The 1,094,034-nt window shown below is 41.7% G+C and overlaps 5 protein-coding genes and 1 non-coding gene across 14 annotated transcripts; 2 read left to right on the top strand and 4 right to left on the bottom strand.

Annotated features, from left to right (window-relative positions):
* Positions 1 to 88,952: 88,952 nt before the first annotated feature.
* LOC126179036 (uncharacterized) lies at positions 88,953 to 103,946 on the top strand. Its single transcript, XM_049924579.1, has 3 exons — positions 88,953 to 89,178; positions 89,264 to 92,416; positions 103,748 to 103,946. Exon 2 carries the CDS (start codon positions 89,288 to 89,290, stop codon positions 90,791 to 90,793), a length of 1,506 nt encoding a protein of 501 aa, XP_049780536.1. The 5' UTR covers positions 88,953 to 89,178; positions 89,264 to 89,287; the 3' UTR covers positions 90,794 to 92,416; positions 103,748 to 103,946.
* Positions 103,947 to 144,953: 41,007 nt separating this feature from the next.
* LOC126178950 (AF4/FMR2 family member lilli-like) lies at positions 144,954 to 628,671 on the bottom strand. 8 transcript variants are annotated; one of them, XM_049924574.1, is made up of 12 exons: positions 628,403 to 628,671; positions 521,138 to 521,167; positions 229,264 to 229,383; positions 170,300 to 170,402; positions 169,142 to 169,269; positions 167,677 to 167,916; positions 158,783 to 159,095; positions 156,014 to 156,361; positions 151,780 to 152,030; positions 151,287 to 151,332; positions 151,051 to 151,181; positions 144,954 to 148,097 (listed from the first exon to the last, which is right to left on the bottom strand). In XM_049924574.1, the coding sequence occupies exons 1-12, from the start codon at positions 628,508 to 628,510 to the stop codon at positions 147,639 to 147,641; spliced, it is 2,277 nt and encodes a 758-aa protein (XP_049780531.1). In that variant the 5' UTR covers positions 628,511 to 628,671; the 3' UTR covers positions 144,954 to 147,638. The 8 variants fall into 8 exon arrangements, with proteins under 8 accessions (XP_049780531.1, XP_049780532.1, XP_049780533.1 ...); XM_049924575.1 differs by having other exon boundaries at positions 151,287 to 151,329; XM_049924576.1 differs by adding an exon at positions 360,964 to 361,046 and having other exon boundaries at positions 151,051 to 151,332; positions 628,403 to 628,495.
* Trnat-ugu (transfer RNA threonine (anticodon UGU)) lies at positions 179,311 to 179,384 on the bottom strand. The gene has a single exon. It is a non-coding gene; the product is annotated as a tRNA-Thr (tRNA).
* Positions 628,672 to 658,835: 30,164 nt separating the features above from the next.
* LOC126178934 (eukaryotic translation initiation factor 3 subunit I) lies at positions 658,836 to 686,153 on the bottom strand. Its single transcript, XM_049924569.1, has 6 exons — positions 685,997 to 686,153; positions 685,626 to 685,872; positions 665,268 to 665,420; positions 664,899 to 665,026; positions 659,620 to 659,820; positions 658,836 to 659,131 (listed from the first exon to the last, which is right to left on the bottom strand). Exons 1-6 carry the CDS (start codon positions 685,997 to 685,999, stop codon positions 658,883 to 658,885), a joined length of 981 nt encoding a protein of 326 aa, XP_049780526.1. The 5' UTR covers positions 686,000 to 686,153; the 3' UTR covers positions 658,836 to 658,882.
* A 108,843-nt stretch (positions 686,154 to 794,996) lies between these two features.
* LOC126178859 (protein BANP-like) lies at positions 794,997 to 996,624 on the bottom strand. Its single transcript, XM_049924564.1, has 8 exons — positions 996,487 to 996,624; positions 933,042 to 933,409; positions 925,103 to 925,282; positions 919,843 to 919,990; positions 908,212 to 908,352; positions 894,442 to 894,558; positions 830,874 to 830,987; positions 794,997 to 795,934 (listed from the first exon to the last, which is right to left on the bottom strand). Exons 2-8 carry the CDS (start codon positions 933,389 to 933,391, stop codon positions 795,677 to 795,679), a joined length of 1,308 nt encoding a protein of 435 aa, XP_049780521.1. The 5' UTR covers positions 933,392 to 933,409; positions 996,487 to 996,624; the 3' UTR covers positions 794,997 to 795,676.
* A 33-nt stretch (positions 996,625 to 996,657) lies between these two features.
* Positions 996,658 to 1,093,573, top strand: LOC126178908 (cleavage and polyadenylation specificity factor subunit 5). Of its 2 annotated transcripts, none has more exons than XM_049924567.1 (6): positions 996,658 to 996,789; positions 997,873 to 998,073; positions 1,030,790 to 1,030,853; positions 1,054,143 to 1,054,308; positions 1,078,838 to 1,078,952; positions 1,093,024 to 1,093,573. In XM_049924567.1, the coding sequence occupies exons 1-6, from the start codon at positions 996,674 to 996,676 to the stop codon at positions 1,093,043 to 1,093,045; spliced, it is 684 nt and encodes a 227-aa protein (XP_049780524.1). In that variant the 5' UTR covers positions 996,658 to 996,673; the 3' UTR covers positions 1,093,046 to 1,093,573. The 2 variants fall into 2 exon arrangements, with proteins under 2 accessions (XP_049780524.1, XP_049780525.1); XM_049924568.1 differs by lacking the exon at positions 996,658 to 996,789 and adding an exon at positions 996,821 to 997,035.
* Positions 1,093,574 to 1,094,034: the final 461 nt, after the last annotated feature.

The raw sequence follows: 1,094,034 nt of genomic DNA, 5'->3' as shown, positions 1-1,094,034 counted from the left end.
TCTTTTAAAATACAGGTTAACTGGTAGCTGGAAACTGAATGACCATTAATACAGTATACCTTGTGAACAAGTCCTATGAATTGATGTGGGAGAAAAATGTGCAGGAAGTATTTTTTAATTGCTTTGATAAGTGTCAAACACATCCCTCACATGAAAGGTGGTTAAATTTTAACATGCTGGTACAGTGAACTACAGAAAGTAATTGTTTCAAATACTCCACTGGATATTTTGTGTTTAAAACAGTTTTTAGTGCATTTGTTGCTTTACAAGTAATCATGCACTACAGGCAATGTTGCTAATGCACACTAGTCTGATGTCTGTGGTCTGTGGTTTGAATCCTTTTGATGGCATCAAGTTCCTGGTCCTAAGTCTTTGCACTGATGTTCTGGATTAATTCCAGAACTTTGCAGTTCATTTTGGAATGAATGCATGTAATATGACCCTTGAAAGGGGTGTTGACAATGGCAACTGTTATGGCACTATTTGAAAGCAAGCACTGCTTTATATATTCATAATCAACAACAGCAATGTAAGCAAAATGCTGTTACTTACATGCAGCACTGCCACCACCAGTCTTGGGCACTGTATAATTACACATTATACAATCACCCTTCACTGGTTAAAAAATGTTCATGTTAGACGAAGCAACTATTGTTCAAGCATTAGTGTGAATCTTAAGAAGTAAGTTTTCATTGATGACAATACAAATCACAATGCTGCTCAATGTCAGCAAAGACTACAAACTTGTAATTTGAGGTAGGTGTTAATTTTGCATCAGCTTAGTGAAGGAAATAAATGTTCAACAGTTCTCGATATAAATAAAATATTCTTAAACATACATTTAGACAAAATAACTTCACTGATGAACTGTATAAAAGAAATTTTAAATTAATGAATTAATATTAACTAATTGTTTTAGTGATACTAAAAATTACCAAGATGACTTTCACATTAATTGAAGGAGTGTAGTGAAAAATATGCAATTTCCTCCATTCTACATCCTGAGTGCATACAATGCCATCTGTTGGATGAAAAAGTATGTCCAGATTTTCACATTGTAGTGTGTCAGTTCTGGTGTAAAACACCCATGGAAAAGGGACAGTTTATTGCAAACCTAATAGCTGATTGCTAGTAAACCAGACACAATTAGAGCAGTTAGAAACTGCAGTTTTCATCAGATTAAGGAGTTAAATAATGGTTTTAGATTAAAAAGCTAAATTGACCCAAAGATTAAGAATCTGAATCTATGAGGCAACATGTAGACTGTAAAATGGCCATTGCCAGCTGCAGCAGAGCTTTATGCCTGTTGTTGTGGCCTGGCAGTGAAACATGTCACTTTGTGTGCGGCAGTCAAGTTGATGTATACATCTGGATCACATTCAGAACTTTGGTTGTTGTGGATAACATACAGATAACTGATTGGGACTCTGATTATGGAGGCCAACACAAGCAAAGGAGTGAGTCAGAAGATAAAACACTGGGTTTTTTAAATGAATTTCTTACGTATAGTTGGGCTTCAATGGAATCAGAATATTATGCAAAGCCAGGATAATATTACCTGGCAGGAAGGCACATTGATGACCGGATTAAATAACATTACAAACTGTACTAAGCAAAGTCAGTACAGCATCAAAATATACAAACATTTCAAGAAAAAAATAAGTCTCTAGCAATAAGGAACATAATAAAAGATGAGACAGGAAACTAGAAACAACAAATGATCAATTTCTTTAAAAATAGGTAACATGCTAATGAAAGATATTACCAAAATGGCAGAAACTTTTAATACCTGCCTTTTTTTATAATAGCAAATGATGTTCAAACTACATCTTAGTAGATAGCTTACAGTTTCTAAGAATAGCTTCTCCAAGTGTATTGCATGAAGTGTAACTGAGGTGGAAAGTGGGTATCAGCCTCACATTAAGTTTGCTGTGAAAAAGTAGGGTGGTCACTCACCAGTCCTCGTCATTAATTCTAGATGTGGTTTTGGTCTTAGGCTGATATGTGCCTCCCTACATCCTGGAAGTGGTGTACTAGCACACTCAGCTACCTGGCTGAGTTACCTATGTAATGCACATTATGACGTTGATAATTTCCCAGACATGTTTATCACTCATAATAACAAGAGACAAGGGGCTCCTTTTATGTCTATCTTTTGAATATATTGTAATGTAGTCAGTCAATTTATATTGTTAAGTTTTGAAGAAGTACTTAAAATGTATTGTCAAGTTTCAATGTGTGTTATAAATTTTTGACTAAAACTCAACCAAAAAATGTAAGTCTCGTTACTAGTAAAGATTCCAAATGAAAAAGACAAGAACAAAAAATGATTTAATGAAAAAAGTTAATAGCTACATTGTTTTAAACAACCTTTGATCCGTATGTAAGTGCTGAATGCCTAGCCCGTCTGCACAAAATTCTGCTGCCTTCGTGGAGCTGTTGTTGGTGCCCGTAGCCACGTCTGATATATCCTAAAAACGACGACAAATTTCACTGTTACTTTCTGGTTGAAGTTGAATAATTACATTCTCAATAGCTTCGTCCATCAGTGTCTGTCTGTCCCAGTATTCGCCCTCAATAGATTTCAGTTTTATCACACTCCTTCCTCGAGCCGCCTATCGTAATGTCCTTTATTGCAGCCATAGTCACTTGTTGGAACGCTGTTGACGTTGTTCGATGAAATTAAATTCCACATAAGTTCGATTGGATTCAGAACAGAGTTGTAGGGTGAAAGATGTAACACTGTTAAGTCCTTTTTCGGATTCTTTTAGTACTCTATCAACTGTACAGTCTGGCTCAGGTTTCTAAGTCCCACAGCTTCCAAGAGCTCGTTGCGTGTTGTAAGGATGAGCCTGATAGAAGGGAATTTTATTTTTATTTGCTTTCAAGTCGGCTGCCTGTAATTTTCTCGCCCTACGGTCTGGCAACAGCAAGTCAACAAGCATCTTGATCGCGCACTTCCCCCGTGTGCTGACGAGGTAACGCCGCCCAGGGGACGACGCTGACCAGGCCACGCTCTGGAAATTTCCATGCCGGTCCCGCTGGTTCCTCGGCTTCTGACCAATCAGGGCGGAGGAAGGTGCGTGACCGTGTTGGATGTACCCGGCCGCCCGCCACCGGGCCACTCTCTCTCTGCTGCGCGCCCTGACAGGCGTCTAAAGCTAGCGAAATGAGAGATGCTCAACTACCTGACCTACTGATAGATGGCTCTAGCGTCAAGCTACCGCTAGCTTTAGACGCCTGTGTCTGTATGCGCCACAGAAATAGGTGCCCATTTAAGACAACAGAAACAGTACGTATCAGTATACCTTAATTTAGCTGCTAACGACTCTTCACTGGCAGTATCCGTCAAGACCACAGTTAACCTATCTTCTCTGGTGATGTAGTTATTTTTCATATCTGTGAATGTTGGTTCGTCGCGAATGATATTGCCGATCCTTTGCTTGAATCTATTCAGCACAGTTAACCTATCTTCTCTGGTGATGTAGTTATTTTTCATATCTGTGAATGTTGGTTCGTCGCGAATGATATTGCCGATCCTTTGCTTGAATCTATTCAGAGTGATTTTGTTACATTTTTAGTTCCCTTGCCCGTCAAAGTATTTCTTCTCCAATAGTTATCACATACCATTTGTGTGTGTGTGTGACGGTCTTGATCCATATTGTAATACTTCAGTTATAATTACAATACCAAATATCCTTACTGACATTGTAGCGGAACGACTACAGTTTTTGGCTAGTAATGTCAAAGTCCTGTGTTCAATACCCAGTTAGTACTCATTGAAGTTTTTTTTCTGGTAGAAAGATCTGGAAGGAGGTTCCTTCTGCCTTGGGAAACCAACAGAAAAGCTACTTGAATATAAAAGGAGCGAAACTGACGCGCAAATCGCTAACGTAACGGTTTACGTCGAAAGGCTTGCTTCAGGATTGGTGACACATTTGTTAACAGCAGAAGCATCAGCCTTTATTTTTTCGGGTTGGTGAATGAGATGCTCTATGCATTACAACTACAGATCTTATTCTTTCCAAGATTCCAGACCAGTTCTACAGAATTTAGGTCGAAACTGTGTGGCGGAACTAGGAAGGGAACCTTTCCTTGCAAGATTTTTTCACTATAGTTAGGGTCAAGTCTGTTCTGCGCATCTACGTCACGCATTCTCCGACAACCAATATGCGTTCAGTACTGTTCTCAGATCTCTGCTGTGAAAGTGGTTGCCATCGTGAGCATTAAACGCGACCATAGCGAGTTATTTGCTAAACTTTAATTCCATTTCTTGCAAGTTGTCACGGTCGATGGTAGAGATAAGCAACAAATTCGCACAGGCAAGAGAGAATCATAATTTGCAGCAAACACGCTTTTTTCTAGCGCAGAGCACGTGTATGCGCTTACGGCAATAGTCGCTTGAAACCGGCAAACAGTGCAATCCCCGTCCATATCTCGATCTGCGCGAACAGTTATCATTCATAGATCAGACTATAGAATAAGCAGGAGTTGGAATTTCCTTGCCGCTCCGTATTACAGGCGTCGCAAAGGATCATGGTAACGTGACCGTAGAGTCATCTATCGTTTGATCCTGTAGTTGAGCGTGACCCGAGACACCTGGACTCATGGAGGCTTGACGCTAGAGCCATCTATCGGTAGGTCAGGTAGTTGAGCATCCCTCATTTCGCTAGCTTTAGACGCCTGTCGCGCCCTGTAGCTGTGAACACCACCTGCCTCTGCCTGTGCTGCGGCAAAGCACCATGGACTTTGATTTCAGTAGCCGCCACGCCGTTGGGACTCGTCCGAATGGTAGACACATAATTTCATGAACTTTGCGAACTATGTTTCGCCCCCCACTACGCTCTGGCTCACCTTCACCTCCCTAGGCCTGACTATGTGCATTTACTGCCGATAAATGGCCTTTTACCTGAAACTGTCCTAATGGTTTATTCCCACCCACCGCCTTCCACTCCTAAGTTAGCTCATCCTGTACAGTGTTAAATCCGTACCGAACGGAATTTTATGCCTAGTCATCCATGATCGTATATCTGCTTTACGAGAAGATGTGTTAGGCACTTTATTTTCGTGAACACAATGGTAGGGTGCGTTGTCTAATACCACAATACTTTCACCTGAAACATTTGCCATTAGGCGGTCTTGCATCCATTTTATACAATTTTCACAGTTCACTTCGTTGTGATGATCTTCCGATGTTGATCTCGAATCAAAGATGACTCTGCACCCTCAGTGAACCCCATTTCTCCTCCTGCATGAACCACTATTGCTCTTTGCCCAGATGTTTCATTTTTCCGCACATTTGGTACGTCACTATGCTGCCAACATTTGCTGACAGTATAGTGCCGGCCGAAGTGGCCGCGCGGTTCTGGCGCTGCAGTCTGGAACCGCGAGACAGCTACGGTCGCAGGTTCGAATCCTGCCTCGGGCATGGATGTGTGTGATGTCCTTAGGTTAGTTAGGTTTAACTAGTTCTAAGTTTTAGGGGACTAATGACCTCAGCAGTTGAGTCCCATAGTGCTCAGAGCCATTTGAACAGTATAGTGTTTATGTACCCATGTTTCATCAGTATTGATGACGGGTTTCTCGTTTTCTTTCTAAGAAAGCGCGCACGCCATGCAATGTGCCCTCCCTCTCAACCAGAAATGTTCGTCTGTTTCTACATTTTTTAAAACGAAACCTCATATCTTTCAAAATTGTTTCACCCAACTAAAGCTTTCGAAGAGTGGCTATTTCTCTTTTAACGTCGTAATATTCCAAGAACATTACTTTCAGTAAACGCTTATCCAAGTCGTCGAGACACTTCGTTTCTTCCTTCGTCTCTTCGTCCTTGGTGGCACAATTTTATGACCACTCCGTCTGGCTTTCTTAACATCATTTTGGCCGCGCGGTTCTGGCGCTGCAGTCTGGAACCGCGAGACCGCTACGGTCGCAGGTTCGAATCCTGCCTCGGGCATGGATGTTTGTGATGTCCTTAGGTTAGTTAGGTTTACTTAGTTCTAAGTTCTAGGGGACTAATGACCTCAGCAGTTGAGTCCCATAGTGCTCAGAGCCATTTGAACCATTTTTGTCTTAACATCATTTACTTACACAATGCCCTTAACACTCTTTCCTACGGCGACTGGTGCTCTCTTCAGAGCTGTTGCTAACGATACTAGCAAAACTTTTACGTTTTTCTTCTCGACGGAACTCAACTATCTTATTAATCAATACTTTTCCGCCAGAGCGTATTCTTCGATAACGTATATTTGCGCGATCACTGTCCATCTCGGCAGATGCTAAGAATGCACAGCAGTCGTAACGCACTATGACAATAATGTGATTGTGCAATGCCGAGCCACATGCGTCATTCGTTTGCTGTCGAGTACTGTCGGACACCTTCGGCCCCATCGGTTCCGTGTTCTGGCGTCGGCAATTTGGAAATGAACAGATAATACCACTTTAAAAATTTTGTTGTCAATTTATTGCAACAACAAGCAACGAATTCTGTTTTCTAAATTTTTAGGGTGAGCATAAAGCACCCTCCTCCCCTTTGGTAAATGCCATGGTACTGCTAGGATTTTACAGGCTGCTGTTATGCCAGTTAGCAAAATAGGAAAGCATTAGTGAGTGTATTACTGTCATTTTTGTTAGTATTTTCAAAATTTTCTGGGTGGCCATGTGCATTAGAGTTTATAAATACTTTGTACAGGAAAACATACTATGTGGCAAACAGGATTTGAAAAAGGGCTGTCATTTGAGCAGGCTATACTTATCTTGATATGTGATTTACTGCAATTAATTGCGAAAATTTTTCACTTGACTGGCCCATTTACTGTGGACTATGATATCCACACACTAATAATATTGAATAGTAGGTGCAGCAGGTTCATGGTTCTTATCTTATCTGAATGCCAGAAAACAGTATCATTTCCATATCAATTGTATAACAAGAGACAAATTTCAATGATCAGACATTGTGATTTCTTAGATTATGTTTCTGGCCGTCCTTGGCTTCTGATATACATAAATGATCTTCCACTTGCAGTATCTCAGGATGCACTTTTTGCAGATACGAGTATAGGAACAAAAATTAGTCGGCTTAACAGTCCCGTGATTGAAGAAATATCTCTGGAAACATTTGAAAATATCAACAAATGGTTCAGTGCAGTCGAATTACCATTTTTTTTTTTTTTACAAGGTCCAGTATAAACGGTTCAATACGTACCATAGAACTTTGCAAGCTATAATAAATTTCTCAAACCATGAAATACAAGAAGTAGAAGGTATTTAATTTTTAGGAACATTGGTAGATCACAGGCTTAATTGGACGACTGTCTACAACTAGTTCAGCTATGCCATCTTGGAAAATCGGGTTTTCTGCAAGTCATAGTTGTTGCGACTGCTGTGCGCGTACTATTTGCTGTTGTTAGTTAATAATTTTGTCGTCTGACAAGTTTTACTGGGCGTTCAATCTTCTGACTGCCGTCATTTAAGCTTTCCTGTGGACAATGCTGTTCTATTACCCTATCCGGCCACGTCAGGTGCTCCGTCTGATATCCGCGTCCACTAGTGGCGGCTATCGGGTTACTTTCTGGCTGCTGGTGTTCAAATTGCCATTTGTTCTCGAAATGACCGTCCTTGATTTGCTTTCTGAACTACCACCGTTCGTGCGCCCTGTGTTGATCGCGCTGGGTTACTTGCTCCGACACCATTTCCAAATCTATATCGCTCGGAGTTTCGATGTTGCCTCCATTGCTTCTTTAGATCCTAAGCTGATATCCCATACCATGGTTGATAAGATTCTGTGTGACCTATATTATGGTGGATTCTTTAATAACACTCTCCCAGTATCTGGGTGCCTGTGTAAGTATCTTGAAGTCGTAATTCATCGAATGATGTAGTTCCACACAACATTCCATTATAGTTGATTTGGAAGCCTGTTTGAGTATGGTGTGCTGTTGGTGTTCCTTACATGTGATGTCAACGATAGTAGTGGTCTGGCTGATATGACATACCGCATTGACACGGTTTGTGGTAAATGCTCGGCTTCTTTAGGCAGATCATCCTTTAACGTTCTCTAACAGATCCTTAATCTTGGTTGGTGGACAGAAAACGCTCCTGATGTTTTATTTGAGAAGTCTGCTGATTATGGCCGCACATGGCAAAAAAGCAACCTTTTTCGATTCATGTTGTGCCTTCTAAATATCTCTGGAAGAACATCCGTTTCTGTGGAACACAGACTGCAGGTGTTCTCTGTCGTCAAGCTGTCTGGATCCAGAAGAGTTTGTGCCCAGTGAACCAGAGTTTCGAGTCCACCATCCTTTTGTACTGGATGGTGGCAGATACTGATGGGTGAGAGTTGGTTTTCAGTAAATACTATGACCAAAAGTGCCATCTGCTTTTCTATGGAGAACATCTAAAAATGGGAGTTGTCCATTCTTCTCCATTTCTACTGTGAATTTTATGTTAAGAGTGGCAGGAGCTCAGGTGTTACAGCAAAATAAGGAGCTTTTCCCTGCTGTGCGGCCAAATAACAGAAGTGTCACCCACATATCTCAAGAAACATTTTGGTTGATGTGGAGCCGAAGGAAGTGCCTTTTAGTTCACCTCAGTTTACATTATGCATGGTTACTGTTATAGACAATTTAAAAAAGTAGAAACAACTTTATTCTGCAATTTATATTCACTGATAGCTATAGAGTCATGATATGAGTAAGGAACCGAAGTGTTAGGTCATCAGTCCATTGTGGGCCTGTCAAATCGGAAAAATTCTTCTAAAAAGAATGAGATGGACAGACAGAATGACCATTAGTATGCTCATTTGGGATGGAAAAAATAGAAGGGAAGGATAAAACCAGCTAAAAAGGAAAGGTAAAACACTGGTAGGTGGGGGAAGTGTGCCAACTGCAAGCAAAGGCACTCTTGCGGCATGTAAAGTAGTGGGAAACAAAACTTCTGTATCTGAATAGAAGACCCCGATTATTATAAAATTCTGGTGAGATAATTAGGCCAATAAAATTATAGGAACAAATAAGGTAGCACGCATAGATCAAAAGATGAAGGATAACCAAATTAAAAAATGGGGATCAGGCAAGTCACCATCCTGGGGAGGTAGATGAAGTGTTACAGGCAGTTTAGGAAAACATTTCACACTCATTGTGTAATACAAGGAAAGATGATCGTTACAGAGTAATACTAAGTAGGGATTAAGTCGGAACATTTACTGGGCACAGGTGATTGGTTTCGTATGTGCAGACACTATACGGTTTCACTTGCTGTGGGTGGACCTTACACGTTTTGGCGTTGAGGCTTGGCGGTATCTTGACCATCAAGAAGCAACCACTCTCTCCAAGAATGAAAACAAAAGACAAGATGATTTTGAACAAACAAAATATATTGGTCAGATAAAAATTTTACTCACCAAGTGGCGGCAGAACACACACATAAAGGAGGTTATAATTAGGCAAGCCTTCGGAACCATTGGCTTCTTCTTCGGGCAGAAGGATTGACCGGAAAGGAAGAGGGGCGAAGGAAAAGGACTGGAGAGGTCTAGGAAAGGGGGTAGATTTCGGAAAACTTCGCAGGTCAGGGAGGACTTAACAGACGGGATGAGAAGAAAACACGGAATGTTGGGGACTGCACAGAACGAGATTTAAAAACCTGAGATCTTAAAAGTGGCAGACAGGATAACATCCACGATAGAGATTACTGCTAAAACGTCGTATACGAGTCAATATGAATGGAAAGCTAAGTGCGTTGTATGTAGCAGAGGACGGACGTGAAAAATATGTAGATATGAAAATGAAAGATGTTAAAAACTAAAACGGAGTAAAGAAAGGAGTAGTTTTGTGCAGAAAAACTGAGACTGAAGAAACTAACGTGAATTAAGACCAGGTGGGTGGCGAGAACCAAAGACATTGTAGCAGTAATTCCCACCTGCAGAATTGTGAGAAACTGGTGTCTGGGAGAAGAATCCAGATGGAGTGTGTGGTGGAACAGGCATTGAGGTCACGTTTGTCATGTTCTAGAGCATGTTCTGCCCATGATATTGTGTGTTGCCAGTATACAATCTGTACCCATCCCCACTTATCCTAACTGATAATTTAGTGGTAATCCTGGCGATGTAAAAGGCCGAATAGTGTTAACGTAATAGCTGGTATATCTCGTGTCATTTTACAGCTGGCTCTACCTCTGATAGTATAGGTGGTGGTAGGAGGGTCCATGGGCAAGTCTTGAGATGCCGATGGTCACAGGGGTAGTGGCCATAGGATAGGGAGATAGGTGCACGAGCAGCATAGGGTCTGACAAGAATATTTGCGGAGATTGGGAGGGCAACGAAGTGCTATTGTAGGAATGGTGGGCAAAATCTCAGACAGAATGGAGCTCATTTCAGGACATGATTTTAAGTTGTGGCGTTGTTGAAGTAGCTGATTAATACATTCCAGACCACGATAATACTGAGAGACCAGTGGTGTGCTCCGAAGATGTGTTTTGGAGGGATCAGCAGTACCAGAATTGGATGTGATGGTCTGGGAAATCTGCATTTGAACTAGGCTGGTGGTGTAATTATATCCAGTGAAGGCTGAGGTGAGAATGGTGGTGTATTGCTGTAAAGAGCGTGCATCCAAAAGAATAAGTTTGCTTCAACTGCCAAGGCTGTATGGGAGGGAATGTTTGACGTGGGTAGCATGGCAACTGTTAAACATAAATAGTGTAGTGTGTTAGTAGGTCTGATGTGGACACAAGTGTGTAGCTGGTGTGGCCTATCTGCTGCTGAAAGTTTCTTCAGCCCGTGGTTTAGTTACATTGATTACATCTTTACCAAATGGACACATGGTGAGGATGACCTTTAAAAATTCCTGGAATCTCTGAATACCTTTTCCCAATTAAATTCCATGTGGTCCTATTCCGAATCGTGTGCTACTTTTCTTGATGTTGAGCTCAACCTCACTGAAGGCCAGCTACACACTTCCGCCCACATCAAACCTACTAACATACAACACTACTTATGTTTTAACAGTTGCCATCCTTTCCATGTCAAACATTCCTTCCCATATAGCCTTCGGAGTTTTAGCAAACTTATTTTTTCGGATGCAACCCATAGTACAAAGACCTCCCTCCTATATATCAAAGATACTAACCATTTTTCTAGATTGTCTGAAACCTGTACCCCTCCAATGCCCACCACAGATCTTGCATTTCACCATTGATCCCAGCTCCCTCTATGCCAACATCCCCCATGTAGATGGACTGTCTGCTGCTGAACATTTCGTCAGCCAATGCCCACGTGATACCAAGCCTATGACATCCTTTCTGCTCACATTAATCAACTTTATACTTGCGAACAACTACGTCACCTTAGAGGGACAGATATATAAACGGATCAGGGGTACTGCCATGGGAACCAGGATAGCTCCTTCCTATGCCAACCTTTTCGTGGGTGACTTGGAGGGGGATATCCTGGGAGCCCTTCGCCTTCAGCCCCTGGTTTGGTTTACGTACATTGATGACATCTTTACCATATGGACACATGGTGAGGCTGACCTGTTATAATTCCTGGAACCTTCTCCCAATTAAACTTCATGTGGTCCTGTTCCAAATCCTGAGCCACTTTCCTTGATGTTAATCACGTCCTTGCCAAAGGCCAGCTACCACTTCCGTCCACATTAAACCTTCTAACAAACAACAGTACTTAAATTTTGACGGTTGCCTTCATATCCATGCCAAATATTCCGTCCCATACAGCCTTGGCATTTGAGGCAAACGTAGTTGTTCAGATGCAGACTCTTAACACCAGTACACCACTATTCTCACCTCAGCCTTCATTGGACGTAATTACCCCACTAGCCTAGTTCAAAAGCAGATGTCACAGGCCATCACATGCAGTCCTGGTACAGCTGATCCCTCCAAAAAACAACTTTGGAGCACACCACTGGCCTCTCAGTATCATCACGGTCTGGAATGTATTAATCAGCTACTTCGATAAGGCCACGACTTCCTAAAATCATACCCTGAAATGAGGTTCATTTTATCTGAGATTTTGCCCACCATACCTAGAATAGGTTTTCGTTGCCCTCCCAATCTGCGCAAATAGTCTTGTCAGACCCTAAGATGCTCCTGCACCCAACTACCTACCCTATGGCTCCTACCTCTGTGACTGTCGCCATTGCAAGACTTGCCAAGCATCCTCCTAGCACACCGCCTATACCAGCTCTGTAACTGGCAAAACATATGCTATCAAAGGGACCTGTAAAACAACACAACATATGCCAGCTGTTATGCAAACACTATTCGGCCTTTTACGTCACCATGAATACCACCATTTATCAGTTAGGATGAATGGGCATAGGCAGGGGGTGTAGACTGGCAATACACAATATCCTGTTGCAGAGCATGCTCTACAACATGACAATCGTGACCTGGATGCGTGTTTCACCACACACACATCGCCAGGATTCTTCCCCCAGACAGTACTCAGAATTCCACAGGTGGGAAGTTGTGCTGCAACATGTCTTTGGTTCTCACCACGTACCTGGCCTTAATTTACGTTAATTCCTTCTATCCCAGCATTTCTGCGCGAAACTACTCCTTTCTTTACTCCAGTTTAATTTTCAACATCATTCATATTCTTACCTATGTATCTTTCACCCTTCCCCTCCCACCTCTGTTATGTACAAAGCGCTTAGCTTTTCAATCATATTAACTCGTACACAATGTTTTAGCAGTAATCTCCGTCTTGGATGTTACCCTGTCTTCCACCTTGAGGCTCTCAAGTTTCTGTGCGACACAGTGTAGTCCACCTATTATTAAGACAGTGACACAGTGTTTCAGTGTTATCACTTATAAGAAAACTGCAGAAATTTCGTCCACTGCAGTCCCCAACAATCAGGCTTTCCTTCTCATCCCGTCCAGTAAGTCTCCCCTGACCTACGGTTCCAGGTGACTTTTTTAAAAATCTGTTCCTACACCTCTCCAGTTCCTTTCCTTCACTATTCTTCCTTTCCCTTAAGTTCAACCTTTCTGCCCGACAAAGGAGCCAATGACTCCGAAAACTTTCTTAATTATAACCTTCTTTTGTGTGTGTGTTCTGCCGCCATTTGGTGACTAGATTTTTTGTCTGTCCAATTACATTATGTTGTCAAAAACTGATTGTGTTCGTTGTTAAATAAAATATATTGTAATCTTAAACACCATGTTGAGCCTTCAAGGTGTGTGTCATAGGAAAAATTGTGTTCTACTCTAATTCATGAGTCAGTATAATGACCTCTACACCCATTTGAGGAAATATATGTCTGTGAAAGGAAAGTATGGGATGTGCTTTTTCGTCGTACCAGTAGAAGTTATCTTCTTTTGTTCCAATAATAGCTACAGAACGTGAGGAAGTCAAGCCTTTCCTCGGCCACACTCAGGATTTCAGAAGTACTGAGTAGCAAAACCTCTACTTCAAGACAATCAACTACAGCGACCGGACTAAAAAAAAAAAAAAAAAAAAAGGAAAGTACATCAGGTATTATACCCGGTGACAAATACCATGAAGTGTTCCGGCTCAGCTTCAGTTACAAGAAGAAAGACAACAGCTATGTAAAATCCTAAACCAACAAGAAAAACATTTCATTTGGCGACAATGAGAGGGCGTGGAGGATTGAAGTAAAAGGAAGAAAAAAAGCAGCAAAATCTTGAAATTAAATGAGTGATAAATTATGGTGTTGCTAAGGGCAACAGGGATTAAACAAAAGGAGAAGCTACAAGTGAATGTACGTAGTTATGTTTTCTAAACTCAAGTAACGATCCGTTGGGAAGAAAGCAAAAGTAAATATTGGAGCACTTCATGAAATCTGAAGACACTGTCACAATTGTGGTACAAATATTACGACAACTTCAATTAAGTGTACGTGTCAAGTAAATAACATTGCCACGTGCATAAAAGACTGTTTTAACTACGATGGAGTAATTTCTCGGCAGGTTCGGAGAAGAGGATTTTGAATCCTGACATCGGCTGGGACACAGCAATAGCTGAGCAACGCTGCAGGGTGTTTCTGTGCGACATAGTGTAGTCCACCTATCATTAAGACAATGACACAGTGTTTCAGTGTTATCACTTTTAAGAAAACTGTGCAGAAACCCTTTATTAGCATAATAGAGGATACATAACAGAGAATATGCGCGTTGTATTCCCCTCATTATTACGAAAATAGCCGCAGAGACTCCAGAATGGATTAAATGTCAGTTGCAATAAATGTCTGACGAAGTGAACTCTAATGTTAAGGAACTATTTGAGAAAGTATAGTCTAAAAGTCTGTCAAAGTAGAAAATGCTAAAGAAGAACTAAAATTAGAGATAAAAGAACAGATCAGATAGGAAATAAAAACTAAATTAACTAACACTGCAAATACTTGGACCAAGTTGCCTCAGGAGTAGGAGGATGAGATAAATAACCAGTGCGATTTAGTTCGTGAGGAATTAAAAGAGGAGTTCAGAGAATCAGTTGGTAAAATTAACAAAGTAGATCGATTCGCTGTTGGAGTGTTTAACCAGGTTAAAGAGCAAATCTCAGAGGCGAATGAGCATGTAACTGTTTTAGAAAATGCAAAGAATTTAGGAAATAGTTAATACACGTGAAATGATATCTAATTTGGAGAAACGATTACATCAATTTGTAAATTCTACTGGACAAGAGAAAGCAGAATCGGTTAATACTAACATTCTTTCTAAGGAAGGTACTGAAGAACACAAAAAAGAATTAATGGTACAGTGGGAGGCTGTTGTTAGTACTAAGCAGGAAGTCTGCAATAAGGCAGGCATAAATAACAGTGCAGTATCAAATGGTTAGTTAGAGGAGTTACAATTGGGTTGGTTGGTTGTGTGGGGAAGGAGACCAGACAGCGTGGTCATCGGTCTCATCGGATTAGGGAAGGATGGGGAAGGAAGTCGGCCATGCCCTTTCAGAGGAACCATCCCGGCATTTGCCTGGAGTGATTTAGGGAAATCACGGAAAACCTAAATCAGGATGGCCAGACGCGGGATTGAACCGTCGTCCTCCCGAATGCGAGTCCAGTGTCTACCCACTGCGCCACCTCGCTCGGTCTTACAATTGGGAAGTAATGCGAATTTATCAACGCAGTTTCCGAAATACAGAGCTGATGGAGAAGTTAATGACATCTATTGTCTGAGAGTATTTTCTAGATTTTTCCAAAAAGCTGAGAGGATAGTAGAAAGATTGATTTTGTCTCGAGTTATGTGATAGGTGATGTGGCAAAATGAGGTACTGCTCATTCTGAGGATTTGTCGTTGCACGATTTTCATCATAGCGCGAATTTAAAAAAGAAAACGATCATTTTTTTTTTCAGTATGACAGTAGACCTTTTAAAGTTAAGAATATACCGTATCCAAAAGCAGTATATCTAATAAATCCCGGTACATGGCAAGATAAAGAATTATACAATGTAGGTACAATTAGAAGATTTAAGGCCCTGGGAGAGTTCAAATCCTTTGAAAATTCGGTGAATTGATGACCACTGGCCATCCGAGTTAAACTGTTTCCAAATTTCTATCTTTGTTTTCTCAGTTACAGTTTCTATCTTCTTTGACTATCCTGTTATATTTTATTAATATTATACCGTCTACTACCGCTTCGCCCAGAAACAGCACTATATAAAAAAAAAGCTGGGCCCCAAGAACTGTACATCTAGTTTCTAGTGTTTATTCAAAAATAATTGCATCAATAATTTTTACGAAGACAGCCATGTGGTTAGTTCATAAACTCAACTATAAATTAACATTTCAAAGAAAATTTTGTAGATGTACAATACAACGTACACTCTTTGACATAAAACTCGACCGGCGGCCGGCCGCTTCAGAGGCTAAATCCGCGCCGATCGCGACATGGGACAAAAAAACTGGCCAACTCGCTAATTCTCTAAGTCCGGGTATCTGCACAATCTGGCAACACTGTAGACTGCGGCACTTCCTGGAGGAAAACTTGTCTCAAGATAGAGAGACTCTAGGCTGATTACGCATGTGGTCTAGCCGTAGCATGCGTTGTTTCTGTTCATAATGTCAGTGGATCGAGAGCAGCTGGCATAAAATATTTTTATAGCCTCTTCTGTCTGAATGCTGAAGACGTGAATGTAATGGTAGCGCAGATTCAATCTATTTCGCTTTGTGACACACCGATATCAAAATTTTATCTAGTAACGATTTTGCGGCAGATTTCCTGCAGACTGTCCTCCTCTGGACGCCGTATGCGGCAAAGCTCCGGGATTCATTTGCTGGCTACTGGCAGCGGCCGTGGCGACAGCAGCGGCGCTGCACTCCCCCGTTCTTTATCGAAAGCGCCTGCTAACGCTCATCGCTTTTTATGATTTAAAACGCTTTATTATTAAATGTTGCTCCAAAGAAAATTTCTACAATTTCCATTCACGCTCAAAAGCAACGAAGACAGACGCCCTGATTAGTAGGCGGGTAATCGGCAAGAGCTGAGTATGGCCCGAAATTAATTTTATAGACTGGGACGAAATTAAACCACCTCACTACATTCGATGAATTTATAAATGCTTCATACCTCGTTTCTTTTCCTTTCAAACTTAATTATTTGTGCAACTTTTGGTCAATGTTTGGATGTTTTCGTCAAGACAGAGTGAGCGTCTGTGGTGTAAAGTGTATTACAGTTCTTGTTTCATTCCTTATGGTAAGTCTATGCGATAAACTGTGTGAATACCTTGCAATGCATGCTCTGTAGCAGTGCAGGCACACTGCACATTTGGAGTTCCATGTATGGGTTCATGAAGTATTTATTGTTGATCGGAAGTGATAGTTAAGGTCATCAGATTTAAACCAGAAAAATTTGTCGTTTTGAAGGTTTCAGAGAACGGAAAGGAATTGCTAACGCCGGTGTTAGAAAACGTCTACAGTTAAATGCTATTGCAAAAATTTAGAAGATGGGAACTATATTAATGAACATGTGCACTTCATAAACAACCTTCTGACATGTTAGACCTATATGACGAACAAAGCTCAAATTTATATCGTTGACAGTCGGTTTGAATCTTTTCAGGACCTATTTTACAGTGAAGCACCTTGGAATTTGCAAAGCAGAAATCCATGATATTAACTTAATTTACTAAGTCGAAATCGGACGAAGATTGATGTTTAAAGGCATTCTTCAGATTTCGCATAAGAAATTTTTACTAGCAGTTTGCAACTCCATTAATTAAAATGGAAAATAAAAGGTTATAGTCAGCGGCTTCTACCGTGATTCGAACGTATAGTACAAGCGCTGCAACGCACAAGGGAACCTCTGAGCTAACGACACACTGGCGGCCGGAGGCGGACTATAGTCACTGCGATGTTGCCTGAGCATCAAAACACAACCTTAAACACACAAACAGAGGAGGTGGAGATTACTGTTTTAACGTCCCGTCGACAACGATGTCATTAGAGACGGAGCACAAGCTTGGATTAGGGAAGGATGGGGAAGGAAATCGGCCGTGCCCTTCCTAAGGAACCAACCCGGCATTTGCCTGAAGCAATTTAGGGAAATCATTGAAAACCTAAATCAGGATGGCCGGGCGCGGGATTGCACCGTCGTCCTCCCGAATGCACACACAAACAGGTGTTACTTATGTGAAGAACGCCGTTCTTGGAGTCCAGAAATTAAATATACTTTCTAATTGTGTCATCTTGCAGTGGATTATATCGTACGAGTCTTCGATGTGGAAAACGAATGTCAAGTGAATTTAGCGAGGTAACGCCGACCTACACCCGGAAGTAAATGCACTATCAGAGTGTTGACAAATACTTGCTACGACGCTGCCATTTGTCGGCTCTCTGACGAGGCAGCTCTTCAGCGAAATGCTTGCCGTGATTCTCCGATACGGTTCTTCAGAGTGGAGACGCGCGCGCACGTTTGGTTTTTATGCGGCGTTCTCCCCTGATGGTTTCTGACGTCGCCTTGTGGGCTATGTATACATATGAGACATTCAATTATCATTAATCCAGAATGATACAAGTTTCAGCTTCCGGCGTGGAAGAAGGCTGTTGACGCCGACATTATATCATTTCAACGTAGGGAAAGCAAAACGGATCATTTAATGTTTCTTATTCAACATAAAGCATGTGAGATAAATTTCCGTAACGTTCATAATCATCTAAAAATACAAACGAAGTACAAATACACCGGAAGCTTATTCGAATTGAATATAATGTAAGATACCAAACGCTTTGCACCTCGATGTCGAATTTGTCCACTTGCAATCGTTTGCAGCATGCACATAGAATGTCATGATTACCACGAGAATGAAGAAATATGTTGGTAAGGATGGAAGCAAGAAGAGACGCAGTCAACAAATATTCTATTCCTCATGGCATTCATTTCATTTGACACGTAAGAAGAGGTAAAGCGGGAATTTACTTTCGTTAACACGAAAGATATGCCGCACATATTGATAACGAGGAAGTCTGCGTCTTTATACATTTCCTCCTTGAAATCTGTATGCTCTATTATATACGAAGTAGCCCGATCATTGTTTCAGTAATGTTACCCTATTGTTTGACCCCGTAACGATGAACAGATTCCAAATGCATGTCTCTGCGTGAAAGTAGCTGTTCGAACCCTTCCTGGGTTGTTTTTTGTGTTTTATTGCTTGGAATTCCTGAAGCAGACCACTGTGCCTTCCCCCCTCGTGGGATAGGTCTCAAAACTAAACCGCTTTGTATCCAATGGCATAATTTATTCATACAGCATCAGCATAAGACTCTTGCGAGTGAGAGAATGACAATAACAATCGTAACAAGAACAAGCAAATAATGAATGATGTTTATTCCAACGCAGAACGAGAATGGCTTTAAATATAAAAATGTATATCTATATCCATATCTATTGATCTTTGAGTTGGCACAATGCAAATATATTCTTAGCATTTAGTTACTGAATTTAGATCTGGATGTTTGCAGAGAAAAGGAAAAGTCGGTACTTCTCGCTAGTGTAATATAATGTGAACCAGCAACTACCCTTTCCTTAGAACACGACTCAAGCAGGTCCTCAAGTAGGCACTGCTGCATTCTGTTCCCTGACATTACTCTGATGACGGTTAATGCAGATAGTTCCGATTATGAAATACAACACGTATTGCAGGTTAGTTCCTAGGATAGTAACATTAAATTTGCGTTGTAGACGGCACATGAACGTGACGACTATCCATATTACTCATCAATATAAAAAGACAATATTTTGGGAATTTAGCAGGATTACTCAAAATGAATTCTGAAATTGGGTGACTGACCGCACAGGTGCTAAACGTCGTCAAGAGTATACGATGTCCTAATCGCATTAGGAATATGAAGATCGTCTTCGACAACTCGCAACTTTCACATTGCTATCTCCACCCTACTCCAGACAGCTCTCGGTGGAGTTGCACTACGTTGCCGATGTTATGGAAGGCCTTCAAACCGACAGCAGACCACATATTGGAAAATACAAGCGAATTCTCTTGCAGCGTAAGCTTATTGTAATTAATCTAAAAATTATTGGAGAGGAACATTGTCCTATTCAAAAAAAGTAAAATGTTACACACTGTTGACGTCAAACGGACATTATCTATGTCCTGTCTTGTGTCCTACTCATCTATAATATCAAGTGTACTATGAAAATGATTATATATAATGGATTATAAGGTAATGCATTGATACCAGATGGTGGGGGCCGGCCGATTTGGCCGTGCGGTTCTAGGCGCTTCAGTCTGGAACCGCGTGAGCGCTACGGTCGCAGGTTCCAATCCTGCCTCGGGCATGGATGTGTGTGATGTCCTTAGGTTAGTTAGGTTTAAGTAGTTGTAAGTTCTAGGGGACTGATGACCTTAGAAGTTAAGTCCCATAGTGCTCAGAGCCATTTGAACTATTTAACACAAAGAGACATTAAAAATTTAAGTTATTCACGATGAAGCTAGTTGAGAATATGTATGAACATTAAATGACACGACGAACCGTCTTGTTCTGCATATGAATTCAAACCCAGCTCATGCAGACTAAGCAAAGATTTCGTGACTGACGGAAACTAACAGTCATTCCTGATTAGGCATACAGAGAGTGATATACCTAGATTTTAGACAGTATCAGTTAGCAAATATCAATTTAAAAATGGCATAACGCAAACATTTTTAACAGACGCGAATTGCTACCCAGCATCTATTGTTCCTGTTAACGAACTACGAGAGATGTTAAATATTGCTTCTTCACAAGTAACTTACTTGAAATGCCGTGAGGTAAAGCTGTGTGTTGGACACGGATTCGAACCCGGAACCTAATCGGATTGCTATCGAAGCACAGTCAAATGTGACATATCGGAATTTGGCGGCAGTAACTAGATGTTTTAACTGAAATGACGAGACGAAACATTAATTTTTTCCTTCCCAGGACTCCAACCCGGCACCTATCGCTGTTATATTCTAGAGAAAACTAACGTTAAATATGGGTTTGTTGCACCAGCAGTGACATGTGAGCATGTTTGAACTGAAATAATATGACGAAGAGTTCAGCGCTCACTGGGAATAGAGCCCCACACATTTCGTTGTTGACTACACACAAAGAGACGTCAGCTACCGAAGTTTTCTCCACCAGCTGCTCAGAATAGCATCTCGCAAATAGTTCTGTGTCTCACTGGGAGTTAAAAACGTCGGATATCGTTAGTGTTGACAGCGAATGAAAATACATTAAAAATCAAAATTATTATCCACCAGCAGATAGGTGTTCTCATGCTAGAGCTTGATAATACGTAATTAAATCTTTAGTGCCGTGCCAGGATTCGATCCCATTCACGCATAATATGTGAAGGTGTTGAGGAATTTGCAGTTTTGAACAAACAACAAATTGTAGCCGAGCTGTATTGCCACGAAGGGATCAAATTCCGCGTTAAAGGCGGTCTGAGTTGCATTCCCAGTTCAGAACCAATTTTATCGACATACAGAAGCTCAAATAAAAGATGGAATAAGTGTCCTGTGACCATACATAGCGTTTGTGTCATCACTTGAAATAAATAACTAGTATAAGAAAGGTTACTGGTGATAGAGTTTCTACATGTCGCCACTCCAGACTTTATTGTGGTTCAACCTACCGTCTACTTGGTAAAGAAGGAATATCATCTTTAATGTGAATTTTCAGACCACGCAGCCACTATATCTCCTTCACTTGGTGTAGCCAGGAGAGAATGGAATCTGTCTCTCCCTATCTAAAATCATTGACAGAAGTGGGAATCGAACCCAGACCATAGGTATAACAACCTACCATCCGTCCAACAGACCACGAAATCCTCTTCTCTGCAAGTCATTTTTCTATCGTAACGCAGTTGCGCCACACTGGATGAGAATTCTGACACACAGGCTCCCTGTAGTAATTTGCAGCATGTTCAGTAAATTCATTTACTTGGTTGACCGAATCACCATGAACTAGCTGCCTCGGCTACCCAGTGCATACATTCGACTATTTTGTAATCACAGAAATAAAATCACGTTACTGCCACCTACACACAACTGCCAACATTGTAGGATGCAGAAGTTTAAATAGGAAGTGTTCCTTTCCACTTGAGCTATTCTATTGCGCTATCTGTTACTAGAAAACGTCGTTCAGTCCAAAAGAAAAGCTGTAACTGTTTGTCTCTCAGAAGTCAGGACCTGGCCATATGCATAATCTCACAGTGCTGTGGAATCCAAAAGTTCTGGAGGAATAGTTGCCGAGCTCTGGAGCTGTTGTAGCTACGTGTCAGCTTGTAGCATAGATAAGATGTCGCGAGTTCGAATACATTCAGTGCTACATTTTTTAAAACGCAATTCTGCTCTCTGCTGAAGTTATCAATCTAATGGAACTTTGAACATAATTCCCTTCACTTCTCAACCCAAAGTAGTCGCATGTGGAAAAAGGACTAACTACTGTGACATTATGTTCTGTTCAGGTTTAATAGACAGCAGGCAGCAGATGCATCTCGAAGATGTGCAGGGAGAGCGCATCGTGCCATAATATGTCAGAAAAGTATTTTCTACATTAGCTGTCGTGTGGTAGTGATATTTTATTCTTCTTCAAACTTTGATTAACAGCTTTAACTCAGAACAAATTTTCTACATGCATGTAATCGATAAACTGCATGTGCATTGTCAGACTGTCATAGGTAACATCAGAGAATTCGCATATATCGTTTATGATTAATTTCTCTCTCATGTTTACTATTGTTTTAACAACACTAAAGGAAACCTTACGAAAATTGTGCACTGTATTATAAGAAATGAAATAAAACTAACCATGATAACCTTACGACGAAAGTATCTGTACACAAGCATGCCTCTATCGACACGAATTAGTAAAATACTACTCACTTAGATTTTCATTGGGTCTGTGTTTAATTGGTATGCCGTGTCATATTCAAGAGGTATGCAAATGTGGCATTTCATAAATATAGTTACGTATTCCTAGAAACCCAAAATTTTTGCGACTGTGAAATACTTTTATACATTGTAGAAGCGAATATTAAAGTTGCACTAATATTGCGAAAATTTTGTACTTGGACAGCTTAGAATGAAAATACTTCTGTTTATTGCAAAGGGAAACAATAGATTTTCTAAAACTGTCTGTCATACACTACTTGAAACAGGTCATGTCGGCCAAATCATGTGGAAGAACTAACAGCAACGTATATCGGAAGGCAGTAAGATCTCTTGCCTTTTGGTTTGTCAGTACTCGATAGCCATTTCTAGGCGAAAGTAAATGAAGAAAGGCAGTGCGTTTTTGTTACCAAGTAACGTCTTCGTCAATTACTTTAGTTTTAATGTAATCTACGAGTAATTGCTGGTGTTTGATATTAACATGAAAAGGATTCCGTAGACAGGGAAAGAACCTGTTCTTGGGAAACTACTTCTATAGTGACCAAAAGGCACTAAATGATGTTCAAGCACTTGTGTTACAGCAGCAGTATGAATAAAATAATTTTAATAATAACAGTAATAATCGAATTATCCGGCAACTTCACACTTCACAGTGGATTTTCTCGAACTAAGAAATTTGCTGAATTTGTGAAAAATCAAAATGGCTTCACATCCAGCCTATGATGCCTAGAAGAGTCTTTACGTCCTGCTGACATGAGAATAGCATAATCTCTGCGTCAGAAGCTTGCTTCTACTTGACCATTTAATAGACTCGCATTTTTTCCACCGTGACTAATTTTGTAAGCTAAGCACATCATCCGTTACAGCACACTCCTGGAGCTGGGTAATGTGGCCACAATGGTCTGGTGGAACGAGCTATCACAGGTGCAATGCGTGGGTTCAGGCATTTACTTTTAAGAGGCACAAACAGATTTATTTTACCTCTGGTAACCTCAAGAGAAAGACGTTATAATCCAGAATCCGCATTAAACATCACGTTCCTTCATTACCAACTGGGCAGAGCCGGTTTACGTTGGGAAATGACACAGCGGAAGTCATGGTAAAAAGAAATACAGTTGCCAGTAAGCTTACTTACATTAGAAAATTTTATTTTATTTGATGAACCGATAGCCATTTAAAGGGACAGGGCTCTTATTTTACTTGTACTTGATTGAACTAGAGACGTTTAAAAATTTGGTGCTGGACTGTGATTCGAATTCGTATCTCCTCTTTCGAGGATCTGAATCTCTCGGAACAGTATAGTTCAGTCATTTCGTTCCTTTTCCCAAGACTGCAATCTTCTCTAGGTCTCCTCCAAAGGTAAGTATGTGGGTCTGAAACCTGATCCAGTACAAAAATATTCATGATTTCATTTCTAGCTATATCAAGTGCACACCCACCTGCTAGTGAAAATTAACGCGCAATTTAAATGTCTGTTCATGTGTTGCCAACAATCGCAACAGGTGTCGTTATTTCTGGTCAAACACGCACACATCTTACTGTTCATGAGTAAGCAACTGATACTTAAGCTATATTCGTGGATGCACGGTAGGTGTGCAGTTCGATTGTCGCTTAGGCACAAAAGTTTGTATCCTTATTTTAGATTCAGACACCTAGCGGCTCGTAAGAAAAACCGATACGTAACATTTGATTTTTCTTAGTTAACAATCGGATTACGTGTTGGGTTCGCATCTCCGTCACAGAACTTCACATCATGCACTTCATCTTTAAATGCATGCACACTTTGTTACTTCAGAATGGAGGTATATCAGACATCTTTCGTGGTTAAATAACAGGGATGAAAGGGTCTTGATAGGAGTCACGGTTTATTACAAAAATTGTCGTCTTTTATTTTCAAGTTTAGATTTGGTTACTGGTATTGGCAAAACTTTCGGTAATTCATGACTCTTCATGGCCAATCATCAATATGATGTGATTAGATTAGATTAGGTTACATTAGATTAACTCTTGTTCCATAGATCATGAATACGACATTTCGTAATGATGTGGAACGTGTCATTTTAATGAAAGATTTCTTTAAATACCATGATTCAATTTCTTTACAACAATTTTTTACACTCTCTCTCATTGTTTTTTATTTCTCACTCTCTCTCTCTCTCTCTCTCTCTCTCTCTGTCTCACACACACACACACACACACACACACACACATCTTTTTTATTTTTATTTGTATGTTGTGCTCGACTATTGGCGAGGCACGAAAACGCCTGTGAATGACTTGCTTAGTTTTGAGTGCACTTACGAAAGAAATATAAAAACAACAATGAGAGTTACTGATTTATGATGCTCAGTTTGCAGTCGGTTCTGAGTATTATTAGTAACTACGCTCCAGTCCCTAAACCTAGTTACAGAAAGCGAATCAGACGCATTACGTATTCCAGGCCGTAGCAGCCGCGACTTGGAGACACCACCTATGGTCACTTCCCAGACCGCTGTAGGATCACATCGGTTCGTCTTCTTCCTGCTGGTACTGTAACTGAGATTTGGCAACAAGGCAACGTATGTTTGGCAACTCTGTGATCGACGAGTTACTTCCTGGTGTGCACGGAATTAAGCCTCAAAGTTCACTTGATTTTACCTGTCATTTCCATTGAATAATCTGAGTTATTATAGCTTGAAGGGTTACAAAAGATTGAAAATTTACAGTTTTCAGCCCAGGATAGTCGTTGCAGGTGGAAATCGCAACTAATCTCGACCTTTAAATAGCGGTTTACGAGTTCTAGTTACTATTGCCGTCGTAATAGGAAGCTGAGACCCATACCTCCTCGCCAGCTCTATGGTAACGTGCTGACCTGTGAAACAGCGTCTGTTACGGTTCGCAGTTCCAGTCTCACTGACTGAAACGTTTTTATCCCTTCTGTGAAAGAGCTACAAGCAGTCAGATCAAACATCAATAAGGAAATCGCAAGAAAATGCTTTCAGCTCATAGTGAAATGTTGAAAAACAATGCTGCACAACAGGTAACGCCTGTTTCCGCTGCTGACAAGCGAATTTTGGGTTTCTAGGAATACGTAACTATATTTATGAAATGCCACATTTGCATACCTCTTGAATATGACACGGCATACCAATTAAACACAGACCCAATGAAAATCTAAGTGAGTAGTATTTTACTAATTCGTGTCGATAGAGGCATGCTTGTGTACAGATACTTTCGTCGTAAGGTTATCATGGTTAGTTTTATTTCATTTCTTATAATACAGTGCACAATTTTCGTAAGGTTTCCTTTAGTGTTGTTAAAACAATAGTAAACATGAGAGAGAAATTAATCATAAACGATATATGCGAATTCTCTGATGTTACCTATGACAGTCTGACAATGCACATGCAGTTTATCGATTACATGCATGTAGAAAATTTGTTCTGAGTTAAAGCTGTTAATCAAAGTTTGAAGAAGAATAAAATATCACTACCACACGACAGCTAATGTAGAAAATACTTTTCTGACATATTATGGCACGATGCGCTCTCCCTGCACATCTTCGAGATGCATCTGCTGCCTGCTGTCTATTAAACCTGAACAGAACATAATGTCACAGTAGTTAGTCCTTTTTCCACATGCGACTACTTTGGGTTGAGAAGTGAAGGGAATTATGTTCAAAGTTCCATTAGATTGATAACTTCAGCAGAGAGCAGAATTGCGTTTTAAAAAATGTAGCACTGAATGTATTCGAACTCGCGACATCTTATCTATGCTACAAGCTGACACGTAGCTACAACAGCTCCAGAGCTCGGCAACTATTCCTCCAGAACTTTTGGATTCCACAGCACTGTGAGATTATGCATATGGCCAGGTCCTGACTTCTGAGAGACAAACAGTTACAGCTTTTCTTTTGGACTGAACGACGTTTTCTAGTAACAGATAGCGCAATAGAATAGCTCAAGTGGAAAGGAACACTTCCTATTTAAACTTCTGCATCCTACAATGTTGGCAGTTGTGTGTAGGTGGCAGTAACGTGATTTTATTTCTGTGATTACAAAATAGTCGAATGTATGCACTGGGTAGCCGAGGCAGCTAGTTCATGGTGATTCGGTCAACCAAGTAAATGAATTTACTGAACATGCTGCAAATTACTACAGGGAGCCTGTGTGTCAGAATTCTCATCCAGTGTGGCGCAACTGCGTTACGATAGAAAAATGACTTGCAGAGAAGAGGATTTCGTGGTCTGTTGGACGGATGGTAGGTTGTTATACCTATGGTCTGGGTTCGATTCCCACTTCTGTCAATGATTTTAGATAGGGAGAGACAGATTCCATTCTCTCCTGGCTACACCAAGTGAAGGAGATATAGTGGCTGCGTGGTCTGAAAATTCACATTAAAGATGATATTCCTTCTTTACCAAGTAGACGGTAGGTTGAACCACAATAAAGTCTGGAGTGGCGACATGTAGAAACTCTATCACCAGTAACCTTTCTTATACTAGTTATTTATTTCAAGTGATGACACAAACGCTATGTATGGTCACAGGACACTTATTCCATCTTTTATTTGAGCTTCTGTATGTCGATAAAATTGGTTCTGAACTGGGAATGCAACTCAGACCGCCTTTAACGCGGAATTTGATCCCTTCGTGGCAATACAGCTCGGCTACAATTTGTTGTTTGTTCAAAACTGCAAATTCCTCAACACCTTCACATATTATGCGTGAATGGGATCGAATCCTGGCACGGCACTAAAGATTTAATTACGTATTATCAAGCTCTAGCATGAGAACACCTATCTGCTGGTGGATAATAATTTTGATTTTTAATGTATTTTCATTCGCTGTCAACACTAACGATATCCGACGTTTTTAACTCCCAGTGAGACACAGAACTATTTGCGAGATGCTATTCTGAGCAGCTGGTGGAGAAAACTTCGGTAGCTGACGTCTCTTTGTGTGTAGTCAACAACGAAATGTGTGGGGCTCTATTCCCAGTGAGCGCTGAACTCTTCGTCATATTATTTCAGTTCAAACATGCTCACATGTCACTGCTGGTGCAACAAACCCATATTTAACGTTAGTTTTCTCTAGAATATAACAGCGATAGGTGCCGGGTTGGAGTCCTGGGAAGGAAAAAATTAATGTTTCGTCTCGTCATTTCAGTTAAAACATCTAGTTACTGCCGCCAAATTCCGATATGTCACATTTGACTGTGCTTCGATAGCAATCCGATTAGGTTCCGGGTTCGAATCCGTGTCCAACACACAGCTTTACCTCACGGCATTTCAAGTAAGTTACTTGTGAAGAAGCAATATTTAACATCTCTCGTAGTTCGTTAACAGGAACAATAGATGCTGGGTAGCAATTCGCGTCTGTTAAAAATGTTTGCGTTATGCCATTTTTAAATTGATATTTGCTAACTGATACTGTCTAAAATCTAGGTATATCACTCTCTGTATGCCTAATCAGGAATGACTGTTAGTTTCCGTCAGTCACGAAATCTTTGCTTAGTCTGCATGAGCTGGGTTTGAATTCATATGCAGAACAAGACGGTTCGTCGTGTCATTTAATGTTCATACATATTCTCAACTAGCTTCATCGTGAATAACTTAAATTTTTAATGTCTCTTTGTGTTAAATAGTTCAAATGGCTCTGAGCACTATGGGACTTAACTTCTAAGGTCATCAGTCCCCTAGAACTTACAACTACTTAAACCTAACTAACCTAAGGACATCACACACATCCATGCCCGAGGCAGGATTGGAACCTGCGACCGTAGCGCTCACGCGGTTCCAGACTGAAGCGCCTAGAACCGCACGGCCAAATCGGCCGGCCCCCACCATCTGGTATCAATGCATTACCTTATAATCCATTATATATAATCATTTTCATAGTACACTTGATATTATAGATGAGTAGGACACAAGACAGGACATAGATAATGTCCGTTTGACGTCAACAGTGTGTAACATTTTACTTTTTTTGAATAGGACAATGTTCCTCTCCAATAATTTTTAGATTAATTACAATAAGCTTACGCTGCAAGAGAATTCGCTTGTATTTTTCAATATGTGGTCTGCTGTCGGTTTGAAGGCCTTCCATAACATCGGCAACGTAGTGCAACTCCACCGAGAGCTGTCTGGAGTAGGGTGGAGATAGCAATGTGAAAGTTGCGAGCTGTCGAAGACGATCTTCATATTCCTAATGCGATTAGGACATCGTATACTCTTGACGACGTTTAGGACCTGTGCGGTCAGTCACCCAATTTCAGAATTCATTTTGAGTAATCCTGCTAAATTCCCAAAATATTGTCTTTTTATATTGATGAGTAATATGGATAGTCGTCACGTTCATGTGCCGTCTACAACGCAAATTTAATGTTACTATCCTAGGAACTAACCTGCAATACGTGTTGTATTTCATAATCGGAACTATCTGCATTAACCGTCATCAGAGTAATGTCAGGGAACAGAATGCAGCAGTGCCTACTTGAGGACCTGCTGAGTCGTGTTCTAAGGAAAGGGTAGTTGCTGGTTCACATTATATTACACTAGCGAGAAGTACCGACTTTTCCTTTTCTCTGCAAACATCCAGATCTAAATTCAGTAACTAAATGCTAAGAATATATTTGCATTGTGCCAACTCAAAGATCAATAGATATGGATATAGATATACATTTTTATATTTAAAGCCATTCTCGTTCTGCGTTGGAATAAACATCATTCATTATTTGCTTGTTCTTGTTACGATTGTTATTGTCATTCTCTCACTCGCAAGAGTCTTATGCTGATGCTGTATGAATAAATTATGCCATTGGATACAAAGCGGTTTAGTTTTGAGACCTATCCCACGAGGGGGGAAGGCACAGTGGTCTGCTTCAGGAATTCCAAGCAATAAAACACAAAAAACAACCCAGGAAGGGTTCGAACAGCTACTTTCACGCAGAGACATGCATTTGGAATCTGTTCATCGTTACGGGGTCAAACAATAGGGTAACATTACTGAAACAATGATCGGGCTACTTCGTATATAATAGAGCATACAGATTTCAAGGAGGAAATGTATAAAGACGCAGACTTCCTCGTTATCAATATGTGCGGCATATCTTTCGTGTTAACGAAAGTAAATTCCCGCTTTACCTCTTCTTACGTGTCAAATGAAATGAATGCCATGAGGAATAGAATATTTGTTGACTGCGTCTCTTCTTGCTTCCATCCTTACCAACATATTTCTTCATTCTCGTGGTAATCATGACATTCTATGTGCATGCTGCAAACGATTGCAAGTGGACAAATTCGACATCGAGGTGCAAAGCGTTTGGTATCTTACATTATATTCAATTCGAATAAGCTTCCGGTGTATTTGTACTTCGTTTGTATTTTTAGATGATTATGAACGTTACGGAAATTTATCTCACATGCTTTATGTTGAATAAGAAACATTAAATGATCCGTTTTGCTTTCCCTACGTTGAAATGATATAATGTCGGCGTCAACAGCCTTCTTCCACGCCGGAAGCTGAAACTTGTATCATTCTGGATTAATGATAATTGAATGTCTCATATGTATACATAGCCCACAAGGCGACGTCAGAAACCATCAGGGGAGAACGCCGCATAAAAACCAAACGTGCGCGCGCGTCTCCACTCTGAAGAACCGTATCGGAGAATCACGGCAAGCATTTCGCTGAAGAGCTGCCTCGTCAGAGAGCCGACAAATGGCAGCGTCGTAGCAAGTATTTGTCAACACTCTGATAGTGCATTTACTTCCGGGTGTAGGTCGGCGTTACCTCGCTAAATTCACTTGACATTCGTTTTCCACATCGAAGACTCGTACGATATAATCCACTGCAAGATGACACAATTAGAAAGTATATTTAATTTCTGGACTCCAAGAACGGCGTTCTTCACATAAGTAACACCTGTTTGTGTGTGCATTCGGGAGGACGACGGTGCAATCCCGCGCCCGGCCATCCTGATTTAGGTTTTCAATGATTTCCCTAAATTGCTTCAGGCAAATGCCGGGTTGGTTCCTTAGGAAGGGCACGGCCGATTTCCTTCCCCATCCTTCCCTAATCCAAGCTTGTGCTCCGTCTCTAATGACATCGTTGTCGACGGGACGTTAAAACAGTAATCTCCACCTCCTCTGTTTGTGTGTTTAAGGTTGTGTTTTGATGCTCAGGCAACATCGCAGTGACTATAGTCCGCCTCCGGCCGCCAGTGTGTCGTTAGCTCAGAGGTTCCCTTGTGCGTTGCAGCGCTTGTACTATACGTTCGAATCACGGTAGAAGCCGCTGACTATAACCTTTTATTTTCCATTTTAATTAATGGAGTTGCAAACTGCTAGTAAAAATTTCTTATGCGAAATCTGAAGAATGCCTTTAAACATCAATCTTCGTCCGATTTCGACTTAGTAAATTAAGTTAATATCATGGATTTCTGCTTTGCAAATTCCAAGGTGCTTCACTGTAAAATAGGTCCTGAAAAGATTCAAACCGACTGTCAACGATATAAATTTGAGCTTTGTTCGTCATATAGGTCTAACATGTCAGAAGGTTGTTTATGAAGTGCACATGTTCATTAATATAGTTCCCATCTTCTAAATTTTTGCAATAGCATTTAACTGTAGACGTTTTCTAACACCGGCGTTAGCAATTCCTTTCCGTTCTCTGAAACCTTCAAAACGACAAATTTTTCTGGTTTAAATCTGATGACCTTAACTATCACTTCCGATCAACAATAAATACTTCATGAACCCATACATGGAACTCCAAATGTGCAGTGTGCCTGCACTGCTACAGAGCATGCATTGCAAGGTATTCACACAGTTTATCGCATAGACTTACCATAAGGAATGAAACAAGAACTGTAATACACTTTACACCACAGACGCTCACTCTGTCTTGACGAAAACATCCAAACATTGACCAAAAGTTGCACAAATAATTAAGTTTGAAAGGAAAAGAAACGAGGTATGAAGCATTTATAAATTCATCGAATGTAGTGAGGTGGTTTAATTTCGTCCCAGTCTATAAAATTAATTTCGGGCCATACTCAGCTCTTGCCGATTACCCGCCTACTAATCAGGGCGTCTGTCTTCGTTGCTTTTGAGCGTGAATGGAAATTGTAGAAATTTTCTTTGGAGCAACATTTAATAATAAAGCGTTTTAAATCATAAAAAGCGATGAGCGTTAGCAGGCGCTTTCGATAAAGAACGGGGGAGTGCAGCGCCGCTGCTGTCGCCACGGCCGCTGCCAGTAGCCAGCAAATGAATCCCGGAGCTTTGCCGCATACGGCGTCCAGAGGAGGACAGTCTGCAGGAAATCTGCCGCAAAATCGTTACTAGATAAAATTTTGATATCGGTGTGTCACAAAGCGAAATAGATTGAATCTGCGCTACCATTACATTCACGTCTTCAGCATTCAGACAGAAGAGGCTATAAAAATATTTTATGCCAGCTGCTCTCGATCCACTGACATTATGAACAGAAACAACGCATGCTACGGCTAGACCACATGCGTAATCAGCCTAGAGTCTCTCTATCTTGAGACAAGTTTTCCTCCAGAAAGTGCCGCAGTCTACAGTGTTGCCAGATTGTGCAGATAACCGGACTTAGAGAATTAGCGAGTTGGCCAGTTTTTTTGTCCCATGTCGCGATCGGCGCGGACTTAGCCTCTGAAGCGGCCGGCCGCCGGTCGAGTTTTATGTCAAAGAGTGTACATGTAGTACACAAAAAGCCAAGAATAAGAACAATTTTTGCTCTTTTATCGTATGATGGTAACAGAAAGTGGAAGAGGTTACAGCACTATGACACTTGCAGAGAAATGCTTTCACTCAGAAGGTCTTTGCATAAGCTATGAATATAGCAAGCTAAATATTCTGGAATTAAGAATAAGGAGTTACTGGTTTAGTATTTTTTTAAACACAAAAGCAAAAAGTTGGGCTTGTATTTGAATTTTTTTGCGGAGTTTAATCATGGGCAGTGATATCACCTCTATCGTGTATTGGCTGACGAATTATACAGACCCTTGACGATGATTTATGTCAATGTATTTGTATATTCCATTGCACTTCTTAGCGGTTTGTTAAGATCAAATTTTGGGGTGTCTGTGATAGTTTGGCCGTGGCAAGCCTGCTCCGTAGGGAATGCCGAACAACTTATCCTTTCGGCGCCACGCTGAAGTGCTGTTTGTCCACAAGTTGACAACTGGCGCAGTGGCTGTTAGTAACGGGCATACCCCCGCAGTACGAGTGCAGAGGGTGAGAAGCGGTGAGGGGAAGGCGGCGTCGGTTGCTTGCAGTAGAGTGCTGCAACGCTCCGTGTTTGACCGGTCACGGTTCGCCTGTTGACGGGGGGACCGAGCAGCTCGTGTCCGGCCCCACACGACTCGGCTCGGCCACGTACACGGCCCACGTCTGATGTCCGGATTCCGGACATGTGGATAACCGAGCATGACCGGTCACCGCTGACGTCTCACCTCGCCTTGCCCCGGCTCGCTGCACTGTACTTTACTGCACAAATCCAACGCCTCTCTCTCTTTCTCTCTCTCTCTCTCTTTTAATACAAAAGTAACATTTCCAAGAACGGGTACGTGACACAGCTAAATTCATAAAGCACCTGGAAAATAAAATGATATTTCAATACAATCGCGGATAGAAGACGAGTCTCATTTCCAAACAGAAGATTTATTTTTCCTTTCATTTATAGGAAACATTAAATAAGTGCTTTCCCTGTAATCTAGAAGACAACCATCTTCATAAAGAAAGCATACAAAGAACATTAAACATTTACAGACGTAAGTAACTTGTCATACTTTTCAAATGTTTGCAACATAAACAAAATTATAGTTATTGTTGATCAGCAGTAAATCACTAACGCGTTCCAGATTTAATTGGCTGCTGCAATTTGTTAGTAACATGCCGGCTTTACTAAAGCATCTTTCACTAGGTGCGCTTGTTGCTGGGATACATAAAATACGTCTTGCCTCTCCCACGCCCGGGTTCCCGGGTTCGATTCCCGGCGGGATCAGGGATTTTCTCTGCCCCGTGATGGCTGGGTGTTGTGTGCTGCCCTTAGGTTAGTTAGGTTTAAGTAGTTCTAAGTTCTAGGGGACTGATGACCGTTGCAGTTAAGTCCCATAGTGCTCAGAGCCATTTGAACCATTTTTTTTTCGTCTTGCCTCTGGAGCCAAATCTGGCAGATCTGTTTCATGTCTGCTCCACCACTTTAAGATGTCATCATCATCTCCGGAGTGCATTAAAATGTACAGATCTACTTCATCTGCTGCGGATGATTTGTTGTTCCTCCATTCCTTGAAACGATCTCTCTTTCTGGGTGGTGATGACACAGTACTTGAAGGATCTATGATAATAAACAAAAGAGACAAGTAATACAGAACTGATATGGAAATCGTCGAAACGTTCCCGTAAGAGACCGAAGACCTCGCTTTTTGGTCTCTCTCCTAACCAACCCGACCCCCGTTCCCATAAAAACGAGATGTTTTACGTTAATGAAATATTATACGAGTCACAACATTCCCGTTTCTCTATAATACACTTTCCACTAACTATGCAAAAACGATTATGTTAATGATTGCATGTTGTACCTGCGTACGTAGCACACTTTGTCGCACATTGCTAAGAATTTCTTGCTTTTCACTTATTTCAAGCATATTAAGATCACGGAAGGACGGCCAAAGACACGACCTTTGTGAGGTTTCCTGCAACTGTGTTTCTTTAAATGAGTGGTTCCCGACTGAAAAACAATAAAGTGGAGCAGTTTATGCACGATACGTACCCAGCACACCCACTGTTTTCATCTACAACCAACAGAAATGTACTCCATACTTGGCTTTTTAGACCTTCCCGTTTCTTTAATGTGTAAACATTGGTTTCAATCTTAAGGCCCGTCCACACACAACGATCTGTCTGCGCAAATGTCTGCGCACATCACATCTGCGCAGACAGATCGTTGCGTGTGGACAGAAGATTTGTACCAACCTGAGGTGTGTGCAAACCTGGAAGTTGGAGTTGGAGGTTTGAGCGAAACCTCTCAAATCTGTGGGTTCAAACCACATCTGCGCAGACAAGTTGGAGCGTGTGGACAGGAGATCGCCGCAAATCTGGCGCGAAACAGCTGTTTCTCAGTCTAGTGTTTGTATTTGTGCGCACAGGGCATTAAAATGGCTGATACTCGTCAGTGTTCCCGAGAGTTTGTAAGTGAATTCACTGAAATATGTAGAAACCACCCATGTTTGTGGAAGATTAAAAGTAAAGAATATAGTGACCGGCGACCGAGACAAAAAGACAGCAGCACACAATGCTCTAATTGAAAAAATTGCATGCAGTTGACGCCTCGGCAAACAGAGGAGCAGTAATAAAAAAAAATCCTTGCGAACTGTTTACCGAAAAGAGTTATCCAAAGTTCAGAAATCTAGAAGATCTGGTGTAGGAGTAGATCAAGTATACCAGCCAATTTTATGGTATTTTGATCTGCTTAGCTTTCTTAGTGATCAAGAAACGCCAAGACCAAGCAGGAGTACAATTGAAGATGAAATTGGAGTGTCAATGTTACCGCCAGCCGTTCATGAGGGGAAATTGCCCTTCTCATACAAGTATTTTTTCTCATAATATGAAGGGTTACAAGTATTAAGATATAATTATAAGTTTCGACATCCATCCGCAAATAATTTCGCCAGTCGTTAGGTTCGCCCTGCAACTCTCGCAGTAAATTTACGTGAGAAAACTGCTTTCGCTTTAGCAGCCACTGTCTACACCATTTTGCCAGCTTTCTCTGTTTCCTGCGGTTGGTCTGAATGTTTTTTGCAACACAAGTTGCGAACACAGACCACAACAGAACTTCCTCCATTTCTATATTTCAAAATAACTGAATTAAATTTTTGACGTTTACGGCAGGCCCCCACAACCGCTCGAGTGATCGACTGTGAAGCGCGGACAAATTGAATAGCTGGGCGGCGGCCATTAGAGTGGTAAACTGACGCGCAGAGTTCGAATGTTTATACATCGCTTTTGGTTATAAAATGCCTTCCTTTGAGTTAGGTCACGAACATAATGCCTCATTTAAATGCTTTACTACAATATATTTTTTAATTTATGAACAAACAGCAACTAGTCACTGTTTATGAATTTACCTTACGTACTACATGGAATCTGCGTAGCTAAAAGTTATGTACTGGACCCCTAGCATTTTTCGTAGTTCATTTACGATAGATGTACGCAAAATGCATCAAAATACTCGAAGATTTGCCCAGTATATTAATAGATATTTTCTGACTCTACCTTGCTTTAGATTTCATGACGAGATGTGCGTTTTATATGGCATAGTGCTTTGGCAAATCACGACCAAATTACCAAGTTTCAACCTAATCTAGACCATGAAAACACTACCGATCAGCCAACTTTCTTCAAAATGATCAGAACATATAAAATGGTATTCTGTCGGTCGGAAATCTTGCCTCCTGACAGCGTGTAACCATTTTTGTAACAGCTGCGGTTTTGAGAAAGGACACCTGCAAATAGATGCACAGATAATATGCTAATACCGTGTTAAACAAAAACATTTACTAAGCAAGTGCACTGACATACAAAACAACTTAAAATATTCACATATCTGTGAAATGTAATATTTTCTCGAATTTATTTGTACAATTAATCGCTGCACAACACTTCACCATTGTACTCCTTTTGATTGGAACATACAGACAGTAGAATTACGAGTAACAAATACTGTATGTACGCCCCAACAAATATACAACGTTGAATCTGGGTCTTCATAAACAACAATACAACACAACACGTCAGACTACAACCACTATAATGGCGTCCAGCCGAAGGTTCAAATTATCCCGCGACTGCAGCGCCATCAGTGAGTCTAGTTATTTTTTACAAGGTCTTTGGTTTACGGGGAGCGTAGTCCCTTGCCACTGATATTTCTTTTCTACACCGGCAGATGGCGGGCGTGTAGTAGATTGGGGTTTGTGTCGTGTGAACACACCACATTTGCAGCGATCTTTTGCATGTACAGACATCTGCGCCGATGTCTGCGCAGACAGATCGTTGCGTGTGGACCGGGCTTTACGTCTTACTACACTGGCTTCCTCGCGCTGCTTGATTACAGAGAGAGAGACACCACAAATGAGAAGCCCGTACTGGCTGCAGTGTCTCACGGATAATAACACGTGTAATGTGTTTGAAGTTATGTGCTACGTATTCGGTCACGGCTTCTATGCTCGGTCACCAGAACTAGTGCGGGTAGCCTATCTAGTTAGGGTGTGCTCGCCCCACCTCGTATTTTGTGCTCGCTTACTCGGTCATGCAGGACTCTAGCTTGCAGCAGTGCTGGCACAACTACCCACGTTTTGTGCTTAACACGAAATTGGAGGCGGCTCTCGCGGAAATATTGTCCTCTTAAGTGACACCTCCATCGGATCGGATATCACCTATAGTCTGTCGGTAAACTGAAGAGCGAGCGAGCGAGTCCCCACTCTGCCTACCCAGCTACTTCACAAGGCGTTTCTACAGGTTCTTTCACAACGTAGTACCGGCCCTGCCGCTGCGCGCGCTTTAAATCTGTGGCGGCGCCGTGTGCAGATACGTGCTAGCAGCGTTTATTTTTAGAAAAATGCGTTTAGACCACAAAGAATACAAAATACGATAACTTCTTTCGAAACACATTATAGCTGAAACTTTCCCGTCTCCTCTATACCTCTTTTGTTACGCAACCTTCCCTTCTACAATAACCTATGAAACATTCCCTTAGGATTTCTATCTCTTGCTTAATAATAACAAATGAAATCTTCCCTTTGAATTTAACTCTCTTTCTCAACAATAATAAGTGCAATCTTCGCATACATGTTTAAATGCTGCTTATTAAAAGTGATTTGCTGATCATTTCGACGAAACATACAGTCGTTACCTGCAATAACCCAAAACTGTTCCTTACCTTTTTTGCTGTAACTGGATCGCCATCTGTCTGCTACATCGAACTGCGACATGAATATATCGGGTGATCAAAAAGTCAGTATAAATTTGAAAACTTAATAAACCATGGAATAATGTAGATAGAAAGGTAAAAATTGACGCACATGCTTGGAATGACATGGACTGTTATTAGAACCAAAAAAAGACAAAGTTCACAAAATGTCCGACGGATAGCGCTGGACAGCAAAACTGTTACGTGACGGATGAGAGGTACGCCGATATGTTACAGAATCGCATCATCCCCAGCCTGGCTGATAAACACCTGCTGGAATGTGCGATGTTTATGTGTACGATGTTTATGCAGGATGGCGCTCCACCCCCATATTGCTAGACGCGTGAAAGATCTCTTGCGCGCGTCATTTGGTGATGATCGTGTGCTCAGCCGCCACTTTCGTCATGCTTGGCCTCCTGGTCCCCAGACCTCGGTCTGTGCGATTATTGTCTTTGGGGTTACCTGAAGTCGTAAGTGTATCGTGATCAACCAACATCTCTAGGGATGCTGAAAGACAACATCCGACGCCAATGCCTCACCATAACTCCGGACATGCTTTACAGTGCTGTTCAAAACATTATTCCTTGACTACAGCTATTGTTGAGGAATGGTGGTGGACATATTGAGCATTTCCTGTAAGGAACATCATCTTTGCTTTGTCTTACTTTGTTCTAATAAAACCCCACGTTATTCCAAGCATGTGTGTCAATTTGCACCTCTCTATCTACATTATTTCGTGAGTTATTCAGTTTTCAAATTTGTACTGACTTTTTGATCACCTGGTACTCCCTCTGGCTTACTACACTCTATTAGCTGCTGGTGGGCTGTCATCATAAGTGGCTGTATTTATTACCAAAGCTGACGTTATTCTTTAATTAATTTGACTGAAGTTACGTAATTCGTAGTTAAACTTTTTATTGACAACAATAAAATTTTGCAAAGTTTTACATTGATGGTTTTTGGGATGGATTATAATCAGTAATGCAACACTGCTGGAAAAAATTTATTATATTCTGAAAACTTTTCTTCAAATATTTACTGCTGGTAATGAAATGATTTTACAAACGTTCAAATGGGACTTACTTTTTACAATAATCTTACAACTAGCATTGCGCAAACATACCTTCAGTAGTTTTGAGTTTCTCAAAAAGAAATAATTCAGTAATATTAGTTCCTCTTATGATAATAGTTAGCTGATGTCTCTGCACATCCGTTTATAATCTTTTGTAAATCATAGCTGGTGGCTGGCAGGCACACTGCACCTCTCAACCTCTCGCCTCAGACCTGCTACCAACTCGCTTCACATCTCCCTTAACCGTCATAAGAATTTGTTTTCCCAAGTCTAACAAAGAGAATATTCAAAAGAGTGTACCTCAAAATATTGAAATAATATGAGTCAGTAAGTTGGAAGCGTACATCAGGTAGTAAAAGTTACTTATATCTCTAATAGTAATGAATGGCAAAAAATTAGAACATAGTTCATGTTTGATTATAAATTTGTTTCATTTGTAAAATTGGCATCTATTAGTACCATATTCCAAGAAGAAGAAAAAAAGGAATTGGATAGCATGGTCAAAGCACTGGAAAGTGTCTGTGAATGCACTCAAAGTCCGTTTCTTTCCCTCACATAGCACAACACCAGGATTCGCCATGTGATTCCGTCATCTCTTTGATCCATAGTTTTTAGTGTAACCAAACACTAAGTTAACCGTTGAATTGCCTGAGTTGCCACAGCTACATCAGGTACGAGTTCCAACTCCAATTGTCCATTAGTAGTGATGGTGCGCATCTTGGTATGCAAGCACCTATTGACGTACATCATGACTGTGGTGTGCATCTTGGTATGCAGACACCTCATAGAAAACATAGTAGGTTGAAGTAACGTGGTTCACTATTCACTTTGATTGTGGTCCATAACTATGGGAATGCACAGGAATTAAGGTATGGGTATAAGCATTTTGTCAAAAGGTTCACAGATATGGTTGATACCATTATTACCAAATTTTACATCATCTCTTTCCTCTGTGCTCATAAAAATTTTCTTTACCGTATTCTTATTTTACGTTTAAAAGGACAAAATATGTGACCTTGTGTGACTAGAAAAAGTTTATAGTTTTAAACAATTACATACAAAACACTTTTTTCATCCGTAGTGAATTCAGCCTACAGTACATATGACATTACGTGACAGTCAGTAACATAAGCAAATATTCCTGTAAGTGGAATTTAGTATTACATTTAGACATCAACATTTTAAATAAAATAGACAAGTACCTTTATACAAACTATGTCACTTTCTGTGACTTTAGCAGATACATTTCCTTTAAATAAATCATAATCTGGTGCTCATATAAATAATTACATAAAGACACTATTATATTACTTCCCAGGTTGTGAATTATACAAATACATTTGGACAAGCTGTGTCACTTTCTGTGACTTTAGTAGTAAAATTTCCTTTAGCTAAATCATAGTTTGGTGTTTGTATAAACAATTACAACAAGAGTCTCTTATCTAACTTCACAGTTCTTGAAATATGCAAGTACATTTTGACAAATTATATCACTTTCTGTGACTTCAGTAGATAAATTTCCTTTTGTGTGTTCTGTTCGGTAATGTGGTCGTCAGTTACGAGTCATATTGTTAGTCGACTATAAATTATCTTTGAGTTGTGTAGCACACAGGTTCATTGTTATTTAAGAGAAAACATTTGTGTTTTATGCAGAGTGCGAATCGGTATGTTGACATTTGGTGTGATCTGTTTTTCCTATGTATGTATCTGATGTAAAAGATATCATGTTCAATGCAGAAAATTTTTTTCGAATAGCAAAGTACATATAGTAAGCAATTCAATGCGGTTTCTCCATCCATAGTGCTGCGCTGCGCTGTGTCACCTGTTATCAAAATAAACCATTGCTAAATTATATCCCTTACACACTAACATCTTTATTCTCCTCTCTCCTTTGTACCTCGTGTTATCTCTCTCCATAGCCTATAATAAAATATTCATTGTTAATAATTGTCAGTGCACAGCATGACTTCAATATCTCTCTGCATTACCTATAATAAAATATTCATGGTTAATAATCGTCAGTGCACGGCATGACTTCAACAACTCTCTGCATCTGGAAAATCGCGTCGGCTCTCAGCATGACCTGTAAAGCATTTATCCATATTTCTCCATATTCACCTACGTTTATTTTGGTGAACTATGACAACAATGCTGCATGCACGGGTTAAAGAATACATCTAATTGCTACTACTGTATGAAAATCATTTGTATGTGTTATACATTTACATTGAAAGTAGTTCTGTTAATTGCTTCACTTACCTTACATAATGTGAAATAAATGTCCTGCAAGAACGCTTCTAAGACTGCTATTAATGTTCAGTGTAATTATCTATAGTCGAGTCGAGGAGACTTGTTGTGCACATAAATAACTCATTAGTAGCTCACTGTGTTCAGGTTTGCTGGAATGTGCCAAAAAGCTCATTGTTATACTCTGTCTATATGTATCCCTGTAAGAAGGATTTTCTGTTTTCAGAATTTCTTTATGTTTGACATATGATGGTTTCCTCTCGATTTTTTTGTTCTGAGTGTCTCAATGTGTACTACATTAGCGTGCAGAATATTTCGAATTCTGTACGGTCCTGCATATAGAAGTTCAAATTTTTTATCAGTTCTTCCCTTTATGTGACAGATAATGGGTATGGACTAGTACCTTACTGCCAATCTCGTACTTGCGTAATCTACTTACCTGCTTCTGCTGTCTCTTCTGATGATCTGCTGCTCGCTTAATGTTCGCTAGTGCCATGTCTATTATCTCACAATGATGAAGTCCACGCTTCTTTGGAAAAGTATTCATTTCAGTAATAAGTTTATTCGGTGGGTCTTTATTCGTCAGTATTACAGCTGGTGAGAGCATCGTTGACTTATTAGGTATTGCATTTATTACTTCCCAAAACTGTGAAATGTATTCGTCCCATGTTGTATGCTTTCCATGGAAATAAATTCTACATATTTTCCCGATCTCTTTCATTATTCTTTCTGACTGGTTAGAAGAACTGTGATATATATATATTATGTTCTTACTCTCTAACATTTGTTTCCATATGTGTGACCTAAACTGTGGTCCATTATCTGAAATAACCTTCTGTACATGTCCTACTACTGATAGAAAATATCTTACAAATGCTCTTGATACTGATCTAGCTGTTACTTTCCTGTTACAAATTGGGATGTCAGTTGTATGGCTACTAGAATATAACTATAACCTTTACTTGTTCTGGGGATTTGACCAAAAAGATCTACTGCTGCCGTGTGTTAACTTAACCGGTATGATGGGATACAGTGGTGGAATATGTGATACTGTTGATGATTTAGTTTTCTGACATATCTTGCAGGATACTATAACTTTACCAATGTGTTTTTCCATATTGTTGAAGTGACAATTTTGTCGAAGAATTAGAAAGCATTTCCTAGCTCCATAATGTGCATAGCTTAGGTGTGTATACCATATAAATTTGTTTCTCATCCCTTCTGGAATGCATAAAATCCAATTGTTGCCATCTGGGTATCAGCAAATAAACAGAATATTTTGATGTATAGTGTAATTATGTCTGATTTTTGCTTTTTTCTTGTCTCACCAAAGCGTTACAATATCTTTTAGTGTTTCATCTTTCTGCTATTCTCTCTCTATGTCCTGTAATGCTGATGATATAAAGTTTTTGAAAGCTACTTGTTTGATATACTGTCATTTGAGGTTACTTTGCTCCACTTTTTACAAATTTTTTAAGAAAATAGTTTAAGACACAGGTTCCTTAATGTTTTTGTTTCTCAAAATGATTTGACTAGTTACAACAGTCTTTCGCAAAGTAATCTGTATTTATATCTCTTAAAATAACCTTTTATTTCTATTTTTTATTGTTTTTTAAAAAAGTGGTGCAAAGTGTCCTTGTCCTGGGGATGCCTTGCACCAGATGCCTAAATTTCATTAAAAATGAGGATTACAGAAGTCTGGAGTTATGTTTGACCATAGGAATGAAAGGGAGCAAAGCAATTACTAAAGAAATAAGGACTACAGAGTACTGGAGCAATGATTGACCATCAGAATTAAGAAAAAATAACAATCTCGTTAGCAGAAACAAATTTTATTACCAAAATAGTTTAACAAATTAAAGATTTAGCACAAAATGTAGCCTATATTGTGAGTTAATAGGTCCAATATCCTTCAAGCTGTGGTATGGAGAATAAGCCACGTTTGCTTATCTGTTTTGGAGGCTGAATGGTGCAAATTATTTCATCAAAGTCATACTTCATTTCATCTTTCGGCATTGGCAACTTCCATGATTTCTTAGACTTTTGCGTTGAACATATTGTAGCTCCATCATCTCTTACATCAGTAATTAATCCAGGAAAATATTCCCCCTCATATTTGAAGATCTCATACTGGCCCACAGTGTGCACAACTTCACCAAATTCTGGACTTTTGTTCTTCGGCCTGGTTAGTAACGATTTCATCCACTTCAAACTCTACAGGTAATGGTGACCTGACTTGAGATCTCAGATAATCCTCATCTTCAGAAGCATCTCTGAGAGAGTTGGCATCAGAATCTTCTCCTGAACTACTATCTTGATTTTTGGGTCTTCTTCTGTTATTTCTTCAAAACCTTTTTCTGCATTACTGTCACACTTTTACCAGGTGTGACTGACAGCTTCTTTCTTCCTCTGTTGCTGGCAACACCAGTAGTCCATTCAGTTCTCTTATTCTGAAGGGCTTCAATGAAAGAGCCTTGTACTGCATCTTTGTCACAAGTTCGTGACGGAAGATGGCAAAGAATTTCATCAACATTGAATGGATGAATGCTGCACTTTTGAAAACCTGCCATTAGATTATTTGCTGAGTTCTTGCCAACTATATCCATAAATCTCTTTAACAGAAAAGAGAAATGTTGTTTCTGCAAGACGGTGTCTTTGAAATCTTGCTTGCTACTTTTCCACCCTGTAAGGACCTGTCTCCAGGCCACTTTCGTGGGCCCGAAGAAAGAAGTGTCCAAAGGCTGTGTAATGTGAGTACTGTTTGCTGGTAGACAGATGAACGAAATGTTATTCTCACCACAGAACTCTAGGACATAAGTTGTCAAATGTGAGGACAAATTGTCACAGATTACTACTTTCTTTCCTTCGAGATTTTTCAGTCTTGGTAGCATCAACTTGGTGAACCACTCGCTAAATGTATTACTGTCAAACCATCCACTAGGGCTATTGAGTAAAGGCAGCCAGTGGGCCCATTTCCTATCCATGTAGACCATAGATGTGCTGATTTGTCAACAACAAATGGAGGCAAAACTTCTCCCTCAGCATTGCCAGCAAACATTTGCAGATATGCTGCTCTTGGAGAAATTACAGATGTTTTCTGAATGTTTTGAACCTCTTTTTGTGAGTACTTTCTTTTTCCCTGCATCGTCGGTTAGGTTGGTTTCATCAAAATTCCATATATTACCAGCTGGCACATCCTTCAGTTCAACTTGCAAATGTTCAACATATTCTCTGAGAACACGCTCATCAACTGCAGCTCTGCTCCTTTTAATGTTAGTTGCAAAACGTACAGAAAGTTCATGGTGGCGTTTGGTGAAGCCCAAGAGCCATTCATAGCCTGGACAATTGTCTTTGAATCTAGGAACCTTACGTCCCTGTCTGGCAAGGTATGACCTCACAATCATTTGGAGTCCCATTGGAGTAACAGGGAACCCATATTTACTCAACTGCAAAACACATTTTACAAACTCTGCGTCTTCTTCATTAGTAAAAATCTGTGAGAACCCTGGATGTGAACTATTTCTTTCCTTTGACTTCAGTTTATTAATTATTGTTCTTCTCGGGATATTAAAAAGTTTTTCAGGTTTCCTTTGTGATATCTCCTTCCTCCTAATGGCTTGTAGGCATTTCTCCAGAGTTTCTGGGCTGTAATCACAGTAACGCCTATTTCCAACCATTCTCTTATACTTCCGTAGAATTTTCATCAGTCTGAAAGAGATTACAAACATTGTTCACTGCCAGCAGCATACTACGGAGGTAAAATAAGTCAGAAATGTTCGTAGATATGGAAGAAATGCACCCTGGGGATACTTTGCACCACTTTTGTTGTGGCGCAATGTTTCCCCAAGTAAGAAATTTCGTAACCTACAACAGTAAATTGACAATGACACAAACAATAGTCCATCAAACGAAAAACTACGATACTTTTCAGCATCTATACGTTCTGAGTAATTAAAATAATGGTAACTGACCTTCGCAGTGGCCAGTTCACCCTGTGAAAAACACCGATTTTTCCAGCTTAATTTTATACACACTTATGAACGTCTTTACTAAGATGCTTGTGAAAAATTCAAAATGGTCGACAACTGAACATGCAAACAAGGGTGCCAACCTGTAAGTGCTACCTTTCATAGAAAACATTGTTCACAGTTATGCAGCAAGTAGTGTAGCATCTATGAACCAAAGAAACTTTTTTTTTTCAAATGGAGAAAAGTTTGACCCTATGGAGCAAAGTAACCTCAAATGACGGTACATAATACTATGATTGTTGTGGCAGTAGGTATTTTCTTTCTCTAGTCGTTTATGGTGTATACATCTCGATAGTGCGTCAGCAACAATATTCTGTGTGCCTGGAATGTGTACAATAGTAAAGTCGAACTCTTGTAGATATAATTTCCAACAGCTTAATCTATCATGCGTAAGTTTTGCTGATAATAAAAACTGGATTGCTTGGTGATCGGTATATACTGTGGTGTGTCTTCCGTATAGATAATGATGGAATCTCTTAAGTGCCCATACTACGCATAGTGTCTCTAATTCTGTTGCAGAATAGTTGCGCTCTGCTGGAGTATCCTGCTTGCAAACGCAATGTGTTTGACGATTGTCTTACCTTCCTCCTCTACTTCATGGAAAATATATACTCCTAGTGCTGTAGTTGAACTATCTGTTGCAATGGAAATGTTTTGTGTTGGGTCAGTATGTGATAACAAAGGTGCCCTTAGTAATGCATCTTTCAAATTCTCGAATTCAGCTTCAACGTCTTCATTCCATGACCAAATTGTGTTTTTACTTGTGAGATGGTATAGCCAGAGTGTGTCTAATGCTTTATAATGAATGAATTTTCTAAAGTAATTAATAAGGCCTAAAGAGCTCCGAAGGTCCTTCTTATTGGTTGGCATGTCGATATCTTTCAATGCTTCCAATTTGTCAGAGTCTGGTGCAATACCTATTTGTGAAATGATATGACCCAGAAATTTTATTGAGGCTTTTCCAAATTCAGATTTACGGAAGTTTACAGTTACACTGTTCTGCTCGAATGCATTCAGTAATTGTTGAAGAGTATGGTTGTGCTGTTCCCAGTTTTCTGCTGCGATTAGCATGTCATCTACATATGTAGTAATTTTGTTTTTAAGATCCTGTGGGAGAATTGTATTCATGCCTCGTATAAAGGCTGCAGACGAAATCGTTAGTCCAAACGGATGTTTACAAAATTGGTGACATTCACCAAAGCAAAGGAATAACATATAATTTCGGCAATTTGCAACTGGATTTGCCAAAATCCTGATTTTGAGATCGAGGGTGGTATATATAGAGGTGCCATGAAACATTTGTAGTAACTTTTCTAACATCTGTGGTCTGTTAGTTTCTTTAATGATTATTTTAGTAACCAGACGTGAATCTAAACCTAAACGGAGTGATCCATTCTTCTTTTTAACGATGTGTAATGGATTTATATATTTGCTTGCTGCTGATTCAATTATACCCTGATCATTCATTGCTCGTAACTCTTTCTTTACTGCTTCTGTGAGTATATGCGGGACTGGACAGTCTTTTACTTTGAAAGTCTCGTGTGGTTTCATCTTAAATACGTATATAAAACCTGTCATCGTTCCTGGAACATTGTTAAAAACTGTTTTATGTTGCACAAGAATATTTTCTAATTCTGCGCATTCTGTGTCGTCTTTTGCTATACTGTCTCCAACCTTGCGTGTAATTATCTCTAATACATTATAATCATGTTCCTCTGCCATGTCATTATTATGTGTATTTGTGTATAGTGTGAGATAACGATCATTATCTTTAGAATCACCAATAATCTACATCCTGTGCATATTTTGTTCTTCTGAAGATACTGTGTTTTGAAATCTCACTGCCACTTCACTGTCTTCCTTCTGTAATGTTAGGTATGACGATTTAAAGTCAATCTATGCGTTGTACTGTACGAGAAAATTCATTCCTAATATTATATCAGTTGTTAAATGTGGAACTATCTACAATTGCCATGGAAAGTTTGCCCTGCAAAAACAAACATTAATTGTGTCTGTCTTTTGACTTCAATGCTTTTTCCTGGAAATGCTCCCTTAACTTTAGTTTTGTTTAATGGGAATACTGGGTAATCATTATTGTTTTTGCATCTGTTAAATGTGTCTTCATTAATTACCACACGTTGGTGAGCATGAATCAATTATTGCTAAAATATTTTGTGACTTTAAATTTATCTGGATTATTGGGGGGCATATAGTTTTCTGTATGATCGGTTTTTTGTGTAACAATGTGTCTTGCGTGTCGTCGAATGTAATGGCATTCTCTATCGTTATCTTTTCTCTGTCCTTATCCACAGTGTCGTCATTTAGAGATTCATCACAGGCTATCTCTAGTCATAAATGTTCTGACATTTCATTTTTTGTTGGGGAATGTTGTGTGTTTTCCATGAGCTGTACTGTTCTACCGTTTTGATTATTAGCGGTAGGTGGCGGATAAAATCCTGTGTCTGGTACATTCATACAATGACTTAGTTGCTGTGCACTGTTTGAATTTCTGTGAAAATTATCATTGTAGAATGTCCTTTGCGGTCGGTGTTCGTTTTCTATCCTCCTATTATAGCTATGGTTATACGGCGAAGCATGTGTGTTTCTCTGAAAAGGCTGTCTTTGTTCGTTTTGTGTATTTTGCGGCTGACCTGTGTAATGGCTGGCACCTGTCGCATTACCTAGGCAATGAGTCATGTGAAAGTTTGACCAGTTTGGAATTTCCTGTCATATATGTGTCGTGTTATTTGGATGGCTTTGTTGCTGTCTTGAATTGTAATGTACATTGTTATTATACTGCTGTTCATTAAATCCCTGTGTGTATTGCCAGATCGTGTTTGCTCAAAATTAGCATTGTTTGTCTGGTTTACGTTATGTCGTGAAAAGTTATTATTAACAGACGCATAATCTGCCTGGTGTACCTCTAACAATTGCAGGATGTCTTTAAATGCATACACGTTGTCCTTTTGCTGGCCTGTTAATAATGACACTTTTAATGCTCTGGGGAGTTTTGAAATACACAGCTGTATTAATGTGGATTGACTGTATGGCTCATTGAGCTATTGGTTTTGTTCAACCATATACTCAAAAAATTATGTGATTGTTGGGAAAGTAAAATTCTCTAAATTTGGGAGACTAATTAGCCGATCTTTAATGCTACTCTATGTGGTATCTGACCAATATGCTGCTAGAAATGCTTTCTGGAATGCTTCTACTGAAAAACACTGTCTAGCAATTGGTCGCATTCTTCTCACTGGTTCCCCTTCAAGAAAACTAATAATAAATTCTAGCTTATGTTGAACGGACCATGACGGTGGGAGTGCCGCATTGAATTGTTGGATCCAGTCCAGCAGATGTACGACTATTTGCGTCCTGTCGTTTTTAAATGTTTTAAACTTTCTCACTGAAAGGAAATGCTTGTGGTCGAAAACGTCATGTCTTTGTGTGTAATTATTTTCGTAATGTTGTGCATATGAATTTATGTGTCTTTCTGCCTGATTAAGATCTCTTACTCTCTGTAGTCTACTGAAATTATATGTATTGTGCATCTGAGACATGTCGTAATGGTGTGTGTTCTGTTGAAATTGATTGTTTGCAGTTGTTTCTTGTGTGTCAGCTATCCTTTGCTGTAAAGAATTGATTTTCTGATGTAACAAATTATTACGTGATTCTAGGTCTGTGATTGTTTGTTGCACATTTGTAAGCTTATCTTTTTTCTATTAGGAATCTGTTGAACTGAGACTGGTGTAGTGTCATCTGATTTACTGTCACTGTTAGTATCTAACAGGTCTATTCTTGTAGTGAGTTCGTTGATCTTTTTTGTCAGTTTGTTTCGTAATTTACGATTACTTTTGGCTATTTTCTTAAAATCTGCTTTCAAATTTTCTGGGTCTTGATTGATTTCCATGTGTTCTATTTTGTCAGTTACTGACTGGACTTCTTCTGTTAATTTATCCCTTATATTCTGGATTTCAGTGTCTGTAGAAATTTTCGCGTCAATTATGTGCGATTGGATTTCTGTGAGCTTCTCCTGTATTTGAATATTTGTCTCCTGAACCGTTTCGATTTTTTCCGCAATCGAGTGTATGTGATTGTCTACATAAGTTTTTCCCTGAGCAAATCCTTTCTTTTTGTCGTCCTGTCGCTGTTTAGTAATTGTTTGTAATAGTTCTTGTAACATCCACGTGATAAATTTTTGGCTACAGCACGACGAGAGGAAATTATGCCTCTAGCAGTTATAAACATTATGTATTCGACATATGAAAAAACAGTGAAAACGTATAAATATTAATTATTTATATAATAGTCTATGATGTAATTGTACATATCGTTGTGTATCATACAAAGACAATGATTATTGTAAATTCCTTTTATGATCTGTTTTTGCCTTCCTTTGTTTTTACCTTTTGTTGGTTGGCTTTTGTAGACTGCAGACGCATATCAAAGTGAGGTCTGTTAAGAAATTGTAATTATTTGTTAATTATTACTTGAAAATAGAGTTCATTATTATTATAAATATGATGAATAATTATTTGTATCTTTAATCCCTCTCTCAGTAAGCATTATCTGTGTTAATTATTTCTTTCTGCTGCAACGAGCACAGCCATTGATGATAGCAATTTGTATCGCGTTTTTGTCTGTGTTTTCCTTAGAAACAAATCAAATGTTTGCTTGATGAGGACTAAATACTGCACAATATGAAAGTATAGTTTATAGCGTTTAATAATCATTTTAAATATACACTTATTTGGTCTAACAATAGAAAGTCTCTATCAATTGTCTGTCGCCATTTTAACAAATGTCTCAGCTGCAAATTCAAATTACGCAACTCTGCAGACATAAATGCTGAACGTAATATAAATGTGTAAAAGTAAATGTGCACCAGTGGTCCCAAATTCATTTTAATGAAAATAATTCGAATCAGATTGTTTCTTTACAAACAGTGCTCATAGCACGATCGTTATAACAAACTTTTCTAGCTGATGTATGGAGCCAAAACTAATTACGCACGAGTTGCGAAGAATATTGTTTCAGGTAACATATGTCAGTGTTGTGTGCGGCTGATATTTTGTTGTTTTAATGATCATTTTGCTGAAGATAACTGTTTCCATCATAATCCATAGTTGTATAGAATCTGTTGTATGAACTGTGATTTAGTGACACTTACACAACTTACAGACAACACTTTAACACAATATTAACTGGGAGTTCTTTAGCAACTTGATCAAATCTTTAGCCGGGAGAAAAATTATTTAGCAATTACTCAATGTAATAAAATAAGATTATCATTTCCATTTACAAATTAGTTAAATACCAAACCACTGAATAACACAGCGAACGCCACATTCTTTTCGTTCTTTATCCTGCGATCGCACCAGTTTGTGGTGACGTATCAAACAGTTTTCTGTGTGATTGTTAAAACGTTCATTAAAGTGAGCGTTTTGTTTAGAAAAGGTCTCTGTGTTGTTTCTCGTATGCTAACCGCAAATGCTTCTTGTTTTTCTGTTATTTCTTGAATATTGGCGTGTAATTCTTGGTTTGATTGTGAAGATTTTTCAGCGACTGCTTGAATTTCTACCTTGATTTCGTTTTTTAGGTCTGCTGATTCTTGTGCCCTTCTGTTAAAGTTTTAATTCATGTCTTGTGTCATTTGTAGCAAAAATTCCACTATTGGATCCGTTTCGGATTGACTTCTTGTATTTGTATTCGTTGTTAAAGGTTGTACATCTGTGTTCATTTGAACATCCTCAGATGACAGTAATCGTGTCACTTCTTCCATTGTTTCGGAATTTTCGTCAATAAAACTGTTGTATCTGCTACGCAGATTGTGTCACTGTGTACCATTTGAATATGTTTCGGCACAGAATGGAGTCACACTGTTTGACTGCATTATAGTGGTTTCGTTAATGAAACTATTATGTCTGCTACGCGTAATTTGTGGCTGTGTAGCGTCTGTTGTATTAAAAAGCAAATTATTTTGCACTAATGTCTCATTATCAGTTGGCATTTCTGAAGTTGATCATTTGTCAAAAGATTCCATATTATTACTACTCTCGAATGTCTGTTCACCTAACGTTTCTCTATCGGGTTTTTCACACGTATTATTTCTGTCTATTCCTGAAAAGAATTTCTCATCAGTATTTTCTACACCTTTATCACTTCGAGAACGAGTAACTATTCTGTGAGACATTGCCTATAATTTGCACACGCAACAAAATATATCACAGTTCAAAGCAGATTCAACACTGAACAAACACTTTTCAATGCAGAATCAATAGAGCAAACAGAATTGCCGATGGGCTGTGAATTAAAGGTATACACTTTAGTATAAGCGTTGCACCACATAACGGTAGCTTATTCATACAATTGTCAGAGTCAGTATATTAATTTTCACAGTATATTCACTAAAGAGTCTTACTGATAGGATGTCGACAAGTGAAACCTTCCCATATCCTCTATATTTCTTTTGTTACGCAACCTTCCCTTCTACAATAACCTATGAAACCTTCCCTTAGGATTTCTATCTCTTGCTTAAAAATAGCAAATGAAATCTTCCCTTTGAATTTAACTCTCTTTCTCAATAATAATAAGTGCAATCTTCACATAAATATTTAAATGCTGCTTATTAAAAGTGATTTGCTGATCATTTCGATGAAACATACAATGTGTCGTCGTCATGGCCCTCAGTCGTTACCTGCAATAACCCAAAACTGTTCCTTACCTTTTTTGCTGTTACTGGATCGCCATCTGATTGCTACATCGAACTGCAACATGAATAAACTAACTCTGGTTTACTATACTCTATTAGCTGCTGGTGGGCTGTTATAAAATTAATTTATTTAATAATAATTCATTTAATTATAATAATAAATTTATTACCAGAGCTGACGTTATTCTTTAATTAATTTGACTGAAGTTTCGTAATTCGTAGTTAAACCTTTTATTGACAACAATAAAATTGTGCAAAGTTTTACATTGATGGTTTTTTGGATGGATTATAATCAGTAATACAACATTGCTGGAAAAAATTAATTATATTCTGAAAACGTTTCTTCAAATATGTACTGCTGGTAATTAAATGATTTTACAAACATTCAAATGGGACTTACGTTTTATAATAATCTTACAACTAGCACTGCGCAAACATACCTTCAGTAGTCTTGAGTTTCTCAAAATAAATAAATCAATAATATTAGTTCCTCTTATGATAATAGTTAGCTGATGTCTCTGTACATCCGTTTATAATCTCTTGTAAATCATAGCTGGTGGCTGGCAGGAACACCGCTCCTCTCAACCTCTTGCTTCAGGCCTGCTACCAACTCACTTCACATCTCGCTTACTACTGACTTCCTACGAATGCTAAAGTGCGGTCTCTCCCGCCAACAATGCTTTCTGGTGCAGTACCATTACAAAATGTATCAATGCGCGGCCTTTCCCGCTCTTTTCTTAAAATGTATCCATACGCAGTCTCTCCCGCCCTTTTTAAAATTATATCAATGTGCGGTCGCTCCCGCAAACAATACTTTGGTGCAGTCATTCCCTGCTACCACAATTATTTCCAAAATGACAAATATTAATTATTCCTACTTAATCCTATTAATAAAATATAAACATCTTTCATAAATTGTGGTTTGACAATAGACAATAGAAATATACATGTCTTACATAGCGTAAATAATATTAACATAAGAATGGATGTCACAATTCTACTACAAACACAGAACCGAATGCCTGTTCATGTGAATGTATGTTCGTCTACTGCTATTCGCAAAACGAACCCCACATAGTGCAGTCAATCTGTAGAATTTAAGGCTTGTTCGTACTTTGCATTTCTACTAGAAAGCAGACGTTTTCTTTGAAGGACTGCATTGAAACTTAACAATTCTTGCAACATGAAGAGTGTTTAAAAATTTACGAGAAATTTATAATTTCGTGTGTTGTGTTAGTCTGATTTGCACTACTCTTTTTGTCACTGTCTTCGAAAACATGTCTGAAAGGTATCTTTACAGTGTTATGCATATTGAGTGTTTATTCTAATGTCAGTTGTCAAAAAGGTAACGTGTTTTGGCAGCAGTAACGATTGCTTGTTTTGTATAAAAATAGATTAGAGAATTATATTACATTTTGTTACAGGGATGGAATAAAGTGTTTCAAATTTTAGCGAGGTTAAATATTGCTTTTGGTGATTCTGTTATGAGTAAAACAAGGGTATACAAGCAGTATAAGCATTTTAAAGCAGGCCTTAAAGGACAGCGATTTTACAAGCATGGATGAGATTAAAAATGCACAGTAAGAGACCTATAAACTATCCTGAAGATACAGTTCTCAAAGTGTTTCGGGAATTGGAAGAAGCACTGGCAAAAGTGTATAGTATGTAATGGGAAATATTTTAGAAAGGATAATATTGCTGTAGACTACCAAAGCTCTTACCAAAAAATAAAAATTAATATGTGAACGTTCCTCGTATGTCAAGATTTTTACATAGATGTCCAGAATTGGTGTATGTGTTTCAAAGGAAATTTCAGCAGTTTTTGGAATAGGTATTGCGCACATGTTTTAAGCAATATGTCTTATAATCGGGTGGATAGTAACCAAAATAGAGGTTTAGTGACAATACGTTCAGATGCTGCTGTTCCATAAGCAGCAAAGGTTTTATGTGATTGAATCACATTCTACTAGCGAAAAATTAATTAATTTTACCATGAAGTTCTTAAATTATGTCTGATTTTGTACAATTAGTGATAAAGCTATTTATTGCTTTGGACCACATTTGTTTGTATTTATCTTGGAGAACTGTTTAACACTTTTACTACCATGTAGTATATTTCTACCTAACGAAACTTCATAGTATACGAGCAGAGTCAGTCTTGAAAGTACACACAACGTTTTTCTTAAAGAAATTATTCATTGCCTGTTTAGATACGTCGTATTTTAGAGGTCATCATCAAAAATGTCACTGTCATTATCGTCGTCGTCGTCACTTTCTAAATTAATAACTATGGCGTCTAGTATCTTCAATAATCCCATCCTTGACCCAGTACTCTCTTTCAAGTGCCTCCACATAGAGGCAGTATGCACTCCAGTTAGCTTGTGTTACCGTTTCAAAACCTGTAACAACTCGGGCAAGTGTCTGTATATGCTTTTCTGGTTACTGCAAAATTTAGCTTGGAATAAAAAATGGAAGCTCACAAAATTTCTACATACATTCTTTTATCAACTGCAGCAGTTCGTCATGCAAATATCTCCAAGAATATTTCTTCCTCTGACGAAATTTTTGAGTTTTCCCACGCCATTTCAGTTGGATTTAAGTCACAGGTGGAACTCGCAGCACAATTTGTCCATGAGCTTCAATTATTTTATTAATTTCAAATACTTTGTCTTACGGCTTATGTTGTTTAATTAAATCAAATAATTTTGTTTTCTTGTTGACAAATCAGCTTCTATCTTATTTTTTAATAACCGTTCAGTCATTTCCCTTTTATTCAAGGACTTAGCTGGAGCTTTGTTATGCTCCTTGTTGTGATATGGAACATTGTCCATAATAATAACACAGTTCGGTGGTAGATTCGAAATTATTTTAGCTGGTATTCAATTTGAAAAATTTTCGTACTTCATTTCCCCTTTTGCACATCCTGCTTTATAAATCAACTGTGCATTGGGTAGAAACCCATCCTTTGACCCAATATTGACCACTATAATCATATTACTATCGCTAACATTGTCCATAAGTCCATAATACCATCAACGCCAGGGCCCTGCGAACATTTTCTGTAATTAATGTTGTTCTCTACACAAGTTTCATCAATATAAAAGAATTTTTTGTCTTACTCTCTTAATTTCCTCAGTTGGATCAGGTACTTACACCGCCAGTCAATTATATTCGTTCTCTCTACCAGAATCTTTCGTTTACTTATAGATCTTTTCCAGGTAAACCCCATTTCACGCAGTATCTTGTGTAAAACATCTTTCTGCCTAGGAAAACTGATTTTTTGTCTCGCGGCAGTAAGTAATTTGCGTAATGTCGGCATTAGCTAGTTTTTGGTTTATGGAAAAGTCCTCCATCGTTTGTCGAATGACCGATTTTGTAAAATTGTCTATAACGATGGGATTCCTCCCAAGATTTTTAGTTTCCCTTCGTGGCGATTCCAGTAGACCATGCGGTTTATTTTCGTGTTCCTTCCTTATGCGCCCTATTGTGGCGAGGCCGACATTTGCATAAACTGCAGCCCTTTGATTGGGGCTGGTAATATTAGCCATAGTTCTTTTTGTGTCGCTTCCATAACACACGCTGTAATAACAGTAGAAACATTCGAACTATCATTACTACTTGTTGTGTTGTCCTAATTATCATCATTTCATCCCCATCGACGCGCAAGTCGCCGAAGTGGCGTCAAATCGAAAGACTTGCACCCGGCGGACGGTCTACCCGACGGGAGGCCCTAGTCACACGACATTTGATTTTTACTCCGCTAATACACGTCTTCTTAGTATTCTGCACATTTTCCTGCACTTCAGGGCGATTATCGATCACTTCCGGATGCCGAACTGTATCATTAAGTATAAAAAGTTAACCGACACTGGCAACTAGGATCCTACGAACAGAAGTGACATATTGTATATCACTGCACGCTGATCTACACCGTTAGGGAGGTAAAGAACAACTGATTTTGGGTGTCCCTGCAGGCCAGTGGCAGGGTTCTTCCGGAAAAGACCTGGCTCTTGGGTTTACAGACAGATTACAATTCGCCCGCAGTTCGTGGTCTAGTGGCTGCCAGCACGGTAGCTCAACGTGTTCGGTCAGAGGGTTATCTGCCCTCTGTAATAAAAAAAACTGACTCAACGGCTCAACACTGAACTTGAACTGGTGTCACGGGACATCCGCACCGAACAAATGCAGCGAACAATATCGAACAAAATCAGAACAAAACGCCACACGGTAGCTCAGCGTGTTCGGTCAGAGGGTTCAGCTACCCTCTGTAATAAAAAATCTGAGTGAGCAGATCAACATACAACCTGAATGGGTGTCATCGGACGTCCGCCACGAACAAATTCAACGAACAATATAGAACAAAATGAGATCAACACAGGGTCCTAGGTTCGATTACCGGCTGGGTTGGGGATTTTTCTCTGCCTGGGAGGGTGTTTGTGTTGCCCTCATCATTTCTTCATCATTATTCGTGACAGTGACTAGACTGGACTGTATTGAACTGTATAAAAATTGGGACTTTGTACGGGCGCTGATGACCAAGCAGTTGAACGCCCTATTAAAAAAAAGCAATAGTTTGTTGGCATTGTCATGCTCGAGCATGATTATTTTTTATCAGAAATAACGAAAAATTAAAGTAGATGAATGTACAACTTACGACATTATGAATCGAAAGTCCAAACCCGATTTTTGAAAACTGTTTGCATACTGCATTTATTAAATTCAGTGCAGCAGTAATGCTTACAAAGTGTAATTAACTGTGCCTGAAAGAATTGCCAAAATAATGTTCACTAAAGATCACTGTAATTTGTGTTTGATTGAAGATCATCATCATATTCATCATCATCATCATCATCATCATCATCATCATTGTCATTGTTATCATAGCTTGAGGTTGTGGTATTGATAATAACTTAATCGATTTCTGTTATTCAATCTCCTGTCCAATACTCTTGCCCCAGCTGCTGCACTTACCTGCAGTAACCTTGACAGTCCTCTGCAGAAACTGAAAGGAAAGCAGTATTAACAAGTTTCTGCAATCTTTCCTTCAATGTGTCAACAGTGACATTGTGCTCCTTAAACTGTGTTGTGTTTTGGCCCATGCCAATTCTATAGGATGTAGGTCGCAGTTATAGGTCGGTAAATAGACTATTATATGGGTTCTGCTGTCAGCGATTTTATCCACAACGTACACTTGTGAGACTGGTTTGCTTTCCTTTTTAGACAGCAGTTCAGTCTTCCTCATTGAGTTGTGTAGCTTATTTGTCTGTCTCGCAATTACTCCAACATGGTAATCCCGAAATAATGTTTATTAGGCACTCTGTCGAACTTCCTGCTGTGGTATGGTACATTATTCATACAGTCACAGAATTGGGTAGAATATAAGAACCACCACATCTGCAAAACTACCTCCCCCCTACCGTCGACATACAGTAGTTTCGCGAACTTCAAGAAATTTGCAAGGTAGTGAAAACAGGTTCTTGTATGAAACCTCCTGACAATCTAAAACTGTGTGTCAGACCGCGTTTCCAGGTTCGAGACCCAGTCTGGTACACAGTTTTGTCAGGAAGTTTCTAACCATCGCACTCCGCTGCAGGATGAAAATTCATTCTATTTTACAGCATCTTGATGTACGTATTTGCCGAATTTCTCATTTTGTGGAAGTTATTCTCAGACTTGCAGAAGTTGTGTGTGTTCATTACCGGTGCGAAAATGTCAGTGTTGAAAATGAGAATGGCACAAAGTCAGATGGGCCTAAACAAACGCAGCATTGAATCCCTTGGCACCACCAGTCGAAGAAGTGCGAAATGAGTTTACTAATCAATTTGTTTCATTAGAAGGGAAAGCATAAAAGCAGTAAACACGTCTTTAAATTTTAGCTGATTTTTTAAAATTACTGTAAATATAAACATTTATGACAAAATTAGTCAACACTGCTTGCAAAAATCGAAGAGTGATTAAAGGACAGTCTCTTGGTGAGATACCGTGCCACATTTTTGTTTCCTGTTATCGAATATTGATAATACAATAGACAAGAGATGTTCGAAATTTGCATATGATATCCACAAAGTTTTTAATCTAAGTGAATTGCTCTGATTTTAGTTAATAGTGTTTCTTGGTGAAATCAATATTTAATCCTCTAACATTTTTTTCTAGTTTTTAATTTTTATGTTTTGTCACGATTTTCAGTCATTAATAATTATGCAACATCAGTGAAGACTGCTTAGGTTTTTTTTTAGAATAGCTGCTCCTCTGCAACAAGTACTTGCAGAAAGTTCCTGAAATAAACTTGCCCCAGTGATGTAAACAGGAAAACTTGAGTAAGATTTAGTTCTAATGTTAACACTTCAGCAAGTGCTTACAAATGTTACTTGCTACTAAACACAGACCATTCATAAAATTTCACATCTAGGGGCATCTCGGCGTTGGCAGCGCTAGGAGACAAATAAATATCTTTCAAGTGGTGCCGATTTTCTCCACTTCTGGCAGCACTAGCGCAATCGTCAAGTTATCGCGGCCAAACAGTACATTAGCGGATGGGGTCCCTTAGGTAGCGGTGGTAAGGGATTCCATCTATTGAGTACTGTCTCCCTTTCTTTTTCGATCCTAACGTACCTGTCTTAGTCCCTTTTCTTACTTCTCCATTAGGAATACCAAATCTGTCTTCCATCTTGTCCAAATGCAAATTTCCTGTCGCAGGATCTCTTCTTTCTACGTGTAGGTAGTAGAATTTACAACCTACAACAGTAGGATTGCACTGGAGCGTTTTTCATGTATGACGAAGACAATAGATTAAAAGGACTTCTTTTTAGGGTTAAGTCAGTGGCACATGTTAGTCACACCACACATTGTAGGGGAGAGGAGTACAGGTAGGATATGGCAGGCAAGACAACTGATGGCATGCTAACATGCATTGCCGAATAAGAAACACGATCTTAAGAGTTAACAGGAGAACAAGAAGGTTGATAAGTAGTATTCAACAAGGAGTAGGTCCATGAGGAATAAATTTAATAATAGGAGTCGAAGTGCTAATGTTATTCTAGTGTATTCACAAGAGATACATGGACAAAATCTTTTGTATTGTCTAAATCTAGTAATTAGAAGAAAGTAAAGGATAAGCTACAGTAAGTAAAAGCAAGAGATATGTGTGAGAAGAATATGTAATGACATTATATGTGTTATAAACAAGAGTAAGCGAAAAAACGAAGTTAGAAGAGAGGAGGTAAGGTATTTAGATAGAGAGCAGTCAGATAATGTTAGCAGAAAGTAATTATGGGAGAAACTTAATGTTTAGAGTGAGAAAAGATAGTAAAAGAGGGCTAGGAGCTGTGCATATTGATGAAGTTAAGATGGGTCATATCCAAACAGTAGCTGAAGTGTAAGAGAGGAAAAGGGTAGACAGATCCATAGAAGGAATGGCTTATACCATGGTCAGATGAACCTGTGGGAAGAATGACCTGTACCATTTAAATTAGATACGAGAGAGGTATGGTTAGATGGATCCACAGAAGGGATGGTCTACATGTTGGTCAGGTGAATCCAGTGAGTACCATCTCCTTTTTTTGGGGGGAAATAAGGGTACACCCACATCTATACTTGTATACAGGTTTGACACAGTGACTGTCCCTAGAAGGAGTGTAAGTGCAGTGCAGACAGAAGTATGAGGCTGAATAATGACTGATGGTCATGATATGAAAGTGTTTTCCAAACTACTTCTATAATCAGATAGACTTACCTGAAAGTAGAGACGAAAATGGTTGGAGCAGGAATGTTCCACACTTGTTGACTAAAGCCTCTACTGAAATTTGACTCTAGAGAGCGAATTGTAGGCATATAACCAACAAGCAGCTCCTCAGGTAATAATAATGTGTGAAAGAGTAAAAGCCAATTAACTATGTTCATGTACAAGAAATAAACAAGAATTCTTGAGTACACTGACTTGAAGGCAATGCATTGTTAACTAAATAAATAGATCTAAAAACCATAAGTAAGTTCAACAAGATTATATAAGCTGGAACGCGATACACATATATATTAAAGTGAATTCCTGCTATATTGGAAGACTGGTCATTACAGGATAATTTCTTGCATCACAGAGGATGTGAAGTAAATCAGATGGACATACACATGTAGACTAACACTGTTGCCGGCCGGAGTGGCCGTGCGGTTCTAGGCACTACATTCTGGAACCGAGCGACCGCTACGGTCGCAGCTTCGAATCCTGCCTTGGGCATGGATGTGTATGATGTCCGTAGGTTAGTTAGGTTTAATTAGTTCTAAGTTCTAGGCGACTGATGACCTCAGAAGTTAAGTCACATAGTGCTCAGAGCCATTTGAACCATTTGAACTAACACTGTTTAGCACAATTTACCTGAAATGAAACAACAAAATTGAAAAGACTTGTTATTAAAAATGAAGTTTTATCCCTTTTTAAAGAATGAAAACATATCGAGTGTTTGTAAGTAATTTGGTTGCTTATAGTTGTTTGTTAATGAGAAAGCAAACTTTCCTTTAAGTGGTGGAATATGAAGTGTTACATTCCGTTTATGCAAATGACATTTCTCACTCCTTGTGTAGTACACAGTAGAATAGTCGTGACAGAATAATATTAAGTAGGAAGTAATTCGTTGAACATATACAGTGCGCAGGTGTTTGTTTTTGTATCTTCAGACATTAGACAGGAGGTGTTATGACAAGTAAACAGCTTCATCTGCTATGGGCGGCGCCTTTTACGTTTAGGCGTTGCGGCTTGACCGTCAAGGAACAACCACACTCTCCAAGAATGAAAACAAAAGAGAAGATGGTTTTGTGACAAATGAAATATTATGTAATCAGGAATGTCATTTGAGCCTCCGAGGCGAATGTCATATGAAAAGTTGTGTTCTACTCTAATTCGCGAGTCACTCTAATGGTATGTACACCCACTCAAGGAACTACTCGTATATGTCTGTAAAAGGAAAGTAGTGGACGTGCTTTTTCGTGATACGAGTAGAAGTTATCTTCTCTTGCTCCAATGACGGCTCCAGAACGTGAAGAAGTCATACCTTTCCTCGGCTACACCTGGGATTTCAGAGGTAGTGATTAGCAGGACCTCTATTTCAAAAGAATCAACTACAGCGACCAGATTGACAAAAAAAAAAAAACGTAAATGCGTCAGCTGCTGCGTCGGGTGACAGATCTCATGAAGTGTTCTGACTCAGCTTGAACTACAAGGAGCGAGCCAGCTGCTACACAAAACCCTAAACCGACAAGAGAAATACTTCACAGAGAGCTACTGTGGTTGAGACTGCAGTGAGAGGTGACCAGACACCCCAGTCCAGGGACAAGCAAGATATTATGTTACCTTGAAGTAAGAGTATACAAGCCACACTGCTGATAAAGTGTAAAAGCAGTCTCAATTCTTGGGCATCGTTAGCTCAAATTGCGAATTTATTGTGTTAAACATGGGGCACTCTGTGAATTGCGCTCTACAAATGGTGGAGCGACTTGTTGAAAAATGTGTTCATTGGGAAGTCTAGTGTGGCCGATGCAAAGCCAGCAGAGAATTTTAAGTTGCGGGGGGGGGGGGGGGGACATTCTGTATGAATGGTATGTAGCTTATTATGGGTAAGCACAATGTATTATTCTTTTTTCCAAGATATTAGTTGTTCTTGGAGTAGAGTGTTCCATAGGTCGTGGGCCAGGGCAACATTTTTGATAGTCTCCTTGGCGAAATAATATCCAAGTTCGTTTCATGGTATTCCTATGTTGCTAGGGCTCCAAAGAAATACGATTGACCATCTGCTGTTTTAGTGATAAATGCTCAGTTCTTCGGCCATATTGATTTTGCTTTGGGCTGCAGGTTGGACACCCCTCATGTAGGTTCTAGGATTGAGTTATGCATTGTAAACTGCTGAGTCATTGCAAAATAAGGAAGTCCCAGATGAGCACATGTGTATATATGTATCAGCTCACACATTGGCTACTAGTTCTGCAGTAAAGAAACTATGTAGGAACTGTTCTTCACTGACACTTATGTATGTGAAGGGTTAGCCAGTTAATTATTGACACTTGATCCAGCTATGTAAATGGTTTCCTAACTCAAGAATTCGACCACCACTGGAGAATAATACAGTTGTGATAGAATATGTGATAAGTCTTTTGGCTTACAGGATGAAGTCAATGCTGGACTCAATCATGTTGCAATTGATATGGGCTCCATGGGGAAGGATCTTGGTAAGCAAGGCATTATAATAATAATAGGTGGTGCTGGGAATAATTTAGGGTACAACCACAACCACAGAGTTGAGAGAGACATCTCTAAAATACCCCAAAATAATTATTTAGGCTTTCCCAGTGATATTTTGAAGTGTTGAATAATTGGGTTTTCTGCCGGTTGTTCATGTCATTCCCACACTCGCTGTCTTCTCTGAGTGCTTCTGAAGAAGGAGCACCTGAAGAAGATAGCGAGTCACATCATCAAAATACGATGCGAACAACTGGAAGAAGACCCAATTATTCAACAATCCTAAAGTTTCTTGCTCACTTAGAAACAGTACTTATAAAATTATACAAGAGCAACAGCAAAATTATTTTATATGGAGATTTTAACGCTGACTTTCTATCAACCAACAGTAACCACAGACAATTTGAAACACCCAATAATCACATCCCCAACAAGGGTATACGACTGCAGCAAAGCCAAGATCATGAATGTTTTTCTGAATGTCACAGAATATTATAATGTAAAAATTTGGCTATAGAAAATTGCCTATCTGGCCATGGAGGCCAAATAACAATCCTAAATCTCACTAAGATAAAAACAATTAATGTACACACTCAGGTTAGGCATGTTATGTTCATAAATGATGAATCAGTAGTGGGACAAAGTTTATGTCACCCACTCTGCATTGTTGCCAAATTTATTCAAGATGGCGGATCCCAGATGGTGGCAGTAGACTAATCCAACCCCCTCCCTTCCTCCCTCCCCTCCCCAAGAAAATGGCAGGAAGTTCAAATTTTGGTGGAAAAAGGTCACTTGGGCTACCTCCACTAACCTAAGAAAATGGCAGGAAAGTAGGTCACTTGGGCTACATCCACCAACCTAAGTCATCAGACGGCGACCTCTTCCTTGGAATTGGTGGGAAAAGGACTCAGCATGTTCTGGGCAGCTCGGTGGGATGGACATAAGTCTTTATTTTGCATGCAGTCTTTATTTAAACAATTTGAGGCAGTAGCTCCATCTAGTGTGTTCATTATGAGGTCCGGAGTACAACTGACCTAGTACAGAGTATTGCCACCAGAGGGCGCTGTCGTCCCATGGCGGTCTGGGGGAAAAATGGCAGGAAAAGGAATAAGGCTGTTCTGGGGTGCTGGATAGGAAAAACTGTGCTTTGTCTATTTTGGAACAATTTATTTAAGGGTGGATTTCACGTAGTTTATTTATTGCACTGATACAAAACACCCAACCCTGGCGTACCTGGAGTGACACTATATAGCCTACAGACATGCAAACTACTCCTAATTCACCGAAATAATGCAGTTTACTGATGTGCAGACATGAAAAAACTCGTAAATTGTTAAAATAACGTATATAAAACGCCCTGCAGACATGCTCACTAATTCTCAACTGACCAAATAATGCTGTACACTGATGTACAGAAACGCAAACAGCTCGAAAATTACCGAAATAATGCAGTATATTGATGTACAGACACACAAACAACTCGTAATTTGTCTAAATAATGCATGTAAAAGGCTCTGCAAACACGCTCACAGCACTTCAAACAGCCGAAAATAATGCAGTGCACAAATGCTCAGTGCACGTAAAAATCACTTTAGAACTATCGTCAAGTGCGACGTATCAGCAAACTCTTCCCTACAAAGGTCCCAACAGATGCACGCACCGACGCCGCCGACTCCGAACGCGAGCCACCACCGAGGAGACGAACACAGAGACGCAAGCCATTGCTCTCAGGCCACTGCCGCCTTCCGCCAGCAGTTGAAAGTCGTGTCTATTTTCGGGTATACAGTTAGAAATCTTTGAGTGCTAAAGTGATGTCACATGTATATATAAATAAGAGCCAAGTCACCCTCTGGATGCGCACGTGTTTTCCGTTGCTGGCACGATGCCTTTCTACCTATGGTCCAGCGAAGACGTAATTGCCGAGTGACTCATCACTGTAGGTGCAGATAAAAGATTGTCAGTGTTATACGGACGTCTCAGGTCTATGTAAATAATAGCCAAGTGTCTCTCTCTGAATGTGCTACAGAAATCTGTTGCAATGCTTCCCAGAATAGCACAGGGTGCATTGTTCCTAGTGATCCTAATGGGACATGTGAGATGTGTCTAGCCGTGCACGTGTTTACCAGCCCAGCGTGACTGATGCATGACCATGAAATGTTTACGTAGCAACTCATCATCGCAGGCACAGCTAAAAGGTGCTCAATGACATACTGTTGTCTCATGTCTATGTAAACAGCAGCCAAGTTCCCCCTCTGGACACGCTATAGAAATCTTCTGCAGTGCTTTCGAAAACTGTGAACGAAAATAGTCCAGAATAGCACGGAATGCATCCTTCCTGATGCTCCTAACGGCAGAGCCCGTCCATCACGTCAGCCTCTCACAGAAAAAGTAAAGTTTCTTAGAAACAGCTAACGGTCGCTTTTGTAGGAGCCGAATGCATTCCTCCCGATGGTCCTAACCTGGCACCCGACCATCACGTGTTACCCTTCCTGGGAATCGTTAAGTCCCGCTTTCAACAAACATCTCTGAAACGCAAACGTCCTCACCGCTATGTAGTCTCCTGTATCGCAGCACAAAGGATGTCTTTGAATGAATGGAGCATTATGATTGGCTCTCACTGAATTGCTGGTGCGGAAGCACTGTCCGCCTTTTTCTTTCTTCAGACGAGACATTCAGCAGCAAAACTATTTTGTACGGATAGCCATATTGCACTGACAGTTAAACCCTGCAAAAGTGGTCTACAGATCGTCAGATACGGAAAGACTCTTGCTCAATTACACTGCCCTGCTACTGAGGACGGAAGCTTGAATATTTCAGCCTGAAATCTATCTCCAGCTACCATATCGATGTAGTAAACATACAGTTCTATCCTGCACCATACAGAATCGCCACTTTTGCATCATGCATATAGCTGTCGAAAGCCAGACACTCGTGCATATACCGTGAAGACAGACAGCATAAGCACATGCACTGAATATACTCCTCGCAGCTCTAGATATTTCCCCCGAGGACGGTTGGTCATCCACACAGCCGAAGGTCACAAGTCATCCACTCCTAAGGCGTGACCAGAACGGCCTCAGCGGACCGAAGTGACTCTCCGAAATGTTGTACAAAGTCGGCGTCGGTTCTCCTCGCCACAAAGGCGTTACTGTATCTGGCCCCGACCTGCTTGTTTGCTTGCTTTCTACACCCATCTCCAGACTCTATGATTACAAGAACATATGTAATTTCATATGGTTTGCCAGAATATCATACCATTTACGCGATACTTCACGATATTGAGTACATAGCAATATCACTTGCATAGCAGTATCGCTTGCGCAGTATAATTCCGAAGATGTAGACTGGAAATTATTTCTCTAGAAATCTGAAACTTCAGCGAAATCGAGAGTGCTGTAAACCACTGAGTAACTAGAAACTTATCCTGTCTACAAAGACCTTTGCGTCAAAACTCGAAAAAAATAGAGGAAACTGATATTTCCACTCGCAAATACAAATGTCGGTGATGTAACAGATTCCAAATCATCCCTGTAATTTACAAAGTCAACTAAGGCGTTTCTCATTCGGAACTGAGTAGAAGTCAGAGAAAGCTATATCTACCACCTTCTGTAACTCGTGTACAAACAGGCTAAACTGAGTTAGTGCAACAGGACTGTGTTTTGACCATTCGATGGAAACGGGAACATGTGGTAGCTCTGCCAACTGTGCATGATGCGTAAGGTCAGCGCCAAACAAAGGCTGCTCCTGCAGCATGACAGACAGTACGGGAACTGGGAGAAGGACAAGGATTTTGCTGCTGCATTCTGGTGGTTCTTCAAACTACATACAGGTACTGCAGTAAGAAGCAGATTCGAGTCCCTCAGGGCCCATTAACGTCTATCACCCCAACATTCTACCATCGTTATTCTGTACCATTCAACATAGACAAATTACAAGCTATGAAAGCTCCACTAACTTAATCCGATAGAGAACTCGATAAGATTTTTAACACATCTCTCTCCTCCCATACGTCGAAAACCAATACTGTATGCATGCCAGCACTGAGCACCTGTGGCGATCCTATTAAATATACAGGCATTGATCCACTGTAAGGACCTGTTTAAAGTTTTATCACTTGTACTGTAGGAGGATGACCGTATTCCACACCATAAGTCACAAGAGACGCTCCATGCAGCCCTGTGTCATTGTTAGAAACATTGCTGTTCTCCTGCTGTAACACACTTTGTACAATGCCGTACATTTTGTATTCCACCACGACTTTGCGGTCTGTGTCAGGTTATAAACTGACATCAACACATTCTGATCCACTGCCTCTCACAGAAAACTAGATGTCGCATGGTGTAAATCATGTTGTTGCTGCTGCTACCATAGCACACACACTGGATGATTTTAAATAAGAGACAGTTTACAACATAAGGAAACTGGAAGAGTTTTTCGGTGTTGTGGAGTGTTTCCAAACTGCTGTCCGAAGGTGACTGAAAACCTCTACATTTAAACTCATCTGTCACAGTATGGGATAGCTGATGACTCTGTGTTCCATTTCGATTGATTCCGCATATTGCGGTCATGAACATGATCACTGTTTTGGTGCTAGCTGCCCCCAGAAGGTGTTGCTCCTCCACCATGACTCTTCCTCCATCTCACACAAGCGATGTCAGTCAGTCATCATGTGGCAATCAACAGTGTACCATTGGACAGATGGGATGGAGAAGACACTGTCGATGTATTGTAATAATAAGCATCACAGTTGATAGTGTGAACAATTTTAGCAGTTTTACAGTAATTTCAACACTGACCAATGGTGTGACAGCATGCTTCCCAATTTCAGAATCACCGCTAAACCTACCCTCCTCTACTTTTCGAGTACTATTGCGAATGTAGATAGATAACAGTGCAGTACGTCCGTTCATTGTTAATTCCCGGACATATACATCATCAAAGTATATCAGACAGCGCTCTACATATTTCTAGCACCTCGAGCATAGTTCATAATTCACGATCTGTCTATGCGGATGGGTGTTACAGAGCTTTCTCACAGTCTTAGGATAAAATTAGAGACTGAAAGACCCCATCGCATTGTCTTTGACCAACCCACTCTGCAGCACTTTTACCGATTTAATCTGCAGCTGACCTGAATTTACCGCTACATTCCACATCACGTGAATGAATGGAGCTTGCTGAGTCCTCCCCATCCATAAACACAAGATTTCTCTAGATGCACCCATGTTGAGGACGTTAGCACCCCTTATCGGTCTGCAGTATTAAATTTCAAAGTATTGTGATGTAAAAGCAGACAGTTAAGAAGAACAAGAAACGGTTGGTTTTTATGCATGATGGAGCTCCAGACAGATGAAGTTCGACGCATTTTAAGTAAATCAACTGTGCTTTCTATTCTGAAGTATTGTACTAATGTCTAGGTTCAGTACCAGGAGGATATTGGTAAGAGAGAACATAAACACACACACTCCTAAGGCTATAGAGTTCTGCGCTTAAAACAGGCTATAATGTTAGACTGCTTCAGATTCCAACCTATCAGTCATGTGGAATGCAGCGCTGTTAATATCCCAATGTAAGGAATATATTTCCAGTTCGTGACATACATTCTTCTTGCAGGTTTCTCTACGATAAACTATGGTAACAAACTGTAAAACGTAAAAACTACTTCAAAAAAGCGGCTCTGTGTGATACATGCACAATATAGCTTTCCAGAGATGTATAGAGTCCACTGTTCACATCTGAACATGGTTCAGAAAATATACTATGCCCACATCAATCCTATATAAAATGAAAGTTAGTCATGGAGAATACTTATTACAAGCAAACAGATAAACTCATAGCAGCGGCGTCCGACATGTGAAATTACATGTCATGCCGCCACTAACTCTGTAAACAGCACATCTGTAAAACAGATGTATACACGGGGATTGCAGTGTCCCACAAACACCTATCGCTAAATTAGAATCATTTTAGTTATGAAACTGAAGTCTCGATTTTATACCCAAGATGCGACAGGGGAATGGAGTACATCAGATAAATCTTCGTTCGTTTAGAGGAATGTGTCGAAACAGGATGGTCAAGTTTCATCACACGAGATGGAAGCCCTCTGGTGACCGAGAGGTTTGCTGTTATCGATCACAAGTGGACAGTGCTGTAAGCCACATACAGAACATGTGGTTGTATATGAGGAGCAGGAGAGAGAGAGAGGGGGGCAGGAGCAGGAGAGAGAGAGGGGGCAGGAGCAGGAGTGAGGACGGTGGGCAGGAGCAGGAGAGAGAGGGGGGCAGGAGCAGGAGCACGACTGATGCATCCCATAGAACAGCGGAAAAAATGGTCAAATGACCTGCAACAACATCTCCCTCTCTAGACTTCATCATCAGTCTGCCATCAAATCGTACGTCATTACAGCTCCATCTCAATCGATCACCCTGTCCACTCTCTGTTATCCTTTAACGCAAATGCAGGCAGATGGTTCTTTATTTTCCTGAAAAGCGTCAAACACGGTAGTCAACTTGCGTGTATCACTGTTACCTCAATAGACATACAGTAAAATGCTGCCTTTATGGAAAAGAAAAAGTGACTGTTTCCCTGATTCCCTTCGCTTCCATGTCGACGTTTTCTCAGATACATCTTGCTGTCATATACTTGTTACCATGTACAAGAATTGTTCTGCGCCAACTAGAAGACACACAATTACTTCCTCAATTTCCCCATATTTCAGTATATTTTCCCTCGAGTTATATGTATTTTCTGTCAATTCTATGGATTTTTTTTTATGCCACTCCTACCCATGCGATCATGACATAACCTCTCGTTCAATGTTCTAAAATTGCTTGTATATGTAGTACAGCTGCCAACACCTACCGCAAATGCACTATTTTTCTGATCAGGAGGCATAGTATAAGCACTGTTCTCGATTGCATCCAGTCGTCTCCAACCACATGTTACACATTTGCAGTGCGTTTAGTCTGTAGGAACACAAAAGACTCAGCCACCCTCAGAAGCCATTAAACTAATTGAATTCTACCCAACATATACAAATGATAATACTGGACTTCAGTCCACAACATCCAATCAAATTATAAAAAATCATCAGATCCATAAAAAACACAAGCTCTGGATTCAGCCAGAGCACTAAAACATATTGTGCTATTTACATAACCACTCACTAAAAACTGGGATATTCCTATCAGAGTAAAACATACTTTAGTAATACAAATACACAAAGGCGATGAGAGACATGTAACATATGACTATTGGCCTATCTCTTTGCTGCCAGTTCTTTCAGAAGTATTTGGGAGGTTCTCGTACATCAGGTTATATGAACACTTAACACAAAATGGCTCACTGACAACCTCCCAGTTTAGATTTCACAGATGGTATAATATTCAGTCTCACAAAAGAATTTCTAGATGAATTGAACCATAGAAGGTTCCCTGTATGGATTTTCTGTGATTTTGCTAAAGTTTTCAACTCGGTAAAACAGAACCTAATAGCACAAAAACTCCCACACTGTGGCATCAAAAACCAACCATTAGCTAGGCTAGAATGCTGCTTACACAACATGAAACAAAGAGTTGCTCCAACAGGTGCAGGTGAAACAATAAAATCAGAGTGGGGAATTATTAAGTAAGATGTTCCCCAAGGCTTGATTCTTGGACCACTGATCTCATTAATGAATATTAACGATCTACCATCATCAGTAAATAATAATGCAGATACAGAAATGTTTGCTGATAGTACTAGTATCTAGATCAATAGCATGAAACCCTCAAGGCCAGTTACAACTGAAACAATAACGCAACAAATATACAAATGGTTCACAGTAAATAGTCTGTCATTTAACCTATGAAAAAAAAAAAACAAATTAATGCAGTCTCATACAGAAAATAACATGTTTCAAGCCCTTGATGTAGATATTAATGATCAGAAAATAAATGAAATTTTACATATAAGATTTCTAGGAATATAAATGGATAATAAATTAAGATGGCATCAATATATTGATTACCTACTCAAGAAACTAAGCTCAGCATGCGTTGCAATAACAACTGTATCGCCCATTGTTGACAGTGAAATAATAATGTTCTCGTGTCTCCACTCCCTGATACCATACATGGTATAATAATCTGGGGAAATACCATAAAAGTAGAAAAAGTTTTTAAAATACAAAAGCGAGCTGCAAGGTTTATCTGTGGTACTACAAATTCAACATCCTATTGGCCCCTATTCATGACACTTGGAAGGTTAATACTCACAAGTCAGTGCATATACTTATTAATGTTATTTTTTATCAACAATAAAAACTTTTATGAACTAACTGTGATATTCACAATCATGATGCAAGGCAGGAGCAAAGATTTTGCAGAGACCCGGTATTTCTCAATGTAGAACAGAAACGACTTGTCCAGGCTGGAATTAGAATTTTCAACAAGATACAACTGAATATAAAAAAAGGACACCGACAACTCTCGGCTACTCAAGAGGAAACTCAACGCTTCCTTATAAAGTGTACTCTACATAATTTAAATGACTCTCTGAAGCTAGAGGATTTCTGTAAGGTGTATTATATTATGAATAATGTAATTTGATCGCCAATGTGAGTATTATTGTGTATCCTGTATGTATATTGTCTGCAGTACTGTTGTTTGCTTTTATACCTTGAATGTAATATTGTATATCTTGTATTTAAATTATTTACAGTACTGTATGATTTTATTCTATTTTTGCAAATCTAATAATGTATTCAGTGACATGTCCTACATTACAGTATAATCTTTGTACAGACATAATATTAAAGAACCAAATAAAAATCAAATCAAATCATCAAAAGCTTCTAATTGAACGACTCCCACTCCAAGCTCCTCAGTAGCATCACCACTCAGCACTTTCATACATTGATTCAATTTACGCAATTTATTTACAAAACTCTTCAGAATGTCATGTGTTTTGTGGTGCCTCAATCTTGATACAAATTGTTTTCTCATTTGTGTTGCAAATTTATGTCATTTATATTGCCAGTAGATAAGCTGACAGTGGCTAGTGCTTTATATTTAAAATTTTTTTAATCCTTACAGTTGGGTTTATAATTTGTCTCATTTCTGCCTAATGTCGCATTTGGAATTCTCTTGGAGAATGACCATTATGTTTGCAGTTGTTACACATACAAGTCTCTTCGATATTAGGTACTTGGTATATGGTTTATTTCTCTCATGTTTCTTACATTTGGGACACTGAACTGTAGGTTTTTCTTGTTGACTTGCTTTGACAAAGTATTAATTTGGTTTGAAACGAAAACATTTTTGCACATTGTTCACTGTTCTGCCTCATTTAGTCTTCCAGATGCAAACGTTCAAACGATGAGTCAAAATTTTTGTTGGCAGCTGCCACATTATCCCATGCAGTATGGAAGTGGTGAGGTTTGATGGTAACATTACAAGGATTCACAACATAATCCAACTGTCTTTCACACCTGCTGCATAGGCCAATATTCTTGAATCTACATACAATTTTCAACAGCCAACGTATTAGTATTGCTTAAAAGTGAAGAAATTCCTTTGCAAACCTTCAATTGTTAAATATGATTTCTTTCCATAAAAGGTTTTAATGTTTTTAAGCATCTGACAAGCCAACTTGCAATTTACTATATTCCTGGCTTTGTTCCTGCTAATATTCAAATCTATAAAAATTTTCCCCTCAGGATCTTTGTTGATCCAAGTTCCTCTTCTTCGTTTAATTTCCAGTATGGTTACTATTGAATACAGTTACTTTGCCTTCAGTTTTAGGTCTACTTTAAATCATCAAGAGATATAACTGACATTTCTGTAGTGGTGCTCTGACAGAAGTTCATGTCTTTCAATGTGAGTTCACTGATAACAGACAAAAATGTACTATTAGTGAACTTAAAGCATGTAACTGATCTTTCTGACTGCACTTTGACTGACAACCATGAAGGTATGCCTCCTTATTATTGACAAAATGATTCTGTGACGTTCATCTGCTGATGTTAACTTGCTAATTGGGACTATTCGCTGATTAGCAATGGTCAATGACCAGTTTGTCCACATTCTTACAAAAGGTGACAAGTAGTTACATATCCATCTTTCTATTTCCGTGTATGTAGGCCCATAAGCTCTTAAAATATTCCATTTCATGATGTTTAATATAACATGTTCATGTATAACATACTTGACAAGAATGACTGGCAGATCAAAGAGTAATTATTACAACATTATTTAAAAAATGAAACATACATGTAAACACCAAAAAGAAAAAGAGAGAACATCAACTCTCAACAAGATATCATCATATCTTCAGCATATAACCAACAGTTGAGGAGCGATAACTAATTGAAATTTAAAATAAGGAGTCATAAGAATTTTGCAGCCTATCCAGAATGTAAATATCCACCCACACAGTACAATCTGTCTGCACAGATATCTATACCAATGTCTGTGCATGCAATAGATCGTTAAAAATGTGATCTTGTACTATCTGGATATTGAACTCCAGCTGCCAGCCATAGATGCTCATATTACGTTTCTTGACAAACTACAACGTGGCTGCTACAAATGTCACTAGAACTCGAAAAGAAAAAATTTTTCGATTCCACTGTCACATCAGCCTATCGCATCGCATGTTGACAGTAAAGTTCAAAACAAGAAATAAGTACGTAATTCTTTGTCATGTCCAGACTGATGGGGATTTGTTTGTCAAACTACAACATGAGTCACGATGCAAAGAACGTGAAACCGCTGGTATGCTGCAGTTCTGTACTCAAAGAGCAGACTTGGTTGGTTGGTTGTTTGGGGAAGGAGAGCAGACAGCGAGGTCATCGGTCTCATAGGATTAAGGAAGGACGAGGAAGGAAGTCGGCCGTGCCCTTTCACAGGAACCATCCCGGCATTTGCCTGGAGCGATTTTTAGGGAAATCACGGAAAACCTATATCAGGATGGCCGGACGCGGGATTGAACCGTCGTCCTCCCGAATGCGAGTCCAGTGTGCTAGCCACTGCGCCACCTCGCTCGGTGAGCAGACTTCTACTTGTGTTCACACAGCCGTAGAGCAGAAATATCTCTGCTCTACGCACACGACCGCAGACATGCATTACTAGACTGGCAAAGACGTAGCTTTTACTGAAGCCTCCCATTTATTATTCGAAGAATATTGTAAGTTCGTGAAAGCAGGTTAAAAGCACACCATTAAGCTACATCTGTCGATACTAGACTATTAAACTCCCTAAAAAGTACATAAATAATGTAAATACTACCTGTACTTCGGATAAGACGAAGTGGAATGGAATTATTTAGGCTTACAAACAGTGCAAAAACAAAATGCGTAAGATGTTTCTGATAATGTTTGCGTTGAGACATGTTCCTTTCTTTGTATCTCCCGTCTGCTGTACGAAAAATAACAACTAAACACGACGCATTTATAGACCATTACGTCAAAACACTTCTTACGAGTGCTTTGTCACTAAATAAACGGCTGTTCACACGTCCTTTGCGCTGGTCGCCAAATTGCTATTCTAAACTGTGCGAGAACGGAAACGACGGGAAACATTAGATTCACCTCGGTAACACTTATCCATGACATCGCAAAGACCGCTGGTACATCCATCTAGGTTCGTGGCCATATTGAGTACTGAGAAGTGGGAGAAATATTATTTGTAGGGCTATGTTTGAATACGACTTAAACTGTTCGAACAGTTTACATCACGGTTCGGAAAATCTCTTGTTTCTGTTCAATCTTCTGATCGGTTTGCGATCTAGTGACTTTTGTTAGTACTATCACATCGACCTGTCTCGTGTTTTTAATGCGCTATGGATTTTAACAATAAAAACAACTTAGAAACACGCACTGAATTATCTTCTAGGGCGCAGATCAGACATAACAAAGGAAAGTATCAAAAAATAATGGACGGCAGTCATGACTCCGTATAATTCTCTAGCTTTCGATCGTCCTCTATCTGCTGATGCCTGATGGTATTCTCTCCAAGACAGGTCATTCCATTGTAATTTATTCTCACGATAAAACTTACAGTCACTTCATTGCAATACAGTTTGTTTGTTCAGAATTTAATTCTTGATTAGTTCTCTTGATTGTGTCTTCTGAATGTTGCGGCCTTGCTTTAAAACTGATTAAAATCTTGTGAAGTTTTTATCTGTCATTCAAATATCTGAACAGTGATTGAATTGCTCATTTGCAACCTACTTGTAAAGTCGTTACCTTGTCTCGTACTCAAATAACATACTGGGTCAGTCAAGCAATATTTTTTGCAGGCCAACATTTTCGTCTTTGTCAGTTACCTTTACTTAAAAATCGAAATAAAAGTTTCTTATACTGCCCCATAAATATTGTAAGAGTATACAAATCACAGGCACCGGCCGGAGTGGCCGAGCAGTTCTAGGCGCTACAGTCTGGAACCGCCGGCCCGCTACGGTCGCAGGTTCGAATCCTGCCTTGGACTGGATGTGTGTGATGTCCTTAGGTCAGTTAGGTTTAAGCAGTTCTAAGTTCTAGGGGACTGATGACCGCCGCTGTTAAGACCCATAGTGCTCAGAGCCATTCGATTCAGACACAACAGCAGTTTGTGCAGCAGTAGGATTTAATGCTGCCTCCTTCACTAATTCACGAAACTGAGAAATACAGGGTCATTATAATTAAAGTTAAACTTTCAAAATGTTGTAGAAATAACACTTCTGGTCAGAATGACTCAAATTGCAACACAATATTATCGGAGAAGGGGGAACGTGTGACAGAAGAAAAAAAGAAGTACGAAAATTGATCAGTAGATGACGCTGTCTGCATCAGAATACGTAAATGAAAACACGCCGGGTACACGGATTTTCCTTCTGTCGCGTGTGCAATGTTCGCCATGACTGCCTCAATGCAGGATCGCGCTCAGCTTATAAACCTGTTTTACGAGAATGATGACTGTGCACACGTCGCTCTGCAGAAGTTCCGGACACTGAAGGGTTTCAAAAAATCTTTGGTCTTATGACTCCCGTGAGTCTGGAGAAAATGATTCGGAAATTCGAAAAGCCGGGTTCTTTTGGTGTGCAAGCTGGTAGAGGGAGGAAACGAATTGATTCGACATCAGTGGAAGCAGTGGCCACAGTAAAGTGTGGTCACGTGACGTGTGGTCATGTGCAAACTTGTAGTGCACGCAGAATTGCCTGAACATTGGACATACCCGTGAACACAGTGCATAAAATCCTATGAAACACCCTTCTTCGCTATCCATTCAAAATTACCCTTGTGCATGAGTTGCTTCCTGTTGACCTGCCAGTAACAAAGACCTTCGCATTAGAATTTCTTGCTCGCATGGAAGTGGACAATGATTGCCCATGGATGATTTTGCTGACAGACAAAGCCCACTTCCATCTGACAGGATATGTCAATACACAGAATTGTCGAATATGGGCAGCAGAAAATCCAGACGCAAATCAACCAGTACCACTTCATCTGAAAAGGTCATTGTGTGGTGGAGATTTACAGCATCGTTTATTCTGGTCCTGTTACCTGTAGTGTCACTGGTAAGCGCTATGAGTGCCTTTTGTGCAACCACGTCATTCCAGCTCTCCAACAGCGTATACATGTGGATGGGATCATTTTTATGCAAGATGGCGCACCTCCGCACATTGAAAATCCAGTTAAACAGCTAGTGAAGCGCCATTTCGGAAATGCTAAAATTATCTGCCGCCATTTCCCTACAGTCTGGCCGTCCCGATCATCTAATTTTAATCTGTGTGACTTCTGGCCGGCTGTGGGGCTGTCTGAAAGATGTGTTCAGAGTTCTGATTACAGACTTAGCTGCACTGAAGGCACGCATTGCGCAACACATTCTGAATGTGACCCCGGAAACACTTTGATGAGTTGTGGAAAATGCTGTTTCCTGAATTCAACTTGTTGCAGAAAACGATGGATAGCATATTGAACATGTTTTGCACCAGTCACACGGAAATTAATAACCCGATTTTATTTTGATTGATGCTTTTTATGTGGTTTTTGGCCTCAGGACAATTAAAACCGATGTGAGTGATGCTTTTTATCCTGTTTTTGGCCTCAGGAGAATTAAAACCCGATTTTTCCCATCGAATGTGAGATGATCTTCCGTGGTGAATGGGCTTACATAACTAACAGTATCACATCTGTACACCCATGCACACTAAGTAGTCAGTTTGTTTAATGTCGAAAGTACACCTTAGGCATTGTTGTATGATCCATTTGTCATTTTTAGTTGACCAGTATTAAATTATGATGCTTACAGCACCATCTATTGCTACATTTTGTAACTATTTATTTTTCTTCTGCCATACGTTTTCCCCCTTCTCCGGTAATATTCCATTGCAATTTGATGCCATTCTGACCAGTGGTGTTATTTCTACACCGGTTTGAAATTTTAACTTTAATTATAATCACCCTGTATATACAGATCCATAACTTATTTTTGTGATTAATTTCTAGTTTCTTGGGCATCCCTCGCCTTCACGCTGTGCGAGTCAAATGTCAAGTGATTGTCTGAACAAGCTTGATACTACATGCTACATTTTAATTTTTTCTTTCTTTTTTTCTACAACATTCTGAGGTCTTATTAATTTATGGAAAGCATGTTCCATAGTATTTGACATTATGTGCACACAAGAGTGCTATCTCCTAGCAGTCAGTTGCCATTGCCGAAAAAATACAAATTAAGCATGAAACACACAAATTCCATTAAATACTCGAAATATGTTGATCATCTGGCAGAACAAAGTAAGTACCACTCAAAATAAAAAGCATATAAAAGACTCATACTTTTCAAAAACAACTAAAACGTAATTTAGTCTCAGCTGTCTATAAAGTATAAGAGAATATTTACAAGCTAGTTATTTTATGGGACTTCCAGACAAGAACATTTTATATGTGGGTAGACGAAATGTATTCTGGTAATGGTACAGGAATGTACCTGTAGCTGCTTTCTCTCATTGTTTCATTTACTTTCAAAAGTAACTGAAGGATGAAGTTCATTTTTCGTGTAGTGAATATTAATTATTCGCACACAGCCAACACACTTTTACCATTGGAGAAGATTATTGTTATGGTAAGCACTTTTCACAATACATAATTGTAGTATGTAAATGACTAGTATGATGTCAGTGGGTTCTCACTTTCAAAGACAGAAAATGCAAGAATAGTTTCAAAAACTGCAGTTGCAACGATATTCTTTATTTACAATCTTTTTACGGTTTCAGAAGAGTGTTATGGTAACACTATATTTGTTACACTGGTGAGCAAAGCACGTTTAATTTTGTGTTTGTAACTAGACAAAATTACGTTACACATAGGGTCCTCAAATGAATAACAAGATCAATTAAAACTAAGTCAATGAACAGGTCAAACCGGATAAGATGAAGGAAGTTGTGACTTATCCACTGGTACACAGCCAATAAATCAGTTTCAATTTTTTAATACTAATGAGGCACACTCACTGATCAGGTATTTGCAGACCATTTCTAAAAATAAAGTAGCCTTGCTATCCACACATTACTTTCATACCTGGACATAATTAGGCTATAGTCCCATCTCCCAAATGAAATAGTGAGACTGTACTCACTGCTGTGATGCCTCTCCATAAACACAAGATGGACAGCCGTTCCACAGGACGCTCACCGCACTCAGGCTCAATATGACCCCGAAAGTTGATAGACGTCCCCAGCGATCTAAACTGTTCGGGAACCACGAGATTTAAATGCATGTAAGCTCTCAATAGCACACGAGGTACTTAAGACCGTTAGTGGGTACTTTTTCAGTTACATAATGGTTTTCCATAGGCCATACATGGAGCCAAGCTTTCGTGAACTGTGGTCAACAAGCCGGCTAGTGCTACATCACAAGTTCGTTGCAGGGCCCGTGTATCTCGTTGGCCCATTTCAAGTCATAGTGACATCATGGAGAAGTGTTACCAAGGTGAATGTTGCATCTCTCTGGAAAATGACAAAGAGTTTTGCATTATCCGTACCATGTTGTCCCAGTTCTAACCAAGTGACCAATGAAAAATCAGAACTGCAAGGCCAATTGGAAAGTGCATTGTTTCACCCACATGTATGTAAAAACAACTAATTTTTGGGTTAGATAGAGCAGCAATCAGTCGTGGAATTAAGTTGCTTTAATATGACATTTATAGTCACAACGCAGATCAGATTTCGACATGTGTCAGGTCATTATCAATGCTAAAACAAATACAAGAGTATATATTACAATGTGATTTACAAAAGTTATAAGTTCATTACATCGTTGTCTTTTAATGTTAACATTACATACCAGTGCGGAATTGTAGCAGTTGTTCGTGCTCAAGCGAATGCTTACACAGTTCAACCATTACTGTCGTAAAATTATATGTTGGTTTCACAGTACACATCGGTTTTGCGTGTGGCGCCCTCTATGAGCTGCACCTGAAGTTACAGTTTTGACGACATTTTTGTAATATTTATATTGTACAGTAACTAAGTAGCAACATGAAATTATTATGAGTAAAACTATGTAAAAATTACTATTCTTACTTTTTCTCATGTCTGTAATGTGCTAGATGTTTAAAATTACTATAGCACGTAACAGTAACAGTTACGCCTCGTGGGCTAAAATTAATTATAAAACTGATATGGCTACATAAAGTACATTATAGGAAGTATTGCATATTTTGTCGTGTTGGGACCTGTCTTAACTTAATTAGTTGTTACTTGACAAAAGATATAACCTGAACTTTATTTACAAAATGCACTTAGTTGGCGCTAGTAGCACTTGTAAGCATAATTTCAGTATGTGGCACTTAGTGGCCGAGAAATAAGCACAATATGATAAAGCGTGATCTTTTGAAAACTTAGTTTGAAAAATGACAGTTTTAAATATTAATTGTTGCTAATAGTTACCCTCATGAGTTTGTGTGTTATTCTAATGCAACAAATTAAGTCAATATAGTGTTATGAAAGTGGTACTCGTTTAGATATTATGCAAGTGGCTGCTACATAATGACGTGAGGTTGCGACACATCTCTGAGACACCCTGGGTCGAATTTTCCACTGCTTTCAAGTAGGCAGTTTTCAAACAATTCCCAGAAATGGGCATTCTTCATTATGACCTGATCATTGATCAGGTTACACGTAGCATTTCTTTGGTGGCAAAAGATCTCCATCTCCTCAAGAAGATTGACGAGTCCACCCTTCTCGCCTCTATGTAGCAACCTTACATTTGACGTTAACATTGGCAATCTATGTTTAGTTGACAATAAATGTGCAGCCAGACTTGATTTCTCTGCTGCGTCTTTTCTTTCTAGAGCAACATGTTCCTTGAACCTAGTTTCCAGTCTCCTCCCTGTCTGACCTACGTAACATGCTCCACAATCAGGACAATCAATTTTATAAACCCCAGATGAATCAAGTATATTTTTTACATCTACAGTATGTTGTAAGATACACCCTAAGTTATTTGTTGTTCCAAAGGCTACTTTCACTTTGTGTTTTCTGAAAATCGATGCAATTCTCATGCTCATTTTCCCATAGTAAGGCAAGGTGAGAAATTTTGTACTTTCTTTTGGTATCAAGGTATTTATCTCATTACCAGATTTTTCTCTCTACATTCCTATATATCATATCGACAAATGTGTTAGGATAATTATTCACTCTACCGATATATCTTACAGTTTCCATTTCATTGTCATGTTCTTCTTTTGACAACTGAATGGCAAATACACGATTAATGGCGAAATTAAAAAAACGCCTTTTATGTTGAATGGGATGGTTTGATGTGTAGTCTACAATACCATCTGTGCATGTTTTTTGCGACAGATATCAAATGTGTGCCTACCATTCTTTCTCTGGATTGATAAATCTAGAAAATTTATGGAACCATTTATCTCAATTTCACCGGTAACTTTATTGATCCAAGTGGGGCACAGTCAACACTGGAGTGCCTCAAGGCTTGGTACTGGAACCCTTACTCTTTCCTATATTTATAAACGATCTCCCACACTGCACCATGTCAGTGAGCAGGTTTGCCCTATTTGCTGTTGACACTTCTCTTCTAGTTGACAAAGCAACAGGGACAACCGGGAAACATCTGTGAACAACGCATTTGATGACGTTCTGAAATGGTTTAATTGTAATGGACTCTCTCTGAAAAAAAACTCATTATGTACAGTTTCACATGGCACATAAAGAACCAGGGGATATAAATATAGAATATAATAGAATAAACCAAGTCAACTCAGCTATGTTCTTGGGTGTGTACATAGAGTGGAAACGAAATTGGTCTAACCATATCCTAGATCTAGAAAAAAGGCTACATTCTGCAACATTTGCCTTACATTTAATTGCATCAAACACACATAAGGAAGCCACAAGAGCTGCTTATTTCAGATATTTCCATGCACTTATGTCTTACAGAATCATCTTTTGGGGCAAACAGCCCTTGACAAAAAAAGTTTTTATTGTTCAGAAGAGAGCTGTATGTATCATGAGTGGTGTGCAACCAAGGCACTCATGCAGTAATCTGTTTCGGAATCTACAGGTATTTATAATGATATCTAAGTACATATAATCCCTTGTATGTTTCATTAATAAAAACCACTCTCTCTTCAAAACCAATAGTGAATATCATGATCACAACACAAGGTCGAAAGAAGACTTTCATAGTAACCAGTCAAACTATACACTTGTAAGAAAGGCATAAATTATATAGGCATCAAAATTTACAGTACTCTTCCGAGTCTCATCAAAAGTCTTGCTCCAGAAACACCAAAGTTCAAGAGCAAACTGAAGGAATACCTAATATAAAAGTCATTGTATTCAATTAGTGAATTTTTTAATGCATAGGAGCAAGTTTCTGTTATACAACTGAGTTAGCCATGGAGTGTAAGAATAATGTGAACTATTTGTTGCTGTAATGTTATATTGTTGCTCAAATACTTTGGTATTGTTAATCTGAATGTCTGCACTTAAGTGTTAATTCTGATGTTTGTGACATGTTTTTAATTCTTCTAGTGTCCCACGTTGTTACTATGACTCTTATCATGAATTAACCTTATTGTGTGCTGTTGTATTTTTAACATTTTAAAAATACTGACTCCACATCCTTACAACTCCATTCCTATCAGGATCAACAGAACTCGCAATAAAATAAAATAAATAAAATAAAATAGGTTGGTGCATAACCATATGCATGAAAATCGCAACATAGTTTGAAAAACCGTAAAATATTTATAAGAAGTAAGAACACAGATATTGTTGCTGGTCTCAGTCAGAATCTGTCAAAAGCATATTTGCTGCTGTCCACTTTCTGGTAAATTTCGCTTAGGAATTCATAGATAGCACTGTTGGTTCAGTGGTTCTTCCTAAACCTGTGTTGTGCTGTGGATAGGATTAAATATTTTTCCATAAAGGCTGTAAGGCTTTTGTGGCAGACTTTCTCTAGAAATTTTGAGCCCCCAGACAGTAGGGCAATTGGCTTGTAATTGACAACTTCTTCTGCATTTCCTTTTTTTGTAGATTGGCTACAATTTTGAAATTTTTAGACAATAAGGGAAAGTTCCTGATGCCAGTGAACTATTGCATAAATATGTTAGTAGTTTCACTATGAGTTCACTACATCTTTTTATTATTTTGTCAGGTATACCATCTACTCCTGGGGACTGTTTCGTTTTTAAGGTTTTTATGATGGTCAGAATTGCTTCATCATTCGTTGGGTACAGATAGAATAAGATAGCAGAGCTGCTGATGTTAAGTGTGATACTGTTGTAGTTTGGTTACTTGGAGTAATCTTACTGATTAGTTGCCCACTTATGTTTGTAAAATACCTGTTGAAGGTATTCACTACTTTCCTCTGCTCTGTTATTTTCTCTCCATCTTTACATAGCATGATATTGGCATTTCCAGTAGTATTATTATCTGTCTGTTGTTTCACAACTTTCCACATGGCTTTGATCTTGATTCTAGCAGACTGAATGTATAGATCATTTATTTTCATTTTTACTTCCTTGAGATCTTATTTAAGTATTGTCTTGTATTTGATGTAATAACCATGAAATTCATCACCTAATGGCTGTGTCTTTATAAGATCATATAGTTTTCACTTTTTCTTGCTTCAGATGTTTATTCCAGTTGTTACCCAAGATTTGCTTTTATTATTAGACCTCAGCCTATGTTTCTGTACTGGGAATGCAGTTTCATAGTAACTGCAAAATATTTCCATAAATCTTTTGAACTTTTCATGTTAACCCCCATTCATGTTTCTTTAGCCAGCAGTTCTTCAAAGTTGTCTATATTCTATTTACCTAGGATTTGACTAATTCTGTTTCATTGTGGTTTTAGATATCTATTATGGTCACTAAACCCTGTTTTTATGGTTACAGCCTGGAAGTCATTTTTTTCTGCATATATGGATATTGAGTCAATAGTGGTTAGATGTAGTTTTGGGAATTCTAGTGGGAGACTTTATAGTAGCCTGTAAATTATATGTTGAAAGAAAGGTCATGAGATTTTGTTTTTTGTTTGAGTTTTTCTGGAAATTTATGTTGAAGTCACCACATAATATTAGTTTTTTCTTGTTAGCTTTAAGTTTGCTGAGTGCACTATCGAGTTTCTGTAGGAACATATGTAAGTTCCCATCTGGGCTTCTGTACAGTCAAATTATTATTATTTTTAATGATATTATTTCTGTAGCTTAAATTTCAAAGTGTTTCTCTTTTTCCAGTATCTCTAAGAATTTTAAGCAGTGATGTTCGGTGTTACATCTAACAAAATGCATGTCCTGCAGAATCATGAGGATAATGTTAATCTTGGTATGTTTGTGACTGCTAACACGTCACTACTCAACCGATATTGACTTAAGCATGTAACAGAAGCTGCCTGACAAGAGTATTTCGAATTCATTAATTTTATTCAGAAAAGATTGAACATTCTCCGAAAGATCACGAATTTCGTTCTTCTTTCAAGTTCAGGTGTATGTAATTGATCACTGACCTTCTTTTTCACCTGTTCCTTTTCACCACTGGTGTCTGATTGATCTTCTTTTTCTGGTGAGGCCATGAAAAATCCTCATTCCTTGTTGGTGGACATCTTTTTGAGTTAATTTGCTTTTTGATTGTGGATGTCTTTTCCTGTGGCTGTGGATGTATGTTCCAACATTTTTGTTTCGTTGCCTATAGGTATCTCTTTTCTGTGTTTTTTCGTAGTTTCATCACAAACAATTCCTAAATTTGATGTTTCCAGTTTGCTCAGACAGTTTTCGTAGAAACTGGTTCTATAACAGTTGGTTTTCTTGTAATGAAGTCAACATTCTGTGTTAATTTTGCTAGAATTTCACCAATGAGCGACTTCCCAGCATTGTTATAGTGTTGTCCATGTTTTGTAAATAGTTCTCTTGATATGGGAAGCTCGAAGAATGTCACATTATGATAGGACTTGAATATTTTTTGGAACTCTTTGTCTCCGAATTTATGACTGAGTTATCCTGCAGGTCGTATATGTGAGGCATGGTAGTAACTGTGAAGTTGGGCACTTTGACGTCATGTAATGTAGTTTTTAGGCACTGTGTAGCATGTTTACTCTTATTATGGTAAACATTATTGCTTCCACTCATAATTATGATGGTATCATTCTTAGATAACTCGTTTAATATACCGTATTACAGTTTTTTGTTATCTCAATGAAAGATGCAATCGATTTTGTTACTACTCTTGCCAGAAGTGACACACTACAATCATTTATTCTTTTAGCAGCTCTTTTGGTGTGGCTGTCACCAAGCACCACAACTCGTTTTTTTTAACCTCACTTGTTTATCACTTTCCTACATTATCATCTTGGCCATGTGCACTGAGATAGCTGTTTTTGCATACTTTGTAGATGAGGTTAGGTTTTTTCTTTTTTTTTTTTTGAAAGTTTATTCTTTGGCTGGCAGTTTCTTCTTCGACTAATAGTCTGTAATTTTTTCCTGTCACAACTGTTGACGATATATTTTCTGTGTTAAATTCTGTTCGTTTACCAGTAATTGTTTTTGTGGGCCCATCGGAAGTTTTATGTTTTTCTTCAATCGTGTTTACATTTTCTTGTCCGACGCACACACTCCATTTTTACTATGTGTATTTGCTCTTAATAATTTTAGTTCGTCTTTTGGTCGCAAGGTATCGCTTCCGAGACGAATTGTTCAGTACAACGAGTTAAAATTTCATAGAGTGGCTATAGGTCCGCCATGTTTGAAGCAAATTGAAGTTCTGTCCGCCATGTTTTCTTTAGTCAAGGCATTCGTCTGCTGTGTCCCGCCCTCTTGTAACTGCGTTTGACTTACTTGAAATAGCCCCTACTAGCTTTATTTTTTCTAACACAAGCAATAGACAGCAGTGATTTCAGTGTACACTGACAGCAAAAAGGGATGTTTTTGTCGAAATATGGCTAAACTTTTCGATGTAGATAACACTACAAGACAACTCAAATAAGTCTGTCCATCCACTATGTTACTTGTTGTCTATAAATTAATGCAATTAGAGCAGGTACCACCAGAATATTATGGTGAAACTCCTAAACACGCTGTGGTTAACTATTAGAAACAGTAACAGGCGCAGAAATGCGGTATTTTTGTCGCTATTTCAAAGCCTCAAAAACCAGTACACTGTGAACGAGAATATTATTTGAAATATGTGTTACAAGTAGTTAACACAAGCATAGTAATTCAATAATAATAATAATCTACAAGAAAAGTAAAAGAATTTATTTACATTTAATTTTTACAATGTTTTAACTGATGTTCGTATTTTTTCGGTCTTTTCACTGACCTTTAAATAAAATAAGCTTCGTTATAGTTGTCTCACAACTTTACCTCTCTGCTCAGATGATTTTGATTTGCATAAGTGATTTATTCGACATATAAAAAAATGTTTGAGCAGCAGTTTTATTAGTTTAACATAATGGGTTTCTTCACCAAATTCAGTTTCTGTAAAAAGATGTTCATTGTTTATAAATAAGGAGCCTCTCACCAATTGCAACACTTCTGTCTGGAACCTCAACAAAACGTTTTTCTGGCATTTCAGGATTATGTCCTCATTATTTCTGAAAACCTTCTCAGCAACATTACAAAGTTTAACAACATCATTAGCTGGATTGATTAAACTGGTTTTCACATCCTTCACTGCAATCAATCCAGTTCTTTTAGCCTCAATACAAGCAAAAATACCTTCTAAGCAGTCAGTACAGTTAATTTTGTTTGTCACCTGTCTCACTATACACAGCCTCTTATTTTTTCCCCATCCCAAACAAGGTCCTTCTTAATAGCCATCTCATCAAACATCAATGTTGCAAAAATTTGGGTTGTGCTATTCTCAACTTCAGAGGCAATTTTAGTGAAACCCTCCTCAGTAAAACCTGGATGGCCACCCACTGACATTGCCCAACGGCGAAGCGTTCTTGGCTGGGTAATTTCATAAATTTTCGTAAGTAGCTGTATGCCTTAGCAGAATAAAAGTGTAGGGTCAGGGCAAATTTCCTTATTTTCCGAGAATAATGGCATACTTTAGCAATGCACTGAAGTTCCAATAGCTCCTTCAACAAACCAACTACATGTTCACTGTTTAATATATCAGAAACTGAACTACATAGCCTTCTTCTCAAACCAGCAACTAAAGTCTGTAACTGCACTATTATTCTTTTGTGTCGTACACTAAGTTGCTTCATTTGCTTTATCCGCTTCTTTAGTCGCACATTCTCTACTTGTACTCTGTTATATTGTGTTTTCAACTTCTTAGGGCTTGGTAGACAGTAATTGTAGTCAGCAGAAACAGATGTGGGTCCGACAGGCACTGAAAGAATGCAGTTACATCATAAGTTTAAAACAGAGTTACACCATAAGATTATAATAGAAAGTATGTAATTCAAAGTAATAAGAACACCAAGTAAAATTAAATTATTGACTTACTTTGTGCTAATGATGTCACTGTAACAGCACTATCTTGCAAATTGTCGAAAGATCGCTTTCTGGGTTGTGGTCGTAATACTTTATCTTGCTTTTGTAAATGTGATGGAAAGTTAAAGATAGTAGGTACTGCTTTTGACAAAAGGCGCCTCTGGACATTTGTGTGGTACATATATTTCTCTTCAAAATGAGCTGAACAGAGGTAACTGGCTGTAGTAGGAAACCTGTTTTCTCACTTCATATTTATAACCCATCTTTTTGTAATTTCCTTATCTTTCAAAGGAAATCTGTAATCAACGATAAATAAATTACTTTCCTGCATTTGTCTTAAGCATAATTACAGTTCCAATGCAAATGACTCTTTAATAAACATTAAAAAACCTGTGTCGTACTTCGGTACTAATATACTTACTTATAATATGAAATATTTGTTGTTTTATCGCTGCGATTTGTGCAGTTGAACGCTGAACACACTGCAGGCATGTTGACTTTATATTTTGTAACAAAAACGTCAACTAGAAAAGTTAAATATTGCAGTAATATCACAACAGCTGACACACTTCCAACACAAACAACAGTAACGCTTTCCTAATGTTTTGACTAAGGAGTAAGGAGAACATGGCGGCCGAGTTAGCTTTGGTTGCCGCTAGGGGCGCTGTAACTACAACTAGTATCTCAGCTATAGATGGGTCGAACTCGTTCATTCCCGTGAACTACTTCATTCATTTCACTCTTTGCCGTGAAGCGTTCAAATGAAGTAGTTCATTCATGAAGTACGGAAGCCTGGCGAAGTTGTCGAGTTCGCCGCTCAGCTGCGGCTACGCTCGCTTCGCCTCGCTCGTACAATAAAGCTTCGTAATACTTCATAATTTTACCAACAGATGGCCGAACTATGCAGTAACGTGCACGCAACGTTTTGCGCTCTTGTAGCGTTTGAGTTAAATAGAGCATGGTCGAAGGGGACAAAGGAAAGATAAACAGAGAAGCCTGTCACATATAAAGAAAGTATTACATTTAATTTTGCTCGACATTTTCTCAGGAAGCGCTCAAGAAAGTCTTTATCTGCCAAATGAAACATTATTTGTTGTGTTCATGGACTGAAAACAAGGACTACCAACGAAATGCAGTCCAGTTTTACGTTCCTATTAAAATTTAATCCAAAATAGAATGAGTATGTTTACCACTGTCATAAAGTCTATATACCTACGTTAAGTAATTATTCAGAAGTTTTCCTTTAGATTTTATTTTTGTTGAGAATAATAACCCTCCAGATTCAAAACGTAAACTGTCACCTGTAGTCATTGGACACGATTTCAGGTAAAATCCCTCTTTCAGTGTTATTAACAAACAGCCACCCTCTTCGTTTGTATCTTTAATATTCATTTGTCTGCAAGCGCTGCCAACGGTAGGCTACCCGTAGACGCGCCGATGTAATGGGAGAGTGAGAGGGGAAGAGAGTGAGTGAACTAGAAAAAAGTGTGGAGTGTGCTATCTGTGAAGAGTTTGAAGTACCAGTTCATTGAAAATGAGTGGTTAGTTCACACTTCACTGGAATGAAGCGTTCATTTGAACGACCCATTCACGAGCTCCCCATCACTAATCTCAGCCACTCTATGAAATTTTAACTCGTTGGTTCAGTGTTACACGCGTGAAGAAAGCTGACACTCGGCGATATGGGTGATGGGAGCGACCGTAAGGCATTTCCCGTTTACAGTAGCTCCCGTCAGAAACACCCACTTTTTTGTTCTTAGAATGGGAGACTATCCAACAAGCATCTTGAGTGACATCAAGTTTAAGCTATTATTTAAACTTTCAAGACAACGTTGTTCTCATTAACTATGAACCACTGGTTCTTAGGTAGCTGTATGCTTTAGGATTTAATTTAACACTGTCTTATTCACTATAAATCAACACTTAATTAGGAACCACTTTATGACATGCCTAACACGGCAGCCATCTTTGATCTATCTAAATTTACTTTACGGTTTGACGAACGATTTCGACGACTGGCGTGATTATTTGAGGATGGCTTTAGAAACGTATAATATTCTTTTCACACTCGAACTCGTAATGTAAGACCAGTTGCTCCAAATGAGTGGTTGACGTCAAGATTCCTGGCAACAGGAGCTACAGGGGTCTAGAATTTGCTACTGAATTTCGAAACAAGCATTGAGTAAAATCGTACCCAACACATATCAATCTCTGATGAACTTGATGTCGGCAGGACGTTAAACCCGATCATCCTTTCTTCCTTCCCAACACACTCGAGCTATCTACACTGTCCTGAAGGACAATTTCACGAAGGTAAGTAAACTACTGAACCTCACTTGTGAGTGTCAGGTTACATATTATATTTCAGTTTAAGACACGTTTGACACACAGCATATCCTTAAAAGTTACTTAAGTGGCCAGTGAGCTATAGTTCAGTTTTCAATCCTCTGCCTGAAATCTGACAGCAGCTTTTGTACCAGAATATAAAATATCATTCTGAACTCTAAACAGGCATTCATAGCATGTCTGTAAATTTTTACTAGTAGTATTGCGGTAGTGAATTCACTCTTATTATGAGCCATGTATTATATTAAGAAGTAAAAGACATGTAATAATAACTTTGTCCCTGGAGGCACTTTTCTAAGATCTTCTATTAGCTTAACACCTTATTCTGACTGTAGTCTTGTTTAGAACAAATAGGGCCTACATTTTTTGCTATGTGTTACAACTCACATTAGTTTATGGCATGGGTCAGCACTGAGTGAAAGTGTCCAATCCCCAGGCAACAGATCGCATATATTTAGTTCCTTTGCTTAGCTCTTTGAGGTAAACAGTACTCAACAAACTTTTTAAAATAATTTACCGTTCCCTTGTTTGCGAAGGTCAATCGCTCATCTCGTTGTTACAGAATTACAAGCAGCTACCTCCTTATCTCTATCACTGTGTTCTCTGCTTTTAATTTCCCACTACATGGATGACTCCTACAAATTTCGATAAATCTGGCAATGAACTATCTAGAACGCTGACGTTTATCTCCCATTTTAAAATTCACTCTGCACACACAGACGAGAAATACCTGACTGAACAAACAGCTGACTTAGACACGTTTTACCGTCAGATTTGCGGCGATCTCCTGTCCACACGCTGCAACTTGTATGCCCATATGTGATTTGAACCCATAGATTTGAGTAATTTCGCTTAAGTCTCCAACTCCATCCTCTAGGTTTGAGCACATCATGTACCCGCACAAATCGCCTATTCACACGCAACGATCTGTCTGTACAGATGTGATGTGCGCGGACTTTTGCGCAGACAGATCGTTGCATGTGGATGGGCTTTAATAGACAGATAACAGGCAGCAATGAAATAGCCTTCTAACATAAAAATATCATACAGTGTCCAAATTAAACTTAGCCTCGTTCAGTATATATGTAGGTCAGCCTCAATATTGGTCACTATCCATAAAATGTCTCAGTATTCTCTTAACTGACGTTACGGAATTGGGCTATGATTGAATGTAGCGCGTTGAACTTGATTGGCGCATTCATCTTGGTGCACGCCCTCTGTTACGAACCGACTTTGAACGACGTTTAAATTGCGTGGGCGTTGACGTAAAAGGCGGTTTGAGTGAACCGGTTTGAAACCTGTGGAGAGCGGGTACGTAGCGGCTTGTGCTACTTTCATTGGTTGGCATTTACTATGTATGTGTACACGTCAAATAACAAATAATATTTCTGTTTAGGACATAAAGAGGAAACTTGGTGACATGACTGAGACGCACCATTCGGAGCAACTCCGCGGAGATGATGTGTTTGCCAACAGCAGCAACGAAACAGTTGTAGAAAATGTTGATTATTCGTTAGTATTGAAAGAAGCTGGAGAGTTCCTGAATACCCTATGTACTGTTGATGCATGCAGAAATTCGTTTCCTGTTGCTAGCCCAGTGAAAGATGAAACCGGCAAAGTGGAGTTAGAAACACACAACAGTTCAGTGAATAGATCGTTGTTTCCAGATTACGATGGCCAGGTGGATGTTAGCTTTACTGTTAATCAACTTATTGTACATTCATCAAATCTACCTCGTCGTTTGTTTTGTCCATTCTGTACACAGCATTACGGCTTTGAATTCCTGTTGAAAGAACATATAAAAAAAATTCATACGTTGGAAATTGAAACTTTTGTTATTAATAGCAAGAACTTACAGTTCCATCCATGTCCGATCTGCCAGGCAAAGTTCTACCTTCCCGATTTACTGATGAAACACGTTATGTATAGACATCAGGAATGTGTTTTAAACATACTTAGGGAAGCTAGTCCTAATCAGTATGTTAACTGCAGATTTTGCCCGTTTAGAGTGTGGAAAAAGCAGGAGAAAGAACTGCTTATTCACGTCGAAAACAAGCACCTTAAAAGCTTTGAAACAGTGTTTATAGAAAAATATTCAGACACTTTAGATCCTGAAAATGATTGTGACGAAAGTACTGCTAAAGAAATTTTTTACTATCCTAAGGCAAGACCTCCACCGACTACACTGCTAGTGGATTCCCCATTTGAACACCAACAGGCAAAGAATGGTGCTCAAAAATCAATTTTGAAGAACAGGCCAACTTGTGAAGAAGGCGATCATACGAAGAAAGGAACAGATGCTCAATATTTTACTGCAAGAAGTGAAGCAGTGAAACGTAGACTGCATTATGAAATAGATTCAGATGATAAGAGAGAAAACAATGATATCTGTGATATAAAATCAATATCAGTTGGTCATCCACAAAAAAGATCAAGGTGGAAAGCTTTATTTAGGAAGATGAGGAGACCTCGCAGTATTCCAAAACGGCGTTTTGTTACAAGCACACCGTATGTCAACAGTGCAAGAAACCAGAGGAATTTTTTTGTAGATGGAGAAAGTGAGGCACGTTGTGTGTATTCCAGTGCCACTAGTCCTGCGAAAAGAGTTAAATTTAGTCTTATGGAAACAGATAAAAATTTGAATGAGGAACATGGAATTTTATTAAACACTTCCAAGAAACTTCAGCCTAGTAATGAAATAGAACCCATTCTAAAGCAGTTCAAGTGTGCACTTTGTTTGCAAGCATTTATCAGTAACAATGAGTTATTAAATCATACGAGACATAAACACAGTGGACCCTTTAATTTATTGCGGCCGCGCTATAGATGTGGAGAATGTGAGGCAAAATTTTACAAAAACAGCTACTTATTGCGGCATTGCAAATTTCATCATACTCCCTTATGTCTGAGAAACAGAAAACATTAATGAACTTCTGTCACAAAAATAGATAGATCCTATGCATGTTACTAAACATACAACTGCCTCTTTGAGAAAGGCTTTCTATTCATTTTCTATCATATTTGTTAGCAATACTTATAAATAATATTGTAATTGGACTGTGAAAATATTATGTGCTATTAGAGGCTTTTATGTACCATATAAGCTGATTCTCCTGTAGTGTATTTCTCACTCTCTACTCACTCCCTTTGACACTTCGGAATAGTCTGTTTCTGGTAACATATTCTCACCAACACATATACATTCTCTGCTGTCCACCTTTCCATCATCCTTTCTTATTCTTTACCCACTTTTTTTTAAATTTTGAGTTGTGTCGTATTTTCATCTAGTGATATTACCATATTCAAACATCTGAGTATATTTTGCATACCATTGAAAATCTTCACCCGGTCAGCACTTCCCTTTTGTAGGTTTGCTATGGATCTTTTATTACCACTGTGGAATTGCTGTCCACCAATGAAAACAGTGGGAGGGCCACCTAAAGAGCAGATTGAGAGTGAACTGTATTATTTTTCCCTGTAATGTTGGCTGACTGGCTGCACATAATTATCATAACTATATAGTTGTAATCTGCTGAAAATATTCATGTTAGCCCACGTGTTATTGAGGAAAGAACAAATTTACTGTCAGCAGCATGTCGATACAGTAATTTTTAAATTTGTGTGTTCTTGTTTTCTAATCAGTAATCACGTTTTGGTTACATCTGATTTTAACGTGTTGTCTGAAACTATTCTAGATCTGAATGAGTGAATTACATACAGATGTTCATCATTGTTGCAGATTTTTAGTTTGGTGCGTGATTAAATTAGCATCACCTTTTGGATCCATGTGGAAGGACAATAAGACATTCAGTAGAGATTTATGGTGTGCTAAGGCAAAGTTTGTGAAAACTTAAATTTATTTCTAGTTTTGGAATTCCTATTACAGATTAGATTCTTTCTTTTAACTTTGGCACTGGAGAATCCAAAAAGGAATATAAATACCTGTGTTGTGACAGGTGCGTGATCCCTCATTAAATAGGGAACGTTGTGAGCAACAAGCAAGAATGTAGATGAAGTTGTATGATCAATTTTTTTGTTTCCATTGTTAATTTTTTACCTCTGTGTGGAATATGCCTATTTGTTCATGAGTTATTTGTTTGTTATTCTGGATATGCATATTCCATTAACAGTTATTTGTTTGCTATTTTGAAACAATGAGCATTTGTTATTGCAACTAAATGCACTGCAGTTAAATATTTTTATCAAAGACAAAAGTTTATTTCTGTTGTTATCCATAAATAATTGTTAATAGTTAAATAAATTGCATGCATGTTTTGCAGGCATCGTAGTTTGTGCTGTAGTTGAAATTGTAAATGTCAAAATCATTCTCATGAATGTGGGAGTAGCTGAAGAATATTTTCAGGTGTAAATGTTTATTTCTGAGATTTTAAGTTAGAATGTATTACAATTTTTGTAATGTTATATATATATATTTTTTACATGTCTGTGAGTTGCAGTGAATGGAGAAAGTATAAATTATCTCTAAAATATTTGTATATCGACATGACTGCTGGAGAGGATATTTTAACCATGGATGCTATTGAGACAGGTACAGTGGCAAAGCTCAAACTTTATGCATATACAAAACATTAGATAGGCTTATACTAAAGGACTACAGTTCTCCTCAGTATGCTGGTGCTTTGTTAAAATATGTTGCTTGTCGTCAAAAGTTAACTTCCCCTCATTTTATTTCTTTTGCACAGTGTTACTATAAAGGTACTACCTTAAAGATAACTACTGGTTTGAGTACTTAAATGTTTTCAAAATATTGCCAAGTCTATTCATCTTTTCACTCAAATCAGTCTTTGATGAAGTAACACTCATTCTGTTGCATGCGAAAGTTCACTTTTCTTGAAACATGCACTTTACCTCATTGTCCTCTGAGCAAATTATTGTATCAAAACAGGAAATATATTGGCTAGCATTTCTCCTTCAAATGAGCCCTTTATTATTGGTATTCATTGTTGCTTCATTTAGTTTTTCTGATCTCCCTTTTCCGCATATTAGAACTTATTTTCTCCTATTTGTAAGACGTGCCAATTTCGATTTTCATTATCTTTGCCTGCAAACATAGTTTTATATTTGTCCCATTGAGAAATAGTGAGAAACATTGATTCCATATGTCACTACTGGCTTCTAATATTATCATGATCCTCATAGCTATCCTACACACACTCACATCTGTCCATTAATTCAATTGTGTGCTCCTTCTCCTTAGTTAACATTTGTCTGTTAGCTCTGTGCACACTATAAGTTACTCACTTATGCTTTATGGGTCAATAAAAATAAGCAGCCAGAACAGCTATACAAAAGAGGGAAACCTGAAATGCATAATAAGAGAAATTAGTGGGTTACAGTGAAATCTGAGCAAAAAATGAAGCGGACCCTAGTGAGAACTCCTGCCAGGTGCTGAATGCTTTATATTAAGACTTTTGCTAGAAAACAGTTCGTCTTTGCAAAAAAAAATGTACTTTTTGTGAATGTGGAAGATAAGGTGTCTGTTCTAGTATTACTGCTGTGTTATAACACTACCTTTTTTGCACAACACATCTGCTACTGAACTTCACATTCGTGAGAGATTTGGTCTCTACTGAATATCTCACAAATGTGCCTTTTGCCTTTGAAGGGGAGAACTGAAGCAGTGTCCCAACTTCCCCCCCCCCCCACCCCCCCACACACACACACACAAACCTGTACCTCATATGTGTGACTGTGTGGTGGACTGTGGGACTGTGGTAGGTTATTTTATTATGACAGTGAAACAAAATTTTCTTCATTGAAATGACAGATAATGAAGTTTCACTAAATGAACTAACATAGTAACATTATTGTGGAAAAGGTATGCCATAATGTGAAATTCTGTAAGTTACGTAATAGGAGAATTAGCTTTGCAATTTGTATTGACAGCAGTTTGTCATAACTGTGTCAAAGGAAGTCATCATTTTTGTACCTCTGATTCAAAAATTTTGAACTTATTGTTGTGTTTGTTCACCCTGTACACAACTTCATTTCTATGTATTATAATTCAAATTAAAGTGCATGCTCTTCCATTCTTTCTTCAACATTTAAATGTTATATATGACCATTGCCTGCAGGCCATAAACCCTATTTTCATCGCTGCCCAGCTGGCCTCATTCCATTATTTCATATTTGACCTCACCTGTTCATTTGAAAACATTAATGTACTTTTCTTCTCCCACTCTTCTGCAATTGTCCCTGTGCTCTTCTCTTTTTTGAGTGATCTGCACAAGGGCAATTGCCGAAGAGGGGAGGATTGACAGATCACCTGTTACAGAACATGCTGTGCAGCCAGGAGACCACCATATTAATTTTGATAGGACCCAAGTACTGGCAGCCACCAGTAGGTACCCTGAAAGGCTGTACAGAGGGGCCTTAGAAATTGTAAATCCTCCCAGGAATTTCAATAGAAAGGAGGAGGGTGTGAAACCGAATGACATCTGGATGCCAGAGTGATAGCTAAAGCAGACGATGGCAGCCGACAATGGCCAATTGTGCTCGGGTTTTCAAAATATGTGTCATCATGCCACTGCACGGAAGCACGGGTAAGCAGAGTTTTGGTGCAATCAGTAGCGAGCCAGGGTGTGAATTGGACATTCAAAGAAGCTACAAGCCCCTTGAGAATGTACTTCACAGATGGGGACAAAACGTTTGGTTTTATTGTGAGATTCATTTGACCATGGCATAATAGTCCAGAACATTTTATCAGTGTGACATTTCTGGCTGTGAAAGTTTACATTTTACAACTTCCCCATTATACACAAGGACAGCAAGTTCACTGATACTACATGCACTGTGCTTGTGGCTGACTATAGTCATTCCTCACCAGGTGATGCTGCTGTTGCTTGGATGGATTTATGTGGATAGTAGGTCGATGATCATAATGTTCTGACTCATCAGTATATGCCTGCATTGACAATAATGTTTCAGCAGCATTTTTAAATCAAAGAAATTTTTGTATGCACTAGAGTTACGTGGAATGGGTTCATGGCTTGTGCTGAGTCAACAGTCTGTAAATCTTGTGGAACCCTATGTTCCCTTCTTCTACTATGTGTCATCTAGTAACGAACATTTGGCAACAGAGTTCTGAGGACACAATAACACTGAAACGTGTTTTGTTTAAAAAATTGTACTTAGAACATTTCGCATTTCCACACTTTAATTGTGTGTATGGAGTGCCACATGAGAACTGTGTCTGTAGCCTGCTGTTTAACAAGTTTGCTTTGTGAGTATTGAAATGTGTTCATTTCTGTGATATTACTTTAGAAAAGAAACATCAGATTTTGTTTACCTTCCTATTTTCCTTAATAGTAAATTTTTGATGTTGTGATTTTCTGTGATACTTGTTCTTGGGATTTTTAAGCAATTTATGATCAGCCTTGGGGGACTATGTCAGTTGATAGCATTTACTAGTTCCTATGTGGTGCTTACAATCTTTAGTTGTGGTACCTCATTCTGTCTGGTCTCAGCCCCGTTTTTCTTCATTTTCTGTACAAAGTTTCAATATGTTGCAGTTCATTCTTTAGATTATTGTCAGGAAGGTTAATTTTGTTTTTAATTTCTGTCACTACACTTATCATCATCTTGTGCTGAATAACACAAATAATGTTGAGAGGGTGGTAAATTCTAGTGAATGGGGAATTATCACAAAGGGAGTCCCACAGGGTTCAATTTTGGGTCCTCCGCTGTTCCTTATTCATGTGAATGACCTCTCATTTAACGTTCAGCAAGCAGAACTAGTACTTTTTGCAGATGACACAAATGTTATAATAAATCCCATTCCAGAAAAAGCAGCTGAAGATATTGTTAAGCATGTCTTCCAAAGAATTATTAAGTGGTTCTCAGAAAATGGACTCTCCCTTAATTTAAAAAAAAAAGCTCACTGTATCTAGTTCCGTATACCGAATAGAGTCATACCGACAGGGCTCAGTTAACAGTGTAGATTTCTCCAAATTTTTGTGTGTTCACATTGATGACAACTTGAACTGGAAGAAGCATATTACTGAGCTTCTCAAACAATTAAGTTCAGCTTCTTTCACTCTTCGTATAATTCTTAGTCTAGGTAATAAACAGTTCAGCCTAACATACTTTGCATATTTCCACTCATTAATGTCATATAGAATAGTTTTCTGGGGTAACTCACCACTTAGACATAAAGTATTGATTGCACAAAAGAGAGCAGTGAGGATAATTAGTGATGTTCATCCAAGGACATCACGTAGACACCTATTCAAGGAGTTAGGTATTTTAACTGCACCATCAGAGTACATATATTCGCCATTGAAATTCGTTATAAATAATCTATCTCAATTCGTGAAAAACAGTGACGTTCATACATGCAACACTAGAGGGAAAAATGACCTTTCCTCTCCATTATTGAAGCTGTCAGTTGCTCAAAAAGGAGTACATTATTCAGCAACAAAAATCTTTGATCATATCGATAAAATAATCGTGAAAATGATCTACAGAACATAACTAAACTAAACTAAACCAAACCAACCAACCATATGACATCCACTGCTCTGTAAAGCCTCTTCTAATCTTTTCCATGCATCACATTCTGGCGGTTTTCTGATATCATTGACACACCTTCCATTAGTTTGTTGTATTGGTCCTTTTATCTGTGAGAATCCACCAAAGAATTTTCTTGTCATGTCTACCATCCATTCGCTTGGCTATATGTCTTGATCACATCTGTTTCATTTTCATTATGGTCAAATAACATGTTCCATTCCAATTTTGTCCCTGATCTATTTGTTTTCCTGTGTCTTGCAGTAAATCCCAACATGTATGGCTTCATTACTCTCTGAGTAACCGTCAGGTTTTGAACAGTTTTAGCCTTAAAATTATATGCCTCATTAACACAAGTAAAATTTGATGATAAACACTGGTTGTAAGTAAGCTTTCCCTTTCAGACTTGTCAAAAGTTTGTTTTTGAAGGTATAATTTAATTAATCACAAGCACTCCAACCATTTTTAGTCTATTGTTTATTTCTTTTGCCATGTGTGTACTTTTTCATCCATGCTCTGCTAAACACAGTGAAGTAGGTGACCAATTGTACCAATTATTAGGGCTTCTCCCCATTCCATTCACATATGGAGCACTGGAAGAATGACTGTTCAAATGCCTCTATGCATGCTGTAAACGTAATCTTCTCCTCACAACCCTATGTTAGTGATATGTTGGGATTGTAGTATATTCCTGGAGTCATTTAAAGCTGGTTCTCGAAACTTTGTAAATAGGCTTTCTTGGGATAGTTTGAATCTATCTTCAAGCATCTGCCAGTTCAGTTTCTTCAGCACCTCTGTGACACTCACCCAGGTGTCAAGTAAACCAGTGATCATTCATACTGCTCTTCTGTGTATACATTCAGTATCCCCTGTTAGTCTTATTTGGTACAGGTCCCACACAATATTCTAGGATGAGTCACATGAGTACTTTGTAAGCAAGTTCCTTTGTAGACTGATTGTATTTCCCAAATATTCTACCAGTAAACTGAAGTCTGCCACCTGCTTTACCTATAACTGAGCGTTTGTGATCATTTGACTTAATATTTCTATGATGTGTTACATCCAGGTATTTGTGCGAGTTGACCAATTCGAGCTGTGACTCAATTCTGTAATCATAGTTTGCTACATTTTTTTCATTTTTGTATTGCATAGCTTTACTTTTCTGAACATTTAAAGCAAGTTGCCAATCTTTGCACCATTTTGAAATCTTATCAAAATCTGACTACATATTTGTGCAGCTATTTTCAGACAGTACTTCATTATAGATGACACTGTCTGACGTAACTGTTATTATTGTCTGTAAGGTCATCGGTATACAAAATGAACAGCAAGGATCACTATGCACTTTACTGGTGCATACCTGAAGTTGTCCTATAGCTGACTCTCCATCCAAGATATCACGCCGCATCCTTCCTACCAAAAAATCCTGTCAAAAATTCTGCTTGATACCGTATATGATTGTAATTTTTATAGTAAGTGTAGATGGGTTACTGACTTCCTTGACAAATTTTATAAAGTGAAATGAGCACAGGTAGCAGGCCTGTGCTCCTTTTAAGTGCTATAAGGACCAATTCAAGAAGAACTTAGAGTCCAAACATTGACCCAAGTAACTGGTGTGCCACAGCAGAAGATCATTATCATTGGCGCACAACTACTTAAATTGTTCTCTTACATTTTGAGTAGGACTGTGGGAGGCAGGAAATGTTTCATGCCAGGATTGGTTTGATAAGCCTTCACAAGTATTTCAGCTTCTCCATTCCTGAACTGCCATGCAATAATGGAAATGTAGGAGAAAAATGAAATCTCTGATACAAGTATCAGCTGCTGCTGCCGACAACGGTACTGAGTCAAATGCTTTTCGGAAATTGAAGAATGCTGCATTTACCTGACTGCTTTGATTATGGCGTTCAGGATGTCATTTGAAAAAAAAATAAAATAAAAATAAAAAATAATGCTAGTTGAGTTTCACATGATCAATATCTTTGAGATCCATGCTGGTTGGCATCTAGGACGTTCAGTATGAGACAATTTATTACTTTTGAGCTGAGAATATGTTCTGGGATTCTGTAACAAATGGATGTCAGCAGCGTTGAGTGGTAGTTTGGTGCATCACACTTGCTACTCTTCTTGTAGTTGGGTACAAGTTGCATTCTAACTACTGTACACAGTTTTTTGTTCGAAGGACCTATGGTAAAGTATATTTAAAAGTGGGGCTAACCCATCCACAAATTTGATACAGAATTAGATAAGTATTCCATGAATGTCTGGAGATTTGTTCAGTTTTGGCGATTTCAGCTGTTTCTCAACACTAATGATACTCATATCTTTGTCACTCATCTTTGCAGGTGTGCAAGAATTAAACTGGGGCATACCCCTGAATTTCCATTTCAAAGTGAACATTTGGAAACAGAGTTCAGCATTTCTGTTTTTGCTTTGGTGTGCACGATTTCATTCCTTGTTTGGTTTGCGAATGTCCGAACACTAACTTTAGTACCTTTGTGTATGACCAAGATTTCTTTTGGTTTTGTTAGAGATCCTTTGATAGTATTTTGTTGCAGCAGTTGTTGGAGACTTTACGCATTGCCTTCTTGACAGTGAATTGTGTTTCATTCAGCATCTCTCTCTCTCTCTCTCTCTCTCTAGGCCTATGTTTTGTTTTACACCTAATTTGCAGTAGTCTCCGTTTCTTTAGAAGTTTGTGTACAGTGACTGCATATCCCCCTCCCATCATGAACAGCTGTCTTCATTTTCTCAAACTACAAATGCTCAACATCCCTGACTTTGTAATTAACTTGTACTGTTTTATTCTTGTTGAGTTGGTTGTGCTTTATTATATTCTTATTATAATTAATTTTATGCGTACTTTCAAACTTACTCTATCTATCTTTCATTAGCTTTTTTAAAAGTTTATCTGTACTAGAGGCATCAGCAGAATGATGGTGGTTGTTCATATATGTTATTAAAATATACTCTTTCTTTGTTTTCCCAGTTTAGGGATGTCACAACTTCATCTAGAACTGCTGAGAATAAGTTTGATGTTATGAAATGTCCCTGCTTGCCTCCTCTTTCAATTCTAAATTTCTCTCAGAGCTTTTGAAGTCTGATGAAAGTTGTACAATTTGGTTGTTCATATTTATTGGTCAGCTCTGTAACTTTGTCCACAACTTTCAAATGGCCCAGTGTGCTGTAAAAGTATAATGCCTGTTTGTTTCTTTGCTTGGCTGCAATTCAGTATTTTTCTTGTGTGGTTGGTGACAGTTTCATTGAACATATAGTACCGGGTGATCAAAAAGTCAGTATAAATTTGAAAACTGAATAAATCACGGAATAATGTATATAGAGGGGTACAAATTGACACACGTGCTTGGAATGACATGGGGTTTTATTAGAACCAAAAAAAATACAAAAGTTCAAAAAAATGTCTGACAGATGGTGCCTCATCTGATCAGAATAGCAATAATTAGCATAACAAAGTAAGACAAAGCAAAGATGATGTTCTTTAAAGGAAATGCTCAATATCCCTCAACAATACCTGTAGTCGAGGAATAATGTTGTGAACAGCACTGTAAAGCATGTCCGGAGTTATGGTGAGGCATTTGTGTCGGATGTTGTCTTTCAGCATCCCTAGAGATGTTGGTGATCACGATACACTTGCGACTTCAGGTAACCCCAAAGCCAATAATCGCACGGTCTTAGGTCTGGGGACCTGGGAGGCCAAGCATGACGAAAGTGGCGGCTGAGCACACGATCATCACCAAACGCCACACGCAAGAGATCTTTCACGCGTCTAGCAATATGGGGTGGAGCGCCATCCTGCTTAAACATCATACGTTCCAGCAGGTGTTTATCAGCCAGGCTGGGGATGATGCGATTCTGTAACATATCGGTGCACCTCTCACCCGTCACAGTAGCAGTTACAAAACCAGAATCACGCATTTCCCAAAGAAAAAAGGCCCGATAACTCCCCCCCCCCCAATAAAACCCCCATCTCATTCCAAGCACGGGTGTCAATTTTTACCTCTCTATCTACATTATTCCGTGGTTTATACTGACTTTTTAATCACCCGGTACATTGTGGATGTGAAGTTAATTGGACTGCAGCTGTTTCATTCCTTTCTGTTATTGTGAAGTAGAATAATTCCAACACTGTTTCACTCATAGGGAATTGTCATCTTCTGCAGACATTCTGCAAACAATTTTACAAATTAATTTTTGTTACTTTGCCTCTGGCTTTTACCATTTCTGTTGAGATGCCATCGCTTCATGGCAACTTTTCTTTCTTTACACACCAAATGACTTGATGCAACTCATCTAGCATTAAGTCTGGGGTATTAATGTTTACTTTGCCAGCTATCTGTGTTTCTGATTCATCTTCTGAGAAACACTTGCACAGTTTTCTTAGTTACTGTGCCATCTGCCATCTTAACTGTTAAAATGTGGTTTCTATCCAGTGTATACTTGTTTTGCTTTCTTCCTGTTAGTGTCTTCAATTGGTTCTCTTTAGAGATCTGAGAAAGTACTCATCCGAATAGTCAGTATAGTCCTATTTAAATTTTCTGTGAATCTTGTGGTTGCTCTTAAGATCACACATTGTTAAACTCCTACGTCAACACCTGTGAATCATTATATCATTATTCTTCTGGGGATCATCTGCCTAAAATGATTTAGGAAATTCTAAAATAGGATAAACAAACAGACTGTCAAAAATGTAGCTTTCTGCCAGTAAGGCCTTCATCAAAATCAGATGACAAACACACACATACACACTTGTGCAAATGCAACTCGCACATCACACATATGTGACTGCAGTCTCAGGCAACTGAGGCCACACTGTGAGCAGCAGCACCAGTGCAGGATGGGAGTGGCGACTGGGTGGGAGTAAGGAGGAGGCTGGGGCTGGGAGGGGGAGGTATAGTAGCGTAGGGGTGGCACAGGGATGAGGTGGAAAGAGGGTCGGGCAGCTGTGTGCAGTTGGGAGGTTAGACGGAGGGTAGCGGAAAGGTGGGGGGGGGGGGGGGAAGGAGAGAAGTAAGAAGACTGGGTGCGGTGGAGGAATGAGGGCTGTGTAGTGCTGGAATGGGAACAGAGAAGAGATTGGACAGGAGAGGACAATGACTAATGAAGATTGAGGCCAGAAGAGTTCCGGGAACATAGGATATATTGCAGGGAAAGTTCCCACCTGTGCAGTTCAGAAAAGCTGGTACTGGTGGGAAGGATCCGTATGGCACAGGCTGTGAAACAGTCATGTAACTGAAGGATGTCATGTTTGGCAGCATGCTCAGCAACAGGGTGGTCCATTTGTACATTTGTAGTCATTGTCCTCTCCCAGCCAGGCCTTTCTCTGTTCCCATCCCAGCACTACACAGCCCTGACTCCTCCATCACACCCAGTCCTTCCTTTTCAGCTATCCCCCCCCCCCCCTCGCCACCTCTCTGCTGCCCTCCATCTAACCTCCCGATTGCACATAGCTGCCCTACCCTCTTTGCACGTCATCCTTGCGCACCTCCCAACAGCAAGTCACTGTCTGCCATCCACACCCCTACTATCCCTCCCCCTCCGTGCCACAGTTTCCTCCTTACCCCCACCCTGTCGCCACTCTCATCATGCACTGGTGCTGCTGCTTGCAGTGTGGCGTCAGTTGCCTGAGACTTCAGTCGTGTGTGTGAGTTGCGTTTGTGTGAGTGTGTATGTGTGTGTATTTGTAGTCTAATTTTGATGAAGGCCTTACTGGCCAAAAGCATATTTGTGACAGTCTTTTTGTTGTGCCTATCGCAACTCAGCATCTCCGCTATGTGGTGAGTAGCAACTTTCCTTTTCACAATATTGTTACATTCCGTCCTGGATTTTCCATAGTTTAAAATAGGATAAATGGACAGAGCAAACTCTGTCCTCCTGATTATGAGGTCATTGTCTTAACAACTGTTCTTCCTCATTTGGTTTTTCCCTGTTGTACAATGATATTTGATTTACACACAACTTGTTCGAGATGACTTGTAATATATAGTTTTGCATGTCATCACTGTACACACTAAGGACACCTGCTGGCGGCTCTGGATCAAGGACATGCTACTTATTCCCCTGTCTCTTCTGAAAAATGATTCCAGGCCTGTCAGTTTTTCAAAACTGAGTCAGCATCCTTTGATAATGTGTGAGATGTTGAGCTCAGGAGAACAAGAAGACATTACTATGACGCACTATTGATCTTGACATATGATCTTCTTGCAGTAGCATTACATTGTGATCATGTATTGTAATGTCGTAGGCTGCTGTATTCATCTCCTTTAATTATTAACAACCACTCTGAGTCCTATGAGTAATCTTTAATTGTGTAGTTTGCATTACTTATGTTGCAATTAACATGTGAGGATATTTGTAAAAAATTATTTCATTCTCTGTAAGGATCAGATGTCAGGTGGTGCACCCAGAAAGCTTGTAGTTGAATCTTATATGGGTGGCAACATAATTTATTTTGGACCTGTAGAAACAGATTTTTATACTTCCAGAGAATCATTTTCAACAAAATGATAATTATCTCAACATAATGATTCTCTGTAACCAGTTTCTCTTCGCCTAGCAATAATAGCTTAGTTCTGTATTGAAAAAAATGAATTGATTCTAAGGTAGAAGCAATGAAAATATATTCATTAATTTCTATTATATTTTCTTGTCACTGACATTTTGCTGTTTGGTACACCTTTTATATTAATACATGAGTTGTAATTGGTTTACTTGTGGCTAATTATTAGACTACTATTGTCGTAAATAAATTTAATAGAATCCCTAAACATTTTTTAGATGATAAGTTTCTCTTATAAATGATTTTTTATGATGACTTATTTTAACTGTTAAGTGATATTTCAGTATATTTGCTTTCAAATTTGGTTTGGAAAATTATGAAATTGTGATACCGTTTTTATCCTGTTGTTTCTGTCTGTCCATTTTTATAATGGTCTTCAATTATATATAAAATAGATACATGGCAACACTATAAAATTTGTAGTGAGTACATATTGTATGCAGCCTTCTAATACAGTATTTCTGTGCAATAACTTCCAGAAATAAAATACAGCTGTCATTGTTTCTGGTTTCCTGATTCAATAATGTTAACAGTACATTGTTTATTCAGTATGTCAAACTGTCACAGCCTACCCCTTTTTTTATATAATACAGTGTATAATCATGATAATTTGTAGTGTTGTTTAAGGGATGTCAAATATGACATTGGTTTGTATGTTGCAGTACATGTTACTTTAACAATAACTTAAGTTTCTCCTTTTTTGTAATTTAATTTCTTGCTGCATATCAACATTTCATTTTGTACGTGTATAAAATAATTTTTCTTTTTTTCCAGGCATTTACCAATGAAACAGATAAATGTGAAGAGAATTATAGAAGAAAGGAATTCTTCTAGTCATTCTAAAAAATAATTTCAGTAGCTTTAACATTTGTTATACTTCATATAAAAGATATACTAGTGAAAGGTCATAAATGACACCACAGATTCATGTATAGTTACCAAACAAGATTAAAATCATTTTAACACACTTACATATTGGTTGTATTTCTTAACTGTGTGTAGTATGATCAAAAACTGTGTTTCCATTTCATTTAGGTAACTACCAGTGAGACATTGAGTCTTATGTTTTTTGCATCTTTCTGGTCCATTGTAAGTAAAACTATTATCATCTCGGATGTTATGCCGGAGACTGTTTATGACTGTCATTTGATTTCAGTTATATGAGTTCAGAAGCATAATTCAGAAATACAAAACATGTTAATAACGAATATAATTGTGAGCTACACAGAATTTTTTTGCAATTTTACTTGTTAAACAAAAACAAGAATGAACACAAAAGATGTTGATTTTAGACTCATTGTGTTTTTCAAAGCAAGTTGTTTCATAGGAGCAATGGACATTGTGATGTATAGTACTTGGATGCTATACAGGGTGATTCAAAAAGAATACCACAACTTTAGGAATTTAAAACTCTGCAACGACAAAAGGCAGAGCTAAGCACTATCTGTCAGCGAATTAAGGGAGCTATAAAGTTTCATTTAGTTGTACATTTGTTCACCATTTCAGCCAATAAAGTTTTTGGTCCCTTTTTCTTCGAAGGTGCTACTGTAACTGGACTACAGTATCTGGAGATGTTAGAGAATTGGCTGTTCCCTCAGCTCGAACAAGAAGCACAACAATTCATATTTCAGCAGGATGGAGCGCCACCACATTGGCACTTATCTGTCCGTAACTACCTGAACGTCAACTACCCGAGGCGATGGATCGGCCGCCAGGCAGCCCGTGACAGAGCACTTCATCACTGGCCTCCAAGAAGCCCTGATCTTACCCCCTGCGATTTTTTCTTATGGGGGTATGTTAAGGATATGGTGTTTCAGCCACCTCTCCCAGCCACCATTGATGATTTGAAACGATTAATAACAGCAGCTATCCAAACTGTTACGCCTGATATGCTACAGAGAGTGTGGAACGAGTTGGAGTATCGGGTTGATATTGCTCGTGTGTCTGGAGGGGGCCATATTGAACATATCTGAACTTGTTTTTGAGTGAAAAAAAAAACCTTTTTAAATACTCTTTGTAATGATGTATAACAGAAGGTTATATTATGTTTCTTTCATTAAATACACATTTTTAAAGTTGTGGTATTCTTTTTGAATCACCCTGTATTTAAGACTTATAACCCTAGGTTTGGTGTGGGGTGGTGGAGGGGTGAAGTGGACTACGGTAGTCATCGTGGGGTTGTGGACCACTGGCTGCAGCGGGGACGAAGCCTCTCTGTCGTTTCTAGGTCCCCGGCTAACATACAATACAATACAATATTTTGGAAGTAGAAAACAAACTGCTACCAGTTTTTAGTTAGCTGTGAATCCGTAAAAGAATAGATACTAAAACAGCCATTGAAATATCTGTCCCGAAACTAATACCGTTTATTGTTCAAAGCAGTTTCTTTTTGCATATGTGCTGTAGCAGATGCATAAGTGCAAATAGTGTCCTTGCAATCTTGAGCTGCAATTGGAATTCTTTTTGATTCCATAACTGTTTTGTGAACTGATTCCATTTTCAAACGCTAAACAATTTTTACGCTGCTTGTGAGAACTAGTGTAATACATTAAAATCTTGTTGCTGTTTGACTGTATCATCACTGGAATCAAACGGTTTAATATGTGGTGTTTTCATCCAAAGCAGATTAAGGGAGAATGACCACATAAATATAGTTATGGCAAATGTGAATGTCAGACTGAGACCCACTGGAATAATATTAAGGAAGTATTATTCAATGTGAAAGAGATCACTCACAATCTTCTTACCCAACCAGTTCTTGAGTATTGCTTATTGTTCTAGAACTGTTACCAATTGGGACTAGAGGAACAGATAAAAGAGAGGGAGGAAAATCATTGGAACAAGTACAGCAAACAGGAATTAGCAAGATGTGAAATAGAGATCAAGAGTGTTCCAGGACTAAGTACTGTGTAGGAGGAACTGTTCCCAACTGTGCAGTTCCAAGAAGGAACAATTTAGGTTGGCCTCATTGTGCTGAGCTGCATGCTCTGCAGCTCTATAGTCAAACTTACACTACACCAGAGCATGGCATGATGATGCCCGCTTAAGATGACTGTGCAATATTTGAAACATATGGTGTGGCTGCTTTCATAAGCAGCTCTATTTCTGTTGTATAAGTCAATTTAATAAATCAGTTTGCACCTGATTTATTGTTACCACATTTAAAAATGTTAGAGTGTGAGATTTATAATCATATTTCTCTCCTGTTCTGTAAATACTAAGAAACTGAATTTTTGCAATGTACTAAAAGTAAATCAGATATATCTGACAACAATGCCACTTTTATTACTTTAAAATAAACAAGAGAAACTACAGACAAGAATGTAAACAAATAATATAAGCCACAGAAACCTTTAATTTTCACCAGAGTCCTCTTCAATATCTCGGGTTCAGACAGCATGTCATTCAGACCCTCATGCAGTAGTATTCACAATATTCCTGCATAATTATCTGTTTTTCACATATTTTGAGAAGATCCTTGAGTTTTGTTGTTGCTGTCTGAATTTGATTTGTGTCTGCCTTAGGAACAGACGTATTTGCAAAGATCTTTCCTTTCTTTATAAGGTTTCGTTCCTGAAGGGCATTACAAATTCTGTATGGTAAAACACTGAAAAAGGTTCATTTCTTTCAGAGTGGGGTATCAGAAATTGTGCACTAGGATTCTGGGAATATCTTTTGGGTTGTTTTTAAAGTTTAGAAAATTGCCATACAGCATGCTGTGGACAATGAAAGGATGAGAATTCTTCCTGCAACTTCAGATGATTTGTGCCCCTCCTTCAGGTTGGTTCTGTGGCACATACTTTTCTTCTCTATCTTGGAATGAATAGAGTCACACTCTATTTATATGAGACATGTTTCAAAAGATTTGTGATCAGCTGACTTTACCTTGGATGGTTCTTACACGAAGTGATACACACAGACACAAAGTAAAGTTGTTCTCCTGACCCACGCAACTATCTTTCACTCATACCATTCAGAGTTGTTACTTGCTTTGAAAGAGTAGCAAATTATGTTCACGCTTATTCTTGGCTACAGTACATTTTTTACCAGCAGTAACACTCTGTACAACAAACTGAGCTTGTACACGAACAGGTGAAGAGTAATCTGTTACATTGCTACATGTGAGTGATGTAAGTAATGACAAACTGTGTGTTTGTAATCACATGTTAGAAAATTTGTAAGGATGTCTAATAAATATATGTAGCAGATTCATGTCTGCCCAACACACTGAGGGCTTTTAACAGAGTGCCAAAATCATGAATGTGGTACATTTGCTGTTGTGGCATTAAAAAACATGCTCATTTTAACTTTTGTGATAATGGACTTTGCATTTTTGTCTTACGTTAGCAAGGCAACTCATTTGAAGTTTTGCCATAGTGAAGTACATGAAAAATTAAATTTGCTAAAGCGTGTAAATCAGAATTGCCATTCTTCCACATTTTTAATTTTGGCATAAGAAGGATGATATAGACTATGAGGAAAGTATTATGTCATTGTTCCCTCTCTAAACCTTCTTCCATCACGTGGTGGTTTTATTCTTTTCCCTGCCTATTACTTCAGTTGTATTTACAGTCTCACTTTGCACGTATCACTATCATGCTTGCAGCCTTTCTGTCTGCCTCTGGAGCCTTTACACCACATTTTTCAAAATGGTCAACTGTAACTGTGCCTGCATCCTCCTATAGCTTCTGACTCCGTATGGGCAATCTGCCATGTGTCCTGCTTTTATCTATGGGAAGTATTCCTTCTCTTCTATTTCTGTCATCCTCTGATGTTTGTCCTTGTCCCTACTTCTTGCCTTTTTGGTAATTATGGCTATCCACAGCACCAGGCTGAAGCTATAAATTTACAGAATCCAAATGAACGTGTGCACGCACGTGTGTGTGTGTGTGTGTGTGTGTGTGTGTGTGTGTGTGTGTGTGTGTGTACACGCGCACGCATCCATTTTAACACAGAATGCAATTGGAAGGATGGCGGTTCAGATCCCCATCGGGCCATCTGGCTGTAGGTTTTATGTCTCCCTAAACCTATTAAGGCAAATACTGGGATGGCTTCTTTGAAAAGAACATGAACAATTTCCTTTCTCATCATTCTCCAATCCAAGGTCTTGCTCATTTGTGGGATGTTAAATTCTAAATCTTCTTTCCTTCTATGTAGGTTGCAAGTAGGAAAACTGACTGCTAGCTGTAAAGACAGTGATATTGTTACCCTGTGTTTAGTAATTTCTTTATACATTCAGTTCTTGTGTTTCTAATGCTGTTGTATCTACTTTAGTTACAGTATTTGTTACAAGAATCATTTCAATATCTTGGTTCACAGGATTACATTTGGACCTACCGTTCACTTTTTTTTTTTTGCACAGCAGTAGAGCATTTGCTGCATAACAATGTGATTATCTTTATTTTTCGTTTCTGGCTTACCGTTTCCTTGCTTAGCACAGAGAAAGCACTCAGATCTATACTACACACAATTATTGTGCATACCTTAATATGCAGCTCTCACTGTAGCTTAGAACAAAGAAAATTAAGATAATTCATTGCGTTCTGTAGGGTGAGTGTTATTGCTTTTTCATTTATGCTGTGTAGACACTGTCTACTATTACTTGCTTAAGATTTTCATATTTGCAATGGTAGTTGTTAAGTGGTAATAATTATCCAAATACTTTGCTAAGGAAGCCTGTTAACAATGAGAATTATCTCTTATAGTCCTCAAAGGAATTTCTCATTTATAAATTAAATATGGCAGTGGAAGGTCAGGTTCTGGGTGGAATGTGATGAAATTTATATCATCACGGACACTGCTTCCAGACAACAGACATGAGATGACTGTAGTAGTGGTGTTGTAAGAAAGAAGTATAGTGGATCATTCTAACAAACTTGACCAGAGTTTAGGCAAAAACCGTGATTGGAGGATGTAGCAATGAATAAGCATATATATTATTATTTAAAAACAAAATGAGTGCCTCATGTGCTTATTGATCTAGAACAGATTTGCTGAGTAATCACAGATACAGTCTCACTCGAAACAACATTCAAATGTTGAAATATTGAAAATTTTTCAATAGTTTTCAAAACAAATGATTAAAGTAGGTAAATGTATGTATTTTGAATAACTTCTTTTTGGAGGTTTGTGATTGAATGACTTACATATGCCTTCCATAATAAATTTTTGCATTGGGACTTGGCATCCCTTTTTGCATGTTTTTCTAATATAATTACATCTAAAATTCCTAGCTCTTCTCATTACTTATTTTCTCTTGAAGCTTTAAATGTTTTGTGATGATGTACATCATAAAGCATGAAGAGGAGAAGAATCGCAAGGTCACCTAATGAGTCATCAGCACCCGCAACGACTCTATTCCAAATGTACGCTACATATTTTGTTCTTACATTGTGTGGAAAACTCTATCATGTTTGCTGAGAATCAACTTACAGGCCTTCAAAAGCTGACATAGTGTGGTGCACTGAGCCTTATTTTAACCATAACCAACCAAGGAATAAGTACTAAATTCCAGTTTTATTCTAACTGCAACGTTAATTACTCTCATTATGAGAGTTCATTTTCATTCATACGCACATGAAGCTACTTTTCTTCAAATACATTAATTTATTTCCCTAATCTTCAGTTTAGAAATACTCTTATAATATTTATCTAGTAAGACAGCGAACTATAAAAGGTTCACAGACAAATGTTTACATGATAATAGTTAAGAAATGAAGAGATCATTAAATGAAATGTAACTTTTAACAAAATTTTACCTGTAAGACACATCCCCCTTCCACTTACACTGACACAGGTTGACAGTTCACGCAAATAACTGGGGTAAATGAAAGTTGAGGAGCATAGGAAGAGAAAATCAAGCAGTGATACTATAAATAATCATATCAGTATATATTATAAAAGGAAGTGTACAATGTGTGTGCTGCTAAAACTCAGAAACAAGTCCCAGTACGATCCAGGGGGTTATATAGTGTGGTAACCCTCTATCTCCCATCCATGAAGAAGGTTCCCTGTTTTTATCTGAAGGGCATGCTTTCAAAGATATAAGGGCTGAAAAGTTTCATCCTCTAGAAATTTCTAGAACATTTGAGAGTATTCGAGAACATATGAGACCATTCCAGAAAGTTCCACAATGATCCACGATGTTCTGGAATGTTTGGGAATAATCTGGAACATCCAGGAAGATTCCAGAATGTTTGGGAATATCCCAGACCATTGTGGAGCATTCCAGAACACACTCAAATGTGGAATGTTCAGAAACATTGTGGACCATTCGAAGGCTTTTTGCTGGAATTTGCCTCTGGTGGGACTACCCATTGGCAGGGACATATGAAGCAAGACCTGTCAGTTTCTCATCAGTGACGATGGGAGGAACTGAAAAAGTAGTATAGTGAGTGGATAAAAACAAACAGCGAAGTCTGAGTAGTCAAATTGTTGTAGTGACTGAATGTAAATTATAAAGTGTGTAAAGTGTACTTAGTATATTTGTTAATAAAAAGTAAATTTCATTTATATTTTAGACAATGCCCAAACTTAAAAGAGGAGGATTTCAGACGATGTCTAAATGTGAAAGAGGAGAAGATCTTGCCAGTTTTGAAGCAAAATGGCAAAACAAAACAAACAGCAAAAAAACAAAACAGATGATAAATGTTGAAGAAAATATGAAATTCCCTATACTATTTCTAAACTCTTTGCAAGTACCAGGAATGCCATTACTGTTATAACTTCAAGTTCAACAAATATATTTCAAGGAAGAAGCAATACATGAAAGTCACAGATCAAGTAAACAGAGTAAGACGTGTGTACACTTTAACAGTCAAATCATAACTGAGTCTGAGTCTAGCGGCCGCTGGCTGGCTGGCCGCTTAGGTGGCGCTGCTGCTGCATGGCTGGCAGACAGCGCCGCATGTAGAAGACGTGCGTAACTGCACAGCGGCACTTTGAAAGATCGGCGAGTCACAACACTTTTTCCCCCCTTTGAAGTTTTTGCACAGGTCTTGATGGAGGGGGCCTGTAGATTGCTAACATTCATAGGTGTTGTTTGACTGGCCATAAAGTCTTGACGAGGAGGCTTCCCATACGGACGGAAGTGTCCCTGACGATAACGGGTTGAGATGACAGGAGATGTGGGGGTTGAATTTGCTGGGGCCCCGTGCACCAATCTGCCCATTGCAGCAAGTCCGGTTGTTATAACAGGAGACGTGGGCGATGTGTCCGCGTCTGTAGGAGAAGGAAGCGAGTAGAGTTGCTCTGACAGATGATGGTGATCTGGTTCCTGCATGGGCACCTCTTCTGGTGGCGTCAGTCCTTGTGCTGGCACCGATATGATGGTGAGAGCACTGTGTTGTGAGTAATGAGAGATTCCAGTATCCCGAGCGTCAGGTAGAGCTGAAGGTGGTGTAGCAACATCTGGAACAGGCGTTGCCGGCACGAGGCCGAAGCTGGTCCGAATGACGCACTGCAACACCCGTGTCCGTCTGGATTTCATACAGGCGTTGGCCATGGTGTCGTAAGATGCGGCCAGGACTCCATTTTGGCCGCCTGCCATATCCCCATACCCATACAAGGTCGTCGGCGGTGAACTGGCCAAGCGAAGGCAGTGGCGGCCGTGAGGTGGAAGGCTACAGAAGATGAAGTAGCGTGCGGGGCTGTCGGCCACATAAGAGCTCAGCCGGGCTGTGGTCGCCCATGGGGGGTGAAACAGTAAGAAGCCACAAATTGGAGAAGTGCATCATCAGCAGCAGAAGAAGTCAGGAGTTACCTCATCTGAGCCTTAAATGTGTGGACCAGTCTTTCAGCCTCACCGTTTGACTGTGGATGGAACAGAGGGGCTGTGACATGCATGACACCGTGATGGGCACAAAAATCCGCAAAATCGGAAGAAGCAAAAATTGCGGACCATTATCAGTAACAAGAGTAGAGGGAAGGCCTTCCAAAGAGAAAATGCGAGCTAGAGCATTGGTGGTTGCCACGGACAATGAAAGGAAAGTTAGAGTAGGCGTCAATAACGAGAAGCCAATAAGTACCTAAAAAAGGTCCTGCGAAGTCAGCATGAATACGCTCCCAGGGTTTCTCAGGCGAAGGCCACAGTGACAAAGATGACTTCGGGGCGGCGTCCTGTGATGCACAAGGGCCGCAGGCAGTGACCATGTGTGCGATTTCAGAGTCGATGCCGGGCCAGTACACATGACGGTGCGCCAGAGATTTCGTGCGAGAGACACCCCAGTGCCCTTGATGAAGGAGGCGCAAGACCGAAGCACGCAAAGACACAGGTACCACAACATGCGGCGAAGCATTTTCGGTGGAAAGGAGGATAACACCATACCTAGCCGTGAGGTGGTAACACAAAACATAGTAGTTCCACAACGGATCATAAGTCTTAGTGGACGGACGATCTGGCCAACCCTTCTGAATACAGTGTAAAACCCGGGAGAGGGTAGGGTCAGAACCCATAGCAGCTGCCAGCCGGTCCCCGGTGATGGGGAACCCGTCCACAACCCGCTGCTCGGCAACATCCAGGTGGAAACACAAAAGTTCGTCCCTATCGAATGCCAGATCAGGACCCATGGGAAGGCGAGACAGTGCATCAGCATTCACATGTTGAGCCGTCGGCCGGAAATGAATCTCATAATTGAAACGAGACAAGTAAAGAGCCCAACGCTGGAGGCGGTGTGCAGCCTTGTTGGAAAGTGTCGTTGATGGATGAAACAAGGAAACAAGTGGTTTGTGATCCGTAACAAGATGATATTTGGATCCATAGAGAAAAACGCCAAACTTATGAAGAGCATAAATAATGGCCAAAGCTTCTTTTTCAATTTGAGAATACTTTTGTTGGGCATCCGTGAGTGTTTTGAAGGCATAACCAATGGGTTTTTCAGAACCGTCAGAAAAACGGTGCGCAAGGACTGCACTGACCCCGTATTGAGAGACGTCCATGGCAAGAACAAGATGTTGGCCAGATCGATAAGTAGCCAGGCACGGGGCCTGTTTCAGCATAGTCTTCAATTTCTGGAAAGACGCATTGCATGATGCGGACCAGTGAAAAGGCACGTTTTTATGCAACAGGCGATGCAACGGCTGAGCCACCAAAGCAGCAGACGGTAAAAACTTGTGATAGTATGCTATTTTCCCCAAGAAGGCCTGCAGTTCCTTAACAGATGTAGGGTGAGGAAGGACATTGATCACAGCAACAGTTTGCTGAAGCAGACGAATACCATCCCGAGACAGTTGAAACCCCAAGTATGTGATAGATGCCTGAAAAAATTTTGGTTTCTGAAGATTGCGCTTAAGACTGGCAGTCTGTAACACATGAAAAAGTGTGCAGAGATTTTGAAGATGTTTATCAGTGGTGGAGCCAGTGACAACAATGTCGTTGTGGTAATTTATACACCCAGGGACAGTGAGCAATAATTGTTCCAAGAATCGCTGAAAGAGAGCAGGGGCGCTGGCAACCCCGAATGGCAATTGTTGGTATTGATAGAGGCCGAAAGGCGTGTTAAGGACCAGAAACTGCCGGGAAGCAGTGTCAAGAGGAAGTTGATGATAAACTTCTGACAGGTCAAGTTTAGAAAAATACTGGCCTCCAGCAAGTTTACTGAACAATTCTTCAGGTCGAGGCATAGGGTAAGTGTCGATAAGGCATTGAGCATTTACAGTGGCTTTGAAATCGCCACAGAGACGAATATCGCCATTTGGCTTAGCAACGACAACGACAGGAGAGGACCACTCACTGGAAGTGACAAGAAGCAAGACCACCGGAGCAGTGAGACAATCCAGCTCCCGTTTGACCTGATCACAAAGGGCCACAGGAATGGGCCAAGCCCGAAAAACTTAGCCGAGCAATGGGTTTGAGCGTGATATGAGCTTCAAAGTCGTTTGCACTGCCTAACCCAGGAGAAAAAAGGGATGATAATGTCGTTGACAAGGAATCCAATTGAGCATAAGGAATAGCATCATAGACGATATTGACAGAGTCATCTATGGAGAACCCAAAAACGCGAAAGGCACTGAAACCAAAAAGATTCTCCGGGTTACTATGGTCGACCACAAATATGGGAACAGTGCGAACGACAGATTTGTAATATACCTCAGCACCAAATTGTCCCAAGAGAGAAATCCTCTGTTTATTGTAAGTCCATACTTGCCTAATGACAGGTGACAGGATTGGAGAACCCAACTGAAGATACATCTGAGAATTGATGATAGTGGCAGCAGAACCAGTATCCACCTGCATGCGAACATCTCGACCAAGTATTTGGACAGTGAGGAATAACTTCCCTGAAAGGGAAGAAGTACAATTGACAGACAACACAGAATCAGAATCAGCGTCATGTTCATGAACATCATGTATGCGGTCGGATTTGCAAACGGATGACACATGACCCTTTTTTTTTTTGCATTTGTGACACACGGCCCAACGTTGTGGACAATCTTCTCGTGAATGTTTTGTAAAACACCGCGGACATGAAGGAAGTTGCCGTGGGTTTTGCTGCAGTTTCTTAGAGGTTTGTTTACGGTTAGGCCGAGGCTGTGCTTGGGAGCGTACTGCGGCCATGTCTGCCGGCGGGGACACGCCACACGCTTCGTCAACATCGCACAGAGGTTGTATTTCCCCGACGTCGCCCCATGCCTCTGTTTGCGCTCCAGCGGCGCGAGAAATTTCAAAAGACTGAGCGATGGATAGGACTTCATCTAGAGTCGGATTTGCCAACTGAAGGGCATGTTGCCTAGCTTCTTTGTCAGGTGCCGATCGGATAATAGCATCCCGTACCGTAGAACTGGCGTAGGATTCTTTGTGGACTCCAGTAACAAATTGACACTTTCTACTGAGGCCATGAAGTTCAGCAGCCCAAGCGCGATAGGATTGATTCGGTTGTTTTTGACAATGATAAAAGGCAACACGAGAGGCTACCACATGCGTTTGCTTTTGAAAATAGACGGACAGAAGTGAGCAGGTTTCAGCAAAGGACAGAGATGCAGGATCTTTCAAAGGAGCCAATTGTGACAACAGCCGATACATTTGAGGTGAAATCCATGAAAGGGATAGACTTACTTGTTTGTTCGTCCGTGACATGAAATGCCAAGAAGTGCTGTCGAAGACCTTTTTTTGTAATCATACAAGTCTTCTGCCGTCTCCTCGTAAGGAGGAAAAGGAGGTAGAGACAACGATGAGAGATGCCCCGCATTTGATGCCGTGACGAAATCACGAATCGCATTTATGAAAAGCGTTTGCTGTTCTATGAGACCTTGCAATAGTTGCTCTAAAGTAGCCAGGGAAACATGTGGGTCAATGATGGGAAAGAAAAATCCCATCCTCATCGCCAATTGTTATAACTTCAAGTTGAACAAATATATTTCAAGGAAGACGCAATACATGAAAGTCACAGATTAAGTAAACAGAGTAAAATGTGTGTATACTTTAAAAGTCAAATCATAACTGAGTCCGAGTCTAGTGGCTGCTGGCTGGCTGGCCGCTTAGGCGGCGCTGCTGCTGCATGGCTGGCAGACAGTGCCGCTTGTAGAGGATGCGCGTAACTGTGCGGCAGCGCTTTGAAAGATCGGCGAGTCACAACAATTACACTGCCTTCAGTTTAAAACTGGATCTTCGATCATACTACTAAGAAATCTCAACTCATCAAAACTGTCTAGTGGAACAAGGATGATCATCAAACAGCTGTCAAATAACATCATTGAAGCCAAACTTATGACTGGAAAGTACAAAGAACACACATTATATATCCCCAGAATACCACTGATTTCTGAACTGCCATTATATATATATTTTGTCAATAGTTAGAATATGTTTTCAATAAAAAATTTTACCTCAAAGGAGTATTCCATTGCCCACGCAACCTACACAATATCCTGCTCCATCTGTAAGGCACTCCTCTCCCAACCCCTTGTCACAGGGGTCATATCTTGTGAAAGGCCCAAGAACAAGACCTGCCTGATTCACTTGCCCAGTACATCCCATTCCAGTTTTGTCAGGGCTTATCCTACACCATCAGAGTCAGGCTAACCTGTGAAAGCAGCCGCGCCATACATCAGCTCTGCAGCTATTTTTTAATGACATTTTATGTGGGTAATATCACCAACCAGCTGTTCACCAGAATGAATGTCCACTGCCAAACTGTGGCTAAGAACTGCCTTACAGCCCATGCCATCTGGATCGTTCCATCCAGCACCAGGTTTTCTAAACTACATATGTGGACTTTATCCTTGCAAGACATCCTTCCCTCCTGCAATCCTCCTGACCTCAGTCTCTGCCTAATGCACTGGCCCCACACTCTTTATCTGACAGTTTCCCCTTCCTGTGTCCTGTCACCCCCTGCCAGTCCATGTCTCCACATATTCATTGTGCACTGCTACTCAGTGGCTCCTGTGCCTACGTGTCATGTGCCTAGCCGTGCACCTGCCATCCCTCCCTCCCACATTCCTGTCCTACGCACATGCTGCCTTCCTCCAAGCTGCTAACTACCTGTCCGCGAAACCACTCTCTGCTTCCAGCCTCTTTTTCCTTCCATCCATCCCACCCAACACATAACCACCCCAGACCACCTGCTGAATTACAGTCCAAGTATTGTGTGTGCAACTGGCATGGTGCACAGGGCTGTATGTGTGTGGGGGGAGGGAATATGCACATTATGATGTAAAAAATTGTATTCAAGAACAGTTACAATGAAGTATTCATATATATGACAGTTTTGTTGTTAGGCACCACCTTTCAGAAGTGTACACATGTAACCATTGCCAAAGTTTGTTGCTTGCAACTTGTGCATTCATTCATTCTGTTGTGCATTGTCCTCCATAAAGGGTGTTATGAAAGAAACTTCAGATGTGAGAAATCAGGCAAGCTACACATTAACACCAAGAAGTAGCCCTAAGGAACTGTCCTGGTGGCTGTATACTGCAGGTCATTAAAACTGCAAGCAGCATGCAACAAATGTCATATGGGCAGAAGTATACAGCATACTTGGATATGCCAAAGATTAGCATTTCAGTGCTACTGCACACAGTAGGTCAGAGTAACACTGTGTACATTCTGTAAATAAGCAGATATTACGCAAAAGGTTTCTCATTCATAAACTGAATTTTACTGTGATTTATATTCCACATGTTGCTGCTTGCATTGGTGGGGATCTTATGACTGTCACACGAGTACAGAATCAATGTGTGAAAGAGGAAGGACCACACTCAAAACAATGCCAGGCAGGATCTCAATGGTCACCCGCAACTAGTGCCTGAGAGAACAAAAATATTGTTTGCTCAGTTGTCTGGGATTGTTCCACCACATCATGTCCCTTGAGTCAGAAAATAGGTTTGTATACAGCAAGATAAGTATCTCTGCAGATAGTGTACTGATGTTGGGGCAGTACGGACAGTCAGCACGGTGATCAGTGTTGCGGCTTCGCGTGCTGCATAAGTAATGAGCCTGCCAGTGGTAGAGAACTGAACAATAATGTTGGACCCATGATGGCCGCCGTAATGTATTTTCAAACAAGTCTCCATTCTGCATACACCACCATGAAGTGAGTATGTACGTATAGGCTCTTGGTTGAACGAACATTGCCAGATTACATTTGTCACCATCACAGATGCCCAGAACCTCACAGGATAGTATGGGGTGCCACTGAATACAGAATATGGTTGCCTCTGATCTGTTGTAGTGTAACGACGTATGTTTTTTTATAAATGATTTTCTTTTGACATATGACCATGTGTAGACTTCGTCACCTACGTCAGTTACAACACACTTCAAAATTATTTATATTCTTTTTAAATTGTCTCAGAATGGTTCTTGAACGAAACTGTAAAACCTCATTTGAGTCGTATGCGCAGAATTACGTCACTCAGTCCAATTGGTTTGCGCAAACCTTTTTCCAATTTAGATGTCGTTTTGTTTCTTCTCAGAAATTATATTAATGCAAGTTATCTGATTTAACAAATATTAGAACCACATTAAATAAACTTTCCAGATTCAAACTCATGATGAACGTTGTCACAATTAATAATCTTCTCAAATAAATTAATAATTCATTCACATATTTCTTCATAAATAAATTCTCGGAACACGTATTTGAACTTTAGCAGTATCCACTAGTTTATTATCTTCTTACATATAGACGTGAACCTGAGCCTTGTCAAGATAGGACTAACATTTACAACATGATTAACTTTCTATGACTTCATTGTTGTACAAACATTACAAATTCTTATTTTTTTTCCATTTTTTAGAAGCACGATGCAACAACTCGGTTTCAGGATCTTCTGTTGCTCTTTGGCTGTCGACCCGCGGCGTATAGTGGCCAGCAATTTTCTCTCTGGTCCCGGCAGTGAAGATGCTGTCTCCATTCGTTGCGCCGCCCTCTCCGTACATGAAACATAAAAAATAAATACAAAAACTTTAGACAATTCACAACCATTACAAATATTACAAAAATACATAAACAAAAACTAAATTAAACTTATATTCAACTGCAAACTGGGCTGACACTGGTGGATGGGTGACGCTTCAATTTTGCATCCCACTACACTGTATTGCTAGTAATTTGGGCAGTGGGCATTATAATTCTTACGTGTTAAGACCAGTAGCTTTGCCATATCATCGAGATTTCCGTAATGTTATTTTTCAGCAAAATAATTCAATACCGTATGTTGCCTCTGCTGTCCTGACCCACCTCAGTCACAGGGTGTCCATCTATTGCCTTGGCCAGCATGCTGCATGTTCTCCAGACCTCTCACCCACTAAAAATAATTGATCATTGGTTGCTGAGAGACCAGCAAGCCATTACATGCCAGGAACCATAAGTGATGAAACCTGGCATGTAGCTGAAGTAGTGTGAAATAATATATCTGTATCTGCCAGCCAAGCTCAATTCAAATGTTGCCCAGGCAGTGTAGTGCCATTGTTACTACAAGAACTGTTCTCTGAAAACTGCCTGGAGCAGACAGTTTAGAATCCCACTCATGATGGAAATATATTGGATCCAGTGGCAACAAATAGATGTGACCTCTTTGAGGATGTCTGCATCAAAATTGGTATCAGTGACCATGGCGTCATTGTGGTAAGAATAATTACCAAAATACAAAGGAAGCCTGCCCAGCTAGCCGTGCGGTCTAACGCGCTTCTCCCTGAGCGGGAAGGCGTGCCGGCCCCCGGCACGAATCTGCTTGGCAGATTAGTGTCCAGGTCCGGTGTGCCGGTCAGCCTGTGGATGGTTTTTAAGGTGGTTTTCCATCTGCCTCAGTGAGTGTGGGCTGGTTCCCCTTATTCTGCCTCAGTTATACTATATTGGTGATTGCTGCACAAACACTGTCTCCACATACACGTACACCATAATTACTCTACCACGCGAACATATGGGGTTGTCTGGTGTGAGACATTCCTGCAGGGGGGGGGGGGGGGGGGGGGGCGAACTGCACAATATCCCTGGGTTCAGTGTGGGGTGGCAGTGGGGTTGGTGGACTGCTGTGGCTTGTTCAAATGGTTCAAATGGCTCTGAGCACTATGGGACTCAACATCTTAGGTCATAAGTCCCCTAGAACTTAGAACTACTTAAACCTAACTAACCTAAGGTCATCACACACACCCATGCCCGAGGCAGGATTCGAACCTGCGACCGTAGCAGTCCCGCGGTTCCGGACTGCAGCGCCAGAACCGCTAGACCACCGCGGCCGGCCTCTGTGGCTTGTTGTGGTGTTATAAACCACTGAGGGCTACAGTGGGACAAAGCCTCTCTGTTGTTTCTAGGTCCCCGGTTTAATATACAATACACACAAAATACATGGGACAACTAAAACTAGCAGAAAGGTACATATGCTCAGTAAACTATATAAAACATCAACAGTGTCATATCTCAGTGAGGAGCTTGAAACTTTCAGCACAGATAAGGAGGCATTAGAGCAACTATGGCTCAAGCTTAAAAGAATAATTGACTATGCACTGGATAGATAGAACAATTCCTAATGGGAAGAATCCTCCATCATCTCTGTAAAGAAACTTCTAAACAGAGATCACTTCATAATAAGTGTAAAACAAAGCTTAAGACTACAGATAGATGCAAAGGCTGTTAGTGGCACCAAAGTTAAGTGTCCAGTCCCTAACGAATGAGACAGGAACTGAAAATGAGGGTAGCAAAGCAAAAGCTGAAATTCTTAACTGTTTTAAAATGTTCCTTTGCAAAGGAAAACTGAGGAGAATTGCCTCAATTTAATCCTCATACCACAGGAAAGATGAGTGAAATCAGTGTTAGTGTCAGTGGTGTTGAAAAACAGCTGAAATCTTTAAAATTGAACAAAGCTCCTGGGCACAATGGAATCCCTATCAGAATCTACACTGAATTTATAGCAGAGTTAGCCTGTTTCTAACTATAATCTATCATAGTTCCCTTGAACAGAAAACAGTGCCCAGTAGTTGGAAGAAAGCACAGATCACACCCTTCTACAACAAAGGTAGGGGAAGTGATCCACAAAACTACTGTCCAATATCCTTGACACTGATTTGTTGTTGAATCTTAGAAGATATTCTGAGCTCAAACATAGTGAAATATCTTGAATAGAATGACCTCCTCTGTGCCAACCAGCATGGATTCCAGAAGCATCGATCATATGAAACTCAACTCGTACTTTTCTCACATGACATACTGAAAGCTTTGGATCAAGGCAGACAGGTAGATCCAGTATTTCTCGATTTCTGAAAAGCATTTGCTTAGTACCACACCTACAATTATTGTCAAATGTTTGATCATATAGGGTATCAAGTGAAATTTGTGGCTGCATTGTGGACTTTTTGGCAGGGAGGACACAGCATGTTATCTTGGATTGAGAATCATCATCAGATATAGTAGTAAGTTTGGGTGTGCCCCAGAGAAGTGTGTTGGGGCCTTTGCTGTTCATGTTGTATATTAATGACCTTGCTGGCAATATTAATAGTAACAGACTGTTTGCAGATGATGCAGTTATCTGTAATTAAGTACTGTCTGAAAGAGGCTGCATAAATATTCAGTCAGATCTTGATAAGATTTCAAAGTGGTGCAAAGATTGGCAACTTGCTTTAAAAGTTCAGAAATGTAAAACTGTGCGCTTCACAAAACGAAAAAATGGAATAGACTGTTGGAATCAGCCAACTCATACAAATACCTGGTTGTAACACTTTGTAGAGATAGGAAATGGAATGATTACATAGGTTCAGTTGAGGGTAAAGCAGGTGGCAGACTTCAGTTTATTGGTAGACTACAGGGGAAGCGCAAGCAATCTACAAAGAAGATTGCTGACAAATCACTTGTGTGACCCATTCTAGAATATTGCTCAAGTGTGTGGCACATGTACCGAATAGGACTAACAGGGGATATGGAACATATACAGAGAAGGGCAGCATGAATGGTCACAGATTTTGTTACAGAGATGCTGAAATAATTGAACTGACAGACTCTTGCAAACAGACGTAAACTATCCCGAGAAAGTCTACTGACAAAGTTTCAAGAATTGCATTTAAATGATGATTCTACAAATAAACTACAGCCCCCTATGTACTGATCACACAAGTATCAAGAGGACAAGATTAGAATAACTAACGCATGCACAGAGGCATTCAAACAATCATTCCTCCCACACTCCATACATGAATGGAATTGGATGAAACCCTAATAACTGGTACAATGGCTTGTACCCAGTGCCATGCACTTCACGGTGGTTTTCAGAGTATGGATGTAGATGTAGATGAAAAGCTATCAGGTGTGAGTACAAAATATGACACCCTGTATACTGCCAAATCACCTACAAATTTAATCATTTGTTCTTCATCCTATTAATAAAATTTTGTTATTTGCTGTCCTTCCTGTTGTCACAGCTTTAATGGCCCACAATGTATTTGTAATAATTAGTTAATGATTACAGCTGTTATCTGAAATTTTAAAAAAAGGATATTTTATTCAGATGAAAATATTATATTATTAGCAAAAAATATGCCAAATTTACATTAAGCATTATTGCTCTGGTTCTGGTAACAGGAATTTCCAGTTTCCAAAACAAAATAATGTGATTAGTTATAATAGCAGTAGCTAATAAAAATTGCTCTTAACTTGATTTTTAATTTGGTAGATTTGCCAGCTTTTAGTCATGTCTACAGGCAGTTATTATGGACCTCTATATCCTAATTGCATCTGTCCGTACGGCAGCATTAGCAGGGCCCTCCACCAATTCTTGTGCCCCATTGGTGATGATATTCCAACACACCCTGCAGGAGAGCCTCTGGATGTAGTGTTCATGATAGGAGGAAGCACCAATGACAATGAAAGGATTACATAGACCGATGGGTATGGCAGCTGCTTGTAGTGAGTAGAAATTCTGGGTTTGAATCCCAGTAGAAAACAAAGTTTCATTTGTAATGACTAGGGCCTGGATTTGAAAGTTTTAACCTAACAGAACCCAAAAATGGCTAAATCAAACAGTGGGAAGGACAGGATTGAATAACAAAATATTATCTTATTTAAATTGTAGGTGGAGGGGGAGAAAGGAACTAATGACATCAGCTGCATTTGGACTTCATGCAAAATCAGTGGTGAATTAAAATGTGAGTTGGACTGGGACTAAGACCTGGGATCTCCTACTAACTAGGCAGATACAATACCACTGCACCATCCAGACACAGTGTTTATTGTAAATATGAAGACTATCTCAGTGTGCTCCCCACCTAACCCACACTACCACCTAGTGCTACCTATCTGCAGTCTCCTTCCAGTCCTCCATGCTCACTAATTTTAGACTCCTTCTGGAGGTTGAATGTAAATGTGAATCTGCACTGAAAGTTGTGAATTCATTGTCCATCAAGACAAATCAGTTATATGAACCTGTGGCATCAGCTCTTTTGGACTCGATACATTCATATAAACAATATTATGAAAAGTATAGATTGCTGCTCATCATGTAGAGGAGACAGTAACTCGCACACATGTGCAGTCGAGAGACTGCTATACGTTTTAGCTTTTGGTGAAAAGTCCTTCTTCTGAAATATAAAACACACATACATTCACACAAGCATTGTTCATACACTAGGATTCAGTCATACTTAAAGGACTAAAAGAGACTAAATAGGACTTCCATAGAAATACTTAAGTCTAAAGAGGACTTTTGCAGAAAAACAGGGTAACTAAATAAGTTTTCTGAATTAGTGGTGAGGAAAATCAATAATGTGAAATCACGCATTTTAAGAAAAGACATAATAAATACATTTATACACTGCACTGAAATCAAAAATATGTATGATGCAAGGGCACTTATCTTTATAACTCATTGTGTCAACAAGTTGTTGCATTGGTGACACTTAAGTCCATATTTTTGTAGTTCAGAAAGTGTAAGAAATATAGTCCACTGTGAAATCAACAGTTTACAATGAGAATAAATCCACACACCAGTGCATTCAAACAAACCCAGTCAGCCTTTACTTAAATGCCATCTGAAAATAAAGCTGCTATTCACCATATAGCAGAGATGCTGAGTCACAGATAGGCACAACAAAAAGACTGTCACAAATAAAGCTTTTGGCCAGTAAGGTCTTCATCAAAAATAGACGACACACACACACACACACACACACACACACACACACACACACACACACACACACACACACACACACACAGAGAGAGAGCAGTCTCAGGCAACTGAAACAACACTGTCAGTGGTTTCAGTTGCTTGAGAGTGCAGTCATGTGTGTGAGTTGCATTTGTGTGTGTGTGTGTGTGTGTGTGTGTGTGTGTGTGTCGTTTTTTGACGAAGGTCATACTGGCCAAAAGCTTTATTTGCGATAGTCTTTTCATTGTGCCTATTGCGACTCAGCATCTCCGCTATATGGTGAGCAGCAACTTTCCTTTTTATAATATTGTTACATTCTATCTTGGATTTTCCATTGTTTGATTTCTGACAGTAAAGACGGTGTATTAGAGGAATGTATTGGTGAGATTTGAATCTATTTATTGTTGAGGCACAAAGTAATGTTGTGTGGCTTGTGCCTCTCACTGAGTAATGCACTTTGAATGTAATTTTCTCATGCCTAAACAGAAATTGTCAAAAATTGGTCATTTCCTCCAGTTTCACAACTGACAGCCAAGTAATTTTTGCAAAACCTGTCAGATATAAGTAAGTGAACACAGGTTTTTTATTCATTTCAATGGACTACTAAAGGAATTAGAAAAAGTGCTCAAACTTGTAAATACCTAAACTCCATTAAAAAGGACAATAGTGATCCAGTTTTTTGCACTACTATGAAAACTACAAAAGGATCTTTAGGAAGGTACTCAACACTGCAAAAAACTCAGCCAACTATAGGTTCATAAATTTAGCCAATAATAAAAATAAAGCTACATGGGCTGTAGTGAAACAAGAAACAGGAACTGTGAAGCAAACACACAAATCAGGAACAAGGAAAACTTAGAAAGTAACCCCAAAGAATTAGCAAATTATGTGGATACCTACTTTAGCAGCATTGCAATGAACTTACAGAAGAATTTTCCAAAAGGTGCTAATCAACCAATACAGAAGCATATAGCAAACTCAATGGTATCGCTTCCAACTACTGAGGAGGAGGTATGCAATGTTGTAAGGCAATTAAAGAACAAAAACTCAGTAGGTTTAGATGAAATCCCAATGTGTGTGCTGAAAAAAATGCATGAACAGTATCAAAGTTCCACTAACAGAAATCATAAATGAATCCTTCAAAACTTGTTGCTTCTCTGACTATCTGAAGCATGCCAAAATTTTACCAGTTCACAATAAAAGTGATGTAGAAAATGTTGAGAACTACAGACCAATAGCCCTATTGTCATGCTTTTTCAAAGTGATAGAAACAATCATGGAAAACAGGCTTTTGAGCTATCTAAGTAAATTCAAACCAGAATGGTTTCAGTCCTGGTAGAGGTACAGAATCTGCAATATCACAATTTACAAAAACAGTTTTAGAAGCACTAGATGAGAACAGCTATGTAACTGACCTTTTCCTAGACCTGTCTAAGGCATTTGATACAGTTGACCACCAGAAGCTGTCGCATAAATTAGAGGCACTAGGAGTAAGGGGAATGGTTCTCAAATAGTTTCGTTCATATCTAGAAAACAGACTACAGTCAGTAGAGATCACACATGTCTCCAGTGGATCAAAGTACATTGAGAAACATATATCTGATCCCCAATATATCAATATTGGGGTCCCTCAAGGAAGTGTACTCGGCCCTGTATTATTTCTGGTGTATATAAATTATTTCCCACAACATATCAGCCTTAGAGAGAAGATATTGTTTGTGGATGACAGCACCATAGTAGTCACCAGTAAGACACCAGCACAAATATTGGAAAATTGTACTGAAGTGCTGAGGGATGTTCACAAATGGTCTCAGGAAAACAAAGTAACTCTCAACGTAAAGAAAACAAATACAATATGCTTGAGAATGAACAGAAAACAGAGTCCCTTAATTTTAAAACTAGATAATACCTCCATAGATGATGTACCTACAACAAAATTCTTAGGGTTGCACATTGACAGCCGAATGAAGTGGAATGAACATGCTATGAAACTCTCGAAAAAGATATCCACAACATATTACGCACTTACAGTACTTGTATCTGCATGCAGTAGTGAATGTTTGAGAACTGTATACTTTAGCTATGTTCATTCAGTAATCAGTTATGTTCATTCAGTAATCAGTATTCCAAACCATAGTGTTCATCAAGAAAAATATAGAAAATTATAGCGCAAATAGCAGTTTTCATAACTATAGTACAAGTCACTGTCTTCAACTAGACAGGAAGAATAAACATAAGGCACACATTGAATACCTGGCAAACAAACTGTGCAGCTTTGCATTTGCAATGCAAATATTGTCAACTGCAACTGACATGGACACACGAAAAGTAACATATACAAGTTACTTCGAATAGATTATTAGGTATGGTATTGTTTTTTGGGGTAACTCAACAAACATAGTGCGGATACCAAAAATACAGAAAAAAATCATTCGAAATATGTGCACTGCAAATCACAAAGAATCATGTTGATCATTATTTAGAAAACTTAAAATATTAACTCTGCCATCCTTATACATATATGAAATTATTATATTTTTGTACACCAGACACAAATTATTTGAGGGAAACCATTTTGTCCATTCACATGATATCAGAAACAAAGAAAATTTTATGCTCCCCACCCACCACCTCAGACTGTATGCCCAGGGACCTCAGTACATGGGAATGAAAATTGGTAATAAATTAAAAGGGAACAAGTTGATGCAGATGAATTTAGGTTTACTTAAAAGAAAACTATATGAGGTACTGTCACTGAAGTGTTATTACTCAGTGGATGAATTCATGCAGGACAAACTGGAAATTTGAGCTGGGTACCATGTGTTATCCTTAAAGTACTGTTATTTGTTATAGTGCTATTATTTATTAATGTAAAAATCATTGTAATTGTTTTATAAATTTTTGACATGTCTCCTGTACGCAAACCAAATGGATTGCAGATGTACGTCATGACATGAATAAAACACAATTCACAATAAGACTCCAAATAGTCTTCTTGTATGAAGGTGCAAAACTGTATAATAAACTGCCACAGAAAATAAAAGAAGCAGATAACATGTACCGCTTTAGGAAAAATCTTAAATTGTTTTTGCAGGAACATTGCTTTTACACTATAAGTGAATTCCTTAGTACAAAATGATTGTAACTAGCTTTTGTTTCACAATATTTTGATATGTAGCAAGAATGATTGATTGTAAATAACTTATATATCACAATGTTTAACTACATGTAACAACAAACTGTATAAATATACGAATGTACATAACTGACAACATCCATACATTTTAAAATGTCCATGGATGGCTAAATAAATAAATAAATAAATCTACCAGTCTTCTAGCTAGTTCTCTTCCCTCAGATTTTCAAATTAAAATTTGAGATTAGTTTACTGACATGCATGTGCTATCCAAGTGAAGTTGAAATTTTACATGATCACATTCATATTTTTTATTTATTGCTATCTTCTATCTTGTTTGTTTTAATTTTAGGTAAGACATGATGAAAAGTCACTTTTCCTTCGACACAAGTATTCTGCAGCTTACATTACAAACATCACTAGGAAGAAAAACAAATAACTGATTTAACCATTAATTTGCTGTATGACAAGCAGAGCAGTGAGCAGCTCTAACCTAGACTTGTCTGAGGCTTTAGTATCGACTAATATGCCAAGGAATGCATCAAAGGACTCTTCTTTTAAGGACCTTCTGAAGAGTATGAATAGCCACAGTATACCAGATGAGTCGATACTGTGCAAAATTATTTGAAATAGCTAATGCTGATATTAAAACAGACATTGGTGACCACTACATCTGGCTTTTACTCAACAAGATCACTGACAGTTATGGCAGACTTATAGCTAATGTCATCATGTGGAATTAGATTCCAAAGTGCCAGGAAAACCTTGCCTACTCCTGTTTAAAGAACTGGAGAAGATGATGATGATGTATGGTTTGAAGGGCACTCAACTGTGTGGTTATCAGTGCCCATACAAAGTCCTAATCTTTACACATTCCAATCTCACCACATTCATGAATGATGATGAAATGATGAGGACAATACGAACACCCAGTCCCAAGGCAGAGAAAATCCCCAAACCGGCCGGGAATTGAACCTGGGACCCCATGATCCAGAGGCAGCAATGCTAGCCACTAGACCACGAGCTGCGAACAGTGGAGAAGGTGAATCACAATACTGTAGCCCACACTGTCAGGGTGCCATGCATATCTTATGGCCAGGAGAAAAGGCTGAGAAATTTTTGCTGTTAATGACAGACTGTGCTGCCTATATGTTAAAATCAGAAGCAGCATTGGAAGAATTCTATCCCAGGATGATCCATTGCGCTGGCCTTGCCCATGGCCTACATCAACTTGCCAAGGAAGCCATAAATAATTTTCCTGGGATTAACAATATCATTTCTTGTCAAGAAAGTGTTTCCGAAAGCATCTACCCAGATTTACTCCTTTAACATGTTGACAACCAGTGACAACAGAAGACCCACAAACCAGACACTGTGTGGCTGCTGGCAGCCAGAGCAGAGCCACATATGTAACACCATGTGACTGATGTGGTCTGGCAGTGAAGCACCCATCACTAAGCATTTGACAGTCAACGGGTTAGAGAAATAGCTCCAAAAATTCCCCTCCCACTTGAACCCATGCTCACACATTGGTGTGCCTGGCTCTTGATAGATTTATAGTATGCCAAACACTTAACTATAGTGAATCAGCTTTTATGAGATGCATTCAAGTTCTAAGGCCTCCGATTTTTTTTTCTAATTAACTACTCACCCGAAATTGATGAAACTGGCGTTACTTCTCGACATAATCGCCCTGCAGACGTACACATTTTTCACAACGCTGGTGCCATGATTCCATGGCAGTGGCGAAGGCTTCTTTAGGAGTCTGTTTTGACCACTGGAAAATCGCTGAGGCAATAGCAGCACGGCTGGTGAATGTGCAGCCACAGAGAGTGTCTTTCATTGTTGGAAAAAGCCAAAAGTCACTAGGAGCCAGGTCAGGTGAGTAGGGAGCATGAGGAATCACTTCAAAGTTGTTATCACGAAGAAACTGTTGCGTAATGTTAGCTCGATGTGTGGGTGCGTTGTCCTGGTGAAACAGCACACACGCAGCCCTTCCTGGACGTTTTTGTTGCAGTGCAGGAAGGAATTTGTTCTTCAAAACATTTTCGTAGGATGCACCTGTTACTGTAGTGCCCTTTGGAATGCAATGGGTAAGGATTACGTCCTTGCTGTCCCAGAACATGGACACCATCATTTTTTCAGCACTGGCGGTTACCTGAAAATTTTTTGGTGGCGGTGAATCTGTGTGCTTCCATTGAGCTGACTGGCGCTTTGTTTCTGGATTGAAAAATGGCATCCATGTCTCATCCATTGTCACAACCGACAAAAAGAAAGTCCCACACATGCTGTCGTTGTGCATCAACATTGCTTGGCAACATGCCACACGGGCAGCCATGTGGTTGTCCGTCAGCATTCGTGGCACCCACCTGGATGACACTTTTCGCATTTTCAGGTTGTCATGCAGGATTGTGTGCACAGAACCCACAGGAATGCCAACTCTGGAGGTGATCGGTTCAACAGTCATTCAGCGATCCCCCAAAACAATTCTCTCCACTATCTCGATCATGTCGTCAGACCGGCTTGTGCGAGCCCGAGGCTGTTTTGGTTTGTTGTCACACAATGTTCTGCCTTCATTAAACTGTTGCACCCATGAACGCACTTTCGACACATCCATAACTCCATCACCACGTCCTTCAACTGTCGATGAATTTCAATTGGTTTCACACCACGCAAATTCAGAAAACGAATGATTGCACGCTGTTCAAGTAAGGAAAACGTCGCCATTTTAAATATTTAAAACAGTTCTCATTCTCGCTGCTGGTGGTAAAATTCCATCTGCTGTATGTTGCTGCCATCTCTGGGACGTATTGACAATGAACGCGGCCTCATTTTAAAACAATGGGCATGTTTCTATCTCTTTCCAGTCTGGAGAAAAAAAATCAGAGGCCTTAGAACTTGAATGCACCTCGTATTGAAAAGGCTGTGATACTCCTTAAGAATAACTAGAATATCACATCCTTAGCATTTCAGGATCTCACTTTCAACACCTACATGTTGCAATTAAACATCTAGAATCCACATCTCTGCCACTGAAAGATGCTGTAGATATGATGTCTGAGGTGCAGATGTATCTGGAGGAAATGTCTGGTTCAATGCATACAGTACCTGTTACTAAATTAAGGTATCTTCTTCTGTGGATTCCTGGATAAATAGAAAGTGTCCACCATTATTCAGGGGGAGAAGTTCAAAAGTGAATTGCATTGGGGCCATAAGTAATTGCATTGATGATATATACACCATTAACCTCTTTTGATGTAGAGATATCTTTCTCAGCCTACAAAATGTACTATGAGACAATAGAAAAAGTTTCACTTTACAAAACTTAGTAATGAGGTTACTTGTGGTTTGCAATACCAAAATGTAATATAACATATCTTGTTAGTTGTAATATTAGCACTGATTGTCATCATATGTAGGCAAACATCTCAAGTGTGTGTTTTTATGTGAGTGACACATGAAAATAATTTTCAGTTTTCAGTAAGAGACATCCATTACAATAATATAAAAAGAGAAAACAATTGGAGCACAGGTAAATATCTCAATTGTTTATGAATTTCTTTGAATGCCAATATAAGGAGTAGTTAATTGTTTATTTTCTGCAAAAAACTTGAATAACTGTGTCAAAATTATAATAAAATTATATATATATTAATATTGTATTCTTCATTAAAAGTATAGCACTCCTCATTATCCATGTAATTAATTTTAATAACTGTTTCAGGAAAGCTATAACTATATTTGAAAAAGGTGAATCAATTTCATACAAGGAGCAATGTTTTTTAGAAAACAAAGAATAAACAGTGGTCTCTGTTTTCTTTCATGAAAAAAACAACATGCACTGTGCACTCAATCTGGTGATGGTGATTCCCGCACAGCCCCCCCTCTCCTCCCCCCCTCCTGCAGTAGAGCTCCAAGGACATAGGGGTACATGTATGCTATGTGTCTGCCAGCTTTAGAATGTCTGAAAAGCATCTGCAGCTCCTCCACCAAGGATGCCGGATTTGTTGATGGTAGTGGGCTCTCTGCTCACTTTGTCTCTTATTCCTGCCATTCCAGCAGTAGAGGGGCTGTCTCTGTCTGTCATTGCTGTCCTGCCTCTCCTTCAGGCAACAGCATGTGGGCAGGTTTCGCTCAGTCTGTGGAGATGGTTTGCTGCTTTCTGTGAAACTCTGTCTTCATCGTGTGGTTGTCTCTTGCTAATACCTTGTACGGCCCAGCGTAAGGTGGCTGCAGGTGCAATCGTATTGCATCTGTCCACAAACACACATGAGAACAGTGCCCCAGGTCTCTATGTGCAAACTGGGTGTCCTCTCCATGCCGAGAACCCAGTGCCAGATGTAGTTTGAAATGTATACTTGCACTTGCTGCAGAATGTAGGGCATGTCTCTCACTGATGGTTCCGATGGTGCAGCAAAAATTTCTGCTGTCAGGTGCAGGGCTTTCCCATAAACCAACTCTGCTGTGGAATCTCTTAAATCTGGTTTCCAAGTGGTCCATAATCCCAACAACATCACTGGTAAGGCTGAATTCCAACTCTCGGCATGGCACATCAATGCAGCCTTCAGGGTCCTGTGCCAACACTTGACCATGCCATTAATTTCAGGGTGGTAGGCTGTTGCTGTTAGTCCCATTGTTATCTTTCTTTTGACCAGGTGAGCTTTTCCTATACTGCACCAAGACTTTTTGTTGTAACATGTCAATTTGGCTTATAGTTTCATGCAGCTGTCTGGCCAAATCCCCATACTGGCTCCTCGGTACAGCTGTGGTCTCTTGTAGCTCACAACCTTCTGCAACCATGTCATACATCCATATGTGTATTGTCCCTTGTTGCGTAAACTCTGTCTACTATCATTATCAAAGTCTGGACATTGTCTTTTGTGCAGGTAAGTACTGCCGCTCTGACTGCACCAGACATCTGTGTCAGCCAAATGTGCTGCAGTGTCCTGTCTGGTAGTCTTCTTCTCTGATGATGCCTTGTAGGTGTCTCCAATACTTGGAGGGGATCCTGTCACACATCTGTTCATTCTTTAACACTTGCATGTGTTGTTCAAGTGGTTTAGACATTCTGTTGATCACTAACTTCTTTAAAAATGTTTATTGCCATTCAGTTATGGGCTCAAGTATTATGCACATGGCTGTAGTAGCAGCTTTGGCATCTAATGCTTTTTTGGCAACCACAAACCTCATGTGTTCATCAGTTATTTCATTTGGCCAGTTCAAGCATCATGAACCAAAGTTCCAGTTTTTCTGGCAGGAACTGCAGCATTTGTATTTTCATCTGTGGCTTGCTTGTCATTGCACATTGCCACTAACTCTGTGAACTCATCGCTGGTCTATTTTGCTCTTCTATTGTTGATTGCAGCTCCCTGACTTGTCTTTGTAGCTTGTCTCCAACGCCTACTAACTGCTCTTACATATACATTTGCATTGTCCTCAGACCCTACAATATCGATCAACTCTGTATTTTCAGGTGCATATTTCCACTTGTTTGTGGGGTCACCACTTTATAGTGCTCTTCAGTATCTGTGTAATTAATTTCAACAAATACTGTTCCAGGGAAGCTATAACTTTATTTGCAGAAGACTGAATCAATTCCATACAAGTAGCAAAGTTTTAAAAAAATGAAGGAACACAAATACAACAAAGAAAACAGTCTCTATCCTCTTTCCTGGAATAAACAATAACATGCACTCTGTTCTTGATCTGGTGACAATGATTCCCACAAAAGACTGAAAAAGACAAAAATAGTTTGTTTAAACCTAAAAGGGCTATCCTAAGAAAACAAAGGGCTATAATACATTTTATAAAAACCTAAAAATTTGAGCCCTAGTAATATCATACATATATATTACGTTTCTTTTTTCACAATGTAATGAAAAGGATAGTTGCTTCACTCCATGTAGGGGAGATGGCGGAGATGCTTGTGTGCCTATCTGCAACTCAACATCACCACTATATGGTAAGTAGCAATCCTTTACTAATGTTGTTATGATTCTTTTTCTATATTCCAAGAGAAAGGCTAACAAATATCATGGGACTGAATTTCATGATACTGAGAAATGTGAAGAGAGCTTTTGTGTGTTTTAGAGCATCTACAGAAGCCAGGAGGAATGGCTGTCTCTCTCTCTGTCTCTCTCTCTCTCTCTCTCTCTCTCTCATCGCCTCCCTCCTCCACCCCCTTCAACAGGTATTCTGCATCAAGACTAGTAGACACGCGGAAGAAAAGTGGGAAGGAACTGTATTACTGATCATGCATTTTTATTATGTTAGTGCTTGCAGAATAGATACAGATGATAACTGTAAAAGTTGTGCTCTTGCAGTCTCTTTGTGTGAAAGGAATGGAAGTTTTTCTGTGCATTTGCAGAAGAGTGAGCTTTTCGATATTGCAAGTGCAGCACTGTAAGACCTAGTGCTTATTCATCAGTTTTTCTACAGTAGTTTGCAACAAATTTTCTTGGTCATCTTCTCTCTATTTCAGTGACTATCACTGAAATACTTTACTGATTTAAGATGTTTTAACCACAAGGTTGTACCATGGTGGAAGCAAGACTGGTTCCTGTTAAATGAGCAGGCATGGAGATGTAGCAAGAAACACTGTTTTACTTGCAGTTTCATAGAAAATATATATAATGTGTTATTTATTTTTGCAGTGATGGATTTCATTTGTTGTGTATAATATTTTTCTTCAATGTAGTTCATTAATGGAAAAATTTTCAAGGATATGTTGAAATGAATCCAACTTGAACAACTTATAATTTACTACACTACCACAATCTTCAATGAAGTGCCTGATATAGGTGTATTTTTTCATACTCACATTATTTTGCTCATAAATGATGTTTCTCTCCACTATGATGAATTTTATTTACATGCATTCTACAGGTTTTATATGTATTTTGCGTTAATTCCAGTTTTTGTAACATATTATGTTTAATTAACAGTGATCATAAATAGAAGATACACACTGTTTCAATAGCTTTTTAATTAAACTTCCAGGAACAATAAGACACATATGGGAAAAATTATATAAGCAGAAATGTAAAGAATGTGTGTCGTCTCTGGTGCAGAGCTCCCTGTATTTGGGAACCTTCTTCTTTGGACTAGCCAGTCTGGTGTGAACTTTCTGCTTGTGATATGTGTAACAGCCATAATTCCATATGTACAAGTGTTCAATAAATGTGTATTTCATATCAAAGTAAGTTATCTCTCAACCAATCTCCTACGATAACCACAGTGGTGACCCCGACACCATCGATGTCTCATCCAGCATAATTTGTACTTGTTTTTGTCATTCACTCACACTGCATGTCAGACTGCATTGTTTATGCCACAATACATCTACCTGTGACTTTCAGTGCAAGTGTAATGGACCCCATTAACTCTGCTGATTGCAACATGAGTGGACAAGTGAACCTCCTTCAAACTTGGTTAAAAGTGAACAGTTATTGATGCCCGGCCATGCCGGCAGCCACCTAACCTTATCCAGTTCAACATGGCCACTGCCTAGTGTGGCAGCACAACAACAGCGACAACATGGACAGTACCCGCGGCTTAACCACAGTTAAAGACAATGCGGTCCATCCTTCATGTATATCGTTATCTTTGGAATGGCTTGGCACACCAGTTAATTTCCAGGACTGTGAATCAAACATTATAATGCACAGGGTAGCGCATTTTCATTTATATAGTGTCGCAGAGGCCCCCCCCCCCCTCCCCCCCACAAGCCGTTTGGTGACGGCGGTCACAACTCGACTGCGCCGGTTTCCTCAACTGTCACACCATGGTTGCACCATGACCGCCTTCTGCTCACTTTTGTAATGGTGCCAGCAATTCCATCTGCTCCAGTTCCTGGGGCCACTGCCCGATGGCCCTCAGTGACACTCTCTCCAGCAAGAACACCACTGGAAAATGGAAGTTGGAGTGGACCCAACTAATGCTCGACACATTTGGTAAACTTAAAACTGCCATAGCCAAAGCCATCACATTTGCCCACCCTGACCTGAGGCCCATGTCTCAATCATGATTGGTGCCAGTGATTCAGCCGTTTTACAGCAGCACACCACCAACTCAACCCAGCCCCTCCGTTTCTTTTCCAAGGAGCCAGTGCAAGTGTTCGGCTTTTAACCATGAGCTGCTCGCAGTGTACGAAGTGGTTAAACATTTCCGTAGTGACCTCAATGGGCGACCCTTCACAATCTATACCAATCACAAGCCACTCGTGGACAGTATTTGCAGTCCAGCTAAAGACCTTCCACCCAGGCATTTCTGCCATATGAACTACATCTATCAGCACTCTTCCGATGCATTCTATATCTGCGGTGCAGAGAATGTTGTGGCAACCTACCTTTCCCACATCTGCGTGCTAACCTCACTGTTGAATCTTGAGGAGCTTGTCTGACTAAAAGTCACTGACAATGATATACAGCAACTAAGATCAGACAATGTTTCTTCGTTCTCTCTCCAGCTCCATTTACTACCTGGTTCGGGAATCCCTGTCCTTTGTGACACCTCTATGGACACATTTCACCCCCTGGTCCCCGTCACTCTTCGCCATTGGGTCTCTACCACCTTGCATGGCTTAGCTCACCCTGGGACACGAGCAATGACGTGGTTGGTTATGGAGCACTTTGTCTGGTCTGGTGTCAAGCACGACTGTCATGCTTGATGCTGTGCATGCATTCCGTGCCAGCACAACAAGGTTGGCAGGCATGCCTAATCTCCTCTGGGCAAGTTTGACATCCTTAAGGTGTGTTTCTGGCCAGGCCCCCACAGCCGCACGAGTGGTCGACTGTGAAGAGCGGGCAAATTGAATAGCTGGGCGGAGGCCATTAGAGTGGTAAACTGACGCGCGGAGTTCGAATGTTTATACATCGCTTTTGGTTATAAAATGCCTTCCCTTGAGTTAGGTCGCAAACATAATGCCTCATTTAAATACGTTACTACAATATACTTTTTAATTTATGAATAAACAGCAACTAGTCACTGTTTATGAATTTATCTTACGTACTACATGGAATCTGCCGTAGCTAAAAGTTATGTACTGGGCCCCTAGCATTTTTCGTAGTTCATTTACGATAGATGTATGCAAAATGCATCAAAATACTCGAAGATTTGTTCACTATATTAATAGATATTTTCTGACTCTACCTTGCTTTAGATTTTATGATGAGAAGTGCGTTATATATGGCATAGTGCTTTGGTAACTCACGACCAAATTATGAAGTTTCAACCTAACCTAGACCATGAAAACACTACCGATAAGCCAACTTTCTTCAAAATGATCAGAACATGTAAAATGGTATTCTGTCGGTCGGAAATCTTGCTTCCTGACAGCATGTAACCATTTTTGTAACAGCTCTGGTTTTGAGAAAGGAAACCTGCAAATAGATGCACAGACATGATGCTAATACCGTGTTACAAAAACATTTATTAAGCAAGCGCACTGACATACAAAACAACTTAAAATATTCACATACCTGTGAAATGTAATATTCATTCCTTTCTCGAATTTATTTGTACAATTAATCGCTGCACAACTCTTCACCATTGTACTTCTTTTGATTGGAATGTACAGACAGTAGAATTACGAGTAACAAATACTGTATGTACACCCCAACAAATATACAATGTTGAATCAGGGTCTTCATAAACAACAATACTACACAACACATCAGACTACAACCACTATAATGGCGTCCAGCCGAAGGTTCAAATTATCCCGTGACTGCAGCGCCATCAGTGAGTCTAGTTATTTTTTACAAGGTCTTTGGTTTCTGGCACATCCATATCGACGCCGTTGGTCATCTTTCTCCGTCCGAGGGCTACAGATATATCTTGTCGGTCATCAACCATGTGACCCGCTGGGTCGAAGCAGTTCCAATTACTGACATCATGGCTGAGACAGTTGCCTGTTCCTTCATCTTGACGTGGGTTGCTCACTTTGGCTGTCTCCTGTCTCTCAGCACCGACCCAGGACGCCAATTTGAGTCCGCACTCTTCGCTTGACTCTGTGAACTCTGCGGTGTTGCTATGTTTCATACCACAGCTTGTCACATGCAGGTGAACTGGCCTCATCAAGCAGTGGCACCGCACACTCAAGGCCACCCTCTAATGTGCCATTGGAGGCCTATGATCGGAGGCCCTCTTGTGGGTCCTGCTGGGTATTCACTCGGCTCGTAAGGAAGATCTTAATGCCTCACTCACCAAGATTCTGTATGGTGAGCCACTCTTCCTCCCCACTGAATTTGTCAAAGATTCACCTCCTGCCGCATCCAAGGATCTCCCCGCTCTGGTCGAACGTGTCCACACACGGGTCACGCACCTCTGCACCCCCGTGCCCCGCTCCTCACTACCCCGCTGGTGTTCATCTATGAGGACCTAGCTACATGTGACTTTGTTATGCTGTGGGACGACGCTGTTTGGGCAGCCCTTCAGGTGCTCTATTCAGGTCCTCACTGTGTGCTATGCTGCGGTACCAACACTTTTCTCATCCACCTCCACAACAGCCCCAGACAGTCTCAGTTAATAGACTTAAACCGGCATAGTCCCTCAACAATGATCTTCCTCCTGATGCAGCCAACCTGCCTGTGGCTGACTCATCTCCGCCCGCTATCACCTCTCGCATGCAGCTGCTGGAACCACCAGGCTGCACCACCTCTGACACCCCCAACAACATCTATCATCTTAATCATCAACAGCGATTGCAGTGGGTCCTCTAGAAAACACTTGCACTTACATAATACAATCATAGAAATGGAAAATTGGTCAGCTTTGAAAGAAACCCTTTTCATGTCACGGAATTTCAAAATTACCTCATCCACTAGATGTGAAACCTGTTTTCTTTGTATCCTCCTCCAGTGGTCCCAGAGATTAGTAGCAACTATTATTCTTGCCTCATTCAGATCCATACATTTCGTAGGGCCTTACGTTACCAATAGGAATACCAATGTGCTCTGCGAATAATGTCCAAACTCAATTACTATTTGTATGTGTTATCACCGTGGTCCCATGTCTTTCATCACTGAATCTGGTAACCACATGCTGTTTAGTATGTATTTCAATGCATTATTATTATTATTATTATTATTATTATTATTATTCTATCGATGGGACACAGAGTAATTCAAAACAGAACATTTCACAATTAGCAATGTTGGTATGAATCATGCAGACAGATATCTGTCAGAGGGGTAATTCGTATTACATGGAACAGCCGCATCTTTAGCATCTTGAAACTGACATTGTTTTTGTAGTTATTCTGTCCTGTGAGAGGTATTTGTTTCAACTGCCTATTTCTTATTTGTCTAACCATGTATTTGTTATGTTCAGAGTTACAAAATGTTGTAAATTTAGGATACATGTGACCTAAGAAATGGCGTATACTACAGTATGAAGTGTCAGAATGGAATTAGCAAATAATAATAATAATAATAATAATGCATTCCAACCCAGGTTCGAACCCACGACCTCCTGCATGCTAATCCAAAACTCTATCCACTGCATCAACTGTACAGCACAAACAGTATTTACTGATATAGGTAGTTACCATACATGTGGTTACAGTGTTGCCAGATTGCCACTCTTTAAAATCCATTTTCTGCCAGATGCACGTGCCGGCCAAAATTTTGCGACAAACATTTTTTTATTGCTGACATGTGAGGAGATGCACTGCGAAGCCCGAGTGCGTGAATTTTACTTCACTCTGTTTGACAAATTATAGTAAATGTGAACCGCTAAAAATAAGGTTGCAGAAGATTCTGTTTAAGAAATTCTACTCTTTAGTAGAACAGTTCATACAGAATGAACTAATAATTTGTCTGTTTAAGAAATTCTACTCTTTAGTAGAACAGCTCATACAGAATGAACTAATAATTTGAGTGAGGTGAACCTTAATATTAGATTTTTTTCTATAAAAAAAAACTGTACCTGTACTTTACTGTATCTTCACTGCCACTACCGCAGCATGCATCACAAAGTTTGAGTACTGGTAGTGTGCCATACAGCTACTTCAGGGCCCCACCAGAGGTTGCTGATCATGGTCCAGTGTCTCAGCTTCCTGCAGCCAATAGCCATCCTATCACGTATTTGGTTGTTAACAATCCTCATATGGAATATGGGTTAGACACTTTAGTTGCCTTTGGATTTTCTGCTGTTGCAACATTCTTTTGGTCTTTCTGTCCTACATCATGATATGCAAATACTGACGCATTGTCTCTGCTGCTCCTGGGGCCCAATCTGATTTTTGCTCAGAGTGAACCATTTTGTTTTCCACTTATCATAGAAGCATGACAGTCTACTGATGGTTTCCCTATTGCTAGCATGAGGATTACATCCCCAACAGCTAAAGACTCAGGCCTTAAATGCACTGATCACAAGGTGGAATGTTTGGTAGTGGCCTGACGTAAGTGTTCAAATCAACAGGTGGCACCATGTACTGTTTTCCCCCTTGACCAGTTGACCAGTGCTCATGCTCCTTGGGAGAGACCATCCCTAGCCAATTTTTGGTTGTTGGTTGTTGACACCTTTTCCAAATTTGCTACATTGTTTATTGTCCATGTACCACAGCATATGTGACTAATATGGCAGTATCTTCTGGCCTACCTTGTACAGTGTTTTTGAATGAAGTGTTACTACATCTTGTAACGGAACATATTAAAGGCTTTACTGTACCGAAGTATGCGATACCTTCCAAATTCAACCAGTTTAACGAGTATTTATGATTATAGAAAAGTTATTGTATATGTTAACAATGATTGCATAACATGTCTGCATAAACAGTCAACCCATTAAATTATACTGAGTAACTGACCCACACAAAAGTTTATATCACTTGATCACTGATACAGCAAATGTCATCATGTAAAAACACTAAGTTCATCTTAAATAATTAATATGAAGTACGAAAGATAGTGGCCAACTTAGGTATTTTGGATCTCCTTAAATAAAAATCACCCAGTGAAACCTATTTGTTCACTAGGAGCGTTTTCACTCAGTATTCACGTAAGCAATCCTATTTTAGACGAAAACCAATGTAATTCTTAATAATTCATGTTATTTACTTATTTATGCAAATTAGAGAAGTCAATTGACAAACTTCTAAAAAATGGCCTTTTTGTAACAAAGAATTATTCTGTCAAGTCAACAAATCTGTCTGTCATTTTAATAACATGTTAAATTATGTCACCCGATGCAAATTAATAACTTTTCTGCACAAATTATGATAACAGATGTACATGTGACTTGTAAACTATATCTCTTTTTAGTAGTTCTTTGACAATGTTATAAATACAAGCAGCAAGAACGGTCGGGAGGCAGTCGGAATGTCACTTTGGTAAAGTGTGTTTGTGTGTTATTGTTTGAGGTGGATAAACAATGCAAAGAACATGTAACGGAAGTACTACTTTGTGTTGAGTCATGGTCTTTGGTGGACAGTGGAATTAAGATGGCCACCAGAATAATAAATATTTGAAGTTTACATATTTGTTGGTTTCGCTCTTTCTTTATCATCAAAAGCACATAAAAAACACTGGACCTCATGTTTTTAACCCTAGACAACCAGATGTAGAGCCAGCATCAGCATCGAGAGACAGCAGCGATCCAGCAAGTAGCAGCGATTACTACAACACAATGCATTTTAATGGCGCCAACCTAACATCAAGTGCTAACAAGCTCCGTAAATGGGAGTGAAATAGTGCGATTATAGCAATTAGCAATATCTACGACCAGGCGACCATTACAATCTTCACTGCCACAACTGCAGTGTGTGTCACCGTTTGAGTAGCACACCATTTGGCTGCTCCAGATCCCCATGACAGTTCCAGTTGAGGTCTGTTGGCTCAGCTGCCTGCAGCTCTGGCTGGCGGTCTGCACCGTCACCTAGCAGTCTGTACCTGTCCTGTACATGTCACTAAACATTTTTGTATTACTTATGTTTATGCTGTCACACCATGACATAATAAATAATTGTATGTTTTTCACTACTGTATCTTTTATGTGTTTGGACTTGGAACAAGGATATTATTAAAATTGTTAAGCCTTATGTGGCCACTTGTTGACAAACTGCCTATTGGCTTCTGTCTCGGGTTCTTCGGCCAACGTTCATCTAATGATTTTTCTGACATTTCACCAGCATGAGTGGCTGGCATTGTCAAAGCTTCACCCTCCATTGCCAGTGGTGAACTGGAGTCGAGCTTGCGGCTGCAGACTATATGTACCTGGCGCGCCAACGTCCGAGGGCTTCTCCGCGGTCATTTCCGGTGCGGTTCTCCTCTTGCTACCTGCAACGGTCATTCGCTGCAGTACGGGAAGCCAGGATCCATTTACCTTAAGGCTTTCCTCTTTCTTGTTGAAACTGTTCATGTGTTTTTGTATTTCTACAGCTTCTCTGAACAAGCGCGTGTGATAGTGCTTCTCTACAGCCAGAACTTCCATGTCAGCAAATTTTATTACGTGGTCAGTCTCATTCAGTGCGTGCTCTCCCATGGCCGATTTCTCCACCTGCCCCAACCTGCAATGTCGCTTATGCTCTTTGATCCTGGTGTTAATTGATTGTCCAGTCATTCCGACATAAACTTTTCCACATGTGCATGGTATATGGTATATTCCTGACATTGCAAGTGGGTCTCTTTTCTCGTTTGCCGATCTAAGACTCTCTTTGATCTTCCTTGTCGGTTTGAAAATCGTCTTTACGCCATGTTTGCGCAATGTATGGCCGATTCTGTCCGTCACTCTGGGAATGTATGGCAGAAAGGCCGTACCCGACATTTCTTTTTCTGGTTCCTTACTTCACTGAGTGCGTGCTATAATAGAATAAAATAGTGGGAAACATTCCACGTGGGAAAAATGTATATAAAAAACAAAGATGCTGTAACTTACCAGACGAGGAAGCACTGGTAGATAGACACAAAAAAAACACACACACAAATTTCAAGCTTTCGCAACCCAAGGTTGCTTCATCAGGAAAGAGGGAAGGAGAGGGAAAGACGAAAGGATGTGGGTTTTGAGGGAGAGGGTAAGGAGTCATTCCAATCTTGGGAGCGGAAAGACTTACCACACACACACACATATCCATCCACACATATGGTGTCTGTATATGTGCGGATGGACATGTGTGTGTGTGTTTGTGCGAGTGTATACCTGTCCTTTTTTTCCCCCTGAGGTAAGTCTTTCCGCTCCCAAGATTGGAATGACTCCTTACCCTCTCCCTTAAAACCCACATCCTTTCGTCTTTCCCTCTCCTTCCCTCTTTCCTGATGAAGCAACCTTGGGTTGCAAAAGCTTGAAATTTGTGTGTGTGTTTTTTATTGTGTTTATCTACCGGCACTTTCTCGTCTGGTAAACTATAATAGAATAATATATATATGAAGCATATACAGCGTGACAGATTTTCAAATGATGCTATAAACATTTGTCAAATGTGTAAGCTCTGTAATGATATTTTCGTTCTGATTTTGTTTATAAAACAGTTGCTGAGTCTTCATCAGGTTCCTGTAAAACCCTTTCCTGTAAGGGCTTTTTTTTGTTTGAACCGCTAGCAGAAGGCAATCTTGTTTTTATCTCTGTATCATGTAGACCAACAGTATTTGCTTGAGAGTTAGAATCTTTTTACTTAATATTATCATTATTCCTTGGGCTAACTTTGATTCTTAAATGTTTCTGCAACCTCTTTCAATAATGAGCATCAAGTTAAGTTAGACTATACTAGTGTGGTGATCTTATTGATCAGCCACTATTGCTGCAGCTGTAAATGTGCATTGCATGGTCAGTAAAAGAACCTGCATTTATTCTTAATTCATGTTATGTAGTCCAATACTTTTTAAATAATCACTGAAATGCAAAGCAAATACTGACTTTGAAATATTGATATTTCTTATCAAAGCCATACAGCACCCTGTTAGCACAGGCCAACAATTTCTGATTACGCTGATTTCTGTATCAGCTCCTGTGCCATTAAAATAGTTCCACTTTCTCTACTTGATGTTAATCCTATTCAGTAAAATGTAATATTCAGTTTGAGAGAAAGAGGAATTATATTGTGTGTTGACTGCATTTTAGCTTTTTATCAGGCTGGGCGTCATGAAATTTTATGCATAGTGTTACATTTAGTGGATGACCATTAATGTCTGTTCCTTGTCAAGTAGGTCATTTTTACTTGTTTGAAATAACAAAATATGACTCTTTAATTAAGATTCAAAGAGTTTGCTGTAAACTAATTGTAAGCATCTTTTGTTATTTTCTGAACTGTGTCAGGTATATAAGACTGAGAAGCTTTTATTAGTGTGCTTGTGTCATGAAAAGTCCGTTAAAGTCACCCATGTAGTTTCAGAACAGAAGTTGACCTAATATGGCACTATTTAAAATCTCATATTTTACTCTTCTGTTCCTGTTTGTTAATATGACCCTCTTGCTTTCTGTATACATTTAATGTCTATAAACTGAACCTCATTTGCATATCATTTTTCTGTTTAATAATCTTCCATGCCCTTCTTGAATTATTTTTTAATGTATGTGTTGTTTATTTGGTTGTTTGCTGTCCATATAACATTCAGTTTTCAGACATAGTCATAGATTTTGGTTAACATATACAAAGGTTTAATTAACGTATGTAAGTGCACACATTGATATAAATAGTGATGATTAGAAGTTATCATATATATCATTGTGCATATGGTGCACTTTTTATGAGTCAGTGAAGAAATTCACAATATTATTTATAAAGCAGTTTCAGCTCTCAGTTATGCGACACAATACTTTGGTTTCATGTATTAACCATCCACTCTCCTCACGTTTGTTTCACATTACTCTTACTAAATCAGCACTGCAGTAACAATTTCTTAAAGACTGAATTATGGGTGCCATATAATGGTAGAGATTTTCCCACTGTTCTTCCTGTATAATTCTCTAAATATTTCTAGTGTGTTCATTATTATCCAGTTTCTTCAACAATACTTTCTTTTCCCTCCAAAAACAAAACCAAACAGAATTTGTTAGTGTTTTATCTGATAACAATGTGTTTTTTAATATGTTGGCAATCAGTTCATTAACAATAGTTGGATCTATCTTGAGTTCTCAATGGCTGTTGCAATGTGTTGTAGAAATGACTAGTGAAAACAGTAGATTTGAGAAAATAAATCTTGGAAGAAGGCTGTTATCGAAAACATTATGATCCAAGCTGTACTGCTTAGTTCAATCAAATTAAGATTGACAAATCAGTCTTATCCATGTCAGACATCCCACCTTGTCAAATCTACAATACCTATATTTATGCTTTTTCAGGTATGCTTTGTACAGGGCTTCTCATATCAATTAAAAAGTTAAAGCATTTTGAGACTATTGTGAATTGTGTTCTTAATAATGTTCACAATATCATTCTAGCATTAACTACAGTTTCATTTCAGATTGTTGCTTTCACTTGTAATTATTACGTGATCACCTAAACCAAAATTTCTTTGTAAAGATGGGAGACATTACAGTACCTTACACTAGGCTTCAAGCTATCAGTATTTACTATAAGGATACCTTACTGTTTTCAGTTTATTCATTTCTTTACCAAGATTATTACATTGCAGTAGAACCAGTGTTTTCTTCTTAATCTCCTGATTACTAACCTTGACTTTTACAGTTCCATCTGTAATGATGAACTGTCTATGAGCTTGAAGAGTTGGACATCATCAGATGACTTCATTTGCAAAAATCCTTATCCTAATTTAGCTGGTGTGACCATAATCATCAGGTCTATTCATAATTATATTGATGGATACTCCTTATGTGAACTGCTCTAGTTCTTCAAATTAGCTTCAAGGTTTAAGGTTAGCTGTTCCTATTCCGTAACCATGTAATAAAGTGAATAACTCCACAGTCATATTTCAAACACATTCCATCATAACATCCTGCATGGAAAAGCAGCTACAAACTTCATATTGGAAACCATTTCATACTGCTTTGTGACAATTTCAACACTCAACCAACCTGACAACACTTAATTCACCTAACAGTTCAGCTGATATTAGTCATTCAATGAACTAATTGTGTGTATGATTTCCAAAAGCTTCTTACCATTTCTAACATATTTAGTTGAGGATATTTATAGCAGAATGCTCAGTCAATTTATGAATGTTTCGCCATTCAGCTGCATAATTTGGCTAACGAAAGATATTCAACAACAAATGTTATATGCAGCTGTTGGAATACTAAGGAAATAAAATCTTAATTTAGTGAATGTGAATTAGGATCATATGAGATGCTTTCTCAGTATCATTGACACTAGAAAAATTTTACAGTTGTATGTGATGAAATTTTATTATTTTCAGAAAAAGTTTACACGTAATAATTTCATACTCAGATTATTGGTTTCCTTTATCATTTGTTCTTAATATTAAACATTATATACAAGATTATTTACAGCATTTAAATAACTCCCACAATTAAATACTGTACTATAAATGTAGGATTAAAGATTACTTATTTGCTAGAATATTTTGATGAGAATGCAGTTATTCCCATACATTATATGACTTCCTGAATCACTTGTTCACTTTTCTTTGGATCAGCAAATGATGATGTAAAATATACATCAACATTAAAAAAGAAAGTGTACAAGTTTCTTTTACACACACACACACACACACACACACACACACACACACACACACACACACACACTTTCAGGCATTTGAAAAACAATGCAAAAGTGTTCATTGTTAATTTGACTAAGTAATATTGTACTGAGGAATAACATTTAATAAATGAATGTGATCACAGATATGACCATTAGCACTGAAGAATGCTGCCTATTCAATCAGTCTAAATCTTTGGTAGAGACACACCTCAAACTTTGCTCAAACTTTGGATTTTTTTATCACATCTTACAGAAAAGGAACATTCATTCATCCATTCAGACTATATAGTTTAGTATTCTCCTTCTGTTGAGTGCTACAAGCAATTTCCATGTAGTTGCACAATAATTTTAATTACTATAATGAAGTCTTGCTCTAATTACATCAAAAACAACATAATTTTCTACTACTGGTCCACCACTTGTCTTTATTACACTGACAACTTTTTATTGTTTATGTACAATTTGAAAGATTACTACTTTTTTCGATGCTTGAGTATCACTTGCCTAATGGCTCTGTATGTCTGTCACAGCTTTTGTTTGTATGGAAAACAATAAGCATCCTAATGCTTAAAAAATAGTCTAAATTAACTTTGTAATGAGTCAACAAGTCAACATAATAATGAATTTTGAATCATTCTTCATAAATATCACTTGCTGCAAAGAAAAAAGTATGCACATTGGGAAAACGCACAAGCAAATTGCCTTCCCCATTAAAGAACACACTGGCAGGAATCTTGCTAATGGTAAATCTTAAGTACTGTTTGCTATAGCATTTTCACTGAATTAAAAGTACAACGTGGAACATGATATTTTAACAGTCTAACATTTATAGGAAATGTTTATAGAAGACTCATCAATAAAGGTATAGCTCTAGGTGGAAATGTAAAGAGAGTACAAGAGTGAGTCCTATTTTCTTCTGAATTATGGCCAGATTAACTATAGGCATTTTGCTGTACTGAGGAAGTTTCAGTTTGCGAGTATCAACTGGAGCAGAATTAAGTAGCAGGAAGTGGAGTTTTGGAAATTTTTCATATGAAAAACATGAAATTGTTTGCTATGCAGATTAATGAAAATCTGTTTTAGGTGTAGCTGAATGCTCATGATGACATTTTCTGTTTACTGTGAAAAAAAAAATTTGGATTTTATTCACAATCTGAAGTTTCTTTTCTATCTGTCTGCATGAGATACAGTATTCTTAATATCTCACTGAGATAGTGGAGCACATTGTCAACCATAAACATGCACAGCATCTTTCTGTGGCTTTATTATTTTCCTTTCATTTAGGGCATTTATTTGCACTCACTTATCGAACAACATGTTCTGTTATTTAGCTGTCTTATAGGAAAATGATGATATAAAAGCTTTTGCACATAAATTTGTGAAGTATGTTGTCAACTTCAGAAAACTGTAGCTTTAATTTATTCCTATAATTGAGCAACTCTGTATTATTCTGCCTGAGGACACACAGAAGACAAGGAAATAAGCCAATACATTTTAGACATCCTGAAAATGTCTACTGATCAGATTAGTTTCAAGCTAGTTGCCAGATGTAAAAGTGCAGATCACAGTGTCCAATGTGCTTAAAATATGTTTTGATGATGCCGTAGAGAACTAGTTTGAGAAAGAACTCAACTTTGTTTCCTCAGCTTTTTACAGCTGATGCAAATAAGTTGATCTTTGCTTAAGTACAGTACAGATCATCTTTGAAGGCACCAAACAGTCTTTGTATTTCCAAATGAACTGGGTTAACACCAGATTTGAAGTTAGTCTACCTATGTTCCAAGTACAGTGCTTTAGAAATATTATTTCAGTTAACAGTACATCATAAAATCTGACAAGAATGTACCTCTTCCTTTGTTCTTTGTTTAATAAATTCACATAAAAATGAATTAGCTCGACACAAATAAAAATGAATATAGAGAGCTCCATGACTGGAGAGCCTCATGTCTATTTTTACATCCCATTACCTGTACACAAATCCTGCTTTGTGTACTGTTTCATATATGACTAGTATTGTTACAAAAAGAGATAAGCTGGTATGTGAGAAACATTTGTTTCAAACACATGGTTCATGTAGATATTACCCCTTTTCTACATGAATATACAAACAATGGAGGGATATAATAAATAGTAATGTATTTTAAGCAGAACTATGAGATAGCACATTGTTCTTTTGACTGTGTATAATAGATTACACACTCAGACAGTTAACTTGTTTTGAATCTCATTCAAAAAGTTTCTCAAGTCCACTGAAATGTTTCTTTTCATTTAAAATAAGGGTAAATCCCAGTTTTTTTTCAAAACAGCCTTTAGACCTCAGTCTGGCTGTTAACTTTTTGTCATAGGTGTGTGATTTCTGCCATGTTCTCCTGTGGAGCTCGCTGATTGTCAGTCTGGCTGGCTTTGTTTTGTTGTTGTTGGTAGACACTGTTCTGTAGCTGTTGTTGTTGTTGTTGTTGCTGCTGCTGCTGCTGCTGATGTTGATATGCTGCTCCTTGTTCCACTGCTGCAGTAGGTGTTGTACTAGGTGACGAACTAGGGAAAAAGCATGCACCGCTTCCATCATTCACTGGTGATGTCACATCTAGACAATCACAGCTCAAGCTCGAGTCGGACAATGTGGGGTCTCCTGCATATTTGGGAAGCAAGAGAAGACTCTCCGTAGACTTAGTGGGCTGCACATATCTATGATGGTGGCTGTGATGGTTGTGGTGTTGGCTGTCGTGGCCGTAAGAAGTCTGTGTCATCCCTTGTGCTCGCCGGTCTCCACTGCGGCCCTGCTGTGATGAGCCACCTGCCTGAAACAGGGCAATGACTTGTAATAAGCTAATAACAGCTCCCTATGTTCTTCATTCTATCTGAACTATACGTAATGCAGACAAGCAGGAAGCTTGCCAAATACAGAAAATTGAAGTACTTTAGAATCTGCTGTAATAAATAATATTGCAAATTAAGTTTTTGTTTTTAAGATAGGAATGTACATCAAGCACAGACTGAGTCTGCATGACAGATTAACAGTTAACTGCTGTGCATGTTGTTATGTTTGGGTGTGCTCTGCATTGAGGTCATCAGTATGACAAATTCGCAGTCTTGCACACTATGCAGTGTAAAAATAATCAAAGTTTTATGTCAATATTTAAATAATCATATAGATTTTGACCTAGATACAGATTGTACCTTTCTTTTATAATACATTTGTACCCTCTGCCAACCTACATTGCCCATTGTGATAGAATTCTGCCAAAAAAATCAGAGATCAGCAATTAGCTTTCAAGAGCTCTTTTATATTACGAGGGTGGTTGGAAAAGTTCTCAGAACGAAATAGGGGGAAAAAAAATTACTTACACCATTGAAACCTTTTTTATTTTTCCATGCAGTCTTCTTGTAGATTAATTCACTTGATCCAATGATGTTCCAGTGCCTTGATCTCATCTCAAAAATGATTGTCCTCCAAGCCTGCAAAATAGTTGTCAACTCCGGCTATCAATTCTTGTTTTGAAGTGAATCTTCATCCAACAAGAAAAATTTTCAGTTTTGGGAAGAGATGGAAGTCTGACAGAGTCATATCAGGTGCATAAGGTGGGTGTGGCAAAACTTCATTCCTTAGTTTGTGTAATATTGTCATGGGGGAGGCACATGTTTTTGATCCAGCGTCAAGAGTCGCAGAACCCATCTTGGAGATAATTTTTTCACTTCTAATTCTTCTGTTAAAATGTGATATACCCTTTCAGATGACATCTGAAAGCATGAGCAATTTTATGCACTTTCAATTGGCGATCCTCCACGACCATTTTGTACACTTTTGCAATGATTTCTGGAGTAGTGAAACATCTTGGCTGCATGGATCATCATCTAAGCTCTCCTGACCAAATTTAAATTCATTTATCCACTTGGCAATAGTTGAATACGTAGGAGCAGAGTCCCCAGTGTATTGTGGAAATTGGCATGAATGTCCTTTGCTTTCATACCTTCCTTCATGAAATACTTAATCCCTGCTCGAATCTTGATTTTTTTCCATCTTCACAAATCACTATGTGGTAACAGCAACAGAGCCACATCATCACCACAGCTCTCTTCCAAGAGCACTGACGTGGCACGTGTTTACCGGCAACAGTCCAATGAATATCACGTGAACAACTTGTTGCACTAGCACTGACCTCTCATGGTGATTCTGAGAACTTTTCAAACCACTCTCTTGCTTTAAATATTCTTCATAAGAATGAGTAATCATCAAGTGTAGGCAGGTTGCTCGATTGCAAATGTTATACGAGGGGCATTTGAAAGGTCCAAGCAAAAATAAAAACTACTTATGTGTTTGGGGTAAACCTTTTTTATTTTTCAACATAGTCTCCTTTTAGACTTTCAAACTTTGTCCAACACTGTTCTAATTGGTTGATCCCTTCTGAATAATAGGAATTGTCCAAGTCTGCGAAATAGCTATTAGTTGCTGCAATCATGTCCTCATGTGAATAAAATCTTTGTCCCGCCAGCCATTTCTTCAAATTGGGGAACAAACAGTAGTCCGAGGGATCCAAGTCTGGAGAATAGGGGGGACTGGAAAAGAGTTGGAATCCAATTTCCATTAATTTTGTGACCACAACTGCTGAGGTGTGTGCTGGTGCATTGTCATGATGGAAAAGGACTTTTTTGCGGTCCAATCGGAGGCGTTTTTCTTGCAGCTCGGTTTTCAGAAGGTCCAATAACGATGAATAATATTCACCTGTAATAGTTTTACCCTTTTCCAGATAGTTGATGAGGATTATCCCTTTCGAATCCCAAAAGACATTCGCCATAACCTTTCCGGCTGAAGGAATGGTCTTCGCCTTTTTTGGTGCAGATTCTCCCTTGGTAACCCATTGTTTAGATTGTTGTTTGGTCTCAGGAGTATAGTAACGTATCCATGTTTCACCCTCAGTGATGAAATGATGCTTAAAGTCCTGCAGATTCTTCCTGAACAGCTGCAAACCATTTTTGCAACACTTCACACGATTCCGTCTTTGTTCAAGTATGAGCAATTGCGGAACCCATCTTGCAAATAGGTTTCTCATTTCCAACTGTTTATGCAAAATATTATCTACCTGTTCATTTGAGATGTCCACAGCACTAGCAATCTTACGCACATTAACTCTTCTGTCATCCATCACCATATAATTGAATTTTATCAATGATTTCTGGAGTCGTAACCTTCACAGGGTGTCCAGAATGTTCAGCATCACTTGTGCCCATATGGTCACTATGAAATTTTTGAAACCACTTATAAACTGTTGTAATCAAAGGTGCAGAGTCACTGTAATGTTTGTCAAGCTTCTCTTTAGTCTCCTGAGGCGTTTTGCCTTTCATAAAGTAATATGTAATCACCACACAAAATTCTTTTTCGTCCATTTTTTGACAATCACTCAACTTGCTTGATTCACACAAATGCCAAACACAAAGAAATAGACCAATATGGCTGAAACTTGGTGCGCGTTCTTTCCAAAGATGCTAGTAAATAAACATGGTGCCATTTCTCAGACTCTGCATGGACTTTTCAAATGCCCCTTGTATAATAGTTCACATTGTTCTAAAGTATTTGCATTTTACATGCAAATCAGGACTGAATAATATCTAAGAAAACAATATAATTATATTGAATGTTTGAAGTACTTTATATTCTGGCAACTGCCTAGATAAACAATGTCAGATCAATATGATTAAATATTTACAAATAAGTACACAACATTTAACGATACTGTTTAAGTACATGCTTCATACCTTGGTGCTCTGGGTTCTGCTGTGGCCTTTCCCACTACTCTTCACAGATGTAGTGTCTAGGTAACCATAACCAAACCCATATCCACCAAAGGCTTTTGTTGTTAGGTTGTCCCAAGATTTGGCAGGTTTTGCTGGATTATAAGACGAAAAGTTAGAGTCTTGTTGCTGTGAACTTGATGGATGATGATGATGATGGTGATGGTGATGGTGATAAGAGTTAGATGTTCCTTGCTTACCAGATGCTGTTTTGGTTGAGTGATTTCGGCTTGATGTTCCCTGCTGCTGGAAAAGAAAAAAATGAGATGGAAATAAATTATTATATATTTTCTAAAACTGTCAGATTGGCACAGTTTATAGTGATATTAAATATTGTATTAATATGATAAGGACAGTTCTGACAGAATTCAGAACAGGGTTAGATGGGTTATTAAAGATGATTATTATAAAAAAGACATGCAAACATGCAAAAACACACACACAATTAACATGTAATTACAAATACAAATACCATATTAAATGATTTTCAGAGTTAAAGAAACATCACTATTAACTGGAAGGAAGGAGTATGTACTATAAGCAATTTTAGCAACAATTCAGATATGAGAAAATGTATCATGAGATTTTAAATTTACTTGTGATCTGAACATGACAGGTTGTAAAAAATGCATGTTCATAATCCATTTGTTTTGTGTGCCATATAAAAATAACTGTTGACATCTGTTAACAAACCTCTTGTGTTGGGGGATCCCAGTAAAGCGTATCTGTACTTAGAGATGTGGTATATGACGCTGCACTGCTCTCACCACCAGTAGCACCAGGTACTGTACAACTGATTTCACTTGATGTACATGAGTGTAGGCTGCACTGGCTGACCAGACCAGCTCCAAAGTTGAAATACCGATGTGAACGTTGTGGTTGGGTAACTGTAGTTGTCACAGGGGCTGGCTGTGAGCCAGAACGTCCAGTTTTTTCTTTCCATCCTGGTGACAGAAATTAAATTAACTTCTGATTTTTTCCCTACATTTGGAAATACTTCTCACAGATGTTTGAAAGCTAATTTGAAATTGATTTCAGATTATCTTTTAAACAATGAAATTAAAAGTAAACTTAATAACAATGCTGTAACTAGGAAATCAACCTTGAAAGTATTTCACAATTATATACTTCATAAGCAATTGATAAAAATTGAACACACAGAGAGAGCATCCTATTTAAGAAGCCTAATACAAAGTACACTATATTTCCAATTAAGTCAACACAATAGGAAAACTGTGCTGATATGAGGTACTGTATATGATGTAACAAACAGAGATACTGAAAGACAAAGAAATGTCTTGCTTTAAGAGCAATGCAATTACTTCTGGAGCAAAGGGAAACAATGAATGGATTTGAAATTTATGAAAAGTGATACTGGTGATGGTCAGAATAGAAGTTAATTTGTGGAGTTCAGTAGTTTACAAAATGATTTTCAGGAAAGGTAATGGAATGTTACAAAGAGAACTGGTGAAGGCAACATAAAAATAGTAACAGTATGGAATTAGAGCTGTGTCACAGACATCTACTGCCTCCACATTTATCACAGGTGTAAAACACACATACACTATAGTGTCTGAGTAACCAGTGAATGAATAAAACCTTGATTCATAAGCAACAGAGCAAATAACCACTTTGAGTATCCCTCTTCTACCAGGGTGTGAGATATCTTGTACACTGATGTTACTGAATACTTCTAGCTCCCATTATTTTTCTGTTTTACCCTTGACTAGACCATCCCCATTTTTATATGAATGTAATATTTGCTAACATTTAACAAATAGACAATAATTACAACCACTTCTGAATTTCATTGTAGCCAGCTGCACTATACAATAGAATATTTATTCGTGATAAGCTGCATCACTGAAAGACAGGAATGAGGCTGATCTTGCATGATGGTAGCTGCATTTTTTATGACTCTGGTCAGCAACAAATTGTTCATAAACTCCATAGTTCAGAAGTATCACTTATGTGATTTCTGGTTGCCAGCTGTGTATGCCTTTATTGAACAACAAAGATTTATTCTTTATATAGACTTCTCATCATAAATAACATGCTGAGAGCATATTTTTTCAATTTTGAGACATGTTGATTCACATGTATTTGTCACATGAAAAGATAAGAAAAGACTTGCATATATACACAAAGAAAGAAAAATAACAAATTCAAAATGAGAGTTTCAGAAAGGGAACTGACACATCACAAAAACTGCATATGAAGTTATTACAAATGTCATAAATATATACACATGGGACAGTTCAATGAGAAACATAGAGATACACTCTACCTTGTGGTCAATTCCAAAATCAAACAATTTAAGGTATTTATTTTCACTGTCATTTACAAGTGTTTATTTGCTGAATTATCATCCACTGAAGCTCAGTTCTGGAGATGCAGTTCTGGAATGGCATTCAGCCAAATGACAGTCAGTCTAAATCCAGACACTCAAAACATTTTTATTTTCAGTATTTCAGGAGGTAGCATAAAGTTTTTAGCCATGAGACTATGTGCAGAAATTCATGTTTGAACGTGAAACTTGTATATGGTTAGGGCTCTTCCACAGAACTCAACTTCACACTATTAGTTGATCTGCCCAAACCCCTCCCCCCTCCCAAACCAACTCCTTACTTCATCTGCTGTCTGTTGTCCTGAATCAGAGATGCAAGGAGATACTTAGGATGTACGAGGGCAGTTCAATAAGTAATGCAACACATTTTTTTTCTGAAACAGGGGTTGTTTTATTCAGCATTGAAATACACCAGGTTATTCCCCAATCTTTTAGCTACACAACACTATTTTTCAACGTAATCTCCATTCAATGCTACGGTCTTACGCCACCTTGAAATGAGGGCCTGTATGCCTGCACGGTACCATTCCACTGGTCGATGTCGGAGCCAACGTCGTACTGCATCAATAACTTCTTCATCATCCGCGTAGTGCCTCCCACGGATTGCGTCCTTCATTGGGCCAAACATATGGAAATCCGACGGTGTGAGATCGGGGCTGTAGGGTGCATGAGGAAGCACTGAAGTTTTGTGAGCTCCTCTCGGGTGCGAAGACTTGTGTGAGGTCTTGCGTTGTCATGAAGAAGGAGAAGTTCGTTCAGATTTTTGTGCCTACGAACACGCTGAAGTCGTTTCTTCAATTTCTGAAGAGTAGCACAATACACTTCAGAGTTGATCGTTTGACCATGGGGAAGGACATCGAACAGAATAACCCCTTCAGCATCCCAGAAGACTGTAACCATGACTTTACCGGCTGAGGGTGTGGCTTTAAACTTTTTCTTGGTAGGGGAGTGGGTGTGGCGCCACTCCATTGATTGCCGTTTTGTTTCAGGTTCGAAGTGATGAACCCATGTTTCATCGCCTGTAACAATCTTGGACAAGAAATTGTCACCCTCAGCCACATGACGAGAAAGCAATTCCGCACAGATGGTTCTCCTCTGCTCTTTATGGTGTTCGGTTAGACAACGAGGGACCCAGTGGGAACAAACCTTTGAATATCCCAACTGGTGAACAATTGTGACAGCACTACCAACAGAGATGTCAAGTTGACCACTGAGTTGTTTGCTGGTGATCCGTCGATCATCTCGAACGAGTGTGTTCGCACGCTCCGCCATTGCAGGAGTCACAGCTGTGCACGGCACGCGGGAGATCAGACAGTCTTGCTTGACCTTGCGGCGATGATGACACACGCTTTGCCCAACGACTCACTGTGCTTTTGTCCACTGCCAGATCACCGTAGACATTCTGCAAGCGCCTATGAATATCTGAGATGCCCTGGTTTTCCGCCAAAAGAAACTCGATCACTGCTCGTTGTTTGCAATGCACATCCATTACAGACGCCATTTTAACAGCTCCGTACAGCGCTGCCACCTGTTGGAAGTCAATGAAACTATACGAGATGAAGCAGGAATGTTTGAAAATATTCCACAAGAAATTTCCGGTTTTTTCAACTAAAATTGGCCGAGAAAAAAAATGTGTTGCATTACTTATTGAACTGCCCTCGTATTTGTCACTGTCATGCAATAAAGGCATGCATGAAATGTGTCACACAGAGTTCAGAGGCCACTGAAAAATGTCATCAAAAGTATCTCATGCAATGTAACAGGGAACAAGACCCACATTGTGCCTCTATAATCATAGAAGCTCTGAGAAGTTTCATTACACATACTTTACCAGCAATCACTGATTTCAGGTTGCCCTCCATGGGGTGGGTGCACACAATGACTGTGGTTATATTGGGTTAGATAGAGCAGCAATCAGTCATAGAATCAAGTTGCATTAATATGGCATTTAAAGTCACAACGCAGATCAGATTTCAACCTGTGCCAGGTCATTATCAATGCAGTGCGGAACTGCTACAATTCTGCACTGCATTGATAATGACCTGACACAGGTCGAAATCTGATCTGCATTGCGACTATAAATGTCATATTAAAGCAACTTAATTCTATGACTGACTGCTGCTCTATCTAACCCAATCACTGAGTTATTACACTCTGATAAAGCTTGTAATTCTATGTTATATAGAGCATATTATGGAAGCTTACAAGTAATTCTTTGCATTACAGTTTTATAGGTTTTTGACTGACTACATTGATAGAAAAGTCTTGTACATACTGTGAAACAAAAGATACATCAACAATATCATTGCCAATTTCATATCAGTTGTAAACATATTAGGACTCAGTGGCAGTATAAAGATATTATGTGGACATGAAACTAATCCATCTAAAATCAACATCTGTGGAATGCAAAATTTGCTGTGGATGGTACTTCTAAGTAACATACCAGTATATGGTTGTTTCCCCAATCTATTGTCATATTATGTAACAAGGAGAAAATGATTACTTATGTTTATTATGTGTATAATCTAGTAATTGTAGTTCTTACATTATGATATCATCTAACATATAACAATGTACCTTTAGACTCAGGAACAGACTTTGAACTGCTCTTACTGCTATGCCCATTGTTTCTATGCTCTTTGTGATGCCTAGATCTTCTTCTTGATGATGGCACACAGTGAGGATCACAGCAAGGGCTGGCAAGATCATAAGCTTCAAGACTTGAGCTATCCTGGTTGCTTGCTTGCATGCATGGATTACACAGATGATGGGATGAATGATGAGTCTGTTGTTGAGCCTGTTGCTGCTGCTGTTGATGTTGTTGTTGTTGTTGCTGCTGCTGCTGTTGCTGTTGTTGTTGTTGTTGCTGCTGCTGCTGCTGTTCCTGACCTTTGCTTGATGACTTCGATGCTTTGGTGCTGCCACCTGAACATTTAATACATATTTACATTAAAATAAAACATGAATGAATTACTGAAAGATTACTGGTGTGGAGAAAATAATTTCAATGTAAACAATGAAATTTTTGTAAAAACTTCCTAGTATGCACGAAGTAATTTCATAATCTTCTTCTAGAAAAACTATCTGGTCTCAATATCACAAGTACAGCTAAGCTCCATAGGAATGTAATATATGATATAAAATTTGAGCTATGATTCAGTTGCACCAAAACTATGGAAAAAATCTTGCATCGACAAAAATGAGAGCATAACTGTTTTAATAAATTGTAACAGAGACAATGAACCAGAGAAATTATTGAAATATCAGAGTTTTCTCAATGTTTTCTTGCTGTATTTATTATTTTAACAACACCTGTGACAGAAGAACAATGCCTGTACACCCAGCTTTTGTTGCAAACACTTATAATGTCTTAATGATCCATATGATTTCAATTAGCAATCCATAGGATCCCAGTTGTGCAGTTGTAGAAACTCAATTTCTGTCAATCATTCCAGCCATGAGTGAGCCAAGTGGGAGATGAGCAGAAGATATAAACAAAGACATCAATGAAAGAAATGGAGTTGCTGCAGTTGCACACCTGATTTTTTTTCCAATCTCCAAATTGATTTTCTGTATTTCCACGTGATTTTTTGTGCTAGATCTGAAGATGATCAGTTTGCCCAAAATCAGTCATGTGAAAATAAACAAAAGTGATCTGGAGACTGATTTTGGACAGTTCTCTGTACCCAGTCCTTTGAAAAATGCCCCACCAAATTCCTGCCCCATTGTTACCTAATCTGAGCCTGTGCTCCATCTCTTCCTCGTTTGCTTATAATATATTACAGGGTAGATTAAATCTCATAGGATATGTGCTATTGAAATTCCATTTCCAGCTAACCTATCCTTTTAGCCAAGTGATGTGTGGTGCAGAGACACATGCAACAGACAACAGTATGTGCTTCATATCAGTCAGCTATAGGTGAGTGGTTGCCTTTCCTTTATCTTACATATTATTTCATCCAGGTATTTTCATTATTGTTAACCTCAGTGGCATAGTGAGGGTGGGAGGGAGCAAGAGGGGCTGTTATGTCCTGGGCCCACTTGCAGAGGGGCACCAAATGGCCAATTGGGCATCAGGACAAACAAGATTTTCTGGAAAATATACTACTTTTAGAGTAAATTCTATATATTATATTACTATATGTGTTTCTGGGTGGGGGGAAGGGGTGCCAATGAAGTGTAGTGTCATATCCTGGACGCCAACGTCGAGGGGGGCACGTTAATAAAGTGTCGTACCCCAGGTGTCAGTTATATTCACTACACCACTAGTTAACCTATCCTTTTGATATTCATTTGGATTTATTTTAAGTATTTCTCTGCCACCAATTCCAGTATTTAGTCACCTATTAATATGTAATACTTTACTTTCCAGAAGTGATTTCTCACTGGGGCTTAGTTTACTGTTGGCACTATGACATCTACATCTCTCAGGGGCTAGTATGAGCAGGTTGGGAGCCTTATGAGCTACTTGCATCTGAAATACATAGACCTAATTTAAAAGAAAGCCTTCAGCACATTCCACACAAGATTAATATACAATTGGTTTAAAAATAATGCAGTACATGATCAATGCTACAGAAACTGAACAAAATTCTACAAATACAAACAGATTTATCCAACTTCTGTCAGTCATAGAAGGGAAGAAAGTCCCTTTGTGTTTTTCTACCAATTCATCAGAAAGGAAGCTGGAATGATTTGACATTCAAAGCAGTGCTGAGCTCTTCCCCTAAAGGTTTTCAGTTCATTATAATCTTCATCATCATCTTCCTTTCAAGGACTGGGCTGTTTCCTGTTACAAACTCACAAACAAAATCACTCCCTTTGAGGTCTTCCAATATCTCTTTTCCCATTCAGCATATAGTTCAGGATCTTTGGAGAATTCTGTTACCTAGCATTCTCAGAAGTTGTTGTCTCCAATCTTCATGATGTTTTTAATATTTTTTCAGTCATGTTGAAAATATGTACTTCTGTTCTAATATCTTCATTTGTAATTGAGTTTTTTCTTGTGAACCTCTTCGTCCAGAATAACACAGGAACCACCGTCACTAAATAAGACTTGTCCTATAACTGAGTCATCCAAAACAATTTTGGATCTGACTGGATATTTTCCTTTGAGAGCCATTACTTTCATTTCATTAGTAGAAATTTTAAAGGGTATTTACTGCATATTTCATTTGGCTAGCATACTGATCTTTGGAGGGGTTTTTGCAAGGAGGCATCCCCTGGGAGGGATCATCAAATCTGAGTGAATATTTGGTTTTCATTGAACCTAGATTTCACATGTTAAACATGAATAAGAAACAACTCAGCAAATATTTTGAACAGTGATGATGAATGTCATCTTACCTGGTCCAGCTGCAGCCACACCATTTGTCTGATGGTAACCTTTTGATGAACCATGCCTGACTGGCAATTGGTCTGATGTCTTATGATGATGATGTGACTGATGATGATGGTGGTGATGGTGATGATGATGACTGTGGTTGTGGTGGTGTCCAGAAATGGAACGTTGATGTGGACTAGGCACAGGACCAGGCCAGCTCACAAGGTATTCCCCACTACTACTTGTTGATGGCTGCTGTAGCATGTATGCTCGGTAACGGGGATCCAAGTACTGATATGCCATCATGAGTTGTTGTGTCTGTGGCTGCTGCTGCACCTGATTTGGTTGGAGAAGTACATACTTAGTAATATTCACAGTGAATTTTGTTTAGAAGCGAAATAACCTCCAATTGTGTATTTTATTAGTCAAGTATCACTCTTATTTGTGTTACATAGAAATACTTTATTAACTCTATGAATGACTTTCACTTGTAGTCAGGTAGAAACATCCAATGTGATATTAATTGAAGTAACAAAATCAATTTAAATGCGTGTAAGGTCAACAATAGAATGAGTCTTTAGAATGGCATCAAGCTGTAACTTTTCAAATTTTACAATATAAGAATAACACTATAAGTAACAATGAAACTAGGAAGTAATGAGAACTACTTATACTTTATGTGTATTCCACATAGTCACAAAAAGTAAAGGTCTGTAATTAGTAGCACTACAATAAATCTGTATGAAGCATTTAACATGGACTTTGGAAGATACTTGTACATATCATGGTTTTCATTGTGGTGGTGGTGGTGGTCTTCAGTCCAAAGACTGGTTCACTGCTGCTCTCCATGCTAGTCCATCTTGTATAAGCCTCTTCAACCCTGAACAACAACTGCAATCTACACACAACTGAACCAGCCTACTGTATTCAGACCTTGGTCTGTCTCTAAATTCTTCCCCCTCTCCCCCCTCTCCACCACCACTTCCCACCATTAATGAACAAACTATTCTTTGATGCCCAATCACTTATTTTAGTGGAGTTGTGCCATAAATTCTTTTTTCCCCAAATTCAGTTCAGCACCTCATCATTAGTTATTTGATATACCCCTCTAGTCTTTGGCATTTTTCTATAGCACCACATTTCAAAAGCTTGTATTCTCTTCTTGTCTGAACCATGTACCGTCCACACTTCACTTCTGTACAAGGCTACATGTTGTACAAACACCTTCATAAAAGACTTCCTAACACTTAAATTTATATTAAATGTTAACAAATTCAGAAATGTTTTTCCTTGCCATTGCCAGTCTGTATTTTATATCTTTCGTACTTTGGCCACCATTAGTTACTGTGCTGCTCAAATATCAAAACTCATGTACTACTTTTGGCATCTCATTTCTTAATCTGATTCCCTCAGCATCACCCAACTTAATTCATTTCATTAACCTCGTTTTACTTTTGTTGATATTCACCTTTTAACCCCATTTCAAGACTCTATGCATTCCATTCCAGTCTTCTTCCAACTTCTTTGCTGTGTCTAACAGAACTACAGTGTCATTGGCAAACCTCAAAATTATTTTTTCTTCCCCATGAATTTCAATTCCCTTTCCCACTTTCTCCTTAGTTTCCTTTACTGCTTGCTCAGTGTACAGAATGAGATAACATTGGGGATAAGCCACAATCTTGACTCACTCCCTTCTCAACTTCTGATGTCTTATGTATCCAAAGTGAACGAGTGACAATAATTATATGTAAGACACTTGCTGCAAAAAAAGGAGACCCCACTTCCCCCCCCCCCTCCCTCCCTCAATCCTTCTCCCTATACACCATCATGTTCTCATCTCCCCCCCCCCCCCCCCACACACACACATACTGTTTATCACCTGTGACTTTATTTGTCTCATTCAAAGCTTCATTTGACACTAAAATTTTGCATAAAACCTAAATTTTCTTCTTACAGAACAGAGTAGAAGCTGCCAATAGGCACAAACAGACAAAGGATTTCTTGTGGGAGATGGTAGAGTTTAGAGAAAACTTCAGTAATTGCTAGAATGTGCAAGATAGGATGTTGCAGTCAGCAAGAGGCAGATGGGCAGATTTTAAGTAATAAATAAATAAAATTGTGAGATGTGGTTCTAGTGGAAATCAAATATTTATTCAGAACTTTAACACAATGATAAAAACATATGAAACAGAATGAGGGGGACACAATAAAATAAACTTACACATAAGAAGATAGTACTTTTCTTCTGTTGAACCTGAGGTAGATGTAGAAGTAAATAAAAAATTGGTTCATATTTTCATATGAATATACACTCCTGGAAATGGAAAAAAGAACACATTGACACCGGTGTGTCAGACCCACCATACTTGCTCCGGACACTGCGAGAGGGCTGTACAAGCAATGATCACACGCACGGCACAGCGGACACACCAGGAACCGCGGTGTTGGCCGTCGAATGGCGCTAGCTGCGCAGCATTTGTGCACCGCCGCCGTCAGTGTCAGCCAGTTTGCCGTGGCATATGGAGCTCCATCGCAGTCTTTAACACTGGTAGCATGCCGCGACAGCGTGGACGTGAACCGTATGTGCGGTTGACGGACTTTGAGCGAGGGCGTATAGTGGGCATGCGGGAGGCCGGGTGGACGTACCGCCGAATTGCTCAACACGTGGGGCATGAGGTCTCCACAGTACATCGATGTTGTCGCCAGTGGTCGGTGGAAGGTGCACGTGCCCGTCGACCTGGGACCGGACCGCAGCGACGCACGGATGCACGCCAAGACCGTAGGATCCTACGCAGTGCCGTAGGGAACCGCACCGCCACTTCCCAGCAAATTAGGGACACTGTTGCTCCTGGGGTATCGGCGAGGACCATTCGCAACCGTCTCCATGAAGCTGGGCTACGGTCCCGCACACCGTTAGGCCGTCTTCCGCTCACGCCCCAACATCGTGCAGCCCGCCTCCAGTGGTGTCGCGACAGGCGTGAATGGAGGGACGAATGGAGACGTGTCGTCTTCAGCGATGAGAGTCGCTTCTGCCTTGGTGCCAATGATGGTCGTATGCGTGTTTGACGCCGTGCAGTTGAGCACCACAATCAGGACTGCATACGACCGAGGCACACAGGGCCAACACCCGGCATCATGGTGTGGGGAGCGATCTCCTACACTGGCCGTACACCACTGGTGATCGTCGAGGGGACACTGAATAGTGCACGGTACATCCAAACCGTCATCGAACCCATCGTTCTACCATTCCTAGACCGGCAAGGGAACTTGCTGTTCCAACAGGACAATGCACGTCCGCATGTATCCCGTGCCACCCAACGTGCTCTAGAAGGTGTAAGTCAACTACCCTGGCCAGCAAGATCTCCGGATCTGTCCCCCATTGAGCATGTTTGGGACTGGATGAAGCGTCGTCTCACGCGGTCTGCACGTCCAGCATGAACGCTGGTCCAACTGAGGCGCCAGGTGGAAATGGCATGGCAAGCCGTTCCACAGGACTACATCCAGCATCTCTACGATCGTCTCCATGGGAGAATAGCAGCCTGCATTGCTGCGAAAGGTGGATATACACTGTACTAGTGCCGACATTGTGCATGCTCTGTTGCCTGTGCCTATGTGCCTGTGGTTCTGTCAGTGTGATCATGTGATGTATCTGACTCCAGGAATGTGTCAATAAAGTTTCCCCTTCCTGGGACAATGAATTCATGGTGTTCTTATTTCAATTTCCAGGAGTGTATTTATTTAGTGAGGTAAGTAAAGACCTTAATTGGCTTTGAAATTTAGAGTTTATCATCAAATACTTTGCATATTTTATTTCACTTCTCTTTACAGAATAAACTACTTCATATTTCTCTTCTAAAAGCATAAAAGAAAGAAAATACTCCAGACTCTATCCTCTTACAACCAATAATACAATAATAAAATAAAAATACATTTTTGGGTTATCTCTGCTCAATTCCTTTTATGCATAAGTACATCTGTGTCTTCATCTATGCTCTGCAAGCATCCTTTCCTGTTCACTTTACGAACGGCATTTGGGAATAATGATTGCTGGTAAAGCTCCATATGACAACTAATGTCTCTAGTTTTGTAATAAAACCATTTTGTGAGACATATGTGGGAGGAAGTTGTATATATGTTGTCTGACTCTTCTTGGAACATAAGGTCTCAGAATTTCAACCTCTCCATGACACACAACACTCTCTTGTGGCATCTCTCCATGACAAAACACATTGTTCTGTCACTTCTTTTAATCCTACTTGTTAAGGGTCCCAGATGATGAACAGTACTGAATAATCAGTCAAATGATGTTTTGTAAGCTACTCTTTTTTCATTAATTACATTTCTTTAAGATCTTCCAAATAATTCTCAATACACCATCTGCTTTTCCTGCTGTTTATTGTACATGGTCAATCCACTTTAGGTTGCTCCAGATAGTTGCTCCTAGGTATTTTGTGGCAGTTACTGTATCCATTGATTTTTCGCCTATAACGTGATCAAACAGTAGTGGAACCTCTTTGCCCATTTAGGTGTAATACTTTACATTTATTTACATTTAGGGTCGACTACCAGACCCTGTGCATCGTTAATCATCTGTAGGTCTGCATGTATTTCACTACATTCTTTTGGTATTGCAGTCTTTCTGTAATACAACATCAGTGTCTGCAAACACCTTATGGAGCTTTCAAAATTATCCACAAGGTCATTAACATAAAGTCTGGTCTTATTCTTTGTTAGATCATATTTTGTCGACTAAATGACAGTGTGGAATAGTTTCGAATGTCTTGTGGAAATCAAGGAACATGGCATCAACTGAGCACCTTCATCTATGGCACTCTTGATCTTGTGGACGATCAGTGTGAGCTGAATTTTGCAAAGTCTCGGTATATAAAATCCATGTTAATTTTGCTCTTGATCTCATGGACAAACAGTGTGAGCTGACTTTACACGGTCTCTGTTTATGGGATCCATGTTGATTTTTGTAGAGGAGATTATCATTTTCTGATAATGTCATAATGTGTGAGCACAAAACATGTTTCAAAATTCTACAACAAATTGGTGTCAGAAAATATAGACTGTATTGCAGAATTATATCCACCATGTAACATGAATGAGATACATTCAGTATGCAAACATATTCTACATCTACATCTACATTTATACTCTGCAAGCCACCCAATGGTGTGTGGCGGAGGGCACTTTACGTGCCACTGTCATTACCTCCCTTTCTTGTTCCACTTGCGTATGGTTCGCGGGAAGAACAACTGCCAGAAAGCCTCCATGCATGCTCTAGTCTCTCTAATTTTACATTCATGATCTCCTTGGGAGGTATAAGTAGGGGGAAGCAATATATTCGATACCTCATCCAGAAATGCACCCTCTCGAAACCTGGACAGCAAGCTACACCGCAATGCAGAGCACCTCTCTTGAGTCTGCCACTTGAGTTTGCTAAACATCTCCGTAACGCTATCACGCTTACCAAATAACCCTGTGATGAAACGCGCCGCTCTTCTTTGGATCTTCTCTATCTCCTCTGTCAACCCGACCTGGTACGGATCCCACACTGTTGAGCAATACTCAAGTGTAGGCCAAACAAGTGTTTTGTAAGCCACCTCCTTTGTTGATGAACTACATTTTCTAAGGACTCTCCCAATGAATCTCAACCTGGAATCCGCCTTACCAACAATTAATTTTATATGATCATTCCACTTCAAATCATTCTGTACGCATACTCCCAGATATTTTACAGAAGTAACTGCTACCAGTGTTTGTTCCACTATCATATAAGCATACAATAAAGCATCCTTCTTTCTATGTATTCGCAATACATTACATTTGTCTATGTTAAGGGTCAGTCGCCACTCCCTGCACCAAGTGCCTATCCACTGCAGATCTTCCTGCATTTCGCTGCAATTTTCTAATGCTGCTACTTTTCTCTGTATACTACAGCATCATCCGCGAAAAGCCGCATGGAACTTCCGACACTATCTACTAGGTCATTTATATATATTGTGACAAGCAATCATCCCATAACACTCCCCTGTGGTACGCCAGAGGTTACTTTAACTTCTGTAGATGTCTCTGCATTGAGAACAACATGCTGTGTTCTGTTTGCTAAAAACTCTTCAATCCAGCCACACAGCTGGTCTGATATTCCGTGGGCTCTTACTTTGTTTATCAGGCGACAGTGCGGAACTGTATCGAACGCCTTCTGGTAGTCAAGGAAAATGGCATCTACCTGGGAGCCTGTATCTAATATTTTCTGGGTCTCATGAGCGAGTAAAGCAAGTTGCGTCTCACACGATTGCTGTTTCTGGAATCCATGTTGATTCCTACAGAGTAGATTCTGGGTTTCCAGAAATGACACAATACGCGAGCAAAAAGCATGTTATAAAATTCTACAACAGATCAATGTCAGAGATATAGGCCCATAGTTTTGTGCACCTGCTTGATGACCCTTCTTGAAAACTGGGACTACCTGTGCTCTTTTCCAATCATTTGGAACCTTCTGTTCCTGTAGAGACTTGCGGTACATGGCTGTTACAAGGGGGGCAAGTTCTTTCATGTACCCTGTGTAGAATTGAATTGGTATCCTGTCAGGTCCAGTGGACTTTCCTCTGTTGAGTGATTTCAGTTGCTTTTCTATTCCTTGGACACTTATTTTGATGTCAGCCATTTTTTTGTTTATGTGAGGATTTACAGAAGGAACTGCAGTGCGGTCTTCCTCTGTGAAACAGCTTTGGAAAAAGGTGTTTAGTATTTCGGCTTTACGCGTGTCATCCTCTGTTTCAATGCCATCATCATCATCCCAGAGTGTCTGGATATGCTGTTTTGATCCATTTACTGATTTAATGTAAGACCAGAACTTCCTAGGATTTTCTGTCAAGTTGGTACATAGAATTTTACATGAATGCTTCATGCATAGCCCTCCTTACGCTAACTTTGACATCATTTAACTTCTGTTTGTCTGATAGGTTCTGGCTGCGTTTAAACTTGCAGTGAAGCTCTCTTTGCTTTCGCAGTAGTTTCCTAACTTTGTTGTTGAACCACGGTGGGCTTTTTCCCATCCCTCACAGTTTTACTCAGCACGTACCTGTCAAAAACGCATTTTACAATTGCCTTGAACTTTTTCCATAAACGCTCAACATTGTCAGTGTCGGAACAGAAATTTTCATTTTGATCTGTTAGGTAGTCTGAAATCTGCCTCCTATTACTCTTTCTAAGCACATAAACCTTCCTCCCTTTTTTTATATTCCTATTTACTTCCATATTCAGGGATGCTGCAATGGCCTTATGATCACTGATTCCCTGTTCTGCGCTTACAGAGTTGAAAAGTTAGAGTCTGTTTGTTATCAGTAGGTTCAAGATGTTATCTCCAAGAGCCGGTTCTCTGTTTAATTGCTCAAGGTAATTTTCGGATAGTGTACTCAGTATAATGTCACTCAATGCTCTGTCCCTACCACCCATCCTAAACATCTAAGTGTCCCAGTCTATATCTGGTAAATTGAAATCTCCACATAAGACTATAACATGCTGAGGAAATTTATGTGAAATGTATTACAGATTTTCTCTCAGTTGTTCTGCCACTAATGCTGCTGAGTCGGGAGGTCGGTAAAAGGAGCCAATTATTATTAACCTAGCTCTGTTGTTGAGTATAACCTCCACCCATAATAATTCACAGGAAGTATCCACTTCTATTTCACTACAGGATAAACTACTACTACCAGCGACAAACACGGCACCACTGAATGCATGCAATCTATCCTTTCTAAACACCGTCTGTGCCTTTGTAAAAATTTCGGCAGAATTTACCTCTGGCTTCAGACAGCTTTCCATACCTATGACGATTTCAGCTTTGGTGCTTTCTATCAGCGCTTGAACTTCCGGTACTTTACCAATGCAGCTTCGACAGTTTACAATTACAATACCAATTGCTGCTTGGTCCCCGTATGTCCTGACTTTGCCCTGCACCCTTTGAGGCTGTTGCCCTTTCTGTACTTGCCTGAGACCATCTAACCTAAAAAACCACCCAGTCCATGCCACACAGCCCCTGCTACCCATGTAGCCGACTGCTGGGTGTAGTGGACTCCTGACCTATCCAGTGGAACCTGAAACCCCACCACCCTATGGCACAAGTCGAGGAATCTGCAGCCCACATAGTCGCAGAACCATCTCAGCCTCTGATTCAGACCCTCCACTCGGCTCTGTACCAAAGGTCCGCAGTCAGTCCTGTCGACGATGCTGCGGATGGTGAGCTCTGATTTCATCCCGCTAGCGAGACTGGCGGTCTTCACCAAATATTGTGACTTTGTGTGTAAATGGCAGAGCACAAATACATTTGTATGTAGTGTAATTCCTGGTTATTCCTATGGTGTTTCTTTTTCTTTTTTTAGCTCATGGAATGCTCTGTGTCTACAAAGTAACGAAAAAGTTGTATTGTGGTTTAGATTTGCTGTTTACCTGTATGTTCCTCTATAGCTGTCTGAGTGACCCAATAAACAGGTTGCTAAGTTCGAAGAAGTGAAGGGTATGTCACTTACAGTCAAATGTAACTTCATGTTATTCAAACTAACGTTCACATTAATAACTGCTTTACTTGCAGATCTATTGCATACCATTTTAGTATATAGAAGCAGAAGTGAAGCGACTTCTCCTTGATACACACTGCATTTTGAAATAGTCGCATTGGTCAGGAAATAACTATGCTACCTATACAACCGATACTGCATTTCAGTCAAATCATATACTTATTAACTGAACCCATTAAAGACAAAAATAAGAGAACAAACATTGAATAAACAGAAAAAATATGGAAGTAATTGTAAAGAAAAGGGAGTGAGGAAGAAGCTGAGGAGAGACAAGAGTGAGGGAATTAGTGGAGTAGGCAGAAACAAGATGGAAAAACACAGATGTAACTCACCCTTGCCACATCTTCAGTTGACACTGTTGGTCGACAGTATCCAAATTCTGAACCTTCAGTCTGTGTCGGTGTGGTAGCATCACCAGATCCAGATGCACTAGCTTTCTTTCTTGCGGGGAGGCTGTGTGTCTTCCATTTGCCCTGTAAGAGTTCTCGCTCTCGCAAGCACAGTCTCTCAAGTTCTGCCATTTTTCCCTGTAGGACACGCTGCAGCTGGATGTATCGCATATGAAGTTCCACCTGTTAACACATTATGGCCTGATCACAACAGTACATTCTCCTTAAGATTACCATTATATGAACAAAAGTAAACCATCAATGCAAATACAAAGTAGTTATACATCATAAAAGAGTTTCCATAATCATTTAAAGCAATCAGGAAATAGCTAATATTCTGAACAATTATAGTACATTTATCTGAAAATTACACTGTTGGTTTTTCAAATATGCAGAATAATTATTTAAAGCATCTTCATAAAATATGAAATGAATAGTATTTAAAAATCTATGTGAATATCATTAAACATTTCAGATGATATTAATGTCGGATCATAATTTATGCTACATTTTCTATTGGCTATTTTCTGCCTTTTATTGGTAAACCAAGAAATGTGAGTTCAAAAACAGTAAAAAAAGGATGTCAAACAGATCAAAAACAATACTCAAGTAGGGGAAGCAAATCAAGCCTGGAAGTAAGAACATTAATACTGAATTAGTTGAAAGATTCCCTTAAAAATCTCTTCATAAGATAGTGAATGAAACTATTTATATAGAGAAGAGAGGGAAGGCTCTTAGCGCTAAAGGGAGAAGAGTCCAAGTGAAAAATCACCCTCAAAATTAAATAAAAAAAATAGCTTAAACAAAGGTGACATATGATGCAAAAATATGTACAGTATATAATTAGAAAAGTTAAATTAGATGAGAAAATTTTCTTAATACAAGTTCAAAGACAGTTGCTTGATTCCAAACAAAAATTAGAATATGACAAAATACGTATTTGTCACACCCTCCTGATTTTCATTCATCTGTCTTCTTTTGCCTTTTTTTGCATTTATATCTCTGCATTCACTTTTCTCTTTATTAGGTTTTATACTTTTACACACTTACATCACCGTTCATAGTGATTAGTTTTCATTTTAAGTGTTCCTGTTTCATGAGGGTCAATTAAATTTAGCATGCAAGTAACAAGGAAGGCAGTTTACTTAACAAACTGAAATATGGGAGTAAACTGAGCATTACTTGTATAAAGACAAATAATTTTTGTCTGCCAGAACAAGATGATGAACTGGATATTTCGTCTCACTCTGATAAGCAGGTATTTCATGTAATTTTACTTGACTTTTTAAGTTTCATTGTGGCATATTCTTTCTTCTATGTAGTAGACTGATTGTCAAGTAATCAAATGATTAATAAGTAAGTCTGTAATAGACAATTAATGTCTTATCATATTTTATGTATTACTTACTTTTCGGACGCAGTCTTCAAATAGCACCACCATCCGCATCCTTGAATCACAGTTTTTAATGAAATTAACAAGTGTCTTATGGTCTGCTTTTTCCATATCATGTCCATTGATTGAGAGAATGACATCTCCTACAAAAATTACATTGGTAATTACATTTACAACACTGATCATTTATTTATTATTATTGTTTAATGTGTTCTTTAAGTGTTATTCTGTTAATGAGATTTGTTAGCTCAACTGTAATTGTATTAAAGGACCATCAAATGCATGTTGAACATTACACATGCAGCCTTATGTTATGTAACAAAACTGAAATCAGTAGTGATTTAAGTGTTACTATTGGTAAGCCTGCTCGAAAGGATGAGAAGCTAGAGTAAACATGTCTGAAATAGTGGGTAGAAATTGTCTAACCATAACGGAACCAATGGCAAAAGGGGATGAAAATACCAAACTAAATTACAGCTGCCTGTTGAAAAATCTAAGAAAGGCCTCAAACTGCACTAAAAAGGGATTCATCTGAGAGAAAAAATTTATGAAATTAAAGAGGCTTACTCTACAAAACCTGATATCCAGTCTTGCTGACTGAGTTGCCCACTCAATGTAAGAACTGCAGTTATTGCTTGAATGGTTACACAACATGGCCAAAATAAAGCTGCCTCAAAAAGTCAGACGTAAAATAATTTACACTACTTAATAAACAGGAGAACTGCTCTTTACAGAAGATGGCGGGAATTGTCTTTTTTTTCATTTCTGGTAATGTCTTTGCTGTTTTGATTCCACTGTAAAGAAATGCTGGAAACACATTTTGAGCCAGTTTTATTTTACCCACCTTCTCATTGGAGGGAAATAACGAAAGGTGACTATCAAACTTATTAATGAAATAGCTGTTTACAGTCCAGTTGGGCAGTAGCTTAATAAAGAAGGGAAACAACTTTAAAAAAATGTTTTCTTACATTTTTATGAGATTAAGCTGATGGATATGATCTCAGAGAAAAAAAAACTGTTGTAACAGTGTCAAACTTTGACAGAGATACTGTACATTATAAATGAGTTAAATATATAAATACAAACACATGGGCTGAGGGCCACTTCATTTATGAATGATTGAAACAATACATATGTGAATTATAAATAGTTGCATTCAATTCACTGACTCACCTTCTCGCATACCAGCTCGAAAGGCAGCGCCATCAAAATCAACATAATCAACATATGTTATCATTTCAATTTCTTGTTCCTTCTTGTAGTGTATTCCATAGCTCTGCAGACAATCACAAAAAAGGAGTACATCAGTTACAACATATTATTATCTCAGATATTAGTGGGAAACTAATTTTACAGTGACAGTTCTTTTCTGAATGAATGACAAACTATAATAAATTTATTAGGGGGCAGTAATACTAAATGATCAAATGCCAACAACATTACATGTCGCCACAAACATAAGCTTGCTGTCAGATGATGCTACTTCTCACTCTTTCATATCACTTATTTTATTCCACTTCCCTATCAGTTTTATTTTGATGGGCTGATAATCCAAAAGTTCAATGACTAAATTCATTTACAATTAAGAAATTTATTGCTATGAAGATCACAAATAATTTTTATGATAATAAGTTCTGGTTGTTCTTCTTTCTCTGCAAATGCATTAGAGTCCTAAGGCATATATAGTATAAGCACATTCAATGACATGATATGTCAAAACTAGTGTATAATTGAATATGGTTACAATACATGAATTCCATAATTTTCAAAGAAAGATATGAAGATGATGTGTTGAATTAATCACAAGTGGTTATTGCCAATATTTGTTTGCATAAAAAAATTCTTAACTGAAACTGGAGTGACAAAAATTCTCCCTATGAGATGATGTCATATAATGTAAAATTCATTTATCCGTTTCTACTTTCCAGTTTGTAAATGTGAGCTGGCAAAAACTAAATGACACTGTATGCAGAAATCAAACAAACAAGTTTTCATAGTAACTGTTACATGGGTTGGAGTGCACAACAGATTCAGCAGGTGGGAGTTTATAAGAGGAACTGGACTGATCTCACCTTTGCCTATTGACTAATTAAAAAAAATTGCAAGAAAGTTCAATGAATATAGCTGCAAATTTTTTATTCATGTTGGCCATGTTTTATTGATTTCACTGCAGATTATATCAGTACTAATCTCAGATAATATTTTGGGGCAGGGGGAAAAGTCATGTATTCCTCTGATAGCCATTTGCTTAACTGCAAAATTTCAGCTTTATCACTAAACAATTTGTGACAGGAGTTGATTGATGAGGTACACTTCACTATTAAGTATATATTTATGCTAAAATACTGTATTTCCATAGTTGTAATTTGTTCTATTACTATTTTCAATTATATGTCATGTCATTTAAGAAAACTATGAAGCAACATTGAACTGGGGGAAAATTGCTTGTTTTTTACACCAAATGTTACTGAGTGTAACAGTGATCTGTAAACAACTATAAAATATAAATTTCATCACTTTTTTCAACTTTGACAGAAAATAATTATGCCGCCCTGAAAAGAGCAACTGATTTTCCGTTTGTTTTCTTTGTCTCCATGTACCTACTGACGCATATTTAATATTTATCTAGGCACAGGTAACTTATCAAAGGAGAATAATTTTCTATGTAATGTGAGGATTGAGAATGGTTGCCTGCAGCACTTGCAGGGAATTGTAAATATAGATATAAGTTATAGGAGAGTGTTGAATAAAATGAGCTTTTAACTTACATTTCTTATGCTTTTCAATTTTCTGTGCCATTCAGTACAGCAAGCTATTAGAATGAAATACAGAACTCTAAGTTAGAACTTAGAAAATAATGCTAAATCTGTGTGGCAATTACTCTAATTTATGGATTTTAAAATTTGCCCAAACCTTCTGGTGTAACATTTTATCAGAGGACAACCAGTTTGTTCAGTACAGGGCCAATGAGATAAGTGGGCCATGCAATGAACTTGTGACATAACACTAGTTGGCTTGTCCAACACACTTTGTGAAGACTTGGCTCTGTGCAGTGCACACTAGGAATCAATATTTAATTGAAAAGGTACCCACAAAAGGTCTTAATTTTGTCTTGTGCTATCAAGAACTTGTATGCTTTTGATCACGAAGTCAAGAATTATGAAAACTCATCTGAAATAGTTACTCACTCCTTGCCTGAGATGGCTGCCGGTACTCATAACCTCCAGTGTCACGTTCTGTGACATACACAACATGGCCTGTCTTTCTCATGGGCCTTGGTTCAGTATGATGTTAAAAGTGGTATGAAAAAGAATTTCTTGAAGATTTTGTAAGTAGTGTGTTGCTGTTACAGTGCAACAAGACAAGGTTTAGAGAAAATTACTGAAAAATATTTTTGACTCTTGCTTACAACAACACAGTTGAATGAATGTTGCTGAGACATTGCAGATGTATGACAGAACAATGGAATAAGCCACAGTGAAATCGTTTATGCTGGGCTAGCAACAATGAAGTGTTGGAAGTCCAGTAACCACAGACTGGATCCATATGTACCTGATTAACAACTGTCAATCTATTTTACTGGCCACCAGCAGATTTAGGTGGGTATAAATAGTTGATGGCATACCATTTGTACTTCAGTACACACCACACAAAAGTTAAAACATAAAAACATATGGAACAAAATTTACATGGTTCACTCAGTTCCCATCTAGAATCCTGATTTTCCTACATCATTGTATTAACGTCAGGAAAATCCTTTGGACAGGCCATGGCTGATATCTTTCCTCACTTTCCCCCTGTTTGCTCATCACTGTAGAAATGAGCACAAAAGGCTAAACTAAATGAGCAGACAGTGGTTTGTAATCCAGGAGAGGTGCAAACTGTGCACTGTCTTTCAAGGAATAACCATTAGTTCTGTTGTAACATTTAACTCAAACAAATAAACTCACTCCACTTTGATTAAGCTGTAGATTTTCTTATTTTTATGTTGTGGTCTATTTGCATATTTACTGGGCTGGGAACTTAATTGTGAAGGTCAGGCATTTCAGTGTCACTTTACAATACATGTGCAAGATTTGGCTATGTATATGGACCATCATGATGTTTAACATAATATATTTTGAGATTTTAAATACCATGAACAAATTCTGATTTTACTGCCCTTACAACACCTTCCAAATAGAAGAGTCTGGTCTCATAGGATGCAAAGAGCGAAAAGCAGAGTTACAAATATCAATGAGAACTTTATTGAAAAAGGTCATTAATTTACAAGAAGTAGTCAAAGTCTTTAGAATGATATTTTCACTCAGCACCAGAGTGTGCATTGATATGAGGCTTCCTGACAAATTCAAACTGTTTGCCAGACTGAGATTCGAACTTGGGACCTTTGCATTTCGCGGGCAAGTGCTCTACTAACTGAGTTACTCAAGCACAACTCATGATCCATCCTCTCAATCTTACTTCTGCTAGTACTTTATCCCCTATCTTCCAAACTTCACAGAAGCTCTCCTGTGAAACTTGCAAAACTAGCACCCCTAGAAGTTATGTAGGATAACTTCTGTGAAGTTTGGAAGATGGGAGATGAGATACTGGTGGAAGTAAAGTTATGGGGATGGATTGTGAGTCATGTTGTGTAGCTCAGCTGGTAGAGCACTTGCCCACGAAATGCAAAGATCCCAAATCTCAGTCCAGCACACAGTTTTAATCTGCCTGATGTCAGTCTTTCTTTACATATTCATCCTTCAATGTGACACATTTTTCCCAAGAATGAATAATTTGGTGGTGACCTTTGTTGCAGATGTGCATTTTGGCTGTTCAAGAAATGTTCCATCTCAGAAACCACATCATAGTCATTTGGGAAATTCCTGCCATTTACAGTTTTTTCATCTGAGGGAAGAGAAAGATGCCACTGGGTGGCATACCAGCAGAGATGATCCAAAATTTGATGGCCCAAAGAAGCAACATGTATGAACTGGTTCTGTGTAGAATGTGCTGGGGCATTGTTGTGGAGCAAAAACAACCCCTTGAGCAACTTTCCACAACTCTTCTTGTTGACACCTTCCTGCGAGCTTGTTATCAGATTTTTGTGCTTATCTATTAGCACTACACCATGGCATTCCCAAAAATGTATCACCTTTGCTGATGATGGCTGGGTCCCTTACCTTTTGGGGAGTGGTGAGCCCACGTATTTCCACTGCTTGCTTTTCTCCTTTGTCTACGAGTTCATTAAGATACACCTATCACTCTTCCATGGTGGTTAGGCAGGTAAAGAAGTCATCTATAGTGGCCTGACACAGTTACAATATTTTCTCTGTTGCCTCATTTTGGCGAGCTTTCAGAATGGGTGCGAGCAGTAGAGATCAGAAACAGAGTGAGTAGAAGTCTTATGTTGCAGGCAGCATACTTTGCAAATCAAGGCGTGCTGTTAAATCAGTGTTAATGGGCTTCCTTCACTTCTGCTGTGCTTCTGTGATCATGACGAGTCTGAGAGCCATCGCACTGCGGTCGCTTCGTACTCGTTCTCTCTTAGTGAAGCTGGGAAGCAAGCATTAGGGTGTAAGAATAGTGATGACTTATTGTTAGTATGGAAGATCAGTACATGATCTTGCTGCTGTAATGTAGCAATGGCAAAGCGAAATGACTGATTGTCAGGATCACATGGCCTTCAACAAAACTGTGTTTTGCGAGACTGTGGTGGGTGTAAGACAAAACTTAACTGATGCAAAGTAGGCTACACTATTGCAAATGTGTTCCATTAGACAAAGAGTGATAAGTTTGATACTACAGGCCACACTTCAAACAAAAAACATGCAAATTTAGCCGAATGCAAACAAAATGGTTGTATTCTTGTTTATTCCACCTCCACCACGACACAATATATCTGTTGCGTCAAACGAAACCTGGACAAGCGCAACGGCACTTTTACATTCCTGCGTCGGCCGGAGTGGCTGAGCGGTTGTAGGCGCTTCAGTCTGGAACTGCGCGACTGCTACGGTCGCAGGTTCAAATCCTGCCTAGGGCATGGATGTGTGTTATGTCCTTAGGTTAGTCAGGTTTAAGTAGTTCTAAGTTCTAGGGGACTGATGACCTCAGATGTTAAGTCCCGTAGTGCTCAGAGCCATTTGAACCATTTTGAACATCCCTGCAACAATAAAGTGCACTGTTTCTATATTCATCTAGTCGTGGCAACTTACGTTTATGAGATAACAGCGAGTTGTGTAGATTATCATTCATTTCAGTAATTTATTTTAACAATTAATCGTCACTTACAGACTGCACCTCATCTTCACGTCATGTTTATTGGACTGGGTAATGCCTCGAATGTGTGTATGTGCCACTCTAATTGTGAGACGTTCTCTGACTAGATGTTAAATATTAAAATAAATTTACAGCAGTCTTCGAAACAGTTTTATCTACATAAATGTATGTATAAACAGAACAATATTCACTGCTAACCGACTAGGCGTTATGTTGGCATGTAACTTGCTTCGGTCAATTAGGCAAGTTGGACATTTTGTGAAATTTCAGCTTTCTTCTCTGTACACAATGTATGATCTACAGGATAAATAAAATTATACTTGACAATAGCTGCAAAGCCGAAATCATGACTGTATAGAATAAATGAATATTCATTTATAATGGCGGAAATCTCTTTTAAAACGGTTTTGTATGCAGCGAGAATGACGCGAGCCCTTGGGTATACTTGCGAATTCGTGTTCTCGCTCTCCTTTCTAAGCGAGTCGGGACCAATCGTGCTCAACAGACTCAGGTGACGAGTGGACTGCAGCAGAGGCAGGTCCAGTCTACGGGCACACGGAGACGGTGAGTTCGGAAATTATGTCACAGGATTCGCTGACGATTTTAAAGCGAGTAAGGGAAGCTCATTTCTGATCTCTAGTGAGCGGCCAGACAGCGAGTGAACTTTTTCACGTTCGAAATTTTATGTAAAGTGTTGAAAATTGATCCACGACTGATTTTCAGTTTCCATCTGTAGTCTCATTTGTGATTCGTCAGTCTTTGAGCACCAGGACCTCCAGTTCTCTTGTGATCCCAGTTCTTTGAACCTGCCATATCATTCTTCACCATTCAGACATGTCTGACAACACTGGAAGCATCTGCGACAACTAAGCACCGTGTGGTACACTGAGGTGACAGGAATCATGGGATAGCGATGTGCGCATATACAGATGGAGGTAGTATCGCGTACAGAGGGTATTAAAGGGCAGTGCATTGGCGGAGCTGTAATTTGTACTCAGGCGATTCATGTGACAAGGTGCCCGACGTGATTGTGGCCGCACGACGGGAATTAACAGACGCTGAACGCGGAATGGTAGTTGGAGATTGGCGCAAGGGACATTCCATTTCAAAATGACTAGGGAATTCAATATTCCGAGATCAATAGCGTTAGCGTGTGCCAAGCATACCACATTTCAGACTGTGCGTTTCATTCATCATCTCTTCGTCACGAGTCCCGTGCTTTGTTTTACATTTATTGTGCAGTAATAGCTGTTTCTTCCCAACTTGACGATGTCATGTCACACACAAAGGCTACACACAGAGTGCCCATAGTTAAAGCACCAGTTTCAAAACGCTATAGCGTGAGGACCACTGTTCAGAATGACGTCAAATTTAAACAGCATATTACTGCTGGAGTGGGAAACGTCGTGGAACAAAAAAATTTAACGAAAATTTGACCAACAGCATGAGAAAACGCACACTACAGATGCGTGGCACACGGCTGGCCCTCAAGTTTGCTTCAGAGACGCCCGAAATGACTCTCTATGCTAGGTGTTAATAAAGCTCTTTTTCAAGAATGGTCACCGTGCGCAGGTAGCCCAGCAGAAGTTCCGAACACTCAAGAGTATGAAAAAAGGCACTGATGCAATGTCTGCTATGGGTCTGGAGAAAAGATTACAAAATTCGAAAAGACAGAGGGAGGAAAGCAGTCGATCCGACGTCTGTTGAAAATGTGGCCACAGCATTGCAGGAGGGGCCGAGCGGTGGTGTGCAAACATGCAGTACACGGGTAGTTGCCCGAACGTTAAACACGCCTGCGAGCACAGTGCGTAAATTCCTACGAAACATCCTGCATTGCTACCATTCAAGACCACTCATGTTCAAGGAGCTGTTTCCTGCTGACCTGCCAGCAAGACAACGTTCACTCTGGAATATCTGCTCACACGGAAGTGGACAAATGAATGGCCATGGAACGTCCTGTGGGCAGATGAAGTCCATTTCCATCTCTAAGAACATGCCAATATGCAGAATTGCTGAAAATCCGCACGCACATCAACCGGCACTCTTCCATCCTGGAAAAGTGATTCTGTGTGGTGCGGGTTAACGGCTCGTTTATCGTAGGGCTATGTATTTTCGAAGAGATGTGTCCTGCGGTTTTCCGGACCAAAGTCATTCGGACCCTTCAGCGGCGTGGATGTGTGGGTAGGACCATTTTTATGCGGGATGGAGCTCCTCGCCATATTGCACAGCCAGTGAAGCGGCTGCCGCAGAGGAACTTCGGAAGTTCTAGGGTTATCAGCCGTCATTTCCCTACAGCCTAGCCATCCAGATCACCTGAGCTCAGTCCGTGAGACTTCTGGGTAAGGGGTTGTTATGAGAAAGATATTGTGTTCAGTGCTCCAATTACGAACGTACCTGAATTGAAGGCATGTATTGTGACCTCTGAGACACTATCGATTTAAACTTGTGGCAGAAGGCGGACCGCATAATGATCATGTCTTGCGCCAGTCTCACGACAATTAAAAACCGATTTCATTGTTGCTTTTTATGCGGTTTTTGGCCCCAGGACAATTGAAAACCGAGTTTTCCAATCCGATGGGTACGACATTGCTGTGGTGGGTGGGCTTACGTAACTAACAGTGCCACAACTGTTGACTGCCAAAGTTGTGCAGTCATGCACAGTGAACAGTACGGGTGTTGTAATGTGCAACTCAAACCATAGCCGTCGTTTTGTGATTCATCTGTCATTTGTAGCCGACCCTGTTTACGCTAAGACTCTTACACTGCCAGCTATTGCTAAGAATTTCGTGGAAATTTTTTTTTTGTTCCATGACGTCTCCACCTGTGTTAATAATATGCCGTTCAAATTTGACGTGATTCTGAGCAGTTCTGAAACTGGAACTTTAATTATGGACACCTTTGCGTATGGCATGTTATAGTCAAGTTGGGAAGAAATAGCTTCTGCATCATAATAAATGTAAAATAAAGCATGGGGCTGAAGACGAAGAGATGCTGATGAAACGCATTTGGCTGTCACGAGCACAGTGCGTGAACCCTCAACTGACTACCGTACATTAATGTAAAATTGAGCGCTTCACAAAATGCAGAACAGTTTTATTCTGTGGCTACAACATCAAATGCGTCACAATTGGAATCAGTCAACTCACAGAAATACCTGGGTGCACAAATTTGTAGGAATATGAAATAGAATGATCGCATAGGTAAAACAGGTGGTTGACTTTGGTTCATGGGCAGGATACCGGGAAAATGCAATCTGCTACGTAAGAGACGCTTACAAACACTCGTGCGACCCATTCAAGAATACTGCTCAAGTGTATGGGACCTGTAGAATGTAGGACTAACAAGGGATGTTGAACATATACAAAGAAGGGCAGCACGAAAGCCACAGATTTGTCTGAGTTGCTGGAGAGCCTCACGGAAATGTTGAAAAAGCTGAATTGGCAAACCTTTGAAGACAGACGCCAATTATCCTCGTAAAGCTTGCTTACAACGTCTCAAGAATCAGTATTAAACGAAGAATCTCGAGACATTCCTCAGTCGCCCACGTATCGCTTCCGTTTGGAGACAAGAGTGTCTTAATTACAGCATGCACCAAGGCACTTCTGCAGACATTCCTCCCGCATTTTACACGCATTTGGTACGGGAAGAAACTGTAACATGTGGTACAGTCTCCAATGTGCCTCTGCCACGAACTTCACGGTGGTTTGCAATGTATGCAGGAGCAGACGGAGATCAGATATGATTTTCATGTTCAGACAAACAAATAATTACAATATAAGAATATTTATGAAGACAGTAACTGTTCTCGAAAGAACAGATACCATTGATGACCGTGCAGCTCCTCTAGAATAAATGATAATTAATTGAAACCCTCAGCTGCCGACAGGTGTTGTTGATATACTTCGATGGGGACAGCTGAAAATGTGTACCCCGACCGGGACTCGAACCCGGGATCTCCTGCTTACATGGCAGACGCTCTATCCATCTGAGCCACCGAGGACACAGATGAATAGCGCGACTGCAGGGACTTATCCCTTGCACGCTTCCCGTGACACCCACATTCCCAACTGTCCACAATCTACGTACGTAATGTACCCAATAGATATTTGCCCATTCACTCATTACTCGAGCAAACTAAGGTGACGATTCCCGTAAGAGTTCGGGCAATCTGTGCGCATTCGCACAGACGAATGTCAATGGCTGGGTAGCCTTTAACTATATATATGAAGATAGTAACTGTTCTCGAAAGAACAGATACCATTGATGACCGTGCAGCTTCTCTAGAATAAATGATAATTAATTGAAAGCCTCACCTACCGACAGGTGTTGTTGATATACTTTGGTGGGAACAGCTGTAAATGTGTGCCCTGACCGAGACTCGAACCCGGGATCTCCAGCTTACATGGCAGACGCTCTATCCATCTGAGCCACCGAGGACAAAGATGAATAGCGCGCCTGTAGTCCCGGTCGGGGCACACATTTTCAGCTGTCCCCATCGAGGTATATCAACAACACCTGTCGGCAGCTGAGGGTTTCAATTAATTATCATTTAATATAAGAATAATTGGGTATTTCATTAAAGAGACACATCTGCACAAATTGAGCAAGTCAATAATGCCTTTGTCGGCCTGTGGCCCTTATACAAGCAGTTATTCGGCTTGACATTGATTGATAGAGTTGTTGGAAGTCTTCCTGAGGGATGTCGTCGCAAATTCTGTCCAATTGACGCGTTAGACGTCAAAATCCCGAGCTGGCTGGAGGGCCCCGCCAGTAATGCTCCAAACATTCTCTATTGGGGGAGAGATCGGGCGATTTTGCTGGTCAAGGTAGAGTTTGGCAAGAAGGGAAACAAGCAGTAGAAACTCTCACCCTGTGTGTGCGGGCATTATCTTACTGAAATGTAAGTCCAGGTTGACTTATCACGGAGGGTAACAAAGCGGGTCGTAGAATATCGTCGACGTACCGCTGTGCTGGCAAGTCAGGTTGGTATCCCACCACTGACACATCTTCTTTAGTCATCGGGGCTCAGTGCCCCAGTCAACGACATTCCAGCCCGAAGACGTGTCTGGACACTCCCCGAACAGCTGTGAGATACCAACCCGACTGTCGCCGGCCATGGCCCGACAGCCAGGAGCGATATAGTCTGGAGGGTCGTTCCTTTTCATAGCAGGACCCCTTTAGTTGAAGTCCGCGGCACCCTTACAGCACAGCGGTACATCGACGATATTCTACGCCCAATTTCGTCGCCCTTCATGGCAAGCCAACCTGGGCTTACATTTCAGCAAGATAACGTCCGCCCGCGCACGGCGAGAGTTTCTACTGCTTGTCTTCGTGCTTACCAGACCCTACCTTGGCGAGTAAGACCGCCAGTCTTTCTCCAATTGAGAACATTTGCAGCATTAACTGCAGTACCCTCCAATCATCCAGAGATTTTGACGACCTAACGCCAAAACTGGACAGAATTTGACACGATGTGCCTCAGGAGGACACCCGACAACTCTGTCAATCAATGACAAACCGAATAACTGCTTGCATAAGAGGCAGAGGTGGACCAGCGGAGCCGGCCGGAGTGGCCGTGCAGTTCTAGGCGCTTCAGTCTGGAACCGCGTGACCGCTACAGTCGCAGGTTCGAATCCTGCCTCGGGCATGGATGTGTGTGATGTCCTTAGGTTAGTTAGGTTTAAGTAGTTCTAAGTTCTAGGGGACTGATGACCACAGATGTTAAGTCCCAGAGCCATTTGAACCATTTTTTTGGACCAGCGGTTATTGACTTGCTCAATTTGTGAAGCTCTCTCTCTTGAATAAATCATTCAATTTTCCTGAAATTGCAATCATATGTTTGTCTGTACATGTACATCAGACCTCCCGGCTTACGGCCCATTCGGATAGCCATTCTGTGGAGCGTCCTATTTTTTCAAATGTTCAAATGTGTGTGAAATCTTATGGGAATTAACTGCTAAGGTCATCAGTCCCTAAGCTTACACACTACTTAACCTAAATTATTCGAAGGACAAACACACACACCCATGCCCGAGGCAGGACTCGAACCTCCGCCAGGACCAGCCGCACAGCCCATGACTGCAGCGCCCTAGACCGCGCGGCTAATCGAGCGCGGCACTATTTTTTCCTTAGAGATATCTGTATGGTGCGAAAAGTTGTGATAAACGGGCTGTGATGTCATGCGCGTTACACTTAAAAGGAATCTGCTACATTTCGGTTACAGGATAAAACACACGAATCTAAAAATGAAAATTCAACTAAATACAGTTACGAATAACTTAAACTGGAACGATCAGAGATAATGTTGTGGGAAAAGAAAACGAAAGAATGCGATTAACTGGAGAACATTTAGAAAATGCAGCAGGTCTGCTAAAGAGACTGCTTACACTACGCTTGCTCGCCCTCTTCTGGAATATTGCTGTGCGTTGTGGGATTCCCATCAGGTAGGATTGGCGGAGGTTCAAAAGACTCTGAGCACTATGGGACTTAACATCTGTGGTCATCAGTCCCCCAGAACTTAGAACTACTTAAACCTAACTAACCTAAGGATATCACACACGTCCATGCCCGAGACAGGATTCGAACCTGCGACCGTAGGAGCCGCGCGGTTGCGGACTGAAGCGCCTAGAACTGCTCGGCCACCGCGACCGGCCGTCCAAACAAGAGCAGCTCCTTTTCAAAATGGTTCAAATGGCTCTGAGCACTATGGGACTTAACTACTGAGGTCATCAGTCCCCTAGAACTTAGAACTACTTAAACCTAACTAACCTAAGGACATCACACACATCCATGCCCGAGGCAGGATTCGAACCTGCGACCGTAGCGGTCACGCGGTTCCAAACTGACGCGGTTAGAACCGCACGGCCACACCGGCCGGCCAGCTCCTTTTATACTATCGCGAAATACGGCAGAGAGTTCTCCGGATATGATACGCGAATTGGGGTGACAATCATTAAAACCGAAGGCATTTTTCGTTGCGCCCGGAATATTCTCATGAAATTTGAACCTCCTGCTTTCTCCTCAGAGTGTGAAAATATTTTTTTCTATGAACCCTTTGCCAGGCACTTAATTGTGAATTTCATAGTAATAATGTAAATGTAGAGTGTATATTAAAGCCCAGTCTGAACTGAAATCGGGACCGAGTGGGCTACTATTCGGTTTTTGGGGGACTTAGATTCACGTTCAGTTTCAGAACTGTCTGGTTCGGATGGCTGAATTCTTCTTGTTTTTGGAGCGGTAAAAAAGTTTTACAGTGTCTGGTTGCTAACTCAGCGCCCAACTCTCCTCTTTTCTCGTCCGGGCTCAGAAAGAGCAGTAGAGGAAGATCTCGTAGTACGGACTTTCGTGAAGGATCTTCGATGCATGGCGAAGAACTGGCAGCCAATCGAGGTCTCTAGAGGAACTAAGCGAGTTTGGGGAACTGGCGAGAGGGCGTCCGAGCGCAGACAGCTGGCAGCGGGCGGTACGGCGGCGCGTTGCAGCCGCGATAGCGGCGGGCGGGCGGAAACAGCTGACGGCGACATGCGGACAGCGGCCTTGGCGCGCGGCTCGTGTTCCGAGTCCAGGCTAAGCACGAGCGTCCAGCTGCCGTGCACGATCGGATGTGGACAGACAACCTGATTAAAGAGATCCGTCAGATACCACGTTTTAAATCGCAGATCGACACCTTTTGCTGTGGGTCGGTTTCTTCATGCCTCAATAGTCGGCATATAAAACCGTAACGTAAATAAGAAACATCGGGATCTTTTGTACCTGTACTTGTACAACACAGACATACATTACTAGTCTGGCAAAGACGCAGCTGTTGCTGAAGTGTGACGGTCGGTGAGGTAACATGGCGGCGTCACGAAGTTTGTGAATGGTACTACTACGATTTTCTGAAACGAAATGACGTTGTAAACTTTACGAGGTGGTCTAAACAAGTTCTGCAATTGAGCAAATATATACGTACTAGTTGAGTTTAACACATACATGTAGAAACGTGTTACGAGAAGTATATCATGTTACATACACACTCGTTCAAAGCAGACTGACTGTAGTTTTCGTAACACCATTCAAATGAATAAAGACACTTGTCATCAACCACAAATAGCACGTTCTACTTGTAGGAGCATTTTCACAGCGACTATACTATTCGAAGAAAAGCTGAAGTTGATCAAAACTGGTTAAAGGCACATCAATGAGCTACGTCTGTTAATACTATATTGATTAACCACCTTAAAATATACGCGAAGTATTTCAACACTACCGGTTTTTCAAATAAGACCAACTGCAATGTAAGTATTTAGGCCTACATGCAATACAAAATAAAAAACGCGTAAGATGTTTCTAGTTATGCTTGCATTGAGACATGTTTCTTTCCTTGAATCTTCCGTCTGCTGTGCGAAAAATTACAGCCACACATGACGGGTGTATTTACCATTAACTGTGAAGATAAAGTAGCCATATCAGTACATCCCCATTTATTGCGACTGTTTTATCGGTAAAAAGAAGATATGTCATCCGGTCGTGAAAGCCTTCATACTATAAACAAATAGCTGTTTACACGTCCTTCGCGCTCGCCGCCTTATTACGATTTTAATGTCCTGGCTTCATTGATATCAGGATACCGTACATTTTACACGGTATTGCCAGTCTAGTAATCTATGTCTGTGTTGTACAACACTGTAATATTCAGCTTATATTCTTACAATTAACGAACAAAATAATGATTTTTAAAGAACCGCAACTCTAACGATGTTTTTAACAGGCAAATATTAATAGATGCGAAGCAATTTACGTAAGAATATTACTCGAGCTACTCTGATAATTACCACAGTATTTTTAAGAGACCGAAAAGCCAGCGAAACTCTTACAGAATTCAATGTGTTACGCAATTTAAGGAAATAGTTAATTTCCAGATTTCCATATTTACAAGAAGTAATTGCCCTTTGGACAGTCTATAGTTCACCAGAAAGCTGAGAAGACGTCGCATCCGCAATATATATCATACTTTGTCAGACTCGTTGTATTGGGCCATTATCGAAACATGTAATATTAAAATTGCGTCATAAATCGAAATTCTAAATTTTCACAAAAGTTGATACTAGAATTCCATTTGCATTTGTATAATATTGAAGTAATATACGAAACTGAGATAGTCACTTTCAGAGAAAAGTAAATATTAAAATGTAACTTTTTATTAAAAAGTTTCAGTACAACTACAGGGGTACATGTTCATTGTAGGCCTACCGTTAAACGAAGTATGTACAAATTTATTCTTGTAATTAATTATCATTACGTAAATTTAGCATTATTAAATGAAAATCATCAACATCTGTTAAGGTTTCATGACAGCAATTTCTTTCATTTATTACCTGCGTAAGGATGCTACAACATAAACAGTGTATTGATACTGGACACTAAGTCCGCCATGTTTAGCGCAGACAAGCCAGAGAGCACAATAAGTTGTTTGCACTTGCGGGAGAGCAGATGTAATTTTCGTCATGCGTGTTTATGTCATTGTATTCCACAATAGTGTAAATAAATGGTATATGACCTTGTGTTCATGCGAACCTGCTAATTAAATACACAACACATTTCATTTAGATTGACGGCCAGCGTTTCCATTTATGACAAGACAGAGTCATCTTATTTCGAACTTGGAGCAGGAAACTACGCGATTTCAACGCCGACCAGAACATCGAGAACTAGGATAAATTACCATGAAATTGCTTGGATTGTCTCGCAAAATATGGAATTCATTGTGCATGTCTCACGTAATGCATGACAGTACATGTTAATTCCTGTCGAGATTTCAGAGTAAAGTTTCATAGAATAAGCCAATCCCTACCGCTACATCAAGTTACTAAAAAGATTCTTTCCTTAGAAAGGCTACACACATGTGCTCCTTCGGCTCATAATGACCCGACTTATGAGCATAATATTCTAACATTATTAAAAGTTATAATTTTAAATTTAGGTTCAATTTGCTCATCTACAGAGACATTAGTGGGAGGGTTTGCACCCACTTTCCCCAAAGAATTCTTATAGGTGCTAATTTGAAATTTACTCTTCGTATTCTTTGATCAGACTTTATCATTAAAGCGCAACACACGTCAGATGTAACAGAATAATTTCGGCGCTGTTATAATGCGGAAGATGGTCCTACTTGTCTATGGATCCATTGACTCTTTGTTGATTAGCAGTACGATTTATACAAATCATTCAGTAATAATAAACCAACACAGGCTTCAAGTGCAATTTGGTCTAATTTTTCCCAAGTGTCACCATTTCGACACATATTTTTCATTCCCATCACAGTACGCTGAATATTATAGTGCATTAGTATTTGGGAAGATGATTTTATTTCACCACTCACGGCCTGCAGTCAGTTTAATAAAGCTTGCTCTGGACGGTCTTCCAATTTGTGGAAAATGTGCTAAGTTCCACATGATATGTTTCTCCTTTGATCGAACCACCTGTACTGCTTGCGCATTGAGGAGTGAGGTATCAATATCTGAAGAGTCTTTTGATTCAGTGCAGGATGAATGCTATCGTCACTGATGTGACTTTCATCTTCAGAAATATTCTCCTCACTTATCAGATGAGTTTACTTACGCTCCCAGCTGCTCACCAGAAAGAAATCGTTTTATCATGATAACCACACAGAAATTACTGCATTAGATATATGAACCATGTCTACAACATACAGCCGATGAAACATTACTGGGAGCGATTACGCTTTGTTAATTTGAACGTGATAAGCGACCTGTATTGTTGTGTAACTTGACACATTTCATCAATAAGCAAGGAAAGACCTCCCGTGCTATAAAACCTATTATGCATGTATCTCAGACATGTAGAAATAAAATTTTGATACCGACATTTGTACCTTTTGTGAATTTCAAATGCTCAACTCCCTAATTGCAGATCCAAATGACATATATGCAAACTAATTAAGATACAACAAAGGGAAGAAAACTGTTTTTTTTTTTTTTAGCTTTAGCTTTGCAGAATGTATAGAAAAAACAAAGTCACTAACTGTCGACCGTTAGCGTTTAAATGTAAAAAAAAAACTTGTAGAAGAGCAAAGTACTTTCCGGGTCACATTGAGCCCAAGATAACAGCATGGTTACTCTTCAGTTGACTGCGTTCAGGTCACGATCTTGGATGATCAGCACCGGCACGCTGAGCGGCCTGTGTTGTCCCTCTCGCTGTATATCCTCTCTGACAGTGATATTCCGAAGATGGAAGACATCATGTTGGCACGTTTTACAGACGATAAGATGTACTTCACCAGCGCTGACACCACGACGCAGATATAAACAAACTGAAAGAAACAACTCGATCGCATAGCGAAATGGTACCGTTGCAGCAAGATAGAGGCAAGCCCGTGGAATGTATGGCCACATAATTTGGTAAGAAAAATACCCGACCTACGAATAAGTCGCTGCCTACGACACAGAGGCATCCCCTGGATACCATCGGTTAAGTACCTAAGAGCAACTCGGGACAAAGGGATGTTCCCCCACCACCACATTCAGCATCTGAGACGTAAGACGATAAGAGTGACTAAAGACCTGTTCCCCTTTGTCTTAAGTATGGAGCTATATGTGGGCACTAAACTCAGCAACAGTTCTGGCACAACTACTCTACGGCAGCACCTTGTGGGGAATGGCGAGTGAAGCACATGTCTCAAGTGGATTTTCAGAGCCTTTATGCACACAAGGTTACTGGACTTACATCGTGAAGCCAACCCAGAGACAACAGCAGACGTGATCAAAAACAACAATCTTTATTTAGTGAGTGGCAGCATCTAAAACTTAAAAGACGGCACGACAGAAGTCGATCGGCCACCAATATAAGGTCTCTAGGGCGCTAGTAATTGATATGGACAGGATGTAATCTAAATCGGTAGGGGTAAGCTTAAAGACCCTTAGGTCCTTATCAAGCCTCCCCAATGAGATAAAAAGTGTCCCAACCTAAAGCTCTTACGAGAATCCTAGAAGTACGGATCACCACTGGTGATGATACTTCAGCAGCACACAGACCAAAAAAAGACAAAGAATGAACTCCACCTTATGTAGCGCAGACTTCAGTCTCCTTACGAGAACCTGCTGTCATGAGCAGCAGAATGGAGGCTGGTCTACAGTGCAACGTAGAGGACTAGACAGAGGTATCCTGAGTGCAGTTGTGCAACGGGGAAGAGCGATCAGATGAATTGGTTGGCATTGGACAGCTAGCGGGATGGTCTGCTTCCGCCATCAATACTCCTATGAGAGCCTGTCATTGTCGGCTCCCACTGTGCTGTGAAATGTACTGTGCCTGACTTATCGAGTAAGGAACTTTTCTGAACGCGAAAATTTCGCGTATTCTAAATGGTTCAAATAGCTCTGAGCACTATGGGACTTAACTGCTGTGGTCATCAATCCCCTAGAACTTAGAACTACTTAAACCTAACTAACCTAAGGACATCACATACATCCATGCCCGAGGCAGGATTCGAACCTGCGACCGTAGCGGTCGCGCGGTTCCAGACTGTAGCGCCTAGAACCGCTCGGCCACCCCGGCCAGCTCGCGTATTCCAAGAACAGACATAACTCAGGACCTAACTATAATTAAGAACAGTGTTAAGACGCTTAGAGACATATTAATATCTATACTGGATGCGAATGTCATGTTATTTTTTTGGGGGGGCGGTAGAAACTTTGAATTTCAGTATTTTATGGACAAACTAGAAAAAAATAAAAAGTTTTCCGAACCTCGTAGACACTAAATGCAATACGAAACGCAACTTCGGAAAGATATGTTTCCGAGAGAGGTAATTCCTTTTCAATAGACCAATTTTTATTTAAAAACAAGGATGCTGTTTTTTTTTTTTTAAAGCCAACCTAGCTTTAAGTGTAATCGCAAAATAATATATTCATTAATATTAAATTTAGGCCTGTGTGCCATTTAAGAACCTATAACTGGCCAACATGTAGCCATCGACTGATGTTATAAACAGCTTTATTACTGAGCGACTAATCCGCAACCCAGTATCATTTGGAAGGTTGGTCATCTGACGGCTTCCAGGGGCGACGGAAATTTGATTTTCAATACTTCGTGTAATTATTCACGGGATTTAAAAATTTTAAATGCTGACTTAATCTATTCTCTAAGAGGTGTAATATGATGTTAAAAGTTTAACATAGTAAGACAAGTATTACAGTTAGAGACTATGTGTTTGTATTGAGGCAGCGTAATTGACGACGCGCAAACATCCGGACTATATTAATTTAGTATTTGAGAATGAGAGCTCTTGCGACTTCCAACAAACTTCATACGTAAGTTCAAGTCTTTACGAAATTATTTCTCGCTGATAATCCTCGCAAAACAGTACATCGCTTGCTACACTTTCGCTGTTCGTGCAGAAAACTTCAGCATCAAGCGTGCCGTTTTAATTTATTAGCCTACTTCTTTACAACCAGATCTAGTCGCAACAGTTTGCAGACAGTGTCTACAGCCGGCCTCGGTGGCCGAGCGGTTCTAGGCGCTTCAGTCCGGAACCGCGCGGCTGCTGCAATCGCAGGTTCGAATCCTGCCTCGGGCATGGATGTGTGTGATGTCCTTAGGTTAGTTAGGTTTAAGTAGTTCTAAGTTCTAGGGGACTGATGACTTCAGATGTTAAGTCCCATAGTGCTCAGAGCCATTTGAACCATTTTGAACAGTGTCCACATATACCAGTGAATGTACCTGCAAAATTATATCAATGTGCGAGACTTAGTTAAGGAGATATGACGTCATGAACATTTAGATGCACTGAAAACTAGTTTTTGTTGAAAATGTAGCATAAATTTCCGAGAGTATATTCATCTAGTGTTTCGTAATGAGAGCACTTAGCAACTTCCAACAAACTTTAAGCTTAATTTTAGACTTTTCTAAACTTTTTTCTCTTATGTGTTTGACGCTAAATATTTAACGCATTTTTCATTTGTTAAGTAATCAGCGTTTGCAGCTAGAGTATAGATCTGAGCTCGATTCTTTAAAGAACCGAGTCTTGACTGGTGTATACATATCCTGCAGCGTGACTCATTCCTGATTTGAGTGCGGTGACCTTCGTCTATAGGCTCTAATACCACTGTTCCCATTCACTGATATAACTGCCGCGGCGAGGAGCTGCCGCCAAGGAATTCGGCTCCGCATTGTGCGCGAACAACGTAGCAGAAGCGCGGGCAGCAAGCCGGGATGAAAAGGAAGCCAGTGTGGGGGAGCGCGGGAGATGAGGTGGTGTGCGGCGCTGTGAGAAGGGCTCGGGGCGCAGGGGGTTCCCCGCACAGGACAGCAGGGCGTTTCAATGACGCAGCGCGATCCCATAGTTAAGACCTGCGACATCCCTGTTACACAAAGGCTGCGTAACTAGCTGTTCTCGATAGAAAGAAAAAGCGCAGATGTTTTGTTCACATCTCTTTATAAGGGCGACGCTATCGAACGGTAACTGCCGTCCTAAGCTTTCTACACCTTCGTCTATACTTACAAGCCACCTTACGGTGCGTGGCGGAGAGTACTTCGTGTATTACCGTCACTTCCCTCCTTTCCTGTTGCAATCGCGAATGTTACTTGGGACGAATGATTGTTGGTCTTCTCCGTATGATCTCAGATCTCTTTGATTATATTTTCCTAGTCTTTTCGTAACATATATTACGAGTGGCAGGAGGCAATATGCTGGTTGATTCCATGATGCAGAATGCCTTTTATCGTAGCGGCTGTCACTGGAGTTGGATGCACATCTCCGTGACGCTTTCGCGTTTACTAAACGAACCCATGATGAAGCGAGCAATTTTTCCGCGGGTCTTCTCTACTTTCTCTATCATTCCTGCAAGGATGGAATTCTGTACAGACGAGAAGTACTCCAGCGTCGGTCGCACGAGTGTCTCGCAAACCAGCTCCGTCATCCGTAGACTGCACTTCCTGAGGATTTTTCTACAGAATCTCACTCTGGCACCTGCGTTTCCTACTATTAGTTTTACGTGGTCGTTCCATTTTAAATCGCTCCTGATGCATAGTCCGAGACGTTTCGTGGATAAGACTGTTCCCGGTGAGTTTTCTTAAATTCTGTAACCCAAATACAACGCCTCACTCCACCTGTTAATACGCAATACGTTACATTTGCTTACATTCATCCGTCACAGGACGTGTTGTACTTATAATTTATTTTATTTTATCGGGGCTCAGTGAGCATATCACATAGCCAGCACCATGTTAGTAACTCATCTGATGATCAAAACAAATTTATGTAACTACATACGGGAAGCATTGTGTGCTTACATGACTATGAGCCTCCCGACACAATATATGGGCTATTCGGAAAGCATGTTACGATGGGTCGCGAAATGGAAACCACTGTGAAAATGCAATAGTTAGCTACACTTTACACACACTTCTCTACTCCGACTTGTACATTCATAGCAGCCTTGTATCAACTTCCCAATACCCTCGTCAGAATGCTGCCGCCTATGCTTTCCGCCAGTTCTCTACGTTCATCTACAGCTCGTTGTCTGTGGCAAAATGTTGTCTTCATAGACAGCGGTTCATGTGAGCAGAGATGAAACTCAGGACGAGCCAACTACAGGCTGTGTTGTGGGTGATCAAATACTTCCCATCGAAAACTCTGCGGGAGCATTCATTGCCCCTGCAGTTATGTTATGTGGGTTGCACGGCATCAGGCGAAATCTCTCACCAGGCTCTTGTACTTGGCGGGAGACACAATTTCCTAGGCATCTTTACGTGCCTACTTTGCGCTCGGAATTGAAAAGAGCGACGTGACGCGATCGACGGCCATGCTAGCGACACTACCCGACACATCTGTGAAAAACGTCATCGGATTTTCACAGTGATTTTCACTTCAAGACCGGTCGGAACTTACTTTCCGAATAGCCCTCCTATGTCTTAGCACAGGTCTGAGTCGAAAGTCGTCTGGAGTATGCGAACAATTTAACCTCTGTTCTGAGTGTACTAGCAATGTAGCTGTTTGCAGATTTTAAATCTACAACTGAGAATTGGGAAAGCACATAAGCTGAAGCACAAAGCAAAATCACTGAGAAGCCACCAGCCGACTAACTATTTATCGCCGCTAAATGTCAGGGAAGCGTATGGTCTACTTCGTGATGTCTGTGGTTCAAAAAATGGCTCTGAGCACTATGGGACTCAACTGCTGTGGTCATAAGTCCCCTAGAACTTAGAACTACTTAAACCTAACTAACCTAAGGACAGCACACAACACCCAGCCATCACGAGGCAGAGAAAATCCCTGACCCCGCCGGGAATCGAACCCGGGAACCCGGGCGTGGGAAGCGAGAACGCTACCGCACGACCACGAGATGCGGGCGTGATGTCTGTGGCTCTTGAAAACAGTTGAGGTATTAGGAAGGTGTGGAACTGCAACTCACTAAGTTGCCTTCCTAGTGTGGTATGCGTCTGCAAGTGGACATTGGTTGTGGTCATTACATACGCCATGCATCTCTCTCGAAGGGGTAGTCTGCAGAGTAACAAAAACGTTCCTTTAGTCAGCACAATAGCTGCGACTTCCAAATACAAGTTATACGAAAACTGCACACGTGTAGAAGTTTTTTACGTGTTTCTTCTTCAAGTACGTAAAAATAGTGTAGTACATGGGGACAGCCTATTTTTCGGGTTCAAAATCTGCTCAGTAAAGCCACACAGCACTACCATAGATCCTACAGTTCTTTGATTTGTCACTTGCTACCTGTTTGGTTTAAGGTCTGTGCCCGCATTGAAACGGCTCAGCTTCCCGCATCAGAAATATTTTGCGGAATGAAATGAAATGGTCGTATGGCTTTCATGGCCGGGAGTCCCCACGTGGGGAAGTTCGGCCGCCGAATTGCAAGTCTTTTCAGTCGATGCCACAGTGGGCGACTCGCTCGTCGGTGATGATGAGGACAACAGAACTCCCAGTTCCCGAGCGGAGAAAATCTCCGAGCCGGCTGGAGATCGAACCTGGGCTCGCTGCATGGCAGTCAGATGCGCTGACCACTCAACTAAGGAGGCGGACCATTTTGCGCAACTGAAAAAGGAAGACATGGCCGCCGGGAAGCTGTAAAATGACTTTGCTTTGTTCAACGACTATTTTCCAAAGAGGTATCATCAACTAGTCAAACGTGATTAAATGATACTGGTTAAGTATGGCGAACTAATGTCACCATTTGCCACGAACCATTAAACATATACAAACGCTTGTAATGTTTAATGATTCATGGCACATGATAACATTGGCTCTCCATATTTAGCTAGTGTGACTTAGCTACGTTCGATCAGGTAATTATAACGCCAGCGAAACTGCCCGATGGAAAAAGTTTTCCGGCGTTTATTTCGTCTTTTTTCAAATATCTGCGCCAGCTTTCTGTGGTGTCACCGCCAGACACCACACTTGCTAGGTGGTAGCTTTAAATCGGCCGCGGTCCATTAGTACATGTCGGACCCGCGTGTCGCCACTGTCAGTAATTGCAGACCGAGCGCCACCACACGGCAGGTCTAGAGAGACGTACTAGGACTCGTCCCAGTTGTACGACGACTTTGCTAGCGACTACACTGACGAAGCCTTTCTCTCATTTGCCGAGAGATAGTTAGAATAGCCTTCAGCTAAGTCCATGGCTACGACCTAGCAAGGCGCCATTAACCATTTCTAGAGAGAGTCTCACTTGTATCATCAAGAACGCTGTATACAAATGATGGATTAAAGTTAAGTATTCCAGCAGCTACGTACTTTTCTTTATAGCATTCATTCCGTATCCTGTTTCAGACCTCACGCCAGCCGCTTGAGTTAAACGCGTGCATTTCGGTCTTCTCTAGCTATATAGCACTTTCCACCGTGGAAACGGTTGCATGTAATAGCTCTTGATGGAAGGATCACAATCCGCACCCCTGCCTCATTAAGTTAACCGCTCGCTAAAGGCACGCCCGGCATCATCACAGTTTCTCACTGAGCATGAATACTTTGCTTTCTACAGAAGAAAGTCAGTATTTGGACGCTGACAGTCTCGTTATGTTGCTTATTATGCACTTCTACTTGCAGGATCAAAATAAGGGCACTGTTACTACCATTACTCAAATTCGATCAATTGATAGTAAACGCTAAGAGTGCAGAATATCAAACGAGTTATCAATAACATGCTTGTTGATTGTAAAGAATTGGGTACCGTGACGAGGCAGCCTTTGGACCTATACTCGTCAAGGGGCGTCCTTTCACTTCCGTCGGTCGGAGCTTTCGCTGTGTATGAAGCAGCAGGTGCATAGCTAAGGACCCCTTTGCGTAGGTCTACGTTTCGCCTTACTATACTCATGCTCATAAATTAAGGATATTTGCAGAATGTGGTGCAAGACAACGTGGCACTACACAAAACTGCGCTAATAGCATATGCATATAGGGAACACACACGACACAAATCTGTAAGTCCACGGTATTGGTGATAAGTTGGGAAAACCGTCCCGAAACACATGTGCTACAAAACGCCACTGTTTCCTGCGCATGTACCCCGACATCAACATGGGATATGATCACTATGCACACGTACACAGGCCGCACAAAGGGTTGGCCTGCTCTGGATCAGGTGGTCGAGCAGCTGCTGAGATATAGCCTCCCATTCTTGCACCAGTGCCTGTCGGAGCTCCTGAAGTGTCCTAGGAGTTTGAAGACGTGCAGCGATACGTCGACCGAGAGCAGCCCAGACGTGCTCGATGGGGTTTAGGTCTGGAGAACAGGCAGGCCACACCATTCGCCTGATATCCTCCACGATGGCAGCTCGGTGGAGCCGTGCGTTATCCTCCATCAGGAGGAAGGTGGGACCCACAGCACCCCTGAAAAGGCGGACATACTGGTGCAAAATGACGTCCCGATGCACTTGACCTGTTACAGTTCCTCTGTCAACGAAATGCAGGGGTGTAAGTGCACCAATCATAATCCCACCCCACATCATCAAACCACGACCTCCATACATGTCCCTTTCAAGGACATTAAGGGGTTGGTATCTGGTTCCCGGTTCACGCCAGGTGAAAACCCGGCGAGAATCACTGTTCACACTATACCTGGACTCGTCCGTGAACATAACCTGGGATCACTGTTCCAATGACCATGTACTGTGTTCTTGACACCAGGTTTTACTGGCTCTCCTGTGGCCAGGGGTCAGTGGAATGCACCTTGCAGGTCTCCGGGCGAATAAACCGTGTCTGTTCAGTCGTCTGTAGACCGTGTGTCTGGAGACAACTGTTCCAGTGGCTGCGGTAAGGTCCCGAGCAAGGCTATCTGGAGTACTCCGTGGCCGTCTGCGGACACTGATGGTGAGATATCGGCCTTCTTGTGGAGTTGCACACTGCGGACGTCCCGTACTGTAGCGCCTGGACACGTTTCCTGTCTGCTGGAGTCGTTGCCATATTCTTGAGATCACACTTTGTGGCACACGGAGGGCCCGTGCTATGACCTGCTGTGTTTGACCAGCCTCCAGTCGCCCTAGTATTCTACTGCTCATAACGTCATCAATATGTGTTCTTTTAGCCGTTTTCAACACACAGTCACCATTAGCACGTTTGAAAACGTCTGCACACTTACTCGCTGCACCGTTCTCTGACATGCAGCAACACACCTCTGCGTAGGTGGACTGCTGCCAGCGCCACCGTGCGACGACCGCAGGTCAAATCCACTGCATGGTCATACCCCGAGGTGATTTAAACCCGCAAAACGCCCACCAGAGCGTTGTTTCACCATGTCTCAGCATTACCTTAATTTATGAGCATGAGTGTAGAAGAAAGATTGGAGTTTAATGTTTTGTGGGCAAAGAGGCGGTTGCAAGCGGAGCTCAGGTGGGGAATGTGTAATGGTCCCGTTACATAAGTCTTGTTATTTCACTGTTAAGTACAACAGTGTGCAGAACTTTAGCACGAAAGTGACTGTCGAATGATGTGTGACTGCCAAGTAATATAGCTCGATGAAACTTGGACCGTACATAGAAAGAACTGCTACAGTATATTACTGTGGTATACACCACTTCTAATAAACACCGAACAACGCGCTCCAGTAGGCGGCCGCCAAATACATCGCTGGCCGCACTTCTCTGGGCGGCCCGCTGCTTCCATCGCTGGCCGTCTTCACACGCACGCTCCCTTACGTGGCCGAGAAATACATCGCTGGCCGCACTTCTCCGGGGGAGGATGCTAAGTTCACCGGACTTGGATACGATGTGACGTCATTATGACGTATACATGCTACATCGAAAACGATAGAAACCGTATATCGACTATTCGACTTTTGTGAACTTTCGAGAGGTTGTGACAGGGTAGCGCTGTGCTCTGCGCCATTCGTTTAGATGTGTTTTGCGTTCCTAGCGTTTAAATCGTGTATTGTACTGTGTTTGTGTCCTGTGCGTTGTTTTTCGTTTGCTCGTCTCTAATTATGTGTTCAGCATTCGAGGGACTAATGAGAGAAAAGCTGAAAGAGATCAGCATCGATGACGACGGGCAATTGCGTGGTTATTGTGAATCTCAAGCAGAAATTGATGTACTTCTGACCCAGCTGAAGTGCGTCGGTTATTCGTACTCGGTGAGAAGAAGCACTCAGCAGCCAAAATCTTTAGATGCGTTAAGACACTAACCTTTGGTTAAGATTATATTGAGAAATCCACTTCCCCTCGTATTTCATCTCCGGTCGACGATTTTTCTTCAACAATTTCTCATATTTTTCAAGTTCGAAATTCAGTCATTCTACACACCAGTCATTACTGGACACTAAGGTACCTGTCTCTGCGGTCCGAGTGTAAAATTACTTGGAATTATGGTTGATAAAAGACTATCTTGGGATGGACATATAAATTACTTAGCTAACAAACTTGCACGAGTTCTCTTTCAGCTATATAAATTAAGAAAAAAAAGTCACCAAGAGTATGCTGCTACAATCTAATATGTACTGACAAAACCAATTGTATGAAACCATACTAAAATATTGATAATAAATAAATATTATTTTCGGCGTAAGCATTCAATACAACAATGCGTTCAATACAACAATCACACAATCTAATCTGGTCTGGACATAAGAAGACCTCACTTTTTTACGAAACGTGTTGTCCGTGGTGTTTTCAAGGCCACGGCCAGTAATATTTATATTAATATCCATCTCTTTTACTTTTATTTTGGCGAAATACATATACGCTGCCACACTGAGCTGTTATCAGAATCACATGTGTCATAACAAACCACTAGCAGACGACAGTTTAGAATCTCGAAAGTCGACAGGTGTGTTAATCGACTAAAGTGTATATACGTCATAATGACGTCACATCATATCCAGGATGGGTGAACTTATTAGCATCCTCCTTCTCCGGGCGGCTCGCGGCTACCATCGCCGGCCGTCTTCGCGCGCGCGCGTTTGTCAGCACACAGCAATTGGCTACGCCAGGAAACATTGCGATTGGTTTTCCCTGGAAAACAGCGACCCCAGCCGACGGCTCCATTAACTAGCAAGCCTTATATAAACCCGGCCGCCGCCGCAAACGACAGTTCTCATCGGGAAGTGCAGTACGCCGTGTTCCAGCTGCTTGTGGATGACTCGCCGCACCACTCGAGGTTACCTGCTGCTCGGCGGAAAATCTTGCGACTTCACTTGGAGAGACTGAACTTCACTGGACTTGGGAATAATTACGGAACGTGCACCCCACCATGCACATTCGGACATTGGTATAACCAAACTTTAACTCTGCATTACTTCTGAGTGTGAGCCTGGGTAGGCGCTTGGCTAACATAATTGTTAAAAAGTGATTTGTGATTTAATAAACCAGACTGAAGAGGTTATTGTGTTATTCCTGGTTATAACAATTACAGAAGGTAAATGAAGAAAATGCGCGGCGAGACGAACAGAAATGATAACTTTTATTCAAATAATTGCAATGAAGTCAGCGCGATTCATGATGGCGGGACGTGGTCCTTAGGAGGGTGTGTGATCATCACGGACTGGCAATGCGTGCTCTGCAACGTGTTGCCAGTCTGGCCACAATTTAGTGAGGAGCTTTTGTGGCCGGGCTTCCATTCCTCCACCAGAGCGGTTGACAACTGCTGGTGCGTGTAGATGTGCTGCAATTGTCTTCCGACGCATGACACACCTGCTCTATTGGAGCAGGCCAATCCATTCGCCAAATATCCTCTCCTCCTCGCGTTCCAAGAGCTTCTCCCCTGCGCTGTTGGATGCAGAGTACAGTGTTACAACAATGTTGACCGGTGGGCGTACCGTGTTCAACGATTTCGAGGTCAATAACGCCCACGAACATTGCGGATTCGCAGAACGTAGCACATGGACCACCGAAACGATCTTTTTCGAAAATGTTCCTCGGTGCATTATGTGTTCCCACCTCTAGCCATAAAAGTGTATGTGATGCATCCAAGAATATTGCCGGACATGATCTTTTTGGTGACCGAGGTGGTCCAGGTCTAGGTGTAGGGAGGCGTATTGTTGCACGGCCAGCCGGCCGCTGTGGCCGAACGGTTCTACGCGCTTCAGTCCGGAACCACGCGGCTGTTACAGTCGCAGGTTCGAATCCTGCCTCGGGCATGGATGTGTGTGATCCTTCGGTTAGTTAGGTTTAAGTAGCTATAAGTCTAGGGGACTGATGACCTCAACTGTTAAGTCCCATAGAGCTTAGAACCATTTGAACCATTTTGTTGCACGGCGGTACTGAGCTCCAAATCTTTAATGCAGTACTGTCACCGGTCAAAGTTACTGTGACACCGTACTTCGTCACCATATGCGGCTTTTCAGGGTTGTATTCGGCTCTGACTTCACTTTTCTGGATGACAATGCGCGACCGCATCGGATAGCGCAGCCAGAGGAGCCCTGGATCGGGGGAGAGCCTATGCGGCGAATGGACTGGCCTGCCCTCTCCCCCGACTTAAATCCCATCGAGCATACGTAGAATTCGAAGCACAGACCTACTGCATCACGTCCACAGGCACCAACGACCATCTATGAGTTGTGAACAGCACTGATGGAAGAATTGAACGCTTTATCACAATGACACCTTATCAACATTGTTGCCAACACGGGAGCACGTTCCAGAGCATGTACTGCTGTCCCTGGTAATCGTACACCCAATTAGGAACCGTGTTCCGCCTTTTGTAATGTGCTGGGGACCGTTATAGCCGCACGGGATTAGCCGAGCGGTCTTAGGCGCTGCAGTCATGGACCGTGCGGTTGGTCCGGGCGGAGGTTCGAGTCCTGCCTCGGGCATAGGTGTGTGTGTTTGTCATTAGGATAATTTAGGTTAAGTAGTGTGTTAGCTTAGGGACTGATGACCTTAGCAGTTAAGTCCCATAAGATTTCACACACATTTGAACCGTTATAAACAGCGACGACTTCAGTATAATCATTGTCTTTGAATAAAAGTGTCATTTCAGTTCGCTTTACCCTTCAGCTGGGACTGGCAAGACTCTGCCTATGCTCTCGAGAGGAACCTATAGCCTGCGTGTGCATCACTGTTTATCGCGCAAGTCTGACGCCGGCGGTACTGAGAGAGTGTACAACGGTACCTGAAGAAGGCGGCTGTTGGGAATATTTAAAAGACGCGGGGCCCCGGACTGAATGGGGGGAGCCACAATGTGGAGCGCCTGCGACAAAGACGGAGGCACCTGGCAGCGGCCAGCTGTCGCGCCGACCTGTTGCTGGGGTTGCAGGCGCGGCAGCTGCGCCACTTCCGCACCAATCACGCTCACACTCCTCGTGCTCTCCCTGTTACTCATCTCCTCTGCTTACTTCACGTTTTGAACTTCACAGTGAGAGGTACTTCTCGACTTCCGAAAAGCGTTTGACTACGCGGTCCACAGCGCTGTAGACATCGGTGCTCAGGTTGATGCTGTGTTCCTGGGCTGCAGCAAGGCATTTGATACAGCCCCGCGCGGTCGCTTAGCGAAAAAAAAAAAAATTACGAGACTACCGATCACCGGACCAAATTTGGGGCTGGATACAAAACTACACTGCAGATAGAGCTCTTAACGGAACAAACTTCACATATGTAAAGGTAATTTCAGGATTACCCTACGGAAGTGTGACACAACCGTTACTGCTTACAGTATATACGCTGATGCTACAAAAGTCACGAAAGTCATTGGATATCTCCTAATCTCGTGTTGGACCTCGTTTTGCCTCGTTTTGCCTCGACGTGGAACAAGTCGTTGGAAGTCCTCTGCAGAAATATTGAGCCATTTTGCCTCCCTACTCGTCCAAAACAGCGAAATTCGGAAGTGTTCCCGTTGCAGAATTTTGTGCACGTCCTGACCTTTCGATTATGCCCCGTACATGTTTGATGGTATTCATGTCGGGCGATCTCTATGACCAAATCATTATCTCGAATTGTACAGTATGTCCTTCAAACCAATCGCGAACCTTTGGGGCCCGGTGACATGTTCGGGAATATGACATCCATCAATGGCTACAACTGGTCCCCAAGTGGCTGCACATAGTCATTTTCAGTCACTGACCGATTCAGTTGGACCAGAGAATCGAATCCATTTCACGAAAACACAGCTCACACCAGTATAGAGCCTAGCACCAGCTTGCATAGGCTTCGTGGGGTCTGCACCACACTCGAAACCTACAATCAGCTCTTACCAACTGAAATCGGAACTCATCTGACCAGGCCGCGGTTTTGAAGCTATCTAGGGTCCAACTGATAAGGTCACGAGCCAGAAGAGGCGCTGCAGGCGATGTCGTGCTCTTCGCAAAGGCACTCTCGTTGGCCGTTTGCTATCCTAGCCCATTAACGCCAAATTTCGCCGCATTGCCCTCACGAATACGTCGTACGTCCCACAATGATTTGTTGTTTTGTAGGGCGGGCAACCACAGCCAAACTTCGACATTTTTCCAAAGAAAATTCCGCACTGGCTGTATCAATGATTTTTATTAAATCTGCGACCGGTTTCGCACCACTTATCGGTGCATACTCAGGCAATCTATACAAAAAATAATATAATAAGAGCTCATACAAACTATTCGATCCCCCAATTCTGAGGTATAAACTGAACTTTTAAACAACCAGTTTTTTGAATGAGACAAGTACTCACATACGCTATTTATAACACGGTTACGTTGAACATTGCCCTGTAGCCACTCCCCACCATCCACCATACAAGAGTTCTGAAGAAATCCCCTCGCTCCTCACTTTGTGCCCCGACCGATCTGAGGCACAAGGGTCTTTTAGAAAATTTTGATTACTTAAGCAGGTAGCCTTACCCCTATAGCTTTCTTGTTAGTAGGTTCTGTCCTATATATTTTTATGCGTACTCCGGGCCTTACGCATTCAGAACCACCACATTAATTATTCTTATGGTTTTAACTAACTGCCATGTTTTATATTGGCCGCCTAGCATGGTATTAGATTTAAAAAAAGTAGACATAAGGAATTGTTTATCAAATGTTCAGCACCCTCACTCTTCACCCCTTGTACACGTCGTCCGGCCCCTGGCGATCCCCGCACCACTGCGTGAGCGCCTCCCGGGTTTCGGCCAGTCAGTCAGGCCGTGGCTGCTGCCGCGCGGCTCCTCTCAGTTTGCACGGTAAGTTCTGATATGTTTTTATACCACAACGCAGGGAAGCCGTACCGTAAACTGCATGCAGACAAGCTCCACACATCCCCCACACAGTGAGATGATCTATGGCCGATCTCCCACTGCTGTATAACGATCTTGATTGTTCCAGGAATGTAGCGGCTGCAGCAACTGGGATACATCGCCATCGCTTGCCACGGTATTCATGTATGATACCCATACCAACAAATCCAACCTTGCATGAACTATCGCAGCTCTTACTACCCATCCCACTGTCGCAGAGGTTTTTTTCCCACGGCACGAGCCATGGCACTTTTTTCCCTCTGCTCTTCAAATCGCTACCCTCACTCGCGTTTCGTCCACTATCTATCACCTGATGGACCGTGTTAATGCGTAGTCTTACCCAGACGCACGGATAACATCACAGCCCAACATCCTGAGATCGACTTACTAGATTACTAACATGTTTACGGAGGTGACAGTAGAACTTTTGGTTTGGTCACCACGCTGGTGCGGGCGTGGAGGGGCCCCATCTCTATTTTTAAAAAATCTGATATGTTTACATGGCCCTAATTCCGCTGTTTGTTCATGCTAATGTTTGCGCTCTTCGTCGTTCGTGTTTAGGGGAGTTTTATCAGCATCGTATTTTATTTTTATTTTCTAGGTCATTGCCGCTCCCATCAATTAAAAAAAATTAAAAAAAAAAAGATTTTTAAATTTTAACTACCGCTTTCACGCATATTGGACGTGAATGATGGGGAGTGGCTACAGGGCAACGTTCAAAGTTACCATGTTATAAATAGCGTATGTGAGTAATTTCTTGTCTCATTCAAAAAACTGGTTGTTTAAAAGTTCATTTTATACCTCAGAATTGGGGGAACGAATAGTTTTTATGAGCTCTTATTATATTACTTTTTGTACAGATTGCCTGAGGATGCACCGATAAGTGGTGCGAAACCGGTCGCAGATTTAATGAAAATCATTGATACAGCCAGTGCGGAATTTTCTTTGGGAAAAAATTTCGCTAAGTGTTGCGTGTCTGTTAGCACTGACAACGCCGCTGCTCTTGATCGTTATGATGGCCGTCGGCCACTGCGTTATCCCGGTGAGAGGTAATGCCTGAAATTTGGTGTTCTCGACACACTCTTAACGCTGTGGATTTCGAAATACTGAATTCACTAACGATTCCCGAAATGGGAATGTCCCACGCATCTAGCTTCGTCTACCATTCCGCGTTCAAAGTGTGTCAATTCCCTTCGTGCGGTCATATCCGCCAATTCACTGCCCTTTTATACCTTGTGTGCGCGTCACTGCCACCATCTGAATTTCTGTATATTGCTATCCCATGACTTTTGTTACCACAGTATAAATGATCTAGTCGACATCATCGGAAGCTTTGTGAGGCTGTTTCCAGATGGTGTCGTTGTTTCTAAGAAGGTAGCAACGTCGAAGGACTGTAGCGAACTTCAGGAAGACGCGCAGAGAATGATGAATGGTGGACAGGCTGCTGATCTTGAACGTAAATAAATGTATCGTATTGTGCATACATGCAAGAAGTCCACTACTGTGCAATTAAAGTAGTAGTCACAAATTGCTGGAAATAGCAACCACCGTAAAATATGTCGGAGTAACCATCCAGAGCGACAATAACTGGAGTGACTACATACAACAAACGTTAGGAAAAGCTGATGCCAGACTGAGATACATAGAAAGAATCTCAAGGAAATATAATTCATCCACGAATGAACTGACCTACAAAACACTTGTTCGACAGATTCTTGAGTATTGACCATCTGTCTGGGACTCTTAATAATTTGTTATAACAGAAGAGATATATTGTACAAGATCAAGATCCAACGAAGAGTGGCACGTTTCGTCACGGGATCGTTTAGTCGGCGTGAGAGCGTTACGGAGCTGCTCAGCGGACGCTAGTGCCAGACGCTGAAAGAGAGACGGTGTTCCTCATGGACAGACTCCTTCTGAAGGTGCAAGTCAGTATGTTTCGGAGAGTCGGACAACGTGCTACTTCCATGATAACGTGATAATGCGAGAAATTACAGCTAATACGGAAGGTTCGCCGACAACTATTCTTCCCAAGCGCCTTTCATGGATGGAACAGGAAAGGGGACTGTCAGATAATAGAACCAAAAGTACCCTCTGCCACACACCATTACGTGTCTTGCGAAGTGTAGATGTAGACACTGTGTCCTCCCTACCTTGAGTTTCTAGCGAATACGAGGAAGTCAATGATATCAGTGAATGTACAGGCAATGGATCAGTGTTTCAACTGTCAAACGTAAAGGACAATTTGGTCACACTTATTAACTTTATTCGTCCGCCCTCGTGGTCTCGCGGTAGCGTTCTCGCTTCCCGAGCACGGTGTCCCGGGTTCGATTCCCGGCGGGATCAGGGATTTTTCCTGCCTCGACATGACTGGGTGTTGTGTCGTCTTCATCATCGTCATTCATCCCCATTACGGTCGGAGGAAGGCAACGGCAAACCACCTCCATTAGGACCTTGCCTAGTAAGGCGGTGCGGGTCTCCCGCATCGTTCCCCTACGCTCTGTAAAGAAGCATGGGACTTCATTTCCATTTTCCATTAACTTTATTCACATTAATGCAAGTTACCAAAAATATTCCTTTCACTAAAACAAAACACAATACATGATAAAAGAGCAGTGCACAAGAGAGTGTCAACCAAAATTATTTTCCATCTTTAAGCTATTAACAACAGAAACTGAGTATAAAAATATTGCCATGGCATCGACACAAGGCAATAGGGCCTCTTTGGTTGCTGTAAATACTATCACTGCGGATCCAGATGACAGTAGCAAATAATTGGTAAACTGTGTACAATTTTACAGTAACATATTAATTTCCAGTACAAGGCAGACATGAATTTTTGAAAACACACAGTAATGCGTAGCTGTATTAGCGTGTATTTCAAGCGCCTTTAATTCAAACTTTGGATCTGTATCGCACCTTCAATTTCTTTAATCCTATTGTTCGTTACTGTAATGTCATCACATTACTTTCTTTTAAAGCAAACGTACTGTGCAGCAATTCACGTAATGTAGCACTTCACCTAGTTTTTTTAACATTTATATAATTCGTACTGTCAGTAACTCGGACCAGGATTCACCCCCATTAACCAGCATAAAGGAGATTTCACTGCATTCGCAACTACACTGAGTGACAAAAAGAGTGAAGCATCCAGAAGGCATAGTCGGATGTCAATGTAATTTTGTACGTCTACACAGCATCGGTGGCTATGTATGGTCAGAGCTGTAACTCTCTGTGACGGGTAGAACGGCCGCCAGAATGCATTAGTATTGTTCCTATTTAGAGTTGTTACCTGGTTTGGTAGGGTATAAAAGAAGCGTGAACAGCGTGATCACAATGCGGGACATGGATATGCCGCGTACCGGTATGAGACAGCGTTATCAGCACCTCATAGTTCGAAGGGGGGCTCCATTTGGCCAGTTGGTCGAATCGTACAATATCCAGATTTGTGAAGAATTTGGGTGTGACTGGAGCGATATTGGAATGTATGGAAGCTTGAGCGCAGCAGACTCGTCGTCAAGATTCCGGTCGATCACGTCTGGCCACCACAAGGCAACATCGCCGTATTGTGCACCAAGCACATTCTCTCTCTCTCTCTCATCTTTTTGCTTTCCCCTCTTTGGGGAAGTGTGAGGGGGAGTCTGTAGCCTTTAGGCTTTTACTCCCCTATGAAAGTGTGTGTGTGATTTTTCTGTAGTTTTTGGTGTCTGTGATTTGTGATGATTGTTGTGAGTGTGTCTGGTACTTGCCTGTGGTGGGCGAGAAGTTTGTTGTTATATGGGGAGGAACGGGATGATGGATTTGGTGTAGGGATTTTCTCTTCGACTTAGTCGTCGAAGATCGTCATAGGGCGCTTGTGCTTATCGCGGGACATGTCATACCGACCTAGGGAGTGGATGAGTGCGTTTCTGGATCTGGAAGAACCCTCATAGAAGGCCCCTGCCAGATCCTGGAAACGCTCTCTCAGGAGTGGGATTTCGGCTGCGGCGTGCAAGTCGTCTGTGGGGAATCCAAGAGGTAAGCGCAGTGCCCTTCTGAGGGCGCGGTTCTGCAGCCTCTGGAGTTTGTCCAGGTGCTGCTTCGCCGCGTATCCCCAGACAGGGCACGCATACTCCATTACTGGCCGGATCAGGGCCTGATACACGTTTAATGCTAGTGGGCAGGGAAGGGAGCTTGTTGAGTTCAGGATAGGATATAGGATGGACATTCTGGCGCAGACCTTCCTATGGACTTCGTCTATGTGGGGTTTCCACGTAAGACGAGAGTCCAAGGTTACGCCAAGGTACTTGGCGGTTCTGCGCCAGGGGAGTTGGGTTCCATTTAGGTGAAGGTGTAGGGGGGGACGTTGAGGAGGATCGCGCCTTCCGAGCCTGCGGGTAATCAGCATTGCCTGCGTCTTCTCAGAGTTAATGGTGATGCGCCAGCGGCGGGCCCAAGTTTCTGTGTTATCTAAAACCCTTTGTAACCTACGGATGACCAGGTCCTTGTTCGCGTTTCTCGTGTAGAAGGCTGTATCGTCAGCGTACTGTGCGGTGTGCACCAGGGGGGCCGTTGGTGTGTCCGCAGTGTACAAACTGTACAATACGGGCCCCAGGACCGATCCCTGCGGCACCCCAGCACGAATACGCCTTCTGGTGGAGGTGGCAGTTTCCACTTTGACGGAGAAAGTCCTATTCGTGAGGTAGCTCTTGATCAGCTGAACTATGCTCCCGGGAAACCCTTGTGTGTACAACTTGTAGAGTAGCCCTCTATGCCATACTGAATCAAGTAGCACTATCCCGCAGTAGCCTCTGTGGTTGAAGCCCTCTGTTGCTGCTTCAACCATTCTCATGACCTGTTGTGGGGCAGAGTGGTTCTGTCGGAAGCCAAATTGGAAATCCGGCAGAATTTGCTCTCTGGTAATATGTTCTTGTATGGGTCTTAGCAGGAGGCGCTCATAGATCTTGCTGAGAGTTGGCAAGAGGCTAATCGGCCTGTAGTGCTGCGGGAATAGAGGGTCTTCCCCTGGTTTGTGTATCGCGACCACTTCCGCATGTTTCCAGCAAGCTGGGAAAACACGGGATCGAGTAATCTCGTTGAGGACGTTCGCGAGGTGTGTGATCGCTGTGGGTGGGAGTTTTTTGACTAACTGATTTGTGACACTGTCGTGCCCTGGCGCCTTTTTTGTAGGGAGAGACCTGATTACTCTTGCCACGTCCTCGGGGGCAAAAAGTATGGGTTCGTCCTCTGGGTCCTCCTCGGCATTGAGGAAGACAGCCAGTTGACGACGGACCATTCTTTCATGCTCGTCGTCCTGGGGTTCTGCCGCTTGGAACTGCTTCTCGAAGGAGTCGGCGAGGGCGTTGGCCTTTCCAGCATGGCTGTAGACCAGTCCCCGCTCGCCATGCAGTGGCGGCATCCTAGCGCGTCGTTTTGTAAACTGTTTTGTCGCTTGCCATAGTGTGTGGTCGTCTACTTTGAGAGCTGTGAGGCGGTTTTGCCATTGCTGGTTTCTGTGCTCATTGAGCGCTACCTTCAGTTCTCTCTGTAGACGATAGAGCAGCCTCCTGGTGGCCTGATTTCTGGTGATCTTCCACTCTTTTGCTACTCTGTTCTTATGTCGAATTTGAGCTAGCAAGTGTTCCGGGAGCTGTATTTGCGGTGGTGGGCCATCCCTTTGTGGAGGGGTGGCTTCTTCCGCTGCCTGTAAGATGCTGCCTGTTAGGTCTTGTAGCGCTTGTTCTACTGTTTCGGCAGTAGGTGGCGGAGCGCGAGCGATATCAGAGGCGACAGTTTCTTGGTATCGCTCCCAGTCTGTACGTTTGTACGACGTCTGGTACCGTGGGAGTGCTACCCATTCTCCCACATCGACCTCCAGAATCACTGGGTTGTGGTCGGAGGACATTCTGTTGATTGTCCTTGCGGTCACAAACCCTGCGATCCTCCTAGTGAGAGCTATGTCTAACACATCGGGCCTGCTTCCGTTTTTCGGAAAATGTGTGGGCTCGACTGGACCCCATGTTTCGAAGTGGTGGGTGCGCGCTAGTTGTTGCAGTTTGGCGCCTGCTCTGGATGTTACTCTAGAATTCCAGTCAGGGTGTTTGGCATTGAAGTCTCCCCCTATTACGAGTTTGCCTTCAATTTGCCCTAGAGCAGCTATGTCTCCCTCATCTATCTGGTCATGTGGGGGTCGGTAGACTGCAACAATTGTTAGGGGTCCAGTGGCAGTGGTTACTTCCACCGCCACTGCTTCAATTTTGTTGGTAGCTGGTAAGAATACCTGGTGGTGGGGGATCCCTCTTTTTATGTATATGGCCACCCCTCCGCCTTGGGTTGGCCTGTCTTTGCGATAGCTAACATAGTTGGGGACTGTCGCTTTTATTCCCGGTTTTAGGTGGGTTTCCCCCATCATGCATATGTCGATGGAGAACTCCTTCATGAGTTCTCTGAACTCGACCTCTTGATTAACAATGCCGTCTGCGTTAAAGACGCACATTGTCAGGCCTTGGATGTTTGGTCGTCTATCCATGATGGGGTTTTGATACTACTGAGGAAGTCGCAGAGGGGAGCGACTGCTGGACTGTTGCCTGAAGGGCAGCGAGGATCTGTGTGTTCTGCTTTTGGGCTTCCCTGAATTCCTTCATCATTTCCATGACGAGGTTCATGGTCTGCACCATTACGCCTAACAACTGATCCATGGGGGGGAAGTGTGTCTGGGGTTTCCTAGGGCCCTCTCCGTCAAGGAGGGCCTGGTCGTTGTTGCTGTGTATTTCCCGGTGTTGTTCTTGTGTTGGTGTCTGATGTTGTGGTGGTTGGGCAATGCTTTCGTGGTTCCTCGGGGGAGAAACCACTTCCGCATATGTTGCCCTTGGTGTGTCTGGCCTTGGTTTTACCCAGGCCTTGTCTGTGTGTGTTATGTTTTGGTTTCTTGTGTGTCTGGATGGGTTCGTGGTGTTTTCTTTTCGTGTGTGGGGGGCGGCCTTTGCGCCCTTTGCCTGCTGTGTGTGTCTTTTATGGACCTCGCAACCTTGGTAACCCGCTGTGTGGTTTTTGCCACACAGCGCGCACCTTATTTGCGGGTCCGTGTGTTTTATGTTGCACGTTCGTGTATCATGGGCCTCGGCGCATTTTCTGCACCTCACTGCCATTGAGCAGTGTGCCGCAATGTGGTTGAGGCCCTGGCATCTGAAGCACTGCACCGTCTTGTTTTTGCGGCGCAGTGGTTCAGTGGTCACAGGGACCGCCAGGATCGTCTTAATGTCCCTTTTGTTCTGTGGGACGTCTGGCAGTGTGACCTGATACAGGGGCCATTTGCTGCCTATGTTTCCCATCTGTTGGACCGCCTTGACGATGTACCCCTGGGCGGTCAGGTCTGTTTTGATCGCCTGGGGGGCCACTCGTCTCGGTAGGTCCCTGATTACAATGTTTCTGTTGCGTGTTTTTGTTGTGGGGAAAGTGTAATGGGGTATGTTATTGCTGTTGAGAAGTGTTTTTACTGTGGTGTAGTGTTCAAGTGTCAGTAGTGTTATTTTTATTTTGTCACCACCAGCAGGTTTTGCTTTGAAATTTCCTCCCCCGATTGCTGTCTTTAACATTTCGAAGAGTTCCTCGTAGTTCCGAGTGAACTCCGCGACGATCGGAGGGAGGTGGTGGGTGACCTGGTTTTGTGTTTGTGTTGTTGTGTCATGTGGTGTCTCTGGCTCATCGGCCACCGCCTGGAACCTGTTCGGGGTGGGTTCCACTCCCCTGGCCGGTGGAGGCCTCGGCTGGCGAAACGTTTTCTTCGCCAGCACGAAACCATCCGAGTCCTGCCTGGTTACGCGGTTCCCTTCCAGTGCTGGTGTTTCCTGGTCCCCTCCTAGGACGACGACAGGTGCTGTCGGGGGCGCAGGCTCCTCAGAGGGTGTGGAAGTGGCTGGGGTGGTGGTGGTGGAGTGCTTTTTCCCCCTGGAGTGCTTCTCCTTCTTGTCCTTCCTCACACGCCGCTGCTTGGATGTGGTGGACTTGAGTGGGGGGGATTTAAGGAACTGGGATCGGGTGGGGGGTTGGGTGGCAGTTGCGGGTTTGGGAAGGATTTTTGTCGGTTGACTGGGCTTCTGCTTGCCATTTAGGTTACGGATATGGTCAGCAAGGAGGCCACAGCTGTTGGCAAGCAGGAGAGGGCTGAGGAGAGGGGAGGGAGGGGCGGGATCGCAAATACTGACGATGTATTTGTTTGTTTGCGTATTGTGTGGTTTTGCCATGTCGGTCGCGGAAAGGGGGCTTGCTGCCAGGTTATTGTCAGTTGCAACTTTTGTTGGCACCGTTGGGTTTTCCGGTTGCAGTGCTGACCCTAGTAACACGATGGCAGACGCGGAATTCTGGACGGGGGCGGCGGAAAACCTCTCTGTGGTACCGCGGCCCGCTTCCAGGTCCTGGCCTACTTTTTCCCTATTCTTGGGGGGGGCAGAGACTGACTCTGCGGCAGCTGAGGTGCTCGAGACGGCCGGCCGCGCGGCCCGCGGCAACAAGAAAGCGCGCCTCGTGTCGTCGGCGGAAAGAGACCGCCGCGACCCCAAGGCGTCGCCCAAGCTCGACATTCCACAACGACGAGAAGACACGACAACTCTGCCAGGCGACGCCATGCAAAATTTTCTCCAAGTGCCGTCCGTGCTGAGACCTAGGCGCAAGTGCCCGTCAATGTTTTGATAAAAACAGAGCCGGTGATCACTCCTGTTTTTACTCCCGTACAAGCGGGGGCCTATGGCTGACAGTACACCAGTGAGAGGAGCGATGCTCAACCCTCGACTGCTACTCAGCATTTGGCCAGTTGGTCGAATCGTACAATATCCAGATTTGTGAAGAATTTGGGTGTGACTGGAGCGATATTGGAATGTATGGAAGCTTGAGCGCAGCAGACTCGTCGTCAAGATTCCGGTCGATCACGTCTGGCCACCACAAGGCAACATCGCCGTATTGTGCACCAAGCACATTGTAAGCCTAGAACAAGTAATGGGCTTCCAGCAACATTCTTTATCATCCAGCATCATTGGTCGGAGACCAGCAGCAGCCGGATCTGGACTTATCATTCGAAGTGTAAGCTGCCACAAATATCACAGCATTAAGGTCTGCGTTTGCAGTGGTGTCATGACTGGGAAGATGGACTACGGATGAATGGAGTCACATTGTGTTCGGCAGCAATATTCCGGTTGATAATCGTCGGCGAGTACGTCGGTGACCGGGGCGGAGGTTCCATTTCCCCAACGTTTCGGAGAGATGCAGCGTAGTTACTCCTAGCGTCTTGGTGTGGGGAGTTGGTACGACTCCAGGTAGCGTCTGGTAGTAATTGAAGGACCTCTGACTGCACAAGAGTTCATCTCAGATACACTACTAGCCATTAAAATTGCTACACCACGAAGATGACGTGCTACAGACGCAAAATTTAACCGACAGGAAGAAGATGCTGCGATATACAAATGATTAGCTTTTCAGAGCATTCACACAAGGTTGGCGCCGGTGGTGACACCTACAACGTGCTGACATGAGGAAAGTTTCCAACCGATTTCTCACACACAAACAGTAGTTGAGCAGCGTTGCCTGCTGAAACGTTGTTGTGATGCCTCGTGTAAGGAGGAGACATGCGTACCATCACGTTTCCGACTTTGATAAAGGTCGGATTGTAGCCTATCACGATTGCGGTTTATCGTATCGCGACATTTCTGCTCGCGTTGGTCGAGATCCAATGACTGTTAGCAGAATATGGAATCGGTGGGTTCAGGAGGGTAATACGGAACACCGTGCTGGATCCCAACGGCCTCGTATCACTAGCAGTCGAGATGACAGGCATCTTATCCGCATGGCTGTAACGGATCGTGCAGCCACGTCTCGATCCCTGAGTCAACAGAAGGGGACGTTTGCAAGACGACAACCATCTGCACGAACACTTCGACGACGTTTGCAGCAGCATGGACTATCAGCTCGGAGACCATAGCTGCGGTTACCCCTGACGCTGTATTACAGACAGGAGCGCCTGCGATGGTGTACTCAACGACGAACCTGGGTGCACGAATGGCAAAACGTAATTTTTTCGGATGAATCCAGGTTTTGTTTACAGCATCATGATGGTTGCATCCGTGTTTGGCGACATCGCGGTGAACTCACATTGGAAGCGTGAATTCGTCATCGCCATATTGGCGTATCACCTTGCGTGATGGTATGGGATGCCATTGGTTACGCGTCTCGGTCATCTCTTTCTCGCATTGACGGCACTTTGAACAGTGGGCGTTACATTTCAGATGTGTTACGACCCGTGGCTCTACCCTTCATTCGATCCCTGCGAAACCCTACATTTCAGCAGGGTAATGAACGACCGCATGTTGCAGGTCCTGTACGGGCCTTTCTGGATACAGAAAATGTTCGACTGCTGTCCTGGCCAGCACATTCTCCACATCTCTCATCAACTGGAAACGTCTGCTCAATGGTGGCCGAGCAACCGGCTCGTCACAATACGCCAGTCACTACTCTTTATGGGCTGTGGTATCGTGTTGGACCTGCACGGGCAGGGCAACTGTACCTGTACACGCCATCCAAGCTCTGTTTGACTCAATGCCCAGGCGTATCAAGGCCGATATTATGGCCAGAGGTGGCTGTTCTGGGTACTGATTTCTCAGGATCTATGCAATCAAATTGGGTGAAAATGTTCCCGGGTTCGATTCCCGGCGGGGTCAGGGATTTTCTCTGCCTCGTGATGGCTGGGTGTTGTGTGCTGTCCTTAGGTTAGTTAGGTTTAAGTAGTTCTGAGTTCTAGGGGACTTATGACCACTGCAGTTGAGTCCCATAGTGCCCAGAGCCATTTGAACCATTTGGGTGAAAATGTAATCACATGTCAGTTCTAGTATAATATATTTGTCCAATGAATACCCGTTTATCATCTGCATTTCTTCTTGATGTAGCAGTTTTAATGGCCAGTAGTGCATCTTGCGTCCTCGAGAAATATCTCCCATCGTTGTGCCTTTTTCACCATGACAGCGCTGCTCCATATATGGTACGTGTCCCTTGGAACTGTCTGCGTGATGCTGAGATACTTGCGTGGCCAGTATATCCATCCCCAATAGAACATTTGTTGAACCGGCTCGGACGTAAACTCCTTCCCAGTGGCAGTATCCAGCTGCCACTGGGACATCAAGGAGAGGTTACAACAGTTCGCCAGCTTGCACAACCTGACACCGTTCGTAACCGAATCGGAGCATGAACGCAGGTCCGAGTGCGTGCAACGTCATACTGATAAGCGGGGCCGTACTAGCATTTCCTTAAAAATTTGACTCGATTTTGTGATCACTGAAGTAACATTACGTACCCTCTCAGCCCGTGAATTTTTCCTTTCTGGTTGCATCAGATTTTCTGGCAGGCAGTGTATTGTCCATTGTGCATTATCCGGCGTCATACGAGAATAACGCGTGGCAGTATGGCGCCGCTGGATATCGCGGGCGGGAGCAGCTTCTCCGATCTGGCGGTGCTGTCCACAGTGGCTCACACTGTGTCGCCTGGAGAGCGACAATACTATCTGAGCAGGTGGTGGTGGAACTGAGTACAGCGCGGCGAGGGCGGCAGAGATAGGCTATCAGGCGCGTGGCCGTCCTGATTAGGCAGCAGCTGTCGCCCCGAGTCGGCAGGACACGGTGCGCCCACCTGGCATGCCCCCCACTGTTTGCTGGCGCCACTACCCCTACACGGCACCACCCTTTCTGCAGGTGCTGTGGACTAGAAACCGAAGCCTGCCAAGCACATTTTGAAATTGAAAACTTCATCGAGCGACCGTAGTACCATTTCGGTCCTTTTTAGAGCTATGTAGCTCAATTGGTAAAAACTGAACCCTAATAGGATAGCTTTGTTGTCAGTTCGTCTGTCTCTCTGTCCGATTGTTAAGACCGCTTTTTCTCAGGAGCGGGTAGCGGTATAAAGCTAAAATTTATATCCGCCCTTGGCCCTATTAAGTAAGATCGTGGTCGGGATAATTAGTAGAAAAATTTATTTGACAAAAGCTAAAAGATATACACAAAAGAAAAATGCAGCTGCAATTAATACTACGTCCAGGAACCCGCGGAATCGATATTTGCTTGGCATTTCTGAGGCTGGCTTGAAACCAAGTTTTCCACGTATCCGCGTAAAAGAGACCTCCAAATGCCACGAATTTGCGTTGACAGCTGTTTCAAAGCGAAGACCTGTTTTCCTTGCAACTTATTTCTCACGTAAGACCATACATTTTCATTAGGATTAGCATCAGGCGACGGCGAGGGCCAATCCAGTACTTGCACACCATTCTCCTCTTTCCAGTCGCTGCAAAGCCTGCTGCGGTACTTTAAAATTGTTACAAAGAAATAATGGTGTCAGTATTGCAGTCTTTAGTCCGAAGACTGATTTGATGTAGCTCTGCACACTATGTTCAAACAATTTCCGGGAATCCAGCCGGCTGACGTCTTCAACAACCGCCGATGTTTCGACATGTGAATACTCCGTCATTTTCAAGGTACAAATGCAACAGAGGACGCTGTGCGAGGAAATTTAAACCATCAGTAGGTGAGGCTATGCCGACCAAGAACAATAATACAGTATATACCTCCCCCCCCCCCCCCCTCTCTCTCTCTCTCTCTCTCTCTCTCTCTCTCTCTCTCTCTCTCACACACACACCACACACACACACACACACACACACGCTCGCCGTAAGTAACTAGCCCCGCCATACAACCAAGGATGACCAAAGTCAGAATTTATTGATAGTGAAAAGTTATTAGCAACAGATGAGCAAGTAGTATGAACACTGCCCCTTTGTTACGTCATCTGGCCGTGTTTCCGTAAGTTTCTTGAACATTTTACATGCCAAAAGAAACTGAAGTTTGACACTGCATACTATCTATTCTGTTCAGACCACTTCATCTTTGCACCACCAACGTCCATTTGGATCCGTTTACTGTAGTCAAATGGTTCAAATGGCTCTGAGCACTATGGGACTTAACATCTATGGTCATCAGTCCCCTAGAACTTAGAACTACTTAAACCTAACTAACCTAAGGACATCACACAACACCCAGTCATCACTAGGCAGAGAAAATCCCTGACCCCGCCGGGAATCGAATCCGGGAACCCGGGTACTATAGTCAAGCCTTGATCTCTCAGTGAAACTCCCCCCCCTCCCCCCCCCTTGGCCCATTACGACTCCTCGATGCTTCAGAATGTATCCTATCAATTAAGTGTGGCCTACTTGTTTATAACATAATTAAAATACGTTAATCGCACGGCTCTGTTATTGAGGACGGATTCCGGTACGAGTGTGGTCGCACGGCAGCCGTCGCAGCTTGAACTAAGTGAAGAATAATGGGAAGACGGCGTGGTGGGGAAACGCACAGTGGTCTCGAGGAACGGAAATCCGGTGGGCCGGCCCGGGGACGAGAGCCGTGCAAGGGCGGCTTGGCCTGTCTGGCCTGGTGTGGCGTGGCGTGGCGTGCAGCGCGCTGCAAATAGAACCTGTTTGCCAACCACCGATTCCATTGTGGCGCCTGCCTTGCCGGTATGCCGTTTCCCCAGGTGGACCTCCGCGGCGTGCAGTGCACGAGGGGGATGCCAGTATTTCCCCCTGCCTGCCATTAGCTGACCCGTGCCTGAGTTACGACGATAGTGATATTCAGCTCCGTAGCCGCAAGTGTGTGCCAAGGGTTGGAACTCTGCTTCAGAAAGAAACTGTGTTAGCAGGACACACAGGTCTCTAGAGATTTGATTCCAAAACAGCGTGTTTCAAAAAATGGTTCAAATGGCTCTGAGCACTATGGGACTCAACATCTGAGGTCATCAGTTACCTAGAATTTAGAAATACTTAACCTAACTAACCTCAGGACATCACACACATCCATGCCCGAGGCAGGATTCGATCTTGCGACCGTAGCGGTCGCGCGGTTCCAGACTGAAGCGCCTAGAAGCGCTCGGCCACTCCGGCCGGCTGTGCATCACAGTTGCAGACTGTCAGCATAGGTCTGGACAAGATGAGCAGCTGTTTCATCAGTACAACAGCAATAGTGCAGCTGCTCTTCACGAATATCGACGCATTAAACGGATACGGAGGGGTCCACTTTCCGTAATAGGGCTGGAGAACATGATTCGAAAGTTCGAATTAACTAGCGATTTTGGAATTGTTCCTGGGAGAGGCCAACTGCCAACTGTTGAAGAACAAATTGTTGAAAAAGTTACTATTGCGATGGCTTAGATTGCTGAATGCAATATGCGATCTTCAAGCAATGCACGAGCTGCGTCACGATCCATTCTTCGGAAAGTGCTGCGATTTGTGAAACAATATCTCTGGTGTGGTTCCAGACTGTGGACGCAGATGGTCGTCACGTTGGACAATGTTTGTAACCTGAAACGTAAAAATGGTACGCAACTAACAAACTGAAATTAAAACGTGTTTCTTTCAATGGTTTATTCGTTATTTCTCTTCCGCATGTCCTTAAAAATGTTTCCTCAAAATTTTATTGTTGTTTTATTGTTGTCCTATGATTTCTCCTTTTTCAAGGGGGCCCTCTCAAGTAGAGAAGGTTTAGTTGTAATCACCCTGTACATAAAAAACATACGAAAATAAACGATGTTTTTTAAACACATTCGTGGACAATTCATGGATTTTAAAACTTTTTAGATGTCTTTTATATTACACTTAAAATATAATCGCTGATGGTAATATTAATGATGCTGTGGTGTAACTCATGATGGAGGATTAATGATGAGTGTGACTATGGGGCGCTGTGGAACCGCAGGTAGCAACTATAATTCAACGAGGTCGAGGAAAAGGGAGGAAAAAACTAAAGGTTGATGTGTGGTAGAGCGTTGCGACCTGGGTTATAAAGAGCAAGCACTTAAGTGTGAATTGAAGAATATCCATTTAGATGTACATGTAGATGTTTTCATCGTTGGAGAGTGGAAGTTGGCTGAAATTCTGGCGGTGCGGATAGATAAGCCATGAAGGAGCATTGGTGTTGCTTTACTGGTGTAGTGGCGCGGCAGGGTACCTGCAGTGAACTGATGAAAAACGTGATGGCTTACAACCCGTCTGTCAGCTGTTACCGTCCGAGATAGCAAGCTGCAGTCACGACACCATCAACAACCTACATTAAAGCGCTATGGTTTCAATTCAGAGCGTCTTTTGACAGACAGTAGTGACTTCATCTTACGCAACGCATTTTCCGCACAGATACAAGGGATAGTGTTGATAGCGTCTGGATTGTATTCTCTTCCATCTTTTGAATACATGCACCAGTTTCACTTTAAGAAACAACACGTAAGAGAAACTCAGATGCGAACGCTGTAAGCAGTCTCAGGGAGGCGGAGAGCTTGCCGAAAAAAGAATTGCGGAAGAGGTCTGTTTGGAACCTGGCCCAGTATGCACCGCCGACAACAGCGTGGGTGGAAGCCAGCAGTATCACGCTTCGTCCCTCGTTTACAGTCTTAGCAGCATTTTGCCACCGAAAAGTAGCGATGAGTTCGATGTCACGTATATGTCTGTTACACAGGTTGGTCCATTGATCGTGACCGGGCCAAATATCACACGAAATAAGCGTCAAACGAAAACACTACAAAGAACGAAACTTGTCTAGCTTGAAGGGGGAAATCAGATGGCGCTATGGTTGGCCCGCTAGAAGGCGCTGCCATAGGTCAAACGGATATAAACTGCGTTTTTTAAAATAAGAACCCCCATTTTTTATTACATATTTGTGTAGTAAGTAAAGAGATATGAATGTTTTAGTTGGACCACTTTTTTCGCTTTGTGATAGATGGCGCTGTAATAGTCACAAACATATGGCTCACAATTTTAGACGAACAGTTGGTAACGGGTAGGTTTTTTAAATTAAAATACAGAAGGTAGGTACGTTTGAACATTTTATTTCGGTTGTTCGTTTGTGATACATGTACCTTTGTGAACTTATCATTTCCGAGAACGCATGCTGTTAGAGCGTGATTACCTGTAAATGCCATATTAATGCAATAAATACTCAAAATTATGTCCGTCAACCTCAATACATTTGGCAATACGTCTAACGACTTGACAATGCGCTGACGCATGTTGTCAGGCGTTGTTGGTGGATCACGATAGCAAATATCTTTCAAATTTCCCCACAGAAAGAAATCCGGGGACGTCAGATCCGCTGAACGTGCGGGCCGTGGTATGGTGCTTCGACGACCAATCCACCCGTCATGAAATATGCTATTCAGTACCGCTTCCACCGCACGCCGCGAGCTATGTGCCGGGCATCCATCATGTTGGACGTACATCGCCATTCTGTCATGCAGTGAAACATCTTGTAGTAACATCGGTAGAACATTACGTAGGAAATCAGCATACATTGCACCATTTAGATTGCCATCGGTAAAATGGGGGCCAATTATCCTTCCTCGCTTAATGCCGCACCATACATTAACCCACCAAGGTCGCTGATGTTCCACTTGTCGCAGCCATCGTGGATTTTCCGTTGCCCAACAGTGCATATTATGCAGGTTTACGTTACCGCTGTTCGTGAATGACGCTTCGTCGCTAAATAGAAGGCGTGTGCAAAGAATCTGTCATCGCCCCGTAATTTCTCTTGTGCCCAGTGGCAGAACTGTACACGACGTTCAAAGTCGTCGCCATGCAATTCCTGGTGCATAGAAATATGGTACGGGTGCAATCGATGTTGATGTAGCATTCTCAACACCGACGTTTTTGAGATTCGCGATTCTCATGCAATTTGTCTGCTACTGATGTGCGGATTAGCCGCGACAGCAGCTAAAACACCTACTTGGGCATCGTCATTTGTTGCAGGTCGTAGTTGACGTTTCATATGTGGCTGAACACTTCCCGTTTCCTTAAATAACGTAACTATCCGGCGAACGGTCCGGACACTTGGATGATGTCGTCCAGGATACCGAGCAGCATACACAGCACACGCCCGTTGGGCATTTTGATCACAGTAGCCATACATCAACACGATATCGACGTTTTCCGCAGTTGGCAAACGGTCCATTTTAACACGGGTAATGTATCACGAAGCAAATACCGTCCGCACTGGCGGAATGTTACGTGATACCACGTACTCATACGTTTGTGACTATTACAGCGCCATCTATCACAAAGCGAAGAAAGTGTTCCAACTAAAACATTCATATTTCTTTACGTACTACGCGAATATGTAATAAAAAATGTGGGTTCATGTTTAAAACAAACGCAGTTGATATCCGTTTGAGCTATGGCAGCGCCATCTAGCGGGTCAACCATAGCGCCATCTGGTTTCCTCCGTCAAGCTATACGAGTTTTGTTCTTTGTAGTTTTTTCGTTTGATGCTTATTTCGTGAGATTTTTGGCCCGGTCACTACCAATGGACCACCCTGTATATTGTTTGAAAAGCTTAAGGAGATAAAGTAACAAAACATATTGACTACTCGGCGGAAATGAACAAAGTGTGCGAGAATGTGGTCGCAGGTCTCCCTGTCGTGCACAGGAAGTTGGACGACACGTAGCGTGAGGTCAGCGTGACTGTAGCGCCAAATGTGGCTGGCTCCGAAACACGTGGCAGTTGAGGGAACTGGAAAGGACAGGGTGTGTCAATCAGCGACCAGTTGCGGAACACTGAGGTGGTGGTCTTCGTTACAAAATGGCCGCAGACAAAATCTGGGTAACTTCACAAGGGGAAGAGTCATTGGGAAACTGGAAGACGGACAAAGTGTGACGAGTGTAGCTCACGAGTTTGGTATTGACCACACTATTACACTACTGGTCATTAAAATTGCTACACCAAGAAGAAATGCAGATGATAAACGGGTATTCATTGGACAAATATATTATAATAGAACTGACATACGATTACATTTTCACGCAATTTGGTTGCATAGATCCTGAGAAATCAGTACCCAGAACAACCACCTCTGGCCGTAATAACGGCCTTGATACGCCTGGGCCTGGAGTCAAACAGAGCTTGGTTGGCGTGTACAGGTACAGCTGCCCATGCACCTTCAACACGACACCACAGTTCATCAAGAGCAGTGACTGGCGTATTGTGACGAGCCAGTTGCTCGGCCACCATTGACCAGACGTTTTCAATCGATGAGAGATCTGGCGAATGTGCTGGCCAGGGCAGCAGCCGAACATTTTCTGTATCCAGAAAGGCCTGTACAGGACCTGCAACATGCGGTCGTGCATTGTCCTGCTGAAATGTAGGGTTTCGCAGGGATCGAAAAATGATCAAATGTGTGTGAAATCTTACGGGACTTAACTGCTAAGGTCATCAGTCCCTAAGCTTACGCACTACTTAACCTAAATTATCCTAAGGACAAACACACACACCCATGCCCGAGGGAGGACTAGAACCTCCGCCGGTACCAGCCGCACAGTCCATGACTGCAGCGCCTTAAACCGCTCGGCTAATCCCCGCAGGGATCTAATGAAGGGTAGAACCACGGGTCGTAACACATCTGAAATGTAACGCCCACTGTTCGTTCACCGCGATGTAGCCAAACACGGATGCGACCGTCACGATGTTGTAAACAGAGCCTGGATTCATCCGAAAAAATGACGTTTTTCCATTCGTGCACCAAAGTTCGTCGTTGAGTACACCATCGCAGGCGTTCCTGTCTGTGATGCAGCGTCTAGGGTAACCACAGCCATGGCCTACGAGCTGATAGTCCATGCTGCTACAAACGTCGTCGAACTGTTCGTGCAGATGGTTGTTGTCTTGCAAACGTTCCCATCTGTTGACTCACGGACCGAGACGTGGTTGCACGATGCGTTACAGCCATGCGGATAAGATGCCTGTCATCTCGACTGCTAGTGATACGAGGCCGTTGGGATCCAGCACGGCGTTCCGTCTTACCCTCCTGAACCCACCGATTCCATATTCTGCTAACAGTCATTGGATCTCGACCAACGCGAGCAGAAATGTCGCGACACGATAAACCGCAATGGCGATAGGCTACTATCCGACCTTTATCAAAGTCGGAAACGTGATGCTACGCATGTCTCCTCCTTACACGAGGCATCACAACAACGTTTCACCAGGCAACGCCGGTGAACTGCTGTTTGTGTATGAGAAATCGGTTGGAAACTTTCCTCACGTCAGCACGTTGTGAGTGTCACCAACGGCGCCAACCTTGTGTGAATGCTCTGAAAAGCTTATCATTTGTATATCACAGCATGTTCTTCCTGTCGGTTAAATTTCGCGTCTGTAGCTCGTCATCTTCGTGGTGTAGCAATTTTAATGGCCAGTAGTGTATTTCACGTGCATGCAGGGTGTCTGAGCCACAGGCACTGCTACCCAAAGGAGAGGAGGTGGTGGCCCACGGTCTGCTACAGCAGCAACTGGCCGGCACATTGTGCAACTGGCAAGAAGGGATCCACGTCAAACAGGGGGTGCAACTCCAACCACATTTAACAGGACTGCAAGGCACACAATTTAACGCTCCACGGAGGCACGATGATTGCACGGGGGGTGGATGGGTAAAGGATGGTCTGTTTGTACGTTGTGTTCCACTGACAGTCGAACATCGGCGTTAGTGTGGAGAACGTAGAGACTGGGCCAGTGAGGAGTGGGGTGGCGTCGCCTTCTCGGATGAGAGCAGATTCAGTCTGCTAGCGATTCTGGACGAACCCACAAACAGCGAGAGATGGGAACGCATAATGCGCTCAGGAACGTTCTCGATCGTGACCGCTTTGTAGGTCCAGGTGTTATGGTGTAGAAGGCTTAATTGTTGCACGGGCGTACTGACCTCAAATCTTTGAACACGATCCGCTCATCGGTCACTGTTATTGTCACATGGTACTCCTTCCCCATGCGTATTCGGCACTGGCTTCATTTTTATGGATGACATGCGCGGCCGCATCTAACAGAGCTGGCGGAGGAGCTGAGGGAAAAAGAGGATGGACTGCCCTGCCCCTACTCCGACTTAAACGCCATCGAACATAGGCGGGAGAGTTGAGGAGATGTACTGCTGCACGCTCCCATACACCGACATCCACCCATTAGTAGTGAACCTCGCTGATGGAGGCATGGAACACCCCACAACAAGAACTCGTTGCCAACGTTGTGGCCAGCATGGGGGCAAGTCGCAGAGCGTGCAGTACTGTCCGTGGTAACCACACACAGTATTAAGAACCACATCCCGCTTTTGTAATGTCCAGGGGATCACGATACATCACGGATATTTCAATGCATTTATTGTCATTGAATAAAGGCGTAATTTCTGTTTGTACTGTGGAGTCTCGTATACCCAACTATAGCCGTGCCCTTTCAAAGGAACGTCCCGGCATTTGCCTGGAGCGACTTAGGGAAATCACGGAAAATCCAAATCTGGATGGCCGGACGCGGGTTTGAACCGTCGTCCTCTCGAATGCGAGTCCAGTGTGCTAACAATTGCGCCACGTCGCGCGGTCGATCACCTTCGAGTCACTTGCATAATTATTATTCACGACAGATATAAATACATTACAGCAGATTTTGGTGGTTTCGTGGTTCCATTATTTAAATGAAATGGGTTAAATGCCATGTCAATACACATTATGTTTATTTTCACGTAAACACACAAGTCGGCCGGTGTGGACGAGCGATTCTAGGCGCTTCAGTCTGGCACCGCGCGACCGCTACGGTCGCAGGTTCGAATCCTGCCTCGGGCATGGATGTGTGTGATGTCCTTAGGTTAGTTAGGTTTAAGTAGTTCTAAGTTCTAGGGGACTGATGACCTCAGATGTTAAGTCCCATAGTGCTCAGAGCCATTTTAAACACACAAATCCCACATTATTTTCACATAAATTTTGACTACATGTCGCAAAAATGCAATGAGTTTTATACTCTGAAGTAACCAGAAACTTTCTTGTGATCCAGACTAGCATGTTGTCCATGTGCAACACTATCATGCCAGATTTTCACCAGCAATGTTTGGCAGAAGTTGTTTCCTCCTGGAGTTCCAAATAAGCCGTTATTTCGTCCAGCTGCGTTGTGGCCTCTGTAAGTCATAATGTCCTCAGATTGAATGAAAACTTTGGCATCTAATCCATCATCACTATCGTCGCTGACTGTAAACGAACAAATGTTCCAGAAAACTCCAACAAAATTATTTCCAGCAATTCTCCTTTGCCCATCCGATGCAGTGTATTGAACTTTTCGTCCATGGCCCTCTACCACCAACTTTCTTGTTGATGACATTTAACACTCGCAACAAACAGGAGCAATAAACAATGGAAATGAATGGTAACTCGTTAACTGATACCGTGCTACGATCGGAGAATGGCAGTTGCTTGTATTTAAATGTAATTACTGTCGTCACCCATTCTTGCAGCTGTTAGTTCCGGAATATCAACAACTGCACAATTATATTGCACAAGATGCTGGAGGCTGGCGAAATATCCTCACACTTCAAGAAGAAGCAATAATTCCAATTTCAAAGATAGCAGGTGCTGACAGGTGTGAATATTACGGAATATCAGTTTAATAAATCATGGTTTCAAGATACTACCACGAATTATTTACAGTAGAATGGAAAACTGGTAGAAGTAGACATCGGGGGAGATCAGTTTAGATTTCAGAGAGATGTAGAAATAAGCGAGGGAATACTGGATGTACGACTTATCTTCGACGATAAGTCAAGGAAAGGTAAACCCACTTTTATAGCAGTTGCAGACTTAGAGAAAGCTTTTGAAAATGTTGACTGGAATACTCACTTCGAAATTCTGAAGGCAGCAGGGGTAAAATACAGAGAGCCAAAGACTATTAACAACTTGTACAGCAGTCAGACAGTAGTTGTAAAAGCTGAGGTGCATTAAGGAAGCACTGGTTGAGCCTATCGCCGATGTTATTCAATCTGTACATGGAGCGTGCAGAAAAGGAAACCAAAGAAAAATTTGGAATGGGAATGAAAGTTTAGGCAGAAGAAATAAAAAGTTTGAGGTTTACCGATGACACTGCAATCCTGTTAGAGACAGCAAAGGACTTGGAAGAACAACTGAACGAAATGGACAGTGTCTTGAAGGGAAGACGTGAGATGAACGTCAAGAAAAGCAAAACAAGGATATTGGAATGTAGTCGAATTAAATCAGATAATGCTGGGGGAATTAGATCAGAAAAAGAGACACTTCAAGTAGTAGATGAGTTTTGTTATTTGGGGAGCAAAATGACTGATGATGGTCGAAGTAGAGAGGGTATAAAATGTAGACTGGCAATGGCAATAAAAGCCTTTCTGAAGAAGACAAAGTCGTTAACATTGAATAGAGGTTTAAGTATTAGTGTGGGTTGTAGCCATGTAGGAAAGTGAAAAGCGGACGATAAACAGTTTAGACAAGACGACAATAGAAGCTATCGAAATGTGGCATTACAGAAGAATGCTGCACATGAGATGGATCGATCATGTAACTAATGAACAGAATAGGGGAGACAAGAAATTTGTGGCACAACTTGACCAAAAGAAGGGATCGGTCGATAGGTCACATTCTGAGACATAAAGCGATCCCCAATTTAGTATAAGAGTGAAGTATGGGAGGGAGGGGTGGGGAGGGGTAAAAAACGTAGAGGGAGACCAAGAAATGAATACAGTAAACAGATTCGGAAGGGTGTAAGTTGCAGTAGTTATTCGGAGGTGAAGAGACTTGCACAGATAGAGTAGCATGGAGAGCTGCATCGGACGAGTCTTCGGACTGAAGACCACAACAGCGGCAACAACTACTACTGCTGTGCGGAGGTCCGGATTAATAAGGACCGGGTAAACGAGTTCCTACTGTGTTAGTAATGAACGCAACTGTGTTTACAAACAAAATGACGGGGGCTGCCTGAAGCGCACACGAAGCTGTCTCTGTGGACACTGACGGGACAGTAGATATCAACAAATATAGGGAAAGCAATGCCGTGCTCGTCTTCACCTCATTCGCTTATTTTCGTGCGAAGTATTCTTATTACGCGGGGGGAGGGGGGGGGGGGGCGGAATGTGCTGACTAATTTTTGCATTGGAACAATGGTACTGTTTACACTTGTCCGCGTTTCCCTTCAATTCAAACGCAGTGCTAATGAATACAAAATTAATGAGAACGCGATTGCGACAGAGGAAATGACTCAACAGCGAGACTCGCCCGCGCTCGCCCATACGACTCTGAGCCAAGTTTCGTTCCCAGGGAGAGGTTGGAAGCTTTCCCGAGCGGGATTACTACCCAAGATTTCTCGCGCTCTAGCCGCGACCTAATTGAGCCGATGACTGTTACTAATAATGCACTGTAATCGAATGTAAACTGTAATCTAAACACAAAATTTGTTTGTATTTGTCACTATTCTGAATTTTGCACGAAAATTTGGGGGATCATCGGTGAACTTTGCTCTCCAGATTTGAGCATTATAATCTCTGGAAACTACGAGCACATCACAAGAATGCAGAGAGTAGAGGCCGCCCCATTGACTGAATGGTCAACGAGTCCGACTGCCATGCCATGAGCCCGGATTTGGTTTAAAAAAAGAAAAAAAGGTTCGATTCCCTGCCGGGTCGCAGATTTTCCTCTTGCAGTCCGGCGGCCGAACTTCCCCCGGTGGGGGCTACCGGCCATCAATGCCACATGATCATTTCATTTTTCATTTCGTTTCTGAAGAAGAGAAATTTGTTAACATCGAGTATAGATTTAAGTGTCAGGAAGTCATTTCTGAAAGTATTTGTATGGAGTGTAGCCATGTATGGAAGTGAAACATGGACGATAAATAGTTTGGACAAGAAGAGAATAGAAGCTTTCGAAATATGGTGCTACAGAAGAATGCTGAAGATTAGATGGGTAGATCACATAACTAATGAGGAAGTATTGAATAGGATTGGGGAGACGAGAAGTTTGTGGCACAACTTGACCAGAAGAAGGGATCGGTTGGTAGGACATGTTCTGAGGCATCAAGGGATCACCAATTTAGTATTGGAGGGCAGCGTGGAGGGTAAAAATCGTAGAGGGAGACCAAGAGATGAATACACTAAGCAGATTCAGAAGGATGTAGGTTGCAGTAGGTACTGGGAGATGAAGAAGCTTGCACAGGATAGAGTAGCATGCAGAGCTGCATCAAACCAGTCTCAGGACTGAAGACCACAACAACAGAATAGAAGTTGTTTGGTGAAATCAGATCTACGGTTGCTTGGTGGCTTGATCAGTTAATTTAGGAATTTCTGGTGTAGTTGAGATGCAGTGCTTCCTGCAATTTTTTTTTCACGCGATTTAACATTTAATTCTGTCCACTACCGTGGCTGAGTGGTCAGCGAAGTGTAGACGGTTGCCACTCAGAGGATCTGGGTCGGTTGACGCCCCTCGGTCCTTCAGGACCTCGACGAGGAGCTCGTTAAAAAAAAGCTCTGTGTAATCTCTCAAGTCACGAATAACAGCTGGCTCTAAAGCATACTCAGCATCGCAAAACGTCACTGCGCACTTGAGACTTGCAACTGAAGCTGCTAAGCTGAACTTATAAGCACTGAGGCTAATCCCGCAGTGGGGGATGAGAGGTTTTTGCATCCATTAGGTAAGAGGTATGGGTTATGTTCCTACGGAAACATAAAGTGTGTAATGCTGACGCAATTACGGGTTAAACTGCTCCCGGACTGTACCATAGGAGCTGGTAAAAGAAGGAAGGAAAGAAGATTTAGGTTTAACGTCACATCGAACACGAGATCATTAGGGATTAATCTGAGAGGCTTGGACTGAGGAAGCAAACCGACCGTGACTTTCAAATATGCCAAAGCGACATTCACCTTCTGAGGTTTACAGAAGTCACGGAAAATCTAAATCTGAATGGCCAGACGGGGATTTGAACCTATATCCTCCAGAACAAGGGGCGAAAGTTTTAGCACTGCGAGTGTTATCTCTATCTGGAACAAGAGAACGGAGCAGAAACTGCAGTTTCTCAACAATTTGAGACTAAGTTTCTCTCGGTGTATACAACGTTCGAATAACTTACGGAAAATGCCGATGTTTCGGCAGTACAGCCTGCCATTTTCAAGGCAAAACTGAGGCAATTGAGCGCTGTGCAAGCGAATTTAAAACCTCGGTTTTCAGAGAAACTCTTTAAAGACAACACACAGAAACACACAAACACACACACACACACACACACACACACACACACACACACACACACACACACCGTATACAATAGCGCCATCGCAAAACAAAGGTGGACGATGTCAGAAGTTACCGATAGTGACATTAATAATCAACGGGTTAGGAAGCACTAACTCTGTCCCTCCGGTTTTTGACAAGTAAGAGACTAGGATTCCATGCAGCATTTAAACAATAACTACCATCTGTTTTATAAGGTTACTTGCTAATTTAATTCCAACAGCTCCCTGAACAGTACTGTCCCACTGTCCCAATAGCTTGAAGTACATGCAAGAATCTCCGCGTTGTTATATTCCATAGGATGACCGGCGTCGAGACAACCGTTTGCTCCACGCGGTGCGCGTGCGTCTGTGTGTGTGCGTGTGTGTGTGTGTGTGTGTGTGTGTGTGTGTGTGTGTGTGTGTGTTTGAGAGAGAGAGAGAGAGAGAGAGAGAGAGAGAGATTATTTTGCTTGTTGGAAACTAGTTTATTGATGTACGAAGCAGATTTTTGGGCCAACGTACTTATTTAAATTAATGTCGGTTAAATGTCTAATTACTTTGCCATTTGTGAAAAGGCACCTATGTAAGTTTTAGCTGGCTCTATTGGTGTGCCCAATCAATAAAAAAAAGTTTAGTCTATGGCCGAAACTGAAAAATTAACATACTTGAGTTACCGATAGTACTGATGCCTTAGCTGCTGTTAACAGAACATCAAATAATGATCGAAGATTTCACGAGTAATAGTTCATAAACATGACGAGTGGGTACGTTGCTATTACGCCTCTAGTAGTTTAGAAGATTTCACTATGGAAATATAGAGCTGGATAACAGTGGAGTCTACGGAAGACTTCCATTAATTACGCGACCTCAGAATAGGGGAGGAGGCGTCCGGGAAAATCTCACTAAATCTCATTTAAAAATGAAAATTAAATAATAAAAATAAAAAATAAAAATTTAAAAATGAAAATCTCACGTCAACTTCTTCACTAATAGAATATGTATTATTGTAACGAATAGCATTTTGTTTTGTGTAACTGATCTCCAGCACAGACAATATAAAAGTGCCCACCAGTGCGTATCTGAACTGAACTGAATGCTCTACACGTGTGCGTGCCCGGGGTTCCCCGCTTTGAAACAAGTGCCGCACAAATGACAAATTTCATTCGGGGAGTTCTCTGCCGCGCTGATCCAAATCACTGCGTGACAGTGAGCCAGACGTGATTCTGCGAAGAACATAAAGCGGATGGTATTGTGTTCAACACGAATTTCTATAAAAACTTTTACAATGCCTTTGTTAAACACCATGCCGACAAGTCGAAACACACGAGCCAGCCAGAAGTTTATGGAAGGAAGCTAAGCCGAAGTTCACAGACAAAAATTCTCTTAGTGATCATGTAAACATCAAGAGATTGAAAAGCTACGCAGTCACACGGTTCAAAGAAAGGTGCAGAAGACGCTGTCTCATCTGCAAAGAATGTAAAGATTTAGTGTCACTTTATGTATATAACAAACCAATAAAAGGTAAATTTTTTAAGGATCCGTTGTAAGTAGGCTGTTTAGGTTTTCTTATTTGTAACGCCACGTAGCGCTCTGTATGAAAATCACTGGCTGTGCTGTGTGCAGTCTGGGGCTAGTTTGCATTGTTGTCTGCCATTGTAGTGTTGGGCAGCTGGATGTGAACAGCGCGTAGCGTTGCGCAGTTGGAGGTGAGGCGCCAGCAGTGGTGGAAGTGGGGAGAGAGATGGCGGTGTTTTGAAATTTGTAAAAATGGATGTCATGAACTGCTGTATATATTATGACTTTTGATGACTATTAAGGTAAATACATTGTTTGTTCTCTATTAAAATCTTTCATTTGCTAACTATGCCTACTAGTAGTTAGTGCCTTCCGTAGTTTGAATCTGTTATTTAGCTGGCAGTAGTGGCGCTCGCTGTATTGCTGTAGCTTGAGTAAGGAAGATTTTTGTGAGGTAAGTGATTTGTGAAAGGTATAGGTTAATGTTAGTCAGGGCCATTCTTTTGCAGGGATTTTTGAAAGTCAGATTGCGTTGCGCTAAAAATATTGTGTGTCACTTTAGTGAATGTTTGAGTACGTTCAGTTTTGCTCAGCTGTTTGAAAAGCAAATAATGTAAGAGGTTTATCAGCACAGTAATTCTAAAATTGTTCTAAGGGGACGTTTCACCGTCAAAACGATTAATGCTGTTTCCGAGGAGCTTGTCTCTCTCTGCGCGTCTGAATACCACTCGGGGTTGGCATATTTAAAATAAAAAGCTTCTTAATCAGGTGTGAAAAATACTGTTTTAATCAGTTTTTATAACGGATTAAAAGTGGGAGCTGAGGGGGGATCAAATTTTACGGGGGGTAGGACGTCAAACGGACAGTCTTGGAGCAGGGGAGACACCACAGGACATTTTAATTTCCACTGTCTATACTTTTACGAATAAATCCAGAAAACTTTGTCAGCATGACCAGGAAGGATTCAGGATTCACAATCATAGCAGTGGAAGTTTAAAAAAAATTACATGTGAAAGTTCACCTTTCTTCAGTTCTATTGGCTGCGTTTGTTGCTATAGGTACACGTTTCTTCATAAGTAAGAGAGATTATTCGATGAATTTTGCACAGCATACAAACCATACATACAGGTGTATGAAACTCTAGAAATTATTTAATTTATGAAAAAATGAATGTGCTGTTACATTTTAAACTTTATGTTTAGAAAAAAAACCTCAAATATTATAGTTAATTATCTCAATTTTTACCACAGTTTTTAATATATTTGGAAAATTCTAGAGTTTGATACACCTGTAAGTATGGTTTGTATGCTGTGCAAAATTAATCGAAGAATCTCCCTTACTTATGAAGAAAAGTGTACCTATAGCAACAAATGCAGCCAATGGTAAGTGAAAAGAAAAGGCGAAATACAGATGTAAAAAAATTATTTTCTTGTATTTTTGAACTTCCGCCACTATAAGTGTACATCCTGAATCCTTTCTGGTTATTCTGACAAAGTTTTACGAATTTATTTTTAAAGGTATAGACAGTGGAAGTTAAAAATTCCTGTGGTGTCTCTCCTGCTCCAAGTCGTCCCGTTTGACGTCGTATCCTCCTCAAAGAAAACTCTGGACGTAATTAATGAACATGCCGTCGTTACTTAATAGCAAGATGCACATGCGGTTGCGAAACGACGGCGGCGTACCTGTAGCGTGAAGCCGAAGGAGCCGTTCTTCTTCTCGACGATGATGGTGCGGCGCCTGCGGTCCTCCTCGGGCTTGCTGGCGGTGACGCGGTCGGGCTTGACGCGCTCCAGGATCTGCGACTGCACACAGAGCCCGCCGTCAGTCCACACGGCACACACGACACCCTCGCCGGCCGCGGGCATCGCAGCTTCTGCCTCTGCCTCTGCCTCTGCCGCTGCCACAGCCAGGTGAAGCACACTAAGCCGGCCGGCACGCGCCCCGCACTGGCGCGCACGCGCACTGCACACCTGGCGCGCCGGCGCCGGCGGAGGCAGAGGCAGAGGCAGAGGCAGATGCGCCGCGGCCGGCAGACCCGCCGTACAGCAGGGGCACGACGGGTCGGCAAAAAACACACATCACACCGGGCCACCACATCAGGCGCACCCCCAACAGACGGTCACAATGACTCCCTCAAAGAGAGAGAAAGGATAACATGCAAAAATGTTCGAAAACTACTTACTGGTAATTCTTTCCTGTGTTTAGTGGACTTGAAAAACATGAAAAGTATAAAGCGCAGTTTGTCACTTATAAGTGTTACTGAGTTCACCAGCCAGTTCGGGAAATGAGCTCTGCAGCGAGTCAATAATTTTATCAGTTTGTTTCAGGGCCGAAGTTTTACAAATGTACTTCATGGAAGATGAGGAATTGGACCAGTAACGCGTGATGTGCTTTGAATTTTCAAAGAATGTTTCACGAAAACAACGAGCTCATTTGTTTTTGGAGCATTTTTTGTAAGTTGAAATAAAAGACGCTTTTAAAACAATTCGACTTTTCATTTAATCCCAGATCCCTGCTTTTTTCTTTTTTTCTAAAAAAAAGAAAAGAAAAAAGGAAGAAGAAACGTCACCAAATGTGAAGAAGTGTGATTCAATACTCACCCTATTAATGAAAAGAAGTGTTTCTTTCATTTTCTTACTTTGTTCAACCACAGTCCAACTCTTTCGCATACTTCCTAACCAGGCGTAATTACATGTTTCCTCAGGACTGAGAATGAAAATCCAGGATGAAATTCGCTACAGGTGCAAATGAAACATGTGTACAAATGTGTGTGACATACCCACGAAGAAGAAGAAACCCATCAAAAAGGGACGGAAATCGGTAGATGTGATGTACAGTCGTGGGCAAAACGAGCGAGACCCCCTCGCCTTTTCGTTATGCTGATCCTTACATCTTTAAAGTCTGCTACACAGCATAACAGGCAAGGCGACGAAGTGCTACAACATACTATGCACAGGCGTGAAATTGAAAAACTATCCGAACTTTGTCAGACTGTTAGTAATCATGTGTAAGACTATATTAATGCTGATTGGCGTGTTAAACACAACACGTAAATGTAAGATATAAATGAAAGAAGAAACGCTAATTAGTATGAACTGTACTAATAAATGAATTTCAGCTTATCGAGATAACATAACTGTTTTAGTAAGACAAAGTACCCCAGATGGTTACGAATTAGCAAAATATTATACACATTCGGCCACAAAACGGTCTGTGTCAACGTTCAGACCAGTCATATTGGATTACCGTTGCTGACCTACCATGAAAGCGCGCAAATTTAGCAGTGCATGAAGATTCATAACGAAATTCAGTTAAAAACCATTCAGTGCCACACTTAAGCCAATTCATTTATTGACAGAACCGGAAAAAGTAGGCAGTAACAAGTATGAAATTCTACAAGATTTTCATATTTACATCCACAGGGCGCCAGTACATAATAAAGATAGCAGTAAAACGTACTGGGGGCGCGAGAATTCCTTACAATTGCTTTACTGATAGTCTACCTGCCTACATCGAGATTAGAACCGAAAACAAACCAGACCTCCCTTGCAGTAGCAAACACCTTTCACTACGCTAGCAGACAACCCAGGCAAACAGCCCTCTATTATTCTGCTGCATAGAGCTTTCTGGACTCAAAAACATGAATTTTCTACCTTTATGTCACCGCTTATGTGACAATAATTCGGAATGTTTATCGAAATAACAAAATACTATTATTAGCGTGTAAATTTTGTAGGATAATTCTGCACCACCCCAGGAAATAAACGGCTACATAGCTGCCAAAAGTATTTTACAATGTTTCGAATTCTCCATTAGATTCACCACAGCCAGAAAACGTTCATTAGCCGCAGTGTTTCTTAAGCTAGCTAGCAATGGGAATGCTCGCACTTCTAAAACGCGGTGGCATTAATACTGGGATCTGAATTACCACGTGTATAGGCAAATGGCTTTTATTTGCATTCCTGTAAACGTGATTTGGATCGAAAGCGTAGCTACGATTAATATAGTGATGTATCGACTGCAACTAGAACATTTCGAATAAAGAGTAGGGGGAATTATTTATGCGGCCCTCATCTTCAGTAAGTGTTGTAGCTATTTTCGTTGTTAGGATTTCGTCACCGAAATCGGTAAAAATGGAGCCCTACTAGTCTCACTTTCTTGACCGTCTATGTGTCTACCCAACCTTTAAAACCCGTTTATCTCGAGTACAGGTAGACCTAATAAGCGGAAATGTATCGCACTTCCTGCGATATACGGTCCCTTGGTGGTGTAAGAAATTCATTTTTATTAGTACAGTTCATGCTAATCAGCGTTTCTTCTTTCATTTACAACTTATATTTACGCGTTGTTTAAGACACCAATCAGCGTTAATATAGTCTTACACGTGATTGAAAACAGTTTAACAAAGTTCGGATAGTTTTTCGATTTCACGCCTTTGCATAGTATGTTGGTAGCACTTCGTCGCCTTGCCTGTTATGCTGTGTAGCAGACTTTAAAGCTGTGCGGATCAGCATAACGAAAAGGCGAGGGGTCTCGCTCGTTTTGTCTACGACTGTACATGCACAGACAAACAAATGACGACAAGTTCAGAAAAATTGAATGGTTTATTCAAGAGATAGAGCTTCACAAAATGAACAAGTCAATAGCGCATTGGTCCGCGTTTGGCCCTTATGCAAGCAGTTATTTGGCTTGGCATTGATTGATAGCGTTGTTGGATCCCCACCTGAAGTATATCGTACCACATTCTGTCTAATTGGCTCGTTAGATCGCCAAAATCCCGAGGTGGTTGGAGGGCCTTTCCAATAATGGTCCAAGCGTTCCCAAATGCGGAGAGACCCAGCGACCTTGCTGGCCACGGTACGTTTCTGCAAACACGGAGACAAGCAGTAGAAACTCTCGCCGTCTAAGGGCGGACATAATCTTCCTGAAATGTGTTTAGAGGATGGCTTACCGTGAAGGGGAACGAAACGAGGCGAGAATAGCGCCGATGTTTCGTTATGATGTGAGGGCGCCGCGGATGACAACCTAAGGGGCTCTGCTACGAAAAAAGATGGCACCTCTGACCTTTACCCCTGGCTGTCGGATTGTTTGGTTGGTGACAGTGAGGTTGGTATTCCACCGCTGCCCGGAGCGTCCCCAGACACTTCGGCCAAGAATTGGATTAACTGGATTAGGATTGTGTTCCATGACAAGTCTCGTTTCGAACTGAGCCCCGATGACCAAGTTAGTTTTTACATACAACAAACTCCCGTATATCTGGGTTAACGCGGAACCAAGACTGCGAGGATAGCCGAAAAACGCAAATGCAAATTATCCATGTTTTTATTGAAATCTGTCGCCTCCCGCTTTACAAACAAGCAGGTCACATTTACCTGTCCTCTACATTACTTACGCTTTTCTCGCCGTTAACTCATGACTACTTATTTACAGAATTACGCTTAAGACACACTGTATTTTGTATAATTTGCTTTCAGTTCACTTTCATGAAATTGAGTCCAGTTTTTCCACTTTCTATTTTTCGTTCCCCTTTTTTTCGAATGACGTTTCACATTTTCCTGAGAGTCAAAACATAGGCATACGCAAAATAATTTTTACCGGATGCGCTAATAACACATGAACGCACCTGAGTGCCTCGGTATGCGTGGTAACGGGCCATTTGATCGCCTCGTACTCGCTCCCTTCCTCTGCTGAACGCACCACACTACAGTCCACCACGTAGCTACTCAAATCCCGGTTCATAATCGCAGCTATTTAACCACTCGCAAATTTTTGCGTCGTCTGCGTCTTCACAACTCCAAATTTGCATTCTAAACGAACACACTTCTTATAATTATAACGGAATATTTCAGAACTTTTTTTTAAAAGAATGCACGGATAATCCGCATCAGGATAGTTGGGAGATTGCTGTTAATAAATTTCCAGTTTTGTCAGCTAACTTTTGGAGAACAGAGTCGTATGAAAATGACAAGAAAGTCTTGAAAATTAAGAGCTATGTTAAAGACAGGATACTTTTCAGTTTCTTAACCACATGGACTTCCAGCCAGGCGAAAGTTCTCATTCACAGGCTATCCGTACCTGTTGCCGATATCAAATCCGAGCGATTCGAGGGCCCACTGGTATTGTGAAGGGATTTGACTCTTCAGCCGCATAAGTCAGCCGTATTGCTTCTTCCCAATGTCAGGCAACATCTCCAATTGACGACAGACTCCGAGTGAGTCACGTTCGACAAACCGTTGGTCTCGTGTACTTTCAGGCAGCACATGGTCCGTACCGAAATTATCTATATGGAATCCAAAGATAAGAGCAATGCAGCTATGTCTGGGAAGCCATAAACACATAACCACCGCCTACTGGAATTTTCAGTTTGCTAGTCCTTGTTGGTATACGGAAGACAGCAGTTTGAAGGCATTACCATCTACGAAGCACTGCGTAATGAGCTGAAATCTCGCTTCTTGAGTAAAATGATTTCAGTCTACTTACAGACAGGCAAACGAAAGCATGCGGACTAGCTGATGCGTGTTCGGGACAGAAGGATGCGATGTGCCGTGAGCGAGAGAAATGGTTCGATACCGGAGTGGGAACGGAGGGAAATACCTGTAGCATACTACCTCCTTGTCGCCGTTTTCGAAGGCGAGTTTTATTTGGAGTCGAAGTTAAGCCTGAAAGGGAGATTGTATCTTCCGTCCCCCTCGCACAGGTGGTAAACCGGGAAATACTACAGTAAACCGTCGGCTTGCTTTGGAACCCGTGAGACTTCTAAAGCTCGTTTCAAAAAGAAACTGGAGGTAGATTACCGTAGCCAGGCGATTACTTAAGGTTACTCAACATCAGTCGTAGTACTTGTCATTTCCTCCACATACTTTTATAATAATAACAAACATCTTTCATTCCCTGTTTTCTTCTCTTTTATGTTCTTTTCTTTTCCTCTCTATAACTGCGTTTTAAACAATGTGTTTCTCTCTATGACCTACAAAATAATAAGCGAAAGGCATTTTTTGTAGGTAGATAAACGCAAGAACCATACGCTTTCTGCAGGGTTATAAACATGATTTACTTAGTTCAAATGGTTCAATGGCTCTGAGCACTATGGAACTTGACATCTGAGGTCATCAGTCCCCTAGAATTTAGAACTACTTAAACCTAACTAACCTAAGGACATAACACACATACATGCCCGAGGCAGGATTCGAACCTGCGACCGTAGCGGTCGCGCGGTTCCAGACTGAAGCGCCTAGAACCGGTCGGCCATATCGGCCGGCATTTACTTAGTTATTTTCGGTAATTACAGCATCTTTCATATACAAAGTTATTTTTTCTGTCATGTAGCTGATGTTTTTAAATCAAACGTGTACAAATAAATTTAAATCAAATTTCTATCAATTTTACTTACAGAGCTTTCATCAGAGTTTTAGGGGTATGCTGCACAAACTGACTGTGTTCAGCTGTATGTTCAGGTGTCGGACTTTCAGTTAAGTTGAGTATTCAAATGAGTGCTCATTTTCGTGAATGCGCAACCAAAGGCGCCTTCTAAACGACTTGTAGACGAGTTGTAAAGTTGATAGATCACGAAGGGACAAACTTCCTCGTTGCGCTGTTCGAAGTCATATTTGGTTCGAGTGTTAAGACTGTAGAATGTGTCCTTACAAGGCATAAATGCGCAAACAAACAAAGTTTGGTCTGGCACGGAAGGTGATGTGAAATAAACATGGCAACGAATACGTAGACGTATTGCTGATGCCAATGCAATGAAGCAGCCATGGCCTACGCTGTGAGTTATCCCGGGCGAAGAGCTCCTTCAGCCACTAAAACGGCTTCGAGAGACAAGTATTTTGAGTAAGCAAGGCAGTTATAGACGAAGACTAGCAAAAAGTGAGGCTAGGGAAGTTTTGTTTTAGCTGGAATAAATCACGACCCATATTTCAGCTTAAGATAAATTTCTGGTATCGGCCTTACATCTGTGTGGCGAATGGTACACTGTCACAATTTTCATCGGTACCACCTGTCACTGACATGTGAGCTATCGGAGAGTTACTTTTTCTGACTGGGCAGTGAGTAATTTCACTCTGAACGCCTTATGACGTGTTATGTTCTCTGATAAATACGTGCTCACAAATTATGGTGCAGTGAATAGGCATAATGTACATTACTGGGCTACAGAAAGTCCTAGTTCGGCAGCTCACTTCGAACGTTAAAGTATCTTGTTCATTAACGTGCGATATGAAATCCTTGGACATAAAATTCATCATTCCAGTTTATTTCGCAGGTACTGACAGGCGAGATGCATCGGGCTTTTATTGTCAACAATTTAGCTGCTCTCCTTGAAAATTTCTGTCTAAACATTAGAGGCAGTACGTGGAAAAGTCACGGTGGTCATCCAGCCCATTCTGCGCATGATGTGTAAGAACTAAACAAGCGATTTCCTGGAAGATGGTTAAGACACCGTGATCCTCAGGAATGGCCAGCACGGTCGCAACACCAGTAGATTTCCTTCTGTGGGGATATCTACAGAATAGTGTTTATGTTACCGAACCGTAAAACCCAAATGACTTTAAACACTCTTCGTGATGACTGGATGTTGTGTGATGTCCTTAGGTTAGTTAGGTTTAATTAGTTCTACGTTCTAGGGGACTAATGACCATAGATGTCCCATAGTGCTCAGAGCCATTTGAACCATTTGAACTTTAAACACTGCTCCAAGGAAGCTCGCCGTTCCGTGACACCAGAAACTTTGTATCTCGTCAGCAGGTCATTTAGATGGCACTTGAATGAAATTTCTGCCACCAGGACACCCATCTGTACACAGTCAGTAATGTACAGTATGTTCCTACCACTCTAGATCATCATCATCATCATCATCATTTAAGACTGATTATGCCTTTCAGCGTTCAGTCTGGAGCATAGCCCCCCTTATACAGTTCCTCCATGATCCCCTATTCAGTGCTAACATTGGTGCCTCTTCTGATGTTAAACCTATTACTTCAAAATCATTCTTAACCGAATCCAGGTACCTTCTCCTCGGTCTGCCCCGACTCCTCCTACCCTCTACTGCTGAATCCATGAGTCTCTTGGGTAACCTTGCTTCTCCCATGCGCGTAACATGACCCCACCATCTAAGCCTGTTCGCCCTGACTGCTACATCTATAGAGTTCATTCCCAGTTTTTCTTTGATTTCCTCATTGTGGACACCCTCCTGCCATTGTTCCGATCTACTAGTACCTGCAATCATCCTAGCTACTTTCATATCCGTAACCTCAACCTTGTTGATAAGGTAACCTGAATCCACCCAGCTTTCGCTCCCATACAACAAAGTTGGTCGAAAGATTGAACGGTGCACAGATAACTTAGTCTTGGTACTGACTTCCTTCTTGCAGAAGAGAGTAGATCGTAGCTGAGCGCTCACTGCATTAGCTTTGCTACACCTCGCTTCCAGTTCTTTCACTATGTTGCCATCCTGTGAGAACATGCATCCTAAGTACTTGAAACCGTCCACCTGTTCTAACTTTGTTCCTCCTATTTGGCACTCAATCCGTTTATATTTCTTTCCCACTGACATCACTTTCGTTTTGGAGAAGCTAAACTTCATACCATAGTCCCTACATTTCTGATCTAGCTCTGAAATATTACTTTGCAAACTTTCAATCGAATCTGCCATCACAACTAAGTCATCCGCATATGCAAGACAGCTTATTTTGTGTCCACATATCTTAATCTCACCCAGCCAGTCTATTATTTTCAACATATGATCCATAAATAATATGAACAACAGTAGAGACAGGTTGCAGCCTTGTCTTACCCCTGAAACTACTCTGAACCATGAACTCAATTTACCGTCAACTCTAACTGCTGCCTGACTATCCATGTAAAGACCTTTAATTGCTTGCAAAAGTTTGCCTCCTATTCCATAATCTTGTAGAACAGACAATAACTTCCTCCTAGGAACCCGGTCATATGCCTTTTCTAGATCTACACTCCTGGAAATTGAAATAAGAACACCGTGAATTCATTGTCCCAGGAAGGGGAAACTTTATTGACACATTCCTGGGGTCAGATACATCACATGATCACACTGACAGAACCACAGGCACATAGACACAGGCAACAGAGCATGCACAATGTCGGCACTAGTACAGTGTATATCCACCTTTCGCAGCAATGCAGGCTGCTATTCTCCCATGGAGACGATCGTAGAGATGCTGGATGTAGTCCTGTGGAACGGCTTGCCATGCCATTTCCACCTGGCGCCTCAGTTGGACCAGCGTTCGTGCTGGACGTGCAGACCGCGTGAGACGACGCTTCATCCAGTCCCAAACATGCTCAATGGGGGACAGATCCGGAGATCTTGCTGGCCAGGGTAGTTGACTTACACCTTCTAGAGCACGTTGGGTGGCACGGGATACATGCGGACGTGCATTGTCCTGTTGGAACAGCAAGTTCCCTTGCCGGTCTAGGAATGGTAGAACGATGGGTTCGATGACGGTTTGGATGTACCGTGCACTATTCAGTGTCCCCTCGACGATCACCAGTGGTGTACGGCCAGTGTAGGAGATCGCTCCCCACACCATGATGCCGGGTGTTGGCCCTGTGTGCCTCGGTCGTATGCAGTCCTGATTGTGGCGCTCACCTGCACGGCGCCAAACACGCATACGACCATCATTGGCACCAAGGCAGAAGCGACTCTCATCGCTGAAGACGACACGTCTCCATTCGTCCCTCCATTCACGCCTGTCGCGACACCACTGGAGGCGGGCTGCACGATGTTGGGGCGTGAGCGGAAGACGGCCTAACGGTGTGCGGGACCGTAGCCCAGCTTCATGGAGACGGTTGCGAATGGTCCTCGCCGATACCCCAGGAGCAACAGTGTCCCTAATTTGCTGGGAAGTGGCGGTGCGGTCCCCTACGGCACTGCGTAGGATCCTACGGTCTTGGCGTGCATCCGTGCGTCGCTGCGGTCCGGTCCCAGGTCGACGGGCACGTGCACCTTCCGCCGACCACTGGCGACAACATCGATGTACTGTGGAGACCTCACGCCCCACGTGTTGAGCAATTCGGCGGTACGTCCACCCGGCCTCCCGCATGCCCACTATACGCCCTCGCTCAAAGTCCGTCAACTGCACATACGGTTCACGTCCACGCTGTCGCGGCATGCTACCAGTGTTAAAGACTGCGATGGAGCTCCGTATGCCACGGCAAACTGGCTGACACTGACGGCGGCGGTGCACAAATGCTGCGCAGCTAGCGCCATTCTACGGCCAACACCGCGGTTCCTGGTGTGTCCGCTGTGCCGTGCGTGTGATCATTGCTTGTACAGCCCTCTCGCAGTATCCGGAGCAAGTATGGTGGGTCTGACACACCGGTGTCAATGTGTTCTTTTTTCCATTTCCAGGAGTGTATAAAGCATAGATACAATTCCCTGTTCCACTCATAACACTTCTCCATTATTTGCCGTAATCTAAAGATCTGGTCCTGACAACCTCTAAGAGGCCTAAACCCACACTGATTTTCATCCAATTGGTCCTCAACTAATACTCGCACTTTCCTTTCAACAATACCTGAGAAGATTTTACCCACAACGCTGATTAAAGAGATACCTCTGTAGTTGTTACAATCTTTTCTGTTTCCATGTTTAAAGATTGGTGTGATTACTGCTTTTGTCCAGTCTGATGGAACCTGTCCCGACTCCCAGGCCATTTCAATTATCCTGTGTAGCCATTTAAGACCTGACATTCCACTGTATTTGATGAGTTCCGACTTAATTTAATCCACCCCAGCCGCTTTATTGCACTGCAATCTATTGACCATTTTTTCCACTTCCTCAAATGTGATCCTATTTCCATCATCATTCCTATCCCATTCTACCTCGAAATCTGAAACATTACTGATCGCATTTTCACCTACATTGAGCAACTCTTCAAAATATTCCCTCCATCTGCCCAAGGCATCCACAGGATTCACCAGCAGTTTTCCTGACCTGTCCAAAATACTTGTCATTTCCTTCTTACCTCCCTTTCGAAGACTGCTAATTACACTCCAGAATGGTTTTCCAGCAGCTTGACCCATAGTCTCCAACCTGTTTCCAAAGTCTTCCCACGATTTCTTCTTGGATGCTGCAATTATCTGTTTGGCTTTGTTTCTTTCTTCAACATAACTTTCTCTGTCTACCTGGGTTCTGGTATGTAGCCATTTTTGATACGCCTTCTTTTTCCTTTTACAGGCTGCCTTGACTGTATCATTCCACCAAGCTGTTTGCTTCATCCTACTTTTACACACTACTGTTCCAAGACATTCTTTAGCCACTTCTAGTACTGTGTCCCTGTACCTTGTCCATTCCTTTTCCAGTGACTGTAATTGACTACATTCAACTACCTGGTACCTTTCTGAGATCGTTGTTATGTACTTGTGCCTGATTTCCTTATCCTGAAGTTTCTCCACTCGTATCCTCCTACATATGGACCTGACCTCCTGCACTTTGGCCTCACAATCCCAATTTCACTGCAGATTAAATAATGATCAGTGTCAAAGAATCCCCTGAATACACGTGTGTCCCTCACAGCCTTCCTGAATTCCTGATATGTTATTATATAGTCAATGACAGATCTGGTTCCCCTGCCTTCCCAAGTATACCGGTGAATGTTCTTATGTTTAAAAAAGGAGTTTGTGATTACTAAGCCCATACTGGCACAGAAATCCAAGAGTTGTTTCCTGTTCCTGTTGGCCTCCATATCCTCTCCAAATTTACCCATAACCTTTTCATACCCTTCTGTTCGATTTCCAATCCTGGCGTTAAAATCACCCATGAGCAGAACACTGTCCTTGTCCTTTACTCTAACAACTACATCACTGAGTGCCTCATAAAAACTATCCATCTTATCTTGATCTGTCCCTTCACAATGCGAATATATTGACACAATCCTAATTTTCTTGCTAGACACTGTCAAATCTATCCACATCAGTCGTTCGTTTACATACCTTATTGCAACTACGCTGGGTTCCATTTCTTTCCTGATGTAAAGCCCTACACCCCATTGTGCTATTCCTGCTTTGACCCCTGACAGGTAGACCTTGTATTCTCCCACTTCCTCTTCTTTCTCACCCCTTACCCGAATGTCACTAACAGCTAAAACGTCCAGCCCCATCTTACTTGCAGCCTCTGCCAGCTCTACCTTCTTCCCAGAGTAGCCCCCATTGATATTAATAGCTCCCCATCTCATTACCATTCGTTTGCCGAGTCGTATCTTAGGAGTCCCTGGTTTGTCAGTTAGAGGTGGGACTCCGTCACCTCCAAAGGTCCGAGGCATTTTGCTCTGATTGTTGCCAGCATCATATTTAAAGTACCAGGGAAGCAGGTTGCTAGCCTTACTTGCCCCGAGTCCCATTGGGTTTTACCCCTAACGGCTGAGGGACTAACCGGTGGATTTGGTAGTCTTTGCCGTATGAGCACAAAGGTGACCACGACTCAGAATATGTCCGAGATGCCAAGCCTTATTCCAAAGTAACTGGTATCCCGACTGTCGGGACCACTTACTTGGCCACTCATACGTTGCCCGTGGTTCATGAACTAGGACATGACTACAGGAACCCACACGATGAATCTCTCTAGATAAAATTGATAAAAAATTAATTTAAATTGATTTGTACACGATCTGTCTGCTACACGATAGAAATAAATATTGTTCCTTTTAATAAATTATGACTCATTTTTGTAATTTTCTGGAAGGTAACGTAATAAACTATGTCCGTAACTCAGCAGAAAGAGTAACGTTTCTTACGTTTACGTATCTAAATAAATATTCCTTTCACATATTTTGCACGTTACGAAAGGAAAAACACCAAGATCTCTCTTTTTTATGTACAAAGGATTCTCGATGGTTAAGGCGCGTTAAACAAAATGAGGAAGCCGAGCTTTTGTGACTACAGAAATCTAGCTACCATTTCCAAACTGACGCAACTGGGGCAAGGAGAAGATTTTAGCCATTAAGCCTAGAGCGAAAAACTACGATAATCTTTAGTGTTGAGAGCAGATGACTATGAAATATTTCACCCTATAACATTACAGAAGTTACACGAATCCTCTGTTTCCTACCTCTTGAAATAACTGTAGCTCAACCTTTAGGTCTCAATGAGCCATCTTACACCACTAACCGCGTCCTGTGATACATTATTACTCGCAACTTCTCTTTCCCTCCACTTCAGCTTGTTTTTTTTTCTTTTTTTTTATATTTACAGCTGTTCTCAGCCAGAAACTTGGTTTAAAGACCACAGTGCTTTTCTAGGAATTATACAGTTGGAGGTGGTTGCTTTCCTCCGACCTTTGAACTAACTTTACCAGGCAGTTATAGGGGAACTACAGTTTAACGTGAATTGCTAACAACGATGCACCTCAGCGTTTCACACATTAACAAATCACTGTCAGAGATGAAAAAATCGAAAAGTGCAGAATTGATTCTTGTACAATTGGCGATCGAGTCCAGAACATTTGGATTCACAGCACGCCAATTGCCAGCCGGTGTGGCCGTGCGGTTCTAGGCGCTTCAATCTGGAACCGCGCGACCGCTACGGTCGCAGGTTCGAATTCTGCCTCGGGCATGAATGTGTGTGATATCCTTAGGTTAGTTAGGTTTAAGTAGTTCTAAGTTCTAGGGGTCCTGATGACCTCAGATGTTGAGTCCCATAGTGCTCAGAGCCATTTGAACCAAGCACGCCAATTACTCACTGAACAACCGTTTCACATATTCTTCGACATATACTCCCACGTACTGCCTTAATTATCTAAAAATATGTTTGTGTATGGTGTACTATGTGAGATGTCTTTTCTGATGTAAGATGGGGCTCGACGTCCTACCCTGGCCAGCATATAAATACCGAATGAAGTTCGTCGCATAATTCCATTCCACCACTTCTTCTATGAGAATATGTGAGTATATAACATAACTGAAGTCATTGATCTCCTTCTTTAGCGATCTTTTAACGTGAAAATTCTCGGCAGAGAAAATCGGGGGTTGTGAATCTGTCTATACAGTATTATAAATGAAGATACCCCGCAGAGTTTCTCTGTACGTGAAAGCTAATCTGAGGGACTACTGCAGCGACATTGATTCTGTTTGCTGTAATAGGCAGATTGATTCGCGAAGCACATTTGTCTGTATAATTTATTACCGCTACGCCAGATAAGGCGTGCGGTCATTGATACTTAGTTCTACTCATGCAAAGTTGGGGCGGGTGGCTAATATTTCGTATTTTAAGTGTCTAGCGAAGGATCGGAGCGAATAAAAAATATAAATATTAACGAAATGTGGCATATTTATGGCACAAAGAATGATTTGGTCGTTTTCCTAAGTAATTTTGGTTTCAGAATCGCGATCAACGCCGCCAGCAAATTATAGATAACACATTCACAAAATTGAATAAATTTACACGTACAAACACCGTGTTCGATTATCCGAAGTAATCTTGACGATTTTCTTTTTGTTTTGAAACAGTCCTCGTATTTGGACAAAGCGGCTCTTTCGGTTAAGTTTTTGGATCAGTGTTCTAGCGGGCAGATCCTGCACAAATGTCAATATGCGCGAAAATTATGTTTCAGATGGTGTAAATAACCCTTGAGGTTGCCATCTACATGTATTTTGCAGAGAATTTTTCGCAAGTTATTCACACACACACACACACACACACACACACACACACACACACAGAGAGAGAGAGAGAGAGAGAGAGAGAGAGAGAGAGAGAGAGAGGAAGGGGGGTTCAAAAAATGGCTCTGAGCACTATGGGACTTAACATCTGAGGTCATCAGTCCCCTAGACTTAGAACTACTTAAACCTAACCAACCTAAGGACATCACACACATCCATGCCCGAGGCAGGATTCGAACTTGCGACCTTAGCAGCAGCGCGGTTCCGGACTGAAGCGCCTAGAACTGCTCGGTCACAACGGCCTGTCAGAGAGAGAGGTGAACGTTATTATGTCGCCTGGAACCTTGAGGTGGTTTTCTCATACAGTAGCAGTATGGATTATTTCCTCATTTGCTGTGCAAACTTTCGCCTCTTAATGTCAACATACAACCCGCACCACAGCTGGGTGTGACAGGCTGCATGGAACTCAGGCGTACCTTGTAGCGCCTACCACACGGAGAAGCCAACTGCTCGTACATACTCATACGGACATATGCTTTTGACACAATGACTAAAATACATCATGTCTGCCATGAGAAATGAAACCTAAGAGAAAAAGTGGAAACTGCAACATTACACAAGTTATACAATTCCTCAGTGCCGTATGTGTTGAAATAACGGAGACTCAACCGTTACGACTCACTGTAAACCTCTAATTGCGACCTGTCACATACTACTATCCGTCTTACTTCTCTTTCCCTTGACCTGTACATCATCCTTTGTAGCAGTAAACTAGGTGCAGCTGTAAAAGGTGCTGAAAGACAACTGCTGAACGTCAAATACGTTAATATACAAAGAAAACAGAAACACCGCACTGATGAGTTAATTTTTACACTTCGGAGGAGAGTTTTGTGCGCTGCGTCCAGTCAGTCACAACACGACTGCCGGTGTTCTCTCGCGCAGAAGACAAAACGACGAGTGGCTCATTTACGACGGTGAAAGCCGATCCAAAGGCAATTAAACGTTCTACTTTAACGCAAATAAATAAAGATGAAATAAATGTTGAGTATCTAGGTTACTGAACTGCATTTCCACAACGTCTGTGTAAAGTGAAGATGTAATGGAATAGATTATTCGGCCCTGGTGGCTGTATTTATGTCCACTAAGCGGAACATTCCGTATCTGCAGGCTCACAGGTCAGTGAGTATTAAAATTCATGTGTTTTGCCTAAATTATTTGAGTGAGTATCTTTCGGTGCCATGTACACGTGATGATGACCAAACAACAAGGAGCCCCGGCTAAGTGGTTAGATTTGCAAACTTCCTCTTAAGAAACTCTGTGACATTTATCTACATCAATTGTTCAGCAAGGCGTGAATAAAGCACACCTCAGTTACATATCCACAAAAACAGAAGTTGGTAACACTTTCATACACGCACACAAGCGCGCACACACACACACACACACACACACACACACACACACACACACACACACACACATACAGAGAGAGAGAGAAATGAAAAACAGAAAAAAATCGAAAATGTGGGAACACAGATTAGTATGAAAAGGACGTACACGACAAAAAATTGAAAAATATAGAGCTTGAAACACATATAAAACGCGGCTAAAGATTATTTCCACATTAAAAGATGGAAGTGCGTGGGAGATAATAAGCAGGAAAGATAAACAAGATGTATATTAAGAATAAAAATAAACTTAAGTACCTATCTCTGGACAAACAAAAGCGATAGTAGCAAGGTCTTTTATCTATATAGTGTATTTCGCAATAACGAAACTTGTTGACTTTGAGTAGAATCACTGAAGACACTTTATAAGAAAAAGGCAAGAAATGTTTAATCAGAGCACTTAAAAGACATTTTATGTCTGTGAAAAAATCATCAGCCGACTATATGCGACTAGTCACTTATGAAACATTTCTTTATGTCGACAAAGTAGTTTCCGAGCCTTTTCAGACTCTCTTAAGGTGGGGCATGCAGAACTTACATATTTGTGCTTGTAGTGTGGTGCATGCATTAATATGGAAAGTATTTTTGTTAATATGTACCTGGCAGCTTTCATGTTCATTGCCTGTCGGGTACCACTCGCTACAAACAATGAGCGGCAGCTGTACATCTGCCCAGCACACACTGATGCTGGCGGGTTTACGGCGACACTCGCTATTCACAGTGAGTGGTGACTGACGGTAAAGTCTTTTCAATAACCTGTGGTCGCACAGCTGCTCATCAGCAGGTCATGTTCATTAACTCTCTGACTTTGTCATGAACTGTTTATAATTACTCCATTTATAACGGAGTGTCGGGAAATTCCGTCCAGTCCATTTTTCTATAACTTTTTCATTATTGACAGCAAAGGCACAAATTTAATTTTTTTTCATTAAATTTGCTATGTAGAGGATACTTCCTTAACTGATCGTGTTTGTGCAACGTTTGACTGACAGGATTCGACTGTACTCTCAGATTCGATATTCAATAATCGGCTGAGATCACTGTGCGAGAGGTGATACTGCTACTGTAGGCGAGAAAATTTCATTTGCTTACTGGGATCAAAATACATGGTATAGACAAAAAAAGGATTTGTTTTTCCAGCAGTAAGGTTTCGAATATATTGTGACCGATATCAGGCCATAAGTTAGATTTATGGCAAGATTGATGCGATGACGAAGTAGTCTTTCGCAGAACATCAAGGCACGAGAGATGTATCGATATTCTAATAGCTTTCTTGTAGAATTTAAATGAAATTTTTCGAGAGTAGTTTCCATCATCTTTCCAAAGGAATGGCCCTCGGGATTTCACGTCTTCGTGACAAGGCGATTATTGTTTGAGCGAAGGCTCAGATGGGTAAGTATGGGGAAAACATCATTGCATCACCTCAGTCGGCTTCTTTTGCTGATTGCTCGAATGTATACCTCCCTGCATCCAATAATAACATGATTCTTGTAATCGTTACGAGGTATGCGCTGCAACACCAGAAGTTAGTTTCTCTGTTCATGAAGAAGATGTAAGCTTTCCCTGAAACATTCAGCTGTAGCTATGCCTTCATTAGTTTAGAATCACGACTATTTTTCGTATACAAATTGGTGGTAAACCTAATATGTTTGCTCGGAAAGTCATCTTCCGCTCGTGCTGTTATATAACAAGCATTACTTGTTTCTTCTGCCAGGCTTACTGCAAATTAATAACTTTTTCGCAAGACGTAATTCGTTTCGTGTACGTAGTACTTCTTTACATTTTGATTCATGTAGATAATTATTCTTACGAATGTTGCGTGCTGTAGGCGTTACGTACGGCGGTTATTGCTACTTTCTATGTGTTCTGAAGACAACTGGTTATTGCTCTCGTTGTCAGCAGGGGCTGCAGTTGTAAAATGCTGGCTCTTAGTTTCACTGTCTGATGAAATGAAAATATAAAAACATATACCCATAGAACTGCAGAGACAAAAATGTAATGATCACATAGGCCCATTCGTAGGTGAAGGATATGCCTAACTTCGGTCATTGGTCCGATACTGAGACAATTTAACCAAATCTACAAAGAAGATTGCTTTAAAAACATTTGTGTGAAACATTCTACACTGACGAAAAAAATGCATCCTCAAGGACATCGTTCAATGGCGCCAACGTATAATATATGCATACTGAGGGGTTGTAGTGATTCATTTGTCACGGACATCGGCGATCAGGTGGCGCTCGCGAGTCTTGTCTGTGCGCCATCTGTTTTGACTCTGCAGGCAGTAACTGTGCTGTTTTGAGGTAAACAGTGTTTGCAACACTCATTCTAGGGTACAACAATGTGCCACCGACGAGTACGTACTCCCTCCCGCCCCCTCTCCCCCCCCCCCATGGGAAACTGTACGGACGTGTCGACGGACATGTTGGACACAATGTATCGGTGGTGCGCCGCTGTCGCTGCTTTCGGCTGTGGTCAGTGGAACATTCTCACACCTGGTTCTGGACGTCCGCATAGTATAGACGCACGTCAAGATCGGCGTATTGTACGAGCAGCGGTAGCCATCCGAACATCACCCAGGGACGGAAACGGAGCACATGTTGCACCTGTTGTGTTATTAGAGACGACTGGGAACCCTCTACTTGCAGCAGCATTAAGATCCGTGTGCCTCTGGCCAGGCTATCACTGATGCTACGCCCCCGCCGATCATGGCTACTCTGGTGTCGTAAAGAGTCCACTTTTAGAGTTACACGAATCGGTATTGAGAAAGCTAGGAATATAACACGGCATCCTACGCACCGGTATCGTAGAGATCGCGGAGGCAAGATTAGATTGATTACAGAGTGCACAGAGCCATTTATAAAAACAAGCCATTCTTTTCGCTCTCCATATGTGAATGGAAGAGAAGAGGCCCTAACTTTTGGTGCACTGGGAAGTACTCTCAGCCACGCACTTCACAGCAGTTTCGGAAGTAGATATGTAGGTGTAGATGTAAATATTGTGTACGTAACATGTTTATTGAATCAAAAATGATGTTTCCTTACCAATAATGACGTTTCCTTACCATTAAAAATGCATCTAGTGGAAAACTTTACCAATTTGTAGTGAGCAGTAAGTTTGGGAAAAATAATAGAAGTTGGTGCGTTTTTCATCTACCACAAGCAGTTGGTCATCTGGCCAGATGTGTACTGAATTTTGCCCATGGGTATATCGTTGAATAGTAGGGAACCAGGCTACAACTATGTTATGGTGATCTGTACAGACGCGAAATGCGGTGGTCTAAGCCTTAACCCGAACTGGTGCTGCGACGGAGGCTCAGCAGGTATTCAACGGAATGGTAATGATCGCCATTTGTCTGTACTGAGAGGCACAATATTCTCTGCTGGGTGAGACAGTGGAAAATGACTGGTAGTGTTTTGAACTGAGTCACCATTCCGCGAAAAAAAGTGATCGAAAGTGAGAGAAACTGGAACGAATGCGCATATCACTTGAATAAAGTCCAGACGTTCAGTACGTCGACATGTACAAACATTACAACTGGTCAGACGTTCATTGAGTCGCTTACTGAATGCTGTGAAATTTCATCCGTATAAAATGAAGGTGGTTTAGTGTGATATCCTACTTTGGTCATGTGAAATGGCCAACCCGTTTCCCACATGTAACAGCTCCGGACTATATCCACTAGTGTTGTGTTACGGGAAACAGTCTTTGCCAACCGCTTGCAGACAATGGAAGAACTTAAGAATGTCATTCATCGTGAAATAAGAGCCATTTACGCAGGGGATATGTTAAGGCATATTACACTACTGGCCATTGAAATTGCTACACCACAAAGATGACGTGCTACAAACGAGAAATTTAACCGACAGGAAGAAGATGCTGTGATATGCAAATGATTAGCTTTTCAGAGCATTCACACAAGGTTGGCGCCGGTGGCGACACCTACAATGTGCTGACAAGAGGGAAGTTTCCAACTGATTTCTCATACACGAACAGCAGCTGACCGGCGTTGCCTGCTGTAACGTTGTTGCGATGCCTCGTGTAAGGAGGAGAAATTCGTACCATCACGTTTCCGACTTTGATAAAGGTCGGATTCTAGCCTATCGCGATTGCGGTTTATCGTATCGCGACATTTCTGCTCGCGTTGGTCGAGATCCAATGATTGTTAGCAGAACATGGAATCAGTGGGTTCAGGAGGATAATACGGAACGCCATGCTGGATCCCAACGGCATCGTATCACTAGCAGTCGAGATGACAGGCATCTTATCCGCATGACTGTAACGGATCGTACAGCCACGTCTCGATCCCTAAGTCAACAGATGGGGATGTTTGCAAGACAACAACCATCTGCACCAACAGTTCGACGACGTTTGCAGCAGAATGGACTGTCAGCTTGGAGACCATGGCTGCGGTTACCATTGACGCTGCACCACAGACAGGAGCGCTTGCGATGGTGTACTCAACGACGAACCTGGGTGCACGAATGGCAAAACGTCATTTTTTCGGATGAATCCAGGTTCTGTTTACAGCAACATGATGGTCGCATCCGTGTTTGGCGACATCGTGGTGAACGCACATTGGAAGCGTGTATTCGTCATCGCCATAGTGGCGTATCACCCGGAGTGCTGGTATGGGGTGCCATTGGTTACACGTCTCGGTCACTTCTTGTTCTCATTGACGGCACTTTGAACAGTGGACGTTACATTTCAGATGTGCTACGACCCGTGGCTCTACCCTTCATTCGATCCCTGCGAAACTCTACATTTCAGCAGGATAATGCACGACCGCATGTTGCAGGTCCTGTAAGGAACTTTCTGCATACAGAAAATGTTCGACTGCTGCCCTGGCCAGCACATTCTCCAGATCTCTCACCAATTGAAAACGTCAGGTCAATGGTGGCCGACCAAGTGGCTCATCACAATACGTCAGCCACTACTCTTGATGAACTGTGGTATCGTGTTGAAGCTGCATGGGCAGCTGTACCTGTACACGGCATCCAAGCTCTGTTTGACTCAATGCCCAGGAGTATAAAGGCCATTATTACGGCCAGAGGTGGTTGTTCTGGGAACTGATTTCTCAGGATCTAAGCACCCAAATTGCGTGAAATTGTAATCACATGTCAGTTCTAGTATAATATATTTGTCCAATGAATACCCGTTTAACATCTGCATTTCTTCTTGGTGTAGCAATTTCAATGGCCAGTAGTGTATGGATCCCTACAATGCCTTCATTAGTGCATCCAGACAAAGGTGGACGTTTGGAGGAAGTTATTTTCAAGGTGTAATGCAGTCTGTGGTTTTGTAGGCTTTCCCAGCGTAATGACTGATGATGCTCTTCTCGGATGTGCAGTTGGTCCGTTGAAATATTGTGTCAAGAAGACTACATCATCAGTCATCTTGACACAAAATTTCAACGCACCAACTGGCCGCCATCTTCAGTGAGTACGTCGATATGCGTTAAATACTGTAGTGACTGCCAATTTACGTACAAGGGGCGTTCAATAAGTAATGCAAACATTTTTTTCGTAAAGCAGCTGGTATTAGTCAGGATTCCAATACACCATTTGTTCCCCACTCTTTTGGCAATAAAACCCTATTTTTTAACAAAATCTCCGTTCAGTTCAACGGCCGTACGTCACTTTACTGGGAGGGCCTGTATGCTCGCATCGTTCCACTGTACTGCTCGACGTCAGAGCCAATGGCGTCCTGCATCAATAACTTCCGATCATCCATGTACTGCGCCGGCCGGAGTGGCCGAGCGGTTCTAGGCGCTACTGTCTGGAACTGCGCAACCGCTACGGTCGCAGGTTCGAATCCTGCCACGGGCATGGATGTGTGTGATGTCCGTAGGTTAGTTAGGTTTAAGTAGTTCTAAGTTCTAGGAGACTGATGACCTCAGAAGTTAAGTCCCATAGTGCTCAGAGCCATTTGAACCATCCACGTACTGCTTCCTATGGAGTTCATCCTTCATTGGACCAGACAGATGCAGAAGATGCGAGATCCGGCGTAGAGGGTAGATGAGAAAGAACAGGTCAATGAAGTTTTGTGAGCCCTTCTCGGGTGCGCATCCTTGGGCGAGGTCTCGCGTTGTCATGGAGGAGAAGTTCGTTTGCATTTTTGTGGCAACGAACCCGCTGAAGCCGTTTCTTCATTTTCCTGAGGCTAAATCAATGCACTCTCTAGTTCGTCGTTACACCACGAGGGAGGACCTCAAACAGAATAACCCATTCAGACTCCCAGAAGACCGTAGCCATGACTTTGCCTGCTGAGGGTGCGGCTTTGAACTTTTTCTTCGGAGGGGAGTTAGTGTGGTGCCGCTCCACAGATTGCCAGTTTTGTTTCCGATTCTATGCTGTGAACCCGTCTTTCATTCCTGTGACGATTTTCTGCGAAATGAGCACCCCAACTGGTGGTGGACGAATGTACCAGCGATACCAATACAGGCGTCCAGTCGTGTAGCGAGATGCTTGATTTGATCTGCCGATCACCTCGAATGAGAGTGTCCACACGTTCCGCCATTACAGAATCACGGCTGTGTGCGGCCGGCCGACACGCGGGAGATCGGACAGGTTTGCGTGATCTTTTGGCTGTGATGACAGACGCTTCGCCCAACTTCTTACCATGCTTTTGTTCACTGGTAAGTCTCCGTAGACATTCCACAAGCTATTATGAACACCTCAGAAGCTCTGTTCTTCTTCCAAGAGAAACTGAACGATGGGTCTCTGTTTGGAACGCACCTCCGATACGGATGACATTTTGAAGGCGCCACCTACTGAACTTCGTGAAATTAAAGGGACTGAAGCGGGAATTTTCCACGACGTCCCCAACAAATTCCGAATTTTTGCACCGAAATTGGCCGAAAAAAAGTATTACATTACTTATAGAATGCCCCTTGTACATGTATCTCATAACTGTATTAAATTACTATTTGCTTACACCATATTTCTGTTACCATTTTAAGTTGGCAGATGAAATACGTGCCACCCTTTCCTCGTGGAAGAGTGCCATCTCTTTCGGTATGAATAGCAGCTTACATCGAAAGAAAAGCACGATGAAAAAAATGCAAACAGGAATGGGGCGCGACTTGGGGCAGAAACGTGAGACGGCAAGATGGTTGTTAGAAACGGAAGGGGGTGGGGTGGGTGGCTGGAGGGGGGCTGGGCAACAGGGGAGAGCGCTCGTCTTATCGGCCCGACAGGACAGGAGCTGAGGGAGCGGCAGGTCGATACCCGAGCACTGCGCGCGCTGCCGCCGGCCGCGTGCCACCACCCACCACGCTGCACGTGTTGACAACACCGGCAAGTGCTCAGCACACAGCGTCTCCGGGCCTCGGTGCCTCAGTGCCGGACTACAAATCCAAACACATTGGGTGCCGCCCCCGACCTGCTTCAACTTTTTGTTTCGTAATATTTGCTTTCTGGTAGAAAAAAAAAACACTCCTGGAAATGGAAAAAAGAACACATTGACACCGGTGTGTCAGACCCACCATACTTGCTCCGGACACTGCGAGAGGGCTGTACAAGCAATGATCACACGCACGGCACAGCGGACACACCAGGAACCGCGGTGTTGGCCGTCGAATGGCGCTAGCTGCGCAGCATTTGTGCACCGCCGCCGTCAGTGTCAGCCACTTTGCCGTGGCATACGGAGCTCCATCGCAGTCTTTAACACTGGTAGCATGCCGCGACAGCGTGGACGTGAATCGTATGTGCAGTTGACGGACTTTGAGCGAGGGCGTATAGTGGGCATGCGGGAGGCCGGGTGGACGTACCGCCGAATTGCTCAACACGTGGGGCGTGAGGTCTCCACAGTACATCGATGTTGTCGCCAGTGGTCGGCGGAAGGTGCACGTGCCCGTCGACCTGGGACCGGACCGCAGCGACGCACGGATGCACGCCAAGACCGTAGGATCCTACGCAGTGCCGTAGGGGACCGCACCGCCACTTCCCAGCAAATTAGGGACACTGTTGCTCCTGGGGTATCGGCGAGGACCATTCGCAACCGTCTCCATGAAGCTGGGCTACGGTCCCGCACACCGTTAGGCCGTCTTCCGCTCACGCCCCAACATCGTGCAGCCCGCCTCCAGTGGTGTCGCGACAGGCGTGAATGGAGGGACGAATGGAGACGTGTCGTCTTCAGCGATGAGAGTCGCTTCTGCCTTGGTGCCAATGATGGTCGTATGCGTGTTTGGCGCCGTGCAGGTGAGCGCCACAATCAGGACTGCATACGACCGAGGCACACAGGGCCAACACCCGGCATCATGGTGTGGGGAGCGATCTCCTACACTGGCCGTACACCACTGGTGATCGTCGAGGGGACACTGAATAGTGCACGGTACATCCAAACCGTCATCGAACCCATCGTTCTACCATTCCTAGACCGGCAAGGGAACTTGCTGTTCCAACAGGACAATGCACGTCCGCATGTATCCCGTGCCACCCAACGTGCTCTAGAAGGTGTAAGTCAACTACCCTGGCCAGCAAGATCTCCGGATCTGTCCCCCATTGAGCATGTTTGGTACTGGATGAAGCGTCGTCTCACGCGGTCTGCACGTCCAGCACGAACGCTGGTCCAACTGAGACGCCAGGTGGAAATGGCATGGCAAGCCGTTCCACAGGACTACATCCAGCATCTCTACGATCGTCTCCATGGGAGAATAGCAGCCTGCATTGCTGCGAAAGGTGGATATACACTGTACTAGTGCCGACATTGTGCATGCTCTGTCTATGTGCCTGTGGTTCTGTCAGTGTGATCATGTGATGTATCTGACCCCAGGAATGTGTCAATAAAGTTTCCCCTTCCTGGGACAATGAATTCACGGTGTTCTTATTTCAATTTCCAGGAGTGTATAACCTCGTATTGGAGCTGCTTCAGGTTTGTGAAGACAGTTAAGCTGCGCTGAGGTGACAAAAGCCATTGCACAGCGTTATGCAGACATACAGATCGCGTACACAAGGTGTAAAAGGGCAGTGCACTGACAGATCTGGCATTTGTACTCAGGTGAAAAGATTTCCGACGTATTTATGGTCGCACGAAAGGAATTAACACACCGTGAATGCGGAATCGTTGTTATAGCTGGACGCATTTTGGAAATAGTTATGGAATTCAGTATTCGGACATCCACAGTGTGCCGAGAATATCAACTTTCAGGCATTACCTCTCACCACAGAGAAAGCAGTGACCGACGGCCTTCATTTAACTACGGAAAACAGAGGCGTATGCCTAGAGTTGTCAGTGCTAGCAGACAAGCAACACTGCGTGAAATAGACAGGGAAAGCAATGTGGGACGAACGACAGAAGTATCCATTAGGTCAGTGTGGCGAAATCTGGCGTTAATGGAATATGGCAGCAGACGACCGACACGAGTGCCTTTGCTGACAGCACGACATCACGTGAAGCGCCTCTCCTAGGCTCCTGACCATATCGGTTGGATCCTAGACGACTGGAAAACCATGTCAAACGAGCCCCAATTTCAGTTTGTAAGAGCTGATGATACTGTTCGAGTGTGGAGTGTACTCCACGAACCCATTTCACATCAAAGTTAGCATCCATTATTATGAATATTATACATTCCGTTCTTTGCATGGTTTTCAGCAGATAAGGTAGCTCTTGACGCTGATGCAGATTACAGAGACGCTGTGCTGTATTCTAGAGCATTACTGCATTACACTAGAACTACTACAAATGATTCATTCGTTTTCAAAGTTCTATATTTTCTAAACTATTACATGTACAGACATGACATCAACAGAACATAAATTCACCAAGTTTGCATTGTGCCCACCAGCGGTGTTAGGAGAGCACTACCATGACAAAGTGGTGACAAAGCAAGAAAAGAATTTTTGTTCGTTAGAATATACGAAATGTGGACCTGTTACAACAATGCAGCGTGCATTTAGTAGGAGTCATGGAAAATAAGTGCCATGTATGCAGAGAACTGTGCATTGGTATCGACAATTTAGAGCACAGGTTGTCTCTGTAAACAGAAAAGTACCAAAAGTACCGGTCGACCGTGTGTGCTAGATACAACCGTGGAGAGGGCGAGGGAAAATTTCCTACGCAATTAAAAATAAATGAGTAAATAAATAAAATAAAAATAAAAGTAAAAATAAAAAATTAAACTGTCTGCGCAAGCCAAGAGCTTGTACAGCAAACTTTGTGGAAGATTTTGCAACGGCGATTACGTTTCAGACCATACCGTCTGCAGTTCGTGCAACGATTAATACCTGAAGATTATGGCTGATGCCATCAATTTTGCATCACAATGCAGGAAGCACTCAAGAATGAAAATTTCGCCTCCAAACTGATATTCAGCGACGAAGCAAGCTTCCACTTATCTGGTAAGGATAATCACCACAATGTCAGAGTATAGGTCACTGAAAATCCTCATGAAATTTTAATGTTTTCTGTGTAATGTCACAACAAACCGATGGGTGTCTTTCTTCTGTGAGAAGGCTATGACAGGTGCTTGTTCACTGGGTTGTAATTGTGGTTGATGCACAACTGACTGTTGATTCCGAGAATTTCATCTTCGAATAAGACGGGGGCACCGCCTATTGGACCGTCGATATTCGTCGCTACATTAACGACGAACTTTCGCACCGCTGGACTGGGTGTAGTGGCTCTGTTCCTTTGGTCCCCCAGGTCGCCTGAGCTTACGCCTCATGATCTTTTCCTGTGGTGGTACATTAGAGTGTTTTTACGTGCCCCACTGCCAAGAACAATGAAACAGCTCAGAGAACGTACTAATGCTGCTGTCATGACCACTGACAGGCTATTGCTACGTAAGATATGAAACGAGATTGAATATTAACGTATGGCGTGTGACCAGCGGGGCTCTCATAGAACTTTTGCAGAGCGTAGAATGCAAACTTGTTGAGTTTACTGTTCAACTCAGTTATATATCATATTTGTACATGTAACACTTCAGAAAATACAGAGCTTTGAAGATGAATGAACCATTTGTGGTAGTCCTGTATTTGAGTGTTTTTGTCACAGCCTAGGCTTACATCTCCGTTTGCACGGCAGTTGTCTACTACAAATACACGTTGGTTAAACAGTTTCATACTTGTAGAGATACTAGATACGCCATCTTACATTCACTTACATTTAATTATTTCTTGCTATGCCTGCTATTAACCGATGTGCTCTTAAAATAAGTGGTAACTGCCCAGGCAAGTATCTTTAACCCTCATGAAGTCAGATAGCGTTCGTAGGTTCGATGCATCGGTAAAAACTTTGCGTAAGAAGCAGCGCAGTTTTTCCAGATCATGGCTCATTGGGATTTACTACACTGGTAATTAACGCTTAAAAAGAGCAGTAAACTTACAAAATTACTGTTCCAAATTGGAAAAAAATGCTATAAAATGTATGTCCAGAAGCAAATACTTGTCGAGATGTTGGCCATTTCGTGCTATGATAGTCACCTGCCTGTCGACGTTACAAAATGGTTCAAATGGCTCTGAGCACTGTGGGGCTTAACACCTGGTCATCAGTCCCCTAGAACTTAGAACTAGTTAAACCTAATTAACCTAAGGACATCACACACAGCCATGCCCGAGGCAGGATTCGAACCTGCGACCGTAGCAGTCGCACGGTTCCGGACTGAGCGCCTAGAACCGCTCGGTGCCGGCTCGACGTTACAGGAGCAGGTCGTTGCAGCTACATTATTTGCACAACCCTCAGCCCTCCTTTTCAAAGAATCACGAACTCGTGTCAACACACCTGGCTGCTCTCGGAATTGTGGCCACATGCTTAGGACAGACACTTCTGTAAGGTGCCCGCTTTGTCAATACCTTTAAATATTGTCATATCGGCAAAATTTAAGGGATTAACGTCAGATGAACGGAGAGACCATGCTACTTGACCCTCTCGACCAACCTAACACTCATTTAAACATACATAGCATGAAGTGTCTTACGAGGAATAGACAATGTGGTGGTGCCCTTGTCTTTCTGCAAGTAGGATGTTCTTTAGAGATGCTGTTAATTTGACGCGAAGAAATTGGTGGTAAAACCGTAGAGCACTTCGTTACCCAAAATATTGATGCGGTAACGAAACTGATTTCTTGCTTCCATTATCACTCGAGAATTTACTGTGTATAACTTTTATCTCACTCTGTGTGGCTGGCGGCTGTGGCCTAGCAGTTCTAGGCGCTTCAGTCCGGAACCGCGCTGCGGCTACGGTCGCAGGTTCGAATCCTGCCTCGGGCATGTGTGATGTCCTTAGGTTTAAGTGGTTCTATGTCTAGGAGTCTGATGACCTCAGATGTTAAGTCCCATAGTGCTTAGAACAATTTGAAGCATTTTTCACTCTGTGTGAATCGCACTTGATCCGTAAATAAAATTTAGGCCCTGATCTATGGACCTTCGAATCGTTTGTCAGAACTGGACTATATTATGGTGGCCTTGCGGCCTGGGAGCTTGCACACGTCGTTGTGATAAACTAACTTCGTGCAGAATTGACCACGCATGAGCGTGACATACTCATTCAACAGCTCCCACTGCTCGCACGCTTGTTTCACGATTACGGTATCTTCTACAAATCGCAACACCCGCACTTCCATATCCAGCGTGCGAGCTGTGAGAGTCTACTGCGGTCTCCTGTTGTCGTCAGGAACGCAGAAAAAGGAACTGTCATTTTCAGTACAGCTAGAATTTTGGTTTTCGAAATCGTGTAAGCCCTGACAGTAACTAACTGAAAATAGCAGTTTTTGCTGCTACTACAATTCCAAGAATACAGACAGTACACGTGTTATAATAATTAAGAGAAAATGACAATAAATCCAGAAATGCTAAACAATTGGCACGGATGTTGATACAACGGCAGAAGTGCAGGAAGCGACTTATACACACGTAGGGATATAATCCATTTGAGTCACCGGTTGGTACCAGCGTGTGACAAGTCAGAATGGAGCCCGACAACGGGAGGAGCAAACTGAGATACGACATTTGGTCAAACGCTGTAGTTTCATCACTCGCCGGTAGAGCTGCGATGGCCCAAGGCAAAATGTTGGTCCTACTGCTGTTCATACACTACAGTTTGTGAAAATTGCAATACACAGAATAAATGGTCTGAATCATTTCGAAATAGGAGGGTATATAGGACAGTGGAGGCATGTTAAGGTTTCGTTCACAGTGGCATCGACGACAGTCCCCAGAGGTCGCCCAATATTATTGACCGAGAGATTGGTCATACTCTTCGTCAGTTTCTGACGGAGGTCAAGGAGGTTAGCTTAACTTAGTTTGGCTTAGATTAGAATCTGTTCTGTGTATGAAGTACGCTGGATTTTAACCTCATAGTGTGGGATGGATACCACAACGTCTCTGTGCTACGAGACGATTGCTGCACTGCGGCTTTTGCTCTTTAAAAGATACCAAATGCATCTGAATGAGTTACTCGTGTATCTGTCTCTGAGGCGAGTACTGTACACTCTGTACTCAATTGTCGGCGTAACCAGAGAAGTTTTACTAATATATGACATAAAAGGAGACACGTTCTTTTGCTGTATTTATTCGAAGTTCTACAGACATTACCCTTCAATGACTTTCATTGAGCATACGTGTGAAAGACAAACAAAAGTGTAAAATAAGATACTCTGAACACGTAAAGTACTGAAAAGTGGAAACACATACACTACATTTGCAAACCACTTCATACAACAGAATCATCACCCTTATGACATAAAAATGTCAGTAAGCAGTAATAATAGTCTGCAGACAGCTTATACCCACCTACTACACTGCGGTAATTATAAGCTTAAGATACACCACCCTTCTCACATTAACAGTTTTTGAGGTTATAATTTGCGCCTCAAATTTCCGATAAAGATTTTGCCTGCTTGTGGTTCCCAATTAATCTGTGATTTCAGTCTATAGATTCCGAACTATCTTCTGATTATGGACTAAACTTATCGGTTTTCACAGTCCATATTTCGTCCGAGAGAACGTCGGTCGATTTGACCGAAGAAAACAGACTGATTTGAATTCCTCCGATCGCCGTCTGAAGTCTGTACGTTTGGTCAATGAGATCGGCTACAGCGTATTCGCGTTCGCAGTGGCGTTCTGATTTGAAAAGATCGGCCGTCTGCGGCATGTGTCGGTCGCCGGCGGAATCCACCGACATGGGTGCCATTATGTCTGCAACGTGGGTGATTAAGATTGCAGGGAGATGGCATGCACTTAGGCTCAGCAGCGCCCTCTTTCGTGTGACCTGACAGGTCAGCGGCCGCGCTCACTCATTGCAGGGCCGTCAAACGAAGTGGAAACGTACAGGCAAGCGCAAGCATGCATCGCCCACATCGAAGGACGCCGTATCAGGATGTCAGTTCGAACAGGGTAGAACGACTGGTCGCTGGGAAACAGGTTTGCCGTAGCGCGACATTGCGGCTCGTACAGGACACGCTGATACTACAGTGATGCATACGAGGCGTGTTTTTTAAGTAAGTACGGTTTTGAAATTTAAAAAAGACGTGCTAAGATACCGCAATAATTTTATTTTTACATGGAAGCCTGTACCTTAATCTACTTTTCTACATAATTTCCGTCAATACTGAGGTATTTGTCATAACGTTGTACCAGTTTTTGAATACGCTCCTCACAGAAGTCTGCCGCCTGACTTGTTAACCACTGCATCACCGCTTTTTTGACTTCGTCATCATCTTGAAGACGCTGACCTCCCGGGTGTTTCTTTAAATGCAGGGACAGATGACAGTCACTGAGCGCAAGATCGGGGCTGTACGGAGGTCAGATTCACCCAGAAAAGTGAAGTTCAAGCAAACAATTTCTGCCCGGAAAATCACGTGCACAGCTTTTTGGGACAGAAAAAGAGTATTGCTTGTGGAATTTCTGCCTCGTAATCAGACAATCAATGCAGCAGCTTACTGTAAGACATTGCACGATCTGCGCCTTTCAATTCAGAACAAAAGACTTGGGAAGTTGACCAAGGGCATCGTTTTGCTGCAAGACAATGCCCGTCCGCATGTGGCGAATAAGACCAAAGATCTCATCACATCTTTTCGGTGGGAAACTCCAGATCATCCTCCGTACAGCCACGATCTTGCGCCCAGTGACTACCATCTGTTCAAAAAAGTGGCTCTGAGCACTATGGGACTTAACATCTATGGTCATCAGTCCCCTAGAACTTAGAACTACTTAACCTAACTAACCTAAGGACAGCACACAACACTACCATCTGTTCCTGCACTTGAAGAAACACCTGGGCGGTCAGCGTCTTCAAGACTATGACGAAGTCAAAACAGCGGTGATGCAGTGGTTAACAAGTCAGGCGGCAGACTTCTATGAGGAGGGTATCCAAAAACTGGTACAACGTTATGACAAGTGCCTCAGTATTGACGGAAATTATGTAGAAAAGTAGATTACGATAGAGGCTTTTATGTAAAAATAAAATTATTGAGATATCTTAGCACGTCTTTTTTTTATTTCAAATAGGTACTTACTTAAAAAACACGCCTCGTATATGGAACCAGTGGACTACACGATGTGACCACAGCACGGGATGACTGCCATTTTGTTCTCAAGGCCAGAACTGACAGAACAGCTTCGTTCACAGTGTTTGCTCGTCGGTCGTGGACTTGTTTGCGCCTTCTGGGCGCTGGACCGGTGGCACGCATGACACTGTGTCGCCTGCGATTGACCAGAAACCACTAACGCCTTAGACTGCAATGGGCACGTAAACGCATTCGCTGGCATGCCTAGTGGCGAAACGTAGTGCTTTCGGACGATTCTCGCTTCTATTTGTCCTACAGTCATGGCTGCGTGCGTGATAGACGCTACCGTGGTGAACCCAATCAGGCAAAACTGCACTGTTGAACGGAATAGCGGACAAACGCCATATGTGAGCCACTGGCTTCAACATGCGACCTCGCCTTCTGCACATTGAGGGCAATGTGAACAGCAACCGCTACATCAGGGAGATTTGAGAGCTCGAGGCACTGCCCCTCCTGCAGGCAGCTCCACATGCCACATTTCAGCAGGACTGACCATCCACATGTAGCGAGGAATGTGCTAGCCTTCTTCGAAGAACGATACGAGTGCCACTGCTTCTGTGACCTACTTGATTGCCTGACATTTCGCCCACCGAACAGGTCTGTGGTACGGTCGTACAGTAACTTGTTCCTTCTGGTCCTCCTGCAACCATTGCCGTTGTGCCTGCAAACGGCGTGGCAGTGTGTTCCCTCGCAGCATATTCAGGCCCTCCCTATTTCCTTGCTACGACGTCTAGAAGACCTCACTACAGCACGTGGCCGTTTCACACCGCGCTGAATTCTCGTGCTCGAACTGCATGTACAATTCCGTAATTCTAATCATTTTTGTCTTGTCACGTCGATTATCTGTTGAGTAAATTCAATGACACGTCTCGTCTCCTAGTTGTTGCAATGTATCCACAAGCCGGGCATGCAGAAGGGCTGCCAATTAATGTCAAGAGCTAGGAAACGTGCCGATTACTGCTGACTAGTGTTACTCAGTCGAAGGAATTAAGTCCGCGACTCCATACCAACAAGCAAGTAAGCCCCAGGAAGGATGACATCAGCGAGTGTCGCCCGCACAAGGCTTTATGAAGGCGGTACGTATGCGAGGCCACGTGCGTACTGCCCACCGGTCATAGAGGAGGGACGGACTGCTTGCAGCGAGCTCGTCGACATCTATCATGCGGTGCGGATTTGTTCAATAGCAGCACACTTTACATTGTCGAGAAGACACTTTTTAATGAAGAAGTTCGTGTAGGCAGGTTTACTGCTTTAAATTGCCTCTCATGCGCTAACGATTTCGTACTAGTGGCGGAATAAGGGGTCAACCTAGAGAAGCGAAATTCTGGAGAAATCTTTTAAAGGCTGTGAATCGAAAATATCAGAGAGAAAAAACAAAAACTATGTTCTTTATTGAGTAAGGCCCTACAATAACAAAAAATTGTTAAGAGCCATCAAATAATAAAGTAAGTTAATGGTTTTAATTACTTGGACTGTGACATTACGTAGCTACTATAAATTTTTAATTACAAACCTAATGAAATTTGGGATTATATGAGGAGCAATAACCAGATGCTTGAAAGACAAAATCCAGAAGGAATCAAGGCTGGATATTTACAAGACAATGGCAATACCATGGTGTTACATGGTAACAAATCATAGATGTACGTGCAGACATTGGAAGTTATGTTTCTGCGGACGCTGAAAGGATGTGAAAGGTCAGGCAAATGAATAAACAGGGAGATTAGAGAGAGATTGATATCGATAACCTTAGAAATTAAACTCAAGATAAGGGACGAAACTAAACTGCCAGTATAATAAGAATGAAGAATTAAAGGTTACTCCTGGAAGTCACGAATCAGAAACAAAGAAGACGAAGAAATCTAGGCAGACGGAGAAAAAATGAGCATTGCACCAAGTATACGGCTGTAGTCTTATGCGAAGAGGAAGAAGAAGAAGAAGCGGGAATGTTTACGCACGGAATTGTTTTGTATGCGTGGGAGCGTTACGGGGATGCTCCATAAATTTCAGTCGCAGACGGCACAAGAGGAGTTGTGAATCACAGAGAGGTCTACTGCTGATAACTGCAAGAGCGTACGTTCCAAGAAGAATAGAGCAGCACATTGCTTGCTCCCATATACTTCTTGTAAACTGATCACAATAAGATAATTGGACAAATAAGAATCGCGTAAAACTTGGTTCTGTGTACGGTATGGTAATTACAAGAAAACTGTTTGTTCTGTGTTTTCTCTTATTTTAACTAAGATTTCGTCATATTTTCTGAAGACAAGATCGACGGCCAGCACAGCATTTGACTTAACGAACGTGGAAAACTTTCTACAGCCCTCACTCGGTCTGGCCACTGTAGCAGAGTAGCGATCGATAATATGCCGCGCGGATTCGATTCCGGTCTGTCCTTGTGTCGCAGACTAGCGTACTGTGCGTTAAGCTATACAGGCAAGTCGATTTGTAGCTCTAACCATACGTAATCTTCAAAAAAAAAATCGTCAGTCCTCATAAGATTCCACCCCATGATTCAAATGGCTCTGAGCACTATGGGACTTAACATCTGAGGTTATCTGTCCCCTAGAACTTAGAACTACTTAAACCTAACTAACCTAAAGACATCACACACATCGATGCCCGAGGCAGGACTCTAACCTGCGACCGTAGCGGTCGCTCGGTTCCAGACTGAAGCGCCTAGAACCGCTCGGCCACAACGGTCGGCTATTCCACCCCATGAGGTAACGAATGTACAGAAGATGCGCTGTCGTTTCTGTGACTTAACACGTGCATTTAATTAATTCTGCTTTACGGAACAGCGTAAATTGTCTGTGAATGGATGGGCTGACTACAAGAGTTAACAACTAGTTTATCATAAACAGACGAGTGCGTCAATTACAAATACAACAGGGCTTTCATTTACGTTCCTCGCATTTTGACGGAATGTTCAACTGTTTACTGTTCGCATGTACCGTGTTTCTAGTTGTTACATTTAACGACATTGGTCTTATAGTTATTGGTTCTCTCCTATGCTTCACCACTGGAATAAATCTGTTGACTGGATACTTTAAAAATCCAGGCGTACAATGTCTTATATTACGCTTGGTAGGTAGTTGAATACTCTTTCCTTTTCTTTTGCACGCACTTCCTGTTATCTGTGTATTCCGGTTTCACTTCTGCACTGTAAGTGCAATAACGCATATTTGGGCAGAGCGGAATGGGAATACCTGCTTCACCTTCCAACTTAATTTTTCCTTATTACGGCGAATTCCGGAATTAGTTCTTTGAAAAAGGACACCCCCGGTTTCATTCTATGTTTTTGTCCTACTCGAAATCGAAGTCTGTTCCTGACAGCCTCTTCGTCTATCTCTTTTCTTCCGCGTTTTAATGCTGTTCATTGGCCAGAAAAACTACCTGATCCGGTTCACTCTGACGACTTCACTGACTGAAAACTTTTTTGTCCGCCTACGGCACAAACAGGAAGCCATTATCTTGCAAGTGCCGAAGGACGTATATTGCATAATGGCTTCTGTGGGAGTTTCCCATTCATAACAACTCCGTTTTCTTCTCTTTGCCTCCGAAGGGACATTTAAAAAAAAGAAGTATTGCATCTAGGAGTCTTCGCGAGTGTGCCGAAGACTCAAAGCGCTCTTGATTGGGCGTCAAATTTACTGGCCGCAGAGATGACGCTTTCGATACAAGTACTACACCATTAAACGTGCTGTGTATTGCACGGGTTTATACGTCGCCAATCTGAGCTATATAGAGTGAGAAATGTAAACACTGCCCCACAGAACTATACTGATCCAGTAGTAATGGGATTTATCAGAGAATACGATTTTTCACATCTACCAAAAGGTCGCTATCGAAAATAAACAATAAGCAATGACATGGCAAGACAATTATAGCAGACTTTTTAAACAGCTGTTTCCCGTTGGCGGCTCAGATTTATTATGTCTATTACAAGTCTCTATATGTATTCAGCAAACGCGTGCTAATTACCATTATTCACGACAGGAAAATAAAGCATGTTGATTCTAGAATTGATTGGTTCCGACAGATTTATAGAGTGAGCGATTCGATCTACAGTACCACTTGGGATTTTTCCTTGGCGTCAGGATTAGAATGGGGTCCGTTGGGCGTTATTAGGGTTTCTGACAAGCTACTTGAGTGAGAAAGAGCAACTATAGTTTCTTTTTAAACCTGAAATATGGATATAAATTGTTTTCATATAACTAACTCACTGTGTATACTTGGAAGGAGAAACAGCATAAATGTGATCGCTCTAAGCTTGTTGACGCGAGTGCCTACCAATTTAAGTTGTATGTTACAGCACTGAGGATGGTCACTAAGTGACCAAAAATCGATTTTGCGGCTAATAAAACAAAAAAATACGACCAATGCTGTTTCTTCTTCCAAGTATATCCATTATCTGGTCGTGGTGCACAGAACACTCCATGGAGTCGCCAATCAATAACGCACGGTGATTCGACTGAAAGTCGAAAAGAAAACTGCATTTGCATCTAGTTTAATTAATTTGATTCCTAGCAGTAACTTCGTAGTAATATTATATATGGGCTATTCCGTCGGTACTTGGATGAACATAGATATATTAAAAACTTAAGTACATAGTAATGATGTTCCACAATAATATTACTTTAATAGTTCTATATGAACCAGCTGTCAGCTGTCTAGGTCACCATCAGATAACTTAATTCTATATAGATAGTCCACACATCAGCGAAAATTCATAACCGTACAAAGATTGTTTTCCAAAGAAATGTGACGTTTTACGACTACACATCGATACAAAAACAAAAGCCTGATGAAACTGACAAAGAAGCTGTAAACAAAACAATCTTATATTACTTGTACTCAAAGTAATACAAGATATTAGTATAACGTAATGTAAAACTTATTTGTTCAGGGCTTTTTTGTGAATTTCATCATCCCTTTGTTTTAGTATTGATATATAGCCGTAAAATGTCACATATCTTTGAAAAACAATCTTTGTACATCTATGAACTCTCGTTGATGCCGTGCGGCCTATCGGTTTAGTATTAAGGATGACCTAGAGGATATATAAGGATGACCTAAAAGTCGAAAGCCGTTTCATACCTAACTATTAAATAAATGTCATTTTAGAACATCAAAACTGCGTATTTACTTTTTCAGTTGTTAATACTGTCGTATTTCTCGTTAAGCATTATCGAAAGGTAAATATTATTGAAAGGGACTTATTAAAGCGAAATGACGGGTAGTTGAAATGATTAAACAAAAATGTGATGTTTACGACTGAACAAATTTAAAATACAGTATTGCTTCAATATGATAAAATTCATACGTATGGATGTTTTTAGTCGTGCTACTGAATATGGGCGTAATGCTAGACAGTAGACAACACTATAAATAAGTATTCACACTACGCAGCTTCAGTCAATGTAATACCAGGGGGAATTTCTATAAGTGATGGTTTTCTTCAGGATTTCGATACATCATGTTATCTCCACTCCTTTGGTTATAAAACCCTTTTTTTAAAAACAAACTCAATACGAAGCTACGGTCTTACGCCTCGTTATTGAGAGGGCCTGTACGCCGTCATGGTATCGACGTCTGAGCCAACGTCCTGCTGCATCAGTAACGTCCCCATCATCCGAGTACTGCTTTCAGCGGAGTGCATCTGTCGTTGGGCCAAACAGGTGCGGCATCCGGGCTATAGGGTGGATGAGGAATAACAGTTTTGTGAGTTACTTAGGGTGCGCAGGCTTGTGTGACGTGAAAAATTGGCACGATCAGACTCGTAACGCCCAAGCAATGGCGCACAGATGGTCCTTCGTTGGTCTTTATGGTCTTCTGTTAGGTGGCGAGGAACACAACGGGCTCACACACCTTTGAGTGTCCCAACTGGTGCACGAGTGTATCAGTGCTGCGAACAGAGACGTCCAGTTGACGAGCGAGGTGTTTGATTACGATCCATCGATCACGTCGATTGAGAGTGTCCGCACGTTCCAACATTTCAGGAGTCACTGCTGTGTGCGGGTGGCCGGATAGGTTAGAGCCATGATGACAGACGCTTCGTCCGACAACTCACCGTGCTTTTGCTCACTGTTAGGTCACGTAGACATTCCGCAAGCGCCTACTTCGTATGCATATCTGCGATGTTCTGGTTTTCCGCCACAAGAAACTCAATGACAGTTCTCTGCTTGGAACGAACCTCCATTACAGACGCCATTTTGAAGCCTACGCAAAGCGCCGCCACCTATTGGAACTTCATGAAACTACAGAGGTTGAAGTGGGAATATTCCACGATGTCCCATAACAAATTCCGAGGTTTTTTTTTTTAAGTGTTGCATTACTTATTGGACGCCCCTCGTAGTCTTAAAAATGTCCGAATGACTCTCGATAAGATTCAGTGATGTCGGATATGACAGATGCTGTGCTTGATACGGTAATTAGACATCACCATCGTCGTATAGATTTATAGATTTTTACTGCTCTCATGCCGAGTGCAAGTGTTTTCTTGGTTGTATACCCGGGTTTGCTACAGGTACTAAAACCAAACTGGAGGAGGCTACCAACAATTATTGCGCCAGGAAAAGCTATGAAGTTGTGTAGTCTAAGTGTTTTCATTACTTAATTCAAATGAACAAATAAGTGTGCTATTTGTTTCCTTAAATCAAAAGACTGTGAAAATGGCTCTAAGCACTATGGGACTTAACATCTGAGGTCCTCAGTCCCCTACACTTAGAACTTCTTAAACCTAACTAACCTAAGGACATCGGACACATCCATGCCCGAGGCAGGATTAAAACCTCCGACTGTAGCAGCAGCGTGGTACCGGACTGAAGCGCTCAGAACCGCTCGGTCACAGCGGCCGGCTCAAAAGACTGTGAATATTCTTTTAGTTGCAATAGTAGCGAACCCCATACCCACACTAATTTTCACTGTTTAAAACAGCTGTGTTAGAAGCCGCATCCTACGGAGAGGAATTTCATTGGGGATAACCATACATCTTCCGAAGACGTTAGATGGGCAGACCTCTCTTCCAATAATCAGCAGACCACCGAGTGCACATTGCTAGGTTCACCAATTGCGACATGGTCGCATGTACAAACAGTGATCCAATACTGTCAAATGTTTTTTATTCCAGTCTTTGATCACAATTTGAATTCTATAGACGATGACCGGTTTCAGTCCGTAATGACCAACCTCGGATCTTTTTTACACCATGTCCTAAAGTGATAAGGCCATAATGGCATTTTAGATCCATATGACGATGCTATGCTGATTATATTTATATGTTTTGACGATGCCATTATGGCCGTATCACTTTAGGACATGGTGTAAAAAAGATCCGAGGTTGGTCATTACGGACTGAAACCGGTCATCGTCTAAAGAATTCATATTGTGATCAAAGACTGGAATAAAAACATTTCACATTGCTAGGATTTACTCTACGGTTTATCGCAAATGGCGAACAGCTTACGCAGTTAAGATATCTCGATGCAGAAATGGGCCGCGGCAGTGAACTTTGTTTTCGTTAGCAAGACAAGAACTGCTACAATTTGAACACCAGTAACAAAATTTTAGGATTAATGTGACGGTGGAATTTGCTATAAGGACGGGGAAACTGTCAGTGACAGACGGAGTTGGTTAGGGAATGAGGTCGCCGCTGCGTGTATCTGTATAGCGCATCTGTGTTTGGAAAGTAGTGGCCCGCGTTATCAGGGGGATCGGTAGCCGAGGCGGGCAACTGAAAGCCCTTATTGTACACAGCTTCCGGGAGCAGCCGTGCCCGTGACGTGTGCTGCGCTCGCTGCTGCAGCGGACGGAACTCCTGGTGCTCTGCGGCGCGACGCTTTTTGCAGAACAGCAGGTGGCGGAAAGCGGACACGCGCTCTCCACGGAAGAAGCGTGGCTGTACTGCCTATACTTTACAAAGGGTGCACATGCACAGCGTTCGTTCACGTTACAAAGCAGTCCAGAGGTAAATGTTCGCAATGCGTCTCCGTGTCAAGCCGGAGGCAGGGAGGATACCATTTGGTAATCAATGGTTCAAATGGCTCTGAGCACTATGGGACTTAACATTTGAGGTCATCAGACTCCTAGAACTTAGAACTACTTAAACCTAACTAACCTAAGGACATCAGACACATCCATGCCCGAGGCAGGATTCGAACCGGCGACCGTAGCGGTCGCGCGGTTCCAGACTGAAGCGCCTAGAACCGCTCGGCCACACTGGCCGGCGGTAGTCAATGAACGGATGTTAACTATTTACATCTTCATGCCATCAACATACGAATCCACTGCATTTTGTGAACGGTCTTTCCCTCACATTCTATTTTTGCCGCGTACAGACGTTTCCATGTACAGGGCATCTGTCCCATGAGTCGTTCAGGTGGATTTTCTCTGGTGTTTCGATAGATATTTGCAAATTCGTTTTTGCAACGTATAACTGGAGTCAGCCCAAAAAAATCATGCTCATCACGTCTTTCATACGTCTGTTCGTTTCCCTTTACAAACGCAATGATTTTTAAAGTGGAATTTTACGTGCCCATTCGGCAAAGCGGTCCTAAATTAGTCTAGAGCGATACTCGTTTCATCGATGTGCATTAAAAAGGACAGTATAACACGAAGAATAATCAGTGCTCCAGCGCCGTCCTGCCCCCGCTGACTGCTACCGTCACGCAGAAGCGCTGCTCAACCGCTGCTGGAGTACTGATTATTTTTCGTGTTTTAGTGTACCCGTTATATGCATACACGGACCACTATCGAATCGATACATAAAATTCTGATTTAAAAATCGTCAAAAGTGGTTCGGCTGCAACCGGGAAAAACAGTACACTTGTTTTGAAAAAAATACGTTTTCTAGAAACTGCGGTGCAAAATCTACTACATACGTGGGCGAGGAACACATCGCGAATGAAGCAGAAAACTTACTGTCGTCTGAAATTAGTTCATCAAAAAGAGTACACTCAGCTGACGAAAGCCACGGGATACACATCGATATCGTGCAGGACATCCTTTTGCCCGGGGTAGCGCAGCAACTCGGGGTGGCATGGACTCAACAAGTCGCTGGAAGTCGCCTGCGGAAATACTGAGCCATTCTGCCTCTATAGCAGCCCATAATTGCGGAAGTCCCGCCGGTGCAGGATTTTGAGTATGAATTACCCTCTCGATTACGTCCTATAAATATCCGGTGGGATATTGTCGGGTGAGCTGGGTGACAAAACTACTCACTCGAATGTCCAGAATGTTCTTCAAACCGATCGCAAACAATTGTGGCCCGGTGACATGGCGCATTGTCAAAACAAAAATTCCACCGTTGTTTGGGAATATGACGTCCATGAACGGCTGCAAATGGTCTCCAAGTAGCGAAACATTGCTATTTGCAGTCAATGGTCGGTTTAGTTGAACCAGAGGACTCAGATAATTCCATATAAACACAGTTCACATCATTATGGGTCCACCACTAGCATGCATAGTTGGCAGCTTGGGTCCATGGCTTCGTGATGTTGCGCCACACTCGAACGATACCATCAGCTCTTACCGACTGAAATCGGTACTCATCTGACCAGGCCACGGTTTTCCAGTCGTCTGGGAGTCTACCGACATGATAACGAACCCAAGAGAGGCGCTGCAGCCGATGTGGTGCTGTTAACCGGGGCACTCGGAATTTCGCCGCACTGTCCTAACGGACACGTTCATCGTACGTCCCACATTGATTTCTGCGGTTATTTCACTCAGTGCTGCTTGTCTGTTAGCACTGACAAATCTACGAAAAGCCGGCCGGAGTGGCCGAGCGGTTCTAGGCGCTTCAGTCTGGAACCCCGCGACCGCTACTGTCGCAGGTTCCAATCCTGCCTCGGGCACGGATGTGTGTGATGTCCTTAGGTTAGTTAGGTTTAAGCAGTTCTAAGTTCTAGGGCACTGTTGACCTCAGAACTTAAGTCCTATAGCGCTCAGAGCCATTTGAACCATTTTTTTGAAATCTACGCAAACGCCGTTGCTGTCGGTCTTTAATTGAAGGCCGTCCGTAGTGAGAGGTAATGCCTGAACACTCTTGACACAGTGGACCTCGTAATATTGAATTCCCTAACGGTTTCCAAAATTGAATATTCCATGCGTCCATCTTCAACTACCACTCAGCGTTCAAAGTCTGTTAATTGCACTCGTGCGGCCATAATCACGTCGGAAACCTTTTAACATGAATCACACGAGTACAAATGACTGCCCCGCCAATGCACTGCTATTTTATACGTTATACACGAGGCAGCACCGGCGTCTGTATATATGCATAACGCTTTTCCATGCCTCGTCAGTGTGTAGCACAACCCTTTAGATTCTCGTAACGATAGCATAGGGTGTACATGCATCTTTCCCTCCCTTCGCCTTCTCCTTTCCATGGAAAGCACAAGGTGCAGCATAAATGTGCACATAATGCTCGACGTGTTCCCAGACCGAGTGTGATGGCTGGACTGGCTGCGATGCATGGCGTCCCATTGTAACAGGCTCCGTGTGATACAGTGTGGCTGTCGACACGGCAGCCAGTCAGCAGCCGGCTATCCTAATCAAATAAACAGGCTCCTTAACAATCAGTTCCCAATGACGAGCAGCGCCACAGCGGCGGACTACTGTAATAAAGGCCTTAGGCACTGCATAAAATTCCGGATTTCAGAGTTTCCTGGTAACTTATACACTGATGAGAAAAAATACGAGGATTGTCCAGAAAGTAAGTTCCGATCGGTCGCGAAATGGAAACCACAGTGAGAACCAGAAACGCTTTATTTGCAACAGTTAGGTACACCTTCCGCCTGCTTCTCTACATAGTCGCCGCTCCTACTTCGAGTGCTGTCGTAGTGTTGTATCAACTTTCCAATATCCTCGTCATAGAAAGCAGCCGCCTGTGCTTTCGGCCAGTTTTCTGCACTGGTCTGCAGCTCGTTGTCTGTGGAAAAATTTTGTCTTCATAGCCAGCGGTTCCTGTGAGCAGAGATGAGTCTCAGGGGGAGCCAATTACGGACTGTATTGTGGGTGATCAAGCACTTCTCATCGCAAACGCTGCAGGAACGTCTTCACTGCCCCTGCAGTGTGCGGCCGAGAATTGGTACAAAGAAGCAACTGCAAGACAGTTGTGTTATGTGCGCTGCATGAGACAGGCGAAATCTCTAACCAGGCCCTCATACTTGGCGGGAGACACTATTCCCTATGCATCTTTACGTGCTCACTGTTCACTCAAAACTGAAAAGAGAGACGCGACACGATCGACGGGCATACTAGAGACACTGGCCAACACATCTGTGCAAAGCTTTACAGGATTTTCCCACTTGTTTCCATTTAGCGATCGATCGGAACTCACTTTCTGGAAAACCCTCGTATTATGATCACTGCAGATCGATGGACTGAGTGCCGCTTGGTGGCGTTACGGGACCGTGACGCTGTGAGTGCAGAAAGTAAACGGAGCAGAGAAGAGTAGGGAATCATTCTAGCGATGTCACGGTCCGCAATTGCGTAAAGCTAAGCTACTTTGTCAAAGGGGACATTGTTCTGGCCAGTCGCCTGGGAACGAGTACCTCCGGAAAGGCGAAGCTGGTCGGTTGTTCGACTACTATCATTGTGAGAGCCTAAGGAAGTGCTTGAAGACCAGTGAAGGCACCAACAGGCGACAAGATGTTGTACTTAGAGTCGTACGCCTCATCGTAGAACGCAGAGGCCGGACGCTTGTCCACTCTGTAAAGCATGTTAGGCGGCGACCTGTGGTGCACCTGAAGACAGAGTACAACGCTGGTATCGCGGATCGCACCGTTCAGTGTACCTTGTTGTACTTGGGGCTGCACAGCGGGCGACACGGTTGTGTGCACTTTTCGGTCCGGCAATATCGTCTGTTGCGATTTCTGTGGGAACGGGATAATCGTGATAGGATCGTGGATCAGTGGAAACGTGCCACTTGGTCAGATAAATCAAAGTTTGTCTTTACGACAGGTCGATGGTCGCATCCACATCCTGCTGTCGAACGGCTACACGAAACATGCCTCGCTCCACGGACGCCGGCCTCTGGGGGCAGTATAAATCTATGCTGAACATTTAACAGGGCTACCATGCGACCTTTAGTAGTGAGCGAAGACACCACCATGGCAGCGGCCTACGTGAACATTCTGTGGACCACCTTTATCCCTTCACACTTGATGCCTTCCCCCGGAGGCGATGTCGTCTTCAGGCAAGATAACTCTTCATATCACAAAGCCCCTACTACAATGGTTTGAGAAGCGTGATAGTGAACTCACGTTAATGCCTTGGCCACCAAATTCGCCTGATCTGAACGCAATGAAACACAGCTGGGGTGCTATCCGGAGCTATCTCCGCATCCTCGAACCAACTGCACGTAACATACGGGAATGGCATGACCTGTGCGAAGACAACTGTTGCCGCATACTTCCAGAAACCTACCAACCAAGTACAGAATCCATTCCAAGCATAATCGCTTATAGTGCTTTCCAAACGTGGACCAACACGCTATTATATAGGTATTCCAGAATGTGAATCTAGAACAACTGTTAAGATGAGTAATTTAGAAGTACATATCCTCGGTGTAGCGAAGCAGCTTAAAACACTTAATAAAGGCAAGGTCTCCTGTCCAGACTGTATATCAGTCACGTTCGTTTCAGAGTATACTGATACAATAGCTGCTTTCTTAGCAATCATATACAGCCGCTCGCTCGTCGAAAGATCCGAACCTGAATATTGGAAAAGTTGCACTAGTCACAGCAATACACAAGAAAGGAAATAGGAGTAATCCGCTGAATTACAGCCGGCCGGAGTGGCCTTGCGGTTCTAGGCGCTCTGAGCATGGTGCTCAGAGCCATTTGAACCATTTTGAACCGCTGAATTACAGACCCACATGGCTAACTTCGATTTGCAGTAGGATTTTGGAACATATACTGTGCTCGAACGTTATGAATTACGTCGTGGAAAACGATTTACTGACAAACAGTCAGCATGGATTCAGCAAATAACATTCTCGTGAAACACAACTATCTCTTCATTCTCACGAAGTAATGACTACTACCTTTGATTCCACGTTTTCAGATTTCCAAAAGGCTTTTGACACTAATCGTCACAAGCGACTTCTAATCAAATTGCGCGCCTATGGAGTATTGTCTCGGTTGTGCCTCTGGATTCGTGAGCTCCTGTCAGAAATGTCACAGTTCGTAGTAATTGACAAGCCATCGAGCAAACCACAAGTAACAGCTGGCGTCTCCCAAGGAAGTCATATAGTCCTCTACTGTTTCTGATCTACATTCACGACAGAGGAAACAATCTGAACAGTCTTCTTAGATTGTCTGCAAATGTTGCTGTCATTTACCGTCTTGTAAAATCATCAGATGATTTAAAATATTTTCAAAATTATTCAGACAAGATATCAGTATGGTGAGGAAAAGTGTCAATTGACTCTTAAATAACCCAAAACGTGACGTCATCCAAATGAGTACTAAAACCACGGTCATGATGCGTGAATTGAGTTGCTAATCATTAAAATGTAGACTTTTTCGGTACGGCAGGATATTCTCATGAAATTTCTATTACCAACTTCCTTTTCCGATTGCGAAAACATTCTATTGGCACCCACCAGCATAGCGAAAAATGATCATCTTAATAAAATAAGAGGAATCGGAGCTCGCACAGAAAGATTTAAGTGCTTGTTTTTCGTGCGCTCCTTTCGAGAGTAGAACGATACAGAAAAGAACTTGAAGGTAGTTCGATGAATCCTCTGCCAGACACTTAATTGTGAATTGGACTGTAAGCACGTAAGTGTAGATGTAGTAGTAATTTTTTGGCTTATCAGTGCTGATTTATGTTTTATATTTCATGAAATAAGCAAAATTCGCAGGTATAGTAAATTTTTTAACAAAAGTCTGGCGATAGTACGCAGTAGCCAATGAGAATCGCTGAATCTAATGACTTGTTTTGCCGGAATATACTAATTTATTACTTTTGTTTTCGATGTAGATAGTGTGAGATTGACGTTTATTGATCTGGTTATAATGGATTGTAAAACTACTCACTGATATTCTTAGGTTTTTCTTGCATTGTATGTTTCTCGGAATATGACAGGATTTCTTTAAAATACTGTTTCGAATTCTACTCCTATAGTTTGGTTGCGAATTTGAGAAACCAACGAATGTGATCGGAGGAAAAGTGGCTGCAGTAACGGATTGATCTGGAGCTGTAGGTTGAAGTCTACAGTTTGATTGTGAGTTGGAGAAACTAACGAACGTTAGTGCAAGAAAACCGATTGTGATGACGAGATGTTCTGTAGCATAGCCCAAGGCATAGGTTAGTTTGAGATGATGCAGTTTGGTTGTGAGTTGACGAAGTCAACGAATGTGACTGCGGGGAAACTGGTTACGGTGATGAACTGATTTTAGCGTAGCCCAGTTATCTTTCTGAAAACTTTGTGGGGAATTCCCGACATGTCCCGATTTTCGACGTTGTTACGCCAGAACCTAACAGTACGGTTTGAATTTTAGGAAATATTCTGTTTTATAAGACATCATTCTGCACAATATATTCCATTATGTCGTCACGTGATTTCATACACTCCGCGTTGTGACGACGTTTATAGAAAATTGTCTTTTCATTGGTCCACCATCTTGTCTAATTATTTTCGCGTTCACTTCCCACCATTCGCCATGCAAGCAGATATCAACTGCAACACGCAAGGAAAAAGCAGCTGACACTGTAAGAGCACTTTAATCCCGAAGCCCTGATGTCATAGAATCATAGACCTCTCTGGAGTAAGCATTCAGACGCGCAGAATTGATTTTGTGTAGTCGTCATACAATACACTGTCCACCGTGACCACGTGATCTCGGGACAGCGTAGGTTTGTCCGTCATGTGTCCTATAAATTTTGAATGTTATTAGACAGATTCCCTTCATTGGTACTGTAAATTTGGTATAGGCGTTTTGTGGACACCATAACAATTTGCACTTGATACCTGAAGTAAGGTGGTCTCTTAGCTTTGAAGAGCAAAATAAAAGGGCATCAAGTAACGGCACCGTCACATGAGTGTCCCCTGACACTGTACGTCACGTCACGTCACGTCACGTCATGTCAGTTCACTTAGCCGAGTACCGAACGGCGAAAGTGAGGTTTATTAATGGCCAAGGCAAACTTCATAACGTGTTTTCTTGATCAATTTTGCTTGTAAAACTGCTGAGACGTGGAACAACATTTGAAAAGATCGACATTTATTTCCTAGGAAAACAATATACACCCAAACACCTCAAACACTAGCTATAAAAAAATGAAAGGATCTTGTTTACGTTATTCATTACTTTTTTCCTTACGTAAGTAATAACGGCACAAACATCTGCTGACCTTTTCACTTAAAATTTTGTGTAATGGAAATTGCCTCATCAACTTACATTCTTATTTTTATACATGTCGGGTGTCAGCTCTGTTCTTTTATTGTAAAACCTAAATAATTTTTCGCTTTCAGGTATCACAGCTCGCTTGTGTAAGACCATTGAATGAAAAAAATGTCCAAGTCTTCACGGAACATTTACAGTTTTCAACAAAAACAAAGCATAATAATTAAATAAAGATAACGAAAAAATAAATGAACAAAATCCACAACTATAAGACGACTGAGCGCGGTGAAAACAGCGATTTTAGCAGATGAGGATACCTTCAAAACTTTCTTCCCGACAAACGTTGGCGTCCCGTGACAAGACGTGGCGTGACGGATCGTTGACGACGTGTGTGGTTCCGCAATTTGAAATGCAGTGTGGAATGTTTTGACGTGACGATGATCATGTTTGGTTTATGGAGCGCTCAACTGCGAGGTCATCAGCACACGTACAAATTCCTAATTTTTACACAGTCCAAATTTTTTTTTACACAGTCCAGTCGAGCCACTGTCACGAATGATGATGATGCAATGATGAGGACGACACAAACACCCAGTCCACGGGAAGAGAAATATCCCCAACCCGGCTGGGAATCGAACCCGGAACCCCGTGATCCAAAGGCTCGGGGCAGCGCCTTGTCACGGTCCGCGCGGCTCCCCCCGTCGGAGGTTCGAGTCCTCCCTCGGGCATGGGTGTGTGTGTCGTCCTTAGTGTAAGTTAGTTTAAGTTAGATTAAGTAGTGTCTAAGCTTAGGGACCGATGACCTCAGCAGTTTGTTCCCATAAGACCATACCACAAATTTTCAATAGCCGCTAGACCACGTGTTGCGGACACGTGACGTGACGGCCAATGTGAATTGGTCTTAAACAGCGTCGTCCCAAGACCACGGACTGTTCCAGATTAATGTTGACAGCATGCGCGGAACACAATGCTCATTCCAGAGACATTTATACTCTATGCCTGATGCCGAGTTGTGCTTTGAAATGTACGTTGACGAAGTATAAACGATCTGTAAAAACGGTAGACGGGTTCAATTATTACATTTTCGATGGAGAATTTTATTGGTCTCGATCTAGTATTTTTATAACATCGTTTATACGTCAAATGCAGTATTTCATAATCACTTTCATGGGGTGATGCAAGGCACCAACGGTATTTCGTACAGCCGGCCGAAGTGGCCGAGCGGTTCTAGGCGCTACAGTCTGGAGCCGCGCGACCGCTACGGTCGCAGGTTCAAATCCTGCCTCGGGCACGGATGTGTGTGATGTCCTTAGGTTAGTTAGGTTTAAGTAGTTCTGAGTTCTAGGGGACTGATGACCTCAGAAGTTAAGTCCCATAGTGTTCAGAGCCATTTAGCTATTTCGTAAGCCCGCATCTCGTGGTCGTGCGGTAGCGTTCTCGCTTCCCACGCCCGGGTTCCCGGATTCGATTCCCGGCGGGGTCGGGGATTTTCTCTGCCTCGTGATGGCTGGGTGTTGTGTGCTGTCCTTAGGTTAGTTAGGTTTAAGTAGTTCTAAGTTCTAGGGGACTGATGACCATAGATGTTAAGTCCCATAGTGCTCAGAGCCATTTGAACCATTTTTAGCTATTTCGTACAGAGAAAACAATAATCTCTGTCCAAGCGGTAATTATCTATGCACGAACAGCTGAGAAGCGATAACAAAGTCTTACGGCGTTGTTAGACTGTGCGTCAACAGCTTCTCCTTAAAGCAGGACAGATTTTACGCTCATGCGGGATGTCAAGACACTGGAGTTAACACCGGAGCTGCAGCCGCAGCACGCGGTGTTCTTTGCTGAATGACAGTGGAGGACGACGAAAGTTCTTACTGAGGTTAGTGGGAGTAGTCTCTGATAGTAAATTAGGTCTAATTCTGTATCTTCTTTCCGTTTATAAGCATAATGCAGAGGAGATGCGCGCTAAAAGCAGAATGGAAACTGTAACTATGTCCTTCATTTTCTCCTCAAATTTTGTTTTATTGTATATTTTGCAATTTTACGACAGTCCTAGGGAAGTAATTCTATTGGCTTTAAATACAAAGACATTAAAATTGTTGCTTCCATGACGACGGAGAGGGCGCCTCTAAATCCCCACCCCTAACTGTAAATTGTTGTCATCCCGACTTTAAGCACGAAAACATATGATTTTAATAATATAACAATAAAATGTTTAAATATTACAATAGTTATTTGTTTAGATCAGTTTTTAACACATCGCTTTAACATAGTTTCCACGATATTAACATACCTACAAATACATAATTTGTAAAGCATTCCTGAGAAATATGGAACTTCACATGCGTCACGCAGCTGTTTTAAGAAGTATAATAGCAGTTAAATTTCACAACTTTAACATAATCATAATTTACGCGATGTAAAATCGAAGTGTGCACTCAGCATTTCACTTAGCACTCAATTGTGAATCCATGCCGTTTCTTTCTTTGGTTTCCGCCTACGTTTGGGAAAGTCAAACCTTGTCATTTTTTCCCTTTCTGTCATTTTACTCATAGTCCTACTTGTCGCCTTCTAGAATTCCTCGGCGAGGCCCACAGTTTCCATGTTACATTATTATGCTTCGAAAGTTGGCTGAAAAATTTGGGAATTAGTATAGGTAAAAATACAAATCCATTGACTGTACTGTTGTTCAGGCGAGGCGGTCATGATCCTATAACCCAACCCACTCCCTCTTTTCCGTGGTTGCACCCCTGTATCGATGTTGGGAGCAATCTGTATAGTACACAAAAATAACTACGAAGAAAAAACACAATAATGCTATGCGTTCGCTGAGAATCGCAATTTTTTGCGGTTATTTCTTCATAAAAACTGGCTCGTGGGACTCGCAGCAAAACTTCACTGAGAACGCCCGTCAGCAAGCGAGGGAAATTCCCGTGTCAGGGGACGATGCAGAACGCGCTGGACGGCCCTTACGAGGCGCTGTATGTTCTGTGGAGGCGTTTCGCAACGCAGCTGATAACAGCCGCTCAAGGCGAACGGCTTTCAGGCCTTCGGCGGTCTCACGCGCAAAAAGCATTGCTCCAGTATTCTTTTTTTCATTTGTTTCGTCCAGTACTTGCTTGTTACACCTTCTCGCCAGTAACACACGGGTGTAACGAAAGCTCTGCAGACGCCATTTGGGATCCTAATTGGTAGCTCGCACAATTTTCACAGAGAGGATAGTCAACTCAATCTGCCTTGAATTCACACCTTTTCAAGTACAGTGTGTACCAATACTCCGTTTAATTAAAACAGGACATAAGATAGAACTGATTTGCTTTAGGGAAAACAATTGTTAGTTAACAATCACTAAAATTTAATACTATCCTTTACGCATTTTATGGAGTGTCTCACCTTTTCTATTTCGATTCTTGTACATTGATTGGAGCTTGCAGTCGACCAATGTTCCTCAGGAGGGCGTAAAATATCGTTCGAACGAAACATGTGTTTCCTGAATTTAATGATCTGTGATAAAAGTATAAAAGTAAAGAGTATAAGAAACATCAAATACAACTTGTGGAGTACTGTATAATTCCTCACTTAATGCCTTTATCAACAGTACTCGACGGTTCCTTGATATTGCTATAATTTGCACGAACAGCAGTGTAGATATTCTTTTCCAAATCCATGTAAACTGAAATATCACTTCTTTATCGGACTGGAAATAACTACAGGATAAAGAGTGATTTACGACCTAATAATTTTACACACACCAAAAACAGTTTTGCATCACCCCGGTTCCCAGTACTCCTGAAAGTAGACGTTGACTGTGGATATGGTATCACAGACACAGTCCCTTTGACTACTGTTCAGAGATGTCGCTAAACCCGCCCAAAGATGTAAACAACCATGCGTGAACAGCGCCTATTAGACGGAGTACACGGCTCGTGTTGTACCGGCACGGTAGCTCAGCGTGTTCGGTCAGAGGGTTTAGCTACCCTCTGTAATAAAAAACTGAGTAAACGGATCAACAAACAACCTGAAAGAGTGTCATCGGACGTCCACCACGAACAAATTCAACGAACAATATAGAACAAAATGAGATTTAAAAAAAAAAAGTGGTCAGCGTGACGGATTGCCGTCCTACGGGCCCGGGTTCGATTCCTGGCTGGGTCGGGGATTTTCCCCGCTCAGGGACTAGGTGTTGTGTTGTCTTCTTCATCATCTCATCCCCATCCGGCGCGCATATCGCCCAATGTGACGTCGAATGTTATAAGACCTGCACCAAGGCTGCCGGACCTGCCCCGTAAGGGGCCTCCCGGCCAACGACGCCAAACGATCATTTCCATTCCACCAGGAACGAGGTACACGGCTCGTGTTTTCTGTAGTTCAAGCATGCCTAGACGGTCAATACCGCGGTTCAATCGCGTCCGCATTGTTACTTTATGCAAGGAACGGCTCTCAACAAAGGCAGTGTCTCGGAGTGAACCAAAGCGATGTTGTTCGGACATGGACGCGATACAGAAAGACAGGAACTGTTGATGACATGCCTTCTCGATCAGGCTGCACAAGGGATACTACTGCAGTGGATGAACGTTGCCTACGGATTATGGCTCGGAGGAACACTGACAGCAACGCCACCATGTTGAATAATGCTTTTCGTGCAGCCACAGGACGTCACATTACGACTCAAACTGAGCGCAAAAGGCTGCATGATGGGCAACTTCATTCCAGACGTCCAAGGCGAGATCCAACTTCGCAAAAACAACACCATGCAGCGCGGGACAGATGGGCCCAAGAACATGCTGAATGAACCGCTCAGGATTGGCATCATCTTCTATTCACCGATGAGTGTAAGTTATGCCTTCAACCAGACAATCGTAGGAGACGTGTTTGAAGGCAACCCGGTCTGGCTGAACGCCTTATACACACTGTCCAACGAGTGCAGCAAGGTGGTTCCCTGCTGTTTTGTGGTGGAATTATGTGGGGCCGACATACGCCGCTGATGGTCATGGAAGGCGCCGTAACGGCTGTACGATACATGAATGCTATCCTCCGACCGATAGTGCAACCATATCGGCAGCATACTGGCGAGGCATTCGTCTTCATGGACGACAATTCAGGAACTCATCGTGCGCATCTTGTGAATGACTTCCTTCAGGATAACGACATCGCTCGACTAGAGTGGCCAGCATGTTCTCCAGACATTAACCCTATCGAACATGCCTGGGAGAGATTGAAAAGGGCTGTTTATGGACGACGTGACGCACCAACTACGCTGAGGGAACTACGCCGAATCGCCGTTGAGGAGTGGGAGAATCTGGACCAACAGTGCCTTGATAAACATGTGGATACTATGCCACGACGAATAGAGGCATGCATCAGTGCAAGAGGACGTTCTACTGGGTATTAGAGGTACCGGTGTGTACAGCAATCTGGACCACCACCTCTGAAGGTCTCGTTGTATGGTGGTACAACATGTAATGGGTGGTTTTCATGAGCAATAAAAAGGGCGGAAATGATATTTATGTTCATCTCTATTTCAGTTTTCTGTACAGATTCTGGAACTCTCGGAACCGAGGTCATGCAAAACTTTTTTTGATGTGTATATTTTTATCACTGGCGGAGCACTAAATTAGTGAGAAGAGGAAGGAATTTCGAGTAGTTTGGTTACAATATTTTGTTTCTAATTACACTTACAATTTGATCTAAACTTAATCGTTACAAGTACAGTAATTTCGTGTTAAAAAGGCAAGAGGAGCAAAACGATTTAATTGTTTCCATTACACTGCTAAAATGCACATGATTTTGAGGTAAAATTTACATAAAAAATTCAATTTTACGATTTCTGGGTACAAGAACAAGGCGTGTTTAAAATTCAGTGACGATTCTAGCGATATGAAGAAACGAGCTGGAAACAGTTTAACGCCGTAAAGACCGGGAACGGATATTTAAAATCACCAGCCCGCGCTGTAGCTTAAATGTGTTTTGTAGTGTTACCTTATGATGTTTCCCGACTTGATGGATCACAAGTGTCCTACAACAAATTGTTCGTGTCGACTGCCCCTCCATCACTATGGTACCTTCTAAAAAGTTATCGTTTACACCCCGTATATTGGTTCAAATGGCTCTGAGCACTATGGGACTTAACTTCTGAGGTCATCAGTCCCCTAGAACTTAGAACTACTTAAACCTAACTAATCTAAGGACAGCACACACATCCATGCCCAAGGCAGGATTCGAACCTGCGACCGTAGCGGTCGCTCGGTTCCAGACTGTAGCGCCTAGAACATCTCGGCCAACCTGGCCGGCACACCCTGTATAGTAACGGTTCGCTTTTGACACTGCACACCCTTCGTAAATAGTCTTTTTATTCCGCGTAAACATCTAACGTGTATCATATACATCAACGCCAAGTTTGGTTTAAATCCTGGTGCCAACACATTGCTAACTCGTGTGTTTCTCATGTAAATTGCAGAATATCTCTGTCGATTAACATTTTATTGATATAATTTTCCTTCATTACAAACTTGTATCTTAAGCGACAGTCATACTAATCAAGTTTCGTCTGGAACATTGCTATTCACTACATGTGTTGTCCGCTTTGGTCGATAGTCACTAGCTAGCCGCCGTTGCTGTTCGTGCAGTCAATAACACTTAATCGCTGGCGGAAATTTTTATCGCTTTTTAAATATCTATGTGGAGTATTTTCCATCGGTCACGATCTCGTCGTCAGAAAAACGGCGTCGTAAGAAGGCATTTAATTCCCGGTGCCCGGCAATCGGAGTTACGTAAGCGCCTGCCGAGGGTCGCGCCGAACAGGTTGGCTCTCTGGCGGTCGCTCCGCCCTGCCTGTTAGCGCTGCCCAACAGCCGCTCCGAGAACCTCGTCACCATTGCAGCGAGGATTCGCGTTTCGTCTATACTGGCGACCTCTCTGAGGAGGGGCGGCGTCACCTCCTTCAATGTCATGTACACAGGGTGAATCGCTTAAAAACGTGCACCCGTTATTTGCGTCAGCGGTTCAAGATGCCACACGAAACTGATCAAGTCACTGTTGCAGAACCATCGAAAAGAGCACAACAGATATAAAAGAACGCAAGATCTCCTAGATCCTCTGGGACGTGCAGACACTCGAAACTTTTCGCGGACTTCATTGACACATGGTTTTGATGTGTTCAAAACGAAACACTGTCTCTAAATCTGGCAGAAGATCCGAAGAGAGAATGTGAAGTATACCAGCGGCAAGGCGCAATCAGTATCTTCACCGCGTGATGGTAACACCCCTAGAGCGGAGTTACTGAACACAATATTCTGAAAGTTCTTCACCAAAGAAGGTACAGTAGGTTTTACAGAATTCGAATCAACTAACGACCCAACTTAAATCACTTAATAAACGCAAGTCTTCCGATCCAGGCTGTATAACAATTAGGTTCCTTTCAGAGTATGCTGAAGAAATATCTCCATTTTTACAAACACACAAAACCAATCGCTCGGCGAAAAATCCGTACCACATAAGTCACACCAATACTCAAGAAAGGAAATAGAAGTAATCCGCTAAGTTATTGACTTATATTATTAAGATCGATCTGTAGTAGCATACTGTTATCATATACAGTGTTACAACAACAGAAATACCTCAAAGAAAACGATCGATTGGCACACGACCAACACAGATTCAGAAAGTATCGTTCTTGTGAAACATCACTGGCTATTTATTGGAATGAAGTAATGAGTGCTATCTACAGGGGTCTCCAGTTGATTCCACATTTCTAGATATCCAAAAGATCTTTGATAGCATTCCTCACAAACGGCTCCTAATCAGATTGCGTATGGAGAATCGTCTGAGTTGTGCGACTGTATTTGTGGTTTCCTGCCACAAAAGTCACAGTTCTTAGTAACTGAAGGGAAGCCATCTTGTTGAATCGAAGTGATACCTGGAGTTCGCAAGTATTACCGACCATCTGGTGATCTTAATGCATATAAATGATTTAAGACACTAACTGAGCGGCCCTCTTAGATTGGTAGCAGATGATGCTGTCGTTAATCGCCTTGTAAAGTCATATATTAAGCTCAAAACGAATTGCAAAATTATTTGGAAAATATATCTGTGTGGTGTGAAAAGTGGAAACTGACACTGAAAACAAAAAGTTTGAGGTAAATCACTTGAGCACTAAAACATTCAGTTAAATTTCGGTTACATTATAAACAACAAAAATTTAAAGACTGTCGATTCAACTAAGTACTTAGTGTTTGCAATTACAAACACCTTAAATTCAAACCATCATATACAGAAGGTCGTGTGGAAGGCGAAACAAAGACTGCGTTGTATTGGCGAAACACTTAGGAGATCCAATGAATCTTCTAAAGAGGCTGCCTACACTGCACGTGTTTGTCCTTCTGTGGTACTGCTGTGCGGTATGTGGTCTGTACTAGATAGAATTGACGGAGGACATCTAAAAAGTTCAAAGTTGGGCAGCTCGTTTTGTATTATCGAGAAATAAGTGAATGTATGTAACGGATATCATCACAGCGTTGGGATGATAATCATTTAAAAAAGGTGTTTTTCGTTGCGGCGAGATCTGTTCATGAAATTTCAATCACCAACTTTCTCCTCTGAATGCCAAAATATTTTGTTGACTCCCACCTACATACGAAGAAACGAACATTGTAGTAAAATGAAGGGATCACAGTTTTCACGAAGAAATGAAGGTACGCTATTCGAGAAGGGAGCGGTCGAGAAATAATCTGCTTAAACACTCAAGTGTGAATTGCAGAATAATTATGTAGACGTAGTATAGATATCGAAACAACTTTTCCGACAATTGATAGAACGCAGACGGCGCACATAATTTTGTTACATGGATAATACCCTCTTAACTGTTGTAGTAATCGAAATATTGAAGCAAGCACGGTATTATTTAAATGGAGCGATGTCCTTTTCAACATCATTCGAAAGCTCTTGAAAAGACAAGTACATTGATGTAACTTTTCTTAATGTAGGCGTTGACATAGGTTGCAAAAATATCTGAGAAATGAGCTAAGACTGAAACGAAACGCGAAACACTGAAGGCAATAAGGTATAAAATCGTGGATCGCTAATTGCTGACGAGTTTGTGTCTAACAAGAACTCAGTAAAGGGTTTCTACCGTTCTTCAAGGGTACTGACTGGCTTTACTAGAATGGCAGGGAGAGATACCGCACAACAAACTTACAGGGTGGCGCACGAAATGATCCAACATTTGTTTCTGTAAAAAGGTATTCTGCAAATGACGTATAAAATATGACAACATCATGTTTACCAACTTCTTCAACACGAACTTCTATGTTTTGAATTACTCGCCGACATGTACCCTCGATTATCTCGTTGCACCCCTCAGTTATCAGAACTTGCATTTCCATCACTGTACGAACGGGGTTATTTTGGGAATCAGCCTTATGCAAACACAATTAGTTTATTTTTATATTTCCGCAGACATGTTTCGACACGAATGTGTCATCTTCTGTGGGTTAAATTTTTTATTTTCTGTAAAGTATAATATCACATTTGTAATAATTTAACTACTGTAGGCCTAAGAAATATAATATTTGCAATTTATACATATAGCCAACAAACGGCCAGTCGGTGCACTTAACTATTGACATCCAAACCTCCAGATGTCAGAAGCTCAGATCGGTGCCAAACGTTGTATGTCAACCAAACCGATTTAGTTCGTTCTGTGTGCTATCGTCCCGCAGAACGTGCGTATACGTTAATTAAAAGTAACACCAGAACTACGGAGCACTATATTTAAACAGTTCATTTTACACGCGTAAAATTAATGTATTCAATTTGGTTATGATTTCGACTCTTGTAAGTCAAAAGGTGCTGGTAAAAAAAAGAGAGTATACGAGGAAATTTAGTATGAAAGTGTACCAAAAGAGTTGGATCTGCGGGTATGATGTTCACATTGCACTTTTTCGCTTTCCATGTTTGTTATTCGGGACGATGATGCATGGAGTACAGGGAAGGGGGGGGGGGGGGGGAGTGAGAGATCTAGGACATATTTCGTGCATAAACAAAGTAACATATAAGCAACATAATTGACCTTAGAGTACTAAGAAAAAATAATATTGGAACAATATTAAATGACGCCTATCTTGACCACATGGTGAAATACAGTCTGTTTACTTTGTAATATTGTAGCGCATTGGTAAAATTTTGCACCAGCTGCCACTGGCACAGGCCACCACTTTTCTGGTATTTCTGTCATCCATCCTATTCAAAAATTAGGCTACCTTCAGGGGAGACGGTACTGTCAACTTTCACAACGTTCAATTGTGGGCTACGGAGAACCCCGAGACGTGGTGGCAGCGAACCATCAGCACCAATTCAGCTTCAGTGTGTCGGTGGGAATCATTGGCAGCCACCTCGTGGGACCAGTCATCCTTCCACAACGCTTCACATGCAAGGCATATCTGCCTCCCCTGCTGGAAGAAGTGCCCATAGTGGTACGAAGGATAATGTGGCTACTACATTATGGTGCTCAATCTCACTGTAACCCACAACTTCCCTGGAATCTTATTGACTGGATTAGAATTGTCTTCAGTGATGAGTCCCGTTTCGAATTGGGCTCCGCTGACCAGCAAAGACTTGTCTGGAGATGCACAGGACAGCGATCAGATACCAACCTGTCACCCGCCATACGGCCCGAAACCAGGAATAATGGTCTCGGATGTCATTTTATTTCATTTCATAGCAAGACCCCTTTGATTGGCATTCGCGACACCCTTATAGCACAGCTGTACGTCGTCGACATTCTACGCTCTGTTATATTCCCCTTCATGGCAAGCCATCCTGGGCCTACATTTCAGCAAGATAACGCCCTCCGCAAACGGCGAGAGTTTCTACTACTTGTCCTCGTGCTTGTCAAACCCTACCTTGGCCAACAAGGTCGCCATATCTCTCCCCAACTGAGAATGTTTGGAGCATTATGTGCAGGGCCCTCCAGCCAGCTCGCGATTCTGACAATCTAACGCGTCTATTTGATATTATTTAGCACGATATCCCATAAGAGAACAGCCAACAACTCAATGGCAAGCCGAATAACTTTCTGCATAAGAGCCAGAGGTGGAACAAAACGTTTTTGACTGGCTCAATTTGTGAAGCTCTTTGTCAAAAAATGTTCAATTGTGTGTGAAATCTTATGGGACTTAACTGCTAAGGTCATCAGTCCCTAAGCTTACACACTACTTAACCTAAATCATCCTAAGGACAAACACACACACACCCATGCCCGAGGGAGGACTCGAACCTCCGTCGAGACCAGCCGCACAGTCCATGACTGCAGCACCTTAGACAGCTCGCCTAATCCAGCGTGGCGAAGCTCTTTGTCCTGAATAAATGATCCAGTTTTTCTGAAGTTGGAATCATTTGTTTCTATGTGTACGTCACATCTACATATTTCCGTACGATTCGGATATTTCATTCGTGGTGCGCCTTTTTTAAAATCTCGGAATGTATTTTTGTTAATACGGCTCCGTCAAATATGCTTACTTCTGATGCTAAATGCTTGGTGGGAAACTTTGACAGCAATGAATGCCAGAATGAATCTGTCACTTTCCAGAGGAATATTCGCTGTTTTGAAATTTCCTTGCTGATTATAACTGAGTGCCGGACTGGGATTCAAACCTGATAGTTTAGTTTTTTGTCGCCAATTGCTCTACCGACTGAGCTATCCGAGCAAATTTCACGACCCGACCTTACAGCTCTACTTTTGCCAACAGCTGTTCGTAATCCACAGAAACTTTCCTGCTTACCTAACTGGTTCGGGTCCTACCCGAAAGGGTCAGTAGTTGCATTACCCGATAGTTGCGGCTGTGTACAAGGGCTAATAGTTTCACTGAGAGGGACATAACTCTAGTACGAATTCAACGACATGGCGCTAGCGTCGTTTAGTACTTGGAACGTTAGTTCCGGCATAGTTTGGCAGGCACCCCGGTTAGGCGCGCCTTGCCGTTGGTGTGTCGCAGTTACGGAGGCCGCACGGCCGCTAGCGGGCCGCGCAGGTTTCACCGGAAGAGCGACAGATACGGCCTGCGAAACGCGACGCGTGTCCGCTGGCGGCGCATGTCGGCGCGGGCCGCTATCGCCGCGAGGTCGCCAGATAGCCCCGGCTCGAAACCGCCAAGCCGAGCCCAACTACTGCGCCATCTAGTCCTGCAGCACAACTGCGCATTTCAGAACTACACTACTGGCCATTAAAATTGCTACACCAGGAAGAAATGCAGGTGATAAACGGGTGTTCATTGGACAAATATATTATACTAGAACTGACATGTGATTACATTTTCACGCAATTTGAGTACACGGATCCTGAGAAATCAGTACCCAGAACAACCACCTCTGGCCGTAATAACGGCCTTGATACGCCTGGGCATTGAGTCAAACAGAGCTTGGATGCCGTGTACATGTACAGATGCCCATGCAACTTCAACACGATACCACAGTTCATCAAGAGTAGTGACTGGCGTATTGTGACGAGCCAGTTGCTCGGCCACCATTGACCAGACGTTTTCAATTGGTGAGAGATCTGGAGAATGTGCTGACCAGGGCAGCAGTCGAACATTTTCTGTATCCAGAAAGGCCCGTACAGGACCTGCAACATGCGGTCGTGCATTAACCTGCTGAAATGTAGACTTTCGCAGGGATCGAATGAAGGATAGAGCCACCGGCCGTAACACATCTGAAATGTAACGCCCACTGTTCAAAGTGCCGTCACTGCGAACAAGAGGTGACCGAGACGTGTAACCAACGGCACCCCATAACATCACGCCGGGTGATAAGCCAGTATGGCGATGACGAATACACGCTTCCAATGTGCGTTCACCACGATGTCGCCAAACACGGATGCGACCATCATGGTGCTGTAAACAGAACCTGGATTCACCCGAAAAAATGACGTTTTGCCATTCATGCACTCAGGTTCGTCGTTGAGTACACCATCGCAGGCGCTCCTGTCTGTCAAGAAGCGTCAAGGGTAACCGCAGCCATGGTCTCGGACCTGATAGTCCATGCATTTCTCTTCCTTACACGAGGCATCACAACAACGTTTCACCACGCAACGCCGGTCAACTGCTGTTTGTGTATGAGAAATCGGTTGGAAACTTTCCTCATGTCAGCACGTTGTAGGTGTCGCCACCGGCGCCAACCTTGTGTGAATGCTCTGAAATGCTAATCATTTGCATATCACAGCATCTTCTTCCTGTCGGTTAAATTTCGCGTCTGTAGCACGTCATCTTCGTGGTGTAGCAATTTTAATGGCCAGTAGTGCACTTCAGCACCAGTACAGCTATCGACTTGTTGTTTCCTAGTCCTTAGCACGCCTTGTCAAGAGAGGAGAGTGAGACCGTACAATATTTTACAACACTAATATTTGTATCAGTCTTTGCTCGCAACTGTTTTCGTATTTTCTTTGATTACTGGTTTTGATCAGTTTTCACCAGATTGGTCTGTGTTATTATAACGGTATATAAGACATAAAAATTTTTAGCCAGGGCTGGAGCATCGGGAAATATAAAACATTTTGAAACTGAAAGACAGACAACTGTACGAATCCCGTACGATGAGACCAAAGCCACGGAGAGGTTTATTAATATAGCCGATCTGAAGGTGGCCGTAATCGAGCAGAACTAATAATCAAATCTTACATATATCATAAATTGAAAGTTAATGTGTGTGTTTGCGTATGAGCATGTTTGTTACTCGTTTACGCTGAAACGACTGTACGGATTTGGATGAAATTTGAAACGCAGATAGCTTATAACCTGAATTATCACATAGGTACCTTACTTTTACCTACCTATTAAAGGCGTGGATGTGGAAAAGAAGTGTAGCTTACGACGTGCGAATACCCATACTTCAGCCATCCAGTATTTGTTAATGAGAGCAATTAGTGACTTACTTTACAAAACTTTTTCTCGCAGACAAGCCCCGCAAAATGATGAAAGGAAAGGAAATTTATCTCTTACTACATTTTCACTGTTCATGCAGTAAAACCGTCGCACGAAGCATGACGTTTTAATTTATTACTTCTAAACTATCAACTGTATTCGCGACACATTTTGTAGACAGTATTCACATCTATCATTAGGTGCACCAGGAAAATTATATCATTGTACGACACGTGGTTCAGAAGATATGACATCATAAACACTGAGATGTGTCAAAAACAGCCGCATCACGTATGACGTATAAAATTTTTAGTACTAATTACATTCGCAGCAAAATTCGCAGACGGTATCCACATTTGTCGCTGAATGTGCCCACAAAAACGTATCATTGTAAGACTCATAGTTCAGGAGATGTGCCGTCAGATACACGATGCGTGAAAAACTATCGCATCATGCATGATTTTTTTTTATTTTAGTGCTTCCTTACTACTAACTCTATTCACAACATATTTCGCAGACAATAGCCACGTGTACCACTGGACGTACCTACAAAATTACATCATTGTACGACACATAGTTCAGCTCCGCAAAAATGAAACTCCAGGGCCAAATTCGCTAGAGGTACTCGTGAAATACATGTACAAAGACGTGTGAAAGATATTAAATACGAGGGCTATTCGGAAAGTAAGAACGATCGGTCGCGAAATGGAAACCACAGGGAAAATCCGAATTGTTTTATTTGCAACAGTTAGCTATGCCTTCCAGCTAGTCTACATAGTCGACGCTTCGACTCTTAGGCATCTGTCACAGTGCTGAACCAACTTTGCAATATCGTCGTGCCTCCTGTGCTTTCGACAATTTTCAACTCCTGACTGCAGTTCGTTGCCTGTGCTAAAATGTTGTCTTCTGAGCAGAGATGAAAATCGGAGGGAGCCAAGTCCGGACTGTAGGGCGGGTGACCAAAAAGTTCCCTTCGAAACCGCTGCAGGAGCGTCTTCATTGCTCCTACAGTGTGCAGCCAAGAACTATCATGAAGAAGGAACTGCATGACACTTACGTTATGTGGGGTTGCACGAAGTCAGGCGAAATCTCTTGGCAGGCACCCATACTTGGCCGGATACGCTTTTGTTCTCGGCATCTCTTACGCACTCACCCTGTACTCAGAACTGAGAAGAGCAACGGGACGCTAATTATAGGCATACCACAGACACTGCCCAACACATCTGCGCAAAGCGTCATCGGATTTTCACTGTGGTTTCCATTTCGCGACCGATCGTTCCTTACTTTCCGAATAACCCTCGTATAGGTGAAATATATTTGACACGTGGGTTCGTGAGCAAAGCTATGGATAAGAAGCTCATACTAAACCCCTGGAACGATTTCAACCAGATTTGGTACACATATTACTTACGATCTGGAAAGAAACAATGTGGGTGTAAGAACCACCATCCTCTTGTTATAGAGGGGGTGGTAAGGTGGAGAGAGAAGCGGAGAGGAGGAGATAGAGAGGTTGAAGGAGGAGATGGACACAGTTACAGGGGAGGAGAAAATAGGCAGGAAGAGGGGCGAGGAGAAGGTCGACAGAGATTGCGTATGGAGGAGATCGACAGATGGGGAAGGAAGGTGAGCAGAGAGAGGGGAAAGAGAGGTGGACAGAGAAACGTGAAGGTGGAGATGGACTAATGGAAGATTGGAATAAATACATACCGGGGCATTTTTTTAAAAATAAATAACAGTTTAACCGCGGTTAACACCGCGGGGAGGTACTACTAAAAAATAAACATTCTTGAGAGCAAAGACTGGTACACATCCTGGAATTTAAAACACTGGAGCGGTGTATTTTCATTGCGACCACTTGATATTTCATCACTGAAGAAGCTCTGTGTGTTGATTTTCTGTTGCCATTAAATACTTCGTTCTCTAGTTTAGTGTTCCGATCATGGGGCCTTTTATTAACTGTTAGCACACAGTAGACATATAGTTGGCCTAAGTGGCGAAGTAACCGGCGGAGTAACCAGCGTACACAATATGTAATACGCATGATTGTCGACGTAAGTACGGTTGTGAAACCCGAGCCCGCAGTATGTCCAGCTATGTAAGGAATAGTATGTCCAACATTCATTTCCTGAATCTAAGCAGAATTCAAACAAAATTTCTAGTTACGTTCTGACTCCAGTACAAGTGTCGTTGTAAACCTGATAACCGCACAATTGCGTAAACCAAGAAGTAAACAAGTGGCCAGTTTTAAATGTTATTATCAGCCGCAGTGCCTTCTCACAGTCGATTACAGTGTTGTCTACTCTGACGTAACTTAGCATCTATGAATTATCCAAAAAGTGTATTTAGACGGCAATAGACGGGATTTTCGCCTCATGTAAGTAACACAGGTTGACAGAGTACGGCAGTACAGTCGACTCAATTCTCAAAAAGGACTTTGGCATCGCGTTTGATCTTAGAAGACCACAAAAGTTGTAAGCAGATGTTTTATGGTAGTTGTTGTAACCAGTGTTCTATTTATTTGCCGTAAGCATACGGGTAGCTTCATCAGTTTCTTCCCAAAATGAAGCACAGCAAGGGGCGCGGTAGTAAGATACTGTATTCCTCGTCTGGGCATCCATGTTTAGGTTTTCCGTAGTTTCCTTAAATCGCTTAATATAAATGTCGCGATATTTCCTTTGAAAAGGACACGGCCGATTTCCTTCACCGTCAGAGAAAAAGTTTGGTAACCCTTGCGTTAGTGTTTCAGAAACTATTAAAAAGTAACTGGAATCAATGTTTTCTACGAGTTATAGTACGCAGAGGTGCTAGTAATTTGGTAATGATTAATAATGGAAAAGTTTCTCGACCGAAATATTGACGCAGCAATGTTCTTTTTCCAAAGCGTGCGAAAAATTTTAGCGAGAACCCATTCCATAATTTGTGAAAGAGGAGTGTTGTCATATGACATTCATAAATCTCCACAATCGGCCTTTGAGCAAAAATAACATTTGTGGTAACAACGTAATTTGAGCTCCATCCCACTTCAAGTACGAAGTGCTGAAAAAGCTCTGTGCTTCCAGAATTCGGGCGATATTTGGCATATTTACTATTTTTGCAAAACGTTTGACTCGAAAAGTTAAGGTATTACACATTTCACGATATATCGAATACCATTCCAAGTCTAAACTCGTTGACAGTTCGTTTCTATGTACTGAACCGTTCATTTTGAGGGTGTCTTCAGGTTGTATACTTTTGACGAACACAGAAAAAATAATTTTGTTGCTCCTGTGAACGATATTAAACGATGAGGTATCTTATCAACTGATTTTATTTTATTTAACGGAATTATTACTGCCGATATCAATGAAATCAATGACTTGAAACTGTACCAACAAAATCCATATGGGACCGCTGATCGTGCAACGCGTTGCGAAAACTGAGGTATTGTTCCGTACCAGGATTTTAGGCCGTACTTCCTGCACCCAGTCCGACATATGCAGTATTTTCAATTGTAAAAACACGTAAACTGTTACCGAGAGAAGGGAAACAATTGGTAAGTAACCATCGTAAACAAAAAAGGAATCTTTCTTGCAGGGTCAGGATGCAATGAGATCAATTATTGAGTGTAACCTGCGTGATGGTGTTTATAGTTCGTAGCGCTCAGATCATCCAATCTCTCAAGACATTTTTTCCTGTCTCTTCTAGCATTTTGATATATTAAAAAGTAAATTTGCCCATTGGAAACATAGTTGTGCTCTCATCAAGAATTCTTCACACGATTAGGAACGAATCTCTGCAAAATTGTACACAATTTCTCCTCTAAGTGACGCCTCTCCGGTCCCCAGGAGTGGTGAAAGACGTCCACTGTTTCTGTATCAAATGGAACGCCGGCGAACTGTGGCCGCAGATGCTTCCGGTCAGCGATAATAATGGACTTCTCAGTAAACCACAGAATAGGCACTAGTCGGAAACTTCGACGGTTAGCCGCATCCGCATATCAGCGGTAACAACTTTGTAGCTTGGCAGAAGGTGGTATTCGGTCGAGACGTTCGATCTTCGGACTTTTGTGGACGCATAAACGCAAAAAGATATATGCTGGCATGCTATTACGCCCGTGGGCATACCTTCGCAAAGTACCAGGAGAGCTGTCTTTATAAACGCCAGTAACAAGCAACGAGGGCCGATTGATGCATTCGATAAGACAAAGTCTCTAACACGACACCAGAATCTAATACATTAACAACCAGGTGGGAGCGAAATCGGTTTCTAACTGACGTGGAAGGAAGAAGTCAGGGCAATAACGTGCAATCCGGAGCTCGCTTCCAACACGACAAGCTGTACACTGGTTTTCAGAGGTTTGCTGAGTCACGGCAGCAAGTGTATCGTGCTCAGGGTCCCATATGCAGTTCCACACGAGGCCGTACGTTTTATACCAGGGAACAAAACAGTAAAATTATTGCTCGAGATTATTGTGACAAACATATCTTGCACGACATACAGATGTCATTTGCATATTTAAACTACATTTTTATATTTAAATACAGGTATTCTTCTCTTCCCCTCGGTTTTCATGTGTGAAGTTTTACCTTAAGACTTCTGTATTAAAAACTATACTCTGGCCGAACAGGCCATGAAGGCCCAATGGTACCAACTGGCCGCTGTGTAGTCCTCAGCCCACAGGCGTCACTGGATTCGGGAATGGAGGGACATGTGGTCAGCACACCGCTCTCCCGGCCAGATGTCAGTTTTCGTGACAAGATCCATTATTTGTCAATCAATGAACTCTTCAGTTTGCCACCTAAGGGCTGAGTGCAGCCCACTTTCCCACGTTAAACTTCGGTGATCTGATGGGAACCGGTGTTACCACTGCGGCACGGCAGTTGTAAAACTGCTGTATTGCGTTACAATATGTATGTTATATCTGTAGAAATAATAACTCGTAAAGTAGGACCGTTGAGCAATTGCTGTCACCAAATTGAATATTTTACGTTCTGACGTAGTGGTGACAACAGACAGATACCTCTTTAATAGGATTCTTATTTAAAGGTTAAATTACGGTAAGAACAAACTTCCAGTTGTATTCCATGACCCAACAAATTATGTTTTCGTATTGTACGGGTATAAAGTAACTGGACTGATGCTGTCACAGGGAAATTACCCATGTCCCAAAGATGAACGACCAATAGTTGTGAAGAGTGGAGCCTTCCGAGTAGAATGCGGCATCTCTGGTATCTATAGACAAATCGGTGTGGCCGTGGCCCTCGTTTGTGTAAGAGCTGTTATTTTGTTATGATATGTGCAATAAAAGAGCAACGAAATATCGTGAAGATTCACGTGAAACTTAGAAAAACTGCAACCGAGACCTATCTTTTACTTAAAGAAGTGTGTAGCGAACACTACTTATCATGTATACGAGTTTTTGAGTGGTTCCAACGTTTCCATGGCGCCCGAGAAGACGTTGAAGATGACTCACGCCCTTCAACATCAAAAACGGTTGAAAACATCGAAAAAGTAAGTAATTTGATCCGATATTACTGACGGTTGAGTATTCTATAGATTGCTGAAACTGTAGGAATTGACGAAGAACGCGTAAGTCAAATTTCACACAACCAACCTAACATGAGAGAAGTGTGTGCGAAACTGGTGCCGAAATTTCTCACGATCGAACAAAAAGCAGCTCCTGAAAACGTTTGTACTGAAACTGTGAATACCATTGCAAATGATCCTAATTTCTTGGAGAGCGTGATAACTTGTGAAGAATCTTGGCTTTTCACTTATGATCCAGAAACAAAGCGCCAATCTATGCACTGGAAGGGCCCAACATCACCGAGAGCGAAAAAAGCTTGAAAATTGTTTTTTTCTAAATTGATGGAATTTTGTATCTCCACTGGGTTCCTTTAGGTCAAACTATTAATCAGCATTACTAACTCGAGATTCTTGCGCAAATGAGAAAATGAGAAACAGCGAATAGAACTGCGGACGAACAAATCATAGATTTTGCATGACGTCAACGCACCAGCTCATACGGCATTGTGTGTTAAGAGCTTCCTAGCGAATTACAGTATCCCAGTGTTAGACCACACACCTTACTCGCCTGACCTAGCGCCATGTGACTTTTTTTTATTCCGCAAGATCAAATTTGTTTTAAAAGGAAAAGATTTCAGTTCGTTGATGCAGTGAAAGAAACAGCGGCACGCGTCATCAAGGAGCTCACAAAGGAAGGCTTACATCAATGTTTCATTAATGGAAAATTCGCATGGAGCTTATTAGGGACAGAGGAAGGGAGTATATTGAGAGTTACAATAATTAAATATGTATGTTTTTGAAATAAAATGCTTTACAGCATTCATCCCGTTATTTTATATCCACAACTTTAATTGATGTATCTTGGTACTTTGTTTACAGATGCTACCCCGATTTCTTTAACAATGCCTGGAATATCTTGATGTGTAAAATGGACGGCTCTTTTTGACTTACGCTAGGGCACTTCTTTGTAAACACTTACATGATGTTTCGAGCATCATGTGTAATGTTTGAAATATTACATCTTATGAAATAATTAACGATTATGGTTATGTTGCAGAAGCACTTCACACGGCCTAAGTACTTAAACTACAATCGTCATTTTTTTTTGGGGGGGGGGGGGTGTCGATCAGTCCTCTTCACTGGCTTGATGCGGATGGCTATTACTTTCTCTCCTGTGTCAACCTCGTCTTCTCAGAGAAGCACTTAGAAACAACGTTCTCAATTGTTTGTTTTATATATTCCAATCTCTCCTTCCACTACAGTTTCTATCCTCTACAGCTAGCTCTAGTAACATGGAAATTATTCCTCTGTGGCATAACATATGTCCTATCATACTGTCTTCTTATTTTCAGTCTTTCCCACACATTTTCTTTCCTCACCGATTCTCTGTGACATCTTATCAGGCCACCTAATTTCCAACATCTTTCCGTTGCCCCACACCCCAAAATCTTCGATTCCCTTCTCTTCCAGCGTTTCTATAGTCCACGCTTCACCTCTATACAACGCTGTGCTACAGACGTTCATTCTCGGATATTTATTCCTCAAATTATGGACAATATTTTATACCAGTAGTCTTGTTCTGACCCGGAATCCCAGTTATGCCTTTGCAAGTCTGCCTTTCTTGCTTTGTCCGTCATACGTTTTTCCTTATTAGGTATCAGAATTCCTTCACTTCGTCTACTTCATAGTCCCCAATTTTGACTGTAAGTTTCTCACCAATCTAATTTCAGGTATCCCTCTATACTTCCGCCTTTCTTCGGTTTACTCTCAATCCATATCCTGTTCTCGGTATACTGTTCATTCCGTTCAGTATAACCAGTATTTCTTTCCTGCTTTCATTGAGGATAGCTATATCATAAGCGAATCTTTTCATTGATATACTTTCACCGTGAATATTAATTATATATTGCAAAATAGAACATTACACTCAATGGCGGGATGACTAGGCCTATGTTCTAAAAAAGGGTCTTTAAATTGGAAGTTAAATCATTACCATACACAAATATGTACTATACAGTCAAGAACGTTTATGTAACACAACAGGGTATGGATTAAAAAACAACTAATATAGATTAATTGTTAGACACATCTGCCATTCTGCAATATTGTTTCGAATTGTAATGCATACAACTGGGGAATCATAGTCAGAGACCTGTGACCGATTACATTCATCTCATTTGATCTTCATGAGCAACGTATCTCATTCATTAACGAGGACAGCTGACTCAGTTTTTGAGACAGGCAAATGCGTAAACAGGCGAAAAGTATTGGAGTAGTTGTCTTCACGGTCCTGACTTCATCCGTAAGAGTGTGTGTCGTGTGTGCTGTGGCTAGTAGTGGAATCGAAACGACTAATGTAACATTACTTTTGGCATTATCAGGCAACTTGTTTAGAAAAATCTATAAAAAATCACTGACATACAAGGGGCGTTCAATAAGTAATCCAATACTTTTTTTTCTGAAAGCTTGTTTGTTTTATTCAGAACTTTAATACACTATATTATTCCCCAGTCTTATCGTAACGTGACCAACCAACAGTCAGTATTCCTCAGCAGCTGGATTCGGTATCTAAAGCAGACTTAGCACCAGGAGAATGTTTCTAAAAAAAGGATATTCAGTATTTTCATTTACGGAACATTTTTTTAGGAAGCTTACACACTCTACTGGTCGAAGTCGCCGGCACCGTCGTGCAGCATCAGTAACCTGCCCGTAATCCACGCACTGCTTCCCGCGGAGAGCATCCTACATCGGGCCAAACAGATGGAAGTCGAAAGGTGTGAGATCCGACTGTAGGGTGGACGAAGAAGGACAGTCCAATGAAGCTTTGTGAGCCGCTCTCGGGTGCGCAGACTTGTGTGAGGCCTTGATTTATTATGGAGAAGGAGAAGTCCGTTTGCATTTTCGTGGCGCGGAACACGCTGAAGTCGTAGCACAATACACATCACAGTTGATCGTTGCACCCTGCGGGAGGACGTCAAACAGAATAACTCTGTCAGAGTCCCAGAAGACCGTCAGGATGACTTCGCTGGCTGAGGGTGCGGCTTTGAACTTTTTTTCGGAGGAGAGGGGTGTGTCGCCACTCCATGAGCTGCAATTTTGTTTCCGGTTCAAGACGTTGTTCGTAAAAACTCGTCATGATCAGCCTTTTAAAGGGCAACAATGCCCCGCAGACGTCTTTTTTTATGCGGCGAGGACCGAGTGGGCGCACACGTTCCAATACCACAGTTGGTAGATAAGTGTGTCAGCGCTACCAACAGAGACATCCAACTGAGCAGCGATGTGTTTGATTGTGATCCGTCGATCACCTCGAACGTGAATGCCCGCACGTTGCAACATTAGGCGAGTAGTTGTTGCGTTGATGACAGCTCGCCCAACGACTCACCGTGCTTTTGTTTATTCACTGCTAGGCCTCCGTAGACATTCCGCAAGCGGCTTTAAACATTTGCGATGCTCTGGTTTTTCGCCAAAAGCATCAAAATGACGGCTCTCCGCTTGGAACGCCTTTGCATTACGGACGTCATTTTGAAGGCTACGCATATCGCCGCTACGTATCGGAACCTCTTGAAACTATAGGGCGTGAAACGGAAATATTCCGCGATGCGCCAGAAAAAAATCCACATTTTTTCATCCGAAAGTAGCCGAGAAAAAAATTTGTTGTGCTACTTATTGAACGCTCCTCGTAAATATTTCTGAAACCAGACATTTATGTAGACATGTTTGAATTGGTTGGTTTTTTACATTGTATTTTAATGTTATGCTAACGTGACTAATAGCACAGAAAGTACGATATCTGGATGAATAAATATGAATCACCCAAATAACTAACAGGAAGGACAGTCGGAGTTCACGTTGCATCGTCGTCGAGAGTTCGGGATGCCATTTCTGATTTGGTGGATCTGTAAAACTAACTGAATACAGGAAGTAAAAAACATTCATTCCTATAGAATGTGCTATTCTTTACTAATATTTGTGTGGTGTTTGATGCGACAGTGTCAAAGTAATGGGAAAGCAGCGAGGACAACGTATTATAAGTAGGCACATCTAGAGTTAGAACATTTAAGAGTGCGAACTGTAACGTGTAGCAAGACAGTGGTCTGTAGCTTGCGAAGTAGTGATTAAGATAAATAACACACGAGGACTAAGTATTTTACTGTCGAGGCTGTAACGAAATGGAATAGTTCAATCTAGAGCCCATTTAGTAAACTTCAAGTGCTAAGTTATATTTCACTCTCTCAAACATTATGGAATGCGTTGGCCATTATTTCGGTCAGGAACAGTTATTGTCGATCGCTTATCGTCAGTTCTACTACTGAAGTCATTAAGCGCTCGTTTTCAAATACCGTGTTTTTTCTAACGTTCGTAATCCTCACACCGAGACATGGTATAGCCTACAATTGAAAAAATAAATTTCGTTAGAACTTCGATAATAAGTCTTCTTCTTGACTCAGAATATGAAGTGACTGCATTGAATAACTAATAAAGAGGCACTGAACTGAGCTGGAGTGAAAAGAAATTTATGGCACAACTTGAGTAAAAGAAGGTATCGGTTAGTGCGGCGAATCCAGATGCATCAAGGGAACGTCAATTTAATAGCCGAAGGAAGTGCAGGGGGTAAAAATTGTACAGGTAATCCGAGACTGGGCTACAGACAGGAGGTTCAAGTTATGCATATACGAAGAGGCTTGCACAGGAAAGACTAGCGTAGAGAGGTGCTACAAACCAGTCTTCGGACAGAAGACAACAAGAAGAACGATAATCTATAATAACATTATGCAGGTTGCATATCCTTGACATTGTTCCAGTTGAGGACGAGCTAGATGAATAGAAAAACAGAAGTAAAAATCTTTGAGCAGCTACTGTCGCTATTGTAGATCATTTATTCAGATTACCGGTTTCAACAAACTATGATGCCTTATTTGGAACTTGTGCACTACACTTCAATGAATTTCGTCCATGTGTACAATATATCGTGACACTATCCGGAGATGGCAGCATCTTTTGCTAAAACCGTTGGCCTAAATAAATTCTATACAAAAGCGATCAAGGCTATTTGAAGTTTTGTACTTCTGTTTTCATGTTTGTCTAGTGCCTATTGTACTTTATGTTTTGAAGTACCTATGACTAGTTTATTATCCTTAAATACCGCTGTAAAGTCATTGACACGTATCATAAAAATATTTCTTCAAATCCATCTTCCATCTTACGGCGATGATGTGTACGTACATCTTAAATAGTGTGGGTGACACAGAACTCCCTTATCTGTTTCGTTGTTTTAGCAGTAAGTACATCTGTTTTCATTCCTATTGAATTACTTTTATACAGTGCCTTTATTGCATTAATAAGTTGTGCTGGTATGTGTCGTCCTGTTAAAATATCTTCCAGTCAGTCTCTTCATGTCGAAAGCATTTTCATATTTCATAAATAAATAATAAGTTATGAAGTTCAGCTTATTCGTTGTCGGTCATCTTGGTATCTGAAAATACAGTCTCTACAAGTTGTTTTTCTTTCACAAGTTAAAAAAAGAACATTCCAAAATTTGGTGTCATCTAGAGGCGAAGTTGGAATTCACTTTTATCTATCGTTGTGAAAAAAAAAGGTGCCTCTCTCTATCACTCGCCTACAAAACCAAATGAAATGAAATGTCTTACGACTAGGGCCTCCCGTCGGATACACCGGTGTAAGTCTTTTTAGTTGACGCAGCCTTGGCGACTAGAGTGTCGATGAGGATGAAATGATAATGAAGACAAACCAACACCCATTCCGCGAGAGGAGAAAATGTTCGACCCAATCGGGAATCGAATCCGGCATCTCGGATGCCATTCTATCGCACGACCACTCAGCTGTGGAGGCAGACTGAAAGCCCAAGCATCGCTGAGGTCTGCGTTGGTGGAAAATCCCATTAGCCGTTGTTTCCCTCAGGAGTTGTGATCACACGTCTATATTAGTAATGCAGAAGCGTGAACAAATTTTGCGGCGAGGGCGAACAGGAGACGTGTATGCGTTACAAATGAAATATGTAGGTGTAGCAACAGCGTACGGACATTTCCATCTCGAGAAAAGATAGCCGTGCCTCGCTTTTTGGCGGCGGCCGTTTGCAAAGCAGGCACTTCATACAGTACACAGCGGGCGCCGCGGTGGGACGCGCTTTGTCGCGAGAGATAAAATTCACGCCCACCCCCTGGAACAACCGCGCCGTACAATGTGCACAAAACCGTGCTGGCGCTTTTGTGGCGGCGGCAGACACAAACACGGCAGGACTGGCTGGAATGGGACGCGACGGAAATAGCGCGCCAGCGGGCCGGCTGTCGCGACGCGCAGAGCCGAGCCGTGCGCCGGCTGCGATAGAGGCTCCAGCTGCGCCGCGCCGTCGCCCGCCGCACCTCCGTTCAATCCGGGCAATCCACTCTCCAAACACAAACGTCTTATTCCTATACTGACGAGTCAACACAGTGTGACCACTGCTCACCGCCACAATGAATGCCGCTTGTAGGATTGCGGGCACGTACACGGCAAAGATACATCGAGATAGCAAAAGTCATGGGACAGTTGGCGATAGTGTAGCGTACGCAAGGAATAAAAGGGCTGTGCATTGGTGGAGCTGTCATTTGTACTCAGATGAGTCGTGTGAAAAGGTTTCCGACGTGATTCTGGCCGGACGATGGGAATTAATAGACTTCGAACGCGGGGGGATAGTCGGGGCTAGTCGGGGAGTTCAATATCCCGAGATCCACAGTGCCAAGAGAGCTCCGTGAATACCGAATTTCAGGCATTCCTTCTCACCGCAGACAACGCAGTGGCCGACGGCCGTCCCTTAACGACCGAGAGCAGTGGAGCTTCCGTAGAGTGGTCAGTCCCAACAGACAGGCTACACTGCTTGCAATAACCACAGAAATCAATGTGGGACGTAAGACGAACGTATTCGTGAGGACAAACAAATGGCTCTGAGCACTATGGGACTTAACTGCTGAGGTCATCAGTCGCCTAGAACTTAGAACTACTTAAACCTAACTAACCTAAGGACATCACACACATCCATGCCCGAGGCAGGATTCGAACCTGCGACCGTAGCCGTCGCGCGGTTCCAGACTGCAGCGCATTCGTTAGGACAGTGCGGCAAAATATGGCGTTAATGGACTTGCTTCACATCGCCTGCAGCGCCTCTCGTGTGCTCGTGACCGTATCGGTCGGACCCCAGACGACTGGAAAACCGCGGCCTGCTCCTCTGGTCCAACTGAACCGATCATTCACTGGAAATGGCTATAATCGGTTACTTGGAGACCATTTTCAGCCATTCATCGACTTCATGTTTCCTAACAACAATGCAATTTTTATGGATGACAACGCGCCATGTCACCGGGCCACAACTGTTCGCAGTTCGTTTGAAGAACATTCTGAAAAATTAGAGCAAATGTTTTAGCCACCAACAACGTCCGACACGAATCGCACTGAACATTTATGGGACATAATCGAGAGGTCAGTTCGTGCACAAAATACTTCACCGGGAATACTTTCGCAATTATGGACGGCTGTAGAGGCAACATGGCTCAATATTTCCGCAGGGCTACCCAGCCATTGACCTTCGTCTGTGCGAATGCGCACAGGTTGCCCGAACTCTTACGGGAGCGTCACGTTAGTGTGCGCGAGTAATGAGTGGATGGGCAAATATCTATTAGGTACATTAGGTATGTAGACTGTGGACAGTTGGGAATGTGGGTCTCACGGGTAGCGTGCAAGGGATATGTCCCTGCAGTCGCGCTATTCATCTGTGTCCTAGGTGGCTCAGATGGGTAGAGAGTGTGCCATGTAAGCAGGAGTTCCCGGGTTCGAGTCTCGGTCGGGGCTGACATTTTCAGCTGTCCCAATCGAGGTATATCAACAACACCTGTCGGCAGCTGAAGGTTTCAATTAATTATCATTTCCGCAGGGGTCTTCCAACGGCTTGTTGACTCCATGACACGTCGAGCTACTGCGGTATGTCCGGCAAGAGGAGGTCCGACACGATGTTTGGAGGCAGGCCTATCCCATGACGTCTCAGTGTACAAACGAAACAGAGACGAATCCAGAATCATTCCTGTGACAGTTCGAGTCCCAAGTTGGAGAATCTACAACGTATGGGACTTTGGAAAAAGGCAGATCGTTACGAGCATATTGGAAACAGCGAACCTGGCCGAGTCTGATGTGTACTGGTTTTTGAAGAACAGTGAAACTACCAGCGGGCTACAAAGCGTAAGACGTCCACAGCTAATCTCAGAACGCTGGCGGTGGCTTGCGCGCTATGTAAAGCAGTGCAGTGATGTCACCGCCAGACACCACACTTGAATAGGTGGTAGCTTTTAAATCGGCCGCGGTCCGCTAGTATACGACGGACCCGCGTGTCGCCACTGTCAGTAATTGCAGACCGAGCGCCACCACACGGCAGGTCTAGAGAGACGTACTAGCACTCGCCCCAGTTGTACAGCCGACGTTGCTAGCCATGGTTCACTGAGAATTACGCTCTCATTTGCCGAGACGATAGTTGGCATAGCCTTCAGCTACATTTGCTACGACCTAGCAAGGCGCCATTACCAGTGTAGATATTGAGATTCTATTAATGTATCATCAAGAGCGATGTTCTACAAATGTGGATTAAAGTTAAGTATTCCAGAAGCTACGTACTTTTCTTTATAGCATTCATTACGTATCCTGTTTCAGACCTCACGCCAGCCTGCGTGAGTTTAAGCGCGTGCCTTTCGGCCTCCTCTCATTGTGTCTAGGCTGTCTTGTCTAGACACAACAAGTGCAACCAGCGATCTGTGGCGGGTCTGACGATAGAGTACAGTGATGTTGCAGGCGCAAGTGTTTAGGAGAACATCGTTCAGCGCATACTGCTTCACATGGGCTCTTTCCATGCTGATCCGATGACTTCGTTAGTTACGGTTACAAGGCGCACGGGATCATTCAGTTACGACCGTGGAATAATGGAAAGTGGGCACCTCGTCGAATAATAACGTTTCTTATTTCGCCAGGCCGTCACTCTGGCGAACAGATGATCGAAACATGCACCGCGCCACAATCGCATGCCACTAACGGCAGCACTGTGCTACCAGAGACATTCACACAGCCTTCCTTGGGATTTGTGTCAGTAATCGAAGGCATCTTGACACCTGAGGACTACGTGAACATTAGTGGGTCCACTGCATCCATCTCTGACAGCGGTGGCATCTTCCAGCACGATACCTGTCCGTGTCACAAGATCAGAATCGTCCTACAGTAATTTGAGAAATATGAGAAAGAACTCACAATGATGTCTTGGCCACCAAATTTGCTCTATCTTAACCTGACCGAATACATCTACGTCGGTCAGTGATATGTCCCCTCTCAAAAATCACCGGTCCGAATTTCCAAGAATTGCGGACCTGTACGAAGATATCTGGTGCCACATACCTCGTAAAAATCGACTTGTTGAATCCTTTCCACGCAGAATCGCTGCTGAATTGCGTTTGAAAGCTGAACTGATACGTTATTAAGCCGGTGACCATAATGTTTTGCCTTACGCCGCGCCGAGTGGCCGCGCGGTTTGAGGAGCCATGTCATGGATGGCGCGGCCCCTCCCGCCGGAGGTTCGAGTCTCCCTTGGGCATGGATGTGTGTGTTGTTCTTAGCATAAGTTAGTTTAAGTAGTGTGTAAGTCTAGGGATCGAAGACCTCAGCAGTTAGGTCCCTTAGGAATTCACACACAAATTTTTTTTGTCTCACCAGAATGTTTTATACGAGATTTCTTTTACCCACGAAAGGGAAACAGAAAAGGTCCGCACACTGGCGCATAATTAATACTGTTTGTAGGGTACTGCTGTCCCCAGCACGAATGTTTGTTTGACTACCACAGTTTTTTACTAGACATTCTCCTGTTGGAGCAGCCGTGTCTGCTACGGCCTTTGAAATTACTTACTCAGGTAGTTACGATGGTACAGGTTAACGTGGACTCCATCGTGCAAATTGCGTTTTTTAAAAGTTAACAAAATATTGTGAGAGCTGAAAGGAGAGATGAATGGCAGAAAGTCCTTGGAGCGACTGTAGCTAGAATTGGGGAAGTTTGTATTTACTGTCCTTCACTTCCTGACTGAGCCACCGAGTCACACACTCTTATACAACGGATCATAAAATACTCTCTTGCACTCTAAAAGTGAGTTTGCGTCCATAGTAAAATATAAAGTCCCTGGTCCGACTTAAGTGAGGCCTCAAGACCCAGGATATAAAAACGAATAAATAAATAAGCTCTTACAGTTCGTCACGGAGTTCTATTCAACCCCGTGCACTCTGATAGCATGTGGGCTACTGAGGTATTACGAGAGTAATTTCAAAGGTTCTGCACACCGTAAAATAGAATTGAAATTTTTTTTTTACAAAATACTTTTACAGGCCTTCAATATAATCTTCGTTCTTGCTTATGACAGCTTCCCAACTTTTTGGCAACTTCTGCACTCCGGATAGGGCTCGTTCATTGTTGGACTGTCGATTACTTGGGTCACCTCATTGGAGGCTCCACCAATTGTATCAAAACGTTTTTCATTGTGAAGACTGAGACTTCAGTTCTGGCTCAGAATTTCGTATCCAGGTTTCATCAAGTGAAGCAGTCCTTTTCAGAAACTGTTCTCCTTCTCTTCGATTACGTTGAAGGAATTTTACTCCGATTATTTTGCGACATGATTTTTTGCTCTTCACTCAGATCGTGCGGGATCCACCTGAGAGCAACTTTTCTCATCTTTAACTTTCCAGTCACGATTCTGTGAACTGAAGTGACAGCCATTCTGGCCTCATTTGCTATTTCCTCACATGTTTTTCGTCAAGCCCCTCTCAAAATGTCATTAACAATAACCTGAGAGGGGTAGTCTGTTGCAGTTGATGGCCTTTCCCTCCAGGATTGTCCTCAGTGCTTACCCGACCTTCACAGTAACGAGCCGACCACCGTGATACTGTCCTACGATCCACTACACTATTCCCACACACCTCTCTCAAAGCGCTGTACATTTCTGTGCATTTCTGTTGAGTTCTTTCAGTGTAGGGATTCGATCTTGACGTAGGTACGCTGGTCTCTAAGTATAATCCGACTTGCTTCCATTTTAAAAATTAATTACTCACGACACAGCCACGTGAACCAGCAAACACAAATGACCGTCACGCCTAAAGTCTCACTCATAGCTGACGTGTGTTTCGACTTGATGAAGTCACCATACACTCGTGCATGCACAGCCTGCAGTACTTTTGAAATAAACTTCGTACGTAGTTGAGAGGACATAAAAAGGGGTCAATAATTGATAAAACAGGAAAACAGGTTGTAGTGTGTCCCGGTTGTTATTCAACCTGTACGTAGACCAAGTAGTGAAAAAAAACCAAGGGCAAATTTGAAAAAAGTAATTAGAGTTTAACGAGAATAAATAAAAACTGTAAGGTTTGTCTATTACGTGTCGTCAGTTACAGGGTGACCTACAAATTAATCTGAGCTCCGAATAACAGTACACACAAAAATGTACTAGGACCTCACTAGGCATTTAACTACTATTGAACTATAACATATTTTTTTACATAATGACCTATATTACACGAAACTGCTCAGCCCAACAACGTGTGCATGTTTCGGAAACATCGATGACATTTAGTGCGGGATGTGATAATCTGAGGGAGTGTGCACTTCTACATATACGTGCAGCTTTCGATTCACAGCAAAACCTATACATCACTAAATGTTTCCACAAATAATTTCATAATAGTTTCGTGAGAAATGATTTTGTGCCCTCGTTGATTCTTTTGTTAACTCCGGAACGTTTCATGTACAAAGGAGAAAGTTACGTTCCACAGGAACTCCCATAAAAGCAGTTGAATACCAACAAAGAGAACGGAGTACTTTTCTTAGTGCGGTCTGACAATTCTTTGAACTTTCGCAACGCGAAACAGACGAAGAAACTCCGGGTAAAGCTTTTAAGAGAACGCAAAAAACCTCCCCCAGCGCAATGATCAGGTAACACAAGCGTCGACAGCTGCCCCTCTCGCTCCCCCTTATATTCTGGTTACCCTATTGTTGCACTGTTTAGTAACTGGGGTGGATTAGAATAGGTATATCACATAAGCACACACTTAATGTGTTGCTATTCAACGTTTACGATATACAGCTGCAGAACGCAGGGAAAGAGAGACAAAGAGCAACTCAGCTATTGAAAAGGATATTGGTTGAAATGCTAACAGACGTTAAATATATAAGTAATTTACCCATTTTGAGTACTTAATATAAATATAGAATACACGGAACAGCTTTCTCATGTCTCATTAGCCCTGCTGTTTGATGAATGTATTTTATAAGAACCGTGATTGTTGGCCGATCTTTGTTGGTGGGATATGAAGAAAATCCTTCTTGGCAAGTAATTTACGCACATCTTTATATGTCTGCTTCATGGCAGTGGACGTCTGTGGCTTACAAGAGAATAAAATTCAGTCTCAATGCGTGGTAGTTTTTAATCCTGCGAGATGTTTTTCAAAAATAATAACTGTCTGAATTAGCTGAAAGTATTAAGTTTTAATACGGTATATTTTATTTAACCCGACGGACTCTGGGAGATTGCACGGAAGACCAAAACACTGAAGCGCCAAAGAAATTGCTTTAGGCATGCGTATTCAAATATAGAAATATGTCAGCAGGCAGGATACGGCGCTGCGGTCGCCAACGCCTATATAAGACAAGTGTGTGGCGCAGTCGTTAGATCGGTTACTGCTACTACAATGGCAAGTTATAAGGATTTAAGTGAGTTTTGAACGTTGTGTTATAGTTGGCTTTTCCCGTACGACCATTTCAGGAGTGTACCGCGAATATCAGGAATCCGGTAAAACATCAAATCTCCGACATCGCTGCGGACGGAAAAAGATCCTGCAAGAACGAGACCAACGACAACTGAAGAGAATCGTTCAACGTGACAAAAGTGCAACCCTTCTGTAAATTGCTGCAGATTCCAATGATGGGCCATCAAAAAGTGTCAGCGTGTGAACCATTCAACGAAACAACATCGATATGGGGTTTCGGAACCGAAGGCCCACTCGTGTACCCTTGATGACTGCACGACGCAGAGATTTACGCCTCACCCAGGTCCGTCAACACCGACATTGGACTGTTGATGACTAGAAACATGTTGCCTGGTCGGTTCTAGGCGCTACAGTCTGGAGCCGCGCGACTGCTACGGTCACAGGTTCGAATCCTGCCTCGGGCATAGATGTGTGTGATGTCCTTAGGTTAGTTAGGTTTAAGTAGTTCTAAGTTCTAGGGGACTGATGACCTCAGAAGTTAAGTCCCATAGTGCTCAGAGCCATTTGAACCAATCCATGGACCCTGCGTGTCAGCAGAGGACTGTTGAAGATGGTGAAGGCTCTGTAATGGTGTGGGGTGTGTGCATTTGGAATAATATGGGACTCCTGATTCGTCTAGATACGTCTCTGACAGGTGACACGTACATAAGCATCCTGTCTGATCACCTGCATCCATTCATGCCAATTGTGCATTCCGACAGACTTGGGCAATTCCAGCAGGACAATGCGACTCCCCATACGTACAGAATTGCCACAGAGCAGCTCCAGCAACATTATTCTGAGTTTAAACACTTCCGCTGACCACAATACTCCCAAGACATGGAAGTTATTGAGCATATCTGGGATGCCTTGAACGTGCTGTTCGAAGAGATCTACACCACCTCCTACTCTTACATGTTTATGGACAGCCATGCAGGACTGATGGTGTCAGTTCCCTTCAGCACTACTTCAGACATTTGTCGTGTCCATGCCACGTCGTGTTGCAGCACTTCTGAGTGCTCGCGGGGGCCCTACACGATATTAGGCAAGTGTACCAGTTTCTTTGGCTCTTCAATGCATTTTCCAGTGAGGACTTTTTAAATCGGTAGAGGGAGTTTTCTCTAGATGAAAATTAATTAAACTAACAGACTTTTGGAGGTTACATGGGACAATCAAAACATTTTTTCTAATGAGTTTTCCTGTGAGCACAAAATGTAACATTAACAAGTTTCTATTCTTTGTTATAAGGGGAAAACAGCATTAGCACAGCACAATTACTTCAGTTACAGTAGAGGTTGAAACATGCCTTCATTGATAGAGATTAACCCGGAGCGTCATAGTCTGTTTAATAACACGATCATTGGCTGCAGGTGTATCCTTAAATCCTATTGCGGCAGCTGCTGCTATCCAGGCAACGGATCATCTTTTGATTCAACAGGGGTTTCGAAACAAGATTGCACATCTCTCGTCACACAAAACGTCCAGAGGGGTGAAATCAGGGAATCGAGTTGGCCATGACTCAGGACGACCACTGCCAATCCAGTTTTTTGGTAACTATCGGTTCAACAATCGACGCTCAGAACGACTGAAACGTGCCGGCGCCCCATCATGTTACCTTGTGACACGTTATGCAATGTCTCTGGCAATGCTACGGCGAGGAAATTGTAATAACGGCTGCCATTTAAAGGTCTAGGTAGGAGATGAGGCCCAACTGAACTGTCTGCCCACACATTCACGTAGAACCCCACTTGATGAGCGCGAGTAAATATGGCATGTGGATTAACCTCACTTAAAACAAATTGTGGATGTTGAAGATATCATCAAGCCCGAACGTTGCTTTATCTGTAAACAGTACAGAGGGTAGAAAGGACGGAAATGTAGAACGCATTTGACACTGTTCCCGATACCGCTGCGAAAACTGTTCTCCGCGTGGATAATCATCGGGTTCCAGATTGTGTACACGCTGTAAGTGAAATCAAGTAACAGTTGCTTACATTCGTCTGATTCGTCACCATGTTGTGCACAAACGCGATTTCACCCTCTACCGCATTAAAAATGCTCACAAATAATTATGATATTAGAGAGAAGTGTTTGGTTTGGTGTCCCATGCAACGACCCACAGTTAGTCGGTTTAAATAATTTTCACCGCTTATAGTTCAAAAGTGCAATTTAAATTTGATGTAAATATTGAATTACATCTAGGATGAACACCAAATACTGTAGTTAAAGTATGTCTTCCGGATAGTAGTACCAAGAAACGGACTACAATTCAATGTTCACCCATCGCTACCACGAAAGGCGGATAGATGGTAAAGTAAATAAGAAATAATGATTCTTGATACTGAATACTGACTTTTGGAGAAGAATTTTATCGAATGGACAATGTGCGAAACACTACAATGGGAGAAATAATTTTAGTTGCAGAGAGAACAGAAACAAGGCAATTACGGTGATCGGTCATGTAGGGAGGATGGATCTCTACAGATGGCGGTAGTGATACTAGAAATAGTTACTTCAAAAGATAAGAAAAGCGCAGCCACCAAGAATGTGGATGTTATGAAGATTGTCGCTACCGCAGTTGGCTCTTCCAGAACTAAGCCGGCCAGTGTGGCCGTGCGGTTCTAGCGCTTCAGTCTGGAACCGCGTGACCACTACGGTCGCAGGTTCGAATCCTGCCTCGGGCATGGATGTGTGTGATGTCCTTAGGTTAGTTAGGTTTAAGTAGTTCTAAGTTCTAGGGGAATGATGACCACAGATGTTAAGTCCCATGGTGCTCAGAGCCATTTGAACCATTTTTCGCCAGAACTAGTATACTATATCTGGAGTGTACGTTCAGCTACACTATATACCAGTCCTACACGGAGTAGACAAATTGGTGCAGGCAGGAAAGGAAATCTATACGTAACAAAACTGGATGCTCAGAACATCGAGCACCTGTCTCTACGAAGGCAATCAGTCGGGAATTCTTATGACGTTTATAACTATTCATCTTGCTACTCTCCTTTGTGTTATGCGGATCAGTACTTCAAGGTCGTGTATCCCAGAAACCCTCTTTGCTTGACCCGCATTGCCCACAGAAATCAGGGAGAAATGCCTCCTCTTTCTTCGCACGCCATCCGGCAACTGTTGACATCTTTGCGATAGAGGGAGGTCGCTGAAAATGTGGTCGCACGGAAAAGCGTCCCAGATATCAGACGCCATTGAGTGAAACGGACATTCGACACGGGAGCGGCGGGCTCGACAGTGGCAGCGCGCTGCGGTTTGCAAACCGCACTGGCGATCTGACCCACTTCACTCCAGAGCCGGGAACGTCGCGGAATCCGGAGACACGGATAGCTTTCCCTGCGGTGCCCGACACATCTAAGCAGCAAATAGGCAAATCTCACTTTCCGTCGCAGCGACGGCCTCCAAAGCACAGTTACGGCTGTACAAGTGGCGCTAAATGACGACGCGAAAGCATCGTTCATTGCCGCGCAGTTCAACGTGAAGTGGCATAGTAGTTTTCCAGATATGGATTACTTGCTTGGGTAACATATTATGGGAAGGTCTTCGTTGCGTAATTATCTAGCCTGAAAAAAACCCCAAATCATGGTGGCTGACATCGCCTTCCGGGGATCGGACTGCGACTTTGGTAACACTCCAGTGTGCTGCTCATGCTTCAACTTACACGCTCTTTCTAAACAACTTTCATATTCTTTCAGAAGTTTCAGACTATGGGTCGAGATTGTAGCAAGCTTACATGGTGGTGGTTTCGCGGCGTATTCGCTGTAACATCTCGTATTCTGTACGACTGACAGCCTCGGAGCATACTTATGGGTACAAGTACAAGGCAATCTTAGTAATCGTTACTTGTGGGACAAATAGGCCAACGTATGTTCTGAAGATGTGCTATAATGCTGGTCCTCGGACGATGTGTGTGTGTGTGTGTGTGTGTGTGTGTGTGTGTGTGTATTAGGTGACTTAGCTGCCCCGATCTATTGGTTTTAAGCAACCTGCAACGCCTTCAAATACCATGAGCAGTGTTTTCATATTCTCTTCCTCTTTAAACGCCGGCCGGGGTGGCCGAGCGGTTCTAGGCGCTACAGTCTGGAACCGCGCGACCGCTACGGTTGCAGGTTCGAATCCTGCCTCGGGCATGGATGTGTGTGATGTCCTTAGGTTAGTTAGGTTTAAGTAGTTCTAAGTTCTGAGGGACGGATGACCTCAGAAGTTAAGTCCCATAGTGCTCAGAGCCATCTGAACCATTTGAACCTCATTATGCGCAAACTATTCAAAAATGTTCAAATGTGAGTGAATTCCTAAGGGACCAAACTGCTGAGGTCATCAGTCCCTATACTTACACGCTACTTAAGCTAACTTATGCTAAGAACAACATACACACACACACACACACACACACATACGCACACACACACACACACACATCCATGCCCGAGGGAGGAGTCGAACCTCCGGCGGGAAGGGCCGTGCAGTCCGTGAGATGACGCCTCAAACCGCGCGGCCACTCTGCGCGGAAGCAAACTATTAGTCCTACAGAAAAAATGAACAGTTTTTTTCGTAGAAAATTTAATTTAATTAAATTTTATGCTGAGATATGTTCGCGCTAGAGAAGACCGTACAAAAGTGAACTTCAAATGCGTTGTTCAGTAGAACTAATAGTTTGTGCAGAGTGAGTGCGAGAATATGAAAATCTTGAACGTGGTTTTTGAAGATGTTGCGCGTTGCATAAAACCCATTAAGTAGGGGCGCCCGAATAACCTTATACATATATGGCCGGAAACAAGGGAGATGCACCCACTTTTAAGGTGGAGGTACAAGGTCTTTGACAGTGTTGGTTCCAATGGTTGAAAGCACACATGAGAACACACCAAGCAAATGAGACTGTTGTGTTTGTACTAATGATTTAGTGGTATTGTGACAGTGAACTATCAGCACAGTTTAGCCTCAGCGTATGGGCTGGAATTATTGGTGACCGCCTTGTGGAACCAGTCATCCTTCCACAACGCCTCACAGGCGGAGAAATCTCTGCACTTCTTGCAGGTGACGCCACCTCCGCTATGGAAGAAGTGCCTTTGGTGATAATAAGGTTAATGCCACTGCTACTTGTCTGTGTTTCAGTGCAGAAGCATCTTGACATCTAGTCCGACAAGTTTTCATTAATGTACTCAATCATTCCATGTCCACAGCAGTTGTAATTGACGACTTCATTGCCCGCATCTCGTGGTCGTGCGGTAGCGTTCTCGCTTCCCACGCCCGGGTTTCCGGGTTCGATTCCCGGCGGGGTCAGGGATTTTCTCTGCCTCGTGATGGCTGGGTGTTGTGTGCTGTCCTTAGGTTAGTTAGGTTTAAGTAGTTCTAAGTTCTAGGGGACTGATGACCATAGATGTTAAGTCTCATAGTGCTCAGAGCCATTTGAACCATTTTTGAACGACTTCATTGGGTCAACATGGAATATCTATGGGTTGTCTGCTACAGAGCCCCGTATTCGAGGATGAGTGGTGGACAGTGTTCTGAAGAACACCTGTTCCTGCATCTGCCGTACATCGCGCCCTAGCCTGCCTCCGACCTCGACATTCAATGTTGAGTGGTGGACACCCAACACCTTTTCGTCTACATGTGTTTCAACCACCATATAGAAGTTCACGATAGTAGCGAGCCCACAGCCTACCAGCTTCGTCTCTTTTGGAGACGCCGTAACAATCTGCCATTTCTGAGTCGCTCATGTCAGTGGGTTTGATCATCTGCGGCCCGCGCCGTCGCTAGAATGATTCCCCATTCACCTCTGTTCCGCTTATACAGGTGATTCAGCTGCCCCTACAGATACGTTTTATACAAACCGCCAGTGCCTTCAAAAACCACGTGCAATCTGTTCATATTCTCTCTCTCTCTTGCTACATGCAAACTATTAGTCCTGCGGAAAAATCGAACAGATCCTTTTTGTAGGAAATGTAATACAGTTTTTTGCTGGAGGCCACGGTTTTCGAGTTTTTCAAGAAAAAGACGTTTTGAAGGTCACTTTTGTAGATTTTTCTTGAATGATTCGAAAACTATGGCCTCTATCGAAAACATATCCCATTACAAAATTTAATAACTACATTAAATTTCTTCTGAAAACACTTTTCATTTTTTCTGTGGAACTAATAGTTTGTGAGTAGCGAGCGAGAGAATACGAAAACCGTATGCACGGTATTAGGAGGAGTTGTTGGTTGTATAAAACCCACAGGTAGGGAGGGGTAGCGGAATCTCCGTGTATGCTTTCCTTACCGCGTCATGTGGCTGCAATGCCATCAGGCGGCAGTCTCGTGGTGGCCGTTGGTCATAACGTTTAGGTTCCTCAGTGTATTTAACGGTGGAATTACTGAAGTGCGACTCCCTGCTGAGGAGGGCCCGCCTCTAGCGGAGGAGGCGACATAGGTTGTGTGGAGCGCCTCGCATCGGGAGAGACAGCGGCACGCTGCTGCGTACGATGTGGCACGGCTGACCTTTGCGGCGTATAACCACGGCCTGCTGGCCGCGCTATCGAGCGCCGTCCCCGCCTCCACCACCCCCGCACTATCGCCTGCCAGACTCAGAATCCGCGGCGATTATACGCCGCCCGCTTCACAAGAGCGAAGGTCCGCCATTCGCGTAATTACTTCCCCTCGCCAATGCTTTCTCCGTTATTAAGAAAACGTTTTGCACCTCCGTGTTGCGCTACCGGCGGCGGTGTTACTGTGCAGACGGCACTTTTCGCTCCTCACAGAACTCTTCCTGTCGCTCACATAATTCACATCTCCAATGCATACAAAGAAATAAACTTTTACTCGTCAACTGTGTAGTTGTGTGTGAAAAGGTAATGAGACATATGGAGGTGAGCATAGGTAATTGGACATACGGAGGTGAGCATACATTCGACGCGATACTTACTTGACATACGTTTCAACGACTGGATTAGTGAGTTCCTGTCAGAAAGGTCACACATTGTAGTAACTTATTGTAAGTCATTTAGTGAAACCGAAGTTATATCTGCTGTTCCCCAAAAAGTCTTATAGGTCCTCTGCCGTTAATAATCCGTACAACTAATTAGAAACAATTTCTTAGATTGTGTGTAGATGACGTAATCGTTAACCATCTAACAACGTCATCATCAGATCAAAACTAAATTCAAAATTATTTAGACAAGATATCTGCATGGTGCGTAAAGGGCAACTGACCCTGAACAATAAGTGCGAGGTCCTCTACATGAATACTAAGAAACATTAAGTTTCGTTTACATTATATACAAACTAAAAGATTGTCGGTTCAACTAAATACTTGGGGACTCAATTATGAACAACCTATATTGAAATCAGCAAATAGGAAACGCTGTCGGCAAAGCGAACAAAGGACTGCAGTTTTTTTTATTTATTTTTTTTTATCGGCAGAACGTTTCCAAGATTCAAGAAATCTGCTACGCTTGTCTGCTGTCTTGTAGTGTATTGCTGCGCAGAAAGGGCTCCTTGGCAGGCGCGATTGACGGAGGACTTAGAAAAAGTTTAAAAGACACGCACCTCGTTTTTTACTATTGCGAAACAGAGGAGAGTGTGTCACGGTTATGATAAGCGAATTAGGGTGGCAATCATTAAAACATCGGCGTTTTTTGTTGCGTCGAGATCTTTTCACAAAATGACGTTCTTCAACTTTCTTCCGGATGACAAAATATTTAGTAGACACCCTTCTACAAAGGTAAAAATAACTACAGTGATAAAATAAGAGAAATCAGAGCTCCAACAGAAATATTTAGGTGTTTATTTCTCGCTCGTGCTATTCGCGAGTGGGACGGTAGAGAAATAGTCTAAAAGTGGTCCTATGCACTTTCTACCAGACACTTAACTACGAGTAGCAGTCATGTAGAAGCAAATGTAGAAGCAGATGTAGATACACAGCAAGCTGTGGATCCAAGACAGCACGGATAACCGAAAGGCATGGTTTACCCAAAACACTAATATTTTTTCCGAAAACTGCCCTTTACTGTGCTTACAAAAGATGCTACATTATGTAATCAGAGGTATATGGACACTTATTAGTGGCACACAATATGGAATGTGCCCACGTTTCATCTTTATGACGACTTTAACAATGCTGCGGGGTCTGTCAATGAGGTGTCTGAATGTCTGTAGCGCAATGTCGACCCACTCTTCTTCAAGAACAGAATCCACAAAATATAGTGATATTGGAAGATGGGTTCCCCAGCGAAGTCGACGTCCTGTCTCATCGGAAAGATGCTTCATTGGGTTCAAGTCGCGACTCTGGGCAGGCCAGTCCATTTCAGGAATGTTATTTTCCACAAACTATTGCGTCACAGATACCGCGTTATAACAGGGCGCATTGCCATGCTGATGCAATCATCGTCTCCGAACAGTTCCTCTACAATACGCTGTAAAATGTGTTCATATCCATATTTAGCGGAATAAGGGGACCACACTCTAACCTAGAAAAACACCTCCATATCCTAACGCTAGCTACTTTGTACTACACCACTGGCACTTGATTTGATAGCTGTCAACTTGGGCAGCTTTAGAAAAACTATTACTCAGGTGACGTTCAGTGACTAGTCCACGTTTGAGGTGATGGTAATAGTGGTGGTAAGTTCCTATGCGACCAAACTGCTAGGCTCACACACTACTTAAACTAAGTTACGCTAAGGTCAACACGCACACTCATGCCCGAGGGAGGACTTGAACCTCCGACGGGAGGAACCGCGCGAACCGTGGCACAGCTCCCAAGACCGCGCGCCTACCCAGTGTGGCAACGTTTGAGGTCACTGAGCTCTCCTGAAAGACCCATTTTGGTGTTACTGCTTCTCTACTGACACTGCAGTTCTCACCGCCTCTTTTTACATTGCGGGGTACGCCTCTCGTGACGTCTAGTGGTCAATTCCGCATTACATATCGTTCATGGATGCTTTTAATCAGTTAGTGTGCATGTCATATTGAAATCCATTGCGTTACTTACGTGCTACTCGCCGGAAATTGAAAACTTATTAACAACATTACACTTAAAACACACTGTAATCAGTTTCACTTTCTCTCAGTTCACTTTCGCGAAATAATTGACCTTTACCTCCTACGGAGAGGACTAAGAACTATTCAACGTGCCTAGATTTAAGTGTCAGGAAGTCGTTTCTGAAAGTATTTGTATGCAGTGTAGCCATGTATGGAAGTGAAACATGGTCGATAAATAGTTTGGACAAGAAGAGAATAGAAGTTTTTGAAATGTGATGCTACAGAAGAATGCTGAAGATTAGGTGGGTAGATCACATAACTAAGGAGGAGGTATTGAATAGAATTGGGGAGAAGAGGAGTTTGTGGCACAACTTGACTAGAAGAAGGGATCGGTTGGTAGGGCATATTCTGAGGCATCAAGGGATCACCAATTTAGTATTGGAGGGGAGCGTGGAGGGTAAAAATCGTAGAGGGAGACCAAGAGAGGAATACACTAAACAGATTCAGAATGATATAGGTTGCAGTAGCTACTGGGAGATGAATAACCTTGCACAGGATAGAGTAGCATGGAGAGCTGCATCAAACCAGTCTCTGGACTGAAGACCACAACAACAGCAACCTGCTTTGCTCGCTTTAGTAACACATATCTTCAGGATTTTCATAGAATTAAGAAATATGTAATCTGATATTGGATGTTGTTTCATAATACTGAAGCGAAATTTTTAAATAGTTCCCCACTGATAATGGTTGCCTACGGAACGAACTCTTATTAACTGGGGTTAGAACGGAATCTACACAGAAGACTGGCGTTAGGACGGATTCTATACATACAGAGCAATGTGGTTGTAAGTAGCGAGAACAGACGTGCTAGACCATGGAGAGCGGCGCATATGAATTGCAGACGGGCGAGTGGCAGGTTAGTTTGCGGGACCGGACAGCGGCCAAATGGACGCCATAAATGCAGCCAATTGACGCCACGCGCTGACGTCAGCCTTGCCGGAGGACCGTCGCTTCGCTAATCAGGCCCTCCTTTTTCAGACCGACTCTTTCCGCGAACAAGACCTGCAGCGGATGTGGAAAGAACAGGGAGGGGGTAGGACATTGACCCCTGCGGCAGCTAATACACACATACAATTTCTGATAAGATGTGCGTCTGCAACTCTTGCAAAGGCGATGCTCTTGAGTCGTTTCTTTCTTGTATCGGAGTGACGAATAAGACAAGATCTAACAGGCACTATCTCCATTGGACACCTTCATTGATAACTCAAAATATTATGACCTTTCCCCATCGCGAGGATAAATGTTGTCCGCTGGCATTCCGTGACCCGGTAAGGAAAGCATATACACAAAGCAGAGACGAATGGGGAATCATTATAGCGACGACACCGGACGCAAATGGACAAATCCACTGACATAGGTAAAGTGACTTCGACTAAGAGCAGGTTGTTATAGACTGGCGCCTGGGAACGAGCGTTTCGGAATGGGTGAAGTTGCTCGGCTGTTCGCGTACCGTTGTCGTGAACATCTGTGGAAAGCGGATGAAGGACTGTGAAAGCACAAGTAGGCGGGCATTCACGCCTCATCACAGAATGTGGCGGTCGGAGGCTGGTTCGCCTTGTAAAGGACAGGCGGCGATGCGTATCAGATCTGACGGCAGAGTACAATGCTGGTGCAGACGCAAATATTTCGCAGAACACCGTCCAGCGCACGTGGTTGAGAACGTCCTCCACAGCAGACGGCCCGCTTCGTGTTCTCATGTTGACCCAACGGTTGCGGTGAGAGCGAAATCGGCGTGGCTGGACCGTGGCTCGACGGAATCGTGCCGCCTGGGCAGATGAATCGCGTATCTTGTAACACCAGATCGATGAACGTGTCCGTATATACTGTCATTGCGGCGAACGGCTGCTGGGAGCGTACACCACGCCACGGACACAGGCCACTGAGGGTAGTATTACGCTATGACGGACATTCACCTGGGCTTAAGTGGAATCTGTAGTAGATGTCAAAGGCGCCATAACACCTGTGGACTGCGTGAATATTATTTCGGACCACTTGCATCCCTTCATGTTGCATCTGCAAGCAAGATAACTATCCGTGTCACAATGCTGAATCGTGCTACGGTGGTTTGAGGAGCATTTAGAAGACTCGCACTGATCTCTTGGCCACCAGATTCGTCCGATCTGATAACACCAGGCTCCCTATCTGCCGCCAGCTCCGCGCCCACAAACCATCAGCGCGTAATTTACGGACATTGCGTAACCTGTGCATAGATACATGATGTCACATACCTCTGGAAAACCTACCAAGGACTTTTTGAATCCATGCTATGCAGAGTCGTGCTGTGTTGCGTCCAAATGTTGACTAACAGGTTATTAAGCAAGTGGTCATAACGTTTTTGCTGATCAGTGTATGCGGTAATCTCATCTAGAGTGGTAGCACCATCCTGTTTGCAACAAATACAGAAAAGAGATATAACAACAGCGTACGCTTCGGTATTCTTACAAGTTGCGTGCTTTCATGTGTCAAACGGTCTACAACAATTAATCATCGGTCATCACTTTTGCTCAACAGTTCTCCTCATACACAGTCACATTGCTAGAATCTGTTCACAGTGTAATGTGTGTCAATTCACATCTCGTGTAAACATATCACAAGCCGTTTGACCTTTTAAGGTGGCTTAGCGTCCTGTATAAAGACAAATAATTTCGACAAGAAATTATCGGCATCGTCCATTAGCAACTACAATTCAGATCGTAAGAAGGAAGCAACAGTTCACAACTAGACATTTCTTGTTGAAATGGACAATAAACCATTTTCAAAAGTGTTTCATCAGTCAATATGGCCACCAAATGATTGAAATGTCGTTATTCCACAAATCGTTTTAATTTTACCAAAAAAATTATGTAGTATCTTCTCTTTGCATTTATGTTTCGTCGTTTAATCTGGCAACTTATAAAATGGAACCCTGTGAATATCTTTTCCTTAAAGTTTGTTTGGTAACCCTATGCGACCAAAACTGTGAAGTGTTCACAGAGTTCTTATTTTCTTCGCAGAAACAGCTGGATGTAATATTACACACATCGAACACAGTTTTACTTCACCTCGGTTCCGAGGGTTCCGGAATCTGTACAGAAAATTGGAACAGAGATCAACATAAACATCATTTACGACCTATTTATTATTGCTCATGAAAAACACACATTACATGTTGTACCACCATACAGCGAGACCTGCAGAGGTGGTGGTCCAGATTGCTGTACACACCGGTACCTCTAACACCCAGTAGCACGTCCTTTTGCATTGATGCATGCCTGTATTCGTCGTGGCATACTATCCACAAGTTTATCGAGACACTGCTGATCCAGATTGTCCCACTCCTCAACGGCGATTCGGCGCAGATCCCTGAGTGGTTGGTGGGTCACGTCGTCCATAAACAGTCCTTTTCAATCTATCCCAGGCATGTTCGATAGGGTTCATGTCTGAAGAACATGCTGGCCACTCTAGCTGAGCGATGTCGTTATCTTGAAGGAAGTCATTCACAAGATGTTCACGGTGGGGCGCGAACTGTCGTTCATGAAGACAAATGCCTCGCCAATGTGCTGCTAATATGGTTGCACTACCGGTCGGAAGATAGCACACACGTATCGTACAGCCGTTACGGCGCCTTCCATGACCACCAGCGGCGTACGTTGCCCCCACGTAATGCCACCCCAAAACATCAGGGAACCTCCACCTTACTACACTCATTGGACAGTGTGTATAAGGCGTTCAGTCAGACCGGGTTGCCTCCAAACACGTCTCCGACGATTGTCTGGTTGAAGGCAAATGTGACACTCAACGGTGAAGAGAACGTGATGCCAATCCTGAGCGGTCCATTCGGCATGTTGTTGAGCCCATCTGTACCGCGCTGCATGGTGTCGTGGTTGCAAAGATAGACCTCGCCATGGACGTCTGGAGTGAAGTTGTGCATCGTGCAGACTATTGCGCACAGTTTGAGTCGTAACACGACGTCCTGTGGCTGCACGAAAAGCCTTATTCAACATGGTGGCGTTGTTGTCAGGGTACCTCCGAGCCATAATCCGTAGGTAGCGGTCATCCACTGCTGTAGTAGCCCTTGAGCGCGCCCAGCGAGGAGGTATGTCATCGACAGTTCCTGTCTCTATGTATTTCGGCCATGTCCGAACAACGTCACTTTGGTACACACCGAGACGCCTGAACACTTCCCTTGTTGAGAGCCGTTCGTGGCACAAAGTAACGAAATGGACGCGATCGAACTGCGGTATTGACCGTCTAGGCATGGTTGAACTATAGACAACACGAACCGTGTTCCTTCTTCGAGTTGAAATGACGAACTGATCGGCTGTCACACTCTCTCCGTCTAATACGCCCTGCTCATTCTTGGTTGTTTACATCTTTGGCCAAGTTTAGTGATATCTCTGAACAGTCAAAGGGACTGTGTCTGTGATACAATATCCACAGCCAACGTCTATCTTCAGGACTCCTGGGAAGCGGGGTAAAGCAAATTTTTTGATGTGTGTATTCATTCCTACTTCCCCTGGCATGATGTTCCTCCTTCCGCAATTTGCACACATTACATTACTGAACAGTCACTTCTCCGTCGGCACTTTCACTCTCTTCGTTAGTGGCTTTAATAAAATTTAGTTACCCCAGTCCACTAAAACATTTTTTTTCGCGCTCACATTCCATGCTCACGCTACGAGATAATAATGCGCACTACGTGAACTGGAATGTGGTCTTACATAGCACGACCGAATTAGCTCCTGCTATTTTGTGTATTTCGTCGCAGAGCAAGATCGCTCAGCGTGTAAAGATTGTTCTTTTAGCCCATTCACTTCCTACTGTTGTGTAAGAGGGGAAGATACCGGAGTTAGTCTTCTAACGATTAGAACGTGTTGGACCGGTATACGTTACGCACGGATTCAGGGCATGGTAATGTTCCACTTCAGATAGTTAATTCCATAAAGTGTTTCAAAAGTAAAGCACTTAACAAAATCTGCAATTTAGATTGCATGTTTGCATGGGAGTGAGGACAGTTTTTTAGAGCGGTTTTTGTGTTAATCATCTGAACGAATAACGAATTACATCTACATCTACATCATACTCCGCAAGCTACCTAATGTTGTGTGGCGGAGGGTACTTTCGGTACCACTATCTGATCCCTCCAACCCTGTTCCACTCGCGAATAGTGCGTGGCAAGAATGATTGTCGCTAAGCCTCTGTATTGGCTCTAATTTCTCGAATTTTCTCCTCGTGGTCAATACGCGAGATGTATGTGGGAAGAAGTAATATGTTGTCTGACTCCTCCTGAAAAGTACTGTCCCGAAATTTCAGTAGTAAATCTCTTCGTGATGCACAACGCCTCTCTTGTAACGTCTGCCAGTGGAGTTTGTTTAGCATCTTCTAACGCTCTCTCGCCAGCTAAACGATCCCGTGACGAAACGCGCCGCTCTTCGTTGGATCTTCTCTATCTTCTCTATCAGTCCTACCTGATAGGGATCCCATATAGATGAACAATACTCAATACCGGCCGAACAAGCTCATTAAAAGCCACTTTTTTCGTGGACGAGTTACGTTTCCTTAAGATTCTTCCGATGTATCTGAGTCTTGTATATGCTTTTCCCACTATCTGTTTTATATGGTCATTCCACTTAGAGTCGCTCTGGATAGTTACGCCTAGATATTTTACGGCAGACGCTGTCTCCGGCTGTTTGTCATCAATAGTGTAGCTCTACAGTAGTGGATTTCTTTTCCTATGAATGCGCAATATGTTACATTTATTTACATTCAGGGTCAACTGCCAGAGTCTGCACCATTCATCAGTTCTCTGCAGGTCGTTCTGCAAATTCTTGCTATCTTCTGGCGTTACTACTTTTGTATAAACAACTCCATCATCTGCGAATAGCCTTAAAGAGCATCCGAAGTTTTCTACTAGATCATTTATATACAGGGTTATTACAAATGATTGAAGCGATTTCACAGCTCTACAATAACTTTATTATTTGAGATATTTTCACAATGCTTTGCACACACATACAAAAACTCAAAAAGTTTTTTTTAGGCTTTCACAAATGTTCGATATGTGCCCCTTTAGTGATTCGGCAGACATCAAGCCGATAATCAAGTTCCTCCCACACTCGGCGCAGCATGTCCCCATCAATGAGTTCGAAAGCATCGTTGATGCGAGCTCGCAGTTCTGGCACGTTTCTTGGTAGAGGAGGTTTAAACACTGAATCTTTCACAAACCCCACAGAAAGAAATCGTATGGGGTTAAGTCGGGAGAGCGTGGAGGCCATGACATGAATTGCTGATCATGAACTCCACCACGACCGATCTATCGGTTTTCCAATCTCCTGTTTAAGAAATGCCGAACATCATGATGGAAGTGCGGTGGAGCACCATCCTGTTGAAAGATGAAGTCGGCGCTGTCGGTCTCCAGTTGTGGCATGAGCCAATTTTCCAGCATGTCCAGATACACGCGTGCAACTTGCCCGCACGCGTTCAACCGTTTCCTCGCTCACTGCAGGCCGACCCGTTGATTTCCCCTTACAGAGGCATCCAGAAGCTTTAAACTGGGCATACCATCGCCGAATGGAGTTAGCAGTTGGTGGATCTTTGTTGAACTTCGTCCTGAAGTGTCGTTGCACTGTTATGACTGACTGATGTGAGTGCATTTCAAGCACGACATACGCTTTCTCGGCTCCTGTCGCCATTTTGTCTCACTGCGCTCTCGAGCGTTCTGGCGGCAGAAACCTGAAGTGCGGCTTCAGCCGAACAAAACTTTATGAATTTTTCTACGTATCTGTAGTGTGTCGTGACCATATGTCAATGAATGGAGCTACAGTGAATTTATGAAATCGCTTCAATCATTTGTAATAGCCCTGTATATTGTGAACAGCAATGGTCCTATCACACTTCCCTGTGGTACTCCGGATATTACCTTTACATCTGTCGATTTAGTTCCGGTAAGAACGACGTGTTGAGTTCTATCTGCAAGAAAGTTTTGAATCCAATCGCAGATCTGCTCCGATACGCCGTACGCTCGTATATTTTTCATTAAACGGCAATGCGGGACGGTTTCAAATGCCTTACTGAAATCAAGGAACACGGCATCACCCTGAGCGCCGTTTTCTACATTAACAATGTCGTATAGTGTTATGCAGTCAAAAGAACGTGCCAATGGTTGTGCCGGGCCACGAAACGCATCGGCAGATTCAAAGTGTGGTGAAAAAACGAAAGGTCAGATACTGCCGCATTTAATTGGACACCAGGTGTGCTGTGCGCGGGTTTACCATGCGGTGCACCGTGCATAACAGTCAGTAGACAACAATCAGTGAGACTTAAATGGAGAGATTATTTCAGATCTCAAGGATACATTTAGCTGCGTATGAATCATCTCCATCTCACTCGTACATGCTTTGGAGAGTTACATAAACCACTCGCTTTCCTATTCCATTAGCGTATGGAGCGAGGGAAAAACGACTGTGTATCTACATAAAAAAATGCCAGTATGTCACTGTAATGATTCCTACGTTTGACATATAATTAAGTGAATTCCTTCGACTTCCGCAGTCAGGCCTATTTGAAACGATCCCACATGTTCGTATCGTGCCACGGATTATGTCGGACTAGCTTCTTGTCTGAGATCTTCTGGAACATGCACTGCACTGAATCCTCCCAGCACCAGTCTTAAGCTTTCCATTCCCTTTTTAAGTGTTGCGTTCCCGCTACCACGTAACGGTCTCTATAAGGTAATCACTAATACAAGTAAAGCCGGCCGTTGTGGCCGAGCAGTTCTAGGAGCTTCAGTCCGGAACCGCGCGACTGCTACGGTCGCAGGTTCGAATTCTGCCTCGGGCATGGATGTGTGTGATATCCTTCGGTTAGTTAGGTCTAAGTAGTTCTAATTTCTAGGGGACTGATGACCTCAGATGTTAAATCCCATAGTGCTCAGAGCCAAAAATGGTTCAAATGGCTCTGAGCACTATGGGACTTAACTGCTGAGGTCATGAGTCCCCTAGAATTTAGAACTATTTAAACGTAACTAACCTAAGGACACCACACACATCCTTGCCCGAGGCTGGATTCGAACCTGCGACCGTAGCGGTCGCGCGGTTCCGGACTGTAGCGCCTACAACTGCTCGGCCACTCCGGCCGGCCGCTCAGACCCATTTGAACCATTTTTGTACCAGTACAAGTAAAGGGCTGTTTATTATGCAGGTAGTAAAATGTGTTTTTAACAGTCGAAAGACTCTACTAATACAAATAAAAAATAAAAATGTCGTAGTTTCTTTGCGCTTTGTTTAGCTGACCAAGTAACGAGTTACTACGAAATTCCTTTTTACATTTGGCGAGTTGTTGTTGCTCTCACGAATGAAATATTTAGAGTTTGGCGGCAAGTGTTCTATATGATAATGTGGCTGCAGCAGCCTCACAATCAGCAGGTTGTAACGAATGAGTCACAAGCCGGCAACCCGGCGCAGGCACGCTCGCTCTGCCTGGTGCCTGAGCCCTGGCGCCTGCGTTAAGTCGGCCCTGACCTGAATGAGTTCCCTGCTAAACTGTGTTGCGCTCCTCGGTCGACTTGCACATGCTCAAGGTCTCTAGAACGCGTATAATTAAGTTTTTTGTCCACAAAAAAAATGTCGTGTGACTAAGGCCTCCCGTCGTGTAGACCGTTCGCCGGGTGCAAGTTTTTCGATTTGACGCCACTGCGGCGACTTGCGCGTCGATGGGGATCAAATGATGATGATGATTAGGACAACACAACTGAGCTACCCAGTCCCTGACCGGAAAAAATCTCAGACCCAGCTGGGAATCGAACCCGGGCCCTTAAGACTGACATTCTGACGCTGACCAATTTTTTTTTTTTTTTAAATCTCATTTTGTTTTATATTGTTCGTTGAATTTGTTCGTGGCGGACGTCCTATGACCCTCGTTCAGGTTGTACCGTTGATCCGTTTACTCAGTTTTTTTTTTTATTACAGAGGGTAGCCAAACTCTCTGACCGAACACGCTGAGCTACCGTGCCCGCGACCACTCAGCTACCGGGGGCGGTTTTGTCCACTGCACATCCACAAAATCTAATTTGAGATAATTTCTTGGCTAAAGACTGTACGAGACCTCTCACTGTAGATATATCTATAACTAACGTGATTAGTATGCGCTAAAAAGGTACCTTAGACTCAACTAGGACACTAAAAATAGAGGACCACTGAGGCGCATTATCGATTCAGCAGAACCATGACCTATGTTATCAGTCATGTCGAACATCTCCAGGTATCAAAGTCCTACAGAACGACTTTGTCATAACACATTGTGAGGAAGACACACTGGTCACTTCAGCGCTGATGCACACCGTGCTCGAGCCGTTACTGGAATCGGCGATGTGCCGCGAGCAGAGAGGATAATGGGCAGTGAGGATAATGGGTAAGGGGCACTTCATCAGTAGTGTGTGGACAAATGGTTCAAATGGCTCTGAGCACTATGGGACTTAATATCTGAGGTCATCAGTCCCTTAGAACTTAGAACTACTTAAACCTAACTAACCTAAGGACACCACACACATCCATGCCCGAGGGAGGAGTTGAACCTGCGACCGTAGCGGTCGAGCGGTTCCAGACTGAAGCGCCTAGAACCGCTCGGTCACCACGGCCGACTGAGTTAGTATGAAAACGTACCTTGTGTACATAACTACGTTTTTATGTTTTCCATTTCAGTTCCTGAAGATCAGGTCGTAAAGGAAAGTTATATCTTCTACAGAAAACAAAATATATTTGATCACTTTCGACCGTAAAAAATTTGGCTTTACAGTCCTTGTTCGAGCGCATTCATTTGTCTTCGTCAGTACACCACGTAACAATCCTTACCTCTTCTACCTGGCGGGTACGTAGCGGAGTTCAGACACGAGGACTAGTGGACGTTTCTTCGGCCGTTTTTGGACGCAGAGTTCACTCGGCGCTCTCTTGTTGATATGCGCCATATCGAGATGGTGGCAACAAAGCAAAAATGCCTGTCTGCGTTCTCTGTACCAACATTTGCTGTTCAGTTGCAGCTGTGCGGTTTGATTCGTCGAGAGTACACTATTGCACCTTCTACAGCTCAAAGCGTTGGAAGATGTCATCAACAGTTTCCAGACTGTGTGTGTTTATGTAAGGGGAAATACACAGGTCGGCAACGTCTGCTCATACAAAATTCAACATTTATTACAGAAATCTACTCGTCGTACTGTCCACTGTTAATCATCCGACGTGAGTCTCTCTGGTGTGTTTTGCGGCGACGTTTGTATTTCAAACCACGCAGGATTAAAGAGCTTTACGGTGGTGATAAATTACGATGTGCAGAGTTTTGTGAATTAATTTTGAGCGTGAAGATGGACGATAAACATTTCCTGTCACATTTGTTATTTAGTGATATGCTAAGTTCTATTAGAGTGAAACAAAGACCTGACAGAACGCAAGAATTCGCGAATACAGCAATCCATGAGATATTTTCTGCACTTTCATGCATTTTGCTCTGTTTTCCGAGAAAATAATTACGTTCCACTCTTGTTTGCGGAGAAGACGGTTACAGGAATGACGTACCAGGACTTGTTACAGCTCTAGCTTTTTCCATAATTGCGAATTTATTTTCTGACAGGATAGACCGCAGCCACACTAGCACCTGCATATAAAAGCATTTCTTAAAAAGAAGCTTCCTCAATGACAGATCGGCCGTAAGGGGCGCAGGGATCTCGCACTGAACCACAAGCCTCCAAGGTCGTCTCATCTCACGTGACGCGATTCTTCTCGCGGGAGTTGCTGACATATTATCACCTTTGTGTGGCCTGCGACGCCGCATAGTAGCAGCAGTAAATGTAGGAACTCCTAACATGCTCGCAAATGGGTGGGACGGGTTTCACGCCGTCTGGCTGTTGGTCGTGCGTCCGGTGGAGGATACATTAAACATTTGTAAAAGGTAAACTAAAACTTCGGTCCTAAACGTAATTATAAAAAGCACCGCAACGTTGTATGTGCACGCATGCAGAGGATATACCTTGTAAAATCAGATGGTTCCTTTGAGATAATATTCACCTCAAGTCTCTATACCTCCATTCGTGTGTAATCAAATGACACTTTTGGGAACACACTGTACTTTAAATTCAGTGCTTCCGGTGCCCCGCTGGGAAAAATTCTCTCGTAAGGAATCGCTGAGCCCTAGGCGAAGGGTTGTTTCCAGTACGGATCTTTCGTTACTGCAGTGGAGTGTGTACTGCAGCGAAACTTTCTGACGGATTAAAATTACTATATTACTGTTTGTAAAAAGTGAAACACTCAAATTAGTGATCTGCAACACGTCACGATAAGAGGATGTATATATCAGCAAAACTATAATAAGTTATTGAAGTGGCAGAGAGGTGGCGTGCGCTTAGATCTAACAGCGCACTCTTTCGTGAGCGGACAGGTCAGTGTTAGGCAACGCTCCGTCGATGCGGAGCCGTCATACGATTTGGAAATGTGTAACCTAGTGCTATACACCTCGCCGAAATCACAGGGCGAAATATCGGCATTGTGAGTGCAATCGAACGGGGTGAAATGGTTTCCTCTTCATCGTCAGTTGAGGTGGCTCATTTGGGATGTCAAACAGTGTGGGTACTGTATTCCACACGAGTTTATTATTGTCTGCTTTCATGAACTGGTTTTGTTCGAAATGTAATGAACAAAAACTAACATTATTATACAGGTAAACTCGTTTTTTTTTTCATAAGATCTTCTCGTCTGCTATTAACTAGTCATTTTCTGCTCCTAAAACGAAACATTAACCTTTACTACACATGTAGTTTGCAAGTGAATCCTGACGATACAGTTTAGTAACATGACGGTATATACCTCTCAGGAAACCTAAAAAAAGACAGTTGTGGTGTCTTCTTCCTGTTGTTGCTGCAATTTGTATAAACCATTGTAGAAATCAAAATAAACAACCACTATTCGCTTTCACGATCGATCCGAACTGACAGTTTAAGTTACTGGCCGCTCGGGGCGCTGCTGGCGCGGTAGGAAACAAAATAGAGGCGAAGTGTCTCGACTGTTATGTTAGGCTGTGTTGTAAGCGAGCAGCGATGTGGAAAGCTGTATCGCTGAAGTTAAGCTAACAACTTTGAGTTGCGTGAGGGCGCAGAGGAGCAGTCGGAGTTTAGCTCTGTTTCAGTAGAGCAGACAATGTTTAGCTCTGGTAGCGAGTGGAGTCAAAGTACAACTGTGTTGGAGTTAAGCTGATAATTTTAAGCAGTGTTAGTGAGGAAGCTATGGCGATATTATGATTTCAAATTAAAATTTATCTTTTGTTCAATCAACATGACTATGAAACGGGTACGTCATTCTGTGACACTACACCTTGTACCGGACACGCTGCTTCAACAGTGAACCGTATGTGGAAACAGTGCAGAGAAGAGGGCCGTACACAGCGCCGACAGGGTACTGGACGATCAATGTGACTGCAGGGTGAACTGACCGCCTTCTTGTCCGTTTGACCGTAACGGTGAGAACAACTTCGTCCACAGTGTTGGGGCGACGTTGGAGCATCGGAACGGGTGTGGACATGTCTGCGCGGCGCTTCGACGCCGACTTCTTCGGGCTAGACTGGTGGTACGCATGCCATTGCGTCCACTGACCAGAACCCACCGACGCCGCGGACTGCAGTGAGTGCGTGAACGCCGACACTAGTGTACTGAGTGACAAAGAAATGTAGTGTTTTCGACCGAGTCCCGCTTGAACTTCTCCTTCAGTGATGGCAGCACACGCGTTTGATGCCGCCGGGGTGAAAGTAATCGGGCAGACTATTGTTGAGCGGCGCAGCGGACTAATACCAGGTGTGATGGTTTGGCGCGCCGTTGCCTCCTTCTTCTTGTGAGCAATCTGAACATCTACCGCTACATCTGGGAGGTTTAACAAACCGAGGCACTGCTCCTCCTGCAGGCCATTCCACACACCATATTTCAGCCCGACACTGCCCGGCCGCATGTGGCGAGGAATGTACAAGCTTTCTTCGAAGAACGACGGCTGCCATGGCTTCCCTGGCCTGCCCGTTCGCCTGCCGTGACGCCCATCGAACATGTCTGTGACACGGTTGGTAGGCAACTTGTTCGTTAATGTTCTCCTGCAGTCACAGCCGATGCTTTGTGGTTTCGCCTACATACCACATGGCAGAGTACTCCCCAGCAACATATTCAGGCACTCTTTGACTCCACGCCACGACGTCTAGTGGCTCCTACTGCAGCACGTGGTGGAGCTACTCCGTACTGAATTTCCGCAGTGACTGTGTATGTGCAGGTCTGTAATTCTAATCATTTCTGTAGTGTCATGTCCCTAATCGGTGGAATAAATTTCATTGTAATCACACCTCCCGGTCTTGGTGTTTCACTCTTTCCAAATAGTAGTGTACATTATAGTGAATACGCGATTCCAGGAGATATTATTTGGAATGTGCAAAAACAGGAAAAATGTTCTACAGGATGAAGCGCTGAATCGAAAAACGAGACGCGGTCGGATCGCTCGGTTGCCCGTCAGAGACCAGCATTCGGATTTGAGCCCCAATTAGCAACGTCAGAAAGTTTCATTACAGCTTACACTGTGCCGCGAAGAGGAACATTATTATTCAGGAGAACCACAATCTTCAGCGCTACACGCTGTTGCACATAGGGGAGCCAGCGGTCCGTGTGCCTGGGTTAATCAGAGCTTTCGCTGACAGAGATAGAAAGTGGTTTGGTGCCGCTGGCCGAGCGGCGTCTTCCTGCCTCGTTCATCAGACTCTTTACGCTCTCTCGATATTTGTGTGAGTGAAAGTTGACATTTAGCCACAGCGAGTGAGCCATCTGCTTGTGGGGAAGTATTGCCGGGCTCATTTAATCTCGTCGCGGTGAAGACGCGGTTTTCAGCCGTTCGCCATTTTGTCTCTGTGAAGTTTTCGCTGTATCAGTCACGTCTAGCAGAAAGCTGACCTTTCTCTGTATACATATTTCTTGTCATTCTATTACAGACTATTCTCCCCCAACCGCTAAGAGTATGTCAGGTTTACCGATACGACATATTCATCTCTCATTAGCTAATGACAGTACATGGTACTCCACAGCATAGAAGAACCTGTGCCACAGTATTAACATAGATGAGTGTGAGAAAAATTCTATCTAAACTTCGGACACTGATAGTTGATTTCCCTCGATCCGCATCAGGTGAGCCAGGTGCTCATTCAGGTATCGGAAAATCAGAATTTAACACGAGCCTTACGTTATGAAATCTCCTGGATAGTTGCTCCTGTTCCGTTTCCTTCCTGTCGGTAGTACTAGTCCACACAGCGAAACTTCATTCAGACATAATGCCTTTACGCATCTATAGACACTAAAGTCTAGTTAAGATTAAGTGGTCGTTGTGAATAGCACTTATTATTACTGTTATTATTATTGTCTGAGCCATATTGGACCATGCGATCTCTAACAAAGGGCAGTGAAAGAATTTTATTTTACTTTTTACTTGTGCCCATATTACTTGCACTCTTTCAGAATGCGCTCGTCAGGCCAAGTTGTTCCTGACTTTTGGATTTTTCTGCCTGACCAACTGTCCAGTCATGAATTTTTTGCTAATAGTTTTTCTGTCTGTAATAGCTATTCAGGTTTTATTCTACAGCTCTGATCCTTTTTATTGTTTCAATTTTAGCTCTACTGCAGCTTTCGTGCAATTCCACCAACTCTTTCGTAGAATCCACAAACTGTCGAGTTAATCTGGTTGGTTCCATTTTTTAATATAACCCTAAAATTTTAACCGGAGTTTTTCATAGTTGAATAAATGTTGGTAGACTTTTCAATTTATTTGTTTGCTCTGAATCTACGTGTTCCTTCTTCGATATAATTTTGACCTGATTAATTTTCGCCCTCGCTGTTAGATTTCTGCAATCAACAATGTCTCTCTTTTTGGATAAAATGTTTCAGTTCCATTAAGACACACTCGTTTGATGACAGTATTATTAGTGTCTCAGTTTTGTGTTTTTGAGATGCATTTTTTGTTATAGATATCTTTTCTAAGTCTGAGGGTTGTTTCCGTTTCGTGCCAACGAATTTCGAAGCTAATCCTTTTCACGCCAGTCTCCTGAATGGTTTCGCCTAAATATTTGAACTGACAAATTTGTCCGTATTTAGTTCTTAGAATTTTGTGTGTTGCTAGACACATAGTTTGTTTTTCCAAATGATGTTTGGAGAGGTAATTATTCTGCTATTTCTTTAAGAATTTTTATTTGTTTCTGTATTGTCTGAATGTCCTGACAGAATCGCCAGGTCGTCTGCAAAACCTAAGCGGTCTATCCTAATACTGGTTCTTCCTTATCTGACTGGTTCGTCAATTTTAGGTTCCTATTTCTGTTTTTGTCACTCTTGATTAACTTTTTCTTTGACCCAGTTCAAAAGGAATGTGGGGGATCCATCACCTTGTCTCACACGTGTTTTAATTTCGGAATGTTTCGAAATTTCTTCCCTGAATTTAACCTTAGACTTTATACCATTCAGTGTTTCGGTAATAATTGCAGTGGTTTTTAGGTTCAGCACTCGTTATTTCAGAATTTGAGAAACAGACTTACAGTCTACTGAAAGATTTTTGAAGATCTACAGAGGTACAAGCTATTTTCCTCTACAAATTTTGTAATATCTGAGAATTAGTTTAAGAACAAAAATTAGTTCTGGGCAAGATCTACTCGGTATGAAACTCGCTTAATATTTACCAATTTTGCATTCAGTTTGTTGTGCTCGGTCCAGGACATATTGGCATATAATTTTACTGCAGGAAGGAGGGTAATGCTTCTGTACTTATTAACATCAGTTCTGTCTCTGCATAATGTTACCAACAATTAATTTTGTCAAAAAATAATGACGATTGCCATTCGCAAAAAGTAGTTACTTATAATGGTTGAACAATATAAAGGCGGTACTGATTGAGCATTGTAACACAGTGTTACGAACACACATATGGCAACTAACGAACCTCAAATTTGCCACAGGAAATAGAGCTGTAGTGTCAGCTTGTCGGCAAAGCACACACTCTTGGTAGACCATGTACAACAACCTACGATATACTGGAATGAAGTTCTCCTTCTGTGTTGGAGTGGGCGCCCTTGCACAACTTCCTGATAACTTGATACAGTGTGTCGGACCCGATAGTTGCCTATAGCAATGCTCTTATTGGCTGAGCCGTCCAGGCACAGGGATAGCTCATTCAGTAAGAGCATTGCCCGTAAAAGGCAAGAATCGGCATTCGAGTCTCGATCCGGAACACTTTCTCACATTGTCAACAAGTTTCTATCCACTATCCGATTCGCCATCACGGTAGGTGTATGTCTTCGTATTTGCGATTTTTGGAACGTATGAGAATACCTTATCGAATGTGCGTCACAAATGCTGCTGACATAACTGATGGTAAATCAGTTTAAGGATCACCATACAGAGGACATTAAATCCTCCTTCCAACTCTCTTGTGATAACATGTTAGGGATCAAGGAAGAACTATTCCAAGGGGTTTTGGGACTGTAGCTGGATGATGTCGGATTTTTGCCACAATACTCGTATTTCTACAGACAACTGGTCCGATCACCTACAGGTGAACATGGTTTAGCTGCCTCGTTGTCAGCCGAGGTATTACGAGAAGAAGTGAACAGCACATGGCTGCAATTCTAAAACTTTTCCGAATATTACGCCGTAAAATTTAAACATTCATAAGAAAGAACAGCACTGCAATATGGGTATACACAAAGCTTTCCCAAGCAATTGTGTATAGATCCAGGACTCAATTCTGTCGGAGTCGCGAAACTGAAGACAGAAGTTTTGCAACTGGGATACCACATTAAGTTCTGTTTAGGAACACGTGAGCACTGACGTAAAGACAGACATTGTTCCTCCTGTTTATGGCTGCCATGTCGGAGTACAAAAGGATCGAGGACAGCCAACAGGCTACCTCGGCGTGCGTTAAAGCTCTTCAGTTGCTCAGTAGCTCAGAAGATACGCTATGCACTCGAATTACAGAACGAAGCATCAGTCTCAAGTCCCACACTGAAACAACAATAAACTTTCCCCACATGCTTGCTTTCATGTTGTATATATAAGGCACGTCATCCGATTCAAACGGCAGCATGTGACGGAATCTGCAGCGCGCTGGATACCATGACTGTTTTTCACATGTCATACCAAGACTGAGTGTCTAACAATTTTCGTATAATTGGCAAGCTTCCTTTAGGTCGTTGAGACATTCACAGATAGATGGTACCTATATCTCTAAAGGGCTGCTTTTTGTCAGCGTTTGACACATAACCGACAAAGACGGTTTGTTATGGCACCTAGCTGCCGTGATCTCGTTCAAATAAACACTCTGCTATTATTGTAAACCACCGAAATTAATCAGGATTAAGAGAGGTGGACTGATAAGAAATGAGGAGATTTTCCGCAGAATCGGCGAGGAAAGGACATTTTCATCTACATCAGGGACTGGACCTTCTGGTCCTTTCAAAATCAGTCAAGCCATCTCTTCATTGGTCTTCCTGAAGATCTCTTCTCTCTTAGTTTATGTTCTATAGCTTTAGTGATTTTTGCGTCTGGTATACGGTCTATACGTTCTTTCCGTTTTAAGTGACATTGTTTTATTATGTCCATTATGCTTCGTGTTTCCAGTTCAGCTCGAATGTCATTATTTTTCTTTTTATGCATGTACCAGTCACTTAACTAAGAGAACTCATTTCATATGCTTCTATTCTCTTTTCATCTCTCTTCTTAAGAGTCCGTTTTCCGCATCCACAGAACAGTGCTGGTGTAGCTATAACTTTGTAGAATTTTAGTAGGGTATCTCTGTGGACTTTCGTTTCCAATGTTATGTGTAAAGTTCCACAGAAAGAGTTAAATAGGTCTATTTTATGTTCTGTTTCATTGTTTGTTCTGTATGTAATACTGCACGTGAAATATTTAAATGTATTAACTTGCTCTATGATCTGCTTGTCAATTTCAATCACAACTCGCATAGGCTGTTGACCTAAAAATGCCATTGATTTTGTCTTTGATGGAGACGTTCAGTTTGTATTCTGTGGCTATTTTAGTTAAATTAAAGACAGCTTCTTGTAGGCCGTTTTCATTCTAACTAATAATTACTTGGTCATCAACAAAAATTACTGTACTAACAATCACATCATTAATTTTAAAATGTCTGTAGCCAAGTTCTGATTACATCGTCGATGTATATATTAAAAAGAGTGGGTGAGAGGGGATACCCTTGACTAACTACTTGGTTTATTTCAGCCACATTATGCCTACTGCCTGCTGTTGTTATTTGTATTTTATTATTCATATACAAACTCTGTACAGCTCTTATAAGATGAGATGGAATTCTTCTGTTTCTTAAAATTTACCACACACTGTATCGATCTATTTTATCAAACGCCTTTTCGTACTCAATGAAGGCAAGAAAAGTTGGTAAACTGAATTCTCAATGTTTCTGTATTAGTTGTATCATGGAGAGGATACTGTCCGAACATGATCCGCCTTTTTGAAAACCATGTTGGGCAGCAGATAGCACAGTTTCAGCTTTTGACGATAGTCGTTTTGTTAAAATGCTAGCATATAATTTATAATATGGAATCAGAAGGTTAATACTTATGTAGTTCTGACATCCATGTGTGTTTCCTTTCTTATAAATTGGGCTTAAGACTATATTCCACTCTTCAAGTATATAACCATTTCACCAGCACATATTGATAAAAACGAATATTCTCATTTTTGCAGTATTTGTTGCATATTTTATCAGTTCTATATTGATTTTGTCACACCCTGGAGACTTCCAGTTTTTGCTAGACGTTACTACATCCTGTAACTACTCGAGCGTTACTGAGTCTCTGTTCTTATGTTCTTCAGACAAAACCATCCCTCCAGAGTATTTTATAGTACTGTAAGTAGTTATATTCGAATATTGTGTTTATTTGCAGGTTATCCTCATCTTCTTTGTTCAAATGTTTCATTATTTTGTATGCTTTGTCTTGTCTTCCTCCTACATCATATTCAATATCTATAATATATTTTCCCAACTAAGATTTTTAACTTCTCTAACTTTCCTTTTGTCCAGAGCTGATTTCCTTTTGTAATCTAATCTCAGAACTTGATCGTTTGCGGAATTCGACATTTTGGAGTAGGCATGTTTCTTACCTTCAATTAGACTCCGTATTTCATCTTTCCAGTACTGTAGGTCTCTTTTGAAAAAACTTTTCTTTCTTGTGCCAAGTGCTCCTGTTGTTGCTATAAGTAGTGCTTCCTTTATATTATTTCATTCGTGGTTGATGTTATCCACTTTTTTATTTAAACTTATGTATTATTCAAACCATTAGTGATATAGTAACCGGATTCTCTCTTCTTGAAGTAAATGTACTTTAAATGTTGCATCGGCATCAGTTTGTTTCCGTTTGGAAGATATTTCCTTTTTTTAAGTAGTATTATCTTTGAGACTGGCAACAAATGATCCGAAGAGACATCTGAACTCCTGAAGATCTTTGTGTCTTGCATTAAAGACCAAGTTGTCTTATTTGCTACTACGTAGTCCATAATTGTGGCAGAGCCTCTAGCTGAACACGTACACTTGTGGATCTTTTCATGACTGCAGAATGCTTTGTTATTCTTAGCTTATTGTTTAGTGAGACGCCGTCAATCTATATGGAAAGGAATACATGGAAAACACTGCCAAGAGGATGAGGCAGGATGGTAGGACACCTGTTAAAAAAACGTCAGGGGATGACTTCCGTAGCAGGGCTTCTACAGGAGCTGTTGAGGGTAAAGGCTGCAGAGGAAGACAGAGAGATTGGAATACGTCCAACAAATGACTGACGACGCAGGCTGGAAGTGCTGCTCTTGAGATGAAGTTGTTGGCACAAGAGAGGAATTCTTAGCGAGCCAAATCAACCCTCCCCCCCCCCCCATCCATCCCAACCCCCAACCCCCTGCCCTCATAACCGCATCGACCTCGAATGAATAACAGTCGAATGTTAACCTCACGGCACAACCTGGAATAGTATTTCGGAGCTTAAATCTCTGCCCGTGAATGAACTTCCGTCAAGTAGCATAAAGTGAATGCTGACAGTATTCCTCCAATATTGCAATGCCCGGTTCGGGTACTCATTGCTGTCGACCTGAGGTGGTGATCCGTCTCTCATAACACAGAGGTCGAAGAAGGAAGGAATGTCGCATTTCCATGTCTCATAAACTCAGGAGAAAATTTAAACACCTTTCACAGCCATCACTCAACACTGATCAATAGACCCTAGTGCACATAATATGTGTTACGATTCTGAAGTGCTTCTATTAAGGAATAGATAAGCAGTGAGCTAAAAGAGACAGGTGAAATGAATGGATAGCTTTATATATCTTTATTTATTTAACACCTTCCGTGGAAGTGAGGGCTAGTTTACAGAATGCCATTGAGACAGTTTATGAACAATGGAAACTGAAGAATTAAGAAATCGCGCAAACTATTTGAGGGTATAAATGTAAGTAAAATGGCACTGAGAAAATTCTCCACTAGTGCAAGAAATAACACTGGTGTTCCATAAATATACCTTTCGATATAGGAACTTCATCATGCAATACACAGCTGTACTTGTTTTTATTTTGATAACCGATTCGGTCACTCTCTCGCCATACCCGGGAAGCGAAAAAGAACTTTTTTCTCTGCATTTCATAATTGCAATAACTAAAGAAAATCTTAAAACGCTCTGTTATGGTATAACTTGTGACATCACACGCTACAGAGTGTTGATAGCTTTTACTGTAAGACAGAAGTGCTTATTGCAATTATGGAATGCACATCTGAATACGTCTTTTATGTCCAGATGATGGACAGAATGTGACCGAAATCGATTCTCAAAATAAAAATAAGTACAGCTGGGTATTGCACGATGCAGTTCCTAACCTTTATCAACATCGCTTACACAAAACATTTATTTCAACTTAGATCGGGATATTTGAAGTTTCTCATTCATTATTTTTAGCTCTGTTGGGAGCCTAATAAATGAAAACTAAAACTTCTGAATAGTAAGCACATTTCTATATAGTGCTTAAGAAAGTGTTAGCCAAATGCAGACCGTTTTTCTGTCTGATGTTCACTGCACTGAATTACATCGCACTTTCTTCTCAGCGGTTCAATATTGTGAAGAATAAATCCCGTGTTGGAGTATACATTAAGGTGACAAAAATCATGCCATAGTGTTACGCACATACGCAGTTGGCGGTAGTACGGGCTTCATTACGTACTAAAGAGCAGTGCACTGGTGGAGCTGTTAATCGTACTCAGATGATTCACCTGAAGAGGTTTCCGTCGTGATTATGGTCACACAACGGGAATTAACAGACTTGGAACGCGGAATGGTAGTTGTAGTTACACGCACGGGGCATTTCATTTCGGAAATCATTAGACAATTCAATATTCGGAGATCCACAGTGTCAAGAATGTCCTAGAATACCACATTAAGGCATTACCTCTCACCACGGACAGCACAGTGGGTAGCGACGATCACTTAACGTCCGAGAACAGTGGTGTTTACGTAGAGGTGTCAGTGCTAACAGGGAAGTAACACTGCAAAATGGTTCAAATGGCTCTGAGCACTATGGGACTAAACATCTGAGGTCATCAGTCCCCTAGAACTTAGAACTACTTAAACCTAACTAACCTAAGGACATCACACATATCCATACCCGAGGCAGGATTCGAACCTGCGACCGTAGCGGTCGCGCGGTTCTAGACTGAAGCGCCTAGAATCGCTCGGCCACACCGGCCGGTGTAGTGGGATTTATTTATGGAGAATTATGTGAACTGATGAATAGTATATTTGACAAGATTATTGAATTTTGACAGTGGTCATCGCAACTTTGAATCTAAAAGGTTTAGTCAATGGGTGATTCTGATATCGATTAAGTCAAGATAAAGTGTGTCAATATAAGTTCTGAGGAGAAACAAACGAAATTTAAATTGAAAAAGTTTACGCATACCAATTGGCCCGAGTGATGTAATTCTTTGCATACGACTCGACTGATGTTTTACAGTTTCGTTCAAGAACCATTCTGTGACAATTTAAAAAGAATATAAATCATTTTGTAGTGGGTTGTAACTGACGTAGGTGACGAAGTCTGCACATGGTCATATGTCGAAAGAAAATCATTTATAAACAAACCTATACGTCGTTACACTACACCGGCCAATTTAACACTGCGTGAAATAACCACGGAAATCAAGCTGGGACATACGATGAATGTATCCGTTAGGGCAGAGCGCCAGAATTTGGCGTCAATGGGCTATGGCAGCAGACGACCGACGTGAGTGAATCTGCAAACAGCACGTCATCGCCTGCAGCGTCTCTCCTGGGCTCGTGACCATATCAGTTGGACCGTAGACGACTGGAAAACCATGGCCTGGTCAGATGAGACCCAGTGTCACTTGGAAGAGTTGATGGCAATGTTAGTGTGTGGCACAGGCCCAAAGAAGCCATAACCCAAGTTGTCAACACGGCACTGTGGAAGCTGGTGGTGGTTCCATATTGATGTGGACTATATTTACACGGAATGTACAGTGTCCTCTGGTCCAATTTAACTGATCCTTGACTTGAAATGGTTACGTTCGGCTGCTCGGAGACCAATTGCAGCCATTCATGGGCTTCATGTTCCGAAACAACGATGAAATTTTTATGGATAACAATGCGCCGTGTCTCCGAACCACAATTGTTCGTGATTGGACTGAAGAACGTTGTGGACAGTTCGAGCGAATGATTTCGCCACCCATCGAACATTTATGGGACATAATCGAGAAATCAGTTTGTGCACAAAATTCTGCACCAGCAACACTTTCGCAATTACGGACGGCTATAGTTGCAGCAAGAAGGCGTGGCCGGCACTTGGATGGGTGACCATCCGGGCCGCCATGCACTGTTGCCACTTTTCGGGGTGCAGTGAGCCTCGTGATGCCAATTGAGGAGCTACTCGACCGAATAGTAGCGGCTCCGGTCACAGAAAACCATCATAACCACCGGGAGAGCGGTGTGCTGACCACATGCCCCTCCTATCCGCATCCTCATTGAGGATGACACGGCGGTCGGATAGTCCCGATGGACCACTTGCGGCCTGAAGACGGAGTGCTTGCTTTATAGATGCAGCATGGCTCAGTATATCTACATGGGGCTTCCAATGACTTGAGTCTATGCCACATCGAGTTGCTGAACTACGTCAGACGGAAGGAGGTTCAAAAATGGTTCAAATGGCTCTGAGCACTATGGGACTTAACTTCTGAGGTCATCAGTCCCCTAGAACTTAGAACTACTTAAACCTAACGAACCTAAGGACATCACACACATCCATGCCCGAGGCAGGATTCCAACCTGCGACCGTAGCAGTCGCGCGGTTCCAGACTGTAGCGCCTAGAACCGCTCGGTCACCTCGGCCGGCCGGAAGGAGGTCCGACACGATATTAGGAGATATCCCACTACTTTGGTCACCTCAGTGTATGTTCGTGGATGGCATGGCCAACACAAAGTTCGCAAATTGGCACCGTATATCAGCCTGACTGGCTTTTTATAAACTAAGAATATTCTTAGCGACTGCACAGAGTTGCTGAATGTATGTTAGCGTGGATGCGTGGCAGTCCATCATGTAGGCCGCCCCCCGGGCCGTGCTGGTAACCCAGCCAGAACCTGTTCGGACAGTAGCCTGTGGAAAGCGTGCAATGTTATCACTAGGGAGCTGGGAGCCTGTGTTCTGGAGACAGTAGCGGGCGGTGCATAGGCGCACTCCCGTTACAGGGGCGGAGACAATCAGCGCGGAGTGTTGCCGCTGCGGCCCGCTGACCGCCTTGCGCAGCCGAGCGCCGCGCCTCTCCACCACGCGACGGAATGCGCAGGCGCGGGAGCAGGCTCGCTTAAGTGTCGCCACTTCACTTGCTCGTCTGTTTCTCCTTAGCAGCCTCACCAGCGACTCGTTCCGGTTGAGATTTCTTCGAGAAGATGCCAACGAGAGAGGAGCAGTAGTTAGGATACTGAAGTGGTGAGGTTACATAACAAGCGGCGGATGTCTCCACAACTGACCGTACGACGAGCTATTTGAGCAAAAGTAAAGGGACCACTGGATGTCAAGCCCCATCTACCAGTAAAAAAGGAAGCGAGGAGTATCGTGTTGTCAGCAGAGAAGCATGAATCGGACAAGTGAGCTCGGTGACTTCGAAAGTGGACTTGTCATTGGATGTCACCTGAGTAACAAATACGGTACATCAGTGACATTTCAACCCTTCTAAGTCTGTCCAAGTAGATTGTTGGTGATGAGAAGTGAAAATGTGAAGAAACAACACAGCTAAACGAAGACCAGACCGATTAGGGCCGTCGAGCATTACGAGAGGTATGAAACATCCTGGCAGACTAAAACTGTGTGCCAGACCGAGACTCGAACTAGGGACCTTTACCTTTCGCGGCCAAGTACTCTACTGAGCTACTCACGACTCGTCCTCGCGGCTTCAATTCTGCCAGTACCTCGTCTCCTACCTTCAAAACTTCACAGAAGCTCTTCTGCGAACCTTGTAGAACTAGCACTCCTGGAAGAAAGGATATTGCGGAGACATGGCTTAGCTACAGCCTGGGGGATGTTTCCAGAATGAGATTTTCACTCTGCAGCGGGGTGTGCGCTATTATGAAACTTCCTGTCAGATTAAAACTGTCTTCGCAAAAGAGCTTCTGTGAAGTTTGGAAAGCATTGAGACGAGGTACTGGCAGAATTAAAGCCATGAGGATCGGTCGTAAGTCGTGCCTGTGCAGCTCAGTAGAGTATTTGTCCGCGAAGGACAAAAGTCCCGAGTTCGAGTCTCGGTCAGGCACAAAGTTTTAATCTGCCAGGAAGTTTGGTATCAGCGCACACTCCACTGTACAGTGAAAATCTCATTTTGGATTGCGGAAGGTGTTTGTAAAGAATCACGTGAAATCAGCGGAAGAAATCATTCCTGAGTTCCAAAGCAATTCAGCTAGCAGAATGACTGTGTGTAGGGCGTTAAAAAGATGGCCCCGCAGCTCTTCATAAGCCACACATTTCTACAGGCAACACTAAGCGACGCTTGATGGTGAACCTCGCTATACCCCGTGGCAATCTGATGACAGCGTTTGGAGTTGGCGAACGCCTCGAGAACATTACTCACCATCATGTGTAGTGCCAATGGTGAAGTACGGAGGAGGCGGTGTTATTGTAAGAAGGTGTTTTTCATGGTTAGGGTGTAGTTCCCTGATTGTGCTTAAGAAATCGCTAAGGTATCCAACACATTTTACACTATTTTGTACAGCTTCAGTAGAGGAACGTTTCAGAGACGATTGTATCAGCATGACAGTGCACGTTGTCATAAAGCAGCGTCTATGAGACAATGGTCTGAGGACAGTAGCATTCCTGAAATGGACTGGCCTCCCCAAACCCCCAATCTCAACCCGCTGGAATACTCTGGGATGAGTTTGGACGTGGACTTCGCTCCAGACCCCGGAGTCCAACATCAGTACCTTCTTTCGTTCCAGCTCTTTAGGAAGAACGGGCTGCCTTTCTTCCACGGGCGTTCAGACACCGTACTGAAAGTGTCCCCAACAGATCTCAAGCCTTCATGAACGCAAGGGTGGACACATAGCATATTAACGTCCATTAATAGGTGCCGGATACTTTTGGATAATGTGTGCAATGTGTGTTCAAAATCGAGAATTTTGTAATTTCGTATGGTGACTCAGTTCGATTGGCGCGATTTTTTCGTTATTGCGTTAGTAATCATGTTTAGAAAGTATCTTCACAGTTTTAGCCATACCTGATATAATTCTGTTTTCAGCTGTCAAACACTTGTGCTTTTGTAGTGTAATATTAGTAATTTTCGCCTCACAAACATTAACATACGCTCAATGGTAAACGCCTGATGGCCTAAAGTTATCAAACAATTGTAAAGTAAAAGAAATGAACCATCGCATAGCAGCGACAGAATCTATTATTGTTTATCTTTGCCGTTCTTGCGCGGTGCCTGTAAATCTCTATGTACATTTATCGATTAATGATATAAAAAAGAATTCTGTTGTTTCAAGACAAATGAGGCACTGGGAGCCTCACCTTTTACTGTTTGTATTCCTTGAAAGGCAGACACGGACTTGCTGCGTTCCGCATCGGTATTTTATATTTTATGTGAAAATATTCAGTAAATAAGCTAATTGTTATTTTTTTCAATCAGAAAACATGTAGTTTCTTCTAACTGATTACCAACAGGCAGCATCAAGAGGACATTTTGACTGTTATGTGTAAAGTATTTAACCACAATGGTCATCTATTGTAATTTAATATGAAAAGGTACGTATTATTAAAAAAACGTGTGTTAAAGATAAGTGTGCTTATTTTAGTAAATTAACCTTGATGATTTCCATCTCCTCATTTACTTGAATGATAATTATTTTGTGTTAGTTCATCACCAGAAATTACGATCACGCGGACTGGCCGAACGCAGCATGAGGCAGAGGGAACGTTATCGTTTTCCTATTATTTCTGAATCAACTCTTTTTTTAACTGTGTAGCGTTGCATTTCTTTTAAAGTCTATGAATCTTCTGGTCCCTTAGTGTTGTTTCGGGTATGACTACATCGCGACTATAAAAATGCATAGAAATGATCATGTTTCTTCCGAAAGATCTCAAATAAATCAATCTGCTGCTCTTATTCAGGTATTTAATGCTCAACATATGTTATTATAATAGTGTAATGAATCCCTGATTCTGTTGCCAAATGGCCCACCAAAATTTTCACTTTTTCGACATTTTCCAAAAAAATATACAATAACAATTCTTTTTCTTTTCTCTCCTCAAGAGCAACGCTACAGTAGCATCGGCGATTATTTTTTTATTTTGTATACAAATAGATCAGACAAGTTGTAACAAATTTTGGTAGAACAAGGCGATAGTATGCAACAAAGTTTCAGCAATGTTAACTATTGCTTTTAGCAAGTCTGCTAAGTTTAAAATAAGGGTTTACGAGTGGTATAATCGTTTCGAGGAAGGCCGTAAAGATGTTAAAAGTGACGAGCCACTGGACGCCAGAGCACATCATCACCTGAAGAAATCCTGGGAAAGTGAAAGAAATTATTATGAACGATCGCCGAAACACAATCACAGAGGCTATTGATGATGATGATAGCATATCAGTAGGGCAAAGCGGTGGTTTTATCCGGGCATATTGGGTATAAAACGTGTGACGGCAGAATTTGTTCCAATATTGCTGAATTTCAAACAAAAGTAGTGGCGAATGCAGATTGCTCACGTGTTGCTAGATGAAGTCAACAACGAGGCAGAACTATTGAAACGCCTCATAACACGTGATCAAACACGTGTTATGGATATGACGTCGAAAGCAAGGCTAAATCGTTCCAGTGGAAGCATTACGGGTTGCCAATCCCGGAGAAAGCTCCTCAATTACGGTGAAATGTGAAGGTTATGCCCACTGTGTTTTTCGATTTTAACGGCGTAGCGCACCGAAATAGTACGGACACAAGTATTTGTTGGTTATGTTCAGATTTATTTCTTCCCCCACAGTTTTCACCCTCTCCACTCTACAGCATCCGTAAGTACCGTGAAAGTTATTTCCTGATGTCTTAACACATGTCCCCTCTCCTTTTCAATGTTTTCTACATTTTCTTCCCACCGACTCCGAGGCTTCCACATCTATTATGTGTACCTAGTTTTCAACAACCCTCTACAGCAACACGTCTCAAACACTTCAGTTCTGATATTTTCTGGTTTTCCCACTGTCCACAATTGCTTTGCTCAAAACGTACATTCTCAGAAGTTTCTTCCTCAAACTGAGGCGTTTGTTTGATACCAATAGACTTGTTTTGACCACTAATACTCTCTACCTGTGCCATTCTGTTTTTTATGTCCTCCTTCTTTCGTCCGTCGTGCGTTCTTTTGCTTCCAAGACAAAATGTTCAAATGTGTCTGAAATCTTATGGGACTTAACTGCAAAGGTCATCAGTCCCTAAGCTTACATACTACTTAACCTAAATTATCCTAAGGACAAACACACACACACCCATGCCCGAGGGAGGAATCGAACCTCAGTTGGGATCAGCCTCACAGTCCAGGACTGCAGCGCCTTAGACCGCTCGGCGCTTCCAAGACAGCAGAATTCCTTCACTTCATCTACTTCATTACTTCATAGTAACCAATTTTGACGTTACATCTATCGCTAATCTTGTTTCTGTTACTCCTCGTGACTTCCGTCTGTCTTCGTTTTACTCTCAATTCATATTCTGTGCTCGTTAGACTGTGCATTCCTTCAATAGGCCTACAATTCTTTTTTACTTTGAGGATAACGTTGTCATCTTATCGCTGATATTCTTTCATCATGAATTTTAATACCACTCCTGGGCCCTTCTTTTATTTCCGTAGTAATTACTTTGGACAGTCTGAACAGTGTGGGTTGAAGACTACATCCCTATCTTGTATCCTTTCTAGTCCGAGAACTTCGTTCTTGGTCTTCCATTTTCTGTTGTTTCGTCTCGGTTCTTGTACATATTGCTTATTACCCTTCCTTCCCTAAAGCTTACAACTACTTCGCACAGAATGCGAAAATTTTGTACCATTTTATACGGTCAAACACTTTTTCTAGTCCAATAAGTGCTACGAACGTGTCTCCATTTTTCTTAAGTCTTGCTTTTATTACCAAGCGCAACGTCAGAAACGTATTTCTGGTGCCTTTACATTTGCTAAAGTAAAACTGATTGTCATCTAACAGATCTTCAGTTTTACTGTTCCACTCTTCTGATACCGATATCCAAATGAGATTTCGCTCTGATTTATAAGGATAATAAATGTCAAAATGAATTTTATGGTCAAGGAGACGAGGTTGGTTAGAGATGTTGAAAAATATTTTTCTTTATTTATTATTTATTGTTATTAATTAATTCTTTCATATAGATTTTAAAGTGATAATTGTTATAATCACTTACAGTTATTAATAAACCTTAACAGCCTAAGCAAACAATTTCCCGGTATCCACTGTTTGAATTAGCAGTGACTTCTTTTAAGACTGATGTAATCGTTGTGAAATTCAGGCTACACATTCGGAGAGCAGATGACACAGTCTTCGGTCTGTCATTTCTAAATATTCGTTCGACTGACATGCACTTCTTTAACAATGTAACTATAAACATTGTAAACCAAATATTTGACTGAGACTGCCAAGAATCACCGAGATGGGTTGCTACGCTGTCATTTTCTCGCGATATCGTTGTCGTGTGTTAGAGTGGTTCGTGTGCATGACGTGTAGCGGACGTTACGCAACGACTCTCGCTGCGAACTACCTGTCCACATGTGGGACACGGCGACTCCCACACACGATGTTTTCCTCTGGCACGATCGAATTTCCCTCTTGTTTCAGAAGCAAGGAGCACACTAATAAAAAACCGTGCCGCACTGTGTCCACGCGTCTATCGATACAGGCCCACAGGATCGCTTCATACATGCCAGAAAACTCTCGAGTCTTTAAAGATTCGAGCTCCCACGAATAGAACAAATGAGCTAATGTGTCAAGTATTTGGCGTTAAGCACGTAAGCGAGGAAAAATTGTGTAAGATTAAAATTATATTTAGACTTCGTTGGAAGCCGCTAAGTATTCCCATTCTCAAATATTGGATTAATGTAATCCCGCTATTTGCGAACCGTGATTTCCGCTGCCTTAAGACATATACACGGTTTCTCACTGTAAGCCTTATATTACTGTGTTAAACCTTTAATATAAGATTATACGTCGTAATGAATGTATTATGACAGCGTTTTAAATTCGTACATTCGGCCAATAATTATATGAAATATTGTAAAACAATTTTGTTTTATCCCTCGAAGCCGTTAGATAGGCAACCTGTAACTTTGATCGTTCACTACGAAACGGATTAGCAGTTTATTAATATACACTTGTAATGGTACTTGAATTACGTAACCATTACGGCACCTCACCTCAACATCTCGATACCAGCAATATTCTACTGTGTTTCTCTAAAATAGTTAACATATTTCTGTGACGACATTCAGATTTGATTTCATTAATGTAGAGGTACTTCGATACATCGATACGTGTATATTGCAATGATATTATTCTTATGTGTATTATTTCTTTTGTCACTATGATCTTTGACGTACTTTTAACTCTGATTTTTGGGCGCGTAAGCAGTATTAGAGAATCAAGCTTTGGTCGTCATGTTAAAAAGACGCAAAATGTAGTCAGTTTATGAAATGTGAACTTTAACAGTGAGGAAGATATTTTCAAGTATGTTTTATATTGTGAAGTGATGTTTTGGAACGAGTTACGTGATATTACAACGAAAGTAATAAAAAAGAAGTGTAACTTAAATTCGGAGTGCTGATTACTTTTTTACATCACCGTTGTCCTAACTTGCAAAAGTTTAATCTTCAAGAATGGTTCATGAAACACATCTATAAAACTTTTGAATATCGCACAATAACACCTAGGCCTCTTTGCATCCGTGCTTGGAATCATCGCTACCTAGATTTTTCGACGATTGAGCCATGAATTCACAACGAGACCAGCGTGGGAAACACGAAAAAATGAGTGCCTAGTTTATCCATTATTTCAAGAAATGACTTTATTAACTTTGCTCTAATGACACCTGCCACATAATATAACTTTTTTGTTGCCCGAAAATGCAATATTTAGCAGCGTGAGCAACACTACAATCATAATAAATTTTTGACCTTTAGACTGAAGCGCTAAAAAAACTGATGTAGACATTCGTATTCAAATACAGAGAATGTAAACAGGCAGAATATGGCACTGCGGTCGGCAAAGCCTATATAGATCGGTTACTGCTGCTACAATGGCAGGTTACCAAGATTTAAGTGATCTTGAACGTGGTGTTATATCGGCGAACCATCGATGGGACAAAGCATCTTCGAGGTAGTGAAGCAGTGGGGATTTTCCCGTACGACCATTTCACGAGTGTATCGTGAATACCAGGAATCTGATAAAACATCAAATCTCCGACATCACTGCGGCTGGGAAGAGATCTTGGATGAACGGGACCAACGGCGACTGAAGAGAATCGTGTAACGTCACAGAACTGCAACCCTTTCGCAAAGTGCTACAGATTTCAATGCTGGGCCATCAACAAGTGTCAGCGTGCGAACCATTCAACGAAGCATAATCGATGTGGGCTCTCGGAGCCCAGGGCCCACTCGCGTATCCTTGATGACTGCACGACACAAAGCTTTACGCCTCGCCTGGGCCCGTCATCGACATTGGACTGTTGATGACTAGAAACATGTTGCTTAGTCGGACGAGTCTCGTTTCAAGTTGTTTCAAGCGGATGAACGTTTATGGGTACGGAGACAACCTCATGAATCCATGGACCTGCATGTCCGCAGGGGACTGTTCAGGCTGTGGTGAAGGTTCTGTAATAGTGTGCGGCGTATGCAGCTGGAGTGATATGGGACCCCTGACACGCCTAGATACGACTCTGGCAGGTGACACATACGTAAACATCATGTCTGATCACCTGCATCCATTCATGTCCATTGTTCATTCCGACGGAGTTAGGCAGTTCCGGCATAACAATTCGACACCCCACACATCCAGAATTGCTACAGAGCGGCTCCAGAAACACTCTTCTGAGTTTAGCGACTTCCGCTGGCCACAAAACTTTCCAGATAGGAACATTAGTGAGGCAGTCTGGGATGACCTGCAACGTGCTGTTCACAAGAGATCTCCAACCCGTCGTACTTTTATATATTTATGGACAGCCCTGCAGGTTTCATGGTGTCAGTTCCCTCCAGCACTACTTTAGACATTAGTCCAGCCCATGCCACGTCGTGCTGCGGCACTTCTGCGTGCTCGCGGGGCCCTACACGATATTAGGCAGGTGTACCAGTTACTTTGGCTCCTGAGTGTAGATAATACGTGAACATGTTTTGGAATTTTATTGAAAATCCCAAACTCAATACATTGTTATTACTGAAAACATTACTGGAGAAAGTCAGCGTTGAAAACAGAACATTTGAAATTAATTATAAAACAGTCTAGATCGCAAAGGCCCGTTTATTACAAGGTGACCGGTTTCGATCATCACATGATCATCTTAATACCTTCCAAACTGTAATATGGCACAGGGTATAAATTAAAGGGATGCATGAAAAGAAGTTAGCTATAAAATTAGAGAATATAGATGTACCCATACTGATAGACAATGGAGGCGCCGCCTATAGCTGACAGGTTGATATCAGTGCCAGCTGGTTAGGTTAAGTTGAAAGAATTATGTACAAAAAGCTGTACTTATTAGTAAATAAAACAACAAAATTAGGTAGATAATTTTAGAAGAAAGAACAGCTTGTGAATGCAGCTATTGTAAAATGAATATACTAAGAAATATAAAAAGGAAACAAATAAACATTGCATTCGTTGTATACAGGTTACCGTGTAGGGGCACGGATAAAAAATAATTGCAATGTCATTGGTTTCTATGGAGACGCTGGGCGCCGTTCCAAAGTTGTAGCAGGGAGGCGATTTCCAAAGAGATGGCGCTGAGTATCGATAGGTGGTATCCAGCAGACAACATTCCATAGATGTATAAAGTAATTGTTTCCTATGGAGACGGCAGACGCTGATTTTTGGCGATTTCCACTGAAGCAGCCACAAACATCGATAAATGAAGCGTAGTATAGAACGCTCATAGTTGCAGTTCGAAGATATAAAGAAGCGGTATTTCTTAATGTATGTATCGATTTATAGTAAATAGTTGTTGATTGGAACATGCTAGCAAATAATAACAAAAGTGGTATGAAAGGCTAGCAATATTAAGGAAAAAGATGTTCCTATACTTCTAAATTGTGTAATGTGATAACTAGAGAAAAATAGTCATGTCATAAATTAATTAATCATGATAATTCCACGATGAAAAAGTAGAAATTAAAAATGAAGTACTATTAATAACCTAATGTATACAACGTAATGACGTTATGTAAATATATAAGAACTTAAAATGAAATTAGAGAAAAAATGTCCTTAGCCATTATATTTAAATGAAGCACTATAATATGGTCCACAATAAAAAGAGTATGAAAAATGATATGTTATCGTATTGGAACACGTGAGGCAATGCTGACCTTACGACTTATCTTAGAAGAAAGATTAAGGAAAGGCAAACCTACGTTTCTAGCATTTGTAGACTTATAGAAAGCTTTTGAAAATGTTGACTCTAATACTCTCTTTCAAATTCTAAAGGTGGCAGGGGTAAAATACAGAGAGCGAAAGGCTATTTACAATTTGTACAGAAACCAGATGGCAGTTATAAGAGTCGAGGGGCATGAAAGGGAAGCAGTGGTTGGGAAGGGAGTGAGACAGGGTTGTAGCCTCTCCCCGATGTTATTCAATCTGTATATTGAGCAAGCAGTAAAGGAAACTAAAGAAAAATTCGGAGTAGGTATTAAAATCCATGGAGAAGAAATAAAAACTTTGAGGTTCGCCGATGACATTGTAATTCTATCACAGACAGCAAAGGACTTGGAAGAGCAGTTGAACGGAATGGACAGTGTCTTGAACGGAGGATATAAGATGAACATCAACAAAAGCAAAACGAGGATAATGGAATGTAGTCGAATTAAATCGGGTGATGCTGAGGGAATTAAATTAGGAAATGAGACACTTAAAGTAATAAAGGAGTTTTGCTATTTGGGGAGCAAAATAACTGATGATGGTCGAAGTAGAGAGGATATAAAATGTAGACTGGCAATGGCAAGGAAAGCGTTTCTGAAAAAGAGAAATTTGTTAACACCTAGTATAGATTTAAGTGTCAGGAAGTCGTTTCTGAAAGTATTTGTATGGAGTGTAGCCATGTACGGAAGTGAAACATGGACGATAAATAGTTTAGACAAGAAGAGAATGCGGGACTGCTACGGTCGCAGGTTCGAATCCTGCCTCGGGCATGGGTGTATGTGATGTCGTTAGGTTAGTTAGGTTTAAGTAGTTCTAAGTTCTAGGGGACTTATGACCTAAGATGTTGAGTCCCATAGTGCTCAGAGCCATTTGAACCATTTGAACCAAGAAGAGAATAGAAGCTTTCGAAATGTGGTGCTACAGGAGAATGCTTAAGATTAGATGGGTAGACCACATAACCAATGATGAAGTATTGAATAGAATTGGGGAGAAGAGGAGTATGTGGCACAACTTGACAAAAAGAAGGGACCGGTTAGTAGGACATGTTCTGAGGCATCAAGGGATGACAAATTTAGCATTGGAGGGCAGCGTGGAGGGTAAAAATCGTAGAGGGAGACCAAGAGATGAATACACTAAGCAGATTCAGAAGGATGTGGGTTGCAGTACGTACTGGGAGATGAAGAAGCTTGCACAGGATAGGGTAGCATGGAGAGCTGCATCAAACCAGTCTCAGGTCTGAAGACTACAACAACAACATCGATTTTTACAGTTATAAAATCAAAACATCGCAGTAAGAATTCGGTAGCAGACCGTCAAAAAGCTCAAAGAAATGTTTGCCTTGTGAAGTCTAGCTGTTCGTTTGTAACGGATAAAGATTTGTTTTTGTAATATGAATGAATTTCGATTTTTTCTAATGTATTAAGAAGTAGCCCTTTAGGTGCATTATGTAAAGCTTTCACGTTGTCAGAAATACAACCCTCAGAGTGATTATGTTTATCAAGACGCTGATCAAACAACAATTTAGTACATGCAGAACCAGTAGTATGCTCTCTGAAACATATCAACAAGTGAGGCCAGTTTGTCCGCTATATTGTTTATTGCAGTCGTTGCACAGTACTTATAGATGCCAGAATTTTGGTATTTTTTAGATTCATCCATTTTATACTTCAGTCTTTTTGTAGGAGGTTGTTAGTGGTAGGATAAGGGCGGGTAAGAGTACGCGCCTGGTAAGAGTTCGCAGTGGCATTTTCTCTACATTGGCAACTCTGACCGACAACGAAAAACTAGTCAGCTGTTGGTTCTATATTGACACCATCACATGTAATCTTGGAGAACTGCACCAGATTTTGTTGTTTGTAGCAGGTAAATATAAGTTTCTGTTTCAAATTATGTAATCTTTAAGTTGCATATCATAACCAATAAGCACTGTCTACGTACGTACTAGAAAATAAAATTATTTGCCAAAAGAATCAGCGTTCTGTGAGGAACAAACCATGTCACGACAAACAGCGGAGCCAAGCAGAGACTTCCAGTCGTGATATTTTTTTGAACTGTATTCGCATCGATTAAGAGTGCGCTGTAACATAGCGGGGAAGACTACACGGGTAGTCTCAACCCCCCTCCCTCTTCGTTTCTAGCCATTACTAATCCAGGAGACCCATCAGGCGGACAGATGTGAGTGCTTTGTTTCGAGCTGCATATTCTAGTGTAGACGCAATCAAAACAGCTGAAAAATCCTTCGAGTGAACGGAAATATTCCCGTTCAATCCGGATGCCTTCATAGCAAAAGACTTTGCTCCATCAGAAGTCACTGAGAGAGCCGAATTTACAACAACTCAAGAAGGCAAACGAGTTCAACAGGAGCCCACGGACAAATGCTGCTCCTCAGTGACAGATGGTTCAGAATGGCTCTGAGCACTATGGGACTGATGTCATCAGTCCCCTAGAACATAGAACTACTTAAACCTAACCGACCTAAGAACATCACACACATCCATGCCCGAGGCAGGACTCGAACCTGCGACCGTAGCGGTCGCGCGGTACCAGACTGTAGCGCCTAGAACCGCTCTGCCAGCGCGGCCGGCCTGACTGACAGAGACCGCCGACAGCGCCTTAGACCGCTCTTTTTTTTTTAATCTCATTTTGTTCGTTTTTGTTTGGTTGCATCTCCTCGGTGCGGACGTCGCAAGACACCCGTTTCAGTCGTCGTTGATCCATTTACTCAGTTTTCTTATTGCAGAGGGCCATCTAACCCTCTGACCGAACACGCTGAGTTGCCGTGCCGGATATAAATATAAATATATATATTTCCCCATTTTGTTCGTTTCATCTGCTCGGTGCGGACGTCGCAAGACACCCGTTTCAGTTCGTCGTTGATCCATTAACTCAGTTTTTTTTTTTATTACAGAGGGCAGCTAACCCTCACCGCTCGGCTAATCCCACGCGGCGATGAAGACAATTTGAAGCAAGACTCATGTGGGCAGATGAGATTCTTCCATTGTTCTGTAGTCTAGGTTTTATGGCCTCTGCACCAAGTTTTCCTGTTACGGGCATCTGCGTCACTGATGTGTGGGTTTGGAATTGCAGCTCGCCCTGCAATGCCCTGCTTATGGAGCTCCCTTGGCCGTGTTGTTGTTTTGGTGTTGACATGGTTCGCGAGTGTGACGTTCAGTTCTGCAACGACTTTTGCAGCTGTCACAATCCTCTTCAATTACCGTCCGTCACGATCACTCAACACACAGGTTCGTCCGCGTTGTGACTTAGAGGATGGTGCTTTTCCGCTTTCCCAGTATAAAGTACAAATCTTCGATACCGTGCCTTCTGCAACGCCAAGCACTTCAGCTCCTCGCTTAATGAAGCACCCGCCCCACAAGCTCCAACAATTTTCCCACGTTCAGATTCACTTGGATCTGACATAAGGCACTCACTGATACATACAACACAGTTCTGTTCACGACTGAGGACATTGCACTGGTGCCGTTTCGTGGTCAAATACAACAGCGCAACCTGCAGGCTTGGCTACCATCTGCATTTATGTACAAGCATGCATTTATCGCAGCTTTTCCACATTTTTTGTACAATCCCTGTAAGTGGAGCAGCGGCGAATGAGGAGTCATTCCGGTGACGACACAGGCCGCAAATAGGCAAATACACTGATATACGCGACTTTGACAAAGGTCACGTTGTTGTGAACCGACACCTGCGAAAGAGAGTCTCGAAAAAGGTGAAGATGTTCGGCAGTTCATGTGCTACTGTCATTAGCATCTATGGAAAGCGTTTGAAGGACTGTGAAATTACGAGCTGGCGACCATGTGTTGGGCGTCCACTTTTGATCACATAACGTGGAGGTTGACGGCTTGCCCGTTCTGAAAAGCAAGACAGCAGCTACGTGTTCCCACGTTAAGTAAATTACGATTGCAGTGGACCGTAGATCAATGGAGACGAGTCACCTCGTTGGATGATCACGTCTGTTGTTACACCATATCGATGTTCATCTCCGGATTCGCCTTATACAAGCGGAAGACTGTTTGAAACATGCACCGTGACACAGGCCAGTGAGGACAGTCTTATGCTATGGGTGGGGGGGGGGGGGGACATTCAAACTGGTTCAAATGGCTCTGAGCACTATGGGACTTAACATCTATTGTCATCAGTCCCCTAGAACTTAGAACTACTTAAACCTAACTAACCTAAGGACATCACACAACACTCAGTCATGGGGACATTCACCTGCGCTTCCATGGGACCTGTTGCAGTAACTGAAGCCACAATAACACATCCTGACTCCGTGCGTATTATTGCAGACCATCTCCGTTCGTCGATGCTTAGTCTTTTCCCCGACGGCGATGGTATCTTGCAACAAAATAACTGTCCGTCACTAGGCCAGAATCGTGCTACAGAGGTTTGAGGATCATGATAGGAAACTCACATTGATGTCCTGGCCACCAAATTCGCCTGATGCGAACCCAATGGAACACACTTGAATGGTGCAATCTCCTTGCGCACAAACCGCCGGGCCGTAACTTACGGGAATTGCGCGACCTGTGCATAGAAGTATGGTGCCACCACATACCACCACAAATATAATGAGGACTTGTCGAATCCACGCCACTCAGAATCGCCGCTGTATTGCGTTCCAGAGGTGAACGATCACGCTATTAAGCAGGGGTCATAATTCTTTTGCCTCATCAGTGCGTGTGTAATCGACCTAGCAGGCTGAGTTTGTAGATTTCTCGAATTTTACAGACGTAGTTGTATGCATCCGTATTATATCCTTACAAAATTCTTATGTATCTCAGAAAGTCTTGAAGATGTTTAGCACTTTTAACGAGCGGCAACAGGACCTCAAAATTAATACAAACTATGTACTGAACTGAGGTGGACGAAAATAAACGTTAATGTTTGACTGCAGCGCCGCAAATCATTAACTGGAATCACTCACGACCGTTACGTCTCACGAGCGTCAGTCATTAATCAAGGAACATCTATACGTATTGTATTAATGATGCAATGACCTCACCACACCTGGTAACAGAAAATGAAGTTACCAGACTGAGAAAAACCGAAGGCATCCTAAGAAAGTGTATTTCTCCCTCCAATAAGGCCGCTGAAACATCTCTTTCTGGTAACTAACTACTCTTTGTGTATAATAAAACAATACATTCTCCGTTGTAGGCTGTTTTGTGCTTTGTTAAAGTCGTGCTGTTAGATCATTTCGGCCGTGAGCCATTATCAAGCATCTTTGCTATGTCATGTATTACATATCGCGCTCATCACATTCTTTAATGTCACATACATAAAACCAGAAGTCGTAATCCATCGTAACATACTCTAAGTGCACTCTGCAGCACTGATGAAGTACGACTTCTCGTTTTATGTACGTGACATAAAAGAATGTGATGAGCACCGTATGTAATACATGACATAGCAGATGTTCTTGACAATGGCTCAAGGCCGAAATTATCAAACATTATTATTATTATTATTATTATTATTATTGTTGTTATATTAACATGAAGCACTGAGTTGCTGTGGAACCCACGGAAGCAAAATCTTCACTTTTTGTGTAGCTTTATTTAAGACGCATTTTGCCTTTCATTTATCTTCAATCGGCGTAACACTTTTATATCTTCGTAAAAACAACATTTTTACCACTTGCATTTTTAACGCTGGAGCAGCATTTTGTTCTGTAACTTCTGGTTCCTTTTTCTGCCTTTACGTGCGACCACAAACAGTTTTAGTTTTCGTACTCGTGGTCTACGGGTAGCGACTTTGAGATTGAATCAACATCCAGGTCCTGGGTTCGAACAGAGCCACTGCTTAAGTTTTGAATAAAAATCATCAGCTAAGGCAGTCGAAGACTTCCGGCCAAGAAATCACTCTCGTTCTGCCAACTGCCTTGTCAAAGAGAGCTTGTGAGGGGACAGAGGTTCGAAGCACAATCTTGCACTTACGATGGGAAATGCCCCTAAAAGGGGGGAGAATTAGATACGATCAACCGCATTAGGTTGTAGAAGACAATGAAAACCAGTGCATTAAACACGTAGTGTGTATCCACGTAGTCATATGCCTTGTAATTGAAAAAGTGTCATGATGTTCTCTCCACTGGCAAAAGATCCCGGGAGTGGACTGTCAAAGGGGAGGTTACCATGAGAAAAAGATGGAATAACCAACGAAGGTGTTGATGGTTATAGACACAACATTGCTTTATCAGTAATCTACGGAAGCCTGTTCATAGGTGTTGGTTACTGATGGGATAATGTATACGATTGGAGTACGTCCCCGCAGTGTCAGTTAAGATCTGAAGATAGTGTACTGAGTACTTAAACTGGTTGAAATATAATAAAGAATCAAAACGACGGCTTTAGGTATTTCATTTTATTACTCAGCAGAAAATGTTATAACGGGAGTAAGAATAGTTATGAAGAGGAAAATGAGGTACATGGTGAGTTACTGTGAACAGTTCATTGATAGGGTTGTTATCAGATTCGACAGCAAACCAACGCCGACAACTGTAGTTCAGTTGTACGTGCCAGCGTCGCAAGCAGAAGGTGAAAAGATAGAGGAAATCTATGAGGATCTGAGTTGTTAAGACAGTATACGAAAACGTAATAATAATGGGGGATTGGAACGCGGTTGTAGTGGAAGGAATAGAGGAAAAGGTTACGGGAGAATATGGGCTTGGCAGTAGGAATGAGAGAGGAGAAAGACTAACCGAGTTCTGCAGCAAATTTCAGATGATAATAGCGAATACAATGTTGAAGAATCACAAGAGGAGGAGGTATACTCGGAAAAAGGCCGCGGACACGGGAAGGTTCCAGTTGGCATCACGGTCAGACAGATTCCGAAATCAGATATTGAATCACAAGGCGTACCCACGTGTAGATACACGTTCAGATCATAATTTAGTAATGATTAATAGTGGACTGAGGTTTAAGAGAATCATCCGGATGAGTCAGTGTGGAAGGAAGTGGGATACTGTAGTAATGAGCAATGATGAGACGCGTTTGAAGTTCGTTAAGGATATGGTTACTGTGATAAAGAATACCACACGAGAAGTGGATATCTCTAAAAAAGATAATCACAGACGTTGGACATACTAACATAGGCACAAGGAAGGTAAATGCGAAGAAAATATGGCTAACAAAAGAAATACTTCAATTCATCGATGAAAGAAGGAAGTACAAAAATGTTCAGGAATACAGAAATACAAATCACTTAGGAATGAAATAAACAGGAAGTGAAGGGAAGCTAAGGCGAAATGGCTGCATGAAAAATATGAAGGCGTAGAAAAAGAAATGATTGTCGGAAGATCTGACTCAGCAAACAGGAAAGTCAAAACAACCTTCGGTGAAATTAAAAGCAAGGGTGGTAACATTTAGAGTGCAGGAGGAATTGCACTGTTAAACACAGAGGGAAGAGCAGATAGGTGGAAAGAGTACAGTGAAGGCTTCTATGAGGTGAGGGCTTGTCTGACGACGTGATAGACAAAGAAATTGGAATCGATATGATAGACATAGGGGATCCAGTATTACAGTGAGAATTTGAAAGAGCTCAGGAGGACTTAATGTCAAATAAGGCTGAAGAGATTGATAAGATAACAACGGAATTTCTCATATCAGTGGGAGAAGATGAAACCAAACTACAATTCAAACAGGCGTGTAGAATCTTTAAGACTGGCAAAGTACCATCAGAGCTTGGGACAAAATGCCATCCCCACAATACCGAAGAAATCAACGGCAGGTAAGCCGGAAAACAATTGCACAGTTAGCTTAATAGTTCACGCATTCGAGTTGCTGACAAGAATAATATACAGAAAAATATAAAAGGACAGTGAGGATCTATTATACGACGATCAGTTTGGCTTTAGAAAAGGTAAAGGCACCAGAGAGGCAGTCCTGATGACGCTTTTGGTACTGGAAGCAAGAACTAGTCTAAACTTCTTCCGAACAGGCCATGAAGGCCCAACGGTACCGACCGGCCGCCGTGTCGTCCTCAGCCACAGGCGTCACTAGATGCCGATGTGGAGGGGCATGTGGTGAGCACACCGCTCTCCCGGCCGTATGTCAGTTTACGAGACCGGAGCCGATACATCTCGATCAAGGAGCTCCTCAGTTTGCCTCAAGGGCTGAGTGCACCCCGCTTGCCAACAGCGCTCGGCACACCGGATGGTCACCTGTCCAAGTGCTAGTCTAGCACGGCAGCGCTTAATTTCGGTGCTCTGACGGGAACCGGTGTTATCACTGCGGCCTGGCCGTTGGCCACCGGAAACAACTCTGAATGAACATCAAGCAAAGTTTATGGATTTGTCGGCCTGGAAAAAGCATTCGACAGCGTCAAATGCTGCAAGATGTTCGACATTCTGAGAAAAATAGGAGAAATCTGTTGGGAAAAGACGGGTAATATACAACGTATATAAGAGCCAGAAGGAAATAACAGTAAGAGTTGAAGACCAAAAACGAAGTACTCTGTTTAAAAAGGATGTAAGACAGGAATGTAGACTTTCGCCCCTTCTGTTCTATCTATACATCGAAGAAGCAATGACAAAAATACGAGGGTTGGAACTTTAATAGTGGCAACTATTTATTTACAGCTCTTACAAAATAGATACGTGTTTCATAGTTTTACTGACCTTCAAAGTAGTCACCAGCATCGTGTATAACCCGTTGCACAGCGACGTGGAAGTCGTAGGATACTCTTAGCAGTGCCAGTTGTGTTGACAGTTCGAGCGATGCGGTCTATTGCCCGACGAATTTGTAGCAGTTTTGAATCGAATGCCGTGAAGTGTTTCCTACAGTTTAGAAATCGAGTTGAACTCACGAGGGCTTAAGTCGTGGGAGTGCAGTATGTGGTATAGCACTTAGCAGACCCATCAGTCAAACAAATCAGTAACAGCTTGCACTGAACGTGCTTGAGCATTGTCCTGCAAAATGATGGTCAGGTCCTGCAAAAAGTGTCATCACTTCTGTCTCTATGCTGTTCATTTTTGGAACACAACCTACGACCAGCTTAGAGATCCACATACAAGTTATGCGATGTCTTAGAATCGTGTGGGCGAGGTCAGGAATCATGTGGGCGTGTATCGCGGAAGACTATTTGCTTGGGCCCTATATGTTGCCTCCGCGACTCAGGTGGCCAATGTACAGACAGTTCTTGGAAGAGAACCTGGTAACATTATCGGTTTTGCAGAAACAGAAAGTGCAACGTTGACCCACACTTCCGGCAATCGACAGATCGGCCGGAGGGACCTTTACATCGGCCTTGAGGATCCGCAGACATTACTCCACTAGACTTCTTTCTGTGGAGCTGCACGGAAACCTAAATGTATTCTACCCCCGCGGACTCAGAAGAGGAGTCAGTTGCAAGACTACCTGAAGCGAACACACGCACACCGCGCCACACATTTCCCATCCAATACGGGACCCCTCGCTAAGGCGTCACTGGCTCGGCGCTAAAGTTAATAGTGTTCACTTTGAATAATTATTTTCACACTGATTGGAATCATAAAAGACTGAAACATTTTAAATATTGTTTTGTTCTCAGTCACAACGAATGACCTGGATTCTACGTATTCACTGCAAGATCTGGTTACTTACCTAAATATGTTAGTTGTCCTCATAATCATATCAGTCAATTTACGTGTTAAATTTTTGAACACCCCTTATGAGAGAAACGTCGTCATTCTACGTAAATCAGGATACTTAATTTACCATATGCCAGGTTCACTTGACGCACGAGTTGCACAATAAAGTATTATTAATAGCAGGTTTAGATGGCGTACGAATATTTTCCTTGCATCGTCCCCAAGAGGCCGGGTGCGCCCGTTTCATTTGTTACATCACGGAAAAACCCTAGGCTGTTTAAGCGAGTCAACCTGAATACTTAGTGCGGCCGTCAGAAGCTATGGGGGCGGACGTATTGACGTCAGTACTTTCCCCATTTCTCCGTCACACGCAACACGAGAATCTTATACACTGAACCTTCCCTGCGCAGATAGGGTTAGCAGTGCACTACAGTCACGCAACAGATTTGATCACGTGGAAGAACTGCTCCAGGTCGAAACTGAATTTAGAGAGATCTCAGACGTATGCATAAATTTGTTGCTTGTGTAGCTGAATGATTGTGTTGCCGTGAACTTGTATTCTGCAAATACATATAATGCTTCGTGGAGTGTGTATTATTAGAAAACGAGCGATAATAGGGTTAGGCAGTAAATTTTAGAGAATCAGCCGACGTTTTACTGTGACTACTCGTAATGGGAAAATAAAGCAACACAGAAAATATAACAGACATCCTTCTAAAACAGGCACGTCGCGTCGCTTCGCTACAACACATCTCTGACAAGAGTGACAAAATTACGTCTTGTCCGAATGCCTTATGTAGGGCTTCCTTTGAAAGGAAAAGGACTTATTCTTGAGTCTTAGAGAATTGTTTTTCGAAGAAAGTCCATTGTATTTCCCTATGGATGTATTAGAAAAATGACAAATTGGTTGCTAAATTACATGTGCGTACAAAGTGGAGCATTCAAGATTGCGCACCTTGAAATCAGTGTCAATGAATAGTACGAGGCGAGTTAAATGAAATGCCTCGTTTTTGATCGATAGTTAAGCAAACAGCATAATAGTATAATCATTAGGAACACACATACAATTGTTTACAAAAATTTTGTGCTGCGTCACTGCTGCAGTACTCTAAGCTGTCTGCGCTTCGTTAAAAGTAATATCCATCACCAACACTAGCAACCTAAAAGCGGTTATTTGTTATTAGACTGTGCGCTTAATCTATTTCTCTAAGGTTACTTTCAAACCAGTGTTACGTTTGTGACTGGAACTGTTTTCTAAACTACGTTAGTATTTCACACAGGAGCACCCTCATCTATGTAGGCAGACCGTGAAGAGCTAGCCGAGTCTACAAGGGTTACGGGGTTATTTACGCTACGACGCCCAAGGTAGGGCGCGCTAGCAGGACCCAGCCCACAGCCGTGGTTAATTGCGGCCCACACGCCGGACAGGCAACTCACCCACGAGTCGTGGTTCTCCATGGCGCGCGGCTGAGGCGGCTGCGGCCACGGTCTCAACACGAGCCGCCGGCGCCGCCGCGCTCCTGCCACAGACGAAACAGCCAACAGGTTACACTCGGCCCCGCCTCAGCTCACAGCTCGGTTACCACACAATCGTAGTCATCTTCCTCACGTCCGTCGCATTTTCACACATAGAGAATGAAACTCGTTCAGGCTCGCACAAGTGAATAAACACGCACATGTAAATGTAATATGCAGCATGATCAAGTTGCCCCTAGCGCTGGGTTTTATGCAACCCGTAACACCTTCAAATATTACACACAAGATTTTCATTTTCTCTCACTCACCATGTTCAAACCATCAGTCCTACAGAAAAAACGAACAGAATATTTCTGTGGGAAATGTAATTTATTTAAATTTTGTACGGGGATACATTAGAGGCCGTATTTTTCGAATTATTGAAGAAATACGTACAAAAGTGACCTTCAAACGTGTTTTTCTTGAATAACTTGAAAACTCCAGCGAAAACGTCCTCCAGTACAAAATTTAACGACAATAAACTTCCTACACAAAGGTCCTGTTCTTTTTCTGTAGGATTGATAGTTTGCACACTGCGAGCGAGAGAATACGAAAATCTTGCACTTGGTATTGGAAGACGTTACAGGCTACATAAAACCCTTTGTAGGAGCAGCTTTATCACCCTGTATGTAGCACAAGTTTACATAATAGGTACAGTAGTAACTATAATAGAATGACGTAGTTTGCTGGCTCGTATGGATGCTGGCTCGGATGGATGCAGGGTGACGTAATCATATGCAGTCACAGCATACTACTAACCACGAAAATTACACTTTACAAAAACATTTCACAAATAGCTTAAAGTCGACCTACCCTATCATAACGACGAGGGATAAACCTCTGGACTTCAGGACATGTAAACGCGAGGAATAAAAACCGAAGTAAATTATACAACACATGCATAAAAGAAAACTTAAAAATCTATAAGAAGCAAAAATGTAGAAGTGTTTTTACAAAACGATCACTAGTGGTTTTTTTGTAAATAAAAGCGAAGTGCTTCTGGTGCAAAACATTCTTAAAATGGGGTACGCTTGAGATAGAAAACCGAAACAACTCTCGAACATAACAGCTACTGCAGCAGGTGGCCATGCAAACAAATCTCTTGAAATTATTTTGATCTGACGAATTCAACAATCGCGACTTCAGCAGTTACATTTAATGCCAGTACAGCCATGTCGACTTCATCAGTGTGTTCGGAAAGGATACCCCACTTAAGTGACGCATTCACGAGCACAGTTATGCCCGGAAGTTGAGAGACTTGCAAAAAAGTGTTTGTGTGTAATGACTAAATCAGTAATGACGTTCAGTAAAGGAAGTAATCAGAAATGAATATCTTGTAACTGGTGCGAGTCGGAACAAGACTGAATACTCACGGTACGACACTTAGTCATTACTTTTTTTTATTTCAATTTATTGCCTTTCCGGTCTTGCCCACTCAACCGTTTCAGAAATAGAAAGGCGATACGATAGCGTATAGGAGACTAGTTTCTTGTCAGTTACGGCAATACGAACGTAAGGAAAACACAACCCACAGTCCCCTAGCGGAGAAAATCCCCGACCCGGCCGGGAATCTAGCCCGGGCCACGCCAGCTTGCGATCTAGCGCGCTGACCGCCCAGCTACCAAGGCGGACTAGTCGTTCCTTCCATAGCCCTACAGCCGGCACGACGCAGCTCCCTGTTGTTGAGTAAACATGGCGTAACGGGGCGGAACCTGTCATATCTAGCACTTCCACCGCTTGTTTTCGCGAAAAGGATGACTAATAACGATAACAAGCGTCATATCATTACGGCTCTTTTCCCAGCGGTTCTCGAATAGCCAGTAGCAAACTACACATCTGCGTTTTAAAAAATCCATAAATTCGTCACTACATCGGTACATAGCATTGCGAGCATTACTCATAAAACAAAATACGCTTACCTTACTATCACGTTTCGAAACACTCAGTATTTTCAGCTGTCGTGAAATATATTACCGAGTAACGAAGAGGACGAGAACGGGCTATTTGGAAAGCAACGAGAGTAAAGTGAGTGAGGGTTTTGTAGACTGGTAATTACAGCGCGCGGCAATTATAGTGGTAGCGAGCAGCGCAACAGCGAGATGGCCTGATGAGAGGAAAGTGGGAAGAGCACACGACTGCCAGCTGCCACCTGTTACCACCACAGCGTTGTCGCTTGTCTGCATCTCAAGCACGAGGAGCCCGAAAGTCACCGATGAAGATGATCTCTTGCACACTGCGAGCGCCAGAATACGAAAATCTTGCACTTGGTATTGGAAGACGTTACAGGCTACATAAAACCCTTTGTAGGAGCAGCTTTATCACCCTGTATGTAGCACAAGTTTACATAATAGATACAGTAGTAGCTATAATAGAATGACGCATGTTCCAACGCGAGCAGCAAAACTCCAGAGCAGCCGTGGTTGCATCTGTCTTGAGTCCGCCCTCACAGATTTGTCATCGAGGTTTACTCCCACATATACACTATGTGATCAAAAGTATCCTGTTACCTGGCCAAAAATGACTTACAAGTTCGTAGTGCCCTCCATAAAAAAATGTTCAAATGCGTGTGAAATCTTGTGGGACTTAACTGCTAAGGTCATCAGTCCCTAAGCTTACACACTACGTAACCTAAATTATCCTAAGGACAAACACACACATCCATGCCCGAGGGAGGACTCGAACCTCCGCCCTCCATCGGTATTGCTGGAATTCAGTATGGCGTTGGCCCACCCTTAGCCTTGATGACAGTTTTCACTCTCGCAGGCATACGTTCAGTCATGTGCTGGAAGGTTTCTTGAGGAATGGCAGCCCTTTCTTCACGGAGTGCTGCACTGAGGAGAGGTATCGATGTCGGTCGGTGAGGCCTGGCATGAAGTCGGTGTTCCAAAACATCCCGAAGGTGTTCTGTAGAATTCAGGTCAGGACTCTCTGCAGGCCAGTCCGTTACAGGGATGTTATTGTCGTGTAACCACTCCGCCACAGGCCGTGCATTATGAGCAGGTGTTCGATCGTGTAGGCCTGTGCTGTGATAGTGCCACGCAAAACAACAAAGAGTGCAAGCTCCCTTCATGAAAAACACGACCACACCATAACACCACCGCCTCCGAATTTTACTGTTGGCACTACACATGCTGCCAGATGACGTTCACCGGGCATTCGCCATACACATACCTTGCCATCAGGTCGCCAAATTGTGTACCGTGATTCGTCACTCCACACAACGTTTTCTCACAGTTCAATCGTCCAATGTTTACGCTCCGTGCCCCGCGCGAGGCGTCGTTTGGCATTTACTGGCGTGATGTGTGGCTTATGAGCAGTGGCTCGACCATGAAATCCAAGTTTTTTCACCTCCCGCCTAACTGTCATAGTATTTGCAGTGGATCCTGATGCAGTTTGGAATTCCTGTGTGAAGGTCTGCATCCATGTCTGCATCTTACGATCCTCTCCATGCTACTTCAAATTTGTTATCAGGAGCTAATAAGATGAAAAGTAAAAGTAAAACAGCGGCGATGGAGTGTAGTCGAATTATTTCAGTTGATAGTGTGGGAAATTGAGTTACAAAATGAGACGCTAAAAGTGATAGACGAGCTTTTCCTATTTAGATAGCAGGATAACTGACGACGGCGGAAGTAGAGAGAATATGAAATATAGACTTGCAACAACAAGAAAATTATTCATGAGCAAGAGAAATGTAGTAAATGCTAACACAAATTTATGTGTCAGAAAACCTTCTTTTTAAAATTTTGTAATGTAGGCTTATACAGAAGTGAAATATGGTCAAAATACGATACAGCTATTAAAATAACAGAAAATATTCTTAAACTTAGCTGATGGAGCTACAATTGCCGGAAACTGCAATTAAATTCTCCTGATTTTATTATCCCATGGTCGATTTCAAGGAGTCTAACCTCATAGTCAGATGTAGCTGATAGATATGATGGAATCGATGCGCGGTATAGTTATCTCAGGACCATCTCTTAGTGACATCAGTTGCCCAATAACGTGCATTATCGAATCGGTTACTTGCAGCTGGTTCGGCACTGCACATTACTGAAGGACATGATTCTATGTTAGTGCGACATAGTCCTAAAATGAACAAGCCGCATATCGGTTCATTAAATACAGGAAGGCCGGTTGGTATCGGACAAGAGCTGTTTCTGAACTTTTCTGTAGCTCCACTGCCATGTGAACTGTGGAGGAACAACACTTCTAACGTGATTTTGAATCGAAATAACTGTGCATTTTGGGGTGTAGCTAGTGAGTTTTTATGTGCACAGATATAAGTTTGGAGTCTTGTGTTGTGTTTGCAAGTAAGTAATATACTGCATTTTTTATTGTAAGCTGTGACAATATGTACCCCAACTAAGGACACTGGGGACTGTAAACTGGCACAGCAGCACGTTCGGGTTGTGTCGGACAAGACAATTCTAAGTTGTACCGGAAAAAACAGGTAGCATAAAAACATAAATGTTTATGGTTTTTATCTTTAAGAAGCAAAGACGGAGAAGTCAAGATATAAATGGGAAGAAAATAGAATGAACGAAAGCGTAGAAAACCTCGGGTTCTTGAAATGACAATCAGGAAAGCGAGCGAGAAATGCTGAGTTCCAAGACGCACATTAACTGATAGACTTAAAGCGTTACGGAAAAGCGACGAGGCAGCCGTGAAATCTGTTTTAGGAGATAATAAATTCTTCTCGAGAATATTCAGTAATGAACAGAAAACGGTACAGAACGAGCATGGTAAAAAGCCGATTTCTTAAATCTAGTGTACAAATATGCAGAGCAACTGAATATAAAGCATCTGTTCAATAAGACAACAATGAAAGTGGGCAAAGACATTTATAATAATTTTATGAAGACTTAAGACCGAGGGCAGCAAATTCAAGAGTTTGCAGCGAGCAGCAGGTTTCATTAATAAACAAGGTGACGGTTTCTTTGACAGACTAGGTGAGCTTACGAAAAAGTTCAAGTTCATAAACATTTAAGATCCAATAAAGACTTTTGACCAAGAAAAATTACTTTTTAGGCATTAAAATTTCGTGCCCGATACGACTTCAGAATATTTAAACGATCGAAATGCAAAGAGTGGGAAAATATTAAAAAGTCAACGAACGTATACACTTACCACACTGAGTTATTAATTCTATTCAGCAACATTTAATAATATAATTCAGTGTGAACAATTTTTCAATACAACCTTCAGAAAAAAACTATAATTTCGAAAAAGCTTACGTATCCGTTACTATCTGATTATTTTCCTGTGTATCCAATACATCTGATGATGAGGCAAGAAGCTTCAAAATCGACCATCGTGTAATAAAATGAAGAGTATTTAATTGCAATCTGAGGAAATCTCCTTCACTCAAATGATGTAAGTTTTTTAACTGTCGTGTCGCACAATAACGCTCAAAATTACGTGCGTGGACAGATTAATTAATAAAGAATCACGGAATCGAAATGGGGAGGAATGAGCTAGATGACACAAATTGGCTAAAGGAGGGGTAGGTTCACAGGACAGATACTGTGGCATCAAGCAATAATTTCGTAATGGAGGAAGAATGTGTGAGGAGGGGGCGTATGTAACGGGAGAAAACAATTTAAAATCGATGCAGTAATATGCAGGTATGGAAAAAAAAAGCTTGCACAAGATTTGGCTCGCGTGGAGACTGCATCAAACCAGTCTTGGGACTGATGGCTACGGCAACAAGTGGACTGGTAGTGAGAAGCTTCTCTGGTCAATGAGAGGGGAGAGAAGGCGGTCCTCCGGCAGTGTGAGCCCGCCCTGGTAGCGCGCGGGTGAAACGGCCGAGCGGCGGCGCGGCGCGGCGCGCCGTGTCGCTAGCGCCGGGCCTCCTCCGCCACTTTCGCCGCTAACCTGTTGCGTGGGCCGCGCCGCCCGGCGACTGCCCGACGGCTCCCAGCCTTCACCGGTCACACCAGTCACGTCAGATCCACGCTCTGTCTCCACTCATCTGCTTGTTACCTTACGTCGTGCCCCGTAGTGCTGTAACCGGAATCGATATTCGGCAACGTCATTTCATTTTTCTGCTGTAGATCGACGGTGGTAACTATCTTCTCAAGTACAAATGTCCGAGATAATTCCTCTTCCGTCCCATCGAAAATAGGGCATATCGCTATAAAAATCATAAACATTATGTTAAGCTTATCCATTATGAATGTTCTTGAACCCATAAATGAAATGAAATGTCGTGTGACGAGGGCCTCCCGTCGGGTAGACCGTTTGCCTGGTGCAAGTCTTTCGATTTGACGCCACTTCGGCGACTTGCGCGTCGATGGGGATGAAATGATGATGAGTAGGACAACACAACACCCAGTCCCTGAGCGGAGAAAATCTCCGACCCAGCCGGGAATCGAACCCGGGCCCTTTGGATTGACAGTCTGTCGCGCTGACCACTCAATTACCGGGGGCGGACTCTTGAACCCATGACTGCATATTAAATGTAAGTACAAAAAACTGCAGACAGTAACTTTTTGAAATATTTGTTTATTTCCACCTCTCACTGACCAGCCTGAACTGTAAATCAATTTTTTTTTCCTAAGGAAATTCAATCCAAAAACAAAGGAAGTAGGTTACAGTACACTTGTTCGCCCACTGCTTGAATATTGCTCACCAATGTCGGATTCGTACCAGATGGGCTTGATAGAGGAGATAGAGAAGATCCAACAGAGAGCAGCGCGCTTCGTTACAGGATCATTTAGTAATCGCGAAAGCGTTACGGAGCTGATAGATAAACTCCAGTGGAAGAGTCTGCAGGAGAGACGCTCAGTAGCTCGGTACGGGCTTTTGTTGAAGTTTCGAGAACATACCTTCACCGAGCAGTCAAGCAGTATATCGCTCCCTCCTACGTATATCTCGCGAAGAGACCATGAGGATGAAATCAGAGAGATTAGAACCCACACAGAGGCATACCGACAATCTTTCTTTCCACGAACAATACGAGATTGGAATAGAAGGGAGAACCGATAGAGGTACTCAAAGTACCCTCCGCCACACACCGTCAGGTGGCTTGCGGAGTATGGATGTAGATGTAGATGTAGATCTACTGCACTGGGATGAACTAATCGACCAATCCCCTTCGCCCCTCCCCCTCCGATCTCTCAATCCTCGTAATTCTTAATTACAGTTATGTCTCTGTTACCAGTCAGTAAGCCGCCAGTGAATAATTCCTGTGTTGTGTAGCTAAACAGCTAAGCTTTCTATTGTTAACTGTATTTCTAAGGAAACGAGCAAGCTCCGTCCGAACAGGCCTCGAGGGTAGAACGGTACTGAGCGAACTCCGTGTCATCCTCACCCGACAGGCGTCACTGGATGCCGCTATGGAGGGGCATGTGGTCAGCACATTACTCTCCCGGCCGTGGTCAATTTTCGTGACCGCAGCCGCTATTGCTCAATCAAGTAGCGCCTCAATTGGCCTCACAAGGGCTGAGTGCCCACCGCCTGCCAACAGCGCTCGGCAACCCGGACGGTCACTCATTCAAGTACAAAAATGTGTGCGAAATCTTATGGGACTGAACTGCTAAGGTCATCAGTCCCTAAGCTTACACACTACTTAACTTAAATTATCCTAAGGACAAGCACACACGCCCATGCCCGAAGGACGACTCGAACCTCCGCCAGGACCAGCCGCACAGTCCAGGACTGCAGCGTCAGAGACCGCTCGGCTAATCCCGCGCGGCCTCATTCAAGTGCCAGCAAATCCCGGCAGCGCATAACTTCGGTGATCTGACGGGAACCTGTGTTACCACCGCAGCAAGGCCGTCGACATTTAAAAAAAAAAAAAAAAAAAAAGAGAGAAACCAGTGTAATGACGTCATGATAAAAAAGTTCTGGCCATTAAATTTAACGCTCACGTACATATTATCACGATAGCGGCAATAAACTGCATCAGCGTTTACGTTATACAGGGTGATTCAAAAAGAATACCACAACTTTAGGAATTTAAAACTCTGCAACGACAAAAGGCAGAGCTAAGCACTATCTGTCGGCGAATTAAGGGAGCTATAAAGTTTCATTTAGTTGTACATTTGTTCGCTTGAGGCGCTGTTGACTAGGCGTCAGCGTCAGTTGATGCTAAGATGGCGACCGCTCAACAGAAAGCTTTTTGTGTTATTGAGTACGGCAGAAGTGAATCGACGACAGTTGTTCAGCGTGCATTTCGAACGAAGTATGGTGTTAAACCTCCTGATAGGTGGTGTATTAAACGTTGGTATAAACAGTTTACAGAGAATGGGTGTTTGTGCAAAGGGAAAAGTTCTCGACGGCCGAGAACGAGTGATGAAAATGTAGCACGCATCCAGCAAGCATTTGTTCGCGGCCCAGGAAAATCGACTCGCAGAGCTAGCAGAGAGCTGCAAATTCCACAATCAACTGTATGGAGAGTCCTACGAAAAAGGTTAGTTATGAAACCTGAACGTCAACTACCCGAAGCGATGGATCGGCCGCCAGGCAGCCCGTGACAGAGCACTTCATCACTGGCCTCCAAGAAGCCCTGATCTTACCCCCTGCGATTTTTTCTTATGGGGGTATGTTAAGGATATGGCGTTTCGGCCACCTCTCCCAGCCACCATTGATGATTTGAAACGAGAAATAACAGCAGCTATCCAAACTGTTACGCCTGATATGCTACAGAGAGTGTGGAACGAGTTGGAGTATCGGGTTGATATTGCTCGAGTGTCTGGAGGGGGCCATATTGAACATCTCTGAACTTGTTTTTGAGTGAAAAAAAAACCCTTTTTAAATACTCTTTGTAATGATGTATAACAGAAGGTTATATTATGTTTCTTTCATTAAATACACATTTTTAAAGTTGTGGTATTCTTTTTGAATCACCCTGTATATTAAGGACGTTTCACAATTCCTATTACAGGTTGTAGGGGGAGCTTAGCTGATAAAATTTTGATACGGAACTCGTGTCCCGAAATGTGCAATTGAAATGTGAAATAAGTTTGAAAATCGGGTCACTCTCAAATCTCCCTCACAGAAACAGGACAAGTAATTAGAAACTGAATGACACAGTCTCTCTACAACATGAATAGACGGCCCCAGGATGAGGGACCGTCAATGCTGGCAGCACCTCATGTTAACATCAGCTTAAGTCAATGCATTTGCCCCTGTAACGATTGTATTGTATCCACAAAAAGCAAAAAATTGTTTCTGAGGGAAATATTTTTGTATGTTTGACTAAAGGTCTTAGTAATATGCACCAATTGTACAGAACATACTAGAGAATTTATCGCGACTGTTAGTGTTCATGTTTGTACTAAAAAATAATTAATATGTAGCCAATAGGTAATTCACATGGAAGTTACCATGTGGGTAGCAACTACACTGCCACGCATACTGTCGCAGTACCCATTCGATACAACTCGCCATATAATTATCACTCAAGGCGATACATTAAAGATTTTTTATCTACATTCTTGTCGCAGAGCCAATACCCGGCATCACGTTACGGAAATGAAAATGTATATTGTTTCGAGGGAATAAATAAATATTTCAAGAAGTGACTGTCCTCGGTTTTCTGTATCTAAATACGGTCTTTATGACAACTCTTGCTTACACGGTAGGGTCAACTACGGTTTTCTTTTTATGCAGATGGATCACTGATACTAAAAAACACTTTTTCATTGTTTCCTCAACTCCGACACGCCGACCCCTCCCACATAGACACAGGATAAGCAAATAAAAACAGAAGGTGGCCGAGCGGTTCTAGGCGCTACAGTCTGGAGCCGCGCGACCGATACAGTCGCAGGTACGAATCCTGTCTCGGGCATGGGTGTGTGTGATGTCCTTAGATTAGTTAGGTTTAAGTAGTTCTAAGTCTAGGAGACTGATGATCTCAGATGTTAAGTCCCATAGTGATCAGAGCCATTTGAGCCAAAAACAGAAGGGCACATTCTCCCTACAACACGGACTGAAGACGCCACGGCGCGGCACCGTCAATATTTGCGACCCATCTCGCAAAACAGAAGGGAGGTTGGGGTTTAACTCCCAGTCGAAGACGAGGTCATTAGTGGCGGGGCACGAGCTCCAACTCGGGAAGGAAATCGGCTCTACCCTTTCGAAGAAATCATCTCGGTGTTCACCTTAATCGGTTTGGAGAAATCACGAAAAACATAAATCTGGATGACCAGACGGAATTTGAATCGCCGCCCTCGCTGGGTCAAACAGGAAACACGAGCTCAAATATGTGCTACCTACGGCTCACCAACTTCTCGAACAGCGAAACGTGCGTGGAAGAAAAGCCTGCTGGACCGTACCAGCAAACCATAAACTGTTCTGTCACAGACACACACTGAAGTGACAAAAGTCATGGGACTGCGACATGTACATACACAGACGGCGATAGTATCGCGCACACAAGGCATAAAAGGGTAGTGCGTTGGCGGAGCTGCATGGTTCATGTGGAAAGGTCTCCCATGTGGTTATCGGCGCACGACGGCAATTAGTAGACTTTGAATACGGAAAAGTAGTGGGAGCTAGACCCATAGGTCATTCCACTTCGGAAAACGTTTGGCAATTCGGTATTCCGAGTTCGACAGTATCAAGAGTTTGCCGAGAATACCAAATATCATGCATTAGCTCTCACCATGGACAACGCAGTGGTCGAATGAGAACAGCGGCTTTTGCGTAGAGTTGCCAGTGTTAACAGACAAGCAACACTGCGTGAAATAACCGCAGAAATCAATGTGGGACGAACGACGAAAATTTCCGTTAGAACAGTGCGGCGAAATCTTGCGTCGGTGGGGTATGAAAGCAGACGACAGAAACGAGAGCCTTTGCGACATGGCCTACAGCGCCTTCCCTGGGCTTGTGGCCGCATCGGGTGGACACTGGACGACTGGAAAACGGTGGTCTGCTCAGATGAGACCAGATTCCAGTTGGTAAGGGCTAATGGCAAGATTCAAGTGTTGCACAGACCCGACGATGCCATGGACCTAGGTTGTCAACATGGCACTGTGCAAGCTGGTGGTGGCCCCATAATGGTGTGGGCTGTGTTTACATGGAATGGACTGGGTCCTCTGGTCCAACTGAATAGATCATTGACTGGAAATAGATATGTTCGGCTACTTGTAGACCATTTGCAGCCATTCATGGGCTTAATGTTCCCAACCAATGGCGGCATTTTCATAGATAACAATGTGCCATGTCACCGAGCCACAATTGTCCGCCATTGGCTTGAAGAATATTCTGGAGAGTTCTAGCGAATGATTTGGCCACCCATCGAACATTTATGGGACATAATCGAGAGATCAGCTCGTGCACAAAATCCTTCAGCGGCAACACTTTCGCAATTATGGAAGGCTAGAAAGGTAGCATGGTTCAATATTTCTGTTGGGGTCTTCCATCGACTTGAGTCGGTCTCGCGTCGAGTTGCCGCACTACGCCGGGCAAAATGAGGTCCGACACGATATTAGGAGGTATTCCATGACTTTTGTCTCTCAGTGTGTGCAGTGTATTCTTAAAAAAATAATCCTAAAAAGGATTTAGCGACGACTTTGTCCGTGGTTCCTGTAAAAAAATATTTGCAAGTAGCGAATAAACCTTCATTTATGAAGTGCATCCATTACAATTGCATAGCAAGGCTTGTTACTTTCTTGGCAGTAATCATCTCTACTCAGCAGCCTTTACCGTTTTACAGATGTATCCCGTTTCTGATTTCAGTAAGCAGTAGGTAATTTATATCCAGTACGAGCAATACTTCATTTCGTTATGAGACACTGTTCTTCTCATTCATTCAAATTTGCTAACAGCAAAGACGAGCGTATTTAACAATTTAGTTAATATTGCATGAAAAGTGTATCAAGAGAGGCTGGTAACTTTACAGCCGTTGCCAATACATACGGGGCTGTACAGTTCACAGACCGCCTATAGAGAGTGTCTCAAAATGTATGCCGTAACTTCCGTTTGCTATAGTATCCATACTACGTAAGATATTTACACAATATTTGGCTTTTGTTACAGACAAACTCACAAAGTGTTTGTGAAGTGAGTGATGTACACTGAAAATGGTTCAAGAAAAGGCTCAGTGTGTAAAATGGTTTTCTTGTACTAAATCAGACTCGCAGTTTCAAAGGAACTTTCAAACACGGTATAGGAAGCACGCACCCTTACGCCGCTTTCACACTATACGGTTTTGACCGTACGGCAAAAAGCCGTACGGCTGTAGGTGTGAAGAAATGTATGGCGCCTTTCACATTATACGGCGACGGCAAAATGCCGCTGCCGTGCCGTGCTGCAGCCGTGTCTTGCCACTACAACAGACGGTCGCCGTACGGCAAGTTCGACAACAGTGGCCTACGTGACTAAGTGCATGCTTTCACACTGGACGGTTTTGAGCCGTACGGCGTCGACTAGTTCGTTGTAGTGTCGTTTTATTCATTTGTGTTTATTCTTGTTTACTGAAAAGTGTAGAAGAATGGATGAAATTGATACTGAACTTTTGATAACCTTGGTGGAAGTAAGACCTGTTCTGTGGGACAAAACTCTAGATGCGTATAGAGATCGTATTGCTACAAAGAATGCTTGGCGGGAAGTTTGCGTAGCACTGAAGCAAGATTTTGATGAGATGGAAGACAAAGATAAAAATGCGTTTGGTAAGTATTTATTTAATATATTAATATTACATTTAATACGTTTTAAACAGTTTTTATTTAACGTTATAAATTTTATTCTAAAAGTAAATCGTTTGTTTATAAGTAAATTACTGCTACCAGTCACGTTTTTTTTGTTTTGTTTATATTTTGCACGACGCGTTTCGGGAAATAATTCCCATCCTTAAGTGCGTTTTTCTCTAAGTTTTCATCATGTGTGGTGTCTTTTTATGTGTCAGGTCTTGCATTCTGTTTTCTTTACTGTAATTTATAAGAGAAACACGCACAAGACCTCACAAATAAAAAAACACTACACATAATGAAAACTTAGAGAAAAAAACGCACTTGAAGATCGGAATTATTTCCCGAAACGCGTCGTACAAAATATAAACAAAACGATTAAAAACGTGAGTGGTAGCAGTAATTTATTTATAAAGAAAACTATTTACTATACAGTCGCAGGCTTTCACAAACAATCTACAAAAAGGAAAAGGCTTGTTAATTTATATCTTTGACATCTGCCATGACACGCTTCCAGCATTTGTCATAAAATATTTACAAAGAGTGTTCCTTATGGCGTTGGCTGTCAGTCCTCCTCTTATGTTGGCATCTTGGGCTAAGTCTTCCAAACCAGTGAAGGATGTGGTGTCTTCAATTATAAATCCATCTCTCTGACGTACAAAATTGTGTAAAACAATGCAAGCTTTAACCATTTTTACTGCAAAATCTGGATGAACATTTAAAGGTCGGTGAAACAACCGCCACTTATTGGTGAGGATGCCAAAAGCACATTCCACATACCTCCTTGCTCTGCACAAACGGTAATTAAATACACGTTTCTCAACTGTCAAGTTTGTTCCCCCAAAAGGCCGGAGCAAATGCGTGTGTAGGCCAAATGCTGCGTCTCCCACGAAGAAGTAGGGTACTTTTGGACCTTCCGTACCAGGCAGACATTGGACGTCTGGAAATTCCAGGGAATTACTTTCTATTGACTTCCATAAACTGGACCGTCTGAACACTGAAGAGTCACAGTCTTTGCCATAACTTCCTACGTCGACATAAATGAACCTGTAGTTGGAATCCGCTACAGCCATCAGAACCACAGAAAAGTATTCTTTGTAATTGAAGTACATTGATCCGCTATTAAATGGGGCAGTAAGACGGATATGTTTTCCATCCACCGCTCCTAAGCAGTGGGGGAAATTAGCAGTACGTTCAAATCCAGCCGCTATTGATTCCCATACCTCTTTGGTCGGTCTTTGTATACATTCTTCCCGCAGTGATGACCAAATTGCTGTGCATACATCATTAACCACTTTACTTGCTGTAGAAATCCCAATTCTGTACTGGAAATGTAAGTCAGTGAAGGAACAACCGCTTGCCAGATACCTGAACAAAACGAAAAAAAATCAGTGACATTTAGTTTGCAGTGGACATTTTTTGTTACAGTTTTGCTTTTTTCTATACAAAATTAAAATGTTTTCATACAGTTTTGTTTCCTTTTGATGTAGGTATAGAAGTAATACGGAGGTGGACCAATCTACGAGACTCCTTTGTGAAGTCAAACATAAAAATTCAAGCTGCGAAAAAAAGTGGCTCAGCAGCAAAGAAAAAGAAAAAGTATGTATATTCTGATCAGCTGCAGTTTCTAAAAAAGCTGTATGATGCTCGAGAGACGGAGGACAGTTTTCAATCGGAACGCACCGCCAGACTGGAAGAAGATATAGAAACGCAGGGCTCCGTCGAAAATACTGAGAATGTTTCTGGGCCATTTGATACAGCACCCACACAACAAACATCCAAAAGCGAGTGCCATACAAACAGAAAACATAGAAAACCTGATGCAATCGAAATGAAAATATTACGAGCTCTGGAAGAAGACAAACCTTGCAGCAAAATGTCATTTTTACTTAGTCTGAAGCCTCATCTGGAAAAATTTGATGAACAGGATTATCTTCAGTTTCAGATGGGAGTCCTCAAAGTTATAGAAAATATATATGAAAGGAGAAATATATTGACAGCTCAACCTCCTCCATTTACCCATTACACACCTCCCATGCCCTATAATAATAGATTTCAAGCTTATTCTTATTCACCTATGGAAAATGCTGCTCCAATATCCTCTTACCATACGCATCAGATTCGTCCTCCTCCAGCTGCACCAAACCCAACTACTTTTCTCGAACAACCATTACAGACTTCTCAAGGTCGCAGTTCTTATCAACGAATTAATAAAGTGCCACCACCATACCCTTCGCCTTCCACAAGTAGCCATGAAGGCCCACCATCAACAACGCAGTTCTACAACGTTTTTGCAGAGAGCCTGTCGCCACAAAGTGACAGTACAGTCAGTCCTGCTACAAACTCTTTGGTTTCAACTGCTGATATTGATATTGACTTTTCTACTTCATAATCTGAGCGTAATAAAAATGTAAAACACAAATAAATAAGTAAATAAACAGAACTAGTTTTTATGTATTAAATTACCTTAACGTGATAGCCAGCATTTGAACAGGTTGGATGCAATTGCGGAATTGTGTGTTTTGTCGTTGTAACACATCCTTTAGTTTTCTATGTAATTCGTCAAACGAGGTAATAGACATTCGGAAATAGTTAAAGAATTTATTTCCGTCGTTCCTCAAATCTTCAAAGAGTGTATAAAATAAACCCACTTCGTCTCTTCTCTGGTTAATGGGGTGTACCCACAAAAGACGACCTTTTCTTTTGCGGCGACGATGAAGCAACCACAAAGCAACAACTCGTTTACGGTTCATCTTGATACACACATTAAGCAAACTGAATAGACACCAACAACTGGTCACGTCAAAAAGCCGTGTAATGTGAAAGCAACACAGGCACGGCTAAAACTCGTACGGCTTTTTGCCGTACGGTCAAAACCGTATAGTGTGAAAGCGGCCTTACGGACGTCGATACGTCGGTGGTACACTAACTTTACGCAGGCAGGAAGCGTTGTTGTGAAGCATCACGCTCGATGAACTGGAACAAGTGAAGCCGACACGGAACGGGTACGTCTAGCTTTTCAATATTCACCACTGAACTCTGTTCGGAGGGGGCTGCAAACCTCTTGGGCGAGCTTACAATGGGTCCTTCGAAAACGTTTACAGATTTGATCATACCGCTTACGACTGTTACACGCATTGAAACGAGACGACAAGCCACAACGCATGCAGTTCTCTGTGGACTTTCTCTGAACAACCTAGTATCTTCTGACGAAGATAAACAAACACACTTCGCATCCGAGACACAACCAATCCGCGTACTATGACGGAAGAAGTAGGTGGTAGCCCGAAAGCGAATGTGTGATGATATTTGTGGGACCATCTTTTTCTCAGATAAAACAGTTAATTCTAACTATTAACTTGATATGCTGGAACTGTTTGCGTCGCAACTGGCTGACCGCCCAGACGGAGTCGTTTTACAAACCAGAAGGCGCGCCGCCACATTAGGCTCAGACTGTGCGAGATGTTCCAGACCAGGAGTTCCCAGATCGCTGGATTGCCAGGGCAGTCCCATCCCCTGGCCTCCTATGTCGACTGTTATTACACCGATGAACTTTCTGAGCGCGTATGTCAAGGACAGAGTATACCTCACGACCGTCAACCTCATCAAAGATTTAAGGAACCGAATCGTTGCTACCGCTGCCACAGCTGATGCGGATATGTTGCGCTGAGTGTGGATAGGGCTTGAACAAAGCACGGATGTTATGCGTGCCGCAAAAAGGTGCACATGGAGAAATTGACTGAATGGCATAAAAACTTGGCGAGATAGTGTAATTATCACATAACCCAAACATGGTGTGAATATCTTAATTAGTTTGGATGCTTTAGCACATTACAGTTGTACTATACCTTTTGAGACAACCTGTATTACGATCAGAGCAGTCACCTCCAGATGCTTCGGTAGGGAAATTACTGGATTGGAGGACATCGGTAACTCAACAGTGGAATAGCGAATATTTTTGTAGATGTTTTCAATTTGAGAATGGAGATACGCTTATATAGTCGAAATAAAACTTTGTGACGCAGCAGCAGAAGCAGCGCTGAAAACAGCTCAAAATATCTGCACCCTAATATGGTGCCGCATGATAACTGACGAACTTTGAGCTCCAACAGATCTTGCGGAATGTAGCTGCATTTTTAAACTGAGAAACTTATTTGCGTCTCATTGTCACAATGTTTATACAGTCTTACTACGAAGTGACGTTAAAAAACAGAAACACGCGGAATATGAAAGTATGGCTGTAAATCTTCCAGCGTCAAACAATGACAGAACCTAACACATATTTCACTACCGAGCGAGGTGGTGCAGTGGCTAGCACACTGGACTCGCACTCGGGAGGACGACGGTTCAATCCCGCGTCCGGCCATCCTGATTTAGGTTCTCCGCGATTTCCCTAAATCACGGCCGACTTCCTTCCTCCTCCTTCCCTAATCCGATGAGACCGATGACTTCGCTGCCTGGTCCCCTACCCCAAAAACAATAACAACATATTTCACTGCAGCCACTGCTATTACAAGTTGCTATTGTGTAGAAATGCAATAAACAGAGAACAGTAAGAATGTCAGTATGTTGACCAATACTAAATGTACGGATTAAACGTGCAAGATACCTGGAGGACAGATTTTAAAAGTCGATAACTGTTGTGTCAAACAAATGCTTCAGCTTAGGAAAGTCAGGCTCACAATTTGGGAATAACTCTCTGCGACACAGAATAAATCTGTGTATGTTGGCATGGATGTGGCCGCATTAATAAAAACTATTGAGGCGTTTTATCTTTCTATAGAAGTAAAGTACCAGCAACAAATGATGAGTACCAATTAGGATAACTGGCGATAAGGGACGGATCGAGGAAGTTTTTAAAGGGGGGCAAGAAATCAACGAGAAAAATAACGAACAACATTCTTAAAATTAACATAAGAATATCACAAATAAAGTCATTTACACAAGCAGATTGTCATGTCATGCCACGTGGTATCATTCGAATGCAGTATGAAATGGCGTTCCCCGGCCTTCGTTGGCTTTCCAGACCTTGTAACTTCTCAGCTGCCATCACGAGGCTTAGTGGAGCCAGTTCCAGTCCTTCCTTCAAGGAAAACTCTCAGACAGTACCGGGAATCGAGTATGGCCCTTCCACATGGCAGTCACACTCGCCGACCACTCTGTTAGTTGAGGGATCTACGGAATAAAAAGTACATCCAGTCTTATTTAACGTAAATCGTTCTTGCAAATTTCAATAAGCGACTGAAACTGGAATAAATCCTAATTTATGGTACAACTGGAAGTGACATTTATCACGCTCTTTATTTATAGATGTAGACTGTCAGTGCCTGGCCACTCTGCATTTCTTAAACACAAAGTCGTTCTCCTTTTCCTCGCTTGAAAAATTGTATATTTGAGAACTAAAGTGAAAAATGACAAATGTTTTACTACTTCAATAGATCTGGTAGTGGACACTAGCGAATCTTAGACATTTAAGGGGGGACGCTGATGAAATTGACCAAAAATGTCAATTTTCGATTTATTTTTTATTTGTTAGTACAGCTCATGGACAATAAGTTCCCAAAGTTTCAATGTTGAAATCGCATCCGAACTGCCTGAAAATTAATTAAAAGTGTGACGCGGCCTCCCTGCCATGCCAAGCTCAGAGGGATAACAACCCCTAATAACAACCCCTACATTCACAAGTTGAGGCTTCCAGATTTTATCGTGGATCTTGTCAAGCCCACTTACAGGTTTATGGCCGATACTGCACTTCTCAGAAAGTGTGTTCATGGCAGAATCCAAAATCCAAATGAGTCTCTAAATTCACTCATATGGAAACGATGCCCTAAAATCACATTTGTATCTGTTACAGTTGTCATAATTGCAACTTATGATGCAGTTATTGTATTTAATGATGGGAACGTCGGGAGGATGAAGGTATTAGAAAGAATAGGCTTCAAGATAGGAAATTTTACTCAAGACATCCTGAGAAAAATTGATTTATAGCGCGTCTCTGCAGCTGAAAGGTCAGCTGAGGACCTGGTAAAAGAAAGAAGACAGACAGCAAGATACCAGAAGAGAAGCTCTGAAGGGAAAGACGACCCAGAGTACGAATGTGATGCCATCTGAAGAAGTGACATACGGAAAAAAGTTAGGTTGAACTTTAAATTGCGTTCCCTGAAAAGTTTATTTTTTAAAGTTTATATACCTTTTCCTCAGATTCTGTGACTGCTAGAATTATGAAATTCTGTACACACATTTCTGTAAACCTAATAAACGTTGTCTCAAGAGCAAATTTTGAAATTCTGATTGCAAGCTAAGATATCGGGCAAAGTGCTTGGAATTTTGCACGAATTTAAAATTGTACTTGTGGAATTATAATTAAGAAATTATAATAATTCTCCTATTTGACCTCGTGACAGAAGCTTACAACATACAAAGAGATGAAGCGGAGAAATTTTTGTAGAAATCTCTTAAATACTTTCTGAGAAAAAGGAACATACATTATTTTTTTAAAATAAAACTTCAAATTTCATTCCAAAAAATGCTGAATATATATAATCAAAGGATTTTATATGTAAATGTGTTACTTGCATGTAAAGCGTGATACAAAATTTTATTGTCATATCTCCAAAACAGTGGATTTGTTGCATTTTTGAAATAGTGTGTGTTTTTCATCAACGCCCCCCCCCCCCCCCCCTTGAAGATCTGTCAGCCTACTGCTAGCGTTTGTGTTTATAAGATATGTTTTGTAAATTGTAATTTCAAGGTAGTGACTTGTGGCGAAAGCTAAGTTTTTCATCATTAAATAAAAGAGGTGCATGTGATGCAGTAGAAGAGAACACAACAGGGCCAATGCGAGGATAGAACTATGGTACAGGATGTGCTGTGTAAGAGAGCGCGAAGAGGAGGGGAGGTGGCAGGCCCGGGAGCTTGTAGCTAGCTGGTATCCGGTAGACAGCCAAATAGTAGTCTGTAGCCAGCTGGTAGCTAGTAGCCAACTGATAGCTTGCAGCCAGCTGGAAGCTCATAGCCATCTGGTGGCTCGGAGCCACTCATAGCCAGCTGGTAGCCCATAGCCAGCTGGTAGCCAACTTTGTAGCTAGTAGCCAGCTGGCAGCTGGTAACTGGTAGCCGGCTGGTAGCTTGTAGCCACCTGGCAGCTGGCAGCTGCAGAAGACGCTAGAGCCTGGAGCCAGTCCGGCTCGCGCCAGCCTTGGCGCCAAGGCGAGGCAGGCGAGGCGAGGCCCGCTGCCCTTCACCAGCTGCTGCCTGCTGCCTGCTGCCTGCTGCCTGCTGCCTGCTGCCTGTCCCACTTGCCATCTCGCGGCTCCCCGCTCATATCCTGCCGCAGTCACATCGCTTGACACCAGCAAGTCTGCCAAGCCGCAACATACTCTAACACCCACTTAAAAAAAAAAAAAAAAAAAGAAGACTGTGAACGTTGTTCGCCACGGACGAACTACTTTGACATTACGGTCTAGAAGGAAAGGATTGTATCTACATCTACATCCATACTGTGCAAACCGCTGCGCTGTGTGTGGCAGAGCGCACATCCCATTGCACCAGTTATTAAGACTTTCCCCCGTCCCATTCACGCACTGAGCGCAGGAAGACTAATAGCTTAAATGCCCCTGTGCGCGCTATAATTAACATGATCTTCTCTTTGCAGTCCCTACGGCAGCGATACGTAGGGGGTAGTACTACATTGCGACATTCGTGACTTAAAGTTGATTCTTGAGACTTTCGCGAGACAATTGGCGTCTATCTGTAAGCGCTTACCAGTTCATTTCTTTCAGCATTTCCGTGGCGCGCTTGCAAGAGTCGAACAAACTTGTAAGCATTAATTGTCCTTGATTGTGTACGTCCAGTATCCCCTGTTATTACTATCTGGTTCGGGTCCTCCACTCTAGGATGAGTGGCACGAGTGTTTTATAAGCAACCTCCTTTGTAGGCTGATTGCATATCCCTAGTATTCTATTAGTGAGCCGAAGTCTGTCACTTGCTTTACCTACGACCGAACCTATGTGCTCGTTCTATTTCATATTCCTACAAATTGTTATACCCAGCTATTTGTATGAACTTCCTAATTCCAAGTTTTACTAACTGATGTTCTACTCATAGGATACTATGTTTTCTCGACTTGTGAAGTGCAGTATTAAACATATTTTGAATAAAGCAAACAGTCAGTCTTTGCACCACTCTGACAGAATATTTAAGCAGCTCTTTCAGATATTACTTCATTATAGACAACTCTAGCATCTGCAATAAGTCGGCGGTGACCACTGATACTAATGCGAGTATACAGCATAATCGGCATGGGTCCCGACACACTTCCCTGGGGCACACTTCATGTTACTTCTACATGTATTAACTTTCCGTACTCCATAATATGCTGCGTCCTCCCTACCAAGAAATCACGAATTTCGCTTCATACCACATACGGTCGTACTTTCTGTAATAAACATAAGTAGGCTTGTGTGAGATTTGACCAGTCCGCCACACATAGATGATATTTATATCAATGAAATTTGGTTTTTGTTGTGTTGGTACATTCAAAGGTCAACCATATCTGTGGGTTGGTTCAATTGGTATGGTGTTTCAAAGCAGTCGTGTTGTAGGTGTTTGGTACAAATCGATGAATTGGAGTTCCGAGCTGTACTGAATTCTTTTAATTTTGAAATAATGTCAATTGGGACGAAGCGATGCTACAATATAAAGTACCACTCCTTTCTTATTAATGCGTTACCGGTTTAGGTGCACTGACTGCCATCAGACTTCTAAGGAAGAAATAAAAGGAGAAATTCGATTTGGACCTCTGTTCCATTTAAATAAATTTGTTTCGAACGGTTTTTGTTTCGAACAGTTTTTGTTTCGAACAGTTCATCGATAACGGAAATTCGTGGAAACTTGCTGAAGGTTTAAAAGTTATATGCTTCTTCATTTTCAACATGCCTTGCTTTCTTTATCATATTGTGCAGCGAACTGTATTATATATAGTTATTGTTATAAGTAAAACCAACCAGTAATTTAACCTTACGAAACTTGCGCTGCAAAAATTCGTTTAATACCTAAGAATAAGAGAATAACGAAAAACTGTATTCTGCTACTACATTGGGGAACATTATACGGCATTCTTGATATACGCACCCATTAAGTAGGTATTACAGGCCACTGAGGATGCTTCATAATTAAAAGAGAACGCAACGGATAAGGCATGAAAAACAAACAGCCTTTCAATTAGTGTAGTTGCATAGGCAGAATACAACTACAAGGAAATAATAATGATAATAATTAATAAGTATTATTATTATTTCTTTCCTTTCTCAGACGTTATGTCTGGTTAAAAATGGAAAGTGACGCGGACCTTGATCAAGCGTGACTTCCTTTTAACTGTACGATATATGTTACATTGCATTTAGGAACTTTCGGGTAATTGAACATGTATCAATAATTACAGATTTCTGTAGTTGTATATATACGTTTGGATGTAGCTGTATTGCGTTGATGTACTGGTGGATATTGTGTGGTATGACTTCTGTAGTTGGTAGTACAATTGGTATAATGTCAAATTTATCCTGATGCCACATGTCCTTGACTTCCTAAACCAGTTGGATGTATTTTTCAACTTTTTCACCTGTTTCCTTCTGTATATTTGCTGTATTGGGTATGGATATTTCGATTAGTTGTGTTAGTTTCTTCTTTTTATTGGTGAGGATGATGTCAGGTTTGTTATGTGGTGTTGTTTTATCTGTTATAATGGTTCTGTGCCAGTATAATTTGTATTCATCACTCTCCAGTACATTTTGTGGTGCATACTTGTGTGTGGGAACGTGTTGTTTTATTAGTTCATGTTGTATGGCAAGTTGTTGATGTATTATTTTTGCTACATTGTCATGTCTTCTGGGGTATTCTGTATTTGCTAGTATTGTACATCCGCTTGTGATGTGATCTACTGTTTCTATTTGTTGTTTGCAAAATCTGCATTTATCTGTTGTGGCATTGGGATCTTTAATATGCTTGCTGTATCTTGTGTTTATTGTTTGATCCTGTATTGCAATCATGAATCCTTCCGTCTCACTGTATATATTGCCTTTTCTTAGCCATGTGTTGGATGCGTCTTGATCGATGTGTGGCCGTGTTGGGTGCTTGCCATGTAGTGTTTTCTTTTTCCAATTTACTTTCTTTGTATCTGTTGATGTTATGTGATCTAACGGGTTGTAGAAGTGGTTATGAAATTGCAATGGTGTAGCCGATGAATTTATATGAGTGATTGCTTTGTGTATTTTGCTAGTTTCTGCTTGTTCTATAAAGAATTTTCTTAAATTGTCTACCTGTCCATAATGTAGGTTTTTTATGTCGATAAATCCCCTTCCTCCTTCCTTTCTGCTTAATGTGAATATTTCTGTTGCTGAATGTATGTGATGTATTCTATATTTGTGGCATTGTGATCGTGTAAGTGTATTGAGTGCTTCTAGGTCTGTGTTACTCCATTTCACTACTCCAAATGAGTAGGTCAATATTGGTATACCATAAGTATTTATAGCTTTTGTCTTGTTTCTTGCTGTCAATTCTGTTTTCAGTATTTTTGTTAGTCTTTGTCTATATTTTTCTTTTAGTTCTTCTTTAATATTTGTATTATCTATTCCTATTTTTTGTCTGTATCCTAGATATTTATAGGCATCTGTTTTTTTCAATCGCTTCTATGCAGTCGCTGTGGTTATCCAATATGTAATCTTCTTGTTTAGTGTGTTTTCCCTTGACTATGCTTTTTTCTTACATTTGTCTGTTCCAAAAGCCATATTTATATCATTGCTGAATACTTCTGTTATCTTTATTAATTGGTTGAGTTGTTGATTTGTTGCTGCCAGTAGTTTTAGATCATCCATGTATAGTAAATGTGTGATTTTGTGTTGGTATGTTCCTGTAATATTATATCCATAATTTGTATTATTTAGCATGTTGGATTGTGGGTTCAGAGCAAGGCAGAACCAGAAAGGTCTTAATGAGTCTCCTTGATATATTCCATGCTTAATCTGTATTGGCTGTGATGTGATATTATTTGAATTTGTTTGGATATTAAGTGTAGTTTTCCAGTTTTTCATTACTATGTTTAAGAACTGTATCAATTTAGGATCTACTTTGTATATTTCCAATATTTGTAGTAATAATGAGTGGGGTACACTATCAAAAGCTTTTCGGTAATCAATGTGTGCGTAGTGTAGCGACCTTTGTTTCGTTTTAGCTTGATATGTCACCTCTGCATCTATTATCAGTTGCTCTTTACATCCTCGTGCTCCTTTGCAGCACCCTTTTTGTTCTTCATTTATAATTTTGTTCTGTGTTGTATGTGTCATTAATTTCTGTGTAATGACTGAAGTTAATATTTTGTATATTGTTGGTAGGCATGTTATGGGGCGATATTTTGCTGGGTTTACTGTGTCTGCTTGATCTTTAGATTTCAGATAAGTTATTCCATGTGTAAGTGTATCAGGGAATGTGTATGGGTCTGCAATGTAATTGTTAAATAATTTAGTTAGATTTGAATGTGTTGAGATGAACTTCTTTAGCCAGAAATTTGCTATTTTATCTTTTCCAGGGGCTTTCCAATTGTGCATAGAATTAATTGCTCGGGTGACTTCGTGTTGCAAAATTATCACTTCAGGCATTTGTGGTATCATGTGTCTGTTCCTGCTTGTATCCACCGTACATGCCTGTTATGTTGTACTGGGTTTGACCATATGTTGCTCCAGAAGTGTTCCATGTCTGTTATGTTAGGTGGATTGTCTATTTTAATGTGTGTGTTATCTATTGTCTGGTAAAATTTCTTTTGGTTTGTGTTGAATGTTTGGTTTTGTTTCCTTCTATTTTCACTTTTTTTTGTATCTTCTAAGTCGTTTGGCCAATGCTTGTAATTTCTGCTTCTTTTCATCTAATTGCTCTATCGCTTCTTGTTGTGAGATTTTACCTAACCTTTTTCGTTTTTTGTCTGATATTTCATTTCTTATAAATTGTGTTAGCTGCCCGATGTCTTTTCTCAGTTTTTCTATTCTGATCTGTAGCCTGTGTTTACATGCTGGTTTTGTGGGTTTCTTCTGTGTGTTGGTTAGTTCTGATCTCTGCCTAGTGTGTATATTTAGTGTAGTGAGTGCTCCTATATAAACCAGTAGTTGTAACTCTTCTGTAGTAGTATTTTCATTTATTTTGTTGTGTATGATTGTGTTGATAGTTGTTATTGTTGTTTCGACTTGTGGGTTATTTGGTGGTCTATGCAAGAATGGTCTAATGTCTGTATTTGTGTCTTTGTATTCTATATATGTCAGCTGAAATTTTTCTTCTATATCTAACATGTGTGACACTTCATGTTCTATTTGTGCTTGTTCTGGTGGCTGTCTTAAGATTTCGTTTTCCTCTGATTGTTTAATTGATGCGTGTTGTTCTTTGTTTGTTTGCACTGGGATGTTTGAGTCTATTACTGTATTTTCTTCTTCTTCTGAATGCACATTATTTTGTTCCAGTATTTGTTGTACTTGTTGTTTGATGTTTTCTAATTCTGACTAGGGTATCCTGTTATTTTTGATTATTACACGGATCTGATCAGCTAGTCGTTGTTCTGTTAAAAATTTTAATTCTGGGTATCTGGTAACAAATGTTGTGTATACTTGTGATCTGTATCCAGTTGTGTTGGTTCCTAAGTTTGTTGCTTGGTAATAACAGAACATGAGGTGTCGGTTAACTTCATCTGACCATCTCATCCTCTGTCTTTGTTTTCCTTCTAGAGTGGATGCAGGAAGCATATCCTGCAAAACACCTCTATTTGGATTTAAATCATTTTCCATGTCGCTAGCAGTGTCGTTACCATTGCGGACGGGCATAGGGTTCAAGCGTCGTCCCCGACCATGACAGCGCTTGTCCGAGGCTTCATTAGTTCTGTACTGAACCAATTAATCACACTAAAAGGGGGTTTAGCCCTATTAGTGGTTTGTTCTTTTCGTCGCCTTTTACGACTGGAAGAACATACCGGGGGCCTATTCTTTTCCCGGGCCTCCACGGGTATTATTGTTATTATTATTATTCATTGTACCAAATCAGCAACAATCATGAAAGACACACTAACAAATACGAAGTGCAAAATTAAATCTTTGTTTGAAATCTCCAAGGCTTTTGAGATCAAAATTGGTATAAACAAGGACATGGACTGTTCCCATTGCTGTTCGATTGTGTGTAAGAGAAGGTAATCAGAGAATGGAGGAAAAGAGCAGAAAAAGAAGAGATTCTAAAAAATCATAACTGGGAGAAAAGAGGATAAACTGAGTACTGATCGTTTGGCTCTTGCAGATGATCTTGCCATATTAGCTGAATCTACAGAAAATGCGGCAATGCAGATAAATCTCCTACAAGAGACAGCTTCAAAAGAAAGCCTGTGTACGTCTTTTAATAAATACGGTGTATGGCAGATGCGAAGGAGGCACCAAAATACGTGGAAACTGATTATAGATGAATAAAATAGGCTAGAAAGTTGAAGTATCTAGGTGAAATAAATAATACAACCAAATGCTTTGGACTACATAGCTATCTTATCAAGTGCAAGGAAAATGGAAGGGGCTTTCCAATTAACAAAAACTCTGTATAAAAAGGAAAGAAAAATAATCAGAAAATCTTGGGACCAAAATACGAGAATAGGAAATCGAAATTAAGACTTATTAAAGAAGCTCATGAAAAACTAGAACGACTACTAGACACAATGAGGAAGAGAAGATTTGTATTCTATGGACACCTAAAAAGGCTTTATTAAAAAATAACGAAAACAATTTTTAACTCTTTTAACTGAAATCCTAAAACATCAATCATGCGACTCAAAGAACTTAAAGCAGATCTGTGGGAAATAGAAATAAGAGAGGAAGAAATGGGATATGGAGAAAAGGTCAAGAAAAAAAAGTTTCAAGGGCTTCTAGGAGGAAACAGATAAAGATAGGTGCAGCGTGGACAAAAGAAAGAAGAGAAAAACATAGAGATAGAATGAAAAACTGCTGGAAAGAAAGAAAGGAGAAAAAAAGACGTAAGTTATTACATTCGGTCAATGTAGCCCAAACCAATTTTTTAAAATGTATTATGTATCAAGTAGCGTGGTAAACTTGTGTTCATCATTGTCCCTTGTTGCTGAAGTATTTTCGTTAGCTTAGGACGATACTTTTTGTGAATTTCATACAACATCTATCGGTGGGCTGATTTCCTGAACCCGTCCGCAGCTCGTGGTCGTGCGTTAGCGTTCTCGCTTCCCGCGCCTGGGTTTCCGGGTTCGATTCCCGGCGGGGTCAGGGATTTTCTCTGCCTCGTGATGACTGGGTGTTGTGTGATGTCCTTAGGTTAGTTAGGTTTAAGTAGTTCTAAGTGCTATGGGACTGATGACCATAGATGTTAAGCCACATAGTGCTCAGAGCCATTTCAACCATTTCCTGAACCCGCCAAGGGGAACATTTTTGTAATCATTACTGAAAATAATGTCAGAAGATTTCAATACCATACAAAGTATTAAAACCTTACAACTTACGTTAACTGTCTGCTGTCTAAATATTTTGAAACGCTATCTATCGTGGAATGCGAACTGGAAATCCAAGAGCGTGACTGTAACGGTGGCTACTTCCTGATATCTCGGGTTAATTTCGATGCAGCCTATTGGTCTACTCGCCTCCATTTCCCACTGCAAATTATACTAATCGTCAAACAGCTTGCGAAACAGGGTAACGTTTCTGATCGCCATTCCAAATGTCTGCGTAAGGACTCATGAAGGGAGGGAGGCAGGGAGGGTGAGAGGGAGGGAGGGAGAGAGAAGAGAGTATGATGCTTTAGTTAGTGATCGTCATCGCATAGGATGTTCAGATAGTGATCCTATGTCGGATGCAGATAATAACCCCGGCAGCAGTCTTGGGCCGAATGTAAGCACCGGGCTTCACCATCACAACAAAACACTACACTGTATATAGACATACACATGGTACTGGTACATTCCAACAGGTAGGAGGAATGCGTCGGAAGGCCACACTCCTAGGATCTTGCCTACGGCGCCTGTGGTAACGACACTATTACCAGAGCGACTTTGGAAAGCCCCGGTGGTACAAACGAGTATAGCTTTGCCACAGCGCACAGGCGGTCTCGAGCCGCCTAGCTGCGCAAGCGGAATAAGAATCTGCAGCGCTGTTAGTCCTGGCTGCCACCCAGTGGGGTCAGCCGGCCTCTTCCTGTGCTGCCTGCCTAAGCAGGCCGATTCCACATCAGACTCGCTGTGCCCAAAAACTTCATAACCCAGTCGCTTAATTAACGTAACTGAACAGACCTAGGCGATATGCAGGGTGCTTATAATTAAACTTAAATTTTCAAAACGCTATAGAAATAACACCACTGATCAGAGTGATGTCAAATTGCAACTGAATATTATCGGACAAGGGGGAAAACGTACGGCAGAAGAAGAAAAAAAGTGTTAAAATTGATCAACAGATGGCGCTGTATGTGTTAGAATACATAAATGAAAACACGCCGGGTGCAGGACTTTTCCACATTTCGCATCTGCGACGTTCGCCATGACTGTCTCAAAGCAGGATCGTTCTCTGTTTGTAAAGCTGTATTACAAGAATGACAACTGTGCACACGTCGCTCTGCAGAAGTTCCGGACACTGAAGGGTTTGAAAAAAGGCGTTGGTCCAAGGACTGCCGTGGGTCTGGAGAAAATAATTCGGAAATTAGAAATGACGGGTTCTTTTGGTGTGCAACCTGGTAGAGGGAGACGTCAGTGGAACCAGTGGCCACAGCAATGCAGGAGGAGACGAGTGGTGGTGTGCAAACTTTTAGTGCACGGAGAACTGTCCGAACATTGGGCATACCCGTGAGCACGGTGCGTAAAACCCTACTAAACATCCTTCTTTGCTACCCATTCAGAATTACCCACGTGCACGAGTTGCTTCCTGTTGACCTGCCAGTAAGAGAGACCTTCGCTTTGGAATTTCTTGCTCGCATGGAAGTGGAAAATGATTGGCCGTGGAAGATTTTGTGTACAGACGAAGCCCACTTCCATCTGACAGCATATGTCAATACACAGGGTTGTTGAAAATGGGCAACGGAAAATCCACACCCAAATAAATGAGTACCACTTCATCCTGAAAAGATCACTGTGTGGTGCGGGTTTACGGCATCATTTATCATAGGGCCATATTTTTTCGAAGAGGCAGGTGCTTCCAGTCCTGTTACCTGTACTGTCACTGATAAGCGCTATGAGTGCTTTTGTGCAACCATGTCATTCTAGCTCTCCAACGGCGTGGATGTGTGGATGGGATCATTTTTATGCAAGATGGCGCACCTCCGCACACCGCAAATCCAGTTAAGCGCCGCGCGGGATAGCCGCGCTGTCTTCGCCGCATTGTCACGGTCCGTGCGGCTCCCCCCGTCGAAAGTTCGAGTCCTCCCTCGGGCATGGGTGTATGTGTTGTCCATAGCGTAAGCTAGTTTAAGTTAGATTAAGTAGTTTGTAGGCTTAGACACCGATGACCTTAGGAGTTTGGTCTCATAAGACCTTACCACAAATTTCAAAAAATTTCCCGTTAAGCAGCTGCTGAAGCGCCATTTCGGAAATGCTAGAATTATCAGCCGCCATTTCCCTACAGCCTGGCAGTCCCGACCACCTGATCTTAATCCGTGTGACTTCTGGCTAGCTGTGGGGCTACCTGAAAGACGTTGTGTTCAGTGTTCCGATTGCAAACTTAACTGCATTGAAGGCACGCATTGCGCAACACATTCTGAAAGTGACCACGGAAACACTTCTATCAGTTGTGGAACATGCCGTTTCTCGATTTCAACTTATTCCAAAAAACGGTGGACAGCATACTGAACATGTTTTGCCTCAGCTACACTGAAATTAATAATCGATTTTATTTTGACTGATGCTTTTTATGCGGTTTTCGGCCTCAGGACAGTTAAAAACCGATGTGACTGATGTTTTTATGTGGTTTTTGGCCTCAGGACAGTTAAAAATCGATGTGATTGATGCTTTTTATGCGGTTTTCGGCCTCAGGACGATTAAAAACCGGTGTGAATGTTGCATTTTATGCGGTTTTTGGCCTCAGGACAATTAAAAACCGATTTTTCTCATCCGATGTGATATGACCTTGCCGCGGTGGATGGGCTTATGTAACTAACAGTATCACACCTGTACACCCATGCACACCAAGTAGTACAGTTTGTTTAACGTCAAACGTACACCTTAGGCATTGTTGTATGATTCATTTGTCATTTGTAGTCGACCGTTATTAAATTATGAAGCTTACAGCGCCATCTATTGCTACATTTTGTAACTATTTATTTTTCTTCTGCCATACGTTTCCCCCCTTCTCCAATAGTATTCCTTCGCAATTTGACGTCATTCTGACCAGTGGTGTTATTTCTACAGCAGTTTGAAAGTTTGACTTTAATTAAAGTCACCCTGTACTTGTGTAATCACCGCTATGAAGACTGCAGCCTCAAGTGCGTGATACACGAGTAATTCTATGGAATTATTGTCAGTCTACGACTGATTGCAAGCTCTCGATCCACACCTAACCGAATGCGTCAGGTGAAAACTCCTCTGAAAAGCTTTACATAAAATTTTACATCATAAAAGTTGGTTGTGATGTAAGGTAGCAGACACTTTCGGGCACTACATACAGTCGCTTGAAATAAATTATCAGTCCCCTTCTAGATCGACCTTTTTACTTGTATTTACTTTCCCAGTTTTCTTCGTAGGTTTCAAGTTTTCGTATTTGGTTTATTATGCCTACCATTACTAACATATATTGGAAGTCAGAATCCACCTCCGCAGCTGTGTGGTCGCCTGCGCGGTGGCTCAGGGGACGGGCCACTCTCTGTAATAAAAAAGACTGAATGTAGTTCTCCTCGATGGTATTTCAGAAGTGTTACTGTGACATCGGTACAGAACTGCAGATGAAACAAGACGAAGAAACAAATAGACAGAGGAGATAGGTGGGAGGACTTGAATGGGTTGCAGTCAGCCTCGTGATGCCAATCGAGGAGCTACTAGCTACTTTACCGAGTAGTAGCAGCTCCAGGTCACGAAAACCGACAACAGCCGAGACGGTGGAGAGCTGATCTCGCGGCCTCTCTATACTACATTCAATGACGTCATTGGCGGAGGATGACACGGCGGTCGGTCGGAAGTAATGGGCTCGCCGGTGCCTATGGATGGAGTTTACGTATTGGAAGTCAGAGCCAAATTTTATTCGCAGTGACAATAGGTTGTTTTGGGAAATGGCTTTCACGAACTAATCCTGTAAAGCCCGCCTAATATGAGAGCACTGGTCATCTTAATTTTGACTTTTAGAAAAGTCTTCTTGAAGCAGTTCAGTTTTTTTTTTCATCGAAGCACTATGTCAAAATATCTCGATACTGATTAGTTTTACTTAAAATACAATGGATGTATTACCATTATTAATCAAGACATGGGCGACGAATCATTGATAACTCTGTTAATACAGGGTTATTACAAATGATTGAAGCGATTTCACAGCTCTACAATAACTTTATTATTTGAGATATTTTCACAATGCTTCGCACACACATACAAAAACACAAAAAGTTTTTTTAGGCATTCACAAATGTTCGATATGTGCCCCTTTAGTGATTCGGCAGACATCAAGCCGATAATCAAGTTCCTCCCACACTCGGCGCAGCATGTCCCCATCAATGAGTTCGAAAGCATCGTTGATGCGAGCTCGCAGTTCTGGCACGTTTCTTGGTAGAGGAGGTTTAAACACTGAATCTTTCACATAACCCCACAGAAAGAAATCGCATGGGGTTAAGTCGGGAGAGCGTGGAGGCCATGACATGAATTGCTGATCATGATCTCCACCACGACCGATCCATCGGTTTTCCAATCTCCTGTTTAAGAAATGCCGAACATCAGGATGGAAGTGCGGTGGAGCACCATCCTGTTAAAAGATGAAGTCGGCGTTGTCGGTCTCCAGTTGTGGCATGAGCCAATTTTCCAGCATGTCCAGATACACGTGTCCTGTAACGTTTTTTTCGCAGAAGAAAAAGGGGCCGTAAACTTTAAACCGTGAGATTGCACAAAACACGTTAACTTTTGGTGAATTGTGAATTTGCTGCACGAATGCGTGAGGATTCTCTACCGCCCAGATTCGCACTTTGTGTCTGTTCACTCCACCATTAAGATAAAATGTTGCTTCATCACTGAAAACAAGTTTCGCACTGAACGCATCCTCTTCCATGAGCTGTTGCAACCGCGCCGAAAATTCAAAGCGTTTGACTTTGTCATCGGGTGTCAGGGCTTGTAGCAATTGTAAACGGTAAGGCTTCTGCTTTAGCCTTTTCCGTAAGATTTTCCAAACCGTCGGCTGTGGTACGTTTAGCTCTCTGCTTGCTTTATTCGTCGACTTCCGCGGGCTACGCGTGAAACTTGCCCGCACGCGTTCAACCGTTTCTTCGCTCACTGCAGGCCGACCCGTTGATTTCCTCTTACAGAGGCATCCAGAAGCTTTAAACTGCGCATACCATCGCCGAATGGAGTTAGCAGTTGGTGGATCTTTGTTGAACTTCGTCCTGAAGTGTCGTTGCACTGTTATGACTGATTGATGTGAGTGCATTTCAAGCACGACATACGCTTTCTCGGCTCCTGTCGCCATTTTGTCTCACTGCGCTCTCCAGGGCTCTGGCGGCAGAAACCTGAAGTGCGGCTTCAGCCGAACAAAACTTTATGAGTTTTTCTACGTATCTGTAGTGTGTCGTGACCATATGTCAATGAATGGAGCTACAGTGAATTTATGAAATCGCTTCAATCATTTGTAATAGCCCTGTACTTTGCCTAGAAAAATCAGATTTCAGATTCGTAATACTCTCATCAAACTAAATCATTTGATATACATCACAGTACTATTTTGTTTGATTTTCATTTTGTCGTTTTCAGTGATTTTTGTTTTTGCACGCTTATAGCTATTCCAATCCTTTTTCAGCCCGGTTCAAGCAATAGTTATAAACACGACTGACATGCAAACAGGGCCCGGCAACTTGTGATGAACTCTGAAGTTCATTTAGAATCCACACATCTGGCCATCGGCATAACTTAAAATTATGTGAACATAATTTGCTACATAAGACATGTCGCAATTGTGGCGTAGGGCTTGTTTGACGCCATGGAGATAACGTCACAAACCACAGGATAAAAGAAGCGGCCTCAGCGGAACGTGGGCAGTTGTAGTTGTGAGGAGTCTTGCGATATTGACAGGTGCAGCAAGCAGACGCTTCGACGGCTACAGACGTCCATATTTTTCAAAATGGTGTTGTACTGTTTCTGCCTAGCGTAAAGGTGTCAACACTGACACAGCGTGATATTCAGTGCATCTCGTTTGTTATGTTATTTAAACCTGGATGGCTAAGAGACAAATATTGTGTAAAGTTTTAATTGGTTAATTGTAAAGCGACGAATGAAAATTTATACCAAGATTGGCATTCGATTGGTACAAATTTTCATTCGTTACTTCAGTCTGCATATATACACCATAGTGTTTGTGACTTGAAAAGGCCTCTGGACGCATATAGTTTAATTTGATTAGATTTTGAAAGCATTTCGAATTAAAAATTGATCCGTGGACCAGCAATCCTGGACAACTAACGACCATGGGATAAGTATATCGACAGAAATTGTAGATCTGCAGTTCTACGTCGTTAGTGAGAGTTCGTATTACTGCCATTTCAAATGAACTACAGAAAGATCTGAAGTGACAGGGCAGGGAAAATCTTCTTGTATCTGACATGGAAATAACACAGCAATGAAATTTTTGTTAATCTTATGTAGATGATAGTTGAGCAAAAACGTAAGTACCGTAACCTTATTTGTTTGGGATGTGTCACTTTCAGTGGAGAGACCCAAAGTTTTTCACATTTTATAGCGAGTCTGCAACTTCACATAGAGCAGTGTAGAAATCAGCTGCTCATATCTTACCTTATCAGTCCACCTAATTTTCAACATTCTTCTGCAGCATCACGTCTCAAAGGCTTCGGTTCTCTGCTGAACCGGTTTTTCCATAGCCCGTGTCTCACTGCCATAGATGCTGTGCTACAAACGTACATTCTCAGAAATTTCTTCCTCAAATTAAGACTTATGTTTGATAGTAGCAGATTTCTGTTGGCCAGGAATGCACTTTTCGCCAGTGCTAGTCTGTTTTTTATGTCTTACTTGCTCCGTCAGTCATGAGTTATTTTGCTGCCTAGGTAGCAGAATTCCTTGACTTCGTCTACTTCGCGATCCCCTATCCTAATCTTAAGTTTCCCGCTGTTCTCGTTTCTGTCACTTGTCATTACTTTCGTCTTTCTTCGATTTACTCTCAACCCATATTCTGTACACATTCGCCTGTTCTTTCCATTCGACAAATCCTTTAACTCTTCTTCACGTGCACTGAGGATAGCAATGCCGTCAGCGAATATTACCATCGATACCTTTTCGCCTTGAACTTTAACACAGCTACAGACAAAGGTTGTTTTGGTAGCGGGATAACTGAGGAGTTTGAAGCATAAACTGTCAGAACATCCACAAAATTCAGCGATTAGGTACCTCTGAGTTCTATTTATTCCCATACCTAAAGAAACTGTCAGCTGGCAATTTTTTTGAGTTTGATTAAAAGAAGCATTACAGACTTCATTGGGGTTGAACTTCATTGGTGTTCATTTTACAGATAACATGAATGATAGATTTCGGAAGTACACATTCGATCATCAGATTTATCTGGTAACTAATCAGATCTATTTCGATTCAATTAAATACGTCCATGCGTGAATACCCGGTAACCACCGGTCCCTGCCACATGACCTGACCATATAGGTAGAAAATGTGCACATCCAGCTCACACCACCTCGCGTTGGCGATCTCGAGCCAATTTTTTAACCTTAAATGTAATGCTTTCAGGAAAATGCATTTGCGAAGATGCTCGCGACTGGCAAGTGAAACCTGTGGCGGTTTATCTATACATTAAATACTGACTTCCTGGCAGAAGTGACTTGCGGAAACTACCAGAAACGTGAATCAAGGTGGTCAGATGAAAATGTGAGCGTCACTCATTCGAAACTGGAAAATACTGTAGCTTATGAGTGAAAACCACAAATCTGTGAACGTCCTACTCGATAATGATGTAAACCTTTTGTTTTTGAGAGCAATATAAAGATAATATATAAGATATTTACATATGTGTGCAAGGTCCAAGAAAGAACAAGAACAATGGAGGATCAAGAAGGGAACGTTCGGATTAAGAAGAATGCAAGACAGTGGAGCACTCTTTCATCCTTACTGTTCAATTTGTACATCGAGGAAGCAATGATGACGGTAAAAGAAAGGTTCAAGGATGGGATTAAAATTCAAAATATCAGCGTTAAGATTCGCTGATGACATTGCAATCCTCATTGAAGTGAGGAAGAATTGCAGGACCTGTTTAAGTGGAACCGAGAGTCTAATGAGCACACACTACGGACAGAGTAATCCGAAGGAAGACGAAAGTAATGGGTATTAGCAAAAATGAGATAAGTGATAAACTTAACATAAAAGTTGGGGGACCACGAAGTAACCGGATAAATGTAGCTACTTTGGGAGCAAACTAAGTCTTGCTGGAAGAAATAAGACATAAAAAATAGACTAGCACAGGCAAAGAGGACATTCCTGGCCATATCAAACGAAACCCTTAATTTGATGAATAAATTTCTGAGGATGTGCGCCTGGAGCGCAGAAATCTATAGTAGTGAATCATGGACTGTGAGAAAACCACGGAGGGAGAGAATCAAAGCGTTTGAGATGGAGTGCTATACGAGGATCTTGTAAATTAGGTGAACTAATAAGATAATAAATCAGGAGGATCTCCGAAGAATCGGCGAGGAGAGGAAGAGACTAAAACATTGACAAGAAGAAGACATAGTAAGGTATAAAATGTGTTAAGGCATCAAGGAATAACTCCCATGGTACATGAGACATCTGTAAAAGGTAGAAACTGTAAAGTAAGACAAATTGGAATACATCCGACAAATAATCGATAACGCTGGGTGCAACTGCTACTCTGAGATGAACATACTGACACGCGAGAGGAGTACGTGGCGCGAAGCTTCAAACCAACCAAAAGATTGATTACCTGAAAACGAAAAAAGAATTGGAGAGAAAACTATATATTTCCGAAACTTCTTTACGTGTAACGGACCACCAAAAGGCAGACGTAATTTAAACTCCGCAGCACTAATAGAAGCTCAACAAACTTCCGAAGACGAGGAATATGCTAATGCCAGTAATCCCACCCATCCCAGATTATTTCAGGAATCGAACTCTCATATAAAAAACAGCTTGAAACGTGTGATTATTTTCCACATGAGTTAAGTGTTAAATGTTGGACTCTAAGCATATAAAACCCCTACTGTTGCGGATACAAAACTCTAATTATGAGTGACGCTTGTCGCTAGGCGCTAAGTGCGCTCATTGTCAAATACTGCATGAATATTGTCTGGGTAATTTCGTGGTGCCTCAAGGTAAATACACAGCTCCTAACTTTAATGCTTGACTTATTGAGTCAAATCTTTAACATAAGATTATATCTCTTAGTGTGTAGACTAAGACAGTATTTTAAATTTTTAATAATGGCTCTGAGCACTATGGGACTCAACATCTTAGGTCATAAGTCCCCTAGAACTTAGAACTACTTAAACCTAACTAACCTAGGGACATCACACACACCCATGCCCGAGGCAGGATTCGAACCTGCGACCGTAGCAGTCCCGCGGTTCCGGACTGCAGCGCCAGAACCGCTAGACCACCGCGGCCGGCTTTAAATTTTTAAATTCCATCACTAACATTTACTTATGTGAAATACTGGATGCAAATTTTTTGTTGTGTAGCCTCTGCACACCAATATGAAATAATAATATTTTTTTGCAGGTGACCCCGAGACGTACAAAAACTTTAAAAAATGTCGTGTGACTATGAAATGCGTAAAGACGGTGTTTCATGCGGACAATTACGAAAACTGTTTAGAAAGCAAAGGCATTAATGATGTACTTTGTATTTGAAAAATAAACGGTATCATTGTACTGATAAGTGTTCATGTACGATCTTCAACCGATTTATATATGTAAAGTTCTCTCTCTCTCTCTCTCTCTCTCTCTCTCTCTCTCTTTAGTTGTCTTCCGAAGCGTTAAGCATCATTACTTATACTGCTTATCCAGGTCTGTAATGTAATTTAGTGTAATGTACTGGGCTGACGTCAAATAGATACTAAGTTAAACGTAAGCTGCGTTTTATTTACGGAGGTGTGAAACCGATATCAAATAATCCCAGTTTTTATACTTCTGGCATGGTCTGCAGCGGAACGAAAACAGCATCGCTGGAGCACTGCGGTCCACCGCCATTACGCGCCACATTTAAATTATACGTAATTGTTTTACAAGCGAATTTTTCTTCTAGCAAATCTGGATCCAGTAAAAGGTAGTTTAGTGACGAATTTGTTAATCATTTTAAGGTATCGAATGTAATTAGGCCCTGGCCTGTACTACGTTTAAAGGGGGGCGACTTTCATTACAAAGAGTGAACATTATATTTCACCTAGAACGTTGCAAAGCAAAGTGACAGCTAAAAGCATGTTCATTTTCATGAGTAATTATCAAATGGTTCAAATGGCTCTGAGCACTATGCGACTTAACTTCTGAGGTCATCAGTCGCCTAGAACTTAGAACTAATTAAACCTAACTAACCTAAGGACATCACACACATCCATGCCCGAGGCAGGATTCGAACCTGCGACCGTAGCGGTCACGCGGTTCCAGACTGAAGCGCCTTTAACCGCACGGCCACACCGGCCGGCGAGTAATTATCAAGGTGCATTTGGTTGTGTAAGATATCGATCGCATGCGGCTTAGAGTTGGCATAGCGTTGCTAGATTGTTTTTACTGTTTTGTCATTTGCAGCAATTAAACGTCACAGTTGCTCCTGGGAGCTGTTAGATGTGCAGCCTGCAACATGGGCTGGACGACTGGGTGACCGTTTGAGGCCTTTAATAATACAGATCAGTCGGCCAGCTGAGAAGCAAGATCCGCCATTTTCTTTTTAGGAGAGTCTTCCTCCGGACAAGTCCTGGGGTCTATAGTATATCGGAACGGACTCTTCGAATCCCCCGAACCGTAGCGTCGATGTTTAGGCTGCGAGTTCCGGGCTTCAGTAAGCTGTCGATGTCGTCGCCCGTGCAGCCAGCAGACGCTTAAGCCTTCTTCGCAGCCAAGCCATTTCCGCCCTCACAACAGTGCACCTCGGCTTGTGTACGCCACGCCGCCTGGCGGAGCCAAACAGTAAATAACAGGCTCGTTCCAGCGGGGGCCGGCCGAGCAAATAAGCAGCCGTGTTGAGGCACTAAAGCTTTTAGCGGCAATCGTAACGCAGCGGCGCGCCACACCATTTCGGCCGTCCCACAACGATTCTCGTCGGGATCAGACTTGTGCACTGTATACGCTATCAATCTATGTTGGTTTGGCAGTGCCACGTTAGCAGTTCACGTTGCTCTTCCCGCCTGCTTGACACCGAGACAGCACTCCCCCGATTGGACGAGGCGTACACGAAATTGGAAATACTGTACAAGGCAACTGAGCGACCAGTGAGGCTCAGTGTCCTCCAAACAGACCAAGTATCCTTAGAAAATGATCACCGGTCGCTAAGAAACACACCATTCTTCGAGGATCTTAGGCCTTGGAAAGATATCTCTGTGCTACTCCGTGTAGGTAGAACACAGTTTATAACCACTCACACTGCTACTGACGCAGAGACCGGCGGGACAAACTGTTCCTGTGGTCGACGACGGCAGAGTTCACAAAGACGACGGCTAAAGAGAAGCAAAGTCCAGAGCATAGCGAAAAAAAGTCGTCGTAAGCGTGCAGAAACAGTCTAGCGAGCTATCCCTGTTATACAACATAAACATAAGCAAGGTCAATCAGTCTACTATCAATGGCGCATATCGAAGGCTTCAGAGAATAGCGAGGAACTAAGGGAGAAGTTGTAACCGGTACTCTTGTGTCAGTGGACAGACTCAGATGACATAGCGGCAGCGGCGGAGCCGTCCCCCGTAGGAGCGAGCTGCGGCCGTGCTACCAGGTCTGAGTATTCTCACTTTTTCTGTACATCTGTACTCACGCTGGGCAGAGCAGAGACTCTGAATCACTGTCGAGTACTAAACAGAGTCATGTTCTTGGAACAAAGTCTCATATAGGACGTACAATTTACGGCACAACCTGGTACTGGTGAGAGCACCCGAAAGTTAGTTAGTTACGTGCTCCATTGATCAATAGCACGGAAAAACCGTTATGATGTGGAGCGTGTCAAATGCACAAGAAATGCGCACAAGAAACAAGTGTTTTTTGTTTACATTATAGTGTTATACCTAAATATTTCTGTTATCTATCCTATTCCCTTAAATGGCACAAAATGCATATATTATATCTCCAGATTTATTTACTCATATTCAAGAATTCATCTATGGTATAGGAGGAGTTGTCAAGGAGATATGATTTCAATTTGTTTTTGAAACTATTACTGCTGTCTGCCAGACATTTTATTTCATCTGGTAATTTATCAAAAAGTTTTATAGCAGCATATTTTATCCCTTTCTGTGCCAAAGATAGGTTAAGTAAAGGATAGTGTAGGTCTTTCTTTTTTCTGGTATTGTACTCATGAATGTCGCAATTGATTTTAAACTGATCCATGTTGTTGAGCAAAAATTTCATTACTGAGTAAATGTACTGTGAAGCAGTTGTAAGAATTCCTAACCTTTTAAACAGATGCTATGAACCCCACATATTATTCTAACTACTTTCTTTTGAGCAGTGAATACCTTTTGCCTAAGTGTTGAGTTGCCCCAGAATATTATTCCGTATGACATCACAGTGTGGAAGTATGCAAAGTATGTTAGCTTACTAATTTCTACATCCTCAAAATTGGCAATTATTCTGATTGCAAAAGTTGCTGAACCTAGTCGCTTTAGGAGATCCAAAAAAAAAAGGAATTTTCCAGTTAAGATTCTCATCTGTATGCACATCCAAAAACTTTGTATGCTCTGCCCTGGCTACTGACTTCTTTTGATGTGTTATGTTTATTGAAGAAATTATACTTTTTGCAGCAGAAAATTGCATGTACTGTGTTTTTTCAAAGTTCAGAGCAGGCACATTCGCAGAAAACCAATTAATAACTTTTCCAAAGACCTTATTTGTACCATTTTCTATCGGACTTTCTTTTACTGGATTAATAATTATGCTTGTATCATCAGCAAACAGTGTCAGTTAAGCATCTTGTTTCACATAAGAAGGGAGGTCATTCACATATATCAAGAACAGGAGGGGACCCATGATCGAACCTTGTGGAACACCTATTGTAATTTCACCCCAGTTAGATGGACTGGCAAACTCCTTTGAATCACTTGAAGCATATAAAGAAACTTTTTGTTTCCTGTTCTGTAGATATGACTTAAACCACTCATGTGCTGTTATATTTATACCATAGAATTATAATTTCTCTAACATAATGTCATGGTTCACACAATCAAACGCTTTGGATAAGTCACAGAATATTCCTACTGGTGACATTTTACTATACAGAAGCAAAACCGTTCCTGTAAACAAGTGTCTGCAAACGAATCGTCGCGAGATAATTTCGAATATCTGGCTATGAGCTGTCACCATCTTTATGAGAGACGATAAAAAGGCCGCACAGTCCAGAATTGGTATGCAAAGCAGACAAAGTCACCACGAACACTGAGGCAATCGTCCCACCGATGCACCAGGTTCGAGACACCTGTTTGGTAAAGCACCGTGTCCTGCTGCTTGAAGAAGCCCGTAACTGCCTATTGCATATCCTCGTCCGACAGGAATCGTTCACCCTTAAAGACCTTCCTGAGGGACTGAAGGCGTGGTAGTCGCCTGAGGAGAGATCAGGGCTATATGGCGAGTACTCGAGTGTCTTCCACTTAAATGGTCCAGCTTCTACGTTACAACATATGCGATATAGCGACGTGAGTTACCATGAAGCTGCAGCACCCCTTGGCTCAGTATTCATTCCACAACGGCGGCTTTCGACAGATATGCCGCCCCGTACACGTTCTTCATTCTCCGACGGGTACCAACCGGTGTTCGTCCTTCAGCAGCCAAGAAAAGAATAACAGCACATTGACCCTGTTTGGGCACATGTCGCCCGCCGTTGTGGACGAGCGGTTCTAGGCGCTTCAGTCCGGAACCGCGCTGCTACTACGGTCGCACGTTCGAATCCTGCCTCGGGCATGGATGTGTGTGATACCCTTAGGTTAGTTAGATTTAAGTAGTTCTAAAGTCTAGGGGACTGGTGACCACAGATGTTAAGTCCCATAGTGTTCAGAGTCATTTTTGGGCGCATGTCGCCGTTGTTCAAGTTTCCGCACTTGCCCGCACGCATGTCGGAGCTACACAAATGCCACATTAATTCCTTGCCTACACGTAGGTGCTTATATACCCGCATCACAGTCTCGATACATTGCATTTACGCTGCAGAAACGAATTCAAGCGGAAGCTTTTTGATCGTTCCTTATAGAATATTATCCTAGATAAGAAAATGTATTTGAAATTAAGCTTTTCGATTAAGCCGCAAGCTAATTGGGCTCAAAATTTCATCCTAGACCTCGTTTGCCACGAAATACAATGCCACGGATGTATATCACATCGTACAGTTTACTGTACGTTTCCACCTGTTAAAGACGGATTTCCGTGTGTTGCCATCGCGTTTAGATATAAAGCTGCACTTCTTTCTACATTGAGTTACGAATTCTGGGGATTGAGGTCTGGTGAGGTCTGGCTCTATTCGACATATCCATCATGGACCATAATGGCGCGCTCGATGATAGCTTACACCAGCAGGAACATGTGCCTGTGCTTACACTACATACCCGAAAGTTGCGCACGGGCAACATCCTCAAGGAGTCCTCTAAGATCCCGCCTCAGCAATCGAAGATAGACACGTCAACCAAGTTTTCTTGGAAGAATATGTGGTCGAAAGAGAGGACCACCCACTTCTCCGTATGACACATTCGGTGAAGAACGTGGCAGATATGGTGACCCATGAAAAGCATGTGGAACTACGACAAATTTGAGCCCATCACACGAGAAATTAATCTAAAAGTTTTCAATTCAAATTAATTTGTAGCAGCTAGGGTAGTACTTCATAGTGAAGTCAGTCGCACATCGTAACGACACATTCGCAATTATCTCACAAACGAGCAACAGGTTCCCTGTTTTCTTTTATGCTTTTGCTTGTACTATCTTACACTTTCATCCACGTCAGGTTTCAGGATTAATGATACACTTTGTATGTAGTGATAGCAGTGCGAAGACGCGGTGAGAAGATAAGGTCGCTGTATGTTCTCCGCAATGCCAGGTCTACACGACATCATTCCTGTTAACACGATTAGCTCGCACACCCCAGTTGATAAGACACGCTTTTTGAATCCCAAGTATCACGTGAAGCCTTTTATAGGAGCATACTACGTTCGTGCAGTGAATATGATGATAGTTTCATTCGAAAGATACGAAGTGTAGACACAGAGATTCTGATAGCACAATGTAATCAAAAGGCTCATCAGGTCTGTGTCACCTTAGTGCTAACATGCCAAAACCGAAAGAGCTGCTTTCTATTCAGGGAACAGGATAATCACTAAGAGCAACTCTATGAAGGTAGCCGTCACTAAACATATCGAAAAAAAGTATAACTCGCAGCCTAGCTAACGGCTGCTACTTCATTATGTGTACAACACAACCACAATCACATTTTCTGCAATATCATTTTCGTATAGAACTAGAGACAACGTTCTGGTACACGCACGATATTACCACACCGTCTACAGTTTTAAACAAAATGATTTCGCTCGAAAGAACTGCTGCACCTCGGAACACCGATACTGGTCTACGCCCCAACTAAGACATCTAATCCTGTGTGGAGAAATTGGAAATCACAAATCCATCCTAGATACTAAGACCGTTTAAGGAAACCACAGCTGCATGAAAGACCTTGCGAAGAGTTTCTAGAAAAAGAATCATTCTTCCTATGTAGACTACGCATTGGTCACACCAGGTGCTCCCATGATTTTATCCTCACCTCGATGTGAATACGGTGTTCCCCTGACAGCGGCGTATACGCTTGTGGAATGCACAGAAGAGTACTGAAGTTGGACGCCTCCCTGTATCTTCCACTCGCAGAAGGTGACACAGCTGTCAAACGATCCCTGTGTTTTATAAGAATATGCAGTTATTGCAGTAAACTATAGAGGATGGAGGGTGATCTCTGGCCGCAGTTTCAGCTCGGAGCTCTCTTACTCCCATACCGTACCGCTACTACTAAACATCCGACAACCAACCACCCTAGACACGGGATCTGCTTCAACATCGCCACAACAACTGCTCTTCTGGACTGGAAAAAACTACCTTTTTCCTTCAAATCTTCGACAACTTTTTGAACACTTACTCATGACCGATCACTATGGAGTCTGGTCCCGAAAAGCAACATTCACCACTATGATCAATTTGTGAAAACGTTCTGCAAACACTTTCGGATATGATTGATGCATTCTGGAAAACAGAGTTTCAAATTCGTGTCCAGTCATCCATATTTAGGTTTCCCATGCGTTCCCTAACTCATGGTTTTCTTCGAGGTCCACGACCAGTCCTCCTGTGTTGATGTCGTCGTCGGTAGGACGTTGATCCCTCAAATTCTTCCTTCCCTCCTCCCCATTCTCCTTAAATATGCGTTTCATTTATTTCATTCCTTTATTTCTGGATCTAGTTCTCTTGAGCCACTTACAAGCTGTACTACATTACGCAATGTATACCGCACGTTAAAGTATCCTCACCAATGGTAGAAAATCACACCACCTTTAAATGAATTAGCAGAAAAACGAAATTTCATACTTTATTTTCAGAACTCTTTTTCTCTGATACACAGAAATATTATTTTGTTAAGATTTCAGTTCTGCAATTTAGATTTTTCTTCCCAAATTTTTACTTCCGTCTGAATAGTAATGGAGCATTCTAGAGTTAATATTTCACTGGACCTCATGTTTACATTTTCCGTCAACCATTGCACCACTCTATTCTGCAAACCACGATCTTTACTTTTAAACTGGATGCGTGTGTACACGTTTCTCGTTCCAGCTCTTCTTCTGACAACTAGAAGTAACGACATGTGTCTTCATTTGTGAGGCTAATTAGTGTAATAAACAGATTATCGCGCTTGGCCACCGAAAACTGCCAAGGTAATTTGTTTGAAAAACAGTATGAATTCCGCTTCCTTGTTAGGAGAAGAATCCTTGTCAGACTGGGAATTTTTACTTTACGTATTGATTTCTCGATAGATCGATGTTCAGTCCCACAAAAAAACCTCGAGAAATCGAAGACATACTATGTGTACTGGTACCGTCGATTAATCGGAACGACTAGAAATCTCCCACAAGCACACTATAATTCGATGTCAAAGGCTATCTAACAACCGGTGATTCAAATTAATGCATCGATTGTTTCTTACTCAAATCTCAATAGCAATCCTTTGTTTACCCAAAAGATCACTGATCTTTTTACAAAATAATAAGGTTCTCTTACTCATTTTGAAAATTTTTTATATGTTTTTGCTCTGGAAGCTAAAAAAATGAAACATGTATGAATAATCAACTTTCTTTGAATTTGATTTCCATTTAATAAATTCTGCTATCTTTTGTAAAGAATTACGAATGTTATTGAAACTACAATACTATTTGTAATTTTATTTTTGTAGGGTTTACTCTTATTTCAATGTTTTCTTGATTCTACCGTGATACGTTAAACTGTCTTTAAATCGAACTCTCATTCAGTTCATATACCGCAAATAACCTTCTCGTCTGGAGTAGAATCTGGCGGTTCAAATTTCTTTGTTTCTATTCGTCAGAAAGTTCTCCAACAAGTGCTGCGTCCGCTAAATCCATAAGACATTGAGGTGGTTTGGTACCAACCACAATGCTTGGTAATATCCAAAATTAATCAGGAATTGCACCCTGTCACATCTCGTATCTTGTCGACCAAATGTTAGGAATAAAAGTTTCTTTTATTACAACGATTCGAACCAGCTATTTTCGGGTTAGGCACACTTTAGTATCTCGAACACTGACGATTTTAGTAGACTGTTCTGAAACTCAATTCTGTACCTAGAACACGTGTTCGTCAGTCTGTCATTTTCGATATTAAAATTTGGAATATGAGGCATTATTATCGTAGTGTGGTAGGGGCGGGACAAACCTAACGGCAGGTGCTCCATGTTCTACATATGGCACCACTACACGATAGCATGGAAAAGGCTGTGGTCAGCACAGTTTTCCTTCCACCGCTGCTTCTCCTACGGGCAAGCTTCTTGCAAGAGGACGAGAGAATTTTGTGCCAGCCCTCCCATCAAGAAAATATCTTTTCAGTATTAGTGATATAATCCTGGTCAGCTAAATAACAGTCTAACAAGGATGTCGCTCAACTATGGAGGCAGGCTCGTTAATCAAATGGTTCAAATGGCTCTGAGCACTATGGGACTTAACATCTATGGTCATCAGTCCCCTAGAACTTAGAACTATTTAAATCTAACTAACCTAAGGACATCACACACATCCATGCCCGAGGCAGGATTCGAACCTGCGACGCCTGCCGCGGTGGTCTAGCGGTTCTGGCGCTGCAGTCCGGAACCGCGGGACTGCTACGGTCGCAGGTTCGAATCCTCCCTCGGGCATGGGTGTGTGTGATGTCTTTAGGTTAGTTAGGTTTAAGTAGTTCTAAGTTCTAGGGGACTTATGACCTAAGATGTTGAGTCCCATAGTGCTCAGAGCCATTTCAACCATTTTTTTGAACCTGCGACCGTAGCAGTCGCGCGGCTCCGGACTGAGCGCCTAGAACCGCTAGACCACCGCGGCCGACGCTCATTAATCACATGAAACAATTTAAGTCATATTCACAAATCTCTTAAGCAGCGCACAGGCTTGCTTCTGTGTGTCTCTTCTCTCCTCGACGGTAATTTTGCACACTGTTCCAATTTTAGAGGTGAGTACCTAACAGCATTTCTCTATTCGAATTACACTATTCCGAAACAGGAATTACATAAGAGCCAGAAAAATTCTGCGACCTCCCAAATTTGGAGTAAAACGAAATATAGTTACTTATCGACAGCCAGGTCTTTAGCACTCGTACTAAAATCTCTTATAAGGCGAGTGTCGTTAAAAGTGTTAAAACAATGCAAAAACAAAAATTTTAAAATGTAAAAACTGCCTAACACACACACACACACACACACACACACACACACACACACACACACACACACACATATATATATATATATATATATATATATATATACAACCACTCAGGCATACAGTTATGTTAAAATATTTTACTTCAATTCTAAAACCTTCAGTAAAAAAGAGAAATTACACGGAATGGCTGATGACTATGGCTGGTTGACCACTGGTTTAAAAAAGGATGATGCGGCAATTCCACTGCACACTAAAACGTCCAGTCTCAAAACTTAGTTTGATTCCACACGCTACTCAAAATTATAAAATTTTCAACATACTAGTCTCATCATCAGTCAAGGGAAGGTAAGTCACCACTTACTGTCACATACAGATCGGCGATGTACGCTGTGTGCATATAAGCAATTGCTACGGTAATTGTGGTTATGCTGTGAGAACAATGTATATCGAAAAGAAGATTATGATTTAACGTCCCGTCGATACGTTCGTTAGAGACGGAGCAAAAGCTTGGATCGTTGAAGGCAATCGGCCGTGTGCTTTTCTAAGGAATCATCCCAGCACTTTCCGTAACTGTTTTTGGGAAACTTCGGAAACCCAAAACTGTGTGGCGGGAAGCAGATTTGAACCGCTGTCCTCCCAAACGCAACTCCTGTACCTTACCACTACGCCTCTTCCTTACCACTGCGCCTGTTCGGTCGGTATACGTTGCGTCTGTCCCGTATGCTGACAATACTGAGGGATCGAAAGGCTCTCCAGCTCTGCTGACGTTTATCTGTGCGCGACTCCTGTGCCGCCATCTGCTCGCGCCGTGTTTACAGCTTCCCGGCTTGTTTACTTACGGTTCTCTGGCACTGAAAACGTTGTAACTCTGGGTTGTCATCAGCCCCAGCCGCGCAAACGAACCGCAAGAACAACACAGCACAAACACTAGCGTGCTCCATAGCTCGGGAGTAACGTACGTGTCAGTGGCACCTGTGGTGAAGCTTGCAGAACAACTTTCCTATTACTGATTGCGTGAATGTTGTTACCAACTATAGCTTCCTAGCAACAAACTACGCTAGTCAACGAACTTTCTCAGCTTATCCTACCAACGGGCGAGGCGTGTAAGTTCAAATCACTCGCGAAACTTGTTCCACTATATGAAGGAAGGAAGGAAGACTGATATTCAACGTCGTGTCGACGATGAGATCATTAGTGACCTAGCCAAGTTCGCACTGCGGAAGTATAGTGAAGACAATCGAACGTTCTTTTCAAATGAACCTTCCTGGAATTTCCCTTAAGCGAAAACCTAATTTTGAATGGCGGACCATGGATTTGAAACTTCCTCTTCTTGAACGTGCAGTTTTTATCGCTGTACCAGCAGTCTCGGTGCACGTCATGGTATGATGCAGTCACAAACCAGCTATCGCGTTTTACTGAAGAAATTTGAATCTTTTTGTGTTCTTCGACAGCCGGCCGGTGTGACCGAGCGGTTCTAGGCGCTTCAGTATGGAACCGCGCGACCGCTACGGTCGCAGGTTCGAATCCTCCCTCGGGCATGGGTGTGTGTGTTTGTTCTTAGGATAATTTAGGTTTCGTACAGCCGCACTGAAGGCTGTGGATTCATTGGTCATCGAGGCGAATCAGCTATATGAATGCGTGGTGTCTGTTCTTTCGGACATAAGAACAGACACCACGCATTCATATAGCTGATTCGCCTCGATGACCAATGAATCCACAGCCTTCAGTGCGGCTGTACATTTACGTTCGACCTCAAACGGGAACGTAAAATTAGCGAGCGTGGAGGATACGGACGGGAGCTGTGGATAGGCGGCAGTAGGTGGGAATGTGGGTCGGCCGGGGTCTGTGCAGATACAGTCCGCGCATTTGCGATAAACACTGTGTCTGAGTGGTCCAGTGGTTTACGTAGGTGCCTAGTAAGCAGGATATCCCGGGTTCGAGTCCCAGTCTGGCACACATTTTCAGTCGTCGCCACTGATTCCGCATAAAGTCCCGATGCAGCTGATATCATTAGTTTCTTCCTTTTCCTTTCCTTTCTCCGTGACGAGTGGTCTGGGGCACTTTGCCACGGTTCGCGCGGCTCCCCCCCCCCCCCCCCCCTCCTGAGGTTCGAGTCCTCCCTCGGTCGTGTGTGTGTAGCGTAAGTTAGATTAATTAGTGTGTAAGCCTAGGCACCGATGACCTCAGCAGTTTGGTCTCATATCACAAATTTCCTTTTTCCCCACTCCCCCTTCAATTTACATAATATGTATCACAGCTGGGGAACCCACGTGGTGCCTGTTCTCTGGGACATGTCCGAAAGAACAGACACCACACATTCACGTGGCTTTATATTATTTTAAGATGTTTCAACTACCGACAAGTTTCTGTATCACTTGTTCTGTTTTCGAAGTATTAAGTTTAATCTGTGGGAACGAAATATATGAGGTCACCTGCAAGACCTTCCATCACGACAGTGGAACATTACCAGACACAACCACAGATTTGTTCCGTTTCTATTAAGCGGTAAACGTTATCTAATTCTTCAATTTCTCCCAGCGTACTTCACGACGAAAGAGTTCACGGGTGAACAGCCGGGTGTTAGTGTCAACGGGCACAAAATTTCGGCGAGCGACCACGTTGCCATCATCAGGTGCGCACCTGATGATGGCAACGTGGTCGCTTGCCGATATATTGTGCCCGTTGGACACTAACACCCGGCTGTTCACCCGTGAACTCTTTAGTCTCGTAGTAAATGTTAGTTCGTCTACATCTACATCTACATGGATACTCTGCAACTCACATTTAAGTGCCTAGCAGAGGATTCATCGAACCACCTTCACAATTCCGTGTTATTACAATCTCGTATAATACCCGGAAAGAACGAACACCTACATCTTTTCGTACGAGCTCTTATTCCCCTTATTTTATCGTAGTGATCGTTTCTCCCTATGTCAACAAAATATTTTCGCATTCGGAGGAGAAAGTTGGTGATTGGAATTTCGTGAGAAGATTCCGTCGCAAGGAAAAACTCCTTTCTTTTAATGATGTCCAGCCCAAATCTCTTATCATTTCAGAGACACTCTCTCCCATGTTTGGCAATAATACAAAACGTGCTGCCCTTCTTTCAACTTTTTCGATGTACTCCGTCAGTCCTATCTGGTAAGGATCCCACTCCGCGCAGCAGTGTTCTAAAAGAGGACGGACAAGCGTAGAGTAGGCAGTCTCCTTAGATCTGTTACGTTTTCGAAGTGTCCTGCCAATAAAATGCACTCTTTGGTTAGCTTTCCCCACAACATTTTCTGTATGTTCCTCCCATTTTAAGTTGTTCGTAATTGAATTCATTGTTGATGTGTAGAACGTTTATACCATTAAGCTAATAGTTCGCACGTAATTTTTTCCCAAGTACGTTATTTTGTTTCTTCAGAGGAAACACAGTTGAATTTCTTTTCGCGTCTACCATTGTCCATAACAACACGATGCTATATTGTAAGATCTGATAGACATTGTTGACGTGGCACACATCTTCTTCTTGTCTTCAACTTTTATGTCTGCGGTGAGCAATAAATGTCTCGGAAACGTACGACTTGAAATTTGACGATGGTTGTCTTGCCGCGTGCCGGAATGTCCCGAGTGTCTTGTAGCTGGCGTTGCTCCTCTCAGTGCCTGCGGGTGAGTTAGCAGCGGCTGCCCGTCCTGCAGCCATTGTGCTCGGCAGACGAGTCACGATGCTGCAGCTTCTTTATTCAGACAGCTCCCCTGCGAGGCCGGCTGGATGTCTTGCAGATTCCACATCCCGGGAAAAACCCGGAGAGCTACCAGGTCGCACCCACCTCTCACGCTGCCCTTATACCCTGGTGTTAATCGCTGAAGAAATGCGAGAACGAAACTATTACGCTCGAGTATTTACTGTGATTTTTCCCAAGCCTTTAATAACACACTCAGAGAGAGTGCTGCATGACGCGTATCCAGTACGAGCCGCGGGACAATTTTAAAAGACTGGACCGAGCGAGGTGACGGAAGGAAAATAAGCTGCACTCGCATCCGGGACGACGGCATGAACCCTTCAGGCTGTCAGTGGCTTTCTTGAATCGCTCAGGGGAATGGCCAGGGTAGATTCATTGGTAAGGGCTCCACCGATTTCCTTCTTCCTCCTTCCCCAATCCGAGCTTTCAGCTTCGACTCAATACCTCGTAGTGACAGCATTGTAAACCCGTTATCTTCTTTCTTTTGATCGGTGATTTCGAAAGGCATTTTCGTCGGTTATTTACACGTAATTTGGCGAATGAGAATTTGATCTACCGCTCTGACGTGGATTTTACTCTCTGCGAATACTTATAACGCGGTTGACAGACTGACAGGATCCACAAACAGATGATGCTACGGAGTATTCCTACCTCAGTGACAACGTCGAAGGATTAGTCAGCAGCGTGGGGAAATTTAGGTGCGGTTCAAGTCCTGTTGAAAGGCACGCAGTGTATCTGAGATGAGAAGTTCATATGGGACCCGCAACAGACTTTCTTTCCTGTCTACACAACTACACCCAATATTTAGAGGCATAATAGGAGCTTTTGGAAATTCAACCGCATGTAAAGTTACGTTCTTACTATGAACTTAACTTGAAAATGATGGAGTCATTCAGTGGAGGACCGTGCTGACAGATGGAAAGAGCATCTAAATTTAACTATGCGTCTAGCGGCACTGTTTGGCCCTTTCGTACGTGTGCTACGCACCAGTCCCTTTTTGCGAAGCCTTCGCGTTCTTGTACATATTGCGGCGCCAGGGACGATGTTCCTGTCATGTTCTGGAGTACCGCAGCGAAATTGAGAAGAATTTTTTCCGTTGTCGAAATGGTCATCATCTCAGTTAGAATAATAATCCATAAAAAAATCGTTGACAGTAACAGTAGACTGCGTTTATGGAAATCGCGTGGACCGCTGTTAGCCGTTAGTGACCCGTCACTAAACGAGCCAGAAAGTTTCCAGAACCAATCTTTTATCCTGCAGTGTAGCGTATGCGCTGAAATTTCCTGCCAGAAGACAACGATGCCGGATCCTTGTCAGTCACGTGTTTTAATCGAATGAGCCAACCAGGAAAGCTTTTCGTGTCGATTCAAACATTCAGTCCGACAATAGCCGTTCCTACATAACGAACACCACAGAGTTGTGGCTGCATGCTGTACTGCACTAACGGCCCGGCACTATGTATTAATTTGTGAGGAAGTTTCACAGGGACGCGCTCTCCAGTGGAAAGTGAAAGGATCCTTCTGGATACAACACCTCCCCGGCTGTGGCAAAGCCGTTCTCCAGGCGAATACTTTCTTCTTGGGAGGTATGCAGGACAGCCGTAGAAGAGTTTCGAAGGCGAGACAGCTGTAGGACAGAATCATGATGACTGTCTACCAAAGGCAGGACTCAGCTTTCTGCTTACAGCTTAGTACATAATTTTAGTACGTCAGAAAGTCCGGAAAGCTTTATAAGATTGCTGTTTCAGAAGATTACTGCCATTACGTGTGTTTGTCGGATATTTTATGTGAAAACTGCAAAAGCTTTTTAAATAAAACAAACGTTATTAACATTATACACCTTTATTCTTCATGTGCACATATTTGCAGGTCCGCCATTCGTGGTCTCGCGGTAGCGTTATCGCTTCCCGAGCACGGGGTCTCGGGTTCGATTGCCGGCGGGGTCTGGGATTTTCACCTGCCTCGAGATGACTGGGTGTTGTTGTGTCGTCTTCAGCATCACCATTCATCCCCATTACGGTCGGAGAAAGGCAACGGCAAACCACCTCCATTAGGACCTTGCCTTGTACGGCGGTGCGGGTCTCCCGCATCGTTCCTCTACGCTCTGTAAAGAAGCATGGGACTTGATTTCCATTTCACATATTTGCAATCCTCTGCCGCTAGGGGGGGGGGGGGGGTCCGAATTGTAGCGTCCTACATGGCGGTGTGTGAGAAACAGCGTGCTTTAATCGAGTTTCGCATTCGAAGACTTCGTACACAGATGGAGTTCCCTCTCCTTCATCATGACAACGCCGGACCACACACGAGCTCTGCGACATCTGCAATAATCTGTCACCCGTCATCCTCCATAGATTCCCGACTTGTCTACACGAGATTTTCATCCTTTTCCAAAACTTAACGGACGCCATCGAGGACTTCACTTTGATAGTGACGAAGCAGTGTAAGCAGAGGTGAGGTGGTTCCGTGAACAAAGGCGAAATTCTAAAGGGACGGTATCAACAAAGTGGTCTCTCGTTGCGAGAAAGCGTTCGTCGTCAGGCTGACTATGTTTGAACATAAAACTGTAGGCATGAACAATGCAGACGTAGAATGTTAATAACATTTGTGTAATTTAAACGGATTTAAGAGTTTTCGCATAAACAATTCGGAGCCATTACTTTTTAGCATGCCCTCTAAGTACTTCCCCCTCCCCGCTTCAAAACAGCAAACAGGTCGCTTTGGAGCGCTGTAGATGTTGTGGAACTGATATGAGGCTATCATGTGATCCCCCCCGCACACACTTCCCACCCACTCACCCACCCCTACCCCCCATATATGACGTAAGCCATAGCAGTGAAGTGATGTTTAAGTGCCAGTCGGTAGTATGGAATCTGCCGTATTAGACGAGTCGGAAGGAAGGAAGATTAGAGTTTAATATCCCATCGACATCGATGTATCGATGTCATTAGAGATGGATTACAAGCTCGGAATATTTCAATGATTGCGAAGGAAATCGACTGTGCGCCTTCAAAGGAACCATCCGAGTATTTGCCTTTAGTGATTTAGCAAACTCACGGAAAACCTAAATCCGGATTGTCAGACGCGGATTTGAACCGTCGTCCTGTCTACTGTGAGCCCAGTGAGCTGAAACACTGCGCCACCTCGTTCGGTAGATGGGTTGATGTGGAAACGTGACAGAATGGCAGAAAGGTGCCCATCACCACACCGTTAAGTTGGCCGACTTATTGCTATATCGAGGAGGACTGTCTAATGTATGTACGATGAATGGTATACCACCCTCAGCCAAGTAACGTGCCATAACAACAGTGGTCGCAAAAGGATCCTAACCAACAGGGACTAGAGACGAGTATCACGCGTTGGCAATGACAGTCAATTTCACAATCGACATGAATCGCTGCTGTCAGTGAATGCGGGTTTCCGAGCTAACACTGCGAAGGGAGCAGCATGTAGGAGACATTTAGAATGGGCTAGCTCGCAACAGACCATTGCTCATAGCGGCAGGAAGTAGTACGTTTTTATTGCACCAAAAAGACAGAAACTGGATATCAGCTGACTGCAAGCGTGCAGTATCGCCCAACGAGTCGCGATTTTGTCTCTTTTTCAAATGCTGTAAGGCGTTCAGTGTACCGACCGCACAATGTAGAGATTAACCCACAATGAGTTGAGGGTGTAGTTCAGGAAAGTTTTGGGATGTTTTTGTGCCGTGACGTGGACCCATTCAGTCAGGTTGTTTAGTTTAATATTCTCTGCGACGAAGTGTTGCTGTTTCTTCTTCACTTTCATGGTGCTGTGGACACCTCCGTCATCCGACAACAACTATGTTCGCAGTGATGTACACATACATTCCTGGTTTGACGAACACTCCAGCACAGCGTCACGACTATCGCTCCTCGACTAAGCCGAAAATACAGCCTGATCTTAATCTCACGTAACATGTCTGGGACCATCTGGAAGAAATGGTGAAATGTAGCAATCAACACCCCCACAGAATGGTACCTCTAATGATCTAATCACCAGTGGGTAGCTTCAGCTGTATGTAGCAAACCTCACGATACTTGTGGACTCTCTGCCTTGTCGAAATGGCAGCTTACCTACGGTAGAGGTACTGTTACGCCGCATCAGCGGGATGTCTCCTGGCGGTGAGCAGGTTCTTTTTTCTTTGTCGCCTGTACTGATAACTACTTTCTTTGTTACTTCAACTTGCGCGCCTAACCCTTTCACTTGCGCGCCATACCATAATTTCGCTTTCGTTTCCAACCCCTTTTTCACACATGCTCTCAACTGATTTCGAGTGAAAGTGTTTCGGTCTGGGTTAAACACTCTAAAACTGTAAATTAGGTGCAAACTGTGTGAAACCGGTGGCAAAGACAACTTTTGTGAAATTCTGATGTGTTTTAGTAACAATTACATTGCTATTATACTTCTAGCTCTTGTCATTCCCTTTCTTCTACTTAGAACTCAGAATTCATACAATCGGAAATTTGAAGCTGTAGGAACACGGGCGGTAATAGAGGGGAGAGGGCATGCCGCATTAGTTATCACACATCCAGTGCTGGAGAGCCTGCTTCAAACGTTTTCGCTGTGTTGTCGATAGCTTAGGGGTCCTTTGCTAGCAGTCTGCAACGAGCTGCAGTTGCGATCCGCGCGACAGCGGAAGTTTGAGACAAAAGGTAGGAGAAAGCAGTGGATTAAGTCCCGTTCCGTGTTGTGCTTTCTCGAGCGTCTAGCCTCGCCGTGGCAAGCAGAACAGCGGGCCAAGACCGACTTGGTTGCTTTCTTGCGCGAGCACTATATTATAATGCGACGCGACGTCAACCATGTTTCTTATCACTAAACCCCGTTTGCGTCCAGAGCGGAACAGCGAGGGAAGCTTCCAGAACGAACGACGCTCGCAGCTCACGTTGACTCAAACACTTTCGAGACGGAGAGGAAACTGTCCATGCTGCTCCAGGCTAATGTCGATTGCCGTGCAGATACAGTCTTATAAACTAAGCAAATAAATCTCGTATGGCTACCAAATCGTTGTTCTCTTTTCAGTTTGACACCACTTCGCGAATTACATATCAGTTTCACTGCTTACTTTTTTCAGGACGATACACAAATTACTGAAGTTTGAACACACACATATTCTAAACAAACCATTGTGGAACACAAATACTTTTCAATATTTCTCACGCCAGTTGGCGTCTCATATATTTGCTTTATATGGAATGATTTTGTTTATAACGCAAAGGCGATCCATTAAACGAGGTTATTCCTCATTTCCTAAACATATGATAGATCCATAAGATTGCTTATTACAGCTTAAACATGTATGCCACACACACACACATATAAACATATTTACTGGTTACAGGAGCTTGCTTTTAAAAGCTAGTACCAAAGTCGCACTGCACTATTTCCTCTACGAACTTTATGGGGACACCCATAGACATCTAACATCAGTGCTTCGGTTCTGAAAAAAAACCTTCGCTGAAAGTTACCAGAAACTTCAAACAGTTTGTGAAAAGAGTACTTTGGCTAACTGAGCTCACCTAGCAGACAAGTAACGGCATTTCAGTAGCGTCTCATTTTTGTTTTGTAAATTTTAGACGCACTTTTTGTGTAAATGAGGATGTTAACAACATAGTATTATCTAGTTTTCAGTTCAGATACGTTTTATTATAAGGTCTGCAGTTGTATGCAGTGAACTGCTATCCCATTATGAGCAATATAGTTTTATATTATTGCCATTATGCTGTTTATGTATATGTAACGCCTTGCCGAGACTCAGAGATAAAGCAAGCCCACTTTCAGGTAAGCTGAGAGTGAAATACCGGCGAAATATAAATCTGTACCTCACCAGCTGGCCGTCTCCGTTGAATAGTTTCGAAGCGAGTGCGGTTCGCCTCAACGGAAAATCGTAAATTCAGTTTCCGAGTGTTTTAATGGAGTGCCATCTTTCGCAGCTTGTGCCGCGCCAACGCTATGACCAAGCCCCCTCTGGAACACATGTGGCAGGGCCCCCTGCTGCCAATGACTCACCACCAGATGCGTTACGCGCGACCTGACCCAGGCGAGGGCAGCATAAACCAGCCAACAAATTCTGCTGTCAACCGTTGCAGACGTTTAGTCCTCTCCCGTGTCTGTCATTTACCCTTAATGTCAAGTGTCGACAGAGAATCAGCGTGGAGGGACGATTATGCAGATACAAATACATAAAAAAATGAACGGCTGGAGGAAAACAGACAGTCACCAAATACAACGAAGAGAAAAAGGTTGACGAATAATGACATTATTAACTGGGAGATGTTGGCAGCTGAGTAGCCCTGAATGGAAAGGTTACTTAACCAGCCCTCACCGGTGTCTCTACTGCGATTGTGTCTTAAATGTGTTACGCGTAAAACACTTTACTTCCTTTACGACGTCGTTGACGGCGTTGTGTGAAGGAAACGCCTACTCATTTTGCAAACCACGATGGAATCCATGAGATTTAACAGTGGACGAACAGGTAACTATCCCGCTAATTATAATCTAGTTACATAAACAACGAGGGAAGGTCTCGGATTTACGTCAGGATATACCCACACGATATGAACATAAGAACAACGCTGGCAAAAGATTTAAAAAAGAAAAGTCTTACAAGGGAACCTCCCCATCGCAACCCCCTCAGATTTAGTTATAAGTTGGCACAGTTTGTTTCGATGAACTTTTACTGTCAAAGAACCAGTTCAACTTTCTAGTTCATCTTTCCCAAGTCAACGTTTTCCTTATCATCGGTGAAGGGGCATGAGACATCGACGGCTATTGTAGGTCCTATTAGCGTCGTGAATCAGTTCTGAAGTACTGTTCCAGTGCTGTCCTTATCAAGTAGGCATGTTAACAGACACCCAACGAATTCAGAGGTGCGCTGCTAGTGTCGTAATATATCGCAATAACAAGTTTTTAAAGTATAATTCTGTTTATCTTATTTGAGAAGTATTAATTTCACATTTTAGTCGAGTGTTTCTTTTGTTATTTTCTCAGTCGTTGTAATTTTTATTTCTATTTCAGATTTTTAAGTTCCATTGAAAACTTAACATTGTCGGTACATGAAAACATTTTTATTATGAATAACTCGTTGAATATCCCGGATTTAATGGTAAGAAGAAGATGTAAGCCTAATTTCAGATCGTCGATTCAATTTGTGGCATTTATATTCACATCAAAAACACAAAAACATGAACTTAGTTAGCCTATACTAATGAAATGTGCTAACCTCTTCTGTATCAAAGCAACATATCGGGAGATTATAATCAAAGTGCAGTTACTCACAGAGGTTCTGAGTGGGCTGTAATTATCGTATGGCAGTGAAAATTGGTAGATGTTCTGCATTCCGAACCAATTTACGCTGAAAAAAATTAGTTTCAATTTTGGCCACCAGGTGCAAATCTGGCGCAGTGAATGCAAGAAAGACATATAGAAATGTTTCAATATGTAAAGTGTTAGGAACGAGATGCAGGCAGAAAAAGTCAAAGTAGTGAGAAAGACATAATGTTGATTTTTTTATTTTTATTTTTTTTTATCAACTCCCCCTTACACAGTTTGTTCAATATGAGCACCGGAGACCTCCACGAGATGCTGAACAGCGCCAGATTTGCCCCTGGTGGCCAAAATTTAAACTATTTTTTTCCTCCAGCGTGTTCATTCTTTCCGCCCGCTATACGAGATAGTAATAATAGAGAATGATAGAGAATGCCTCCCTGAGCAGCTGCACTTTAATTATTTTAATTGATTTATACCTAAAAAACGTTGTGTGGAAACCTGTCAATTGTTTTAAGATACAAATAGTTTAGTGTCATTGCTGACAAATTTAGATTTCGGGGCATTATATGTACTAAAACTCGCCGAATCAGCTATATCGAACATCGTAGTTTTAGAATCTTCCTCCCTGTTGTATAAATGTCTGCCAACGGCGGTGCTGTATAAACTCTCTGGATAATTTTCTACATTATCTTAAAAATATAAAACGTCTACTGAAACAACCTGAATTTAAATTTCAAGCGTTAAACCGTCCTTTAACAGTCTACCATGAACAAATACAGTCTAATTCAAAGTCGTGTACCCACTCAAATGTAAATTTCTCGACTTACTAAATGTTGCTATACTTAGACATAATTCACGGAATTCAAAATGTTTACTGCTTTAGCGGTCATTAACTATCTCATTTTAGTACTCATAAAATTAACTGAGGATTTAATAAGTACACAACATTTTACGCTACGGTTTTTAAGATTAAAGTCATTTAATGTAGTACAGGTAAATGACATTTTGCAGGCCCTTTTCTTTCTCGGGTGTTTTTAGCGCTGCTATTTTATAGTCGTTTTTTAGACGCACACATTAGCCGCTTTTCCCGGCTTCACTGAATGTCTCTTTTAATTCTCGGTCGGCGCAGTCGAGATCCACTTAACTCTTTCTTTTTTTGTTAATTAGCGACTGCGCCCTGTATTATGCCACCTCCCACAAGGTGCGTGTAACGAGTGACCTGCGATTTCGACGCGAAGTTTCCGGACACGTAGCAGTGTGTCGTAATGGGACATTAATGCGTGCGGCTGCGTCCTCCACGGGGATGGTGTGGCGCAGCCGACCTTGCGCCTGGTGACGACACGGGACAATGACGGCGCGATCATTAAAAGCGGGAGCGCCAGCCTTAACGAAGCGCAGCTCGCGAGTCCGGACAAAGCGGCGAGTGTCCCGGGCCGAGGCTGCGTGCCGCGTGCCGCGTGCCGCGTGCCGCGTGTCTGTGCGTGGAGTGCGTGCCGCGTATTGATCCCGTGGCGCGGCTTATCGCGCTGCGGGCGCCGCCATCTGGCCGGGATAACTGCTCTGACACTCGCCCACAGGGACCGCGGAACAGCTTCGCAGGCACTCGCGTCGACAGACCCAACACCTCACGAGAATCTACGAGGCCGGTCATTAAAACTGCAGAACCGTAGAGATGGCATGCAACAAACATCGAAGTCGCATGAAGCCTACTACGTGCTTCGATGTGCTGATGTTAAATTTATATTCGAAGATAAAAAATTCTCTTTTTTAGAAACACTTTTCTTGATATTCCATGTTAGCAAATGCTGTTGTCACTTATTTTGCAGCCCAAATACCGGAGATCATCTACTTCTAACAGCGTCCAATTTTCTAACCTAATATCTTTAGCATCACCTGATTCAGTTCGACTATATTTCATTACCTTTGTTGTAACTTTGATGATGTTCATCTTATCTACACTACTGGCCATTAAAATTGCTACACCAAGAAGAAATGCAGATGATAAACGGGTATTCATTGGACAAATATATTGTAGTAGAACTGACATGTGATTACATTTTCACGCAATTTGGGTGCATTGATCCTGAGAAATCAGTACCCAGAACAAACCACTCTGGCTGCAATAACGACCTTGATACGCCTGGGCATTGAGTCAAACAGAGCTTGGAATGCGTGTACAGGTACGGTTGCCCATGCCGCTTCAACACGATACCACAGTTCATCAAGAGTAGTGACTGGCGCATTGTAAAGAGCCAGTTGATCGGCCACCATTGACCAGACGTTTTCAGTTGGTGAGAGATCTGGAGAATGTACTGGCCAGGGCAGCAGTCGAACATTTTCTGTATGCAGAAAGGCCCATACAGGACCTGAAACATGCGGTCGTGCATTATCCTGCTGAAATGTAGTGTTTCGCAGGGATCGAATGAAGGGTAGAGCCACGGGTCGTAACACATCTGAAACGTAACGTCCACTGTGCTGTCAATGCTAACAAGAGGTGACCGAGATGTGTAACCAATGGCACCCCATACCATTACGCCGGGTGATACGCCAGTATGACGATGACGAATACACCTTCCAATGTGCGTTCACCGCGATGTCGCCAAACACGGATGCGATCCTCATAATGCTGTAAACAGAACCTGGATTCATTCGAAAAAATGACGTTTTGCCATTATTGCATCCAGGTTCGTCGTTGAGTACACCATCGCAGGCGCTCCTGTCTGTGATGCAGCGTCAAGGGTAATCGCAGCTATGGTCTCCGAGCTGATAGTCCATGCTGCTGCAAACGTCGTCGAACTGTTCGTGCAGATGTTTGTTGTTTCGCAAACGTCCCCATCTGTTGACTCAGGGATCGAGATGTGGCTGCACGATCCGTTACAGCCATGCGGATAAGATACCTGTCATCTCGACTGCTAGTGTACGAGGCCGTTGGGATGCAGCACGGCGTTCCGTATTACCCTCCTGAACCCACCGATTCCATATTCTGCTAACAGTCATTGGATCTCGACCAACGCGAGCACCAATGTCGCTATACGATAAACCGCAATCGCCATTGGTTACAATCCGACGTTTATCAAAGTCGGAACGCATTTCTCCTCCTTACACGCGGCATCACGCCGGCGCCAACCTTGTGTGAATGCTCTGAAAAGCTAATCATTTGCATATCACAGCATCTTCTTTCTGTCGGTTACATTTCGCGCCTGTAGCACGTCGTCTTCGTGGTGTAGCAATTTTAATGGCCAGTAGTGTATTTTCAAGACAGTATTCACTCCGTTCAACTGACATTCTAAGTCCTTTGTTGTCTACGTCTGAACTACAGTTTCATCGAGAAAACTTAAAATTTTTACTTTTTCTCCCTAAACTATGATTCCCTTTGTAAATTTCTCTTTGGTTTCCTTTATTGATTGCTCTAGACACCAACAACATGGGGAATATACAGCATCACCATAATTAAATTTCCAGTTTCATAACTCTGTAGGAAAAGATCCAATACCCAGAATGACGTCAAATTTGAACAGAATATTGTTGACGCAGGGAGAAACGTCAAGGAACAGAAAAAAAATTGACCCATAGGTGGCGCTGTAAGCGTCAGAGTATACACATCGATAGATGCGCGGCACACGACTATTCCTCAGTTTGCGTCCAGACGCCTAAGATGATTGTTTACATAAGTATCGTGCGCTGCTCGTAAAGTTCTTTTACAAGAGCGGTGGCTGTGCACCAATGGCCCTGAAAATTTCGGGCCATTCAAAAAAAGGCGCTGGTCCGATGTCTGCAAAGAACCTGGCGAAAACGGTTACAAAATTCAGAAGGACAGATTATTTTGAAGTGCAGTGTGGCAGAGCGAGGAAAACAGTTGATCCGACGTCTCTCGAAGATATGGCCACGGCACTGCAGGAGGGGTCGAACGGTGGTGTGCAAACGTGTGAGTGCACGGGGGATGGACACGCCTACGAGCACGCTGCATAAAATTCTACGAAACATCCTGCATTGCTATCCATACAAAAACACCCGTGTTCAAGGGGTTGCTTCTTGCTGACTGCCAGCAAAACAGCCGTTCGCTCAGGAATCTCTTACTCGCATGGAAGTAGACAATAACTGGCAACGGGTCATTCTGTGGACAAACGAAGCACATTTCCATCTTCAACGACGTGGTAATACGCGGAACTGCAGAATATGTGCAACGGAAAATTCGCGCACACATCAACGTCTACCACTCCACTCTGCAACGGTAACTATGTGGTGCGGGTTACGGCATCGTTTATCGTAGAGCCGTATTTTTTCGAGGAGATGAGTCCTGCAGGACCTGTTACTTGAACCGTCATTGGTAAATGCTATCAGTCTTTTGCACAAAAACGTCATTCCAGCCCTTCGGCACCGTGGTCTTATGGGTAGGATCATTTTTATGCTAAATGTCTCTCCTCCGCGCGGTACACATACAGTGAAGCGGCTGCTATAGAGGCACTTCGGAAATGCTAGAATTGTCAGCCATCATTTCCCTACCGTCTGACCGCTCGGATCACTTATCTTAAGCCGTGTGACTTCTGGGTGTGGGGGCTGTCTGAGAGATGTGGTCGGTAGTCCAATTACGAACGCAGTTGAAGTCACGCATTCCGCAACGCATTCTTGAAGTGTCCCTGGCGACACTCCGATCTGTTGTGGAACATGCTGTTTCTTCGTTTGTGGCAGAAAACAGTGAACAATATGTTGACAATGTCTGCGCCAGTCTCATGAAAATTAGAAACCGATTTCATTGTTGCTTTTTATGAGGTTTCTGGCCTCAGGACAATTGAAAACCGATATTTGCCATTCGATGGGGTACGACGTTGCCGTGGTGGATTAGCTTACCTAACAGGACCATGACTATTGACTATTGACTGCCGAGCCGGCCGAGGTGGCTGAGCGGTTCTAGGCGTTACAGTCTGGAACCGCCCGACTGCTATGGTCGCAGTTTCGAATCCTGCCTCGGGCATGGATGTGTGTGATGTCCTTAGGTTAGTTAGGTTTAAGTAGTTCTAAGTTCTAGGGGACTGATGACCTCAGAAGTTAAGTCCCATAGTGCTCAGAGCCATTTGAACAATTTTTTTGACTGCCGAACTTGGATGTAGCCGTGCACGTTGAACAGTACGGATGGTGTAATGTGCAACTCAGACTATAGTCGTTACATTGCGATTCATCTGTCATTTGTAGCTGACCCCATTTCACGCTATTCATATTTGACGTCATTCTGACCAGTGGTTCGCTTTTCACCGCGTTTGAAACTAGAACTTTACTCATGGACACCCTTTTACATTCTTCGAGTCTCATAACTACCGTCTTGTTTCTGTACAAGTTGTAGATAACTGTTAGCTCGCTGTGTGTTTTACCCGTGATAACTTCAAAGAGGTACTACCAATAAAGAAAGTTGCATCGTGTTCAAACGCTATGTGAATTTCGAATAGAGATTTCACGAATGCATAAATGGCAGTAGGAGCACGGTTAGAAAAGCACGTGTATTGTTCAGTGAGTGGTGCCGTGTGGACAGCAGCGGAAGTGAGTGCCGCTGGGAGGGAACGGCCTGTCAGCTCTGCGGAAGCCCTAGAGCAGCGCGCCCGCGGCAGCCGGCAGCCCCCTCACTCACACTTAGCAATAAGAGCTGCAGACAGGGCACGTGCCCAGCGTGGCTGTCCTCGTGCAGCTCATTTGCGGTGCCTCCGGTCGAACGAGTATGGAGAGTATAGTGTGAATCTTTATACACGGTGTTTCAAAAGTGACTTTACAACTTTGAAAATTCATATAAATTAATTCATATTACCTAAAGAGGTGGTTGTAATGTGGGGAAATACATCAAGTTTTGTCTCGGACAGTTCGCTAGTGCTGAATCGCACCGTAAGGAACGCTAGTGGCAGTTGCGATAGAGATGGCTGCTTTCACTGGACCCGAGGGTGCTTGCTGTGTGTTTTGGTTTGAAGAATCGACGTTGGTGACAACGGTTCAGCGTAATTTCCACACCAAGTACGCGAAAGATCCTCCCTGTAGACCTACAATTTATGAGTGGCATAAATGTTTTGTAGAAACAGGATGCAGACATGGGAAATCATCAGGTCGTCCAAGCACATCTGACGACGTCGTTGAGTGAGTGACACAACGCTACGAAATCGACCCGAGCACCAAATCCCACATACGACTGTTTGGCGTGTGTTGAGAAACCGTTTTCATTTGAAACCGTACAGATTGACGATCGTACAAACAATAAAAGACACTGATAAAATTGCTCACAAGAACTTTTGTGCGGATATGTTAAATCGACTACATGAGCATGAACATTTCTTGGACAATATCATCTTTTCTGTGTGTTAATCTTGCCACTTAAGTGAAGGGACGACTCCCTTTCACTTAAGTGGCAAGGACAACATACATAAATCTAGGATTTGGGGCAGTGAAAATCCACATCAAACATTCTGATATGTTTGTGATAGTCCTAAAATGGCTCTGAGCACTATGGGACTCAACTGCTGTGGTCATAAGTCCCCTAGAACTTAGAACTACTTAAACCTAACTAACCTAAGGACATCACACACATCCATGCCCGAGGCAGGATTCGAACCTGCGACCGCAGCGGTCGTGCGGTTCCAGACTGTAGCGCCTTTATCTGCTCGGCCACTCCGGTCGGCGTGTGATAGTCCTAGACTGAACGTTTCTTGTGCATTGAGCGAGAACAAAATGTACGGCTCCTTATTTTCCCCGAAAGAGCCATCAACGGGGTAGTGTACCTGGATACGTTACAATATTTTTTGGTGTCACAGATCGATGAGGATGACCAAGAACGAAATGTTTACTTCTTGCAAGATGGTGCACCACCCCACTATCTGGCTGATGTACAGGATTTTCTCAGTGACCGCTTTCCAGGTCAATGGATTGGCCGTGATGTGCCAATTGCATGGCCCCCACGTTCCCCAGACTTGACACCACTCGACTTTTTTTGTGGGGATTCATCGACGATATCGTGTTTGTATCTTCAGTGCCGGCTTCTCTATCTGAACTTGGACCAAGAATTTACGCCACCACTGAGCAAGTTACACATGCAATGGTACAGCGAGTTTGGGAAGAAATTGACTTCCGATGGAATGTGTGCATGATAAGCAACGGAAGCCACATACAACATCTTTAGTTTAATGTAAAAAAAAATAACTTGCTGTGTTTCCCTACAATATAACACTACACCCAGGTCTATATCTTCTTTCATTAAATTTACATGAATTTTTAAAGTTGTGAAGTCTTTATTGAAACGCCTTGTATTGTAGACTAGCTTTTTTCCCGTTGACATGTTGCAGTATCTGCCCCTCCCTTGCCACCATTAGCAGTGAGATGTCATCTGGACTGTCGCCTATTGAGCCTAGCGACCCCTAAAACTATGCGCTCCATACTAATAGCGATCGTTACCGAATACTTTTATATATCACGGCGTCTCACCCGTAGGGGTAGTAAGAGTGTTTTACTCGCACACTACTTTTATACAGATAATACAAATAATGAGTCATACACACACACAATTTGGCTGAAGTTTCTCCAAAAATTTGTGAGTTATGCTACTATGCAACTTCTTTTCGCACCTATCCCTATAGGAAGTAGCTGGTTCTTACCCTCCATAGGGCTTCTTTCCAGATACTGATATGTGTTCCGAGTTTGGTTGTAATTTATGGAATGGTTTAGGACGAAATGTGGAATTTAACGTATGTACATACATAGATAAATACCCTACAATAAATTTTATAAATACGTAAGTATACCACTGATGGACAGAATCGAGAACAAGGAATCGAGATGTATTAGTACGTAGTCTCGACGCTATTTGACTGAATACAATCTTTGGCTTCCAGCCGCGTTATGTGGTTATACAGGGTGATCACCGTTACACTTTCGCTACTTGCTAGCTCTATGAGAAACGAGCGATCGTAGGAAAATGAAACTTTGGGGAAACTTTTGTATAGGTATGCGGAAGAAGAATAGCGAATAAGCCACTCAAAGAAACACTTTTCATTTCCATATGAGAGGATAACATTTGTTAATTGTGTACCATGTTTACGTTCCGGGTTACAAACGTTGCTCAATGAAAGACCGTCTGCATCCACGACAGCTTGGAATCGCACTAGACATTCCTCTAGTGCTGCACGAAACATCTCAGGTGGGATGTTGGTTGCCTCTCTCGCTATGCTCATTTTCAACTTCTAACGTGTGTTAGCTTCCCGCTGATAATCCCTATTCCTCAGATAAACCCACAGCCAGAAATCGCACGGGTTCAAAACTGGTGACCTAGCTGGCTACGCAGTTCGGAACGATCGGCCAGTGATTCGGGTTTCTCCAAATGTGTTACGGAGTAACCGAGTGACCTCATGAGCACCCTCGTGCATCTAAACAGTTAAGTGCAAAGCACCTCTCTCTCGTAGAGCAGACATCACATGTTGGCAAAGCAGATAACAGTAATGTGTGCCGTTCACGCTGCATATCCTCGGTCATTGAGGTCCGAGTTCCTCAAAAACAAAAACCACACCACAAAGTGACGCCTTTACTATGGAGGGGAAGTTCATGAACGTTTGTTGACAATTCCTTAAAGTAACAACTCTGAGCGTAGTGTGCTTCGTAACTCCGCAAAAGTTGCAAGGGCACGTGTCGTCAAGTCCAACCCTTGCAGAAACGTAAGAGTAAAATCTACTCAAATGTCCGCGTACATGCCGAAAGTTGGTGAGTAATATGAAGTTTTTACGGCTACCATTTCACATCTGTTAGCAGCACTTCTCAAACGGTGGACTATGGAATGTAACGTCTTCAACAATTTGTTGTGCAATCGCCCGTCGGGCTATCCCAGGAGCAATTCCCAAATCGCCTGTCAATTCGAACTCCCGATTCATGTTCTTCAACCCTGTAGCTCCCCTTATTCCTTTAATGCGTCGACACTCGTCAAGAGCAGCAGCACCCTTGCTGTTGTATGGATAAAAGAGCTTCACGAGTAAAGCCCTGCTCACGATGTTCACATCCAGGTTGACTGACTGCAACTGTAACGCACGCTGATGCTCGTGTTGCAACCCTACGGCCCCATACCAACACCGACGCCTAACAGCAGGTCATGACACTAACACTGCTAACGGCGCAAATCCAGCAGCGCGCAGCCTGAACATCGTTCCTATAAAGTTAAATATTTTTCCGTCTACACTGGGTCAATTAGCGAAAGTTTAATTATAACCAGCCAGTACATCCACGAGCAGACGCGAGACGGAAACACTGACTGAATCCGCCGATAGACGAAACAGCGGTGACATGACAGTTGGTACCACGACTGTATAAGGACGAGGCCGGCAGTCACGTGACAGTCAGTTACGACTTCGCGATGGCCGAGGAGCTCGTAGGCATATGAACACTTAACTCGGCTGCAAGCGCGAGAGGATTTCAGTCAACGAATCGGGCTTTTCTGGAGAACAAAAAGGCAATTTAATACACGTCCGAGAAACGAGAACGTTTACGAAAATAGCCTAGCTGTTAGGGACACAGTTCGCTACACCCACGCAGCCGGCTCTACTTGTACAGTTTTCGGATGAGCATGTAGCGTGCCTGCGTCCATAATGTAGGATGTCATGTCATTTACGGCTCCCCTAAGGAATATATTTTTATTTAAAAGTTCTTGCTTTCTTTTTGCCTCCAGCTGCCTTTTCATTTGTTGTACAAAAAAAGAACGTATCGCCCGCATCTCGTGGTCGTGCGGTAGCGTTCTCGCTTCCCACGCCCGGGTTCCCGGGTTCGATTTCCGGCGGGGTCAGGGATTTTCTCTGCCTCGTGATGGCTGGGTGTTGTGTGCTGTCCTTAGGTTAGTTAGGTTTAAGTAGTTCTAAGTTCTAGGGGACTCGTTACCATAGATGTTAAGTCCCATAGTGCTCAGAGCCATTTGAACCATTTTTGAAAGAACGTATCACTGAAAGTTGTATTTCACGGGAACAACCAATAACTGTTGTCTTTCTGGTCTGGAGTGCTGCCGAAACGAGTCGAGCCGCAACGTCAGACGGTAGATATTGTCCTCGGGCGTGATATTCGAATGTTCGACGTCTGATCTCGAGAAATCTTTGGAATCGAGAACTTCTCAGTTCTCTGTTTTCGAAATGTCAACACTAGCGGGCACTGCGATGAATGCTTGTGCGTAGAAGAGTTGTGTTTATGTTGTTATGGAAAAGCGTCGAAAATAAAAGGAAAAGAAAAAGCAAGTGTTGCAAACCGACGACACTACAATTCTCGAGAGTTTAACGTGTCCTTTCAGACTGATTACCATCAACAGTGTCAGGTCACCTCAACGGTATATGACAATGATTTTGCCCAAGACACTGGCGCAAGGCTACGTTTTTCAGGAACATTACATCACCTCTCCTTCTCTATCCATCCAAATAGTGGGGCTGAAAATTTCGTTTACCACCAAGCTTCGAACCTGCTGCCTCAGACTGGGGCGAGATCTAAGACTGCGGAAGCGAGTCGAAGTTAATCGGGCGATAGAAATAGAAAAATGACGATAGAAAAGAGAAAATGACGCTAGAAACGGAAAAATGACTTGGTGTAGGCAAATGCAACGTATTTCAATTGGAAATTCTTTCCGAGGTTTTTCAGTCGGGGGACAACCGTCTTAAAGCGACGTTTTTGAATTTTTTACTCATCAGAAACCGAAGTCGTTACCCCGCTGATAATACGTAAGGACTTCGTAAGGGATGACATTTGCGATATGAATTTATGGTAAAAGAAACAGAGATCATATGTTATACACATGAGCCCCATAGCGCCACCACAAATTATACAAAGCTGTCGATAATGAGGAACACGCTCGTCTCGGCAGGTACCTTGCAATGAGCATGTGCAGCTTTTCTCAACACGGCATTACCTTTCGGAATTTTAGTTGAAGACGGCGCTACGTGCCAGACAATCGAAAACATCTTGCATGCGAAGTGCGTTTCACTCTCCTCGATTCGCACTGTCAGTAGTATTCCAGAATTGTTGCAAACGAAAAATTACCCACCAGCACAGCTGAGTAGCAGGCTTTATGCGGTGGCCAGCTAGCCTTACCAAGGAGTATCCGAAGTAATTTTCAAATAACAGTGGATGTGATGATATCAGTAGGAACTACAAGCTGAAATAGACACTCATCCTGCAAAACAAGCGTCAGATTGTTAGCATGGAATCTAGTATCTGTAGACCAGGTTAGAGAATAGTGTGCAGGCCCAGTGCTGTGAAAATACGAGGATAAGAGATGAAACAGATGGCTTGCTTCACTTAATAGCAGCAGCATTTGTTTCCGGCCGTTAAGTCCCATAGTGCTCAGAGCCAACCCGTCACCCCTCATAAAAACAAAAATAAAAAAGGCGCTTGAATGGTTGCCAGCTTCCTATTTGTGCAGTGTGTGACTTCGGCTGAAATGAATTTGAGTTCAACGCGTGTTGTGATCAGCACGTAAGTTTCCTTGGAGACCATTTAAACCCCTTCACGTAGGTCACGTACCATTAAAACGATGGGGGATACAGACAGGATGGCGCACGCGCTTTTTGAGCAGATAACATTCAGACTTCGCTTGTTCAACATCTTTAAGAATTTCAAGCAATAGTCTACCCATTCTATCGCCTAATCGACTAATTATGTGATATGGCGGTGAGATCCGCTCGTACAGGCGTTACTCTTCCTGCCAAATATCAGAGTCATCATCAGTCATTCGAACAAAATGGCTTAATGATACTGTGTCCATTTTTTTTAGTCAGTGTCATGTTGAGATGCCACACTTAGGACAGTTGGACTACGAGACTAAAATTATGTAGCTGTCGCATGCCAGATCAAGTGAGCGATTCTGAGGACTGGTTACTGTTGAACTTGAATTTTACACGACCGCCTTTCCTGTCCTCTGACGTAGTGTTGCGCCGTATTAACTAACTGGAGATAAAGTATGTGTCATGGACGCTGCGGAGTACGTTCTTCCTTCCTGTCAAGTTTTTACGCTTTTCATCTTCGCTACGGCCTCCTTCCGTAAGAACCAGACCGATTACTTAGCAGATTAAGGCTTGAGGCCAGATTTTTAGCTGTACGAACGGAGCTACTTGATTGCGTCTTACGGTGAGACTCAGGGTTTCAATCAGTCACTGGCTTTCCTCGACATGTTCCTACAGCCGAACCGAAAAGCGACTGGAGATGAACACTGTTTCGGTTGTCATCGTAGAGCACGCTTCGTTAAGGTTCACGTCTCGTTAGGGTGCAGCTGTTAGAGTCGGAGCACTGAGTCTGTTCTGAGAAGGAAGGAGTCAGAAGTGTCTTGTGGTCTTGTTAGTCAGGCATCTCGTCATTATTCTAAAGGGATTTAGCTCTAAAATAAGATATCTGGGCGGGGATTTTTATGATATCCAAAAAATGAGTAAATCACTTTACTGGTACGCTATCTCGAGCGGATAAAAGGATGAAGGAACGACAGAGACGAGTATTCACGGATGGCTGCATCACACCGCCTCGCGTACTCTGGCCAGGTCTAGTTCACCTCCTTATCTCGTAAGCTAGCGTAATATGCGTTAAACTGTTCAAAAGGAAGTAAAATTAGGATTTAAAGTGACGCTGACGTCGAGTTCCTTGGAGACGCAGTACAAGTTCGGATTGAGCAAAGATGAAGACAGAAACCATAAGCGTCTAAAATAAAAATCCAAGCAGCTCTCTGACGAATCACTGTACTCCTGTTGTACGGCGATGCGAAAATCGTAATTTACAACGGAAGTCCGTAAGCGACAGTCTCTACAGCATGTATGAACTGCGGGGGTGGCACAAGCTGGTTTTCCGTGTGTGGGCGCTGCACCGTGCAGCGGGATCAATACGAGCGGTCCAGCCCACCTGCAGGGGACACGTCTGCTCAAGGGCAGGCGGGGGGACTGGTGAACCAACTCCCGCTTCTTTCAAGGGGACATGTCGGAAGTTGCCCGAAATAAGAAGGCGAACTTAAAACATTATCTTTTCTTCAATGGGGTCGACAGTCATACATGACTCATTAAGAGTCGTCATTGTTACTATTGTTAAAAATAATTTTGTTAAAATAATTTCATTTACAAATCCGGCTTGCAATTTCAGCCTTTTAACCAATTTCAGGATCAACGCTTTCGTCCTTACTTCTTCTTCTTCTTCTCTTCTTCTTAAGTCGCTGTCTCCTTGTGGAGGTTGGCGATCCGCCAGATCTTGACAGTACAGAATGGAAAGCTTTTTCTGGTGTCCAGGATGATCCCCAGATGAGTCCGCGGTAGAACGTGTGTGACCAGCTCGAGCATCAACCCCGCACCACTGCCAGTATCTGGGATGTAAAGGACCAGTTACAATAGTTGTACGGCAGGTTGCCTCAGGAGAGATAAAAGGGCATTCTAACACCCTTCCCCACCGAATCAGTGCACGCTTCCAGACCAGAGAGACTGCAAGCCATGCTGGTAAGTGGACTCGTACTGCCAAGTTCTTTGTAAGTTTGACCCGACTTCGTAATGACTGCTATAACATCACGTACTCTCTCAAGTGAAGTTTCGTATTGTTTCCTCCTCCACTTCTGTGTCTTCGCTTTTTCTGTCAGCCAGTCTAATTGCGTCTAGCGTGCCTGCCTCAGACGCGCACGGAGCTGGAACTTGTCTTTGGCAGCTTTCCAGCACGTCCCATGTTCGGAAGTGCTGTTCCACGAAGCTGAGAATTTAACATTTCCGGGTCGTTAGATACACAAGAAGTTTTATCGCGCCAGTACCTCGGGGCTGTGAATTGCAGTGGTTTTATCCGTGGGGGATTGCACGCTATCTCATTACATGTAGCTAGTTGTAAAGCCAACTCCCACAGCCGTTCATCCCTCAGCACCGCGGAAGAACTTCTGCAGTTATCGGAAGAAGAGACCAGAAGTCAGTGTTAACTTTAAGCTTTGAGACGGTTAATGATTCCGATTCAGGTTGATCAGTTGTTGCAGCAGTGGCTGCGAAAGACGGTACTAGCAGAGCACACAGTTTTAACTCTTCTCATCAATGATATTTTGAGTAACGAAAAGGTTAACTCGAAGTACCATGTAAGTGGTTTAGCTTCTCTGCATACACGTATACACTCCGCGAGCCACTTAAGAGTGCATGGTGGAAGGTACAATGTACATGTATTATCTATGTTGTGTCCTGTATTGTTCGCAGACTGAACGAAGGAGAAGCTATAGTCTATACGCAACTGTACGAATCCAATTCTCTGTTATGAACAAAGTAAGAACATATGGACTGTCAGACCAATTGTGTGATTGGATTGAAGAGTTCCTAGATAACGGAACGCAGCCTGTCATTCTCAATGGAGAGGAGTCTTCCGAAGTAAGAGTGATGGTTCAAATGGCTCTGAGCACTATGGGACTTAACATCTGTGGTCATCAGTCCCCTAGAACTTAGAACTAATTAAACCGAGCTAACCTAAGGACATCACACACATCCATGCCCGAGGCAGGATTCGAATCCGCGACCGTAGCGGTCACGCGGTTCCAGACTGAAGCGCCTTTAACCGCACGGCCACACCGGCCGGCAGTAAGAGTGATTTCAGGTGTGCCGCAGGGGAGTGTCGTAGGACCGTTGCTGTTCACAATATATATAAATGACCTTGTGGATAACATCGGAAGTTAACTGAGGCTTTTTGCGGATGATGCTGTAGTACATCGAGAGGTTGTAACAATGGAAAATTGTACTGAAATGCAGGAGGATCTGCCAACGAATTGACACATGGTGCAGGGAATAGCAATTGAATCTCAATGTAGACAAGTGTAATGTGCTGCGAATACATAGAAAGAAAGATCCTTTATCATTTAGCTACAATGTAGCAGGTCAGCAACTGGAAGCAGTTAATTCCGTAAATTATCTGGGAGTAGGCATTAGGAGTGATTTAAAATGGAATGACCATATAAAACTAATCGTCGGTAAAGCAGATGCCAGACTGAGATTCATTGGAAGAATCCTAAGGAAATGCAGTGCGAAAACGAAGGAAGTAGGTTACAGTACACTTGTTCGCCCACTGCTTGAGTACTGCTCACCAGTGCGGGATCCGTACCAGATAGGTTTGATAGAAGTTATAGAGAAGATCCAATGGAGAGCAGCGCGCTTCGTTACAGCATCATTTAGTAATCGCGAAAGCGTTACGGAGATGATAGATAAACTCCAGTGGAAGAGACTGCAAGAGAGACGCTCAGTAACTCGGTACGGGCTTTTGTTGTAGTTTCGAGAACATACCTTCACCGAAGAGTCAAGCAGAATATTGCTCCCTCCTACGTGTATCTCGCGAAGAGACCATGAGGATAAAATCAGAGAGATTAGAGCCCACACAGAGGCAAACCGACAATCTTTCTTTCCACGGACGATACGAGACTGGAATAGAAGGGAGAACCGATAGAGGTACTCAAAGTACCCTCCGCCACACACCGTCAGGTGGCTTGCGGAGTATGGATGTAGATGTAGATGTTATTCCCACGATCCCGACGCGAGATACACTATAGTGATACTATAACGGTCGCGCAGTCTTTTTCGAAAACAAGTTCTCTAAATTTACTCAATACGGTTTCGCAGGAACTACACCTTTTTTCTTCCAATTCGCCAAACACTTCTGTCTGGAACAGAACGGAAGAAACATTCTCAGTAGGTGGCAGTAGGTGGAAGTAGCGTGTGGTATGCACTGGACAGTGCTTTGCAGTGAAGGAGAGGCCGCAGCCAACCCTGTTCCCGGAGCGCAGGCAGCAGGCAGCAGGCAGCTGTCCCCCTGCTATGCCTGCAAAGCGCCCACGCGCTCTGCTCTGCTCTGCTGTGGCAGTAACGATCCGGCGCGACAACGCGACGCGGCTGCAGCCCGCCAGCTCCAGCCAGCGAGAGCCTGTCGCCCCCCGCCCCCCGCCCCCCTTACTCTCCTCCCGTGGCTGTCTGTCCACGTTACACACGTCGATAACATTTGCAAGTCATCCGACTTCTCGTCATTTCCTATAACTCGTTCTACGCTGAACTGTTTTTCCTATATTTGCGACGAACCTATCACAATTATACGAGCAAGAGTTGAAAATATTTGCAATCTCTCATCACCCCGACGAATAGTGACCGGGGGCTCATGAAATGAACACTAACATGTTTCTCCAACTTCGATGAAGTCTGATATCGCCAGACTGGATCACCCGATCTGCGTTGACAGAAAAAGAAATCTCAGCACCAAGATACGAGGGTAATCCCAAAAGTAAGGTCTCCTATTTTTTATTAGTACATAGACCTGTTTATTTCTACAATGGTTTACATTAGTTTACAGATTCAACATTTAGCTATTTTTCGACATAATCACCATTTCTGTCGATGCATTTTTGTAGACGCTGTGGCAGTTTTTTGTATGCCCATGTCATACCAGCTCGCCGCCAGCTCCGCAGCTTTGGCGAAGAAGGATGCCGCCACTGGTGTGATTGTTGCTTGGTCTCAGGTGTAAAGTGGTATGCCCAGGTTTCGTCACCAGTGACAGTCGAGTCCAGAAAGTTGTCCTGTTCGGCTGCAAGGCGGTGAAGAAATGCGCGGGAAGCATCAACTCGTTGCCGCATGTGGTCCTCAGTCAGCATGCGTGGCACCCATCTTGTGCACACCTTCCGGTAGTTCAATGTTTCCGTTAAGATTCTGTGAGCGGTGCTTCGGGAAACCTCAGGAACCAACGTGCAGAGATCATCCAGGGTCATCCGCCGATCTTCACGCGTGCTTTGCTCAACCTTCAACACTGTCTCCTCAGAAACTGACGGTTTCCCGCTCCTTTGTTCGTCCTGAATTTCGATCCGACCAGCTGCAAACTCTCTACACCACTTACGAACATTTTTGACATCCATGCACGACTCATCATACACTGCCGTCAATTGGTGATGGATTTCAATCGGCGCAGTGCCCTTTGCGTTCAAAAATCGAATAACTGCGAGCAATTTGCACTTGGGGGTAACATCCAACGGGAGCTCCATTCTCAACGGCTGCCAAGCCAAGACTGAGCGCCTCGGTGCGGCGTGCGCATGTTTACACACAGCGCGTGAAGCACTCTTCATAACAGTGTGACCAATTGCCACACAGAGTTCTGTACTTATAAAAAAATAGGAGACCTTACTTTGGGGATTACCCTCGTATAATTAATGGGGAGTAACGAAATTTCGAGAATATACCTGCTTAAGTAATCTATTTAACTGATGAACGTTGCAGGATCGCAGGTTAATGTAAGCACGAGATGGAAAAAAAACGTTCGAACAGGCTTGAAGGCCCACCGTACCGACCGACCGCCGTATCTTCCTCACTCATTATGCGTCACCGGATGGGAATACGGAGGGGCATGTGGTCAGCACACCGCTCTTCCGGCCGTTGTCAATTTTCGTGACAGGTGCCACAGCTTCTCAACCAAGTAGCTCCTCAGTTGCCCTGACAAGGGCTGAGTGCACCAAAGCGCGAGGTAAGCCATTGCAGATATGAAATGCTGACCTGTGTAATCGCTAGAATGTTGACTGCTAGCAAGCAAACTAGCATGCATTGTGGTGTGCAGGTGCCGGATGTCAATTTGTGGGATGGAGATCCATGACTGTTGCACTTGGTCGGTCAATACAGGGACCTTAATGCTGCGTGGATGACGCTGAAGTTGTCGTGCAATGATATCCCGTGAGTACTTCATTGGAGACAAATCTGGTGATCGAGCAGGTCAAGGCAACATCTCGACACTCTGTAGAGCAGTTGGGGCAAAATAGTAGATGTGAGCGAGCGTTAACCTGTTGGAAACCAACCTCTCGAATGCTCCCTATGAATGGCAGCACAGTAGGTCGGATCACCAGACCGACGTACAAATTTTCAGTCAGGGTGTCTGGGATAACCCACGAGAGTGCTCCTGCTGTTATAGGAAATCGCCCTCCAGACGATAACGCCAGATATAGATCCATGGTGCCCAGCATGCAGACAGGTTAGTTGCAGGTCCTCAACTGGCTTCCTGCCTTCTAACGAACACACGGCCATGACTGGCACCCAGGCAGAACCAGCTTTCACAAGAAAGCACATCTACTCCCTGCCCTCCAATAACATCTCGCGTGACGCCACTGAAGTCGCAAACGGCAGTGATTTGGGGTCAGTGGAATGCTCGCTGTCCTTCAAGTAGCCACTTCCTAACAGTTCGTTGTCTCATTGTGATGCCAACTTCCGCTCAGATTGCTCCTGCAGATGCAGTACGGTGCGCTGGAGCCATATGACGAACACGACGGCCTTCCCTCTCGATAGTGGCCGTCGGCAGCCCGGTGTTCGTACGTCCGTGCCTTACCGTGACCGCCACTGCCCGCAATCGTGTACGGTGGCTACATTTCTGGGAAGTCTTTCTGCAGTGTCGCGGAAGCAACATCCAACTTCTCGTAGCGCCATTACACGATCTCGTTCAAACTTGAGGTGTTCATAATGGTGTCTTTGTCGTCTTAAAGGCATTCTTGGCTAACGTCAGCTCACTAAGTCCGATCTCAAAGGTAAATAACGCTCTCGATGGTTACAGTATTTATTTAAAGCAAACCTGATTCACATCATCATAGTGGCGCTACTACCGCCCCTCTTATGGGACTGGCGCAAAATTTGAATATTAGTCATATTTCAGACGTACAAACACGCCTACCAAGTTTCGTTTCCCTTGCAAACTCCTCCTTGGTGTTGGGATTTTTTCCTGTCAGAGTACTTTGAAAAATACGTTTCCTGTATACAGTTTTCTTGATCGCTATGGTTGCGATTTATACCACTTTACCGGTTTTTCCTCTCGTGAGCCGTCATCAGGACTTAAAACACAGAAGACAATACAAAATTTCTATTTAATATAACGCATTAAGAAGTGTAAGATAAGGTATAATTTAATTTTCTCTCTTTACCTTGCACTCTGAGATCCTTTATATTTAATAGTAATTCTGCATTTTATCTTCTCTGACCAATAATGACTCATAAGAATTGAAACCAGTATAAGTTGTAAAATCTATGCAAAGCGATCAAGACAGTTGCTAGTAAAAAGTATTTTTCGCATCGTTATTAATCACCGAAGCATAAGCATATACTTAAAAAATAAGCAGATCTGTAAGAGAATACTTTTATGACATTACTGTCTCGCAAGTCTGAGAATAAGTTACGGCGTAATATACATGCATAATTTTTCCTGTCGTTGTTGCGGCAGTTTCAAAGACACAACATCTTACTCCAGACACTGTCAAGTTCGCGGTATGGCTTGCCTCGGCGGCTCTAGTTTCTGTGGAACCGACAAATTCCCCTCATGCAGAGCAAGAAATGTTCACCATAGATGTGATGTAATAACATTATTCCCTGGTCTGTAGAATATGGAACCCACCTGAGGTCTGCATTGGAAAAAAAGCTTATTTTATTATAGTCCACAGAGGCTTTTTTAATTTTCCATAAAACTTTATGTGTTGTTACTTTATTTTCAATCGATTTCTAAACCTTTCACTGCTTCATCTTCAGGTACTTACACACAGTTATCAAAGTGGTATACACACGGGACTAAATCTTGCTGCTGTACCACAGCATCTTCTAATGTGGTAAATACGTATTTAGCACATTAGAGGATGCTGTTGTTGTGCAACAGACTTACTTGCAGCTGTTATATCATTTCGATAACTGTTTCTAAGTGCCTGAAGATAAAGCCGTAAAAGGCTTCGAAATCGACTGCAAATAAACAACAGCAGAAAATTAGCACGAAAACAGCATTTGCGTCACATGACAAAATAATTCACAGCCGAAGTCTTCAATATACCCCGTCGCTGAAGCATCAAGAGAAAAAATTAAGGGCAATATAATTACGAAAATATGGTTCTGCCCTCAACAAAGACATTTTTCTTCTTTCTTAACTATCATGTACTTTCTACATCTACATACATACTCCGCAGGGAACCGTACGGTGCGTGGCGGAGGACACCATGTAGCACTGCTAGTAATTTCCTTTCCTGTTCCACGAGCATAAGAGCGAGAGAAAAATGGCTCTGAGCACTATGGGACTTAACTTCTGAGGTCATCAGTCCCCTAGAACTTGCAACTACTTAAACCTAACTAACCTAAGGACATCACACACATCCACGCCCGAGGCAGGATTCGAACCTGCGAGAGAAAAGCGACTATCTATATGCCTTCGTATGAGCCCTAATTTCTCGAATCTTATTTGTGTGGTCCTTACGCGAAACGCACTTTGGTGGTAATGGAACCGCTCTGCAGTCAGCTTTAAAGGCCGGTTCTCTTTCTCGGTAGTGTCCCTCCAGGGATTCCCATTTGAGTTCCCGAAGCATCTCCGTAATACTTGCGCGTTGTTCGAACCTACCGGTAACAAATTTAGCAGCCCGCCTCTGAATTGCTTCGATGTATTCCTTTAATCCGACCCGGTGTGGATCTCAAAAACTCGAACAGTATTCGAGAACAGTTCACACTAGCGTCCTATATGCGGTTTCCTTTACACAGGAACCACAATTTCCCAAATTTCTCCTAATAAACTGAAGTCGACCATTCGACTTCCGTAACACAATCCTCACATGCTTGTTCCATTTCATATCACTCTGCAAACGTTACGCCTGTATATCTATACGACGTGGCTGTATCAAGCAGGACACTAAAATGCTGTACCCGAACATTACGGGTTTGTTTTTCCTACCCTTCTGTATTAACATTTTTTTTTCTACATTTAGAGTTAGCTGCTATTCGTCTCATCAACTATAAATTTTGTCTAATTAATCTTGTATCCTTCTAAAGTCACTCAATTTCGACACCTTCCCGTAGAACACAGCCTTATCAGCTAAAAACGGCAGATTGCTGCCAACTATGTCCGCCAGATTATTTATGTATATACAAAATAATAGTGGTCCTATCACACCTCCCTCGGGCAGCCCTGGCGATACGTCTGTCTCTGTCTCTGACGAACACTCGCCCTCGAGAGGAGAATATACTGGATTGTATTACTTAAAAAGTCTTCGGACCGCTCATACATCTGGGAACCTATTTCATATGCTCATACCGTCATTAACAGCCTGCAGTAGAGCACAGTGTCAAATGCTTTTCGAAAATCAAGGAATTTTAAATCTGCCAGATGCTGTTATGCATAGTTCGCACTATATCATGTGAGAAAAGAGCAAGATGAGTGTCGCATGAGCGATGCCTTTTCAATGATTCGTGGACGTAAGCTCTCAAGGAAATTCATTATATTCGAACTGAGACTATGTTCAAGAATGCTGCAGTAAACCAGTGCTGAAAAAGCACATTTCTCTTCTTCAATACCAATAAGCGTTTCGGTGAAGTTTTACCACGGTCTTATTTTTGAGGAATGCCTGAGAAAACGTGAAGATATGCATCTTGTTGGTGAAGTTCACTTTTTGACAGGTGTCAGGCGTTTCAAAAGATAAAATAAACCCACTGAAGATGGAAAAACTTCACCTAAAGCTGTGTGGATGTTGAAGAAGAAGAACATCGTTTTTATGCAAGGCACAACCCTCTTTCCATAATTATATATTTGAAAACAAAAGGCACAACCCCCTTTCCATAATTATATATTTGAAAACAAAAGGCACAACCCTCTTTCCTTAATTATATATTTGAAAACAAACACAGATAAAAAGCTTTAACCAGAAGATGAATCAGAGGCCAGTTACCCCCCTATAACATCTTTAAGAAAACAGAAAAGTGTCTATGAGAGGGCGTGCCTAAAACCCACCATCATTCAGAGCGTGAAAGCGTTGAACATCAGGGAGGTGGCCCTGCACCAGTTGTCCTCTGAACACCAAGCCCTCGAGAACTGCCGCATTCATCCGAAGGCAAGCCGCACTTTTTATCCAGATTTCACCCTCGGAAAGTTAGGGTGCGGCTTATATCCGTTACCTTGTCTTCTTACAAACGATTGCTGTACAAAAAGTAATCTCGCTTGCAACAACACAGCTAGCGTCTGTAGCCGAAAGTGGGGACAGGGCATTTTATTACGCAACAGTGCAAACATTTACCGGTGTTTTATTGGGTTTAACATGGTGTAGGACTACCAGTACATTTTTTTTTAGCTTATTATTCAGTTTTAGTTGCATACCGGTAAGAAAGCCCAATTTATGACGATATGAATGACCATTTAGAGCGAAAAGTATCCTCAAGCCAAGCAATTCGGCATAGTTACACGCAAGCTTCGAACTTGCGTTATGTCGAAACCACAATCAACAGAGAGGCCGGAAGAAAGTATGCACTGAACGAGTCTAATGTGCGACGTTGTGTTTCTTCAGAAGAAAAATGGGAGGTGGCAGCTGCAACGAGAAAATTGTTCACGGTAATGTGGCAAGTATTCGGAGCTTGGAGCTAAGATCCTTTCCCATTAGCAAAATAAGAGGAAAGATGGGATGACTGTCTCACGAGAAATTATTCAGCTAAGGCCTTGGAAGTCTTATACGTTGCTCAACGAGAATTTCGTGCAAGTATTGGTTCGTGATGTCGATTTATGCGGAGAAATCACCCAACTCCTACGATGCCAGCAGATTTCGAGGAGAAGCTGGTCAACTTCCAGCATTACGACATCTAGCTGCGAAAGTGTCATTCACACCGTTTTCAGCAGACTGGCAGTGCTGACGAAACGCCAGTAGTTTCTGACATGCCAAGCAGTACCACAGTAGATATGGAATGGGCAAAAGAGGAACCGGAAACGAAAAAAATAGAATAACTTTGATGTCAGCTGCTATAACGATGGAGGAAAATTACCCCCTCATATCATTCTGAAGAGAAAAACCACGCCCAAAGAAAACTACGGACTTAGTGATTCGACGCCATGAAAAGGGCTGGATGACAACGTACTGACAGCTGACTTGTCTGTTGTTTGAAATCGCGCTGCTTGCTAAGAGAGCCATACCAGTTTTGAACGCTATTAGGAGACATCTAATTGCTGAAGTAAAAGATAAACTTGCCGTATTACCTGGAGAAATGACTTCAAAACTACAGGTACTAGATGTGGCCATAAAGAAACTATGCTAGGACAATCTCAGACAAATACAGTGTGGTTTTTTTTTTTAAAAAAAAAGATATACGTACTTCGAATGTATCTATTTGTTAAACTTTAAGATATACGAACATGAAACTTTATACACATATTTATGAACCTCTCCAGTTCAGAATACAGACGTTCAATATGTCCTCCATCAGCGACACAAACAATATCACATCGATACACAAATTCCTCCCGTACTTGTGCAAGCATGTCCTTCGTCACTGATGTTATGACAGTACGGATCCGGTTCTTTTAACTCTTCCAGATTCTGTGGGAGTGGTGGTACATAAACGTTGTCTTTAACGAAACCCCACAGTAAGAAGTCAGAGGGTGTCAAATCCGGTGACCGTGGAGCACAGCTGAGACATGCTAAGTCGCCAGCTCCTTGACGACCAATCCAGCGGTTCGGTAGAGTTTCTTTCAGATATTCACGCACTTGGCGACTCCAGTGAGGGGTGCCCCGTCTTGTTGAAAAATGAAGCTGTCTTCCTGCAGCCTCGGAAACAACCAGTTTTGTAACATAACGAGATACTGCTGAGCTTTAAGCGTGTTTCCATCGAAGAAGAACGGGCCGTAACCAGATGATCGGGATATCGCATAAAACACATTGACTTTGGGCGAATCAATGGCTGCATGTGGTTTCTGTAGGCCCCAAATTCGAACACTGTGTTTGTTTACTCGACCACTAACATGGAAAGTCCCTTCATCGCTTCATCACTGAACACGTTGCGTTGTGCGAAAATGTGATCATTGTCAATAGCATCAAGAATCTCGTTACAAAATGCCACACTTCGCGTTTGTCATCAGGACAGAGAGCTTGTAACAGCTGTAGCTTGTACAGCTTCATAACCACCCGACGTCGCAAAACACGCCAAATTGTTGTTGCAGGCAGTTGTAACTCCCGACTGGCACGACGAGTTAATTTTGAAGGGCTACGTTGGAAAGCAGTTTGGATTCGTGCAACATTTTCTTCAGGAACACGAGGGCGACCAGGAATCTTTCCTTTACATACACATTCTGTATCTAGAAACTGTCGATAGCATCTGCGAATGCTCCACCCATTCGGAGGATCAATTTGGTATCTCAACCTGAAACGTCTTTGCCCCGTAATCACGGAATCGGACTTCGCAAACTCGAGAACAGAAAATGATTTCTGCTGCGGAGTAGCCATTTCAAACATATGACGGTTACCAAGCAAAACAGAAGACAACTGACATCTATCGGTTATTACTATAAACTAGACTGTGTATTCGTATCTCCAATAGCAGCGCCGAAGCACAGCGATCGATAGCTTTGTAATATGTATATTCTTTTTGAAACACCCTGAATATTCAGACTGATTCCTGGGAGAAGACTATATCCTTTCACCATCTGGTAAGATTAAGAAGCCACCAGCCACCGTTTCGTGCGAGTGGATTCTTGCTTCATGGGCCCCCAGTATCGTCAAGAGCTTCAAGGAATGCTGTATATCGAATGCAGTAGTGGATGGCAGTGAGGATGACGTACCGTGGGAAGAAAATGGTAGGAGAGAAAGAGTAAGAGTGATGAAGTGAATGCCGGTACTGATAGTGATGAGAGTAAATAAGGCGGAATATGTTGCCAGCGTGTTGTAACAAGTGTCAGAACAAATTTTTATGGTACATACCTACTTCCTATATCTAAGTACAAATAAATTTTTGGTAATTTTTCTTCTCTCAGTCCAGTGTGCAGTATAAAGTTTTGGTAATTTTTCTTCTCCCAACAAGGGTGCAGCACATTTTCGCGTAAAACCTTTATACACATATATATATATATATATATATATATATATATATATATATATATATATATATATATATATATATATATATATATATATATATATATATATATATATATATATATATATGTGTGTGTATAAAGGTTATATATATATATATATATATATATATATATATATATAAGGTGTTTCAAAAATGACCGGTATATTTGAACGGCAATAAAAACTAAACGAGCAGCGATAGAAATACACCGTTTGTTGCAATATGCTTGGGACAACAGTACATTTTCAGGCAGACAAACTTTCGAAATTACAGTAGTTACAATTTTCAACAACAGATGGCGCTGCGGTCTGGGAAACTCTTATAGTACGATATTTTCCACATATCCACCATGCGTAGCAATAATATGGCGTAGTCTCTGAATGAAATTACCCGAAACCTTTGACAACGTGTCTGGCGGAATGGCTTCACATGCAGATGAGATGTACTGCTTCAGCTGTTCAATTGTTTCTGGATTCTGGCGGTACACCTGGTCTTTCAAGCGTCCCCACGGAAAGAAGTCACAGGGGTTCATGTCTGGCGAATAGGGAGGCCAATCCACGCCGCCTCCTGTATGTTTCGGATAGCCCAAAGCAATCACACGATCATCGAAATATTCATTCAGGAAATTAAAGACGTCGGCCGTGCGATGTGGCCGGGCACCATCTTGCATAAACCACGAGGTGTTCGCAATGTCGTCTAAGGCAGTTTGTACCGCCACAAATTCACGAAGAATGTCCAGATAGCGTGATGCAGTAATCGTTTCGGATCTGAAAAATGGGCTAATGATTCCTTTGGAAGAAATGGCGGCCCAGACCAGTACTTTTTGAGGATGCAGGGACGATGGGACTGCAACATGGGGCTTTTCGGTTCCCCATATGCGCCAGTTCTGTTTATTGACGAAGCCGTCCAGGTAAAAATAAGCTTCGTCAGTAAACCAAATGCTGCCCACATGCATATCGCCGTCATCAATCCTGTGCACTATATCGTTAGCGAATGTCTCTCGTGCAGCAATGGTAGCGGCGCTGAGGGGTTGCCGCGTTTGAATTTTGTATGGATAGAGGTGTAAACTCTGGCGCATGAGACGATACGTGGACGTTGGCGTCATTTGGACCGCAGCTGCAACACGGCGAACGGAAACCCGAGGCCGCTGTTGGATGACCTGCTGCACTAGCTGCGCGTTGCCCTCTATGGTTGCCGTACGCGGTCGCCCTACCTTTCCAGCACGTTCATCCGTCACGTTCCCAGTCCGTTGAAATTTTTCAAACAGATCCTTTATTGTATCGCTTTTCGGTCCTTTGGTTACATTAAACCTCCGTTGAAAACTTCGTCTTGTTGCAACAACACTGTGTTCTAGGCGGTGGAATTCCAACACCAGAAAAATCCTCTGTTCTAAGGAATAAACCATGTTGTCTACAGCACACTTGCACGTTGTGAACAGCACACGCTTACAGCGGAAAGACGACGTACAGAATGGCGCACCCACAGACTGCGTTGTCTTCTATATCTTTCACATCACTTGCAGCGCCATCTGTTGTTGAAAATTGTAACTACTGTAATTTCGAAAGTTTGTCCGCCTGAAAATGTACTGTTGTCCCAAGCATATTGCAACGAACGGTGTATTTCTACCGCTGCTCGTTTAGTTTTTATTGCCGTTTCAAATATACCGGTCATTTTTGAAACACCCTGTATATATATTCTTCTTCGAAATTCAGGTGTGCGCCTTATATGCGATAGCTGTTTATTTTCGGACTAATACGATACAACTGTGCAGAATCGTTCGGCAAAGGCGTCGACTGAGTGGACGCACCGCGGTCGGCGCTGACCTGCCCGTGGGCCCGCTTTCCTCGGTCTGCCGCGGCGACGCGCGCGCCCCGCGCTGCCGCTAACGATTTAATCTCTCTGCCCCCCTCGCCCCCCACCTCACTCCTTCCCTCTCGCACGCGGCGCAAATTGATTTAGGCCGGGCGGGCGGCCAGCTTCAGCGGCAGCGGCGGACAGCTTCCTTCCGCTGCGGCGCGCTCCATTACCAGCTGTCTGGCCTGTCCCGTCCTCTCCTGTCCCGTCCACCCACACTCTGCTCTTCTGCTCTCGCTCATCGCCAGCCGAACGACGAGACAGGGTGGGGCAGCTACAGTGGTGCCACTAGGCTACGCCAGTCAGGGCGCGTCTCACGGGTGCCGTTTTTATGGGGGAAAAGTTTCGTGACACGCGCAAAGAAAAGAGCAAGAGCGAAAGGAAAAGGAAATGGGGAGGACGAAGAACAATGGGGAAAAAGATGGAGAAGTAGAAATAAGAGGAGGTGAAGAATAAGAAGAGTAATGATTGAAGGGCACTAAAGTGGGAAGGGATGGTGAAGTATGAAAGGAAATCATGAGGAATAAAGGTGTGACATAAGCCACGTAGGCGACTACTGACCACTCTAGTAAAAATGTCCAGATCTGCAATTAAGCTGGCTAGGTCGCACAAAAAGTCAAAGATTAAGCAAAGAATGCCTCCTTTGATCACAGAGTATGCACGACACGTCTCGAAATTATTTATATTGTGTACTCTGGGGTACAGAGTGGTGCGGCAACTGTCGTCGTAGGAAAGCTGACAGGAGCAGAAATGATTGGCGAACAAGTTAATACATTAAGCAGAAGATTTACTTAACTTGTATTTCTCCAAGTGTACGGAGACTTATTACAAAAAATGCAGCAGAAATAGAGCACGAACGATGGAGTTGTAGCGAAGAGGCTCCAAGCATGAGTGCGGTGATTGGCTACCGCCGGCCATCCTGTACCGCAGCACCAGAGGGCACTTGTGTTACGTAGCCATTCGATGTGTGGCTCAGCGGGCGCGCACCATTGGGTCCGCCAGATCCCGCGCGACGTCACACAGGACCTTTTAGTTCCGTAACGAACTTAAAGTCGACGGTAAGGTAGTATCGATATGTGACACCACAACTTCCATCTTAAGGAATCTATGTGCAAAGGAAGCACAACCACAAGTTGTGTATGTAATTTGAGATGACACACTACCTCTTGGATTTCTGAAGATAGAAATAAGTCTGGAATGCGGCATGCATACTTTGTGATCAGTAAAGTCATTCTTCGCATGCTGTTTGCTTTTTTATACGACCTAGCCATCTTCAGATTTACAAATGGCTCACGAAATTCGGACTGGACTGTGATAACCTATGGTTCTAAAAGACCTATCCCTTCATGTCATCTACGATTTGTTTCTTGTTTTCAGCTCCCTAATGAAACCAGTTCCGTTATGTCAAGCTGTTATGGCTCACCTCTCCTGCCCATTACTTCCGTCACCAAATGCAACCCGAAGATGGTGTTGCTGTACTTTGAGGTATTTGGAAGCATATGACTGGATCCTATTTAAGATACTTTTACACGAGCGACTTTCTTGTTACATTCGACTACTTGTGCAAATGAATCTGCTGTAGTGTCCCTGTTGTTCGATACATGCACTACTTGTCACAAGTGTGTTGGCAGAACCGTCTGCTGTGCAGTGTGGCACCTGAACAGTGAAAGTTAAGTTTTTGACGGACTATCCTTTCTTACGAAAAACTGGAAATATAGGTAAAAGGGAGTACAAACAAAGAAGGATAATAGAGTTTATTAATGACCAAATCAGAATCATAAAGAATGTTTTTGACAAAGATCGAAAGGTACATTCCCCGCACTCCTCAAAACTGAAAGAATAGGAAATGGATTGTCCAAACATTATAAAAAATCTACATTTGTTTCTAAGGCCAACAACCGGTTTCGACTTAATTTGCTTACATGTTTAGTTTTCAAAAATTTTTGTTATAAAATATGTTCATTTTGAGCTGGACCTCATGCCAAGATATTTAAGTTCAAAACGAACTCATTTCATTACAAAAAATTTTGAAGACCTGAAGATCACAACAAACTCTGTCGAAAGTGTCCGTAAATAAATAACTTTTTATGCGATCTTCGCTTTAGAAAGTTTCTGCCAAGTATTCTGCTTTCTTAAAACGAGAAAATTCAATCTTTTCTACATTTATGTGCACAAGGGAATATATACTTACCAAATGTAAAACAATAATTACAAGGCAGTAAATAGGGCCGTTTTACTTTTTTCTTTTGTATCTTGTTTTCTTTGTAAGCGTGAAATAACATCGAAAATTACTTTTCTCGTTAAATATGTCTGAGTTTTTCATTACTGAAACATTTTCATTTTTTAAAGTTATGTCTATTCACATTCTTGTTAATGCATAGTGTAAGCTGTTTCTATGTCCAGTTATTGAAAACTGAAATAGATTTTTTTGAGATCTTTCGTCTTTATTATGAGAGAAAAGTAGTAGGAAAATACCAGGTCTTCGATTTCTATAATGGGAGTGATCTCGGCGAGAATAGGTTAGCTTCTGATGTTATCAGAAGACGTCACAGTATGGCTCTGAGCACTATAGGACTTAACATCTATGGTCATCAGTCCCCTAGAACTTAGAACTACTTAAACCTAACTAACTTAAGGACAGCACACAACACCCAGCCATCACGAGGCAGAGAAAATCCCTGACCCCGCCGGGAATCGAACCCGGGAACCCGGGCGTGGGAAGCGAGAACGCCACCGCACGACCACGAGATGCGGGCGACGTCACAGTACCCTGTTTCTTCGCATGTAAATTCTGCAACATATTCAAGGTTTTAGGACTCTACATTCAGCACAATCGTTTGATTATTGACATCATTGTCTTATTCGCGACTTGGTTGACAACTGATTTACACGCGAACACATCATGCGCACCCACGAGTGGTCGATTTAGACCAGAAGGTCAGTCGTGTAAATCGTGCCTTATAGGCGTAAATTAAGCAAATCTGAACATCTATTCCGGAGGTGTGAGTTAACAGGAAGTCATAATAATGGGAGGAGTCCAAATTTATTCGTTTATTGAAATGTATTCTGCATTTAAGATTTAAATACAAACAGGCTTTGAGCACTATGGGACAACATCTGAGGTCATCAGTCCCCTAGAACTTAGAACTACTTAAACCTAACTAACCTAAGGACATCACACACATCCATGCCCGAGGCAGGATTCGAACCTGCGACCATAGCGGCCGCGCGGTTCCAGACTGAAGCGCCTAGAACCGTTTGGTCGCTGCGGCCGGCAAGAATATTAAGCACTGAAATCGGGAGGAAAGAGCTGACTAGTATTCAGTATCAGCCTTCACATCGATCAAGCGTCAATTAAAAATAAACGTTACAAAATGATACCAAGGAATTCACTATAGGGTTGAGACGAAGAAATCTGGTAACGAAGACCATCACTGGAGCACGGTGGGATGTTGCTTAGCCTGTAGGTCGTAGCATCTCACCGCGTTAAGCAGATGGCGGCCGACAGTCTTCCTATCAAGTAGATTAGCTACGTCTCGCGAATAGTAAACGCCGTACTCGCTTTTCAAAGGCTCGCGCTGCTCCTGTAAGTCTGAGGCCGTAGAGTCAGACTTTCACCAAGACGGCGCCTACCACGACGTCCTCTGTGACGGAGAATGACGGTATGTGTTGATTGCTGCAAGACACCTCCAACAGTGAAGCTGAGTGATGCTGCTGGATCTTACTGAAAAACTCGGTCCCATCAAGAAGAAAATAGACAGGATAGGCACTATTTTCTGTTGCCATCCTAAACGATTGTAACTAAAAAAAATTGTCAGAGGGAATCTCCTCATTTATCGGGATCTACACTTAAATCTACATACGTAAGCAGCAGGCCACCGTACGGCGTGTGGCAGAGGGTACTACGGACCACAACAAATAATTTCCTTTTCTGTTCAGCTCGCAAATAGAGCGAGGTAAAAACGACTATCTATATGCCTCCGTATGAGTCCAGATTTCTCGTATCTTATCTTCGTGATCCTTAGGCGAAATGCACGTTGGCGGCAGTAGAATCGTTCTGGAGTCGACCTCAAATGCTCGTTCTCTAAATTTTCGCTGTAGTGCTTCGGGGAAAGAGCTTCGTCGTTTTCACTCCAGGGATTCTCATTTGAGTTCACGAAGCATCTCTGTAATACTTGCGTCTCTCTAAAGGTCACCACCAATAATTACAGTTTGAAAGGCATTGCATTAAAATTAATCTCACCCAAAGTTATTCTTGTACAGAGGGAATGATACGTCATCTCTGTCTCTCGTCTCGAAGACTCAAAATAAATGTGATATCACATATTGTAACAGTGCGACAACAGTGTGACGAGTATTTTTGTGTTTATTGTTTTGTTTGTTAAAGCTTTGCCTGCTTCTATAATGAAACGATGAAAAACGATATTACTTATAGTTTTAATGTTCAAATGTGTGTGAAATCTTATGGGACTTAACTGCTAAGGTCATCAGTCCCTAAGCTTACACACTACTTAACCTAAATTATCCTAAGGACAAACACACACACCCATGCCCGAGGGAGGACTCGAACCTCCGCCGGGACCAGCCGCACAGTCCATGACTGCAGCGCCTAATACCGCTTGGCTAATCCCGCGCGGCAATTGTTCTAAGCAATGTGAATTTGGACTATGTTGTTCGTTGTTATTAATTGTGTAATACAAAAAAAGTAATTTTTGTAATGTGTACCTTTTACTTAGTTGCTTGTAGCCGGTTCATTGCATTTTCATAACGACTTGCAGGTTTTGACGGCTTGAGTGGAACTGGATGTTAGTGACTTCTTGTACGAGTCCAGAGTTCCAGACTAAAAATTACTCTCACCTAAAATACTGATGACGGTTGAGAAGAGTGGTGGGAGTGAGAATTAAACAAGAAATGGAAAGTGGTCGGCAGAAGAGGACGGAAGAGACGCAAAGTGCAGTTTCCCCCTGGCGCCAGTTAACCTAGTTACGCCACAAGACGGGAAGCTGAGCTCAGTGCAAAAACTATGGCTCCCTTACGTCAGAGACTTATTACTTGACAAAGCGAACCTTATATCCGGCCTTAAAGGGAACTAGCTTCGCCGCTTAACTAGGTACAGCCACATCTCAGTCCAAACCAGTGTGATTTCTCCATCGCAGAGCAAGCTTGGAAAGTGATCGCGGAAACTCATTCCCGGATAGCTGCGACGGTTTGCTGTTAACGTCATTAAATTTACTGACGATGAGACACCTGTGAGAACACTGACGGAGAACCCTGACTAAATGAGCTAGCAAAATGTTAAAGTGGAGTTCATCGATAGTGTCTCGTTCGTTATGATGTTTAGTCCGAAGATTGGTTTGATGTAGCTTTCCACACTATTCCAACTTGTACTGCCTCTTCATCTCTGCATAGTTGTGTGAGCCTGTTTATTGTAGTCAGCCCATGGTCTACAATTTTGATCCCTCCCCTCCATTATCTAATTAACTATTCGTTCTTGCCTCTTGATATGTCCATGCAGCCAACCCTTTCTTTTAGTCAGACCGTGACATAAAGCTCCCCACTTCGTTATCCAGCGTACCCGTCCTGTCTTCAGCATTCTTCTGAAGCATATTTCAAAAGCTTTTTTCCTTTTCTTCGCTTCACTATTTATAGTCCCCATTTCATTTCCTAATAAGACTACACTTACAGATGCTTTAAGAAACGAGTTACTAACATTTCCATCTATATTAGATGGGAACATACTGCAGAAAAGCTTTACTTGCTGTACGCAATCTTCATTTTATATATAATTAATTCTGCCGACATCAGTTATTTTGCTCCCCAAAAAGCAAAACTTGTTTACTACTTTTAGTGTTTCATTTCCTAATCCACTTCCCTCGAAATCGCCTGATTCAGTTATATTATACTCCGTTACACTAGCTTTACTTTTGTTGAGGCTGATATTACAACATCTTTTCAAGACGCCATCCATTTCATTCGGCTGATCTACGTCCTTTGCCATCTCTAACGAAATTATGTCATGAGCAAACCTCAAAGTTTTTATTTCTTCTCCCTCAACTTCATTTCCTTTTCCTCATTACTATCTATTGCCACAAGACGAGATAAGATAAGATAAATTACAAAGGCGAGGGTAAATCTCTCCATCTAGCAGTGATAAATGGGCGACTCAGCACGGACACTTGTCGACGTGAAGAGCGTCCCGAAACTACGGCCGCAATGCAGACACTCTGAAAGTACACTAAATGTACGGGATTTTTCGCGATTAATTGTGTATGAAATACGTAGATGGTATCATAGGCCTATCAGAGAAAAAGAGTACTACACATTTTCTTGAAAAATAAACTGTGAGAAAGAGGTGTACAAGGCGCGTGGATTGGTTACGGTTTTGTTGAATACTGACGACAAGTAAATGAGAATAAGAATTCGAACGCAATACATAAAAGAATCCAGTTAACCTTGAGCGCAATGTGTAGATTTTAGTGATACGTGGCTCCATCACAGCACAGCAGAAGTCAGATGCCAATCAGAGCAGTGTGTAGGAAACACCGGCCTGCACAAGAACATGTGAAGTGGACTTCATTTGCTGTAAAGGTGCATTCTGCGATGCAAAACGCGACTTTTACTGATTTTCTTGCAAAGGTGTAACAATATGGTGGAAGAGTGTGGATACTGCTCACAAGTAGTCATACTTCTGTAGGTAGAATAGTGTCATACGTTTAACCAGGCAGACAAAAAAAGAATGGTCTTAGCCCCTCCGCTGCTCGCACCGAAACTAAGCTAATTGTGCGGTAAAACAAGCATACACGTGATGCAACATTTATACGCTCTCCCACTAAAGATGCTTCTTAATAAAGTGATGCGAAATGCGGATGGTAAAACATAAATTGCATTTTTTCAGCTGAACACACATACATCTCAGAATCATTAACATGCAACGACCAAAACAATAATTCGCTAATACTACACAAGTCGTCTGTACCAATACGTGAGAAGCCACCTGGATTGCAAAATTATAAGCAAATCGCATGCAAAGGACAAGTATCTGCCCACAGAGGCGCTCTGGCGGTGGAATACATGGCAGATTTGGAGTACTTATAACTGGAATATCCATAGCCCGGCAGGTTTGGCACCCTGTAACTTCATCCATTCTGTACATCAAAGGGCATTTGTGGCTCAGAATGAAGAGGATATGGCAGTTGAAGAATAGTGGTTTGTAAACAACGGAAAATGTAACCTGCAGAAAACTTAACAGTGCAATGACGTCAAAAATAAGTGCACTTTTTACTTAAAACAACACAATAAATACAAGTAATGTTATTTGTAGTTACGTCGAGAGTCGAAACTTACAATAAATATAAATTGTTGCGTAATCAAGATTATTTATCCGTAATAAATTAGGCTACACATGAGGTAGCGCCAAAAGTCAGTGTCTTAGGCATAAGTATAAAAATAACCTTCAGAAAATGCTGACTTGCTTGAACAAGATTTGTAATTAGAAGCAATGCAAACTTTTATTTTCCGTGCTACTCCTAATGCATGTGAGGTAACTGCCGAACTGGTCTGTCAAACAAAAGCGGGGACCGATTTCCTTACCCATGCTTTTTCAGTACGAGATCGTGCTCCGTCTCTAATTTCTTCGACTTTGGCCGGGCGTGAATTCTAACCTGCCTCCTTTCTGAACACGTATTTTTGAGACTGTTCAGTATTGCCGGCGCGTACACAAAAACACGCATAATACAATTCACTAATGTAGTAGCACTTGGACAGCTTGCAGGATATTCCTTTCCGTAGTTAACTTATATTGTGGAGTCTGACGAAACACAACCTCCAAGTTCACGATTACCAAAGACTTGCAAAGCGCGACCCTTACAGAACGGGAAAATATGGCTGAAAGAGTTCTAGGGCGTACGGGAAGAATCGTCGCAACGGAACGCACAAAAAATTGACAAGGAACCGCGTTATCCTCAACAAGCGCTCTCGTGCACTAATACTTAAGAAACAACGAAGTCGATAACAGAAAATGACGATCAACGGGAAACTGCAGAGTTCCTACCACAGGATGTTGTACGGATTGTGGTCGGTTTCCCGCTTCACCATGGTTCACATACACGCGCGCTCGCACGCACACACACACACACACACACACACACACACACACACACACACACACAGATGGGCCAAAACATTATGAGCCCTACCCGCCGCGAAACTGAATGGCGCCTGGACCGAGCGAGGTGGCGCAGTGGTAGCACACTGGACTCGCATTCGGGAGGACGACGGTTCAATCCCGCGTCCGGCCATCCTGATTTAGGTTTTCCGTGATTTCCCTAAATCGCTCCAGGCAAATGCTGGGATGGTTCCTTTGAAAGGGCACGGCCGACTTCCTTCCCCATCCTTCCCTAATTCGATGAGACCGATGACCTCGCTGTTTGGTCTCTTCCCCCAAACAATCCAATCCAATCCAATGGCGCCTGGTGGCTTTGAGCGGGCTTGACGCCTTAAGGAAAGCGCCTTTGTCTGGCACACCAGCACAGCTCTACGTTCCAATACAAATCGAAAACACATAACTTCCTTCAATACACGCATCGTTTAATGATCGCGACGAAGCAGTAGAAGAAGCTCGGGCGTGTAGAGACGGATAGCGACGGTTGCTGCTCACGCGTATCACACGCGAATGGAATGGAAAGGGGGGAGAGGGGGACTACACATTTCGGAACAGGCCATTGGGGGACACATGCAATGTAGAAGTTGTGACACAGCCACATATAAATTCAGCTCTTGCTCCTAAACGATCACTTAATTCAGTTCGATGGAATGACAGCCTATTTGATTTAAACAGTGAATAGTTTTTCAACTATAATCTGCCCACTGCGAATAGATTGGAATCAGATGTGGACGTACTACACTGGAACTTTATAGGCGTATACCTGTTTTATATAGACGCGTTAGATTGACTCTCTAAAATTTTCCGGGCCTCCATATGCAGAAAGATCAAAAATATGTCAATCAAGGTATATAAAAAAATAATGACGATAATAGGACGAAAGTAGTGTAGAAGGTTGTTGCTTTACTTTGTTTCTGATCACTAAGCCGGGAATAGCCGCGTCTCAGACTAATGTTTACGTAGAAAGCGCAACTAGGTGGACTTAGGGTAAGGCCCCGTATTCCTGCACGAGCTGGAGTGGCCTCGTCTTCCAGTTCCGGGAGAACAGACAACGTGACGGCCGGGTTGCATTGCGCCGGCTAGGCAGGCGTACAGCTCGCGATACTGAAGGTCTGAGGCAGGTAAGAACTTATTCATATCCATGCTGCATAGAATTTGTCGAGGTCAGCGAGTGTACTACAAAATTTAAATAATAATTTCTCAGTTCAACTCACTTTCATTTAACAATATTTATCGGCAGGACACGTATCGGCAGCATGCTGCCATCATCAAGAAGTATACAGTTACATGTACATTAATTTTTATTCATAGATTCCTTTTGAGTGTGATGAAGTATATTAGCTGGATGTGCTAATGCGACTGTGTACCGAAATTTGTCCCACGTCGAGGGAGGTCCTATTTTCGAGTCCCAGTCCGGCGCATAGTTTTAATCTGCCAGGAAGAATTATTCAGTGATCATGTAGCTACTTTATGCTTTGCGAAAGCTTGGCACAATTTTTGGCCTTACTATCAAACTAGAAAGAGCGTACCTTGAAACACTAGTTTATTTGTGATATATTTCATTTGGGAGAAAAGCCTAACCACAGAACAAAATGTGTTAGTCCGCAGCTCGTGGTCGTGCGCTAGCGTTCTCGCTTCCCGCGCCCGGGTTCCCGGGTTCGATTCCCGGCGGGGTTAGGGATTTTCTCTGCCTCGTGATGACTGGGTGTTGTGTGATGTCCTTAGATTAGTTAGGTTTAAGTAGTTCTAAGTTCTAGGGGACTGATGACCATAGATGTTAAGTCCCATAGTGCTCAGAGCCATTTGAACCAAAATGTGTTAGCACCACAAAGGAAACAGATAGAACGCTAATACGGCCACTGAAACGAGTATCGCAGAGAGGGTGTTCCGTCTGTAGTGTCGAATCCGTTTAGTAAACAACAGCGTACGTTTTGTCGCTGCTGAAGACGGCCGCGGAAGCCTACTATAAACTTCCGAAATGCTTATAAGATATTCTACACGCAATCGATATATTTCAGATCTCGTAGCTACAAACAGACCTGACTTTGACATTATCATCAGAGAAAAAGGAATTAGCAATCACGGTATCATAGCCACAATGGTCGTGAATGTTGATAAATACATGGATAAACTAGAAGAGTTTTTATGATGGAAAGAAGATTAGTAGTTATTAGCCTCCTACTAAGACAACAAATTGCCGTTATTTAGTTTCAACATGATGGGCGTAGATGAATTATGGGCAAAGTTTAAACAGATTGTAAATTGCGCTCTGGAGAAGTACCCGAAGAGTAAGTGGATTAAGGACCGAAAGGATACACGGTGGTTAAATAAAAGAATTCGGAAAATGCTGAGAAAACTTGTGGTTCGAAAAAGAACGCAGAAATGTTGACAGGTAGAAGTTATTAGAAATTGATGTGTATATAACAAGATCGATGAACGAAAAGTGAAACTTCTACCGTCATACGTTAACAAAAGATCTTACCGAGAATCCTAGAATATTCTGGTTCTGCGTAAAATGGCTAAGCTGGTCAAAAGCTTCGATTCAGTCACTTGTTGGCCAGTCTAAAACGACAATGAAGACAGCAAGAGGAAAGACGAAGTTTTAAATTTCGCGTTTAAAAAGATCACTCGCATAGGAGGATCGTACATACATACATTTGTCTGATCGTCGCGCAGACTCCCATATGGAGGACATAGAAAAAGGCATTCCTCGCGTTGAAATGCAAGTGAAAGAGTTGCAAAGAAAAAAGCCACCGGGTCCAGATGGAATTCCAAATCGGATTTACAAGAGGATACGCCATTGGCCCCTTACTTAGGTTGCATTTATCGAGAGTCTCTCGCACAAGGCCCATGAGACTGGGAAAAAGCGCAGGTGACTCCCGTAAATAAGAAGAGCAAAAGAACGCAACAGCAAAATTGCGGATCGTCGGTTTCCTGTAGAATTCGTGAAGTATTCTGAGATCGAATGCAATGAATTTTCTTGAAAGATAGAAGCTTCTGTCCACAAATCAGCACAGATTTAGGAAGCATCGCTGGTGCTAAACTCATCTTGTCCTTTCCAGTCACAGTATCCTGCGAATCATGTATGAAAGGCCTCAACAAATTCCATATTCCTATATTTCCTGAAAGCGTTCGACAGTATCACATTGTAGGCTGTTTACAAAAGTCTGGGGGCATGGAACAGTTCCTCAGATGTGTGTCTCTACGACGTTCTACGTAACAGAACCCAGTACGTTTTCCTGGACAGTTTGTGCTCATCGGCGACAAGGATATCGTCAGGGGCGCCCGAGGGAAGTGTTATCGCTGTTGCTTGTATTGCCACGAACGTACATCTCACGTAAGGACCGTGAAGACAAGATAAATCAGGTTTCGTACGGAAGTATCTAGACAATTGTTTTTCCCTCGCTCCTTTTGCGAGTGGAACAGGAAAGATAATAATTAGCCGTGCTGCCCTCCGTCATGCACCGTCCGATGGCTTACACTATATGCATGTAGATGTAGAAGCAAAATTTGATACTTTCATTGTTTTGGCATTCGTAAATGACTTATCTGAGCTTTTTCCAGAGTTATTTACGCCTCATCTAACTAACATTCCGTGTCCCATTAGGGCGTTAATTAGCAGGGAGCCTGTATTGCACAAGGCTTAGACGCTTGCCTCCTAATGATGTAATATCTGTGTGTGTGTGTGTGTGTGTGTGTGTGTGTGTGTGTTTAGGGGGGGGCGGGAATGGAGGGGGGGGGGGGTGAGCGGAGGAGTGCCGTGAGGCGCACGTGGCGCGTGGCTTGGCCCCACGGCTGACTCACTGACAGCTCGCGGCGCAACCGCACGGCACCTCGAGCGCACGGGCGCCCAGTGCTGCAGTATGACGCAGTCCAAGGCTGCCGCTACTCACATGCGACCAGTTCTGACCTGCCGCCTGGGCCGTGGGACCTGGGGTGGACCTCTTCGTGCCCTGCAACTAGTTCTGGAGGCCCCTAAGAGCCTATTAAACAACACATTCAACATTTGTTTTATTACACAGTACCTGGCGTAGGCCTCATGATGCCCTACAACTAGTGTCAACTAATTCTGGAGGCCCCTAAGAGACTATTAAACAACACATTCGACAAAAGATCATTTGTTTTATTATACAGTACCTGGGATAGACTTCTTCGTGCCCTACAACTAGTGTCAACTGGTTCTGGAGGCCCCTAAGAGGCTATTGAACAACACATTCGACAAAATATCATTTGTGTTCTTACACAGTACACAACAGACTCGTTTATCTGGAGTAGATGTAGGACCGGATGTAATCCAGATTACAGAAAATCCGGATCATCAGGAGATATTCTACTAAATGCAAAATTTCTTAGTTGAGTTTTCGAAGGAAATAACTTCTTCTAATTCAATTCCGAAGTTTTCAGCAGACACTGTATCCGCGGATAAACATCCACCCGTCACTGGGAGCTGGCGTTTGGCATGATCAACTTTCTATCAACCTTGGCTGGCTGTGTACTTTGGATGGCCATCCGGTAGTTTAGCGCCTTTTACTGCAGAATTGGACAAGATATAGAAATACCGTGCTCTCTTTTCTCACTGAAACAAAATAATAATTTCTTAATTCCTTTATTTTATTGCAGTGGTAAAAACTGTGTTTAATCACCATTTTGAAACGGAAGTCTTCAATGTCTCTTCGGTTCTTCTTCCGGTCTGGCACAGTTGATGTCCCCACACTATATTCTGTAGCTCTGTTAACTGTTTACTGCTTCCAACTTTTATTTATCAAAACAACCGGTTTCTTCCGCCTCGAAGTCATTTGCACATTAAAAACACGCGAACAGACTAACAATAACGGCACAGCTTCTTAACTCCGTAAAAAACAGATCCACGCTGACCATAGGAACGGTAGCTGGAAACGTGGGACCGGCGATCTCTATGCTACCTGCGGTGCCAAGATAACAACTGTACATTCTCGTGTATCGTCCTGCACAGACATTTTCGCGTGAAAAAAAGGAAAATGAAACAAAAAATGAATCCGGATAAAACGGATATTAGGATTAATGACAGCCGGATAAACGATGTTCTTGCGTAGTCCTTTGAGTATAACAATACATGCAAAGCAAATAACTCACATTTGATTTTTATCATGATTCCATGTGAGCTCGCGGCTGTACGCAACTTGAGAATTAAAATGAAGGCTGAGCCAAACATAACAGAAAAGCGTAAACTTACAGCGTTTCGAAAGTCACGAATTCACCTTCTGCGACGTTTACATCTACATCTACTTCTACACGATTACTTTGCAATTCACAATTAAGTGCCTGGCAGAGAGTTTATCGAACCACCTTCAAGTCATTTCTCTACCGTTTCACTCTCGAACAGCACGCGGGAGAAAGGAACACTTAAATCTTCCCGCGCGAGCTCTGATCTCTCTTATTTCATGAGAGGTCCTGCCGCAAGGAAAAACACCTCCTGACCGCTACGGTCGCAGGTTCGAATCCTGCTTCGGGCATGGATGTGTGTGATGTCTATAGGTTAGTTAAGTTTAATTAGTTCTAAGTTCTAGGCGACTGATGACGTTAGAAGTTAAGTCGCATAGTGCTCAGAGCCAAAAACACCTCTATTGTAATGATTGCTACCCAATTCGCATGTCATATCCGTGGCACTCTCTCCCCTATTTCGTGATAATACCAAACGAGCTCCCCTTCTTTGGACATTTTCGATGCCCTTCGTCAATCCTGTCTGATGCGGATTCCACGCCGCACAGTAATGCTCCAGAAGAGGGCGGACAAACGTAGCCTAAGCAGTATCTTTAGTTCACCTGTTGCATTTTCTAAATTTTTTGCCAATAAATCGCAGTCTTTGGTTTACTTTCCCCACAACATTAACTATGTGATTGCTGCCCGCCCGGCTAGCCGTGCGGTCTAAGCCACTGCTTGCCGAGCGGAAAGGCGCACCGGTCGCCAGCACGAATCCGCCAGGCGGATTAATGCCGGGGTCCGGTATGCCGGCCAGCCTGTGGATGGTTTTTAAGGCGGTTTCCCATCTGCATCGGCGAACGCGGGCTGCTTCCCCTTATTCCGCCTCAGTTACACTACGTCGGCGATTGCTGCGCAACACTATCTCCATGTACGCGTACACCATAATTACTCTACCACGCAAACATTGGGGTTACACTCGTCTGGAATGAGACTTTCCCTGGGGGGTCCACCGGGGGCCAAACCGCACAATTACCCTGGGTTCGCGGTGGGGTGAGTGAATTCCTGTAGCCTGTTGTGAGATTTTGTACCACTGATGGCTACGTCGGGGACGAAGCCTCTCTGGCGTTTCTAGGTCCCCAGTTCAATATACATAGTCATGTGATTGCTCCAATTTAAGTTATTCGTAATTGTAGTCCCTCAGTATTTAGTTGAATTTACAACCTTTCGATTCGTGTGACTTATGGTGTAACTGAAATTTAGCGGATTCCTTTTAGCACTTATGTGGATGACTTCACACTTTTCATTATTTTGAGTCAATTCTACTTTTCGTAGCATACAGATATTTTGTGTAAATGATTTTCCAATTGGTTTTGATCATCTGATGAATGTACAACAAGACAGAATCAGCTGCAAACAATCTAGGCGGGCTGCTCAGATTGTCTCCTAAATCTTTTATATAGATTACGAAGACCAGAGGGCCTATAATACTTCCTTGTGGAAGGCCAGATAATACTTCCGTTTTACTCGATGACTTTCCATCAGTTACTATGAACTGTGAGCCTTCTGACAAAAACCACGACTCCCGGTTGCACAACTGAGGCAATACTCCATAGGTACGCAATTTGATTAGAAATCGCTTGTCAGGAGCCGTGTCAAAAGTCTTTTGGAAATCTAGAAACAGGGAATTAAATTGACATCCCCTGGCGATAGGACTCATTGCATCCAAGAATATTCATTGAATAAAATACATTTACTGAAGTTTTTACCTGAAAAATTCTCACAGCAATGTACAATTATAGAAGCAAACGTCTTTTTTTTTCAGTCTTGTTACTGGTTTAATGCGGCCCGCCACGAATTCGTCACATGTGCTAGCCTCTTCATCTCAGAGTACTACTTACATTCAAAGTCCCGATTACTTGTTGAATATATTCCACTCTCTGCCTTTGCCAACAGTTTTACGATCTACAGCTCCGTCTGGTACTATGGAAATTATTCCCTCTTGTCACATCACCGAACAAGGTGGCGCAGTGGTTAGCACACTGGACTCGCATCGCATTCGGGAGGACGACGGTTCAATCCCACATCCGGCCATCCTGATTTAGGTTTTCCGTGATTTCGCTAAATCGCTTCAGGCAAATGCCGGGATGGTTCTTTCGACAGGGCACGGCTGACTACCTTCCCCCGCCTTCCCTAATCCAACGAGACCGCTGACCTCGCTGTTTGGTCTCTTCCCCCAAATCAATCCAATCCATGTCACATCATATGTCCTACAATCCTGCCCCTTCTTCTTAGCGATGTTTTCTTTATGTTAATGATTACTAAAAACCACCTCAGTTATATTATTACAGCCGGCCGCTATGACCAAGCGGTTGTAGGCGCTTCAGTCTAGAACCGCGCGACCGCTACTCTCGCAGGTTCGAATGCTACCTCGGGCATGGATGTGTGTGATGTCCTTAGGTTAGTTAGGTTTAAGTAGTTCTAAGTCTAGGGGACTGATGACCTCAGATGTTAAGTCCCATAGTGCTCAGAGCTATTTGAATTTTGTCGTACGCCCTTTCAAATACGAGCACTTCATTCTTGGTCTTCCATTCTTTTCTTTGTATCTAAGTTCTAGTGCAGATTTTATATTGCCCCTTTTTCCCGTATAGCTTACACTATTATCCTGATAAATCATGTACCATTTTACATTCTCGAACACTTTTTCTACGTCGATAAATCCTATGAGCAGCTCTTGATTTTTCTTAAATCTTGCCTCCATTTTCAAGCGGAACGTCAGAACTGCTCCTCTGGGGTCTTTACTTTTTCCGAAAGCCAACTTGATCGTCATCTAACAGACCATCACTATGCTTTTCCATTGGTTTGTATATAATTCTTGCCAGCAGCTTGGATGCATGAGGTGTTCAGCTGATTGTGCGATATTTCTCGCAGTTATCTGCCTTTGATATATTCTGGATTGAGTGAAAGACATTTTTTCCGAAAGTCTGATTGTAAGTATCTAGTCTCGAAGCGTGTACAAAGCAGTTTGTACAATCGTTTGGTTGCCACATCATGCAATGACTTAAGAAATTGCAAAGGAATGGTATCTATGCCTTCCGTATTATCTGCTGAATAAGTGTTGCCTAACGGGTGTGTTTTCCTATTGCAAGAACGTCAGTACACACGATCTTCTAAAACTGGATCACTACTAATGAATCCAACCGAGCGAGGTGGCGCAGTGGTTAGCACACTGGACTCGCATTCGGGAGGACGACGGTTCAATCCCGTCTCCAGCCATCCTGATTTAGGTTTTCCGTGATTTCCCTAAATCGTTTCAGGCAAATGCCGGGATGGTTCCTTTGAAAGGGCACGGCCGATTTTCCTTCCCAATCCTTCCCTAACCCGAGCTTGCGCTCCGTCTCTAATGACCTCGTTGTCGACGGGACGTTAAACACTAACCACCACCACTACTAATGAATTTGCTCCGTATATACTGATTTATTTTTACTTAAATATAGATGCTGATGGCGACATTTAAGAAGATGACAGTATTACAAGGGAAACCAAGGAATTTTAATGGAATGTTATGTGGTTTCATGTCTTTTTATCTTTTATACATTTGTGGCATCGCTATGAGAACTTTGTGTAGATGTAAATGTACTCCATACAGTGAAGATTCTTGTCCGCAGATACTTCTCATATTGAATGCATGTACCTTCTGAACGCGTTAAATAAATAATTTATCACTCCGGTGGCTGAGCCTACATTTTAGCTTTCATAGCAACTAACACACTAGAGAAACATGTGGAATGTAGTACCTAAGCTACACTCTGTGATATGACTTATCAATGTACTTTGGTATAAATGAATGTAACGAGTTATGCACACAAGAACATTATTATGATAAAATAGCTGTTCTTCCCGTTTTTTTTTTTTTTTTTTTTTTTTTGTAAGTACTCATAAATTCGATAATCTATTTTGCATCCTTCCCACCTTGAACTACATTCAGACAATCATTCCTTACACTGTGTAGTATGACGCGCACATTTCGAACTGTCGTTGGCCCATCATTCTGGCTCTCTCTGGACAGACTAGGATACAGCCACAAGAGATTGAACTTGTCATTCGATCTTGTACAGCATTGAAGCGATCAGTGAGACTGAATATAAGTTAGTCCAGAAGAAAGGCGTACTCTTAATATACTGTTTGACTATCTTCAGGAGGGCGCCTTTCTCACTATTTTCTAACACAAAAGATGGCATTTTTCTACCTATCAATTGAAATTTCTCCAAACGAAACTAGCTTTTCTTACATTCACAAATGAATAAACGTCATACGGATCCTTGGCAGCGCCGCTGACCCTGTGATTCCCCCACTCCAGCCCTTCTCCAACCGCTGAACACTGGAGTTTTCCGTTGTCGGCCGCGGCGCCTGTCCTCGGATCTAGGCGCACGCGGGATCGCGCTTCACCTCCCGCGACCCGCATGCGGGTGCGACGTAGTTGTCTAAACGTGACGCTAGCAATGCGGGTTCTCAGGTATATTCCCGATATAATAACGGTGACTCGATTAAAGATATGCTGTTTTCAAAATACCGTCTCACTCTTCCAAAGAACTTTTCGATATTGCCCGCTTGACCATCTTAGACCTCTTTCAATGCTTTGTTTCAGAAATTAATCAGCTGGAAGCGTAATACTTCTTTGTTTTTCTTACGCATATCTCTACGGAAACAACTTCGGTGGTCCTATTACTCCTCTCCACTCATCGGCGGGTGACCCTGCACGCTCCATTCTCTGTCTTTTCCGCCACGAAGCGCCGGCTGTGGCACCGAGCCGAATGAGGCAGCGCACTTATTAAAAAACTTTGCAGGACGGTTACAAGGTCCATGAAACGTTTCTGAATATCGGTGCAGGTAAATGGCCAAGAATAACGTAACAAATTATTCGATATGTGAAAGACAAGCCCCCAAAGTCTTTTTTACAACGTTTGTAAATGTTCTGTGTGTCCACCCTTCGTCGCAAGGCACGCATCTACTCGCTATCCCAATTCTGCACATACTTGTCCCAGCATATTATAAGAGGGACGTTCAGTAAGTAATGCAACATTTTTTTCTGAAATCAGGTTGCTTTTATTCATGATTTCAGTACACCATATTATTCCCCACTCTTTTGGATACAAAACCCTATTTCTCGACATAATCTAAGTCCACCGTGACGGCCTAGCGCCACCTCACTAGGGGGCCTGTATGCCAGCATGGCATCGCTCTATTGGTCGACGTCGGAGCCAACGCCTTGCTCCATCAATAACCTCCCCATCATCTACGTACTGTTTCCCGAGTACTGCGTGCTTCCTTGGGCCAAACAGATGGAAGTCTGGAGGTGAGGTCTGTAGGGCGGACGAGAAAGAACAGTCTAATGAAGTTTTGTAAGCGCCTCTCGGGAACGCATACTTGCGTGAGTTCGGAGACGGACATGCTAAAGTCGTTTCTTCAGTTTCCTGAGGGTAGCAAAAAACACTTCGGAGTTGATCCTTGCACCATCAGAGAGGATATCAAATGGAATAACCCCATAACTTTACCGGCCGAGGGTGCGGCTTTGAAATCACTAATTTTTTAAATTTTTGTTTTGTTTTTTTGTTTTAGGGAGACGGGTGATACAGCACCACTCCATGGATTATCGTTTTGTTTCCATTTCGAACTGATGAACCCTTGTGTGACCGCCCGTGACGATGTTCGACAAAAACTGCCACGATCAGCCTCGTAACACGCAAGCAACTCAGCACAGGTGGCCCGCCGGCCAGGATGGCCGAGCTGTTCTAGGCGCTACAGTCTGGAACCGCTCGACCGCTACGGTCGCAGGTTCGAATCCTGCCTCAGGCACGGATGTGTGTGATGTCCTTAGGTTAGTTAGGTTTAAGTAGTTCTAAGTTCTAGGGGATTGATGACCTCTGAAGTTAAGTCCCATAGTGCTCAGAGCCATTTGAACCATTTGAACAGATGGTCCTTCATTGCTCTTTATGGTCTTCTGCTAGGCGGCGAGGAACACAACGGACACACAGCTATTAGCACTCCAACTGGTATGTCACCAGTTGTGCAGCGAGATGTATGATTCTGATACGTCGGTCATCTCGAACGACACGCGTTCCAACACTGCAGGAGTAGACATTCTGTGAGCACCTACGATTATCTGCGATGTTCCGGTTTTCCGCGAAGAAAAGCTCACAGACATCTCTCTACTTGGAACGTTCGTCCGTTATAAACGCCATTTTGAAGGCTACGTATAGCGCCCCACCTATCGGAACTTCATGAAGCTACAGCGGCTGAAGGGGCAAAAATTGTTCACATGACTCTAAGCACTACGGGACTTAACACCGGAGATCATCAGTCACGTAGACTTAGAACTACTTAAACCTAACTAATCTAAGGACATCACACACATCCGTGCCTGAGGCAGGATTCGAACCTGCGACCGTAGCAGCAGCGCGGTTCCGGACTGAAGCGCCTAGAACCGCTCGGCCACAACGGCCGGCTGAAGCGGCAATATTCCACGATGTTCCACAACAAATTCCGCATTTTTTCAAACGAAGCTGGGTGAAAAAGAGTGTTGCATTACTTAATGATTTGGCCGAGCGGTTCTAGGCGCTTCAGTCTGGAACCGCGTGACCACTACGGTCACAGGTTCGAATCCTGCCTCGGGTATGGATGTGTATGATGTCCTTATGTCAGTTAGGTTTAAGTAGTTCTAAGTTCTAGGTGACTGATGACATCAAATGTTAAGTTCCATAGTCCTCAGAGCCATTTGAACTTAAATGATTTCCACTCGTAATAGAAGTCCGGTAAGAATAGCTATGCGATGTCGCCAGTCTTGGAGGTTCTGTAGTAGGGGTTGAACATAAAAGCTATCCTTGTTGTGACTCCATAAAAGAATCGCAAGGCGTCAAGTCTGTCGACCGTGGTGGCCAGGTTAGCGACCACAACAATGAGCAACTAGCGACGTGGCCGTGTTTCATTCAGGTAATCTAGTACGCAACCGTGGAAATGTGGAGGGGCAACACCTAGTTGACAGATGAAATCCCTACTCTCAGTTTCAAGTTATCGCAGGAGCCACAGTTGCGGCAGTAGAGATAGTGATACGTGGACAGTTTCTTAGCGACGAAGAAAGGTCCAGAGACTGTCTTGTTGGCCACGGCACAGAAAACGTTAACTTCCTCGTATAGCTGGATGGAGTTCGACAGTTTCATATGCGTTTCCTGTCCCCCACATGCGTCTGCGGTGTCGGTTGACCTTTCCGTCAATGACGATTAATCTGCTTGCGAAGTCGACATTTTCAAGATTTTTCAGCATACGAATTCACAGCTGCAGACGGTGCAATTTTTCATCATGGCGTTTTTCTTGCAGGAGCTGCAATTTGTACGGCTCTTAATCGTTTACAAAGGATTTTCCACACTGCTGGCTAAGAAACGTTCAATTCTGCTCTAGCTCGATAGATAGACTTAGTAGGACTTGGCGGTATCATGGCCCTCACGAGGTACGCTGTCTGTCCTGATGCACCCGGTCAGTCCTAAAGTTTCACATCGCACGAACAACCATCCTCCTCGATTTTTTTTATTTTTTACAACTCTGTTGTGAACGGTGGTGTCTTGTGAAACTTGCCACGGAAAGACCTTTGCACACTCATTACCAATTGGCAATTGGTGAGCACTAGCACAGAAACTGCTTTCTCTGCCTGGTTCGCCATCCACTACCAACTGCTTATAGGTACAATACGTTCGTTTTTAAATTGGAATACAGATTTTGCACGGAAATGAATCTCAACTTCTCATTCTTTCTTTCTTTAAAAAGTATAGTTGTTGAAAGTGGTGAAAATAATTCTCGTTAAGTACTTTAATGATTTCTAAGCTTTTCATTTTTCAATCATTTTGATCATCAATTCATTAAATCATACAATTGTATAGACGGTTAAATAATAAACTTCAAATGTTTTTAATTCAAAACTTATTCTAAAACGCTATTTTTCCGGTTAATTGCTGCAAAATTCCCCTGGCGTCAAAAGTTCAGCCTAGGGTCTATATATCGCAAAATGACACTGCTTCCGTACTTTCGCAGTCTGTGTCAATAAGGGGTCCGGATGTCGGAAGACACATCCAAAATGTTTTCTTCGCGTCTCGTCCGGCTATTTAACTACGGACAGTTTGTCTGTGGTGTTCAATGATCTTCATTGACAGGCGCCAGCGTCTGTAACTTTGACGCTCTGCAGCGTCGTTGTACGACATTCCCGCGTATGGGTTCCTATTCAGTATATTATACTCATTTCCAAGTCCTAGGAGTTTCTAACGGGTATTTCCGAATAGAAGAAGTAAGTAGCGAATAAATGTTGTAGCATTTGTTTTCCAGTTACATCGTAGCTACGAATAAGATCGGCAATTTTCAATAACGAGAATATCAATGAGTAAGATTAGGTAGACGACAGATGATAATAGAATTCTTCTGTGCCTTCCTTCCTTTGTCGTCCTCTTTCCGAAGAAGGATCCGATGGTCTTCCTCAGTAGAGGCGCAGTCAGCGTGGCAGAGTGCCCACAGAAGGGACCTGTGTTCGAATCCGGCCGGATCGGAGGTTTTTCTCCGCTCGGGGACTGAGTATTGTGTTGTCCTTACGTTCGAATCGTCATAACTGACATTTCACTGTTGAGATAGCTATATGGACACGTACCGAAAATCAATAACTTAAAAAAAGGATGCGATGGATACAATGGTACGCCATTGACATACATCAAACTCTGTCGCTTTCTTGCCCACCATTAGTCGCAATATAATGTATAGAAGCTTTAATCTCCCACTGTATGCAAGACACAGATATGGTGGCATGCATAATAAGAATAAAAATGTATTGGAGTAGTTATTGGTCAAGGTCGCATACTAATGAACAGGCGCCGAACCAAAAAAGTGTAAGACTTAGAAGGTAAATATCAAACTGTCTTCATCGTATCGTGAATTTTATTACTTCAAGTATAAGTCTTTTGTTTGTATACCTCTATCTTGGACGAAACAGATTGCTGATGACATCAAGACCTGAAGCAGAGAGAGAGAGAGAGAGAGAGAGAGAGAGAGAGAGAGAGAGTCAGATGGTCAAAGATATTATTTACTGGGACTCAATTAAGCGAAATTTTACAACAAATATAAAAATGTTGTGACCGCTGGTGGGCATTAAGTGCAACCAGGCGCCACAGGTGACGCTGCACCCGACAAGCTAGACGTGGGGTGCTGCCTTCTCCTCGCTTAACAGCCGACCTTGGCGTGCACGTTCCCGACCTCGCACGGCTGTCTCTTTCCGGCTCGCTGAAGTCGCCCTTGTCACACGGGCATCCCACTCACAGCTTGGAAGTTTTTTTTCGCATGTGCTACGTATTAATACCCTTCAGTAAGAGCGTTGGGTTTTAATGTAAGACCTTGCAGTCAATACGAGCGCTGTTTATACCGTGTCAGCGAACTCGACGAGAAGGTCGTTGTCTCGTCGATCACTGGATGTATTTTTTGATGGAGGAAGCCAGCTGTGCTCCGTAAAGTTTACACATAAATAAAGTAAACGTTCAAAGCCATTTATCCTTCCTATATTGTGTTTCCGTGGACATCTGCATATACATAGTGAACCAGAACGCCACAGACAAAATTTTGTACGTTCGTCAGGGTTATTTTACACTGAGGTGGCAAAATTCGTGGGACAGCGATATGCAAGTATACAGACGGCGGTAGCATCGCATACACAAGGTATAAAAGGACGGTGCCTTTGCGGAGCTGTGATTTGTACTCACGTGATTACGGGCGCACGACGAGAATTAACAGACTTTGAAAGCGGAGCGATAATTGGAGCTAGACGCATGGGACATTCCATTTCGGCAATCGTTTGGCAATTCTACATTCCTAGATTTACAGTATGAAGAGGGTTCGGAGAATACCAAATTTCAGGCGTTGCCTCTCACCATGGACAACACAGTGGCTGACGGCCTTCACTTACAGACAGGGAGAAGCGACGTTCGCATACATTTCTCAGTGCTAACAGACAAGCAACACTACGTGAAATAACCGCAGAAATCAATGTGGATGAAGGACGAACGTATCCATTAGGACAGTGCAGCGTAATCTGGCGTCAGTGGGCTATGGTAGCAGGCGGCCGACGCGAGTGCTTTTTCCAACGGCGCGACATCGCTGCAGCGCCTCTCCTGGGCTTGTGAACAAATCGGTTGGACCCTAGACAACTGGAAAACCATGGTCTGGTCCAATGAGTCCCGATTTCAGTTGGTAAGAGCTGATGGTAGGGTTCGAGTTTGGCGCAGACCCCACGAAGCCACGGACCCAAGTTGTCAATGAGGCACTCTGCAACCTGGTGGTGCCTCAATAATGGTAGGAGCTGTGTTTACAAGCAATGGACTGGCTCCTGGTTATGTTCGGATACTTGAAGACCATTTGTAGCTAATCATTGTCTTCATGTTCCCAAACGACGATGAAATTTTTATGGACGACAATTCGCCTTAATTGAGAGATCAGTTCGAGAAAAAACTTGCAGTGTCAACACTTTCGAAACTATGGACGGCTATAGAGGCAGCGTGGCTCAATTTTTCTTCCGGATACTTCCAACGACTTGTTGAGTCGAGTTGCTGCATTACGCCGGTCAAAAGGAGGTGAGACACGATATTAAAAAAATATTTATTGTACCAAAATCTACAACTGTTAAACTACTTTTCTACATAGTTTCCGAAATTTTGTAGGCACTTGTCATAGCGTGGCACAAGGTTTTGTATGCCTTCTTCATAGAAGGTTGCCGTCTGTGCATTCAACCATATAGTACATGTTCTTTCAGCTCGTCATCATCGTTGAAGTGTTGACCACTAAGGACAGATATTAGAAGTAAGAAGAGATGAAAGTCGCTAGGAGCGAGGTCGGGGCTGAACGGGGGATAATCAAACGTGTCCCAGTGAAATTCCCGTAAGAGTTGTTGGGTCACATTCGCCGTGGGCCGTGAGCAGCATAGCATTATCGTGAAAAAACAATACCTTTTCACAGTAATCCTCGGCGCTTGTTCTGTATCGCGTGGCGCAATTTCTTAAGGTCTCGCAGTAACCATGTGCATTGATTGTTTGGCCTCGTCGTAAGAAAACAATCAGCAAAATGCCTTTTCTGTCCCAAAAAATGGTGCACATGACTTTTCGAGGTGTCAGGATTTGCTTAGGCTTAACCTTCGTTGGGGATGAAGTGTGCCTCCATTCCATTGACTGCCGTTTTGTTTCAGGGGTGTCGTACGATACCCAAGTTTCATTCCCCGTGCTTCTCCGAGATGAAAACCATTGCCTTCTTCTTTATAGCGTGTCAAAAACTGAAGTGCACTGCCCATCCGTTGTTTTTCATGTTGTTCAGTAAGAATTTTGGGTACTCAAAGTGAGCAAAGTTTTCGAAATTTCAGTTTTTCAGTAACAATTTCATGAATTAGTGATCGTGAGATTTTCGGAACTTCCATACCAAAGGCACTAAGTGTAAACTTACGGTTGTGCTTAATCTTCTCTTCAATTGTGTGAACCAGTTCATCAGTAACCACAGACGGGCGTCCACTTCGTTCTTCATGGTGCACTTGATCACGTCCTTCATTGAACAGTCTGACCCATCTTCTAACCATTGAATCACTCATAGCATTTTATCCGTAAGCCTCGCAGATTTGCCAATGAATTTCCTTCGGTTTAACTTTCTTTGCATTTAGAAAACGAATCACAGATCTGATTTCACACGCGGTGGCATTTTCAATTACGGCTGACATTATAAAGAAGCACTACAAATCACGATCTGAAAATGGCGTATATGTCTTCTCCTAGAGTCAGAGTAACTGCCGCGCATGCTCGGAACTGCGATCGTAGCGCAGACGCGGATGGAAACAGAAACGGAACTTATTTTGTGGACGCCCCTCGTATGTAATTATCAAAACGTATAAAACAATACCGAGCATCGTTGTGCCGATCTTCCATTCATGCAGTGAACCCATACAGGAGGTGCACGTCGGCCAACTATTATCAATAAACCAATCCATAGTGCTGGGTATCACAGTTAACGTACAACTAACACTGCTGGAAAAACAAGCTCGATACAGGAGCGAGCCGAATTGAATGTAAGCTTAAGGGCGAAGAGTAAAGTTGGCATTACTGTTGTCAACGGTAAAGACTGGGAGTGAATGAAACAAGTTTGTTTACAAACGAGACACACAGCGCTTATGGTGCAAATAGTTTTAGTGTGATACAGATACTGAGATAAATGGGGAACGAAAGCAGATGAAATGTAATCAGTCCGTAACGAACCACTGAAGACCACGTGCCCTTTGTACTAAAATACTCAGAAAATATCACTGAACAGCCCCTCGAAATGGAAATGCGGATGAGCTCAGCGTCTACCGTGAGAATTTTATGAACAACTAGCGACGCCCGACTTGACCCAGGTAGCACTAAGTGCTTACCGCCGGACAGTTTGACTTGTGTAGCGGTAATTTTGTTTGCGGGCCGCTGCCAAGAGTTATGATTAAAAATCAGAGAACATCTTTAGGTAACGAATATTAAGTCTTCACATACTTACAGATAAACGCGGCGGGTGACTAATTTATAATATGCAGTTGTAGACCGCGTGGTTATAATTAAAGTGCAGATACTCAAGGAGGTCCAGTGTGTGCTGTAATCACCGTAGGGCACCGAAACTTGGTAGATATGTTGGTGCAGTGATGCGGAACTGATTTACGCTGGAAAAAAAATTAGTTTGAATGTTCCCCAGTTGGCGGAAATCTGACCTTGTACATCATCTCGTCGACGTCTCCGATGCTCTTATTGAACAAACTGTGTAAGCGGCGATTAATAATAAAATCAATTCTATGACTTTATCACATGTTTGACCTTTTCTGCAAACGTTCCGTTCCTAACTCATTACATATGGAAGCCTTTCTAGACGCTTTTTTCTTGCATTCACAGCGCCAGAATCGCACCTGGTGGCCAAAATTGGGACTAATTTTTCCAGCGTAAATCGGTTACGCATTAACGGAGACGTTTCGCTGCCATATACTTATTTCAGCCTACACTGGACCTCTGATGAGTAGCTGCACCGCAATTATAACCACTCGGTACTTTGCTAGCTCAGTTATGGTGCAATGTGTCGTTTGACACGATGCATTTTAGCAGCATCGTTCATAAAATCCGAAGATTGATTTGAATACCATAGGCCGCGCGGGATTAGCCAAGCGGTATTAGGCGCTGCAGTCATGGACTGTGCGGCTGGTCCCGGCGGAGGTTCGAGTCCTCCCTCGGGCATGGGTGTGTGTGTTTGTCCTTAGGATAATTTAGGTTAAGTAGTGTGCAAGCTTAGGGACTGATGACCTTCGCAGTTAAGTCCCATAAGATTTCACACACATGTGAACATTTTTTGAATACCATAGGACTTTATTAAGTATGCTCCTATTGGACGTCTTAACCTGTTACCTTTCACCCACCTGAAAAACAAGCTATTTATTAATTATTCATTATTTTGGAGGACTAAATATACCGTTAGTGGATATTTTTCTCGTCGTGTGTACCAGAGAGGTTAGACGGTGAAATTTTATGGAAATTTAATCGTTGTCTCCCAGAAATTGGAACAGATATTCTCTCCATATGTAAGGAACTGGTTATTTAATTGAATACATGGCATATAAAATTACGAAATATTGGGATCTTAGCTCACATTAAATTTCTTTACGGAACCAAAGAACCGCCGTCGCCGTCACCTCATCTCACCGGCACATACGAAAAACCAACGAAATCAACGTACAAAGGCGTCATAAAAAATAATATATAATTAGTAGACGTGCATCTAACGATCGCAAAATGCAGCCGAAACGCGTCAAACTAAACAGCATTGTAGTCAGCAAAAGTATGCTCTTATTGTACGTCGTAACCTGTAACCTTTCGCCATCCCGAAAAACAGTTGGGGGAATAAGTGAATCCCAATCCCAAAAAAGGTATAATTCACTGCGAGTTTACTGATACGTGAAAAAACACAAAGGCCAGAGGTAAAAACAACCTGGAATTAGCAGTGATTCGAGTCGCTAGCCTTGGGATTTCTAACGTGATACGCAGCCCAGTGAACGCCGAACCAGCGCGGCGAGTAATTGCCGCGATCCGGGAGACCGGCAGGTCCGGCCGGCGAAACTACAGTTAGCGACAAAAGGCAGGGGAAAGGAACAATGGTCGGCCGAGGCGAGGACAAAAGGAACGGGCGGCGAGCAGTGGCGAGAGCGGCGACACCCCGGCTACGTGCTGCCGCCGTGTTTACAACGGCCGACACGCATCCGCGTCGCCGACCTCGAAAGTCGCTGCTGGCCCTGGAGAGCTCATCATTTGTCACGCCCACCGGCTCCGTCACGTTCGGTTTATTCGCTAGCCATTAAAATGGAAACACCAGGAAGGACAGCAACTAAACTAATTTCACTTATTGTGTATACACAGGTAAAAAGGTGAAGTTCCGTGTTCGGAGAGGGATGTGGTCAGCACACCGTTCTCCCCGGTCGTTGTCGGGGTCGAATCGCTAAATGCACTCAATCTCACGAGGCTGAATCCATCCCTTACGTCTCTTCCCACCGAGGAAAAATCACTAGTGCTACCGGGAATCAAAACCGGGTCCCCTGCATGGCAGTCACTCCGCACTTATCACTTCCGTTTTCGCCGGCCGCTGTGGCCGAGCGGTTCTAGGGGCTTCAGTCCGGAACCGCGCTGCTGCTACGGTCGTAGGTTCGAATCCTGCCTCGGGCATGGATGTGTGTGATGTCCTACGTTAGCTAGGTTTAAGTAGTTCTAAGTCTAGGGGACTGATGACCTCAGATGTTAAGTCCCATAGTGCTTGTAGCCATTTGAACCATTTGAACTTCCTTTTTCTTTTTTTGACCGATCACAAAACTGTCACGACGGGCAGGGCAGGGGACGAATCGGACAGGCGTTCACTACCTGAGGGCTGGCCGCAACGTTTCCACCCCCTTTTAAGACAGATGTGACGGTTCACAGGAAGGGAATTAAATCAAAGTAACCGACATGAATGGCTATATATACGACACGAGAGTGGGTCGGCGTATCTGGTCTTCCTGCGGGTGAGGTGGGTGAGGAGAGCCGTAATAGGCGAGCCAGACAAACATATGAAATAAAATGTAAACTCAGAAAAAGAATAAGCTGTCGACCGTGCAATTCCCTTTGCACACATTCAAGTCGTCGGAATGGGCATGTCGATACGCCGAATAGTTCCGGTAAAGACCGTAAACGTGTCACAAACGTAGGACGTTGGGTACTCCAACCACACGGAGGATTGTTGATCACATTGCGCTAACAGTTGGCAAATATCCGACGAACCACTCAGCTACTGAGGCAGACCGTGTGTACACTGAGTCAAAAAACTATCATATTGAGAGAATATGATCACGAAGTGGATGAAGGTAAGGAATTCTGGTACCGAGGCAGCAAAGTAATTCGCGACTTGTGGAGCAAGGAGGACATCAAAAGCAGAACAGTCTTGGCAAAAAAGGGCATTCCTGCCTAAGAAAAAAATTACGCTATAATCTGAGGAAGAAATTTCCGAGAATGTACGTTTGGAGCACAATATTGTATGGTCGTGAAACATGGAATGTGTGAAAACAGGAACAGAAGAGATTTGAAGCATTTGAGATGTGGTGCTTCAGAGGAATGTTGAAAATTAGGTGGACCAATAAGGAAAGCAATGAGAAGTTTCTCCACTGAATCGTTGACGAAAGGGAACTATGGAAAACACTGACAATAAGAAGGGACAGGATGGTAGGATATTTATAACTTCCATGGTGTTAGAGGAAGCTGTGGAAGGAAAAGCTGAAGCGGAAGACAGATTGGTATACACCAAGCAAATAATTGACGACGTAGGATGAAACTGCTGCTCTGAAATGAAGAAGTTGGCATCAAACCAGTCAGAAGACTGATGACTTAAAATAAAAACAATAATCAGGAATAAGCTTAGCGGGCAGATGCAAGAATCGTGTGTCGCCGTTCTAGGCAAGGTCCAGTGGAGGTGGTTTGCCGCTGTCTTCCCCCGACCTGTTACGAAGTGTCAGCTGTGTAGCTCTGGCGTGTGGATGACTGTGATCAGTGCTTGTACAGTGTAATGTTGCGTTTTTGTTGTACTGGATGAAGCCTACTACTCTAAAAGAGCACCAAAGAAGTCACCGAGCTGAATGTCCCTAACTGACGGACGGATCACCATCAACAGTGACACATCCCCTCATTTCACGAGACATTGCGGAGATGTCTGAAATTTAATGACATTGGCGCAAATACTGGTGATAAGGAATCTTAAACCCCCATCTCTTCTCTCCTTCCCAGCCAGATACTAGCAGTGAAAATTTATCACCAACAGGATTCGAATCGAACTACCTATCCGTCGAGCGCCACTGGTAGTCGTGCAGCAGTAACCTCGGCTGTGGAGGCGGGTGTACAAAAAGTATAGTAGGAAAAATACATGATTAAATTTGTAGGTGACTAGCTGCTACTTGCGACTGAGTTCGCATTTCAGTAATTTTGTTATGATGAAAGACTGAACGACCGTGAGTAAATGAGGTATCGTATGCGCAATAACGTCAGCTACCATCAAGTGACTGCCTATTCAGGTAAGAATACTTGGTGATATGCAGTCTCCCATTAGCGCCCCCCTCGCCTCCCCAAACTGTCAAACGCATGAGGTGGCGGCATGTGCAATGGCGCTGCTGACCAGTGCGTGGCGGAGGTGCATGGGCAGGAGCAAATAAATGGTTCAAATGGCTCTGAGCACTATGGGACTTAACATCTATGGTCATCAGTCCCCTAGAACTTAGAACTACTTAAACCTAACTAACCTAAGAACAACACACAACACCCAGTCATCACGAGGCAGAGAAAATCCCTGACCCCGCCGGGAATCGAACCCGGGAGCCCGGGCGTGGTAAGCGAGAACGCTACCGCACGACCACGAGCTGCGGACATATGGGCAGGAGCGTCGATCTATTGAAGTTTCTATATATGTTACTGTCATAACGAATATAGCCTGGTCTAACCTTTTGCATGTCAGTTGAAATCTTCGATTTGTTTAAATCTTTTGTAAGACGGGTTAATTCTCTTATTTAAATTATATATTTCTCATCAGTAGATATTTCTGGATATGTCTGATGGTCAAAAAACTCTTTCCCTATCAATATATTTTTATTTCTAATACCGGCCTATTTAGTAGTATCGATCTTGTACTATGATATTAGTAGTCACAGTTATTAACTTAAATGTTCTGAAGACAAGTTTAAATTAGAGCCAATTAGTCTTCAATTCTCATACAAGCAAAATTTCTCTTCATTTATCACTTTTCTAATTTTACTATCGATAATGAAATTGATTTTGTAAAACAATTGCAAACTCTTAGTTTTTATGTTATCAAAATTAGCAGCCTTTCCTGGTAATCATTAAGCCTACAAACCTTCGTATAAATAATTATTTTTAGAAATCAGACAATGGAAAATCCAGGGTGGAACGAGACAATATTATGAAAAGGAAAGTTGCTACTCACAATGTAGAGGAGATGCCGGGTCGCAGATAGGGCACAACAAAAAAGCTATCTCAAATACGCTTTCGGCCAACAAGGTACTTGTCAAAAATAGGAGACACACGCACACCACCTGTGTGGCTTCAGCTGCCAGAGACTGCAGTCGTGTGTGCGAGTTGCGTTTGTGCGCGCGCGGAGGTGTGTGTGTGTGTGTGTGTGTGTGTCTACCGTCTATTTTTGACAAAGACCTTGTTGGCCGAAAGCTTATTTGTGACAGTCTTTTTATTGTGCCTATCTGCGACTCAGGATCTTCGCTATGTGGTGAGTAGCAACTTTTCTCTTCATTAATTTCAGAAAATAGTATATAAATTAAAACTGAAACACCATTTCAATTAAGACAGTTATTTTAGCATTAGTTTGGACTATTTCCTGCTCTCAGAGATACTAGAACCTGGAACTGTAATACATATAGAACATTTTGGCCCAAATCGCGTCAGAATTTTGTTAGAGTTGGACAGGATTGTATCAGATAGCATCAGAGCGGGATCAGAAATTGTAGAGTTTGGTACATCTTGCTCTCAGGTAGACTGTGATCATTGCATGATGTAAGCAAGTTTTATACTGTGTGTATTTAAAGAAGCGTTTGTTTAAATATTAACAAAAGTGACGTTTGAAACAACCATGAGTAAACTACGACGGAAAACACCAGCCTAATGTTCCAACAACTTGTCATTTAAATGAAGTGCGGACAAAATCTTTTCAGTGGGTTACACAAGAATAAAGGAAGCAACGCTGACACTGAGACCAACTTTACAAAATAAGTACTATTTATTGCAAACATGGTGCACCTTCTCTTACAAAGTGACTTAAACGTTGTCTAAACTATTAGATAGCTCGCGCAACGTGACAATAAATATTCTACGTAACATATAGATCTTAAGTAAGGCATTGTATTATAGTGTGCATCACGCAACAAGTTTAAACGTGGTTCATGTTGGCTGACATAAAAAAAAGAAGTTCCATTCCCTACCTCATCCTTTTACGGATCATCGAAATCGGTTCAACGATTTAGACGTGAAAACCTAACAGGTAGAGTTACTTTTGCGTTTATAACATTAGTGCTGTTTTGGGAATGTGTAATGTGCGAAATTTACACACAAAGGTGACAGCAACAATGGCTCTAAACCAGTTGGATACCGAGTTGAGCTGCGCTTGACTGACAGATACGGGAACGTCTTTCCAAGCTGCTTCAACTCTGCGCCAGAGTTCATCAGCCTGGTGAGTGGTGCCAGTCTCTGGGAAACCCACGGCCAGATGTTTTCAGTGAGTGAGAGGTCGGTAGAAGGAGATGGCCAGGGAAACAGTCGAAAATCCCTGTATAGAGGAAAGTCAGCATAAGGGCAATAGGCAGTCTTGCGTTATATTGTTGAAAGATGTGACAGTGACCTCAAAAACGCGGCGTAGCCAACGGACTTGACGCGTCAGAAATGCACCTACTGTCGAAATTATAAGCTATGCGATGAGGATGACCTTGTTGCGTGCCGGCCGGTGTGGTCGAGCGGTTCTAGGCGCTTCAGTCTGGAACCGCGCGACCGCTACGGTCGCAGGTTCGAATCCTGCATCGGGCATGTATGTGTGTGATGTCCTTAGGTTAGTTAAGTTTAATTAGTTCTAAGTTCTAGGGGACTGATGACCTCAGATGTTGAGTCCCATAGTGCTCAGAGCCATCTTGTTGCGTACCCGGTGGCAACCCATACCATGATGCCACGTGCCGGATCCGTATGACAATGACGAGTTCAGTCTGCCAAATTTCGTTCTCTTCGAACCTCCACAGACGTACAAGTCAATCGTCGTACAGTACGCAAATCAGAAAGTCAAGATGCCGTCGTACCACTCCTGTATGCAGTGACGTCGCTGGGCGCACCTCTCTCCTACCGTGTCAGCCGTGCTGAAAGCCCGTGTCGCTTCAGACGGTGTCACTCCGTCCGTGGAGATGTCTTGCTGCAAGCAAGGCCATTCCTTGACTCAACATATGGGATGAGACGATCCTGCACGGCCGATCGAACAACACGTCTGCCCTCCCGGACGGCAACTAAAGTATCGCAAAAACAAGGCCTACACATAACTCCTGACGATTGCGACAGAGAAAGTCTGCGAAAGCTTGAATATACATACAAGTCTGACGCAGCAGGGAAGCAATGAAACATTTAACGAAGAAATGAAACGACATGGTTCGAGAGATCTTTTCAAGTCTCAGACATTTATGATGCATAAATGCAGACTGAAGTGGCAGATGGAAATTTGTACCAAGGCTGGGATTCGAACCCGGATCTTCTGCTCACCAGGCAGATGCACTAACTACTACGGTAGCCTGGCACAGTGGGTTTGTACAACTGCACGGACTATCCTAACACGCCTTCCTCCTCAATCATACTTTCCATTGACGCCTCAGACCACTTTGTATTCTCCCTAAACTCGAAGAGCATTGCAGAGGATCTCCAACTGTATTGGAATAGCAGCTCAGCATCGAATGAAACGGGGGATCCTGCCCGAAACCCAGGCAATGGTGCGTTAAACAAATGTCAAATGAAACTATGGTTCCAGAGATCTTCTCAAGTCTCTGACATACATGATGTATGTATGCAGACTGAAGCAACGAATGAAAATTGGTACCAAGGCCGGGATTCGAACATGGGTCTCCGGTTCATTAGGCAGATGCGCTATCCACTACGGCACCCTCGCCCAGTGGCTTTGCATAATTGCATGGCCTAGTCTAGCATACCTTCCTCCTCAGTCCATATTCCCATTCACGCCTCAGTCCACTTGGTATTCACCTTGGTACAAATTACCATTCGTCGCTTCCCTCTGCATATTACGCCTCATATTTTGCACGTATTGGATTTCGATGTGTGTTTTGTTTTTGCCATTTTTATGACACCACTTTTCAAAGAGACAGGTGGTGTCGAATGGGTCAGTGTTCCCCAGACGTTTTTTTTTCAGTCCTCAATGATCATTTGAGGTATCTTATTCTGTTATTAAACTTATTCTTGGTAAATGACCCGCACCCGCGTGGAACCATGTATCACTCACTGTTCCTTCTTGTCCAGCTCACTACCTCTCTCGCCAGCAAGCGCCACCGCTCCTGAGAAACCAGCAGGAGAGCAAAGCAAGCAGCGCTGTCCACACGCTGCGACATATTCACGAATTCGAAAGAGCAGCTGCGCCGGCTGGCAAAGGCGACAAAATAAGCTTCGCGCGTCATCCTTATTTCTCGCAGCTCCGCCTTTGTGGCAGTTCGTCACCACGCGAACTCCTGCTCAAAGGAACGAGCGTTTTCGTGCCGGTGCATCGAGGTCGCATGTAGAGCCTTGCAATAACAGATAACCTCGCTCACTGTCTGGGAGACACCTGTAGTCTCGTGTTCTGTTACTGGAACATGGCGTACATCCTGTTTAAAGTCGGAGAACAGCCTCTTGTCTGTCTTATCACGCATAAGTAGGCACTGAGGGCAAGCGACAGGCTCCCAAATTCTTCGTCACTCAGCACAGCTAACAAATTTCCTTTCTTATTGGCGAATTTTCTAGAATCTGCTCTGAAGACCAGTCGTACTTACTACAGAATCCTCAAGAGCATTCAAGGTGGGACAGCTAAGAAAGACCACCTGAAATATATCCGGAATGAATAAGTATACTGAGGTGCGTTTTCGCCAAGCCATAGCGGACAATGAGGCGAATTTCCTGACGTTGGCAAGTAATTTCTATCGCTTACAGTCGCCGATTTACGACATAAACTTCGTTTTTATTTCCAATGGAAATATATAGTTTTTTCTGTGGAATCTGAAAGAATCTTCTAAGAGAACGTCAACGACGTAACATGTGTGGGACTCATCAAATAGCATCACGATAACAGCACCACAGACCAGAGTTCCCCCGTCAGGAGAAGAGGTTCCACAAACATCTGTCCTGTTATACCAAATGTAAGCAAACACGTTGACTCAGGTATGGTTCTCGTGTTTACCCGTAGGTTTAAAGCCCGTCTGCATGTATTCTGCTGCTGTCGCAATCAGATAACTTGCTACTGAGACATTCACAATGTACACGACAGTCGAAAACGTGAATGTCGCGTATGGCGAATGCCGCCAAACTCTTCGAGCAACAGTGCATTTGTGTGACGAAGTCTCCAGATCGTGCCAAGCGCTCACGATCTGTCTTTGCAAGAATCTTCAAAAAAGTTCTACAAACTAGAAATGTGGAGAATTAAATATTCCGTGGAAAAACAAGCGCAACTGATGAAAGAAATGGAACTAACCCTTTTAGCAGCAGTCGCACTCTAAGCAAATGCCACTAAGAGGAATCTTGGAAGTACGAGAGCAATCAATATAACGAGCGGTCTACGAACACTACATTTCGTCCTCCATTTAATCCTCTTCGCATTTGACTGCATCTACAGCTTCATGGTAATGACTTCCATAATCGATTAAGGTTGTCCAAATGTTGTCTACGAAAAGTCCAAAGCGATGCGGCATACGTATGCAAAATTTTGTTTAACGAAGAAGCATTGTTTACAAACCATGGGCAACTCAAACTTGGCAATATACACTAATCGTCAGCTGAAAATCAACACCGACTCAAAGAAGAGCACAAAATCAACGCACTTAGTCTAGAAGGGTTTGGTGCGTGATTTTCAAACCCGCATCATTGATCCCTGTTCTACTGATGGAAATCTAAATACGCTCAGATTCCTAAGATATGCTACTGCTGCAGTTATTAGAAAAAATCCCAGTGGGCATAAGATAGTCAGTGTGGTACCAACATGACGGATGCGCCTCACATTCCGCATGTGTAATGACAGAACCTCTTAAGAGAACATTGAAAGAGCATTGGAACGGTCGTTCAGGAAACGCAAAATGGTTTGCACATTTATCAAACTTAACACTTCTATACTCTTATCTGTGACGAAAATCAAAACAAAATGTCTATCAGGAAACAAAGACACATCCCGAAAGCATGAAATGCCCTATAGCACCGGACTGTGCTGCCATTAACTCCAGATGATATTCAACGTGCAGTATTGTTTCTCCAGCGTCACTTTATAGTGTGTATCAGTGCTCAAGGTCAACATTTTGAGCACTTGATATGACAGCCATGATAATAAGCACACGAACCGTACCTGAATTACGTGCTTGCTGACATGTGTATAATAAGGCAGACGTTTGTGGAACCTCTTCTCCTGACGGCGGGACAGTGGTTTGCGGCGTTGTTATCCTGATACTACTTGATCAAGTGCCTTGCATGTTATGCCGTTAAAGTTCTCTTAGAAACTTCTTTTGAATGTCACAGTAAAAGTATGCGGTTCCATTAGAAACAAAAATTACTTGCCAACGTCAGTGAGTCCGCCATATTGTCCTCTACAACTTGCGAAAACCGCACATCAGTGTATTTATTCATTCTGGATGGGGTGGCCCATCTTAGCTGCCTCACCCTGCATGCAGTGACCGAAGAGGGTTGGGTTGGGTTGTTTGGGGAATGAGACCAGACAGCGAGGTCATCGGTCTCATCGAATTAGGGAAGGAAGTCGGCCGTGCCCTGTCAAAGGAACCATCCCGGCATTTGCCTGGAGCGATTTAGGGAGATCACGGAAAACCTAAATCAGGATGGCCGGACGCGGGATTGAATCGTCGTCCTCCCGAATGCGAGTCCAGTGTCTGACCTCTGCGCCACCTTTCTCGGTCACAGTGACCGAAGAGCTCACTTCATTCTGATTTGACATCGCGCCTCCAAAAAAGGCTTCAGGGAAACAGCGATAGAAATTGAGATTATAGTAATTGTTGCACGATTTGCCGATTTGCTTGGAGTTTATATTTTTTATTTTGTCGCACGATTTAATATGGATTATCGCGCATGAGAATACAGGAACCAATGATACGGATCTTGAAAGAAACGCATCATATAATTTGGATAAGGTATCTGAATGAAACAAAAAGTGACGTCGTACATTGAACAATGAAATGTGAGCTGTTCCACACATGTACTAAGCGAATTCTGATGTTCTGTTACATAAAAAGCGATACCAATGTAGGGGTCGCCCACTAGACTAAATATATATGGATTACAGTTCTGAATAACTTGTATTAGAACGATTATACAGAAAATGTAATAGGGAAGGTGACTGAAAGAGTGACTTTCATAATGTGAGCACATGGATGGTGCATGAAATCCACAGCGCTTGTCAGCCTCTTCTAGACTGCTACTGCCAAGTGTGATAGCATTACGATAGGACGAAAAACATCGAAATAGTTCAAAGAATGGTGGCTCGTTTTGTGTTTTCACAAGTAGGGGATTCAGATTAAGGATGTGACAATCGATCTAGGATTGCAATCATTAAATCGAATATGTTCTCCATTGTGGCGAAATCTTTTTGCGGAATTTCAATCTGTTTCTCCTCCGAATACAAAAGCTTTTATTGTCTCCTACTAACACTGGGAGAAATTGTCTTTGCTGTAAAATAAGAGAAATTAGAGCTCTTGCGGAGAGATTTAGGTGCTAATTTTTGCCACACGATATTCTAGAGTGGAATGGTAGAGATTTATTATTGAAAGTAGCCCGTCTCTAATATTCTTGTCGTCGACGGGACGTTAAACCCTCATCAACTTCCTTTCAAAAATGGTGTCCTGTCTCTTTCGCCTATCAACTAAGTGTGAGCTATGCGATTGGCTATAAATGTACAAAGTCGTGTACATAAAATTTCCAGTAATTGGGCCCGATTTTACTTCTAGAGCATTCTAGCGGAAGTAGTATCTGGGCCAAACTTTTTCGTTTTAGCTCACGGGCTAGGTATTGTACTGCCTGCTCCTAGGTATTGTACTACATTATGAATCGACAAAGCCCACTCTGTACAACATACGTTGGTTCCTAAAGGGTTAACACAATTCTTTGTCACCTGTTGACGCCTGCGATATGACTGCCGGGGCGTAGAAACACCTCGGAGACACCACGCCAGAATAATCGGCCCTGGACTGGAAGGAGCATCCAGTGGATTACGTGTCGAGTGCTGTGCAGGGCAGCTAGCCTGATAACTGGTTATTAGCGAGGCGGATATGGCTCATGCTCTCACTTTCTCCTAGACGCTCCCGCTGCACCTACTATTTACCACTCCAATTTCTGAACGGTAAATTAATGACGTCAAAGCTTTTCTGCAAAGAAAATACTGAAGAAACTTGAATTCGCATTTGCAGTGCACAAAAGGAAGATTTTAGCTGTATCATTAAAACGCACGAGGACTCCAGTGACAACCAGAGCACAGACTGTCCCGCGTAACATGCGCACGTCTCACTCCTCATAAATTATTCGAGATTTCGGATAGTGGCAGGCGAGAATACTTTCCTACGTAGTTGATCTTTCTACCTATCGAGATACGAATTCTTTTCAAACTGGGCTACGCTGTTTTTTGGATGCGTTAGACAGACTGCACCTCTCCGTAGAGTCTCGTGAAGTGAGGGCGCAGGACACTGTTGGTGACACGTCCGCTGGTTGGAGACGTTACGTTCGGCGGCTGCGCTGGTGCTATTCGAGACGAATTGGCTATGTGCCGGCACCGGGTTTCACCTTCTCCTTTCCCTTCATGGATAACGACAGAAATGCAACACTACACTGTACAAGCACTCACCAATCATGTACATGCTACAGATACACACTTAACACTCCATGACATGTCGGATGTAGGCTGTGGCAAACCACTTCTAATAGGATCTTTGCATGAGTGACAGTGCAGAATTCCTGCATCAATTCCCCTGCACTCATTCCCTGAATACGGGACGACTTTAACTTCTTCTTGAGAAAATAACTACAACGATAAACAGTTACAAAATGAAATGAAATATTTTAGACAAAAATAATAACCGTGGAATGTGCGAAAAGTGAGAATGAAGTTCCTCGGTCTGCTAGCTAATGTGTCTGAAACTGCTATGAAGGCATACTTTGATATTGGATTTTTAAATTTCCTGGCTATTAATTTTTTGAGAAAATGTTTAACTGCAAACATTAACTTACGTCAAATTCCTCGTCTCGCGAACTGTCTGATCTGTTCTTATCCATTACAGCAAAATACTGTTCCCTTCACAGACTATCTTTTTTCGAAAACTTGCTGGACAGATAAAAACCAATTGTGAAATACAAAGCTGTTCATGAAAATTGCAACAGCCAGAATGAATGGTCTGAATCACCCCACCGGGAGCACGTGTAGAACAGTGGAACCATAACCACTGATTAAGACTGCGGAGAGATGGCCTGAACATAAGTCCAGCAGAGCCCCCATTCATGTGACCGGACAGGTGAGCGTTACACCAAGCTCAGTCGGTGCAAAGGCGTCAAACGAAGTGGAAACGTACAAGCAAATGTCGATATCCTTCGTCGAATTCAACGGACGCAATAAAACCATCTGAGAGAGTCCTAATAGGGCAGAGGGCTGACCTCCGGGAAATATATTTGTCGTACCGTGACAGTGCAGCTCGTATATGACCCGTTGCTACGACATTGACGCGTGTGTGAAATTGTGGCATAAAAGAGGGTGGCACACAGCAACAAGCGGGTACTGGACCATACAATGTGACCAGTGCATGAGATGATCGCTGTCTTCTCCGAATGGCCATAACCGACATAACAGCTTCGTCCACACTGTTGGCTCGACGTTGAATCCCCGCAACGGATGTGGAAGTCGCCTGCTAGGGGCCGACAGCCGTGGACTAGACTGCCCTTGCGTCAGTTTCCGTTGACCAGAAAACACCAATGCCTCAAGCTGTAGTAGACACGTGTACATCATAGTGGCATGTTGAGTGGCAAAATATAGTGTTTCTGGACCAGGCCCGCTTCAACTTGTCCTACAATGATGGCCGTGTATGTGATGGACGTTACCGTGGGGAACACAATCGAGCAGACTGCATTGTTGAGAAGCATAACGGACAAACGCTAAATACGATAGTTTGGGACACCATGGGTTAAAACGTGTGATCTCGCACCCTATGTATTGAGAGCTATCCTAACAGAAACCGCTATACCAGGGAGATTTTTAGAGGCCAAAGAACTGTCTCCCCAGCAGGTAACTCCACGTGCCATATTTCAGTAACATAACTCTTAGAGATGAAGAGGCTTGCACAGGATAGAGTAACATCAAACCAGTGTTCTGACTGAACACCACGACAACAGTTCTCGGTCACATGTCGCGAGAAATGTGCAAGCCTTCTTTGAAGAACTACGTATTCCACTGCTACCCTCGCCGACATGTTCGTCTCCCGTCGAATATGTGTGGGATATGATCGGTCAACTTTTTATTTGCCAGTTGGCGTGATGACACCGCTTCATACCAAGCGCCTAAGATTGTCTAAAATTTGCCCTTTATATGTGTACGTGTGTTAATACGAGTACATTCTTGCATATTTTTTTGGTTTGTCATTATCGCCTTGGTTTATTTACCAACAAAATTGATGAATTTGCTAGAATTAAAGAGTAGTTCCATGCTACAGTCTCGCTGATAGAGATTTATAACGCGTTTGTTAAAAAATCTGAATTATCTATGGATTTTACATTTTCAGGTTTCCAATAGAGTTGGCGATTCCATTTTGTCACTCAAAATTTCGACGTTCGGCGGGCGATCTAGTGCCCTTGTTCAGCTGGCGCTATCGGTGTTTTTCTCGATGTCTGGAATCCAGTCAACCATTCCCTGTGGTGTTGTTGTAGCAACGGCAAGGTGGCGGCGGTATTTTGGTGTCGCGCTCTTGTTATAACCGAATCCGACAGCCGGTGTCTTGATAGGCATTTCTTTCTGTGCTCTTAGCGTTATCCCGTGAAATGCACTTCCTCTTAGGTCTCTTGTGGCTCTGATGGATGAACGAGTCTGTTAGCGGGTCAGAACCAGAACACTGTCAAAACAAAAAATGCCTCCGTCCATGTTTGAATTTTGTGTCATCCTAAATTAGAAAGACTTTAAATACACGTGCGCAGAAGCTTGGTGCCTGCACGACTATGCCGGTCTTGTTACTACAGGCGGTGCTCAACGACAGCCGTCATGAGTGGATTCCTTGGACCTCTCCTCGAGTATTTAAAATTTCTGCTCCACACACAAAACAGTCACAACTATTATCCCGGACAACAGAAGGACAGAAGTTTGATTAAAAATATTTCAAATAATGTGGTGTGCTACGAAAGACAGTTACAGATTAATAAGAGGCACATTTTAACGCAAAAATAAGTGGAGAAAGCGTTTTGCTTCTGCGAGACTTGTGAAGTTCTGTCGCTCGTTGAGGCTGCATAGCGTGCCCGACTGGTGTAATGACGTTCAAAGCAAAATAAATTCCGGGAATCAAGCAAGATCGTGCATTAAACATAAGACAGCAGCAGTAGTGGCAGCAGTGGCGGGGAGGAGCAGATGGGAAAGCTGCCGAAAGCCATAGTTTTTGGACATTGTGAGGAAATAATAAGACTGCTCACCGTACGTGGTGACGCATTGAGTAAGGCATTTGGCTCTAATTCATGGCATGCGGTGTTCATATACACGCCCTGCCATACACATTTAGATTTCATGACGAGTTTTATTAATTGCGTATCTGTCACAGCTGCTGTACATATATTTTGACGACTATTTTCGAACCGAATGGTTCGTCCAAGACAGACCTACCGAGGATGTACTGAAAGTGCCTAATCTTAATGACAACCATCTGGTATTGGCAACACATACATCACACAGTGACGGTAGATAAATGTCACAATATACAAATGGTCGCTATGCAAATCAGAATCACATATTATGACATTTATCTAGTGTCACTGTGTGATGCGTGAATTGCCAATCTGAGATGGTTGTCATTAAGATTAGTCATTAAGATTAGGCACTTTCAGTGCAATCTCAGTAATAATGTTAATAAGAACAGTAATAATAATAATAACAACAATAATTTCGTGTGGCTCAGTGCCCCAGTCTTTCTATTGGACGCCATTTTGGCGACTTACGTGTTCCTAACCTGCCCCAGTTATCCGACCGGGGAAAGGGCACCTAAAGTTTAACGTGGATTCGAACCACGTGTCGTTTCTGGCGAATCTTTACATCATTGGGGAGTGAAGGTAAGGTTAAAAGCACTCCATCTTCAGGCCACGAGTAGCCTACTGGGACCATCCGACCGCCATCTCATCCTCAGAAGAGGATTCGGATAGGAGGGGCGTGGGGTCAGCACACCGCTCTTCCGGTCGTTATGATGGTATTCTTGACCGAAGCCGTTACTAATCGGTCGAGTAGTTCCTCAATTGGCATCACGAGGCTGAGTGAACCCCGAAAAATGGCAACGGCGCACGGCGGCTGGGTGGTCACCCATCCAAGCGCCGGCCACGCCTGACAGCGCTTAACTTCGGTGATGTCACGGGAACCAGTGTATCCACTGCGGCAAGGCCGTTGCCAAGGCAAGGTTAAAGGCAGACTGAAAAACAACTCCGTGGTGTGAGCCCGCAGTCTTTCAGCTGCTAGGCACGTGTTTTTCCGCTCGGCCACGTGGCTCGACCGACTCAAGCACCCGAGATGGCTTCCTTTTCAGAGGACCGAAAACATGTTAATCCAGGAACTGAATCTGAGTAGACCAATGACATGTTTTCTTACAAGTCCGTAGAGCAATTACGTCGCACAGCGGGACAGAAACAATCGGACATCGTTTGCACGGCGGCCGAGGATGTTTCGTGTGGAGGAATGGAATATCCCACTGTCTCACCCAATGGCCCAACTGCTTTTGTGTAAGGAAAGGCAAAGTCTTGTTTGTCTAAACCGACCTTCGCTTAATGACTAACTTCCCTTCGAATATTGCTTATATTCGATGTGACACGCGCTGTGGGCACTTTGCACACTTAACGTTGCAAATCATCACTGTCGTTCTCGGCTTTTATTCGTTTACTGATAGGCAACACTGGCCTTTGCTTGATAGACATTCCACTTCAGCGTGGAATTAGTGACAACTGGAGATTATCAGTTGCTTCTCTGTGGGGCGCGACGCGTGGTCAACACGGCGCTGCTGGTCAATGGAGTTTCGTGTTTCCACTTATTGACGCAGTTGTTTTTAGACCAGACGTCGGCTTTGTGGCCGTGCATTATTCGAGAACACACGCCACGGCGGCGGTGGCCGAGGTCGCTGGCTTGCGGCGGGGGGCCACGGAGGCAGTCGTTGCCTACGCCGGCGATGGAAAAAGTGTTTGTTTACCAGAATTTGACCAGCCACACAAGAAAAAAAGGACATCGTACTGTGTGTCGACGTACTGAGGTGAGCAGTAAATCTCTCCGTAACGCCTTCCGAAAGCAGAGCAGCGAACACCGATGAGTTGTTAGCGAGAAGTAATCTGACGTTAATGCTACTATATTGCGCCACGACAGGGTGCAGGAGATTGCAGGCGTCATCTGGCGCTGGCGCAACATCCTGAAGTGCCTACATCGGCCGCTGGCCATCAGTGTTGCCAAATCAGCTTTCTTAAAGCTAAGTATGGTTTCTTAGTACCATTTAGCTGGTAAATAAGTGATTTACTGAGGCTGGAAAATACGATTTTTTTTCGTAAGCATTTGGCTCTTTATCTAACTTTCGTTTTTCCTTGCAACAGGAAAGCATTAAAATCCATTTAATTAAAGGAAAATTATTTACATTGAACTAAGCTTTCAAAACTTGCTTCAGTATTCCATGAAAATGTATTATTAGGCTGAATTAAAAAGCACAACATAGCAAGCTAAAGTTGTGTTGGTTTGTGTCCTGGGCTCGTCAGCATACACATACACAAGACCAAAGACAAAAGAACGAAAAATAAACAGCTGGCAGCATTACTGAAAACTCTGTTGCAGCACAGCATAGTATCGTAACTACACAATAATGATGGAAGCTCTTCTAAGCAACGCAGACTCTGATTTGCAGGATGCATCAGAAGACATACGCTTCCATGCTGTAATAAACAAATTGCCAGAGAATGAACTGAGGAGAGTAAGAGTGAACTTCCACTCGATGCAGCAGTTTGCTGTGTGTAAGAAATGATGTAATACTGCACTGCAGATCTTCTTAAGTCTGTCCTTTGAGTATCTACCAGAACCATTATTTTAATTTTTTGTGAGAAAAAGAAAGTTATCACGTGAAGATGTTTATTTAAATACATTTTTGCCTCAAAATATCGAGGTTTTGAAAATAGGCTGATATTTTATGTGTACATGGTAGTAATAAAATCTTAAATTGTTATGTCTGCATTCGAAGTACTCGTGCATCCAGAATCATTTCTCTAAAGAGATGCACAAGGCACACCTCTAATTTTTTCTATAGTGCTTTCTCTACGGCTATTACAGGCATTAAAATAAAAAGACGTACAAGCAGTAAAGATAAGATGCGAAATCCTGTACAACAGTTATTTCCTGAATTTGTTTTGAACTGAATTACATATCTGATATAAGGAAATACGAGGAAATTATTTTTTCAAGAACTTGATTCCAAAGAAAAGAAATCCGTCAAAATAATATCAGCGTTGATCACATTTTGGTTTGTTATTGTATAAAATTTGATTAAATTGTCGTTCTTACAGTTGAAGCTATCTAACAATATCTACCTCGAAGCTTCCTGGCAGATGAACACTGTGTGCCGGACCGAGACTCGAACTCGAGACCTGTGCATTTCGCGGGCAAGTGCTCTAGCAACTGACATACCCAAGCATGATTCACGACCCGTCCTCGCAGCTTTACTTCCGCCAGTACCTAGTCTCCTACCTTCCAGACCTCGCAGAAGCTCTCCTGCGAAACTTGCAGAACTGACACACCTGGAAGAAAGGATATTGCGGAGACATGGCTTAGCCACAGCCTGGGGGTTGTTTTCAGAATGAAATTTTCACTCTGCAACGGAGTATGCGCTGATATTAAATTTCCTGGCAGATTAAAACTGTAGAGCACTTGCCCGCGAAAGGCAAAGGTCCCGAGTTCTAGTCTCGGTCCGGCACACAGTTTTAATCTGCCAGGAAGTTTCATATCAGCGCACACTCCAGTGCAGACTGAAGTTTTCATTCTGGAAATATCTACCTTACTGGATTTTTGTATCCGTTCCTCCCCCACTTAATACCTCACACAGTACAATTAATCCAAAAGAAAACTGTATTATCATACACTTCGTTTTATGTCAGCTTTTTCAATGATTTTTTCGTAAAGACATTTAGCTCGTTTCGTTCTGTAGAGTCGGCAACACTGCTTGCCACATTGTGGCCGATCGTTGCCGCCAGGACTTGTCTGTTCACGTTGCGCATGCTGACTGGCCACTTTCCCCTTACCGTGCCCATCGCCCTCACACAAATCGTGGCGCGATCGTAGTACTCTGATTACGGTCGGCAATCGTCCCGCACAAAAAGGGACTTATCGTATTTGACAGCTACAAAAATTATTCTGTCCCGTATTTAACGTCTTTCCACTAAATTTTGTTGTTCGTGTAACTCATACGTCGAAATTATTTCGCTGATAGGCCTACATGTCGCCAATCAGCATACTGAAATATGACTCTCAGTGATTAACACGTTTGTCGGAATCACAGTACGGTACATCACATTACTTATATATTGTTACAGAACTCATTTAGCCGCGTAGGGTAGCCGCGTGCGGTCTGAAGCGCCTTGTCACAGTCAGCGCGCGGCTCCCCCCCCCCCCCCCACCCACCCGTCGGAGGTTCGAGTCCTCCCTCGGACATGGGTCATGGGTGCGTGTGTTGTCCTTAGCGTAAGTAGGATTACGTAGTGCAAAAGTTAAGGGACTGATGACCTCAGCAGTTTGGTCCCCTAATACATTACCACAAAATTTCCAGCCTCGTGGGATTAGTCGAGCGGTCTAGGGCGCTGCAGTCATGGACTGTGCGGCTGATCCCGGCGGAGGTTCGAGTCCTCCCTCGGGCTTGGGTGTGTGTGTTTGTCCTTAGGATAATTTAGGTTAAGTAGTGTGTAAGCTTTGGTACTGATGACCTTAGCAGTTAAGTCCCATAAGATTTCACACACATTTGAACATTTGAACAAATTACCAAAAACAACGCATTTATGTTTGAATATGTCTTATTTAAATTGTAGCCTAAGTCAATTCCCAAAGTAAATTTAACAATACAGTCTACATATTACTAAACGGTACTTTGAAGTTTGACAAGCTGCAACAGCAATGAACCGTCTTTTATTTGTTGTTGTGGTCTACAGTCAGGAGACAGGTTTCATGCAGTTCTCCATACTGCTCTGCCCTATGCTAGTGTCTTTATCTCCAAATAACTACTGCATCCTACATCCTTCTCAATCTGCTTATTGTATTCATCTCTTTGTCTCCCTCTACGATTTTTACCCCACACACTTCCCTCCAAAGCTAAACTGATGTTTCTTGATGCCTCACAATATCAAGTTGTGCCACAAATTTCTTTCTTCCCAGTTATACTCAGTACCTTCTTATTAGTTACGTGATCTACCAGTCCAATCTTCAGCGTTCTTCTGTAGCTCCAAATTTCAAAAGGTTCTGTTCTCTTCTGGCCTAAACTATCGCCCATGTTTCACTTCTATACAAGGGTGCACACCAGATAAATACCTTCAGAAAAGACTTCCTGACACTTAAGTCTACATTCCATGTTAACAAATTTCTCTTCTTCGGAATCGCTTTTTTGTCATTGCCAGCCAACATATTATATCTATTTACTTCGGCCATGATCAGTTATTGTGCTGCCCAAATACCAAAAATCATCTACTACCTTAAGTGTCTCGCTTCCTAATCTAATTCCTTCAACATCATCTGATTTAATTCGACTTCATTCCATTCTCGTTTGTTTTGTTTGAACATCCAATACCAACTGCAGCTCAGAACCAACGACAATCATGCGTTGGCAACAGACTCAACGGTCGACATTAGTTTGTTGTACTAATACGACAACGAAGTAACTATATCTAATTCACTTTCAAAACAACTTTAACGGCTATGTGTTTCTCTAGAGAGACAGCTGGCAGGCATCAATCACAGTTCGTTCAAGGTGAAGTGCTTAAGTTGTAATTTATAGCTACAGTTGTTGCATTTTTTATTTTTTTATTAAAATGACAAGAAACTGTTGACTAAAGCAAAATAAATTGGTGAATACGGTTTCGTCAGACAGTAGCCTCACGGTGGAACGATATTATGTTAATGTTCAATGTTCAATGTTTAATATTTTGCTCTGCAGTATATACTTTGAAAGTTCGTAACACAGTGTTTTACGCTAAACTGATTAACGGAAGTTTTCTGGTTACTAAATTGCACACGTTATTCCTCTTGGCAAAATAACAGCTGATCGGCGTATTATTGTTATCGGCAAGCTAAACTTTCATCAACTACACAGTACACTGCGCTAGTAGGAATGGAAGATACCGATTCGTAACTTATACCTCTAGTTGCCTGAGGAATCCTATGCGTTAAACTACCTCCACTGAGGCCTTGCCAAGAAAGTAGTTTCGGAAGTAAGGCTGGAGCTTTCGGTAATTAGTGAGAACAAGTGTTGTTTAGAATGTTATCTCCCGATGCAGCCGAGAATACAGTTAACTCGGCAGCACACGCGCGGAGAGCAGCCGCCCACACAGCTGGTGTGCGGGCGCGACACGCAACCAGCTCTGCACGACTCTCAGCTGCCGTGTGGCTCTGCCGAGTAGTTGCCTTGGGTCAGAGGGCTTTCAGCAAGCTCCGTTCGGAAAGCAGAAATACTCACCTTCTCTACATTTTCGCAGTGTAAATAGTAAACTAACTGCCTCAGGCTAGTAGGAAATTGCTTCTATAACTCTTCCGAAAAAAGCGTCCTAAACTCCATATGGGGCACCATTTGCACAACTTCTTCACATACAATTTCAACGCGTGGCTGTTCGTCTTTTCGTTTCAATTTAAGATATTTAAGTAATAATGGTAAATATTTCAGGAGGTGATAGTATGGACAATTTCGAATTAAAAAGTTCATACTGTAAACAATTTTCCTATTTTCAGTGGTTATAGAATTATGGTTGTTTGAATTTTATGTGTGAAAAATGGCTCACAAAAATAATCTAAGCACACTGAAAATAATTTTCAATAGTTTAAATTTTCAAAAATTTCAACAGCGACTTAATCAAATTTCTCAACTTTAACAGGTATTATCGTAATTCACTTTTGCTTTATTTTACTTTATTCATTTAATTTCACTTAAATCTGGTCGCTGTGTCGTAACTTGCACTATGACCATTTGCCCTTTAGATGCATCAGTAAGACGTCCACGGTTTATAATTTGTATAAGGTAATTATGTGGTCTTTCTCCCCTACTGTTCAATCTGTCCATTAAATCAGCTTCTATAGAAACAAAAGAAAGTGTCAGGAGTGGGATTACAACCCAGAATGAAAGGATATCAATGACAGGAACCACTGATGACATTGCTGTCCTCAGTAAAAGTAAGGAAGAACAGCAAGACCCGTCTAATGGAATGAACAGCCTACTGAGCACGGAATAGGGGATTAAGAGTAAAAAGCAAAGCAAGACAAATGTAATAAGGAGTAGATGAAATGAGATTAGCGCTAAACTTAATGTCAAAACAGGGGATCACGTTGTGGGCGAAGTGAAGGAATTCCGCAACATTCGAAACAAAGTAACGCATGACGCATTTGCCATAGAAAACGGAGAAATTCTTTCCTAGTAGAAGTCCTCTTGTAACAAACATAGGTCGAAATTTCTGAGAATATACGTATGGAGCACAGCATTGTATACAAGTGAATCATGGGCTACGGAAATATTGAGTAGAAGGGAGGTGGGGTGCTAAAGAAGGGTGTTAAAAATTAGGTGGACTGATAAGATGAGAAATGAGGTCGTCCTCGTAATAGGCGAGGAAACTAATATATGGAAAAGACTGTCAAGAAGAAGGGTCGTGAAAAAATAACTTCCATGGTACTTGCGGGTTAGAGGGTAAAAACTGCAGGTGAAGAGATTGGAATATGACCGACAAATAAAGGCGCTGGGTCTAAGTGCCGCTCTGAGATGAAGAGTGTGTCATAGGATTGGAATTGCGTGAGGGGTCGCATCAACCCTGCCGAAGGCTGATGATCCAGAAACGAAAGTGTTCAGACAGTATCTTCCGGCAGCGCCATCAAGTGGTGGTTTGGGCTAGGCCCATCATCAAACAACTAAATAAATTGAGTAACATACTCAACGGTGCTATTGTCGTCAAAGCTAGTGGATTTTTAAAAGGCATCGTTAGGTGTCTCAAGCTATGAAATCGATTACGAAGCCAAGAGTAAGGCTGGTAACTGAACTACGTAATAGTAATACTATCTCCAACTTCGACGCCGGTCGTCATAACTCAGAGTGACTGATGTGTTATTTGTCAAATTCAGTGTAACTACAGAACTCATAAGGCTACTCCTGCAACGATAAATCGTTATTAATGTCGATAATACTTTTATTTTTCCAGGAATATCAACTACCATGGTCGAGATCCTGGCATGCATACAGACATGTAGGCCGTCATTGTCGAATTTCTACAGTCTTGTCTGCTAACGCCGTTGGCAGCTCTCAAAAAAGTGATCACTGACGTGAACGGACAACAGTCCAACGCGGCGTCACGCGTCACAGTACCTCAGATTGTTCACAAAATGTTCAGGCGGCTCAAACTGTTCAAATGGCTCTGAGTACTATGGGACTTAACATCTGTGGTCATCAGTCCCCTAGAACTTAGAACTACTTAAACCTAACTAACCTAAGGACATCACACACATCCATGCCCGAGGCAGGATTCGAACCTGTGACCGTAGCGGTCACGCGGTTCCAGACTGAAGCGCCTAGAAACGCACGGCCACAACGGCCGGCGGCTCAAACTGTCCGTCGGCATCTCCCAGCCATTCATACCATACGACTTCATTTTACTTTACAACAATACGTGTAACTCTTCTGCGTTTACGGCGTAAGACCTATTCTTCGTACGAACAACTAATTCATCTCTTGTACTTACTTTCTCTCTGTGGATGCAGCTTTCATAAGATCTCCACTTACAAAAATTCTCTGCTACAAGGTCCAACGACTACGGTAGCCAACGAACCTTGCCGGTATGACTGATTCATCGATTTTCGAAAGTAGTGAGAATGTTCGTGGGGCTACATCAGTCTGAAAGAACTTGTGCAGTCCTGCAACTAAAGGAACCTTTTCTGGCAATAGTGGCAACTTATTTTTCCGTAAGTGTGCGCCTTGTTTGACGATTCGGTAAGGCAACAAGTCATGACAACAAAGCGTCTCTTGAACTGTTAAACTAGGTCCTAGCATACGGAATAGGTTCTCAGATATAAATGGATAGAAATAGGAAAACATCGAAAACACAACACATTACCATGCCTAATACGGTATTAAGAAACCCGTAGACATTCAAAACATTTTCCAGTCATCTAGGGATGGATAAATGCAGTTGTTACATGGTTTTCAACTAATTTTACATCATACTTCCTGCAAAACACAGGCAAATTCAAGCAACAATGATGGAGGTGGATAGCAATCATGCACCCTTCTCTCCAAAGTACCCCCTAAAGGCTCAATAATACTGAGATCTGGTGATTCTGATGGTCTGAGGAGATCCGACAATTCATCCTTGTGCTCACAAAATCAGTCCTGGACGATGCCAGCTGTGTGAACGTGGGCCCTGTCGTGTTGGAACACAGCATCACTACTGCGAAACAAACATGGACATGCTCAGTTATAATGGTCACATAATCCTTGACAATAATTCGACCCTGAGAGTTACAAAGGGGCCTACGGAATACCACGATATGGTTGCCAAAATCATCACCGAAACCCCTCCATATTTCACTCTTGGGACGTAAATTTTCCCAGAAGTTGGAAATAGTATGCAACAATATTCATTCGATCAAATGATTTTCTCCCATTGCTCCAACGCCCAGGTTTTATGGCTTCGCCACCATGTTTTTGGCACCACCTTTTCCTGTTACGAGCGTTGTCTTCGTTGAAGTGTGGTTTCGAAATTCCAGCCTGCCCTGAAATTCCCAGTTTATGAAGTTACCTTCGTGATGTTTTCGTGCTGACAGGATTCGTAAGGGCACATTCAGTTCTGCAGTCACTCTTGCAGCTGTCGTCCTCTTATTTTTCGTTACAATCCACTTCAATGAACGTCACTCAGCATACACTTTCGACCGCGTTGTGACTTAGCGGGTGATTTTTTGCCGCTTCCCGTGTACGTGTTATAAATCTCCGATCGGTGACTCTTGAACTCCAAATACTTTGGCTAATTTGGTAAACATACTGTCATACTCGTATACTGAGACATAACACATTCTTGGGAAAATATCGTCGTACCTGATATCAGTGTGAATGTATCGTAAGTCTCGATACAGTTTAAACATTCCACTCCAGTGTTACATTAGTGGTAAACAGCAGTATGAGTTAGTGATTTCAGCGTAAAATATACATCCATACTTCAGGGAGAATTGTCAGATAAGGTTCAAGTCAATCGAAATATGTACGAGAATGGTCCAAATAAGCACATGCGTGGTTAAAGTAGTGACCAAAATCAATTTTCACAACGTTGACAACAGCAAGACAAGCATTATATACTAACATCTAAATAAATTTAAGTGTTAGGAAGCCATTTATGAAGGTATTTGTATCGAGTGTAGTCTTGTACGGAAGTAAAACATGGACGATAAGTAGTTCAGACAATAACAGAACAGAGGCTTTTGAAATGAGCTACAGAAGAATGCTGAAGATTACCTGCAGGAGAACGCTGAAGCGTAGATGGGTAAATCAAATAACTATAGGCGGTACTGATTCGAATTCGGGAAAACGGAAATTTATGTTACAATTTGACTAAAAGAAGTGATCGTTTGACAAGAAACATCCTGAGGCGTCAAGGAATAGTGAACTTGGTAATGGATGGAAATAAAGAGATTAAAAATTCTAGAGGGAGACCTAGGCACGAATATAGTAAGCAGATTCAAATAGGTGTAGATTTCTCAGAGGCTAAAACACCTGCAAAGGGTAGACTATCGTGGTGACCTGCATTAAGCCACAACAACACAATAACAAAAACAACAACACTTTTAAATCACTTCGTAAAGATCTATAGAAAGGACATAGACTACATACAACAAAACTGCACTGAAAATGTAGATGGAAAATAAAACCGATTGGAAAAATATTTTAAAAACTATTTTAAAGATATAATATAAAGCAAAAACATTTCCAAAAAGTTTCTCTGCGTACTATAAATGCTATAATTCGATAATTAGTTGAAAATTATTAAAACATTACGAAATAAGTGTTAGGTTGGTGCATTATTTATTAGTGTTTCGTTTTGCATGTCGCTTCTCTTGTTGCTATGGGTTTATTTAGCGATTGTCATTTTTTATTTGTAGTTCACTGTTGCAATTTCAGTTTATATAGTGTCATTTTGTCATTTGGAGATAGTGGGTGGAGCTGTGGACGCTAGAAAATAGAGTACGAAGTGGAGAAATCGGAACATTTCCGACATATTCTTCTGTTCGGGTTCAGCAGTGGGGTGACAGCAGCAGAGGCACCCACAAACATTTGCGCCGCATATGGAAATAATGCCATTGGACAGAGCACGGCAAGAAAATGGTTTTCTCGTTTTAAGGAGGATCATTTGACATTAGTTACTTTCCACGTTCAGGAAGACCTTCGGGGTTTGATGAAGACCATTATACGCATTAATCCACATTGATCTACGTCAGTGTACCCGAGAACTGCCAAATGTGATAAACTATGATCATTCCACCGTCGTGTGACGTTTGCATGCAGTGGGGATGTAGTGTGCGTACTGTAAGACCTTCGGTACACACACCATCAGATTATTTGACTTGTCGCTCTAACGAAGTAGGCGAGTGTCAGTAATATGTCTCTTGGTCTTATCGTGGCGTGTTTATCTTCTGCCGTTAGGTCAGACGATAGAAATGCCACTTGCACACTTAGAGTAGCAGATTGACGATGACCAATTTTAAACAGAACTTGATTAATTTTCACACACATTTATTAAAATAATAAAAAAACATAGATCTTATACTTGCCAAAGTGTCTATTCATTTATCTTCATGGCTATGTACAGGAATATGATAATCTTATTAGGCGCAAACTGAAACTTGACTATAGACTGGTACAGACTAATGCAGACTGACTAATCGGAGGTCTGTACACTCGTTATATTACCTCGAGCGTTCAGGTATCACTGCGCGAGTGTGATCCGCGAGGAGAAAAGGTTCTACGTTAGCAGCAATCTCACTGGCTGCGAGACATATTAATATGCGGATCGGCGGAATCAGAATTTGGTCCGTCTCTAAGACAGCGCCATCTCGTAGTGCGGAGACGGACGAGCGCTGCGCCTGCGCTGTTGTGCTTAGCGGGGCGCGCTCTAGTGGGAAAGTTGTGTACGCGCTGACTATGCGGAACTAAGTACACAACAGGGGAAGATTCAAAATTCGGGTGTATGGGTATCGCATGCTCCAAGCCGAAATCATAAAAATCTTCTTGTGGCCGTACGTGCGTCTCTAGTTGCTCGTCTCCAGTTTGTTCGTGAACTACACCTACCATTCCTATCTTGTATTGTTACTGGTGGCGAGAAAGGAATGATTGAAAGGAAACAAAGCAGCAACAAAGACCTGCGCGCATCCATAAAAGATGATGTGATGCATTTGGTGGAAAGCGGTGGTGTGGTGTGCTAAGAATTGCTCCCCTGAGACGTAACCGTCACTGGTGACATTTATTGCAGAAGCAATCCAGGAACAGCGACAAGGAAGACTGCGTGAAGTGATGCTACACCACGATAACGCCTGGCCGCATGCTGTCTGTTAGCCTGACAAAAAGCACTATAACACAGAAGTCGCGATGGGAATTCATTTCGCACTCACCTCTTTCACCTGATCTTGCGCCCTCAGTTTTCACCTTTCCAGCTCTCTTTCGGACGACCTTCACGGAATATCCTTTCCGGATGAAAATGCGCTCCGAAGATATCGCTAAATCGAAAAGTTACCTCGTCGTCGGCAGACCGTTGTAAACAGTGATGGCGAATGTACAGTATTATTGATGCGATGCCTAAAGTCTCTGTTATGTTTGTCTGTTGTGTTTATTAAACTTACGGAAAAACACTGCAAACCAATGTATTAACGCAATGTCTACAAAGAAAATATTCGGGAATAGGTTCTTTACGTGACCGCTTCGCCGTGTTTCCCCTGGGGGCAGGCCCACACACAAATAAAGTCCCGAAACATGAAGCCCGCAGTCTTCGCGTGACACAAGAGTGGAGCACGCACATCGGCTGCGCCCGCTTTCCGCGCAACTTAAGACCAAGTCTGCCTCCGTCTGGGACAGGTACCCACTCATACTGTGGGTGTTTCTAGTGCTAGGCACCGAGTAAAGTACTTTGAGAGCTCCTTCTCCTTAAGCGGTATCTTTTTCACGCTCTCTGTGCCCTGAGACAAATGTCCAGTTGTGATGAATGTCTGTAAAGGTTGCTCTTGTTTAGGAGGTGTGAGGAAGAGAGTGCCGGAATAAGAGCTATATCCCTGGAAATGGATCGAAATCCACTTGCCTGGGTTAGATTCACCTTCCGATGACTGGATACCATCAAGACTATCATATGTCTTACGTTCACAAATCTCCAGATATGCAAGTTCACTGGGTTACAATATATTTATCAGAAATATTTCTCATTATTGACGATATCTCAGAGACGAAATACTTTCTGCAGCTAGGATTCGAAACAGATACCAGCGTAATTGACTCGTAGGTGATTCCGTATTTCTCTCTCTTATGCGTAAGGTTCAATCTGGAATAGGTAGTGCGGTATGTGCAAGTTGTATGATAACGGCAAAATACCGCAAGATTCAAGAAGAATATCATAATCATCATTTAAGACTGATTATGCCTTTCAGCATTCAGTCTGGAGCATAGTCCCCCTTATAAAATTCTTCCATGAACCCCTATTCAGTGCTAACATTGGTGCCTCTTCTGATGTTAAGCCTATTACTTCAAAATCATTCTTAACCGAATCCATGTACCTTCTCCTTGGTCTACCCCGACGCCTCCTACCCTCTGCTGCTGAATCCATGAGTCTCTTGGGTAACCTTGCTTCTCCCATGCGTGTAACATAACCCTACCATCTAAGCCTGTTCGCCCTGACTGCTACATCTATAGAGTTCATTCCCAGTTTTTCTTTGATTTCCTCATTGTGGACACCCTCCTGCCATTGTTCCCATCTACTAGTACCTGCAATCATCCTAGCTACTTTCATATCCGTAACCTCAACCTTGTTGATAAGGTAACCTGAATCCACACAGCTTTCGCTCCCATACAACAGAGTTGGTCGAAAGATTGAACGGTGCACAGATAACTTAGTCTTGGTACTGAATTCCTTCTTGCAGAATAGAGTAGATCGTAGCTGAGCGCTCACTGCGTAAGCTTTGCTACACCTCGCTTCCAGTTCTTTCACTATGTTGCCATCCTGTGAGAATATGCATCCTAAGTACTTGAAACCGTCCACCTGTTCTAACTTTGTTCCTCCTATTTGGCACTCAATCCGTTTATATTTCTTTCCCACTGACATTACTTTCGTTTTGGAGATGCTAATCTTCATACCATAGTCTTTTCATTTCTGATCTAGCTCTGAAATATTACTTTGCAAACATTCAATCGAATCTGCCATCACAGCTACGTCATCCGCATATGCGAGACTGCTTATTTTGTGTTCACATATCTTGATCTGACCCAGCCAGTCTATTGTTTTCAACATATGATCCATAAATAATATGAACAACAGTGGAGACAGGTTGCAGCCTTGTCTTATCGCTGAAACTACCCTGAACCATGAACTCAATTTACCGTCAACTCTAACTGCTGCCTGACTATCTATGTAAAGACTTTTAATTGCTTGCAAAAGTTTGCCTCCTATTCCATAATCTCGTAGAACAGACAATAACTTCCTCCTAGGAACCCGGTCATATGCCTTTTCTAGATCTAAAAAGCATAGATACAATTCCCTGTTCCTCTCGTAACACTTCTCCATTATTTGCCCTAAGCTAAAGATCTGGTCCTGACAACCTCTAAGAGGCCTAAACCCACACTGATTTTCATCCAATTTGCAACTAATACTCGCACTTTCCTTTCAACAATACCTGAGAAGATTTTACCCACAACGCTGCTTAAAGAGATACCTCTGTAGTTGTTACAATCTTTTCTGTTTCCAGAAGAATATAATAATTCAAATTCCAAAGAAAAAAGGTGCTGACAGGTGTGAATATTGCTGAACTATGAAGTTAATAAGTCATGACTGCAAAATGTTAACACGGTTTGTTTACAGAAGAATGGAAAAACTTCTCGGGGGAGATCGGTTTGGGTTTCGGACAAAAAGAGGAACGAAGCAATACTGAGACTACGCCTTCTCTTATAATACTGGTTTAGAGAAAGCATTTGACAATCTTGACTGGAATACTCTCTTTGAAATTCTGAAGGTAACAGCAGTAAAATACAGGGACTGAAAGGCTATCTGTAGCTTGTACAGAAACCAGACGGCAGTTATACAAGAGCTGAGGGACATGAAAGGGAAGCGTTGGTTGAGAAGGGAATGAGATACGATTGTAGCCTATCTCCAATGTTGTGCAATCTGTTTATTGAGCAAGGAGTAAAGCAATCCAAAGAAAAAACTGGAGTAGGAATTAAAGTTCAGGAAGAAGAGATAAAAACTTTGAGGTTTGCCGATGACATTGTAATTCTGTCGGAGACAGCAAAGGACTCGGAAGAGCAGTTGAACGGAATGGACTGTCTTGAGAGGAGGTTGTAAGACGAACATCAACAAAAGCAAAACAAGGATAATGGAACGCAGCCCAATTAAATCTGGTGATGCTGAGGGAATTAGATTAGGAAACAGGACATTTAAAGTAGTAGATAACTTTTGTTATTTGGACAGCAAAGTAACTAATGGTGATCGAAGCAGAAAGAATAAAAAATGTAAACCGATAGTGACAAGAAAAGCGTTTCCGAAGAAGAGAAAATTGTGAATATCGAATACACATTTAAATGATAGAAAATCTTTTCTGAATGTATTTGTATGGAGTGTAGCCATGTACGGAAGTGAATCATAGACGGTTTAGAGAAGACGAGAATATAGGCTTTTGAAGTGCGGCGCTACGGAAGAATGCTGAAGATTGGATGGGTAGTTCACCTGACTAATCAGAAGGTATAGCCTGACTGGAAGAAGGGATCTGGTGTGTGTGTGTGTGTGTGTGTGTGTGTGTGTGTGTGTGTGTGTGTAGAGGGTGAAGTGTAAAAATCGTAGAGAGAGACCATGATATGAATGCTGTAAGGAGATTAAGAAGTATATAGAGTGCAGTAGTTATTCAGAGATGAAGAGACTTGCACACGTTAGAGTAGCATGAAGAGCTGCATCAAACCAGTCTTCTGACCGTAGACCACAACAACTGTAGTACATAAAATTATGCTCGAATATGCTGAATGTGAACCTTCGTCTTAAATTTAATCTTTACGAGTGCAGTCATCTTGGACAAGGCACAGAAAAAGAAAGGAAGAAATATTAATGTGTAGCCACCCGCTGAAGACGAGGCCACTTTAAACGACGCACAAGCTCGAATAAGGGGGATGGGAAGGGAAGTCAAACGTATCTTTTCGAAGGTACCCTACCAATATTTTCCTTGATCGATTGAAGGAAAGCAAGGAAAAGTCTTGAAGGCGGGATTGAGATTTGAACTACTGCCCTTCCATTGTGTTAGCACTGCCCGCTCTTATCGGTGGAAATATGAAGCTTAGGTAAGGCAGGTTCGCTAGATAATGCCCAACATTTATAATGAAAAGAAGCTGGTCTCGTTTGAATTGGCTTGATGCGAACGGTCGTAGGTTAGTGGTGTGTTACAACAGTGTATTACCGTAGAAATTGTTAATTGTTTGTGATCCATGTATATGTGCTTGCAGGAATTCGCTGAAACTACAGGAAATTGCCAGAGAGACAGCATAAAACTCAAAATCCGGCTGCTGCAGAATACGAAACTAGTTTTGTATTGCAAACGCTTGCTGTCACGCACGCAATACAGCGAGGAAAGTGACAGAAAAAAGAATACCTGAACAACTACTTACGGAAACAGAAAGAGGCCGTCAGGTATACGTGAGCACCCCACAAGGCACTTCAGTTCCAGGCGCAAAACTACGTTGTGATAGCAAGGAAATTCTCCTTTTTTGGGGGTTGCTATTTGTGTCATGCCCAGTATACGTCGTGAAACACCGTGGACTGAAGGATATATACATACATACTCGAGTAGGTGGGATGAATAATACATTGTGAAGATGAAAAGATTTTGAATATACTGAAGAGCAATGGTTTCATTGTTGTTTCATTTCTGGAGTGAAGTGATGAATTCTCACCTCATACACAGTTACCAAGGGGCACGATAAATCAGATAGAGACTTTTTATGTAGCCCAGACATTTCTGAAAAAATACATTTTTCGCATTTGCTTTTGGTCGGCGTTCATCAAACGCGGTACACATATTTCAGGAAACATTCTCACGGTTCATTCTTCACGATCATCATAGTGCACACCCTCTACTATTATGCCACACACCTTTAATCGGCGATCGGCTACCGCCTTGTGTGCTTCATATTTTCAGCGTGTGGTTGCAGTGTTTGGACGTCTTCCATATGGAACATTTTTCAGTTTTTTGACAGCAGAATATGAAGAAGCATGCTCTTAGTAAATCTACACCAATTCACGATGAATTGCCGTTGGCGGCTAATTGTCCAAAAAGACCAAGATTATGACGGTGCAGCACTTTCAGGGTGAACTGTGTACTGTTGAAGCAGCAGCCTTGATCACGGAGGCAGCTGACAAAAACCGAGGTGAGAGCAGCAACTCTCACCGACAGGAAAGCATCTTGGCGGTTTCTTCTCGCTTTGTACCGTGCAGGAAGTGACGCAGCAGCGCCGGCCAAGCCACGCCCACCTCTTCACCTGCCAGCTTCCGCTAATAGCAAAGGTTACCATCTCATTTTGTGTCCACGGTACAAGACCGAAAGCTCCCTCATCAGCTACTCTCGTCAGTGTTATACTACAACGACTTAAAACGTTATTTTTTACCAAATCGTAAATTACATTAAAGCATACGCTAACCCATTATGAGTTTAATGACGCTCGTAGCCGTGGAAATCGGATAAGCTGGGATAACTCTACGGGGCCAGCAAAACCGTTGCCAGGAGCAGTTGTCTCTGAACATTCCAGGTGCAGTAATGTTAACCGACAAATGAAGACTCGAAATGGAAAAGCGTAGCCAAATCTAAGATTCAATAATACAGGTGTTACAAATCGAGTTTTGCAAAGAAGAAAAAAGCGACCAGCCACTGGCAAGAATGGTATTTATTTACACAAATAGCGCCGTTACTGGTTTCTATCCGAAGGCTTCATTTTCAGACGGCTGTTGAGGCCATATATCACATTTATGATTGTTTATATTAGTTGTTGGGAATAAACAAGTAACAACTAAAGTGAACAACAACAAAATTAATAAAAATGCGAACAGCCGTCTGAAGATGAAACAGTCCTTTCGAGATATATATCGGCGCTGTTTATGTAAATAAACAGCATTATTACCAGCGGCTGAAAAATGGCTCTGAGCACTATGGGACTCAACATCTTAGGTCATAAGTCCCCTAGAACTTAGAACTACTTAAACCTAACTAACCTAAGGACATCACACACACCCATGCCCGAGGCAGGATTCGAACCTGCGACCGTAGCAGTCCCGCAGTTCCGGACTGCAGCGCCAGAACCGCACGGCCTGTTGTAGAGGTAAGTAGACTGGCTGAGGTAACTGTTCGTACATTCACCTCAAGTAAGACAAGTCATTTCTGTTACTATTTCGGGACTGCAGACAACAGAAAAGAGAGACAGTAAAATAAACGCTTTAGAGTCCGTCAGTGATGGGTTTCGGGTAGTGCGGCTGCTAGAACAATTACCATTGGGAAGCACATGTCGTATTGTTTTGCCCGTCTGGGGCATTCATTAATCTGATTCGGACCACCTACATCTACGTGATTACTCTGCTATTCACAATCAAGTGCCTGGTAGAGGGTTCAATGAACCACCTTCAAGCTGTCTCTCTACGGTTCCACTCTCGAACGGCGCGCGGGAAAAACGAGCACTTAAATGTTTCTGTGCGAGCCCTGATTTCTCTTATTTTATCGTGATGATCATTTCTCCCTATGTAGGTGGGTGCCAACAGAATGTTTTCGCAATCGGAGGAAAAAACTAGTGATTTCATGAGAAGGTCCCGTCGCAGCGAAAAACACCTTTGTTTTAATGATTGCCACTCCAATTCACGTATCAAGTCTGTGCCACTATCTCCCATATTTCGCGATGATACAAAACGAGCTGCACTTCTTTGAACTTTTTCATTATCATCCGTTAGTCCCACCTGATACGGATCCCACACCGCACAGCAATACTCCAGAATAGAGTGGACAAGTGTAGCGTAAGCAGTCTCTTTAGTAGATCTGTTGCACCATCTAAGTGTTCTGCCACTGAATCGCAGTCTTTGGTTTGCTCTACCCACAACGTTATCCATGTGATATTTCTAATTTAGATTATTTGTAATTGTAATCCCTAAGTATTTAGTTGAATTTACAGCCTTCAGATGTGTGCGGCCTATCGCGTAATCGAAATTTAGCGGATTTCTTTTAGTACTCATGTGAATAATTTCACCCTTTTCTTTATTCAGGGTCAATTGCCACTTTTCGCACCACACAGATATCTTACCTTAGTCATTTTGCAATTCGTTTTGGTCAACTGATGACTTTACAAGAGGGTAAATGACAGCATCATCTGCTAATAATCTAAGAGGGCTACTTAGATTGTCTCTTACGTCGTTAATATAGGAACAATAGAGCGCCTGTAACACTACCTTGGGGAACGCCGGATATTAATTCTGTTTTACTCGATGTCTTTCCGTCTATTACTACGAACTGTGACCTACCTGACAGTAAATCACGAATCCAGACGCACAACTGAGGCGATATTCCATAGGCACACAGTTTGGTTAGAAGACGCTTGTGAGGAACGGTGTCGAAAGCCTTCTGAACATCTAAAAATATGGAGTCAATTTGACATCCCCTGTCGATACTCATTACTTCATGAGTATAAAGAGCTAGTTGTGTTTCGCAAGAGCGATGTTTTCTGAATCCGTGCTGACTACGTGTCAGAAAATTGTTTTCGTCGGGGTACTTCAAAATTTTGGAATACAGTATATGTTCCTAAACCCTACTGCAAATCGACGTTAGTGATATGGGCCTGTAATTCAGCGGATTACTCCTATTTCCATCTTTGGGTATTGGTGTGACTTGAGAAACTTTCCAGTCTTTAGGTACGGAATTTTCTGTGAGCGAGCGATTGTATATAATTGCTAAATATGGAGCTATTGCATCTGCATACTCTGAAAGGAACCTGACTGGTATACAATCTGGACCGGAGGCCTTGGCTTTGTTAAGTGATTTAAGCTGCTTTGCTACACCGAGGATATCTCCTTCTATGTTTCTAATCTTTGCATTTGTTCTTGATTGGAATTCGGGAATACACTACTAGCCATTAAAATTTCTACACCACGAAGATAACGTGCTACAGACGCGAAATTTAACCGACAGGAAGAAGATGCTGTGATATGCAAATGATTAGCTTTTCAGAGCATTCACACAAGGTTGGCGCCGGGGGCGACACCTACAAAGTGCTGACATGAGGTAACTTTCCAACCGCAGTTGGCCGGCGTTGATTGGTGAAACGTTGTTGTGATGCCTCGTGTAAGGGGGAGAAATGCGTACCATCACGTTTCCGACTTGGATAAAGGTCGGATTGTAGCCTATCGCGATTGCGGTCTATCGTATCGCCACTTTGCTGCTCGCGTTGGTCGACATCCAATGACTGTTAGCAGAATATGGAATCGGTGGGTTGAGGAGGGTAATAAGAAACGCCGTGCTGGATCCCAACGGCCTCGTATCACTAGCAGTCGAGATGATAGGCATCTCATCCGCATGGCTGTAACGGATCATGCAACCACGTCTCGATCCCTGAGTCAACAGATGGGGACGTGTTTGCAGCAGCATGGGCTATCAGCTCGGAGACCATGGCTGCGGTTACCCTTGACGCTGCATCACAGACAGGAGCGCCCGGGATGGTGTACTCAATGACGAACCTGGGTGCACGAATGGCAAAACGTCAATTTTTCGGATGAATCCAGGTTCTGTGTACAGCATCACGTTGGTCGCAACCGTGCTTGGCGACATAGCGGTGAACGCACTTTGGAAGCGTGTATTCGTCATCGCCATACTGGCGTATCACCCGGCGTGATGGTATGGGGTGCCATTGGTTACACGTCTCGGTCACCTCTTGTTCGCATTGACGCACTGTGAACAGTGGACGTTACATTTCAGATGTGTTACTACATTTCAGATGTGTTACGACCCGCGGCTCTACCCTTCATTCGATCCCTACGAAACCCTACATTTCAGCAGGATAATGCACGACCGCGTGTTGCAGGTCCTGTACGGGCCTTTCTGGATACAGAAAATGTTCGACTGCTGCCCTGGCCAGCACATTCTCCAGATCTCTCACCACTTGAAAGCGTCTGACAATGGTGGCCGAACAAGTGGCTCATCACAATACTCCAGCCACTACTCTTGATGAATTGTGGTATCGTGTGGAAGCTGCATGGGCAGCTGTACCTGTACACGCCATCCAAGCTCTGTTTGCTCAATGCTCAGGCGTATCAAGGCCGTTATTACGGCCAGAGGTGGTTGTTCTGGGTACTGATTTCTCAGGATCTATGCACCCAAATTGCGTGAAAATGTAATCACATGTCAGTTCTAGTATATTATATTTGTCCAATGAATACCCGTTTATCATCTGCATTTCTTCTTGGTGTAGCAATTTTAATGGCCAGTAGTGTATTTACTTCGTCTTCTTTGGTGAGGGAGTTTCGGAAAACCGTGTTTAATAACTCTGCTTTAGTGGCACTGCCATCAATGACTTCACTGTTGTTATCGCGCATTGAAGGTCTTGCCACTGGGTACTTTATGTATGACCAGAACTGGGACTGAATTAAACGAAATTTAGAACGAAATATGAGTAGGAATGTCATGGTAATTATTTTTCAGGGCTGGCTGGTTATTCGTGCGAACTAGGAACTTCTTAGACGGGATCTGTGCCGGCGAGTACAGAACGCGGTCGTCGACCCACGTGGGCGGCGAGGGCGGTGGCCGCCAAGTACGCCCCCGCACCATGAAGGCTACACTCCAGACACAATGCGAGCAGGTCACTTTTCCATGGAAGAGCAAATTTTGTGAGAGACTGAAATACCGCGCTATAAAGAAGCAAATGAGAGTATGAATCTGCTGATTCGACGCATCAAGAACTGAGCAGCAAAAAACCTGCCTTGGAGGGTACAACACTAATGTTCTTATTATTTGTTTTACGGTGCGCTATCCCGTCGTGTCGAATTTAATATCAAACGAATTCGAGATAAAGAGAGCAAACTCCGCCGGCCGGAGTGGCCGAGCGGTTCTAGGCGCTACAGTCTGGAACCGCGCGACCGCTACGGTCGCAGGTTCGAATCCTGCCTCGGGCATGGATGTGTGTGATGTCCTCAGGTTAGTTAGGTTTAAGTAGTTCTAAGTTCTAGGGGACTGATGACCTCAGTTGTTAAGTCCCATAGTGCTCAGAGCCACTTGAACCATTTTTTCGTAAACCTAAGGCACTCGGCCTGGGGTTTGCATCGAGTATTTTAGAATCTATTATTGCGGCGAAAAATCTGGATTGTTAGTAAATCAATGGGAATACAAAGGAAATGAAACTATAGAAAATCAAGCAGAGCAATATTTCGGAAACTTATCCGAATCTTTAGAACATATGGTTCGGACTCAAGAGAAGATTTTTTCTGATTACTCCAAATCAAAGCAGATAACAGGATGACACGATTTCGAAAAACCACGGCCGATTTCCTGCCCCATCCTTGTTTAGTCCGAACGTCTGGTCTGTTAATAATGACTTTGAGCCAACGCCGACAGTATAATCTTATCTCCCTTTTTGTTTCCTTCTGTCTTCTGACGTACAAAAACAAATTGCGACACGAGTGTCATGGAACGTTGGAACAATACTGTAGGAGCTCGATAACTTAAGCTGTTTTCCATTCTGTTACTGACAGCAACAGACTGACCTAACATATCGCGTTAAAGTTTTTTTAGGTAGTATCAAAATACTTTTTTTCCGACGCATATTCCCCTCGGGTTAAATAGCTAATGACAATGAATTATCATTATTGTTGACGAATTCCTAAATAAATAATTCCTAACAGATTTTATTGCCCGGCAGTGAAAAGACAATCAAAAGTCGGCCACTTTTTGTCATACACACCTGAAGTATTTTAAAGTATTTGCTCTTAGTCGAATAATGCCACACACTTTTAAGTTGCAAGGATATCAGGTGAAAACTGAAACCGATTTTACTATACATTGGCACATGTGTTTCTGTTCAGTAGAAATTCGAATCAACCTATCTGGAGGTTTCCGATGGACGCCGAATCTGAATTATCACAACGAAAAATCACAACTTTTAGGACTCATGCAAAGGTATTGTGCAACAAAAATTCACAAACCGCTGAAATATACTAGAGTGGCAGGTCCTACATAGACCTTCCCTATGTCTCCGATATTATACATACTCAAGGAGTGTTTTGATTGCGACAAGGACCCACGGTCAGCAAACCGCATCAATTTGGATAGTTCATGGTGCTACTTCAAGAGATATTCGAAGGTTAACGAAAGCTGGATGCCGTTTAGAAGCCGCATTCGGTTTCCTCGATATTACGTTAAAATGACCAATTCTAATTTGTTCGAATATGTGCAGATTGTGTTATCAGATATAGGAAAGTTTGAAGAACATGCGCTGTGGTGTATTGGTCCCTATAGTTCCCTACTGTGTTTTGCCTTCCATTTTCCATTTCTATTGCGTGTGATGAACACCAAGTCACCGGGATATCGCTGCGTCTGGGTATCGAATTTTTCGATTTCCGGCGTCACAGAGGAAATTATTGGATACAGACATGCTTTTTGAAAGAATAAGCAAGTAAACGTAATGCCTGGGGACTTTTTATCGAGCTGAATATTACGAAAGTTGGAACTACCGTTGTCGCGCACTAGGTAAGATACTTCATTCCTTGGAAACAGCGTGGTTCAAATGCACGGACGGTTATCCTCAACTGGATTTTCCGCGGTTTCCCTAAACTGCTTTAGGTGAATGCCGAAATAATTCCTTTGAAAAGGCAGCGGCCTTGTTCTCTTTGTCCTCTGCCTGCTTGTGCTCTGTCTCTAGTGACTTCTACACTGAAGGATCGTTGAACCCTAATATTCAAAAATGGCTCTGAGCACTATGGGACTTAACATCTGAGGTCACCAGTCCCCTAGAACTTAGAACTACTTAAACCTAACCAACCTAAGGACATCACACACATCCATGCTCGAGGCAGGATTCGAACCTGCGACAGTAGCGGTCGCGCGGTTCCAGTCTGAAGCGCCTAAAACCCCTAGGCCACACAGCCGTAATATTTATTTTTACGTATAGCTTAGATAGCCGACAATTCTCCATACGACAGAAAACCCATATTATGAAGATACCTTCGTTTCTCTTTTTTTTGCGATCAGTTTTCTGGCTGATTTGTTGCGGCCCGCCACGAATACATCCCCTGCGCCAACCTATTCGTCACAGAGCTTCACATGCACTCAATTACGAGCTTCACATGCACTCAGTTACTTGTTGGCTGTATTCTATTCTCTGTCTTCCCCTGCAGTTCCTTCGAGTACCGTGGAAGTTCTTCCTTGCTGTCTTACCACACGTCCTACAATCCTGTCCCTTCTTCTTGTCAGTATTATCCACATGCTCCTCTTCTCGCCGACTGTGCGGAGAACCTCGGCGTTTCTTTTCTTGTAACGAATGAAGATTTGACGAAGCCAGGAGTCGAACCCGGATCCTCTTTCTTATCAAGAAGAATATCAGGTTCGAATCCCGGTATAGCACAAATTTTCCTTTATTTTTAATTTTTATTTTCTTTTTTGTTTTGTATGTCCACCCTTGGGACCGGAGGTTTGGGGGACTTCAGCCGTTCACTTCTGTAAGAAAATCAAACGCCTACGGCATTTATTGAACGGCTGCGGTTCACAGTTGGAGAGACAACACTGCGGTTACAGGTAATCTGGAAAAATCAGTTATAGATGTTGACCTTTGATACATCGTGTATACGGAGGGTGCTAACCCTCTCGACGTCAGCTAAGGTCTGAAGATGGTGCACTGAAGCACCGAAACTGGCAGCCGTACAAGAAACTACATCTTAAAGTCGGCTGTAGGTGTTTCATTTCCTTACACAAATTTTCATATCTCATAATACCTTCAGCAGATGGAATAGTTAAAAAGGTAATGGATGGAAGTCTTGAGGGGAAGATGTTACGCCGCGCGCGATTAGCCGAGCGGTCTAGGGCGGTGCAGTCGTGGACTGTGCGGCTGGTCCCGGCGGAGGTTCGAGTCCTCCCTCGGGCATGGGTGTGTGTGTTTGTCCTTAGGATAATTTAGGTTAAGTAGTGTGTAAGCTTAGGGACTGATGACCTTAGCAGTTAAGTCCCATACGATTTCACACACATTTGAACATTTTTGAAGATGTTACAAGTAGAATAGATAGGCCAAAGTTTGTCTTCAGTAAACAGGTTTAAGGAGATGCAGATTGTAGTAGTTACGCAGAAACGAAGAAACTTGCATAGGACAGACTAGCGTCGACAGTTGAATTACTTCAGTCTTACGACTGACGACCACAACGTTCATTATATAACAGGATCAGTATTTCTGAACGGAGTTCACTTACGTTATTACATGTCGACGTAACTGCTTTTCATTGATGTCTTCCTATTGATTCTGTAATTTAATTTAAGTGAATTTACACTCTTCAGTCACATTAATGTGACGATGTGTCAAAAGCCTGAATAACCATCCTTTGCAGTACGGACATGCTGGAAGAGGGTCAGTGAGGTTCTGGAAGGTACCGATGGGGATGTGGATCCACGCCGACTCCAGTGCCGTAGACAGCTGTGCTATGTTTCAGGTTGAGGAGCCATGGCGCGAATAGCCCGATCGAGGTGGTCCTACAGATTCTCAAGTGGGTTCAGATACGTGGACGTTGGTGAGCAGTGGAGAGCGGAAAACTCATCCTCGTGCTCTTGGTACCACATACGCACACTGTGAGCTGTGTGCATTGCCCTGCTAGTAGATTCTAAAGTGCAGAGGAAAACAAACTGCATATAGCAGTGGATACGGTCCCCTAGGATAGATGCATACTTGTGTTTATCCATGACGAGAAAACCCAGGGAATGCCAAGAAAAGCCGGCCGGAGTGGCCGAGCGGTTCTAGGCGCTACAGTCTGGAACCGCGCGACCGCTACGGTCGCAGGTTCGAATCCTGCCTCGGGCATGGATGTGTGTGATGTCCTTAGGTTAGTTAGTTTTAAGTAGTTCTAAGTTCTAGGCGACTGATGACCTCAGAATTTAAGTCGCATAGTGCTCAGAGCCATTTGAGCCAGCCAATGCCAAGAAAATATACCCTAGACCATAACGCTCCCACCTCCGACCTGATCCTTCCGACTATTGTTGCACCGTGTTTGCTTCTTGTCCGATGGTGTGTAAAACCGATTCATCCGAAAAAGCCACCTGTCACCACTCTGTGGACGTCCGATTGCGGTATTCGTCGCCGATGAACAGCAGTCAACTTAGATAAAAAGAGCACTTGCCCGCGAAAGGCAAAGGCCCCGAGTTCGAGTCATGGTCGGGCACACAGTTTTAATTTGCCAGGAAGTTTCATATCAGCGCACACTCCGCTGCAGAGTGAAAATCTCATTCAGTCAACATAGATGCATGAGAGAGGCGACTGCTACGGAGGCCCATACGCAGCAACGTTCAGTGAACGGTCGTTGAGGACATGCTGTTGGTAGCGCCCTTGTTCGTCTCGGTGGACAGTTGCTCAAAAGTTGCACGTCTGTTCACCCATATACCTCTACACAGCTGTCGTTCAACCCTGTCATCTATGACCTGTGGTTCACCACAGCTGCCTTGGCGTCGGTTTTGTATAGCGCCAATGCCATGCATGGTGGTATACTTAAACCATGGGGGCACGCGAACATCACAAACTTAGCTAAAATTAAAATTTAAAACAGTCTTGATCGCTAGCTTGTTAAAATTTATTTTTTTATTGGAGTGAGTGACCGGTTTCAACTCTATGAAAGAGTCATCTTCAGACTCCAGAGCGGTAGATGGACACTGCTAGATGAGTTCCGTCGGCCCTCGACGCTCGTGTAACCTCGTGAGCAGTTACACGAACGTCAAGGGTCGACGGAACTCATCTAGCAGTGTCCATCGACCACTCTGGAGTCTGAAGATGACTCTTTCATAGAGTCGAAACTGGCCACTCGCTCCTATAAAAAAATATTTTAACAAGATTGCGATCAAGACTGTTTTAAATTTTAATTTTAGCTACTTTTAAGATCGCTATGTTTTCAAAAATCTTACAAACTTAGCTGCTTCGAAAATGCTTCCACTCTTGCCGCGAAGGCCATGACCTTGTCCTTTGGGACGTCAGATAAATCCCTTCGTTTCCTTATTACGACAAAGACTGCAATGTTTTCCGTGACCCCTCGACACGCTTTATATACCCTCCATTGTTAGTGCTGCCTACTAACAATGGTTATTGCACGTGGACCTGTGACATAGATGGTCGTCACATTAATGTGACTGGATTGCGTCATTCCAAGGCCTGTCTCGTTTATTACGTATCGCTTGAAATGGCGAAACACGCTAAAGTCTCACGGGTCTGGCAACTTCCCAAACGTAGAGCTGCCATCCCAGCGCGCTTCACGCTCTCATTAGCAGAGACGTATTCGTCCGCTGCCACTAGACGACCGGTATCTTCGCTTCATTAGGCCGTGTCTACTTGCTTTACAGATACGACAGGTTCCACGCTCTGAAAACCGCCAAGCGCTTTGCATCCCTGCGTTACCTCCTAAGCACGCGTAATTATCTGCTAACGCGATTCTTCACCTCTCGGCTGGCTTCTGTCGTATTGAAAGAAGAGCTAAGTATCGAAGCAGCTCCTGTCGACGGCAACGTAGTACCACGCAGAGCCCTCCACATAGTGTACTGTCGCGGGGAGGTAGCACGTTGCACTGACGTTCAAAAGACAGCCTGCAGACTTTCTGGATACACAACCAGGCAGAAAAAAGGCTCTGAGCTAGACTCATTTACTGTATACATAAGCGAAGCCCGCCCGGCTTTCCGGATTGGCAAGGAGCGCCTGGTTTTGGCACGAATCCGCCCGGCGGACTTGTGTCGAGGTCCGGTGAGCTGGCCAGTCTGTGGATGATTTTTAAGCGGTTTTCCATCTGCCTCGGCGAATGCTGCTGGTCCCTTATTCTGCCTCAGCTACACTATGTCGGAGATTACTGCGCAAACAAGTTCTTCACGTACGCGTACGCCACCATTACTCTACCACGCAAACATAGGGGTTACACTCGTCTGGTGTGAGACGTTGACACTTGGCCTATGTTACATGTACAACACTCGTCACCACTGAAAAAAAAATTAGTTTACTGATATGAACGGCATCTCTATGACGGCGCAATTTTCTCTTTGCCGTACGCTATGAAATCAGTAGTTGATGTAGGGAGCTGGTATTTTGCAGGTAACCGTAAATGTGGAACCATCAAACGTAACGTTTATAAGCAAATGTTACTAACGAGCACTGTTCGAGAATAAAATTACTGCCAAATTGTCATTGATGCCGCCATAGCTTAAACGCTTCTGCATGTCCTATACAGTTATTTAATGCGAAACAACGACCGCCAAAACTTACCGGCTGCGGTTCATCCCAACAGTAGTAATAAAACCTCATGACACCCGAAAAGATGTCCTTTGAGTAAAATCCTCGTGCTTAACATTCTTAGCAAACTCAGTATGTTTGATGAGCCTGAAAAATATCAAGGAATCCGCAACACGATTTTAGGTGGTTTCCTCAATCAACACGCGTACATTTCTGAGATTCCACCGTCATCTTACTTTATGTGCGAGATTAACTTTTCACAATTCAGGATTCTGTCTTCACGGAGGATTGTAAGAAAAAATATGTCTTATGTAAGTAGAAATCCACTAAGCCAAATACTGAGGCATGGAGATAATCTTCAATAAGGATAGAAACTGAAGTGACGAATTACAATTTGTGCCAAAGCCAGGACTTGGACCCAGGTCTCCTGCTTACTACACAGATGTGCTATCCAATACAACACCCTGGCACTGTGCCTAACACAGTTGCACAGAATACTGTAGTCTATTGCCCACCCTAAAACAAATTTCAATCCACACCTCATGCTATCTTGATTTTTCCCTTCTTATATCGTTATTATCGCCAGGACTCTCTAGTAACAGAATAGCAACCCAGTTTTGTAGGAAATAGGGAACTTTACCTATACCTTTGGCGTAGCTGATCTGTTGATCTCATGTAATTACATTTTCCTGGAGACATATTCAGTCTCCACTTTGTCTTCGACAAGGATAGAAGGTGTTGAAATTTGTGCCAAGGCCAGGACTTGAACCTGAGTCTCCTACTTACTAGACCGTGTGCTATCCAATACTGAACATTTAAGAAGGGCAAAATCAAGATGGGCAGATTGTGCATTGAAATTTGTGTTAGGGAGGGCATTGAAATACAGTATTCCGTGCAGCTATTTAGCCACGATGCCAGTGTGGTGTAGTGGATAGCACATGTGCCTAGTAAGCAGGGACCTCGGTTGAAGTCCCGGCATTGACACGCATATTAATTCATTACTTCAGCTTCTATCCTCATCGAATATACAGTTGGGACTTAGTATGGCTCCAGGTAAATGTAGTTACATCAGAGCAACAGAGATGATCGTACTCTTCGCTGTAGGGCGAACAGTGATTATTCTGCGTAAATTCCAAGTGTCAAGGAGAACAGTTGATACGCATTTATGGTATAATTTGACTGTCTACAATGAACCATCGTCACTGTCATATTTGAGACTCATATTAAAACGTTATTCCTCTCTTGACAAATGTGATGTTCCTAAATGCGGTCTACAGAACTATTCATTCTAGTTGTAATGTCACTAAGAAATTGCTCCATATCGATTATAGATTACACAGGGCTCATATTCGAAAGAAGCGCGACTCTAATCTCTCTTCGGCTATCCAGATTTCGATTTTCTGTGGTTTCGCTTAATTGATTAAGGCGAATGCATTACCTTTTAAATGGGTCCCTTCTAATTTCCTTCCTCATCTATGTCCTGTCCGAGCTTGGCACTAATAACTTCGTCGTCGACGGAGCTTTGCAGTCCGATTTTCCTTTCTCGATTAAAGGTATACCTTTGTTCATCTTTAATCACTTCCGCCAGAATGGTGTCACTGTTACCACTAAAATACGAAAGTTTTCAAGAAGATCCCGGAAACTGGTTTCAGGAACTCCGCAAGAGACATGAAAGGAAGAAAGCGGGCAGTGAGACAGGATGACTATCGCGGCTCCATTTCGTAAGAGTAATTGCAGAGGCAGACTTCATCCGGCGTGGCGGGGAGCTGCGCAGGCTAGCAGCTGCTACGGCACCGCAGTGCGTGTTGTGTGCAGACCACTCTACTTAATCGCGGACGTCGCCAACACGGACGTCATCAGACTGGCGGTTGCGCATGCGCAGTACACTGACCTGCAGGCGCCACTCTCTCTGTTTTCCGCTTCGGATGCTTAACTCAACTCTTCCCACATAACTCTCGCGTCATCGGCTCGTGGGTACCAGCAGCAACTACCATATTTCTTACTGCTGAAACCATTGTGCGAGTGTCACCAGCGTATTTAGGTGCGGAGGGCGGGAGCGCAGTCCTTTTCGTTTCATTTTCTCACGCTTGTCCGGAGCTGTGGGAAGCGCAGTATTATTCTAGAATTCCACCAGTGCTTCAGCTAGACGTGAAACTCAAGATTACCAAAAATGAAGGCAAAAAACTGTCCAGATGCGACTAGGACTCGCGCACTGAGGACGCCGAACAAACTCAATTTTGTATTCACACATTGCGTCGATCCTGGAAATCGAGAACGCCGACGATCTTTTCCTGTTATAAAAAAAATGGTTCAATTGGCTCTGAGCACTATGGGACTTAACATCTGGGGTCATCAGTCCCCTAGAACATAGAACTACTTAAACCTAACTAACAAAAGGACATCACACACATCCATGCCCGAGGCAGGATTCGAACCTGCGAACGTAGCGGTCGCGCGGTTCCAGACTGAAGCGCCTAGAACCGCTAGTTTACAACGGCTGGCTTTCTTGTTATCGAAGTTGAAAATTGGCAGGTGTCGGTCCCGGAAATTCTAAGACTTTCGACAAGGGTTTAATTTTAATTTTAAAGTCGAACGACACAAGAAATATTTTTTTCGTGTGATATAATTGCAAATTAACAATTTTCTGATTTTTCCTTTACGTGTACTGTGAAACCTCGCTTCTTGCCAAATTTCATGATTCAACAGGAGGTATGCTGTAGGTTTTATTGAGTGAGTTTACGAGCATCAAAATAAGTGACATAAATATCTTCTGATTGCGCTGACTTAGAAGGCTAATGTTTTTACACCACCACAGGCCCACAGACATTAGTATGTTACACAAATTTCAACTTGATACGTCTGCTCGTTCGTGAGAGAAAGAGGTTCTTAACAGACAGACAGACAGTCGGGCAACAAATGACAAATTAAATACTTTTTCGTGTGATTTAATTACAAATTAAAAATTTTCGGATTTTTTCATTTAGTTGTACTGTAAAACCTTGATTCTAGCTAAATTTCATGAGTCTAGGTCAACGGGAAGTATCTCATAGGTTTTGATGAGTGATTTTGCGAGTATCAAAATATGTGACATAAAAGGCAGTATCATTTGGTTGCATTGAGTTCGAAGCTCAACATTTATTACACTGCCAAGTGCCTAGAGACCTTACTACGATATATAAATTTTAACTTGGTACGTCTACCCAATCCTCATGAAAAGGGAACACACAGTGTCAGATAAGAAACGACAAAAAGAATTTGTGTGATATAATTACTAATTAAAGCGTGAAACCTTGCTTGTAGTCAAACTTCAGTATTAAAGGCCAGCGGGAAATACTCTTCAGATTTTGATAAGTGAGTTTGCGAGTATCAACATATGTAACATAAATTGGCCGTATATGTTAACTGCATTGACTTAGAAGCTTCAGTTTTCTGCATCGTTAAGGGACCGTAGGTCTTAGTATGTTCCATAAAGTTCAAGGTGATAAATCTACCCGTTCTTGAGAAAACTGGTTTTTAACAGCCAGACATACAGACAGGCAGGCAGCAACAAAGTGATTCTATAATAAGGGTTCCGTTTTTACCGACTGACGTAGAGAACTCTAAAATCGGGACAACGTCGAGTTATGTAAGTACAATGTCTTTCTTACGTCTCCTCTGCACCACTTACAAAATTCGGAGGAACTCTGTCGATGACTAGGTCATTAAAGGTAATCTCGGCTCGGGGAAGGAAATCATCTATGTGCTTTTCATACCAACCATTTGCCTCAAGCTATTTAGCGACATCTTTTTTTCACATCTTATCCATCTGTCACATCTGTTTTCGATTGTCCCAGACAAAAATTAAAATTTCGCGTATCCGTATGTATGTATGTGTGTGAAACGTGTTTTGCGTGTCTGGAGTAGAGGAATCTTTGTGATTTAGGGACAACAATACAAGTGTATGGCCGCTAAAATTAGGTATGCGAGATCCCATTGTCTAATCACCGAGTTACCTCGCTCACTGTAGCGACATAGAGATGCAGTATCCAGTCTATCTGTACAAGAGGACGTTGATGGGTCCATTTTGTGGCAAACAGTCTAGGTGGAGCAATGCTTATGACACTCGACTCTTGTTCAGGATGAGTGCGTTCAAATCCCCGCAAGGTCATCCAGATGTCCTGCTTCAGTGACTTTCTTAAAGTACTACTTGTAAATGCTGGGCTGGTTCCTTAAATAGATCTCGAGCGCCATCTCGCACACATTTCATAATGGTGTGATTATATGATGTTCTTTTTCTCAGAATGGTCGATATTCTGACCTCTAGATAGACGTCCGTATTTTCCTGACACACTCTGCATATGATTGCGTGACTATTTCCCACAATTTTACTTTCCCTAAATTAGATACTCTTTTTACCACATAATTAATTCAACAGTTAGTTGACTATGTGTCTCTCCTGGAACAAAGGACCACAGTGATTCTGTGCGACTTCTTGATTAAAGAAAAACTTACTCATTTACTACTCACGAGAAATTTAATGTTAAGTTAAAGTTAGTCCTTTGTTATCGTAAATCTATGCAAAATACTGAAAAATGACATTTCTGAGTAATATAAAATTTCATCTTTTATCATTGGCGTACCTTTCGTCTCTGTGCTATTGTCACCCCCTTCTGTTTCAGTTTTCTTTTTTCCATATCGCTTGTTAATCTTGCCTCACTGTTTCTCGCTCTCTCCCTGCCTAGTCGACTTCCTGTCCATGCTGTTTCCTTATCCACTGTTTTCAGACATTTCTATTACATTTGACTACTTCGGCAACGACGTAATTAGGAAATTGCTTAACATTAATAAGACAGACATATCTTAAATTCCATATATGCATTGCTATACATACTATATACATACTATTATATTATTATTAAACTGGTCAGGCATCATTCAAACCGGAAGATTTACTGTCTGAGGAAAATATGATTAGAAGCAAGAGAAGGCCCGAAGATCCTAATATTGCCGGGTGAAATAAGTTCATAAAATAAATAAATAAATATTCTTATAAATGGGAAATGACGACCAACAGCATCGCCAGGAGTTCACTTCTTTCATCACTCCTCTGACTGGTTCGATGCGGCCCACTACGACTTGCTGTCTTGCGCCAACCTACTAACATCAGAGTAACGCTTGAATCCAGAGTCCTCAGTTATATGTCGGATGTATTCCAAACTCTCTCTTTCCCTACAATTTTTGATCTCTACGGCTCCCGCTAGTACCGTGTAAGTCATTCCCTGATGCCTCAACATTTGTCCTATCATCCTGTCCATTCTTCCTGCCCGTGTTTTCCGCGTATTCCTTTCCTCGTCGAATCTATACAGGACTTTCTTTATTTATTTTATCAATCGACTTAATTCAGCATCCATTTGTGTCACAGCGTCTCAAACGCTTCCATTGTCTTACTTTCCGATTTTCGTACATTGCATAATTTACCCCCATAAACTGCTATGCTCCAGACGTTTGAGTACATTCTTATAAATCTCTTCCTCAGATTAAGGTTTATGTGCGATAAAATAGACTGCTGCCATCTTTGCCCGTGCTATTCTGTCTTTTTGTCCTCTTAATCTGTCATGCGTTAGCCGGCCAGTGTGGCCGAGCGGTTCTAGGCGCTTCAGTCTGGAACCGCGCGACCGCTACGGTCGCAGGTTCGAATCCTGCCTCGGGCATGGATGTGTGTGATGTCCTTAGGTTAGTTAGGTTTAAGTAGTTCTAAGTTCTAGGGGACTGATGACCTCAGATGTTAAGTCCCATAGTGCTCAGAGCCATTTGAACCATTTGTCATGCGTTACTTTGCTTCCTTCACGTACATGCATCGTATTTGTCGTCAGCAGTTTTGATCTAAGAGAGCCAGATTATGAACCACGACAGCAGGTTCATCGTTTATTAACAAAGTGGCGCTGAGCACCCCGGAGACTGCCGCCAACCACAGCCGGTTAATCTGCGACACCGGCACCCGGCACAGTGTTGCTCGACATGTCACGACACGACATCAAGCGTCGACAGATACCATTGTACAGTGAGTAAATGAAAAGCGTTGATCGGCTCACTGACTAGTGTGTTGTTCTTCCTCCTCTGACATTCACTTTCTTGAATGTAGATACGTCAAGAATCCCGTTATGCCGCAAGAGTGGAAAAATCAAAATTCTTGACAGCACTTTGACAGCGTTTGAGTCCATTAAATGAGTATGTCTATGTGTCCACAGACGAAACATCATTAATAGCTTCCTCGGTCTAAATGTCATCGTCTGCTAGTGTTTGTTGTCAGTCTATAATGCAATAAACGTTGTCTTACAGAAACTACGCAGTTGTTTAATAGCTCCGACAGCAGAGAAGTTCGATCATGTTAAGGCGACGCTTCTGTTAAATAAGTTGACCAGCTTCCTTATTTTTTAAAAAATATAACGTTGTTATCTTCTCCGTACCCAAGTACACTTGGAAGATACAAACCTATAACGCTAACTATTGTCTACATGATATTCAGCTCTAAGAACAAAAATCCCTCCCAACATCTGTTTATCGTTCTAATAAATACGATGTAGAAGGTAAAGCAATTTTATTTACCACTCGGTGTAAAGTATATTACCGTACTCGATAAGCGTTCACTTACATCTGGTAAAGCAGCCGCGTAGGATTCGTCCTGAAAGAGAGAACGAATCAGCATGAGAACGAATCAGCATGAGGTCTCCAAGAACGAACGTATACAATGCAACTTTAAATATACAAAATATAAAACTCATTCTTTACAATATTCTACTAGCGAAGGTGTTTTGTAATGCATGTTGTGAGAAATCACACGCATATTTCATATGTTATAAAGACGCAAATAATGAATTTATATTAAAGATGTGTCGTTTAATTTATAAAGCTACTAGAATATAGTTTATGTTTAAAAAATATTTGTCTGTCTAGATAGAAGGGGACATTATTCCATATAGAAACTACGAGCACTTGGTATGTGGCGATAGTGCGAAATTTAGGACATCCAGTTTACCGTTAGGACATCTATACAGGAGCCCTGCAACGTGTGGAGCATAGAGATAAACGATAAATCATAATTGTACTATTTACGAGGCAAAACAAGGACTGCAGACTTTCCTCAACACAGTGCAAAAAAAAAAAAAAAAATCCAAGAGGCGACCTGTGGAACCCAAGGATTCTCTAAGATTGATGACTCTGCCGTAAAACTAACGAGAGAAAAGAACTTACATAAACTGCGTGGCGTTCCTTCTTCATGGAGCCGATTGTTATGGTTACGTTTTATTGGTATTTACTTGCGGTTTCTCCACATATTACGTTTAATATTTTCACAACGCTCATACAGTCCCATAAGCGACATGTCTATAAATTTTGTGTTGAGTTACAACTCGGTCTATATTTAGTACTGCACTCGCATGAGTTAGTCTCTCGCGTATTCATTGAAAATGTACGGTCTGTTGTAACATTCTAGCCAGATTTTTTAAAAATTTAACATTCCTTACGGCAGTTCTGCAAGTCGTTTCTGATTAAACTCTTGTTGCTACTACAGGCAGCAAGTACTTCTTCGATTTAAGGATAGGTATTTTTTCATTTGAATTAATCTAAATCTAAAACCGATAAGATAGAAACAAGAATCCTGCAGATCATTACAGAGGCGGAAATGTGTTTTCCGCCTTCATTACGCAGCTGCCATTTTATCATCTGTGGTACTACCTGCACACCTACCGCGCTAGATGTAGCGCTAATGCCGTCAGTAAATTCTGAAAGAGTGAAAAACAATCTTACAGGAAATTAAGGCATGTCATGACAAAGCGGTATCGATTGGTAATATGATATTACACTGACGATCACGCTGCATAATTTGCATACAATATACCACCTTGAAAAACTAAGCATCTCGATAAAGGCTTCAGTACGTGATTTTTGTCCACAATGTAGTGCACCTATTTCGTGGGCTATCGTTGGGCATGTGAAAAAATGAAGTAGACTGCTCTCATTACAGTGAAGTAATGCTCCTGTTTATTGTAGCAGTTTGGTTATTATGAAACAGGTTATCATAACTATCTGGCGCACACGGTGAAAGTCTGTTATTCTGTAATGTTGTCGTCAAAAAGCGGTAAAGAGAACTACCGTATAATGGAAAGAATTGAAATTGCTGATGTTATGGGATACATTTTGCGGTACGGCGTGTAATCTGGCAAGAATCTCCAGAAACTGTGCATACTAGGCATCACATTAACCTGGCCTGCGAAATATCTTCAAACTTTTATAAAGATGTAATAATGCCACTGGAAAAGAAAGCAGGTGTTGATAGGTGTGAATGTTATTATCAATTTAATTAGTCATGCTTGCAAAATACTGATAAGAATAATTTTTAGAGAGCTAGAAGAACTAGTAGAAGCTAATCAGGGGGAAGATCTGTTTGGAATCCGGAGAAATGTAGGAACACGCGAGGCAATACTGACCCCGAAAGGCAGACCTGCGTTTACAGTATTTATAGATTTAGAGAAAAATTTATACACTGTTGACTGGAATACAATCCTTGAAATTCTGAAGGTAGCAGGAGTAAGCGGAAGGTTATTTACAACTTGAACAGAAACCAGTTGGCAGTTATAAGAGCCGAAGAACGTGAAAGGGAAACAATGGTTGAGAAGAGTTCAAATGGTTCTGAGCACTATGCGACTTAACTTCTGAGGTCATCAGTCGCCTAGAACTTAGAACTAATTAAACCTAACTAACCTAAGGACATCACACACATCCATGCCCGAGGCAGGATTCGAACCTGCGACCGTAGCGGTCACGCGGTTCCAGACTGGAGCGCCTTTAACCGCACGGCCACACCGGCTGGCAGAAGGGAGTGAGACAGGGTTGTAGCCTATCCCCGATGTTATTCAGTCCGTGCATTCTGCAAACAGTGAATCAAATCAAAGAAAATTTTAGAATGGAATTGAAGTTCTGCGAGAAGAAATAAAGAAAGTTGACCGATGACATATTAATTGTACAAGAGATGGCAAAGGACCTGGAACACTATTTAAACGTACTGGATAGTGTCTTTGAAAAAGTTTATAAAAGGAACATCCATAAAAGTAAAACAAAGTTAATGTATTCAAATTACATCGGACAATAGTGATTGAATTGGTTTAGGTTATAGCAGTATATGAGTTTTCTTGCTTGGACAGCAAAATAAATGATGGCATATAAAATGTATAAAATGTAGACTGGCAATGACAAGAAAAGCGTTTCTGAGGAAGACAAATTTGTTAACATCGATATAAATGTAAGTGTTAAGAAGTAGTTTTTCTTATTGAGTATATCCTTGTACAGAAATGAAACATGAACGCTAAATAGGTCAGGCAAGAAGAGAATGGAAGCTTTCAAAATGCGGTGCTATGGAATAATGCTAAAGACTGGTTTGGTAGATATTGTAACTAACGAGGAACTACCGAATAGACATGAGGAGAAAAGAAATTTGTGGACCGAGTTGACTAAAAGAAAGAATCGGTTGATAGGACACATTCTGAGACATCAAGGAATTACAAATTTATTATTAAAGGGAAGTGTGAGAGGCTAAGGGATGAGTAGAGTAGGCAGATCTAATAGATGTAGGTTTCAGTAATTTAGAGTTGATGAACTTTCACAGGAGCGATGTGACTGAAGAGCTTCATCAGTATTTGGACTGAAAACCACAAAAACAATAACAGCCGGTAAGTTGCACACATAGAAGGAGAATCGTTCACTCGGGAGTGCAGCGTGCGCGTTTCAGAAATTTCCTGACAGGTCCGTGTGACTGCATTTTGGAACTCCCTTTGGCAGACGACGCTCTGACCGACTGCCCTATTGATAGCGCTCGTACACAGTCTGGATCTCGCAGTTAATTTCAAAGTGTCTATCAACATTGGAGGTGTACACAGGGACTTAAGAAAGTAAGTTTCGCATGCTGTCCCACGCTAAGACCGTTGCATAACAAGTGTGGCCCATTGTCCTGGTTTCCTTCAGACACTGTTCAGCCGCGGTAAGGATAACAGGTGCAAAACAGTCTGCGAAGTAAGTGCCCCGGCAACTGGATACGTGCTCCACAGATGAAATTTGCGGTACAGTACAATTCATGTGGATAGAACCTCTAAACTGCACACGGAATCAGTGTGAAATTCTAGCGGTGTGTGGACCAAATGCAATGTCGCACATCATCGAGGAACTGAACGATAAGTAGAACGTTCTGACCGTGGCTTACAACGTCTTGGTGAATACGCTGAAGAACAGTATTTTGAAGTATACTGCAACATTCAATAAAAATTGCTTGGTCTGTCATATTAACGTGCAAACTACCATTTGAAGTTCCCTCGTAGGTTTCTGACTGCAAATGAAGGTGCTCGATAGAGCTGCCAACGCGCATATAAAGTATCCCTAAACATTGCCAACGGACGATTTCTGATTCAGCTTTTACCTGTATCGCAATAGCTACATACAGACTCAACATAATGCTTGCAGTATTTTTGAAAAGACATCTATTCCTCGCTAAGAAACCCATATACAGGGATCCATATAGACTCGTACTTGAAAACGTTTTCTAGATACACATCTTTAGTATGCTTTGCATTCCTCTACATAGTACAAAGCGTAGTATAAGTCTACCAACAGAAGCTACGCTCCGAGTGAGCCTCAGTCTCTCCAATATTATTCTTGTGGACCGTACTAGATACACGATGAAGGAACTAGATCTTTTACACAGTCTACCAGTAATACCTTAAATTGTCTTAACTTTTTTATTTTCCTTGTGTGGGATCCACTGTTACATAAAACTTTTTAAAACACATCAACTGCTCGGTTATCAGCGCCCGTACAAATTCCCAACCGTTGCTCAGTCCAATCTCGCCACTTTCGTGAATGATGATGAAATGATAAGGACAACACAAACACCCAGTCATCTCGAGGCAGGTGAAAATCCCTGACCCCGCCGGGAATCGAACCCAGGACCCCGTGCTCGGGAAGCGAGAACGCGACCGCGAGACGAGGAGCTGCGGACTAGTAGATTTTCTTTCCCCAAAAAAGTCATAGCGCGTCAGCGTAAAATCATGTACCATAACTTTACAAAAGGCTGACATCAGCGGTATAGGCCTATAAGTATGTGTACCTGTCAGGCCATCCTTCTTAAAAACGGAAATGACCTGCACAGTCTTCTAATAGGAAGCTACTCTTCATTGCTCCAGTGACGTCCAGTAAACTACTGTTGAAAGGGGAGCATACGTCCGGCCACCGAACTGCATTTCAATAATATATGACCAACGTACATTTTGCGTGCAACCCTGATACGTTAATCACATTAATAGTATATCCTAATCGAAGCTACAACATCCAATGCAGCAGACTGTCATACAATAAATTACATACACACGTGTATGTGTTTTTCACATATCATCCAAAACTACTGCATCGATTTGAACTAAACTTGGTGCATATGCTGCTTACTGCCTGGGAAGAAGTATTGTAGTGGTACGTACCACCTAGCCCACATAGGGATGCAGCACGGCTGAGCATAGAGAGGGGGAAGGGGGAGGTGGCTTGTGTTGGGTTGATTTGGGGGACGAGACGGGGTTAGGGAAGGAAGTCGGCCGTGCCCTTTCGAAGGAACCATCCCGGCATTTGCCTGGAGTGATTTAGGGAAATCATGGAAAATCTAAATCAGGATGGCCGGACGCGGGATTGAACCGTCGCTCAACCGAAGGCGAGTCCAGTGTGGGGAGGTGGACAGAGAGAGGGGAAGGAGGGTACGGACAGAGAGAGTAGCAGACAAAACGGACAAAGAATAGGAGGAGGAGAGAGGGAGAGAGGAGACAGGCAGAGTGAGGGGGAGGAACAGAGATGGGGAGGAGAAGGAGAAGGAAAGAGAGAGAGGGTGAAAGAGAGAGGTGGAGATAGACAGAAAGAGAGGGGTTGAGAAGATGTGAGTAGTGTATGTGCCGTGTGCACTGTGAGTAATAGCATAGCACTCCGTCTTCAGGCCACAAGTGGCCCACCGGGACCATCCGACCGCCGTGTCATCCTCAATGAGGATGTGGATAGGAGGAGCGTGTGGTCAGCACACCACTCTCCCGGTCGTTATGATGGTTTTCTTTGACCGGAGCCGCAACTATTCGGTCGAGTAGCTCCTCAATTGGCATCACGAGGCTGAGTGCACCCCGAAAAATGGCACCAGCGCATGGCGGCCCGGATGGTCACCCTTCCAAGTGCCGACCACTGCCGACAGCGCTTAACTTCGGTGATCTGACGGGAACCGGTGTATCCACTGCGGCAAGGCCGTTGCCTACTGTGAGTAATAGGACATTAAATAAATAAACGTGGTAGTTTTTATTTCCGAATGGCGGTATAACCAGTGGGATGTAGCAGTATTAGTGACATAGTTTTTTTTGTCTCAGTCACGAAGTATTTTTATTAACGTGGGAGTAGTTTCAATGAGATACCCCGTCAAGCCATGAAGTTTCGAGACTTGATTAGTAAAAAAGTCGTCTCCCCAACTTGAGTATAACGCACAGAACGTTCATACAATCATGTGTAACTGTCCTCCTTTGGTCTGTTGTTGAACTCACACGTCACATTATCTCGAACGTCGATTACGTCGTCCAAGCGTTGACTTTTCATGTGAATTTCTGCACTCTGTCGTAGGTTTGTATTGATAGTACGATATCATATCAACCGTGACGATTTTTTCCCATAAAAGAATTGTTCGGGTTTTGGAATTTCAATCAAGCCGCAGCAGGTGTCCACGTGAATTTATTTTTAATCAGATGTCAAGGTGTGCGGGACAAACTTTGCACGCACTTTCCTCTTTTTCAAAACATTTTGGAGCATGTCTTCAGCACATGATTTAGAGGTGTTGCTTCATTGCAGTTCGTCACACAACAAAGTTGACACACTACTTCCTGTTCACAAACGGCTAGTGAAATGCCCATCTGTTGTTTACAGAGTGCAAGCTGCTAGTTGCTGGCCTAATGCTGGCTGGTGTCGCTTATGCGTCAGGAATAAATCAATCTCGGAACTTTGTGGACGGATCGTGTACGCACCATTGTAAGATTGGGCTACTAGTAGCACGCCACTGTGAATTTCAGTGTGATACGCAAGAGGCTGAGGTGTTGTTGCAGTGCATGTCGCAGCGCGGCGTTTTTGGTCTCTCCACGGCGGACGAGCTCGAGGTGCGGCCAGGCGAGACGGAGGCGCGACAGCAGCGCCACACCCATACCTAGCGGCGCGGCGGAGCGACACGACTCCGGCCAGCGAGCGAAAGCCACAACACAGCCGAGCACAGCACACTTTCTCCCGCGGCTGCCGTGCCTTACCAGCCCTCTTCTCTGTCCTCTTCTGCTCTGACCGCAGGGGCTCTCCTACTGCACTGTAATCTACAAGTAACAATTTACTCATTTTACTGGTTGTTAAGCTCCGTGGCTGCAGATCATATTACTTTAAGAAATACATCAACCAGCCACTTTATTATGTATTTTTTATTTTTTTTTCACTCATCTTCAGTTGGAGTAAAACAAAATAAAAAAAATATCGACTGCATTTTGGATGCTACATCTGACCTGTACAAAATAACAGTTTTGTTCATCTATTACGCTTTGCGAGTAGTGTATCCATACATATTATAAAAATGGATGTAAATATCTGTGAGTGTGTGTGTGTGTGTGTGTGTGTGTGTGTATGTGTGTGTGTGTGTGTTGGGGTTTATGGGCGCTCAAGTGTGTGTATGTGTATGTTTCCTTAACCACTGGAACGATTTCAACCAAACTTGGTGCGCATATACCTTAGTGTCAGGCAGAACCACCTACCTATCAAAGAGGTGGGATAGAGATGAAAAAGAAGCGTAGCCCGCGATGCGCCAACTGCCAGTCTTTATTCATCCGGTATTTGAGAAAGAGAGCACTTAGAGACTTGCAACAAACTTCAGACACAATTTCAAACCTGTAAGAAATTTCTTTCTGCCGACAACCCATAAAAATGATGAAAGGAAAGATGTTTATCGCTTACTACTTTTCCGCTGTTCGCTCGCATCTCGTGGTCGCGCGGTAGCGTTCTCGCTTCCCACGCCCGGGTTCCCGGGTTCGATTCCCGGCGGGGTCAGGGATTTTCTCTGCCTCCTGATGGCTGGGTGTTGTGTGTTGTCCTTAGGTTAGTTAGGTTTAAGTTGTTCTAAGGTCTAGGGGACTGATGACCATAGATGTTAAGTCCCATAGTGCTCAGAGCCATTTGAACCATTTTTTTCCGCTGTTCATGCAATAAAGGCACCACATAAGGCATGACGCTATAATGTGTCACTTCTTTACTACTAACCGTATTCGCGACTCATTTTAGAGACAGTATGCACATACACCACTGAATGTAGCTGCAAAATTACATCATTGTTCAACATGTGGCTCAGGAGATGTCATGTCATAAACTATGAGAACCATAAAAATTGCCGCATCAGGCATGACTTTTAAATTTATTACGTCTTTTCTACTAGCTCTGTTCTCAATCAGTTTCGCAGATAACATCTACATACTCCGCTGTATGTATGACCAATATTATATCTTTGTACGACACACTGTTCAGGGGATATGGCGTCACGAATATTAAGAACAAGGCCAGGCGCTGCATGGTACGGGCGTTGAAGCACAGCTATAAATAAATAACAGGGCAGCGCGGGGTTTTTCCGCTAGTTTACAATAAATTATTCATTAGATGCACTTAATTTCTATTTTCCTTGTTGTTCCTCCTATTTTCCGTATTTGTAAGCTTGGCGTAAACCATTTTTCTTTGTGTGATGCATAACAATAGCACACATTCATCATATCGCCGACTGACGTGTTGTTCTGAAAGTACTGTTGAAGTCAGTTGCGTAAATTCATTAAATATTTTGTTTTAAGCTTGTGAATGATTAAAAAGTAAAACTTTAACTTGCAAGCAGACTGTAACTTTGTCTGTAGAAATAATTTTATGATGTAAACAAGCATGTTAGTCGGCAAAATGGTGAATAGCGCGCTCTTGTTGTGCATCACACAAAGATAGATTCCATGCTTTTAAATGCGGAAAATAGCTGCAACAACAAACAAAATAGAAATTAAGTGCATCTAACGATTAATGCATTGTAAATATACAACTAGCAAAGTGCAGCAGTTAAACAAAACTGTTATTTTGTACCAGGCAGCTGTAGCATCCAAAGTGCAGTGGATGTTTCTAACTATGTGGTAACTGAGGAGGTGAATATGGTTCTGCGCCAACTGACGATGGGCGAAAGTCCGAAACGTGTAGTGGTACAAATACAAGTAAATAAATGGTGGATGGCTGCTGCATATAATCAAATCATTTAATCTAGAAGCCCCACTGACGAATTGCTGCATTAAGCCTCCCACCAACACGTCACCAAGTGAAGAAAGTAGTAATCAAAAATACGATGTTATGACTATCGTGCTAGGCGCAACGACGCAATAAGCCCACTGTATGGAACCGTGAAGTTATGTAAAAAATGGTTCAATGGCTCTAAGCACTATGGGACTCAATCCATGTCCGAGGCAGGATTCGAACCTGCGACCGCACCAGCAGCGCCGTTCCGGACTGAAGCGCATAGAACCGCAAGGCCACAGCGGCCGGCGAAGTTATGTAACTGCCAAACTATTTTACAGGACACAGTGCTTGCGGAAAAGCAGATATGAAAAGGGCGCATATTTGACATTAGTGGACGTGTGATGTTGCAACGGGACCATCTTGATAAAGCACATTGGTCGCCTTGGAGCCCCGCAAATTGTGTAGAACTGGTATCAGGCGCTCATGTGACCACTGCTGACGTAACTATGGGAGTGAACGTATGTACGGAACTAGCTTAGTAAGATGAGTAAATGCGGAAATGTGACAAAATGTCAGGAAGGAGCTAGCTTGCCCATGACCACACTGTGAATGAAGTTGCCCGATTTGCTGGTATACCAGCGCGGAGTGCCCAACTTGTCCACAAGGAATGGTGTCCCAACTGACATACACCCGTGACGAATGTCACTCCTTGTCAGTGACAAAAGGAAATGCTGCTATCCGTGAATGCATGTCTGTTTCAACCAGTTTCCGAGCGCACGTTGTGGAAGGAACTGCATGAAATTGACGCTTGGAGGAGGGTACCTCGTTAAAGGCCATTGCTGACAGTGGCACATGAAAAACATGAAGCAGAAACTGAACAGTAGCTAAGTGGAGGCTTGTAAAGTAGTCCGATTGCTGCTGTCAATATTACTCTCTATTCTATCATAAGTTCTTACCCACTTTCCATTTCACTTCACTGATCCCCAACATATCTAGATTCAATCTTTCTATTTCCGTCTTCAAATTTTCTAGCTTCCCTACCATGTTGAAACTCATCACTTTCTACGTTCCCCTCTTGAATGTTGCCCTGTCGTCCGTTGTTAAAAAATTTCTCTCGTCGTTACCTTGGCAGTTCTCTCCCGTGGCGGGAATGAATCCGGAAACTTTTGTCAGTGGACTTTTTCACTTCACTTGAAGTCTACAGACCGCTACGGTCCCAGGTTCGACTCCTGCCTCGGGCATGGATGTGTGTGATGTCCTTAGGTTAGTTAGGTTTAAGTAGTTCTAAGTTATAGGAAACTGATGGCCTCATAAGTTAAGTCCCATTGTGCTCAGAGCCATTTGAACTTAAAGTCTACATGTCTTGTCAAATGGTTCAAATGGCTCTAAGCACTATGGGACTTAACATCTGAGGTCATCAGTCCCCTAGACTTAGAACTATTTAAATCTGATTAACCTAAGGACATCACACAAATCCATGCCCTAGGCAGAATTCGAACCTGTGACCGCAGCAGCAGCGCGGTTCCGGACTGAAGCGCCTAGAACAGCTCGGCCATAGCGGCCGGCACATGTCTTGTCGATAAACGTTGTGTATAATAAATGCAGTCATTTCTATTGCCTTCTGTTTCCTCTTGCCGTTGACCTTCGCTATTTTTTCCACCTGTTACGAGCCGTTTCCCGACGTCATGAGCAACAAGTTATCCTTAAACTTCCTCTGCTCCTCCGCCCTCTTTGACAAGGCCGTTGGCAGAACAAAGGTCACTGCTTGTACCGGGAAATCTTCGATCGTCACTTGTGATGACTTTTATTCAAAATTTAAGCAGTGGCTGAGTTCTAACCCGAGACCCAGGAAGTTCAGTTAATCATCAAAGAAGCTACCCCTAAACCAAGGATCTATGCTTTATTTCGTGCTTTCGGAAAGGTAAAGGCAACTGAGAGTCAGTTGTGATGTTTCATTTGATAATGAAAGATTGACTTAAGAAAAATCGAGACACGTTTCCCGCATTCGTCGACGTAGAAGCAGCATTCGACAATGTAAAATGGTGCAAGATGTTTGAAATTCTCAGAAAAAGTAGGTGTAAGCTATAGTGATGGACTGGTAAAGTGCAATATGTCCCCTCCCCCTCCCCCCCCCCCCCCCCAATCCAAAAAAAAAATTTGAGATTTGGTGAGAGTTTACCAAAGCCCTCCCTCCGCCCTCTCTCCCAAACTGCTATTTTGAGCTCACGTAATTAATGGACGTACGCTAACCAGTATTTCTTCCAAATATGTCACGGAGAGGCTGACGGTACAGCATCAAAAGCGTACACATTTTCTAACGTCGACTGAATGGGCACACCAAACTTGAACTATAGATAAACAATTTTCCGAAGGAAACATACGTGAGAAAGAGGCGGTGTTAAATCAACCACGCACACGACGACATTTGCCGCTCACAGAATATCCGTTTTATCAACCGAATACAGCGCTTCTTCCCGCGCTGCCACAGAAGCAGCAGTCAGCGCCAAACAGAAGCACAGAGGACCAACCTGCCGGGCGTGACGCGGCTGGCTGCGACGGCGCGTGGAGGCTCGCGGCAGCGTGAGCGACCCGGGCGCCGCTATGAAGAACGGCCCGGACAGCTGCGGCTGGTAGCCGTCGCCCATGCTGCGCACAACGGCGGCCGGTGCTCTGCTGTCGCCACGCCACGGCACGGCGGACGTCGCGACAGCAGGAAGCGCGATAAGCTACCGCCTGCTCTGGTACTTTTTTTTTTCTAACACAACGCGCTGCGCATGCGTGCCACGGATTCATTCCGAGACATTTCGGGAACCCGTGCATGACACCTCTTAAGGTGGCGCAGCGGTAAGACTGGACAACGCGCAGATCCAACGAGGCAGAGACGGGAGACAGGCGATGGAGGTCTCGATCCCCAATAAGATTTTCAATATAATTGTTTATATCTGATAGAAAGTGCCCGAATACATATTTCTGGATATTAAAAAGGTTGTGTCTCCCCTTCACCTGTATAACGGTTTGAACTTCGCTAGAGACACTTCCAATGAGATGTCTGAATGTCTGAAGAGGAATGGCAGCCCAGTCTTCCCCAAGAACCGAAACCGGAGACAGTAATGATGTTGGACGCTGAGGTCAGGAGCAAAGCTGACGTTCTAACTCATTCCAAAGGTGTTCCTTTGAGTTCAGGTCGTGGCTCTGGGCAGGCCTGTCCATTCCAGGAACCTTACTGCCCAGAAAGCATTGTCTTAAAGATGCTGCTCTATGTCATACGACTCTGAACTGGTCCTCTATTCTACGCAATACCATAGAATGTGTTCGTATCTCTCTGCATTTAGCGCTTTCTTAAGCTTAATAAAGGGACCGTAACCTAACAACGAAAATCACCATGCTGTAACAGTACCTCCTCCGTACTTCACTGCCGGCACGACACATGATGGCAGATAACGGACTCCAGGCATTTGCCAAACCCAAACCGTTGTATCGGATTGTCACTATTAACAGTTATGCTATTTTTAAAATAGTAAACAGTTCACTTACTTTTTTACATGTGACTCGTTTCCATTTCATTGGTCGTTATGTGACAGACAGTGAATCCCAGCCAAGGGGAATTTTTAAAAAACTAATCAAGAAAGTTTAGGGAACCTTTATTACTGATAGACTGAGCAACAGATCTCGTTCCTCCGTCTCGTATCTAGTATGGACCATCAGAATAAGCTCAGAGAGAGTGGACCCTTTCAGACAATCACTTTTCCTTTGCTCCATGCACGAATGGAACAAAAACAGAGAGTAGCTACTACTAGTAAGTGTTATCCTATGCAATGCACTGTATGGAGGAATACGGAATATATCGGATAAACGAGCGTCCATTCTCAGAAAACTTCCGTTATTCACTTGTTCCACTTGCCCTCAAGTCTCTTCGTAAATTTTCACACGTCTTTCTTTCTCTCTTCCTATAACTTTCCTCTATCGGTCTACTCTTTTTTTTTTGTGCGAGCGCAAGGTCAGCCATAGAGCCGGCTTACAGCTGCCGTACATATCCGCCACTTTTGCACCTCGCCGATTTCAAACGAATTGGCGCAATATCATCTCCCTGTCTGCAGCCAACCGTAAATTTATTGAACACTATTATTGCCCGGTATTATTGACAGTGTAGGAACTGCTTAAACGTATAGTCGCCAGCTCAGAACAGCTGATGGTTGCGACGGCGTCGCACCGGCGCCAAGTGCGGCTCGCGTGACGGAGTATTTACCGCCTGCGCCTGCCGCTGCTCCGTGCCCCACATTCAGTTACCGCAGTAGCCACAGCAGCCGCACTCACACGCGCACGGCAGGAAGTATTCGTCTGGAGCTCACTGCACCGTCGCCGCGAAGCTGGCTTACCCTACCCTACACGCAACACTCCGTCGTGTGCTGAGTGTGTCCGCACCCTAAGGCGTGCTCTTTGGATAGGCAGTCCCCCAGGCTAGCTAGCCCTCATTTCCCTCCCCACAATCCCGCTCCATCCCCAGACACATTAAGCAAGCTGATATTATTCTGCTGACGTAGCCAATCTGTTGCAGATATTCTAAGTAGTTCTTCTGAAGTACGGCTCTCCAGAAGGGTACACAAACCTACTAATTCCCCTGGAGCTCATAGCTGTATTCACCAAAGACACCACTCGGAAGGCGTGATCTAATCGTCTGGCATATACCAGAGCAAAGTCTCGCAACAAGCAAACAATTGGATGGATTGTAGCCGAGAGCTGATCGACGTCGCCCCTCCATTCCGAACCCCACATACGATCCGCCACCGCCCAGCCCCTAAGAAACTGGTAAATGCATGGGTATTCAAATACAGAGGTATGTGAACAGGCAGAATACGGCGCTTCGGTCGGCAACGCCTATATAAGACAACAAGCGTCTGGCGCTGTTAGATCGGTTACTGCTGCTGCAATGGCAGGTGATCAAGATTTAAGTGAGTGTGAACATGCTGTTATAGTCGGCGCAAGAGCGATGGGACACAGCATCTCCGAGGTAACGATGAAGTGGGGATTTTCCCGTACGACCATTTCACGAGTGTACTGTGAATATCAGGCATCCGATAAAACATCAAATCACCGACATTGCTGCAGCCGGAAAAATATTCTGCGAGAACGGGGCCAACGACGACTTAGGAGAATCGTTCAAAGCGACAGAAGGGCAACCCTTCCGCAAATTGTTGCAGATTTCAATGCTGGGCCATCAACAAGTGTCAGAGAGCGAATCATTCAACGAAACATCATCGATATGGGCTTTCGGAGCCGAAGGCCCACTCGTGCACCCTTGATGACCGCACGACACAAAGCTTTACGCCTCGTCTGGGCCCGTCATCACCGACACTGGACTGTTGATGACTGGAAACATGTTCTCTGGTCGGACGAGTCTCGTGTCAAATTGTATCGAGCGGATGGACGTGTACGAGTATGGAGACAACCTCATAAATCCATGGACGTTGCATGTCAGCAGGGGACTGTTCAAGCTGGTGGAGGCTCTGTAATGGTGTGGGGCGTGTGCAGTTGGAGTGATATGGGACCCTTGATACGTCTAGACACGACTCTGGCAGGAAACACGTACGTAAGCATCCTGTCTGATCACCTGCATCCATTCGTGTCCACTGTGAATACCGACAGACTTCGGCAATTCCAGCAGGACAATGCGACACCCCACACGTCCAAATTGCTACAGAATGGTTCCAGGAACACTGTTCTGAGTTTAAACACTTCCACTGACCATCGAACTTCCCAGACATGAGCGTTATTGAGCATATCTGGGATGCCTTGCAACGCGTTGTTCAGAAGAGATCTCCACTCCCTGGTACACTTACGGATTTATGGACAGCCCTTCAGAATTCATGGTGTCAATACCCTCCAGCAATATTTCATACATTATTCGAGTCCATGCCATGTCGTGTTGCGGCACTTCGGCGTGCTCGCGGGGGCCCTACACAATATTAGACAGGTGTACCTAATTCTTTGGCTCTTCAGGGTAAATGAGGCTCTACTGCATATATATTTTTGCTTCTCCTTGGAGCACGGCATTTGTAACAGTATATTCCCACCGAGAACTTCTGTTCCACACCATGAATAGTTTCTCTTACGATAGTGGCAAATCGACGTATTGCGAACGAGCGAGGTGGTGCAGTGTTTACGACACTTGACTCACATTCGGAATGACGACGATCCAAGCCCGAGTCCGGTGTCCTCATTTAGGGTTTCCATAATTTCCTTAAATTGCTTCAGGAAAATGCCAAGATGGTTCCTGTGAGAGGGCATGGCCGATTTTCTTCCCCATCCTTCCCTAATCCGAGCTTGTGCTCCGTCTGTAACGACTTCGTTGTCGATGGGACGTTAAATACTAAACTATTCCTCCTCCTCCTCCACGTATTGCTTAATCTTTACCAACTGAAAATCATCGCATAACCGGAAGTATGGTGCATTGTTGTTGTGATCTTCAGTCCAGAGACTGGTTTGATGCAGCTCTCCATGCTACTCTATCCCGTGCAAGCTTCTTCATCCCCAAGAAACTACTGCAACCTACATTCTTCTGAATCTGCTTAGTGTAACCATCTCTTGGTCTCCCTCTACGATGTTTACCCTCCATGCTGCCCTTCAACACTAAACTGGTGATTCCTTGATGCCTCAGAAAATGTCCTACCAACCGATCCCTTCTTCTAGTGAAGTTGGGCCACAAATTTCTCTTCTTCCCAATTCTATTCAGTACCTCCTCATTAGCTACATGATTTGCCCATCTAATCTTCAGCATTCTTCTGTAGCACCACATTTCGAAAGCTTCTATTTTGTTCTTGTCTAAACTATTTATCGTCCATGTTTCAGTTCCATACATGGCTACACTCCTTACAAATCCTAACTTCAGTAACTGCAACTCTTTATTTACGACGTACACAAAATATATACATGTTTCAAAGTTTTCTGCCCTTCAAAGTAGTCATCAGTATTGTGTATCATCCGTTGTCAGCGATGTGTAAGATGTAGGGTACCCTCAGCAGCACCATTAGCATCGCCACATGCGTTAATGGTGCCATTGCAGCGGCCTATTGGCTGACGAATTTCTAACATGTCTTCTGAAGCGAATGACATGAAGTACTTCCTTCAGCCGGGAATTAAGATATAATCACGAGGGCTTACGTCCGCGGAGTGTTGTGTGTGGTACAACACTCCCAAGCCCCACCTTCCGAGAAATCGGTCATGACTTGCGTCGTATTCATCCGACAATTGTCCTGCAAAATGATGGCTGATCCCTGCAGAAAGTGTCGCCGCTTCTAAGCTGGTCGCAGGCTGTGTTCCAAAAATAAACAACTTAGAGAAAGAAACAGCGACACTTTTTGCAGGACCCGCCTATTATTTCGTGGGACAATGCTCGGACGCATATGGCGCAACTTGTGACCGATTTGCGAATACTAGATCTATCGGGATAGGAAGTGCTGTACCATCCACAACGCTCCCCAGACTTAAGCGCTTGTGTCTCATCTTTATTTTTAAATTGAAGGAAGCGCTTCATGTTCTCCACTTCAAAACCGTTATAGAGATTCGTCGGGCAATAGAAGCTTCATTCGAACTATCAGCACAACTGATTTCAACATCGCTGGCTACTGGTTATACAGAATGCTGGTTACTACTTCGAAGGACAGTAAAACTTTCAAAGATGCACATCTATTTTGTATGTTGCAAATAAATAGTTGTCACCATTGAAGTTCTAACCCTCGTACATTTCTTACTCGTTACCATTGTGTGGTATTCCAATCAGTACTATGTGCTTTGTGTGGAATACATGTTAATTTTTATAGCCGAGATTTTCGTGCTTCGAAAACGTCATAATGCGTGAGCATAATACATATTTCATAATTGTCAAACAGACTGATCTTAGCAATATTGGAGTATATTTGTGTGTGTCTTTCCTATGAACCATCTTAAAAACGAGAATGCTTTGCGCCTTTATTCAATCGATATTTACCCTTCGTTACTCCAGCGACTTGCGATAAACTACTGTTACAAGAGGAGCACGTTATTTCGCATAACATCTACAGAACCTTGCAGGTATTTTATCCTGTCCAGATGCCTTTCCACTGTTGAACGCGGTATAGGAAAGTCAACAAAAACTGCTCACTTACCTCAGTATTTGTCATTTCGCAGTTCGTGCGATGATTGAAAGTAGAAACCGTGTAATAGCCTGCCATGGAGAAACAATTTCAGAAGACTGGATTCAGTATTTCGGCCTAACCTCGGACACTTACCATTTCGATGCAATTATAATCACTGAGCGACTGAATGAATCATTTCGATCAGCTTTTAAGTTTTAAGTAAGACCAACGTGCCTTAGGATTTTTAAATTTCATTTAGAATTCTAATAAGATTTCTTAACGTCTTCACAATTTAGCTCAGCGGACACTACACATGGTCGAAAAGGTTGATCTATGGTCCAAACACTGTCCAAGAGTTTCCCTGTGACAGCAGTCCTGGAAGAGCGGCTGACGCTGCGCAGAAGAAGCGTTCGGCGCGTTTGTCTGCTTTCCGGGAAGAGCCTGTGTCGCAGACGAGTTCACGGAAAGGTATTTAAGCCGCCACCCGGCACGCAGTAATTAGCCTCGGGGCTCTCTGCCTCGGGGGGCAGCGGCCGACTAGCGGCGACATGTCCCGTCTCTCATCAAAGCGGTCATCTCCTTCTGTATAATTCCCGATATAGAAACACTTGGAATTCTTCCCAAGTCAGCGAATACCGAATACATTTTTAAAAAATATTTCACTGCAGCATTTTTGAAAAGCTGCTTTTGGCGTTTTATAGACTTGCACGAGTATTTACGCCCTGGTTGAACGACCTCTAAAGGCAGAATCATCCTTTTGTAAATTTGTTACATAGTGCAACAAACGTTTCCTCAGAATTATTGAGATCCTTGGGAGAGCAGACACGACAAAACTGTTTCACCTACTGTGCAAAATATGGGCCTATGAGACAGGCGAAATGCTCTCAGATTTCAATAACAATTGTAAGGATAAAATATCGATCCTGTGCTTGACACATCAAAACTACCCTTAACGCTTCTTTGCTACAGTGCTGAGGCATCGTTGATGGGGATGCCCCGTAGTTCTAGAAGGACAGGTTGACGCCTTATCGGGAGATCGTCATATAATGAAAAGGCAAAAGGCGATCGTAAGGTAAGAAATCAGCGATAATAAATTCATATAAGCTCGTGACAGATTAGTGACTGTAATTGCACTGCGAGTGCGATCAGAAGAAGCAGGAAGGCAGTATTTGAATTTAAAGTGAAATAAATTAATTGTGTCTTACAAAAGCGTTCACATACTGCAACCTCTTCATTATTATTAGAATTTTTGGAAGGGAATGACTTATAGAACAATGTGGGCTCACGGTCAGAACTTTAGTTTTCGGAGCATGTATCTCTGGTGTAAGTTCACACTCCAAAACTGGCTACTTATTGAATGTCCGATGCCTAATTTTCCCAGTTCTAGGCACTTCAGTCCGGAACCGCGCGACTGCTACGGTCGCAGGTTCGAATCCTGCCTCGGGCATGGATGTATGTGATGTCCTTAGGTTAGTTAGGTTTAAGTAGTTCTAGGTTCTAGGGGACTGATGACCTCAGATGTTAAGTCCCATACTGCTCAGAGCCATTTGAACCTAATTTTCCAACCAGCCATAATACAGCAGGTAATAATCAAATATAAATCAATAAATAACAAGGAATGGCGGCTTACACAATGTATTACAGTAATTCCAAATCTAAAGAAGACAGGTGTGGATGTTACCGGCTGCGCGGGATTAGCCGAGCGGTCTAGGGCGCTGCAGTCATGGACTGTGCGGCTGGTTCCGGCGGAGGTTCGAGTCCTCCCTCGGGCATGGGTGTGTGTGTTTGTCCTTAGGATAATTTAGGTTAAGTAGTGTGTAAGCTTAGGGACTGATGACCTTAGTAGTTAAGTCCCATAAGGTTTCACACACATTTGAACTTTTTTTTATGTTACGGAAGTGTATCAGTTTAATAAGAAAAATGGAAGAACGGCTAGAAGCCGACCTCGGGACAGATAAGCTTGGATTTCGAAGAAATGTAGGAACAGGTAAGGTAATACTATCCCTACAACGTACCGTATAAAATAAATTAAAGAAAAGCAAATCGATGTTTGTAGCATTTGTAGATTTGGACAAAGCTTTTGACGTTGTGGACTGGAATACAGTCTCGTAATTTCTGAAGATATCAAGAATAAGATAAAGAAACCGAAAGCTATTTATAGCTTGTGCAGTAACGAGACTAATCTTATAAGAATCAAAAGACATACAAGCAGTGGTTGAGAAGGAAGTGAGATAGGGTTTAACCTGTCCATGATGGTTTCAGTTTGTACGTTGTGGAAGCAGTAAAGGAAACAAGAGGAAATTTGGAAAGGGACTTAAAGTTCAGGAAGAAGAAATAAAAATTTGAATAAAATTATTTTTGTCGTAGATTGCGTCATTAAGAAACACAAAAACAACTAAAATGTCATGAAGAGAACGGCTGCAAAGTCAGTCGAAACGTCGGCATTTGAAAAAAATGGCACATTACCGCCTTGAGCCGCTGATTCCGCAAAAGTCCCGATGCAGCTGACATAAGTATTCCTTTCCTTTCCTTTCTCCCCCTCCACCTTAAATTTACGTAACAATTCAGATCATGCGCGGTGCTTCGCATGTGGATTAAATAGGGCGCTTGTAATACGTAACAATCTTTCGCACGAACACAGGCAGCTGTGGAGTCTTCCTCAAGCTCGTATTGGCCTTTTCAAACGAACCGTCCCAACTTTAATCTGAAATGATTTAGAGAAATCAGGATAACCATAAATTTAGATGTTAGAGTGCACCATAACCACTGGTGTACTCTGAAATCCACAAACATAATGGTATATCTGAGAACGGTATCCAAAAGAAGAGGAACAGAATGCTACAGAATCTCGAGAATATTGGGTTATAAGTATAAATCAAATAAATAACTTCCGGTGAAAACGGGGTCGTAGTGCTTAATTTACGAGTATATGATACCACCATACAGGATGTATCATTATTAATAGTGAAATTGTACGAAAACAGAAGCAAAAACGATCGAGTAAAACGAGTCGTTTGTGTGGTTACGAGCAGCATTTACTTCCGAATGAAATACTGTTCTGGTTAGTTCAAATATATTTGAAATTTCAATTTTTCTATTAAATTCGCTTCTATATGAGTTGAGTAAAAAGTAGTGGTACCACTGCTATTATTCATACCAGACTTCATTGACAGACGTTCACCGTATTACATGCCCTCAACATAATCAGCATCTATCTCGATCACCTTCACAGAGATGCAAGGCGTCGTTCACCGTCAACGCGTCCATCTCTGTCGACGACTCGCAGTGAGTACCCTATGGTACGGATAAAATCGTTTGTTCTGTTGTAGCGAACGCCGCGAGGAGTTTCCTTCATTTTGCCGAATAGGTCGTAACCTCACTGAAACATTCCGGGTGAATACGATGGATGTTCCAGTATCTCCCACGCCTTCGTACACAGGAGGTCCAGCACGGGTTCACCGTGTGGCGTCGTGCATTGTCATGAAGGATGATGGGATACTGTCCATCGGCTATCCACATACGGCAAGCAGGCAAGGAGCCCAGTTGTCCACCTGTCCATAAAGGAACGTCCCCAACGGGGCCGATCTTTAATGACATCTTTACCCTCCCCAAACACTTTCACCCGTACTGCCATCGTACGATACAGCAATTCATATCACGATACTCCTCACGCACTCCCTGAAAACATAGTGCGCTCCGGCCAAATCCCACTTCAATCTTGACCCACATACGTTATTCATGTTTCCAAACATACTGTTAGGGCTCTTGAACTGGCCTCCTGCACTTTCAGATAGTACACACAGCAGCTGATTCAAACACAGTCGTTGCCTCTGACTGCACTACTTCAACTGACCTTCTGCTATCAGCTACAGAGTGCGCGCATACCGTTAGATGCAGAGCCTTCATGTTATGACAGCGTTACCTTTACTTTTTGTCCAACCCCAGTAACTAGTTTCAAATTTCACCGCAGCCCTTGTGCAGCATTGGGGAATGTGGTGCAGCCATGATGGGGCGCTGGCAAATTTTGATGCTGATGTAGAATAACATGTAACGCAATATTACAGCTGAAAGCGGATAAGTCGATCAGGGCCTCTACCTCAGCGTGGATCAGTCTTCTGGATTTTTCTGTCTGCGGGACATCTCAAAAGTGAAAAGTACAGAACTTCCGTTGATAGGTTGACTATCTGGAGCAGCGAATGGTACGTTCTTGTCAAGCTCTACGATATGAATCGGAGGTGCTTGATAGAATTCGTACCTCACTGTAAAGTGTAGTATCGCACCCAAACGCGAGGAGGACGCGTGGAACACCACGTTTAAAATGTAACGTACTTTTGAATTTCTTGTTAAGATAGGCGATGGGTGAAATTTGAGCCCAGTGAGATCAGGACATACATTTCAAATACACCTGCATGCTTAGAACGACATTTGATTCTGAAATCAGTGGTGACTCGTAACTGAAAATTCGAAATCATCTCGCAGAAGACTCTCTCACGAACCCATGTTTTCTGGAGCGTTTTTGCTTCCGTTATCGTATACTCACACCCTTCTCAGTTTCCGCTACTAATTATGACGCGTCATGTACAGAAAAATTAATCAGAGAGCTAGACTGATCGAATAATGAGCTCAAAACTAGCGTAGTTTTTAATGAGCTTCGTGTTTCCGCTCGCAGAGAACCAGAGAGCGGGCGACGCCAGGGCCTTCCGGAGTGGGTGGTGGGGAAGCTGCGAGGGGCGACAGGGCATGCAGCCAATTGCCGGTCTGCCAGCGATCAATGCAGCGGGCGGAGCCACGGCGCGCTGACGTCACCCGCGGCTGCGGCTGCACGCGGAACTTATCATCTCGCAGCATCCCGCGCGCCCGCCGAACGCTTCCTGTCAATTAACACCGGCTGCTGGCCACAGCCAGCACACGCACGCCCACTCGTCCTGCGCAGCCTGTCCTACTGACGTCACACCGAAGGCATTACGTTGTCCAGATCGTTGCTCAGTTTGTTCCTACGCCACGTGTAGGTAACACGCAAATTTTAAGAAAAGCCTTTCTACTTTTTTATTTATTTCTGGCTTATCAGCCTCCTGACAGGTATGATGCGACCCGCCATGAATTCTTCACCTGTGCCAACCTGTTCACCTCAGGGCAGAGCTTGCACCCACCCTCCTCAGCTCGTGGTCCAGTGGTTAGCGTTGCTGCTTCTGACGCACAGGGTCCCGGGTTCGATTTCTGGCCGGGTTGGGGGTTTTCTCTACCTGAGGACTGGGTGTTTGTGTTGTCCTCATCATTTCAAATGGTTCAAATGGCTCTGAGCACTATGGGACTCAACATCTATGGTTATCAGTCCCCTAGAACTTAGAACTACTTAAACCTAACTAACCTAAGGACAGCATACAACACCCAGCCATCACGAGGCAGGGAAAATCCCTGACCCCACCGGGAATCGATCCCGGGAATCCGGGCGTGGGAAGCGAGAACGCTACCGCACGACCACGAGATGCGGGCTCCTCATCATTTCATCATCATCATCATTCGTGACAGTGGTTATATTGGATTGTGTAAACAAGTCGGACTGTATAAAAAATTGGACCTTCGTACGGGCGCTGATGACCGCGCAGTTGAGCGCCCCACAAGCCAAACATCACTCTCCTCAGTTACACGGTCTGAACAAAACTATGCGCATACTTATAGTGGACATTCATAAGGGGCGCGTCCGCCCTTCGTTTTTATAACTACTTCATCTCTACTGGCGACGCTTTTAATGATGTGGACGAATGTATGTAGAAAAATGGCAGTCCCTTCTTCTTCAGCAGTCGAAACCAGAGAAAGTAACATACACTTATATCTACATGTGCATCTTCTCTATACACTGCAAACCGTCGTGAAGTGCACGACAGAGTGTACGTCCCACTGTACCAGTTATTAAGGTTTCTTCCCGTTCGATTCACATATAGAGCAGGGGAAGAATGATTGTTTGAATGCCTCTGTGTTTGCAGTAATTATTCTAATCTTATCCTCAAGATACCTATGTGAGCGATACGTAGGTAATTGTAGTATACTCCTAGAGTCATTATTTAAAGCGGGTTCTTGAAACTTTGTTAGTTGACTTTCTGCGGATAGTTTACGTCTATCTTCAAGAGTCAGCCAGTTCAGTTTATTCATTATCTCTGTGACACTGTCCCACAGATCAAACAAACCTGTAACCATTCGTGCTGCTCTTCTCTGTATACGTTTAGTATTCGCTGTTAGTCCTATCTGGTACGGGTCCCATACACTTGAGTAATATTCTAGAACCGGTCGCACGAGTGTTTTGCAAGCAATTTCCTTCGTAGAATGACTGCACTTAGTATTCTACGAATAAACATAAGTCTACCATCTGCTTTACCCACGACTGAGCCTAAGTGAACATTCCATTTCATATCCATACGAAGAGTCACATAACGGTATTTGTATGACTTGGCCGATTTCAACAGTGACTCATTGATATTATAGTCACAAGATACTACGGTTTTTCCGTTTTGTGAAGTGCACAATTTTACATTTTCGAACATTCAAAGCAAGTTGGCAATCTTTGCACCATTTTGAAGTCTTATCAAGATCAGACTGACTGTTTATGCAGCTTGTTGCAGACAGTACTTCATTATACGTAACTGCGTTATCCGCAAAAGGTCCGAGTTTACCATTGACATTGTCTGCAAGGTCATCATTACACAACGTGAACAGCAAGGGTCCCAACACACTTCCCTGGGGCACACCCAAAGTTACTTCTACAACTGACGATGACTCTCTACCCAAATAGCATCTTGAGTCGTCCGCACCAAAAAATCCTCAGTCCAAATTTCACTTGATACCCCGTTTGGCAATAAGCGTAGGTGCGGTACTGAGTCAAACTCTTTTTGGAAATCAAGAAACACCGCAGCTACCTTCCTGCGTTGATCCAAAGCTTTCCGTATGTCACGTGAGAAAAGTGCGAGTTCACATAATCGATGTTTTCCAAATCCACGCTGGTTGGCTTGGAGGAGGTCATTCTCTTCGAGATACCACATTATGTTAGTGCTCAGAATATTTTCTGAGTCTGACAAATCGATATAAAGGACATTGGACGGAAGTATTGTGGATCAATTTTGTAGACGGGTGTGATATGTGCTTTTCTCCGAGAACTGGACACGTTTTTTTGTTCGAGGGATCTACAATAGATCATAGTTAGAAGAGGGAGTAATACAGCTGTAAATTCAGTATAGAATCTTACAGGTATTCCATCGGCCCTAAAACTTTGTCCAATTTTAACGAATTCAGCTGTTTCTCGACACCACTTCTTTCACTAATCTTTTTGAGTGGTACGAGGATTAAATTGGGGCAGTTCTCCTCGAGTGGTCGCTGGAGTCTAGACAAAAGTCGAAGTTCTAATTCAACCCAGATATATTCCATTGGGTTTAGGTCGGAACTCTGGTCAGGCCAATCAAAATGTACACACTCACACACACACACACACACACTCACACACACACATGCCCGAGGGAGGACTCGAACCTCCGGCGGGAGAGGCCGCGCAATCCGTGACATGGTGCCTCGAACCACGCGGCCACTCCGCACGGCTGGCCAATCCTTTTCAAAGACGTTACCGTCCACAAACCATTGCCTCACAATGCTGCTTTATGACTGCGTGCATTTTCATGCTAACACAATCATTGTCTCCGAACTGTTCCTCTACTGTACGTAGTACAAAGCTGTAAAACGAATCCTTCAGTATGCAGCGTGTTCTGAGCAGCAATAAGGGGACCAAATCAAAACCATTATAAATTCCCGCATACTGCAGCACAAACTTCATCAAACTTCACTGTTGGCACAAAATGTGATGGCACGTAACGTTCGCCAGGCTTTCGCCAAGCTCAAACCGAAACCTCTTTCGTCGAGTTTCCACAGGATGCAGCGCAATTCATCACTCGAAACCACCGGTTTCCAGATGTACACTGTGCACTGGCGTCGCCCTTGCACCACCTCAAGCGTCCCTCAACACTTGGTTCAGAAACCTGTGGCTTACGAGAAGCTGTCGTCCACTGCACCCCGCTCTTTTTAACTTCATAAGCGCCGTCATTGCTCTAGCTGAACTGCTGGTAGCTCTTTGGAACAAGTGATTCATTCCATTGATTTCATGCGGTTTTTACAGCCACCCTCCACAATGCTCCAAAGACCCTGTTCGTCAGTAGATGAGGTCTTCCTGGGCTTGATTTAGCTGAAGTTGTTTCTTCACAATTAACAGTGGACATGGGCTGCATTAAGAGGACTCAGATGTCCCCGATGGACTTGTTACTCTGGTGACATCCAATGAATAGTCGACGTGCTCAGTCGCTGTGCTCTCCTGTCCGAGCCATGCTACTGTTCTTCAATGCTGGCGGCTACACCTCTTGTGACGTCTAGTGGTCAATTCCGCAGTACACGGCAGTGTCCGGATAATTCTGATCAGTGTATTTGTTGAATTCATTCCGATCTTCGTCCTTGTACAGCTTCATCTAGTACCACGAAAGTTATTCCTTGACGTCTTAGCACATTTCTTATCATCCTGTCCCTTCTTCTTGTCAGTGTTTTCTGCATGTTCCTCTCCTCCGATTATGCAGAGAACCTCCTCATCTCTTATGTTAGGAGTCTACCTAATATTCAACAGCCTTCTACAGCCCCACGATTCTCTTTTTTTTCCAGTTTTCTCACAGTTCACGCTTCACTTCCGTACAATTCTGCTCTCAGAAATTTCTTCCTCAAATTAAGGCCGATGTTTTATACTAAATTACTTCTTTTGGGCAGGATTCCCCTCTTTGCATGTGCTAGGCTGTTTTTTATGTCCTCCTCCTTTCATCCACCATGCGTTAGTTTGCTTCGAAAGCAACAGAATTCCTTTACTGCCTCTACTTCGTGGTCACCAATTCCGGTTTAAAGTTTATCTCCCGTCTGCAGCTCCTCATTGGTTTCGTCTTTATTCGGCTTACTCTCAGCCAATAGTGTGTGGTCATTAGACTGTTCAATCCCTTCAACACGGCTTGCAGTTCTTCCTCACTTTCGCTGACGATAGGAGTGTCCTCAGCGAATCTTATCCTTGATACCCTTCCACCATAAACTTTAATCCCATCACTTGTGGAATTTTTTTGATTAATGTCAAGGCTTCTTACATGTAGATGTTGAAAGTAGGAGCGAAATACTACCTCCCTGTCTTACACCCTTTCTAACCTCAGCACTTCCTTTCTGGTCCTTCTGCTACCTAATTCTTACAAACGTAATCTGTTGCTCTATATTTCTAATGGCTGATACTTAAACCCGTGCTACTTTAAATGGTTGTGTATTGCAAATTGACAGATCGTACAAGATTATTACATATTGCGTATGTAAATTACAGAGCAGTTAGCCGACGTATACTTCCTGTTGTATGATGCTTATATTCTTAGTGGGTTACATGCGGCCCTAATTACCGTGCAGCGTGGGAGCTTAATGCTTTAAATCGAGATTCTAATCAGATACAAAAAGATTAAGAACAGGAAAGTTATTGTCAGCGGTTAGCCCCTCATCATATTGTGACTGTTATTTAGCCGACTGCCACTACATCAAACGTTGATTGTATTCTTCGGCGACATTTAAACGAAGCACAGGTGAAATAGTTTATTCAGAAATATACTCCGATTTCAGTTTTTTCATATGTTGCTTTGTTCATTGTTCATTTAGTTCCGTATGGATGTTGTATATCAGAGAAATCTATGTAATTTTTATGTCACTTGTCTACAGATTCAAAGTTACTGCTTGTTTCCAAATTTATTTCTTGTTAGATTATGTTTTTACGGCAACTAGCCAGTGTCGATTTATGTGGATGTTGATGTATTACGCTGCAGGAAAATGTACTTACATAGTTTGTTGAGCATTGCATAATTCAAAGTATTGCAAGTTCATAACTCTACTGTTTCCTCTGCCACTGAAAGTGGAACCCACGATCAAACTAAGCATACAACGCAGCAACATGTAGAGATGCACATCTAATTCTCCTTTCGCACGATAATTAATTAGATAATTATGTATATCTCAAGAAGTTTCAAAAATGGAACACTCATTATACGCCTGAAAGTGCGACAATCCCAAACGCAGTGCTACAGGATATACTATATACTCGTATTCGGTTATTGATCGACGTCCAGCATTTTCTGTCTGTCAATCGATGACACACGTCGAATTTTCCCCAACTCTATCGACTTTATCTAAGCTTACATTTTCTCAAGCTTTTGTCTACTTCTCAAGAACACCTCTGCAGACATACAACAAAAATAATTGCTGAGGAGAGGCTCTTAAGAAATAACTAGTCTGAGTCAGGCATCTTTCTTGAAATTCACCCTGAAATCTACAACAAATGGTGTGAACAAGTAGGAAGAAGGCTTTCAATAATTATATCTAAAATCCAAACTTGTAAAACCCAATAATAGACCTTGGCAGAGAATATATAATTGAGAATAAAAGGTAAGGAGCGTATATTTGTAGAAGTGCTTAGTCACGTGCCCAGTAGTACGAAGCTTCACTGCCTTTACTGGCAACTATGCAAATTTTGTGGACTTGTAATTGCATCCTTGCGCAGAATCTTTACTAAACTGGAGCAAAAAGGTCGGTAGTGCTGGACTGGATTGGACTGTTACTTGTTTCTCTTGTGCCTCACGTATGAATGGGTACTTTCCCTGTTGAATGTTTTCTCTTGGCTGCCTTCACAAGTGACGAGCTTTGTTTTCACTTCCGTTCATGTGTTACTGCGTTACGGGCTTGCCAAATGCCAATGACTTCAGCGGGCTAAAGGTTACAGTTGGTGAATTAAACAACATGCAAAATATACGGTTCTTTCAGTTTAGATAAATAACGATAAGAAATACATACAGCATGTTTCTTAAATCCCCGAGGACTAACACTATCTAGTGCCGGGTCACTGATCTTATAGTTGTCATATTTCTTGCATATGTAACATACCACACATCAAGTGATGTGGTACCAAAAGTCATCGATTATTGCAGTTATTCAGTGACCCAGAAAATCCCTTTACACGCCTACTAAAGCGTAAAATGGTTAGGAATTTAAGATGTGAACCCTGATGATGGTCACTGATGTGACGACAGTCCTCCTCGCGTGAATTGCAACGAGATTGGCGCATAACTGCCACGTGGCTGCCAAGGGAGGAGAACATATTCTGTGCGTCTGACGGTTCATCGTTCGCCTTTCCGTGTTTGATGAAAAACTATAGCAGATTGCAGTGAATTTACTTTGGAAAAACGCTTAGTGGCAGGTGCGTGGGTCCATGAAGGGAAACACATCAAAAAATATGAAACGGGCGATGTACAGGTTTCGTGAACGGTTCGGCAAGGAGCTACCAGGTCGTCAGACTTTGATCACATGACAGAAGAAAGATTTTCGCCTGAGAAGTTTTTTGGATGCCCCCCGCTCTAATCGTCCATCAACCCGAAGGTAAATGTGTGCTGAAGTTAGTGCATCAGTGATGCGTTCATCCCGTAAGTCGATCAGACAATATGCTGCAGAACTTGGAATTAGAAGGAGCACAATGTAGCTCCACGTGAAAATAATCTTAGCTGCTAAAGCGGATGAGCAGGAGGAGATAGCGGCATATCAAGCTGCTCAGGGACAGTTATAGCGCATACAAGGACGTTTTGGACAAATCACTGTGTTATTAAAAGTACAAAGAAATAACTGCATGTATAAAGGGACTTTCCGGCCACCCTGTAATACTAGAGCAGAACGCAGACGATCAATGGAAGAAAAGGTACTTAACGAAAAAGTGCATTGACCTACGAGAGTGCTATCTCACAAAGTATGTTCGTAAACACAGGGGCAGACTGTAAATTTCCTGTTTGCACTCGCAGAGACGTGGCAAGAGCTCACGTGAGCAAGAACGGGGAAGGAACTGAACCCTGTGGCCACGCTGAAGGAACCATCCCGGTTCCGCCAAACTGGTTTACGGAAATCAAGGAAAGCCTTAACAAGCAGGACCGCATGAGGATCTGAATCCGTGCTAGGTCAGTACGTGTTCATCTCTGGAAGTCGATAGAGAGACGCCTTTGGTATCGAACGAAAAGAGACATCGCTGTAGTCTTATGGCTCTACGCCAGTAGATCTTTCATGAATGTGAGAACTGAAGATGTGCAAATTTTAGAGGCAAGACATTATGTTTCTCTTTCCGCATGCAAACAAAGACTAACAGGATGCCGCTGCCTAATTGTAATCATGAATACAAACTACCCCTACGTGTCTGCTACAAGACTCTCTGACGGAAACGCAGGGGAACTCGCACCAGGATCCAGAATGAGATTTTCACTCTGCAGCGGAGTGTGCGCTGATATGAAACTTCCTGGCAGACTAAAACTGTGTGCCCGACCGAGACTCGAACTCGGGACCTTTGCCTATTGCGGGCAAGTGCTCTACCATCTGAGCTACCGAAGCACGACTCACGCCCGGTACTCACAGCTTTACTTCTGCCAGTACCTCGTCTCCCCCAGGCTGTGGCTAAGCTATGTCTCCGCAATATCCTTTCTTTCAGGAGTGCTAGTTCTGCAAGGTTCGCAGGAGAGTTTCTGTAAAGTTTGGAAGGTAGGAGACGAGGTACTGGCAGAAGTAAAGCTGTGAGTACCGGGCGTGAGTCGTGCTTCGGTAGCTCAGATGGTAGAGCACTTGCCCGCGAAAGGCAAAGGTCCCGAGTTCGAGTCTCGATCGGGCACACAGTTTTAGTCTGCCAGGAAGTTGCACCAGGATCCACTGCAAGTACTATGGCAGTCAGGCGGCGAGAAAACTTGGATTTCATGGTCGAGCGGCTGCTCATAAGCTACACAACATGCCGGTAAATGCCAAACGACGCCTCGCTTGGTGTACGGAGCGTAAACATTGGACGTTTGAACAGTGGAAAAATGTTTTGTGGAGTGACAAGTCACGGTACACAATGTGGGGATCCGATGGTGCCGGCCGCGGTGGTCTAGCGGTTCTGGCGCTGCAGTCCGAAACCGCGGGACTGCTACGGTCGCAGGTTCGAATCCTGCCTCGGGCATGGGTGTGTGTGATGTCCTTAGGTTAGTTAGGTTTAAGTAGTTCTAAGTTCTAGGGGACTTATGACCTAAGATGTTGAGTCCCATAGTGCTCAGAGCCATTTGAACCATTTTTTGATCCGATGGCAGGATGTGGGTACGGCGAATGCCAGCGTGTGTAGTGCCAAAAGTAAAATTCAGAGGCGGTGGTATTATGGTGTGGTCGTGTTTTTCATGGAGGGGGCTTGCTCCCTTTGTTGTTTTCCGTAGCACTGCCATAGCACAGGCCTACATTGATGTTTTAAGCATCTTCTTGCTGCCCACTGTTGGAGAGCAATTCGGGGAAGGCGATTGCATGTTTCAACACGATCGAGCACCTGTTCACAATGCATGGCCTGTGGCGGAATGGTTACACGACAATAACACCCTGTAATGGACTGCACTGCACAGAGTCCTGACCTGAATCCTATAGAACACCTTTGGGATGTTTTGGAACGCCGACTTTGTGCCAGACCTCACCGACCGACATCGATACCTCTCCTCAGTGCAGCACTCAGTGAAGATTGAGCTGCTATTCCCCAAGAAACATCCAGCACCTTACTGAACGTATGCCTGCGAGAGTGGAAGCTGTCAAAGGCTAAGGGAGGGCCAACACCATATTGAATTTCAGCATTACCGATGGAGAGCGCCACAAATTTGTTAGTTATTTCAGCCAGGTGTCTGGATGCTTTTGATAACATGATGTATTTTCCGTGGATAACTTAGATTCGTTCTCGCTACACAAAACTACAGGTAAAGACCAGGCAGCTAATTTGCCGAGGACTAGTCCAAGTTGTCCACTGGGTATAAAGGCAGTGGTTTCTGGCCGATAGTCATAGCGACAAGACGGAAGACGGTCGTGTGATAAGTCGGTGGTTCAAACCCGAACGTTGCGACCCATTCTGAACGAGCTTCCGTAGAACTCTCTACACTTCCTTCCTCGGCGCAGTGCGTCGAGTTTTAATAGGCGTGCTGTGTGTGGTTCTGATTGGCGCTTGTGCAGAGTAGCGCTGACTGTGCAACGGGGAAAAGGGCGAGTGTCAAACATACAGTCCACGTCTGTCGTGTAGTGCCAAAGGGGCGGCCGAGCGGCCCTATGAGACGAATGGATTCGCGTTAACTGTCTCACATGACTTCACTGTGAAGAGGTTCTGGTTTTAAGCCAGCGTATCGACTCGCAGTATAGTAATCAGGATCTTCGATGTTTGCCACTTTCAAACACTAGCAACGAAAACTTTTTCTACCATTATGCTACAGCATTATCGGGAGTTAGTGACCTGTATATTAATCATGCGCTGATGTTCGGCAGCTCGTTATCGCAAATGCAGTAAAAAACCGTCTAATAGTTCCGTGGGAAGAAATTAACGTCTAGCAGATTCCTTGAACAAAACTGTGGCGCATAATGGGTTTGAGTATCTGAAATTGCTTATATCGTTTCATCTTTTGTCTGCTTTCGCCGTAAATTCCGCTTCGCAAGTAGTTCTTGTCAGTTTGGCGGTTCAAGTACCATGCGAAATCATTCCAACACCAGCACCATCAGTAAGACACCAAAAATAAAAATACATATACTCGGCCAGAACAGTAACACATGACACAGTTCACCGCACTACAACAACACACAGAGAAATCGAAACACACCACCACACTTACACACACGCGAGTAGCTCGGCTGCAAAGCGCGCAACCAACCAGACATCAAAGAAAAACTAGTCACAAATATACCCTACAAAGATAACAAGTGCCATAAAAAACGTTGCATAAAAACACGCGCTCCAAGAAGTGCTCTTCCGTAATTTAACCCCAAACTCCCCGATTCCCACAGTCTCCTAACTACATGTTTGATAACCATTCCCCTACCTGTACATCAAATAATTTTGCCTTGAACATCTCTCTTTGTCTGTACCAGTAGATCCATCCATATTCTGTTTTTTGGCGTAAATTTGACCCTGTTCATGCACGTGTGTTTGTTTAGACATGCCGAGAAAGTATCTCTCCTCCGTCACCCCAACATTCATTCACTCATTAGTCACAAAATATTCTACAAAACCTTACACACACAAATATAGCTTACCTATATACTATATGTTTTAATGTATTCAAGTTACAAATTCACTTCTAAAAATACTAATGCAAATAAATTCAGATGTTTAAAGTAAGTAACTATTATCAATAACAAAATTTTAAAAATAATATTGTCAACTATACAAAGAACCAAAATTGAATTAACTTAGAAAAACCAACCTGCGCTTCAATCGAAACAAAAAAAGATACTAAAGAAAATTATAGGAACCTTTATGGTTGCAAGGGCACACTGAAAGCCCTCAGCATACACGCCTTCTTCCACAAGGGAGACAACTGGAAGTAAGAAACCTCCTTAACGCGTTTCATATTCATCTCAAGGAAAAACTCGTTTTTCTCGAGTACATATATGACAGCTCTTGCAATAAATCGTTTTGAGACTCGCCATGGCTTGCTAGCTGCTTCAGACTATTTCCGTTAGATGTAGTTGGCCTGTACAAAAGTGATCCCTTCGGTTGATGAGACTTAAATACCTTGACAACAGTGGTACCAGTACCATTCATCTGGCCCCATTGATGCCGTCAAGCTACATGCAGCCAAAATTTAGAGAACTTCTGCACACCTTCATGCAGACAGTTAAGGTGCATACATTCCGTCCCGGAAATGGGGAGGGGGTGGAGGGGGGGGGACAGAGTAAGGACAAGGGGGGCACATTCATCCTCCCCTTAAATTAACAATAACAAATCCATCACAAACAATGCCAACCCTATGCAGGTGCGGGAGGAAGACACAAGAAAAAGAAGAGTATTACCGTTTCAAACTCACAGCTTTACACTTTTCGGCGTCCTTTCCCTGATGTTCTCTGCACAGCTTCAGACGTTCAAAGCTCTTGGTAAAGGCTTTGCGGTAGATTTCTCTTGATAAGTCCTTATGGTGCTCAATACCCGTGGAGGCATCTGATTCTCCAGATTCAGACTGGCGACTGCGGATGGTTTCTTTCGCTTGGTCGTTATTAGGTAATCGCACACAGCAAGATCTTGTCTTTTGGGTAGTTCTCAAGCAGTGACTTCGTTTCTGCCGCATAGTAAGCTGCTGCGATGAAATGATAGAGTCATTTATCCATTTATTTTATTTATTCATTTATTACCGGGAAGCCACTAGTAAATTAAAGGTGGTCTACTCAGTGGTTGAATTGCGATAGTGGTCACAATACCTACGAAACGGTACTCGACAGATCTTTTACATACAAGATGCACGAACACCCAGTTCAAAGTTTCCACGAGGAACAATCTCCTTACAGAACTGGCTGTTTCACAGTTAGTCTAGTCAAAACAACACAAATTTCTGAAATGGAGCTGTGTTATTCCGCTGCAGAGTACGCCTGGCCTGTTTCGTATAACTCAGGTCACGCAAAAAGGGTGGATGTAGCCCTCAACGACAAAGCAGGCTGTTTCAAACAAACGCCAAACGTCCGGCTTCGCCGTCTAGTATGAATAGCTCCACCTTATTTTCGAAGAAAAATAACTACGAACAAGAAAAGAAAGAAACTGGAGCAGAAGGTAACTCATCCATTGCACGGGCATGAAATGGATGCTCAAAAGGCTGAAATCCAGGAAGAAGTTTCTCAGAACGTCAAACTTTGAATACTAAGGATCACTTTTTCGCCCGGGTGGATAAGGGTCTCCGAAGCTCAACCACAAGCAATGCTGACGCGGAATTCGTTGAATAAATTGAGATCAGGAGTCGGCATACCCAGGGTTAACGCAGCAAGACGTGCCTACGACGAAGAAGACAACGTCAAGTCCGACTGTGGAGATCAGAAATTTAAACACGTGCTTCAGTGTCGACTGAGTCAAAACTCCTGCACGAAAGATGACTTGACTTTTATCAGGCCTCGGAAAATGCACTAGAAGTGACCAAGTTTTGGTCAAATTTTATAAGACGTAATGCATGTTAACCGTGTTTCTTGGTCGCAATTTACTCTTTTACTAACAAAGCGTTTCGCTTTCGTGAGGCATCTTCAGTTAGTCTTAAAATTTCACTTTTACAACATTTTGAAAACCTTAAAATGTTGTCAAAGGAAAATTTTGAGATAGTCTGAACATGCCGCAATAAGGCGAAACGCGTTGTTAGTAAAAGAGTGAAATGGAACCAAGATTGTTTTTATTCAAATATTCTACATATGGTTGCTGTAACAGATTGGCTAAAGGAGTGGAAGACATTTTATAAATAGTTCATTTATTATATAATTAAATATTTGTTACCTAGTATTTTAAAACATGTACATTTTGCAAGTTTCATCGTCGTCCCATATTACAAGTAAATATTGTTTCCAAAAAAGCAATAATGAGTTACAAAGAAAATTAACCAAGATATGAGATGTGAATTAGTTAAATGATACGAATGATGTTAAGTCAAAACGTTAGTTCTTTAGAAGAACATAGAAGAAAGGACAGATAAGATGGCTGCCCGCGACCGTCAAAAATCGGAAGGGAAAGCCTGGGAATTGCATCTAACCGAATTCCGAGGCACTGGTGGTCCACTGGTTAAGACACTGTGCTCACATTCGGGAAGTCAGGATTTCGAATCCCCGTCGGGTCACCCAGATTGGCTTTTTCTAAATCGATCAAGGTAAATGACGGGCTGATTCCTTTGAAAATCCCACGGCCGACTTCCTTAACCAAATTCAGTTCTCAGTCCCTATTGACTCTGTCATCGACAAGATGTTACCCCCTAATCTTCGCTCATTTCTTCCCATGCAGACCTGATTTTGGAGGTTGTCCCTCGACGGATACGTAATACAAACATGAAGTTTCTGCCTCGTCTTCATTCAGAACAAAAGCAGCGCTGTGACCAGTCGCCGCAAAGATTTTGCGCCATGTTTCGCTTTTACTGGATAGATCTCTTTTGAAACAATTCTACCAAATGATCGAAATTTAGTTTTAAAGTGTTTCTCTCACGCCTGAATTCATTACACAAGTGACAAATTGTTGCTCTGGAAGGCAAGAAACTTGCTGCTCGCATTCCAAACACAGAATTTCATTGTACTACCTTAAAACCGTTTAAAAACAACGTTACGCAGAAATACTCCCATTTCGGCTCCAATCAAAGTGGCGCGTGTAGGGTAAAGGAAGGACTAACGCTGTAGCAAGTTGATAACCGCGCTACTTACTAACGGCGTTTGCCACCATCGACAGCCTTTCCTGGAAATGAATCAAGTGAACAGTAGGCATGTAAACTTGCGAAGTTTCATGGCGACCCTCGTATATTAGGTGCAGCCATTTTACTGCGGTCTGTCTCAGAACCCGACCTTGCAGATGTGAAACTTGTCACGTGCCCTACTTGACTCTGAGGCAACCAAAAGGCTAAAAAGTTCTTTCTTTCCTAGCGAGGACGCTCCTGTCGTAAAACTGTGTGAGTTAGTAGCACTGACATAGTGAAGAGCATTCCAGGACGGCGACACGGTTCTCGGTTCTCTCCTTTACTGCAGGCCGCGGGCACCTGCAGGATGAGCAGTGGCGTACCTAATCTACTTAACTCTACTTGTAGGTCGGAGGCGGGACTACACGAACACTCCTCCCCGAGTTCTCTTGAACGTTCCGCTTCTCAGTCGGTTCTAATGCCTGTTTCGTGAAACATAGTGCATTAGTTGCTCGTGACCTTCAGTAGCAAACTGAACTCGCATGCTGAAAATATTTGCATGGTGCAAGATATAGTACCACATCAAGAGTGTCGCTGTATTTTGAACACAAAACAATATTTTCCTTTTCTTGTATTGAAAGTCACGCCACCAACGTTCTTTTTTTTTCTAGCGGAATGATACCTCAGTAATTGAGACGCTGGACTAGTATACGTGAGGCTCGTGTGGTCATTCTTTGTTATGTTACCTGCCTCTTCAGCCTAAGCCAATTCAATCAAACAATATGCAAAAAAATACGGCCATTTATGCCTTTTCTCGATACTCTCAAACTCACTCATCATAATCTACAGGGTACTTCCGGTTGACATAGGATCATAACGTTTGGCAAGAAGTACGGCTTCACAGCAAAAGTGTAAGTAGGCTGTTTAGGTTTTTATATTGGTAACGCCACGTAGCGCTCTGTATGAAAATCACTGGCTGTGCTGTGTGCAGTCTGTGGCTGGTTGGCATTGTTGAAATATTCGCTATTGTAGTGTTGGGCAGTTGGCTGTTAACAGCGCGTAGCGTTGCGGAGTTGGAGGTGAGCCGCCAGCAGTGGTGGATGTGGGGAGAGAAATGGCAGAATTTTGACAGCGGACGATCTGGACGTGTGTCCATCAGAAAGAGTAAATTTGTAATATTGGATATCATCAACTGATATGTATGATGACTTTGGAACATTATTAAGGTAAATACATTGTTTGTTCTCTACCAAAATCTTTCATTTGCTGACTATGCCTATCAGTAGTTAGTGCCTTCAGTAGTTTGAATCTTTTATTTAGCTGACAGTAGTGGCGCCCGCTGTATTGCAGTATTTCGAGTAACGAAGATTTTTGTGAGGTAAGTGATTCATGAAAGGTGTAGGTTATTGTTAGTCAGGGCCATTCTTTTGTAGGGATTATTGAAAGTCAGATTGCGTTGCGCTAAAAATATTGTGTGTCAGTTTAGTGTTGATCAGAATAAGTAAAGAGAGAAATGTCTGAGTACGTTCAGTTCTGCTCAGCTGTTTGAAAATCAAATAACGTAAGAGGTTATCAGCACAGTAATTCATAAATTTTTCTAAGGGGGCGTTTCAAAAGTAAAGGGAAAAAAAACAAAAATTGTTCATTTGTCATCATGTCACTGTTTTTGTCATTTGTTGCCCGTATTTCTGACTATCCGTCTGATATGACCACTTCCTCTCTGGAACGGATGGAGGTATGAAGCTGAAATTTATATAAAATTCTTCAGTCCCTTGACGGTGTAAAAAATATAAGCTTCGAAGTCGCAATTAAACCCTTAAAATATACGAGAACTATTTAAACACTGCCGGTTTTTCAGGTAAGAGGAAGTGTAATGTAAGTATTTAGGCTTGCTTCTAAAACAAAAGCAAAAGCACGTAAGATGTTTCTAGACATTCGCATTGAGACATGTTCCTTTCCTTGGGTCTTCCGTCTTCTGCACAAAAAATTGCAGCCAAACACGACGCATGTATTTATCATTATGTCGAAACTCTAAAAGTAACGTAGCTAAATCAGTTTATTCCCATTTCTTACGACTATGTTATTAGTAAACAAACAGCTGTTTATGCGTCCTTTGCGCTCGCCGCCGTATTACGATTCTAAAGTGCTGGCTTTAGTAACACCAACGATACTGTATACGGTATTGCCAGTATAGTAATGCAGGTCTATGTGATGTGTCACCCTCGGTCTTACTATGCTGCTGTTGTACCGTGAAACTCGTTTTCGTTTTTTGTTCTTATGCTCCATTAATTGTTAATGCTAAGCGCAACGTTATTGCAGTTCATTTATGTTTATTACGTCTGAAACGAGAGTGTCATCAAGAAACGAGAAAATAAAGTTTATCTGACTGCGCTATTGGTTATGTGTAAGAGTTTGATTTACCTGGAAGCTGAAACCGTTGTTGCTAAAGCGCTGTCACATTTGTTATCGACAAAACTGAAGAACTATCATCAGACGAGCATTCTACAAATACACTCCTGGAAATTGAAATAAGAACACCGTGAATTCATTGTCCCAGGAAGGGGAAACTTTATTGACACATTCCTGGGGTCAGATACATCACATGATCACACTGACAGAACCACAGGCACATAGACACAGGCAACAGAGCATGCACAATGTCGGCACTAGTACAGTTTATATCCACCTTTCGCAGCAATGCAGGCTGCTATTCTCCTATGGAGACGATCGTAGAGATGCTGGATGTAGTCCTGTGGAACGGCTTGCCATGCCATTTCCACCTGGCGCCTCAGTTGGACCAGCGTTCGTGCTGGACGTGCAGACCGCGTGAGACGACGCTTAATCCAGTCCCAAACATGCTCAATGGGGGACAGATCCGGAGATCTTGCTGGCCAGGGTAGTTGACTTACACCTTCTAGAGCACGTTGGGTGGCACGGGATACATGCGGACGTGCATTGTCCTGTTGGAACAGCAAGTTCCCTTGCCGGTCTAGGAATGGTAGAACGATGGGTTCGATGACGGTTTGGATGTACCGTGCACTATTCAGTGTCCCCTCGACGATCACCAGTGATGTACGGCCAGTGTAGGAGATCGCTCCCCACACCATGATGCCGGGTGTTGGCCCTGTGTGCCTCGGTCGTATGCAGTCCTGATTGTGGCGCTCACCTGCACGGCGCCAAACACGCATACGACCATCATTGGCACCAAGGCAGAAGCGACTCTCATCGCTGAAGACGACACGTCTCCATTCGTCCCTCCATTCACGCCTGTCGCGACACCACTGGAGGCGGGCTGCACGATGTTGGGGCGTGAGCGGAAGACGGCCTAACGGTGTGCGGGACCGTAGCCCAGCTTCATGGAGACGGTTGCGAATGGTCCTCGCCGATACCCCAGGAGCAACAGTGTCCCTAATTTGCTGGGAAGTGGCGGTGCGGTCCCCTACGGCACTGCGTAGGATCCTACGGTCTTGGCAAGCATCCGTGCGTCCCTGCGGTCCGGTCCTAGGTCGACGGGCACGTGCACCTTCCGCCGACCGCTGGCGACAACATCGATGTACTGTGGAGACCTCACGCCCCACGTGTTGAGCAATTCGGCGGTACGTCCACCCGGCCTCCCGCATGCCCACTATACGCCCTCGCTCAAAGTCCGTCAACTGCACATACGGTTCACGTCCACGCTGTCGCGGCATGCTACCAGTATTAAAGACTGCGATGGAGCTCCGTATGCCACGGCAAACTGGCTGACACTGACGGCGGCGGTGCACAAATGCTGCGCAGCTAGCGCCATTCGACGGCCAACACCGCGGTTCCTGGTGTGTCCGCTGTGCCGTGCGTGTGATCATTGCTTGTACAGCCCTCTCGCAGTGTCCGGAGCAAGTATGGTGGGTCTGACACACCGGTGTCAATGTGTTCTTTTTTCCATTTCCAGGAGTGTAGTTACCAATTGCCGACATTCACGGTAAGTATTTTTCGCTTTTCTTTATTCCATTCGCGTGGCAAAAAGTTAGTTATAGAATCGTTATTACTAAAGCCGTAATGTCTCTGGTTGAAAATGAAATAACGAGCAAGAAAGGGGGCATTTTCCTCCTAATTGAATTTAAGAAAATCCGATAGGATCCATAGTTGGAGTAAATACACAGGAGAAAGTTTCTGGATGACATGTAAAGAAGGAACAAAATGATCCGAAAAAAATTACTCTCTTCAACTGTTCTTCTTGACAGTGGTGGCTGACGAAAAGCGAAGGATTCAGTTTATAAATAGCAGGTAACTTCAGTGCAAGGCTTTCTCACCGAATGCTCCTCCTCCATTTCGTTTATGTTTATACGATCTAAAAGTCAGTGATTCGAAAACCATTTCCTAAAGTAATAAGTCTCAATTCCCAAAAACCTCTTAGACCACCTGTGGAGATCAGAAGACACTAGAGGGCGTTTAAGTATAAAAAGATTACACCGTATTAACATAGTTGCTGGCAACTGAATAAGTAGCGTAAAAGTCTCGTATCTATAAAGTCGCTGCTACTAACATTTTTTACTTTCATTTGGATGCCATTTTTATTAACAAATGGAAATACAGATCATATTTTTAATAAAAATAACATTTTTTTAATTTTTAATTGGTAATCAATTGAAAATATGAGTATTCACATAAACCAAAATTTGGTAGAAAAAGCGAAAAATCAGATAGAAAATGAAATACATTTTCATCTTCTTAGATTGAACAATGTTATTGAAGTACATAATTTCTTTATTTAGCAAAACGACGTTTCGTAAGTCTGTATCAAATTTGAATTTATTTATAGGCCATGAGTAATTAAAAATAAGGGGTTATTTTTATTAAAAAAAACAAGCTGCACCCCACGGTGTTACCCGCGGTTAAACAGTTATCAATAAGGAAAACTTAATGCCGGAACGCACTATCTAGGTGTATGCGCCATCATAAAAGTTCTCTCTTAGAAGTATTGAGGCGGGAACGACTTGGGGCCCAGTAAACTGCGCGACATCGGAAGGAAACACCAACTTTCGAGACGTTGGGAGAAGATGGAATATATGTCGCTCACAACTCACGGTTACTTAGGGAAAGAACGTCCCTCTAAGCTAAACGTAATTCATCCATTTGGCAGTTAACTTTCATGGACGACTTATTAGTGTCGTTTCATATCTCATGGGAACAGTAGTTACGTTGACCATCCCTTGGGAACAATGATTCTTTACGAAATAAAAAGTATATTAAGGGTACAGGCTACACCTATCGCAGATTTCATCCAAATCCGTACAGTTGCTTCAGCGTGAAGGAGTAACAAACGTACTAGCTCGACGAAGAAAGAAAATAAGCAATTTCTAGTTCGGTGGAGAGCAAATTTTATTATATTTGTACGTCCGACAACGTCATCTGCCCTCATGTGAATGCCTCTTAGCAGCAGATACGCTCGCTTATCACAGCAGAATTCAGTCTCACTAAAGGCCTGCCATGTTCTACACGTAATGGCACGACGTCTCTCGTGTCGTACAGTATTTAAATGACACCATCATTGTGAGTCTTCAAGCTTCCCAAAAGCTCTAAGACACTCCTGACGCTCAGAGGCTACAATGCAAGGGGCTTCTGTGGAAGTATGGATCAAACACTCTGAGTAGCATCGTATTTATTGCATTGAATCGTATAAAAACATTTTCACAAGTACACACATCAAAAAAAGTTTTGCGTCACCTCGGTTCCGAGAGTTCCGGAGCCTGTACAGAAATTGAAATAGGGATCAACATGAACATCATTTCTTCCCTTTTTATTGCTCATGAAAACCACACATTGCATGTTGTACCACCATACAGCGAGACCTTCAGAGGTGGTGGTCCAGATTGCTGTACACACCGGTACCTCTAATACCCAGTGGCACGTCGTGACATATTATCCACGAGTTCATCAAGGCATTGTTGGTCCAGATTGTCCCACTCCTCAACGGCGATTCAGCGTAGATCCCTCAGAGTGGTTGGTTGGTCACGTCGTCCGTAAACAGCCTTTTTCAATCTATCCCAGGCATATTCGATACGGTTCATGTCTGAAGAACATCCGGGCCACTAGTCGAACGATGTCGTTACCCTGAAGGAAGTCATTCACAAGATGCACACGATGGGAGCACGAAATGTCGTCCATGAAGACGAATGCCTCGGCAATATGCTGCCGATATGGTTGCACTATCGGTCGGAGGATGACATTTACGTATCGTACAGCCGTTACGGCACCTTCCATGACCACCAGCGGCGTACTTCGGCCCCACATAATGCCACTGCAAAACATCAGGGAAGCTCCTCCTTGCTGCACTCGCTCGACAGTGCGTCTAACGCGTTCAACCTGACCGAGTTGCCACCAAACACGTCTGCGACGATTGTCTGGTTGGAGGCAAATGCGACACTCATCAGTGAAGAGAACGTGATGCCAATCCTGAGTGGTCCATTCGGCATGTTGTTGGGCCCATCTGTACCGCGCTGCTTGGTGTCGTGATTACAAAGATGGACTTCGCCATAGGCGACGGGAGTGAAGTTGCCCATCGTGCAGCCTATTGTGCACAGTTTAAGTCGTAACACGACGTCTTGTGGCTGCACGAAAAGTGTTATTCAACACGGTGGTGGTGTTATCAGGGTTCCTCCGAGACATAATCCGTAGCTAGCGGTCATCCACTACTGTAGTAGCCCTTGGACGGCCAGAGCGAGGCATGTCATCAACAGTTCCTGTCTATCTGTATCTCCTCCATGTCCGAACAACATCGCTTTGATTCACTCCGAGACGCCTGGACACTTTCCTTGTAGTGAGCCCTTCCTGGCACAAAGTAACAATGCGGACGCGATCGAACGACGGTATTGACCGTCTAGGCATGGTTGAACTACAAACAACACGAGCTGTGTTCATCCTTTCTGGTGGAATGACTGGAACTGATCAGCTGTCAGACCCCCTCCGTCTAATAGGCACTGCTCATGCATGGTCGTTTACATCTTTGGGCGGGTTTAGTGACATTACTGAACAGTCAAATGGACTGTGTCTGTGATACAATAACCACAGTCAACGTTTATCTTCAGGAGTTCTGGAAACCGGGGTGACGCAAAACTTTTTTGATGTGTGTACTATATATTTCAAAAGTCAAAGAGTAAATAACTTTCTCAAGAACTAAATTTGTTATTTCACCTTATATCAAAAAAATGGTTCAAATGGCTCTGAGCACTTTGGGACTCAACTTCTGAGGTCATTAGTCCCCTAGAACTTAGAACTAGTTAAACCTAACTAACCTAAGGACATCACAAACATCCATGCCCGAGGCAGGATTCGAACCTGCGACCGTAGCGGTCTTGCGGTTCCAGACTGCAGCGCCTTTAACCGCACGGCCACTTCGGCCGGCTCACCTTATATCCTTCAAATAGATAAATATCATGTAGTACACTTTTTTAAAAGAAGCCTGTGTTAATCCAGGGTATAAGCTGTCTCTATGCCAAATTTCATCCAGATCCGTCCAGCCGTTTTAGCGTTATTCAGTAACAAACATAAACACAAACTTCCTCATTTATAATATATCTCGAATTATGCTTCAATATTTGTTAGTATTTCAATTTTTATAATAAATATACAATTTTAATTAAAAGTTAAAAAAGAGTCGCTATTTACGACTCGAACAAAAGACTTCGTCATATACGTAAAGACGTATACGCTATGCACTAACCTCCGGCGACTATCTTGATGAAATACCAATATTTTGTACTTAATAGCGCACTTCTAATCTTCAAAGACTGTTTTTGCAATGACAAAAGTAACACAGATTACGGGCGTTGGGAGGTGGGGGGGGGGGGGGGGGGAGGGGGCGTTGCGACATGCCAATCACAGCAAGCCGGAGTTGGGCAGCAGCAGGAGCAGTGAGGTGTGTGGACAGGCCTCCCAAGCACACAGTTATCTTACACGGCGCGCCGTGCTTCGGATCCCTACATCTGTGAAATGCTGATCAGCTTCCCACCAGTAAGAAGGAAGCGCCTTCACACGGATTCAAAAAGCGCAGGATAAGGTCTCTACAACGCAACTTGTGACGATATTAGTTTATTATTCTTATCCGGATCACCACAAACTACATTGAAATCATTTTAGCGTAACTGCAAATCACGAGGATACTGTCTAAATTCTGTCAAAGAGGCACGGCTTGGCTTATTTGTAGACTGAAGACGGGACTCAGTACCTGACATCTTTCTTAACAAATACATTTTCTTTCTAAATATAGACACAGGAACATGATCAATCGCATGGGGTTATTTCGCAATATTTTAGAAAGCTGAGAAAGCTCCAACATACGTTTTATCATTCACTGTTTTACACTTTTTCGTGCTGTTACGGATACTTCCTGATTTAGGGGCAGCAATATATGAATATTTGTGTCTTTCCTTAACAAATATCATTTAATGCGTCTTGCTTCAAATTATGTATTCTGAATCACTATACGAAGTCTTCTTACGATTCGATTTCTCTGATTTGACCTTTCCTCTATGGTCACACGAAAATTTTGCTTTTATTGGGTGAAATTACTACTTTACACAGAAGGTGTCAGACTTGTTTGTGAATCTTCAAATAAAAGGACGATTTATTTTATTCACGTCATAAATTTCTGCCGATGATGGACGAGTACATTTTTGGACTGGAGTGTCTCGGGGCCCACCTTCGGACGATGCTTCTATGGTATATCTTTGCCGCACAGAAAAAGTGAGTAACGCTGAGATGAAAGAGACTTATGCTGAAACTTATGCAATAACAGTTCCTTGGAAGTGAATGCCTTCCATTCTTCGCAGTGGATTTTCTTTCTGTTTGTTTGCTTCCTCGACATCCTGGGAAACCTTCAGTAGTCTGCAAAAGAAGTATACGCAATGTATGCTAGTTATTTTTGAGATAACTTGTCGTGATACGCCGCTAAAGTATACCGTTGCTTTCCAAGATGAGTATTCATTAATCAGCTGTTAATTACTCTTTGTTTCCAGTATGAAGTGATGACTGCTGAAAGAGTGCTAAATAGACATAAAACTTGATGTTATCGCTAATAGTTCCCGCTTGTGTATTTTCATGCTACTTCAGAAACGTAAACCTGCTTATTTACACCTGAATTCAAGTCTCTTGAGGGATGACGGAAAATGTTGACCATGTAAGAAAGTGGAGGGACCGATAGAAAAGGTTTATAGAAAACCTTGCTCTTATCTTGTTTCTGATTCTTTTCGTGATATGGGCAAATCTCATTTTTTTGCTGAGAGTGCACCTCAGTATGACAACAATTACTATGGTTGTATCGAATGAAACTGTTATGAAATCTTTGCGTAACCATATCTCCGAGTACATCTCGGTTCATTTTCTCGAAACGACAATCAGTTACTGGCAGGATTACAAGATCCCTCAGAATTCAGATAAAACTGCAGAGCTAAAGTCACTCGAAATGCGGATGAAATATGTGTGAAATATATGTATATCTGTAAAATATAGCCGGCCGGAGTGGCCGAGCGGTTCTAGGCGCTACAGTCTGGAACCGCGCGACCGCTACGGTCGCAGGTTCGAATCCTGCCTCGGGCATGGGTGTGTGTGATGTCCTTAGGTTAGTTAGGTTTAAGTAATTCTAAGTTCTAGGGGACTGATGACCTCAGAAGTGAAGTCCCATAGTGCTCAGAGCCATTGGAACCATTTGTAAAATATATGTAACCTATGTGTCTGCCTAATATATATATGTCGTGAGCTTTTTATCGTGATATTTCACGAAGACACAGTGAACCACTTGACAGTATATGCAGAAGAGACTTTAAATGTTTGACGGTGCGATGTGCTTTCCTGAATCACCACTGTACTCGTTAAGCCTATTCATTGCGGATACTTGTTTACTGTAACGTCACCGCATGGTTCCGATAATCGCCACGGAAGGCCAAGTGCAATGATATCGTGATCGGGTAGTACCATGAGCGCTACCTAAGGGTAGATACTGGATTGCAATATTTCGATTGAAAAGAAAGTAGCAGTATGGATGCATTACGAACGCCTATGGAACAGTAGAGTGAATATCCATCTTAACCACGCGGCTGCTACGGTCGCAGGTTCGAATCCTGCCTCGGGCATGGATATGTGTGATGTCCTTAGGTTAGTTAGGTTTCAGTAGTTCTAAGTTCTAGGGGACTGATGACCTCAGATGTTAAGTCCCATAGTGCTTAGAGCCATTTTTTTTATCATCTTACCACAAAGAACGGTCGCCATCAATGATTGGTCCCCATCGTCACATTACACGCACACGGAAGTTGTTCGACGTGTGCGCCAGTCAAAGTGATGTGGTGCGGACATGGAAGTGGTTGCTATTGACTTCTGTGCCAATTGACTTTTGAGGCAAAGAAACTGTGGGCTGAGTGCCCCAGAATTGAATTTGGCTCTGAAAGAGGCTATAGGACGTCACGTATCGCGCCAAATTGTTAGGGGAACATTGCATTATGCGAATCTCCATTCTCGACGACCGTGGCGTGCACCACGCCGTACACTGCAACATCATGGGCTCCGTTACAGACGCGCAAGAAATCATGCAGAATGGATGCCCCAGGACTGGCGACGGACGTTATTTACAGGCGCAACTCGGATCTCTTCCTACCCTGAACAGTGAGGAAGCGCGCGACCGCTACGGTCGCAGGTTCGAGTCCTGCCCGGGGCATGGATGTGTGTGATGTCCTTAGGTTAGTTAAGTTTAAGTAGTTCTAAGTTCTGGGGGACTGATGACCTCAGAAGTTAAGTCCCATAGTGCTCAGAGCCATTTGAACCATTTGAATGATGTTCCAGGGTGGCATTATAAGGGGCCACCGTATATCTCTTGTGGCAATCTCACTTTGCTACGGCACAGGAACGTTTCGACAACATTTTGGTGCTGTTCTCGAGAAAAGATTCCTTCATCGTGCTAGGATCACCAGAATAGAGAGCACAGCCTCTTCCCCGGACAGGAACCCAGCTGAATTTGTGGGATCGTTTGAAACGAGCTATTTTTGGACATCGAACTCGACCACATACTCTGCATCAGCTACACGGAATCGCCGTTTAGTGGGACAATCTGGACGACCTCATGGAAGGTATGCCACGATGGATTCAACCAAGCAACCGAGCAAGGGGCCGTCCTACCACGTATTGCGTTGGTTGGGAGCACTGGAAAAAAAGGAAAGGAAAGTAGAAGATTTTGTCGTTATACAAATTTACGTGTGCGTAGGAGCCAATTTTTATTTTCTGTTCCACGAATTTCGAAATAAAGGAGTGATGTAAAACATTTTCGAGGTGCGTATGTTAGATAGCATAGCAACGTTCTGCTCACTAGGGCTCAGACAAGACAAGGCGAGCAAGCAGCAAACGAACCAACTCGACAATTTATTTAACAATATAGTCTGATTAAACATGACGGAGAGGTCAGGACTTGTTGGAGGGGAGGTGGGAGGCTGTGGCATTTCAGATATGGCGACGGGTGTCTGACCCTCGAGCTGGTGTACCGAATGACCGAGAGCGGCGGCAGCTGTTGCGGGCCGTCCCCGGCGCCCGCATCCTGACAGCGGGTTTCCCTCGCAGGACGGGACGGGCGGGCGCCGTGTTTTTCCGCAGCAGCCGGCAGCGGGCAGCGAGCAGCGAGCAGGCGCGCGCCGACTATTTCTGGCGCCGCGCCGCCTCCCGCAGAGCACAGAGCGCGGAGCGCGTGCTGGCCCGCCGGCGGCGAGGCTCACGGACCCTCCTCCAATCTCACTGTCCACCTCAGCAACTGTTTAGCGCCGCCCGGAAGGGACTGTCGGCTTAAATTCGAGGGGAGCAGCTGTAACATACGACGTACAGTCAAATGAGAACCGAACACCCACAACAACGGGACCAAAAAATGGTTCCACTCGAAGTAATCAACACATGCGTTACGACTTCTGCCTCACTGGGAGACGAGACGATCAGTTCCTATTTTGTAAGAATGCGGTCACCCGCTGACAGCTCCACAACCACACCCACTCTTCCACGTCCTCGTCCGACTGAAACCGATGTCCACGTACGGCTTTGTTCAGGTCGCCAAAGATGTGAAAATCGTACGGGGAGACATCCGTGTTGTACGGAGCATGTCGCAGTGTTTTCCAACCAAATCGCTGACGGGCAGCCTGCGTGCGATTCGTAGTGTTAGGGCGAGCATTATCGCGCAACGGGACAATCCCGTCCGACAGCATTCCGACAGGCCGACGGTAGAAACATCCCACATCTCCCCCGCCAAAGAAATCCAAAAATGTTCTTCCGAGTTCCAGTAAGGTCACGATGATATCCTCCATCTGCGGGGACCCTCTGTTCATAGAGTTCAAAATGGCTCAAATGGCTCTGAGCACTATGGGACTTAACTTCTAAGATCATCAGTCCCCTAGAACTTAGAACTACTTAAACCTAACTAACCTAAGGACATCACACACATCCATGCCCGAAGCAGGATTCGAACCTGCGCCCGTAGCGGTCGCGCGGTTCCCGTCTGTAGCGCCTTTAACCGCTTGGCCAGCCCGGCCGGTCATAGAGTTCCTCGAGCGTGGAACCACAATTAAGACGTAGCGGCATGAAGACACTTTGCTGAAACTGCGACACGCCATAAAGTCAAAATGCCCTGGAATGCTATTGGACGGAATCATCCTGTTGCACCATAACGCCCGCCCCCACATAGCCAATCGGACGGAGGCTGCGCTTCAACGATTTGGTTGGGACACACTGCGACATGGTATGCACAGCCCGCATCTTTCACCGTGTGATTGTCACATGTTTGGCGATCCGAAGAAAGACATGCCTGGACAAGAAAGTGTAAGGGTGGGCGCGGTTGCAGATCTGACAGTGGCCGACCGCGTCGTACGAAATAGAAACTGGTCCTCTCGTCTCCCAGTGGAATAAATGTCTTAATGCGTGTGGTGATTACTTTTTGATGTGAGCATTTCGTAGTCCCGTTGTGTCTGGCGTTCGGTTTTCATTTGAATGCCCCTTATATTCCCGGAACGCGCCTTTCTGTTCGCTTCTGTGGTTATTGTGTACACCAGAAGAGATTATCTCTCATCTGAAGATACAGGGGGCCAATCTACCACCTCATATCCTTGGATGGATAATGCTCTGAGCATACTACGTCAGTCCAGGGCGAGTCAGTTCCCCTTGACGGCCAGTGTTCCCTAAAACCCTTCGCAGGAAAGATTCCAAATGTGCTACCACGAAACAGCCGGTGACTGAAGCATTTTCAGGGGGAGCAGAAAATGGCCAATGATAAGGCCTACGTTGGGCTCTTTGTTCTGATTGGCTGGAAGGCCTAAATGTTAAGTACTGCCGTGGAGCAGTTTAGAGCTCGCGAAATTGATGAACTGGCCGGCAGCACACGCGGGTTCAGAGAAAGTACCGTGAAATATGTTTCTGAAGTATGCCCCTATAGTGACCAACTAAGTTATTTTTGTAGTACGTGAAGTGTACAAGAATCAAGATTGCGTTGAGCCAGTAGCTAGCTGGACGGTGGTGCTTAGTGAGGTAGAAGGACTTGGGAGAGTTTTCATTTAAGCCACGAAATTATATTCGTTTCCTTGGAAATCCGAGTATGGTATTTTTGTAGGCCCTTATCCCTATTGGCTTTACAATGTATTCCTGTTGCGTTGTCGTTGAAATTATCGGCTGGAGTTGTCAGGAGAAAGTTGGAGGTGGGATACGGACTGTTAGCGGTGAACGTGCAGCAGTGCAGTGATCGGATCTCGGAATTTTTATGATTATAGCTGGAGCGCTACAGAGCATAAACCATCGCACAAGTTTAACTCCGTCTCGCGGGTAAAGACTCTTATTTAGAGTGTTTTTACAAATGTAGCAGTGAAGGGGAATAATGTGGGTGCGCCGATCAATATTCCCGAGTGCGTCGCGTAGTGTCTCGTGCGCCGCGCAACGTCAGCAGCGGGTGGATTCTGGCAGCGGCTGCCAGCGTGATTTCGCGCGACGCCACTGAAGCTCCGACGCACGGACGAAAAGAACATTTTACAGGTAAGTACAGAATTATAACAAATAAGTGCACAATTCTTCCCACTCCATGGCGTATCAGCTACAGCAACCGAAGGCACTATTTCGAAAGAAAAACAGTCTCGGTTGCAACTGATGGGTAAGATTCAATAGTATGTTGCTCCGTTTCGCCCATTGTACTACATTTGGTTCTTCCTTGCCAAGGTGTCTGTAAGATGGTGGAGAAGTTGCTGCTCTAGCCTGTCCATTCTGTAATTGCGTCATCCTCTTGTCGTGTCGTGAGTTTCCTGCAACGATGCATTACCAGTACGACTGGTCCCTAGTTCAGGTACCGCAGGCTCTTCCATTCGAATCATTCGTGCCTCCCGAAAGAAGATCCTCACGGTGTACCCGTGAATCGGAGCGGACGTCACATGTCATTCGAACACGCTGAGCTACAGAGGCGGTCTGAGCCCCTCCAATGAGTAATAAAACATTACACTGATTTTCTGTTACAGGATAAGTTCCGCAAATTTAAAGGTATTACAATTACGAACAACTTAAATTGGCACCATCACATAGAAAATATTGTGGGAAAGGCGAACCAAAGACTGTGCTTTATCGACAGAACTCTTAGAAGGGGCAACAAACCTACTAAACTCACTTACAGTACTCTTGTCTATCCTCTTTTGGAGTATTCCTCCGCAGTATGCGATCCTTAGCACGTGTGACTGAAGAAAGAGTTCGAAAATAACGAGCTGCAGCTATTTTTGTATTATAACGAAATAGGGAAGAGAGTACCACGGATATAAGCGCATTGGTTTGGCAATCATTTAAAAAAATAAAAATAAAAAGTATATTTCGTTGCGGCGAGATCTCTCCACGACATTTCAATCACCAGATTTCCCCTCCGAATGGTGAAATATAATGTTGAGTTACACCTACAAATAGCGAAATGACCGTCACGATAAAATACTAGAAATCACAGCTAGCAGGGAAAGATTTAGATGCTCATTTTTTCCACATGCTAATCGAGAGTGGAGCAGCAGAGGAAGTCTGAAAGTGGTTGTACGTGTCCCTTGCCAAAGACTTAAGTGTGAGCTGTAGCGTACGGATGTAGATGTAGGTGAGGATGTTTCCCGTTGTTGCACAGTCCTCAAATTACCGTTGGCAGCGATGAGTGGCGTCGTACATTAATCCACGATAACGACCCAAAACATGGGTGACCCAACTCCCAATCTAACGCCTGGGACTGCATGCCCAAGAGACTTGCATTGGTACCCAGCTGACTCCAAACTTTTCTACGACGATGATCAGGCTTCAGGCAACTCCAGCAGTCGTCGGTGAAGAGAATTTGACGCCTATGGTCCGCGTTCCATTCCATGCCTTGCCTTGTTCACCTTCTTCGTACGCCGCAATGTCGGCTGTTTGTATTGCTGTTCGCAATGGACGCCTAGAGACCAAATTCATCGGTGAAGATGGTTACGTGTTCTCTACGTCGACACAGCCGTACCTGTCGCCACCACAGAAGGTGTCTCGAAGTACCTCCGATCCATAATTTGTAGATAGTGTTCACCAGCTGTTGTTGTTAACTGCGGGCGGCCACTACAAGGTAGATCTTGAATACTTTGTGTATCACGATAGCGATTGAATGCTTGCGTGAGGTCCCTTTGGCGTAGGCCAATTCGGTGGGCAACTTGGTTGTGCTGACACACTTCTTGGCCTAAAGCGACATGGCCATGGCTTAAACTCGAAATGACCGCTCGAGACATGCTGACAGGCTAAACACCATACATAAGCCAAATGTCCCATTCTTGACTGGAGAAACAATATGCAATGTAATCAAGCGCGGGACATATAGTAAACGCTAAGATGCCAGTGGGTATATCGATCTCTTGATTTACAACAATGAAAACTAAAACGATTTTCATAAAAATTAATTATTTCACGCCTACATATTTGTATTATATGATGCATTAATTAATTTTTTAAACTCAATTTTATTAATTTTGCTAAATATGTATCAGTGACTGCCTCTGACGAAGACGTAAACTCCTTGTTTGTATAATATCTCTGTTCTTCATCGTGAACAGACCTGGCCGAAAGTTGTTTGGAATTATGGTAAGATCGTTTTGTGAGCCTCCCGAAAGCAAACGTATTATTTTAATTGTTAGTTAAAATTTTGTCATCGTAATATGTGAGAAGTTGCAGCGTACAAACGTTTAGAAGTTCAAATACTGTACTGATTAAGTGATTTGAGATTTACCCGATTTTCACAGTCTTTTCATCAGTTAATTTTCTACGTACTAGAAAACACCGCGGACATTATCACGCCTCTAAGGAAGACCACGAAGCCAACATGTGGACAGTCAGCTACGTAAAACTTTATATTTTCGTGCGTGGATAATGCCATTCGATGCAACTCACTTTATAATAATGACTAACGTCCTGTCTGAGGACAAGTCATTGAATATGCAGTACTGATGAGATACATATGCTGCATTGATGAGATACATTATGCAGTACCGATGAGATATATTATGCAACTCTGATGAGCTACATTATGCAGCAATGGAGAGACAGATTACAATTTCAGTCTGCTAAACTGCACTGAGAACGCAGGTTTACTCTTGCCTCCGTTACACAGGATGTTGTACATAACGATTCTCTGTTGTCAAAAGGTTTTGAAAGAGATGTTTCAGCTTAGATGCAACGGTCGCCATCAGCAGACAGGTTAGGGTTACTCACTTTACGGATAGCTATGGTTGCGAAGACAGTGCCGACGGCTTTGCTATTGCGTTGATGCGACAAAAACGTTCCCTAATGTGCTCTTTAGATTTGTATTCATTAGCCACCATGTGTTTCGGAGCCTCGGCTCTATCTTCAGGCGACGAAAGCACTGCGCCTAAACCTGTAATTTCTTAACTGTGTTTTTGTTACTTTAATGGTAGGCTAGGCCCACTAATTTGATAAAATGTAGTGACCACGTAGACTTCCCCGGCGTTTCAACTGACGATATTCCTGTCGGATATGCAGCCCGATCATGCGACCATCTACACACAGTATTTCAGCGATCCATCTGGCCGCCATCTTCATGAGAGAATGGTGTTTGCTAATCTCACCGGAATTGATTCATACCGTGAACGACGGCCCTTCTATATGCCGCGGAAAGCCAACAGCATGTAGGCCTGAAATCGTCGCTGTTGCCCCTTAAACCCTACGCCCCAGTGGTGAAAGCTGTCAAAAACAACGAATCGCTATGGAATAGTACCGTCAACATTCTTCTGGCAGCCTAGTCAACGACCGTCGTTTTTTAATGTCAGATAAAACCACATTCCAAATATTATTTGAAGGGTCACCCTTCCCTTTATTTGTAATGTTGCCTGCCAGTCTAATTTCGATTGATCCCTTTAAAACACAGTCCCAATGGCGAGAAGCAGAGCGAACCGTTTGCGTCTGACCATATAATATTCTGTGTCCCTCCGTAGCGCGGTGGTCCGCCACCGCACATTTCACAAGTTGTAATGGAAATGGAAATGAGCGTTTGGCGTCATTGGCCACTTACGGGGCAAGTCCGGCCGCCTTGGTGCAGATTACATTTGGCACCACATTTGGCGACCTTCGCGCTGGATGGGGATGAAATGATGAAGACAACACAACACCCAGTCCCTGAGCGGAGAAAATCCCCGCCCCAGCCGGGAATCGAACCCCGGGCCCCTTAGGACGACAATCCGTCACGCTGACCATTCAGCTATCGGGGCGGACTACCGGAATAATAGCGTGTGGCTATCGCGCCCAATACGCTCGCTACGGAGACTTTAGTTACTGGCCAGCGCTGCCTTCCACGCCCACGCCCACACTGAATCACAGGCGGCAGAATCCGGACGTGAAGTAGCCCAGGCCGCGCCAGACAGCGCGTGGGCGGACTCTGTTATCGATCCCCGCTCGCACGCACTGCATGCGCCCTCCGACAGCTCGCGCCGGGTTCTCCACTCCGGGGTCACGTGACTCTTCATCTGCGGGGGCAGTTCCGTTACGTAGAGAACGTGGCGGCGACCGCCTTTGTCAAGCTGTGCACATAAAGATCGAGTTGAGGCAGCACTGTCCCCCTAGGGGAGAAATACACTACTGGCCATTAAAATTGCTACACCAAGAAGAAATGCAGATGTTAAACGGGTATTCATTGGACAAATATATTATACTAGAACTGACATGTGATTACAATTTCACGCAATTTGGGTGCTTAGATCCTGAGAAATCAGTTCCCAGAACAACCACCTCTGGCCGTAATAATGGCCTTTATACTCCTGGGCATTGAGTCAAACAGAGCTTGGATGGCGTGTACAGGTACAGCTGCCCATGCAGCTTCAACACGATACCACAGTTCATCAAGAGTAGTGGCTGGCGTATTGTGATGAGCCACTTGCTCGGCCACCATTGACCAGACGTTTTCAATTGGTGAGAGATCTGGAGAATGTGCTGGCCAGGGCAGCAGTCGAACATTTTCTGTATGCAGAAAGTCCCTTACAGGACCTGCAACATGCGGTCGTGCATTATCCTGCTGAAATGTAGAGTTTCGCAGGGATCGAATGAAGGGTAGAGCCACGGGTCGTAGCACATCTGAAATGTAACGTCCACTGTTCAAAGTGCCGTCAATGAGAACAAGAGGTGACCGAGACGTGTAACCAATGGCACCCCATACCATCACGCCGGGTGATACGCCAGTATGGCGATGACGAATACACGCTTCCAATGTGCGTTCACCACGATGTCGCCAAACACGGATGCGACCATCATGTTGCTGTAAACAGAACCTGGATTCATCCGAAAAAATGACGTTTTGCCATTCGTGCACCCAGGTTCGTCGTTGAGTACACCATCGCAAGCGCTCCTGTCTGTGGTGCAGCGTCAGTGGTAACCGCAGCCATGGTCACCGAGCTAATAGTCCATTCTGCTGCAAACGTCGTCGAACTGTTGGTGCAGATGGTTGTTGTCTTGCAAACATCCCCATCTGTTGACTTAGGGATCGAGACGTGACTGTACGATCCGTTACAGTCATGCGGATAAGATGCCTGTCATCTCGACAGCTAGTGATACGATGCCGTTGGGATCCAGCATGGCGTTCCGTATTATCCTCCTGAACCCACTGACTCCATGTTCTGCTAACAATCATTGGATGTCGACCAACGCGAGCAGCAATGTCGTGACACGATAAACCGCAATCGCGATAGGCTACAATCCGACCTTTATCAAAGTCGGAAACGTAATGGTACGTATTTCTCCTCCTTACACGAGGCATCACAACAACGTTTCACCAGGCAACGCCGGTCAACTGCTGTTTGTGTGTGAGAAATCGGTTGGAAACTTTCCTCATGTCAGCACTTTGTAGGTGTCGCCACCGGCGCCAACCTTGTGTGAATGCTCTGAAAATCTAATCATTTGCATATCACAGCAACTTCTTCCTGTCGGTTACATTTCGCGTGTGTAGCACGTCATCTTCGTTTTGTAGCAATTTTAATGGCCAGCAGTGTAGGAAGGGCAGTCAAATGTAAATCAAACCGCGCCAAAAAAGGGACCATGAAAGGTTCCATTCGAAAGTAATCACCATACGCGTCAAGACCTTTATCCCTCTGGGAGACGATACGGTAAGTGATCGGCCGTTGACGGAACGGGAACTGATCGTCTCGTCTCCGAGTGGGATAAATGCCTTAAAGCGTATGTAATTACTTCTGAGTGGAACCATTCCATGGACCCATTGTGGCGAGTGTCCCGTTTTCAATTGACTATCCCTTACAGACCCAGGGAGTCACATTCCTCGCTTAAACCTGAATTTGATAGCGCCACGCATCCTGTTATGTGCATGCGCTAGATGAATAAACCGAAACGAAATAAACAGAAATTCCCGCCCTCAAAAGAGAAAACACATAAGCAAAATTCAGTAGAAGCATTTATTTTTACATATATCAGTTTTCCAATTTAAGAATTAACTTTCGGAGAGTGAAATACCATGAAAACTAAAAGTTATGAAATGGGCGAGGAATTCTATAAATTACAACCTACATTTATCATAGGAGTTGGGACCCTTCCGCACGGATGACAGGTAATATCCTAGCCGAAGTCTAAATACTTGTAAAGAGTGCCATTTCTACGGAGACTGTGCCTTTTGCTGGGGATAAGTGGCTTTTCGCAGGTGGGATACAGGCACACTTAGAAAACATGGTTCTGGGGACAGAGTGGTCGGTAGCTTAGCCCGAGACCCAGGTTGGGCTCAACTGTGACACTTTGGTTGGCACAGTTGAGAACCGTGTCGTATCGCGATTTGTGTTGCTTACTCTACAAGAATACGCAGAAAATAATCACCATATAATTACTATCCATAAACAACAGCAGGTGAGAAGCTGGACTACGGCGTCCTAGGATAAGGTGTTCCTGTCGTCCGCAGGAAAGAAAGGAAAGATACGAACAAAAATTAAAAAGGGGGGAAATTGGTAAAATCGATCAGTCAAGACATCTATTTTGCTGTGTTAAAAGAATAATCAAAGACTCTCTTTGAAATTATTCTGAGATTAAAATACCGTCTTTACCCTCGTCAATCTCGATCATCAGTTAATTAAATCTATTTGTGAAAGGGACAAGATGTGGGTAAGTGTTTTGACAAAGACTATTACGGAGCATTCATTACGACTAGCGTATATAATTATGTATAAACAAGAATCGAATCACAATTTGCATGTAGTCCTTAAAAGCGCTACAAATGATGAGAGACTAATCAAAAAGCAGCCATGCATTTCTAAACTGTTGAGAACAACTAAACTTTCTTTTTCTCAGCTGCTCCAGAGGTGAGAAACGATATAGGAGGACGTTTCGTTAAGTTGAGAATGAGATGGGCCTTCAGGATGGAGAGGGGACTCACTTTAGGTACTGGCCCCCGTGCGCTCAAGGCGGTAGTTACGCTCCTGCCGACCCGACCCGACCCGACCCTCGTCTCTTTCCCACGCAGAAGTTTCGCTGGGAACCCTTACACATCCTCTAAACAACCCCGATCTCTCCCCACGTGATGTCCATAGTTCTGAGGCCGTGAAGAAAGACACTCGTGACCTTCTGCAAGCAACTGTAAACAGTTTCCATGAAGACACTGACCGTCTTGCCCTTCAGTGGGGTAAATGTATTAACAGATATGACGATTACTTTTGAAATAATACACAGTTTTATTACTTTTTTACCGTCTGTATCGGTCTCATTTGACTGACCCTTATATAACAAACAGCTTCAGACGAGGAACTCTTTATTCATCATAACGTGAATTTTCGCGTGACAAATGTTAGCTGTGCTTGAAATGACCCGTCTCTTTTCATATCAAACTTTTTTTCTTTTATTTACTTCGTCGCCTTTTTCCGTGTAGTTCTACATTTCGCATTTCGTTTTCCTTTTGCAAATCATCTCCAGCATTACTAACAAATACTGGCACTCAGAATGACTGTCAGTCAGAACGACCCCATATTTGCAGTGATACAACAGATTTAGTAGCGGATAGCTTCCGTAAAGCCTCTTATGTGAACACTGCTCAATTTTCTTTTCGACTTTTTCTTTAATAAAACAAAAAAATTCTGGAGCAATGGCGGTATTCTAGTCAATGTTCAAGGTCAAGGACCTCGATACAGGTAGCTTGTGTCGTCTAATATATGTTGTATTTGATGTTGATTAATTAAAACATCGATAACTTTCGAAATGGTTCAAATGGCTCTGAGCACTATGCAACTTAACTGCTGAGGTCATCAATCCCCTAGAACTTAGAACTACTTAAACCTAACTAACCTAAGGACATCACACACACCCATGCCCGAGGCAGGATTCGAACCTGCGACCGTAGCGGTCGCGCGGTTCCAGACTGTAGCGCCTAGAACCGCTCGGCCACCTCGGCCGGCAACTTTCGAAATGCTTTGCCTTTGTAAAACCCAGTGTAATCTATGACATAAATGCAAATTTTTGTATATGTATATCAACTACATTCTGTTTCGTTTTTATTTTAAACCTTTGATGCGGCTTTCCTTTTTGCATATTTGTGACCTGTCTCTCCCCATGTCAGCATGGTTTCAGTCAATACCTTGTAAACATGATTTGCATGTGAACACAATCGGCAATCAGAATTATTTGTCCCACTGAATCACACGGAAAACTGGCCTTCAGTGTCGTGTGAAATTATACTTGGTATAACTTGATTCGTAAGACACTTTGTAATTCTGACGCAGGCCTTGGTTGAAACCATAAGAACGACGCCACAAACCACTTCAGTAAAAGAAGCAGGCTCAGCTCACAGTGGACAAGTGTGGAGTTACTAGAAGAGTGACGGCAGCAACAGCTTCAGATGGCAATGAGCGTCGTCACTCTGATAAACAGATAGCAGTAACACTGACGACTGTCACATTTAAGTCGAGCAATATATTTTTACTTTGTGCTAAATAATAGTAAACAAACATTACCCAAACTTAATTTGTCACTAAAACAGTTCAAATCAACTCATACGAAGTCGTGGAACTGCAACATTGGGAAAAAGGACTACAAGAAACTGAACTGTAGATTTGAGAGACTATCGAATGGAGGTTCAACTTCATACCAACAACTAAAGACAGATAGATCTCAGCATTACTTTCTGCTTGGAATTAATTTCGTTATCTTTAAGTTTATTCGCATCACTTGGTAAGTGGTCAAATATTTTCAATGACGAATGCCACACTCCTTTCTGTACAACACTATCACTGAGTGATGGGCTGTGTATGTTATATATTCTTTTGAAAGTTACTACTGTTTTCGAATTGTGATTCATTGCTGATAACAAACTTCACGAAGTATTAAATGGACTTCGAGGCTGTTACCAGTATTCCTAACTGTCTACAAAAGGTGCAACAGTAGATACCCCATATTATCCTTACTAAACGCTTCTCTGCAACAAGCACTTTTTCACTCAATGACGAGTGACCCCACGATATGACGCCGTAGGGCATTAGACAATGCCAATAGGAAAAGTCAAATTGTTCAAATGGCTCTGAGCACTGTGGGACTTAACTTCTGAGGTCATCAGTCCCCTGGAACTTAGAACTACTTAGACCTAACTAACCGAAGGACATCACACACATTCATGCCCGAGGCAGGATTCGAACCTGCGACCGTAGCGGTCGAAAAGTCAACTTTTGTCATTTTGATCTCCAAAGTGTGTTGTTATGTGAAATTCAAATTATGCAGAGCTTAGACTTTTACAGACATCCATAACATATGACGTCGTTTTTAGAGTCTTATCAATATAAACTGGTAAAAATTTAGAATTTTCCTTTTCCCACAACTTAATTTCCGCTCAAGCGCTATTTCTAACGGCATCGTCAGCCTCGTGAAGTAAGAAAACGCATGCATTTTGTTTTAATTAAGTTCAGCTACAATCCATTTATAGAGAATCAGATAATAATTGCCGAAAAATTTTATTTTCATTTTCAAATGCTGGAGTTTCTCCATTAGACCTTATTCACGTTGTCAGCAAAGAGAAATTTCAGCTTCTTTGTTGATCACTTACATACAAGGGGGGCAATATTGAGCCCTGTGATACAGTGTGGAACACAATTTTTACATAGGCGATGGGATGGATTACTCTATTTAATAGGTTTCGCTATGTTCTCAAACTCCTTGTGAAGATCGCTTTCAGGTGTGGATCAGAGGTGTAGGAGTTAGGTGGATGTTGGGAGACGCGGGTTCGGTGCCGTGGCGGCCTGTGCTCTGCGAGATCTGTCTCAGTAGGTCGCCTCGCCCCGCCGTCGCAGTTACTGCACGCCGCCACGAGCGAACGCAGACCAGCATTGGCCCTGTTCCCTGAAGGCTACCCGCCGCCAGTTGTTGCCTAAGGGGGCGCTCCACGGGCAGTTGCAAGCAGCAGCACGTCAGCGAAAGACGGGGCAAGCACGAGTTTACGTGCTATGAACGCCGCTGCGAATTTTCTGTACATCAGAGGTCTCCCTGGGGCACGTGAACCAGTAAGCAGAAGCGGTAACATTAACAGTGCAATGGGAATCCCACTGTTACATGCAGAGGAGAGGGAGGATAAATGGAACGAGGGGAAGGGCTTATCTGATGACGTGGCAGGAGAAACAGAAGTCGATAGGTAAGAGATAGACGGTCCAGTATTTGACTCAGAATTTAAAAGAGCTTTGGATTACTTAAAACCAAATAAGGAAGAAGGGATTGATAACATTCCATTGGAACTTCTAAAATCATTGGGGGAAGTGGCAACAAAACGATTATTCACGTTGATGTGTAGAATGTATGAAGCTTTTGGAAAAACGTCAGCCACACAATGCCCAAGACTGAAAGAGCCGACAAGTGCGCGGATTATAGCACAATCAGCTTAACAGCTCATGCATCCAAGTCTCTGACAAGAACAATACATAGAAATTGTTTTTTTTTTTAGAATCAGCCTTACGCAAACACAATTAGTTTATTGTCCTGTTGGGATCTGAGAAGACACTTCTGGCAAATAGTTAGTGAGAGGTGTTATGAACATAATACCTCTCACTGAGTATGTTCTCAGAAGTGTGCACTCGGATCACTTTTCGCCACATTTTGTGAAAGTGCATGTGAGGTGAAGTAGTAAGCGAAAATTTGTGAAAAACTGAGTGAAAGCAATCCACTAAACAGCAGTTGATCGAAACACCAACCAGAGGCACGAAACAGGACGAATAATTTTGCAGATGACATGCTGTCAAAAAAACGATTAAAACTAGCACTAAATCCGTTGTATAATAATGCAGTTCAATTACCGATGTAATTGTAAGAAATAAAAAAAAATGACCCACAGAAGATGACACGTAGGTGTCGAAACATGTCTGGGTAAACATAAAAAAAAAATGTGTTTGCATAAGGCAGATTTTCAAAACCACCCAATTTTTAAATAGCAGACACGGAAGAACATCAAGAGGAGCTTCAAATCTTAGTAAAATGAGAATAATATATAGAATAATGGAATAGAAAAGTGAGGATGTATTACAAGACGGTTTGGATTTAGGAAAGGTAAAGGCATCAGCGAAGCAGTTACGACGTTGGGGGTTGATAACTGAAGCAAGACTGAAGAAAAATCAAGACACTTCCACAGTATTTGTCGACCTGGAATAAGCGCTAGACAATGTAAAATGGTGAAAGACGTTAGAAATTCTGAGAAAAATAGGTGTAAACTATTGGGGAAGACGGATAATATAGAATATGTACAAGAACCAAGACGGAACAGTAAGACTAGAAGACCAAGAATGAAGTCCACGGATTAAAAAGTGTGTGAGAAAGTGATGTAGGCTTTCGCCCCTGCTGTTCAAACTATATGTGGAAGAAGCAATGACGGAAATAAAAGAAACATTCAAGAATGGGATTTCAATTCACGGTGAAAGGATATCAGTTGTAAGTACCGCTGTCCTCAGTGAAAGTGAAGAAGTACAGTATTTGTTGAATACGGATTGAAAGTAAATCGAAGGAAGACAAAAGTAATGGGAAGCAGCAGAAATGAGAACAGCGACAATTTAACATGGGAATTGCTGATACGAAGTAGATGAAGCTAAGGAATTCTGCTACATAGGAAGCAAACCAACCCATGATGGACGGAGCACGGATGACATCAAAAGCGGACTAACACTGGAAAAATGGGTATTCCTGGCCAGGAGAAGTCTACTAGAATCAAACATAGGCCTTAATTTCAGGAAGAAATTTCTGAGAATGTACGTTCGGAGCACAGTATGGCAGTGAGACATGGACTGTGGAAAAACCGCAACAGAAGAGAATCGAAGCATTTGAGATGTGCTGCTACAGAAGAATGTCGAAAATTTGGTGGACTGATAAAGATGAAAAATGAAGTTCTCCGCAAAATTGACAAGAAAAGTAACATGTGGAAAAGACCGGCGAGAAAAAGTGACAGGATGATCGGACATCTTATGAGATCAGGGGATAACTTCCGTGGTACTAGAGAGAGCTGCAGAGAGTAAAAGAGAGGTAGAGAATGACAGAGATTGGGATACGCGCAGCAGCTAATTGAAGACCTGTCACTCTGAGATGAAGAGGTGCCACAGGAGAGGAATTCGTGGCGGGCCACGCCAAACCAATCACAAGACTATAACAAAACAAAAATAAGAAAAATTGTCAGTGCTACAGCTACAGCTGCTGCTCCGAAGATTAATGGGATACAGCTGATGGGAGTAGTTGAATCGTCTCAGAAAGAATGCAGTCGACAACACTATGTTTAGTGCATCTTCATCTACGATAACAGAAGAACCACAGTTAACGATTGCTGAAATGTTTATGTTACATCTACATCTACGTGCAAACTACCTTATGGAATGTGGCAGAGGGTAGTTCGTGTACCATCGTCACTTTCCACCTTTCCTGTCCCAGTCGCGAATAGTTCGTGGGAAGAACGACTGTTGGTAAGCTTTCGTGCGAGCTCCAGTCTCTTTAATTTCACGTTCCTACTAATTTTTCGAGATAAACGTAGGACGAAACAATGTGTTGGTTGACTACTCTAGGAAAGTACGATCTTGAACTTTCAACTGTAAACCGTATCGTGATGCAGAACGCCTCTCTTGCACTGTCTGCCACTGTAGTTTGCTGAGCATCTCTGCGATGCTTTACCGCTCACTAAATGAATCTGTAACGAAACGCGCTGCTCTTCTTCCGATCTTCTCTGTTTTTTCTATCAATGTTATTGGTACGGTTCCCAGACGGACGAGCAATATTGACGTACTAGTCGAAAGCGGATGCGGCAAGCTACCTCCTCTGTGGCTGGAATACTTCCTTAGGGTTCTTCCAATGAATCAGAGTCTGGCATCTGCCTTACCGGCTATTAAGTTTTATGCGGTCGTTCTACTATAAAACGTTCCGTGTGCGTACTCCCGGATATTTCATGGATATGACTTTTTCCAGTGATTGTTCAGCAGTAGTGTAATCATACCATAATGAGTCTCTCTGCATATTTATGCACATTACGCTATATCTGTTTACGTTGAGTATGAACTGCCAGTCCCCACACCCAGCCTCCACCCTCTGCAGGTCTTCCTGCATTTCGGTACAATTTTCCAGCGTTGTGACTTCTCTGCTTACAACAGCATCACCCGCGAAAGCCCCATGGTATTTTAGACGTTATCTACTAGGTCATTTTTATATATTTTGAAAAGTAATAGTCCTCCAACAATCCCGTGGGTTACATTCGGAGCCAATTTTTCGTCTGAAGATTTATCGTTGAGAATGACATACTGCGTCCTGTCTGCTAGAAACCCTTCAATCCAATTACACGGCTGGTTTGATATTCCGCAGGGTCACATGTTGGTCATTACACAGCAGTGCGGAACTATATTGAATGCCTTCTGCAAATCAAGGAATAAGGCATCAACCTGGGCTCTGGCATCAAGTAGTTTCCGGGCATCGTGGACGAACAGAGCGGGTAGGGTTTTACGCGATCGTTGCTTTCGAACCCGTGCTGATTCCTACAGAAGAGATTTTCGGTATCCAGAAATCTCATGATACGTGAGCACAAAATATATTCCAAAATTCTACGACGGATCATCGTCATAGATATATAGGCCCAAATTTTTTGTGTCTGTTCGACGGCCCTTCTTGAAAACAAGAATGACTTTTAAATTTTTCAATCACTAAGAACGCTTCGCTCCTCCAGAAGCCTACGGTACACTGGCGATAACAAAGGTGCAAGTTCTTTCGCATACTGCACATAAAATCGTATTGGTATCCCATCAGGTCGAGTGGTCTTTCCTCGTTTGAGCGGTTTCAGCTACTCTTCTATCCCGTGGTCACGTATTTCATTATTTGATTTTGAGATTACGTTAGACCCGTTGTACACAGTGTTGTCTGCCACGTAAACTTGGTAGTGCACAGAAAGGAATCAATACAGATCAACGGCATCCGATTCCTACCGATACAGTTACTCCCATTAGCATTCGGGAGGACGACGGTTCAATCCCGCGTCCGACCTTTATGATTTAGGTTTTCCGTGATTTCCCTAAATCGCTCCAGGCAAATGTCGGGATGGTTCCTTTGAAAGGGCACGGCCGACTTCCTTCCCCGTCCTTCCCTAATCCGATGAGACCGATGACCTCGCTGCCTGGTCTCCTCCCCCAACCAACCCACCCACTCCCATCAGCAATCTCCCTGGGAGTCCTATCCTAGAATGCGCCTACAGTATAACTGTGAATGACAGCTCGTAGTTTGTTTCCCCGAATACAGAGATAAGAAAATGAGAAATGCCTCCCTTACAGCACATAGCACCAACTTCGTGCCGATAACGATGGTACTCCACCAAGGCTTGTACTGCCCAAAACTCGAGAAACATAGCAGACTCAAACTCATTTTCCTTTGCTCAACAGATGACCGTAAATCAAGGTAATTTAGTTGCTGGTGAATCTTCTGGATTGTATTGTCGTCAATATCCGCGGCTATACATGAGGACAGTTTCAACAGAAAAGAAGCTATGACATTTGGTGATAAGTGGACAGCAGCTCTAGACAGTTTATGGATAGTTTTATCTTTGAGAGACGACAGTTATAGTTCGTTTTTATCTTTGACTAGGATTGTCCCTGCCGATTACGTGTACACTTTCACCATGCACACGCCACGTTTTCACGGTATTTATGTCGCTGTCCGACGTCCGACCTGTGAGTCGACAAGACTCACCGGAAGGAGGGGCGTACAACGCAGCTCTGGAGGAAACTTCAGCACCAAAAATGTTACACGGACTACGACCATACAACCCGGAAGATTCATCAGCAGCTACGCTAACTTGTCGTGAAAGCTTTCATTGCAGGCTCACGGTAATTTTTCACGGCAGAGTTCAGAGCACAGACACACAACCCATAAAACTGACCTCGCGAAACAAACACCCTCGCCCTACTAGCAGCCATCGGCCTACTCTCACAATCGGGAACCAGACAGTCTTGCTTAACGTACAGATCTCCAGCGAGATAGTACAGGTGAGCAGGCAAATAACACGTCAGAAGATCCCAGTATTGTTCCGCTATCAGGGTCAGACACAATACAGAAAAAAGAGGATAAAGAAGTGGCCGTATCGAATTAAGCTGAACCTCGAACACAGCTGTCCTCACTCAGAGACTTAACAGCTCGCGACACGAAGTGCGATGTTTCAGTCGGTCTTTAACGACAAAACATTCTTTTCAAAAGCGGTTAATTTTCTATAGGCTCCTTCTTGGTGTAGTGTTCGCAAAACTGAAATTCAAAGAAGAGAAACTGCTAGCGTTCCGAGTTTATTCGTCATACATGGTCCCATAAAGATAACGTTTTAATGGATATGTCGAGACAATTGGGAATTTGCACCAGATCAGGATTCGAAACCGAATTTCATGCTTTTCACGAGCAGATCACATGCCACATCGGTCTTGCCATGTGCTTCACCACGTAAGCTACTATGCGCTCTACGTACTCCGATTTCATAGTTGGATTTAACATGTTGGTTTATGGCATGACGCTTGGTAATAGTTACGAGCTGTCATGCGTTTGGTTAACTGATGTCATAACACACCTGAGAATGCCTCATTTCCTGCCAAAATTGGTAGGTTAATATAGTGACAACACAGCTGTTTGCAAATCACGATCCTCCAAAACTTTACGAGACTGTTGAACGTAACACGAGTCAGCCTTCGGGCAGTGGCGTCTGCGCACCGGCTGCTCGTCATCCTACTTCTGGTCTTCCGATGCCAATTTCTTCCTTCGCCTTTCCACTATGCGGTTTATCGGATTACAGCTCCTATCTTCGTTAAGTAGTCTGTCACTGTTAATTCTGCCGACATATTTACTCCATTTTCACCTGGTGCCTCCAATTTTGTCTCTGACGTTAAATATGTTTCATAACTTCCTAATGTCAGTATTTCTTAATCTGCCTCCTCTAGTACAGTCTTACACAGCCGCACGATACATTTCAGCTGCCTAGATCTTACTCACTTGTCGTTTGTAAATGAGGCACGACTCTATTCCGACGAATATCATGTGGAAGGCCATTAATTTACAAAACTTTTGTGCCGTGTTGCTAAAGTACCTGTTTGTTGTTCCACATATTTTTCGTCAAGATCTTCGTTACATACGTGTATTGTATTACAGCCCAGACAATTAAAATGGCTGACTTCGTCATTTGATATTATTATCGTTCGGTACGGTCACAGCGAAACGCGTACGAATGCGTCGATAAATAAATGTTCATTGGAGGAAAGAAAGCTATCGTCCACGGAACCCCTCGTTTTATTGCACCAGATCTGGATTTCAATTAGTACGTAGTCGTCTTCAGCGCATATAACACCAGCTGACACTAGTCCAGAGTGTCACGTAGTAAACAATATTGGTTAATGTGTGTAGAACATACAGGAGTCTAATAAGAGCCATGTTAGGTTCTGTGTGTTTTATACGAACCAATATTGTCTACTAGGTGACACTTTGGACTAATATCACCTGTTGTTATATGCGGTGAAGACAACTATGTAACAGTTGAAATCTAGATCTGCTCTAATAAAACGAAGGATTTCGCGATCGATAGCTGTTCTTTTCTCCACTGTCTATATCCAATTATCGCTGCATACAACGGAATCATACAGATTGCCATCTAATTTAAATAAAAGTTCATTACATCACGATTCTTTATTATACTTCGATTATACCTCACAACGAATATCCTATTACGATTTCTTGCAACGATTAAAGGGTTTTGTGGAACACTATAAAAAAAGAAAAATTACCAATACGCAGTGCGGGCAAACTGTTGGTCCGACGTCTTATCCGACTGCACTAATTTTTTTAACTAAATCTTTTATTGAACTGAAATACTGCTACGGTTGCAGGTTCGAATCCTGCCTTCGGCACGGATGTGTGTGATGTCCTTAGGTTAGTTAGGTTTAAGTAGTTCTATGTCTAGGGGACTGATGACCTCAGATGTTAAGTCCCATAGTGCTTAGAGCCATTTTTTTGAACTGAACTACTCGAATTACAAGGTTTTAGAAATGCCGATGCATAGCTTTACCATCACCAGTAAATCTTTGGATTTATTTACATTAAACAAAGAATTAATATTAACAGTAAGTAATATGATAAGAAGGTAGACTACACCAGTGAACATTTTTAGCCCCAGGAACATACTTTTTTAAACAACACAATTTTTTATTTCTTATTACAGAACGTTTTTTAATGCCTTGTTATACACCTACGGAAAAATATGTCAGCACTAAAAAATAATTAATGTAGAGTAAAGAAATTTCGGGAAGAGATTTGGCTAGGCAATACATTTAATTGATTAAAATTGCAAGATCACAGGTTAGTTTAAGAGCGAGATAAGCCATTGCAAATGTCAAATGCTGGTACATAAATAATCGGCGTAGCCGCGAGAATGTAGAATGCAAGTATGCAAACGCGCGTTCGTTGTGAGCAGGTGCCAGATAACAGTTTATGAGATGGAGTTCCAAGTCTGTTGCACTTGATCGGTCAAACAGGCACGGTTAATACTGGTTGTGGATGACGGTGGAGTGTCCGATGATGTCCCATATGTGCTCGATTGGAGACAGATGTGGTGATAGAGAAGGCCAGGGCAACATGTCGACACTCTAGAGAGCATGTTGGGTTACAACAGCGTTATGTGGGCGAGCATTATCCTATAGGGTAGTGCCCTTGGAATTCTGTTCATGAGTAGCAGCACAGCAGGTCGAATCACGAGACTGACGTGCAAATTTGCAAACAGAGTGCGTGGCAAAACCACGAGAGTGCTCCTGCTGTCATACGAAGTAGCACCCAAGGCCGTAACTCCAGCTGTAGGCCCACTGTGTCTACCCCCACACAGGTGGATTGGGGGTCCTCAACTGGCCTGCTCCCAGCCAACACACAGCCATCGCTGGCACCGAGACTGAACCATCTGTCACCTGAAAACACAACAGACCTCCACCCTGACATCCAAAGAGCTCTCGCTTAACTTCACTGAAGTCGCAAACGGCCGGGGTGGGGTCGACGGAATGCACGGTACAGGCGTCTGGGTCGGATCTGTCCTAGAAGTAATCTATTTATAAGAGTTCCTCGTGCCACGGTGGTGCCAACTGTTGCTCATATTGCTGTTGCATATGCAGTACGATGTGCCAGAGCCGTACACCGAACACCGTGGTCTACCCTCTCGGTAGTGCCACGTGGCTGTCCGGAGCCCGGGCTTCTTGCGACCGAATATTCTCGTGACCACCGCTGCCCGCAGTCAAGTACAGTGGCTACATTCATGCCAAGCCTTTCTGCAGTATCGCTGAAGGAACGTCCAGCTACTCGTATCCCTATTACACGACCTCGTTCGAACTCAGTGAGGTGCTGATAATGGCATCTTTGTCGCCTTAAAGGCATTCTTGACTAAAATCAACTCACCACGTCAATCTCAAAGGCAACTGACGCTCACGACCGTTACAGCGTGTTTAAAGCAAATCTGATTTGCATCCTCATAGTGGCGCTACTGGCGCCACTCTTATGCGACTGGCGCGAAACTGGGATACACAGCATCTTTCAGATTTAGAAATACGTTTACCAACTTTCATTACTGTCGCGCAACTCCTTGTGGTGCTGAGAACTTTTTCTGTCACTTTGTGCTGTAATGGATTACTATTAGGTGAAATGTCGAGGTATTAACCAGCAAAATTGCAACAATTACTACAGGATTTAAGTCTTTCCAAAAAAAAAAAAAATCACGTGTATTATGGGAATAAACAAGTGGTATCTACATCAATGACACGAATGATCTATTCTAAATTTTTTTTGTAATTGAAGCTGTATACATACGAAATTAGGCGCGAGATGCAAAAAGCATATCATTACCTCATCTTGATTCAATAAAAGCACTCCGTCTTCAGGCCACGAGTGGACTACCGGGACCATCCGACCGCCGTGTCATCCTCGATGGAGGATGCGGATAGGAGGGGCGTGAGGTCAGCACACCGCTCTCCCGGTCGTGAGATGGTATTCTGGACCGAAGCCGCTACTATTCGGTCGAGTAGCTCCTCAATTGGCATCACGAGGCTGAGTGCACCCCGATCTTAATTCGATAATGATAATAATAGTAATAATAATGAGTATCACAGAACATTGATTTGTCTCTGTTGCATTCTCATACGTTGTCTCAAACCAGTCTGTATTTTAAGTCTATTTCTTTGCAACGTATCATAAATTTCTCCACTGTCTTATTCCACCAGGTAATTTTGTTACCGAGTAATGCGTACTCTTCATTGACATCATCTTTTCTTAATCTGTATCGAGCAACACACGCACATAATTATTGTGCACTGACGGCTCATATCTAGTTCCTAGGCGAGATTTAAGACTCCAATATTGCAATGACAAATAGACGATAAAATCCTGCTTGGCGAGATGCGCTGTCCAACAAACTGGTGAAAGCTGAGCCCCTGAGAAGTACATCACATTGCGCTGAGGTGACAAAAGTCATGAGATACCTCCTAATATCGTGTCGGACCTCATTTTGCTCGGCGCAGTGCAGAAACTCGACGTGGCAGGGGCTCGACAAGTCGTCGGAAGTCCCCTGCAGAAGTATTGAGCCATACTGTCTATATAGCCGTCCATAATTGCGAGACGGTTGCCAGTGCAGGATTTCGAGCACGAACTAACCTCTCGATTATGTCCCATAAAAGTTCGACAGGATTCATGTCGGGCGATCTGAGTGGACAAATAATTGGAATGTTCTTTAAGCCAGTAGCGAACAATTGTGGCCCGGTGACGAGACATCGTTTTGTGGGAACTTGAAGTCCATGAATGGCTACAAATGGTCTCCAAGTAGTTCAGTTTGACCAGATGACCCTGTCCATTCCATACACACACAGCCCATACCATCATGGAGACCATCAACTTGCCTGGGGCCTTGTTGACAACTTGGGCCCATTGGGTCCACACCGGACCTCTACCATCACCTCTTACCAACTGAAATGGGGACTCATCGGACCAGGCCTCGGTTTTCTAGTCGTATAGGATCCAACCGATATGGTCACGAGCCCAGGACAGGCGCTGCGGGCGATGTCGTGCTGCTAGCAAATGCACTCGCTCTGGTCATCTGCTGTCATAGCGCTTTAACACCAGATTTCGCCGCTTTCCTGACGGATACGTTCGTCGTACGTCCCACATTGATTTCCGCGATTATTTCACGCAATTCTGCTTGTCTGTTAGCACTAAAAACGCTACGCAAGAGCCGCCTGCTCTGGGCCGTTAAGTGAAGGCCTTTGGCCACTGCGTTGCCCGTGGTGAGAGGTAATGCCTGAAATTTGGTACTCTTGGCACACTCTTGACACTGTGGATCCTGGGATATTGAATTACCTAATGCTTTCCGAAATTGAATGTCCCATTCGTCTAGCTTCACCTACCATTCCGCGTTCAGTGTCTATTAATTCCCGTCGTGCGGCTGTAACCACGTCGGAAACCTTTTCTGACGACTTACCAGAGAAAACGTGACAGCTCTGTCAATGCCCTGCTCTTTTGTATCTTGTGTACGCGGTACTATCGCTATTTGCGTTGGTGCATATCGCTATTCCACGGCTTTTGTCACCTCATTTGTTTACATGTACCATGCAGTATCAGTATGAATTGCAATCGAGCAATACGATGGGCAATATCGGTGACCCGTTGGCTGTAAGTTTTCCTTGTGAGAGACGTACCACTGAGACGCGGTCGGCAGACTGCGGCGACGAGAGCAGGGTGTGAGCGGTGAGTGGCACAGAAATGACGGCGTCGGGCAGTGTGAGAGGAACGCTGCAGCCGCTGACGGCTGGCCGCTAGCCCTGCTGCAGGTGGATCGAGCGGCGAGTGCAAGCAGGTTTAGCGTTGCGAAACGGCAGCGGCCGGGGCACACCAGAAGAAACCTTGTTTGTCTTACCTGCGCCAAGGCACGGCGCGCGCCCGTCCCAACAGGATCTAAACATAACTCCAAGGACGCGGAACTGCGTGCACCGAGGCTCGTGCGAAAAGCCACCACGGGAGCTCTTACGTTCTGAGACGGTAAGGACTACCAAGTGACTATACTTGCCCCAGTGCCTCGGTGTCAGACCCGTGCCACCTGCTACATCCTCCACACCCACAAGTACCTGGAGATACGCCGTATGCAGCAGCCAAAAAGTGAGGAAGATATGATTGTTGACAGTTGTAAGATGTTTGAGCTATTTCATTGAATGTGCAACATTTGCATTTAGTTACTATTTATTATTCAGCAAGTGATTTCGCTCTAGACTGTAAAGTCTTCAAGGTGTATAAAACATAATCAGCATTGCACGGTACGAAGCTTATCTTTATGTAAAATGTCACATGTAATTACAAAAGGAAATATAAGATGAACATCATCAACAAAGATAAAAATAAATGTCGTGTGACTTGGGCCTCCCATCGGGTACACCGTTCGCCGGGTGCAAGTCTTTCGATTTGACGGCAACCTGGCGACTTGCGCGTCGATGGGGATGAGATGATGATGATTAGGACAACACAGCACAACACACAGTCCCTGAGCGGAGAAAATCTCCGACCCAGGTGGGAATCGAACCCGGGCCCTTAGGTTTGACATTCTGTCGCGCTGACCACTTTTGTTTTCAAATGGTTCAAATGGCTCTAAGCACTATGGGACTTAACATCTCAGGTCATCAGTCCCCTAGACTTAGAACTACTTAAATTTAAATAACCTGCGACCGTAGCAGCAGCGCGGTTCCGGACTGAAGCGCCTAGAACCGCTCGGCCACAACGACCGGCTTTTGTTTTCATTTTGTTCCTTGTTGATCGTTGTGTTTGGTCGTTGCGGACGTCGCAATGACATCCGTTCAAGTTCGTTTGTTGATCCTTCCCCTCAGTTTTTTATTACAGAGGCCAACCGGCTCTCTGACCGAACACGCTGAGCTACCGTGCCGGGCCGGCCGAAGTGGCCGTGCAGTTAAAGGCGCTGCAGTCTGGAACCGCAAGACCGCTACGGTCGCAGGTTCGAATCCTGCCTCGGGCATGGGTGTTTGTGATGTCCTTAGGTTAGTTAGGTTTAACTAGTTCTAAGTTCTAGGGGACTAATGACCTCAGCAGTTGAGTCCCATAGTGCTCAGAGCCATTTGAACCATTTGAACCGTGCCGGCAACCACTCACCTTCCGGGGGCGGACAACAACAAAGGTAAAAGTACAGGAGACATTCCTACATAATTTTGTTTTGTGGCAACGTTTTGATAACGTTGTGCATATGCTGTCCAATAACCGTAGTTACACTCCTGGAAATTGAAATAAGAACACCGTGAATTCATTGTCCCAGGAAGGGGAAACTTTATTGACACATTCCTGGGGTCAGATACATCACATGATCACACTGACAGAACCACAGGCACATAGACACAGGCAACAGAGCATGCACAATGTCGGCACTAGTACAGTGTATATCCACCTTTCGCAGCAATGCAGGCTGCTATTCTCCCATGGAGACGATCGTAGAGATGCTGGATGTAGTCCTGTGGAACGGCTTGCCATGCCATTTCCACCTGTCGCCTCAGTTGGACCAGCGTTCGTGCTGGACGTGCAGACCGCGTGATACGACGCTTCATCCAGTCCCAAACATGCTCAATGGGGGACAGATCTGGAGATCTTGCTGGCCAGGGTAGTTGACTTACACCTTCTAGAGCACGTTGGGTGGCACGGGATACATGCGGACGTGCATTGTCCTGTTGGAACAGGAAGTTTCCTTGCCGGTCTAGGAATGGTAGAACGATGGGTTCGATGACGGTTTGGATGTACCGTGCACTATTCAGTGTCCCCTCGACGATCACCAGTGGTGTACGGCCAGTGTAGGAGATCGCTCCCCACACCATGATGCCGGGTGTTGGCCCTGTATGCCTCGGTCGTATGCAGTCCTGATTGTGGCGCTCACCTGCACGGCGCCAAACACGCATACGACCATCATTGGCACCAAGGCAGAAGCGACTCTCATCGCTGAAGACGACACGTCTCCATTCGTCCCTCCATTCACTCCTGTCGCGACACCACTGGAGGCGGGCTGCACGATGTTGGGGCGTGAGCGGAAGACGGCCTAACGGTGTGCGGGACCGTAGCCCAGCTTCATGGAGACGGTTGCGAATGGTCCTCGCCGATACCCCAGGAGCAACAGTGTCCCTAATTTGCTGGGAAGTGGCGGTGCGGTCCCCTACGGCACTGCGTAGGATCCTACGGTCTTGGCGTGCATCCGTGCGTCGCTGCGGTCCGGTCCCAGGTCGACGGGCACGTGCACCTTCCGCCGACCACTGGCAACAACATCGATGTACTGTGGAGACCTCACGCCCCACGTGTTGAGCAATTCGGCGGTACGTCCACCCGGCCTCCCGCATGCCCACTATACGCCCTCGCTCAAAGTCCGTCAACTGCACATACGGTTCACGTCCACGCTGGCCCGGCATGCTACCAGTGTTAAAGACTGCGATGGAGCTCCGTATGCCACGGCAAACTGGCTGACACTGACGGCGGCGGTGCACAAATGCTGCGCAGCTAGCGCCATTCGACGGCCAACACCGCGGTTCCTGGTGTGTCCGCTGTGCCGTGCGTGTGATCATTGCTTGTACAGCCCTCTCGCAGTGTCCGGAGCAAGTATGGTGGGTCTGACACACCGGTGTCAATGTGTTCTTTTTTCCATTTCCAGGAGTGTATAAGCGACATTTGTCAAATTTTTCTGTACCATGAAGTGGTCACATTGTCAGAACATGTTTTGTACGAATATCATCCTCAGTTCATCATGTTGAAGATGGTTATACGCTATCGTATAGTATTAAACTTGGGACCTAGAAACGATGGAGAGGCTTCGTCCCCGCCGTAGCCTCAGTGGTACACAACCGCACAACAGGCTACAGCTGTCCACTCGCCCCACCGCCGCCCCTCACCGAACCCAGGGTTATTGTGTGGTTCGCCCCCCCCCCCAGTGGACTCACCCCCCCACCCCCCCCCCCCCACACACACACACTGGACGAGTGTAACCCCAATGTTTACGTCGTAGAGTAATGATGGTGTACGCGTACATGGAGAAAGTGTTTGCGCAGCAATCGCCGACATAGTGTAACTGAGGCGAAGTAAGGGGAACCAGCCCGCATTCGCTGAGAGAGATGGAAAACCGACTGAAAACCATTCATAGACTGGCCGGCACACCGGACCTCGACACTAATCCGCCGGGTGGATTCGGGCCGGAGACCGGCTCGCCTTCCCGCCCGGAAAACAGTGCTGTAGACCGCAGGGCTAACCGGGCGGGCAGGTTATCCACTAAGGCAGGGGTTCCCAACAAAATTTTCTCGAAGACCCCCTCATCGAGCATGATTGGTACCTTGTCATATCACAGTATCAAGTACCTAAAAAAGCCAAATTAAGAGTCTTTTTATATGTTTTCTATTTTTGGTACTTAGAAAAAAGATTGACATATTCATTATTGAAAAAAATATTGAGCTTAAAACTTTTCCAATTTAGCCATCATTGTTATTGTTAAACTTTTGGTTATTGCTCAAAATCTGCTAGACGCAGAAGTTAGCTTCGCTAAAGCTCTGCTCATGCAGGAAGCGGCCAAAACAAAACAAATCAGTTATCATACGAAATATATTTAATATATTTTTTATTCTAATACCATCTTGCGGACCCCTCTGGCATAGCTTACGTCTATTACGAGTATATAAAGTAAAGGGTGAGGGCGACATATAAGTAGATTTGCCGAAGTCTTTATTAGCATTTTCAGTAACATGATAGGTCCTATATGCGATGACATCACGGTCTACAAAGCTCTCGAGGCCGGATACATTTGGAACTCCAGAACCTCCTCGTACAATAGCGACGGTTAACCATCCGTTGCCATGTGTGAAGGAATCGTTGATGTCAATGCTGAAGTTCAGTCTGCATCCACAACGGATGGTTAACCGTCGCTATTGTACGAGGAGGTTGTGGAGTTCCAAATGTATCCGGCCTCGAGAGCTTTGTAGACCGAGATGTCATCGCATATAGGACCTATCATGTTACTGAAAATGCTAATAAAGACTTCGGCAAATCTACTTATATGTCGCCCTCCCCCTTTACTTTATATATCCGGCCTCGAGAGCTTTGTAGACCGTGATGTCATCGCATATAGGACCTATCATGTTACTGAAAATGCTAATAAAGACTTCGGCAAATCTACTTATATGGCGCCCTCACCCTTTACTTTATATACTCGTAATAGACGTAAGCTATCATGTAATGAAACTGTATTTATTTGGATCAAAGGCAAAGGTACTTGTGAATATGTAAAATTTGTTGGGAACCACTGCACTAAGGCGTACTGTATGTAGGAGCCAACAGCCAGATTTCTTGTTGACTACCATCGACGCTTTCCGTTGCAGCTCAGGTACCAAGGTCAGTAAAGGAAAGACGCGTCGAAAGATGAAAGAATTACGTTTTCACGGTCGTGCTGCTGCCTAGAAGTCACTGATCGCAAGCACGAATGCGTGACGTCGATTGGAACCGTTACTCAAGATACAGATGTAGAGAGATATTAATTGTGTGTTGCAAAATGCCACACATTTTAGTGTCCAACACAATTAACTAGGGCCGGCCGCGGTGGTCTCGCGGTTCTAGGCGCGCAGTCCGGAACCGTGCGACTGCTATGGTCGCAGGTTCGAATCCTGCCTCGGGCATGGGTGTGTGTGATGTCCTTAGGTTAGTTAGGTTTACGTAGTTCTAAGTTCTAGGGGACTGATGACCACAGCTGTTAAGTCCCATAGTGCTCAGAGCCATTTGAACCATTTGAATTAACTAGGACGAGGAAATAAAAGAATTTTAAAGTGAAATCCTGAAGCTACAAACATTAACCAAGAACGTTAGCGTTGCTCTCAGAATTCATTTCATCAAGTCTTCTATTCGACAAGTGACAGCCAAAGCAAAACCAGTCGATATGAAACAACTATGCAGCGACCAGCGACGTTAAGAGTCGCCCCGCTACGGAACTCAATAATGATGTATGGAAGGAGCAAAGGAAGAAAGATTAGAGTTTGACATCGTGTCGATACCGAGATCATTAGAGGCGGAGCACAAACTCAGATTGAGGAAAGATGGGAGGAAAAGTGGTCGTGCCCTTTCAAAGGAACCATCCCGACATTGCCTTAAGCGATGTAGGGAAATCACGGGAAACATAGGTCAGGACTGCCGGGAGAGGATCTGAAACTTCGTCCTCCCGAACGCGAGTCCAATGTGCTAACGACTGCACTGTCCTGGTGGCGGTAACAAGAATGAACTACAACTGTCTAGCTGTCCGAGAAAGCAGGTTTCATAGGCACCCCATATTCGACGACTAGGCAGGATTCAACATATACACATTATTTTGGGTTAGATAGAGCAGCAATTAGTCGTAGAATTAAGTTGCTTTAATATGACATTTATAGTCACAACGCAGATCAGATCTATAAATGTCATATTAAAGCAACTTAATTCTGCGACTGATTGCTGCTCTATCTAACCCAACATAACCACAGTCGTTGCGTGCACCCACCCCATGGAGGGCAACCTGATATACACATTATTATTACTGCTTATTGACTTTTTATGCTAGTATGGTGGTGATACTGTTACATAAAGTGGTTTACAAATGTGGTGTATGTTTTTTCCACTTTTCAGTGCTTCAGGTGTTACGAGTATCTTGTTCTAAACTTTATGTCTGTCTTCCACACGTATGCTGAATGACAGTCATTGAAGATTAACTGACGTACGTCTGCGCAACTTCAAATAAATTCAGCAACACAGTGTTTTTAGTCTCGCTTTTCATGGTCGCTACGCGTCATCATAGATCGCTCACATGCATTCTTTATATTTTTAATAGCAAAGTCCGCGTTGTAGCGCTCGTCTTCAAGCACTAAGGCGTTGTGGTATCCACCCCACTCTTGAAAGTTAAAACCCAACCTACTTCGTACATAGAATAACCCAACCTTACAAACCTTCTTGCCACCACCAAAAACTGACGGAGGAGATCGGATGCATTGTGACCAAGCTGTCGGCCGATTTTATTGGGCGACCTCTAGCCACTGTGAACGCAGCCTTACAGTAAGTGTTCGTGTGCTCACTTCTACTGAAAACAGAAGCGTCGATCGAGGTCTCTCGACGTTCCCCCTGTTCTCGGCACCTTAGGCCCAGGCCCATCTAGACCAGAGGTTCCCAACAAAATTTTATCGAGGACCCCCTCACCGAGCGTGATAAGTACCTTGTCATATCACAGTATCAAGTATCTAAAACAGCCAAATTAAGAGTCTTTTTATACGTTTTCTATTTTTGGTACTTAGAAAAAACATTGACATATTCGTTATTGAAAAAATATTGAGCAGCCAAAACAAAACAACCTGTTATCGTACGAAATATATTTAATATATTTTTTATTCTAATAGCATCTTGCGGACCCCTCTGACATAGCTCGCGGACCCCTGGGGGTCCGCGGACCACCTGTTGGGAACCACTGGTCTACACCACACGTTCCGGTCCTGAGAGGAAGAAGAAGGAGATGATGATGATGATGATGATAAGGAGGAGGGGGAGGAGGCTTGAGGACTTCTGTAAGGGTGCGGTGTGAAGCACACTTGGGTGAGGTGCGCCGTGCCGGCTCGGCTTGGCGCTTACGTGGCCGGGGCGAACAGCTGTTAGTGGGCTGGGCGCAGGCCCGCTGGCGCTCAAGGTCCCCGCCACAGCTGATGGCGCTGCTCACTTTCGCCTCGTCACGTGGCGAGCGGCCTCTGTTGCTCCACACCGTTTCACACCGCCCAGCCGCGTAAATTCACACCAAACTACACGGGGTGCACAAAATAAACACATCACCCTGACACAAACACCACAATTACGGAGCTTGTATCCTCACCAAACTGTAATGAAATTTCGTATTGTATTTCCGCATTACATTACATCATCTCAGGAAATGTCCCAAACATAAGACAGTCTTTTAATCTTTGTAGTGTCGTATTACCGTAATATTATACCCACGGGGTGAAACTCACACAGGGACTTCCGGTAACACGACTCTGGTTGGCTGCCGAACCATTCGGAGCGCTGCATGCTTATCGAGCCATCGTATCGTAGTTTTGTTGGCTGATTTTTAGTCTTCCATGTTTGTTTTCGTTTCATAGTTAAGAGAAGTTGGTTTCATCACCTTGTGCTTCTGATTATGACTTCTCGTATGTACTGCACACTTTGAATTGCATCGTAAATATGTTGCTCGTATTCTAAATGCGTTCTTCTCGCATCCGTAATATTCCCAGAATGAGATTTGCACTCTGCATCGGAGTGTGCGCTGATATGAAACTTCCTGGCAGATTAAAACTGAGTGCAGGACCGAGACTCGAACTCGGTGACGGCGTGAGTCGTGCTTCGGTAGCTCTGACGATACAACACTTGCCCGCGAAAGGCAGAGATCCCGAGTTCGAATCTCGGTCCGGCACACACTTTTAATCTGTCAGGGAGTTTCATCCGTAATATTAGGTGGGATAAATGTTCCTTATTTGTTTTTACTTCATATGAAAGAAAAGGTGCTTTCGTTGCCTGGTGTTCTTACGAATCTGTGTGCGAACTACTCGATTTAAATATATTGTAAGTATATTGTTGGTATTCTACGGTATTTATGTACGCATCTGTATCGAGCGAGGTGGCGCACTGGTTAGCACAGTGGACTCGCATTCGGGAGGACGACGGTTCAAACCCGCGCTCGGTCATCCTGATTTATGTTTACCGTGCTTTCCCTAAATCGCTTCAGGCAAATGACGAGATGGATTCTTTGAAAGTGCACGTACGACATCCTTCCCTGATCCGATGGCATCGATGACCTCGCTGTTTGGTCCCCTCCCCCAGATCAACCCACCAACCTCTGCAGCCGTTTTCCGTACTTTCTTGCATTTTAATGGAGAATTTTATCGTAGCGGGTTTTGTGGCATTTGTATTCAACTTTATTACGTCTTGTCACGGAATGAGTATTTAATTCCGCTTTGACTGGTATCGCTTCTTGCCACTGAGCGCCATGCATTTTACGCACATCCAGAATAATATACAGAAGAGTTGAGGGAGTATTAGATGACGATCAGCTTGGCATTAGAAAGGTAAAGGCGCCAGAGGGGCAATTCCGACGTTACGGTTGATAATGGAAGCAAGACTAAAGAAAAATCGAGACATGTTCATAGGATTTGTCGACCTGGAAAAAGCGTTCGACAATGTGAAATGACCAAGATGTTCGAAATTCTGAGAAAAGTAGGGTTAAGCTATAGAGGGAGACGGGTCATATATAATATGTACAACAGCCGAGAGGGAATAATGAGAGTGGATGACCAAGAACGAAGTGCTCGTATTAAAAAGGGTGTAGGACAAGGATGTAGCCTTTCACCCCTACTGTTCAATCTGTACATCGAGGAAGCAATGATGGAAATAAAAGAAAGGTTCAGGAGTGGGATTAAAATTCAAGGTGAAATGATATCAATGATACGATTCACTGATGACATTGTTATCCTGAGTGAAAGTGAAGAAGAATTACATGATCTGCTGAATGGGATGAACAATCTAATGACTACAGAATGTAGTAAACTGAAGAAAGACGAAAGTAAATGAGAAGAGCGAGAAACTTAACATCTGGATTAATGGTCACGAAGTAGATGAAGCTAAATAACCAAAGACGGACGGAGCAAGGAGGACATCAAAAGCGACTAGCACTGTCAAAAAGAGCTCTCTTGACGAAGAGAAGTCTACTAGTCTCAAATATACGCCTTAATTTGAGGAAGAAATGTACGTCTGAAGCACAGCATTGTACGGTAGAGAAACATGGAGTGCGGGAAAACCGGAACAGAAGAGAATCGAAGCATCTGAGATGTGGTGCTACAGACGAATGTTGAAAATTAGATAGACTGATAAGGTAATGAATGAGGAGGTTGTGCGCAGAACCGGAGAGGAAAGGAGCATGTGGAAAACACTGACAAGGATAAGGGACAGGATGATAGGACATCTGTTAAGACATCAGGGAGGGAGTCCCATAATACTAGAGGGAGCTGTAGAGCTGCTGAAGATAATAAAGGGAACATGAGCAACTAAAAAAAAATGGTTCAAATGGCTCTGAGCACTATGGGACTCAACATCTTAGGTCATAAGTCCCCTAGAACTTAGAACTACTTAAACCTAACTAACCTAAGGACATCACACACACCCATGCCCGAGGCAGGATTCGAACCAGCGACCGTAGCAGTCCCGTGAGCAACTAATGAGGTGCTCTGAATCGAATTGGGGAGAAAAAGAGTTGTGGTACAGTTTGACTAAAGAAAGGTACAGTTTGACGGGACACATCCTGAAACACTTTACTAATGAAAGAACGTGTAAATTGAGTGGGAGGGGTTGGGAGGATGGAGGGGGGGATAATAATTGTAGAGGTAGAGTAAACAAGTTAAAATGGATTTACGGTGCAGTAGTTAGACAGATATGAAAATTGCACAAGATAGACTAGTGTGGGGAGCTTCAGCAAATCAGTATTCATACTGATAATCATGACAACAAAAATAACATAGTTCACCTCTTGTGTGTGTGTGTGTGTGTGTGTGTGTGTGTGTGTGACCAAACTGCTGAGGTCATCGGTCCCTAGACTTACACACTACTTAAACTAACTTAAACTAAGAACAACACACACACACACACACACACACACACACACGTGCCTGAGGTAGGACTCGGACCTCAGGTGGGAGGGGCCGCGCAATCTAAGCGTGCGGCCACTCCGCGTGACGTTTAGGCTTGTTGTGCACTCCTACGTCACGCACCCTCCGAAAGCCAATAAGCATTCAGTAGTTTTCTATGCGCTCTGCTGTGAATATCGTAGCTAGTGGGAACATTAAACGTGATCGCAGCGAGCTATTTAATGAAGTTTTGTTCCATTTGTTGCGAGTTGTCATCGCTGCTGATGATGCTAAGAGATAAATTCTCCATAAGCATGCGAGACACGATTTGCATGATACACGCTTTCTTCAAGCGCAAATCCCGTGCCGCAACTGTCCCACAATGCAATCCAGATCCATGCCTCGACATGCGCGAACAGCCATCGTCCGGGAATCGGACTAATAGCACGTATGTGTGTCAGCTATTTATAAACATAACCAATAATAAATGCATTTTCCTTATGGAACTCTTACGGGTTTTTTACTTTATTGATAGAAATCCGTGTATATTCGGTTTCAGAGCTGTCATACTTGTACAGGACGTATAAGGGAAAGGTGCGGTTAAGGTGAGGAAGCGGGTAAGAAGACGAACACGGTATTTCTCCGACGCATTAATACACTCCTAGAAATTGAAATAAGAACACCGTGAATTCATTGTCCCAGGAAGGGGAAACTTTATTGACACATTCCTGGGGTCAGATACATCACATGATCACACTGAAAGAACCACAGGCACATAGACACAGGCAACAGAGCATGCACAATGTCGGCACTAGTACAGTGTATATCCACCTTTCGCAGCAATGCAGGCTGCTATTCTCCCATGGAGACGATCGTAGAGATGCTGGATGTAGTCCTGTGGAACGGCTTGCCATGCCATTTCCACCTGGCGCCTCAGTTGGACCAGCGTTCGTGCTGGACGTGCAGACCGCGTGAGACGACGCTTCATCCAGTCCCAAACATGCTCAATGGGGGACAGATCCGGAGATCTTGCTGGCCAGGGTAGTTGACTTACACCTTCTAGAGCACGTTGGGTGGCACGGGATACATGCGGACGTGCATTGTCCTGTTGGAACAGCAAGTTCCCTTGCCGGTCTACGAATGGTAGAACGATGGGTTCGATGACGGTTTGGATGTACCGTGCACTACTCAGTGTCCCCTCGACGATCACCAGTGGTGTACGGCCAGTGTAGGAGATCGCTCCCCACACCATGATGCCGGGTGTTGGCCCTGTGTGCCTCGGTCGTATGCAGTCCTGATTGTGGCGCTCACCTGCACGGCGCCAAACACGCATACGACCATCATTGGCACCAAGGCAGAAGCGACTCTCATCGCTGAAGACGACACGTCTCCATTCGTCCCTCCATTCACGCCTGTCGCGACACCACTGGAGGCGGGCTGCACGATGTTGGGGCGTGAGCGGAAGACGGCCTAACGGTGTGCGGGACCGTAGCCCAGCTTCATGGAGACGGTTGCGAATGGTCCTCGCCGATACCCCAGGAGCAACAGTGTCCCTAATTTGCTGGGAAGTGGCGGTGCGGTCCCCTACGGCACTGCGTAGGATCCTACGGTCTTGGCGTGCATCCGTGCGTCGCTGCGGTCCGGTCCCAGGTCGACGGGCACGTGCACCTTCCGCCGACCACTGGCAACAACATCGATGTACTGTGGAGACCTCACGCCCCACGTGTTGAGCAATTCGGCGGTACGTCCACCCGGCCTCCCGCATGCCCACTATACGCCCTCGCTCAAAGTCCGTCAACTGCACATACGGTTCACGTCCACGCTGTCGCGGCATGCTACCAGTGTTAAAGACTGCGATGGAGCTCCGTATGCCACGGCAAACTGGCTGACACTGACGGCGGCGGTGCACAAATGCTGCGCAGCTAGCGCCATTCGACGGCCAACACCGCGGTTCCTGGTGTGTCCGCTGTGCCGTGCGTGTGATCATTGCTTGTACAGCCCTCTCGCAGTGTCCGGAGCAAGTATGGTGGGTCTGACACACCGGTGTCAATGTGTTCTTTTTTCCATTTCCAGGAGTGTAGATATCAGCACCTCTCCAAGCAGATTCTGATACTCAGGCGATGAGTTACGAAGTTCACCGAACCGGATTCGGGGCTTATTGTTCGGTGAGCAATAGCAACAACTCGCAGCGTAAGGTATTACTCGACTGTGGTAAGCTGTTTATGCTCTTCCACGAACTAATCTCAAGATACAACTCGAAATTAAAGAACAATACATGGTTTAGGTATTCGACGATAAACGAGGCTAATAATAAAGTTCAAAACCGAAATGGTGGCGTGGAGTAAGATGACGATTGGCAGGGTGGATAAGATGACGAGAAGTTAGCTAGTTTGTCATCTTACCCGACATATTTTGGAGAAGCCATTTTTTTCCACTTATTCTGTCGTTATTTATTAACTGAATTTTAGATGCAGCATTATTTTAAGATTTTAAATCCTAATGTAGTATGACTGTTCATCTACTAATGTTTTAGATTTTATAAACGTAATGCCAGGAAATTACACCAGGAAAAGTGACAGGGGTAACTGGGATAAGAAAGCTGCTGTTACCGAAGTAAGATATAAAACCTCTAATGTAAATGCAGCAGCAAAGAAACATAACGTACCATAGCCAACACTACGGAGATATTTGAAACAGAGATGTGACCTCAACGGGAAAGTCGTAAGTGGGCTATTGCAGCAAAATTTTTTAAAGAAATGCCTCAAAAAATAATTCCGTTTTTTAAGTTATGGATGAAACTTTTATTTGTTTTAGGGGTATCCTCGTAACTAAGGAAGATTTGAACACTCATTTAATGACCATCAGATAGAATTGAGACGATATGTAATTGATTTGGACAAAAGAGCATTCGGGATAACAGATGACAGTTTGGGAAACTGTTTTTCTCGTATGCAGAAAAACTAGTAGGAGTAAGCCATAGTTTCACTAAAGATAAGAAAGCTGGGAAATACTTTATTAAGTCTTTTCCAAACATCTGCAAACTAAACCTGAGAGAGCCAGAGGCAAAGTGAGTATCTCGTCTCATGACTGTCAGACGAGCTAGTACAATGAAATTATGTGAAACACTTAGAGAACTTAGACCGAAGTATTTGTTCGAAGCCCAGCATATCTACAACATCGATGAAACGGGGTTTTCCACAGTGTCAACGAAAATTCCTGAAGTCATCTGACCCATTGGTTCCCGCCGTGTGATTAAAGTTTCTTCTGCTGAAAGAGAAGTAACAGTCACAACTTCGTGCGGTATGTGTGCTACTGGAACTTACATTCCACCTTTTCTTGTCTTTCCCAGGGCAAGGATGAATCCTGACTTTTTTTATATGGGACAAGCCCCAGACACCGCTGGAATGTCTCCTGAACCAGGTTAGATGGCTGATCAAAATTTTCTTTAGTTCTTGGAACATTTTTACCAATCATGCTTAACCAAGGTCACGCTCAACCAAGCAAACAAAATCCAGTCCTAATTATAATGGACAATCACGCATCACATGTCACTTTAGAGTCCACTGACTTTTGTAGGAATAATGGGATATACCTACTAGGATTTCCATCTCATACAAGCTACAGGTTGCAGCCACTCGATGTGTCTTTTTGTGATCCACTGAAGACTGCCTGTTGTCAAGGCTGCGAAGATTACTTAGTGTCTAACGCAGGAGCCGTGATTACAGTCCGAGAGATAGCCGGAATATTTGGCAAAGCATACCTCAGAGTGAATACTATACAGACTGCTGTGAACGGGGTCAGAGCCAGTGACATTGGGCCTCTAGACAGATGAAGACTTTCAAGCCACATACACCACTGATCATAATAAAAACAATCAACAGGTTGCTCCTGTCGCTGTTCAGCGGCTCCACAGTCCTTCTTCTAGACCCACAACGCCAGCAACCTCACCTCCACAGCCTACCACTTCCCGAGCTGTTCCTCCACAGCCATCAAATTCCTCGACACTTCCTCCGCAGCTCCCCAGTTGCTCAGCTGTTCCTCCACTTCCGAGGCCCAGCAAAAAAATAGCCAGGAAACTACCTTCTTATATATCTTATTTCTGCAAGTCCTGTGAAACTAGTTCTTGAAGACAAGAAGGAATAAAAAGAGCTGCTAGAACTGAGAAGACAGGACAGGTTGAAAATAAAATCTGAAACATTAGTTTCAAAGAAATCCAAGTGTTATAAAGGATTGAAAACACCTAAAAAAGTAAAGAAAACTGAAAAGTACCAACTGGACTATTCATCATCTGATGAGTCATCGCAAGAGATTCCTTATTGAGGACGACACCTCCGATATTGAATCAATACTTGAAGGAGATGGAAAAGACTACATTATTCTCGGAGAAATGGAAAGGGGGGGGGGTTGTGGTATCAGTGTTCCATATGCATATCTTGGTCAAATAGTGCATGTTCTAGCTGGGATGGTGGCGAAACGAAAGACACAGCTGCAAATTTCTACCTGATTAATGTTATTCTAAATTTTTGTTGTGACTGATATTTCAAAATTGAGATTCATTATGAGCAATCTGTTATTGTATTTTTAGTGTTTCATCTTTGACTTTTATGGCTCACCCCACAAGCTAGTAAGTGAAACTGTTTCTAGTTCAGAGAAAATAAAATGTTTCTCTCTTAATGTGAACGTTTATACAGGATGGTCCATTGATAGTGGCCGGGCCAAATATCTCACGAAATAAGCATCAAACGAAAAAACTACAAATAACGAAACTCGTCTAGCTTGAAGGGGGAAACCAGATGACGCTATGGTTGGCCTGCTAGATGGCGCTGCCATGGGTCAAACGGATATCAACCGCGTTTTTTTTAAATAGGAACCCCTATTTTTAATTACATATTCGTGTAGTACGTAAAGAAATATCAATGTTTTAGTTGGACCACTTTTTTCGCTTTGTGATAGATGGCGCTGTAATAGTCACAACGTATAAGTACTTGGTATCACATAACATTCCGCCAGTGCGGACGGTATTTGCTTCTTGATACATTACTCGTGTTAAAATGGACCGTTTACCAATTGCGGAGAAGGTCGATATCGTGTTGATGTATGGCTATTGTGATCAAAATGTCCAACGGGCATCCTGGACGACATCATCCAAGTGTCCGGACCGTTCGCCGGATAGTTAGGTTATTTAAGGAAACAGGAAGTGTTCGGCCACATGTGAAACGTAAACCACGACCTGCAACAAATGATGACGCCCAAGTAGGTGTTTTAGCTGCTGTCGCGGCTAATCCGCACATCAGTAGCAGACAAATTGCGCGAGAATCGAGAATCTCAAAAACGTCGGTGTTGAGAATGCTACATCAACATCGACTGCACCCGTACCATATTTCTATGCACCAGGAATTGCATGGCGACGACTTTCAAGTTCTGACACTGGGCACAAGAGAAATTACGGGACGATGACAGATTTTTTGCGCGCGTTCTATTTAACGACGAAGCGTCATTCACCAACAGCGGTAACGTAAACCGTCATAATATGCACCACTGGGCAACGGAAAATCCACGATGGCTGCGACAAGTGGAACATCAGCGACTTTGGCGGGTTAATTTACGGTGCGGCATTATGGGATGAAGGATAATTGGTCCCATTTTATCGATGGCAATATAAATAGTGCAATGTATGCTGATTTCCTACGTAATGCTCTACCGGTGTTACTACAAGGGTTTCACTGCATGGCAGAATGGCGATGTACTTCCAACATGATGGATGTCCGGCACGTTGCTTGCGTGCGGTTGAAGCGGTATTGAAGAGCATATTTCATGACAGGTGGATTGGTCGTCGAAGCATCATACCATGGCCCGCACGTTTACCGGATCTGACGTCCCCGGATTTCTTTCTGTGGGGAAAGTTGAAGGATATTTGCTATCGTGATCCACCGACAACGCCTGACAACGTCAGCGCATTGTCAATGCATATGCGAACATTACGAAAGGCGAACTATTCGCTGTTGAGAGGAATGTCGTTACACTTATTGCCAAATGCATTGAGGTTGACGGACATCATTTTGAGCATTTATTGCACTAATGTGGTATTTGCAGGTAATCACGCTGCGACAGCATGCGTTCTCAGAAATGATAAGTTCACAAATGTACATGTATCACATTGGAATAACCGAAATAAAATGTTCAAACGTACCTACGTTCTGTATTTTAATTTTAAAAAAAACCTGTTACCTACTGTTCGTCTAAAATTGTGAGCCATATGTTTGTGACTATTACAGCGCCATCTATGACAAAGCGAAAAAAGTGGTCCAACTAAAACATTTATATTTCTTTATGTACTAGACGAATATGTAATAAAAATGGGGGTTCTTATTTTAAAAAAACGCAGTTGATATCCGTTTCCCCTTCAAGCTAGACAAGTTTAGTTCTTTGTAGTTTTTTCGTTTGACGCTTATTTGGTGAGATATTTGGCCCGGTCACGATCAATGGACCTCCCTGTACATTCGTCATCTTACACTTTAGGTGAGGTAAGCTGAAGAAAATTACACTTTTATGGAAAAATATTTTTCATACCTCGAGAAGGGATAAAAGCATTTAAATATTTTTTATTGAACATAAAAGGTTAAAATAACTGTCCCTTTAAATTTTAGGTTGTTAAACCACTTACTAAACCGCGGGAAAAATTCTGAAGCTTAAGTTCGTTACCTGAGCCCACATTCCCCTACACGGATCCGCAAATGAGCCATTTGTGAGATAACGGCGAATACGTTCCTACGAGGCGCCGCTGACTACAATATGAAATACTGTCCTGATTAGCTCAGATGAACTGGAAATGACACTTAACTTACTGATCAAGTTCCCATCTAATTATGCGAAAATTTTAGTTCAGAGGGAACAGACGAAAACGAACTATTGGATTACGCTTTTGGCCACCAGAATAACACTGGTGGCACTCTTTGTAGCCATGTATTCGCTGGAAGAGTGCAGTAGGTTGCCCGGAAATGTCTCGGATCTCTCTAGCAGCCAGATAGTGCCGCGTCTTTTTTTTTTTTTAATTTTTTTTTCACGAGTCCGATGTTGCTGCGCTAACGGCGGTAAGCAGTAACGCTTGGTCCGGAGCAGCTGTGACTCTATAGCAAGGCTGGCGGCCAGCGAACAGGTTCAGTTACCTCACAGCGGGCGCTACCAAAACAGGAGCCGTGCGGGCTCAACTGTCACCGCTAACGAGCTCTCCTGCAGCCCTCGCCGCTTCTTGACCTTCTAGCGACACAAACATCTCGCCCGTCCCCTTGTTTCTACTTTCAGCCAGGACACATTTTGTGCGTATTTTGTACTTCAACGGTGTACCAGTTGCTCGGTCGTGGAATAACTCGCCTACAGTTTACAGAAATAACTACCGATTACTGGTAACTGGAATTACTCTTTGCTAATCTATATCAGCCTACAGTACAGACGATAATAAATGCGCCTTGCTCCGCAACTGATTAGTACCACACTGGAACCAAGCGAGACGAAGTAAAAAGTCAGTTCTCTGATCCTAGACGCTGCACGGCTGGGACTCTTTTTCCTGTTACCGAGCGAAGTGACCGAGTGGTCGAGACCCAAGAGTCGTACTCCGGAAGAGTGGAGTGTAAATCCTCGTCCGCGAACAGGGTGGCTGTTTCAGCAAGGCTACTGCAATTTCCTTCCCCCTCTTCCTGAAAATGAGGTGCTGCTCTATCCGTAAGGCCAGTAAGGCGATGAACTGCAACCTTGGCATGTGCGAAGCGTCACAGGCTCTCACGTATCATGTTGTTTTGTAGGGCGGGCAACCACAGCGAAACTTCGACAATTTTTCAAAGAAAATTCCGCACTGGCTGTATGAATGATTTTTATTAAATCTGCGACCGGTTTCGCACCGCTTATCGGTGAATCCTCCGGCAATATACGCTATTTATAACATAGTAATGTTGAACATTGCCCTGTAGCCACTCCCCACCATCCACGTCCAATATACCGTCATCTGGTGAAAGCGGTAGTTAAAATTTAAAAATCTTTTTTAAAAATTTTTCAAATGATACGAGCGGCAATGACCGTACAAGTCTGCGTGAGCGCTTTCCGGGTTTCGGCCAGTCAGTCAAGCCGTGTCCGCTGCCGCGCGGCTCCTCTCAACTTGCACGGCCGTTGACGCTCCCATCATTTAAAAAAAAATTTAAAAAGATTTTTAAATTTTAACTACCGCGTTCACCAGATGACGGTATATTGGACGTGAATGGTGGGGAGTGGCTACAGGGCAGTGTTCAACGTTACTATGTTATAAATAGCGTATATTGCCTGAGGATGCACCGATAAGTGGTGCGAAACCGGTCGCAGATCCAATAAAAATCATTCATACAGCCAGTGCGGAATTCTCTTTGAAAAAATCTCACGTATCCCTTCGCCCCCCCCCCCCCTCGCCACCCCCTTCACAAGTACGGGGACAAACGTGTCCGGTTTGAGTGACTCTTCCTCTATTTAAAATATGTTTTTTCTTTGCGAATAGGAAATTTTAAAGGTATGAAAAGAAATTCTACGGGGATTGTTCAATAACTAAGGCAATACATTTTTCTTTCTGCCAATTTCGATCGAAAAAATGTGGAATTTTTTGTGGGACATCGTGGAATACTCCAGCTTCAGCCCCTACGGTTTCATGAAGTTCCCATAGGTGGCTGCGCTGTAAGTAGCCTTCAAATCGGCGTCAGTAACGTAGCTGCATTCCAAGCAGAGGGTTGCCACTGAGTTTCTTTTGGCGGGAAACCAGAGCATCGCTGACGTTCATAGCCACTTGCAGTGTGCCTACGGAGACCTGGTAGTGAACAGAAGCAGGGCGAGTCGTTGGGCGAGGCGTCTGTCATCATCCCAACAATGTCGTGCAAACCTGTCCGATCTCCCGCGTGCTGGCCGGCCGCACATAGCTGTGACTCCTGCAGTGTTGGAAGGTGTGGACATTCTCAATCGAGGCGATCGACAGATCACAATCAAACACCTCGCTACACAACTGGACGCCTCTGTCGGTAGTGCTGACACACTCGCCCACCGGTTGAGGTACTCAGAGGTGTGTGCCCGCCGGGTTCCTCGCTGCCCAAAAGAGAATCACAAAGAGCAACGACGATCACAGCTACGGTAATCTGGGACCCTGAGGGGCTTATTCTGTTTGATGTTCTCCCCTGTGGTGCAATGATCAATTCGGAAGAGTAGTGGGCTACCCTCAGGTAATTGAAAAAATTACTTCAGCGTGTTCGTTGCCACAAAAATGCAAATAAGCTCCTTGAGAATCCAAAGCCGCACACAAGTCTGCGCACCCTAGAGGATCTCTCAAAACGTCACTGTCTGTTCTTCCTGATCCACCCAACAGCCCGGATTTCGCACCTTCCGACTTCCATCTGTTTGGTCCAATGAAGGATGCACTCCGCCGGAAGGAGTACGTGGGTGATGGGAGCGGGGGCGGAGGGGGACGGGGGGGTTACTCATGCAGCAAGACTTTGCCTCCGACGTCGAGCAATAGAGTGGTATCGTGTGGTCGTACAGATCCTCCTAAGGTGGCGTAGGCCGTCGCATTGAACGGAGAGGTTTTTTAGCCAAAAGGGTGAGTAATAATATGGTGATTGGAATCTTGAATAAAACCAACCCCCTTTCAGAAAAAAATATGGTGCATTACTTATTGAACTCCTCTCGTATTAATACAATGACAATTATCTATGGATGCCTGTGACACAGAGGTGAAATAGAAACGTAAAGAGAGACATAATTCTTTTACTCCAATATTTACTCTGCAGGACACTGTAATCCGCCTAATAAGTCATGGTGAACTTATGTTTGAATCAGTTATTAACTAGGAATGATTAAAATATTTCAAACACTCGAGAGGAAATTAAAGCGCAATTCGTCATCCCCTTGTAGCAAACGCTCATTTGATATAGATGCTAGTGCAGGTCTAGGAATCATTGGATAGCAACAACTAATATAACAACAATACTAACAGTAAATTGCGAGATAATGTGCTATGTCACTAGACTGCACAACCCTTCTTGTAATACAAAATGATTTAATATTAATAACAAATTGTTACTATTATTATTCCTTTTGTTATTATTAATGGGATTCGTATTACAAGAAGCGCTGTGCAATCTGGTGACACATCGCAACATCTCGTATGTGCTTCTCATATGAAACTCAGAATGTTGAATAAAGCTAATCTTCATGCATAAAGTACGGCACTAGCGTGTATAGTAATTGACTTCTGTATGGCGTCTGAATGCAGTTACCGTGAAAATGAAGATGTAGGCAAATATTAGTTATGTGTCTTGGGAACAGAAAGTAGTTTTGAGAATACCTGGATGTAGCCCACATATTTTACTGCAGCGAAAAGGATTGCTTGTCTGTCCGTCAGCTGCCCTGTACAGTTCACGACTAGAGACACAGCTCGCTCTACTCTACAATACAGGTTTACTTTCACGTTTGTTGATCCAGTGGCTGTATATAGCTCTTCCTGTGGAAAAACCTGTATTGGAAAAGGGGTTTTAAAAAATTAGAACTATGAAAATCATAAAGGTGGACCAAATTTTTGAGCGATTTATATACCACGATCTCACAGCATCCATATTACAAATAATATTGTTCACAAAACTTTATTCGGTGTCTAATCAGTTTCAGAATTTTTCCATGTCTCTTCAAATCCTCCTTGTTAAAAATTTATGTGAAAGACGTTAGTAAAATTTCTCGTACCCTTATGCTAAAAAAAAAAAAAAAAAAAAAGTCGCTCCTTAGGGCGACCAGTGTTCGGCTGCTGAAGGCCATAATATTTACTGAAGCCTACTGACGCCAGCCTGCCTCGGGATTTTCCTTAACAAAATTGTCACGGCACAAGATTCCTATCGCACACATTATTTTCGTAGGTTGTTTCGTTGACTCCATAGGTAAATGCCACACTACAAATCCACGTGTGTTATGTTATAAAGGCCCGCGCGGCTCCCCCCCGTCGGAGGCTCGAGTCCTCCCTCGGGCATGGGTGTGTGTGTTGTCCATAGCGTACGTTAGATTAAGTAGTGCATAAGCTTAGCGACCGATGACCTCAGCAGTTTGGTCTCATAAGACCTTACCAAAAAAGTATATTACAAATCCAGAAGTCCGTGATTCAGATTTCAAGTTAAACTACGCTGTTATTTTTTGCCACTCTCCACGTTAGTCTATACTATGCATGCCTTTTCATCCCTTCATAGCTACTGCACCACACTCCACCTCTTTTCGTCTCTGCATAGCAGCTGCACCATACTCCAACTAGACCCATTTACAGTAATCGAGTCTTAGTCTTTTTCTACAGCACCCCCTCTCCCACCTCCCCCTTCACCCATTACATACAACACTTGCTTCCGTCCAGTACCACATGAACTATTCACTGACGCTTCGCCGGCCGGGGTGGCCGAGCTGTTCTAGGCGCTACAGTTTGGAACCGCGCGACCGCTACGGTCGCAGGTTCTAATCCTCCCTCGGGCATGGTTGTGTGTGATGTCCTTAGTTAGGCTTAAGTAGTTCTAAGTTCTAGGGGACTGAAGACCTCAGAAGTTAAGTCCCATGGTGCTCAGAGCCATTTGAACCATTTTGAACTGACGCCTCAGAATGTGTGTCACATCAACTGATCTATTCTGTTACTCACGTTGTGCCATAATTTTCTTTTCTCCCTGATTCGATTCAGTAGCTCATCATTGGTTATGTGCTCTACCAATATTACCTATTGCAGTCCTCTGAAGATCCATACTGAAAAACAGGGGTAGCCAAGATTTCGGCTCGCGGGCCGTGCCCAGGCCCCAGTGCCAAAGCAGTGTCTCGCTTCACATTTCCCCGACTGTCATGCCGTGCTGTCTGAGCGCGAGGAGGGAGACGAGGGGAAAACAGCGAACGCGCCACATTTAAATGACAGACAGTACTACGGCATGTGACTTGGTTTTATACTTCACGTTTCTCGAAAGCGTAGATCATAAACAAAGCAAGGTTTCAGTATTAATTAATTATTTTTGCCACGCTGGAGACATAATATAATTTTTATCTGGTACAAACTGTCGGCATACGGACAGAGATAGATAATTTCAAAGAGTTTCTCACTCTAGTTGCCACGAAATAAATGATTTATTTAGTTTCGCAATCTGATAAAGGTCTTTCGCACAAATATGTCGACCGAAGTATATAATACTTTTGCAACCTCATTATGAAGACTTGGAAAATCTACCTGAGAAAATCAATGTAGACTTCCTGGACAGTTTTAACGTAAAAAGATTTGTAATTAAAACTGGAATTACCTTGCATGTCACTCAGCTACATCTGCACATACACGGGAGCGCTTTCAATTGAAACAGCAAATGTTGTCGAAAACACTTTGCCACAAGTTGTCGCTTATACAACGCGATTCTCTTTTTAAATGCATCCCATCAGATCAGAAAGAAGTTACCTTGCAGTGTCTTACTGTGGGCACTTGCAGGCAATCCAGTTAAAATGCGAAGTCTGTAATCCATTCCGGATCTTCTAATTTTCGTTCCTACCATTCTTTTTCCTTCATAAATTCGACAATACCGATATTTAATTCTAAAAATCGTAGCAAGCAGGCCACTTGACTTAACCAGTGCACTTTGCAGTAATAAATGAAAACTCCACACTACTCATTCGTTTCCACTGAAAACTGTTGCAACTGAAACTAGAATAATGGGTGCCACTTCACAAATTTTATTACTCGTAGCACCAATTTCTTCAAGTGCTTCATGCCTTCAGATTTAGCACAAAATGCTTCCTGATGTACAGAAAAACGAATCCCGTCTGTCGATAGTTGTAATTTTTTGCTTTTTCGACGTCATCTAAAAGCTTAAATTCTTTCTGGGCGGTATTATAATGTCGTTTCGTAGCAAATGAGGAGCACCCGTCGCTTTCTAATTGAGAATTGTCATTCCTCTCTTCCGTCGTTCCCATTCATTTTAAAGGTCTGTGACGATAGATCGCTAGACTGCTTCTTTTTGTGCAAACAGCCACTGGACCTGTGAACGTCCTTCGTGCCACCAACAAGCAGTGGACGGTAAACAGCGCTGACACCACGATTCTGCTGAACTCGCAGAGTCGTGCCGAGCACAAGACGCCGCACCGCAATGCTAAATGAACTGTCACGCTGTTCCCGTCCGCAGCTCGCGGTACAGTGGCTAGCGTTGCTGCCTGTGGATCCCGGGTTCGATTCCCGGCCGAGTCGGGGATTTTCTCCGGCCGGGGACTGGGTGTTTGTGTTGTCATCATCATTCGAGCCGTGGCGAGACTGGAAATGGAAAAATTGGGAACTTGTACGGGCACTGATGACCACGATGTTGAGCGCTCTACAAACCAACATCATCATCATCATCATCACGCTGTTCCGGGTCTTCCGAGATGGACCGAGTATAGCCGTGTGACAGGCTGGGCCTTTGGCCCGCGCACGCTGTACGCCTCAAGTCTGCCACGCCGTGGCCGGCCCTAGTCTAAAAGCTTCAATTCGCCTTTCGTCTGTACTGTCTATCGACCACATTTCACATCCAAATAAGGCTACACTTCACACAAATACCTTCAGAAAAGATTTCCGGATATTTAAATTTATTTTCCTCTTTTCATAAATGCCTTTAGTGCTATAGCCAGTCTGCATCTTATACTTTGGCCATCATCAAATGGTTCAAATGGCTCTGAGCACTATGGGACTTAACATCTATGGTCATCAGTCCCCTAGAACTTAGAACTACTTAAACCTAACTAACCTAAGGACATCACACAACACCCAGTCATCACGAGGCAGAGACAATCCCTGACCCCGTCGGGAATCGAACCCGGGCGTGGGAAGCGAGAACGCTACCGCACGACCACGAGCTGCGGACTTGGCCATCATCATTGAACTTGCTGTCCAAATAGCAAAACTCATCTACTAAATTTACTTTCTCATTTCCTTATCTAATTCCTTCTGCATCTCTTGATTTAATTCAACTAGATTCCACTATCGTTGTTTCACTTGTAGTTAATGATCATCTTATACCCTCTTTTCAAGACACTATCCATTTCATTCAACTGCTCTTCCAAGCCTTTTAGTATCTCTGACAATTACAATGTCATCAGCAAACCTTATACGAGGGCTCTTCAATAAGTAAAGCAACATATTTTTCTTTCTCGATGCAGGTTGGTTTTATTCAGGATTCGAACATACCTTATTATTCTTTTGGTTGCAAAACCGTATTTTTCAATATAATCTCCGTTCAATGCGACGGCCTTACGCCACCTTACTGGGAGGTCCTCTATAAACACGTGGTACCGCTCTATTAGTCGATGTGGGAGCCATCGTATTGCTACGTCAGTAACCCTCTTCCCCCCTCCCCCTTCACCCGTCCAGCGAAGAGCGTGTTTTATTGGACAAAACAGATGGAAGTCGGAGGCTGCGAGATCTGGTTTGTAGGGTAGATGTGAAAGAATAGTGCAATGAAGTTTTGTTGGCTCCTTTCGGGTGCGTAGACTTGTGTGAGGCCTTTGGTTGTCACGGAGAAGGAGAAGTGTCGTTTGCGGCGACGAAAACGTTGAAGTCGTTTCTCCAGTGTCCTGATGGTAGCACAACACACTTCCGAGATGGTCACTGCATTACGAGGGAAGACTTCAAACAGAATAAACCCTTAAGAGTCACAGAAAACCGACGCCATGACTTTTCCCGGCTGAGGGTGCTGGTTTAAACTTTTTCTTCGGAGGAGAAGTGATGTGACGCCACTCCATGGATTGCATTTTTGTTTCTGGTTCGAAGTGATGACAATGTTCTAGAAAAAATTATCACGACCAGCCTCGTAACACGCACGTAATTCCGCACAGATGGTCGTTCTTTGCTCTTAATGGTCTTATCTTAGGCGGCGAGGAAGCCAATGAGCACGCAGCTTTGAGTACCGCAACTGGGGGACGAGTGTGTCAGCACTACCACCAGAGGTTTTTGTTTGTGATTCGTCTGTCACTTCGAATGAGATTGTCCGCACGTTGTGGTATCGCAGGAATCACAGGTGTGTGGCCGGCCGGCGCGGGAGACTGGACAGGTTTGCGCTACCTTCTTGTGATGATGATAGACGCCTTGCCGAATGACTCACCGTGCTTTTGTTCACTGCCAGGTCTCCGCACACATACTGCAACCGCCTATGAACGTCAGCGATGGTCTGGATTTCTGTTAAAAGAAGCTTAATGAGAGCTCTCTGCTTGGAACGCACCTTCAATACAGGACCCATTTTGAAGGCAACGCATAGCACCGCCACATATCGTAACTTCATGAAACTATAGGCTCTGAAGCGGGAATATTCCACGATGTTCCACAATAAATTAATCGTTTTTTCTACCGAAACTGATCGAGAAAAAAGTATGTTGCATTACTCATTGAACGCTCCTCTAGTTTTTATTTCTTCTTCCTCAGTTTTAATTCCCTTTTCAAATTTCTCCTTGTTTTTCTTTACATACTGATCAATGTACAGATTGAATAACAACCCCGTCTCACTACCTTCTCAACCACTGCTTCACCTTCATGTCCTTCAACTCTTATAACTGCAATCTGGTTTCTGCACAAGTTGTAAATAACCCTTCGCTCTCTGTATTTCCACCCTGCTGCCTACAGAATTTCAAAGAGCGTACTCCTGTCGACACTGTGAAAAGCTTCCTCTAAATTTACAAGTGCCACGAGCGTAATTTTTCCTTTCTTCAGTCTATCTGCTAAGACACATCATAGTGTTTGTATGGACTTGCGTGTTCCTCCATTTATTCGGAATTCAAACTGATCTTCCCATGGGATATTTTATTCGAATAAGTCTTTACTACCAACGCCTAAATATATTTACTATTTCCCCCGAAATACCCTGCACTTGCCTGAGAGAAATTCATTACCATGGCAGCGACAATAGGACCGTACCTGAAACTTCCTGGCAGATTAAAACTGTGTGCTGAACCGAGACTCGAACTCGGGACCTTTGCTTTTCGGTGTTAAATGCTCTATCAACTTTTTTTTACTCATTTTGTTCCATATTGTTCGTTGAATTTGTTCGTGGCGGACGTCCGATGACACCAGTTCAGGTTGTTCGTTCACTCAGGCTTTTTTATTACAGAGGGTAGCTAAACCCTCTGACCGAAGACGCTGAGCTGCCGTGCCGGCATCAACTGAGTGAGCTACCCACGTATGACTCACGAGCCCCCTAGCAACTTCCGTCAGTACCTCGTCTCCTAACTTCCAAACATCGCAGAAGTTCTCCTGCAAAACTGACACTGGTGAAAGAAAGAATAATATAACCACAGCCTGGGGGGGGGGGGGGGTGTTTCCAAAATGAAATTTTCACTCTGCAGTGAAGTGTGCACACAGTTTTAATCTGCCAGAAACAGCCCACACTCCGTTGCACAGTGATAATTTCATTTAAGACCGTACCTATTTAAACGTTTCGATGTTCACACCAACCTTCGGGTTGAGATCAGCATTCCTTATCCTTTTTATGCAAGAGAAACGGAATCTCTGGCGTGAATGAGCGCAGTAAAAAGGACCAGTGTTTCTGACAGGGCAGCGCCTGTGTGAGACGTTGCGGAAGCAGAGCACCGTGTGTTGTCACTTTGTAAGGCAGCGTGCCGCAACCGTGGCTGGTGAAATCGCGAAGCGGCACAGGAAGGAAACGCGCAGAGTGCCGTGGGGAACGGAAAGGAGACAGCCAGCAGCCTGGACTCTTCACACGGCAGTGGCTTTCGCCCTACCGCGGCCCGCTTTGTCGTAATGAGCGCCGAGTGATGTAACGCCACACGCCGAACACTATGTCGGGTAACATCCCAGCAGAGCGACTGCCATGTATCCGGGGCCCTGTTCTGGAGAGGGCTACATTTTGCAACTACCGCTCACACCCAATAGGCACTATCTGATCGAAAGTATCCAGACGCCTACTGCTGCTTATGACGACTTGAACTCTGCTGGGGACACTTTCAATGAGGTGTCTTAGTGTCTGTGTAGAGATGGAAGCCCATTCATCCTCAAGAGCCGAAAACAGAGAAGGAACTGATCTCTGACACTGGGGTCTGAAGCGGTCAACGTTCTAACTCATCGCAAAGGTGTTCCATTTTGTTCATGTCGAGGCCAGTCCATTGCAGGAACGTTATTGTCCACAAACCATTGCCTCACAGGCGCTGTTTTATAACAGTCATCGTCTCCGAGTGTTTCTCTTCTGTAAGCAGTACACAAAGCTTTAAAATGTGTTCCTATCCTTCCACATCTAGCGTTTTATAACAGTCATCGTCTCCGAGTGTTTCTCTTCTGTAAGCAGTACACAAAGCTTTAAAATGTGTTCCTATCCTTCCACATTTAGCGTTTTCTTAAGCGTAACGAGGGGACCACACCGTAACACGATATCTTCCATACTTCACTTTTGTTACTACGCAAGACGCCAGGTAACGTTGTCCAGACATTAGCCACACCCAAACCCTTCCGTCGGATTGCCATATAGCATAGCGTGATACATCGTTTCAAATTGCTCGTTTCCAGGCTTCCATTGTCCAGCGGAGCCGCTCTTTACTCCACCTCAGGCATCGCCTTATACTAACTACAAAACTGTGCGGCTTTTTAGTAGCTGCTCGACAGTCGTACCCCCTTCTTTTTAACTCCCTACGCACAGTCACTGTAGTAGGTAGGTTGCTGGTAGCTCGAGTGATTTCTTCCGCTGTTCGCATACTGCTGTTCGGATACTTTTGAACAGATAGTGTAGTTTTGCCTGCCTCATCAGCTTCTAACAGCATAAAGTGGCAAATACCTTTAATGCAGGTCGTAGTATTTACAGTGTACACTATGAATGAACTCCTTTCGTAATGCAGACTCCTAAGATACGATCCTGAGTGAACGGCGTCTGAAAATCCGTAACTAAGGACGCGCGGTCCGCGTCGGTAGCTGCGCGGTCACCACTGCGGATTGCTAACCGTAGGGGCGCGGGTTCGATTTGCGGTCGGGTTGGAGATTTTTGTCCGCTCTGGGAATGGGTGTTGTGTTGTCCTTACGTTCGTATCGTCATAACTGACATTCCACTGTCGAGATGGCTATATGGACACGACCTAAAAGCCAACGAATTAAACAAATAACTAAAAAACTAAGGTCGCATTGGTCAGGTTAGCAAATGTGTGTGAATGACAGGGACTAATCGAAACGCACAGTGCCGGCCGGAGTGGCCGAGCGGTTAAAGGCGCTACAGTCTGGAACCGCACGACCGCTACGGTCGCAGGTTCGAATCGGCCTCGGGCATGGATGTGTGTGATGTCCTTAGGTTAGTTAGGTATAAGTAGTTCTAAGTTCTAGGGGACTTATGACCACAGCAGTTGAGTCCTACAGTGCTCAGAGCCATTTGAACCATTTTTGAAACGCACAGTTCTCTCTTCCAGCTGTAGGACAAATCTGAATATAGGTAGCGCCGACTGAATGCTGTCAAAAGCAGGCTGTTACTAGCGCTGGAAGCTCAGTAAAAACACGGGGCCAGCTGAAAACAGGATATGATGCATTAGCAGTTCTACGCGCCGTCTATGTCTCAGACACGCGATGTGATGGTGAAAATCCCCGAAACTAAGTCAGTGGTAGGATTCAGGCATGACGGAGAGGTTCACGAAACCTCTGTCTCGAATCTGAGTCAATTTCGTTTTGAAATGACTTATCATTAATACACAGTCAGCTATTAGTCAACAACCGCGCACATGCTGTAGGAGTGTCTTTGTGCGACAGTTACCGTAACAACAAGATTAAACATCCAGTTTGAATCTTTCAGTCTGCAGCATAGAGTTTGTTCTTTCGAATCTTCCTGTCCGATTAAAATATCCTTTGTTTCAGGATCGATAGTCGCGTATAGTATGCGGGAGAACTCCTGTGGAGTTGAGAAATTAGGTGAGACTCAAGAGTGTTCATACAAATTTCGGGCTTGCAGCCGGTCGTCGTTCAATACTTCGCACGATATTTCAACTGGGCACCTGCCAGTCATCTTCAGGTGAGCGGTCGCAGACTGGCGGTAACGTCCTCCGCTCCGCAATATACTGTAACTATTCTGCACATGCGTCGAAAACTTGATAGTTGAACCAACACTGCCCGCCGGCAGCGCCCTCGCTGGTGGAATCGCGGAACTCAGTCGCCCTCTGCGTTGCTGTTTGCCACGGCCGTCGACGCACTCTGTCGTCTTCGATTTGAGCAAATTGTGGAGATGATGGGATTCCATGCACTGTCCAGCTGGTAGCCGCTGTCACGGTTTAACAGATTTTCCACCAGTTGTATTTCTACGAATTCTTTAATAATGGAGTCCCAGAAAGACGTTGCTGTGGACAAAATCATTGTTTTCTCATACTCCATTGAATGTCCAGTAGAAATACAATGTTCAGCAATAGCGGACTTGCTTGGCTGCAGAGGGCGGGTGTAACGTTGATGTTCAGTGCAGTGTTCTTTCACGGTGCGTGTGGTTTGGCCTATGTAAGCCATAACACATTGGCACGGTATCTTGTAAATTCCGGCCTTTCGTAGTAATAGATTGTCCTTAACTGATCCCACAAGGTCCGCAATCTTCGATGGTGGGCGGAAAACCACTTTTACCTGAAATTTTCGGAGGATTCTTGCTATTTTAAACGAAGTTTTGCCAACGAAAGGAAGAAAAGCTAAAGATTGTTCCGGCACGTTCTCCTCTTTATTCACTTCCTGCTTCTTAGTTTTAACTGTTAGTGCCCTGTTAAATTCACATGAGACTCAAGAGGTCTGCGCGGATAAGAAAAGTGCAATCCGCATCCGCAAGGTCCTAATCCGCAACCGCATCCCCATCCGCAGCAATTAATCCGCATCCGCAAGTTCCGCATCCGCATATATTTAAGTTTTGAATGAGTAATTAATAGTAATAGACAGTAGTACTTAGAATTATGGTATGTAATGACATAGTTATTGTTAGGATGACAACTTAACTACTTTTTATATGTACTAAGATGGTATCTGTTCTTTCGGACATGTCTAAAAGACAGATACCATCGGTGACCATGCAGCTCGTTAGAATGATATTACAATGAAATGAACACCCTTAGCTGCTTACAGGCTATGACATACGCCAACGAGGACAGATGAAAATGTGTGTCCCGAACGGGACTCGAACCCGGGATCTCCTGCTTACATGGCAGATGCTCTATCCATCTGATGGTAGACAGTGGGCAGGTTTGCCACCCATAGAGCACTTCACAAGCCACACAAAAGACACGGTCGCGGAAACGGATTAGACGCAGGTCTCTTGGGTACAGCTACGTCAGTCGTAGCCAGGGTCTGACAACAGACATCCGCTCTACCCGAGCCCTGCAAGATTCCAAGAATGTCAACAAGCTTGAAGTTTTCAACTAACATTGCAACATACGTACTGGACAGATGTCTTGCTCATTATCCGCAGATGACCCGCGGATATCCGCGCCGGTCGCGATTTTATCCGCCAAGTAACAAATACCGCGGATATATCCGCATCCGCGCAGACCTCTAGCTGAGAGGCACTGGCGGAAGTAAAGCTGTGAAGGGGGATCGTGGGTTGTGTCTTGATAACTAAATCACTAAGAGCATAAACTGTGTGTGTGTGTGAAGAGACGAAACGGCTGAGGTCATCGGTTCCTAGACGTACACACTAATGCTAAGAACAACGCACACACACATGCCCGTGGGAGGGCTCGAACCTCTGGCGGGAGAGGCGGCGCCATTGCGCCTCTAAACGCGCGGCCACTCCGCGCGGCCGCTAAAGGCAAAGTTCCGGGTTTGTGCCTCCCCCCCCCCCCCCCTCCCGGCACATAGTGTTAATTCGCGAGGAAGTTTCAAGATTGCAGATTGAACATACGTTACACGCTGCAAGCAAAGTGACGTTGAAAAGAGTTTTTTTAGCAGATGTACGCAACTTGGACAGTTCATCACATAGTGCCAGATTTCTGAGGGCTCGTGGGATGGCGTAGTTGGGGAGAAAGGTGACTGTTTAACATCTCATTACATCTAGGTCATTAGAGACGCGCAGCTTCTTTTGACGCGAAAGTCTGGAATATATAGCGAACTATCTATGACCTGTCTGAACAACCATGGCCGGACGGGAATTTAAACAGCACTCTTTCTACATACGAACCTATAATATTAATCATTCTGCCCGCTAGTTTTAAAAGTACGGGAGAGTTGCGTAATGAATATTTCGAACTGTTTTCTCGGAGAAGCGCGTTTACGCGTGTCTGTTCTTTAATACACAGTACTTCTATTTTACCGTTACTACCTTCTGCTAGATATTCTGTAGTGACAAATACTATTTTGTGAATTATGGCATTTCATAGTGATGCGGAACACTAAGAAATCCACAGATTTTGATTAAGTGTTTTGTAGCACGTACGTGGTAGGCAAAATTTTCTTGGAATACAAGTGGAACGCTAAGGAAATCAATATTTCATTGTGACTCATCGCCGGCCGCTGTAGCCGAGCGGTTCGAGGCGCTTCAGTCCGGAACCGCGCTGCTTCTACGGTCGCAGGTTCGAATCCTGCCTCGGGCATGGATGTGTGTGATGTCCTTAGGTCAGTTAGGTTTAAGTAGTTCTAAGTCGAGGGGACTGATGACCTCAGATGTTAAGTCCCATAGTGCTCAGTGCCATTTGAACCAGTTTTCTCCTCCAAAAATGGTTCAAATGGCTCTGAGCACTATGGGACTTAACATCTATGGTCATCAGTCCCCTAGAACTTAGAACTACTTAAACCTAACTAACCTAAGGACGGCACACAACACCCAGCCATCACGAGGCAGAGAAAATCCCTGACCCCGCCGGGAATCGAACCCGGGAACCCGGGCGTGGGAAGCGAGAACGCTACCGCACGACCACGAGATGCGGGCTTTTCTCCTCCGATTGCGAAAACATTCTGATGGCACCCACCTGCATAGGGAGAAATGATCATCACGATAAAACGAGAGAAATCAGGGCTCGCACAGAAAAATTTAAGTGCTCGTTTCTCCCGCGCGCCTTTTCGAGAGTGGAATGGTAAAGAGACAGACAGGTGGTTCATTGAACCCTCTGTCAGGCACTTTATTGTGAATAGCAGAGTAATCACGTAGATGTTGATGAATAAGAATGCCTTGTTACTTACATAACAGCGATTTGACGAAAGTAAATCCTGCTAATTCTGAAAAAACATTACTGAAATATTTATGAGTTATTCTTTTTTAACAATAAACGAAAAATCCAGATACTTTCCTGTGTGATTAACAATTTTTTTGTAAAAGGTACAAAGACTAATACAATTTTGATCGACCAGCGAAACTGTGGGAGAATACTGTAAAATGCATCGAAATTAGTAGTTAAGAAAGGCGGGACATTTGAATTATATAGGGTCGTTTGATTTAGCGACGAAGCCCACATGGGTTCGTTAATAAGCAAAACTGGCGCATTTGGGGAACTGAGGATCCATATTTCGCGATCGAGGAGTCTGTTCACTCTCTGCGGGTGACTTTGTGGTGTGTAGTGTCCAGTCACGGAATGATCTATGCGATATTCCTTGATGCCACGGGGACTACCAAACGCTACGTGAAGGTTTTGGAAGATGATTTCATCCCCATTATCCAAAGTCACTCTGATTTCGACAAGATGTGGTTCATGTAAGACGGAGCTCCACCCGTGGATCGCAATCTGGCTCTGGGGTACCCAGAGGCCACTGGCATGGGCCTCGATTGGCCGGCATATTCTCCGGATCTGAACATATCCGACTCCTTTTTGTGGGGCTATATTAAAGACAAGGTATACAGCAATAACCCCAAAACCATTGCTGAGCTGAAAACAGCCATCCGGGAGGTCATCGACAGCATCGATGTTCCGATACTTCAGGGGGTCATGCAGAATTTCGCTATTCGCCTGCGCCACATCATCGCCAATGACGGCAGGCATATCGAACATATCATAACCTAAATCCGAATATCTGTAGTGACCGTTACATGTTGAACAAAGTGTGTGCACGCCGTAGTTTGTAACTAAAAAAATGGCTCTGAGCACTATGGGACTCAACATCTTGGGTCATAAGTCCCCTACAACTTAGAACTACGTAAACCTAACTAACCTAAGGACATCACACACACCCATGCCCGAGGCAGGATTCGAACCTGCGACCGTAGCAGTCCCGCGGTTCTGGACTGCAGCGCAAGAACCGCTAGACCACCGCGGCCGGCTGTTTGTAACTAATTTACGTCTTTTTTCGTGTAGTTCAGTAACTGTCACCCTGTACCTGGTTTACCACCACCAATAAAATAAAAGAATCACTTGTGGATGGTGCACGTGTTTACGGAACCGACTTTTTCAGTAGCCACGGTATACGGGAGATCCCGACGCGAGCACCCATCTTGTGCTATAGGATACAGCTGCCCTTAATAGGTCGGTTTGAACACCCCAGTGATTCACTGGGCATGGTCCTCATAGAGATAGAATGTCCTGGCATTCCTCTGACCGTTGCCCATCTTTCACAGAAAGTTATTCGACACCACCGATTTAACGTGGTTTTGGAACGATGGGAAACTTGGCATTTTTCAGACGTACATATTATTGCTAGACGTGAAAGAAACTGTGAGTGACAGGAGAATCCCAGTATCGAATGTAGACACGACCAGGACGTTCGGGTTTATGCTCTGCGCAGCACTGAAAAGTTCTTTTGAAAAAAGCATCGAAGTGAAACTGACGACACTATAAACATCGTTATTGGTGGTAGAGAATAGCATGTTAAAACGGGAATACACGCTCAATCTTCCTCTGTCTTCAGCATTGGCACAGTTCTTAGCAGTGCCTCGGCTCCTAAGAAGCTAATATTAACCGTCTTGAGTCATCAGTCTTTTGACTGGTTTGATGCGGTCCGCGACGAATTATTCTCTTGTGCAACCGCTTCATCTCAGAGTAGAACTTTGAGCCTATGTCCTCAATTATTTGTGGATGTATTCAAATCTCTGTCTTCCCCTACAGTTTTTACATTTTACGGCTTCCTCTAAAAGCATATGAGTTATTCCCTGATATCTTACAATATGTCCTATCAGCCCGTCCCTTCTTCTTGTCACCGTTTTCTGTATGTTCATTTTTTTCGCCGATTCTAGGGACACCCTCATTTCTTATCTTATCACTCCAATTAATTTTCAACATCCTTATGTAGCACCACTTCTCAAACGCTTTGGCTCTCTTCTTTTCCGGTTTTCCCAGAATCAATCATGAAGCTACGGAACCCAAAACAATGAACGTCTGATTTATATAGCAAAGGAACAGAAAACTGACAAACCTTTTTTTTAAGTAGGCCTATCGATGTAAAATGAGCGACACAATGAAAACAGTAAAGAAAAGCTAAATGAGACTTCATTTTACACTTGTACAATTAAGAGAAGGGTCCGCCGCTCGTGGTCTCGCGGTAGCGTTCTCGCTTCCCGAGCACGGGGTCCCGGGTTCGATTCCCGGCGGGGTCAGGGATTTTCACCTGCCTCGAGATGACTGGGTGTGTGTGTTGTCCTCATCATTTCATCATCATCCAGGACAGTGGCAAAATTGGACTGAGCAAAGATTGGGCGCTGATAACCACGCAGTTGAGCGCCCCACAAACCAAACATCATCTCCTCAATTAAGAGAAGGCTTTCCACGTGCGGCCGTACTAAGAGCCACTCAAAATTTTTAAAGAGTAAAAGCTGTAAAAGCTTTCGAAGAAACTTTGGATAGAAGGAGGATACACCGGAGTTTAGCACTTCGTGAACACCGAGATCAGCACAGCGTTGACACAATCTGAAAAATTTCATGCAGATGCAAAGGGCAAATACAAAAGTTACAGGTAAACTTGTGGGTTGATACGTCGACCCCACGCTCTTCTACGGTTCGTTACACATATAACTTGATGCTGCTATGTTTAACGTATAAAACATCAGCGACGGCGATACATGGATTTCTGTATTACAACTTAAGAAACGACGTAGTAAGTTACGACGAGTGAAATACAGTATTTTTATGGAAACGACTAGCCAAAATTTACAGAGGATCCACGCAATCACTTCTACGTGAAATCGCTTTGTGACTAGTCAAACTAAGTTCTGCATAAAACGCTAGAATATTGGTGACTAAGCTGGCTGTGAAGCAGGACGACGACGACGGCGGCGACGACCACCACCACCACCACCACCACCACCACCAACAACAACAACAACAACAACAACAACAAAATTAATATGCAGAGTGCTTTCTCCAGACACTCTGTAGTACACCAACAAATGCACCTTACAATGAAGGGGAAAAAAACGGGAACTACCAAGATGCCATTAAGGTCAAATTTTATCTTAGCAGCGTGTGAAAACTGCGTCATCTTCAAACTTGTTTCATATTACAGTTCAGTGAGACATAATGATACTTCGATCAATGTACACAGTAGTAATGCCATCCAGAAAACGTGCACTGGCATTTCCGAATGTGTCGACGGGACAAAATTAGGAAGGTGCATGAAGTCCATAGCGCAGAGTGCTAATGCGTTATGTTGCAATACAGCGCAGCTCAAAATCGGCCTTAAATAGATTGAACGACGTACTTGGTGCGTCTCAAGTAGTCACCCAGTGCTCTGCGCAAATATGTACCGAGAGGGACGCGATGGTGTTGAACACGAAAAAGAGCTTCATCTGTACACAGCTCACTGGACGCGTATGTGAGATGAGCGGGGCTTCGCAACCCCGCCAGTCAACCCGATTCAGAAATTTCGCGATTTCTGAGAAATCACGAACACCGGAATCGTCCCTTTGAATACACCACGACCAACGTCCTCCGCCATCATTGTCCATCTGAGTTATTTTCAAATGGTTCAGATGGCTCTGAGCACTATGGGACTTAACATCCGTGGTCATCAGTCCCCTAGAAGTTAGAACTACTTAAACCTAACTAACCTAAGGACATCACACACATCCATGCCCGAGGCAGGATTCGAACCTGCGACCGTAGCAGTCGCGCGGTGCCGGACTGAGCGCCTAGAACCGCTAGACCACCGTGGCCGGCTGAGTTATTTTAAGCATGTTGAAGACAGTACTGTGTACTTGCCGTGATGGCTGTATTATAAAATGTCAGAAATATTAGAGGTAAAGTAGTAGTTAGAGATTTAGTTCCAGTGGATGTTATCGTATCCGCTTGCTTCGAGTACATTAATATTGTTACAGCTGGAAAACATATCTTTGGCCAAGAGTCTTCGCCGGCTTTTCGGTGAATATGCGGAATGATGAGATTTTCTGCAGTTTCCATATGCTGTTTTTACATTAGCGGTCCCTTCAAGACGTCGTTATATTTTTTACATTAAATAAAAGTTGACGCAAGAGGGTATAAAGGAAACAAGAAAAAATAAGTATCATCATATCACATACTACATTGAAACATATTGGTAGGAACTGGCAAACACAGTTTAGCACGTTATTAGGAGAAGAAACATCCGCAGTCACAGTCCTTGAAGACTTGTGGAACATGACAGTGTGTAGCGAGGGAGACCGCTAATTCACGGAAGAAAGACGGCCACACTGCGCGTGAGCTGCGCCCATGCTGTTGCTCCGCGGCATCGATTTTCCGTGTGGGTCGCGAAGTTAACGTAGGGGTGCAAACGTCACTGACGCACGCGCCTGTCACGTACCGGGAACGTATCAACATGGCGAATTGTTGCGAGGCACAACCGTAAACCCGTCGCGCCCACAAAGACTACGGTAACCCGAAAAACATGTGCGTTCTTCCGCAGCATTAACGAGCCTTTGCCAAAACGATATGAAACCACGATCTCAATAAAGCTACGAGATCATTTGTTCAGCGTGAACTCAGCGATGTAACTCGCTAAAGGTCTGGAACAATTCAATGAGTTGCTTACTTGCAGACAAAAACGTGACGGTAATGGTGCACCTTCTGATGGCAGTTATAAAGGATATGAAATGCAATACATGGACATCGTAGGCAGACACTCGGCGTCCGCATCCGTGACCAAGGGGTGGGCACTCAGCTACTCAGTATTCCAGCGAGAGCCTCTACGCACTTCCAGGCTACCATAAAAGGCGGCGGCACAACCTGGACAGAGCTTCCGCTGACCGTACCTCTTCGTCGTGTGCTTTATCCGCAGGACAGCCCCACTGTGTATCTCATTAAAGATGTACGCACACACTGACGTTGATCGGTCGCCGATCCTTGCTTGCATGGAATTATTCTGTTGACTGGGAAACACCTGCGTTTCACTGCAGTCGCTGAAAATCTGGAGGAGCACTGACATTGCGTGGTACACAATCATAATACCTAAAATTTCGTTCTAATTTATACACCACAGAACACTTTTTGGATAGTAAGTGTAGTATCAACACACTCTTTAGTAACGAAGCAACGGACGACCGCCACTGACAAAGCATTACTCCTCAACCTCCTGATATCACGAACTAGCAGCTATGGTTATTTCTGGAATTGTGTTTTTAACAAAACATACACTGAGAACAGCAAGAATCATATGTATAGTTTCTCTGCTTTAAAATGATGTAAGAAATAACTGCTGTGACAACTAAGCCAAACCGTTGATAGCAAATTAATTTGGCAGTCTTACCGGTGACAATTCTGCCTCCCCCTCACTATGCTCGATCTGCGATGACTGTTGCTTTGATCGCTTCGCCTGAGCTCTCGGAATTTTGTCGGCCAGCTTTGGCGAGTTCATAACGAATCATTAACTTTTTAAAAAGGCATCAAGACAGACCACGTCGCATCTACACTGCAACCACACACACTATCAACAGATATTTCTGTAGCTGTCACGAACACTTCACACCATACTGACGTTTGCAGCCAAACCACCCACACCACCTTACGCACGCCTCTGCTGCACCAGCACGACTGTCGTCTGCTACGCTTTCCTGCCAGCTGACATCGCCTTCTAGCGCCACTCACTTGCTACGGCGCTCCGCGTAACTACGATCGTTGTAGCTGCTGAACTGCAAACTTGTCACTTCCCCGCAATGCAGCTGTAGTATGACATACATGAACGAAAGACAAGACAAACCAAACCGGGCCCAGCTTAGGTTGTTATTGCTGCTGCTGCTTCATGTTATTTTATCGGGCATATTAAACTTAATGCAATTATTTTGAACGTTTCGTCATTAGTTGCAAATGATTGCTTTTCGAAACCGTCTGCTATAACGAGGGCACTTTATTTGTTTTACTAATGCGCCAGTAGGCATAAGTTTTATTCATATCATGAAGGTGTCCATTTTTTGTATAGTATATCATGTAACAACTGTTGCACGAAAATGTTAAAAAAACAGTTTTTCCTTTAAAAATTTACACTTTTCCGCCCATCAAAACACAGTTTATACCTTTCATGTTGTATTTCCCTTGAACATAGTGTTCCAAACATCTTAGAGGAAGAATCTAGTGAATATTATTCCGCTACAGTACCATTTATTACGTCACCATGGTATTATTTTATTGCACCTACCTCCAAGTAGGCATAAACAATACACACAATGTATCTGAATTCAATGTTTCTCCTTTTGTGGAAATAAACTTTATTTCACTAATTGACAGTGCAAATCGCTGATATAGTGGTTAATTATAATTCTAAGATATCTTCTGTTACATAAGATGCCTAAAGTGATTTAATCTTGGTGCTTGTCCAACACATCAGAATGTGAAAACAAAATATTCCTGATACTTTTATTGGACATGCTTCATATTGTTACAAAATGAATCACGAGAAACCACATTATTTCTGCATGCACACAAATCTTACACCTTCCTTTAATAGTTAGCATCACGTTAATAAATTAAGCAGTTGTTCTCTTTCAAAAGGGTGTACAAAATCCAAGTTATGTTAATAACAAACAGTGTAAACCACCACCACCTTACACACACCTAGGCAGCAGCAGCAGCACAACTATTGTCTACTCCTTTTCCTACCAGCCAATATGGCAAACAAGAAATAGCATTTTTTGTTTTTGTTCAGTTAAGACACAATCAACATAACTTTCACTGAATATGACACAGCACACCAAGAGCACAAGTTTCTAAATCTGACATTCTGTGGCAACAAGCAACAGTTGTGTTCTACAGTCTGTGACTGTACTTCTTAAACAATATTATCCTTTCTTTGTTAAGTGCTGTAGATACATGCATTGAGAAGTGTTTCATGGAACAAGCAGATATAAACTGTACAACCAGTGTTCTGCCACACTAAAAAATATATGTTGATAACCATACTGTAAACAACCCTTCTGGATAAAATTTTCAATGAAAAGTGTAATGAACTTAGGTATGTCCAACAAACCGATTTTTTTAAATATAGTTTAGAAATATAAATGCTTAAATAGTTTCTAAGTTTTCTTAAATTGGTGGTATTGGGCTTAGGGGTCTGGGAGTGCATTAAAAATTCAGTCTTTCGCTATTTATGAGGGTAAAGCTAGTAAACAATAAGTAAGGGGTGTATATTCACCTCATACCTTAATTTTTATCCAGTCATCTGTGTGAGAATTATTCAATCTTCACAAATATCAGATCATCAAGTAGTAGTGTAGGTCTTCTCAAAACTTAAAAGATACCTACAAGTAATGGGTATTGCCTGTGTAAGGTCAGGTTATAAAGGAGGAGTCCTCTCGCAAACTTTCATTGAAAGCCATTAAGGATGTGATCAGGCAATGGTCCAGCATGCTACTTGAGAATCTTCCCTGTGTAGATGGCAAGGTCTATACTATAATAACAACCAGGACAAATGTTTTTCCCTGGTTTCTAAAGTGGGGAGAGGGGATTAATTTTCTTTTGCCTCTACAATTCAGGGAAGTGTTCTTCACCGAAATTGGAAATGTAAAGTATGAATTTTATGATCAGGTCTTAAATTACAGGCCACAAAATGCGTACTCTAGTTATTATCTGGAGATGTAAGCAGTTTTAAGCATAAAAGAAGTAACTTCAGAGCTGCCTATCCTTTTCAGTGATTTACCCTGTAGTATAGGATAGTCAGTGGTTAATGCTAGCAAACTGCAGGAATACCTATATCTGTGTACTTTTGGAAATGATCTTAAATATTTAGGTTCATCCATGTTGGACGTGTATGAAACAAAACTCTAGTGGAAATTATAAAACTTAAAGCTGGTTCCTTAAACTTTGTATGTAAGCTGTCTCATGACAGCATCTATCTTCAAGTTTTGCCAGTTCCGTTTCTCTTCAGCATCTCCATGACACTCCCACAGTCAAACTAAATTGCAACCACAGTTAGGCCTTTTTGGTACAGGTGCCACACACTTGAATATTGTAGGATGTAAATTCCTGGATGGAACAATATTGTAACTAAGGTAAATGCAACCACTCACTTATAGTAGATTGATGTGGAGCATGGAAACACATAACAGAAAAAAAATTGAGTTCTTGCTCTTTTTCTAGTTCACCTCTCCCTCCCCCCCGCCCCCTCCACTCCCATAAACACATTTCAAACAAACCCTCCTGCTGTACTCACATTATTTGTAAGCAATCAGTTTTGTAGCCTAGTTGCATTTCTCTAGCATTCTCCCAATGAACCAAAGTATGCTACCTGTTTACCTACTGCTGAATTTGAGTGAGCATTCAATTTCATATCACAGAAAACTGCCATACCCACGAATTGTACAAGTTAACAGTTTCAAATTGTGATTCACAAATATTGTGGTCATAATACATTAAGTTTTTCATTTTATAAACTGAAAAATTTTACACTTCTGAATATTTAAAGCAAGTTGTGACCCTATGCAGCACTTTGAAATGTCGTAAAGATCTGCAGCATTTTTTCAGACGTTTTTATTATAGATAAATGCATCATCTGCAAAAAGTTAATTCTACATCTGTCAGTGGCATCCCAGATACTATGTTGTGACCTCCCTACCAAGAAATCCTCAGTCCAGTCACAAATTTAACTCGATACTCCCATGCAATCCCACTTTCGACAGTAAATGTAGGTGCGGCACGAGTCAAATGCTTGTCAGAAAACAAGAAAAATTGCATCTACTGCACAGCCTTAATTCATGGCTTCCAGGATGTCATGTGAGAAAAGTGAAAGTTGGGATTCACATGACCAATGTTTTTGGAATCCATGACAGTCACATGGAGGAAGTCATTCTGTTTGAAGTACCTAATGTTTGAGGTCAAAATATGTTCTAGGACTCTACAAGTGGTTGTCAAGGATCAAGGATAATGAAAAATAGTTGCTTGAATCTCTTCTGCTATTCTTCTTGTAGACAGGTGTGACTGATGCTTTCTTCCAATAACTAGGCACGACAGGATATGCGATAGATTACAGTTAAATTGGGCCTATTTCACTTGAAAATTCAGTATGCAATCTGATAGGGATTACACCAGGCCTTGGTGCTTTGTTCATTTTTAGCAATTTGTTTCTGAACACCTGTGGCACAAATATTTATACAAGGGTTGGAACTTTAATAGTGACAACTATTTATTTAGAGCTCATACAAAATAGACGTGTTTCAAAGTTTTACTGACCTTCAAAGTAGTCACTAGCATTGTGTATAACCCATTGCCAGTGATGTGGAACTTGCAGAATACTCTTAGCAATGCCAGTTGTCTCTATCCTGTTCATTTTTGGAACACAACCTATGACCAGCTTAGAGACAGAAGTGATGACACTTTCTGCAGGACTTGACCATCATTTTGCAGGACAATGCTGAAGCACATACAGTGCAAGCTGTTACTGATTTGTTAGACTGATGGGGTTGCTAAGTGTTATACCACCTATTGCACTCCCCTGACTTAAGCCCTCGTGAGTTCAATTCGATTTCTAAACTGAAGGAAACACTTCACGGCATTCTCTTCAGAACTGCTACAAATACGTTGGGCAATAGACCGTGCCGCTCGAACTGTCAACACAACTGGCACTGCAACGAGTATCCTATGACTTCCACATTGCTGGCAATGGGTTATACACAATACTGATGACTACTTTGAAGGTCAGTAAAACTTTGAAACACATATCTATTTTGTACAAGCTGTAAATAAATAGTTGCCACTATTAAAGTTCCAACCATCATATCACTAACTTTTGCAGAGCTGCGAAAATTAAACTGAGGCTATCTCTTGAATTTGTAAACGAACAGAGCTCAGCATTTCTGCTTTTACTTTGCTACCCTCAATTTCAGTATATGTCTCACCTATGACTGTCTGAACATGAACGTTGGTACCACATCCTTCACAAATGACCAGAATTTCTTTGGGTTTTGTGCAAGATCCTTCAATAATAATCTGCTACGATAGTTGCAGACAGTTCCATGCATTGCTCCCTTGACAGTCAAAACATATTACATTCTTCAATGGCAGTTAATTTTTATGCTTCAGTAACTGTAATGAAAGATGTACATGCAGGGCCAACAACTAAATTCCTACACACACACACACACACACACACACACACACACACACACACACACAAATCTCGAAAATGTAATGTCAGGTTCATATAGCTGCTTACCTATGTTGCACCAGGCCAGTTTATATTAAGGAACAAAATCATGCAAGATCAAATTTTCAATTTTGTTACAAATAACTGGGGTGACTTTCCATAATATCACACCAAGTGAGTACTCAGATCATATGCCTTTAACATATGGTGGACTGTGCGAGTTGATCACAGTAAGCAGAAATTCATTGCAAGGTCAACTTATATATTAAAGCACATACTGGAGGTTATTGGGTATGGTGTCTTCACTTTACACAGAATCTGTCAAATGATCATCTTGATATTTCCATGTCTGATGAATTTTCTGGACCAGAAAATACGAGGATAGTCTTGAAGGTTCAGGTATCAACATGAAGATAGCAGCACTTGTCAATTAAAGTCAGGGAATTTGTTTGCACTTGCCTAAACTTCAGCCATTCTGGATGTGCAGTAGTTGTTTGACAGTAATTTTGATGTGTTGACGTGTGTGTTTATGTGAAATGGACAAAAATCGGGTATCACATTGTCATTACCTGTGCAATTTGAACGCTACCTTCACACCATTTACAGGGACTCTGCACTATCATTTACCACTGTGTAATTTTGGGCAGCTGAATTAAAATGTGGCCATACTACATTGAAGCTCCAAAGACACTGGTATAGGCATGCATATTCAAATATAGAGATATGTAAACAGGCAGAGTACAGCACCGTGGTCTGCAATGCCTATATAAGACGAAAAGTGTCTGGTGCAGTTGTTAGATCAGATACCGTTGCCACAATGGCAGATTATCAAGATTTAAATGAGTTTGAACTTGGCATTATAGTCGGTGCACGAGTGATGGGACACAGCGTCTCCAATGTAGTCAGGATTTTCCCATTCGACCATTTCACGAGTGTGCAGTGAATATCAGGAAACCGGGAAAACATCAAATTTCCGACACTGCTTCAGCTGTAAAAAGATTCTGCAAGAACGGGACCAACGACAACGGGACAAACAAAAATTACGCCAAGCGAAATGTAGTGTGAGGAGGGCTATGCGAGAGGCGTTCAATGAATTCGAAAGTAAAGTTCTATGTACTGACTTGGCAGAAAATCCTAAGAAATTTTGGTCTTATGTCAAAGCGATAGGTGGATCAAAACAAAATGTCCAGTCACTCTGTGACCAAAATGGTACTGAAACAGAGGATGACAGACTAAAGGCCGAAATACTAAATGTCTTTTTCCAAAGTTGTTTCACAGAGGAAGATTGCACTGTAGTTCCTTCTCTAGATTGTCGCACAGATGACAAAATGGTAGATATCAAAATAGACAACAGAGGGATAGATAAACAATTAAAATCGCTCAAAAGAGGAAAGGCCTCTGGACCTGTTGGGATACCAGTTCAATTTTACACAAGAGTACGCAAAGGAACTTGCCCCCCTTCTTGCAGCGGTGTACTGTAGGTCTCTAGAAGAGTGTAGCGTTCCAAAGGATTGGAAAAGGGCACAGGTCATCCCCGTTTTCAAGAAGGGACGTCGAACAGATGTGCAGAACTATAGACCTATATCTCTAACGTCGATCAATTGTAGAATTTTGAAACACGTATTGTGTTCGAGTATAATGACTTTTCTGGAGACTAGAAATCTACTCTGTAGGAATCAGCATGGATTTCGAAAAAGACGGTCATGTGAAACCCAGCTCGCGCTATTCGTCCACGAGACTCAGAGGGCCGTAGACACGGGTTCCCAGGTAGATGCCGTGTTTCTTGACTTCCGCAAGGCGTTCGATACAGTTCCCCACAGTCATTTAATGAACAAAGTAAGAGCATATGGACTATCAGACCAATTGTGTGATTGGATTGAGGAGTTCCTAGATAACAGGACGCAGCATGTCATTCTCAATGGAGAGAAGTCTTCCGAAGTAAGAGTGATTTCAGGTGTGCCGCAGGGGAGTGTCATAGGACCGTTGCTATTCACAATATACATAAATGACCTGGTGGATGACATCGGAAGTTCACTGAGGCTTTTTGCAGATGATGCTGTGGTGTGTCGAGAGGTTGTAACAATGGAACATTGTACTGAAATGCAGGAGGATCTGCAGCGAATTGACACATGGTGCAGGGAATGGCAATTGAATCTCAATGTAGACAAGTGTAATGTGCTGCGAATACACAGAAAGATAGATCCTTTATCATTTAGCTACAAAATAGCAGGTCAGCAACTGGAAGCAGTTAATACCATAAATTATCTGGGAGTACGCATTAGGAGTGATTTAAAATGGAATGATCATATAATGGTGATCATCGGTAAAGCAGATACCAGACTGAGATTCATTGGAAGAATCCTAAGGAAATGCAATCCGAAAACAAAGGAAGTAGGTTACAGTACGCTTGTTCGCCCACTGCTTGAATACTGCTCAGCAGTGTGGGATCCGTACCAGATAGGGTTGATAGAAGATATAGAGAAGATCCAACGGAGAGCAGCGCACTTCGTTACAGGATCATTTAGTAATTGCGAAAGCGTTACGGAGATGATAGATAAACTCCAGTGGAAGACTCTGCAGGAGAGACGCTCAGTAGCTCGGTACGGGCTTTTGTCAAAGTTTCGAGAACATACCTTCACCGAAGAGTCAAGCAGTATATTGCTCCCTCCTACGTATATCTCGCGAAGAGACTATGAGGATAAAATCAGAGAGATTAGCGCCCACACACAGGCATACCGACAATCCTTCTTTCCACGAACAATACGAGACTGGAATAGAAGGGAGAACCGATAGAGGTACTCAAGGTACCCTCCACCACACACCGTCAGGTGTCTTGCGGAGTATGGATGTAGATGTAGATGTAGAACGACAACTGAAGAGAACCGTTCAAATTGACAGAAGTGCAACCCTTCTGCAAATTGCTGCATATTTCAATTCTGGGCCATCAAGAGTCAGTGCACAAACCATTCAACAAAACAACATTGATTTGGGCTTTCAGGGCCGAAGGCTCACTCGTGTACCCTTGATGACTGCACACCACAAAGCTTTACGCCTCACCTGGGCCCGTCAACACCGACATTGGACTGTCGATGACTGGAAACATGTTGCCTGGTCAGACAAATCTTGTTTCAGATTGTATCTAGCGGATGGATATGCACAGGTATGGAGACAACCTCGTAAAACCATGGGCCCTGCATGTCAGCAGGGGACTGTTCAAGCTGGTGGAGGCTCTGTAATTGTGTGAGGCGTGTGCAGTTGGAGTGATATGAGATCAATGATACATCTAGATACGACTGACAGGTGACACATACGTAAGCATCCTGTCTGATCACCTGCATCCATTCATATCCATTGTGCATTCCAATGGACTAGGGCAATTCCAGCAGGACAATGTGACACCCCACACATCCAGAATTGCTACAAATACTTCCGCTGACCACCAGACTCCCCAGATGGGAACATTGTTGAGCATATATGGGATGCCTTGCAACGTTCTGTTCAGAAGCGATCCCCACCCCCTCGTACTCTTACAGATTTGTGGACAGCCCTGCAGGATTCATGGTGTCAATTCCCTCCAGCACTAATTCAGACATTAATCAAGTCCATGCCATGTCGTGTTGCGCCACTTCTGTGCGCTCATGGATGCCCTATAAAATATTAGGCAAGTGTACCAGTTTCTTTGGCTCTATGAGCATATCTACAGAATGTGTTTGTCATATATTGATTGGAAACCGAGGGTTTAGGAAGCCGACTGCACACTGGCTGCCATGACTGCTCACTCTGTACTGTCTCACATCTCAGCGGTTGCCATGCCAAAAATCTTACGAATTGTTGTTCCAACTGCTAGACCACCATTGTCACTCATCAGATCTAGCCCCAAGCAACATTTTTTGTTCCTAGGCAAAGATGAGCTCTGAGGACAAATTTTCATCAAATGAAGAGGCCATCACCTTAATAAAAAAAAAAGTGTTTTCCAGAGAAAGACACTAACTATTATGTGGACAGATTAAACAGATGGTAGTGTGTAGAAGTGCATAGACTTCTGAGAAAAATAAATTTGAAGATAAAATGTTTTGTTTCTTTTCCAAGTTAGAAACCTTTCTATCACCATAACTGAACTCACAAAGTAAACTGTGTTGGTAAAAAGCAGGCCAGAACATACTGATGTACCTGATTCAGTCCTCTTTTTTTGTCCACATCACTTTCAACAGCCACAATCTAATCTTCTTAAATAGAAGACTGTCATGTAGAGAGATCAGTAGTAGTTCTGCAATACATTTCAGCTAGTAATAGTGAATACTATGCTCCAGAATCACAAGAGGAGGCCGTATACTTGGAAAAGAGGACAGTTGATACAAATTAACATAAAACCACTTCAGATGCTCTGCAGAACTTTATTTAGTCTATTACTGGTTTCGGCAGAAAATGAGAGAGAGAGAGAAACGATATGAGGATACTGAAAGGGTAAATCGGTATACAAAGGATGATGACACAGGCCAACGATGGAAAAACTTTTTGCTGATAATACCTTATTCTCATTTTTTTTAGGGTGGGAAATCCAAATATGATACTTAAAAAACTATATCACCCACCATTTCTTCAAATTTCACAGCTAAATTTATTAAATTAAGTGATTTTTAAAGAATTTAACAGCTTTTATATAGTTAAAATAATTTAAAAAGGAGGTGTAATGAATGTCGATGTCATTGGTAGCACTGCTGAAAAAAATTTGCTGCCAAAAAAAAAAAGGTCAATTCTGTTTCTGTGTTAACAAATGGTGTTTTGTTTACTGTCAACTTAACTTCACTTCCCAATTTCCTGTACATATGCTTAGTACAATGTCTAATCATGGTTGTAAAAACTCTGCTGACAGTTTTTGTTATATCTGTGGTGAAAACACATCAAAAAAACATTACAGACGTTGTGAGAAAAGTTTATCTATCATACTTTTGTTCTAAACTTGGTGATCAAGATAAATCTCTGGCACTGTGTAACCTTATGTTATGAGTGTGTTGAACTGAGAAAATGGTCCAAAAAGGAGAAAAAAGCCTTTAGATATGCTCTTCCTATGATATGGAGGGAGCCAAGAAATCATTCCGATGATTGCTACTTTTGCAGTGTTGATATTACTGGTCATAATTCGAAAAACAAGAAGGTAATAAGCTACCCATCCGACCAGTTGTGCATGCTGTAGATTTGCCGGTTCCTGAACCACCAAATGATTTAAATTCTATTCCAACAGAAGTATTTTCAGATGTACAATCTGATTTACATGAACCAGATGATGATGAATTCCATTGTAATATGCAAAGTCTAGAGCCCAAATTATTTACTCCGACTGAACTTAACTATTTGGTTAGGGATCTGGCCTTACACAATAGTAACATGTATGCATCTATACCTGTTGGACATTCTGTACATATGAAAGAAAGCTATGAAAACCTAGAAATACTGCTAAACAAAATAGGCTATTCTGCTCATGGTTTGACGATATGTGGCGATCTAAATGTAAAATGCATGCTCCTTGGTCAGCAAGGTGGCTTTACCAAATTTCCATGTTTCTTGTGTGAATGGGGCAGTAGGGCTAGGGATCAACACCAGTGCAGAAAGAACTGTTCTGTGAGGGAGTCTTTAAAACCTTGTAGAGCCAAAAAACGTACTCCTACCACCTCTACATATAAAGTTAGGCCTAATGAAACAGTTTGTAAAGGCTTTGCCTAAAGATGGACCATGTTTTAAGTATCTCTGCCAAAAGTTTCTACACCTTTCAGAAGCTAAACTAAAAGAGGGTGTCTTTGTCAGACCTGACATTAGAAAATTGATATTTGATGTTAAATTTGAATCCACAATCACCATAAATGAGAAAGAAGCATGGGTATCATTTAAGCCATTCGTTGCAAAGTTCTCAGGACATGAAAAAGACCCAGAATATGTTTCTATTATGGCTACAAAGTTAAATAAGCTTAAAACTTTAGGATGTTTAAAGAGCCTGGAAGGTCACTTTTTGAACAGTCACCTTGATTACTTACCGGACAATATGGGAGATGTTTGTGAGGAGCGAGGAGAGCGTTTTCACCAGGACATTAAAGTGATGGGAAAATGCTAACAAGGCCGCTGGAACACCAACATGATGGAGGACTATTGTTGGTCACTTCACCAAGTAGTTCAGCAAGCGACTCATCGTAGAAAAAGCTACACAAGAAGCTTCAAAGAAAAAAGAGAAAGAAAATACAAACCAATTCCAGCTGACAAGTGAAACCTCTATTATCACATGTCATTGTTTTAAGGGGAGCCGGAGGTGCCTATGCTGCCCATGTTAAAATCACTAAGTTTGAGGAACATTTATGAATAAACTACCAAATAGAAAAATTTGAATTTTTTTTTTTACATATAGAGTGGTTTAGTATTGCAGTTATGACAGAGGGATTTTGGAGTATCTTTTCTAGTTTCCTTCCAATTATTTTTTTTATTAATGACCCAAATTTTTTACAAATAATTGCTTTATAATTAAACTGAAATGAAACTACTGAACATATTGCCAAATGGCTGTGTTACAATGTAAGTTTGACCACTAGGAGTGCTGCATAAAAATTTCATCTCTCTAGCTTGAGTGGATTTTGAGAAAATGTCCCTTATATTCAAAAAAACCTAATTTACGGGAAATGGCTATCAAAGTTTCTCAATACATTCCTGCACAATAGGATGGATTATCAGGGTCGTCTTCTTTATCCTCCAAAAGCTTCCTCTTCTGTCTTCTTTTCTGGCCTGTTGTTCCATCATACGTCATATGCCTTTCTCTTCTTTCTGCTCCTCTTATCCTTTCTCTGTCAATATTTCTTAGTGCTCGTACAGTGTTCAGCCCAGCTGTAAATCCTAATGCCTTCGGAACTTCACACTTCACACTGTTCCCTTGGTTGTAGGTTGCTATTGCATCATAAATGCCAAAGTGCAGTGTTTTTATTCTTACAAACACCCTTTTAGGAATCACTTTCCAAATCAAATTGTTTACGCTCTCATTAGGATTCTGCGTCTTTCCATGTAGACGTTTGTGTAACAATTCTGGTTGTGCTAAATCATGAAAAATTGGTTTTATTGCATTTATCACAGCTGCTGGCAAACCATGTTTGTGATCATAGTCCTTTTTTGCATTATATTTGCACCAGGAATCTTTTGGGCACAGGCTGTGTTGAGGGTATTCATTCGAAGAGGCAGTATGAAGGAACAATGCCCACACTGCTTTTCGCATGTCACTAACATTACTAGTATTTTGCCTTATAGCATACCCATAATATCTCTGTAGACGTTCAATCACCTCATCAGTAATCCTGCCTCTCCCTCCTATTGTCTTTCCATCACTGAGCTTACTTGAACACAAAGTTTGTTTGAGCCTTCGAAGCCGTGCACCCACACGCTTTTGCACATGCCCAATGCATTCCAACTATTCAACTACAAATTCATTTCCATATGGTTTCAGTTCCTCTATAGTCTTGAAACCTTTGGAGTCACCATCCCCAAGGTAGTATTTGTACCTAACGTTGTATCTGGGAACTGAACGTTCAAAAATTTGTTTCACTCCATCCACTTCCATTGCTCCACTTGATCCACTAAAATTTGCCTCACAGGTTCCACTGTGCTCTCCTTTGATTTTATTTTTGCACCTACAATGTTTTGATAATATTGCAACATCTATCACTTTTGCACTATCACCACAAGTAGCAGTTACAACCCCATTCAGGGATTTATGACCCCTCTTTTGGCTGGAACCATCTAATGTCACCACCAAATCCCTCTTAGCGCTTCATTTGTCACAGAAAACAATGTAGCCAACCATTGCACACTCGCTGTATGGGTAACATAAGGCGCTGTATGCGTAACAGGCCGAGAAAATCCCAAGCAGTTTGCCAGGAAGTCACGAGAGGGTGTTAGATGCATTCACCGGCCGCCCATTTCCTCTGCAGGCATGGGGGAAAATGGTAATAACTCCACTTCTAGGGCGAGTAGAACAATAATTCAAAGTTTACATTAAAGAAGAATGTTCCAATTAATTTTCGGTAGCAAAAAAAAAATAAATAAATAAATAAATAAATAAATAAAAAATATCTTAATTTTTTGGATTTGACCACCTCCAGCTCCCCTTAAGTAGCTCACTGTAAATACAAACCATGCTTATGTTGTAAGAAAGTGTTTCATTAATTTCCCCATTTACCGTATAGCATAGCATTTTTATACTATAATAAAAATCATATTGCTCAAAAACTATACGTGACACAAAAAAACTAAGGCTAGATTTGGATTCAGCTCTTAAAAGTCTATAAAGATCAGCTATCAAAGTGAAAACAATTTTTAATAAAAAAATTTTTTGTTGGACTGTGTAATTTAATAATCATGAGGTATTTGGAATGCAGTTGTATGGGAGGGAGTAGAACAAAGAGTGCCAGAAAAATATGGGGTTGGTAGAAATGGGAGGGGGTGAAATACTGAGTTCTGCAATACATTTCAGCTAGTAATAGTGAATACTATGCTCCAGAATCACAAGAGGAGGCAGAATACTTGGAAAAGACCCAGACATGCTGGAAGATTCCAGCCAGATTACATCGTGGTTAGACAGATTCCCCAATCAGATGCTGGACAGTATAGTGTATCCAGGAGCAGACTCTTATCAAAATTTAGGAATACAGCAACGTAAATCCCTAAGCAATGAAATAAATAGAAGCTGCACAACAGCCAAGGCAAAATGATATGAGAAAAAGAGTGAAGAAATAAAAAAAGATATCATCAGACAGACTGAATCAGCATATAAAAAAGTAAAAACTAATTTTGGGAAATAAAAATCAAGTGTGGCGACATTAAAAGTACAATGGAAATCCCATTGTTAAACACAGAGGAGAGAGCAGATGGGTGGGAAGAGTACACTGAAGGCCTATTTGAGGGGCAGGAATTGTCTGATGACATGCCAGAAGAAGAAACTGGAGCTGATACATAAGATACATAATTTAGCATCAGAATCAAAATTTAAAAGCTCTTTCTATGGTGTATATTTCTCTGTTTCTCTTTTTCTAATGACGGCTGTGGCCAAAAGCTTTGTGTAAGTGTCTTAATTGTGTCTTCTGCAACTTCACACGTGTTCTTTACCGTAAGTAGCAATCCACCTTTTCCTACATTGTTGGTATTCCTATGTGGTGTTTCCATTGTTTAAGAGCAAATAACGCAGAAGATACAGAAAACATTCCATCAAAATTTTTAAAATCAGAATCAACTATTCATGTTGGTGCATGGGACATACAAGACCTGTGACATACCACCAGAGTTTTGTAAAAATATCATCTACACACACACACACACACACACACACACACACACACACAAACATGCAGTCAAGTATAAGAACTATTGCACAATCAGCTTAAGAGCTCATGCATCCAAGATATTAGCAAGAATAATGTACAGAAGAAAGAAAAAGAAAACTGAGGATGTTAAATGATTATCAGCTTGGCTTTTGGAAAAGTAAAGGCACCAGAGTGGCAGTCCTGACATTGCCCTTGATACGGGAATTACGAGAAAAGAAATAATAATAATAATAATAATAATAATAATAATAATAACAATAATAGCTCCACATTTAGCCCAACAGTGTCTGTTCCATATGTCAGTGGTGGCTGAGTCATGTTTCAAGGCTCCACAACCTTGATCCTATCAACTGCCACATGCCAGACAAAACTGAGTTACAAGTAAAATCATGGTTCGTGTACGTAATAAAAAATTACCCCAGGTGGTAATATCCACCCACCTAGTGAAAAGGTGGCAAGTGGTAGTTTGGATTCTGGGGAGACCAGGCCTATGTGATTTGTGAGTGAATTGGAACACTCTGGAAAACTTCCCAAAAACAAAAATTACATTGGAACAATAAACATACAGACACTGATACAACCAGGAAAATTACATATAGTAACAGAAGAATTAAAGAGACTGAAAACCCAAATCCTGACAGTACAAGAGACAGGGTTCCTGGATGATCCAACCACTGATTACAATGGCTTCAGAATCTTCCAATTGGAACTGACAGTAAAATTAGCAGAGGGGTAAACATGTTTGGTATGGCCTTTATTGTTGAAAAATCCGCTGTTAAATCTGTAAAATCTGTAAGAATCATTAACAATAGACTAACGTTTCTTCGGTTTAAAAACAAGAATAAAAACTACACTCTAATTAATGTTCATGCACCTTGCAACATTGAAATTAGGAATAACTGAGAAGATGTAACTCAATTCTGGGAATGATTAGAACTTGAAACCTCTTAAGTATCAAGAAATGACAACAAAATACTTCTTGGAGATTTCAACATACATACTGGCAAAGAAAAAAAAAATTACGAAAATAGTTGGCCTGTACCCAGCAGAATGACCAACAAAACCGGTATGAGACTAATCCATCTCTGCCAACATTTTAACTTGAAAATCAGTTCAACTTCCTTCAACAAGAAACCTAGTAAACAGAAAACGTGGAGATCCCGTATAAGCCAACTTTGAAAATTTCAGATAGAGAATGTAGCCATCTCTTATGACTTCCAAAAAGAGATCAGAGATATCCAAGTTAAGAAACACACAAATCTCGTCTCTGATCACTACCTCATGAGGGTTCGGGTACAATTCACCCCAAGACGAAAAACACCATGAACACCACCAGTAGTTACAAAATTTAATCAACAAAAACTAACAGACTCAGAAACAATAGAAAAATGGGAAAATCCTCCTTCCAACAACTGGCAAAAATTCAAGGCAAAAATCACGGAAATAGCCAAGGAACAAATATCGTTACAGACAAAACCCAAACATCCGTGGTGGCATATAGAATGTGAAAAGACAGTTGAACAATGCAAAAAAAGCTGTCGCAAAATACAGCTTGAATAAGAATGAGGTGAATAACCGAAACTTTCTAGAAACATGAAAGGTTTCGAATAAAATTATCTGACAAGAGAAGAGAAAATATGTAATCCAGAATCTAGAATCAATAGAAATAGATTTTAAAAATTATAGTACACATGGATTCTACAAGACCTTCGCAAACCAAATTAATGGGTATAACCCTCAAAATGTCTGCTTCCGAAAACCAGATGGGAATTTAGCACTAAGCAATGAAGAGAATTGTGAAGTACTAGCCGGATATTTTGAAAAACTACTAAACTGTCCAGAACCAACAGAAACCCTCCCAATATCAAACACCAAAGTCCCGCAACAAAATGATTCTACACCACCAACAGAAAAAGAAATTATCAAACACATAAGGAAACTCAAAAATAACAAAGCCTCTGAGGAGGATGGAATTGTAGGCAAATTTCTCAAAAGTCTAGGGCCTAGTTCAAGAAAGGAGCTACTAAGAATTATTCAAAATATATGGGTCACCAAAAAAATCCCAGAAAACTGGAAGTGTGCCTTAATACACCCATTACATAAAAAAGGGGACAAACATGATGTGTATAATTACAGAGGAATTTCTCTACTCCCTGTCATATATAAGATATTATCAGCTTGTATTCCTGAAAGAGCACAACTGCTAGAACCCAACATCTCAGATTTCCAAGCTGGTTTCGTGCCAAACAGATCATGATTAGAGCAAATTTTAAACATAAAATTAATCACAAGAATAAGGAAGATGCGACACAAGCCTACAGTATATGCCTTTGTCGACTTCAAAAAGGCCTATGTCTCAGTCCACAGACCCACACCATTTAGGATTCTTGAAGAAAAAGGATTGGATCGTAAAATACAGAAAATCATTCAGTAGACATTAACAAACACAACACCCAAAGTGAAATTTATGGGAAAACTTTCAAAATCATTCGAGCTTTAAATTGGGGTTAGACAAGGTTATGGTTTGTCATTCAATGTTGTTCTAGATACAGTAATGGTAGAATGGGAAAATAAACTTTAAGGAAATTGCTGGAAACCAATATCATTAGGGGAAAAAATAAGTAAATAAAAAAAGTAAATAAAAAAAATAAAAAACCTATGAATCCCCTACTTAGTCTTTGCAGCCAATCTCTCAATATGTGAGATGGTTATAAAACAGATAGAAACTAAAGGAATGCACAGAGAAAGCCGGCCTGCAGATTTCATTTGAAAATACAGTTTTTACAACAGCATATTTAGCAACACACACACACACACACACACACACACACACACACACACAAACTGCAGTTTCCAGCAACTGAAACCACACTGCAAGCAGCAGTGGGAGTGGTGACTGGGTGGGGGAAAGGAGGACGCTGGGGTGGGGAGGGAGATGGACAATATGGTGGGGATGACAGACAGTGAAGTGCTGCAGGTTGGGCGGCAGGCAGGGGAGAGGTGTGGGGAGGGGGGGGGGGGGGAGTAGCGGAAAAAGAGACACATAGGGAGAAAAATAAACAAACAAATAAAAGACAATAAATAAAAAAAGAAAAGAAAGATTAGGTGTGGTGTTGGAGTGATAGCTGTGTCGTGTTGGAATGGGAGCAGGCAAAGGGCTGGATGGGTGAGGACAACGACTAACGAAGGTTGAGGCCTGGAGGGTTACAGGAACGTAGGATGTATTGCAGGAAAAGTTCCCACATGCGCAGTTCAGAAAAACTCGTGTCGGTGGGAAGGATCCATATGGCACAGGCTGTGAAGCAGTCATTGAAATGAATGGCATCCTGTTTGGCAGTATATTCAGTAACAGGGTGGTCCACTTGTTTCTTGGCCACAGTTTGTCGGTGGCCATTCATGCGGACAGACAGCTTGTTGGTTTCTATGTATGTATCTATAGAATACAGCACAGTAGTTGCAGTGTAGCTTGTAGACCACATGACTGGTTTCACAGGTAGCCCTGCCTTTGATGGGATAGGTAATGCTGGTGACTGGACTGCAGTAGGTGGTGGTGGGAGGATGTATGGGACAGGTCTTGCATCTAGGCCTATTACAGGGGTATGAGCCATGAGGTCAGGGATTGGGAGCAGGGGTTGTGTAAGGATGGATGAGTGTATTGCGTAGGTTTGGTGGACGGCAGAGGGGTGGGAAGGATAATGGTCAGGACATTTCTCATTTCAGAGCACGACAAGAGGTAATCAAAACCCTGGTAGAGAATGTAATTCAGTTGTTCCAGTAATGGGTGGTATTAAGTTATGAAGAGAATGCTCCTCTGTGGCCGTACGCTGGGGCTTTTGGAGGTGGAGGAAGACTGGAAAGATAAGGCGAGGAAGATTTGTTTTTGTACAAGGTTGAGAGGATAATTTCTAAGGTTTCAGTGAGACCTTCGGTATATTTGAAGAGGGACTGCTTGTCACTGCAGACACGATGACCCATGGCAAGGCCATACGGAAGGGACTTCTTGGTATGGAATGGGTGGCACCTGTCAAATTGGAGGTATTGCTGGTGGCTAGTAGGTTTGATATGGACAGAGGCACTGATGTATCCATCTTCGAGGTGGAGGTCAACATCTAGGAAGGTGGCTTGTTGGGTTGAATAGGACCAGGTGAAACGAAGAGAGGAATGTGGATTTGGTGTCCTCACCTCCGATCCAGACAGCAAAGATGTCATCAATGAATCCAAACCAGGTGAGGGTTTAGGATTATGGTTGCTTATGAGTAGGTTGGCATAGGATGGTCCCATGCGGGTGCCCATGGCCGTACCTCGGAATCGTTTGCAGGTAATGCCTTCAAAGGAGAAGTAATTTCGGTCTGGATATAGTTGGTTATGGCTACTAGAAAGGAGGTTGTTGGTTTGGAATCCGTTAGGAATTGAGAAAGATAGTGTTCAATAGTGGTAAGGCCATGGGCATTAGAAATGTTGGTGTTCAGAGAGGTGGCATCAATAGCGGCGAGCAGGGCACCGTGTGGTACAGGGACGAGAACTGTGGAGTTCGTGAAGGAAGTGATTGGTATATTTTATATATGAGGGTACGTTCCAAGTAATAGGTTGAAGGTATTGGTCTACGAGAGCAGAGAGTCTCTCAGTGGGGGCACAGTAACCGGCCGGCAGCACGATCTCCAGTCACTACTCAAATCCGTAGGCCCGTCCCAGAAACTCTCCCCAGAGTCCATCTCTCTACTCACCCCTACCACTCCCCGCACTTCTATCTTCTACATGCTTCCTAAAGCCCATAAACCTAACCACCCAGGACGCCCCATTGTGGCCTGTTACTGTGCCCCCACAGAGAATCTCCGCTCTGGTAGACCTACACCTTCAACCCATTACCCAGAACATACCCTCCTATATAAAAGGAACGAACCATTTCCTCCACTGACTCTCCACACTTCCTGTCCCTTTCCCCACACGGTGCCTTGCTTGTCACTATTGGTGCCACCTCCCTGTTCACTAACATTCCTATTGCCAATGGCCTTACCACTACTTTTCCCAAAGCCCAACAGATTCCAAACCAACAACCTCCTTCCTAGTAGCCACGGCCAACTATATCCCCACCCACAATTACTTCTCCTTTGAAGGCATTACCTACAAACAATTCCAGGGTATGGCTATGGGCACCTGCATGGCACCATCCAATGCCAACAGATTCATGGGCCACCTCGAGGAATCCTTCCTAAACACGCATAATCCTAAACCCCTCACATGGTTCAGATTCATGATGACATCTTTGCTATCTGGATCGAAGGTGAGGACACCATATCCACATTCCTCCAGAACCTCAAAAACTTCTCCCACATTTGCTTCACCTGGTCCTACTCAACCCAACAAGCCACCTTCCTAGATGTTGACCTCCACCGTGAAGATGGCTACATCTGTACCTCTGTCCATACTAAACCTACTAATCACCAGCAATACCTCCACTTCGACAGCTACCACCCATTTCATACCAAGAAGTCCCTTCCGTATATCCTAGCCACCCGTGGTCATCGCATCTGCAGTGACGAGCAGTCCCTCTCGAAATATACGGAAGGTCTCACTAAAACATTCACAGACCGTAATTATCCTTTCAACCTTGTACAAAAACAAATCCCCATGCCTTGTCTTACCAGTCTCCCACCACCTCCAAAAGCCCCACCATCCGGCCACACATTCCCATCTTAACTCAGTACCACCCAGGACTGGAGCAGCTGAATTACATTCTCCACCAGGATTTTGATTACCTCTTGTCGTGCCCTGAAATGAGAAATGTCCTGCCCACTATCCTTCCCACCCCTCCCACTGTAGTGTTCTGCCGTCCACCAAACCTACACAATACACTCAACTGTCCTTACACTTTCCCTACTCCCAGTCCCAGACCTCATGGCTCATACCCCTGCAATATGCCTCGATGCAAGAACAGTCCCACAAATCCTCCCACCACCACCACCTACTCCAGTCCGGTAACTAGTATCACCTATCCGATCAATGGCAGGGCTACCTGTGAAACCAGTCATGTGGTCAACAAGCTAAGCTGCAACAACTGTGCTGCATTCTATGTAGGCATGACAACCAACAAGCTGTCTGTCCGCTTGAATGGCCACCGACAACCTGTGGCCAAGAAACAAGTGGACCACCCTGTTGCTGAACATACTACCAAACATGATATCCTTAACTTCAATGACTGCTTCACAACCTGTGCCATATGGATCCTTCCCATCAATGCCAGCTTTTCTGAATTGCGCACGTGGCATTTTTCCCTGCAATACATCCTACATTCCCGTAACCCTCCAGGCCTCAACCTTCCGTAGTCGTCATCCTCACCCATCCAGCCCCTTCCCTGCTGCCATTCCAGCACTACACAGCCGTCATTCCACCACCACAACCAGTCTTTCTTCTCTTTTGTTATTTTATTTTATTTGTTTATTTATTTTTCTCTCTCTCTCTGTCTCTCCTTTTCTGTTACTCGCCGCCCCCCCCCCCCCCCCCAAACTGCAGCATTTCACTGTCCGCCATCCCCACCATACTCTCAATCCCCCTTCCTGCCCCAGCCGCCTCTTTTCCCCAACCCAGTCACCACTCCCATCATGCACTGATGCTGCTGCTTGCAGTGTGGTTTCAGTTGCCCAAGACTGCAGTCATGTGTGTGAGTTGCCTTTTGCATGAGTGTGTGTGTGTGTGTGTGTGTGTGTGTGTGTATTGTTGACAAAGGCCATTGGTCGAAAGCTTTAAGTGTGAAAAACCTTTCTGTTGTGCCTATCTGCAACTCAGCATTTCTGCTATATGGTGAGTAGCAACTTTCTGATGATATTGTTACATTCCATCCTGGATTTCCCAGCGATTGAAATATACACTTTAAATATCTAGGAGAAATTATCTCTGAAAAATATGTGCAACAAGAAAGAATACAAAAAACTCGTAAAGGTTTAGGGCTAGTGCAAAACCTCTATAATAAAAAATGCTTACCTTTAACTGCCAAAATTAGACATAACAAAACAGTGATTAAACCATCAATGTAACATGCCACCAAAACACTGGTACTAAACAGGAAAACTGATATAGAAAAACTAATTAAAGAAAAATAATTCGGAAAATTTTGGGATCAATATGAACCGAGAATGGATATAGACTACAGAAAATGTACAAAATTGGAGAATATTCAAACAGACAGACATGAGGAAAAGACACCTCGAATTCTATGGCCACATAATGAGGCTTCCCGAACACAGACTAACAAAAAGAATAGTAAAATACATAGATTCCCTCGCTGATGCAGGAGAATGGATCCAAAATGTTCAAAAAGACTTTTGAATTAGCCAAAATCACCAAAGATTTAATACGTTTTATTTCCCTTTCTCTCTCATACACACCTGTGCCTCGTCACTATTTTTCAATCTGAACACCCATTCTTTAAGAGAGAGACAGAAATCAGTTCATCAGTGACACACTTTCGATAACATAAAACCCAAATTCGGCACCCTCTATCTTCCAGCTATCCCCACAATTTAAGGCTGGAACTTTTTCTAGTTCAATGAATAAGTTACGTTAAGTTGAATATTTTGCATACCTTCCAAAACCATTTCTCCATGATGGAATCTACTGGCTGAAAAATGTTATGCAGGGCACACACCTAAAAGGATACTATCAAGAAATATTTTGACCTCATCTTTCACTCCCTAGACAAGGAATATTGACTTGACCCTTACAATGTTGTCCTCTGTTGTAATACACTCAAAATATGTAAACTCGCAGATCGATACCATTACAGATAGTCCTAAAAATGTTCCATTCACTGATGTGCAAAGCTATCATTTCAATTATCCAATTTTCAAGCAATTTACGGGAGGTACTGTTCCAAATCAAGTTTCTTTCATTCTGGCTTCTTTCCCCAGATAACTAAATCTGCAGAGGTGGGGATTTATTCAGATAATTATTGCACCAGTAAGAATGTTGAAGTGAAGTGGGGTCACATTCCTCCTCGTTGAATACCTCTGTCCTGAACCACTCTGATCCGTAATTTCCCTTCTGAATACAGTTACAGGAACTGTTACTGCCTTTGGTTGACAAAGGTTGTGCTACGTTTATACTATCAACTTTTTTCCAGATCATTTCCTTGTGACATAACCATGTCTTTCCTGTGCACGTGAATATGAAGAACATGTATCCGGAGTCAGAAATGGATAACACTGAGCACTTCTGGACCACCACTTTACACCACAACCTGAGGCATCACGACAGTTACCAGCACAGCCACAGAAAGTTATGTGCATTGTCTTTCATTTTTTTTATGTGCCTCTTTTTTTCTTGTTTTGTCCTTGCAAGAACTATATTCTTATGCTTTCACAAGTAGTTATGACGAAGTATGATAGCGTTATTTAAAGAAAATGAATGGTGCAGTCATCAGCACCCTGACACTGTTAAGCAGCACTGTCTTGCAGGATCTTTATGGAAGGGTCAGTTGCTGTATAGTGTATATGAATGACTGGCAGATAAGTTGGCAACTATTCATTGGTTTCATAGGTCACCGAATCGCACTGGTGGAGTGTAGGGTGGTCTTGGTCACAAATTCATTATGGATCTCGCCAGTTTCCTACTGCTGATACGATTGGTAGAGAAAACCCATCTAGAACCAAGCTGTCACCTGATGATAGCTTTCAATTGTGGTCTGATCACTGCAAAAGACCAAACGGCTAACTCCACACTTCAAACAAGTGTGTTTGTGGCATTCCCTTTCACTAATAATGACGTGTAACAAGCAGCCTTAGCTTCACTACATAAACAGCAATCTCCTCCAAGTCTGGGCAGCCACGGAGGGAATAAGATCTGTTAGTTGTTGGCATACAGAGACCTTTATGGCAATAGTCATGGGATGCTACACTATTAGCCCATTTTATAGCTCACATTCACTGATAATCTCTATCAGAGCAGATAGTTCCATACTACTTGAAATGTACAAACATAACTCTTATTTCAAAGAGGGGAAAAATAGATGCATGGAATTACAGACAATAAACATTTTACTGTTGCATGATCTTCAATCAAAGTATACTATGATACTCCTGAAGAAAAAGAAACTCAAAGAATCAGCACAAATTTACAAAAAAACACTAGTGAAATAGTCTGTTTTATTGTCTTAGTAATAGCTAGGAATCGGAAAATGTAAGATCTATTTTTCATAAAATTAGCATCTACTTAAGGCGAGATTACCATCTATTTTTCGGCAAAATTCACATATATTTTTCGGCAAAATTCACATATATTTTTCGGCAAAATTCACATATATTTTTCGGCAAAATTCACATATATTTTTCAGCAAAATTCAAATATACTTTTCGGCAAAATTCACATATATTTTTCATAAATGATTAGACACAAATTTAAAAAGTTGCCATGCAGTGTGCCTGATAACAAAACTGACATTAAAAAAGTGATTGGAGATAATAAAAAAAGAATAGTTTTCACACTCTACAGCAAATGGAACAGTTTTCTTTTTTGTAAAAACTTCAATTTCTTTTCTGAAACGGTCTATCTTTTCTTCTTCTTTTGGCTTTAAGCTTTCAAGAATTTATTGCGCCTGTTGAGAAGCAGCATTTTCTCCTCAACTTGCCTAAAATATGTTTATCAGTTTTGTTTTCTAGCTGTTATAAGTGTACACACCAATATAGCTGTCAGCCCTGATGATAAACAAACTAGAATTTCGACCAGTAGTGGGGAAAGGAGCAGTTTAGGGGTTCGAACACTGTCTCCCCTTGAAGGGCAGCCAACCTACATCTGTTTTCCAGTGGGGTGAACTGACAGAGGGATTGCCGACCCTTTCTAGTGTTGCGAGTTGTACCCTAAATAAGAAAAAGAAATAACGAGCAACCCAAAACCCAAACTAAAACAGAGTGCACAATGTATTTGGTAACAGTTACCACACAACTGTTTGTAGAGGTTAGCAGCATCATAACTGAGGTAGTTCAGGCCCAACCTCTACCGGTATCTTACACAACCATAGTTCAATACACCCTCCTCCCCCCCCCCACCCCCACCCCCCAAACTAAAACTGCCACATTTTTCTGCATACAGACAATAATACATACTTCTTTGTTCTAAAATGTTAGGTACGACAGCTGCATCCTACGCAGCCTTACATGACATGTGTCTTACAGACCATTCACCGCCTCAGAGTTGATGTGGCACCAGACCGTTAACTTTTGACTGCACAGATATGTCATTACATTCGTGCACAGGTGCACACTACCTTACAGTCATTTTCTTATGCACAATCTTTTTCCAAAGTGGGCTTCACCAAATGTGCAATACCAATAACCAAAAACTTGTCACAGTTTTGATATTTAGACTCAGAGAATAAAGTTATTTCAAATCATCTGGATACAATTCGCCATGATATAGCATTTATTCGGTAAATTCACATTTCAAGGCATAATTCTTATCTATATTTGGATTTATCACAAATGCAAATTTTTTCAGGTCCCTACTAAAAGCAGAAGCAGGCAAACAGCTACATTCAGGTCTTCCTCAATTTCTCAGAACACTGTTCCACACCATCAACTAATACTCCCGGTACTATTATCAGCAAAGTTCAATAAATTAAAATAACACACCTAGGACGAATAATAGGGCTTCTTGCTAATATGCATGAATGATCTATAAGATGTCAGTAGCAGCATTACACATATGGTTATCTATCAGAAATGCTCTTCACAGGAAAGTATAATCTGATGTGTGCTGAAATGCAGATTCCCACAAGGTGAAATAAGTTACAACCCTTTAAATGTCGATACATACAAGATAATGACCAGAAAGAAACCAATATTAACTTTTAAGCTGATAAGAAGATTAGTGTTATCTTCTACAGGCCTTGGCAATGTTTAAGTATTTGAAGATAATACTAAAAGGAGATATAAAATGGGAGAAAACTATCTTTCTTAGGCTCTTATGTTTGCTACATTCACCACATTAGTTTTTCCCCACTTCTGTGTTATCATAATTTTCATGGAGGGGAGCACAAAGAAAGAAAAAAAAAGGAGGGAGGGAGAGGTGGAAAAAGGAAACAAAAAAAAAAAAAAAAAAAAAAAAAAAAAAAAAAAAAAAAAAAAAAGTGCAACTGACAAAATGACAATAGCAAGGCATTGGCTTTCAGGTACTGTTTACAAGTCAAGACAGATGGAAAGTTGGCAACACCACAGAAATGGTGCCTCTTGAAAAATATTTGTGAAATACATGGGAACTTTAAGCATATCGTTTCATAAAGCAAAATGGAATAACTGATTCACATGGAAACATTATGAAGTGGTTATGGCATATGTTTTTGAGTATCCAGTGATTTCCGAGGTGGTGGCTAGGTTGGGACCGGATAGCATGGCTAACATTTAACCGCACATTCCAGTCTGTATCATGTCCTATAGATGTATACTTCATTATGCCAACATATCACACAGTTATAGTGTCAATATGGAACTCTCATTGGGTCCTCCACAATACGTAATCAGTCATCATCTATTAACTGCTATCTGTATTCCATATATTATTCTTAAAAAAAAACTCTTTATTTAGAATACGATGCAGCACATTTTATAATTCAAAGTTAAAATACCTATTGTCTGGAGTTTGTGTCATATGCATGTAACATATGTACACAGCCAGTAATTGCTTTCAGACTTTTGCTAAATTTTTGATGTGTACATCAAAATTTTTGTATATACAGGGTTTCCCACATAAAACCGGCATGCTTCATGCTTGAGATTCAAGTAGCAGTGAAGTAACTAACAAACAACAGACAATAATAATGTCAAAAACTTGTACCGTATTTACTCGAATCTAAGCCGCACTTTTTTTCCGGTTTTTGTAATCCAAAAAACCGCCTGCGACTTAGAATCGAGTGCAAAGCAAGCGGAAGTTCTGAAAAATGTTGATAGGTGCCGCCACAACTAACTTCTGCCGTCAAATATATGTAGCGCTACACAGGCATCCTTTTTAGGCACAAAGACAAATACTGGCGCCAAAACCTCTGCGTCAGTAAATAAAATTAAAAAAAAAAAAAAAAATTGGAAGACGAGCTTTTTTTCTCTGCCCAAGTTTCGACCACTGCTTTTTCATACATAATCCAACGAAGTAAATACAAATTCCGTATTGTTCATCTTTGAATTTCAATGTACTACGAAAATCCGACTGGTAATACTGGGATTTTTGTCAATATGGCCAACTCTACGTTCTGAATTTTTTCCTACCTGTGAGTAGAGATGGTTGCTAATAGGAACCTGATGAAATGTGATTCACATGCAGTATTCTCTTCACCATAAGAATAATACGAATATAAACATTTTGGCATGTATTCTTTCGTGTTTGCTTCTATCTCATTTAAATCCTGTCTGCCAAATAAACTACGAAACTAGAGTGAGACAACAGCAAACACTGAAGAATATACGTATCGTGTCATGTTTATATTCGTATTACTCTTATGCCTAATAGTGATACAGTCATAAATGAAGCACGGCAACTGACTAGATTTTTAAATCTAAGATGACTAATTTCTGTGCAGAATTTGATGTACTAAAGAAGCGGCCGCAAATATTTTCAAACGGAGAAAAATTTTCGCCAAACTCTCGTTCAGAACATGTTCTATCATACGCAGTCTATTATTTGGTTCTTGTTGATCATTATCAAAGAAAGCAGCAGTGTAAGTAACAACAAATAGCAGTCTCTTGCCATTGTTTCACTAATGAGACGATTCCTCTCTTTTTTTAAATTGTAGGCGGCGGTAGTGCGCACAAAAGCAAGCCATGCCGCGAGCAGCGACAGGCCGTAAACACGCACTATCAGAATGCGACAAACAATGCATGACACAGTATAGTAATGCATTTTCAGCTTCGAGCGACTGATGTAAACACCTATAACATAGAAAACAGCACTTATCAGATCAAAGCAAAATAAGCAATCGATTCAAACCAGACGAAGCACGTGAAAAAGGAAGCGCCTGACGCATAGCAATGGCTACCTGGTAAAGCTCAACTGCTAAGCTTTCGACTCGAACCAAACTACTGTAGCTGTATCATCATTCATTCGACCTAAATTGTGTCTCATATTACGATGGACCAAATTTGTTTCGATTTGGAGGTGCGGCCTAAAACTTTTCTCTCCCCTTGAATTTCGAGTCTCAAATTTCAGGTGCGGCTTAGATTTGGGAATTTTTTTTTCCTTTATTTCGAGTCTCATTTTTCACGTGCGGCTTAGATTCGAGTAAATACCGTAGTTGCCTGCTTATAAGAGAAGCTGGAAGTGGTGGCCATGGGCATCTAGACATCACTCACTTCTGCGGGTACAATATTGTTAATTTCTCTAGTAATGTTCCATCTAAGATCAAGTATTGTGCAAGGATTGTCAGCTTCCTTTTTTTTTTTTTTTTTTGTGCCTCATAAATAAAAATCACTCAATTTTAAATCTTGGGGCCTTGGGGGCCAGAGAACTCTAGTGACACATCTGTCTTCAGGGAACACATTGGTGATGTGGGACACACTTTGGTTGGATGTGTGAGCAGTTGCTCCATCTTGCTGGAATACTACATATAACTCCTCTGCATCTGTTAACTGAGCATAGAAGAAGTCAAAGATCTCTAGATATCTGGTATTGTTTAAGATGTAATTAAGAATTATGGGGCCGATAATGTGCATGCTGGACAACACACACCAAACACCTATCCCTGCGACCAAGATCTGCAATTATGGGAATTTACATAATCTGACCAATGAAACCACACCTCATCTGAAATGAAGTGAAGCAAGGGGTCCAAGTAACCATTAACAATTGATGTTAACAGCCAGTTACAATAATGAACTCTTTCTTCCTGATCCTCAAATTTCAACTCCTGCACCACACTCACATGATAGGCTTTTAATTTCATATCTTTTAGTACACAACAGCATGATGTATAAGATACATCACAATCTGCTTCAATAACTTCCTTAAGGACTTCTTGTAATGTTTTGTAAATTCCACCTGTGGTTCCAGGTGTCCTCACTGTCTGTAGCCTGTTCCTCTGCACATTCTAAATAAATCCCACAGCCCTCCATTTCTTGTACAAATCTTTAATGGGCTGGCTGTGGGGAGTTTTCTACCAAGATACTTCGCTCAAAACCTTTCTTTAAATTCCTTGATGGAGCCTGTTTTCATGTAACATCTAACAATATCAATTTGCTGTTCTAATGCAAACTGCCCCATTTCTGTAACAACTCAACAATACGAGTTTCTCACACTGGCTAAAGCTTGTACACACAGCTCCACTCAACTTTTCAATAAAATGCAGTGTAGCCAACTTCCGAGATAGTGTTGCCTCTTCAGAAGCAATTCTATTAGAGGCGATTGACTGGTATATGAGCCGTACTGGTTTTATGGGGGACACACTGTATTTTGAATAAGAAAACCAGATAAAGTCCTCCAGAATAAACTGAAACAAACTATAATGATAGATATTTTGGTGAAGAAATATGTACTATTGTTCTTGAACAGTAAAACTTAAGACCCAAAGACTTAAAATTAAAGGAGGGTACAATTAATAAAGTTGCTTATTCATGTTTTATAACATATGCTTAAAAAGAAATTTCCCACTATTCACAATTTCCCATAATTCACACCACTTTTGAAAGTTCCTTTTACAGTGTAAAATCAGGGTTTTGTTGGAGTAAGACAACCCAATGAAAAATTTGTTGCAAGAGTTCTAGAAATGTGTAATGCACTTGTAAATGGAAACTATTGTTGTAAGTCCTTTTTTAAACACATGTATAAAGATGTGACAAGATGGTCAAGGGTAGTCTGAGCACTGACAGACAACAGTTGCAAAATGTTAGGGAACCCCTCAGATGTCCAGTAACACACAGTTCTGTAACAATTAAGTCACAATCTTTCTGTAACACACAGCTGATTTTGGCATTTCCTATTTGATTTATTATAACATTATAATTAACAGCCACATTTTTTGTCATGAAAAGGAGTCATACTTACAGAGAAAGAAATACCTGATGGATTCTTGCTAAAAAATAAGTGATAAAATGTAACAATGAACAAGGTGTCTATTTCTATGCAAAAAAAAATACAGTATTAAATCTGATGTTTCTACTGACTGCCCCAAGAGAGGGATGCAGCTGAAAAACGACATTACCTAATCCCTGCTGAAAATGGTTCAAATGGCTCTGAACACTATGGGACTTAACATCTGAGGTCATCAGTTCCCTAAAACTACTTAAACCTAACTAACCTAAGGACATCACACACATCTATGCCCGAGGCCGGATTCGAATCTGCGACCATAGCAATTGAGCGGTTCGGGACTGAAGCGCCTAGAACTGCTCTTCCACAGCGGCCGGCTAATCCCTGCTGAATTGTTTTAAAAATAGAGAACAGTTAATCTTCAAGCACTGTATAGAGTGCAAGACAGAGAAATACTAGAAAATGTGGGCCAGAGGATGTAATTTTCCCAAAACAATTCAATCATTCATTGGCCAAAGCTCCTAACAGTAAGAGTTAATTAACGCCATACATAACAGATATGGAAATATTCACGGCTACTGCTTGCCCTGACATGTTCACATACGGCAGAACATAATTAAGTGCCACATTTATGCAAAACAAAACTACCTACCTTATGGTTACATCCTTCAAAAAACCATAGGGGTTAAGTTACACCCAAATACAAGGAATTTCTACCTCATGGCTTTCTTCAACCCAAAGGTTGAGTTGAACACCACAATGCTTTTTTGGAAACAATCCTCATTTTTGGTTAATACAAAAAGCTAACTTATCACTTTACAGCATGTTAAGTTCATTCATCCCCAACAACAACACAGTATGAAAAACTGCAAACATTTCAGGAAAAGACTTCAAACTGACTGTCTTGTGTAAGACTCACATATCTAACTTTCTAAATTCATGTTTTGCTGCACTTAATATCCTTCCAATCAATGAAATTAACTGTAGTTATAATCAGAACATCCTCTAACTCTTATTACAGTAACAGCAAGTGGTCCTAATATATATATGGTAAACTGAAATACCTAAAAACCAATATTTTTCAGTCATAAGCCGCATAACTGATTATATTACCTCTATCCTAAGCAGGAATTTTGGTGCCACATTTAAGAAACTAGAATTTACAATTTTGTATGCAGTTAGAGAGGAAATTGTTACTATCAGTTGATCAGGAAAATAAAATGTAGACTTTATAAAATGTGGAAAATTTTAAATGAAAAAATTATTTACTTGACAAAATTTATTTAGTATATGATACACCTTAATATAAGATTCAACAATCAAAAGTAAAATCAAAATATGATTGATCAAAGCTTTGAATGCGGACATAACCATCCTCTCCGCCTGTACTGAAACTTCTCCCATCAGGGTGAAATGCAACGCTATTGATAGGACCGAAATGACCTTTCACGCGTGCAAATTCCTCTTCAAATATAAGATGGAAGAATCTAGATTCAAATTTTCCAGATCTTGTTGATGTGGTTGTTACATCCATTGCTTCCTGACCACCACCAAGCACAACCTGGAACATCGTTTCACAATTATAATGTAACAAAGACATATCAACAAATAAAAGAAGAAATAATTTTAAAGGTTTCTTTACATATAAGACAAAAAATATATTGAACACTAAGCAGAATCTACCATATACTTTCAAAAGAAGAGCTTTTCGAAAAATGACTTTAAACTCATGACACATTTGAACACACCACCCTATAGCTTTGTAGCTTCATTGGCAAGAGGCTAAAAATTTGAAGATTTCAGGCTCCATATACAATCAAATGAAGTTGATCGAACATGAGTTACCCAGAAAGTTAAAGGAGCCAGCAGAGGGCAAAAATTATAGCAATAACACCTTTACTGACTGGTAACCTTCATGTCACCTTTTATCTTACACACTAGACCGGTTCTTGCCCTCTATGTACCAATATCTTAGAATTTACTCTTAATATAGTGAGGTTATTAGCTGAGGAATCGACATTGAAGTGTTAAATATGGAAATTGACTTACATGGTGCTTTATAGGTGAAATTGCAGCACTATTGCAAGGTCGATCTGTTTTGTAGCACTTCAGACACATCAGTGTATCCGTATCAAATAATTTTGAAGTGTGGTCCTTCGATGCAGTTATAAACATTGTTCCATCCTTGCTCAACTGCATATCATTAATTGACCTAGTGTGGTCAGAGACAGAGGCCCTTTCTTTGCAGGACTGGGGGAAAAAAACCAGTGCTATTATACGTACATTTTATAACAGAAAAAATTAACACTTCACTAATCATTTCACTTTGAACCAAGGAGAATTCTTGATATGCACTCTAATGTGTGTACAAACATTGTTACACTGAATATAAATAGCTCACAAATCCACTTATTACATGACAGATCCCAACTGCATTACAAGAACTGCCACCAAAACCATACACTTTAATAAATTCATGCTTTCACCATCTGCGTGCGGCTTTTAGTGAATAATGCTCTTTGAAAACTAGTTTCAGCAGGAAATATTTTCAAACTTACATAAAAATACATTATAATAAAAATGTCTTGGTGGGATATGTTAACATGTAATGCATTATATTCAAGTTAACAGTTGCCTTGGCCAAGAAAATTAACATCAGAACCTTCTGTACTGCTGTCACACATTCTCCACATTACATAACACACAGATTTGTCACAATAATTGGATAGATAAGAAATCTACTCTCCAAACAGCAGCAGGAGACAACACTCACAAAAAAAGAATTTAGATATGCAAGCTATCAGAGCCAGTGGCTCCTCCCTCTGGCGGAAGGGCTGAAGGGGAAGAAAGAGGTGTGAAAGAAAAGGACTGCAGAGGTTTAAGAAAAGGGATAGTGTTCGGAAAAGTCACCCTGGATCATATGAGACTTACCGGATGGCTGGTATACACCATACACCCACTGCCTATGCCCAGCAACAAACACTATTCTGTTGCAGAGCATGCTCTACAACATGATAGTTGTGGGCTCGGTGCCTGTTTCACCACGTGCACTTTCCGGATTCTTGCCCCAGACACCAGTTTCTCCAAACTCCGCAGGTAGAAACTAGCGCTACAACATGTCCTTGGTTCTCACCACCCTCCTGGCATCTGGCCTTAATTTATATTAATTTCTTCCTTATCAGCATTTGTTTCTTCACAGTAACTACTCCTTTCTTCGCTCCATTTTAGTTTTTTACATCTTTCACTTCCTGCACTTACATTTCCCCTCTCATTCCTCACGCATGATGTTTTTGCAGTAATCTGTCTTGCATATCACCCTGTCTTCCACCTTTAAGCTCTCAGGTTTTCAAATCTCATTCAGTGCAGTCCCCAACAACCAATCTTTTCTTTTCTTTTCATTCCGTCCAGTAAGTCTGCCCTGATCCAGGGTTTTTGGGTGACTTTTTCAAACTCTGCTCCTTTTCCTAAACCTCTCCAGTCCTTTTCATTCATCCCTCTTCCTTCCCCTTCAGTCCTTGTACCAGAAGGAGCCACTGGCTATGAAAGCTTGCACTCAAACCATTTTTTATATGTGTGTTCTCCTGCCGCCACTTGGTGAGTAGATTTTTTTATCTAGCCAATTACATTATACTGTCAAAAATTTATTATTTTTGTTGTTAGATCTGTCACAATAGTATGACATGCACCAATAGATCTAATATCTGCAAATGGGGATTCTACTGTCCACATGACAGCAGAAGACCCATTTGCAAATGTTAGACTTATTAATGTATGTTGTATAACTGTGACAGGCCTGTGTTGCATAATATGGAGAACATCTGACATAAAAAAAGGTTTCGACATTAATTTTCTTGACGAAGACAATTGTACACTGGCAATGGGTGTAGGTGTTTGTCTGTATTAGCATGATATTTTTATGTAAACCTGAAAATGATGCTCCCTACTGAAACTTGTTTTATGTTTGAACTGTTGAGAACATAAAAATACATAAAAATTATATATATGATTGAGTAATCACTTTATTTACAACCTGCAGCAAAATAGGCATGCTAAAGACGACAATGAGTGACCAGTTCTGTTATATAACATATCACAATCTACACAATTTCAAATCAGTACTTTCACTGCAATGAAACTCAGAAAACAGAAGAAGCATTAAAATACATTCACATTATAAAAATAAAAAAGTACTAAATCAGCCTAACATTTTTATTTCGAACTTAAAACTTTAATGAAGACAAACAGAAAAGTAGTAAAGAATCTGGAGTTTTTCGAATTTGATGACCTCAAATGCAAGGGTACAGATTTAAGTACTTTAGACGGTATTCAGGAAATACAGTAAAACAGCTTAGGGGGTACTAACAAAGTCTGATTACAGATCTTTTTTATACCTTAATCTAAAATAACTTTGGGCTACCTCACCAATTAAGCTACTGAGTTACTCCATCCTCCGTAAAGAACAGTAATATTGCCTGCACTTGGTTGGTTTTTTTATTCAAGTATAGACCACTGGTATAGAATGAGTAGTTAAGGATAAACATCTTTAATCTACTTTTGAAAAGACTTCTGCCTTCTCATTTTATTTCCATTGGTAGATTGTCTAAAAGTTTTACAGCTGTATATTTCACCCCTTTCTGTGCCAATGTTAGATTGATTCATTACTTTTCCCTCTAGTGTTGTATTGTTGAATATCTCTGTCACTGTCAAACTCAGGTCGTACATAAATTTCTCAAGCTAGGCTGTGGTTAGTATTTCCAGCTGCTTAAAGAGATGCTTGCAAGATGTACGAGTATCAAGTACACACACTTCTCTAATTACTTTCTTCTGTGCTATACATACATTTTGCCTAATTTCATATGCCATCAGTGAATGAAAACGTGCAAAATATGTTAAGTTACTTTTATATCACCAAATTCGGCAATTATTCTTACGATAAAAGTCACTGAACCTAAACATTTTACAAGTCTACTGTACAGTTTCCAGTTTAAGTTTTAATCAATATGTGCACCTAAGCCCATAGAATTTTTCTGCCTTGTTTATTACTTCTTGTTGGTATATTACTTTAATAGGAGTTGGGAAATTTCTGACAGTATGAAACTGGATGAGCTGCGATTTTTCAATGTTTAAAAGTAGCCCAATTCTGTGAAATCATTAACTTTTAAAAATTCATTTACTATTCTCTCTGTTGTATCTTTGCTCGGCTCCACAACAATATTTATCATCAGTAAACAGGCCTAATTCTGCCTCCTGATTAAAATACAATGGCCGATAATTAAGATAAAGTAAAATGGTAAAGAGCCCGTGATTGGTCCCTGAGGGGCTTCCTCTATAATTTCTCCCCATTCATCCTACTTAGCCGGAATACCAAGTGACTTTATTCTTCACAACAACTCATCCAGAACAGCGGCAGCATATACGTGAGTTGGAACTTTAATAGTGGAAACTATTTATTTACAGCTCGTACAAAATAGATACATATTCCAAAGTTTTACTGACCTTCAAAGTAGTCACCAGCATTGTGTATAACCCATTGCCAGCAATGTGGAAGTCGTAGGATAGTCTTAAGCAGTGCTAGTTGTGTTGACAGTTCGAATGGTGCGGTCTATTGCCCGACAAATTTTTAGCATTTCTGAAATGAATGCCATGAAGTGTTTCCTTCAGTTTGGAAATCGAGCTGAACTTACAAGGGCTTAAGTTATGGGAGTGCAGTAGGTGGTGTAGCACTTAGAAGCCCCATCAGTCAAACAAATCAGTAACAGCTTCCACTGTATGTGCTTGAGCATTGTCCTGCAAAATGATGGTCAGGTCCTGCAGAAAGTGTCATCACTTCTGTCTCTATGCTGTTCATTTTCAGAACACAACCTACGACCAGCTTAGAGACAGAAGTGATGACACTTTCTGCAGAATCTGACCATCATTTTGCAGGACGATGCTCACGCACGTACAGTGCAAGCTGTTACCAATTTGTTTGACTGACGGGGCTGCTAAGTGTTATTCCACCTACTGCACTCCCCTGACTTAAGCCCTCGTGAGTTCAGTTCGCTTTCTAAACTGAAGGAAATACTTCACGGCATTCGCTTCAGAGCTGCTACAAATTCGTCGGACAACAGACAGTGCTGCTCGAACTGTCAACACAACTGGCACTGCTAAGAGTATCCTATGGCTTCCACATCACTGGCAATGGGTTATACACAATGCTGGTGACTACTTTGAAGGTCAGTAAAACTTTGAAATATGTATCTATTTTGTATTAGCTGTAAATAAATAGTTTCCACTATTAAAGTTCCAACCCTCGTATATGAAATGCATGTAACTAAGGACACAAAATATGTGCTTAGCAGGACACAGTTTTGGCTTATATTTGAGCTTTGACTTCTAATTCTATAAGTATAAAAAAATATAAAATTCCAACTGCTGTGAGGTCTTCTCCTTGGGTGAACTGGAGCAGATCCAATTCATTTACACCTTGAGCTGTGGTTGACAAATTTCAATACAGTGAATGTATAGACCTACGGATCAAAAATATCCCACAGTTTTTAAAACAGAGCAGAATCTCTGCTTTGAACTTAACTGAAGTTGAAAATACCATAGAATTAAAATTTGGCAGTTTCTAATAATACATTAAAACTCTGTCCATCTACACATTCAATCAACCTCTAACAGATGCAAATTTAGCACTCGCTCACAATGAGAAATGCATTACAAACTGAACCATTTATGTAATTGCTACAATCAATTTGTTAACACTTAAAACATATCCTTGTGGGACAACCTTATATCTGTCTTGACAACTAAAATTTTTTTAGTACAAAGTAACACACACACACACACACACACACACCACAGATCTGCAGAGCGAGGACTGTTATGAATAATTTAATGCAAATCCATTTTTTGACAGAATATAAAGTGTGTATAAAAACATAATAACTATTGTTTTATTTGAGATATGTGTGTGAACAACGTACTGTTGCAAAGAGCAAACACTCAAGTTTTACATGGTTCCCACTAAGTGCTGGCATTTTAAACCAAAGGGTTACTGAACAATGGATTGGTCGCACTGAAACAAATGATTCAGCCCTACATTACAGGTCAACGCACCCGACTAACTATGTATGTACCTCCATTACCAACAACAATGAGTGAACTGATACACATTAATACTTACAGCAAATAGCAAAACTCTACTGCATTTAATTCTTATGCATTACCAAAAGTCTTTTCAAATGGCCCTCTCCTTAGAACTAAGTAATTTATCTGACCAATTCTGCATAGCAGCATTTCATATGCCACAGACTTCATCAAACAAAAATAAAAAATAAACTCACTCTTAAGTCCCACAAGCGAAGAACTCCATCTTCATGCCCTGTTATTACAGTCTCATCTAGTATTCCCCAAACTGCTGACGTCACTCTTGGTCCAGTAACAGGTAATTTCAATATGGGTTCCTGCTGGCCTGATTTGTAAATTAAGTCATTTTATGATTTTGATACATACAAGATTGACAAGCGAATAATTTAAAATCACAATCAGTTTGAATTATGTGTAAATTGTTTCAACATTTTTCAAAGTTTAGTAGAAAGATGTGAAACTAAATCCACATATTTCACATTAAGTTAAACTATGCAACTTACATTATTACACATTGTACATAAGAAACTGAAAGTTGCCATGTCTTTGAATAAATAATGGCTTACCAATTGAATTGTCAGCATTTCTCACATCTATAACATGTATTTCACAGTTAAATCCATAGTGTTTATCTGTTGAGTACACTGCCATTGTAGCACTGTAACTAAAGGCACAGGTTCGAACAGAGGAATTGGCAGGGACTGTTCCAATATTAACACCTGAAAATAAAATTAAAAATTTATTGGATGCTCGAACTGCTGCAAATAAGTCAGGGGGGACTTGTTCCTCTGCAGAAAATAATGGTGGTGGTGGTGGTGGTGGTGGTGGTGGTGCGAACTGGAGCTTCTCTAAAAATCAGAGAATGATCAGTGATAAGAATGAGCAAGAAGAAATTCACAAAAGAAGAATCAGCCAAGTAATCTAATTGGTGATACCTGGCAAGAAGAGCTGCCTTGAGAGCAGGGTCACAAATCTCTACTCTTTTCAGGAAGATATGATTCATCATAAAATATATGCATATTACTGAAGGAAGAAGTGTGACACTTAAATAGCTACATGCCACTCTTGTAGCAGTGGATCTGTTTCAAAGTAGTGAGTCGTCCTTCCTAAAAGTAATGCAAAAGTTGCGATTTCATCATATTTGTGGCAACAAGTTATTAACGGAATGCCAAGATATTACAGGCTGGCAGTGCTGTTTTCTCAAGGAATTAGTAGGTACACATTTTGGTATCATTTGGCTCGACGAAACATGGGTGGATGCAGAAAACAGCTCAGGAAAAGTTTACTTTTTCACATTCATACAGGATGAATAGCTATCGGCTGAAAAAACGGTCCTGTATCTCAGGAGAAAGAAAATGCAAACCTGTTTCAAGAAATTAAAAAAGATTAAGAAATATACAACATACCAACTGAAGAAGCAACAGAACAACATATTTTTGGAAGGGAAGTGTTAACTTTAGGATACCACGGCAGGAGCAGTAAGCGGAAAGGTGTGGAGTGGTCTCTGTTACATGTTCTGCAGATAATTTGAACAATTCTGTTATTCAAATATTGTGGAATAAGGCAGCATACATGACATGTATATGTGCCTATTGCTAACATTAATACACATTTAATTTTTTAGTCATAATCACACAACTACATTTAAAAACTAAGTGCTTTTTTATCTCTCCCAGGAAAGCTGCTGTCTCATCATCAATATTATAAGCTGGTGTTTATTCCTATTGCTAACTTAATATATTCGATCATAAATGCATTAGAGGCCACAGGGAAAGTTGAAAAGAGAGTAGGTCTGTTGTGGGCACCTTGGAGTCTGAGTGACCCTGCTACTCACCTCAGAGGTTTTGAGTGGCACTTAAGAGAAACAAAGACTGCTTGATATTATTTAGCTGCTGGTTGAAGCCTTCTCAGACAGACAAAACACACAAACTTATATAACACACAGAATCGGTCCTGAGGAGTTCCAAAAATTAGAACTCTAGTGAATGAAAATATATATATATACACAGATACATGCGGATGGATATGTGTGTGTGTGCGAGTGTATACCTGTCCTTTTTTCCCCCTAAGGTAAGCCTTTCCGCTCCCGGGATTGGAATGACTCCTTACCCTCTCCCTTAAAACCCATATCCTTTTGTCTTCCCTTCTCCTTCCCTCTCTCCTGACGAGGCAACCGTTGGTTGCGAAAGCTAGATTTTTGTGTGTATGTTTGTGTTTGTTTGTGTGTCTATCGACCTGCCAGCGCTTTTGTTTGGTAAGTCTCATCATCTTTCTTTTTAATTATATTTTTCCCACGTGGAATGTTTCCCTCTTATATTCTTATATATATATATATATATATGTCAGTCGGGACGGAAGTACAGAGGCAAAGATGATGTTGAAAGACAGGTGAGGTATGAGCAGCGGCAAATTGAAATTAGAAATTAGTGGAGATTGAGGCCTGGCGGATAGCGAGAAGAGAGGATATATATATATATACAAATGTCTGCTTGTGTCTTGTATGTATGGATGGATATGTGTGTGTGTGCGAGTGTATACCTGTCCTTTTTTCCCCCTAAGGTAAGTCTTTCCGCTCCCGGGATTGGAATGACTCCTTACCCTCTCCCTTAAAACCCATATCCTTTTGTCTTTCCTTCTCCTTCCCTCTTTCCTGACAAGGCAACCGTTGGTTGCGAAAGCTAGAGTTTTGTGTGTATGTTTGTGTTTATTTGTGTGTCTATCGACCTGCCAGCGCTTTTGTTGGGTAAGTCTCATCATCTTTCTTTTTAAATATATATATATATATATATATATATATATATATATATATATATATATATATATATATATATATGAATATAATAGAGGGAAACATTCCACGTGGGAAAAATATTTCTAAAAAAAAGATGATGAGACTTACAAAACAAAAGCGCTGTCAGGTCGATAGACACACAAACAAACACAAACATACACACAAAATTCTAGCTTTCGCAACCAACGGTTGCCTCGTCAGGAAAGAGGGAAGGAGAGGGAAAGACAAAAGGATTTGGGTTTTAAGGGAGAGGGTAAGGGGTCATTCCAATCCCGGGAGCGGAAAGACTTACCTTAGGGGGAAAAAAGGACAGGTATACACTCGCACACACACACATATCCATCCGCATATACACAGACACAAGGAGACATTTGTAAAGGCAAAGAGTTTGAGCAGAGATGTCAGTCGGGGCGGAAGTACAGAGGCAAAGATGATGTTGAAAGACAGGTGAGGTATGAGCAGCGGCAAATTGAAATTAGAAATTAGTGGAGATTGAGGCCTGGCGGATAGCGAGAAGAGAGGATATGCTGAAGGGCAAGTTCCCATCTCCGGAGTTCTGACAGGTTGGTGTTAGTGGGAAGTATCCAGATAACCCGGACGGTGTAACACTGTGCCAAGATGTGCTGGCCGTGCACCAAGGCATGTTTAGCCACAGGGTGATCCTCATTACCAACAAACACTGTCTGCCTGTGTCCATTCATGCGAATGGACAGTTTGTTGCTGGTCATTCCCACATAGAACACTTCACAGTGTAGGCAGGTCAGTTGGTAAATCACGTGGGTGCTTTCACATGTGGCTCTGCCTTTGATCGTGTACACCTTCCGGGTTACAGGACTGGAATAGGTGGTGGTGGGAGGGTGCACGAAACAGGTTTTACACCGGGGGCAGTTACAGGGGTAGGAGCCAGACGGTAGGGAAGGTGGTTTGGGGATTTCATAGGGATGAACTAAGAGGTTACAAAGGTTAGGTGGACGGCGGAAAGACACTCTTGGTGGAGTGGGGAGGATTTCATGAAGGATGGATCTCATTTCAGGGCAGGATTTGAGGAAGTCGTATCCTTGCTGGAGAGCCACATTCAGAATCTGATCCAGTCCCGGAAAGTATCCTGTCACAAGTGGGGCACTTTTGGGGTTCTTCTGTGGGAGGTTCCGGGTTTGAGGAGACGAGGAAGTGGCTCTGGTTATTTGCTTCTGTACCAGGTCGGGAGGGTAGTTACGGGATGCAAAAGCTGTTTTCAGGTTGTTGGTGTAATGGTTCAAGGATTCCGGACTGGAACAGATTCGTTTGTCACGAAGACCTAGGCTGTAGGGAAGGGACCGTTTGATGTGGAATGGGTGGCAGCTGTCATAATGGAGGTACTGTTGCTGGTTGGTGGGTTTGATGTGGACGGACGTGTGAAGCTGACCATTGGACAGGTGGAGGTCAACGTCAAGGAAAGTGGCATGGGATTTAGAGTAGGACCAGGTGAATCTGATGGAACCAAAGGAGTTGAGGTTGGAGAGGAAATTCTGGAGTTCTTCACTGTGAGTCCAGATCATGAAAATGTCATCAATAAATCTGTACCAAACTTTGGGTTGGCAGGCGTGGGTAACCAAGAAGGCTTCCTCTAAGCGACCCATGAATAGGTTGGCGTACGAGGGGGCCATCCTGGTACCCATGGCCGTTCCCTTTAATTGTTGGTATGTCTGGCCTTCAAAAGTGCAGAAGTTGTGGGTCAGGATGAAGCTGGCTAAGGTAATGAGGAAAGAGGTTTTAGGTAGGGCGGCAGGTGATCGGCGTGAAAGGAAGTGCTCCATCGCAGCGAGGCCCAGGACATGCACAATATTTGTGTATAAGGAAGTGGCATCAATGGTTACAAGGATGATTTCCGGGGGTAACAGACTGGGTAGGGATTCCAGGCGTTCGAGAAAGTGGTTGGTGTCTTTGAAGAAGGATGGGAGACTGCATGTGATGGGTTGAAGGTGTTGATCTACGTAGGCAGAGATGCGTCCTGTGGGGGCTTGGTAACCAGCTACAATGGGACGGCCGGGATGATTGGGTTTGTGAATTTTGGGAAGAAGGTAGAAGGTAGGGGTGCGGGGTGTTGGTGGGGTCAGGAGGTTGATGGAGTCAAGTGAAAGGTTTTGTAGGGGGCCTAAGGTTCTGAGGATTCCTTGAAGCTCCGCCTGGACATCAGGAATGGGATTACCTTGGCAAACTTTGTAAGTAGTGTTGTCTGAAAGCTGACGCAGTCCCTCAGCCACATACTCCCGACGATCAAGTACCACAGTCGTGGAACCCTTGTCCGCCGGAAGAATGACGATGGATTGGTCAGCCTTCAGATCACGGATAGCCTGGGGTTCAGCAGTGGTGATGTTGGGAGTAGGATTAAGGTTTTTTAAGAAGGATTGAGAGGCAAGGCTGGAAGTCAGAAATTCCTGGAAGGTTAGGAGAGGGTGATTTTGAGGAAGAGGAGGTGGGTCCCGCTGTGACGGAGGACGGAACTGTTCCAGGCATGGTTCAATTTGGATAGTGTCTTGGGGAGTTGGATCATTAGGAGTAGGATTAGGATCATTTTTCTTCGTGGCAAGAAGACTTACCCCTAAGGTAAGTCTTTCCACTCCCAGGATTGGAATGACTCCTTATCCTCTCCCTTAAAACCCACATCCTTTCGTCTTTCCCTCTCCTTCCCTCTTTCCTGATGAAGCAACCATGGGTTGCGAAAGCTTTAAATTTGTGTGTGTGTTTGTTATTGTCTCTATCAACATACCTACACTTTTGTTTGGTAAGTTACAGCGTGTGTGTGTGTGTGTGTGTGTGTGTGTGTGTGTGTGTGCAGTACTGAAGGTAAGTAATGACCAGCAATTCTGTGTCATTTGTTAGTTTTCTCGAGTGAAATTTTCTTTCAGATATGGAGAATTAAACATATGAAGACAAAACTAATAATATGAAAAGGATAGATTGCTACTTATCACTTCACAGAACTGTGTGGCAGACAGGCCTAGCACCCAGAGACAACAATGGCCACATGTGTAGGAGTTACGCATGCGTGTGTTTTGTCTACGCCTGACAAAATATTTCACGCAATAGGTAAATAATATCTAGCTATAATTTTTTTCTATGCGCCTACCTGCAACTCAACACGTCTACGACTTTAGTAGCAATCAACCTTTTTCATATTGTTGTGCCATACCAGATTTTCCATTGTTTGTTTTATACGATGGGAACGGTAGCTAATATATGTCTAATTAACACGTAGCCATCACAAAGTGATCGAAATAATATATATGCCAAGTCAATCTAAAGGGCACTTTTATCAAGTAAGGCCACAACATAACAATAAAACAATTAAAACATTATTTTATTGATAATTTGAGAGAATCCTTATCAAAACAGAGGGGCCGTGTCATTTGCAGAATTCTCTCAATGCGTCAACATCTACATAAATACTCCACAATTTGCCTTACAGGTCATGGCTGCTACTAATCATTTCCTTTCCTGTTCCACTTGCAAATAGGACAAGAGGAAAAATATCTATATGCCTCCGTATGAGCCCTAATTTCTCATATCATATCTTTGTGGTTCTTATGTGAAATGTATATTGGAGGTAACAGAATCATTCTGCAGTAAGCTCCAAATGTCAGCTCTCCAAATCCTCCCAAGAGCGCTCCCTGAAATTAATATTGCCCTCCCTCCAAGGGACTCCAGCTTGAGCACCCAAAGCATCTCCATAACCCCAGCTTGCTGCTCGAACCCACCAGCAACAAATCCAGAGGACCATCTCTTAATTTCCTTGATCTCCTATCTCAATCTGACTTGGCATGGATCCCAAACACTCAAGCAGCACTCAAGAATACATCGCAACGGTCACTCCCAGAGATGAACCACACCTTCCCAGAACCCTCACAAAAAACTAAAGTTGGCCATTTGCTCATCCCATCACAATCCTCACATGCTCACTCCATTTCACATCACTGTGCAACACTACGCCCACTTAGTCAAACAACATGACTGTGGCAAGCAGGACAATACGAATGCTGTATACAAATGTTACAGGCTTGTTCCTCCTCCTCACCTGCATCAACCCACATTCCTCCAAATCTACAGCCAGCTGGCATTCATCACACCAATCAGAAATCCTGTCCAAGTTATTCTGCATACTCCTACAGACACTCAACTTTGTTACCCCACTTTACACCACAGCATCATCAGCAAACAACCGTACACTGCTGCCCATAAAGTTCGCCAAGTCATTCATGTATACAGAGAACAACAGTGGTCCTATCACACTTTCCTGTGACACTCTAGACGACACGCCTGTCTCTGATGAATATCTGCTGTCGAGGACAACACGCGGATTTCACAATTTAAATAGTCTTTGAGCGACACACACATTGTGAACCCATTCCATATGCTCATAACTTCTTTAACACCCTGCAATGGGGGACCATGTCAAATGCTTTCTGGAAATCTAGAAATATGGAATCTAGCCTGATGCACTGCATCCACAATTTTCAGTATATCATGTGAGAAAAGGGAAAGCTGAATTTCGCACGAACAATGCTCTCTAAAACCATGCTGATTTATGGACATAAGCTTCTCGATCCCAACAAATTTTATTATATTCAAACAGACTATATTCAAGGATTCTGCAGCAAACCAATGTTAGGGATATTGGTCGGTAATTTTGCAAGTCTGTTCTTTTGCCCTTCTTATACACAAGAGTTACCTGCACCGTCTCTTGGGACTTAGTCCTGTGCAAGAGATTCATGACAAATGGAAGCTCAGTAAGTGGCCAATGACAGACTACTGTTTGAAAAATCGAATTGGGGTTCCATCCGGACCTGGTGACTTATTTGTTTTTAATTCTTCAGTTGCTTCTCTATGCCAGGGACACTTATTACAAATGGCACGTTCATACAATTATCCTGTGTGAGCAACTTCTTGAATGTGAAATTTAAAACTTCAGCTTTCATTTTGTATCTTCAACTGCCACACCAGAACGGTCAACAAAGGACTGAATGGAAGCCTTAGATCCACTTTTTCAGTTCTCTGCATATCTTTTGCTAAGGTCTGACAATAGTAGTACAATTTCTACTAACCTTTTCTTGTCATTTATATGTTCTCTTCTAGAGGTGGGCCAAACGGTTATTCTGGAGTAACCGTTATCACAGTTCCAGTTATTCTTTGATAACCGTTATCGTTAACGGTTATTAATAACTGCCAAGTTATTTTTCGCTAGCAAATACCGATAACTCCGACAGTTAAATAACGACATAGTTGGAATCCATCAGTTTAGTTATCAGTATAACTGCGAGTACTGAGTAGTGTGAAATAGCAGGAATGTTGTATGAATCGTGTCATAACCTCAGCTTATTAACTCCGGGTACATTTTAGTTGATGTTAGAACGATTATTAGTGTTTCAGATTATATGTTTGTAGGTTATCGGTCGCTATTAGAAATATTATCTTCGCAGCTGCGACAGAAAGTACGCGGAACTTCACCAAAGCACTGTTTAAGTAAAATGTTAACAACGTGCATTTTTAAGTATGAAGTAATATGTAAACTGAGTACTGTAGGTGAAATTCGAAGCTTAATTTCTTGTGCTGCTCACATAATAGAATAAAGTGTACAGCCTTGTAATACAACAAAAAATATGCGTAATGTGACAGATTCGTTTACTCTTGTGGTGTAAAAGCTAGTCCTATTGGGGAAAGTGTGAGTACGTTAATCCAAGTTTTGTCAGATTTGGAAACTGTTCGATTTCTCCAGCTACAGCATGTTTATAACATGTGAAGACATGCAGTTAGAAAAGGTTGACAGTGTTACATTTCTGGGACTACAACTCGATAATAAATTCAGTTGGGAAGGGCATACCACATTTTTTCATTCTATTATTTCATAAGGGAGCATATTCTGTGGTAACTTATCAAACGTAGCAAAAGTTTTTCGCATGTAAAAGTGTGTAATAAAAATCGTTTGTGATATCAATTCAAGAACATCATGTAGGAACCTGTTCAAGGAACTTTGTATTCTAACTACTGCTTCCTAGTATATTTATTCCTTAATGAAATTTGTTACAAGTACTTCCAACCAATAGCTTAATACATAATATCAATACTAGAAATGGGAACAGCAATCTACATAAAGACCTAAAATCACTTACCTTGGTCCAAAAGGGGTCCAATATTCAGGAACATGCATTTTCAATAAACTGCCAGCAAGTCAGCAACCATTAAAAACTTGGTTTCAGATAAAGCACGGTTTACAGTGTGTTTGAAAGACTATTTGATACAGAAGTGTGATTCCGCCCGTCATCAATATGCCGGAAATAGCTATTTTAAGTGTGTCTATAACGTTACTACATACACATGGCAACAAACACGAAGATACATATAAATAATACAATAACATTTCCCACCAAAAATACAATCAAACCAACAGGACAACTGCGGGAAGTTGGGGGTTTTAGAGTGAGGACAAGGTAGTAAAAAAAACACACCATGATCCCAAAACATAAAATGAAGAACAACAAGAAAAAAAATACAGCATTCTTCTACACCAACAAAAATCTGCAGGAATCGGACACTTCCCTTGAACAATATAGGTCAACCATAGGTGACCATACCAAAACACCAATACCCACCACTAAAAGTACGAAAATTGGAATCGGACATTTCCCTTGACTTACATAGGTCAACCTCAGATGACGATACTAAAACATCAGCACATACAACTGTGAAAATGGGAATCAGTCATTTCCGGTGACCTATATAGGTCCACCACAGCTACTCATGCCAAAAAACCAACACCTACAACTGCGAAAAATAAAACCACAATCCCAAAAGTCCACAAATCAATCATCCCTACATAAATTAAATCACATTCAATACTTCATAAATACACAAAACATCACAGCTAGAAGAAAAAATAATAATTACCACCAGCAAATTCCGGCACTGCAACCTAGATCGACACACACAAAAACCAACTCATAAACACCGTGCCGTAATGACATTCATACACCACAACACCTTTACGTCGAAGCAGACGGGTGGAATCAGACGCTTCCATTGACCACTCCTTCTACTCTGTAGATGAATATCGTAACAGAGACTGATAGACCAACTTAGTTTTGACAGCACTTGGTTGCAACAGTCAAGATCGGGTATTCTGTGTATGATAAATTTATTGAAAGTGCGTATCTGTTTTATTCTGACAGTGTATCAATTCCGTAAATATTAGCATTAACTGTGATATATTCACATATTTTGACAATCTCCTGACAAATTATGAGGTTGATAATTATTATATTCCACTGTATTATGTTATACGTTCTGACATGTTATTTGACATTTGCGACGGCCAGCAGCTATTTCCGAAGAAGTACGTAAATATTTGTTCGCTCCAGTAACTATCGTCTCTGTAATATCACCGGGGTCTAAGACTGGAGTCACTGTATCAGGAACACAGACACACAGTTATTCCGTTACCAACTTCCAGGTTACTTGTAATGGTAGTCCGATAACTGCCAGAGAGCGAGAACTGTGAGCCAATAACGATAACTGCCAGAGGAAAATACCTATCTCCGACAGTTATTTCCATAGTCGCTCGAATTCCTTATGGTACCTCTCTTTATACAACCCGTCCAAGCTAAACTGACACATGAGGCGGTGGCTTAAGGGAACGACCGTACTTGTTAATGCCTGTACTGCAGCTCCTATCAGCCACCGCTCGGACATTAATCTTATTTAATTGTTTGTGCTAAAAGTAACGAAGGTGCACGATATAGTACACAGTTCTTATCAACAAATGGCGCGCAGTCTCACAGTTATTCCCATGGCCTATAGAACGCCTTCCAAATGGTCTATCCTCTCCTTAGTTCCTAGCCAGTTCTCCGATGAGTTGACGAGAAAGCGTAGTACGATCTTCGGTCAACAGATGGCGCGAGGCACTGTTGACATTAGACAGTTATTGAAATAACTGCCTGTATCAGAGGAACGGTTATCGCAGTAACCGTTAGTTTTCAGTAACCGGTTATTTCTATCAGTTACGTTATTTTTTGCCACCTCTATTCTCTTCTGAACCGAGAGTATGACAGTCTCTGCTTCTTCAACAGTTACCGAGTCTTGTTATTAAGCGAAGATGGAATGTCCTATCCAGACAATGTTAAATTTAGTGTAGCCATTGACATGAACCTTTACAGGACAAACTGTATTGTTGCGAGTCTACTGAACTACAATAATGGGATTTCAGCCACTGCTTTCAGAAATACGATTTTGTAATTACATGGTTAAAATTTTGTGTACTTTTTTTTGCATGTTATACTAAATAATTTTAATTATACACATTACTTTCTTCTTTTAGTTCAGTAGACTCAGTATATGTATGTTATTATTCCCTGAATATTTGAATACCCAATTCAAAGTGGTTTCTGAGATTAGGGAAAAATGCAAAAGAAAATGTAAATTTTCAGGAATGGCTTCTAAAGTTTCAAAAGACTGTAACTCAATATAAGCTCAACTTTTTATTTTTAGTCACTCAGAAGCACTCTGCATCATTCTGTATATCATTCTCTTAATCTTTTTCCAAGTTTTTTCTTCTTTCTGGACTCCTTGGTGGCCAACTGTGCTGCATACTCTGCTTTATCAATGCGAACCTCGTTCACTCGTTGAAGTTCTCTGACACAGTTTGCTTCAGGATTAATTCCCGTATGCTTCAGCACTTTCACCCTACAAATGTTTCCATAATTAAAAGCAGTAACAGCATCCACTGACCCCCCACTTTAGTGTCTTCATTCCAACAAAAACATTTTTTGGTAAGTGAGTCCATATAAGATTATTGAACAACTCATTGGTATTTTGAGTCTGAACACGGAGACACTTCTTCAGTAATTCAGGATTTGTCGGGTCTATGTAAATATGTTTTACGATAACTATGACTGCTGCTGGGATGGAATGTTTATGGCTGTATGAACTTGAGTACTGGGCATTGTAGCAATTGCACCATGAATCAGGTCCAGGAGGGCAAAGGCGGTGTACTGGGTTTTCATCAGTTGACAGTCTGTGGAAGAGGGTAGCCCATACTGCCTGCTTCATTTTTAACAAATCCTCAGTATTATTTCTAATGGCCATTCTGTAATACTGCTGTAGTTCATCAATCATTTTGCCTGTCAGCCTGCCTCTTATGGTTTTACCATCAGAAAGTTTCTTGTCCCTCCAACTTTGTTTCAACTTTCTCAACCTGGTGCCCATCCTCTTCTGGACATGACCAACACATTACAGTTTTGTGATAATCTACTCACCATACGGCTGAGCAGCTACTACACTGTTATATGCTTTTGAGTCTCCATCGCCTACGAGCACATTCCTCTTTTGTTCACAGATCGACTAAAAATTTCAATAGCTGCAGAGGCCTCCATACCACCACTTGTTCTGTCATAATTTCTGTCACAGATATGCCCTTGTTCATTCCCTGATTTACACTTATAACAATGTTTGGTTAAAATCTGTAAATATATTACCTTTCCAGTATCCACACTGTTCACCATAGCAACAGAATTCTTAGAACTGTAGCCTCACTTCTGCCAAGTGCAAGCAAAAGCTACAGGTATGTCAGTCATACCATCATTTTAGGAAATGACACCTATCGTCACACAAATCCTTGAAATTTTAGGTAGTGGAAGTTTATCTAGATATATTCACATTTCCAAAATGTAACTGTTGCAGGTCAATTACTTTTTCACTTATGATAAAAAGAAGTTATATAGATCCAGGAATTCATGGACGAGCTCCTTTATAATTTAAAAATGCAGTAGTTCCTAGACTTTTTGCAGTGGAAGCTTTATTCTTTTTTTTTAGGCGAAGAGGAAAGTTTTTATTTTTATAGTCATGCTTCCTGTACTGAATATCCATCTAAGAAAAAATTGTAAATCATTTCTTTTAAACAAAAACCATGCAAGGACATAATTTTTTAAGGTATTGCCCCTCATAGATACTTTTGAAAAATTTACAATATTATTTGAAATATTCCACTATGTCATGAAAATGAATCAGTTTGTAGAAATAATGGGAAGTGTGGAAAACAATGTTATTGTAAAAGAAATATTGAAGTTGCTAATTCATGACTACCATGTCACCACTAAATTGCAGAAGTTGGCTACACTGGATTTCTTTAGGAACAAATCATATCTGAGACCACTGTTTTATTGCCACTACTATTGGTTAAAAGTTAAATTGTTGCAATTTGTAACTATTCATTACAAAACAAAAAGAAGTCCCCTAATGTTACAATAATAATGTGAAATACTTTTGTAATGAAACAATGGGATAGACTGATTTTTCATTATTTAATTACTTTTTAGGTTAAACAAATCATCTTTTGAATTCTTTATGACAAATATTGGTTATATGACTGAAGCAGTATGGAAAGAACAAGTGGCTGAGTAGAAAAGAGGAAAGACATTGCCACATGATACAGTGCAAAAAGTAAAGAGTTTTTATTTGGATGATGAAAACACACGAATAATGCCTGGGAAAAATGGCAAAGTGAGCACCAGCAAAAATTCCTAATAACAAAAGTGTCTTGCTTTAAGTAATTTAACTGAACTGTATTCTCTCTTTAAAAAAAGTACCCTGAAGAGAAAAGAGGATTCTCAAAATTTGCTTCTCTTTGACCAAAACCGTATACTTGCAGGATCATCAGGAACATATACCGTATGTGTGAGCATTTACCACCAAAATTTTAAATTGCTTCTAAATTCCATTTCTATTAAAGAAACATACCAAGATCTAATTAAAATAATAACATGTGATACAAACAACCAAGCCTGTATGCTTCGTCTGTGTGAAAAATGCCCCACCGGTTCATTGCTTCAAACCCACTTAGAAAATGAAATAGAAAATTATGATCCTGATGAGATGGTTCAGTACAGTCAATGGGTATCAACAGATAGAATGACTAACTGTTCAAATCACTTCTGCATCAGAATTCTGTGACACCCTTATTAAGAAAATTGAAAACTTACTCCTCACTCTTGTTTCTCAATCACATATTATCTGAAAATGAAGAAGGAAACACTTGATGAAGGATCAGTGTTAATTTTAATGGATTTCAGTGAAACTCTCAATTTTGTTGTTAAAGATGAAGTACAGGGGCACCATTGGAACAATGGCAGCTGCGCTCATCACACTGCCCATATATATTACAAAAAGGAAAAAGAGTTGCATGCAAAAAGTATTTGTATTGTTTCTGACTATCTACAACATGATGTTGCCTTTGTGTAAGAGACTCAGAGGACTCTCTTGAATTTTTTTAAGTGTGAATTTCCAGAAATTCATCTTGCGTATGTTTAATATTTCAATGATGGTTGTGGTGCACAATATAAAAACTGTAATAATTTCAGAAATATCTGCTACCATGAACATGACTGCAACATAAAGTGCAGCTGGTCCTTTTTTACTACCAGCCTACCAGCCATGGCAAATCTCCCTGTGATGGTATTGGTGGCCACTATTAAAAGATTTGTCACAAAAGCAACTTTGCAAAGAGTTTATAAAGATCAAATACTTACAGCTTCACAGGTATTTGAATTCTGTCGCGAGAACCTGCAAGGCATTTCAGTTCTCTTTGTTTCAAAAGACGAAATGGTACAAGTCAGACATTATCTTTCCCAGCGCTTCATAGGGTGCAAAAACAATTCGTGGAACATGATCTCCCTGTGATGGTATTGGTGGCCACTATTAAAAGATTTGTCACAAAAGCAACTTTGCAAAGAGTTTATAAAGATCAAATACTTACAGCTTCACAGGTATTTGAATTCTGTCGCGAGAACCTGCAAGGCATTTCAGTTCTCTTTGTTTCAAAAGACGAAATGATACAAGTCAGACATTATCTTTCCCAGCGCTTCATAGGGTGCAAAAACAATTCGTGGAACATGATCTATGCATCACATTGTATCAGTATCACCAACCAAGATTGGAGCAAACAGGCAAAGCTGTGATACAGATTTTACTGTCGTACATGATTTCTCAGAACCACTTCCGCCACTAATGCCAGAATACAATGTGCAACCCAACTGCTATGCTGCATGTGCTATGACTCTTCTTGGTATTTGGGAATTGTTGAGAAGGTGAATTGGGAAGAAGGAGATGTTACAGTAAGGTTCATGCATCCTCATGGACCATCTCAGTCCTATTGGTCTGATAATGATGATTCTTTCTCTCATATTCTGCCTGAAGTTGATATCATCACAGCAACAGGTCATATTTATTCTCTGAACAAAGAGTCCTCAAAGTTGGCGGAAGAAAAGTTGTTCTCACACAAAAAATATTATCTAAGCATCACAGTATCTCGTCCTATGTGTAGTTCTGAATCAACTTGAATGAAGATTGAAGCACCAACATTTTGTGCAGTGTTGACAATATTGGCTTTTGACAAAATGCTTAAATATTATAAACAAAATGCTATGTATTTCTTACACTGAGTTAATTTGGTTATGACAGAGGTAAAAAAGTGTTCATATGTCATGTAACATACAAGTTGTCCTATTTTATAATGTGTAATTTTATTTCATATATTGTCATTTTTGTGCAATTTGGATATTGTTATGTGTACTTATGTTGTTAATGTCTCTTGGGTAGTAATTGTATTTCTCTCCGTGTGTGTGTGTGTGTGTGTGTGTGTGTGTGTGTGTGTGTGTGTGTGTGTGTGTGTGTATTTTTTGTGACGAAACTTTATTGTTTGTAGACAACTTTCTAATTTTTTCAGTTTTACAGAGGGGAGGCAATTGTCCAAAATATTTTTCTAATTTAACAATAAAAGTAAATAAAATTAATTTACAAATATTTAATTGGACAATTCTAACATGTTTTCAGTAACTACATGTCTGAAAGGATATTCAGAGAAAAAACTGTCAGCATATCATTTTTTTGTTTAAAAACTGCAGCCAATTTTCAAATTTTTACAGTCTGCTTTGAAGTAACACACTGCATCAAACTTTCCGCAATTGCTACCAACAGAATGTACATAAAGCAATAAAAAAATGGCAAAAGTTCATGATATGAGATACAAAAGCAGTACACAAAACCTCAGTTCACAACTAGATAATGGGTGTCATAGCCAGAATGACTTGACATGGAATAACCCACAGAACATTTATTTTTCAAAGTTTTGATGATTTTCCTTATTTTACAAGAGGTTGTTAGATAAAAATTGATCTGATTTCTCAAAACAGACTCTTTCATGTACCACATGGCTTTTTCTTTCGAACTATTCTAATCAATTTCTTCACTTACAGTTAAGAGATGGTTGTTAAATATGAGGGCAAGTCAAATGAAGACCTATGACACTTTGCTTGATGATGTACAGTTACACCGTAAAAAGCACAGACAAATTAGAAGTTTTCAACCATGGAATTTGGTAATTTTAGACCATGCAATTCAATATGGGCACAGCATAGCCACATAGCCACTTGAGAATATATATGATATGAAAGTTAATGTAAGGAAAACAAAACAAGAGGAAAAGGAATCTGAAAATAATGAAGAATGGGACAACATAACATTTTATGAACGAACAGAATATATAAGCCCAATTTGGAACTAAACTCTACATGTATCTGACTAAATTTAAGATTACCTTTTTTTTCACGTCAAGTTCTGTAGGAACAAATTGAGGAGCAAATCTCCAATGTCATGGAACATGTCAGTACATGAAATTACAACATAAAAGTAATAACAGATGAAAATAAAATGTTTGTGAACCCGAAAAAAGTAACTCAATAAGTTTAAGTAAACGCAATCAACAATACAACAAGAATCAGTTTAATTTTTCAAGGAACTCCTTGACAGAATAGGAGTGACCCATGAGGAAATTCTTCAGTTTTGATTTGAAAGTGCACAGATTACTGCTAAAATTTTTGAATTCAAGTGGTATCTTATTGAAAATGGATGCAGCAGTATAATGCACAAAAATATCCTTTTAGAATGGGAAGAGTTACACCAAAATACAATACTAAAAATTACAGCATTAAAACTTTGAACAAGATCCTGAACGGGGGCTTTCCGCAACAGTTTACTATAACTGAACACCTAGAAATTTGAACTGTTCAGTTTCACTATCATAGGCCCATTCTGTGAAATTAAAACGTCATGTTTTGTTGAATTGTGTGCTAGAAACTGTAAAAACTGAGTCTTATTGTGATTTAGTGTTAGTTTATTTTCTACAAGCCATGAACTTAGGTCATGAACTGCACTATTTGAAATCGAGCCAATGTTGCACACAACATCCCTTGCCACCATGCTAGTGTCATCAGCAAAAAGAAATATTTTAAGAGTTACTTGTAATACTAGAAGGTATATCACTTATATAAATAAGGAACATGAGAGGCCCCAACTGATCCCTGTGGCACCCCTCACTTGACCGTAGCCCACTCAGACTCCACATCACAGCCACATCGTGAATAATGACCTTTTGCTGTCTGTTGCTACAGTAAGAGGTGAACCAATTGTGAGCTACTCCCTTTATTCCATTATGGTCCAACTTCTGAAGCAATATTTTGTAATCAATACAATCAAACTCCTTAGGTAAATCAAAAAATATGCCTATCATTCGAAACCTTTTGTTTACCCCATTCAGTACCTCACAAAGAAAAGAGAATACAGCATTTTTAGTTCTTAAACGAGATCTAAAGGCAAACTGTACATGTGATACAAAATGATCAATTATCCTTACATACACAGCCTTTTCAATAACTTTAGCAAACATTGATGGCATAGAAATAGGTCTAAAATTATCAACATTATCCCTTTCTCCCTTTTTATAAAGTGGCTTTACTACCGAGTACTTAAACTGTCCAGGAAACTGATCATTCCTAAAGGAAGAAATACAAATATGGCTAAATACAGGGCTAACATGTGCAGCACAGTACTTTAATGTTCTGCTAGGCACTCAATCATAACCATGAGAGTCCCTAGTCTTCAGTCATTTAATTATTGGCTCAATCTCCCCCTTGTCTGTATCACAGAGGAGTATTTCAGACATCAATCTTGGAAAGGCATTTATCAAGAAAGTTATAAGATTCCCTGAAGAAGCTAAATTTTTATTTAATTCACCAGCAATGCTCAGAAAATGATTGTTAAATACTATAATACATCTGATTCATCAGTAACAGAAATATCTTTACTACGAACTGACTTTATATCGTCGACCTTGTGCTGTTGACCAGACACTTCCTTAGCAACTGACCATATGGTTTTAATTTTATCAGGTGAATTAGCTATTCTATTTGCATACCACATACTCTTTGCCTTCATAACAACAATTTTCAGCACCTTACAGTGCTGTTTTTAATGGGCTACTAATAGCTTAATTGTGACTACTTCTAACATTTTGATATAATTCCCACTTCGTTCTACATAACGTACTTGTCCCACTTGTTAGCCACTTTTGCCGCCTACTACTGCTAGTACCCTGTTTAGGAAGTTGTAATCGAAAGCAACTCTCAAAGAGCATGAGAAATGTTTTAGGGAAAGCACTATATTTATAATCTATGTTGTCGGCAGTATAAACACGCTGCCACTCTTGTTCCTTGAAAAGGTTTAAAAACACTATCGCTGTTGGATTAACTTTCCTACATAGTTTGTAATTATATGTGACCTTTGTGTTGCTTGAGGCTTTCCCGACGGACATGTTGTATATATGGTTCTCGGGCGAGACGTCGGATGTCATAGTGAAAACTCCACAATATTTCGTCAGCGAACCTGAAGATGTCGGCCAGTTGCGCTGTGACATCCGACGTCTCGCCCAAGAACCATATATACATATGTGACCTTTGTTTGACTACAGAACCCTTTGAGTATTAAAATTTGTGCATCATGATCTGAAAGGCCATTCACCCTTTTACTAACAGAATGTCCATCTATCTAGTAATGAAGAATGAATAAAAATACTGTCTATCGCTGTGTTACTCTTCCCCTGCAAACTAGATGGAAAAAACAGTCTGCATCAGATCATATGAATTTAGGAGATCTACCAACATCCTTTATCTTGCACAATCATATACAAAATTAATATTGAAGTCACCACATATAGCTAATTTCTGGTACTTCCTACAAAGTGAATCAAGAACCCTCTCAAGCTTGAGCAGAAATGCTCTGAAGTCAAGAGCGTCTGATCCCACCCGTCGGCTTTGACCCGTGACGTAAGGCTGTTGTGGTGTGTGACGTCACGAAGGCGGGGAATCTAGTTCGTGAGAGTGGCATGTTTGTAGGTGTCGTTTTGATGCGATCGGTGGTGCTCTCTGGCGGTGTGTTAGGTGATATTTTTGGTTTAGTTTGCGAGTGTGGCGTCGTGTGCGAATTTGCTTTTTTTATGTCTTTGGTAGGTATGGATATGACCGACAGGGTCAACAGTTTTTGGTTGTCGGCTATGATGGGGGACAGTGCATTGTCTCTAATAAAATTTCTTCAACTATTCAGATTTTTGGATGAATTTGTGAAGTGTTCAGTATGTTGCGAAGAAATGAGGCTTACTTAAAGTTCCGGCGTCTCAGACCAGGTACGGCTGTATGTGGAGATGTCGTAAGGATAAGAGGTCAAGGGAAGTGTTCGATCCCAATGTGTGGCTGTGAATGTTGGTATTGGTATCGGGAGATGTTTTTGAGCTATATAGGTCAAGGGAAGGGTTAGGTCCTAATTTATGGGATCGGGAGCTGCTGTTGAGCTATATAGGTCAAGGGAAGTGACCGATTCCAGTGTTTAGTGGTATTTGGGGAGATTTGTAATGTCAGTTTTTTTCGTCATTTTGCGTGGTTTTGTATGGGGGTGGGTATCTAAATTTGTTTATATTAGTTTGTCCGCACCCAAAAACCCCCTATTTCCCGCACTTGTCCCGTTAGTGTCAGGCTTTTTGTGGAAGGTGTGTGTGTTTGTTTTTCGATGTATTATCGTCCTCATAATGTGTATGTAACAACTTTATATGCACCTGGAATCGTTGTTTATGGTCGTTTCCGCAATAATTGTGACATCATGGGTCAAAGCAGACTGGTGGGATCGGACGCTTCCGTATTTCCGGTGACCTAATATAAACAACAACAAATACAAGTTTAGTTTCATTAAATTTAACTGCCCCTGCAGAACATTCAAGTATCTGTTCAGTGCAGTGCCATGATACATCTATGGACTCAAATGGAATACTGGTTTTTACTTTCACACCCACTCCCCTATTCCAAAAGAAACTCCTTGAAAAACAGCCAGCTAATCTGTATCCTGGTAAAGGAAGCCCTTGAATTGTCAAATTATTTAAGTGGTGCTCCCACACAGGCATACCAATATTTTCCTATGTACATATATGCTTGAACAAGGATGCACCCACTGGCATGATGTATTTGCATATTTCTGCATGCATTTTTTCATATTTTAGTTCTTTTTAAGAAACAGGGAAGCAGTTATAATTTGCCTTCATTCCTTCCACATACCTGAATTCTCTTCTGTACAATAGGATTTAAAGAACACTGTGAATGAATGATAACCCCACTAGCACTCAAACTTCTGCTGCCAGCTGCTGTACAGAAGAGACTTGCACAGAAAATCAGAGCAGGGATGATGGTGAAACATACTAACATACATGATATGCCTAATGCACTGTAAATAAAATTATTTCCCCTGTGTTTGAGATACTAACATTCCAGTGGACCATAAGTAACATGTTTACACATTAGTGGGGAATGTCAACAGATCAAAATGAATGACACAAAAATTACAGCAAGAGAAATAACATAAAAGGGCAAAGGCAAGAGAAATGAAATAAAATGGTAAATAAAACAGTCTATGAATTCTAAAATACTAGGGATATGACAAAGAGAAGCGTATGTTGGCAGCAATAGGCAAACATCTAATAGGCAGTATGTCAACAAGTGGACACGGAAGGCTTGACAATTTTGTAATGAGAACTGTAGTCTGCAATAAGCAGGGAATTGCAAAAATCCATATAGACTCCTCAGGCATTCAACGATCCCAAGAAGTTTAGCATCATCATAAACTTGTCGGAAGTGAAATACAATGGATTAAGAGTGACGAGAGAACAAATCCAATAGCAAAGGCATTTAAAATGAGTACGTTATTTCATAGCTTCATCCTGACGATAACTGCTTACCTGTTTCACAGTCCCATAGTTTAACTGTATTGTCAGCAGCCCCCGACATAAAACGTGTGGTATCCCAGTTGACATCTATCGTCCATACTGCTCCCGAGTGACCATTGAAAGTGCCGAGCCGTTCTCCATTCACAGAATACCAAACGTTCGGTTCTTGCCCCTTAGATGCTGAGAAAAGTAGATCCCCTTCCCTGTTATACTTAATTTGTGTGATGGGACGATCATGTCCGTGGAGCAATAAGGGTTTCTGAAATAGGTTCATAATAAAACGTGTTAAATATCCAAACACAAATTCCACATTTACAACAATCAAAAGTAAATCAGCTCTTACAGGTGAATAACAATAATAATAATAATAATAAATACACTACCATATTGACAAGCCTTGCGAATACAAGTGTCTCGTACCCAATACCCACATGCAGCAAAAACTGTCAAATACTCTAATTGTAAAGATATTTCATTACAAAGATAGTATTTAGGAACGTAGAGCAGTTTAGTCTGTGGAGTGTCTCGCGCCAGTAAAACGCCTGACTGCCCTGACGTTTCGGACCGGAAATTGAAGTCACATGACCATACCCACACGGCTTCAGAGAACACCTGGATGCGCCTGTTCAACCATTTTGAAAGTAGCTGTTAAGATGTGTACTACGCTTGTCTACTCCCATATCGCTTGCTTATCATCATTCGATCTGTTTCTTTGTTATTTTTTGGATTTATTTCTGTTGTTCTATATTTGCTCTTGGACTTTCCTTTTTTTAAATATTTATTTGATGCTATCAAAGAGATGAATACAGGAAGCGGGTACAAAGTCATGTGGTCTGTAATAGTTAAGTTACTCAGAGATGAAGAGGCTTGCTCATGATAGAGCAAAGTGGAGAGCTAATTCAAACTAGTCTTCAGACTGAAGATAACAGGAACTACAACAACAACAATGTTGTGGTGATGATTGTCCTTGTTTAAACAGTCTGCTATTCCTTGCCCCTAACGTTAGTTTTAAAAAACGAGAGTCTCCGTAATGTAGATACACGGTAAATGTAGAGAACTTGAGCTCTTAAGCTGGGTCTTCACAGGAGTTTCTAGGCTAGGTAGGTTTCCTTTATGATTCTAATGGCCTTTTTTAATATTCTGAAATTCGCTTAACTGCTGCCAAATTACCTCAGAATATGACACCACATTTAAGGTGGGAAAGACAGTAGGGATAGTAGGTACTCTGAATTGTTTTTTCACATGACATCCAAATTTTAAATCACATTGAAGGTGAAGCTATTTACATATTTAATCACAAACTCAGTGATGGAGTTAATAAATATGCTTAGTCACACAGCTAGTCACACAACTAAATCTCAAATTGGGATAGTAGGCACACACACAGCACGTATATAGCAAGCAATTAAAAGTGATTTCATCGTTCACAAATTAGCAACTATTGTATGAAAAACACTTACTTACATATAAAATTTTGTTCTGTTAACATTTTTGTCTTTGTATTAGTCTTTGTGGAAACTATACTTTACACTAATCGTATTTCTGTGGCAAAGGGAAACAGCATAAGCTTACAAAGGAATACTGAATGTGTGATTGAATCATATCCACCAACCTTCTAGTGATTTACAGCAATAATTGTATTACTATTGTATGCTAAAAATGTCTTATTCTGAAAGCAAACAAAATTTGGGTGAGTCATTATCACAAGGATGTTCTGTACACAGTCATGACACTACATATGATAGCAAGCTATACTTCAATTTTCGAATGAATAAATCTTAATAGTTTTACCTTTGTTGGGATAAAGGTAACAATCAATTACCTGTACCAGTGACACAGATACCTAGAAAATGTAAGTGTTTCATATCAAACACCAGCGCTTACAGCGAAATGTTTACGAAATTAATGTAACTTATAGACACACTGTAAAAGTTACATTTAAGATAGTTGTATAAATATGTTTTGAGTGATCGTCAATGTGCCAGTAGTATGTGATGTGGCCTTGATGTATTAATTTTGGGAGAAAAGCCTCAATAACGTAATATATTTCTCAATATGTAATGCACAATGATAACTTAACCACACACATTATAACAAATGTTGACTAGTGTTTAATCTTGGATCTACTTCTGCTATGGGGCCACACACATGTGCTACGAAAATAATAACCAAACGCTTTTTTTTCCTGCCTGGCAAAAGTTCTTAAGCACACTGAAATGTAATTCGTACCATATTTTCCCCCTTTAATAACAGTCAGCCATTTTAGTATACTTGCAAATTTATTTGGTGAATATAACTAACTGACAGATCAACATGAGCAAAAGCACACAACTTTTATAGCTATGAATATACAATCACATTCCACTCGACCACAAGGTTCTGCATCATCCGTTCATCTGCCTTTGCAGCTGGGCATGTACAATGAACGGCAGCTGGTCATGTGAAGCTTGTTGCAGGTCTGAAACGTCAAAGTGACCATGCGTTTTATTGGAGCAAGACACACCCATCTAGACTGTCATCACAGTGGCACCAACATTGGTGGATTCCACTGCCAAACATCAGCTGGGGATGGCCGACATTTTCGGATCAGTATACCACTACAAGCACGGTTATACTGTAACTGATAGTTTGAATCTATGGACTGAAATCGCAGGTCATGTTTACTCGAAAGCACAGTAAAATCTTTATTGGAAATTTTAGGTGTAAATTATAAACTTAAAAAAATCATTTCTTAAAGTGAGAAGGATCTCATATCTTATGCTTATGATTACTGTTGTGTTTCTTTTTTGGGTTGTGCTAGGTGGACATTAGTTGCCTTCTTTATGCCAGAAGAGTAATGATTCTGTTACATGAAATGGTTTGCAACTGTGATGTATTTGTCTCCATTTTTTAGTGTTTCAGGTGTTCAGAGTGTCTTAGTCTAAACTTCATATTTATCTTTCACATATATTCTGAATGACTGTCATTGAAGGTTACCTGACATATAGCTGCACAACTTGAAATAAATTGAGCAAAACATAGCGTTTGTAATCATGATTTTCAGGGTCACCACCAATCATCCCAACTATGTAAGACCGAACATTCATAGGTGAAACACTTTCGGATAATGAAAGCTAATTTCGAGTACCCATACTCTAGAGGTTTGGTTCAAGCTCTATTGAAAATCCCATACTCACATTAAAGATACAGTTCTCCCATAAGTAAAACCAGAAATGACAGTTCAGTATGTGATATCTGACAGTTACATCTTCCCAATAGTTAGACATATACAAAGTTCTGAAAAATACAGTTTCAAAATTTATGTGTGATATGTAGGACACTGTTTACGATGTCCTAAAGATTAATTTAAAATTCACTCTTGCACCCCAAATACTGCCAAATATGTTTATTCCATATCGAGTTCTGGAACTATGCTTTTTGCAAATACACTAAAAACACTGTAATATAGTTGATTTCCTTTATTAAAATATGCACTCAATCTGAAATAATTCTGTCACGAGAAAGCTTCCTTTCTTAAATCCACTGGACAAGTGTTTAGAGAGTATTGAAGTTCCCAGCACCAGAATCTGATTATCTGAATATAATGCCAGTGACAAATTAATTCTCACCATTTTTAGAATATAGTCAGCTGCTGTGAAACCAGAAGCTACCTTCCATTCATTAAATGATACTTGCTTACTCACATGCCAATTTTATCCATGCATCATATAATGGAAGCATCATCTGCTTTCAGCATGTAACTTAACCATTATGTTCTCACAGCCTCACTCACAAAACCTTTATATAACAAGGTTGCACTTCCTACCACTATAGCATAATTAACCAGACTTGGGACAATGTGTTTTGGAGAGACCCTAAATGTGGTGTATCATTCAAATTGCATATTTTCATAATACGCACGTATAAATACGATAACCATCGAGAATGGCATGCTAGATTCAAAGGCGCTTATTGGTGGTAGGAGAAGGAAAGTGGCGTCACTAAGTTAAAGCATTTTTAGCTTTTTTGGCATGATATTTTTACATTCATCTCATACATTCCTAAAAATTGTGTGTAATTTCAATAATTGATGACAGAGTTTACAGTACTCATCAAATTCTTTTTAGACACTTTTAGATCATTTACAAGCATTCAGCATCTTCTTAGAGCTAATGCCACATCACAGCACTCATCTCCAAGCACAGAGGCTTCATAGTATCCATCCTACACTTGGAGGTTAAAATCTGACCTATTTCCTACACAGAATACATTCTAACCTCGCTTAATCTCCTCGACCCCGCCAAAAACTTACTATTGGGCTCACTGGTCGCAACATGCTGCCTCGTAGTTGTCACCCCTTGCAATAGCAGCACAGCAAATGGCCAGCAAGCTACACCTCTGAATATGTACCCAACAATGCGAAGCTTTGTTCATGACATTTCCTGGCAAATCAGCGAATGAAGAACGTAGGAGGCTTGTATGGAAATTAATACCTGCATTATTTAATGTACCAAACAAGCCATGATACCTGTGGTGGAAGGTAAAACAAAACAGATATGATAATGAAACGTTGAAAGTAGTAAAACTACTCATATTTCCTGACACAGAAGAAATATTCGCTTGCAAAGCAAATTTACAAAAATATTTGGGAATTTGAAATTTGAGTGAAGTGTAAGAACAGGCAAATCATTACTCTATACGAAATTTTTACATATAAAGGAAAATGCCTATGATAACAATACAAACAAGAATATAAATATATGCTTCTTATGCGTGAAATACGTATTTATATTCCCTTGCTTACAGCAGAGTAAGTTGCAGTTATGAACATATCGACGGTATTTCTTCATGAATAAGCTACAGCTAATGCACTGAATCAGTGAGATTCAGCTGTTTTTACATTTATCTGATGATAATTCACATCTTTTGATAATTTACTAACACATGGAATATAAAAATGTAATAGCTATTTTCTTAATCAAGTAGAAAAGTAATTAAAAACGAACATTAACCTTATGATGCATGTAACTGTTTGCTCTCTCAGCAAATGGAATGCTAGTGTTGCTTCAATTGGAAAAGGGTAACAACTTTCGCAGCAGAGAGTATCACAACTGTACATGTTGATTGTGGAAGAAAGGAACATTTATCGCCAACATAAATCCACTCCAACAATTATATTGTGATAAGATTTTACCAGTGTAGGGGTTGGCCATTCACAAATGAAGGGGTCAAAGGAACAGTTCGCTATAGTGACAGAATGAGCAAGGAACGACTTATAACTTCAAAGGAATGCACATTCACCGTTCACTTTCATCACTGTCAGTCTCTTTTTCTGTACTGGAACTTTATGGTGATATTCAGACACAACCAAAAGTATAGCCCAATATTTTTAAAATTATTTATAACAGTATTCCACGAGCTGGACATCTGTCTCAAGTGGATAACTTTCAAATTTTTATTAAGAGCATTGATGACACCTTTATATTCATTCCACTGGGAAGAATCTGTCTTAATGAACTTGTCACTCAAATCAAATCTGTTTAGAGATACACCCATTCTTTAGTAACAAAGTGTTCAATTCCATTATTAATAATTTTTGGGATTTAACGATGCTTAATTCATCCTTATATAGTTTCATCTGTTGATTCTGATTCATGATTCAGCGTAATTTTCATTTTTTATTTAGAGGATTAGGGCAACAAAACAGGGGAATAGGAACCATAAATGATTTTTCATTTACTGTAAAGCCAGATTTGGGATATCATTATCAACGACTCTATTTGAAGGCATTCTGAAATCCAGATATGGTGCTTTGGCTTCTGAAGCAGCATGGGCTCATACGTCAACATACATGTCATAAGGAAAAACAGATATAACAAATTACCAGCTGTCCTTGTGGTCGTAATTCAACTTCATCATGCAACATAAACTTTGTAAATAAACAAATAATTTCTGCCATCCACCTTGCATGATGGATCTCCTTATAGCATGGAAAGATATTCCATGAGATGGCTCTTTGAGAAAACACTTCACAGTTAGGTAAAAAGTTCATATATCTTAAGCCTGAATAATAAATACGAGAGATCTTTTTCCAAAATATTTTCAGTCAAAATACATTCACATCTACTGATCCATAGTAAGTTAAATGGCAGAAACATGTGTGCACTTACCAGCACTGAACTACTACTGGTTTTTCTTTAATTGTCAAATATGTTCATGTGCAATGTTTTGCAAATTTTATGTTTTTAATAACTAATATATAATTTACTGAATTGCTGAATTTTATATTCGTTCCACTCTCATCTTTTACACACACACACACACACACACACACACACACACACACACACACACACACACACACACACACACAGATATAAACTGAAGATCCAGAGAAACTGGTACACCTGCCTAACATCATGTAGGCCCCAGCAAGCACACAGAAACGCTGCAACATGACGTGGCATAGACATGACTAATGTCTGAGGTAATGCCGGAGGGAATTGACACCAGCACAGCTGTAGGACTGCCCATAAATGTGTAAGCGTATGAGCGGATGGAGATCTATTCTGAACAGCATGCTGCAAGGCATCCGAGATATGCTCAATAATGTTCATGTGTGAGTAGTTTGAAGGCCAGCTGAAGTCTTCAAACTCAGAATAGTGTTCCTGGAACCATCCTGTAGCAATTCTGGACGTTTTGGGATGTTTCAGTGTCCTGCTGGAATTGCCTTAATCTGTCAGAATGCACAATGGACATGAATGGATGCAGGTGATCAGACAGGGTGCTTATGTATGTGTCACCTGTCAGATCTAGACATATCAGAAATCCCATATACTCCAACTACACGTGCCTCATGTCATTACAGAGCCTCCACCAGCTTGAACAGTCCTCTGCTGACATGCAGGGCCCATGGATTCGTGTGGTTGTCTCCATACCCATATATGTCCATGTGCTTGATACAATTTGAAACGCGACTTGTCTGACCAGGCGACATTTTTCCAGCTAGCGACAGTCCAATGTCAGTGTTGACGGGCCCTGGCGAGATGTAAAGCCTTTTGTCGTGCAGTCACCAAGGGTACATGAGTGAACCTTCAGCTCTGAAAACCCATATCAATAGTGTTTCGTCGAATGCTTAGCACACTGACACTTGTTGATGGCCTAGCATTGAAATCTCCAGTAATTTGCAGAAGGGCTGCACTTCTGTCAGTTTGAACAATTCTCTTTAGTCGTCGTTGGTCCCTTTCTTGCAGGATCTTTTTATGGTTGCAGTGATGTCAGAGAATTTATGTTTTACCAGATTCCTGATATTCACAGTTTGTTCGTGGTATGGATATAAGGGAAAATCCCCACTTCATTGCTATGTCAGAGATACTGTGTCCCACAGCTCCTGTGCTGACTATAACACCATGTTCAAACTCACTTAAATTTTGATAACCTGCCATTGTACCAGCAGCAACCAATCTAACAACTACACCAGACACTTACTGTCTTATATGGGCTTTGCAGACCTCAGTGCCTTATTCTGCCTGTTTACATATTTGAGTATGCATGCCTATACCAGTTTCTTTCACACTTCAGTAGTTTTTATCAAAACCTTGACAATACACATCACGTGATTCTGTTGAAGAGTATTAGAATAAAAAATGATAACCAGTTTTTGATAAGTCAATGATTGAAAGAGGGGCCAAGATTCATACATAGAATAAACTATCAGTTAGCTGGCTGAGAGATATGTACATATACACTCCTGGAAATTGAAATAAGAACACCGTGAATTCATTGTCCCAGGAAGGGGAAACTTTATTGACACATTCCTGGGGTCAGATGCATCACATGATCACACTGACAGAACCACAGGCACATAGACACAGGCAACAGAGCATGCACAATGTCGGCACTAGTACAGTGTATATCCACCTTTCGCAGCAATGCAGGCTGCTATTCTCCCATGGAGACGATCGTAGAGATGCTGGATGTAGTCCTGTGGAACGGCTTGCCATGTCATTTCCACCTGGCGCCTCAGTTGGACCAGCGTTCGTGCTGGTCGTGCAGACCGCGTGAGACGACGCTTCATCCAGTCCCAAACATGCTCAATGGGGGACAGATCCGGAGATCTTGCTGGCCAGGGTAGTTGACTTACACCTTCTAGAGCACGTTGGGTGGCACGGGATACATGCGGACGTGCATTGTCCTGTTGGAACAGCAAGTTCCCTTGCCGGTCTAGGAATGGTAGAACGATGGGTTCGATGACGGTTTGGATGTACCGTGCACTATTCAGTGTCCCCTCGACGGTCACCAGTGGTGTACGGCCAGTGTAGGAGATCGCTCCCCACACCATGATGCCGGGTGTTGGCCCTGTGTGCCTCGGTCGTATGCAGTCCTGATTGTGGCGCTCACCTGCACGGCGCCAAACACGCATACGACCATCATTGGCACCAAGGCAGAAGCGACTCTCATCGCTGAAGACGACACGTCTCCATTCGTCCCTCCATTCACGCCTGTCGCGACACCACTGGAGGCGGGCTGCACGATGTTGGGGCGTGAGCGGAAGACGGCCTAACGGTGTGCGGGACCGTAGCCCAGCTTCATGGAGACGGTTGCGAATGGTCCTCGCCGATACCCCAGGAGCAACAGTGTCCCTAATTTGCTGGGAAGTGGCGGTGCAGTCCCCTACGGCACTGCGTAGGATCCTACGGTCTTGGCGTGCATCCGTGCGTCGCTGCGGTCCGGTCCCAGGTCGACGGGCACGTGCACCTTCCGCCGACCACTGGCGACAACATCGATGTACTGTGGAGATCTCACGCCCCACGTGTTGAGCAATTCGGCGGTACGTCCACCCGGCCTCCCGCATGCCCACTATACGCCCTCGCTCAAAGTCCGTCAACTGCACATACGGTTCACGTCCACGCTGTCGCGGCATGCTACCAGTGTTAAAGACTGCGATGGAGCTCCGTATGCCACGGCAAACTGGCTGACACTGACGGCGGCGGTGCACAAATGCTGTGCAGCTAGCGCCATTCGACGGCCAACACCGCGGTTCCTGGTGTGTCCGCTGTGCCGTGCGTGTGATCATTGCTTGTACAGCCCTCTCGCAGTGTCCGGAGCAGGTATGGTGGGTCCGACACACCGGTGTCAATGTGTTCTTTTTTCCATTTCCAGGAGTGTATATCGCTAAGCCAGCTACTTGGTAATATATGTATATATATATATATATATATATATATATATATATATATATATATATATATATATATATTACCAAGTAGCTGGCTTAGCGATATATATGTACATATCGCTCAGCCAGCTATATATATATATATATTACCAAGTAGCCAGCTATATATATATATATATTACCAAGTAGCTGGCTTAGCGATATATATGTACATATCGCTCAGCCAGCTAACTGATAGTTTATTCTATGTATGAATCTTGGCCCCTCTTTCAATCATTGACTTATCAAAAACTGGTTATCATTTTTTATTCTAATACTCTTCAACAGAATCACGTGATGTGTATTGTCAAGGTTTTGATAAAAAGTTTTGTTTCTTTTCACATATTAAGTTTTGCCGATCTTTCAGCATATTATGTAGTTCCCACCGTTACTGATAGAAAACTTCTAATTTTAATATGCAGTTCCCCATCTTCTGTGTCAGAGTTCATGATTTTTCCAAATTAATCTTCACTTCACACACAGTTAGTATGGAACTCCGATAAATACTTAATTTACACACCTACAAATTGTAAAAGGAAACTGTTAATGTTGGTTTGACAGATGACAGTTTATTTCCAGTTATTTTATGCTAGTAATGCCTGTACAAATAGACATTATTTTCTGTAAACGAAGTGAAAATGAAGACATTGTACTTGCTTCGACTAGCAATTTCTGTGGTAAGTAAGTGATGACTCGAGTTGCCCACGCTGTCATACACAGGTTCTTTGATCTGTACTTCCATTCAGTATGAATTTTCACTCTGCAGCGGATTGTCCAGTGGTATGAAACTTCCTGGCTGATTACAGCTGTGTGCCAGACCGAGACTTGAACTCGAGACCTTAGTTTTTTGCAGTCTAGAGCTCTACCCTCTGAGCTACCCAAGCACGACTCACACACCATCATAACAGCTTTACTTCTGCCACTAACTCGTCTCCTACCTTCCTGCTCAGTTAACATATTTTCTCCACACTCACTCATCATACAGTAGGGGACTCTGTGCTTTTGTTTTTTCTTCATCTTTGTTTCAGCATTGTCTTTTTTTCATGGCCACCTGCAAATGTTCATGGCAACTTGTATATTTTTTTCCATTGAATGTTCTCTCAAAAGAAGGTTAAGATAACTGGCAATTGAATCTCAATGTAGACAAGTGCTGTGAACACACAGAAAGAAAGATCCTTTATCATTTAGTTACAATATAGCAGGTCAGCAACTGTAAGCAGTTAATTCCATAAATTATCTGGGAGTAGGCATTAGGAGTGATCTAAAATGGAATGACCATATAAAATTAATCGTCGGTAAAGCAGATGCCAGACTGAGATTCCTTGGAAGAATCCTAAGGAAATGCAATCCGAAAACAAAGGAAGTAGGTTACAGTACACTTGTTCGCCCACTGCTTGAATATTGCTCACCGGTGTGGGATCCATACCAGATAGGGTTGATAGAAGAGATTGAGAAGATCCAACAGAGAGCAGCACACTTCATTACAGGATCATTTAGTAATCGCAAAAGCGTTACGAAGATGATAGATAAATTCCAGTGGAAGCCTCTGCAAGAGAGACTTTCAGTAGCTCGGTACTGGCTTTTGTTGAAGTTTCGAGAACATACCTCTACCGAGGAGTCAAGCAGTATATTGTTCCCTCCTACGTATACCTCGTGAAGAGCCCATCAGGATAAAATCAGAGAGATTAGTGCCTACAAAGAGGCATACCGACAAACTTTCTTTCCACGAACAATACGAGACTGGAATAGAAGGGAGAACCGATACAGGTACTCAAGGTACCCTTCGCCACGCACCTTCAGGTGGCTTGCGGAGTATTGATGTAGATGTAGATAGCGAAACATTATTTAGGTTTTACAAAAAGAGAACAGAGCTGATGCCCACACTGGATATAAATAAGAACAAAAGTTGATGAAGCAACTTTCACTGAAGAACAAAGTGAAAAAGTAAGCTGTAATGAAGGAGAAACACGCAGTTGTTCATGATGTTATTAGTTATATGAGGGGAAAGAACGTAATGAGTAAGGGAAACAGGCTCTGTTTGTTCCCTTATCAATATTGTTTGATTTCTTTGTGTGTATATACAGGGTGTTTCAAAAATGACCGGTATATTTGAAACGGCAATAAAAACTAAACGAGCAGCGATAGTAATACACCGTTTGTTGCAATATGCTTGGGACAACAGTACATTTTCAGGCGGACAAACTTTCGAAATTACAGTAGTTACAATTTTCAACAACAGATGGCGCTGCAAGTGATGTGAACGATATAGAAGACAATGCAGTCTGTGGGTGCGCCATTCTGTACGTCGTCTTTTTTGCTGTAAGCGTGTGCTGTTCACAACGTGCAAGTGTGCTGTGGACAACATGGTTTATTCCTTAGAACAGAGGATTTTTCTGGTGTTGGAATTCCACCGCCTAGAACACAGTGTTGTTGCAACAAGACGAAGTTTTCAACGGAGATTTAATGTAACCAAAGGACCGAAAAGCGATACAATAAAGGATCTGTTTGAAAAATTTCAACGGACTGGGAATGTGACGGATGAACGTGCTGGAAAGGTAGGGCGACCGCGTACGGCAACCACAGAGGGCAACGCGCAGCTAGTGCAGCAGGTGATCCAACAGCGGCCTCGGGTTTCCGTTCGCCGTGTTGCAGCTGCGGTCCAAATGACGCCAACGTCCACGTATCGTCTCATGCGCCAGAGTTTACACCTCTATCCATACAAAATTCAAACGCGGCAACCCCTCAGCGCCGCTACCATTGCTGCATGAGAGACATTCGCTAACGATATACTGCACAGGATTGATGACGGCGATTTACATGTGGGCAGCATTTGGTTTACTGACGAAGCTTATTTTTACCTGGACGGCTTCGCCAATAAACAGAACTGGCGCATATGGGGAACCGAAAAGCCCCATGTTGCAGTCCCATCGTCCCTGCATCTTCAAAAAGTACTGGTCTGGGCCGCCATTTCTTCCAAAGGAATCATTGGCCCATTTTTCAGATCCGAAACCATTACTGCATCACGCTATCTAGACATTCTTCGTGAATTTGTGGCGGTACAAACTGCCTTAGACGACACTGCGAACACCTTGTGGTTTATGCAAGATGGTGCCCGGCCTCATCGCACGGCCGACGTCTTTAATTTCCTGCATGAATATTTCGATGATCGTGTGATTGCTTTGGGCTATCCGAAACATACAGGAGGCGGCGTGGATTGGCCTCCCTATTCGCCAGACATGAACCCCTGTGACTTCTTTCTGTGGGGACACTTGAAAGACCAGGTGTACCGCCAGAATCCAGAAACAATTGAACAGCTGAAGCAGTACATCTCATCTGCATGTGAAGCCATTCCGCCAGACACGTTGTCAAAGGTTTCGGGTAATTTCATTCAGAGACTACGCCATATTATTGCTACACATGGTGGATATGTGGAAAATATCGTACTATAGAGTTTCCCAGACCGCAGCGCCATCTGTTGTTGAAAATTGTAACTACTGTAATTTCGAAAGTTTGTCTGCCTGAAAATGTACTGTTGTCCCAAGCATATTGCAACAAACGGTGTATTTCTATCGCTGCTCGTTTAGTTTTTATTGCCGTTTCAAATATACCGGTCATTTTTGAAACACCCTGTATTTTTGCTAGCAAATAAATGTCGATGTTTTGAAATGTTTTTCACTTCCCAGCATTTTACCACATAAAATTGTGAAGGGCATATATTATGAATTTTGCTTTGAGCATTAATAAAGTTTATTGTTATTATATCTTCAATTCCAGTACTATATTCAGGGTTTTTTTCAATCACAGAAGGTAACTCACTTTCACCATTCAGTGCTGGGCTAAGCAAATTGACATGATGTGAGATGATGGACACTGTGAATACACCATGATGTGTCAGTGCTGTGATGTGACATAATGTGATGGGCGGTGTGAACTGACCTTTAAGAGTCATTAGAATGAAAAGGTAATTTCTTACATTGGATGTTCAAGATTTCTGGAGAAGAAGAAAGTGAACTGTTTCAAAACTAGTGCCAAAAACTCTAGTGTCAAACTTCCTGGCAAATTAAAACTGCATGCCGGACCGAGACCCGAACTCAGGACCTTTGCCTTTCGCGGGCAAGTGCTCTACCAACTGAACTACCCAAGCACGACTCACGCCCCGTCCTCATAGCTTTACATCTGCCAGTACCTCGTCTTCTACCTTCCAAACTTTACAGAAACTCTCCTGTGAACCTTGCAGAACTAGCACTCCTGAAAGAAAGGATATTGCGGAGACATGCCTTAGCCACAGCCTGGGGGATGTTTCCAGAATGAGATTTTCACTCTGCAGCGGAGTGTGCGCTGTTATGAAACTTCCTCTTTCTGGAAACAACCCCCAAGCTGTGGCTAAGCCATGTCTCTGCAATGTCCTTTCTTCCAGGAGTGCTAATTCTGCAAGGTTAACCAAACTTTGAATTCATAAAATGAGGTGTCGTAAGTAATGTGGAATCCTCTTGAACAAAACTAACTCTACTTCCTCAGACTGTAATTGCTAACAACGAAAGTTACGAGTGAACTAAGCCATTACATGTTAAGTACAAACTGATATTAAAAAGCTCTAAGGCACTTACTTCTTAATCTACAGCAAAATGTATTTCCACATACTTGATATTTGCAGTCATGCATTTCCTACCAACAATCGTGTTGCCACTCATTGTCTGAACATATAACACTAACACGAACTAGTGTTACCCTCTGGTGCCTCCATTCCTTGCACCAACCTCTCGCTCTAAAACTGCTACGTGCGCACCTTGCACGGAGCTAACTACTTCCACCTCATCCTCATTTTCGGCCAACGTCTTCTTTCCGACGTTTCCACTTTCGTTTCTCCCCTTTGTTAAATTTATGACCATGTAACCTTTTTCAGAATTTTCCCATTCATATTGCTTTATATTGTGAATCAAATCATCACGCGCTTTTCCGATCCCAGACGACTCCCCTTTGTAGAAATTATCTGTCTTTTCACTTTTGCTTGATAACTTATCCAATTCTCTTTTCATTTTGGTCATATTCCTCACCGAAACAGGTCCACTGGATTCCTTTGCGACATCATCTCTTCTTACTACCACTACTGCAGCCTCACGGTGGCCAGCCAATCGCTCTAGCAAGTTCAATGCACTCGGTGGCTTAGTTTGCATGCTACTGCCTGCCGCATTTTCTTCCGTACATGACTCATACATGCCAGCACCTGTCGTTCTGTGAAACCCGCCTTGTGGCGCGGCGCTGCCATCTGCCCGTGTCTTAATTTACTTTGCTTTATCTTGTATGGTTTCTTTATTTTGGGCCCGTAATACTTGTCGGCGCGAATCTGAGCCATAAAACAAGTGGGCCTTAGTTTTCCGCGTCATTTCGGTTTTGAAAGTTTCGCAGTACAAACCCCTTACCGTGAAATGACATGTTACTGCAAATTCTGCCTCTACGTCTTTGTATCATATTAATGCAGTAATGTTCGTTCTCCATTTGTTCATTGTGCTTGCGATTTTCCCTACTCCGGATGTTATTGGTTCAAATGGCTCTGAGCACTATGGGACTCAACATCTGAGGTCGTAAGTCCCCTAGAACTTAGAACTACTTAAACCTAACTAACCTAAGGACATCACACACACCCATGCCCGAGGCAGGATTCGAACCTGCGACCGTAGCAGTCCCGGACTGCAGCGCCAGATGTTATTGTCTTGACGATAATAAAGATTTCCTCTCCAGTTATCCTCGTCTTCTACTCGTTCCAAAAACGACGAGAAACTTTTGTGATTGCTTCCCACGTAACGTTTGGACTCCTCTGGGAGATTTTTCCATACTTCTCACACTATTTCGGATTCTGTTCGTCTGTTTCTCAAATGTGTCAATTTTCGATACCACATTTCGCAAAATTCTTTCATTTAGCTCTTGCCTCTATTGTCATACAAACCTCCGATAAAAAATTCTCGCCATGGGTAGTCCTGCTTTTGTTCTGACCAGTATTCCTCTATAAAAAATTTTTAAACTCGTCAAATGACAATTGATCCGTATGTAAATTTAATCCTCATCTTTTTGCATAGTCTGCTAAGGCGCTAATGACCAAATTTATTTTTTTCTGCTCCATTACATAATCAGGAAAATTCCTTTCACAATTTTTCAAAAAATCTAAGGGGGTCAGCCATGATGATTTTTAGTTGGATCAAATCGTTCTTTGCCCTCCAGCAATTTGCTACAAATTATTCTATCAGTGGCATAGTTTGGTTTTTCTCTCATTTTACATTCAAGATCGCTCATTTTACCTTGTTGTCTCAGAAATTTTTGTGTTACGTTTGTTTATTAATTCGGTTTTGAGGCCGAAAACTTTTTCGTCAACTTTTCTTACTACCAAAGGCTCTACAGTGTCTTGGATTTTCATTATTTCTGTATCAAATTTATCGTTGATATCATTTATCTGCCTCTGCATATTGTCAACATTGTTATTGACAGTGTTTATTTCAATTTTCGTTCCTGATTTCATTGCTCACAACGCCTACTTTCGTGTCCAATTTTTCGAGCTGTTTCCTAATTTTAACACCTCGCATTTCAATTTGATGACTTTGTGCTTTAATTTAGTTATTAATATTTTACTATGTGCTGCAACTTGTTTTAAAATTTGGTTGTTTATATAAATACCTTGTGCTTTAATTTGATGACCTTGTCCTCTAATTTATGCAGACAACACTTTTAACAATTCGGTGGTATCCAGTGGTTTTTCGCTTTCTTGTTCTAGGGTGTTCTCATATTCAGATTCTGCTCCTCGCGTTTCGCTAGGTTCACCTTCGACTTTCTATGAATTGAACATATCCATCGAGTCGTTGACATAACCACTGTCTCCAGTCATGTCATCTTTCCTGCCTTGTTTTGTTTGCGACTATTTCACCATATGAATTTGATCGTTCATGTGCGTATGGTACTCCATATAAGCCTGTTGCCGTCCCGTGGCGTCATCTGTGTTCTTTTCTAATGAACTACTGCCACATAGTACACAAGCTACTCTTTCATCCCGCTCACCCTGACCTACTGTCATCTTTGTATCCATATTAATTTTGTTGCAACTTTATATTTTATCTTTCAAAAATTTGGGAAGCTTTCTATTAATTATTTTGCCTGATGTATTGTAAGTTCGCGCCGCTGGACATTCAGTACTCTTCTTACAATTGTTTTGCCCCAATAATTTATGTTCTGAACTGTATTTTTGTGAGTAAAACTTATGAACGTCCCATCATGCAGTGCCAAGTCTAACACTAACACAAACTAGTGTTACCCTTTGGGAGGATTTTTGAGTTCTGACCATGTGTTTGTCTAATGGAGAAATGGGTATCATACAGTAATTTTGTATCTATTGCAATTCATAGAACAATTAAACAGGCTTTACTTTAGGGATAATGAAAGTAGAAAAGTTCATATGAATGAAACAATAAACGGTCACCAGCCTAATTAGGCATATTAATTTGAACATTATGTTTAAAGAAATTGAATATTATTTGTCATAGTGACTTTCATTAAAACTCCCATTCAATATCACAGTAGATACACACGAAGACAGGACGACCTAAGTTGTGGTTGCAGTAGTTACCATCAGTGCACAAACCAGTAATTATAGAAAGCCAAATAATATTCCACTCATAATATTAACAGTGACAATTACTATCATCACTTGATTCAGTACATACAAATACAACAAATAAAATTAAATAATACTAAAATTACACTGTTTATATTCTCATTTATGGAAACATGCCTCTGTATGAGCCAAATTTCTCGTATCTTACCTTCGTGGTTCTTACACTGAAATGTACATTGGGGGCAGGAGAATCGTTCAACAATCAACCACAAATGCCAGTTCTCTACATTTTCTCAACAGTGTTCCTAGAAAAGAATGTTGCCCTCCCTCCAGTGATTCCTATTTGAGTTTCTAAAATGTGTCTGTAATACTTGCATGTTGTTCATACTTAAAAGTAATAAATTCAGCAATATATCTCTTAATTGCTCTGATGTCTTCCTTTAATCTGTCTAGGTATGGATCCCAAACATTCGAGCACTAAAGAAGAGGTCACACTAGCATCCTGTATGTGATCACCTTTACGGGAGATCCACATGTTCCCAAAATTCTCCCAACAAATAGAAGTCCACTATTCCCTTCCCTACCACAGCCCTCACTCGCTCTTTCCATTTTGCAACGTTACACCCAGGTATTTAAATGACCAACTGTGTCAAGCACAACACTACTAATGCTGTATTCGAACATTACTTGTTTATTTTTACTACCAATCCATATTAACTTATATTTTTCTAAATTTAAAGCAAGCTGCCATTCATCATACCCACAAGAAATTTTGTTTAAGTTGTCTTCTATCCTCCTACATTGACTCAACTTCGACACCTACTAAAATGTAATTATCTGACAATCTGACATTATTGCATCAGCTTTCAACATTATAGAATAATGCGAGCTGCTGTGAAATAACAAATCACCCTTCTCTAATTAAATAACACTCGCTTACTTACACACTTAATCCATGCAGCATATAATAATCACATCGTTTTCTTTTATCATGCAAATTAATCACCAGTTTGCTTGTAACTGCAAAACCATTGTACAGCAGTCACACATCCTATCACTATAGCATAGTAAACCATATTTAAAACAATGCACCTGGTGTACAGTTCTGAATTATTTATTTCATAGCCACATGTAAAGCACTGGACAAGGACAAAATCCCAAATTTGTAATTCCTTTAAGCTGATTCCTTCATTTGTACCTTCATCTCTAACTATGACACCAGCTTTCGCTTCAGAATTTCTGTCTTTTAAACCAACATCATTCCTGGAATCTCTTGAATCCTGGGACACCGATGCATTGATAGTGGTACTGGTAGCCACCTCCATTCCAGAGTTGGAATCTGTACTGAAACAAACAGCTTTACTTGGAGCCAGTACAACAAGTTCCAGTCATGGAGTTTTTTCCTCTGTTTCTCCAAACCACAGATTCTCAAGAATGACTTTGAAAGATTTTGACCATGTGATGTTGCTATTGCAATCAATAAGTGTTTTCAGGTAATTTGAAAACCTTTTCCGGACCTTCTCTCAATTAAGAAGAATTGTTCTTATAGAAGAAAATCCAATGACATATTTTGTTTTCATTTTTCTACCAGTTATGGCCAGAGTTTCCTTCGACATGGAGGAGAAAACTCCTTTTCATACAAAAATCTAATTGCACATCTTCCATGGCTCTAAAACGTTCCTCTGTGTACTCTTTGAAGGCCAAAGGAAGGAAACATTTAAGCCTGACAAAGTTAGTAAGTAGCAGGCAAAAGCGAATGTCAAGATTATTGTATTCTTGAGTTACATTCAGAGAGATATGACCCAACAAGCTATACTCGAAAAGAATTTTTCATTCATGTAATTTTCTGAAATGTGCAACCGCTATTTTGAAGAACCAATAATCAAAAATGTAGTTTTTTTCTGTCCTATACTGTAAGATCTTATATTTACATATTCATCTTAAAGTCTTCACAGATATGTGACATTGTCACACTATATATCTATACAAATGGAGTTTTACTGGTTTGGTAGAGCTAATACGATTACTGGAAAGAACTTCCTTATCGACTTGTTCCTCAGAATATTTAAATTAATAGTTTAGACAAGTTTGTTTGCAATATCATATTTATAAGAAGAAAATGTTAGTGCTACAACAGTAGCAGCATACTTACTGTAGGAAATAACACCTACATCTACACCTGTACTTTTCAAACCATTTTGAATTGCGTGACAGAGGGTGAAAATGTGTTCCTGTGAAGTAATACGTTGCAGCAGCTTATAAAATATTAATCTGTTTAAGCTGACTTTGTATCACATCAATGTCCACAAAACCATTAATTCTATGTAATGTAATTGATAATTTTGATCGTGTAACAGTTTTGAAACACCCCCATGTCATCTATAGAGTGATGTGCATTAATTAACTCGTTACAGCTAATAAGCTGCCCTTACAAATCATGTGAACATTATGTATTGTAAATAAAGATATTTCTCATATACAATTTTCTTCTGCAAGTTAATTTCATTATTTAGCATATTTAAGTTTAAAAGTCAATCTAAATTAGGATATCACAGTGCATCACCCATGATTAATAACGACATTGCTACACCGTACATACTGAATGATCAGGTGCTGACCACATTACAAGCAGCACCAGGGAACAGATCGTTTGTTTGTTCATAATATATGAGCTTCTGTATAGAAGTAAATTACTTATCTAACTTTACCTGAGTGCTTTTGTAGTTTAATCTTAAATTTCTTCCTTGTTTGTATATTTACAGTGCATATTCTTGCATTTTACTAACTACACTACTGGCCATTAAAATTGCAACACCACGAAGATGACGTGCTGCAGACGCAAAATTTAAGCAACAGGAAGAAGTTGCTGTGATATGCAAATGATTAGATTTTCAGAGCATTCACACAAGGTTGGCGCTGGCAGCGACACCTTCAACGTGCTGACATGAGGAAAGTTTCCAACCGATTTCTCATACACAAACAGCAGTTGACCAGCGTCGCCTGGTGAAACGTTGTTGTGATGCCTCGTGTAAGGAAGAGAAATGTGTACTACAAAATAGGTCGGATTGTGGCCTATCGCGATTGCGGTTTATCCTATCGCGACATTGCTGCTCGCATTGGTCGAGATCCAATGACTGTTAGCAGAATATGGAATCGCTGAGTTCAGGAGGGTAATACGGAACGCCGTGCTGGATCCTAACGGCCTCGTATCACTCGCAGTCGAGATGACAGGCATCTTATCTGCATAGCTGTAACGGATTGTGCAGCCACGTCTCGATCCCTCAGTCAACAGATGGGGATGTTTGCAAGACAACAACCATCTACACGAACAGTTCGACGACGTTTGCAGCAGCATGGACTATCAGCTCGGAGACCATGGCTGCGGTTACCCTTGACGCTGCATCACAGACAGGAGCGCCTGGGATGGTGTACTCAGTGACGAACCTGGGTGCACGAATGGCAAAACGTCATTTTTCGGATGAATCCAGGTTCTATTTACAGCATCATGATGGTCATATCCGTGTTTGGCGACATGCGGTTAACGCACATTGGAAGCGTGTATTCGTCATCGCCATACTGGCGTATCACCCAGCATGATGGTATGGGGTGCCATTGGTTACACGTCTCGGTCACCTCTTGTTCACACTGACGGCACTTTGAACAGTGGACGTTATATTTCAGATGTGCTACGACCCATGGCTCTACCCTTCATTCGATCCCTGCGAAACCCTACATTTCAGCAGGATAATGTACGAACGCATGTTGCAGGTCCTGTACGGGTCTTTGTGGATACAGAAAATGTTCGATTGCTGTCCTGGCCAGCACATCCTCCAGATCTCTTGCGAATTGGAAACGTCAGATCAATGGTGGCCGAGCAACTGGCTCGTCACAATACGCCAGTCACTACTCTTGATGAACTGTGGTATCGTGTTGAAGCTGCATGGGCAGCTGTAGCTGTACACGCCATCCAAGCTCTGTTTGACTAAATGCCCAGGGGTATCAAGGCCATTATTACGGCGAGAGGTGGTAGTTCTGGGTACTTATTTTTCAGGATCTATGCACCCAAACTGCATGAAAATGTTATCACAAGTCAGTTCTAATATAATATATTTGTCCAATGAATACCCATTTATCATCTGCATTTCTTCTTGGTGTAGCAATTTTAATGGCCAGTAGTGTATATAGTTTAGATTTACACTTTCTATATCGCCATTGGCTTTTGTTTTGGTTTTAAAAGGCAGTGATCATTGTAGACAGATCAGTTAGACACCAACTTCTGTACAAGCAGCACCAGTAGAGTACATCATTTGTTTGTCCATTGTATTAGGAGCTCCTAAGTTAAAGTATGTTATTTATTTAGCTTTATCTATGTGCTTTTGTACTTCCAACATAAATTTATCACGTGTTAGTGCAATATATATCCAAGAACCCAATGCCTTCACCATGGCGTTACCTGCAGCTAACCACTGCAGCTTTTCACCATAAAGCTTGTGTCCTCAATCCCAGCCCAGTTTTCAGGGCACTGACAGTCCTCCAGGAAATTGAAACTGAACCTGCCAGTTCCATGTGTGACCAATTAGTATAAAATTTGAAGTGCATTAACTGCACATAAGTAAACTTTTTAATGTTTTTAATAGGGAAAGAATTTCTTTTTAACAACTAAACTAGCGGTCATAAACTAATAGTGTTAACTGTGTTTGCAAAGGTATTAAATTTGGTGCAGAATATGATCATTTAGTTACTGGAAAGCCCATGTTCCAGCGACCAGACACTACAACACTGTGTGTGGTACTACTCTTTTACACATCAAAATCGTGCGTGACCCTGCTACTTCTTTGTGTAGCCAGAAAAAAAAATCGTTTGACATAACATCCAATCTCTTCACAGAAAAACTGACTGCTTTTGTAACCCACCTGATCGTTGGCCTTTGTTTTGCACTTTAAAACTGTTACCTTTCTGCTGACTCTAAACATGTTTAATTAACTTGTTGACCACATGTAACCTAATGGAATATAGTTTTAATTTTTAAGAAGTTAAGTTTTTCATTGACCTCTCTCAATATATGTATCACGAGACTCCATTTGCAATAATTTTGGCATACAGTAAAAGATATTTCACTGAATGGTCACTTCCCCACCTGGTACTTTTATCCTCACCACAACTGTGAACAGATTGCAGGCTGATATAATCTTATCATTCGGCTGTCCCTGTGTAACCGATACTAATTCTATTAAGATTATTGGTCGCCATCTGTGAAGGAGCAATGTAACTTAAATACTTCAGAATCAGTTTTATTCTCGCTGAAATGTAGTTATTTTGTTATTCATTATTTTGAACATTCTTCTTGTAATCAAGATAGATACAAATTGTAAGACTGTATCATAGCTAAACAGATACCTTCTTAAAATCTGCAGTTGACAATTAATGAAAATTAAATAACTGGCAAAATTATGAAACTAATCTCAAGGCTCATATCAGTGGTTAAATTAGTAATGTGACTGGTAAATTTCAGAGAAATACAAATAGATTTAAAGCTGTCTTTTCCAGCAAAATTAACATTAGATGAATTCACAACAGCCTTCCATTGTCATCATATTTAACAGTTACATAAAATCATAAAGAACTGTACAATGAAATAAGATAACGCTCATGATTTTAGAAGAATGGAATTAAGAAAGAATTTTAAATAACATAATCTATTCCATAGTGGAATTTGAAGTTTGGTGTGTAATATTCGATAGAGTTTCACCCACTTAGAATTAGTAAAAGTTCTTGCCTTGTTTGTAGTAACTATTGTGGTGATGTAGTTGAAAGTTTCAGAATTACAGTTGGCTAACCTCTTCACATCTCCTTTTACAGAAGAAGTAATTCAGTACAACCACACTGCTTGAAGAAGCCATTGGTCTTGATGTAGCATTGGCCCAGATACTGTCAAAGATTAGTGATAGATAATCCCACTTTCAAACTCTACAATTTCTGGATATGACTTTGCAACATGAATACGACAGTCACACAAACTATTATTCGAATCTACATAGCTTTATTATGTACAAAAATATTAACATCGACAGATGTGATACAGCTATATCAGAACACAAGACTACCCTGCCTGTTATTGGCCATCTCTTCTTTCTTTCCACGCCATTTGGTGCAAAGATCATCCACAGAAAATGTATTGAAAACTCATATTCGATCCCTGCCTTTTATATCAGCTTACACAAAAGCTTAAAACATTTCCAAGTAGCCTCTCAATATTACAGTCATTATACTTACTATAATCATTCATTATTACATTTTTAGCTTCCTTAACAAATAATTACTCATTCATTTCCTTTTAATAGGTAGTCAAACACATTTAAATTTATTCAGAACATGAATACCTGAAGTATCGATTATTATGATTACAGTATATTAGAAAATTTTTAATTCATGTTTAGTCAAACTTAAACTGTTAAATTACATATGTACCATGTTTCACTGAGTTATCTGGATAAAATCGCTTCAAGGAGATGTAACTTGACATAAAATAACTCTAATTACTTCAAAAATAATGACGTTTTTCACCAGGGTAATTTAGAGAGGTCAATATTTTTCAGATCACATACGTATCATAGTGAAAAAAATACTAACAAACATCTTTCATCAGAGTTCTGTGTTTTTATTACTACACAGTGTAATATTTTATAAATATAAATCATGTATGTATGTGTGTGTGTGTGTGTGTGTGTGTGTGTGTGTGTGTTTTAATGATAAAGGACTATATCTAAATATGGTTTTTCAAGATTAAAATGATTGTATCACATAAAATGTGATACATACAAAATATTGCTTTCTTGAAATATTAATTAATAAGAGACAACAAATACAAACTTATAAAATTATTGCTGTTTCCCATTTTTCTCTTTTCTCTAATATAATTTAGTACATATTTATTCCACACTAATTTTTACATCTGTAAATTATTATTTTGTACTCTTGGCTCATATTTCCTTAAATCTACTATGTTTTTTCCTCCTAGACACTTTCCACATGTTGAAAATTCCAAGAAGTAAACATTAGCATGAGATGTATTTAAAGTCTTGTATGGACCAGGATAAATGAATCTGAACTTGACAATCTTATGATTCATTTTGGACTTTGGAACTTTTAGGTACTTCTCATACTGACAAATCCTACCTTTGCTTTTTTTGCATCTTGTTTTTAAGCAGTTGTTTTTTCTTGTCTATCGTAATTTCTTTACAAGGACAGAAATCCAGCAAATCTTCCACTACACTTTTTGATTTCTCCTTTTGTAATACTTCTTCTGGAGTAAAACCCATGTTTTTGTGGTTTAACATGTTCATTATTTGCTCACAGTCTGTTACTTGCCCCATGATCTGTGGTTTTGAAGGTACTAAGCTCAACATTGTCACATGTCTCACATATGTCCCACAGCCAGGTTACTTGACAAGTGGTAAGTGGATGCTTGCACAATCTGTACTTAGTTGTCTAGCTTGCTGTATTTCCATTGCTTTGCGCAATCAGCTAAAAATCTTTGGTTTACCTACATTCACAAAACAACCAAGGATCATTTTATTAAATATTTCTCTGGCAGTCTCTTCATTCACAAACTGTGATTGCCAAAATACCTCAGTCTTTCCTGGTTAACTGCTTTCTGTAAATGCAATACTCCTTTGTATGTTTATAAAATTATTGACAGCATCACTATCATAAAATTTGACCTTCACTGATATCAAATCATCATCTTCATTATGATAATGTCTCATATTTTTGCAAATAGCTTTTATTACATCTTTACCTTCTATGGCTTTAAAATAACGAAGCTGGAGTATTCCATCATTTTCCTCAAATCTATTCAAGATCTCTGCATTTTTGAATAATCTCGACAGTGCATCAGGAACATACTTTGCCATAATCGTAATGTATCTAAAGTCCATTCCATACTGCTGAAGGAACAGTCCCTATCTTGTGAGCCTATTACATAAGAGTCGACAATCATTTAGAAAAATCAATGGCCAGTGGTCCATGTGTATTAAAGTTTTATTTCCCAAAAACAATTCTAGAAGTTCTTGAACTCCCAGACAATGGCTAACGCCTACTTCTCTTACAGAGTATAGTTTTTCTCAAAGTGACTCAGGGTATGGTTGACAAAAGCGATAGTTATTGTACTATTTTGCTGTCTATTTCTATCTCCAGCCCAACAGACACCCCTAACACATAATTCAAACTATCTGTGGCCATGTGAAATGATACAGTTCAGTTTGGGTGACATAAGTCAATTTCTCAAGCCAAACTCTGTTTTAAATTATAGACTGTTTGGCTTCTATTGACCACTGTAGTTGTTTTAGTTATGCATATAAACATGTAAGTACTTCTTGTGATTCTCACCTAGTAATTCCTCTGATCTGCATATGTCTGTGTTACTCTCTTTAGAGTTACGGACAATTGTCTGAAATAAAATGTGACATTTTAATGTATGTGTGGAATTGGTAGGCATTGCTGCATATCAAATGCTATTGTGCAAAGTGTTTCTCTCCCAGTACAATTCTCAGAATGGTTTTTCAATTTCATTTGGGCTTCTTTACCTTTCAAAACCACTAGTGATCTCTGTTGGGTGAGAATGAAACAGATATAAATTACATTATTTAGCAAATGATAACAGATAGCATTAACAATCATTCAGTCGCATTTATTTCTTTTTTAAAATCTGGTTTCTCAGGTTCATGCAACAGGTCACAGAATTAGTTAACCAAGTTGAAATGGTACCTTTTAATTGTTTAAATATGTAAGGCAAATAATTCATTTTGTCATATGCTGTAAACTATAAGTTAACAATAAGTGACAAATATAAATAAAATAAGTAATTCTTATAAAAGGAACTCTAAAATGAATAGAATTTAAAATAATGTTAACCACATACATGTGCTCTGCAAAGCCAATTATCAAACTGGAGAGAGGAAAAGAGATTTGCAGGAATTGTTATCTGAAAGGGAAGCTATGCTCTTGTTCCTCTTTTATGTTAAATGAAAGTTACTCTTTTTGCTTGAAGAATTATTAGGAAAAACAAGTGCTAAAATTTATTTGTTATGTTAAATGGCATGAAAAGAATTAAAACTTATTACTAGTTATTTAAACTTCTACATCTTTCATCTCAAAGGGGGCTGTAAGGTGTAACACATCATTCTAGGGAAACTGTTAGGTTACATTTTCAGTTCTTATAACCGATAAAAGACGATTTAATAAACGTGTTTATTACTAGTAAAGTTTTGACATCATGGAGCCAGAGAAATGATTTGCTATTATGAGCAGGTGACGTAAGTCACATGGGCGCAACATACCTGCGAGATGTGACAATGATTTTAGCATGTCCACCTGCTGTGGGCCACTTGTTCTTACACATCCCCAATGTACAAAGAGGCTTAAACAGACTGTTATTGAAAGAGGAAATACTGTTGGTCAATATGTAAGAAAGAGCAGGATTTCAGGTTTCTTTCAGTCTCTAGCACTGGAGAGCTGCGCAAGAGAAGAAGTCCTCTAGCATGAGCAAAATCACAGTTATTCGGATTTTAGTAGCTCTTCTGGGTAGTAGTTATTTTTGTGAAATAGCAAACCATGGAGAGTGAGTAAACGCAAAATAAATAAATTAAACACCCTATTTTGGCTAGTTCCACGACAGGACTGATTAACAAGAAATAACCACTCCAGAGGACAGCTTAAATTTCTGTTGCAAATGAACATATGGTACTCAAAACATGTGGCGAGATGAACTGAGAGGAAAAGGCTGTTTTAAGGAACGCGTTCTAATTGGCGGAAAATATTTTTGTGACATTAAGGTCTAGTCAGTAGATAATTATTTGTTGTTTGCAGTAATTCTTCCAGTTTTAGTGTAATTGTAACGTACACATAGAAGCGCTTTTTCAGTTTTTGTTTCAAAAGCACTTTATAATAAAATTCAAATTCAGTACTAAAAATATTTGAAACAAAACATAGGAGGCATGCCACATCTTCTTCCTTAAAATAGTTCTCATGCACCTGGTGTATCAGACCGCAGCAGGAGACATAGCTGCGCTATTTCGGTCTGGGAGTAGGTTTTAAGGAAGATTTCCGTATCCCACATAACAATGTTCTTCATCTGTTTTGTGAAGTATGCTTATGTATGACTGGACCAGGAAAACGTTGTGAGGAAATTGAAGAACGACAGTTTCCACATTCTCCAACTGGCCATTATCCTGAAAGTGCGTTATTGTAAGCATGAGGGGTGTTCAACAACTAAGGCATTATGTGGAGGTACTATATGCATCCTTCCAAATGATATCAATAACAGATGTGCATTCTGAGCAGAGAGATGTCACTGACTTCCTTTCAGCAGAAAACCATAGCATCGTAAATATTCATAGGCGCTTGCAGAATGTCTATCGAGGCTTGATGGTAAACAAAAGCATGGTGAGTCATTGGGAATGGCGTCTGCCATCATTGCATCAAAGTGATGCAAATCTGTCTGATCTGCCACATGCTGGCTGACCACATATATTTGCAATGTTGGAACATGTGGACACTCCCATTCAAGGTGATTGATGAATTACAATCAAACAACTCGCTGCACAACTGGACACCTGTATTGGTAGTGCTGACCTACTCATGCAGCAGTTGGGGTACTCGAAGATGTCTGCCCAATGGATTCCTCGACGCCTAAAGGAAGACCATGAAGAGCAAAGAAGGACCACATGTGCGGAATTGATTGTACGTTACAAGGCTGATTGTGACAATTTTTTATCGAACGTCTTCACAGGGGATGAAGCATGGGTTTGTAACTCTGAACTGGAAACAAAACGGCAGTCGATGGGGTCTAAGCCCTAGCCTCAGCTGTTTTAAAGTCATGAGACTCTGAAGGTATTATTCCGTTTGAGTACTCCCTCACAGTGCAATGATCAACTCGGAAGCGTATTTTGCCATCCTCAGGAAATTGAAAAAACGACTTTAGTGTGTTCGTCACCACAAAAATACAAATTAGCCTGTATTCCTCCATGACAACAGAAGGCCTCATGCAAGTCTGTGCAGCCAAGAGAAGCTCACACTACTGCATTGGACTGTTCTTCCTCATCCATCCTACAACTGGGATTTCGCACCTTTCAACTTCCGTTTGTTTAGCCTGATGAAGTACAAACTCCATGGGAAGCAGTACATGGATGATGGGGACGTTATTAATGCAGCAAAACGTTGTCTCCAACGTCGACCAGTAGATAGGTAACAAGCTGGCATACAGGCCCTCCCAGTAAGATGGCGCAAGGCCATTACACTGAACAGAGGTTATGTTAGAAAATAAGTTTCTGTAGCCAAAAGAGTGGGATATAATATGGTGCATTGTAATCCTGAATAAAACCAAGCTGCATTAGATATTAAACACCTCTCGTAGTTTGAATGTGACTCTAGCGGGGAAGGGGCGTATTTAAACTTAGCTTCATTGATGATGTTTAGGATTCTAATTTTAGAGGTCATTTTCTTTTTTTTAGGAATTATTTCAAGGAGGTTCACTAGAGAAAATAAAAACATTTTGTCTTCATCCTGTTCTGCTTCCTGCCCATAGTTTTCATTTGCTGTATACCTGCATTAAGCGCCTTAATTAATGGATCATCATCATTTTCTTTCTGGATTTTTTTATTTTTTCGTAATGCATTGCGCAAGATATGGCTGTTTTTTAATCTAACAATAAGCGCACATTCTCGATGTGTAGTTGTTCTCTTATTTTGGTCATGGGCTAGGGAAGCAGCATCCGTTTGAAACACATACTAGTGTATTAACTCTTCCTTGTCCTGACTTTATGGATTTCCTGAAGTGCAGTACACTACCAAAACAACCCCTGAGATTCTTCCTCCTCTTCTGTAATGAATAATGAATGCTATAGGTGCCAGGTGGTTATAATTATAGTGCAGCTACTGACAGAGGTCCAGTGTGCACTGTAATTACTGTGTGGCAGCAAAACTTGGTAGATATTCTAATGCAGTAATTTGGAACTGATTTGCACTGCAAAAAAATTAGTTCCGATTTTGGCTATCAAGTGTAGCTCTGGCTTTGTGACTGCAAGAAAGACATATAGAAATATTTCCACATCTAACGGATTACGATGGGGATGTGGTCAGAAAAGAACAAACAAGTGAGAAAGGCACAATGTTGATTTTATTATTAACCACTGCTTAGGTAGTTTGTTCAATACAAGCACTGCAGACGTCCACGAGATGCTGCATCCATTACATGACATAATCAACAGCTATGCATAGCAGTTCAAGTGGAATCTGAGCAAAAGGTATCCTCAGAGCCAAAAGTCATATGGATTCAGATTAGGTGATCTTCCAGGCCATGCATCTGGAAAATTTCTGGAGATAACATATTCATTGAAGGTTGTGTTAGGCAGATCCTTCACTGGGCAATCGACACGAAATGTGCCCCATCTTGCATGAAAACAGTGATTTCTACACACTTTCACCCTTCTTCCAAAGGAAAAATCACTTGGCTGTACAAGGAGGCCTTCATAATGTGCAGACGTCATTGTACACCTGACAGGCTGAGCCAAGAACGGACCGATAGTAGAGGTGCTTGTGGATCCACTCCACACAGTCAAATACAGCGAGTGCAATGGCTTTTCGTACACAGCATATGGTTTAAAATTACCACAAATGCAGCAGTTCTTTACTCGATGCACCCTCTAATGTAAACTGTGCCTCGCCATTCCATACAGTATTGTCTAGCCATGCATCAGCTTCTATCCATGCCAAAAACTGAGAAGCAACGGTATTACGAATCATGAGGCTTCAGTCGCTCCACTGTCTGTCTTGTACAAGAACCAGTGTAAAATAGACCACAAAATTTTCCATACTGTTGACCATGACATAGACAATTCTTGTGACATTGGACAAGCACAAGCACTTCCCAGGGCACATGCTGCATGGTCAGTAACAGGAACAGCAGCCTCATCAATAACTTCCACTGGGATAAATAGGACGCCTTCCTCTTTCAGGTGCCACACCAATCTCACTCATGTTTGTGACTTTCATTATCAACTTCTTTAGACTATTTAATGACACAGGGCGTCTCTTTGGACTGTGCAGTCGGCGATATTCTCTCACTGCGACACTGTAATAGTTGTCATTCACATAAAACAGTTTCACCAACTGCACAGTCTCTCTTCTCGATAGCCATACTGTTCACTCATGTTATGGCTTGTCAAATGATGGCATAGGTGCCATACCATCATACAAACAGTGTACAGCACAGATTTCCATCTGGTGGCAAAACTTGGAACTAACTTTTTTCCAGTTAAATCGATTATGCAGTAACACATTAAGACATACATGAAGTTTCGCTGCCATATGATAATTACAACACACACTGGATCTCTGAGGGTAGCTGCTCTTTAATTATCAGCACATTGTGATACTTTGTGAAATCTTCGATGCGGAGACAACTCTTTTCCACATAAGTGGCCCAGGGAATTTATTTCATCTCGTCGCTCTCACTTACTCAGTGGGGACACCAGCCGTACATCCGACATCCGTCGACGAAGTAAGTTTCTTGCCGCTTTTTACGACGTTGCCGAGCTAAGAAAATTCATGTTACACGAAGTATTGCCATCTTTAGTTTATAACGCGCACACCCTCGTATATCACACGCACACTTAACACTTTGCAGCCAGGTTTCGTATGTTTTTGCACTTTGTTTTTGAGCGTCTTTCATGCAGTTGCATTACATTAAGTTTCTGTAGTGTCCCTTCCCCCCACTATACAAATAACATAAAAAATATAAATACAATTACAAGATACACTCGTCCTATTTATTTGCTGACATGCCATTATCGTCGCTTATATACATCATAGACTGTGTGTCGTTTTGTTTTAGTACATTTTGTTAAATTACAATTTCGTTACATTGTTCGACTCCAATTGTATGAGTATACATTTTACTCTCATTTTGTTATACATTCTTCATGTAACGTTCATACAATAATAGATTCCGTTTTCCTTTATGGCACAAATTGACATACATTTCATTTCAATTTACAACGACCTCTTGTTGGAGCATATTTATTAATTCCAAATAATTAAAGAAGTAAACAATGGTCGCCACAATAAATACTACGCGCCGCTCAGATAACTACATATGGCCCCGCCTCTCTAGCATTCTCCAGGAAGGATCTACACATTACAGGATTGAGGAAATTCCACAGAAAGACATTTATGTGCTCGGTTATGTCTCGTTACTAGACTAACTAAAATAGTTTGGTTATAAACACAGATCGAATCTGACGATACCGATCATATCAAATGCTTATTCAGTACTTAAAGGTGCAGCTCATAATTTATGTTCATTTTATAAAGGATAACCATTTCATGTGTTGAGGTATACAGAGTTGTATTATCAATACGATATGTTATCTATAATGAGCGTGAAACAGTGTTTACATAAGTAACAAACGTGCATAAAAGCTTCAATGCAAATGAAGTTTTTGACGCTTTCATGGCTAGTCGACACTCACAACAGCTTGGTTTCGACCCCTTGATTATTTGGTAGTGCTCAACCTTAGTTCAACGTGACGTACTGCAACTGTTTTCCTCTTCACGTACTGCAACTGTTTTCCTCTTCACATACTTTCACATTATCACATTCATACGTATCCTCAACTTATAGGTATTTATATCTTACGGTGCAGTTCTTTCTTATTTTTATATGGTACACTATGTGTTCAAAAGTATCCGGACACCCTCTAAAACATACGATTTTCATATTAGGTGCATTGTGCTGCCACCTACTGCCAGGTACTCCATATCAGCGACCTCAGTAGTCATTAGACATCGTGAGAGAGTAGAATGGGGCGCTCCGCGGAACTCAAGGACTTCGACCGTGGTCAGGTGGTTGGGTGTCACTCGTTTCATACATCTGTTCACGAGATTTCCACGCTCCTAAATACCCTAGGTCCATTGTTTCTGATGTGATAGTGAAGTGGAATTGTGAAGTGACACGTACAGCACAAATGCGTACAGGTTGACCTCGTCTGTTGACTAACAGAGATCGCCGACAGATGAAGAGGGTCGTAATGTGTAATAGGCAGACATCTATCCAGACCGTCATACAGGAATTCCACACTACGTCAGGATCCTCAGCAAGAACTAGGACAGTTAGGCGGGAGGTGACAAAACTTGGATTTGATGGTCGAGCGGCTGCTCATAAGCCACACATCACGCTGGTAAATGCCAAACGACGCCTCGCTTGGTGTAAGAAGTGTAAACATTGGAAACTTGAACAGTGGAAGAACGTTGTGGAGTGACGAATCATGGTACACAATGTGGCAATCCGATGGCAGGGTATGGATATGGCGAATGCCCGGCGAACGTCATCTGACTGCGTGTGTAGTGTCAACTGTAAAATTTGGAGGCGGTGGTGTGGTCGTATTTTTCATGGAGGGGGCTTGCACCCCTTGGTGGTTTGCATGGCACTATCACAGCACAGGCCTACATTGATGTTTTAAGCACCTTCTTGCATCCCACTGTTGAAGTGCAATTGGGAGATGGCGATTGCATCTTTCAACACTATTGCACACCTGTTCACAGTGCACGGCCTGTGGCTGAGTGGTTACACGACAATAACATCCCTGTAATGGACTGGCCTGCACAGAGTCCTGATCTGAATCCTAATAGAAAACATTTGGAATGTTTTGGAACGCCGAGTTCGTGCCAGACCTCACCGACCGACGTCGATACCTCTCCTCAGTGCAGCACTCCGTGAAGAATGGGCTGCTATTCCCGAAGAAACCTTCGAGCACCTGACTGAACGTATGCCTGCGAGAGTTGATGCTGTCATCAAGGCTAATGGTGGGCCAACATCATACTGAATTCAAGCATTACCGATGGAGGGCGTTACGAACTAGTAAGTCATTTCCAGCCAGGTGTCCGGATACTTTTGACCACATAGTGCACCTAACACTCTGTGTGGGGTAAGGTTGCCGTCCGTGTTGTACTACGAATCAGTTGTTTACTTGTTGGTCAGTAAATCTTCGTGGCGCTATCTGCGTAATAACATGCTTGGGTCATACTGGTCTCTCTTCGTATATCAAATCAATTGAGTATAGTACAGATAGGAAGTATTCTATATCGTGTTCCGGAATGGTAATGAGTTTGTCTCTATTGTGGGCAGGAAGACGTCTCTTTAAAATTTTCAGCATGTCTACTTGAGATGCCGAGTTCGTCCAGTATCTGGTTTTATTAAAATATTTTTCAAAATAGCCTCTTAAGCTTCCATATTTGCTATTGAATGGAGTTGGGTTGAATAATTTACGTCTGAACCTCTCTTGTAAGGTCTCAGACCATTATTCATCGAGAAAGGCTCTCCCATACTGTTCATAGTAGTGACAACGTTGCGCCATGTCCATAGCCCATAGCAGAACGTCACCTTGTGTGTATCCAACAACAAATATAATTTTCTGGGCTTCGGTCAAGGTATGCAGAAAAAACATTTCGAAATGCTCCGATAAAGACCATTGGGTGTGTTATGTTCCCTTCAGAGGTATATATAGGAAATTGTCGATGCCTAAGTAATCCCTCATTTGCACGCGATGTTGACAAACATGCCGTTCTGTCACTGACAGACGTGTTCATGTTCGCTTGTGGCGTAGCGCATGGCAACTGCGCTTGAGTGACAGACGTGTTCATGTTCGCTTGTGGCGTAGCGTATGACAACTGCGCTTGCTCAACAGTTACAGTTACCGGCAAGTGTTGCTGCATTCTGCCACCTTCGCTGTTTTCCTTCAACGGGCAACCCACATATTATAGGTAACCAGTGAAGCTATCTAGCTGTTCTAAAAGCATGGGTTTGTTTCCTGTCAAAAAGGTGTTTCGAACTGTCAGTAGTTTCAGCAACACTCCCTCATAACCTTTCCTGCATCCTTAAAATCTGAATCTATTTCACCTAGAAGTTGCCTTTTTTCTCTTTTAGAGCTTCTTCTAGAGTATCTATACAGGGTGTTACAAAAAGGTACGGCCGAACCTTCAGGAAACATTCCTCACACACAAATAAAGAAAAAATGTTGTGTGGACATGTGTCCGGAACCACTTAATTTCCATGTTAGAGCTCATTTTAGTTTCGTCAGTATGTACTGTAGTTCCTCGATTCACCGCCAGTTGGCCCAATTGAAGGAAGGTAATGCTGACTTCGGTGCTTGTGTTGACATGCGACCCATTGCTCTACAGTACTAGCATCAAGCACATCAGTATGTAGCATCAACAGGTTAGTGTTCATCACAACGTGGTTTTGCAGTCAGTGCAATGTTTACAAATGCGGAGTTGGCAGATGCCCATTTGATGTATGGATTAGCACGGGGCAATAGCCGTGGCGCGGTACGTTTGTATCGAGACAGATTTCCAGAACGAAGGTGTCCCGACAGGAAGACGTTCGAAGCAATTGATCGGCGTCTTAGGGAGCACGGAACATTCCAGCCTATGACTCGCGACTGGGGAAGACCTAGAACGACGAGGACACCTGCAATGGATGAGGCAATTCTTCGTGCAGTTGACGATAACCCTAATATCAGCGTCAGAGAAGTTGCTGCTGTACAAGGTAACGTTGACCACGTCACTGTATGGAGAGTGCTACGGGAGAACCAGTTGTTTCCGTACCATGTACAGCGTGTGCAGGCACTATCAGCAGCTGATTGGCCTCTACGGGTACACTTCTGCGAATGGTTCATCCAACAATGTGTCAATCCTCATTTCAGTGCAAATGTTGTCTTTACGGATGAGGCTTCTTTCCAACGTGATCAAATTGTAAATTTTCACAATAAACATGTGTGGGCTGACGAGAATCAGCACGCAATTGTGCAATCACGTCATCAACACAGATTTTCTGTGTACGTTTGGGCAGGCATTGTTGGTGATGTCTTGATTGGGCCCCATGTTCTTCCACCTACGCTCAATGGAGCACGTTATCATGATTTCATATGGGATACTCTACCTGTGCTGCTAGAACATGTGCCTTTACAAGTACGACACAACATGTGGTTCATGCACAATGGAGCTCCTGCATATTTCAGTCGAAGTGTTCGTACGCTTCTCAACTACACATCCGGTGACCGATGGATTGGTAGAGGTGGACCAATACCATGGCCTCCACGCTCTCCTGACCTCAACCCTCTTGACTTTCATTTATGGGGGCATTTGAAAGCTCTTGTCTACGCAACCCCGGTACCAAATGTAGAGACTCTTCGTGCTCGTATTGTGGACGGCTGTGATACAAAATGCCATTCTCCAGGGCTGCATCAGCGCATCAGGGATTCCATGCGACGGAGGATGGATGCATGGATCCTCGCTAACGGAGGACATTTTGAACATTTCCTGTAACAAAGTGTTTGAAGTTACGCTGGTACGTTCTGTTGCTGTGTGTTTTCATTCCATGATTAATGTGATTTGAAGAGAAGTAATAAAATGAGCTCTAACATGGAAAGTAAGCGTTTCCGGACACATGTCCACATAACATATTTTCTTTCTTTGTGTGTGAGGAAAGTTTCCTGAAAGTTTGGCCGTACCTTTTTGTAACATCCTGTGTAAATTTTGTACTCTGACTCCACTTTTTCAGCAAGGGTGCTGCCCTTACCCAGCATCCCAGCTTCAGCTTTTTCAGTTATTTCCTGTACATCTGCACATAACTTATGTCTCTGTTCTTTGGCAAATTTTGACTCTAAACTTAACTGGTCTACTCTTAGACTTAACATTCGTACTTCTGTAGGTAAATTTTTGCATACGTCTTGCAGATCACTGACTGCATTCGTTACATCCGTTACCGACGCATCCATTTGGGATTGCGTCTCTTGAATGTGAGAACATGCTTCACTGAGGTTTCTTATCTCACCTGTAAGTTGTTTCTGTTTATCGTCTACTGATGATATTCTTTCCGTTAGCGTGTAATATATTGCGGGACATATCGGTGATTATTTCTTGTTTCAGTAGTTTACCTAGCTCTGTCAACTTCCCGGATAGTTTGTCCGATAATTCAGTGCATATAGTTTTGCTCACCTTACTGAACTTTTGACTGATACTATTCTTGAAAACGTTAAATTCCTGATTTTAGTGTGTAAGCTGTTGTCCTATAATCTTAAGTTGTTGTGTTACACTTTTCTAAATTCCTGTTGTTTTGTGAACTGATGTGCTACACTTTACTGAAATACATTTGTTTTATGCACTGTTTCCTGTTCTTGTGTTCGCGAATTCGTGAGCAAATAATCAAAAGGAGTTTCACTGTCGCGCCCTTCGGTTTCATTATTTGAGAAAATGTTTGCCGATGAGAACTGAGAAACTGTCTCATCGAGCATCATAAAAGTGACATCATGATTAGTTATTCTACCAGTGTCATCAGTTTCTGATAGTGGGACGCCAGCCTCGTTGTTTTGGTGGCCTTTGGCCAGTTTCACGAGTTGCCGCATTACTTTCAACTGTTGCCAAGGTCGGATTTCCGACATCTTGGCATATCTCAATTTGTAATGAATTTCTTACAATGGCCACTTCCATTGACCACATTGTGTATAGCGTATATTATATAAAAAAATTTCAAAAATGAAATTTTGTCTGTATTGGTACTTTTCAATTAAAGTAGATTTATCTGCATATACACTAATGATTCTGATTATTCTCTGACTCAGTGTTATAGGATCTGATGACTTACCTTGCACGTTACTTTTGACTTTATACAAATTTTCGTTTTTTCTTTAGAAATGCACTTTCTGTAAAGGATGTTAATTGGAGGGATAAGTGGAGGAATAAGAGATTATCTACTGCCAGTGAGACGGGGCGAAGCATGGCCACATAAGCGTACGGCGTAGCAGCTTCCTACCTTTACCACTGAAATCAGCATTCCCGGCGCATCTCGTTTGTAGGTAAAATTTAATTTTAATTTGCTTCTTCAATGTCTTTCTTATTTGCAATCTCACAGACATGTAACAAATTGAACAAAGGCTTAATTCGTTTCTTGTGACAATAAAATGGATCATTTATCTCACAAAATTTTTATCTCTGCAGTTGAAAGGTCTGCTCATATTCTGCTCAGCGCCGCTTTGTAAACGATCGCCATTGAGTAGTGTCATATCAGTTGGGGGGGGGGGGGACGAAATATAATGGAAACTGATTAATAATTGCTGCTTGAATAATTAAAAAATAATTGGAAAGAATAGTTGAAAGGAATTGGAAGGTACACATATCCTGGTTGAACTTTAATTGGTACTAATATCAACAGAACTTCAATTTCAATACATTTAAGATCAATATTCATCATTTAAATTTACATAATTCTTCACAGTAATTCCATTGTACGTAGCGCTGTGTGTGATAGTGCTGATATATGATCGCCCATCCACTTCTCATGCAGATTCCTCTTGTCTGCTTCGATCCTCTTGATGCAGGATTCTCGCTACGGGCGAAATGATGAAAGGACGGGTGTGAATATACATGTAAATAAACTCGGTCTTCCTAATAACTTTTATAACGCTTTTTAATGTACGGTTGTAATACACAATTTTAAAAAATACTGGGACGACGGAGCTAGTTATATGTCCGCCCACTACCAGTCATAGAAACAAACAGATGAAGATTAAGAAATTAATCAGTCGAAGAGCGTATCTCTTCTCTTTTTTGTATGAAAACATTATCTTTGGCACAAAGCAATTCTTTAATTAACTTTTGGTTTTACATTTATAAAAAGAAAAGAACGAAGATAAAATAATATGACCCCATTGTATAATTCTATCGTTATCATACGAGATAGAACAACTAAAAATTAAAATGTTGAACCTGCTCTAAAATTTTGTCATTCAAAACAATCTTTGATATTATTCAGTGTTTGCCCTTGAATGAAATGGTTACTGATTTTGAGGCAGAAATTTTAAAATTAAATTCTTTACAAGTGTTATGTAGTAAGGAGATAGCTATTTGAAGATTATCTTCAGTGTTTTGAATAATCACTAAATCATCAACATGTGTTAGGACATTTAAAGAGGTACTTCCTATCACAATTCCTTGTGGTGCCTGATCCTTCTATATGTGTATGATATCGTCCATATAAATGATAAAAAGTGTGGGTGATAATATACACCCTTGTCTTATCCCCAATTAATAACTATGTTTCCCACACTGTAACTAGATAAATTGAGTCTGAAGCAGGTGCCTTTACATAAAGTTTTTATACACATTATTATGTGCTGGTGGTAGCCTCGTTTAGCCATTACATTCCATAACTCATGCCTGTCTACCTTACCGAAGGCCTCTCTAGATCTACAAATGTCTAATAGGTGGACAAACTGTATTTCTTTCTTTTCTCTATTGACTGTTTCATACTCAATACATTGTCAATACCATTCTGTTCTTCTTCTTGCATGAATGACTCTACTGTTAGTTTTAATCAGTTATTTAATATACTAGTGTATAATTTATAGGATGAATTTAATATAATTGCACCTCTGTAGTTTGTGAGTTGAATTTATCACCCTTTTTAAATGTAGAGGAGGAAGTGGCTGTTAATCATGTATCAGGGAACCTCATTTTAAACCATCAGATGTTTAATATATGAAAAAGGAGGAGTTTGAGTAATAATCCTCCATTCTTTATGCACTCAATGTATACGGTCTCTGATCCTAGTTACTTTCTATTCTTTTGTATTTTATTGCTGCCTCTAACTGTCTTAAAGTAAGCAAGTCAATACTTTTACTGATTCCGTGATCCTATCTTCAGAATAGGGATAAACAATATATTGTACAGGGTGTCCCACACAAAAGCGATATTTCTCATGTACCGGTTAATCATCTGTAGTCGAACTGCCTGTGAAGTGGCGACATTGTCTCGAAAGTTGACTACACTACATTTTATCGGAAAGTTGAGTGCAGCAGTCTATTAATGTGTCAGTTGTTGTGAGTAACTCATATTGTGGAGTTGTTATAGAAAGGGGGCAGTTCTCATTAGAACAGTGAATTGATATCATGGAGTGTTACTTAAAGATAGGCTCCATCAAGGAATGCAAAGAAATATTTAAAGCGAAGTATCTTGGCAGGAAACTCCCTATAAACAGCACTACTCAAGGTCTGTACAAGAAATGGAGGGCTGTAGGATCCATTCAGAATGTGAAGAGGAATAGGCGACTGACAGTGAGGATCCCTGAAACTAAAGAGAGAATTCGTGTGGATATTACCCAGAAGTCCCCACACTTGGGTAAGTGGGTTATCACAGCACATTGATGTACCTCGTACTTCGTGTCAATATGTGCTAAAAGACATGAAATTAAAAGCCTCTCTTGTAAATGTGATGAAAGAGTTAAAATTTGTGGATCAGGATAAAAGAGTTCATTATTGTAATGGACTATTAAAATTAATTGCTAACTGTTGTTTGGACTTTTTGCTTTACTTCATGTGAGATGTGACCAGGTTTCATTTGTCAGATTATGTAAACTCCCAGAATTTCATATACTGCTCGCAGGACAAGCCACATATTTTGCATGAAGATCCTCTCCACTCAGAGAGGCTAGATGTTTGGTGTCGAGCATATGCATTATTGGTCCCATATATTTCGATTACTCCTTAAACAGTGCTAGGCATCTAGAGATCTTTGAATCTTTCTGTACACAATTAACAGATGCAGAGAATCTGTATGTAGTATTCCAACAAGACAGAGCGACTGCTCACACATCCAAACAGAGTACAGCACACATTACCAATGTGTTCGCTGAAGACAGACTTGACAGTAGAGGGCTCCAGCCCACAAGGTAACCAGACTTAACATCGTGTGATTTTTGTTTTCAGGCACACTAAAATACAAAGTTTATGCTAACAAACCTTGCACAATAGACGATCTTAAACGGAACATTACTAGAGACATGAACAACATCACACCTGCAGAATTACAGCATAGTGCTGGTAACATTAGTACATGAAGTCAACAATGCCTGGATGCCCGTGGCCACCATTTTCAGTATCTCTTATAAATAGGTAGCTACATGTTTTTAACGTTATTGTTATCTATTCTTTTAAAGTTAGTTCATTGCTACTTGAGTCTCTGGCGTGAGGCAGATTGGTTTAATGTTGAACATTCTGTATAATGTTCAACCATTCATCATGTGTTATCACATCTATTTGCACTTTGTCACTCTCTGGTTCATTTAAATCCTTTAATAATTTATAGGCCAAGTCTTATCTCCCACACTTTGACAAAACACACATTAATAATGAAGTGGCGGCTTATCAGTGACAAATACACATAATTTGAAATCAAGCTGCATTGTTATTGGCTGAGAATATCATGATGTCGACATGACGCGATGCAACATTTGTCTGACACTGTCACACATTGTGATGAGATGACACAACACTGGAACATAATATAGTGATGCAACATGGTGCAGTATGATGTTGGTATGGTGTCGAGAACAGTGGGTTAGGACTTAGATTACAGGGTAATATTTTGCAAAAATTTGGAATTGGTGGAAATATTTGTAAAATTGTGAAAAATGTGGAAAAATTCGATGTGGATAAAAAATATGTAAAATTGTGGAAGAATGAGGGTACATACATATCTGCCTAGATGTGATCTCAAATGACGAAAATCATGTAATGTTAAATTTTTATTAATAAATGGACCTTGAGTAATGTGACTGATCATAATTATAATAATTTGTTACTAAAAACAAACATATCCTGATCCTCTCCCTATTCTGAACAGCTCCAGAATGAATGCCACCACTGAAGTAACCCAATTCTAAAAGAGAAAAATTGTGAAAAATATCTAAAATTATGGAATATATTGAAAAACGAGAGAACTTACATATCTGCTAGGGGTTGTTATCTCTGCTGGTGTCCCAAATTATGTAATATTAAACTGTTATTATCAAATAGAGCTCAAATGACATGGCTTAATATAATTTGCTACTAACAAATAGGTACATCCTGATCTTCTCCCTATGATGTACAGCTCCAGAATGAATTCAACCTTCTCAAGTGCCCAGGCTATAAAGCATAAAGATGGGGAGGGGTGCTTCAATCACATTAGTCCAGTGGGATGGTAGGGTCTACTGGGGAGAGGGGGAGGGGAGGGTAAGGGGTTCCCCTGTGTGACCTAGATCAATTTCCGGTTGTTGCCTGGGGGAGGGGGGGAGGCGAGAGGCGTGAGTCCATGAATGGAAATCGTCCAAATGTGTAACCTGAAACCAGAAACCCTTATAAGTGACCTTGAGATTAGATCAATATCTTGTTCTGAATGCTCACTTATAACCTACTGTACACAAGCTCATCGAACAGGATGAATCAAAATACGGAATCATAATTGAAAGTCTTCTACATCTGGCAATGGGTATCAGGCCAAATTTAGCATACCCAGTGACTTATTTAAGCCAGGTCTGCAGCAATCCGCATGAGGACCACTGGCATGTTGTCAAACGCTCAAAACTATTTTTGTGAGTACAATAGATGATGTGTTCACTTAGTGAAAAAAACGGTAAGAAAATCGAAATATATACCACTGCACATTAGGGAGCTGATCCAGTTCACTGCAAATCCTTTAGTGGATATTTGACAGCTTTTGAGTGTGCAGATACAGGGTGTTTCAAAAATGACCGGTATATTTGAAACGGCAATAAAAACTAAACGAGCAGCGATAGAAATACACCGTTTGTTGCAATATGCTTGGGACAACAGTACATTTTCAGGCGGACAAACTTTCGAAATTACAGTAGTTACAATTTTCAACAACAGATGGCGCTGCAAGTGATGTGAAAGATATAGAAGACAACGCAGTCTGTGGGTGCGCCATTCTGTATGTCGTCTTTCTGCTGTAAGCGTGTGCTGTTCACAGCGTGCAAGTGTGCTGTGGACAACATGGTTTATTCCTTAGAACAGAGGATTTTTCTGGTGTTGGAATTCCACCGCCTAGAACACAGTGTTGTTGCAACAAGACGAAGTTTTCAACGGAGGTTTAATGTAACCAAAGGACCGAAAAGCGATACAATAAAGGATCTGTTTGAAAAATTTCAACGGACTGGGAATGTGACGGATGAACGTGCTGGAAAGGTAGGGCGACCGCGTACGGCAACCACAGAGGGCAACGCGCAGCTAGTGCAGCAGGTGATCCAACAGCGGCCTCGGGTTTCCGTTCGCCGTGTTGCAGCTGCGGTCCAAATGACACCAACGTCCATGTATCGTCTCATGCGCCAGAGTTTACACCTCTATCCATACAAAATTCAAACGCGGCAACCCCTCAGCGCCGCTACCATTGCTGCACGAGAGACATTCGCTAACGATATAGTGCACAGGATTGATGACGGCGATATGCATGTGGGCAGCATTTGGTTTACTGACGAAGCTTATTTTTACCTGGACGGCTTCGTCAATAAACAGAAATGGCGCATATGGGGAACCGAAAAGCCCCATTTTGCAGTCCCATTGTCCCTGCATCCTCAGAAAGTACTGGTCTGGGCCGCCATTTCTTCCAAAGGAATCATTGGCCCATTTTTCAGATCCGAAACGATTACTGCATCACGCTATCTGGACATTCTTCGTGAATTTGTGGCGGTACAAACTGCCTTAGACGACACTGCGAACACCTCGTGGTTTATGCAAGATGGTGCCCGGCCACATCGCACGGCCGACGTCTTTAATTTCCTGAATGAATATTTTGATGATCGTGTGATTGCTTTGGGCTATCCGAAACATACAGGAGGTGGCGTGGATTGGCCTCCCTATTCGCCAGACATGAACCCCTGTGACTTCTTTCTGTGGGGACACTTGAAAGACCAGGTGTACCGCCAGAATCCAGAAACAATTGAACAGCTGAAGCAGTACATCTCATCTGCATGTGAAGCCATTCCGCCAGACACGTTGTCAAAGGTTTCGGGTAATTTCATTCAGAGACTACGCCATATTATTGCTACGCATGGTGGATATGTGGAAAATATCGTACTATAGAGTTTCCCAGACCGCAGCGCCATCTGTTGTTGACTATTGTAACTACTGTAATTTCGAAAGTTTGTCTGCCTGAAAATGTACTGTTGTCCCAAGCATATTGCAACAAACGGTGTATTTCTATCGCTGCTCGTTTAGTTTGTATTGCCGTTTCAAATATACCGGTCATTTTTGAAACACCCTGTATAAACTGGAGTAGCAGAAAACAATGAATTTTTGCATTACATACCATTGAGGCAGAGGTTGTTTCATTGAGTAAATCTGTAAGAGCAGCGAAATAGATGAACATGTGGGGACATTGAGTCAAATAACATCGCTTGCTGGTACATCCACTTCTACGACATGAAGGAACCTACCTACATTGGTGACATTGACTTCCTTGAATACCACAATAAACGAAAAATATCGTCTCGAGCCACCTTATTGAGCATTAACAAGCAGACACTGAAAACAAAACTGTTTGCTGTTACTCATAGCTCTCTAGAGCTGAATTCATCACAACTGGCAACCATTCAGTGTTCTCATTGCCTTCAACAATCAACAATTTTGAAAACCAAACAACATGCTAGTGCAAATGTTGCTTCCAGAGACACAGTGAGAGTGGCACAACAATGACCGTCGGTAGGGCCATTATTAGTGAACTTGCACTCTGAACTTACAGTGTCAAGTTTATAAGTAATACTGTACATTTGGTGTATGGAGTATGGACAAATATCATGCCAACTGTGTCTTCTGTGGCTACCACAACAAGATTCAACATAACTGGTTTGGACACTAAGTTTGATGCAACGACTGTGTCATGTATTCTGCAGCAGCCCTGACTCCCATGGTTCACACTCTTTTAAATTATGCAGCACAGTCCTTAGCTACAACTTGAACTAAACTTCCGCCTTTGTGTCATGATCAAGTTACATTGTAACGGCCAAGAGGTCTTTTCTGCATGGGGCATAGTGAACGACAACTCAACGTTTGTTATGTTAATCTGCCACCTGGCTGAACATGCTTAACTAATTACTGACATCATACTCGCACCTCCCTCCTGCAGTAAATATATTGCATCGAAGGCAGCCTTGCTACAGTGACTCGCATGTAGCTTGGAACAACAGGCGCATCAATTGATCTATGATGGGGTGGGGAGTCTCCTTCCCAATAATCGCACTAAAGTGGAACTGTTGGACAAGACACTCATCTTAATGGACTGCTTGTTTACAGTTATAATACACCATGCGCAACACATCAATGTAAGTGACCCTGGCCACACCACCCAATCTAACACCACCTGAAGCCAACATCACGAATTCCCTCTCAAGTGTTGGAATGCACATGGCACCACACCACCAACAGAAACATCACATCAGCTGACTCTAGTGCCTCATGGCCACACCACTGTTGGTGTCATGTGCAGTTTAGTGACACTACTTGCAACTGTTGACAGACCTACTCTTACCTAAACCACAAACGTGAGGCACAGTGGACACATTGGCTCACACCACAGCAAGTCGCCTCTCTTCTATGACGTCGACATCCACTGAAGGACGTTTGTGTATCTGGGTTCAATTAACGATCATGGAGTTCCTCATTGACACAGGTTCGTATGTATGCTCAGGACATCGACAGTTGTTCAAACTGCATTCCAAAATTCCACATAGTTAATAACACTAGTATCCATGTGCACGGCATTACAGATCATGTTCTTCAGCTCACAGATGAGCTATGGTGCCCTTGGACTTTCTACGTTGCTGAACCTGTTCTAGGGTTCGACTTTCTCTGCAAATTTCGTCACTTCCCCAATGTCGACCGAGATGCCCTATTTCACCACATGACATTGCAGTTCGTGCTGGGGCTTTTCGCCCTGGCTCCACCACACAGTGCAAACTGATGCTCATCTCTGCCCACTATCTATGTCACTAGAGCTGTCAACAGCTTTTCAGTTCTTCACAAGTTATTGTGACGTTGCAAGCTATGAACACAGTCCAGAAAATCTCCTTGTGAACTGTTATGACTCATGGCTGCTACACTCTGCAAACGCCTACCTGCGCAGATCGATACATGAGACTACTCTTGCACACATGTACACATGTGAGCAAATACGACGTCAATCACACGCCATGGCAGCCTCGGACGACGTGACTACACCCCCGACAGACAACCATGCCTCCACACCATGGCCTGAGGATACATGCAACCTGCTGTTCCAACAAACGAGACACGTCAGTACTGTGCTTTCCCCCTTGTTCCTCCCAATTCAGAAAATGCATCCCAATCTTTCACACAACACGCTTTCCTAGTAACGTCCTATGGACTGAAAAAATGCGGCGCAAATACGGCAGCGATCTATTGACGGTGTATTTTCCAAGCTCAATTGCTTTTACATGTTCCTTGATGTTGGTAACATCCTAATTTTCGCCACTGACACCCGAAGTCTAGAACAACACAGAGAACTCGTTTTCACTGCCCTCCATGACGTAGAAGTGATCATTAATGAGGAAAAATGATCATTGTAAAAGCAAGAGTTTACATTTCTTGGAGACACCCTCCATGGTGAGCGGATCATATCAGCACCTGACCATGCCAGACTCGTTTGACTGTTGCCACCACCTTGAACTTACCAGTAACACCGCTAGTTCCTCAGTATCCTAAATTTCTACCAGTGGCATTTACGGCATTCTGTGGAGGTCATTTCTCTGACACACCCTATACCACATGCTTAGCTAAGCGTAACCACAGTCGTGAATGACTCGGAAATGTGGACAGCCCTCCAGCAAAAGATGGCAGGTGACATGCAGCCTCTCTGATTCTTCTCCCGGAAACTACTAGCGTCACAATGTGAGTGGTCTGCATTCGACCGCAAGTTGCTCGTCATATACAAGGCTCTATGGTTTTTTTGGGAAGACACTGAGGGACGCCATGTCATTATCTACACTAACCCAAAACCGCAGGTAGACGCCACATGCCACCCATCAGCGACTGTCATCCCACGTCAATTCCGTCACCTCGACCTAATCGTCCACTACTCGTCTGCTGTTTGGCAATTTCAGCCGTCTTTATTCATAAATGAATAACACATACATAAGTATATAAATAAACATGGCGTATTCAGTATACAGGTGCTATGTACTACGCCAATGTCCACGCCAATGTCCACCACCATGAGAAAACTTATGTATATATAGAAAAGAAGCAAACACAAATGTAAAGGCAAGGAAAGACAAAATAAGAACAAAGACGGATATTCCTCCTGTTGACAGGCCCCAGGAGTCAAGGCGGAAGAAATATCCAGCAGCCTAACCGACGCCGGCTCGTGGCATCAGCCTTGACGCCGTCATACGTTCGTAGATGCGATAACTCGTGCAGCAGCTCTGCAGTACCCTCGTGCTAAGTACCGCCAGTTCCTGGGGTCGAAAGCCTAACGCATAGAGGTCCCTCGCCGACGCAGGAGACCATACGCCCCTCCAATTCAATGTTGCGGTGGACACAGTAACCTCCTCGACGTCTCGGTGCAGGTTGGAGATGGCACGCCGGATGGACGGCGTGTCGTAGTAGGCCGCCTTCTGGGAGTGACACCAGTCGAGCCGGAGATGGTCTCCGACTACCTGGGCGTCGATCACGCGGGCGATGCCGTCTTTAACCGCCATCACGTCAGGCTTGCGGATTGCCTCAGATGTCCGGAGGTGGGGCTCCACCGAGACATTGAAGTCCCTCTGCACGAGTCCACGAGCGACATAGCGCACGATCGCGTCATGTCGTTTAACTCGGGACCCGTGTGTCCTGAAGCAAGCCTGTAGTACGTGGTTGGTGGTCTCCACGGCTTGGCAGCCCGCGCGACATATGGTGTCCGCCTCACGCCCCCGACTGCGCCGTGCCCTCGTCGGGAAGGCGTTGATGCGGGCGCGGAGGGCGTCGATGTAGTCACGCCCAGATAGCAGGCGACTGGTGTCGGCGACCCATTGATGTTGCCCTTTGACGGCGGCAGAGGATGACAGCGCCGCACCGTCAATGGCAACGTGCAGGCGCGCGGCCCACATTTCTCCAACCTGCGTCGACGATTTGAGGAGGTGGCTCTCCCACGTAAGGTGCCGCTCCAGCACCTCAATCTCACGCTGCACCTCGTCCAGGCCTGCACCGTCGAAGGCTGGCCCTATCTTCTTTAACGCCAGGAGACGGGACCGACGAAGGATTGGCCCCATCCATCGGCACGATGGGATGCCGAGGCCCCCCTGGGCAACAGGAGCGTGGAAGTAGCCCAGGGGAGTGTCCGCCGGAAGGCGGAACCATCTCCTGACGGCGGCTCTGACTGTCACGTCCGCAGCTTTCAGGGTACCCACTCGGGTGCGGCTGAGGGCCAGCCCATGGTACAGATACTGGGCAGATAACATCACCGTCGATTACCTTTCATGAATGCAGACGATTTTCCTCACATACGAATACAGCAGACTAGTGGATAAATAAGAATGCGATCCAACAGATCATGCCTTACTCGACACTATCTCTTCCAACCTCAAAATTGAACGCCCATCGATTTCTGGCTGATTCGCTGGATTCGATCAATTCTCCCCATGTCAATACAATAGAGAATCTCCGTTCGTCTACACAGCCTTGTTCTCCTGAGAGTTCAATCGACAATCTGACTTATCACAGTGCTTCGTTTGGCTGGGTATCAGACACGAATGTCGTGAATAGAGATGGGCGTGGCTCTACTGCCAACGAAGTAAGTTGGACGACACATGTGGACGCACCTCGGCAACTTCGACACACCACACAGACACTTCCGTTATCCACAGTTTGACCTCCTAGGACTCCTGCTAGAGTCAGACGGGTAAAAAGTACCTTCTCTGTGTGATCGACCGCATTTCATGCTTGGTGGAAGCTGTGTTGTCGGCCGCGGTGGCCGAGCGGTTCTAGGCGCTTCAGTCCGGAACCGCGCGACTGCTACGGTCGCAAGTTTGAATCCTGCCTCAGGCATGGATGTGTGTGATGTCCTTAAGTTAGTTATGTTTAAGTAGTTCTAAGTTCTAGGGGACTGTTAACCTCAGCCGGATCAGGGGCGCCAATTTGAATGTTCGCTCTTCGCCACTCTTTACAGTTTTTGTGGCATCTCCCATTGTTGTACCATGGTATATAATCTCCAATGCAACGACGTGGTGGAACGATGGCACCAGACAATGAAGACAGCACTAATAGGCCATGGGGGTGCATGGACTGAGGCCCCATCTGTGGGTGCTTCTTTGCATCTGCACGGCATTCAAGGACGATTAAAACACCTCAGTCACAGAAATACTCTACAACGAGGCACTCACACTGCCACCAGAATTTGTTTTATAGACCACCACCTCTGACTCATCAGAACTCCCCATGATGGTCAAAGGGTTGAAAACTACATTCGCTACTCACTGGTTCCTCCCCCATCTGCCTACTTGTCCCTGAAGCTATTTATACATAAGAAACTCGCAAACTGTACATATGAAATGCTTCATGACAGTGCCATACGGCTGGCTTTACAATCTTCATACAATGTACAATTCTGAATATTGAAACTTGACAGCCATACATTCAATAAAAATAACATAAACGGCAATCCAAAGACAGTTTCCATCACCAGGTTGAAACCTCCATGGACCTGTGTCACTAAGGAGGGTTCAGATGACCTTCAAGACAACAACAATTCTGATGTTCACAAATGTCCATATCAAAACCTGACGAACAAGGAATGATCACAATCGATGTCCCCGACTTTCGTCCACATAAATTCATGGACAAACTGGTTGACACTGCCCTCTGGGTGGAAGCAACTCATGTGGCTCCGGACTTGACGACCATGGTGATCACTACTAGTCTCATATGAATTTTCTGCCAACCAAAAACAGTGGATTTGGTGTCGGTTTCCTCAAAAATTTCCATGGGAAGTGAGCTCACGATCCCCCGGCCAGCTACCTCTCTGAGCAGCTCGCCACCACTTCAGCCACCGCCCACACATGATCCAACAACGTCAATGACGGATGCAGAATTATCTCCACCCCCCCCCCCATCTCACGATACAGTCAATCACATCACATTCCCACCATGATCCACACTGCACCATCTGCAAGTGGTATCCAGGCAACACCCAATCACGCAAATAGCACCCTCGTTCCTCGAAAGCATCAACCTCACACCACGCCCTCCAGTGCTTCGTACTTTGGCGGGGAGGGGTGGGGTGGGGAGTCTCTGGGGACTTCGAGTCAGATAACATCGCTGAACAATGCAGCAAAGCAGAGGAGTGGAGTGTCTGGCAGTTCATGCTGAATGATGCAGTGTAATGTACGATTTCATACTGTGCAGTCTCGAATAAATATTTAATACAGAAACGTCCAAGTATATGAATAAATTATCAAAACTTTACTGCTCTACAGGCCGGCCGAAGTGACCGAGCTGTTCTAGGCGCTAAGTCTGGAACCGCGCGACCGCTACGGTCGCAGGTTCGAATCCTGCCTCGGGCATGGATGTGTGTGGTGTTCTTAGATTACTTAGGTTTAAGTAGTTCCAAGTTCTAGGGGACTGATGACCTCAGAAGTTAAGTCCCATAGGGCTCAGAGCCATTTGAACCATTTTTTTACTGCCATACAGAATTTCATATAATCAGTACAGCCTGTTGTTAGAGGTAAAAGAAGGGAGCCAGCTAAAAATGCATCTGTTGGAGCATCAACAGAAAAGTAGGGAACCAGCTGCCTCAATCCTCATTCCACCGCCCTCACCCAAACTTTTGGCCTACGGACATATTTGCGCAATTTTTTTGGCTGAAAGAGCTGAGGAGGAAACGTCAGAACAGAGAGGAACATTGTCAGTGAGAGAATAAGAGAACAGAGACAGAGAAAATGGAAGAGAGGATATGGCTGTGAAAGAGAAAGAGATGTATGAAGATGACAGCAGTGGGTGCCAAAGAGAGAAGAGATAGTGAGTGAGAGACTGTGGCACTAAAAAAGAATGTGTGGTGGATGGAGACAGTAGGAGTGTGAGGAAAAAGAGAGGAGACAATGGGAATGAAATAGAGAGATGAGTGGAGACCATAAGTAGGATAGCAAATCCAATTCTGAGACAGATAATGATATTGTCAAATCTGGTGTCAGGTTACACATCCGGTGTCAGGTTACACATTTGGGCTCCTTATATTCAAGGCCAGCTCCCACTCTCACTCCCCCTCCCCCTCCCAAGAAACCACCAACAACTGGTGAAGATCATCCATGGGAAGGTATTCCCCTCCCACACCATAGGGGATTGTGCAAGTTATTTTAAAAGTCATAATGTAACCCGATAGTGGACACACAATATACAATTGGCGGAAAACCGCTCCCTGTCTCTCTCAACCAATTGGAGCCCAATAAAATGGCGAGTAACACCTGGACCAATAGGAATCGAACCTTCCCCTCCCCATCTTCATCTTTTATAGCTACTACACTTGAGTGCAAGGGGTTTACTCTGAAGCAGCATCGGGTATGGGTGTACATGTTGTCCTAGGCGGAAGTTAGTTTAAGTTAGAGTAAGTAGTGTGTAAGATTAGGGACCAATGACATCAGCAGTTTCGTCCTATAAGATCTTACCACGAATTCTGTAGCAGCATAGGAGAGGATCTATTTGTTAATAACAAATTATTTTAAGTCATATCACATGAGCTATGTTTTAATACCAGATTAATATTACATTATTTGAAACATCAGCAGAAGTCTGGTGGATATGTAAGTACTCTCATTCTTCTACAATTGTCCACAGCTCATGGTCTAGTTTTTAGCATTGCAGTAACTGGATCACAGGGTCCTGGGTTCGATTCTTGGGCCGGTCAGGGACTTTCTCTGCCCAGGGATTGGGGGTTTGTGTTGTCCTCATCATTTGATCATCATTCCAAAATTGGCGAGACTGGAAAGTACAACTGGGAATTTGTATAGGCCCTGATAACCATGCCATTGAGCACCCCACAAACCAAAATTAATACCACCACAGTCACATCATCATAATTTTATGTCTTAATCTATATTTTCCATATTTTTCGTATTTTCTCCAATGTTCCCGACATCATCATAAATCATGATGTTCTTAGCCAATTATGGTGCAGCATGTGTCTGAATTATTTATTGTTGCTACTGAAGCACCCCTTCCCCAGCTTCATCTTTTATAGCTGGGACACTTGAGTGGGCACCACGTGGAGAGGTTGTATTATGTTTCTACTTGTTAATAATAATGGGAAGAGTTTCTATTCGGTGTCTCTTTGTTAAGAATAATTTAATATTACGCCATTCAAGGTACTAGCAGAGGCCAAACCCCCAGTCGATATGTAAGTACTCTCGTCTTTCTAAATTTTTATATATTTATCAATATTTTACACACTTTTTTATATTTTCCTCCATTTTTCGTATTTTTCACCCATTTTCGTATTTTTCTGTACTTTTCATAATATCAAGTATTTTCCACATTTTTTTCTGTATTTTATTCTATTACGCAAGATCCACCCCGCTGTTCCCGACGTCGCGCTGACTTCATGATGCTCTCAGCCAATGACAATGCAACATTTTTCCGAATTATTTATCGGTGCTATTGAAGCATCCCTTCTGCACCTTCATCTTTTGTGTCTATGACATGAGAGTGGACACCATAGGAGAACTTCTGTTTATTAATAGCAACTTAATACTACGTCATTCGAGGACCAGCAGACGCTACAACCCAGGTGGATATGTAAATATTCTCAGTATTACATATTCACCACAATTTTACGTATTTTCCACAATTTTACCCAATTATGTGGCCAACGGCCCATCCACAGCGGTAACACAGCTTCCTGTCAGATCACTGAAGTTAAGTGTTGTTGTGCTTGGCTAAGACTTGGATGGGTTACCTCTGGGTCTGCAGGGTGCATTCAGCCCTTGTGAGGCCAGCTGAGGAGTTAATTGGTTAAGAAGTAGCGGCACTAGTCACGAAAACTGACAATGGCCTGGAGAGCGGTGTGCTGACCACACGCCCCTCCGTTTTTGCATCCAGTGATGCCTAAGGGCTGAGGATGACACGGCGGAGGGTCGGTACCACTGAGCCTTTACAGTCTGTTTGGACGGTGCTTTCTTGTACCCAATTACGTGACTCTTTTGATCTCATGTCAACATCAGGTCACATTCTGTTATAACATCAAATTATTGTACCTTGATGTATCGACGCTCTCAGTCAATCAAAATGCAGCAAGGACCCGATTTCCTTATCATTGCTAAACCACCATTTCATTACTAATGTGTATGACGTCATACTGTATGTATTGGAAAGGAACGTGTTTCTGGAAATAATAACATCAAAGTAAATTCTACAATAACTGCAGATTTATGAAATGCCAGTGAAAACCACTGTATGTGCAAGAACAGTCACATTGTGATAGAGAAATCGAGGGGGAAGGAGAAGGAAGAGAGAGGAGATTAGTGTTTAAAGTCCCGTCGACAACGAGATTATTAGAGTGGATAAGAATAATAAAAATACCTCATGCTTTTAGCGCCCTACCAGGTTCCATCAACATGCGCTCAGGCTGTTAACTTTACACAGTCTCACTCAAGGTGCGTCAGGTTGTAATGAAGTCTTTAATAATTTTTCGTGCGAAAATAATGCGAAAAAACTGGTGAGAGAGTAACTTGTCGTCTCTCAATATTTAAATGCAGATGAAGAGATAGTAGTTCTTCCTGTGATAAAGAGAATGCTACTGTTATGAATACAGAGGACTATCGAAGCAAAATTTTGAACCTTTTAACGTCAGGACAGTACAAAAAACTTACGAAGGATTCTACAGCCAGCGTACTTAGGAAAACAAATAATCTGATTAAGTCATCTACCTCTATTCAAAAAGAAGATAAAAGAGCTTTGTTGAAGAGTGAATCTATGTGTCCTTGACTACATGGTGTACCCAAAATTCATAAAATAGATTTTCCTTTGAGACGGATTGTTCATGCCATCAGTTCTCCCACGTGTGAAATAACAAGACATATGGCAACTCGTTTACAACCATATATTGGGAAAACTGACTTATATGTAAAAGACTCATGTAATTTTATTGAGAAGGGCAAATTCTGGCTCCTAAAGATATTCTTGTAAGTTTTGACACAGTGTCCTTATTCACTATGATTCCAGTTAACGAAGATATGATTTTTGTAACGGATATTTTTCCAAGAGATTTGACTGCTCTTTTTAGACATTGCTTTACTTCGAGTCAGTTCCAGTGGGACAATGAATTTTATGGATAACTTGATGGTACAGCAATGCATAACCCATTAGGTCCTGCAATCGCTAATTACTGTACGGAGAAATTCGAACAATCGGCTCTGGACAAAGCAAATAAGAAACAAATCACTGGTACCAGTTTGTAGATGACATATCTGTGGTTTGCTCCAATGGTAGAAAGGCTTTGGACGAATTCTTTGATCATCTAAATAAAACTAATCCAAAAATCCAGTTCACCATGGAAATGGAAAGTGATAACAGAATATCTTCCTTGGATGTTTTAGTTATGAGACAGTCAACGGAAGTTTGGAACATAAAGTTTTTCGGAAAGTAACACAGACGGACAGATATTTTCACAAAAACTACAATCATCATCAACAACAAAAGAGAGATGACATTAAAAGTCTTGTCGATAGAGCCTATGGAGATGTACTTCGAAAGACCTGGACAATAAAATAAAACATCTGAAAGCAGGCTTTCGAAAAAAAAATGACTACTCAGGGAGAGAGGTAAAGAGAATTTTGCGACCAAGGAACATAATACCGAAGGACAAGGATGAACCACAACGACTGAAAAATACAGTTTCTCTCCCTTTTATTAAAAAAGTAACAGATCAAATCGGCAAGATTTTACAAAAACAAGACATCAGATCGGTCTTTAGACCAACAAAGAAAATAAGTCAAGCACATCGATCTGTGAAGGATAACGCCCTCCTCTGTCAACATGCGGGGTATACAAAATTCTGTGTACGTGTGGTAAAGTGTATCTAAGAACTACCAAGAGAAATGTAAATACACAGCTAAAAGAACACAAAAGTCTTTGCCAACAAGGAAAAAAAGAGAAATCAGCCATAGCAGGGCATGCTCTTCAGTCAGGAAACCATGAAGTGAAACAAAAATTTTATCTACAACGTCAAATTATTATCCACGATTATGTAGAGAAACCATTGAAATTTATAAGCATCAGGGTAATTTTAATAGGAAAGAGGGGAAATGAAACTTAGTGACATATGGATAGTAGCTCTGCAGAATTGCTAGACAGTTTTATTCTTTGACAAGACGACAATCGATAGTTAAATTTTATCTCTGAAAAGAAATATATCTACTGATCACGTGTTACTTCGACCATGCTCCCTTTCCTACAGTATTTATGTCACTCTCGGACGTCTGACCAGTCAGGCAGGAAGATGCAGCGCCTCTGTGGATGTTCAGCGCAAACCTGGACGGAACGTCAGGAACAGAAGAGTTTCTTGGACCACGATTTTACATCCCAAAAGGTTTACCATCAGCTATTACGTAATTATTAGAGAGTGTATGTTACTGCTAGAAGACAAAAAGTTCGAGCAGTAGAGCCACCAATCCTTCTCTGACCATTAGATTAGTCTGGAGTTTCCTTCAAACGTGGACAGGACTGCTGCAACTGCTATATTAATCACCATTACACATGAACCATACTGGGAATACTGGGAAGAGTTTAGGGAGAAACTACAACCTCGCAGGAACCCTATTGCAGTTGATATCCACAAAGATTCCAAGCAGAATAAAAAGACATGTAACTCTCGCAATATTGGAGTGTGACGTCACTATAGGACTCGTAAATAGAAAGGGAGTATATATACAGGTCCCTGCAATCCATATGAGACTGGGAGATGATTACAATGCTGCAAAAAAACAAACTGTTTCCAATTACCAAGTCATCGGCTCACAGAGGTCATGACATCTCTGCCGCTACATGATAATATGCAGTCGGTAGAGAGCCGCAGCGTGCACGAACCATTTGTCGATAAGCCTCTGAAAAAAATTATGACGAGACGCTGCGCGTCTCTGGCGGTGGTGCCGATGTCACTTCCGCAGCAATGGGCCCTGGAAGGCTGCGGAGTACCATCGTCTGATCGTCTGTGCTGTGTGTTTTGGGGATACTGGCCAAATCGCGACCACCCAACACACCTCCACAATGGTGTTCGTCGAGTAAATGAAATGGCTATTCCTGGACATGGACCATCGTAGACACTGGCTGACGGCGACTGCGGGAAAACATTCGCAAACTGATAAATGGAGGATGCATCGATGTATGTGTGTCACTGGGTCTAATGGACAAGAAATCCCTCCTCCCCTCGTCCACGATTGGGGTGTCCAGAATAATGAGGCCACTGTGTGGCCATTAAAGAAAAGGGATTTGAGCTGCACCCACACACTAGCTATAGAAGCTATCTATGTTGTGGCGAGAGACCTTTTTTACTCTATCGACAAACTTCTTATGATTTTGTCTATAGTAAGGTCGATGTGCAATTCACACGTATGGCTTTACACTGCGTCCAAATAACTGCCAGAAAAAATTAGTACACCTGAAAAGACGACGTAGATTTTGATCCGATGATGGCATACGCCACCTGGGGGATAGTAGCTGTACTGATAATGGTCGACAGACAGCGCAGTGGCACAGCTGCCAGAGCGCCATCTGTGCCTACTCTTTAATAGGGAATGCTCACAAACAGAAGACTCAGAGTGGTTCAAAGGTGTGAAGCAAGCAGGTAAACATGGCACAGAGACGTACTTGTGCTTCCTACAGCAAACTGAGTGAGTTAGAAATGGGTCAAATTGTGCCCTTCCGAATGGTGGGATGGTCCTTTCAGAGGATTGCCATATTAGTTGGATTTGCTGTATCAGTACAGTACATTCTGACACCCATAGACGAGGATCTGGAAGTCTACATAGCACAGACGCCTGCCAGCATCACCGTGTTGTAAGGGCAGCAGTGGCAGGTCAAACATCTACCACAGCACGAACTGTTGTGAACCGGTTATTAGCAGTAGGATTACGAGCTTGCACACCTCTACTGCATCTCCCACTCACGACACAGTATCGACGTTCACAGTAGGAGATAAATAATAGGGTTCCCACCCCAAATCCAAGATGGCGGCCGTGACGTCATATGATGCCGCAAGTACCGTTAGACCTGCGACGTCACAGACACACTGATAGGGTTCCCACCACAAATCCAAGATGGCAGCTGTGGCGTCACATGATAACGCAAGTACCGTTAGAACCGTGACACCACAGGCACTCTGATAGGGTTCCCACCCCAAATCCAAGTTGGCGGCCATAACGTCACATGATGACGCAAGTACCGTTAGTCCTGTGATCCTGTGACCTTACAGACACACTGATAGGGTTCCCATCCCAAATCCAAGATGGCGGTGGCGGAAAATTCAAAAAGTTCCCCCCCCCACCTGCCAGGCGAGAAATTCAAATTTTGTCACATTTTCGCAAGTGCCATGCCAACCTGGACTAGGAGGGAAATAGTTCAAGTCTCCACCACGATCCTCAACCGACTGCCACATCCCCTTAGCAACCCATGTAGGGGGGATAACGGGCACTAACGTATACTAACGTGCACAGTGCATGACGTCGTCCAAGATAGAGGCCATGACATCAGTTGATGACACAAGTAACACACCCTAAAGGCGGGAAGTATGAAGTTTGGCAGGAAGATAGGTTATTTGGGCTACCTCCACTAACCTAAGCCCCCTCCTCTACCCCCGAAAAATGGCGGGAAGTTCAAATTCCGACAGGATAATGCATCACACCTAAGAAAATGATGGGAAAGAAAGGGCAATTGGGCTACCCCCACTAACCTAAGTCACACGACCGCCACCTCTTCCTAGGGATTGGTGAGAAAAGGACTCAGCCTGCTCTGGGCTGGTGGAGAGAGGAAGGAGTGTACTTTACTTATTATGGAACAGTTTATTAGGGATGGAATTTATTTATTACACTGATACAAAACACACGCTCTGACATGCTTGGGGTCACGTCACACTACTCGAAAATAAAGCAACAGACACGCTTGCTAATTGTAGACTGTCGAAGTAATACATTCCACAGCCTACACACATACAAATTACTACACGGAAATAATTTCAGTACAAACCTGCAAACTGCTCCTAAATAATGCATCACACTGATGTGTAGACATGCTCAGTACTCGTAAACTGTCCAAATAGCGCATAGCACAGCCTAAAGACCTGCTCGCAAAATAATGCAACAGACATGCGAACAACGTATGCAGGCAGTACCTGCCGCCCCCCTGTCCACTGGACCACAGAGTAGGCTAGAGGGCACCCCCGCGAAGAGACGCAACCGCCAACTGCCAAGCCACGTACAGGTGCACGTTCGGGTCCCTCAAGCATTAGGTGGTGGCATCCCCATCATACTTGATACACCTGAGAAATTCCTCTCAAAATGCGTGATCACCTAGGCGCCTTTGATGAAGTGATCTGAGGGGAGCGAAGACCTATTTTCAGAGCGCAGATGCTCAGAGGTGGGCTGTGTGCACGTGTGTTCGACGCTGTCGGCGTGAAGACTCCTCCTACCTGCGGCCCGGCAAAGAACTAATTGCCGAGCAACGCTGCAGAAATTCGTTCCAGACTACCACAAGCTGCTTTCTCCCTAGCGTTTTATAACAGACCATGCGGGACGTGTCCAGCCGTGCCTGCATACCCAGTGTGGCTCACGTCTCGTGGTGGAGTGCTCGTCCTGCTGCCGATATACATCTCAGAAACGTTAAACGTTCACATAGCTAAAAGCCTGTGCACCTTGCGAAAACACCTTTAAACATAAGAACATTGTCCTTGTTTGGAAATAGAGCACCGTTTAAGCACAGACGGGAGTGATTCAGAACAATTACGCAAACAGAATTCGAAGCAGTGCCATACAGAAGAGAAAAAAAGTCATGAATTTTCGGTGTCCTACAGCTACAGGTTTAGAGATGTCCTAATGCCATAGTGGCGGATGAGTGACAGCATCCCCGCCAGAGATGGATGGTATGCTTCAATTTGTCTTTGATCGGCTCTTACGGAATTCACCCGCCGAATTACTGATGCCAGCAGTGTGGAAGCACCGTCAGCCTTTTTTCTTCCTGCAGACGAGACTTTCAGGGGCCACGATACATTTCCGGAGAGCTATATTGTATTCTTATCACACAGAGTCAATGTTTTAAGGAAATAGTTTTTTCGTTTTACGGTTCGATAACATAGTTTATTGCAGAGAAACCGGGAAAAAGGATGTATGTCCTGCGCTTCAGATATATTTCTTACTTTGGAATATTAACAGCGCTACATTGCATATGACTGATTGGTTGGAAACGCTAGCGATCTAACATTATAGCTCGTTTTAAGTGCAGAACGATCTAGCCTTAGGAGTGCGTGTGTTTATGTTCTCTCTTACCAATACCTTCCAGGTACTGATCCTAGACTCTAGAACCATACTTTAGAGTTGATAGGTTGGTTGATTTACGTAAAAATGCGTCGAACTCCATCCATCTGGAGCTCCATCGAGCATAAAAACCATTCGTTTCTTGTTCTTCTTAACAGTCTGCTATTACATCACGATACTTTGAAATCTGTTACTGTACAACGATAAGGAGTGCTAAGCTCCTCGACATGGGCGCACTCGAGAAATCTCGTGCACTTAGATGGGTGTGGAATCGGAAAGCTCCATACATTCACGAGACTTGAAGTGTAGCGTTCTTCTTCTGATCGGTTGTAGATTAATTCGCTAATGGTGCAGCAGCTTGTGTGCACCTGTAGAACCAAGACCGCTTGTGACAGTAACATACAGTAGTTACTCCAGTTGGATTTTTTTTAACATCTGGCCGATTACGTCTCTCTTTCTAATGCATAGCGGTTGCACTTGCAAGAAAACTTTATGAGACATGCCTACTCATCGTTGATTTTGGGTCAGTATTATTTTGCATCGTGTGGAATCATTTATTGGTAAAGTATTATACTTAGTAGTAGTAGTGGATGCATGACAGGTTCGCCTTGAGCATCAGGCTTATAATGTATGTGTTTGTGTTCTGACATGTGCAAAAGGGAATGACTATGTCCAGTCGTAAGGAAGGTACGGATTTGACGTCGAGTAGTGTGATAGCAGAGGGAAGAGAATGTCAAGTCTAAGAAATGGTGCAGATATTTCTATTTCCAGAGCCACAGCCGTCAACAGGGTGTATTTTCGATACTTCGTTCATTGTCAAATGTCGTTCAACTGAGACCTCAATCGTAACATTTAGATGTATGTACATGGGTAAAGTATATATATGACCGGTTTCCTAGGGTGATGATTCTACCTGTGTGTGCTTGGCGTGCAGTGCTGGTGACCTGCGCAGGAATGTTTCACGTTTCCCGTTAATGGTAGAAGCCCTCGGAATGGGGAGACCGTTGGAGTGCAGGAATGTAGACGTCTTAACCAGATTGTTCTCTAGACAAACGAATAGCGAACTAATACTTAGTAGGTGTTGGATAGCTTTCGTGATCGCATGGAAATCTGACGGGATTCAACATGGACATGTATTTGCACTGGGCCATTATCCCCTCCCATGTAAATTGTTTGGTTGACTGCTTCTTCACATTTCGCATCTTTATTTAGTTGAGAGAACATCGATTGTTGCGCGTGCATATAGCATGTGGAAGACAGGTTTGCCGGTTCTCTAGACATGAGAAACAGGTTATTTGACTTTGTAAATTGTAGGGATGATTCGGAATCTGTTACATCACAAACATTGGTATTCGAGAGTGGAAATATCAGTTTCCTCTATTTGTTTCGAATCCTCATGTAAGACGGGATAAGCGCTAAAGTTTCGGGTTTGTAGAGAAATAATTTCCAGTCTGTATCTTCGGAATTATGCTGCACGAGCGATCAGTAGCCTACTGCTGTGTGCTTGAGATCTGGAAGTAAATCGAAAATGGTATAATATTATGGCAAACGATGTGGCAATACTTGTGTTTGTGTAATCCCAGAGTCTGGAGACGGGTGTATAAACGCATGCAAGCAGGCAGGTCCGGACCAGAAATAGTAGCGCGTTTGTACCGAGGGGGAAACGAGCCGGTCTTTGCACATCAGTTCTGAGAGTGACTTCAATTCACTGAGGGCTTTCTGATGTAAAAGGGGTGATTTTGTATGGCGTAGGATACTAATTGCAGTGTAATTAAGTAGGAGTCGTTCTGTATTTGACGTTATGTAGGTATACTGTGATATATTAATGGGCCGCCGGACGTTTTCACATTCTAATATTCAAGCTCTGGTCCCCAGAGGGCGAGCATTGTAATTGAGTAAGAGTCGTTCCGTATTTGACGACATGTAGAGCACATTGTAGGGTTTAATTGTCGATGTAATAATTTGGTCTGTGTAAAATAGCCGCTGAAAGTCTCGTCTGCAGAAGGAAAAAAGGCTGACGGTGCTTCCACACTGCTGATCAAAGACACGTTGAAGCATACCATCCATCTCTGGCGGGGATGCCGTCACTCATCCGCCACTATGGCATTAGGACATCTCCAAACCTGTACCTGTAGGATACCGAAAATTCATGACTTTTTTTCTCTTCTGTATGGCACTGCTTCGAATTCTGTTTGCGCAATTGTTCTGAATCACTCCCGTCTGTGCTTAAACGGTGCTCTATTTCCAAACAAGGACAATGTTCTTATGTTTAAAGGTGTTTTCGCAAGGGTGCACAGACTTTTAGCTATGTGAACGTTTAACGTTTCTGAGATGTATATTGGCAGCAGGACGAGCACTCCACCACGAGACGTGAGCCACACTGGGTATGCAGGCACGGCTGGACACGTCCCGCATGGTCTGTTATAAAACGCTAGGGAGAAAGCAGCCTGTGGTAGTCTGGAACGAATTTCTGCAGCGTTGCTCGGCAATTAGTTCTTTGCCGGGCCGCAGGTAGGAGGAGTCTTCACGCCGACAGCGTCGAACACACGTGCACACAGCCCACCTCTGAGCATCTGCGCTTTGAAAATAGGTCTTCGCTCCCCTCAGATCACTTCATCAAAGGCGCCTAGGTGATCACGCATTTTGAGAGGAATTTCTCAGGTGTATCAAGTATGATGGGGATGCCACCACCTAATGCTTGAGGGACCCGAACGTGCACCTGTACGTGGCTTGGCAGTTGGCGGTTGCGTCTCTTCGCGGGGGTGCCCTCTAGCCTACTCTGTGGTCCAGTGGACAGGGGGGCGGCAGGTACTGCCTGCATACGTTGTTCGCATGTCTGTTGCATTATTTTGCGAGCAGGTCTTTAGGCTGTGCTATGCGCTATTTGGACAGTTTACGAGTACTGAGCATGTCTACACATCAGTGTGATGCATTATTTAGGAGCAGTTTGCAGGTTTGTACTGAAATTATTTCCGTGTAGTAATTTGTATGTGTGTAGGCTGTGGAATGTATTACTTCGACAGTCTACAATTAGCAAGCGTGTCTGTTGCTTTATTTTCGAGTAGTGTGACGTGACCCCAAGCATGTCAGAGCGTGTGTTTTGTATCAGTGTAATAAATAAATTCCATCCCTAATAAATTGTTCCATAATAAGTAAAGTACACTCCTTCCTCTCTCCACCAGCCCAGAGCAGGCTGAGTCCTTTTCTCACCAATCCCTAGGAAGAGGTGGCGGTCGTGTGACTTAGGTTAGTGGGGGTAGCCCAGTTGCCCTTTCTTTCCCACCATTTTCTTAGGTGTGATGCATTATCCTGTCGGAATTTGAACTTCCCGCCATTTTTCGGGGGAAGGGGAGGGGGTTTAGGTTAGTGGAGGTAGCCCAAATAACCTATCTTCCTGCCAAACTTCATACTTCCCGCCTTTAGGGTGTGTTACTTGTGTCATCAACTGATGTCATGGCCTCTATCTTGGACGACGTCATGCACTGTGCACGTTAGTATACGTTAGTGCCCGTTATCCCCCCTACATGGGTTGGTAAGGGGATGTGGCAGTCGGTTGAGGATCGTGGTGAAGACTTGAACTATTTCCCTCCAAGTCCAGGTTGGCATGGCACTTGTTAAAATCTGACAAAATTTGATCTTCCCACCTAGGAGGGGGCCGTTGCAGTTTTTGAAGTTCCCGCCGGCGCCATCTTGGAATTGGGGGTGGGAACTCTATCAGTGTGTCTGTGATGTCACAGGTCTAATGGTACTTGCATCCTCATGTTCCTCATGTGACGCCATGGCCGCCATCTTGGGAGTGTGTCTGTGATGTCACAGGTCTAACGGTACTTTCATCACCATGTGTCGTCACAGCTGCAATCTTGGATTAGGGGTGGTAACCCTATCGGTGTGTCTGTGACGTCATAGGTCTAACAGTACTTGCTCATCATGTGACGTCACGACCGCCATCTTAGTGTGTCTGTGATGTCACAGGTCTAACGGTACTTGCGTCATCATGTGACGTCACGGCCGCCATCTTGGATGTGGGGTGGGAACCCTGTCATTCATTTACTCACAGCTAGACTTGGTGCCACCAGAGTATCACTTGGAAGATGAAATGACAGGCAAGGGTTGGTCATTTGCAAGTACAATGTAGACCTGGTGAGCGCTGCCTTGTAGAGACCAGTCGTCCACCCACTCGCGCCATCCCAGGCGTTTTGGTCTGGGGTGTGATAAGCTATAGCTCTAGTTCACCTTTTGTGTTTCTGAAGAAGATGCTAACCAGCACTCAGTATGTGCAGAAATCAAAAATGTTTAAATGTATGTGAAATCTTATGGGACTTAACTGCTAAGGTCGTCAGTGCCTAAGCTTACACACTACTTAACCTAAATTATCCTAAGGACAAACACACACACCCATGCCCAAGGGAGGACTCGAACCTCCGCCGGGATCAGCCGCACAGTCCATGACTGCAGCGCCTCAAACCGCTCGGCTAATCCCGCGCAGCTATGTGCAGAAAGTTGTTAGGTTTGTTCTTTTGCCATTTTTACAACAAGAAGGTGTTGAGTTGTTCCAACAGGATAATGCTTGTCCATACACTGTCCGTGAAACTCAACGTGCTCTGCAAGACAGGCAGCAATTTCCCTGGCCAGCACGATCACTGGACTTGGCTCCAATAGAGCACATTTGAGATATGATTGTACGAGAAGCGACTCGTGCGACTCGTAAGACAACAGCTCTTACAGAAATATGTGAACAGGTCGCGGAGGCGTGGCATAACGTATTCCAGGACAGTGTTCGCTATCTGTGCAATCGATTGGGTGCCAGGATCAGCATCCACATTGATGTCTGTGGAATCTACACCTTGTACTAATGTGGGTTTTTCTGCATAGGTAGGTACCTGGCAATTCAGAATCGCTTGTGTTATTGATCTGTAAATTTCACGTATTCTGTACGCACTGTTGCAACAATAAAACTTCAATATATTGGAAACCTCTAAAAGGAAGTACTAATTTTTTCTGGCAGTGTATTTTTACGGTTCCAAATACATGTGCCTTGCAATTCGCATGTATTGGATGGAGAATATCATAGCGTTAAGAATAAAATAACATTCCGTTTCCTCATTGACACGGAGCTAGTGGATGTATGCTAAATGTCGCCTTGTTTCATCCGTGTCTCTCTCTCTCTCTCTCGAATGCACTGTCTTTCCGCTATTAAAACATATGTGGTGTCATATACTCTCTTGTATCTACTTGTTACAGCCCATCTCTACTGATAACTGCATCTATAAAATGATTTCTTAACATTTCTAAGTATATACGTTATACGATGTCTCTCGTCCCCTCTGCATAAATAACGAAATCCATATTTGTTTTTTTCCAAAGAGTTGCTGCCCCAGACCAGGTTTTTGTACAAGATACTTCATACAATGACCGTTTTCTGTCCGACACAGGATCAGAAATCAGTGGCATACATACTACAGGAGCATAAAAAGGACATATACCTTCAGTACTTCCCTTGCTTACGGCAGCGAATAATTCTGCAATGGACAGAAGACACTGACGTTAGATCTGGACAGAGATTCACGCCCCGCATGGACTTTTGTGATAGCAGATGTGAGTGGTGCAATTATTGAACCAGACTTCCCTCGCTATTTTTCCATAGTGCAGCTGTTTGAAAGAAAAATTCCATGGTCTCCACGCCACTTTCCCACGTGGGGCCGTGTAGTGTGCAATGCCACCAACATCTATCGCACGAAGATCTCAGTGGGCTTCTGTGACTTTCGTGCAGGTTCTACATGACTTGTTACTGTACTCGTCACAAAGCGGACCGCATAACGTACATTTCATGAGAGGAACATGTTAACAAAACTTCATCGCGGAGAGAAATTTGGCAGATACTCAACACAAGCGTCTGCGTGGTCAACGTTAACCATACCATGGTGAAAGTGATCACAGAGGAGTTACCAAAGGGTAATGCTGCCATTAGAGCTAAAGTGGCTGCTACGCTGGTCGAGTGGGACAATGCGAAGGAATTATTGCAACGTTTGCCCTGCCCTGCTGTCATATGATCGGAGCTAAACGGATACCTCTACGATGGCTATTCCGGCAGAAGGCTTTCAGAGGGGACAGTCACGATGCCTCACAGTGCATGGGCATCATCTCTCCAGATGGTCAAGAAAAAGAATGGCTCGTGAAGAATGTGGCAGGGACTGTAGAGCCTTTCAAATTCACGTACCATTCCTGGCTGAAGTCAGTTCCAAATATGGCTAATTTTAACAATAATATTCACGATGCATGTATTTTTAGCGTGATATATTGTGCGAAGGAATTCTCACAAATACCAAAGGTAAAGGTAGATAAGCACAAAACTGCAGACACCACCCTGTCGGACTCTTTACATATAATATGCTATTCGGTCTAAGGACCACTGGCTTGACGTAGTAGCACTTCATGCACGAATTGCTACAATGTTTTGCCTTCGTTTCCTGCTAGATGGATGAGATCTTGGTGTTATAGGACATTGGAAAGCAACCCATGAAGTACTGATGGATACTAGAGAATTACGGAATAGCTATCTATCGTGATAAATGTATCTTTGCCAAAAATGAAGTACAGTTTTTGGGCTACGCGGTATCTCACGCAGGTGTCTAGCATTCCCTGAAAAATTGGACAGGGTTCGACCGATACCCTCGCCCCCCGTATACAAAGGTCTGACAAGATTTCTAGGAATGTTGAATTCATGTAGAAGGCATTTGGCCAAGATACATGAACCTCTGAACAGTCTGCTTATTCGTAAAAACGTGACTAGTAGCAGAAAAGTTCCTTGGGCAGTAGAGGCTGAAGGTACACTTTACGACCCAAACACAGCATAGGCGAATGCTACCATGCTAGCACACTTGGTTGTAGGTGCCACCATGGAATTGATGGTTGATGTCGATCGGACGACTGTGAGCACAGTGTTTCAGAGTTCGTTTCTGTAAACTGGCAACCACTAGTCTTCTTTTCCAAAAAGCTGTCTGTTCAACAACAAAAACGTAGTGCATTTTCCAGAGAACTACTCACTGCAGGACACACATCGAGAAGTTTGGTACAATATATCAGGTAGTAGAATATGCCCATTCATTCCCATGAGATAGCGACGCAGCATTTTCAACATTTATCACAACCTATCAAATCCCGGCATTAAGACATCCGCAAAGCTGGTCATGGATAAGGTGGTCTGGTTGGAGGTTCGAAAGGATTGTAACAGAAGGACATGTGCCTCTAGAGGGTGCCAAAGCTGCAAAGTTTCCAGACATGTCTTTGCACCCTTTAATGCTTTCCCGACCTCTTCAGGAAGATTTTTGCGAATCCATATTGACATTACGGGCTTCTCCCATACTTTGTTGTACTTCGATTGTTACTTTCTATGACTGATAGCTCCATCACGTAGCCTGAAGCTATACCTATTCCAGACATTTCTGCAGAATCACTGGCCCATGCTCTAGTTAATTGCTGGTTTGCGAGATTTTTAATTCTACAGATAATCACTACGGACATGGACAGGCGATTTAAGAGCCAGCTGTTCAAGGAGCTACTAAAGTTTTGTGAATGCAAATATTTTCGCCCTGCGAGCTTTCATCCTGTAAGCAAAGGGATGGTAGAGCATAAGCGTCACTCTTTGAAGGTGGCATTGACGTGTCACCCCGAAGCCTCGTCAGATGCACTGCCTTTGATGCTATTTGGGCTGTGCAAAGCTATAAAAAAAGACTTGTCTTGTTCGACCACACAGCTGTGCATTGTGAAGAGATACGAGTACTAGGAGAACTCTCCTCAACTCTCCACACATATTCCTCAGCTTCTGCAAGTTGACTTGGCGGCATTCCTACGCCAGTTACGTCCGCAAACGTGTTTTCTCGTGCCGAAAAATCCTGTTAGGCATGGTGAAAGGAAAATTTTCTTTTTCTAGGACTTATTTAAGTGTAAGTACGTGTGGCTGAGGAACGATGCCATGAAACCTCCACTCACTCCGTCGTTTGCTGGTCGTTCACAAAAGAGAAAAGCGGCAAGCTAGATGCTGTTTGCAGTGAACGTCAGGAAATCCATCCACCACATATTTCTTACTGGGATTTGCTGCAAGCCAGAACTTGAAGCTAAAATTGTCTGGTTTATTGCTCATACATTGTATATAGCAGTACCGAGCTTTGCATGGATAGCCAAGCTGATCTATGGTTATAAATGCAGCTGGTTTATGGTTCAGGATACAGTTAGCTACAAATGCATTCCAGGCTGGGGTAGCTGCTGTGAAACCATTGGTCTTAGGTCTTTCAGTACGAGTGTGCTTGTCATCAAATCTAAAAAATGTCATGACTTCTATGAGCTTATCTCTTTCCATGGTGCGAGAAAAAAATGCCGGCCCCCACACTTGAGACAACAGAAGTTTCAGGGGGAAATTTTTTCCTCCACACATTCAAAGTGCATACATTATAGCTGACTGCTTCTCATTGAGCGATATCAAGTGCTTGCAGAACTATTTCACCTGGCAAAGTACTTAAATTTTATTCTGAAACCTACCATTTCTGCGAATGTTACTTTTTTCTCGGGTGTTAGAAATCTCTTTCCTGCAGTTATCCTGTATTCCAATTACCAGTAACCTCTAGTATTGCTGTATCTTTGAAAAGATACAGTTACCCCATCAGTTACTTCCATGGAAGTATGAATATAGTAAGGTCACTGTGACTAATCCATGGCCAGATAGATCGCGACAGAATTACAAGTACATTCATTGTTAAACAGGTGGCGCCACAATATTAGTTATTTGCCGATTATTTCTAAGGTAGTACGAACATCATATGGGCAAGACAGAAAGAGACCATAGGGAAAGTAGTGAAGTAAGACATTCGCATATAGGCCAACAGAGAGCACAGTATTGGCAGTCATTTCAGCAACTGCCTGATACTGATAATTAGTTACTTCTCTAACAGTGAATACTCAATAACCGGTTATTTATTTAATTTAAATCATTTTTTGCCCCTCTACTTCCTTCCCTGTTAAAAGGTGGCGCGACAGTATTAGCAGTTACTCGCCAGTTATTTCTAAGCTAGTACGAACGTCATATGGGTAACGTATTCATCATTTGTGAAAAGACAGACCCTCTACTTCCGAATTACCCGCTATTCAACAGCAAACACCTTACATAACCGCTGACTTATCCATAATCCCCAGTGATGGCTGTTGCTTGACATCTTGTGACGTAAAAGTCATCGAACAACGCTGAAACAGGTATAAAGAGAATTTCCAGTCATGCAAAGAGATTGCCAGTGTACTAATTGGCTATGAATACAAGCACAAGATCGTTTTTCCACAAGAGATTTTCAAACATTATTTGTTTTCGAGATTAGTTAATGTCAGAAGACTGCTTCAGAGACAAAAGAGGCCATACCGCTATACAGAGACTGCAAGATCATATCACTCTGACCCCCAGTAGCTGAGTGGTCAGCGCGACAGACTGTCAATCCTAAGGGCCTGGATTCGATTCCCGGCTGGGCCGGAGATTTTCTCCGCTCAGGGACTGGATGTTGTGTTGTTCTAATCACCATCATTTCATCCATATCGACGCGTAAGTCGCCGAAGTGTCGTCAAGTCGAAAGACTTGCACCCAGCGAACAGTCTACCTGACGGGAGACCCCAGTCACACGACATTATTATTATTATTATTATTATTATTATTATTATCTGGGGTAAATTTCTACTATGACAAAAAGCTGCAGAGAAAATATGGGTACACTTGAAAGAGATACTGTACCTTGGAAAAATATTGTGACTGTCTTGTAGTTTCCACAAGCCTCAAAAATAAAAAGAATGAACTACTAACGTAAGTGTAATATCAGCAAATTGGTTGCACTTAACGTCACTTGAAAATTACCACAAACAAATAAAGGGGTTGGAAAAAAATATGGAAACGCCAAAACGACAACAGAACGACAACAGATTACCATACCTAATATGGTGTAGGAAACCCATTGGCATTCCAATGGCATATCGTAGATATACAGGGGAACTGTTAATAATTTCAGATTTATAAGTAATGGGCGACATGGTTTCCTTGGATGGACAACACATATAACTAAAGATTCTTTTCTGTAATTTCAGTATGCATCTTATGTTGCTCAAATTTCTCCCCAAAACAATACCATACCTTTGTGTCCATGTCAGTGGCATTATTTGCATTGGAAATGCAAAGCTACACAGTTTGTTTACGAGATATTCCACCTGTTAAAATGGTTCAAATGGCTCCGAGCACTATGGGACTCAACATCTTAGGTCATAAGTCCCCTAGAACTTAGAGCTACTTAAACCTAACTAACCTAAGGACATCACACACACCCATGCCCGAGGCAGGATTCGAACCTGCGACCGTAGCAGTCCCGCGGTTCCAGACTGCAACGCCAGAACCGCTAGACCACCGCGGCCGGCTATTCCACATGTCACTCCAATTTAAATTCTTGTCTAGGTTTAATCCTAAAAATTTCATAGAATAACCTTTTTCTAGATTTTGATTCCTGGGAGGTCAAGGGACATGCAACAATTCATCCTCGTATTCAGAAAACCAGTCCTGAATGATGCAAGTTGTGTGAACAGGGGCTCTGTCATATTAGAACATAGTATCACCATTGCGGAGGAAATGTTACACCATGAGATGGACCTGATCAGCCAAAATAGTCATGTAGTTCTTGGCAGTAATGCAACCTTGCAGAGTAACCATGGGGCCCATGATACATCAGGATATGACTGCCCAAATTATCACCAAACCCCCACCATGTTTCACTCTTGGGATGCAACCTCAGCCAGAAGTCGTGAACAGAGTGAAACAAGACTCATGCAACCAAATGGCTTTCTACCATTGCTCTTTAGTGCAGTTCAGGCTTTATGGCTTTAGCACCATGTTTTTCTGTTATGGGCATTTAAATCACTGAGGTGTGATTTTGGAATTCCAGCAGTTCTCTGCCTATGGAACTCCCTTCATGTTGTTTCGATGGTGCTAGGGTTCACTAGTGCAACATTAAGTTGTGCAGTGACTTTTGCAGCTGACGTTCTCTTACTTTTCCATCTGTCACAATAACTCAACACACACTTTCGTCCTTGTTGTGATTGAGCGGATGATGTTTCTCCACTTTTCCTGTATGTGGTATAAATCTTTGGAACAATGCCTCTTGAAACACAGAACACTTCAGTTATCTCGGTCACTGAAGGCGAAGTTAATATTCCTTAATTCCAATCGAGAACAACTGGCAAGATGTGAAACACAAACGTAGATATCCTCGGTGTAGCAAAGCAGCTTAAATCACTTAATAAAGGCAAGACCTTTGGTCCAGATTGTATACCAGCCAGGTTCCTTTTAGAGAATGTTGATACAAAGGCTCCATATTTAGCATTTATACACAATCGCTTGCTCACAGAAAGATATGCACCTAAAGACTGGGAAATTGCTCATGTCACACCAATACCCAAATAGGGAAGTAGCAGTAATCCACTGAATTACAGACCCATATCACTAACGTCGATTTGCAATGCAACATATACTGTGTTCGAACATTATGGAGTACTTCAAAGAAAATGATTTATTTCACTGTCAGGATGGATTCAGAAAATATCATTACTTTTGCAACACAACTAACTGTTTACGTTCATGAAGTAATGAGTGCTACTGACAAGGGATATCAAATTGATTGTATATTTTTAGATTTCCAGAATGCTTTCGCTACCATTTCTCACAACCATCTTCTAATCAAACTGCGGGCCTATGGAATATCGCCCCAGTTGTGCGACTGGATTCGTGATTTCCTGTCAGAAAGGTCACCGTTCGTAGTAATAGACGGAAAGTCGTCGAGTAAAACAGATGTAATATCCGGCGTTCCTCAAGGAAGTGTTGTAGGCCCTCTATAGTTCCTGAGCTGTATTAACGACATAGGACACAATCTGAGTAGCCGTCTTAAGAGTGTTTGCATATTACGCTATCATTTACCGTCTTGCAGAGTCATCAGATGACCAAAACTAATTGCAAAATGATGCTGATAAGATACCTGTATGTTGCGGAGAGCAGCAATTGACCCTGAATAAAGAAAAGTGTGAAGTTATTCACATGAGTACTAAAAGGAATCTGCTAAACTGCGACTGCGCGATAAGTCGCACAAATCTGAGAGCTGTAAATTCAACTAAATACTTAGGAAATACAATTACAAATAACCTACATTATAATGATCACATTGAAAAGGTTGTGGGTACGGCAAACCAAAGACTACAATTCATTCGCAGAACACTTAGAAGGTGCAACAGGTCTGCTAGAGAGACTGCTTACTCTACACTTGTATGCCCTATTCTGGAGTATTGCTGTGTTGTGTGGGATCCGCATCAGGTGGGACTGATGGATGACATCGAAAAAATTCGGAAAAGGGCAGCTCGTTTTGTATTATCACGATATAGGGGAGATAGTGCCACAGACATGATATGTGAATTGAAGCGGCAATCATTAAAACAAAGGTGTTTTTCGTTGTGACGGGATATTCTCATGTAATTTCAATCACCAGTTTTCTCCTCCGATTGAAAAACATTCTGTCGGCACCCACCTACATAGAGAGAAATGATCATCACAATAAAATAAGAGAAATCAGGGCTCACACAGAAAAATTTAAGTGCTCGTTTTTCCCGTGTGCCATTCGAGAGTGGAACAGTAGAGAGAAAGCTTGAAGGTGGTTCATTGAACCCTCTTCCAGGCACTTTATTGTGAACAGCAGAGTAATCAGGTAGATGCAGATGTAGATCCACCACACGAGCACCAACAATATCCCCATGTTCAAATTCATTTAGCTCTGATATAATGCCTTCACAACTACAAAGAACTCTCTTCTGACCACAACTGACTCTTACAATGTATTGAGGACATTGCACAGGTGCTGTTAGTGATCAAATATCGCAGAGAATTCTGCATGCTTGGCTAGCATCTGCATTTATGTTCAAGCATGTATTTCTTGTGATGTTTCCATATTTTTGTCCAACCCCTGCATATCTACATGGATAAATATAAATACCAGTGTCATACTGTTGAACAGGGAACACCATCACTATCACTTCTTAATGTAATACCTGATTTGTCAGTTATAATAAACAATATAATGGTAAAATAGCCTTCTCCTTTAGTGCAATAACATTAAAATAATTTTTAACTAGTCACTGGTCCCGTACAAATGCATGCTAGAGACAGATGCAGTAGAATGATGTTACTGGTGGATATATCAAGTCTCATTGCTACACTGCTTCTTGTTACTTTGTAACATTTAAAAAAAAAGTCAGCCCCTGAAGACCATGCCATAGTTATCTGCCCACCATGTCATCCTCAGTTGTTCATCATTGGATACAGAATGGAGGGGCATGGGGTCAGCACACCACACTTCTGGCTGTTGTCAATATTCTGGTCTTGAAGCTGCTACCTATCAATCAGGTAGTTACTCTCAACTGGTATCATGAGGCTAGTGCACCATGGTCCTGTTCTCTCTCCCCCTTCCCCCTCCCCCCCCCCCAAGAAAAAATCCCTGGCAGTACTGGCAATCTAACCTGGGTCCCCCACATTAGGGTCTGTTGTGCTGACCACTTGGCTACAGAGGTGGATGTCACACTTTAATCCACTTTATTATGTTCTTGGTACTGGAATTCTGACAATTCACAGACTACTAGCAAGCTGTATCTTTAGTTTTATGTAGCTATTATAGCATTATCGACATTATACAGAAATAACATTAGGTTCCTCATTTGTTTGTAGTTTATTTTTGATTTTCTGTCTGATAGTCATCTACAGCTGTCAGTATCCTACCTTGTAATAGAAAGCAGTTCTTTCAATTTGAGCTCTGTCATTGATTTTCCTACTCGGATAACAAAGAACAGCAGTACATTGATAGATAACTTTTTTATAGACCAAGATAAGTTTAAGGACATAAATGCTTATCCTGTTGAGAATGGTCTTTCAGATCATGGTGCACAGCTAGTTACAGTATATGACAGCTCCATGCAGTATATCAAATCAGACTTTCAAAGCAGTGCGTTCAATTAACAATATAAATATTGCAAACTTTAGGGAAAGCCTACAGCAGCTAGACTGGGATGAAGTGTATAAGGAACCCAATGCAAACTTGAAATATAACTTATTTCATGATACATTTTTAAGGGTATTTGAAAATTGTTTTCCCAAGAAAATAGTTAAACATAATTCCAAGAAAACATTTAAAAAACCTTGGCTAACTAAAGAAATAAGAATATCTTGCAACCGTAAAAGAGAACTGTATCTAACAGCAAGATGGAGTATTGACCCCAAAATTGTTCAATATTATAAAAACTATTGTGCGGTACTAAGAAAAGTTATTAAAAAGTCCAGAAGCATGTGTATCATGTCTGAGATCAGTAACTCTGATAATAAAATTAAAGCAATTTTGAATATTATTGAAAGGGAAACAGGGCAACCAAGACCACAGGAAGACTTTAGTGCCATAAAACTGAATGACAAGTGTATTAACAAGCAATCAGAAATTAAAAATATTTTCAATAATCATTTTTTAAATGTTGTGGAGAAGATAGGATCTAGATCTTGACTAGAAGAGGCAAGGCTACTAATAGAAGAGGCCATACCTGTGCAGTTTGAAACAACTGTAATTCCACCAACCTCTCCCTCTGAAATCAGTAAAATAATAAACTCACTGAAAAGTAAAAGCTCTTACGGAATTGATGGCATTTCCAGCAAGGTACTTAAAGCTTGTTCCCCACAGATAAGTAGGATTCTCAGCCACATATGTAATAGCTCTTTGGATCCGGGTGTTTTCTCCGATAGACTGAAATATGCCATTTTAAAACCATTGCATAAAAAGGGGGATACGTCAAATGTCAACAACTACCGCCCAATCTATCTTCTGACAGCTACATCAAAAATTTTCGAGAAAGTAATGTATTCAACAGTAGCCTCCCATATTTGTAAAAATAAAGTACTAACAAAATGTCAGTTTGGTTTTCAGGAAGGCTTTTCAACAGAAAATGCTATATACGCTTTCACTGATCAAATATTAAATGCTCTGAATAACTGGACATCACCCATTGGTATTTTTTGTGATATCTCAAAGGCCTTTGATTGTGTAAATCATGGAATTCTTTTAGATAAGCTAAATCATTATGGTTTGAGTGGGGCAGTGCACAAATGGATAATTCATACTTAACTGGAAGAATGCAGAAAGTTGAAATAAGTGGTTCATGTAATGTTAAAACAACAGCAGATTCCTCAAACTGGGGGGCTATCAAGTACGGGGTCCCACAGGGTTCAGTCTTAGGTCCTTTACTGTTCTTGATGTACACTACCATTCCACATTGAGGAAAATGCAAAGTTAGTTCTTTTTGCTGATGATACAAGTATAGTAATAACATCCAAAAACCAAGAACTAAGTGATGTAATTATAAATGATGTTTTTCACAAAATTATGAAGTGGTTCTCAGCAAACGGACTCTCTTTAAATTTTGATAAAACACAGTATATACAGTTCCGTACAGTAAATGGCACAACTCCAGTAATAAATATAGACTTTGAACAGAAGTCTGTAGCTAAGGTAGAATTTTCAAAATTTTTAGGTGTATCCATCGGTGAGAGGTTAAACTGGAAGCAACACATTGATGGTCTGCTGCAACGTCTGAGTTCAGCTACGTATGCTATTAGGGTTATTGCAAATTTTGGTGATAAGAATCTCAGTAAATTAGCTTACTATGCCTACTTTCATTGACTGCTTTCATAAGACATCATATTCTGGGGTAATTCATCGTTGGGTAGAAAAGTATTCATTGCTCAAAAACGTGTAAGCAGAATAATTGCTGGAGCCCAACCACGGTCATCCTGCAGACATCTATTTAACGATCTAGGGATCCTCACAGTAACCTCACAGTATATATATTCACTTATGAAATTTGTTTTTAACAATCCAACCCAGTTCAAAAGTAATAGAAGTGTGCACCAGGAGAAAGGATGATCTTCACTATGCAGAGTTAAATCTGACTTTGGCACAGAAAGGGGTAAATTATGCGGCCACAAAAGTTTTTGGTCACCTACCAAACAGCATGAAAAGCCTGACAGATATCCAACAAACATTTAGAAATAAATTAAAAGAATTTCTAGATAACAACTCCTTCTACTCATTGGCTGAATTTTTAGATATAAATTAAGGGGAAAAAAGACAACAACAACAACTTAAACATTAGTGTCATGCAATATTTTGTGTAATGTAATATCTTGTACAGACATCTTTTATTAACCTGACACGTTCCACATCATTACAAAGTGTCGTATTCATGATCTATGGAACAAGTATTAATCTAATCTAATCTAATCTGTGTTATTTCTCCACTGTAAAGCTGTTAAGGATTGAACATCTCATGTTAGTGCAACAGTCATTGTCACACTGTTTTTAGCCCAAAGTAAATTCAGTTGCTTCGATGTATCATTTTTGGCCTCCATTATTAGGAATTGTGAGTAGTGTAGTTCAATACCTTGGCCAGCTAGTTTCATTCTCCATTTTCTGTTCACTACTTTCTATATGCACAACCTGCCACTGTTTTGTTAGAGCAAAACAAATGGCACTGAAGATTTTCTAGCTGATTTTGATACCCATGGTTGCTACAAGTTTCCCCATATGAAATTCCCTGATTTCAAGACAAGTTTTAGCATTTTGCACCAACAAATTTTGAGATCTCAAGCGCAAGGTAAGATGGACAGCAAGCTGTCTCCTTTACAGGATTTATGATCTGAATCGTAAGTAAACAGGTAAGCTGTGTAAATGAAAGACATTTTCAGATGAAGAATTTATATTTTTATTAATAACTTAACTCTAACTTTGAATTAACAGCAATCCCATAATTGCTGACACTAAATCAGAAAAAATTGAGGAGAAAACACTCTATTCAAGAGCTTTTCTTCTGTTGCTGTTAGATCACTCTTTTAGCTGCTTTATTCAATTTTTAAATACACAGATGGTGAACATTACACCGTAAAACAGTCAGGTCGAGATCCTACAAAAATATAAGTCCTCTTCAAAAGCAGAACACATATTGACACATGTCTGTATGTCTATGATGTATCCTTAAAACACAAATTTATCAAAGCAAAGAATTTAGGTGTGTACAGAAAATTTTATTTGGCTAATATTGTTTTTCATCTAATAGCTACGGCAGTGACACATTATGAAATCAAAATTTAATGGAAGCTTTTATGGCAGACCCTGATTTTTATTTACAATTTATCACTCCAAAATCTCATACGCCGTGTTGAATACTTTGAATGTATGCTTTTAACAATAAAACATATTTTCCATGCAATCAAACCTGTTATGTGATGGCTTCAAATTATTACACAAAGTTTCTGAATTAAAGTGCAAAAATTTAACATACACAGAAAACTGTTCATCAGACTAAAATCAATAACAAATTTGAAGTTCGTCAAATGTGCTTTTACATATAAAGCCTTAGCAATCTTATGATTAAATGAAAACTTAACAGAAGTTCTACCTTTTCATTAGGTGTTACAATATGGGAAATTCAGTAATTTTCAACAAATTGGGTGACACTTTCAGCCCTTTCATGTGAAATTCAAACAAATTTTAAACCATACCGATCTCAAGCATTGGGATAGTCAAGAACCATTCTCTTGTTAACATTAATCTTGAAGACACCACCAGCTGATTTCAGGCCATCATATACTTGATGTATGGCTACCAATGACCCGGTTTTTGGTTGACATTCATACAGTCTTTATTAATGGAAAACCTTTGCTCTGCAAAGGCTTGACCATGGCTGAGAATGAGAACCTTTTGAAGAAAGCTATAGAAATGCTGATGGGTGGTATCATCATACCAAAAGTCTGTCCAAGATTGAGTCTCATCTCTATCCTTCTGCAGTTTGCACAGAGATCCAAAAATACCTCTTTACTGAGAAGTTACAAAAATTCTTTCTCAACTTCCTCATGGTACTTAGTACTTATCCAATACCATGAAGAGAATTTCTGCACGGCATTCACCAAGATTCTAGCCTCGCTAGTTCTTGGGTTGCCGTTTATCACAACTGGATCATAAAAGCTTATCAATCTTGTAATACTGTACTTCAAAAGTGACTTTAGTAGGAGTTTTGAGCACATTTCGATCAGAAAGTCCCTCTGTCCTGAAAGTTAAAATATCCTTGACAGGCACTTTTATTTTTCTGAGCTCAGACAATGCAATATGACCTAAGTTCATGTCCATTGCAGGAATAAGATCAGCTTTATTATCAAGTTTTATTCCACACACTGATTTTGCAGCAAATAATACTTCAGCCTTAATGACTAAGGACATCTCATCAGAAAGTAGAGATGACAAAGCATTGTACAGGAAAGGTGCAATGGGTACCACACATCGGAATTCCCTGAAAAAGGGCGTGACTTGCCCTGAAACAAAGTTAAAAACTGATATTTTAGCCGGCAGCAGAGGATTTTCAAGGAATTTCAGCATTGTTCGCCAGCTAGCAGTATCTATTTTTATCTTGTGTTCCCTTACTTTGTCTGCATAAATCTTTAGGAAGGTGATGATTTTTGCACCCTAGTTGGCGGCAACCTAGTTTTCCAGCCAGTGCATGGAGCAAAATTTATTTTTCTTATTTTTTGAGAAGGGTGGATTTTCGAGTTTATTAAATCTTTTATAATCAACTCTCCTTGCTGGTACATTCTTCAATATAATATAAATTGGTTTCAGAAAAGACGCAATGTCCCTGTTAGTCTTTAAAGATGCATTCTTGAAGCTTTGATGAATTGTGCGAGGACCATAAAACCCCATATCAATAAAGGTTGATTCATAGTCCCCACAAATATTCTCCAGATCAAGATGTAACTCCTTCAGAAGCACTCAAATAGACATTAGGCCCTTCCATTGATACCTGAAATATATTGGATGGTTTTAAGATAGAAACTTCTGATCGAATCTTACCAGCATGTTGGCAGCAGTGGTATGGCCTAAAAACGCAGATCCAAAATAGTGCATTTCAACTTGTTTGTTAACTTTGTGCCAATATCTGAGAGCAAAAACCATTTGCTGCAACTCAACTACCATGTTATGGCTCTCATCAAATACGATTACAAAAAAAAGTCCCGTTTTAATCTTGGAGAATAAGTGCCGAGCTAACTCATTGAACAATACTGTATGATGTCTTCGTCTGCCCAAGCTGCATCTTACTAGCTACATTATTGTTACGGAACATGACTGGAAACAAAGCAGTCTGATTTCCCATAGTAGAAAAGGATACGATTTTCAACACCCTGCAAAGTCCATAATATTTCCGCCCTTGTAATATCATCCTGAATCAGGTACTCTTAAATACGAATTGACTGTTAGCTGATGCAGTGCTAGTTGCAGTGGTGGAGGTGACGCTCGGCTGCGATAGCTGGGAGGTCGACAAACTGACCCTCAGCTCCAAGCTTCCCTATTCACCAGTCACTGCAATCTATTCAGGCGTCAAGAGAGCATTTTCACTATGCCCAGTTATTTCACCAGATGACAGGGAGCATGATCCAGAAGTACCAGCGCTCTGAAAACAATCAAATATCCAAATAAGACGATGGCATGACCCTTGTGATACTACATATCTGCCAACCTTTAAAATACAAAAATTGAAAGATGCAGTTTTTAAAAAATCAGGAGGTACGAAGGATTAAAAAATCACAGCTCATTTCCAGTATCGTCCAGAGACAACTGATGTGAGTCATTTTCTGTGATGTCAAAAAGCTATACAATGGTTATAAAAATGCAAATAAAAACACTGAAACAAACTGAAGCATCAGTTCCACATCTGTTACCTGTAATGCCGTGTGGCTAGGGCCTCCTGCCAGGTAGACTGTTCGCCTGGTGCAAGTCTTTCGAGTTGACGCCAATTCGGCGATTTGCGTGTCGATGGGGATGAAATGATGATGATTAGGACAACACAACACCCAGTCCCTGAGCAGAGAAAATCTCTGATCCAGCCGGGAATCGAACCCGGGCCCTTTGGATTGACATCCTGTCACGCTGACCTTTCAGCTACCAGGGGCTGACTTCAACTATGGTGCTAGGTTGGGATGTTTTTTGACTATTTCTCCTACGATAGCAACAGTTTTTGTTTTTGCACAGTTATGTTTTTTAGCTATATTGTTATCTGGTAACATTTTCCTTAATAGTTCACTTGCATAGTCAGAGCAATTCATTGGCAAATTGTGAATGATGTAAAATTCTAATATGAATTCCAATTTTTTTATTAGTCACAAACTTACATTTCCTCAGTGGTTTGAAACATTGCTTTTTCCAGCATGTGATATACAGACGTCACGTCAGCAAAGACAACATGTCTGTGCGATGCAAAAAGTGGCAAGTGACCCTAAATAAAGAAAAGTATAAGGTCATCTACACAAGTACTAAACGAAATCCGTCACATTTCGGTTAGAAAATAAATCGCGCAAATCTCAAGGCCGTCAGTTCAACTAAAAACCTAGGAATTGCAATTACAAATGACTTTAATTGGAAAGACCATATAGATATTGTGGGGAAGGTGAACCAAAGGCTGTGCTTTGTTGGCAAAACACTTAGAAGATGCAACAAATCCACTAAAGAGCTTGCTATATTACACGTGTCCGCCCTCTACTAGAGTACCGCTGCATGTTATAGGATTCTTACCAGATAAGATTGACGGAGAACATCGAAAAAGTCCAAAGAAGGGCAGCTCGTTTCGTATTATCATGATATGTGGGAGAGAGTGTTATGGAAATGGAACACGAGTTGGGGTGGCAATCGTTAAAACAAAGGGGTTTTTTGTTACGACGTGAGATATTTACAAAATTTCGATCACCAACTTTCTCCTCCAAATTCGGAACTATATTGTTGGTCCCCACCTATGTAGGGAGAAAGTATCATTATAATAAAAAAAAAATCAGAATGCAAACGGAAAGATTTAAGTGTTTGTTTTTCCTGTGCACTATTCGAGACAGAATGCTAAAGAAATAATCTGCCAGGCACTTAAGTGTGAGTTGCAGGCTAGTCATGTGCAAGGGCAGTTCGAAAAGTTCTTGGAACAGAATAGAAAAAAAGTATTTACATTACTGAAACCTTTTTTATTTTTCAATGTAGTCTCCTTGTAGATTAATGCATTTGGTCCAACGATGTTCCAGTGCCTTCACCCCATCTCGAAAATGAGTTTCCTCCGGGCCTGCAAACCCTGGCTATCAATTCCTCGTTTGAACTGAATCTTCGTCAACAAAGAAAAATTTTCAGTCTTCGGAAGAGGTGGAAGTCTGACAGAGCCATGTCATGTGAATAAGGCAGGTGTGACAACAATTCATACTTGAGTCATGTAATTTTGCCACAGCAATGGCATGTGTGCGGGCGCACTTTGCCTTGATGGAAGATGACTTTCTTCCTTGCTAAACATGGCCTTTTTTCACGTATCTTTTGTTGCAATTTGTGCAGGAGGTTAGTATAGTATTCTCCAGTAATTGTTTGCCCAGTGGGGAGATAATCTACAAACAGAGTCCCCTTCGCATCCTAGAACAATGATGCCATGACCTTTCCCGCTAGAGGAATTGTCTTTGGTGGCAGAGAATCAGCATGTTTCCACAGCTTTGACTGTTGTTTTGTCTCTGGGGTATCGTAGTGCACCCAAGTTTCATCTGGCGCAAAAAATCTTGTTCATTTCTCCTAAAATGGGCCAAACATTATTCCGATATGTCCATACTCATGCGTTTTTGATCCAGTGTCAAGAGTCGCGGCACCCATCTTGCAGGTAATTTTTTCATTTCTAATTCTTCAGTTAAAGTGTGATATATTCTTTCAATGGCATCTGGCAAACATGAGCAATTTTACACACTTTCAATCAGTGATCCTCCATGACCGTTTTGTGCGCTTTTGCAATGAGTTCTGGGGTAATGACACATCTTGGCCGACCACTGCGCGGATCATCGTCTAAACTCTCCGTGCCAAATTTAAACTCATTTGTCCACTTGGAATCAGTCGAATATGAAGGATATGAATATGAAATCGGCATGAATGTCCCTTGCTTTCAAACTTTTTTTACGAAGTAAATACTGCTCGAATCTCGATTTTTTTCCACTTTCGAAAATCACTACACGGGAACAACTGCAGAGCTATGTGACTGCCACACCTCTCTTCCAACAGCACTGATGTGCCACATGTTTACTACAGAACACCAATATAGTAGAAGTGCAAAGACACGTCATTATACGGCAACACAGAACGACACCAGCGCTACTTGTGGCCTGGCTGTGAACTTCAATACGAAAAAATATGGCGCGAAAATCTCTTATGTTTATTTCTAAATACGCGAATTAGGTGACAATATTTTTCATTTAATCTTTGAATGTGGGCCGCATAGTGCAGTAATAAAGGTTTTTGAGATCTTGCAAAGTAATATATAAAAGAAACATTAACTACTCGTAGCTGCAGTTTACATTGTGAAAATTTTCGTAAATTACGACGTCACCTTATGACTGAAATTTTTTTTAAAACTCAATATTGCGATTTTGACCGTGTGGCCATTATCATGTGGAAATAAACGAGCTTTAGCACATGTCAGACTAAAAGATCATCTGACATTGCATGCATATATAAATGATTCTTACGTTTCCACATATCCTAAAGCACATTATCTCCACTCGCATGATCGAAAGTGGAATAGTAGGTTACACAAATAAATAACTGTACAGCTAAAGGATAACCAAGAGGTCATTTAAAAAAAAATCTGTGCTACAAACCAGGATGTACTGTGTAACGGAACATATTAAAGGCTTTACTTTACCGAAGTATGCGATACCCTCCAAATTCAACCAGTTTAATGAGTATTTATGATTATAGAAAAGTTATTGTGTATGTTAACAATGATTGCATAACATGTCTGCATAAACAGTCAACCCATTAAATTATACTGAATAACTGACCCACACAAAAGTTTATATCACTTGATCACTGATACAGCAAATGTCATCATGTAAAAACACTAAGTTCATCTTAAATAATTAATATGAAGTACGAAAAATAGTGGCCAACTTAGGTATTTTGGTTCTCCTTAAATAAAAATCACCCAGTGAAACCTATTTGTTCACTAGGAGCGTTTTCACTCAGTATTCACGTAAGCAATCCTATTTTAGACGAAAACCAATGTAATTCTTAATAATTCATGTTATTTACTTATTTATGCAAATTAGAGAAGTCAATTGACAAACTTCTAAAAAACGGCCTCTTTGTAACAAAGAATTATTCTGTCAAGTCAACAAATCTGTCTGTCATTTTAATAACATCTTAAATTATGTCACTCGATGCAAATTAATAACTTTTCTGCACAAATTATGATAACAGATGTACATGTGACTTGTAAACTATATCTCTTTTTAGTAGTTCTTTGACAATGTTATAAATACAAGCAGCAAGAACGGTCGGGGGGCAGTCGGAATGTCATTTTGGTAAAGTGTGTTTGTGTGTTATTGTTTGAGGTGGATAAACAATGCAAAGAACATGTAACGGAAGTACTACTTTGTGTTGTGTCATGGTCTTTGGTGGACAGTAGAATTAAGATGGCCACCAGAGTAATAAATATTTGAAGTTTACATATTTGTTGGTTTCACTCATTCTTTATCATCAAAAGCACATAAAAAACACGGGACCTCATGTTTTTAACCCTAGACAACCAGATGTAGAGCCAGCATCAGCATCGAGAGACAGCAGCGATCCAGCAAGTAGCAGCGATTACTACAACACAATGCATTTTAATGGCGCCAACCCAACATCAAGTGCTAACAAGCTCCGAAAATGGGAGTGAAATAGTGCGATTATAGCAATTAGCAATATCTATGACCAGGCGACCATTACAAAAGTGGGGGCTTGTCCGGGATCTTTAAGTGCATCGATGATAATAGTGCAGCGATAAATTTCGTAAGTGCTTAGCATTCCAAAAAAGTTTATTTGTGCAGTGTGGCAACAGTGAAAATATGTCAAAAATAAATATAGTGTGTTAGTGCGACTACGAAAAACTATCATCACACCGCTTGGAAGATTAAGGTCTGGATTATGTCAATGGAATTCATCAATCAAGACTTCAGCTTCGATAAAACCGAATAGAAGTGAAGAAAGCCAACAGGAACACCGATCACGACATCATAGTATAGCTACATAAAGCAAGGTATTTTGTTGTTGTTGTCATTTAAAATAATTAATAGTTAACATGTCTCTACCTGAGAGTGATGAGATCGTAGGAAATGTAAAAATTGAACCAGGGGATGGTGAACAATTAAACTTAACAGAGTGGCTAGCAGGGTTTGCAACTCAAATAAGCTCGCAACTTAAACAATCAAGTGAACAACTACGTTTGGATTTTAAACAATCAAGTGAACAAGTAAGTTTGAAACTCACAGATAGACTGGATAAGTTAAGTTTGGATTTTGATCTATTAAGTACTCATCTCAATGAGAAGTGTGAGGAAATTAAAACTACCCTCAGTAAGGACACTAGAGAACAGTTGATACACTTCAGAAAAGAATTTCAAGTTAAAGTTGAAAGTTTAAATGAAAACATACAAGCTAACACAGACAGCATTGCTGTCATCTACAACAGAGTAGATACTGAAGTTGAAAGATTAGATCAGAGAATAGACAAAACTTCAGAAATCCTTAAACAAGAATACAACCTGTATACCACTAATGTAGATACAAAAGTAGAAAATATACACACTAAATATACACAATTGGAAGATGCATTGACGTCAAAACAAATGTTTTACAATCAAAATACAATGTATGGGCACATCCAAGTGAAATGCTTTCCTGGTGAAAATCTGCACCCTATTGACTTTATTCACCAATGTAAGGATATGTTTGTTGTAGGAATGTCAGATAACATAAAAATTAAGTTAGTAAAACGGTTTCTAGAAGGGGAGGCCCTATCCTGGGCAAATGAGAATAATGATTCTTGGAATACTTTTGAAGAGTTTGAAGCTAAGTTTATTTGCAAATTTTGGTCACAATCCATACAAGCCAGATTAAAGTCAGAATTTCTAAATGGACCAGTGTATAGAGGGAAAGTAGGGGGAATGCAAAAATTTTGCAGAGATCAATTGAAAAAGCTTGCTCACTTGAATAACTCTATTGATATTATGACACAAATTGATGTTTTAAAAAGAAGGTTACCAGAGAGACTGCAGTGGGAATTGGTCCATGGACCAGACGATTCAATGGAAGAGTTTCTGAAATTTGTAGATAGATTAGATAGGGCCTTGGGAAGAGAAAATAACCAAAGTTTTGGCTCTGGCAACAACCAGTATGGGGGGTGGAACAGGAATGTAAATAGAGATTATTATGGGAGGAGAGACTTTGAAAATTCTGGAAATAATGCTCCAAATAGGGGAGATAGGAGATATGAAAATGATTTCAGAAACAATACACAGGAGGGAGGATGGAAGAGAGATAACAGGAATGATAGAAATAGGTATTGGGGAAGAGAACAAGATAGAAGTGGGTTTGTTGAAACTAGTGAACAAAACGACAACTACAAACGGACAGACCGAGGGAGCCAGCCGGGAAACGGTGGACAGTCCCACTAGATGTCCGTAGTTTTGGGGCTAGACAATATTATGACAGGACAACACATAACCGAAACTGGAGAAGGAGAAGATACAATGTAAAGAGTAAGTACCATGAAAATACTGATGTTGTTAGAATGAATAAATTAGAATTTAATAAAAGGTTTTGGGATACTATGAGTAAAAGTGATACAGTTAATGAAAACAGTGTTCAAGCACAGGTAGTTAGTGAAAGTGCAGAAGTTGAAGGTATTGCAGAGTTCCATAGTTGGGCTGAAAAAGATACTGGTGTTAATAACAAGTCAGACACACCACAAATAGAATCTATTTTGAGGGGTTTATTTGATAAGAAGGGGGATGACGAAGTGTTTAATGGAGCCAAAGACTCAATTGCTGAGATTCAGATACATAGGGGAGAAACTGAAGATGGGGTTGTTGTGGAGGAGGAGGAAGAAGTAATAGAGGGACATTTAAATAATGATCCTAAATCAAATGATGTTATTGATGAGAGTGTGGAGGAAGAAATAAAAGTATTTGTAGAATTGAAAAGTGATTATGTGGGAAAGGTAAGTGATGTGACAAACATGGGTAATAATGAGGTTAATTTAAGTGAAATGCAGACTAGGGAATGTGTATCTGAGGACAAGCTATTGCCTATTGGGAACTATGAAACACTAATCTATGAGAATGGTAATAATAATAATATTAAAGAAAATATAAAGGGATGGAATGTAAATGTGTGTTTTCAAGAAAAAGGGAAAAAGTTTTTAGAAGTTTTGTGGAACAACTATGGAAACTGTATAAACAAAGATGCCTTTTGGAAAGAATTAGCAAAGGTAAGTGCAACCTTGTATCCTACATGGTGGACAAGAATCCGTAGTGGACTTTATAAAAAAGGGGGTGAAAACAGTAGTTTGTTAAGTGACAACACAGTGTTAAAAGGAACAGATGAATACAAAGGTTTATGTTTAAATGTCAATGCTTTGCAAACAGAGAGGGATGTGTCTAAGTGTAGGAAAGAGACATTAGACTTAGGAACTAAAGAAATTGAAAATTATCTATTGTTTGAAAATACTGAAATAGACAAAGATGTTGAGCTAGGTTGTCCATATGTTAAAGTAAACATTGACATTAGTCCATTTGAAATAAAAGAAAGCCCACATCCTAATGCGTATAGACTTATCTTTCCCAGATCAAGTAGGTTATTTGGATTAAGAAACATCACTGAATTGAAACCATATAAACATGATTAAGCACATTTCCCTGTTTGAATACAGTTACTTACCCATTTTCCATAAAGCATGTTATCAGCAAAGATTTTTACTGGGTGTGTCAAATAGCAACTACCACTCATCCTACAGACCATGGACAAGTTCCAGATTTCTGAGAGAATGTTTTTATATTTTTATTGTCACGATTGAATATTAAATTTTGAGACATCTTCTTTACTTGCAACGGGCAAGAAGGTGACAAACATTTATTACTTTCCCTCTTGTATTGTTGAATATGGAACATACTTGCACCAAATAAGAGACAATGAAAAAATTGTTGTGCAAGACCCATCATTTTGATACTATTGTGTTCTTAGGCATAAGATTTGTGTACAATTTTCTACAGCTGATCAGATGTTCACCAAGTTTGATGTTTGTGTTATGTTGTAACTAATTTAAGTGTCCAATTTTAGTATTAATATGTTCTTGTACTGTCTTGACTATGTGTCTCAATGGGAGACAATATTTAAAAAACTCTTCCTTTTTTTTCAAATGCATATTATATTCATACATGTGACTTCTCTAGTGTTTGTGTTTATATATATCATGTCCATACTTATAATTATGTACTTTGTTTTCATTTCTTTTATGTGGCTCAAAAAGAGCAGAGAATTACAATATTTTCCTATGGACATATGACCTGTCCATCTGTGTAATATATTTTTGCTCCTTCGATTATCTTGATTAATCTGTGACTCAATGAGAACTGACTTTGAAATAATTTACATATATTGTTTATATATCTTAAAATCGCAGGTGATATATTTGTGTCTGTTTTTGATCATTTTCCATGTGGCTCACTGGGAGCAAAGATTAACATTTTTTTTTACTTTCATATATTACTAAATATTTTTATTATGCTGTCATACTGAGAGGCATAACACAACTAAAATATTTGCAGGAAAAAGGCATTTTGAAACGGTGTAACGGTCATTGCATACATACACATTATGCATAGTAAAACAAAAAAATTATTAAAGTAGTACTTTTCCAAATTTTAACCATTTGACACATTTGTCCTAGTCGGCTAATATCATTAACATTCTGTAAATGATATTACCCGAGGGGGGTATTGTAACGGAACATATTAAAGGCTTTACTTTACCGAAGTATGCGATACCCTCCAAATTCAACCAGTTTAATGAGTATTTATGATTATAGAAAAGTTATTGTGTATGTTAACAATGATTGCATAACATGTCTGCATAAACAGTCAACCCATTAAATTATACTGAATAACTGACCCACACAAAAGTTTATATCACTTGATCACTGATACAGCAAATGTCATCATGTAAAAACACTAAGTTCATCTTAAATAATTAATATGAAGTACGAAAAATAGTGGCCAACTTAGGTATTTTGGATCTCCTTAAATAAAAATCACCCAGTGAAACCTATTTGTTCACTAGGAGCGTTTTCACTCAGTATTCACGTAAGCAATCCTATTTTAGACGAAAACCAATGTAATTCTTAATAATTCATGTTATTTACTTATTTATGCAAATTAGAGAAGTCAATTGACAAACTTCTAAAAAACGGCCTCTTTGTAACAAAGAATTATTCTGTCAAGTCAACAAATCTGTCTGTCATTTTAATAACATCTTAAATTATGTCACTCGATGCAAATTAATAACTTTTCTGCACAAATTATGATAGCAGATGTACATGTGACTTGTAAACTATATCTCTTTTTAGTAGTTCTTTGACAATGTTATAAATACAAGCAGCAAGAACGGTCGGGGGGCAGTCGGAATGTCACTTTGGTAAAGTGTGTTTGTGTGTTATTGTTTGAGGTGGATAAACAATGCAAAGAACATGTAACGGAAGTACTACTTTGTGTTGTGTCATGGTCTTTGGTGGACAGTAGAATTAAGATGGCCACCAGAGTAATAAATATTTGAAGTTTACATATTTGTTGGTTTCACTCATTCTTTATCATCAAAAGCACATAAAAAACACGGGACCTCATGTTTTTAACCCTAGACAACCAGATGTAGAGCCAGCATCAGCATCGAGAGACAGCAGCGATCCAGCAAGTAGCAGCGGTTACTACAACACAATGCATTTTAATGGCGCCAACCTAACATCAAGTGCTAACAAGCTCCGAAAATGGGAGTGAAATAGTGCGATTATAGCAATTAGCAATATCTACGACCAGGCGACCATTACAACTGTAAAGTCTACAAAATCCGATTTATTATTTTTTCTGTTGATTGTTATTTATGGATATTCAGTCATCCGAAATTGAACTTCTGCACAGTTCAAATAAATTTATGAAACACACAAAATACTACTTTACATCAACTGAAAAACAAATTGGGAGCAGAGCAGGTAGACACTCCATGAATGTAGCCAAAATGTTTTTGCCAATGAGACATACAAAGAAAGTGAACTGCAACACATAACATTTTTTTTCTTTTTTCCCCAACTTGGCTGTTATTTTGGCAACACCCATCATGTTTAAATAATGAAAGAAGACGCTGGTACAACATTTGTTTTTAACATTTTTATTTATTTACTTCCTCTTTGAAAACTTTGTTTGGTACACTACTGAAAATTAACACAAATTCCCCTTGACAACACTTTATTCATTATACTTTTGGAGTCCAATCATCACATCTCGAAAGTGTTAAGTTATGTTCCTGCTGAATTACCAGATTTTGTTATAACAAATCAAAGGCATGATTTTGATACAAGAACATGTAATTCTCTGCTTTTAACACAACATTTGTATATGTATAGGGAGCTTACTCTCATTGTACACATAATAAACACTGAAATACAAAATCTTTTAACTTGATTTGAACTTCTTTTTAAGTTGTTGCATACACAATTTCCTCTTGTTTGTAAATTTCTTTTCTTTCACATACTTGTAGATTATAAATGGAATACTTGTCTTCAGAAGTCTCTCTTCAATGTCATGTTTATTACAAATGTTGTATGAGACAGAGCAAATGTTTTTAAATATTATCATGTAGTCTTGTTGTGTGACCATGACTATTTAGATACTCATACAGCTGATCATGGAGTGCCCTTAGGAAAATCATGACTCTTTCACTTGCATATTTCAAATGAGAATGCTCCTCACTATTGTCTTTAAATGAGGTAAACAAATGATTTTCAGTCACAACAGAGGAGTAGAGACTGGTATTACATGTTTCACGATCATCTGGTACATCTATGGCTTTTAGTACATAGCCTGCTACATAGGCTAAGGATTGTTGATCTTCTACAGACTCGATGATACCATCTGAGTAAGAATAAATTTGCTCAGGTGTATCAGTGTCATTCATCTCACATTCACTTAAATGTTCACTCCTACCACTAGCTGCCAAAAAATGACACAAACCGCTCAAGGGAGTGTAATCATCATTTTCAGTTACTTACACTCATGGCTTTGAAAGGCAAAGTCATATGATTGACAACACAAGTCTTCAGAGCTTGTACAAACTGAAAACAAGTTGGGTTTGTATTAGCAATACCATGTTGTCTTATACAACAAAAGAGATTTTCTAAAGCATCTTGATTGCACGCCTTTAAATTTAAGTACTTAAAGCCAACCACTTTCAAGGTCTTCCACAAGAAAATAATAGACTGTAATGTAATCTGCCAACCTTTTATGAAGCTAAACATATTAGTCTTGTTCCTTCCCGTTTTTAAATCTATTATTTGCCCGCTGCCTATTTCCCTCAATATGCTATAGGGGCCTACCACATTTCTAAATGTGGCGAATTTTCTGATAAAGCACACCTAAATTGTTTTCCATCCCTGGGATATTGCTCATTACTGTTGAGTGAATCAAAGAGATTATCTACCTTTTCCACAAACTCAGCTGTGTGTATAGCTTCAGATGGTAATGTGTGAGTAGAAACATATCTTTCAGTTGCAGCTGCAACAGTATGGCTCAATTGTGCAGCAGCAACTTTTACCTTAATTTTGACATGGGAATCAAAAAAGTTAAAGTGTTGTGCTTTTAATTTGGGTAGAGTTTTGAACCGTTTCCCCCCCCCCCCCCCCAAAAAAAAGAACACTATACTGATGTACTCAAACTTTGCTGCTTTGTGAGGTTCAAATTGAATTTTATTATCTATCAAAGCATTTCTAGTGTTTTAAGCAGATGTGGTACATCATAAATGGTAACAATTGGTTGATTATTGACGACAAAATGAAATATACTGGGCTTCAACAACTTTGCTTCACACAGTTGCTTAAGGGCCTTTTGGTTTGTTGCATTCTGGTCACATACAGTACAAAACCACTTTGAACCCAATATTCTGTAGTTCACTTATGATGTGAACAATGAGTGATTTCAAATGGGTGTAGTGGAAAGTGGTTGCGGTAAAGTAATATGCTAGAACTTGTTTCCAAGTTCTGTGAATGCTTTTCAGCATAAAAACCAATGCTTGACTAGCAGCTACAGGTGAACGTCCTAAATGACCCAAGTCCTGATACCCATAGATTAGCTGTTTGTGTGCATCATAGTATGTACCATCATCCAGAGACATTTCATCACAAAGTAGAGCACAATACTTGTCATTTTCATGCATATTACTTACTTCCCTTGCTAAAAAGTTTAATAAAGCTGGATTAAGTCCTGTATCGAATGGTATGTGGGAAAGCACTCCCTTGAGCAACCTGACAGATGGAAGGGAGAAGTATGTGGCCAAATATCTGTACAACCGGGGATTATGCTTATAAATAGATAAAGCAAATGCCTTATCTTGTATAGACCACCGTACTGCTGTGGACTGCATATTGGCATTTCTTAACTGACTATTAATAAAAGTTTTAGTCACATCATTCAACTCTTCTTTAATTAACTGAAATTTCCTGTCATCATACAACTCTTTTAGAATTTTCAATTTATTCCTCTCATTCTGTAGCTGTTTTTACATTTTACACACTCTGGAAACTGTAATTCTATGCAGTTTATACATTTTGTGTTTTCTTGGAGTTAAACGCCAGATCCTGTTACACCTGGACTACTTTCAACATCATAAACAGGTGAGGATAAAAAGCTGCACTCACCATCATCTGTGCTCTGTAAAGGGGGACTGCTTCGTTGTATTACTGTTGATTTTGGATTGTGACCTGTCTCGTGCACACTTATATTTGCACCCGATGTGGTGAAACCATCACCATCACCACCACCACCACCAGTGTAACACAGATGGGTGGGGGGAGGCTGATACAACACCAATTCCATGTGCTTTGGTATAACACCTGGATTTAACATGTGTCTAGTAAAGTTAACAAAATCTGCTTCATAAAAATGATCCTCACACACATAATAATAACAACAGTTGACACCTTCATCTACATTACAGATCAATTTCCACTTCTTTAAAGTCTCACTTTTTGATGCAGCTGGAAATTTATAGAAATGTTTATTCTTGTGTTTGGAATTTGTTTTTACATAAAAACTACTCCTGCATCTGGGAAACTTGCACGAGTATTTCAATTTCAATCTCAAACTGGATTCTTCTCTTCTTGTATGATCCATTCTCATGTGTCTGAAATGTTATTCAAACCAAAAATTAGGAACGAGAAAAAAGATCAGGTACGGTTTACATTGATTAATGTTAAAGAAAACTCAATGTGAAATTAATTTCCCTATCAAAAATCATATTAGCTTATGTCTAAATGCAGCTATCCTGTACTGAAGTATTGATAACTGTTATCATGGCTTGTAATCTGATGTGGTATTGCTACAAAATAGTGAAAAAACGAAACAAATTCTCATTTCTACTACGGATATGCACATCACTCTACATATAACTGCGTGAGCGTAGTCGCACTATATTCTATATTCAACACTACTTCGTTAAACAGTGCTATCAGGCAGTAGAAACACTGCTTATTGTACCATTCCAGTATATTTCAGCATCTAGATACCATGGTAGATACCAAATTAAACTGTACATTATCAGTAACAGTTACAGCTGTAAATCTGTATTACATTGTGTTGAGCATTAAAGTGCGAGAAGATTTCTACTGCATTGGATATTGCCACAATAATACGTGTAAATGTCCAACTGCTTGAAGGACCTGCTTTGTGTGACTTCCAAACAAATGTCTTATTATGTGAGAACACAACAGCAACAAACACTTTTTACCTGGATAGAGTGTTATGTACTGTGCAGAATATTTACTGTCGAAAACAGGAAATAGAACACACTCGAGACATTAGGAATCAATTGTAACACGTCCAATATTTGGTGTGTAGTAAACGGCACAATAAATGGTACTTATTATGTCACTAAGAGTGCTTCGTGGCAAAAAGGAAGATGAATCAAAGCCAGAATTATATTCCATTACAGGATTCGTAAAGTTGAATACCAACCATGTCAAAATCTGCTAGCATGGGATTCTCTATGAAATACAAGGAAATATGAACAGAAATAAGAAACATACTTACCCTTTAAGTGAACTGAGCAATGGAAATTGTATTTCTTTGCAGGAACAAATATACAAGAGTCCGCAGAATGTAATGTGATGATACAACCCCGTGTTCTATATGAAACAAAAGTAAAAAAGTAAATACTGAATCATCACACCATCAAATACTACGAATGCATCCAAAAATTAAGCAGAATAATAGCAACATACTTACACTGCAATTTAAACGAAAAATCACGATCACGTTGCTACGATACCAAAACAATTATGGAAGACTACGTCATCCAATAGGAACACGAGACTATAAAGTGCTAAACTTGCAGCGCTCCAAGTGGCCTGGGACCAAACCAACGACGTGTTACCGGAAATCCCTATATGAGTTTCACCCCCCCCCCCCCTGGTGTTTACATACAAAAGTCCAAAGAATATTACGTGAACAACTCATTGCGCTAGCGCTGACCTCTTGTGGTGATTCTGAGAAGTTTTCAAACCACCCTCATAGAAAATATTATAAAATGCAAGTAACGGATCTTTCCTTTACATAATAATGCATAGAAATTGTTGCAATATTGCTTCAAGAAAACAGAATGACAATGTTTGAGGTTGACTGATTTCAAAAACGTTGAAATGATTGCATTGGTTGCAGCACTGTCATACATTGTTGTTGTTCCGTAAGTCATTGTTATACATGTATACTCCATTCACGGAAACAAGAGACGTACTGTAAACACGGCAAGGCGCGTGACCACAGCGCTGCCGTGGAAGGGTGTACAAGGCAAGGGCGTCAGAAATTAAAAAATGAAAGTCGTGTTTTTTATAATTTGGCACCTGAACATGATAAAGTGATCCGAGAACTACCTTCCGACACCTTTTTTACATTATATTAAAATTTATTGTCACTGAAAAAGAGAAATCTTTAAGCTTTCAGGAAAAGTTGTTTTTTCGCGTTACTCTATATTTATCACGCCATATCTCCTAAACTGTGTGTCGCACAGCAAAATAATTTTATAATTGCCTTCAGTACTATATGTTGATGACGTCTGCAAATTTTCTGCCCAATAGAGTCAGTAATAGTGAAGTAATAAATTAAAATCTCACGTCTGATGCAAAACTTTTGTAAATCATCATCCGAAATATAGTAAGCGACAAACTTTTCCCCTTTGAATTTTTTTGTGGGGGTGTAAGCGAGAAAAGTTTCATAAAGGTTTTAATTTAATTATGTAGTTTGTTCGAATGCGATGGGTGGAACCGTTTGTCCTTTATGAGCGATGCATTGTGCGGTTCGCGGGCGCGGCGCTCAGTCAGTGTGGCCGTCTCAGTTGCAGGTGTGAGCTCGTTAGTGGGTGTTGTACAGCGGCGATTTCAGGATATCTTAAGTTCATCTGTAAAGACGCTTGAAAGACTAGTTGTTGATTATTAGAGTACGTATATGTGTTTTTAGCCACGCTGAGCATCCACTGTTTATGTGCGTATCCAATAGCATCGCATGGTTTCTTATTTTATATATTCACTTACTTCATTAGCATCACATGTCATCCACGGATTCAGCAAGCGAGGTCGACGTGTCAGTTCTGAGTCCACCAAAGAAGCGAGCAAAGAAGAAATCATTAAGTTCTTCTGAGAAGCACATGGTGCTTAACGTGTATAAAACGGAACTGTTACATCCAGAGCAGTCGATGAGTGACATTGTTTCGAAAACAGCTGCAGCTACAGGTGTTGGACATTCTTCAATGTATCGTGTGATGAGTGAGTACAAGGCCACACACTCTTTGAAGTCTCCCAAGAAAGGGAAATTACGACAGAAACTTTCTGAAAGTGTTGATGGCTTCGATAGAAATGCGATACGAAGGAAAATACACGATTTTTTTTTCGTAAGGAATTGCCAACAATTGACAAAGTGCTTACAGTCGTGAACGTAGATGCAGATCTGGGCAATTTTCGGAGAACTACATTTTATAAGTTATTGAGAGAAATTAATTTCAAATATGCTCGGCGTGGGCGCGATAGCATGCTTATAGACAAGGATGACATGATTTTATGAAGGCAGCGTTATCTTCGAACCATTAAACGGTAGAGAGATGAAGGCAGACCCATTTACCATTTGGACGAGACGTGGGTGAACGCAGGACATACCCGAAGTTACGTCTGGGTAGATGACACTATAAATTCCTCAAAACAAGCGTTTCTGTCTGCATTATCCACCGGAAGCAAGGGCCCATTAGGTAAAGGGAAACGTCTGATTATCGCACACATTGGCAGCAAAGCAGGGTTCGTCGAAGGATGTGTGTGGACTTTCGAATCCAAGAAAAGTGGAGATTATCATGAGGAGATGTGCGCCGAAACCTTCGAGAAGTGGTTTCAAGATGTTCTTCCTCGGCTTCAGGTAAAATCCGGTTATTGTTCTTGATAACGGGCCGTACCATTCTCGGAGAAAAGAAAAAGTTCCCAATGCGAATTCCAATAACCACGAAATATCAGAGTGGCTAAAATCTAAAAACATCGATTTCGGAGACAGTATGTTGAAGAAAGAACTTTTAGATATAGTTAAAAATCACAGAACAGCGCACAACGAATATGCAATAGATGAAATGGCGAAGAATGCAGGGAAAACTGTTCTCAGAATTCCTCCGTACCACTCTGAATTAAACGCCATCGAGTTAGTGTGGACAGAATCAAAGGCTATGTTGCAGCGAAAAACAAAACATGCAAAATGCCGGAAGTTAAAGTACTGCTAGAAGAAGCAGTAAGAATAGTGACTGCACAGGATTGGAGCAAGTGTGTCCTCCATGTCGTAGAAAAAGTGGAAACTCAAATGTGGAAATTAGACTGCATTATAGAGGAGAGAGAGGAGCGGTTTGTTATAAACCTCAATGAAAACAGTTCGACAGAGTGAACCTTGTTTCGTCCTTTATCATTATTATTACTGGTATTGTTATTAAAATTAACAATTAATTGTGTTTGAATGGAGCGTTTTGTTAGCAACCTGAATGACAATAAATCTGCTTCGACATAATGAACTCAGTTTAACATTATTGTTAAATTTATTTCGTACATTGTTGCTCAGGTTTCTCACGGTCTGCTGTGACAGCTCGGCAGCCAGCCGAACGCCGCCAGCTGCAAAGCGTGCGCCAAGGATTTTCCACACCCCTACGTATCACGTGAACACCGAATGCTTTCTCTGGAAACGAGTGTAGTCACTCACGTGACACTGTTTATTAGTGATGGGCTAAACTGCGATTTTCCGATATCAGTGATTTCTGTGAATGCTAATTTTCAGTATCTGTTATTCCTAACCGTGATTTGTCGCAGTTAAGAGTCGCAGTTAAGGAACATAGGTCGTGTATCCCTCCGCCACTGCTATTTCTGCGATTTCTGCTACTTCCGCGATTTCTGCTACTTCTGCGATTTCTGTGACTTCTGCTACTTCTGCGATTTCTGCTACTTCTGCGATTTCTGTGACTTCTGCATTTCTGTGATTCCTGCGATTTCTGCGACTTACCACCGTATGAAAAAGTTACATCTGTCAACACAGAAAATTGCATCTCAACAAACCTGTCATTGGCAAGTATGTTTTATGTTTTTTTCTTCCGTTGGCTTTAATTTTGTATTACAGAAACAACTGTGAAAATATTAATAGTGTAATTAATATGTAAGTAGCCGTACAGTACCGTAATAGTTCGTATTTAGAAAATGAATTCTAACATATTGTTATGTTCACAGGTACCTGAACTACATTTCAGTCACTCAGTAAAGTGATAACTCAAAATATCATTGTCAACAGATCTGAAGAAATTGCCACTGCGTCTTTAGACCGTTTTCGTCAGACGAGAGGTTAGTTTCTAAGCGTTTCGATGGACTTAATTACTTCAGTGAGATAGTTCTTGCAAATGTGATATTCATTATAGCAAATATTAGCAATCTACTCTGTCAATTATATTGCTAGTAATTAATGACAGCAAAAATTGTTTAATAATCCTTGTGTTTTTGCAGACACAGTTCTGACTCTTGATTACTGGTTGCTGTACGTATCTATCCACATCAAGGCTGTTTTTGAGAGAGACTCATGAAGATTCAAGACAGCTCTTAGAGGATTTGCAGTTTAAAAGTGAAATAATTGTGAAATAAGTGTGTGAATGATTAAACTGTGTTTTATTGAAGTTGTGCGATTTTAAAGGAATAATAAATGTCAAATACAGTGAGTGAATAATAAAAATCTCATTTTCCACATGTTTAAGCCGTCCTATACCCATAATTTTCCGCCACTTACTTATTGGTAAACACTTGTTGGAGAGTGACATGCCGCCCCCCCCCCCCTTTCTCCACAATCTTGGTGTGACACTGACCTGTAACTTATCCCGAAGTCTACAATATGCATTTTGAGGCTGTTGATATGAAAGTGGGAAGTACAGATCTTCCAGTTAAATCAGGAATAGCTTAAGTGCATTACTTGAAAGTAACACAGGAAAAGCTTACTTATGTAGGTGGTAGTAGTGTCGGCAAAAAGTTCTTGTGTGTGAAGTTGCCATGTAGAACACCAGGTGTAAAACTTTTCTCCCGAGTCTTGAACTGTGTCGGAACAAAAGTGAGGCATTCATATGACTGTTTTCATTTCTCTACACTTATACAGATGTCTGAGTTCTGCGGTGTTAACATTGCAAAGTCCTGTAGGCATGTGGAGTATTAACCAAAACTGTCATATTGGAAGCTGAATCAAACACATTTGTTACGTTACTTGATATTTTCACGAGAAAAAGGCAATGTTGCTTCTTATTAATATAATACATTCAGAGTCACAGCAGTATTTGACCAACCATAACTGATGCTGAATGTGCATGTCGTCATATAATATGAAGGGCTTATTTCAATAGTGGTACAAGTCCACTACCTCCACTTTTCTGTCTATAATGCTTCTGAAATTAGTGATCCAAACAAACATAAATAAAGGTTCATCTCTAGCAAGAAGCCATATGCTTGAATATTTCTGGTATCTCAAATGTAGATTTGTCAGCGCTCATTTAACTTTACGACTCTGTATCTCAAAATGAACAAAAATGGACTTGTACCACTATTGAAATAAGCCCTTCATATGCACACACAGCACATCGATCTGCTGAGGCACAAGGCTCTCATAACGAAGTACGTACGTCGGTCAACAGATGACACTAGGAAAAGTATGTTAACTGCGCTTTTTAGTTGCTACTTGCGACTCTTAGTTGCGATTTGTCACAGAAATCGCAGTTTGACTCGGTAGCGAATAGCGTAGTATGAACTTTGCTCAACAGATGGCAGTGCTAACTGCGCTTTTTAGTTGCTACTTGCGACTCTTAGTTGCGACTTGTCACGGAAATCGCAGTTGGACTCAATAGTGTATCACAGCGATGGGCGTAGTACGAACTTTGACCCACAGATGGCACTGTTAACTGCGCTTTTTAGTTGCTACTTGCGACTCTTAGTTGCGACTTGTCACGGAAATCGCAGTTGGACTCCATAGCGTACCGCAGAGATGGACGTAGTACGAACTTTGGCCAACAGATGACACTGTTAACCGCACTTTTTAGTTGCTACTTGCGACTCTTAGTTGCGACTTGTCACTGAAATCGCAGAAAGCAGTGCTAAATTCGACCAATAGATGGCTCACGTCTTTGAATATGAAATACTACTTGCGACTACTAACTGTGACTGAAATCGCAGTTAGATTCTGTAAAGTTGCTACTGTGATATCTGTGACTTGTCAGTCACTGTGATTTCTAACAGATACGCGATTTCCTGCCCACCACTACTGTTTATGTTTCGTCCCAGCTCTTGGTGAATAGACTGTAGTCACCTATATCTGGCCACAAATTTTCCACAAATGGGCTTTAGTGCAACTTTTACAACTGCACTGCGCTTTGTTCTATGTATTTGAAGTTTTCTGAAAACATCATTGTCTGAATCTATTCACATACAGCTCAAGTGATACCATGATATGACTGCACAATCGAAAAAAATCAGGGGCACCCTTAGCTTGATTCACTTCTAAAGATTCTATTACGGTTTTGAAAGACATTTTTATTTAGGGTGCTGCAACTCTCGTGGCTCTATTTTCCCACTATGGCTTATATGTCAGCATAAGGTGCTAATGAAGTACTATGACAAAATTTGCAAGACGCTCTTCGTGTCACTGCCAAAAATTCTTTCTGACCAGTTAGCAAATTTAATATCGCGTAGTGATTTTAGCACAACATTTCTGGGTGCACTGTGCGTTTACTTTACCCATGTTAAGCTTTAAAACAATATCTAGTAAAGTCAAAAACACCACATTAACACCGGTACTGTAGGTATGCACAATGCATGCTGGCTGCAGATTTATTAATACTAGAATGTATAACTATACATGAACGAAGACAGAATACCATGTATTATAAATGTTGAGTGATATAAATTTGGGAGCTAGTAGATGTTACACATTGATGATCTGATGAAACGGTTAGGTTCAGCTACTTAGGCTATTACGGTTATTGCAAATTTTGTTGATAAATATTGGCCTACTATGTCCATTTTCGTTCACTGCTTTCATATGGCATCATATTCATTGCAAAAAAGCGTGTAATGAGAATAATAGCTCGATTCCCCCCAACACCACCTGGCGTACATTTATTTAGGGAACTCAGGATATTCACAGTGCCTTCACAATAGAGATGGGCAAACTGAAACACGTAATTGTTTCGAAACAAATGAAACACTACAATGTAATGTTCCGATACGTTGTTTCGAAACAGTGAAACAGTTTGTGTTTTGTATTCTAATAAACCTACACATTTTATCATCTTGAATGTCTACTGTATAAGTATGTCCATATAAACACAAATGAGGTGCGAGAGCGCTAATCATGCTGCAGAAAGTATGAAACTATCACTTACGCGTCTTGGCAGTTTCGTATTTCCTGCGCTGCTTTCGTGCCGCGTGACTTTCATACTTTTCAATTGGCTGAGGACAGCCATAGCTGAAGACAGAAGAACCACCACGAACGGAACTGGAGGTGGGAGCAAACTGCAGACACACACATTCCGTTAGTATGGGTAATATACCCATCCTGCTAATTTCCATCTACACAAAGGGAATCATTGTGGATAATAGGCACAGTGACTATAGACTCACAAATAACGCCAAATAATTCGAATAAATAACAAAATATAACAGAATTTTTTTTCTTTTTCAAGGTGTTTCGAACCGTTACTATAAATTCACCATGCTTCCCAGCCCTTCCAGTACACCATTACACTATCAGTGATTTGTCAAACTGATTGCTTGCAATTATACCTACATCAAATTTATGTATATGTCTAATAACTGTCACTCTACGCCTTTTTTATTGAAAATGTTGTAGGCTTACTTGCGTTTCTTAATATGATTACTGTACATGAACAGAGAAGCGTATGTTATCAAAAAAAGTGTAATTTAACTTAATGATTTTCACATATTTATTATTTTGAATGTGAATAGTATGCGTTGTTTTATTGTTTGGTTAGTGTTTATAAAGCAGATGTTACGCCATTTCGAAACAGGACAGTCAGCTAGAAACGAAGCTTTATTTTTGGATATCTTAAGCTTCATGCTATTGCTTGTCAAAAAGATTTCGACACTCTTGAAAGAGTTTCATGAAGTAGTATGTTGTGTTTCAGTACCTGTGCCGAGCCAGAATCTCGTCCGACACAGAGTGGAATGAAACATCAGTTTCGATACAATTAGTCAGTTCCAGGCACAGGTGGACTGAAACAGCCTTATTTTGAAACAACGATACAGTTTCTGTGTCTGGCTCGAGAACGAATCATCACAAACATCCATGCCCGAGGCAGGATTCGAACCTGCGACCGTAGCGGTCGTGCGGTTCCAGACTGTAGCGCCTTTAACCGCTCGGTCACTCCGGCCGGCCAGTTCCACGTATCGATACACTGTATCGAAACATAGAAACAGTGGCCAAGTCTACTTCACAATACATATAATCACCTAAGAAACTTGTTATGAATAACCCATACCAATTCAAATATAACAGCAAAGTGCATAGCTACAACACTGAAAGAAAGAAAGGATGAATTTCACTATTCTCACAAGGGGAGACCGCCAATTGTGAAATTCAGATTCGATTCATACTGCGCATAATAAAAGCTCGTGGCCAGAGGTGTAATGTGGCAAAGCACCAAGATGCACTTCTCTGCCGTTGTCGAGAAAATCGACAGTTAAAAAAGAAACCGTTCCGGTGAAATACTCTCTACGATTAATAGTTTTCTACAGCGTCGTGGCGCAGCGGTAAGCGCTCGGGTTCGTAATCCGAAGGTCGTCGGATCGAATCTCGCGCCATGGAACCTTTTTTTAGTATTTTTTTTTGTTTTTTAATTCAAATGTATACACACACACACACACACACACACACATATACACTTCGAACATCATTATGTTTTTCGCAAACGAAGTTGTATTTCACAAATGTTATTAATTGTCTTCATAATGTTTATCACGTATAGTTAACGGAAGACGTAGAAACGATATTCTGAAACGAATACGTATAGTGTAAGTCAAACGTTCGAATTAGAAAAGAGACCCCACGAACACAAATTTGCTGTGGCAGGAGGTACGAAATATAAACTCCGTTACTCGCTCGTTACAGTTGAAGGACAGATGTTGAATGGGCCCAAACTAGCCGCCGCATAACAGCGTAGTTGCCTGCTAACTTCGAAAGAAGGTAGATGCGGTCCCTAGCGCAACTTATAACATCGTCGAAAATCAGTGCGTACGTGAGAGCTTTGGTACACCCTGTTAAACAAACGGAAAAATGGAGGCGGTACAATTGGAGAGCGATCCGCCTTCACCAGCATGCATAAGCAATTCATTAATAGTTTATGTGTACATTGGAATTACAAAAAACAAATAATAAAAAAAAGTTACATGGTGCAAGATTCGATCCGGCGACCTTCGGATTACGAACCCGAGCGCTTACCGCTGCGCCACGACGCTGTAGAGAACTATTAATCGTAGAGAGTATTTCACCGCAACGGTTTGTTTTAACTGTCGATTTTCTCGACAACGGCTGAGAAGTGCATCTTGGTGCTTTGCCACATTACACCTCTGGCCATGAGCTTTTATTATGCGCAGTATGAATCGAATCTGAATTTCACAATTGGCGGCCTCCCCTTGTCAGTTAAATTTGACTTGATACAGAAAGGGATGAATTATGCTGCCACAAAAAATCTTTGATCATTTGCCATATAGCATTAAAAGTCCGACAGATAACCAACAAAATCAGTTAAAAATAAATTAGGCCTAAAAGAATTTTAGAATGACAGCTTCTTCCGCTCAATAGATGAATTTCTAGATTCGAAGCAGCAACTGTAATAAAATCAATTTTTATATATATTTTGCACAGAAAACGTATGGTAAACTGACACATTCCACATCATTATGAAATGTCGTATTCATGATCTACCGGTAAGGGATAAGTATTAATATAATGTAATAAATGAAATAGTGCTATTTTCAGTATGATGAATGGATCAGGTGGTTTTTTAGAAGTAATTTTACCATGCAACCACCCCAATACGTTTAAAATCTACCAGAATTCCCACTAGCCAGGTACTCGAAACCACCAGATTTAGTCGGAAGCCAACTAACTTGGCAGCACTGGCATAGTGACAACACTCATAAGTCCAAACAGAGCACAAAACGAAGCAATACGAGTATACATTCTACAAAATGCACAGGAAGGAGGCAAAGGTACACTCTATAACATGTCTTGCGCGATTTCCTGATTTCTACAAACTCCGAGAAATATGCTCATCAAAAAGGCTAATAATCAAAAGATTTACACAACTGACAAAAACTGGAATGATGAGTTTTCAAAACAACTGTTTTAGGTTCGATGGTCATTAGCTAAAATCAGGAGAAATAATGGAATAATTGGGAGACTCCCACCTAAATCAGGAGAGTTGGCAGGTATGTACTATCAGGGGAAAAACAGTGGTTATCAAAAGATGGGTATTTCCGGATTCAGAACACACGCGCGATGGAGAAGGGATTAATGAAATGAGCCCCCTCGTCTTAAAGAGTGAAGAACAGAAACATGGGAAAAGCAGGGCAGCAGCGAGGCGTACCTTGCGCGATCCTCCCTCTACCTGAAAAAAACAGTGGCAAGTTTCCACAATGAACGCCAAAACTTGACATTAGAAAAGGATACGTAACATCAAGTTGCACAAGGGTATTTCGAAAATGCTAAAGCCACATGGCTGATTATAGCCATCTTCCCCATGTTACTGAGAGCGAAAGATTTGCTGCATACAGTGCAATATGCCTGGAGTTCTGACATCTTGTCGGCCTTGATGCCCTCAAAGCTCCAGTCATTCAGCATTGAATTTCACCGTTCTTGGTTTCACCGTGATATACTACTGTAACATTGTTAGAGTTGCCACATGACTGAGGATGGAAGTTGTTTGTTGAGAACATTCCTGCAACAATCAAAAGCTGGTGCATCTTCGAAGGCGAGATACCGCGCAAAAAATAATTTTCCCAATGAGCCATTGGTATTTCTGGCGGATTTTTTGATACCTGCAGTTCCTGCCTTTGTTCGCGCAGGCCCAACAGCATCCCTCAAGCCACAAAAACACTCAGAGTTATCGAAACAAGATTTTGATAAATGATAGCGTAGAAATATCTATTTTTCTACATGATAAGCATGTGGAATTTTCTTATCTAGCCTACAGTGTTATATGAGTAACTGTAGGCTTATGTAACTGAATACGTAATTCTTTTAAGTCTTTGATAGCTGCTGAAATGAGAATTAGTGTGGCTTTGCAACAAGATAAGTTAAGAAATTGCACATTTGTTTTTACACCGAAAATTAGATTTTTCATACACTTTTGACCTGAACTGATGACATTTCCTCATTTAATAAACCACAGTTTCAGGATACTATCAAAACTGCAAGGGCATTTGAATGTTAGCAAGGTGACATTGTGGAAACTCCATGTTGTTTTGCCAAAGGAAGTAAATTTTAACAAGAGAACTGTAGCTGTTACTCGAAATTCACCATTTCTGAGTGAGCGGTTTCCAAGAGACAGCAAGTTTCAGTTGCTACAAATATAATGAAGGGACTAGACCAATAACCACATCGAACAATATACAGTTGTACCGTGAAATACCTTGTTTTTGAAAATTGAGACATGAAAATTACACAAACAAGAATGTAAAAACTAGTGCGCATAAAGAGACGGCTGAAAACTGTCTAGGCAGCTTCCCAACTGTGGCCCACAGTGTTGTTACAAAAACTAAGCTACAAAATTTGAAATGAAGTTCCAGAAAAAAATTCTTCATTTACGTGACCAAATTGTCTGCAGCTGCTTTATAACTGAAGATATTTGATATCTGTCTTTGCACCTACAGTACAAGAAACAATAGAAAAAACTTGCTATCAGATGGCATTTCCTGATGTGAACAAACATCTTAAGTACTACATCAATATCTCTTGCAATGAACTGTTTTAGATGGAGAAGGCAAGCCAAATGGTACATGTTTTATTAAGTCCAGTGATGTTATTTTATTTCAAACACATTTAATGACAAAAATACACATTTTGGAGTCGCAAGACAAATTTAAAATACCTATTACTGATTTCAGAAATAACCTCAGAAAAAATAGGCCTCTTGAAAAAAACTTATAAGGCGGAGAAGAGTTATGTAAACCAACACTATAAGTGACTGCCAATAAAATGTCGGTTCTACTATGTTCATTATTGTCGGTTATTACCCCATGTGTTATGTCTATTATTTTACAGTTACTGTGTGATTTTCCTTTCGAGAAATACACGAGTACATAGCGTACAAACCGCCAATGACTGCCACAACTTTCTCTTTTTATTGTCTATACTTTCTAATACATAACTTACTTTTGAAGTGCCAAAATGTAATAGAATAAATAAATTATCTATAAAACACCATGCTATACAACACACGTGTGGTGAGACAGTCACAATTCCTGAAATCCATCACCCGTGGCTTCTGAACTGCTGAGGAGAACCGCAGTTCTGAGTCCGTGAATAAACCACTGAATTGTGACACACACAAACAGACCAGGTCTGCGAGCAGATCAGTGACACTAGATCTGACAGGCAGGGCCTGCACATTAGTGGGAAATGACAGGCTTCAGATTGTCAGACCTGCTCCATTACATATACCCACAGAAATGGCCTGTGGTTTTCACCCATTGCGGAAATCTACTCATGTTGCCAGCTATTCACAAGTCACAGACTGCATGTTGATGAATTGAGAGTGTGGTGATCAATCCATGCAACAGATAACTTGTGTGAATACTCTGAGAATCAATAATAACGTGTATAGGTAGCAACTAACTGTAAAGATGATCACTGACCTGCAGACAGGCATGTAGAAACGATAATCATACTCCCACAAATAAATTTTCGACCACAGCCTTTGTCAGAAAATGAGAGCACACACACATTCACACAATCCCTCACACACAACTGAAGCAAACATGAGCACCATCTCTGGCCACTGTGTCTACGGTCTCTCAGAATCAGATCCAAACAAACTACTCCTCACGCCTCCCTGCCTATCGTCAGTAGCTGCTAGGCAGCGGGCATGAAGTGGTGGCAGCTCTGACTGCAAGCTGTGGGGAGTGGTAGGAAGAGGGGGGGGGGGGGTGAAGCGAAAGGAATGAGGGAGTAGGGAAGCAACGCATGTACTCAGCTGCTGCACCCAGCCAGTGATGCATGACATCTCAATAAACAAATCATTTAATTTCATCTACTGATATTTTTCCAGTGTTTTTTTTCAAATTTCCCTGATATGTTTGAAATTTCCTGATTTCCAGAACTTGTGACAACCCTGATAGCTTAGGCTTATTTCACATCAACCCAGCAGCCGACAAGCAGTTATTTTTGCCGCGCCGACACGGGACCTACCACCTCTTCGTACGTACCCAACAGCAGCACGGCATGTCATGTTGTCATTCCTTGCCTTGTGCACATTCAGTTGACTTCGACTACAAATGGAGCACGACCAGCTATCAGCGTGGTATCTCTAGTACAGACGCTTGGAAACCAGAAGAAGAAGAGTGCATTGGTTCTGTCCACTCAATAAGAGAAGAGATGAAGTTGGTATTTTCTTCGTTCTTTTTGAGGAATTAAGGGGAGATGAAGATAAGTTTTATAAATTATTTTCGGATGAGTTTACGAACTTTAGACAATCTACATGCACGAATGAAGAGTTCCATTCAACGCTTTAATACATCCTTCTGAGAACGTATCCAGCCTATACAAATGTTGGCAATTACAATCGTGTGTGGGAAAGAAAACAATAGCTAAAATTAAAAAAATATATATATTATCCTAAAGGATGTACATTTTTGTGATCACATTAAAAAATTAAAACACTGGTTAAAGCATTTCCACAATCAGTAAAACAGTCAGATGTGTGTGCCAACCTATCTGGTCTCTGCATTATGAATGTATGTCTCTTCGAATGGTTCAAATGACTCTGAGCACTATGGGACTTAACATCTGAGGTCATCAGTCCCCTAGAACTTAGAACTACTTAAACCTAACTAACATAAGAACATCACACACATCCGTGCCCGAGGCAGGATTCGAACCTGCAACCGTAGTGGTCGTACAGTTCCAGACTGAAGCACCTAGAACCGCTTGACCACACTGGCCAGCGAATATATGCCTCTACCCACCAAAGATGACTTTGAAAACATTGCTGGAAAATTTGAGCAAAGAGCAAATTTTCCTCACTGCATTGGAGCTGTAGATGGAAAGTACATTCAGATTGTCCATCCATGAGACGTGTAACTCAACGTACTACAATTACAAACGATATTCATCTATAGTGTTGATGGCTGTGGCTGACTCTGATTATAGCTTTATCTACGTAGATATCAGCAGTTATGGCAAAGAGAGAGGCTGTACTATATTTAAAGAATGTTCTTGTGGAAATCACTGATGGAAAAAAAAACTAGTAATTCCCGAGGACAGGTGCCTTTGTGGTACAGTAAGTCCAAAGGTACCTTATTCGCCTGTCAAGAGCCCGGAGTTACATAGAATGTTCATTCGGGATACCGACTAATAAATAGAGGATTTTCCACAGAGCTATAAATTTAAAACCTGATTATGCTCTTGACATTGTCAGGGCGTGTGTTGTTTTGCACAATACCATTGTTAAAAAAGAAGGCTACAGCCCCTAGGATACTCTGTCCATAACTGGACTTGAAAATATAACAAAAAGTGAATTTGTACGTGGGGGAATTTCTCCCAATAATGTACGAAAAATGATGAGGCATTATTTTATGACACCTGAGGGATCTGTGAAATGACAATTATTTAAAATTTAATGTGCCACAGATGTATAAAAAAATTGTATTTAAGGTAAAAAATAAAGATTTGTACTTGCCATAGTCATCTCTGTCTTTGTCACACACCTGTTCAAAGCCTTCGTTCAGTTCTTTGCAACCTTTGATCCATGCATTCCTTGTTTGTATTCTGTCCTCATAAGTACCTAAAGTCTTGTCCCACAAAACTGGTCGTTCCTGAACTAACGTTATAAGGATTGTAGTTGTTAGGTATATGTGTAGCGCTCTACTGTTCTGCATGCCCCACTACCTGTGTCGGTATTTCTGCACGACACCACAATCGGGCTGACGCAGTGTGGGCCACCAGCATCCCACAGCCTCGGCCCGGCTGTTGTTTAGCCGTCCACGTCGCTGTCGGCCAGGTGTGAAATGTCCCATAGGCGCATCACCCTCACAACTGGCGCTGTCTGCCTGGTGCCAGGTAGATGTGAAATAAGCCTTGTACAAGACAATGCCGATGGTCTTGCTGCAGTGGTAACACCAGTTCCCATCGGATCACCGAAGTTCAACTTTGTCGGGCTTGGCTAGCACTTGGATGGGTCACCGTCCGGGTCTGCCGAGTGCTGCTGGCAAGCAGGGTGCACTCATCCTTGTGAGGCCAATTGAGAAGCTACTTGATCAAGAAGTAGAGGCACCAGTCACGAAAACTGATAACAGCTGGAAGAGTGGTGTGCTGATCACATGCCCCTCCGTATGCACATCAGGTTACGACTTAGAGCTGAGGATGACACGGTGGACAGTCAGTATCGTTGGCCCTTCATGGCCTGTTCGGACTGAGTTTGTTTTTATATAGCACAACAGATAATAGATGACAAAATTTAAATGTTTGGTGTAATACTATAATTTGTCAAATGCTGGAAAGAAAAATTAAATGCTAAAGAGCAAAACTTTTACGAATTTTAAGAATGATCATCACAGTATTTCATTGGTGCACATACTGAACAGTACTGGAAATGTTTTTGTGCCACACCTGCACTTTTTTGCAAAGAAATTTGGAGGAATATGGATCTGATATGAACTACCCTGGAATCTCGGTCAAATGACAGATGCTGTGCAAACCAGACACTGAAATCTGAATCTCTCTGTCATAGTGATTATCAATATGTAATTTGGTCTAACATTTTGAGCTGTTCTCTTCAACAGATGATTCTTCACTACTCCATTCATCCAAGCATGAGACTGGAGATATTTGTCTTACTTAACTTGATAATGCAGCACCGCTCTTAGCAGTATTGGTCAATTCTCAAATGCTTATAAAACTAGTTAATCTATATATATAAAACAAAGTCAGGTTTGTTACAACACTTATAACTCGAGATCTGCTGGACCAATTTTCATGGTTTTTGATTTGTTGGATTTGTCTCCGCCCCGAATAGCAGAATACATCTTAAAAATAATGAAAAATTGACGAATAAAAATTTTCATGGTTTTTGATTTGTTGGATTTGTCTCCGCCCCGTGTGTAAAATGTCTCGAAAGTTCAGGTAGGTACTGTTATATTTGTTTGTTTTAGACATTAATTTGTGTAAATTATTTATTAAATTAATTAAAGATTTATTCTACAGGTTAACAAAAGTGTAAATGTCTTTTCGTAGGTTGTCTATGATTTTTCTTGATAACCTATTGTCTATGTCTCGATTGTTTTATGTGGTTTTGTGCGAGTGCATATTCAGTATTACTATTAATAAAAATGCCGCGTCCTAGAGGATCTAATCTTTCCCAGCGGAGCCATAATGCAATTAGGCAACGGAATATCGCGAGTCAATTATCTGACGAAGAACGAGAAATTGCCCGAGAAGAGCGCCGCGTTAGGATGGAGCAAAGAAGGGTCTTAATTCGTGCTTCTCAAACACAAGAGCAAAGAGAGGCAGCCCGTGAAACGGCTAGATTAGAAACGAGAAATCGTCGAGCTTATCGTGCAGATGAACACAGGAATAATCTCCGAAGTGCAAGAAGAAATGGTTCAAGTATTGATTTGAATCGAGCAGCGTTTCGATATGATAGTTGCATTGTTGAACGATCTATCTGCTGATGATTTCTCGAAGCAATTGCTGACTATCGGTAATGGCCGTGTTCCTGTTGACGAATCGAACGGTTTGATTTTATTTCCTCCAAATTTTTGCAATTTCGTCTCATCAAAAGACGAGCTAATCAACAAAGTATTTCCGGATATCATTGCTAACCACAAAAATACCAAATGGTTAAGTGAGCGAGCAATTTTGGCGGCTAAAAATAAAGATGTAGATGACCTCAATTTTATAATTCAAAATCAAATCGTAGGTACTCTGTATTCATTCAAATCTATCGACTGTGTAACAAACGAAGAAGAAGCCACTAATTATCCAACTGAATTTTTGAACTCCTTGGATGTGCCTGGTTTACCACCGCACAATTTACAACTGAAGGTTGGCTCGGTAGTCATCATGCTTAGAAATTTAAACCAACCAAAACTGTGCAATGGAACGCGTTTGGTGATAAGAAAACTGATGAGCAATGTGATTCACGCGGCGATACTTAAAGGAAAATTTAAAGATGAGGAAGTTCTTATTCCAAGGATTCCGATGATCCCAACAGATATGCCCTTTGAGTATAAACGAATTCAATTCCCGATTCGTCTTGCCTTCGCCATGACGATCAACAAATCACAGGGCCAATCCTCGACTATTTGTGGCCTTAATCTAGAAAATGCGTGTTTTTCTCATGGTCAATTGTACGTGGCATGCTCACGTGTCGGCAAACCATCCGCATTATTTGTTCTTGCGCCTGACCAAAAAACAAAGAATGTCGTTTACCACAAGGTGCGTGAATGAAAATCCGATTAATGAATTAATCAGAGTGTATCCCAACCTGCACAACATAGTTTTCAATGATTTTTTTCTGACCTGTGTTTGAAATACTTAATAATTATTATTTTTTAATTTTTATTCTCATTCTGTATGTATTCATCATCATTCATCAAAATAAAATACTTTTATATTTCTATCTATATTAATATTATTTTGTATCATTGTATTACGTTCATCAAAGCCTAAATTAGTTCAGCTAAAAGGTAACACGACATTCATTGACTGTTAGGCGGTACGAAGTTCGCCGGGTCAGCTAGTTACCTAGATAAATGAAGCCTGTACGTTGCTTTCTGTGTCACGTTGGTAAAAGAGCAAGCTCTTGTGCTACGAATGTGAATTATTTATCTGCAGATTAGCACCTTGCTGAACAACTGACATCATTAATAAAATTATTAAAAAAAATCAACATTTTCGTCTGCAGGAAAACAATGAATCAACAAAACTCATATTAAAATAAACACAAAGTTTTCTTGAGTGCGGAAAGTAACTTAATGAACATTGTGATGTGAAAGCTGGAAATAAAATTAATATTGTATATTATGTGTACTATAATAGATCAGTAGAATAAATTCTATACATGCACACAAAATCAAATCAGGAACAAAGAAACAATTTAAAAAATTGAAGCCTAAATGGCCTGTAGCACCAAAGCCTCTTTGTCAATATCAAATACACATTGAAACTAAAGGCAGAAATGAAGTTTATTTCCAAGGATGTGAATATCACTAACAATCTTTTCTTTTCGATGGCATAAATATTGTTGAATTTTAGCTTCACTGAGACAGCAAATAGAACATCCACAAAAATTTCGAAGTGCAAGTAAATCACTACAATTACACATATTTATTCAATCAATTTATAAAAACTGTCAAAGCAACAAATAACCAATTCCCTAACGTAACAACAGGTGTGGGTCATAAAGAGAATGAAACATTGCAAACATTTATTATAAATCAAAGTGTAAACATGGAATACCTACATATAATCCAAATGTACATTATAAAAATACAGTTTCACACTTGAGAGGTTTGATGAACTAGTACACGTTTTCTCCCTTTTGTGTTAATTTAATTATTGTAAATAATACTCCACACTGATGGTTGCCACGTATTTTTTACTTAAATATAGTTTTTGCACTGAACAGATCAATGTTTGTTAAACAGTGTGTCAAAGGCTGTTAAGAAAAATGTAGTATCTGTCAGTCATAATTAGGAATTAAAAACTGAAAAAAACAGCTGTTTTCTTTGCCTGCAATGAATGAAACAACAGAAACTCTTCCCATTAGATACACTGAATGTTTAAGGAGACTTCTCCTCTATTTTCATTTAATGTCCACAGGTGATGTTCCTTTCTGCTCTACTCAGGGACTATATAACACGAACCACTCTTTTTCATTATGTTTTCGGAGTTTTCTTCTTCACTTTCAGCTTGCAATAATTGTGCTGCTCCCATTGATATATCTTGTGCTTCAAGAAAATTTGGGTTATTTCTTGCAATTTCTGCAACATCAAGAGTGACGTTACCACTAGATGTTACTATAGTCAATGGTGGACTATCATCAGTGGGTACATCTGATTCTTCAGTTTCAAGAATATGAGAACTTTCATGAAGAACCTGGAAGGGAAAAGAGGCATCACAACAGAAAAACATTTGATGAATTACAAGAGACATTGTTGTTTCATTGAATTCTACACTCACATACATATTTTTAGAATAGTTGACAGTGCAATGAAAATGGTGGTTTGTGGACAAAGAGCCCACGAAATAAATTACTTGTATTTCTAGTATCATGTGTTGGTAACATCTCACGATGTCACTGCAAAATGTGGAGTTTTATGCTTGCAGTGCCCAAAATATTTGGTAATGCTACATGTGGCCCCTGGGTCATTCCAAATATCAAACATTGATTTGTAACCATTCTTCCTCATACGATTACAATGAATATGATAATTCCTACAATAGAAATTGTAGATTCAATTCTTGATACTACATTTTGTGATGTGTATGCGTCTGGGTAGTCTGGGCAGTCTTGGCTGGATATGGGTTTGGAACACCTTGTGTTCCTGAGATTAGGCAGGTCAAGGCTGCCAAGCTTCGCATACTTTCATTTTCTGTGGGAACCAATTCATCCTGAATGATACATAGAAACTAAATAATTCATGAATATAACAAAATATTTGTCTATTGGTGGTCAGTCCGTCGCTAGTCAGTCTATAGGTCCCCACTACTAGCTCCACACACTGCCTCTGAAACTATTGCGGAAAAAAGCCTCACTGAAGAGGACTTAACCTCAAAAGAGGAACACGACAGCAATTGTAAAACTGTACACCAGTGCCCACACAGAACTACGTGCAGGCAGTGTAGCAAAAGTATCCAGAAGGTGAGTGTGGAATGCCACAAAGTTAATGGGCCAACACTTCAAACCACTCTTCTTCTTCTTTTTCCTGGCCTTATCACGTGTCTTCACAGGGACAAGCATTTTAATCTGAGCTTAGCAATGTTACTCATAGAGAGAGGCAGGATGCCCTTACTGTTGCAATCTTCCACCACCACCCTTCCTCCCGGACGGAATTTGCGTATCCCATGTATCTGTCTCTAGTGTTATTCCATTTGAAAGTGTGAGAATGTGTTCACAGCATTTGCAAATCAAGTAATTGAAGTGGGAAATGGGAAATATTCCAATATTTACCTAGCTGGATGTGAAAAACCACACTCAGACTGGCCAGCACACCAGCCTTCATCATTAAACCACCAGGCGGATTTGATCTGGGACCGGCATACCTCCCCAAATCCTTGAAGCACTATGCTAACACGAGAGTTGACATTTCAATCAACCACCCCAGGATTTTGCTAATATTCTATACAGTAAACTCTGGGCATACTTTGGCAAGTACAAGTTGGCATGAAGATGAAACACTGTGTGTCATGGAAAGCAGGTATCTAAGTTTCACGGAGATTCTGATGATGGTACAAATCTCTTATGCTGATGGGGTGTATTGCTGTTAAGGTAAACCTATCTCACACACTGTGTTATATTTGCCTCAGATATGTTACTTGTGGTACTGAGATGAATTCTTCAAATTCTTGTCCAACCAATTCTTTGAAGGAAGGCTGTACCATTAATAGCTATCAACATCCTACTATCCTACTGATGAGTGCTCTGTAAGGTAGCCCTTAATAATGTAGCAGAAAGAAATCTGAAAGCAACTTTTACACAATGGGAACAGCTGGTTCAGACATGCTTCAGTTTGTGAAAAGGCAACATATAATTTAATAAATAAAACTGTACTCATAGAAACGTTCACCTGCCAACAACACACCAGACTCCAAACAGCAAAATTGTTTGGGGAATGTGTCAGGTCCACTAAAACACAAGAGGACATGATAAGAGATAAATGATATAAAAAATAATGAAATTGATATACTGGATGTTACAAAAAGGTACGGCCAAACTTTCAGGAAACATTCCTCACACACAAATAAAGAAAAGATGTTATGTGGACATGTGTTCAGAAACGCTTAATTTCCATGTTACAGCTCATTTTAGTTTCGTCACTATGTTCTTCCACCAACGCTTCTCCTGACCTCAACCCTCTTGACTTTCATTTATGGGGCATTTGAAAGCTCTTGTCTACGCAACCCCGGTACCAAATGTACAGACTCTTCGTGCTCGTATTGTGGATGGCTGTGATACAATACGCCATTCTCCAGGGATGCATCAGCGCATCAGTGATTCCATGCGACGGAGGGTGGATGCATGTAGCCTCGCTAAAGGAGAACATTTTGAACATTTCCTGTAACAAAGTGAAGTCACGCTGGTACGTTCTGTTGCTGTGTGTTTCCATTCCATGATTAATGTGATTTGAAGAGAAGTAATAAAATGAGCTCTAACATGGAAAGTAAGCATTTCCGGACATATGTCCACATAACATATTTTCTTTCTTTGTGTGTGAGGAATGTTTCCTGAAAGTTTGGCCGTACCTTTTTGTAACACCCTGTATAAGGAACTGATCTGGTTACCACACCAAATGGACTTAAAAACAAAGTTCCTTAAGGCATAACACATCTAAAAATATCATAGCCTCAGATTTGATGAGCAGATAGTATGCGTGTACTCAAGTTATACAAGGCTTTTGGGTGGTCAGGGTTGGAGCATGGGTGCACAGTATATAGATCTGCAAGCCTTACTTGCCTGAAAATTAATAGCACTTCCCACCATAAAGAGATTAGTGTACCTGTGGGATCTGTCACATACCCAACCTCTACTAAGAGGTGAGGGGGCTGCCTTGGTGACAACTCCACTTGGAGCTTCGAGTGTATCTATTATTGACTGATCCACAATCACTAGTATTTAGTACGGTTGAGTGCCAACTGATGGAAATGGCATTCACAAAATGCTCAAATACGACAAAGCCACTTGGGAACAACAATACCTAGTGGCATATGGAATGGATCATCAAGTCAACACCATTCTGCATGCTGAAGATGCTCAGAATGATTTTAAAACTAGTAAATTACAAAAGGTAAAGTACCCCCCCCCCCCATCACCACCACCAAAAAAAATATGTTTTCACAATATTATTCTACACCATCTGAAAGCAGAGCAATATATGCCTTTTTTTAACTAAAGGATCTAAATATGCAGACAACATTCACAGTTCTGTAGTTTTTCTGAATGTAATTTCAGTACCTGATTGCCAAACGAATTCACTCCCTATGACACTCTGTGATGCCTGATCTTGAGGACAACGGATCAAACGAAAAAACTTCTCCCTTTCCTGACTCCCAAAGTGTACTTTAAGCTACCTGATAAGGGGAGGCCAGGACAGTGGGATCATGGATTTACCTCAGACTTTGTACACCTACAGCGCACAATTAAAGCAACGTAATGTGCAAGCAATAAAAGGTGCACTACTCTGGGAATTCCGAGAAAATTGCAAGTTTTACGAATCTATTATGTAACTTATGTACCCGTGTATGGATGTGGGATGTTAGAGTTGATGGTGGTCTAGCAGTTAGCACTTGAGCTTCATAAAAAGAACATGTATGAGGCAATGGTTCGACTCTCGCTTAAACCATAATTTTTGTAGTACAAGAGTAAATTCTGTGATATTCAAAAACTTCGCACCTATACTATTTGTTCTTGTTACGTTAGAAATATCTCACCGCTACACAGTTAACTGCCAAATGGGACTGCCCTCTCTGTCTGCAGCTCGAAGTGTCGATATGCAAAGTAGTTGGTTGGTAGGTTGGTTTGTGAGGGTTGAAGCGGCAAGACTTCAAAGGCCATTGGTCCCTGTAAAGTAGTTCTCGGGACCTTACCAGATTGCATTTGTATAAAGGAATATTACCCATCATGACAGGCATACATTTTCAAGAAAACTCTGTATGTTTCTACATTTACTTGTCGATAATTATAATATATTTATTCTAATAATTACATCTAATTAAAATAGCTGTTGTTGCTGTGGTCTTCAGTTCAAAGACTGGTTTGATGTAACTCTCCAAGTCAGTCTGCCCTGTACAACAAGCCTCTTCATCTCCAAGTAACTACTATGACCTTCATCCCTCTGCTCTGAATGTACTTACTAAATTCATCTCTTGGTCTCCCTCTATCATTTTTACCCCCCCCCCCCCCCCCCCGTTTCCCTCCAGTATTAAATTGGTGACTCCTTGATGCCTCAGAATGTGTCCTACCAACTGATCCCTTCCTTTAGTCAGGTTGTACCACAAATTTCTCTTATCCTCAATTCTATTCAGTACCACCTCATTAGTTACGTGATCTACCCATTTAATCTTCAGCATTCTTCTTTAGCACCACATTTTAGAAGCTTCTATTCTCTTCTTGTCTAAACTGTTTATCATCCATGTTTCACTTCCATACATGGCTACACTCCATACAAATACTTCCAGAAAGGACTTCCTGACACTTAAATCTATACTCGACGTTAACAGATTTCTCTTATTCAGAAATGCTTTTCTTGCCATTGACAGTCTACATTTTATAACCTCCCTATTTCAACCATCATAAGTAATTTTGCTACCCAAATAGCAAAACTCCTTTACTACTTTAAGTGTCTCATTTCCTAATCAATTCCCTCAGCATTTGACTATATTCCATTATCCTTCTTTTACTTTTGTTGATTTTAATCTTATATTTTCCTTTCAAGATACTGTCCATTCCGTTCAACTGCTCTTCCAAGTCCATTGCTGTCTGTGACAGAATTACAATGCCATCAGCAAACCTGAAAGTTTTTATTTCTTCTCCCTGGATTTTAATTCCTACTCCAAATTTTCGTTTTGTTTCCTTTACTGCTTGCTCAATATACAGATTGTATAACATTGGGGATAGGCTACAACCCTGTCTCAGTCTCTTCTCAACCACTGCTTCCCTTTCGCTCCCCTCAACTCATATAACTGCCATCTGGTTCCTGCACAAATAGCCTTTCACTCCCTGAATTTTACCCGTCACCTTTGGAATTTGAAAGAGAATATTCCAGTCAACATTGTCAAAAGCTTTCTCCAAGTCTACAAATACAATAAATGGAGGTTTGCCTTTCCTTAACTTATATTATATGAGAAGTTGTAGGGGCAGTATTGCCTTGGGTGCGCCTATATTTCTCCAGAATCCAAAATGATCTTCCCTGAGGTCAGCTTCTACCAGTTTTTCCATTCGTCTGTAAAGGATTTGTGTTAGTATTTTGCAGCCGTGACTTATTAAACTGATAGTTCGCTAATTTTCACACCTTTCAGCATCTACTTTCTTCAGAATTAGATTTCTTATATTCTTCTTGAAGTCTGAGGGTATTTCGCCTGCCTGTCTCATACATCTTGCTCACCATGTGGAAGAGTTTTGTCATGGCTGGCTCTCCCAAGGGTATCAGTAGACCAGTAGTTCTAATGGAATGTTGTCTACTCCTGGGGCCTTGCTTCGATTTAAGTCTTTCAGTGCTTTATCAAAATATTTGCACAGTATCATATCTCCCTTCTCGTCTTTCTCTACATCCCCATCCATTTCCATAATATTGCCCTCAAGTATTTCTCCCTTATAGACACCCCCTATATATTCCTTCCACCTTTTTCCCTTCCTTGCTTAGGACTGGTTTTCCATCTGAGCTCTTGATATTCATACAGGTGGTTTTCTTTTCCTGGAGGCAGTATTTATCTTACCCCTAGTGATATATGCTTTACATCCCTACATTTGTCCTCTGGCCATTCATGCTTAGCCATTTTGCTCTTCCTGTCGATCTCATTTTTGAGACGTTTGCATTCCCCCTCGTCTGTTTCATTTGTTGCATTTTTATATTTTCTCCTCTCATCAATTAAATTCGACATCTCTTTGTGTTATCCAAGGATTTCTACTGGCCCTCATCTTTTACATACTTGATCCTCTGCTGCCTTCACTATTTCATCTCTCAGAGCTATCCATTCTTCTTCTACTGTATTCCTTTCCCCCATTCTTGTCAATTGTTTCCTAACGCTCCCTCTGAAACTCTCTACAACCTCTGGTTCTTTCAGTTTATCCAGGTCCCATCTCCTCAAATTCCTACCTTTTTGCACTTTCTTCAGGTTTAGTCTGCAGTTCATAACCAATAAATTGTGGTCAGAGTCAACATCTTCCCCTGGAAATGTCTTACAACTTAAAATCTGGTTCCTAAATCTCTGTTTAACCATTATATAACTAATATGAAACCTTCTGGTGTCTCTAGTTCTCTTCCACATATACAAACTTATACTTAATAATAGTAAATAGTCACATAACATGAAATTCACTAAAACTTTATGCAACTACACATGGTTTTTTTTTTAATTATGTTACCTCCCAAATATCATGTAAATTAAATAATACAAGTGATGAAAAAAATGTAGGTTAAAAATTAAATCTGAGTGGGAATCAAACCATAGTCTCATACATGTCAACTTTACGAAGCCTGAACCCTAACCACTTGACCATCATGAATTCTAATATCCAGCACCTGCGTGCATATAGATCTGTTACATAACAAATGAGTAAAACTTCAGGGGGAAGAAAGAGGGATGAAGGAAAAGGATTGGACAGTCTAGGAAAAGGGGTACAGTTGGGGAAAGTTACCTGGATGGTATGAGAACGAAAGACTGATTGTTGGGTACTACATCAGACAAGATTTGTAAACCTGAGATCTGAAAGGTGGATGACAGGGTAACTGCAAGACAGAGATTACTGCTGAAACACTGTGCACCAGTTGATAACGTGAAACGCCTAAGCGCATTGTATGTAACAGAGGTGGGAGGGGGGACAGTGAAAAATAGACAGGTCATAAAATGAAAAATGTAGAAAACTAAAATGGAGTGAAGAAAGGAGTAGTTACTGTGAAACAATGCTGAGATGGAAGGAATTAACATAAATTAAGGCCAGGTTTGTGGTGAGAACCAAGGACACGTTGTAGCTCTAATTCCCACCTGTGGAGTTCTGAGAAACTGGTGTCAGGGGGAAGAATCCAGATGGCGCATATGGTGAAACAGGCCCTGAGGTCATGACTGTCATGTTGTAGAGTATGCTCTGCTACAGGATATTGTGTGTTGCCAGTATACACCATCTCCCTATGCCCATTCATCATAACTGATAACTGGGTGGTAGTCATGCTGACGTAAAATGCCTAACAGTGTTTATGAGGGGGGGCTGAATAGTCTCCACCCCGAGATAGTTACCATAATGTCTCACATAAACACCACCATCTACTTTTATGGTGACCCTATGTGGTAACGCAAGTCAAATTTTGTGGTTCCAGTTTTGTTAGTTTTGCCACTAGGATGCGTTATATACCTCAGTATAAGCAAAATGGCAAATATCGAGAGAATCAAGAAAAGTGCTGTGATTGAATATCTTCATTTGAAGCGAATGACACCCAACGAAATTGCAGAGGACATGCAGAATGCAGTGCTCTGTCTTATGCAACAGTGAAAAACTGGCTGTCCGACTACAAATGTGGAAGAATAAGTATGGAAGATGCGCCAACGAATGGAATGCGTGTCACCATTGCCCCTGAACAGAAAGTAACTGCAATTCATGACACGATTTTGCAGGATTGTCGAACAACATTGCAGTACATTGAAACCACATTTGGAATCTCCCATGGACGTGCTCATGATATTCTTGTAGACATTTTGGAAATGCAGAAAGTTTCATCTCAGTGGATCCTGAAAGACTTGAATGCAGATCAGAGACGGGAGCATGTGCAGTGTTGTGAAGAATCATCCGCCAATTTGAAGTGGATTAAGATGACTTTCCTGCAAGGTATGTGATAATGGACGAAACATGGATTCACCACTTTGATCCTGAGACAAAATGACGGTCACAACAATGAAAACATCCTTCATCCCCTACCCAAAAAAAATTCTGGGTGCAAAAATCAGCCGGAAAGGTGATGGCATCGGTCTTCTGGGATGCAGAAGGGGTAATTATGGTGGATTACTTGCAAATGTACCATACTATTACACCCTCCCGCACTGTTTGCGAGAAGAGAGAAAGAAAATAAGACACAGAAAATTGGTGCACGGAGTTCTTTTGCATCAGGACAATGCACCGGCACACACAGCCTTCACAACACTTGAAACTCTGCGTGACTTCAGGTTCAAACTGTTAAGTCATCTGCCATAATCTGTGGATTTGGCAACATCAGACTTTCTTCTTTTCCCAAACCTTAAAAAAGATCACAGAGGATGATGATTTGCAGTGACTGGTGCTGTGAACACTTGGTTGCACTCAAAATCAAAGACCTTTTATTTGAAAGGTTTGCAGAAGTTATCTGAGTGTGCCCACAAGTGTATTAGTGTACACAGGTGTCATATTGAAAAATAAATTGGTATTATGAAATTTCTATCATTCTTTAGGCTAGACTTTTACGATCCCTCCCTCATACAAAGAGCTGGTTTACAACATGTTTCATTTCACAGGTGACTCTTCCTTTGATAGTATATGTTTTGCCAGTTACAGGGCTGATATAGTTGGTGGTAGGAGGGTGCTTAGGGTAAGTCTTGCAGCAGAGGTGGTCACAGGGGTACGAGCAGTAGGGTATGGAGATGGATGGAGAAGGAGCATAGTGTCTGACAAGGATATCACGGAGATTCGGATGGTACAGAAAGCTATTTTAGATGTGGTGGGCAAATCATCAGACAGAATGGATCTCATTTCAAGGCATCATTTCAGGAAGTCATGGCCTTGTCGAAGTACCTGATTAATACATTCAAGACCAGGATAATACTGAGTGGCAAGTGGTGTCCTCTGAAGTTGTTATTTGGAGGGATCACAGTACCAGGATTGGATGTGATGACCCAGGAAATCTGTTTTTGAACTAGGTTGGTGGGGTAATTGCGACCAGTGATGGCTGAGGTGAGAATGTTGGTGTATTGCTGTAAAGATTCTTCACCTGAACAAACATGTTTGCCTCAAATTCCAAGGCTGCATGGGAAGGAACATTTGACATGGAAAGGATGGCAACTGTCAAAATGTAAGTACTGTGTTTTGTTAGCAGGTTTAATGTGGACAGAAGTGAGGATGAGATCAACATCAAGGAAAGTGGCATGGGATTCAGAAGAGGACCATGTGACATTTAATTGGGAGAAGGTATTCAGAGATTCTAGAAATCTGAACAGGCCAGCCTAGCCATAAGTCCATATGGCAAAGATCTCGTCATTGTATCTAAATCAAAACAGGGGCTGAAGGGTTATGGATCCCAGGAAAGCTGCTACAAACAACCCACGAAAATGTTGGCGTAGGAAGGAGCCAACCTGGTTCCCAGGGCCGTACCCTTGATCTCTTTGTATGTCTGCCCCTCAAAGGCGAAGTAACTGTTGGTAAGTATAAAGTTTATTATGGTGAGCAGTAAGGATGTCATAGGTTTGGAATCAGGGAGGGTCTGACTGATGAAACGTTCAGCAGCAGACAGACAATGTACATGCGGGATGTTGGTGTAGAGGGAGGTGGCATCAGCGGTGACAAGCAATGTGTGTGGTGGGAGTGGGACGGGCACGTAGTTCAGATGACCTAGGAAATGTTTGGTATATTTAATATAGGAGGGAAGTCTTTGCACTATGGATTGCAGGAGAGTACTTTGAAGCCAGCAACTGTAGGATGGCCAGGATTATTGGGCTTGTGGATCTTCACTAACATACTCCTGTTGAGCAAGTACCTACTCCTGTTAATCAAATACCACACTGATAGATCCTTTTCCCACTGGGAGGATCATGATGGAATCATCAGTTTGTAGGGATCTGAGGAAGGGTAGTGAAGCAATACTGGCTGTGAGGAATTCTTGCAGGGCTTGTAAGGGATGATTTTGAGGTAGTGGCTGTGGATCAAGTTGGGATCGTGGTCAGAACTGTTCAAGGTAGGGTTCAATGTCAGGTTTGCTGTTGGAATGGTTTTAAGATTGGGTAGCAAAGTGATATTACCAGTTGACATTATGTGTATAGTAAAGTAGGTCCTTCATCAAAGCAGCATGATGTTTTACCTTATTCCTAAGAGCCACAATCATCCTGGCCGTCCTCTAATTGCTCGCTTCAAAGCACTCACCAAATGTATATCTGCCTTAGGTGATCAATGCACAATGCCTGCAACCAATTATACAAACACTCTTCTCTTGTATTAAAGATACCAACCATTTCCTTGATCATTTGAAATCCGTGCCCATCCCACTCCCACCATATACCTTGCTTGTCACCACTGATGCCATCTCCCTCTATATCAACATCCCACACATACATGGTCTGTCTGCTGCTGAACATTTCCTCAGTCAGCAACCACCTGATTAAACCTATGACATCCTTCTTGCTCACCTTAATCAACTTTATACTTACTAACAATAACTTTGAGGGGTAGACACACAAACAGGTCAGGGGTACGGCCATGGGAACTAGGATGCTGACCTTTTCAGGGGTTGCTTGTAGGGGCTTTCCTGGGACCCATAAGCCTTCATACCCTGGTTTGGTTGAGATAAATTGATGACATCTTTGCCATATGGATTAATGGTGAGGCTGACCTGTTAAAATTTCTGGAATCTCTTAATACCTTCTCCCAATTAAATTTCACATGGTCCTGTTCTGAATCCCATGCCACTTTCTTTGATATTGATCTCATCCTGACTGAAGATCAGCTACACACTTTTGACCACATTAAACCTAATAACAAACACCAGTACTTACGTTTTAACAGTTGCCATCCTTTCCGTGTCACTGGTTGTAATTACCCAACCTGCCTAGTTCAGAAGTAGATTTCCCAAGCCATCACATCCAATACTGTTACTGCTGATTCCTCTAAAAAAGAATCTTGGAGCACACCACTTGCCACTCAATATTATCCTGGTCTGGAATGTAATTTTGGAGCACACCACTTGCCACTCAATATTATCCTGGTCTGGAAAGTATTCATCAGCTACTATGACAAGGCCACAACTTCCTAAATTCATGCCTTGAAATGAAATCCATTCTGTCTTAGATTTTGCCCACCATATCTAGAACAGATTTTTGTTTCACTCCCAAACTCTGTAGTATCCTTGTCAGACCCTATGCTCTTTCCGCACCCATCTCCTGACCCTAGTGCTTTTGACCCTGTGAATGTCCCCACTGCAAGACTTGCCCTATACACCCTCCTACCACCACCTATACCAGTCCTGTGACTGGCAAAACATATATGTATACACCATTCAGCCTTTTACATTGGCATGACTATCACCCAGTTATCAGTCAGGATGAATGGGTGTATGCAGAGGTGTAGACAGACAACACACAATATCCTGTTGCGAAGCATGCTGTACAATATGACAGGCATGACCTCAATGCCTGTTTTACCACACACACCATCTGGATTCTTCCCTCAGATGCCAGTTTCAAAGAACTCTGCGGGTGGGAACTAGTGCTACAACATGTCATTGGTTCTCGCCACCCACCCTGCCTTAATTTACATTAATTCCTTCTGTCTCAGCATTGTTTTACAGTAATTGCTCCTTACTTAATTCCATTTTAGTTTTCAACATCTTTAATTTTCTGACCTGTTTATTTCTGCCGTCCCCCCTCCCACATCTGTTACTTACAATGCACTTGGCTTTTCACATTATTAACTAGTGCATGATGTTTCGGCAGTAATCTCTGTCTTACAATTACCCTGTCTTCCACCTTTCAGCTCTCAGGTTTACAAATCTCATCTGGTGTAGTCCCCAACAATCAGTCTTTCCTTCTCATACCATCCATGTGACTTTTACAAACTGTACCCCTTTTTCTAAACCTCTCCAGTCCTTTTCGTTCACCTCTCTTCCTTCCCCTTGAACTCTTCAGCCAGAAGGAGCCACTGGTTCCAAAAGCTTGCGTACATTAAACCTTGTTTGTGTGTGTGTCCATTTAGTGAGTGGATTTTTTTTATCTATCCAGTTACTTTATGAGATCATACATGTAACACACAAAAATTCTAACTCATTCATGATTCTCTTCTTTGGTTGCATCTGTCCAGGAGAGTATATTCTGCTGTGTGATCTCACTATTGAGGCAAAAGACCATGCATCACTGGGAGGAGGGGTGGCTGGAAATGGATGACAAGCTGTGGTTGGCATAGTCAACTGCGAAGCTATGGCATAACTCTTTTCAGCCACAGAGGCAAAATGAAGTCCTTAATCTGCCTTTGGATTGGACAGTCCTCCAGACAGACGAAATCCTACTTCACTGAGAGGACCAACCAGTGGGTGATGTTTGTGGCATATGATTATCAAGTATGGCGTATCTGCAAGAGTGCATCTTTTCTACAAATATGAGGTTGGTCCATAATTTGCTTAATATCAGGCGATGGCACAGATGTGAAACACCTAGTAAATTTTTGTTTCATCTCCCTTACTTTTTATAAAGAGCATTGTGAAGGCTCACTTGCATAGTCATCCAGCTGGTTTTGCTGAACTAACTGGTGAAATATTTAATACTGCTGTAAAAGCACTAAACTCTATCTTAGCTTTTAGAACTATCAATTCTTTTCTTGGAAAGGAGACCAGGAAAGGTTGGGGAAGGTTAAAAATGCAGGGTCAGTCCTTAGAATGAAATATTTATTACTAGCTTAATTACAAACAAGACCAACTCCATTGTGTTGGTTGTTCAGGACAGGGGAAAATCTGCCTTACATATATTCGACACAAATACTATATTGAACTATTCTCTAAAGATCAGTAGCTAATTCAGAATCATATTTGTGTAACAATTCCAATGTCGTTCTCTCCAGTACAGTAGAAAATTGCTATTGAAATATGGATTTGGTCATGTTTAAACCTAATATGTGGAGTTGGCTGTATTTGTGATGGGAATTGTAGACTGTTTAATGCATTGTGGACACAGTATTTTCATTACAAGTGTAGGCAATAAAGAAAATTTTCAGCTTCAATCAAGAAGTAACTAACACTGTATTAATACTCTGAAATTTGAGAAGGTGAACATTTTATACACTATACAAACATTTATAATTTAATGAGCCACAAAACCACATCAACAGTTTCAAAGTCATCAGCAGGGTTTACCCACAGTCAATCACAATTTTCTGCACCTGCAAGTATATTTGGTTTGGTATCATTTTATCGTATATTTTAGAAACCATTTGTTTTTCAGTTTCAACCAAGTTATCTTTATAATGTTTTTCAAATAACAATATTATGAAAAGAATAGATTGAACTTCCCATTGTTTGATGTTTTTCAAGTACATACTTTTACATCCTGAATCTTTGAAGGATTTACTTTTATTTCACATAAAAGCACAGAACAATATACAAGGCAGACCAGAACTCCGACAAACTTTTAGAGATGGTGATATAGAACAAAACAAGGAAAAATGCCTAGTAAACATGAGCTCTAAAATAAATACCTGAAGAGCTATGGGCACTTGTTCATCTTTGCTACTGTGAGGCAAATATCTTCTACTGAAAGCTCTCTGCTTTCCATACTTTGAGAGGTGGTAGTATGGACCAAAACAATAAAAAAAAAGTCCAGTAAACATGAACTCCAAAGAGCTTAAGATCTATGAGCAATTCTTCATCTTCATGAAGGCAAAGCAAGTCTCTTCTGCTGAACAAGTGCTCACAGCTCTTAAAGGTACGCCTTTTAGAGCCCATGTTTATTACAAACTTTCTTCTTGCCTTGGTCCATACTAACAACTCTGGAAGTTTGTCAGTGATGTTTTGGTTCATTCTTTACGTCTTTTGCACATTTGCTTTTCTTCACTATGAACAATGACTGTGCAGTCTCAAATTTGTATGTATATAAATACAGTAAAACTTGCTCAAAACGGAATCACCTGGGACTAAAATAATTTTCCAAATTGGACAAGTTTCCGGATTACACAAAACTCACCGGGCTATGTAAAACTTGTCAGGTATCATGCACAAACATACAGTAAAAATTTTTAATTACTCATATACTGTATTTATGTACCTTCACACCCATGTTTATTTGCTTTACATTTCACTTTTTTTGACACATATCAAGGAGGGAAACTTGTTGTAATTCCCTGTTCAAATTTTTTTTATTTTTTTTATTTTTTTTAAGGCAATTTTTTTGCACCATACAATAGTTCCATCAAGTTGGGAGAATTTGTGTATGCTGCAAATTGCATAATATTGTTTACAAATTGCATAATATTGTTTATGCATACAATGGTTTCTTCAGACTTATTAATTTTTCTAAGGACATCATTTTCCTCCTTTTCTTTTTCCCTTGTTTTTTCTTCATCATCCTCTTTGTTGCAGATTTCTATTAAGTTGGTGAAGTGAAAGTGGAGTGGGTTGACATAAAATCATCACTTTGAATGAGATCATCTGCACTACATGAAATGTTTCACTTTTTCAGTACTTCAGCAACTGCTGTTGCATTTTCTTGAACTTCGATGGCCACAGAAGCGTCTTGTTCTCGACTCCCAAACCCTGCTTTGTTGAAGCACTTAGTGACAATTTTGGGTTTTATTTCCTTTACTGCCATGCCAGTCCAACCATGCGAACCCAATTTACTGCATCCAGGACAGCAATGACCATGCAACAGCAAACAAATCTTTGGCTTCTTGAACACTAAGAATAAGAAATTGGATCAGTAATCATCTATAATGACATTTGAATGTGTAAATAACCCCCTGGTCCATGGGTTGTGTAAGGCTGGTTGAACCTCGAGGGAACCAAGCCAACTTCATGTTTGATAATGTTACTTTCGGGTGGCAGGTTGCATTGTCTAGGAATAGGAGAACTTGGCGATTTCCTTTTGTTCATTTTGGCATTCAAAGAGCTCAGTCATTCTTCCATAAGACCACTCACCATCCACACCTTTTTATTGCTTCACCATGTGACTGAAAGCTTACTGACGTCTACCGGTATGTTTTTCCACCTTACCAATCACCAGTGGCTTTTTCATTCCATCTAACATGTTTCCGCACCACAGTACAATGAGTCTTTCCTTGGACATTTTTCCACCAGTGCACTTTTCACCTCAAATTGCTCACGATTTTGAAGGCAGTGTGTGATAGAACAGTCCCATTTCATTGGCACTGAACATGTCTTTCAGGTCGTAATTCACAATTAAGTTGGACAGTAATGTCTTCCATTCTGTTGCTACACTTTCCTACACATCCTTAGCTTCCCGACACACTTCATTCCATACACTGCTGTGCTTAGCTTTGAAACTATCCAGTCATCCTGTGGATGCCTTAAACTCTGTCATTCCAAGCTCTTTAGCAACTTTCAGACCCTCACTCTGCAACATGAGTCCAGATAAAGGTAAGTTGTGCACTTACGAACCTTTCTCACACTATTTCATTAATTTCTTCATTTCTGGTCTTCTTCGCCTTTCTTTATATCGGTCCATTCCCTTTCATCCATTCTATTCATCCCAAATCTTATCCTCCTTTCTTAAAGTCTCATAAATTTGTGTTGTACCGCATTTGAAACACAACATAATTTCGCACACAGAGTTTGTCTTTCTCACTTATCTCGATTAAATTAATCTTATCATTAAGTGTTAATGACACATACCATTTGTTTGACATCATGATACTGCATCTCTTAAAGTGCCACTAGTCACCAGAAACTGGCAGAAAATAATGACCCTGACGGGTAAAACCATTGTTTAACAGAACAATAACCTCCTCTTTCACTGTGCACATTGCAGAAGAGTGTTGGTAGATGTGCAACAATGTTCCTGTATGTGCTGGCATGCATCAATAATGAGGAAAACGATAAAGCCAACCAACAGAGGACTGACGAATGAACCGTTCCCTCTGATGGAGACATTAATGTGGATGACCTCATTGGTGCTGTTCAAGAGATGCAGGCTAAATTTTTATAATGTAATCTTTCTCTCATCATAATCATCACCTTCAACCACCTCAACACTAACATGCACTACACAATACATGCATTACCTACACAAAACAAGTAGTCAAGACACCTGATATGCACATGACTCAAGTAATGATGAGCTACATGTCACGATACATAAGGACTGTAATGATTTTCATGCAGCTAAATGTTACCTTCAAGACAATGAATTATGTTAATAGGCAATGGACAATTTGTCTATAAACACTGATTGAGAAATCATGATTCCCCTGCGAAGTTCCAAATTGTTTTTATGTACAATGAAACAATGAGATGTCATGGTACATAACTTTTATCAAATAATAAAACATAACAGATGCTGCTTAAAAGTTTAATCTCTCTCTCTCTCTCTCTCTCTCTCTCTCTCTCTCTGTGTGTGTGTGTGTGTGTGTGTGTGTGTGTGTGTGTGTGTGTGTGTGAGAGAGAGAGAGAGAGAGAGAGAGAGAGAGAGAGAGAGAGATGGAAGAAATTAAAGACATTTGTCATGATAACTCTCCATGGATCATGGAATCTGTTGGGACCAGTCAACAAATGCAATGTTATCTGGTACTAACAAATTAAAAGAAAAAAACTCTTCCATCACACTTTCCAGTCAATGTTAATAAAATTGGTGAAAAGAATCACTGGTAAAGGGCAATTAGATTGATCATAGGTGATGATTCAATAGTGCCTGGTTGAGTCTTGTCTATAGCATTTTAAATTTCAAGGAGAAGGCATGAACACAGTTTTGCAGTCATCTTGCAATAGCATACAGCATGATAAACATGCTTGTCTTTCAAGGTTAATGGTGGGTAGACATTGATCTAATATCTTGTTAAATTGTAAACATTTTATTATTTGTTCTTTCCGAAATGAACAATATAGTGAAGGGATTATCATTGCTAAGGTGGACAAGATGGTAATGCCGACCACAACAGCTTAAATTTTTAAGACCACCAGCCCTGCAGATGATGAAGAGATCGAAAAAACATAGGCCAATGATGTGTGAAAAGAAATTATCCAGACAGTTAAGGGAGCTGAAAATTTAACTGTGACAGGAAACTGGGATTCAATAGTAGGTAATAGGAAAAGGAAGAGAAGGAAAAAAATAGGAGAACATGGACTGGTGAAACAGAATGAAAGTGAAACCACCTGTAAGAATTTTGTGCAGAATACAATTTTTTCATTGCAAACAGCTTGAAAATCATGAAAGAAGATTGTGTGTGGAAATGACCTGGAGACACTGAAAAGTTTCAAATTGGTGATATAAGGATAAGACACAGAGTTTGGAACAAAACTGTAAACTGCAAGACATTTCCAGGGACACAAAATTAATTGATTATGAACTGTAGATTAAAACTGAAGAAATCGAAAAATTTAGGAAATTAAGGAGATGGGACCAGGGCAAGTTCAAAGAACCAGAGGTGGCTGAGAACTTCAAAGTGAATGCAGGCAATGCCTGACAGAAACGGAAGAACGAAATACCACAGAAGACAAACAAGTATCTTTGAGAGATGAAGTAATGACAGCAGCGGAGCATCAAATAGACATAAAGTCAATGCCATGTAGAAATATTTAGATAATACCTGATATATTAAGCTGATGAAAGGGGAAATTAACAAATGCAAGAAATGAGGGAAGCAAAAGTGAATACAGATGTTTAGAAATTGAGATTGACAGACTGTGCAAAATGGCTAAGTAGGAATAGCTACAGGACAAATATTACAAGACTATAGATGCTTGCATAACTAGGTAAAAGACAAATTGTGAATATATAGATTAGATTAGATTTGCTTTCATTCCAATTGATCTGTAGTGAGGAGGTCCTCCAGGATGTAGACATGTCAGAAAAACAATAATACATTGCAAATATTTATAACTAAAAAAAAAGTTAAGGTACTTTCCAAACGTCCCAAGTGGAATGCTTGTCTTTTTTTCCCCATAGAGATCTTTGACAAAAAAGAAGCAGCTGTGGGAATATCAGGAGTTCAAAAGGCAAATCAGTATTGACCAAAGAATGTAAAGTTCAAAGGTAAGCGAAACATATAGATGAGCTAGAGGAGGATTATGCCAAACGTTTTTAGCAGAAACTCAGAAAAAATTATTTACAATATATATCTGTTACAACTTTTTGAAGTACTCTTCATGAACTCCTGTAAATTTTTCCATCCTTTGAAGCCACTTCAAAACTGTTTCAGTCCAAGCTTCTTTAGGGAAGACACTTGCTCTTGCTGTATGTCTTGAAAGGAGGATATAAGATGAACATCAACAAAAGTAAAACAAGGGTAATGAAAGTAGTCTGAGTAAATCATGCAAAGCAAAGGGAATTTAATTAGGAAATGAGACGCTAAAAGCAGTAGATGAGTTTCACTATTTGGGCAGCAACATAACTGATGATGACCAAAGCAGAGAATATAATACATATGCTTGAGGTGGAAAAGCTTCTGCCTCATTAAAAAGCATCATCCATGTGAAACTCAGCTTGCCCTATTTCCACATGATATCCTGTGAGCCAGGGATGGAGGGCAACAGGAAGATTACACACAATGTACTTCAGCAGATAAGATGAACTACAGATAAGACAAAGTATAAATTTTCATCAAAGATGTATGATTTTACTGTAAGCTTGCCCCATACGACAATCCCCAACTATCAACAGCCTGTAAATATAGTTTAGAATGGTAATCATCTGGATAATAATAAGTGCACTGATTCAAGTAATGACCCTGAGTATTTATGAAAGCATTGTATTGGCTATTCAATTTTGCAGACTTACTCACTCTGTACTACTAAACAATTGGTACAGTTGCACACACCATAAAGCAAATCCTCCTCCAGCATTGTTACAGTTTTGCCTGTAGAAGCATGTGCCGAGTAACAAACTCATATGTACAGCTAACGAGTGTTATTGTAGGTTCTGTTGTGTGTTCAAACAGTTTGTTCCGTAAGTATAATCGGCATAAAATTTGTTAAGTGTGTGACTAATGTGGAACCAACAAAAAGAAGGAAATACAAAGCAAGATTGAATTTAAAGGTCATAAAACAGGCCAAAGAACTGTGCTACAGCAGGAGCTTTCAATATAACAAAGAATACGATAAGAATTGGCTAAAGAATGAAGATGCTATTAAAGAAATGCCAATGAGAAAGTGTTCTATGAGGATATGAATAGCAGCTTGCTGGTCAGATTAAGAAAATTGCATTGCAGAATGGGTACAAGAACAGAGGCAGAATTGTTTGTTGTTACAAGAAATATGAGTGGGGCTTATGCACTGAAGTGGGCACAAGCCAGTCCAGAGCATGGCACAGTATTTAAAGCAACAGTAGGTTGGTGTAATCATTTGATGAACAGAAAAAAATGTGGTAATATGGCAGAAAACAAAAATTGCACATAAATTACTGAAGGATCTTTACCATAAAATTACAAGTTTTCACTAGTTTGTTATTCATATGAGGCAAAGATACAACTTTCCACTATCCTACATTGGAAATACAGATAAAGCAGTGATGAACTTCGAAATGATGAACAATGGAACTGTGGAAACGAAAGGCATAAAAACTGTTCAAGTCAAAAGTATAGGCCATGAAAAGACCAGGTTTACAGTAGTTACAACATGCATGGCAGATAGAACAAAGTTACAACCTATGGTCATTTTCAAGTGGAAAATCAGTCCCCAAATAAAATTTCTACCACCTGTTTTTGAACATGTTCACGAAGAGAGGTGGATGGACAAGACTTGTGGATGGAAAATATGTGGTGAGGCGACCAGGTTCTCTATGAAATCAATCAAGTTCGTTGGTATGGGATATGCTTTGCAGTCACATAACTGAAAAATACCGAAATCACATAGTATGAAGCAATACTAAGATTACTGTTATACCAGCTGGTTTGACTTCAGTGCTACAGCCTTTAGATGTCTCTCTGAATAAACCATTCAAAGATCACATATGTGACCAATGGAACACTTGGATGAGGAGTGGTAAAAATTTTGTAGACGGAATGTGTAGCTATCAGACTGCATCACTTGATGTTTTTTGTGATTTCGTGATCAAATCACGGGAAAAGTGAAAGTGAAAACAGAGATAAAATCCTTTAAGAAGTATGGGATTTCCAATGCTATCGATGGCACATAGGATAATTTGTTATGGGATACTGATGACAAAGTGGAAATCTATTCACAAAGTGCAGAATGGGACCCATATGATGAGCTTCTCAACAACAAATGTGATGATGTACTTGAGGAGCTGCTTTCTTAGATGATTCTTGTAAGGATTTTGCAATGTTTTAAATGCATTGGTAAGTGATTTATTTCATAATGGTTCTAATTAATATAATTTTCAATCTATGTTTTATATCTGTCATATAAGATGACCCCAATTTTGGGTGCCTTGTTTTTTGCTTCAACTATCGTCTTATCAACCAAAATATATGGTATACTTAAATCCCTGGAAAGTGTTTGATGAAGAGTCCCACTGCAGAATGTTGATGAAGATCCAAATATAGATTAGATTCCCTGATATGTGAATGTCTCTAAGAATTCTTAAGTAATAGAACACAGGATGTTATCCTCATCATAGGCAAGTGTATCATCAGGAGTGCCCCAGGGTAGTGTGACAAGACTGTTCTTATTCTCTCTATATACAAAGGATGTGAAGGACAGAGTGAGCCACAATTTGCAACTGTTTCCTGATGACATTGTGGTGTACAGGGAAGGGTCACTGTTACATGACTGTAGGAGGATACAAGATAGATGGCAGCTTGGTCTAAATATGTTGAAAAATGTATCTAGGTGTAACACTGCAAAGCAATATGAAATGGAACAAGCATGTAAAGTTGGTTGTAGGGAAAGCAAATGGTCAACTTTAGTTTATTGGGAGAATATCAGGGAAGTGTAGCTCATCTACACTCCTGGAAATTGAAATAAGAACACCGTGAATTCATTGTCCCAGGAAGGGGAAACTTTATTGACACATTCCTGGGGTCAGATACATCACATGATCACACTGACAGAACCACAGGCACATAGACACAGGCAACAGAGCATGCACAATGTCGGCACTAGTACAGTGTATATCCACCTTTCGCAGCAATGCAGGCTGCTATTCTCCCATGGAGATGATCGTAGAGATGCTGGATGTAGTCCTGTGGAACGGATTGTCATGCCATTTCCACCTGGCGCCTCAGTTGGACCAGCGTTCGTGCTGGACGTGCAGACCGCGTGAGACGACGCTTCATCCAGTCCCAAACATGCTCAATGGGGGACAGATCCGGAGATCTTGCTGGCCAGGGTAGTTGACTTACACCTTCTAGAGCACGTTGGGTGGCACGGGATACATGCGGACGTGCATTGTCCTGTTGGAACAGCAAGTTCCCTTGCCGGTCTAGGAATGGTAGAACGATGGGTTCGATGACGGTTTGGATGTACCGTGCACTATTCAGTGTCCCCTCGACGATCACCAGTGGTGTACGGCCAGTGTAGGAGATCGCTCCCCACACCATGATGCCGGGTGTTGGCCCTGTGTGCCTCGGTCGTATGCAGTCCTGATTGTGGCGCTCACCTGCACGGCGCCAAACACGCATACGACCATCATTGGCACCAAGGCAGAAGCGACTCTCATCGCTGAAGACGACACGTCTCCATTCGTCCCTCCATTCACGCCTGTCGCGACACCACTGGAGGCGGGCTGCACGATGTTGGGGCGTGAGCGGAAGACGGCCTAATGGTGTGCGGGACCGTAGCCCAGCTTCATGGAGACGGTTGCGAATGGTCCTCGCCGATACCCCAGGAGCAACAGTGTCCCTAATTTGCTGGGAAGTGGCGGTGCGGTCCCCTATGGCACTGCGTAGGATCCTACGGTCTTGGCGTGCATCCGTGCGTCGCTGTGGTCCGGTCCCAGGTCGACGGGCACGTGCACCTTCCGCCGACCACTGGCGACAACATCGATGTACTGTGGAGACCTCACGCCCCACGTGTTGAGCAATTCGGCGGTACGTCCACCCGGCCTCCCGCATGCCCACTATACGCCCTCGTTCAAAGTCCGTCAACTGCACATACGGTTCACGTCCACGCTGTCGCGGCATGCTACGAGTGTTAAAGACTGCGATGGAGCTCCGTATGCCACGGCAAACTGGCTGACACTGACGGTGGTGGTGCACAAATGCTGCGCAGCTAGCGCCATTCGACGGCCAACACCGCTGTTTCTGGTGTGTCCGCTGTGCCGTGCGTGTGATCATTGCTTGTACAGCCCTCTCGCAGTGTCCGGAGCAAGTATGGTGGGTCTGACACACCGGTGTCAATGTGTTCTTTTTTCCATTTCCAGGAGTGTATAAATGAGAGGATGCACAGAACATTAGAGGGACACATTCTTGATTACTGATTGTGTGTGTAGGATCCCCAACAGGTTAGATTATAAAAAAATATTGAAGCAATTCAGAGGTGTGCTGCTAGATTTGTTACTGGTACGTTCAATCAGTACACAAGTATTATGGAGATGTTCTGTGAACTTAAGTGAGAATCCCTGGAGTGAAGATAACATTCTTTTCACAAAGCACTGTTGAGAAAATTTAGAGAACCAGCATTGGAAGCTGACTGTAGAATGATTCTACTGCCACTGAGATACATTTCGTGTAAGAACCATGATGATAAGAGAAATTACAGGTCGTACAGAGGCATACAGAGCGTTATTTTTCCTTTGTTCCATTTGCAAGTTTAACAGGTACGCTCCACCATGCACCATGCAGTGGCTTGAGGAGTAAATGTACATATGTAGATATAAACTGCAGACTGGCAACAGCAAGAAAAGAATTTTTGACAACGCGACATTTCTTAACATTCAATGTTGTTCAAAAATGATTGTCACACTGAAAATTCAGTAAATTTAGGTAGCTACTTGATGATAAACTTTTCCCTTATATAGTGTTCCAAGTGTAACACTATGGCCACAGCTAAGATAGTCTGCGAGATTTAACACATTCGCATGTACGTCTAACAATTCACACATTTCTTACAGAAAGGCTGACTACTATTTACAAAATCAAAAGCACCTTCTATACTCTTAGCAGAGGGGGAAAATACAGGATTACACACACACAGTGCCCATTATACACCATAAAGAAGTATATGAACCACAGCTCTACCTGTCTCAGTACAAATCAGTGTGTGTTGCCTCCAATGATGAACTACTGGTCATAAATCATCTTCAGAAAATGATATTTTTCATACTGCTGACACACACACACACACACACACACACACACACACACACACGGAAGTACATTAAACTAATCTAGTTTTCACAGCTATTAGTCCCTTCCTTGGAGAGGTAAGAAGGATAGGTTGGGGAATATTAAAAAGGAAAGGTAAGTCATTCAGAACCCAGGATGACAGGGACCTACCAGTCCTGAGGATTTATGTTTACAGACATAGGTAAATATTTTCTTTGAAAAATAATATTGTAATCAAGCAAGTATAAACCTATAAGTAGCAGATAAGCAGTAGTTCATAAAATAAAGAATAAGCGCCTTCGGTCACTATAGTGATTTTACTTCAACACATGATGCATTTCAAGCCCTGCGGACTCATCTTCAGGTGCTCTGACAGTCTACATAAGCTTTTTATTACAGATTTAGGTTAATTCTGGTCTATTTCTGTTGTGACTCGCCGATTATTCAAAGTGCCGCCGCGCAATTACGCACGTCCTCTACGTGCGGCGCTGTCTGCCAGCCAGGCAACAGCTGCGCCACCTAAGCGGCCAGCCGAGCAGCGGCCGCTAGACTGAGACTCAGTGTTTAATCGAATGCCGACTTGTACACAGGTCAACTTACTCAGTGACTTATATGTGTTGTTGTGTTGTCCGAAAAATGTGTTAAATTTGAAGATATAAAAATTGGCGACGAGGTAGTGGATTTTCCTTTTCACCGTTGACTCACAGGGTTCCATGGCTACTGTCGAGCAGCTCTTGCAAAATCTCACTGAACAGCAAACGCTTCTAACGACGGCGATTCGCGATCAGCAAACGCTTCTAACAGCGGCGATTCGCGATTTCGTCGCGGTATCAAATGCGGGGCGTTTCTCGTCGTTGGCTGTACCTCCTTTTCCACCTTACGACGAGACGGCGGAAGACTGGTCTGATTATGAAAAACGTCTTCGACAGCACTTCTTGGCATTTCATGTCACGGACGAACAACCATGTAAGTCTCTGTTCCTTTCCTGGATTTCACCTCAAATGTATCGGTTGTTGTCGCAATTGGCTCCTTTGAAGGATCCTGCGTCTTTGTCCTTTGCTGAAATGTGCTCACTTCTGTCTGTCTATTTTCAAAAGCAAACGCATGTGGTAGCCTCTCATGTTGCCTTTTATCGTTGTCAAAAACAACCAAATCAGTCCTATCGCGCTTGGGCTGCTGAACTTCACGGCCTCAGTCGAAAGTGTCAATTTGTTACTGACGTTCACAAAGAATCCTATGCCGATTCCATGGTACGGGATGCTATTATCCGGTCGGCGCCCGACAAAGAAGTTCGGCAACGTGCCCTTCAGTTGGCGAATCTGACTCTAGATGAAGTCCTCTCCACTGACAATGCTTCGCCGCGTGTTGTGGTACCTGCGTCTTTGCGTGCTTCGGTCTTGCGCCTCCTTCACCAGGGGCACTGGGGTGTGTCTCGCACAAAATCTCTGGCACGCCGTCATGTGTACTGGCCTGGCATCGACTCTGACATCGCACACATGGTCGCTGCCTGCGGCCCTTGTGCGTCACAGGCCGCTGCCCCGAAGTCATCTTTGTCACCGTGGCCTTCGCCTGAGAAGCCCTGGGAGCGCATTCATGCTGACTTTGCGGGACCCTTTATAGGCACTTATTGGCTCCTCGTAATTGACGCCTATTCTAACTTTCCTTTCATTGTCCGTTGCACGTCACCTACCACCGCGGCAACCACCAGTGCTCTCGCCCGCATTTTTTCTTTGGAAGGCCTCCCCTCTACTCTTGTTACTGATAATGGTCCGCAATTTGCCTCTTCCGACTTTGCAGATTTTTGTGCTCGTCACGGCGTTACGCATGTCACGGCCCCGCCGTTCCATCCACAATCCAACGGTGAGGCTGAACGACTGGTCCGCACATTTAAGGCTCAGATGCGGAAACTTCTGACTTCTTCTGCTGCTGGTGATGCGCTTCTCCAGTTCCTGGCGTCTTACCGTTTCACCCCCATGGGCGATCACAGCCCGGCTGAGCTCTTACATGGCCGCCAGCCCCGCACGCTACTTCATCTTCTGCGGCCTCCCACCTCACGGCCGCAGGTACCTTCACTTGGCCGGTTCACCGCCGACGACCTCGTCTGGGTACGGGGATATGGCAGGCGGCCAAAATGGAGCCCGGGCCGCATCTTACGACACCGTGGCAGACGCCTGTATGAAATCCAGATGGACACGGGTGTTGCAGTGTGTCATTCGGACCAGCTTCGGCCTCGGGTGCCAGCAACGCCTGTTCTGAATGCCGCCACACCACCTTTGGCTCTACCTGATGCTCGGGATCTTGGCATCTCTCAATACTCACAACGCAGCCCTCTCACCGTCATCGCGATGCCAGCACCAGAACGGACGCCACCAGGAGACGTGCCCATGCAGGAACCGGAGGACCGTCCTCTGTCAGAGTACATCTACTCGCCTCCTCCTCCAACAGACGCCGACACATCGCCCATGTCTCCTGTCATATCAACTGGACTTGCCGCAACGGGCAGATTGGTGCAGGGGGACCTAGCAGATTCAACCCCTACGTCTCCTGTCATCTCGACCCGTTACCATCGGGGACACTTCCGTCCGTACGGGAAGCCTCCTCCTCGAGATTTTACGGCGAGTCAAACAACGCCTGTGGACGTTAGCCATCTCCAGGACACCTCCATCAAGACCAGTGCAACAATTTCAAAGGGGGGAAAAGTGTTGTGACTCGCCGATTATTCAAAGTGCCGCCGCGCAATTACGCACGTCCTCTACGTGCGGCGCTGTCTGCCAGCCAGGCAACAGCTGCGCCACCTAAGCGGCCAGCCGAGCAGCGGCCGCTAGACTGAGACTCAGTGTTTAATCGAATGCCGACGTGTACACAGGTCAACTTACTCAATGACTTATATGTGTTGTTGTGTTGTCCGAAAAATGTGTTAAATTAGAAGATATAAAAATTTCCAGTTGTGGATACATGGTTTTGAAGCACACTATGACTAGACATATTTATGTACATATGTACACTGTACACTTTTCATTCTACACCACATTTTGTAAACACGAGTCAAAACAAAGTCCAGGAGTCAAAATGTATCGTACTTTGAAATAAAATCAATACTGTGAATGAAGAGAGTTGTTCTTCATTTTACGAAAGTCACACAGGCATTGCACTGGTACGTTAACACAAGTAAACGTTGCAAGCCAACACCCAGTGAGACACAAAAGCAAATCATCCGCATGCGTCGACAGCCGCAGAGCAAATGACGCAGCGTGCTGTGGCGCGGAGCACTCCCGGCAGGCCAGAAGTGCGACGTTTATCAGTTGCCCCTCCTCCGAGCAATGGCCGCTCGGCCAGCTGCAGCCCACTTATCAACTTCCGGTCATGGGGCAATACCGGGCGCGGTCCCTAGTAAAACTAGAGGGACCATGCTGCCCATGTCATGCCTGAGGCTAAGTCCACTCTCTTAAGGTAGCTAAGTGCCTCAAGGTAGCTAAGTGCCTCGCCACCAGACAAAACACATCAGCTGTCACGGAAGAAACACTGACAGCAATGGCTTAAATTAAAAAACAGTTATCGAGTATCAGTGAGGAGGCAGCAGCCTTTTCCCAAGTAGCAACTCTGTTCCTAATTTACTTGATTAAAGGTATACAGAACGCCCTATGCTTACAATGTTAAATTGAGCTAAAAGTTAGGAACATTTTCTCATTTGTTATTTGGACGATACTCTTGATTTTTTCACAGAACGCAGAGATATGTTCTGCTTTTATGCTGAATTATTAATTTTGAAAAAATAATGCATAGTTTTTCAGATATTTTATTTTTTGTAAATGTTAAAAAAGTTATACATTTTAACAAGTATTTTAAAATTTACATCCATTAATACAAAATAATTCCACATATCTTTTAATTCAGATATATTAGAAGGTCTTAAGGAACAACTACAGAAAATTTCATCTTTCTACTATAAATAGGCCCTGAGAAAATGTACCTTATACACAAAAAAACTAAAGTTACGGGAAATTAGCTTCAAAGTTTTTACTTCAGTACAAGCCTGCTCCATAGCTTGTATCATCAGAATCATCCAACAGCTTCCTCTTGATGGCTCTGCTATGCTGTCTAGCTATCTTTGAATATACTTTTATGGCATTATCTGATTACCTGAGCCGTTCCTTGTACAAACAAAGCATAGCTGCGGCAGTTCGTAGTCCTACACAGAGCCCCAACTTCTGCAGAACTTTGCACTTTGTTACATTGCCCTGATTGAATGATGAAACAGCATCATAAATGCCAAAGTGAAGTGTGTTTATACCCACAAACACAGGTTTAGGTAGTCTATTCCATATCACATGGTTCACACACTCATTTGGATTTTGAGTCCGGCCATGAAGACATTTCTTTAGTAGACTAATATCTGCGAGGTCTCGGAATATTGGTTTTATTTCATCCATTATGGCAGGTGGCAGGTGATGAGGGTGACTGTATTGTTTCTTAGTTACCTGCCTCTGTTGTACTTGCACCAACTATTATCTCCTTTTGGACATAGCCCATGTTGGGGATTCTCATTGTTTGAAGCTGTATGAAAAAACAGAATCCAGACTGCTCTTCTCATTAATTCTGCATCTGCTGTATTCTGTCTTATTGCTAGACCATAGCACTTCTGAATATGATCCATTGTAGCATCTATCAGTCTATTTTTCCCATCTAAAGTTTATCCATCGCTCAATTTCTTGCCTTTCATGCTAGCCTTGAGCCGTCAAAGTCTTGATCCCATCCTTTTCTGAACATTGCCAACAAACTCCAGTTTGGAAATTTTCACATCGTTACCATAGGGTCTCAGTTCCTCAATTTTTTTGAAAGCCTTTGAGTCGCCATCTCCAAGATAATTTATGTATCTAACGTTGTACCATTTTACTGAGCGTTGATAAATACTTCTTACACCAGCAACTTCCATACCACCACTTGACCCATTGTAATTTGCCATGCACTCCTCTTCATGTTTATTTTTCATTTTCTCCTTGCATCTGCAATGCTCGGAAAGCGTTGCCACATCAACTACCTTACCAGTGTCCACACTTGTAGCTGTTACTACACCATTCAGAGATGTGTGGCCTCTCTTCTGCCAGCTTCCATCAAAAGCTATGGACAAGTCTCTGCTATTATTATTTTCAACAACTGCTTCCTCAACAGCATCTTTCATGTTTTCCTGTGCCACATCTTCTACAGCAGAACCTATTGCAATTATGTGTTTGTTAAATTTTGAAAGTGGAGGAGGGAGGTTCATCACATCACACAACATGGTACCTGCAGCCCTGTCCTTTCCTATACACCGTAATCCATAAACCAGTCTAATGTTTATATCGTATAGTTTACCTGTATCTGCAGTAACATGTGAGGAATTGAAGAAAGTAACACTGTGTTTGCAATAACTGCACGTCAACTCTAATTCACAAGCAAGTACTACATGTAAGTTTGTTTTCAATGAAACACCACATTTTCCACATTGTTTGCAGCACACATTGTTCTCCAAAACGTCTGATAATAAAGAGACGTTAATTACCTCATATTTTGTAGTCCCAGCATTTAGTTTCTTGTATTCTTCTTCAATTCCAGCTAATTTTCTTCTTGAAGCACTTTCCGGTGTAGTGGCAGCAGCATCACTCAATGTATCACTACCAGTGTTGAGGTTAGTCGCTACTGGGACATCAGATACTGATGAAGATGAATCAGACGAATTTTTAGTACACTTTACTTTCTTGCGCCAATGTACACGCTTTCTAAATACCTTCAGACTAGGTCTTGGCATGTTGAAGGAAAGAAAACTCAATGACTTCTCCACATACGACTTTCACAACAATGACATGGATGTACTCAAAGGAAACAATACAAATGGTGCAGAATCTATTGTCAACTGTCTAGCAGTGTATCCAACAGAAAAGCTAACTCTCTTGTGCTCAGTTATATCTCTGGCAAGGCTGTCTATATCAGGTATATTTCGCATCTCATATACAAGGTGCGGAACATCGAGTGTCGAAATTATTTTAAAAAATTATTTAAAATAGTTCTATTCACGTCATCCAAATATTTTATACATGGTATTAAACAGGAGAGTCTAAATCTTTCGAAAATGCATTTACCCAAAAATCGATTTTTTCATCGAAAAACTCGTTCCATATACCCTTAAATTTGGATGGTATAAGCAGGAATAGGATTAAATGGTACAGTGTAAGTTTATTCATAACACAGTATGCACGGTAACAAAAGACAAGAAATCACAGAACTTAATACATACCTTGATTTATTCCACATCAAAAAGTTCACTTTTTTGATGGACTCTACAGAATATGGTGAGTGAATGAATGGAATTACTGAGTAATATGCTGCGACAGTACATAGTTATTGTAGTAACTGAGTAATTCATAAAACCAAACCAAGTAACAAATATGGCTTCATTCCTAAACCTCTGCAAAATAATGCAAATAAGCCTCTCGTGACCCACAAGTAACAAGACAAAAGAATCATACAGAAGGTGCAAAGTAAGTAATACACAGACCAAATGATGTGACTGCGCAAACTAAAAGAACATAGTGACAGTGTGTCAGCACTGCTCCGCCTGTACAAGGGCGCAAGGTGCCGGTAGAGGGTGCAGCAGAGACCGTGCCATGTGCACGCTTCCTACAGGTGGCCTCTAGTGGCTGGCCCGCACTGACACAGTTGGCAGTTGATTTCAGTACACACGTGTGGCGACATTACGCTCAGTACACTCTCACTCACACACACTAGTAGCAGGATATAGCAAATTTCTTCCTGGTGAGAAGGGGGCGCAAGGACAATGGAGGAGATGCTGACGGTTCGACAAGAGATACATCCGTCGGATCCAGAGCGGCAGTAGCTCGGGCTGACAGCAAGGCTGGAATGATGAGCCGGACTGATGCCTAGCATAGGACCCAATGTGCAGAGACGGGGGCACACCCGAGGGCAGTGGGACCGTGCAGTGTGTGACGACAGCACCGGGTAGGAGGGTGCCATCACCAACATCGACACCATCTCTGCATCCTCATCAGCAGGCATGACCCAGTGCAGAGGAGACGGGGCTGGGCTAACTCGCAACGATGGCTGAGGTGATGACGGTGACAGGGGGGTGGTGGATGTGGCCCGAATGGAACAGTCAGATGTGGCAATGGACCCGAGGCCGGAATAGACGAGCACCTGGCACCAGGAAGCTGGAACCCCAGGGCGCCACACGTGGAGGAGACAGCCACTGGGACGGGGATGCCTCCACAGCAGGCAATGGCGGGCATGAGCGGAGGGTGGTGGGGTGGGCTGCCAGTGACAGGGGCCACACCTGTGAACTGGTAGCTTCTGACAGTGAGCAGGGATACAATTGATCAAAGTGGCATTCCACAAGCCCATTGGCTTGAAACTTTGAGCCACACAAGAGAACGTGAAATTTCTGGAGAGCATAGAGCATCTCTGTCCACCTGAGAGTAACGCTGCTGAGCCGGAGTGAGAGATTTAGAGGTGAAAGCAACAGGTCCTTCAGAACCGTTGGCATATCAGTGCAATAAGACCGTGCCGAGGCTGTACTGTGAGGTGCCAGTCACCAAAATTAAGTGCTGGTCCAGAGAGAATGTAGCTACACAAGGGGCCGAGAGTAGTTTGGATTTCAACATTTGAAAAGCAATTTCGCAATTTGACCTCCAGTAAAAAGCTATGTTCTTGAATAGCGAGACATGCAATGGATGGGCCAATGGGGCCACCTCTTGCAGGAATTTATGGTAATAGGCTATCTTCCCTAGGAAATCCTGAAGCTCCTTTGTGGACAAGGGGTGAGGAATAGATGTAACAGAAGAAATGTGGCCTGGAAGAGGGTGAACCTCACCCCACGAGCCCTTGAATCCAAACAAACAGTAGAAGGATGAAAAAAATGAGGTTTCATGAGGTTATATTGTAAGCCTGTGGACTGTAAGACACAATGCAAAGTGCGCAAATTTGTCAAGTGCTCGGCCGTTGAGAAGCCTGTGACAATAAGATCATCAGATAATTAATGCAACCTGCGACAGGCACAGTCAATTGCTCTAAAAGTCATTGGAAAATACCCAAGGCAGTAGCCACTCCAAAAGGAAAGAGCAAATATTAATAGAGACTAAAACGAGTATTCAAAACCAGAACTCGCTGAGACTCTTCGTCACCGGAACCTGCAAATACCCTTCAGACAAATCAGTTTTAGAGACGTACTGGCCACCCAATATTTTCACCAACAGTTCCTCCTGGCATGGAAGAAGATATGTATCCACGATCAACTGCACATCGACAGTGTACTGAGGTCGCCACAGGGGTGATTTTTCCCCAACGGCTTCTGAACTACAACCAGCGGAGACAAACATTCACCAGCCATAACAGGTTGCATCACCCAGAGAGATTGAAGTCTGTCCATTTCTGCTTTCACTTGATATTTCCAAGTGACAAGTATAGGAAGCACATGGTAGAAATGAGGCTGAGCTGTTGATTTCAAAGAAATATGAGAGAAAAATTTGTAGCACACCTTATATCTTCCAAAAACCAAGTCCAAACACTTCTCACAAAGTGTTTCCAATTGAGAAAACAGTACCTCATCAGACGCTAGGGAACTGCATCAGTGTTAGAAAATCCAAATGCCTGAAATGTATCCATACCAAACAAGTTCTCAACACTGACATCAACAACCACCTAAAATGTAATCAAACAAACCACTGCCTCGTATGAGGCAGATGCTGTAAATTGTCCCAACAGCGCAATTTTGTGTTTGATATAACTGACTAGCTTCTATGTGACTGGTGTCAAATACCGTGAGCCTAAACTTGCATAGGTTTGAAAATTCAACAACATCACTGCAGCATCTGTGTAGACCTGTAGCCTGAGCACTTGGAAAAACACACTTCACTTGATAAACAACTTGGGAGAAGCCACAAGCATGGGAGTCACACAGTTTAAGTCCATGTCCGTATCCTGAGCGACCTTCGGCAAACAACACATGTAGGCAATGTGAATTTGCTTCTGGCAAACATTACAAGTAGCCCAGCACTTAGTGCGTGCCAAGCATTCTTGCTGGATGAAAGATAAAGAACGAGATGGAAACAGAGAATGCTGACACTGGTGATGTGGCAGTCACGGCTGCTTGAGCTAGCCTCTGTCTGCTAGCTGCTGGGCCCGCACATTTACTGCCACCACTGCTGCTTCCTCGTGCAAGCTGTCGTCCTAGCAGATGCATCTCTTAACAGAACTGCCGCATCACTCCACACTTTAATTGGATTACCTGGCACCCAAAAAAACTTAAAAAAGATTGCGCTATCTGCAAAACTTCTGCCAACAGGGAATTTCCATAGAGTAAAGCCTTCTGGTGTATTTCCTTATCCGGACCTAAACAAGTAGTTGCGCTGCACACCATCGAAGCATAAGAGTCATTATGGACATCAGTAACAAATTGACACTTACAGCTAAAGCCGTGAATTGCAGCTGCCAAGGCTCTGTATGTCTGGCAAGGTTTCTTGCGGTGTCAGTAGAATTCAACTCGTGGCACTTACCATGCATTCAACTGCAATGGTAGTTGGACAATAACAGTACATCTTCAAAAGTATGAGCTGCTGGTTTTCATAAAGGGGCAAGCTGACACATTGACACACCTTTGGTGGAATCCACAAAAGGAATAAGGATATGCACAAATTTGAGTCTGTCCCACCGAAAGCCAAAACATACAGTCTGAGTCTTTTTTTGTAAGCTTCCCAATCCTCGGCTGAATCATCATACAGAGGAAAAATGGGTGGATGGAACGGTACCCTTTATGTTAATGGAAGCCAACAAAGTTGTCAGTGCCAAAGTAAGCTGTTCAATCAGACCGAGCATCCATAATGATAAACCTGATAAAACCATACCTAAAGACTGCACACGCGGGAACTATTCGAAACTTGCCGCCAATCATCTGGTAACCAACTAACACATGAAACCGATCCGAGTAGCACAAATATGGCTTTATTCACAAACCTCTGAACAATAATGGAAATAAGCCTCTCGTGACTCCAGATGTACCAAGTCAAAAGAATCACACAGAAGATGCAATATAAGCAATACACAGACTAAATGTTGAGAGCGGTACAAACTAAAAGAACATAATGTGAGTGAGTCACCGCTGCTCCGGGTGTATACAGACCCGAGCTGCCAGCAGTCGATGCAGTGGAGGCTGTGCCATGTACACACTTCCTACATACATTCTCTAGTGGCCGGTCCATGCTGATACAGTTAGTGGTCGATTTAAGTACATACACACAGCAACATTACACTCAGAGCACTCACACGCCCTAGCAGCAGGATACAGCAATTACATTTTTCTATTACTGGTTTCAGATCTGAAGATGACCATTTAACACAGATGAAATCAGTAATATAAAAAAATCAAATTATTGGATGTTGGAAGAGAAATTATTGCAAGAAATATGGCAATTGCACTCATCCCTATACACTAAGAGGATCATAGCAGTGCTATAAATCAATACATGATGATGTAAATTAACATTATTGATCAAAAATACTGGATGCATATTTCGGAGTAATGGTGTTCAAATCACTATCTGGCCATTCAGATCTCAGTTCTCCAAGCTTTCTCTAAATAGGTTAAGGTTAATTTCAAGACAATAATTTTCAGAAAGGACTTTTGTGACTTCCTCCCCCATTCTCTCCAACCCAAGTGAGATTTACGTCTCAAAGGACTTCACAATTAACAGGAAACATTCATATTAAAGAAAAAAAATCACTTGCTGGTGAGTACTGGTCTCCATACATGACAAAATGTATTAATTGAATGAACTGAGGTTGTGGCATGTATATTATTCTCTAATTACTCATAAACAATTTCTGCATGCAGCTCAAAACAACAGCCAATAATCTTGCATTTTTTATTGAAAACACAAATGAACACTACTTCATTCACATTATGTAATAGCTTTTTGTAATTGAAGGGAAAAACTTTTCTTTTTTCCTAGGCAATTCTAGGTTGCAGTGAATACATTGTTCATTCTGTTGTTCCACAGTGAGGAGATTCTCGAGAATGTGTAACACGTCAGAAAAAGAAAAATACATACATATAATACTCTTTGCCTTTACAAATGTCTGCTTGTGTCTGTGTACATGCGGATGGATATGTGTGTGTGTGCAAGTGTATACCTGTCCTTTTTTCCCCCTAAGGTAAGTCTTTCCGCTCCCGGGATTGGGATGACTCCTTACCCTCTCCCTTAAAACCCACATCCTTTCGTCTTTCCCTCTCCTTCCCTCTTTCCTGACGAAGCAACCGTTTGTTGCGAAAGCTTGAATTTTGTGTGTATGTTTGTGTTTGTTTGTGTGTCTCTCGACCTGCCAGCCCTTTTGTTTGGTAAGTCTCATCATCTTTGTTTTTAGAAAATACATACGTACATACATACATACATATATATATACATACAAAAGAGCTAAATCTCTAGGTTCTTTTCATAGATACTAAGTGAAATGGTCCTGAAGGATTTGGAGAAGTCACACTTTCTGAATGTATTTTCATTCACAATTTTACACAAAACTTATCAGATATATTGTAAACATATACTTATTGAAATTCATTAGATAATTCCTAGACTATTATGGGGAAAAAAGGGTGGTGGTGGTGGTTATTACGTTACTGTGCCTGCTTGCACGACTGCATAAAAACACTGTAGCAATCCCATATTACATAAAAGCTATATTATGTGCTGTTGTTAGTAACATTTACATCAGTCGGTTCTCCTAAGTAATATGGAAGTACCTTTGATGATATTTACTATGAAAGCTTGCTGAGTATAGATGTAGATAGTAGCCAACCAAAGCAGCAGCAAATATAAATGTTTTACAACACAGTTGTTATTCTAACACAACCACATATAACTTATGAAATTATATTATGTATTATTTTCTTTTGTTAATAGTGTGTGTATATACAACAAAGACTATGAAGCAATATGGAGATATACTTACAGGTACTACCAAACTTTCACTGAAAACTTGAACATGACGCATTTCTTGGAGTCTGGCGAGTTGCTCTGGAGTAGCGTGCAACACCTTAATATCTCCCTCTGGTGTATGGATTAACTGTAAATTTTATTACCAAGATTACAAAAAAATCCACTGAAATGCTATTCTCCCATTGCCCTCACACAGCTTAAAACTATACAGAAAAAACAATTAACCATTTTCATCAAAGATCTGTTAACAAAGGCTATGTTAACAAAAGCTGCCTGTCTGTTTCTCATGGTTAACTGTTAATCTAAAAATGCTGCATCCACAGCAATTATGTTTATGACGAGACAGAGGAAAATTTTCAGCTTTGTCTAAATAGATGCACATCCCGATTTTACTGAAATTCTCCCATAAATAAGAGAATTTCCCCCTTCCTATCACATTACAACACACAAAAGTAATTTTCATGTGGACTTTGCCTCCTGATCTAGAGTTCAAAGTAATGTACTCTGGTGCAAAGATATTAATCAAGCTCCCATGTAGACCAAAGTATGAAAATGGGAATCCCTTCCAATTCAAAAGGAAATTAAAAACATGCGTCATTAGCCACATCCACAAAATACATGATTATCTATACTCAAATATTAAATATTTCCATTAGATAAATGGCAATTAATGGTGTTCATTGCATAGCTGCATGACAAGTAGTAGTTTACTGTAAACAGGACTCTGTTGTTACAGTTATAGGTAGCTATTTTCTTTACAAATTATCAATGTAATTAAGTGAAAATCAAGTTACCAGCAGAAGAAATGTGCTAAGGACTGACAAGCCATGGACAGCTTTGTCTTGTCTCCAACAGCCTGCACAAGCTGCATCACACTTCCTCGCCAGTTTTCTTTGTCAGCAAATTGTAGAGGCGCCACCAAATGTCACTACCAAGAGAAAATACCTGACACAACATTACTGTCGACCACAGTAGCGCTACTACCCAGAGGGCACCGGTCGTCGAGAGCATCCTCTGACAGGCCCACATCAAAATCTGGGTTATAAGGTGGCCCAGGGCCAGCCTGAGTAAGAGTTGTGATGCAATCTGTGAAGTGCAAGCAAGTGTGCAGACAGTTTGGCTCAAGTTCTAGCATCATGCACTCTGTTTGTCATACGCTTGGACTGGACTTGGCTTTGGACTTCTTCCAAAGAAGATTCTGAATATATTTCTTTTTTTAATTAAACCACAGCAGCCCCATTTAGTTTAGTGTGTAACTCACAATTATAAAATGTATGGTCCACTTTATGGACACCTAAGCAAAGTACAAAATCCACTAAGTTCAAGGCAGGAACAAGGGACACTTTCTAGCGAAAATAGCATAGGTCCGACTGAGAGAAAAAAGGCTCTCTCTAGTAGATATAAGCTCTACAATGACTGAGGCCAACAAGAAGGATCCTGCCTTGAATGAAGCAGATGTAAAGTTGCACTTCATGTCAGCAAATGCTCTATGGAGTATGACACACAACTGAACTGTGTGTGATAATTTCTGCTTGTATAACATACTGGATTAACTTTATCTGTTTACTATGTGTACAAACTTGTATATTCAGGAAAAGTAAAAAATATACAATGAAAAATAATTGTAATCATCTAATTATCTGAATTCAGAAAAATGATTGGTCAAGTGGCTAATAAACTGATGTTACTGTAATATGCAAAACACTTACATGTGATCTCTCGGGTTTTCTTGGCATGACTAATTAATCACTTACAACATGATGCAACTATGCCCAACATAAAAAAGAGGGAAGTGATTAGTATGAATTTACTTTAAACATTATAAATCAAATAACGTTATTTTACACGTGTTGTAACGACTGAACCAAAAGTGTTATTAGAGGTGTCTGTCAGTTTATGATTAATTAGTTGGTTATGAAACAAGCTCGAGTAATTTGTCGTATCCCGATCAATTTAAATATTGTCTCTATGACAATGGTAATTTCTGTAAAGGGAAAAATTGGCTGTATTTTCAAAATTTTCGGCATACAATAGCTTACATGTAAAAGTAATTTGAGCACTAGGGTAAAGGTTTCCATCTAAAGAGAGAACGAGGTTGAACAATCATAAATTATTTTCTAGTATTACAACAGATAAGGGACTATGTGTGGTACCTAGAATGTAAATCTATTTAATTTGACAACCAAAGAAAGCAAAAAATAAGTTCAAGTTTAAATTTCACATTTTAAAAAATCATTCATGCAGAAGGATCATACAGATATACAACCATTTGATTGCCACATAAACTCCCACTGGAGGACATAAAAATAGACACCTATGGTACAGAAAATTAGCTGAAAGAGTCAAAAACTAGTCACCATGAATGGATGGAATCTCAACTGGGTCTTACTGAGAGTGTGCCTCGACGCTGGACCATACTTAGCTTGCATTATCATGAACCTATCACCCAGCAGAATGTCTCAAATGAATGAAACGCTGCAGGTGAATCCCGTCAATAAGATGGGTAAAAGAATAGATCTGCAACATTACAAACCAAAAGCCTTTTCCGAGAACTCTTGACAATATTCTAAGAAAAATGTAGTAAGTTTTCTTGAAGGGGAAAAGCTTACTTCCATAAACCAACACAGATTTAAAAGGCATCACTCATGTGAAACTCAACTTGTCCTTTTCTGACACGATATACTATGAGCATAGATGAAGAGTGACACTGGGATTACAAATTCTTAGATTTCCAGAAACTGTCACACACAGTGTCACACTACAGACAGTTACCAAAGGTTCAAGCTTATGGGACAAGTTCTCAGATATGTGAGTAGCTGAAAGACTTTCACCTGGCATTGTCAGGAGTACCGCAGGAAAGTTTGATAGGATTACTCTTGTTCTCTGTATACATAAACAAACTCACGGCCAGAACAAGCAGCAACATGAAATAGTTTGCTGAGGATGATGTAATGTACATGAAAAAATCCTCTTCGAGTGACATGGAAGGATACAAGGTGACTTGGATAAAATTTCTGTTTGGTGTGATGAATGGCTGCTTATTGTAAATGTGTGAAAATGTAAGCTCATTAAGATTGTTAGAAAAAATAATCCTGTAGTATTCAAATATAGTATTAGTGGAGGTGCTACTCGACACAGACACACTGATTACATATCAAGGCATAACATTGAAAAGTGACATGAAATGGAATAAGCACACAAGGTCAAGGTCAATGTCAATTGTGGAAAGCAAATGGCCAACTTCAGTTTATTGAGAGAATTCTAGGAAAGTGTAGCTCATCTACAAAGGAGACAGCATACGGAACACCTGTGCCAACCATTTTTGAGTACTCGAATTTTTGGAATCCTGCCAGGTTGGATTAAATGAATACACCAAAGCAATTAAGAGTCATATTGCTAGATTTGTTACTGGTAGGTTTGATCAAAATGGAGTGTTACAGAAATGCTCCAAAAGCTCAAATGGGAATACCGGGGGTGTGGGGGTGGGGGGGTGGGGGGTGGGGGGGGGGGTGAGGGGAAGATCAAGTTCTGTTCACAAAACAGTGTTGAAAAAGTTTAAAGAACCAGCATTTGTGGCTGACTGCAGAACAATCCTGCTGCTCCCATCAGCGTTAGAATTGCAAAGACAAAATAAGAGAAATCAGGGGTCGTCTCACTCCATTTGTGAGCGTAAAGGGAAGGAAATGACTAACAGCACCTTACGGTGGCATGTGGAGTATGTGTGAAAAAGTGAAATTCTGGAAATAAGGAGAGGTTGCTTATATAAATGTAAATAGTTTCAGAGGGGAGAATTCATAGGAAAAGTGGAGTACCTAAAACAGACAGCAAATATATTAAACTAATTGCATCTAGCAAGTCTTGGACTTACATGTGAAGAATAAGGAGTAGTACTTTAAGGTTTTGGTGTGATATGACTGTTTTACGTTGTTGATACACTATTTGAAACATGACCTGCAACAATATGTGCCAGGATAGAATCTTATAAATGACTTGGCATTGTGATGAAATGAATTTGGTATTAGGCCATTAGGCAATGGAATAATATTAAAAACTTGTACAAGACAAGAGTTTTTGTGTGTCTGTCCTGGATCTCCTCCCAAAGCCCTGGATTGATTTCAACCAACTTTGGTACAGAAACAGGTAGGAAACATGGCTATCAGCACTGTGGGTTTTGTAGTCAAGTAGATCCAAAAGGAGAGAAGACCACTTTCTTTTCCAGCCCCTTGCATGACAGGAATTTTGTGTGGAAACAGTATCAGACTGCTTTACTTTTCAAGCCCCTGATGTGTAGCCAGCCCTGCATGACAGGTGTGTTGCAAGAATAGTATCGGTTTGCATTGCTGGGACCACATGTGCCAATGAGCATGGCTGGGGACGGGTTGAAATGGTTAGAGGATGGGATGGGAGGGGAAAGGGGGCGTTGAGGAAATGGAAAGAGAGAGGAGAGGAGGGAGAGATGCACGAGGTAGATGGAAGGTGTAGAGGGAGGGGAGGACGATATGTTCAGAGAGAGGGGGTGAAGGAAATCGACAAAGAGAGGGGGAGGAGTAGATAGATAGGTAGAGAGAGAGAGAGAGAGAGAGAGAGAGAGAGAGAGAGAGAGAGAGAGAGAGATAGAGGAGATAAGACGGAAGTGGGAGGACGAAGTGGGAAGGAGCGATCTGGTTTTGCAGTCGATGTTGATGGTTGTCCCAGATTAACCCATGATTTTTCCAGTTTAGGATTCTTAAAATAAATCCATTTTCCATCGCCAGTAACAAGTCGATGCAAAATTGATTTTCTTTCATGTCTTTGAAGCAATATTTGACAAATGGTTTTTCGTGTTTCCATCTATCTTTCATTCAATTCATGTGGCACCCATTTTCCACACTTTTGGATCTTTCCCATAGCTTTCAAACGGTCAGAAATTGTTTGTTGTGCAACATTTAGCATTGCTGCCATTTGCTTCTGACTCAAAGTATCATCTTCATCCAATATTGCTTGCAATTCGGCGTCTTTGAACTTTTTGGTGGTCTTCCACTTTCTTCATTTCTTACATAAAAATCATTATTTCTGAACCGTTGAAACCATCTTTTGCATGTTGTTTCAGATAGAGCATGATCACCATATGCCTCGACAAGCATTCAATGTGACTCTGCAGCACTTTTTTTCAAATGAAAACAAAAAATTAATGCTCTCCGCAAATCATCACTTTCTGGTACAAAATTCAACATTGTTAACATGATGAAAACATATGATGTTGTTTGTTCCATGACTTGATGTATACTAAATATCTTAGACAGATGTCATACCAACAAAAAAAAGAAAGCTTGTTTACAACATATGTTCCCTATCGACACTTTGTATCTTAACGCTCATTTCATAACGGTACACCTGGTATTTCCGCATATTTGGATTCACTTTGTTCTGTGAACTCACTGTGATTTACAGATGGTTATGAGTGATAATGAAGAGCAATATTCTGTGCATAGGATAGTTGTTAGGCCACGTCTTCTTCATGTGTGCCAGTAGACATTAGAAAATGAACTAAATATAAAATACATTATGTCTTAAAATTTTTCAACAAACTTGCTTCTGACAGGAAGCTAGATAGAACGTTACTCTGGCCAAGCATAAAAACTGGCTGCAGAAAAATGTCACAAAAAGAACAGTGCAACATGTTAGTGACACTGAAACTTCTTCAGATGCTTTAGGTATGGATGCTTTCATCTGTCATGAAAGGGATATAAATGGAGAAGTACATTTACTCATACAGATGATTTTAATAAAGAGGTGGTCTGCAAGGCTGTGGTAGAATTCTACAATAGAGGATAGTATCATATGACTACTAAATTCTGTGCAAAACTATAATATAAAATTGAGTATGAGGGCTCTGAAATGTCTGTTCCCCCCCTTCTAAATGACACTGGTTTTAAAACCCAACACTGTGATAATGGATACAACTTTCTTATGGACTGAAGAGAAATTGCCACCCCAAGAGCTACATTTTTGCTGATTATGTATTTATTGCATAATGAGGACAATAGGCCTGTGGTTTATCTGTTGAGTTTCACTAAACCATATGTACAAATATATCTGACATGACTCCAACAGAAATAGTGGCCTGCAAATGCCTACAGACACTTTTTTATAGTGAATATCAGTGTTTTGGTTGATGGTGGTAGTGATGAAGAGACTGTAACAGTTGCTAATATAATCCTTTAAGGTGTTAGCGAATGTTCTTGGTCATAGTAAGGGGTATCATACTTGTATATGTTCATTTCTTCCATTAACCTGTGGATGTAATTGGCTTGTTCACAGTTTGCGTATATGTAACAAATGGCATAAGTGCTTCACCAATTCTGACTTGTTGCCCTGAGCCATGATCATCGTTTCTGGAACACTGAGCTTCAGTACCCAATTATTTACCAGTACATGTGTTATTGTGTACGTCTGTTGGTTTGGGATAGTGATCATACCAGCATAGCAATGGTCAGAGGTCAGCGGTTTTCCACTTGGGTCTGGCTAAAATGTCCTAAAATATCCTTCCAATAATTTTGAAAGTTAGTAACTTACAGCAACCCCTGTAACAGCACATGATGTTAATTTAGCCCAGACGTTGCACACATGGCACACAGTTTTTAACATGAGGCTCTATGTCTTGTCTACACGTTCTCCAACAGTAATGTTCAGTTACTCTTGGATCTGTGGTTCTACACCCTGGATGAACAGACAACATGTTGTTTGCCCTTTGCACTTAGCAATGCTGCGACCTGCTATCCATACTACACCAATTTTTCTGTTACGTCCATTCTCATTACCATTACTATGTTTCTCACCAAGTTTGCAAACTACTTCAAAATCAAAATCCAACCAGTTTTAATGACCTGTGTAAGTCTGCCTGAAGGATACTTTAATTCCAATAACCACTTTAACATTGCATGATCTGTTAACAGCTTAAATTTTTTTCTGATACAAGTAGCAGATAAAGTACGTCACACCATACATCAAGCTTAACATCCCCTTTTCACCAATAGGAGAGCTCCTTTCTGCTTTGATAAATTGTCATGACGCATATGTGACTGGATGTTCCTTACCCTACACTTCTTGACTTAGAAAACAATCTGTCACATTACTGCTAGCATCACACAATAAAATACACTCTTTCTCATAATTCAGAAAGATCAATAGGGGACCAGTTGTTAATTATTCTTTTAATTTTTCAAATGTGCTTTCACAGTCTGGTGTCCGATTCTTTGATGATGTTTCTTTCTAATTCTTTGCTTCTTCTTACACCATGCTATTGTTGATTAATTCTTCCAGAAATACAAGAATATTTGTTTCTTTAGCCTGTTTGCATTCATTCCTGTAGCTGTTTCCAACAACGGTTAATCATTGCTGATTTTTTCTATAAATTTTTGTAGATCTCCTTATTACCACTCATCTTCCAACCATCTGTAATTTGTATGGCACCTTTTTTCTAATCCCTTTGTGGTGATTATTATTATTATTATTATTATTATTGTTATTGTTATGCCAGCTGCAAATTTGATATACTGTGTATCTGCACCACTGAAACACATATTTAATGTTCATTCTAGTATCATCATCACATATATATAATTTACGAGAATTTTTACAATGCTGGCAGTAGACATATTCCTCTATTTTCCTTGTGCAGTTGCTGCCTGTTACACCATCAATGGGATTTATTTGCACACATAGTTGCAAACACAGAAGTTCAACCTCTCCAGAGGTTTCTATATCTCACAAGGAGACCATTAGACCTGTAAATCAGAAATTTTGATATGTCTGACATATGCCTGAGCATGTGGCTAACGGTTTTTCATCCAATGGCTCACAGTTTCCAAGGAAATCAATTTTGAAGTTTTTTCCTTACTTCCTATACCAGTAATGTGAGCTTTGTTCTAAGATAGTGAGAGTAGCACCAGTGGCTATAGTTCACAGTTATATTGCAGACAGCACAAGTTCAAATCCTGTCTGTGTACTATTCTTTTCAGTTTCATCGTACAGAATATCATTAGATAGTACGTGTCATGAAAAACTATTCCAAAATAGTGGTTTTTGTTGTAGTAATTTTGTTAATAAAAAAAGGTTTACCAGAAGTATTCTTCAAATGTCTATTCTATTTGTGGCACATATTTATAATTTGAAATTGTTACGGCGTAAAGTCAACGCCGGCACGCCGTTTGAGCTGACAGAGAAGAGATGGCTCCCTCCAGGAAAACAACACGACAGCAGCGGCCCGTAGGCGAAGAGGACATAAGCACCGTGCCCGACTAGAGGCAGCCCACTTCGACAGCAGCTTCAGTGTTAACCACTTCATTAGCCGACACATCGTAGCTTCCTCATTGGAATCTCTAGGTAGCACAGATTTCTGTTTGTCTATTCTAAAGAAGACTGATTATTTTGGATGTCACCCTTTGCCTGCAACACATCTATCAAAATTAAGTATTTTACTTATCTCGTTGTAATAAAACTCATTAATACGATTTGTTTGATTGTTTGCCTAGCGAACCAAGTCTGCAGGATTCCTAGACACAACAACAAGGCGACGAGGATGTGATAAACAAGGCGACAACCTATTACCATTCGAACCCCAAGTCGCCAGCTGCTACTGATTGTCTCAGTCTTGTTTCGTTGCGGGCTTTTGTGTTTTGCTGGTGCCTTAATTCTACCTTTGTCTTTTCTTTTCAGGGGTGTTTACATATTTTAAAAGTGTCTCTTATACTTTTTTTCAGGTGGGCCTTGCAGAAATTTTCTCTGCTTGTGTGCTTATTTTTATTGCTAGCGTTGTCTATTTATTTCATTTGCTTATTCCAAAATGAGCAACCGACCTCTCCCACCCCCTGCTCAGGTGTCACAGCTGCAAGCGACAGATGCAACACAGCTAACACAGATGTTTCAGTTTCAGATGCAGCAGACTGCAACCCTTCTAAACACCGTACAGCAGTTACTGGTGAACCAAGCGACCAACGCAGTGCACCCAACCAACATGCAACAACTTTAGTTCCAAGTGCCACACCGCCTTTTTGCCAATTTAACGAAAAAGAAAAGGAATGGCTGAAGTGGTTGCAACATTATGAGGCCCATATCATTGCTCAAAAAGTACCAGGCACTGTGAAACTACATTACTTTTTGTCAACGGTAGGCAGTGCAGTCTTTCGCCTCACTCAGAAATTGTTCAAAAAAATGGTTCAAATGGCTCTGAGCACTATGGGACTTAACATCTATGGTCATCAGTCCCCTAAAACTTAGAACTACTTAAACCTAACTAACCTAAGGACATCACACAACACCCAGTCATCACGAGGCAGAGAAAATCCCTGACCCCGCTGGGAATCGAACCCGGAAACCCGGGCGCGGGAAGCGAGAACACTACCGCACGACCACGAGCTGTGGACAGAAATTGTTCCCTAACGCCACTCTGAGTGAACTTTCCTATGAGCAGGTTGTAAGTTTTCTAACAGGGTGTATATGTGGCTGAGGAAAAAAAATCCCAGATTTTTCCCGGATCTCCTGGTTAAAAATACATTTTCTCCCAGGTGAAAATACACATTTTCCATGTTAAGTGACAGTATACTTTCCCTTGGGACTGTAAAATTAATCAATCATTTGAATGGTTATAGTTTAATACAGTGGCTTAGAATTTCCAGGCACTTTCGAAAGTAAAACTCAGGGGAAAAAAACACGTTTTGGAAAGTTCTTTGATATGCAGCAACATGTACGTCGCATATTTTCATATTGCGAAAGTACAAATTCTAATTCCACCAAACACAGCATGTTACTTCCCAAACTACTGAAATCGAGATTTCGATGTGCTTTTGTGAGCCAGTCATAGCTCATGTCACATGATCTCACCAGCTGATGACAGCAGACATTAGGAGCATAGGACATGTGATGTTGTCAGCCAATAGTAACATCACTGTTAAGTAGCACAAACACACAAACAGGAGAAGTTAATGGTTTAAATTAATATGCATAGTGTTGCTACAAGAAAAGCAAAGTTTTCAAATAGAATATTTGTTGCAAAGATCAATAAGCTAGAAGAGAAGTTAAGCTTTCACATATAATGTTGATCCTTTTTGTGCGTTTTACACTTTAAGATACATCACACAAATGTGCCAGTAAAATGTTTAATACTGACATAAATCTCTGATCTTCTGGGCTCAAAATTCTTCTAAATGGCTTGTTATCAAAGAGTTGATTTTTAAATGAAAGTCAAAAGCTCTGTGATTTAAGAAATTCATCATACATTCTCACTCATAGTACATGTTGCATAAAAGGAAATTTACTTTGAAAATAACGCTTTTCAAACCACAATTTGCAGGATTTTCCTGTGATTTGTTAGAAATAGATTTGTTCCAGCAGTTGCCAGAGAGCACCACATAAGAGGCGTCACCGCGCTTGTGCAACTACGATGACGTAGGAAGCCCGAATGACTGTATATTAAAACATTAAAAGATATTAGATTATGTAATAAAAGAAACAAGACATCAGAGGATGCTCCAACAGCATCGGAATTTCTTGAACCACACTGAAATGAATAATTCACCTTAAAGGGTACATTCGTATGTCCAGATTCCCAACGAAGTAGGCGTCGACCTAATATTAAGCTTTTCAATATGGTTTTTGGGATGTAAATTTTCTTGGAGTACCAGTACTGTATTATCTCATGTTTGGTTCTTTATTATGGCATAATGCCATATGTGCTAGAAGATGAAAACATGCACTTAAAAAGCAGCAAACAGTTGAAACTAGCAAATAGTGTGGAATTAAACACTTCAATCAAATAAATTGGCTGCCTCAGCAGGAAAAACAAATAAAAGCCAAACTTCTTTAGCAAAGTGACGAAAATAACTTCATTGTTCTGCAAGGTGATTAATGCTTCACTGTCAGAAAGATGGAAATAAAATAAAATCTGAAACTAATAACATATTTTAGCATTCCGTAATTATGTGAATGTATTTTAATTCACTTGATAACTCCCAGCCGCAGAAACCACTTTTTTTTTTTTCATTTGACGTGAGAGCAGTAAACGAAGACAAGATAGCAAAATAACTAAATTGTAAACACAGATCACGCAGAGCCGCCGCACCCCTCCCCCCTACCCACCTGGATGTCGTCTTACCTATTAAACAGGAAACAGAGAATAGTAATAGAAGAAACTGGTAAGAGATTCTTCTCAAGTTGGAAAAAGACAGAAAAAGGTGTGCCACAAGACTCTATCCTTGGGCCAATACTGTTCTTGTATTATATAAATGACCTGCTGACTAACATAAACTCAGACACTATTCTTTATGTGGATGACTCTGCAGCAATAGTCTGTTGCAAGAAAAGTGAAAATTTAATTAATCATCTTCAGCAGTCTCTGGCAGAAATTGAGGCCTGGTTGAGAAATAATGGTCTGAAATAAAATCTAACAAAGACACAAATTATTCACTTTACCACAAAACAAACTGTACAGGATATACTAGAAATATCACACGAGGACAAGCACCTTGCCACCACAAACTGTGCCAAATTTCTAGGTGTAATGCTGAACAAGAATTTATCATGTACAGACCATGTAGATGCCATTAGTCACCATCTAAATAGTCTAAATTTGCAATGAATGTTATAAGCAGCATAATAGAAACACCAGTCAAAAAAGTTGAATATCATGCATATTTTGTATCTGTGATTAGATATGGTATAATTTTTTGGGGATCAGAGAAAACAAACTTACAGAGAGTCTTTAGGCTACAGAAAAAAATCATTAGAGTCATGGCAGGTGCAGAAAAAAGACAATCGTGCAGACCTTTGTCCAACACCCTTGATCTTATGACTGTTCCTGGCCTCTATCTCTATGAGACAATTAAGTTTTCTAAGCAAAACCCACAACTTTTTGAGGATAACCTGTTTAAGCATGATTATGAAACAAGAAACAAATATCAGTATAAGTTACCAACTCATAGGCTAGAACTGCTGGAGAAGACACCTTACTACATGGGTATGAGGCTGGGAAATGAAGTCTGTGAAAAATACCTAGGAAGTAAATGCAGGGTGTTTACAAATGAATATTGGGGTTTTAACACTTTATAACATTTGTTACATTAAACTTACAGTTATAAATGATATGTCAAATGAAAGAGCTACTCAAACAGTTTTGTTTGGCATCTCATGGCACAGCAAAGTTCGCGACTGGATGAACTTCACTGTACCCAAGCGCTAGATAGGCTGCAAGGGGCCCAATGACAGGGCTTGCTTAGCATGGCCTCCACGTTCACCTGACCTAATGCCATGCGATTTTTTCCTTTGGGACTTCATCAAGGATTGTGTGCACATGCCTCTGCTACCAGCAGACCTCCCTGACTTAAGAAACAGGATTGAGGCAGCTGTTGCTATGATCACTGAAGACACACTTATCAACTTTTGGGAAGAACTCGGCTACAGATTTGATGTAAGCCATGTGACAAATGGTGCTCACACTGAACGTTTATAAGGTTCTTGGTAGAACTGTTTTGAGTTGCTCTTTCATTTGACATATCATTTATAACTGTAAGTTTGATATAATAAATATTATAAAGTGTTAAAACCCCGATATTCATTTATAAACACTCTGTATCATAACAGTGTAGAAGAATTTATCACTGACTGTCACAAATAACTGTGCTTGATGTTACATTTTATTCTGTCATGCTAAAAAAGTACTTTAAGTAAATACTTATTCTTAATTTTACTTTATTTTCAACATGATTATTTCAAATCATTTTGTGGTACTTAAAATTAGAAAATACCAGTAATTATTCTGTATACTTACTGTTAGAAGTAGCTTTAAACTGACGAGTCACCTATGTCCCAATCATCGGGTTGTATATGACATGTTATGTGACCATAATGTTTCTATTCTATTCCCAATCAATCACATAAACAAACGGCACTCACCATTTCGGCTTTATTCAGCTCAGCTCTTATAACCTCGTCCCCTTTTGTCTGCAGGAAAGTTTATTTCTAGATGCGATGAGGAATCCCCTGCCAGAGACATCACGTACACCATGCACACATTGAAAAACCAACAGGGATGCACTTCAAAATCATTTGAATAATCGATAGACCAATGTGTGCTAGATGCTAGGCGCTTTGTGAAACAAGGTTTTTGCCCCCTCGACAATATAAATCCCCCCCCTCCGCATCAAAATTGCAGCCAAGTTCAGATACACTGGTTTGTTGCTTACAAAGCCAACAGCGACATTTCTGTAGACAGAAGTGGGAGAAGGTATTACCCATACGCGACTCAACTGTGCATGCACAAGATCCCACTCGTAACTGCTTAAATGAATCTAATGTAAACAGTTGTGACATCATGCTCATCAGAGGAATTTGTTGTTATGAACCATTTCATAGTCTTCCTAAAGCCTTTGACACATTTTGCTGTTGGCAGGCACTCGTATGAGCACTGTGTTTTTTTTTATATATATATGGTGCATTTCCTTTGCAGTTTAAGTTTTATTCTCTCGTTCATGTTTTGTTGCTGCAGTATTATTCTGCAGTAGCAGGATACAATAATATCCTTTGTTAGAGTACCAGTTCTTAGCAGCCAAAATCACAAAAAATTAACTGAAAACAATGAAAAATTCCCAGAATTCTAAAAAATTACGAGGACTTTTACGGATCTCCCAGTTGCCCCAGGTCATATACACCCTGTCTAACTATTATGATCAACAAGTGAATGTGGTGGTAGCTAGGTATCAATTCCTTCATTGCAAGAAAAGGTCAGAACTAACTTATCGCGAGTGGGTAACAGATCTGCATGGTATGACGAGGAAATGCAAATTCAAATGTGCTTTTGGTGCTTTATATTCTGATGTGATGTTGCATGATGAGATCATGTACAATGTAACTGATGTCAAACTTAGGAATAGATTTTGAAACAGTCAGATCCATCATTTCATCACTTAGTGCAAATTCTAGATCAGTATGATTCAGGTTCTGCAGCAGCTGATAAATATGAGCAGCCACTAATTTTTACGGATGAGTCATCCCTTGCTCATGACCAGCCCAGTAGGCAGCAACAGCAAGCGCGGCAAGCCACATAAACAGTTCTCTAAACAGGCGGTTACATCAGTGAACAGAATTAAGTCATGCCCTTGGTGCTATTCATGGCACAAATGACAAGACTCCCCATCCAGACAAGCACAGTGTTACACATGTGGCAAGAAGGGTCACATACAATTCACGAGTTTGCAACGAAACGAACATAAGAATTCTGCCTGCTCACAAAAATCTAGTCACAAGGCCCATGTAATCAATTCAGTGTATTCAAAGCCTGCTGCAGGCATTAGTGAAACTAGCAAGCGAGCATTTTCTTCAGTGCTACGCCAGTCCAACAAACTTTTAGTTCATTTGCATCTTTGTGGAAAATGTGAAATTTCAGTTGGACACATGTGTGTCTTGCTGAATTTTAACACATATGAACTGTTAGGCTCCCCATGCCTGTCTAATAAAACTAATATGTACCTGATGGCTTATAATGGGCAAGACATTCTGTTCTTGGAAAATGTATTTTGCCTGCCATGTATTGCTCACATACGCAAACAGTGCTTTCACTGTGCTACAATAATGCGATTGTGAGAACACATTTGTCCTTGATTCATTTGATTTGTTTGGCTTTCAAATTCAGGAAATTGGCTGCATTCAATGCCAAAAACAGTGTAGCTAGCTTGCTAAAAGAATTCCCAGAACTTTTTTCTGAAAGTTTAGGTAAGCCTAACAATTTTGTTACACACAGAACTATGAAAGACAATGCTCAGCCAAAGTTTTGCTGGGCCAGAACTGTTCCCTTTGCATTACGGGACAAAGTGGCAACTGAACTTAAAGAACTGCAAGAGCGGAGCTATTGCACCCGTATCAGCTAGTCAATGGGCAAGACCACTGGTTTCACTTCCCAAACTTCAGGTCACATTCGCATCTGTGTTGACTAAGTCTACAGTCATCCCACAAACTCTGATTGATACTTATCCATTGCCACGCCCAGAGAATCTCATGGACAGATTAGGCACTGGTCATTACTTTTCAAACTCTGATTTGCGTGAAGCATATCTGCAAATACCATTAGATGAAGAATCTCAGACTGTGTGTGCTGTGAACACTCATTGGGGCTTGTTTAAATATTTGCATTTGCCTTTTGGCAGTGCTTCTGCACCCGCCATTTTCCAACATAATTTGGAACAGATGACTGCTCAAGTACCAAACTGTTCAAACTATTTGGATGATACTGTCGTAGCAGGTTGTATACCTGAAGAACACACTGCAAATTTGCATGCTTTGTTTCATGTGTTATCTGATGCAGGAATAAAGTGTAGACTGGACAAGAGTGATTTTTTAAAACCTGAGTTGCAGTATCTTGGTCATGTGATAAACAGTCAAGGTGTAAGTCCTCTTCAGTCACATTTGTTAGGCACACATGAGCTGCCAGTTCCTTGCATGTCACAGAATTGCAATCAATCCTAGGGAGAATTAGCTATTATATTCGGTTCATAACGAATGCTGCACAAATTGCAGCTCCACTGCATCACTTGCATCAAAAGAATATTCCCCTTGTTTAGACAGATGAGTGCCACAAGGAGCTTTTCAAAAACTTAAAGATGCATTGCCCAGCGATCAATGCTTGGTTCACTTTGATCCTGACAAACAAGTTGCATTGCAAGTTGATCCTTCCTCTTACGGAATTGGTGCAGTACTTTCACACAGATTTGGTGATAAAGACGGGCCTATTGCTTTTGCTTCAAAAGTGTTGTCCAAAGCACATTGTAACTATTCACAAACAAAGAAAGAGGCTTTGACTATTGTGTGTGGTGTCACCAAATTTCACCACTATTTGTATGGCAGAAAGTTCTACTTAGTAATGGCTCACAAGCCACTGCAGTCCTTTTTCATCCGATGAAGCCGGTTCCTGTACAAACTGCCCAAAAATTGCGAAGATGGGCTTTGTTGTTGTCTCAATACCAGTACAAGATTATGTATCATCCAACAGCTCACATGGTAATGCCAAAGTACTTTCACACCCTCTGATTGGGCCTGATACAGATTTTGACACTTCTGGTGCATCTAGTTGTCAGATCGATGCTCATGATTATGAATTGCTTCTATCCTTTCCTCTGAACTATAGAAAAATTGCACAAGCCATGGAAGCTGATTCAGATCTGAACATTTCGCTCAAATACATTCGCATATCTTGGTCTCACTTATTGCATAGCATGAAGAACTCTGTAGTGCACCGATACTTTGCCCGTCGTCATAGCCTCACTATACAGCAAGGTGTGATTCTTGCTCAGAATGACAGTGGACAGTCACATATGTTGATCCCCAAAGCTTTGCAAAAAGAAGTGTTGCAGTTACTTCATCAAGGACACCAGGGGTTGTTCGTACGGAACGGTTAGCGCACTGACACTGTGCTTGGCAGGGTTTGGACACCCAAATAGAACAGATGACATCACAGTATCACACATGTTCGGAAAATCAGCAAACTCTGGATGGCAGGGTACAATCAGAAGTCTGATGTCCCCTGCAGCCACAGCTTCTGGTCCACCAGAGTGTCCATGCTTCTGCCCCCCCCCCCCCCCCCCGAATTGGTGTGCTCCATATACAATGATGGTCCTTAGCTTCGGGGGGGGGGGGGGGGGGGGGATGTTACTGTGTAAATTCAGCACCAGCATGCCAGTTAGGAATGACAGAGAAGAGATGGCTGTAAGAATAGGTCAGCCAATTGCATGCTGACCGACCTCCCTCCCTCCAGGAAGACAATGCGACAGCAGCGGCCTCTAGATCAAGAGGACATAAGCATCGCGCCATACTGGTGGCAGCCCACTTTGATAGCAGCTTCAATGTTAGCCACTTCATTAGCTGATGAATCGTAGCTTCCTCATTAGAATTTCTACGTAACGCAGACTTATGTTTGTCTATTCTGAAGAAGACTAATTATTTTATATATCCCCCTTTCCTTGCAATACATCTAACAAGGGTTAAGTATTGCAATTGCCTTGTAATAAAACTCATTAATACGAGTTGATTGATTGTCTAGTGAACCGAGTATACAGGATTCCTAGCCACAACAGAAATATTTGGATAAATTGTGCTTAATTCATGGGGAGTGCAGACTTATCAGGCACTTCCCAATAAAATGTTTGTAGATGAAAGAAAAGCAGGTACTTGCACTTTTAAAATTATCCCTCAAACATGTATTGCATTTTGCCAAATTTGTGTGCAGGTAGATTAAAAGTTTCAGGAAAAAAAATTCAAAATGCATCCAACTTGAATAAGACTAACAGAGAAATTGTTACAAGGGCAGATTCCATAAAAATTTATCCTTCAATTCTGCATCAGTTTAGTGCACCTGCTTTCACAGTAATGATCAAATACGTGTGGCTCACATCATAGTTGATCACAGTAATAACAATTTTTGGAATTTAAATGAACTACACTCCTGGAAATGGAAAAAAGAACACATTGACACTGGTGTGTCAGACCCACCATACTTGCTCCGGACACTGCGAGAGGGCTGTACAAGCAATGATCACACGCACGGCACAGTGGACACACCAGGAACCGCGGTGTTGGCCGTCAAATGGCGCTAGCTGCGCAGCATTTGTGCACCGCCGCCGTCAGTGTCAGCCAGTTTGCCGTGGCATACGGAGCTCCATCGCAGTCTTTAACACTCGTAGCATGCCGCGACAGCGTGGACGTGAACCGTATGTGCAGTTGACGGACTTTGAGCGAGGTCGTATAGTGGGCATGCGGGAGGCCGGGTGGACGTACCGCCGAATTGCTCAACACGTGGGGCGTGGGGTCTCCACAGTACATCGATGTTGTCGCCAGTGGTCGGTGGAAGGTGCACGTGCCCGTCGACCTGGGACCAGACCGCAGCGACGCATGGATGCACGCCAAGACCGTAGGATCCTACGCAGTGCCGTAGGGGACCGCACCGCCACTTCCCAGCAAATTAGGGACACTGTTGCTCCTGGGGTATCGGCGAGGACCATTCGCAACCGTCTCCATGAAGCTGGGCTACGGTCCCGCACACCATTAGGCCGTCTTCCGCTCACGCCCCAACATCGTGCAGCCCGCCTCCAGTGGTGTCGCGACAGGCGTGAATGGAGGGACGAATGGAGACGTGTCGTCTTCAGCGATGAGAGTCGCTTCTGCCTTGGTGCCAATGATGGTCGTATGCGTGTTTGGCGCCGTGCAGGTGAGCGCCACAATCAGGACTGCATACGACCGAGGCACATAGGGCCAACACCCGGCATCATGGTGTGGGGAGCGATCTCCTACACTGGCCGTACACCACTGGTGATCGTCAAGGGGACACTGAATAGTGCACGGTACATCCAAACCGTCATCGAACCCATCGTTCTACCATTCCTAGACCGGCAAGGGAACTTGCTGTTCCAACAGGACAATGCACGTCCGCATGTATCCCGTGCCACCCAACGTGCTCTAGAAGGTGTAAGTCAACTACCCTGGCCAGCAAGATCTCCGGATCTGTCCCCCATTGCGCATGTTTGGGACTGGATGAAGCGTCGTCTCACGCGGTCTGCACGTCCAGCACGAACGCTGGTCCAACTGAGGCGCCAGGTGGAAATGGCATGGCAAGCCGTTCCACAGGACTACATCCAGCATCTCTACGATCGTCTCCATGGGAGAATAGCAGCCTGCATTGCTGCGAAAGGTGGATATACACTGTACTAGTGCCGACATTGTGCATGCTCTGTTGCCTGTGTCTATGTGCCTGTGGTTCTGTCAGTGTGATCATGTGATGTATCTGACCCCAGGAATGTGTCAATAAAGTTTCCCCTTCCTGGGACAATGAATTCACGGTGTTCTTATTTCAATTTCCAGGAGTGTATGTTTCCCGGTATCACTTTTGAAAAATCAATGTGCTTGAAACGCAGTAGCTTTCATTAAATGCGCTTGGTTCTCTACGAATTTGTGTTTCAGTCTCCTCTATGACAAATACCATCAGCAATTCTGTTCTAATAAAGCAAGCAATAGTGAGTAAGAAGATTCTGTAATCTATTCTGTAACAACCGAATAACACATTTGAAGAAACTTTGCTTTAATGATTGTTTTATTAACGAAATTACTATGTCTAAAATGACCTTTTTTGAATAATTTTGCACGACATATACTATTTAATGATATACTGCACAACTGGAAAAAAAAAGTACATGGGCAGGATTTGAACCTGTACCATATGCATGATAACCTTGAACTACAGCCACTGCACTTATCTCATTTGCTAACACAGAGATCATGTTACTGTTATAGACAGTAAACATTGCTAGCCAAGTATTCAGGACAGGTTCCTCCATAACATACCTAAGGCCCGTCAAAATCCTTGATTAATAGGTCTGATGGTATCCTTGTCAAATCGATACCACATTGTTTGGTCTGTTCAGCCTGTCTCTCTTAATATGGCTTCCAGGTTATGACTCTAATCACATAATGCATATGGTAAAATAAGCTCGTAATTGGAGTGTATAACTTACAGTAGTCCTCTCAGCTATGACTGGACCTTAATTCTTAGACACTACACAAAAAAAAAAAAAAAAAAAAAAAAACATTAATACAACATGTAAATTACAGATAACTTCTTCAAACATTAATAGCATAACTAGATATCTATTTATTTACAGGACCATCCATCAAAGCAGAGCCATTAAGAAATGGTATCATGGCCAAGAAAGAATAAAACCAATGGTGTTTGTTCCACATCCACTGGACCTCAATCCTACTGACAACATGAGGGCAGAGGCATTGAGGTCATTGGTAGTTGGGTACTGAAAAGCAAGCGATCTTTTGGAGAATACAAAAAATATGTGGTGGAAAGAAACCCTCACAAAACACTGTCAAGGCAATTAGTTGCATCAGTTCCAAGAAACCTTGGAGAAATCCTATGCAATGATGGAGGATGGATTGGCTACTAGAAGTACACTCTTCTCTAAAAGCCATGCAGTCGCTGGTCTCATAATCAGTGAAGCATTGTTTTATAGCAGCTCTTTGTCATGAAAGTCTATTATCTTCCAACCCCCTTCACACAGTTCATGTGCTGGCAGGAAACAGAAATCTTTCCCAGTTGACGGCAACGGAGGAATGAAATGCTGCATATGTTGTCAAGCAGACATCGGACGTAATTCTCACTGGACACAATGGCTCTCTCTCTCTCTCTCTCTCTCTCTCTCTCTCTCTCTGTGTGTGTGTGTGTGTGTGTGTGTGTGTGTGTGTGTGTGTGAGAGAGAGAGAGAGAGAGAGAGAGAAAATGAGCAACAATAAAAATTGCATTAAATATGACCACGGACCATTTTAATGTGTCGGCAAGTTACAATATTAATATTTATCCAGACCCTGTCCTGCAGATTACGTTAATTAAATTCATGGACAATGTATTGTCTGTAATATATTTAGCAAAGACAGTGCACTCTTGATACCATGACTCGTGACAAGTGCAGCAATAAACCGTGCCCAATGTGTTTATGTTGACTGACCGACGAACACTCCAGCACAATTTAAGATACAAACAGGAAGACATTGTCTTGCCTCTGAATGCAGTATACCGACGTCACTAACTGCACATTCTTCACATAGCCAAAGTAAAACTCTATTTCCAGATCTGATGGAGCATGTGGAATGAGTATCATGTCACTAATCATCAGAATCTTAACCTGTGATCGACAATTCTCTTCTTTCCTCAATAGGAGGGTTGGGTTGGGTTGTTTGGGGAAGGAGACCAGACAGCAAGGTCATAGGTCTCATCGGATTAGCGAAGGATGGCAAAGGAAGTCGGCCGTGCCCTTTCAAAGGAACCATCCCGGCATTTGCCTGGAGTGATTTAGGGAAATCATGGAAAACCTAAATCAGGATGGCCGGACGCGGGATTGAACCGTCGTCCTCCCGAATGTGAGTCCAGTGTCTAACCACTGTGCCACCTCGCTCGGTACCTCAATAGGAGAAGAACCTACTTGCAAAGTAAGATGAAGTGACATTAAAATTTACGCGACACACACAAGAGGAACTAAGAGCTTTTCTGCACTCAACAGTAGTACACAAGTAAATAGGTTTTTCTGAGAAGCATATAGTTCATTTCCTTCTCTTGCATTGAAGCACTTGTTTTAGTATGAACTGAGAAAATAAACATTTTTGGGTTGTAAAGCACAATAAGTTACCAGGTTCTAATTGCAGTCCCAATCCAAAACATTATAAAGCCTGAGAGCCTCTTTTCTTTTATTCATAACTACTGCTCACAAATTCATATTGATTTGCAGACATCAAGTTTTTCTTGTAAATGAACCTTTGTGTTACTTTACTCACTATGGTATGGGACATGTGTACCATATCCCTCCCTCCCCCCCCCCCCCCCCTTACTTGAACAACTCTGTGCATGTGTGCATTTAGCACTAACTCACAGTTGCCACAACACTTCACAGAATTCACTCATGCTGCACATTAGTTATTTGACTCAACAGACTTTCCAGTTCAAGTCACAAGTATCTGACATGTTTTAGCCACATGACAATACAGTGACTAACAAAAGGATTGCTGTCAAAGTCGCATTTCATTATTGTCTGGAAAACAGTTATATATAAAAATGCTGTCTGGGAAGTGTTTAGTAACCCAGTGACAGTCAACAGACTTTCAAGACTGGAGTTGAATTACTGCAGTTCACTACATATTTGTTTGGAAGATTGATGCCTGAATAATTTGTGTGTAATAAACAATAGAGCATTGGAAAATTTAAAGCTTTCACCTAGCCTACAAGGTGGTAATATGTCTATGTCTCTTGCAATTTACTGTACGGAAAAATTTCCATTTCCTTTTCCTTAATTCATTGTTGCCATGCTGGCTAAGACTGTGTGGAACAATTACATCCAAAGCAGTGTCAGATTACGCAGTGCAGTAGTGTGTCATAAAGCACTCATCCAGTGTGACATGGATGCTAATGAAGCATGGGATGTCAAAAATGTAAGTGAACAACTGACTTATAAAAAAACGTATCACAAAATATCGCCCCACAACAACTGAAGATACAGTATCTGCAACCTACACAGGTCGTGATTTCAATCACGACCACTGATGAGAGACAGCTCCACGCCAGCAGAAGGCGTCACTGGCAAAATATTTCTGGCCACTAACTGGCACCACTTCCCCTCAAATAATCCAGTAGCCACCCCGGTGGTGAACAGTGAACAAAACAGTTCTAAGCTAAGACATTTTATCTTTAAGTAACAATATTTAGTATGCATAAATGCCTGGCAATGAGCAAAACACATTTGAAATTATACAACAAAAATCATCAATTATTGATAATACAGTATAACGTGAATGGGCAAATAAAAAGATCCTCACAAAGTGGCAGCAGGGGAACACACACACACAAAAGGACTTAGCTTTCACGAGCTTTCGCATGCAATGGCTCCTTCTTCTGGCAGAAGTGTTGAAGGAGAAGGAAGAGGGGTGAAGGAAAAGGAATGGAATGGAATGGTTTAGGGAAAGGGGTACCCAGAACCTCAGGTCAGTGGAGACTTGCTGGATGGGATGAGGAACAAAGACTGATTGTTGGGGACTGCACCAGATAAAATTTGGGAACTTGAGAGCTTAAAGGTGGAAGACAGGGTAATATACAAGACAGAGATTACTACTTAAACACTAAGAACAAGTCAGTAAGAGTGAAAAGGTAAGTGCATTGTATGTAACAGAGGTGGGAGGGGGGGACAGTGAAAAATAGACAAGTCGTAAAATGAAAGATGTAGAAAAGTGACATGGAGTGAGGAAAGGAGTAGCTACTGTGAAACAATGCTGACAAGGGAACTTCCCCATCACACCCCCCCCTCAGATTTAGTTCTAAGTTGGCACAGTGGATAGGCCTTGAAAAACTGAACACAGATCAATCGAGAAAACAGGAAGAAGTTGTGTGGAACAATGAAAAAAATAAGCAAAATATACAAACTGAGTAGTCCATGTGCAAGATAGGCAACATCAAGGGTAATGTAACCTCAGGAGTGCCGTGGTCCTGTGGTTAGTGTGAGCAGCTGCGGTGGTTAGCGTGAGCAGCTGTGGAACGAGAGGTCCTTGGTTCAAGTCTACCTCAAGTGAAAATTTTAATTTTTTATTTTCAGACAATTATCGAAGTTCACGCACTCACACAAAATCAACTTCGCTCTCCAAAATTCCAGGGCATGTTTAGATTTGCTTGGACATATGCAGGATTTGACGGTCTACACACGGAAAAATTTGAAAACATTAAAAACATATGTTTTGACAGAGCACAGGGAAAACTGTGCGACTGTGAAACTGTTGCATTCATTTGTTGCAGTGTAATGTGACAAACTCTTATGTTTTCATCACTTCTTTGGGAGTGATTATCACATCCACAAGAAAACCTAAATCGGGCAAGGTAGAAGAATCTTTTTACCCATTCGACAAGTGTACAAGTTAGGTGGGTCGACAACATATTCCTGTCATGTGACGCACATGCCATCACAAGTGTTGTATAGAATATATCAGACGTGTTTTCCTGTGGAGGAATCGGTTGACCTATGACCTTGCCATCAAATGTTTTCGGTTCCCATTGGAGAGACACGTCCTTTCGTCTACTAATCGCACGGTTTTGCAATGCGGTCGCAAAACATAGACACTAAACTTATTACAGTGAACAGAGACGTCAATGAACGAACGGACAGATCATAACTTTACGAAAATAAAGAAGGTAAACTTTTCACTCGAGAGAAGACTTGAACCAAGGACCTCTCGTTCCGAAGCTGCTCACGCTAACTACCGGACCACGGCGCTCCTGGGCTCGTACTCTCCTTGATGTTGCTTATCTTGCACATGAACTACTCAGTTTGTATATTTTGCTTATTTTTTTCATAGTTCCACACTACTTCTTCCTGTTCTCTCGATTGATCTGTGTTCAGTTTTTCAAGACCTATCCACTGTGCCAACTTATAACTAAATCTGAGGGGAGTGCGATGGGGAGGTTCCCTTGTGAGATGGAAAGCATTAACATAAATTAAGGCCAGGTGGGTGGCAAGAACCAAGGACATGCTGTAGTGCTAGTTTCCACCTGCGGAGTTCTGAGAAACTGGTGTCAGGGGAAAAATCCAGATGGTATGTGTGGTGAAACAGGCACTGAGGTCATGACTGTCATATTATACAGTATGCTCTACAATAGGATATTGTGTGTTGCCTGTATACACCGTCTGCCTACACCCATTCATACTGACTGATAACTGGGTGGTAGTCATGCCCATGTAAAAGGCTGAACAGTGTTTACTTAACACTGGTATACAATGTGTGTCATTTCACAGGTGACTCTCTCTTTGATTGTATATGTTTTGCCAGTTTTATTTCCAATCTTTTTTCGTGTCATGTAGACCACTCTTATAGCGAAAAGTTCTCGTCCACTCATTGCCTCTTGTAAACCACTGTTTGTTCTCACGATTTTCGAGCAATTTTTTCTGAATTTTTTCCCTATTTTTCTTTGTTTTTTCTACCTTTTTCCAGCCTCTGCCTCTCGTTTTTGCCACTCCCATTACGAATTACATCCGCTCTTTTCGAAAACATGCTCTTGCACTAGCAAAATTGAGGTCCCACATTCCATTTCTTGGAGTTACTCCCAAAGGCCTAGCACTGAAAGTCCCTGTTTGTGGATGCAATCCTATTCTGCAGCAGGCTCTTTTAGAGTTTCAAATACAGCAATCTCTTGCACTTACTTGAACAATTTGTGACATATATGCCTCATCTGCCAATTTTCACTCCACCAGACTTCTCTCCTTCTACAAGATCCTGCAGTTATCTGCCCCTCATGTTTCCCTGGATGGTATCATCTGCCAAGCCAAGAAGCTATCCCATCTTCTCCTGAACTACCTCAATATTGGTGTTTCTCTTCCTGCCCCTCTGCAGCTCCCCAAACAGCCACACCATCACCACCACTCCTCTCCAACAAAATGAGATTGGCCAACCTCTTTAATATCCCACAGCCTTCACCACTGCCTCTCAGACCCGTAATAACTCATAATCACAAGGACCAGTCACTACAGTGTTCTCGTCCTATTGTCCAAAGCACTCCCCCCCCCCCCCCCCCCCCCCCGAATTATCTGTATTACCCAAGGGTCTCACTTTCAGCCCTAATATCATTTTGCAACCCAACCCCAAAACCTTTCCAACAGCAAACCTGACACTGAACCCTGCCTTGAACATTTCTGACCATGTTCCCAACCTGATTCACCACCACTACCTCAGAATCTTCCGTTACAAGCCTTCCAAGAAATCCTCACACTCAGAATTGCTTCACAACCTCTCCTCAGGCACCTACAACATGACCCCAACCTGTCCTCTGCAGAACTTCAGGTTCTTATGTTCCCTAAAAGATAATGACCCCATTATTATCCTTCCAGCAGACAAAGGATCTACCCCTGTGGTATTTCATCTATGGAAGTATGTTAGTAAAGGTCTATGCCAGCTGTCTGACACCTCTATATATAGCATCTGCCACAAAGGTCCCACTCTTGCAATTCAAACTGAGCTACAGTCCTCCTAAAAATCTAAGACCCCACACAATGACTTACACCTCAATCCATAGAACTTCTTACCCCACACATACCACGCACCCCCGACTTTTTTACCTCCACAAACCCAATCATCCCGGTCATCCTATAGTTGCTGGCTTCAAAGCACACACTGATCGTATATTTGCCTTAGTTGATCAACATCTGCAACCCATAGTACAAATATTTCCTTCCTATATTGAAAATACCAACCAATTCCTCAATCATCTGAAATCTGTGCCCATCCCACTCTCACCACACAGCTTGCTTGTCACCATTGATGCATCTCCCTCTATACCAACATCTGCAACGTACATGGTCTGTCTGCTGCTGAACATTTCCTCAGTCAATGCTCACCTGATTCCAAGCCTACAACGTCTTTCTTGCTTACCTTAATCAACTTTATACTTAGCAACAATTGCTTCACCTTTGAGGGGCAGACATACAAACATATCAGGGTTATGGCCATGAGAACCAGGATAGCTCCTTCCTATGCCAACCTTTTCGTGGGTTACTTGGAGGAAGCTTTCCTGGGGCCATAAGTCTTCAGTCCCTAATAGGGTTTAGATACACTGATGACATCATTTCTATATGGACTCATGGTAATTTCACATGGTCCTACTCCAAATCCCATGCCACTTTACTTGATGTTGATCTTACCCTCACCAAAGATCAGCAACACACTTACATCCACAGCAAACCCACTGACAAATATCAGTAATTACATTTTGACAGTTGCCATCCTTTCTGTGTCAAACATTCCCTCTCCTATACCACCTGGGCATTCAAGGCAAATGTATTTGTTCAGATGCAGACTCTTTACAGCAATACACCACAACTCTCACTTCAGCCTTCACTGGATGTAATTACCCCAGCAGCCTAGCCCAAAAGGAGATTTCCCGGGCCATCACATCCTTTCCTGGTACTGCTGATCCCTTCAAAAAACAACTTTATCCGGCCATTCTGATTTACGTTTTCTGCGATTTCTCTAAACCGCTTCGGGCAAATGTCGAGACTGTTCCTTTGAAAGGGCACGGCCGACTTCCTTCTCCATCCTTCCTAATCCGATGAGACTAATGACCACGCTGTTTGGTCTCTTCCACCAGATCAACCCAACCCAGCACAACACTTGTCACCAAGTATTATCCTGGTCTTGAATGTATCAAGCACCCACTTCGACAAGGCCATGACTTCCTAAAATCATGCCCTGAAATTTTGCCCACTACACCTACAATAGCTTTTTGTCGACCTCCCAATCCCTGCAATATCCTTGTCAGACCTTATGCTCCTTCTGCACTCATCTCCCTACCCTATGGCTCCTACCCCTGTGACCACCACCAGTGCAAAACTTGCCCTATGCATCCTCCTACCACAATCTCTACCAGCCCTGTAACTGGTAAAACAATACTATCAAAGGGAGAACCATCTGTGAAATGACATATCATACGCCAGCTTTTATGTATACACTGTTTAGCCTTTTACATCAGCATGATTACCACCCAGTTATCAGTCAGGATGAACGGGTGTATGCAGAGGGTGTAGATAGGCAACACATGATATCCTGTTGCCAAGCATGCTGTACAATATAACAGTCATGACCTCCGTGCCTGTTTCACCACACACATCATCTGGATTCTTCCCTCAGATGTCTGTTTCTCAGAACTCTGCAGGTGGGCACTAGCAATACAACATGGCCTTGGTTCTCGTCACCCACCTGGCCTTAATTTATGTTAATTCCTTCCATCTCAGCATTTATTCACAGTAACTACTCCTCTCTTCACTCCATTTTAGTTTTATACATCTTTCATTTTCTGACTTGTCTGTTTTTCACTGTGCCCCCTCCCACCTCTGTTACATACTATGCACTTAGCTTTCACTCTTATTAATGCATGCACAATGTTTTAGTAGTAACCTCTGTCTTGCATATTACCCTGTCTTCCACCATTAAGCTCTCAGGTTTCCAAATCTCGCGTGGTGCAATCACCAACAATCAGTCTTTCCTTCTCATCCCCCAGTAAGTCTCCATTGCCCCAAAGTTTTGGATGACTTTTCTAAACTGTACCCCTTTTGCTAAACCTCTCCAGTCTGTTTCCTCCACCCCTCTTCTGTCCCCTTCAACTCTTCTACCAGAAGAAGGAGCCACTGTCTCCGAAAGCTTGTGAAAGTTAAATCCTTTTGAGTGTGTGTTCCCCTGCTGCTGCTCGGTGATTACATTTTTTTATCTGTCCATTTACAATAAATAAGTAAATAATTATAATAGTTAATTTCTGCCTTAGCCTATACTATGCAATGACAGAATGTTCCCATTTTTGATGATATCGCACTAGCTGTGTACTGCTGCAATTTTAGCCATACACTCAGATATATTTACAGCCCGATGTCTTTCTTGTCCTCTATTTTAATAGAAAACAACTGCAACAAAATCAACTAAAGGAATCCTATGAAAAACATAAGTTCGTAATCGTCAGATGACTGATGGAGTTCGCCACACTTTGCCAGGTACTGCTATAATATTGTTTATCAGTCATATTGTATTTGTGTCACTCATTTTCATTGTAATTTGAATGGTGAAGTTGGAAGAATGGAGACACTGGGTGTTCACCACAACAAAATATTAGTATTTACCTTATATATTTATTTTCAGAGTAACAGCAAAATAACCACTCAAAAAAGGTGACAAAAGAAGCTGATAAGGTGGGTATGAAACTGCATCCAGTGTTTCATTTTAAGAAACATTCACAGTTGTCGTTATGGTTGAGTGGAGAGGGTTTGGTTGTGAATTATGGTGTGTTAGACCGTAACAATTGTTTGTCGCTTCCAAAACGAGGTGACAGTCTACTGGGGGGGGGAACAAAAAAAAAAAAAATAATAATAAAAAAAAAAATCACACACGAAAGAATGCTGCCAGAATGATGCGCGCATATGGCATTTTATCGCAATTAACTAGAAGGAAGTGGAGGAAGAAAAGTGGTGGGAGGACCGAGCCAAATGGAGAGGACTCGTCAGCACCCAGACCCGGTAGTAGCTGGAGCGGGATCTAGATATAGATAGAACTGACATATAATGTGTGTGTGTTATGTGTGTGGATGCTATGCACCCACTGCTCAGTAACTCTTTCACGAGCAGAAAATAAGTCTGAGCTACAATCCAACATAGAGATAGTTTAGCATCATGAATCAGCAGTATACATATAGTCTCTGTATGTACTAGAGCTGTCTGCCCATCTGTGCATCTTATCACATCCTGATAATTCTCATCTGAGTATTGTGGCAGGATAAAGGTTTCATTCATAAATAATACCACCACACACTCAGTTAAGGGGGAAATCACTTTAGGAGGCTCAAAAAAATCCAATTCTTTTATTGCATAAACTGTTAGCTTAACTATCCAAGAATACGCTGTCAAAATTTCAAACTGAAATTTGAATTCGTTTAGATTTTATGTGCATAGAAGAGAAGGAAATTCTTCCAATATATGAAGATTTATCAAGGGATGAATTACTGGAGAGATGTTTAGGTGGCCACACACAAAATGCAAATGAAAGTTTTAATTCCACTATTTGGTGAATAGCTCCTAAACATTTGCACTCTTTTTTTTTTTTTTTTTTTTTTTTTTCCTAATAATTTCCGGGTATGCAGCCAGATCCCGTTGACATTCTGCCACGATATTTCGGCCCAGAGACACTAAAAGTCGTTGAATTGGCATCAATTTAGCAGCGGGCTTATTCAATGAAGGAAATTCATCTCTTCTGATGGTCATGAATGAGGCAGGAATTGTAGTAGGCAAGCAAAGCTTCAATTATGCCAAACAAATGGACAACCAGCATGTGAGCTGGCAGAATAGATGTAGTTCATTGGGATCAAAGGAAGGTTGGAAAGCTCAGAAAGCACTGCTGCAAGTGCTAAACGAAGCCTATGAGGAAGGAGGACTACTATATGATGCTGGAATCGCATATTAATCGGTAAGCATTTTACGTTACTGTTAACTTCCTTGAATTTCTAGTTTCCGAGAATTTATTTTTCAAACGCATTTATCTTTAAATGACTTTTTCCACATTTGCGTGCAGTGCAACTCAAAAAGTATACAACTGATCATTATGAAAATTGATAGTATGTTTCTTTATAAAATTATGAATTATATGAACCAACTTGTGAGATGATATCTGATTTTGAGGGTATTTTTCTTTGCATAATTAGAGAAACAAAAATCGTGAAAATCGAAGTAAATTGTTCCAACGCCAGCAAAATTTTTAGTTTTCATTATTTTTATCTGCATTGAGGTCTTAGAAAATACGTTATTAATGTGAAATCTGGATCTTTTTGATTTCAGATGACAATCAGAATGGCTACACCACACGTAATTGGAGAACTATACTCATAACCTTCACCGGACTTCACAGGGTAAATTTGTTATTTTTGGTTGTCTTTATTCACGAAAATTCACAAAAATTGTTCAAAATATGAAGGAAATGACAAAAATTTGATAAATTTCTAATTAATTCTTCCCACACAAAAAATCTGTGTCAAACAGCCACCTAATGTTGTTTCCCTCTTTAATAACACCGTGCACTGACTGTGAAGCACTGCATAGAAAATTAGCACAACATCTAGTGTGGTAAATATATTGTTATCTTGGTATCTCTTTGTCTTAAGCATAATGCAAGTTCAAAAGCACTTCGACAAGGATACTCTTTGCTTTTACTGACAAAACATCAGCAAGGGTTATACTTTAATCATAATGAGTACATACTCATCATTCTTTCAGTATTTATAGTCTTAATGACAGTTTTTCTTAAGCATGACTTATTCCAGATATTACTGTCTGCATCTTTTTTTTTGTGTTCCTTGGTCCTTGTCCTGAGACAACTGCTTCTCCTTCCATGTTAGAAGTAGCTCAAATCGAACTAACACTGTGCATATTCATTGGCATTGATTTTTGCACAGTTTTTTGAGCCCACTTTTCAGCTAATTCTTGGTTTGGAATGTCACTTTATTTGTAGCTTGTAAAGCCTCTCCTTGGATGTTCACGTTTTTCAATGAAAGCTGAGCTGTACTTTGATTTGTGTTCCTCTGTTTTGATGACAGTGCGAATGACAGCATTCTTAGAGAAACAATTTCAAAGTCTGTAACAATCAAAAGACATTTTACTTTGTCATAATGTATGCAGTATAACCACTCGAGATGCTTCAGACATGAGGATCGCTTTTGGTGAATTAGCTTTTCCGTTTTCAATGGGCTTTTGACATAAAAACAGAAATAATTGTTGTAGTTACTGATTTATAATGTTTACTCTGCAGTTGGGACATCTGAGTATTATTAGAACTACGCCGTGGTTAAAAAATGCAAATAAAATCAACTGACATATACACAGATAAGCCAGAAAATTATGACCACCTGCTTAATAGTCAATATGTCCACCTTTGGCACGGACAGCAGCAGCAACACATCATGGCGTGGAAGCAACGAGGTCTTGGTACGGCACTGGAGGGAACTGGCACCACATCTGGACACACAAGTCACATAATTCACATAAATTCTGGGTAGGGGCCAATGAGCTCTGATGCGACATCTACATCTACATGGATAATATGCAAATCACATTTTAAGTGTCTGGCAGAGGGTTCCCTGAACCAGTTTCACAATAATTCTCTTTACTCCAATCTCGTATAGTGCATGGAAAAAATTAACATCTGTATCTTTCTGTGCGGGCTCTGTTTTCCCTTATTTTATTATGAGGATCGTTTCTCCCTACGTAGGTCGGCGTCATCACAATATTTTGGCTTTCGGAGGAGAAAGTTGATGACTGAAATTTCGTGAGAAGATTCTGCCGTAGCAAAAAACACCTTTGTTTTAATGATATCCACCCCAAATCCTGTAACATTTCAGTGACACTCTCTCCCTATTTCACAACAGTACAAAATGTGCTGCCCTTCTTTGAACTTTCTCAAGGTACTCAGTCAATCCTATCTGGTAAGGCTCCCACATCATGCAGCAGTATTCTAAAAGAGGATGGACAAGTGTAGTGTAGGCAGTCTTTACAGTACAGATCTTTCACTGAACGAATGGTTGTATACAATTGTTAAATATGGAGCTGTTGTATCAGCATACTCTGAAAGGAACCTAACCGGTACACAGTCTGAACTGGAAGACTTGCTTTTGTCATGTGATTTAAGTTGTTTCACTACTCCAAGGATATCTACTTCTACATTAGTCATGTTGCCAGTTGTTCTTGATTCGAATTCTGGAATATTTACTTTGTCTTCTTTGCTGAAGGAATTTCGGAAGGCTGTGTTTAGTAACTCTGCTTTGACAGCACTGTCGTTGATAGTATTTCCATTGCTACTGCACAGAGAAGGCATCGGTTGTGTCTTCCCGAGAGCATACTTTGCATATAACCAGAAACTCTTTGGATTTTCTGCCAGGTTTTGAGACAAAGTTTTGTTGTGGAAACTATTATAAGCATAGCAGTCCACGCTAAATTTCAAGCTTCTGTAAAAGATCACCAATCTTGGAGATTTTGAATTCATTTAAATTTGGCATGCTTTTTTTTTGTTGTTTCTGCAACAGTATTCTGACCCGTTTCGTGTACCAAGGAGGATCACCTCTGCCGTTTGTTAATTTAGGTGGTATAAATCTCTCAATATGCACCAATACTATTTCTTTGAATTCAAGCCATGTCTGGACTACACTTACGTTGCTAATTTGGAAGGAGTGGAGTTGCGTCTCAGGAAGGGGACAACTGATTTTTTTTCTTCTTTTTTGAATAGGTATATTTTTCATTTATTTTTGGAGGATTTGGGGGTTACAATATTCATTCTCACTACAGCAACCCTGGGTTCACTGATCCCTGTATCCATTTGGATGCTCATTAGTAGCTCAATATTATTTGTCACTAAGAGATCAAGCGTGTTTCCACAACTGCTTACTACTTGTGTGGGCTCATGAACTAACTGCTCAAAATAATTTTTAGAGAATGCATTTAGCACAATTTTGGATGATGTTTTATGCGTACCTCTGGAATAGAACATGTATTTTTGCCAACATATCGTGGATAAATTAAAGTCACCACCAACTATAATTGTATGAGTCGGGTGTGTGTTTGAAATCAAACTCGAGTTTTCCTTGAACCTTTCAGCAATTGTATCATCACAATTAGAAGGTTGGTAAAAGGATCAAATCATTATTTTATTCCGGTTGCCAAGAATGATCTCTGTCCATACTAAGTCACAGGAACTATCTACTTCAATTTTGTGACGAGCTAAACTACTTCTAACATCAACAAACATGCAGCCACCAACAGCGTTTAGCCTATCCTTTCAGAACACTGTTAAATTCTTCACAAAAATTATGGCTGAACTTATTTCTGGCTTTAGCCAGCTTTCAGTGCCTATAATGATTTGAGCATCAGTGCTTTCTATTAACAATGGAGCTCTGGGACTCTCCAACACGGCTATGACAATTTACAGCTGTTATACCGATCCCCTGCTATCCGTGTAGCTGCCTCCTGCATGTAGTGGACTCTGGACTTATCCAGCAGAATCCAAAACCCAACCACACTATGGCGCAAGTCAAGGAATCTGCAGCCTACACGGTTACAGAACCGTCTGAGCCTATGATTCAGACGTTCCACTTGGCTCTGTGCCAGAGGTTCACAACTGGTCCTGTCGACTATGCTGCAAATAGTGAGCACTGCTTTCATCTCGCAAGCAAGAATGGTAGCCTTTACCACTTCTGTTAGCCACTCGGAACCAAAGATAATCTCTTCTGATCCAAAGCAACACACATCATTGGTACTAAGGTGAGACACCAACTGCTATTGGCTGCACACTGTGCTCTTCATGGCATCTGGAAGGAACCATTCCACGTCTGGAATGACTCCACCCGTTATGTACACAGAGTGCACACTGGCTTTATTCCCCTTCCTGGCCGCCATGTGCCTAAGCGGCCCCTTAACATGCCTAACATTGGAGCTCCCAACTACTAGTAATCCCACCCTCTGTGACTGCCTGGATCTTGCAGGCTAAGAGGTTTCCTCTGAAACAGGACAGGCTGAGTGACAGTGTCAGCCACAGCCAGTATCTGGAACCTGTTTGTCAGATTAACTGGGGAGGCCTTACATGCGGCCCCCTGGGGAGTCTTTCACCACCTGCCATGCACCGAGGCGACCTCCCACTCGACCACGGTGAAGGGCCAACCTCAGTGTGAGCAGCAACTGGGCTGGCCACCGCTGAGGACTCTTTCACCACCTGCCATGCACCGAGGTGACCTCCCACTCGACCACGGTGAAGGGCCAACCTCAGTGTGAGCAGCAACTGGGCTGGCCACCGCTGAGGACCGATCAGAGGACTCTGACGTGCTGGACGGCTGTTGGATCACCACAGCCGGCCCACAACAGTGGTGTCCATCCACTGCAGCTTCAAGCTGTGTAACCGAAGCCATCACAGCCTGGAGTTGAGAGTGAAATGTCTGCAACTTGGCTTGCACCCACATATAACAATCACAGTCCCCATCCACACTAAAGACTGTGGAAAACTACATTACTCAGACAAAAGGACTATTGACACATGCTGCGGAACTCTACTGTAGACCCTGATGAAAACACAAGAACTGTGTCTAATAAATTAGATTAATATGCAGAGAATCAAAAATCAAATTACCAAAGCAGTCATGCAGCAGTAGCCAGCTAAGACACAAGCAGCAACTGGCAAGTAACCAGTTTTACAACTTTTACAAGTTCCTAACGAGAAGCGAATTTTATAATGTCATCTGTGTGCTGTAATAGTTTAGTTTCTTGTGTTTTTGCATGTTTATTTAATATCTAATAGCCACAGTTCTTGTGTTTTCGTTTGCATTGGAAAATAAACCGATTTTGTGTCATATTACAAGTTCCTAATCAGGGGCGAATTATTTAGTTTCACCTGAGTGCTTCAGTAGATAGGTTTTTGAATCTCTGTGTGTTAATCTAATTTATTAGACACAGCTCCTGCGTTTTCATCAGGGTCGAAATTACAGTTGCGCAGCTTGTGCCTATAGTCCGTTTATCTGCATAGTTTAGTTTTCCATGGTCTTTAGTATGGATGTTGTGTGCAGATGCAAGCCGAGTTGGTGACACTTCACTCTCAGCTTCAGGTTTTGATGGCTTCGGTTACACAGCTTGAGTCTGCAGTGGACGGGCACCAATGAAGTGGGCCAGCCGTCGGGATCCAACGGACGTCCAGTATGGCCGAGTCCTCTGACCTGTTCCTCACTGGTGGACAGCCCGGTTACTCCTTGCACTGAGGTTGACCCCTCACCTATGGTTGAGTGGGAGGTCACCCCGGGGTGTAGCAGGCGGTGAAAGACTCCCCAGGCAGCCTCACGTAAGGCCTCCCCGGTTTGTCTGACGGACAGGTTCCAGGCGCTGTCTGTGGCTGACGCTGTTGCTGAGCCAGATGTTGCCTGACCTGTTTCCGAGGAAACCTCTCAGACTGCAAGATCCAGACAATCACAGACAGTGGGATTATTGATAGTTGGGAGCTCCAACATTAGGCGCATTATGGGGCCTATTAGGGACATGGATGCGAAGAAGGGAAATAAAACCAATGTGCACTCCATGTGCATACCGGTTAGAGTCATTCCAGATGTGGAATGGGTCCTCCCAGATGCCATGAAGACCACAGAGTGCAGCCAACTGCAGGTGGTTGCTCAGGTCGGTACCAATGATGTGTGTCACTTTGGATCAGAAGGGATTCTCTATGGTTTTGAACGGCTAACAGAAGTGGTAAAGACTGCCAGTCTTGCTTGCAAGACGAAAGCAGAGCTGACCATTTGCAGCATAGTCGACAGGACCAATTGTGGACCTCTGGTACAGAGCCGAGTGGAGGGTCTGAATTAGAGGCTCAGACGGTTCTGCAACCATATAGGCTGCAGATTCTTTGACTTGTGCCAAAGGGTGGTTGGGTTTCGGGTTCCGCTGAACAGGTCAGGTGTCCACTATACGCAGGAGGGGGCTACACGGGTAGCAAGGGCGGTGTGGCATGGACTGGGCAGTTTTTTAGGTTAGAGGGTCTTGGGAAAACAAAGAAGGGCTTAAGCCACAAAGGGTGCAGGCCGTAGATACAGGAACTGTAGGTATAACAGTTGTATATTGTTGTAGCTGTGTTGGGAACATACCAGAGCTCCAAGCCCTAATAGAAAGCACTGATGCTAAAATCATTATAGGCGCTGAAAGCTGGCTAAAGCCGGAGATAAGCTCATCCAAAATTTTCGTGAAGAACGTAACAGTGTTCCGAAAGGATAGGTTAAACATGGTTGGTGGTGGCATGTTTGTTGCTGTTAGAAGTAGTTTATCTTGTCACAAAACTGAAGTAGATAGTTCCTGTGACTTAGTATGGGCAGAGGTCATTGTTGGCAACCGGAAAAAAATAATAATTGGATCCTTTTACCGACCTCCCAATTCAGATGATACTGATGCTGAAAGGTTGACAGCGATCCACATAGGGAGAAACGATCACCACAATAAAATAATGGAAATCAGAGCTCGTACGAAAAGATACAACTGTTCATCCTTTCCGTGCACTAAACGAGATTGGAATAATAGAGAATTGTGAAGGTGGTTCAATGAACCCTCTGCCAAGTACTTAAATGTGATTTGCAGAGTATCCACGTACATGTAGAAACAGATGTGAGACTAAATAATTTGCCCCCGATTAAGAATTTATAATATGTCACAAAATTTGTTTATTTCCTGATGCAAACAAAATTGTGAGAACTGTGTCTATTAGATATTAAATTAATGTGCAGAAATCAAGAAACTAAACTATCAAAGCACAAAGATAAAATCACAAAATTCGTTCCTGGTTAAGAACGTGTGAAAGTCACAAAATTGGTTATTTCCCCTGTTGCTGCTTCTGTCTCAGTTGGCTGCTGCTGCCATGTTCAATCACACCCCAGATGTGTTCACAGGGGATCAGGTCTGGCAATTTGTGGGGCCGGCACATCAACTAAAACTCACTACTTTGTTCCTCGAACCATTCCATCACACTCCTGGCCTTATAAAATGGCACGTTACCTTGCTGAAAAATGTCACTGCCATTGGGAAACATGATTGCCATGAAGGGTGTATGTGATCTGCAACCAGTGTATGATACTTCTTGGCCATCGTGGTGTCTTGCATGAGCTGTGCTGGACCCATGTATGCCCACTTGAATGGTCCCCAGAGCATAATCAAGCTGTCACCAGTTTGTCTCTGTACCGTAGTACAGGTGTCATGGACCTGTTCTCCTGGAAGGCAATGGATTTGTGCCCTCCCATCGGTGTGATGAAGGAGATATTAGGATTCATTATAGCAGCAATGCTCTGCCACTGTGCCAATGGTCAATTGCCTATGTCAGTGATTTTTGCCATGTTGTGGTGTTAATATTGGAACATTTATGGGTCATCGGCTGTGGAAGCCCACTGTTAGAAGTGTTCAGTGCACTGTGTTAAGACAAACTTGTATTCTGCCCAGCATTAAGGTCTGATATTAGTTCCACCACAGTTGACCACCCGTCCTGTTTTACCATCTGTCCAGCCTATGACATCCGACATCTGTAATGAGGGGTGACCGCTCAACCCCACAACGTCTGGACATGGTTTCAGCTTCATTTCACCACATGTTGAAGACATTCACTGCAGCAATCCTCGAACATCCCCATACTGAGCCTCCCAGCCATCACAATCCGTCCTTGGTCAAACTCAGATAGATTGCACGGCTTCCCCATTCTACAGATGGACAACACGCTCACTAATATTAATTGCACCGTGCATGTGTCTGACCAGCAGTTATTCCTCACCAGGTGATGCAGCTGCCATGTGGATGGCTTTATAACGATAATAGGTCAGTGGTCATAATCTTCTAGCTGATCAGTGTACTTTGGTATTCTGGCCCTCATTCGAAGTGTCTTTCAGACACTACACGCACTCATTTCAGCGCCTGGCTTCATATCAGCTCGTGAAACATATTCTTCCTGCTTGTAGTATAACTGAAACTTGGCAACAATGTAGAATATGTAGCTGTGTAAGCTTCTGCGTCCAGAGTCAGCTGACATAAAAAGTTTTTTGGGTATGGTACTGCATTATAATGTATAAAACTATTGCTGGAGAAAACAAACATTTCGCTCACAGTTACAGTGACCTCCTTCTGGGTCTACTGGTGCCCTTTAGCTATGCAGTGTCACTTATATTTTGTCATTGCTGTTCACTGTGCATGGCGTAACGTCATAATTTAAAAGGATAGTCGATTACATGGGTCTCTTAAGGAAGAGGGAGAGGAACTTTATTTTAATAGGTTACTGTGATGGAGGGAGCACGTATCTTCGGTTGTCTGTTGGCCATGACTGGTGGTCATGACTGGTGCCATGACTGGTGGTCAACAACGAATGAAAAGTTGGCTCCTGATCACATGAGCACTATATTCTTCGAGGGCAACACAACAAATCTGTAGTGGCAGAAGATCAGCAAGAGTGCATAAAATTCAATGAAGTCTGTGTGTTGGCCAAGGAACAGGGTATGATTTGTCACATCTTGGCTGGCAACCATCATAGCCTGACAAGCCACACAATCAACACGAGGCGTAAGCACTACCAGTGCATAACTGCCACCATGCAGTGGTGTCCAGCAGTTGGTAAACAGGAGCCATTTGTCACTCTCTCATTTGCCACTGACCACCAATCGCCACACATAATACAAGAGCAAATAGACAATACAGGGTATGCACTACCTCACCCGCAGTAACCTATTAAAATAAAGTTCCATTTCCTTCTTCCTTAAGAGACAAATGTAATCAACTAGCCTTTTAAAGTATGACATTGTGAACAGCAATGACAAAATATATAACCTAAAGGCATCAGAAGATCCTGAAGACACTGTAACTGTGACCAAAACACTGGTTTTCTCCAGTTAAAGTTTTATACATTATGACATGGTACCATACCCAGAAAACTTGGCAGTGGTGTGACTGAAAAGTTATTTCCTGCATTACATACAAATGTGTTGACAAATTCGCTTCATATTTTTCTTGTCAGTTTCTTTGAATAATCTGAGTTATTTCCTTTAAAGGTGCGACATCAGCATATCATTTTAAATGTGTTGACAAATTCGCTTCATATTTTTCTTGTCAGTTTGATTGAATAATCTGAGTTATTTCCTTTAAAGGTGCAACATCAGAATATCATTTTATGCTTTTGAGTCCAGGGAGGTCATTCCACGTGGAAATTGCAACTAATCTCATCTTCCAGAATGAGATTTTCACTCTGCAGCGGAGTGTGCGCTGATATGAAACTTCCTGGCAGATTAAAACTGTGTAGCCGACCGAGACTCGAACTCGGGACCTTTGCCTTTCGTGGCAAAGGCCAAGGCAAAGGTCCCGAGTTCGAGTCTCGGTCGGGTACACAGTTTGAATCTGCCAGGAAGTTTCATATCAGCGCACACTCTGCTGCAGAGTGAAACTCTCATTCTGGAAACATCCCCCAGACTGTGGCTAAGCCATGTCTCCGCAATATCCTTTCTTTCAGGAGTGCTAGTTCTGCAAGGTTTGCAGGAGAGTTTCTGTGAAGTTTGGAAGGTAGGAGACAAGCTACTGGCAGAAGTAAAGCTGTGAGTCGTGCTTCGGTAGCTCAGATGGTAGAGCACTTGCCCGCGAAAGGCAAAGGTCCCGAGTTCGAGTCTCGGTCGGGCACACAGTTTTTATCTGCCAGGAAGTTTCAAGCTCATCTTTTTCATTGCAGTTTATCATCTCTAACCACTACTGGAACAATAATGAAGAGGCAGTCACAGCAGCACTTCAATGGCCCTGGGGTACTGTCTTTGCTTCTGAAGCGAGTCCTGCCTTGGGTCACAGTTCCTGCCTCACTGAAGGCCAGATTTTTTAGCTGATTCGTGATAGAGCTACAGGCAGTCAGATAAACAATCAATAAATAAATTTTAACTACGACATGCCAAATTTGCAAACTGTTTTAGTTTAATGTAGGACAGCAAATAAATACAGACCATTTTGAAGTCCAGAATGAGTAATATCTTATTCATTCATGTTGTTATGGGCTCGCTCATGTTACAGTACTTTCTGTTTTATTAAAACAGACTTTCATTGTAAGGTTACCATGGTAAGCTGAATTACAGTTCTTAGTTGTTGGCAACAAACATCAGCTGTGATAGACACAACCCTGGGGAGGGTTTAGTAGTGCACAACATCCTTACTGAGCCACCAGCTGAAAAATATTATGTTCACACAGCCCTTTGCCCGAGGAGATATCTTTTCTTATGGCTCTGCCATCAATTTCCTATTAACTACTTAACATAAAGACATCACAACTCGACACCAGTAACAATACTGCATAGGAATTCTCAATGGGCAAAATAATGACATTCAAGCTAAAATGCAGTAACAGTCACCCCTTTGATTTTTGTTGCTTTCAGTTAGAGCCTGTTGTCCTCCTACACCCGACATCTGAACATTGTCTACTGAATGCAAATGGTGTACTACAGTTAAATGGTCACAGTTTACCACATTTGTGACTTCCTGAATGAAGAAATTGAGTCATGACAGAACAAATGTCGTTTCTTGAAACAGTAAAATCCTTTTCTAACATGATTTGCCCAAAAGCACTCACTCCATACACAGTTTAAGTGTTCCAAGTTGCCTTGCTGCCATCATACTTCTATTAAGCCCAGGCCAAGCAATATGTTTCAAATGTTAGACTTTTTCCACTTGTGACTCCATTTTACAATTCTTGAACAAAGTTCATAAGTTTTGAGCCTGCAAAATCCAATATGAAACTGAAAGATAAAAGAACTTCAAATTAGAAAATGACAGTGATAAACACAATCATAGTACCACATTTAACTGGTTGTATGACGTCTGACGAAGGTGGCAAATGGCATGCAGCCGGTAGCCGGCTGCTGGGGACCCCTATAGGGTAAGGAAACTACCAAGCGTAAACTTGGTCTTGATATTGCCACGACCTGTGTGGCGGAATTGTTGTGATTTCCAGTATTACAGGTGGGTTAGAAAGTAAAAGGAATTATTTTTTAGCTCCATCTCACTGACTATTTTTGCAGACAACTGAAAAGTAATTTAAAAAAGAATAATAATAATAATAATAATAATAATAATAATAATAATAATAATGAAATGGATTGCACATCCTATCACAACTTTGTGGCTACATTGCATGACGTTTACAGCTAGATCACTGGCAGTTATAACCTTGCAGCTTCTTAAGGAAAGGACAACACTTTCTTCAGACACTTCCACATTCTAGAGTGTTGCCAGATCATGCATATCACCGGGCTTAGAATTCTAAGAGGTAATTGACTTTACTGACCACTTTAAGTGAACGACTCGAACTTAGCCTCTGTGGCGGCTGGTTGTCAACTTTTATTTATCTACGACTGTACACAGCTCCAGGTGGATGACCGTTGTAAAGTTACAGAAGTAATGGGAAACCAATGGGCAGTTTGTTCATTACAATCAATACAGCAGTCAAAGGAAGGCAAAAGATCCCAGGTAGGAATACAGCATCCATGGCCCATGGACACAAGTCTGTGGTATAGTCTGTCTGTAAACTGAAGAGCGAGCAGCGCTTTTGGTGGGGGAAGTGGCATTTCCCGGAAGAACGCTGCCACCGGACTACAGGGGCACCCAAAATCTGTTGCCCGTTACCTGTGTAGCAGTGCAGATCGGCGTGCAGTGATATACGTCGTTTCTGTTCATGGGATTTTAGTTGCCAATTTCAGTTAACTTTGTATGCTTACTGATATACTTCGATATCCGGAAGTGATGGATAATCGTCTAGCATTGTAAGAAAATGTGCAGAATACGAAGAAGATATTTGCGGAGTAACAAGCGTTCGATCGTCTCTAATGTTAGTACAGCGTATGTTAAGAGGCGACGCAAAAAAAACTGTTGGCTAATATTACTACTCCCAACCAAACGGCTGTAATTTAGGCAAACGTCAGCCTCGCCAAATAGGTCGCATAAAGAAGAAACGCGGAAATAAGCCGCATGGTTTACTGGAATCGCCACGAAGGAAATTAATAATTTTGTGAGGAAACCCATCCTTATAGACAGTTTCAAAATCACGTAAAACCTTTGATGCTGATGGAACACTAAATCTCTGTCTCGGCCACTATTCACCCGATTCTAAGACATACTGCTTAAGACATGTGCACAATAGCTATCGTAAACACTTCGAAACACATACCCCGATTCTGGACTTCCAAGCAGAAAGCTTGACATACGAGGTGCGCTTACATATTAACTTTTATTTTTTGGTAAGAACTTTATTTGTTAGTCTTCAGCAATGTTATACTCTTCAAAATATTCCACATTACATACTACACACTTATGCCAGTGCTTTTTCCAATTCCCGAAACACTTTAGGAACTGTTTCTTCGAGATAGTTTATAGGTCTTCTAACTGCATATTTTTAATCTCATCCATACTTGTTAAAACTGCTGCCCTTTAAGACCCACTTTGAAATGTTTATACCACTTGTATGCCCTTGGTTTACTCATAACAAGTTCACCAAAAGCAATATTCAATATTTCTAAAAATTTCATACATTTTATTCCATTCTTACAACAAAATTTTATACAGTTTATCTGATCTATTTTTATACAAAACAAATAATCGTTGATGCTACCAAAACACATGTAATCTTTTTGACAACTGACAACAGAGTAAATAGCCAATATGCATAACATTGTACACGTACTTTAGAGACATGTTCACGAAGACAGTGACAAAAAAGTAGTGCAAATCGGACTTACTTTTTTAACACTCTTCATGTTGCAAGAATTGTAAGTTTCAACACAGTCCTTCAATGAAAACTTCTACCTTTCAGTAGAAACACAAAGTAAGAACAAGCCATAAATTCTACAGATTTATTGAATTATGTGCGGTTCGTTTTACGAATAGCAGTGGAGGAACATATACCATATTCACATGAACAGGCATTCGGTTCTATGTTTGTAGTAGAATCCTGACTTCCGTTCTTATATTAATATTATTTACTTTATTGTTATATTTCGAAAGAAGCTATCGTCTTTTGTATTCCTTATGGTCTTAATGCATTTGTCTGAAAACAAACGCAGCCGAGACGTATCTGTATACGGCGTCGCCACAGATTTAAATCGCGCGCCGCGGCAGGGCCGGTACTGCGTTGTGAAACAGCCTGTAGAAGCGCCTCGTGACGTAGCTGGGATGGCAGAGTGGGGACTCGCTCGCTCGCTCTTCAGTTTACCGACAGACTATAGACAGACAGACACAACAAACAACACGCACGCACGCACGCGCACACGCACACACACACACACACACACACACACACACACACACACACACACACACACACACACACACACACACACACGTGTGTGTGACAGATTGTCCACAAGTCAGGTGAAAATGTGAACTGTGGGCCACCAAATATAAGCCCTAAGTCAGCCAGCAGATGGCACCAGCTGAAAGGCACAAGTTAAGCTCCTGGCAGCATCAAGATTACGCGCAGCCCATAAGCCTACAGCTAGTGAAGGCTATGTCTAGTCGTAGCAGGCTGGGTGACTAGTATCAGGTTGATAACTGCCATGGAGTACCTCTTGGTGCTGACTGCAGATGATAGCAGACATTGCATAGGAGGGTTGGGCTGTATTTATGGTCATTCAAACCCACCCTGTTGTGACATGACATTTCAGACCAAACAGACTGTGGATTGGTGCTGTCCAGGCTTGGTAGTCGTGTAATCCATATCATCACTGACAGTCTGGACCCCGTACAGTACTGTGTCAACAGTTTTCCGTCCCTCAGAAGCAATGGGGGCTGGACATGTGGTAACTAGTCTCACTCTACGGCCAGGACACTTCTGTCAAGTTAGCGCGGCCTCTTTACAGTTCTTGAATCAACACGGAGACAGCTTTCCATTTGCTTGGTCACAAGTTACACATGCCAAGATGAAAGGCATTGGAATAAAAGTTTTTTAAGTGTTTGTGTAGTGTGTATCTGAGGTGGGAAGTGGGCACTAGCCCATATTTACTCAGTGACTGTGGGAAATTGCCTACAACACACATCCAGGCTGGTCATCTAACAAATCTAACCACCCCTCATCATTAGCCCACAATGTGGATACGATTGGGGGCAGACTTGCCTGTCTGGATCCTGGAAGTGGCGTGTTAACTTGCTCGGCTATACGGGCATGTTCGTGTTTCAAAAAAATTAAGAAATATTATTTTGATGAAACACTCACGTGAAAACTCACATTCTCCACTTTCTACATTAATTGCGATAAGGGCTCAACATTGTTAGGAATGCTGAACAGCAACTGTATGTCTTAACAGAGTGTTTCAAACATAGAATCATAGATTAAGCACAGCAGCAGGCCTAACCTCAGTTTCACCAGATGACAAGCTGTCATTTATTATGAACTGTGGCCTTTCTGACAGGAAATCAGGAATCCAGTCACACAGCACAGATGATACTCTATAGGCATGTAATTTGATTGGAAACCACTTATGAAGAATGACATCAAAATCCTTTAGGATATCTAGAAATATGATAAGTTTTCTACTATTCCCTCAATCCTCTGAGTCCCGTACAGATATAAAAAAATATAGCTTTAAAATTTTTTCACACAATTATCTTTATTATCATAGTAAACAATGAATAAAAGAAGAAACTGGTAAAAAAGTAGACATTTATTTTAAGGAGGTGGTCTCACTTTGGAACCACTAGGACATACAGTTTTCAACCACCCATCATTTCATGTGACATACTTGAAAGCAAATTAGCATTTTTCCTAGAAATAATAACACATCTCAAAATCTCCATGAACTCATAATTCCCAAAACAAATAACAAGGAAAACGTGAGCCTAAAAAAATAAATAAATAAAAAACAACAACCTGCATATTGCCTCATCGGTTTCATTTGGACTGCTCATAGAAGCAATAGCAGAAACTCAAATTTACGTTACAATAAATTTAGACATACCTAATTTCACTCTCAATGGATTCCTCAATACGACAATAACTGCAATTACACATTAATACAGTGGACATGTCAATTCACAACAAGCCCTGGACCTCTGCAGAAGTGTCAGCTTGACACTCTTGGACTCAACAGCAGAGCAGTGGTGTGCGGTGTAGTATGTGGTGTGAGAAGGGATGTTCACTGACAGATTGTTTGTTTTGTTTTGTTTTGCTTTAGGGTGCAAAAAACAACTGGGGTCATATGCAACCAAGTCAGAACTAGAGAACACGAACACAGAGAGGAGTTCAACGACTATATATCAGTCCCAATTGACAGAAGAGAAGATAGGTAAAAACAGGCACGTGGAAAAAGGGCTAAAAAAAAAAGACACCATGCAGAAACGGAGGTCCAAAACTAAAAATTAAATGGCCTTCGACATATTGCTTCAACGGATAAAAAGTAAAACACGGTCGACAGCCCGTGCCTCATTCGCTAAAATAGCTGATAAGTCAGATGGCAAACCCAAGCTAGAATGTAAATGGTTAAAAAAAGGGCAGCCCATCAGGAATTGGTGGACAGTTAAAATTTGGGCGCGATATGTACAAAGTGGTGGGGTAGTGCCACTTAGCAAATGACAATGGCTAAAAAGGCAGGGCCCAAAATGCAGCCGAATTAAAATAATCTCTTCCCGGTGGGAGGGCCAAGAGGAGGTTGTCCAAGGTGCTGAGAGAGGCTTAATAAGCCAAAGCTTATTCCCGTGAAGGGAGGAGCATTGGTGATGCCAAAGGACACCACCTCCTGACAGACGGCAATGCAGTGATCGTCGGAGGGAATATAGGTACTCCCGGGCTGAGGCATGAGGACTGCAGCCTTGGCAGCAGCCTCCTTTCCTCGCAGCCCAACATGACCAGGAACACACAGAAACATAACACTGGCTCCACCAAGAGTGAGCAAGTGACAGTTTTCCACTACACTAAGGGATGGGCAGTGTACAGTGCATATAGACTTTGAAGGGCACTGAGTGAATCTGAGCAAAGGGCACAACTGAAAAGCCTGTGTCGCCGGATATACTACGTGGTCTGATGCAGGGCAAAGAGCTCAGCTGTAAATACTGAGGAGTGTGCCGGAAGCTGATATCGAAAGACAGTGGAGCCAATGACGAATGCACACACGACCCCATGGTCAGTCCAAGAGCCATCAGTGTATACTATTGCAAAGTTCCATGTAAAGGTCGTGAAACTGAAGGCAATAGACCAAGGCTGGAGTAGTGTCCTTAGGAAGTGAATGAAGGCCAAGGTTAACACTGGCCGCTTCACGAAGCCCAGGTGGTGAAGGATTCACACCCACCACGAAAGTCACATGTACTGTGAATTTAAGCCGCAGTAAGAAGTGCCAAAAGCGCACTCCAGGAGGGAATAGAGAAGAGGGACGAGCCCCATAATCATGACCAAAGGAATCATCAAAGAAGGAGCCATAGGATGGGTGGCCACGCATGGCAGACAAATGGTATGCATACCTGCTGAGGAGAAAGTCACAGGGGTAGGTCAGTGGTAGTTCAGCAGCTACAGCAAACAGACTCTCAACCGGCTAGTATAAAAGGCACCCTGGCCAAACAGATGCCACGGTGGTAGTGTTGAGACAGCATACGAGGGATGGGCGTGCAGACACATAAACAAAGCACTCATAGTCAAGTTTCTAACGGACAAGGGACTGGTACAAATGGAGGAGGGTGGTTCGATTGGCACCCCAGGAAGTACCATTGAGGACACGTAGTACATTAAGGGGCCGCGTACAGCGGGTTGCCAGGTAAGATACACGGAAGGACCAAGAGAGTTTCATATCGAGCATGATCCCCAGGGATTCTGTAGTTTCAATGAATGGAAGGGCAACAGGCCCAAGATGGAGAGATGGTGGCAGAAACCATTTGCGCTGCTAGAAACTCATACAGATGGTTTCGTCAGTGGAAGAGTGAAAGCCATTGTCGATGCTCCAGAAGTAAAGATGATCAAGACAGTGCTGAAGATGCCACTCAGTGAGACATGTCCATGGAGAACTGCAATAGATGGCAAAATTGTCAACAAAAAGGGATGCCTGGTGGGAAACAGGCCATTATAGGGTTAATGGCAATAGCAAAGAGGATGACGCTCAGGACGGAACCCTGAGGCACACCATTTTCCTGGATAAAGGTGTCCGACAAGGCAGAACCCACATGCAACTAGAAAACTCGGTCTTGTAAAAATGCCTGAAAAAAACAGGGCATGCGCCCACAGAAGCCCCACGTATAAAGAGTACGGAGGATACCAGTTCTCCAGCAGGTGTCGTAGGCCTTCTCCAAATCGAGAAACATGGCCACAGTCTGGGAATTCTGCAGAAAACCATTCATGACATGGGTGGACAAAGTAATGATATGGTCAACAGCAGAACGCCGCACTGGAAATCCACACTGTGCATTTGTTAGTAAATGGCGAGCCTCGAGCCACCATACCAGCCGGGCATGAATCATATGTTTCAACACCATGCAAACACAGCTGGTAAGAGATAGGGTGATAGTGAGAAGGAAGGTTTTTGTTCTTACCGGGCTTGGGTATGGGTATGATGGTGGCTTCACGCCAGCGTCCAGGAAATGTACCTTCTGCCCAGATGCAGTTGTACATGTTAAGCAGAAAGTGCTTGCCCACAAGAGAAAGGTGCTGCAACATCATCTGAATGTGGATTACGTCTGGCCCTGGGGTGGAGGACTGGGATGAACTGAGAGCATGATCTAGCTCCCCATAGTAAAGGCGGCATTGTAGCACTCATGATTTGGAGAAGAGAAGAGTATCGCTCAAGCCTCCTGCGCTCGTTTCTCATGGAGGAACGGCAGGGTAATAGTGGGAAGAGCTCAAAACTTCCGCAAAATGGTGGCTCAAGGTGTTGGAGGTAGCAATAGGGTCCACAATGACATTGTCATCTACTGTCAGGCTGGAAATTGGGGAATGGATCTTGGTTCCAGAGAGCCGTCGGAGGTTGGCCCACACAACAGAGGAAGGTGTGGAACTGTTAAAAGAACTAGTGAATGAAATCCAGCTAGCTCTTTTGCTATCCCGAAGAACGCAACATCACTTCGCACGCATCTGTTTATAATGAATGCAATTTGCCTGCGTAGGGTAGCGGTTAAAAATGCGGAGAGCATGTCTCCATGCGCGAATTGTGTGGTAAAGAGGAAGTGTGGGGGAGGTTACATTCTGCACAGCAAAGATAACGTTTGTGAGATATTCTACTTGGTCATCACAACTGGGGAAATTTCATTCTTCGAAGGTCGTCAGGGAGGAGTAAAGCTGCCAGTCAGCCTTAAGAAGCTGCCATTTAAGTGTGTACGCAGATGGGGCAGGAGTCAGCAGACGGATAGCACATGGGAAATGGTTGCTTGAGTAGGTGTCAGAAAGAACAGACCACTCAAGATGCGCGGCAAGCTGGGCAGTGCAGAAGGATGGGTACAAATGGGAATAGGTGTGCAAGGAGTCAGAAAGGGAAGTGGGTGCTCCAGTGCTACAGCAGAAGAAGTTAAGATGGTCAGCCGAGATGGCACCTCTCTGACAGGTCCTGGGAGAACCCCAAAGGGGATGATGTGCATTAAAGTCACCGAGTAGCAAAAAGGGGAGAGGTAGCTGCCCAATAAGATGAAGGAAGTCTGCCCTGGTGACAGCGAAGGATGGGGGGGATGTGTACGGTACAGAGGAAAAAAGGCAGGTGTGGGAGGAAAAGGCAAACTGCAACAGCTTGAAGATTGGTAGTCAGGGAGATGGGTTGACTATGAATGTCATCCCGTATGAGTAGCATGATGCCCCCATGAGATGGCATGCTGACCTCAGGGTGAAAATCAAAATGAATCAGTAAGAAATTTGAAAGCTCAAAGCGGTCGTAAGAGCACAATTTCGTTTCCTGAAGGCAGAGTACAAGGGGATGTTGTGACGCTAAAAGCAGCCGTAAATCCTCTTTGTGGGACCGAAGGCTGTGACCATTCCATTGGAAGAGAGTCAAGATGAAGAAGAGATGTAGGGGTGTCACCTTGGCGGCTGCCGAGCGACAGCTGGGGAAGAAGCACTACTACAGGGCACAGAAGCAGGAGGATCCTGCTCCATGGGGTCCACAGAAGCATAAGCTTGCTTGTGCAGCCAGTCTGTGGAATCCAACGCACCGGTGACACGGAGGCTGGCCAGGCTAAGGTACCACGTGGCGACACCATCAAAGAGGATCTTCGAGGTGGCGAAGGAGAAGGCTGTTTGCCTTTGGTGGACTTCTTCGAGCCTTTCCGGTTAGATGAAGAATCGGGCGTTGTTTGGCTGGAGAGACACACGAAGTCTTCAAGGGAGTACTCCTTCTGTCCTTTACGGCCTACCGGTTGTGTAGCTGGTAGCTTCGCCCCTTGAGGCAAGAGTTTGACAGCTTGCTGCACAGCTGGATGGCGATGCTACCTTGACACTGGATGATTGCACAACTTCAGAGCTGAACTGGAGGGTGCATGTATGCATGTCCATGTCATTCATGGAGCAAGGGGTAACAAGAACAGAACTGTAGGTACCAGACAGTAGAACACAGGATTTGCGACTAGCCAGTAACTTGCAAGTGACTGGATAAGGCACCTTTTCCTTTACCCAGATCTCTTGAACAGCTCGCACATCAAGGTACCTTGGACAATCCCGAAAGGAGGCGGCGTGGTTGCCATTGTAGTTGATACAGTGGGGAGAAGGAGGTGGACAGTCACCCTCGTGCGCATCCCAACCACAGGTGACACATGTGGCTGGGTGCTGACAAGACCTCGTAGTGTGGTTGAAACAATGATAGTAGCAGCACATGGGGTTCAGAATGTATGGCCAGACGGTGATAATTTCATTGCCTGCTTTGAGCTAGGACGGAAGCACCACTCTATCAAAGGTGAGAAAGAGAGTGCGGGGATGGCACTCAGGAGGAATCTACCTTTTTCATTACTTGATGGACAGCAACGGTACCCTAATCAGAGAGGTAAGATTGGATTTCGGCCTCGGTTAGACCACCGAGCAGCCTGGTGTAAATTACACCACAGGAAGAATTCGAAGTTCTATGGGCCTCAACACAAACAGAGTAATTGTGGAGAAGCGAGGCAGCAAACAGTTGTTGTGCTTGAGAATCAGAAGTGGTCTCCAAAAGCAAAGTGCCATTCCACAAACGAGAGCAGGATTTCACAGGGTCAGCAATTGCATCTACACCTTTCTGAATAATAAACAGATTTACTGTGGCAAAGGACTGACAGTCTTCAGTACATGAGACCACAAGGAACTGTGGTGAAGTGGGGGGGGTCTTTGAATCATAGCCTCATTAAGTTTATGTTTTGTAGATGTTGAGTGGGAAGATGATTGACTCATCGCGAGGAAATCCCCCACGATTGCCAGCGTCTCTGATGGCATGCTCCTTCCAACTGGGAGCCCCCTACACAAGGGGGCGCATCCGCCTTGGGTGGTTGTTCAAACCTCAGGTCACACCTCCTGAACACCTGACAGAGGGACCAATTGACAATTTGGGAAAGTTACAGCTCAGGCAATCGCCACTCCCTGGGCCTGGCCTGTACCAGGGAGTATGTGCGAACCCTATCTGTCGACCCGGGGCTGGGAATTACATGTTACCCAGTCACCTGTTATGTGTCAAACGCATGGGCCAGCCTTCAGGAGCGCACAGAGAGGAAGAAGAAAAATAGAGGATCCTCAAATGCCGAAACGCAGAGGAATGAGAGGAGAAGGGCAAAAAAGAAAGGAAAAGGAAGCAAAAAACAAAAGTGAGACTGTTCGCTCGTCAGCGACAGTATGCAGAACATTCCCAATAATACCCCAGACATGTTTCCCAAGGGAGGGGAAAAAGAATAGCAAGAGGATAGACATGCAGCATGGAAGGGAAAAAATGCTGCAAAGGCTGGGGGCCCGTGGTAGCCAAGCACGAAGCCGCCAAAGAGTGGCGCGTCCCCTGGAGGGTCACTGACAGATGTTAACAATTTTAAAGTAAAATGAGGACCCTCATCCCAATGTGATTTAATTCTATTTTATGTTATAAACACCACAATTATTACTGCTGAGTTATTTTAGTGCTTCAACTTCATAAGCTACATTTTACAACCTGATGATGAGAGCACTGTATCTCAAAACACATTGTTGAGCTGCATGTAGGACAGAAATATGGTTGAATGCTGCCAATTATTACTGAAAAACTTAAAGATCATTATCTCACATCCATAAACAATAATATTAAATTGCTGGTGCCAGACGAGGCACTGAGATTTGTGTATAAATCTAAAAATCTAAGAAGTAAAAATGCTAAAAATAGTCACAAACACAGGCTTTAATAAAGAATGCACGAAGAACAGTTTTGTTCCAAATTACATTAAGTTAAAACTGTGTGATACCCAGTCATAAGCAGGTCAGCTAGCTTTTGAAAAAGCAAGAAAGATTTGGGTACATGCTGAAATTAAATTCTGTCTAAAAAGAAAGACTTGGCTAAAAGACAAACAGTTCAGGTGCAGAGTGGAATTAAGAACGTACAGTATTACCTCAGACTGTATGGAAAGATTTGAGAGGTGAACTTTATACAGAAGGAGTTTATAAAGAAAGAAGACAACAAAATGATAAAACTGCATAGACTCGGCATTAATAGCAATGAAGTTACGAAGCAGCAATAACAGTCCGTTGTCTTTCAATTTTTACCTGCAGATGATTAATAAAACTGACATTACATTTGGTAATGAGGACTAGAAATGTTAAATGAAATTGCCAAATTAAATAACAATGAAATCAGTCATGGTGGTCATAAGTTGCTAAACATAGTAAATACAGAATTGCACAAATGAAACAATAATAATAATCATAACACTAAAGCTGACCACTTAATCATCGACTCCAGAAGTGATATGCTTAGTGAAGAGAAGGCCATCACCACGGAGGAGAGAAGGGGAATATTGTCATAATACTACAGGAGGAACAGTACATTGCAAAAACTTAAGCATTTTTTACCAAAAGTATCACTTAAGTCCCAAAGCACTTAATAGCAGACTTCCAAGCTAAACTAAAACATATACTTAAATGCACTCATTTCCTGCTAACAGACACAGAAAAAAGAAAATGCCTTATTATGAGCCACTCATGCCCGAATTAAGATTACAGCTCAAGATACATAAGAAACACAATCCAATTCGTCCAATAGTAAACTATGGTAACCCAGGGAGCTACCACCCATTTCAGTGACCATGGGACACCATCGGAACCACTGCCACCTGGTCACCCTTATGACTCATCTGCTTTTCCACTTCTGCTACCGCAGTGTTTGACAGTCAGAGAGAGACACTGCGACAAAATCTGTCGTGCAGTATGTCTGTGCAGGTGCTCCTCTACCACTATCTGTGTCTGGCTCCACTATGGCCATCTATGTATGTGGCTGTCGCAAGGCCCTCAGTCTTCTTCGTCTTAACTCACAGTATTATGCATGGGCCATTCTTTCATAAAAAACAATTTGCTGTTATACTGAAATATTCTAGTGGCTTATTATTTTGGACTGTGCGCTACATTTGTGACACTTGTATTGAACTTTTAACTGTAAAGTATATCAGTTGACTGACTTGCCATATTTACATTGTAAGTTATAACATACAAGGTGCGATTAAAAAATAAAGGGAATTTTTTGTTTTTCTTGAAGAATCTTTATTTATCATCAACATCAACTTTGGCCTCTTCAAAGTAATCCTCCTCAGATATAATACACTTGCGCCAGCACTTTTTCCAGTCTTGGAAGTACTCCTGAAACTCACTTTTTTTTATCGTGTTCAGTTCCTTCAGTTATTCTGGTATTTATCTCATCAACGATGGCAAAACCACATCCTTTCCATGGTTTTCTTCAACATCAGGAAAAGACAGAAGATGCATGGGGGACATGTACAGCAAATATGGTGGCTCAGACAACATAACAATTTTGTTTTTTGCCAAAAAATCATGAACAAACATTGAGGTATGAGAGGGAGCATTATCGTGATGCAATTTCCACAAGTTCTTTTGCCACAATTCTGGTAATTATCTTTGGACTGCTTGATGCAAATGGCGCATAGCTTCCAGGTAGTACTCTATTGATTGAACGATCATAAGGCAGAAACTCATGATGCATTATCCCATTGTAATTGAAGAAAACAGTGAGAAGAACCTTCACATGTGATTGAATTTGTTGAATGTTTTTGTCTTGGGCCTTCTGTCAGTTTACGTTGGGGCAATTGGGCCTTGGCTTTGATGTCATGCCCATATACCCATGTTGTGTCACCTGTTATAACTTTCTTCAGAAGTTCTGGATCACTGCCAACTTTACTCAGCAATTCCTGAGCGATGTCTGCACAACACCATTTTTGGTCAGAATTCAACAGTTTCACAACACACTTCATTGTCTTCAATGTCTCCTCAGTTCTCTTTGAAATATTTATACCATTTGTAAGCTTTTGTTTTCCTTGTGATATATTTGGCAAAAGCCACCGCCAACATTTCGAATGCTGCACTGCACTTTAATCAATTTTTCAAGCAAAATTTAATGCAAATAATTTAAACCACATTTTTCTAAAGTAAAAATTTGCCGGACACTTGAAAACAAGTCTAACATTTTCGACTGTCAACTAAACAGTGGAAAATGCAAACATACATCAGGAACAAGTATACTAATAAGATGAAAAGAATTAAAATTTGGATGTATACGGCCCACAACATTAAAAAACTCCCATTATTTTTTGATCATACTTGGCAATGACAATGCTCGAACATAGTGTTACACTGTGTTAACAGCACATCAGCTGCCATCATGCTTGTCCACAGATGTCAATTTTCAACAATTCTTGCAACAGCAGTTGGAAGGACAAAAGACCCAGAGGGCCCTCTTGGCCCAATTACTTACAACTCAACTCAGATAGTTACACATCTGCCACCATTCCTGCCTACAAAGAAACAGATGGCGACTAGGATGTGTACGAGAAGTGCCTCCAGCAACATTTCACTGCATTTAATGTACTGGACCCTGCAACTGTTAAAGTACTCTTTTTGTCTTGTATTCCAACCCAAACATATTGGCCATTTGCAAGCTTGCTAACACCTCCCCCCCCCCCCCCCCCCCCCAACCCCTTTCATCGAACAGACCCGGCTTGATTTTGATGAGATGCGCTCTCCCCATTTCCGTTGGTGCTGTCATGTTACATTGTCACAAGTCCAATTTCATCAATATCAAAAACATCTCAACCAGCCATACCGCGCATGGGTGGCAGAACTACAGGCACTCAGTAGAAAGTACTATTTCATTACTCCCAATGCTAAGGAATCACATGTGGAGGTTATGATTCAGGAAGCTATAATTTGTGTGGTCCCAGACTTGGAAGTACATCAAAAAGGTTGCTCAAAGTCAAAGCTGGCTGTCATTTAGAATCTTGGTAAGACGTGGCGGCCGTTACTTCCAACCTGGATAATTTGTACAGCGTAGCAGACAAGGAGGAAGTAACTGCTACAGAATGTAAACAAACCTCGCTCTGACTCCACTTCACAATCAAGTGACGAATTCTCGGTCCCTCGACAGGTACACACTTCCGCTGTGTGCAGATTGTTTCCATGAGAATTCCCAGGATAACTGGCCAGATAGGTGGGCATAATGCATCAATTTCAACAAAGACGGACATCTCTCTCCAGTATGTCGAGCCTCTGCATTTCGGCGCTCCCCTCAGCAGGATCAAATGGATATTGATGTAAACACTTCAGGCTGTCAAAACACAATGGTGGCACCCGTGAAATTGTTCATTACACTTGTGATGTGCAACACAGACATTCAACTACAGACAGACACTGGAGCTTCAGCTTCCCTGTTGAACATTCCTACATACCTCTAGATCAGTGCACTGTCGTTAGAACCAACTGCTCGCCGCCTAGCGATTTAATACAAGCATCAGATTCTGCTAAATTAAATGCATTTTGCTGTCAAGAGAGCAATATGTGAAGCCTTCAATGACTATTGTAGCCAAATATCATCAAATTACCTTTCACAAAACCCACAGAAGTTCTGGTCATGCATAAAGGCTGTTAGTAGTACCAAACTTACTGTCCAGTCACTCATGGAGTAAACCGGAATTGAAGTTGAGAGTAGCAAAACAAAAGCAGAAATGCTTAATTCTGTTTTCGAATGTTCCTTTATATAGGAAAACCCAGGAGTATTATCCCAACTTAATTCTTGTACCACTGAAAATATGAGTGAAACAGATTAATGTCAGTGGTGTTGAGAAACAGCTGAAATCATTAAAACTGAACAAAGCTCCACACCCCAATGGAATCTCTGTCAGATTCTGTACTGAATTTATGGCAAGTTAGCAACTCTTCTAACTATAATCTAATGTAGGTCCCTTGAACAAAAAACCATGCCCAGTTCTTCAAAAAGACACAGATAACTCCCGTCTAGAAGAAGGTTAGCAGAAGTGATCCACCCAAGTACCATCCCATATCCTTGACATCGATTTGTTGTAGAATCTTAAAACACATTCTGAGCTCAATCATAAAGAGGTCACCTTGAACAGAATGACCTCCTCCATGCCAACCAGCATGGATTTCGAAAACATAGATCACGTGAAAACCACTCCCACTTTTCTCACATGACACACTGAAAGCCATGTATCAATGCAGCGAAGTAGATACAGTTTTTCACAATTTGAGAACTGACGATTTCTTGGTAGAGGATGTAGCATGTTATTTTGGATGGAAAGTCATCAACAGATGTAGAAATAACTTTAGGCATACCCAGGAAAGAGTAGTAATGAACTTATGGACAATATTAATATTAACCTCTGACTTTTGACAGATGATGCAGTTATCTACAATGAAGTACAGTCTGAATGAAGCTGTACAAATATTCAGTCAGACTTTGATAGATTTAAAAGTGGTGCAATTATTTGCAGCTTGCTTTAAATGTCCAAAAATGTAAAATTGTGTACTTAAAATAAATAGTATTCTATGAATACAGTATTAGTGAGTCACAGTTGTAATCTATAAACTCATACAAATACTTGCGTGTAACACTTGATAGGAACACATAGTGGAATGATCACATAGGCTAAAATAAATAAACAAATAAAAATAAAAAAATAAAAACTAAAAAAAAAATCTGCCCAAACAGGCCATGTAGGCCCAACAGTTCCAACCAGCTCCCGTGTCATCCTCAGCAACCAGGTGCCACTGGATGTGAATATGAAGGGGTATGTGTTCAGCACATCACTTTCCTGGCCCAATCAAGTAGCTCCTTCGTTTGCCTCACAAGGGCTGAGTCCACCCCGCTTGCCAACGGCACTCGGCAGACTGGATTATCATCCATCCAAGTGGTAGTCAAGCGCGACAGCACTTAACTTTGGTGATCTTACGTCACCAGGTGTTACCGCTGCAGCAAGGCCATTGGCATCACAGAGGCTAGTCACAGGTAAAGCAAGCAGCAGATTTTGATTTATTGGTAGAATACTAGCGAAAGAGCAATCAGTCTACAAACTAGACTGCTTACAAATCACTTGTGTGACCCATCCTAGAATATTGCTCAAGTGTGGGGGACATGTGCCAAATAGAACTGGCAGGGGATAGTGATTGTATACAGAGATGGTCAGCACAAATTTACAGTTTCCCCATGCTCCATATTAAATGGACTGGGAAAAATCCCTAATAACTGGCACAGTGGGACATACCCTCTGCTATGCACTTCACAGTGGTTTGAAGAATATGAGACTTCACCTTCCTCTTAGTGTAGTGGAAACACAGCACTCTCTTTCAGCTTAGATGCATATTCTGCTTTTGGATTTGCTAGTGACAATTCAGTGGACCTTGTCTCTGACCACATTTCCTTTAAAGAACTAGAATACATTTGTAATGAGTGCCTGTGAGGAGCCTGTGGGGTGTGATAGGGTGGCAACAATTTCATAGCACACATTATATTAAAGCTATTGGTGCACTCTTTTTGCTTTCATGCATGGCACAGTAACAGACAAGTTGGACAGGTTGACAAATCTTGACATAACTGAAACCATCTGTCAGTGAGTGGGCAATATTGTAGGTGGTGATGAAGAAAACCTCGGGGTAGTGATTTTAAGATCTGAGTAGACTCAATGAGTGAAATAGACAATTATCCAATTCCAAAGTCCGAACACTCTTCACTCCGCTTTCAGGTGTGCTAAAATTGATCTGACCAAAGCTATTTGCAGCTTCCTCTTGACAAAGAATAACAAAAGCTATTAGTTGTCAACGTGCCACACAGCCTTTATAAGTTTAGGCATTTCATTTTTGGCTTAGTCATTGCCCACTGCCATTTTTTCAACAATTCCTCAAACAATTGCTTATGGATATTCCAGGATGCATTAATTAATTACGTGATATTGTTGCCATTGGTGACACAATTGAAGAACATTTACAGAGCTTTAGGAAACTGTTCTGTACTCTACAGACTGCTGGCCTCAAATGTTATCTCGAAAAATCCAAGTAATTTCCACCATCTGTCATATATCTTGATCACATCATCTCTCAAGGTGGACTTCAGCCTACGAATAAGCCTGTGGAAGTAGTGATCACAGAACACCAACTTGAAGGAGCTAGTCTTTCCTCAGGAAGCTGATTTGGTGTGGCAAATTCATTCCCAATGCTGTGGAGACTGCTCATCTGCTGAACAATCTCAGGAAGAAAGGTGTCTCATTCTCCTTATTGGCAGATTGCAAATAGGTATTCCAGATCCTCAAACAGGACTTATTCTTTGTGTTTTACCTACCACTTTCCAGCTGGAGAAGCAGCTGGTGGTAGCTAACAATATGTCTGAAAGGTGTTTGGCACCGTAATGTCAATGGATCTGAACAGCCGACTGTGTACACTTCCAAAGTGCTCAATGTTGCACAAAAGAAGTACTCTCAGATTGAAAAGGAAGAGCTCGTGATCACATTTACATTAAGAACATTCCATGTTTTTCTCTACAGCACCAAGTTCCACTTAATCATTAATCAAAAGCATCTGATATCATTCTTTGGTCTGGCTACTAAGCTGCCCAACTGAAAGGCCCATCGGCTCCAGAGGTGGACCCCTTTTGTTATCAGATATAACTATGACATACATTTCCGAAAACACTATTCAGCATGCATATGCGGATGCCCTGTCGTACCTCCCAATGGGTCCCGATCCAGAATTTGATAAAGAAAAGATCGTTTGTTTCCAATTAGAAGATGAGGCCCAGTAAGCTGTGGACCCCTTGGCAAGTGCGTCACTAAATCCTGTAAGGATGGCTGGACTTGATCCTTGGTTAGAACTCTAGCCCCCTATAGCACTATTTTCACCTCTGTCATACGCTCATTCTTGTACACAGCATTATTTTGCTAACAACAAACCAAAGCTCTCCACGGATAGCCCTTCAGGAACCCCTTCGGCTAGATATCCTGCTTCTACTGCACCAGGGACTTGGGATGTAACTCATACCAAGATGCTAGCCAGGCTCTATCTCTGATGGTCCAGAATTGACAAGCAGACCAGGCAGCTCATATAAGATTGTCATAAATGTGAAGCACGCCTGGCAGTACCTCGTCAATCCTTCTCGCACTGGCCTGTCCACTCATAGCCTTGGGAGAGGATTCATCTCGATTTTGCTGGCCTCTTTCTGGATGTCACCTGGTTGACAGTCACTTACCAAAGATTTCACTACATTGACAAATGCCATTCGGCCAATGCGGAGGCAACTATTAGGGCACTCACCAGAATTTTTCACCATAGACGGCCTTCCTTGCATGACTGTGTCAGATAGAGGGCCACAATTCTGGCAGCAGCGTTTTGACATTTTCTGCCAGCAGAAAGGCATTCAACACACCGTGTCACCACCTTTTCACCCTCAACATGACCTGCATGCACCTTCAAGACCCAGATGAAGATATTTGTCAGCGAATCACCTACAGACGATGATCTAACCCTTCTTTAAAGCATACAGGTCTACCGCAATTGGAGAGAAGTGTCCACTGGAGCTCCTCTATGGCCACCAACCTCGCATGCTCCCGATGTCGACTCTAGCTGTGCCGCCCCCCCACCACCATCTCCACACTTCACACAGGGCACCTGTGTGTGGGCATGAGGTTTCAGCCATCAGGATGACTAGATCCTATTGCCCAGCAGCAAAGGAGTGCTGTGTGTTCACTTTGGATGCAGGAGACAGGACAATGATCTGTTATCAAAACAAACTCCATTTATTGGGGGAGAACTGACCACAACTGTCCCCGATAACACTCCTGGATGGCCTTTGAGGCGATGCCACACAATGTTCCTTTACTTCCGTGTCTCTTTTTCCCATGCCAGCTTTCCTTCCTCCTTATTCACAACCTAGAATGCCGACCCAGCAGAAACACTGCCAAACTTCCCCAAACAGCACCTCCAGCTGAAGTGCCCTCACACTTTCAAGCCAGATGTGAAAATGAAGTGCCCCCTAGCACCCCCTCCACACCACCACGATCCTGTTGCCACTGCCAAGCAGGTACCTTCTGGCCGTTTGCCACCATCCTGTCCGACCGGGAGCATGTCGAGTCTGCATACCCCTCTGATGCTACTGTGGACTTTGGTTTTACCCGGCATGCTCTTCGGTGTCCTGGCAGGCACAAAGCCACATTCTGCACTGTTGCTCTTCAGCCCCATTATAGGGAAGGACTGTGGTAACCCAAGTGGCTAACACCACTTCGCCAGGCATCAGACACCATCTATATCACTGCCTCCAACTGACCACAGTTACGACTCTGCTTTTTGGATGTGTTACCGCAGGGTTTGGGCACCAGAGGGAGACACTGCTGCAAAATCTGTCGCACAAGATGTCCGTGCAGGTGGCATCCTAGCACCACATGCACCAAGCTTCACTTCTGCCATTTATTTATGGGCCTGCTACAAGTTGCTCAATCTTCTTCATCTTCGCTCCTAGTACTGTGCATTTGTTGATTTTTCTTTTGAACTGTGTCTTATGCTTGTGACTCTTGTGTCAAGCTTTAACTGTAAATATATCAGGTGACTGACTTTCCACATGATTATTTATGTTCGGAGTTACAACAGAACTGTAGAAACACCCCTGCATGTAAGATAACTAGTCTCCTCAATCAAATTCTTACGAAACTTATGCCTATGACAACAACTATTCAACACTGACCTCCCTGTTTGGTTTCAGCCGATGTTAAGAATCTATACTCTAATGTTTTGCTTAATGAAATGATAGATATTATTAGAAGATGTTTCCATAAATACAGAAAAATTTCAAGACAAAAGACAATCAGGTTCATTTAACTTTTACAGCTGATTACAAGTTTTAACTATTACATTTTTAATTGTAAGTTTTATATTCAAGACAATGGTTTAGCCATGCAGTCAGCATTTCAGGGATTACAGTTGACATTTTTATCAATGATCTAGAAGATGAGGCTTTAAGTCTGACCAAGACATTATGGGTAAAGTTGTTTATCATAAATGTTATTTTTGTGGTACGATCCTATGGGATCAAACGGCGGAGGTCATCAGTCCCTAAGCTTACACACTAATTAATCTAACTTATGCTAAGGACAAAACACACACACACACACACACACACACACACACACACACACACAACCCTACTCAAACCTTTGATGGGGGCAGCCGCATGAACCGTGACAAGGTGCCTTAGACCACACAGCTACCCCGCGCAAAGCAGCATATAAATGTTATGTAGATGATACTTTGTTCATTGCTGACAATTCTGATGAAGATATTGATGAAATAGTAAAAAAAGTTCAACAAATTCACAGAACTGAGTTTACTGTGGAGCACAAATTTGACAGCAGTTTACAATCCTTGATATGAACATTAAAGAGCAGGGCAATAAGCACACATTTACCGTTTACAGGAACTGAACAACAACTGATGCTGTGATTCCTAATGATTCAGGCCATCCATAGGCTTATAAAGAAACAGCCTTCTGTAGTTTAGTATTCTAGTGCACAGGGCAGCCAATACGTCAATGAGTAGGAAGGGTAGAGAGATGAAAATAAACATCATTAAGAAGACAGCAGATAAAAACAGTTACTATGTGGACATTGTTCATAAATTGCTCTGTAAAGGTAATAGGCACAGAAAGAAGAAACCTAATGCAGAGAAAGTGAAAATGATCACGATGGCACAGTGTGGAAGAATCTCACAGAAGATCACAAACATTTTTAAATTGTACGATGTTCAAATAGCATTCCAAATAATTCAGTGAGTTATAAGCTGAAGCATGATGTTAGTATTAAGATAAAGAAGTTCGAAAGATCTGGAGCTTACAAAATTCAATGCATATCCTTTAATTCAAAAAAATTGGACAGACGAAGAACATTTTTGATCAGACATTAGGAACATAAAGATGCATTCAGATTAAGTAATTATAGCAAACCAGCTGTTGTGAATCACATATATGAAACAGTCTTTCCACTGAAGAGAATAGAAGAAGACTTAGAAATCTTGTGCATAGAAAAGAAAGGGAGGCAATACAGCAATATTCTGAATTCAAAGTGAAAGACAACAAAATGTGATTTCTTAGCAGCATTGTAGAATTATTTTAGGACTGATACATGATTATAAATTTATACCTCTATGATGGAACAGTTACAGACTAAAGATTGTAGGCTTTGGAAATGAAGAAAAGGAGATAATTATTAGCACATCATTCCCAATAGTTACAGTTACACAGTAATATAGTGGACAGGGCCTGTTATAGTGGGTGGTGTGAGAGGAGAGGGGTGGTCACTGACAGATGTTGACAATTTTAAAGTAAAATGAGGACCCTCATCCCAATGTGATTTAATTCTATTTTATGTTATGAACATCACAATTGTTATTGCTGAGATATTTTAGTGCTTCACCTTCATGAGTATATTTTACAACTTTATGATGAGAGCACTGTATCTCAAAACACATTGTTGAGCTATGTGTAGGACAGAAATATGGTTGAATGCTACCAATTATTACTGTAAAAACTTAAACCATTACATAACATCCGTAATGGATAATATAAAAAAGATGTTTAGGGGCAGGTGATTGGGAAGACCAGGACGCTTTGCAAGGACAATTTCCATCAATGTAATTCAGATCAGCTTTTATTTAAGAGGAAAAGGTTTGGGGGGGGGGGGGGGGCACAAGTTGTAAAGCATTCCTTAATGTCAAACACATTGCGCTCAGCAGCATGCTCCACCACTGGGTGGTCATCTCTCCTCTTTGGCACAGTTTGACAGTGCCATTCATCTGGGCAGCTGGTTGGTGGCCGTGCCCACACAAAAGGCTGCACACAAGTTACAACATGATGAACCACATTATTTCACAGATTTGGTAGGCAGTGGGATATCACGTTGGGAGCAGTGAAATAAGATTGTGCTTAGGATGTTCCTAGAGAAATTTATTTTTGTACTGCTAAATAAATGTGAAATACTTAGTTCTTACACTGACATCATCAGTTTTGCTGAAGACCAAAAGCTTCATCTGGTCATAGAAACCAAAGCAGAGTCAAAATATAAAAACTACCAATGATGTTGTGCCATCTCCAGATGGCTGAAATAAATTTTATTCTGACAGCAGGATATCAAATAGTGCAGTAAATTTACTAATTTCTTATGCTGACCTGCAATAATCTAGTATATAAAGCTTACTTATTTCTTACACTGACCTGCAATAATATAGCACATAAAGCTTTCATAAAGATACACAAATAACTACCTCATCTTCATCCACAACGCCATCCTGCAGAGAAATGTGACAGGTCACACACACACACACACACACACACACACACACACACAGGTGACAAAAGTCATGGGATAATGGTATGCACATATACAGTTGTGCAGTAATATTGCACACACAAGGTATAAAAGGACAGTGCATTGATGGAGCTGTCATTTCTATTCAGGTGATTCATGTGAAAAGGTTTCTGATGGGATTATGGCTGCAAGATGCGAATCAACAGACTCTTTGAATGTGGAATTGTAGTTGGAGGCAGATGCGTGGGACATTCTACTTCAGAAATTGTTAGGGAATTCAATGTTCCAAGATCCACAGTGTCAAGAGAGTGCCGATGATATCATATTTTAGGCATTACGTCTCACCAAACACAACACAGTGGCCAATGGCCTTCACTTAATGACTGAGAGCAGCAGCGTTTGTGAGAGTTGTCACTACTAACAAACAAGCAACACTGCATGCAAGAACTGCAGAAATCAATGTGGGATGTACAATGAATGTATCAGTTAGAACTGTGTAGCAAAATCTGATGTTAATGGGATATGGCAGCCGACGACCAACATTGAGTGCCTTTACTAACAGCAGAGCATCACCTGCAGTGTTTCTCCTGGGCTTGTAACCATATTAGATGGACCCTAGAGAACTGGAAAAGTGTGGCCTGGTCACAAGTCTCAATTTCAGTTGGTAATAGCTGATACCAGGTTTCAAATGTCTTGCAGAGTCCACAAAGCCATGGACCCAAGTTGTCAACAAGGCACTGTGCTACCTGGTTCTGGTTCCATAATAATGTGGGCTGTGTTTACATGGAACAGACTGGGTCCTCTGGTCATTGACTGGAAATATTTATGTTCAGGCACTTGCAGTCCATATGCAGCCATTCATGGACTTTATGTTCCCAAACAATGATGGAATGTTTATGGACGACAATGCATCACATCACCGGGCCACAGCCATCCATGACTGGTTTGGAGAAATTCTGGAGAAATGAAGTAAATAATTTTTCCACCCAATGAACATTTGTGGGATATAACTGAGAGATCAGTTCATGCACAAAATCCTGCACCGGCAACACTTTCACAGTTGTGAATGGCTATAGTGGCAGCATGGCTCATATTTCTACGAGGGCTTCCAATGACTTGTCGAGTCCATGCCGTGTCGAGCTGCTGCACTACACTGGGCAAAAGAAGGTAAAACACAATATTGGGTGGTTTCCCGTGACTTTTGACATGTCAAATACTAACCTGTGTTTCTATTTCCTCTACAGTATCATCTTCGGTAAACTGACTTGAGGTTATAATAAGTGGATCGCCATCTTCACAGATTAGCTGATGACTGGAAGCATCGTTTGAGCTAGTATTCTGCAACAATTCACCAACCAATTTTTTACAGAATTTTTTCTAGATACTGCATAACTTAAGACAGTGAATCAACAAAAATGATAGCAAAGGCTCCTGAAAATGGCATGAAACAAAATAATGATGATGATGATGAGGAGGAGGATAATGATAATGATAATAACAACAACAATTAATAACAACAACAATTAATACTACTACTACTACTACTACTACTACTACTCCTAATAATAATAATAATAATAATAATAATAATAATAATCTTTCAAGGAATGAACAAAAGCTACACCGTAGTAAATGTACATTCTCTAGTCATTGTGGTAAACGAAAAACACTCACTCAGATGGAGTAAATAAATTGTGGGCAAGTGGAAGACATCATCTGTAAAATTCTAGAGAAGCATACAGGCTTTTAATACGCAAATTGGTAAAAAGAGAAAATTACAAAACACTGTTGCACAGATCCTGTTCACTGTACAACAAATCAAAATGTGGAAAGCAACATATCAAAATGGGGAGAGAATCTTACAACTTTGCAAGGAATTCAATCCAATCATAAAATCAATTTTCTCCCAACAATCGTTCAGAAAACAGAAAACTTGGGATATTATCAAACTCCAACTTTTGTGAGTTCCCAACAGATCATGCTATTGGAAAAAAGGCACAACAGCAGATCCAAAAAGCCAAACCCCTAAGAAATGCAAGCCTCAACTCAGATCACTATCTCTCAAAAAAAGGTTCAGCTTCTTCCAAGGAACACCACGAGGGGTCTTCAGAGAAAAATCAACATGCTCTGTACAGAAATGTTCAAGTGTAACAAAAAGTTCATCCAGAAGTTGAGGTTGCAAGGACCACATAACCAAGAGCAACTACAAGAAACACTAACCAAGAGAGCTAACAAACCTGCCACACTAATAAAAGAAACATCCATGGGGGAGGGGGGAAGGGGGGGGGGGGGGACGACGACACAACAAATGTGATTTGATCTTGAGCAAAAACAGCTCACATGGCAGAAATGGAACCACAGAAGAACCAGGACAACCAGACAAAATTCCTGGACTTGAGCAAACTCGCTGCCAAAGCTAATTGTGGGGTAAAACATGCTTTTGGTAAGAATTACCAAGTGCTCTGTGGAAGCTGTTTTTGGACATGAGATGAATTACCTGTTGTTCATAAACAATTAGATCTCGCCCTTAGCACTGTCAAGTGACTGAATGTGTTCGGAGGCCTCCTGAGAAACATAAACCAGATACGCTACAGGTACCTCTCGTACTGCCTTGTCTCCTTTACAGGAAGTAAAGGATCTGTCAGCACTTATCCACTTGAACTGAGCTGCATATCATTGATAGGTCTAAGGGCCTTGTAACAAAGAGAGTGAGTCCCCTAACAAGTCTGAGGTGATGTCTTCCACTGAAACTGAAACAGACCCAGCAAGACATATTTTTCTGTTGGCAAGCCTATTGTGTCCCACATCATGGGGAATGAATGGTAGGGACTTAATGGTGAATAATTGAACCTCTTAGTGAAATGACAGCAAGCAATGGGAAAGACCCACCTTTTGCTATCTATGTGTATGTCTGGCAACCTCATTGAGGAGACTATCCTGACTGCCATTGAAAGAATACGCTGTAATGTGTAACCAACTGTGGATTGTGGTGCAATGCATGCTGTCTGGGCTCCAAACTCATACCTGGATCATTCCAGTGACTGGCAGAGAATGTAGAGAAGACCAGCCTTGCTTGCGGACCTGCACGAAAGCTCACAGTCTGCAGCATTCTCCCCAGAATTGATTGTGGCTCCCTGATTGTAAGTTGAGTTTTAGACTTGAATCAGAGACTTCTAAGGTTCTATGAAAAGCTGGGCTGTGACTTCTTAGACTTACATCATAGAGCTGAGAGCTGCAGGTTCCCCCAAATGGGTCAGGGGCTGCTACCCAGGTAGCTGACTGTACACTGAGTACACACAAGGGTTTCTTAGATTAGGCAACTCTTCCTTCAATTGAGAAAATGATAGCTGTACAAGATTCCTAAGAATTGGCATGAGATCCAAGGAAATTTTTCCCATAAATGACACTATTAAAATCCTAGTGACCAAGTGTTGAACTATTTGCTACAAAATGGCAGAGTATGAAGCACTTTTAAAAAGCAGTGAAGCTTACATAATATTAAACCATGGAAAATCCATGATGGAATGTAATAATGAGTGTGGCTTAGCTGCCAGAGGCTGCAGTTGTGTGTGTGTGTGTGTGTGTGTGTGTGTGTGTGTGAGAGAGAGAGAGAGAGAGAGAGAGAGAGAGAGTTGCTTTTGCTTGTGTTTATGTTTGGGTGTATGTCATCTACTTTCGACAAAGGCCTTGATGACCAAAAGCTTATATTGTGACAGTCTTTTTGTTGTGCTTATCTGCGACTCAGCATCTCCATTATATGGTGAGTGGCAACTTTCCTTTAAATAATATTAGATACAGAAGACTCACTAAAACCCAAAATTGACAGCAGTACGATTTTTGGGGTAAATCTAACTATATATCAAAAGGATAGGCCGGTGGGAAAAGGAAGGGGTGTATCCATCACAGACAACAAGAAACTCAAATTCACCAAAGTAGAAACTGAAGATGCGTGTGAGAGTATTGGGGATAAATTTATAACTGGATCTTTCTATCAACCACCAGAACTATACCCAGAAGTAACTGAAAAATTCAGAGAAACACCCTTACCATTAATACATATGTTTCTCAGTCTTGCTGTCATTGATATTACTATCCAACAATCCATTGGGGCCAAGACACCCAGTCAAACAATAGTAAATGCCTTTTCTGAAAACTTCCTAGAACAGATAATTCAGGATTACACTCATGAAAGAAATGATTTGGATCTAATGACACTATATAGACCTGACTTGTTTGAGGAACTCTGCACTGAACCTAGCATTAGTGAGCAAGAGACAGTTGCAGCAACAACAAATACCAACGCACAAATGACAAAATAAGTAGAAATGGTTAATGGCAAATCTCATATAAAGATGTGAAACAAATACTAACAAAGAGATAGAGGGGCTGGCCAGAACTTACCTCAGCTCAGTACAGCCGATAGATACACAAAAAACAGAACCGAAAATTTATGTTCCTAGCTTTCGGAACAAATGTTCCTTCATCAGGGAGGAGAGAGGGGGAAGAAAGGGAAGAAGGGAAAGTGGATTCAGTTACTCACAACCCAGGTTATGAAGCAACAGGGAAAGGAAAACAGGTAGGATAGCAAGGATGGAGGCATGGTTGTCAGAGGGAAGCCAAAGACACCCTACCGTAAGTACTGTGCCAGTTTCAAACCAAAGAGGATGCATACAGAAGTAAAGAGGTATATAATATAAAGATAAACACAACTATGTAGGATGAAAAGATGCGTGATTGGCTAAAGATGAAAGGGAAAGAGGAGAAGACTGAAGAGTAAATGGGAGTGAGGTTGTTTAATGTAGGTTCAGTCCAGGGAGATGGCGGGATGAAAGGATGTGTTGGAGTGCAAGTTCCCATTTCCGCATTTCAGAGGGCCTGGTGTTGGGTGGGAGAAGCCAAATGGCACATACGGTGTAGCAGGTTCCTAGGTCCCTAGAATTATGCTGGAGGGCATGCTCCGCTACTGGGTATTGGACATCTCCTAGGCGGACAGTTTGTCTGTGTCCGTTCATGCGCTCAGCCAGTTTAGTTGTTGTCATACCGATGTAAAAGGCTGTGCAGTGCAGGCATGTCAGCTGATAAATGACATGTGTAGTTTCACATGTGGCCCTGCCTTGAATTGTGTATGTTTCACCAGTAGCGGGGCTGGAGTAGATGGTTGTGGGGAGATGCATGGGGCAGGTTTTGCAGCGGGGTCGGTTACAGGGGTAGGAACCGCTGGGTAGAGAAGGTAGTCTGGGAATATTGCAGGGTTTAACAAGGATGTTACGGAGGTTATGGGGGCGACGAAAGGCAACTCTGGGTGGTGTGGGGAGAATTTTGTCAAGGGATGATTTCATTTCAGGGGTTGACTTCAGAAAGTCATATCCCTGGCGGAGTAATTTGTTGATGTATTCGAGGCCAGGATAATACTGGGTGACAAGGGGGATGCTTCTGTGTGGTCTGGGGGTAGGAACATTGTTGTTGGATGGGGAGGAATGTATTGCTCGGGAGATCTGTTTGTGGACAAGGTCTGCAGGATAGTTGTGGGAGAGGAAAGCACTGGTCAGGTTATTGGTGTAATTGTTGAGGGATTCGTCACTGGAGCAGATACGTTTGCCACGTATACCTAGGCTGTAGGGAAGGGAGCTTTTGATGTGGAATGGATGGCAGCTATCAAAGTGAAGGTACTGTTGTTTGTTTGTGGGTTTGATATGGACAGAGGTGTGGATGTGAGCTTCAACAAGATGAAGGTCAACATCCAGGAAGGTGACTTGGGTTTTGGAGAAGGACCAGGTGAAATTCAGATTTGAAAAGGAGTTGAGGTTATGGAGGAAATTAAGGAGTGTTTCTTCACCATGAGTCCAGACCACAAAGATGTCATCTATAAACCTATACCAGGCCAGGGGAAGCAGCTGTTGGGTCTACAGGAAAGACTCCTCCATGCGGCCTATGAAGAGGTTGGCATAGGACGGAGCAATCCTGGTTCCCATGGCCGTTCCCCTGATTTGTTTGTAGGTCTGGCCTTCAAAAGTGAAGTAATTATGGGTGAGGATGAAGTTGGTAAGTGTGATAAGGAATGAGGTTTTTGGAAGATCTTCGGGTGGGCGTTGGGAGAGGTAGTGCTCAAGGGCAGAGAGACCATGGGTATGTGGGATGTTTGTGTAAAGGGATGTAGCATCTATGGTGACAAGAAAGGTTACAGGTGGGAGAGGAGTGGGAATGGATTTGAGGCGTTCTAGAAAGTGGTTTGTGTCTTTGATGTAGGATGGGAGTGTGCAGGTGATAGGTTGGAGGTGTTGGTCTACAAGAGCTGAGATACGTTCTGTTGGGGCTTTGAAGCCTGCTACAATGGGACGGCCAGGATGGTTCTCTTTGTGCATTTTGGGTAAAAGGTAGAAGGTAGGGGTACGTGGCTCAGGTGGAGTGAGTACGTCTATGGAAGCCGTTGTGAGGCCTTGTGAGGGATCATGGATTTTTAGGATTTTCTGCAGCTCAGTCTGGATGGAGGGAATAGGATCCTGGGTAACAGCTTTGTAGGTTGAGGTGTCGGAGAGTTGACGCAGTCCTTCTGCCACATACTCCACACGGTTAAGTACCACAGTTGTGGAGCCTTTATCTGCCGGGAGGATGACAATAGAGTGGTCTGTTTTCAGCTCCTTAATGGCACGGGATTCAGCTGGGGTGATGTTGGGGATTGTCGGGATGTTCTTCAAGAAGGACTGGGAGGCAACACTGGATGTGAGGAATTCCTGAAATGTCTGCAAGGGATGGTTTTGAGGGAGGGGAGGAGGATCCCTTTGAGAAGGTGGTCGGAACTGTTTTAGACAGGGTTCAACACTAGGTCTAGTATTTGGGGGCTGTGTTTGGGTAGTGAAATGATATTTCCAGTTGAGGTTCCGGGTGAATGAGAGGAGATCTTTAACCAGGGCAGTGTCGTTGAATTTAGGCGTGGGGCTAAAGGTTAAGCCTTTTGATAGAACAGATGTGTCTGGAGGAGAGAGGGATCTGGATGAGAGGTTTAGAACTGAATTGGGACTGGATATGCGGCATTTGACTGTGGTTATAGTTGAGATTTGGTCTGTGTGGGGTATGTGTTGCGATGGGGAGATTGAGTAGGGTGGCTAGGCTAGGTTTGTTGGCTATGAGGGGGGTTTGTTGAAGGTTCTGTTGTGGTTGGTGTTTGTGAGGGATAAGGAGAGGGACCCCACTTCTTAGGTGTTGCACTAGCACTGTGGATAGCTTTTTCAGGTGGTGTGTGGCATGGAACTCAAGTTTGCAGCTGGCTTCTAGAATGATGTTCCTGAGTGTGTTCTCCAAGCAAGGGTTTGAGAGGTGGAGGACTTTGAAGAGAGATAGGAGCTGTTGGGAGTGGTGGTTACATGAAGTAGTGTAGAGATTCAGGACAAGTTGGGTAAGGGCTAAGGATTGAAGGTTCTGGAAGTCCAGGAGAGACTGGTGGAAGGAGGAATTGCACCCAGAGATGGGAACTTTTAAGTTAAGTCCTTTAGGGGTAATTCCAAAGGTTAAGCAGGACCGGAGGAAAAGTATGTGGGATTGCAGTTCGGCTACGGTGAATGCATGTTTCCGGAATGAATGTAAATAATGTGGTATAGGATTAGGGTACATAGTGGGTAACTGGTGGGTAGGGAAATTAAACAACTTAAGTTAAAATAGTAATCATAAGAAGGAATAAAACACAGAGGGAAGGACGAGAAAGAAAGAAATTGTGTTGGTAACGTTCAATACCAAAGGAAGAACACTAAATAAGAAAAATACGGAAAAAGTTGACCAGACAAAGCAAGTATGTCCAAATCAGGGGAAAAGAACACACATTGCTCAAAAACAGATATAGCGAGTGGCGAAAAAAAAAAAGATCGCGCCTGCCGCAAAAAAGATCGCGCGTGGCGCAGAAATGTCCCAAAAAAATTTTCCTGTGGCAGAGAAAGATAGCCAATGGCACAAAATTATTGCCAGCAACACGAAATCGACGGAAATGGATGATACTGGTAGGTGTGGAAGAGATTGTTGGCAGTGATTGTTGGCTGGAAAACAGTGAATAACGAACATTAATACTATGGAATGTTAAATACATAAATCAATAATATAAAAAGAGAAGTGGACTATAAATGGAACAAGATAATATGAGGAAAATGAAACTAGCACAGTTGGTGGCGAAAATATTTCTTTATGTATATATAGAACACTGAAGAAGAGAAAGTGTTTAGATGACAGATGTAAGTGATAGCTAACAAAAGGGACAAAACAATGAAGGATGTGGACCATATAGGTGATCTAAATGATTAATGGAAAAATCTCATATAAAGATGTGAAACAAATACTAACAAAGAGATAGAGGGGCTGGCCAGTACTTACCTCAGCTCAGTACAGCCGGTAGATACACAAAAAACAGAACCGAAAATTTACGTTCCTAGGTTTCGGAACAAATTTTCCTTCATCAGGGAGGAGAGAGGGGAAAGAAAGGGAAGAAGGGAAAGTGGATTCAGTTACTCACAACCCAGGTTATGAAGCAACAGGGAAAGGAAAACAGGGAGGGTAGCAAGGATGGAGGCATGGTTGTCAGAGGGAAGCCAAAGATATTCTACTGTAAGTACTGTGCCAGCTTCAAACCAAAGAGGATGCATACAGAAGTAAAGAGGTATATAGTATAAAGCCTTTTACATTGGTATGACAACAACTAAACTGGCTGAGCGCATGAACGGACACAGACAAACTGTCCGCCTAGGAGATGTCCAATACCCAGTAGCAGAGCATGCCCTCCAGCATAATTCTAGGGACCTAGGAACCTGCTACACCGTATGTGCCATTTGGCTTCTCCCACCCAACACCAGGCCCTCTGAAATGCGGAGATGGGAACTTGCACTCCAACACATCCTTTCATCCCGCCATCCCCCTGGACTGAACCTACATTAAACAACCTCACTCCCATTTACTCTTCAGTCTTCTCCTCTTTCCCTTTCCTCTTTAGCCAATCACGCATCTTTTCATCCTACATAGTTGTGTTTATCTTTATATTATATACCTCTTTACTTCTGTATGCATCCTCTTTGGTTTGAAACTGGCACAGTACTTACAGTAGGATGTCTTTGGCTTCCCTCTGACAACCATGCCTCCATCCTTGCTACCTTCCCTGTTTTCCTTTCCCTGTTGCTTCATAACCTGGGTTGAGAGTAACTGAATCCACTTTCCCTTCTTCCCTTCCTTTCCCCTCTCTCCTCCCTGATGAAGGAACATTTGTTCCAAATGCTAGGAACGTAAATTTTCGGTTCTGTTTTTTGTGTATCTATCGGCTGTACTGAGCTGAAGTAAGTACTGGCCAGCCCCTCTATCTCTTTGTTAGTATTTGTTTCACATCTTTATACAAAATAAGTAGAAAGATTTTCATGTTCAGAAAACTAGATAAAAAAGCAGAAATGTCATATCTCAACAAGGAACTATCTCAATGAGCAACCTGAATATTTAGCTCTGGTCAGAAGCATCTGGAGGAGTAAGGAAACTTATAAAAGAACAGCAATTACTGCACAATAGGTGTAAAACAATGTGTCAGACAATACACATTAAACAAAACATGTTTGGCAATACATGAAGCATTAAAAGAGTACCATTCCAGAATCTTATTGAAAGACCTCTCACAGAACCAAAATAAATTCTGGTCACCCGTAAAGGCTGTCAGTAACACCAGTCTTAGTGTCCAGAGACTCATGGATGACACAGGAACTGAAACTGGAGGTAGCAAAGCAAAAGTTGAAGTGGTAAACACCATTTTCAAATGTTCTTTCACAAGGGAAGACCCAAGAGTAATGTCCCAGTTTAATTCTCACACCACTGCTAAGAAGAGTAACATAGATAATAGTGTCAGTTATGATGAGAAACATCAAGTACTGCTAAAACTGAAAAAAAATCTCCAGGGCCCTATCAGATTTTCTACAGAATTTGCAGCTGGCTTAGGGCATATTTTAATCATAATAATCACAGATCCCTCAAACAAAAACTATGACAAGTGCCAAAAGAAAGAACAGGTAACACCCACCTACAAGAAGGGAAGCAGAAGTATTCCACAAAGCTACCATGCAATATCAATGACATCCATCTGTTGTAGAAAAATATATTCTGAGCTCAAAAGTACTGAGGTATATTGAATACAATGACCTTCTCCATATAAAACAGCACAGTTTCGAAAAATGATCATGTGAAACTCAACTTCTGCTTTTCTCACATGACTTCCAGGAAGCCACTGATTATGTCAGTCAGGTAAATGCAGTAATTTCTTGATTTCCGAAAACCACTTGACTCAGTACCACACCAATGTTTAATAATGAAAATACGATCACATGGGCCATCAAACAAAATTTGTGACTGGACTGAATACTTCTCAGTAGGTGGGTGCAGCACATTATCTTGGATGGAAAGTCGTTGACAGATACAGAAGTAATTTCAGATATGACCCAGAGAAGTGTTTTGAAGACAATTTATTTATCTGTAATTAAGTACTAGGCCTATGTGAAAAATCTGAATAAATATTCAATCAGATCCTGATAAGATTTCATAGTGGTGCAGAGATTGGTAACTTATTTTAATTATCAGAAACTTAAAATTTTTATTTTAAAAAATGCAAAAACGTTGTAGCCTACAGTTAAAATATCAAAGACTCACAATCAGAATCAGTCAACTCATACAAATAGTCAGGTGTTAACATTTTGTAGCGGTATAGGATGAAATAATCACATAGGATTAGTTGTAGGTAAAGCAGGTGGTAGACTTCAGTTCATTGGTAGTATAGTAGGGAAATACAATCAATCTACAAGCGAAACTGTTTACAAAACTTTTGCATGGCCCATCAAAAATGATTCAAATGGCTCTGAGCACTATGGGACTTAACATCTGTGGTCATCAGTCCCCTAGAACTTAGAACTACTTAAACCTAACTAACCTAAGGACATCACACACATCCATGCCCGAGGCAGGATTCGAACCTGCGACCATAACAGTCGCGCGGTTCCGGACTGCGTGCCTAGAACCGCTAGACCACCGCGGCCGGCTGCATGGCCCATCCTAGGATACTGAACATATACATAGAAGGGCAGCATGAATAGTCACAGGTTTGTACAACCCACAGGAGAAAATCATAGAAATACTGAAGTACCTGAGCTGGCAGGCACTTAAAGACAGGCACCTAATATCCCATGAGAGTGTATTTAAAAAGTTTCAGTACCCTACATTAACTGAGGAATTTGGAAATATGCCACAAATACTCAATGCACTGCTGCAGTCGGGATGGCAAAAAAAGATCAGACTAATTATAGTGAGCACAGAACTGAGAAGGTTTATTTATTTATTTATTTATTTATTTATTTATTTATTTATTTATTTTGCATTCAATCTGTGAACAGAACTGGAAGAAACTGTAACACTTGGTACAATGAAAGTACCCTCTGCCATGCACTTGAAATTGGTGTTGCTGAATATGGATATTGATGTACATCTAGACGTACACACTGCTTGATGCAGCCATCAGCCTATTGCTTGCTGGTATCACACAGTCATCATCTAGGAGGGGAACTGAGATGAGTGCTATAAACTTGATCAGAGAGGCTGGGGTTGGTAGCAAGTGGACCATCTCACAAGTATATAATATGCAAACCTAGCTGGGATGCATACTAATAACAGATTGCTGCTGCCTATTCTCAGTCCTGATGTGTAGCCAGCACTTGTTGAATATATACTCCTTGTTGCTAAAAGTGACATTTAGGCAGAGTACCAACCCGTAGGTGACTCTCCATTCAATCCACATAATGATAGCTGAACGAAACCCAGAAGTATCAGTGTAAGATTGAAAGAAATGCCTTCCACAGGTGAGGGTATTAAAATCCTAATGGTAAATTGCCGAAGCATTTGCAACATTAAAAACAGTGAAGCTCACATAATACTAGGTACAGAAAGCTGGTTAAACCTGAAATTGATAGCAGTGAGATTTTTGGGGAAAATTTACGTGTATATCAAAGAATAGAGAATAGAAGCTTTCGAAATGTGGTGCTACAGAAGAATGCTGAAAATTAGATGGGTAGATCACATAACTAAAGAGGAAGTATTGAATAGGATTGGGGAGAAGAGAAGTTTGTGGCACAACTTGACCAGAAGAAGGGATCGGTTGGTAGGACATGTTCTGAGGCATCAAGGGATCACCAATTTAGTATTGGAGGGCAGCATGGAGGGTAAAAATCGTAGGGGGAGACCAAGAGATGAATACACTAAGCAGATTCAGAAAGATGTAGGTTGCAGTAGGTACTGGGAGATGAAGAAGCTTGCACAGGATAGAGTAGCATGGAGAGCTGCATCAAACCAGTCTCAGGACTGAAGACCACAACAACAACATCAAATGGACAGGAAAATGGGATATGAAGGTGGTGTATTTGTCATAGTAGACAGGAAACTCAAATACACATAGAAATTGAAGCTGCATGTGAGACTGTTTGGGCGAGGCTCAGTATCATGGATGGGCGTAAAATGACAATCGGATCCTTCTATCGTCCACCAGACTTATCTTCTGAAGTAACTGAAAACTTTAGAGAAAACCTCAGTTCACTTCTATGTAAGTTCCCCAACCACATTGTAATCACCGGTGGAGACTTTAATAACCCAACATTTCATTGGGAAAATCACAGTTTTGTTAGTGGTGGATGCGAGAAGGCATCCAGTGAAACATTAGTAAATTCCTTCTATGAAAACTACCTAGAATAGGTAGTTAGGAAATCTAATAGATCTAAAGGCAACAAATAGACCTGACCTCTTTGAGGATGTCCACGTCAAAACTGGTATCACTGACCATGATGTGGTTGTGGCAACAATGATAACCAAAGTACAAAGAACAACTAAAAGAAGCAGAAGGGCATATATATACTCAGTAGACTAGATAATGAATCAGTTATGTCATACCTCAGTGAAGAGCTTGAAACTTCCAGCGCAGGTCACGAGCATGAAGAGGAACTAAGGATCAAGTTTAAAAGAAGAGTTGACCATGCACTGGATAGATATGTACCCAGGTAGAATAGTTCATAATGGGAGGGAACCTCCATAGTATACAGTCACTGTAAAGAAACTTCTAAAGAAACAGAGATTACTGCATAAATAGGTATAAAACAAAGCGTAAGACTACAGACAGAGAAATGCTGAATGAAGCATGTTTGGCTGTCAAGAGAGCAATGTGTGGTGCCTTCCATGGCTATCGTAGCAGAATATTGTCAAATGATATTTCACAAAACCCAAAGAAATTCTGGTCATATGTAAAGGCTGTTGGTGGCACCAAAGCTAATGTCCAGTCCATAGTGAAAGAGAGGAAGGGAAATTGAGGGTAGCAAAGCAAAAGCTGAAATGCTTAACTCAATTTTCAAATGTTCCTTTAGAAAGAAAAACTCATGAGAATTGCCCCAGTTTAATCCTCATACCACTGAAAAGATGAATCAAATAAGTATTAGTGTCACTGATGTTGAGAAACAGCTGAAATAGTTAAAACTGAACAAAGCTTCCTGTAAGACTTTATACTGAATTTGCGGCTGAATTAGCCTCTCTTCTAACTACAATCTATCGTAGATTCCTCGAACAAAAAACCATGCCCAGTTCTTGGAAAAAGCACAGGTCTCACTTGTCTACAAGAAGGGCAGTAGAAGTGATCCACAAAATTGTTGTTGTTGTGCTCTTCAGTCCAGAAACTGGTTTGATGCAGCTCTCCATGCTACTCTATCCTGTGCAAGCTTCTTCATCTCCCAGTACCTACTGCAACCTACATCCTTCTGAATCTGCTGAGTGTATTCATCTCTTGGTCTCCCTCTATGATTTTTACCAACCATGCTGCCCTCCAATACTAAACTGGTGATCCCTTGATGCCTCACAACATGTCCTACCAACCGATTCCTTCTTCTAGTCAAGTTGTGCCACAAACTTCTCTTCTCCCCAATTCTGTTCAATAGCTCCTCATTAGTTATGTGGTCTACCCATCTAATCTTCAGCATTCTTCTGTAGCACCACATTTCGAAAGCCTCCATTCTCTTATTGTCCAACCTATTTATCGTCCATGTTTCACTTCCATACATGGCTACCCTCCATACAAATACTTTCAGAAATGACTTCCTGGCACTTAAATCTATACTCAATGTTAACAAATTTCTCTTCTTCAGAAATGCTTTCCTTGCCATTGCCAGCCTACATTTTATATCCTCTCTACTTTGACCGTCATCAGTTATTTTGCTCTCCAAACAGCAAAACTCATTTACAAATTTAAGTGTCGCATTTACTAATCTAATTCCCTCAGCATCACCCAATTTAATTTGACTAAATTCCAATTAGACTCGTTTTGCTTTTGTTGATGTTCATCTTATATCCTCCTTTCAAGACACTGTCCAGTCCGTTCAACTGCTCTTCCAGGTCCTTTGCTGTCTCTGACAGAATTACAATGTCACACTTGCTCACATAGGGACTGTGAGGGTAAGATTAGAATAATTACTACATGCACAAAGGCATTCAAACAATCATTCTAACTGCAATCCATATGTGAATGGACCAGGAAGAAACCCTAATAATTGGTACAATCAGATTTATCCTCTGCCATGCACCTTACGGTGGTTTGCAAAGTATAGATGTAGATGTAGATAGATACTAAAATGGCAGGTTTCTCTCCTTTAGTCTAGACATTAAAAATCTGTTTTACATGAAAATACAATTCATAAGAATGATTAACTCTGTATGCAGAGAGACATATTGGTTGTTATTAAAATGGTCAAAAGATGTCAACGAAATCCTGACACGCTTCGTGACAGGAAAGTTTTTGTGTGAATTCATTATTTATTAGGATTCTGATAATGAGTACAATATTTTCCGAGTGTGACATGCAATGCGCGCGCGCGTGTGTGTGTGTGTGTGTGTCTGTGTGTGTGTGTGTGTGTGTGTGAGAGAGAGAGAGCAGGTGCACCTATGGGCGCAAATTCAATGTGGATTTACCTTGAATCCTCCAAGAGGCAGGCCTCGCACCTTCTTCCGCCATGCTGTTCTACATTTAGAGTCCATATTCTGCTTTATCCTGTACCAGTCTCGTTCAGTAATATTGAACTTGTGTAATAAATGGCAACGAATACCATATATCTGTAAAATTAAAAGATGTTATCACACAATCAGTATCAATTATTTTAACAACCAGCGACATGCAAAATTACATAGCTGGATGTCATGGAACCTGTATAGTATTTACTCCTTGTTCTACTCAAATTAAATTAAGTCCATCAGTACTGTGAATGCAACATGCATTGTACTGAGAAATAGCACTGACTTGTACACTGTTACACAAGAAAAACTGAAGTAGAAGAAATACATGCTAGAAGGTCTGTGAATTCGTGTGTTTAGTGACATAGTACTTTGAAGAAGGGAAAGAGGATAGTGAGCCCTTATATCCTTTTGCACAGGTTGTAAACAGAACTGCTCACAACCTTGAAAATAAACAAAACCACTGTTATAGCAAAAAGAAGACAAAATGCAACTTAACCTGGTACAACAGGGAAGACACCGTTTAAAAGCAGCTCAAAAAGAGGCAAGTTTTGTACATAAAGCATTCTTGGAGAAATGAACAAGCAACATGTAAAAAACCATTCAAATTGCTTCGGGAAAATGTTAATTTTATAGAAGCAAGTTTTAGTTGCAGTAACTGAGTGCACAGCCTTAACACACTCAGTTCTGAAAAGACGAAAAAACATTAGTGGGAACAAACAGGTGTTGCATTACACACAATTTGTGAATTTGTATTACGGTATGCACTTCAGTAAGGTTGTGTGGCTGGATGACATTTGGGCCAATGTCAGTCATTCACTGCATAAAAGCTGGAGTGACAGAACCCCTGCAAGGGAACAAAGTTGGTAAAGGAACATGAATCAGTGCGGCATGTAAGCACACAAGATGATTTTTTGCCAAACTTCTTGCTAATGTTTCATTAAACAAATACAGGATTTTATCAAAAGAATAATGCAGTTTTACAGAAGTGGTTTAAAACATCCCCTATCACAAATTTCTAAAGGCTATCAGTCTTAGTTACAGATGTCCTGTATCGTTCAGCTGTTTACTATAAGACACCAACTCTGTAAACAAAAGGGATTAAATTATTGAGTTCTGGTAAGACAGTATATGAGTCTTTAAGAAAATGTTAAGACTAAAGCTGTTGAAATTGAGCAGAAAACAAGTGAGAATTTCCACCATTAATGAAATTGAAGAAAGATCTGGAAGTGAAGGCATTTTCTTATTTCCATGTCATTGTCATTGCAATATGAAGGTCTATGGGCACAAATAACATTATACAAGCTGAGAAACTCCTTGTGAAAGCTGCATGGCAAGCCACTAATGATATGAGAACAGTATTGCAGATGTCATCAGACAGGCCACCAACAATGAAGACACTGTGGAAGACTCAATGGGAAACTTAATTACATCTGGGAGGGGGGGGGGGGGGGGGGGGTTAATAGGGGTACTTTGGATCAGTGCAACCAGTCAATGTTTCCCTTTGACACTATCTTCTGGGGCAGCTAAATTCAAAAACTTGTACTACAGAAGCATGCAGCAAGACTACTCAGTAAAGTTGATAATTAAACATCTTGCATAAGCTTCTTCAGGGGCCTTGTGATTTGTACACTTACATGCCAATTTATTTACTTGCCAACAGTACAGGGTGTACATAAAGGCCGGGGACACTTTCAATTATTTATTGCACAAGAACCAAACATTGTATAGATATCATACATGTCATTTTGAAGAGAAGCCCTAGAAGGGTTTTTTTTTTTTTTTTTTTTGCATAGTTTGGTAATTTGCCAACAGTCAGCACTAGTCGCATGCATGCTTCAGCTGTTCGACGAATGTTTAGAACCAAGAACTGTAAGAAGCAACCAACAAGGAAGGCCATTTACCACTGGCACAACAAATTCATTATGACGGGTTGTTGTGCCCAGCAAAGAGAAGCGGACGTTGCAGTGTGAGTGAAGTGAATGTGGAGCGCGTACGAGAGACATTCTTAAGGAGTATAAAGAAATCAGTGTGTTGTGCATCCTGTGAACTCACAATGATAGTGTGGAAAGTCCTGCGACAGAAACTGTCTATGAAACCATTCAAATTGGAGCTAGTGCAGAAGCTCAACGACAACGACAAAGACAAGCATTTTGATTTTTGTTTGCAGTTGCAACAACTGAATGAGGATGGGATGGCATTGATGATCACTTAATTTTTAGTGATGAAGCCACTTTTCACACTAATGGGAAAGTGAACAGGTGTAATTGTCAAATCTGGGGTACAAAGCATCCACACAAATGCATTGAATCTGAGTGTGATTCCCCAAAGGTAAATATTTTTTGTCCTTGTCATGTCGAAAACTGTATGGGCCATTCTTCTTCGCCGAGAGCACCATCATTGGATGTCCCACCTTGGACATGTTGCAGCAATGGCCGAGGCCTCAAATGCAATTGGACTCTCCATTCATGTTACAGCAGTATGGGGCTCCAGCCCATTTTCATCATGAAGTTCATGGGTACCTGAATACGGACCTGCCGCATCGATGGATCAGCCATGTTACAGAAGAGGGCAGCTGTTGTATGAAATGGCTATCCCGATCACCAGATCTCACTCCATGTGACTTTTTTCTGTGGGGACACATTAAAGATCTGGTGTATGTACTACCTCTACCTCTAACAGAGCTCCGGGAGAGAATATGGGAAGGGACTGCCATAGTCGACGATACCAAGATGGGACGGGTATGGCAAGAATTCGATTACCATACTGACGTCTGCCGGGTCACTCATGGTTCACTTATTGAATGTTTGTAAAAAATACTTTCAGAGCTTCTCTTCAAAAAGCAATTTGTATGGCATCTGTACAATGTTTAGTTCTTGTGCAATAAATAATTGAAAGTGTTCCCATACTTTATGTACATCCTGTACTTCTGCTAATAATAAGAACAAATACAAGATGAACTATAAAATTTACAACAATATGAGAAGTACAACTAATCTCTTGATATACCACACATTCTTGTCAAGGGATTAGACTGAAGTTTCTTATTCTGGTACAAAAGCCTTCAAAAAATTGCTGACAGATAAACATTTAACTTTACCAGTATATCAGTCCAGTCAAACAGGACATTATGTTGGAAATTTTAAAAACAAGCTGAAACCTAGCAGAAACCTTAAGGACAATGTCTAGATCAAAATACCAAAAGTCCCAAAAAATTCACTTAAGAGAATATCTGCCATTATGAAAAGACAGAAGTTTCGGTTTAACCATAGTAATTGAACCAAGTGTCCAATTGGGTTCATTTTTGCGCCACATTAATGAGCTCATGCACTACAGTCATCTAAAACAATAAACTTATTTACTTTTTCAAGGAACAATAATATTTATTTTAACTGAACTAGTGTTGAAAAAATATTGATCTAAAATTTTGCAACTTTTGATCATACATTGTAAATTTTTTTTTAATTGCGAGCGACGTTGCAATGTACAATAAAAACAAAAACAATTTAAATAACTTATGCGACAAAAGAAAAACAACAATAATAATACATTGTCCTTTTTGAAAGCAGGCAGAGTTTCTGTAAGCTCGACTGGTTCACCGAAGTGATGCTCACCAACTCACCAAAAATTAATGACAGGAAGACATTAAATGAGGGAGTGGCGGGAAGGGGGGAACTAGTATAACAACTGCTTTTATAAAAATGATAAAAACAACAGATAGAACTTTTTATATTTTGTGTGGTTATTTACCATTTTTGTGTAGACAGATTAGTCAAAGTTTTGACACTGTCTTTGATGTCAGTTTGAGAAGTCCATCCAATTTGTGCACCTATGGCCAATGCAGTAGCTGCACTTACTTGTACAACAAGTCACTTTACCTGCATACACACTTGTTTTATCAACCTTATTTACAGTAGCATGATATAATATGGAGTACTTGCTCTAGTTCATAATGGTACACTCGCCATTGCGAGGGTGAGAGCAGTGTATGAATGGACTCTCAGTCAGTCAGCTGTCAGCTTGTGGCTATGTGCCATGCAAAATGACAAATATGTATATTTTGACTTGTAAATATGAGCCCAATTGTGAATAATAAGTTACTATCTCAACTGTCATCATTCATTATAATCCGAAATGATTTGAACCATTACAAGTCTTCCTAAATGTATGGTCCTCCGGTACATTTACACTTTATATTTTTGTCTGGAGATGTTAACAGTTTTGGTCCTCCAGCCCGCAATGTGATGGATTCGATGAAGTAACATGTAGCCATCCATTGGTAGCAGCGACGAGTTTCAATGAAGCAAAACAGAGATGTCACTAGCAATACTGACACAACATATCTAAAAGTTAAGTATCTGGTGTGGCTATCCTGCTTCCTGTACTTCCCACTCATTGTAGCTGCTGCTTCTGCTGTCACCTGCCACTGTTAACTTTCTATGATGGATATAGTTTTAAGAAAAAAACATGTAATGACACACTTGGTGGTGAAAGAAAACCTCACACAGTTGTTACAGTTTGCAAACAAATTCGATGTAATGGACAAATTCCATGTAATGGACAAATCTCATACTGCGGACAGAGAAAACTTTGAAAACAAGGTCTTTGAGGGTTCGAAAAAAATGGGAGCAACTCAGATTAATCATGCCAAAGAAGCTGACAACGTTTCATCAGATGCCGGGTCAGCCTTGACTGTATCAAAATGCAGCATCAAGACGCCCACCAAAAAAACTGCCATCATTTAATGGTGGTGTAACACAATTTTAGCATTTTCATGACACAGTTGTGAGTCTCATCATAAACAATTGGGAACTAGTGGACATTGCTAAGGACCATCATTTGTTAAATTCATTAACAGATGAAGCACACAATATAACTGCTCATCTTCCACTAAAACTAACTTTAAGGCAGCCTTTGATCTAGTTGATAACACATACAACAATCCTCAACTGATTGACTTGACACACTTGAAGAAACTGCTAACGCTACCAGCTATCTGACATTTAAAGAGACCTGTACTTTTCTCGAAAATAAATGGATATGTTTAGAAATTGTAAAGGCTACCATATCATGAAATCACAACATACCTATTAATAAACATCACAATATGTCCAGACCCAAGCAGTTTTAACATGTGTCATGTGCTACCAGCTTCATGTGTTGCAAAAGTGCAACAAATTCAAAAAAGCCATATGTTGCAAACACGAAGCCACTGTGATGTGTGGCAAATTGTGTTACAGGGCTTCTAACTGCAACTCCATCAACTATCATACCAGTGGTAAACAACACCATGTTTTATTACATGCAGAATCACAATGTGCACAAGATGGAAGAAGGAAGGAGAGTCCAAGTGACATGCAACATGAACACAATGTCAAACATCAGTCAAGCACATTGAGTTATTGTTCACTGAAGATCAGCCCAAGCAAACATGTGCTCCTTGTGACAGTGAGAATAAAGTTGCAAGATACCAATGGAAGATGGTAGACTTGTCATGCTCCAGTAGACTCTGGGTCACAGTCATGCTTCATGTTGGAAATGTGCATAGTGCCTTAGACTTCAAACTTGTGCAGCAGAGTACCAATTTGAGAAACAGGACAACCCACTTGGGAACATAAAACATTGTGTCTCTATACTAGTGGGCTTTTGTGTAAGCAAATTTACATTGTCTGCTGAAAGTTTAGTTTTTTCTGCAGATAACTGACACATTGCCTGAACAAATAATTGATCTCAGTATGTGGAGCTTGCCAAATGTACAACTTGTTGATCTAGAGTTTCAGTCACCTAGAAAGATCAACATATTGCTAGTAGCAGAATTTTGTCCTTACACTCAGAAGTCAAGGACTATCTCCATACGAGCTGATCATTTCATGCTTCATCAGATAGAGCTAGGTTGGGTCATATCACACCAGTATCAAATGGCAGAGCACACCAATCGTGACGGCGGATGACCGTGTTGTGCTTCATGAAAACGGACACTCACGTTCAAATACTCTTCAAGAAATTCTGGAAGATAGACGAATTAAATCGTGATATAATGACGAAAGTAGAGGAACAACGTAAACCACACTTTGTGGAAACCACAATTAAAGATTCTATGGGCAGATTCATTTCCTGTCTTCTAATTTCGCGAAGAGCCAAGTCAGTTAGGTGATTCTTTCTAAACTGCAGCAAATGGTTTCTCTCAGATTGAACAGAAACTAGAGAGACAGCAGAAGCTTAAGGAAAGCTACACAGAGTTCATGATGGGGTACATAGACTTAGGACATATGGAACCATTACTTACATCTGCTGCTTCACATCACACTGTCCTCAAGGAAGCCAGGTTTATTACCAAAACAATGAGTATTTTTTTGATTGTTCAGCTAAAATGAGCTCTAATTTGTCACTGAACATTTCGTTAATCATTGGACCAACCACTCAAAAGGATCTGCGCTACATAATATTCTGCTTCTGCATGCATCTCATTGCCTTCACAGGCGACATAAAGAAGAAGGCAAGTTATAGTAGCGAGTGAAGATCACACCTATCAATGAATGTTATGCTGGAGTGATAGATCTGCACCACTGCCAGTGATGATGATGATGATGATGATGACTGGTTTGTGGGATGCTCAACTGCATGGTCATCAGCACCCATACAAAGTCCAATTTTTTACACAGTCCAATTTTTACACTATCCACTGTCATGGATGATGATGATGATGATGATGATGATGATTATGATGATGATGAAATGATGATGACAACACAAACACCCAGTCCCCGGGCAGAGAAAATCCATAACCCAGCCAGGAATCAAACGCGGGACCCCATGATCCAGAGCACCCTGCAGGAATATCAGTTAAAATAGTCATGTATGGAATGATGTGTGTGCCTTTTCTTGTTGTATGATGTCTGTTACAATTAGTTCATGAAGAGGGTGGATATAGCAATTGGGGAAAAATATACATAAAATTTTTTACTGAAGTGCTATTGGCTGTTCTTGAGGAAGTACCATTTGAAATACATATATTTCCAGCATTACCAGCACAATGGGTACCCAACTCATTGTTCACTTGTGACTGGGAATCACGCACCCACCTCATTTCTAGTTGCTGCACAGAATGTGAATGCATTATCAGTTGGCCTGCATGTTTGGTTGATTTGACATCACTGGACTTTTCCCTCTTCACAATAACACCAATTAAATCTCTTTGGCCTGTCTAGAAGACCTCGCAACTGCAACAGCAAAAGTATACTGTAGTAGAGGGTGGCCAGTTCAAACATTTGACGACATAAAGGAATTTTAAAGAAGTGTTTATGACCATTTTCTTTAGTGATGTTCTTTTTGCAGCTGTTGCTGATGTATTTCTGCAATGTACATATTTATCTTGGCATTAAACTAATGAAGCAAAGTTATTACACACATCAAAAAAAGTTTTGCATTACCTTGGTTCCGAGAGTTCTGGAACCTGTACAGAAAATTGGAATAGAGATCAACATAAACATCATTTCCGCCCTTTTTATTGCTCATGAAAACCACACATTGCATGTTGTACCACCATACAGCGAGAACTTCAGATGTGGTGGTCCAGACTGCTGTACACACTGGTATCTCTAATACCCAGTGGCATGTCCTCTTGCATTGATGCATGCCTCTATTTGTCGTGGCATACTATTCACAAGTTCATCAAGGCACTGTTGGTCCACACTGTACCACTCCTCAATGGTGATTTGGTGTAGATCCCTCAGAGTGGTTGGGGGGTCATATCATCCATAAACAGCCCTTTTCAATCTATCCCAGGCATATTCGATAGGGTTCATGTCCGGAGAACATGCTAGCCACTCTAGACGAGTGATGTCATTATCCAGAAGGAAGTCATTCACAAGATGTGCATGATATGGGCGCGAATTGTTGTCACTAAAGAAGAATGCCTCGCCAATATGCTGCCGATATGGTTGCACTATCGGTTGGAGGATGGCATTCACGTATCGTACAGCCATTACGGCGCCTTCCATGACCACCAGCGGCGTACATCGGCCCCATATGATCCCACCCCAAAACAGGAGGGAACCTCCACCTTGCTGCACTCGCTGGACAGTGCATCTAAGGCATTCCGCCTGACCGAACTGCCTCCAAACACGTCTCCGACGATTGTCTGGTTGAAGGCATATGCAACACTCATTGGTGAGGTTAAGAGAACGTGATGCCAATCCTGAGCAGTCCATTTGGCATGTTGTTGTTGGGCCCACCTGTACCGCGCTGCATGTAAGTAAACTCTCTTGGCTGTATGAACATGGATTGGTCCAGCAGTCTAATTCAAGCAATCCATAAACAATACAAATTTCTGCATAAAAAAGCAATTGGTTTCCTTTTCAAAACAAAAAATCCTAACTTATAAATATTGGAATTACTCCAAAACTAGTAATCTGATTTGGAAGAGTGGTATGTCACTGAATTCATCTCTTTTACAACTGCCACCAGAAACTGCTATAGTTCCATTTGAAAAATTATATCAATACATATACCCCTGTAATAAACATAGCTTGAAAAGAGACTATAAATCTTTTAGTGAAGACTTTTCACAATTAATTTGCATAAAACAGAATTATAACACCTTAAACAGTTCACACAGAAAGAGCCACTACTGCAAAAAACATGTTTCATAACCAGAGAATGACTGGAAAGGAGCACTCTATACCCCCAAAAAATTCAGTGCACTCTTGCAGTTACTCTAGCATCATCTTTAAGATCTTGAATGAGTATCTTCATGTCAATACGTTTTGCAGCCAATGGCTACCACACTACTTGCTCATAAAGCTTAGCATGTTAAGGCCGCCTTCCAGGACATAGATCAAATCTACCTCATGAATTAATTATGGGGACTGGTGCACCAGCCACCTCAGGTGTAATTTTTAGGTGGTTTTTCATTTGCATAAAGCTAAGTACCAAGCTGGTTTCCAAGTCCCAACTCAGTTACATGATTCACAAACTAAATGAAAATTATCCTCACACCTGACAATGAGGCACAATTGACTCAGACAGATTGGTCCACTGGGGAGCTGGCAGTAGCTTTCAAATGCTTTTGGAAGTGATGACCCCATTGTAATAATAGCCTATATCCAGGTACAGTTGGTTCTCCATGTAACTGAAGAGGCACCAAGCCAGTTCTGATCTGGCATTAGCTGGACAAAGGGCACCAAAACGGTTAGTGAGATAGGATGGATGGCTACCACACCATGTAACACAGAAACATTATATTCCAATTTTGTGTTACGTCTGCAGATGGTTGACAGGTCTGATTCCAGTAGGTCAAAGTCAATATTCAACAACCTAACTAGTGACGAAAGAGGTTCTATCAGTTCAAAATTGAGACAAAGTAGCAGATAGACAGGAATATCCCCAACGGTACTTCTAGAAAGACAAAAAAGAAAGTGTAAAAAAAAAAAGTAGGGTATGCATTTTCTCTGTTTCAAGTCGTGACAGCACATGCCATAGCAAACTGGAACCACTGCTACGATTGCAATCCTATCAATAATTAATTTTTTCTATTCATTTTCCACTTTTCATTCAAGTATCTACAAAGTGCAGATCTAGTTTGTAACTGAATTTATCAAAACACTGGTCAGGCTTTGCTTCACTTAAATTATTATTCAGGCTTCTCTTTTCAAAGGGCTGATTACAGTACTGTTTGTAGTTTTGTAGTTTTTGTGGAAATCCTGTTAACGAAGAAACATGAATAATTGAACTTCTTATTGCAACAGAGTAGATTTGGGGAGAGCTCTTATGTAATTTCAGGCATGTTGACACCATTCATTAGAAAAACTAGTATTCTGATCTTGGACTAATGTATTTCAATTTCTGTGAAACTAATTACATGCCAGATAATTAATCTTAAAGTTCCGGAGCACCTAGATTTGCCAATGCAGGTTTAGCCATTGTATTTGTTAGATTCCAAATTTACCACTATACTTTTCTTGTCATAGCTTTTATGAACCAAATGATACCTTCACTAATCAAGCCATTAAGAGTTTTTATAAATGACTATAAAATCTACAAATGGTGCCTCAACATAAGCATAAAAAATGGCTCCATGATATCTTACATTTTATTAACCCACTAAATATTTTGCAAACCAGTTTCTGGTGTAACATATAAAGCCATTCAAATTAGCAAAATCTAGCCTAGCTGCTTGTCAAACCAACATGCAGTTTCCAAAAAATGTTCATACACCAGTCTTTATAAGGCCAACCCCAATCCCACAATCTTCAGCCTGGGCTTGAAAATATTAGAGGCAACATCTATGTGGAAGTTCAGAGACTAGGGGCTAGTCAGTGTTATATTAAAATCAGCAGCCGGTCAGCAAACTATTAACATCTCCATGAGAATACACCACTCGCATTCCTATTATTAAAATCTCTGTGGTAACACGTTACATTTAACTTCTTAAATCACCAGTCGATAACAGTCATTCCAATCATGTATTTTTGTCAGCGTCATGAACACTAGTGCATTCATGTCATACACCTGGAAATCTGATGGTGCAATTGAAGAACAACTGTGATATTCAACTGTGAGAAGTCTTGTGTGAAAGTGCATTGTGGATGATCTGCTGCTGTCATAATAGATGATGAGGTTTTGAAAGTATCTACCTGTAAACAATCTTTTATGTAAGGTCAGGAAATGGACGTTGTACTCCTTATAGAGATAATAAATGTGGGAATAGTCACATGAATTAAAAATTGTGTGGTGAACACTATTGGAAACTTCCCCGCAACACCAGTTTTACAGCAATTTGATAAAGTTTCTACAACAAGACTACAAGGGACAAATGAAGATTTGCAGGTAGATCACATTTCAAGAATAAAAGTCACATTTGACAGACATGGAACAGTAATCCCATACTGGTGTGCTGTGGTACAAATGCAGTCAAAGCACCAGCATTTCTTGAGATCTACCTACAAACACTTACGCATCCTCTTTAATGCCTACATGAGGCAGCTTGTGATTTCCTTCTATTTTGAAGCGAACGAGCTATCTGTGAACATTGTCTTAGCCCACTGAAAGTGACTACAAGTGTCTATGAAGCATTCTTGAGCAACCTTCTCACAGGAGGTTATGTAAGTAAATGGCATACTTGCCACCAATTATTTCAACTTAAAAGTGATGGACATTTTAGTAGTCAGATATATGGGTCCGCAAAACGGAACAGCTTTCTCTTATGTCAATATGTCTCCAAACTTCATGCCTTAAAACTTGTATTCATCACAGTTCCCACCCATTTTCCACAAATTCCCCCCAAAAAGTCTTATATTTGTGACAAACGTACATGTTCTGACCATGCTTTCCTCACCACCTGTCTCTTTTGTTGCTTACCTCACCAGCCTCCAACCTATGGGCTCTTTTTAAATGCAACAAAAAATTCGTCTCTCTCAAACATTGAATATACTGTGATTATGGAAGATGCCAAGTAAAAACATAAGGCAGATCATTTCTGAGACCTAGCCAGACAAGTATTTCCAGAACTGGTTATTCTGTGTAGCTTAAATAAATGTGTAACAATAACCATAATAACAATAATAAAGCTAATGACACAACAATATAACATACCATAAGTGGATCCAGTTGTTTTTTTCCATGCTTTCCCTTCCCAGAGAGGTTTGAAACTGCCAGAACTTCTCTTGGAAATAAATAATCCAACAACGTAACAGCCATTTTTTCTGGACTATGACAGAATGTATTGATGTGTAGGAGGTTACTGTAACACACATGCAATTATATCTAATATTATTAGGAATTCATGGTGTCTGTTTCCACTCTTAAAATAATACATTCCATTAAAATTTGGAGAAATACGGTGTATGCCTCCCTCCTAAACGAGACAAGTATGTGATTTAGAGCAACATTCCTTTGGTGGAATTGCTCTAAAGTCCCCTTTCCCTTGGCTTATTAGCTTTTCCTCATCGTTCACAAAGTCCACTCTGTATCTCTTCCATTGACCGAAGATCAGCTTCATGAACTGTGAGATGGTAGCATGCAACGGATGATTTTATGCAGTTCTGAAATAAAGCTTATTCTATAGATCACAAGTTTTCCAGAAAAAATTTTGGTTGCTTTGCTATTTGTGAGATATTTTATAGTGTTAAGTAAGTGACAAAAGATTTTGATAGTAGCTCTTTTAAATCATTTTTAGTGAAAATCAATCAAGGTCAGTCTTTTCACAGAATGAATACTAACACACTACAAAAATCAGTGATACGATGAACAACTGGAAATTATAACATTTAATTCTTTCAGGGTGATGATGATTAATTCCAGCTTGTATTCATCAAGTGAGAGACTTGGCCCCTGTCTGCCCTCTAATGTAGCTGTGTTTCTAGCTAGTTTCACAATTAATTTGCTCAATTCAAACAGTTATTAGCATTATTTAGAGGTAACAGGTAGTTGGCATGTGGATAACAATTACTGAAATCAAATCTTGGCGACAGGAAACAGATGCAGGTCCAACTCCTGGGTAAAAACTGTAGCATTTTTTGCATGGATACGTTCTTGTGAAACAAAGGAACTTTTCCTAGTAGTATCGATCATTTCACTTTCAATATTTATTTTGTAGTACTCAGACTACTGCTTGTAAATACAGACAGTTTAATGCATGTAAGGCTCTGATGGGAAAAGTCAAGAATTGTATAAATGAAATGCACATAACTTTGAGGATAAAACATATCAGGACAAACATGTGGTAGAACACCTTGAGATCTTAGATTAAAACTGTGTGCCAGACCATGAATCGACTCGAGATCTTTGCCTTTTCTGGGCAGCTGCTCTACCAATTGACCTACCAAAGCGACGATCCTTCTTCACAGCTTTACTTCTGCCAGTATCTCATCTCCTACCTTCTGAACTTACAGAAGATGTCATGTGAAACTTACAGGACTGGCATTCTGGGATGAAAGGACGTTGCTACCAGGAAGTTTCATATCAGCGCACACTAATTCAGAATGAAAAATTCATTCCGAAAACACACTCCCCAGACTATTGTGAATCCACATGTTTGCAATATCTTTTCTTCCAGGACAGCTAGTCCTGCAAGTTTCGCAGACAAACTTTTGTGAAGTTTGGAAGTTACAAGATGAGGCCAGAGGCTCTGGCAAAAGTAAAGCTGTGAGGATGGGTCATGAGTCGTGCTTGGGTAGCTCAGTTGGTAGAGCACTAACCTGCACAAGGCAAATGTCCTGGGTTTGAGTTCCAGTATGGCACACAATTTTAATCAGCCAGGAAGTTTCATATAAATGTGCCTTCCCCCCACCACCGCAAAATGAAAAATTCATTCTGAATACAACTCTCACATACAACATATCCTAGAAATGTAAAATGGAAGCTACACAAATGTGATCTGTAACGATTTGAGGAACTGAAGTTGGGGTGAGGTAAGTGCTCACATAGGTTTGTGATGTGAACAATTGCAACAGGGGCAATAATGACAAGATTCATTTCATCTCTACAAATAGACTCTATTACTGATATTCGTGAAAGTGATGCTTCCTCACTTTTTTTTCTGCAGAGCAATGTAACTTTAACAATAAAGGAAATAACGAGCAATATTTAAGAGTGCATACATTGAGAGATGTTAGACTCCAGAAAAGCACATATGACTCATATTCGTAGGCAGGTGTTGTCCAAAGCTGTATGAAGACATTTTGAGATAACAGAAGTTCATTTGTGAACAAACACCTGGGTGAGAAGCCTGTAAATGTGGTAGCTGACAAGGAAAAAATAAGTGAAGGGCCTTGTTAGACGTGATCATTGTTAAGGCCACCTAGCAGTCTTATGATTCAATATAGTGCTCTCCTTCTTTTAGTCCTTTTGAAACATTACTTAATAATCTCTTCCAAGTTATATAATTCCTGAACAATACGAACAAATGATGGGTATATGCCAAGACCTCTCCAACTCTTATGGGGAGTGATGGTCTTTTCTTTAATGCTGTAGGTGTTACAACACTGTATAGTCATAAATATTGTCAATAAAATGGCATTACACTGAAACAACTGCTTATTCTTGTAACCTGAGGAATTATCAAACTCATATTCAATGTTTTTTGAATGATTTGCCTGAAAAAAGTGACAATATAATGTATCCATTGTGTACAAGAATTGAAAAAGTCAAATGTAATGATAAGAGGGGAAATACATGATATTTCATTGGATAGTGTTGAGTTAGCCACTCGCGTTAATGCATGTTCCTTACCTCAACCTTTGCTGCTGGAAAAATGGGATGAATTGCTTTTGCGTACTTCATGTTTTAATTTGTGGTTCTTTTCTTTTGTATCTCTTCAATATATCATATATTCCCCTTAAAAAAGTCAGGTTAAAATTTACAGCATGGGATAAGCCAAGTTTTAATCTACATCTACATCTACATCTACATCCATACTCCGCAAGCCACCTGACGGTGTGTGGCGAAGGGTACTTTGAGTACCTCTATCGGTTCTCCCTTCTCTTCCAATCTCGTATTATTCGTGGAAAGAAAGATTGTCGGTATGCCTCTGTGTGGGCTCTAATCTCTCTGATTTTATCCTCATGGTCTCTTCGTGAGATGTATGTAGGAGGGAGTAATATACTGCTTGACACCTCGGTGAAGGTATTTTCTCAAAGCTTCAACAAAAGCCCGTACCAAGCTACTGAGTGTCTCTCCTGCAAAGTCTTCCACTGGAGTTTATCTATCATCTCCCTAACACTTTTGCGATTACTAAATGATCCTGTAATGAAGCGCACTGCTCTCCGTTGGATCTTCTCTAACTCTTCTATCAACCCTATCTGGTACGGATACCACACTGCTGAGCAGTATTCAAGCAGTGGGAGAACAAGCGTACTGTAACCCACTTTCTTTGTTTTCGGATTGCATTTCCTTAGGATTCTTCCAATGAATCTCTGTCTGGCAACTGATTTACCGACGATCAACTTTATATGATCATTCCATTTTAAATCACTCCTATTGCATACTCCCAGATAATTTATGGAATTAACTGCTTACAGTTGCTGACCTGCTAAATTGTAGCTAAATGATAAAGGATCTTTCTTTCTATGTATTCGCAGCACATTACACTTGTCTACATTGAGATTCAATTGCCATTCCCTGCACCACGCGTCAATTTGCTGCAGATCCTCCTGCATTTCAGTACAATTTTCCATTGTTACAACCTCTCGATATACCACAGTATCATCCGCAAAAAGCCTCAGTGAACTTCCGATGTCATCCACAAGGTCATTTATGTATATTGTGAATAGCAACGGTCCTACAACACTCCCCTGTGGCACACCTGAAATCACTCTTACTTCGGAAGACTTCTCTCCATTGAGAATGACATGCTGCGTTCTGTTATCTAGGAACTCTTCAATCCAATCACACAATTGGTCTGATAGTCCACATGCTCTTACTTTGTTCATTAAACGACTATGGGGAACTGTATCGAACGCCTTGCGGAAGTCAAGAAACACGGCAAAAACCTGGGAACCCGTGTCTATGGCCCTCTGAGTCTCGTGGACGAATAGCGCAAGCTGGGTTTCACACGATCGTCTTTTTTGAAACCCATGCTGATTCCTACCGAGTAGATTTCTAGTCTCCAGAAAAGTCATTGTACTCAAACATAATTCGTATTCCAAAATTTTACAACTGATCAACGTTAGAGATATAGGTCTATACTTTTGCACATCTGTTCGATGTCCCTTCTTGAAAACGGGGATGACCCGTGCCCTTTTCCAATCCTTTGGAACGCTACGCTCTTCTAGAGACCTACAGTACACCGCTGCAAGAAGGGGGGCAAGTTCCTTCGCGTACTCTTGTGTAAAATCAAACTGGTATCCCATCAGGTAGAGTGGCCTTTCCTCTTTCGAGTGATTTTAATTGTTTCTCTATCCCTCTGTCGTCTATTTCGATATCTACCATTTTGTCATCTGTGCGACAATCTAGAGAGGAAACTAAAGTGCAGTCTTCCTCTGTGAAACAGCTTTGGAAAAAGACATTTAGTATTTTGGCCTTTAGTCTGTCATCCTCTGTTTCAGTACCATTTTGGTCACAGAGTGTCTGGACATTTTGTTTTGATCCACATACCGCTTTGACATAGGACCAAAATTTCTTAGGATTTTCTGCCAAGTCAGTAAATAGAACTTTAATGGTGTACAATACCATCAGTGTAGACCAACTCTCATAATATATACTTGGTGGCTATGTAAATTGTGCCTGCTACTTATTTTCAAATGACACCTTCCCTCTGCCCTTCCTGCTTTCAGCAGTTACAGAAGGGGGAAGGAGAAGGAGGGAGGGAGGGAGGGAGGCAGGGAGGGAGGGAGGGGAGGGAGGCAGGGAGGGAGGGGAGGGAGGAAGGGAGGGAGGGGAGGGAGGCAGGGAGGGAGGGGAGGGAGGCAGGGAGGGAGGGGAGGGAGGCAGGGAGGGGGAGAGAGGGGGGCAGGGAGAGAGAGGGGGGGGCACACATGGATGTACGCTCGTATGCATTTGTGGAATAGAAATTCTGTGTAAACTGACGCAAACGTTTCTGGAAACAGCTTACAGGAAAGGGGTATTCAAGCTGAGAAACATCGATGTCTCATACCATATGCACAACTGACACAGGAAAAAAAATAATAACAAAAAAGTCAGTTTCTGGACAATATACAATAATAAAAACTGACGATATTTCCAAGATGTGTATGTCTGTTTTATAAAGTTCCTAACAGAAACATATACAAAGTGATGAACACACACACACACACACACACACACACACACACACACAGGCTGTAAGTTGTTATGACTATATAAAGCATGGAGTAAATAAATAAACTTAATTAAAAAAAAACTGGGCAATACTTACGCTGGACTTATGCCACATCGAACTCTTGACTCAGGATTAGTTTCATCCCCTAGCCAAGAGCCATCAGGATAATCATTTTCACTGTTTAGTGTAATAACCTGAACTGTGGAGTCCAGTCCAACAGAGGCACTGACTTGAGCTGGTTTATTATTCCGTACTAACACTACAGGAGATGACCAACTGAAATTACAAAAAAAAAATTATATTACCTTGTAGTACAATTAATAAACTATTAACACTTTTTAGTGTATGTTTACTGGAACAGATGCAAGACTTTTTTTGTGAAAACAAAAGCAAAACAGTGAGTAAAATAAATGTTATGTTAGAAAAGGTTGAGAAGCAACTAGAATATTCCACTGAAAGGATTTATTGCGGTACTGAATTGTACTGTAGAGATTTTTCAGCAAGGCAGACACAGATTTCAATAGATTTGGTAAACCTAGGAAGAATATTAGTGATATAAAGGTACATTAATTTCAGTGGACACAACTACAACATGTTTTTAGGCAACTTTAAATGCGAACATTTTAGGTTTGGCATTACCAAGACTATTGACATTGAAGAAACAACAAATTTACTGTTACTAATCACAGTTTATTTATTTCCACAATGCATTTCAGAGGTTTAAACTTCCATCATCTGTTGGATCTATAAGGATTAATATGACATGTACGTGTTACGGTAAGACTTTAGAGTAGCCTGTAGCACTGTCTCTGGTCACATACACCTTCACCTTCATACTTCGTAAACACTGAATGGAACAAAGATGAGCCACCATCTGGACCTCCCCTCCCCTTTTTCACAAGGGTGTGTGTGTGTGTGTGTGTGTGTGTGTGTGTGTGTGTGTGTGTGTGTGTGTGTGTTATAACTTGTTGAAAAAAAGGTCAGACAGAAAAAAAAGAAACATAGCTTAAAAGAAAGAAATAACTGAATAAGGTGGTGATATTTTTCAATATTGAGTGCATATTTACGTTTTATGGGAAATCAAAAGAACAACATGTTGTTCTCTGTGATTTAATCATACAACATGTTAATTTTTGGCAAGAAATGAAAACAGAAGAATGAATCTTTTCCAAATTTTTTAAAGTCAGTCAAGGGATACCAAGGAAACACTCTGCTTTACGAGGTCAAAGGGGGCTTCTGCAGATGGATAAATTAATTCATGTAATCAAAGTCTGAATATTTACAATACAAAAGACTGAAATCTGAGTTCAATAGGTCCAAATGAGAGCAGTCCAAAATCACAGCAAGAATGAGAAACCATCAAAAACATTTAATATTAAGGAGCCAATGTTAGTCTCATGTTCTGCAACAAAAGATCAGAAACAACCTTACCTGTACTAACATATGGTACACCATTTTTGCCCGATAAGTAGTAAAAGATTTATACACTTTAAAGTTGTGTGATCTTGAAGTACCAATGTTGATAACAGAAAATTGAGGATGGAACATAACAATATTAGGAGAAGGATAGTTGCTATTCACCATATAGCATAGATTCTGAGTCGCAGATAGGCACAACAAAAAGATTTTCACACTTAAAGCTTTCGGCCAATGGCCTTTGTCAATAATACACACACACACACACACTCACGCAAACGCAACTCATACACACGACTGCAGTCTCAAGCAACTAAAACCACACTGTGAGCTGCAGCACCAGTGCATGACGGGAGTGGCGACTGGGTGGGGAATGGAGGAGGCTGGGGTGGGGAGGGGGAGGGATATTATGGTGGGGATGGCGGACAGTAAGTGCTGCATGTTGGACGGTGGGGAGAGGAGAGGTGGGGAGGGGGGTGGGAAGTAGCACTTCACTGTCCGCCATCCCCACCATACTATCCCTCCACCTCCCCACCCCAGCCTCCTCTTTCCCCCACCTAATCAACACTCCCATCATGCACTGGTGCTGCAGCTCATGGTGTGGTTTCAGTTGTCTGAGACTGCAGTCGTGTGTGTGAGTTGTGTTTGCTTGAGCGTCTATGTGTGTCTATTGTTGACAAAGGTCATTGGCCAAAAGCTTTAAGTGTGAAAATCTTTTTGTTGTGCCTATCTGCGACTCAGCATCTCCGCTATATGGTGAGCAGCAACTTTCGTTCTCATAATAATGTGGATAATAGTTATTAAAACAAGATCGCACCATCATCGGTGAAATTCTTTTATCCAATTTTTCAGCCTCACTTCTGCAGCTCTTTCAGATGGGACACAATGGCTGCGCACTGAGGTGAAATGATCCTAGTCTATTTATGAATAGTATTTACTGGAATTTGCACTAAAACTAACACAGGAGCAAATACGGAAGCCTGCTTATGCTTACAGTGTGACAAGTAACACTGACTGGAGGTTGCTGCCACAGGGTTGTGTGCAGAAGACTGTGTTTAAGAACAATGTTTGACAGCACTGCACCTCACATAAGTCTGCAAGTGGCTGCTGGTGATTGAAGATATTTCACATTTACTGACTGACAGAAAAAAATTTGTTCTCATAGAGAAACTGTCAATGTCAGTCATTTATTTTCCCTCTTGCTCCTCTTTGCTACAAAGCTCTGCTCTCAAATTTAACAATGTATCCATAAGCCATCAGTGTCTTATTCACTTGGTACAGTTCTTTCTCTAAGCTGTCTCCAGTGTAAACCATAGAGGCTCTTGCTGCCATCATGTATGAAACAGTTATTTTCTGCGCCAGATAGCAATGTGTCCACCATCTGAAGACATTTGCCCATATTGGCTTCCTATAAAATGTGTCTCCCATGTTTCCACTCACTTCACTGAAAATGAGCAAATCATTCAACACTGTCCCATGGAAATTCTCAATGAATCTAATCCTGGGGTGCACAACGTTTAAAAAAATCTAGAAATTTTGCGGCCATATTTTCACATGTGACGTATGACAAATGAGTCATATCAAGGTAATACAACAATTGTGAAGGTTTCTATGAAGCCATCAGATGGTATTTTCTTCACAAACTTGCAAATTACATACAGGTATGCAGGAAAATTGTTATGTGTGGAGGGTGTTGCCATGATGGGTGAGTGATGCTTGGCACACTAAGTGGTGCAGCAAAGGCATGATACTGTATTTAGAAAGTGAAGAAAGATACAGGAGTGAAAGGGTGGCTCCTGAAAATAGTAGTGAGTGATAAACCTAAAGCTGTGACAGAAACTCTGAGCCATGGAACACACATGAACCATACGTTATTCATAAGATATGAAGGCCCTGTCAACACATTTTAAATGATACAACAGAATACACTTTATTTACAACAATATAAAATTAAATCCTAACTAATTCAAATGTAATGCATTTATGAAAAGTTTCTAAAATTTGACTTTATCACAATCTGCTGCAGTGACATGATGTGTATGATCATATACACTACCCAAGAATTGTTATTTCAGTCCTTCATGGAATCTCTATGCAACACATAATTTTAGGACGAGACCTTTAGCCTTTACTTCTTTTAATACCTACAATGCTAGTAACCTTATATCAAGCATAAATATATCAAAATTCAACAGTGAACTACTACTGCATATTAAAACTCATTTCCACAATAAAAGTTGGTCATCGGGATAAACTTCTGTTCACATTTGTCCATATTTAATATGAAACATAATTATACCTGTTGCTGAAGCATTTCCATTCTACAAGGACATTTACCAAAAACAAGAACCAATTACATACGGGGAACAAACTGGAAAGGCTGGAGGCAATTAGTAAGGTGGATATTCTCACATGGTATAACAAACATATCTGATACATAAAGCCAGATAACAAATACTGCATATTGATAATATACGGAAATAAACTACAAATATGGGAACATAGACATGAATAATTACTTGTTATTCTCAGATAATAAAGCTTAAGACAGGCTTGATAAAAAACACAAAACTGCAACCTCCCAAAGAATCTTCTAGGAATGTAAAATATGTAATTTTCCTAGGGTACGGGCAAACCAAATCTGGGATGAAGTGTACACGGAAAACAATGTAAATGCTAAGTTCTCCAAATTCTGCACGCTGCTTAAATTAATTATTGAGGAGACATTTCCATTTTTTAACAACAAAGGGACTGCAATACTGGATTTTCAAAAGACGTCACTTCAACAGCAACAGCTACTCAAAACTGATAAATAACTACAGGTATTAGAAAGTCCTCTTAAATTTATCAGTTCTTACAAAAAGATATACAGCAGGTTACTGCTTGCTGCAAAAATATCATTCAATGACAAAATAATATATAATTGTAGAAAACAAAAGCAAAGTAGTATGGGATGTCACAAATCATAAAACAAGAAAAGGCAGACCCAAATTCAACACCACACCAATCAAAGGTGGGAATAAAGTAATACAAAATCTGCAGGAATTGACAAATTTTGTAAATTAACATTTCTCCATTATTGCACAGAAGATGCAAAATGAACTACACATTGTACACGCAACAAATTCACATTTCCAATATGGCAAGCATTAGTTAGAGCCAGCACAGGCACAGCTACGGCCACTGGCGAAGAGTGTCTCCTCTACACATAGAGATAATAATACCCTCAACGTGCCACAAATGGACATTCACTGAGTATTCTAGAACACACTCACAGTCAAACTGTAATTGGCAGAAGCACGACTCTGGGATGGGATACTATGAAAGTGAAGTGGTAAGTGAAGTAAACCAGTGACTTTTTGAAGAATGTTCTGGATAATATGAGATGTTTGATGGAATATGACACCTGGTACGGCAAAGGCCACATCTAACATCATGCGGCATAGTGTATAACCCCTGAACTGATGGTGTGGAAGAAATAGTATAGAGTTATTAACCAAGAGCTAGTTACAAGGTTCAGCCAGTGACAGGCTGTAAGTCTGCATTAAGTAAGTCCATAGCTGTGATGACCATCTAAGTCTTGCCTATGTACTACACTGAATGTAGATAGCAGTTGGTTCTTATTGTGACTTAGTCTCGGTCGCGGACCGACTGAATGTATTTCACATGTGGTTGTCTTCACTTTTCTTTTTAGGTCTCCACTTGGTCACTGGTCAACTAAGTGAACCTACTCTGTGTATTAAAATTTGTTATATTACACCTTACAGCACCTTCAGAATCTCCTACATTTCCAGCTGAGTTCTAAATCATCTCAAACCTACAGTTTTAACCTTGTGCACTTAGATTCTGTTAGATAACCCACCTCTGCTGATGTCCTGAAAATGCTTGCAAGATGAGGTAAGTGTTAGTCTGTTTGGCTAAGGTTAGCTCAGTGGCATGATAACAGTGACCAGGAAGACAGTAAAGAAATTAAAACACAAGAAGTCAAAAGTCACAGAAGAGGTTCCATTCCCTGTTCTGAATGTGTGCACACCCCATTAACAACCATAATAAACCAAGTCCGTTATTCCATAACATTTTCAGAGTACCTGAAACATGCAAGAGTTGTGCCTTTATTAAAGAAAAATAATGAGAAAAGTATTGAAAACTACAGGTCAGTTCCACAACTGTTTGCATTCTCAAAAATAATTTAATCAATAATGAAAGATAGACTAACAAATTACGCAAATAAAACAACCTTTGTAATGAAGGACAGTTTGGTTTCCAAAGTGGGAGGAGGACAATCAGCCTTTACACAGTCGCAAAATTTGTACTTGAAGCTGTTGACAAGGATGACTTCGTTACAGGCAAATTCTTAGCGTTGTCCAATGCTTTGGACACTGTTGAGCATAAAATACTACTGAACAAGCTGTAAGTATTAAATTTAAGGGAAATATCACATAAGAGTTTCAGCCTTACATTCGAAACAAGATGCACAAGCTGGAGATAGTTCACATGTCCACTGATGACAAATTTTTAGTAAAACAACTGTTAGACAGAAAACATATAAACTTAGGTGTTCCACTGGGTTGTGTAATGGGTGCAGTTCTATTCTTAATATAGATCAACAATTTTTCTGACAGTGTAAGACATGAAGAAAAAGTTCTCTATACTGATGACAGCAACATCATAGTGATAAAATATGAGAACTATCAGCAAAATCACATGAAATCTTCAAGGATTTTACTACTTCTGTAGGTAATGAATTAACATTAATAAAATGAACTATACACACTTCAGCTTAGAGAGAAAACAATTCTGTTGCACTACGGAGAAATGATACACCTGTAGCTTATGTAATTAAATGCAAAGTTTTTGGGGATGAATACTGATTGTCAATTGGCAAGGAATGGAAGATACTGACCAAATAATGTGATCAGCATAACATGTTCTTGAGGTTCTATCATCAGTCTGTAATAGCCATTACCTTGTGGTGATATCCTATTCCTACATACACCCAATTCTTAGCTATGGGATTCTTTTCTGGGGATCAAAGGCACAAAACAGGGACACATTTTTTGAACTATAGGAAAGGGCTGTAAGAGCAGTAACTAGAAGCAGTAGACAGTTCATTAAAAAGAACTATTTAAAAAACTAAGTATTCTTACCGCAACAAGTAATAATACCTATTAATCTCTTATACCAATCAGGTAAAACATTATTAACTATTTCTCAATTAGTTATGTACATATCACGGAACAAGGGCCAGAGGTTGCAGTTATGTGATTTACAAGCTAAGCTGCAACCTCTGTGCTACATTCTATATAGGCATGACAACCAACAAGCTGTCTGTCCACATGAACGGCCACCGACAAACTGTGGCCAAGAAACAAGTGGACCACCCTGTTGCTGAACACGCTGGCAAACATATCGCTCATCTTAATGACTGCTTCACAGTCTGTGCCATATGGATCCTTCCCATCAACACAAGCTTTTCTGAAATGTGCAGGTGGGAAATTTCCCTGCAATACATCCTAAGTTCCCGTAACCCTCCTGGCCTCAACCTTCATTAGTCACTGTCCTCACCCATCCATCTCCCTCCATGTACCCATTCCAGCATTACACAGCCGTCATTTCACCGCCACACCCAGTCTTTTATTTTCTCTCCTTTCCACTACTTACCCCTGCCCCCTCCGCACCTTCTCTCCTGCTCTCAGTCTAAACTGCAACACTTCACTTCACTATCCGCCACTCCCACCATACTATCCGTTCCTCTCCCCGCCCCAGCCTCATCCTTACCCCCACCCAGTTGCCACTCCCATCATGCACTGGTGCTGCTGTTCGCAGTGTGGTCTCAGCTCTCTGAGACTGCAGATGTGTGTGCAAGTTGTGTGTGTGTGTGTGTGTGTGTGTGTGTGTGTGTGTGTGTGTGTGTGTGTGTGTGTGTGTGTGTGTGTCTACTGCTGACAAAGGCCTTAATGACCGAAAGCTTTAATTGTGTGAATCTTTTTATTGTGCCTATTGTGACTCAGCATCTCCGCTATATGGTGAGTAGCAACTTTCCTTCTCTGGTATTGTTACATTCCATCCTGGATTTTCCATTGTTTAATATATACCAGTGTTGTAAGATGTAGAGAAAGTTGCTACAAGCTCTGTGATGATTAAGTGGTAGAGGGGAACTACCCTGTCTGAGCTGCACAACTGAGATGACCTCTGCTATGCAGTCATGTATAACCCAGAGTTGACAACTGATCCATGTTTGTGTGGCTGCAATGGTGGCTCATTTCAAAAGCACAACAATCTCTCGCTTATAAATGTAATGGTTGCAACCCTGCAATGACAGAAGTTATGAACCTTGATCTTTCCAACTAAAGCAAGGTATGGTGTGGTTTAAGAAGTGCTCATGCAATCTGAGAGTTTAGCTTGCATACACTGAAAGTTTAACTTGCATTGAACAGTTAGAAGGTCAAGGCTGTTCAGAAAAATAGTGTCATTTTCAGTTTAATATCTCGATACCTCCAAGTTAACTACTGAGCACTAGAACTGAAATCTAACCTCACTTGGGAATAGTAATTTGTACATACAGCATTACACGTTTATAAGGAAATACTTTTGGTTCAGTAATAGCAATTTCACTAACCTCTCTGATCCTGAGTCTGTTGCATCTTTTGATATTGCTGACTGGTTCATAATGGAAACAGATTTCAAAGCTTCCTCCATTCGCTCAATTTTTCCCAACACATCCTCACAACATGTATGTTTGTGACTATCACATTTTAGTGATCTTTTTACCAAATTTTCCAATGCATCCATCCTTTGTAGAAGGGTGTTAAAATTTGTTGCCATTATGCCTACTTTGCTTTCAAGAACAGAAAACCTCTGATTAAACACCTGTTTCAAATCTGCTATGTACTTGCAACAAGTCTGAATGGCTTCTATCACAGAGCTTCCTTCTCCACGAATCCTTTTTACAGAGGGTTCAACAGACATCTTTGGCCAGCAGATTTCCTAAGCAACAACAAAAATAAGATTACTTATACCAAACAAAATTAATAAGTACTTAGTAGTCCAGGAAAGCAAATAAAGGTCTTTAAAATACAATTCCATCTGTTTGAAGAGTACATGGAAAAATTACTAACTAAGAAAAATATAATTAATAAGCGTTACACAAATGACTGGAGGTTTTCGTAAACAGTTGTATTCACTATAAATACTGTTCCTTATTTATCTAGACTTTTTTTACATAGCTGTTTTTGTAAAAAAATATATCTAGTAAGAACTAAATTCTGCCTGTGAAATATTTAGCCAGTACACATTAACAGGAATGAAATGATTGACACAGTAGTTGCACTTCATAAATAAAGGGTGATGCATGAAAAACCAGCCCGAGTACTAGACTGATTATTGTCACCCACCAAATGTTGTCTCTTGTTTCGAAGCTGTTGCGACTACATTTTGTGTTGTCAGGACTTCTTTATTATCTTATTATTACATGTTTATCTATTTGTTGTTATATCTGCTCATGGTGGGCAACAATTTGTGTGTGACTGGTGAGCAGTCTGTACTCGGGCCAGTTTTTCGTGCGCCACCGTGTAATATGTGATATCAGTGCAAACAGAGACAAAAGATAGTGTAGATGCTTGAGCTTTCAGACTCTGTCCACAGAAATTAAAGCAAGAAAAGGGGACGGGAAAGGTGTGCAAGACAGTTACAGTGTAATGCAAAGACAGAAAAGTCTAGCTGAACAGTGGAAACAGGGAAGCACTATGGATTAAGTTCAAACTCCAAAGAATACAACATGGTGTTATAGTAAAGCACATCTCACTTGCAGAGTACAGAAGTAAACAAATAAATAAAAGGGAAATGAAGAGCCAACCAGACAGGGAAGGGTTATGATCAATGACTTAGGAAGATTTAGCCATCTGGCTCATCTGACAAAAGTAGGTAAAAAACAATGAGACACTGTATTATATGTTCCTAGCATATAACATTTACTTGTGTTCACTCATTGCTAATGAGAGCAGTGAGGTTAGCATGCAAATATGGCAAGAGACATGTCATTGGTGCTCAAGACAAAACTGAGGAGAAAAATTTTCAAGGTACAGGAACAGTCTTGGACAGGAAAGAGTACATATTTCCAAAAGACCAATCCTGAGGAATAAGCTGATGGATTCCAAACCATTACAGTACCTAATCAACAACAGAATACTCCTCTGGAGCTTACAAGATTCATCTGCTAAATCTTTGTGCACCTTAACTGTAATCAAAGCCAGCTGTTCATAACATAGGTAAATAGACACAGGGTGAAAGCATTTTGGTCATGAGGTAATGATAATGTATACAGAGTAAAGCATTTAACTTTATCATCTTGACTAATAAGTGACTCATTAAAGACACATGAATTAACATATTTTTGCAAATTCAGTAATCGCTGAAATACTCCCAACAACTTTGGACGTAATATTTTCATATCAGATAACTTATGACTGAAAATAAGTCTTTTTACAGGTAAGTGTGAATGCACACCAGAGGGCAAATAGTGGCAGAAGCTATTTTTGCTGTGTTGACTAAAATATTTATTTATGAATAATTTAATTATAATTAAAGTAAAAAAAGTCTAACCTATACCAGTTCAACACAACATCTCATTATTATTATTTTTTAGTGTAGCATATAAGAGGAAGTCAAGATGGTTACTTCATTCTGTTAATGCATTTAAATCTCCAAATATTAAAAAAATCATGTTATCATCATTAGCTGCTTCTATTGACAACTCAGTTCGGCAAGAATGCTTGTTCCACTTGAGGTTCTTGATCAAGTTGTTCCTAAAAGCTGAATCCAGAGTTCAGTGAGTTCTACCTCTTACCACAACTGCATATTACTACGTTGTTGCTGCTCATGTCTGTATCTCCAATTACAATGGTACGTGTTGTACACAGGCAAATTTTTCCTCTTAACAATAACATAGCATTTCCTAACATCTTTCTCTAAACTGATTAAGTTAAAAACAGCCATTTCGTTCCTTTCCAAGTAAATTAATTGGACATCTACATCAGACCTTACATTCATTTTATTTGTGTCTAGTTTGTACTTGAAGTTGGGTAGACAATGTGGTAAACCATTCTGACCAGGAAAGTCTCCTACAGTAAAATATTCAGCAGTTATGAAAGAACAGATTCACGGCTAAGAAAATTAAGAGTTGGTTTCAGACTTCAGCTAATGGTTTTTAAAAATCAGCAATGCACAAATACAAAACTGGCATGTCGACTGCCACTATTTGGTAAAAAATCAGCACTTGGTGATGAACATAAACAGTTCTATGTATGTTGTATCTATATATGTGCAAAAGTCAGAGGGTATGTTTGTACAGTGGTAGTAGTGGTGGTGGTGGTGGTGGTGGAAGTCAGCAGTGTAAATAATGTTGTAAGCACCACATGGTTATCACTTAGAAATAAAAATGTTGATTAAACCATTGTTTAATATCACGAGAGAAACAATGACAAGCAGAGTCATTGGCTAGATAACGAAAATCGTAAGTCTGGCACACCATAATACTGTCCAGAGCTAAAGATCACAGTTATATGAAGAATACATGAAGTAGTTTCGAGTTCACAAAACTAATTGTTGAAAAAATTCATCAGCCCAAATGTGATGTGTTTAAAGTTTATAAGTTTCAGAACTCTTGCACATTTTTTACTAGTTCACAAATCTTTCATTCCAAAATTTTAATCACTTTAACCATGACCTGGCACCTGATTGTAACAAGCCATACACTTGTACCTGACGATCTCTCAAAGTGAACTGTTCTCAGCCAGTATGGCCACCACCATTTTACAGATGCAATTTGTCATTGCAAAATCATAAATTTACATTTAACTAATTGCTACTACACATATCATATGTTAACCAAGACTACAATTTCACCAGTTTTCCTGTGGTGATACTTGATTCTTGCTGGAGTCCTTGGTTTACTTGTTATTTATATTTGAATCAGTGAGCTGGTTAACTTACCCATATTTGCTATTGTTTTGCCATCACCTTCCTAAGTTGGCTCTGCAACCTGAGCCCAGGGGAGGTGGCAGGCTGCCTACCACATTCTGCTACCATAGCCAGAAAGGTGCTGAGTTGACATGATGAAAGCCTCTACTCCACCATGACGTAAATACAGTCACCATAAGATGCTTGTTACTGAGCTCATAAGAGGTTTGATATGGCTGCCCCAGAAATGCAGTATCTGTCGAACCCCACTGTCTACACCAAAAAGCACTCTGTGCCAGCTGCAGACTCGATGTAGGTTGTCCCGTCTCAACTTCAACTAGTCACTGCTTCCACTACGTGCTGGTCTGTGTTCGCATCTAGTCCTGATGCTGCCAAGAACTGAATTGATGCCTTCCAGCTGGGGCCCACTGCTGGCTGACATCAACTGGTTCCAGGGTGCCGCTCAGGGGTCCTTGGTTTGCAGTCCGTGCTCAGGTGCCATCCACACTTGACTTGCTGCTGAGCCTCCACCTGCCCTCTGCGCACAAACTCGGGTTCACAGACTGCTGGTGCTGCATCTATCGCTGTGGTCTCAGGTTTAGTGTGCCTAGGCTCTAGGCTGCTGCCTGGCACCACAGACTATGTCTGGCAGCACTTCACACTGCCAGTAACATAACCAGTGATGGGCCGGTTGTGCAGTATCAGCATCTAACGTAGCATCACCAGGACACAGCCACCACCCAAGGCCACTAAGCTGCGGTGACTTGCTGACCAAAGCTACACAGCACCTTATTTGCTGCAGTCAACACTGCCACTCAGGGTCACTTCACGCCATTGGGACACTGTCTGTATTGGCAGTGTGATTTCTGCTGAATAAATCACATCGCTGTTTCCATCGCTTTTATAATTCCACAATGGTGAGGAACTGGTTCTACGTACCTGCTGCCCAGCCTACTATCCTGCACGTCACTGTGACCTATTCCGGGATCAACAACATCCCAACCATTCTGATCTGTAGTAACTAGTTGGTTAGTTGACTCGGGGGAGGGCCAAACAGCGAGGTCATCGGTGCCATCGGATTAGGAATGGAAGTTGGCCATGCCCTTTCACAGGAACCATCCTGGCATTTACCTGAAGTGATTCAGACAAATCATGAAAAACCTAAATCAGGATGGCTGCCCACGGATTTGAATCGTCATCCTCCCGAATGCGAGTCTAGTATGGTAACCACTGCTCCACCTCACTCGGTATAGTAAATGGTGCCAGATGTGGGATCAATGAAATCAACCGACATTGTGGGCCAACATATGGCACCATTAGTACAGTGGGGTGAGTAAAAGTAGACTGTTTTGCTTGGACGGTTCTACCTTCAATTGGCTGAAGAAATAAGTTTTGGCGATTATCAACAAATTATCATACAACTTCATCAAAGTATTGAGGTGATGCCTAAAAACAAGTTAAAAGTGTTTAGCACTTCATTATCAGCTGTACCAGATACTGTTCCTTTTGAAATGCAACTAGACCTAATAGATTTGTAAAACAGCACACTGCTCGAGGACAGGTATTACATCATCACGAATTTGGTAAGATGGTATCGCGATCTTCATCCTGAAGACTTTCCCAAGTTACACAGGCATGCAGCAAACATCATATCTGTGTTCGGCTCAACATATGGTTGTGAACAAATGTTTGTTATAATGAAGAGAGCAAAAACTGCAGAAAGGTCCCAGCTTCACGACCCAATACTTAAAGAGTATTCTGCATCTCACGGCAGCTCAAGGACTGACACTCAATGTTTCATTAATCATATTTCTCAAACTAAATAAAATGTTCATACATTTGTATTATATTATGTCCACCAGTGACCTTGCGCTGCTTACTCACTACTGCCCGCCAATGCCCACAGGCGCCTGTCTGCTTGCAGCTGAGCTCTCGAGCTGAAACAGTCTGAGCTAGAAGTGGCACCAGATGACTGGCTGAAAATTGCTTTTATGGTTGCTTAGGGTCACTACCAGTGGACTGAATAGTGCACTGATCATATTTCAACCTCTGTTGGCCACAGCATTGAGAGGATAAAAAGCAGAAAAGTGTCTGGCATATCTACACAATATTACTGTTTTTAGAAAAGATATGGGAGAGCATGTGCAATGGCTGAGGGAAGTTTTTAACAGATTACACATGGTACACCTAACTCTTAGTATAGAGAAGTGTCATTTTGCGCTACACAAAATACGTTACTTAAGGTATTTATTAGCCAAGAGGAGGTATGAACTGATCTGAGATTGGTGAATATTGTGCAGAGTTTTCCAACACCTCAGACAGGCAAAGACTGGAAGTCGTTTTTAGGGTTAGTCAGTTATATGAAATTTGCGCTGGAGCTTGCAGAGATACCAAGACCTCTCATGCACTTATTAAAGAAAAGTATAAAGTTTCAGTGGACGTCAGAGTGTGAAAATGCATTTACAAACTGAAGGTATTGTAGGCAACTAGCTCAGTATTGGTCTTTCTGGCAGAAGGAGTTTGTGTTATTGTGTGATGCTAGTAATAATGCATTGTGCTGGGTTTTAAGTCAAGAGGTAGAGGATAAGGAACATCCAGTGGCCTACACCACACATTGTAACAAAAAAGCACAGAGGAACTGTTCTGTCAGAGCCTCATATATGGCACATTGTATTTATGTACATATGCAAAAAAAATTCAAAAAATTTATGGTGATAATGGATCATGTTGGCGTTGAACTGGTTCTTGGGATTAGAGGCACTAAAATTAAGTGAATTTGATTTCAAAGTAGTCCACAAACCTGGTAAAAGGCACAGTATAGCAGATGGCCTCATTAGGAAGACTGGTGTATTATCGATGGTAGGTTGTACTATTGTGGAGTAGCAAAGAGCAGAAGTTGCAATTGAGGATTGCAAATTATTCACAAGCAGCCACACTTTATTTTACATGATGGTGTATTTTGCAAGATGATAATGATGCAGCCTCATGTTGTGGTTCCCATCATTATAAAAGATGTGTTAGAACAGGCATATGAGCAGGTATTGCCTGATCATGGATGGCACAGAATCATGGAGCAAAGAGTAACCGAACATTACTGCTGGTGTACATGTGGACAGCAGGGTGGGGTTAAGCCATCAAGATATTCTGCTGCAGAGGATACTGGAAGTCAGTAAACCTTTCAAAATGATTGGGATGGTTATTTTAGGACCTTCCGGCCACACACCAGCAAGGAACCACTACATTCTGACTATAATATGTTATATTTCATGCTACGTGGGAATGGCCACTATCCCGGATCAGCAAGCTGACACGGTAGCACAGGCATTTATGAATAATTTGTTACTGATGTTCGGTGTTCGATATATGTTAATCATGGACCGAAGCACCACTGTATGTCAGAATTGATTAAGCAGTTGTGCCATTTATTGAGTATTCATGAGCTAAGGCCGAATCCATTATATCCACAAGCTAATAGAAAGAGGGAATGTGTACACTGAATGTTATGTAAAATAATAAGCTACTTTGTGAACAGTCACACAATGATTGGGATACTTTATTTCTACATGTGGTTGCAGCTTGTAATTCTAAAATCTGGAAGTACAGGCCTACCACCATACAAAGTAGTGTACAGTCAGAAAATGCCGTCATATGAAGTAATCAAACATAAGACGCAGAGAAATGATAAGCCAGTGCATAATTTCATGAGGATGGTGAGAGAAATATGGAAGCAAGTGAGAAAAGCAATCCAAGACCCCTTAATGTCAGGAACACTGGAGCAGCACAATGCTAAACCGCTGGAGTGCAACATGTATGATTCTGACAAGCCTTTACAGTATAAATGGAAAAATGAAGAAATTCATCACCTGATGTCAAGGCTCATACCAGGTAACTGAAATGACTTTACCAGTGGACATCAAACTGAAGCTTCCAACATGAACAACAGTCATATATAGCAGACATGAATGTCCTTTTTGGGGCATGCAGGTTTTGTTGCCACTGTTACTGGTGGCACACCCAAGTAAGGTGCGAGAGGGTAATAAGAAGGAGGAGGAACACACCACACCTGTGGAAGCTACACACGTTACTGTGTGTTGATGCAATGTAAGTAATAGGATATTAAGATTTCTGTGTTTTATTTGACAGTTCCTGCTATGTTGGGCTGCTGGTATAGTTCCTCAAGCTCTTGGTTGTATCTGATCCTCCATTCCCCTGTATCTGCGTCCAGAACCGGACCGAAGATCTTCCGAAGCACTTATATCTCAAAAAAAAAAAAAAAAAAAAAAAAAAAAAAGGAAGGAGCTTATGGAAGTCCTGTTTCCAGATACTCCATGTCTCACAGCCATATAGAACAACAGGCTGGATCAGGGTTTTGTACAGTTGGATCTTGAACTGTCTGGAGAGATATTTGGACCGAAGCAGTTGTGCTAGGCTGTGGTAAGATCAGTTTCCTGCTTGTATTCTGGCATTGATCTCTGCTTCACATGACGAGCTCTCAGTGAAAAGTGCCCCTAGATGGCCTCGGAAGCTCCTGGATTTCACACCTACAGGAAAGAGACCGCCAGGGAGACCCAAGAAACATTGGAGGGATGGACTCCATGAAAATTTAAACCAAGTGTGGAGGAGGAAACTTGTAGATGCGTGCGGTACACTGGACCTGATCACGTAGTAGTAGTAGTAGTAGTAGTAGTAGTAGTAGTAGCATTTTATTTGGTGTATTTCCTCCATTATGTACCACAGTAACAAAGGTATGTGAATTTTGTGCGAATGGTGAAGATAGTAGTTGTCGTATTTTGGAACGTTAGTTGTGGATGATAATGTCTGGGTTGATTTCATTTTGCGATAGGGTAATGATTATTTTGGTGGATATCATGTTGTATTCGTTGGGTTGATTTGTCACATTGTTGGAATAGCTTGAGGTTTATTATGTTTCCAACTGAACATCAAGATGACAATGTTGGAGTTTCTGCAAATCAGGACAATGAAATACAACTGATTACACCATGAGGAGGAAACCATGCGCTGATGTCAACAGACAAACTAAGACACTGCCAAAAAGAGCAAATCACAATATGCGTGTTCCAAGGATCCACACTCCCACAGGGACATGTGAAATAAAAATATCGCAGGACAGAAGCAGAAAGATGGCCGTGGGATGTCCTTGCACAGAAATCTTATTTCCAGAAGGCAGGTCCACACTGGGTATACTCCGTATGCAACCCAGTGGTGATGATCACAAATTATTACAAGCAAGGGTGAACTAAGGGTGCAGAATGGTTGGAGCTGCAGGGTAGCAATAAATGGTGCAACTTGTGACATTTCTAAGCCAACTTTTCTGCTCCTGGCAACCAGGGCTAAGATCCTCAACCTGATGTATCCACTAATGTACTTGCCTGACGAACTTTTACACACACTACCTGCCCAAAACCTGATCCTTCTGAACAATACCTTGAATCACAACCTACTTAGTTCTCTAGACGGGATGTCGGCAGTGCAGAAGTGGCATATTAACATGTAGCAAATACTTCAGCACTTGCAATAATATCACAGTAATCACCACCACAAATCATTGTGATAGGCATCTCAACCTCAAGTACCATCTTGATTCAGGTCCTCAATTATGCAGCCTGTATGTATGTACAGTGGAAAACTATCCATCCACCTGAACTCCTTGTCCACCATATACCGACCAAATGGGTCACCTTTGAGAGAGTAAACAGTTGTTAAACATACCATCCCTCGGACACTGTAAACTGGACTGTGTTAATGTTAGAGCAGCTGGAGAGAGAACTTCATCTAAATGTAAAAAATGAAAATGTAATGCCTCAATGATCTGCAGATTTAATATCAGATTCTGATCAAGGGAAGCGGATCTTCTAAAGAAGGGAGGAGTGTTAGGCCACAATCCTCCTAATTTAGCTCTTACCAGCTACCACGCGGGCTGCCTACCACATTCCGCTGCCAGAGCTGAAAAGAAGGTGAGCCGGCATGATCAAAGCCCCTGCTACAGCACTGAAGCTAACAGTTACCTCATCATGCTTGCTTCCCGGGCCCATAAGTGATGAGAAGCAATGCCTTTTCATAACAACACTGATGTGAGCCTGTATAAACAGTGGCTACTCTGGCCATGCAGTATCTGTTGTTGATTGCTGTGTACACCAAAAAGTATTCTATGCCAGCCGTAGCCCCATGCGGGTCATCCAATCTCAACTACAACACATTGCTGTCTCCACTAGTTGCTAGTCTATAGGCCATGCCTAATCCTGATGCTGCTGGGAGCTGAACTGGTGCTTCCCAGTTGAGCCTACTGCCGACATCAAATAACTCCAGGGTGCCCCTCAGGGGTCCTTGGTTTGCAGTCCTCACTAAGGTGCCACCCACGACCCGCACCTGACTTGCTGCTGAGCCACAACGTGCCCTGGTGCACACGTTCTGCTACTGTAGACCCATGTTCACAGTCCACTAATGCTCCATCCGGTGTCCTGGAATAATGAGGCAGCATGCCTATTCTCTCTGGTGTCGCCTGGTGCCAAGGGCTGCACTCAAAGTGTTTGACATTGCTGGTAGCGTGACCAGTGCTGGGCCAGCTGTGCAGCATCAACATCTGAGATAGCATCACTGGGATCTGGTTAACACACAAGGCCACCATGCTGTTTTATCTTACTGAGTGAAGCTACTGTAGCTGCTACTACACAACACCTTGTTTTGCTGCAGGTCTCTATCTCAGTTGTAAGAATTCTTCTGAATAGCTCATGTTGTTAGCACGGCATCTGTGATTCCACAACAGTTCGGTAACTTGTTCTTTGTATCTGCTGCCTAGCCTACCATCCTGCACATCATTGTATCATATTCCAGGGTCAACAATATCCAGACCATCCTGACCCACAGATATAATGAAATTTACATACTGCTGCTACGTGTATTGATTTTTAATTATTTTGCATAAAATATGTTTCTTAATTCTCAGAATCACTAATAAAAAATCTGACACTATATTTTGATAATGTTATTCGAGCACTACCTGTGTACACTTTGGTTCTTTAAAATTGCATAAGACTTTTAGAAGTTATTAATTTTTAGAATTAATTGGTATGTTCAAATGTTGTTTTCAGCCCAAAGATTGGTTTGATGTAGCTCTCCATATTACTCTGTCCGATGCATGCCTCTTCATCTCTGAATAACTGCTGCAACATTCATCCATTTGAACCTGCTTACTGTATTCATCTCTTGGTCTCCCTCTATGTTTTTAGCCCCCACATTTCCCTCAAATACTACAATGATGAATCCTTGATGTCTCAGAATGTGTCCTATCAACTGATCCCCTCTTTTAGTCAAGTTATGTCACAAATTTCTTTTCTCCCCAGTTCTATTCACTATCTCCTCATTAGTCATCTGATCTACCCATCTACCCCTCAGCATTCTTCCATAGCACCACATTGTCTGAACCATTTATAGCTCACATTTCACTTGTTCCAGACAAGGCTACATTCCATACGTGTACCTTCAGAAACAGCTTCCTAACTCTTAAATTTACAAGGCCAATCCCAAAAGTACCTTATGTTTTTGCCTGCAGCAATGGGAAAGTCTAATGTGGCCACATTGTTGTCTTAGCATTTTTCTGTTCAGCCAGTTCCAGCTGTGACAGTATGAGGTTCTTATCATTTACAGTTATTTCAAAATAAAAGTATTAAATGTGTACCACAATTGAAAATCCCACAACTTGTAAAGTGTGGTTGGTAATACGACTTTTGTTGGCAAAAAACCATAAACTGATTGAAATTTATCAGCAACTGTGTGAAGTGTATGGAAATAATGTAACTACTGAAGGTGAGATGTGCCTATGGTGCATTAGGTTTAAAAGAAGTTGAACTAATGTTAATGGTGAAGAGGGACGTGTACGACCAAGCTTTGTGACTGATGAACTGGTCACAAAAGTCGATGAGAAGATTCAAGAAAACTGCTGTTTTACAATGATGGAGCTCTTGTTTAGTTTTCCAAAAAACTTCATTACGTTTGTTGCATCAAATCATTGCTGAGAAGCTACAATATCAAAAATTTTGTACTAGATGTGTACCAAAAATCTTGACAGAAAACCACAAAACCACAGTATGGTTGCATCACTGACATTCTGGACTGTTACAAAAAAGGCTTGGTTGAACTGTAACTGGAAACTAGACTTGGGTCAAACATTTGAACTGCGAGATTAAATTGCAGTCTACGGAGTAGAGGTACACAAATTCCATCCAAAAACCAAAAAATGCTTGCAAATGTTGTCTGCAAGAAAGGTTATAGTGACTGTCTTTTGGGACAAGAAAGGTCTGCTTCTTGTCGATTTGTCAAGGCGCAACAACAAACTCTGTGACATATTGTCAAACTTTGGAAAACTTAACACGAGCATTTCAGAATACGTGTAGAGGAAAGGCAAGCTCGAAAATTTTGTTCTTGCATGACAATGCCCGAGCACACATGGCGAATCACACTTGAGACGTACTCATTGCTTTCATGTGAGAGATGTTTCCTCATATGCCATACAGTATCTTGCACCCAATGACTACCATTTGTTTCCAATGAGGAAGACCTGACCAGTAACACAGCACTTCGATGGTGACAGAGAACTGTGAGAGTTTGTGACTAACTTCTAGTATTTAAGTGTCGCTTTCCAATTAATAAAATATACTTTTTTCCCTATACTTTTTTTCAAATCTCAAGCGAGTGTGGCTATGTATAAAGTGCACCAACCAAAAATAACATTGTCTTGTGCTGTTGCATTCTTGTTTTACAACTGCTAGCCCATACCTATTCCTTCATTATTGCTTCAGTTAACACAGTGATAAATTGAACAATGGAAAATCCAAGATGGAATGTAGCAACATTATGAAAAGGAAAGCTACTACTCACCATATAGCGGAGATGCTGAGTCACAGATAGGCACAACACAAAGCTTTTGGCCAACAAGGCCTTTGTAGAAAACAGCCCCCCCCCCCCCCCCCCCCCACACACACACACACGACTGCAGCTTCTGGCAGCTGAAGCCACACTGCGAACAACAGGAGTAGTGAATTACGGGAGTGGAACTCCCATCATGCACTGCTGCTGTTGCTCACAGTGTGGCTCCAGCTGCCAGGGGCTGTAGTCATGCACGTGTGAGAATTTTTTATTTTGTTTGTGTGTGTGTGTGTGTGTGTTTTTTTTTCCCCCGACAAAGGCCTTGTACGCTGAAAGCTTGTATTGTGACAATCTTTTTGTTGCGCCAATCTGCGACTCAGCATCTCTGCTACATGGTGAGTAGCAACTTTCCTTTTTGTAACAGTGATAAATTGTGTTTCATACCATCCAAATGAGTAGCAGTAATATAAAATAAACAGCGAGCAAATTACGTTCAGTGCAAAAAAAAATAAAATAAAATAAATTTGCCCCAGATTCCGACCTAGCAACACAATTCCAGAGTGAGACTGTTGTGTATGAGATAACATGTAATCAAGTAAGCATTTGTCTGGGATATGATGCAATTGTGCTGTTTAATGCTCCGAGTGGATCATTACTGGGGGTAACAATTGTATGAGGCAACAGAGTGATTCAATAAGGTTTTTTTTTATTATTGTTTAATTAAACATTGAGTTAGCTCATATATTATAAGTTTATTTTATTGTTGTTGAATGAAACTACGATTAAACTGTGATTATGGTCATACATGTTTACCCTGGTAACATAAAGCTTGCTCGTGTTATGAAAATCAGTGTGTCCGCTTGAGGGTTAAACAGCAAAACGTAATCTACATTCTGGATGATCCCTCGTATATTTGATGTTAACAAATTTCTCTTCTTCAGAAATGTTTTTCTTGCAACCAGACTAAATCTACACATATACCCTCCAAGCTGCCATATGGTGCATGACAAAGAGTACCTGGTACATTGCTAGTCATTTTGTTTCCCGTTCCACTCGCAAATAGAGCAAAGGAAAAACAACCTTCTATATGCCTCCATATGCACCCTAACTCAGATGCCGTTTGAAGTAGTGGTCTGAATTCCTTACTCAGTTCCAGTCTGCCATGCTAATCATTCTTCTTCACCTACAGTTGCATCTGGACCTGTAAGAGGCTGTTCTCCAACTAATGTCCTTACGTCACCAAATCAACAAATTCGCAGACGTCAGTTTAAGTTATATGAGGGTTGGAACTTTAATAGTGGCAACTATTTATTTACAGCTTGTACAAAATAGATACATGTTTCAAAGTTTTACTGTCCTTTCAAAGTAGTCACCAGCACTGTGCATAACCCATTGCCAGCGATGTGGAAGTCGTAGGATACTCATAGCAGTGCCAGTTGTGTTGAAAGTTCAAGCGGCGCGGTCTATTGCCTGATGAATTTGTAGCAGTTTTGAAGTGAATGCCATGAAGTGTTTTCTTCAGTTTGGAAATCATGATGAACTTACGAGGGTTCAAGTTAGGGGAGTGCATTAGGTGGTGTAGCACTTAGCAGACCCATCAGTCAAACAGATCAGTAACAGCTTGCACTGTACGTGCTTGAGCGTTGTCCTGCAAAATGACGGCCACGACCTGCAGAAAGTGTCATCACTTCTGTCTCTATGCTGTTCATTTTCGGAACACAACCTACGACCAGCTTAGAGTCAGAAGTGATGACACTTTCTGCAGAATCTGACCATCATTTTGCAGGACAATGCTCAAGCACATACAGTGCAAGCTGATACTGATTTGTTTGACTGATGGGGCTGCTAAGTGCTACACCATCTACTGCACTCCCCTGACTTTCCCTCGTAAGTTCAACTCGATTTCTAAACTGAAGGAAACACTTCATTGCATTCGCTTCAGAATTGCTACAAATTCGTTGAGCAATAGATTGCACCACTCGAACTGTCAACACAACTGGCACTGCTAAGAAAATCCTACACCTTCCACATCGCTGGCAATGGGTTATACACAATGCTGGTGACTACTTTGAAGGTCAGTAACACTTTGAAACACGTATCTATTTCGTACAAGCTGTAAATAAATAGTTGCCACTATTAAAGTACCAATCCTTGTATATTCTTCAATACCACAAAAAAATGTTTCACATTAACATCTTTCAGAACACCAGATTAGTATTACAATTGCTGAGCAGATAATGTTCCCTATGTGACAGATCACACCCTAGGTCTAATTCAACACAATTTTAGATTTCCGCACAAAGAACATGCCTTCATGTGTTGTTGTCCATGGTACTATTCCATAGCTGACCCTATCTCTGGCACCAGCACAAAGTAATTGGCCCCACATCACAGGAGGTGGCCATGTTTTAACACATCTGTACTGCCCCCCCCCCCCCCCCCCCCGACAAAATGCTTCCATAGATTACTCCATACGAAATTTTCTGACTCATTTTGTTCATTTTGTTGGCTAAGCTAAACCTTGAGCATCACATGATATTTCCTTAAAAAAAATATATATATATATAGCCTGTGACACTACATATCCAACCACAGCGGGAAAGGGTGAAGGGTGTTGAGATCATTTATTTACATTGAGCTTGTACTGCTTCTTGCTTAACTTATGCCTTTTTAATATTTTACTATCAAGACTTTGTGTGACACTTAACACGCATCTCAACACTACCCAGGTTGTTATATTCTTTTGAGAACAAGAGAAAACAGGAACTTCATTATTCCCCTTTAGTTTATTTTTGCTAGCTTTGTATGTGCATTTTTCAGATTATTTTTCTTTCAAATTTATTTTTCATCTCCTATATGAGGAACCATATTCCACACCATTTCGGAACCTGTATCAGCCCATTCACTTACATTCCTTTACATTATAATATAAAACTCTTTCATTATTCTCCTGCAAAAATTATCATTATGATTAATGCTGTTTTCCATTTGGAAAATGCTTTCAGAATACTGTCTCTTAGATTTTTTATTTTATTTTTTTAAAAATAAAATCCGATATATTACCTTCATTCAGAGAGTAAAATAGTCCTTCATTACTCGAAATATCTGATGGGTCAGTGTCTTATATAAAATGTATTCTATTCCTTATAACAGTACAGGTCATCTCATCCAAGAGTCCATCTTATCTAGGCAAAGGCCACCTCATCTGTGAATGCACCTACTCCCTCAGCCCTCCTTTTTTTAAAAAATTATTTTATGGTCGAGGCCATCCCTTCTCTTGGTTCACCTTGCCTATCCCACTGCCCTTAATACTATTTTGTGGGGTACTGAACTCCTTATCAACACCGTTTATTTTGGATCACATCCTCCTATGTAACACTATCCTTAAATTATTTATTCTGATCTTCAATATTTCATATTCTTCCACCCAATAGGCTTACATTTTTGTTCTCCTTTTAAGCATTCTGTGTTACCTTCCAATCAATGGAGTTGCTTTGTAGTAATACCAAACTCCTTCCCTCCTGTTGCTCGATTTACTGTTATCTGTACATTTAAGATGTTAGCACATCATTCGATTACTTCTAAGGGACTCCAATAAAACAAAATATATGTACAACCCCACTTCCTTTTGTAAGGGGTCCAAAGAAATAGTCTGCAGTCAAATCGTATAATAACCTAGATATTTTTGGGTACCACTTGTATCTTGCACCTGAATTAATTTTCTTTACTTTTTGGCAAATTCTACGAGATCTAATTATATTAATCAACTTTCTACTTAAGTTCTTTAAATAGGAGAACTTTATCATATGTTTAATACATTTCCTGATACAAAAATGTCCATATCCATTGTGTATACATCATACTAAGTTGGAACCTGTCTTTTAGGGAATACACAATTTCCAGTGACTGAAATTTTCATCATTTCTCCAAAACAAAAGTCATCAGAAATTTTCCATAAGTTTGTTTCTTTACTTGGCAAAGCTTTTTGTTGCACTACCACTCATTTTTCACTAAAGTATGTATCAGTTGAGATATTTTGTTTAAACTCATCATCTGTATTTCATGAAATTCAGTGCAAAGATGGACCCAGGTCCTTCCTATTTTGTTACTGTACTCATTCCTAGTGGCAGTTTCGCTAATGTGTCTGGCACTACACTGACAGATCCCTTTGTGTAGTGTATATCTATTTCATATTCTTGTAAGAATAATATCCAATGGTTCAGATGACTATGTAGTAGTCTACTTTCCATTAAGAACACTAAGGTCTGATTGTCTGTGTATGTCTCCATCTTCAAACCAAGAACACTAAGGTTTGATTGTCTGTTTATACCTCCATCTTCAAACCCCATATCAACATCTGAAATTTTTGTACACTCAAAATTATTGCCGGTAGTTCCTTTACTGTGGCTGTATAATTAACTACATGTTTTTCTAAGCTTCAGCTGACACATGCTATGGTATGAGTACCTAACTCTTGGTCTCAGCAACCTTGAAATAATTCACAAGTGATTCCAAATCTGACGCATGTCTAGCAAAATTGAAAGATTCATTCATATTTGGATGTTTGAGTATAGGGACTTTAACTAATGCTTGCTTAGAATTACTGAAAGATTCTGAAGTTCCTTTTTCCCAACTCCAAACTGCTCACTGTTGTAACAAAGAAGTCTCGGCTCATTCATTGGTTGTCCTTTTAAAATCGTTTCTAGACTCCAGCTAGCCATAGAAACGAGTGCAACTGTTTCATATTTTGAGGTTCTGGACATTCCGTTATTGCTCTTATTCTATCAGGGTTGGTTTATATACTTCCAGCTCCCACAGTATGTTGTAGAAATCTAAGTTCACTTATCCCAAAATGTGATTTAGATAACTTAATAGTAATACTATTTTCATAGACCTTACTTAAAGTCCTGTTAAGTAAATTACCATGCTCGTTCCACGTTTTGGAAATTAACAACATATCAGCAACATAAATTGTCAAATCTTTCAATAACTCATTACGTAGGGCTTCATCTAGTGCTCTTGTGAACATCAATAGTCCACCTCAATAGCTGAGTGGTCAGTGTGATGGAATGCCATGCAAAGCGGCCTGGGTTCGATTCCCGGCTGGGTCAGAGATTTTCTCCGCTCAGGGACTGGGTGTTGTGTTGTCATCATATATATCATCCCCATCAACATGCAAGTCACCAAAGTGGTGTCAACTGAAAAGACTTGCACCAAGCGACCAGTCTACCCAACAGGAGGCCCTAACCACACAACATTTCATTTTTCATGAACACCAATAATGCAATATTTAAACCAAATGGTAGTACTTTAAATGGATATGAATTTACTTCAAACAGGAAGGCAGTAACCAGTCTGGAACCTACATGTAGTTTCACACATTCTGTTTCAAAGTGTCAATTCCACACTTTCAAATGTAGAACTAACCATATTCCTCCCATGGCTTTGCTAACAACTAGTAATGGATTATCATGCAAACTCTTCCTCCTTTCAATTATTCCATTATCTACCATTATACAAATTTCCTCTTCTACCACCCATCTTCAATTTAAGGGAGCAGGGTACGGTTTACAAAAGAATGGTGTAATAGCTTTCATTTATTTAATAACTCTTGTTTCTTTATATCATTTAACACCTTCAACTCCTGAGATTTTTCTCCATTTGTTCCAATGATTCTATATCACTTAATAACATGGATTCTTTTTCAATTACTACTGAATGTGTTGCTAATCTCCAAGAGGCATGCAACAGACTGTTTGGTTCTCTTCCCTCATTACTTTTAAACAACACTTTATGCATGGGATTTCCAGTGTACAACAATATTTCTTCTTTTCTGAAGTCTCAGTTAACTTTATAAGTAATCAACCAGTCAATGCCTAAGAGTATCTTTACTTTTATGTTACATACTACTAACAAATTCAATTTTGTAGTCCTGTCTTCCTCAGCTGCGTGTAATATTACAGTATACTGATAATTTTTACTTTATGGACCATTTGACTACAACTGAATGAATTACAATTTTCGTGCCACATGTGTTTCACCTTAATTCTCTGCAAGGCTTCTTCAGTAGCCTGGACTATGTACATATTTTTGCTATTTTGTTTACATTTTAGTCAGTGTGCCTATAGGTTATAAACAGTGCTGGTGGTTTGTTTTTGCTATTACGTAGTAATACTTTGAACTGTACTTACAGGTTACGAGGGCAATTTTCTACATATTATGCTCCTGTTGCATTTTTGGTGTTATTCCTCTTCTTATAAATGCCAATTTGCGTTTTTTTGCCCCCACATTTCACAGCACTATGAACTGAACACTAGCGAAGGGGAGGGGGGGGGGGGGGGAGTTTTTTTTCTGGTTGTGTGAGGGATGATTTTTAACTTATCATTTCTTTTATGAAGTGTAGTAGGGATCCTGTGCTGATGTGTGTGTGTATCCATTTATCACATGTTTGTTTTCAGTGATGGCTTTCTGAAGGTGGAAGTTTTCTTGCATCTGTATAAGATGTTTGTCATGGTTGCTTATTCTCATTATTTTCATTTCTTGTTCCATGTTTGTAGGATGGTGGTTATGGTGTTTTAAATGTTCTGCAAATGTGGAATGATTTGTTTTGTACTTCCAATTCTTAATATGTTCTTTGTATCGTGTTTTAAAATTCCTGCATTTTATGCCTATGTGTACTGCAACACAACTTTGACATTCAAGTTTATATATTCCTGATTGTTGGAAATGTCCCTCCTGGTAGCTGGTTGGCTTAGGTGTGGTTGGTGGGTTTGCCAAGTCTTGTATGCCACTGAAAAGGCCTTGCAGAAAATAAAGGTGAAACGCGTATGGCACAAAAACTGTGCTTCATTCAGTTGAGGTCAGATGGTCCATAAAGTAATACTACTAGCAAAATTTGCATAAAACAACAGTCACCAATTTTGATTGGTAACCTTGCTTCCCATTTAATTACTTTTCCTTTGGTATCAGTTATTTATATTATATATACTCCTGTCACTGATAATTTAGGACACTCATCGGTGGAATGCAATTTGGTTAAGAATTCTAGTGATATTAGTGATACCTCACTGCCTGAATCTATGCAAAAGTAAATTTTACTGTTAAAAATTTCTCCTGCTGCTACTGATTCATGTGGTTCTTCTTCCTCTGTAACTTCTTTGTGTATAAGATACTCTCTTGTTGGTATCCTGCATGTGAAAACATGAAAGCAGTGGGTTTTCTTACATAATATCATTATGTTGTGTTACAACATTTTAGTCCTGACCTTGGTCCCTACACTCATATTCTTTCCAATAACTGGGCATCTGTCCTATTTCATCAACATATCTTGATATGTTATATTTGTCACTTTTACAGCCACTATGTTTCCAGCTTGATTGGATACAAACATGTGATGTCACATTCTGTTATTCCTGCTTACTTTTATTAATCCTCTGTTTTGCAGCATTATTGACCCTGCAAAAATTAGTTTCTTTTCTTTTCAGAAACCTATTTGAGTGTTGGTTGCTCTCATGTGCCTCTTGAGATCTACTGTTCCCTGATATGAATTCCCCTCTTTCCGTATTTAAAGAATCTAAACCTCCAATGATAGGTAAATGATTGTTTACTGTTGACCAACCTCCATACCATACTTCTTTCTAGCAAAGCAAGGGAGTCCCTCAACAGCACTTTTAGTAAATTTGTTTCCTCAAATCAGTTATCTAAATGCCACTCTATATATTTCTTATAACTCCCCTAATAATTGTTATGATATTTAGACTTTAGCTTTCTTTTAAAACTTTCTTCAAAGTTGTCCCATGATTTGAATTCTTCTGAACATGCAGTACTCCATTCAGCCGCATCTCCTGTCAGACAACTCAGTGCAAAACCTATCTTTTTGGAATACTCCCACCTTTGAGGTAAGACTCATGAGAATACTTGTAAGAAATACATGTGGCATTTGCCTCCATCTGGTTTAAATTTAGGGAACTGCTTTGCAAAATTTATGCTGCTTTCTAACTGAAGCTCTTCTAAGAGGTCATTTGATACCTCACTGCTATTGAGCCTTACCCTTTTTTCTAGCTCTGCCTTTGTTTTCTCTATTTCATCCCACAATTTATAAAATTGTTGTTCTGTCTTCAAAGCATCTTCCTCTGAATGAGATGTGTTAGTGAACGTACGATCTCATTTCTCATATCTCTGATAAACTATACCTTTTACATTTTACTCCAAAGTAATTTCCTCACCAATCCCCAAAGTCTCTAGATGTTTTTGCATGTCTTTCACCTAATCATGTGTGTTCTGGAGTTGACATTCATTGTTCGAACTCATTTGCACTGAAGCATTATTAAATTCTATAAGTGTTCTCATACCTCATTCTGCACTAAACGACACTATTTCTCACTTTCTTCTCCGGCCTCCCGTTTATATGAATCTAATGATTTTTATATGACTAAAATGCTATTGTTTGTTTCTACTTTCTTTTGCCTCGATTCTCTCATATGGGCATCTACACTCCTGTAAATGGAAAAAAGAACACATTGACACCGGTGTGTCAGACCCATCATACTTGCTCCGGACACTGCGAGAGGGCTGTACAAGCAATGATCACACGCACGGCACAGCGGACACACCAGGAACCGCGGTGTTGGCCGTCGAATGGCGCTAGCTGCGCAGCATTTGTGCACCGCCGCCGTCAGTGTCAGCCAGTTTGCCGTGGCATACGGTGCTCCATCGCAGTCTTTAACACTGGTAGCATGCCGCGACAGCGTGGACGTGAACCGTATGTGCAGTTGACGGACTTTGAGCGAGGGCGTATAGTGCCGGGTGGACGTACCGCCGAATTGCTCAACACGTGGGGCGTGAGGTCTCCACAGTACATCGATGTTGTCGCCAGTGGTCGGCAGAAGGTGCATGTGCCCGTCGATCTGGGACCGGACCACAGCGACGCACGGATGCACGCCAAGACCGTAGGATCCTACGCAGTGCCGTAGGGGACCGCACCGCCACTTCCCATCAAATTAGGCACACTGTTGCTCCTGGGGTATCGGCGAGGACCATTCGCAACCGTCTCCATGAAGCTGGGCTACGGTCCCGCACACTGTTAGGCCGTCTTCCGCTCACGCCCCAACATCGTGCAGCCCGCCTCCAGTGGTGTCGCGACAGGCGTGAATGGAGGGACGAATGGAGACGCGTCGCCTTCAGCGATGAGAGTCGCTTCTGCCTTGGTGCCAATGATGGTCGTATGCGTGTTTGGCGCCGTGCAGGTGAGCGCCACAATCAGGACTGCATACGACCGAGGCACACAGGGCCAACACCCGGCATCATGGTGTGGGGAGTGATCTCCTACACTGGCCGTACACCACTGGTGATCGTCGAGGGGACACTGAATAGTGCACGGTACATCCAAACCGTCATCGAACCCATCGTTCTACCATTCCTAGACCGGCAAGGGAACTTGCTGTTCCAACAGGACAATGCACGTCCGCATGTATCCCGTGCCACCCAATGTGCTCTAGAAGGTGTAAGTCAACTACCCTGGCCAGCAAGATCTCCGGATCTGTCCCCCATTGAGCATGTTTGGGGCTGGGTGAAGCGTCGTCTCACGCGGTCTGCACGTCCAGCACGAATGCTGGTCCAACTGAGGCGCCAGGTGGAAATGGCATGGCAAGCCGTTCCACAGGACTACATCCAGCATCTCTACGATCGTCTCCATGGGAGAATAGCAGCCTGCATTGCTGCGAAAGGTGGATATACACTGTACTAGTGCCGACATTGTGCATGCTCTGTTGCCTGTGTCTATGTGCCTGTGGTTCTGTCAGTGTGATCATGTGATGTATCTGACCCCAGGAATGTGTCAATAAAGTTTCCCCTTCCTGGGACAATGAATTCACGGTGTTCTTATTTCAATTTCCAGGAGTGTATATCTTTTTCCAGATTTTCTAAATTGGCCTTTGTATTTTCTATGCTAGCATAAAACTATGTTTTGGAATAGTCAATTGTTCTGCTGAACTCATTTGTGTTATCATGTATTCTTTTGCTTGAATCATCTCTTTAACTCATTTGTTAATCCAACAAGGAAATCAGCGAACCCTATCAGTATTTCTGATGCCATGTTATATAAGTACAGATACGTAATATTCTCTTAATAATTAAGTTTTTGTTTAACCACAGATTCTACCACTCACAATGTCACTATCATATACAACTCAATTTCCTTTGTAAATAAATTATATTTAACACTGTTGACTACCACAACACAGCACTCAAGCTACTAAAAAAACTTGTTGAGCTCTTTAGCAGCTCACGAGATGAGCACACAACTGGACTGCAGCTGTGTGGGTTGTCTAGTGTTGGTGTCGTGGAGCAAAGTCTGTTAGTCTCGTGGCATAGATTTCCCGACAAGCAATGAAAGCACAGACAACTGCTTGCAGACAGCAAGCTGCTCGGTCAGTTGATCCCACTTCATCACTGTCTGTGATTCATATTTCACTAACTGTCATCTTCACTATTCTTTGAATTTTACTGGTAATTAAAGGGAGTCTGAGGCTTTCACTTTTTTCCAACTACTAATAAACAATTCTTCTTCATTTCACTCTACCAAAGTAGAATTTTCTTTTTAAAGACAATACTATTGATGTCAATTGTCAAGGGCGACAATTTCCTAGGAAATAAACAGTGACACTACGCAGCATGCTATAACTGAGTTTCAAATTCAAAGAGTTCATCTGAACACAGGTATCCTATCCTTCAGGATGACAATGGCAGACCACACTCAGGCACTCCAATATCTGCAACAATCTGACACTTTGGGTTCACTGTCATCGATCATATTCCATACATTTTTGACTTGGTCCCATTCAATTTTCATTTGTTTCCACAACTTAAAGAACACGTTTTTAGGACTTCACATTGATAGTGAAGAAGTGGCGCAAGCAGAGGTGAGGTTGTAGCTCTGTCAACAAAATCAAACATTCCACAGTGACAGTACCAACAAACTGGTCTCTCGTTGGGAGAAATGTGTTTGTCACCAGTATGACTATGTTGAAAAACAAAAAATGTAGACAAGAAGGATAAATATATAGAATGTTAATAATGTTTGTTTTATTTAAAACATTTAAGAGTTTCCACATAAAAAATTCAGAGGCATTACTTTTCAGCAGGCCCTCACATTTAATCAAAGTGACTGTGTCAAGCAGCAAACAACTAATATTGTATTCAAACATTACAGGATTGCTTTTCCTATACATCTGCAAGTACTTACGTTTTTCTACATACAGATCAAGCTGCCATTCATCACACCAACTACAAATTTTATCCCAGTCATCTTGTATATTCTTACAGTAACTCAATGACAACACCTTCCTGCATACCACAGTGTCATCAGCAAACTGCTGCAGATTGCTGCTCATTCTGTCCATCAGATCATTTATGTATATAGAGAATAAGAACAGCTCTAACACTCTTTTTTGAGGTACTCCTGGCGATACCCTTTTCTCTGATAAACATTCGCTGTCAAGGACAACATACTGGGTTCTATTATTTAAGATGTCCATGAGCCACTCTCATATTTGGGAACCAATTGCATATGCTCTACCCTTCACTTAACGCATGCAGTGGGATACTGTATAAATGCTTTCTGGAAATCAAGAAATATGGAAGCTGCCTGTTGCCCTTCATGCACAGTTCACAGTATATATAGTGAGAAAATGGCAAGCTGAGTTTCGCATGAGCAATACTTTCTAAATCCGTGCTGATTTGTCGACAGAAGCTTCCCTGTCTCAAGAGAATTTGTGATACTCGAACTGAGAAAATGTTCAAGAATTCTGCAGCAAACTGATGTTAGGGGTATTGGTCTGTAATTTTGTAGGTCCATCCTTTTACTTTTCTTATATACGGGAGTCATCTGCAATTTTTCCAGTTGCTTGAAACTTTTGTGCTGGGCGAAAGATTTGCAACAAATGCTAAGAAAGAGGTCAATGCTGTAGATTGTATAAACACTGTAAAAATGAACTGGATTTACATCCAGACCTGACACTTTATATCCTCTCTGCTTTGACCATCATCAGTTATTTTACATCTCAAATAGCAAAACTCATCTATTACTTTTAGTGTGCCATTTTCTAAACTAATTCTCTTAGCATCACTTAATTTAATTCAGCAACATTCCATTATCCTTGTTTTGGTTTTGTTGATGTTCATCTTATATTCTCCTTTGAAAATACTGTTCATTCTGTTCAACTGGTCTCGCAAGTCCTTTACTTTCTCTGACAGTATTACAATGTCATTAGCAAACTTCAAAGCTTTTATTTATCCTCCCTGAACTTTAAATCCTTCACCAAATTTTTCTTTGACTTCCTTCACTGTTTGCTCAATGTATAGACTGAATAACATCGGGGACAGGCTACAACCCTGTCTCACTCCCTTCTCAATCACTGCTTTCCTTTCGTACCCCTCAACTCTTTATAACTGCTGTCTGGTTTCTGTACTACTTCTCTCCCTGTATTTTATCTCTCTGCTACCTTCAGAATTTCAAAGAGTGTACTGCTGTCAACATTGTCAAAAGCTTTCTCTAAATCTACAAATGCTACAAACACAGGGTTGCCTTTCCTTAACCTATCTTCTAAAAGAAGTCACAAGGTCAGTATTGCCTTCTCTGGAATCCAAAATTCTCTACTGCAAGTTTGGGCTCTATCAGTTTTTCCATTCTTCTATAAATTATTTGTGTCAATATTCTGCATCCATGACTTATTAAACTGATAGTTCAGTAATATTCACACCTGCCAGCATTTGCTTTCTTTTGAATTGGAATTATTACATTCCTCTTGAAGTCTGAAGATATTTCACCCGTCTCATATCTTGCACACCACATGAAATAGTTTTATAATGGCAGACACCTCCAAAAATATCAGTAGTTCTAACATAATGTGTCTACTCCAAGGGTCTTGTTTTGTCTTACGTCTTTTTGTTCTCTGTCAAATTCTTGTCTCAGCATCATATCTCCCGTCTCGTCTTAATCTATTTCCTCTTCCCTCTCTATAGCATTGCCTTCAAGTTCATTTCCCTTGCATAGCCCCTCTAGATACTCCTTCAACCTTTCTCCAGTGATATTCAAGGATTTCGACTGGCCAGTGTCCTTTTACCTTTAGATCCTCTGCTGTCCTCACTATTTGATCTCTCAAAGCTACATATCTGTCTTCTACTTCATACTAGTTCTCCATCTGAGCTCTTTACAATCTTACAGATGCTTCTCTTTTCTCTAAAGGCCTCTTTGATTTTCCTGTAGATGGCATCTGTCTTTTGCCCAGTTATATGTGCTTTAACAGCCTTGCATTTGTCTTCTGCACATGCCTTCTTAGCCACTTTGTACATTCTGTCATTCTCATTTTTTAGACACCTTTCACCAATTAAATTCAATGTCTTCAGTGACGTTCAAGGATTTCTACTGGCCACTGTCATTTTGTCTTTAGATCCTCTGCTGCCCTCACTATCTGATCTCTCAAAGCTACCCATCTGTCTTCTACTGTATTCTTTTCCCCTACTTCAGTCAACTGTTGCCTAATGCTCCCTTTGAAACTCTAAACAACCTCTGGTTCTTTCAACTTACACAGGTCCCATCTCTATAACTTTGCAACTTCTTCAGTTTTAATCTACGGTTCACAACCAATAAATTGTGTTTAGAATCCACATCTGCCCCTGGAAATGTCAGGCAGTTTAAATTTTGTTTCTGAATCCCCCTCATTGCCATTATACAATCAATTGGAAACCTTTCAGTGTCTCCAGGTCTCTTCCACATATACAACCTTCTTTAATGATTCATAAACCAAATGTTAACTTACACAGGTCCCATCTCTATAATTTTGCAACTTCTTCAGTTTTAATTTACAGTTCACAACCAATAAATTGTGTTTAGAATCCACATCTGCCCCTGGAAATGTCAGGCAGTTTAAAATTTGTTTCTGAATCCCCCTCATTGCCATTATATAATCAATTGGAAACCTTTTAGTTAATTCTACCAGGCGGCTGCCTCTTTCATTACTTTCTGCCAATCCATATTCACCTAATTTTTTCCTCCTCTTTCTTTTCCTACTACCAAATTCCAATCACCAACACAATTAAGTTTTGTCTCCCTTAAATATATGAATAATTTCCTTTACCTCATCATACACTTCTTCAAGCTCGTCGTCATCTGTGGAGTTAGTTGGCATATAAATGTGTACTATTGTAGCGAGCATGGGTTTCATGTCTATCTCGGCAACAATAATGTATTCACTATGCTGTTCATAGTAGATTGTCTGCATTCCTACTTTCTTATTCATTATTATGTCTACTCCCACATAACCCTTATTTAATATTGTATTTATAACACTGTACTCACCTGACAAGAAGTCCTGTTACTCCTGCCACCAAACTTCAGTAATTCCCACTGCATCTACCTTCAACCTTTCCAGTTCTCTTTTTACATGTTCTAACCTACCTGCCTGATTAAGGGTTTTAATATTCCATGCTCTGACCTGTAGAATGCTAGTTTTGTTTTTCCCAGTGACAACATTCTCCTGAGTAGTCTCGGTCTGGAGACCTGAATGGGGGACTATTTTATCTCCGGAATATTTTACCCAAGAAGACGCTACCATCATTTAACCACTGCTGCATGTCCTGGGGAAAAATAATGTTGGTACTGTATTTACTCGAATCTAAGCCGCACTCGAATCTAAGCCGCACCTGAAATATGAGACTCGAAATAAGGGGAAAAAAAATTCCCAAATCTAAGCCGCACCTGAAATTTGAGACTCGAAATTCAAGGGGAGAGAAAAGTTTTAGGCCGCACCTCCAAATCGAAACAAAGTTGGTCCATTGTAATATGAGACACAATTTAGGTCGAATGAATGACGATACAGCTACAGTAGTTTGGTTCGAGTCGAAAGCTTAGCAGTTAAGCTTTACCAGGTAGCCATTGCTATGCGTCAGGCGCTCCGTCCGTATTTATACGGATACCCTTCCTTTTTCACGTGCTTCGTCTGGTTTGAATCGATTGCTTATTTTGCTTTGATCTGATAAGTGCCGTTTTCAATGTTATAGGTGTTTACGTCAGTCACTGTAAGCTGAAAATGCATTACTATACTGTGTCATGCATTGTTTGTCGCATTCTGATAGTGCGTGTTTACGGCCTGCCGCTGCTCGCGGCATGGCTTGCTTTTGTGCGCGCTACCGCCGCCTACAATTAAAAAAAGAGAGGAATCGTCACATTAGCGAAACAATGGCAAGAGACTGCTATTTGTTGTTACTTGCACTGCTGCTTTCTTTGATAATGATCAACAAGAACCAAATAATAGACTGCGTATGATATAACATGTTCTGAACGAAAGTTTGGCGAAAATTTTTCTCCGTTTGAAAATCTTTGCGGCCGCTTCTTTAGTACATCAAATTCTGCACAGAAATTAGTCATCTTAGATTTAAAAATCTAGTCAGTTGCCGTGCTTCATTTCTGACTGTATCACTATTAGGCATAAGAGTAATACGAATATAAACATGACACGATACGTATATTCTTCCGCGTTTGCTGTTGTCTCACTCTATTAGTTTCGTAGTTTATTTGGCAGACAGGATTTAAATGAGATAGAAGCAAACACGAAAGAATACATAGCAAAATGTTTATATTCGTATTATTCTTGTGGTGAAGAGAATACTGCATGTGATTCACATTTCATCAGGTTCCTATTAGCAACCATCTCTTCTCACAGGTAGGAAAAAATTCAGAACGTAGAGTTGGCCATATTGACAAAAATCCCAGTATTACCAGTCGGATTTTCGTAGTACATTGAAATTCGAAGATGAACAATACGGAATTTGTATTTACTTCGTTGGATAATGTATGAAAATGCAGTGGTCGAAACTCGTGCGGAGAAAAATGCTCTTCTTCCAATTTTTTTTTTTTTTTTTAATTTTATTTACTGATGCAGAGGTTTTGGCGCCAGTATTTATCTTTGTGCCTACAAAGGATGCCTGTGTAGCGCTACTTATATTCGACGGCAGAAGCTAGTTGTGGCGGCACCTATCAACATTTTTCAGAACTTCCGCTTGCTTTGCACTCGATTCTAAGCCGCAGGCAGTTTTTTGGATTACAAAAACCGGAAAAAAAGTGCGGCTTAGATTCGAGTAAATACGGTAGTTTCCCCTCGCTTTCCGCTCATTGCGGCCCATCTTTAGGAAACACATGTTTCTCTGGCCTCCCCATAGATACTACTCTGTTGTGTCTGTATCAACAGTAAAGCTAGCTCTATAGTGGAGGCACACACGCCTCTCTGCCTCGGCAAGCTCCATAGTTAAATCACACATCTTCAGTATCTTAAGTATTATTCTTTCTATCAAGTGGGTGTTTAAACACACTTTCACACCTCGTTTTTGTCTTTAATTATTGTCCTTTCTGACTCTGTAATTTTATTAGTTTGGATGTGTATGGGCACAGAGTGCGGCAAGTTAAGCCTCTAGCTATTGAACAGCTACTTCGCTGTCTCGACAGCAGTCTTCACTGCTGAATATATCTGCGGTAACAAGTTTTCGACCATGCCCATCACTCAGTCAAATGTTGTCAGGATCATAGTGACTAGGTTGCTGATGTCTCCATTTTGCACAGTATCAGCAGAGATGGTGCTGGGTGCCGAGTTGTTGTGGTCAATGGCTTCACCTTAGCCACTGTCACCACCTTCCACAAAGCATACATCTCACCTAGCCTTTTTCTAGATGGTGGGGGTGGAGATGTCTCCAGCTGAAGCGGTCTGTCTATCTGCACCTGCAGTGTGCTATTTGTGGCATGTGCACACTTTTCTCTGCGAGCTGATGAGACAACAGCTGCTATGTCTGTGATCAGCAGCTCTGCACTGGCAATGTCTCATGCCAGGCTCGCATTCTATGGTGAGTCTGGGCACAGATATCCGATGGAGCTCTCCTCAGCATTGCTGACATCAGCACCTGGCTCGGGTGCAGATGTCGGTTGGAGTGAGTTGCCTTCTTGCTGGCACACTGTAGGGCATTCCATGCTGGCAAGTCAAAACAGCCTTGAATTTCCCACAGCCACTATAACTCGACATTTATTTCCCATCACATTCTTTGCACTTCAGCCATTCTCTCATGGAAGTGGGTATTGCTGGCTTGGTTGGGCACCAGAGCACTTAATACAGATGTCAGACATAGAGCAGTGGCATCCCAAGTAACCGACGTGCTGGCAACAGGAACTTGGAGGCATTCCTCACCTCATCTATAGGTTCTCCACCTTGGCTGCAGTACTCACCATTAGTGTGAGCTGGAACAATTTTTGCTTCCCTGTGCTGTCCACTGTCACCATAATATTTTAGGATTTCATGTGCACCAATGTGTAGAACATAGACCCGAAGTCTTCAAACTTTCTTTGAAGTGATAAAGCTGCAGCACAAAAAATTGAGAAAGACACCTTTGCCCACTTTGTCTGGAGGGGTGTAGAACAGCCACTGTTGTGTAGCCACCTCACTCATTATGCTCTCATAATTTTTCACAAGTGTGAAGGCTGACCCTGACAAGGTCTTTTTCTGCAGATTTTACTGTGTGATAAGCTGCAGGAACTGCTTGCAGTTGTCTTTGACCTATGAGAAGACTCCTTCTGCTGAGCAGGTTGTGAGCTGAAGGTGCTAGAGCCACTCCATCATCTGCTGTGGCTGTTGGCAAGTCAGCAACCTCATCAAGTACTGTATAGGTGCCACATGAATCACTACACTGCGACTCAACACAACTCTCTGCAGCTCATGAATGTCATTCACTTGCCTGGCTGGCTGCAAGAGTACAGCAATCTCACTCGTTTACAACAATCCTTGTCCTATGCCCCTCATTGGGACATGGGTTGTTGGCAGCAGGGTGCTCCTCCTTGCCTTCTCTGGCACTCCATTTGGCTGGCAATTGCGGCAATCTTGAAGACATTTTCTGTTGAGGTGGAATTGCTTAATCTGCATATTCTGATAGTTCTGCTGTTCTTCCCATTGATGAGCCTCACCAAACTTCACCACAAGACACTGGTGTCAGTCAGAGTCTAGTGGTTCCCACTGATGTGCTGGAGAAGGATGGAGCGGGGTCTGGAAATGAGCCAGGGCATATCAGACTAAGATCTTCTGCCACAGCTTGGTTGTGTGGGTGAAATGCCACACACTTTTTCTCTTCTTGTGCAACCGTCCTGTGACTTAGCAATGGGTGGAGCAGATCATGAGCATGGCCTCACAGTTCAGCTTCTCAGCTCCAAATTGATGATGATGATGTCAAGCTTCCAGGGAAAACCCATTTGTAATTAACTCTTCTGGGCTACCAGCTTCCTTCCTGTTAGCCAACTTACTCAGTGTATTCTCATTCCTCTCATTTCGTCAACTGACGAGGCTGAAGTGTCATCTGCTAGGTTAGCAGACATCTCCACTTGGTTCCTCCTTGCGAAATATGTTTGCATGTGACAAGACACAGTTCAGTAGAGCTGTGTAATATAAGAGGAGGAACAGTGACTTTTTTTAGAGTAACTGTTCTTCTCCTGATGTACATATATAACATGATTTACAAGCCATTACACAGTTATCACTTTAATAGACTAGTGCTAGTCCTAATTTGTTGTTAAGATACTTTAGTACCCAGCAGTGGTTGCTTCTGCATTTTAAAGAATAACTTAAATCATTCCAAGTCCCTGAAAGGTCTTCTCAATGATGAGATTTACAGAACACAATGCACAAATGAATGAATGTATACAAGCTGGTACAGTGGCCTCTCCTTTATTAGTGAGCTGATGTGCACATTTCTCTGCTTGAACTTTAGGTAGGAGGTTTTTACTGTCACCCTGCGTAGGTTAGGTGTGCACCATATACTGCAAGAGGCCTTTCAGTTGGCAGAGTATGTGTGAATGCATGTGGTTGCACTATGTGAAACTCGGGTATTCTTTGATGAAAATCTGTCATCCCAGAAACCAAGATCTGAGACCAAATACTGAAAGCAAGGGTATTACAATTCTAAGATGTCATTACTTTTGTTTTGTTGTTATATATTAATAATCTGCCATCATATGTCCAAGAAACAGAAATAGTTCTTTTTATTGATGAGGTAAATATTATAACCAAGCTTAATGCAAAAATTTCAACACTTTAAAGTGTAAGTAAATTTTCTTAACAATTAACATCTGGTTAGCTGCAATTGAACTGATACTGAACTAAGACAAAATACTATATATGCAATTCTGTAGAGACCACAACATCAGAAATTATATATGACGTTAATCAATACATAAAGCAGGCTCTTCTACAGCCTTAGTAGTTTATATTGATAAAAACCTAAACTAAAAGTAATATGTTGCAGATGAGCAGCTCAATAAGGGTAATATGTGGTGTCCAGCCTAGAAGCTATTGCACAAAGCTCTTTATAATTGGGCATGCGGAGTACATTACACGTACAACCTCATGAAGTATGTTGTCAATTCAAAAACAACTGTAACATTCATAGACATATTACTAAGCACAAATGCACATGCACAACCACCTGCACAGCTATACAGTGGTGGTCGAATACACAATGCTGGGACTGCAGATCAGCAGGTAGACTGGAGTGAGGGGTTGTGTCTGGTGATGAGGATGAGGGCTAAAGAGGCGAGGAGTGGAAGAGAGGGATGGGGAAGGGTGGCTGACCCTTGTAGGGAGCCAGCAGCTATCTGAGATAGGAATGCTGGAGGAGAGGCAACAGTTTTGGGGGCAGGAATGTGACACAAGAGCACACAATGACAGTGATGTGGGGGAGAGGACTGGGATGAAATGATAGGACAGATGACAGGAGAGCCATTGGAAGCAGGATGTGGGCTCAGGGGTTTAATGGAAATTTGGTTGGTTGGTTGATTTGGAGGTGGGGGACCAAGCAGCAAAGTCATCGGTCCCATCAGATTAGGGACGGATGGGGAAGGGAGTCGGCTGTGCCCTTTCAAAGGAACGATCCTGGCATTTGCCTGAAGCGATTTAGGGAAATCACGGAAAACCTAAATCAGGAAGGCCAGAAGTGGGTTTGAACCGTTGCCCTCCCGAAAGCGAGTCCAGTGTGCTAACCACTGTGCCACCTCGCTCAGTGGAGATTCGGGCCAGGAGGATTACAGAAATTAAGAAAGACCAGGATATTGTGTAGATTAGGTAGGTGGCAAAAGACATCTTTTGTTCCCATAATCCCGGCCTGAATCTCCGTTAACCCCCCACACTTTCACCTTGTTTCCAATAGTCTCCCCTTCCTCTGTATGTCACCCCCTCAAAGTCCACTCCCCCACATGTTGTCACCAAGCACTACACAAACGCACTAGCTACAGTGCCTATATGTCACATTCCTATCCTGTGCAGCTGCTGTATCCCCCCCCCCCCCATATTCATAACTCATACACCTGTTTCCTCTCTCTGAACCATTAGCCAACTTTCCGAATCCCTCTCCTCTCACTTCCCTCGACACAACCCCTCATACTAGTATACCTGCCGAACTTCAGTCCTGGTACTTGTGTTCAAGTGGCACACGTAACTGTACAGGTAGGTAGGTAGATAGATTGGTGTGTGTGTGTGTGTGTGTGTGTGTGTGTGTGTGTGACAGAGAGAGAGAGAGAGAGAGAGAGAGAGAGAGAGAGAGAGAGAGAGAGAGAGAGCGGGAAGGAGGGGGGGTGGGGGTGGAACAGAGGCATCGTGCATATATGTGTACTCTAGCTTAAAAAAGGATTCACTTGAAAGCTAGTGAAGTTTTCATCCATTTTTCGTGTGCCTGTTGACAACTCAACATTTCTACTACTTGGTGAGTTGTTATCTTTTCTCCTAAATAATTTTAAATCATTTGGGAGATGTATCGAGCCATAAATCATCTGAGAGGTGTATGGGGCCGCATGAAGCCAGTTACATTTTAACAGATTTAAACCGATATCTGCAGCTACCACAATCTTCTTTATTTATGGTGTATTCCAGAAAGACAATTGAATTTGGAAAACATAAAATTGTCTGAACTGATTAATTGTTTTGTTTCTTGTATTATTCAGTTCAATGATTGGTGTGACATAGCTATCCACATTAGACTACCGCATGCAAATTCCATCTCTACACAACTATTATACACAACCTTCATCCACTTGAACCTGCTTACCGTATTTAAGCCCTTATCTACAATTCCTTTCCACTCATACTCCCCCCCCCCCCTCCCCCAATTCCAGGCTCTCGCACTCTCCCCACCCCCCTGCCTTCCGTTACCAAACTGACAATTCCTTGGTGACTCACACCGTGTCCTACCAACCAAATGGTCCCTCATTTTCGTGAATTTTGCCATAAAGCTCTTTCTTTCCCAATTCAATTCACTATATCTCCATTAGTTAAGAAATTTATTGCTCTACTTTTCACTAGCATTCTGCACACCATATTTCAAGACATACTACACTCCTGGAAATTGAAATAAGAACACCGTGAATTCATTGTCCCAGGAAGGGGAAACTTTATTGACACATTCCTGGGGTCAGATACATCACATGATCACACTGACAGAACCACAGGCACATAGACAAAGGCAACAGAGCATGCACAATGTCGGCACTAGTACAGTGTATATCCACCTTTCGCAGCAATGCAGGCTGCTATTCTCCCATGGAGACGATCGTAGAGATGCTGGCTGTAGTCCTGTGGAACGGCTTGCCATGCCATTTCCACCTGGCACCTCAGTTGGACCAGCATTCGTGCTGGACGTGCAGACCGCGTGAGACAACGCTTCATCCAGTCCCAAACATGCTCAATGGGGGACAGATCCGGAGATCTTGCTGGCCAGGGTAGTTGACTTACACCTTCTAGAGCACATTGGGTGGCACGGGATACATGCGGACGTGCATTGTCCTGTTGAAACAGCAAGTTCCCTTGCCGGTCTAGGAAAGGTAGAACAATGGGTTCGATGACGGTTTGGATGTACCGTGCACTATTCAGTGTCCCCTCGACGATCACCAGTGGTGTACGGCCAGTGTAGGAGATCGCTCCCCACACCATGATGCCTGGTGTTGGCCCTGTGTGCCTCGGTCGTATGCAGTCCTGATTGTGGCGCTCACCTGCACGGTGCCAAACACGCATACGACCATCATTGGCACCAAGGCAGAAGCGACTCTCATCGCTGAAGACGACACGTCTCCATTCGTCCCTCCATTCACGCCTGTCACGACACCACTGGAGGCGGGCTGCACGATGTTGGGGCGTGAGCGGAAGACGGCCTAACAGTGTGCGGGACCGTAGCCCAGCTTCATGGAGACGATTGCGAATGGTCCTCGCCAATACCCCAGGAGCAACAGTGTCCCTAATTTGCTGAGAAGTAGCGGTGCGATCCCCTACGGCACTGCGTAGGATCCTACGGTCTTGGCGTGCATCCGTGCGCCGCTGCGGTCCGGTCCCAGGTCGACGGGCACGTGCACCTTCCGCCGACCACTGGCGACAACATCGATGTACTGTGGAGACCTCACGCCCCACGTGTTGAGCAATTCGGCGGTACGTCCACCCGGCACTATACGCCCTCGCTCAAAGTCCGTCAACTGCACATACGGTTCACGTCCACGCTGTCGCGGCATGCTACCAGTGTTAAAGACTGCGATGGAGCTCCGTATGCCACGGCAAACTGGCTGACACTGACGGCGGCGGTGCACAAATGCTGCGCAGCTAGCACCATTCGACGGCCAACACCGCGGTTCCTGGTGTGTCTGCTGTGCCGTGTGTGTGATCATTGCTTGTACAGCCCTCTCGCAGTGTCCGGAGCAAGTATGGTGGGTCTGACACACCGGTGTCAATGTGTTCTTTTTTCCATTTCCAGGAGTGTATTCCCTTATTGTCTGCACAAGTTATTATCCACAGAACTCCTCCAGATCAATACTTTCAGAAACTACTTCCTTACACATTCATATTCAGTGTTAAGATATTTCTATTTCTCAGAAAAGATTTCTTTGCTATTGCTAGTTCTCTTTTTACATTCTCTTTTCGTCTAATTATTTGATTATGTTGCTATCCAAATAACAAAACTCTTACTGCAATGCCAGCACCTAATTTCCAAATCTAATTCCCTCAGCATCACCTGACTTAATTCATAATTCAACTAAAGTACACTACCACTGTTTAACTTTTACTGATGCCACCTTATAAACTCTTTTTAGAATAATGTCATTATTGTCAACGTGTACTTTATTTCCCTCTCCAGATTTCTCCTTAAGGGGAGTTGGAACACCATATTCCGACGACGTCAAATTTAGTGGCTTGGCTTCCCTGAATTTCAGGAACCACTGTAGTCACTGATGAAACTTTTACAGGATATGAAACTGTATGTTCTGAGTCTATTAACCTACAATAATTGCATTTCAGCCACTGCTTTCGTAAATACATTTTTTTTAACTACACAGTTAAAATTTTGTATACTTGTTTGTACGTTATCCTACATACTTTTAATTATATGTAACATTATGTTCTTCTTTTAGTTCAGTAGACTCAGTATATGTATGTTATTACTCCCTGAAACTCCCCCCATGAACCATGGACCTTGCCGTTGGGGGGAGGCTTGCGCGCCTCAGCGATACAGATAGCCGTGCCGTAGGTACAACCACAACGGAGGGGTATCTGTTGAGAGGCCAGACAAACGTGTGGTTCCTGAAGAGGGGCAGCAGGCTTTTCAGTAGTTGCAAGGGCAACAGTCTGGATGATTGACTGATCTGGCCTTGTAACAATAACCAAAACGGCCTTGCTGTGCTGGTACTGCGAACGGCTGAAAGCAAGGGGAAACTACGGCCGTAATTTTTCCCGAGGGAATGCAGCATTACTGTATGATTAAATGATGATGGCATCCTCTTGGGTAAAATATTCCGGAGGTAAAATAGTCCCCCATTCGGATCTCCGGGCGGGGACTACTCAAGAGGATGTCGTTATCAGGAGAAAGAAAACTGGTGTTCTACAGATCGGAGTGTGGAATGTCAGATCCCTTAATCGGGCAGGTAGGTTAGAAAATTTAAAAAGGGAAATGGATAGGTTAAAGTTAGATATAGTGGGAATTAGTGAAGTTCGGTGGCAGGAGGAACAAGACTTCTGGTCAGGTGACTACAGGGTTATAAACACAAAGTCAAATAGGGGTAATGCAGGAGTAGGTTTAATAATGAATAGGAAAATAGGAATGCGGGTAAGCTACTACAAACAGCATAGTGAACGCATTATTGTGGCCAAGATAGATACGAAGCCCACACCTACTACAGTAGTACAAGTTTATATGCCGACTAGCTCTGCAGATGACGAAGAAATTGAAGAAATGTATGATGAAATAAAAGAAATTATTCAGATTGTGAAGGGAGACAAAAATTTAATAGTCATGGGTGACTGGAATTCGAGTGTAGGAAAAGGGAGAGAAGGAAACGTAGTAGGTGAATATGGATTGGGGCTAAGAAATGGAAGAGGAAGCCGCCTGGTAGAATTTTGCACAGAGCACAACTTAATCATAGCTAACACTTTGTTTAAGAATCATGATAGAAGGTTGTATACATGGAAGAACCCTGGAGATACTAAAAGGTATCAGATAGATTATATAATGGTAAGACAGAGATTTAGGAACCAGGTTTTAAATTGTAAGACATTTCCAGGGGCAGATGTGGACTCTGACCACAATCTTTTGGTTATGACCTGTAGATTAAAACTGAAGAAACTGCAAAAAGATGGGAATTTAAGGAGATGGGACCTGGATAAACTGAAAGAACCAGAGGTTGTGCAGGGTTTCAGGGAGAGCATAACGGAACAATTGACAGGAATGGGGGAAAGAAATACAGTAGAAGAAGAATGGGTAGCTTTGAGGGATGAAGTAGTGAAGGCAGCAGAGGATCAAGTAGGTAAAAAGACGAGGGCTAGTAGAAATCCTTGGGTAACAGAAGAAATATTGAATTTAATTGATGAAAGGAGAAAATATAAAAATGCAGTAAATGAAGCAGGCAAAAAGGAATACAAACGTCTCAAAAATGAGATCGACAGGAAGTGCAAAATGGCTAAGCAGGGATGGCTAGAGGACAAATGTAAGGATGTAGATGCTTATCTCACTAGGGGTAAGATAGATACTGCCTACAGGAAAATTAAAGAGACCTTTGGAGATAAGAGAACTTGTATGAACATCAAGAGCTCAGATGGAAACCCAGTTCTAAGCAAAGAAGGGAAAGCAGAAAGGTGGAAGGAGTATATAGAGGGTCTATACAAGGGTGATGCACTTGAGGACAATATTATGGAAATGGAAGAGGATGTAGATGAAGATGAAATGGGAGATACGATACTGCGTGAAGAGTTTGATAGAGCACTGAAAGACCTGAGTCGAAACAAAGCTCCAGGAGTAGATAACATTCCATTGGAACTACTGAAGGCCCTGGGAGAGCCAGTCCTGACAAAACTCTACCATCTGGTGAGCAAGATGTATGAAACAGGCGAAATACCCTCAGACTTCAAGAAGAATATAATAATTCCAATCCCAAAGAAAGCAGGTGTTGACAGATGTGAAAATTACCGAACAATCAGTTTAATAAGCCACAGCTGCAAAATACTAACACGAATTCTTTACAGACAAATTGAAAAACTAGTAGAAGCCGACCTTGGGGAAGATCAGTTTGGATTCCGTAGAAATACTGGAACACGTGAGGCAATACTGACCTTACGACTTATCTTAGACGAAAGATTAAGGAAAGGCAAACCTACGTTTCTAGCATTTGTAGACTTAGAGAAAGCTTTTGACAATATTGACTGGAATACTCTCTTTCAAATTCTAAAGGTGGCAGGGGTAAAATACAGGGAGCGAAAGGCTATTTACAATTTGTACAGAAACCAGATGGCAGTTATAAGAGTCGAGGGGCATGAAAGGGAAGCAGTGGTTGGGAAGGGAGTAAGACAGGGTTGTAGCCTCTCCCCAATGTTATTCAATCTGTATATTGAGCAAGCAGTAAAGGAAACTAAAGAAAAATTCGGAGTAGGTATTAAAATCCATGGAGAAGAAATAAAAACTTTGAGGTTCGCCGATGACATTGTAATTCTGTCAGAGACAGCAAAGGACTTGGAAGAGCAGTTGAACGGAATGGATGGTGTCTTGAAGGGAGAATATAAGATGAACATCAACAAAAGCAAAACGAGGATAATGGAATGTAGTTGAATTAAGTAGGGTGATGCTGAGGGAATTAGATTAGGAAATGAGACACTTAAAGTAGTAAAGGAGTTTTGCTATTTGGGGAGCAAAATAACTGATGATGGTCGAAGTAGAGAGGATATAAAATGAAGACTGGCAATGGCAAGGAAAGCGTTTCTGAAGAAGAGAAATTTGTTAACATCGAGTATAGATTTAAGTGTCAGGAAGTCATTTCTGAAAGTATTTGTATGGAGTGTAGCCATGTATGGAAGTGAAACATGGACGGTAAATAGTTTGGACAAGAAGAGAATAGAAGCTTTCGAAATGTGGTGCTACAGAAGAATGCTGAAGATTAGATGGGTAGATCACGTAACTAATGAGGAAGTATTGAATAGGATTGGGGAGAAGAGAAGTTTGTGGCACAACTTGACCAGAAGAAGGGATCGGTTGGTAGGACATGTTCTGAGGCATCAAGGGATCACCAATTTAGTATTGGAGGGCAGCGTGGAGGGTAAAAATCGTAGGGGGAGACCAAGAGATGAATACACTAAGCAGATTCAGAAGGATGTAGGTTGCAGTAGGTACTGGGAGATGAAGAAGCTTGCACAGGATAGAGTAGCATGGAGAGCTGCATCAAACCAGTCTCAGGACTGAAGACCACAACAACAACAACAACAATAACAACAACTCCCTGAAAATTTGAATACTCAACTCAAAGTGGTTTCTGAGATTTAGGGAAAAATGCAACAGAAAATGTAAATTTTCAGGAAAGGCTTCTAAAGTTTCAAAAGGCTGTATCTCAATATATGCTTAATTTTTAACTTTTAGTCACTCAGAAGCACCCTGCACCATACTGTATATCATCCTGTCGATCTTTTTCCAAGTTTTTTTCTTTTTTTCTGGACTTCTTAGTGGCCAACTGTGCTGCATACTCTGCTTTATCAATGTGAACCTTGTCCATCCATACAAGTTCTCTGATGCAGTTTGCTCCAGGATTAATTTTCATATCTGGTAGTACTTTCAGCCTACCAATGTTGCCATCATTAAAAGCAATAACAGCATCACTGACCTCCCACTTTAGCCTCTTCATTCCAACAAAAACATTTTTTGGTAAGCGAGTCCATAAAATATTATTGAACAACTCATTGGGATTTTGAGTCTGACCAAGCAGATACTATTTCAGTAATTCAGGATTTGCCAAGTCTCTGTAAATAGGTTTTATGATATCCTTGACCACTGCTGGGATGGAATGTTTATGGCTGTATGAACTTCCATATCCGGTAGCACTTTCAGCCTACCAATGTTGCCATAATTAAAAGCACTGGGCATTGCAGTAATTGCACCATCAATCAGATTCAGGAGGGCAAAGTTGAGAGGGAAACATTCCACGTGGGAAAAATATATCTAAAAACAAAGATGATGTAACTTACCAAATGAAAGCATTGGTATGTTGGTAGAGACACTAACAAACGCACACACAAAATTCAAGCTTTCGCAACCCACGGTTGCTTCATCAGGAAAAAGGGAAGGAGAGGGAAAGACGAAAGGATGTGGGTTTTAAGGGAGAGGGTAAGGAGTCATTCCAATCCCGGGAGCAGAAAGACTTACCTTAGGGGGAAAAAGGGACAGGTATACACTCGCACACACACACATACCCATCCCCACATATACAGACACAAGCAGACATATGTAAAGGCAAAAGTTTGGGCAGAGATGTCAGTCAAGGCGGAAGTACAGAGGCAAAGATGTTGTTGAATGAAAGGTGAGGTACGAGCGGCGGCAACTTGAAATTAGCAGAGGTTGAGGCCTGGTGGGTAACGGGAAGAGAGGATATATTGAAGGGCAAGTTCCCATTTCCGGAGTTCTGTTAGGTTGGTGTCAGTGGGAAGTATCCAGATAACCCAGATGGTGTAACACTGTGCCAAGATGTGCTGGCCCTGCACCAAGGCATGTTTAGCCACAGGGTGATTCTCACTACCAACAAACACTGTCTGCCTGTGTCCATTCATGCGAATGGACAGTTTGTTGCTGGTCATTCCCACATAGAATGCGTCACAGTGTAGGCAGGTCAGTTGGTAAATCACGTGGGTGCTTTCACACGTGGCTCTGCCTTTGATCGTGTACACCTTCCAGGTTACAGGACTGGAGTAGGTGGTGGTGGGAGGGTGCATGGGACAGGTTTTACACCGGGGGCGGTTACAAGGGTAGGAGCCAGGGTAGAAGGTGATTTGGGGATTTCATAGGGATGAACCAAGAGGTTACGAAGGTTAGGTGGACAGCAGAAAGACACTCTTGGTGGAGTGGGGAGGATTTCATGAAGGATGGATCTCATTTCAGGACAGGATATAGGAAGTCGTATCCCTGCTGGAGAGCCACATTCAGAGTCTGATCCAGTCCTGGAAAGTATCCTGTCACAAGTGGGGCACTTTTGGGGTTCTTCTGTGGGAGGTTCTGGGTTTGAGGGGATGAGGAAGTGGCTCTGGTTATTTGCTTCTGTACCAGGTCGGGAGGGTAGTCACAGGATGCTTATGAAATCCCCAAACCACCTTCCCTACCCTCTGGCTCCTACCCTTGTAACCGCCCCCAGTGTAAAACCTGTCCCATGCACCCTCCTACCACCACCTACTCCAGTCCTGTAACCCAGAAGGTGTACACAATCAAAGGCAGAGCCACGTGTGAAAGCACCCACATGATTTACCAACTGACCTGCCTACAATGTGAAGCTTTCTATGTGGGAATGACCAGCAACAAACTGTCTATTCACATGAATGGACACAGGCAGACAGTGTTTGTTGGTAATGAGGATCATCCTGTGGCTAAACATGCCTTGGTGCACGACCAGCATATCTTGGCACAGTGTTACACCGTCCGGGTTATCTGGATACTTCCCACTAACACCAACCTGTCAGAACTCCGGAGATGGAACTTGCCCTTCAGTATATCCTCTCTTCTCGTTACCCACCAGGCCTCTACCTCCGCTAATTTCAAGTTGCCGCCGCTCATACCTCACCTGTCATTCAACAACATCTTTGCCTCTGTACTTCCGCCTCGACTGACATCTCTGCCCAAACTCTTTGCCTTTACAAATGTCTGCTTGTGTCTGTGTATGTGCGGATGGATATGTGTGAGTGTGCGAGTGTATACCTGTCCCTTTTTCCCCCTAAGGTAAGTCTTTCTGCTCCCGGGATTGGAATGACTCCTTACCCTCTCCCTTAAAACCCACATCCTTTCGTCTTTCCCTCTCCTTCCCTCTTTCCTGATGAAGCAACCGTTAGTTGCGAAAGCTTGAATTTTGTGTGTATGTTTGTGCGTCTATCGACATGCCAGCACTTTCGTTTGGTGTGTGTCTATATATATAATTTTATTTGGAAAATTGCAAATTTTATAATGAGATAAAATTCCGAAAATGTGAAAAAAAAATTTTTCTTCTAACTCCTCGTAATTTCATTTCCTGCTTGCTGTATATATAGAATGAATAACGAGGATGATTGGTTACAATCCTGTCTCATTCCTTTCTCACTGACTAGCTCTCTTTCAAGTTCTTCAACTTTATAATTGTAGTCAGTTTTATGCAAAAGTTGAAAACCTTTCACACATTGTATGTTATTCTTGGTAACTTCAGGAATGCAAAGTGTGTACTTCTGTCTACACTGTTACAAATACTATAAATAAGCGTCTGCCTTCATTGAACTGCCTTTTACATTTCGTAATGCCTTGTTTGTTCTATTTCTCTGGAACCGTATTGATCTTGTCCCAGGTCAGCTGTGACCAGATATTACATCCGACTGTAGGCAAACTGTGTTAGTATTTTGCAACCACGACTTATTGAATGGAGGGTTTGGTAATGCTCAAACATTTCCGCACCTGCTTGTTTTGGTTAATGGATTAGTAGATTCTTTTTTAAATCTGAGGGTATTTCACTTATTTCTTATGAATGGTTGGTTCTCCCAAGGACATTGGTAAGTTTGATGGAAAATATCTATTCCAGGTGTCTTGTTTCAACTTAGATCTACCTGGGTTTTGCCACATTCTTCCCACAGTGTCACATTGCCCATCTTAACTTATCCACGTCCTCTTCAATTCCCATAATAATGTCACCAAGTTTCTTTCTTACATATAAGCCCGCCTTACACTTACCAGTCATCTCTTCTTTGCTTAGTACAGGCTTGCATATCTGAGCTCTCGATGTTGATTCAGCTCCTTTTTCTCGTATGTGGCACCGATCATTACTATAGTCAAGCATTCTTTTACAGCTTTACATCTCTATGCATTTCTGTTTTGCCATTTTGCACTTTCTGACCTCATTTTTTAGATGTATGTGTTTTCATTTGACCACTTCACCTGCTATATGTTTATATTTTCCCTTTCATCAATATAAATTTAACATACTGTTTGTTATCAAAGTATTTCTGCTGGGTCTGGAACTTCTGACTTTTTTACCCCTCTGCTGCCTTTACTATTTCATCTTTCAAAGCTCCTTTCCCAAGTGCCAGTTAGTAAATGCCTATGCTCCCTCTGAGACTAACGTCAAATTATGTCATCACTTAACCATATGTCATAACTCATCAATATAAATTTTACGGATTAAATCTTCTTTCATTTTACAATTAATGGAGGGAGAAAAAAGGAAGCAGAAGCTTCTGGTTCTTTGAAATTTGCTGACTACATCAAGAGTTGAAATTCAACACATTTGATTAGCAGCACTTACTAAAATTTATGTGAAACTTGCATTGATAGTAAACAATGCCACGTATTCCAAACAGGAATGTAGGTGGTGTCCTATGAACTGACTAAGATGCAGTAAATATAATCATAAAGAAAGTGAATCTAAGACCTTTAATTAAATGTATCATCACCCCTTCCTCATGGAAGTCAGTATTTAACTTAATAATTGAGTCAGAAGAAAACAGATACAAAGTTCACTATGAACAAAATAGAAACATAACAAATATTATGCAAAGTAGACCAAAACTTGTTCAGCTTAAGTGCACTTATCTAAGCTTTCACCAAGTCTCCATTGTATACAAAACTGGTTGTGAATGATGCTGTAAGCAGTGGGCCACAGTCAGCTCAAGACTATATTCACAAAACACAGACTCTGCAAGTAGACTCCCATTTCTGGGAACGTTCTGCTCCTTGCGACACCTGAATGGAGTCGGTTCAGTGAATTCCACATGTGGCCAATAGGAAGTCCTCCCCAGATGGTGGGTTTCAGCATATCATATCTGTAGTCTCCTTGGCAGAGGAGTGCTGAGTGCTATGGTTGTCTCAAGGAAATTCTTTCTTGACTTCAACCATCATTGTGCTTGGTAATAACTAAACAGAGGACAAGAATGTTCACCTGTAGAATAGCACAAAGTTACTGCAGCAGTTCTCGCAGTTTCTGGTTGTGTTTCTGAGGTGGTTCCTGCAGCTTCCACACAACATTATTTCTAGCAACCACTTTTGGATTTATGTTCAGACAGTGCTGCAAAATGACAGTGTGGTCCACTGAGACTCCTGGGCAATTAATTCCACGTCAGTTCAACACAGAAAAGTAACATTTTCAACCTGACTATCTCAGATTTCTTACAAATTTGTTGCATCCAATCAGCCACATAAGAGATTAAACACTGGCAATTTGCAGAGGTGTGTGACAATTGTGAAGAAAGTTACAGGTCTGTAAAATGACTACAATTTTTGTTCTAACTCAGATACAGCAATGAAGCTCATATTACTGAAAAGCTTATAGGCAGAGCTTTATAAATTACTGAAAAGCTTATAGGCAGTATTACACTGATATGCAACATGATGAGTTTCTAAGCATTTTCACATTCAAGGCCACTGACATTAACCTTTGATCTCAAATATTTCAAAACACCCCACCTTCAGTTATTTTCAAAAATATATATAGTATTGCCCCAATACACTACTATAAACATGGTAAATATCAAGGTGGCACACCAAAGGCATCATGAACAAAAAATTTATTTTGTCAGTATCAGTACACAATCAAAATGCAGAGGGTAGCACACAAATACGAAAAACAAACTATTGAAAATAAATTAATAAATAATGTATTAAAAATATGGTTAACATTACTGTAGTGTTATTGTGGACCATTTTCAGTGCAGGCAATAAAAATAGGTTACATCTTGGTTCACAAGTCTCCAATTAAATAATTATGTTCACTAGATCTGATGCAGGGAGAGAGTATGTCCTCCTAGTTGGGGTCATTGGATCCAGTCTTGTGAGAATGTCACATCTTCTGATAACACAAGTGTCAGGTATGGCAGAAAACACAAATGATGGAGATAGTCCATGAGGATGTGAGAAGCTGGCCTGTGTACCACCTGTTTCTTCAAGTTTGCAACACATATACAACCTGTCAATGACTGTCATAAATATAAGGCAACAAATCTATGTATGTCTTTTACAGCATTTCTTTCCACAGATCTATCACTGACTCTTCTCTGCTCACTAAAGAAGCAGTATATGTCTTTGTTTTTACTATAACTTTCTCAATATGTATTACACCACGAAGTTTATGGGATCTGGAATCACATTCTTGAAGCATTATTTTAGTTCTGCAATGTCTTATAATGTCTTAATCATGTGGGGGACTGAAGTAGGGTCTCAGACACATGAAGGCATATTTTCTTTGCACCACTGAATCAACTGTTATAATGTTAAAATATGGTTTTCATGAGGTCACTTGAGGTTGACAAGTGCGGCTAATCTCTTTACCGCCCCTGCAACCCCATCACAAGGTCCTTTACCTTGTGTTGTAGCAAAAAAAAAAAAATTCCATTCAAAATCTTCCTGATGGTAGAGTATATCCACGAACTTCTTTTTGTTTCCGTATTGCACACCAAATCCATACAACAAGTAGTAACTGTGCTTTGGAGTTGGAAACAGACATTTTAAGAAATTGACGAAAGTGTGCTGGTAAGAATACACACATCTGCATCACGCTGAAGGCAACCAGATATTTCTACATATGACAGATTTTGTATTTTATAAGTATTTGCATCTCCGCATTAAGCTACAAATGGTGAATCGTAACCTGTAAATTATTCCAGTGAAATCCCTGTACTTCGTCCCGAATGGTGATGGAGCAATTCCCTACAAAACCACAAAGAAAGGAGATATTCATTTACTTTGACTTCTTTGATGATCTTAAAGGTCTGTAACTGCTGCTGGGTGATAAACGAGTGTGGTAGAAGCTGTTATAAACTCGATGCAAACATCTCACTGAAATCATCTGTTGGTTTTGTTAAAATCTCCATAACTACTCTGCCAGTAGTTAACAGACACTTGTAGCTAACTTTGTCAACGCAATTCATACCAAACAGTTTAAACAGATTATAAGTCAGTCTTGTCAAACATGGATAGTTGGGATATGCACCCAAGAAACATGCTGGAAATGCAGAGTTTCATGTAACAAATGCTAGACAGTGCTATAACTTAAAAGTCTAGTGTGATTAAAAAAGAGAGAGAGAGAGAGAGAGAGAGAGAGAGAGAGAGAGAGAAGAAGAAGAAGAAGAAGAAGCATGGTTTCATTGGCATAGGCAAGAACACAGTGTTTTGACCACAATTCAGAAAATATTGAGAACCAATATTTACATCTACATATGTATCTTTGAGCTATCCATACAATTCCTTAAGACTGTGCAGCCCAAACTGCTTCTGTCTCTAATTCCATTTTTTTTCTTCAAAGGCACAGTGTCCTTTCTTCTTGGAATCACATGTCTCAGATTATGATCACAATAAAAATCATGAAATTTTAACATCTTCAGAAAAAAATCTGGAAGCTCTGTTATCCCACCTCACAGTAAAAAACAAGGAAATAGTGGTTGCTGGTGATTTTAATGTACATTTATTGAAAAGCTCCATTAGTGAACAATTCTTGCAATCAGTAACACTGCCATTCAATTTAGTTCTTACGGTGAACTAGGATATGTAAATGCTCTGAGACTGATATTGATAATATCTTTGTAGACAACCCTAGGGAAATAAAGTCACATCACAAAACCAGTAGTAAATGGACTGTCTGATCATGACATACAGCATTTTGTGTTAAATGTTAAAACTTGCCAGGATAAAAAAAATCTATTAAATCCGAGTAGAGGAGGGTAATAAAATCACTCAAAAGTTGAGAAATTCAGGAAATAGCTCAAAGACATGAACTGGATAAATGTTTCCAATACTTCTGTATCAAATGGAAAATAAAAAGCATTCAGTAATAAAGTTGCGGCTCCTTAAACTATCCCGGCGTAATAATTCGTTGTATTCATATCAGGTCTCCAGCCGGAACATTTCATCATCTGGACACAATATTTCGGCAGTCCACCTACGAGGTGAGTAGGCCGTCGCACTATCTCACCAGAACTGAAATCAAACACGCCACAGTGGCTCCTTTATACACTGACCGTGGGTCCACCGCACATGCGCGAAAATAACTGCCCTCTAGCAACAGGCATGACAGCGCACCGGTGGTGAAAGCTCACAGAAATGATAAATCGCTATCAAACACTATTGACAGTTTCTGAAGACCGAGACAAGGACCGTTGCTTCTTAATGTCAAACACAACAGGGTTCCAATACTTACTTAAAGGATACCCCTTATCTCTGTTTATAACATTGTCAGATGGATTTCAATGGCTTATTTCACTGCAGAGTCCCAATACCACGATGCAGGGGCAACTACTTGTGTCTCATCATACAAAATTTTATGTCCTTCTGTAAGACAATGTTCTGTCAGTGCAGATTTTTCTGGCTGAAATAAATGCGTGTGGCGATGATGCTCCACGCAACAATCTTGGACCATACAAATTGTTTGTCCAATACAGACTTTCCCACAATGGCAGGGAATCTTGTAGACTTCAGGTTTTCTCAAACCTAAATCATCCTTCACTGAGCCCAACAGGTCTCTGGTCTTAGCGGGTGGACAGAATACACTTTTAATATTAAATTTCTTTAAAATTCTACCTACTTTTGAAGAAATGCTCCCCACAAAAGGAAGGAATGCCATCGATTTGCTCGTATCTTCCATTGGTTTCTGCAAAGGTCCAATCTGTAGAGCGCGACGATTCTGATTGTCGGTATAACTATTCTGCTTGAACACAATGTTTAGATGATCCAGTTCTTGTGTAAAACTATCTGCATGTGAGATGACGTAAGCTCTTTTTACCAATGTATGTAGGACCTCACTGCGTTGGTACAATGGATGACAACTTGATGCACGAAAATATCAGTCTGTATGTGTGGGCTTATGATAAACACTATGTCCTAATGTCCCATTATCCCTCCTGTAGACCACGACATCTAAAAATGGAAGTTTTCCATTCTTTTCAGCTTCCATTGTGAACTTAATATTGGGATGCAGGCAATTAAAATGATCTAGGAAACGATCTAGAGCATCACCTCCCATGTGGCCATGCCATAAACATATCGTCAACCTATCTCCAGAAGCAAGTTGGTTTTATGAATGCCGTCTTCAGTGCCATGTCTTCAAAATCTTCCATAAACAAATTGGCGACTATGGGGGATAATGGACACCCCCACAGCCACTCCGTCAGTTTGTTCAAAATATTTGTCATTAAATAAGGTTGTTGTGCCTGTTGCTAGAGGGCAGTTATTTTCGCGCATGCACGGTGGTCATATGGTCAATGTATAAAGAAGCCGCCGCGGTGTGTTTGATTTCAGTTCCGGCGAGATAGTGCGATGGCCTACTCACGTGAAGATGGAGGCCAGGTGACAAAATGTTCTGGCTGGAGACCCGATATGAAAACAACCACTAATAAAGTTACTTCCACTTTTGGAAATTGTTTTCCCCTAAAGGTAATTCAAATCATACAGAAGACAAAAAATAAACCATGGATCACACAAGGAATAAAGATATCATGTGATACAAAAAGGAGACTGTATGTATTATCTAGGAACAGCTCTGATGTTAGCATTGTAATGTATTACAAAGAATAGTGCAAAATATTGAAGCATGTAATCCAGTAACTGAAGCAGCTTTGTTATGAGAAAAAAGATAAATAGATTAGGCAACAAAATAAAAACTCTATGGGATATAGTGAAGACATAGAGACAGGTGGGCCAAAAAGGAAGAGGAACAGATAGCTCTAAAAATAAATGAGACACTGGTAACAAGTGCATGTAGTGTTGCAAACCTCTTAAACAAGTACTTTATTTCTGTTACTGACAGCTGGGGTTATCAGGTTCAGTGAACAGTGCAATTGAGTATTTGAGACAAGCCTTTAAAAATAACTCAAGTAAAATGGAAATGACACACACATCTCCCAAAGTAGTAGGTAGCATCCATCATAAAATTCTTAAATTTTCAGTATTCTAGTAGGTATGATAACACATTAACAAAGTTAATCAAAGAGTGCTCATGCGAGTTGAGTTCTATCTTAAGTTACTTGTGTAATCAATCTCTTATCAGCGAAACATTTCCAGACTGGCTAAAATACGCTGAAGCTAAGACTCTTCACAAGAAAGGGGATAAGGAGATACCATCAAACCATCAACCAATTTCATTTTAGTCGGTGTTTCCAAAAATATATTGTCCAAGTCACAGTTCGGGTTTAAGGGTTCTGATATAGAGAAAGCTACTTACACTTACAGTGAGAATGTACTTAATTCATTAGATAATAAATTAGAGACCACTGGCATTTTCTGTGAGCTATCAAAAGCCTTTGACTGTGTGAACCACAGAATACTCTTAAATAAATTAGAATATTATGGTGTCAGCAGCAATGCTGTGAAATGGTTTGAGTCTTATCTAACTAACACGAAACAAAAGGTGTTGTTGCAAAATACCTGTGCAGTATGCAGTCAGTCTTCATCTGATTGGGAATTAGGTACATGTGGTGTTCCTCAAGGTTCCATCTTAGGCACATTGCTTTTTCTTGTGTACATTAACGACCTCTTGTCTATTACATTGCCAGATGCTTTCTTGGGTACGCTGCTTTTTCTTGTGTGCATTAATGACCTCTTGTATGTTACATTGCCAGATGTTAAGTTTGTTTTGTTTGCAGATGATACAAACATTGCAATAAGTAGCAAGTCAAGTGCAGATTTAGAAATAGCTGGTAATTAAATTTTTACTAACATCAATAAATTGTTTAAAGCAAATTCACTGTCATTAAACTTTGAAAAGGCACACTACATGCAGTTCAGAAACTGTAAGAGATTTCCTTCCAGCATATGTATAACATATGAAGACATGCAAATCGAAGAGGTTGACAGTGTTAAATTTCTGGGATTACAACTCGATAATAAATTCAGTTGGGAAGGGAATACCACAGAACCACTTAAGTGCCTAAACAAGTCTGTACTTGCAGTGAGAATGATGTCAGACATAAGAGATATAAATATTAAAAAACTTGCATACTCTGCTTACTTTCATTCTATTACGGCATATGGGATCATATTCTGGGGCAACTTATCAAACCCAGCAAAAGTTTTTACAGCGGGAAAAGCGTATAATTAGATCCATTCCTTGTGTAAATTCAAAAACTTCATGTAGAAATCTTTCAAGGAATTTGTAGTCTAAACACTGCTTCTCAGTACGTTTATTCATTACTGAAATTTGTTGCAATTAATATATCTCTATTTCCAACCAATAGATCAATACATAGTATCATTAGTAGGAATAAGAACAATCTACATAAAGATCAAAAATCATGTACCATGATCCAAAAGGGGTCCAATATTCAGGAACACACATTTTCAATACATTGCCAGCAACCATTAAAAACTTGGTTTCAGATAAAGCCTAGTTTGAACAGAGCTTGAAAGACTTTTTGATAGGCAACTTCTACTCTATACATAAATATCTTAACTAGGATTGTTAGACCAGCTTCAGTAAAAATGTCTGATGATGTTTGGTTTGTGGGGCGCTCAACTGCGTGGTTATCAGCGCCCATACAATTACCCAGTCTTTGCTCAGTCCAATTTCGCCACTTTCCTGGATGATGATGAAATGATGAGGACAACACAAACACCCAGTCATCTCGAGGCAGGTGAAAATCCCTGACCCCGCCGGGAATCGAACCCGGGACCCCGTGCTCGGGAAGCGAGAACGCTACCGCGAGACCACGAGCGGCGGACAGTAAAAATGTCTGTTAGATTTCAGTTTCAACAGCATTTGGCCACAATAGTTGAGATTAGGTATTTTGTGCATGATAAATTTACTAAACTTGTGTAACAACATTTCATGCTGACAGTGCATTAATTAATATTCACAGTTTACTGTAATGTATTCACCTATTTTGACAATCTCCTGACAAATGATCAGGGTAGTATGTACTATATTCAAATGTTTTCTGTTTTTGATGATATACTTTTTGACATGTTCTTCACCCAAGAGAATCATCTCCTTTTTTGAGTCTATGGAACGAAAACTGAATCTAATCTGTACATGTTGAATGGCTTTTACACAATGTCTTACCTGACTTTGGATTAGTGTCACTAATATTTCATGTTCTGTTACTAACTATTTTGATCTTCGTTCCACACAATCTAAACAGAAAATTCTTTCATGGTTTTCCTTATATTCCAGCTCTCTGAAAGTGCTGCCAAAATTTATATGTTGTCACATACATTCTGTATTGTGAAACTTAAATCTTCGCTGGGCTATGATTTCCCTTTCCCATGATTATGCAGCAACACTGAGGTTCCTTTTCAATATTTCCTTTGGGTACTTTTTCTAACACTGAAGCCTCTTTTTTGTTCACAGTAGAGTCACCTAAAGCCAAAAGGCTAGTATTTAAAGAATCCAGTGACAGATACGATGTGATTTCATCTTCACTTAACACCTTTTCTGGGAGTACCTTGCGCAGCTGAGGCAACACCTGCTGTGGTTGACGAGTTTTGTGATATTTTCTTTCTATAAATCTGTAAATTTTTCTAGCTAGTAATTCTTTATGACACTTGTTTACCATTCCATCTTGAACATTCCACAAATTCTTCTGTACTATTACATGATCTTCTTTTCTAAATGGATTGCAACAGTACAATTTTGACTGGAAATCCATTTTTCATGAACTACAATTGAATACTACTCACAGTACATGAATGCTGCAGTTTGTGTGAACAACCCCCACCCTTGGAACAAGCTATGATGACTGGTTGAAACAAGTCTCTCTGGCTGTCCACAACGAGAAATTTTCACCAATTTGTCAGAATAGAAGTGACTGCTATTTTCTGCTGTTCTGAAAAAAATCCAGATACAAAACTGCATAGTGCATTTTATTAGTGAATGAGGTAGACGAAATAAATTTTTTGTCATGATGCCTTTGTTGTGCATCTTGATATTTATTTATCATTTTTTAGCATCACACTGGAGCATTAAACACACACACACACACACACACACACACACACACACACACACACACACACACACACACACTGTATCAAAATGGATGGCGCAAGCTGAAAGTACACGATAATAGAAGCACAATTGTCAAGTAAACATGGGCCCTAAATAAACGTACGTTAAGAGCTATGAGATATTCTTGATTTTCAATATTGTGAAACAAATCTCTTCTACTGCAAGCTCTTTGCTTTCCATGTTTTGGGAAGTGGTAGTATGGACCAAACAAGAAAAAAGTGTCCAGTAAAAATGTGCTCTAAAATGCATACCTTAATAGCAATGAGCACCTGTTCATCTACGGTACTTTGGAACACAACTTTTCTAATGAACAAGTGCTCATAACTTTTAAGGTATGCATTTTAGAGCACATGTTTACTGGACATTTTTTTCTTGGTTTGGTCCATACTACCACTTCCCAAAATATGGATCAAGCAAAGAGCTTGCAGTAAAGAGATTTGTTTCACAATATTGAAAATCAAGAATATCTCACAGCTCTTAAGGTATGTGTTTTAGAGCCCATGTTTACTTGACATCTGTGGTTCTATTAACGTGTACTCTCAGCCACGAAAGTTTGTGCCATCCTTTTTTATGCACCCTGTATATACACATATGCGAAAATTCTTAGAAACCAACCATGCTGCATACTGGTGTAAGACTCTGCTCATTATCTTTTCAATTATACAAGTTTCACTGCTGCATCTGGATTAGAACCAGAATTATAGTCATATATGTTGAGAGAGACATGTAAACTTCACTCAACTTTCAAACTTAGCAGATCTGTAACTTTCTTCACACTTGTCATTTACCTCTGTCGATTGGTAGTTTTCCATCTTTTATCTGGATCACTGAATGTATCAAATTTGAAAGAAATCTGAGTGAGCTGGGTTAAGAGGTGCGTACAATTGATATGGAATTACCGCCCCCCCCCCCCCCCCCCCAGTATTTTGGAGTTGCACAATTTTCCAGTTTTCCACTTTCTCAAGAACTGTTTAAACTCCTTTTTTGCTCCCTTGTTTCTCAAATGAAAAACATATATTTGTGTTTCCAGTGGGTTAGGCTTTTATTGGTACCTTTCTAAGTAAGTCTGCCAACTGTTTCTCCCGTACTGCATCAAATTCCTTGCCTTGTGCAGTGATGACAAAGTCATCAGCATAGACAAAACTTCAAGTCCCTTCAGGTAGGTGTAGATCATTTCTATAGAAGTTTACAAAGACAGAGCTAGAACACTTACTTGAAGAAAGTCATTTTCCTGTTTCCTCCATCTGCTTCTCTGGCCTTGGAATTCTCTAGCAGATGATTTGCTTCTTAAGGAGATTTTGGACCATACAGGTTAAGAAATAGTCTTTTGTTAAATGGCAGAATTTTCCTAATAAAATATGATGGTTCACAATATCATAGGTAGTTATTAAACCAATGAAGGCAGCTTCTTCAATAAGGTTTCTAGCGTACCCATCTTCTAGACTCTAGGTGTTGGGCATGACTTGGGTTGTTTGGGGGAAGAGACCAAACTGTGAGGTCATCTGTCTCATTGGATTTGGGAATCCCGGCATTTGCCTGGAGTGATTTAGGGAAATCATGATCACCAACTTCTGAACCGGATAGGCACCAAAAGAAAAAGATATTTGTCTACTTTTTAAGTCTTGGAGGATATTCCGCAATAAATACACTAACAAGCCAAAATATTATGACTGCGAACTTAATAGCATATTGGCCCACCTTTGGAATATAACAAATAGCAGTTCTGTGTGGCATGGATTCGAGATGTCCTTGGTAGATTTCCTGAGGTACATGGCACAAGATGTCTATGCACAGGTCATACAGTTCCCACAAATTGAGCCGATGGTTTGTGGGTGCAGAGCCGGTGCTCAATAGAGCCTCTTGTTTCATATCAGGTGAATTCCTTGGCCAAGACTTCAATGTGACTTCACTACCATTCTCCTCAAGCCACTGCAGCATACTTCTGGTCTTGTGATATGGACAGTTATCTTGCTGGAAGAAGCCACTACCATCAGGGAAAATATCAAGGGTGAAAGGATGCAGGTAGTCCACAATAATGTTCATGTAGTCCAATCATAGTGTCTTTCAGCTGCTTCTTCTGCTTTTGAGTAGTGCATTTCAAAAAAATTTCTCAGCTCGAGCTTGTTGTCAGTTTCTTTTCTTAGAGACACTGCAAATTTCTTTTGTCAACCTACATCATTCATCCTCTGTAAACGCCCAAAAAATTTTAGTCTTATTTTCCTTGTAGTTATTATTTTTCCCTCTCTACATATATTTTGATATACTTCATAATGGCTTCTTAATTTCGAGTCTTCCATGCTCCTCATGGGAGCTAAAATTCTCCCCCCCCCCCCACCCCTCCTTCTTTCTAATATTCTTTTTCTCTCTAACATTTCTAGTCTGGTGTAATCCTTTGTTAGTTTCAAACATGTTACTGGCGCACCACGACAATGTTGCACTTGGTGTCCTGTGACTTATCGGAAACACACGGTGACTTTACTGTAAACAAGTGCAGTGCTGACTATGGAAGATGCCTGGCACTGTGAATAAGGTAAAGATAGTTGTGCATATACTATCAACTGTTTCAGCATGTCCTCATAAAACATCTCAATAAAAACTCATGCTGCACCTACCAAAGTCCCCTCACTCCCAGGTTCAATAATAGCTTGGTCGAGTAATACAACATTTAGTTCAGAGGACCAAAATATTTAGCATTCTGCAAAAAAATAAAGGAGATTAAAAAAAAAAGTAGATGAACTTAGAACACAGTTGTTTTCTAAGAATTCTTAAACGCATTGCACTCAAAGAAACTAAATAACATACTTACAAAAATTTGTAGGACTATCACAACAGTGCTGAGTGTGCACACATGATTCACAGTGTATACAGGATTGGAAATTACATGCATTTGGAGACTGTCTTTTAGAGAGAAATGAAGTATGGACGATTACAGACACCAGTAACCAGTGAAAAACGTGTTATATTGGGGTCTTAAGTAGTATTTGAACACAGATCCTTGCCTTTTGTGAGCAGAGTTCTTCCTAATTTCCCTATCCAGTCACAGCTCAATTCAGATAGTACTGCTCTTTTCCTCTCCATATCATCCAACATCTCTCCCTAATGTCTTGCAGGACTGGAACTCCAGAAATAAAGAATGGATTGGCAACTGGCCACCGGAAGTTTTTAGAATGAATCTTTCATTTGTACACCCAGTTTGAAACTTCATCAGTCAAAATTCAGCTCACATTTTTTAGTTATTCATCTCATTAGTGATGGGACATTAAAGCTTAATCTTCCTCATTATAATCTGAATGTTCACTCCCAGGCTGAAGTTACTATATCTAGTGATTTCTTGTTGGTATTTTCAAGCAACACAGCTGATTTTCGTACAGTTTTAATTCTGCATGTACATATATCCTCAGCAAACCAGAGTAAAGTGCATGGTAGAAGGTACTTAGCAAGATATCACAAGTTAGGGTTGCAGAGTGACTACTTAAATGCCTTTATGCATGTTCTAGTAGCTGATAGTCAGCTACCAATCACTGTTTCAAACACTACTTTTGTGCAGATATTTTTTTAACTTTACAACCTTATCAAACACCTGGGAGCTGAGATGAGATAGGGGAGCACATTTTAATTAGGAGCACATTTTAATTAGGAGCACCTTTCAATAATTTGAATTTCTCACCACTGAAATTAGGGGCACCTTTCAATAATTCGAATTTCTCACCACTGAAACCTATATTTGCTTGGTCAACAAGCAAACAGTTTCCTCAACAGGACAATAGCTGAGATTGGATTCCTCTCAATTATAATCCATAATAGGATTGCTACTGAATCAATGCTGCTTCATGGGGATTACAGAAGCATCCGACTCTACCTATGTGCTTTGACCCATGATGTCATCAGTATGGCGGAAATGGCCGTTCTCAACGTCTCCAACAGGGTGCCTATGATGTCGCTACATACACACGGCAACAAACACAAAATACAAATAAATAAGACAACAACATGTCCTTTTAAAAATACAATCCAAGTAACAGGACAACTGCAGGAAATTGGTGTTTTTAGGTTGGGGAATATCACAATCCCAAAACACAAAAAATTTACCACATTCCTCTACACCAACAAAATCCACAGGAATCAGACACTTTCCTTGACCTATATAGCTCAACCACAACTGTCGACATCACAAAACCAACACCACCAACAACGAAAATTGTAATCAGACATTTCCCTTGACCCATGTAGGTCAACCACAGGTGACAATACCAAAACACAAACACCTACAGCTACAAAAATTGTAATTGGACATTTCCCTTGACCAATATAGATCAACCACATTTGATGACACCAAAACACCAATACCTACAACTAAAACTATGGAAATAGGAACTATACATTTCCCTTCACCTATGTAGGTGAACCACACCTAATGATACCAAAAAAACCAACACCTTCAACTAAAAGAACCACAAACTAAATAAATCTCCCACAACATCCACAACCTACCAACCCCAAACCACCCATGTCAGCTTCCCCTCTCCAAACAAAAAAGTGCCAATAAATAAAAACCACAAAATAAACAAAAATCAATCACACCTTACAAATCAACAACAACTGCAACCAAAAAGGTCCTCTACAACATAATCATAAAACGATCCCCCCCCCCCCCCACACACACATCACCACCACCACCACCACCACCACCACCACCACCACCACAACAATCCACAACAATTACCCACAATCCCACCCCCACTCCCCATACCAAACCCCCTCAACGAACCACCTTCAGCCTGTACATCTTATCCACAGTTCTCAGAAAAACTTGACAGATACAATAATCCCCAGCAACACCCTTCTGCCAGCAATACTCATCTAATGTGACTGCAGGTTACAAGAGCAACTCTTCCCACTCCCTATGACTGAGTTAACTGATCTCCAAAACTCCTCTATTGTATTAGTACACACCCTAGTTTCATAATTTTTAAACTCTTAACTATGGGTAACAACTAAACGACCAAAATCCCTATTCCCCAAACCCCTATACGACAACAAAGCATCTGAAACTACACTATTCCCCTCCTCAAAATACTCTTCAATCAAATCCACCAATTCCCTCTTAGTACAGCCCTCCAAAACCCTGAAAACACAGTAAGCATACCCCCCCCCCCCGAAATAACGGCCCCCACACCCACAAACCAACTGGAGTCTTACCCCTCCCATACTTCCTCTTCCCAAACTGCAACTCGTCGACCTCAACCACCACCCCTGACCCACCCAACTTACCCCTATACTTAACATAGTCAGAACACACTTCCCTACAAAAAGAAAACCAGCCTAACACAGTTCTCTCACTCATTCCAATCTCATGTGCACAAAAACTAATCGAGGACCTATAACAGAAACAATACGTCAGCAAAACAATCTCTCTTGTGGCCAGCCTAGATTTCTTGAACCATGTACCGCATTTAACGGAGTGCCAGACGTTATCACGCTGACACCACTACATGTACCCATCCCTGGTCCAAGACTCTCAGAAAATACTGCACTTCACAATCCCAGCAACCAGTCCAAATACCTGGACGAATTTAATAACGGACAATGTGGCCTCCCTCATCTCCGGCAGCAACATAGCACTGTTATATTTAATTGTCATATCCATACCTAACAACAGATGCCACACAATACATTAAATGTTTTACTGCACCACAAGCAGCAGACCAATAACACCTAACGAAAATGCCAAACACATAAACAAAAAAAGTTGATAACTCCTTGAAAAAACTTCCAATGCTTACATCTCGAACTACAAACACTCCCAACGACTTCACTCACTCATCCAACACCAAAGCTCAAATGAACCCAAAAAAGCACATTACACTCAGTACACCCCCCCCCCCCACACACACACACCAGAGGGCACCATCAAACATAACCAACTCATAAACTCCATCCCATACTGACATCCCCGCCAGCCAGAACTCTCTTACGTCGCGGGTCACAGCAGATGTGTCAAATCAGACACTTTCATTGACCCATCGTAAAAAGTTGAAGCCAAATTCTGTGTTCAATACTGAATTTTTGTTACTTACTCATGTCATATAGTCAATGGCTTTTCCAGTAAACTTTCATCAATACAGAAAAAATATAAAATTTAAATCAGAAATTTGCGCATTGGACAAGAATTTTTTTCCTTCGGTAAACAAGCCTAAACTGATTAAGCCAGTTCTATTTCCATTTTCTATCAGTTTTGCTACATTTAAATCTACACATTTATTGTGGGCATATCAGTTAATAAAACATGTGTGTACTTGATTTACAAATAAATAGAGCTATTATTTAATTGCTACCAAGTAACCCATCCCATTTGAAAAATGCCACAGTGTAAGGATACATTTCAACAAAAGTATGATTCAGCTGAAATATAAAATCTGACCTTTCATTTATTACTAGAAAATGCAATAACAGAAATTTACAAGTTATCCAACATACTGCAGTAACAAGTAGTGCCAATAAGAAAAGGTTTCACACCACAAAATGAGATTATGAACTTTGTTCAAATATGCCCTCGTTTCCCCTACCACAATCATCTGTGCTATTGCTCCTGTTTTTATTGAGATATGTTCAAGGTAATGTTCAATTCCAACTACAGATCTCCATTAAACGTCGCATTATTTATTAAAGCAAGCTAAGCACTTGCTAAACCCTACAAAATTTGTGCGTGTTGTATCCCTCTGATCATCATCTCTAGTTATGTTATACTTGTTAACAAGATGGATGGTACAGATTTGCAATTTCCAATATTCATGCAGATAGGGGAGCCATTTAGACTCATAGCAATGTCATCTTAAAGTACAAAAGGTGTTTCAGATTTATACGGCAAAGATACTTTTGTTATGCATGTTTATAACTAAACAGGTCAGGTGCACAACCCCAAAGATGAAAGTAGATTGTGTTCTCTCGCCTTTACGAGGAACACACCACTATTTGAAGATCAACTGGAAGAAAGTAGCTACTAAAACACTTTAGTCTTTGGTCCCTTTTTATTTTGGGTACTTTAGCTGATTTTTTACTTCTAACTCAGCACCAGTGAACATAATCTAACATGACTGAATCTTCTTAGGCTGTGTAGGTATTCTGCAAGGAATTCTGGCAGAACTCTAAGTCACTACATCAAACTTAGGCAACTCCTCTTAGTCAGAAATGTTTGGAAACACAGGAAAATTTCAAAGAGTAGTAGGCTAGTACAGATTTCAGTAATTAAAATCCCACAAAGTTTGTTTATTTTGCACTCTTCCCTTCATTAAAGTGTGCAGAATAACATTTCACCACAATATTAACAACAATAATGAATAGCAATAACATCCCCATGATACAATTTCTTCTCCTGAACTTTGCTAAAAAGAGTTGGATTTGTTAATACAACACAATAAATGAAAATGATGGCTGGCATGACAATGCTATAATGTAAAGGAATACACAACGCAGGCGCAAAAAGAGTCAGTTACATCCAGAATAAAACGCATGTGATGAGAAATAAAAAAAAAAAAAAAAATTCATTTATAAACAAACTGAAAAGCATTTTCCCTCAAAAACTCCCACTCCTGCTGGATATTTTTATGGAGACAGAATATCTACCTACATAAGGTTGTGTTAAATTCAATCATATATTCTCTGACCAAATGAAATATTTTTGAAAAACTGAAATAATACCAAGAGAAGCATTACAATGCTAATATATATTTTCGAATGATCTGTACCAATAACTATCCCTGCTCATCAATTTAGAAATGATGGTTGACTGGCGGCCAAAACGAATTTGGAAAACAGTTCCACAACACAGAAGGAAAAAAGAGGATGCTCACCAACATGAAAAAAAGGTGTCTGTTTATGAGGCACTAATAGCTGTTACCAGGAAAAAGAGTGGATCAACAGAAATAAATGGAAAATGGGAAGCAATAAACAAACACATAATATGCTCACGAAGATCTACACCAGACTTCAATTAAGTCTACAATGACTATCATGGGTTATAAAGTTTTCCACCTCTAACATGAAGCCTAACACTTAACATCAGCAAGAGCAGCAATTTCTACATTGATTGTTGTTTTATTACTTTATACAATCCTCGCATGGTTAGATCCACAGTTTGATATGTCTGACACAAAGCTCTCGACATTACTAAATGAAAAATGGATATGTGTCGGCTACAAATTGGCTTCAAAGTCCAGTCACTCTTGCATTACTTTCTAAAACGTATTTAATTATTTATAGTCTTCAGTGTATCTGCAACTGGCACACAATACTTGTGCTTCTTATTTGATCTATGGAGAGCACCACAACCAATGACTCTTATACACTGCTCACCTAACAGTATCTTCAATCCTGTTGAAAACTTTTTGGTGGTAGGCTAATATGATTGTTCTTTGTTTTCTTCAACATTAAAAGTCTCTCAAAACTCACATGTATGATATTCTTCCAGCCTTATGTCACCAATGTATTTGATGATAGCTAATGCTACATTCAAAATCTGTAACCAGTCGTTTATCAGTGTAATATTTCCTGAATGGCTGAAATATGCTGAAGTTAAGCCACTGTTTAAGAAGGGAGATAAAGAAATAGCATCAAATTTCTGTCCAATTTCACTGTTGCCAGCATTCTCAAAAATTTTCGAAAAAGTAATGTACAGTCGGCTTTATAACCATCTTATCTCAAATAACATACTGTCAAAGTCACTGTTTGGATTTCTAAAAGGTTCTGATATCGAGAAGGCTATCTACACTTACAGTGAAAATATGCTTAATTCATTAGACAAAAAATTGCAGGCTACTGGTATATTTTGTGATCTGTCAAAGGCATTTGACTGTGTAAATCACAATATCCTTTTAAATAAATTAGAATATTATAGTGTAACAGGAAATGCTGCAAAATGGTTCAAATCTTATATCTCTGGCAGGAAACAAAGGGTGTTATTAGGAAAGAGACATGTATCAAGCTATCAGGCATCATCCAACTGGGATCTAATTACATGTGGGGTCCCACAAGGTTCCATTTTGGGCCCCTTATTTTTTCTTGTGTATATCAATGGGTCGACAGAAGCGTCCGATCCCACGCGTCGGCTTTGACCCGTGATGTAAGGGTGTTGTCGTGTGTAACGTCATGACGGCGCGGAGTTTGGTTTGTGAGTGTGGCATGTTTGTATATGTCGTCGTGTTGTGGTTTGTTGTGCTCTCTGGTGGTACGTTCAGGGTTTTCATTTGTGTGGTGTAATGGGCTCAGTTTGCTTTTGCTCATTATCCAGAATTGTTTGAGTGTCGGCTGTGTTTATAGTGGAATTCGTTTCAGTGAGTTAATGATTTTGTGTGAAGGTTAATTTAGTGTTCTTCGCTGTACATCATGTGGTAATTTTAGTAAAATTAATCGGTTGTTGTTTTTGTTCAGGAATGGGTATGACGGATAAACTTAACAGTGCGCAGGTCAAGGGAAGTGTTCAATCCCAATGTGTGGCTGTGTATGTTGATATTGGTATGTTTTTGAGCTATATAGGGCAAGGGAAGTGTTTGATCCTAATTTATGGGATCGGGAGCTGCTGTTGAGCTATATAGGTCAAGGGAAGTGTCCGATTCCAGATGATATTGTGTTTAGTGGTATTTGGGGAGTTTTGTGATGTCGGTTTTTTCGTCGTTTTGTGTGGTTTTGTATGGGGGGGGGGGGGGGGACTAAATTTGTTTATATTTAGTTTGCCCCCGCCCAAAAACACCCCATTTCCCGTGCTTGTCCCGTTAGTGTCATTAGGCTTTTTGTGGAAAGTGTGTGTGTGTTTGTTTTTCGATGATTTACGTCATAATGTGTACGTACCGACTTTATATGCGCCATATTGGAATCATGGTTTATGGTCGTTTCCGTCATATTTGTGACGTCATGGGTCAAAGGAGACGGGCGGTATCGGACGCTTCCGTATTTCCATATCAATGACCTTTCATCAGTAACATTACCAGATGCCAAGTTCGTTTTGTTTGCTGATGATACAAACATTGCAATAAATAGCAAATCAAGAGTAGTCTCAGAAAGAACAGCTAATAAAATATTTGTGGACATTAATCACTGGTTCCTAGCCAATTCTTTGTCACTAAACTTTGAAAAAACACACTACATGCAGTTCAGAACTTGTAAGGGGTGTCCCATGAGTATATGTCTAACGTACGATGACAAGAAGGGAGAAGAAGTGGACAGTGTTAAATTCTTGGGATTACAGCTTGATAATAAATTCAACTGGGAGGAGCACACCACAGAACTGCTGAAGCGTCTTAACAAATCTCTATTTGCAATGCGAATTTTGTCAGACATAGGGGATATAAAAATGAAAAGCTGGCATACTATGCTTACTTTCATTCCATAATGTCATATGGGATTATTTTTTGGGGTAATTCATCAAGCCAAGCTAAAGTTTTCCGGGCACAAAAACGTGCAGTAAGAGTTATATGTGGTGTGAACTCAAGAACATCCTGCAGAAGCCTGTTTAGTGAACTAGGTATACTAACTACTGCTTCCCAATATATTTATTCCTTAATGAAATTTGTCATTAAAAATATATCACTTTTTCAAACCAACAGCTCAAGTCATGGAATCATTACTAGAAATAAGAATAATCTTCAAAAGGATTTAAAGTCACTTAGTCTTGTACAAAAAGGTGTGCATTATTCAGGAACACACATTTTCAATAACTTGCCAGCAGCCATAAAAAGCTTAACAACCAATGAAATTCAGCTTACTTCGCACAATTTCAGTGCAGTAATGTGTTCATTGTAAATGGGTATTATAGTAGTTGTATTACATGTTTATTACCTTATAAATAAATAAAAAACTTTTTTATTTTAAATTCAGTGCATTAGTATATGTAAAATAACTCTTTCATATAGTGTTCATTAAAAAATGACAATCATTCCACCTGGGACCCGTGAAATGGTACATTAGATTATTTGTTTGAGTTGTAAATATTTGTCATGTATTGTTTTTCTGACATGTTCCACATCCTGGAGGACCTCCTCACTACGGATCAATTGGAATGAAGTAAATCTAATCATCTAATTATCTTCTAGATATGAGAGTTTCTGCATAGCAAAAGGATAATGGGACTGCGCTATTTATCATGAGCTTTAGTCAGGAAACTGGCAGCACGATTTTGACCAATTACAGGAATGTGGATTGTATTCTTACGTATCAATCAGTGGCTGCCACATCAAAAATAAAAAAACGATAGCCTAATTTTAGAAGTTGGGTCGTTATATGGACACACAATTGCGAGAATGTACGTGTGCTTCCCCTAAAGTGGGGCAATGTTTTTCTTCTCACAAATCCAAACAGATTTGTATTACAGAGCACTGGCAATCACTGCCTTTTATTATAATTATGATTAAGTAATGTCAAGGCATTACTTAGGTGCTGAAAAAAAAAAATTCTGCCAACATTTGATTGTAATCACAGGTCAACTTTTGTGTAAACAAAAACGCGATTCGAGGCAAAAGTACATGTATTTGGTGAAAGTTTGCTGCTAATAGACACAATCTGTATTCATTGTCATTCCATTCAGTTATGGTGCAGTGTGTCAATGCGCATACCAATGAGATTTTAATACGTTGGGTAACGCAGTGCTCACTATTATAACAATAGGAATGTGGTATTTCTTATCAGCTGCTTCAAATTCCCCTCGTCCAAGTATACTCACGCGATTTCACGTTTTCAACGATGCAATGGCGTCCACCACCAGCTGGCTTGTTGAGCCAATCGAAAGCAGCGTTTCTGGTAGCCACACTACAAACAGCCAACAAGAAGTGGCGTCATGCCCGTCGTCCATCTTGTCCATACCTAAGAAATAAAGTAGTTTTCACATCTTTGTTAAGATTGTTGTTGCAATGACTGCAAATCAGATTAAAGGTAGCGGTTGGCCGCGAAGAGGAAGTCAAAATGCAACTTTCGATGCCAAATACGTCGCAAATCAGTCGATTACTATCAACAGGACAATTAATCTGTGAGTAGTAGAGTACTTCTTTTCCTGTAAAGCGAGGGCCACCGATTCGTAGGCGCAGGGGCTGGCATGGTGGACGTGTTTTGTTAGTTAGGCGGTGTGGGAACCCTGTGCGTTAGTAAAGTGAGCGACAAAGTTGAAAGCTTGGTGTGTAGGGCGTTGCTAAAGTATTTGTGGCTGGTCTTTAATGCCTGAAGAATCACTAATTATGTTGCACGAGAAAAGAACCCTTTCTCGCGACATTAAAATGTAAGCGAAGTCTTATTTGCATCTGACTCGTTAGGTTATATTTATTGGGAAAAGAAGTGCTGTGTACTTACTACGCATCCGTATCACTTTTGTTGTTACTGAAATAATTCCTTGCACGGTTTGTTTTGTGTAACGGGTATAATAATTTTGCGTAATAAATGAACCGGTACGGCACGTATTTTGAATTCCTTATTTAATATCGACATCTTGGGGGACATTTCGGAAGAATTGTCGATGGCTTTCTGGAGGTTGAAACAGTAAACACAGTGTGTTTTAATTGAAAAGTGGTTAAAATATCAATATCGAATGTGTTAAATTGTTTGTAGAAATTTTATAAACAAAGTTTGAGAGGTTTATAATTTTTACGTAAGTATAGGAATTTTGATGGCGACATGCTTTGCGGTGCATAGCGATGATACAGTCGTAAGTTAAATTCATTGATAGAGAGGGTAAAGAAACTTATAAATGAACACAAGACTTTTATAATCTTCAGGAAGCTTCGTATCATGTTTGGAAGCATTGGTGTCTGTAGAATTCGCCGTAACAGAAAGACTCCGTCATTTTCATTACCGGCACTTTCATCTCTGTTTTGAACGGTTGATTTATCTGGAGAGGGCGCATGAAAGTATTAGTATAAGAATAAAGACGTCATGCATCTTGTATTATTGTAAACATTCCGTGTTCGGTAATCTGACATATTCCTGTAACTGTTAACTAGTTGCAGATGGTCAGGATTATTTATGGTGCTAGTGTTGACGATGTAATGTAACTGAAGTATGCAGTAAAACGTTGTTTTTTTCTTTGATACAAATGTATTTTAAACGTTATTTTTATTAGGTACCCACTCACCAACTACACCTTTGGAACTAAGGAGCCTTTATTTGAGAAGGATCCATCAGTGCCTGCAAGGTTTCAAAGGATGAGGGATGAATTTGAAAAGATAGGAATGCGAAGAAGTGTTGAAGGAGTTCTACTTGTACATGAACATGGTTTACCACATGTTTTGTTATTACAACTTGGGACAACATTCTTTAAATTGTGAGTACAGAAATGGTAACATTATACTTACCTTTCATTGAATTCTCTCTCTCTCTCTCTCTCTCTCTCTCTCTCTTTTTCTCTCTCTTGTGTGTGTGTGTGTGTGTGTGTGTGTGTGTGTGTGTGTGTCCCTAACATCTTAGATTATATTCCTCTAGTAGAAGGAATAGTTTGATAGGACACATCTTGAGGCTGGTAAATGGAGGAAAGTGTGGAAGGTAAAAATTGTAGAGGGAGATGACTACAGCAAACGGATTTGAATAAATGTGGGTTGCAACAGGTATGTGCAGATGAAGAGGCTTGCAGTGGTAGGCTAGCATGGAGAGCTGCTTCAGACTGAAAATCACAACACACAGAAGGGACTGCTTTGAGACTTGTTTTTAGTGTGCAGAAGTGTTGAACTGTGGTTTCATTGAATGTTTTGATGACATGTAATGTTTTCTACAGTCTCTTATAATGAAATGTAGAAGTCATCTAACAGCAGTAGGGGGTGTTTAACATTTCATGAAGTCTCGGTTCCATACCACTTCCTTTGAAACAGGTATTTTCACAGTTGTGTTTGGAAAGCTAAACAAGATTGTTTAAAACAGAATTTATTCAGTTATAAATGAGAAGACTGTTCCTCATAGAAATAATCACAGGAAACTACCCTCAAAGTGCAGTGGTTTCTGTGTGAAAGTGAAAGAATGCTCTTTGCAGAAACCACTGGTGCTATTACAAGAGACGTTTAGTGGTACTGACGTACTTGTGTGGATGTAGTGCATTGTAGCAGTCACTTAAGTGTTCAGAGCAACAGTAATTGCGGAAATTGTGATATGTGATTGTAGGAGATTGTGATGAGATTTTTTATAATGATCATATTGAGATCATTTCCAACAAAAGTACACTAGACTCTTGCTAAATCAGCCATTCCTCGCACATATGGGTGCTGGATTAGTAGAAGTGCTGAACAGTGGAGTATCAAAAATTTAGTGTAATCACATAGGGATTGTACTTTATCAAATCAAAAGAGAGATTCGTTTTTACAGAAAACTTGGTCCTTGGATGTGTACATGCACATTAGTGTCACTCGACATTCACTATGAAACGTGTCCCAAAGTTTTAATTGTCACCATGATGAGACACGTTGGTAGTATGCTTTATCACAAACGTCTTTACAAGCATGTCATAGGTCCTGCCCTGTTTCTGATTGTTGCTTAATGTACTCCAGGAAGACGTCTCCAGCTTCAGCTTGAACAGTTTGAGGTATCGTATGTTCTCTCCTCCTATGTCCTTTTCATCATCAGTTTCATCGTAACTTACCTGTGAGCTTAGGATTACCTCTTTTCTGCTGAAGTTTGATCATAAATAGTTGCTCATCCAACATCATTGACAGGGACGATGGTTTTCTGTGAGGAACCCTAGTTCAGTTTATATCTAATTTCGAGTTTTTGCTCGAAGTCTTGCATAACGTATTTCCCTTTAGAAAGTATGATAATTATCGTAAGAAAAGCCACCATTTCAAAGTGTACAGTAATGTTGAACATTGCATTAACTGACAACATTGTTGCAGACAAAATTTCGTTATTGTAGGCGTCATTTCAGATTGAACGACTAAAAGCTGGAAGTGTGCCGGACTACTGAGGTTCAGTGTATTTCTGAAGTTATTGTAACATAAGTGTGAGTTTGCACTATTGCATTTGATCAGTTATGTAATAAAACAATGGAGGCAGTATGTGTGTTTGATATAAATTTATTGCATTTATGCCCTTTTTGCTAGTTATGTAGTCTGCTAGTTTTAGTCATTATGATTTCATGAAAGTTACTGTGTGGGGATTGTGTCAAGGCAAAATGCGAAATTGCTGTCAAAAATGTCTTGTGAAATGATGGCTGCTTGAAAAGTGTGCTCAGAGTAAAATCATTCTATAAAACAATTGTTTATTTTTTGGAAATTTATTCTTGTTTTCATTGCTAGCTTTGTCAGTTATGTGAGGAATTTCTTTCCTGCTTATTTGAAAGGTGTAATACTTTTGTGGAAAAGTGTCTCAAAAATGTATACTACATTTATTCTTTGACTGCTGTTAATGAGTTTACTCGTCGTGCTGTCTGCCGCTCCCTAGCTGATAACAAGTTTAGTTGCAACTGCTGCATTTCCCCTGAGTGCTGTTGATGAGTTAAGTTACACCTGTTTGCCAGCCCCTGAGAGCTGGTGACGAGTATAGATGTGCTGCTACACGAGTGCTGATGAAGACATAAGTCCCACAATGGACTTCCCACCCCGTGTCTCAGTGGCCTTTTGCAGATCTGGCTGCTAGCTTGTTGTCTGATTCTCTGTCTGTTTGAGTTTAGGTCAGGGGCGGGCAGGAATCCTGCACCTGTGCGGTGCACTTGCACGTGTGCAGTTAACAGGTGTTCAGCATACACAAGGGCAAGCTGGCCACCCGCTTCTCTCCCATCCCCACCATACTGTCTCTTCGCTCCTTCCTCTGTAATGCGTTTTGTTTCCTAGCTTGCTTTATTGAATGAAGGAATAAAGTTAGTAGGAGTGCTTGAAAGAAATCATGGCTTGAAAGAGTACCTATTACCTACGATACATTTTATTTAATTATCACATGTGAAGTTTACAATACGTTTAATGTCTGGAACAAAATTTCTACATACAGACAAACGCAAACAGTTACGTAAATTTTCATCACTTATGTTTGCTCTTAACTCAGACTTATTAATTTTCATAACAGGAAAAAATCTCTCACAAACATATGTCGAGCCAAACATTGACATTATCTCCGTGTCTTCACAATGGAGATGAGGAAACTCTTGCTGTGGAAAGTCGTGATAAGTCTATTACACGTCTTGCCAAAAGGAACTTGTCTCTGATGAGAATTACACTGTAAATCTATTAATTCCATTTGCAAATTGGTATGAATATCATCTACAGAAACAGCAAATGGTCTCGAGAACCATTCAGAAGCTTGGGATAAATATGACATACGCCCAAACCGCTTGAGAAATTCCTCTTTTAGTGCACCAAGTGTGGAAACATATTCTTTGCAATTCTGTTCTCACACGCAGTAGACAGAGTAGGGAAATGCACTGCGTTTCCTGACGAGAGCTGTCGTTCACACAGCTCAAGCTTGCACCTTTTCAGCCATTTCACAAATTAGCTGATTTTCTCTTTGCAAACTTGTGTTCAATGCATTCATGTGTCCTGTAATGTCCACTAAAAATGCAAGTTCGGCAACCCACTCTGGATCTTCTAACTTGGGGTCGTACCTTCCTTTGTCCTTTAAAGACTGATTTATTGGCATTCTCAGCTCAAAAAATCTTTTGAGTACATTACCGCAGCTAAGCCAGCGGACTTCACTGTGGTATGGTATGTCAGTGTACTCTTCCCCAATTTCAGCTAAATATGTGTGAAACTGTGTATGTGTAAGCCCGTGGGATCTCAAATAATTAACTGCCCGAATAACCACTTGCATGACGTCTCCCAGTTTTGCTGCTTTTGCACAGAGTACTTCTTGGTGCAAAATGCAGTGGATGCTGTACAATGATTCTTCTGTATGCTGTAGCTTTTTTCTTAGTAATCCAACAAATACAATTTGTTCCCCTTTCATTGCAGGTGCTCTCTCTGTTGTCACTGACACCAAACGTTCTCAGTTTAAGCTGGCTGAATAGACAGCTTTTTCAACACCTTTTAGGATGTCCCTGCCGGTGGTCGTGCTTTTTAAAGATATCAAATCTAACACAGCCTCTGTTATGTGCAGAGCAGTGTCCACACGGCAGACGTAAATCACTGATTGCACACTGTCTGAAATACCTGTGGACTCGAGTGCGGTGGAAAATGAAATAAACTCCTGCACTGCATTCCTTAGTTGACAGTAAACGCCACCCGCCATGACACACAAACTACGACTTACAGTCCGCCGAGAAAGTGTGATAGCTCGAAACTGATTTGCATTCAGTGGACAAAGTAAATCGGCGGCGTCACTGATGTCCACCTATATAAACTCACATTCAGCAAATGGTTTTCCAGCTCTCGCTATATTAAGTGCAGTCTTATAACTTGCACGTACCACTATACTATCATTGTTGTTGTCCTGAAAAATTGAAGACAGTGCTCCATAAAATGTTAAATCAGTTAGGTGAGAGACCTGATGAAAGAAAGTCGCAGATCTCTCATAACAACAGCAACTTACGTCAGATTCATCTAGTATCGTCAGATCGCTCTTAAGCTCTGTCAGTTTCCCCATCTGCTCAGAATCCTACAATAAATTGTACTCGTCCTTGTGAAATTTATTATAATGGCGTTCAGTACAAAACTTCCGCTGACCAGTGAGAATACTGCCACATATTAAACATTTCGAATTTTCATGTTTTTGCACGAAGAAAACATGATTCTCCCATTCCTTTTTAAAAGATACCAATTCTCCACTTCTCTGTTTCCTTGATTCGCTGTGCATTTTCTGGTTCTTGAAATACAACGTTCACTACATATTGGTCACTTCGCATCATCGTCTGCAGCTTAGCCTGATACGACACTGCTGCAACCTGCCGGCTGTCGCCACTGCCCCGGTCGACGACTGCACGTGAGCAGCGCATGTGCAGTGCTGTGCGCTCATGAGCCGCATGCAACGTTTGCCCATCCCTGCTTTAGGTTCATCAGAATGTACATCAGTGTTCTTGTAGTCCTGTATCTTACTGAGAAAACGGCAAGACAATGTGGGTGCCCTGGGGAAGAAATCATGGAGATTCTTAAAAGGAGTGACAGTGAGGACAAACATCATTTTGGTGAAAGTGATGGCTGTTCCACAGAATTGGAGAGCTGTAGTAATAAACCATCCAAGTCAGCAGGGGTGTCAGTGCTTATATTTAACAAAAGACATTAGTTGTTTTGAATCTGAAGAATTAGAAGGTGATTGTGAAATCCCCATGAAGAAATCGCATCTTACCGATAAATTTGATTGGAAAGAAAATGATTTTCAGCCAGTTAATCATTATTTGATGATGACATACTATTGGGTCGTGTGTCAAATAGGGAATGAGCCAAGTATTCTGTCAGTTTTCATGTTATTCCTTATAGAACAACTATTGGACCATATAGCTGACAAAAAAAATGGTTTTATTTATTCACCAAGGAGAATAACCCAGAATCAGTACATTCTCGAATATCAAAGGGGAAAGATACTGGATGTGAAGAAATGTTTTGTTTGATGGGTGTGTGTCTTCTGATGCCTCGCATGAAGAAACTGAAAATTAGCAAATACTGGACCAGATATGTTTTCCTAAATACTCCAGTTTTTAGTGAACGTATGCCAAGAGATCGCGTTTCGTTACTTATTAGAATATTACATTTCAGTGACTACTCTATTAATATTGGAGGGACAGATTATTGAAAATTAGGAACATTGTCAGGAAAGTTTGTACAGCTTTCCGTTGTGCATTGAATCCACATCAAAAACTCTGCATTGATGAAAGTTTGTTATTATTCAAAGGACGCTTATCGTTCAGACAATTCATTCCATTGAAATGGAGTAGATTCGGAATAAAAACATTTGTGTTACACGATTGTAAGACTGGCAAGGTCTTAGATTTCATTGTTCATTCAGTGACTTCAACAGAAACTGAATTCCGCAATTTGGGGAAAAGTGGTAACATAGTGGGAACACTTATAAAACCCTGTCTAGAATGTGGACATTGGTACTGAAGCCCAGACTTATTTTCGTGGCTTCACAGTCGTGGAAGAATGCATGTGTTACTGTCTGCAAGAACAGACACCAAACATGCTGAAACTTCAGAAGAAACTGAAAAGAGGAGATATAGAATTTATGTGTACTAATACAATGTTTGCTAAAAAGCAACAAAAGCGACAAAAGGGAAGTGTGGGTGACGAACACATGTAACACCACAAAAATGGTCGACATGGGAAAGACTGATAGAAATACTGAGAGAAAATTAAGAAATCACAAAGCATTATAAATTATAACTTGAACATGGGAGCAGTTGACTGTTCTGATATGTTGCTTAGCTCTGTAAGATGTGTAGGAAAAACGATGGAATGGTACAAGAAGTTTTCTTTTCATGTTCTCGATCTGTGTGTTGTAAATGCTTGTGTCCTACAAAGGTAATTAACACGTTGTAAAATGTTGATAGCAGAGTTTCATCTGTTACTGGTAAAGGAACTTTCTGAAACATAGGCATCAAAGCACAGAAAAGCTGGCTGGCAGGGGTAGGTGTTCTGATGAAAACCTCTAAAGTTTGTGGGGAAGGAATTTTCCAAACATTATAACAAGTGAGCATTCCAAGAGACGCATGGTAACACATAAATGCACTGTTTTCTAGAAACAGAAAATGCGCCGAGAAAGCAGGTTTGAATGTAAAACTTGCAACTTGCCACTGTGGGTTGTACCCTGTTTTAAAACTTAACACACAAAAACTAATTACTAATCACAACACAGAACAAATACAGCGGTGCTATCAGAAAAAAAACATCGAAAATGAAAAAAAAAATTATAAAAAAGTAAAAACAAAATAAAAATATATTTTTAACTTCGCCATTGCTGGTGCAATGCCCGGAGCGAAAAGGAGGATGGAAAATATATTCACACAATGTAAAGGAACTCCTAAATTTACAGTTCATGACTTTGAATCTGCTCTACAAAGGAATTTAATGTCCTGACAAAAAGACAGACTTCACAGCTTTCAAATGTTGGAAAATCTGTTGAGAACTTAAAGTGCAACAATTAAAAGTACAGTACAAGAAAAAAGATCTCTTGCAGATATTCAATCATTTCCGGTGATTCCAAATTATAAAGCACATTACCATCTGCAAAGAACAGCTGCATCTGTACATGGATGGAACACTTTACAATCAGGGACGGCCAAGAACGCGGCACATGAGCATGCACGTGTGCCGAGCTTTCACATGCGTGCAGATCGCTCCCTCCTGACATCACACGTCCCCCACTACCACACCAGCTGACTGTGTGCGCATGCGCGTAACTACGTACACTCCCCATGCGACAGTGCATTCGCGTAAAGAATACCGCCCTGCTAGCATGTGGCTTAGTTTCATATTACGACATTTGATAATATTAAGCTCTGTACAACACATCGTGTTGAGCAATACTGAATCTTTGTTGGCTGTTGGTACACCTACAGAAAAATAACAATAACGCTGGGTTTGAAACTGCATTTCACCAACAATATCGTGCTTCTCACATCATCACTCGTAAAATTCTTACAACATTTAAGCTGAGATATAGAAACAGACGTAAAAGTAGTCTACAGCATGCAGTATGATGTGGAATAAGTGATTCCAACTACATGTGAAACAAGCAAATTTTATTATCTGGAACTACTGTACAGAATTTGCAATAACTATAATTCTCAACAAAACATGAGGAATAAAACAAAATTATCACCATTAATTTAATTATTTTTGGTTCGCTGTAGACATAATAAAGTTCATATCCAGCACAAACTGACGGCACACGGATAAACATAGACAGTTTCTCGTATTTTTGTCACTCAGATTGCCATGTAATCGTGGCTTATTTAGTTACATAATTGGAAAAAAAACTTTCGCACACGTATGTCAATCCAAACATTGATATAACTTTTGCAGCCTCATTGTGGAGACGGGGAAACTCTTCCCGAGGAAAACCTTCGTAAAAAAATTTCTCCTGTAAACGGGAATTACACTGCAGATCGATCAGTTCCATTTGCAAATGCACTGGGGCACTTTCAGCTGAAACGGCAAAGGGTCGAGAAAATAGTTAAAGAACAGATGTTAGACTGGCAGTTTCCTGAAAACGTTTACAAAATTGTGCCTGTAGTTCCTCCAACACAGAAACGAATTTTTCGGAAGTTGCATTTTCTCTTACTTTAGAGAGCGTAGGGAAATGGGCAGTATTCTTTGTCATGAGTTGTTCCTTCCACAATGCGAGTTTCTTATATTAAATGCATCCACTTTTTTCATCAGATCAAAAATAAGCTCCTTCTCACCTTGCAAAGTCTTATTGAGAGCATTCAAGTATGCATTCAGATCAACTGAAAAGGTGAGGTCTGCAATCCATTTTGGATCTTCTAATTTTGACTCTGCCTTTCCTTTTTCCTTCAGGAGCTCAACAATAGCGAGTCTTAAATTGAAAAATCTCTCGAGGCATGACCCTCGACTTATCCAATGTATTTTCCAGTGCTAAATAACATCTCCTACTCTTTGTTCAGTTTCATGAGAAACTGTTGAAACTGATGGTGTACTAAGCCATGCAACTTCAAAAAATTTACTATGGTGACTACCAACTTCATCACGTGCTCCAAATTTGCATATTTAGCACAAACAGCTTCTTGGTGTACAAAACAATGATTTCGTACAAATCTTACGTCGATCGTCCTAGTTTTTTACGCAACAATGCTACAAGCCTATTTTGAGCCCTTGAATTGCTGGCACTCCATCCGTAGTGACTGAAACTAACATTTTCCAGTTCAGGTCAATGGCTTCAACTGCCTCTTCCAACTGCTTTTAGTAAGTTGGTACCCCTCGTTGTGTCTTTCATTGGTACTAAATCTAACAGTTCTTCAGTCACGTGCAAATTTGTGTCGACTCCACGAACATAAATCGCTAGTTGTGCTGTGTCCAAAATGTCGGTCGACTCGTCCAAAGCAGTCGAGAATGCAATAAACTTGCAGGCACTATCAATTAACTGCCTGTAGACATCTGCTATTGTCTGTCTAGAAAGACTAATTTCACTAAACTTCTTTATTCCAGTGGCATCAAGAGTTCCACCACCTCAACAATACACTCCTTGATGAAATCACCATCACTGAAAGGTTTATTCGCTTTTGCAGTTTTGAGTGCTATTTTGTAGCTTGCTCTTAAAGACAGGTTCGGTTGCAGGCTAAAAAAAAGGAAACAAAAATTGAGTGAACTCTTAAATTCGAATTCTAACGACAAATATGTACAAATACAAACATCAGAAACACAAATATTTGTAAGGAATACTCACGTTCGGTCTGTCTTGCTGAATAACACTAAGTCTTCTTAATTCTGCCAACTTGTTTGATCTATCAGCCCCAACTAAATCATTAAGTTCTTTGTATGTAGTGTTATAATGCCGTTCTATTGCAAATTTGTGGTGCCTGGCGAGCATGCGACTGCATAATAGACATTGAGAATTTTCATCTTCTCTTCGAAAAAATATTGAAATTCCCATTCAGCTCTGAAGGCTCGTGGCGTTGTCACTACCCCACCTCTTTGTGTGTGTGTGTGTGTGTGTGTGTGTGTGTGTGTGTGTGTGTGTGTGTGTGTGTGTGTGTGTGTGTGTGTGTGTTCCATTGCAACAACCACTGTACAGTACGTATAAACTTCCTACGAATCGCTAACAAATAGCAAGGAATAAACATGGCTGCCACTATGAATCAACTAACGCAACCTGTGCCGGATGAAAAGATGCGCATCGCACAGCTAGTCTAATGTCGAGCTGTGCCGCGAAAGACCGAGGAAAGCCAAGTAGTGGCGAGGCGGACCGAGCCCTGGACGGCATTATTATTATTATCTGTATGTTGCTTTCTCCTATAAATGACATAGTACAATGTTTTGAACAACAAAAACAATGTACAGTAATCTATGGGTTACTGCATTCAGTTTTGAGTTAGTACAGTGAGGATACCATAGAGAAGTGCAGATGTTATAGGTGGGTATGCAAGAAAGAACAGTAAACTACTGAGGTAAATGTAATGAATCGCGTCACTTTCGGCATAAGCTATAAAAATCTTATAAAAAAAACTGCAAGATATAACTCTTAGCACTGGAAAATAGTTTTAACAATTCAGTTTGAGTCTGCAGTAATTCATCTGCAGAGAAACTCTGTAGTGAGCGCATTTATTCTGTATCAGCTGTGAGAGGGCACAGTGCTTCACCTCTAGTCATGGTCACTCCAGAAATATTCAGAGTGCAGGTAGCTGGGTTACGCCGCAGGCCACAGCGCCTCATTGTGCCAATCAGATACTGTGCATCCAGCAGTCAAAGGGTTGAGCTTTAATTTTGAGTCCTACATTAGGTTCTTTTCCTCATCGTTACAGAATAAGTGAGAGAATTTCTTATTGTTTAAGTGAATAATCAGCTAAAATAGTCAGCGTTGACAAAGTAGCCAAGATACTATTCAAAATTTGTTAAATGTAAGCCACACTAAATGCTAGCTTACTTTATTTACTTTCCCTCTTGTTAGCATCGTGGAATTATGGTAGATATGGTGAGACTCCGATCAATGTATTGTTTAAACTGCAGGAATGTGCAGTGGGTATATTTTGGTGAGAACATTCTCCCATGTGAAGGCATCTTAAATTACCTTGAACGTTTTCTACTCGCATATCTTGGTGGTTTATATACAACAGTTTAAACCTGTTTAGGAAGAACTGTAATATGCCTGGAGGCAGTCCATGGCATACAAATAATGTTTTCCTCATAGTCTAGGGAAGTCCTGTTTAGTATTATGGAAGGCTAAACATCCTTATTGTAAAGAGGCCTCTTCTAGTCTGTTTGTAAAGGCTCTTCTACATCTACATTTATACTTCGCAAGCCACCCAGCGGTGTGTGGCGGAGGGCACCTAACATGCCACTGTCATTACCTCTCTTTTCTGTTCGTCGTGTATGGTTCGCAGGAAGAACGATGGCTGGAAAGCCTCCATGTGCGATCAAATCCCTCTAATTTTACATTCGTGATCTACTCAGGAGGTATAAGTAGGGGGAAGCAATATATTCGATACCTCATCCAGAAACGCACCCTCTCGAAACCTGGACAGCAAGCAACACCACAATGCAGAGAGCCTCTCTTGCAGAAAGCCTCTCTTGCAGAATCTGCCACTTGAGTTCGCTAAACATCTCTGTAATGCTATCACGCTTACCAAATAACCCTGTGACAAAACGTGTCGCTCTTCTTTGGATCTTCTCTCTCCCCTCTGTCAACCTGACCTGGTATGGATCCCACACTAATGAGCAATACTAAAGTATAGGTCGAACGAATGTTTTGTAAGCCGCCACCTTTGTTGATGGACTAAATTTTCTAAGGACTCTCCCAATGAATCTCAACCTGGCACCCACCTTACCAACAATTAATTTTATATGATCATTCTACTTCAAATCGTTCCGTACGCATACTCCCAGATATTTTACAGAAGTAACTGCTACCAGTGTTTGTTACGCTATCATGTAATCATACAATAAAGGTTCCTTTTTTCTATGTATTTGCAATAAATTGCATTTGTCTATGTTAAGGGTCAGTTGCCACTCCCTGCACCAAGTGCCTATCTGCTGCAGATCTTCCTACATTTCGCTGCAATTTTCTAATGCTGCAACGTCTCTGTATACTACAGCATCATCCGCGAAAAGCCGTATGGAACTTCCGACACTATCTACTAGGTCATTTATATATATTGTGAAAAGCAGTGGTCCCATAACACTCCCCTGTGGCACGCTAGAGGTTACTTTGTCTGTAGACGTCTCTCCATTGAGAACAACATGCTGTGTTCTGTTTGCTAAAAACCCTTCAATCCGGCCACACAGCTGGTCTGATATTCCGTAGGCTCTTACTTCATCAGGCGACAGTGCGGAACCGTATCGAACACCTTCCAGAAGTCAAGGAAAATGGCATCTATCTGGGAGCCTGTATCTAATATTTTGTGGTTCTCATGAACAAATAAAGCGAGTTGGGTCTCACATGATCGCTGTTTCCAAAATCCACAGAGTAGATTCTGGGTTTCCAGAAATGACATGATACGCGAGCAAAAAACATGTTCTAAAATTCTAAAACAGATCGATGTCAGAGATTTAGGCCTGTAGTTTTGCGCGTCTGCTCGACGACCCTTCTTGAAAACTGGGACTACCTGTGCTCTTTTCCAATCATTTGGAATCTTCCGTTCCTCTAGAGACTTGCGGTACACGGCTCTTAGAAGGGGGGCAAGTTCTTTCGCGTACTCTGTGTAGAATCGAGTTGGTACCCTGTCAGGTCCAGTGGACTTTACTCTGTTAAGTGATTTCAGTTGCTTTTCTATTCCTTGGACACTTACTTAGATGTCAGCCATTTTTTCGTTCGTGCAAGGATTTAGAGAAGGAACTGCAGTGCGGTCTTCCTCTGTGAAACAGCTTTGGAAAAAGGTGTTTAGTATTTCAGCTTTACCTGTGTCATCCTCTGTTTCAATGCCATTATCATCCCAGTGTGTCTGCATATGCTGTTCTGATCCACTTACTGATTTAACATAAGACCAGAACTTCCTAGGATTTTCTGTCAAGTCAGTACATAGAATTTTACTTTCGAATTCACTGTACGCTTCATGCATAGCCCTCCTTACGCTAACTTTGACATTGTTTAGCTTCTGTTTGTCTGAGAGGTTTCGGCTGCATTTAAACTTGCAGTGAAGCTCTCTTTGCTTTCGCAGTAGTTTCCTAACTTTGTTGTTGAACCACGGTGGGTTTTCCCCATCCCTCAGTTTTATTCGACACGTACCTGTCTAAAACACATTTTACGATTGCCTTGAACTTTTTCCATAAACATCAACATTGTCAGTGTCAGAACAGAAATTTTCGTTTTGATCTGTTCGGTAGTCTGAAATCTGCCTCCTATAACTCTTGCTAAGCAGATAAACCTTCCTCCCATTTTTTTATATTCCTATTTACTTCCATATTCAGGGATGCTGCAATGGCCTTATGATCACTGATTCCCTGTTCTGCGCTTACAGAGTTGAAAAGTTAGTCTGTTTGTTATCAGTAGGTTCAAGATGTTATCTCCAAGAGTCGGTTCACTGTTTAATTGCTCGAGGTAATTTTCGGATAGTGTACTCAGTATAATGTCACTCAATGCTCTGTCCCTACCACCCATCCTAAACATCTAAGTGTCCCAGTCTGTATCTGGTAAATTGAAATCTCCACAAAAGACTATAACATGCTGAGGAAATTTATGTGAAATGTATTCCAGATTTTCTCTCGGTTGTTCTGCCACTAATGCTGCCGAGTCGGGAGGTCGGTAAAAGGAGCCAGTTATTGACCTAGCTCGGTTGTTGAGTATAACCCCCACCCATAATAATTCACAGGAAGTATCCACTTCTATTTCACTACAGGATAAACTACTACTAACAGCGACAAACACGCCACCACCAGTTGCATGCAATCTGTCCTTTCTAAACACCATCTGTGCCTTTGTAAAAATTGCAGCAGAATTTATCTCTGGCTTCAGCCAGCTTTCCGTACCTATAATGATTTCAGCTTCGGTACTTTCTATCAGCGCTTGACGTTCTGGTACTTTCCCAACCCAGCTTCGACAGTTTACAATTACAATGCCGATTGCTGCTTGGTCCCCGCATGTCCTGACTTTGCCCCGCACTCTTTGAGGCTGTTGCCCTTTCTGTATTTGCCTGAGGCCATCTAACCTAAAAAAAACACCCAGTCCATGCCACACAACCCCTGCTACCCGTGTAGCCGCTTGCTGGGTGTAGTGGACTCCTGACCTATCCAGCGGAACCTGAAACCCCACCACCGTATGGCGCAAGTCAACGAATCTGCAGCCCACATGGTCGCAGAACCGTCTCAGCCTCTGATTCAGACCCTCCACTCGGCTCTGTACCAAAGGTCCGCAGTCAATCCTGTTGACGATGCTGCAGGTGGTGAGCTCTGCTGTCATCTCGTTAGCGAGACTGGCAGTCTTCACCAAATCAGATAGCCGCCGGAAGCCAGAGAGGATTTCCTCCGATCCATAGCCACACACGTCATTGGTGCCGACATGAGCTACTACCTGCAGATGTGTGCACCCTGTACCCTTCATGGCATCCGGAAGGACCCTTTCCATATCTGGAATGACTCCCCCCGGTATGCACACGGAGTGCACATTGGTTTTCTTCCCCTCCCTTGCAGCCATATCCCTAAGGGGCCCCATTATGCGCCTGATGTTGGAACTCCCAACTACCAGTAAGCCCACCCTCTGCACCTGTACATAATCTGTTAGCTTTGCTCTTCTGTTCACTGGTCTGTCAAACAAGCTCGTACATGTACCAGTAGTAGTTGTTTACATGGAAAATCCCAATTTTTATTAAAAAAAAAAAAATCACTTTCTAAATTCAATAAACTTAGGCATTACAACACTGTAGACAAGCCTAAATGTCTTTATGGAGCAGTAACTTTAGTTTTAAATAGAAAGAGGGATACTGAAGAAATTCAAAAGAAGAAAAATTATTATGAAAATATTTGGCACTAAAATTACCCATGTAGAAACTTATAGATTGAGAAGTAATAAGGAAGTAGAATAACACACACTTCCATGGTGACGTGAGAGAATGAAGACTTAAATTTTATAAGCGTATTAAAAGAATCCTACGCACTAGATTGACAAAACAAATAGTGGAATTCTAAGAGAAGTAACACTAAAATTGAGCCAATTTAATGGATTGCTATGGTTAAGGAAGATCTTAAATTAACCAGTATAACTCAGGCAGACATTACAGATAGAGAAACAAAAGATATTTGCTAGGAAAGTTGGTCAGAGGGCAATTAGAAAACGGACTGGGACACTGTGGCTCATTGAAAGAAAGAGGCTTCATTCTGAAAGGATGGAACAAATTTTGACGCAAAGGAAGGCCAACCATCAAAAGTGGTCCTATTGGGCCCATACGTGAATAATATAAAGGTTTTGAATCTTAAAATCACCATATCGCAGAAGTTCTTTGTACCATTTTGTTAAATTTCTTGTAAGCTGTAAAAGTATGTGCTAATTGCCAATACTCGTTGTGGTCGTCATTCTGAAGACTGTTTTGATGCAGCTGTCTATGCTATTCTGTCCTGTACAAGTATCTTCATCTCTAAATTACTACTACAGCGTACATCCTTGTGAATTTGTTTATTGTATTCATCTGTTGGTCTCCCTCTACCAATTTCACCCCTCCACTCTTCCCTCCCATTACTGATCCTTTGGTGTCTCAGGATGTGTCCTATTAACTGAGCCCTTCTTCTAGTTTGGATTTTTTATTTTTTTATTTTTATTTTTTCCTTCCCCTTCCTCCTGAGTTCTATTCAGCACCTCCTCATTAGTTACTTGATCTACCTGTCTAATCTTCAGCTTTGTTCTGTAGCACCACATTTCGAAAGCTTCTATTCTGCTCTTGTCTAAGCTGTTTATTGCCCCATGGTTCCCTTCCATACTGGGTTACACCTCGTACAAATAACTACAGAAAAGTGTTTTCTAACACTAAAATCTATAATGAAAATTAATAAATTTCTTTTCTTCAGAAATGCTTTTCTTGTCATTGCAAGTCTACATTTTATATCCTCTTCACTTTGTCCCTCAGTTATTTTGCAGCCGAAATAGAAAAACTCATCTACTTGTTTGCACCTTGTCCTAATTTAATTCCCTCAGCATCGCCTTATTTAATTCGACTAAATTCCATTTTCCTTGTTTTGCTTTTGTTGATGTTAGTCTTACATCCTCATTGAAAGACATTACCCATTCCGTTCAACTACTCTTCCCTGTCCTTAAGTTTCTCTGGCAGAATTAAAATGTCATCGGCAAACATCAAAGTTTTTGTTTTGTCTCGCTGAACTTTAACTCCTCCTCCAAATTTTTCTTTCTTTTCCTTTACTGCTTGCTTAATGTAGGGCCTGAATGACATTGAGGTAGGCTACAACCCTGTCTCACTCCCTTCTCAACCACAGCTTCCCTTTCACACCCCTCAACTCTTGTAACAGGCGTCTGGTTTCTGTACTATTGCACTCCCTGTATTTTATCTCTGCTACCTTCAGAATTTCAAAGTGTGTGTTGCTGTCAACATTGTCAGAAGTTTTGGCTAAAGTTACATACTGCACTCAAAAAAAGGCTATGAATAATTTACATAATTATACCCTCATTTTACAGCTGCATTAATACTAACCAACATTATTAATTAGACAGTGATGTAGCTGTTATTTCAGAGTATGTTATTTAATTAATTTTTTACTTATCTTCAACAAGAAAGATGTTATAATGATCCTCTAGCAATCTTATTGCTTATTAGAGTGTAGGATTATATATATTGCAGCTTTCTTTCGAATGATGTAACCTAGTTCTCCCAAGTAGTAATGACAGATTATTCATGTAACACCACATTCTTTTTCAAAAAAATGTGAGGTTTTTCACACATCTTCATCTGATAGTCTATGTGCTCTTCCACTGGCAGTTATGGGGAAAGAGTGAAGTTTTTTTTATTGCAGTCAGTTTATCTGCTTTTCACGGTAATGAAAAAAGAGCTGATTCTGCAAGGAAGTGTAAATAAAACCTTTACTTCTCCGTTTTCATCTCATGATAGTACACAAGCCATAAATTGTTTGTTTCCATAGTCATAGGCAACAAGTCCTGTAAACTGTTCAAAAGCATGTGGCATCTGGACCCACTGAAGTTTTATGAATATAAAAATTCTTAAAACTTGCAATTTTTGCTTTACCTTTTGTTTTGGTGATAGGAATTAAATGAATGTTACTTCTGAGTCCCTGTGACTGCTATAGTTTTATGAACTCTTTTTGTCAACTTCCTTTTTTATGCTACATGCCCATTGCTTTCCTCGTAAAAATGACTGATGGCGTGTATGCTTTCCTCCATTTGGGTCATGTTGTGCTTCCACAACATTCTTAATATGAATGTTAAGAAAAACATTTCACCTTTTATATGCATTTATTGAGCTATTGGTTTCATTCTATTCAGAAAGTAGATCACATTCTTTATTTTTTTTAAAGAGTAGGGAAAAATATTGTATGCATTTGAAAGAGATGCTTAAATACTACTATTCAGCATAGTCTCCACACAAATTTGGGCATTTAGTGGTGAACAAGCTTTTAATTTCCATTGTTAAATTCTACCACCTGAGAGACTTAGACCAGTTAGTCACTCTTTCTCGCAGTTCCGCGTAACTGTCAAAAATATTGCGTTGTGAGCCAGGTTGTCTTTGTTGGAAATATATGGTAGTCACTTGGTGCAAGATATGCACTATACAGCAGATAAGGAAACAGATCCCACTTGAAAGCAACAAGTAATTTTCGAGGGCAATTTGCAGTGTTTGGTCGAGTGTTCTGCAAAAATAAAATTTTGAGCTCAACTCTCCTCTACATGTATTCTGAATTGCTCTTTCCCAGTGTTTGACAATACCTTGCATAGTTTATTGTTGCGTTGGGTTCAGGAAAATTGATACACACACTTTACCTGTCACAAAACAGTCACTGTCTGTCTGCAAGTGTTTTCTTGATTTTCTAGGCGGCTTGGTGTACCCCACTTCCTAGACTGCAATTTAGTCTCACAATTCACATGTTTGACCCAAAAGTCATCTCCGTTAAGATTCAGTCACATGATGAGTTACCATGTTTTTTTTTTTTTTTAAGAATTCAGAAATGTCAGTGATGCAGTCAGGTGCTGGCCCTTATGCTTTTCTGTAAAGATGTTTTTGATACTCGTCTAGTACAAAATTTGAAATAACATAGCTCCTGTGCAATGATTTGCTGCATCAAAATTCATGAAATTTTTTTGGGAAACTAAACAAGAGCTCTGTCATTAAGATTCCTCAGTTTTCTTGAATATTCTTGTTGACTTTTGTGGCCAATTCATCAGTCGCAATGCTTGGTCATCTACTTCCTTCTTCATTTTGAACATTAGTTCAGCCACTTTTAAACCTAATGCACCATTGTTGCACTCCACCTTCAGTGATTACATTCTTTCCATGCACTTTATACAATTGCCGAAAATTTCAATCAGTTTATGGGTTTTGCCAATAAAAACCTCATTCCTACCGCATTTCACAACTCGTGGGATTTTCAGTTGTGGCATACATTCAAAACTTTTATTAGATAACATAAAAAATGTGAATGTCACACTAGCATAGCTGGATGCTGATTGAATGGACAAATCGTAAGACAGTGATATGACCACGCTAGCCCCACCCATTATTGCTGTAGGCAAAAAGGTAATATACAGAGGTGTATATGTCTGCTTGTGTGTGTGTGTGTGTGTGTGTGTGTGTGTGTGTGTGTGTGTGTGTGTGTGTATAGCAGTCATTTTTTTCCCCCTAAGGTAAGTCTTTCCGCTCCCGGGATTGGAATGACTCCTTACCCTCTCCCTTAAAACCCAAATCCTTTAGTCTTTCCCCTCTCCTTCCCTCTTTCCTGACGAGGCAACCGTTGGTTGCGAAAGCTAGAATTTTGTGTGTTTGTTTGTGTGTCTATCGACGTGCCAGCGCTTTCGTTTGGTAAGTCACATCATCTTTGTTTTTAGATATATTTTTTCCCACGTGGAATGTTTCCCTCTAAAATATATATATATATACGACCTGGGACAACCGGGAGATCCGGGAAAAACCCAGGAATTTTTCCATCCAGGAGAAAACCGGGAAAAACCCGGGAGTTTTTTAGAATTCCACGAATTTTTCAGTGTTCTAGTTTTCTGTTAAATTTTTGTAATTTTGACTGGTAAGAACCGATACTCTAACAAAGGGTGTTACTGTATCCCACTACTGCAGAATAACACTTCAACAATAAAACATAAACGAGAGAAAAAAGAAAATAACTTAAATTGCAAAGGAAATGTGCAATGTACCACGACGACACACAGTGCTCATGCAAGCGTCTGCCAACAGCAAAATGTGTCAAAGGCTTTAGGAAGACTATGCAATGCTTCATAACAACAAATTGCTTCCGATGAGCGTGAAGTCACAACTGTTGACATTAGATTTGCTTTAGCAGTTATGAGCGGGCTCATGCGCAGTTGAGTCGTGTTTGAGCAGTAGATTTTCCTACTTCTGGCTGTAGGAATGTGGCTGTTGGCTGTGCAAGCAGCTAGATGCTACCGGGGAAAGGGGGCGCCAAATTCATATTCTTGAGGAAAAAAAGCTTGTTTCCCAAAACGCTTAGCATCCAGTGCACATTGGTCTATCGATTATTCATATGATTTTGAAATGCATCCCTTTTGGTTTTTGAACAAATTTTCAGTTGATTTCTGAATGAATCATAAGTTGATTTTTGAATACGTGTACAGTGTACGTGATGTCTGTCAGGAGAAACCTCATCGCATGTAGAAATAAACTGTACGCAGGCAAAAGGGGACGGGGCTATACGAGCTGTGCGGAATGAAGCCAAACAGATTAATGCCACTCGCCGTCTGATTATGTGGTTGAGTGGATTTGCGAATGATCAGCATTGTTATAATTACTAGCGAAATCCAGAAATTCAGACTACGAGAATGGAGATATATAGGACTTACAGGAATAACAGGTGAGAAAGATTACGTATTATCTTGTCGGCGTATCCAAGAAAATGAAATTTTGACAAATTTTTGACCAGATCGCTACACTAGTAAGGACCAGTTGTGCAGGCCCCGGCCAGCAGCCGCTTAAGTTATATTCTAGAAGTAACGCGGAAAACGCATTGTAACAGTGCCTAACCGGAGAATAATCACAGGATAACTAGATTGTTAGAAGGAGAAGAAACAGGGACATCACACAAATTATGGAATAATAAGATGATTCCAAATCGTAACACTACTTTTCAATCTCATGCTTGAGAAACTGGTGCGTGTGAATGAAATGTGAAACTATTTCCTAACATAAAGCTTTTTGCTTGTAGTAGGCCTAATAGGCATTTGACATTGGTATTTAGTGAATTATATTCTGTCATGTTATAAAAATGACCATTTGTGCCAATACAGTCTCGTTTATTTGGTGTGCGTTAAAAAATTGCTGCAATATTAGAAAGGCCTATTTTGTTTTATCTAGCAGACGGTGACAAAACAGACATAATCAGATCGAGAAACCAAATCAGCCTTGAGTATTATTGTATCAACAGCTTTTTCAGTATTAGATAATTACATTTCGATTTTTCATGTAGAGAAAAGTTTGACGAACTTTGATGAGGTAATAGATTCTTTCGCTGAAAGGAAAGCAAGCCACGTAAAGCTGTAGCAAGATTAGAGAGAGAGAGAAAATGCTAGGAGCTAAGGATTGAAGAAATGTGTACTTTCTTGCTTGTCTCTTGTCTTTATTGGTTTTAATGTATCCTATATTTAATTTTATGTCACACAAAACAGAAAGTTATTAGGTAGTAGGCAATAAAGAGTGCAAATTTTCTGAAGAGTTCTTGTTCTCCCGATTACGAATAATCCCATTTGCTGTTAATTGCGAGGATTTTTTCAGCTGACAACCATGTCTCCATCCTTGCTACCCTCCCTGTTTTCCTTTCCCTGTTGCTTCATAACCTGGGTTGTGAGTAACTGAATCCACTTTCCCTTCTTCCCTTTCTTTCCCCTCTCTCCTCCCTGATGAAGGAACATTCGTTCCGAAAGCTAGGAACGTAAATTTTCGGTTCTGTTTTTTCCCCCCGGCTGTACTGAGCTGAGGTAAGTACTGGCCAGCCCCTCTATATCTTTGTAATGTATAATCTTTCAATGTTTTACACATATGTACATGCGGGCTTCCTATGTCATGGTAGCTGCGCAAGTGCGGTGTCGCCTGTTATCTGCACTCACTGGCAGCTGCTGAAACGAACATATTTCTAACAGGTCGCAGGAAAATATTGCGAATGGTGGTTTGAAAAGTGTTACGTTCAAAGTAAATATCCTTTTACGTAAGTTGAACTATGTGTGAGAATGTACCATGAATTTCTTAAATTACAGAGCGTTTGACTCTCATTTAAAAATCAACTCTTTGATGACGAGCCATTTAGAAGAATTTCGAACCCTGAAGACCAGACGTCTATGTCATTACTAAAAATTTTACTGGCACATTTGTGTGATATATCTTAAAATGTAACATGCGCGAAAAAGATCAATATTATATGCGAAAGCTTAGCTACTCTTGTAGCTTATTAACCTTACAGACCAATATTATATGTGAACACTTTGCTTTTCTTGTAGCTACGCTATGTATATTAATTTAAACTATTTAATTCCCCTGTTTGTGTGTTCGTGCTACGCAACAGTGATGTTGCTGTTGGCTGACTACATCACGTGTCCTGTGGTCTGAATATCCGCTGTCATCGGCTGGCGGGATCATGTGACATGAGCTATGAGTGGCTTACAAAAGCACATCGCAATCTCGATTTCAATTATACAAAAAGTAACAAGCGGTGTTTGGTGGAATTCCAATGTATACTTTCGTAATACAAAAATAGGTAGCATTGCTGCACATCACAGATATTTCTAAAACGTGTCTTTCTCCCTGAGTTTCGTTTTCTAAAGTGCTGGGAAATTAAATGCCTGTGTATAAACCCATAACCATTCAAAGGATTGATAAGTTTTGCAGGGAAAATATACTGCCACTTAACACAGAAAAAGTGTGTTTTCACCCGGGAGAAATTGTATTTTTAACCGGGAAATCCGGGAATTTTTTTTCCTTGTCCGCATATACACCCTGTATATATATGCTTATCATCTCTTAAGCTATTTGTGTTAATTGTTACATGGCATAGTTTAGTACAGTTTTAAAATCCTAAAGTTAAGTGTACATAATTAGTAATTCAATTTCAACAGTAATTTTATGAACCAGTTTTGGTTTAGGAAAATTTAGCATTTTACTGAATTTGGTCAAGCAGCACATATTTAAAACCCGTAATAAACTGAAGAAAATGGTATAAATGTCCGATTTGTACATCGGATACTTTTTGAGGTATGGCAATTTTAAAGTTTCAAAAGGTTCAAAAATTGCACAATTCAAGAAACTTAAAAAAAAAATTAATATCTTGAAAAGAAATCTCCAAAAAGTCTGTAATTTTGGAATTTGTCCTAGTTTGACAAATTAAAACAAAAGAATATTACAAAAGACTAAATTGTCAAGGTTCAATTGATTTCCCGTGGAATGACCCAGATGCTATTTATGTCATGAAGTACTTTCACAACAGTGGGAATGGCTAATAATGTAGACAAAGCATTTTTTGCCATGAATGTAGCCCTATGTATATAGAAGAACAAGAAAACAAGACACTGGTCCAGGGAGTAGTCGAAATTGAGATAGAAATAGACCAATAAAAATCTGCTAAAGAAAATAATTTACTCGGAATCTGTTGTTTACATTAACTTTTCTGAACGCAGAGTCAAATTTTTAGTGAATCCTCGTCATCCTCCCAATACAAAAAGAAGACCCAAGTATGCAAAATTTATTTTCTACTTGGTCATTAATGGCCATGCATTAAAATACCAGTGTGGGAAAAACCTCTTTAAGAACTGTAGAGCTTAGATTTTTTATTATTTTATTTCATTCCCCCCTTGTATGCTGTGTGTATAACATTTTCTTTTTAACCTCTTCCTGCATAATATGTGGCTGGGAAAGAAACGCCTCTACCATTTTGATAATTGCCAATCCTGTTTCAGTTTATACCTGATCGTTATGTTTCCATAGTTGTCAAAATTAACAATCCAATGAGATAAATTGTAATAAATTCTTCTTCACGAAACATGCAGCGAAACATCAACAGTGTCCACAATCTCGTCAAGTCTGCTGTTAATCAAAATTTCTATCAAACACTCTCTGTTTGGCAAATACATCAAATGCTGCTGTACATGGTCAATTAGTTGACATACCTACTAAAGTTTTACTAATTGTTTGATCCTGTACAGTGGCCTTATTTATTTATTATTATTATTTATCATTACACCATTCAGAACAACTGTATTGGACATGGCACCTGCATTAAGGGATTATTTGTACGTATATAAAACATAATCAAATTAGGATAGGGTTAGGTGTTTGTCTTAGCAACTTGGGAAAACTGTGGGAAACCAAAGTAAGGCTGACCAGATGGTAAATAAACCCTACTATCACAAATATCTAGTCAACATTAAGATTGAAATATTCACAAGAAGTAAGTCAGTGGTGTAACTAGAACAGGAAATTGGTGTAAAACACTTCTGAAAAAAATGGATGTATTATTTTACACCAAAAGTATAACACATGAAAAAGGGTTCCAATATATCCATCACAACCACTCTAATACTAAATTCCTTCAGAGTTGGTGTATTGCACTGCATTTGAAATGGGAGTAATAGACCTACAGCAGAAATATTCTTTTACAAAAACAAACACAGCATATGTGATACATCAGTAAACAGAAACAAATGAGGTATTGTAAAAGGAGGGCCTAATATTCCTATAAACTAATATAATAACATATATTGTAGAAACACTTCTCGACAAGAAATGATTTAACTTTGCTCTAAAAGCCATTTCCTTCTGGTATTCACTGTTGTTAGTAAATTTAACTTTGCTTGACAATTGGAAGTGTGGCCCCCCCCCCCCCCCCACCTCTCTCTCTCTCTCTCTCTCTCTCTCTCTCTCTCTCTCTCACACACACACACACACACACACACACACACTCCACCAGTGCCCTTACTGTGTGCTCTGTCTTGACAAAGGATTTATTCCGAAAGCTGACAGGTTTTCTTTCACTTTTGTGTATGCTTGTTGACAAAGTGCTAGCATTTGGTGAGTGGTCACCTTTAGTCCTGCATTATTTACATTCAACCAGAATATTGCACTGTAACTACTAAGCTATCTCTGATAAATAAAGTCATTATGGCTTCGTGGCAAAGCATCTCTCGTAAATAAAAAATCATTGTGGCTTCATAGCTGTTCTGCTAATGATATATGAATTAGTAGTCTTCCAAATGATTACAGGGCAGCAAAGTAATGACAGATCATTGTAGCAACAGAATAATCTTGCGTACAGTTAACCATTGGTTGATTTCACAATGTAAGATTATAATCACGATGAAATAAGTAGTGGGAATGAATGCTGCAGAGTCCATTTATATTATATATTATGTGAAATGATAGGCTTAGAAACCATCTGGAATAGCAACAGAGAATTTGGTATCTCCTTGAGGTCCATTATTCCCTAACATATTCTTTCTTGCTTTGCCTCAGAATGGATTATTTGCATTATTATTGACAGAGACAACTTCATTACCAGGCACACACTTTGTTTCCTCAGTGTGTAATCCCCCCTGTGGGCCTGGGGGTTAGAATAGGCCCGAGGTATTCTTGCCTGTCATAAGAGGCAACCAAAAGAAGTCCCACACATTTCGGCCATTATGTGATGGTCACCTGTAGGGTTTGACCTCCATTATTCAAAATTTTCCCGAAGATCAAGCCATTTGGGGAAGGATGCCTTACATGGTGCATCGTCCTCATCATGCGCCGAGACCTATCGCATCCTTCGTCAATGTGGATCTGCACTTCTGCTCATTCTCCAACTGTTGGGGAGGTCACCTTCCTGGGTGTGTATTTTTCAGGGTGTATACGAACCGGGAAATGCGGGAAAAACCCGGGAATTTTTTCATCCGGGAGAAAACCGGGAAAAACCCGGGAATTTTTCGGAATTCCGGGAATTTTTCATTGTTTTAGCTTTCAGTTAAATTTTTTTAATTTTGGCTGCAGAATTGATTCTCTAGCAAAGAATGTTATTGTATCCTGCTACTGGAGAATGATACTGCAGCAATAAAATATAAATGAGAGGGGAAAAAAATAAAACTTAGTGTCAAAGGAAATGTGCAATTTACAACAAAAAAAAAAACCGTGCACGCACAAGCGTTTGCAAATAGCAAAAATATGTCAAAGGCCGTAGGGCGCAGACTGTAATTCTTCGTAACAATAAACTACTTGCTATGAGCATGACGTCACAACTGTTCACATTAGGTTCGTTTGACCAATTGCCAGCGGTCTGTTGCGCATGCGCATTTGACTCGCGTATAAGCAGCACCTTCTCCCGCTACTTGAAGTTTGGCTGTTAGCTGTGTCGGTAGCAGTAGCAAGCAGCCAGATGCAAACGAGAAAAATTTTTCTCGCGCGCCATAGCTGCCAGATTCACGCTTGCACAGAGTTGTTCGAGTTGTAGTGGGGAGGGGGTTAACCTCCACGTGACGCGTGTTTACGTTAAGTCATTTCGCTGCTTCTCTTCGTGTACAGCTCCCAAGTCAAATGAAAACAAAACGGATTTCTGTGGCCGGGGAGCTATCAAGTGAATTAAAATACATTCACATAATTATGGAGGGCAAAAATATATTATTAATTTCAGTTTTCTGATTTTATTTCCAAGTTAGTAGCAGTCAAGCATTAATCGCCTTGCAGAATAGTGAAGTTATTTTTGCAAGTTTGCTAAAGAAATTTGGCTTTATTAATCTTTCCGCTGAGGCAATCATTTTTTTTTTTAAACGAAGTGTTTCATTCTACAGTATTGGCTAGTTCCAACTTTTCGCTGAATTTCAAGTACACGTTATCATCTTCTGCCATACATGGCATTATGCCATAATAAAGAACCAAAAATGAGATCGTAGAGTACTGCTACTCCAAGAAAATTTACATCCCAAAAACCACACTGAAAAGCTTAATATCAGATGGGACATACTTCATTGTGAATCTGGAAAAAGCCAATTCGCAGTTCAAGCCGAATTGTGCACTTTAGTATGGTTTACGAAATTCCGATGCTCTTTGGAGTACCCTCTGATGCCCTGTTTCTTTTATGGTGTAATGTAAGCTCTTTTAGTGCTTTATACACACGAACATACGGGCTTTCTACACCACTGCAGTTGCACACGCACAATAATGCCTGTTTTCTGGCGCTCTCTGGAAACTGGTAAATCGAACCTATTTCTAACAGTCTTCGGATAGTATTGCGAACGGTGGTTAGAAAAGCGTTACTTTCAAAGTAAATTTCTTTTTACGCAAGATGAATTATGTTACGTGTGAGAAAGTGGGATGGATATCTAAATCACAGAGCGTTCGAAACTGAACAGTTTGAGGACCAGCCACTTACAAGAATTTTGAGCCGAGACATTTATGTCATAATATTAAATTTACTGCCACATTTGTGTGATGTATCTTAAAGTATAACACACGCAAAAAAAATCAATATTACATGTGAAAGCTAAGCTTCTGTTGTAGCGTGTTAATCTTAGAGACTAATATTATATGTGAAAGCTTAGCTTTTATTGTAGATATACGGTACTGTGTACATTAATGTAAACCGTTAACTTTTCCTCTTGCGTGTTCGCGCCGTGTAACCAGTGATCTTGCTATTGGCTGACTATAACACGTGTCCTATGCTCTGAATATCTGCTGTCATCGGCTGACGAGATCTCGTGGCTTGAGATATGACTCGCTTACAAAATGACATCGCAACCTCGGTTTCAACGCTCCGCAAACTAACGCGCTGTGTTTGGTGCAATTCGAATTTATACTTTCGTAATACGAAAATATGCAACGTATATGTTGCTGCAAATCAAAGGTCTTTCCAACACTTCTCTCCTTTTATTTTTTTATTTTTATTTTTTATTAAAAGTCTCTCCAAAACTTCTCTGCCCGTCTTTTTTCTCTCTCTTTTCTCCGGGAAGTTCTACGCGATTGTATAAAACGTTAACCATTCAAATAATTGATAAGTTTTACAGTTCCGAGGGAAAATTACGGAAAATCTGTCACTTAGCACAGAAAAAGTGTATTTTCGCCCGGGAAAAAGCGTATTTTTTAAACGGGAATAATCCGGGAATGTTTTTTCCTTGTCCCCATATACACCCTGTTTTTCCATCAACTGTGAAGTATCGTTTTCTATGCTGACAATAATAGTGGACTTGTTTGCTTGGTTGCACCCGATATCCAGCACGGTAGCCAGTCCGTTGTGGTGGGGCCGCCATGTACCCATTTGCTGCATCTGGGTGGCGCCTGTCAGGAGGGCCCATGGTTGGAGTAGGTGGCATCGGGGCGGATGACACGCGATGAAGTGTAGTACATAATCTCTTGTTGGTGGTCAAACACCAGCAGTCTCTAAGCATCAATTCAACGCACAGAAGTACAACCCCAAATTGTTCCCCTCCCTGGCCACATCATGGGAGGAATGCCAGGCCAAGGATGGCAGTGAAGCTTATTTGCCACGGTACCTTGTATTACAAGAGTTAATAGGGAATCTTTCATGTCCATGAAGCCGCAGTTTTTTGTGGACATTTGGAGGAAAAGTTTGGGGAGGTGGAGGGCTTGTCCAAAATGAGATCTGTGTCAGTCTTTTATCTTCTGCCCATTCATGGGCGTTATTCGCTTGTGACAAGCTGGGGGTGTTTCTGTAACCATTACACCGTATAAGAGCTTATATATGGTCCAGGGTATCATATAACACTGGGACCTTCTTTTGCGGTCTGACGATGAGCAGCGTGCCAATTTAGAGCAGCGAGGTGTACATGTCATACAGCGTGCCCATCGGGGTCTGAGGGATAATCAGGTTGCCACTGGTGCCTTCATGTTGGCCTTGGAGGGTGATACGTTATCCAAGATGGTCGCGGTGATGGTCTACTGCTGTGATGTAAAGCCCTATATCCCTCCCCCAATTTAATGCTTTAAATGCTGGAAGTTCGGCCATGTGTCTTACCACTGTACTCCCAGCGTAACATGTCAAGATTGCGGATGCCCATCACATCCCAACACTGCATGTGCCCCACTTCCCATCTGTGTCAACTGCAGAGAGTACCATTCGCTTTGCTTGCCTGACCCCAGGATTCTCCAGAGAGAAAGGAAAACCATGGAGTAAAAGACCCTGGACTGACTGACCTACACTGAGGCTAAGAGGAAATTTGAATGCCTACATCCCTGTACATATGACATCGTCTTAAGCTGCTGCTACAACAGTTCTAGCTCCCATCAGCTCCGCCAAACCCAGTCAACTCTCAGAACCGTAAGACTACACCGGCCCCCTTGATGGTGGGGGCACTTCCCTCCCTGTTGCTCCCGCAGCATCTACTTCGGTAGCAACACCTACCCAACCATCGGGGATAACAGTCCACACTTCTGCGCCAGAGAAGCGGAAGTCTTCTTCGAATCCTCTCGCTGGGAAGGGGTCCCTTGGGTCACTCCCTTCCCAGCTTTCTGCTAGTGGGAAAGGTGACACCTGCCAGTGGCTGAAGTACCCAAAATCAGCTGGTCATAGGGCTTCACACTCATCATCAGTCCCGGATACTGAATCAGTGAAGTCCTCCCAGCCAGGGAAACCCAAGGTGCAGCAAGAGAACTCCAAAAAGAAGATCCCCCAAGACCAAGGGAATTGCGGTGGCACCCACACCACCTCTAACTACAAGCTCTGCGTCTGTGGATGAGGTGGAGATTCTGGAGCCCACTGAGGACCCAGATCTCGCTGGAGTCTCAGACACAAAGGATATAGACTCCTCAGGCAATAAGTCTGTGGCAGCAGGTGATACCGAAGCGTAAACTGTTTCATTGAATGTTCCCTGCCTTCCCAGTCTCACGATGATGTCATACTCCATGTCCCCACCTGGCTGAGCTACGGCAACTGTTACGCTTTACACCTGCTTTCTGCATTGCCCTCCAGGAAACCTGGTTCCCGGCAATGCGGACCCCTGCACTCCGCGGCTATAAGGGATATTACAGGAACCATAGCGACTGTAATAAAGCATCAGGTTGTAGTAAAACTGTGCCCCTTCAAACCCCTTTTGAAGCTGTGGCTGTCAGAATAATGACACAGGAAATAACCATCTGCAATGTTAATCTTCCTCCAGATGGTGCAGTACCGCTGAATGTATTAACTGCACTGATTGATCAACTCCCTAAAGCTTTCGTACTTCTGGGAGATTTTAACGCCCATAACCCGACCTCTGTGTGGTAGTGACCACTTCCCCATCTTCCTGTCACTGCCTTGGTGTCAGGCACACGGATGCGTTCCTAGATGGGATTTAAACAAGGCGGACTGGGAAACTTTCACCTCTGCTGTCACCGTAGAATCTCCCCCACACGGGCACCTGGATGTGATGGTTGAGCAGGTGACAACAGCAATCCCTCGCTCTTTAGGGTGCCCCTGGCGAAAGACAGTGCCTTGGTGGTCTCCAGAAATTGCTGAAGCAATTCAGGAGTGTCGGCGAGCTCTTCAGTCACATCCTTCCCTGGAGCACCTCATAGACTTTAAGCGGCTCTGTGTCCGCGTTCGCCAACTTATCAAATGATGGATGTTGAGAGATATGTCTCAACCATTGGGTGCCATAAGTCACATTCCCAAGTCTGGGCAAGGATCAAACATGTTTTCGGGTACCAGACCCCAACAGGTGTTCCTGGTGTTAACATCAATGGTGTGTTATCTACTGACGCAATTGCGATTGCCGAGAACATTGCTGAACACTGTGCTCGAGCCTCTGTGTCGGCGAATTACCCCAAACGTTTCGCACTCTCAAACGACGACTGGAAAGGAAAATCATCTCCTTCACGACATGCCACAGTGAATCCTATAACACCCCATCTACAGAGTGGGAGCTCCACATGCCCCGACACTGCTCCTGCTGGGCCAGATCAGATCCACAGTCAGATGATTAAACATCTGACTGCAAGCGACATCTCCTCGTTATCTTCAACTGGATCTGGTGCAGTGGCATCTCCATCGCAATGGCGGGAGAGCACCATAATTCCGACACTTAAACCCAGTAAAAACCCATTGATGTGCATAGCTATCGTCCCATCAGCCTCACCAATATTCTTTGTAAGCTGCTGGAACATGCGGTTGTCGGCGATTGGGTTGGGTCCTGGCATCACGTGACCTGCTGGCTCCATGTCAGGGCGGCTTATGCCAGGGTCCCTCTACCACTGATAATCTTGTGTCCCTTGAGTCTGCCATCTGAACAGCATCTTTTCCAGATGCCAACACCTGGTTGCCATCTTTCTTGATTTACGAAAAGCGTATAAGATGACCTGGGGACATCATATCTTAAGAGTGCGGTATCTGGGGCCCGCTCCCGATTTTGATCCAAAACTTCCTGTCACTCCGTACTTTCTGTGTCCAAGTTGGTACCTCCCATAGTTACATCCATATTCAGGAGAATTGAGTCCCGCAGGGCTCTGTATTGAGTGTGTGTCTATTTTTAATGGCCATTAACGGTCTAGCAGCAAGCCGTCTGGCCCTCCGACTCACCTTCTCTGTATACAGACGACTTCTGCGTTCCGTACTGCTCCACCAGTGCTGGTGTTGCTGAGCATCGCCTACAGGGAGCTATCCACAGCCGGCTGGAGTGGCCGTGCGGTTCTAGGCGCTACAGTCGGGAACCGAGCGACCGCTACGGTCACAGGTTCGAATCCTGCCTCAGGCATGGATGTGTGTGATGTCCTTAGGTTAGTTAGCTTTAATTAGTTCTAAGTTCTAGGCGACTGATGACCTCAGAAGTGAAGTTGCATATTGCTCAGAGCCATTTGAGCTATCCACAAGGTGCAGCCATGGGCTCTAGCCCACAGCCTCCGGTTTTCAGCTGCAAAGTCGTGTGTCATGCACTCCTTTTGGCGTTGTACCATTCATCCGGACTTACAATTTTACCTTCATGACGATCCTCTCACTGTAGTGGAGACACGTCGATTCTGTGGACTGGTTTTTGACGCCCGATTGACTTTGTTTCCTCATCTTGGTCAGCTTAAGCAGAAGTGCTGGCAGTACCTCAATGCCCTCCATTGCCTGAGCAACACCAATTGGGGTGCAGATCGCTCTACACTGCCGCAGCTCCACAGAGCCCTTGTCCAGTCCCGAATTGACTATGGGAGTGTGACTTATGGTTTGGCAGCACCCTCAGTGTTGCATTTACTTGAACCTGTGCACCATTGCGGGGTTAGACTAGCTACAGGAGCTTTTAGGAAGAGTCCGATGACAAGCGTACTGGTAGAGGCTTGTGTCCCTCCATTACAGATCAGATATGCACAACTGTTCGCCAGTTACGCAGCACACATTCGTAGTTCTCCTGAGCATCCGAATTGCCGTCTCCTTTTCCCACCCGCGGCAGCCCATCTCACACATGGGTGTCCCAGATCAGGGCTAATGATAGCGGTTCACGTGCAGTCCTTTCTCTCCAAACTGGAGTCCTTCCCTTTACCACCTCTACTTGCGCTCCATTCACTTATGCTTCCATGGTGTACGCCTCGACTGCCAAATAGCCCTAAGGACTACGGTAACCATGTGGCTCTCCGTTGTTACTTTCTCTCTATTCTTGACATGTCCTGGTCTTTGAAGTGGTTTACACCAACGGCTCGATGGTTGATGGTCGCGTAGGCTTTGCCTACGTTCACGATGGCCCTATTGAGTAACATCCCTTACCCGATGGCTGCAGTGTATTCACTGCAGAGCTGGTGGCCATTTCTCGTGCACTTCAGTATCTCCGTTCATGCCCTGGGGAGTCTTTCCTTTTATGTACTGGCTCCTTGAGCAGCCTGAAAACTATTGACCAATGCTACCTTTGTCATCCTTTGACAGCGTCCATCCAGGAGTCCATCTCTGTCATGGAACAGTCCAGTCGTTCAGTGGTGTTCGTCTGGACCCCTGGTCATGTTAGAATCCTCGGAAATTAACTTGGCTGACAGTGTGGCCAAGCAGGCTACACGGAAACCACTTCTGGAAATGGGCATCCCTGCAAGTGACCTGAGTTCGTTATTACTCCGCAAGGTTTTTCAGCTTTAGGAGACAGAATGGCGAAATATTAGTATGCACAACAAACTAAGAGCCATTAAGGGGACCACAAATGTGTGAAGTCCTCGATGGGGGCCTCTCACTGGGACCCCGTGGTTCTCTGCCGGCTTTGCATTGGCCATGCCTGGGCAACCCATGGCTACCTTCTGGGCCGTGAAGACCCACCTGAGTGTCGGTGTGGTACCCGGTTGACAGTGGCCCGTACTCTTCTGCTCTGTCCTTCATTTGCTGCCCTGCGACTTCATCTTTGGTTGCCGGACTCATTATCATTGATTTTAGCAGACAATGCCTCATCTGCTGATTTGTTTTTACGTTTCATCCATGAGGGTAGTTTTATCATTTGATCTGAGATTTAGAGCATGTCCTTTGTTTTTTCTGTCCCCTCCACCCTAGTGCTTTTAGGGTGGAGGTTGTAATGTATCGCAGGATGGCTGTCTTTTCCTTTTGTTCTCGTGGTCGGTCTGCCACAGTCATCTGGTCTCTTGTGTTTTTTCCCTTCTACCTGTTTCTTGCTTCTCTGTGTGGTTTTCTTTTCCTGTTTTGTCCCTGTAGTTCTTCTGGTTCTTCCATTCTCCTGTTATTGTGCTGTACGTCTCTTCTTCTTTCCCTTGTGTGATTATTTTACCAGGATCAAGGGACCGATGACATCGCAGTTTGGTCCTTTCCCCCCTCCCCCCTCCTCCCCTCCTCTCCTCCTCTAAACCAACCAACCAACCAGCCAGCCAATCAGTGTGTAATAAAATGGTGGAAAGGAAGGGAAACTAGACTTTAAATCCTGAACTTTTTGGAGCTGCAGCTCGTGATGTCAGGCCACCAATACCGGATACTGCCAATAGTTCTCACACAAAGCTAATCATTCTTTTCTAGGCGTGTGAAAATGACCGCAGTGTTGTTATTAGGATTAGGGTTTAACATAGAGTGGAGGGAAGAGGAGTGGAGAGGGGTATATAAATGTATGTGCAGGGATAGTTATCGCAGATTCCAGCAAGTAACATGTTGTCTTGAAAGATAGATTATCCAGACTGAAAGATAAAAAAGACTGAAGTTTAGTAAGACTGAAGCAGTAATTGATGTTACGGGGGGAGAAGAGTGTAGACTTGGAGAATGAGCAGAAAATAGGGCATAAAGAAGAGACGTTGAATTTTTTTTTTAGTTCTGGACCCAGGAGTATAATTGTCACAAAGGATGGGTTATGAAAAAAAAAATCTAAGTAAACATAAGTTTTCCTTATTGCTGTATTACCAAATATTTTGAAGATGTTGTCTTTGTTTCCAGACCAGGAGGAGAATTAAACCCAGGTGAAGATGAAGTAGAAGGTCTGAAGAGGCTTCTAACAGAGGTAACATTCCAGTAAATATGGCATACTGTTAAATCTCATGCCAAACCTGAAAGGGATACTATGTTGTTTAAATGATTTTCTTGTTAATTTCAGATGTTGATGTGTTTTCTGTGTGCCAGATATTTATCAGTTCTTTTTTTTTTATTTATTTATTTATTTATTTTATTTTGAAACAGCATTTCCCCATCATGGACAAAATACTTCTGTACTGAAGCCAGTAAAGTCGCCATTGTTGTGGAGGTGCATAAATTAATCATTTGCAGAAAGTGTTGTATACTTTTGGTTGGAGAACGCAATACGATTCGTATATCAAAAATAGTATGACATTTTGAAAAAGAAATATGTATTGATTAAATTGACATTTAATTCACAGCTGGTACTTAATGAAAAGTAATTTTTCTGAGGCAAGCAGGATAAAAGGTGAATGCATTGTCGAGGGCTTAATGAGATTGTCCACCAGTTAGTATTTTTCGTTAATTCCACCACTGCACCAAGGATGCCACTTCTCATTGCCGTGAAATTGAGGAACCTGATTTTCTTTATTAGTCATGTATTTACTGCACTTCTGAAGGTATATTGGTATTCTTATGCTCTTATAACACCATTTTATGACAGCATCTGATAGAGCAAGCATGACTTTACTAGTCACCTTGAAAATATTTGTTTAGGTCTGTTATTATTCCTGACCTGTGAAAATTATAACATTGTCCTGGTTGCATGAAAAACCACTGTTGTGCTTGGTCCATAAGTTGTCATGGATTCTATCATCCAGCAGTCATCAGTTTAAACTTGATAGTGCTTTACTACGCTTGTCCCTGTTTGCGTGGCTACATCCTTGTTATCTTGATTTCTTATCTGAGAATTGAATTAAATAGCTGCATAGGGTCAATTGCAGAATATGTGGTCAACTCTACCAAACAATTTTTTTATTTAATTTAATTTTTATTTTATTTCAGAAAGCCCCATAGTCACAATCGATAACATGTTATGCCATTGACACTCTTGCAACATTTGTGATAGTAGTGTTCTTCAGGAAGCATAGGATATTTCATCATTTTGGGTATCCATGTTTCGAATTACGAAAGTAATGTCAGAACCATTTTTCTAAACTCAGACTTCAAGAAGAATGTAATAATTGCAATTCCAAAGAAAGCAGGTGCTGACAGGTGTGAAAATTACCAAACTATCAGTTCAGTAAGTTATGGTTGCAAAATACTAACATGAATTTTTTACAGAAGAATGGAAAAATTGGTAGAAGCCAACCTCAGGGAAGATCAGTTTTCAGTACTGTAGAAATGTAGGAAGATGCAAGGCAGTCTGACCCTAAGACTTGTCTTAGGCAAACCTATGTTTATAGCATTTGTAGACTTATAGAAAGCTTTTGACAATGTTGACTTGAATGGTCTTTGATGAAATTCTGAAGGTAGCAGACGTAAAATACGGGGAGTGAGAGGCTATTTACGATTTGTACAGAAACCAGATAGTGGTTAGAAGAGTCAAGGGGCACGAAAGGGAAGCAGTTGTTGAGAAGGGAGAGAGACAGGGTGTAGCCTATCCCCAATGTTACTCAATTTGTGTATTGACCAAGCTGTAAAGGAAACAAGAGAAAAAAATGGAGTAGAAATTAAAGTCCAGGGATAAGAAATGAAGACTTCGAGGTTTGTTGATCACTTTGTAATTCTTTCAGACACAGCAGACTCTGAAGAGCCATTGAACAGAATGGACAATGTCTTGAAAGGAGGATATAAGGTGAACATCAACAAAAGCAAAACAAGGGAAATGGACTGTTGTTGTTTTTGTTGTTGTTGTTTTCGTTGTTGTTGTTTTCAGAGATTAGTTTGATGCAACTCGCTATGCTACTGTATTCTGTGCAGGCTTCATCATCTCCTAGTAACTGGTGCAACCTACATCCTTCTGACTCAGCTTAGCGTATGCATCTCTAAGTCTCCCTCTACGAAAGTCCTCTCGTTCACTACACGCCCCATTTACAGAGTGGGAGCTTCTCAGAGCCCTTGCACATTGCCCTGACACAGCTCCTGGGCCTGATCGGATCCACAGTCAGATGATTAAACATCTCTCGTCTGACTACAAGCGACATATTCTCGTGATCTTCAACTGGATCTGGTGCGATGACGTCTTTCCATGTCACTGGCTGGAGAGCACCATCATACCAGTGCTCACACCTGACAATAACCCTTGATGTGGATAGCTATTGGCCCATCAGCCTCACCGATGCTCTTTGTAAGCTGCTGGAACATATGGTGTGTCGACAGTTGGGTTGGGTCCTGGAGTCACATGGCCAATTGGCTCCCAGCCAGGGTGGCTTCCGCCTGGGTCACTCTGCCACTGATAATCTTGTGTCCCTAGAGTCTGCCATCCGAACAGCCTTTTCCAGACGCGACCACCTTGTTGCCGTCTTTTTTTTATTTACAAAAAACGTATGACACCACATTGCGACATCATTTTCTTGGCACATTATACAAGTGGGGTGAAATTTCATGTCGCTTTGTACTCTCCATGTCCAAGTTGGTGCCTCCCGTAGTTCAACCCTTATCCAGGACAGTGGGGTCCTGCAGGGCTCTGTATTGAGTATATCTCTATTTTTAGTGGCCATTAACGGTCTAGCAGCAGCTGTAGTGCCGTCCATCTCACTTTTTCTGTATGCAGACGCCTTCTGCATTTCGTACTGCTCCACCAGTACTGGTGTTACTGAGGGGCACCTACAGGAAGCCATCCATAAGGTGCAGTCATGGGCTCTAGCTTCCAGTTTTCGGCTGCAAAGTTGTGTGTTATGCACATCTGTTGGCATCATACCATTCATCTGGAACCAGAACTTTACCTTAATGACGATATACTCACTGTAGTAGAGACATATTGATTCTTAGGACTGGTTTTTGACAGCTGATTGACTTGGCTTCCTCACCTTCATCACCCTAAGTGGAAGTGCTGGTACCACCTCAATGCCCTCCGCTGCCTGAGCAACACCAAATGGGATGCAGATTGCTCTAAGCTGCTGCAGCTCTACAGAGCCCTTGTTCAATCACACCTTGACTATGGGAGTGTGGTTGATGGTTCGGCGGCACCCTCAGCGTTGCGTTTACTTGGCCCAGTGCACAACTGTGGTGTTCGACTAGTGACAGGAGCTAGTTCGGTGACCAGCATCCTTGCGGAGTCTGGAGTCCCTCCATTACAGGTCAGGTGTGCACAACTGCTCACCAATTACGTTGCACACATTCGTAGTTATCCTGTGCATCTGAAGTACCATCTCCTTTTCCCACCCACGGTGGTTCATCTCCTGTATCTACGGGCCAGGTCAGGGCTTCCAATTGCAGTTTGTGTCTTGACTCTTTCTTTCCAAACTGGAGTCCTTGCCTTTACCACCTATTTTTGAGGTCCGTTCACCTACACCTCCATGGTGTATACCTAGGCCGTGGCTTTGCTTGGACCTTTCACAGGGCCCTAAGGACTCAGTTAAGGCCACGGCTCTCCACTGCCACTTCCTCTCCATTCTTGACACGTACCAAGCCCACGAAGTGGTTTACACCTATGGCTGATGATCACACTGGCTTTGCATATGTCCATGCAGGACATATTGAACAGCATTCCTTGCCCGATGGCTGCAGTGTTTTCACTGCTGAGCCGGTGGCTATATCTCTTGCTCTTGAACACATTCATTCATGCCCTGGGGAGTTAGTTTCTTCTGTGTACTGACTCCTTGAGCAGCCTACAAGGTATCGACCAGTGCTATCCTCATCATCCTTTGGTAGCAACCATCCAGGAGTCCATCTATGCCCTGGAAAGGTCAAGTCATTCAGTGGTTTTTGTCTGGATGCCAGGTCATGTCAGAATCCCAGGCAACAAACTTCCCGACAGGCTACACAGAAACCACATATGGAGATCGGCATTTCAATAACTGGTCTGTGTTCGTTTTTACATCGCCAGGTTTTTTTGCTTTGGGAGACGGAATGGCATAGTCTCAACACGCACGATAAACTGCGTGCCATTAAGGAGACTACGAATATTTGACAGTCCTCCATGCAGGCCTCTGACAGGGACTCTGCTTCTCTGCCGGCTCTGCTTTGCCACACTTGGGTGACCCACGGCTACTTCCTGCGCCATGAAGACCCATCTCATTGTCAATGCGGTGCCCAGTTGACAGTAGCCCATGTTCTGGCGCACTGTCCCACTTTGACAGCCCTGCGACGAATTTTTGGTTACTGAACTCGTTGCTGCTAATTTTATCTGGCAACACCTCATCAGCTAATTTAGTTTTACGTTTTATACGTGATGGTGGGTTTTATTTGATCTAAATTTTAGCGCATGTCCTTTGCCCCTCTGTTTCCTCCACTCTAGTGCTTTTAGGGTAGAGGTTTTAATACATTACAGAGTGGCTGGCTTCTCCTATTTATTCTCATGGTCAGCCAGCCATGGTAATCTGTTTTGTCATTTTAATCTCTTCTACGTGTTTGTGTCTTATCCCCTTTTTTCCATTTAAGTGTTTGTTGCCCTTCCATCGTTCTTGTGGTTTCTTGTTTCTGACTGTTTGGTGTTGTCAGTCTTGCTTGTTTTTTTTTCTCACCCTTATGGCATTGTTTTATTCGTAACAAGGGACCGATGACCTAGCAGTTTGGTCCCTTCCCACCTCTTTTAAACCAACCAACCAATCTCCCTCTACAATTTTTACCCTCCACACTTCCCTTCAGTATGAAGTTGATGACCCCTTGATGCCTCAGAATGTATACTACCAACTGATCCCTTCTACTAGTCAAGTTGTGCCACAAATACCTCTTCTCCCCAGTTCTGTTCAGCACCTCCTAGTTAGTTATGTGATCTACCCATGTAATCTTCAGCATTCTTATGTAGCACCACATTTCAAAAGCTTGTATTCTCTTCTTGTCTAAACTGTTTATTGTCCATGTTTCACTTCCATACATGGCTACACTGCGTAGGAATACTTCCAGAAGAGTCTTCCTGATGCTAAATCTGTACTCGATATTAACAAATTTCTCTTCAGAAATGCGTTTCTTGCCATTGCCAGTCTACTTTTTATGTCCTCACTATTTTGACCATCATCAGTTATTCTGCTGCCCAAATAGCAAAACACAAGTGTTTCATTTCCTAATCTAATTCCATCAGCATCATCTGATTTAGTTTTACTACATTCCAAAACTACAAAACTCAACCATCTGGTGAGCAAAATGTATGAGACTGGCGTAATACCTTCAGACTTAAAGAATAATATATTAATTCCAATCATAAAGAACGCAAGTGTCGACAGGTGTGAAAGCTACTGAACTATCAGTTTAATCAGTCGCGGCTGCAAAATACTAACACGAATTCTTTACATATGAATGAAAAAAATTGGTAGAAGCCGACCTCGGGGAAAATGTTGGAACACGCGATGCTATACTGACCCTATGACTTATTTTAGAAGATAAGGTAGGACACATTCTGAGGCAAGGGATCACAAGTTTAGTATTAGAGAGAAGAGGGAAGGTAAAATTTGTAGAGGGCAACAGAGAGATGAATGCAGTAAGCAGATACAGAAGGATGTAGGTTGCAGTAGTTGCTGAGATGAAGAAGCTTGCACAGTATAGAGTAGCATGGAGAACAGCATTAGACAATTTTTTTGACTGAAGACAACAATAATAATAATAATAATAATAATAATAATAATAATAATAATTATTATTATTATTATTATTATTATTATTATTATTATTATTATTACCCTCATTTTTGCTTGCCATCTGTGACTGAAGTTTTAAGTAGTTGTGGAAATTGCATGAGCTCTGAAATTGGGGACAATTCATTTTGTGTAGTTAAATATCCTAAATTACATGGTGTGGTGATATTGATTATTCCAATTCCTTGTGTTTTTTGGTCTGTTGTTAATCAGTTGAGCAAAATTATTAAGTTGAACAAACAACATTTACAAATATTTTATTCACAGGATGTGAACTATTCAGTAACAAAACATTTTACAAAGGGGTTTTATAAAATTCAGAGGTATTTCAAAAATATAATAGAGTAAGTTCACATTGAACCCCCTAATGCATTGAGGAGCGATTAGTTATGGTGTCGATCAACTGTGTGAAACTGTGGTTTTTTGCAGTTATTCTGAATTTTGTGGCAGATTCCCGTGCACAGAATTTAAGTCAGTTTATTATGTTTGAACGAGAGATCTCTTTCCTGTGAAATGCTGTGACTGGAACATACATACACTTATGACCATTTATGAAAATGTAATTTCAAAACAAAATTTTATGTTAGTCTTTCGTTTCCTAAATGGAGAGATCAGAAATTGTTGGCGCTAAAATTAAATGTATGATGTGGTTTCTTTTTGAAAATTGTTTGCTTTTGCATCAGCATGAAATTCTTTTAAGTGTTTTGGAAAATGGTCCTAACATCATATTCTTCACAATCTTCTTCTTCTGCGGCACCACAACTTACGATCAGTCTTTGGCCTCTTTAACTATTTTCTTCCATTTATCCCGGTCCCTTGCTAGTGTTTTCCAATTCCTACTATCACTCCCTCGTCCCATCTGCTTTTTGCTCGACCACATTTTCTCTGTCAACCTGACTTTCCTTTGTATTTCTGTATCATTCAAGTGTACCCCATGTCCATCTCATATCAGGCTAGATGATTTCACATGTCTTCTAACCGGCTGGTCTTTGCAGATTTTGTACAACTCATGGTTGTATCTCCTCCTCCATCTTTCCCTTTCGCAAATTGGGCTGATTATTCTCCTTGGTATCCTCTCGAATGCATCCAGCGATTCAATGTCCTTTGCTGTCAGAGCCCTGGTCTCAGAGGCACATGTAAGCACTGGTCTGATCAGTGTTTTATACGTGGTTAGTTTTGTGGTCTTATTATCCAGGAGGCTTGAAGGTAGAAGCTTTGTTAAGGCAAAATAAGTTTTATTGGCTGCAATTGGTCTCCTTCAAGCTGGTTATAACTGAATCTAGGACTTGAAATGATAGACTTTTTCAAAGGTATAACTACCCATCATTACTTCGGTTGGCATGTTCTCCCCGTGCGCATTCCCAGCAGCTCAATATTTCTGCCGACCTTTTCAAGTGCGGTGAATGTATCTTCCATTGCTGTCAGAGTTCTTGCTACTATGTCTGTTGTCCACATAAGCCAATATCTGCACAAATTTATGAAATATCGTTCTCCTATTACAGATATTTGCTTCTCTCATCACCTTCCCCAAGGTGGCGTTGAATAGGAGGCATGCCAGTGCATCACCTTGCTGTACTCAATGTTTAATTTCCAAACTATTGGACAACATTCCTCCAGTTCTTTTGCAATTTTGTGTTTCACTTTGGTTCTTACTACCCTCACCAGTGTGTGTGTGTGTGTGTGTGTGTGTGTGTGTGTGTGTGTGTGTGTGTGTGTGTGGTTTTTTTATTTTAAATACCCCATTCACCTAGAGCTTGACACAGTTGCTCTCTATCCATATCACCATAGGCTACTTTAAAATCTATAAAGAGATATGTTCCGACCCCACAGTCTCTCTCCCCCCCCCCCCCCACACACACACACACACACACACACACACACAAACAAACACACACACCCCCTTCCACCCGCTAGAATTTGTCTTAGGGCAAATATCTGGTTGATATATGTGGCTGTAGGCTTTCCCGCTGTAAACTGTTGTTGAAGGTTTCTCGGGTCTCCAGCCGGGTGGTAGCATTGATGTCTTGTGATGTTTTGGAAAGTGTCATACAACCCATCTTCTTGCGAAGTGTCGAGATTCGTGGAGAGCGGGCTATTTATGTGCGCGGTCACCTCCTCCTCTAGACCTCGGGAGGCTACGGTGGACCGATGGCGTGCGCGCAGTGGTGGGGATAGCGGTTGTTCACGGCGGCCACGCTCAGTTCTCGGTGTAAGCATTCTGTCTGTGTCCGTGGCGGAGGACGTTGACGGGCGCGCTCCCGACAGATTGCCGCCATCGCAGGGTTCCATGCTCTGCTGAGTTGGTATCCCTCATCTCTGTTGACCAGATTGTCGTGAATCCTTAGTGTTGTGGATTCTCTGATAATGCTTTACCAGAAGCCAGACGCTTGGCACAGTACCTTCGTGTTTTTGAAGTTGAAGGTGTGTTCTTCATTTATGCTGTGTTCTGCTATGGCTGATGTAAGGATTCAACAGAGATGAGGGATACCAACTCAGCGCAGCATGGAACCCTGCAATAGCGGCAATCCGTCGGGAGCGCGCCCGTCAACGTCCTCCGCCGCGGACGCAGACAGAATGCTTACACCGAGAACTGAACGCGCACATAAATAGCCCGCTCTCTGTGAATCTTGACACTTCACCAGAAGATGGGTAGTATGCCACTTCCCGAAACATTGCGAGATATCAACACTACAACCCGGCTGGAGACCTGAGAAACCTTCAACAACATCTGGTTGATAGTTGGCTTACCAGGGATAAATCCACATTGGTACAGCCCTGTTTCCCTCACTATTATTGGAAGGAGTCAGTTATGCAGAATCTTAGAGAGGTTTTTATATCCTAGATTAAGCAGTGTGATCCCTCTATAGTTACTATGTTCCATATGGTATTCTTTCTTACATATGGTTCATATAACCCTTTCTTCCACGTTTGAGGCATTTTTGCTTCCCCTTTTAGTTTAACCATTTTCAGGATGTTCATTTCCAGTTCAGAGCCTCCTTGCTTGAAAAGTTCTGCTGGAATGCTGTCTGTTCCTGCTGCCTTTCTCTTTGCATATCTCACCTCTTCTAAGTTAGGTGGGTCCACACTATTGTCTGAGTCCTCTTCCTCCTGTATTTCTGTTGGATTCCTTGGTACAACTGACATCTTTTCTTCCCAGTTTCCCACATCTTACCTTGTTTCGTTCTGCGGAAACCTTATATTTCGTCTGAGACCTTTTGGACAATTCTTCAATTGGAATAAATTAGGAAATTATCATGTGCTAAGTCTGTTTGAGTGAATTTGAGTAGGTGATTCAACAAGGCCTCCTTCATCCACCAGTTCCTCTGCCAGTTCTATAATGAATTCTACCAGATATTTGCTAGTAGGCATCGTAAAAAGTTAGCACTAGCATTGACATTGGATGCTGTCATTTTGTGTTTAGTTGTCAGAGGAAGTACATTCCTAGTGTCTTCATTTCAAGAACATTAAATGGTCTAGCCTGTGAAACAAAAGTTTCATTTTTTCGGCTTTTGGGAAATTAGATCTTTACCTAGCCCATTTCAAATTTTCTATGATGCCATCTTGAAAATAAATACAAAATGTGTACTGTACAACAATTGAGACACTTTCCACAGTGTGTAACCTTATGAGACACAGCACATGGCAACTGCGGAAATGCAAACTTCACAGAATATGTAACACACAATGTTGTCTGTAATCCTTTCCAATCTAAATGAGTAACAATTGCTGCCATTTGTTTTTCTGTGGTAGCAAAAGCATCATATAGTACCTTTATACAGATGACAAACATTAAAGACAAATGTTGTAATACATTTATAAAGCTGAGAAATGACCGACGTAGGCCCAACATTGCTTGTCGTTTTGAGTATAATCCATGTGAAATAATGGCTATGTCGCTCATCTCAAGTGGCTTTGTAGATCAGCCAACTGGTTCTTTCCATCAATAGTACTTCGCCACAAGTCCAGTTGTTGAACAGCCCGTCTTCTCTATCATAATTGGTCCATCTTCATTTTGCTTTATTTTTATGCCATTGGTAGCCATGTTCTTACAGAAGATTCCTGTTACTGTGAGAATTTCCGACAAAAAAAGTCATATTCTAGCACACACAGGATTGAGTCAATCTTCTTCTAAAACTGTGTTTTGTTCATTTTGGCATTGCATGGACCCATAACGCATTGTGAAACTATGAAATTCTACCAAAGCAGTCTCATTTACCAATGATTTATTCACAGGATGTGAACTACACAGTAACAAAAGCGATTGCAAAGAGTATGTTTAAAAATTTCAAAAATACCGTGAAGTAAGTTTACATTGAACCCTTAACATTTTTCCTTTTATTACAGCAATGATTCCGCCACATGTGACATGTGAAAGGAAGATGTTGAGGTCCTATGTTTCTCAGTGAATGTCTCCTACAGTGGCAGGACTTCTTTGATCCTGGCTGTATTATAGATTCTATATATGATTAAGTTTATGGAATCTGAAGTAGCTAGTCATAAATTGGTGACTTTGTTAAATTACCAAAGAGCAGACTCATGCATTGTTTGTCGATGGTCCAGTTAGTCCTAAGATCAGGTGAAAGTTAGAATTTCTTTTACAAATTTCTACATTTTTATCTTTACTTATAGATGTTCATTATGTGTTAAATCATAGACTACCCTGATGATGTTTGCCATGCTGAAGTAAAAGTCAGAAGCTAGTTGTGAAAAAATAGTTTCAAAATAGTGAGGCCGATTCTAGTTTACTTCCTCATGAATATTTCAAAAATGTGGCATAGTGTTCCGAAACAACCCTAAGTCAAAGTTCATTTATCTTCGGTGCCCCCCCCCCCCTCCAGTAATATATTTCATTTAAAGCGCCTGTCTCCTTAGAAATGGTCAATTTTTGTATCCTGACTCTTAGTATTTATTGACATCTGTCTTTACATGGTGCTACTCTCTCTTTCTCAACTTTCTTCTTCACTACGCTTGCTGCATATGGTTAACTTTACTCGAATGCTGCTGATTAGCTGTTTGTCAGGAATAGTGCACCCCCTATCGTAAAGTACTGTTAACAGCAATTGTCTTAACCTAAAATAATTTCTTCTGTTTTGTGTTATGTTGGAGCTGACTTTAATGCAGTAAGACAGTCATAAATACAAATTTTGGTTTCTTCTCTTATTCTAGCTGAATTGTCTTACTGCTGTACATCAGGCAGTAGTGAATGTCCAATATGTTTTGCAGCATTGTTTTTAAATTTACATTTGATCTGCACAACTTCTGCTAATCACCTTTATTGTACAAACAACATTGAATTATACACCCCTCAAGTAATGATTTCCCCTGAATCAGACTGCACTATTCAGCTTTTGTAGTTTTGTCAAGTTCTACCTTTATTGTTGGATTCATCAAAATTCCAAATTCCTCATTGAGCTGTACAATCAATCTCAATGATCATTGATAGTTGTTACAAGATTGTCACCATCATTGTAGGACAGTATTGCAAGGTAATAAAACTATGAAGAAATTATATTTTTGTATCACTACCGCAGCTGACAAAATTGTTAGCAGGTATTGCATCATATGTCTTTAGAGATGACAAGTGTCATTGTTTAACCCCCCCCCCCCCCCCTCTCTCTCTCTCTCTCTCTCTCTCTCTCTCTCTCTCTCTCTCTCTAAGTATTTCGTGCTTAAACTCTATGCTATCTGTGCTGAAGTAACTTGCTGTTAGTATCCGAGATCTATTTTCTGCTGTTAATATCCCAGATCTATTTTCTGTGCTTGTAAATTACAAATCGCACCATGAGATGACAGTATACCACAGTTGGCAAGTTACTTCCCTCTGGATTAGTTGCTGTCTTTAAGGTTAACACATCCTCAAGTCCACAGTAAATGTATTTTATTCATATGCGTACATCAGTTCGTGTAATGTCATTCATTGTAATGCTGAGGAGTAGAAACCTGGAAAGGACAGTAATAAACTTAAATGGAATTTTTGACGGATTTACAAGTTGTATGAGATGGTGTGTACTCACCTTCTTGAAACCATGTGTGATGAATCTGAAGAATAAGTGTGGTTAAAATATTGTTGCTGTGTTGATGTTACTTGTGATGGCTGTCTGCATAAAAGGTTTAATAAGTATTGTTAGTGTGTTGGCCTGTAAAGTAAAAACTGAGGTGCTGCACAGTATAATTAGCCCTTCATTAGACAATTTATTCACTGATATTCACTTCACCATAGTTACTACTAACACTTGTTTGAAACAAAATCTTAAAAAGGATGAAATTTTAGAAACTTGTTCAAAATTGACCAAATGTTGGAACTGCCCACAATTGTAATATATTTACTTTGAATGTTTCATTCAGTCTGAGACATTTCAGGACATAATGAAGAAACCCTCTTTCCCTCAGCATTTTCCAGCCTGTGATATCACCTTGCTATGTGGCACCTCAAGTGACTAACAACTGTTAAAACTGCCTTCTAATGTGATAGACGGCACAGTTATTTTTGAAGTACACTTCAGCAAAATCTAAAAGTCTGTCTGGTAACCATGTAAATTTACTAGTATCCAACTGAATGTTTCTCTTATTTGTGCTTCACTCTGTTTTTTGCTATTTTAATTATGGTTTACATTTGAATGCATTTATGTATTCCAGTCAGCCTCAGTGCTTGTGAAAACATGGTTTTACTGTGCATATAAATTGTGTTGTCCATTATTCCACTGTCTCCCAAAGGCAAATCTTCTGACTGTGAAAGCCATTCCTTGAGTTTGATCTTACTTGCATCCTTCAGTTTGACCAATTGTCACACACTGTCAGTGGGAGATAGTTTCACTGTAAATATACGCTTAATGGAATAGTGAAGTCTTACAAATTAGTGAAAAAAATTCACTTTAAACAGCTGTATACAATGCGGAGGCTTCTAAAAGCATCCATTCTTTGTACTGGACAAGGGCAGATTGTTAAAAGTTTTAAGATTCCAGAATGTCTGGTGAATTTTGTTTGTTCCAGAGAGTTGGTTTTGGCTAGTATAAATAAAGTTTGTAATTCATCATAAAGTGTATTTAATAATTAGCAAAGGACATAACAGTGAAGCAGCAGCATTAAAAAGATTTGTCCCATAGTGTGTGAGTTGGCTGAAGTATTTTAATGCCTATTGAAGACTGTACTACTCATATGTTATCACTAGATTAGCCAGAACCATGTAAAGATATTGCATTTACATGTCGTAATATTGAGTTATTTGTAGGGTAAAGTCCAGTAACAGCAGTGACAGATATTAAATATTTCTGTTATGTTTGTTGCTATTTCGTATTTTGTTACTCAAGCCATACATGCTAAAGTAAACTGTTGTTGGACATGTATATGGATACAGAACTTGTGTATAATTCCAACTTCATCAGGCAGAATTTTCTGGCTGAAGGACAGCTGTTATGTAGAAATGGATGTAACATGCGTTGTTGTACTTGCACATGTTATATGTAATAGAAATGTGAAAATATACTATTAAACATGTCTGCTGTTCCAGTTTGTTTGCATTATTCGTGTGTAACATACTTAAATGTGTTTGTGGAACTTACTTGTCTTCCTCTGATGATTTAGCTCTCTCTTTAGTAATTTGAGATATAGTTCATTTAATTGCTGTGAATTTATGTTTCCTCTTTATACATACTTAATAAGAAAAATAGGACTATCAGACATTCGTGCATACTAAGATGCTGCTACAATGGATTACACTTTTACTTAGAACTACAACTTTTTAAATTGTAGTAATTACTGAAGTGTAAAATTATGTTCATTGTTTTGGAAATGGTAATTGGAGTCTTAATAGAAGTGTTGCTGCAATTTCTCTCTCTCTCTCTCTCTCTCTCTCTCTCTCTCTCTCTCTCTCTCTCTCTCTCTCTTACACACACACACACACACACACACACACACACACACACACACACACAAAATTAGGATAGGAGATATATGGCAGATCATCATTCCATCCATAAACTACTAACCCCCCCCCCCCCCCCCCACACACACACACACACACACACACACACACACACACACACACACACAAAACACAAAAAAAAAATTCTTAATGTATCGACATGAGTCAGATGCCAGATGTTGTGGGTTGATCATCTGTAAGAACTTACTTGATTGCAAATGCATATTGCAGCTTGTGAAAGTAGCACCTCATGCACCCCCCCCCCCCCCCCCCCCCCTCCCAAAGAAAAAGGTCTCAAAACAGGGTATGGAGCAACTTAAACATCTTTCGAAGTGAGCACTACTCCTATAAAATATGTACCCCCTTTTTATTATACTTTACTTTTATGAAACACCTAAGAGTTCTCGATGTGTTAAATTTTCTCAAGGAATAGGAAGAAACAGGTATGTATTAGAGCTGTTACTTCAGTAAGTTTGTCTGTAGCTGTAATCTGTGTAAGATAATTTGCAGCATTATTGATAAGCCAGTTCTATATACTGTAGAATAGATGACAGTGCATGTAGTGCTATTGTAACCATAATATGAATTTTGGTTTACTAATGATTGTGATCTATTAAGTGTATGCAGGTTGGTTCGTGTGGAAGTGGAAAACTTTGTAACAAGGTGATAGTGTGCTAAAATAATTTGAAAAAATTGAAACTTTTCTGCTCCAAAATAAAAAATTGTAATGAATGCAAAATAAATATGGTTACATGATCGTATTACTAAAGTGTCATGTATAGTGAAATTCTCCAAACCAATTGTAATTTTAGGAATATTTCTGAAATATTTAGAGCAGAAATACAGAAAGAGCACGGTATTGGTGTAAGAGAGGTACTACAAAATTGTGTACCATTACGTTATTTTGCTTTTGTATTTGGTTAACTTACATTTTAGATTTCTTTAGTTTGTCTGTTTATTGGAATTTTCACATAGTGTATTTTTCTCCACTGAGAGGACATTAGTCACTTATTGAAGAGTTTTCTCTGGACTGGTTTGACTGTGGTTTTTATTTTTGCTGCAAAAATTTCTCAGTTCTGTGGAGAATAATACTCCATATATATGTCATTATTACAGCTCGGATACTAATAATTCTTAACTGCGATAGAATATTGTAAAAAAAATAATCTTCTTCTAGAACAAAATGTATATTAGTTTGAAACTCACAATAAACTCTGCCATGCACTAGCTTGTGTTTTTTGTATGCCGTAAGGAAAAAAATGTTAAATATCCTGTGCAAAATAGTAAGGCAAATTCTTAAACTTGATGAGACTGTAATCACTATTCCAATTGTGACATAGTGAAAAGAAGACAGTAAGGGACTAGTTCTGGGCTCACAGATCCTAAATAGGACAAAAATGTGTCATAATGTCATTTGGTGGAAGAAAAATCATTTAAGGAGTAAAAATAACAACTCTTCAAGTAGTTGTTTTGCTGAGTCGTCAGTAGTCACATAAACAGGGCTGGAAGCCTTTGCTGGCTTTGCTGAATCCTCCTTCGGGGTAATAAAACACACACACATTATGCTGGCACTGCAGTTAGACTGAGGTGAAGGAATATCAAGGGCAGGGAGTGGGAACAAGAGTAAGGTCAGGGCAGCTGATAGCTGGGAAGAAGAGACAGCAGGTGCATGGGACAGGAGTAGGGCACTGGTGAGCTTGTCCTGGCTACAGACATGAAGAATTGTACACAATGCGTGCACAATGATGTGGAGGTGCGATTGAGAGAGTGTAATAGAGAGAGACTATGGTGAAAAGGTTGTGAGTGCAGGGCAAATGAAAGTTGCGTCATTGGGCGGGGGCAGGTGCAGAGGTGGGTATGGTGTACGGGCAAACTGAGACCAGGACGACCACGGAATCAAAGGATGTGTCACAACAAGCAAAGTCAACTCCCACCTGTATAAAAGAACATTGTTTTCCACATTGACTCCATTTACTTCACACAGTCACCTGGTTTTGGCAGTGAATCATTAAGTGCTTATTGATAACCTTGAAATTTTACATTTGAGTCATCAAATGAAAGTATGATTTTTCAACTTGATCCTCTTGGATTTATTTGAAATTAAGTATGCTTGTATTATTCATAAATAACATGAAACTTTTTTTTCATATTTATCTGGTAAAAGGTTACTGAGTAATGGGTGCTCAAAAAATTTTTTTTTACTTGCAGAGTATTGTTGATTTGTTCACACCTTGTGTTCTAATTAAGCTAAAACATTGAAACTGAGTTTGTTGGAAAGCTCTTTTTAAGGGACTTTTGGGGCCACTGTAAAAAGTCACTTTAAGATTATGCTGTAAAAGTCCCTCAAAAATTAATTTCAAATATTAGGTTTACTTCATCGGCTGTGTGTCACTGCGGTTAAATGTGGATATATCTTGTAATAGATTGTAAAAAATATTTGCCTTAATCATTGTTTAATTTAAAAATTAGAGTTGCAAACGCTTACAATCAATCAATACAGCTGAATACGAGAGATTGGCTTAAAATCCATTATTAGTTCTTGTTACTGAGGTAAGCCATATCAGTCAGACTAATAATGCTTCTAGCCAGTCAGTTTGTTGTACATCATTGTTTCTGGCTGCGAGAATGTATAGGTTGGCCCTGTAGCAGTTTGAGGGTTATGATCAGTTTTACTTCCCTGCTGATTAGGGAAATAATGTCTGCATGAGTAGGAATGTGAAAGATGTGGCTGTAAGACGCAAACTGTGATTTCATCCTTTTCCTGATTTGTTTAAACCACCAGTGTCCACTATTTTCACAATCAATATCTCCTTTGATGGCAAATTAATTTGGATTACTGTCAACAGCTGTCACCAGTTCAACTTTGCTTTCATTATAGTTCAAATAAACTTTTATTATTCCATTCTTGCTTAGGGGAATAAAGGTGTAAAGCTTTTGTGTCCTTAAAATTGTGTAGCATTTCTCAAATCTTTCTGTAAGTTTCAATCCTTCTTTTTCGCAATCTTCCATAGTAGTGCATTTGAAATTAATCCCTTCCACATTATCCTTGGCAGACAGTTTTTTAGGTGTCAAAATTTAATCAGTGTAAGAATGTTGCAGGCTTGCTCGGGTAGCTAGTCGCTTGAGTGCTCTGTCGACAATGATCGCTGGCTCCGTTACCATGAGGGGTGTCTCAAAATGCCACTGGGTTTCAATGTGGAAATCATCTTTATGATAGCACAAGTTGATTTTGTTTTTATTACTATACTGGGCTGTCACACTGTCGGGGAAGTAATGTATTTTGCTTGCTTTATTATTAAATTTTTTGGTGAGTCAAGTTGGACTTTTAACACACACACAGCAACATTGTCATGATAAATGTGAAATTACTTTAGATAGTGATCCCATGCTTGTCCCAATTGAAATTTTCAGAAAACAGAGGAAAACAATATCTTTCTAATCTTCTTGAATTTTAAAAATACAGTTTCCAAAATACAGTAATGATGCTTGTGTTTTATATCATATAAAAGAGTTTTCAAATGAACACAGATTCATAGGTCTAGCTTAATTGGAACACAAATTGTGAACAAATGAATAGTGTTCTGCAAGTCAATATTGGATATATTTTTATTTATGTTTTAGCACTAATTACCCTTTTGCCAGAAAAATCTGAAAAAATGCTGTGTTACTGTCCACAAATACTACCTTAGTGACTATAAGCGCTTGGGAAAAACCTGGGAATTTTTTAGGCTTTCAGGAATTTTTTCATTGTTTTAGTTTTCAATTAATATATAACTCTAACAAAGAATTTTACTTTGGCTGACAACTGTAAAATAATACTGCAGCAACAAAACATAAACGAGAGAATAATACAAGAATAAAACTTATGTGGCAAAGAAAATGCACCATTTTCAACAACAAAACACAGTTCACACACAAGCGTCTACAGACAGCAAAAGTGTCAAAGGCTATGCAATACTTTGTAACAAAAAACTGCTTTCGATGTGTCTTTAGCCTGGGTCTCATTTCGATGAGCGTGATGACATAACTGTTTACATTCCTAGTAGATCATGGGAAAATATTGTGAATGGTGGTTTGAGAATTGTTACTTTCAAAGTAAATTTCCTTTTACCCAAGATGAATTATATGTGAGATTAAATCATGAAGCATTAGACTCTCATTCAAAACTTAACACTGAGGACCAGTCACTTAGAAATATTTCGGGCCCAGAAGACAAGCCATTTATACCGTTATTTAATATTTCACCAACATATTTATATTTGATATATCTTAAAGCATAACTCTCACTAAAAAGATCTAGTTTCAAGTTTACTTTTTCATATTTATTTTAGTTCTTTCATAGATTACAGATTATGCTATAACAAAGTGTAATAAATAAAAAAATTAAAAAAAAGAAGCGCGAAGAGAGTTCTTATGAAATTGCCCACGTAATTGGCTTTTCTATGGAAAAGTCGAAGTGGTCAATGAAACATATTCTCAGCCAGGTAACCCATGTAATGTTTGATGCACAGCAGAGAAATTTTTAATTGTGGCTGTCAGAAATATTCAGTTAATGCAATTTAATCTGTGTTCTTAGGGCCCTGCCTAATCGCTATCAGAAAAAAAGGCAAAAAAGTTTTGATGGCCAATATTTATGAAAGCTGAGCTTTTGTAGCTATAGTATATTAATTTGAACCATTAACTTTTTCTATTTGTGTGTTTGCGCAACTTAACAATGATATTGTTATTGGCCGAGTACGTCGTGTATGCTATGCTTTGACTGCTGTCATTGCCTGGTGGGCCTACGTGATGTGAGCTGTGATTGGCCGACCAAAATGCATTGCAATCTCAATTTCAGTGCTTTGGAAGATATTGTGCTGTATTTGGTGGAATTCCTGTTTATCTTTTTATAATATGAAAATAAGCAGTGTAAAGTAGCCACACAGCTAAGATCTTTCGAAAACGCATTGTTTACTGGGTTTTGTTTCCTAAAGTGCCAGGAAGTTCTGCGCTGGTGTATAAAACATTCACCATTCAAAGGCTTGATAAGTTTTACTGGTCCAAGATAATGCGTATTGTCACTTAACACAAAAAATGTACTTTCACGAGGGCAGTGGCAGCTTCTGTGTAAGAGCATGAGCACGTGAACACCCAAAAGTTCGACACCTTAGCATTTATTGGGGTTATTTTTCTTTGAATGCTCTCAAGCATAACATAGATGCTACATCTGAAAGATATGGCTCATAAATCTAGTGTGCTACTGCTCCTCTAGGCCTTGTGAGACTTGGCATCAGGGTCATGAGCACACATTCAGTTGTGCACATTTTAAGGAACTTTTGCACATGCGCAACTTGTGTGACATAAGTGATTTACGGGTCAAATACTTACAAGATTTGATGAACAACATGCATGGTTCACGATGGGCACAGCTAGCTCTATTCGAAAGCCCCTTCCTCTCAGCTGCTAGTAGAGTAGTTGTGCAGAATCAACATTCATTTTAGGTCTCTTATTTAATCGTCACTGTTGCTATCGGACGTTGCACCATGACACAGGCATAAATTTGGCAATGAACAAGACTCATTGATGACCGGACAGTCAGTTCATAATTTTTGTGGGGGGGGGGGAGGGGGAGGAAAATGGCGTACTCGAGCTTTGAACGCAGGCTCGTCTGCTTTGTAGTCCAACTCTGTCACCACTTAACCACACCACCATGGCTCTGAGGAGGGGGGTGCGATGGGGTGTTTCCCTTGTGAGAATCATAAAGACCTAAAGCACGTCACCGTCAGTTGAGAGATAGTAGCATTTATTCATACTTCTGAAATCTATTGATCTTATGGTGAGTCATGTTTATCTTCACTGTAGGCCCACATTGTATATATGAAAATTCAAGAAAGCTGTATCACTGGTTTCTCTGATACTCGTATAAATGTGGGGCTGACGACCGTGTGCTTTAGGCCCTTATAGTTCTCAGCACCTCATTTGTATTCTAGTCAAGTGATTATGTTGGTAGACAGTACTACTTGAGTTTAATCATTTCCACAAATGGCTCTTTGTGTTTGGAGTTGGTTGTTTACTGTGCGAGAATCAGCTTTTGTGTGCAGTGTAAATGTAAACTATGTTGAATCTTTTTTAACTGCCAACATAAAAGTAAAGGTGTGAGGATGGGTTGTGAAATGTGCATGGGTAGCTCAGTCGATAGAGCACTTGAACGCAAAAGGCAACCGTCCTGAGTTCGAGTATTGGTCCGTCACACAGCTTTTATCTGCCAGGAATAACAGATCCTTTTTTTTGAGAGAGTGGCAGTCAAATCAGCATGACTACAAGCGAATGTTTAACAAGGAAGTGTACAGTTTGCGCGAGTTGCACGGGTGCAGTGTAACAATATCTGATATTCAGCCCGGTAGTACATTTGTGAACAAATACATCTGTTAGGGATCTTGTACATTTGTCCAAAAGAATGGATAATCACGAAAGCTCCCACTTACACAAAAATGCGAAATGGAGAGCTGCGAAAGGTTACACATAATTTCATTATTGCCCTAAACTGTACTTAATTATGTACAAAACAAAAAATTCCCCCCAAAATAATTCTTTCTTTCGTTAGATAAGTTACACATATTATTACTGTTGTTTTTATCAGCAGTAGCTGTAGTTATATGAACTTGTTGATAAGCTTAACTGTTCTACAGCAGATGCTGTTGATTTCACACACTCACATTTTTCTGAATCTGAAAGTTTGTAAACACCCAGAATGTATACTTGCGAGCGCCACTGCATGAGGGTTATAGTTTAACTGGAAAATTTGGAAACTTTTTTCCCTTTCCCACGAATACACCCTGTATGTGCATGCAAAAAGACTACTAAACACATGCCCTTGTGTGCGACAGCACTGGCTCTGGCTGCCAAGGCTAGACTGCAAGCCATCTGGGCGGTGGGCAATTGCACAGGTGGAAACTGTCCATGCAATGTATACTACTTCCTCATAACCATCCTGTCCTCAACTTTAGTCGGTCATTGTCCTTCAGCCACCTATACCCTTTCCTGTTCCCACTCTACAGCCTTATGTTCCACCAAAGCATCCACAGTTTGTTTACTTATATCCTTTTCTGCCCTCCCCAGCCTTCTGTTTAACCTCCCAATTGCAACTAGTTGCCCTACCCCCTCTCCACCTCATCCCTGTATGCTCCTACAAACAGCACTTTACTGTCCCCCACTTGTACGCTCCACTCCTCCCCCCCCCCTGCCCCAGCCTCCTCCTCATCCCCACCCCACCACCCAGATTGCTTCTCCCATCATGTGCAGTTACTTGCAGTGTGCCCTCGGCTGTTAGAAACAGTAGTCAGGTGTGCGTGCGAGCGCCTGTCTTTAAGAAAAGCCCTTCTGTCCAGAAGCTTAAATGTTTAGTAGTCTTATTGTCGTGCATGTCTGCAACTCAATGTCTCTGCTATATGGTGAGTAGCAATCTACCCTTTTCATATATTGTCACACTTAATTTGAAATAAATTTAAGGAGGACATGTTTCCGCACTTGTTGATTTGACTAGGAATGATGTTGATGTCACGAGGAGTAACCCATTTACCTTGTGTGGGTGTGTAAACAAATGTACAAATGTCATATAAATATGCAGACTTGGGAAGACTGATTCCATACACCGAAACAAAAAAAGTTTAGTAAACATGAGCTCTAAAATGCATGTATTGAGAGCTATGAGCACTAGCTCATATTGGCTACTGTGAAACACATCTACTGTATAAGTGCTCATAGCTCTTGAAATGTGTGTTTTTTGAGTCCAAGTTTACTAGAATTTTTTTCTTGTTTTGGTGTAAGGAGTCTGCCATCAAAGTCCGAAAGGGAAATTAGTTACATCCTGTATAAATACTGTAGTAGTAGACTCAAAGGATGTATTTAAATGACTGGCCAACATTGTATTCACCCACAAAGGCTGCCTGTAAAATTAGAAGGTTATGAGCAAGCACTTCAAAATATCGCCAGAATCAGCTGATTATCTGGAATAAATGACTGGTCATAATATAACCAAGGTGAAAGATGGACTTGCTTGTATAAATTTGTTGCTGTGGTACCTGGTATGGAAAACAACTTACACATGTATGTAATACAGAGAAGTTTGTGTTGGGGGAGGGGGCATGGAGATGGCATGGGCTGGGAAACAGCGATAGAAATTCAGCATGGTATGGTTGACTGTGTGTTCTGACATTGGGTGGTAAACTCCACTCTAGGTCACAATTTGGCGATAGCCGTTCATTCATATTCCAATTGGTTGATGGACTCATGTCGGATACAGCTTGCTGAAACTTCAGAACATTTTATATGGGGAAAGGCCACCAACCACCTGTTCAGCAAAGTTAACTGTTTTATGTGTCTATTGACGACCAAGCACCTGAGTGATAGGTGAATTGTTCCCTTCACAGCATAAATTATCTATAAAATTATTTGAAACGTTTGGTTACCAAGTCACAGTACTCAGCCACCAAACAAGATAGCAATGAGCACCTTGCAATGTACTTCAGTCATTGGAGAGAAGCCTCATAATTGAGTTGGTGATGCATATGTGTTGAGAAATTATCAGCATGCGCATTTGTCGAATTGTACAAACAGAAAAAGATAGTTAAAGGCAAAAGGGGATAGTTAGGAAGTAGTGTGAGTGATATATATCTCCAATTATTAAATTCCTCTCCTTACTCCTTTATCCATTTCATCCCTACTCCTACCCTTTACCTTCTCCCTCCCTGGTATCACCACTCTACCAGCCCTCTCCTATCTGCTTCCCCTCACCCCTCTGTTTTATTTCCTTTTCTTTTCCCCATAAATTCATCCATTCCTATCCCTTCTTTCCACCCCCCCTCCCCCTCTTAAGCCGTCTCTCCCCCCCCCCTCCCTCTCTCTCTCTCTCTCTCTCTCTCTCTCTCTCTCTCTCTCTCTGATTTATGACCTGCTTGTGCATTGTTTCAGTAATTCAGTTCTGATAGCTTGATAGCGTTTTATGCACAATTTGCAAATTCCTTGAGAGGTACCAATTTTCATATTGATGTGTTTGAAAGCACTTTGTTCCTCTCACAAATAATAGATTTGCACAGTTGGTTTAAATTGTCTGTGTTTAAATTGGTTGTTAATAGAAATAATTTTTTTTCATTGACTTTCCAAATGGAAATGAATTTAATTTTCAACAATACAGCTTTCCATCTTCTTTTCCTTGGAATGTTTGTTCGTGTACAAACAGTCTGTTCCACACATTTCATTGGCATTGTATGCAAAACTCTTACACATTGCCTGTTATGTTTTGTTGCATTTTATACATTATTAATCTCTAAAAGCTCTAAATACTAATAAACAAATGTACATTACTTGTAAATAAATATCACTTTACTGACAACATACTTTACACATGACTCCAAGATTATGTTTATGTAATTTCACACTGATTAAATTTGCTAGACTTTAGTTTGGTGGAATGATGATTGTATAGCAACTATTTGTAAACAGCAGTTGCTTTGCAGAAGTGTAATGTTTCTGCATAGCAACTAACCTGTTCTGCTAATTTATTTTGTAAAATAAATATTACCAGGAATTTAGTGGTTAACTTGAAATGTTCATTGTATTTTTTGTTGGACTGTTACAGCAGTTTCTTTTTCAATTTGTTTTTTTAGACAGGTTAGGATTTTTGTTTAATGTTGATTGCTTACAGACACTTGGCAGGCAAGATGGTGTGAAGCAGGACTGGGTAATAGAGGACACAATAGGCAACTGGTGGAGGCCAAACTTCGAACCGCCACAGTATCCTTATGTCCCTCCTCACATCACTAAGCCAAAAGAACACAAGCGGCTTTTTCTTGTCCAGTTGGCTGAGAAGGGTAGGATTACAAGATCATTCAGTCTGTAGAGTCTTCTTTATAAATATTTATAGAATTGTACTGTGTACATTTTATGTTAAATTCTAATATTTTCTCTAGATTGCCACAGTTGGAAGACATCCTTTGTATTTTTGAAAAACAAGTGCTGATCCTCTGGAGGGCACTAAATGTTAAACTAGTTCATTTATGAGGGGACACAACGGGATTCAGAATTATAGTTGAGTCTGCGAGTAATATATTTGCTCATCTGTTGTGTTGTTTGTATTTACTATTGAAATTAGTCTGTAACATATTAGTGAGCATATTTATCTCCAAAGAATAGAACTAAACAATAAAATTTGTTTCAAATTATCATTTGTAATGAATTTAAGTTATCCATTTGTGGCAATTCATTATAAGTTCCATGTTGGAATATGGCTTTCAGTTTTAAGCGTGTCATATATGTAATATTGTAGAACCTGGCTATAACACACACCTCTACTATATATTTTTAAAATACTTAAAATGTGATCCTGTTTGCGCTATTGTGTGAATGAATGTGAAAGCTGTTAGCCATGTTTTATAATTTCTTTATGGATTTTTGTTCAATCTCTGTGATTCTCACAATAGTACGTGGCATATGTTGTCAGGCTGTGTAAACATTAACTTTCAATTGTTAGTTTCTTTTGAATATTTAGTATATATACATTATGATACTATTCATACTTTAACCTTGTTTTCCACCATTACTCTTATGCATGCCCTTATAACATATGTTAGCAAACTGTCTATAAACCTTTTGCCTGTTATGACCAGGTTTTATTTGTTGAAATAATTGTCTCGGTAAAAAGTTGTACATTGACACTGTGGTAGCTTGACATGTAATGTACATCTCACACATGTGAAAATATTTGTAGTCATGCAGCAATACCGAGAATGTAATCTCAGTGTTTTTACTTGCTCCTTAATATGAAACATGTTTCTATTAGTCATCATGTACATACTGGGAACTATATAAAAGGAAGTGGTATCTTGGTAATTGTGCTTGTGAAACCCACATTGCTATTATTCCCTGTTTTGTGCACATCTGAAGGAACAGCTAGGATATATTAATGTAACATCTCGTGTTTGTCAGTACACAATCTTTTGTTAATACACTGTAGTATGTGGAAAAAAAACTTTATTTTCATGTTAAATTTGAAATAAAAGCTTCAGTTTGCGTTAGGGCCATTAATTATCTTGTTTTTAGTTCAGAGTTTGATATTTGTTACGAACTTCACATTAGCTGTGAAATATTGTGTAATTGGTTAATGTATTGATTTACCTCAAAAGATATTGAAAATTATTTACCCAAACGCATATATAATGTAATCTCATACTACTTGTGGAAGATCTTGTAGGACATAATTTTTTGGGTGCTTTATTTAATGGTATTAATACCTTCAAAAAATTTATTATAAATGTGCTCTTTTCCACTTGTGTGTAGTATTGGAAGTAGTCTGAAGTGGGGGGGAAATGCATTGTAGGACACTGTTCTGTTCGCTGGTGTGTGTTGCAAGCACCTGTATTGTGAATTGCCACATTTTGAGATATCATTTGTCCAATTTTCTAAGTGCACTGATATTCTAATTGGTTTGTAATGTTATAGGTTAGGTTGGCAGTGACACATTAAGTGTTTGACACATTAAATGTTAACAGGGGCTAATTACAAAGGACCTGAAATTTTGAAGTTATTTGGGAAAATTTCTAAACTACGGAAGTTAATTCAGTTACAGTTTTAACTCTTGTAGCTGTTGTCATGGGATACTGAACTATTTTTGCATTAAAATCTGAATTATGTCCAGAGTAAAGGTGACATGCATTATCTAGGAGAAAACTCGCCAATGTGATATTTTCTTTAGTTGTGTAAATAGAAATCAGTATAATGGTTTTAACTTTTGTCTTAATCTAGTAAGTTTTTCAAGCAAAATTTTTGATGTTTTCTAAAAGTCTTTACTATCACGAGCTATCTTTTTGAATAAAATACGAATGATTTCTCATATCTTCTGCATTGCAGAAACAAAATGTACATTACTACCCTTTGTACTTTGTATATATCTTAATCACAATCTGTAAATGAATTCTATTGGAAGTTTTGATCATGTGCACAAATTTGTTCAAAGGGGCTGTGTAGCTTTGTGTAATTGAGCATAAAATGGGTATATATACTGCAGAATTGTTCCTATGAATTTACGTTCTGTGATAACGTTCGAAAATTGTTAACTTTACTGTTTCCTGTACTCTTTCTTTCTGAAAGGTGGGCTGTTGTAGAGACAGAACTTCTCTGTTCTGAGGGGCTGTGGGCTTTGTGTTAATTGGGGAAAGGCTATTAAATCTCTTATGAATAGTTACTAAGGGAAGAAAACAAGAATATTAAGACATCACACAACATTTGAAGTAACAATATCAGAGAAAAGTTGCTACTCACCATATAGCGGAGATGCTGTGTCACGATAGGCACAATAAAAAGATTCACACAATTAAAAGTTTTGGCCATTAAGGCAGAGTACACACACACACACACACACACACACACACACACACACACACACCCCTGCACATGCAGTCACAGAGTGCTGGGCCCACACTTCTCTGGTATTGTTACATTCTGTCGTGGATTTTCCATTGTTTAACATTTGAAGTAAGATTTTAAGCCAGTTTGCTCTCAGAGGGGAATATGTTTCATTTTAAAAGTATAGTTTACTTGAGTATACCATTGTAAAATCTCACAATTTGTGTTAATATGACGAGATGTCAAAGGAAAATTTTTTATCCAATTGAAAAAGTCAGAAACTAAGCAAATGATGATGACTATCCCCATAATATAAAGCAGACACTCACTGCAAATGTTAATGTGGTTGTAAATTCATACCCTGCGTATCAATGTGTATTGAAGAGGTTACTTCGCGTTATACCACAAGTTTTCTTCCCATTCAGCTAGCCTACGAAGCATTTAAAGAATGACTATTTAAACATGTCTGTACAAACTGTAATTAGTTTAATCTTGTTTTTATGGTCTGTATGTGAGCAAAACATGAGAGGTGGTAGTGTGTTTTGAAACTCATTTTTGGAGTTTGTAAGTGGATGTTGTGGGATAGTTCGCCTCTCTTAAAGCTTCTGCCAATTCAGGTTTTGAGGCATTTACGGGACACACTGCTAGTAGTCAGACAAATCCATAATCATTTGTGCTGCCCTTCTTCATATATATTAGATACTGCCTATTACTGTATTTACTCGAATCTAAGCCGCACTTTTTTCCGGTTTTTGTAATCCAAAAAACCGCCTGCGGCTTAGAATCGAGTGCAAAGTAAGCGCAAGTTCTGAAAACTGTTGGTAGGTGCCGCCACAACTAACTTCTGCCATCGAATATATGTAGCACTACAGAGGCATGCTTTGCAGGCACAAAGATAAATACTGGCACCAAAACCTCTGTGTCAGTAAATAAATTTAAAAAAAAGTGGAAGACGAGCTTTTTTCTCTGCCTCGAGTTTTGACCACTGCATTTTCATTCATTATCCAATGAAGTAAATACAAATTCCGTATTGTTCATCTTCGAATGTCGCAGCATTTCAATGTACTACGAAAATCCGACTGGCAAGACTGTTCGGGATGTTTGTCAATATGGCCAACTCTACATTCTGAATTTTTTCCTACCTGTGAGAAGAGATGGTTGCTAATAGGAACTTTTATGAATTGTGAATCACATGCAGTATTCTCTTGACCATAAGAATAATACGAATATAAACATTTTGCCATGTATTTTTTCGTGTTTGCTGCTATTTCATTTGAATCCTGTCTGCCTAATAAACTATGAAACAAGAGTGAGACAACAGCAAACGCGGAAGAATATGCATATCATGTCATGTTCATATTCGTATTATTCTTATGCCTAATAGTGATACAGTCAGAAATGAAGCACGGCAGTTGACTAGATTTTTGAATCTAAGATGACTAATTTCTGTGCAAAATGTAATGTACCAAAGAGGCGTCTGCAAAGATTTTCAAACGGAGTAAAATTTTCCCTACATTTTCAGAACATCTTCTATCATACACAGTCTATTATTGTGTTCTTGTTGATCATTATCAAAGAAAGCAGCATTGTAAGTAACAACAAATATCAGTCTCTTGCCATTGTTTCGCTTATGAGACTATTCCGAGGCAGTAGTGCGCACAGAAGCAAGCCATGCCGCTAGCGGCGACAGGCCGTAAACACTCATTATCAGAATGCGACAAACAATGCATGACACAGTACAATAATGGATTTTCAGCTTAGAGTGACGTAAACACCTATAACAAAGAGAACAGCACTTATCAGATCAAAGAAAAATAAGCAATCAAATCAACCAGACGAAGCACGTGAAAAAGGAAGGGTACCCAATAAATACGGACGGAGTGCCTGACGCATAGCAATGGCTACCTGGTAAAGCTTAACTGCTAAGCTTACGACTCGAACCAAACTACTGCAGCTGTATCGTCATTCATTCGACCTAAATTGTCTCTCGTATTACAGTGGACCAACTTTGTTGAGATTTGGAGGTGCGACCTAAAACTTTTCTCTCCCCTTGAATTTCGAGTCTCAAATTTCAGGTGCGGCTTAGATTCGGGAATTTTTCTTTTTTCTTTTTTTTCCCTTGATTTCGAGTCTCATTTTTCAGGTGCGGCTTAGATTAGAGTGCAGCTTAGATTCGAGTAAATACGTTCTATTTGGTATGGGCTCCACACACCTGAGTTATATTATAGAAGAAGATACAAAAGTATTTTCTAAGTGTTTTGTTTGTAAACTGAATTTTCTCAGTATTCTATCATTGAACTGAGCTCCACCAAACCAACTTTATGTATGGCTGAGTCTGTGTAATCATTAGATTTCATATCCCCACAAATTGTTCCACCAAGGTATTCATATCAGTTGGCTGGTTCCAGTTGTGACTCATTAATAGTGTAATCATAGGATTCTACTTTCCCACATTTTGAGAAGTGCAGAACTTTACATTTCTTAACATTTGATGATCTTTGCACCACTTGGAAAACTAATAAAGATCTGAATGGATTTTGTTCAGATTATGCTTCATTATGTGCAACTGTATCATCTGAAGGAGGTGATGAAGGTTTTGGAATCAATACATGTTGGCTTGGACTTTCAGATACCTCATTACAGATCAGTTCAGAACTTGCTCTAAGATTCTACAGAGGGCTGTAAATTATACTGGACAACAGTTTCATGGGTCATTTCTGCTGCCTTATTTGTCGATGGATGAGAGCTTTGCTTTTGTCCAACCACTGGCGGGTTTGTTTGCTAGAGGGATCAGTGTTACATTTAAAAACAGGGGATAACTAAACTGAAACTCCTGTACAGAATCAGATACAGATTCCATCAATCTTACACAATCATTTTGATTTCAGTTGTTTGTCAACACCACTGACATTAATAACTCCCTTATACAGTTAAGCATTTCTGCTTTTGCTTTCGTGCCCTCAATTTCATTTTCTTCACAGTTGTGTGGATACTGACTTAAGTGTTCCTGACAGCCTTTACATATTACCAAAATGTTGTTGCATTTTGAGAGATGTTATTGTGTTGCAGTAGTTGTTAAAGACTTCATGCCTTGACCTTTCAGTATTTGAACATGTTTCTTTCAGCTCTCTAGCTGTAGATCAGATGCAGCATGTGGTTTTCATACTGACTATAGCCAAATGGTTACACACTGTATTTTCTTTCCGTTTCATAACCAACTTCTAAATAAAATCAAAAGCTAATTCCAAGATAAGGTATCTTATTAATGCCCCAGTATCACATTTCCTCACACTTTACCACAACAACTTGTACTAAAAGGTGAGTTTTGGAGGAATATTTAATGCAGAGTATGTTTCACTGCCTGCTTAATTTTTTTTTTTCTCTTTTATTTTCATTTGTGAACTTCAAATGTTTTGTGTGTTCAATCCAGTGCTCTGAGGAAGCCATGCTCCCAGACCTCTGCTACCCAGAGCTAAGCTGCATTTCAAGATGCAGCCTTAAGATTAACTACTACCTATTTGTAAAACATTGCTTGATACGATATATCAACAACTCACAAAAAAAAAATAATTGACCACCATTAATTAAATCCTTGTCATAAATATATGAAATGCATTCTGATAATTTAAATATTGTGATACACTATTAAGAATTTTTTTTAATACATATTTTGGAACGGCTGCCCCTCAGAGCCTTTAATTATGAGCAGTGCCTGCTGTAGGCATATGCTTTGCAGTTACTTTAGAAGTTTTATCACAGAAACTATATCATAAGTCCTTCCAGGGATAAACTGTTCTACTAGTTGCATACGTATCCGGTGTTCGTTGGAGGTAAATTGTTTTAAACTCGTCTTTGAGATATGACACCTTTGCTGCTTTATTTAGGTAATTGTAGGTTTTAATCTTTTTAATTGTTTTAGTTGCCCTTTGATGTTTGTTAATTATTGCTGTTACAACTGTCGCATGCTCACTGTCAAGTTTCAGTGTGGACATTGTCAGATATATTTGTTGTCAGTAGATGTAACATATAGCATGTTCCGGATTATTGGGATGTGGATTGTGTATGCATAGTGTAGCAATTTTTGAAAACATGAAAAAAATCGTAGCCCAAATTATTTGCATGTAGAGTACCCTGTTTTATAATGTATGGGACTCGTTTTTTGCTGCTGGAATAAGATACAGTTCCCAATCCCACCAGCAAATATAACAGAAATATTACTTATTTTGTCCTCAGCTTAATGTGAGGCACTCTACCTTTTTAACACGTCCATGGCTGAATTTGTCGATGTTTGGTAAGCCCTTTGCTTATGGGGCAAAGATTAATTTCAAATTCAGTTAAAGCTAAAGACAGTTGTTCATGTTACTACAAATGTTTATTAGCCTAGATCACATAAAAATAAACGCTGATTACTAGTTCCAGCAAAATTAAATCACCATCTTCAGATCATTTGCCTAGATAATTTTTTTTTACAAGGCCAATCCATTTTGTCGACAGTTCACATTAATTGGACAATACTTGGAGACAAAATTTCAGAGTACTGTCTCTCATTGTACAATGAGTGAATAGCTGTGCAAAAAATGCACAATAGTTAAAAATAAAATAAGTTAGATATGTATAAAAAATTTTTCATGTTGTGACCTTGACATCTGATAGGCGATACTGAAAGAGAACATTACAGGGGCATCTAGATTGCAAACCAGAAATCTCTCAGATTAATTCTAGGTCTTACTACATTATACTGTGTTATATACTATTAAGCACAGTGGCAAAGTTGAAGTTGCTATAACCATAAATATTTGTTAAGCCTGTCCTTACTGATGGATTCTAGTGTAAGAATGTATAAAGAGTAAAACTTACCAGATGTCAACAGGGACAAAACATGGAGATACTTTATATACATCTTATGTATTTTATTTGTAACTATGATGCACTGTTTGCAAAGCTATTCTCTTCTTGTATGGCGAGAGACAGTACTGTGGAATGTGTGTCTTTAAGCTGTGTCCAATTAATGTGAACAGTTGACAAAATGGTTGGCCCTGTAAAATAAAATTTGTGCAAATGATTTGAAGGTGGCAATTCAATTTTTCTGAAACTAGTAACCAATGTGTGTTTTTATTGATCTGGATGAATAAACTTCTGCAATAACAACAATTGTGTTTAGATTCTGAGGTATTCTCCAATGCAGGTGACAATTGTCAGGTTTCACTTAAAGCTGATAAAAAAACTGATTGTTTTCTTTTGTGGCAGGAAAGTGACATATATAGGCAAATGATGATAAAGAAATTAGGAATTATAAAAGGATTAATTTGTAGTAAAACTTTGTGAAGATTATAGACTAGGTATAGAAACAGTGAGAGTTAAAAACAACACTTCAGTTTTGCAACCAAAGCTGACAGGCAAGTTCGACCATCACAGCGTAAATGCCTGAAAAACTTCAACTTACGTGAAACTGGATGACGTACTGCAGATGTGGTGCCGGCTGTACATAGCAGCTAGTCAAAGCAGGATAGTATCATTGAAAGTCTGAAGAGGGAAGGAAAAATTTTAACACTTGCATCAGGATTGCTGACCTGCTTGCATCAGGATTGCTGACCTGATTTAAACATCATTATGTAATTCAATAAATTGCTATTCAGGGCAAGAAACATAGTGTTAACAAAGACACAAGTCATGCTTTTTGAGAGGAGCTGTTCAATTACAGCGAACAGAAAAATTTTCTCCTGCTTATTTACAGCACCAGTGTAACTGGATTGTAGTGAAAGGGCAGACCCACAAGGACCTTAATCTCTCGAACTGAAGCACATGCCATCAGGCATAAGTCTAGAAAAAACAAATTGACTCCTCTTTTGTGGTAAAGTTTAGTGGCTGAATATAGAGTGGAGACCATTGCTATTTATTATTAGTCAGAAAAGCAGCACACATTCAAAGGAATAACAAACTTACCACAGTACTCCACATGTCTGAAAGGAGCCTGGGTGAACAGTACTTTCTTCAGAAACTTCTTCCTTTTTTTTTTTTTTTTTTTTTTTTTTTTTTTTTTTTTTTTTTTTTTTTTCTCTCCCCCCCCTCACTATGTGTACATGTATTTGGATGGTAAAGGCTTGAAAGTAGTTTTCAGAGAAAGCATTTAGTTATTGTTTCTCAGGATGCTTGATTGTTGGATGATATAAAGGCTGTTTGAATGATGCAGTATGATAATTCAACATATGTATCCCCTCGGGGGGGCTCAGCATTTAGTTGCTGGGTACAGGCTCGGTGGCCCCGGGGTTCCCGAGCTGGGGACTGGGAAGCGCCACCAGTCCTCGATACCGTAAGCTCTGAGCTTGCTTAAACGTTACCTGGTGAGACGTATTCTTTGCAACCGAACAGATGGGGACTCATTTCTGACCCCAAAGTCTCAGTTTTTTGTGGAAAATTTAGAGGAGAAGTTGAGGGCATGTCTAAAATGAGGTCTGGAACAGTCCTCATACAGACAGCATCCCCGGCACAGTCACGAGCATTGCTTGCTTGTGACAAGCTCGGTGATGTTGCAGTCTCCATTATGCCTCATAAGAGCCTCAATATGGTTCAGGGACTTATTTTTCATCGTGACCTGTTGTTGCAGTCTGGCAACAAGCTCCGTGCAAATCTGGAATGCCGCGCTGTCCGCTTTGTACGACATGTCTTCAGGGAACCTAAAGATAGTAGATTCGCCACCGGCGCCTTCATCTTGGCTTTCGAGGGAGACACCCTGCCCAAGTAGGTCAAGTGGTGGTATATCGATGTGATGTTCAGCCTTACGTCTCTCCTCCCATGTGTTGCTTTAAGTGCTGGAGGTTTGGTCATACGTCATCGAGATGTGACGTCAACCCTACCTGTCGGGATTGTGGACGAGCCTCCCACCCCAACGTCCTGCCCCCTGTTTGTGTCAACTGCGGACAGAAACATTCACCTTGCTCGTCAGGCTGTGCGGTTTATCAAAAATAACGGAAGATTATGGAGTATAAGACCTTGGACAGGCTCAGTTACATAGAGGCTAAACGCAAGTACGACCAACTTCACCCTGTGTGCATTTCATCGACGTTTGCTGCAGCAGCTTCGATGTCGCTATCCAGCCCGGCCGTCTATTCCTGCCCCCCCCAGGTAGTTGGGGGCAGACCCTCCTCCTATGCTCCCGTTATCAACATCGGGAGTAACAACCCCTCCTCCTTTGGGGACTTAAATCCCAACCTCTGAGCCAGAGAACTGCCCCCCTCCTCAAGCTCCCCTCGCGCAGAAGGGATTGCTTGGTGCCCTCCCTTCCACAGTTACTGCCCCTCCAGATGTCAGGCAGTGACTGAAAAAGCCACCACCTGACCACCTGAGGGCTTCCAGGTCTTCCTCGGTACATGAGACTGGGTCAGAAAAGCCCACCCAGCCTGATAAACCGAAAGACAAACGGGACCCTACGAAAAAGAAGAAAAAGCAAAAGGAGAAGGACATAGAGACAGAAAAGGAGTTCACCACTGCACCTGAAGATGATGTGGAGCATCTAGCATCCCCTCAGGAGCTAGATGTTGCTCGACCCGCAGCTCCTATGGAAGTTGATCAGGCTACTTACCAAACGGTGGCGGCGAGTGCTTCTAAGGCGTACCCTATCCCCCCACCCCCAGATTCTTTCATGTCTTCACATTCGGATACCATTATCCTTCAATGGAATTGCTGTGGTTTTTTCCACCACCTTGCTGAGTTGAAACAGCTTTTGTGCCACTTGTCTGGCCCTAAAGGAAACCCTTGTTTCCTGTTCGGCGGACCCTATCCGTCTGTGGCTACCAGGGTTACTATAAGAACCGTGTAGAATATGACAGGGTGTCTGGCGGTGTCTGTGTTTATGTTCTTGCCACTGTTCCTAGTGCCCCAGTGTCACTCCACACGGCTCTCAAGGCTGTGGCTGTTAGTCCGGGCAGGAATAGAGCTTACCATCTGTTCCCTCTACCTTCCCCTGAATGAGGTTGTCCCTCTTGCCGACCTAGCTGCCTTGTTCGCCCAGTTCCCCCTGCCATTCCTCCTTTAGGGGGACTTTAATGCCCACCACCCTATGGGGTGGGGACCAGATCTCGGGCCAGGGTAGAAACGTTGAGGCTCTCTTGGCACAGCAGGACATTTGCCTCCTTAACACTGGTGCTCCCACATATTTTAGCTTGACTCATGGCACATACTTGGCCATAGACCTCTCTTAGTAGTCCAGGTCTTCTTCCATACCTCAGTTGGAGGGTCCACGGCGACCTCTGTGGTAGTGACCACTTTCCTATCCTGGTTCCTCTTCTTCAATCCCAACACCCTGACCAGCTGCCACGATGGTCTCTTCGTGTAGCTGATTGGGCAGCCTACACCTCATCTACTATGACCATTGCCCTGCTTCCTGGTGACATTGATTTGGCAGTGGATGAGGTAACTATGGCCATTGTTTCTGCTGCCAAGGCAACTGTCCCCTGCTCTTCAAGTACCCTAAGGCGTAAGTCAGTCCCTTGGTGGACACCAGAGATTGCAGAAGCTATCAGAGACCTCTGGCGAACCCTACAACAATACCGGCAACATCCTTCCCTTGAGAATCTGGTTGCCTTTAAACGGCTGCGGGCCTGGGCTTGGCGGTTAATCCAGCGGAGCAAATAGGACTGCTGGGAACGATATGTTGGCACCATAGGTTCTCGCACCTCCCCATCGGTGTGGTAACGGGTTCGGCGCATTTTTGGCTTTCGCCCTCGTGCGTCTGTCCCTTGCCTTTCTCTTCGGGATACACTTTGTACTGACCCAATCGCCATCGCCGAACATCTGGCAGAGTACTTCGCTCGTATTTCCGTGACAGCAGGCTACAGCGTAGAATTCCACGCCATTAAAGAGCAGGCTGAGCGTACGCAGTGTCGTTTCGCATGCACCGTTGAGAACGATACAATGCCCCGTTTAGTTAATGGGAGTTCCAAAGTGCCGTTACAGCTTGCCCTGATACCTCTCCAGGTGCAGACTGAATTCACAACCAGTTTCTTCGCCATCTCTCGGCGCACTGCCAGGGAGAATTACTCACCCTGTTTAACCGCATCTGGACCGAGGGCGTTTTCCCAACTTGTTGGCAGGATAGCGTTACCATCCCGGTGCCGAAACCTGGTGCAGATCTGCTGGTGGTTGATAGCTATCGCCCTATCAGCCTTGCCAACGTTATGTGCAAACTCCTGGAACGGATGGTGAGTCAGCGGCTCATGTGGACCCTCGAAGCTCGGTCCTCGTAGCCAAGCAACAGGGGGGCTTCCGTCAGGGCCGCTCAGCGATCGACAATTTAGTCTAGATAGATTCTGCTATTCGTACAGCTTTTACTCGGTGAGAACATCTAGTTGCTGTTTTCTTTGATCTTTGGAAGGCGTACAATACCACCTGGCGCCATCATATCCTTGCTACGCTGCACGAATGGGGCTTACGGGGTCCCCTTCTGATTTTTCTACAGAATTTTCTCTCCAATCGCTCCTTTTGGATAATAGTTGGCACATATTTTAGCTCTGCTCATATTCAGGAGAACGGTGTCCCGCAGGGCTCGGTTCTCAGTGTTCCCCTCTTTTTGGTGGCGATTAATGGTCTTGCAGCTGCAGTGGGCTCATCGGTCTGTTCCTCTCTGTATGCCGATGACTTTTGTCTTTATTACAGTTCCCCAGGCATCACTGTCACTGAACGGCGGCTGCAGGGAGCTATCCGTAAGACACATTTTTGGGCATCCAACCATGGTTTTCAGTTCTCAGCCTCTTAAGACCCGAGTGATTCATTTCTGTCGTTGGCGAACGGTCCACCTCCATCCAGAGCTCTACCTTGCCAATGAACTCCTTCGTATTGAGGAGACGCATCGCTTCCTTGGCATGCTGTTTGATGTTCAGCTCACTTGGACGCCTCACCTTCGCGAGCTTAAACAATGGTGCTGGCGGCACTTCAACATCCTTCGCTGCCTCAGCCAGACCGCTTGGGGGACTGCACGAACAATCCTCCTACAGCTCTATAAGGTCTTAGTCCAGTCCCGTCTCGACTATGGGAGCGTGGTGTAAGACTCAGCAGCACCTTCAACGTTGCAGATCCTCGACCTGATTCTCCATTGTGGCCCCAGACTGGCGACAGGTGCCTTCCGCACTAGTCCGGTGACTAGCCTTCTTGTAGAAGCTGGAATCCCTCCTCTACGATTCCGCCGCCAACAGTTGCTTGCGTCATACATTGTCTGCGTCCATGCCTCGCCCGACCACCCAAACTGCAGGCTCCTTTTTCCATCTTCTGCACTCCCCTCCCTACGACGGCGGTCTAGGCAGAGTCTCCTGATCGCGGTCCGCGTTTGTTCCCTTCTCTCGTCACTTGAGTCCTTTCCCCTTCCTCCATCCTTCTGGCCCTCTTCTTCTACCCCTCCTTGGTCCCTCCCTCGCTTGCGGCTTTGCTCGGATTTGTCCTGCGACTCAGTCCTCCGTTCCACCTGCCAGTCTTCAACAGTTCCTGGCTCTTCTTGCCTAGTTTCGCGATACAGATGTAGTCTACACCGATGGTTCTGTGGTCAATGGACGCACTGGGTTTGCTTTCATCCACGTTGTTTTCACTGTGGAGCTGGTTGTTCTTTATTGTGCACTCACTCACCTTTCCTCCTGCCATGGGGAGTCATTTGTCATATGCAATGACTCCCTGAGTGGATTGTAAGCACTTGACCAGTGTTTTTCTGCGGACCCTTTGGTCCGCGGTATTCAAGATGCTGTTTTTGCTCTTGCCAAGTATGGTCGTTCAGCAACGTTTGTGTGGACCCCAGGCCACATCGGCATTCCAAGAAACGAATGTGTCGATCGGTTGGCCAAGCAGGCCACCACTTCGCCGCCCCTGGAGCTTGGTCTCGTGGAAAGAGACCTCCGGTTAGCCATACATCGCAAGGTCCGCGATGTCTCGAGCTTGGACTGGTCTGTCTTGAACGCGCCAAATAAGCTCCGCATGGTGAAGTCATCCACGGCCGTATGGAACTCATCCTTGAGGGGCACTCATAGAGACTCAGTTGTTCTCTGCCGTCTCCAAATTGGACATATGTGATTGACCTCCTTCGTTGTGAGAACCCGCCTAAGTGTCGCTGTGATGCAGGGCTGACAGTGGTCCACCTTCTGATGGACTGCCCCCTTTTAGCCCCCTTGCGGCAGTCCTTTAATTTACCAGCTGCACTTCCTTTAATTAGAAATTTTATGGTTGTTCCGTAACTTCATGCTTTTCTTATTTCGTAGTAAATGTTCCTTCAGTAAAGTGAAAATCAATACCACTGTATTCCACAGCACATTTTGAGAATGACACCTATGCTGCTGGGTGGAAATTTTTCTGGATAACCTGGAATTCTTGGGGAATTGTGTGTTTTTAACTTTAAGAATTGCAATTTAATTTTTTTGGGCTTTATAAGTAACAATTCTTAATATTTCAGTGTGTGTTAATTATATTAATCTTATTCCATATACATTGATGTTAAAAAAAACTTGGTTAAACTACTGCTTATTGGCCAGTATGTCTCAATGTCTGATGCAAGGGAAGAATAGTTGTTATTGTAGTGTTAGATTCCCTCCCCATCGCCCAACCATCTGTCTCGTTACTTTATCAGGAGCTTCTTATGAAATCAAATTGGAATTTTTAGGGGAATTCCCCCACTCATACTTTGCAAGTCTTAATGCGCTCTCTCTCTCTCTCTCAGCATCTTCATAAATTGGACAAAATTCACTACCTTTGTTTCTAAGCAGTTATTGAATTTAATCAATGATTTATGTGCAGTGCAAGTACTACGTCTAGGAACCAATACTGAGGAGGAAAGTTATGACCACCACATACACTATGGTTTAACTTCTATAAGGTGGCTTATCAGTTTTAGCGGGAATGACTTAGGAATGGCCTCATAAAGAAGTCCTAGGAAATGGTTTCACATTCAGATGACAGTGTTGGTAGAATCTACTCAGAGTTGTATACTAACACATACTGAAACTTTAGAAAAACAGTAGAGCATTAACTGACCAACTCCGTTTAATGTTAACAATTGCAGTCTGTGCACGATGTGGAGGTTGATATTGACATGCACATTTTCTGATGAAACATGATTGCATTTGTTGGAGTCTGTGAGAATAATTGACATCAGGATTCTGATAATCCTATTTGAAAACATTAAGAGGCACTGCATTCGTTTTTCAGAAAAGTAACAGCTAACAAAATATGTAAAGGTATTTCATTGAAGACAGTTCAATAGCACACACCGCCAGTGCTTCTGTGGCAGTGAGGGAGGTACTTTTGATTATAGGAACACAACACTTGTCATGTGTGAAACCCTTTTAGCAATCCTCAGATTTTTTTCCAATTGTAGTGTCAAATGTCTAAGATATCATTGCTAAAAGAAAAGACTGGCAGACTGTGATTTTAAACTGTTGGAAGCTTTATTTTCCAGAAGCTCCCTGAACTTGTTTCATCTCCATTTATTTCTTTAGCTACTGTCCAGTCCTTCCATCCACTACATGGAACAGAAGAGCTTGCCGGGCACTTTGTCTTCATTCTTGGTCGTACTATTTTCTTTTCCTAAAGTGAGTTCATTGTGCAAATCAAAGTGCCAACTTGCTCGATGTTCACAAAAGTGGCCTGCTGATTGAAAAGGGAAGAGAAGAATTTTAAATCTATCCAGATTTATGTTTTATATAATTTCCTAAATCATTAGAAGCAAATGCTAAGATTTCCTTCATCACTCCTCCCTAATCAGAGCTTGTGCTCAGTCTCTAATGATGTATTTTACAGGACATTAACCCCTAAATTACCTTTCTTCCTCATGAGAAAACAGTCTATACCTTTTATTTTCTTTATTTTGTATTTCAGTTGAGAAGTTGTTGTGAAAGCATTATCAGTTTCTTTCAAACCAGTATTCCTTACAGGTTGCGTCTTAATCAAATATACCATCTTCATTTTCACCAAGGAAACTTTGTGCACTGCTTATTTTCACTTCCAACTGTAGCTGTTATTTTTACCTTCGGCTTCTGATTCTGCTTGTGTTTACAACTATTTCTTAGAGACCTGGTGAATATCTTCTTCACTATTGGTACTCTTCGCCATACATCCTTCCATTCTAGGGAGGGGCTATGAAAGCGTGCTTTGAACAACTGATGACTCTCCTCTGCATGGATGCTTAGTAGATAACCTAAAGTACCAAAAATTAAGAAAGCAGGTAAAAAGGTATTTCATCGGGGCAGTTGTTCTGCAGATTGAACATTTTTAAAAAATCATGCATTTTAAATTGGAACATTGACTCATTTTTCACACAAAACCTCATATACATTCAAACTTACCTAGAAAAATTCAATTTATCCGTTTTGTTTGATAATAGCATGTTGTGCTGACATAATACTCTACAGCATTGTTCTGGCATTCATATGGAACACAACAATGGGGTAACTGCAGTACACAGTGAATCAGTGAAATTAGAGACCTCACACTAAAAGTTTACCGCCTTTTAACATTATATTACTTATTAGAATGTTTCAAACATTACTTCCCAAACATGAAACAGTGGTCCGGAATGGGTGTCATTTACAGACTTAACAAGTATTGATGATTGGTGTATTTTGTCTATAGGCCAGTAGGGAGTTTGCAACTAATAGCAGCACACATTATTTAGTGAAAGTTCCATGCTGCTGCAGTTTTATACCCATATTCTTTCACACTTGGCTCTAAAGGGAGGCTTCTAATATTTAATGCTTTTTTACCACAGTTCAGAGTTACTTTGTTAGAGATGATGGCAACAGTGTAAATAAAAACCTGAGAATGTGTGGTCTGTTTGTGTAGTGGATGCCTTCTGTGGTCATAAGGAAATCTACATACATACGAAGTGTGGCGGAGGGTACCCTGTACCACTATTAGTAATTTCCTTTGTCACTTTACTCGCAAATAGAGTGAGGGAAAATCTACTTTTTATGTGTCTCAGTATGAGCCCTAATTTCTCATATTTTACCTTTGTGGTCCATATGCAAAATGTAGTTGGCAGTAGTAGAATCGTTCTGCAGTCAGCTTCAAATGCTGGTTCTCAATTTTCTCAATAGTATTTTTCGAAAAGACATTGCGTTCCATTCAGGGATTCCCAGCTGAGTACCCGAAGCATCTCGGTAATACTTTCATGTTGTTCAAAGGTGCCAGTAACAAATTTAGCAGTCTGCTTCTGAACTGCTTAGAAGTTTTTCTTTAAGCCAAATCTAATGCAGATCCCAAACACTTCAGCTGTACTCAGCAATGGGTCACACTAGTGTCCTATATGCAATCTCCTTTACAGATGAATCCCACTCCCAAAAGTCTCCCAATAAATCAAACTTGACCATTTGCCTTCCCTACCACAATCCACATGTGTTCGTTCCATTTCGTATCACTTCGCAGCATTACACTCAGATATTTAAATTGTGTAACTGTGTCAGGCAGGACACTACTAATACTGTAACAAACATTGTGTTTGTCTTTTAAATTTATCTAAATTTAGAGCTGTCATTCATCACACAACTAGAAACTTTGTCTTAACATCTTCTATCCTCCTGAAGTCAATTGACGATGACACCTTCCCTTATACCATGGCATCGTTAGCAGACAAATGCAGATTGCTGCCCACCCTATACCAGATCATTTACATATATAGAAAACTATAGTGGACCTATCACACTTCCCTGGGCCACTCTTGACGATACCCTTGTCTCTGGTGAACACTTGCCATCAAGTACAACGTGCTGGGTTCTATTACTTATGAAGTCTTCGAACCAGTCAACGTATCTGGAACCCATTCCATATGTTCATATCTTTGTTAACAGCTTGTACAATAGCAAATGCTTTTTGGAGGTATGTAATGTCCATATTTCACAGTATCATGTCAGAAAAGGGTGAGCTGAGATTTGCGTGAGTGCTGCTTTCTAAAGCAATGCTGATTTGTGGACATAAGCTTTTTGGTCTCTAGTAAATTTGTTATAACTGAAATGAGAATACGCTCAAACATTCTGCAGCGAAGTAATATTATGGATATTGGTCTGCAATTTTGTGGGACCGTTCTTTTACCCTTCTTATATACGGGAGTCACCTGCGCTTTTTTCAGTCACTTGGGACTTGCGCTGTGTGAAAGATTCACAATAATTGCCAGCGGAATCGGGCCGTTGCCATAAAACCAAATTAGGATGACATCTAGCCCTGGTGAATTATTTGTTTTGATCTCTCTTTGTTTTTCTCTACACCTGTTAGTATGTTGTCCTTATAGGAGTCTGTGCTGTGGTCAAACAGAGGTATGTTTGCATTATTCTCATGCATGAATGATTTCTGAAATGCAGAATTTAAAACTTTAGTTTTTGTTTTGCTACCTTCTACTGCCACGCCAGACTGGTTAACGAGTAACTAGGTGGAAGTCTTAGATTCACTTTATGATTTTACTCAGAACCAGAATTTTCTCGAGTTCTCGAACAGATCTTTCACTGAGGTAGGACAGTGGTAGCTGTTGTATGCTTCAGGCACAGATCTCTTTACAGTAACATAAATCTCTAATGATCTTTTCCTGTTGTCATTTGCATGTTCTCTTTTGAACCAAGTGTGCAACAGCCTTTGCTTCCTTGGCATTTTGTGATTTTTCTTGTTAAACCATGGTGAGTCTTCTCCGTCGTTAATCCACTTACTAGGCACACAATTCTTCAGATCATGATTTATGATCTGTTTAAACTTTGGCCATAATTCCTTACATTCCTCATATTGTTCATTGCTCAAGTGATCCTTAGCTCATGGTCTAGTGGCTAGCGTTGCTGCCTCTAGATCATGGGGTCCTGGGTTCGATTCCCGGCCGAATTGGGAATTTTCTCTGCCTGGGGACTGGGTGGGTGTGCTGTCCTCATCATATATCATCATTTGTGACAATGGCTAGATTGGGCTGTGTGGAAAAAATGGGCTGTATTGAAAAAATGGGCTGCGTGGAAAAAATGGACTAAACACTCTCCTAGCCTTTTTGACTGGTTTATTAACTTTTGTAACCATATTTGCTCTGATGATGTCATGACCACTAATCCCTGTCCCTACACTGATGCTATCCATAAGGTCCAGCATGTTTGTAGCTGCAAGGTTTAAAATATTTCCATTGTGTGTGGGCTGGCAAACTAGCTGCTCATGACAGTTTTTGGAAAACATGTTCAAAAATACTTTATAAGGCAGTTTGTCTGTACCCTCGTGCATTGAATCCATAGACGTCCCATTCTATACTCAGCAGGCTAAAGTTGTATCCAACTAGTACTGCATAATCCAGGTTTTTATCTGCTACGGGCTGTAGACTCTTTGATTGACCAGAGAACTGTCACAGCGGAATCAGGTGGCTGGTAAAAACATCCAACAATTAATTTGATTTCACCTAGATCTGTTACACGCAACCAGCTAACTTCGCTGTTGCACACCTCAATTTCGACCTCAATAGAGACAATATTTTTGTCAACTGCAATGAGCACTACTCATAAGGCGTCTAATATGTCTTTCTGATATATGTTCCATCACTTGCTAAGTATCTTGGAGCCTTCTATGAGGGTTGTACCAAAGTAAGGTTCCCATATTTTATGTTTGTTGTTATTAATTTATATACCATTGAAAAGCTTACACTTTTGTCTGTTTTTCGACAGTCACCATTGTTTTCGACACTCTTTTTGAAGCCAGTACTCAAGCTTTTGTATTCCTAAGTAGTCTCCTGCCAACGCATTGAGGAAGTGTGTGACCTCTGCTCGGACTTCATTGCTCTTGAAGCATTTGCCACCTAAGTGCTACTTTAGCTTGGAGAACAGGTTATAATCTCTGGGGGCTAATTCCGGGCTGTACAGGGGATGGGGCAGAACAGTTCACCCTAATTTCTTCAAAAGCTCCTGTTTGACAAGCGACGTGGGGTAGAGCGTTGCCGTGAAGAAGCACTACTCCTCCGTCAGTCAACCTCTCCGGCGATTCTGTATTGCTAATCAGAGTTTGGTCAATGTTTCAAATATCTGTCTGGGTTTACTGTCATCCGAGGTTGCATGAAATCGATGGGGAGTGCCCCCTCCCAATCCCGAAACACAGTCGCCATAACCTTTCCTGCCGAATGCGTTTGTTTGAATTTCTTTGGTGACGGTGAACCGGAGTGACATCACTAACAAGATTGTTGTTTTGTTTTGGGGGTGTAATGAAACATCCACGTTTCATCTCTCGTGGTGATAGTCTAACAACTTCTCCTTGTTGCCTTCCCCCCTCACATCGTGAACTTTTGTGCAGCCCTCAGCAAAAGCCCTGCACCATTTGCCGACATGCTGAACGGACATGCACTCTTCACCATAAACCTCAGTCATTTGCCGATGAATCTCCATGGCGATCAGCACTTCCGTCTCTGATGGCTGTCAAGCCAACACTGAGCAAAGTAGCAAATCATGGAGAGGCAGGCTCAATGGTGGGGGAACCACACCCACAAGGCTGTAGCTCATTGGGAACCTTACTTTTGGTACAACCCTGTTACCTTGGTTTTCAGTGGGCTGTCAGTCCCAAATGAGGCTAATTGCTAACTGATAACTATGTTCTTCAGAAATTGCTACTGTTTCCTTAATATCAAACAAGACCAGTGCTGCATGGTGGAAAAGTAATCATCTTAAAAAATGTTGCAAGAGACATTATTCGGTGGCTGATGTCGGTAAGCTCCCCATTTTGGTACCATCATAGTCTTTATTGGTTATTGTGTTCCAAAGTTCTAATAATTCAAAATTTTATGTGATTTATTTATCAGTGCTTTTTAGATGTCTCCCAAACTCCTCTGACACCGTTTCTCGATATTGTTACAGGAATTTATATTAAAAAATGGGCATAAACATTAGATCCAATGTTTAGAATATCAGCCTAAATGTTGACTTTCAGAAAAATACTTATTCAGTATCTGCTTATTAGCAATAAAATTCTTATTTCCCCGTATATTAAGGTGATATTGCATCCAGTGACTGGAAATATGCTTGACACGAAGACTTAAATGCAAAATCTCAAAGGGCTCCATCAGTCTCAAGAGTTCATACAGTCGTGCTGACAGATGCAGCAAGGATTCTGTTGACGAATCCCTCTGTTAATACAAAATGCAGTGTTCCATAGCAACTGCTGCTGAGTGTCTAAACTTAGTTTCTCTTAATTAGAGTAATAGAATTGGTGAGCTTCTATGGCCTTTGAAGAACTGTCAGTTTCAGCCTCTCATGACAGTGATGCTCACTAAACCCCATGTTGAGTGAGGGACAGTTGAAAACGATTGAAATTTGTCTTTTGTCACATGTATTCCTTTACTTCTCTGTTCACTTCCCATTTTGCTCTCTTCCCTTACTTCTCTCTTCACTTTTCGTACACCTGCACTTCCAAATGAAAAATTAGTGACACTATATGGGTTGCAACATGTGAGGTAGAAGAGTTGCCACAGTCATCACTCAGGTTTTATCAGCAAGGTTCATTAGTATTGTATTTGCAGGTGTACAGCTGAGTAGTTGTTTCAATTTTTGCATAATATTTTGACAGCTGATCCAGCCATCTCCTTCAGTGCTGTGAGTTGCTTTTGTGTGTGCTCACTGTCTGGGCTCCAACCCGACTGGTTGTAGTCCAGGAAGTAAGTACACATAACAGCACAATCTGAAGCAGAATGGGCATAAACATTAACTAAAAGTAACACTAGAACTGCCAGAACACAGGAGAAGCCTATCTGCGATACTTCTTTATGTGTGGTTAGTGTGAGTTAGTTGTAGCGTTAGCCTGCTGTGCAGAGGGTTTTGGATTTGAATCCCCCTGACAACACATTTTTTAAATGTATTATGCGTGAAGTGTTTTGGCAATCTACTTTCACTTTGTTTCTTTGAAAGTAATGAACCTATATTGTACATTTGTGGTTTCATAGAATATATCAGAACTGAAAAATAAACAGTTGCAATAATAATAATAATAATAATAAGTACATAACTCCCTCTCTCTCTCTCTCTCTCTCTCTCTCTCTCTCTTGCACACACGCATTCGTTCACTCATGACAGCCTCCACAGTTGCAAATATCTAAAACGGTGAAGAAAGTGGATTCAACAAGGAGATGTCTGTGGGTGGCACTTTTCCAACTAGAGGTTTCTAAAGATATTGTAGAGGTTGTACTGTCTGTTCAAGCAACAATCCATGAGTACACAATTATTCCATTGCTTTCACAGGTGAGCAAACTTGCTCCAAAGCTGTTTGTTGTCCTTCAAGAACCTTGTTCTTGAGGTACTTGTACACATCAATCCATGTTACCAGCATCAAACTTAATAGTCCACTCTCACTCCTCCGGTAAATGACCCAAGAAATGTTGAGGACGTTTATACAAGAAGCGGTAGTGGAACAAATCAGTGTAGAGAAACTTCGGCTAATACTGAATTCTTACGGGCCCCACAAAAACTCTAGTGTTTCCATGACCTGCATGTACAAAATAATCTGCCAGAAGACAAAATCACAATTCACATATTCCAGAAACACATTGACTTTTGAACATTATGTACTACTTTTTAATCTTATTATTTTGTTTATTATTATTATTAATGTTATTGCAATTGCTTCTTTGTTTGTCTGTTCAGATTGTGTATTCTGTGAAACTGCAAATGTACTTTGTAGGTTTACTACTTTCAAAGAAACAAAGCAAAATTGGACTGCCAAAATACTTTCATGCATAATACGTTAAAAAAAAAAAAACCTTGTTGGGGGGGGGGGGGGGGGGGATTCAAAACTGAGACCCTTCGCATGACAGTCTAATGCTCTATCAACTCACCCACACTAGCCACACGTATAAAAGAATCACAGATATGCTTTTCCTGTGCTCTGGTAGTTCTGGTGTCGCTATTAATTAACGTTTATGCCCGTTCTGCTGGACAACAGCACATAGCTCAAACTGAATCATAGTTTTGTTTGATACCTTTTTGACAAAACATTTGTTACAGATCTGAGTGTCTGACATCTGGAGGTTTGGGTGTCAGCTGCACACCTGTATGTAAACAATGTGGTATCGGCACTTTTATTCCTTGTTCCATACAATTCTGAATGGTAATCATGAAGTATCAAAATGTATTTTCTTCGACTATCATTACAATGTTATCATTTGATGTGTTCAATTTTCTTATAACTTATTATTTTCTCAGCAGTACTGTTAATGAGACACTTTCAAGATTTCAGCCATATGATCAAGAGTTTATCAGTTGTTTTGAATGGCCTCTTGTGGATGCTTTACTTCATGTAGGTTTGTGATGATTTAAGGGTGTACCACTAGTTTTCTGAAAGAGTCGTCTCCAGTAAGTCAGATAAACACTTACCATGTTTGCTTAATGTGTCTGGAAGCTGTCATGGAGAGAAACTCCCCCACAGATGTTGATTGGTTTAGCTTTAATTGAATTACTTTATCTGGTGAAATATTGATTTTTTGCATACTAGCACTGAACTTGATAAAATTTGTGGTAAATTTTTTTCTCTAAATAATGACTTAAGAATTGTACAGCACGTTACTACAGCTCACATAAAACTGAGAAGCAGTATTGATCAGTTTTACACTGAGGTGACAAAAGTCGTGGTATGCAACCTAATAATGTGTCTGTCTCCTTTGGTGCAGCAACTTGATGTGGCATGCTCTCAAGTCATTGGAAGTCCCCTGCAGAGATATTGGACCATGCTGCCTCTGTAGCCGTCCAAAACTGCAAAAGCGTTGCCGATGCACGATTTTGTGCATGAACTGACCTCTTGAATATTTCTAGTAAATGTTTGAGAGATTCATGTCAGGCGATCTGGGTGGCAAAATCATTCGCTCGAATAGTCCCGAATGTTCTTCAAACAGATCACGAACAATCATGGCTTGGTGACATGTCGCCTTGTCACCCATAAAAATTCCATCTTTGTTTGTGAATCTGAAGTCCACGAATGGCTCAAAGTAGGCGAACATAACCATTTCCAATCAATGATCGGTTCATTTGGACCAGAGAACCCACTCCATTCCATGTAGACATAGCCCACACCATTATGGAGCGACCACCAGTTTGGACAGTGCCTTGTTGACAACCGGTGTCCATAGCTTCATGGGATCTACACCACACTTGAATCCTACCATCAGTTCTTACCAACCAAAATCGAGACTAATCTGGCAAGGCCATGGTTTTCAAGTCCCCTGGGATACAACCAATGTGGTCACGACCCCAGGAGAGGTGCTTCAGGCCATGTTGTCTTGTTACCAAAGGCACTCGTGTCAGTCGTCTGCTGCCATAGCCCATTAACACCTAAGTTTACTGCACTGTCCTAACAGATAAGTTCGTCATATGTCCCACATTAATTTCTGTGGTTCTTTCACACAGTATTGCGTGTCCGTTAGCACTGACAACTGTACACTAATGCTGCTGCTCTCCGTCGTTAAGTGAAGGCCATCAGTCGCTGCAGTGACCATGGTCAGAGATAATGCTGGAAATTTGGTATTCTCGACGCTCTCTTGACACTGTGGATCTTGGAATATTGAATTCACAAATATTTTCCTGAATGGACTGTCCTATGTGTCTAGCTTCAACTCTCAACAACCATTTCATGTTCGAAATCTGTTAATTTCGTTGTGAGGCTATAATGATGTTGGAAAATTTTTCTCATGTGTCATCTAGGTACAAATGACAGCTCCACCAATGTACTGCCCTTTTATACCTTGTGTATACAATGCTACCACTCTCTGTATATTGTGTATCGCTATCCCATGATTTTTGTCACCTCAGAGTAAATTCAGTTTTCTCTGGTCGACTAATGAAGTAAATCACTGTGACGATAATTAGTCCTTCCTAATATATTTGGGGACATTTCTTTTATTGTATTAATTATATTACTATAACATATTGTAGTAAATTTGTGAGTGCACAATTGTGTTTTTTTTTTTTTTTTATATTGTCATATTGAGAAGTATGTAGACAACATTCGAAATAATAATTCTGTCATTGATTATTTTCCCTCTCTGTTGGTTTCTAGCCTTGTTTGCCGTACCTAAGAATTACAAGCTAGTTGCTGCACCCTTGTTTGAGTTATATGACAATGCACAGGGGTATGGACCAATAATATCGTCTTTACCACAAGCTTTGTGCAGGTGAGTACTGCTGTTAATTGTAGCCTTTACTTGATCAGAGTTATCAGGATGACACTATTGAGTGCAACTAGCATTTTCTTCCTTTGCTGTGCTGTTTACCAATAATGATTATGTCTTGTTAGAATTTTCTCAAATTTCCATAATTTTGTTTTGAAAGAAAAGTAGTGTCATACAAAAACATGCTGCCCCCTACACACACACACACACACACACACACACACACACACACACACACACACACACACGTGTACAAGTCTTGCTGCAGAAATTTTTCTTTTTTTGTGTGGACTATCATTTGCATTAGCAGTGGGTTAATCAGTCATTTACATAAATGGCTAATGCTGATGCTATTGTTCGTGTCATGTAAGAAGGCAGACCAATTTTCAGCAGTTGTGCGCATCCCCTCCACTAGCCACAGGCAGCCAATAATATTCATTCTCTTTCTGAGTGGCTAGTGGAGAGTTACAGCTAGAGAGTGAGAATCTTGCTCCTACATGCTGCGCTGTTGCCGTACTTCGCGACAACCGTATTATTCATTCAACTGTCACCTTCCCCCCCCCCCCCCCCCCCCCCCCCCTCCTCTCCAGGTGTATAGCTGTGAATGTTTGAGTGTGATCAAAAAGAAAGCCAGGTGACGGCCAAAAATGTGAAGTACTTCACAAGCTGGCGAGGGGGATTATTTACCGCATTTATAACTTTTCAAACATGAATTTGAAAGCAGGTCTTCTTACTGTCGATATTTGAAAACACAAGAACGGGCTCCAGAACAATGTAGTGTTGGCAAGAGAGCTGTAGGAACCGTAGAAAAAGTTGGTTTTGTGTCGCCTGGAAAGCATCAAAAATCGCATGGAACCTGTAACATAAATGGATAGTTTTAACAATGATGTTTTAAAGTGCTCCATGTGAACAATGTATGCCCGACATAACAAAAATTTTTTATAGCTATGCAATGGTAAGCACTTCATCAATGTAAAGAATATTAAAAGAAAGATGATGATTCCATTTATGTTAAGAAGAGAATTTTTAGTTCAAAGAGGTGGCATAAGTGCAGCACGAACTATATCTCATATAAAGATTAACGACCCAAGAGGAGGAGATGGTTCAACACTGTATTACCTTGATGAATCATGGGTCAGTTAGAATCATTCCAGGAAGATCTGCTGGTGGCAGTTTTAAAGTTCTTGTAGGAATAGGTTCTCGGATAATTATTCTGCATTCTGACTCTTCTTCTGGTTTTGTTTCTGAGAATGAACTTCTACTTACATATAAGAGAAACAGCAATGACTACCATTCAGAAAGGAATGCTGTCAATTTCATGAGGTGATTCACAATTCTTGTCGCACCCTGCTTCAAAGTCGGTCATTGCCAGGTATAATTCAACTGTTACAGAGAAAACACCAAGTACAAACACCAGAAAAGCAGATATTTTTCCACGGCTTAAAGGTAAAAATATTAATCACAGTGTAATCCAGACTCGTGCCGATTTCCTGCACCTTGTTAATTTATACAAGTCATGTGACAGAACATACAAACCTTGCACATTAATGGGGGTCAGATAATTTTGCGTTTATCCATGTATTGCTGTCAGTGTAGCTCCATTGAATTAATTTGGGCAAAGGGTTTTAAGGCTATGTGGGAGAAAGAAACAGAACATTCAGGATAACATATACTGAACACCGCTTGTGCATGAGGCAACAGACAACATCCCAACTGTAGCATGGACACAGTCTGTGCAGCACGCTGGAAAGCTTCAGAAAGAACAACTTGACAGGGAAGTGATGATGGATATAAGCCATGAACCTATCATTGTAAATTTACAATCAGATTGTTCGAAAACAGACTCGAATAGAAGTGACGATGGTATTACAATTAGACTTTGGAACAAAGTAATAATAATTTGAAGTTTTAAGACTCGTTGTTTAAAAAATGTTTGGCAACATATCAGTTGCATACATAATAATGAGAACTTCCTAGCATTTTTGATTAGCACTTCGTATCTTTTTAATTATGCAGATTTTGTTGTGTATTAAATTTTTTCTTACAATGCAGTTCAAATCACAATAAATGTTAAATATTTGCAAGCAGTTTCAATGACCTTGTCTTTTGACAATTGTCATTTTGAGAGAAATTGTACTTCACATCTTCACAAAGCTGTGTCAGCTGTTCTTGCCTCCCGACGTCACTCAGAGTAAATCTGTGGAGCAGTGGACGCAATATCGTCAGAATGTCAATTAATATTTCTCTTATGATGATTGATTGAAATTGGTTTTAATATTTATTATTCACCTCATAGACTTAAACGTATAATACAGTGTACCATAGGCAAGCGAGCCACTCCTGTTGTCCGCAGCAGCAAAGTTTGGCGACATGGACTTTGTTTGCCCGCTCTGCTTCCTTTCCACTTCGCCTTTATGCGTGAAGCGCCTTCCTAGGTGGCGCGGGTTTTAGTGTTATAACAGAGCCCTTTAATAATATTTTTTGTTTAAGTTTTCCACAAAATCACTTCAGCTTTGTTAGCACTTTAACTTGGTCAGTGCTGAGTTTTATTATGTTGTCAGAATGAGGACATTCGCCCACAAAAGACAAAAGTCCTTTGTTTGAGTCTTGGTCCAGAGCACAGTTTTGATCTGCCAGCAAGTTTCATATCAGTGTACATTCCGCTGCAAAGTGAAAAATTTTGTTTTGGGAACTTCCGCCAGTGTGGGGCAAAGTCTTGTCCCCCACAATAGCCTTTTTTCCAGGAGTGCTAGTTATGCAAGTTTCACAGGAAAACTCCTGTGGCATTTGAAAGGTAGGAGATGAGGCACTGGCCAAACTAAAACTAAGAGGATGGGTCGTGAGTTGTGCTTGGGTAGCTCAGTCAGTAAAACATTCGTTCGTGAAAGGCAAAGGTCCCAAGTTCGAGTTTTGGTCCATCTCACAGTTTTAAACCACAGCAAAGTGAAAATATCATTCTGCCAGTCGACCAATCGTTTTGAATTTGAAACGAGCGCACAAATCTCGTTATAGTCTGCACCTTCTACTTGACTAAATTGCTTTGTGACTAAGCAAGCTTTAAAAATCTGGGCTCCTCACCAACTTTCTTCTTTCTAAATACCCATCTATTCTTTACAAGAATTACACCAGATGGTAGCTCAATCAGTTTCCCAATATCGTGATTTTTTTTAAGGGAGTTAATTTCTTCGTTCATTGCAACCATCCGTTCTGCTGTCTTGTTAGAATTAACTGATTCATGATACGATAATGGTTGATCACTGTTCTTTTCTTGCACAATGTGTTTTTGAGCTATTTCATGATAAACGACCTCGTTTGGATGAAGTGTCATTGGATGAAGTGTCATTGGATGAAGTGTCATTGGATGAAGTGTCATTGGATGAAGTGTCATTGGATGAAGTGTCATTGGATGAAGTGTCATTGGATGAAGTGTCATTGGATGAAGTGTCATTGGATGAAGTGTCATTGGATGAAGTGTCATTGGATGAAGTGTCATTGGATGAAGTGTCATTGGATGAAGTGAAGTGTCATTGGATGAAGTGAAGTGTCATTGGATGAAGTGAAGTGTCATTGGATGAAGTGAAGTGTCATTGGATGAAGTGAAGTGTCATTGGATGAAGTGAAGTGTCATTGGATGAAGTGAAGTGTCATTGGATGAAGTGAAGTGTCATTGGATGAAGTGAAGTGTCATTGGATGAAGTGAAGTGTCATTGGATGAAGTGAAGTGTCATTGGATGAAGTGAAGTGTCATTGGATGAAGTGAAGTGTCATTGGATGAAGTGAAGTGTCATTGGATGAAGTGAAGTGTCATTGGATGAAGTGAAGTGTCATTGGATGAAGTGAAGTGTCATTGGATGAAGTGAAGTGTCATTGGATGAAACTTATTTTCTCCTGTGTTGCACTCATCCTTGGCCTGCATCTATTTCATTAAATATCAGAATGTTCCACAAATTCCTGATTACCTTCAGTTTCTTCCAAATTTTCCACCTGATCTGAGAAATCATAAAATTTCCCTTCAGTGCTAGAATCTTCTTTCATGTCATATTTTGTCTCCAATACTTGGAAATGATAATGCTCCTTCATTGCACATACAATAGAAATTCGTCCTGTTTCTTATTTTGAGTTGAGCATTTGCCATTCAAGAATTGTTTGAAAATTCTTTTCTTGGGTTCCACAGGCTTTTTTGTTTCTGGCATCCAGGTCCTGTACCCACGGCCATATAGTGTGTTATAGAGTGCATCAAATAATTAAGCCTTTTTCTGCCCTTTCATATAATTTAGAACGATGTTTTTGTTTGTGTAAGTGACTGAAAACTTCACATCCTATCACAAGTAAATGTCTCACACTAGACTTTCTACCTGTCCACAATTCCTGAGGCATTTTTTTGTTGTTGTGGTTATTTGTAACGCGATTCCTTATGTATGCGGCAGTGTACATCATCTCGCCCCAAGAACACCTTGGCAAATTCCTAGCTATTGTGACCTTACCATATCATTAATGTTCTGTTGAGCATTCAGCTATACTGTTTTTCTGTGATGTGTAGTTCAGTTATTTCGTGTCATATTCATTCAGATTCACAGAACTGTGTGAACAGAATTCTAGGCCCTTGTTCACGTGAATTTTGTTTACAGTTTGGTTTTCCATTTGACTCCTCCATTTCTTGAATTCTTCTAATACTTCATCCTTATTTTTTAAGAAATGCACAAATATGTCTTGGCCTGCATCATCAACGATACTCGTTGAATATCTCTTGCCTCCAAAACTGGGAATGTCAGTATGTCCCATGAGATGACTATGAACAAGTTCTAAACAGGTTGTTCGTTCCTTCATACCTTGCTTTAAGAAATGGTTTTCGTGTTGATTTACATGCCAAACAGCCACCACATGGGTTTATTTTACCTTTTATCGTGTTGTTTGCTGTACACTTGCCGACATGTATCATTTGACAATTCCATAAGTCTAGCGACTTTGTGTTACATTTGTTATCTCTCAGTACGTTTATTGATCTGTCAACTGCACATGGCTTCGTATTTATGTAATATAAATGACCTTCCTGCTGATTTTTAACTAGCAGTCTTCCAGAGATATTGTCCTCTTGCAATCTTCATTATCAGAAATAATCTTTCTATCGTCATTAGCTATGAGTTTTTTAGCCAGAACTTCGTTTTTAATTATTTTTGCTTCTGTTTTTCTGCCATCAACTAATGTCGTGACCTCAGCTAAAATATTTTCATCAACAGCTGAAAAATAATTTTCATTTGGGCCCATGTGATGAATTGACCAGGAATCCACTATCCAGTTATCACCATTCAATGTAACTGTGTCACAGGCAGCACTCATACTAACAGCACCTATATTCTTTTGTTCCTTTTTAAATTTCCCCCTTTTAGGGCGGTTTCTGAATACGTAACGGACTTTGTGACAGTTGTAACAGACAAAACTACCTTTTTATGTTGCTTCTTTATTCGTTTCTTCCTGTCCTTTGTCAAATTCCGTAAGTGGAGTTTTTTGGTACTGTTGATTACCAATATTAATGTTCAAGGACATTGCAGAATGTTTATCTTCATTATATTTGGGACGTGTAGCATCTTTTCATGTGCACGCTTCATTGTTTTCACACTTAAAATCATTATCTGGCAAATTGCACAAAGCTGTAATTAGTACATCCCATTCGTTTGAAAGTCCACACAGAACAGTCGTTGATAAATCTCCCTCTTCAGTTTTGTTGCTAATGTTCACTAGGCCTGCTACAGTTTTGTTTATTAGTCCTAGATAAATTTCCACAGATTCATAGTTCTTCATTTTTAGTGAATATAGCTTCCATCTCAGTTGCACAGTGTGAAGTTAGATATCCTTTAGGTCATATAATTTTGAAGTTCTTCACATACTGTTTTTTTATTTGACAAATTTCATATACAAGTGTGTATTTGCTGCTGTTCACATATGGAAACAGGGTGTATATGACCCGGGACAACCGGGAAATCCGGGAAAAACCTGGGAATTTTTTCATCCGGGAGAAAACCGGGAAAAACCTGGGAATTTTTCGGAATTCCGGGAATTTTTCGGAATTCCGGGAATTTTTCGGAATTCCGGGAATTTTTCGGAATTCCGGGAATTTTTCATTGTTTTAGCTTTCGGTTAAATTTTTGTAATTTTGACTGCAGAATTGATTTTCTAGCAAAGAACGTTATTGCATCCTGCTACTGGAGAATGATATTGCAGCAATAAAATATAAATGAGAGGGAAAAATATAAAACTTTAGTGGCAAAGGAAATGTGCAATTTACAACGAAACCCCGTGCACGCACAAGCGTCTGCAAGTAGCAAAAATATGTCAAAGGCCGTAGGGCGCAGACTGTTAATTCTTCATAACAATGAACTGCTTGCTATGAGCATGACGTCATAACTGTTCACATTAGGTTCGTTTGACCAATTGCCAGCGGTCTGTTGCGCATGCGCATCTAACTCACGTATAAGCAGTACCTTCTCCCGCTTCCCGCTACTTGTAGTTTGGCTGTTAGCTGTATCGGTAGTAGCTGCAAGCAGCCAGATGCAAACGAGAAAAATTTTTCTCGCGCGCCCTAGCTGCAAGATTCTCGTTTGCGCAGAGTTGTAGTGGGGAGGGGGTTAACCTGCACGTGACCCGTGTTTACGTTAAGTGATTTCGCTGCTTCACGTTTACAGCTCCCACGTCAAATGAAAACAAAACGGATTTCTGTGGCCGTGAGCTATCAAGTGAATTAAAATACATTCACATAATTACGGAGGACAAAAATAAATTATTGATTTCAGTTTTCTGATTTTATTTTATTTCCAAGTTAGTAGCAGTCAAGCATTAATCGCCTTGCAGAACAATGAAGTTCTTTTTGCAAGTTTGCTGAAGAAATTTGGCTTGATTAATCTTTCCGCTGAGGCGATCATTTTATTTGAAACGAAGTGTTTCATTCTACAGTATTGGCTAGTTCCAACTGTTCGCTGAATTTCAAATGCACGTTATTATCTTTTGCCATGTGTGGCATTATGCCATAATAAAGAACCAAAAATGAGATCGTATGGTACTGGTACTCCAAGAAAATTTACATCCCAAAAACCACACTGAAAAGCTTAATATCAGATGGGACCTGCTTCTTTGTGAATCTGGAAAAAGCCAATTTGCACTTCAAGCTGAATTATGCATTTTAGTATGGTTTACGAAATTCCGATGTTCTTTGGAGTATCGTCTGATGCTCTGTTTCTTTTATGGTGTAATCTAAGCTCTCTTAGTGCTTTATACACACGAAAATGCGGGCTTCCTAAACCACTGCAGTTGCACACGCAAAATAATGTCTGTTTTCTGGCGCCCTCTGGCAACTGGTAAATGGAACCTATTTCTAACAGTCTCCGGATAGTATTGCGAACGGTGGTCAGAAAAGCGTTACTTTCAAACTAAATTTCTTTTTACCCAAGATGAATTATGTTACGTATGAGAAAGTGGGATGGATATCTAAATCACAGAGCGTTCGAAACTGAACAGTTTGAGGACCAGCCACTTACAAAAATTTCGAGCTGCGAGACATTTATGTAATAATTTTAAATTTACTGGCACATTTGTGTGATGTATCTTAAAGTATAACACACGCAAAAAAAGATCAATATTACATGTGAAAGCTTAGCTTCTGTTGTAGCGTGTTAATCTTAGAGACCAATATTATATGTGAAAGCTTAGCTTTTCTTGTAGATATACGGTACTGTGTACATTAATGTAAACCGTTAACTTTTCCTCTTGTGTGTTCGCGCCATGTAACCAGTGATGTTGCTATTGGCTGACTAAAACACGTGTTCTATGCTCTGAATGGCTGCTGTCATCGGCTGGCGAGATCTCGTGGCTTGAGATATGACTCGGTTACAAAAGGACATATCAACCTCAGTTTTAATGCTCCGGAAACTAACGCGCTGTGTTTGGTGCAATTCGAATTTATACTTTCGTAATACGAAAATATGCAACGTATATGTTGCTGCAAAACAAAGGTCTTTCCAAAACTTCTCTGCCCCGTCTTTTATTTTTTTTCCGGGAAGTTCTACACGATTGTATAAAACGTTAACCATTCAAAGGATTGATAATTTTACAGTTCCGAGGGAAAATCTACGGAAAACGTACTGTCACTTAACACGGAAAAAGTGTATTTTCGCCCGGGAAAAAGCATATTTTTTAAACGGGATATCCGGGAGAAATCCGGGAATTTTTTTTCCTTGTCCCCGTATACACCCTGGGAAAGTGCAACTTTTGCTAGCGCCTGGTCCTTACGTGTTATATATGCCTTTTTATCAGCATATGGTGCACCTTCGCAATGTCCTGGCTCTCAAGGATCAGTTATAGTCCTTAAATCGTAATCTATTAGAATCATTTTCATCTGATACAATCAGGAGGCGTTATTCACTCCACATAGTTTCTCAGTCGTTTGTTCTCTGTCATCTCTGTATGTTTCACTACTGTATTCATTTTATTCTTGTTTTCTTTTGTGTGAGATCACAAACACAGGTCGTTATCAGTTAACTTTTTCCAAATGCATCGCACAAAAATAGTCAGCCGGTATCAATAAATATTTCACCTTCACTGCACATTGACCCACAGTTTTCTATTTCTTTCTTAACATGACTGTACACATACTCATTGTTGTAGTGGAATAAAACTCTCTTCTCACACACATTATATTTATTAAGTGTAAAACTACATACACCATCAAATCAGTAACAGAGAAACCCTATAACAACACTTTGATAGTCTTTAAATAACCTATAAGATAATCCAGTAACATCACAGAAATGAAAAGAATGTAATAAATAAAGGAGCTCTTCTCCACCTGTTTATCTTGTAACAAGTAGCACTAGAAGTATTAGAAACAGTATTACTTTTATAGAGTAACATTGCATAGCCAGAGAATAAAAACACAAGAGATAAAGTGCTCACATCAAATAAGTAAAAATTGTCTTGTAAAGCCAACATTAAAACCTCGAGTATAGCAAGCCACTAGAACTGACATCAGACTGAAAGATTTATCACTGGATTTCACTGCTGTGTAGAAACTCCATAGTGTGCTCGCCACCTATGGGGCACAAATAGCAGAGAACAGCACAAATTAAGAAAACAGTTCCATTATTAAAAGCAAATAGTTATAACAAGAGACCAAGTTCACTAAGAGAAGTATAAAAATGTGATAAATGAAATACATGGGAAAATGCTGTAAAACGAAACAGCAGCTGTACGCACCATCTGCCCAGTGCAGGCAGCATTAAAGTGCTTAAAATGAATAGAATTAATAGAATTAATGCAGTAGGAATAACAGCTATGAAATTTTTATTTTGCAGTTGTTGCTGTTGGTTGAGAATAAAACCATCATTGACATACATTTGCTTAAGAATTGCCAGCCTATAACCTTCCTTTTCTGTGTGGAGGATAACTTGCTACACTTGCTTCAGTTTGTACCCTTTCTGCCTTGCAAATGCTCTTTATACGATGCTGATGACAGACCTTCTAGTGTTCCCTATTCAGTAAATTGGCCAAGTGTTGGAGGTGATTTTTTTAAACCACTGAATTACACAGAGAAGTAATCAAAGATTTCAGTGTGTTGATTAGATTTTTCTACTAACTGTTATCTGTGGAAAAGGCAACTTCGCATCCACATCTTCTTTCTAGCAGGTGACTAATTCTGTAGGAAATGGTCCCTAAGTACAGGTGTGTGTGTGTGTGTGTGTGTGTGTGTGTGTGTGTGTGTGTATTAGCAATATTGCCCAAAGTAATGACTCTGCTGTAAAAATGTTATCAAGGAAAGTTCATAAACATTATTATCTGCTGCAGTTTTTATGAAAGTGATATCAACTTACAAGTTTTTTGGGTGATAAAGGCAGTGAAATAGCCTGATGAATGGCTGAATGGGAAAGCTTTTTATGAGGTTGGGGATGTACTGGGCTGCAGGGCAAAATTTGGTCTGTACTATTTTCTTTTTGAAAAATACCAACAGTTTGTAATAATTCTAGTGCTGTTTATTGTTTGTGATATAGTTGTTATCCAATGGCGATTAAAAAAAAATTTATAGGTAACTGTAATTTATCTGAAGATATCCTTTTATAGTATGTTAACTGGGGGCGTAGAAACGACGGAGAGGCTCCGTCCATGCTGCTGCCACAGTGGTCAACAACCCCACGACTACCGCAGTCCACTTCACCACTCCGTCGCCCCACACCGAACCACTCTTTCAGGGTTATTGTGCGGTTTGGCCCCTGGTGGACATCTCACACCAGACTAGTGTAATCCCCATGTTTGTGTGGTAGAGAAATGGTGGTGTACGCGTACATGGCAAACTTCTTTGTAGAGCAATTGCCGACATAGTGTAGCTGAAGCGGAACCACTCCGCATTCGCCAAGGCAGATAGAAAGCAGCCTAAAAACCATCCACACACTGGCCTGCTCATTGGGTCTCGGCACAAGTCCGCCAGGCGGGTTCGTGCCGGGGACCAGGCACTCCTTCCCTATCTGGAAAGCCGGGCATTAGACCACATGGCTAAATGGGTGGGTGAAGGTACCCTTAGTTGACACTGAAACCAATTCAATGCAGTAAAATTTGTGTAACCAGTTGTCTTATTTTACCCTTCATTAAAACGGTCTAAATCCTTTTATCCAGTCTCTACAGTTAAGCCTTCATATTCCCCTAGACTAGTAAACTTCACATGGATGTTGGGTGGGGGGGGATTGACAAAACAAACACACACACACACACACACACACACACACACACACACACACACACACACATTTAAAATTTCGGTCCAAAATATGCCGTCCCCTGTACCTCCTTGTTACAGTTTGCTGGTTTGGGAGATCTAGACCACCGAAGCCTATGTACGGTCTCCACTCGTCTCTCTTTTTCATTTCCACTGCTACTCTCTATTTGGCTCGCACTGCTAACTAACTTCATCCATCTATTTTTCTTTTACTGCCACTCTCGATCACTGACCATCACTATCTCCTCTCTGTGTGGTTCCTACTGGTATTCTCTTCATCCAGCTCTTCTCTCTCTTCTTTCTCTTTCATTGCCTCTTTCTCACTCCCATCATCACTGCCCCTTTGCTTCTATTGCCACTAGCTCTGATCTACTCCCTTTCAACACAAAAATGTGCAAAAGTTTGCATGCCAAAATTTTAGTGATAAAGGCGGAATTAGTTTTGAAGCAGCTGGTTCCAACTTTTGTCTGTCTTCTAAAGAGGGACTTAATTGCCTTTCTTGTGCTCTGACAGGAGCATTTTTCAGCTAGTGATCTTCTTTTCCCTGCTAAAGCAGGGTGTGATACTTCCATAAAATGAATTCCGTAGATCAGTAAAGTTTTTACAAGTTTTTGATATAGTTTGACACATTTACGAATTGGATACATATAAACAACAAATAAAACAATCAAAAGTCCAGGTTCGAAGATCAACAGTACTATGACAAGGATGGATTGCTACTCGCTGTAAAGATAAAATGTTGAATTGCAGTCACACAGAATGAACAAACTGTTACACATTTAGCATTTGACCAAATACTTCTTCAGAAAAGACAAGATAAACCCACACATTTACACAAGCAGGTACACCTCACACATGACCGCTATCTCTGGCCAATTTGGAAGCAAGCAACAATCTGTGGTGGGGTGGAAGGGAGGAGGGATAGCAGGCTACAATGAAGTAGAGGAGTCAATGCTTTCTGGCAGAGCTTGCAAGAATGAGGAAAAGGCCATGAGGTGCAGCATTGAGTGGTTGTGGAGATGGAAGGGGGGGGGGGGGAAATGAGGAGTGAAATAGGAGAGGAGCAAGGAGGAGGAAAAAGACAGGTGGGTGCATTTGCAGAGAACAGTGCACAAGGGGAGTGAGGGGGCATTTATTTGGGGGGGGGGGGGCAGAAACTGTTGGGTGGAGGGTGTGGAGACAGTAGGTTACTGTAGGTTGAGGCTGGGATGATTGTGGGAGCAGAGAATGTGTTGTAAGGAGAACTCCCATCTTCAAAGTTCAGAAAACCTGGTGGTGGAGGGGAAGATCAAGATGGCCCAGGTTGTGAAGCAGCCATTGAAAAATCAAGCCTGTTATGTTCAGCAGCATGTTGTGCCACAGAAAGGTTCACTTTGCACTTGGTCACAGTATGGCAGTGGCCATTCATTCTGGTGGATAGTTGGTTGGTAGTCATACCAGTAAAAAAGGCTGTGCAATGGTTGCAGCAGAGCTGTTATGTAAAATGGCTGCTTTCACAAGTGACCCACTCTTTGAATGTGCGTGTAAGTCTGTGACATGACTGGAATAGGAAGTGCCGGGTGGGTGGATTGGGTAGTTCTTGCACGTGGGTCTTTCACAGAAATGTGGCAAGGGATTGGAATTGGCAGTGGCATAGGGATGGACTACGGTGTTGTGTTGGTGACAGAACAACACTTATGGAGGGGTGGGAAGGACCTCGGGAAGGGTGCCTCTCATTTCAGGACATGATTATGTAATCAAAGCCTAGACAAAGGATGTGGGTCAGTTGTTCCAGTCAGAGGTGGTACTGGGTGACAAAGGGGGTGCTTCTTTGTAGTGGACAAGTGTTTGGTGTGGTGGGAGGATTTGGGGTATGTGGGGATATGGCATGGGAAATGTGTTTGTGGACAAGGTCTCAGGGTAGTGCCATTCGTTGTGTTCAAGTCTGAGCAATAAAAACAAAAGATTTTAAGAATGATACTACTAATTTGTGGTGTAACGTGACAACACCATCACAAAACAGATGCTTCCACTAGTTTGAAATGAGGGTAGGGCTCTCATTCACTGCTGGTTCATTTTACACTAATTTATGTAAAAATGAACAAAAAGCTTTAGGCTGCACCTGCATACCAAGAAATGTGTTTGATTTCCAAGTACAAATAATTTTGCGCACAGAATAATTTTTTGTAAGGTGCTTATGCTGCCTGGTGGCACCATCAAATAATTTCAAAGTCTGTATAAATGTGGAGTGCCCATTATACAGAGACAGTGCATCATAAAGTTTTATTGGTGGAAAATGCTGGTGACCGCAGAACCCTTGCAATGTGTTCACTACATTTAAGCGTCAGGCCAGATATTACATACATATTTTTTGTGCATAAGTACACGAAATTTAAAGCTCTGGATCCCACTAACAAATAATAAAATTGAGAAAAATTTAAAGGCTTCCCAAGATCATCATCTGAAGATCATACATGATTTGCTATGAATAGAAATTATAGAAGTGTTCATCATTACAACTGGTACTTTTGGTACCCAAAAATCATGGTTTTTTTGGATGTATCTTGATAATGGATACTGACTTTTGAAAATTTGGAAAATGGTGTTCCTAATAAATGTCTGAAGAAGACACAGGTAAAATTTGAGCCATTTGTTATTGTTAGTTTATTGTGGCCCATTGTGCATAAAAAGGCTAAAAACTGTATTTGCCGGTTTCTCAGGAACTGCCAATGAAAAAATGATGCTTTTATAATCTGTCAAAGACACAAACCCACCTAATGCTAAAGAATCAACTTGCTCCATTTGCCTAGACTGGAGGACGTGTGAAATATTTAAATTTTGATCCCGCACTGTACAATAGCTACAGTGTGGGCATTCTTCCTATGGGTACACAATTGGTCACTAGGCCAAGGGCTATCCAAAACGCTTTATTTCTTATCTTTATGATCAATAGAACCCGAGATTTGAACCCCTAAAACATAGCATTTTTGTGCTTGGCTTTTTGGAACATATTGGCATTGTGGACTGTTGTGCACAGACCGATTACTGAGGCACATGGTCATCGATGCTTGTAAATGTAACCTCTAATGTGAGTGCAGTTTTTGTCAGTGTCTTTCATATTGTGTAGCTGTTATCTGATGGTTTAGATTTAAGAAACATTCATTTAGTTCTCAAATTATTTGTTATGGAGTGGGTCATGCACATATTAATGCTGTTTGTACTCTCTCTTCATTGCAGACTTTACAGTAGTTATTTTGGAAGTGACTTTCTTTCCTCCTCTATTTTTAAGCTGTCTGAATTAAAAATAAAGAAACCGTTTCATTTTGTAACTTTTTTCCACAGGTTCAATTTCATATACATGTGAATTACCTTCACACTGGTATTAATGCTGTTGAAGATTTTTTACCATTGGAATTAAAATGGGGTCTCAGTCAGCTGTCAGCTCCACGCAGCAGCAGAAGTGTATAAAGACAAAATAATCTGTGCTGTGTAGCTTTTCAGGTACAAAATTGTGAAAGTGGTGACAGTGGACAAGTGTTTGGTAAACATTAAATAAAGCAGTTTTACTGTGTTGCTTTCATCAGTGATAAAAGTAATTTATAGTGCTGCAGTTGGACTCGAGTGTAAAAATAACTGAAACTTACAATAGTCTGTGCACTTTCCCTTCTATGATACATAGTTTTACATTTATAGTGTGAATGGCTGTACCAAGAAAATATTTTAAGGCTCTTGAGATTGTCATTACTGTGACATTCAGATGACAAATCATGTATATTCCACCTTCCTTAAAAACTATATCTTTATTGTATTGTGTCTCTTGTATATGTGAAGTGATGAACTTGTGAGAAAGGAGGTTTTTTACACTCATTCAATAAAAGCTATTAAGTTAGAATCCATAGGCAGAATTATTAACCCTAGGTGGCTGTCAGTATGAAAAATGGCTGAATGAAGAAAGTGTTATGAAATTTATAGAAATTGATTAATGGTGAGTCAGTCATGTGTCATATGAGATTGTATGATGTCAAGGTATTCTTTCTGTGCTAAGGCCCAAGTTGACAGAAAATACAGTCAGTGTTGTGTTCCATTATGTGACGCTATTGTAAATTATAAACATTGGGCTGATTCAGCAGTACTGCAAACTTTCATTTCATACACCTTTGGTGTGTCATGTTCCTATTTATGCGGAAAATAAATGTGATTTATAAGAAAAACTGCCTGATAATTTTTAGGGAGTAAAATTTTATATTTTGTATAACCTATAATAAAAGTTAAAACTCTGAACTTCACAATCGGAAGAATAATCTGCAGTTTTCAGCAGCTTTTAATCCTTGATTACCTAACCAACATTTACAG

The sequence above is a fragment of the Schistocerca cancellata genome, chromosome 1 (assembly GCF_023864275.1).
Source record: "Schistocerca cancellata isolate TAMUIC-IGC-003103 chromosome 1, iqSchCanc2.1, whole genome shotgun sequence".
Classification (NCBI taxonomy): Eukaryota; Metazoa; Arthropoda; class Insecta; order Orthoptera; family Acrididae; genus Schistocerca; species Schistocerca cancellata.
Note: the sequence above shows the minus strand (reverse complement) of the source record. Positions and strands in the feature narration are given on the sequence as shown.

What these genes read in the sequence shown, in the direction of transcription:
- LOC126179036 (XM_049924579.1), top strand. Translation starts at nt 89,288, where the DNA reads ATGACTGAGACGCACCATTCGGAGCAACTCCGCGGAGATGATGTGTTT.
- LOC126178950 (XM_049924571.1), bottom strand. Translation starts at nt 628,510, where the DNA reads ATGAACTCGCCAAAGCTGGCCGACAAAATTCCGAGAGCTCAGGCGAAG. An exon ending in ACGCGGCTGCTTTACCAGAT is followed by an intron (nt 229,384 to 521,137) that starts GTAAGTGAACGC and finishes CTCTGTGTGCAG; the next exon opens with TCGCAGATCCTGGAGCGCGT. An exon ending in GGGATCCCCCAACACAAGAG is followed by an intron (nt 151,333 to 151,779) that starts GTTTGTTAACAG and finishes TTTCTTTTCCAG; the next exon opens with CAGCAGGGAACATCAAGCCG.
- LOC126178934 (XM_049924569.1), bottom strand. An exon ending in AAATGCTGACAATTCAATTG is followed by an intron (nt 665,027 to 665,267) that starts GTAAGCCATTAT and finishes TTTACAAATCAG; the next exon opens with GCCAGCAGGAACCCATATTG. An exon ending in TTTCACCTATAAAGCACCAT is followed by an intron (nt 659,132 to 659,619) that starts GTAAGTCAATTT and finishes ACGATGTTCCAG; the next exon opens with GTTGTGCTTGGTGGTGGTCA.
- LOC126178859 (XM_049924564.1), bottom strand. Translation starts at nt 933,391, where the DNA reads ATGTCTGTTGAACCCTCTGTAAAAAGGATTCGTGGAGAAGGAAGCTCT. An exon ending in AACAACTGGATCCACTTATG is followed by an intron (nt 908,353 to 919,842) that starts GTATGTTATATT and finishes TTAATTTTACAG; the next exon opens with ATATATGGTATTCGTTGCCA. An exon ending in TAGAGGAAATAGAAACACAG is followed by an intron (nt 830,988 to 894,441) that starts GTTAGTATTTGA and finishes TAAAATTTACAG; the next exon opens with TTAATCCATACACCAGAGGG.
- LOC126178908 (XM_049924567.1), top strand. Translation starts at nt 996,674, where the DNA reads ATGACTGCAAATCAGATTAAAGGTAGCGGTTGGCCGCGAAGAGGAAGT. An exon ending in TGAAGAGGCTTCTAACAGAG is followed by an intron (nt 1,030,854 to 1,054,142) that starts GTAACATTCCAG and finishes GATTGCTTACAG; the next exon opens with ACACTTGGCAGGCAAGATGG. An exon ending in TGTCCAGTTGGCTGAGAAGG is followed by an intron (nt 1,054,309 to 1,078,837) that starts GTAGGATTACAA and finishes GTTGGTTTCTAG; the next exon opens with CCTTGTTTGCCGTACCTAAG.